Source organism: Phascolarctos cinereus, unplaced genomic scaffold (assembly GCF_003287225.1).
Source record: "Phascolarctos cinereus isolate Bilbo 61053 unplaced genomic scaffold, phaCin_HiC Scaffold_726;HRSCAF=1367, whole genome shotgun sequence".
Taxonomy (NCBI): Eukaryota; Metazoa; Chordata; class Mammalia; order Diprotodontia; family Phascolarctidae; genus Phascolarctos; species Phascolarctos cinereus.
Genome location: NW_027556098.1, coordinates 33,495,772 through 34,601,017, shown reverse-complemented (window position 1 = coordinate 34,601,017; position 1,105,246 = coordinate 33,495,772). Strand labels below are relative to the sequence as shown.

The following is a 1,105,246-nucleotide window of genomic DNA, read 5'->3' as shown; positions in this document are numbered from 1 at the left end:
TTCATGACTCCATTTGGGGTTTTCTTGGCAAAGATACTGGAGTGGTTTGCCATTTCCTTCTCCAGCTCATTTTACAGTTGAAGAACTGAGGCCAATAGGGTGAAGTGACTTTCCCACAGTAACCCAGTAAGTGTCTGAGGCCAGATCTGAACTCAGGAAGTGAGTTTTGCTGACTCCAGTACTGGCATTCTATCCACTGCACCACCTAGCTACCCGTGTGTGTGTAGACATATCTACACATATGCATTTATAAACATACACATTAAGAGAAATAGGATATGTTCTCCTACACAGTATATATTCTGTGATGAATATTTTTATTGACTAAATAATAATATTTATATTTTACACAACACTTTATGTGTTATCTCATTTGGTCCTCACAATAGTTCTGTGAGATAAGTGCTATTATTATCCCCATTTTACAGGTGATTAAATGGAGGCTTATAGATATTAAGTGACTTGCCCAGGGTAATACAGTAAGTGTCTGAGTCAGGGTTTGAACTTGACTCTTTCTGACTCCAAGTCCAGTGCTATATCTATACAAAGTATAGATGACAAAGTCGCTTAGCTGCCTAGAATATTCTGCTTGCTTTTCAAAAAAATCCGATAGGTCACATACATATTATTAGGAAATTCAAATTTAGGCAGTTCTTAATTTTAATCTTAATGCAAAACAAACTACATGAGATAGCAGAATGGTGGAAAATGGACCTTCTAAAAAATTACTCTATTGCTTGCAGTTACTGGATTTATACCACAAGATGGCACTTAGTGTGTGGATAAGGCAAACCAGTAAAGCTTACTAGGTTAGCTGTTCTCAAAGACCAGCAGAAATGGACATGAAATGAATTAGAATGAAACATGAGTAGGTTTTTTAGTACTGTCAGATGCCTTTAAAAGGCAAAAAGGTCTAATTAGCAAAATTCACAGCACTTAAACTGTTCTGAAAATTGTTTACTCTGTCTTTGATCCAGAAGTTTCATCATGGAAAGACTTGGGAATTATAATTTAAGAGCAACAGATTTGGAATGTCACACCTGTGAAAGACTATTTGAAACAAAACTGATCTTGATATTTTTATAGAGAAAATTTAACAAATCTATAAAATAAATAAATAAATATTATCATAATGTATTATATGAAATGCTTAACATCCTCCCTTGGAGTTCCAGTATCAGTTGTTCAGAGTCTGGTCTTTTCAATTTCAAGTGAGAATTGGTTCTAGCCCCCAATAACACATTTTCTGTTCCATAAGTAGTAGAACTATTGTGACCTTTTTGAAGCTGCCCAAGGATAGTCTTTCAAAGGGGAATATCTCAGTTGTTTTTGCCTTTGTGGTAGCAATATTAGAAATTTCAACTTTCTATATTGTATTTCAGCAATTATAGACAACCAAGGCAATATAATTTTTCAGCTAATGGAGTATTCTGATTGGAAGAGGTCTACATGGTGGAAAATTTACTATATCAGAAGTGAAAATATTGAAGATAGAAAGGAAAATTCCATCAGAGAGGTCAATAAAAGAGTATTGGCCATAATCATTACATCTGTTTCAAGCTAAAAGAAGAAAAATAATGACAATGGAAGTCATTGAATTTATTGTAGATTGTGAATCCAAACATTTGGATGTGAAAATGAATTCCTTGTCCAATGCTGGTTATTATGGTTTAGAAACTCTTTGAAAATACTTAGAATATTAATCCAGGTATTAAAAATGTATATTTGTTAAATTCTTTTTTTGTTTTTAAAGCTCTACTGTTTATCTTTTTCCTGCTTCACTGCTCATGATCCCATGTTTTCCTGTACTGTGGCTGCTTTAGATAGTATCCTGTTTTGGAGCTTTGGTAGTATGACATTTTTCACTTTTAAAAAGAATCTCTTGCTCAGTTGGAAACACTATTATACATATATATGTATATGTGTGTATATATACATATATACATGCATATATATATATAATCACCTTATTTACTGTCTCAGTGTGGGAGAATGACAACTATTAAACTAAATAAATATTCTTTAGATTTTAAGGGTTTTAAGTTAGTTCTTGAATAGCTATTACAGAAAATATTTAGAGATTTAAAATAGTCAAATTGAGAGCTATGAAGATTTTCCTGTAGCTATGATGTTCATTGCCTTGGACTTTATTTTGAAAAAAGGGTACCATGGATGTTTAAACCACCTACTTTTATTAATTTTTATTAAATTTTTTGGTGGCTTTTTGTTTAAACATACATGTTAATTTTTTAAATCATTTTAAGATTTTTGAGTTTTCATATTATAGTTTATTTTCTCATTTTAAAATAAAATTACAATGTAATCTGTTTAGGTTTTCTTTCAGGAAACAATGTCTACTTAGTGTACTTTTTGGAAATGGTGTTTTTCCTTCTGGATATTTTTGCCTAATTTCAATGACATTGAATAATTTTTTATAGATCTAGAAATTTTATGCTTTAGTATGGCATTTTCCTGCTATAATTTTTTGTTTCTTTATGAATTTACTTTAAAATCCACTAATTTATAATAAGTGTGAATGTGTAATTAATTATTATAATTTTTCATTTGTATTTTTAAAAAAATTTATTTTTAGTTTTCCACATTCACTTTTATATAAGTTCTAAATCCCTCCCCCCCCCGCAAGATGGCATGCAATCTGATATAGGCTATACATGTACAATCATATTAAACCTATTTCCACATTAGCCATGTTGTGAAAGAAGAATCAGAACAAAATGGAAAAATGATGAGAGAGAGGGAAAAAAAAGAGAAAATAGTATGCTTTAATCTGCATTCAGACTCCATCGTTCTTTCTTTGGTTGTGGATAGCATTTCCCATCATGGGTCTTAAATTGTTACATTGCTGTGAAGAGCTAAGTCTATCAAAGTTGGTCATCGCACAATGTTGCTGTTACTGGGTACAGTGTTCTTCTGGTTCTGCTCACTTCACTCAGCATCAGTTCATGTAAGTCTTTCAAGGTTTTTCTGAAATTTATCAGCTCATCATTTCTTATGGAACAATAGTATTCAATTATACTTATACCATATACCACAACTTGTTTAGCCATTCCCCAACTGATGGGCATCCCCTCAATTTCTAATTCTTTGCTACCACAGAAAAAGCTGCTATAAATATTTTTGTACATGTGGGTCCTTTTCCCTTTTTTATATGATCTCTTTGGGATATAGACATCCATACAGATATAGTAGTGGTATTGCTAGATCAAAGGGTATGCAAAGTTTTATAGCCCTTTGGGCAGAGTTCCAAATTGCTTTCCAGAATGGTTGGATTGGTTCACAGCTCCATCAACAATGCATTAGTGTTCCAATTTTCCCACATCTTCTCCAACATCTATAATTTTCCTGTTTTGTCATTTTAGCTAACATGATAGGTATAATATGGTGTACCTCAGAATTGTTTTAATTTGCACTTCTCTAATCAATTCTTTATTTGTATATTGATAATTAATTTTACTTATAAGTGATTTATAAAAAGAATTAAATGGTTTTTATTTTATATTGAGAAAATATTTTTGTTAAGTGAATAAAATACCTCAAATAGATGCATAGTATTTATTTTTTTTTTTTTTTGGTTAGGCAGTAGAGTTAAGTGACTTGTTCAGGGCCACACAGTAAGTGTCAAGTGTCTGAGGCCAGATTTGAACTCAGGTCCTCCCGACTCCAGGGCCAGTGCTCTATCCACTGCGCTACCTAGCTGCCCTCCACAGTATTTATCTTTATGGTTGTTTTCAGATGTGCATTATTTTATATTATTTATATTAGGATTCCAGGGTTCCAGAATAATAGATAAAGGATGAGAAGGAACTTAGAGATTATCTAGTATTACCTCCTTCCCCCATTTTTTACTCAAGGAAACTAAGATCCAGAAAGATGAAATGATATGCCCAGGATTACAAAGGAAGTAAGTGGCATTCTGGATTTAATCTTACATTCTATGATTCTAAGTTCAGCACGTTCTTCACCATATCATGCTGCCTTCCTACTGTCTAATGCAATAGAAACACAGTTATCTGGAATGTTTAGAGAATTATCTGTTCATATAACAGGTTTATCCTTTAAATATTAAAACTTCTATTTTAGTTAGTTTTGATGGAGAAGTTCCTAAAAAATATTTTAAAACTTTCATTAGGTAGAACATAATTTAACATTTTCTTTGTCTATTAGCTTATGCTAGTTTTAGGTAAATATGTGACACATTCAAAAGTTCTAAGAGAGTTGTTTTTCTACCAGGTTATGCTTCAGTAGATCTGTGATCTCATTATAATAGGCATTCCTTCTACTGGTGCAGAATGCAATCCATCCAGTTCTTTTCATACTGTATAATTTCTGTCCATATACTTTCATAAATCCTCAACAAAGGATCTACCAAACCCAGCTTCTTATAGTTCTTTTAATATCTTGTGCATATTAATGTGGCTCTCAAGACTATTTGTCTGTTAGCAGTCACTTTTAGCATAGGATTGATTGACCCCAACCTCCTTTTCTAGTCAAGCCTAGATTCACAGAGGCCATGCAGAAGAATTCAGTCAAAAAGAAAGCAAAAATCTCTTGAGCATGCCCAACAAGAGTTCTTCCAGATTTTGCTTAGACATATCCTTGATGATGTTCTTTTCTACCACTTCTCACATGCAGATCAGTTTTATTGATGTTTTGTAGCCATACTCATCGTGTATGTGGTTGTTTTTTCCCTTTGCTCTTTAGGTCAGTCTGAAATCTGTATTCTCAGATTCCATGATTCTTATCCATATGACATCAGTGAGAGAATATTAATATTAAGAAGATGGAATTTTGCACTGGAAATATTGGAAAGCACTGCCTGATCTTCCTCATCTATTCAGTTTTGGTCTCAGTTTATCCATCTACAGTCCTGTTAAGGCATATCTACTGTGGACTGACTCCAGTATGTACTCTTCATCTACTTTGCTTGCATTGAGTTCTGGGCTTATATTTTGAGTGATCTTATTGAGGAGGAACATGGTGTTCTTGGCTTTGATACAAATCAGCATAATGTCGTCTGCAAACAAGAAAAAGGAGCATCTGGAGAATGTCTTCCACTGAGACCTTGCTTAGGATATCCTCTGTGATGCTGGCAAATGATTCTGGCAGGCTTCTAATCTCCCTCTTTTATACTTGCAGTACATACTCAGACAGTCATTTAGTTGAGACCCTAGAGAGGCTCAGAAATTGCCTCAACCAGATATTATTTGAGGAAGGAGACAGGGCAGATAGGTGACACAGTGGATAGAGCACCAGTGCTGGAGTCAGAAGAACCTGAGCTCAAATCCAGCCTCAGATACTAGCTAGCGGTGTGACCCTGGACAAGCCACAATCCTAATTACCTCCAAGAAAGAAAATACTTTTTTAAAAATTACCAAAGATTTTATTTTATGACTGTAGCATTATTATATGTAAAAGCATCTATGCTTATTCTTCTTAAACCTGGAAATCTTTGATTTATTGGAACATGCTATGGTGGAATTTGACAAGCGTTCCAAAAAAGACCAGCATTTTATCAGCATTGTAAACATTTTCAGGATAGATTTATGTCGAAGCAAGTTCTCTGAATTTTTTTTAAACTGTTTTGTAGCTTAATGCCCTGTTGATTGTTTTCGTTCCATTGGATATACCAAGCCATTTAATGTCATATCTAACTTTGAAGTGCCAGTTCTCTCTCAGAATATACATGACTCAGTTAAAGTGTACCTGCCCATCAAAATAATTTGTTTCTTCTTTTAGCATCAGACCAGAAATAGGGAACTCTGTTCTATTGACTGGAAACCACCAGGCTTAATTGTCACTTTCTGCTTTAATTGTCTGTCTGGTATCAACAGATTAGGCTATACTCTATAGTTGTGTACCTTCCTTAGCACAGTAAATGTATGCTGATTTTTCCAAGGAATTTGACTATCAGTCCTTTCTAAACTTGGCTATCACAACATAAGTAAGTTGTCACATTGATTCAGCAAACTTATTCTTGCCTTCAAGTTGTGCACAGAGCTCAGATTTCTCCTTTAAAGTTCTCAGAACTTTTTTTTTTTGCCTTTCACTAGAAGTTTGTAGTCCTTATCTTAGGTTGGGTTTTTAAGCTTTTATATATAAACTGTACTGAAGACTATTTAGTAGTGCATTACAGTTTAGGCTGCTTCAAATGGTAAATGGCCCACAACAGCTGTGCTGAATTGAATAAGGTAGCTTTGTGTGGTAAAGTAATGCTCTGAAAGCTCTTGAGACAAGCAGAAATTGGTTTATTCTTTCGCAAAATGCCCTATGCATTGATACAGTTATTGTCAGTCTTTTTCAAGTAATAAAGCACTAACTGGACACTAAATTTCATGGAGGGTGGACTTCAGACTACTGTACTAAACTTCTCATTGTATTATATCATAGTAAAGGAAACCCCTTTACTCTGTGGGGCTTTTTGTCCAAAAATAAATACTCCCATGCTACTGTGTTCTACTGATTGGTTTGCCTTTACATGGCAAAGTTTCATAGTTGTATTCAAATTGTTCTTATATGTATCTTGATAGCTAGATTCCCAATTATTTTTATACCTTTTGAAATTTTTAAAAAATAATTTCTTGGGGCAGTTAGGTGGCACAGTGGATACAGCAACGGCCCTGAAGTCAGGAAGACCTGAGTTCAAATCCGAACTCAGACCAAACACTTGACACTTACTAGCTTAATCCCAATTGCCTAAAAATTAAAAAAAAAATCTCCTTCCAGCTGTCTTTTCTAAGCTTTTGTGGCATTATAAAGAAATGCAGATGATTTGTGTGAATTTATTTCACATCTTTCAACTTTACCAGAGTTATTGTTTCAATTAATTTTTTGGCTGACTCTCTAAAGTTTTCTAAGTACGCCATCATATCATCTGCAAAAAGCAATAATTTTGTTTCTTCTTTACCTTTAAGCTTATTTCCTCAATATTTTCCCTTGTCTTGTTGATATAGCCAGCATTTCTAGTACTATATGAAATGGAAGTGATGACAATGAACATCCTTACTTCATCGTGATTTTATTGGAAAGAATTCTAATTTATCCCCATTTACATATATACTGGCTCTTGGTTTTACAGATATATTATTTGTCATGTTAAGGAAAGTCAGTTTATTCCTACATTTTCTAGTTGTTGTTGTGTTGTTGTTGTTGTTGTTGTTGTTGTTTTTAACAGAAATGGGTGTTGTATTTTGTCAAAAGGTTTTTTCTGCATTTATTAGATGTAATCATATGATTTTTGTTATTATTAATATGATCAGTATACTTTTCCCCCTAATATTGAATCAACCCTGCATTCATGGTATAAATCCAAACTGATCATAGTATATAATCTTTATGATACATTGCTGTAGCCTCTTTGATGCAGTGTTCATTAGGGATATTTGTCTATAGATTTTTTTTTCTGGTTTAGGTGTCAGATATTTATGTCAAAGAAGTAATTTGGTAGGATTCCTTCTTTTGCTATTTTTGCAGATAGTTTGTATATGGAACTAACTGTTCTTTGAATCTTGAATCCATATGGTCCTTGTTGTTTTATTTTCCTTTGGAAATTTATTTATGGTTTGTTTGATTTCTTTTTCTGACATTTTAAAGTTGTTTAAATGCTCTGTTTCTTGTTCTGTTAATTTATATAATTATATTTTTTGTAAATATTCATTTCATTTAAATTATTTTATTGGCAGACACTTGGGCAAAATAGTTTCTCATAATCTCTATTTTGTTAATTTTTGTGAATTCTCCTTTTTCATTTTTTATAGTAGTAATTTGGTTTTCCTCTGTTAGTAGCTGAAATATTTAGCATTACTAAAATATTCCTCCTAGAAAATCTCTTCTCTTAGGAATTAAAGTAACAACACATTTCTGTCACAAGATAATAATAATAGTGGCTATGCTTGTCTAACACATATTATGTCAGCAAAGTAGTCATTATCAAACAACTTACAAACCAAAGACAAGGTCTTCTACAAAGCTGTCACTATCTAGCTATTGACATTTATTATATTGTTTCTCATTGCTCTTTAATGTGTCCTTGAAATGTGTGTGTGTAACTTGTGAAATTACTTTTTCAGTTTATAGAACATCAAATGATACTCTTCCCCTTCATTTTCCTCATATCACCAGCCTAATAATTCTTATTCTCACAGTGATTTTTGGCAGGTAAACAGTATATGAAAAACATTTAGAAGAACTCTTTAGAGAGTCAACTAAAAAATAAATTGAAATAATTAACAACTTCAGCAATTTATAGGATATAAAATAAATCCTCATAAATCATAAGCATTTCTGTACATTATTCTCAAAAATCTAGCAGAAAGAGTTAGAAAGAGAAATTTCATTTAAAATAACTACTGGGGCAGCTAGGTGGTGCAGTGGATAGAGGACCGGCCCTAGAGTCAGGAGGACCTGAGTTCAAATCCAGCCTCAGACATTTAACACTCACTAGCTGTGTGGCTCTGGGCAAGTCACTTAACCCTACTGCCTAGCAAAATACAAAAATAGATAAATTTAAAAAATAAAGTAACTACAGAAAGTATAAAATACTTGTGAGTCTAATTGCCAAAACACACATAGGAACTATATGAATATAACTATAAAACGCTCTTTACCCAAACGAAGACAGATCAAATAATTGCAGCAATACTAATTTCCACTTCTCATAGGAAGGCCAAGCCAATATAATGAAAATGACAGGGGCAGCTAGGTGACGCAGTGGATAGAGCTCCAGCCTTGGAGTCAGGAGGACATGAGTTCAAATTCAGTCACAGACATATAACACTTACTGCCTGTGTGACCCTTGGCAAGTTACTTAACCCAGGTTGCCTCACCAAAAAAAAAAGTGAAAAAAACAATACTACCTAAATTAATTTAATGATTCAGTGCCATATTAAATTACCAAAGGGTTACTTTAAAAAGCTAGAAAAAAATAACAATACATCTAGAAAAACAAAAAGTCAAGAATCTCAAGGGAAATAATGAAAAAAAATGGAAAAAAGAGGTCTAAGCAGTACTAGATCTCAAAATATATTATGGAGCAGTAATCATCAAAATAATTTGATGCTGGTTAAGAAATAGAGAGGTTAATCTGTGGATAGATTAGTATACAGTATACAAAGCCAAATGAGCTTAGCAGCCTAGTGTTTGATAAACCTAAAGATCCCAGCTATATGGGCAAGAACTCACTCTTTTTAAAAAAAAAAAGTGTTAGGAAAACCGGAAAGCAGTTTGGCAGAAACTACCTATAAACCAACATCTCACACTGTATATACCAAAATAATTTCAAAATGGATACATTAGTTAGACATAAAGGGTGACATCATAAACAAATTAAGTGGAAAGAAATTACCTGACAGATTTATGGATAGGGAAAAAAATATGACCAGATAAGAGTTACAGAAGGGATTACAAACAGTAAAATAGACCATTTTGATTACATAAAATTTAAAAATTTTTATATAAACCAAACCAATACATCTAAAATTAGAAAAGATATAGGTAAACAGGAAGGATCTTTGCAGCAAGTTTCTCTGATAAAGATCTCATTTCTGAGATGTTTTTGTTGTTCAGTTATTTCAGTTGTGTCCAACTCTACAGGACCTCATTTAGGGTTTTCTTGGAAGATACTACGATGTTTTACCATGTCCTTTTCCAGCTCATTTTACAGATTAGGAACTGAGGCAAACAGGGTTAAGTGACTTGCCCAGGGTCACACAACTAGCAAATGTCTGAGGCCAGATTTGAACTCAGGAAGATGAGTCTTCTTGACTCCAGACCCAGTGTTCTATCCACAAGCTACTCAGCTGCCCCTTTGATATATACAGAATGATTCAAATTTATGAATCATTTCCCAATTGATAAAAGGTCAAAGGATATGAATGGGCAGTTTTCAGAGGAAGAAATTCAAGAATCAATAGCCATATGAAAAAATGCTCTAAACCATCAGTAATTAGAGAAATGTAAATTTAAACAAATGTGAAGCACCACCTCACACTATCATATTAGCTAAATTGACAAAAAATGGCAAATGACAAAGCAGGAAATACGTACTTTAATACATTTTTGGTGGGATTTTGAACTAGCCCAGCCACTTTGTAAAACAATTTGGAACTCTGCCCCCAAAGCTATTAAACTGTGCATAACCCTTAAATCAGCAATATCAGGGGCAGCTAGGTGGTGCAGTGGATAGAGCTCTGTCCTTGAAGTCAGGAGGACATGAGTTCAAATCCAGCCTCAGACACATGACACTTACTAGCTGTGTGACCCTGGGCAAGTCACTTAACCCCTATAGCCTCACCCAAAAAATAAACAAATAAATAAAAAGATGAGGGGGATGATTTCATTTTTAAAAATTAATTTATTTTTAGTTTTCAACATTCACTTCTATAAGCTTTTGAGTTTTAAATTTTCTCTGCCTTCTTTACCTCCCTCCTCCCCAAGGCAGCATGCAATCTGATTTGGCTCTACATATACATTTTTATTAAACATATTTTCACATTAGTCATGTTGTAAATAAGAATTAGAACCAATGGGGGAGAGACAAAGAGAAAGAAGAAACAAACAAAAAAAAGAGAGAGAGAGGGCAAGTAATATGCTTCGATCTCCATTTAGACTCCATAGTTCTTTTTCTGCATGTGGACAGCATTTTCCATCATGGCCTTTTGGAGTTGTCTTACATCCTTTCATTGTTAAGAAGAGATAAATCTATCAAAGTTAGACATTGCACAATGTGGCTGTTACTGTGTACAATGTTCTCCTCATTCTGCTCACTTCATGCAGGGTCAGTCTACGCAAGTCTTTCCAGGTTTTACTGAAGTCTGCCTACTCATCATTTCTAATAGCACAATTGAATTCCATTACATTCATATACCACAACTTGTTCAGCCATTCCCCAATTGATGGGCATCTCCTTAATTTCCAATTCTTGGCTACCACAGAAAGAGCTGCTATAAATATTTTTGTACAAATGAGTCCTTTTCCCATTTGTATGATCTCTTTGGGATGCAGCCCTAGAATTGTTTATAGCCCTTTGGGTATAGTTCCAAATTGCTCTCCAGAATGGTTGGATCATTTCACAACTCCACCAACAATGCATTAGTGTTCCAATTTTCCCACATCTTCTCCAGCATTTATCATTTTCCTGTTTTGTTATGTTAGCCAGTCTGATAGGTGTGATGTGGTACCTCAGAGCTGTTTTGATTTGCATTTCTCTAAAAGTGATTTATAGCATTTTTTCAAATGAATTTCTTCATCTGAAAACTGCTTGTTCATATCCTTTGACCATTTATCAATTGGGGAATGACTTGCATTTTTATAAATTTTAGTCAGTTCTCTATATATTTTAGAAATGAGGTCTTTATCAGAGACATTGGTTGTAAAAATTCTTTCCCAGTTTTCTGATTCCCTCCTAATCTTGGTTGATTGGCTTTGTGCAAAACCTTTTTAATTTAATATAAGAAAAATTATCCATTTTACATTTCATAATGTTGTCTATCACTTGTTTGGTCTGTTCTCCATAAATCTAAGAGGCAAACTATTCCTTGCTATCCCAGTTTGTTTATAGTATCAGCCTTTATATCTAAATCGTGTACCCATTTTGATTTTATTTTGGTATACAGTGTAAGATGTTGGTCTATGCCTAGTTTCTGCCATACTATTTTCCAGTTTTCCCAGCAGTTTTTGTCAAATAGTGAGTTATTATCCCAGAAGCTGGAGTCTTTGGATATATCAAACAGTAAATTGACTACTCTGTCTTATATACCTAACCCATTCCACTGAGATACCACTCTATTTCTTAGCCAGTATTAAGTAGTTTTGATGGTTGCTGCTTTGTAATACAATTTAAGATCTGATATGGCTAGGCCACCTTCCCTTGCATTTCTTTTCATTAATTCCCTTGACATTGTGGACCTTTTCTCTTCCAGATGAATCTTGTTATTATTTTTTCCTAGCTCTATAAAATAATTTTTGGTAGTTTGATTGGTATTGCAGTGAATAAGTAAATTAATTTAGGTAGAATTGTCATTTTTATTATATTAGCTCTGCCTACTCATGAGCAACTGATGTTTTTCCAATTATTTAGATCTGACTTTATTTGTAGGAAAAGTATTTTGTAACTGTATTCATAAAGTTCCTGGGTTTGTTTTGGCAGGTAGACTCATAAATATTTTATAATGTCTGCAGTAACTTTAAATGGAATTTCTCTTTCTATCTCTTGCTGTTGTGCTTTGTTAGTAATATACAGAAATGCCAATGATTTATGTGGGTTTATTTTATATCCTGCAACTTTGCTAAAGTTGTTTATTACTTCAAGTAGTTTTTTACTTAATTCTCTAGGATTCTCTAAGTATATCATCATATCATCTGCAAAGAGTGATAACTTTGTTTCTTCTTTGCCTATTCTAATTCCTTCAATTTCTTTTTCTTCTCTTATTGCTAAAACTAACATTTCTAGTACCATCTTGAATAACAGTGGTGATAATGGACATCTTGTTTCACCCCTATCTTAGCTTTTACCTTCTCCCCATTACATATAATGCTTGCTGATGGTTTTAGGAGATGCAACTTATCATTTTAAGAGATACTCCATTTATTCCTATGCTCTCCAGTGTTTTTAATAGGAATGGGTGCTGTATTTTGTCAAAAGTTTTTTCTACATCTATTGAGATAATCATATGGTTTCTATTAGTTTTGTTGTTGATATGGTCAATTATACTGATAGTTTTTCTAATATTGAACCAGCCCTGCATTCCTGGTATTCATCCTATCTGGTCAAAAAGATTGCAGCAATTTATCACAAGAAAAATACACTAGTATTAGTAATACACTAATGTCACTATTCTCATGATAAGTTGCTGTAATCTTTTTGCTAATATTTTATTTAAAATTTTTTCATCTATATTCATTAGGGAAATTGCTCTATAATTTTCTTTCTCTGTTTTGGCTCTTCCTGCTTTAGGTATCAGCACCATATTCGTATCATGAAAAGAATTTGGTAGGACTCCTTCTTCGTGTATCTTCCCAAATAGTCTATATAGTAATGGAATTAGTTGTTCTTTAAATGTTTCATAGAATTAACTTGTAAATCCATCTGGTCCTGGAGATTTTTTTCCTAGAGAGTTCATTGATGGCTTGTTCAATTTCTTTTTTCTGAGATGGGGTTATTTAAGTATTTAATTTTCTCTTCTGTTAATCTGGGCAATTTATATTTTTATAAAAATTCATCCATTTTACTAAGATTATCAAATTTATTGGCATTCAGTTGGGCAAAATAGCTCCTAGTTATTGTTTTAATTTTCTCTTCATTGGTGGTGTATTCACCCTTTTCATTTTTGATACTGGTAATTTGATTTTCTTCTTTTTTAAAATCAAATTAACTAAAGGTTTATTTTATTGTGTTTTTTTCATAAGGCGAGTTCTTAGTTTTATTTATTAGTTCAATAGTTTTCTTAATTTCAATTTTATTAATCTCCCCTTTGGTTTTCAGTATTTCTAATTTGGTATTTAATTGGGGATTTTTAATTTGTTTTTTTTTTCTAGATTTTGTAGTTGCATGCACAATTCATTGATCTCTTTCTCTATTTTATTCATATAAACATTTAGAGATATAAAACTTTCCCTAAGAACCAACTTCACTGCATCTCATAAGGTCTGGTATGTTGTCTCATTATTGTCATTCTCTTAGATGAAGTTATTTATTGTTTCTATGATTTGTCATTTGACTCATTCATTTTTTTTTTTGTGAGGCAGTTGGGGTTAAGTGACTTGCCCAGAGTCATGCAGCTAGGAAGTATTATGTGTCTGATGCTGGATTTGAACTCAGGTCCTCCTGACTCCTGGCTCCAGAGCCAGTGCTCTATTCACTATGCCACCTAGCTGCCCGAAGACCCATTCATTCTTTAGGATTAGATTATCTAGTTTCCAATTAAGTTTTAGTCTATCTTTCTATGGCCCTTTATTACATTTTTTTTTTGTAATTTTTAATGCATCATGATCTGAAAAGGATGAATTTAATATTTCTGCCTTTCTGCATTGGATTGTGAGGTTTTTATGCCCTAGTATATGACCACTTTTTGTATAAGTGCCGTGTACCACTGAGAAAAAGGTATATCCCTTTCTATCCCCATTCAGGTTTCTCCAGAGGTCCACCATATATAACTTTTATAAAGTTCTATTCACCTCCTTAACTTCTTTCTTGTTTATTTTGTGGTTAGATTTATCTAGTTCAGAGAAGAGGAGGTTGATGTACTCCATTAGTATAGTTTTGCTATCTGTTTCTTCCTGTAATTCACTTAACTTTTCCTCTAAAAATTTGGATGCTATACCACTTGATGCATATATGTTTAGTAATGATATTACTTCATTGTCTATGGTGCCTTTTAGCAGGATGTTATTTTTTTTTGCTTTTGCTTTGTCTAAGATCAGGATTGCTACTCCTGCTTTTTTTTTTAACTTCAGCTGAAGCATAATATATTCTACTCCAGTCTTTTATCTTTACCCTGTGTGTATCCTTCTGCTTTAAATGTGTTTCTTGTAAACAACACATTGGAGGATTATGGTTTTTAATCCACTCTGCTATCCATTTCTGCTTTATGGGAGAGTTCATACCATTCACATTCACAGTTATGATTACTATCTGTATCTTTCTCTCTGTCCTATTCCCCACCCCTGTTTATGCTTTTCTTTCTCCTTTTTCCCTTTCCCTCCTCACTAGAGTTTTGCTTTTGACCACTGTCTCCTTCAGTCTGTCCTCCTTTCTATCAGCCCCCTCCCTTTTCTCCCTCCCTTACTACTTTTCTCCCTTTTGTTTTTCCCCTCTTTTCTTTCCCCTTTCCCTTACTACTGCCTATATGGCAATTTAGGTTTCTACATGTAACTGAGTATTTTATTCCTTCCTTGACCCAAATCCAATGACAGTAAAGTTCAAACAATGCTCATTTCCCTCTCTTCTTTCCCTCTACTGTAATATGTCTTTGTGCTTCTTCATGTGATGTAATATATCCTTTTCTGCCTCCTCCTTTTCTTTTTTTCCTGTTACAATTCTTTTCACCACTTAGGTTTTTATCATCACATCAAAGTCAACTTATACCCACACCCTCTGTCTATATATATATCCCTTCTAAATGTCATAATAAAAATATAGTTCTCAAGAGTTACAAGTATCATCTTCCCATGTAAGAATGTAAACAGTTTGTCCTTATTGAATAGCATGTTGGGTTTTTTTTCCTTTCCTGTTTACCTTTTTATGCCTCTCTTGAGTCTTGTATTTGAGATAAAATTTTCTATTGAGCTCTGATCTTTTCATTAGGAAAGTCTGGAAGTCCCCTATTTCACTGAATGTCCATCTCCTCCCCTGAAAGATTATTCTCAGTTTGGCTGGGAAGTTGATCCTTGGTTGTAATCCAAGCTCCTTTATGGAATGTCATATTCCAAGCTCTCTGATCTTTTAAGGTAGAAGCTGCAAGGGCCTGTGTAATCCTGATCGTGGTTCCACGATATTTGAACTGTTTCTTTCTGGCTGCTTGCAGGATTTTCTGCTTGATCTGATAATTCTGGAATTTAGCTAAAATATTTCTTGGCATTTTCAGTTTGGGATCTCTTTCAGAAGGTGATCAGTGGATTCTTTTGATGACTATTTTACCCTCTGGTTCTAGGACTTCAGGGCAGTTTTCCTTGATGATTTCTTAAAAGATGCTGTCCAGGATCTTTTTTTTTTGATCATGGCTTTCAGGTAGACCAATAATTCTTAAGTTATCTCTCCTGGATCTATTTTCCAGGTCAGTTGTTTTTCCAATAAAGTATTTTACATTTTCTTCTATTTTTTCATTCTTTTGATTTTTTTTGACTGATTCTTCATGTCTCATAGAGTCATTTACTTCCACTTCTTCCACTTGCCCAATTCTAATTTTTAATGAATTGTTTTCTTCAATTAGCTTTTGTACCTCCCTTTCTATTTGACCAATTCTATTTAAGGAGTTGTTTTCTTCAGTGTGCTTTTTTCCATTTTGTCAATCATATTTTTAAAGGAATTATTCAATTTTTCTTTTACTTCTCTTATTTGATTTTCAAAATTGTTCATGAGCTCTTCCAAGAAGGCTTTTTGGCTTGAGACTAGTTCACATTCCCCTTTGAGGTTTCAGATGTGGGTATGTTGACAATGTTGTCCTCTCTTGAATTTGTGTTTTGATCCTCCCTGTCACCATAACCCTTCTTTATGGTAATGGTTTTTCTTTGTTGTTTTTTGCTCATGGTGTTTGCTTTTTTCCTGGCTTTTAAAGTTGATCTCTGCTTCTGGGGCACAGGGGCCACTGCCCCACAGTTCTTGTGCTGGGGGCTAAAAGCCTGGTTACTGGTTTTATGTGCAGGGCCTCAGGTGCTGGCAGATGGAGGCTGTAGGGGTCTGATAGCTTACCTGGTGCTGAGCTGGAGCTAGTGGTGGTGGCTGGTGTGTGCCTGGTGTTGGTGTTTGCCTGGTCTACCACCCTGGGGCTCAGGATCTCCTGCTGCTTTACTGTGGTGGCACTTGCTCCTGGCTTGTTGGGACATCTCTTGTCCTATAACTTTGGCCACAGCAAGAGGGACCTTTCTCATTAATCCCCCTAGCCTCCCAACCTAAAAGACTGCTGTACCATGTTTTTCTGCTGGCTCCACTATTCCAGTATTTTTCCTGGGGCAATATTCTCTGGGTTTTTTTTTAAGGTCAATAAGGGAGGGTGAGAGTGACTTACTGTTTACTCTGCCATCTTTGCTCCCCGAAGGGGATGATTTCAGAAAAACCTGGGAATACTTGTATGAGCGGATACAGAGTAAAGTGAGTAGAACCAGTAGAATGATGTATACAGTAACAATATTGTAAAGTCAAATACCCTTGAGAAACTTAGAAACTCAGATGGATACAACAATTAACCATAATACCAAGGACTTAGGATGAAACATGCTGCTCATGGACTCAAATGCAGATTGACAGATTTGGGGGAGGGTGGAGGGACATGGCCAACCTAGGGATTTATTTTACTTGATTATACATGTTTGTTAATAGAGGTTTTGTTTTTTTTCTCAACTGGGGGACCTGGAGATACAAAGGAAAAAAGGCAGATTTTCATTGATTTAAAAACAATTTAGTTTAAAAACCCAAATTAGAGCAAAAACAGTTTACTCCCATATATTACCAAATAAATTGAATTGTATGATATGTCTGGGCTGCTATCGTGGGGATGACTTTCAAATTCAGTGGTTCTGAATACCATGATAGGACTCACAGTAGACACTGTACTAGTTACTATGAGATAATAACTATTGATCAGAATCATTTGAAGCACTTTCATTCCAACAGAGGTGGAAACTAAGGAGAAGCTATCTTCCACCTAAGGCTGGCACCATAAGATGAATGTGATTCTATGGGTGTGTGATACCCTTTGGGATACCTCCCAAAGGTAGAGTAGATCTCAGCCTACCCAACCCTTCACATCTTGTAAAATTCTTGAGCTTGTCATTCTGTAATCTTCCCTAAAGTGTCTCCCCAACATGCTGAAGACCTTCCTCTAGGCCTCTTTACATTTTGTAGCTGCTAATGTAAACTGCTTACCTCTTGTTCAGTGGGATGTGCGTGAGTGCACACACAAACACACATTTAATCTGGACTTAGGATCTTATTGGTGCAAGAAATTCCCAGAGTGCAAATTCTACTTGTACAGATCAGCAACATGACTGAATAAAACTATATTCTGACAGCTAGTAAAGATACGTACAAAAATCTATATAATAACTGCATTAATGCATTCAAACAAATTGGCCATGGGAATTAGAAATTGGTTAGTATTACTGGCGGGGAAAGAGTTTCTAGAGGAGGTGGACCTCAAGCTCTAACTTAATAAGTAAGGGTATGGTTTGGCAAATAGAAAATATACTATTCCTTAAGTGTTACGTTCTGAAGTGGTAGATCATTTTTTGGAGAGTCCATTCAGTTAAATTAAGTGCCTAATATGTGCAAGGCACCATGCTGGCTGTTGGGTATAGAAAGGCAACAATGCAACAGTACCTGCTCTCACTGGACTTACATTGTGGGATACACTGTGAACAAAGAGAAATGTAATACAGAGTGAGGAGTGAAGGGGGAATGAGAGAGGGAGAGAAGGAGAGAGGGAGAGGGGGGAGAGAGAGAGAGAGAGTGCTCTAGGAATTTTTGAGGGGAAAAGGTCACTAGTAGGGAGAATCTGGGAAGGCTTACTGGGATGTGGCACCAGCAAGAGTCCAAAAGGGGACTATCCTAAAGCATCTGAAAGGCAGAGATGTCAAACTCATCCCTGGCATGGGGGGAAAGAGGCAGGAGGTGGCATTGTGAGTTTAGGGGATGACTAATAAGCTGTTTGGAACAGCATGGGTTGGTGGGTCAGGTGGGGTGGGGTTGAAGGGATGGTGAAGAGAGGGGAATAATGTCAAATAAGACTGTAAAGCATAGACCTGAGTAGACCATGGGCTGGGTCAATGAAATGCTTAGGGCAAGGGCAAATGGAAATGCTTTCCCTGGGTGTGCCTGGTACACCTTATCCTTGTTCTATGGTGTAAAGGTAAAGTTGGACCCAAATTACAGAGGACACCAAGAAAGCTTGATTGACTGGAGTAAGAGATTTGAGGTAGAATATAGCTAAAAGAGCATTTATGTCAGGAACTTATAAAGCTCAAAACTGATTTTTGGTTTCGTTTTTGTTGAAGAATGTTTAGCAGAGAGAGTATAAAGGATGTAGATCCCTACAATAATAGCTAGCTAACATTTATATAGCTTTTACATGTATTATCTCATTTGATTCTCACAAAAAGTGCTATTACTCCAATTTTATAAATGAAAAGACCGGCTGAAAGGGGTTGTGACTTGCCCAGGGTGATGTAGGATCTAGCTCAGTTCTTTCTGACTGCAAGACCACAACTCTTCAATACAGTGGACAATACCCTTGCACCAAAAAGGAGAGCAGACCTTTCAGGCAAAGGTCTCAGTGTCTAGCTCCTAGAAAAGAAGACAAAGAATGTCACAACACAAGGCAGGTTTCCCATCTCTAATGGCACACCCTTCAAATATGTATGAAAACATGAAGGAGATTATTTTTAAAGTAAACTTGTTATGGATAGAAAATTTGACTAACCCTTCTATAAGACAAACAGCTTTCAGAGTCAATACCTGAAGAAAGGGATGTGGAACTGGAATGTCTTCACATGGGAGGCAGCTTTGCAGTCATTTTACTTACAAAGTGCTTCATAAATGTTAGCTAATGATGTTCACTAAGAGCCTTTCAACAATCCTTGCCTGAGATCAGTTGCCTGTGACTGAGCTGAGCAGTAACTCCTCTATCCATTTGGTCTCAAGCCACAGGGGAAGGTAATTTATCATAGGAGAGGAGGTAACCTCTCTTAAGCTTCAGGCAGCCTCAGAAAAGTATGGGAATTGTCTTTGCCTTATGCTTTTGACACAGCTGACTGATTTCGGTATTAAGAACCATCGGCTGAGAAACAAATCTAAGTTGATGCCAAGACCTGTTCAGAATAGAATCATCTTAGCTCACTTCTCAGTACGTGGCTTTAAGTGTGGGTAGAACAGGCCCTCATCATAATGCAAGTGTGGGAAAACAGCCTACCCACCCCAAAATAACTTCCATACTGGGCATGCAAGAAATTCTACCGTTAGGTTCATTCTTTTGAATTTCATATAATTACAAGTTGGAGATCATTTAGTCCTGGGGCCTTGTCTTCAACACTTCTATTTTTAAAATGCAAGTACCACAATAGGGACAACATATTCAGTTTTTATTAGTAACAGAACACTTTCAAAGGGGTGAGTATGCTAGATTGCTTTCTAAGATAGCCAGAAAGGAACAGGCCACATAACAGGTAGGTTTTAATGGATAGAGAAGGAGTGGGAAGGATAGAGGCATATGTCTGAAACATGGAATATTGCCAAGGTACGACAGTCCTGCAAAGGCCACTGAAACTGGGGGCTTTTTTTTTAAAGTTTTCAACATTTTTTGAAAGATTTTGAGTTGTAAATTTTCTCCCTCCACAAGATGGCAAGCAATCTGATAGAGGTTATACATGTGCAGTCATGTTAAACATATTTCCACATTAATCATGGTGTGAAAGAAGAAACAGAAAAGGAAAAAAATACAAAAAACAAAGAACAAAAAAAGTGAAAACAGTATGCTTCCATCTGCATTCAGACCCCATAGTTCTTTTTCTGCATGTGGACAGTGTTTTCCATCATGACCTTTTGGAGTTGTCTTACATCCTTGCATTGTTAAGAACAGATAAGTCTATCACAGTTAGTCATTGCACAATGTGGCTGTTACTGTGTACAGTGTTGTCCTGGTTCTGCTCACTTCACTCAGCATCAATTCACCTAAGTTTTTCCAAGTTTTTCTGAAATCTGCCTGCTCTTCATTGCTTATAGCACAATAGCATTCCGTTACATTCATATACCACAATCTGTTCAGCCATTCCCCAATTGATGGGCATCTCCTCAATTTCCAGTTTTTTGCCACCACAAAAAAGCTGCTATAAATATTTTTGTATGTGTATGTTCTTTTCTTTTTTTTAATGATCTCTTTGGGATACAGACCTAGTAGTGGCATTGCTAGGTCAAAGGGTACGCACAGTTTAATTGCCCTTTGGTCATAGTTCCAAATTGTTTTCCAGAATGGTAGAATTGAAGCTGGGGACTCTTAAGCAGCCAGGTGCAATCTGGAACACCAAGTAGGAGACAGAAGGGAAGTCAAATGGGAGCCAAAGACAAACTTTGTCTACTTTACAATATCACCGAGGGTCAGCCCTCTCTCTTACCTTTCCTGCAATAGAAAATTCTAGGAAAGGGGTATAAAACTTTATGAATGTTCTGCCATGAAGAAACAATATATGTTGGGGAAATGTTCAAAATATATCAATATAGTTGTAGAAAGTGTTTGAAGCAGAAAAGGATAAGGTGAGGTGCCGCTTTCCTTTTTTGAGGGAGGTTTTAAAATCACTCCACCACCTTTTAGGACTAGGTTATAACTTATAGATTAAACTCTCCCTGTTTGCTCATTTCCAAATGAAATAATATGGAAAGTATTTTCTCTTCTTCACTCCCAGCATTAGTTATAGAGTCAACCTGATGCAGTAGGAAGCACTCAGAAGAATTCCCAGCCCTGTCATTTAGTAGCTATGTGACATTTGATACTTTGCCTCAGTTTTCTAAAATGTAAAATGAGGGTCGTACTTATCCTGCCTACTAAATTATAGTAGTTGTTGGAACAGTTTTCATGCACTGAATTTGGCCAGACCCAACATAGATGAGTGTATTGAGGGCCAACTAAAATACTTTTGCTAGGGGAAAGGGGAGAGAGATGGAGACAGACAGACAGATGTGGATATGGGGAGGATGGTGGTAAAACACTGTATATGAGATCAAAATCTGATCCCATCATTCCCTTCTGCTTCCCACCCACCCAACAACACTATAGAAAGAATTCTGGAGAAGAGAAGCTCTCCAGGAAAAGGAAACAAGAGTTAGGTATGTCACTCAGAGGGAGTGACAAGAAGGCAGAGGAAGGTAATAATTTCCCAGTGAATATGGAAAGAGCTTTTTTCAAGTTATGCCCTGTTCTTTGTGATCTTCCAAGTCAGTGGATGCTATCCAGAATGGATAACTAGAAGACAACAACAATAAAGCAACTATTATAACCAGAGAATAATTCCTGTTGAGAAAAAAAGGAGAAGGAAGACGCTTCAGAGAGCATCACTGTGGAGAGAAGCACATCCAACATGTGGAAGACACCAGTAACTTTAGTGAATTAATAGAGAGAGTAACAGATGGGAATGCCTAATAAAAGCTAAATGCTACCTTTTAAAACCTAATTAACTAAACATTTATTAAGCACCTACTCTATGTAAACCACTTTTTGTTCATTGTCCTGGGTTCTTCCAATTGAGAAGTTGGTATCAGCTTTTTAGTCTGTCCCCTGAAGAAATTTTCTAACATTTCTTGGTAGAGTTTGCAGCCACGGGAAGTAGAAGCACCCCTAAGAAAAAGCAAGGGGGAAGGGAAACCCGAGTTCTTCATGCTACAGGCAACCCCAGAACAAGGGCTACTTCATTCCACAGAGTTGTCAAGAAAATGAAATGAGCTAATGTGAAAACGCTAACACTAGTTAACTATGAAGCATTTTACAAATGTAAGCTACTGCTCTCGCCATTTTAATACAGTTCTTTTACTCAGATGCATCATTGATTAGAGAAATGCTAATTAAAACAACCTTGAGATATCATCTCACACCTATCAGATTGGCTAAAACAATTGAAGTTGAAAGCAACAAATGTTGGAGGGGATGTGGAAAAATTGGGACACTAAATCACTATTGGTGGAACTGTGAACTGATCCACCACTTTGGAGAGCAATCTGGAATTATACCCAAAGAGTTATTAAACTGTCTAGACTTTGATCCTTTAGCCCAGCAATATCAGTTTTAGGTCTGTTTCCCAAGATGATTAGGGAAAAAGAAAAAGAACCTATGTGTTCTAAAATATTTATAGCAGGTCTCTGTGGTGGCAAAGAATTGGAAATTTCGGGGATGCCCTTCAATTGGGGAATGGCTGAACAAGTTGTTATATGACTGTGATGGAACAAGTGCTTTAAGAAATGATGAGCTCAATGATCTTAAAAAAAACCCCCATGGATATACTTACACAAAATAATGAAGAGTGAAATGAGCAGAACCAAGAAAACTTTGTATATGTAATAGCAATATTGTTTTAAGAACAACTTTGAGTGACTAAGTCATTTTGACTATCATAAATACCCAAATTAACTACAAAGGACATATGAAGGAAGACACTATCTGCATCCAGACAAATAACTGATAAATAGAAGTATGTATAGAATGATTTTACATATATGTATGTGTATGCATATGTATATATATGGGTGTGTGTGTGTGTGTGTGTGTGTGTGTGTGTGTATTGTGTCTAATGGTAGCCATCTCTAGAATGGAGGAATAGAGAAAAAAAGAAAGTTACATGATAACTTTGTTATATATTTAAAAGGAATAGCATGTAGTACATACTAATAGAATTGCAGTTTCGTGTACAAGCCTCTTTTTTTTTTTATTCTATGCCTGGAAATGCTTATTTTATTTCTTAGGTTCAAAATAAAATAAAAATTTTTAAAAAGACACCATCACAACCTTTCACAGAGGGATGAAAGAATGACTGGTTTTGCATTACTTATATGCCCAGCATTGCTACTGCATGAGACAGTTTTCTTAACCTTCAAGCAAGTTGCATCTACAGAGCAAGATGAGTTCCAAGAGTTCCACCAAAATGACAAACCTGCACTGGACCGGGTATCTGGAAACACAGCAGTGTTCTCATTGGCAGAGATGATCATGACTTCCATTTACACTCCCACATTTGTTCTTGCTTCTAAATTCGTCAGTGTAAAGACTTTTTAAAAGATTAGCGGTCTCGAATTCACATTTTCAAGGGGATCTATGTGGGTCAGCACACAAACGATGCTTATTTGTGATTTTTTTTCCTTTTAAAGCATATTTTCCCCTTTTAAGCATAATGAAAGATTTTGCTTTTCTCAGCTGAAAAAAACCATTCTGTTTAAATAGAATTCAAACCTATTTATCAAAGTAATTCCCCAAGATGCAATATTGTGCAGTTTGTGACCAAATGTTTTGAGTTTGAGTTTTTCCCCTCTGCCTTTGGACAGTCTGGTGAAGATTATTCCTTTTACAGGTAACAGTCACCACAATCTGAAAGACAAGTTCAGAATAAGAAGCCAAATTCTAGGAAGTGATATTCTTAGTTTAATGAACAAAAAAGAAATATGGGCAGTTTTTGAAGAGAAGAAGAAGGGGGGAAAGAGAGAGAGAGAGAGAGAGAGAGAGAGAGAGAGAGAGAGAGAGAGAGAGAGAGAGAGAGAGAGAGAAAGCGCCAAATTTGTTAAAAACTAAAAGGACCCCAGAAGAGAAAATGAAAGGGAAAAATAATCTGTAACTGATGGCCTGTATAATATGGAAACAGGTAATGACTACAAAGTATAGTGGGTTACCAAAAGATACTAACCTGTACAATATTAAAATGGCTACCAAATTATCATTGTTTAGCATCTATCTGAAGTTTTCCATGGGTGTGGAGTGTTTGTGTGTGAGGAGAATTGGTCAATATTCTGCATTCATTGAGCACCAATTGGGTGAGATTTTGTTAACTGAAATACATGAACCTACTAACCAAGGTTATGATGAGGCTGTAATTAGTGAACCTAGTGCTATAGATCAAAGGTTCTTGACCCTTTTCATGTCACAGATCCGTTTGGCAGTCTGATGAACCCTATGATCCTTTCTCAAAATAAAGGATTTTTTTTTTTAGTTTTCAACATTCACTTTTATAAGATTTTGAATTCTAAATTTTTTTCCTCTTCTCTCCCTTTCCCCCTCTCCAAGATGGCATGTAATCTGATAGAGGTTACATGAGTACAATCATATTAAACATATTTCCACATTAGTCATGTTGCGAAAGAAAAATCTGAACAAAAGGGAAAAACCACAAGAAAAAAAAAAGAAAATAGTATGCTTTGATCTGCATTCAGACTCCATAGTTTTTTTCTCTGGATAAGGATAACATTTTCCATGACAAGTCTTTTGGAATTGTCTTAGATCATTGTGTTGCTAAGAAGAACTAAGTCTATCAAAGTTATTCTTCGTACAATGTTGCTGTTACTGTGTACAATGTTGTCCTGGTTCTGCTCACTTCACTCAGCATCAGTTTGCGTAAATCTTTCCGGGTTTTTCTAAAATCTGCTTGCTCATAATTTCTTATGGAACGAGGGTATTCCATGACATTCATATACCACAACTTGTTTGGCCATTCCCCAAATTGATGGACATCCCCTCAATTTACAATTCTTTGCCACCACAGAAAGAGCTGCTATAAATATTTTTGTACATATGGGTCCTTTTCCCTTTCTCATGATCTCTTTGGGATCCAGACCTAGTAGTGGATCAAAGGGTATGCACAGTTTTATAGCCTATGGCCATAGTTCCAAATTGCTCTCTAGAATGGTTGGATCAGTTCACAATTCCACCAACAATGCATTAGTGTTCTAATTTTCCCACATCTTCTCCAGCATTTGTGATTTTCCTATTTTTTCATGTTAGCCAATCTGATAGGTGTGATATGGTACCTCACTCATTTTAATTTGCATTTCTCTAATCAATAGTGATTTAGAGCATTTTGCATATGACTATAGATAGCTTTAATTTCTTCATCTGAAAACTGCCTGTTCAGATCCTTTGACCATTTATCAACTGCAGAATGACTTGTATTCTTATGAATTTGACTCAGTTTTCTGTATATTTTAAAAATGAGACCTTTATCAGAGACACTGGCTATAAAAATTGTTTCCCAGCTTTCTGCTTCCCTTCTTATGTTGGTTGCATTGGTTTTGTGCAAAATCTTTTTAATTTAATGTAATCAAAATTATCCATTTTGCATCTCATAATGTTTTCTATCTCTTGTTTGGTCAGAATAAAGTTTTAAATGCAGAAAATAAAATACATAAGATTACAAAGAAGTAGTTGTCAAAATTTTTTTTTAAATTATTCACAAACGGACCTGAGTTCAAAAGTGGCCTCAGACACATAACACTCACTAGCTGTGTGACTCTAGGCAAGTCAACCCCAATTGCCTCACCAAAAACAAACAAAACAACTCTACCTTAGGGGCAGCTAGGTGGCACAGTGGATAGAGCACCAGCCCTGGAGTCAAGAGGACCTGAGTTCAAATCTGGCCTCAGACACATAACACTTACCAGCTGTGTGACCCTGGGCAAGTCACTTAATCCCAATTGCCTTGCCAATAACAACAACAACAAAAAAAGATTCACAAATGCCAAGTTAAGAACCTCTCTTCTACGGGTCATGGATAGGTACACATTTTTAAAAATGTGTATACCATTTTCTTCTCAGACCTGAGTCTTTCAATGAAAAACACTTAAAATTTCCCCTGAATTAGAGGCTAAATGCTGAAGTAGGATTCAACAATACAATCCCAACAGAGGGTCAGAAACACTTGGACACTGACCTTGTAATTTGGATGGAGGCATTAAAAAAGTAATTTTCCTTTCATGAACATAACATGTAATGGCTACATCATTGCCTTGTGTACAAAGCTATCCCTATTTCAAAGCATATTAAATTTGATGCAGAAAGAGCTAGAGTGATAGCTTGAGGGTTTTTTACTTTATATAACAAGAAATCAATATTCACTAGTGAGATAGCATTGCTTAAGTACTGATATCTTCCTCTAATCAGGACCCTTTCCTTATTCCTATTTAATAGATGTTCAATTTAATAGATAAAGTGACTCCTTATGTATGTAGCAGGCTCTGACTATACAGACAGTTGTCACTTTATATAAATTCACATTATGCAAATTCAGCTTTACATAAAGAATTCTGAAATTCATGGGAGGATGGAACAGAAACACATGTGAAGAGATTTTGGGCGAAAGTGTGCCTGTAATTTATTCCTGATTTTTGTGGATTTGACAAAGATGAAATGTTTGAAGAAGTGAGTAACAAGATTATAAAATTAGCACAGGAATTGGAGCTAGATTTTTTGTGATGGCAAAGAATTGGAAATTGAGGGGATGCCCATCAATTGGGAAATGGCTGAACAAATATATGAATGTAATGAAATACTATTGTGCTATAAAAAATGATGAGCAGGCAGATTTCAGGAAAACCTGGAAAGACTTACATGAACTAACTGATGCTGAGTGAAGTGAGCAGAACCAGAACACTGTACATAGTAACAGCAACATTATAGGATGATCAGCTATGATAGACTTAGCTCTTCTCAGCAGTACAATGATCTAAGACAATTCCAAAAGACTCATGATGGAAAATGTTATCCATATTAGAGAAAGAACTATAAAGTCTGAATTCAGATTAAAGCATACTATTTTTACTTGTTTTTTTTTTCTCGTGTTTTTTCCCTTTAGTTCTAATTCTTCATTCACAGCATGACTAACATGGAAATATGTTTAACATGATTATACATGTATGACATATCAGATTGCTTGCTGTCTAGGGAAGGAGGAGGAAGAGAGAAAAATTTGAAACTCAAAATCTTACAAAAATGAATGTTGTATCTTTTTATGTAATCGGAAAAAAATATAATACTATTAAGTGCAAAAAAAAAGAATTGGAGCTAGAAGTGGATGAGAATGATGTGAAGGAGTGGATTGGGTCTCATAGAGAAGAACTGTGGAATGAAGATCTGATTGAGCTGCTGGCTGCAAAGAAAGTAGAAGAAAGGGAAGCTCTAGAACTCGAGGTCAAACCAAAAAGGTTCACAATGAAACAACTGGTAGAAGCATTTCATCATTTAACATTTTTCTTGTATTAAAAAGATAGATCCATGGGCAAGTCACTTAACCCCATTGCCCAGCCAAAAAAAAAAAAAGATCCAAAGAGCTTCAAGATTTTTGAAAGTTCAAAGACTGGTTGAGAACATTGCTTGCTATCATCAGCTATGTAAGACAAAAAAGTCACCGTCCAAACATCTCTCCATAGCATCATAAAAAAGTTTTGTAGCCGTGAACCTCCAGTGATAAAAGCTAGATGCAGAGAGTGGGGAAGGGACAACATACAGAACACCTATGTTAACTTTACTGTATAGTACTGTGAGTATTTTATCACTAAATGTACCTTTCATTTCATAATTCTGTTTATTATCATGGTACAGTATTTAATATGTCTACATTTTAGTACATTTTATGACTTGTGTAAAGGTATTATTTTGTGTATACTTTGTTATTATATAGGCTAAGCGAAGTGAGCGAGTAGGGGCAAATTTGCATTATATAAAAATTGCTTTATATAGAGGTCTGTAAAACAGTCCACTTAGGTAAAAGGAGAATTGTCTGCACCATCTCCCTGGCCTGTAAAGCAAGAACTGTCTGCACCGTCTTATTGGCCTTGCTTGCAGATATAATACTTAAGGGATGAGCCTAAATTGCTTAACAGGGAACTTTCTGTGGCTATGCCATTCTATTACCTCAAGCCCATATTTAGTCTTAGCCTCTCAGGTGATAAGAGGAAGAGAGGCTGAAATTAGCAGCCTAATGATTCCCCTCTAGATGTTCTAATTGAATATGCACATATGCACAAATACACAAACAGTTACTTTATTTTTAACACCTTAAAAATAAGTAGACATGTTAAGGCTAAAGATTGAATAGTAGCTATAGTAGGGAAGAAAAATAAAGAAAACCTGCAAAATCAAATTTATTTGCAAAGTTCTCTAGTTCTATTGTAAAGAAGGTTTTTTTTAACCTAAGAGACATTATGTCATGATTAGTATCAATAATCAGTATGTGAAAGTACTGACTGAGACTGAGACCCTGTTGTGATCATTTAAAAACATGTATTCATGTCGAAATCCAAACATATTTGTAAGCATTCAAGCAATATTTATTAGTAGTTACTAATGATGAAAGCCTCCCCAAGAAGTTTTTATTAAATAATGAGATTTAAGAGTAGACTTGTAAACAGTAATATAATTTGATAATTTTCTTCCTTTCCCCAGACATTTGTTTTTAAATTATGATTACATATAATACTGGTTATTTTACCTTGGATATAACCTTAATGTCAAGAACTTGAATATTTATGAACCAATAGCAAATTGAACATGTCAAAATACCACTACACTGAAATTATAAGTTCTGACAGCAACAAAAGAAAACTCTTTACATGTAAAAAGGCTAACCAGAATGGCAACTAGTGTTGCTTGGGATTTTCCCTTTCCTTTCCTCTCCATGGAAACATCTCTTGCCTACCTCAGGCAATCCTTCTACCCTCAACATATCCTCATTTTTATCCTGACTCCAATCTGTGCCTGGGAAAGGTAGGGGTCTACAGAAGGTAGGTGAGGGGGGGTCAGGAAGAAAATAAATTGCCACAGCTATTCCTCCATACCTATGCCTTCTACTTCATTCAAGGCCAATAGTTCCTCTGCTTGAAAACTGGGAAAGAATCTTTTGTCTCTGAGAAGGGCTTCATTTCTAAAATATATCGAGAACTAAGTCAAATTTATAAGAATACAAGTCATTCCCCAATTGAGAAATGGTCAAAGGATATGAACAAGCATTTTTCAGATGAAGAAATTAAAGCTATCTATAATCATATGAAAAAATGCTCTAAATCACTATTGATTAGAGAAATGCAAATCAAAACAACTTAGAGGTACCACATCATACCTATCAGGTTGGCTAACATTACAAAACAGGAATAAATTAATTTTTAAAAAGATTTTAAAAAATAGTTCCTCTGCTCTAACATTGATATCCTTTGCAGCATTTCATCTCTTCCCACCTATCCTCTCACCTTCTAATTCCTAAATATCTATTCCCCAAGTCTCATTCTCTCTCTCTCTCTCTCTCTCTCTCTCTCTCTCTCTCTCTCTCTCTCTCTCTCTCTCTCTCTCTCTCTCTCTCTCTCTTTCCCCTATTTCATACCTACTTATGGCTTCAGTGATCATGTCTGTGTTCAACAAACATCTATTAAAGCACCTAGTATGTCCTACTTACTATATCTGGGGATACAAACACAAAAGCAAGACAGTCCCTGCCCTCTAGGAGCTTACATTCTTATTGCAATGCCTTCCAATACTATATTTCCAGCCTAAATTTCTCCCTCCCGCTGAAGTAGCCCATTTTTTTTTGTTTTTTGGCTAGGCAGTGGGGTTAAGTGACTTGCCCAGGGTCACACAGCTAGTAAGCATTATGTGTCTGAGGCTGGATTTGAACTCAGGTCCTCCTGAATCCAGGGCCGGTGCTCTATCCACTGTGCCACCTAGCTGACCCCATGAAGTAGCCCATTTTTAACTACTGGTTGGACATCTCCACCTGGATGTGCTACAAGCTTTCAACATACCTTAAACTCCCCTGAAAACCCAATCCTTCCTCCAACATTACTATTTCTTTTGGGAGTCAGACTCTAAGTTAAAAGGAATATCAGAAATCATCTCATCCAACCAGTATTTATGTAGATAAAAATCTCCTTTGCAACATCCCTGACAAGTGTTCTTCCAGCCTAGACTTAAAGATCTCTAGTGATGGGGACTTACCATCACCAAAGGCACCCCTTCCACTGTTGGATAGTTCTAATTGAGAGGAATTTTTTTTTTCTTTCATGGACCCAAGATCTGCCTCTTTTCAACTTTTGCCCAATGTTTCTAGTACACAGCATAACTCTTCTCACTTGTGGGACCCCTAGAATAGTTGCTTCATGTTCAAGATACTCTGATTCCCTATCCACTCAATTACAGCTGCTGAGGCCCTTCTTATGTGTTTAGATCTTTTCCTCAAGTCAGTTAGAAGACACAATTAATTGTAAGCAAAGATATTGAATGAAATAGAATATTAGAACTTTCCCCCTCATAAACTTAGGATACACTCTCCCACAAATATCAGAAAGGAAAGATTCCCATAGGAATCATAGATGATTCTATAGATATATTCCATAATTGGGGAATATATCAAGGTGCAACTCAAGCTTATGATGCTGCAGAATATCTTCTGGTAATATCACCATGCTGCTCTCAGTGGGCCTGATTTCTGTTGGATTGATTCATCCCCTGGGCACATTGCTCCACTGGTTTTGTATTATCTACTACTGGCCAAATACTGCCTGATACTAACTTTTGGGCTTCATCTCTTCAGGGTCACCTACCAGCAATCTCAACTCCAGTATGTTGGGGTCTAATAAGGGCAGACTGAAAGCTCTTTATATAGCTGACACACCTAGCGAAAGTAAATGAATAAGTAGCCAGGCAAAATGCCCCAAAGAGAAGATTAAATATTTTTTGACCCTTCTGTCTGTATGGAAATTACAGCTGTCTGTTCCAGACAAATATCCTGCTTCAGGTTAGACATTCCCAAGCTTTTCCTCTGGCTTAGTACGAAAATGGATTTGAGCTTAGAAAAAAGATAAGCAAAGGGGCCAAGGTTTTAGTTCTCCATTTACCTAGCCACTATTCCTGTCTTCATTATACATATTTGTCAACAGCAAAACCCCAATTTATTGCTTTGGTATTGCATTTTGGCCAGTGAAAAAGCTCACTTTCTCCTAATAGTAAGATCGTAGATTCAAGCAAAAAAGGGATATTAGATATAATCTAGAGACCAGTTCCCTAATTTTACATATAAGGAAATTGAGGTTAAGTGATTTTCCAAGGTCTCACCAGATAGTTAAGTAACAGAGGTAAGAATTAAACTCAGGTCCTCTGATTCAAAATCAAGTATTCTTTACACTATCCCATAGATTTGACCTATAGCAAAAAAGCATAAAAACTTGCTTGACTTAAATATTTCTAATGGTGACAATGCAACAGGTTTATTTATCAGTTAAGTTAAAATTGGCCCCTGTTCATAATTCTCCAGCAGTTCTTTTTAGCCAGTGGGCCCTCAAACAATGTTTCCCTAATATGTCCTGTACTTTCAGAATAACAAAAATCTCCTAGAAACTCTTGAGACATGGGGACATTCTCCAGGTTCAAAGTACCATAATTGATGTTATGTTCACAAAAGACATGAGAATGAGTTGGCTGTGTTTCTGCCCTTTAGGGACAAGCAGAAAAAGCCTAATCCTTCTTCTACATGACAGCTCCTTAAATGTTTGAAGTCAGCTATCATGTTCCTCCTAAGACTTCTCTTCTCTAACTTAAATATCTCCACAATTCCTCAGTAGACATAATCACCAGTTCTTTTACCATCCAATGTCCTCCTATGGATATGCTCTAGTTATCAATGCCATTCCTAAAATGTCATGCCCACAATCGAATTCCAAGATGCAGTTGGACCCAAGAAAAGTACATAGGGATTATTACCTCCTTTGTTTTTGACAGTGTTTTTCTTTTTTCTTTTTTTTTTTGGGGGGGGGTGAGGCAATTGGGGTTAAGTGACTTGCCCAGAGTCACACAGCTAGTGAGTGTTATGTATATGAAACCATATTTGAATTCAGGTCCTCCTGACTCCAAGGCTGGTGCTCTATCCACTGTGCCATCTAGCTGCTCCTTGACAGTGTTTTTTTTTACAATTCAGTATAAACAAATTTTGGCTTTTTAAAATTTTGTTTTGTGTTTTTGCCAGGAAATGGGATTAAGTGACTTGCCCAGGGTCATATAGCTAGTAAGTGTCTGAGGTCGAATTTGGACTCAGGTCTTCCTGACTCCAGGCCTGGTACTCTATCCACTGTACCTCATAACTGTCCCAAATTTTGGCTTTTTTTGAACACTATGTTACACCTGACACACACTGATCTAGGCAGTGGTAGAGTGCCAGACACTTACTAGCTGTGTGACCCTGGGCAAATCACTTAACCCCTCTTTGCCTCAGTTTCCTCAACTGTAAAATGGGGGTAATAACAGGACCTACCTTGCAGAGTTGTTGAGAGGATGAAACAAGATAATAATTGTAAAGCAATTAGCACAATGCCTGGCACGTAACAGATACTGTATAAATGTTAGCTGTTGGTAGTATTATTATTTCTCTCAGTCCTTCCCTGACCCAACATGTGTTATAGGAACTGCCCTCTAGCCGTGTCTCTCCCATCCAATACTTGTGCAGTTTAATTTTTGACACTAATTTATCCCTAAAAATTCCACATTACTAGATTTAGCCCAGGGCACATAGGAGGTACAATGGATAGGGCACCAAGCTTGGACTCAGGAAGACTCATCTCCCTGAGATCAAATCCAGCTTCAGACACTTAACTAGCTGTGTGACTCTGGGCAAGTCACTAAATCCTGTTTGCCAGTATCTTTGCCAAGAAAACCCCAAATGGGGTCACAAAGAATTGAATATAACAACAACAACAACAAAAGATTTAGCTCAACATTCTAATCTGCTAAAGTCTGTTATCCAACATATTATCTATCCTTATCAGTTTGAAATCCATGCTTTAATCCATGTTACTGATAAAAGATTTTGAATAGGATAGAGCCAAGGACTCCACTATAAATACTCCAGGTTTATATTGAATAACTACACTTTGGTTTTGAATTCACCTTACTGGATTCACCTATCTTGTCCGTAAAGATAGTGTGAGATATTTTGTCAAGTGCTTTTCTGAAATTCAAGCGTCCTCTTTCTTTACCATCCTCTTAATCTATGAGATTCATCTGATATAACCAATTCTTGATGAAGTTATACTAATTCTTAGTGATCACTTACCACAACCTTTTTCTGAAGGCTCACAAGCCATCTTTCTAATAAAATGTCTTCTAGAATTTTGGCAGAATCAGTCTCATTGATTTGCAGTGTGAAGATCTAACCTATCTCATTTTCAAAAGTTTACAACATATGTCCTACTCCAGTCTAATAACACCTCTCCCACTCCCCATGGTTTTTTAAAATGGATTTTTAATTGAAATCATTTATATTGTATTGCAATAAATTCATATTTATTATTTTTTTACATCACCAAAATTTCCTCCAGTATTCCAACCCCAACCCCTATTAAAGAGCCATTCCCTAAACAAATAATATTTCTCCATAGTTTTTCAATCAGATCCCTGACAGTAATCATAGCATCCCATCATCTAGGCCTACTGATAAAATCAATGAAAGCAACAGAGTGCTTCCTTTTTTTTCTTTTTTAAAATTCTGAACTTAAACACAAATGGGCATTTGCACATACACACACACACACATACATATATATATATATATATATATATATATAGGTAATAAAAGATATAAAAGATATATAAATTATATATATATATATATATATATATATACACATACACAATTCAAAGGGAAAGTAAGCTGTATATCATAAGGATCTGCAGTTTCATGTGTGATCTTATTGTTCTTTTCTAATATATCTGTATATATTAGAAAAGAATATATAAGATATATTTGTATATACACATGTGTATGTGTGTATATGTATGTATGTATTAGAAAAGAACAAGAGGACCACACACGACACTACAGATCTCTATGACATATAGCTTATTTTCCCTTTGAATTATATAATAAATTCAACTTATTATAGTAGCTTTCAAAGTTGATCTGTCTGTACTTCTTTCTGACCTTCCCTCTGTTCTCTCCTCTATATTCTTAAAAAGAAATGCTTTGGGGCAACTAGGTGGTACAGTGGATAGAGCTCTGGCCTTGGAGTCAGGAGGACCTGAGTTCAAATCCGGCTTCTGACACTTGCTAGCTGTGACCCCAGGCAGGTCACTTAACCCTGACTGCCTGACCAAAAAGTTAAAAAAAAAAGAGAGATGCTTCAATGACCCTCTTTACTTTCTCTCCTTTTCTTTTCCCTACCCTATCTGTATCCTTCCTCATTCTTCCACCAGCACTATTGCAAAAAAGAAAAAACAAAGGCCTTGTAACAAATATGCACAATCAAGCAAAACAAACTCTCATTTATTTGCTTATGCCCCATAAGGTAAATTAAACAGAATTAAAATAATAATTGTGGCATATTTGAAAATACAATGGATTTGGAAATTCTAGTTCTACTACTTTGGACGATTCATTTCCTCTCAATTTCTTCATCTGAAAAATGAGGCGTAAAGACTAGGAGTTCCCTAAGGTTCCTTCCAGCTCAAATCGCTATGACCCTCTGTTATAGGTCTACCATTGCTGGCTCTATTCTTGGAGGTTGTGCCCTGTAAATTATTGGTCCTCCCTTCTGCCCTTCTGCTTTCTATGTTATATGTACTATTCTCTATGATGTCTGGCTTGGCATTAGTAGCTATATAATTTTTTTCCTACCTCCGTTTTCTGTAAAGACTTCTTAGAATATTATGCCTCCATGGGCAGCATCCTGTCCCCAAGGAGAAAAAAAATGAATTCTAGGGAAGCTGGCAACAAAAATGGTGGGAGAGTCATAGAACCAGATAAGCCTTTGGGAAGGACTGATGATAGTGGGCAGAAAGCTAAGCTACTTACAAGTAGTTCCAACATCATACTTCAGAACCTTTAGGGCCAGCTAGGTGGCACAGGGGATAGAGCACTGGCCCTGAATTCAGGAGGACCTGAGTTAAAATCCGGCCTCAGGCGCTGTGTGACCCTGGGCAAGTCTCTTAACCCCACTGCCTACCCAAAAACAAAAACAACAACAACAACAACAACAAAAGAACCTTTAACCTCATGAGGGATACAGACAATAAAAGGAGAAAATGAGGATGTAGCCCACAAAGTAGAAAATAAAATCGAGAATAGAATGGAAGGCAAAAGAAATGATGACGAGAATAAATCAAAGAAAAGCTTCTTAGAAAATTGTTCAAAAAATTAATATAAATAAGAGGAAGGAAGGGAAGATTTTGAACTATCACTTGAAAAGTGGAGGAAAGACGTTGTTGTTCATCCTTCATTCTCAAAGAGGACCGATGACATCAGGAGGTGATGTCTTGACTTGCAAGTGAATTGCATTAAAGTGAGGCAGAGTTGTGCAAAATCACCAATCTCATTCTCTCCTCCAATGTCATCAGAGTCCAGTGGTAAGACATAGGTCAGGACACCTGGCAATGTCCCGTGGGGAAGAGAAGTGATAAAAAGGAAGAAAATAGGTAACAAAAGATATAAAAGAAATCTAAACACCAGGTGAACTCATGAGCAAGTTCATGTACTAGCATTGTATATTACCAAGATGGTGCCACTATAATAACCCAATATGGGCAATTAAAGTTCTCCAGACAAACTAATGGAGTCTCTACAGTGGTCCTTGCTATTTTTTTCCCTCTAGAAGCTAGGTTTTACCACAGCCTCTCAGACTGAAGTGATTATCAGCATTTCCTCATGGTGTACTGCTTTCTGGATCACTGTCTTTAAAAAAAAATTTAGGGGCAGCTAGGTGGCACAGTGGATAGAGCACTGGCCCTACAGTCAGGAGGGCTTGTGTTCAAATCTGGCCTCAGACCAAACACTTGACACTTACTAGCTGTGTGACTCTGGGCAAATCACTTAACTTCAATTGCCTCACTAGAGGAAAAAAAGGCATTCCATTAGAAGACTTACACTTTTTCTGAATCCTCTGAATTATACCACTCCAGTGCACCATGTCTCATTCATTGCTGATGCTTCCTTCACTTTGCCCTCCTCTCATCTTCCTCTCCATATGTAATTGCTAGCACCTGTTCCTTTTCAACTCACAATAAACCCTTCAGTCCATGCTCATTAATCCTTCCTACCAGGCTCTGATCTGCTCCTATTTTCTAGCCCCAATAGCCCAATCTAGACTCGATAAAGTTATTCTTTGTTACAATATTTGCAGCATCTTATTTTTTCCCCAAAAAAGCTCAAAGCATTTTAATGTAAATGTTGTCTGTGGTTCCTGATCATTTCCAAATGAGGCAGGAAAGGGTGGTTGTAATTTGCCTCATTCTACAAAAAGTAAAATTCATAGAACTCTTGGTTCTGGAAGAGATGCAACCCATCCACCCACCCCTTCTCCATTCACTAGATTTGTGACTTTGGACAAACCACTTAAGGGAGGGTAAAGGGAATAAGCATGTATAGATTGCCTTCTATGTGTCATGCACTGTGCTATGCACGCTTACAAATATTTTGAAATAAAACAAATATTTTTAAAAATCATTTGATCCTCAACCTCTCAGGGTCCCTGGTTTCTCTTCTGTAAAGAAGTGATCCAGATAATCATGGGTTCAAAGATTTGGAGCTAGTAGGGACCAATCCGCCCATTTACAGATAAGGAAACTGTGACCCCAAACCAAATTCTCATAGCCACTAGAAGATTCAACTCACTTCCCTTGATGCCAGATTCAGGGCTCCTTCTACTATACCATGATATCTCTTTCTCTAAAGTCCCTTCTAGCTCTAAACCCCATAACTTTCATAATCTAGTTTTACGCCTTCATTTGTGAGGAAGTCAAAGATCAGAGAAATGAAGTTACTTACTTGAGGTCACATAGCTAACTAGTGGCAGACATGGGACTCATCCTTAGCCTCCAGTCCTCCCAGTTTTGGTTCTTTCCCCAAGAATAACTTTCCTCAGTGGGGTATAGAAATCTATACTGCCCTTCAGGAAAATAGAAGGGGAAGGGGATAAGAGAAAGGGAAGTGAGATAGAAGGGAGGGCAGATTAGTTGAAGGGGTATACAGAATGCATGCCATAGAAAGGAATCATAAGGATTAGAAAGGAATCATAAGGAATCATAATGAATCATAGGAATCATAATTAGAAAGGAATCATTAGGGTTAGAAAGGAATTAGAAAGGAATAATAGAGTTAGAAAGTAATCATAAAAAATTAGAAAGGAATCATAAGGGTTAGAAAGAAATCATAAGGTTAGGGTTAAGGGTTAGGATTATGATTAGGGTTAGTGTGAGAAAAGAAAGGGTTAGGGTTAAAGAGGGTTAGAAAGGAATTAGGGTTATGATTAGAAATGAACTATTAATTAGTGTTAGGGTAAGGGGTATGGTTGGGGTCAGTGTGTAGTTAGGGTCAGGGTTAGAACATAATTAGTTTTAGGGTTAGGGTTTGGGTTAGGGTTAGGTTTATGTTTAGGGGTAGAGTGCAATTAGGGTTAGGGTTAGAGGGCAATTAGGGTTAGGATTAGGGTTAAGGTTAGGGCTATGGTTATGGTTAGAGGGCAATGAGAGGTAGGGTTAAGGTTAGGGTTAGCATTAGGGTTAGGTTAGGTATAGGATTAGAGCCTGGTGTAGGATTAGGGTTATTGTTAAGGTTTGGGTTAGGGTTAGGTGATGAGGGCCAAAACTGAAGAAGTCTAAATTTGGGCTTATTTATTCAGAATCTTTTGGCTCATCAATGTGCCTTGATATTCTGGCCTTGAACCTGATAGCAAGCAGGTGTGTATAATTAAAGTAACACTTTAGGGCTGGGGTTAGTGAGGTAAATTGTTAGCAAACAGGTGTGTATAATTAAAGTTGAGGGCTGGGATTAGCCAGGAGGGCTTTCACTATTTAAACTGGATCCTCAGAATAAGAAACGGCTCAGTTTTTAGCTGATTTTGCCTGGCCCAGAACTGGTCATTTTACACTTTTCCATTTGATGCAATACTTAGTCGTGTGCGACAAGTGGCGCCGGAACATGGACCCAAAGAAGTAGGAGTGAAGTGGTTCTCTTGGAAACTCTGGAGAAAAATCCCTTGGCAGCTCTGTGCTGTGAAAACAGGCTCATTGGCAGCTCAACGCTGTGGAATCAAGGTAAAGAGAGCAAAGGTCACAACACCCTATCTTTTAGCAGTTTTAGGGCTTAAAGGATACCAGGCTAAAGTGGGGATATAGGGAAAATAAAAGAAAAAAGGCTTGGAAATAGGAGCATAAGAAAAGAAAAGAAAAGGGCTCGAGCATAAGAATAGTATCGCTTTGGAAGGCCAGGAGCACTTAAGGTTTTGGGAGGTGCTGAAGGTATGGGTCAAACACAAAGCAGAAGCAAAAACAGAGAATATTATCTACAACTTTTCAAGGAAATAGTCAAAGAAAGAGGTTTATTCGTTACAGATGGTCAGTTACAGGAATTTTTGGAATGTGTAGAAACATGCTACCCGTGGTTTCTTCAAGAAGGAAAAATAGACTTAGAAATATGGGAAATGGTGGGCAGACAAATGAATGAGTACTACAGAGAAGTAGGTCCAGGTGCTTTATCTATAGCTACATTCTCAATTTGGACTGTGCTAAAAATATGTCTCACTCCTCCAGAGGATGTGCTATTAACAACAAAAGTACTTAAGGCAGATGTGGGGGCAGGAACTGAGGAAGAAGAGATGAATAGAGTATTTGAGAAAAGCTTAGAATTGTAGAAGATGTTATCTATGCAAAATCTATTACACCTTCAGCACCATCACATCTCTCACCTTCACCTAGATCAAGCTCATACAGAAAAGATAGTGAGGAGATAAATAAAGATCAAAAAAGCCATAAAATACATTGTAAAGGGTTATTAGAAAAAGCAATTATAAAAGCAGAGGAAAAGGGAGAGGAGGTACCCATGGAATTAAAATTAGCTGTGCCAAAAATCATGCTATTTCCAGTATATGAGGAGGAAGATGTAAATAACCCAGGTACAAACATTAGAGTTCATAGACAGTTTGAATTTAAATTGTTAAAGGAATTAAAACAGGCTTCAGTTAATTACAGATCCAATACAGCATTAGCCCCATATGACTGGTATTCTATAGTAAAGATATGTCTTCATCCTGGAGATTATTTTATTTGGAAGTCAGAATACTTTTTTTTTAATATAAATTTATTTATTTTTAGTTTTCAACATTCACTTCCACAAGTTTTTTGAGTTCCAAATTTTTGCCCCATCTCACCCCTCCCCCCACCCAGAGATGGCATGCATTCTGAATATCCCTTCCCCTAGTCTATCCTCTCTTCTATCTCTCCCCCTTCTCTTATCCCCTTCCTTCTATTTTCCTGTAGGGCAGATAGACTTCTATACCCCACCTCCTGTATTTCTTATTTCCCAATACCATGTGAAAACATTTTTTTAAACCATATGTTTTTAAAACTTTAGGTTTCAAATTTTGTCTCTTCTCCCTCCCCACCCACCCTCATTGAAAAGGCAAACAACTCAATATAGGTTATGTGCAGTTATACAAAACACTTCCATAGTAGACATGTTGTGAAAAACTAACTCTATTTCCCTTAATCCTATCCTGCCCTCCCATTTATTCTATTCTTTCTTTTGACCCTGTCCCTCCTCAGAAGTATTTGCTTCTGATTACCCCCTTTCCCAATCTGCCCTCCTCTCTATCATCCCCCTGCTCTCTTGTCCCCTTCTCCCCCTATTTTCCTGTAGGGTAAGACAGATTTCCATACCCAATTGAATGTGTATGTTATTCCCTCCTTAAGCCAAATCCTATGAGAATAAGATTCACTCATTCCCTCTCACCTTCCCCTACTTCCCCTCCACTGTAAGAGACTTTTCTTTTCTGGGTGTTTTTTTGTGAGATAATTTACCTCATTCTACCTCTCCCTTTCTTCTTCTCTGAGTATCATCTTCTCTCATCCCTTAATGTTATTCTCCACATATGATCCCTTAATCTTTAACTCACCATGTGCCCTCTATCTATATACATACATATAATTTTTTTTCCTTCAACTTCCCTAATACTGACAAAGGTCTCATGAGTTATAAATATCATCTTTCCATGCAGGAATGTAAACAGTTCAATCTTAATAAGTCTCTTATGATTTCTCTTTCCTGTTAACTCTTCATGTTCCACTTGAGTCCTGGATTTGAAAGTCAAATTTTCTATTCAGCTCTGGTCTTTTCATCAGGAATGCTTGAAAGTCCTCTATTTCACTGAATGACCATTCTTTCCCCTGAAGAATTATACTCAGTTTTGCTGGGTAGGTGATTCTTGGTTGTAATTCTATCTCCTTTGCCCTCCGGAATATTATATTCCATGCCCTGTGGTCCTTTAATGTCGAAGCTGCTAAATCTTGTGTTATCCTGATTGTGTTTCCACAGTACTTGAATTGTTTCCTACTGGCAGCTTGTAATATTTTCTCCTTGACCTGGGAACTCTGGAATTTGGCTATACTATTCCTAGGAGTTTTCCTTTGGGGATCTCTTTCAGGAGGAGATCTGTGGATTCTTTCCATTTCTATTTTATCCTCTGGTTCTAAAATATCAGGGCAGTTTTCCTTGATAATATCTTGAAAGATGTCTAGGCTCATTTTTAGATCATGGCTTTCAGATAGTCCAATAAATTTTAAATTCTCTCAGAGAAATATCTCAGAGAAAAAGGTGGGATTTCAGCTCCATTTCCCAAGAGCATGGCCCCAGAAGGGGGCGGGGGGGGCAGCTGCTTCCCAAGCTTCCAGCCCACAAACTGAGGGGGAATCCAGTGGCTGATGAGAGAGGGATTGCAGGGATCTCTTTGCCAGTGCTGAGGCAGGAATCTCTTGCTTTGAGATATTTTTCCAATGAGATATTTCACATTGTTTTCTAATTTTTCATTCTTTTGTATTTGTTTTACAGTGTCTTGATTTCTCATAAAGTCACTAGCTTCCAATTGCTCTATTCTAATTTTTAAGGAAGTATTTTCTTCAGTAAGCTTTTGGACTTCCTTTTCCATTTGGCCAATTTTTCTTCTTAGGCACTATTGTCCTCATCGGCTTTTTGGACCTCTTTTGCCATTTGGGTTAGGCTATTTTTTAAGGTGTTATTTTCTTCAGTATTTTTTGGGGTCTTTAGCAAGCTGTTGACTTGTTTTTCATGATTTTCTTGCATCACTCTCATTTCTCTTCCCAGTTTTTCCTCTACTTCCCTTACTTGCTTCTCAAAATCCCTTTTGAGCTCTTCCAAGGCCTGAAACTGATCTATATTTTTCTTGGAGGCTTTGGATGTAGGAGCTTTGACTTTGTTGTCTTCTTCTGGTTGTATATTTTGATCTTTTTCACCAAAGTAAGATAATATAGTGTGGCTCTTTTTGTGCTGCTTGCTCATGATCCCGGCCAATTACTTGAGTTTTTAAACTTTGTTAAGGTAAGAGTCTGCTTCCAATGTGGAGAGTGTAGTGTCCCAAGCTTCAGGGGTTTGTATAGCTGTTTTCAGAGATACTTGTAGGGACCTGTAAAAATTTCAGTTCTTCCAAGGTGGTATGATAAGGGACGAGGTGTTTACTTCTTTCCTGGCCTGTGACCACAAGTACTCCTTTCTTTCCTGTAGCTGTAAGGAGTGGTTTCTCTTCACAGACACTATAAGCTCCACCACGCCAGCGCTCGCCCAGAACTGTGACCCAGATCCAAAAATGGCAAAGCAAGAGATTCCTGCCTTAGCACTGGCAAAGAGATCCCTGCAATCCCTCTCTCATCAGCCACTGGATTCCCCCTCAGTCTGTGGGCTGGAAGCTTGGGAAGCAGCTGCCCCCCCGGCCCCCTTCCGGGGCCATGCTCTTGGGGAATGGAGCTGAAATCCTGCCTTCTTCTCTGAGCACGGCAGAAACAGACTTTTCCCACTGACCTTCTAAACTGTCTTTGGCATTCCTGGATTGAAGAGTCTATAAACCTCCACAGCTGCCCATGATTCAGTCCTCTGAGGCCTGCTCCAGGTTTGCTGGGGCCTGCGTGCCCACGCTGTGCTGCGCGCCCAGCCTGGCGCGATATACCTTTCTGATCAATCATCCAGGTTGTCTTAGGCTGGAAATTTGTTTCACTTTGTCTTTTTATAGGGTCTGCTGCTTCAGAATTTGTTTAGAGCCATTTTTTTATGAGTGTTTGGAGGGGTTTGGGGGAGAGCTCAAGCAAGTCACTGCTTTCACTCTGCCATCTTGGCTCCGCCCCTTGGAAGTCACAATATTTTGAACAAAGTCAAGAACAAGTAAAATACAATATCAGAACAGGGGTTAACAGGGAGATACACAGAATTAAGGAACAATTGCAATTTCCCCTTTAAATTCCTCAGAATAACAACAATAATAGTCAATTCCTGTTCAGGGTTTCGAATTTTTTCTCTCTGTCATTAAGTGCGCACTATGTCATTATGTATTGTGTTTGTCCTGTAAGTTTGTTGTGTGTGTTGATGTGTCTCTGTATGAAACTGTACTTTATAGGATTTTAGGGTTAGGGTTAGAGTGCAATTAGGGTAAGGGTTATGGTTAGGGTTACTGTGAAGCTTATTGTCATAGTGTTATGGTTAGGGTTAGGTTTAGGGTTTGAGTGGAATGAGGGTTGAGTATTAGGGTTAGGGTTAAGGTTAGGGTTAGGATTAGAGTTCAATTAGGGTTAGGGTTAAGGTTAGGGTTAGGATCAGGATGAGGGTTTAGGGTTAGTATGCAATTAGGGTTAGTGTTAGGTTTATTTTTAGGGGTGGAGTGCAATTAGAGTTAGGGTTAGGGTCAACGTTATGGTTAGAGTTAGGTATAGGAATAGAGCCCAATTAGGATTAAGGTTATTGTTAGGTTTTGTGTTAGGATTTGGGTTAGGGTTAGCGTTAGATTTAGGGTTAGAGCGCAATTAGGGTGAAGGTTAGGGTTAGTGTTAGGTATAGGATTAGACCCCAATTTGGATTAGGGTTCTTGTTAGTGTTAGGTTTAGAGTTAGGGGTACGGTTAGGATTAGCTTTAGGGTTTGTGTTAGGGGTAGGGTTAGAGTGTAATTAGGGTTAGGGCTAGTATTAGCGTTAGGATTAGGGTTAAGGTTAGTGTTAGGGTTAGAGTGGAAGTAGGGTTTGGGTTAGCATTAGGGTTAGAATTAGGATTAGCGTTAGAGAACAATTAGCGTTAGGGTTAGTGTTAGGTGCAGGATTAGAGCCCAATTAGGGTTAGGGTTATTGTTAGGGTTAGGGTTCTAGCGCAATTAGGGTTAGGGTTTGTTAGGGTTAGAGTGTAATTAGGGTTAGGTTTAGGTATATGATTAGACCCCAACTTGGGTTAGGGTTCTTGTTAGGGTTAGGATTAGGGGTAGGGTTATGATTAGGTTTAGGATTAATGTTGGGAGTAGGGTTAGGGTTAGAGTGGAATTAGGGCTTGGGTTAGTATTAGGGTTAGGGTTAAGGTTAGTGTTAGAATGGAATTACTGTTAAGGTTAGCCTTAAGGTTAGGGTTAGAATCAGAGTGCAATTAGGTTTTGGGTTTAGATTAGGTTTAGGGTTAGGCTTAGGCTTAAGATTAGGTATAGGTTTAGGGTTATGATTAGGGTTCAGGTTAGGGTTAAGCTTATTGTCATAGTGTTGTGGTTAGGGTTAGCTTTAGGGTTAGAGCCAATTAGGGTTAGGGTTAGGTTTATGTTCTGGAATAGAGTGCAATTAGAGTTAGGGTTAGGGTTAGAGCGCAGTTAGAATTAGGTTTATGGTTAGGGTTATAGCGTAATTAGGGTTAGAGTGGAATGAGTGCTAGGTTAGTATTAGGGTTAGGGTTAGAATTAGGGTTGTAGTTAGGGTTAGGGTGGAAGTAGGGTTAGGGTTAGCATTAGGGTTAGGGTTAGAATTAGTATGCAACTAGGGTTAGGGTTAAGATTAGGTTTACGGTTAGGGTTAGGTTTAGGATTAGGTTTAGGGTTAGGGTTAGGTTTAGGCTTAGAGTAGAATTAGGGTTGAGGGTTAGGGTTATGGTCAGGTTTAAGGTTAGGGTTGTGGTTAGGATTAGAGTTCAGTTAAGGTTAGGGTTAGGTTTAGGGTTAAGCTTATTGTCATAGTGTTATGGTTAGTTTGACTAGGGTTGAGGTTTCAGGGTTAGGTTTTGGGTTAGGGTACAAGTGTACTTAGGGTTAGGGTCAGGGTTAAGGTTAGGTTCAATGTTAGGGTTAGGGTGAGGGTGAGAGTTTGTGAGAAATTAATGTTAGGAGTAGTTTTAGGGTTAGAGTTAGGGTTTGGGTTAAGGTTAGGGTTACGTTAAGGGTTAGAGAGTAATTAGGGTTAGGGTCTAGGTCAGGGTAAGGTGTAGGGTTATGGTTAGAGTTACTGTAAAGCTTATTGTCTTAGTGTTATGGTTAGGGTTAGATTTAGGGTTAGAGTGGAATTAGGGTTGAGGGTCAGGGTTGAGTGTTAGGGTTAAGGTTAGGATTAGGGTTCAGGTTAGGGTTAAGCTTATTGTCCTAGTGTTATGGTTAGGGTTAGTTTTAGACTTAGAGTGGAATTAGGGTTGAGTTTTAGGGTTAGGGTTAGGATTAGAGTTCAATTAGGGTTAGGGTTAGGTTTATGTTTATGTTCAGGGAAAGAGTGCAATTAGAGTTAGGGTTAGGGTTAGGGTTAGGGTTAGCATTAGGTATAGGATTAAACCCCAATTTGGATTAGGGTTCTTGTTAGTGTTAGGGGTAGGGGTAGGGTTAGGATTAGTGTTAGGGGTAAGGTTTGGGTTAGGGTTAGGGTTAGTGTTAGGGTTAGAGTGGAAGTAGGGTTAGGGTTAACATTAGGGTTCGAGTTAGAATCAGTGTGCAATTAGGGTTAGGGTTAAGATTAAGTTTACAGTTAGGGTTAGGTTTAGGATTAGGTTTAGGGTTTAGGGTTAGGTTTAGGCTTAGAGTAGAATTAGGGTTGAGGGTTAGGGTTATGGTTAGGTTTAAGGTTAGGGTTGGAGTAGGATTAGAGTTCAATTAAGGTTAGGATTAGGGTTAGGTTTAGGTTTATATTTAGGGGTAGTGTTCAATTAGGGTTAGGGTCAGGGTCTGGGTTAAAGTTATTTTCAGAGTTAGGGTTAGGTGAGGGTGAGGGTTAGTGATAAATTAGTATTAGGAGTAGTTTTATGGTTAGAGTTAGGGTTAGAGTGGAATTAGGGTTAGGGTTAGTATTAGGGTTCAGATTAGTAAGGAATTAGGGCTAGAAAGAAATTAGGGTTAAAAAGGAATTAGGGGTAGAATAGGTTATCTTTAAGGTTAGATCATAATTAGGTTTAGGGTTAGAAAGGGTTAGGGTTAGGGTTAGCGGGTAATTACGGTTAGGGTTATGGTTAGGTATTTGGGTTAGAAAGGAAAGGAAGTAGGGTTAGACAGGAAAGGATTAGGGTTAGGGTTAGAAAGGGTTAGGATTAGGATTAGAAAGGGATTAGGGTTAGGGTTATGGTTAGGTGGTGGAGGGACAAAATGGAGAGGAAATCTGAAACTGAATATCTTGTGAAAATGAATGTTGAAAACTAAAAATCAATAAAACAATCTTCAAAAAAAAAGAGAAAGAAAACTTTCCTCAGTTATTTCAATTGCAAAATGAGGTACTGGACTAATGGCCTCAAGACCACTTCTTCATCTTTGCAAATGTTAGTGACTAAGGGTGGGAAAACTGCATATAGCATTGGACTAAAATGAAGAGTTGTTTTTTAATTCTGATTACTTTTTTATTGTTCTTTTCTATTCTTAGTTAACAAGCAATGGCTCTTTAAGAAAGTTAGTAGAGGGAGAGAAATATTAGGAAATGAAAGTGATACAGAAATTGCAACTTTTAAAAATGAATAATACAACCTTTTTTGATCTCCCAACCCCCCAAAACAGAATAACTTCCCTCTCACCCTCCCCTCCCAAAATTAGTAAAGATTTATTGCAAATATTCAGGCATGAGCTTTGTAACTCCAGGACAAAGACTCCAAATATGATTAATATTAATTCTTGATCTACAAAATGAAATGTCAATATGTCACCTCTATAGCAAGTGATTTTGTTTTTAAATTGCCTGGTTGCAAAGTGTCCTGGGTTATGTAATTATTACATTTTTTTTTACTCTGAAAAGAATATAGAAATCTGAAGATAAAACTAAAGTGCCATGATTTTTCTTCTAGGGATATTGTAAGGATTAATGAAAAAAAAATTTTCTTAACCCTTGGCAAAGGAGGGGATTGTGTGTTCCAAATACAAAGCCCTGTGATTGCTACAGTTTGCTCTCACTACTGATTAGCTGTTTCAAGGAAACAGGCACCCAGTTCCAACCCCCTTCCTGGGTGTGAAACACAATGAGATTTGGTAAAGTGTCTGCTGCTTGGGTGCTATGCTGATAGATGCTATTTAAATAATTGTAAAAGGAAGTTGGAAAAAAATAAAGCTGAGCAGGAGGTTAAGTACACAGGAGCCGAACACCTGTTTAAAAGTGAATATGATTTCTTAGATATAGAACAAAAGGCCCACATGAAAAGATGACGGGAAAACTCATTTGTTGGTCTTAATGCATTCAAACAAAAGATGGTTTCTTCAGGTCCTTTGTCTCACTCCCAACTCTAAACTTAATAAAATAGACAGGCCATTAGATAATTGGTTAAAAAATAAAGGAAAAATAAGCTGCCAATTTTAAAAGGGGAAAAAAAGGAAAAACAACAATTGAAGAGGAAAAGGAAAAATTATAAGAAACATTTCCAGTTACATGCCAGAAAAATAAATTAAACAAAATAAATGAATACTTATAAAAATATAACTTTCATAGATTTTTAAGCAAGGAAAAGAGAACTAATCTCAGAATATGAAATTGAATAATCCATAAATTAACTCCCAAAGGGGAAAAAAAATAAGGAAATATGGATTTAGAAGTGAATTCTAATTAAAGAACAACCTCAGTAGCTTGAGGAATATTAAGTGCTCATGGCTAGGTTGTGCCAATATAATTTTTAAAAAAGTGACAATACAACCAAAATTAATTTATACTTTTAATGTGATGCCAATCAAATTACCAAGAAGATGCTCTACAGAGCTTGATAAAATAATAACAAAATTCATTTTAAAAAAAAGATCTAGGATATTCAGAGAAAAAATAAAAAGAAGTAAAGATGAAGAGAGACTAGCACTTTCAGACCTCAAATTATATTATAAAACAGTTATCAAAACCAGCTGGTATTGGTTAAAGAATATCAATGGAACATACTAGACAAGAGAGAGTCAGAAACAGTAGAATTCAATAATACAATGTTTGATAAAGTGAAAAACATAAGTTAGCTAGGGGGAAACTCCTTATTTGATAAAAACTGATGGGAAAAATGGAAAGTCGTCTGGCAGAAATTGGGCTTAGATGAACCCCTTACACTCCACTCCACATTACATTCTAAATGGATACCTGACCTTAATATAAAAGATCACATGATTAAAAAAATTAGAAGAGAAACAAATCAAGTACCTCTCACAGCTAGGGTAAGAGATATATTCTTAATAAAATAAGAGAGGCATTTACAAGAGATAAAATAGATAACTTTGACTATTTGAAACTGAAAAGCTTCTGCAAAGACAATATAAGTGAATCTAGGATAAGAAGGAAAGTGATCAAATGGGAAAAAATTTCTCTGATAAAGGTTTGGTATCTAATATGTATATATATACACATATATTTGTATGTGTGTATATATTTTATGTGTGTGTGTGTATATATACACATATATATGTAGTCATTCTCAATAGATAAAGGATGAAAAGATATGAGCAAACACTTCTCAAAAGAACTGCACAGTATTCACAACCACATGAAAAAATGCTCCAAATCACTAATAAGAGAAATATACTTCAAAACAATTCTGAGGCTTTACCTCACACCCTAAAAAGTGCCAGAAATGACAAAAAATGGCAACAGTAAATGTTGGAGGGGTTGTAGAAGAAAGGCACACTAATATATTGTTGGCAGAGCTGTGAAATGGTATGGCCATTTTGGAAACCAGTTTGGAAATACACAAATAAAATGATTAAACTGTCCATACCTTTTAAACTAGAATCTACTACTGGACTTCTATGCCAAGAAAGCCATCAATAAGAAGAAAGTCCTCATATGCTCCAAAATATTTATTGCAGCACTTTTATGATAGCTAAAAATCAGAAATAAAATAGATGCCTATCAATTAAGGAATAGCTAAACAAATATATGAATGTAATGGTATAGTACTGAGCTGTAAGAAATGATGGGCATGATGAATACAGAGAAGCATGGAAAGATCGATATGAACTGACATAAAGTGAAGTAAACAGAGCCAAGAAAACAATATAAATAGTAAATACAACAATTTAAATGGAAAGAATGATACACCAAAAAATTAAAAAGTAAATGTAACAAAATTATAAAGATCAAGTGGGGTTCAAATGAAGAGATATGAAAAGACATACCAAACCTATCTCTTCATGAAGGTGGGAGGTCCACAAGTGTCACACAATGCACATGTTTTCAGACTTTCTTATTGTATCAATAAATTGTGCTGGCTTTTTTTTTCTCAAAAATCCAATTATTTGTCATTTGGAATGGCTCTGGGGGAAGAGGAGGAGAATATACATGGGATACTATGGTGATACAAGAAACCAAAAACAAAAATTTTTTTAAAAAATAAATTAAATCATACATCAAAAGAACAAATAATTTCACTTTTTTGTAAACTGCAAAAACTGGAAAAAGCATCCTATCATTTCCCAACTATAAGACAAATATGGTACTGATACATAAACTAAAGAGGGACAAGTCAGAGAAAGAAAACTATACACCAGGAGTTCTTAAACCTTTCATGTCATGGACCACTTTGGTCGTCAGAGGCTCTTTCTCAGGAATTCTTATACCTTTTGTGTCATGGACACAATAATGTTTTTCCTTCGTAGAATAATGTTTTTAAATGTACAAAATTAAACACATAGGATTACAAAGGAAAACAAAGGTGAATGAAAGAAAGTTGTAATTTTTTTCCCATCCAAGTTGACAAATCCCCTGAAAACTATCCACAGATCCCAGGTTAATAATATAGAGTCATATCTAAGGACTATGGATGCAGGAAATAAATAAATAAATTATTAGCAAAGAGGCTAGTGCAATATAGTAAAACTATTATAGATTATACCAGTTTGGATTTATACCAAGAAGACAAGGTTAGTTCAATGCTAAGAAAAAATAAGCATAATAGACCAAATTAATAACAAAAACAATAAAAATCAAATGATTCTATCAATAGATACAGAAAAAGATTTTGACAAAATGCAATATTCTTTTATGTTGAAACGTCAGAAAACATAGAAATCAAATTAGACTTTTCCTTAATATGATAAACAGTATCTAAAACCAAGAGCTAGTATGCTAGAATAATCCATATGGAGAAACATTACAGTCTTTTCTAATAAGATCAGAGGTAAAGCAAAGATGTCCAGTGTTACCACTATTATGTGATAAAATTCTGGAAATACTAACTATAATAATAAAACAAGAAAAAGAAGTCAGGGGAATAAACATGCAAAAAAGAAAAATTATATTGCTTTTTTGCAGATAATATATTTTATTTAGAGAACCCTAGAGATTTAACTAAAAATTAATTGAAACAATAACTTCAGTAATATAGTAGGATATAAAATAAACCCATAAAATCATCAAACATTCTATACATTATTGACAAAACCTAAAAAAATGAGAAAGAAAAATAACTCACATTAAAAAATAACTTTAAAAATGTATAAAACATCTGGAGTCCACTTACCAAGACCTACATAGGAATTATATAAATACAATTATGAAATACTTTTCACAGAAATATAGAATTAAATAATCAGAGAGATATTAATTGCTCATGGTTAAGCTATACCAATATAATAAAAATGACAATATTACCTAAATTAATTTACATATTCAATGTCATACCAATCACACTACCAAAGGATTCCTTTGTAGAACTAGACAAAAATTATAGCAGACTTCATCTGGAGTAACAAAAGGTCAAGAATCTCAAGGGAAATAATTTTTAAAAAACGAGAAGACCTGGTAGTATCAGACAATAAACTACATAACAAAGTGGTAATCATAAAAGCTATTTGGCACTGGTTAAAAAAAATAAATAAAAGTTGATCAGTGGAACAGATTAGTTACACAAAATCTAGAAGCAACTGAACATAGTAGCATAGTGTTCAATAAACCCAAGGATGCTAATTACTGGGATAAAAACTCAATGTTCTTATAAACTCCTGAGAAAATTTGAAATCAAGGAGAAATTAGGTTTAGACAGACATCTCACATCATATACCATAATAAACTCCAAATGGATGTATAAACTAGATATGAGCCACTGTATTGTAAACAAATTAGAGGAGAATGGAAGGGGAGATACCTTTCTCAACTATGGAAACAGGAAGAGTTCTTGGTCAAATAAGGGATAGTTATAATTACCAGAGACAAAATGAATAATTTTGATTACATAAAACTGAACTTTTTTTTTTGCACCAACAAAATCAATGCAGTTAGAATTGAAAAGAAACAGTTACTTGGGGAAAAATCTTTGCATCAAATTCCTCTGATGAAGGTCTGATATTCAAGATATATTGGAATTTATACAAATATAGATAATAAAGGTCCTATATGATGAAATCCCAATCCTGAGAATGTGGGCATTTGATGAACCTACTTCAGGAAATCTATAATGACTTTGAATGGAAGGGTCTGGCTCTCTACTTTGGAATATTCTCAAGTATTCTTAGACTGTTTCCTATTGCTGAAAAGAAACAAGTAGAGCATAAAAGTGCCTCAAAGGAAAAACTCAGTCTTTTCCCTTTTTGCTGACCATAAGGTATAAGGATAACTTTCTGAACTCAGGACGGCCAGTGAAGGGGTGCTCTTCCCCTAACCGGTGGCCCATGAAGGCATGACCTCTCAAGCAGACTTGTTCCTCAACTAGATGGATGGAGCCATCTGTTGGTGTCATTTCTTTTGGAATAAGGCCTTATGAGGATTCAATAGGTTGGAGGAGCTGAGGTCCAATGATGAGAATCCATACCAGAGTCTGCCAGTTACCAAGTTAGGTATATCCACATAGTTCTGAGGAGTGACCTACTTGATTTGGCCCAGCAATAGATCAATCAGTACCTGAGAAGTCATGTCTTACAGCAATAAGTCCAATGGCTATGCCACATTTAGAAGTAAATTTGGTGGGGTAAATAGAGCCATGGCTGCATTTTCTGTAGCTTAGCAGGAGAAGGGCAACTAGAATACAGAATAACAGTAATTGGATGACCACTCCTCTTGCTCTCCTATCTCTAAGATGGATATTGGACTAGAATTATATATATTTTACTACACATCAGATATTTGTAATCTAGGGGTATGATGGTCTTTTTTTGTGAGGCAATTGGGGTTAAGTGACTTACCCATAGTCACATAGCTGGTGAGTGTTATATGTCTAAGTCCAGATTTGAACTCAGGTCCTCCTGACTCCAGGGCCAGTGCTCTATCTACTGCATCACCTAGCTGCCCCAAGTATGATGGTCTTTTAAGAATAAAAGCCACTTTCTCAAGTTACTCCCAAGGAGAGAGTAATAATATTTTACTCTTGGCCAGCTTAGCTCCTTCCTACATAAAAGCTAATCCTGGAAAACTAGCAAACACATTTTAAAAAAATTAATTTATTTATTTTTAGTTTTCAACAATCACTTCCATAACCTTTTGAGTTTTAAATTTTCTCCCCTTCCTTCCCCAAGACAGCATATAATCTGATATAAGCTCCACATACATTCCTATTAAACATATTTTCACATTAGTCATGTTGTAAGCAAGAATTAGAACCAATAGGAGGAACCACAAGAAAGAAGAAATAAAATAAAACAGAAGAAAAAAAGGGCAAGTGGTATGCTTAGATCTGCATTTTAACTCCATAGCTCTTTCTCTGGATGTGGATAGCATTTTCCATCATGAGACTTTTAGAGATATCTTAGATCCTTGCATTGCTAAGAAGAGCAAAGTCTATCAAAGTTAGTCATCGCACAATGCGGCTGTTATTGTGTACAATGTTCTCCTGGTTTTGCTCTCTTCACTCAGCATCAGACCATACAAGTCTTTCCAGGTCTTTCTGAAGTCTGCTTGCTCATCATTTCCTATAGGATAATAGCATTCTATTACATTCATATACCACAACTTGTTCAGCCATTCCCCAATTGATGGGCATCCTCTCAATTTACAATTCTTTGCTACCACAGAAAGAGCTGCTATAAGTATTTTTAGTACATATGGATCCTTTCCCCTTTTTTATTATCTCTTTGGGATACAGCCCCAGAAGTGGGATTTCTGGGTCAAAGGGTATGCACAGTTTTATAACCCTTTGGGCATAGTTTCAAATTGTTCTCCAAAATGGTTGGATCAGCTCACAACTCCACCAACAATGCATTAGTGTTCCAATTTTCCCACATCTTCTCCAACATTTATCATTTTCCTGTTTTGTCATGTTAGCTAATCTGATAGGTATGTGTGGTACCTCAGAGTTGTTTTGATTTGCATTTTTCTAATCAATAGTGATTTAGAGCATTTTTATATGACTATAGATAGCTTTAATTTCTTCATCTGAAAACTGCCTGTTCATATACTTTGACCATTTATCAACTGGAGAATGACATGTATTCTTACAAATTTGACTTAGTTCTCTATATAGTTTAGAAATGAGGCCCTTATCAGAGTCACTGGTAGTAAAAATTCTTTCCCAGTTTTCTGCTTCTCTCCTAATCTTGGTTGCATTGGTTTTGTTTGTGCAAAAACTTTTCAATTTAATGTAATCAAAATTATCCATTTTGCATTTCATAATGTTCTCTATCTCTTATTTGGTCATAAATTCTTCTGTTCTCCATAAATATGACAGATAAACTATTCCTTAGCAAATACATTTATCTAAGCAAATAATTACCGATATTGAGGAAGTCATACAGGTTACAGTCGACTATAGAATATAGAAGAGTTCATAGGTTTTTAGACTTCGAAGCAATATAAAATAGCTTGACCAAGGAGAGAACATTCTCACCAAAGAAGTTTGCTCTTTGCAGGTTCTGTGGGTGCCAGGTATTGGGAGTCAAGGGGCATGTTGGTGGTCTGGCTTTACCCATATTCCTGAAGCTCTGGGGGTTCCTATTATACGTTCAAAGATTCCTTCTATCTCAAACTCCCCTCCTCTCAAAACTCTCTATGTCACAATATACGGTATCACAGGCTCAGAGATCTTTCCATCAATCAGGAGTCACTTCACTCTCTTCATACACAGAGAGTATATGCAACATCATAGAGCTGTTCTTCAAGTAACTGCCCAACCTGTCTGTTATAGAATGGGGTTACATGTATAAAAACAGGAGCCAACCCCAACAGACAAATGCTCAAAGGATATGAATAAGTACTTCATAAAAGAAATATCAACAATCATATAAAAATGCTTCAAATCAGCAATAAAAGAAATGCAAATTAAAATCACTTGGAATTTCTACTTTACACTTATCAGGTTCACAAAAACAACAAAAAGGAAAAAAAAGATAATTTTTGGAAGGGCTATAGGATGCCAGGAACACTAATACACTATTGTTGGAGCTGTGAAGTAGTACAATCATTCTGGAAAGCAATTTGGAACTGGACTATACCCCCGCAAATCACTAACTCATGTATATCCCTTGATCCAGAAGTAGTACTACTAAGTAAACCCAAAAGAGATGAAAAAAAAGCAGGACTTTCCAGACTCATGTCCTAGATACCTATTACACCTTTCATACTGGATGTCCCATCAATATCTTAAAATCAACTTGTCCAAAATTGAACTCATTATCTTTCTGCTCAAGCCCTCCTCTCTTCCTGTTTTTTGTACTATTGTGGAAGGCAGCACCATCCTCCTAGTAATCCAAGCTTGCAACGTAGATGTCATCCACAACTTCTCACTCTCTCTCACCCCAGCTTATACAATCTGTTTTCAAGGTCTGACAATTTTGCCTTCATACTGTCTTTTGCATATATTCCTTTCTCTCCTCAGACATTACCACCACCTTGATATAGGGCTTCATCACCATACATTTGCACTATTGCAAAAGACTGCTGGTTGGTCTCTCTGCCTTTCTCCCTACTCTAGTTCTCTCATCCACCTTTGATATCCATATTTCACCCAACTTTCTACTGTGGCTTCAAGAAGCTGTAGCATGCACAGCAGTCACACACTGGTAAAACCATCTCAGCACATGAGCTAAACCAGGTTGAGGGCAACTCACTCGAATGTCTACTGCAAACCTGTGAAGACTTTTCCTTGCAGAATGGGCAGATGAGAACAATTTGTTATAACGGCCATGAAGGTGGCTAAAGCAAGTACTGTGAAGTGCTTAGAACTTAGTAAGACATGGAAGATGCCAAGGTCATCCACTGCATCCCTGGCCATTGCCAGCTGTCTTGACTTTTGTCTTGCCTCTGGATTTTGATGACTCTGTAAGAGAAAGTGAAGACTTTGTGCAACTCTGCCTCACTTAAATACAATTCACTCACAAGTCAAGACATCACCTATGTCATCGGTCCTCTGAAAATGAAGGATGAACAAGAAGTCTATCCTCCACCCAGCTACCAAAGTGATCATCCTAAAGTGCAGGTCTGATCATGTTACATGCCCCTCAACTCCCCAAATCAGTGAACTCCAGGGGCTCCCTGTTCTAAGGTAAAAATATAAAATACTCTGGCATTCAAAGCCTTTCATACTCTACCTCCTCCCTACCCATACACCTTTCCAGCTCTCTTATATCTTACATTCCATCCCCCCACTCCCAAACTTACACTGCAACTAGTGACACTGACCTCTTGGCTGGTCCTCCTACAAGGCACTCACTTTTCTGTTTTCAGGCATTTTCTGGAATTCTGTTCTTCCTCTTCTTGTCTCCTGGCTTCCTTATCTTCCTTCAAGTCTCAGCTAAAATTCCACTTTCTACAAGTTTTTCTGATCTTCCTTAATTTTAATGCCTTCCTTCTGTCAATTCTCTCAATTTATCCTGTGTATACCTTGCATATAGTTGTTTGCATATCCCACCTCCTCCATTAGACTGTGAGCTCTTAGAGAAAAGAGACTATCTTTTGTTTTTTGTTCTGTCCCCCATATTTTGCATAGTCTCTGGCAACTAGGAGAACTTAACAATACTTGTTAACTTGACTCTCACAGACCTATACACAAAAAAATATTTACACTTTTTCTGTTTTTGCAAAGAACAGAAAACAAAATGGGTGCCCATCAATTGAGGAATTGCTGGACAAATTATGACATATGAATAGAAGGAAAGAGGGAAGGAAGGAAACATTTATTAAGCACCTACTATGTACCAGGCACTATGCTAAGTGTTGTACAAATACTACGTCATTTGATCCTCACAGCCCTGGAGGTAGGTGCTATTATTAGCCTCATTTTATAGTTGAGGAAACTGAGGCAGATTGAGGTCACAAGACTTGCTCAGGTCAATAAGAAGACATTATTGTGCCATAAGAAATGATTAATAGAATGGATCTGAAGACACCTGGGAAGCCTTCTATGAACTGATGTAGAATGAAGTGAGCAGAACCAGGAGATGATGACAATTTTACAGTTACAACTGTGTAAGGGGAAACAGCTTTGAAAGATTTAATAACTCTGATCAATGTGATGGCCAATTATGACTCAAGAAGACTATCTCCCACCTTTTGGTGAAGTGATGAACTAGGCACAGAATGAGACATTCATTGTCAGATGTGACCAATACAACAGAAATTTATTTTGCTTGACTATAGTTACTTATTAAAAGACAGTTTTTATTTGGGAGAGGGGAGAAGGAAATGGGGATATTCATAGTGATACAAAATCAAGAAAAATGTCAATGAAACTTGTAAAAAATGTAAGAGAGCAGAAGAAAGTTTGGAGGAAGGCACAGTCAAGAAGGGCAATGTTATGTTACATGTTAAATGTAAACATATATTTTTAAAACTTATTAGCTATATGGAATAGAGTCATGATTTCATACACAATCATTTTTACAGCCTTCTTTAAAAGCTGGAATGTTTGTGTATGTTAATGACTTTTTAGTTAACAGTTTAATTTCATTTTTAGCTTTAGTTAATGCTTTTTTAAAAGTTCATCTGTGGCAACTCATACTACATCTTCCCCATACCCAGAAATTGAGAACAGTTCTAGTATAGCCACTTGCCCAGAGACCTTGGGCTCATGGTTCCAGCTATTTAAGGTCGAGAAGATAGGTGACTTGGGAGAGTGCGATTGCATTTGAAATATTTTATGCTATTGGTCATTAGATGTTTCTTGGTATCACATTTCCTACTTAGGTAAGTTGCTCTTATAACTGAAAAAAACCAGATGTGGGTGGACTATGAGATGCACCATTGGAAGTATAATCCACTGTTAAATTACCTTCTAGAACATAAAATGGGTACTTCACAGAGATATAAGAATTTATGAGGTCTTAACCCAATATGATCAGACAGAAGCAAAGATCTGATAAATGCCAAAATATTCATAGTAGATGAATGCTATCTTTATGACAGCAAAGAATTGGATATTAAAGGGTACTCATCAAATACATTAATGACTAAAACAGTAGTGCATAAATACGATGAAATATTATCTTGCATGAAGAAATAACAAATATAAGGAACTCAGAAAAACATGGGACTATTAGAATGTACTAATTAATAGTAAAGCAAGAACAATAACAATAAAATTTCTAAAAAGAACTATATACACACTCTCCAATGTAGATGAAAATGACATAAGTCAAACTTTAAATAATTTACAAGCTAATAACTGTCCCAGAGAACAGACGATAAAATATATTTCCCTCCTCCTGGAAGAGAGGTAGCAGACCACCAGGGTAAAATGTTGCATATATTGTAAGATGGTGTCAGGTGTTTTGGTTTAATTGTTTTCATTGTTGCAAGGCAAGATTCTATCTGGAATTGATGAGGGGAGGGTATTTCTAGAAACCACTCTGATGTAAGCACAAATATAATTTATTTTGAGGGGGGAAAGAAATTAAGTTCTTCAAAGGATAATACATCTAAGAAAGATTTTTCAACCTCTCTTTTTAAGTACAGTGAAGAACCTTAAGGGAAAAATTTTAATAGCTACCATATCCTTAAGTTTTAGTTCATAGTGCCTCTATCATTCTGCCAAACCAAAGAAAGGCAAGCCTTAAAAACTGTCATTTCCAGTACCTTGAGTTCAAGTGGCAGAGGGAAACAAGGAATATTCTGACTACCAACCCAGAACCAGTGAGTCAAGGATATGAAAGAAAGTACAACTAGTCCCAGAAAGGATAGAGAGAGCTGTGATATCATTTTCAGGGAGCCAGGTTTCAGTGAGCACCAGAAGAAGGAAAGAGTAAGAGTGAAATAAGTAGCAGTATTTTATAAAATGAAAGGGAGCTTGTTAACTATAAAATAGGAACCCCAGAGGCTAGAGGAAGGGCTGGGCACATCTATATAGAGACATTGGTGCGGTAAAGATTATGGGGATGGGAATGAAGGATGGACAGCAGGTTTTAGGGAGGAAAGGATTTATTTTTCAGCTACCAGGGGTTCAGCACCACTGGAATGAGGAGACCAACAGGGGATGGGAGTATGTCAATCATTGGAGAACAAGTACAGACAGAGTAGAATGGATGGAAAGAACTCCATTGATGAAGACAGATTATTAGTAGGTTCAAGCAGAGCAGGGTGACATTGTGTCTCAAGGCATCCAGAAGGCCAGTCTTGAAGTAGATAGTATTACCTTGCAGCAGGTTCAGATAGAGCAAAAAGGCAGCTGCTTTTGCCAATAGAACCAAGTAAGGTACTAGCCTTCCTCCCATCAGAAGGCTAACCACAGTCAGCCCATTGAAATATGGAGATTCTGAGTCTCTGGGCTAGACCCCATTAAAGAAAATCTAGTTTCCCCTCCTCATTCTACATATCAGGTAACCGAACCCTAATAGTGGTTTGCCTAAAGCAACATTGTGAGTTAATGTCAAAATATAAACTAGAATTCAGATCTCTTGACTAGCTAGTTCAGGCTTCTTTCCAATATACCATAATGCCTCTTAAAATAAGACATCAAAGGGCTGCTCTTTCTTTGGGTAAAAGAACATATGCATATGCAATATAAATATATGTGTAGTACATTTATATATAGATATACATGAATTAAGAAGTCATCAGGCTTGCAAAAACTCTATGCAGACCCCTAAATTTGCATATGGTGGCCCTGCCAAAATTTATCAAAATGACTGCTTCTTCCCTGGCCACCTGTACTTTCTAGCACTTAATGTTTTTAGAGTATCTAAGCATATGCTTTTGACATATAAGATGATCTGTATATTTCAGGCAGACATGTGACCACGTCTGGTGCATTATAGTCTATCCTGGGCATGTTTTAAGAAGGATAGTGAGAGAACCATGAAATATGAAGAAGGAACTGAAGATGTTTGTTACTGAGAAAGGAAGACTTCTTAGGAGCCAGGAAAGGTAGTATGTAACAACCTGTCTTCAACTAAAGTATTTTAAAGGAGGGAATGCAGAAACAGGATTTGTTCTGCTTTGCCTTAGTGAGTAGAAGTAGAGGACCTGGGTAGAAGACACAAAAAAGCAAATTTCAGTTCAGTGGAAGGAAGGACTTCTTAATAATGGGAACTGACCAAAAGGCATGGGTTGCCATAAGCAGTAATGAAATCCTCATCACTGGAGGCTTTTAAGCAGAGGTTAGGTGACTTCTGAACTGGAGATATGAAAAAGGAGATTTCTATTCTCATACAGTTTGCACTATATGACTTATTCTTTCCTTTCTAACCGTAAGATTGTGGGATTCTGGGATCATAGAGCATTAACTCAGTATTTCCGATAGTAGTGGGGGGTTTTTAAACTTAAATTATTTGGAAAATTGTCTCTATTAATTTTACTTGACTAGACAGCCTCTGAATTACCTCACAAACAGGCAATGTGATGGAATGAAAAGATCACTGGACTTGGAGTCAGGAGTTCCCAAGATTTGCATGCTATTTTAGACAGTTGCTTACTGTGTGATCATAGGTAAGTCACTTAACCTCTCTGAGATCCAGTTTCCTGGGGATAATAATACCATTAATATCCATCTCACAAGATCAAGACAAAAAACAAAATAGATAATGCATATGGTAAGATGATGGGTGAGAATGTATATAAATGCATTTTATTAGCTGTAAACCACCATACTATTTATAATCATTTCCATCATCATCAAAGTTTTATTCTCCTAAAAGAAAGAATAAAAAGTAGAGGTAGAATATATTCAATCTAGAAGACCAGATGAGGAACCAGGAGCCATATCTTAGTAATGCTTCTTCTACTAGACCTTGCTATGTGACCTTGCGTAAGTTTCTTAATTTCTCAGTTTCTGCATCTATAAAATAAGGGGATTGAACTTGACGATTTCCAAAATTCTTTCCAACTCCAAAATCATTCTGTTTGTTGTAAGGCACTGGATCTACAGTTGAAAGCCCTGAGTTCAAATCCAGCCTCTGACATTCCGTATTTGTGCAATCTTGGATATATCACTTCACCTCTCTGCTGGGTCTCAGTTTCCTCATCTGTAAAGTGAGGAGTTTGGCCCAGATAATGTGTAAGACCCCTTCTAGATCAGAGTCTGCTCTGTAATTTATTTTTTATTAACCTTGTCTGGTTTCTTATCTAAACTACTCAGCAAAGCAAAAACCAAAGCCAAACAAAAACCCCAACTTTTCATCAAAATCTCACCTCCCCATTCGTAATCTTCTGGTTTCACAGAATTACTGAGGGAGATATACTCTTAACCTTATCCAGAGTATCACCCAAACATGTAATGTTTGTTCCTTCCTCTGCATTTTGACTTTTTTCCCTGCCTAGAATTCTCTAACCCTTATTCTAGTTATATAATATCAATCATTTCTTCAATTCAATTCATTCAATTCATTCTCTTTTGGAGAAAAAAAATTATAGATAGTTTTTTGGTTCAAGGCCTTATATCTCAAATATAGAGAGAACTGAGTCAAATTTATAAGAATACAACTCATTCCCCAATTGATAAATGGCCAAAGGATATGAACAGGCAGTTTTTTGATGAAGAAATCAAAACTATACATAGTCATATGAAAAAATGCTCTAAATCATTATTGATTAGAGAAATGCAAATTAAAACAACTTTGAGATACCATCTCACAACTATCAGAATGGCTAAAATGATAGAAGGGGAAAATGACAAATTCCAGATAGGAAGTGGAAAAACTGGAAACTAATATAGTATTGCAAAACTATGAACTGATCCAGCCACTTTGGAAAGCAATCTGGAATTATGCCCAAAGAGTTATTAGACTGTATATATCCTTTAACCCAGCAGCACCACTATTAGGCCTGTTTCCCAAGGTGATAAGGAAAAAGTGAAAAGAACTTATATATTCTAAAATATTTGTAGCAACTCTCTTTGTGGTGGCAAAGAACTGGAAATTGAGAGGATGCCCATCAACTGGGGAGTGGCTGAATTAGCTGTGGTACATGATTGCAATGAATACTACTGTGCTATAAGAACTAATGAGCAGGCTGATTTTAGAAAAACATGGAAAGACTTGGATGAAATAATGAAGAGTGAAACGAGTGGAATCAAGAGCACATTGTACATAGTAACAAGCAACATTTTCAAAGAGTAACTGTGAATGACTAGGCTATTCAGAGTAATATGAATATTCAAATCAACTACAAAGGACTTATAAAAGAAGATGCCATACACCTCCAGAGAAAGTACTGATATAGAAGTATTTATTGTATGGTTTCACATATATATCTGTGTCAAATGTTGGCTTTCTCTAGTTTGGGGTTGGGAAGGAGTGAAAGAAACAGATCGGAACTCAAAATGTAACAAAAATAAAATGAAATTTTTTTGAAAAAAGGATCACCTCCTCAAAGATCTTTTCTTGACTGACTTCATGGTACTCTGATTAGCCCTTAATTCTATGTTTTCATGGAGGAGGTTTAGCAGACAAGGTCAAACAAAACAGCTTTGAAAGTAATGTGCTGTGTCCCTTCCTCATTTGTTAAATGAAGGTGCTGGTTGCTCCTTTAGTTTTGGGGGCAAGTCCTGTCCTTGATTCATAGCTTATCAGCTGTTGCTCTAGTCTTGTTAGGGCAATTGATGTCTTATTATCTTTTCCTCATTTTGTACTTCTTCCTCATTTGTGCTCTTATCCTAGGTTGTGAATTAAAATATAGTTGTAATAAAGATCTACTATCTCCAGGGGAAACAAAGAAATTAATATGTTGAATTTTTTTAAATTGCAAGCTGTACATAATAGAGATTCCTGGCTTCATATACAATCTTTTTTTTCTTTCTTTCTGAATATAAGAAAACACTTGTATTTGTGGTGTTTATCAAATTAAGAATAACAAAAACATTAAAACTAAACCTTAAAACCATGTGTTTTCTTAGCAATTCAATTGAATAATGATTTATTAATTAAAAATTCAATAATATATAGTATAATACATAATAATACATTATAATAAATAATATGGCTTATTATGAATAATAATACAATGTATTAAATAGCTCTACTATTTGCAAGGCAGAGTTGAAGTACTAGGAATACAAAGAAAAATGACAGTCGTGCTCCTCAAGGACTTTATGGTCTCATTAGAGATATGACACACATATGTCTAGTTTGAAGTCAAATGAGATGAAGACACAATAAAGATACAATGTGTTCTAAGAAAATTTGTTGGAGGGAGAGAAAGCTTTTATAGACATGATTGAAGAAGTCTTCACGGAAATGGTGATACTCAATGAGAGCCTAGAAGGAAAACAAGGTTTAAAAAATAAAAATGGAAACAAGGTTTTTAAGCATGAGAGATAAGGAAGGAGTGGATTGCATTTAGGATGACTTTTGCGATTCATAGAGGGACAACAGGGAACATTCAGTAGATGGTAGCATGTGTGAAGAGAAGTAACTGGAAAATAAAAATGGAAAACAAGGTTAGGAATTGATTTTGGAAGTCCCTAAATATAAGGGTGTGGATCCATTGGTTATCCCAAGCACTTCAAAGAAATTATCGCTAGTAGGTGAAAACTCTTTTTTTTTTTTGGTGAGACAATCAGGATTAAGGGACTTGCACAGGGTCACACAGCTAGTTAGTATCAAGTGTCTGAGGTCACATTTGAACTCAAATTCTCCTGACTCTAGGGTTGGTGTTCTGTGCCACCTAGGTGCCCTGTAAAAACACTTTTTAATTGATTAGAAAATCAAAACCTAGAGGGTGAACAGAGCCTATATACCTCTTTAAATCAATCAAAGCCATTCTATGAGAGACTTGCTCATATCTATGAATTTGATGATTTACTATTGGGAAATGGCTCTTAATCTTATACATTTAAATTAATTCGTTATATATCTTGGACATGACATCTTACTATAAAATTTTTCCCCAGTTGTCTATTTCCCTTCTCATGTTAATCTGATTTCTTTGTGCTAAATAATTTTTCTATAACCAAAATTGTCCATTTTATTTTTTGTGATCCTCTCTAGCACTTTAGTCATGAATTCTTCCCTTATCCACAGATCTGAAAAACAATTTCTTCCTTGCTCCTTTAATTTGCTTATAATATCACCTTTTATGTGTAAGTCACATAACCATTTGAAATTTACCTTGATATACAATGTAAAATGTGGGTCTATATCCAATTTCACTTTCTAGTTTTCTCAGTAGTTTTTGTCAAACAATGAGTCCTTATCCCAGTAACTGGAGTCTGATTTTATCTATTCCACTAACAGAACTAATTTTTAAGCAGTACCAAACTGTTTTAATAATTACTGATTTGTAATACAATTTGAAATCTAATATTGATAGCCCCTCTTCCTTACCACCTTTTTCCCCCTTAGCACAGTACCTGACATCTATGTGTTTAATAAGTGCTTATTTGACCATTATCCTTGAAATTCTGGACATTTTGTTCCTCCAAATTAGTTTCATTAATATTTTTATCAGCTTTACAAAATGATCTTGGTGTAAGACTTAGTGTGTATACCTGATCAGCTTAGCCCACTGTAGCTCAGAATTCCCACACTCGAGCGATCCACCAGCCTCAGATTACTCAGTAACAGGGATTACAGATGTGTGCATCATGCTTAGCTCCACATACTTTTGAATTCTTTTCTCAAGGTCCTTTATTAAGTATAATTCTTATTACATTGTAAAGTAAATTATGTATTTAGTAATTTTTTCTTTTCCTACATATTTTGATTAGGACTTTATGTCCCAACACAAGGTCAATTTTTTAAACATGCCATGTACATGAGGAACATGTAAATGTGATAAACACCAAACTTGTATCATTTCTAATTTTTCTAAAGTTATATTCAGGTTTTTTTCTTTACCTTTTGATTAGATTTGTCTAGGTATTAAAAAAGTACTTTGAGATCTCCCAGTGTTGCATTCCTATTTTTGCCTTCAATTAACTTTTCCATTTTGATGTTATGCTATTTGGTATGTCTATATTAAGTATTGATATTGATAAAGGCACCCATGGTGCCATTAACCATAATATAATTTCCCTATATATTACTTTTTATCATGTCTGTTTTTACTATAGACTTATCTAAAATCATGAATATCCTAAACTCTCTTTTACAGTGACAACGAACAAATCTTGTGTGATCTTTACTGTGTCTCCTTGGTATTGAACTATTTCTTTTCAGCTTTTTGTGGAACTTTTTTTTAAAAAAACTGGAAGCTCTAGATTTTGGCTATGACATTCCTTGGAGTTTTCATTTTGTGCAATAGGATGTTATAATAGATTGTGCTCCATTCTCCATTCTCCATTTTCTTTCTTTCTTTTTTTTATTTGTTTTCCTTCCTTTTTTTAATTAATTAATTTTTAGTTTTTAACATTCACTTCCACAAGATTTTGAGTTCCAAATTTTCTTCCCATCTGGCCCCTCTCTCCACCCCAAGATGGCATGCATTCTGAATACCCCTTCCCCCAATCTGCCCTCCCTTCTATCACCCCCCTTCTATTTTCCTGTAGGGCAGGATAGATTTCTATACCCTATTGTCTGTATCTTATTTCCCAGTTGCATGTAAAAACAAATTTTAACATTTGTTTTTAAAACTTTGGGTTCCAAATTCTCTCCCTTCCTCCCTCCCCACCCACCCTCATTGAGAAAGCAAGCAACTCTATATAAATTATACATGTGTAGTCATGCAAAACATTTCCGTAATAGTCATGTTGTGAAAAACTAACTATATTTCCCTTCATCCTATCCTGCCCCCCTATTTATTCTATTCTCTCCTTTGCCCTATCCTCCACAAATGTGTTTGCTTTTGATTACCTCCTCCCCCAATCTGCTCTCCCTTTTATCATCCCCCCTCTCTTATCCTCTTCCCCCCATTTTCCTGTAGGGTAAAATAGATTTCCATACCCAATTGAGTGTGTATGTTATTCCCCATTCTTTTTTTGTTTTGTTTTTAGGCAATTGGGGTTAAGTGACTTGCCCAGGGTCACACAGCTAGTAAGTGTCAAATGTTTGGTCTGAGGCTGGATTTGAACTTAGGTCCTCCTGATTTCAGGGCCATTGCTCTATCCACTGCACCACCTAGCTGTCCCCCCATTCTCCATTTTCAACAAGAATTTGGGCTCTCACTCCTAGGACCCTGGACCATAATTAGTAGAATTCACCTTATCTTGCTCAGATCCAGTCCCACCACTTTACTTTCCAGTCATTTTCATGCCATATTCTTATGTGAGTGATCTCCACCTGCCCTCACACTCTTGCTTTCTAAGTCTAGCTCTAAAAACAAGACCAATACTACCACCTCGGGCAGCTAGGTGGCGCAGCGGATAGAACACCAGCCCTAAAGTCATGAGGACATGAGTTCAAATCCAGCCTCAGACCAAACACTTGACACTTACTAGCTGTGTGACCCTGGGCAAGTCACTTAACCCCAATTGCCTAAAAAAACCAAAAATAAAACAATATTACCACCTCAAACCTTACTATAAAGTAGTAATCATCAAAACAATTTGGATACTGACTAAGAAATAGAAAAAATGATCAGTGGAATAGATTTAAGCATGCAAGATTCAAAAGCAAATCAGCATGGTAGACTAGTGTTTGATATACCCAAAGATTCTAGTTCTTGGAGCACAAAGTCACTATTTGACAAAAACTTTTGTGAAAACTGAGAAACAGTTTGGCAGAAACTACACATAGACCAACATCTCACAGCACATACCAATATAAACACCCTTATGTTTCAGATATACAAACAATTTAGAGGAGCAAGGAAGAAATTGCCTATCAGATCTATGGATAGGGGAAAAGTTCTTAACCAACAAAAGGTTGAGAGGTTCATGGGTGGCAAAATGGACAATTCTGATAACATAAAATCGAAATGTTTCTGCAAAGCAAAACCAATCCTAAAATTAGAAGAGAAGCAGGTAAACGGGGAAAAAAAATCTTTGCAACAAGTTTATCTGATTAAGGTCTCATTGTTGAGATATATAGGGAACTGGTTCAAATTTATAAGAATGAGCCATTCCCCAAATAATAAATGGTCAAAGGATATGAAGAGGCAGTTTTCGAAGAACTAAATTCAAGCTATCAATAGTCATATGAAAAAAATGCTCTAAATCATTAATAATTAGAAAAACAAAAATTAAAACAACCTGAGGTTCCACCTTACACCTAAAAAAAAAAGGAAAATGATAAATGCTGGAAGAGTTGTGGGAAAACAGGTATATTAACACTCTGTTGGTGGAATTAATAACTTAGTCCAGCTATTCCAGAAAGCAATTTGGAGCTATGCCCAAAAAGCCATTAAACTCCACATACCCTTTGACCCAGCAATACCATTATTAGATCTATAATCCCAAAATGATTGAAAGAGGAAGAGAAAGGTCCTATATATACCAAAATAAATATAGCACCAGATTTTTTTTTTGTGGTGGCAAAAAATTGGAAACTGAGAGGGTGCCCACCAGTTGAGAATGACTGAACAAGTTATATACGTGATTTGATGGAATACTATTGTGCTGTAAGAAACAATAAAACTAAGAAATGAAAAAAAACCTAGTAAGATTTATATGAATTAATGCAGAATGAAGTAAGAAGAACCAGGAGAATAATTTAAATAATAACAACAATATTATAAAGACAAACAACTTGGAAAGACTTAGGATCTTTGATGGGTACAACAACCACACATGATTCCAAATGACTCATGCTACCCATGCTACCCACCTCCCAATAGGAAGGTAATGGCCTCAGGGCAAAGACTGAGACACATTTTTGGACATAGCCAATCATATATATATATATATATATATGTGTGTGTGTGTGTGTGTGTGTGTGTGTGTGTGTGTATGTGTGTGTGTATACACACACACATACATGCATATACATACATGTACATTTGTAAAAGGGATTTTAAAAAAATTTTTTCAATGAGTGGGAAGAGGAACCAAGGGTTTGACATCCCCAAAGTACCAAGCCCCTATAGCACTGAATCATGCACATATAGTTGGCTAGAAGTAGGAAGGTCAGCTTTGTGCACCATATTCAACTCACTATACCCATATATATGGATAGATATAGATATGTAGATACACACAGACACTCATATATGAAGCAGACAGGTAGAGAGCTGCCCTTGGAATCAAGGCCTACATTCAACCTGCCTGTGATACATTATAGCTGGGTGACCTTGGGCAAGTCAATTAACTTCACAGCGCCCAGGCAATTTTCTAAGACTGAGTTACAGACAGACAAGGTGAATTGCGCATCTGACTAATACAGGTTATTTCCACACTGGGAGTTCCCCACACTGATGAAATTATAGGCCTAAACTCCCTCTGCTCCCTAAAATATGTGTTCAGTAGTCCGTTTGCAGAAACTTGCTTAATTGCTGATAATGCGTGTTTTATCAGAAAACCCCTGGGATTTTTCTTCAATCAGAAAAGCCTCTTTCATTTCTATGTGGTTTCAATAAAGTTTTATTATAGTCTTCCTCCTGCCTTTGATCAAAAATGAATCAATTAATTAAATTCACATCACTCTTTATGACTTAATGATGGTGTTTTTTCTTAGAACAAAGCATTTGAAGGGCAGAGACTAGATCTAATTTGAGTGCTTCTGACATATCCAGACATTCAACAGATAACATTTTAAGACAATGGCGATAATTTGGTGAAGAATGAGAACGTAAACACAGTCTTTGAATGTTTCAAGGGTCAAAATTTTGGCTGTCCCAAAGGACAATTTTTCTTGGGGGTTAAGATCATAACAGAAAGGCCAATTCTACTTTCTCTCCTAAGCTAACAAGACTGTGTTAGATTTGCAACATGAAAACATTTGTCTATTTCTTCCTAAATCCTTTTTGACTTTTCATTCTCACTTATCACTACATATACAATCTGGTGTCAAATCTTGTTTCTACCTTTTCAATAGCTCTAAAACGTCCCTTTCTCTGGAGGGCAGGGACTGTCCAGATTTTTTATTTGTATCCCTAAGCGCCTACTTGGGTATTCTATAAATGTTATTCGTTCATTCATTCATAGTTGCCACTGAAAGGTTAAGAAATATGCCTAGGGTCACACATAGTCAGTAGGTCAGAAGTGGGTTGAACACATGTCTAGTGACTCTAAGAGTGGCTTTCTTTTCATTATAATATAAGGCCTCTCATTAAGCAGGTACAAGAACAAAAATACATATAATTTTGAACAATCAAGGAAAAAAGGTTGAAGGTAGAGGAATAGAAAGAAGAAGGTGATTCAGGGCACTGTCATTGTTTGGTCTCAGCTTGAGGGTTTTTGTAAAACAGAAAGTCATACTTTCAAATCCACTATGTCTGATTTTCATGAGTCAGTCAACCATACTCCAGGATATTAATGCTTTGGGGGCACCTTGGTCTTAATTACAATTTGTTCTTTATTAGAGCTCCTTTCTTCCATGCAGCTCAAAGAACTTACTTAAAATTTCAAAATGTACTTCCAAATGAATTTCTTGTGCAAAAGAGCCAATCGTTTTTAAAAAAATAAACTTCCCCTTTCTAGCTACATAAAGATAGGCTTTAAGTGACTTTCTTCTACATCTAATGCAGCACAAATTCTTTAATTTGGCATCTCCTTCCAAAGAGGCCACCTTTCAGTCCTTGTATGGTAGAAAGTGGTTCCTCAGTCAAAGTGAGAGAAAATAATCCCTTAAATAACCTACCCCTTACATCCTAAGCAACCTCATTGCTAGGTGCAGTGGAAGGAGTACCTTGACGTGTAGGTAGAAAGCCTGGTTTTTAGTGCTGGCTTTGCAAGACTTTTCAGTGACTTTAGGCAAACCATTTTATTGTTCTTCAGTGTCTTTTTAAAAACTCAATTAATTTCAACCCGTCTCTATCAAGCACCTACTCTGTGCAAGGCTGATAGACATAAAAAGACCCTGTTAGCTCTAGGATTCTATGAGCCTACTAAGTCATACCTTTCCTTGGTGTGGGTAGATTTCATTTTCATCATCACATCATCATTATGCACAAGGAATCTTTCAGGAGTTCCCTAAACAGCAATCAGAGCAACTGGATGGTGAGGTGCATGGGCCTAGAGTCTGGAAGATTCTTTTTCATGAGTTCAAATCTAGCCTCAGACATTTACTAGCTGTGTGACCCAGAGTAAGTCACTGTTGGCCTCAGTTTTCTCATCTATAAAATGAGCCAGAGAAGGAAATGGCAAACCACTTCAGTTTCTTTGCCAAGAAAACCCCAAATGGGGTCACAGAAAGTCTGAAATAACTCAATAACAACAAATAGCTATCAATCAGATGGGAGGCCTCCTGGTATTGTGAAAAGAACAATGACTGCACTCTAGGACCCTCCGTTCACATTCTGCCTCTAAAGCTTATTACCTCTGTGACCTTGGGTAAGTCCCCAGGCCCTCCCTGGGCCTATTTCCTCATTGTAACTAAGTTGATTGGATTAGAAAATGTCTAAGGGCCCTTCCAACTCTAGGTCTCAAATGCGAAATGAATAAACATTTACTGAGTGCCTACAACCAAACACAGAATCTTCATGATCATATTATGATCTTGTGTTTTATTTTGCTCTTCAAAAAAGCTCAAGCAAAAATGAGAAATCAGGATCTCTTTCTAGTGCCTACACAATCGTAACACTTCAAGGAACTTCCAGAGGTCACCTCATACATTCTGCTGTCACCTACACACCTGAAGCTAAAATTAGTACAGCTGAAAACTTTCACCATCCATACCAGCCTAATAAAAACCTTTAAAAATTAAGCAAATTAAACAATCACTAGTAGCCCTTCTTCCCCTACTTACCGGTGTCATTAATCCTGATGATTCATGTTGGGGGACAGAATCATTAGCCTGTAGAAGTACAGGACCCACACAGATGGATTTTTTTTTTAATGTCTAAAACCAGCCCCATTCCATTTGGGCAGGATTATGTGGGCTTGTACTACTTTGCATGGCAGATCTAAATCATTCTAGGGAGACTTGAGGTGCCAATCTTATATTTAGACATCCCTGGTCGTAGGAGGTTCTATAATGAGTCTTGGTTAGTAACTAGGGCTGGTGTTGGCTTTGCAGTGGGGAGAAGACGACTGATACTTCATCCATACGTGGATCAGCGTGGAGAGTTGTTTTGTCTCCAGATTTGCTCTTGCCTGAGTGAACAAGTTGCCCTCATTTCTGGTGGGCACTCCCCTTCCTCAGAGAAGTAGCTGGAACTTCGCGGCCTTCCTAGTATTAGCTGTATCTTAACAAGTCTCCTTCCTTCTCAGATCCAAAATCGAATCAGCCCCCCTTTCTCTCTCCCCGGGCACACTGCCTCTCCATTTTGATCCCCAAATGGTTAGGTGCAGAGATTGGGTATGGAAGGGAGGAAGGTGGGAGCTCCCGACTCGTTCAGCACGTCGGGAAGGGAAGCAAGAGAATGAGACTCGGGGCTCAGCGCTAGAAGTGGTGGGCTGGGGGGAAGGGCGGCTTCTCCTCTAGTGCCAGGATGAGGGCGGATAGAGGCTTCCTCGTGGCTGTAGGCACGTGGCAATGCTCAGTCCACTAAAGTTCTCTTCCCAGTGACTCTTCCCAGATCTCGGTATTTTGGGGGGGTTTATTTTGGTCACCTACTTAACCTGCGAGCCAGCAGTGCTGCCCTCCGAGAGTCTCAAGAGACGTGGAGAGCGGAAAGAGATGGGGATGGGGCTGCAAAGAGGCATGAGGTGGATCTCATCATTCCCTGTCCACCCCCTCTCCTGGGTCGCCCCTCCCCGGGAGCCGCAGCGCCCCTGCCACGCAGCTTCTCTCCACGCCTCCAGACTCCCCTGGAGCAGCTCCGCGCTCTCTCCCTTGCTCTCACTCATTCCCCACCTGCAGGGGGCCCGCCGAGCTCCAGCTCCTTCCCTGCGGCGGGGACTGAGTGGGAGCTTCGCGCAGCTGCTCCCGCTGTGGCTGGGTCTGCCTCTGCTATTGCAGCTGCCAAGGTGGCGGTGCGCTCTGCGCGCAGCAACCGACCGCGCGCGAAACGCTCTGGCCGAGGCAGCTGCAGCGGCGCTAGCCTCCTGCGCGATTCCGGCCAGGAGTCCCCGGACGTGGGCAGCGGCCAGGTGAGCAAGTAGCCACCCGCGCGGGGCTCACAGCGGCTCCTGCCCGGGACAGTCCCTTGGAGCGCTCTGCCTATGGGAGCTTCCTGGAGCGCCAAAGAGTGGCAGGACCCCGGGAGTCTGAGCCAGGGAGGACAAGGCAAGTAACTGCGTGGGAGAGGAAAAAGGTGGGGTGCAGGGTCTCCCATTTCCTCACTTACCCCCAATAGTCCTCTCACGATTTCCCCATTCCCTTCTAAAGCTCTCCTCCCCTCATTGCGGTCCCCCCTCTGCAGCCCTTAAGATTCTGGCATCGGCCCTTTACTTTGGCCGCTAGCTCGCTGTGGCCAAATAGTTTCCTCGAATGTGTGACCGGGGAGGGGATGGAAAGGTTTGGATTACATTAAAGGGTTTTTTTCGGGGGGAGTCGAGGAATTGCCTTTCAAAGAGTCTTACACCCCATTTCTTCCTCTGCTACCCCCACCCCCATCTTTATGTTTCTTTTGCTGTGGAGAAATTCACTTGGACTCTCAGGTCGAACATGACCCTAGCACCTTCGATGAAAGCAGCCCTAGTTGTTCTGTGGGGCAAGAGAGAGGAAAATGCCCCTGGATTCTATGACTCGTGGGTGTGTGTTTCCCCCTCCCCCCTTCCTGGACTGGACACCTGTTGGATTTCCTCAGGCAGCCAGGTCTTAGTTTTAGTACCCTGTGCTGCTAAAACCCGAATTAGTGGCTAGAAACCTGAGAAACCTCGATTGTTCTTTGATTGGGGCCTTGAGTTCCTTAAGATGTGTTTAACTCGGCCCTGAGGGGTTCCTAATCTCCTGTCTGCCTCAAGTGGGCCGAATAGTATGCCCAGAGAGTTTAAGTGACGGCCAGTGTATGGCATCAATCTTCACACCAAGATTACATTTTGATTTCTGCGGTCAGTAGAGACAGGATCCGTCTCAGTTTTCTTTCTTTGCACCAACCCCCCACCTCTCTGATTTACCTGAAACCGCAAGAAATTCCAACATTGAAGTTTGATTCTTTCCTGCTAAGTCGCTGAGCCCTGGGATCTCACCTTTCTTCTACAGTCCCATAAACCTCCTATGCCACAGTAAATTGCAAATTACATGGGAGTTTTTTGGTTGTTTTGGGTTTTGATGGAAGATATCAGTTTCTTCCTGAAAGACCGTTGAAAAACTCATTCAACACTGTAGAAAGAATTTGTGGGAATTATTGCTAGGCCAACGTTCAGACAAAATGTAACATCAGCCTTGGAAAACCAGTTGCCTTTTGAAAGATGTGGTTATTAGCACCACTACAACATGAGTGATGTAATGTAGTGAGGTGGCTTGAATATCAGCCATGGTAAATGCTGACTTGCCGGGTGTTGTAACTCCCCCTCTTTCCTTCAAATTTGCAGTGGGACAAGAAGTTTGTTTTATATTATACTTCTGGAGGGTAGAAAACAGGACTCAGATTTGCGGGAAGAAAAGTTACAATTAACAGGGAGAAATATAATGTAAATAGAATATATGCCAGCTTGTTGCCTTTCTCTTCTTTGAAGGAGGGAAGAAAGGCCAGAGGAGAGTAAAGCAAAAGTGAAACATATCGTGCTGTATGGTGGGGAAGCAAGGTTTCCATTTGCCTAGCCTAGTAGAATTTAATTTTGCTTGTGAAAAAAATGAAGGCCTAGCTTCATTACCAATAGAGTTAACCTTCTTATATAGTTATATTGCTGGTATGTGTTAAATTATGCATAATTGTGTGTATGTGTGTGTATATAGTGCATATATTTATGTGTATATATATTTGTGTGTATGTATGTATACTAACATATGTGTATATGCATGTATATATTTATATGTGTATATGTATATTTATATGTGTGTATATACAGTTGTGAGGATCTAATGAAATTATAATTGTGAAGTGCTTAGCACAGTGCCTGGCATATCATAATCCCTCTATAAATGTTAGCAACTATTATCAGTATTATTATTATCAGTATTATTATTATTATTATTATTATTATTATTATTATTATATATTCTGGCTGTCTTTTCTTTTTTTCTTTCTTTCTTTTTTTTTTTTTGGTGTGACTTGTAATTTTATGGATGTATGGAAGTCCCTGGGAAGAAATTTTATGGTTTGCAAAGTACTTTAGTATACATTATCTCACTTGCTATTATCCCTATTTTATAGATGAATGAATGACTTGCCCAGGGTCCACCATCTAATAAGTGTTACAGTCAGTTTTTAGTTTGTTTAAACTGCAGGTTTTGGGCTTTAATCGAAGGCCATTAATCCAAATTGGTAGTTACTCTGCAATTTCTTGGCTTTGTGTTGCCTGGGGTTCTGTGCTGTTAGTTGAGTGACCTGTCCCGCAGTCTTTATGTGTGGGAAGTGAGATAAGCAGGACTTCTAGACTTCCAGGCCATCTCTCTATTGACTAGGCTACTATAGCTGTGTCTACAATGGGGAAAAATAATGGGGCAAGTAATGAATAATAATAGCTCACATTTATATCCTCAAAATAACCCTGTGAGAGAGACACTATTATTATCCCCACTTTACAAACTAAGGCTAAGAAAGGTTAAGTTACTTGCACACGATCACAGTATAGCTAGTAAGCATCAGAGGTGTATTGTCCTTTCTTTACATTGCAAGCTAATATTTATTTGGCTCAGGTAACAGGTTTTGGGACTTTGACTATAAGCCAAAGGGAATGGGAATAATAATAATAAGTCTCTATGTTTCAGTTGATTGACAAATACTTTTTGAGTATCTACTGTGTGATATTTCCCATTGGAGGGATGGGGCAAAGCTGACCTGTGATTTCATTTGTAGAGGGAACTCCCAGCAAAGAAAACCCTTCTACAAATGCAGATTAACAATTGCAAAGTGGTTTAGGTTCTTAGAGAATTACTTGTGGCAGCTCAAGTTAGAGAAGTTAAGTGCCTTACCTGTATGTGTCAAAGGTCAGACTTAAACCCAGGTCTTCCTGACTTTGTGGAGGAGGGGCCACTAACTGCTCTAGAATTCTGACTTTCTCAGTCAGAGTGGTACAATTGAGGACATCTACATGGCGTCATAGTGCCGGGCCTGATTCAGATCTAGCCTGACATTTACTGTCAGTGTGACCCTGGGCAAGTCACTTAACCCTTGCCTCAATTTCCTTAAAAAAAAAAAAGAGTACTGTTTCTGGAGTCAGATAAACTGGGTTTGAGATCTAATACCTGTGTGACCTTGGACAATTTATCCTCTCAGGAGTTGAACTTTATCTGTGATTTATGAACACAAAACTTTCCTATTATCAGAACGTAAATTGTTAAATTAACATTTGTCATTTTAAATTGAAGAACAAAAAAAGGATAACTTTATTGCTTGGTTAATTGTTCTTTTTGGCATTGTTAATTAGCAGACATTTTGTCTCTAGCTAGAAATGGATACACTCCAGGTTTATACATCCAACAGAAGCAGTGTGATGTACTGGAAAGAACTCCAAATTTATAGCTAAGAAACCTCCATTCTAGTCCTGTCTCTGAAACTTATTGGCTATGTGAACAAGGATGACCCCTTTAAGTTTACTGAGATATAGTTTTCTCATCTGTAAAATGTGGATAATAATATTTGTTCTGTTTGCCTCAAGGAGTTTTAATGCAGAATTCTTGTTGGTATTGTTAATTGTTTCAGTCATGTCCAACTTTTTTTTTTAAGGCAGTTGGGGTTAAGTGACTTGCTCAGGGTCACACGGCTAGTAAGTGTCAAGTGTTTGGTCTGAGGTACTCTATTCACTGAGCCTTCACTGCTCTGCCTAGCTGCCCCTGCCCAACTTTTCTTGACCCCATTTGAAGTTTTCTTGGTAAAAACACTGAAGTGGCTTGTCATTTCCTTCTCTAGCTCATTTTACAGATGAAGAAACTGAAGCAAACAGGGTTAAGTGACTTGCCTAGGGTCACACAGCTAGTAAGTGTCTGAGGCTGGATTTGAACTCAGGACTTCCTGACTCCAGGCCCAGTATATTGTCCCTGTGGTATTTAGCTACCTCTTTAATGGAGAAACTACTCTGTAAACCTTAAACTAGCAGGTAAATGTGAGTTGTTTTAATTAAGTGCTAATTGTTATTGTAGGAATAGGGTCTGGAGCTATTATTTCATCGTCATAGGGAGTTCTCAGGTGAGGAAACCTCCTCTACCAATCCAGGTCATCTGTCATCTTCAGTGCATTTTATAATATTAGAGAAATGCCTCAAGCATTGTGAGTTTAAGTGACATCACCAGAATCATGAAGTGTCCGAGGTAGGACTTGAGCCCAGGTCTTCCTGACATCAAAGCCAACTCTCTATCCCCTACACCACAATGCTTATTATCATTCTATTTTAAAAGTGGTTATCATTACCCCAGAAGTCCACTTCAGCCCTGGACTTCTCCCATTGTCTGTACCTGCTTCCTCTATTGCCTCTCCTTTGATTGCTTGAGTCCTCACAGAATCTCCTTTTTAAGGAGGATACCCAGGCCAGCCACATCTTTGTTTCTCTCCAGGCTGCTCCTGACAGCCTGGACTTCCATCTCTCCCATCCCCTTTTCAGCTTCCTTTTATGTGTTGTCTTCCCCATTAGAATGTAAGCTCCTTGAGTGCAGGGACTTTCTGCTTTTATTGGTATTTTCCATGCTTAACAAATTGCCTGGTGTGCAGTAAATGCTTAATAAAGAGTTGTTGTCTTTACTGATCTTGAGCTTGTCAATATCTTAAGGACCTCATTTCCTTCTTTGACAGCACTCTACATTCTGATGATGGCCTCATAAAAACTTAAAGTGATCCTGAGAGCCTTCCAAACCCCAAATTATCTAATGGTAATGCCAATATGAATGTGATCACATGGAAACTTTTAAGAGATGAAATAGACCTCTGCACCAAGAATGACTTGGGTAAGGAAGAGAGAAGATATTTATTTTGCTTCTCAAGTCCTCCCTTTCACTCACTCAGGCATCAGATGGCTCTGAAGTCAATCATCAAGCATTTTGATGAGTAATTAAATATTTACTGACTAATACGTGTTTCACATTGTGCTAGAAGCTGTAGGGGGGGCATGCACAGAAGTAGTTATGTAATTATCTGTTATCAAAATACTTGTAACCTAATAGGGGAGACAAGATTGCACTAACCCACAAAACAATACAAAGCAGTACATAATTAATGACTAAATTATGGATATACTATATGTGTTATAAGATCCTGTTCACAGAAGGGAAGATCCATGAAGCCTGGAGTCAAAAGAAAAGGCTTTATGAGGAAGTGAAGCATGAAGGATAGGAAGTTTTGGATAGTCAGTTCATTGAGTTCTACCTGTAATTTTTTTCTGTTAACAAAAAACTTATTTTCACTCCCTTTGCATTTAGCACAGTACCTGGCACATAGTAGACACTTAATAAGTGATTGTTCTTTCTTCCTTTTCCTTCCCTTCCAACCTCCACCCAATTGAAAATTAAAAATAAAACTCTTTTAAAAATTATTTAATATTCTATTTCCCCCAATTACATGTAAAATAATTTTAATATTTATTTTTTAAAATTTTGAGTTACAAATTCTCTCCCTCCTTCCTTCCCCTTCCCTGCCCTTGAGAAGGCAAACAGTTTGATATAGGTTATACGTGTATAGTCATACAAAACATATTTCCATATTAGTCGTGTTGTAAAAGAAAACACAAACCAAAAAAAACCAAATCCAAGAAAAACAGTGAAAGTAAAAAAAATATGTGTTTTGATCTGCATTCAAACTCTATCAGTTCTTTCTCTGAAGATGGATAGTGGATGGCATTTTTCACCATAAGTTCTTCCTAATTGTCGTGGATCATTGTGTTGCTGAGAATAAGTAAGTCACTCACAGTTGCTCGTCATATAGTGTTGCTGTTACTGTATACAGTGTTTTCCTGGATCTGCTCATTCCACTCTGCATCAGTTCGTGTAAGTCTTTCCAGGAAAAACAAAACTCTTGTAACAAATATGCATACTTTTTGCTTGTGATTTACATGCTTGGCCTTCTGACTTTTTATTTTCTTGATTATGAAATGCATATTTTGCATACTCTGCATGAATCAACAATTACTGTCAACTCTATATGTTCCTTTTCCCTCTGAAGAGGTATTTGAGTAATAATGATGATGATAGCATTTACATAGTACTTTAAGGTTTTCGAAGAACTTTACAAATATTGTCTCATAGAATCCTCACAACAACCCTGAGAACTAAGTGCTTTTATTTTCCTCATTTTACAGATGAGGAAACTGAGGAAGAGAGAGAGGTTAAGTGACTTGTCTGGGGTCACACAGCTGTTAAGTGTCTAAGGCTGGATTTTAATTCAGTTCTTCCTGACTTCATGCCTAGCACTCTATTCACTGTGCCACCTAGTATAATACAAATAGTAGAATCTGTTATTTTATTTATAATTTTATCCATCTAAAATGTATACATTTGGGAAGGTAGAGCTTCATAAATGAGATGTCAGCTTGTTATAAAAGATTTGTGATTCTGAGCAGTGCTCACAAAATAATTTTTATTATTTTAACAATAAAAACAATTTCTGGGATCAAGGGGATGGGGCAATTGCCCCTCTTCCTTCTCCACTGAGGGGCCTATATGCTCTGGACGTAGTCATGCAGTCTGGACCAGATCCTGTCCTGTGTGCGCCTGGGCCCCAGTGACAGCAGCTTCCTTTTCTTATGGTCTGTGGTTCTCTGGGGATACACTTTTTAAAGTTTAGGCATAAGCTCCTTCTGTGATTTCCCCAAAATTAGAAGTACAAAGGTACTCAATATACAATATGTATTAGATAGGGGAAGGTACTTATTTCCTATGCTCGCAAAAAAATACTAAAACACAAAGCGCATATTGATAGAATGACCAAAAAACAGGATTATGTAACTTAACTTAGAACAATTACAATTTCCTGGGAGGCTGAATCAAAACACAAATAAAGAGTATGCAGGCCTGCTGGTTAGGCATTTTACATTTCACCCCTCTACTTTTCTTTCAGCTAATGGAGCATTCTCACCCCTGTTGTTGTTAGTTGTCATGGGGACAGGAGAAAGACCAAGGGACCACTCAAGGGCTGACACATGGTACCAAAATGGCAGGTTCTTTCAGTGCTAAGTCATCTGGTGACAGGAAAGAGTTATGGAATTAATCATCTTTGACATGTACAAATATTGAATCACATGTATGGTTGTCCCAAAGTTGGTAAGGAATACCTGTGAAAGGTCTGTGAGACCAACATCATATTCTAAGTGAACCATTTGTCATTATTTACCCCTTTTAGTACCCTGACCTGTGTGAATTCTAATTCATTCCTTCTGTAACTATTTATTAAAAGCCTGTTATGTGCAGAACTGAGTACATTAGGTAATATTAAGTTTAGCTGATATGGGGTCTTTGCCCTCTATCTAATAAGGAGATAAGACACAAACATTAAATGTTTATTGATTTACTGATTGAGTAATTTCACCGCACCCCAGGAAGCTCATCATCTTGTACGCTATGTATATGTGTGTCTATATACAAATATAATTTGTATTTCTGTATTTTTTTGCATATATATACAGACATATGTATATGTCTGTATATTTACCTATACATACACATATACACATAGAGGGTCTTCCCCAGTAGATTGAGGGCAGGGACTGTCTTTTGCTTCTTTGTATCCCCAGTGCTTAACACAGTGCCTGCCACATGGTTGGTGCTCAATAAATATTGATTGATAGTTAACTATAATATAGAATAATATGTGATAAATTTCTTATGCAGGAGTCTAACTTGGGCTTTAAAACCTATTGCTAGCCCTCAGGGCTCCATTCTACCCTGTGGTTGTGGCCCCAAGAATAAGAACAACTATAATATTTCATGACGTAAGCATTTGGTGCAGCATTATTTGCCAGATATTGTGTGCTGCCCACCAAGGAGAAAGATTGGCTGACATCCCAAGCCCAACCCAGCTTTGTAATTAATAAGAGCAAGCATTTATCTGGTACTTTAAGATTTGTAGAGCTCTTTATACACATCTCATTTAATCCTTATGTGTGGGATGCCACTCAAATTAAAAAAAAACAACACAGAGGTATCCAAGGAGAAACAGAAAGTTAATTTATTATTATTTCCAATCTTGAGATTCGGGTGTCCCTCCACCAGTATGCTCTGATGAGGGAGACAGAGACAGAAACAAAAGAACCAGATTAAATAACCCTAATGGGCAAATCCCCCGTCCCACCAACTGTCCACTACTTGGCTATACAACACTCTACCATAGAACAAAGGAAATAATCTACATATCTCTATTTCTTAGTTTGCTGAAATAACGTCGAAGAAGCAGTTAAAAATGTGCAGTCAAGCTGGACGTTATGCTGTGTAGCCAGGTCATTGTGGCTGAAATATAGCAACAGATATAACAAGATACGGGGGGGGGGCTTCAAAGGTTTCAGGCTGAGCAAACTTTACCTACGAATGTGGCACTGGGAGAAAAGGGGACTTACAGAAATCTATACTTAACCCTATCCTGCCTCCTGAACTTATTTCCAAATTTAGGATAGTCTTCTCCCAGACCTTAATTACACCAGAAGTCTTCACTGGGACATCCCATTCATTTACAACAAGCCCAGAAGGTAAATGCTACTGTTGTTTCGTTGCTGTTGTTCAATTGTGTCCGACTCATTGTGAACCCATGGACCACAGCACTCCTATCTTCTACTATCTCTTTAAGTCAGTCCAAGTTAATGTTCGTCGTTTACAATGACTCTCATCTTCTCATTATGTGAAGTACTAAGCTTCAGCTTCAGTATTTGACTTTCCGGTGAACAGTCCAAATTAATTTCTTTAAGTATTGACTGATGGGATCTCTTTGTTGTCCAAGGGACTCTCAGAAGTCTTCTCTGCACTTCAGGTTCCTCATTTGTAAAATGAGCTGGAGAAGGAAATAGCAAAACATTCCAGTATCGTTGCCAAGGAACACCTCAAATGGGATCATGAGAGTCAGGAGCTATTATTATCCCCATTTTACAGATAAGGAATCTGAGTCAGGGAGAGAGGTTAGGTGACTTGCCCAGGGTCATACAGCTAATAAGTATGGAAATCCCATATATTATTAGGTGCTTCCAACAGACACCTCTTTCCTTGTGTATGAGCTTGATCTTCATCCTATGACCTAGCTTCCAGTCAGCATATTACCTTTTCTTTTCTACTGATTAACAATTAGTAGATGCATTTTGGTTGTGGAGATCCTCCTTGCTGAGGGGAAGGTGGAGGGAGTTTCTTTGACAGAAAGAACATTGTCTCTCAAGTCAAAGGATCCCATGCAAATTCCATCTGATGCTTAGAAGTTTTGTAACATTAGTAAGTCATTTAACATTCTAAAGCCTCAGTTTCCTCATCTGTAAAATGAGGGAGTTGGGCCTGAGGGTCTTTTTTGGCTTTAGATTTGTGATTCTAAAATTCTTCTCCTTCCCCATCTCCTCAAAATACTCTTCCTGCATTGTCATCTCATCTCTTCTCCCCAGTGTCTCACTGAATAGCTAGCTGGTCACACCCAATTTTCCGTAATGTGATTTGAAGGTCCAATTCTTTTGCAAAAATGGTTATTATTGTTGTTGTTTTTAAACAGTCAGGGAACAATAAGCTTACTATTTTTACGGTCAAGGTTCTGTAAACAGGCATTTCTTAGAAAATCAGCATATATTGCTGCTTATCTATTGCTAGGAGGACTAGTGGAGTGTTAGGCTTGTAATCAGAAAGACAGGAGTTCAAATCCTGTCTCATACAATTAATAGCTGTGTGATCCTGGACTAGTCACTCTCTCAGTCTCAGTTTCTTCCTCTGTAAAATGAGGGGGTTGTACTTGATGGTCTGTGAGATCCCTTCTAACTTTGAAATCTATTTTTAAATTTAAATATAAAACAGATTTTAAAATCTGATTCATATTGGAGACCGTCCTCCTGCCTATACACACCTGCCTCCTTTTCCCCATCTAGGTTTAAAGTTCTTTTACTAAAAATGAAGCAAAGCAAAATGTGACTTCCTCCTGGACATTACACCTACAAGAAATGTCATTTCTCAGAGAAATTACAGTTTAAATGACAAAAAAGTAAGCCAAATATATGTGTGTGTATACATATCTTTGTATGTATGTGTGTGTGTATACAGTGGATAAAGTGCTGGGCTTGGAGTTATCTTCCTCAGTTCACATACAGCCTCACACACTTTCTAGCTGTGTGACCCTGTGCAAGTCAGTTACCCCTGTTTGCCTCAGTTTCCTCATCTGTAAAATTAGCCAGAAAAGGAAATGGCAAACCACTCCAATATCTTTTTGAAGAAAACCCCAAATGGGGTCAAGAAGAGATGGACAAGACTGAAAATGACCGAACAACAATATACATGTGTGTATCTGTAGTTTTTTATTCCCTGCTGCTCATTTGGTTCAAGGTAAACCCTAACATTCCTGAGAAGATTCAAGGCAGGGAGGTGTTCTCAAATATTTTGCTAATGACTAAGTTATTATTTTAAGAGAAATTTTGAAAGACTCTTTCGAAAGGCGAGTGGCAAGTTATTTGGGCCACCTCCTCAATCTGGTATGATAGAATTCAAATGTACAAAGGGATCAATGCAAGAAATACAGGGAATTTTTTTTTTACAATTATATATGGCCCACAAGCTAGAAATTGTTTCTGCTCATATGTTCTAATAAACGGTATTAAATAAAGATACCTGTAACCAGGAGGCAGGGAGTAACTATGGTTTAGATATTTCCCAGGAACAAGACTGCACACTTTCAAAGTATTTCATTTTGCAAAAGCTACCAGCTGGTAACTTCTTCCTTGTGCCCTTACGACTAATTTCATAATAATAGATTTAGGCCTGGAAGGGATCTTAGAGACCATTTAGGCTAATCCTTTGTTTTGAATGATTTGCCCCAGGTCATATAGGACTCCTTGAAAGAGTTGGGATTCAAATCCAGGGTCTCTGACTCCAAATCCCGCTTTATTGCCTGCTAGATTATGCTGCTTCTCCATTTTTTTTCTTTTAAAAATGTTGAGAGTTTATTGGGTTTCTCAAATTGGGCTTATTATTAAAAACAACCCAATAGAGTAAGGTGATATTAAAAGAAAATGAGGAAGGATGTGTATTTGGTGTTTTCAATTTTGCTAGATAGGATAATAAAAATAATAATAATAGCTAACATTTATATAGTGCTTTACATTTTGCAAAATACTTTATGTGTGTTATTACATCTTTCCTATAAAATTATAGCCTATATTTTTTTCCAGTTGTTTTTCAGTCATGTCAACTCTTTGTAACCTCATTTGGGGTTTTCCTGGCAAAGATACTGGAATGGTTTGCCTTTTCCTTCTCTAGTTCATTTTACAGATGAGGAAACTGAGGCAAATAGGGTTAAGTGACTTGCCCAGGGTCACACAGTTAGTGTCTGAGGCCAGATTTGAATTCAGGAAGATGAATCTTCCTGACTCCAGAGCCAACACGTTATCCACTTCAAGTCTAATTATATACATCCTTTTAAAATGTTATTCCTGAAAGTACATTTTTATGAGGCATTCTTCAGGATGTCCAGAGATGGAATGAAACCTGAGACATGGATGCCCTCATGGGACCCGAGCAGAGGGACTGAACTGTGGAATCCTCTCACACACTCCTCTTCCCTTCACAAAGTGAGCATCCCTATTGAGCTCAGATGTCATTGTTGGTGGGGTCCATCTTGGATTCCCAGGGGACAGAAATAACCCCGGTTTGATGATTTCCTAAATAATCAAGTCACATAATGTTTCAAAGCACTTTCACATCTATTATTTCATCTTATCCCGGCAGCAGCACTGTATGTTAGGGAGGACTAGTTTTATCACTGTTTGATAGATGAGGAAAATTGAGTTGTAGGGAGGTTGTAAATTGCCTGTCACATAGCACAGGAGACTTAAACTCCAGTCTCCTGACTCATAACATGTACTCTTCCTGCTGGGACACATTGCCTTCATAAGAAACAAATAGTTCTTTTTTTGTACCTGCCATTATTTTAAATTTAGTTTTCGCTTATTTTAAATTTAGTGCCTAACTTTCAAATACCGAGTGGAAAAAATACTTTCTTTGTATCTTAATAATTAATAATTTTTCAAGGAGTGGAAGGAAACAAAAGCTCTCTTTTTTTTTTTTGGATTAGTACCTTTTGTTGGCACTTGGCACTATGGAATTTATGATTTCAAACCTAGGTGACATATATAGAACTCTGGGTTTAGAGTCAGGAAGACTTGGGTTCAAATCTTATCCCAGAGACTTGGTAGCTCTATAGTCAGTTGTTCTTAGTCTCTCATCTGTAAAATGAGAATAATAGATTAGATGACCTCTAAGGTCTCTTTCAAATCTAACTCTATATTCCTATATTAATTACTAAGTTGATGTTGATTACTAAGGTTTATGGGTAGCTTAGGTTGCACAGTTAAATGGAATGTCAGGCCTGGAGTCAGGTAGACTTATCTTGCTGAGTTCAAATATGGCCTCAGATACTTACCAGCTGTGTGACCCTGGGCAAGTCACTTAACCCTGTTTGCTTCAGTTTCCCCATCTGCAAAATGAGCTGGAGAAGGAAGTGACAAGCTACTCCAGTATCTCTGCCAAGAAAACCTCAAATGGGGGTCACAAATAGTTGGACACAGCTGAACAACTAAGGGTTATGAAGTATTAGTGTAGGGAGCACTCACACTGGGAGGATCAGATACCCTCACCAAAGTCAAGAACATGGAAGATACTGAGCAAGTTTTTATCATTGGTGATCCCAGTGGACAGTAGGATTGACTTAATAGTTTGGACATTTAGTGAGTATCACTTGTTCATCCCATTGCAAATCTTTCTAATTTCGTATTAGTGTTTCATTCCCCTTTACTGATTGAAATTAGAGCCTCAGTTGAAGGCTACAAAATTGAGTGGAAATAGCACTTATCGGTTCTGGAGTTGGAAAACCTGGGTTCAGATCCTACTTCTATCACTGCCTATGTGACATTGGGTGAGTGAGTCAATTAACTTCTCTGGGCCTTTTTCCTCATCTGTAAAAGGGGGAGGGAAGAGAAGGAAATAGACTTCTAAGGTTGCTTCTTGCTCTAAATCTATGAGACTATAATTTGAGTAACAAGTTTTTCCTACACTTAGGCATCACTTCTTTATTTTCTTCATTACCTTCAAAGAATAAGGAAAGGGTGTTTGTTTCGCTTGCGTTTATATAGTTCCTCCTTTCAAGAAATAGTTGAAATATATGTTTATTGTCTGAGAAAACATCAAGCAAAAGTTATTTTTGTTTCCTAAGAATCCAAGAAGAGCTTTACCAAAAGTAGTATCAGAGATTCCATAGGGATGCTCACTTTGTGAGGGAGAGGAAAGTATGAGAGGATTTCACAGTTCTTTCCCTATAACTTGGGTCCCATGAAGGCACCCATATCTCAAGCTTCCTTCCATTTCTTGACATTCTGGAGATAGCCTCATGAAAATGTATTTTCAGGAATAACAAATAATAAAGCATGTGTTAAGCTTTTATTATTTGCCAGCATCTTGCCAAATATTGGAAACAAAAATGCAAGGAAAAAAGACAACCCCTACTCCAACATATCCTACGTTCTCAAGAGGAAAGACAGTTCATAAAAGGAATCTCGGAAATAGTGGGGAGATGTGTGGGAGGAAGAAGGGGGCAAAGTAGAAAAGTCTATACAATCAGGAACAGATCCAGGAGAGAAGAGGACATGAATGGCCTGGGCACTTCCTGAAATGGTGGTTCCAAGCAGGGACTTAGAGATTAGAAGAAAGGACTGCAGGGGTGGTGGCATCACTAGGCAAGAAGAATCTGGAAAGGTTAGCAGTGGAGCGGAAGAGAAGAAGAAATAATGTTTGCTAATAGATTATTAGGCATTATGAGAAGCTCTAGGGCCAGGGAGTGTCTTCATTGGGCTGGTTGCATACCAGGATTTTGGCTTTGCCAATCCACCTTTCCTAATAACTTTCTTCTAGGGATTCTAGAGCTAGAGACAGAGCCTTGTCTTGGAATGGCCCTATGATCTGATGGACTCCAAATTACCCTTCATATTTCATCTCCGTGGACTCTGTAAAATGAGGGGCTTTAGATAGATGATTTCTTTGATCTTTTCCAGTTCTGTAGAAGTTGGATTAGTTTGGGGTCCCCTTACACTTCCTGTATATTTTTATTTTTATATTTATTATTTGTTTACTTTTTTATTTATTTTTTGACTAGGCAGTGGGATTAAGTGACTTGCCCAGGTTACACAGCTAGTAAGTGTTATGTGTCTAAGGCTGGATTTGAACTCAGGTGCTCCTGAATCCAGAGCCAATACCCTATCCACTGTGCTACCTAGCTGCCCCAACATTTCCTGTATACTTTTAAGGAGGCAACTTGGTACACTAGAAAAAGAACTGGATTTGGAGTTAAAGATTTGAATCTCCTTTCTCCTTCATACTAGATGGGTGACCTGGGGCATGTCACTTAACCAGGATGAGCCTATTGTCCTTATTAAAAAAAAAAAGATTTGTTTTAAGGGGTAGCTAGGTGGTGCAGTAGATAGAGCACTGGCCCTGGAGTCAGGAGGACCTGAATTCAAATCCACTCTCAGGCAGACACTAGCTGTGTGACTGTGGGCAAGTCACTTTAATCCCAATTGCCTTACTCCAAAAAAAAATAGGGATTTTAATGTTTGTACTACTTATCTCACAGGGCTAGTGATCAGAAAAAAAAGAATGAAGATTTATAAAAAAAAGAATATACCTAAAACACTTTCTACTATAGAGTGCTATAGAAATATAAGCTATAATGTATTACGTAATCTAGAGGCAGGTAGGTGATCCAGTGGATGAAACACTGGGTCTGGTGTCAAGAAGACCTGAGTTTAAATCCAACCTCAGACACTTATGAGCTGTGTGACCTTGGACAGGTCACCTCTGTTTGCCTCAGTTTCCTCATTAGGGATAATGAGAGCACCTACTTCCCAAGGTTGTGAGGATCAAATGGGATAATATTTGTAAAGTTCTTAGCATAGGCTTTGGCGCTTATTTCCTTCCTTTATTTCCTCCTTTTTGTCCTTAGGACTTTTTGTCTTGCCTAATCCACCAGAGGGCAGATGGGGGACCAATGGATAGAGTACTGGGTGTGGAGTTGGGAAGACCCAAGTTCAAATCCGACCTCAGACACTAGCTATGTGACCCTGGGCAAGTCGCTTAACCCTATTTTCTTCAGTTTTCTTATTAGTAAAATGAGCTAGAGAAGGAAATGGCAAACCACTCCAGTATCTTTTCCAAGAAAACCCCAAATGGGGTCACAAAGAGGGGGTCAAGACTGAAAATGACTCAACAACAACAACAAACCCCCAGAAACTAGGGGGTCAACTTTGGAGTCGGGGAAGGACTTGGATATGTACTGGCTGTGTGACCATAACAAGTTACTGAGCCTCTCGAGTACTCCCAGGCAGTGATCTAAGACTAGGGTTAAACATTCTGATGTTAAGAACTTTTGGGGGAGTCATGAACCCCTTTGGCAGTCTGGCAAAGCCTACGGATCTCTTCTCAGAATAATGTTTTTAAATGTGTAAAATAAAATACACAGTGTTACAAAGGAAACCAATTGTTACAAAAAAGTTTGTAGACCCTAGGTTAAGAACCCTTTTCTAAAACTGTCACTTGCAGAACAGCTGCTCATCTGCATTAACAGGGGAATTTTCTCATCCTGATATCTCTCTACATTGATGAAATCATGGGTCAGGACAAAAAAATAATTCCCTGGGCAGATTCTGAGGAATGGAAGCAAGGTGCCTCAGTGTCTGCTGGTTGTACTAACCTGTACTAACATGTTCCTAGAGCAGCAATAAAGTATCATTTTCCTTGGAACGACTCATTAACCTATTATCTGACCTATTTTCCAACTAGTCAGGTGGGGATAGGGACTTTGGCTCCAATCCCTATCCAGAGGATGAGGGTTGGGAAATCAAAAGTTGATTGTTGGGGGAAGGGGAGGGGGAAGGTGGTCCCAAGACAGAGGTTAGGCTAAGAATAGGACCAGAATGCTAATCAAGACAATTTGTAGATAGATTTTAATTACCATAGGGTAAGAACTCTGTGTTCTGTAAACTCATCAGTTTCTATACTTTGGGTTCTTTTTGTTTTGTTTTATTTTTATTTAGTGTCACCTACGGTTTCAGGGAAAAGTTCCTGAGGAAAAATTCCAACCTGATAGCAGATGAATTAGCCATGCCAGGCCAAGATAGCTAAGGAAATCAGAATGTTCTTAGAGGCCAGCTGTGGAAATGGTCATCCCAATTCCCTGAGCCAAGCAAGTAAGAGAACCTAGGAGACAAGCCATGAGACAACTATGATTGTTGATTCCTTCCTTTCTGGGCCAGACTCCCCCAATACCTGTAAGGTTGCCATTTGTCAGGTGACTGTCCTGCCTGGTGACAGGACAATCAGAATCACAAGACTTTAGGACTAGAAAGTACCTTCAGAGATCATTTAGCCAACTCTTTTATTTTATAGATGAGGAAATTGAGGCCCAGAGATTTCAAGTGATTTGCCCAGGGTCACACAGCTACTAAAAGCTTGCATTCTGACATTAATATTGGTAGACAGGGATAATGCCCCCATGAAAAGCATGGAAATAAAGTTCTCCTCTCATACTATAGGCATAGCTCACTTCACATTATTAATTGGGTCAGTAAAAGCATGCTATTAGGTGAAACTATGTTGAATAGAACAGATTAGTTCTATCTGAACAATGTTACAAAGGTAAAAATAAAAATACAGTAGCAAGACTTTGCATGACTGAAATCAAAAGAAATCTTGCTCCAGCTTCTTGGTGGAGGTGACTCTGGGCTCTTGAGAGTGTCTTGGTCAGTGAGGATGGTGAGAAAACGTGGTAGAAAATGGCCTTTCAAATCCAGCCTCAGACACTTGACATTTCCGTGCTGTGTGACCCTGGCCAAGCCACTTAACCCCAATTACCTCACCAAAAAGAAAAAAAAATGGCCTTCCAGAGGAGGAAGGTACAAATAATATGGTGACTCAGGATGAAGGAAAGAAGTGGTAGAGTGGATGGAGTGTTGAGCTGGAGTCAGGAAAACCTGACTTCAAATCTTGTCCAGATACTAGCTCTGAGACCCTGGCTGGGCAAATCACTTAACTTCATTTTCCCTCAGTTTCCTCAGTTATGAAATGGGGATGATAACACCTATTTTGCAATGTTAGCATGAGGATCAAATGAGTTAATATTTGTAAAAGCATTTAGCACAGTGCCTGGCACATCATAGGTTTTATAGAATGACAATAATAATAGTTAACATTTATGTGGCACTTAATATGTGACAGGCACTGTGTTAAACATGTTATAATTATTCTCTCATTTATTCTTTACCACAACACTGAGAGGTAGGTGCTGTTATTATCCCCATTTCATAGTTGAAACTGAGGCAAAGATTAAATAACTTGCCTAGGATCACATAGGTAGTAAGTGTCTGAGGCTATACTTGAACTCAGGTCCTCCTGACTCCAGACCCAGTGTGCCACCAGCTGCCCTCAAATAGAAAAATACTTATTTTCCTTCCCCCTCACCAAAAAAAAAAAAGAAAAAAAGGATTATAGACTGCTTGGTAGCTTCATGTATGTTATGCATATGCTTTTTTAAAAAAAATCTCTATTATGTTTATTTTTTAAATTAACAAGCATTTTAAATACTAATCTGTCACTACCACTATATCCTCTCTTCCACTGAGGAAATGAAAGAAAGAAAAACAAAGCCTTCAAAACATAGCTGTACACACTGGCAAAATAATTTATCACGTTAGTCATGTCTGAAAATATATATCTCCTTCTGCATTTTAAGTGCATCTCTGTCAAGAGGTAAGTGAGGTATTTCATCTCCATCCTTTTGGACTCATAGGTTATCATTGGCATTGCTCAGAGTTCTAAAGTCTTTCAAAATGTTTTTCTCTATACTGTTATCATTATATAAATTGTTCTCCTAGTTCTGCTCCTTCTACTCAGCATCAGTTCACATAGGTCTTCCCAGTTTCTTCTGAAATTGTCTATTTCACCATTTCTCATGGCAAAGTAATGTTCCATTATATTCATCTTCTACAATTTGTGTGTTGTTCAGTTATTTTAGCCATGTCTGACTTTTGGTGACCTCATTTGGAGTTTTATTGGCAGAGATACTGAAGTGGCTTGCCATTTCCTTCTCCAGCTCATTTTACAGATGGGGAAACTGAGGCAAAGAGGGCTAAGTGACTTGCCCAGGGTAACAGAGGTAATAAGTGTTTGAGGCCAGATTTGAACTTAGGAAAATGAAGCTTCTTGACTCCAGGTCCAGTGCTCCATCCATCGTGCCACCTACCTGCCCTTTAATTTGTTTAGTCAGTCACCAGTAGAGAACGGAACAAGCATTTATTAAGCTTCTACTATGTGCTGGGCACTGTGCTATGCACTTTATAAATATTATGTAATTTGACCATCACAACACCCTAAAGGTAGGTGCTATTATTATCCCCATTTCGTAGTTGAGGAAACTGAGGCAGATAGAGATTAAGTGATTTGCCTAAGGTCACGCAACTAGAGTTGCTGAAGCTGTATGTGAACATACAGCTTGACTCTAGGCCAATACTCCATCCACTGTACCACCTACTTACCTCAATAGGAGGATACCCCCTGTATTTCTAATTTTTGGCTACCATGAAAAGAGTTGCTATATTATTTATGTATAGATCCTTTCCATCTTTTTTTGAGATATTGGGGGTTTAGGTCTAGCAGTTGTGTAGTTAGACCAAAGACTATGCACAGTTTGGTAACTTTCTTGGGAATAGTTCCAAATTATTTTCCATAGTGTCTGGACCATTTCATACTTCTGCCAGTAGTGCATTAGAGTATCGATGTTCCTATAGCCCCTTCAACATTTATAATTTTCCTCATTTTTCATCCTTGCCAATCTGACAAGTATGAACTTCAAAATTGCTTTAATTCACATTTTTCTGATTCTTGATGTCTTAGACGAGCAATTGTTGGTAACTTGGATTTCTATCTTTGAAAATGACCTATTCTATCCTTTGATCATTTATCTATTGGTGCATGTCTCTTAGTTTTATAAATTTGAATTAATTCCTAATGTATCTTTATAAGAAAAACTTGATAAGAAGTCTTTTCCCCAAATATCTGTTTCTCTTCTAATTTTTACTACATTAGATTTATTCATGCAAAACCTTTTAAATTTTATAATAATCAAAATTTGCGCAGTCTCTCTTTCACTCATAAGCTCTTACTCTATCCATAGTTCCAATGGGTAATTTCTTCCTTGCTCCTCTAATTTGTTTATGAGGTAACTTTTATATGTAGGTCATTTGTCCCTTTGGAGCTCATCATGTTGTATGGTATAAGGTGCTGACCTAAACCTAACTTCCGCCAGATAACTGTCCAGTTTTTCCTGCAGTTTTTTGTCAATTAATTGAGTCCTTACCCCAGTAGCTAAGCTCTTTGGATTTGTTGAATGCTATGATGTGTTTTTTTGTTTGTTTTTGTTCTGTATATTGTGTACCTAATTTGTTGCACTAATCAACCTCTCTTATTTAACTAGTTATTTTAGTGATTACTACTTTATAGTACAGTTTGAGATTTGGTACTGATAGGACCCCTTCCTCGTGGAGTTTTTAATTTTTACCATTAAGACTTAATCTTTTGTTTCTCCATCTGAATTTTGTTATTTTTTGTAGGTTTACAAAAGTATACTTTTAGGAATTTGGTACAATGCTGAATTAGAAAGTTTATTTAATACATTTATTGTCATTTTATTGTATTTTATAGAGCTACCCATAAGGAATTAAAATTTTTCCAATTATTTGACTCTTTATTTCTGCAAATAATGTACTGTAGTTATATCCATATAGTTCCTTAGTGAATCTTGGTAGATATAGTTCCAAATATTTTATAGCTTCTGTAATTATTTTGCATGAATTTCTCTTTTTAGTTCTTCTTGCTGAGTTTTGTTGATTAAATATAAAAATGATGATGAGTTATGTGGATTTATCTTATATTCTACGACCTTATTGATGTTATTATTTGTTTCAATGAATTTTTAGTGGACTGTTCGTGGTTTTCTAAGGACACAATCATATCATCTGCAAAAAGTGATCATTTTGTTTCTTCTTTGCCTGAATTCGTTTCTTCAATTTCATGTTCTTGTCTTAATGCTATAGTCAGCATTTCTAGTACTATGTTAAATAGTAGTGGTAACAAAGGGCACCCTTGCTTTACCATTGATCTTTTTGGAAAGGCTTCTAACTCATCTCTATTTCATATAATGTTTGCTGATGAATTTAGAGAAATGCTATTTACCATATTAGGAAAGGTGTCTTTATTCCTGTTTGCATCAAAAACAAAAACCAAAACCAAGTGTTAGATTTTATCAGACGTCTTCTATCACCTAATGATATAGCCATATATTTTTATATTATTAACATAATTTATTATATTCATTACTTTTCTTTTGCTGAACCTGTCCTTCATTTCTGTCAGAAACCCACCCTATTAATAGTACATAATCTTTCTAATATGTTGTCACCTATTGCTAATATTTTATTAAAAGTTATTGTCTTAATGTTCATTAGGGATATTGGCCTTCAGTTTTGTTTTTCTATTTTGTCTCTCCCTGCTTCAGATATCAAAACCATATTTATATCATAGAAAGAGTTGTAAGGGTGCATGTAAGGGTGCATCTTATCACAGATTGTGTAGCATTGGAATTAATTGTTCTTTGAATATTTGTCAATAATAATAATAATAGCTAGCATTTAAATAGCATTTTAAAGTTTACAAAACACTTTACAAATATTTCATTTTATCCTTTCAACAACCCTGGTAGGCAGGTACTGCTATTCCACTGCCATTTTATAGATGAGGTAATGAAGACAGACAGGTTAAATGACTTGTCCAGGGTCATACAGCTACTAAATATCTGGGGCCATATTTGAATTCAAGTCTTTCTGACTCCATGTCCCACTGTACTTTATCCACTGTAGATAGATAGAATTCATTTATAAATGTTTTTGGTCCTGGAATTTTTTTGTTTGGGAGTTCATTTATGACTTGTTCAATTTGTTTCTTTTTTTTTTTGACAGTCTATTTTTTTGTTGTTGTTTTAATCTAAGTATTTTATATTTTTATAAATTTCCTTCTATTTCCTCTAGGTAATACGTTTTGTTAGCACATAGTTAGGCAAAATGGTTTCTGATAATTTTCTTTATTTCCTCTATTGTTGTGAATTGTCCTTTTTCATTTTTGATGCGAACAAGGTAATTTCTCCCTCTTAAAAACTCACCTTTGCAGGCAGCGAGGTGGCGCAGTGGATAGAGCACTGGCCCTGAAGTCAGGAGGACCTGAGTTCAAATCCGGCCTCAGACCAAACACTTAACACTTACTAGCTGTGTGACCCTGGGCAAGTCACTTAATCCCAATTGCCTAAAAACAACAACAACAAAAATCAGGTTTACTATTTATCTATTTTATTGGTTCTTATGCATATACTTATTAAAAAGAAAATTAGAACTTACACTTTTGGGTCAACATTAAATAACTATGAAAGGAATGAAATGGACTGTGTTTTAATATTCAATGTTATTAGCTACTGGTTAGCTTCTGATGCTGGAAATTTTTTCAGAATCAGCTGTCCATGCAATTAGATCATTGATCATTTATCTAAGAGGTCACTATTAACATCAAATTACAAGAAAGGATAAAAGTGAGAAGACATTATATGCAAATAAAACGGCTCTGGTCTGACCTACTTGCCCTAAACTTTTCATTCTGAAAATAGAAAAGACCTTTGCTTTGATGGATGACCTTTGTAAGAGTTTAACTGATATAAAACACTTAGTACAATGAGAAGGCCAAAAGAACTCAGAAATTACCTGAGCCAAGAAACAATTTATTTCTCTGGCAAGTGAGTCAGGCAAGGGCAGTACTGATTTAGAATATAAACTCATTTACAAAACAATACAGAGAAAGAAGACTAAATATTATGAGAAATGTTATCTCATAAAATGACAAAAAGTGATAGAGAAGAAAACAGACCTGGAGAAAAGTTGGTGTGAGACTCAGGTAAGATCATGAATTAATAATACCAGGATAATTTATAGAGGAAACTGGAAGGGTGATGTTACATGGGGAAGGATAAAGAATTAGCATTTATTAAGTACCTACTGTATTCCAGGCACTGTACTAAGCCCTTCAGACCTGTTGCCTCATTTGATCTTCTCGACAACCCTGGAAGATAGTTGCTATCATTGTCCTCATTTTATAGTAGAGGTAACTGAGGCACACAGAAATTAAGTACTTGCAACTGATCACATAGCTAGTAAATACCTAACGCTGAACGTGAGCTCAAGTCTCCTTAACTGTAGGCCCAGTGATGTATCCACTGCTTCACCTTACCTGCCTCTGGAATTGATCTCTCATTCAAATAACAAGCTGCATGGTAGAGTGCAAATGGTGGTACATATGGATCAAGTGGACCTAGGTTCAAATCTCACTTAGTACTTAGTGATCTTGGGGCAATTTAATTAACTTTTCTGGGCCTCAGTTTCCTCATCTATAAAATGAAAGGATTGATCAGGTGACCTTTAATATTTCTTCTGGCTTTAACTCTATGGTCTTAAACTATGTGTTGGACACTGTCTGATGATAATAAATACAAAAATAATAATGAAACAGTCCCAGCCTTGAGGGATTTTTTTTGAGTGTTGAAAGCTGTGCTTTGTCTAAAATCCATAAACTTTCACTTTTCACTCTTTTTGGAGGAGGGTATCACTAGGGTTCCCATCTTTTTGTAATGTATTTGTCATTCCTCTGGTAAGAAATGTGGGATCAGACTTTCATCATGCACCTCTGTGAAGAATCAGAATCAACATTTATGGATCTTATCTGCTTTCAGCTTTACAGGGAAGCCAGCATTTCATTCACATTCTTTGACGTAACTTTTCTGTCATTCACAGTATTAATGGCACTCACATTTTTTATTTAGCATTTGCTCCAGCTTGAACTTTGTGTTGGACTTTCTTCAGTGATGTAGCTAAGTAGAAATTTTCCTCATCATCTGCCTTCAGGGGTTCCCTCTCTCAAGTTATCTTTGCCTCTTAAGCCTCTGTAGTAAAGATTTTAATTGATGTAGCTGTTCACTCTATTCTTTGTGCTGCTTTGACTCCTTATATCACCATAACCTTTTATGTTTTGCTTGTAATTGTTGATTATGAGTATCAAGAATTTCTGGTGTATTTTTATTTCTGGTTCTACACATTTCTTTTTCATTACCTTTCATTAACTTTAATCAGGCGATATGGTATTTAAGTCTTCTAGTATGCAAACCGGCTAGATATTGATATAATTTTCCAGTTGCTTTCTGCAGATTTTGATAGTTGTGTTGAACTTTCTTTTCTGTAATGATATTTGATGCCTGCCCTTAGAATATTCATAGATAGATTCATCTTTCCTTCTTTGGTCCTTACCACTGCATTGGACACAGCATATACCATTATGGGCAGGTCTTGAAATATTTTTACTCTTAGTATCAAATATTGTGAGACAATGAATTTGTTCATGATGGTTATACTAGATACCAACTTTTTTCAGTTATTCTTTTCTGGTGATTGATATTTTAGCTGGATTCATCAAACTCAAAGAGCTCTTTGAAATTTCATTCTAAGTGCTCATCTCCAATGAATAGTGTTGGCTTTGATATGAGGAAGACCTGGGTTCAAGTGCCACCCTCTGACACATACATAACCTCAAGCAATTAAGTTATTCAGCCTCTTAATACTCTCTTTCAGGCAACTTTCTAGACCAGGGGTGGGCAACCTGTGGCCTCAACACCACATGTGGCCTTCTAGGTCCTTGGATGTGGCCTTTTGACTGAGTCCAAGTTTTACAGAACAAATCTTTTTGTTTGTTCTGTGAAGTTTGGATTCAATCAAAGGGTCGCACTTGAGCACCTAGAGGGCCACATGTGGCCCCAAGGCCACAGGTTTCCCACCCCTGCTCTACTATAAGTTGTAGAGAAGTTTCAGGACTACACTAATAGAGGGAATTGCCTTATGTAAGATTATCTTATAGCAATGAAACCATATGACTAGCCCTTACCTCTATGTTTATTTAACTTGATAGAAAAAATTAGCAGTGCATAAGATGTAGAATACAAGATTTGGAAGAAATGTGTTCAAATTCAGCCTTTTAGGATGATTTCTGAAAAACCTGGGGAGATTTACATGAACTGATGCAAAGTGAAGTGAACAGACCCAGGAAAACATTGCACACAGTAACAGCAATATTGTAACAATGATCAACTGTGAAAGACTGAAGCATATTTTCCCCCTTTTTCATTATTTTTCTTGCTTCTTCTTCCCCCCCCACCCCATGTGGCTAATGCAAGTGTTAAGATTCAATCTAACAGTCACCAAGCATTTATTGGGCACCAGTTATATGTTCCAGGCACTGTATGAAGGACTAGAAATACAAAGACAGAAGAGCTTACCCTCTTCGGGTTAAGATTGGTTGATCAGCACAGCCACAGAGATAGCTTATTTTTACGATCCTCCAATTATCAGAATAAAAATAAGTATTGTTTAGCAAAGTGTCTGGCACATAAGTGTTTAATAAATGTTTTTTTTTTTAAGCTAGGCAATGGGGTTAAGTGACTTGCCCAGAGTCACACAGCTAGTGTCAAAGTGTCTGAGGCTGGATTTGAACTCAGGTCCTCCTGACTCTAGGGCTGTTACTCTATCCACTACACACCTAGCTACCCCTGATTTGTTTACTTATATTTGTATGTGTGGTTTTTCCTTTTGAGGTCAGGGACTGTTTTCATTTTTGTATCCTTAGAGCCTGGCATATAGTAAGCACTCAAGAAAGGCTTGTTCAGTCGAATTAAATCACTAATTAAATGGAGGTCCAAAATATGATGTGTTCTCCTCCAGGGAGATCCGTGGGCACTCAAAAAGAGATCAGCCTAGTACAAACAGGAAAAAAAGCAAGTGGATAAAAAAGACACATTTCCCAAGTTATGATATCTGATGAATAACAAGGTAATTGAATAATTCTGTCAACACCTATATCTTGTATAGGCACTGCAGTTGAGCATTGAACAGGGCCCATAACTGAACGGAGGGAAAAGATACTGAATCTCATTTGAGAAATTGTTCAGGATTTTCAGTGAACCCAAGCAGATGTTACCTGTAACCAAAGCCCATCTTTTTAACATCAATAAACTCTCAGTGACAGGCTGGGTAGCGTAGTGTATATACTATGTTGGGTCTGAAGTCAGGAAGACTAGAATTCATATTCTGCCTTTTGATTCCTACTAGTTGTGGGACCTTTAACATCAAGCAACTCCCTCACATTTATCTGTTAATATTGGCAGCTTGAAGGCAAAGTAGATGTGAGCCAGGAGTCAGGAAGACCGAAGTTTAAATCCAGCCTCAAACACTTACTAGCTGTGTGACCCTGATTAGACAAGTCTCTTAACCTCTGTCTGCCTCATTTTACTCAATTGTAAAATGAAGATTATAGCAGCACCTGGCTCTCCGTGTTGTTGTGAAGATCAAATAATATTTATGTGCCACTGTCTTGCATGTAGTAGCACTGTATAAATGCTTATTCCCTTTCCCCTATGTATTATGCCATATGTGGACTACAATCTGAAATGGTACAGGCAGACCCTATGCTGGAAGTTCTCCACTATGATGAAATCACAGATATTTTTCACATTTGCATAATCTTATAGTGAATTTCAGGGAACACTAATATCAAAATCACAGGTGACCCAAATGGCAATGAAAAGATGTGGTGGGTCTAAGTTGGCTGTGATGTGTTAGTTTGCAAAAAGTAATGGAAACATCAAAGTCATGTATGACATGGAAAAGACTGGATGTGCAGTAAGAGCAAGAGTTAGGTAGCTTGATCTCCACAAAATGTTTTAAGATCCAGAGAAAGGATTTTATCATGTTGGGCATGTCCTTTATGGAGAAGTCCAAAAGAGATCTATTATAGAAATGGAAGGGGTTTCCTCAGAAGGCAGTGACTTCTTCTTCCCCGGAGGTCTTCAAGCAAAGGCAAGATGAGTGACTGCTTGTTAGATTTGTTGTTTTTCAGGTATGGATTGAACTACATGGTCCCGGATATTACTTACAACTATGAAATTTGTGGTTCTGGAAATTATATAAGACTTTGACAAGAATTTGCTTAGGATGAAAAAGCATATATTGGTTACAATTTGTTCTGGGTTAAGGTATCATGGATTCATTAAAGTATTAGTGTAAGGTAGGGTTTGCTTATTATCATGTTATTAACACAGGTCTAAGTCATTATTGCACAGGGTATGTATGCCTAAATAGGCTGGTAGGATATGACCTACCTCTAAGACAGATTACTTGTGTTTTGTCTTTATGAAAAACTTGCTGTTTTCAGTGAAATCCAAATCAATAAATAATTTCTTATGTTTGGTGAAACTAAGTTTAGAGAAGAAGTATTTTGTTAGTTAATATTGTATCATTAATAACTGTGATTTCATTGGCATGGGAAACTCCTAGTGAGAAAACCAATCCTATCACAACAGATCAATATTTTCTTTGCACCTTAGGATCTTAGAGAGTTGCCCAGGGCAGGGCTTCTGAAACTTTTTCCACTTGTGACCCCTTTTCAGCTTCAGCAGCCTTCGTTGGCGTTGCGTAGCCTAAGGGCACTTGCAGTACAAAATGCACATGCTTTGTGTTCAGAACCAGGGCTGCAGTGAAGTTGTGAGATGCAGTATAGGCAAGCGCTGCCAGAAACACGTTGGGTTCGTTAAGCATTTGATTTTCAATTTATTTTTGGTTATTGCACATTCAGAAACCTTTCACTGTTGCCAAATTTTTCACAACCTGCCAGTGTAAGAAGTGCTGGCCTGTTGCACTGAGAGGTGAAGATTACTGCTGAGAGTCACAGAACCAATAGTGTATGTCAGAGATGGGACTAGGTCTTCCTGACTCTTAAGCTGACTTTCTCTCCTTGCTGCCCTTATGGCTACATAAAAATGTCAAGCTATTTGCTCTCCTTAAAATTTGTTGGGCTTTTTTTTTTCTTCTAAGATCCTCCTTTTGATCATGGTGCCCATTGAAGCATCATTCTACTCAATAAAAATTTTTACCATAAGATACATATTCTAGAAAACTGTCCAGGATGTCAGTCAGAAACTTCACAGGCATCATTTCTATGTCAATTCTGACAGAATTAATTTTCTTGCTCTTCCCAGAAGACAAAAAGATTTCCATTTGCTATTTTCTTCGCTTGCCTGCAGTTTACTTTTCTTCCTTTGCCTAAACCAGCCCCACTTCACTGACCTTGGCCGTGAAGCCCCCCTGGTCATTCCTAGAAATAAACTCTGAGCTTTAGTTCATCAAACCCAAGGCCAAATGGAAAAACAAGTAGCCTTTAATAGATGGTGAATGGGACTAAAAAGGGAGAAAACAATTATGGATGCCTTAAAAAAAATGAACCAATGAGACACACTTTTTTTCCCCGATTTGCTTTTTCTCTGTAAGTTTTACATTAACTTCAAGGTCAATGATTGGAATGTTGTTAATTTCTGTTAATTTTTTTTTTCATGAGTCACAATTGATAAGCAATCAACTTTAGGAAAAAAAATTTGTCTTTCTGCCACTGTGAACATACTTTGTGAATAATTATTGGGAATTCAGGTATTTGGCAGATTCCAAAATACCAAACTAAACAATATTTTATGATCAGTAAGGAAAATGTTTTTCAAACAGGATTATGAGAAAGGAATTTTTTTTTTTACCGATATAGAGAACAGGCAATGTGACTAGAGCATCAAAATGCTACTCTGGTAGTTGCAACTGTTCCTGATATCTACAATCACAAGTCTTGATAGTTTTCCATGCTATTTTTCAGGGTTGGATTTCTCAGCTAAAGGTTAATACCTAGAATTGTCAGTATATTAAACAAATTATTGAGCCTCACTACTGTCCCTGGGAATAGTGAGAGTATGAGGCTATCAGAAAAGAGGATCCTCTTAGCATCCCTCTAAACTTTAAGTGTAGAGAATATCTCCTATCCCATCTCTCTTGACAACAGAGCTGCAATGAGATTATGATATATATTTAGATCACACTTGAAACAAATTCTGATAAAGGACACTCTGGATTGAAAAAGAGCTCTAGACTAAGAGGTAATTGCTTTATAAAATCATCCTTTGCTTTACCAAAGAATTTCTAGCAGCCTCCCTACTGTTTTTAGAATTTTACTCAGTTTATGAATGTTATAATTACCTGTTTGGAAGGGGCTCTTCTATTTTGTAAAGTGATGTATACCTGTGAGTGTTCTTATGGGAAACAATGCTTCTTTCCCTCACTGCCCTACCCATACTGGATGAGAATCAAATCCTTTGTCCAGAAGAGACATTAGATATTCTAAAACTGCTTAATTTGAAATAAATTTTTTTATAATCCCTCACATTTTAAATTAATATGCTTAAGAGAAAGGCAGTGATTTGCCTTAGAAATACTATTTCTGTACTCCTGTTTAGCTTAACGCCCCATTAGATGCCCTTATCTTTTTCCCACTTTCACATTGTCTCTGTATTTACTTCATTATATTTCCTTGTCATTTTTTGCTATTCTTAAATTTTAAGTTTTGAAGATTTTAGATCAAGATGTAGAAAGAGAATTCAGAGATAATCTAATCTAACCTCTTCATTTTACAGATGAAGAAACTAAGTTTCTGATATGTAAAATGACCTGCTTTAATGGTCACACAGGTAAGCAACAGGGCTGAGATTTGAGTCCTAGGTCTGCTGACTCTAAATCCATTGTTCTTTTCATCGTATCACTATTAAAGGAAAAAGCAGAGTATATGTTTAACTTGCCTAATATTCTATTCAGTACAAATGCTTAATAAATGCTTGTGATGATTGTTTCAGGACACAAGTAGAGACGATTAGTATATTATGATAAACAATATTTTATCAAATAGCAATTAGGTTTTAACTACTTTGTATTTATTTTCTTTATATTCTGTATTTACATACACACACATGTATTTATACATATACATTTTTATCACCACTATTAAATGTAAGCTCTTTGTAAGGATTGATTCAGTCTTTGTATTTGTATCCCCACTCTAGAATAGTGCCCAGTATATAGTAGATAATTAATAAATGCTTATTGTTTGATAAGAATAGCTGATGAAATCCTCACAAAACCTTTTGAAGATGCAAAAATTTTGGCTGGCATTTTTTCAGATGGAAATCGGGGTATTGAAAAAAGGCCACTTAGCAAATTGTGTTAGTACTTATGTTAAATCCTATTATAGCTCCTACTTCCAATCTAGTAGTGTCTTACATGAATAATAAGTCTAATATCTCAATACCCTGTCCCTGGGTTGAGCAGAGAGAGACTCCTTTAAGATGCAAAGGGAAACTTGTCCTGAACATCCCAGCTTACCATCAGAAAGAAAACAGGGAACAGGAGAGTCTTATCAGAGGACATGACGTCTTCTCAGATTTTATATACCTGCTTTATTCTGGTTCCCTGGAGACTAGCTTCCATCCTGGATCTCTCATTGCAGTTTTAATAGTACCTGTCTTCAAGTTTCAACCCAGCTTGTATCCTGTTTCCATTCTTGTCTTCTGTTTTCCCATTGTGAACCTTGAGAAGACTGAAACCAATTTGGACCCCTTTGCACCATGGGAAAGTCATCAACCATTCCTTTTCATACTCTACTAGAAGGGCTTGACTAGAATATTCAGCTCAATAATGAGATGAAAGCATACCAGTGATGGCTGAATTTGAAGGATGTTTTGCATGATGTGTGTATGTAAAAAAAACCCCTCAAATTTCTATAATTCTTTAAGGTTTATGAAATGTTTTCCTAGTAGCAGCTCTGTAAGGAAAGTAGTACAAGCATTATTATTTCCATTTTACAGATAGGAAACTGAGGGTGAGAGAGGTTAAGTGATGTACCTATGGGTATGCAGCTAGTAAATACCACAACCAAGATTCTTTTCCAGGTCTCTTGATTCCAAGTCCAAGGCTCTTTCTATTACGTTGTGCTACCACTCAGATCTCTAATACTTCATATCTTTGGGTTAGAAACTTATGAATATATTTTTAGAAACTATTCTTGTTTGTTCACCATGTGCTACAGAAATTATCTAAAGTATTAAATATTTCCCCAATATCATCTGTTCTTTTTTTCTTTCATTTATTAAAGAAATATTTCACCTTCCGCAATACTGTTAGAATTAGAGTAGTCTAAAGCCATCAGCAAGTATTATCTGTAGTGGGAATAAGCTAGAAGCCTTCCCACTAAAATCAGGGGTGAAGCAAGAATGCCCGCTAACACCACTATTATTCAATTTTGTACTAGAAATGCTGGCTATAGCAATAAAAAGAAGAAAAATAAATTGAAGGAATTAGGATAGGCAATGAGGAAACAAAATTATCACTCTTTGCAGATGATATGATGGTATACTTGGAGAATCCTAGATAATCTGCTAAAAAACTAGTTGAAACAATTAACAACTTAAGGAAAGTTGCAGGATGTTAAATACCACATAAATCCCACATAAAAACTCACATAAATGATCAGCATTTCTATATATTACCAGCAAAGTCCAGCAGCAAGAAGTAGAAAGAGCCATTCCATTTTAAATAACTGTAGACAATATAAAATACTTGGGAGGCTACCTGCCTAGACAAACCCAATTACACAGTTGCAAAACACTTCTCACACAAATAAAATCAGATCTGAAAAATTGGAAAAATATTAATTGTTCATGGGTAAGCTGAGCCAACATAATAAAATAACAATTGTACCTAAATTAATTTACTTATTCAGTGCTATATTAATCAAAGTGTCCAAAATCATTTTATAGATCTAGAAACAAATAATTTCATAATAATATAATAACAAAATAACAGTAAATCATTATTCATAAATAATAACAAATATTCATTTGGACTAACAATAAAATATATTGACAAATAATAACACAATAATAATAATAATAACAATAACAATTCATCTGGAAGAACAAAAGGTCAAGAATATCAATGGAATTAATGAAAAAATGCAAAGAATGTAGCCTAGCAGTACCAGATCTCAAATTATATTATAAAGCACTAATCATCAGAACAATCTTATACTGGCTAAGAGAGAGAGAGGTGAATCAGTAGAATAGAGTGAGCACACAATACACAGTAGGTAATGATCATGCTAATATACTATTTGATAAACACAAAGATTTTTGGGGGACAAAAACTTACTATTTGACAAAAATTACTGGGAAGACTGGAAAGCAGTTTGGCAGAAACTAGATATAGACCAACATGTCACACCATATACTAAGATTAGGTCAAAATGGGTACATGATTTAGATATAAAGAGTGATAGCCATAAGCAAATTAGTAGAGTATGGAATATGTAGCTGTCAGATCTATCAGTAGAGAAAAAATTTATGACCAAAGAAGAGATGGAGAGCATTATGTGATATAAAATGCATAATTTTTATTTCATTAAATTAAAAAAGTTTTTGCACAAATAAAACCAATGCACCCAAGATTAGAAGGAAAGCAGAAAGCTGGGAGAGAATTTTACAGTAAGTTTCTCTCATAAAAACCTTATTTCTCCAATAAAAAGAGAACTAAACCAAGTTTATAAGAATAAAAGTCATTCCCCATTGATAAGTGGTCAAAGGATATGAATAGGCACTTTCAGATGAAGAAATCAAAGCTATCTGTAGTCATATGAAAAAAATGCTCTGAATCACTATTGATTAGAAAGATACAAATTAAAACAACTCTGAGGCACCACATCACATTTATCAGATTGGCTAATATGACAGAAAAGGGAACTGATAGATGCTGAAAGAGATGTAGGAAATTAGGACACTAATGCACTGTTGGTGGAGTTGTGAACTGATCCAGTCATTCTGGGGAGCAATTTGGAATTATGCTCAAAGGGCTGTAAAACTGAGCTTACCCTTTGACCCAACAATACCACTATTAGATCTGTATCCTTAAGAGATTAAAAAAATAGGAAAGGACCTATATGAACAAAAATATTTATAGCAGCTCTTTTTGTGGTGGCAAAGAATTGGAAATTGAAGGGATGCCCATCAATTGGGGAATGACTGAACAAGTTGTAGTGTGTGATTAGGATGGAATACTGTTGTGCTATAAGAAATGATGTTCTGGAAAGACTTACATGAACTGATGCAAAGTGAAGTGAGCAGAACCAGGAGAACATTGTAAAGAGTAACAGCAATACTGTACAGTGATCTACTGTGAATGACTTAGCTGCTATCAGCAATACAAAGATCCAAGACAATTCCCAAGGACTTATGATGAAAAATGCTGTCTGCCTCCAGACAAAGAACTGATTGAATCTGAATGCACATCAAAGCATACTATTTTTTACTCTTATTTTTTTTCATGGTTTTATTGGGTCTGTGTTTTCTTTCACAACATGACTAATATGAAATATTTTTTGCATGACTGCACATGTATAACCTATATAAAATTGCTTGCTGTCTTATGAAGGAGGGAGAGGGTTGGATGGAGGGAGAGAATTGGAACCCGAAATTTTTAAAAAATGGAAAATTGTTTTTAATGGTACTTGGAAAAAAATAAAATATTAAAAACAAAAGAGAATTAGCACAGTTATCTTTTTTTGATAGAAAAAATTGTAAAATATGATGAGTGGCTAATACAGCACTAATAATCTCTTAGATAGTTGGTCTTTGGTTCCAGCTTAAAATTAATCTTTTTAACTACCAGACAGTGTGCTGCCCTTTAAAATGTCTAGAAATATGTCTGTAGTCCCTGGATTATGTAGGATTAGCAAAGTGTGTTTCCTTCAAGTGACAACCATCTTTACAGTTCCAGTAGATGTCACTGGGTGACATCTTAGAGGTCAAATGGCTAAACTCTTCTCCAGGAATGAATAACTGAAATAAATGGGTTTTTATTCTTTAGTTTTCTTCTTTCTCCTTTTCCAGCTTGTCCCCTCTGCTCCCCCTTTTCACTCGTCTCTTTTCACCTGTGCCCTTTACCCCCTCCACTGCCTTCTAATTACCTGGGTATAAATCTCACCTCTAACCATGTGACCTTGGACAAGTCACTTAAACTCTATGCTTGTCACTTAGTGATCTCATTAGCGTCTATGAATCTAATTATCTCTGTGCTGATATTCCCAAGATTTTTATATCCAGTCTAGTATGTCTCCTGAGTTCTAGTCTGACATCATTGACTGCCTGTTGGGCATTTCAAATTGGCTGTCCCATAAGCATCTTTAAATCCACATGTCCAAAACATTATCTTTCCTACAAAACCCATCCCTCTTCTACACTTCCTTATTATCGTCAAGGATACCACTATCTTTCCGCTCACCTTGATTCATAATGTCAGTGAGTTTTCAAGTCCTCATTCAGTCATTCCATATATCCAGTCATTTGCCAAAACTCATCATTTTTTCCTCCACAATATGTTTTTCATATGTACCCCCTCTCCATGTATGCAACCACCTTTGTAGTTCAAGTTCTCATCAGCTCCCATCCTTCCTATTATAGTAGCAGAACAATTTTTTTCTTTGTATTCCCAGAGTTTAGCACATATGGCTAAAATATTAATATAGCATAAAGATATACTGAGACACATAGATTGCATTTAATAAGTCCTTGTTGATTGATTAAGCAATTCTCTAGGATTCATCTACTTATTCTACTTACTGCTAGGCAATCCTTATTAACCCCCTATTCCACTCTCCACAGTGACTGTTGCAGACCTTTTTCATCCCTCCTCAAATCTCCCATAGTTCCCTTCCCCCAGTCTCAGCTTAGAATCTTATCCCATATTTTATAGAAAAAAATTGAAGCCATTTGCTGTGAGCTCCTTATTCTCTTCTCTTCATCTTCTATCACTCGGATGCCTTCTGCCACTGTCTCCTCTTTCTTCCATGTCTCACATGATGAGTGACCTAACTCCTCTACCTGTTTAAGTGATCTCATTCCATATCATCTTCTCCAACAGATTTCCCCCTCTGATCTCCATGCTATCACTTATTTTCAATCTCTCTGTCTACTAGCTCATTCCTTACTGCCTACAAACATGCCCATGTCTCCCCCATCCTCAAAAAGAAACCTCACTTGATCCTTCCAACTTCTTTCTTTCTTTGTTTGTTTCATTAAACATTTACCAATTATATGTAAAAAATTTACCATTCATTTTTTACAATTTTGAGTTTCAAATTCTCTTCTTCCCTTCTCCTCCTTAAGAAGCAAGTGATTTAATATTGATTATACATGTGAAGTCATGCAAAACACATTTCCATATTGGCCATGTTGCAAAAGAAAATAGACCAAAAAAACAAGAAAAAGTTTTTTAAAAGTGCATTTCAATATGCATTCAGAGTTCATCAGTTCTCTCTCTGGAGGTGGATAGTATTTTCCATTACAGGTTCTTTGGAGTTTAGATCCTTGTCTTGATCCGAGTATCTAAGTCTTTCATGGTTGACCATCCTTACAATAACTTTGTTACTGTGCACAATATTCTCCTGGTTCTGCTCACTTCATTTTGCATGAGTTCATATCTTCCTAGGTTTTTCTGAAACCATCCTGCTCAGCATAATCATATACCACAACTTGTTCAGCCATTCACCAGTTGATCAATCCCTCTAATTATTGTCCAAATTTCCTCGCCCTTTATAGCTAAATTTAAGGTTGTCTACAACAGGTGCAACCACTTTCTCTTCTCTCACTCTCTTCTTAACCCCCTAGTCTGGCCTCTGACCTTATCATTTCACTGAAATGGCTCTCTCCAAAGTTACCAGTGATCTCTTAGCTTCACAATCAATTTTCATTCTCCTTGACATCTCTATAGCCTTTGACACTGTTGATCACTCTCTCCTCCTTGATATTCTCTTCTCTCTAGGTTTTCAGGACACTACTCTTCTGGTTCTACTCTTTCCTGTCTGACCATTTCTGTCTCCTTTGCTAGATCTCCAACCCATAGGTCCCTCATGGTTCTGTCCTGGACCCTCTACTCTTCTGCCTCTATACTACTTCACTTGTTGATTTCATCTGCTCTTATGGATTTAGTTACCATCTCTTTACTGATGATTCTCAAATTGACCTTTAGTATCTCCTCCAATTTCACATCTTCAGCTGCCTTTTGGACACCTCAGGCTGGATGTCCAGCAGATATTTTAAGCTCAATGTGGCCAAAACATAAATCGTTATTTTTCCCCCAAACCCAGTGCTACACCAGGAGATTCCCAGAAATCAGAAATCCTTTTGGGTATTTGCACAACTCATTTTGTTAGTATTTTTGTTGTTCTTGTTTAGCTGTTTCAGTCATGTCTAACTCTTTGTGACCTCATTTGGGATTATCTTGGCAAAGATACTAGAGTAGTTTGCCATTTCCTTCTCTAGCTCATTTTACATATAAGGAACTGACGCAAACAAAGTTAAGTGACTTTCCGACGGTCACACAGCTAGGAAGATGAGTCTTCTTGACTCCAGGCCAGTGGTCTAGCCCCTGTTCCACCTAACTGCCCATTTTTGTTAGAATAAAGAATATTAATTAACTTATTATAGTCTACATGTATAGATAGAGAAATGCAATCTGATGCAAATTTTTTTTAAAATGGAATGTTCAGATACTATACCTCCTAAGATATCACCTTAACTGAACATCATTGTTATTAATTATTATGTAGCTCAATCAGATTCTGATTTTAACTTTGTATCAGCTACAGAATTCCAGTTTTAGAAGGCATCCCTAGAGCAAGGGTGGTCCTTATAGCTTTATAGCCTTAAAACTCTTGGGCCCTGTCATCTACTTAGTTTCTCAGAAGGCTCCCAATTTTCTCCTTTCTGCTTTTAACTCAAGAGAAGGCATGAAAGCAGGGATTCTTCTCTTTTTTATATGTCTTGAAGAGTCTAGTGAAGCCTATGAACCCTTGCTCAGAATGTCTTTTTTAAAAAAATCATAATTGAAAGAATTTCTAAATTTCAGTTAGAATTCAATGAAAATAAAAATGTTATTTTCCCATCCAGTTTCATGGACACCCTTAAATCCATCCATTGACCCCAAGTTAAGAACTTCTACATTAAGGGATTTCTAGGGACTCTGAAGGTATCTTCTCTTTTTTTCTCCTTGATGTCTTTCTATTCTCACCTATGATAACTTGGCATGATAAGAGCAAAATATGGAATACACATAGACAATTCTTTTTTTCCTACTTTCCCTTTCAAACAGGACATGCTGATTTGAATGACAACCTTTCTTTCTAGGAGGGAAATCCTATTCCTTCTCCTCTCTAGTGTTAAAAGAGCAGGCAAGATACACTGTTAATTCCTAGTGTTAACAGAACACCAAAACTCAAGTAGCAAAAATATAGCTGCTTAACGAAATAGATAAAAATATGTTTTAAAATAATATAGCTGCAGTTGCATGAGTGGATTCTCCTATACTTCTATACTAACTATAATTTTTAAGTTTCAGGAAACAATTCCCATTGCTAGTGTTCATCCTTTGATTCACTCTGCCATGGATGCAGAGTGAGCCATTTCTTGGGAGACAGATGAGCCTGGTTCTGGTACAGTAAAAGTCTGAAATCCAAGAATTCCTCATGTGCTTTCCCTTTTGCATCTGTGCTTTGTCTTGCCTTGATATCTCTTTTCTGGAAAAGATCCCAGGATGATCTTTCCTATGTATATTTCCCATGTCAAAAAATATATGTATCACTCTGAGTCCATCATCTCTCTGGGTGAATAGCATATTTTATCACTGGACCTCTGAAATCAGTGTTGCTCTTTGCATTGATTGAAGTACTGAAGTCTTTCAAAGTTGTTTGTCGTTACAATGTTCATTACTGTATAAATTGTTCTGGTTCTGTGCACTTCAATTTTTTTCATTTCCTGAGGGTCTTCCTAGATTAGTCTGCAACTATTCCCTTTCATCATTTTTTAGAACACAATGGTATTCTATTACATTTTGTCATGCCATAATTTGCTCAAGCATTCCCATAATTAATGGGCATCTCTTTACTTTCCAATTCTTTGCCACTGCAAAAAGAGATACTATAAATATTTTTGTATGTATATGTTTTTCTCTATTTCTTTGATATCTTTGGGGTATATTGTGACATATTATGTAATGTAGCCTCTAGACCCCTCCTCCCTCACTTTCCCCAATTTGGGACTCATGAGTTCACTTCCCTTCTGGTTGATGTGACTGGAGCTTTGGAGAACTCCTAAAAGGAATTAGCTGTGATGAATTTGTGCTGCAACGTTGGCAAAAGCTTCTGCCTTGATGATTCTGAGCTATGTTTTCCCTTTTCAAATAAGCTGGTACAGAATAATAATGTGACAGAACACCAGCAATGGGAATTGTACCCTGCTCACTAAGTATGTTCTATGATTGCAGCTGTCACCAGAAGCACCAGGGAACAGATCTGCACCACAACACCTGTTCCTTCCTGCCCTTGTGATTCAGCTGCCCTGCTTTCTTTATCCTACTTAATATTAGCTCTATACTCCTATAGTGCCCCATTACTATACTGAAATTCATTGACACTGTTTGAGTCTAGCATATATTCACGAGTCCTAATTTTTCTCCAAATCTTTCTCCTCAAACCGGTCAGAATCAGTTATGTGATATCATAGAAAAAGGTACATATATTTAAAATAAAGAGAAAGGTTAATGATAAGGCATTAAAATCAAGCAGCAAACTCTCTCACAGCATGTTTCACAAAACAATCTTCTCTCATGCTTCTACACTGGAAGGGTACAAGTCCACTCGTCCCAGCTCCTGGTGCTGTCTTACAAACACAGTGCTTAAATCAAGATTCTCGGCATCAATCATTTGTCATTATTAATTACACATTCTTGGGACCCTCTAAAACTTAGAGATCAAGGGTCCTTAACTTTTTTTGTGTGTCATGGACCCCTTTGGCAGTCTACTGGAGCCTATGAACCCCTTCCCAAAATAATGTTTTTAAATGCATTAAATAGGACTACAAAAGAAATTATATATTTTTTCAAAGGAAATTATATTGAAATACAGTCATCACAATATTTAAAAAATAACTGTATGACCTCAAGTTAGTAATCCTTATACAGCATTATTTTTATACAATTTGTTCATCAAGTTTGATGTTAAAATAGCCCATTCTCATCAAGAACAAACATTTCTCTTATAGTGACACCAAAAGCGTTAGTCATTTTCGTGAGTTATCCTTCAGTAGAGTCCATCATTGGACATGGCTTTGAATTACTTTGAGCAAATCAGAAGTCCTAGGATATTTTTTAATCTGTTGACAGAATATGAACATACAGCATATAATCACAAGGAAATTGGTCAGGAAAAATAAATAAACTCACTCATTAATTCAAGCAAAATGTCTATCCAGGAGGCACTGCATCCTTAGCTATCACATTTACACATTTTATCATTTGTAATCACTTACGGCTTGTTACACAGTGTGAGATAGAAATGAGAGGAATTAGAGGTCTTCGGAGTATTAGTTAAATAAAAACATAATTTTCCTCTTTTATACCTCGTATCACCTTCATAAGGCTGTGAGTTTGAGGATAAGGCAGTGACTCTTGGAAATTAATGACCTAGGCTATTTTTTACTGTTTTGTTTGGCCTCAGGGAATAGAGCTATTAATAATATGTAGGCATTTCAGAGGGGGTTACCTTGGACTTAATTTGAGGAAATAATTCCCAATGTAATTATTTGTCTGAAAGTGGAGTGGACTACTTCAGGAGGTGGTGAGTTCTTCAGCATATAGAAGGCATTTACATATATTGGTCCCTTAGTTGAAATAAATCATGAGTGGTTTTCCAATGGAAGCCAGATTCCCATTTGTTTAGGGATGTTGAAGACTGCATGTATAGGCTGTGCCGTGTAGCCTTCAAATCAAAGATTCTATTATTCTGTTTCTCCCTCTTTCTTTCCCTAAGCTGGATCACTAAACCTTCAGCATTTACTTGCTGAAAGGGGTTGTGGCCATTCATATTAAAGGAAGATTCTGTGACCTTATTTGAGTAGTGCTCTCTCTGTTCCAGGAGTTTGCTTTTATTGTTTGTTTTTTTGAGAGGCAATTGGGGTTAAGTGACTTGCCCAGAGTCACATAGTTAGTGTTATGTGTCTGAGCTCTGATTTGAACTCAGGTCCTCCTGACTCCAGGGCTGGTGCTCTATCTACTCCGCCACCTAGCTACCACTATTTCAGGAGTTTGCTGGCACAGTTTTTTCTTTGGGCTGTTTCTTTGGGCCCAGGCTTGATGTCTCTAACAAGATGAACAAAGTGTTTGTTCTCAAGAAGATCCAAGTTTAGATTAGGCTGACGGAGAGTTGGGAGAATTGAGTATAAGTTAGAGTGGAGGAAGAGTAGGAAAGGAGATACCTTGTGCTGTTTTTACCTTCTTAGAGTTAGCCAGAGAAAATAAGACTGGATTCAGGATCTGCTTTTTTTTCTGGAAACTGTCAAGTGGCTAGGACTCTCTTGGTATGTTTTATAGAAGCCATCCAATCCTGTTTTAATGTAAAACTGATAACACCAACCAAACCAAGGAAGGTATGGTAGCAAAAGCTAGATCCTTGTACAGAGAGCAAATGCATAATTTGTACTTTGTAGAGAGTAGATGTCTAACAACCATGGTTTGGATTTGGGGTCTGGGGATTTGGGGCTATGGATGTTGGTTAGAAGATAAGGTTATCTCATTTCCCATTTATTCAGGAAGTCAGAGAAGGCTTTTTGTAAATAATAAGACATCCTAGGAAGATAGGGCCCATACTTTATTCAAGTTTATATATCTCCAGGTGCCTAATTCAGTGCTTTGAACACAGTAGGGGCTTAATAAATGTTGGATTGAGACAAAGTTATCAATTCAGTACTGATTCTGTATTCCATACTGCATTCTGACTTATTTATTTCTAGCACTCCACATTTAGAGAGAGAATGGTAGGACTTAGGGTCATTGGGTCTGGCCATTTACTATTTGTGTGACCTTGGGCGAGACAGTTTTCCGTCTGAGTTTTAGTTTTCTCATTTGTAAAATGGGAATAATAATACTTGTATTGCCTACTTCTTAGGGTTGTTGTGTGAAAGTGCAAACCCTAAAATGCTGTATGAGGGTGAGCTATTATTATTATTCCTTCCATTCCTTTAATCAGGAGAGTTTGCTTTCTTTGTAGAGCTGTGACTGACATTTCTATTGTGAAATCCTTCCCAATAGACTCCACCCTCTGACCTCTCTGCATAACTTACACAGTATTTTTTCTGCTAGTGTTTTTTTGTGTGTGTGTTCTCATGTATTTAAATATAAATTTTATTTTTAAAAATGAGTTTTTTAGAAATAATTTTATTAGCTTAGTTTAGCTTAAAACACCAACAAAACAAATTAAACATGCATCTCCTATTTTAAAATGACAGGGGGTAATTCAACATACAGTATGTTTATAACAGCTTATTAGTTATTTCCTTTAATATCCCCTTTGCTTGTTGTGTATGTATCTTCCCTTTCACGGAATATTCCACGTGAATATAACTTGAATCCTGTTTTCTTGGAGCTGTAGCATTTCATCTTTCTATGTATTTTTCATCCACGTCTGTCTTGTCTCCTAAATTAGATCACTAGCTCCTTGAAGCCAAGACTTGTTTCATCTGCCTCTTTTGGATCTCCCCATGGCACTTAGTACTGTGGTCTGCATGCACATGTTGCTTTTATAAATGTTATTGACAGACTGGTGCTTCTGCTTTTAGCTGTGACAACCCCACCCACTGTGCTTGCTTATTTTTTCCCTTATGGGTGATGGGAGACATAAATCCATGCTTTCCCTTAAGGTGACTTGGAGCTCAGAAATGGTACGTTTAAAAATACTAAAACAACAGAAGAAACAAAGGTGCTTATTTAGATGTCTCAGAGACATTCTATTTGTAGAGACTTCTTGAGGAGGATTCTGGGGTAGGGGAGTTGAAGACATAAGTACCTACCGAGAGCATTATTCACACTTTTTTCCTAGTTCATAATTAGCAAAGCTAAGAAGTGAGGTATTGGGAGGCTCTGTCATATACTGCAGTGAATAAAGTAAAGATGTTTTTATTTTTGCAGGCTAATTCTTCTTTCTCCAAGAGCTCCTCCTATGTCAGCTGAGACAATAAGTTCTTGTTCATAGTGAAAGACCTAGGTCTGCTGCCACTGAGTGAATAATAACCTTTGTTGATGGATAACCTTTCTGGTTACTTGAGAGCACCATCTCTAAGCAGGCTAGTAACAAGGCTGATAATCTATTGCTATGGATCTAAGAACCCCAATGAAGTTTCCAAGGTCAGACTTTAGCAACTATCAAAAAAAAAAACCAAAAAACACACACCTTAGCAGATGAAGTCAGAACAAACACTAAGTTACCTGGGCTGTGTTTGAGTAATGTAATCTTAGATACACAATGCTAAAGAGATCAGATTCAGCTTATATAACAGGGGAAAGAGAAGGAACAAGCAGTTTATGTTGAATTTTCTTTTGGAAGTTCTTCCATGGTGTATCCACCCACACACAAAAGCACTGTGAAATACACCAGCCCACTCACCCACGTGTATTAACAGACTGGATGGAGATTAGTGGAGCAATAATTTTGGAAAATACTTTGCAACAACTGTAAAGGACTGTTCAAAAGGAACTCATAACTCCAGTGACTCTTGAAATAGCTGGTTGATCATTTCAAAATCCGTAAGAATGCTGATCAGTCCTTTTTCAAAGATACTTAAAGAAAAGGCATAGAAGGAGGGTCATGCACAGAAGAGTGAGTGAGTTATGTCTGTGGGATTCCCAGTCTGTGCCTGGAGATTAGTGTGCCATTAAGCTCATAAAGATTATGTTGCTACTCACAGCTCATTTGTATCATCTGTCAAAATGATATTTTCCCTGAACTGAGATGTACCATTTCTTCCTTCAGTTTACAGGTAATTGTGAATGAATTCTAGGTAACTTTAAAAATGTGTTGGGGTCTTTTATTCAAAACCACAAAAAGGGTTTTGACTCTATCGTGTGACATAGTTTGTCATTATAGAAGATGGATTTCAGAGGAGGTTTCATTAGGACCAGGTTAATTGTATGCCTGGCAAGCTCATGCATAGAGTGTCTCAGAGTAACCCATCAAGAGGGTTACAGTAGCCTTTCAGCACAGCATTTAGCCTTTGTCTTTGTGTGTGATAGGTGACTTGTAGGCATGAGCAAGGCATGCCTCAATAATACCTGTCATTCAGTGGGTGTCAGTATACTAATGAAACCACACTAGACTTAACTATGGAAACGCAGACTAAGCTCATTGACCCAAGGAATTGTGACAATCAAATAAAATTCAGTCTCAATTGCCATCAACACATTGAAGGCTAAGATTCTTTCTCTCTCCTGCATTTTTCTTACTTTTTATCAATGGCTGTTCAATACATATTATGTTCAAGAGTTTAGGAGCTATAATAAAGATGTATATGTATGTTGAATAGGAGTTTTGGCAGGAGTGAGGGGGAGGAGGGAGAGTTAGAGGCTTAATTTTCAGTTCTAGAGACATTGAATTAGTGTTAAGGGTCAATTCTCCACTGAATTGTGTACAGCTGTGACTGTCAAGAGATTGATTCATTATAAGGACTGACATGTTTTCACACTAATTTGAACAAGCTTGTTTGAGATGTATATGTTCGTTCTGTGTGGATACCCTTAGAGACCTTGAACCTGCCGTTAGCTTCTGTCGTCCTGACTGAAAATGGACCTCCATGTGTGTACATGGCTGCCCTTCCCACAGTTCCTGCTTCAGAGCTTTCTCAAGAAATCAGTCAAAATATATGTAGTGTAGGCTTTTTTAAGATGGCAGGGAGCCCAGAATTAGTTCAGGCATGTTTCATCAAGGCTTGCAAACATGGAGTGCTGGTCAGCTTGCCAAGCTGAAATTTGAGAAACTGGGCAGCTTTGAGGGAGACCTGTATAGAGAGTGGTTCTAGTTCTTAGATGCCAGATCAACTTTTGTGAGTTTCATGGAGATTCCACTTTTTTCTTTCATCTCCTTGAGGATGCCTTTGTACAAAATGAGCAGGCCATAGCCCATTCTAGTGTGGCCCCAAATGAGTAGGCTATGGCTCAAGCAAGTGTGATCCTGGCTGGCTTAAGAAAAACAAGGACCCTCAGATCAAAAAGAAGAATAGGTGTTCGACATGTCTGAGCCCCATGGCACAGAGTGGTTAAGCCCCAGGGGCATGGCTAAACTAGTGCTCGGACTTGTACTGCATTCTGTCAGGACAAGTGGTATATAATTGACCGCAGATGAATTTAATACTTTGACCCTACTACCCCTAAGTAATAAATGCTGTGTCTCCACCTCTATTTCGCATTCCTTTATGCTTTATTTTGTATTATTATCTAAAAATGTTTCTGATGGGTATATTTTAGTATATGTTGGGGTTGGAATGGGTTTAATCGTAGGAATGACAGTCCTAGGTTATGGAGGAAAACTCACTACCCAGATATTTAATATGGTGCAAAAACGTTAAGAATTCTTTGTTTATTTAATAAGAACCCTGCCCCAGGTGCTGTTTCATGCAGAGATGAATTAGATGCTATTCCTGTTCTTAAGGAGCTTGCAGTCTAGTTGAAGAGATGAAACATTTCCACAAATAATTCTAAGACAAATTAGAATATGATGGGTATGTAAGAGAAGCAGATATGAAGCACCTTCAGAGAGATAAGGAGGTGGGGATGGAGAGAGAGAGAGAGGGAGAAGAGAGAGGGAAATAAAACAGAAAGAGAGGGAGGAAGAGAAGGTAAAGATAGGGAGAGAAGAAAGAGAAAGGAGGTGAGAGGAAAGAAAGATATTTTGTCTTTGAGGGGAATCAAGGAAAGCTTTATAGAAAGAAGGTGACATTTAAATTGGACAAGTTAAGTGTTTTATAAATGTATGTTATCTTGATTGTTATTATAATTGTAATAGCAGCTAAGAGGGTAGAGTGTATTTCAAGCATAGGATGATGTGAGCAAAGGTACAGAGGTGGTAAAGGGCATGTTATTGTTGTGTTTGACCTTTGTTCTCGAAGAGGATGATGATGTCAGAGAGATGATGACATGACTTGCAGTTGACCTTGATTTGAGTGAGGGAGGCCTGTGCAAGGTCAGCAGCCTTCCTTTCTCCTCCAGAGCCATCTGGGCCCAGTGGCAAGATATAGATCAGGACAACTGGAGATGGCCCTGGATGCAGTGAGAGACCTTGGCCCTTTTAAGCTAAGGTCTCCTCAAGTTCTCACTTTGAGTGAGGCAATGCCCATTTAGTGAATAGGCCTCAAGGGATGGTCCCCTTAATCAAAAAAAATCTAAAAAATTTTTTTTAAAAATCAAACAGGAGGGGAAGACCCTCATGGTGGCTTATCAAAAGAGATACTGTTTCTATTTACATTCATTCTGAGCAAGGAGGGCCCAAAAAATAACCATTAAGTGGTTCTTGGACAGGGACCTATTGTCCAATCTATGAGCTTCAGAGTGAATAGGGCTTAAGGCTTGGTGTTTGAGAGAAAAATCTAGCCAGTAAACCCCAGGTTAAGTAGGCAGCTTTTCAGCCATTAAAATTGCTTTCCTTTGGGCAGAAAACCTTCAGTTAAGGGGATGGGGGAAGGGAGAGGAGAGGAGAGGAGAGAAGATGGTGTAAATCACTGTGTATTTGAAGATTGGTGGAGTCTATTGTTGAACTTAGTCAAGAAGACTTAAGTTCAAATCCTGCATCAGACACTAGCTATGGGCAAGTTACGGAAGCTCTCAGCCTCAGTTTCCTCATCCATAAAATGAAAATAATAATAGCTACCTCACAAGGTTTTTGTGAGGATCAAATGAGATAACACATATAAAATGCTTTGTAAAATTTAAAGCACGATATAAATACTATGTTATAATTATCATTATTATTAGTCTTATTGATCAGAAGCATAGTGTATATGAAGATGAGTAGTGTGAGAAAAGGCTGGAAAGACAGAATGGACTGAAATCGTGCAGCATCTTGAATGCTAAAATTTGCTGACTTTATTTTTTAATTTAATTAGCCAAATTCAATTTTCTCTTTCTCCCACCTCTTACTCTCTTCACCACTCTAGTTGAAAAGAAAAAAGACAAACAAAGCAAAACTCATGTAACAAATATGCTTAGTCAAGCAAAACAAATTCCTACATCGTCCATGTCCAAAAAATATATGTCTTAGTATGGACCTAGAATCCGTCACCACTTTGTCAGGAGGTGAATAGCACATACTTCATTGTTGGTCCTCTGGAATTGTGGTTTGTCATTGCATTGATCAAAGTTCTTAAGTCTTCCAAAGCTGTTTGTCGTGGCAGTATTAGTGTTCTTCTATAAATTGTTTCTCCCAGTTCTGCTCAGTTCACTCTGTATCAGTTCATGCAAATCTTCCTAGATTTCTCTGAAACTGTTAGTCTCATCATGTCTTACAGCCTTTGAATGCATGACATAACTTCATAGGTTTCATTATCTCCACTATTTGGGACCTAACTATATTAAGGCTTACTATGTGTTATATACTGTGTTAACCCAATATAATAGCAAGACAATCTCCACCCTCGGAGAGCTTATATTCTAATTAGGGGATTGGGAGGAAGAATAACATACATAGGTGACTAGGGAAGAGAATTTAGGTCTGGCGAGTCACAAAGAGGTGAGCGTAGCCAGAAAGCCATTAATTGGGCTCTTGTTCACAGCTCAGAAGGTATACAATCAAGTGGGGGAGGGAGGTACTTAGGACATGTCAGAGACTAGAAGGGGCAGGACAGAAGATGGCATGAGGTATGAAGCATGGTCTAGTCTGATAAAATAGGCTAGGTGGATTCTCATTCACTCACCAGAATCGGTTCAGCTCATCTGTAGGGTAGGAGTTTCAAAGTTGAATAGATTTACTCCAAAAGTGAATATGTAGCACTTTATCTCAAAGAACTTTCACATACATTATCTCACTTCATCTGCACATAGTCTTGTAAAGTAAGTAGAGCTGGTAGTACTATATTCACTTAAAGATGAGTAAACTGAGACTCAGAGAAACGGAATTTTTCACACAGTTGAGTGACAAAGCCAGAATTCAGGCCTTCTTTGTATTCTTCTTATATACTTATTATATTATGTTTATATGTACATGTATATTTGCCCCAACAGATAAAAGTCTGTTTGAAGACAGAGACTATATTATTTATATTTATATATCTTGGGCTGGTGCCCGAAACAAAATGTATACAGTAGGGACTTAAATATTGAATGGATGAATAGAATCTGGTTTTCACGATTTCTCGTTGTACTGTGTCTGTTGTACTGTGTGGCTCTTGCCTGTTCCTCTAATTTGTACACTAGGTTATGCCATGTTGGCCCCGCCAGCTATTCCATATCCTGGTCTCACTATATCCTGGTCACTCACAGCAGTTCTGTTGACCGTGTCAAAATCGTTCAAGAGAAGAAAAATTCTAAGTTGTCTCATCATTATCATTGTCTCTCATGTAGTTATTGTTCTTTGATTTGTTATTTGACCTACTCATTATTTGAATTTCATTATTAAATCTCCATTTAGGTCTGTGTCTTTTACTTGTGCTACCTGAATTGATTACCATTTTATCATGTTGGACTTCTAAAGGATGCATTTAGTATTAGAATTTTTTGATATTTGTATGCAATTTTTCTGTGCCCTAATACATAATCATTTTCCCCCTTTTTAGACAATTGAGGTTAAGTGACTTGCCCAGGATCACACAGCTAGTAAGTGTCAAGTGTTTGCTCTGAGGCCAGATTTGAACTCAGATCCTCCTGCTTCAGGGCCGGTGCTTTATCCACTGCACCACCTAGCCACCCACATGATCATTTTTATAAAAGTACCATGCAGTAGCACATTATTTAGTAATTCTATTCAGAAGGTGCCAAAAATATTTTATTTGTAAATTATCAGTTTTTTCGATTCTATATTTTCATTTTTGTTTAATATTTCTGCTAGACTTGTCTAGCTCTGAAAGAGAAACATTAAAATCTCCTACTACCATGTGTTACTGTGTCTACTGTGTTACTGTGTCTTTTTGTCATTCAGTTAAATTTTCCCTAAATACTATGCCATTTTATGCATATATGTTTAATGTTGATATCAGTTCATTGTCTCTATAGTTCCTGTAAGCACAATGTAATTTTTCATTTGTCTTTGAGAAGTAGTATAGACTTTTACACTTAGAAGGAAGCTTAGAGTATAGGGCTCAAATGATTTGTTTAGTCATCATCAGAATTTAGAAAGCAAATAATTTTTCATCTTTGAAAAAAGAAAAACAAGAAATAGGGTATGAAGAAGCCTGTGAGTGTCAGTTCCTAATCTCAAGCTGAAACTTAAATTGTTGTCACTGAGCAGCTATTGGAAGATCTTGAGGATTACTTGAAAAGACTGAAAAAAGGTGGGGAGAGGGAAACTGAGCCTGTATGGCTAAAATAGTATACAGCATAAAGATATACTGGGTTTGAAGTCAAAGGGCCATAGTTCAAATCCCATGTCTGCCACTAATCAACAGTGTTACATGAGGCAAGTCATTTCACCTCTCTCAGCCTTAGTTTCCTCATTTGTAAAATGTAGGAGCTGGATTAGATATCCTCTAAGGTGCTTTTCTGTTATGTATATGATCCAAACAGTTTCTCACGGACTATATCCAAGGTAGACTAAAGCACTGGTGGCCAATACACCCTTCTCCCATCTGATCTAAATTCCAAGTTTACTTACCTTGCACTCAATCACAGATATTCTCTTACTAGAGATCTTAATGTTAAAATGTTAACACTATTATTATGCAGTTATCTGATAGACCTAGATGGAATTGCCAAATTAAGTATCTATTTTGGGCTGCGTCATTTTCTTCCCCAAACTGGTGTTTCCAAGATTAAAACCATTATATTTTCACTTACTTCGTTGAGGTCTCATTTTACTCATCTGTCAATTGAGATTTTGCAATAGATAAGAACATAACAAATCTTGAGCATCAGGTTGCCACAGTGCCAAGGAATTCCACCACAGCATCTAATATTCCTGAAACATTCTTAACCCAAATAACATGGGCAAACTCATATGCATTTGCATGTCATGGTGACATACAAATAGATCTGACCTTAAAGTCGGAAGACCTGGGTTCAAATACTGTCTCTACTTAATATGCTGGGCAATCTTGGTCCCTTAATTTCTCAAAGTCAGAGTTTCTTCATCTGTGAAATGCAGATAATAATACTTATATTACCATAGATCACTGGGCTATAGTCAGGATCAAATTAGAGAATGAATATAAAGTGCTTTTGTAACTAGACAGCCCTACACAAGAACTTTTATGACCAAGATCACCCAGCTATTAAGTAGAGCTAGTATTTGAACCCAGGTCTTCCGACTTTAAGGTCAGATCTATTTGCATGTCACTATGACATGCAAATGCACGTGAGTTTGCCCATGTTATTTGGGATGGAACCAGTTATCACATTTATATTATTATATATAATATATAAAATATTATAATATAATAATATATAATATTATATAAAATGTCTTATATTATTAAATAATTATTACATTGAAAGTATAAATTTGAATACATTTGATCATTTCACAGGATCCATCATTTGCACTAATTGGGACCTAGATGTAGTTTTTTGCATGTTGTCTCCCACATTGGACTGTGAGTTTCTTGAGGGCAGGGGCTGGTTTTTCTTTCTTTGTATCCCCAGTGTTTAGCCCAGTTCCTGGTGCATTTTTGTTGTTACTAGGTGCTTAACAAATGCTTACTGTTGTTATTTAGTCGTTTTTTCATTCATGTTCGACTTTTTACAACCCCCTTTGGAGTTTTTTTGGCAAAAATAATGGAGCGGTTTGCCATTTCCTTCTCCAGCTCATTTTACAGATGAGGAACTGAGGTAAGCTGGATTACATGACTTGCCCAGGATCACGCAGTAAGTGTCTGAGGCTGGGTTTGAACTCAGGAAGGTGAGTGTTCCTGATTTCAGGCCCAGTACTCTATCTGCTGTGGCACCTCGCTGCCCAAAAATGCTTGTTGTCTTGACTTCACTCTATAGACAGTTACCCTGACTTGGATTCAAGAAAAAGTTTATTTTAAAAATTCTCAAAGGGATGATTCACAAGCATCTAGGAAATGGTCGTCATGTGTCATTGCCTTGGATTCATCAAAAGCAAGTCATGCTAGACTAACCTCATAAACTATTTTTTTGGACAAAGGTATTAGACTAATGGTGCAGTGGATAGAGCTCTGGGCCTATGGTAAGGAAATCCTGTGTTGAAATCTGGCCTCAGACAGAGACTAGTTGTATGACCTTGGGCAAGTCATTTAAGACAGTTTGCCTCAGTTTCCTCATTTGTGAAATGATCTGGAGAAGGAAATGGCATACCATTCCAGTATCTGTGTCAAGAACACCCCAAATAGGCTCACAAAGAATTGGATTCAACTGAAAAATGACTGAACAGCAGCTAGATTAGTAGCTCAGGCAGGTGGCAGATATAGCCCATCTGGAGTCAGTAAAACATTTGACTAAGTCTCTGTTGATATCCTTGTGTATAAGGTAAAGAAATAATGGTTGAATAATAATATAATTGATTGGTTTTGGAACTGGTTGAATGTTGATTAATGGACAAATGTCAACCAAAAGGGAGGTCTCTAGTGGAGTATCTTAGCTGTCTAACAATTTTGTCAGTATGAAGTCACAGCTGAAATGTTTATCAGATTTGTGAATGACACAGCTCCAATACTTAAATGCATTTATAACCACCTTGATATTGGTGTTTCCTACAAAGATGCAGATAGTAAGCCATATATGCCTGCCCATTCCGAATGACTTATGTCCATATCTTCCCATACGTTCTTCAGAATGAATCCACCCCAACTTCTGAGGGCCTTCCTTGGTTCTTAACATATAAGGATGCCAATGGAGTAGGTGGGCTGGCCATCTGTTATCCCTCTCACCACAAAATAAGCTATTTTTTAACATTCATGTATTTAATGAGCACATGTTTGGCCTTTGTAATTCCTCATTTGTAATATGCCCATCATGTACCATTCCATTGTCCTGAGGTCTTCCTCAACCTCAGTTGGAGACTTCAGTGTTCTGTGACTCACCACCATGCAATATCACTGGAAGGATATTATTATTAAAAAGGTGAGTCTTTTTATAATTCACTGATAGAAAAAAAATTAACACATGACCAAGCAGATTCCTAGGTCACTTTATGGGAGATATTTTTCCATGTTAACATAATGACTGGGGGGAGTCAATCATTCAGCCAGTTATGAATCCACCTAACTGCACTATTGTCAAGTCTGCACATCACCATTTTGTGCACAAGAAGACCGTAAAAGGCTTTGTCAAATGCTTTACTGAAATCTAAGTAAACTATGTTATTCCCATGTTGAAGAAGTTGATGGTAACTTTTTTTGGAGGGGGTAGGACAATCAAGGTTAAGTGACTTTCCCAGAGTCACACAGCAAGTCAGTGTCTGATGGCAGATTTGAACTCAGATCCTCTTGATTCATCTGTAAAAATGAGCTGGAGAAATGGCAAACCACTCCAGTATTCTTTGCCATGAAAACCCCAATGGGATCACAGAGTTGATCGCGACTGAAAAACAACAACAAATCATCCCTTTTACACTGTGCTTCAGAATTTTACTGGGTATCAAAGTAAATCACTGGCCTGAAGTTTGTGGACTCCATTCTCTTCTCTTCTCTCTCTCTCTCTCTCTCTCTCTCTCTCTCTCTCTCTCTCCATCTCTCTCACTCTGAAAATTAGGACACCATTTTTCCTTCTGTAATCCTCTTCTCCCATTCTCTAACCTTACAAAGATAACTGGCAATGATTCAACAATCCCACCTACTGGTACTGCCAGTAAGTATCCTGGGGTATACTTCACTTGGATCATATGACTTGAACTCATCAAGAGTGACCAGGTACTCTCTTACTTTCCCCTTAATAATTATACTGGTTAAGTTAGGGCCACTTTGTAGCAATTGGAATAAGAGCTCCTTGAGTTCAAAGATTTTAAAAATAAAGCAATTTGATAAATAAAGCAATTTGATCAGCTTTTCCTGTTCATTTAAATTGCTTCATTTGGTCGTAAATGCCTCTCCAAATGAGTGATTATGTGGTATCATAATCAAGTGTCTACACTAGGGAGAGGAAAAGGAAACCCACGCATAGGACTTGCACGTCCAAAGGAAAATTTATTAAAGAATATTTTTTACAGCTAACTGGAGGCAGGAGTGTCATATTGTTTTGCCCTTCAGATATGCATCCGGATTCAGGTGTGGAAATTAGATTGAGGTGGTATGATGGTTTCAAATATAACTTCCCAGATTTGTGTAGGAAAAATGCCATCTCTGACACATGTTAAAGATGCTTTTCTTTTTCAGGGGTTCCAGAATGGTAATGGTGGAGATTAAGGTACAATCTGCTACCTCTAATTCTTCATCTGTGCTTTGGGATCTCTGAGTGCAGTAATTGATTGGGGTGGGGGTGTGAGAGAATATGGGAGTGGAATACTTTCTCATTTATTTAAGTTTAAAAAGGAGGACATGGAGAGTCTTACCTATAATGCCAGGTGCTATGGGGCTGTCTAGGCCCAGATAGAAACTTATGATGTTGTTACTGGGAAAAGAGAGTGAGTGAGACCTTCCTCACTGATTTCAGGGGGAAAGCAAAATTCAAGAAACAAGTAACAATGAAAGATACATGCCAGTTATCTGGTAAGTGCCAGGAAAATGGCCTTGGATTTTTTTCTCTCAAGTGAGGATCAAAGAGCTTGAAGAAATGCTTCTGTTCTCCCACCCCCACCCCCACATCCTCAACCCAGAAATCCTACATATGAAAAACTAACTCAAGTTCCATAAGGAAGAAGGAATAAACTTATACTGTACAAAGATCCCAAAAAGACTTTACTTATTAATAGAGCTACGTATTCTATAGTAGGTTAATATTAATTCGTGTTAATTAAATCAATTAATTTCCTTAGAGAAATGATAACCATTGCAGTTTAAAAATTCTAAGAAACAAAATCATATCCTTGTACATATAATAGTGAGGAGTCATAGAAACTAAAACAATCAGGTATTGTAGAAAGCATGGCAAAAGATAAAGTTTTTTGGCCCTGCCATGATAGGGTATCACCTCTCTTTTAGCTATTTTTTTTTGTTCAGTCCTTACGAATACAAAGCTTTCCTTGGTTAGAATATAGAAGCAAATGAATAGTTGTTCAGTTATCATTGCTTCGTCTACCCTGAACAGCTATATATCCCTTTTTAAAAATCTTCTTTTTCCAAATCTAGCTATACCCCGTTTGTTATCATTAGATCCTCACCAGCCTCTGCTCATTCTAAGATTTAATAGTTCTGATACTATTCTCATAGGACTTCTGTATTTATCCTCAGTTGGAGGAAGAGAAAGGAATAAGTATGTTTATAGCACCAACAATGTACCTGGCACTATGCTAAGTGCTTTTAAAAATATTCATTTTGATACTCACGACAGCTCTGTGAGAGAAGTGCTATTTTTTATCCCCATTTTACAGTTGAGGAAACTGAGGCAGGCAGAGGTTAAGTGACATCCCTAGGATCATACAGCTAGGAAGTGTCTGAGACTGGATTTGGAGCCAAGTCTTCCTGACTTCAAGCCCAGCACTTTATCTACTCCACCAATTAGCTGCCTCAGGTAATTGCCAACTTATAATCTTCTGTACGTGTGCTTTAAAAGTCAAAAGTAGGGGCAGCTAGGTGGTACAGTGGATAGAGCACCAGCCCTGAAGTCAGGAGGACCTGAGTTCAAATGTGACCTCAGACCAAACACTTGACACCTACTAGCTGTGTGACCCTGGGCAAGTCACTTAACCCTAATCACCTAAAAAAAAATCAAAAGTAGTGAGCTTCCTGTGCATCCACATCAATTTCTTTAAGACATCTCCCTATTTTCCTTTCTAAGCATTATTTCTTTTTGTGTTTGCAGAATTTGTTTCATGATATCCCTTCTAGGCTGACTTTTTTTCTATGGAATTATGGTCAATGGGATTCTTCCAAATCCTCTCTCTAAATGCTTTGAAATCCTCTTTCCTCAAATTTAGGGTATCAGACTATTCATAGTTTCCATTCCTTCCTGATCATCAAAATATAGGATATAACAGTCACTTTCCTCAAGGTTCTTATCATTTCCACTCTAGTAAATAGTTCCTAATTTCTTTGTTAATGAGAATCCATTCCTGAATAGAAATGGCCACCACTGGTTGGTTTCCCTACATTTTTAAAGATGAAATTATTATTGAGGGAAAATTTACTTTTGGCAGAGAGAGAGAACACTCCAGCAGATGTCCAGGTAATTAAAGTCCCCCCACTACTACTAGAAATAGGAGCAATGTGAAGTTGCCAAGGCAAATTTAAACTTGATCTAAGGAAAAATTTTCCTAACACTCAGAGCTTTTAAAAAGTGGAATGGACTGCCTTGGTAGATAGTATATTCCTCCCCCCCTTCCCACCGCCCCTTACCTTGTGTTCTTTAGGTCTTTTGTTTCTTTAGCAGAGAAAGACTGATTGACCTTTTATCAGAATGTTGTAGAGGTATAAAGAATTCTCAAATTAAAAACAACAAGCTTTTAACAACCATATAAAAATACTCCAAATTGTTAATAATAAGAAATGGAAATTGAAACAACCTTGAGGTTTTATCTCACATGTGTCAGATTGGCAAAGATGATACACACCAAAAAAAAAGGAAAAATGACAGCTGTTGGAGGGGATGTGAGAGGATAACCACACTAATGTGCTATTGATAGAGCTGTGAATTGGTTCGCCATTCTGGAAAGCAATTTTGAACTACCAAAAAAAGTTACTTAATTGCCATACCCTTTGAAACAGTGATAGAAAAGCCTCTATGCCCAAGAGATCAAAGAAAATAGAAAAAGGATTCATACATACAGAACTATTCATAGCAGTTATTTTTGTTGAAGAACTGAAAGCTAAGGCAATGCCCATCATTTAGGGAATGGTATATTAATGTAATGTAATATATTTGTGTTGTAAGAAATGATGAAAGGAAAAGATTCCGAGGAACCTGGAAGGACTTATGTGGACTGATTTAGAATGAAGGTATCTATCAGTAAATATTATTTAAGCTCTTACTATATGCTAGGCACTGTGCTAAGCACTGGGAGTATAAATAAGGCAAAAGACGGTCCCTGCTTTCAAGTAGCTCACTGTCTAATGGGCGAAGATAACATTCAAACAACTGTATACAAACAAGCTATATGCAGGATAAATTGGAGATGATCCACAGATGGAAAACACTAGCAGGGAAGAAAGCCCTAAGGGAGACTGGCAAAGGCTTCTTATAGGAAAAAGGATTTTAGCTGAAATTTAAAGGAAGACCAGGAAGCCAGAAGGCCGAGATGAGCAGGGAGAGAATTTCAAGAAAGGCAGAGGAAGGGAAGGAGACGACCAGTGAAAATACATAGAGCCTATTTTATTTGGTTTTTTTTCCCGTAAAACCAATTCCTAGTTTTATTTATTGACTAAAAAATTATGGAAGAAAAAAGGGAAAAAAAATTTTACATGATGACTTTATCATATATTTAAAAGTAATAGCAAGTTGTACATAATAGATTTGCAGTCATCTTTTTTATTATAATGTGTTATGGAATTTCTTGTTTTATTAACCATAAATTAATAACATAAACTTTTTAAAATAAAAAAGAAATCTGAAAAAAAAAGAAATGCATAGCTTCTGGAGGAATGTCTTGTGGGATGAATAGTAGAGCTAGTGTCAATGGATTACAGAGTATGTGGAGGGCTGTAAGATGTAAAAAGAGTGGAAATATAGGAAAGCATCTGGTTATAAAGGGCCTCAAAGGGAAGCCAAACAGAGAAAACCAGAATAAATATTTATACCCTGACTACAACTTTTTAAAAAAACAACTCTGAAAGACTTAAACACTCTGATCAATATACTGACCATTCACAACTCCAGAGGATCAAGGATGAAGCATATTACCCACATCTTGTGAGAGGTGATGAATATAAGATGCAAAGTGAGATGCACATTTTTAGACTTGGCCAATATTTGCATTTGCTTTTCTTGACTATGCCCATTTGTTATGAGAGAGGGCTTGTGTTTTATCTTGTTTGTTTGGTGGAGGGCAAAAATTGGGGAAGAGGAGAAGAGCTAGAGATGCTGAAAAAAGAAGATAGAAATAGTGTCATTGAAGTATTTTTTTAAAAAGCACAGAAGACAACAGAAGTTCTGAGGGAGACGCAAATAAGCAGGACAGCTTTGAAATTGATGTGTTGAATTTATTACATACTTTAAAAAAATTAGCTGTTTATAATAGATTTGGGTTTCATATGCAGTCTCTTCTGTTCATTATATATGGAAATTTTGATGTTTATTGTTATTTGTCGAGTTCAAAATAACAAAACAAATGGGAAAATGTTGCAGAAGAGAATCTTTTCAACTATAGGGCACATTAGATGGCTACTTCCAACTCTGAAATTTTGTGTGATTTCTGTACTCTTGAACATAGATGGTACAAGCACACAATTGTAGACACTCATTGTTTTGGAGGGGAGCCTACAGAGATTGTATAAAATATGGTCACTACCCTCAAGGAGTAAACAGTCTTGCTGAGGTGAAACGTATGTGAGACAACATGTTGTGTGTAAAATAAGTAGAAACTGGGTGGCACAGAGGTAGGGAAAGAATATGCACTTATTAAGCACCTATTATTTGCCAGGCACTGCGCTAAATACTTTAGAAATATTATCTCATCTGATACTCACAAAAATCCTGTGGGGTAGGTACTGTTATAATCCTCATTTTATATTTGAGAAAAATGAGACAGACACAGGTTAAGTGACTTGCCCAGGGTCATAGACCTGGTAAGTATCTGAGGCTGGATTTGAACTCAGGTCTACCTGACTTTAGACCTAACACTGTATCTCCTGTGCCACCTAGCTGCCTGGTAGTCACATAGTTACAGACACAGAGTCTATTGAGAATTCAGGGAAAGGAGAGAACAAGGAGTAATGTAGGACAGTGAGTTTACTGTACAGCTAGACCCTATTTACTATGAATAATGAATCCCATGAAGTGGTCATGTTATTTGAATCCAGACTGCTTATTTTCTTTGACCTGAAACAATGAGCATATTTCACATTATTATGGCTTCAAATAGTACATATCCCAATACATATGACCGTGTCTGGGGGTTCATCATTCACACTAATTGTGACCTAGCTACAGTCAGAGTGTAGAGGCAATGGAAAGAGTGCTGGATTTGAACTCAGAGAACATGAGTTCAAATCCAGCTCTGTTGCTGAGCCTCAGTTTCCTCAGTTGTAAAGTGAAGAAACTAACCTACGAGATGTCTAAGGTCCCTTTCAGTTCTCAGTCTGATAGTATGAAAGAGACCTGCATGTCCTATACAGTAAATAAATCTTATCACCAGAAAAGAAAAATCAGGTTTGAGGTTAAATAAAAGGGACACTTTTGGTATCACTGTGGTGGGCATATAGGGTTATTTATATATGTGTATGTATATATACATATACATACACACACACATATATATACATACACACACATATATATATATAGGGTTGTAACCCTGTTTCTGTAATAGCTTAGGGTGTTTTTGTGGAGGGGCAGCCTTGTGCTGCCTGCCAACTCAGAAGACGACCTGAATCCTGAATGGTTTGGATGCTTAGTATTAATCTGTATATCAGTGTAGTGGATTTTAATTTGCTGGAGAGACTTCAAAAAACACACCATAGGAACCTCCAGAGAGGCAGCTAAGGAGAGAATTTTGAATAACAGAATGGAGCTCTTGAGTTTTGGACATGTATGGAAGCAGTCCCCACCATGTTCTCTGATCTCCAAGGCTCTAGTCAGACATCCAAAAAGCTTTCTCTCTCAGTTGCCTTCTTTGAGGTTCAACTCATGGTGTGTGTCTCCAAAGTTTCCCCCTAAAGTTTCTGCAACAAATTAAACTATGCAGGCATGCAGCTTCACACTCAGCATTCTCTCAACCAATCAGACATAATCTCTCCCTCCATACTTGCAGGCATCCCAAGGTTGTCCTTCTGTGAAAGCACCCCAGGCTGGAGTAGAGAACCTGGTTTAAAAACACTTAGGATGTGATAATATTAAACATCCTGTGTAATTTTCAGATCTGTTTGTAACATGGGAAATAAAAGTACATCCTTCTCTGGTTTAAGAGAAGTAGAAGAAGTCCTAAGAATATGAGAGAAGGAATTGGGCACCACATTATGAAGAAGGGTAGAGTTACCATTTGAAAGATACTATCACAAGCGGGTTTCATTTCTCATGAGTGGCTGATAACTGTGTCTGATCAAATGTGTCAGATTCCTACTTCACACTAAACTAAATTACTCCTTCTAGAAGACTGTCCTGAGGCCTTTCTTTAAGCAGCAATGCTTTTTCCATTAATCTTTGACCAGATCAGTCACAGGAGTGTTGGGTTTTTGTGGCCAAAAAAAGCTGTACTGCCACACCCTATTAATTAGCTGGATGCTTTGGTAAAGGCTCTGTGAGTGAATTGGAACAGGACTGTTTCTCCTGGATGAAGGTAGTGGGAAGAGGAACATGGGAGATGATCAAAGGAATTCAGGAACTTCAGCAGATGTCAGGTTTTGTTTTTTGGTTTTTTGGTGCCAGCCGGCTAGGAGGGTTGATTAAATCTGGGCATTGGATTTCATTGTGTCTTGGAGCATGCATATCAATGACAAGAATGTATAGTGGAGAAGAAATTCTGAATTACCTGAGGAATGCTCATTCATATGCCACAGGCTGATGGCTTATTATCTATCCAATTAGTTTATAGGTGTAGATTTTTATGAAAGATTATTTGGTGAAAGTAATTTGAGTCCACATTTCTTGGGGAAATTTCACAGTTCCTCAAGTATCCTTTATCTCAAAATTAGTGACTAATTTTCAGAAATTCAACCGTGATTTCTCTCATTGCTGTCCCACTTCTGCTCATGAGATACAGCAATTACCTTGCACAGATGTTAACTATAATCTAAAGGAAATTGAAATAAAATGAGAAGAACAGAAGACCATAATTTAATGAACATATAAGAATCTCTTGAGAAACATGGGGAAGCTCAGTCATTTATAAAGAATGACAGCAGGACATAGAAGGCAAATTTAAGAATTTGCTGCCACTATCTGGTTCATTAAAAACATTAATTTCATTATATGCAGTAAGACCTACAGTTTTGTTGCAGTGTTTAAGGAAATGCAGGAGTGGCCTTTTATTGATGTCAAAACTATCTGATTTTTCTCCCCATCACCCTTGCCTCATACGTTTCTCAGCGAATGTCCTCAGTAAATTCCCGTAGGAAAATTTTTTTGAAATGTTGATTCAGTAGTTGGCAGCATTTACATTGAAATAGATTAGGCAGGAAGTGATGAGAAACTGAAAGTGGGGATGGAACTTGGTGGTCAACAAATTAATCAATAAGCATTAATTAAGCCCCTATTTGGTACTAGAGAAACAAAGACATCCTTACCCTTAAGGAGCTCATAAACATATATGTATATTATGTATATATGTATATTTTTTTGGTAGTGAGAATTGTTTTAAACAATAGTTACCAGCAGTATACTGGTATGTCTGTGAAAGAAGTTCCAGAAAGAAGAAAGACAGGCATGCTATAGTACATTTTTCATTGAATTGTTGAAGTACTTCTGCAGAAAATATTCTAATTCTGTTCAGTGCTATGACTTTAGCTGCTGAAACTATTTCTATGGTAAAAACATAAGCCTGGAGGCATGAGCCTCACTTGGCTGGTGGAGGCGCTAATGCACACACAACCTACAACACTACAAACTTGCTTTTCTTTTAATTAAATGTGGATTATAGATAGCATAAGAAATTGGCTCATCAGCACACTTAACCACAAGATGATATGGGTATCGAAATAGGTATAAAACAAAATAAACAGGGGCAGCTAGATGGCATAGTAGATAGAGCACTGGCCCTGGAGTCAGGAGGACCTGAGTTCAAATGTGACCTCAGACACATGATACTTACTAGCTGTATGACCCAGGGCAAGTCACTTGACCCTGATAGCCTTGCTAAAAAAAAAAGCATCAATTTGTTCTAAATTCTGTTCTTTTTTATTAGTTTATAAATGTATCATATCATTGTATCATATATCAAATTGTATCATAAATATGTATATATATCATATATGTATCTATATTCATAGTATGAAGTATCACAAATATATATCTGTCTTTAAAATGTATATTAATGAATATAATTATCTTGTATTAGATAGATAGATAGATAAAATAAATACAAAGTAATTTTAGATGAAAGCACTAGTACCTAGGGTCAATCAAGAAAGACTTCATGGAGGAGGTAAGTCTTTTTTAAAATATATTTTTTTTCCAATTACATGTAAAGACAATTTTTAACATTCATTTTTTATAAAATTTTGACTTCCTAATTTTCTCCTTCCCTTGTTTCCCTCTCTTCTCCCTAAGATGGCAGGCAATTTGATACGGGTTATGTATGTGCAATCATGTAAAACCTGTTTCCATATTAGTCATGTTGTGAAAGAAGAAACAGTTTGCAAAAGGAAGAAAACACAAAAAAAATAAAGTGAAAATAGTATGCTTCGATCTGCATTCAGACTTCATCAGTTCTTTCTCTAGATGACATTTTCCATCATGAGTCTTCTGAAATTGTCGTGGATCATTATATTGCTGAGAAGAGCTAAGTCAATCATGGTTGATCATTGCACAATTTTGCTGTAACTGTGTACAGCGTTCTGGTTCTGCTCAGTTCATGTAAATCTTTGCAGGTTTTTCTGAAATCTACCTGCTCCTCATTTCTTATAGCACAGTAGTATTCCATTACATTCATATACCACAACTTGCTCAGCTATTCCCCAATTGATGGGCATCCCCTCAATTTCTAATTCTTTGCCACCACAAAAAGAGCTGCTATAAATATTTTTGTACGTATGGGTCCTTTCCTCTTTTTTATGATCTCTTTGGTATACAGACCGAGTAGTGGTATTGCTGGGACAAAGGGTATGCACAATTTTATAGCCCTTTGGGGATAGTTCCAAATTGTTCTCCAGAATGGTTGGGTCATTTCACAGTGCATTAGGGTCCCAATTTTCCCACATCCTGTCCAACATTTATCATTTTCCTTTCCTTAGCCAATCTGATAGATGTGAGATGGCACTTCAGAGTTGTTTTGATTTGCGTTTTTCTAATCAATAGTGATTTAGAGCATTTTTGTCATGTGACTATAGATAGCTTCGATTTCTTCAACTGCAAACTGCCTGTTCATACCCTTTGACCATTTATCAAATGAGGAATGACTTGTAGTCTTATAAATTCTACTCAGTTTTCTTTTCTTTTCTTTTCTTTTTTTTTTGGCTTTTAGGCAGTTGGGGTTAAGTGACTTGCCCAAGGTCACACAGCTAGTAAGTGTCAAGTGTTGGGTCTGAGGCCAGATTTGAACTCAGATTCTCCTGACTTCAGGACCGGTGCTCTATCCACTGCGCCACCTAGCTGCCCCTCAGTTTTCTACATATTTGAGAAATGAGGCCTTTATCAGAGACGCTTGCTATAAAAATTGTTTCCCTGCTTTCTGCTTCCGTTTTAATCTTGGGTGCCTTGGTTTTGTTTATGCAAAAGAGGAGGTAAGTCTTAAAAATATCCACAGGAATTGACAGCTAGTTAGACAGCAGGACTGAAGGAGAGAAAAGAGTCTCTTTTCTCCCAGTATGTTTTGGCTTAATCCAGCATGCTCTTCCCCTTTTCCCCTCCTAAAGGGACACAAAACCCTACCTCTTCTCATTCCTGCCTCTGCCATAGTATTAGATAGATAGATAGATAGATAGATAGATAGATAGATAGATAGATAGATAAAATAAATACAAAGTAATTTTAGATGAAAGCACTAGTATCTGGGGTCAATCAAGAAAGACTTCATGGAAGAGGTAAGCCTTTTTTAAAATAGAATTTTTTTTCCAAGTACATGTAAAGACAGTTTTTAACATTCATTTTTTATAAAATTTTGACTTTCTAATTTTCTCCTTCCCTTGTTTCCCTCTCCTCTCCCTAAGATGGCAAGCTATTTGGTACAGGTTATATATGTGCAATCATGTAGATAATCCAAAAGTCCCTCTCTACTTAGGCTCTTAGGTCCATTATTCACCCCCCCCTTCTCATTAGTGTGGTCTGCTCCTGTGGGGCAGATGTGTCCTAAGAACTCCTGGGTCTCCCTATGTACCCCATCACCACTCCCTTAAGCTCTCTTGGTCTTTCCTTAGACCCTTCTGGTGAACTTTTGCACACAAATTTCTCTTTCTCCTTCACTTAACAAGGGAGCTCCATAACAGCAGGTTTGTTTGGATTTTCTACTTGCATCTTCAGTGCTTAGCACAGTGCTTAACACTTAGCAACTACTTAATAAATGTCCTTTCATTCATTCATTCCTAAGAGCCCTGGCAAATTGGTATTTCTGTATGCACAGCATTGCAGTTTCCCAAATCAGTTTTGCAAATTAGCAAGGGGCCAAGTTCCAGGCCTAAAAGTCAATCAATCTAGGCCTAAGTGAAATTGAGTTCTGCAGCCAAATTAGAACTTTAATGAAGATGGAATCATCCTCAGTATGAATTTTTTTTTGGGGGACTGTGATATTGGTGAATGTAGGAAGAGTTTGAGAAAATCTGTGGGCTGCTAAACCATACCAAAAATAGCCTCTAGCCTGTTTGTCTCAGGCTGGTTTCATTTACTTTGAATCTCTGGGACCTCTTAATGGGAATTTGAGCTGATGAGCTGAGTTGTTTATCTGTTTTGGATGGGCTAATAAATTCTTTCTACTTACTTGAAATCTGTTAGATTGAAAGATTTCTGAGCCTATCTCCAGGCTACTGAAATAGATCTGTATGCATATATTTAACCAGCTCAAAAAGTATTCTTTATACCTCCTTACTTTAGCTAAAACTTGGCTCTCCATCAAGAAGTTTACATGTCCTGAAGTTCTTAACTTTTTTCTATTCTTTTCATCTCAGAACTTAGTAGTAGAGTTTGATGATTCCTGTGCCATCTGCTGCCACTATCATCCATCAGTCTCTCCTCTTTTAAAATTCATTCTGTCTGACTGACTTTCCATGTTGCTATCACCTGCTGGCTGCCTAGAGACTCATCTGCCTTTCTCATGAGTTTGATACCTGACTTACAGTCTTCTCCTCTCCCCCCACCCCCCAACATGCTCAGACTTCAGGACCCACATTGATAATCCTCTTGAACTACGCTTATCCATACAGTTCCTTATATTCTTCCACTCCTCTGGCCTTTGTTTTTATTCTGTGTTAGTCATTTATCCAGAATCAAAGCTTTTCAAAGCACCACTGAGTGAGGAGAGGAGTGGAGACCATGGCTGCATATCAGCATGTGGAAGAAATCAGACACACACACTAATGCATGGGAGCATCAGCAGCTGCAGCTTTGGGGAGGCAGGTTAAATCAGATGGATGACTTGCAAATACTGTCTGTGTCTTGCCTCCTGATCTAGTGTAGAGCCTTACAGTCCTCCCCACCCACCCCAATCTGACTTGAACCCTTATTCAGGAACCTAGTTTCTGCTTCCATCTCAACTCCTTGGATTTTGGGGCTCCCGAGATTCCCAATCTGTCTTGGCCCTTGGATCAGTATTTGCACTCTGCCTCTTGATGTGTTTTGTTTTTACATTACAAACATTTATGGCTGACACCAACTTCATGAGAGGTCTCTTGTAACAAAGTAAAATAGTTAAATAAAAAACAAAATAATAAATAAATAGATAAACAATACAGTGAACTCATCTGAAAGGGCAAGAAATATAAACTAGAATCCTTTTCAATGAAATTAGAGGTGAAACAAAAGTGTCCATTGTCATCATTCTTTGACATAGCATTAGAAATTCTGGCTATAACAATAAGATGAAAAAAATTGAGAGAAAAGCCATAGATGAAGAAGAAACAAAATTATCGCTTTTTGCAGATGACATGATGATATACTTAAAGAATCCTAAAGAGTCAACTAAAAAGAGATCTGAAATAATACTTCAACAAACTTATAGAATATAAAATAAATCTACAAAAATCATCAGCATTTCTGTTTAATACCAATAAAACCCAGCAGGAAGTGATAGAAAGAGAAATTCCATTTAAAACTACTGCAAAATGTATAAAATTCTTGGGAGTCTAATTTCCAAGCACACTCAAAAACTCTATAAATACAAATACAAATGACTATTTACAGAAATAAAGACAGACCCAAAAATTGAAAAAAATACTAATTTAGCTTCTGGGCAGAGCTAGCCAATGTAATAAAAATGACAATACTTCCTAAATAATTTACTTTTTCTATGCCATACTAATCAAACCACCAAAGGATTACTTTTTAGAACTAGAAAAACCAAATAATAGAATTCATATGAAAGGGGGAAAAAGATCAAGTATCCCAAGAAAAATAACAAGCAAAAATGAGAATGAAGAAAATTTAGCAGTACTAGATATCTCAAGCTATAATACAAAACAGTAATTATTAAAATAATTTGTAGTAGTTAAAGTGTAGAGTGATTGATCAATGAGTGGATCAGATTAGATACACAGCACAAGCAAATGTATCTCATATCCTAGTATTCAAAACAAAAAGATACCATCTACTAGATAAGGACTCACTATTTGATTAAAATTAGATTACAGTATAGAAGAAATTAGGTTCATTTGTCAAGGGTTATTGATTCTACATCTGGCATATATTTCTCATTTGTGCTTTCAGGACAGTCTGATAGGATGTTTATTCAAAGTGTAGATTTTGAGTCAAAGAACAAATCCACATTTACCACTCAATTAATCAAGGCTATCTATTGATAAAGAAAGGGATCTGAAACAGGACATTTGATTGAACTGGCATAGGGAATTCTTGAGGTGACCAGTGCAGGTCATTTTTTGTAACTTAAGTTGCATGGAGTACTGAGAATTGAATCTACAAGTCAAGTCAACAAGTATTTATTAAGCACCAATTATGTGCCAGGCATTTTGCTGATTGCTGAAGATAAAAGGAAATGTAATGTAAATACATGTAATTGAGAAAAATAAAATATTACATTAAAAGGAATATTATGCCATTCTTTTTATTTATTTCTAATTACCTATCCAAATTTTGATCTTCCAACAGCCTTTTAAAAATTTCACTCACTTAGTAAATTCCATGTGTAGCTACATCAGTCTTTTTGGACAGCTTCTTTTTTCTTCTTTATCACAATCATTTGCATCTGTGTCTTCAGAATTTACTTGTTAATAGTCATTCCATACCTCTTGAGATATCTTGCTCCTTGGAATCTTAGGCTATGGGAATCTTTCTTACTCTTTCTCTAAAATTTTGAAGTATGTGTCAGACTGTTATCTGTGACAATCTGTGATGGTCACTTCCCTCCTCTCCCCTGCAAAGGTGCCTATTTTGATACTATGTGGCATCTATTTTGATACTAAGTTCCTCCTTATTGTTCAGAACCAGATCAATAGTTCCCTTTCCCCTCTTTATTTTATTGATTCCTCCCCAGGTTTGTACATATCTAATAGGTGCTCGCTTTAGGTAAGGGTGGGAGGGAGTCTAGACATGTGATTTCATTGATACAGGGAATTTCTACAGAAATCAGGGGAAGTGCTCATCAACTGGGAAATGGCTGAACAAAGTGTGGTACAGGAATATAATGGAGTATGATCATGCTGTAAGAAATGATGAAAGGATAAATTCAGCAAAAGGCTTGTGTGAACTGATGCAAAGTGAAAAGAGCAGAACCAGGAGAACAATTTATACAATAATTATAGTAATTTAAAAGAAAGTAACTTTGAGACATACATTTTTGGTCGTGGCCAGTGTGTGAATTTGGTCTTGCTTGCCTTATACTTATACAAGTGAAGGCTTTTATTTGTTGGGGGGGAGTGAAATTGTTGGGGAGATCAAGGGGGTAGTGATGGAGCTGCAAACAAAAGAAGAAAGAAAAGAGCATTGATGAAACATTTAAAATATAGTAAGGGAGCAGAAGGAAAGTCAGGATGGAACACAAACAGGGTAGTATGATGCTGTTGTATCAAATTTGATGTATACTTTAAAAACAAGCTGCATATAATAGAGATTCATGGTTTTGTATACATTCTTCTTTTTCTATTCTTTGTATATGGAAGGTTAATATTTGTTGGTGGTTGTCAAGGTCCTAATTTTAAAAAGGAATGTTTTCAATAATGTAGTATGTTATGGTCCTGGAACCAAAAGAGGAAAGCTATGAGTGCCACATATTTGAATAGACAGAGGGGTAACTACTTCGTGTTGGGTAAAAGCTCAGTTTTATTCTCCCTATTGTCAGACACTTTCACATTCATATCAGGAGAGGAGAGAAAATAATAAACATTCTCCTCAGAGGAGAAGCTAGCTTATCCCTGTCCAGAAAGTGCAGCCAGTTCATGCTTCCTGGAGCAGAACATGGTGTCATCAATGGAGATCTTGAGCCAACTGAGTTATCAGATAGCAGATGTACTCATTACGGAAAAATGAGAAGCAAATTATTCTAATGAGCAAATGGACTCATGATAACTGCTATAGATACAAGGCACTTCGAGAGGGCTTAGGAGTGGCCAGGTGAGTGCAACGCTTGCCCTTCGTGGAAATAGCCATTTAATGACACTGTCAGAAGAAGTTTGGGGTATTATGATAGAAGTGGATAGCACTTGTGGTAGTTTGAAAGAAGACTACTAAAACTTTGTCTTGATTTCTTGCAAGTTGTAGCAAAAATGTCTTCTTGTTAGAGTCCATCTAAAACAGTAAAAAATAACAACAATAGCTATCTATTATATAGCACTTTAAGGTTTGCAAAGTACTTAAATGTTACTATGTTTTGTCCCAATGGCAGCCCTGTAAGGTAAATGCTATTATTATCCTGATTGTCTAGATGAAAAATCATGACTTACCAAGGGGTCACACAGCTAAGTGTCTGAGGCAGGATTTGAACTCAGGTATTCCTGACTCCAAATCTAGCACTCTACCATCATTGTTGCTGTTGTTTAGTCATCCAGTCGTGTCCTACTCTTTGTGACCCTGTGGACCATATGGTTCATGAGGTTTTCTTGGCCAAGATAATGGAGTGATTTGTAATTTCCTTCTCCAACTCATTTTACAGATGAGGAAACTGAGGCAGATATGGTTAAACAACTTGCCCAGGGTCACACACCTAGTAAGTACTAAGACCAGAGTTGAACTCGGGTCTTCCTGACTCCAGACAGAGTGCTGTATCCACTGAGCCATCTAGCCACCTCTATTATTTTAGATTAAGTTCAACTTTTTGGCCTTGAGAGATTGTAGTCAAAGTAATAAAGATGGTATGTCTCTTCTTATATGGTTGAAGAATGTGGGTTTGTTTTTCTAGTTCAGGGGTTCTTAACCTAGGGTCCATGATCTTATTTTTAAAATATTTTGATAATTGTATTTCAGCATAATTGGCTTCCTTCATAACCTTTGTATTATATTTTATGCATTTAAAAACATTATTTTAAGAAGGGGCTTATAGGTTTCACGAGACTACCAAAGGAACCTGTGAGGGAAAAAGTATTAATTGAAAGAAAATGCAAGAAGACTGGTATAATGTAAAGATTATTGGTATGACATGGCCAATATCTTGATTTGTTCGCTTGGCTATACATATTTGTTACATGGAAACGATTCTACTTGGGAAAAGGGGAGGTGGGTTGTTGAGCAGTAATAGATATGGGGGCAAAGTATCACTAAAGCATTTTAAAACTTGCACAGAGAAAAGAAGTTAGAATTGCAGAAGGGGTCAAAAATTGAGGAATTTATTACAACATAGTTGAGTATGTGTGTGTGTGTGTGTGTGTGTGTGTGTGTGTGTGTGTGTGTGTGTGTGTAGAAAATACTACATATAGTAAAAACTCATAGTTTCTTGTATGATCTTCCCAATGCATGTTGAATTCACAATAAATTACTGACCTGGAAACCCAGACACCTAACTTCTAATCTTCCCATTGTCCATGACTTATGTGGTATTGAGCAAGTCACTTAATTTTTCTGTTCCTCACTTTTCTCATATGTAAAACTGGGAAGTTAAACTACATGATCTCTGATCTCTTACTAAAATTCTATGATTCTGAGGGGAAAAGAAATATTAGTTCAAATGGCTTATTATTCTTTTTTTTTTAACTGGCTTATTATTCTTCATGCCCATTTTACTCTTGCCAGTAGTAATTAAAAAACTAAAAGGTAATTTTAAAATGTGTTGAATAAGAACTTAGTCAGGAGTGCCAAAAGCATGATTTCAGAATGCTTGTGCATGTATGCATGCATAGGCAGTCAAACAGATGGTTATAAATCACTAGGGAAGGAGATGATACTATAATAAGTTTTGAAAATAAATTACTCTTCGTTTAGGGGCAGTTAGGTGGCACAGTGGATAGAGCACCAGCCCTAGAGTCAGGAGGACTTGAGTTCAAATCCAGCCTCAGACACTTGACACTTATTAGCTGTGTGACCCTGGGCAAATCACTTAACCCCATTGCCTAGCCCCCTCCCTCCCCAAAAAAGTTCTTTTTCCTAATGGATATTCTGGGTGCAGAACGTGATTTTTTCTCAGTGATGTCCACACAGCTAATTTGGTGGGAGTTAGACCCTTGAGTGGCCAAGGCCTAGCCCAGAAGGAGGATGGTTGGGTGCCAGTTCAGCAGTGGGAGGAAGAATATTGGGCTGTAACCTGAAGGATAGATAGATACAGTTATGTTGGAGATAATAATTGGCTATAATTGGGAGGGGAGAAGTCTTCCTATCTTTCCACTCTCTGGTGCTCATTCACTCACCCCACCCCACCCCAGCCCCCAAGTCAGGCCACAGTCCTACAGGGGTGCCTGGATCCCACTAGGAAAATCAGTGTTCTAGACAATGAGAACATTGAGGGTAGTTCTAAAGCTGCCTCAGTTCAAATGCCATTCCCTCCATAGAATAAAGCCTCCCAGTATTCCCTAAACCAGAAATAATCAGTCCTTCCTTGGAGCTCTCCTAAAACTTGGCACTGCTGATTTCAAATCTTTTCATAGCATACTTGGAACTCTAATCTGAATAGCAACTTTATCTTCTCTATAGACCACAAACTCCCTGAAGATAGGGCTGTGTCATACTGTTTTGTATCCCCCAAACTCCACATAACAGCGCCTTGCAAACAATAGTTGCTAAATAAATGTGTTGAAAGGAGAAAATTGAGTAAGGGAATTGAGATCGTCTTTTTCAAGAATGTGAAGAAATAGGGGAATAACAATACATTTATCTTTGCATTCAGTCCTGATTATCTTAAAATATGTTTCTCTATCTTCACTGTTTTTTTAACATATCCTTTGACTTTCCATCCATAAACATTTCTAAAATGTGTCAAAAACTAATGCAGTTGCACAAAGCAGGTCATGGAAATAAGAGAAGCATAAAGAGTAATCAATACCTTTTAATGAGACATAAATCTTGCTTTACTTGAGCTGTCATCTTTTTTTTATTATTATTTTGCAGATGTCAGTTGAGGTGCATTGTGGGTTAAGACTTGCCAAAGATTAAAAAAAAAAGTTCATTATCTGAATCAAAATCAGAAGAATCAAGACCATTGGTCCCAGACCAACTCCTTAAACAGCAAGACATCTCTCAGCCTATATAAGGTATATAGGGATGCACACTGGGGGATATTGTTGGAAAAATGATTGATTCCTAATAGTTGGTGGCATGTCTGAAGGAAAAATTAGGACTGATATGTAACTAATATAGAAATAATTATGGGAAATGGAAAAACATTCTGAATGTTTTTTTTTCTGCTTTCAGAAAGCTTACATTTTTTTTTGGTTTTTTTTTATTTAAATTTTTTTTTATTTTTTCCATATGCTTTTGAGTTGAAAATTTTTCTCCCTTTTCCTCCCCCCCACCCTCCCCAAGACACTGCACAATCTGATATAGGCTTTACATTTACATACCCATTAAACATATTTTCACATTAGTGAAGTTGTAAGTAAAAATTAAAACCAATACAAGGAACCATCAGAAAGATGAAACAAAACTCAACAGAAGGTAAAAATAAGTGATAGCGATTCGACTTCCATAGTTCTTTCTTTGAATGTGAACAGCATTATCCATCCCGAGGCCTCTAGAAATGTCTTAGATCCTCATAATGCTGAGAAGGGTTCAGTTTAACAATCTTAGTCATTGCATAACGTGGCTGTTATTGTGTACAAAGTCCTCTTGGTTCTGCTCACTTCACTCAGCATCAGACCATATAAGTCTTTCCAGGTTTTTCTGAAGTCAGCCTGTTCATCATTTCTTATAGCGCAATAGTATTCCATTACATTCATATACCACAACTTGCTCAGCCATTCCCCAATTGATGGGCATCCTTTTAATTTCCAATTCTTTGCCACCAGAAAAAGAGCTGCTGTGTATATTTTTGTACATATGGGTCCTTTTCCCATTTGTTTGATCTCTTTGGGATATAGCCCTAGAAGTGCTGTTGCTGGATCAAAAGGTATGCACATTTTTGTAGCCCTTTGGGCATAGTTCCAAATTGCTCTCCAAAATGGTTGGATCATTTCACCACTCCACCAACAATGTATTAGCATTCCAATTTTCCCACATCCTCTCCAACATTTATCATTTTCCTGTTTTGTCATGTTGGCCAATCTGATAGGTGTGATATGGTACTTCAGAGTTCTTTTGATTTGCATTTCTCTAATCAATAACGATTTAGAGCATTTTTTCATATGACTATAGATGGCTTTAATTTCTTCATCTGAGAACTGTCTGTTCATATCCTTTGACCATTTATCAATTGGGGAATGGCTTGTGTTCTTATAAATTTGTCTGAATTCTCTATATATTTTAGAAATGAGGCCTTTATCAGAAAGACTGGTTGTAAAAATTCTTTCCCAATTTTCTACCTTCCTTCTAATCTTAGTTGCATTGGTTTTGTTTGTGCAAAAACTTTTCAATTTAATGTAATCAAAATTATCCATTTTGCTTTTCATAATGTTCTCTATCTCCTGTTTGGTCATGAATTCTTCTGTTCTCCATAGATCTGATAGGTAAACTATTCCTTGTTCTCCCAGTTTACTTATGGTATCAGCCTTTATATCTAAGTCCTGAACCCATTTTGACTTTATTTTGGTATATGGTGTGAGATTTGGGTCTATGCCTAGTTTTCTGCCATACTCTTTTCCAGTTTTCCCAGCAGAAAAACATTCTGAATGTTTAGAGAATGTTTTGCATCAATTCGTAAAGGCCTTGCCATGTTAAACTGAATTGTTTATGACTGAGTATGATAAAAAAAAAAGTTTTAAATATTGATAATTTCTAGTTTTTAAAAATCAGCTTTTATTTACCTTTTTAAAAATAGTTCTAGCTCTTTTGGGTTGACTCAATAAAATTACTGATTTGATACCTTTTCCTCATAGGAAATCATTTTGTAAGGCTTTAGACCAGAAAAATATAAACACTGAGCAGAGAAGTCTAGGATTTCTGTCACTCAGGTGATTTGTGTTCCACGACAAGAAATAATTGGACAGTAGCCCAAGGAAATCAAAGACAGAAACAAAGGTCTAAAATATTTGTAGCAGAACTCTTTGTAGAGAGTTCTCTACACAAATCACCTGTAAACAAAATTTTTTGAAGAATTAGCTCAGTACTCTGTTCTGGAGATTTAACCAAGACATTCTTAATTGCTTGTAGCTGTGAAGGAGAAAGCATTTCATGAAGTTCTAGCACCACAAATAAGCCCCTCTCTGAGTCAGAGCAAGGCTGAATTCTATAACTTTTTGAGAATATGTTAAAAAAATCAAATGAGAGTAGTTATCTAAGAAAGGTAGGTACAAAATTAGGTAATTAATAAATATAAACAAAGTAGGAATATAAATGAAAGTATACAGAATAGTCATTGATGTTTAGCCGCTAAGATAGGCTATTAGAATATCCTGAAAAAAAAAGTTCCATATTAATGGATAATTAATTATAGTAAGTTGAATAGGTACTTTCCATTTTTCTGCCTAGAGACTACAAGATTTCCAAAGGGAAGAAAAATTCCTCATTCCCTCATGGTAGCAATGTCTTACCTATCCAGAGTGACTCACAGCAGTGTCAAGCTCTTTATAGAGCACTGGAGTCAAGGAGACTTGAATTCAAATCTAAACTCAGACACTTATTGGCGGTGTGGCTCGAGACAAGTCTCTTAACTTCTGCCTTAATTTCTTCATCTATGAAATGGGAATAATAATAGCACCTACCTGCCAGGGTTTTTGTGAGGGTAAAATGAGATTATATTTGTAAATTGCTTTACAAACCATAAAGTGTCACATGCACACTAGGTCTTATTATTAGAAGTACAACCAAATATGATGGACCTAGAGCCCATTTTCCCACCACATTAGTTAGGGAATGGCTGAAAATACTATGGCATGTGAATATAATACAGTGCATTAAGAAATGACAAATATGAGTAGTTAAGAGAAATATGGAAAGATCTTTATGAATTGATGCAAAATAAAATAAGCAGAACCAAAGGAAGTCAGTTCCGTCATGTCAGTTTTGAACAGTTAACTAGCATTTATTAAGTACCTACTATGTGCACTGTGCTAAATGCTGGAAATACAAAGAAAAGCAAATGATAGCGCCTTCTCTCAAGAAGCTTACAGTCTGATGAACAATAGTTAAGATTTATATGGCACTTTAAGGTTTGCAAAATTTTGCTTTATAAATATTTTCTCACTTTATCCTCACAACAACCATGGTAGGTAGGTACTATTATTATCCCCATTTTAAAAGTGAGGAAACTGAGGCAGACAGCAATTAAGTGACTTTCCCAGAGACACACAGCTGATAAATGACCAAGACCAGAACTATATATATGTGTGTGTGTGTGTGTATATATATGTTCATATACATATATACGTTTATATACAAATGTTTTGTGTATGTGTGTGTGTATGTATTGATAGGTATAAATATAGATATGAAGAGAGAGAGAGAGAGAGATTACAGTAATGTAAATTAAAAGATAGCCAAAGGCAGTCCATTGGAAAGAATGTTGAATTTGGAGTCAGAGGTTCTGTGTTTAAAATCCCAGATTACCTATAGCCTGTGTGACTTTGAACAAGTCATTTCACCTTAACTGCAAGTTAAGTTTCCTTAACCAAACAGGAGGAATTGGACTACATGACCTCAAAGATCCTGTCTGTCTCTAAATCTCTAAGTCAGACTTCAAGTAATTGAGAAACTAATGAAGGTCTGGAGAACTGATAAGAAAACACTCTGATCCTCATGGTAGGAGAGGTGGACAACTACTAGGAAAGAATATTGTACATGTTGTAAGATGTGGTCGCCGTATCAGATGTTTCTGATCTGTTGTTCAGTCATGATGGTAGTGTCCAACTCTTTGTGTTTTCTTAGTTTTCTTGGTAAAGATACTGGAGTGGTTCGTCATTTTCTTCTCCAGCTCATGTTCCAGATGAGGAAACTAAGGCAAATAGGGTTAAGTGACTTGCCCAGGGTCACCCAGTTATTGAGTGTCTAAGGCCCCATTTGAACTCAGGAAGATGAGTCTTCCTGACTCCAGGCCTGGAACTCTATCCATTGTGCCATCTAGCTGTTCCATGTTTCTGCTTACTGTTATGTTTTGTTGCATGGGAGGGTTTATTCTGGAAAGAGGGAGATTAAAAAGATTGTGATATAAAGATAGAGGGCATCGGTAAAATGTGCTTTTATTTCTCAAAAGGAAATAGAAGACTCTTCCAGGAGTCACAGCATTGTAAGCAAGTTCAAGCAAAACAAAATCATTTTTTCAGCAGAACTGATCCACACAACCAGTGGAATTTTGAAAAGCCAGTTCTGCCTGGATATTGGCTTTGCTGGGTTTTAAGAATCCTAATACAGGATTCCAGAGCAAAACCAGAAGGGACCTAAAAAAAGACTGTCGAAAAACTCTTCTGCTTTCCCACTCTTTTGTTACCTTTTGCTCCTCAGGGATAATTTCTAATCAGACTGCCTTCTCTCCTACCTTTTGTGCCTGAAAGCCAGTTAGAATGTGACCATATCCACAAAGCACAGAAGGGGAGATTTGACAATAATCTCTTTATCACCTAGGGATGTTTTATTGTATCTCTTCAGCCTGTACCTAATTTATTTTTCTATTCCTGGCCATTATGGGCAAATTAGCAAGGAACAGACCAAGCAGCCTATAGACTCTGAATTATTAGGATGACATTCCCCAGGTAAAAGACAGTTGGCACCTGCTCATGGCACCTTGTGGGTATCATTCTCATCTGAGGTTCTCTGGGTAGGTGAGATTGCAGTTAGGTACCACTTTTTCATCCAGTAAAACAAGGAACCTAGAATGGTTTGTTATAGTCATTCATTCAACAAACATTTGTAGTGTCCTCTATGTACTAGAATAGATGCTTAGGAAAATACGAAGTTTAAACAATATACTATTCTTGCTCTTGTGGAGCTAATTGTTAGTAGAGAGAGAAGATGCAAACATAAATATTTGCAGCAGTTATATCAACATCCCAAGTAATACTTTGTGATTGGGTTGTTAGAACAGAAAGTTCAATTCATCCTGCCTGGCAGTTCTTTTTTTTTTTTAATTTATTTATTTTGAATTATCAACAATCACTTCCATATGGTTTTGAGTTTTAAATTTTTCTCCCCCTTTCTCCCACCTCCCTCTCCAAGATGGTGCACAATCTGATATAGGCTATACATATACATTCCTGTTAAATATATTTGCACATTAGTGATGTTGTAAATGAGAATTAGAACCAATAGGAGGAACCACAAGAAAGAGGAAACAAAACATAACAGAAGAAAAAAAAATAGCAAATAGTATGCTTCGATCAGCATTCAAACTCCATAGTTCTTTCTTTGGATGTGGATAGCATTTTCCTCATGAGGCCTTTGGAGATGTCTTAGATCCTTGTATTGATGAGAAGGTTAAGTCTATCAATATTAGTCATCCAATGTGGCTGTTACTGTGTACGGTGTTCTCCTGGTTCTGCTCACTTCACTCAGCATCAGACCACACAAGTCTTTCCAGGTTTTTCTGAAGTCAGCGTGTTCATCATTTCTTATAGCACAATAGTATTCCATTAGATTCCAATACCACAACTTGTTCAGCCATTCTCCAATTGATACATTCTCTCAATTTCCAATTCTTTGCCACCACAAAAAAAGCTGCTATAAATATTGTTGTACATGTGGGTCCTTTTTCCATTTGTATGATCTCTCTGGGACATAGCCCTAGACGTGCTATCACTGGGTCAAAGGTATGCACATTTTTATAGCACTTTGGGCATAGTTCCAAATTGCTTTCCAAAATGGTCGGATCATTTCACAACTCCACCAACAATGCATTAGTGTTCCAATTTTCACGCATCTTCTCCAACATTTATAATTTTCCTGTTTTGTCATGTTAGCCAATCTGATAGGTGTGATGTGGTACCTCAGAGTCCGTTTTGATTTGCATTTCTCTAATCAATAGTGATTTAGAGCATTTTTTCATATGACTGTAGATGGCTTTAATTTCTTCATCTGAGAACTGCCTGTTTATATCCTTTGATCATTTGTCAATTGGGGAATGATTTGTGTTCTTATAAATTTGACTTAATTCTCTATGTATTTTAGAAATGAGGCCCTTATCAGAGAGACTGTAAAAATTCTTTCCCAATTTTCTACTTCTAATCTTGGTTGCATTGTCTTTGTTTGTGCAAAAACTTTTCAATTTGATGTAATCAAAGTTATCCATTTTGCTTTTTGTAATGTTTTCTGTCTCCTGTTTGGTCATGAATTCTTCTGTTCTCCATAAATCTGATAGGTAAACTATTCCTTGCTCTCCCAGTTTGCTTACAGGCTGATGCCTTTATATCTAAATCATGAACCCATTTTGACTTTATTTTAGTAGATCGTGTGAGATTTTGATCTATGCCTAGTTTCTGCCATACTCTTTTTCCAGTTTTCCCAGCAGTTTTTGTCAAATATTGAGTTCTTATCCCAGAAGCTGGGGTCTTTGGATTTATCAAATAATAGATTACTATGGTCATTGACTACTGTGTCTTGCATACTTAACCTATTCCACTGATCCAGCACTCTATTTCTTAGCCAGTACCAAGCAGTTCTGATGATTGCTGCTTTATAATACAATTTAAGATCTAGAACAGCTAAGCCACCTTCTCTAGCATTTCTTTACATTAGTTCCCTTGATATTCTGGGGCTTTTGTTCTTCTAAATGAATCTTGTTATTATTTTTTCTAGCTCTACAAAATACTTTTTTTGGTAGTTTGGTATTGCACTGAATAAGTAAATTAGCTTAGGTAGAATTGTCATTTTTATTATATTAGCTCGGCCTACCCATGAGCAACTGTTGTTTTTCCAATTATTTAGATCTGACTTTATTTGTGGGGGAAAAGTGTTTTGTAATTGTATTCATATAGTTCCTCAGCCAGATAGTTCTTGAAGCTATCAAATATTCTGGGACAGATTTGTTGAGGCTGTCATTAATACTGAGATGATAAGTAAACAAGCATGTGATGGGATTCTAGAATAAACCAATGAATAAGATTTTGTCAGTATTTATTTAGTACTATTCATAAAAGATGCTGCAGTGAGTATCTGGTCTGCTTGTTAGACATATCCCTTGAAATGGTGATGGGATATCAGACCACCATGGCTTGTTAGGACTAGCCGTTTCAATCATCTAGCTTCCCTTACTTCAACACTGGAAACCCCAAGCAGCTTTCTATTATTAGTTTGTTTTCCCATGTAGACTTTTCTACTGAGAAGAGAAGATAGTGACCAGCTAACTCCATTGTTTAGTCCAGCAGTGTCAAACACATGTGGCCCACCATACTCCCGAGTGCAGTTGGAGCCAGATTAAAATGTAATTGGGAAATATTTATCAAAATAAATAAAATACTGTGAAACATAATGTTAGTATGTAGTTTTCTAAGTCAGGCTCCTTCTTTCTATTTGAGTTCGACACCACTGATCTAATCTTCCCACCAGTTGTGTTTCTTTCCTTGTGAATTAATAAATCGCCATCTTGGTTTTTCAATAATAACCAATAGTGAGCACTTATTTTATACATGGTACCATGCTAGGTACTGAGGAAACAAGCAAAGGGAGGGAAGAAGATGAATCAGCAAAGAAAAAAGACTTTTTGGAGAAGTGGAGAAGCAGGAGAATTTTGGTGTATCTGAAGCCAGAGGAGGAAAGAGTATCTAGGAGGAGTGAGTGTGTTCCAAGAGGATCAAAAGCTATAGGTTAGCAGGTCATTAGTAATTCTTGAGAGAACAGTTTCATCAACATACTGTAGACATAAAGAACTCTCAAGAATTTTAGGAGTAAATGGGAGAAAAGAGAAGGAGTTATATAGACTAGAAAGGTCCAGGGAAGCCTTTTTTTCTTTCTTTGTTTATTTTAGGCATGGGGAACATAAGTGTCTTTGTAGAAAACTGGGAATAGCCAACTGACAGGGGAGAGACTGAAGATGCATGAGAGGAAGTGGATCATTCCTTGAATGAAATCCTAGAAGAAGCACAAGGGAACTGAGCGAAAGATCATCATTAGTGAGGCGTGGGGATACTTTTCTTGCTAGGCAGAAGTATTGGAATTTAAGTGATGATTCTGGAATGTTAAGAACTAGAGAAGGGGAGCTGAGTTCAGATGACTTCAATCTTCTCACTCAAAGAGGAGGATGATTTTTATGTTGTATTTGTAGCTCCGGCACCAGCACATAATATGTGTATAATAAACATTTGTTGGATTGCCTTAGATTGGAAAGGGTTATGTTTTCTGCTTGAGAAGGGATGTGGGTGGGCTGAAAGAGGAGAGAAAGGAAAAGTTTTGAACAGTGGTCCTGAGGAATGAGACCAGGGAATCAGTAAATGTAGGGGAGAATTCTTAAGCAGCAACAGGGGTCCATGTTAGCTTATTTATTGAGTGAAATCTACTTAATTTTATGACTATCAAGTAGGGCTCAACAGCTTCTGGGGAGGAATGGAATAAGCAATGGTAAAGGCCCCTTAAGGGTGAGGATTTATAGGTCACATATGGTAGAAGGTCACAGATTCTACAATAGTAGCTAGTAAGGTATTAAAGTATACATCATGGGCCAAGTATAGAGGCAAGTAAAGCCAGAGTAATAAGAGATGGGATGTAGTTAGGGATGGGTCCAGGGACCAGAGGACAGGATGAGAGTAAAGAATACGTATAATGTGAATGAGAGGGGTAGAAAGAGAAGAGGTTGTGGTCTGAGAGCAGAATTTTAAAATGCCAGATCTTGGAGGTGGTGCAATTTAATGAAATGGCAAGGCTTGAGGTAATAGTGTGCTTTCAGGTGTGTATCTTCAGGAGAATGAAAAAGAAAGATATTGGAGTTGAAGAGTTTAAGGAATGTCGTGATTAGTACCAAATGGCTGGTTAGCACGTGTACTATAATCCTCAGAGATAATGGTAGATGAAGGTGACTTTTGCTGAGGTTAGGAAAGTTGAGGTCTATAGGAAGGCAGCATGGAAAGAAGAGTAGCTTAAGAAGATTGAAAAAACCTCGGAAGAGTTCTGGGATAGTGATAGAGTTGTGAATTGAATTTAATTAATTCAATGTATCAGTCTTCCTTTAGATGGATTATTGGCAAAACTGACCTCCTGAATTGGCAAAGCTCAGAACCAGATCCTGAGTCTCTGATGGTTTTAGTTACTGATGTCCTTCAACCCAAAGAGACCAAGCCTGAGCCATCAGCTATCCTCTCTTTTAACCCCATATTTTAGATGCAACAGAACATATCTGCACACTTATCCTCACTTGCCAGGGTGCCCCCCTTTTCTCAGTAACAAGGGATCTGGCAAATCTAACTAGTAATCAGCATGTCGTTTGGTGAGCAATGACTCCAAATGCAAAAGGAGTGGGAAGTCTATAAGGGATATTTTCATCAAGCTGTCCCAGCCTGATGAGTCACCCACCTCCACAATCAGGATAGAGCTACCACACAGAGAGGGATAGTCTCAAAGAGTCTCCAGCTCCAAGAAACTTCTTTCTCAGATAATGATGGAAATAAGTTGACCAATTCTTCCCCGCCCCCAATATGCTCTCACTTCTAGACTTCCAGAAAAATTTTCTAGAAATTTCAAGAAAAAAATTTAAATTTCTTAGAAATGTCCTAGAAATTCTATTTTAACAACAACCAAAAAAATTCTGGACTTTTCTAGACTTTTTGTCTTCTCCTGTTTCTGAATTTATCTTAATTTAAATTTGTTTTAACTTAATCTCCTTCCTTACAACTCCGCATTGACTACATGTCAGCTATATCTTGATCTAAATTGATAAAATAACATCAAATTTACATCCAGGGTAGGCTATTTTTGGAAAAGATTCCTATAGATCAGTGATTCCCCTCCTAAGTGCCAAGGTCCCACGAAGTTGCTGCATATCCATAGGTGCATGAAGCCCTTTGCCATTTTTATATTTATTTAGATCCAACAAAATATATAGTGTGACTCAGTGTATTGTTGTGTGTTATTATTTTGATGTGGCTTACTAGCCACCTCAATTCTGTGAGATGGCAAGGCCTAAACTAAGGGATAATTATATCTGCAGGTAGCTGAAATAGGATGGAAGAGGAAGATATTGGAATGGAGGAAGTTGAATCATGTGATTGTAGCCTCCACCCATTGCTTTGAAGTCAAGCAGTACCAATCTAATCCCTCTTCCCCATGACAACACTTCACTTCTTTGAATACAACTCATTCTGTCTTTGTCCTATCTTAAGTTCTAGATATACAAAGAAAGTCTTCTCTTCTCCAGGCTAAACACTCCCAGTTTCATGTAGCATCTCTTCTAGTTCCACCATCCCAGACAACCTCCTCTAAATGTACTCAAGCTTGTTATTGCCATTCCTAAAACATGATGCCCAGGCCTGAGCACAACAGTCCTTTAGCACTTACTGCCTGTATTACTATACTACTCTTATGACACTTACTATTTTAGATGGTTTACTAACATTTCAAGACTTAAGCTTTTTTGTGCTGTTGCATCTTTATGACATCCTGATAAAATCTATAGATCCCTTCTCAGAATAATCTTTAAAAATTTTTAAAATTAATTAATTAAATTTTAGCTTTTAGCATTCATTTTCACCAGATTTTGAGTTCCAAATTTTCTCCCCATCTTTCTACTTCCCCCAGCCTAAGACAGCATGTGTTCAGAATAATATTTTAAAATAATGAAAGGAAATGCTAAATTCCATTTAGAGGTTATTGAATATAAATATATAATATTTTTTCCACTCAAGTTCATGGATCCTCTGAAATTTATCCAGGGACCCTTTACCGGTCTATGGACTCCAGGCAAGTAAATGTGTTTTTTCTTTTTTCTTATGAACTGAATAAATATCAACAAATATGAACATTTCATTATACAAAAAAAAAGAAAAGAGGATTGTATATTAAATATTTACTTCTTTGACATAGTTTTTGTTTTTTTAAAGACATATTAAATTTAACCTTGTAGTAAAAAAAAGAAAAGAAAAGAAAAAACTGCCCTTGTTTATTTGTGTCCCTCTGAACTTCTTCCTGCTTTCTTCAGTTTATTAAAAAAAAATGTTATATGGAAGCACTTCTGTCTTTGCTGCTTCTTTTTTTCCCCCTCTCCAAGTAGATTTTAGGCTCCTCAGTGGCAGGGTTCATTTTGTATCCCCCACAGGGGGTCAGCACAATGATTTGTGCTTAGCAGTGCTTAAAAGTTTTTATTCAACCGACTGAAGGATCCTTTAGCACAGTGGAGTGGTAGTGTAATCAGGAGTGTCCTCCTGCCTCAAAGACTAAGCTTGTTGCACTGTTTATAAAAATGCTTCATAACATGTCCAAATAAGTCTGCCCAAAGGAGAATTTTACATACAGTTAAGATACTAAGCCTAGCATAAATCCCATCTGATCTGAATGAATCTTAGCTTCCTTTATATATATGCTCAACACTCAAGTTTGCAAACAAAGGCAACGTTATAAGTGGCCCCCTACTTATTGTACACCTCTTAAATATCTTCACTGTTCTAGACTATATGGAAATATAACCAGTGATAAAGGTAAGATGATAGCCCAAGCGCTCCATTGACTTAAATTCCTCTCTCAGATTACTGTGGTGAGGATTATATCTGATGAACATATCAGGGCACGAAACACAGTGTGTACTGTGAGAATGAAGATTAAATTCTGCTCCAATGTAACATGCTCAGACTGTTTACAAAGCATTAAGGAAGGGAAATGTATTTTTTAAATTATATGGTTTATGTGACATAAATGTCAGTGCTCCAAGGCAATTTTCTAAGATTGTAAACTGCATCAGTGGTCTGCACTGATGGTTCTGCATCAGTGGAGAGAGTTTCCATGCAGGGAATTCCCTGTGCTAGTGAAATTACAAATCTGGACTATAATGCCCTCCAACTCTGCCCCCCTCCTTGTAAAATTACATCAGTGAAGACATCCAAACCAAATAATTTAGACAAAAAATAGAGTAAATTATGCAATTGATATTTACCATATAATTTTTTCATAGTATCACTAGTGATAAGGGTTGGGATATTTATTTAGGTTGCAGCATGAACATATATGCCCTATATAAATATACCGTATATATTTAATATATACATATATGTGTATATCTACACATAGATAGATACACAGTCTATAGATACCCTACCAAAAATTCAAATTTGTGCAGATTTGTCTGCCAACCAGAAAGCACACAGAAGGGAGGTTCCAAGACAGAATTCTAATGCTTCTTACAACAGTTTAATGTCCTTGAAGGCCCTTGTGAAAGCAGTAGTTCCACCAGCCCAAACCAAAAGCCATGGTCTGCTCTACTGTAGAGTTCAGAAATGTGAGCTGACATCTCTTGCACTGTCCTCTATGATGGAGGAGTAAGCAGATAGGGGAGCACAGGTCTCAAGTCTAGGGACAGGGTCAGTAAGGGCAGTTCATCCACAAATACCGAGTACATACCGAGCGCATGACACCATCCTAGGTATATTATATAGAAGAGAAGAAGTATGACTTCCAGATCTATCTATCCAGTCCCACCTTCTCCCATCTGTCTCCCAAGCATTCTGTCTAATGGACATTTCAAACTGGATGTCCCATTGATATCTCAAATTCAGCATGTTCAAACCAGAATTAATTTTCTACCCTCCCCCCTGCCCAAAAAATATGTCCTCCTAACTTCTCAGTTTATCTTAAGGACACCACTATAAAATTTTTCATGTGAGCATTTACAGCACAGAAATTGCAAATCCTACAAATTAGGGCTTGATTGATTGATTTGTTGATTGTCTAGACTCGAACAACTGATGGAGAAAATATTAATAATGCAGATTAAGCTTAAAAATGTGCCTTGTGTGCATTTTTTTCCCAGAGAGATAATTGCTAAATATTTACCAGCACACTTCTGGTTAGAGAGATCAAGGCATGCTACCTCAGTCACAGAAAAAAATAAGAATTTACATACTTGGGATGGAATTCATTTTTAATGTCAAAAAATTTCTTTGTGTTATTTATATTATTAGTGTCTATTAGCTGAGGAAAATATGTGATGAAACCTATGACTAATTTATTAATTCTTTAAAAAAATTTTCAAAATAGCATATAAACACCTAAAATAGTTTATGTATGTATATGTGTGTGTGTGTGTGTGTGTATATACACATACATATATATATGTATGTATGTATACATACATGTGTATATATATCATTCATTCTAGGAGTGTTTAAATCATATAAATATAGTTTGGCTGGAGCATAAAGTACTTAGAGGGAAATAGTGTGAAATAGTGCTGGAAATGTAGGGTAGTAAGAGAATGAAGAGGGCTTTGACTTCCAAGCTAAGTTGTTTACATAGGAGATTGTACTAAATGATCTTTTATGGCTTTTGCTTATATAAATCACATGATCCTGGAAACACTGTGTTGGTGCCATGGAAGACTTATAAGCAGAGGAAAGATGTGACCAGAGATCAGTTTTGTGTACATGTTCTCATGACATACTAAACATGTTTCAAATGCCAATGACTTCAACAACCTTAAAAAATACCTCTTAATCCTACAACCTTGACCATCATCCTACATCTTCGCTTCCCTTCTTGGCTAAATTTATGGAGAAAGCAGACTTAGCTAGTTACCTCCACTCTGTTCTAAACCCTTACAGTTTGACTTCTGATCTCATCATTCAACTAAAACTACTCTCTCCAAAGTTACTAATGAGCTCTTAATTGCCAATTCTAATGACTTTTTTCCATACTCATTCTTCATGACCACTCTGTAGCTCTTGACACTGTTGACCATTTCTCCTCCTGGATAGTCTTGCCTTTCTAGATTTTCATGACATTGTTCTATTCTGGTTCTCTTCCTACTTGTCTGATTTTTCCTTCTCAATCTCCTTTGCTGGCTCTTTGTGTCATGTCCACTAACAATGGGTATCTCACAAGGCCTGGGCCCTCTTTTCTTCTCCCTCTATCCTTCCTCACTTGGTGATCTCATCAGCTCCTGTGGGTTCAGTTGTCTCCGTGCAAATGAATGCCAGCTCTCTATATCCAGCCCTTATCTCTGGTCCTACATCACCAATTACCTTTTGGACATCTCAAACTAGCCTCTCAAATTCAACCATATTCAAAAGAGTACTCATCTTTCCTCCCTTCTTCAGAACTTTCCTGCTATTGTTAAAAGCACTACTACCTTCCCAGTCACCCAGGCTCACCACCTTAGTTTCAATTCAGACTCCTCTTATTCACTCTGTATATCTAATCTATTCCCAAATATAGTTTCTGTATCATCACATCTCTCAGATGTGTCCCTTTCTCTCCATTCATACAGTCACTATCCTAGTTCAGGTGATGAGACTCAGTTCTTGCCTGGACCATTACAACAGCCTACAAATTGGTCTGGGGCAGGTAGGTGGTGCCATAATGCACAGAGTATCGGGCCTGATGTCAGGAAGACTCATCTTCCTGAGTTCAAATTCAGCCTCAGTCACTAACTAGCTGTGTGATCCTGGGCAAGTTACTTAACCCTACTTGCCTCAGTTTTCTCATCTGTAAAATGAGCTAGAGAAGGAAATGGCAAACCACTCCAGTATCTTTGCAAAGAAAATCCCAAATGGGGTAACAAGGAGTCAGATAGAACTGAAACAACTGAAAAAACAACTCATTGGTCTCCTTGCTTTTAATCTCTCCTCTCTGAAATCTATCCTTTCAGATGCTAAAGTGATTTTCCTAAAACCCAGGTTGGACCATGTTAAACTTCTATTCTGTAAATTTTAATAGCTCCCTATTGCTTCTAGGGTCAAATATAAAGCTGTCTGATGGGTTAAAGCTCTTCCTTTTCCTACCTTTCCAGCCTTCTGACATTGTAGTCCATTACACAAATTCTTAATTTGTCTACAACTGATCTTACTTGCCGTTTCTCAAATGTGACACTCCATCTCCTATTTCTGTGGCTTTCCACTGGATGTCCCCGCCCTTACACCTGGGACACTCTACGTCATCCCCTCCAACTCTTCCTGACTCCTTTTGAGACTCAATTTGTACATCTCACCTTCTGCAGGAGGCCTTTTTCTGGTCCCACCAGCTGCTAGTTCCTTTCTCTCTAACATTACCTTCCACTTGTATTCTATATAACTTGTACACATATAGTTATTTATGTGTTGTTTCCTCTATTAGAAAGTGAGCTTGAGGTTGGGACTGTTTGTGCTTTTCTTTGTATCCCCATTGTGTAGTTCGCTGCCTGGCATATAATATGCATTTAATAACAGATGAAGTGACACAAAACATCTCCTGTATAGGTAATGATTCTCAACTGACCCGAAATGAGTTTAGTTAGAACTGAGAATCTATGTGGGCATCTCAGCTTTTGTTGGGAAATCTAACCAGTATCTGCAGTTCTCAGTTATAACGTGTTGATTATCTGTTTTGTTGAGTATATGCATTGAATTTAAAACCCCTGGTTGGTTTCCTCCCACGGCCCAGCATGCTTCTGGGCTGCCTGCCTCTATTGACAGCTGGTGTACGATCAGGGAACAAAAACTAATTTTAATATGAACCTAAGCAAGACCAAAATTAGGATATCTAAATGTGCTGCAAAGGAATAACAAAATACATTGAAAAACCAAATGAAAATGATTTTTAGATTATCCATTATCTTGGTTTATTTGCCTTGAGGGCAGAAATTGTTTCTCATACTTTCTGACCCCTATAATGCCTAATGTAGAACTACATGCATTTTAAATTCTCAATAAATGAGAAGTATTGAATGAATTGCAGGATGAAGATACTGGGCTAGATGAATACTAAAAATGACTCCTTTGGGTTAGTGCATCAGTTCTCAAACTTTTTGGTCTCAGGACTTCTTTACACACTTAAAAATTGTTGAGGACCACCATAAAGGGCCCTCGTTTATGTATCAGTATTTACCATGTTAGAAATTTAAATGTCTTAGTTTTATCATGAAAATAGTTTTGACTTCATGTACACTTTGACAGTGTCTTGAGGATACTCTGAAAGGGTCTCAGAGACCCACCCCTTTCATGGTACCTGGTCCACAGTTTGAGAGCTGCTGGGTCAGTAGAGAGAAGGGAGCAAACATTTATTAAGTGCCTACTATATCCCAAGAACTGTCTTTTACAAATATTATCTCATTTGATCTTCACAACAGCTCTGTGAAGAAGGTGCTATGATTATCCCCATTTTACAGTCAAGGAAACTGAGGCAGACAGAGGTTAAGTATTATGCCCAGGATCACATAGTTAGTCAATGTGTGAGGCTAGATGTGAACTCAGGTCTTCCTGACCCTAGTCCCAATACTCTAGTCACTATACAGCTTAGCTGTTAGTAGATAACTAACATACTAGATGGCAATCAGGATCCATAAACATATCGACAGGACTAGAACATTTAGATGAACTGTGTAAGATGCAATTTAATAGAGATAAATGTTGTCTTACACTAAATGGCATGTGGTTAGATAGCAGTTTGTCTGAGAAGTATCTTAGGAATTTAGTAGAATGCAAACTTAATATGAGTTAACAGAGAAATATTATAATCAAAGAAGTTAATGGACGACTTCCAAAAAGAAAGAGGTGATAAGGCTCTCTCCATGTCTGACTTTGCTAGAGTATTGTTTTTATTTCTGGATGCCACAGATTAGTAAAGACAAGGTTAAGTAGGGGAAAGGGTCAGAAGAGAGTCCAGACCTTGGGTCTGTGCCACGTAAGAATCAGTTGAGGGGAACTATAGGTGTATAGCCTTGGGAAGAGAATGGAGAGAGAGAGAGAGAGAGAGAGAGAGAGAGAGAGAGAGAGAGAGAGAGAGAGAGAGACAGACAGACAGACAGACAGACAGACAGAAAAGAAGAGGGATGAGAGATGGAGAGGGTGAGAGAGAGAGAGAGAGGGCACACTAAGGTTGGACATGATAGATCTCATTAGGTGTTTGAAGGGATGTCATGTGGAAAAAGGGATTAAGTTTTTTCTCTTTGGCTTCTGTGATAGGATCAATATTTACCAGTGTTTCCCTGACAGTTTGGTGGCAAATAGAGCATTTGGCTTCAAGTTAGAAAGACCAAATTGTATATCCAACCTCAGACACTGATTTGTGGGGTAACCCTGGGCAAGTCATTTAATTGCTGTCTGCCTCAGTTTCCTCTGAAACTTCTGTGTGCCACCTAACTTACCATTCTTGTGAAACTGATTTTTCAGCACACAAGTGTAAGGCTTGACATTTATCCCTATTAAATTGAATTTTATGCAACTCACCCAAATGTTCTGTCAATATGTTTATAGATGCTGACTGTCATCTAGCATGTTCGTTTCCACTAAGAACTAAGTGGCATATGGAGTAGAATACTGGACCCAGAGTTAGGAAGACCTGAGCTCAAATCTAGCCTCGGACACTACTAGCTGTGTGATTCTGGGCCAGTTACCTAACCTCTGTCTGCCTCAGTTTCCTTGACTATAAATGAGGAGAATTATAGCACCTACCTCACAGGATTGTTGTGATAACCTCATAAGATAATATGTGTAAAGCACTGAGCACACTGCCTCGCACACAGTAGGTGCTTAATAAATACTTGCTTCCATTCTTCTTTCTTTCCTTCTATCCTTCCTTCCTTCCTTCACCACAACTCATAACCTGGACCCCTCCTCCTTCCACAAACCTTAGGAATTCACTTTCCTTAAAATGAGACAAAGCTATCTCTGGATCCAGATTAATAATAGCAATAACAAAAATAATAGGAAACATTTATATAGTGCTTTAGGGTTTGCAGAGTACAAATGTGACCTCAGACACTTAATAGCTATGTAACCCTGGTCAAGTCACTTAACCTCTGTTTGCCTCAGTTTCCTTAACTGTAAAATGGGGATAATAGTAGCACCTACCTTATAGTGTTGTTGTCAGAATCAAATGAGAAAATATTTGTAAAAAGTGCTTAGCACGGTTCTTGGTACATAATAGGTATTATATAAGTGTTTATTCCCTCTCCTCCTTTTACAAATATTATCTCTTTTTATCCTCACCTGGAAGGTATGTGCTATTGTTATCATCCCCATTTTATAGATGAGGAAACTGAGGCAGACAGAGATTAAGTGACTTTCCTAAGGCACACAGCTAGTAAGTGTATCTGAGGCCAGATTTGAACTCAGGTTTTCCTGACCCCAGGTCCAGTGCTCTGTCCATTGTGTCTCTTAGTTGATTGGCCCTGGTTTCCCTGATATGGCTTCTTGGTGACCTAAAATTGTAAAAAAGAAAAAAAAATAAATAAGTCCCAGCCATGGACATTAAGAGCTTTGAGATTTGGTGGATAACAGCGCTAATAATAACACTAACATTTATATAGCGCTTGCTACGTGCCAGACACTGTGCTAAGCACTTTACAGTTATCTCATTTGAGCCTTACAACAACCCTGGGAGGAAGGTGCTATTGTTATCCTCATTTTACAGATGAGGAAACTGAGGCAGAATTTAAGTGACTTGTCCAGGGTCAAACAACTATTAAGTGTCTGTGGCTATATTTGAATTCTGGTCTTTCTGACCCAGATTCAATACTCTATTCACAGTATCAATTAATTGATTGGTTATGACTTTCCTGATGCAACTTCCTGGTGACCCAAAATTATAGAAAGTCTTAGGTTCGGGCTTCAGGGACTCTGAGATTTGGTGGCTAGGCCACATCCAGAAAAGGGAAATGCCACTGTATCCTGTGGCAAGTGGATTGATTGAAATGAGTGAGAAAACAAAGCTTTGAGCTTCTAAGCAAATTGGTTTATTAAGCAATTTAAGGAATTTAAATAAAATTTAAAACCTTATTATGCCAATTGCATAACAAATCAGGACCAGGTGTCTTCAGGTTGCCACTGGACCCTGAATACAGGGGGAGGTAGATTTTTATGCGTTAAAAGAAAATAATTAACAGGATATAAACTGGGAAACAAGTAATTGGAGGAAAGATTAGGGACTTTGCAAGCTGAGAGGGGAAGAGCAAACAAGTGCAGTTCCCTGAAATAAAAAAAAAGAGGTATCCCACACCCCCAAGTGTCTGTATTCAGTCAAACAAACAAGGCAACGGTAACTAATTGACCAGTCTGAGGCCAGTTTTCAGATAAGACATAGGGGTTGCTTGACATGTACAATTGTGAGAAAAGCCCTTGTGTCAACCTTTGGCTTTGACCGAGTTTCTGGTCAGCATAACCTAGGTCCTCGATAAAGATCTCTAAGCAACAGATGGAGGCGGTCCAGCTTCCTAGCGAAGCAGGGCTAGCTTCAAACAACACAATAAAATTTTCTCCCAGTTTCCATAACTGAATAAGATTTTCTCGCAAGACAGAAATTGGACTAGGCTCATAGCTGAATAGAAAGGCAACTGAGCTAGATCCAGAATTGAGTGACAAGACGGAGTCAGTGTGGTCCACTCAGTGCCTACAATTCCCTCAATCCCTGTTACATATCCTTGCTGTGTAAAGGGAACGTTAACTGTTTTTGTTAACTGTGAAATGACTTGTGAGTGCTTCATTTTGCTCCACCGTGGAAAATGAGCTAAGCAAGCACTGGTGTCAGTACCACCTCCAGCAGCCCCAGAGGAGAGGACTCAGATCACTGGGTAAAACTTCCAAAGGGGTAAATTTAGGCTAGCTATAAGGAAAACCTTCCTGATAATTAGAGGGATCCAAAACTAGAATCTGGAAAGGCTAGGTGGCACTGAGTTCAAATCCAGTCTCAGACATTTACTAGCTGTGTGATCCTGGGCAAGTCACTTAACCTTGTTTGCCTCAGTTTCCTCATCTGTGAAATGAGCCAGTATCTTTGCCAAGAAAACCCCAGTAGGATCACAAAGAGTTGGGCATGACTGAACAGCAACAAAAGTAGAATGGTCTGCCTTTGAGGTAGAAGGCTTTCATTGGAGGTCTTCAGACAGAGCCCGGATAACGACTTATTGGATGTGCCATAGTGAGGATTCTTTATATGAGTATGAGTTAGGCTAGGTGACCCCTAAGATGCCTTCTATTACTCAGATTCTGTAATATGTTCTTTAAGATCTCTTTTGGCTCTAATGCTCTATGGGTTTTTTTTTAAATGAATTTGTATCCTGGTTTTGCTTGATCAGATTTGGATGGAAAATAAAGCAGAAATAATTGAAGCTTGGTTATATCCTGTAATAGGATTTCCAGGTAATTAATACACAGGTTAATGCTTCCTTCTCTTATTAATTAATCATTTTGAATCTTTGTGAATGAGCAGCACTTTACTTTTATGGTAAATAATTTTCATAGTCAATAAGTCATATAAGTCAATAAGTGTTTTTAAAATACTTATTATGGAGTCTGAATGCAGATTGAAGCATACTATTTGCTTTTTTTTCTTCTGTTTTGTTTTGTTTCTTCTTTCTTATGGTTCCTCCTATTGGTTCTAATTCTTCTTTACAACATGACCAATGTGAAAATATATTTAACAGGAATGTATATGTAGAGCCTATATCAGATTGCACACTGTCTTGGGGAGGGGGGAGAGGAGGAAAGGGCAGAACATTTAAAACTCAAAAGTTTATGAAAGTGAATGGTGAAAACTAAAAAATAAATTAATTTTAAAAAATTTTTAAATGGAATAATTTTTAAAAAACCAAATACTTATTATGTGCCACACATGTTCTAAATGCTATGGATACAAATACTAGCTAAAAGAAAACCCCTGTTTTCAAGAATCTTACATTCAAGGAGGAAGACAACACTTGAAAGGGGGAGAGGAAGGCATGGTGGTGACCCCAAATCATAGCTAAAAGAAGCCTGAGAAATTATCTTGTCCAGAGTTCTTATATTACAGAGGTGTAAGAGAGAGCTGAGAAAGATGTAGTCACCTCCCCAAACTTGGAGGATCTTAGGATTTGGAACTGAAAGGAACATTAGAGGTAATCTAGTGCTAATAGCTAAATTATGGGAGATTGAGGCCCTGAGATGTTAAGTGATGTATTTACAAAGTAAATATTGGAATTCAGATAAAGATCCAGGCCTCTGACTTCAAACCCAATTCAGTTCAACAAACATTTATGGGATCATCCCATCTAGAGCTAGAAGTGGCCATCTACTTCAGCCTCCTCAGTTAAGCAAAGTACAAAGCACTGGATCCTGGAGATACAGAGGCGAAAATAAAATAGTCCCTGCCTTCAAGGAGCTTACATGCAAATGGAGAGATACAACATGTAGCCCACTAAGTATATACATGTAGCCCACAGAGTGTATACAAAGTAATTATTGTCTATTCATATTTACTTTAGCACAGTAATTGAAAGAGACAGAGAGGGGTCTCAGGAAAGGACCCTCTTAGAAAGTGGCATCTGAGCTGTGCTTTGAAGGAAGTGGTGTTTCTGTGAGGCTAAAGGTAAGAAGAAGTACATTCTAGATATGTACTTAGTGAGCTGGGATTCAAAGCCCATGCATTCATTATTTATGACACAGAGGGGCAGCTTTGGCTCTTATGTGAGAAGAAATTCAGATGTTGAAAGAGCAAGGAAAATAGAAATTTAACTAATATTGTTTATTGTTTTGTTCACTGTTTGATACCAGGAAAGTAGCTGACTTAAGGACTGAATTCACTGGAAAATGGACTGAGGTATATTGGAAGCAGTTAACTTCATATGTCAAAGCCCAGGAATGTCCTGCTTTGTCTTGAACTTCATGTCTTTCAAAGTCATGGAATAGCTGGTAACTTTCAGGGAACTCTGAATACCTGAGTCTTAGTTTTTTTTTTTACCATGCAGTAATTGGACTTACCAAGACTAGTAATTCTACCTTCCTTTCCCTTCCCTTTCCATTGGTCAAATGAATAAGTTATTATGGGACAGTTAAAGATACTAACCACTTTAACTTTGAAGAACATTTTTCAACAAGCAAAAGAAAGTATTTACTGCCAACCAAGTTTAGAATTCTTTTTTTTTTAGGTGGGCAGTCATCAAATATGGCTAAATTTGGGGTTCAGTGGCTGGTCTTTATGCAGCACCAGAATGGTGGAATTCTTTAATTAGGTTCCACTACCTCTGACAGACTTTCTGAACTGTTCTTCTGGTGACTTCGAGAAGTTATTTTTGTTAAATCTGAATAACAATTGACTGAAATGAAAATGGCAGGGTTGCTTAGTTACTGTGATTCATCACTGTGAATCAGTGTTTTACTTAGTTCCTTTTAGGTCTGAGCAGACTGGGGGCGGAGGAGGCTGGTGTTGGGAGTCAGTGTGAGCAGAGTGTGCCCACTGAAGGGGCAGGGAGGGAGGAATTACTATTTTTATGGAGCATATAGGACTGTGATTGATTTGCTTGATTGTTTTAAATATAATCTCCTGAGTTGAATGTCTGAATGTATTTGACCCTTAAAAAGTAGAGCAATGGTTTTTAGTGAGTCTGCATCTTTTTTTGCTTTTCCCACTGTTTATTTGCTCAGTGCTTTAAAAAAAACATTTTGGCCATAAGTGACAAATTTAGAACATTCACATATTTTTAATTATTTAGACTTATGTCTCTAAAATATTCATATCTATGAGGATATGTATATATATGACATGCATCCCTGAAAAGCTCCAGATCATTCAAGGAGACTCTTATCTCCCATGTACTTTGTACAGGGGATACAGAGCTAACATGGTCCCTGCCTGCATAGCCTTTATAGTCTAACTGGGGAGATCAAAGTGACACACAGAAGAAAAAAAAAAACGTTGAATTTTGATAGTGATTCCAAATGCAGCAAACATTCACAAAAGAATGGTTAGGGCTAGTCTACTTGGAGAAGGCTTCATTGAGAAAGTAGGGTTTGAATGTGGCCTTGAAGGACAGCTATGTAATATAGATGTGGATTATAGATCCAATATAATTGTCTCCACTGTAGCATGGATAGATATGTAATTTGAGATATGTCACTGTCACTGAAGACTATGATTTCCACCATTGTAGAGAGTAGAAAGAGGTCTTGGTTGCACCAAAGTAGCCTATGGAAGGTGGGCATGTAAGAGACAGGACAGTTTTGCTGAACTCTTAACCTCTCCTGTCTACCACACTTTAAATATTTGTAATCCAGGGATATAGTGCTCTCTTTTAGGGTTGTGGAATAAAAGTCATTTCCCCTGATTACTGGAAAGGAGAGAATAATGGTTAATTTACTCTTACCAGCTTAATTCCCTCCCACTAAACTGTCTGAAATATTATACAGATTAGAGTAGACAATAGAATTCACAAAAGTATATGAGCTTTTTAAATCAGTAGCTAGATAAAATCCCATGTCAGTCAAAGAGGGAACCATCTCACCAGGAAAATTTGCTCTTTACAGTCTCTGGAAATCAAAGGACATGTTAGAAGGACAGCTTCAGCACATGACTGGGGCCTAGGGAAGATATCCCATTCAAAAGTTTATGCCTCTTTTTGGTGGAGTTGTGAACTGATCCAACCATTCTGGAGAGCAATTTGGAACTATGCCCAAAGGGCTATAAAACTGTGCATAGTCTTTGACCCAGCAGTAGCACTTCTAGGGCTGTATCCCAAAGAGATCATAAAAAAGGGAAAAGGACCCACGTGTACAAAACATATTTATAGCAGCTCTTTTTGTGGTGGCAAAGAATTGGAAATTGAGGGGATGCCCATTAATTGGAGAATGGCTGAATAAGTTGTGATATATGAATGTAATGGAATACTATTGTGCTATAAGAAATGAGGAGCAGGCAGATTTCAGAAAAACCTGGTCTTACATGAACTGAAGCAGAGTAAAATGAGCAGAACCAGGAGAACATTGTACATAGTAATAGCAACATTATATGATGATCGACTTTGATAGACTGGCTCTTCTCAGCCATTCAGTGATCTAAGATAATTCCAAAAGATTCATGATGGAAAATGCTGTCCACATCCAGAGAAAGAACTATGGAGTCTGAATGCAGATCAAAGCATATGATTTTCACTTTCTTTTCCTTTCTCATGGTTTTTCCTTTTTGTTCTGGTTCTTCTTTCACTACATGACTAATGTGGAAATATGTTTAATATGATTGTACATGTATAACTTAAATCAAATTGTCTTGGGGATGGGGGAGAGGAGGGACAAAAAATTTGGAACTCAAAATTTTATAAAAGTGAATGTTGAGGGAACCTAGGAGGTTCAGTGGATAGAGCACTGACTCTGGAGTTAGGACCAGAGTTCACATTTGGCTTCAAAGATTTGACTCTTGCTAGCTGTGTGACCCTGGGCAAGTCACTTAACCCCGTTGCTTAGCCAAAAAAAAAAGTGAGTGTTGAAAACTATTTTACATGTAAAGGGGAAAAAATGCTATTAAGTGGGAGAAAATAATATGCTAACATTATTGATAAAATGTTTAGCTACCCAGGGTAAAAAAAAAGTCTATGCCTCTATTCTCCTCCCCTCAAAGTCCAGGCCTCTGCAATCCCTCACTTAAAGAGAAGGACTCAGAAATCTCTCAGTCAAATGATGGCCCCTCCCAAGTATGTACACAGCATTAAAGGACTCTCTTTCAGGGAACCACCTCAAGCCACCTTTGGTCAGGGTTATTACAGTACAATTTAAATAGGTACAAAGTGGAAGGCATTACAGACAGTAGAAACAGTGTGAGAAGGAACATGGAATGTTGGCTTACGGAGTAGAAGGTGTTTGTAGTGAAGTAGTAAGAAGTAAGGTTGTTGAGGTAAGGTGGAGCCAGATCATGTTGATCCCTGATAACTAAGAGGAATTTGAAATACTGTAAATGTACACTAGCTACTCATCTGCCTTTACGTCAACAGATAAGAAACCATGCCCAGGAAGACCCAACCCTTTCACTTCCAGAAATCTTTGGTGAATGCCTTTTGTGGTTTACTGTATCTAAGTAGCCCCCACTTTGCTTCACTTTCTTCCCTGATACTGCAGATGTCCCCTAATATCCTTTCCCATACTCCCCAGTTTCCATTTCTGGAATCAAAATCTAATCAATACCACCAGGGTTCCTGGAAAACGTGTCGATCTACAATTTACAATTCTTAGTAAACTTTCAAAATAAAATGCCCTGTCCTTGGCCACCATTCTTCTATGTGTGTGTCCCTCCCCTAAAATGTAAGATCCTAGAAGACAAGGTCCATTTCTGCTTTTATTTTTGTGTCTGTAGTACAGTGTTTTGTGCCCAGTAAATATTTAATAGATGCTTTTTCATTCATTCACTCTGTAATGAGGCTCTGGTGCATGCCAAACCACCTGAGATGTCTTCTTTTCACATGATGGATACTAGGTAACTGAGATGATATGTAAGGAAAGTGCCTTGGAAAGACTGCAGCATGCTTAGACATTCCCTAGCTAGTTCTGGTCATCTTACCGTGTGAAAAGGAGGCTCATTGATTGGCTGGGGAGCGTTCAAAAAGGACTGTCATCTTCAGGCTCCTATTTTTATCTCAGTCTTCTTGGGAAGCTTGAGAATAGGTAAAACGAGTGAAGCCTGTTACCCTGTAAATATGAAAGGTCCAAAGGCTTCAATGATACATCATCACTCCAGATGTCCAGAGTTCTGCAGCCAGCTCAGCCTCCCTGCCTTGAGGGACAAGGATCAGCCTCCAGGAATGGCCTTTGATTCTCTAGCCCAAGGGTAGCTGAGACAAGTGCTCATTCACAGTGATGTCTCTGGTTGGGAACCTCTTGGGAACAGCACTATATAGGAACTGAGCTAAGTTTTGAACATACTCCCCCAGACACTAAAGGGCAGAGTGTCGATAAAGGAGGGGGAAATATTTGCATGTTTGTTCTTGCTGTAACTTTGAAGTAAATATTCCTTTGTAAGAGCTAGTCAATGCAAATGGTTAAATTGAGCTGAGGTTCTAGCCTATGGCCCCCTAACATGGGGGAGGAGGGAACACAGCTAGTAGCAGACCTTTCGAGTACCCAGGAACACTGAGAGAGGGAGGGATGTTTAGCCTGTCTGGCTCTGGGAAAGAAGGTCCATGCTACAATCCGCTCATTGATGACATTATGGGTTCTTGATCAGGAGAAGAAGAGTTGGCATTTATATAGTTCTGTAAAATTTATTTTATGTATGTTATTAGATTTAATCCTTATGGCAGCCTGGTGAGGTAGATGCTGTTATTACCTCCATTTTTACAGATGAAGAAACAGATCAGAGAGGCTAAATGATTTGTCCAGGATCACACCACTAATGAGTATCTAAGGCAGAATTTGAACACAGATTTTTTCTGAATCCAAATCTGGTATGTCATCCTCTGCATTAGTGATCTTTTTTTATCTTTATCACCTCTGTCAGTTAAAAAAAAATTTTAAGCAAATACCCCCAGTATATGTATATTTACTTATAAATTATATACATGTATTGAGATGCTAATAATTATGTATGTTATAAAACCTATACAATAATAAATGAAAAAGCATGAGATAAAGGTTGAATAGTATTTCATTGAGAAACAATAGAGGGTCACTGAAGTTTATGGAGTAAGGAACTGATATGGTCAGACCTGTGCTTTATGAAAAATGTTGTGTGAATGGAGAATAAATTGAAAAGGGGAGACCTGAGGCAAGAAGACCAATTGGGGGGGGGCTGTTGGAATAGTCTAGATGAGAAGTGATGAGGACCAGAATTTGGGTGGAAGCTATATAGAGAGAAGTGGACAATTGTGAGATAAGGATAAATTAGAGATCTGGCAACTAATTAGATATGTGGAATGAGGTAAAATGAGGAGTCAAAGGTGACATTGATTGTATTGTGAGAATCTATGTTACTTATAAAAATAGTGGTACCCTCAGTGTGTGTGAGGTGATCATGGGGGATTGAGAAAGGGGTAGGGACAGAATTTTAGCACCTGTTGTTGTGGGTACCTGGGAGCACTGAGCTCATAAGAAGGTAGGTTGGGAGCTCTCACAGGAGAGGGAGTTTGCAGATCTGGGGAGTAGAGTTGAGGGATAAGAGTGAGTGTGGTTGTGTTAGAGACAAGCCCAAAAATCGACTATCTCAGCAAGAGTGGAATGCAGCCTATCCTCCCACCTTCTGACTGGTTGATCACTTACCCCTTGGAGTCAGTCCATGAATTCACCCTCATCTCCCTGTTAATATATTACAGATGAAGGTGGTATTTGGGGAAGATTAGTCTGACAGTGGTGTGTGGGATAGATTAAAGTATCCAGGGATAATAGCTAGGAGACTTCTGCATTAATTGAGTCATGAATATAGACTACAGTAAGAAAAATTGCTCAGAAGAGGCAAATCTTAGAAATATTGGAAAGGAGATGACACATGGTGTATAGAAGATGACAGAGAAGCAAACTTCCTTTTTCCTTTTTCCTCTTTGTGTTTTATGAACAAAGATGATAAAATCACATAATCTAGAGCTGAAAGGAACTGTGTAGATCATCTAGTTTAACATTCTTATTTTAGAGATAAGGAAACTGATTACTGAAGTGGTGAGGTGAATTATCTTGTGTTGCAAAGGCGAAGAACTAGGATTTGAACCCAGGTTTTCAGACTTCAATTTCAGAGTTCTTTCTATTTCATCATGTTGCTTCATGTTTCCTCATTTGAGATCCCTAGTTTGAGGACGGCTAGGTAGGAGGCAATGAAGTTATATAACAGATTGTGACTTTAACAAATGAAAGTAATTTTAGGGCGTGTTAACTATGTAAAGAAACTCAAATGCTAAATTACATTAATAATGATCTTTAAGGCATTTTTCACTAAAAGCTTTTCCAGCTAATTTCTTTCTTCCACCAATTAATTTTTTTCTATCTAATTGAAATACTTAAAAGTTGGCTCTCTGACCCTCCTCCAGTTAGCTAACACATTGCCTAGAATATATTAAACTCCTCTTCCTGCTTCTTTTTACCTTCCTTCTTATACTGAAAGCATTGCTGCTTACGGTCTCTCCAGGAGAGCCCATCCTCTCTCTCTAACTTGTGTCCTTTTGAATATTACTTAGAATAACACTATTGTTAAATTTTCACGCCACCTCAGTATTTAAAAGATCCATAATTTTTGATTCATGCCTTAGTAAACAGTTTCATGAAGTGCTATTGGCCAAATTCATTGCCTGGAAGCTAACTTTCTAATGGTGACCTTTTCCATACTTAGCTAGGATGGTCCCTGGATAATAGTCAAACAACCCATAGTTAAGCCCATACGGAAATTTTCCCAGCTTGGTAAAGCATTACAGAGCTTTCACTTTCCTGGTATAGGCTTCAAGAACCCAAGATACCTCCATGTCATTATGAGGCATAGGAGATAGGACATTAGTAGAGGTAACCTTTCATATCTCAGAGAAAATCACATTTTCAAGTATTTTAAGTATCAATCTACTTTTCCAGGCTTATGATACATTACTCTCTTTAATGTACTCCATAGTCCAGCCAGTTTAGCCTTCTTATTGTTCCTAGAGACAACATTCCATCTTTCATCTCTGTGCATTTGCACAAACTATCCCTGCATGCTTGGAATGTACTTCCTTCTCACCTCCAACTCTTGGCTTCTTTTAGAATTTAACTCAAGCACCATTTCCAGACCTTTGATGAAACACCCAGGAAAGCAATTTCTTTCTATGCCCAAAGAGCATAATGTTATGCAATACCCTTTGACCTAGTGATACCACTACTAGGTCTTTATCCCAAGGAGATAAAAGGAAGAGGAAAAGGACTCACTTCTACAAAATATTTAAGCAACTCTTTTCATAGTAGCAAAACCTCAGAAGCTAAGTATATGCTCATTAGTTGGAGAATGGCTGGACACATTATGGTATATGAATATAATGGAATATTATTGTGCATGAGAAGTAATGCAAAGGATGATTTCTGATAAACTAGTCTATCAAAGGTCAAACTAATAACCTTCCATTCAACAAATCCAATGGGTTTTTTTTCAATTCTCATCATCATTGACCTCTGTGGTTTTTGACATAGTTAACCACAATTTTCCTTGACTTCATAATAACCACATCCTTCTCTTCCTTTGTCTGCCATTCTAACCATTGATTCTCTAGCTTATTCATTGACTCCTGAGATAGATGGCATGTTTAGCTAAACTTTTATCTCCCCAGCATCTAGTACGTTGCTTGCACACAGTAGGCCCATGTAATGCTTGTCGCATTAATGAATGAACATTAGGTTTTTAATTAATTATTAAACATGATAACCATTTATGATACATGCAAGCCTTAACAATGCATCTGGCATACTGTGACCTGGTATATAAACTCCATTTTTAGTGTCTTCATTTTTTTGAGTTTGCTGCCAAAATAGTCTTTTGTTTTAATGGATAGATTTGGATTTATCATCCAAAACTGAAAGCCTAGAAAGACAAATCTTTTGCCTAATATTCATACCCTCCTCAATCTGGCACCATTCTACCTTTCCAGCTTTATGTCATTACTCTTCTCTCTGTACTCTTGAAGTCTAGCTATGCTGGCTTCCTCTGCCCACCTTCTACCCCACAACATAGCCTATGTTTTCCCTTTTCTCTACCTGTGCTTATGTTGTTTCCTCTTCCTGAACTATCCCTACTCCCCATCTTTGCCTCTTGACTTCAATTCAATAAACATTTCAGTTCAACAAACATTAAGCACCTACTGTGTGCAAAGGCAATGTGCTTAGGCACTGCAGATACAAAAGAAAAAATGAACTAATACTTGCTTTCAAGGAACTTACATTCCGCTAGGGGAGAGAGAAGCTTAATTCTACCTACACTTTAAAACAACTCAACTGCTTCCTTTGCTAAGAAACTTCCCTTTTCAGACTTCAGGTAGTCTTTACTTTTGTACCTCTTTTTGTACCTATCATATATGATTGTGTATTATGGTTACCTGTTTGTGTCATCCCTCTATAAGATCAAAAGCCCTATAAGGCCCTCAGCATGTTTTAGCTCAACTTTTATCTCCTCAGCATGTAGTACATTGCTCTGTACACAGTAGGCACTTATAATGTTTGTCATGTTAATGGATGAATAAATATTAGGTTTTTAATTAATTCATTAAACATGATAACCATTTATGATACATACAACCCCTAAACCATGAGTCTGGCATTCTGTCACTTGATATATAAACTCTATTTTTGCAGTGTCTATTTTTTTTAAGTTTGTTTTTCTAAAAATTTAGAAAAAGTGATTGTGACAGCATATAATACTAAAACATAAGGCCTCCTTACAGTTCATAATTAAAAATAACCTAGAAACAACTAGGAACTGCTACCTCTCTCCTGGATTAGTTTTGGCATGTGTTTTTGCTGTAAAATTTGCTTTAATGTTTATAACCTCCCTGGAAATTTTGGTCTTGGTATAACGCTAGATTAATGGAAAGTGTGGGACTTGAGTTCTGATCCTGGCCTTGCCTCAAACTGTTTGTCTTTGGGCAAGTCACATAAGGGTGAGGTGAGGGGGCTAGACGATGTGCTCTCCCTTCCAGCTCTGACTCCATGATCTTAAACATTGTCACATGAAAGAGTATCTCGTTCAGCTTGTCCCGAGAGGACAAAGTTAGTAACAGTGGTAGAAGTTTCAGATTTGATGTCAAGAAAAACTTCCTGACAAAGAACTATTGAAAAGTAGAATGAAATTCATTAGGAGGTAGTTCTTTGTCACTAGAGGTCTTCAGATAGAAGCTTAAGGAGCACTAGTCTGGGATGTTCCTAGGAGGATTACTGTTCAGGTGTGGGGATAAACTAGGTGAGGAATTGTGGTCTAGTGGAAAAAAGACCTGACTCTTGAGTCATAAGTTGTTGTTCAGACATTTCAGTCGTGTCTTACTCTTCATGACCCAACTTGAGGTTTTCTTGGCAAAGATACCAGAGTGGTTTGCTATTTCTTTTTCCAGCTCATTTTATAGATGAAGAAACTGAGGCAAACAGGATTAAGTGACTAGCCTGTGGGTCCCACAACTAGTAAGTGTCTGAGGCTGGATTGGAACTCAGAAAGATGAGTCTTCCTGACTCTAGGCCCAGCACTCTACCTACTGTGCTACCTAGGTCATATAAATACTACCTCTGATTTTTACTATGTATTACATCAATCAAGTCACCTAACTTCCATGGGCCTCAGTTTCCTCTTTGGCAAAATGAAGGGATTGGATTAGGTTAGAGATTTTTAACCTGGAGTCAATGAACATAAATTTTATCTCTGTCAGATATATATATGTGTGTGTGTGTGTGTGTGTGTGTGTGTGTGTGTGTGTGTGTGTGTGTATACACACACAAAATATACACACCTGCATTTACATATATACATATGTATATATCTATCTATATATACATATATATCTATATCTATATAGATTATATATATACACACATATAAAATATATACACACATACATTTACCTGTATACATATATGTGTATATGTGTGTGTATCTATCTATATAGATAGATAGATTTTATATATATATATATATAATATATATATATATATATATGTATGTATGTATGTATGTATGTATGGACTCCTTAACATTCCCTGATTCCCACATTAAAAACCCCTGGTTTATGCAAAGAAAGGTATTCAGAGTTTCAAGAGATCTGAAATTTCAGCAGCATTGCACCATTTTTTCACCTGATTCAGAGAGCCACCTCTCTCTCAGCTTTGACCTAGACAGTTTCATGGGTTGCTGTGGCCAAAATAATAATGGCTAGTCTTCTGGTAATGAACTTCTCTCTACACTTAGGCATGTTGGTCTTTGTATGACAGGAGCAGGCTGCCATATAAGAAGCCTTTTCTGCTTGGCACAGAAGCCTGGACAGTTCTGCTATCTCTGCCATCTCTTCTACTTCCGTTGCTTCCGTTGACTTCTTCAGAAAAGTGAGGACTCAAACAGGATAATTTCATTAATGATTTGCTAAATTTATTATCCACTTAAAATTGTACAAACTATATATGGCAAATTTTGTAATGAAAAGATAGCAGTTTTGTTACTTCGTTGTTGCAGTAAATATATGCTTAAAATAACAAGTTATATGTAACAGACCACATAACAAAAGGTAGCAAATTTGTTGCAACCTTGTTCAATTTAATATATACTTTTAAAAAAAGCAACTACATAACAAAAGTTGATAATTTCACATACAGTCCTTTTTTTTAGCATTTTATATTGAAATGTTTGTATTTGCTGAGGATTAAGTTCCTAATAATAAAGGGGAAAAAATCTGATTTCTAAGATATAGAGGGAATTGAAAGAAATATATTAGACCAAGACCTATTCTCCAGTAGATTAGTGGTCAAAGGATGTAAGCAGTTTTCAAAACAGTAATTATAAACCATTAACTACAATATAAAAACATGCTCCAAGTACCTAGTAGAAGAAATGCAAATTAAAGCAACTTTGAGGTTTCACCTCACATCCTGCCGTGCTAAAGTGCTACCTCCTATGGGAAGCCTGTTCTGACGCCTCATCCACCACACATATTGTAGGTGTCTTTCCCTAAGTGAATACTACTTTGTGCTTAATTTTCGGTGCTGCCTGACAGGCACTGTTTCTGTTTTGTCTTTATATCTTAAGCACCTAGCTTTATATTGTTGGGCTAAATGCAGACATGCATAGTAACATGCATGGGCTAATGCGCCTGGTCTAATTAACATATCTTCAAGCCTTTTCTTTGTCAGGACCACACCTCTTCTATTCCCATAGATAGTCCCATTAGGCATCTTCTCTGAAGACCTGCTAGTTAACTTGTCTGTATAAATCAAAGGTACCCAATCATCAATTCTAGCTGAGTTAGAACAATTGAATTCCGTGCACTTCTTTCCTGCTATAGGTGTGGCCAATGTGGTCCTATAAGGCCAGCACTTACCAAGAGCCTCTTTTTTTTGAGACTGAGGGAAAATGCCCATTTCTTTCCATTTACTTTTTCATGTCCCATAATTCCCTCTTTCCTTTCCCCCCGGCTTTGGCCAAGTCATACAAATTACTCCCCAAGTTTCAAAGAACATTTTAAAGACACCAGAGAGGAAGAGGCAAAGCTGATAGCTCTTCCCAGCATTTCTGCTACATCTCTGATATAACGCATTTACTCTGTTGTAGATTAAACAGTCACTATAATGAAAAATGCACTAGACTGAATCAGAAAACCTAGGGTTCCAGTGATGGTTCTTCCACTAACATCATGTATGACCTTTGCAAAATAATTTCATATCTCTGAGCTTTAGTTTTTTTACTTGAAGAAAAAAAAGCTAACTGCATGGTTAAGGACAGATTAAGACAACATTGAGGAACCACCTTACTCCCATAAAACTGACAAAGATAATTTAAAATCACAAAATTCCGTGCTAACAGGATTATGGAGAACCAGTTACATCCATTCATTGCTCATGGAACAATAAATTAAGAGTATATTTTTGAAGAATAGACTTAAAATACACAGCAGAAGTGAGAAAAAGTGACTTGCTTGAGCTCTCCCCCAAACCCCTCCAAATACCTATAAAAAATGGCTCTAAACAAATTCTAGAGCAGCAGAACCCACAAAAAGACAGAGTGAAGCAAATTTCCAGCAAGACCATCTGGATGGTTGATTGGAAAGGTATATCTCACCAGGCGGGAAGAGAAGCGTAGTGTGGTGTGGGCGCGCAGGCTGCAGTGAACCTGGAGCAGGCCTCAGAGGACTGAATCTCGGGCAGCTGTGGTGATTTCCAGACTTCTCAACCCACGAATGCCAAAGACAACTTAGAAGGTCAGTGGAAAAAGTCTGTTTCTGCAGTAAGAGAGGAGCTAGGTCTCAGAGCCAGTTCCAGAGCTCAGAGCTCGGCCTGGGGTGGTGGCTGAGTCCTGAGCTTCTGGCCCACAGACTGAGGGGGAATCGAGTGGCTGATCAGAGGGGGATTTCAGGGATCTCTTTGCCAGTGATGAGGCAGGAATCTCTTGCTTTGCCCGTGCTTGGATCTGGGTCACAGTTCTGGGTGGCTGTCTGGGGGTGAGGAGGAGCACTGGCACGGTGAAGCTTGTAGTGGCTATGGAGAAGAAACCCTCCTCATAGTTCCAAGAGAGAAAATACTGCTTGTGGAGTCACTCAGGCAGAGCAGGGCCAGGAAAAGTAAACACCTCTACCCTTACCATACCACCTTGGAAGAACTGAAAATTTACAGGTCCCTACAAGTATCTCTGAAAACAGCTGCACAAACCCCTGAAGCTTGGGACAGTACATTCTCCACATTGGAAGCAGACTCTTACCTTAACAAAGAGTTTAAAACTCAAGTAATTGGCTGGGATCATGAGCAAGCAGTGCAAAAAGAGTCAGACTATATTATCTTACTTTGGTGAAAAAGAAGATCAAAATATACAACCAGAAGAAGACAACAAAGTCAAAGCTCCTACATCCAAAGCCTCCAAGAAAAATATGAATCAGTCCCAGGCCTTGGAAGAGCTCAAAAGGGATTTTGAGAAGCAAGTAAGGGAAGTAGAGGAAAAACTGGGAAGAGAAATGAGAGTGATGCAAGAAAATCATGAAAAACAAGTCAACAGCTTGCTAAAGGAGACCCAAAAAAAAATTCTGAAGAAAATAACACCTTAAAAAATAGCCTAACCCAAATGGCAAAAGAGGTCCAAAAAGCCAATGAGGAGAAAAATGCCCTAAAAAGCAAAATTGGCCAAATGGAAAAGGAAGTCCAAAAGCTTACTGAAGAAAATACTTCCTTAAAAATTAGGATAGAGCAATTGGAAGCTAGTGACTTTATGAGAAATCAAGACACTGTAAAACAAATCCAAAAGAATGAAAAATTAGAAAACAATGTGAAATATCTCATTGGAAAAACAACTGACCTGGAAAATAGATCCAGGAGAGAGAATTTAAAAATTATTGGACTATCTGAAAGCCATGATCAAAAAAAGAGCCTAGACATCATCTTTCAAGAAATTATCAAGGAAAACTGCCCTGATATAGTAGAACCAGAGGGCAAAATAGAAATTGAAAGAATCCACAGATCTCCTCCTGAAAGAGATCCCCAAAGGAAAACTCCTAGGAATAGTATAGCCAAATTCCAGAGTTCCCAGGTCAAGGAGAAAATATTACAAGCTGCCAGAAGGAAACAATTCAAGTACTGTGGAAACACAATCAGGATAACACAAGATTTAGCAGCTTCTACATTAAAGGACCGCAGGGTATGGAATATAATATTCCAGAGGGCAAAGGAGATAGGATTACAACCAAGAATCACCTACCCAGCAAAACTGAGTATAATCCTTCAGGGGAAAGAATGGTCATTCAGTGAAATAGAGGACTTTCAAGCATTCCTGATGAAAAGACCAGAGCTGAATAGAAAATTTGACTTTCAAATACAGGACTCAAGTGGAACATGAAGAGGTAAACAGGAAAGAGAAATCATAAGAGACTTATTAAGATTGAACTGTTTCCATTCCTGCATGGAAAGATGATATTTATAACTCATTGTCAGTATTACGGTAGTTGAAGGAAAAAAATTATATGTATGTATATATAGATAGAGGGCACAGGGTGAGTTGAAGATTAAGGGGTCATATCTGGAGAATAAAATTAAGGGATGAGAGAAGATGATACTTGGAGCAGAAGAAAGGGAGAGGTAGAATGGAGTAAATTATCTCACAAAAAAAAACAGAAAAGTCTCTTACAGTGGAGGGGGAAGCAGGGGAAGGTGAGAGGGAATGAGTGAATCTTATTCTCATAGGATTTGGCTTAAGGAGGGAATAACATACACATTCAATTGGGTATGGAAATCTGTCTTACCCTACAGGAAAATAGGGGGAGAAGGGGACAAGAGAGCAGGGGAATGATAGAGAGGAGGGCAGATTGGGAAAGGAAGTAATCAGAAGGAAATACTTCTGAGGAGGGACAGGGTCTAAAGAATAAATGGAAGGGCAGGATAGGATTAAGGGAAATAGTTAGTTTTTCCCAACATGTCTACTATGGAAGTGTTTTGCATAACTGCACATATATAACCTATATTGAGTTGTTTTCCTTTTCAGTGAGGGTGGATGGGGAGGGAGGAAGAGAGAAAATTTGAAACCTAAAGTTTTAAAAACATATGTTTAAAAAAATGTTTTCACATGCTACTGGGAAATAAGAAATACAGGAAATGGGGTATAGAAGTCTATCCTGCCCTACAGGAAAATAGAAGGGGAAGGAGATAAGAGAAGGGGGAGAGATAGAAGAGAGGACAGACTAGGGGAAGGGATATTCAGAATGCATGCCATCTTGGGATGGAGGGAGGGGTGAGATGGGGGAAAAATTTGGAACTCAAAAACTTATGGAAGTGAATGTTGAAAAGTGAAAATAAATGAATTTGTATTTTTTTTAAAAGAATAGCCTAACCCAAGTGGCAAAGGAGGTCCAAAAAGTAAATAAGGAGAAGAATGCCCTAAAAAACAAAACTGGCCAAATGGAAGAGGAAGTCCAAAAGCTTACTGAAGAAAATACTTCCTTAAAAATTAGAATAGAGCAATTGGAAGCTAGTGACTTTATGAGAAATGAAGACACTGTAAAAGAAATCCAAAAGAATGAAAAAATAGAAAACAATGTGAACTATCTCAATGGAAAAACAGCTGACCTGGAAAATAGATCCAGGAGAGAGAATTTAAAAATTATTGGACTATCTGAAAGCCACGATCAAAAAAAGAGCCTAGACATCATCTTTCAAGAAATTATCAAGGAAAACTGCCCTGATGTTTTAGAAACAGAGGGCAAAATAGAAATTGAAAGAATCCACAGATCTCCTCCTGAAAGAGATCCCCAAAGGAAAACTCCTAGGAATAGTATAGCCACATTCCAGAGTTCCCAGGTCAAGGAGAAAATATTACAAGCTGCCAGAAGAAACAATTCAAGTATGTGGAAACACAATCAGGATAACACAAGATTTAGCAGCTTCTACATTAAAGGACCAGGGCATGGAATATAGAATTCCAGAGGGCAAAGCAGATAGGATTACAACCAAGAATCACCTGCTCAGCAAAACTGAGTATAATCCTTCAGGGGGAAAAATGGTCAGTGAAATAGAGGACTTTCAAGCTTTCTTGATGAAAAGACCAGAGCTGAATAGAAAATTTGACTTTCAAATACAGACTCAAGTGGAACATGAAGAGGTAAACAGGAAAGAGAAATCATAAGAGACTTATTAAAGTTGAACTGTTTATATTCCTGCATGGAAAGATGATATTTATAACTCATGAGACTTTGTCAGTATTAGGGTAGTTGGAGAGGAAAAAATTATATGTATGTAGATAGATAGATAGATAGATAGATAGATAGATAGATAGATAGAGGCACAGGGTGAGTTGAAGATTAAGGGGTCATATCTGGAGAATAAAATTAAGGGATGAGAGAGGATTATACTAGAGAAGAAGAAAGGGAGAGGTAGAATGGGGTAAATTATCTCACAAAAAAAAAAGAAAGAAAAGTCTTACAGTGGAGGGGAAACAGGGGAAGGTGAGAGGGAATGAGTGAATCTTATTCTCATAGGATTTGGCTTAAGGAGGGAATAACATACACATTCAATTGGGTGTGGAAATCTGTCTTACCCTACAGGAAAATAGGGGAGAAGGGGACAAGAGAGCAGGGGGATGATAGAGAGAGGGCAGATTGGGAAAGGGGTAATCAGAAGCAAATACTTCTGAGGAGGACAGGGTCAAAAGAAAGAATAGAATAAATGGGGGGCGGGATAGCATTAAGGGAAATAGAGTTAGTTTTTCACAACATGAGTACTATGGAAGTGTTTTGCATAACTGCACATGTATAACCTATATTGAGTTGCTTGCCTTTTCAATGAGGGAGGGAGGGAGAAAATTTGGAACCCAAAGTTTTAAAAACACATGTTTTTTAAAAAAAGTGTTTTCAAATGCAACTGGGAAATAAGAAATAGAGGAAATGGGGTACAGAAGTCTATTCTGCCCTATAGGAAAATAGAGGGGGAAGGGGATAAGAGAAGGGGGGGAGAGAGATAGAGAGAGGCAGACTAGGGGAAGGGATTCAGAATGCATGCATGCCATCTTGGGGTGGGGAGGGGTGAGATGGGGTGAAAATTTGGGACTCAAAATCTTGTGGAAGTAAATGTTAAAAACTAAAAATAAATAAATTTGTATTAAAAAGAGTGAGAAAAAAATTAATCATAAATATCTGTGCTGATTTACCCACTTGCTAGTCAAGATGTTTTCATTCATTGTATTTGTATCCCCATTGCCTAGAGGAGTGACTGACACAGTCTGCATTACTGTCATTTACTATCAGTTACAGGCAATTACTATGTCAGTAGTTGACATAGAGTCAATGAAGAAATACTTATTGATTGAGTCATAATTTACTTACTTGCTGTATCATAAGCATAAGCCACTCTCCAAACTTTCCTAACCCTTTCTACATGTAAGTTTTCCTTAGTTTTCTTATGAGATAAAACAGAAGCAACCATCCATCACTTGTTTCTAAGATACAGCTTAGGAAGAATGGAGGCTGAAGTTGGATGCCACTTATTTTTTTGAAGCCTAAAATTATCCCACCTTATGTTAGTATGCTAATAATAGCTCATATTTATTCAGTGTGTCCCAAAAGTCTTAGTGCAGTAATTAACACTTAAAACTACACGAAGCTTTTTGGAATACCCTGAACAGTGTTTTAAGATTTACAAAGAAAGTGCTTTCTTTTGCTGGAACAGAATGTAAAGGCATTTCTTTTCTAATTCTTCCCCCATATTCTTTGATCTGCAAGTCACTATAAGGGACCAGGTTAAATGCTGGGGATGAAGGATGAATAGATAGAGGTCAGGATAATTATGTTGGGGATGGAGGGTTAGCTCTTGTCCAAAGTATCTTTATTCCCTTTTAGCCTCCTTTCTTCTTTTAAACTCTTGGAGGGCTGGGAGTGTCTTGTTTTTCTGTTTGTTTCCCCAGTACTTAGCAGAGTTGTTTGCAGTAATAAGTACTCAGTAAATGCTTAAGAAATCAATATTGCTTACTTCTTAACACGGTGCTTGTAGAGGCAGTTGTACCGTATCCCCTCTGTTCATTATTCCATTTTCTAGGTCACTTAGCCAGCTCCTACAGAGAATGACAGAGGCATCAGCAAAGGAAGCAATGAGAGCAGAAGAATGACCCATAGGCTACAAAGTGCTGGGCATGTCATTTATGCCACTGACACTATACATTCAGAACATCTTCTGTCAGTGCATGAGTTTTCATCTGTCAGCTCTAGTTTCCTGTTCTCTGGTTCTCTGTTATCAGACACCAGCCCAATTTCCACTATAACTCCCTCCACTGGTCCTGTGTTTCTTAGCTACAATTCATAGACTCATAGAATTTCAAGCTGGGAGGTACCTTCAAGATTGTCTAATCCAGCATTCTTATTTTATAGATGAAAAAATGAGGCCCAAGAAGATTAAGTGTTTATCTGAGATCATCCATGTAGGTAGTAAGAATAGAGTCAGAATTTGAACTCAATTTCTAACTCGTATTCCAGTATTCTTTCTTATAGTAGGATAACATGCTGATTTCCATTTCCTGCCTTTTAGATCACCCTCATTGAACCTACCCAGGTTAGGACTCCCACATCTGCCTTTTTCCCACTGGACAAATTTCTCAGTATGATGCAGAACTCCAAAAATGTCTTGTACCTACTTGATAGAGCCTGCAGGGTTCTGCTTGTAGCAATCAACAAAATCTTGCCTGCTCCCAATGATTACAGTCCCTGTAATTCCCTTTATGGGACTAGCCCCAGTGAAAAATCAGGAAATCTCCATAGGCAGCCACAGACAGTTAGAAGTTTCTCTGGTTGTATTCCACATATTGAGGTGGTCTCTTCTTTGGATAATCAGAGGCAACATGTTGTAGATGAAAGAGCACTACACTTAGATTCTAAAGTCTTCTTTGAACACTTAACCAGCTGTGTAACTAGGGTCAACTCATTTAGTCTCTCTGAGTCTGTTCCCTTATCTAGAGGATTGAACCAGAACAGTGTTCACAAGTACTATAGGAAAAATTACCCAGTCCCCGTAGTATATACAGTTATCCCTTCCACATTGCAGGGTTTAGGGGCGCAGTGCCCCCACGATCTGGAAAATCCGCATGAAATTTTTTGGCCCTTCATACCAAAGAAGTCTCATTTTTTTCTTTTTCTTTTATGGCGTGTTTACAGTACCTTACTGTAAAATTTGCATTAAGTTTTTGGTCATAGGCTATATGCAGGTCAGCTTTAAGTAAAAATATTCTTTCTGTGTCATCTGCTGGCCTTCACATGTTGTCTGTAGGTTACTCAAAACTCCCCCCAAATTCTCATTTAATTTCTCATGCGAAACCATGATGGGGAAAGTCACTATGTGGAAGGAGTAACTGTACACGAGATCACCTTATGGTTGCTGTTAAGTGCCCTTATGCCAGATTCTGTGCTTTGGTATCAAAGCCATGCCCCACTTTTTTCATTTTCTTGGAACAGTAGATCACACAGAATGAGCAGGCATGAATTGGGTTCTGGTCTGCTTTGTAGATTTCATTACATTCTCTTTTCCTCCAAACTCCTCTTCTAAACGTCCCTGTTACTGTCAAGAGCACCGCCATCTTTCCAGTCATCCAAGTTTTCCACCTGGGTGTCATCTTTCACTCTTTTCTCTCTCTCTCTCTCTCTCTCTCTCTCTCTCTCTCTCTCTCTCTCTCTCTCTCTCTCTCTCACACACACTTATATAATCAGTAGCCAAAACTGTCATTTCTTGTTGTTGTTGTTGTTCAGTTGTTTCAGTTGTGTCTTCCTATTTAGGTTTTTATGAGCAAAGATACTGGAATGGTTTGCCATTTCTTTCTCCAGCTCATTTTACAGGTGAGGAAACTGAAGCAAACAAGGTTAAGTGACTTGCCTAGGGTCACATAGCTAGCAAGTTTCTGAGGCTGGATTTGAATTTCAGTCTTCCTGACCCAGGCCCAGTGCTCAATCCACTTAGCTGCCTCAGTTCTGCTACTTAGTATGTGGCCTCTGAATCCCAGTTTCCTCATCTGTAAAATAAGTTTGATGATACTTGGTTGTGGGGGAAGGGGGAAGGGAATTTGCCCAATGGTACCTATGCAGCTGCTGCTATTGGTGCCCAGTGTTTGTTTTTGTTCAGTCATTCAGTCATGTCGGACTCTTCATGACGCCATGGGCTATATAGCACACCAGACCCTTCTGTCCTCCACTATCTCTCTGTGTCTGTCCAAGTTCACATTCATTGTTTCCACGTCACTATCCAATTAGTCCTCTGCCATTCCCTTCTCCTTTTGCCTTTGATCTTTCTCAACATCAGGGGCTTTCCCAATGAGTCCTTGTTTCCGGTAATGGTTAGATTATAACCACCCTGAGGGGTTTATGCCTGGATCAGAAGGAAGATGGTTGAAAATTTACATAGCTGGAGGGAAGGGGTAGAGTGAGTTCAGGAAGGGTGATAAGGTTAGCTGTGGTTGTGTTGGAGATAAGCTCCATGGCAGGCTATCACTGGTAGCACAACATCTACTTCATAGATTTTGAGGCGAGCTCTATGTAAATTATAAAGCATTATACACATGTAAATGGTTTTGATCATTATAATGGAAGAGAGCCCCCTGCTGGATGACTTATTACATTTCTCCTTCAGCACTCAGATCTTTTAGACCAGACCCAAGTCATTACAGCTCTTTAGACAGAATTGAAGTGTTGACAAAGGGAGGGTTCCTATATAATTCACCCTAATAATACTTTCTTAGTAGGTCTCTTCCAATAAATCCTTCAAAACTCAACTCAGATGTCACCTCCTCCTAGCGTTCCTTGAGGCTCTCTCTTCAATTATTCATATTTGCATACATGCCATGTACCCTAAGGAGAATGCAAACTCCTTAAAGATGGTGGCTGTTTTGTTTTTGTCTTGGAATCCTCCAGAACCCAGCACAGTACCTAACCTATATATATATATATATATATATATATATAATATATATATATATATATATATATATATATATATATATATATGAAATGTATATTTATTGGATTGAATTTAATAATCTCCCCCCTCCTTTTTTTGCTGTCTGAACTGGGGGATCCAGATGCCAGCAATTTTAGATTGAAGGAGGAGCTCCTGAAACCATCACTTCTATTATCCATTGTGGGGCTATTTCCCATGTCTTCCCAGTGGCAAATCTTTCATGACAGTACTAGAGCCACCATCTAGGCCAACTGAGTCCCTCTCTGTAAACAGTTTTCATTGAGTTCTCTGCCCACCTACAGAAATAGTAATAACAAATTTTATAAAGCATTTTAATGTTTATAAAGCAGGAGGGAAAAATGGAAGGGAAAGAAGGCAATTTGGCTGATAAAAAATAATATTTAATATTTAAAATGTTTACCTAGTGCACTTTCCTCATAACAGTCCCATAGGCTCTCAGAACTGAAAGGAAGCTCAGAGTTCATCTTGTACAACTTCAGCATTTTATAGGTAAAGAAATGGAAGGAGGCAGTGTGATCTCTTGGAAAGAACAATGGATTTTTAATCAGAAGCAACTTTTCAACTTCGTAACTGTGTGCCTTTCAACAAGACACCTAACGTTTCTTAGCTTGGGTTTCCTTGTCTGTAAAATTAAAGGATTGGGCTTCATGGCCTCTTTGGTCCCCCTTCCAGGTCTGGATCTATGATCCTAGGAGACCCCAGAAAAGACAGTGACTTGCTTACAGTCACTTAAAAAAATAAGTAGCACAGACAAGTGACCTACAAGGTATGCAGGTATTATTAGCTCCATTTTACAGCTGAAAAAACTGAAGGTCAGAGAGGTATCTTTCTGAAGGCCACACAGCTAATTAGCATTAGAATAAGGATTTGAACCCATATCTCCTAATTCCTACTAATTCAGTCCTCTGTTCATTACACCATGGCTGCCTCTTGAAAAAAAAGAGAGAGAAAACATCATGTTGCTAGGAGGTGGAGACGCTGACTGCACCTGCTTGCAGAACTAATTGCTTCTTTACTTTCTGCAAAGCTGGGAAACTCCTAGAGTATAGTCAGACCTTTTGTGGAAGTCTGAACTGACTGTTGCTAGTGAGTTGGTAATGCATCACATAGCTACAACATCTTTCTAAGTCAGAGTTGGGAGATTTGTTTCACTTTTCTGGTGTGAGTCAGACAATAAAATCCCTTCCTAAAGGTTTCGGATATAAAATCTAAGGGCAACAGTCCTAATCATAAATATTTACACAATAGAGAAATCTGACCTATGTCTTGCCACTGGACTCAGATGACTCTGGAGGACAGGGGGAGGCAGATGACTTTGCGCAGCTCTGCCTCACTTAAATCCAGTTTACTTGCAAGTCAAGACATCACCTTCCTGGTGTCATTGGTCCTTTTCAAGAACAAAGAACCAATAACAACAACAACAAAACATTACTTCTGCCATGAACCTTTTTTTGATTGTCTTTCCTACTCCTGTCAGAAAATAACATTCCATCCTTTACACAAGAACTTTGTAACTCTGTTATACACAATATTCTGGTTTATATCGTTGTTTTCTTCTCTACAGTCCAAGAGAGCAGGGACTATATAGTTTTCATATTTGGATTTTTCCTATCCTTAGTTCTCTGTGCTAAGAAACACTAATCAAGTGTTGAACAAATTGCTTTTTACATGACTAACATTTTGTTCACTTAATATGCAGATATACAAAAAGAGATCATAGGATCATGGATTTAGAACTTGAGGGGATTCAGAGATCACTAGTCAACCTCTTCATTTTACAGATGAGGAAAGAAGCCGAGAAAGGTTAAGTAACCCGCCAAAGGTTACTCAGATTCACTGTACCACACTGCCTTCCCCTCTGTTACACCTCCAGCATGGCCACACTTTTGCTCATAGCTCTTCCAACCCAAGCCTCTCCCTATACTCAATCCTCAATTCTCTCGCTGCTTCTTGATGATGGAGCAAGCACAGAGGTTTTGTGGTTCCCTGTTGGTCACTAGAAAGTGTCCCTCCTCCCCTCTTAGGCACAGAGCTGGCCTTGGACTGAGTTCCTCCTTCTGACTTTCACTCAGCTTCTTCTTTATCTCCCCAGTCGTCAATATAAATCTTTAATTTTCCACCTTGTGAGCTACCCTTTTCCCCAGTAACTTAGCAACCCTCCTTCTCCTAACCAGAGCCTCCTTTGTAATCCTAGGTATGTTAAGTTTGTTCTGTAACTGGTACCGCCTCACCCAAGGTGGGGGAGGCAGGAACTTCCTTAGAGGAAGCAGCTCTAAGGGTGGCTCTAGAGCCTTGCACTGCCAAGTTCATTGCCTGGGGGCAGTGACATCAAAGTAATGCCAAGAAAGCAAAAGGGGTGGAGGATGAAGTAGAATATTGCCCTGTTTTTAAATTTAGATTGGTGCTGTAGGGGACAGGTCTCCCTACCCTGTCTGAACTTCCATGGCTTAGTTTTCTAATGAGATAGAGAGATCAAATGAGATAATATTTGTAAAATATTATCTTAGCACAGTACCTGGCACTTAGTAGGTTTGATTAAATGGTTGTCCTCTTCCTCCCTCCTCACAACTCCCTCCCCTATTGCATAGACAAGTGACCTCCATGATTTTGACTCATGCTGATTCTGGGTATAGTTATACATGTACATTTGTACGACAAACTCTTTTGTTATAGAATGTGACATTTAAAAAGTTAGAGAGACATAATTTCTGGCTAATTTAATAATTTTATTAATAATGCCAGCATTTTACTAAAAGGATGGTCATTTGGCTGTCTCTCAAACCAAAGATAATCCTGGTGGGCAGCTCACTGCAAATGTGCCCATTGGAAGAGGGGTGTTCCCAAGTGGCAATCAATTTTGATTGGTCAACAGTTAATGAAAGAATGAATATTACAATGAGGGGGCTGAACCTATTCAAATGAACTTTGATTATGTCATTTGCTTTTAAGTTACCCTCAGCCTTGGGTAATCTATTCAAAGAATTTATTCCTACCCAAATCTGAGTAGTGCACAATGGCTTCCCTGCCTGGGTGAGGGCTGAGCAAGATTGTTAAAGTTAGGGAGAGAATGGGGAAATAGTTTGGAGCTCAAAATCTCATGGAAGTGAATGTTGAAAACTAAAAACAAATAAATAAATAAATAAATAAGCCAATGTCATTATCAGTAATGCCCTTCAAGACACTGAACTTTTGAGATCAGGACTTTAGAAAAAAAGGAGGAACCTCTGGATCTTCCCAAATCATTGGTTACTAATAAGTATGTCTCTTGGGGCAGGTAGGTGGTGCAGTGGATAGAGCACCGGCCCTGGAGTCAGGAGGACCTGTGTTCAAATCTGGCCTCAGACACGTAATACTTCCTAGCTGTGTGACGCTGGGCAAGTCACTTAACCCCAATTGCCTCACCAAAAAAAAGTATGTCTCTCAAGAGACACCTGTGATGAGACAGCTTCTAGGGATTTGGAATAATATGGCATAATTTAAGTGTCCTGGTCATGATTATTTAGGGTGTTGGGTATTCCAATAGGGGCTTACTGCTAGTAGAATTATAAGCTACTTGAGGTCTGACTCACTTGTGTATTTATAGCCCTGGTGATTAATAAATGTTGGCTTCCTCTAAGACTCAGGTAAATGGCCATCTCTGGCAAAGAGGCCTTTCATGATCACCCAAACTATTAGTGCTTTCATCAGTAAAGCTGCCTTCCATCAACTCTGTATCTGTCTGGTTTGTACCCATTTATGTATATGTTGGCTCCCCCACTAGAATGTAAGCTCTTTGAGGGTAGGAACCGTTGTTGCTTTTTCTTGGTATACTTATGCCTGGAACATAGTAAGCAATTCATAAATGCTTGTTGATTGACTGGTAGTTGAATTTGTATTATCTGTATTATGATATTAACACCTGGAAATTGTTTTATTACTCAGGTGATCAAACTGCACTCATAACCAAGGCTTATGGATTAATTATTACTTATATTACTATGCTTATTGAATTACACAGAATATCAATAGGCAGCTTCCATGTTAGTAAATTTCATAGCCACCTCCATAACTAGGGACTGAATTTTTTAGTGTACTAAACTCTCACTTTTTATTTGATTTGTCATCTTAATGACCACATTCTACTTTGTCAGTCCTCTTTTCCATTCAGCTGAAAACAGTCAGCTGCTTTGGGGTCTAGCTTTTTCTCATAGTACATATATAGCAGTGTGAACTGTGCTCAGTACTCCGATCAGTCTGTTGTCAATAAGAACACTACTCAGCATGTCTCCTTTCAAGCAAGAATACTGACAGCTGCAAGATCAGGAGTACACTGCATTCCTTTTGAATTGTATTACTGTTTATTGAGTTCAGCTTGCGTAAATGGTTAACTGTCATAACAGTCAGAAAGACTTTGGTACCCGGAAGACTTTCTCCAGCCTGTCTTCTTTCAGAGGATAGAGTGACTTGGTGTCTATCAATCGTTTATCCCGGCAATTCTGTGTCGTCTTTCTCAGCAGTCCGTTGGCACCCAGACAGAAATTAGACTGGAACAGAGATATTAAAAAGAAACTCCTACTCCCTTGTAGGCTTGTCATGTTGATCTGTGCTGTGTAATACTGCCACCTGTCTCACATTCTAGAAGATTGGCTTTATCACCCTAGGGGATCAGCCTTCACTAATAACCAAGGCATATGGATGGATTGCTTATTACATTTTATTGAATATCAATAAACTACTTCTTGTTTTCAACCTTTCTACTCAGTACTCTTGCTGTTACATAAAATTAATACTGTTCTTAAAGTTTTAAATTTTTAATTTAAGTATATAATTTCATATGAAAATTTAATTTTTTAAAATAAGCCTTTAGCTCTTCTTCCCAATTTCTCTTCCCCTGCCCAAATGAACAACAAAAAAAGAATACCTTCATAACAAATATGTCTAGAAAAGCAAATTCCTACACTGACGATGTATAAAATGTATGTCTCATTCTGCACCTTGAGTCTATCACTTCTCTAGAAGAAGGTGGAGAGAGTGTTTCATCTTTGGCCCTCTGAATTGTGGTTTATCATTGCATTAATCAATTCTAAAGTCTTTCAGAGTTGTTTTTCTTACAATGTTGCCATTGTATAAATTGTTCTCCTAGTTCTGCTGACTTTATTCTGTGTCATTTCAGAAGTTTTTCAAGTTTTCCCTGAAACTTTCCATTTAGTCATTTTTTGTAGCATAATAATATTCCATTTTATTAATATTCCTTAATTTGGTTAGCTTTTCCCAAATAGGTACGTATCTCCTCATTTTCTAATTTTTTTTTTCTATTAGGAAAAGAACTGCTATAAACATTTTTATATCGATTATTTATCCTGGGCAATTCTGTGTTGTCTTTCTCTGCAGTCCCTTGGCACCCAGACAGAAATTAGACTTTCCTTTCCCTCCCCCTCTCTTTTTCTTTTTTAATGACTTTGGGGTATAGATCTAGTAGTGGTATTGCTGTGTCAAAGGGTATGAATAAATTAGTGACTTTGGGGGCATACAGTTCTTTTTTAAACTTACATACTAACTAGAATGTTGTCATATTGACATCCTTTATATTTGTATCATTGTGGTCTGTTTTAGGTAGCAAACTTTAAAAAAAAAGGCAAAGCTAGCTGGGGGAGGAGGGGTTAGAACAAATTCTGTGGTGCCTGGTTTAGTAAAATATGCAGTTAAGTGCTGAGGATGCTCAAGTTTCTAGGTATCCTTTCTTGTGTCTTCATTTGGTTTGTTGTAATTCAATTCAGTTCAACAAACATTTATTAAATGAGTGCTATGTACAAGGCTTTGTGCTAGGTACTTAGGGATACAATGAAGATGAAACGTTCCTGCTTTCAGTGCTAGCCCGAGAGTCAAGAGGACCTGAGTTCAAATTTGGCCTCAGACACTTAATGGCTGTGTGATCCTGGGGAAGTCACTTAACCCTATTTGCCTCAGTTTCCTCATCTTTAAAATGAGCTAGAAAAGGAAATGGTAAAAAACTGTAGTATCTTTGCCCAGAAAACCAAGTGGGATCATGAAGAATAATAGGACACGACTGAAAATGATTGAATGTATGTTCTCTTTATTTTGGGACCGACAGGCTGTCAGTTCTGATTAAATCCCATTCAGAATACTTCTGCCTTCAATAGTTATGTATTTAGTTTGTGTTATACTGTGCTGTTCAACAACTAAAGAAAAATTTATTAAGAATTTTCTATTTGAGCTCAGCTAGAATTCCATCACTTACAGTAACTTAATTGTAAGCAATGCTTCCTAAGGCCCACTTGGCTTCATTCTCCAGGATGTCTGGCTCTAGATCAGCAACCACACCATTGTGGTTATTGGTGATGTTAAAATCTTTCTTGTGTAGTTTTTCTGTATATTCTTGAATAGAACACTAGGGCAGTTCATTTTGCCCTTTCTGGAGGCAATGATAATGTTGATTCTGTGAGCCTGAGGAAGAAAGGAGATATGCCCATATTGGCAAGGAGATAAATGATGGAAGGGTAGATGAAGAGGCTGAAAAGGCATGGGCCCATGGAGTGCTGACCCAAGAGGCTTAACCCATCTTAGGCATGGCCACTAGTGGTCCAATTTATTCAGATGAAGGTGAAGATGCATGGGTCCAGTATGTGAAGAGCCAAGTGGCTTAGCTCTTCCTAGGCTTACAACATATACCTAAAGTGTAGAAACAAAAGGGAAAAAAAAGATCTTTATAATAAAATTTTGTTTAGTTGCCATATAACTTCTTCTGATTTAATGCTTTAGAGTTAGTTATGTGGATGTTTTGTGTTATAAATGGATTTTTTTCCTAACTGTAAAATACTTCACTGGAAAAAAATTTGTGATCAAACATAATTTCTTGATTATTGTCAAACCAATTTACTTAAATTGAAATTTACTTAATTGAAATTACTTAAATTGAAATTATTTTCCTTTTTTTGTGATAACACTATTCCCAAAATGTTTTTTGAGAATGGGCACAGAGAACTTCAGAAATGTACTCTCTAACATAATAATAAATTAACACTTTAAGGTTTGCAAAACATTTTACATATATTTTCACATTTGAGCCTCATAAAATTTTCTAGGTCACTTAATTATATCTGAGACAAGGTCAGCAGAATTTACCTCCCCAAGCAATCTGACCTACTTAGTGTTTGTACTTTGTACTTGGTGCCTTCCTACTGCTTATAGACCAGCAAAGAGGAGTGGAGCCCTTACCCAGGGGATCTCTAATCTTCCAGAAACACACAACACAGGGCACTCATCAGACTTGACTAGAACTGAGAGAAGCAAACAAATCTATACAGTTGGATAACAAGGAACCAGATCCTTTGTCCCCGTAAGAAAAAAAAAAATCCCATGGCTTTATTTGAACTTCATACCTGCAAAATTATGTAACTTTCATATTGTGGTCATTTTCCCTGGCTATTCTGAGTCACATACAACCAGATCAGTCAGTCCAGTTCACCCACACAAAAGCATCCTTGACAGCTTCTACAAGAAATCTTGTGAACGGCTTCCAAAAAGAGAGACCAGTGAGAAGATGTTCCTACTGTTTTACCTGAGTACGTGCTTCTTTGGCTAGTGTTCGTGTTTGACAAAAACATTTACTCTTTATGATTGCCTGGTGGACTGACCTCCACCCAGCACATGTGGCGTATTTACCTTTTCTCTGGCTTGTCTATACCAGTTCTTTGGGACTTAAGCCTGTGACAGAAGTAGAACAGAGGGGCAGGTAGGTGGCACAGTGGATAGAGCACTGTGCCTGGATTCAGGAGTACCTGAGTTCAAATCCAGCTCCAGACACATAACACTTACTAGCTGTGTGACCCTGGGTGAGTCACTTAAACCCCATTGCCTAGCCAAAAAAAAAAAAAGTAGAACAGGGATGGTATCTTTTCCCAAAAAGAAACTATAGTTGATATGGTACTTTGAGTGTTATCTGAGGAGCAAAGTTTTTTCTCCTCTCTGATCCTCAGTTTCCTGATTTATAAAGTAGGAGTGTTGAACTAAATGCCCTCTAAGATCTAAATCTTAGAACCTCTGATCCCAGTTGTTTTCATATAGTGCCAGCCAATAACTATTTATCAAATATTTATTGTTTGCTCTTTGTTGTGTTAAATTCTTTTGGGAAACAAAATATAGGCTTTGCATCAAGAAGTTTACAATCTAGCTAGGAAGAGAAACAAAGCCAATTTCAAGACAGCATATGTTTAAGTGCTATGTTACATAGTTGATTTGGTAATGACAACCAATATTTATAGAGAGCTTAAAAATTTGCAAAGAGCCTAACAACATACATTGTTTCATGTGTCTTATAAGAATCCTTTGAAATAGTTACTCCAGATCTTATTATATTTATTTTATAGTTAAGGAAACTGAGTTTCTGAGAGATTAAAAGGATTTGGGGGACATTTTTTACATTACCCTCCCCCCAAGAATTAATATTATTAGAAATCTGGAAATCTTTTGGATTATGAGATTAATTTTAGAGTGATTTAGGGACTGAACATATGATTTCATTGATCTAGAGAATTCCTAGATCCTCCTACCAATGAAGGTCAGCATTTCTCTGCAACTTAAAATCTTAGAGAGTTTACCCAGAGTACTGAGAAATTAGGTTATTGTTCATCTTTCATTTTCTTTTTTCTTTTAAGCAGTGGGGTTAAGTGACTTGCTCAGAATCACACAGCTAGTTTCGTGTCAAGTGTCTGAGGCTGGATTTGAAGTCAGGTCCTCCCAACTCCAGGACTAGTGCTCTATCTACTTTGCCACCTAACAGCCCCCATCCTTCGTTTTCTTTTCTTTTCTTTTCTTCTTTTCTTTTCTTTTCTTTTCTTTTCTTTTCTCTTCTTTTCTTTTCTCTTCTTTTCTTTTTTTTGACTAAGTAGTGAGGTTAAGTGACTTGCCCAGGGTCACACAGCTAGTAAGTGGTATGTGTCTGAGGCCGAGTTTGAACTCAGGTCCTCCTGACTCCAGGACCAGTATTCCATCTACTTTGCCACCTAGCTGCCCCCATCCTTCATTTTCAAAAATGACCAATGACATCATAGGGTAATACCTTGACTTGACTGTGAATTAGATTAAAGTGTGACAGAGTTGCTGAGGCATTGTAGTCCAGGCAAAAGTAGGACTCAAACCCAGGTCTTCCCAGCCCCAAGGCCAACTGTCTATTCACTACAATACATTGCACCTTGTGTTAGAATGCTAAATAAAATGTTTAAGATAAGGTGTTCCTCTATTGCTACCCGGTCTTTACTCTTACAAAATAATTTCTAAAGATTATGTTTTAGGAAGATGCTTATATAAACCTCCTATAATGAGTAAATCTGAATTAGAGTGATTTGTCAAAAATTCCTTACCAGATTGCCTAGATAAAAATCAGCTGGCTTTTGAGAATCTAAGTGTAGTTTTGTTTATATGTACAAAATGAAGTATTGTGAAAGGCTTTTTTTTAAGAAACGGAAGGAACTTTATCCTCTGCAAATATTTTTACGACTCTCTTAGAATCAAGTTTAAAAGTTAGGGACATAGTACTAATAGCAATACTGCTGCCTTTTACTGGCTCCACAAATGAATGCCACCTTCCAACTTGATGTTGGAAAGGTACTTTAAAATGTAAAATACATGGGGCAGCTAGGTGGCTTAGTGGATAGAGCACTGGCCCTGGAGTGTGGAGGACCCAAGTTCAAATTTGGCCTCAGACACGTGATACTTACTGGCTGTGTGACTCTCTAGGCAAGTCACAACCTCGATTGCCTCACCAAAAAGAGAGAGAGAGAGAGAGAGAGAGAGAGAGAGAGAGAGAGGGAGAGAGAGAAATGTAAACTGCACAGCATCTTCAGCTGTTTGGTTCAGAATGATTTTGCTTCTTCCAGGGTATCATGCCTCTTTTTGCTATCTGACTGTATCAGGTTCCTCCATCTACATCTTTTGAGAGACTTTGGTGGATGTTTAGAAACAGCGTACGATGTGGCCAAATCAAGAATTAAACTAACATGAAAAAACAAAGAAACTACTCTCAAATGAGGCAAAGTTTCTGTTTTCAGAATTATCTGAGCACAGTAAAAGGGAAACACCAGGGAAAACAGAAGTTGCTAACAGTGACAACCCAAAAAGTAAAACTGATTAGATGAAATGCCATGTGGCTAAGGCTTAGGAAATTTCTCAGTCTTTTTTTTTTTAAATCTTTGCTTTCTTCATTTCCCTGATACCCTGAAGTAAACTAGGTGTAGGAAACTTGACAACTTGGTTGTCAACTGAAATTTTGAGGGGTTTTTCTGTTCTGTGAGGTTTTAAAAAATTTAATAATTCATAACTCCATTTAGAGCAATTTTAAAAAAAAACACTAATATATTTAATAAATTATTAATTCATTAAATATATTAAGTATATTTAATTAAATTATTGTTAATTGTTAAATTATAATCATTGCCTAAATTATGCTTTAAAATGTAATACACTAAGACATCATTTTTATTTTTTAAAAAAGTTAAACATATATGCCCTTTTATCTTCCTAAAATAATAGTGATTTTATGTTTGTAAAAGGCCCTGAAAGAAAAAGTGTTGTATATGTACCACCTCCTCCAGTTCCCACTCAGACTGGAAGGTTGGATCCCCAGAAGGTGGCTGATTACTTCTTACTTCAGATTTCTAGGAGTAACCCTGAGGGAGAGAGATTTCCTAGTTCTATTGCTCCTATCTGATATGCTCCTTATTGTCAATGAGCTAGCCAGAATTAATTAGGTTTTAGAAAGGGGTATTTACTGGAGAAATATAACAAGAACAATTGTTTTAGAAACAATCCCCCCCAAAATAAGTGTGAGATACACTTTTCCAAGTACTTACAGGGTCCAGGGGAAAGTAGACTCAAGCTTTAAAAGATCATGTGGCAAAAGGTAACTGATAGGTCCTGATTAGATGGAAATCAGTTTCTCTCTTTCCTCATCAAGTTCTCCTTAAGGGTAGGTTTCTCCTGAGCTCTCAGGGTTGGTGCCCATGGGAATTCCTGAAACTGCATTTCTTCAGTGTATCTAGTTTGTCCATGATATGTTCCTCAACTCCCGCTCCCCTTGGCCAGTGCTTCTCTAGGGGTACCGTTGCCGCTACTGAGGAAAGTCCAAGTCTTCTGACCTTTCACAGTTTACAAATTCATAAAATCTTCCTCTGGTCAGAGTATTGGGTCTGAGGAGGAAAGAGATTCAAATTTCTCATTTCCCTCCCCTCAACTTCATGTCCTCTGGTTTTAGTCACAAGGAACTACCTCTTAAAAGTTGCCACTAAGCTTGACTGGACACTCCCTGGAATCCCTTGTCTGATACACATTAGTCCCAGAGTTGTCCAAATCTTTCAAAAAATCCCAATATATTTCCTTTGTATCATCATTTGATTTTTATCCATTGTCTCTGTAAGCTTATTTCCTTCCAAATTGACTAAGGATTTGTTCACACCTAGCTTGTACTTTTGATTGATTAATTGGTGGCACTAAGTTTATACCTTTGATTCAAATTAAATCAATCAAAGAGGCATTCCTTCCTGATAAAGTGCTAGGACATAGAGCATCTTGTTAGTTTAATTCATTGGGGTTATAGTTCAAATTTCCCATCATTTCCCATTTTTAAAAGACTACACAAACATCCGTACTACTACCACACCCATTCCATGACTTCAGGTTTTCTGGAAATAAAATATCACCCTAGTCACATTTTAATTGATTTATTAAAGAGGGTATAATACCCTTATAATACAGTGTTAAACACACACAGTAGATAGTCAACAAATACTTGTTAATGCTTGGGTTGATAGGGGGTTATTTGTGCTTCTTTGTATTACACATTCACACATAATGCATACCTCACTTTATGGAAACATAAAGTCATAATTCTAGAGCTGGGAGGAACCTCAGAAGCCAACTAGTTAATGTTCCCATTTTATAGATGAGAAAGCTGAGGGCCAGGGAAGTTAAGTGACTTGCTCAAGATTATACAAGGAATAAGTATCAGAAGTGGGATCTGAACCCAGAACTTTAATCTCCAGAGCTAGTACTTTTTCCACTGTACCACATTGGAAAAATTCTAATTGGAAAAATATACAATTCATGAAATAATCACATTATAAAATTACTTTGACTCTACTGAATTTTTCATTACAGATTTCTTTCCCTCAATTCCCCTAGTGCATTTAAAATCTTCAATTTAATGTGCAGTTTTTTCCCGGAGCCTGCCCATCATGGTAAAGTGAATTATGCTTGTATTGATGTTTTCATCTTCAAACTGACTGGCCAGTCTGTGTTCTTAAGGTGCTTTGCATACCTGTTTGCCTCCTGTAATTCCTGTGGGAAACCTAGGCCTTCCCAGTAACATCAAACTGAGATAAGAATTCAGGTCAGGATCTCCCTCCTTGTTTCCTAGCAACTCAAGGATAGTGGTGTTTTCTCCTCCTATTGAAATGTTCGGTGAAAGATTCTAGGATCTAAGTTAATACCTTTCATTTGAAGAGACTGATCCTAGGATGATGGTGGTGTGGAGTAGGGTTGTTGCAAGATTGAGGTTAGAGCTATTATACAGATCTTTTTGAGGGACTCAGAATTGAAATTGTGAAAGTATTTCATTTGTTTGACTAGGTGTTTCCACTAGTGGACTTTCCTTGTAGGTGTGGGACGAACCATTGAAAACCACTGGAACCCTCTGCTAGGTTGTTGTTTGTTTTGCTAAATCTGCCCATAGATAAGCAAGCTGAAAGATTCTCTTTGACTTGTCCAGAGTTTCTCTGTCTGGGCAAGACAGTGTTTGGAATTATTTGGTGGGTCCTGTTAAAGAATCACTCAAGTTTCCCTGATTTGAAGATAAGGGTGGGTTGAAGGGGAAGTGTCTAAAAATGAGGGGAAAATTGTAAGAAACTGTGTCTTTTTCCTCCTTGCTTTTATAAATATCCTTCCCTTCCTACAGGTTAATCTACTGTAAAAAAAAAACAGCTAATGAGAAATTTGTGCATTTCTTGGGAAAGCTGTAAGGGGGGCAGCTAGGTGGCACAGTGGATAGAGCCACTGGCCCTGAAGTCAGGAGGACCTGAGTTCAAATCTGGCCTCATACCAAACACTTGACACTAAATGTGTGACCCTGGGCAAGTCACTTAACCCCAATTGCCTAAAAAAAAAAAGGGAAAAAAAAGCTGGTGAACAGAGTTGTTATTGTTGTTCAGCCATTTTCAGTCATGTCTGGCTCTTCATAACCCCATTTGGGGTTTTCTTGGCAGAGATACTGGAATGGTTTGCCATTTTCTTTTCTATAAAGATCAGAAAACTGAGGCAAACAAGGTTAAGTGACTTGCCCAGAGTCACACAGCTAAGTAAGTGTCTGTGGCTGGATTTGAACCCATCTTCCTGACTTGACTCTCTATCTACTGTACCACCTAACTGTCCCTAAGCAAAGGTGGTATAAGACAACTTTGTTCTATGATGGAATTTGTGCAGAAGAATCAAAAGGTAACCCTGGGCACACACCCCCACCTCCTTTCAAAGAGCAGGTAATTGGCTACTTGTACCCATCAAGTAATCAGATTTCCTTGTCACCAAAGTGGAGATGTTTGATTGCTCCCTAGTGACTGGTTTGTGATATTTATTTTTTATATATATTTAACATTATTCTTGGTTATTCCTTTCCTGATCTAAACATTTCAGCTACCAGGGCTTCAACCTCATTGAAGGGGGGGGGCATAGCAGGGAAGGGTGTATACACACAACACATGTGAAGGTGTGTGTGTGCAGGCATGTATGCAGAGTAAGGTATATTCCGACTATGTGTATTTTTCTGTATGTAATCATTACAAAGGATCTGAGGAAAATGGATTTACAGGTGGAAAGGATGGTATAGGTTATTCCCTTCATTTTACAGATGAGGAAACAGAGGCCAAGAAAGGCTAAATAACTTGTCCAGTCACACAGGAAGGGTCAGAGTGAAGAGTTGAACCCAGGACCTCTGACTTCAAATCCAACACTCTATCCATTATATTGGGCTTGTACTGTTTTCCTTATTGGTGTGATCATACCTTTTAAAAGACTGGTGATGGCAGGTTCTATTCCTTTCACAGAGCTCAGGATCCAAAGGAGATTATTGTCAATGCCTTGCACACAGTGTGCAACTTAATAAATATTTGTTAAATTGAATTGACTTTCAGAGACCATGAGTAACCAATTGGCATGGACTTGAAAATTTTGAGTATTAACCTTAAAATACCCAAACATACCATTGTTTACTTTATTTCATTAAGAGTTATGTGAAAAATGAGGGGATAGAACTAAACAATTTCATTGTGAATATTTACACCTTAGAAATTTTCAAATGTTACAAGTAGGGCTTAGATTGTTTGGACTTAAGAAAGTGATGAAAAAAAATGTTAATAATGATGATTAAAAATGTGTCATGCAATCCCCTACCCCCAGACCTGGTTGTTAAGCATTTACTAACACACTCCTACTAAACTCCTATTCAATTTTAAAAGTCTGTGATGAATGATAAATGTGAATTCTGAGCTCTTTTTTAGTCAATGCTAATGAAATGCTAAACTAAAGATGGTTAGTTGTTTAGCTACTAAGCATTACAGGAAGGTGTGCTAAATAGTATTTCAGCCTCTGTGAATGGGTAGGTTTTTTGTTTCAAATCTTAGCTTATATTAGGAGCTCCCAGTTTCAGTGCTGCTGCTAAGAGCCTTATACTGCCTTACTATAAGGGTGGTGCAGATGGGTTCCTTGGTTTGTCTGTTTGTTTGTTTTTAACAGGTAGAGTTCAGGTAGAGTAGCATCCTAATCTTTTACTTAAATATATTGGTGAGAAATAAGAGAACGTAAGTGTCTTAGTATCTGAGGTGCAGAGTCCATGGTGAATTATCTACATTTTGATCAAATGAAAAACATTAAATGAAATAATAACAATAACAGCCTTCTCATCCTAGAAGATTCCTCCACCTCTTCCAATGGGTGAATTCCTCCTTGCATATCCATTTCAGCATAGAAATTTGAGCTGCCCAGGCCAGGTTATGATTACTCCTTCACTCCTCTCCTGGCTCTGCTCTTGGCTCTCACGACTTCTCTTTGCCCTATTTAGGTTATTTCTCCTCTCACCTCCATTCTCCAACTCCCCACTTTGCAGCTTCCTTTTATTTGTTGTCTTCTTCCATTAGAATATAAGCTCCTGGAGGGCAGGGACTGTCTTTATTTTTGCTTATAGTTGTATGCCCAGTGCTTAGAATGGTGTGTAACTCGTAGTAAGAGCTTAAAAAGTGCTCTGTCTGTCATTTGGATATACGGGGTGGTAAGGGAGATCTAGCACCTCTGTTTTCAGGGTTGCTCATGTTTTTGGTGTCCACCTGTCACCCAACTCTCACCTGTAGTTCCATGGGTCCTCTTCAAAAAATGAAGAACTTGGGGCAGCTAGGTGGCACACTGGATAGAGCACCAGCCCTGAAGTCAGGAGGACCGGAGTTCAAATCAGACCTCAGACCAAACACTTGACACTAGGTGTGTGACCCTGGGCAAGTCACTTAACCCCAATTGCCTAACCAAAAAAAAAATGAAGAACTAACAACAACAATCTATCATTTATCTATCAGTCTACCTATCAATCCCATCTTATTTACTTTGAGTTCCCCTCTGATCTCATTTGCATCAATAGCCTTAGAAGATTCTGTTGCTATTATTTTAAAGGGACATAGTACATATTTAATTTTAATTCTGCTTTTCTCAGTTTCCACCACTATATATAAATCTTTCCATATTTCTTTCTATTCTTAATATTTACTATTTTATAGTTCAACAAGATTCTATTACATTAATATCCCACAGTTTACACAACCATTCCTTCTTAAAGGGCTTTTTCCAGTTTTTCCAGTTTTGCATTATTACAAATAAGGCAGCAATGAATATTTTCACATGAAAGAGATAAACCTCCTTATCCTTTTAAAGACTTTCTTAGGATATAATTATAGTAGTGGATCACAGAGTGAAAGACTGTGATCAGTTGTATAACTCCTATTTTATCTTGCAGGATTGTTCTAGAGAAAGATCGCACAAATTTAGAGTTCTACCAATAATGTAATAGCATGCTTGTTTCTCAATACCAGAAAGTTAATTTTTTCATTTTAATCTATTTTTTTTTGCTGATTTAATAAATTGCAGGAAGTACCTCAAAGTTGTTATTTACATTTCCCTGATCTTTGCTCCAAATAAATAATTTTTAGATGATGCCATCTTCCTTCAAAATTTCTCTGATCACATGCGTTGATCCTTTCAATTATAGGGTCAATGGGTATTATTACTCTTGTAAAAAATTTTTTAGTTCCTGATAGATTTTTGACATTTTTCAGTGGCTATATAACCTGTTGACCTGAATTGAAATGGCTTTGGCAGGAGGAAATCATTGACAGCACTATGTTTTATAGAAATTCTCCATCTCCATAGTAAAAGTTAGAGGAAATACATTTGACCAAACAAATGAAGCTGTGCTATTTCTGAGTCAGTTTTATTGAAAGCCACATCAGTCATTGGTTTCAGTAACTTGAAATGCTCTTGTGCTTCTGAGGAACCAAAAACCACTTTACAGATTTTTAAAAGAATTTATCTTCATCTAATGAATCAAGTAGAGCTGGGCAAATACAAAGCATTACCTTTTGCTGACAATGTCAGGCCACCCCAAGCACTGAGATTAAGTGACTTGCCAAAGTGTCACATTCACACCAGGCCTAATTCCCAGCCTAGGGATCAGCTCCCTACATCAGTTTTTCTTTCTCCAACTTTTTTTTTTTAACATGAGCTATTTTTTCATGTTTTGCCTACCCAATATCAAGGGAAGAGGACATTTTCATAGAATAGTTCATGTAGAATACATAGAATTTTAGAGGTCATTTGATGCAATCATTTCATTTTATAAGTGAGGAAACTAAAGCCCAGATATATTGGTTGACTTGCCTACAGTCACACAACTAGTACCTAAGACTATGCTTAAGTAACCAAAAAAAAAAAAGCCTGACATAGAGTAGGTATTCAATAAATGTCAGCTGACTAGCAGAGTCCTCATAAAAACCTAGTTCAATTGATTCCAAACCCAGTACTTTTCTCATATCTTATTGCTTCTGTGTTTGGCTTATTTGATCCACACAGATTGAGTATCTAAGTAATTTAGACTCTGGGTGGACTTTTTCACCCAAAGTGATTTACTTTGTCTTACCATGCAGCTTAAATGAACTTACCATTGGTGAACTCCCTTTATTTTGGTGCAGTGTGTAGACAGCCTGAGTTCAAAATATCTTCTAAGACAAACCACTTGTTATTGTTCTTTTTTTATTAATTAATTTATTTTTAGTTTTCAACAATCACTTCCATAAGCTTTTGAGTTTTAAATTTTCTCCCTCTCTCTCCTCACCTCCCCCCCAAGAGGGGGTACAATCTGTTATAGGCTCTACATATACATCCCTATTAAACATATTTTCATATTAGTGACATTGTAAAGAAGAATTAGAACCAATAGGAGGAGCCACAAGAAAGAAGAAACAAAACAAAACAGAAGAAAAAAAGGCAAATAGTATGCTTCAATCTGCATTCAGACTCCATAGTTCTTTCTCTAGATAGCATTTTCCATCATGAGACTTTTGGGGAGGTCCTAGATCCTTGTATTGCTGAGAAGAGCTAAGTCTATCAAAGTTAGTCATTGCACAATGTGGCTGTTACTGTGTACAATGTTCTCCTGGTTCTGCTCACTTCACCCAGCATCAGTTCATACAAGTGTTTCCAGGTTATTCCTAAGTCTGCTTGCTCATCATTTCTTATAGCACAATAGTATTCCATTACATTCCTATACCACAGCTTGTTCAGCCATTCCCCAATTAATGGGCATCCTCTCAATTTCCAATTCTTTGCCACCATAGAAAGAGCTGCTATAAATGTTTTTGTACATGTGGGTCCTTTTCCCATTTGTATGATCTCTTTGGGATGCAGTCCTGGAAGTGATATTGCTAGGTCAAAGGGAATGCACATTTTTGTAGCACTTTAGGCATAATTCCAAATTGCTCTCCAAAATGGTTGGATCATTTCACAACTCCACCAACAATGCATTAGTGTTCAGTTTTCCCACATCTTCTCCAACATTTATAGTTTTCTTGTTTTGTCATGTTAGCCAATCTGATAGGTGTGATGTGATACCTCAGAGTCTTTTTGATTTCCATTTCTCTAATCAATAGTGATTTAGAGCATTTTTTCATATGACTATAGATGGCTTTAATTTCTTCATCTGAAAACTGCCTATCCATATCCTTTGACAGTTTATCAGTTGGGGAATGACTTGTGTTCTTATAAATTTGACTCAGTTCTCTATATATTTTGGAAATGAGGCCCTTATGAGAGAGACTGGCTGTAAAAATTCTTTCCCAGTTTTCTGCTTCCCTCCTAATCTCAGTTGCATTGGCTTTGTTTGTATAAAAACTTTTCAATTTAATGTATTCAAAATTATCCATTTTGCATTTCATAGTGTTCTCTATCTCTTATTTGGTCATAAATTTTTCATTCTTCACTCCCAGTTTGCTTAGTGTATCAGTCTTTATATCTAAATTGTCTACCCCTTTTGACGTTATTTTGGTATATGGTGTAAGATTTTGGTCTATGCCTTCCTAGTTTTTCTAGCAGTTTTTTTCAAATAGTGAGTTCTTACCCCAGAAGCTGGGGTCTTTAGGTTTATCAAACAGTAAATTACTGTAGTTATTGACTACTATGCCTTGCATACCTAACCTATTCTACTGATCCACCACTCTATTTCTTAGCCAGTGCCAAGCAGTTTTGATGATTGCTGCTTTATAATACAATTTAAGATCTAGAACAGCTAGGCTACCTTCTCTAACATTTCTTTTCATTAGTTCCCTTGATATACTGGGCCTTTTGTTCTTCTAAATGAATCTTGTTATTATTTTTTCTAGCTCTATAAAATAATTTTTGGTAGTTTGATTGGTATTGCACTGAATAAGTAAATTAGCTTAGGTAGCATTGTCATTTTTATTATATTAGCTCGGCCTACCCATGAACAACTGATGTTTTACCAGTTATTTAGATCTGATTTTATCTGTGTGAAAAGTGTTTTGTAATTGTGTTCATATAGTTCTTGGGTTTGATTTGGCAGGTAGACTCCTAAATATTTTATAATGTCTACAGTAACTTTAAATGGAATTTCTCTTTCTACTTCTTGCTGTTGGACTTTGTTGGTAATATATAGAAATGCTAATGATTTATGTGGGTTTATTTATAACTTGCAACTTTGGTAAAGTTGTTTATTATTTCAAATAGTTTTTTTACTTGATTCTCTAAGTATATCATATCATCTACAAAGAGTGATAGCTTTGTTTTTTCTTTGACTATTCTAATACCTCCAATTTCTTTTTCTTCTCTTATTGCTAAAGCTAACATTTCTAGTACCATATTGAACAACAGTGGTGATAATGGACATCTTTGTTTCACCCCCGATCTTATTGGAAATGCTTTTAGCTTATCCCCCATTGCTTATCATGCTTGCTGAAGTTTTTAGGTAGATGCTACTTATCATTTTAAGGAAGTCTCCATTTATTCCTTTGCTGTCTAGTGTCTTTTTGTTTTGTTTGTTTTGTTTGTTAGGCAATTGGGGTTAAGTGACTTGCCCAGGGTCACACAGCTAGTAAGTGTCAAGTGTTTGGTCTGAGGCCAGATTTGAACTCAGGTTCTCCTGACTTCAGGGCCAGTGCTCTATCTACTGCATCACCTAGCTGCCTCTCTCTAGTGTTTTTAATAGGAATGGGTGTTGTAGTTTGTCAAAAGCTTTTCCTGCATTAATTGAGATGATCATGTGGTTTCTGTTAGTTTTGTTGTTGATATGATCAATTATGCTGATAGTTTTTCTAATATTGAATCAGCCCTGCATTCCTGGTATAAATCCTACCTGGTCATACTGTAGTATTCTCATGATAAGTTACTGTAATCTATTTACTAATTTTTTTTTTAATTTTTGCATCTATATTCATTAGGGAAATTGGCCTATGATTTTCTTTCTCTGTTTTGGCTCTTCCTGGTTTAGGTATCAGCACCATATTTGTATCATGAAAAGAATTTGGTAAGACTCCTTCTTTGCCTAGTTTCCCAAATAGTCCGTATAATATTAGAATTAGTTGTTCTTTAAATGTTTGATAAAATTCCCTTGCAAATCCATCTGGCCCTGGAGATTTTTACCTAGGGAATTCATTGATGGCTTGTTCAATTTCTTTTTCTGAGATGGGATTATTTAAGTATTTTACTTTCTCTTTTGTTAATCTGGGCAGTTTATATTTTTGTAAATATTCATTCATTTCACTAAGATTGTCAAATTTATTGGCATATAGTTGGGCAAAATAGATTCTAATTATTGTTTTAATTTCTTCTTCATTGGTGGTGAATTCACCCTTTTCATTTTTGGTACTGGTAATTTGTTTTTCTTCTTTCTTTTTTTTAATTAAACTAACCAAAGGTTTGTCTATTTTATTGGGGTAGTGTTTTTTTTTTCATAAAACCATCTCTTAGTTTTATTTATTTGTTCAATAGTTTTCTTCTCTTTTGGTTTTTAGCATTTCTAATTTGGTATTATTTGGGGGTTTTTAATTTGTTCTTTTTCTAGTTTTTTTACTTGCATGCCCAATTCGTTGATCTCCTCTTTCTCTATTTTATTCATGTAAGCATTTAGAGATATAAAACTTCCCCTAAGAACCACTTTCGCTGCATCCCATAAGTTTTGGTACGTTGTCTCATTATTGTCATTCTCTTAGATGAAGTTATTGATTGTTTCTATGATTTGTTGTTTGACCCATTCATTCTTTAGGACTATTTAGTTTCCAATTAATTTTTAATCCATCTTTCCATGGCCCTTTATTACATATAATTTTTATTATATCGTGATCTGAAAAGGATGCATTTAATATTTCTGCCTTTCTGCATTAGATTGTGAGGTTTTTATGCCCTAGTACATGGTCAATTTTTGTGTAAGTGCCATGTACCACTGAGAAAAAGGTATATTCCTTTCTATCCCCATTCAGTTTTCTCCAGAGGTCTCCCATATCTAAGTTTTCTAAAATTCTATTCACCTCCTTAACTTCTTTCTTGTTTATTTTCTGGTTAGATTTATCTACTTCAGAGAGGGGGAGGTTGAGGCCCCCACTAGTATAGTTTTGCTGTCTATTTCTTCCTGTAACTCCCTGAACTTCTCCTCTAAGAATTTGGATGCTATACCACTTGGTGCATATATGTTAAGTAATAATATTACTTCATTGTCTATGGTCCCTTTTAGCAGGATGTAGTTTCCTTCCTTATCTCTTTTAATAAGATATAATTTTGCATTTGCATTGTCTGAGATCAGGATTGCTACCCTTGCTTTTTTTTTTTAACTTCAACTGAAGCATAATATATTCTACTCCAGCCTTTTACCTTTACCCTGTGTGTCTTCCTCTGTTTCAAATGTGTTTCTTGTAAACAACATATTGTAGGATTATATTTTTTAATCTATTCTATCCCCTTCTGCTTTATGGGAGAGTTCATCCCATTCACATTCACAGTTATGATTACTATCTGTGTCTTTCTCTCCATCCTATTCCCCTGCACCCCAGTTTATGATTTTCTTTCTCCTTTTTCCCTTTCCCTCCTCACTAGTGTTTTGCTTTTGACCACTGCCTCCCTAGGTCACTCCCTTCTATTATCTCCCTCCCTTTTCTTTCCCTTTACCCTTACTACTTCTTCCCTCCCTTCTATTCAACCTCTACCTTTTTTTTCCTCTTTCCCCTCCTACTTCCTATAAGGTAAGTTAGATTTCTATACCTAACTGATTATGTTATTCTCTCTACTATAATAGGTTTTTGTGCCTTTTCATGCAATGTAATTTACCCTTGTCTGCCTCCTCTCCTTTTCACCCAGTATAATCCCTTAATTAGATCCACTTAATCCATTTACTTAGATCCACTTAACCCACTTAATTAGATTTTTTTCATTATATCAAAGTCAAATTATACCCACCCCTCTGTCTATGTATACCCCTTTTCAATGGTGCTAATAACAATACAGCTCTCAAGAGTTACAAGTGTCATCTTCCCTTGTGGAGATGTAAACAGTTTGCCCTTGTTAATAACATGATGTTTTTTTCTGTCCTGTTTACTTTTTTATGCCTCTCTTGAGTCTTGTATTTGAGGATCAAACTGTTGAGCTCTGGTCGTTTCTTTTTTGTTTTGTTTTGTTTTGTTTTTGCTAGGCAGTGGGGTTAAGTGACTTGCTCAGGGTCACACAGCTAGTTAAGTGTTATGTGTCTGAGGCCGGATTTGAACTCAGGTCCTCCTGAATCCAGGGCCAGGTGCTCTATCCACTGCGCCACCTAGTTGCCCCAAGCTCTGGTCTTTTCAACAGAAAGGTTTGGAAGTCCCCTATTTTGTTGAATATCCATCTCCTCCCCTGAAAGATTATGCTCAGTTTCACTAGGTAGTTGATCATTGGTTGTAAACCAGGCTCCTTTGCCTTAAGGAATATTGTATTCCACCCCCTAAATCTTTTAATGTAGAAGCTGCAAGGTCTGTGTAATCCTGACTGTGGTTCCATGATATTTAAATTGTTTCTTTCTGGCTGCCTGTAGTATTTTCTCTTTCACCTGGTCATTTTGGAAATTGGCTACAATATTCCTTGGCATTTTCAATTTGGGATATCTTTCAGGAGTTGATGGGTGGCTTCTTTTGATAACTATTTTACCCTCTGGTTCTAGGACCTCCAGGCAGTTTTCCTTGATGGTTTCCTGAAAGATGCTGTCCAGGCTCTTTCATCGTGGTTTTCAGGTAGACCAATGATTTTTAAATTGTCTCTCCTGGATCTGTTTTCCAGGTCAGTTGTTTTACCAATGAGGTATTTTACATTTTCATCTATTTTTTCATTCTTTTGTTTCTCTTTGACTGATTCTTGCTCTCTCATAGAGTCATTAGCTTCCACTCACCAATTTTAATTTTTAATTAATTGTTTTCTTATATTAGATTGTGTACCTCCTTTTCCATTTGACCAATTTTACTTTTTATGGAGTTCTTCTCCTCAGTGAGTTTTTGTGTCTCCTTTTCCATTTGGCCAATTCTGCTTTTTAGTGAGTTGTTTTCTTCAGTGAACTTTTTTTCCAGTTGGCCAATTGTATGTTTTTAAGGACTTGTTTTCTACAGTTAATTTTTCGTCCTTCCTTTTCCAAGCAAGACTCTCTCTTGCATGCCTCTCATCTCTTTTCCCAATTTTTCTTCTACCTCTCTTATTTGACTTAAAATCCTTCTTGAGCTCTTCTAAGAAGGCTTTTTGGGCTTCAGACCAGTTCATATTTCCTTTTCAGGTTTTGGATATTAACACATATTCTTATATTCCTATATTGACAATCTTCTGAATTTTTGCCTTGATCTTCTCTGCCCCATAAGAATCTGTGGTCATTGTATGTTTTTCTTTGTTCGTGATGTTTGCTTATTTCCTGACCTTTAAAAAAATTGAGCTCTCCTGCAGGAGAGCAGGAGGCACTGACCCAAGCTTCTTGTGCTAGGAGCCCAGGGATTGGTCACTGGCTTTGTGTGCTGGGGCCTCGGTGCTGGCACCTGGAGGCTATAGGGTTCTGGTAGCTTACCTGGTGTTGGGAATCAGCAACACTGGAGCTGCAGGGCTAGGGGTGGGGAGTCAGGCCCCTGGAAGATGCCTGGTCACCTGGACCTTTTGCTCCTTTCTTTGGCTCCTGCTCACCCAGGCCTTAAACAGCGATGTTTTGCTGCTGGAGGTGTCTCTCAGCCTGGAGCTTTACCTCTTGGAGTTTTGCTTCCCAGAGTTTTGCTGAGGTGCTGGGAGACTTGGCTGCCTGAGAATGCTAGCTATGGCACATGGTGGTTTTCCAAACCGGTGTCCACCTGCCCATACTGGGGCACTTGGGGGTCCTGGTGTTGGTGCTTGCCTGCTCCAGCACCCTCGGGTACAGGATCTCCCCCTGGCATGCTGAGGTGGAGCTTTCTTCTAGCTTGCTGGGACGCCTCCTGTTCTGTACTGCTCCCCCTCCCCCAGAGCGAGAGGGGTCTTTCTCGTTAATCCCCCAACCTTCCGGACTATAAGACTGCTGCACTTCATCCTTCTGCTGTTTCAGCTGTTCCACGGTTTTGCCTGGAGTGATAGTTTCTGGGCTTTCAGAGGTCAATAAGGAAGGGCAAGAGCGACTTACTTCTTATTCTGCCATCTTGGCTTCCAGAAACCTGTTGTTTAGTTATTTCAATTGTGTCTAACTCTTTGTGATTCCATTTACGGTTTTCTTGGCAAAGATACTGGAGTGCTTTGCCATTTCTTCTCCAGTTTATTTTATAGATGAGGAAACTGAGGCAAACAGGGTTAATGACTTGTCCAGGTCATGTAGCTAGGACGTGTCTGAGCCCTGATTTGAACTTAGGAAAATGAGTCTTCCTGACTCCAGGCCCAGCACTCTGCACTCTGGTGCCACCTAGCTGCCATGGTAAACCATGTCAGCATCTTAAGAATCCCAAATCAGAATATGGGGGCAAGATTGTACTAGTAGAAGAGAAAAGAAATATTGTGCATTCTACCAGATTCTATGCTGTTGGTTCAGATGTAACTCTAAGTGCCTCTATTCAAGGGATAGTCTTCTTTTTTTAAGGTCACAGCATAGTTTCGGTGCTGTCAAAGTTTATAGTTTATAGTTTTTGAAAAAAGTGATCAGGTTAAAAACTGGTCTGCTAGAAAACATGGTGTAGTAGAAAGAGCTCTAGGTCAGAGGTCTCTTTGAATTCTGATATTTTGTGATTCTGTGACTTTGGAACTTTCTTTAAGTCTCTTTTAATTCTAAGAGATGCTATTATATAAAAGAGTATAACTGTATACAAACAATGGATACATGGACCCAAGCTATTAATGAATATCAAAGAATGGTGAAGAATTGCAGAGTATCAGGAAGGCTAATTGTTAGAACAGTGGTTCTATAAAATATTTTTATCACTGTATTTCAATATACTTGGTTTACTCTATAATCCTATGTCATTTTTGTGCATTTAAAAACATTTTTCTAGGTGCAGTTTTGTGGTGTAGTGGATAAAGCACCAGCCCTGGAATCAGGAGGCCCTAAATTCAAATGCAGCCTCAGATACTTAGGGGCCAGGTGATTCTAGGCAAGGCACTTAACCCTGATTGCCTCCAAAATAAAATAAAACAAAGTAAGTGAATTTTCTGAGGAGGTATCCACAGGCTTTACCAGCCTACCAAAGGAGTTCAGCACACACCCCAAAAAATGAACAATTCCATTATCTAGAGTGAGCTGAGGCTTGTGCAAAGATCCAAGAATAACAACAACAACAACAATAATAATAATAATGATAAACCCAGGGCTTTTTAGCCAGGAGCAAGAAAAAGGACAAAAAGGCATTTGAGATAGGTTTATGTTCTAAGTGGGTAGCTAGGTGGCACAGTGGATAGAGTGGCAGGCCTGGAATCAGGAAGACTCATCTTTGTGAATTCAAATCTGGCCTCAGGCGCTGCGTGACCCTGGGCAAGTCACTTAACCCTATTTGCCTCAGTTTCTTTCTATAAAATGATCTGGAGAAGGACATGGCAAACCACCCCAGTATCTCTGCCAAGAAAACCCCATCTGGGGTCATGAACAGTTGGACATAAGTAAAACAACAACAAAAGGAGAATACAAACTCTTTTACACAAGGAATTGTTTTTCATCTTGTCTTTATATCCCCAGTACCTAGAGCAGTACCTAGCACAAAGTATCTGCTTAGTAAAAGCTCAATTTCTATTGGAGTTAAAGCCTGATATGAGCGAGGAGATAATAAGACAGTTGCAGAACCACCTCTTAAATGAGATGCCAGGTAAATATGGGCTCACCAAAGGTGTTCACCACTCTCAGAGAGGAAATTCATTGTAGAGTTCAAGTTGAGGGCTTTGCTGTATTTGGTGAAGTCCTCCAGATTCTTGTGTTTCCAGATGACCCTGTGCTAATGGTATCAAGGCCCTGGACGTTATAGAGCTTCCTAAATGAGATCCATAGGCACTTTAAAGAGTTTTTCCTAAAGATGTTTTGCATGACCACACAGGTATAAAACATATCAAATTGCTTACCTTCTCAGTGAGAAGAGAGTAGAGGAATGGAGAGAATTTGGAACTCAAAATTTTGAGAGAATGACTATTAAAAACTTTTTACATATAATTGGAAAAAAATAAGATATTTGAGGGGGGAAAAAAGAGCTTTTCCTAACTGAACAGTGAAACTGGACTTGTGGAAAAAATCAAGTAAATGAAGAATGCCTGTTGTCTATGAGACTATGATGTGAAGTTGGACAGACAGCCCCAAAGCTGTTCCATCAGTACATATATCTTGTATAGACATTGCTCATAGGCAGTAGTGAAGGAAACAAACAAAGGTAGATCTGGGGATTTTAGTGGACTGAAATAAGGATTCGATTTGAGACAATAGTCAAAACAGCTGACATGGTATCATACTAGGAGGCAATATCAAGGGAGGCATGGGGGCCAATCAACTCCCAGGGACAGCTTTAAGGAAAGTAAACCATGTTGGGAAAGAGAGTGGTGGTAGGGGAACACTGGTAGGTATTGGTGTGTTTATAGGATTTATAGGAGAACATATATAATAAAATCCACACAGGGGGGCAGCTAAATGGTACAGTGGAGAGAGCACCAGTCCTGGAGTCAGAAGGACCTGAGTTCAAATCTGGCTGTGTGACCCTAGGCAAGTCACTTAACCTCAATTGCCTTAAACACACACACACACACACACACACACACACACGATATAAAGGTATAATTTGCACTATTGAATAAAGTACCCACATCAACAAGATCACAGATCTATTAAGCAGTAAGTCACATTTAAATGGCACTTTAAGGTTTTCAAAATGCTATGTGTGTATGTGTGTGTGTGTGGGGTGTGTGTGTGTGTGTGTATGTGTGAAATCTCATTTAATCTTTGCAGTAACCCTGTGAGGTAGGTGCTATGGTTGTGCCCCTTTTACCAACCAAGTGAGACAAAAGTTAAGTGACTTGTCCTGGTCACACAATTTGTAAGTGCCTGTGGCAGAATTGGAACTCAGGTCTTCTTGACTTCAAGTCCAGTTCACTGCTACCTAGCCGCCTCCAATTAGACTGTGAAGTAGGTATTCCAAGTGTTGTTATCCCCGTATCACAGATCCAACGGTAAATATTACATACATACTTTGTGTAAGACACCGTAAATACAAAGACAAAACAAAAAAATGGTGCCTGACTTCAAGGGGCTTACATTCTATTGAGATACCACATATCAACATCTAAGTACTTAAGCTGAGGCTAAACAGCTAAAGACAAATTGTTGTCCTCTTCTTTTCAAAAGGTGATCCTGGAAAATGGTAGAACTGCACGCTTTACCTGAATCACTTCAACTTAATAAGGGCACTTCAGTTGGACTGCTTCTATCCAACGGGAGTAAATTCTCAAGCTGCTAGGAAATATGTGATAGCTTACAATAATAATCATAATAATAGGTAGAATTCGTGTAGCACTTTCGGTTTGCGAAGTGCTTCTTATATGTTATTTCATTTGAGCTTCACAACTCTATAAGGTAGGTGCTGGTATTTTCTTCATTTCATAGATAAGGAAAGTAGCACACAGAGAAATTAAATAATTTCCCTAGGGTCACACAGCTGGTATGTGACTAAGGCAAAATTTGAATTGTCTTCCTGACTCTTAAGTTCTCTTTTGGGGGTGTTTTTGGTCATTTTTCAGTCATGTCCAACTCTTCAAGCCTCCTTTTGGGGGGGTTTTGGCTGAGATAACTGGAATGGTTTGCCATTTCCTTCTCCAGTTCATTTGACTGATGAGGAAACGGAGGTAAACTGGGTTAAGTGAGTAGTCCAGGGTCACACAGCCAGATTTGAACTCAGGTCTTCCTGACTGCAGGCTTGGTGCTCTAGCGACTGCACCACCTAGCTGCCCTAGTTCAATACTCTATCCGTTATATCATCTAGCTGCCTGACATGGAATCACTAAAGGTGTATAATTATAAACAGAGTGACAGCTCATCTAAATATTGCTCTCTTCCTTCCTGGCCTCTTAAAAAATGTAAGCTACCCTATAAGCTCCAGGGCAAATGACCAACATCAACTTTTATCTTTGTGAGATAGAATCAATGATTACTATCTTTAATTTACAGATGAGACCCTTGAGGCACAGACAGGCTAGATTTGCCTAAGACTGTCTGTGGCCTTCACTTCTTTCTTTCTGTATATTTTCTCTTGGTGACCCCCTCTGTTGCTGGCAATTTACTCAGCACTTCTCTAGTATACATGACTTCCGATCTCTATATCCATCCATAATCCCTCCTCTGAATTCTTCAGTATCACCAACTTTGCACTGAACATCTCCACTGGTAACGTCCTGCTTAACTCAGCACGCCTGCAAATGCTACTTAGCATGTTCCTACCATAAACTTACCTCTTCTCACAAATTCCCTATTTCTATTGATTTTACTACCATCCTCCCAACTTTATTTTGAACCTCTGCTAGATGGTGCAGTAGATAGAACACTGGGCTTGGAACCAGGAAGATTCATCTTAATGAGTTCAAATCCAGCCTCACACACTTACTAGCTGTGTGACCCTGGGCAAGTCATTTAACCATGTTTGCTTCAGTTCCTCATCTGTAAAATGAGCTGAAGAAGAAGATGATGACAAACCACTCCAGTTTCTCTGTCATGAAGACTTGGACATGACTGAAAATAACTGAACAACAATAATCTGTTACTTCTTCCCCCATGATGAAAGGATAAAATTTCTCCCATTAAAAGATAACATTGTACTAATCATGGTGGGTCAGCTAGGTGACGCAGTGGATAGAGCACTGGACCTGGAATCTTCCTGAGTTCAAATCTGGCCTCAGACATTTACTAGCTTTGTGGCCCTGGGCAAGTCACTTAACCCCGTTTGCCTCAGTTCTTCATCTTTAAAATAACCTGGGAATGGAAATGGCAAACCACTCCAGTGTCTTGGCCAAGAAAACTCCAGATGGAGTCATGAAGAGTCAGACATGACTGAAATGAGTGTGAACAGCTATAGGTTTAAAATATTAATGGACTCCAACAGCCCTATATCCTATCACTTGTCCACTCCTGTCAATTCTACCTGTACAATATTTGTTATGTCTCCCTACTTTTATCCACTCACTGCTGCTACTCTGGTTCAAACCCTTCCTGACTTATTCTCAGACTATTGTAGCCTATTGTTAGCCTTGAAGCTAATTTCACTGCTTCCTCTCTCTTGCTGCTCCTTCAAATAATTGCCCAAATAACTTTCCTAATGTTCACATCTAACCTATCTCTCTTTCATATTAAAATATCTTGAGGTCAGTAGTTATTAATATTTAATTGGTCATCTCTTTTTTTGTTTTTGATACTAATAATTTGATACTGAGTTTAAAGATTTCCCTAGTCTGTGCTCACCCCTCTCTTTAGTATTCTTCCCTCTTTCAGATGCCATAAGAATTAATTCATCTGTGTCATACCTGTGTTACCTCTAGTGTAGATCTGTCTCTCTCTGTGAATACTTGGTCTGGTCCAATTTTTCATCCTATTTTTGTTTTCCCATCTTTTCCCAGGTTAGTCAGAAACAAAAAAGAAAACTGTTAGCTTTGAGTTAAAAAGACCCCAAGTTCTAATCATGATTGCCTTTTTCCTCAGTTTTCTCAGCTGTAAAATTGAAATGGAAACATTGGAAAGGAATACATGGGATAAGATGTCCCTGAAGCACCCTGTAGCTGAAAAGTCCAATAGAGGAGTGAGCTGCTACTAAGAATTGCCTATTTAATTAGGACCCTGCATTTATCCATAAAAAATGAAAACATTTGGCATGGAGATAGAAAATCGAAACTTGTTTTATAACCCCAAATTTAAAAAAATAATTCTCATTGCTTTACTCCTTGATTGTCATGATTGTTTAAAAAAAAACAACTGATGGTCTAAACCTTCCTTTTAATACTACACATGTTCCCTAGAAACTCAACGACTGTACCCTATTGACAGACATTGGACTTTGGACAGGGCAGGAGTGATATGGCATTCAGGCTGCTGGGCCATAGATGTTTTATTCTTTTAAAATGATAGGCAGAGTTAATACATAGAGGCCCTACTCACCATAGAGGCCTCTTAAATTTGAACTAATCCTGCTGGTATGGAGGATGTGGTATACATAAGTGAATCAGACTAAAAATGGTTATCTCTGCTGAGAGCTGGGATTCTCTATCTACTACATAAAACTTCTGGCAAAGATGGGAGTAATTAGCTTGTTGGAGGAAAGCCCTGTCTCTAGGAGTAAGAGCATGAGATGAAACTACTGCTGTAATGGCTGGAATAAACAGGTGTCTGAATAATAGGAGTAATGGGAAGGTTTCAAGAATCATTAATAGAAAGCCTGATAATGTTTGTAGGATCATATGAAGGCTAGGGATAGGATATGGGGGTAGCTAGGTAGCTCAGTAGATAAGAGTTCTGGGCCTGGAGTCAAGAAGACTCATTTCCTGAGTTCAAATCTGGCCTCAGACACTTATTAGCTGTATAACCCTGGGCAAGTCATTAAACCTTGTTTGCCTCATTTTCCTCATCTGTAAAATGAGAAGGAAATAGCAAAACACTCCACTATCTTTGCCAAGAAAACCCCAAATGGGGTCATGAAGAATTGGATACAATCAAAATGACTGATAACAAATCAAAGCTAGAGAGAGAAATTGCAGTAACAGAATTGGAAAAAAAAATTTATTCTGTATCTTTACCAAACTAATTTTGCCAACCTAATAACCTAACCAAGATTGAAGTTTGTAGGGAAGAGAGGTGGGGATTTGTGTTCCTTCTGGTAAATATGAATGAGGAGGCAGGAGTGCATAGAACAGGCTGGGGAGGGGGGGTGCCCCTTATCTCTTTTGGATCTCCATACACATTAGTTTTTATTTCTTACTGGTATCAGCCCTAGATCAAACCTGGAATGTGACCTCACCCATCACTGCCTTTCACCCTCACCTGAAGCAAGTACAATAAAACAAAGCCTATGTTTGTTGTATTTCATGAATGGTAACTATGCCAATCAGAGGAGCCCAGTGCTTAAAGCAAGGAACCAGCTGCCTGGAGAACTGCTCTCTCTCTGGCCTCTCTTTGGGGCTCTGAGTGAAATAAGGAAGTGCGGAATGTGTTTACCAGGTAGATACTGTTGCCAACACTCTTTCCCCAGGAGATCTCACTGGGCCGGTCAAAAACCCTATGGGCTGGGCTTGGCTGGGTTTGGCAGCGTCCACACTTCCTCGAGAGTGCTTGCAACCTGTGGGCGATGCTGGGCCTGGCTGCTGAGCTTTCTGGAGGAGCAATACGGAAGGAGGGCTGTCAATAAGCATGGCCTGCAGTATACCAGGAGCCTTCCTTGACTGCTCTGGGGAAAGACATAAAGAGGTACCCTCTTCTCACTGCGACTGGTCTCTAGAAGGATGAAAGAGTTGAAGGCTTGGTCAGGAAGATGGCCACTTTTTACCAGTGCATCCGGGCTGACTCCAGGTTAGAGCTTGAGCCGGCACTTGGGAGGTTCTGGGGTGACCTTGTCAAAATGAAAGAGCTTGTGGAGAGCAAAGGGCCGAGGAGGTAGTATAGGAGAGAATGTCTCTCCTATATAGACACAGAGAGGAGAGAGAGAGAGAGAGAGAGAGAGAGAGAGAGAGAGAGAGAGAGAGAGAGAGAGAGAGAGAAGAGGAAGACAAAGAAGAGAAAGAGAGGAAGAGAGAGAAGAAGACAGAGAGAAAGAGAAAGAGAGAGAGAGAGAAGAGGAAGACAGAGGAGAGAAAGAGGGAGAGAGACAGAGAAGAGGAAGACAGAGAGAAAGAGAGAGAGAGATGCCTCAGGACTCTAAGTGAGTAGCTGTAGATTACCTTCTTACATGAGCAGACCCAGTTTTAGGTATGGTTGACCACACTATAGAAGCCTAATCTAAGCCTTGGTGATCTCTAGGTGCGTTCCCTTACATATACCCTCCATGGATTTAATCCTTTGTTATGGTGAAATTCTAGAGAAAAATATGAGATTTTTACCTGTATTATCTTTATAGGACAGATATGCTGCCTAATCACTTAGCAGTTTCCAAAGTGGAGTCTGTTTTCCAGGAGTTTGCATACAAAGACCTTTCCTGCAAATGATTCATAGCTGTAATATGTTCTGTTTGTTTGCAGTACATGAGCTTATTATCTTTAGAATGAAAGGTTATATGTATTGCACACAAGGTCATGTGTTCTAATATAGGGCCATTTCAGCCTGGTGTGAGTTCTTTACCTTAGTTCACTTTGATTGTGTGCACCCAACATAAATTGAAATGCAGATCTCACAGGTTTCCAGTGAATTTGATTAATGTAGATAGCCAAAAAGTGTATTTCAGCCCCCAAAGTGGAAAGTATTTCTCTTGGCAAGATGATTATATAGTCATTATTGTGGTGATAATTAATTATAGTATTAAATATATTAAATATCAAATACATTATATATTAATAATACATATATAATATAAATATATTAAAGCTTTGTTTTGTTGTTCCGTCATTTTCACTCTTTGTGACCCCATTTGGTGTTTTGTTGGCAAAGATACTAGAGTGATTTGCCATGTTCTTCTCCACCACATTTTACTGGTGAGGAAACTGAGGTAAATAGGATTGAGTGAGTTGTCCGTGGTGACACAGCTAATAAGTGTCTGAGGCCAGATTTAAACCCACAAGGATGAATCTTCCTGTCTCCAGGCCTGGCGCTCTATCCTCTGTACCACCTAGCTACCCACTTTGAACATTAACCTAGCCATTTTCTTCTCTAGCTCATTTTGCACATGAGGAAACTGAGGCAAACAAGATTAAGTGACTTTGCCCCCCAGAGTCACACAGCTAGTAAGTGTCTGAGGTCAGATTTGAACTCACAAGGATAATTCTTCCTGACTTCAGGCTCAGCACTCTATCTGTTGTGCTGCCTCACTGCCCTAGTATCTACGGTAATAGATTTTAATTGATGTTACCACATCAGATACTCACAATCTGCAAGTTGGATAGATGAAAAACTTAAAATTCAGAGGCCAAGTGGAAGAAATCAAAATCATCTGGTAATAAGATGAGGTATGTAACATCCCCATCATATTGTCTGGTGTTAGATTTGTACCAGGAATGCTTTTAGTGAACTGATAAGAGATGAACTTATAATCCTAATTCTTTTATTCAGCTACAAAAAGCAGTTATTTTATTCATCTGGGCAAGTCCACAGAACATCTGATAGAAAAGAATAAGAGCAGCATTTGTCCAGTATCTTTTCTATCTGAACTCTGTCAAATAAGTTTAAAAGAATGATTTTTTTCTATGTATTAACAACAACAAGAATTTTTTAAAAATTTTATTAATTAATTTATTAATCTAATAATTTATTTTATTTATTTATATAGCTCTTATTGCTTTACAAAGAATTTTCCTTAAGACATCATGGTAAAGTCAGAAGTATAAGTAATACTGTCCTCATTGTAGAGATGAGAAAACTGTGGCACAGAGAGGTTAAGCAATTTGCCCAAAGTCACACAGCTGGCAAATGACAGCATCAGGACTTGACCCCAGGGCTCCCAGTTGATTGCTCTTCCTACTGCACTATGGCCCACTTCTTAGGATCATAATATCATATGTCGATTTAGAGCTAAAAGTAACAATTAGAGATTATCTAGTCTAGCCTCCTTATTTAACAGAAGAGGAAAGTTTATGTTTGGTAGACCTGGCCTTTAGAGGTTGCTGTTCTTTCTCTATGGGAGTGTAGACACACAAAAATCAAAATGGAAAAAAAATCTACTTCAAGACATGCAAACTATTACTCTTTTCAGAGGATGAACATTTTCTTTTTTTTTCCTCCCGTTTGGAGGCAGTTGGGGTTAAGTGAGCTGCCCAGGGTCATACAGCTAGTAAGTATCCAAGGCTAGATTTGAACTCAGGTCCTCCCGACTCCAGTGCTAATACTCTATACACCGTGGCACCTGGCTACCCCTTAAGGAAGAACATTTTCTAAGAGTATACTATATGTAGAGCTATGTGCCAAATGCTGAGGAAAATATAAATAAGACATAGCTCCTGTCCTTCTAAAGTTTTAAAATATATTCTAGCAATGGAATGATGTATAGTGAAGTAGTAAGCAATGAACTGCATAGTCAGGAGACCTGTGTTCAAATTCTAGCTCTGTTACTTGCTAACTATGTGCCCCCGGGAAAGTCATTTCATCTGCTCCAGGCTTCAGTTTCTTCATCTGTACAATGGGGATGATATTACTTATGCTACTAACCTTACACAGATGCCGGGAGAAATCATTCGGGAGACGGCATCCACTTAGGAGAATCACAGGACTGCATGGGTGTACATGGGTTGGACTATTCTACCTGGTTGAGTAGAATGTCAGTCATCTAAGACAGGGATTTGGGGTGGGGAGAAAGAAGAGTTCATTGTCTAAATTTCAGATATATTTTGAATCTCTGAGTGTGCAGACTAGCAGTGTTACGTATTTTTATTAATAGATTTTGGAGCATGCCAACAACCTACTGAAGAGAACAAAATTTGCATCTGGCGTGATGTGGAAATGTCAAGTTGTGTGGTATTCTAGATAAATTAAGCCTCCAGGATTTGAAGTCATTTTTATGACATGCATACAGAACCTATTTTTAATGATAGTTTATTACTTTATCATTTAAATCAGGAGAAAAAATTGTTAAAAGCCCCACCATACACAAAATCAGTTGCCCTACACGTCAGACAGTCTCCTCATGTACAGAATAATTTAAATAAACATTTGGTCTTATAGGGAGATGGGCACTAAAGTGTTTGTTATACTTGTCACCCCACAAAAGAATTATAATGAAGCCCATTTTTAAAAAAATTATGTAAATTCTACTCCCAAATTAGTTCTCCACTGTTTCAAGCTTTTGTGTTTATTTTTTGATTTAATAATTCTGTATAAATCTATAATAGATTTCTTCACAAATTTTTCCCCACTCCAGTAACTTGCAAATGTCTGAATCAGTGCTTCTCAGATGTCAGTTACACAATAAACAAAAACAAAAACTTAATAAGATAAAATAAACAATCTTTGAGTGAGTAAAAACTGATGTGCAAATTTAAAAAAAATTGTATTCCAGCCTTAATTTAAGGAGGCTGTGAAATTATCAGTCTTTGTGCATATTTGTACTAATTTGCACACCCTTGTTTATGTACATGATCCACAAAACAAATATGTTCTTAACCTGAAAACATATACTTAACACTTCTCACTGGCTTCAAATGTTAATGTGGTTCTTGAGTAAATATTTTTTTTTCTCCCCTTGGGCGTGAAGGGAAAAGGGGACAGACCTATCATTTGACTTATAGGAAGCCCCTATTATGGAAAATCTCTCCACTAACACAGCTTTCTAATTTTCCTGTAATTTATAGTCTTAGAACTCTAAGAAGAGCTTGAGGGACTTACCCAATGCTGCACATGTGGTATGTGGCAGAGTCCACATTTGAACCCTAATCTGTATTCGAAAGCTAGCCCTCTATGCACTCTGCCATGCTGGCTTTCATTTGGACTAAACTGGTCCAAATTGAAAAGCCACTTCTCCAGGAAACTTTTCCTTTCTCTTTCACCTTCTTTCCCCACACTGTTAGTAATGACTTTTTCCTCCTTCAGTTTTGTGTTTTTTTTTTATTTTTAGGCAGTTGGGGTTATGTGACTTACCCAGGGTCACACAGCTAATAAGTGTCACGTGTTTGGTCTGAGGCCGGACTTCAGTCTTCAATTCGGGTCTTCCTGACTTCAGGCGGGTGCTTTATCCACTGTGCCACCTAGCTGCCCCTCTCCTTCAGATTTTCTATCAAACGCTTATCATGTAATCTATATATTATGGTTATTTTTGTGCAGATGGGATACTTCCCTAGATTATAAATTCTAGGAAGGGAGGCACGAGGTCTTATCTAAATTTTCCAATCACTCTATCTCTCATGCACATAAAAAGCCATTTAATCAATGAATTGAATCGATTTCATGCTAATTTTCAGGAAATTATAGGATCGTAGATTTGGGCTTGGAAGAGATCTCAGAGGTAAGCTAGTATAACTGTCTCATTTTAAAGATAGGGAACCCCCCATTGCCTCACCAAAAAAAAAAAAAAAGAAGAAATGTGGGGAACCACAGTGACGTGGGACCTGCGCAAGGCCACAAAGAGAGTAAGTTGCAGAGCTAGAATTCGAATCCAGGCCCTCTGATTAGATACCAGCAATAATACACTGCCCCATGCTACCTTTAAAGTTTATTTTATAGGTGGCTGAAATCATTTGAATAGAATTTTATTTTTGTTTTTGCTACCTCCAACATCCTCTTTCTGCTTCACTAAAAAAGGAGAATATGTATATCCTCTGCAGCACTTCATAGAAATCTAGTCCCCTGTATTATTAGAGAGTGAGAGAGAGAGAGAGAGAGAGAGAGAGAGAGAGAGAGAGAGAGAGAGAGAGATATGTGTCTTCTGGAGAAGTAATAATATCGTGGCAGTCTTAGAGTCTCCAATACAGAGTGTGTTCAGTGTGGCAGAGAAGGCTATTGAAAGCTTTGAATGTTTGCCACTATTCTAGCTACCAGCTACAGGTAACAATACAGAAACATCTACAGGACTCTTTTCTACACAGTGATCTATGCTCTCTTGAGTACAGGCCAGCATGGTCTCTGAAAGAAAAACAGATTTTACCTGTTTGTTCATGTATGGGTCATGTCAGGAACTGTAAGGACAGAGCAGCAACTAGGAAGGTTTTTTTTTTCCTACATGAAACAAAACCGCCCTCTCCATAGAGGAAAGAGAAAGCTTTTCACTAAGTCTTCATGTCACCTGATATTATCAAGATGGGGCATTGGTAGGGATGGCCACGCCTTGCTAAAGGTATGATCAGTATGGCTATGGTCATGGTCTAAGAGCAGAGAGGAAAGGGGACATTTACCTGGAGGTTTGTAAAAATGTAGGCAAAAAAAATTTTTTTTTCTGAAAACAATAATGAAGGATTCCCTGCTGTCAAAAAGTTCATAATTCTACTTACCTAGGGAGATTTGACAAGGTGAAAATATGGTACATATACACAGAGAGACAGTGAAGAGGTAACAGAGAACCTGTAGGAATGAATTAGGAGAATAAGAATAGTAACCTCTGGGAAGAAGTCAGAAGCAGTAGCACATGTGCTGAGCCTAGGAACTATGAAAGGCAGAGAAGAGTAAGCAGTGTTTTCCAGGAAGGGCAGATGACTTGTGGGAATTGAGTCATACAATCTCAGTTTTGTCAAGAACAATATGTAAAGCTTGCAAAGAGACCAGTGTTAGTGAGATGCAAGAAAAACTTCTTGGCAGTTAGAGCTATGCCAAACCGTAAGCCACAAAAAAGAGATATGGTATGCTGAATTTGGAGGAGTGAGTCCAATTTGGCTGGAACACAGAGTGCATGAAAGGGAGTATAATGAAAAGGGTTAATTGTTGTTGACTTTTCTTATGTAGGTACCTTGTCTGACAAACTAGATTATAAACTTTTGAGCTCATGTTTTATACTTCTCTGTTTCTCTAAAAAAAAAAACTTAAGGCAGTGTTAAACATGTAGCAAGTGCCCAATAAAAAAAATAATGAATAAAACCCTTTAAAATAAGTTAATTAGGTATATGTAAAAAGCTCTTCATCCAACTGAAGCTATTAAAAGATGTGGTGGCATATTCCCTAAATCCTGGCAATTACAGAAAAGGTAATCATTGATCACCAGAAGACCATGTGGGTTCATTAAGAATAAATCAGTGCAAACTAACTTCCAAAGTTATACTGGTGTAACAGTAAAATGCGTCAGATATTTGTAATTAAATAAGGCTGTAAATAGAGCCTTTCATAACTTTATGATTAATGGATCAAAGTCAATTTGGAGAAAGATTTATAGTGCCATAATCCAGAACTCTGTCCTCATCCTTATTCTGTTCAAAAATTTTTATCAGTGACTTAAAGCCAGAGAAGGCATAATTATCAGATATGCAGATGGCAGAAGCTAGGGAAAAAATGGCTAGGATAGTTTAAAAAAATTTACAAAAATAGGTAGGATTGAGGTTCAGAAAGAACCCAATCAGCTAGACGGAACAAAACTAACAGAGAAACAATGTTGTATGGTAGAAAGAATATATGATTAATCATTGCCCCAACCACTATTTGAGGAAGGATATTGGAAATGCTTCACTTCACTCCTAAATTCACTCTATGGTCTTTTCTTTTCCTCCTTCTCACCAGCTGCCTTCCCATTATGAGGATACTCTTCTTTCCATACACCGCCCCCATCCTTTCCAGCTTCCTTTTGTTGTCTTCTCCCATTAGAATGTAAGCTTCTTGAGGGCAAGGACTTGTATTTGCTTTCTTGTATTTGTATTCCCAGGGTTTAAGTGCCTTAACCTAATAAACACTTCATAGTCTTTCTTTCTATCTGTCTGTCTGTGTGTCTACCCTTTTTGTCTTTCTGTCTGTGTTTGTCCATGTATCTGGGTTCTAATCCTGGCAAACTATTACTGGATTTGTGCCAGTGCCCAAGTCACCTCACTCATTTTTATCCTCAGTTTCCTAATCTGTGATAAATTATCACTACAATTCCTTCCAGCTTTAAGATGCTATGATTTTATAATTCTCCCAAAATGAAAATTAATGGGAATAAGTAGATAGTTTTTACTTGGGTTTAAAGAATCAAGCTACAAGTTGGAGGAAATTTAGTTTAAAAATTCATTTGAAAAATACATTAATTGGCTCCCCAACTCAGTCTGAGTCAGTGGTGTTTCGTGGCTATCAAAATAAGCTTAATTAGGCGAAATTAGCAGAAGTATGGAGCAACTAGGTGGGACAGTGGATAGAGTGCCAGGCCTGAAGTCAGGAGTACCTGAATTCAAATGTGACCTCAGACACTTCCTAGCTGTGCAACCCTGGGCAAGTCACTTAACCCTGTTTGCCTCAGTTTCCTCATCTGTAAAATGAGCTGGAGAAGGAAATGGAAAATCACTCCAATATCTTTTCCAAGAAAACCCCAATTGGGGTCACAAAAAGTCAGACATGACTAATCTACTAAACAACAAAAGCAGGAGTATAGTAAAGAGAACAAGCAAGGCAATAATAAACATTTATTAAATGTCTGTCAAGTGCCAGACACTGCCAAGCCCTGGAAATATAAATAGAAACAATAAAAACGAAGGGAGTGCCTGCCCTCTATGAGCGTAAAATCTATTAGTGAAAGACTACACACAAAAGGAAGCTGAAAAGCAGGAGGCCTAGATGGAGAGAGCGGTCCAAAAGTGTAGTAGCTGGTGGGAAATAGTCCCACAGGAACTATCAAGCAACTTTTGTATCATTTTGATGCAGTTCTGGGCACCATGTTTAAAGAGGAGCACCCAATCCTCAGAGGATGAGGAGGAGACTGAAAGCTATTTCCTAGGCATAATGTTTGAAGGAAATAGTACTGTTTAAGTAGGAAAAGAGACAATTTAGGAAATACAACAGTCTTTAACTATTTGAAGAGCCAACAGCTGAAAGAGGGAGAGGACTTTTTCCTGGGCTTTATTTCTCTCTGCTTTGATTCTCTCCTCTATAAAATGAGAGATTTGGACAAAAGTTGGGGTTTGAAGGAAGCCAGAGGAGATGAGGAGAGAGAGCATTCCAGGCATGGGGGAGAACAAGAGAAAATGTCTGGGGCCTGGAGATGGAGGGTCTTATTCAAGGTCAACAAGGAGGCTGATGAGAAAGTATGTAGGGAGTGTAAGGTATAAGAAGACTAGAAAGGTAGAAGAGTAGGGTTGGATTATAAAGAGCTTTGAACACCAAACAGAAGATTTTGTATTTGATTCTGAGAGTGATAGGGCACCACTGGGATTTATCAAGTAGACAGGCAACATGTTCACACTTACCTGTTAGGCAAATCACTTTGGAAGCTGAATGGAGGATAGGCTGGAGTAGGCAAAGATTTATGGCAAGCGGACCAACCACCACGCTATTTAAATAATACAGATGTGAGGCGATGAGAGCCTACACCAACATGGTGGCGGTAGAAATATTGCCAAGGTGAAATTGACAGGCCTTGATGACAGATTGGATATGGGAAGGGTGAGAGCTAGTGAGGAATTGAGGATGTTGCCTAGTTTGTAAGTCTAGGTGGCTGGGAGGATTTAGGAGGAAAGATGATTAGTTCTGTTTTGGACATGTTGAATTTAAGAAGTCTTCTTGGACATCCACTTAGAGATGTCTGAAAGGCCGTTGGAGATGTGATAGTGGAGGTCAGCAGAGAGGTTATGGCAGGATAGGTGAATTGGGGAATCATCAGGGGCAGCTAGGTGGCACAGGGGATAGAGCACCTGCCCCAGAGTCAGGAAGACCTTCGTTCAAATCCAGCCTCAGACACTAACTGTGTGACCCTGAACAAGTCACTTAACCCCAATTGCCAAGAACGAAAAGAGAATCATCAGCTTAGAGATGATAATTAAATGCATAAAGATCATGAAGTGAAAAAGTACAGAAGAAGAAGAGTAAAGGACCCAGGACAGAAAAGCCTCGTGGGACACTTACTATTAGAAAGAGCCAGCAAAGGAAATGGTGAAGAAGTGGCATTGTGGGTAGGAGGAGAACCAGGAGAGAAATGGTGTCCCAAAAACCTACTGAGAAGAAAGTATAAAGGAGAAGAGGGTAATGAACAGCTCAAAGGCTGTAGAGTTACCAAAAAGAATGAGGATTGAGAAAAGGCCATTGGATTTTGAAATTAGGAGATCACTGGTAAGGCAGTTTTGGTTCAGTCAATTAGGTCAAGCTTAATTGTAAAGAGTTAAGGAGAAAATAGAGCATCTGTTGTAGACAGCCTTCTTGAGGAGTTTAGCCCCAAAGGGCAGAAGAGATCTAGAACAATAGTGAGCAGGGTCATTGTTTGCCCTTCTTTCTCGAAGACATCAGGAAGGTGATGCCATGACATGCAAGTGAATTGGATTTAAGTGAGAGAGGGCTGTGCAAAGTCACCAGCCTCCCTTTCTCCTCCAGAGCCATCTGGGTCCAGTGTCGAGATATATAGATCAGGATGACTGGAAATGGCTTTGGATGCAGTAGGAGACCTTAGCCTTTTTTAGTTAAGGTCTTTCCCAGGTCTCAGTTTGACTGAGGCAAGCCCATTCAATGATTAAGGATAGGTAAGAAATGAGGCAAGAATGGCTTCTTTTATCTAGTTTTTTTAAAATGGGGGGAAAAACAGTTTGGGAGGGGATGACTGTTAGGGTTTCTGGCCAAAACAGAAACAATTGCTCTTTATACGCACTCTGAGCCAATCAGGGCCCAAACGATGAGCAAGTAGAGCTTGGCCTGGGACCTGTTGTTGGCCAATCAATGAAAGCCAGAGTGATTAGGGTTTAAGGTATGGTCCTTAAGAAAGAAATCTAACCTGTAAACCCCAAGATATCTTGCAAGATTTCAGCGATCAAAATTTATGTTCCTTTGGGCACAACACCTGAAGGTAAGGGTGTGATACCTTATGTGGACAGAGGGCAAGGAGGGAGGGAAAGGAGAGAAGGAAGGAAGGAAGGAAGGAAGGAAGGAAGGAAGGAAGGAAGGAAGGAAGGAAGGAAGGAAGAAGGAAGGAAGGAAGGAAGGAAGGAAGGAAGGAAAGGCTTAGCAAAGATGGAAGAATCAAATGAGGGGTTTTTTGAGAATGGGGAGATATGAACATGAGATAGAAAAGAAATTAGTAGATAGAGATTGAAGGTGAATGAGAGATTGAGAATGATAGAGGGTGCAATCTATTAGAAAAGGTAAGATGGATTGGGACTACTTGTGTAGGTAGAGAGGTTTGCCTTGGCAAGGAGTAGGGCCACCTCTTCATGTGAGACAGGGGTAAAGGAGGAGATAGAACAGCCAAATCCTATTTGGTCCTGCCTTCAATTACCTCAGCTAGTGCCATTAATTTCCTCCTCATCTGGTGCTCTGCACTGCAGATGTCAGGCCTCCTGGATTGTCTGGGGTCAAAGTGCTAATGTCCAGGGACCTCCGGAGCATTGGCTTCCCTGGGATTTCCTGGTCACAGCACTGATGCAACCAAATCCTCTTTCAGACCACTAGGGGTTTCTAACCCTCCCTTCTCCCCTTCCCTATTTGAGAACCCTGGGCTTCCTGCTTCCTGGCACGGAGTCCTACAGGCTTCAAGGTTATCTGAAACATCTCAGATCAGAGTGCTACAGTCTTAATGTTTCCTGAAGCCTCACACTCAGAGCCGGGCATGCTGTTTCACACATATCTGTGGTCAAATTTGTGGCATTTCTCTGTCTGCTAATTTTGGGTCTCCTATTCCCCAGGTACAGAGAACTCCAGGGCTCAGGTGCCCCTGAAGTATCTCTGAGCCACGTACTGGCAGGCTTCCACTTTATTTACACGTCCTGACATTGACTTCTCTGATGGAGGGGTCCTATAAATTTGTTGTTCAGTTGTTTCAGTCATGTCTGACTCTTTGTGACCGCTTTTGGGGTTTTCTTGGCAAAGACGCTGGACTGGTTTGCCATTTCCTACTCCAGCTCATTTTACAGATGAGGAAACTAAGGCAAACAGCGTTAAATGACTTTGCTCAGGGTCACACAGATTTGAATACAGGAAGATAAGTCTTCCTGACTCCAGGTCTGACGCTCTATCCACTGCACCACTTAGCTGCCTATTTTTTGGAAGTCTTGGACATATGAAGGTGCTTAGTGTAATTTCACTTTGGATTTCTTGGTCTGGTGCTGCTTTTTTGATCTTTGCTGAATTACATGTGGTAGAGCCGGGCTCCTCTGTGACTTGTCTCACAGACATCAAAGCTAGGAGCAATGTAATACCCTTTTGACCAGAAGGAAGAAAACTGACATAAAGGCAGCTTTAATTCAGTCTGTGTCTATTTGGACCAGTGATTGAATTATTGCATTTTTTTCTTTTCATAGTTGGCACCTTCATTCTTCTGCCTTGTTGGGCAGTGACTACCATTTTCTCTGATTGAAGCTGTGAAGTACAGCCTTCATTTCTTCTAAAAGGCTATAATCTGCACTTTTGGAAGACACGGTTGGCATTAATGCTCCCTCTGGCAAATTATGTTGGTCAACCAAGTTTTATTGGGCATGAACTGTGTGCAAACTTGTGGTAGGTTTTGCATGGGTTAATAGTTAAACCGTGTCAGCAATAAAATGTGAAGACTCCACCTGCCAATAAACTTTGGGGTTTTTGCAGTATTAGTTCATAATATGTTATTTTCAGAAATCTATGGAATGCAGATAACCAGTGTTGCTTATTGTGATAAGTTCATCAAAGGCTCTGAGATGTTTCCTTGAACTCAAAGATAATGTGATTATAAGCCCAAATGATCAAAGACTGTAGTCTCTTTACCGAGGAAGAGAGACTAGCTCTGAGATCCTCTTCTTTGTCAATTTAAATTCTTCTCTTTTCTCCACCACTCATTCCTAAGACTTAGGCTCAGAAAGAGGTAGACAGTCTACTGATTAAGCAACACAGTAAGTTCATATTCTCTACTATTCTATAGAAGGTAATAAACCTCTTCTATAGTCTACTGATATGGTAGATGATTTTTTTTTCAATGAAGAAAACTTCATGCAGATATTGCTGAATGTTATGATTTGGTTTTGATGGGGGTAGGGACTACCCATGATGAAGCTCCCACTACTGGTGAAGATGGCCAACAGTTCTAAAAATTTTAGACTTAGAAATTTGTCTGTTCCACTGAGAACTTAAGTGACTTGTCCAGGGTCACACAGCCACTATGTATCAGAAATGGGACTTGAACCCATCTTCTTGGCTTGCTGGTCAATCCTCTATCTACTCTGCCATAGTGCCTCCATACTAAGAACTTAACTGTCACCCTGAAATAATGTAATTTCAAGCAGAGCAACACAGGTCAAGCTGGTAGAATGGATAGGACATTGGATTTAGTAGTCAGGAGACCTATATCTTATTTTTTTGTTGGTGTTTCTTTTTTCTTTTTTTGTCTAGGCAATGGAATTAAGTGACTTGCCCAGGGTCACACAGCTAGTAAGTGTTATGTATCTGAGGCTGGATTTGAACACAGGTCCTCCTGAATCCAGGGCTGGTGTTCTATCTACTGTACCACGTACCTGACTTTCTCAGTCATGTCCAACTATTCATGACCCCATTTGGGGCTTTCTTGGCAAAGATCCTAGGGTGGTTTGCCATTTCCTTCTCCAGTAGATTAAGGCAAGCAGAGGTTAAATGACTTGACCAGGATCACACATCAAGTGTCTGAGGCCAGATTTGAGCTCAGGTCTTCCTGACTCTAAGCCCACTGCTCTATCCACAGAGCCACCTAGCTGTCTTCATCTTATTTCTAGCTTTCCTTTTGCCAGTCACTTCATTTTGAGGGGACTCAAGTTTCCTCATCTGTAAAGGAGGGATACAAGGGGTACTCAAATGTCCTTTCCATCCCTATGATTCACAATTAATGAAAAACCCTGTTTCAGTGAAAGAAGTATATTTATATTTGATTACGTTGAGACCTCATAACTAAAACAGAATGTTGCCTCTGGTTTTGACCTTTTCATAAATCATGTTGTTCTCTATTTTTTAAAGCATTTTCTTTAGTTTTCTTGGCTATGTTTGGAAAATTTGATTATAGGTGGTTTTTTTTTTGGCAATACATTATTACACTTTAATAACTCTACTTAGTTTTTCCGATCAACTGATACACATACATAATTTTTAAATTGATGTCAGTCTTTGTGGGCCTTTAGCAGTAAATGGGTGTGAGTCTTAATGAGATTTTTCCAGAAATGCTTTGCAATAAATACCTAATACATTGCTCAAAATTGGAGTTGTTTCTGTAATATAAATCTTAAATAATAAGTTGTTTCTGTGGATCATAGCTTCCAAGAAATTAAATTTATCTTTGCAGTTTTTAACTTGATTAACTTTCCTATTCAAATCTCTTCAGATTGCTTTCATCAATATAGTATATATAATAAGAGGTGAGGAAATGTTCTTTAGTAATCTGCCTGGCCATATGACTCATGGTAATGCAATATTTCTTCCCGTAAGTCTGCCTTCACTAATCATATGTAGGTGTTGCTGCACTGTCTGCCCTCCACTTATCTAAAATACTTGGATCAATGAAGAGTTTCCCAAAAACTATTTCTGTTGTGGATGAGTGACAAATATTGCCCAGACATAGGAGCCAAAGCCTTCTTTATTCCTCTTCACAGACTCCAGGGGTTTGGCTTACTAAATACCTATTGATAAATTGATCAGAATTATAACATTATCAATTTGTAGCCCATCTATCAGCCAACAATCCACATGCATTTATTAAACACTTATTCTGTTCCAGGCATTAGGGCTAAGCAATGGAGATGCAAAAATAAAACCTTAGTTCAATTGTATCTAATTGAATATGCAAATACATTTTTCCTTTTAGCCTCCCATGCCTTCCTTTATAGAGGGCTCAGAAATTTGCATTTTTCGTCAGCTGCTCGGCTTGGTTTCCAGGAAACATCACTTCTCTCCCAGGATAAGCTGATCACCTGAAATCTAAGTGCAGATTGACTCAATTTTGATACTTAGCAACTTCTGGGCTTCCTCACTTGCCTCTCCCCTTTGTTTGGAGGGCTGGAGGGTTGGAGCAAGAAACTCCTTACAAAGCCTTCCTTTAGGTAGGGCTTTTTTGTTGTTCAGTCATTGCAGTCATGTCTCTTCATGACCCCATTTGGGTTTTCTTGGCAAAGATACTGGAGTGGTTTGCCATTTCCTTCTCCGGCTCATTTTACAGATGAGGAAACTGAGGCAAACAGGGTTAAATGACTTGCTCAAGGTCACACAGCTAGTAAGTATCTGAGGCCGCATTTGAACTCCAGGCTTGTAAAAACCACCTAGCTGTCCTTATCACCATCATAGGGCCAGAACAAAACTAATCCATCAGTCTTGGGGACTTCACTTCATTACCATTCCCCAGGAAGCTCATTATTGGTAAAAACTCATCCTGTAAAATCTCATCAGCTAGAATACTGCTCTACCTTATCACTAACCTGGAGCTGCTCTGATTGAAGGGTGGAGCCATTGACTTTAAAACTTCCATTTAAGGCGGGAGCTGGGCTCAGAACTTCATTTCTTACCTGAGTGAACTGCTCTGGGACATCTCTTAATTCTCTGCCATTTCTCTACATATCAGGTAACTTCCCCAACCTTTTTCAGCTTCCTTTTGTGTTGTCTTCCACCATTAGACTGTAAACTTCTTGAGGACAGGGACTGTCTTGTGCCTGGCAAATAGTAGGCACTTAATAAATGTTTATTGACTATCTCAATAAAGGAAGCAAAAATTTCATCTGACAATGACTCCAAATCATTAGAGACAGTCCCTGCCCTCAAACCTTGTCCACTTTATAAAAAGAAGAAGAAGAAGAAGAAAGAAGAAAGAAGGAGGAGGAGGAGGAAGGTGGGATTTGTGAGGATTGATTGAAACTAAGATGCCAGTAGTGGTTGACAGTAGGCAGAGCAGGAATGTACAGATTGTTAAGAATGCCGTATTCCAAAGGCCATTCATATGGGACACTCTCCTCACTGGTAGAGATGAATACCCCAAAACCTGAGAGTGAGGCACTTAGAGTTGACAAGAGCCTTAGGGAGGAGAGATTTGCTTTCAGGACTTTCTTCAGAGACCCTCTTTGGGTTCTGTGGTCTCTTCAGGAATTTTTGGCTTCTACATAGGAGAGAGAAGGTGAAAGGTGCCATCTTCACTTGGGTTGTTGAAGAAAGACTCTAGGAAGAACCATCATTAGAGGAGCTGGCAGTCTCCATCACATCCCTATTCCTAGCTCACTACACTAGAAAATCGGGGAACTTCCTCTTGGATGAGATTTCTTTGTTACCTACTATATGTGTTCATTGTGGAACTGATATTTGGTGTAGAATGAAGCCTTGGATATAAAGTTTGGGGTCCTGCTTCCCCCATTAAAGAAATAACAGAAGGTTTAGCTTAAACCTGAAAACCTTAAACCTGAATTCAAGCTTGGTAATACTTCTATGTGAGGAGAGCAGAGTGGCCAAGCTCCTGGCCCCTAACCTTCTGCTTCCCTTGCTGGCAAGAAATTAAGTGTCTCTTGGAGAAGGGTTTGACATACTAGTGGTGTTTGCAAGCAGGAAGGGAGATCCTTGTCTCAAGTTTCTCCTAATGAAACTCAACTCAATGTATGGGTAGTGTGGAAATTTGGAAAACTCATGAGAAAGAAGAAAAGCAATCTTCCTATTGTGAGGGATAATGGTCCAAGGGATGGAGAGCTCACAAACTGGCCGTATGAGTACAGGGCTCATAAACTTTCTAGTTACGAGGCATTATTGTGAGAGAGATGGAAAGATATAGTGGAAAATGTTCTGCATCTGGAGACAGAGGACATAGGTTCAAATCCAGACTATGCCGCCTGCTACTTAGTATGATCTTGGGCTGGTCACCTAACCTCTTGTGAGCTCTAGTTTCCTTATCTGTAAAATTAAGGGTTTGAATTTTAGGACTTCCAGGATTCCTCTCTGCTCTGAATCTGTAAGTTCATGAATCTATGAGCTGGACCTAGAGTACAGCAACCAAATGGTATACTCATAAGTGCAGATGACACATTTATCAGGGATTCATCCAATCAATTTTTTTTAAAGGAGTACATTTATTTAGGGCATTATTTTTATTCATCAGTCTAAAGAAACTAAAACTTGAGCATAATACTTATGCTTAATATAACAATACATACTTTAAATGACTTATCATGAGAATAAATTAAAAACACAAGGCCACATCCTAATGTAGGAGAGATATATAGGGAGGAGCATATGAGTGTACTGTTAGAAGTCCCAAAAGCTGGTCCTAAGCTAGGGGAATGTGGTTCATAAGCTTTCCTTGTGGCTGTAGTGTATAATGTCAGAAGGATTAGGAAGCTGACCCTGGGTGCTAATTGAGTTTTTCTTCTTGCTGTAGGGCAGAAGAGACTAGAACAGAGGGCTGGTTTCAAAATGTGCATAGACAGCGCAAGCCTCCGGACACAAAAAGCCAATGAAGCTAATAAGAGTAATGGCCCAAACACGGTGTCTAGCAGCTACCTTAGTCAGTTACTTCTGTCTTGAGTGGGAGCAGTGACTCCAAAGAGTGAGCAGGGCTTAAGACAGATGCCTGGTTGTGGGCGGAGCTTAGCATTTTGACAAATAGCATAGGCCTTTTCATTTTTAAAAAATTAAAATATTTATTTTAAACATTCTTTTTTAATTTTGAGTTCCAAATTCCCTCTCTCCCTCTCATCTCTCCCCCATCAGCCCACTGAGGGGGCAAGCAAAATATATTTGTGTGAAATCAGGCAAAACATGTTTCCATTGCCATATTATGAAAGGAAGGAAGAAAGAAAAGTATACTTTAATTTGCACTCAGTTCATCGGTTCTCTCTCTGGAGGTAGATAGCACTTTGCATAATGAATCCTTTGGATCTGTCTTAGATCAGAGGTTCCCAAACTTATTTGGCCTACTGCCCCTTTAAAAAAAAATTACTCAGTGCCACCCTGAAAATCTACGTTCTTTAACACTTTTAACAGTTTTTTTTATTTGCATCATTTCAAAAAATTATTTTTTTAAAATGACACATCTTAAATTTAATAATTTGTTCTAAATTTGTGGGGGGTTTTCCTGCATTGAAATTTTGATGATACAATATTGCTTCATGTAACAGTATAGTATATTGTAAACAAGTCATTACATGCACACATTCCTGCTGATGAATGCTGGACATCCCACCAGTGCATGACATGCTCACCTGCCAATATGTTCTTGTTAAGACCTGCGAACTTGACTGTATAACTTGCATGTTTTTATAACTTTTTTTTATAACTTTCCATTTTTTTGCTTATTTGGAAAATAATGTAATCATTATGACTTTAACTCAACAGATGAAACATATACGAATGATTTTTTAAAATTTTTCTTCTCTTCTCTTTCCTTATGCTTCTACCACCCCCTTATTTTTATTCATTGCTCCCCAATTGCAACCCCGCATTGTTTCAGTGTCCGCAAAGGGGCAGTATTGCTCACTTTGGGAACCTATGCAGTGTTTTGCCTCCACCTATCAGTCTTGCTCTCTCTCTCTCTCTCTTTTCTGTCCCTCAAATCTTTTTTGCTTCTGACCACTGCCTTTCTTAATCCATCTTCCCTTTTATCCTCCCCTGCCCCAATATCTCTTATTCCCTTCCCCTCCTGTTTTCCTATTGGGTAAGATAGATTTCTATACCCAACTGAGACCCAACACACACACACACACACACACACACATACATACATACATACATACATACATACATTTATATATTTTTTTCCTCCCCTCTTTGAACCACTTCTAGTGAGAGGAAGGTTCAAGCATTGCCTGTACCACCAGCCCCATTTTCCCCTCCACTCTTCTTTTTTGCCCACCTCTTTTATGTGAGAAAATTTTCACCATACTACATCTCCCTTTCTTCTTCTCCAAGTGCATCCTTCTTTCTCACCCCATCTTTTTTTTTTTTTTGGAGATCATCCCAGCATAATTGACTCATAGTCATGCCCCCTGTCTATGTAGACTACTTCTAAACACTCCAATAATGATAAAGTCCTTAGGAGTTACATGTGTTATCTTCCCATATGATTTCTCTTTCATATTTACCTTTTATGTATCTCTTGAGTATCATGTTTGAATGTCAAATTTCCTATTCAGCTCTGATCTTTTCTTCAAGAATGCTCAAAGTCCTTTATTTTATTAAATATCCATTTTTCCCCTGAAGGATTATTCTCAAATTTACTGTGTAGATATTGATTTTTGGTGGTAATCTGTAAAGGAGTTGTAATTCCTTTGCCTTCCAAAATATCGTATTCTAAGTCCTCCACTACTTTTCCGTAGAAGTTGCTGAATCTTGTGTGAGCCTGACTGTGGCTCCACAATATTGAATGAATTGTTTCTTTCTGATTTTTTGCAATATTTTCTCCTTGACCTAGGAGCTCTAGAATTTGACTGTAATGTTTTTGGGAGTCTTCATTTTGAGATCTCTTTCAGGAGGTGACCAGTGAGTTTCTGTTTTATCCTCAAGCTAAAATATGGGGGCAGTTTCTCTTTATGATTTCTTGAAATATGATGTCTAGGCTTTTTGTTTTGATCCTGGCTTTCAGGTAGTCCAGTAATTCTTATTTTATTCTTAATTATCTCTCCTCATTCTGTTTTCCAGGTCAGCTTTTCCAATGAGATATTTCACATGTTCTATTTTTTTTGTTGTTGTTTTGATTTTGTTTTATTGTTTCTTGATGTCTCATGTCTCATTAACTTCCACTTGCCCAGTAATATTTTTTAAGGGAATTATTTTCTTTTGTGAGCGCTTGTACCTCTTTTTACATTTGGCCAATTCTGCTTTTTAAGGAGTTGTTTTCAGTGAATTTTTGTGGCTCTTTTAACATTAAGTCAATTCTGTTTTTCTAAGGTATTATTTTCTTCAGTGTTTTTTGTGCTTCCCCCCCAAGTTATTAATTCTCTTTTCATAATTTTCTTGCATCACTCATTTGTTTTCTCAGTTTTTTCCTCTATCACTCTTATCTCTTTCATTAACATTCCAGGAATTCTTGTTGGGCTTGGGTCCAATGAGCATTTTTCTTTTGCTTGTAGGTGTTTTCTTCTTAGTTTACTTCTTTGTCTTCCTTGCCACTGTAGTAGGTTTTTATGGTCAAGTTCTTTTTGTTGTTGTTTGCTCATTTTTCCTGCCTTTTTTTTTTACTTTGAACCTTGTATTTTGTCCATCTCAGAGTAGGAATGCACTGTCCCAAGCATCAGGCTTTTTCCTGCAGTTATTTTCAGAGCTAGCTGTAGGGGTCAGTTTTTCCAAGGTGATGCCATCTTGGGCCTGGAACTGTGACCAGGGCCCCTTTTCTCCTGTGGCCACAAACGCTAGTGCTCCTTTCTGCCTTGGACCTGCCACCAAGGCCTCTGCTACCTTGTGACTGATCATAAATGCTCCTTCCTACCCTGGTACTGTGACCCAGAACTGCTTATGGAGTTGCCAGTTAGTGTCAGCTGCACCAGTGCCAGCAAAGGGTCCCCTGTAATCTTCCTGACCAGGTATCCAAGCCCCTTACTGTCTCTGGGCTGAGATCTGCTGCTGATACCCTAGCTGACCACCAAGGCCCACTGCTGGTCATGCTGCTGAACTCCAGGCTGGCTCCCACCCCAGTGACACAGACTTCTCCTGCAGACCTCTTGAATTGTCATAAGCTGGAAAGATGTGTCACCCCAACCTTTTGTTAGCTCTGCCACTCAGAATTTTATTTAAGGAGTTATTTTAAAGTTGTTTGGAAGAGAATGTTGGGAGAGTTCAGCTGTGTTATTGACTCCACTTTTCCAGCCCTTTTCTACTACTGAATTTCAGTGGAGTAGATATGTAGGAACTGAATGACCTCTTCCTTCCATCCCCACCCATCCACACATATACTTCAAGGAACCATCTTGGCAGGAAGTCCAGGAACTGAATTTTGAGGGTGTGCTAATTGTGATGGAATTGAAAGAAACAAAAGGAAGTGGGATGTATCCATTATTTGGTTTAGAAAAATATAGAAATGAGATCATGTATTTAGTCTTAAGTCCATTGGAGAGTAGCTGTAGGGTGTGAAGTCATCTTCAGAAGACAGATACTATATCAGTCTTTTCCATTATAGATCCTTGTTCTTGCCTTATCTTGCAACTAATTGCTACTCACCAGTGTCAGTGAACTTTGCAGGGTCTCACTATGCTATATTATATGCACAAAATAAAATCAGAAATTTCCAAACATGTAGGAACAAATGTCATCTTGGCCCTTAAAATAACCCATACCATAAAAAAAACCCTAGAATCAATTTTCCATTTTTCATGAGTGAATTGGCATAGATCTATATGTAGGAAGGAATCAGCACTAAAAGGGAGAGATTTAGTGTGAATTATTTTAAATAGTAGTTTTTGGTGAGGCAGTCAGAGTTAAGTGACCTGTCCAAGGTCACACAGCTAGTGAGTGTCAATCATTTGGTCTGAGGCCAGATTTGAACTCAGGTCCTCCTGACTCCAAGGCCAGAGCTCTATCCACTGCACCACATAGCTGACCTGTGGTGTAAATTATTGTGAAAGAACCTGTAAGTAAGAGGGTTTTTTTTTTGGGGGGGGAGGCATTTTTAAAAGAAAAAGAAAAACAAAAACCGAAGTGGTGGAAGGATGATATTAAGACTGGGATAAATAGCAAGTTTCTCTGTCTCTGAAAATGCCTTACCATACAGCCATCCCCCAGGATTCTCAAGACCAAAGAAAGCTTTAGACTGCTACAGGTACTTAGCCACCACACTTTTATATTCCAGAATGTTTGAGAGGTTCAGACCCTAAAAAGCTACTGGAATAAAAAGAGTTGCTTATCTTTTTTTTTTTTTGCAATGGGGTTAAGTGACTTGCCCAGGGTCACACAGCTAAGTGTTAAGTGTCTAAGGCTGGATTTGAACTCAGGTCTTCCTGACTAACACCAGAGCTCTATCCACTGCGCCACCTAGCTGCCCCAATGATAACGATAGTAACAATAAACGAACATTTATAGAACATTTTAAGATTTGCAAAAATGTATTATCTGTGAGGTAAGTGCTGTTGGAACTTGATGTCCTTGAACATGGCACTCAATCTCCCATTTAATTAAATTAATTAAAGTATTCTTTTTGAATACTTGGTTTCCTTCAAAACTCAGCTCCAGTACTGTCTTCTGTATGAAGTCCTTCCTGAAGGCCCCCAGTTACTAGGGGTCCAGTCTTCCCAAACTACCTTTTATTTATTTTGTATATACATTTGTAAATGTAATTGAAAAGCTATAATTATACTTAATTTGGGGGAGAGGTCAATACCACCCCATCCAATTTTAGCCTTTATATCTTAACTAGAATTAACTATATTAGTCCTCATTTTACAGAAAAGGAAACTGAGACTGAGAGAAGTTAAGGCCCTTTGCTCAGGTTCACATAGCTACCAAGCGTCTAAGGGGAGATTTGAATCCAGGTCTTGACTCCCAAGTCTACCACTCTGCCTGCTATTGCTTGTGAAGCTCTGGAGAGTCATGTTTACATGTACCCTTACGTGCCAGATGAAGGATCTGTTTAGGCGCAAAGAATAGGACTGGAATTTCCATAGTACCGTGGAGTTGAGGCTGTCCCCCAAAATGGGACATATAAAGAAGGGAGATAGGTACCTCATGGCACTGTGAAAGAAATTATGGTAGGAGGGTGCTAAAAGAAGTTGGAATACTTTCTGAGGTGTTTGTAATGTATCAACCTTTTTGACTGATCATTAATTTCAAATGGTGGGATTGGGAAGGGGCTAGATAAGGAACAGGAAAGCTGATATAACTAAGCAAGCAAGATTTTTATAACATAACCCTTATGAAGTCTTTCCATTTTTGGAATGAGTAGAAACATTAAAATGAATGGAAGAAAGCAGTTAAGATGTTCTTCACTTAATAGTCGTCAAGATATTATGGACATCCTGCATGTCCTTTTCCCTGCAAATTCCTACCAATCCTTTAAAATTCAGTCTTAAGATGGCCATATGGAAATGACTGGTGAAAATGCATCAGTAAAACTTTGTTTTTTGAGAGGAATAAAGAGAAAAGAAGGAAAGGAGGGAGGGGAGAAAGGCAGGAAGAAAGGGGAGAGAGGGAAGGAAAGAGGAAATGAAGGAAGAGAGGGAAGAAAGAAGGAAAGAAAGAGGGGAAAAGGTGATTGCTAAGGCTGAATGAAAGTTTCTGTTTTCTTGGAGGAAATGAGAACTAGTGGTCAAGATGTACTATTTGAAATTGTTATTTGAAGAATATTGAAGAATATCTAGAAGACCTGCATATCACTAGTTCTGTCACTAGTTCTATATTTTATTCCTGTCTGTCTTGTCCTTATGAGATGGGGTTATTTCCTGCATACTTACTCTACAGAATTGATTAAATTAACTTACAAGCTTCTTTAAAGCAAGGATTGTGTCTATCTCTTATCTAGCCATCTTCCTATAACACTTAAGTGTTTTCTACAAGTGGCCACTGATTGAATATTATTGATCCAGTCGTTAATTTGTATCGAATCTTTTGAATCCATCCTTTATAGAGGAAGTACTTCATTCAAAGCAGTATTCATTAAGTAACTGTTTGTGTGTGTGTGTGTGTGTGTGTGTGTGTGTGATTTTAAAGTTTGCTGTTAAAGGATATAAGCTGCTGCCAGATTGGCACAGTACCTACTTTAGGGTGTGTTTGCATCATAAATGTCAACCAGTAACCGTGTAAATGACTTCCATGAAGGTACAAAGGATTCTTTCATTTAAAAAAAGAAAAAAGGAACCAGATCTGACTTGTATAGTTGGTGGTATGGCTGACTGTTTTTCACCTCGGCTACTGCTATTGTTTGCGGTCAGTGATCAGACGAATTTTTAAATGATTGCCAAGCTTACAGGCGTAGGCACATTTTCTTCTATAGAACTTTGCCCTGTGATCTTATCTACACCAAAGTAGGTGTGTGCAGACAACTAGGGTTACCAGCAAAAAGCAGCAATCTGATTGACTTGTATCTTTAACTGAAGATGTTGCCTTAACTAAAACTCATTTCTCTTTGGTTTCTAGGGAACTGGAAATGAGCTCTACAAGAATAATGGATATTAAGATGCGGGAAGCTGCAGAAGCGCTTGGTGAAGATAGCTCAGGTAAGGTTTTTGCTCCTCCTGCATTATAAAGGAAACTTGTTGGCAGACAGATAAGCCCTGGGTCACAGGGTCATTTCTGTATGTGAAGAGGAAGGCGTCAGCAGCTCAGTCATACCTCAGACCTGCTTCAAGTAAATGGGTACACCTCACACAGGCGATTTAATGGGGAGAAGGAAGAGGATTCCAGGTAATTTCTGTTGCTCTTGAGAGCATCTCTTTACACCATTGTAAAAACAGGTAACATTTTTGAGGTTTTTTGTTTTTTTTTTCACGTTCTTTTGAATAAACATTTCTCAGTCTTTAAGTGGTCTGAAAAGGAAGAGGAGGAAAAATAGAATCATTTAGCATCCCAGATTGCGTGTTAGTGAGAATTTGATCCTTGTCTAAGACAGTCAAATTCCTCAGAAGAAATCATTCTTACTTGGCAAGAGCTTCTCACTTCTCCCTTTATTGTTCCTTCTTTTCCTTTCCTTTTCAGGAACCTTTTCATTATACTTTTAGGAACTCAAAGTCAACAAATTTTTATCTCATTCACAAGATTTTCAGTCAATATGATTGCTTTATACTATAGATATCTGTGTCTTGATTTTCTGTAATTAAGTTATAAACCTGACATTAGAAAGGAATTTCTTTCCCTATAACATAACTTCTGACCCAATTAGCCTTTTCTCCACTGAAATTAGCCTTACATTTGGTAACAAAGCTGTTTTCATCTTTAGCATTTAATATGCTGGGCACAGAAAGTGAGTTTCCCAAATGCATCATGATAAGCTTTTCAATTCAGGAAGAAAAATCACTAATTACGTTAAGCCTGAGCTTAAAGTTCAGATACTCATTACAGTAGGGATTGCATTTCATAGATTATAGGCATTTTCCTCCTTGGTACATCGTAAACATGACTGCTGCTTCCTCTGGCGAACATGACTAGATCATGATCGATAAGTGACATAATAATGATTTGGGAATATTACTACAGGATATGTTACTAAAATTTACTTTCAGTGTTTTCCTGGATGGGAGTGTTTCCGTGGTGAAGAAAGACTTATAAAGCAAAAGATATAAGGGGAAAGTGGTAAGAGAAGCAGCAGAAAGATTTACTCATTGCTTTATTGTTTGAAAGATTATACTTATCCATAATTAGAAATGCCCATGACCACATAGGATACTTCCTTACATTGAAGAAGACTGCTACAATCATTTAGGAGACATTTTTTTGTCAATATTCTGGCCAGAATTCTTTTGAACTGACCCAGTCAACTTACAGTATAGGGTAGTATGGATTTATAGATTTTAATATAGAAAGAAGCCTTGGCGGTAGCAGGTCATTCAGTACAGCCCCTTCATTTTATTCCTTAAATTGTATTTTTTTTCAATTAACGAATCTGTTGTTTTTTCTCTCTCCCATATATTGGATTAGGGCGGAGACAAAACCCTTGAAATATGCATATTCAAGCAAAATAAATTCCCACATTGGCCACATCTAAAAAATATGTCTTGTTCTGCATCCCCAGCTATATCACCCTCTGTCAGGGGGTGAATAGCAAGCTTCATCATTAGTCCTTTAGAATCATTGTTGGTCACTACATTGATCAGAACTCTTAAGTCTTTCAGAGTTATTTATTTTTACCCTGTTGTTGTAGCTAAATTGTTCTACTGCTTCTGCTGACCTCCACTCTACATCAGTTCATATATTTTCTCCAAGGCTTTTCTGAACCCATCCCTTTTATTATTTCTTCCATGATAATAGTATTCTCTTATGTTTATATACCATAATTTGTTCAGAAATTCCCCAATTGATAGGTGTCCCCTTAGTTTCCAGTTCTTTACTACAAAAAAAAAAGAAATATATTTGTACATGAGTCCTTTTCCTCTTTCTGTGATCTCTTTGGAGTATCTATAGACCTGGGAGTTCAGCCTCCTTATTTTTTCTGGTATCCACTATATCATGATACACATATATACATATACGTATATCGTTGTTAACCCAAAAGCCTTTGTAAGGTTTCAATCTTAAGAGTTTTATAACACCATGTGTGTATGTGTGTACATGTGTGTATATATGTATATATGCATGTATGTGTTACATACTTGCAGTGTATATGTATATACATGTGTGCATATTATACAGTAGGGTGCTATAACAATCTTCTGCAAATTTGTGTGCACATATACATGCATATGTATATATTGTTGTTGTTCAGCATTCGGTCATGTCTGACTCTTCATGATCCCATGAACCACAGCACATCATTATTTCTGCTGAGGTCTGTCCAAGCTCATATTCATTCTATCCATCTCATCCACTGCAGTCCTCTTTTTCTTTTGCCTTTAATCTTTCCCAACATCAGGGTCTTTTCCAAAGAGTCTAATCTTCTCATGATGTGGCCAAAGTATTTAAACTTCAACATTTGACTTTCTGATGAATAGCCTGAATTAATTTCGGTATTGACTGATTTGACCTTCTTGCTGTCCAAGGGACTCTCAAAAGTCTTCTCCAGAACCACAGTTCTAAAGCACTGATTCTGCCATGTTCAGCTTTCCTTATGGTCTAACTCTCAAAGACATACATTACTACTGTTAGAAAAACCGTAGCAGTGACAGTGTGGACCTTTGTCAGCAAGGTGACATCTTAACTTTTTAGTAAGCTGTTCAGATTTGCCATAGCTTTCCTTCCAAGGAGCAAGCATCTTTCAATTCATGGTTGCATATACATATGTGTATATGCCTATATGTACATATCACATATTATGTAAAAGTCTTTGATATATGTCAGTAATACACATGCACATATTATTTGTGTATAGTATATTTTTAATATATATGCCTATATACACATGTATATGGCTATGTAGAATAACTATAAGGCTGTTAAAAATACAAGATGGGCATCTAGGTGACACAGTGAATAGAGTACTGACTCTGGAGTCAGAAGGACCTGAGTTCAAATGTGGCCTCAGTCACTAACAAGCTGTGTGACCTTGGGCAAGTCACCTAACCCTGTTTGCTTCAGTTTCTTCATCTGTAAAATGATCTAGAGAAGGAAATGGCAAACCACTCCAGTATCTTTGCCAAGAAAACCCCAAATGGGGTGATGGAGAGTCAGACACAACTGAAACAACTCAAAAACAACAATAAATACAAGATGAATAGGGAGAAAAGCCAAGTCACTTACTTAACTTGTCTGGACCAACAATTTATTGGTAAAGTGAGGGGTTTTGGACTGGGTGACCTCTAACTGCCTTCCAGCTCTAGAGCTATGGTCCATGTTGTAGTCTGTGGGAGCTCTCTGAGACAGGTATTACCTCATTTTTGTGTTTTGTATCGCCATTGCCTGTGCAGTGCCTGGCTCACAGGGCATAGAGATAGAGGCTTAGACCCCTGATTTCATTGGTATAAGGAACTTTCGTGTGAGGAAGCTGCCTCTATCACTGCAAAATGGCACCTTCTCTACCACATAATAGTCTTAAGGTATTGCCTCACTCTGAGACTGAGAGCTTTGAGAGTTTAAATTACTTGCCTGGTGCCTTCCCACAGCCACTGTGTGTCAGAGACCCAGGTGCTTCTGGCTTTGAAGCCAACTCTACCCATTTTGCCATGTTTGCTAAGTTGGTACTCTGGGTCATTGGCATGTCTTATTTTCCATCCCACCGGCCAGGTATTGTGATAAATGCTAGGAATACAAAAAGAGACAAAAGATAGCCCCAGCCCTCAGGGAGATTACAGTCTAATGGGAGAGAACAAACATATGAATAGACAAGCTATAGACAAATAGACAATAAGTAACAGAGGGAAGACATCAGAATTAAGAGGGGTTAGGAAAGATTTCATATAGAAAGTGACATTTTAGTTGGGACTTCAAGGAAGTAGGTAGGACAGATACCTAGATGGCGCAATGGATAGAGTCAGGAAGATATATATCATCCTGAATTTAAATCTGGCCCCAGACACTTACTAGCTGCATGACCGTGGTCAAGTCACTTAACCTTGTTGGGCTCAGTTCCTTATTTATAAAATGAACTGGAGAAGGAAATGGCCAAGAAAACGCCAAATGGGGTTATGAAGAATACCCCAGGGGGAAAAAAAACACAAAAAACGACTGAACAATCACAAAGGAACTGAAGGAAGCCAGGAGGTGGAGATAAGGAGAGAGGGCATTCCAGGCATGAAGAAATGCTCAGAGCCAAGAGCACTGCCTTGTTCTTAGAATAGCAAGGAGGCCAGTATCACTGGATTGAAGATAACATGGCAGGGAATGAGGTGTAAAAAGGACTGGAAAGGGGTTCCTGGGTTATAAAGGGCTTTGAAGGCCAAAGAGTATTTTGTATTTGACATTTTGTATAAACATCAAAAGGAATGGCTAACCACCAGTCCTTAAATGTTGAAACAGCTGAGCTGCCTTGATCTCTGAGAGCATCTCTGACCAGCACAGATAACAAAATAAGCTGGTTGGCAGTGGCATCTTTGAATTTGAAAAATATATTCAATCCATAAATTGCAGATAGACTTACAAATGGACTAGATAAGGCCCTACTCAAAGGTGGATCCACTTAGGGCCACTCAAAGCCATATAAAGGAGAATCTGTTAAAATGGATTACCTGAAATAGAAAGGAAACCGAGGACCTAGTTACCCAGCCATCTGTGATTTAAACTGCAAAACTAGCTTTTGCATGTCAAACCAGGTCACCATACTCCTCAGAGGCCAGAAAGTAGGAGATGGTTTACAGAGAAGGCTTTTATAACAAAAAAGAATTGGAAAAATGACAGAAACTTGTTTTGAACATAATTCAATTGGACAAGGCAGGTCACCTGACTAGTTAATTTCTCCCAGACTTTTTAATTCTATGGCAGAAGTCCTTTCCTCCAGGTGGTACCTTATGTAACCAGAAAGTGTGCTAGAAAAGAACTTATGGTCCATGGTTGGCAGTCCTCCACCTCCAATTTCCTTAGAATAGTCCATTATTCAATTTTGATTCTAGCTCAAGACAAAAAGGGGCTTAATTTAACCTCTGGCTAACTTTTCCCCAGCTGCCAGAAAGGGGAACTTCACTTCTAGTCAACCCCCCTTTCTACTAGAAAGGGAAATTTAGTCTTTTTAAAAACTTTATGAATTTAGGATTTTTTTTTTCTAAATTATCTGCTACTCAATGATAATGTCTTCTAATCTATTCAAAAATCTATAGGTAACCTAGACTTAAAGAGACTGTCTATGTTATTCTGCCTTAGCTTAGGGCTAGCTCTTCCTAAAGAAGGGATCCTAATCCTATAATCAAACTTAAACTAAAAATAGCCAATATCTTTTTAAATCCTAGACTCTCAAAGTTGGAAAGAACCTCAGAACTCATCCAATCCAATCCCTACTTGAAACATTAAACCTTTTTTCAGTGTCCTAGACAGTGTTATGCAACAGTCACTGGGATACCTCTTTATGATGCAAAAATTCCCTACCTCCCAAGGTCATGATTTTCATTTTTGGATACCTTTCATTATTAGGACATGCTGCCTTGTTGAAAGATTTGAGTCAAAATCTATTTGTGCTCCAAGAGATGAGAACGGCATAGTAGTAGTAGAAATACTAAAGTTACCACTTAATGATCAGAAAATTATGATCAGGAAAGTAGGTAAAGCAACCAAATGGATATTTGTGAGACAAGATGGTTTGGTTTTGAGAACCTTATTTGATAACTTTGAATATCAGTGAATGGCAGGAGAAGTGGTTTTCCTATGGATGGCAGAGATTTGCTTAAGGTAAAAATAACCCCAGGAGTTTTGAATGGCCTTAAATGGGCAGGGTAATATTTCCCATATAATTGCAAGTAGCCTTCATTTTAGGTAAGGAAGGGTTCTCTTAATTAACCAAGGGAATGTTTATTTTTTTTTTAAGTATTTTTTCCAATTACATGTGAAGACAGTTTTTAACACTCATTTCTTTATGCAATTTTGAGTTCCAAATTTTCTCCCTCTCTCCTTTCCCTCTTTCCTAAGATAGTAAGCAATTTGATATAGGTTTTGTATGTGCGATCATGTAAAACATTTCCATATTAGTCATGTTGTGAAAGAAGAAACAGAACAAAAGGAAAAATATGATAAATAAATATTAAAGCAACTATATAAAACTATAAAAAAAAAAGTGAAAATAGTATGCCTTGATCTGCATTCAGACTCTATCACTTCTTTCTCTAGACATGGATAGCATTTTCCATCATGAGTCTTTTGGAATTGTCTTAGATCATTGCATTGCTGAGAAAAACCAAGTCTATCATAGTTGACCATCTCACAATGTTGTTGTTACTGTGTACAGTGTTCTGGTTCTGCTCACTTCACTTTGCATCAGTTCATGTAAGTCTTTCCCAGTTTTTCTGAAATCTGCCTGCTCTTCATTTCTTATAGCACAATCGTAAGGAATTAATTTTAATTTAATTTTAATTAAATAAGGAATTTAAAAGTTACAGAATGAATAAGGTAGGGGAAAAATCATCTTATTACTGGAGTCTTTGAACTTAAAGAATTTTCATCCTTTAGTAAATAATGCATATAACACCAATTAAAAGCATGCTAATGGTGAATTTCAGAAATTTGGAAAGACTTTCAATCCATTCAAGCCACTGTGCCACCTCCCTGCCTCCAGAATAATGTTTTTAAATGCATAAAGTAAAATTTATTAGATTACAAAAGAAATCCATCATATCAAAATATACTTATCAAAACACTTTTTAAAGAAATAAGTTCATGAGCTCCAGGTTAAGAACTTCTCTATAGGGAATTCCTTTTTAATTTTGCTTTTAAATATCTTTTATGACGCTGTCAACTCCTTTAGCGAGTATATGACTCCCTAATTTCATTTAAATCTCTGTGGTTATTGTCAACAAGGAAACCCTTGATACATGTGTACGTTGCCCATTCTTTTAAAGGTTTTAGATGAAAAAGCAAGCATATGGGTTGGTAGTTGCTAGAGTCTTCTCAGTGGTCATTTTTTGGTGTAATTATGCCATATAATCCTTTTTTTAAAAACTTCCAAATTTTGTTTTCATATAAGCATCAACAAACAAACATTTCCATGTGCAAAGAACAGAGGAGATATCATCCATAGTTTTGTGTATTCTATTAGAATCTTCTCTTTGGGTTATGTTGTAGATTGGCCCCCAAGTACCTTTAATTGTATCACCTTCAGTGTAATTTTCTTTGTATCTATGTACAGTATGTTCTTCCTGACTTCATTTTCTTCAGTGCCATTTCCACTTAATATTCTGACATCAGGTATTATAAGTATTAGAATCCAAATGTGATGCTTCCACTGTTATTGATGATAAAAACAGACCATTATGGGAATGATGGCAGATCTGTTTCATTTCACATATGTTTGTTTGCTTCCTTCCAGGTCCAGCTCTTAGTGTTTTTATAATGGCATGACTTAATTGGGCCTAACACTGATTACAGACTTGTTATTTCTACCACTGCTTTTCCATGTTTTAAAAAACAACACTGCCCTTATTAATGTATATTCATCTTCCCTGTTTTACAAATAAGCCTGTATTCTGAGTTGGTATTATCCTTGGCAGTCTTGTCTTTTTGCTTGGCAGAGAGATTGTGTTTGTTGGCTGAAACTGTTTCTGGACTCCTGGGCTCTTCTTTGTAGTGATTGTCAAAACTCTTTAAGGAATAGCAGTTATTAGAGCCAATGTCTTAACTTTTAAGTTTTTTCTTTCCTTTTTTTCTTTGACTTTCAAGTCCTTTTTCCGTTTATCAGAATCAACAGCTGATTTATAGAGGTTAGATTGGAGGTAGGTTTGATAATTTGCACTGTATTTTCTCAACTTTATCTTTCTGTGAGTAATTTGGGAACAGATTGGTGTTTTGTTTGTTTATCATTAGTTTGCCTCTCTTTGTATCCCCAGTGCTTAGCACCAGTGTCTTGAACATGGTAGATGCCTAAGAAATACTTGTCATGGCTAATTTTAAATTTGGTAGCTAGGTGGCACAGTGGATAGAGTGGCAGCCCTGAAGCCAGGAAGACTTATCTCCCTGAGTTAAAATGTGGCCTCAAATACTTACTACCGGTATGACCCTAGGCAAGTCACTTAAGCCTATTTGCCTCAGTTTCTTCATCTGGAAAATGAACTAGAGAAGGAAATGACAAACCACTTCTAGTATCTTTGTCTAAAAAAAAAAACTAAATGGGGTCACAAGAGTCAGACATGACTAAAAAACAACTCAACAACAACAAATTAGTTTTAACTTCCAGACAGTTAATGATCTGCCTTTGTGTAGACCTGCAGATTCAGAAGTGAATCCCATATCGGTAACCCATAATTTCTTGCCTGTTAAGATGGAGTTCATTTCATTTTGAGGGCTGATGTTTTACCACTTGTTACGTAGCTTACAACTTTCTACTTGAACAAAGTCGGAATCTCACATAATATGAAATGAGATTTCTGAATAATCTATAAACCTTTAGCCTCTTTCATTTCATAATCCTGAACCATATTCTCCAATATATTTTTCACCCTGTAAATCATCTTCCCATTGAAGTCACCAAGTATGTGTTGACTTGGTTTGAAAAATTTTTTTCAAGTTTTTCATATAATTTCTCTTCCTCCTCTGCAACATATGGCACATATAGAGTAGATAGTCTGAAATTATAGTGATTTATTTGTTTACGCTCAAAGATCATTTCTAGGTCATATGATAAAGTGTCACATGAAATCACGTTTCTTAGAAGTAACCCTTCTAAGGGATGAAAATCCACCCTACCAGTTCCTTTATTTCTTTCTCTGAAAAAAAAAATTGCAAACCATTCTGCACCTTGTCATGTCTTCTGTTTTCATTTATAGTGAGAATGTTTATCGGAAATGGTTCATTTGATCCAGTGGTATCTCTTTTTAGTCATTAGATAAAGATCCCACATTTAGAGTACCAGAATTTAAATTAGTGGTAGACCAAAGGAGCAGGAAAACAAAAAAGGTGGCCCCAAAATTCTATTCATGTTCTGCTTGGTCTTTGTTTTTCAGTTGTCCCTTATGTGTGTTGAAGCGTATAGATGCAAAGGGGTACTAACTTTTTCCAGGCACACACATTTGTCTGTATGTTTATCTCATTTAGGAAAGAAGAAGTCCAAGTTCAAAACTTTAAAAAAATTCTTTGGGGGGAAGAAGAAGAGAAAAGAGACCTCAGCATCTGCAAGTAGCAGCAGCTGGAAGCCAAGCCAATCAGAGAGTGATTTCATTGCTCCAGCATCTCTACCCGTTGGCTATGACTCAGAGGATGAACTTGAGTAAGTTATAGGGACTGGACTTGGCTTCTTATTGGCCAGTCAGTTCATAAACTTTTAATAAGCACTTACTGTGTGTCACGACTGTACTAAGGCTGGGCATGGATTATTATACATCAGGCAGCTAAGTAGTACAATTGGCAGCTAGGTGGTGCAGTGGATACAGCACCGGGCCTAGAATCAAGAAGACTCATCTTCCTGAATTCAAACCTGATCTTAGACACTTACTAGCTCTATGATCCTGGGCAAGTCACTTAACTCTGTTTTTTTTTTCATCTGTAAAATGAACTGGAAATGGAAATGGCAAACTATTCCAGTATCTTTCCCAAGAAAACCTACACGGTCAGGCGTGTCTAAAATGACTGAACAACAACAAAAGTTCAGAAATAGTACAATAGATGGAGCTGTAGTCAAGAAGACCTGAGTTCAAATCTGGCTTCAGATATTTGGGCAAGTCATTTAACTTCTATCTGCCTCAATTTTCTCATCTATAAAATGAGAATAATAGCGCCTACCTTCTAGGATTATAATGAGGTAATACTTATAACGTGCTTTGCCAACCTTAAAGTACTATATAAGTGCTATTATAGTTGTAATTATTATTATTGGGACCCTATGATCTGGAAGGCATTTCTAGACATGTAAGTTTTTCTCTTACTTTGTCTCCCTGAACTTTCCTGTTTTGGGAATCAAGAGGCCTAGGAGGGAATATTTTATTTACTACTTGTGTGACTTTGAAGTTATTCACTTCTCTCTCTGGGCTTCAGAATCTCCAACTATAAATTAGAGTTAGGTTAGTTGCTTTTTAAAAAAAAATTTAGATTAGCTGCTTTCTTTTTTCTTACTGTTTTAGACTAATTGTTTTTTTGTCGTTGTTGTTTAAGTGCTTTCTAAGGTCTCTTCCAGTTCTAAAATTTTTATGATCTGAAGATTCTCCTGAATAATTCTTTTCTTCCATCGAATAGTGTTTTCTGTCTTTCCGTATTCTTCTATGGTGATAACTTTTACCTAAAAGTCTTCTTAGAGCTTGTCAGACTTTGAACTCTTAGAAAGAGAGAAGCCATTTGGGGAAAGCCATTTATTTAAAAGAAAATTCTTGAATAAATGAAAAGCATTTATTAAGTAGCAATGTGTATAGCACTGAGAATAGGATAGGGATAAAGACAGGTCCAATGATTTCATTAATAATAGGGAACTCCCACATCAGGAAACTTTCTCTCAGTGCTGGTGAACTACCTATATAGTCTTAAAGTCAACCAGAGCACTCAGAGGTTAAGAAACTTGTCCAGAGTCACACAGACAGTATGTATCAGAGCCAGGATTCAAATTGTCTCTCCCCAGATCCAGGGCCAGCTCTTTATCCACTATACCATGCTGATTCTCTTGCTGTAAAAAAAAAAAAATTCCCCAAAATAACTGTGACCTACAGGAAATAATAACAACTTTTAAAATGGCTAAAAAAAATAATCATCTTAAATTTAGCCAAGAGTTTTCAAGAAAGATAGCAGTTCCCTGGGATTAGAAAGTAAACGTCATTGTGCCCCATTCATAATAATTTTGCTGATGATGGATACTCTGGTACTCTTAATAAATGGCCCATTGAACTGTTCACCAAAGTCTGTTTCACTTACCTAAGAATGACCACTTGGTGGCAGCAAACAACTAAAATATCTTTGGGAGATTTGAATTATTTTTTCATTCTCTTTCCTTTCTTCTCATTCTTTTTATGTGTGTGATATCAAGTAGCACAATCATCAGTATTTTGAGATCTAGAATCCACAGTTGGCATTCAAACCTTCTTAGTAGCCTTCTGTCAGCATTTTGGAAATAGAATGCTATTAATTGTGCACTTGCTTATTGGATATTGCTGTCTCACTTCAAAGAGACTGGCTGAGGCTGTGCCTACTGGATACTGGGGCAACTGGTATATAAGTAAAAAAACTGAAGTCGTTGCCCAGACAATACAATAATCTGCATCCAGTTTGATCAAAAGTATTGTACTTAGGGACAGCTAGGTGGCGCAGTGGATAGAGCACCGGCCCTGAAGTCAGGAGGACCTGAGTTCAAATTCAGCCTCAGACCAAACGCTTGACGCTTACTAGCTGTGTGACCCTGGGCAAGTCACTTAACCCCAATTGCCTTTAAAAAAAAAAGTATTGTACTTAACTTCTACCATTTCTTGCTGTGTTTTTTTTAGGTAGTCAAAGATTATAAACTTTCTCATTTCATTACTTAGCTGGCAGACCCGAGCAATAAGACTAGATGTAGTTCCATTATTATATGCATCATCATATATAAATGTTACATATTTATGTAGAATTATAAATTCTGAACTGGAAAAGAAGCCATCTAGGGCAGTTCCCTGGAGATTAGGAAATGAGGCCCAAGAAGGTCGATCGCACAGGTAGTAATAATGAGAGGTGGGATGTGAATTTTGGTGCTCAGACTCCAAAGCCTGGTTCTTTCCACAATACCAGTACAAAGGCAGTACTATGTAGCAGATAGACAACAGACCTCCAAGTCAAAGAACTGAGTTCAAGTTTCACCTTAGGCTACATGAATAGAAGCATAGTATCTAACACAAGGAAGGTATCAATCCCACGGTGCTCTGCTCTAGATGAGTCATATCTGGAGTATCATGTTCAATTAAAGGTAAAATGCCTGAGGTATAAAATCAGGTGCAGAAGAAGGTAACTGGGGGCAGCTAGGTGGCACAGTGGATAGAGCACCGGCCCTGAAGTCAGGAGGACCTGAGTTCAAATGTGACCTCAAACCAAGCACTTGACCCTTACTAGCTGTGTGACCTTGGGCAAGTCACTTAACCCTAGTTGCCTAAAAATAAAAAAATTTTAACAAAAAAAGGAAAAAAAAGAGAAGGTAACTAAAATGCTGAGGATATGCTAAACAAGGGAATCCATGAATTTGTTTTTTGGGGAAAAAATCTTGATAACTGTGTTTCAGTGTAATTGGTTTCCTTTTCTGTCCTATTTTATCTATTCTATCCTACGCTTCTAAAGGATCTTTAACACACAAAAAAGTTAAGAGCTCCAATTCTAAACCATGCCATGTGAGGACATACAAGTTTACCAGGAAGAAGAGAAGACTTCAGAAGGGATCTCTACATTCATTGTTTTCTTCTTTTTGATTTGTTTGAGATTGGGTCTTCCTATCTCACTGTGGCTGAAAATACAGTAGCCATTCATGGACCAGACTGCTGATAGACATGGAAGCTTTGACCTGCTCTGCTTCTCACTTAAACCTGTTCACCCATCCTTAGGCAGTGTGGTGGCCCCCTGCTCCCAGGGCCTCTCCTTAGTGGTGCTACCCTCAGGGCAGAAAACCAATCATCTTGGTGCACTGTACCTCAAAATTCCTGGGCTCAAGTAATCCACCAGCCTCAGCCTCCCTGCCATAGTAGGGATGGCCACATTAGGCCACAATCGTATTCAAGTATTTGAAGCTTGATGTGGGAGAGAGATTTAATTAAGGTTTGTACAGTATGGGCCTCACAAGCAAAACTAGGACAAATGCAGGGAGGCAGATTTTAGCTCAAATGGGGAAATATTGCTTCACGGTTAGAGCTGTGCAAAAGTAAAATAGACTACCTCAGTAGGTCATGTGGCCTCTAAGTCCCTTATTGGAAAAACCCATAAGGATATTGTCCCACTTCAAAGAAACTGACTGGGGCAACTGATGTAAAAGCAAAAAAAATTGAAGTTGTTGCACTAACAGTGCAGTAATCTGCATCCTAGAGACCTTCACACTAAAGCTGAACTTTTTATATACCATTATGCATGTGTAAAATACACACACATACACAAACTCACATATATAGACAATCCATTGAAGATGTTGTAGAGGGAATTCAGACTTAAGGTAAAGGTTGGATTGCGTATAACCTCCAAGCTTCCTTCTAATTTGGAGATTCTGTGATTCTGTGCCTAGGGGTTGTTTACCATTTGAATGCTATTTGAAGTTTGGAAGAATATGAATTCATAGAACTGCACGGACTTCCTCTGGGTGGTATTCATTTTGCAAGCAGTGTGTCGCAAAATAGCCTTCAAGGCTGTTGGCAGGTTACTAAGGTCAAATTTTCACATGCACAAATGCAAAAAAAATTGGCAACATTTTCAGTTCGTTGTACTGAGACAAGCTTTCCTTCCTTCATTGTCAGGTGTCTAAAATAGACCCTTTTCCACCTATTGTTTGACTGGCCACCATTGCTAGGAAAATGTGACTATTAATTTCTGCATCCTTTATAGAGAATACATCCTCCATTTATTCCTCATGAATCCTGTTCCAGACTAACGCCTTGATTTATCTAGTTGGTGGGGGAGGGGAGTAGTGGGGTGTCAGAATTTAGATTAGAGGCCAGGGTAGCAAGAAAAGAATGATCTTTGAAAATTGGTAATATGCCCACATTACATTTCAGAATGCGCCCATGTTCCTGTATTGCATAGACTAATAAAAAGGGACCGTGGATTTACAAATTTGAAATTTCCGTTCAAATACGCCATTTGCTAAACCCAGATGCCAGGACATGAGTGGATATTTTGTCTGATCTTGTGACCAGACTATCAGGCAGCCAGTTCACCCAGCCTGCTGTGCAAACACAGCCTCCAGAATAGCTTCTTTACTTGGGAGCCAGAGTGTCTGCTTGCTTACATACAAGAAATGACTTCACTCTCTCCAGATTTTCCATATAACTTAAGAGTGGAGAGGGGTCAGAACTGAGATTGGTTTTGAGCTGTTCTTATTCATTCTGCTTTCTTGGGGTCGTCATTCCTGTCCTACTTTTTTTTTTAAATAAAATAAAGTTTGCATTTTCCCCATCACATATCTCATCTCTACTATGAGAATTCTTGTCTCTGAAGTACCTGACATGTAGAAAGTGTTTCTTAAAGACTGCTTGACTGACTGCTGTGCTCCTAGAGGTCCTGAGGGTTGGTCTTAGACAATACAAAGATGGTGTCATTGGGAACAGTCCCAATATTGGTCTTTTTATGTCATCAAGCCACAGTTACATTTTCTGTGGTTCTTATCACTGAGGCATGGAGTGATTAAGAAGGAATGAAAGCGTGTATAGTGTGAACTTATCTCTTCTGCCCTAGGGATCACAAGGGTACCCTGGGAAGCCGAGCCCTTTCACACGACAGCATTTTCATTCCTGAGACAGGTCAAGACCCCCCCAGGCCAGCTCGAGTGTTTTCTCAGGAAAATGTGTCAGAGAGGATCAGAGCTTTACAGGTAATATTCCAAGCAGTGACATATGAGATGTGGAATTTAGGTATTTCGTAATGTGTTACTATGATTATTTGGATGCTACACTCTCAGTCAGATCATGATTTCGTCTCTGGGACCACTCTACACCTTTTATCAACACAGATCACAGCCTTTCCACTTTTCAGTATGTGGTTTCAAGAGTTGCTGTGGCCCCCTAAAATTTTTCATTTCGTGAGTGGCTGATCCTCTAGGAATTCAGTTCAATCCAAATCCAGTTGACTTTTTGTTAAGTCACTGCACTGTGTAAGGTGCAAGGGCTACTTTGCAAAATGAAAAGACAAAAATGAAAAATGGTCCCTTCAAGGAGTTTAAATTCTACTGCACTCTCCAAATTTAGGCCATCTGGTCTCCAATGGTATCCATTGCCCAACTCATACCTGAAGCCTTTCCACCTTGGGTTGGATCCACAAGTACTTGGGATACCACTGTTGTAGTCTTTGAGGACCCATGCCAAACTGATGCAACAGAGCAGGACTTCATTAGAAGTTTCTCTACTATGAACACTTTTCCATTCATTGTTAGTAAAATAATTTATTCTCAAAAAATTCTATCCTTGTCCACTCTAAATTACAGCTACAGAGTTAATCATTTCTGAAACACTGTGATGAAGGGGGACATAGACTTTGCAGAGTAGGTTTCTTAGTTCAGTCTTTAGCACCTAGCATGGTGCATTAGCACAGAGAAGACATTTAAGTAACATTATTGATTGTGTAGATGATTTTTTAAAAATCAGTCATTATCAGTTATATCAGCCCCCCAAAAAAATTCCTGTTAATAAATGGTAGGTGTCAACTTAAGAGAATATTTCTTTTTTTTCCATTACAGATGAAAATCCAATATAATGTGAAACTGGGACCCCCTCCTCCATGTGGGATTCCCACTAAACGGGGAGATGATGCCGGCATGAGTTCTGAAGATGATGGGTTACCCAGGAGTCCTCCAGAAATGTCTTTATTACATGATATAAATGCCAGCACTTCAACAAAGGCAAGTATCATCATCAATATCCTGTGCTTTTGACCCATTTCTGTCACAGAGGGCTGCTAGATGTTTCTTGGGGTACCTGCTCTCTTTCCTTTTCAGATTATTCCCAAAGGGCATATATGTCTATGGTAAGAGGAGTGCTAGCAGATTTTATTGGTTAGATCAATCCTTAGATGGATTGGGAGTATGGGGGCCATTGGCCATACTTGGTTTTTATCTTTTGAGCTGAAAGTGGTCCTTCTTTAGAGATGATTCAGATACTATGATATGGAATGCTGTTAACATGTAGGGGATGGGTATCACAACATTCCTTGAAACACATTTAAGAAAAACACCTTGACACCGCCACCTCCTCTGCCAGTATATGCAACAATCCATCTTACTGGTCCTTCAACTCTACAGTGAAGAGAGGGAAGTACTTTTCCTCATCTCTACCCAGGGCTAACCTTGGTCATTATAATTACATGGCATTCAGCTATGTTCTATTGTCCTATTGTTCTTTTCATTGGCAACTGTTGTAACTATTGTAAATTTTTTTCTTGGTTCTTCATTTCACATCAGTTTTTGTCTCTATTAATTTTTTCTTGTGTGACCATGGGCAAATCACTTAAAACTACCTGGATTTCCTCAACTGTAAAAGAAGGAGGAGTTAATCTAGATGACCTCTGAAGTCCTTCCGGCTCTAAAGCTATGATTATATCTATCTGGTATAACTTGTTTAGACCAGATGGCTAGTTTCAATGAAATGAAACAAATTCTGCCTCTTTTTTCTAGTTTGTGTTTATGAGGTTTGTGAATAATTTGTGTTTCTGGGTAAGCACTGAATGTACATGGCTATATGTTTCTGTTTAGGACAGGAGAGTTTTAAGGTTCTGGACAGAAATATGATAGGGTCAGGATGCCAGAGGGTCAAAAACTGGTGTAGGTAAAAATGGATAGGGCCATTTAACATTTAAATAGATTTTTTTTAATGTTTATGGGCTCATTATGTACCCACACGTACACCAGTACCTATATGTTTGAGTTAGCTAAGGAGTCATAGTGGATAGAGCAGCAGGTCTGGAGTCAGAAAGATCCCGAGTTCAAATCCGGCCTCAGACACGTACTGGCTGTGTGACCTTGGGCAAATCACTTAACCCCTATTTGCCTCAGTTCCTCATCTGTAAAATGGAGAAACACTGGAGAAGGAAATGGCAAACCACTCCTGTATCTTTGCCAAAAAATTCCATGGACAAGTCCATTGGGTCACAGAGTTGTACAGGACTGAATAACAATATTATGTTTCTAGAGTCAGCTAGGAGGCACAATAGATAGAAAAATAGACCTGGAGGCAGGAAGACTTCAGACAGTTGTGTGAACTTATGTGCTTCAGTTTCCTCAACTGAAAAATAGGGATAATAATAGCACCTACCTCTCAGAGTTGTTAAATGAATTAAATGTGATAATATTTGTAAAGTGTTTAGTATAATTCCTGGTACATAGTAGGTACTTAATAAATGTTGCTTCCTTCCTTCCATGATAGACATCCATATTTTGGTATGTGGATGGAGAAATTTACCTTTAGTGTTGTCCATTGGAGCCAGAGAAAATAAACTCAATAAATAAGTTCCTAAGCCCAAATAATGCAGTTCGTTCACTTAACAGCCCAACTTTCCAAGATAATTTTTTAATTTATTCCTAAAGCTTTTTGTACGGGTAGGATTATTACTCAAAACTATACGTAAGTCAGAAGAGCCTTGTGGTTAAAGATATAAACATGAATAATAGGGTAAAGCTTTTTTTTTAAAAGATATTGGAATATGTAATCTGACAAGTCTTTCTTTTACTATGATACTTTGAGCAGATGTTATTTGCATCTATACAACATTAGGACACACACAGATAAATGTAGTTTTAGGGAGTCTGCTAGCAGATTCAACTGAGTCCTATAGTTTTCTTACAGAAAAGCAGCCTGGTATAATGGGGTAAGGGCCAGTCTTGAAGTCAGACTTCCTATACCTGCTAACCCAGACAAACCTCAAAGCTATCAATGGAAGAAAGTTGCAGATCTGCTTTGGTAAAAGGAATGAAGGGAAATTTCTCCTGTCACTTTCTCACACAGATAGTGATATGACCACGAGTTGGGGGGGGGGAATCCAACTTCCACATTGTCATGGATTACATATGCAACAGAAATTTAGATTTGGAACACCCCTGTACACTGAAGCAAGGAGAGGAAAGAACAGTCTCCTGGTAATGACTAACAGTGGCATTCCCACTGTATCATTTGGATTTTGTGGTGAATAAGCAAGAGGAGGCAGAAGACTATATGGCACTGAAACTAGGTCTAGGATATGTCAATTTATAGTTTATTGTTTCAACTCTCTTTTTAGGCCTATCATCCCATTTCCCTTTTAGGGGAGAAGGGAAAGAGAAAGAAAACAAACAACAGAGTGTTGAGAAAATTCTGGCCTGGGAGACCTGGGTTCAAGTCCCAGCACTGGCACTCACTAGGTTTTATGACTTTTGGAAAATCACTTAACCTCTATGGTCCTCAATTATCTCATCTGTGAAATGTGGGAACTGATTTAGATAACTTTTGAACTCTCCTTTCCAGCTTTCCCATCCTGTGATTTCCATAGCGTTGGTCTAATTTTTCCTGGTTCCCAGATCATAGCAAACCTTCCCTTTTAAATGCCATGATTCTTTATGATACAGAAGGAATACTGTTAGTATTGTAATCTAAATAATATCAAAATAATAACAGCATGTTACCTGAGTAGCATAATATTTAGATTAGACCTTCATTCTTTTTCTGTACCTTTTATTTTTTTATGTTCAAGTTTGGCTTCTTAATACCGAATGCTGCAAGTATTTTATGTTACTTTTGTATTGCACCTAGATGTGTTATCTGTCTTGTAATCCACCTCATTGTACATCTTTGACTGAATCTCTCCCTCATTCCATTCCACAGTTCTCTGACCCTCACAAGCATCTTAGCTCTTTGAGTTTAGCTGGAACAGGCAGTGAAGAAGAAGAACAGGTAATTTCTAACTCTATTCATTAAAAAGAATACAAAAATCTAGACCCACAAAAGCTTAAGATATAAATAACACGATGAACAAAATCAGGATTTTATAAAACAGCAACAAGATATGTGGCAGAATTAACCTTTCCATAGACTGCATTGATTTAAAATTCATACCTTTTTCACTTTACCCACAGTCCTTTCATGTCAGTTTTTTTGTTTTTGTAAATATATTTCTTTTCGACATTATGGAAACTTCCCAGAAACACCGGAGCAAATCCCCCACAAACAAATTATATTTCAGCAAAACCACCTAATAGAGTGATTCACCTTTCACTTCTGTAGTTGCCCATAGATAACAGAAAGGAAGGATGTGTGGTTGAACTTTAACAATATGGTACAGACATTGTCTGTATTTAAATGTCACATTTTTTAAAAAAAAACACCCCCAGAATAACTTGACTTAATTCGGTTGAGCTAATAACAGCAATTCACATGGCAAAGCACAATGCCTAACTTTATGGCATTAAGTAAATATATAAAATAAATAATGATGATTATAAAATAACAAATGATAGTGTAGTTCAGGGTAATGAAGGGGAGGAGACAGCATCATCTTTGTTCCTTTAGTTATGAGAACCAAATTCTGGTCACTGAAAGGGTTCTCTACATATAAAACTAAGCTTGAACAAAATCAGTTTAGCTATTCAAAAGTGATTAAAACAGAGATCAATTGATGTAATTGTGCTTTAAATCCCAGAGGGATAGGATTGTATTCTTAGTTTGTGCCATATGACACTTAGTATGGCCTCATGTACACATAGATATTTAACATGAAACAATGGTTTCATGTTATCAACGGAGTGTTGTGATTTTTTAAAAAATTCATTATCTGAGGATAATACCATGATATCATTTCCTACTTGAATAGATTATTTTGTTTTTTTTTTCTTTTTTTTAATTTATTTTTTTCCCAATTACATGTAAAGACAATATACATTTTTTTTTTAAATTTTGAGTTCCAAATTTTCTCCCTCCCTAAGACAATAAGCAATACAGCTTATGTATGTGCAATCGTGAGTAGATTATTTTGTAAACAAATTTGATTTTAAAATGTAATTACTACGTGCAAAGACCAAGGTTTATGAGGCTTATCATTTATGGATTTTTTTTTCAGTGAGGCAATTGGGGACTTGCCCAGGGTCACACAGCTAGTAAGTGTTAAGTGTTTGGGCTGAGGCTGGATTTGAACTCAGGTCTTCCTGACTCCAAGGCTAGAGCTCTATCCACTGTGCCACCTAGCTGCTTCACTTATGGAATTTTCAAAGGAGGTTATTTGGTACAGAGGCAGCTAAGTGGCACAGTGAATAGCATGCTAGGCCTGGAGTCAGGAAGACCTGAGTTCAAATGTAGCCTCAGACACTCACTAGCTGTGTGACCTTGGGCAAGTTACTTAACTCTGTCTCAGTTTCCTCACCTGTAAAATGAACTGAAGAAAGAAATGGCAAACTACTTCAATATATTTGCCAAGAAAACCCTAAATGGGACCATAGAGAGTCAGACATAACTGAAAAATGACTAAACAGCTACAGTTTGGTACAATGGGAAGAATACTGGCTGTGGAGTCAGGATCTGGGTTCAAATCCAACTTCTGATAGCTTGCTACTTGTGTGACCCTGGGCAAATTGCTGAACATCCCTAGGCCTTAGTCTCCTCATCTGTAAAATGAGAGGGTTGTCCCAGATGGTTTCTGAGGCCCCATCCAATTTTAGAGCTTAGGACATGAAATCAACTGATAATTTGATTCAATCCAACAAGCATTTATTAAATAACAAATATATGCAAAGCTCAATGCTAGGCACTGGAGTCAGCATGAGAAATTTTTTTTTTGTAAATAGTATTTTATTTCTTCCAGTTACATGGAAAGATAGTTTTCAACATTCATTTCAACATTTTGAATCCAAATTTTTCTCCCTCCTTTCCCTATCCCTTCCCCAAAACAGCAGGCAATCCAATATAAGTTATACGTGTGCAATCATACCAAATACATTTCCACATTAGTCATGTTGTGAAAGAAGGAACAGAACAAAAGGGAAAAACCATGAGAAAACAAAAAACAAAGAAATTAAATGAGAATTTTGCAGAGTTTTGCAGAAGCCACAGATCACACTTGAAGGCCAGCAGAGAACACAGAAAACGTTTAGAAATTCAGAAATGCATAAAATATATGTATATTATTGTATAATATCAACATATCTTATCTTTTAATAACATAAATATATACTTTCTTCTCTAGCATGAAAGGAGGGCCAAAAAATTTTACGTGGATTTTCCAGATTGTGGGAAATGGGAGCGAGGCAGCCACCACACCACTAACCCCTGCAATGTGGAAAGGTTAAGTGTAATGGGCTGCTATACAGGTGGCTGCATTGTTTTAGCCACACTGAGAAAAAAAGACCCCTTAGACTCAAAGAACACTGAAAAATGGGCCCTAGGCTTTAACAGCTAGAGATGTCAGACAGTGTTAACACACCTATGGTCACTAGCAACCACAGCCTGCTGTGCTTACCAGGACAGTCACAGTAAGCAGCAACCCTTACAGCTAAAAAGTGAAGCCTTTCAGGGGACAGCTAGATGATGCAGTGGATAGAACACTGGCCCTGGAGTTAAGAGGACCTGAGTTCAAATCTAGCCTTAGAAACATGATAAGTGACCCTGGGCCTTGCAAAAAAAAAAAAGTGAAGGTTTTCTTTTTTCCAAGAAGCAAAAACTAAAATAATCACTGTTTAGAGGTCATCTCTAGATCTGGAGGAAATGAGGAAGGTCCCTAAACTATAGCTGCTTACTGTTTCTTTATTCTTTTTTTTTCCCAGGGTCAAAGCAAACAATTGTGTGTGTTTGTTTGTTTTAATTTAAATTTATTTTTAGTTTTCAACATTCACTTTTATAAGATTTTGAGTTTAAATTTGTCCAGCTTCCCAAGACAGCATGCAATCTAATATAGGCCTGCATCTTCATTCTAGTGGCTATTTGAGTTATGTTTAGTGCCCTGTAATCTGGCTCTTTAGGCCCTCCTCACCCCCTTCCAAATCCAGATGACCCCACTTGAATTTACAAAGGTGGGATTTCAGAATTCTATGCAGGGGGGAGGGTTGGACTCCATTGAGACCCCTCAGAGTCACAATGACTAAGCCGAGGCCAGGAGCTGGAGTTTTGGAGATATCAGTTAAAAAGCTGCCTCTCTTAGTCCACCTATAGCTCATTTCTCAGAAAAAAAAATTATTGAATACAGGATTAAAATGGGGCATTGCCCCCTGGGGTTACGCAGTCCTGCCTAAAACTGTACATAGATGGGTATCTTGATTGCCCGAGGCCTCAAAAACTGTCATAATCGCTTAATTAGAAAACAAAGCCAAGACTGAAATTTAGAGGTCTAATGCAAGGTGAAAAGAGAACTTGGTTTCATTCCAATTTCTTTATAGGCTTTCCCAGAGGAGTAGAGGTTGGAAGGGTTATAAGCAGAGAAAAGGGGTGGGGGGCTGGGGGGAAGCAGGAATTATTCATGCTTCCTGAGACTTCTTGGTATTGTGTGGCTGTATTTTTTTTTAGAGGGAAAAAAAAGATTGAAATGTCTCTGAGCACACACAAGCTCACCAGCCCTTCTGAGGATCCATCATGTTTGGGTTGTTTGTATCACACAATTCTTAGTTTCTAATCAATCAGAAAGAGATGCTACTCCCTTTAGTGAACAGCAGTCCTTTTTCCTATTTTTTTCTTCTAAGTATACACATGCTAATCTCATTGTGAGATGCCAGCATTCTGTCTATAATACAGTAAAATGCTTATTGACTGACTGATACTCAACACAGGAATTTTTTTTAAACCATTTTTATTGTTTCAAGTCAGAAAGCAGCCTTGTTTCAGAAAGGCTGGGTTTGCCTCTGTGTTACCCACATCAGTTTTCTGAATCCAGATCATAGGTACTCATGAGACTAGCTAGCAGTTATCGTGATTTTTTGCCTTTAACGCAGTTTTGTTTTCAGGGCTTTATTTTTTTATTTTATTCCCCCATAAGCTGATAGATAAGGAAACAAAAATAGAACCTAGGTGCCTTTGATTCCTCTTTTCTGGGATTTTTAATCATTTTCCCTTTCTAGCTGATGCAACTAAAATTTGTCTTCATTAGACAAGAGCAGCGTCATGTAGACTAATATGAAAAATGAATGACTTGCTGAAGTAATTGGCCTGCAGGGGACAGCAGGCCCCAAGCCAGTCTCTCTGGTCTCACATTCAAGAGAATATTGTCCCCCAGCTTTGCTAGATTCACTGTGCAGAAATGAATTATTGCCTTACTTATTGGTTCAACCACAAAATTGAACTTCATTGGTTTTCATCATTGCACAGACTAAAATTTGGTGCTGGGATTTTTTGAGGGGGTTTTGGATCCTGGGCTGTCAGTAAACAGATGTTTTCATCTGTACCACAATCTTCCACTAAACAGACTGTGGTCTGGATTTTGGTAATAATTACTGCCTTTCTCTTTTCCCACATTACTTTATATTGATGAATATCTCTGCTAGAGGAGTCATTTAGATGTCATTCAATTAAGGCGCTCTGCCAAATAAGATATTTCATAATATTGAAAAAGAAAAAACTTCCAGTGGAAGTTCAAAATTGAAATAACATCCCTTCCTTGAACAAAGTGTCCTCTGTTGGATAGATACACCCAAGTGAGGGAATGTTTTTGATTCAGTATTTGTTTAGAAAACACATCAACCAGCCTGGTACCATCAAAACCATCAACACATATAAAGCTAAGAAATTAATTGAATAGTTATCATTTGAATTTACTGTGCTTAGCCAGAGTCACACCTAAACAAACTTATGAAATTAGCAACCAGAATTTGTCTTTGGTGACTTCCAACTTTGTCCCTGGTAAAGAATTAAAGAATAATTAAGACCTTAGTAAGGACGTAAGTAAGCACAGAAGGATTTTGGCCTGAGAGAATGAAGCCATTGACATGAAATCATGTGATGAAATAGATGTTCTTTGACCAGTACACTACATGGAGGAGCCACTTGGACTGTCAACCACTGGTCCAGCTTTATTGCTCCACATACAAGGAGAAACTTTATCATGTTTAAGTAGTACAAGTGGGCAAGCCACCTGATCCAAAGATTTTGGAACAAAGAGTTGGCACAATTCCTAGCCGTAAAGCTTTTCTAGTTCACTGGGATCCATTATAGAAGTGGTCTCTTTCATTTAGCACTTCAGATTTTCTTAGAAATGTATGACATATTTTCATGTGTTTATCCAGCATGTTGGCTTCTATTTAACATAGTCACAAGATTTGGAGCCAAGAGATGTGGGTTCCATTCTTGGCCAAATTGTTTGCCTTTGGACAAGTTGCTTTATTTCACTGAACCCCAGAATTTTAGACAGCTAGGTGACATAGTGGATTGAATGCCATATTTGGCATCAGGAGGACCAGAGTTCAAATCTGGCCTCAGACCAAACACCTGACACTTACTAGCTGTGTGGCCTTGGGCAAGTCACTTAACCCCAGTTGCCTAAAAAAAAAAAAGACTCAAAAAAGAGAATTTAGGTAAAGCAGTTGGTAAACACTAAAGTATGATATGAATTTCATCCCTTATTTGTTATTATTTTCTATTAAGATATCACAGAATTCTCCCCATCAGATGCCAAATTTAGAATATTTAGAAATAACAAAAAATCATGAATTTTTTTATTTTAGATGTGATAAACAAATAGAATAAATAAATATTTAGAAATTTAAAAATTCCTCATAAGAAAGAACAAGGGACAGTACGAAAACTAAGCTCATTAAGAGAAGAGAAGTAAATGTTTGGAATCTTATTCTTCTGCTTTTTTTAAGCTAATGCCCTGAATGTCCTTGCTTCCGAAAGGTCCCTGTAAGTTCCTCTTCCAGACCCCTTTCTCCAGATCAGCTTTTCTCCAGACATGCCAGCGATACCATGACATCTCCACGGACATCAGACAGTAGTCTTTCGCCTCTAGCAGATTTTGATTATCCTCCTGAGTTCTCTTCCTGCCTTGATAACTCTGCGGCAAAGCACAAACTGCTAGTTAAACCTCGAAACCAGCGGTCCAGCAAAATGAGAAGACTGTGTTCGGTAAGTCAGGTCTCACCAAATGGAAGTAGGGCTTGGTACTCATATGGAAAATGTCTTCAGGGGTGGTTCCTTGATTACTGGAGCAGGGTCAGATATCCCTACTCATTTTCAGCATGCCTACCCCTGGAACTGACCACATTGCCTGGGTGACTCCATTGGCCTTAGGAAGAGGGGCTTAAGTGCTGATATTAGAGGGCTTGTCTCCTTTTGAAGAAAGAACCTAATCCTTTTCTGGCTGTGGAGATGATGGTGCCAGGAAAAATGGATGTTGGCAGAAGATAGTGAGGGTGTTTTATGATGCTTTGACCAAGCTGACTTTTGATTAGTGAATTTCTAGCCAACTTAGTTCTCCTGGGTGGAAATTGTTTGTTTTTCCCTAACTTAAAGGAAAACAGATTCCTTTCCTTTCGTCAATTTCATGTCACTGTAGTTGGATACAGATTAAACTCCTGCAGGTCCAGCAATGTCGACTTTCAGGAGAGTCAGGAGGCTGAAGCATTTCAATGTTCTAGGCATTCTTTTTAGGGGACAAAATAGTTTGGGTTTTTTCCCCCCTTAAGAAGTATGATAAGCTACCTATCAGGCAGTTTGTTTTTTCAGGGAATAATGTCAACAAAAGTCTTTTTCTAACAAAAAGAACTGTCTTCCAGTCAATGTAACCCTGTGCAGCTGTGGAGACAAGAAAAAAATCTATTCCAACTTCTTATTCATTGCCACAGACATGTTCACTGAGCAAACAGGAGACCTTTTAAGGACTTTACAAAGCACCCAGTTGACACAGTTGCTCCTGTTCCCTTACTCTTGAATAGTTTAAATCTTAGAAAAGCAAGATTGGATTGAACAGGGCAGCATGTGTACCTCTTTTGAAATGGGTAGGGGTAAAGGAGGAAGATAGAAAGTGTCAGCTGTTTCCTCATTATTCTTTATCTGGGGAGTTTTTTGGTCACTTTCAAGTGTACCTCCAACGATGAAAAGGATTTGGCTTAGTAACTAGGGACAGAATGGCTCTTCCAGATGTGAAGATGTCAAGGGTTGGAAAGGATAGTGGCAGATGACAGTGCTTTGGGATAGAGTGGGGGGAAGGCAAAGGAATAAGGCTTTATGTACTCCTGTGTGCCAGACACTGTGCTAAGTACAATCATTATCTCATTTGATCCTCACAACGATTCTGAGAGGTAAGTGCTGTTATTATCCCCATTTTAGAACTGGGCAAACAGAAGTTAAGTGACTAGTCCAGGGTCTCAGCTAGTGTCTGAGACTGGATTGGAATTCAAATCTTCCTGACTCCACACCCAGTGCTCTATTACCCATTGTACCATCAACTGCCCCTTAAGGGAGTAGGGTCAGGGACCCTGGAATTTCCCAGAACTGAGTTCCTTCTTGTAGTATATGGTGGAGGACTAATATTCCCTTATATTAATTCCCTAATATTCTCTTTTGCTGCTTTGAAGGCCAATATTCAGCATTAGATGCCATCTTTGGAAATATTTATCAGAGTCCCTCCATTGTTCAAACACTGGGCAGTCTTTGCTGTACTGTCTTGAATCAAACGTTTGCTAGGTCATTTTTGTGATAGGCAAAAACTGTTACTGGAATGTTTATTTGTTTCCTGGAATGTATTCTGTCACTTTTGACTACAGATGTCTTGAGTCTTGAGTCTTGAGATTTCTAGATGTAACTGGAAGCACTGTATACATATTCTTATGCGTTGGATAGCTGCTTATCCAGTAAAGCCAGACTCGTGTCAAAATGCATTTATTATTTGATATTTCTGTCCAGGTAATTAAGAATATAGGACTGTTTTGAAAATTCCACATTTCTCACTTCTTCTGCCAGCTTCTCATCTTGGGATATTGCTGATCATAAATTCAGAGCCAGAAGGAGCCTTAGGGGTCATTTTATCCAATACCCTCATTTTACAGATGAGAAAACCAAGGCCCAAAGAGAAATGACTTGTCACAGAGTCACAGAAAATAGCAAGTAGTAAGCAGCAGGGCTGGGATTTGAACCCAGCGCTCTTTTCACAATGCTATAATTTAGATCTGGATCTGAGATGTTCTAGGAGACTAAAAGGTATGTATGGAAACTGTCTCAGGTATCTCCTAGCTATCAATGCCAGCCAACATGTAGTAAGTACCAGCTGTGTGCAAGGTACTATACAGAATAGAAAAATATATAAGATATTGTTCCTACCCTCAAGGAGTTTATAGTCTAGCTGAAGAGACAGGACAAATGATAGCTAATATAGAGCCCTCTAATATTATTTCAGCCTTCCGCTAAAGTATTTACTCAAGTGATGCCTCATGGTGTGAAGGTGATCCTGAGTTCTCAAAGGCTATGCCAGCAGAGTGCAAGCTATATCAGGTCCTGCCAATTTAGAAAAGATTTCAAATACAAACCAAGTGATGGACTGTATCTGTCTGCAAACAAGCCTAGCTCAATCCAGAGAGGTTCATCACCATGTTTGCAGTGGAGCAATTTGGGGGTTTGGGCCATAGCAAGTCTCAGATTGTTTCCTAAATTGTAGAATGATTGTGATCTGTATTGGCAGAGGGAGCACCCACATCGACAAAATTACATACACTTGTAGTATAATTTTAGCAGGGTGACATTGTCTGACCCAAAGAAGACCCTTATAAATTAGTTATTGCTTACATACTATATTCTATTTCATGAATTAATTCTTTCTCAGATCATGCTGTATCTGTTGATTAATGAGGTGAAAAATCTGGGAAAAAAATGAAATGGATATTCTAAATGCATGAGGGGAGGAAAAAACTCAGGCCAGAACATAAGAAATAGTCTGAATGTCTTGGAAAAAAGACTCTGCTAGCCAGACATGGTTGATGCACTCCTTTAATCCCAGATATCAGTGAGGCTGAAGCTAGCCCTTTTCTTGAGTTCAAGAGTTGTGAGCTGCAGTGGACTGTGCCAATTAGGCATCTACACTAAGTTCAGCATCAATATGGCGATTGACTCTTTCCCTGGGGAAAGGCAGTATGCTAGGTTGCTTAATAGGAGCCATTTAACCCAGGTTAGAAACAGAGCAGGTCAAAAAAGCTTGTTAGTGGGATCAGCTTTATAAATAGCACTTTCAGCCTGGGCAAGATAGGGAGACCCACTCTTTTAAAAAGACTTTAAAAAAATAGAGAATAGGGAACAGCCAGGTGGCACAGTGGATAGAGCATTGGTCCTGAAGTCAGGAGGACATGAGTTTAAATCTGGCCTCAGACCAGACAGTTGACACGTATAATTGTGTGGCCCTGGGCAAGTCTCTTAACCCTAATTGCCTAAATAAAAAAAAAAGGAGGAAGAAAATTGAAAAGGACATTATTGATACTACTACAAAAGAAAAGCGTCATCTTTTATGTATAGGAAATTATTAAAATGAAATCTCCTCAAGCAAAAATGTTTAAGTTTTTGATCATATTTGGTTTGAATTCTTTTAGCTCTGTGATCTTAGACAAGTTGTTTTTTTTTTTAACCTTCTTGGGCCTCAGTTTTCCTATCAGTAGAAATAGAGAGTCAGGCTAGATGATCACTAAAGTCCACTATTTTTATTATATTATCTGATTCTATGATATAAAAATATAACTAACAATATGTGGCAGGATATGGTGTGTCTAGTGAGTGGCATAAACAATATCTCTTTTTTTAAACAGTATTTTATTTTTTTCTAATTACATTTAAAAATAATTTTTAACATTCATTTTTCAAAAAATTTTGAGTTCCAAATTTTCTCCCTCCCTTCCTCTCCTTCCCCTCCCTAAGACAGTAAGCAATTTGATATAGGTTATATATGTGCAATCATGTAAAGCGTATTAAGGCGTATTTCCATATTAGTATGTTGTTAAAAAAGAAACATACCAAAAGAAGAAAAAACTGTGGAAAAAAAGAACAACTGAAAATAGTATTATTTGATCTGCATTCAGACTCCATCGGTTCTTTCTCTGGATATAGATAGCATTTTCCATCAGGAGTCCTTTGGAATTGTCTTGAATCAAACACTAAGATTTCTTAAAGACTTTATTGAATAATCCTTCCTCAAACTTTGAGTAGCATTTTGGAGCTATGCGATATAAATGTAAGTAAGCATTTATGTTATATATATTTATGATCTTATAGTATTTATTAAAATTATTTTATATTATATAATTTTACATATGTGAATGTAATATAATACTTCCAGAATGTAAAGTCCATGAGAATACGGACCATGTCTTAACTATCTTCATATCTCCCCCAATACCTAGCCCAGTGCTTTGCACATATTAGGTGCCTAATCAATGATTGTTGAACAAATGAACAAGTGAATTCAGAAGAGAAAGGGATCATGATCATCAATGGGGAATCTTTCACCAAATAGCTAGAACTTTAGCTGAGATTTGTAGGATTTGGATGGGCATTCTGGGCACAAATGTGTAAGGCAGCAAAGAACATAGCCTGACTTAAATAGAGAGATCACTACTGATAGGGAGAACAGTTAAGAGCCTTCAGGAGGACCTGAGTTCAAATCCGACCTCAGACACTTGACACTTACTAGCTGTGTGACCCTGGGCAAGTCACTTAACTCCAGTCGCCTTGCCAAAAAGCAAAATAACAAAAACAAAAAAACAGTCCTGTGATTCACCTTAAAAAAAAAATCCACAGATGTCTCTAGGGTGCAGTTGTACAGTTTCACTGCAAATTAGTTTGTTTGAGACTCTGAATAGGTTAATTACATAGGAGACTGAAAAAAAAAGATGCTTTAATTTGTTTGTTTAGCATTTTCATTTATAATTATATTTGCTTATGGGTATCATTTTCTAAAATATCACAAATAGCAAGAGGAGGAAATCCAAAATTTAAAAAAATTCGCTTCATAGATGTTTAAAGTAGTGCTGAAAACTAACACCTCCTGTATTTCTTGCAGCGCGCGCAGTCAGAGTCTCTAAGTGATCTGACTTGTACCCCAGAGGAAGAGGAGGAGGATGGGAAACAAATGATCAGAGACAATAAAGATGAGAATTCCAGTCACAGCCAGGAGGAAATGATGGACAAGGAGACTGTAGCAAATAGCCCCGAGATTTTGAGACCGGAGATGCCTGAGGAGCCTTCCCAGAGCCAGGAGAACCAAGATGAAAAGCCTGGGGTACTCCAGTTTCCTGATGTATTTGCCAGTGCAGGGGAGTTGTCATCCCTAGTAAATAACCCTGAGACTACAGTGGAAGTCAGTGGCTCAGAGTCAGACCATTTACTTTTTTTAAATCCACCTTCTCTTCCCAAAAACTCCTCACCTCCTGCTCTAGATGAAGAAGAGAGCAAAGAAGAATCTCTCTCAGCACTGTCTTTTCCTACAAGGAGCACGTGTGAGGAATTGGTTTGTTCACTTAATGAAGTTCAAAATCAATCTCCTGAAAGCCCTCTAGATATGCCCTCTCCAAAGGCTATTTCCAATACTACTACAATTTCATCCGGTTTAGATTGTTCAGAAGAAAATATACAGGAATCAAAAGACAGCCTGGAAATGGCTGATGATGGGGAATCAATGAAAGAATCCACAATCACTGACCTGGGCACCCAGTTACCGAAGAGTTGTTTGAAAAACAAAAACTCTTCAGTCACCTCAAGTGCCAATGTTTCTCCCATTCCTCCAGGTTCTATGTCACTACAGGTAGGACCTGCCCCCTGGCACCTGGAGAAAAAGACCACCCCTGAAGAGGTCTCCAAGTCTGAGCAGCCAGGCTCTCCTCCCACAACTCCCAGGGGGGCACTATCAGAAGGTAAATTGGAAAGGGCAGCCAGCAATGTGAGGAGCTCAAGGAAGTTCTCTGTGTCTTCCTCCTGGGAGAGACCAAAGGCTAGCAGCCTCTATCTGAAAGAATATTCAGGCAGCGAAACTCCATCAAACACAAAATTGTCCTGGCTGAAGATGAACCTGGCCTCAAGAAATGAGGTGACCAGGGATAATCTTCAGGTGAACGCTGAACACCAGGAAGGAAAATTGGGCATTCTAAAACAGGCACTCCCAGTGGAGAGTGACTCTCAGAACTCTGTAGGCAGAGAGGGTGACCACACTGGGCTGAGCTGTACATCTCCAGCTTCTGGTGCCGTACAGCCAAAGACAGATCCCTGTCCACAGTTACCTAGTCAGCCTGTCACTGAAGACAAAAACCCCTTTCAAGTCAAACTCCGGTCCACCTCACTGTCTTTCAATATAGAGATGGGTCTTTCCCAGAATCAAAAGGCATGAAGCGATACAGTGCAGAGATAAGGATGGAGAAAGGAGGGTTAACTTTGCTTTCAAAAGATGAAAAAACTCAAATCAAAAGACTCTCAGATATAAGTGCGACTAGTCCTTTAAATGATAAGGTGAAGGGTAAAGCCAAGTCCTCTGAGCAGCTTAATCACAAGCCTCCATTACCCAAGAAACCTGTCTTGCAAACTATAAGTACTCCCCACTCGCACACACTCCCTCCTGGAAACCTTGAAAAACTGGACAAAGTAATCAAGTCTCCAGAATCCAGAAATGAAACTAAGGCCTTGGAGAAAAAGTTGTCTCTTCACAAAGTAGCTGGTAAGAATGCTGATCATGTGTGAGTCTGCTTTAGGATGGAGGTGATTCTGAAGTCTTCCACTTTGAGCGCTTTGAAATTTCTTCTTTGAGTTAGAGCATACATGTGTGTAAACAAGAACATTTCAGGAATATTTGAAGAGTAAATAAAAAATTCTTTTCAACTTCACAGAGAAATGTTTGTTGGCTTAAGGGAGCTGGGAGACAGGGGGGAAAGAAAGAGGTCAAGGAAGTAAAAGTAGAAAAAAAAGTGCATATTATATTTGTCTCAAGTATAGAAGATTCAAATATATAGAAAGAAGACAGCAATGAAAATGTTAAAAAAAAAAAACCTTAAAAAGAACAAATCCCTTGACAAGAGACAGAGCACTAGGGCAGTGAATGTTCTGTGTATCAGTTCATAACTTCTAGTTTAGCACCTTTTAAGATGTCAGCAAGGTCTAAGTTCCCTAGATAAATGATTTCCTGTAAAATTATTTATATTCAATGATCCAAATTTGTCTTCTTGTTGTATATCTGTTCACATCATACCTCTCTCCTCAAAAACCTTCAATAGCTCCCCATCACCTTTTCTAATAAAGTATAGTCTGATCCCCATCCAAAGTCTTTCACAGCTTCTCTGAGACCTACCTTTCAGTCGTACCCAACCCTATTTGCCCTTCATATCATCCACTCATTAGTTATTACTTATTAGCTATTATTCTCATCCTGACTTGTCTAGTTTCCATACCTTGGTTCATTCTGGGGAAAATCAAATTTAGGGATCTGCAATTGAGATTTTTCCCTTGGATGCTTCCTCCCACCAAAGACATGCTGTTTACCCCTCACATCCTCTTCATCATCCTCTACTGAACTGATGCATTTTACTTCACTGGGCTCAGGGTCACTAATCCTAGAGGTCCCATAGTTGTGGCACTTCTTCCTAGGGCTCACCTTCCCCACCAAAACCAGAGGCATCGGAGGATTCTCTGGGAAGTGGTTTACACCTCTCTGCCTCTGTCTCTCTTTGCACACATGCATGCATGTCCACACACACACACACACACACACACACACACACACCCCGCTCAGAAAAAAAATTTGTAGTTATGGTTCTGATTTTGCAATCCATGCCTGGAAGGGACTCCTTCCTGCTCCCCTTCCCCCATACCTGTGCTTATTAAAAACTTTTCTCTGCCTTCAGGGTCCAACTGAGGTGTTATATCCTTCATGAAGCCTTTTATGATCTCTTCCAAATAAAAAGATTTTCTCTCTTCAGATTACTCACGGCACTGTACCTACCCTTCTTGGCTTTTTCACATTGTTTCTTTTATCAGTTATTTGTGCATTTGCCTTAATCCTCTTACTAGAATGTGAGTGATGTCAGAAGACTGTTTTGTTTCACCTTTATTTCCCCAGTGCTTAGCCTGCTGCCTTGAACATAGTAGGCGTTTAATAAATGTTATTCTTTTTCTGCCTTGCTTTATGGTTATTTACATTCTTTTCTTACCTTCTTTACCCCTCCTCAATTATAAGCTCCTTGAGATCAGAAGAATGTGTTTTCTTCATCCTTGTGCCTGGCACATGTTGCTTCAAAGGAGGTGCTGAATAAATATTTCTCAAATCGGATTGTATGTGTTTGACAAGGCTGATTAAGTTTTATTTGCAGTGATTCAGATGAACTGAGAATTCTGTTGAATGTGTGCATTTGATTCTGCCATTGCTAGCTTCTTATTAAGAGTAAAGATGCCAGAGAGTAAAATTATAGTCTTTTCAGTTCATCATTGCCAAAGTAGTGTGTGAATGGTGTTTGTGTGTTTTTAATATGTAAGAGATGAGATGATGTCTGTGTAAGAAAGAGACAGAAACAATCAATCAATAAAAATTTATTAAATACCTACTATGTGGTATTACTAATGAACCACCCCCCCCAGCATACACACACACACACACACACACACACACACACACACACGCGCGCATGCGCACGCACACACACACACTGCCCTCCATCCTTAACCCCAGAATCCTCATAGGCTTCTAGCTTTATGATAACCACACTAAGAGCTTGGACTCCTCCCATCAAAGGAAAAGAAACAATGCTAAAGAAACAATGGCCCAGCATCCCAGATGAGTCCCTAATATGTAACTGTCAGACCAACACTCTTCAAAGGTCTGGGTTTCAAAAACCAGGTTCACTTGGGGGAGGGGCCTTTGCCCCAAATCTTTTCTCTTTAGTTTTGCCCTCAAAAAGAATTTCCCCCTCTGAACTTCAAAATATAGCTCATGCCCAGGTCTCCATGGATGTGAGTATGTATAGGACAGCCTTCTTGTATCCCACAGACAATACAGGGAGGGGGAAGGAAATAAGCATTTTATAGACTTATTCTGTGGCAACAGGCACTGTGCTAAAAAAAAGCTTTATAAATATTATCTCAGTAGATCTTCACAATAAATCTGGAAGGTAGGTGCTATTGTAGATACCCATTTTACAGTGAAGGAAACTGAGACAGACAGCAGTTAAGTGACTTGCCCAGGGTCACACAGATAGTAAGTGTCCAATACCAGATTTGAACTGAGATCTTCATGATTCTAGGCCCAGCATTCTATCCATTGTATCACCTAACTGCCTCAATACGGCAAACATAAACATAAGCACATTAACGACATACATATATACATACATGTATATAAAACTTCTTCCTCTTTACTGATTCTTACCTACCTCCCAAGGACCCATGTAGTTCTCCAGACTCATGGCACCATTTTGTGGTGTAGACTCCCCTTGGAACGAAACAAACAAGATTTCTAGAAAAGCAAATGTCCAATATCTCTGAATCCGCAAGATGTAATCTGCATCCCATAACCGCGATCTGTGTATTTTATGGACCAGATTGCATCTTAGAGATAACTACAGACTGCAGAACAATATACAGAGATGTGCTTCACTACCTAGCAAACCTGCATGCTTTCCCACTGGGGATTAGGGAGGCTTGATTTTTTTTTCTTTTTTTTGTTTTTGCTGCTGTAAATAGCTTTTTTGTTTTGCGTTATTTTTTTGTTTGTCTTATTTTTTACTTTTTTTCCTATTTTGGGCAGGGCAGGGTTGGGATAGCAACAAGGCAGATGAGAGCCTAGAGGAACTTGGATGTTGGGAATAAGCATAAGGTTAGGCCCACAAAACTATGGACGTTCCGGATGCTCACATAAAATTTATAATTTGAGTAGTGTCTCAGAATTGTGTACCATGGGCACTGCACTGTGGAAGGCATTCAGGAAAGCAGGTAACCATTGGCTGAACTCCTTGGAGAAAGACTTATATCTCCACTTCCTCTCCTCTCACTCTCTTCTAATCTCTGTAGTCTAGCTTACCTCCAACTGAAACTGTCTCTAGAAAGTTACCAGTGATCTTCACTGACTCTCAGTCCTTATCCATCTTAACCTCTCTGCAGCCTTTGACACTGTTGATCAAACTCTTCTCTCTTTCCATGATAATACTCTATCTTGAGTCTCCTCATACTTATGTTGATTGTGCCTTCTTAATCTCCTTTCTTGGTTTTTCATCTTATATCAAGCCCACCAACCTTCTGCCCAATCCCTCTATACTGTTCAGTTGGTGAATTTAATTATCATTTGTATGCCTATGATTCTCAGATTTATTTAGCTGGTCCTAATCTCTCTCCTGAGGGGCAGTTGGTGGTACAGTGGATAAAGCACTGGGCTTAGAATCAGGAAGCCAAATCTTCATGAGTTCAAATCTGGCCTAAGACACTAGCTGTGTGACCCTGGGAAAGTCACTTAACCCTGTTTATCTCAGTTTCCTCATCTGTAAAGTGAGGTGGAGAAGGCAATGGAAAATCACTCTAGGATTTTGCCAAGAAAACCCCAAATGGGGTCATTGATAGTCAGATATGACTGAACAACAGTCTCTCTCCTGTTCTCCAGTCTTGTATCTCCAACTACCTTTTGGACATGTCCAAAACTCAACTCATCATCTTTCCCCCCTAACCCTCTCTTCTTCCTATCTTCCCTAATGTTATTGATGGCAACACTATCCTCCTAGTTACTCAGGCTTATAACTTGGGTGTCATCCTTGACCCCTCAAAATCTCTTACCCACCCTTACCCAGTGTATTGCCAAGGACTGCCAGTTCTACATATCTCTCATATATGCCCTCTTCTAGTTTCTGACACTGGTCCCACTCTAGTGCAGATTTTCATCACTTCGTGCCTGGCCTATTTCCAAAGTCTTCTAGTTGGTCTCTGCTCCAAGCCTTTATCCATTCTCCAGTCATCTTCCACTCAGCTTAAAGTGTAGGTCTGATCATTATCCTTCCCCCGTTTGACAGACTCCAGCAATGCTCTGTTCCATCCAGGATCAAATATAAAATCCTCTGTTTGGCTTTTAAAGCCTCTTGTAACTTAGCCCCTTCCTACATTCCAAGTCTTCTCACACTTGTACTCCTCTTCACATATTGTGTGGTCCGGTGACACCGGTCTCCTTGTCATTCCTTACACAAGATATTCGATCTCCCAACTCTGAATTTCCACTGGCTGTTGCTTTTGCCTGAAACACTCTCCCTATACCTAGGGAAAAAGAATCGGAGTTGATCAGAGGGCACCTGAACAATGTGATGGTTTATAGGGAAGTGAGTTTTTATTAGGGATTTTATATCTCTCTAGAGGGTGCTCATTGACAGCCTTGCTGAAGGGATTGGAGGATACCTACAAAGTATTTGTTAGCCCATTGTGTTAGAACTGATCTTTGGCATGGGGCCCATAAATGAGAGCCTAGAGACCTGTGGCAAACTTTTCTGAGAAAATGAGAGAGACAGGAAGAAAGCTAAGCATAGGCCAAAACCTAGAGGGCTAAGACTGGACCTGGGTCCTAGCAGGAAAAATGGCTGTGTATTCATATAGTTTACCCAGTGGAATCCACTAATGCCACACTTGAGGTGGAGACATATCATAATTGTATTTGCCTTTATCTATATGGCAGTAAGAGGCAATAAAGGGTCTCTCAATTACATACCACAGTTGACATAACTCATTTTATTTGCAAAAAAATATATTTTTTCTGACCCAGAGCCAAACTGATCTATTTAAAAGAATAGTAACTTACAAGGATAGTACCTTAAATAGTGGGACAACTAAGTGGTACAGTGAATAGAGCACCGGGCATGGAATCAGGAAGATTTATCTTCCTGAGTTCAAATCCAGTCTCAAACACTTACTAGCTGTGTGACCCTGGACAAGTCACTTAACTCTTTTTGCTTTAGTTTCCTCATCTGTAAAGTAAGTTGGAGATGGGAATGGCAAATCACTCCAGTATCTTTGCCAAGAAAATCCCATAGACAGTATGGTCCATGGGGTCAAAAAGAGTCAGACACGGCTGAATTGACGGAACCTTACACAGTACGTGAAGGCAGGCAGTGTAATCTTGTGAGCCTGAGGTCTGACTTAGGGGGTCCCCTGGGCAATTCTAGAAATACCCATGATGACAAGTCACTAGGTGGGAACTTGTAGTGATAGAGTTCTTGGTTTGTAGTAAACTCCTGGTAAATATTTTTCTATTGATTTATAGGGAAAGATTTCTGGAAGTAGAAATGCTCCATCTATGTGAAGTCAATGGGGCTAGAGATAACAATTTAGCATAATAGAAAGAGCTATGGTGGCCTGAGATAGGTGTCCCAGGTCTGCCACTAATATGGGCAAGACATTTCATCTCTCTGAGCCTCATCTGTAAAATGGGGATAATAATAGTACCTATCTCCCAGGGTTTTTGAGACGATGAAATGACTTGATAATTTAAAGCATTTAGCACAATGCCTGGCTCATAGTAAATGTTATGTAAATGTTAGCTATTGTTTTATTATCATCATCATCTCTAAAAGGGGTTGGACTAAATGATTTTCATGTTCCTTTCCATCCACTGACATTTTATTTTGACTCTGGTTTAGAGTAAGGCTCCCTTCCCTGTTACCCTTTTTCCTTTGCTCTAATCCTACCTTCACCCCCTACCCCACCCCCAAGCACAAAGTGTTGAAGATCATTGAATTACCTTATTTCTCCCTGGCCTTATTCACTGCCATTGGAATCTGTTCCTTCATAGGGCACTGACCGTACTTGGACAAAGTAAATTCCTCATAATTCTGATTAAGTGATCATTCATTTGCATCTGTCATTGCTTGGCACAATGTCGAGGCAACAGCTTAGACTAATAGAAAGAACACTTGATTTGAATTAAAAAGGAAGGAAACAAGCATTTATTAAGCACTTACTGTATGCCAGGCACTGTGCGAAGCACTTCACATAGTATTTCATTTGATCTTCACATCAACCCTGGGAGGTAGGTGCTATTATTATCCCCATTTTACTGTTGAGGAAACTGAGGCAGACAGATAGTAAATGTCTTCTTGTCCAGTGTCAGTTCTTGACTCCAGGCCAAGCTTTCTGTCAGCTTTGCCACCTACCTACCTCTAGGGTTCAAATCTTTGCTTTGCCACTTAGTACCTAGCTGACCTTGTACAAGTTACCTCCCTCAGTCCTCTGGACCTCTTTCTTCATACATAAAATGAAAGGCTTGGACAAGATTTTCTAGGCTCTCTCTATTCTAAATCCTCTGCAGAAGGTTTCCATTACAGATTTTCTGAATGCCCAGACCAAATATGCTGTACTGGTTGTTTCTATTTCTATCCAAAAAGTCTATCTTTCTTAATTCCATAGGATGGTTTTAGGAATGAATGAGTTAACATTTTTAAAATATTGCGAGCTTCTGGGATGATGCTGCCTAGAGAACAATCTTCTTTTCATAAGCAAAAACACCTGAGATTGTCTAAAGACAATAGCACACTGCAGGCTAGGCTCAGAACCACTGTCCCTTCAGTGCCAGGATGCCTTTTTGTGTGTGTGGCTAGACTGAAATTAATAAGCTCTGCTTTTAGGGATGCATAAGCAGTAGCTAATGAAATTCTCTGAAGCTTTTCATAGCAGTTATAGTGAGTCATTCTAAAAGCAGGATGGAGTGGGGGAGGGGTAATCACTCAGTATGAATATAATCTTAGCATTGACATTCATCCCTGCACGAACTAAAATTGAAAGCGACCTCTTAGACATCTGGAATGTACACAAATGAGGATATCCTTGCTTTAATTGCGACACTGAGAAAGAGGCTGCAGAACCTTAAGATGTTTGACATTTATTTCTTTATCCATGACCTTCTCTTTAGAAGTCTCCAATCATTATGTTAACTTGGATGGTTGATTTGTGGACCAAATATCCACAGCTTGTGTGATAGACCAAGAGCTATATTTTAAATATTGCTGGGAGAACAGTGGATAATGAACAGCTTAGCTAAGAAACATAGAAAAAGGGCACCTTTTCTATCAATTCATTGGTAGCACTGAGACCAGAGGAAAGTTGAGGATTAAGAAGAATCTCATGATAAAGATGTAGGCTAACTCAAGAGCTTTGGACATGCAAGGTGATTTTCATTTTGACAGGCAAAGCACAAAATCTGCATGTAGGATATCTTCCCTCTTTCTCTATTTGCTGTTGTTCTTACTGCTCAGGCATACCAACTTAGGAGCTAGGACAGATGGTCACTCCCTCTGTGGTATCTACTATTTCTAGCCCTCTTGCAGCCTACTGCCCACAAACCTGAGCCAATGGATTTGGACCACTTGAACTCTGGGTAACTCAGTTCAACATAGGTGACCCAGCAGGCATCCCTCCTCCCCCACTAAAGTGATAGTAATTCATACATAGCACCTTCCACAGAAACAGGATTAGTCATTGTAGCTGGGGACAATTCAGATGGTAAGAGTTTAATAACTGCATTGTTGATTTTTTTTCCAGAAAGTTCTAATTATTGCTCTTTATTATCCAGTATAGTGTTGGTCCCTTGGGGTGCTACGCAAGATACAGGGGGTCTCAATCCCCTTAACCCTCTTGTGGGGGGAGGAGTGGGATCTGCATTCTGGGGGGTGGGGTGTCAGGGAGAGGGGCCTGCAATTTTTTGGGGACGATGCAATTGGGGTTAAGTGACTTGCCCAGAGTCACACAGCTAGTAAGTGTAAAGGTGCCTGCCTTTTAAAGTTAGATGGCTGCCTAAGCTCAGCCGAGTGCCTCAGATAGGGAAGATGGTAATGTCTCAAGCTATTTCGTCTGTTCCCACTCTTTTTGTTGTCTTTTCAGTCGTCCTACTCTTTGTGACCTCATTTGGGGTTTTTACAGCAAAGATACTGGAGGAATCCTTCTCCAAGTCATTTTACAGATGAAAAATACCAAGATTAAGTGACTTGTCCAAGGTCACAGAGCTAGTAAATGTCTGAGGCTGGACTTAAACTCATGAAGATGTGCCTTTCTGATTCTAAGACCAGTGCTCTATCCACTGATGCCCTATTCCCATTCTACATTTCCCCCCTCAAAATAAATAAACCTCTTTTCTTTTTTTTTCCTTTTTCTTTCTCTTCTTGAAGCTTTCCTTAAACAGGGGGGAAAACTTTTAGTTGAGAGGGAAATGCATGGGCAAGAAATGTTTGAGAGGTGAGGAGTGCAATGGAATATATGGGATGCTTATGATAAAGACTATGCTAGAAGAATTTCTAGGAGAAAATTTTAATATAAGAGAGTGTTAGCATACAGAATTTGGTCTAGTGTTCTGGGAAGACTAGAGGGAAATTGGACGGTGGCAGAAGAAATTTAAGGGATCTAATCAGAGCCTTAACTAGGAATTCTACCACTTAGAACAAAGAGAGAGGAAGCCTGAGATAAGACCATGAGGCCAGAGAAGGATTCATTTGGGGGTGCTGTAAGGCCTCAGGACCTTCTTTTCTGGGGCACACCAGCCTTCAAGTTCATTTCACCCTATGGGGCTTTTCTGTGAGCTCTTATTTGTAGTTGGCTTTCCTGGGAAAGGAGATAGCTTGTCCCCTCAGGAATTTTGGCCTGTGTCCCCACTCCCACCCGTTGTTCTGTATGCAACATTAGGGGTCCCAGGTGACAGACATGGTGAGTGGACATGTAGGCCTGCAAGCCACTGGCTTGAGGACCAGGAGGGGTCCAGCCTTTAGGGATGGAGGCCAAGCCTGAAGAAGAGACTGGAGTGACTGGGGTAGTTGCCAAGAATGAATGTGTCATTCTGGTAGCTGGGAACTGTCTGTTCTGTAAATCCTGACCACCATCACCCCCCTTTTCCTTTTTTCAGACTCTTCTGACCTCTCTCTGGTTGCTATGGCAACCCCTCTCTTGCCGAGGTAGCTTGGCAGATAGGTATTCTTAGGCAGATAGATGTTACTGAAGCTTTTAAAGCAATTCTACACATCTCTTCCACTTGCCTTGAGCGCTGGAAGGTGGGTAACTTGAAGAAATGGATTTAGCTGCAGAAGCCAGTGCCTTTGCCTAAGGCATGCTGAGAGCTAAAGCAGAGAGTGCTTTATGATGATAATGGTTCTCCCACCGTAGTCTGGTGCCCTCAACTGTACGGTTCACTTGCAGAAGCCTAGCTGATAAGGTTTAACAGACTATAAACTTTAAGGAAGTTAATTACCTGCAATATAAAAGTGAATTACCATTGTAAATTACTGTCCAGAAAATAAACATCAGTTTACTGAGATTTTGGCTCCAAAAAAACTGTACCTGGTGAGATATGTGTGTAAAAAGGAAGTATTCTTCGAATTATGCAGCTCGAAGAGAAATAGAGAAAAGTAACTTTTAAAGTATTTAAGAATAGACCCTAGGGCCTAGCAGGGGTAGTGTTTGGGAAACAAAACGACTATGCCCTTTGAGGTCTGGCTGGTTTTTTGCATTTGATGCCAGTAACTAAATTATCTCTGATTACCAGCTAGCTAGTAATAGTATAACTGGCTCCTATAAATTCCAGTAATTGGGACAAGACCCCACTTGCCTAATTCTAATTCTAGAACTGGCAACAAGCTGGAGATTTTTTCAGGGAATAGGTAGTCAGGAATAGGGTAGGCAGCAGTCAGGACTGGGAAAGTCTGGCCAGATGGGAGTCTGGGGGAAATTAATGGGAAACAGAGGGCAGAGCTGGCTAACAAAAAGGTCAAGGTGTCAGTGCTGATTTAAAGACCAGGGTGACCAGTTCAGTTGTCTAGATTTGAAGACAGTGGCTATCTCTTGAAATTTCATGTTCTGGGAGAGCCTTCAACAGGAAATACCTTCCCAAGCTGATTTGCTTGAGGATTGTTAACTAGTAGTCCCATAGTCTACACCAAATAGCACCCTTCACTCTCTCAACCTCCTCCCTTCAAGAAGGATAAAGGAGCAAGAAAAGGGGAAAGTAGGGATAAAAAGGGAAAAGAAGGAAAAATGCTAGGAATTTTTTTTTAAAGATTTCAGTGGTAGGCATGACAAAATCCAGATGGCAACAGGGTAACATGGTACTGTGGGAAAAGCATTGGCTCCCACCTCTGACACTACCCATGTGAGCTTGGGCAACTCACTTAACTTTCAGGGGTCTAAGTATAGTGATATATAAAATAAAGAGATTGAACAGAATGGTCTTTGAGGTACCTCTGAGTCCTAGATACATGGTCCCATGACCTCTGATTCTGAAAATGGATTAAATTGCCAAGAGGAACTGGAGGAAGTGGAACAACCGGAATAGTAGAGACGTGGTAGGGAAAGAGCAAAACAGGAAGGAATGTGCCCCACACTGTGCTGAGTATTTTACAAATATTATCTCACTTGATCCTCACAACAACAATAGGAGGTATTGTTAACTTCATTTGACAGATGTGCGCTTGCCCAGAATCACACCGCTAAATCCTCCCATTTGAAAATATTCCACTGTTTCTTCTTTCTTCCATAGGACTTGCCCAAGGTCCCTGGGCTCATTATTAAGCAGCAGAACCAAGATTAGGTCTTTAAAACACCTGGACTAATTCTTTTTCATAGGTCTAGGGGAGTCTAGCCTGAAGCCCAGACAATACTTGATGACTGTAATGGTTGTTCTTGGTGTCCTTATGTTGTTTCAGCCATGTCTGGCTCTGCATGACCTCATTTGGCATGGGTTCTTGGCAAAGATACTAGAGCAGTTTGCCATGTCCTTCTCCAGCTCATTTTACAGATGAGGAAACTGAGGCAAACAGGGTGAAGGGACTTGCCCAGGGTCACACAGCTAGTCAGTGTCTAAGATTGGATTTGAACTCAGGAAGAGGAGTCTTCCTGACTCCAGGCCCAGCATGCTATCTACTGTGCCACCTAGCTTCACATGAGCACACACACACATTTTTCAATATATGTAAAATATTATATGATATATACATACTATATATATATATATATATGCATTTATATGTGTATGTATATATGCATGCACATACATATTATATCAACCTTTCTCACAGCATTTTCTTAACATTTCTACATTAAATTACTTTCACTGGTGGAAACTATTACTGGGAGAGGTTGAGCTGACCAGCTTTGATAAACTTAAAGCATTCTCCTTTACTTTAGATATTCACCAAAATAAACCATACATTTTTAGGCTTTAATCAACAACAACAACAACAAAAATTAATTTCATTTCTTCTCCTCTAAAAATTAAAAAAAACCAACTTTGGCTTTTCATAAATTATGCCATAATGAGTCATATTTTGTAATGATTTTTCTAAATGGAAAACTGATTAAAATATCTTTTTCTTCTGGTTCATTTTAAGTCTTCTATTGAATAAGAAAAGCACCAGATAAATATACACACAAACACATGATAACAAAATCTGAAGGAATTTAATCTACCAAGATACACGTGGAAGTTCAGTCTTTTCTGACTCCTCCTGACCCCATTTGGCATTTTCTGGGCAAAGATACTGGAGTGATTTGCCATTCTTTCTCCAGAATATTTTACAAATAAGGAAGCTGAAGCAAACGGGATGAAGTAACTTTCCCAGGGTCACACAGCTAGTAAGTATCTGAGGCTGGATTTGAACTTAGGTCTTCCTGACTCCAGGCCCGACATTCTATTCACTATATCACCAACTGCCCTTCAGTTTCTGAGTGTAACCCACCTGTTTGTGCGGATGGCTTTTTATTTGGTTTGACCACAAAGCATTTTTTCCTGTGAAGTGTGTGAAGTCACTTGCCTAGGGTCACACAGTAGTAAGTTTCTGAGATCAGATTTGAACTCAAGAAAACTAGTCTTCATGCCTCCAGGCCTGGTGCTCTATTTGCTGCTGCTCCACCCAGCCGCTCCACATGGGATTTAAATAAGTATAATTACAAACATTCTTTAAAGAAATAGACATAAATTAGAAAAATGTTAATTGCTCATGTGTAATAAAAGAAAATATAATGCTAATTATAATAGTGCTAAATTAACTTACTTATTTAATGAGATACCAAACTACCAAAACATTATAGAGCAGGCAAAAATTATTAAAATTTACCTGGAGAAACTAACAGTTAAGAATTTCAAGGGAAATAATAAAAGAGTGAGAAAGAAGGGAATCTAGAAGTATTAAATCTCAAACTATCCTACAAGCGAGGAATCAATCCTACCTCCACCACTTGTGGGACCTTGGACGTATCACCTAATCTCCTCAGTGTCCCCATCTAGAAAACAAAGGAAGGCATTAGATGGCCTCTTAGGTCCCTTCCAATATTATAATCTGTGATCTTAGGATTCCGAGTTGGGATAAAAAAAGAAGTATGAGGAAAACAGGCATAAATTATTTCTGGTTTATGATTAGAAAAGGAAATCATCTTATGTGTATCCCTTATTAAAAAAAGAAAGAAAGATTAATTATGGCCTACAGCACAGCTTGGTAACAGAACTTATTAAAATCACTGTCCATACTGGCTTGAGGAACTCTTTAGGATGGGAAATAGAAACAGCAGGGGAAACAGAAAGTTATAGAGCTTCAGAGGTATGAGTGAGAAGATAAATTGGATTGAGACATGGGAGGGAGAACAGTAATTAGAAAAGGCAAGTAGGTCAAGGGATACTAGAGATTATTCCATTGCTGAGGGGGAAGTGAAATGGATGAGAAAGGCAGGTTGATAATGAAAGAAATGGACTCCCTTCAGTTGGTTTTCATTCCCCGACTGACAACAACCTTATTCAAAAATATAATGTGGAAAATATAACCTGTCGTTTCTAAATGGAACAGAAAGGATCTTCTTGGCGTCAAAGTTCTAACTTGATACTCTGAATGATCCATGATTTCATCTTTGTGGATACTTTTCATGGGTCCACACCTCAAACCCTTTTTATTTCTTTTGAAATAAATTGTTCAGTTGTTTTCAGTTGTGTATTACTCTTCATGACTTTATTTGGGGTTTTCTTGGCAAAGATATTGGAGTGGTTTACCATTTACTTCTCTAACTCATTTTACAGAGGAGGAAACTAAGTCAAACAGGATTAGATGACTTGTCCACGGTCACACAGCTAACAAGTGTCTGAGGCTGGATTTGAACTCAGAAAGATGAGTTTTCCTGACTCTAGGCCTGGCAGTCTATCCACTGTGCCACCTACCTGAAATAAATAATGGCCTAAAATCATTTCTGTGCTTTGCTGCCTGGTCTTAGGATGACAGACACACACAGAGACTGCCATCAGGTCTATTCTGAAAGCCTTTCCAACGTAGTAGGACAGAGCAAAATTCATATTCTTTTAGTGTAGCCTTCAAGAGCTTAAAATCAACTGAATTCCACAATGAGACATCAGCCTAGGACTTATTAGGGGGAAGAACACTAAATTAGGCCTGAATTTCAAAAGAATATTAGTAGGACTTAAAAAATAAAAAGGCAAATCCAAGTGTCTGGGTCTTCAGCAATATTTTAAAACCTGTGTGGCTTAGGTATGGTATACTAATATAATGTTAGCATAGTGGACTTTTGTGATAGACTGAATTTTCCACTGGCAAAATACAGCACCAAACCACTCTGGCTTTACTGCTACCCAAGTATTCCTAATAAAGAGGCAGTTAGGTGGCACAGTGGTTAGAGTGCTGGGTCTCAAAACAGGGAGATTTCCTGAGTTCAGATCTGGCCTCAGAAACTTACTATCTGTGTAACCCTGGGCAAGTCCTTTCACCCAGTTTGCCTCAGTTTCCTCATCTGTAAAATGAGCTGGAGAAGGAAATGGCAAGCCGCTCCAGTATCTTTTCCAGGAACACCCAAATGGGGTCACAAAGAGTCAGCCATGACTGAAAATGACTAAATAACAACTTAGGAACTGAAGGGCCCAAAGACCTGGGACATCGCTTTTTCATCCTTTTAAGAGATGCATCACAAAAGAGAAATCACAAGTACTTTTTTTTATAGCAATTTACAGCATTAAGAGAACAGTCCTTGAATTAATCCAAAGATGGTTAAAAAAAAACTTATGCAAGAAATTTAAAGATATTTTCCTAAATAGAGCCTAGATTTTTTTATTATACTGCAGTCTGTAATAACTTTGCCAACTATGTTTTATGTAATTCCATTTATAAAAACTGAAACAAAAAAAGCCTATCATTTATCCATTTTTAACCATCAACTTGTCATGTGACCAAGTTTACTCTACAAGGAATAAGGGTCTATGTTTTCATTGATATCGTTAACTTCTGGATGAGAAAACTCCCTCTACCAATGGAAGTACTCTGAAAAATGAATTTTGAGATACTATTCATTGAAGTTAGATAAAAAGTTATCTTTCCCCAAAAATGTTGAAACACTAAGAATGTGCTCTGAATTGGTGACCGTGGCAATAGTCATCACATTATCAACAGGTTTCTCTCTCTCTTCTGTGCCAACTTATAGAAAAGAGGTCTTCTTAAAAGTCCTATTTTCTTAGGTAGGGCAAAGGAAATGATAGTGGTTTACAGGGGAAAGTAGATTACTATTCAATCAGAATCATAGCACTGTCTTGCTTTCCAAGTATTGGTTGTTTTCCACTGAAAGATCTTTGTCTTGAAAAGTAATGAAGCCTAGTTTTCTCAAGTTATTCATTGTGAAAGAGGAAGCCACAGCTTGAGAATGAATTCTAAGGGGTGAAAAGAAGATTGAAATCTGAAATAACTGTCATCAACCAAGAGGGCCAAACTGCAAAGTTAGCTGGTTCAGACCTCAGGAAGACAACTGAATGTCTTTAAAAATATTTCACTCTGAGGACTGGCCACACTGATTTTTTCAGTTCTTGTGAGATACTAGCTTGGTCCGAATGGAAATGGTGCCATTGAAAATCTGAGTGTATGGGGGTAGCTAGGTGGCAGTGGATAGAGCTCCAACCCTGGATTCAGGAGGACCTGAGTTCAAATTCTACCTCAGACACGTAACAGTTACTAGCTGTGTGACCCTGGGCAAGTTACTTAACCCCATTGCCTAGCCAAAAGAAAAAAAGAAAATCTGAGTGTATAGGCCTTGATGTTGGATTTTGTGTACTGCAGTCAAAATTTTACTTGTGTTTATTTTTTTTAATTATATGCAAAATGGATTAGTCACAACAGATAGTTGGAAGCTGCTTCTTGAAAAAAAATGTGTAGCTGAAGCTCTCCAGTTTTTATATACTTGTGTGGTACAAAATATTGGTGCTTGTTAGCAGTTTTGGCATATCTTCCAAGATAGCCATCAGTTTGGACAGGCAGAAAAAGGAAAAGACTTTTTATAAATGTATTGAGGAGAGATGAGATTTTGACCTGCCTTGTACCTAGTTCCATGGATCTGTGAGGCAGCATATAGAAGGGAGCTTCATCTAACCCAAAATATACATTTCATCCTGGGGCACTGTAAATAGAGTTGTAGTGGAACACTTGCTGATTGCTACTGGTTTCAGTCGGGTCTGATTCTTTGTGACCCCATTTGGGGTTTTCTTGGCAAAGATACAGGAGTGGTTTGCCATTTCCTTTTCCAGCTCATTTTCCAGATGAGGAAACTGAGGAAACAGGGTTAAGTGACTTGCCCAGGGTCACACAGCTAGGAAATGTCTGAGGCAAGATTTGAACTCCAGAAGTTTTCCTCATTCCAGGCTTGGCACCACTGTACCACCAGTATATATAAAATCATCCTCATATTAATGAAGTCACAACACATAAGGATATGTAGCATATCTATACAGAATGCATCTTGTACAATAGAGGTGACAAACTTACAGTCTGAAGGCTAGTGTAGCACAAACCAAATTAAAGTGTAATTAGGAAATGTTTAACAAAATAAATAAAAGTATAATAAAATATAGATCATGTTAATTTATGGTTTTCTAAGTCAGCTATGGCTGCAGGGATCCATTTCTATTCGAGTTTGACAACACTGTTGCAATATACTTATACATGTATACATATGAATATATGTATATGTATATACACATATGTAAGTATATTTCTGTGTATGTGTGTGTGTGTACATACCAGCAAGGTGGTATGGTGGAAAGCACTGGACTTGGAGTCAGAAAGACCTGATTTCAAGTACTACCAGAGAGACTTTGCTAGCTATAGATCCTGGGCAAGTCACTTAACCTCTTTCTGCCTCAGTTTCCTCATCTATAAAACTGGGATAATGATAGCACCTATATCACAGGTGCAACTTTAAAAACATTATAAGTATGCTTGCTTTCTCTCTCCGTATGTAAACATATATATGGAGAAAGAAGTCTATATTATATGTGTATTATAGAATGTTATATATTACATTTGGAGAGTGAAATATATGCATATATGGACATTTCTATCTATATATTTCTATATACACACATATACATATGTGCATATACACATACGTACATATATCTATATGGACTGAAAGAGTACATGCCCACAATTAGATCTTTAAGACTGCAAATCATTGCACATAGGTCTTCTCATTGGCTCCTGACAACCCTCTGAGATAGATGTTAATACATATATATGTGTATGTGTATCTTCATTTGACACAGACACACACACACACACACACACACACACACACAGAGAACGAGAGAAAGTAACACACATACACATATCCAGATACTTCTTTTCATTTCAGCAAGACTATTTTGGCTATCTGGATCTTCACTTTGTCCTTCCAGTGAAGGCATTTGTTCAAATGTAGCAAATACAGGGTCGGTCTCCTGTTCAGGAATAAACTGTCTTGCCTTGTACAGCTACATCTGACATCTTGTTTAAAATCTGTTTAAAAATCTGTTTAAAAATTATTTTTGAGAAATACATCATCAGATATATCCACAGGAAACTGAAGGTAGTTTTAGGGACAGTATCTAGGCAACAATAGGTAAAGAATAAAATATTTTCCACCTGTAAAAAAAAATGGTGTTGTATGAATTAACGTAAGCATAATGGATCACATGAAAGCTTTTCAGATACTTGAAAACAGTTATGTTCCCCTGAAACCTGTTCTTTAAGCTTAAAATTGCCACTTTCTTCAATTAATCTTTATGTGTTTCAAGGCCTCTGACTCTTCTAAAGACCCTTTTCTAGACAAGTTCATCAATGTTGTCCCAAAAATGTGGCACTGAGAACTACAGGAAATATCCCAGATGTGACCCACCTAGGACAGATGATAGCAGGACAGTATCACTTTTCCCCTTTTATATACTATGCCTCCACTCATGGAACCAAACATTGGATTGTGTCTGTTGTCTGCTGTATCACACTTGTTGACGTATATTAAGATAACAATGTAATTAAAATCCCCAGATTTTCTTCACTTCATTTGGTGTATCTTCCTTATCCTGTACTTCTACAGCTGATTATTTTTAACCCAAATATAGGATTTTCTTTTTTTTTTTAAGGCAGTTGGGGTTAAGTGACATGCCCAGGGTCATGTAGCTAGTAAGTGTCAAGTGTTTGGTCTGAGGCCGGATTCGAATTCAGGTCCTCCTGACTCCAAGGCCAGCACTCTATCCGCTGTGCCACCTAGCTGCCCCTAAATATCGGATTTTCAAGGAGGCAGCTAAGTAGCTCAGTGGTTAGACTGCTAGGCTTGGAGTCAGGAAGACCTGAGTTCAAAACTAGCCTCAGACACTTAAGTAGCTGTGTGACTCTGGGCAAGTCACTTAACCTCAGTTTCCTCATCTGTAAAATGAGCTGGAGAAGGAAATGGTAAATCACTCCAGTATCTTTGCCAAGAAAATTCCATGGACACTATGGCCCATGGGGTCACAAAGAGGCAGAGATGACTGAATAACAACAAACAGGACTTTCAGTTTATTTCTACTTAATTATATTAGATTTGCTCTATTGTTCTGGCTTACTGATCTTTTCAGATGCCAGTTCTTCCATCTCATATATTAACTGCCTGTCTGTCCCAGCTTCACGTCATCTGCAAATGCAGTAAGCAGGCTATCTAATCCTTCATCCAGTCGTCAATAAAAATGTTAAACATAACAAGGCCAAGGAGAGAGCAGACATCATATTCTGCCAGCAACTTCCCCTTGATTGACCCTGAGCCATTAATTGATACTCTTTGGGTCTGGTTGGTCAATCAGTTCAGAATCCACTTAATTGTACATGCAACGAACAGTTCTCTCTAAAAGACTATCATAGAGGATTTTCTCAAATTCCTTGCTGAAATTCAGATATACTTTGTCTTTGAAATTCCCCTGATCTACCAGTCTAACAGACATACAAAAAAAAATTAGTTTGCCACTATTATAATTTGTCCTTGATGAGCCCATGCTAGTTCCTAGTGATTAGTACTTCCTTTATTTTAAAAAGGACTTAAAAATCATCCCCTATAATAATGCCTTTTAAAATTTTGCTAAGAATTAAGATCAAGCTTACCTTCCCATGGTTGGTAGAATTCACCTTCTCTCCCCTTTATCAGGGTAAAGTTTGCCTTTTCCCCCAGCATTGATCTTATCCTTTCTATTATCTTTCTTAGTCCAATATAGCTAAGACTAGCCCTTCTTGTTCTGCTTATCACTGATTGCAAGCCTCAGCTCATTTTGCCTAGCTTATTCTGGGCTATGGAGTTCTTGACATTCTCATAGAACCATGCCAAGTTTTTTTTTTATCTGTCTTCAGTAATCTGCTCTTGCTTCCATCTTCTATATATTTCTTTCCTTAATCTGAGGGGAAGGAACAAGCATTTATTACATGCCTACTATGTGCTAAGCATTATGCAAATATAATCTCATTTGATCTGTACCATAACCCAGGGAAGTAGATACTATTATTATTATCCCCATCTTATAGATGAGGAAACTGAGGCAGGCTGTGGTTATGTGATTTGCCCAGGGCCACACACAGATGGCAGATGTCTGAGGCTGAATTTGTACTCAGATCTTCTTTATTCTAGGCCTGGTACTCTATTCAATAGGCCCTATCTCAATTTTGTCCTGCGATTGGACTTTGATGGCTCTGGAAGAGAGAATGAGGTGGACAACTTTGTATAGTTCTGCCTCACTTAAATCCAATTCACAGGCAAATCAAGACATCATCTGTAATGTCCTTAGAACTCTTTGAAAACAAAAGACAAACAAAGCTACCTCTGGTAGAATTGAACAAATTCCCTGTATCTGTTCTGATTTCTTTAGACCGGTCCCCTTGTTTCCTTCAGAAGACTCCTTCATGTTTTTAGGTTTCTAGAGCATATCCCACCCTGCACCAACTTCTTTGTACAAATCCCACAGCTGAGTAGGAAACCTGGGTCTTATAACTCCCGAATCCAGTACTTTTCCTGTTCTACTTTAATGTCCCTAGAGGAGGACATGGTCCAAGGAAAAACTACCTGAGCTAAACCTAGAAAAAATTGCAACATGAATGGTCGATTCCTGGTACTCTCAGACTCCTGTTTCTGCTCCCTTTTCCTCTCTGTAACCCACCACACTCCTAATGCTTTTCTCTCCTTTCCCCTGCTCTCAGGAGAGTTTCTTATAAACTTATTCATGCTGATGAGAGGCAGTGTTGCCTTCATGTCAAGAAGATCTGAGTTCAAATCTCATTTCTGATAAATACTATGCCACCTGCACAAGTAAGTCACTGAAATTTTTCATGCCTTAGGTGTTGAACTCCTAGACACCCCAAATTGGAGGGCAGCTACCAATTTACATCTTTCCCTCATCATTAGTTCCCTGTCCTAAAGATGCCACAGATGGAAGAAACCTTAAAGATAATTTACCATAACCCCTTTGTTTTACAGATGAGGAAACTGAGGTCCAAAAAGCTTAAGTGAATGACAGGATTATAGATCTGGAACTGGAAAGTCCCTCAAAGGTCATATAGTCCAATCCCTTAATTTTACAAATGAGGCCCAAACCAAGGCCCAAAGAGATTAAATTTCTTGCCTAAGGTCTCATAGGTAGTAAGTGTCACAAATAGGATTTGAACCTTGTTCATTATCTGTAAAATCAACTGGAGAAGGAAATGACAAACCACTGCAGTGTCTTTGCCAAGAAAACCCCAGATGGGGTCATGAAGAGTTGGACATGATTGAAACAACTGAACAATCATAACAGGAGTTCTTAACCTAGGGTCCATGAATCTGTTTTGGCAGTGTATATAGAGTGCTAAGCCTGAAATCAAGAAGACTCATTTTCCTTGAGTTTAAATCTGGCCTCAGAAACTTACCAGCTATGTGACCCTCGGCAAATCCCTTAATCTTGTTTACCTCAGTTTCCTCATCTGTAAAATGAGCTGGAGAAGGAAATGGCAAACCTCTCCAGTCTCTCTGCCAAGAAAACCCTAAATGGGGTCATGAAGAGTCAGACATGACTGAAACAACTGAACAAGTATGTGTCAGGAGCTATGCTAGTACATATATTAGGTAAAAAAAAATCTATCCCGAGATCTTCTTTCACTAGGGCACCTAGTATCTCTATATGTTGTTGTTGTTGTTGTTGATGACTCATTTTTTCAGTTGTGTTCAACTCTTTGTGACCCCATTTTGGCAAAGATAATGGCATGGTTTTCTTGTTTTCTTCCTTCCTAAGACCAATGCCTCTTCTCCTTTAGTTTCTGTATTGCCTTCAGAGGAATAATCAAAATATGGATGTTATAAAGAAGGAACAATACAAGCTACCAAGGACTACCTCATCCTGGCCTTCATCACCTCTCTCCTAGATTATTGAGAAGGTTTACTTGGTCTCCCTGCCTCAAATCTCTCCCCACTCTGGTTCATACTGAAATAATTTTTCTTAAGTCCTGATTTTGACAGGGTAGGTGAATAGTAGGTAGAACACTGGGCCTGGAATCAGGAAGATTGAGTTCAAATCTGGCCTCAGACACTTACTAACTGTGTGACCCTGGGCAGGTCATTTAACCCTGTTCGCCTCAGTTTCCTCATCTGTGAGATGAGCTGGAGAAGGAACTGGCAAACCACTCCACTATCTCTTCCAAGGAAAGGTCAAATGGGATCATGAAGAGTCAGACGCAACTAAAAAATGACTGAACAACATGTTAAAGCAGATATATGGTCCACAAAGCCCTGGTTTCAAATCACAGGCTATTTTTTCAAGCTATTATTTCCTTGCTGCTTGGTTAGGAAACTAAATATGTCAACGTTGTCATTAAGAAACACTTTTTTAAAAAAGATATACTATGCTTATTAATTTTAAAAGCAAAAGGAACTTAGTGTGTACCTTAGATGTAGTAGGTTCTTAAAATACTTGTTTAATAAATGGTCTGTTAAATGTTAAAAAGCAACTGTGAGCAAAAAATGTCAAGTGCTTGGTAAAGATTTACTATCTTGGGAAAAACAGCATGGTGTAATCAGCGGGGGTGGGGAACCTGCAGCCTTGAGGCCACATGTGGCCTTCTAGGTCCTTGGGTGTAGCCTTTTGACTGAGTCCAAGTTTTACAGAACAAATTCTTTTATTAAGGGGATTTGTTCTGTGAAGTTTGGATTCTGTCAAAGGGGCACACTTGAGGACCTAGAGGGCCACATGTGGCCTTGAGGCCACAGGTTCCCCACCCCTGATGCAGTGGATCAAAAGACACTTTGAAGTCAAGAAGACCTGGGTTCAAAACCTGCCTCTGAGATTTACTGTGTGATCATGGACAAGTCACTCAAACTCTCATTAACCCTAAACAATCTTCTAAGACTGTAAGTTACTGAGAAGTTGCCAGTCTGTGTCAATAAAGGGAGTTTTTGTGGATAGAATTCTGAGCCAGAGTCAGGGGACCTAAGTTCAAACCCAGTCCCAGGAATTTACTAACCATGTGACCCTGAGAAAGTCACGTAACCATTGTGTTTCCTCAACTATAAAATGAGGATAATAATAGTACTTACTTCCCAGGGTTGTTGTGAGGCTCAGATGACATACTATTTGTAAAGGGAATGCTTGTTTCCTCTTTCCCTCCCTTCTGCCTTTTTCTTCCTTTCTTTTTTCCTTCCTCTATCCCTCCTGTCCTTCCTTCCTGACAAAATTACAGATCTAAGCCAAAAAAAAAAACAAACCCCAAAAAAGCCAGACAGTATATTTAAAATTTTGTGCTGATCCTAGAGGTAGTCACATCTCTCTCTCTCTCTCTTTCCATTCCAAATAGACTAACTTGATATCTTCATTGAATTTGATGTCTTTGATATCTTTGCATCTTAGAATAAAACAAAAAGCTACCTAAAATAAATTCACATGGGTCTCACCCCAAAGTCTCTCAAATCTTCCCAAAGCAATAATGATAGAGAGGGTGTTTATAGAGCAATGCAGCTCACGACAAAAGGTCAAATCAAAAAGGGTAGAGGACTTCTATCAAATAACCTTATGAATCCACCCACAGAGAAAAACATGCCATCCCCAGCATCAACCACTGGAGCCTCAGAGGGCCACTCACTGCCACCCTGGATTACTCTAGCCAGGCAGAAGCGTAGGGGCTCACGAGAACAGCAGCTGCGCAAGGAGGAAAAGCCTGAAACACCAGCCACAAAGTCGGACACAGAAAAGCCGAGTGGAGACCTGGATAGAAAAGAGGTACTTAGAAAAAGAACTTTTATCCTTTTCTTTTTGTTACTGTAGAAAAACAATGTGTATACCAGAGGTATTTTACCACAGTAAAAGCATGTAGGTTTGGTCACTTTTGATGCCTGAAGTGACGGGTGCTCAGTGATTCTGCAGGCATTGAAAGCATAGTATGGTAACTGAGTTACCAAATTATAGCACCCATTTTGATTAAAAAACAAAACAAAACAAAACAACCCACTGACTGTGGGAGATGGGCTCCGAAATCACAATGTGGCAACCAAGTTACTAAATTATAGTAGCCATTTTGATTTAAAAAAAAAAACCCAGAGCTCTGTGGGAAAGTTATGTGCTGATGCATGATTTGTAACTATGTTATATTTGGGGGGAAACCCACAAACCCGCCCCCTTTCTCTCAATGAGTCAGAGATCTGAGAGTGATTCACTTAGGCAAAAAGGAGTCAAATCTCTCACTGTCTCCCTGTTGCCTAGGCAACGACGCTTGGCATCTGGAGAAATGAAACAAGGTTAAAAATAACTTCTCAGTTTGACGCCTGGTGACAATGTCAACAGCTCCATTCTGGCTTCTTGCACTGTGATAAATGAGACCTGAATGCTCCTGGAGGCACAGGCTTCATGCTGGGGCCTCCGCTGAGAAGAGCTTCTGATTGGCTGCTGATTATTCCTTACACGTGGCTCCTGGGTTAGGAATTAGAGGTTCATTTTTGCATTCCGGAATGGAAGCTGTTCTTTCCAACCCAAGCAGCTGGGTTGGTTAGGGCTGATTTTCCCCTAATAGTCTCAAATTCGTTTCTGGGCTGACACATTGAGATAAGAAGCATTTGAAATTGTGTGTTAATGATAAGGTTGACAGATTCAGCAGGACCTGGTTCTATATTTCCACTTAAAATCTCAGATTGAGAAGTTGCCTGCAACCCAGGGGCACAATTATGAGGGTGTTTCAAAAATAAACGTGTAGATTATATAGACAAACATCTGTGATTTTTTTTCAGCCAAAGACAAAGATTTATTAAAGATCTGCCATATTGGCCAGACTCTTAAGGAATCTGAACATATGTGAGCTGTTTGCTAGATTCTTAAAGAATCTGAGCACCTTAATGGAGACAAGATGGACCTTAAATACAGAAAGACTGTGGGAGGGATCAAGGAGTGGCCAAGTAGTTTGGAGTGAACAGAACGCCAGGGACCTGACCACAAGGCCTAAGGAGAACGGAGTCTAGGATTAAGGGTGGGAAGTGGCCTGAGGCCATAGGGAGGTAAGACAATGGAGGGCTAGGCTAGGTTAAGGGTAACATATCTGTGATTTCTTAGCCTACTTTTGCAATAGCTGAGATTGTAGCTAGTTGTCCATTCAGTAGAGTGTGGTAGAAAAACATACAGGATTTGAGATCAGAATCTCCTGTATTCTGTCCTTATCACCTGTGTTACCTGTCACTTACCTTCTTGGGGCTTCAGTTTCCCATCTTTAAAATGAGGGAGATGGATTACATGACCTCTAAAATCTTTTCCTGCTATAAATCTGTGATACTAAGTTATCATGTATTTCTTCTAAAAATTCTAATTTTAAAATGAAGTATTTGCCACTGGAGTGAGCATGATGTGGCAAAAAAGTTAATGAATAATGATAGAATGTCACGAAAAAGGTGTAAGTCATTAACCTAAGCATTAAGTTCTGAAGGTCAGTGGAGTGGAAGAACAGTCAGAACAACAAGACTTTGTCACCCCTTACTGGCTGTGTGACCTTGGGAAAGTCACTTTCCCCTCTAAAATGAAGGGGATTGGATTAGATAAGTGATCTCTACGGTCTGAAGAGCTGACTTTTAAGTACCAGCTATCCAGGGAAAGCTATAGAAGGCTTATTTTATCCTGAGGAGGGGAACAGCATGTTTTCTACAATGATCCTGTCAGATTTGCTTGGATGCGGGGCAGGGGGAAGAGTGGAAAAGAGAAAAAGAGACAGACAGGAAAATTATTTAACCTCTCTATGCCTGAGGCAGAGCCCTGAAATTTATCTCTGAAGAAATAGATGGGTTGCCATTCATGTAAGGTAGAAAGGGTTCTGGCAAATAGGAGTCCTCCATGAAGAGGAAATCATAGGGTCCTTGTATATGGGTCCATATATGCATATATGTTGAGTTGCCCCATCTCTGGATCACAAGTGACATTATTAGTATTTGTCCCTTTTGTAATCTCTCCACAGGAGCGAATTAAGCAACAAGCCGACTTTGTCCGTAGCAAATCTTTTCTGGTGCAGCCAGCTAAAACTGCTGAAGAACAGAAGCCAAGAGCAAAGCTGCACCTCAAAGAAGGACTTCATCGAGGCATTTCACTTTCTCATCAGAACCTGGGTATGAAAAATTTCCCTAATATTATGAGAAAGGATGTGGGGGCTATTCTTGCAATTTTATTTCAAGCACTTCTGTCATCTAAGCACACTGATGTGCATTCAGGCATTCACACATGCTTCCCCCCTGCCCCCAAACAAAATAGTTTATGTGATCTGTCTGATGCTCTTCACAAGTATTGCTCGATACAAATAAAATTTATCTGAAGGAATTCGTGTCCCTGCAAGGACCTCCTTGGACATTGTCAAAGCAAAAGAAGTGGTTTGCAATGGTTTGGAAAGCTCCCCATTCAAGTATTTTTTTTCTTTTCCAGCAGCTCAATCTCAGGTGATGACTGAGAAAGAACTGAACCAGCTAAAGAGGGCCAGTTATTCCAGCGCAGATCAGCCATCCTGGATGGAACTTGCCAAAAAGAAGTCTCAAGCCTGGAGTGACATGCCCCAGATTATAAAATAGGGTGATTCATAGCTGATTTTTTTTTTAAAAATCACTGCTTTGACAAGTTAATAACCCACTTAATGAAACTGCTAGTTAGTCATGGCACAGGATCTGTGAAACTTGAGAGTGATTTTATCATCAAGTTAGGAGTGGGGGAAATGTGCAGTGAAAGGGGGGTCAATGAAACGACTCTAATCTTGGGCCAGAGTTTACCAAAAACTTTGAAGTGATAAATGCTTGGAATAGGACACCTGGGAAGTCATCCAGATACCATTTCTTATGGGCCAGTAGAAACAAATGTGGATTTTTTTTTTCTTAAATTTCTTTGGTAATATAGATGCTGATGCTTGAGGGGAGGGCAGCCTGTCTCAAGTAAAATGTGGGCTAGGAAATTAGACTCTTTGCAAGGCTGGAATAGAAATAGTTTCATGAATATCATGAATGTATCCTTCCATCTGAGGACAAGCCATTGCCTTTGGATAGCCCCTGATCCACGGGTCACATCTTCTCAACTCATGTTTATGACCAAGACTGACATTGACTTTGGAATCAAGAGTGTTCTTTTCAAAAGCAGAGGATGTGAACTAATTTATTTTCATAAAGATAAATCCACATGGAAATAAAGGGAAGGGGGGAGGGAAGAGAGAGAGGGGGAAAGAAAAAGAGAGAGAGAAGAGAGAGAGCAACCCAGAAAATATCACCAATTCAGAAAACACATCCAAAAAGAATTTTTAAAGATGTTTTTCACCTGAAATCAGTGTCCTTAGCCACTGCAGGACTAAAAAGCAGTCCATTTAATAAAGGAACAAAAACATAGCCTCTATTAAATGGTAAATGTTCTGGTTTTCAGTAGTGGCTGGGATAACTATAAGTACAGATCAATTTAATCTACAAACAAGATACTCTTTTTTTGGAGGGGAAGGGCAGAGACAATCAGGAAAATCACCTAATCAGTTTGGGTTGACATATTGAAAAGATGTACTTTTTCTACGAGAGAGAGAGAGAGAGAGAGAGAGAGAGAGAGAGAGAGAGAGAGAGAGAGAAGAGAGAGAGAGAGAGAGAGAGAATTATGTTAGCTTCTAATTCATCATTATAAATAAACATTTCCACCAAAACCCTGGTCATAAATACAATACCCAGGATAAGCTATGGCTATTTCTACTTCATTTGGTTAATAGAATACATCCTGAGCCAAGGAAAGAGAGGACAAATAGCATTAGTCTCAGAATTGTGTCTGTGTATTATGATCTATATGTATATATGTCTGTTCATCAAGGAACATTTCCAAAGCCTTTCCTTTGAACAGGACGATCTCCATGGGAATAAGTATATATAGCCAGCCAGGGACACCCTGCCATTGGGATCAGAACAATGTCTTCATGTATTACAGTTTGAATTTATTTGTGCCCTAAGGCTGACTACCTTTATTGTATTTGAATCCTCATGAATAATTCTTTTTTTTTTCTCCCAGCCCCGGAGATTACAAAGTAAAATTAAGCAGGTCTGCCTTAAATAAGCTCAAAATAAGAAATACCTGATACTATAATGAGGTGTGACTCTTTGGGGAATGCTTCATAAATGATTATGAAAAGCCCCAAAATACACACTTTTTTTTTAACCTGAGAAAACCATTTGTCCATTGTCCATAAACACTTGCATCCATGATTCCTCCTATTAGCAGAACATCAATTGACAATTGGCAATTGGCAATGTAAAAAATAGAACATGCCCTATTCTGAGGTTGCTAATAATCTCTGGGTATCAGTACAGGACTTCATCCACCCTGTTGTCTAAATCCTTTCCTGAGCCTGAATTGGGAGTCTAGGGAAGGTGTATTAACCATTCAGGCTACTGGAAGACTTGAATGCTGGTACCTAAAGCCTTTTCCTTTTAGTTAATGTACCAGACTAAGTTTGGGTAAGAATCACTATAGCTTGATGGTACCTGCCCTTGTAGCTTAGTATATCAATGAGATGACAGTGTTATATAATGGAAAGAGGCCAGAATATGGAGTCAGAGCTCCTGAGTTCAAATCTTGACTCTGTTTCTTTTACTATCTGTAAGATTTTAGAAAAGTCATTTAATTTGGGCCTCTCTGAGTCTGTTTCATTAACTATAAATGAGTTAAACTAGAGGTTCACTAAAGTCCCTTCCAGCTTCAAAACCCCTTCTGCCAGCTTGCGAGAAGCCTAGGATCTTGCTTAGCATTTGGAGAGGGTAGTGGAGGATCTAAAGTAGCAGTAGCCACCTGAGTGTCCCATTTAGGACTGCTACGAAAGTTATGCTCCTCCAACTGCAAGATGACAGTTAGTACATTAAATAACAGAACCAAGTCTTAACAGAGTCTTAACAGGCTTGAACAGTTAGTAAACCAAAGATCACCCATAAGGTAAAATTTAACAGGAACAAAGATAAAGTCCAGTACTAGGGTTGAAGAAATCAGTTGAGTAAGCTCAGTGTGAGGGGGATATGGCTAGGAAGCAGAAGTTTATGTGAAAGGAAGAAAAAAAAAAGACGGGAATTTAGTGAACTGAATACTGAACATGAAGCCACAGAGTGCCCAAAATACCTATTTTATAGCATGACTGCCTCGGTGTACTACCGTGGTCCCCAGCCATTGGCCAGGATGATTCTACTGACCATGAGGGTATTGGAGTAACTCAGAGAAACCAAGTGCTTAATAATGTTTCCTTAGGCCAGTTTTGCCTACAGCTGGGCTTCTTAGAAACATTCAGTAGTGTGTAGACAACTGGCTTCAAGATTTCTGAGCAGCTAAAGTACTGCATGCGGTTTTAATGATCCTCGCCATTCTCACCTTTGAAATGTGCACCCCTGTGTACAGTACCCATTGATTCAAAGACCTCAGGTCACAGAATTGGGCTCCAGTTGCTAAGGCCACATCACGTCTGAATCACTGCTAGATGGGTTCACCTTCTCATGCATGCCTTAGCCAAGTGTGAATGCTGTATGTGGTTTTTCTTTAGCTTAGTTTGTATCTTATCATTGTTGTTTTCTATTAGGAGATGACGCTATATGCAGTATTATTTTGAGGCAGTACAGATCTCTTTCAAAATACCAATGCAGTCTCTGTGACATCAAGTAAATGTCTAGTATCTCCTTTAATTTACATCTGCAGTTCCTGCCAACGTGGCTGTGGCTCCCCATGTTAACTGCACCCAGCAGTCACAGCATCTCACCTTGAGCCTTTTTCAAAGGATTCTATCAATGAAAATGGAAATTGGAATAACTCTTAGCTATTCTTCCTCTCTCTCCCCACCCCCTTTTACTAGCGCTTGAATATTGGAAAAGCAGCTAGCATTGTACTTCTCCTTAGCCATGTATTTGCTGGATGGTGACCCTCAGTGCTTTCCTCGTCTGTCTCATATTGAGCAAGCCGTGGTGACCTACTTCATGAGGGGAACTGAGCAATCAGGATGATTGTAAAGTACTTTGTAAGCGCTTTATGCTTTTAAAAAGAGGCGGCCTTATTGATGGGGATGTATGGGGAGCTCTCAGCTGAGGCCAGATTTTAAAGGGTCATGTTCAAAAGATGGAAGGGAGGGCACATATCCAAGGATGAATATGAAAGTGCCATAGGCTTGCCTGCAAGAATAGTGTCCAGAAAACTAAAGCCCATTTGTGAGCTAAGGCTATCAAAAAATGCTGAGGGTTAACAAAAAGGACATTCAAAAAACATATAAGTTGGAGATGGGAAAGAAGAAATGAGAAAGAAATAGGCCAGTAGTCTGAGCTAAAGAGGAAGATTAAAACAGATGAAGAAAAAAAAACCAGAATTAAAGTCTGCTTCTTTCTGTGTAAAAAAGTTGTTATTGTTTCTGCCTCCTTGTGACCCCATTTGGAGTTTTCTCGGCAAAGATGTTGGAGTGCTTTGCCATTCCCTTCTTCAGCTCATTTTACAGATGAGGAAACTGAGGCAAACAGAGTTAAGTGACTTGCCCAGAGTCACACAGCTAGTAAGTGTCTGAGGCCAGATTTAAACTCAGAAAGATGGGCCTGACTCCAGGCTCAGCACTCTGTCAATTATGCCACCTACTACCCTCTGTAAAGAAGAATGATTCTCAAACTAAAGAATGGAGAAGAAAAAAAAAGTTAAGAGGAAATTGAAAATCCAGATAAATGAAGAGATAGTAAGAGAAATTTGAATTGCATGAGTTTAAGCCATCAATCCCAAACCAATTACATTCCTAGGTACCAACCAAGTTTGAATGTGTGATGGCTATACTATGTAGACTAAAGCAGATAACAAAGGTTTAGAGACAGGCAAATGTCCTGGTTTTCAAAAGGGCAAAGGATGGAGTATATTTAACTGCGGGTAAATTCGTTCAATGTCTGTTCATGGCAATAGCTAGGAAGGTTTGCAAAACGGCCTGCAAATATTTCATCCTTGCAACTATTCCACAAGTTAGATGCTATTATTATCCCATTTTACAATCAAGGAAACTGAGGCTAAGACAGGTTAAGTGACTTGCCCAGGTCTAGTCACTGTTTTGCGGTTGGATTTGAACTCAAGTTTTCCTGCCCCTAGATCTAGCACTGTATTCATCGTGCCACCTAGAAAGGGAAGCAGTAAACACCAAGAGCCAGTGAGTTTTTATTTCTTTTTTTTTTTTGGTAGGCAATGGGGTTAAGTGACTTGCCCAGGGTCACACAGCTAGTAAGTGTTATGTGTCTGAGGCCGGATTTGAACTCAGGTCCTCCTGAATCCAGGGCCACTGTTCCATCCACTGCACCACCTAGCTGCCCCTGAGCCAGTGAGTTTTTCAATAACAATTTATGTCTAACGTCATTTCCTTTATCAATGAGTCAACGAGCATTTCATTAAGTAGCAGCTGTGTTCAAGGAACTGTGCTAGTGATACAAAGACAAAAATGAAAGCCTCTCTGTCCTCAAGGAGTTTACATCCTTTTTGTTTGTTTGTTTGTTAGACAGTTGGGGTTAAGTGACTTGCTGAGGGTCACACAGCTAGTAAATGTCAAGTGTTTGGTTTGAGACCAAATTTGAACTCAGGCCCTCCTGACTTTAGGGCAGGTGCTCTGTCCACTGTACCACCTAGCTGCCCCAGGAGTTTACATTCTTGATAGAGTTAACAGAGGTAGAACAGGGAATGGGCAGCTTGGTGATTCAATAGATAGAAGATGGCCCTGGAGTCAAGAGGACCTGGGTTCAAAACCAGTCACAGACACTGGCTTTTAAGTGACACAAGTCACTTAAACCCATTTGCCTCAGTTCCCTCATGTGTAAAAATGAGTTGGAGAAGGAAATGGCAAATCATTCCAGTATCTTTACCAAAAAAACCCTAACTGGGGTCATGAAGAGTCAGACAGGACTGAAACAACCGAACAACCACAAAAGAACAGGCAATATCATAGATGTGATATGGACTTAAGCAAATCATTCTAAAAGGAGTTTGGAAAATAGAGTTAAGTGCTTTCTGAACTAGTTGAACAGAAGGATCCAAAGAGTGTTATAATTAGCACATTGCTCAGCAGTAGGGTCATTAGTGGACACCTTGTAGAGACTAGTGGAGTGGAATCTGGTGAGTTCAACAATTTTTTTTTCCCGTGGTATAGTCTAGATAAAGTCCTTTTTGTAATAGCACATGTTTCAGCTTTGCTGATTAAAGCTAGACGGGCTAGCTAATGTGTTCAATGACATGATTATCATCCAAAAAGATCTTGAAAGAGCACTGGACTTGAAAGAAATACTAAGCTGAAGTTAATAAAATGAAATTGAATAAAGATAGATTTAATTTTCTTTACCTGGATTTAAGAAGAAAAAAAATTATATAAAAGTTTAGAAGAGCTGGTGTGGCATAACTGATAGCCAATCAGAACCAAAGTCAGAAAAATGTGGGTTCAAGTCCTGCTTTTAACACATATTGGCAGCATGACCCTGGGGAAGCTACTTAATCTCTTAGTATCCCAGGCGGATGTCTGCCTTAGACATTTATTTGGTTCTTGAGACAAAAAGTTAGTAATCTGCATGAGTAGAGGGAATTTTCTCACTTGGGAGTTCCCTGTTACAACAAAATCAAAGGTCAATTATTTTTTCTTTAATGGAGCTTCAAAGCAGTTCTTGTGAAAAACATCTGTGTATCACAAGTTCAATATGAGTCATCAACAGTATGATGAAATGTCCCAAAAAGTGTCCTGTCCAGAATGAGGCAGATGGTAACCTCGCTAGAGTCTGCCCTTTTGAGATGACATCTGCCCTAGTCAGTTCTAGGTGTCACATTTTTGGAGGGAAATTCACAAAGGGAAGTCCCTCATCCAACTGAGGGGAGCCACAATGATGATGAGATTTAAAATCATAAACTGCATGAATCAACTGGAAGAACTGGAGATGTTTATACCTGAGAAAAGAAGATATGGCACAGGAAATCGGGGGAATGAAGAGAGCTCTTCAAATATATAAAAGGGCTTTCGTGTTAAAGAGCTCCGGTGTATTGTTAGACTAACTCTCCTTGAGCAGAACTAGGAGCGATATGGGTCAAAGGTGCCGAAAGGGAAATGTTGGCTTAATGTAAGGAAACAGGTGCTAACAATTAGAGTTCTTCAGAAGTGGAATGAGCAGCTTGAATTTTGGCGTTTCTGAGCTTTGGCCTTTGCAATTTTGGGGGTTGTTTAAAGAAAAAATTCCCAAATGGCTGATTCCCTGTGCATTTCTACTTTTCCTCTTAGGTTTCAAATAGCGTGTCTACCTCCCAGGTGGTTACAGGCTATTTTGTTCTGGTGATATTGCATGATTCAAGTCCATAGGGGTCAGCAGACTTCTAGCCATAAAGACTTCTACCAGCATTGACTGAGTCTTGTTTTACTGGATGCTTTGAGAATTCTTCAGGACTGGGTACATGTTGCGCCCGAGTCTTCCAACAGAGCTTTAAAAGGGGGGGGGGAGCAGTCTTTCCAGTTGAATCACAACTCCCTTACACGCCCATCCTTTGTCCTCTTTGCTGTAGTCTAACTTGATATTTTTTTCCTCCCAGACTTTTATTGTACAGAAGGACTGAGATGTATTATTAAAAGAGAGATAGCTAGGGAGGAATAACTAGAATTATTGCAGTAGCCTGCTTGCTGGTGGGTCTGCCTGCTACAAGTTTCTCCCTGATCCAATCCATCATCCATTCAGCCACTAAAGTGATTTTTCTAAAATGCAGGTCTAATTATGTCACCTCCCTTACTCAATAATCTCCATTGGCTCCCTGTTGCCTCCAGGAGCAAATAATAAAAAGCTTTGTTTGGCATTCAAAGTCCTTCCTACTTTTCCAGTCTTCTTACACCTTACTCCTGAATATATACTCTTTGATCCAGTGACACTGATCTCTTGGCTATTCCACCAATGATACTCCACCTCTCCACTCTGGGCATTTTCCCTGGCTGTCCCGCATCCCTGGAACACTCTCCCTTCCTCTGATCTGACTACTAACCACCCTGACTTCCCATATAAAATCCTCACCTCTTATAGGAAGCCTTCCTTAACCCCTCTTAATTCTAATGCTTTTTTTAATTAATTCTAATGAATTTTAATTAATTCTAATGCTCTTTTAATTATTTCCTATTTATCCTGTCTATAGCTTTCTTTATATGTATTTGGTTGCATGTTGTCTCTCCCATTAAACTGTGAGCTCCTTGAGGGCAGGGACTGTCTTTGCCTCTTTTTGTGTCCTCTGCGCTTAGCACAGTCCCTGGCACATAGTAGGCGCTTAATAAATGTTTATTGATTGATTGATGGATATTCACCTAGATCATAAGTCAAATGGCATATTATATGCAGACCTGTTTAAAGTTACAACAACTTTCTGGTACCTGGAATATTATTATATTTCTATTATTAAGGAAGATGATACATTTAGAGTTGGAAGGGACCTTAAAAATCATCTAGTTCACCTCTTCTACCTTATAGTAGAGGAAACTGAGCCATTATTGCTTAATGTTTACAGCACCTGCAATGGTTCAAATCCATGATTTTGCTGGTGTAGGGGAAGCTTCCTCTGTCAATGAAAAGTTGTCTCGTACACTGAGAAGTTAAGTGACTTGCCTAGGGTCACACAGCCAGTATCTGTTCAAGGCAGCATTTGAAATTAGGTCTTCGTAAATTTGAGACCAACTCTCTATCCTATACCCAAATGCCTTTCAACCAGAAAGGACTAAAAAAAAAATTCAGATCTCAGAGCTGATGAGATGATTCTGACCTCCCCTCCATGTAGGTGGGTTCACAGTATGCTTTTAAAAAATCTTTTGGCTTAAGAACTTCAGGAATGGCTTTGACAGTTAAAAGGTCCCTCCCCAAGGTATATTAATGCCTCGTGACTATACCCTCAAGCATTCTTTCTTAACCATTGCTCTATATCTTAACTACTAGGGTCATTTTCTCATAGTAAATTTAAACTCCAGTCAATAAACATTATTTATATTCCATACTTTTCCTCTGTTCCCAGTTGGAGTGTTTTGGTCTTTAAATTCTACCATTTCTTATATTCACTATTTTAGTATTTGATTGTAGAACTGTTATTTACAATTTCTGTTTTCTCAGGCCCATCTCAGTTTGTTCATTTTAAAATATTTTTCATATTTGTTGTGCAAGATATGAAATAAAAACTGATTATTATTGTATCTTGTCATGGAAAATTGGGCTTTAGGTTGAAAAAAAATTACTTTGGAGACACTATGACCCAAAAGACAAACCAGGAGATCTTTTTTCTCTAAATTGCATATGGAAATAGGAGTAAAAATCATTTTAGCAACAAAAAAAAAAGTGAGCTGAGATTTGTAAGAATGAAAGGCCTTTTGTATGTAGATATGTCCTTAGGCCAGAGTCCAAGGTTAAAGGCATTTGGCATACATATTGAGGTGTGCAAAAGTCTGGACTTGTTTTTGCTTCTTTTTCTGTACATATTGAAATAATGATCAGTAGTTGACACAATCAGATTCCTAAGCTTCAGGGTAAGTGTATTTTTTGCCCATTGCTGTAGATCCACCAACTGATTTTGATATAGTGTAGCCCTAAGTCAAAACAATTGCTTCCACTCAAGCCTAGGACAAAGAACCTAGCCTATTAACATGTGAGCACTAGCTGATTTGCACACATAAACTCTCCTAGAGCCCATAAAATGGAGAAGTAGAAAGAGGGCAAAGAAAAACCAAAATGCTACCTAATCTCACTCCTTACTTCTAGATAGAACTGTGTTGATGCAATGGAAAGAATGCTGGGTTTGGAGTCAAATGGGCTTGTGTGCAAGTCTCTGAGACAAGGCATTTAACCACTCTGGGCCTCATTTTGTTCGCCTGTAAAATGGAAGGGTTGGATTAGGTGGCCTTTAAGTACCCTCCTAGCTTTAGATCTGTTCTCCATAGCAGGTGTATGTGTGTGTGTGTGTGTGTGTGTGTGTGTGTGTGTGTGTGCACGCGCCCTTGTGAAAGCAGTACAGTGTATATTATTTTGTTTCCTTTTGTTTTTAAAGAGAACTTACCTTTAAAAAAAAAAGCAGTCAAATATCTCCAAGGGTCTCATGCTGGAAAATGCTATCCACATCCAGAGAAAGAACTATGGAGTTTGAATGCGGATTGAAGCATACTATTTGCTTTTTTTTTCTTCTGTTTTGTTTTGTTTTGTTTCTTCTTTCTTGTGGTTTCTCCTATTGATTCTAATTCTTCTTTACAACATGACTGATGTGCAAGTTAAAAAAAATTAGCTTGAATTGAAAATACAAATAACTTTTTTAAATGAAAAAAAAAGCAGTCAAAGGAAGTAGAGTCAACAATGAACTATGACTTTTTAAAACTGGGTCTTTTCTCAACTATACCTTCCCTTCCCCTTACAAGCATTTTTGGTTTGGTTTTTTGGGGTTTTTTTTTAAGCTCTACCTATGTTTCATTGGTGTAAAGAACTCTTGGTGAGGAAATTACCTCTTTCAATGCAAATCAACATTCTTTTTGCAACCTACAACTTTAGAGAGTTTCCTCACTTGGTTCCTAAACTTAATTATTCATACCCTAGATTCAAAGGAATATTGTTAACTTATTCAGCATCAATGCATTTTTTTTCTTCCTTATGAATTTTTATAATAGATCACTTTTTATGCTAAGGAAACAAAAAAGGGAACATAAAAATATAATGTTTCTCTATACAAGGAAGAAGTGTAATCACTCTACAGAGTGCCTTTGTCTTCAAAGACACTATTAGGTCACATTACCTTGTATCTAATTTTAAGCTATATAGTTTAGACCAAGCTGATAGAACAGTCTCCAGTTTCCAGACAACAGATTTTGATTGCTTGATTAGGCATTTTCTGAGCCAGATTTTCCTAAGTTCCTCTCTTGGGAGCAAGGTAAAGTTTGAAAAAAATCCTTTTAAGTCTTACTAGCTGTCCATTTAGTACTATGAAGGAATTAGTGGTGTACCTGCTGAACTGGGAAAATCTGGCTGAATGTCACAGGGGGCTAAGCTAAATAAAATATGCTCATACAGTTATTAATTTAGTACTCAAAGGGACCATGGAATCCATTTAGCCCAACTTCTTCAATTTATGGATGAGGAAATTGAGGCCCAGAGAGAAAGGGATGAAGGAGATAAGCATTTTTAAGTGCCTTCTGTGTGCCAGGCACTGTGCTAAGCACTTGATAAATATTATCTCCTTTGATAGATACCTCACCAAGCAAGTGGTATTATTGTATGCTCTTTTACAGATGAGGAAACTGACACAAACAGAGTTTAAATGACTTGCCCAGGCTCACACAGCTAGTGTGTATCTGAGATCAAATTTGAACTCTGGTCTTCGTGACTTGGGGCTCAGGGCTTTCTACACTGTACCCCTGGGGAGGTTTAGTGATTTGTCCAAGGTCACATAGGTAGTAAGTGATTTTCCCCAATTACATGTAAAAATAATTTTTAACATTTGTTTTTTAAAGCTTTGAGTTCCAAGAACTGAAGCCTTTTTAAATCCAAATCATTAGAAGACCCTAAAGCAGAAATCACATGCATGATGCAGAAGATGATTTTACACCTTCCTGTGATCACCAATGCTTAGAAAAAGATGGAACCAAAAAGTTTCTTTCCACTAACAATTTTTTTAGTCATGAAAAAACAGCATAATTTTGTATTTTTTGTATGCTAAAAACTTCTTGCTTGGCACCTGCAGCTTTTCTTGGTGTTCCAGATGTGGTCACAGCCATGTTTTTGGTCTCATTCATGTGAAAACCTGGATTCCCAGCATTCCATAGGTCCCACTTTAAGCTGTGGAGCAGTTTTGTTGACTTTTTTTTTTTTGAATTTACATTGCAAGCACTAGTGTGGTGGTAGAGAAACTACATGAGTGAATTTATAAAATCTCAGAAGAAAAAAAAGAATAAATTGGAGCTGTCTCCCTCCACCATCTGCCTTTGTTTGTTCGTTGTTCTCCAAAACGCCATCCCTGTTTCTGTTGGCTTAGAGGAGGATGCAAAACACCCACACTGATGGGGCAGCTAGGTGGCACAGTGGATAGAGCACCGGACCTGAGTTCAAATCCGACCTCAGACCAAACATTTGACATTTATTAGTTATGTGACCCTGGGCAAGTCATTTAAACCCTTTTTTGCCTCAGTTTCCTCCTCTGTAAAATGAGCTGGAGAAGGAAGTGGCAAACCACTCTAGTATCTTTGCCAAGAAAACCCCAAATGGGGTCACGAAGAGTCATATGTGACTGAACAGCATTTGTTCTATGAAAGTGGAATCAACTCTAGTTGTCTCTCAATGTCTTTGAAACACACACACACACACACACACACACACACACACACATCCCTTTTTTCCCCTTAGGGTAGGTATTTTGTGCCCGTAGATCCTTAGACCAGCTGTGTGATATCTTACAATATATTTCAAGCTATTAGAATGTAAACTCCTTGAAAGCAAGGAGTTCCTTTCTTCATTCTTCCTTCCCTCCTTCCTTTTTCTTTTATTTCTTCCTTCCCTCCATTCTTCCTTCTCTCCTTCCTCCCTCTCTCCCTCTTTCCTTATTTCTTTCCTTCCATTCATTCTTTCTTTCCTTTTCTTTCTCTTTCTTGTCTTTGTATGCCCAGTGCTTAACTCAGCTCCTGGCATATAGTACACCCTGAAATAAGGCATTCCAAAGTTTCCCATGGTTAAATTAGTTTGGCAAAGTCTACTCTCTGCAAACGTACACAAGCTATGATCCCTCTGTTCCAAGACTTACATTAGAAATCACATTCCCTATGAATATCCTATTGCAGTATAATGGAAAGCTTCCTTCGATTAATTGAATTCCTTCATAAATCCAGAGGTAAATTAAAGATATGAATCATCTAAGGCCTTTGATTTGTATTTCACATTTCCTGTAGGAAAAGCCTGACTGCAGATTTATTATGCCATTTCTCAAGCAACATAATTGATTAAATGGCCCCTTTCAGTCTCCACTGGTTGCAACGGTTATTGTTGTAAAGATGGATTTTTCATCCCAGTGTTTATTTGTGGCCTCTGTACATACAGCATAAAGATGTCACTGAGAATGTTACTTAAATTATAGGAGAGGAGAAAATAAATAGGTAATGGGGCATTTCATTCTTTTTCTACAAAGCTTAGCTTCTGTGTGTTGGCTAAATTTCCTCTCCTTTGCCTCCAATTTAATGACAAAGTTAAAGTTCTGAAACTGAGCTCACTCTCTAGTGCTAACTTATGTAAGTGGCAGATTGTGAGATATGTTTTTAGGATGCTAAGAGTGTGAGTGGTTGAGATGCAGCATTCACTATTTTGCATATGTATTTGTAAGACTGTAAAATAGCTCCTTCATCTCTACGTTGGATTCTTGGAAAAGAACAAGCCCACAACTTAGTAATTTTTACTGTTGTGCAGAAGAACATAATAAATAATTCATGCACCTTGTTCACAAGTTTTATTCAGAAATGACACTGTGGAGAGGGTTGTGCTGGGTGCTCCTTTCCCACCATTTCAGAATCAGGTTTGTGAAATGCAATAACAAATGACAATATGTTGTAATAATAACAAATGTTCTCAGCGTGGGTGCTAGGTTTGGAGGGGAAGGTGTGCAAACTGGACAGACTCTGGGGGTCTGATGCAATGACTTTCATTTTATAAAGCAGTTGCACAAACAAACTTGTCTTCATGCTTTGACCTAGAAATAATTTCCATTTGGTCAAGGACAGCCTTAGAGTGAAGAAAGGTGATAAAAGCTCCCATTTGCCTGTTGGAAGGAAACACTGCAGTACATTTATGGGATGCTTTTTGCAATGCTGGTATCTGGGGATAGGACTAAGACTTACATTTTAGGTCATGAATATTATGTCTGGATAAAGCTGTATTGAATTTTGTTTCCAGGGGTCTGATTTAACCTACAGATCCATGTAACAATGAGCCAGGTTTCTAATGAGATTTGCCTGTATTTTAATAGAGCCTTCATTAAAAACAGGCCAAAAAACACACAGGGAGGCTGGAGGGAGCCAGCTGTTTACATGGAAGTGACGAGAAAATAATTGCATTCTCCCTTACAGGCCTAAACAGGAGGAGGCAATGTGGCAGTTAAGCTGGTCTACTTCCCAGCTGCACACTAGCCCACCCTGGGCTCTTCCAAACCCTGCAATCTCCCAACCTCAGAGGACAGCAGAAAGGATAATGCCCATAACCAGAAATCTTCCCAATCAGGCTTGGCTGTCACTGTGTGACTGTTGGAGTGAGGTCCTGAGATCAATTTGTCATAGCCTCATGAGCTGCTTGTCTCAAGGACTGAATTTAGGAGAGGGGCAAAGTGTTTATCTTACCTCTTTGTTGGAGATGGTATTTGGCTCTCATCCTCCTGGAATAATGGAGAAAATTTAAGCAGAAGTAAAAGAGGAAAATTAGTTATTTTCATCAAACAGCACTTCTCTGAGGATGTCTGTTTCCAATAACACTTATTCTACTGATCCTCAAACAAAAAGTTTCTATTGTCCTCCCAATCTAATTCAAGCTTCAGCAGTAAATTAGGAATAAAAGGAGGCTCTTTCTTGTCCCTGGAGAGCCAGGCTTTTTACTGTTATAAACATCAGGTTCATTTATTGTGGTTTTTTTTTCATGTACTATGTACAATGCAAAGTGATCCTATCGCTGTTCTTGCCTTGTTGTGTCTTTAGGAGACCATAATTGGGGCAGTTAGGTGGCCCAGTGGATGGAGCACTGGCCCTGAAATCAGGAGGACCAGAGTTCAAATCCGGCCTCAGACCAAACACTTGACACTTACTAGCTGTGTGACCCTGGGCAAGTCACTTAACCCCAATTGCCTAAAAAAAGAAAAGAAAAAGAAAAAAAAATTGACAGTGCTGACAGTAGACAGATAGATGTATTAAAGGTACACAGAGAAGTCATCAAATCTTTAACAAATATGCATTTAAAAAAATACCAAACTGCACAAGAGGAAAATGTATTTAGCATGGTGGGAATGGAAGAGGAAACTGGGAGCTACGTTTTTACACAAGGTGGAGTTGGAAGGTGATAGGATTTCACGGGCTGCTTGAATGATGGTAGGAAAGCAGTTTGGACAGCTGCAGGGAGCCCTTGAAAGCCTTACTGTGCCTCTCTGAGCACCCATATTCATACTATCCAGGAGTAATAAGGGAGAAATTTAGCTAGGTAGGACAAAGAATCCAATATACCCTATTTGTAGCCTCTGCACATAAAACCATTTATTGGAGATGCCAAGAGTACAAGTATGTGATCTAGGTGGGTGTTGGGCTGTATAACCTCTGAGATGTTTCCCAAATCTGAAATTCCATGATATAGTGTCAATGAGACTACAGACTTCAGAAAACAGGAATTTGAAAACAGGCATCTTGCTTTGAGGTAGCAGAGTCAAAGAGGAGGAGAAAAATGAGGGGGTGACCATTAAATTGACCATGGCAATCAAGTAGCCCTTTTCCTTTTCTAGAGGTCAAACTGGCTATGAGATTTACTTGCCACAGAAGCCAGTCTTTGTTTAAATGAGCAGAATTGTGGTCTCACATCTCAGATAAGGAAAACCTCATGCCAGGGGAATCTTCATTGTTCTGGGACCCCAAAACACTTACAAATCAAATGAAACTAATGTTCAAGACAGATCAGCTTTTTTTGATATGAAATCCTCAGTTGACAACGGAAACATTTAAACCTTGTCACTATTTAAATCCTGCAGCCAATCAGACAGGAATGTGCAAATGAATTGGCCCAGATGTCATTAACCCAAGCTTTAAAATCGTGCATTCTGGTTGGTTTGTTTTTCAGCAAAATCTCATTTTCTTATTTTATATCAAGTCCTCTTCATTAAAATCAGAGTTGATGCCCATATGTTCTTATAGGGCATGCCCATAGATTGTAAACTCTAAAAGATCATACCTCCTACTAAACTGGAAAGCTTTTGGGTCTGGGACTGATGGGTGTGGCTGCTGAGAGAAGAAGGGAAAGAGGGAGCATGCTTTAAACACTTGCTATGTGTCAAGCAGAATGCTGTGAGGATAGAAGTTGAAAAGGCAATACAGTCTCTGCCCTAGTAGAACTTACACTCTAATTGGGGGAGACAATAAATAAAAGAAAATTCTGCTGCAGGGTAGATGGAAAGAGACAGATGTCCATAAGGTGTTAACAGGGAATGGGATGGATAGCTTAGCTGAGTCACAACCTTCAGAATGCTGACCACCAAATGATTGTTTTTTAAATCACCAATCATGAAGATCACTTACTACCGAATCAATAAATCAACAGGAATTTTCTATGTGCCTAGAATTGTTCTAGGTATTAGAAATACAAGGACAAAATTAAATAGGTGAGCTTACATATGGAGGGACTGAAATCTCTGTCGGGGAGAGAGTACTCACAAGTATAAAATCATAGCTCTTTTGAAGAAATGATATCCTTTTGAAGTATACCAAGGTATAAGACCTGACTGTTGAGTGACTTAAGAAATGCAGCAGCTGTCTGTGATTACCAGTCATTAAAAATGAGGAAAGCTTTTAGTGGTTTAAAAATAAAACAAAACAAAACAAAAAGATCTTTACAATTTTACCATCTTCCTCCCTTATCATAAGGGATTTTCTGGCTTCTGGAGAATAATTTTTTTTAAAGAGAAAATGAAAAGAGTCTTAGAATAGAATTTTAGTGTGTTACAGTAGGAAGAAGCCTTAGAGATCTTCTAATTCAAACCCTCACTTTATAGACAAAATAATTTGGGTTGTCAACCTGAAATAAAGAGGACTATGAAAGGAGCGATAACAAAGGTCTTTAATCAAGGAAAAGATACCACATAGCACCAAAGTATTTAGAAGGCCCAGGAGGGGCAGAAGAGGCAGGGTTTAAATACACTTCAACAGGGAGGGAATCTCGTGGAAGGCACAGCTTGGTGAATCTGTTACATAAGTTGTTTTGCATAATAACAGAAAGTCCATAGAGAAGCTGGAAAGGCTTTGGGAGTTGTGACTCTGGTCAGAACATCATGCTCCAGGGGTAGCAACAGTGAGTTCCAGAGATAGCTATCACCAGACTGGCTCCAACTAGTTTAAATCTGTTCCAACTATGGGGTCAGTGGGGTCTGGGTCAGGTAGTCTCTTCTGTTGACTGCATGCCACATTCTCCCCTTTTGGTCGAGTCACTGACCAAGGGAAGCATTGAGGTGTTCTATGCGATGCTGACCCTTGGTCCTGAAGGCAGAGGAAAACCTAAAATTAACACCCGTTAAGGTGTTACACTTTGTGAGAAAATGCAATTCGCCTAAAAATGCCATAATAGTGACATAGTTAAGACAACATTTACAAAGGTGGATAGATTTTTTAAGTTGCAAAAAAATACAAAAGCTAAAAACAGAACACAAGTTACCAAAGTTTATAAACCTGACAATGAAATAAAATAATGTTAATGAAAGGGAAAAAAAGGTTAAAATAGTATAAGCATGCTTTAAAACAAAAACATCAGATAGTAATAAAACAAATTCTAGTTGGATATCCTATTATGAAACAAAACAGTCTTCCTACACACACTTTTCTACCATTCTAAGAATCCAGGATACTTAATTTGTAATATTCTTCTGCGTCTATTACTTCAAAAATGTGTTTTTAATAAAAGATATTATATTTTACCAAAGCGCTTGATCAAACACATATCAATGAAAAGTGTCAAATAAATACAGTCATCATAATATTTGAATGCTAACAGCATGAAAACTCAAAATGTTTGTAAAGTTTACAAAAAAAGAGAACAGTGGTAAACTTTGTTTTTAACTACTACACCATTATTAGTGTATATAATACTTCAACAGCATGTAATAATTAAGTTGAAAGGATATTATTCACTAATTTTGTTATAAAGTCACTTGGTTCAGTTCAATAAACTTCAAAGTATGCTTTAAAATGTTTCCAATCGTAAGCCGACTCAGTATTCCCACTTGATTGAAAACAGCTCAAACAACAAAGTTCCAGATCATTATTAGAAAGTTGTTTACACTCAAGATGATGAACACCAGTGGGAAAAGTTAGAGAAAAAAAAAAGACAGTTTATGTAAAATACCTTAAAAGATATCGACACTCACATAAACTTCTAGAGTATTTATTCACTGCAATAAACTACAGGTGAAATTCTTTTACCATGATCCCTTGTTTGTTGATTTCCTCAGGTGATCTCTTTGCATGTATTTGATAAAACTCTTTTGTTCACTCTCAGTCCTTTATCTTAATAGTATGGGTGATTGGTTAAGGTACTCCCTGTATGTAGTTTGACTCTGGCTAACAACTGTATGCTTTCAGCAAATACAGCCTTCCTGGGAGTGTTTGACTTAATCTAGATCATCAGCTCTGCTACATGTGGGTCATAGAATTCTCCTAACTCTGATGTCTCCACCATCATTCCTGGCCAGAACTTATAGCAAAGATAGATGAGTATTAATATTGGTATTGAATACCTCATCATTTTTATCCTCATTGGTGTGTAGAGATGTACCAATTTTAAAAGCAACTCCCAAATATCACTGCTGCATAAATCAAATGATGCAAACACACACATATGTGATGTTCAAAGATACTCCATTCTCATGCTACTAAATGCCAAAGATCCAAACAGAATAGAGTGCATCAGGTTGTAGGCTGCTCTTGGCTTCAGTACAAGTGTACATTTTCCCTTATTATCCATGGGCTGCACATTAGTAAAATCAATGAGTTCCAAAAAGCAACAACAGCCACTATCACTATAATGGAAAGAACAAACATGGATGCATAAAAGAGTAAAGTATGTGACAGTTTTTCAAGTGTATTAAAGGTTAGGAGACTAAAAGATTCTTCCCATAGATAACAAATTTGCATCAAAATCCCCTGTTGCTCCAAACCCAAATTTTACCTTCAGAAATTTAAATATGTGTCCATCTGCCTTTACGAAATTGCTTAATAAAGCTATTGAGAAAAAACTGTCAAACATGGTACAGGGCTAAGTTTCCCAGGTCTATTAAGGAAGACTCCAGTTTTCAGATTTTCTGAAATTTTCTTGTTATTAACACTGAGAGGCTAAAACTTATAAGCAATGGCACAAAGATAGGTAATTAAAGAACTGAAGGACGTGAACCAAGAATAAACTTGCTACCTATATAACATAATAGCTAGGTAACCTTTGTTGTAGGAGACACGTTCAGACAATATGAATATAAAAACTAATGCTTGCATCAGCATCATAAATCGATTAAATTGCCATGTCAGACTAAAGAGAAGTAGATAAGAACGCTGCACAAAAGAATCAGCTTTTCACAAAGAGACTGTGTGGTCTGAGTAAATATGTAATTGCCTCTATATGACTTGTAAAGAATGGCATCATCCAGTTCTCTCTCAATGGTTAATAACATACCAAAAAGCTGCTAACAGCCCTGACAACCATGTTCCACTAAGGCAGAAGTTCCCAAACTTTCAAAAAAAATATTAGCATCCCCTGGAGATTTACTTTCTTTAATTTTTTAACCTTTTTTTTGGGGGGGAATTTACATCATTTTAAAAAATAAAATCTTTTTTCTTAAATGATGCATCTTAAATTTAATAATTCATGGTAAATTTGTGGGGTCTTTTCTGTATTGAAATTTTGGTAATGACATATTGTGTCATGTAACCGTATGGTATCATATTGTAGACAAGTCATTAAATGCATTCATTCCTGCTGATACTGGAGTTCCCAACAATGTACTACTCGCTCACCTGCCTACATTTACTTGTTAAGACCTGTTGGCAGACTTGACCACTGATGGATTATAACTTGCATTTTGTGTGTTTATTTGGAAAATAATGTAATCAGTACGACTTTAACTCTGTTACATGACAGATGAAACAGGTACAAATGGTTTTTCAAAATTTTCTTCTCTTCTTTCCTTGTGCTTCCACTGTCCCCTTATTTTTATTCAATGCTCCTCAATTGTATCTGAGGCTGCTACCACCCCTCTGGTTTGTTTCAGTGCCCCCTAGGTGGCAATATCGCCCACTAGGGAACCTCTGCACTAAGGGGCCAGCTGGTTACATAAAGCGCTGTGACATACATTGCTTGGGGTCCAAATAAAGTATAAATATAAAAATAAAAAGGCTCTAAATATAGCTGTATAGGTGGAATTTTATATAAAATGCTGAGAAAAACCTGGTAAATATTCATTCATTCAAGGATGTTAATTATTATTATTGACTCAGTTTTATTATCATGTGTCAATCCATGGAAACCTTTCATGATAATTGGAGCCTTTGTAATAAGAGTAATATGATCCACACTTTGTTCTGAATGCTATTTCTCACTCCAATTCTCTAATGTTAGAAAACCATAAATCATTTTCATGTCGAGTAGCGAAGCAGATGGAAGTAAGAAGTCCAGTGCAAAGGCCAGTGGTTCCACTAACCATATATGATAGAATTTTCCATAATCCTCTCCTCCTATAAACAGTTAACAATTGTCTTTCCAACTCCTCCTCTTCCCCTGTGATAAATTATCTCTTAAACTTCTTGACTTTTCTTTCTCTCCTTTACCTAATAGTTGTCATGATGCAAGACTTTGCATCATGCATTTTTCTTCAAACCAATCCCTTTCGTTGGTGGGAAGCAACAGCCCTGGGCAGCAGTGGGAGATGGCAACAGGTCTTCTTAGACTTGGAAGGTCCTCACCGGGGGCTCAGCATTGCCAAGGGGTGAGAAGGGAAGGGGCAGGTGAAGGGAAATGTGTGCATACACACACACACACACACACACACACACACACACACACACACACGTGCATACAGAGCTGCACAAACCTGGTGGGACACCCAAAGAAACATCACTGGGAAAGAGGCAGCCACTCACACTTCCATGCTCATCATCCCATGCCCTCCTCACGCCTCTCACACCCCATACCTCACTATGCCTCCTGTCTCCTCTGGTTAAATGCTGCTAATTATCCAAATACTTGCAAGCACACAGCCAATAGTTTGAAGATATGCACCCAGCAACCATCCCCTTAGAGGGACCAGTCAGAATGGACCCAAAAGTGTCCATGGGTCTTGTAACAAGCTCTCGATGAGCCAGGAACCCATCTGAAAGAGAGGTAGTTCAGGTATTCGAGAGATCACTTATCCAGGCTGAACTGCTGAGTCCAGGCTGACACTGGGTATCTAAGTCCTAAAATGGTGGCTGGCCAGGCAGGAGTCTTCAGATACCACTTCTGACACCAGAAATGCCAATCCAAAGTAAAGAGGACTTCCAAAGGAGCAACAAGAAGTCTTCAATCAAAGAAAAGGAATTGCAGTTCTAGATACCATGCAGCACCAAAGTGCTGGAGGGCTCAGGAGGGGCAGAAAGAGCCGGGTTTAAATATACTTCATTCAGCAGGGAGGGAATCTCATGGGAGGCACAACTACTTGGTGAATTCCTGTTACATAAGCTGTTTTGCATAACAACCAAAAGTTCATAGAGAAGGCTGGAGAGGTTGGGGAGTAGTGGTATCTGGTCAGAACAGCAGGCTCCAGGCATAGCAGCAGGGGATTTCCAGAGACATCACCAGACTGGCTCCAACTGGTTTGAACCTGCTCCAACCACAGGGTCAGGTTTAGGTAGCCCCATCTGCATTCAGCAGGGTCCAGAAAGAAAGTTAGATGACTTGACCAAGATCACACAGCTAGTCACCAGCAGAGCCAAACAACTAGATCCCAAGACTTCTGACTCCTAGGCTAGTGTTCTTTCTGCTCCATTCTCAGCAGTGTCCAGTCCACAGTATGTGCTTAATAAATGTTTATTGACTGATTGATTAATACTCAATACAGCAGTATTACCTCTCCCTCCTTCCGGTGCCCTTATATTGCCTTTGGTTGCACTAGCATAGATTCTTTTATTAACAAATGCAATGCATGTCAGAGTACACTGGAAATGTTTGTTTTTTTCTTTCTCCAGTTTCCCTTTGACACAAGGATAGTCTTGGTTTGTCCTTGTTTATTACTATAATTATTTATTCATCACAGATTAAATTATTTAGTTATAATTTAATTCATTAATATTTCTCAATGGTTTATTCTTATATTAGATTTTGAAGTTACACAAGGGAGATGATTATGTGGGACTTTATTTAGCATTTTGCAGCTTTAGATTAATGTTATGCCCAGGGAGATGTTCAGTAGCAGCTGAGAAACTCATAACTAAGTTTTACCACTTCACATTTCAGTGTTGCTCTTTGTTCTAGAGCATCTAGGCACCATGAAAGCCATAACCCTCATGGTTTTGGCATTATTACCAATGATGAATAATTGACAATAATCATTAAATGAACAAATTGAGTTAGAGGTCCTTTACTTCCCATGCCGCCCAGGCCCATTCCTCAGCTACAGAGAAAAAAATCTCTGCTGCTACATTTCTCTTTGCTGAGACTGAGTGTAAACTTAATGCAAGACAGAGAGAATCATTGATTGGAGCCAGTGGTTCAAATTGTGGTTCTTGGATGCAAGTGCTTCTGACTTCTCATACTCCTGGGTATTCTCAAAAAGTGCTCAGAGACAGGATATATGAAACAGTGAGAACTTCACTGTTCTATTTTCCCAGAAAATTCTTAGGAAGGTACACATAGTCCTCTGTGCTATCAAAACAAAAAGTCTAGATTTTATTGGGCTGGACTTTGAGACCCACAACGTTCATGTTGGATGGAATGCTTGTGTTCCAGGTATGCCCCTCCTGCCTGGCACCTGCCCTTCCATATCCTATCCCTTTTCTGAAATGAGTTCTACTGAAATCTTTCATGGTAGAAACTTCCAGCCTCACAGTTACTCAACCCACCCTCACTGGCAGCTCCCTGCCTGTGATACCAGAGATGGGAAGCCAATCAGATGTGCCTATGAGAATCTACCCTTCTATAGAAAGCTGATAGCTCCCACCCTTGTTGCTGAATGGTAGAGGGAGAGGGGCAGATGGAATATGGGCTTCCTTGAATCTAATTAGGAGAAATGAAAAGAATCCTGAGAGTGGACTCATTTAGGATCATTATAAACTCATTTCCTCTTCCTCATCATCATACCTGAAGCCTGGTTGTTGTCTTTTCCTCTCTGGTGACTAATAACTTGATTTGCAATGGAAAGAAGAACACTGGTTTTTATATGAAAGGAATTGGGTTTAGATCTTTGTTCTCCTACTTAAATTGTGCAACTTTCATCTTGAGCACTAAGTCATTTAGCTTCCCTGGCTCTTAATTTCCTCCTTTATAAAATTAACAGGATGGGAGTTGGGTTAAGCAATTTCAAAGATCCCTTTCCAGCTCTAAGCATATGATTCTGTGTTTGTGATGAAAAGACTCTAGGAAACTTTAAAATGCTATAAAAATGGAAGATTCTATAATTAACAACATGAATTATTATTTTCATTAACTTACCATAGAATCTAGAGCTAGAAGAGACCAGAAAATTCTTACCATTAATACCCTATTAATACTCTTCCTTCATTTATTGTAATAATAATATAGATGAGAAAATTGAGAAATTTGGAAAGATTTAAGTGACTTATCACACTGCTAGTAAAGAAGATCTGAACCCAGGTGCTCAACCTCCAAATCCAGGGTCCTTCCCCATAAAGGATCTCCATACATCATGAAAAGGCCTTAAGTGTCACTCCGCCACTGACGGAGATGGATGAGAAAAACAGCCCCTCTGCTCTAGGTAAATGGCCTGATCAATGAGATAATGAGATTTAAATAGGCTGGTCAGTGAAATACTAAAACTAACAGGGGCACCTCTGCTCTGGGCAAATGGGCTAAACAGTGGAATAATGATGTGCCTTGATAAGTACAAACCTCTGAGCTACTGTCCCCTTATCTATGTGTCCCTGGTTACCTCATCTTTCTATCCCTGATTACCTCATCTCCCTGCCTAGGGCAGGTTTTCCTCTACAAAATCCCTAGCTTATCCTGGCTGGGGTGCTACCTCCTTTAAGGAGGACCCTTCTTGGTGTATTACCTGGAATAAATGCCTTTACTTGATTTGGAGACAGCCTAAGCAAATTCTTTTGAGACAACATAGACACACCTTGCACCTTAACAGTTTGGTGACCTTGCACCTCGTCAGAGATCACCACCCTTCTATGCCTTCATGGCTGTCAGAAGACAGGCTTAATGTGTTTCTGTGGCCAAGGAAATCAATCACCAGAATCAGGCCAGTCCTCCGGTGATTGGTCACTCTGAGCTTAATCAGCATGATCATCCATTGGCCAAAAAAGGGTAATATTTCTATCACAGCTACTGTACTCAAAAGTCTTTTCAATGAGGTGGGGAACTGGCCTGACCTGGTGCTCCACTGAGAAGCATTTATGTAATACCTACCGTGTGCTAAGCACTTTACAAATACTATCTTATTTGATCCTTACAACAATCTGAGGTAAGTACTGCTATTATCCCCATTTTCCATTTTTTTTCAAGTTTAGGAAACTGAGGCAAATTAGAGGTTAAGTGACTTGCCCAAGGTAACACGGCTGGTAAGTGTCTAAGGTAGGATTTGAACTCAGGTCTTCCTCCCTCCAGGCCCAGTGCTGTTATCCACTACACCACCCAGGTGCCATTGGCAGAGCCTTGGAGAATCCCTACACCACAGTGAGGCTTCAGAAGAGGAATTTGGGCCAGGATCATTGTTACCATTATGTATACATGCTTGCCTGGAGCATAGACAGGGGACCCCAGGAGATGGTTGGTGGAGAATCCCTTCCCTTACTGAAATTTACTGATCCCTGTAACAACAGTCAAATCCAGTGGAGCTAACTAAGAATGAATTTTAAATTTTCAAATACAATAAAACTTTATTTAAAAATGTAAGAATCGGTGCACCCCAGCACTTGCTGCTGCATGGTACTCTAAGTTGCAACTCCCTTGCCTCCCTTAAAGATCAACAATTTTGCTTTAAAAAAAAAAAGTAAAAATCACGGCCCTACAAAAAGAGATGACTAACTGGGTTTGGTTGGCAGGCTGTAGTTTGCCCGTATCTGTGTAAAACAGTCAGAGGAAGGGGAACTGCACCTGCGAACGCAAGTTGGAAAAATGGATGTAAGGTCCAGCATTGAGGAAACCCTTCCCACCGATAGAAGTCAGCCTAGAGCACTTGAGAGGTTAGGTGACTCACTAGGCTTTTAGACCCAGTTGAGAGGAGGAACTCAGGTCTTTCTTCCTCCAAGGCAATTCTGAATATTCCATGCCTCTGCAGGCTGCAAGAGTCCCAAGTGGACTTAACTAGACTAAAAGGTAGTTTATTTTTAAAAATAAATAGAAACACAATACAACATCAGTAATGCTAATTTGTGGTTTTCTAAGTCAATACATGGCCAGCAGGGTTTCTATTTTTGATCAACATCAGTGATTTACATTTCCTCTCAAGGAAGTTGGCAACACCCATACTGGTAGAAAAAATTAAAACATCCAAAAGAAAGCCAAAATATCATTTTGTATGTACCTCTTTATCTTATTTTTAATACTTTGAAGGATTCATGATCTCAGTTTGCAGTGTGTAGGAACTCCCTCTAATAACGCAGATCACAACCTATCCACGATTGCCCACCCATTACAATGCTTATTCATACATCAATCCTAAAGGAGGGTCAGGGCACCTAATGTGCTGGAGGCCTTAAGGGCTCTAATTTTCTTGACATTGCATGGCTGGCCTTTGATTAAACCTTGTTTTTGCTATGTTCTTATTTGTTTTCTGTTTGCAAATTTCTCTGAAGACATCTATCATGCTATATAAGCTCTGCAATTCATATTTATATAACATGAAAAACATTTTTTAAAAATGTACCTTCCTAAAACTGCTCATAAAGAAAAATGATCATTTTTGAGTGATATAGGCAATATCATAGAATCCAGACAACATCGAAGGAACAGAAGAGGCCTCAGAGGGATTCCTTGCATCTGAGAGGAGTCCAGAATGTTTTACTAGCAGGAATAAATTCCTTCTAATGTAGCTTATGGAAGCCATTCCTTTTGTTCTAGGTTACACAGTGGATAAAGCTCTGGAGCTGGAATCAAGGAGACTTGAGTTCAAATCCTGCCTCACATGCTTATTAAACCAGACAAGTCACATAACCTCTGTATGGCTCAGCTTCCTCATCTGTAAAATGGGGATAATAATAGGATCTACTCAGAGGATTGTTGTGAGAATCAAATGAGACAACATGTAAAAGTGTACTACAAACCTTAAAACTCCACATAAATGCTAGCAATTATCATTGTAAGTCTTATTATTGTTCTAGAACCCTGAAGAGAGCAGCATGCCATCAGTCTCACTCTGGAGACCCTCTTTCTAGAGCAAATGGGAGTCAGGAGAGTAGCATAGAGGAAGTGCTACCTACAGCAGAAGCCAGTACATGTCAAAGACAAGACTTAAACCCTGGTCTTCTTGGTTCTGAAGTCAGGTCTCTAACCACTACACCTCTCCTTCATATAGAAGAGATTATCAAGTTGTTTATTATTATTATTATCAAGATTATTAGTTCTGAAAGCCCTGAAAAAAGACAAAGCATTCAGGTGCAAAATGACCAAACTCAAAAGTCAGCAGGATAATAAAGAAGATCTAGATCAAGGCAGTGAGTGTTGATGCTGGGGCGAAATATAATGTAAGATGTAGAGATGGTAAGGTAATCAATCATTAGCCCACTGTATTCAAGATCTGTTTTACAAGTAAATAAAGTAATTAGCTACAGGGTATGATTTTTTAAAAATACATAATAATTAAGTTAACATTTTCTTACGTTTAATTTTTAATTTTATTTTTCTCAATTGCATGTAAACAAAAATTTTTAGCATTCATTTTTTTTAAATCTTGAGTTCCATGTTCTTTCCCTTCCTGCCTCCCCCTCCTTCCTTGAGAAGGCAAGCAATTTGATATAGATTATACATGTACAATCATGCGAAACATTTCCATGTCAGCCACGTTCAAAAGAAAATGCAAACAAAAAAATAAGAATAATGAAGAAAATTTTTTAAAAATCCTTTGATCTGCATTCAGACTCCATCAGTTCTTTCTCTGAAGGTGGATAGCATTTTCATCACAAGTCCTTTGAAATTGTTTTGGATCATTGTATTGCTAAGAACAGCTAAGTCATTCATAGTTATTCTTTGAACAATATTGCTGTTCCTGTGTACATCGTTCTTCTGATTCTGCAGTTCATGTAAGACTTCCCAGGTTTTCTGAAAGCGTCCTGCTCATCATTTCTTATAGCACAATCATATTCCATCACAATCATATGTCACAACTTGTTCAGCCATTCCCCAATTGATGGGCACCCACTCAATTTCCAATTCTTTGCCACCACAAAAAGAAATGCTACAAATGCTTTTGTACACATAGGTCCTTTTCCTTTGTCTTTCATTACCTTGGGAAACAGACCCAATAGTAGTATTGCTGGGTCAAAGGGTACGCACAGTTTTATAGCCTACAGGACATAATTTCAAGAAAATTGGAACCTCCCCTTCAAATCTCTTCATCATCTGTCTGGTGTCTGGTAGTCTAGTCATTAATGGTAAACTCCCTTATTAAAATGTAAAGTCCTTTGGGAGATACAGCACTTTAAGCTGTCACACCTGTCACACCTACATGTGAATACATTTCATTTCCTGAAAACAGGAACCTGGGGTTCAGGTTTTGAGCCTCTGACATATAGTAACTATGATCATGGACAAGGATCCACCTGCAGGCAACTTATAAATACTATAAGTTGCAGAGAAGGTGCTGACCTGCATTGATAGAGAGATAGTTTTCTTGCCCAAAAGGTGCCTATATTAATGAAATTGCAAGTCCCGTCACTATCCCTATCTGAAACTCAGCTGGGAAGTCAGCATAAAAGCCTCCAATCCAGCCAAGCTAGCTGTCTCAAAGCCTGTGCCCTAAATTGAAGCACTTTACTCTTATAAAAGTCTCTCAGGAATTTTGTATTCTTCTTGCATATTTAGCTCAAATCAGCTTGATTATTTAGTTTTTCAACACGAGAATAGATTAGACATAGCAAATAAGAAGGAAGGAAAGGGGCTCACACAGACAGACCTAGAAAAAGCAGTGAAAAGCAAAAGAAAATGAAAATCTGACCGCACAAGAGGAGAAAAAATAAAAATCAGACACAACTTTAAAAGCACAGCAGTCTGGGCCCATTTTGAAAGCAATCAGTTTTTTCTTATGCTATTGTCTTCCTGCTTTCCAATTTTTACTCCATTTGTAGGATGTTCCTGATTACAGAAGTCAATCTTTTGGTCTAAATATAGTCTAGTACTAGTAACCCACAATTACACAGCACTTTGACATTTATGAAGTATTTTTCCCCGTGATAACTCTATAAATATATGTGAATATAACATGGTATCTCCATGTTATGAAGGAGAAAATTGAAGCTCAGAAAAGGAATCAGAGAATCTCAGTTAAAAAACCCTTCCCTTAGAGGCCCTGTAGTCCAACCTGTACCTGAAGAAGGATCCCCTCTTAGAACATTTGACAAAGATATTCGCCATAAAGACTTCCAAAGTCTTCAATGAAGCATCTGTCAGATACTCTCACTACCTCTGAGACATCCCACTTCTCTTCTGGACAGTTCTCATTGGTTAAGAAGTTCTTCCTTACATCTAAATAAAAATCTCACTCAACAATTTCCCCTTACCCTTCTTTTGTCCACTAATGCCAAACAGAACACTTTACAACAATGATTCAGATATCTGAAGATAGCTATCATGTCTTCATGAATGAGTTTTTCCACTTAAGTAAATGTTCTAGAAACTTAATGTTCTAATTAAATATTCTAGAAATTAAATGTCCTAGAAACTTTAAATGAGAGAGCCTTTTTTTACATAAAAAAAATTTATGGGAATAAAATACTTTTAAAATCATATGCTTTCTTGCCTTATTAAACAGACCATAGAGAATATAGTTTAACTTTTTTGGTTCACTCGGTCTAATAATATTACCTCAATATGTCAGTGGATCTATGATCCCATGTCAATGTGGCTGCTCCCTGCGACAGTGCCGGTTTCACGCCATTAATGACTCCTTTTCCTGTGCAGTTCTCTTTCATGTCTTCCCATACCCAGGAGATCTATCAAATATGCTGTGGATTTAACATTCGTCATATTATTCCTCACTTTTACTACATAACAGTCTCATATCTTTGATGATATCTTTAATGCTACTTCTTTGTAATCTTTGTGGGCAAAATGTTATAACCTAATCATCCCCACCATGTATTCTCCATTGCCCTTTGGATGACCTTCAACATTTATTCTTCAAAGGCTGTGGTATTCCATGATCTATTCTAGAGCATATAACATGTCTGGAAACATTTGGTATTTAAACGATGAACTTTTGTTTTAGGTAGAAACTTTGGGTCACTGAAAAAGTCCTAGGTAACCTACATAACTAGATAACTAGGGAAATCTATTATATTAATAAGAAAATAATTTCTTTCTTTCTTTTTTTTTTTTTGCACTTAAGGGAGGAAGGAGATAAAGGAGGGAAGGGGATGGGGGAGGGGACATTTATATGTATTTACTTGATTGCAGGGTCATCTTTTATTAAATCTTTGACCTGGTCTTATGACTAATCCATGTATCTACATTTTTTTTTTGCCTTTAGTGGCTACCCCTTTTTGACTAGAAAAGTAGAAGTCCCAGGATTCCAACAATCCATGTCTTCTTCTCTCAATCTCTTATCCACCCCTACCCAATCCTATTCTAAAGGGCAAGGAAATGATAGCGTTGAAAATGTCCTCACTAAGAACTACAAGATTTTAGTGATCCCTTGGGAAGGAATATAGGGAAGATAGCGTTCCTGAATTTTATTAGATCCTATGCCGATAGGGAAGGGCTACGTTACCAAGACAATCCTGGCATGGTCTATGACTTCAGTCACATATACGGTAAGAAATTGGTTGGTGCTGACACCCCACCAGGGAGGGCAGAATTGCATCACCAAGGAAATCTTAGCAGGCACTGTGACCTCAGCCAGTCCCATATATGGGAAAGAAATGTGTTTAAGTCACCCTCAGGCAGAGTATGAATAGGGGTCCATTGCAAGAGAGAAGAATAAGAAGCAGGAAAAAAGCAGACAAGTATCTCCCTGTAATTCAGGATGAGGTGGGATGGTGGGCCATATCTCCTTGTTTTCTAGGTGGGTATGTAATGCAGAACATTATTTTGCCATTTAGGTAGTAGGGCCCTTTAAGCCATGGAAAGCAAAAGTTGGTGCTTAATCTGGCCCCAGACCTCTTTCCTCCTAAATCTAAACAATAGTGAAATGTTCTCTTGCATAGCTGAGCACAGCCCGTACCTCCAACGCAAATGGATAAAAAAGCTTGCAATATAATTGCTTTAGATAATTATGTTTACACCAGAGACCAGGACACCTGGTCTGGTTTGCGTGATCCTTGACCTGTAATGATGGGGTGCTTGGGTGCTTGTGCTTATACTTGTGCCCCAATTTCTCCCTAGTTTCAGAAACACTGTCTCTGACAACCACTCCCCAGCCCAAGGACACTGTGCCCAGCAGTTATTCATGCATGGGCCTCAGCATGACTCTTATGTCTCTCCCTGGTACAGCTACACAGAGCTGGGATGCTCAGGCCCCAGACCTCAGATCATGTCTCTGGAAGCCTCCCAATTCCTTAGTAAGTTCTTGTGTTGTGAGAAAGCTTTCCCTTGTTGCAGAGCATTCTTTCATCAAGACAGAGGGAGAGGGGTGTCCTTGGCCAGCCCAAGGACTCTTCCTTCTGCCAGACTCCAAAGATCCATCCCCCTCCCTGTCCCCATCCATAGCCCCCAAAGACACATCAGTGTTCCTGGCATTTCTTTCTCATGCTCTTTTCCATATAAACCCTAGCTCGACCCCTCACAGGGTCTGCTTGATTTGGATGTGCATACCCCTTGCAGCCACGCGCTAATAAATCCACATTTTAAATTATGTCTGGGTCTCGCTCGCTGATTTCTCGGTACAACAGGTGGGATCTCAAATACACACAGCACTGCAATCTTTGCTCTGGAGAAAAATTGTAAATGAAATTACTAAATAAAGATATTTCTTCAAACCAGATGAATCTCAATTAATATATTGATAATCTAGAATTCTCCCTTTCCCCCACACTAGGCTCTCCGTTTAAAATATTTTTGACAGGAATAATCAGCCTTGATATGATATTAATGGAAAATCTATATTATATAGAGAAGTCTCTCTGGGAATTTATCAGCTCTCTCTCTCTGTTTGACCTTACCAAGAGCAATGGCTATGTGTCCAGCTTGAATTTTCAAATGTAGAAATGGGGCAAGTGAGCAAGAAGAACAGAGACTAATAAGAGAGAGAGAGAGAGTGAGAGAGAGAGAGAGAGAGAGAGAGAGAGAGAGAGAGAGAGAGAGAATCAGAAAGGGGTTTCTTTGAAGGGGAAGCCCAGAGTCAAAAGGAATAGTATGTGGGCAAGTTGGAGATCAAGGCAAGAGGTACCTACCAAATATCTAAGGTGGCACTTGGTGGTGAGTCAATATAAGAGAGGGAAGAGAGGGAGTGGGGGCAATTATTCACCAACACACCTGTATATGCAGTCCATATGTTGGTTCTGGGTCCACTGTTCATCATTGTTTATTGTTCACATTGCTCCAGATCTTATAATGAGATACGCAATGAATCTTACCCTCTATTGTACAAGCTACAATTTCCTAGCTTTAGAATTCATTCACATGCTGAATATCACAATCTTGTACCCTTGAAAAATAACAAATAGCAAAGAATTAGAAATTGAGAGGATGTCCATCTACACAAGTTGTGGTATATGATTGTGATAGAATACTGTTGTGCTGTAAGAAATAATGAGCAGTTTGATTTAGAAAAACATGGGGAAAAGATTTGTTTGATGAAGAGTGAAATAAGCAGAACCAAGAGAGTGCTGTATACAGTAACAGCAATATTGTTTGAAGAATAACTGTGAATGACCAAGTTATTAACTGAGTATTTTAAATATTCAAGTCAACTACAAAGAACCTATGAAGAAAGATGCTACTGTACCTCCAGAGAAGAATTGATAAATAGAAGTATGCATAGTATGGCTTTATACACGTATACACACACACACACACACACACACACACACACAACACACATCAGTTTCAAAAGTGGCTTTCTCTACTGCAGGGTAGGGAGAGAGACAGTTCAGAACTTAAAATGTAACCCAAAAAAATTAAATTAAACTAAATTTTAAAAAATTTTGAGCTTCCCTCAAATTCTGGGTTCCATGATTCCCTCCCACTTTCTTGACTGTTTCCAAAGTTATTTGATTCCCCGACCCCATTATTTTTCAAGTAAGCAAAGAATGAAAATATTGCCTTCACCCTTAATGGAATCATCACGAGCTAGAAGAAGACCTTTAAGAACACATCTAGTTCTCTAGGTCCTTAGAGGAGACTAGGAAGAAGCTCCTTTTCTTGTTCATCAATACTTGCAAGCTTCTCTCAACTCTCTTTCTTTCTTTCTTCCTTTCTTTCTTTCTTTCTTTCTTTCTTTCTTTCTTTCTTTCTTTTTTTTAGGCAATTGGGGTTAAGTGACTTGCCCAGGGTCACACAGCTAGTAAGTGTCAGGTGTTTGGTCTGAGGCCGCATTTGAACCCAGGTTCTCCTGACTTCAGGGCCGGTGCTCTATCCACTGCACCACCTAGCTGCCCCCTCTCTTGCTTTCTTTAAAGGGAAAAAAAAAACCTTTTTAGAGAGAGGTTAGTTGGCCCCAGCAATGTAATTTCGGAAATATTTGATTTTTAAAGTCAAGTCTTTTTTAAAAAATCTGAAAGATAGCATGGGGGAAGGAGGAGAAGAAATTTCATATTTGGAGGCTCCTTTTGGGGCAGCTAAAGTGAAGCAGTAGATAGAGCATCTCTCCTGCAGTCAAGAAGACCTGATGTCAAATCCAGCCTCAGACACTTATGACCCTGGGCAAGTCACTTTGTTTGCTTCAGTTCCTCATCTGTAAAATGAGCTAGAGAAGGAAATGAGGCAAAGCACTCTAGTATTTCTACCAGGAAAACCCCAAATGAGGTCATGAACAGTTGGACTCAGTTGAAACAAATCAACAAAAATTCTTTCAAGGTCTTCCCCTTTGGCATCATTATTCTTTTCTTGAGCTGAAGCTATCTTTTTTGTTCCTCTATTCCTTCTTTCCTTTTTTTTTTGGTCACATCTCTGCTACTTTTTGGCTTTTTACAACTCAAGTCCTTTGCCTCCCAAGAAGTATCCTCACTGATGTCTGATCATCATTATTGCCACCTGATTTTGGACCCTGCCACCATCCCATCTCCTCCTTTGTTAGGACTTAGTTCATCCCTTTTCTTTACAGCTTCCAGTAAGGACCTGGACTACTCCCAAAGAACTAGCTCCCCATACACATGCACTGGGCACAGTTGGAGCAAAGATGTGATATATTCAAAATAATGGCATAAGAGTTTTCCAAAATCTTCAAGCTATGTATGTACATATTAAAAACTTAACACAGGATTGCATGGAAATAGAATGTGTTTGAACATATGGGAAAAAATTTGAATTAAAATAGGGATAAGGATATTTACCCTATTTCTTACAAAGGCCATTGTGAGGAAAGTGCTTTGTAATGAACCTTGAAGAAAAATGTGAGTTGTTGTAGCATCATCATGCATGAATAGGGATGTATTTTTATTGAAATCTTGTTGATTGTGAGTGTATTTAAGTTCATTAATTCTTACCAAATATCTATTTGTATGGACCCTCCAGTCCCTTTTGATATTCTAACAGATACATCTAATTCTATCTATGTCACATACAAGAAGAGCAGCCCCCTCTGGCAATATTATCTGTCTCACCAAACAGCTAGCTATTTGAAGGGAGCATGATTGAACTTAATAAGGATAAAATACATTCCCATCAATGCGGCTCCAATTGTGATGTATTCCTAACATGCAAACACAATGAGTTTTTCCTATTTCAGCAAAACATTTAACAATTGAGTACTCTGATAAGATCTCATTCTTTTTTTAAAGGGCTCCATTGTATTTGAAAATAAATTCCCTGCAAGGACATTTACTTGCTAGAGTAAACAATTAAAATCAAATTAAAAATCAAACATTAATGTATAACCTAAATAGTTTTTATTGATGAGTTATCTGAGAGGCAGGGAGACAGTGATGCAAGTTGGTGTGTATGGTGGAGGGGATTCTGTATTAACAAAATACATGTATGTTTCTCTAGTCTTGCCAATGCTAAAACCACCTATATAAAAGGTCAGACATTATTATGACTTAGATTAATAGGAACTGGGCTCAAATCCTGGCTTTGCAACACTTCAACTTGTGTGTTTAATAAATACATACCTCTCTGTGCCTCAGTTTACTCATCTATCAAATAAGGTAACCAGATGTTCTTTATAAAAGGGCTCTTTCACCTCTTAAAATTGTGGTCCTAGGCTCTATATCTCTATATTAACCATATCCTGGGAACGCATAAACTCTAGCAATGGCTAACAGATAAATTTCGGAACATTGGAGTATTTAAATGTTCATGAAATATCATTGAAACAGAAAGCTGAAAAGGAATTTCAGAGACTATTTAGTCAAACCCCTCCTTCATTAACATGAGGAAACTGAGACCCAGGAAAGGAAAGAAAAGGAGAGGAACTTTGGGAGGTGTCACACATGTAGTAATTGTCAACTGAGCCTGTGACTTTAAAAGTTCAGTACTCTTAATACTACTGTTAGATCTATTTCCCAAAGACAACCCCACAAAATGGAAAAGGACCCATTTGTACAAAAACATTTATAGCAGCTCTTTTTGTGGTGGCTAAGAACTGGAAAACAAAGGGATGCCCATCAATTGGGGAATAGCTGAACAAGCTGTGGTATATAATTGTAATGGAATATTATTGGGCTGTAAGAAATGACGAGCAGGATGATTTCAGAAAAAACTTGGAAAGACTTACATGAACTGATGCATAGTGAAGTGAACAGAACCAGAACAACATTGTACACACTAACAGCAGTATTTTTTACTGAAGAACTGTGAATGACTTAGCTTTTCTCTGTAATACAATGATCCAAGACAATCCCAAAGAACTAATGGTGAAGCATACTATCTGCCTCCAGAAAAAGAACTGATATTCATTGAATATAGACTGAAGCATGCTATTTTTCACTTTCTTTTATTTTTTTCTTTTATTCAAGTCTTCTTATACAAAATGACTAATATGGAAATGTCTTACATAATTGCACTTGTATAACCTATATCTGATTGCTTACTGTGTCTCAGGAGAGGAGGGAGAGGGGAGAGAAGGAGGGAAAGAATTTGGAAATCAAAACTTTAAATAAAAATGTTAAAAAAAAATTTTAAATAGTTTGATGCTCTTTCCCACAGCTAAGCACCAGATAAAGATCAGAGGGGTACATCCCCAAACTCTGCCTAGTGCAGCTGCTTTAGTAATATTGAAAACACAGAAGGAGTCAAGAAGATTTGGGTTCTGGTAACAGATCCCACCACTACTATGTGACCTGTGAGACAGGGACGGTCTTTTGCCTTTCTGTGTATCCCTAGTGCTTCAGGCACAGTGCTTGATACACATATGCCCTTAATAAATGCTTACTGACTGACTTGACAGCTGTCATTAAAAAGTCTCTGGGTATTTTATATTATCTGTAAAATGGGGTGGTTACTTACACATAAAAAATCCTACTTTACCAGGATTGTTGTTAAGGAGAGAGTCGTTTTGTAACCTATAAATTGCCATATAAATGTAAGCTAATTGTCTACACACTCATAAAAGTATCATTCTCCGTGAAAGGCGCCTGGGGCTCGATAATGGTGGCTACAAAGATGAAAATCAAACAACGGTCTCTGACTTCAAAGATGAAAATCAACGACAATACAGTCCCTAACTTCAAGGAGGCACCGGCATCACCTCCTCCACTTCCTCTCACTCTCATCGAAACCTTTTGTCTCTCTTCTGATCCCATTACTCAACTGAAAACAGCTCTCTCCAAAAGTTAATAATAATCTTTTATTTGCCAAATTTAACAGCTTCTTCTCTTGACCTTTCTGTTACGATCAGTGTTTCTGTTGGTCCCCTTTTCTTCCTTAATACTCTCTTTTCCCTGGATTTTCATATCTGCTTTAGATCTCCTCTTCCTTGTCTGACTCTTCCTTTGTCAATCTCTTGCCTCATGAGGCCCACATCCTACCCACTAGCTGTGGGTATCCCCTACAGCTCTTTCCTGGGCCCTGTTCTCTTTTCTCACACAGTCAGACTGGTGCACACCCAGATTTGCTGTTGTTAAGTTGTTGTTCAGTCAAGCCCTCCTCTCTGTGACCCCATTTGGGGTTTTCTTGTCAGAGATACAGAGTGGTTTGCCACTTCCTTCTCCAGCTCATTTTACAGATGAGGAACTGAGGCAAACAGTGACTTGCCTAGGGTCACCCAGCTAAGTAAATATCTGAGGCCAGATTTGAACTCACAAGAAATGAATCTTCCTCACTCCAGCTCAAGCGCTCTATTACTGCACCAGCTCTCTGAATAGGTCTGTTTGTTTCCTGCCTGGGCATTTGCTCTTTTGTTTTTAAATGAAAGGAGATCAAGTCTCCCAGCATCCTAAGAACTGGATTTTGCAAGATGCTCAGTATTGATATCCCCAGGAGCCCTAGAAGGAAGTTTTGGAGTGATTTTCAGGACCCAGCCCGGGGATGGGAGGCAGAAAAGGAGCAAGCATTTATTAAGTGTGCCTGCACTGTGCTAAGTGCTTTTTACAGATATTTCATTTGACAGCTGAAACAAGAAATCTACATTAGTGGTAATGCAGCATGTAGACATAAAGTTGGTATGACCCATGCTATTTATGTAGGAACTGAGCTAATTTTGAGCCCACTTTCTCCAGAGACCAAAGTGGTATAGAAGGGTGTGTCCCCAAGATATTGGGGGGAAAATGTTTACAATTTTGTTATTGCTATAGTTTTGAAGTAAATATCCCTTTCTAAAAGCTAAATTATTAATTGTTATTAAATGTTAAGTAGAACTGATGTTAAGTGTTGTCATGATTGAAATTAAGTAAACTGAAGTACAACGTTCCAAATACATTCAATTTTTGGTAAGGCTGGCAATTACCAATAAATGGGGACTCTAGCCTCTTCAGTCAATCAAAAGACCCATGAGGTAGAGCTTACTAGCCTTCATATGGTTTGGGGAAGTATAAGAAAACAAAAAGGAAGCATCACAGATGGAAAAACAATACGATTGGTTATAAAGTATGAGTAACATAGATGATGGAAAATAATATGATTAGATGGAATTCAGTAACACAGGGCCAGCAGCAACCCCTCCTTTCATCCTGTTGCTAAGGAAAGTTAATTGGTGATGTCCATCTAAAGGGTTAGTCAGAGCCACAACGATAACAGACATTCTTGAAGGACAGTCCGAATCGCAGAGATAACAGACTTCCTGGCACCCACGTCTTACAATGCTTGTTAATGAGACAATAGGTCTCTCTTAATTGTACACTGACAGTAAGATGTGTAGAAACAATATATCTTTTTGAATTAAGGTTTATGGATTTATGAATTAAGATTTATGGAACAACTTAGCTCAGAGAGGGAAGTTGAACTTCTGAACTTAAGTCAGAGATAAAGAAACATGGCTTAGGCAATTTTACAACATATTGGAGGTGAGATAAAGAATAGAATGAATTAAAAAATGGAGTCAGGATCAATTTAATTTTCTCAATGTTAAGATGTCAACCGGTTAAACGGAACTGAGGTGCAAGTTATTGTCATTTAACAGTGGCGAGTGGGAGCTATTGGGTTTTAGTGGGCTCAAGATGATGGCAGTAGAAAAAAGAAACACTCCAAACCCCTAAGGGTTACCTTAGAACTTTGAAGGAAAGATGTAGTTGGCCTGGCTCTGGGAATAGGGTCAGAGTAATACTCTCTCCTACAGTTGGCTCTAAGATACTTTCTCTATACTATCTTACTTGGTGATCTCACCAGGTCCCATTAATTATTATTATCTCTGTGCAGATGAGTCCCATATCTATTCATCCAGGATCTTTCTCCTGAGTCCAATCGGTATTCAAACTTCCTTCTTATTGGATATTTCAAACTGGATGTGGACAAATGTAGCAATTCATATTCAACTTGTCCAAAAAACCCCATTGTTATCTTTTCCCCCAAAACCTCTGCTTTTTTGAGCTTCTTTATTACTCTGTGTCATCTTTGATTCCTCTCTCCCTCGTAGCACATAATCAATCAGTTTTTGCCAAATCTTGTAATTTATTTCCTTGTAACATTTTTTGCATACATTCCCTCCTCTCCATACACATAGCCACCATCCTAGTTCTGGCCTCTCCATCACTTCTCACCTAGGCTATTGTTAGCACAATTTAATTGTTCTTCTTTCCTGCAAGCCTCCTTCACTGGACTACCAAAGTGGAGGGGGCCTTCCTATTCAATAAACTCCATTGGCTTCCTATTACCCTAGAGAATAAAATATAAACTCTTTTGTCATTTAAAGTTCTTCACAGCATAGCTCGTTCTTACCTTTCCAATCTTCTTACATTCTACTCTCTTCCTTATACTATAAGATCCAGCTTTACTGGCCTATTTGCTAGGTTCCTCTCACGAAACATGTATTTCTCACTTCTGTGCCTTTGCAATGGCAATGTTCCCCATGCTTGGAATCTTCTTCCTTCCAAACTCTGACTCTTAGAATCCATGACCTCCTCTAAGATTCACATCAAGTACCACCTCCTTCAGGAGGCCTTGCCTGGTGTCTCCAGCTGCTAGTGTTTTTCCATCTAAGGTTACGTTTGAAGCATCTGTACTCTGTATTTATCTTACGTGTTTTGATTTTTATATGTTACAGAAGGGTAATCAGTGTTAAACACAGTTGAATTCAGTTAAGTAACTAGTTATTTTTGGTTTAAATTTTAGTTCACATTTTTATGAGTGCCAATTACTCTCCATATAACCCTATGGGAGTAGGCAGTGCAAGTATAATTATTAACATTTAAAGACGAAGAAGCAGGCACAGCGATGTTACATGACTTAACTAATCTTAGTTGGAGCTGGGGCTCAGACTATATATATTACACACACACATATACATACACACACATATATATATATATATGTATAAAATTTTATTTTTCCCCCCAATTACATGTTAAGACAATTTTTTTAACATTTTTAAATGTTAAATTTAAAATGTTCAATTTTAAAACATAAAAATGTTAAAACTCAAGTTCTGAGTTCTAAATTCTATCCCTCCCTGGGATGGTAAGCAATCAGATATAAGTTATACATGTGCAATCATGTAAAATATTTCCATATTAGTCATTTTGTACAAGAAGACTTAAGAATAAAAGAAAGAAAGTGAAAATAGCATTCTTCAGTCTATATTCAGACCATATCAGTTCTTTCTCTGGAGGCAGATAGTATGCTTCATTATTAGTCCTTTGAGATTGTCTTAGATCATTGCATTGCTGAGAATGGCTAAGTCATTCACAGTTCTTCATCGAACAATATTGTTGTTGGTTGTGTACAGCATTCTCCTGGTTCAGCTGACTTCACTTTGCATCAGTTCATGAAAGTCTTTCCAGGTTTTTTCTGAAATTATCCTGCTTGTCATTTCTTATAGCGCAATCATATTCCATCACAACCACATATCACAGCTTGTTTCGTCATTCCCTACTTGATGGGCATCCCTTTGATTTCCAATTCTTAACCACCACAAAAAGAGCTGCTATAAATATTTTTGTACAAATAGGTCCTTCTCCCTTTTTTATGTCTTTGGGACATAAACCCGGCAGTGGTATCGCTAGAGGGTCCACACAGTTTTATAGCCCTTTGAGCATAATTCCAAATTGCTCTCCAGAACGGTTGAATCAGTTCACAGCTCCACTAACAGTTCATTAGTATCCAAATTTTCCCACATCCCTTCCAACATTTATCATTTTCCTTTTTTGTCATGTTAAGCAGTCTGACAGATGTGAGGTGGTACCTCAGAGACTCACGATCTTCTGACTCTTCTTTCCAAATAGCCTGCTTGACATTTTTTTTTACCCACCCACATTTCAACTTTGTCTGGCAGTGTATGCAGCCATAGGTTGTCAGAAAAGAGAACCAAACTCCTTTCCTGTTGCTGCTCTTACAGAAAATTTCACCCTCCTCCAAATTGAAAGTTCTGAATTCTCAAGAAAACAGCTTGAGAAACAGGGGTGAAGCTACATTGCTTTTATATAACATTTTTGGGCAGCTAGATGATGCGGCGGATAGAGTGCCAAGCCTGAAGTCAGGAGGATTTGAGTTCAATTTCAGCCTCAGACACTTACTAGCTGTGTGACCCCGGGCAAGTCACTTAGCCTCTATTTGCCTCAGTTTCTTCATCTGTAAAATAAACCGGAGAAGGAAATGGCAAACCAATCCAGTATCTCTGCCAACGAAATAAAAAAAAGGGGGGGGGAGGCCGTGAAGAGTCTGAAATGACTAACAACAACTTTTCTCCAGAATCACAGCAGAAAGTCAAGCTTGTTGGGGCAGCTAGATGGCACAGTGGATAGAGCACTGGCCCTAGATTCAGGAGGACCTGAGTTCAAATCTGGCCTCAGACACATAACACTTACTAGCTGTGTGACCCTGGGCAAGTCACTTAACCCCATTGCCTAGCCAAATAAATAAATAAAATTTAAAAAAAAAGAAAGAAAGTCAAGCTTGTTTGCCTTCTTACTCTGGCAGAGCAAAAGATGTAGCATCATAGTTGACTAGAGCTAGACAATTTTTTGCCACAATTACAACGATCTACTGACCTAGAAGGAATATGAAGAGAATATAATTCCTGTGAAATGCTCCAAAGCCCTAAGAGGAAAAGTGGGTTTTTTAAATAAGTATTTCAGAGATATCCAGCCATATTTATTGGATCTGTAGTCTTAAGTGTCTAGCTGCCTCTGGCCCAAGCGTTTGGGGAAGGTTGATTTATTTTGGAAAGACGAATCTCTATTTGTTGCACTCGACCCTTCTTCCATCGCTGGAAGCAAAACAAAATCATCTCCCTTGTGGATTATTGCTGTAGAAGGCTCATCAGCTTCACAGCATCAGCTAAGTCCATAATGATGCAGAGTAAGACCACCCATCCTTGTCTTCAGAATGATTGAAAGCTGACAAGTGCTCTGGAACTGAATCTGCCCTGGATGTTCCACATTTAATAATGCAAAGTCTCTTAATAAGCCTCAAAATTTCAATACATCATACCTTTGGCTTATATATCTTAGGGATATACTTAGATACTCAGTGTTTTGTTAGTTGGGGCCTCCTTCGTCTCTTACATTTCACATTAGAGATTATGGAGTCTTTCAATCTTATATTTGACATTTTCAGGGAACACATTTTATATTTGGTGGGTCATTCCATATTATATAGATTTTTTTTTGCAGCATACCATGGTACCCTTACAATTTGTAATTTCCCTCCTATGAATTATTTTAGGGTATATTCCATGCCTCATATGTTATGCTTGGGGCTTCATCTTTGTATTCCATAGGTATGCTTTGAAAGTACACTCTTATTTAATACACTATGTTTAGGGACACACCGTGGTACATATGGGATATGTATACTATGAGATTCTAGTTAGCTATTTCAAATAGCATAATCTTGCAATATATCCTGGAGTACAACCCACTACTTTTCTTCAGTGAGCTTTTGGACCTCTTTTACCATTTGGCCTAGTCTGTTTTTTAAGGTATTATTTTTTCAGTATTTTTTTGTGTCTCTTCTACCAAACTGTTGACTTATTTTTCATTATTTTCTTGCATCATTCTCATTTCTCTTCACGTTTTTTCCTCCACCTCTTTCACTTTATTTTCAAAATCCTTTCTGAGCTCTTCCATGGCCTGAGACCAATTCCTATTTTCCTTGGAGGCTTTAGATATAGGACTTTGACTTTGTTGTCTTCTTCTGTGTGTGTTTTGAGCTTCCTTGTCCCATAGTAACTTTCTATAGTCAGTTTTTTTCTGTCATTTGCTCATTTTCCCAGCCTGTTACTTGACTTTTAACTCTTTGTTAAAGTAGGGCTCTTCTTAGAGTGCCAAGCCTGAAGTCAGGAGGATTTGAGTTCAATTTCAGCCTCAGACACTTACTAGCTGTGTGACCCTGGGCAAGTCACTTAGCCTCTATTTGCCTCAGTTTCTTCATCTGTAAAATAAACCGGAGAAGGAAATGGCAAACCAATCCAGTATCTCTGCCAAAGAATAGTGGATGGTGGAGTTCGAGTGAATAGTATGTTTTGAAATATCTGATGTGGAAAAATTGGGACACATACATTGTTGGTGGAACTGTGAACTGATGCAACTACTTTGGAGAGCAATCTGGAATTATGCCCAAAGAGTTATAAAACTCTGCATACCCTTTGACCCAGCAATACTACTATTAGATCTGTTCCCCAAGTTGATCAGGGAAAAAAGGAAAAGAACCTGCATATTCTAAAATACTTACAGTAGCTCTCTGTGGTATCAAAGAACTGGGAATTGAGGGGAAGCCCATCAAGTGGGGAATGGCTAAATAAGTTGTGGTATATGATTGTGATGGATCACTACTGTGCTGTAAGAAATGATGAGCAGGATTGAAGTTCCAGGGGCAGAGCCAAGATGGTGGAGTAAAGGTTGGGACTCTCCTGAGCTCCCCTACAAACCCTTCCAAATACCTTTAAAAAATGACTCTAAACAAATTCTAGAGCAGCAGAAGTCACAAAAATATAGAGTGAAACCAATTTCCAGCCTAAGACAATTTGGAAGGTCAGCAGGAAAGGTCTGTTGCACCAGGGTGAGAGAGGAGCCCAGTCCAGTACAGGCTGCACCAGCATAGACCTGCCTGCCAAACCAAGTGTTGTTCTCAGGGCAACTCAATCACTGGCAGTAGAGGCAGTTTTCAGACCTCTCAGCCCACAGATGCCAAAGACAACTTAGAAGGTCAGCAGGAAGGGTCCGTCACACCTAGGTGAGAGTGGAATATAGTCCAGCACACCCCATGCCAGCACAGCCCTGGCCCTAGGAAACCAGGAACAGGCCTTGGGAGCGACTGAATCAGTAGTGGCAGTGGCTGCATCCAGAGCTATTAGCCCACAGTTGGTAAGGAGGTTGAACAACTGATTAGAAGGAAATTATAGGGGTCTTTTTGCTAGCACTGAGGCAAGACTCTGTTGCTTTACACATATCTGGGTCACAGTCCTGGGTGGCAGTCCCAGGGCAAGAAGGAGCACTAGCAGAGCAGAGCTTGAGGCCACAGTGGAGCAGGGAGAACCCTCCTTACAGTTCCAGGGCAGAAAAGAGTGCTTGTGGTCACTCACAGACCAGAGCACAGGCCAGGAGAGGAGTAAACACCTCTCCTTAGATCATACCAGCTTAGAAGAATTGAAAACTTACAGGTCTCTAGAAGTATCTCTGAAAACAGCTGCAAAAAAACCCCTGAAGCTTGAAACAGTGCACCCTCCGCCCTGGAAGAAGAGCCCTACTTTAACAAAGAGTTAAAAGTCAAGTAACAGGCTGGGAAAATGAGCAAATGACAGAAAAAAACTCTGACTATAGAAAGTTACTATGGGACAAGGAAGCTCAAAACACACACAGAAGAAGACAACAAAGTCAAAGTCCTATATCTAAAGCCTCCAAGGAAAATAGGAATTGGTCTCAGGCCATGGAAGAGCTCAGAAAGGATTTTGAAAATAAAGTGAAAGAGGTGGAGGAAAAAATGTGAAGAGAAATGAGAATGATGCAAGAAAATAATGAAAAATAAGTCAACAGTTTGGTAGAAGAGACACAAAAAAATACTGAAGACAATAATACCTTAAAAAACAGACTAGGCCAAATGGTAAAAGAGGTCCAAAAGCTCACTGAAGAAAATAATTCATTAAAAATTAGAATGGAGCAAGTGGAAGCTAATGACTTTATGGAAAATCAAGAAATCATAAAACAAAAACAAAAGAATGAAAAAATAGAAGACAGTGTGAAATATCTCATTGGAAAATCAACTGACCTGGAAAATAGATCCAGGAGAGATAACTTAAAAATTATTGTACTACCTGAAAGCCATGATGGAAAAAAAAAAGAGCCTAGACATCATCTTTCAAGAAATTATCCAGGAAAATTGCCCTGATATTCTAGAACCAGAGGGTAAAATAGAAATGGAAAAAAATCCACTGATCACTTCCTGAATGGGATCCCAAAATGAAAACTGCTTGGAATATTATAACCAAATTCCAGAGTTCCCAGGTCAAGGAGAAAATATTGCAAGCAGCCAGAAAGAAATAATTCAAGGATTGTGGAACCACAATCAGGATAACACAAGATTTAGCAGCTTCTACACTGAAGGAGTAGAGGTCTTGAAATATGATATTCCAGAGGGCAAAGGAGCTTGGATCACAACCAAGAATCACCTATCCAGAAAAACTGAGTATATTCCTTCAGGGGAAAAAATTGACATTCAATGATATAGAGAATTTTCAAGCATTCTTGTTGAAAAGATTACAACTTAATAGAAAATTTGACTTTCATATACAAGACTCAAGAGAAGCATAAAAAGATAAACAGGAAAGGGAAATTGTAAGGGACTTATTAAAATTAAACTGTTTACATTCCTACATAGGAAGATGTTATTTGTAACTTATAAGACCTTTCTCATTATTAGGGTAGTTAGAAGAAATACATATAGACAGAGGGCACAGGTGTAAGTTGAACATGAAGAGATGATATATGAAAAACAAAAATAAGGACTGAGAATGTACTGGGAGAAAGAGAAAGGGAGGGGTAGAATGGGGTAAATTATCTCACATAAAAGAGGCAAGAAAAAACTTTTACAGTGGCAGGGAAGAAGGAGGAGGTGAGGGGGAGTGAGTGAACCTTACTCTCATCAGAATTGGCTCAAAGGGGAAATACACACTCAGTCAGGTATAGAAATCAATCTTACTCTGCAGAAAGTAAGAGGGGAAGGGAATAAGAAAAGGGGGAGGTGATAAAAGGGAGGGCAGATTGAGGGAGGGGGCAGTTGGAAGCAAAACATTTTTGAGGAGGGACAAGGTAAAAGGAGAGAGAGAATAGAATAAACAAGGGCGGGGAATAAGATGGAGGGAAATACTGTTAACAACAGTAATTACGAAAAAAATTTTGAAGAAATTTCTCTGATAAAGGCCTCATTTCTTAAACATATAGAGAATTTAGCCAAATTTATAAAAACAGGAGTCATTCCCCAATTGATAAATGATCAAAAGATATGATCAGTTTTCAGATGAGGTAATCAAAGCTATCTATAGCCATACGAAAAAATACTCTAACTCACTGTTGATTGGAGAAATGTAAATTAAAACAATTCTGAGGTACTACCTCATACCTATTAGATTGGCTAATGGGACACCAAGGGTAAATGACAGGTGTTGGTGGGGATGTGGGAAAAATGAGACATTAATGGACCTTTGATGGAACTGTGAACTGATTCAACTGTGTAGTAGAGCAATTTGGAACTATGCCCAAAAGGCTATAAAATTGTGCATACCCTTGGGCCTAGTGGGTACCACTGCTAGGTCTGTATCCCAAAAGAGATAAAAAAATAAAGAGGAAAGGGACATACATATGTACAAAAATATTTGTAGCAGCTCTTTCCTGGGGTCAAAGAGTTAGAAATTAAGGGGATGCTCATCAATTGGGGAATGACTGAACAAAACGTGGTATGTGATTGTGATGGAATGCTATTGTGCTATAAGATGTGATGAGCAGCATGCTCTCAGAAAATCCTGGAAAGACTTAACATGAGCTGTTATACAGTGAAATGTACTGTGTACAAAGTAATAGCAATATTGTAAGATGATCAGCTGTGAATGACTTAGCTGTTCTCAGCAATACAACGATCCAAAACAACTCTGAAGGACTTATGATGAAAGATGCTATCCATCCCCAGACAAAGAGATGATGAGTCTGAATATAGATTGAAACATACCTTTTTTTTAAATTTATTTTTCCTGAGGTTTTTTTTGTCTATGTTTTCTTTCACAACATAACTATTGTAGAAATGTTTTGCATGATTACACATGTGTAACCTATATCTAATCGCTTGTCTTCTCAGTGAATGGGGAGTGGGGAGGAAGGAACTGACAGAAATTGGAACTCAAAGTTTTAAAAAATGAATGTTGCAAATTGTTTTTACATGTAACTGGGGAAAAATAAAATATTTTTAAAAATAAAATAAAATGCAAAAAAATGATGAGCAGGTTGATTTTAGGAAAATATGGAAAGACTTGCATGAAATAAAGATGAGCGAAACACACAAATCACAAAATGTAGGGGTTCATAGATGTGTTCTCAGCCATAAAATATGGACTTTATAAGCCTTGAGATCATAAAATGAGTGCTACAGGTCATATCCAGTCTTCTTTTGACTCTGGAAATACTCTGCAGTTGCAAACAACATTTGTTCATCTTTTTGAAGATGAGTGATTCTCTTTGCCACTCAGCACTATTGTAAAAGAGGAGAATGTAGTCTGCATATTTAAAGGGAAAAGACATTTATAAAAGCTTCAACATAACCAGACTTTCTTTCAATCTATCTGTCAAAATTGACATTTTCTTTTTTTTTTCCACAGATAACTTTCAAAATTTTTATTTGTGAGGGAGTTTATCAGGTGACTTCCTATTCAGTTTGATGAGTTAATAAACCTGATCTGTGTCTTTTTCTCTCAGTCTTTTTCTCCACCTCCCTCTCTCCCCCTAGATTCATCTCTCTCCAGCACCACCACCTTTTTTTTTTTTATTTTCACATTAGTGATGTTGTAAGTAAGAATTAGAACCAACAGGAGGAACCATCAGAAAGAGGAAACAAAACACAACATAAGGAAATAAATAGCAAATGGTATGCTAGAATCTGCATTCAAACTCCATAGTTCTTTCTTTGGATGTGGATAGCATTTTCCATCTTGAGGCCTTTGGAGATGTCTTAGATCCTTGTATTCCTGAGAAGAGCTAAGTCTGTCAATATTAGTAATCACCCAATGTGGCTGTTACTGTATACAATGTTCTCCTGGTTCTTCTCACTTCTCTCAGGAACAGATCATACAAGTCTTTCCAGGTTTCTTTGCCTGTTCATCATTTCTTATAACACAATAGTATTCCACTACATTCACATACCACAGCTTGTTCAGCCATTCCCCAATGGATGGGCATCCTCTCAATTTCCAATTCTTTGCCACCACAAAAAGAGCTGCTATAGATATTTTTGTACATGTGGGTCCTTTTCCCATTTGTTTGATCTCTTTGGGATACAGCCCTAGAAGTGCTATTGCTGGGTCAAAGGGTATGCACATTTTTATAGCCCTCTGGGCATAGTTCCAAATTGCTCTCCATAATGGTTGAATCATTTCACAACTCTACCAACAATGCATTAGTGTTCCAGTTTCCCCACATGTTCTCCAACATTTATCATTTTCCTCTTTTGTCACAACATTTTCTTTTCCCAACGTAGATAATACAATTGGCAAACCTGAATTTAAGAAACTCAACTTTTTATGAAAATATTTTGACAAAAATGGAAAAAAATCCCATCCTGGCATTACAGAGCTAGATTATAGTTTGGACATTGCCACTAAACAACCGTGTATCTTTGGGCATATTAGTTAGCCTCTGTAAAGAAATACTTTAAAATGGGAAGGATGAATGCTCTCTACTTTCTCCTTTGGGGCATTTTTTTAACAGCTTTGATTTTTTAAAAAATTTTCATTTTTGGAGGTAATCAGGGTTAAATGACTTACCCAGGGTCACAGCTGTCAAACTGGCTGAGGCCAGATCTGAACTCAGGTCCTCCTGACTCCAGGGTCTGGCCAGTGCTCTATCCACTGCACCACCTAGCTGCTTTAGCTTTACTTTTCTCATCTCTTAAATGAGGTGGTTAAGCTAGATGCTCTCTAAGGATTATCCCAGGCTTGAATTCCACAATCTTATTTATAATCTCACTTTCTTGGTCTATAAAATGTACTTCTTATTTGGTCACCTTGACTCATCTCTCCCACTTCAATCCATTCTTAACACAGATACCAAAGTGATTTTCTTAAAGCACAAGTCTGACATCATCATCATATCATCATCATCATCATCATCATAGCTAGTCTTTACATAGTGTTTTAAGGTTTACAAAGCAGTTTAAAAATATTATCTCATTTTATTTTCACAACAACCCTGGGAAGTGGCTGCTATTATGTGTCCTCTTTGCTTAAGCATCTTGGAATTTCCAGTTTCCTTTGGACACAGAAAAATTGCTATCTTCTGCATCAATCCTTTCTTGACTTTTTTCCTCCAAATTATTAGTTTGCTTGATTTTTTCTTATAAGGGAGGACTCACTAGAGGGGGGCCTGCTAGACATTGCTATGATGTTAAAAACTGAAGACATGAATAAAACTTTTGTTTTTAATTAATTTAAATTAGCCAGGGAAGGGGGATCCTGCCTTAAGGGGACAGAATAGGATCAATACTTATTTGCTCATCAGCCATCCCTTGTTGTGTTGTTCCATCATGTCTGCCTCTTTGTGAACTCGTGAATGATAGCACATCAATACTGTCCAGGTGATTTTCTTGGTAAAGTTACTAGAATGTTTTGCCATTTACTTTTCCACAATTAAGGTAAACAGAGGTTAAATTTGCTCATGGTCACACAGCTAGTAAGTATCTGAGGTCAAATGTGAACACAGGTCTTCCTGACTCCAGTTCTAGTGCTCTATATACTGACCCACCTAGTTGCCTCAGTTAAATGGGGGTTATCACAAAATGATGATTTTTGAGCATCCCAAGCAGGGATCTAGGCAGTGGTTTCACACACACACACACACACACACACACACACACACACACACACACACACAAGATTGGATGTTCTCCCACACACATATATTCATCTTCATGATCACTCAATCCTATATGAATTAATAGAATACAATTGTGATGTAATAAAAAATGAAAGTGATGAGTTCAGATGCCTAGAAAGACTGGTATGAATTGATGCAGAGTGAAGTCAACAGAACGAAGAGAATAATTTATACAGTAACAAGCAAAGGAAACAACTTTGAGAGTGGTTCTATCATGTCTTGATGATCTTAAAAGAAGACTGGAAAGGGAAGAGGAGAAATATTGGGATGGGGAAAGAAGGGAGAAACAGGTTGAGGAAAAATCTCAAAATCAGGATTCTAAAATAGATGTCTCTATAAACAAGGAAGAAGTAGAGTGAATTAGTGTGACACTAACTTCTTTCTCATCTGAACTGGTCAAAGGAAGAAGCAATACACATACACATTAGCATATAGAAATACATTTCACTAAACAAATAAATAGGAAGATAAAGAGAGAAGGAAAAGAGGGAAGGTAGATTAAAGGAGTGATTTGTCCAAAGAAAACACACTCAAACTAAGGACATATGAAAATATTTATAGCATCTCTTTTTGCATTGGCAAAAAAAATTGAAAATTGAAGGAGAGCCCATCAGTTGGGGAATGGCTAAACAAGTTGTGGTATATAAATATGATGGAATACTATTGTGCTATAAGAAATGGTCAAAGGGATCGTTTTAGAGAAACCTGAGAAGATTTGTATGAACTAATGCAGAGTGAAATGAGCAGAAGTAGGAAAACAATGTGTACAATGACAACAATATTGTAAAGAAAAACAACTTTGAAAGATTTAGGAACTCTGATCAGTGTAACATCCAACCATGATTCCAACAGATTTGTAATAAAACATTCTATGGTGAAGGAATCAGAGTGCAGAATGAGACAAATATTTTTGAACGTGGCCAATGTGGAGTTTGATTTTTTTTTACCTCACTGTACTTGTTTGTAACAGAGAGTTTGTTTTTCTTTTTTTTCTCAATTGGGGGTGGAAGGAGGAAGGAGGGAGAAGTGGATTTTTGTTGACTAAAAAATATTTAATTGAAAAAAGAGTCCCTGCCCTCAAGGAACTTATTTTCTAATGATGGAGATAACATGTATATATAGTCATATATACATGATATATGTAAAATGAATAAAAGGTTGTTTTAGTAACAAGAGCACTTATTTCTCCTTTGTTTTCAAAGACTTGCACTTGCATGTGAATTGGATTTACGTGAGGCAGAGATGCACAAAGTTAGCCTTACACTTTCTTCCTGAGTCATTGACGTCCAATGGTGGGACAAAAGTCAAGATGGCTGGCAATAGCCAGGAATGCAGTGGATGTTCTTGGCATCTTCAATGTCTGACCGATCGCTGAGCATTCCACTGTGCCTGCTTCAGCTGCCTTCATGGCCGTTCGAACAAATTGTTCTCATCTGCCCATTCTGCCAGGGAAAGTCTTCACCTGCTTGGAAAAGGCATCCCCCTAACTCACTGACAGGCCTGTCAGTTACCCTCAATCTGCTTTAACCCATCTGTGAGATGGTTTACCAGGTGTGGCCACTGTACATGCTACAGCTTCTTGGAGCCACAGGTGAGAATTGGGTGAAGGTGGATGAGCAGCCCTGAAAAAGGCTCAGCGAGCTCTCACAGCAAAGGTGCTACTCCTCCCTGAACACCCCAATACACCCTAGAAACAAGAGCACCAGCAGCTAAAAGGTTCAGGAAAGGCTTCAAAAAAAGGTGACCCTTGAGCCGAGTAGTGAAGAAAACTAGGGATTCTAAGAGATGGAGGATAGTAGTTAGGACTTTTTAGGGTCTGGGACAGTGTAAAGGTGGAAGATTATGTATGTATAACATTGAGAGATGTAGGAAAGCTGGAAAGGTAGAATAGGAGGCAGCTTCTGAAGAAATGGTCTCTAAGATCAATGCATTCCCTTCAGACCAGTGTATTACAGAACTTAGCACAGTGCCTGGCACAAAGGAAGCATTTAATAGATGCTAATTGACTTACAGTTCATACAATGTGGATTTCTGCCCTCAGTATCTCAGGAGGGAGTTCTGACCAGACTTAGAGGAAGCATTTTGGTCATGTGCAGAGTGCACAAGGAGAGCCCTTTGTTCTTTGTCCTTTTTTTTTAGGCTATTGGGGTTAAGTGTCCAGTCTTTGCTCTGAAGTCGCATTTGAATTCAGGTCCTCCTGACTTCAGGGCTGGTGCTCTATCCACTGCACCACCTAGCAGCCCTGAGAGCCCTTTGTTCCTGCTTGGGCTTAAATTGAAATTGTCATACACAAAGTGTTCTTATTGCCACAGGAAAATGCAATCTACATTCCAAACAACCCTAACTTAAAAGCAAACTTTTGAAACACAAGTCATTTGTAAATTGTGGTCTTCCTGTATTGAGACATCTCCATTTTTCTGTACAATATTATCTTCTTCTTATCCCTTGAAACCTTATAATAGTAATGTTATTAGTAGTAATTTAGTACCAATCCTTTGATTTCAAGAAATACCATATATTTGACATGAACTAGATGATATTTTAGGAAAATGTAAAGGCTTGTTAATTTTTAACCTTGTTTGATATTGAAAGTAGGTGTTTAGTTTGCACATATGCTCTCTTATGGTTTCACGTGCATCTAAATGTTTATTTTATGGCTAGTCTTGGTACTAGAGAGCCGATAATGAAATAATCCTCCCTGTTCTCAGTGACAAGGTGATTGTTTTGGGGGTAGGAGGAGAGGAACTATGTGTTTAGCAGTGTGGAGTGTGGTATGCAATATAAGATGTTATAATTGTGTGAGGTTTTTTGTGCTTAAATGGTTTTTTCTTAGTCATAAGGAAGGGATCATTTGCTGTGGGAATGGATTTGGTGTAAAAGCAAAACAATAATGCTTTTCAAAAATGCTTATTTTTAAAAAGCATGTTTATGAAAGTTTAAGAAAGCACCCGTCTGAGGAAGTACCCACACCAGCCATCCTACCTCAAACTAGCCTCAGTCCATGATTCTCCAGAGTACTTCTCAACTTGGCTTCTGCCCAGGTAGCTCCTCCCACCTCCACCTTTCTTTTATTCTCTCAGTAAAGAGTAAAATCCTTGAAGGCAGGGGTTATTTTTTTTCTTATATTTTTGTCTCCAGTGCTTAGCACAGAGCCTGGCACATAGAAAGGGCAAAATAAATACTCTGTCAGTCGGTCTGTCTATCTACCTACCTAGGTATCATTTACCTGTCTAAGAATTAGAAGGTGTTCTAAGAGGATGACTTTAGGAGTAAGAATCTTGACATCTAGATGGGAAAAGGGGTTGTCTCACTGAGGCTCCATGCACCACCTGAGCAACTAAAGATTGGACGAGGAGCTTTAGGATGAGTCCTACCTCCATTGCCCAGAGAATGCCTACCAAAATAGGGAGCTCAGCGGAGCAAATGGAACCTTGCTTCTCTATCTTGGTAGCAGAATAAACTTGTTAACCCTGAACAGCCTCAAGATGCAAGGTCCCAACCATCATCTTAGACTCAAAAGCAGTTCTGCCAAGTCCAGCCAGGATATCAGGGCTTTCAGGTCATTCCTGAGGACAGTTGGCAGTGTGATCTAGTAATAAGAGCTAGTTGGAGACCGAGGACTTGGGTTTACATCCTGATCCTGTTCATTGCAACCTATTGCATCAGAAAAAACATTATATAACAAAATAACTTACCTTGAACAAGTCACAAGGTCTCTGGGCCCCAGTTTCCTTATCTGTAAAAGGAAGGAATAGGAGTCGATGACCTCTAAACTCCTTTCTAGCTCTAAATGCCATGATTCTGTAAACAAATACTTGAGCAAACACGTGTGGGGCACTAAGCTAAGTACTGGGAACAAGAAGAGATAGAAGATGGTCTCACCCTCAAAGAGGCATGGTTGGAGACACAGGGAATGTAAAAATGGAATGTGATAATATTCCTAAATGTAATTTTCACATTTAGTGCAATACTAATCAAAATACCCAGGGATGTCTTTACTGAATTGGATAAAATCCATAATGAAATAATAAGCAGGCAAAAATATTTAAAGGCATGTTGAAAAAAAAAGTTTATGAAGGTAGCCTTGTATTCCCAGCACTTAGTATAAGAAAAACTGTAGTACTGGGGAAAAAATAGAGAAATATATCAATGGAACTGAATGAAACAGCAGATTTAGAAACAAATGCAAACAAAAGTTAGCTTTTTTAAAAAACCATAGAAAGTAAAAGTTGATGGAAAGATTCATTATTTAGCAACTGTATTACTAGATTGCAATCTGGTGGGAAATCGGTTTAGACCCACTTCTCATATCACATACATATCAGTGAATTCCAGATGGAAGATGGACTTAAAACATTAAAAATGAACTACAAAAATAGAAGGAAGAAAATGGAATAAATTAAATTTCCCTCAATTATGCAATTGAGATTACTTTGTTGGACAAATTAAGCAAATTGAAGGAACTATTAGAGGCAAGATAGATATACTTCATTATATTAAAATAAAAATTTTCTGTACATACCCAAATCATTATATAACATACACATTCAAATCAAAAGGAAAAGACAAATAATAGCTTGGATAAAATATTTATAGTAAATAAACAGATTAACAATTTGACATCTTAAGTAAACAAGGAACTATTAAAAATTTACAAAAGCAACTCCTAGTCCCTAATGAACAAATGGTTAAGGGATATGAAAAGATAGTTTATAAAAGAAAAACAAATGGTGAATAATCACTTGAAAAATGTCTAATAGTGCTAAAGTACAAGTAGTCTCACACTTATCAAATTGACAAAATTAATTAAAAACAATGAAACTCACTCTTTGTGGATTTTGGAAGAAACATTCATTCACTGCTGTTGGAATTGCAAATTAGAAGAATGGAAAAACTAGCTTTTGGAAAGCAAGCTGGCAATACACAGTAAAAGTTATTAAAACAATTATAATTTTACCCTATAACTCCATTGCAGGGAATATATATATATATATATATATATATATATATGTATGTATACACACACACATACGTATATACATATACATATATATATGAATAATCCAATATATTATATATGTGTGTATATATATATATATATATTTTTTTCTATACAAACCATTGTCTGGCTATGGCTCTCTAATCCTATACTTGTAAATCTGAGATTTTAATAAACCCAATGGCAGAACATTACATTTATCTCTATTAAATTTCATCTTATTAGATTCAACCCATAGGTCTAGAATTTTGAGATCTTTTTGGATACTAATTCTATCATCCATTATCTACAAATCTGATAATATGTCTTCATCCAAGTCATTGATAAAAATGTTAAATATCACATGACCATGAACAAATCCCTGGAGAACTACACTAGAAATATTTATCCATCTTAATATCAGTCCATTAATGACTACATTACTGGAAACTGGATTCAGCCATTAAATCAATATTGAACTAAGAGTTGGATGTTACAAGACTTTATATTGATCGCTATTGAATTTCATCTCGTTGAATTCCACCTAATATTTTAGCCTGTCTAGAGCCTTTTGGATTCTGATTTTGTCATCCACTGTGTTATTTGGTCTTCCCAATGCTGTGTCATCTTGATGACAAACTTTAAAAACATATCATACGACTTCATCCAAGTCATCGATAAAAGTATTAAACAGCACAGGGCTAAGCACAGATCACTTGTATACTCCACTGAAACTTACTGTCCTGTTGATAGTGAACCATTAATACATACTTTAAAACTAAACAACACAAAAAAGTAACAACAACAGTAACAAAGTACTCTTTGAATCTGGCCATCCAAGCAGTTCTGAATGTGTCTAATTATATTGTAATCTCTCCATCTTCTCCATCAGAATAATAGGAAATACTTTATCAAAAGTTGTGCTAAAATCTAGGGAAACTATGTCCACAATAATTTTGATTACATTAAATAGAAAGGTCTTGCACAAACAAAACTTATGTTGTCAAGATTAGAAGGAAAGCAGGAAACTGGGGGGGAAATTTTACAGGAAGTTATCTCTGGTAAAGGCTTCATTTCTCAAATATTTAGAGAACTGAGTCAAATTTATAAGAATAAGAGGTATTTCCCAATTGCTAAATAGTTAAAGGATATGAACAGGCAGTTTTCAGAAGACAAGATTAAAGCTATCCATTGTCATATAAAAAATACTCTAAATCACTATAGGTTAGAAAAATGCAAATTAAAACAACTCTGAGGTACCACCTCACCCCTACCAAATTGGCTAATATGAGAAAATAGAAAAATGACAAATGTTGGAGAGCGTGTGGAAAAATTGGGACACTAATGGTATTGGTGGAGTTGTGAACTCATCTAACCATCCTAGAGAGCAATTTGGAACTGTGCTCAAAGGGTGTAAAACTAATGCATAATACCCTTTGACCCAGCAATACCATGAATAGGTCTGTTTCCCAAAGAAATCAAAGGAAAAGGAAAAGGACCTATATGCACAGAAATATTTATAGTATCTTTTTTTTCTGGTGGCAAAGAATTGGAAATCAAAGGCATGCCTATCAATTTGGGAATGGCTGGATAACTTACGGTATATGATTGTGATGGAATAATATTGTGCTGTACTGTGCTATACAGCAATATTGTACAAGGATCAACGTTGAATGACTTGGCTATTCTCAGAAATACAAGGATCCAAGACAATTCCAAAGGACTTATAATGAAAAATGCTATCCACCTCCGGAGAAAGAACTGATGGAGTCTGAGTGCTGATTAAAGCACAATTTTTTTCATTTTCTTTATTTTTCTTGCTTTCTTTTTTTCAATATTGCTAATTTCAATATTTCAATATGGCTAATGTTTTGCATGATTGCACATGTATAATGAGTATCATATTTTTTTGCCTTCTTAATTGGTGGGGGAGGGTTGGGAGGGAAAGAGATTTGGGGGCTCAAAATTTTTTTTAAATGTTAAAAATAAATAATAAAATTTTAAAACCCTGTACCACATCATTTCCTTCATCTACCAGTTTAGTAATTCTGTCAAGAAAGGAAATGAGGTTAGTCTGGTCTGACTTGTTTTTCATAAAGCCATGCTGACTCTTGGTAAACACTGCTTCTTTTTCTTGTTATTGTTTGGTCTGACTCTTCCGGACCCCATTTGGGGTTTTCCTCACAAAGATACTAGAGTTGTTTGCCATTTTCTTCTCAAGCTCATTTTGCTGATGAGGAGCTGAAGCAGGCAGAAGTTAAGTGACTTGACGAGGGTCACAAGCTAGTAAGTGGCTGAGGCCAGATTTGAGCTCAGGAAGATGAGTCTTCTTAACTCCAGGGCAAAACCTGTATTCATTGCACCTTAGCCACCCTTAGAAAGGGCATGAATGAAAGGTACACTAAGCAACAGTTATAGATTGATGATAGATAGATAGAATTGATAACATTTGATAATTTTAAAATGCTTACTCTGATGCCAGGTGTGGTGCTAAGCACAAGGATACAAATACAGCAAACAAGACATTCCTTACCCTGAAAGAGTTTATATTAAAATGGAAGAAAACAACACTTAAAGGGGAAGTAGGGAAAGTAGGCTGGGGAGCCCAAAGAAAGGAGTCAGCAGTCCTTTGGGGTGGTGGATCGGGGAAGCTCAGAGCAAATATTTCTCCTGAGTTGTAAGGCAGCCAGTGAGAAGGCAAAGAAATCTGGAGAATAAAGTCAGGCAGGAATGAAGTAGGCTGGTTGGAGCCTCTACTGAAATGGAGATTGGGAAGGAAAGTTGGCTAGTGAGTGAGGCACCAATTGAAGTTAAATAGTGTAAATTAGACCAAGTAAACTGCTTTCTTTCTCCTGAGGGTAGATTTGGTAGGTTGGTAAAGACAGACCAGGGAGCTTGTTAGAATGCTTTTAACCAGAGTTCAGCAAAAGATGAAGTCTAGGGCAAAGCTTAAAATAAGGAACTTGGAAAGCCACATCCTTCTCTGTTAGCATTTGAATGATAGGAAACACCCAAGCTGGGTTCCAGAACCTAGCCCCCAAGCATAGTTAGCTAAACTGTCTTTATCAGAAGCCTAGACTCAAATACTAGCTACTACACGCAGTTCTGAGACAGCAGCCACTGTAATTCTGGGATGGGGTGCTGCATAGGAGTGGACAGGATGTATGGGTATTTAAAACAAAACTGAGTCTCATTTCATGAATTTCACGCTAGTGCTTGCAGAAGTTGGCTTCTGTAGTTCTTCGAGGGTACTTAATAAAAGGCAGTGCCCTTGTGTTCAACAAATAGGGACTTTGTATTGGATTTTGGGAATCTAGGCCACAGCAGTATTGGGATTTGCCTTCTGGTTTCTCTTGCAGATTAGTTGTGTCACTCTGCATGTATTTTCTACAAAGTTAAAACCCTAGAGGGCTAGTCTATTCTGTCTTTCATTTTTGGGAGGTGTGTGGGGGGATGTCTCTGGGGAGAACCCTCTCTCCCCAAGTCATCTTATCTATCTGCAAACAGAGAGACTAGAGTTAATTGCTGTCATCCGAGGGAGGTAAGTTAGAAATTGACCACAAGATTGGTCTAGAAACAACTCTCTGACTTGTCTGCAATGAGGCATTTCTTCCCTCACCGGCAGGAAATGTGACACCAACATCCTGCTGGAACTTTGGACTTTCCCCACTGAGCCTGGACCTAGAACCTTGGGAGAAAAAGGAGGTAGGAAGTGACAGTCTGTGACCTCACCCTTAGCCTCCAAGCTGTTGCCTGCATTTTTTTTTTAGTATGACCACTTATCTTCAGATGCCTCTAAAATGAATGAAACATTGTAAATACCTGATAAGTACTTTGCCAACAGAATTGTGATTATTTTCTTAGAAGATGAATTTATGAAACAAAAGACTTAAATTCATTGGATTTAGGATTTGTTAGTTTAAGAGCTACCCAGTACAATCTAAGAGCTGTTCTATTGTTTCACTATCATCAGAAAACTCTGAGCTGCTGCTCAAGGTTTTTTACAGCCCCATGAAAAAATTGTGGGATAGGCTAAGTTGGTGGTGGACTCTCATAACTTCCCCTTTCTGCCCCCTTTTTGGTATTAAGTGATGCCTCTTTCTACCATGTTCATTGTCTTTATGTTCTTATGTGTCTCTGTATTGCTTCCAGAATCAGACACAAAATTCTCTGGTGTTCAAAGCCCCTTCATAGCCTACCCCCTTCCTACTTTTCCAGTCTTCTTTACACTACAATATTATGAAAGGGACACTGGCCTCTTTGCTTTTCTAAGAACAAGATACTCCATTTCTAGGTTCCAGGCATTTTTTCTTGTCAGCTCTGCCTGGGGAATGCTCTCCCTTCTCAACTCTACCCTCTGGCTTCAAGTCCCAACTAAAACTTCTTCCTCTATAAGAAGCCTTACCCAAACCCACATAATTCTTGTGCCTTCTCTTTCCCCCATCCCCTGTTTATCCTGTATATCCTGTTTGTATATATTTGTTTGCTTGTTGTCTTCCCCATTAGATTGTGAGGTCTTGGGGGCTGGGACTATTCTACTGGACTAATTCATTCACTTTAAATAAAGGATGTGGCTCAAAGTGTTATCTCTCCTAGAGATATTCACATTTCGGCAGCAGAGAGTTAAAGCCTTTCACCAAAGTAGCAAAGTACAAATGGTGAACATTCAAGATTTTGTGCGGAGTTTGATGAATGGGGTGAGGGGTTGAAATTGGAGGTCACATAGCAGCACACCACATAGGTGGCTGTCTAATCTGTCTAAACCTGGATTGTAAATAATAACTTGTTATCTGAGTCAGGGAATAAGGGAGCTGAAAAAGAAAGACATTTCACTAAACTGGATGGACTGAAATTATAGTTTAAAAAATCTGGCAGTTTTACAAATACAGATTACAAGAAATAGAATTGCCAAACAATGTTCCCTTTACTTGGAGTTCATTATTTAGTGCTGTCCTAAGGCTTTAAAGATGTGGGCCAAATCAGTCATTTTACAAAATGCTCTCTTTGTGCTTTATTCTATGTGTAGGGCCATTTAGGTCCGAGTGTTTGCATAGGAGGTTTTTTGTAGGAAGTTGTTTTTGCAAGAGACCCACACAGATAATTTTCATGTGACCACATTACAGAATCACTGTTAAGACAGGCTGAGGGGCTACTGAAAGATGTAAATTGCTTCCCATATGTTTGGAGATCTAGCAATCATTTCTAGGAGTTAGATGTAACCCAGGGCTCAGGATTCTCCAGATACTTGGCTTGATTTACTGCTAGATGAAGGTAGATTAAATTCCTAAAAGAATGGTGACTAATCCTCTTCTCCGATCCCATACAGAATTTTTATTCAGGGTACTTTTCTACCTTCCTGCCAGAAGGATTCAGACAGAACTATACTTTATCTCTTCATGTGTTCCATCGCCTTTCTTGGTCCTCCTTAATGCTCATGTCTTCCCTCTACTGATTAACTCCAATTTATCCTGTATCTTGTTTGTACATAATTGTTTTTCATGGAGTCTCCCCATTAGACTGTGAGCTCCTTAAAAGCAGGGCTGACTTGCTTTTTCTTTGTATCAGCAGCACTTAGTATAGTGTATAGCACATAGTAGGTGCTTAATGACTCACTCTGTTGGTCATTTATTTGGCAACTATTTATGTATCAACAAGACATAGTGTAAAGCCCCATTCTTCTGTGAATGGACCAGGGACACAAAAGAAAGACATTTCAGTGGCTTTAATTTGCTAACATAAACTCTCAAATTTGGGATGCTTTGCAGTATTATTTTAAGTGAAAGGTTAAATTAGTTAAGAAACTCCCTAAATACTGCTTTTAATGCCAGCTTCTTAACAGTCAATCTCCTGTACCAGTCAGTCTTCATCACTTCCTTGTTTTCCCATCAGTGCCTTATATTCTGGGCATTGTTACCGTGCCCCCTGCACCGAGACTAATCTCAGCTTCCCAACTGTGCTGTGATAAATTGAGTATTGAATTTGCTATCAAGAAGACCTGGATTCAAAATCCTTGCTTTGAAAACGAGCTAACTAGTGGGCAAGTCCCTTGACCTTTTTCCTTATCTATAAAAGTGGTATCTGTCTTCACAGAATTGCTACTTTAAAGCTCTGTAGCAATGATACTTCTCTTTAATGTTTGCATTGTTGAAGGGATTTCCAGCTTGCCCCCATTAGAATGTAAGGACCTTGAGGGCACAGTGCCTGCCACATCATAAAGTCTTTATAAATGTTCGTTGTTTGATCGAAAACCCATTTTCTGCTTTTCTTGGTAACCGTAATGAACGCTTGTTGAATGCCCATGTTGGCTGTTCTCTTGGAAGCTAGATTTACTCTGGCAGTGAAGTAGAAGAGGAATGAGTGCTAGCTCTAGGAGCAGCTCATTGTGAGGAAAGAAATTAGGGAAGCATGAGGTCGGATGCAAAGAGACTACAACTGTAAGAAAGGATAATATCCTTGGGGAAGAAGTTCCCCAGACCTTTTCTGTGATCTGTAAAAGCCAGGAGAATGACTTTTCTCATTGCTTTAGGAAAAATGAGGGTATTATATATCCTTTGCTGCCTAAAGCCTCTATTGAAAAGGAAATATTATTCATGCTGTCGAAAAAAAATTATGGATATGAAAGTGAAACACTTTTTTTGGTGGGGGAGCAAAGCAATGCAGTGTATATGACAGCACTGCGTGATCTGAATTCAAAAATTCAATTCAATAAACATTTTTTGAGCGCTACTATGTTCCAGGCACTATGCTAAGTGCTGGGTATACAAAAAGAGTAAAAAAGGGGCAGCTAGGTGGCACAGTGGATAGAGCTCTAGCCTTGGAGTCAGGAGGACCTGAATTCAAATGTGACCTCAGACACATAACACTCATTAGCTGTGTGATTCTGGGCAAGTCACTTAACCCCAATTGCCTCACTAAAAACCGTCCCCCAAAAACAAACAAAACCCAAAAAGTAAAAAAACAGACCCTGCCCTCGAGGAGTTTACAGTCTAATTGGGGAGAGGGGAGACAACAGGCAAACAAATATATACAAAACAAGTTATATACAGGATAAATAGGAAATTATTGAGACAGGGAAGATACTGGAATTAAGAGGAGTTGGAGAAGCCTTCCCATAGGAGGTAGGATTTTAGTTGGGACTGAAAGGAAGTCAGGGAGGTCAGGAGTTGTAGATAAGGAGGGAGAGCATTCCAGATGTGGAGGACACCCAGAGGGAATGCTTGGGGCCTAGAGATGGAGTGTCTTATTCATGGAGTAGATATGAGTCCAGTGTCACTGGATCAAAGAGTATATGTATTGGAGAGTAGAGGGAAGAAAACAAACCAAAAAAACCCTAACCCTCTTTTCAGAATTATTAGATATACCTAATAAAATCCTTGGTCAGCACTCTTTCAATTTGCTAAAGCCACTGATTGCCCTCTGACCCCATTAGCTGGCAGTAATTCTCACACACTGGAATCCACATCCTTCAGGATATATGGGAGCCTCACTCTCCAAAACGTTCTTTCAAGGTATAGTCTTTATTCTTATTGGCTGGCAACTTAAAATTGGCTACTTTAGAACTGATTTGATTAGGAAATTAGAAATGAAGGGTAAAAAATATCTCTCATGGTAGATACTCAGTAAGTAACCTATTGAATACAAGGAGCAAAGTGGTCACTTTCATAGGAGCTACATAGAGCTACATGGACTTTAGATGGTCATTTGGTCCAAACCCCTTATTTTGAAGACGAGGAAACAGTGGTCCAAAGAGTGGAAATGACAGCAGATATCAGACGAATCAATCCAAATGTTTATTGAGTTTTTGCTAGGCACTGTGTTGAGAATCAAGGATACAAAAGTGTTTGGTTCTGGTTGTGTTATTACTTATTATCTATGACAAGTTGCTTCCCGGCTTTAAGGCTATTTCCCCAATTGGAAAATAAATAAATTGGACTGCCATGAAGATAGAGAGTGGTGGGCTGGGAGTTCCTTCCAGTTCTAAATCTATAATGCTGTGAACTGAGAAATAGAAAAGCCCATGATCATTAGCAACAGATAATTGTGTATCCACAATGTGATTAACAGTTTAGGACACTATATTTAGAGGTAGCAAATGGTGAAGAACTCTTGATTATGTATTAGTGAGATTTGAAAATTTGGCCCCTCAGCCTCTTCAGTCTTTTACAAATATTTGAAAATCAGATTTCAAGAGAAAGTATCAATAGCTCTTGATTATTATTCCTAATGGAGGATTATTGTTGGGAGAAATAGTCTAGATAATATAAAGTGAATAATTTCACAGCCATTTCTACATATTTAGTTTTTTAATTATGTTTGAATACAAGTCTGTCTGTTGTTATAAGAGTTCATAATCCTTCATATAAACTAAAAGAACTGCACTATGAAGAGCTCATCTAGCAAGAATTGAGGAATTGGCCAATTTCTTTCCTTGCCATGTTAATCAGTTTTGCTTTGTGTTGAATAGAGGAAGCAATCCTTCTAGGCAGCTAGGTGGTAGACCAAGTACTGGATGTGGACTAAGGAAAAGCTGAGTTTTATTAGTTGTGTGATTCTGGGCAAGTCACTTAACCTCTCTCTGACTGACTCAGTTTCCTCATCAGCAAAATGAGGATAATAATAGCTTCTACATTCCAGGGTTTTTGTGTGGATAAAATAAATTAATATTTGTAAAGTTTTTTGAAAATTTTAATTCACTAAATAAGTGCTATTATTTTTATTATTATTAAGCTTTAACCTAGAGTACCTAGGAATCAGGAAACCTGGATGCTAGTCCTGTCTCATTACTAGCTTTCTATTGCTTCATCTTTATGGACATTTGTCTTTCATCTATAAAATTGAAAGGATGGACTATCTAGATCAAGGGTGGGGAACCTGTAGCCTTAAGGTTACATGTGGTCTTCTAGGTCCTTAAGTATGGCCTTTTGACTGAATCTAAATTTTACAGAACAAATCCTTTTATTTTTATTAATGCATTTTTGTTCATCTTTTATATTTTCATTTTATTTATAAAATGAACATATTTAAAATTCCAAACAATAATATAATTTTCAAATAAATAATCCTCCTAGATTGACCAGCACAATTAGAACATTAGTAAGCCATAAGGACTAAATTGACAGCTGCTATGTACATTGTCTAGTTCTAACTTCCTCTGCCTGACTGGCATCACTACCACATGAAGTTGGTTCATGACAGTTTAGGGGGGTTGAGTACACCAGTCTGGTATCAGCTTTGATTTTCTGTTTGAAGTAGAATTTGTGAATATTTGCACAGTTCAACAGTATTTATACATTCTGTTTAACAGCCCATCACATCAAAGAAGACCAAGAGAACACTGAAGGAAGAAAATAGATTTTTTTAAATAAGGATTGGGAATTGCAATATTATCTTGTTTCTACTAAAGATAAGGTGATTTGCTTACTTTGTGATACTGCAATATCAACATTAAAGAAATTCAATTAAAAAAAGAAATTCAATGCTCATCAGCATTGTAACACTTTTAAGGACCACAAATATCTTAAATTAGGAGAGGCTTGAAAGATTGTATTGCAGAAACTAAAAGATGAAAAGCAAAAGCGAAGACAATTCTTTCAAGCAGCAATAAGACCTGGAAATAATGCTACTGAAGCAACTTATAAAGTAGTTTATATACTCAGAAAAAAGGGAAGCCATTCAGTGATGTAGAAATTGTGAAAGAATGCATCATTGAGGTAGGATGCTGAGATCCCGATAATATTTAAAGTGCAAACAACTGCCTCTTTCAAGGAGAACCATAACTGATCAGCAGCATGAATTAGCCATCAGTCTAACAGAACAACTTCATGCAATGCTTCAAAAAGAAAAAATATATTATTCAGTCACTTTGGATGGATCAACTGATACTACTGACTCGGCACAGGTTTTATACTTCATTTGGGTCATAACAGAAAATTTTCTTTGCTACGAGGAGTTATTCACTTTGGGCACTCTTGCGAACAGAACATGGGGAATAGATTATCTTTAATAACTTTCAAGATAAATGTCGTGAAGTTGGATTGAATTTGGTAAATTTAGTGAGGGTATGTACGAATGGTGTACCTCCCATGACAGGAAAACATGAAGGGTTTATTGCACAGATTTTAAAAAAGTGTTAACAGATCCAGATGCTCTCATTTCTTTTTGTTGTATCTTACATCAGCAAAATCTCTGTGCTAAAGCTATTTTAAGTGATACTTTGCAACCAGTCATAAAGTATTGTTACCTATATTTATGCAAATACAACACAGCATTGCAGTTTCATAACATGCTAAAGTTGAACGATGAGATATTCAGTATGGATTTGTTCTATCATTCTAAAGTGTGTTGGCTATTGCAGGGACAGGTGTTCGCTAAAATTTTATCTCTGTGAGAACAGATAGTTAAATTCTATGTAGAACGGAATCAGAAATGTGAATTATTGAAAGAAGATTTCTATAGGGATGCTGCATTTCTGTGTGATATGTCAAATCAAAATTACTTGAATATTTCTTTGCAAGGTAAAACTAAGTCTATATATGATATGTGGCAAAAAAATCCAAGCATTTTGAAAAAAGCTATCTTTTTTCAAAACACTTCTTCAAAAGGATTTTTTGGATGAACGTTTTTCCCAGTTAGCAAAGATCATCGATGAGCAGAAAGATATATACGAATCATTTGAAGAATACACAACCATTATAGACCTATTAATTGGCAAAAACAAAGAAAAGTTCACTGACTTTGAGAATCATGACATCACACTCAAATTAGCATTTCAGCTTCACCTAGTTGATATCACTAAGGCACCTAAAGAACTACAGGGGGAATTGATTGAACTCTCAGTAGAAGACATTTTAAAGACATTGTTTGATGCTAAGAAAGATTCAATTGAAATATGGAAAAATGCAGTGGAATACTCACACCTTCTGCAATGTACCTGGAAAATGCTTTCTTGCTTTTCAACCACTTGTTTCTGTGAATCTACATTCTCCTACCAAACACAAATCAAGACACCCTTAAAGTCACAAATGACTGCTAGCCATTTAGAGGATCAACTGAAACTGTGGACCTCCATGCTGCAACCAAATATTCAAATGCTTTCCAACAAAAAAGCAGACACAACAAAGCCATTAACAGGTTAGTTAACTTTAAAATTAACAAATACTTTTCATTTCATTTTTCATGTGCAAAATAATGTACATTAAGCATACCTAACTGAAGTTTCCTGAATGTGACCTTATCTGATTATAGCTAAATATTAATTCGACCTTCCAATATGAAAAGGTTCCTCACCTCTGATCTAGATCCTTTCCAGCTCTAGAATGTTGTAATTTTATGATTTAATATCAATGGTAAAATAAAAAAAGACCCTGAATAATGTACATAAAGGACACTATTCTGGTACATTTAAGTAAGTTCTTTGAGGGTAGGGGACCATAACATCAATCCATACCCTCCATAGAGTCATAAAAAAGTTCTGAGCACATAGTAAGTGCTCAATGAACGTTTATTGATTAACAATCTATATTAATGATCTCTACTGTGAGTACTACTGCCATTACAATATAAAGATGACATAATAACCAAAGAGTGCTTTTAGGGTCTCCTCTAAACAGCAAAAAGTGAATGTTTGCAAGTAGGGCATGCATCTCCCACTTGAAGCCAAAGATTTGACAGGTTTATAGTTCTAAATTCCATCATGTTGCCATGATAAGATTTTTGTTTGTAAAATGTTTTTATGTTTAAGCACCTGCTTGGGATATATGAGTTCAACTGCTATAAAATAAAGCAGCAACAGAGGATTTAGAGGGGAGAGAGGAGATTAGGATAGCTTCTGATGCATAGTTGTCCATATGAAAAAATAACCATATGTTTGGCAGTCTTGGTACTGTGTGCTGTACCTGAGCTCATTGCTTAACTTTTTGCCCCAAGGTTACTTAAAACCTATTGATAGATTAGTATGGCTAAAGCAACTAGCATTTGCTTTGTGGATGGGTGCTTTACCCACAGGATTGTTGATCCAGCATCTTTCACAAAGGTAAAATTCTCAGAGACGGAAAATGAAGCAGAAAAAAATTCAAAGCTCTGCAATTATCCTGAGCTTCCTTCTATTCCTCTGTGCCTATGAAGTACACATTAAATATAATAAAGCAAGTGAGCTGGTCTTAATGGTCTGCTAAATCACTGAAGAGGAATGAGGCCTACCTCAGAGACTTCTAAACAACTCCGGATGGAGGATTCTGCAGCTGCACAAGCATTTCTAGCTTCTCTAAAAATGAATTGTGGGTAGTTCATCACTGGCAATGAATTTGGGTTGTCTTTTTGTTTGGGGGCTTTCTGAAAGACCAATGTTGTGTCACTTTGACAAGAGAAGTGAACTACAGAAACCAACCTTAATGTTCAGAAGAGGCCTCTCTAAGGTTAGGCCAGCGCAGGGGTGGGGAACCTGTGGCCTCAGGGCCACATATGGTCCTCTAGGTCCTCCAGTGCCACTCTTTGACTGAATCCAAACTTCACTGAACAAATCGCCAGCACAATCACATTAATACAGCCGCATAACCCTGATCTGGTCTGAGTGGTTTCCATAGGGTAAATCTACCTTAAAGATTTAAATAATTACAGCAAGTGTGAATGGATGGGGAAGGTGAATAGTGAGTGGTCTATTGGATTGAGGTAAGGAGGGAGCCCAGAGAGATGAAAATGAAATATAGAACCAATTCTAAACAACAATTTAGGCTTTTGCTGGCTTTTATAGAGTATGTCTCACATCTGTGGTTTATAATGAAATGCAATTTGTGAGATTTTTGTTGCTTATTCTGCTGAAATTGTTCCCCCAACAAACTCTGTGGATGAACATTAGGAAAATGAGATACATTTGGCAATGGAATAAAACTGTTTAATGTAGGTGTTATCTGAAAACTTAAAAACTACTAAGTAGTAAAATCTATTACTGACTTTTTTGGGGTAACTTTTGGCCTACTTGGCCATCTATTAGTGCCAACTATGTAGACCTAAAGCCATATTTTATATGAGCGAAGTTTAGAATGGTAGAATCCAAATTCTGACTTAAAATAAGGAACCTCCCCCTTTTAATGAATTCCTGAGTTCAGGATGCTGAACTTAAACCCCGATAGAGCTAATAGCAATGCTACCAGAAGCAGAACACTTGTTAACAATAAAAAAGAAGATTGTTACTGCTTAACAACTTCATGTAATATAGTGAAGTAAATAGATGAACCCAAATAAAGATACATAAACAGAGAAAGAGACTAAGAATAGAAAGACCCCTTTCTTTTAAATTCATCATCTTCTCTCTTTGTTCAACATAGTTCTTCCTGATTTGCTAGATTTCATAAGGTCTTGACATAGCTTTTGCAAAGCAGTTCTATGACATGATGTGTCTTCACAGTATTGATATTAACATATAACACCTTTACCAGACACAAGAGTTTGACCTAGTGTAGTCATGGGCAAAATTACACAGAAAATAAGTCTGGGACTCAGTTTGAACTTTAAAAACAAACAAACAAATGAAAATCTCTGGCAGGGAGGGAGACTAAATCTCATAACTAGAAAACTTAGTACTAATTCTATACCTGTAAGCATGTTGGTCATAGTATAACAAAAAGAAGTTTTATTAATAAGGAAAGAAAAATAAAAGGACATCCTGTCTTTTCTCAAGTGAATAGTAGTACCCCAAAATCCTATACTGAGTCTTTCCTCGTGTCATTCCATTGTGAGTTTCCTTCTCTTTCTGGAGTCTTTTCTACCACAAATCTCTATTCTTGTCTTTCTGATTATTTTCCCAGTGTGTTCTTTGCTACTGCTCCGACAAATCATAATCTGTGTAATTCTTTCTCTTTTTAATGATCTCAACTGTAAATCTCTGGTTCATTTATTCATTCATTCCACAAGCATTTACTAAATATCTATTTTGTTCCAGAGACTATACTAGGTACTGGACTGTGTGCTAGTTGCTGGACGGTGTTCCTCTCACATGTACCTTAGGGTGCCTTTTTAAAAAGTTTTTTTAAATTAAATTTTATTTTTTCAATTGTCAAACATTTATTTTTTATTCTTCTCACTTTTCTACCCTCCAGTGAAAAGTCAAACCCTTGCAACAAATATTCGTAGTATAGTAAAACTAATCCCCATATTGTTCAAAATGTTCAAAAATGTGTTTCTTTTTGAATATTAGTCCATATCCTCTCCATCAGGAGGTGAGTAGCCTTTATCATGGACCCTCTGGATTCATGGTTGATTCCTGTGTTGATAGGAGTTCTTAAGTCTTTCAAAACTGTTCATTTTTACAATGTTGTTGTTATAGTATAAATTGCTGTTCTGATTTTGTTCTGCACCAATTCATGTGAGTCTTCTCAGGTTCCTTTGAGGCCATCTTTCATCACTTCTAATGGAACAATTGAATTCCATTATATTAATATATCATGTTTTGTTGAACACTCTCTGTTTCCAATTCTTTGCCAGTACAAAAAGATCTGTTATAAATATTTTAGTACACATAGGGAATTTTCCTTTAGTGTCACTGGATCCAGGCATATCCCTTGGGTGTCTTCTTGCAGCAGAATAGCATTTTCTCCCTGATATCTTATTGCAGTCATTACAGAATCTACTGTTAAGTATAGGTATTCTTGCCACTGGCCAGGATAGGGAGAGCTGGAGAGATTTCTAGATTTAGATGTATATGACCCCAAAACAGGGCATCAGACTGGAGATTTTTTTTTTTTGCTATGACTCTGCCTGAAACAGAATCATCTTAGTGTCACTTTGGGGTAACACACTAGAATGTAATAAAATATTGAAATATTACAAGATATGAATGAGAGTTCAACAAAATCCTAGAAGTACTCTCTGAAACGCATGATTTTCTGAAATATAACAGTTCCCAAAACAGTGTCATATACAGGTAGGTGTTCAATAAATGTTTGAAATAGAATCTGGATCTTTTGCAGAAATCCTACATAGAATAAATTAGATAAGGCAAGGGAGGGGGTTCAGAAACAGCCAAATACAGCTGAAAAAAAAATGCTACAAAAAGACACCATAAGGAAGTTCTGTTTCTGTTTGTTCTTTGCCTTATGTTCTAAATTCTGTGATCAACAGTGCCCCTAGGATTTCCTGCCCTTTCCTTCTGCAGTATTTTTTTTTTTGCTCTTCTAACTTATTTTTTGTTCTTTCCTCATCACTAACTATCTCAAGGGATCGTGGTGAAGCTCAAATGAGACGTTTGGAAAGTTCTTTGTAAGCCTTAAAGTGCTATATAAATGTCAGATATTATTAGGTAAGTTATTGCTTTCTGAATTATAGAAAACAAATGTGTTCTCATTAACAGAAATGGGGGTGGGCGTAGAAAAAATAGAAACAGATCAGTCAGATACTCGAATGACAACAACTCTTAAACCTTTCATCAGCTACCTGGAGCCAAACATTACATTTAACAATGGGACTGATTGAGCGATGGTTGTTTTTGTCTTTGCATACCCCTCACATAGCTTGGTGTAACTTAGTTAAGTACAAGGTTTGTTGAAATGAAAGAACACACAGAAAAGGCCCCTGGGTTGTATCAGTCTTCAAGGTAGTTTATTAAAACGGCAAGAAGATGCTTCGGATAGTGGGGGGAAGAGGAAAACGGATAAAGGGTCAGAGAATGTAGAACAGGTTCATATGAGAACATGCGTTAGTCACTGGAGCTCAGCTCGGGGCTATTTATAATCCCCAGCCGAGAGGTGAGCACGGGTGTGGGATGGGAAGACTAAGATTCCATACCTTCCCTACCTCACACTCTCCTGTTTTGCAACTAAGTCACTTTAGACAAATCACTTCATCCCTCTGGGCCTCAATTTCCACTTTTGTAATGAGAGCCGTATGGGAGATCATTAAATGAATTCAGCAGCCCTCTGCAACGCTGACATTGTGGGAGGCTATTTAGATGCGTTCACTGTGGCAGCAGGGATCGGGGTGGGGGCATCAAAATCAGATGTGCCTAGGGATGCTGAGGATGGAGCATGGCAGATGCCCAAAGTGAGCTCCTCTTTCCCTAAGACAAGCCGGTAGCGGTGCTGAGTACTACACAATCAACCAGTCCTCGCCGCTTCTGCTCTCTCAGTGACAGGTTAAAAAAACCCCAAAAAGAAAGGAAAAAAAGTGGAGGGGGGAAAATCTCACGAGAGCGATCTCGCCCGCGAGACGGCTCACCTGAGTGACACACAGAAGGGCCAGTGACGGGGGCAGTTTGGAGGGTCTCGGGCTCGGGACTGGTCCGAGGCATACAGTCCGACGTGCCAATGGGGAGCCGGCCCCGGGGAGGGGGCGGGATGGAGTGGGGGAGAGCGGTCTCCGGGGGGGTGGGTGTTTCCGCGGAGGGGGCGGAGCCTCGAGGAAGGGCGGGGCGGGGAGGGATGGGATGTGCGCCGGAGGGAGGGAGGGGAGGAGAGGGGAGGGGAGAAGCTGTGGGCCGCGGCTGCAGCAGCGGCAGCCTGAGCTGGAGCAGCCGCCGCAGCTGGAGGAGCGGAGCGCCCGGGGCTGGTAAGCTAGACGCGGGAGCCTGGGAGGGCGCGAGGCGCTGCCTTGCTGGGGTCGCGCGCGCGCGGAGACAGCGACGGAACTCGAGGCGGGGGGAGGCGGCGGCGGAGGCGGCAGATTCACCTGCCGGGTGCCGGCGCCCGGCCGCCTCCCCGGCTCCCTCCGAGCCCGCAGCTTGGGACCGCGGGGGGCGAGCGACCGCACTTTGGCAGCGGGCGCGGAGGGTCGGGCACGTCGTCGGGTCTCGCTGCCGACCCCTCTCGCCGGCCGGGGGCGGGGGTCGGCCGCCGCCGCTGCGCCTTGGCCCCGGCGGCTGACTCGGGTTCGCCCTGCCCGGCGTCGGCCCGGGGCTGCCGCGCTTTGCGCAGAGCAAGCGAGCGAGCGGGCGGCGGGGCTGCTGCGGCCCCCAGGGCTCCCTCGGGCTCATGGGGCTCCTCGGGCTCTCTGGTCCCTTCGCGGACGGGCCGCTCGGTCACCTCTGCCTTGGGGGAGGGGAGCGGGGGCGGGAGCCCTGGGTCCTTTCCCTCGTTTTCAATGACGGACCCTTGACAGGGCGGCTCCGGTCCTCTCGGAGGAGGGGGGCCCGGGGGGGGCCGAGGTGAACTTTTGCTAGGGAATCTCGTGCCGAGCTTGGAGTTGGGCGCCCGCAGGCTTTCCCGGGTTGTTCTCCACACCGGACGGTGCTTTGCGGGCAGTCAGTCATCTCCGTCTCTGTCCTCCCTCTCCCCTCCCCTCTCTCCTTCTTTCGCTGTCCTGTCTTTTCCCTCTTCTCTGTTCTTTCCCTTCTTTATTTCTCTGTTCTCCTTTCACTGTCACTCTCTGTCCTCTCTCCCTTCTCCTTTTCTTCTCCCCTCTTCCTCCTCCCTTTTTTCCTTTTTTCCTCTCTGTCTTCTCCTTTTCTCTTATCTCTGGCCTCAATCTTCTCTTTTCCTTCCCTTCTTCCTTTTCCCCCTTTCCTTTTTCCTCTCCTTTCTTCCTCTTCTTTCTCCCTTCCTTTTCCTCTCCTCTGTTTCCCTGTCCCCTCTCCTGTTTTTCTGCCTCTCCTCTTTCGCTCCTTTCCTCTTTCCCTCTCTTCTCTTTTTCTGTCCTCATCCCCCTTTCGTCTCCCTTTTTTCCCTGTTTTCCCTGACCCTCTCCTGTTCTTCTCCTTCCCCCCTTCTCCCTCCTCTCTTCTCTGACCTCCTTTCTCTTCCTCTGTCATCTTCTTTTCTTCCTCTTCTCTATCTCCCCTTTTCCCTTCCTCTTTCTTTTTCCCTCTCCCTTTCCTTCTTCCTCTCCTCCCCCTTTCCCTCTCTTGTCTTCTCCCTCTCCTCTCTTCTATCTCCCTCTCCTCTATTTTCCCTCTTATCTTCTGTATCCTTGCTCTCTCCTTCTTTCACTTTTCCCCTCTCTTCTTTCTTCCTCTTTTGTCTTCTCCCTCTTTTTTCAATCCTTTTCTCTACCCCTATCTCTTCCCCCCCCATCCCCGCCTCTTTTCATTCTCTCTCTTTCCCTCCTCTCTTTTTTTGTCTAGTTCCTCTTCCTTTACTCTGTCCTCTCATTTTTTGCGGTTTGAGACAAGTATATTTGTCTTTGGGTGAAGACCAAAGACCTTGCTAGATGACATTGCTTTTCCTTTCCCTCTGACATCTTCTCATTGAAAAAAGAAGAAAAACAAAACCTTGTGTAACAAATTTGTATAGTCAAGCAAAACTAATTATTGTATTGGCCATGTCCAAAAAATAAATCTATGACTTGTTGTGAATCTTGAGTGGTCCTGCTGCATCAGCCACCCTTTGGAATCCGGGTTGCTCACTGCATCGATAAATTCTTATTTCAAAGTTATTTGCTTTTACATTGTTGTTATTGTATAACTTGTTCTCCCAGTTCTGCTCACTTCACTCTGCATCAGTTCATGCAAGTCCTCCCAGGTTTCTCTGAAACTATTCATTTCTTACAGCCCTGTAATATTCGGTTACATTCATGTATCATTATTTGTCCATCACTTCCCCAATTGATTTGTACCCCCTTATTTACCCATCCCTTGCCACTACAAAAATAGCTGATACATACACATGCATCCTTTTCTCCGTTCTTTGATTTATTTGCGTTGCAGGACTAGTAGTATTGCTGGGTCAGAGTATGCAGAGTTCAGTAACTTAGGCGAAGTTCCAAATTGCTTTCCACAGTGGCTGAACAGATTGCTTTCTTCTCTTCCAAATTATTTGAAGTCATATGAGATGATGAATTGAAAAAGACAACTCCTAGGTTCTAATCTTAATTCCCTCCATAGAAGAGTCAGCATATGCTTGAGAGGAGAGGGGAGGGGTTCCTAGCATTAATTTAAAATTTTTTTAAATTAATTTTTTTTCACTTAAGTATTTTTTCCTCTCCCTCCTCAAAATGAGACAACAATATATAGTCAAGCAGAGCAAATACCCATCTCGGTTGGTCATGTCAGCTATTAAAAAAAACAGCTTGAACATTTGACGATATAATTATCTAATGAATTATAACTATTAGCTCTTATTTTTTAAAGTGAATCAGGTAGCATTAAGAGATTCTATAGTAGTATAGGATGATTGATTAAGAAATAGCTATCTAATTTCTTGGGTGCTTTCATCTTAGGAGGGCAGGGATTCCCACTGAACAAGACTCAAATTTCCATTTTGTTTCAGCGAGACTATGGACCTGATAATTAAGAAAGTGTTTGAAAAAAAGTTTGCACCTGCTCTCCAGTGGCATGGTGGGATAGGGATGGGGAGATGAAATAGGGAATAGAGATTCATAGCCTGGTTTAGTTCTCTTGGTATATGAAAGCAGAAGCTGCATGTTTGACAGAGGGCTTTATGAGGCTCTGGTTAAATCTGCCTCAGGAGAGATGAAGTGTATGGTTTTTCTTCTAATTGTTTTTTGAGTCTCTGAAGAACTGATAGAACCTTGGTGAGTATCCTGTCACTCCGGACAGCTGGTACCCTGGGTCCCATCTCATGTGGAGGAGTCTTTGCAGGATTCCAAGTAACCTGAAGCCTAGGGGAGTCGGCAGTGTTCCTAGTAGGACCTATACTGTTCCCACTTTTTGGAGGAAGCACCTTGAACTTGGGTCTAGAATGCTCCTTCCCCACCATCTTGCATCAGCTCAATTACAACCTTTTATTGGGTTTTTTTTGTTAGATTTATTAAACCCTTGTTGGGAAATTCCTCACCAAAGACCTTGAAAATTTGGAAGGAAAATTGTATTTTAGAATTTTTACTTATATGACCACATATCACACATCACTATCATTTACATTCAACGAGTCCAAATTAATGTTTAATCACTTATTCTAAGTATATTCTATAGACAATGACAATGTTAGTAACAATAGTAGTTTGTTTGTTTTTTGGCTAGGCAATGGGGTTAAGTGACTTGCCCAGGGTCACACAGCTAGTTAAGTGTTATGTGTCTGAGGTCAGATTTGAACTCAGGTCCTCCTGAATTCAGGGCCAGTGCGCTGTCCACCGCGCCATCTAGCTGCCCCCCAATTACTACCTTTTAGACTAGGGGGAGAGAAACCTTTTCAGAGCCTTTCCTCCCTCCTCCCAAACCCCTTAGTGCTTGCTTACATTTGTATTTACTTGTCTGTGTACTTGTTTTATTCATTCAAAAGACTGTAAGCTCTTTGAGGGTAGGGACTCTGCTTTTTATTTTGTTTGCTTGTTGGGTTTTTTTTTTGCCTTGGTTTGTACCTATAACAGTGTCTTGTACATAGTTAGCATCTAGTACATGTGATTCAGTCATTTCAGTCGTGTCTGACTCTTCACAACCCCATTTGGGGTTTTCTTGGTAGATACTGAAGTGGAGGAAACTGAGGGAAATAGGGTGAAGTGACTTGCCCAGGGTCACACAACTAGTAAGTGTCTGAGGGCAGATTTGAACTCAGGAAGATGAGTCTGCCTGGCTCTCTGTCCACTGCGCCATCTGGCTGTCCCATCTAATGCATATTTAATTAGTGTTAGCTTGTTGTTACTAAAAGTAGTAACTTACCATTCACGTATGATGTTAATAAATGGTTAAGATTTTACACAGTTATACTTCTTTAAACTTTTATATTATCCATTTACTTTTTTTAAAAAACTTATCGATGTGGACTCCAGTTCCTCTGGCAATCAAATGCTATTAGCAGGATCTTGTCAGTTATTAACAGGCAAAGGTACAGTGTCCAATTAAATAGCACCAAAATCTGCAAGGTGATAAAGTGGATAGAATGCAGGACTTTAAGGCTGGAAGAGTTGAATTCAAATCCTGACTGAGACCCCTTACTACTTGTGTGACCCTGGGCAAATCACTTAACCTCAGTCTGCCTTAGTTTCCTCATTTGTCAAATGGGCATAATAATCGGACTTACCTCACAGGGTTGTTGTGAAAATAAAATTAGTTAACATGTAGAGTGCTTTACCAACCTTAAAGTACTATATAAATGATAACTATTATTATTATTACTACTACTATTGTTACTAACATTGTCATTGTCTATAGAATATACTTAGAATAAGTGATTAAACATTAATTTGGACTCGTTGAATGTAAATGATAGTGATGTGTGATATGTGGTCATATAAGTAAAAATTCTAAAATGCAATTTTCCTTCCAAATTTTCAAGGTCTTTGGTGAGGAATTTCCCAACAAGGGTTTAATAAATCTAGAGATTGCTTTAATTGTTATGTCCAATAATTAATGTTTTAAGAGATTTGCCTGTAATCTACTCAAAGCTTGTTTTTTTAACGTATCTTTTTTACTTTTTAGTATTATGTAACCATAAGACATAGTTGAAAGACTTTCCACCTTGATGGATTAGTGTTTCCAATTATTATTGAATTTCTACATGAATAAGATAAAGGATTCTTGTCTCTTTATTTCCCATAGCTAATCCTTCAGACAAGAAGGGGAATAGAAGATGCAAGATATCAGTGGAGAGGGTTTTGTGTTTTTATACTAGGCTTCCCAGTGTTGGAACTGGAATGACATTTCATAGTTCTGTCTGTCTTTTTTAGTCATCCCTATTAAATAATATTTACTGAATACTTATATGGAAAATGTATTAAACATTTTGGGAAGTTTAAAGTGATACTGTATTTGAAGCTAGTTTATGTGTGCAGTGTTAACTAAAGAAATTAAAATAATCCCAATTACACAAAATGTGTTACAGAACATTTTCTGTTATATATGCAAGAATACAACCATATAGACAGTATAAAAATTTATTTTTAGTCTATTATTCTTTCAAGGTAGAAATGTTTTTGAAATCAATAGCTGGGTATTCCTAATAGTGAATCTTTGTAAAGTAAAAGTAAAAGAAATTCTGACAACTTTCAGTTTTGTGGAGTAACTCAGCTAAGGCTTTACTCCCAGGAATCCTTAGTCAGTTTTTGAGATGTATTAACTGTTTATTGCCACTGGACTGATATTTGACATATTGCTGAGATACATTCTGTAGCAACTATGTGATATGTAATTTACTCCAAGAGGGAATATATATTGGATAGCATGGATTGATAATGGTTAACTGTGAGTAGCATTTATAAAATATATAGTAGTGCTAATTTCAATACCAACCTTCTTTTTCTTCCCATCAGAAATAAATGCTATTAAAAAATTGTAGCTTTAGTCACCATCAGCAAAACATACAATTGTGCCTCATATTAATTAAAATTTGTATATTAATTATTTTTAGAGATGACTTTTTTTTGCAATTAAATTTTCTGTTCCAAATGTTCTTCCCCCTTTCCTTCCCCCATCCATCAAGAAGGTAAGCAATATGGTACCCATTACACATGTGAAGTCATACAAAGCATTTTTCCATGTTAGCCACGTTGAAAAAGAAAATATCCTTCCATCTGTACTCAGAGTTCACCAGTTTTCTCTGTCTCTGCAGGTGAACACCATTTTTCATCATGAGCCTTTTGAAATTTTTAAAATTTTAATTCATTTTTTGGGTTACATTTTAAGTTCTAAATTGTTTCTTTCCTTCTCTTCTTACCCCATACTACAAAAGACCACTATCTGACACAGATTTAAAACCATACTGTGTGTACTTCTGTTTGCCAGTTCTGTCTTTGGAGGTGGATAGCGTCTTCCTTCATAGGTCTTTCATAGTTCTTTTGAGTATTTATAGTACTCAGAATAGTTTGGTTGTTCACAATTATTCTTTGAACAGCATTGCTGTTACTGTATATGATGTTCTCTTGGCTTTGCTCACTTCACTTTTCATTATTTCATGCAAATAATGGATATGAAGTGGTGTCTCAAAGTTATTCTAATTTGCATTTCTCTAATCAATCATGATTTAAAGTATTTTTCATATAACTTTATATTGTTTTGATTTCTTCATTAAAAACTACTTGTCCAGATCCTTGGATCATTTATCAATTGGGGAATGACTCATTTTCTTATAAATTTGACAAAATTTTCTATATATTTGAGATGAGACCTTTATCTGAGAAACTGTCTATAAATGTTTTCCCCAATTTTCTGCTTTCCTTCTAATCTTGGCTACATTGGTTTTATTTGTACAAAACCTTTTTAGTTTAATGTAATCAAAATTATTCATTTTATATCTCGTAGTGCTCTCCAACTCTTGTTTATAAATTCTTCTGTCTATAAGTCTGATAGGTAATGTGTTCTATGTTCTTCTGGTTTTCTAGTATCTACCTTTATATCTAGGTTATGTATCATTTTGACTTTATCTTGGTAAATGGTGGAAGATACTGATCTATACCCAATTTCTGCCAGACTACTTCCCGGTTTTCCCAACAATTTTTACCAAGTAATGTGTTCTTATCCCCAAAATTTAAATCTTTATATTTGTCAGATACAAGGTTACTATAATCATTTACTATTGTGTATTATATGTCACCTTTGTTCCACTGATCTACCTTTCTATTTCTTAGCCAGTAACAGATAGTTTTGATAATTATTGCCGTATAATATACTTTAAAATCTGGCACTGCTAAATCTACTCTGCATTTTTTTTCCATTAATTTCTTTGATGTTCTTAAAATAGGATGTCTGGGCTTTTTTTTTTTTTGGATAATAGCTTTCAAGTAGTTCAATAATTCTTAAATCATTTCTCCTTGATATTTTTTCCAGTGAGATAGTTCACATTTTCTGATATATTTTCCTTCTTTTGACTTTATGGAATGGTTTCTGGATGCCTCGTGGAGTCAGTAGCTTCCATTTGACTAATTCTCATTTTTAAGAAGTTTTTTTTTTTGTAGTGAAGTTTTGTACTTCTTTCACTAAGCTGTTCTCTTTTCGTTATTTTCTTGCATTGTTCTCTTTTCTTTTCCTAAGTTTTCCTTTATTACTTATTAGAATTTTAAAAATAATTTTATTGCTCTTTAAAAAATCTCTTTAGATTTTCTAGGAATTCTTTTTCCCCTGCTTCCATTTATTTATTTAGCTATCCTGCCATCAATTTTTAACATATTTTTTCCCCAATTATCTATTAAAATAATTCTTTAAGATTTTTTTTTTTAAGTTTTGAGTTTCAAATTCTTTTTCTCTCTTTCCTCCCCCGTTCCTGAGAAGGTAAGCAATCAAATATAAGTTATACATGTGAAACATTTCCATATTAGTCATTTTGTACAAGAATACTCGAATAAAAGAAAAAGAATGAAAGAAAGAAAGTGAAAAATAGCATGCTTCAGCCTGTATTCAGACCATATCAGTTCTTTCTCTCGAGGCAGATAGTATGCTTCATCATCAGTCCTTTGAGATTGTCTTGGGTCATTGTATTGTTGAAAATAGCGAAGTCATTCACAGTTGTTCATCAAAAAATGTTGCTGTTGCTGTGTACCACGTTCTTCTGGTCCTGTTCACTTCACCGTGCATCCGTTCATGTGAAGTCTTTCTAGATTTTCTGAAATCATCTTGCTTGTCATTTCTTATAGCACGATAATATTATATCACAATCAAAAATCACAGCTTGCCTAGCCATTCCTCACTTGATGGACATCCCTTTGATTTCTAATTCTTAGCCACCAAAAAAGCTGCTGTAAATATTTTTGTACAAATAGGTCCTATTCCCTTTTTGAAAAAAAAAACATCTTTGGGGGGAAGCTAGGTGGTGCCGTGGATCCACTGTCCCTGGAGTCAGGAGGACCTGAGTTAAAATCCGGTCTCAGATCAGACACCACTTGATGCTTACTAGCTGTGTGACCCTGGGCAAGTCACTTAACCCCAATTGCCTCACAAAAAGCAAAACAAAACAAAACTGAAATCTTTGGGATATGGAACTAGCAGTGGTATTGTTGGATCAAAGGGTATGCACAGTTTTATAGCTCTTAGCTATATAGCTTATAGCTCCATATTACTCTCCAGAATGGTTGGATCAATTCCTAGCTCTACCAATAGTGCATTAGTATCCCAGTTTTCCCATATCCCCTCCAACATTCATCATTTTCTTATTTGGTCATATTAGCCAATCTGACAGGTGTGAGGTGGTACCTCAGAGTTGTTAATTTGCATTTCTTTGATCAGTAGTGATTTAGAGCATTTTTTCGTATGATTGTAGATAGCTTTGATTTCTTTGTCTGAAAACTGCCTGTTCATATCCTTTGACTGTTTAGCAATTGGGGAATGACTTGTATATTTACAAATTTGATTCAGTTCTCTATATATTTGAGAAATGAGGCCTTTATCAAAGATTTTTTGGAAGAAATTTCCCCCCAGTTTTCTGCTTTCCTTTTAATTTTGGTTGCATTGGTTTTGTTTGTGCAAACATTTTTAAATTTTATATAACCAAAATTATCTATTTTACGTTCTGTAACGCTGTCTATATTTTCTTTGGTCCTAAATTCTTCCCTTATCCATAGATCTGACTGATAAACTATTCCATGCTCTTCTAATTTTCTTACTGTATCACCCTTTATGTGTAAATCATGTACCCATTTTGACCTTATCTTGGCATACGGTGTGAGATGTTGCTCTGTCTGTAGTTTCTGCTTTATTATTTTCCAGTTTTTGCAGCAGTTTTTGTCAAATAATGAGTTTTTGTTCCAAAAGCTTGGATCTTTGGGTTTATCATATACTAGATTGTTATGGTCATTTATTGCTGTGTCTTGTGTGCCTAATATGTTCCACTGATCCACCACTCTGTTTGTTAGCCAGTACCAGATTGTTTTGAGGATTGCTGCTTTATAATACAATTTGATATCTGGTACAGTGAGACCACCTTCCTTCACATCTTTTCATTGATTCCCTTGATATCCTTGACCTTTTGTTCTTCCGATTGAATTTTGTTATTATTTAATTTTAATTTTTAATTTGTTCTTTTTCTAGTCTTTTTTTAGTTGCACATCCAGTTCATTGATCTGTTCTTTCTCTGTTTTATTGATGTAAGCACTTAGAGATGTACATTTTCCCCTAAGTACCACTTTGGCTGCATCCCATAAATTTTGGCATGTTTTCTCATTATTTTCCTTTTTTTAAAATAAAATTATTGATTGTTTCTATGATTTGTTCTTTGACCCACTTATTTAGTTTCCAATTAATTTTTGATCTTAAGTTTCCATTGCCTATTATTGAATGTAATTTTTATTGCATTATGATCTGAAAAGGATGCATTTACTATTTCTTCTTTTCTGCATTTGATTGTGAATTTCATTTATTTATTTGTAACATTAATTTCTTTAAATTTTAAGTTCCAAATTATCTCCCTCTTACCCCCCCCACACATTGAGAAAGCAAGTAATGTGATATCGATTATACATGTGAAATCATGCAAAAATATTTCCATATTAGCCATGTTGCAAAGGAAAATGCAGAAAAACAGAAAAATAAAGTTAAAAAAGTATAATTCAGTCTGCATTCAGAAAGAATTTAGAACTCTATCAAGTTCTTTCTCTGGAGGTGAATACCATTTTACATCATGAGTCCTTTGGAGTTGTCTTGATTATTGTCTTGATCAGAGTGGCTGTCTTTCATAGTTGATCATTCTTACAATATTGCTTTTACTGTGTATATTGTTCTCCTGGTTCTGCACACTTCATTTTGCATCAGTTCATATAAGTCTTTCTGTCCTGCTCTTCATTTCTTATCACACAGTAGTATTCCATCACAACATATATCACAGCTTGTTCAGCCATTCTGCAATTGATGGGCATCCCTCGATTTCCAGTTCTTTGCCACCACTAAAAGAGCAGCTATAAACATTTTTGTACTAATAGGTCTTTTTTCCCTTTTTTGATCTCTTTGGAGTAGAGACCTAGTAGTGGTATTAGTGGGTCAAGGGGTATGCACAGTTTGATAGCCTTTTGGTCATAGTTCCAAATTATTTTCCAGAATGGTTGGACCAGTTCACAACTTGACCAGCAGTGCATTAGTATGCCTGTTTTTCCATGTCGCCTCTATAATTTATCATTTTCCTTTTCTGTCATGTTAGCCAATTTAATAGGTGTGAGATCTCACCTGAGTTGTTTTAATTTGCATTTCTTTAACCAGTAGCAATTTACTATTGATAGCTTTGATTTCTTCTTTTGAAACTTCCTATTCATATCCTTTGACTATTAATTAGGGAATGGTTATTATTTTTATGAATTTGGCTTGGTTCTCTATATATTTGGGAAATGAGACCCTCTTCAGAGAAACTTGTAAAATTTTTTCCTGTTTCCTGTTTTCCTTCTAATTTTGGCTCTTCTAGTAATTCTTGTTGGGCTTGTGTCCAATTGGAAATTTTCTTTGAGGTTTGCTTATAGATGTTTTCAAATCATTGTCTTCTGAATTTTTCTCTTGAGTTTCCCTATTTTCCATAGAAAGTTTTTATAGTCAAGTGTTTTTTATTGTTTGCTCATTTTTCTGGCTTATTTCTTGACTTTGGACTTTATTAGAGTTGAGCTCTGCTCACCTGTGGAGGGGGTGGCTAGCCTGGAGTTACTTTGGCTTGATCTAGGAGCTGGTAGTTTTTCCAGTGCTTCCAAGGTGCTATGATTCAGACAGATAGTTCTGATCATTATCATCCTGGTCTGCGCTATTGTCCTTAATCAGGTACGGCCTGTGATCCGTTGTATCTGTAGACTGAAACTGCCTCTTTCCACTCTAAATCTGAGACCTGGAACCAGGGAGTGGGTGAAGGAGCAGCCAAATGATACCTGGTCCTGTGCCCAGTGCTAGCACAAGGGTCCTCTGTGCTATCTTTCTGACCAGAAGCATAAGTTCCCTTATTGCTTTTGGTACTGCCACTCCTGCTTCTTTTGCTGTTGCAGCAGTGCCTGCAGTGGGTGTTGCCTCTGCCTTGCTGCCTTCAGGACCCGCAGCTGGTCCCCACCCAGTGGTGGCAGACAGACCTCTCTTTTGGTCCTTCTAAACTGTCCTGGGCTGGAAAAATGAGATACTGTGACTTTTTTTTTTTGTTATTTCACTCAGAATTTGATTTGAAGTGGATTTTTTAAAAAGTTATTTAAAAGGTTGGGCCGGGAGAGCCCAGCGTCAGTTTCCTCACCATCTTGACTCTGCCCCCCCCGTATTATGTTTTAAAAATTGCCTAATTTTAACACTAGCCACTTCTTGATAACATCTCCTATATTACTGTCATTTATCATGTAAAGAAATTCACAGATTGATAGGGTTCACACACATTTAAACTATAATAATTTTAGCTATTTTTGTATAATGATTTAAAGTTTGCAAATAATAAGTTATCTCATTTTATCCTTACAACAACCCTATGAGGGAAGTATTTTTATTATTTCCATTTTACGGATGAGGAAACTGAGGCACAGGGACAGTTAAGTGACTTACCCAAGGTCACAGAGCTGGTAGGTGAGGCATAATTTAAACTTATATCTTCTTGATTTCCCAAATCCAGCACTTTTTTTTCTCATTATTCTACCTAACTTTAACAAAATGTTCTTTTTTATGTCTCCTGTTATTCTTTGAACGTATCCTATTTTTAAATTTATTATTATATTTTTTATTGTTTTTATGTAAAGTCACTTTGTATATCCTGACCTTGAGTTCTTCACTTTTATCACCTACTCTCTGCAAGACATTAGTCAACAAATTATTAAACACCTCCTATATGCTAGGTACTGTATGCTGTGGCTACAGATAGAAAGTCAGAAAGTTAATCTTGGGTAGATGCAGCATATCTGCATACGGTAATACAAACTGCATGCAAAATTAAAATTAAAAGAAAGGAAGAGCACTAAGAACTGAAGGGGATCAGGAAAAGTCTTCTGTAGGAAGTATGTGGTACCTGGGTTGTTCCCAGAATTTTGTCCCTCTTTTATCCTTCTTTGGCACACGGACCAGTTTGTAGGCTGTTAGATACAAGGCAGTCAGTGTTGTGGGGGAGAAAAAGCACTGGCTTCGGAGTCAGTACTGTGTTTATTTGAATATTTATTATCAAATGCTGCATTTCGTGTTAAATATGAGATTGACATACTGTCTACATTGGCTACTTAATAATGATGAATGATGGTCTCATTAAATACTAATAACTATAACATAATGATTTGAATATTAGGGTAAGCCTGAAGAAAACATTAGCAATTTTGAATACTATTGCTGTTAGACTGATAATTGCAGACTTGTTTTAAGGTTGGTTTGGTTCTAGTTTAACAGCAAATTCTAGTGTCTTTTCTAAATACTATAATCTTTGTTTTGTTATGTAGAGAGTTGTATTATTGTTATTTGTAAGAGATTCTAACTTATGTATAAGTGCTCTTGAAGAGTTGAGAGGGACAGTATGGTGTAGAGCAGTGATGTCAAACTCAAATAGAAACTATAGTTGTCACTAAATAGTATATAAGGATCCCTGCCTCTACATATTGATTCAGAAAACCATATATGAACATTATTTAGGTTTTATTGTATTTTTAGTTATTTTATTAATATTCCCAGTTATATCTTAATCTGGTTCTGCCTAATTTTGGGAGCAGGCTGTTTTTTTGACACCTCTTATGTAAAGGAAAGTGTTCTAGACTTGTCAGGAAATATCTTTGTTGGGCAGCTAGGTGGAGCACTGGATAGAGCTCTGCCTTGGACTCAGGAAGATGTGAGTTCAAATCCAGCCTCAGACATATAATAATAAAAAAGCTGTGTGACTGTGGGCAAGTCACTTAATCCCAATTGCCATACAAAAAAAAAATTATCTTGGGGCAGCTAGGTGGTGCAGTGGATAGAGCACTGGCCCTGAATTCAGGAGGACATGAGTTCAAATTCGGCCTCAGACACATAACACTTACTAGCTGTGTGACCCTGGGCAAGTCACTTGACCCTATTACCTAGTCCCCCCCCCCCACCAAAAAAAAGAAAGAAATACTTTTGTTCATTTCTCACCCCCTAGCACCTGGGCAATTTATATGAGTCTTCTGAGCTTCATTTTTCTCACTTGTACTATTTATATTTTTTTGTTTAATTTTCAGTTTTTTCCAATTACATGTAAAAATAATTTTTTACTTTCCCTTTTAAAAAAAAGTTTTGTTTTTTTCCCAACTGCATGTAAAAACAATTTTTAATATTCATTTTTTAAAATTTTGAGTTTCAGATTCTCTCCCTTCCTCTCTCGCCTTGCTCCTCCTCCCTGAGATGGTAAGCAGTTTGTTACAGGTTTTGCATGTGCAATCATGTAAAACATATTTGTCATGCTGTGAAAGAAACTATAGACAACCTTTTGCCCCCCCCACTCCCCCAAGAAGAAAAAAATTAAGAGAAAAATAATATGCTTGAATCTGCATTCAGACTCCATTAATTCTTTCTCTGGAGGTGGATAGCATTTTTCATCATGGATCCTTCAGAATTGTCTTGGATCAGTGTATTGCTGAGAATAGCGAAGTCATTCACAGTTGATCATCATATAACATTGCTGTTACTGTGTACAGTGTTCTCTTGGTTCTGCTCAATGTACTTTGCCTCAGTTCATGTAAGTCCAAGTTTTTTTGGAATCATCCCGTTCGTCATTTATTAGAGCTGAATAATATTCCATCATAATCATTTACCACTACTTGTTCAGCCATTCCCCAATTGATGGGAATCCTCTCAATTTCTAATTCTTTGCTACAACAAAAAGAGCTGCTATAAATATTTTTGTATGTGTAAGTTCTTTTTTCTTTTTCTTTTCTTTTTTAATCCCTTTGGGATACAGATCTAGTAGTGGTATTGCTGGGTCAAAGAATATGCCAAGTCTTACAGCCCTTTGGGCATAGTTCCAAATTGCTCTCCAGAATGGTTAGAGCAGTTCACAACTCTACCAACAGTGCCTTAGTGTCCCAGTTTTCCCACATTCCCTTCAAAATTTGTCATTTTCTTTTTCTGTTATTTTAGTCAATCTGATAGATGTGAGGTAGTACCTATGAGTTGTTTTAATTTGCATTTCTCTGATCAGTGGTGACTTAGAGCATTTTTTATATGACTATATAGATAGCTTTGATTTCTTTGTCTGAAAACTGCCTGTTCATATCGTTTGACCATTTATCAATTGGAGAATGACTTGTATTATTAATTTGACTCAGCTCTTTATATATTTGAGAAACAAGGCCTTTTATCATGAGAGATATACTATAAAAATTTGCCCTTGGTTTTCTGCTTTCCTTCTAATCTTGGCAACGTTGGTTTTATTTGTACAAACTGTTTTTAACTTGATGTAATCAAAATGATCTGTTTTATGTCCCATAATCCTCTCTATCTCTTGTTTGGTCATAAATTCTTCTCTTATCCTTAAATCTGAAGGTAAACTATTCCATGCTGTCCTAATTTGCTTATGGTATTACTCTTTATGTCTAAATCATCACCCATTTTGACCTAATCTTGTTATGTGGTGTGAGATGTTCTACACCTAGTTTCTGTGAAACCGCATTCCAGTTTTCCCAGAAGTTTTTTATCACATAGTGAGTTCTTGTTCCAAAAGCTTGGATCTTTGCATTTATGAAACACTAGATTACTGTGGTTGTTTACCACTCCATTTCTTAGCCAGTTACCAGATTGTTTTGGTGATTACTTCTTTGTGATACAGTTTGAGATCTAGTATGGCTAGGCCACCTTCTTTCACATGTTTTTCATTGATGCCTTGATATTCTTGAACTTTTTTTCTTCCAATTGAATTTTGTTATTATTTTTCTGTCTCTATAAAATACTTTTTTTTTGTAGTTTCATTGGTATGGCATTGAGTAAGTAAAATAATTTAGGTAGAATTGTCATTTTTGTTATATTGACTCAGCCTATTCATGAACAATTAATATTTTCCCCATTCTGTTTCAGATTTGACTTTATTTGTGTGGAAAGTGTTTTGTATTTGTGTTCATATAGTTCCTGAGTTTGTCTTGGCAGGTAGACTTCCTAGTATTTTATATTGTCTGCAGTTATTTTAAATGGAATTTCTTTTTCTGTCTCTTGCTGTTGGGTTTTGTTAGTAATATATAAAAATGCTCATGATTTATATGGATTTATTTTATATCATACAACTTTCCTAAAGTTGTTAATTATTTTAACTAGGTTTTTTTTAGTAGCTTCTCTAGGATTCTCCATATATACCATCATATCATCTGCAAAGAATGATAGTTTTGTTTCCTCATTGCCTATTCTAATTCCTTTTTCTTCTCTTATTTCTATAGCTAACATTTCTAGTACAATATTGAATAATAGTGGTGATAATGGGCATCTTTGCTTTACCTCTGATTTAATTGGGAAGTTATCCCTATTACAGATAATGCTTACTGATGGTTTTAGACATTCTAATTCTAATGGTATTATAGAAGCAGAAATATTGTGTCGTAAAAGGAATTTGGTAGGACTCCTTCTTTGCTTATTGTTCCATAAAGTTTTTATTTATATATATATATATATATATATATATATATATATATATATATATATATATATATATATATATAATTAGAATTAATGGTTCTTTAAATGTTTGGTAGAAGTCACTTATGAATCCATTTGGTCCTAGGGATTTTTTCTTAGGGAGCTCATTGATAGTTTGTTCAATTTCTTTTTCTAAGATAGAGTTGTTTAAATATTCTGTTTCCTCTCCTGTTAATCTGGACAATTTACATCTTAGTAAATATTATTCCATTTCACTTAGATTGATAAACTTATTGGCATATGATTGGGCAACATATATCCTAAAATTGCTTTAATTTCGTCTTTATTGGTGGTGAATTCACTCTTTTCATTTTGGCATTGGTAATGGTTTTGTTCTTTATTTTTTTGAAATCAAATTAGCCAGTGGTTTATCCATCTTACTGGGTTTTTTTTTTTGGTCATAAAATCAGCTCCTAGTTTTATTTATTAGTTGGATAGTTTTCTTATCTTCAGTTTTATTCATCTCTTCTTTGATTTTCAGTATTTTCAATTTGGTGTTTAGAATTTTTAATTTGTCTTTTTCTAATTTTTAAAAATTTCATGCCCAATTAATTGATCTGTTACTTCTCCTCTGTTTTATTAATATAAGTGTTTAGAGATATAAATTTTCTCCTAATCACTACATTGGTTGCTTCTTCAAAGTTTTGGTATGTTGTCTCATTGTTATCATTCTTGTTAATGAAATTATTGATTATTTCTATGATTTGTTCTTTGACCCACTTATTCTTTAATTTCTAATTAATTCTTAATCTTTGTTTCCACAGCCCTTTTTTGAATATGTTTTTTATTTATTGCATTGTGGTTTGAAAAGGAGTCATTTGATATTTTGCTTTTCTGCATTTGGTTGTGACATTTTGATGCGCTAAGATATGGTCAGTCTTATGTAGCCAATTTTAGCACTTTTCTAAAGTACAGGCTTAATAGTGCTTAGTAATCACTGTTTCACTGAGTGTCTTTTCTTTCTGAATAGGAAGAGGAAGCCTGTAAACCAACATTCAGCTATATGAAGACCGTGAAGAAGCACTTGGGTGATAATTTTGAATGGTGTTCCAGCTGGACTTGTTTCATAGAGCACTTGCAATGAACCTCTCTCATTTCTTGTTATTGGCCTGGATCCCCTAGTACTGGAATACGTTGACTTCAAAACAATAAGAAATAATACAGGTCGTCATTGTCATCAAAAACATATGAACAGTTGTGATGGTGAAATGAGATGAGGCTCCGAAATGGAACTGTGACAACTGTATTGGTTTTTATCACTTCGTTCCTCAGTTTGTCTTGGTATATTTCATGGCAAAATGGAAAAGGTAAGGGAAATGTCTCTGTGAGAACATACATAAAAGTTAACATTTTGTCTAGAGATATGAGAGATAAATCAAGGCTGTGATATCCATTAAGTCGTAATATTTTTATAGTGTAGCAAGGAAGCTTAGTCGCTTGATTGTACATACACAGTTCAGCCCTTCTGAGAAAGCCTATCTAAATAGAGTATTAGAAAGAGACCTTCTTGAGTTGAAATCTGTACTTCAATGCTTATAGGCAAGAGCTATGCATATTTTTTGTTAATTTATACTATAATATTAAGTCAGTAGGCTAAGTTCAAGAATATCAGTTTTTTGTATCATTGAAGTATATATATGTTGAATATTGCTTATAACATTTAAAACAAAGTCATTCTCATCAAGAAATTTACTTACTAATTACTTTGATTTTAACTGCACTTGTTGATAGATTGTTCTTTAAATAAAATTATTAAATGAATGACTAGAGTTTGAGTTTAATGTTTGTTTCTTTTTTTTGGCTAGGCAATGGGGTTAAGTGACTTGCCCAGGGTCACGCAGCTAGTTATCCACTGCACCACCTAGCTGCCCCTGAGTTTAATGTTTTTAAATTTCATTCTTTTAGTTAAGTGTTGGGATTGCGTTCTAAGTGTCATGTACTCATTTTTAGAGTATTTTTTTTACCTAGTCCTCTTAAAAAAAATTGTAGTAACTGCCTTCTTACTCAAATGTTTTTATTTTTCTTTCTTTTTAATGTTATCTTAAGGTAAGAATTGTTAAATTTTTTTTGGTGGTTGTTGTTGTTGTTAAATTTTTTCATTGGGCCCCTTTGGCATTCTGATGGACTTTATGGACCACTTCTCAAAATAATATTTTTAAATGTATAAAATAAAACATTTTGAAATATAAAAGAAATTATAAAAATATTTTTTAAAAAGTTCATGGAACCTAAATAAATTTTGTCTAGAAGAAACTATGTTCATATGCAAGAGTATTAGAAGCATTAAAATAATAGTTTAATTTGAGTAATGTGACCCACAAACTTATTACAGATTATTCACCTTTGCCTTTACATATTTATTAAAAAATTATATTAGTTGAAATGCTTTTCCTTTACCATCAAGACCTTTTTATGTTTGTGGGTTTTTTTCTCTTGGGAAAGTAGCATAAAGTTTTTTTTTTCATTCTTTTTCTTTAGCTTTTTGGTTTCAAGTACTAGGATAATATTTTGTTGAAGACTTTTCTTCTGAAATAAAAAATGCTTTCTCAGCACTGCCAAAATAACATCATTGAAGGGTTATGTTTGGAGAAATTTTTATATTAATTCCATTTCATCAAATTATTGTATGTGTAGCTGTGTAAATACTTGGCCTTTCTCTCTTTTCAAAAATAATATGTTTCATTGATATCTTTGTTGTCTTGTCTGAATGCATATCTTCCCTTCCCCCACCCCTGTAAAGAGGAAAAGAAGTTACATAATATCAGACGGTATCTTTTCTCTTATCATCTGTGAGGTAGAAATACTTGACAGCATACTTTGAAAATCCCCTTGTATGAAATATTAGAGTGAGCATATGGTTTCTTATTCAAGGAAAATTATATCTATTTTGATAATAGTAACTAAGAAACTTGATTGTTTCTTAGGCTATATAGAATATTGTTAGGTTTGGAGTCGTTGTGGAATTTTAAAAGCTGATTCTCTTATTAACAAATTCAGTGCATTATATTCTTCATTTCCTTCCCTTATTGAAAAGATTAAAAATTCTAGTATTTTAAAACATAGCTGATAGTTTTTCTTCTTCAAAATCCTATGAGTTAGAGAAATAGTTATTCTAACTCGAAAACTTATTTGAAAGTTATCGATTCAAGTATATGTATAAAACACTGTTTAGAGATCTCTCTTGCTTTTTTACTTTTAACTCAGTGATAAGGATTAAAGTATTTTATCAGCATATCCACACTTTATTGATTGAATTAAATCAATCTGATTGGCTCCAGATTTTAAGGAATTATCATATGAAGAAACCCCCTCCAACTTGTAGTCTCAGAGAGTTTCTGAGAACACTGAGGGGTTCAGCGAGTTACTCAGAGTCACAGCCAGTGTGTCAACCTGCTTCTCCTTATATGGCACTTTTTTTTTTTTTGCTGTGGTATTCAGTAATGTGCTGGCATGGGTAATTGAAAGTTAGTACACAGGTGGTCCTAAAACCCCACTTTAGTCTTCTGTCTACTTCAAATATATGGATAATTTTTCTTTTTACAAATCAAATCAGATGTTTAATGCTTTTGGCAAGAGGTTTTTGCAGATTTTCCAGAGCAGAAATTAAAATACAGTTTTAAAGCAAAGCTAAAAATACAGAACAAGACAAACTATAGACTTGATTTATGGAGTTAAAAATGTGTAATGTTGCAAAGCAGATTCTCTAAAATTCATTAAAACCAAAGATCCACCATATCAGTCTACTATATTTTGAAAGAATTTTGGTCATGTTTTCAGAACAAAGCAGAAAGGAGACCTGAATCACAAACATATTGGTCACAGCAGCATCCCTTTTCTGAAATTAATTTTCCATATACTTAAATCAAAAGTTTTGTAACTTAAAGTTGCTTTCTGATACAAAGAGAAAATAAAATGTAGAAGATCTCTTAATTGAGGACTTACTCAAAGGGTAGGTTTACAAGGCTAGAAGAATCCTCAGAGCCCCTTTACATCTTAGCAGCAGCCAAGTCTGGAAATGGATATTAGGTTTGTATGTGCTTGGGAGAAAGTAGAGATTATAATCACATAAGGTACTTTGAATATGGTCAGTTTTTAGGCCATGTCTTTGGAAAATTTTGTATTTAGTAAAATAAAAGTCACTCAGTCAATAAACATTTAAACACTTCTTGCAGGCATTTGCTGAGTGCTGGGGATACAAAAAGAGGCAAAAGACAGTCCCTGCCTTCAAAGAATTCACTAACTGGGGAGGCAACAAGCAAACAAATACAGATAAATAAGCTATGTGCAGGGTAAATAGGCAATAATTAAGAGAGAGAAGGGACAAGAATTAAGGGGGGTTGGGAAAGACTTCCTATAGAAGATGATGTTTTAGTTGAGGCTTAAAGGAAGCCAGAGAAGCTCGTTGGTGGAGATGAGGGGAGAGAGCATTCCAGGCATGGGGGGCTGCCAGGATTATGCTCAGAGCTGAGAGATGGAGTGTCTTGTTCATAGAACAGCAAAAGAGGACCATGTCACTTGATTGAAGAGTACTTGGTGGGTCTTACTTTGTTTTATTTTATTTTTAGCAGCTTATTATTATAATTAGGCTTTAATCCCAAGTTGTGGGTAATGTTGCCCTAGGGCTCATGTTCTCCTTACTGTTACTTTCTGAATTCTGTCCAGGGGCTCAATCCGAGGGACTGCTCTCCTTCCTTAAGCCACAGTTAGGGCTCCCAGCCACCGTGTCCTGAAAATGTTCTTGTTCCCTGCAGTACTGCACTCACTGGGCATGTACTTGCTCCTTCTTGCGCACAGCCACAGCCTGGAATCACTTCTGGGCAACTACTAGCCATGGCTTCTGGGAACAGCTGGGGTGGGTGGTGTCCTTCAGTGTTTCACCATTCAGCTGTCTGCTGTTCTTGGTGAGGTGAAAATTCATGAGCCTGTGAGGTGAACGTCTACGAGATGAAAGTTCTTGAGGCCTAGTTCACTTCCCAGTGGAGCTGCTTTCAAGGCCTAATGTTTGTTAATTCAGTGGAGTTGACCTGGAGGTTACTACACTCAGGTCAAACCTCAGCCCCTGGAGGCCTTGTTTTTTTCTGAGGTCTTCTCAAGTTGTCTTAGGAGGATAACTGCTTTGCTCCTTTATTTTTGCTGCCCTGTGTTCGTTTTGTGACAATTTTCTCTCTGTTGGTGGAGGAAATCTGGAGAATCTGAAACTTTCTGACCTACTCCACCACTTTCCCAGAATGCTTCCAAGATTAGAGTGTTCCTTAATAGGCTGATCCTTCACCTTTAAGATGGTCATGTATCCAAAGAGCCAGTATAGCTTCAAAAAGGGCCAAGGAACAGTTGACATGGTGTTTGTTGCCTGTCAACTCCTGGAGAAATGTGAGGAGCAGAATAGAGGTCTGCACACATGCAGTGTTTGTTGACATGACCAAGGCTTTTAGTGGCTCTCAATCATGAGGGCTTGTGGAAGATCACAGCAAAATTGGGCTGCCTGAAAAAGTTCATCGCTATTGTATACCAGTTTGATGGTGACATGCTTTCTTGGGTTTTGGGTAATGGGTGATGTTCTCATGCTTTTCTAGTCAACAGTGGAGTGAAATAGGGCTGTGTGCTTGCTCCCATACTTTTTAGCATGATGTCTTCAGCAGTATTGTCAGATTTCTTCAATGAAGATGAAATTATAGCATCAAGGTCAGCTACCACACTGATGGTAAATTATTTAACTTGAAAAGACTACAAGCCAGGACTAAAATGGAGGGAGAGTTGGTACGTGAATTTTTTGTTCACGGGTGATTGTGCACTTGGTGCAGCCTCTGAGGCTGAGATGCAACAGATCGATTTTCTGCAATTTGTGCTAACTTTGGCTTGATGTTAACATCAAGAAAACAAGAGGTTCTCCACCAGCCAGCACTGCACTAACCATACGTGGAACCATCAATTACAGCAAATGGAAAATTTTTTAATGCTGTGGATAAGTTCACTTACTTGGCAGTGTACTTTCCAGTGATGTACAACTAGATGATGAGATTGATGCACACATTGCCAGAGCTATTTCAGTGTTTGGGAGGCTCTGAAGGAAAGTGTGGGAAAGAAGAGGTATTATTACACTGCCTACCAAACTGAAGTCTACAGAGCTGTTGTGCTGACTCCATTGTATGCCTGTGAACCTGGACAGTCTACCAGTGCCATGCCAGGAAATGGAATTACTTCCATTTGAATTCTCTTAGGAAGATTCTGAAGATCACCTGGCAAGATAAGGTAGCAGACACTGAGGTCCTTTCTTGAGCCAAGCATTCAAACTCTTATGCAGACAGTGCATCTCTGATGGGCTGGCCATGTTGTCACAAATGCCAAATGTATGTTTCCTAAAAGACTATTTTATGGAGAACTCATACAAGGCAAGTACTCACAGGGTGATCAAAAGAAGGAATATAAGGACTCTCTCAAGGTCTTTCTGAAGAACTTTGAAATTGATTGTGAGACATGGAAGACACTGGCATAGGATCACCCAGCATGGCAGGCCCACATCAAAGAAGGCGCTGTCCTCTGTGATCAAAGTAGAATTGCAGTAGCTCAAAAGAAACACAAGATGCATAAATTTAGAGATCCCTCCGATCCAAATGTTTACGCGAACTGTTTATGCCTGATAGATGATAGAGCCTTCCAAGCTTGTATTGGTCTGATCATCCATAGTTGGACACAGTGGACCTTGACCCCAACAGAGTGATGCCATTTTGTTCCTCTTTGAGCGTGAGGAACAACAACCAACTCCCCAAAATTGTGAAAGAGAGCCACGCTTCTCCTTTGGGTTCTTAGCTTTGCTGTGGAAGTTGAGATACTCTGTATTGGTAAATTTGCTAATAAATCGATCATGCTTTGAACTTTGTGTCTCAGGCTATCTTAAATTTTAACTGTTACATTTCTAATTAGATTCCATTGATGACCCTTGATAATAATACAGATTTAAGGGAACACACATATATCATCTTCCCATATTAGAGTGTAAATGGTCCATCTTTGTTTAGGCCCTTATGAATTGTTTGCTCATGTTTACCTTTTTATGTTTCTCTTGACCTGTGTTTATATTTCATAGTTTCTCTGCACCTCTGGGCTTTTTTTTTTTACATTTTTATTTAATATTTTATTTTCCCCAGTTAACACATATAAACAGTTTTTAACATTAATTTTTTAAAACTTTGAGTCCCAAATTCTCTTCCTTCCTCTTACCTCATACCCCTTATTGAGAAGGCAAGCAGTTTGATATAGGTTATACATGTGTAGTCATGGAAAACATATCTGAAATAGTCATGTTGTGAAAGAAAATATAGACCAAAAAAACTCAAAAATAAAGTAAAAAAAAAAGCATGCTTCAATCTGTACTCAGACACCATCACTTCATCACTTCTTTGTCTTGGGATGGATAGCATTTTCCATCATAAGTCCTTCAGAATTATCTGGGATCATTATATTGCTGAGAATAGCTAAATCATTCACAGCTGATCATCTTACAATATTGCTGTTACTTTGTATGCAGTACACTTCACTTTGCATCAGCTCATATAAGTCCTTCCAGGTTTCTCTGAGAGCATCCTGCTCTCATCACCTCTTATAGCACAATTTAGTTCCATCATAATCACATATCACAGTTTGTTCAGCCATTTCCCGATTGATGGGCATCCCCTCAATTTCTAATTCTTTGCCCCCAGAAAACAGCTGCTACAAATATTTTTATGCGTACAGGTCCTTTACCTTTTTGTTTTTTATCTCTTTTGGGATATAGACCTAGTAGTGGTATTCCTAGGTCAAAGCTCTTTGGGCATAGTTCCAAATTGCTCTACAGAATGATTGAATCAGTTCACAATTCCACCAGTAGTGCATTAATGTCTCATTTTTCCCACATCCTTCCAACATTTGTCATTTACCTTTTCTGTCCTATTAGCCAATCTAATAGGTATGAGGTAGTACCTCAGGATTGTTTTAATTTGCATTTCTCCAATAAGTAGTGAGTTAGAGCATTTTTTCATATGGCTATAGATAGCTTTCATTACTTCTTCTGAAAACTGTTCATATCTTTTGATCGTTTATCAATTGGGGAATGGCTTCCAATTTTAAAAATTTGACTCAGTTTCTGTATGTTTGAGAAATGAGGCCTTTATCAGAGAAACTTCAAAACTTTTTCGCAGTTACTATTGCTGACTGTATTTCCCTCCATCCTATCCCCCCATTTATTCTATTTTTCTCCTTTCACCCTGTCCCTCCTCGAAAGTGTTTTGCTTCTGACTGTCTCCTCCCTCAATCAGTCCTTACTTCTCTTATCTTCTTTCCCTCCTACTTTCCTGTAGGGTGATAGATTTTTATACCCAATTGATTATTAGGGGTTATTCCCTCTTTGAGCCAGTTCTGATGAGAGTAAGGTTCACTTACTCCCTCTAATGTCCCCCCTCTTCCTTGCCACTATAAAAGCTTTTTCTTGCCTTTTTTATGTGAGACAGTTTACCCCATTCCACCTCTCCCTTTCTCTTTCTCCTAGTACATTCCTCTCTCACCCCTTAATTTTGTTTTTTAAGATATACCTTCATTTTCAACTCACACTTGTGCCCTCTGTCTGTATATACCCTAATAATGAGAAAGGTCTTATGAGTTAGATTCCCATGTAGGAATGTAAACAGTTTAACCGTATCAAGTCCCTTATGAGTTCCCTTTTCTTTTTACCTTTTTATGCTTCTCTTGAGTCTTGTATTTGAAAATCAGATTTTCTGTTCAGTTCTGGTCTTTTCATCAAGAATGCGTGAAAGTCATCTATCTCATTGAATATCCATTTTTTCCCCCCCTGAAGGATTATACTCATGTTTGCTGGGTAGATGATTCTTGGTTATAATCCTAGATTCTTTGCCCTCTGGAATATCATATTCTAAGCCCTCCAGTCCTTTAATGTAGAAGCTGCTAAATCTTGTGTTAACCTGACTGTGGTTCCATGCTATTTGAATCATTTCTTTCTGGCTGCTTGCAAAATTTTCTCCTTGACCTAGGAACTCTGAAATTTGGCTATAATATTCCTGGGAGTTTTTCTTTTGGGATCTCTTTCAGGAGGTGATCTGTGGATTCTTTGCATTTCTATTTTACCTTCTGGTTCTAGAATATCAGGGCAGTTTCCTTGATAATTTCTTGAAAGCTGATATCTGGGCACTTTTTTTGATCAGGGCTTTCAGGTAGTTCAGTAATTTTAAAATTATCTCTCCTGGATCTGTTTTCCCGGTGAGTTGTTTTTCCAGTGAGATACTTCATATTGTCTTCTATTTTTCATTCTCTTGGTTTTGTTTAATTGTTCTTTGATTTCTCATGAAGTCATTATTTTCCATTTGTTCCATTCTAATTTTTAAGGAATTATTTTCCTCAGTGAGCTTTTGGACTTTCTTTTCCATTTGGCCAGTTCTACTTTTTAAGGTATTCTTCTCATTGACTTTTTGGACCTCTTTTACCTTTTGGCCTAGTTTGTTTTTTAAGGTGTTATTTTCTTCAGTATTTTTTGAGGTCTTCTTTTCTAAGCTGTTGACTCATTTTTCGTGACTTTCTTGCATTGTTCTCATTTCTCTTTGCAGTTTTTCCTCTACCTCTCTTACTTACTTTTCAAAATCCTTTTTGAGCTCTTCCATGACCTGAGACCAATTCATATTTTTCTTGGAGGCTTTGGATGTAGGACTTTGACTTTGTTGTCTTCTTCTATGTTTTGAGCTTCCTTGTCACCATAGTTAACTTTCTATAGTCAGAGTTTTTTTTTTTTCCTGTTTACTCATTTTCCTAGCCTATTACTTGACTGACTTTTAATTCTTTAGTAAAATAGGGCACTGCTTCCAGGGTGGAGGGTGCATTGTCCCAAGCTTCAGAGGTTTTGTACAGCTGTTTTCAGGGCACTTTGGGGACCTCTAAGTTTTCAGTTCTTTCAAGGAGAGATGTTTACTCTTCTGGCCTGTGCTCTGGTCTGTGAGCAACCCTAAGCACTCTTTTCTGCCCTGGAGCCGTGAGGAAGATGTGCCTTTCACTGTGGACTACTGTGCTAGTGCTCTTCCTTGCCCTGGGACTGACACCCAGGACTGTGACCCAGATCTGAGTATGGGCAAAGCAACAGAGTCCAACCTAAGTGCTAGCAAAAAGACCCCTGCAATCTCCTTCTGACCAGTTGTTCGACGCCCTTACCATCTGCGGGCTGAGAGCTCCGGAAGCAGCCGCTGCCGCTGCCAATTCAGTCATTCCTAATACCTACTTCTGAATTGCTTTGGTCAGGGCTGTGCTGGCGCTGCTGAGACTGCGCTGGGTCTAGTAGCACTGGATTGTGCTACATTCTCACCTGGGTGTGACAGACCTTTCCTATTGACCTTCTAAGTTGTCTTGGGCTAGAAATTTGTTTTATTCCATCTTTTTGTGGGTTCTGCTTCTCTAGAATTTGTTTAGAGTCATTTTTTAAAGGTACTTGGAGGGGTTTTGTGGAGAGCTCAGTAAAGCCCCTGCCTTCACTCCGCCATCTTGGCTCTACCTCCACAGCTCTGGGCATTTTATCAGAAATGCTTGAAAGTCTTCTATTTTAAAAAAAAATCTGTATTTTCCTCCTGCAGGATTATACTTAGCTTTTTTGGCTAAGTTATCTTGATTGTAAGTTTAAATCCTTTAACTTTCAGACTATCATGTTTTGGGCTTTTTACTTCTGTATAGTGGTAGCTGTTAAATTTTCTGTGGTGCTGATTGTAGCTTCTTGGCGCTTGAATTCTTTCTGGGTGTTTGCAGTACTTGTTCTTTGACCTGAAAACTCTGGGTATTGGCTATAATGTTCCTGGGAGTTTTCATTTTGGGGTTGCTTTCAAGAAATGACTGGTAGATTCTTTAATTTCTGTTTTACCCTCTGATTCTAAGAGATCTGGGCTTTTTAAAAAAATAACTTCTGGAAGTATGTTGTCTTAGCTCTAGTTTTTGGTCATGGTTTTCAGATAGTACAATAGTTCTTCATGATCTCTTCTTGATTTATTTTCTACATCACTCTTATGATATGAGATACCTTATATTTCACTGTATTTTTTTTTCAGTCTTTTGATTCAGCTTTACTGTTTCTTGCTATCTCGTTAACTCTTGTTTGTTTGTTCTATTTTAATTTCTAGAGAGTTTGTTGCTTGGGTGAAATTTTATACTTCTTGTGACAGGCTGCTCATTCTATTTCCAATTCTTTCCTAGCTCTCACTTTCCCCCCCATTTTATCCTCTAGCATTTTTATTTCATTTATGCAAAAACAAAATTGAACTCTTTGAAGAAACATTCTTGTTTCATCTTATCCAGGAATTTTAGTTGAATGTCTGTTCAAGCTGTGTTTTTCTTTGAGAGTTTGCATGTATCTGTATTGGAGTAATTCTCCTGGTTTTTTTTTTTTTATCTTGAACGTCCTTCTCATAACTTTTTGTGGTAGGATTCTTTTTTGTTGGCTCATTCTTCCAGCCTATTTCTTGATTTTCGTCTTGACGTTAGAACACTCTCCAAAGGAATGTCTTGGCTATTCCTACTGCTGCTTTGTTGGGTTATTGAGTGTTATATTATTCTAAAATCTTAGGGACAGCTCACTCTGGGAACCTGCAAACATTCTGATCCTGGGCAAAGTTTAACCACTGCCCTCCTAGTCTGAACTTTGCAAGTTCATTACCTGAGTCTGAGTCTGAACAGTATATCTGTGTGCTTGCCCTGGTCGGAATTCCATTATACTGCTGCTAGACACAGCCATGTTTAGCCCCTGTCAATCATCTTGAATAGTTTTGTTGTTTTAGAAGTAGTCAGAGTAAGAGTGAATAAACATTTATATTTCAGGCATTGTGCTTAGCCTGGGAGTGCAGAGAAGAACATAAGACAGTTCCTGCCCTCAAAGAGCTTACAGTCTAATGGAGGAAGACAATAGATAACAAGAAGCTGAAAAGAAGTGGTGGCAAGGGAGGGTGACCTGACGTGGGAGTAGGACAAAATCCTGCACCTAGGATGGAAATGATCTGAGGAGGTGTGAATTACAACGTTGAATTTCTGGACATCATGAAGTCCAGGAGAGTAGCTGGGTGGGAAATGATGTGTGACAGAATTGTAGGCTCCCTTTTGGTCTAGGATTCCTGCCTACTTATTCTGTAGCAGTCTTGAGATTTGGCTGAGCCCTCAACCGAGACCATCCTCTGCCTTGACTTTGAATCTACAGAGCTGCTTCTTACTTTTGAACTTATTTCTTGTAGGTATACAACCCAGACTGTTTGACCACTCTGTTTCTTATGCTGCTACATCTAGGTATAAATTCTTTCCTCAATCTGCCCTGCTTCTGTGACCTAGAACTGAGTAGAAATCAACACAGCTGTCAGTTGGTACCTGTTTCTGTACTCCATTCAAGGTCAGTCTCGTTTATGCTGCGTCTGTGACCACTTCTTTTTTTGGTGCACAGTTGCACAGTTTCTCCTTGCATATTGGAATGCTCTGCACAGCCGTTTCTGGCTACACCCCAATATCTTCAGATCTGTTTATCTCCCTGTGTCGTTCTGGGTTGGAAAAATGATTCATCGTGATTTTTTTCTTGAATTTCCTTTTGAGAACTTGGTCTGATGTGTTTTACAGATCTGTGTGAAGAGGTTGTAGTAGGGAGCTTGGCTGGATTGCTTCCTGCTACTCCACCATCTTGGCTCTGTTCCTCTTCATCAGTTACTGTCCCAGCTGTTGTAGTAGCCTCATAACTGATCTCTGTTCAAGTCTCTCCCCTGTCCACATAACTGTCAAAATGATTTTCCTAAAGCACAGGTCTAAACATGTTCGTCTTTCTCACAGGAAGTTTCAGTGCTTCCCTATTACTTCTAGGATAAAGTATAATATCCTTTGTTTGATATTTAAAGCCATTGTACCTTGGCTTCAACTAATGGTGTACTGGTAAATGTTTAACAGCTGGCTCCTGGGGAAGTGGAGGGGAGAAAATGTACTCAAGACAAATTTTTAACTTTAATCTGCATTATTAAATTTTCTTTACCATTTTATTAAGTCTAGAAAGACAACACAATAATACAAGCATGGATTTATAACTCATGCAGATTTCTGAGGTATAAATGCTCTCATTGAAAACTTAACAATTGGCTCTCACAAGGCGTTATAAGCTGGCTCCAGTACAACCCTGGATCCAGCTTACTTTTCTAGCCTTATGTCCAAAGAAGATGCCCTTTTTTCTATTTCTCACACAGAACGCTCCATCTTTGGTCCTGTACTATTAGAGAAGCCCTCCCATATGTCTGGAATGCACATTCTCTTCACCTCTTCCTATTAGAATTATGGGTTTTCTTCAAAGCTTAGCTCAAGGTTCATCTTCTACATAAAGCTTTTTGTGTGTCCTCCACCTCCTTCCTCCAGCTGGTAGTCTTTTCCTCTACGAATTATCTTATATTTATTTTGTATGTACTTGTTTCCCCATTAGAATGTAAAGTATTTGAAGGCAAGGAGTAATTTTTTTTTGTCTTTTCCCAACGCCCAGCATAGTGAATGATACATAGTGTGTAAGTACATATAAATTCTTATTGATTGATTGTTTATTATCCCTAATTGTCAGGGATTTCTTATATATTTAATTGGTTACATTTGGCTATTCTCTTCCCAATTTCATTTAAAATATCATTGTCATTTATATGGTCTGATGCTGAGTGAAATGAGCAGAACCAAGAGGACTTTGTACACAGTAACACGTTATGCGATGACTAATATTGTTAAACTGAACCCTTCTCAGCATTACGAGGATCTAAGACATCTCCAGAGGCCTCAGGATGGAAAATGCTGTCCACATCCAAAGAAAGAACTATGGAAGACAAATCGCTATCACTTATTTTTACCTTCTGTTGAGTTTTGTTTCATCTTTCTGATGGTTCCTCCTATTGGTTTTAATTTTTACTTACAATTTCACTAATGTGAAAATATGTTTAATAGGAATGTAAACGTAAAGCCTGTATCAGATTGTGCGCCGTCTTGGGGAGGGTGGGGGGGAGGAAGGGGGAGAAAAACTTTCAACCCAAAAGCATTTGGAAGTGATTGTTGATAAATCAAAATAAATTAATAAAAAAAAAAGCCATTGTCATTTTTCCAAGTAGGATATTGGGAATACAGGTGATCAGTTGAGTTCAGTATGTAGTTTGTCTTCTGGTGTCATCATTCAACTGAAATTGCTTTCTTCAAAATTACTAATTGTCTCTTGATTGCCAGATCTAATGGTCTTTTCTCAGTCTTTATCCTTCTTGACCTCTCTGCAGTTGCTGACACTGTTGATTGCTCTTTTCTCTTTGACAGTCTCTTCTCTGTAGATTTTTAAGTTACTGTTCTCTCCTTCTATCTGGCTTACCAACACCCTCTTGGTTTCCTTTTCTGGATCCTCATCCAGGTTTTAAAGTTTTCCCCGAAGGCTGAGCCCCCTTGTGTTTTCTCTCTCTCTATTTCATTATTGCCCAGGGATTCAGTTATCATCTCTATAACAAATGATTCTAAACTCTTTATGCAGCTCTGACCTTTCTCCTGTCCTGTAATCTCCCATCTCTGACTTCTTCTTGTATAACTCAAACTGGATGTCCTATAGACATCTTAAATTCAACACATCCAAAGGTGAACTTATTATCTTCTACCCCTCCCGACCCCAGCCTTCACCTCTAATTAACTATCATGTTACCATAGAGGATACCACTGTCTTCCCAGTTACCTGAGCTCACAACTTAGGTATTGTCCTTGACTCCTGACTCTATTTTACCTGCCCCCTTACCCATATCCAATCTTTTGCCAAGTGGTGTTGATTTTACCTTTTATAACATCTCTTGTATATTACCCCTTCTTTCCTCTGACCTTGGTAGAGGCCTTTATTACCCCATGGCTATACTGTTGCAATAGCTTTCTAGTTGGTCTCCTATTACTAAGTCTCTGCCCACTTCATTCTGTCTAGTTGATTTTTCTGAGACAAAAGTCAGACTGTCATCCATCTATATTTAGTCATCAGTGGCTGCCTATTACTTCCATTATCAAATATAAATTCCTCTGTTTGGAATTTAAAGTCTTTCATACCATGGCCCCTTTTAACTTTCCAGTCTTATACTTTATTCTCTTCCATATGTTCTTATGATCCAATGATACTGACCTCTGCTTTTCTTTGTGCACAACATGCCTTCTTTCCACTCTGGGAATTTTAAATGGCTCTCCTCCAGGCCTGGAATTCTTTTTCTCTTCATTTCTGCCTTTTGGCTTCCTTCAAGTTCCGGCTAAAATCTCATCTTCTACAAGAAACATTTTTGCTTCTCCTTAATGCTGATGCCTTCCCTCTATGATTATTTCCAATTTTGTTTTCTGCAACTTGTTTGTACATAGTTGTTTTGTTTTAATGTTGTATTTTCCATTAGACTGTGAACTCCTTGAGAGCAGGAACTGTTTTTTTGCCTTTACTTATATCCTTAGTACAGTAAGGATTTAATTAATGCTTATTAATTTGACTTGTCTAGGTGTGAGACAGTAAGGGTCTGAAGTAAAGTTGTGGTAACCATAGTGGAAAAGGATAGATTTGAAATAAATTAAGTGTAATGAATGAAGAATAAAGGAATTGGAATATACACAGTTTGAAAAATAAAGGTAAAAAAATCAAGATGATAAAATATATCATTGAAACCAAGGCAGAAGAGGGTAAAACATCAATGGTAGGAGAGCATGGGTAATAAGGAATTAATTTGGGAGAGAAATAAGATAATGCCTAGTGGAGTTTGTTAAGAGTCAGTTTTGCACCAAAAAATGAGAAAACATCTGTGTATTTCAAGGCAGAGTAGAAGGAACCAGTAGAGAGAGTGATACAATATGTAAAAATAAAATAAGTACCTCTGGCTCTTAGTTTTCTCACAGATAAAATGAGTTGGAAAAGATTTCTCTGAATTCTGTGATTTGGAGTGTTTTGGGAGGAGGTTATCAGTCCAAGAGGTTTATTCTGGAAGTAGCAGATGTGCTTAATAAAATAAGAGAAGTACTCTGTTGAGAGGCAGTTATGGAGACAGATTATTGGCAGAGGGAAAAAGTGTAAGGAGCGCTGAGTTTTGGGACTTAGAGAAACTTGTAAATTACACAAATTGTAAAGCAGATAAGATCTGATTCCAGTATCCTTGAATACGTTGATATCACAAATGGTTCCATTGGAAATTGGATAGACTAGTATAGCAGGAGTTCAGTGCTACTATATGTGTGGGAGGAGTAGAGCCTAATGTGGAATGGTAACTTTTAAAATGGAATTTCTCTGTCTCCTCCTGCTGGACATTGTTGGTAATAGAAATGATAATGATTTATAAGGGTTTATTTATATCCTGTAATTTTGCTAAAGTTGTTAATTATTTCAACTAGTTTTTTAGTTGTTTCTGTGTGATTCTCTAAGTATACTATCCTGTCATCTGCAAAGAATGATAATTTTGTTTCCTTATTGCATAGTCTAAGTCCTTCGATTTCTTTTTCTTTCCTAATTGCTGTAGCTAGCATTTCTAGTACAAAATTGAATAATAGTGGTGATAATGGAGATCCTTGCTTCACCCCTTACCTTATTTGGAAGGCTTATAGCTTATCCCTGTTACTGACAATACTGTCTAATGGTTTTCGATAGACTCTTCTTATCATTTGAGGAAAGCTCCATTTATTCCTATGCTTTCTAGTGTCTTTAATAGGAATGGATATTGTATTTTGTTTTATTTATTTATCTCTGTATATAATATCTGTTATTATCTATATTATTATCTCTGTTAACAATATCTCTGGTATTATTTATCTCTGTTTTATTGATGTAAGCTTTTTCTGCATCCATTGAAACAATCACATAACTTTTGTTATTGATATGGTCTATTATGGTGCTAGTTTTCTTAGTATGGAACCAGCCTGGAATTCCTGATATAAATCCCACCTGGTCATAATATATGATGTTTGTGATATGTTATGGTATTTTATTTAAAAATTTTATATCAATATTCATTAAGGAAATTGGCCCAATAGTTTTCTCTGTTTTTGCTTTTCCTGGTTTGGGTATCAAAACCATATTTGTGTTGTAAAAGGAGTTTGCTAGGTTCATTCTTTGCTGTTTTTCCAAAAAGTTTGTATAGAATTGGAATTAATTGTTCTTTAAACTTGCAAATCCATCTTTAATAGGGAGCTTGTTGATGGTTTTTTCAGTTTCTTTTTTCTAAAATAGTGTTGAGTATTCTGTTATCCCTGCTGTTAATTTGGGCAATTTGTGTTTTTATAAATATTCATCCATTTCACTTAGACTGTCAGATTTATTAGCATATAATTGGGCAACATAGCTCCTAATAATTGCTTTAATTTCCTCTTCATTGGTGATGAATTTACCCTTTTCATTTTTGATGCTGGTAATTTGGTTTTTTCTTTTTGTAATTAAATTAACCAGTAGTTTATCTATTTTATTGCCTCCCTCCATAAAAGCAGCTCCTAGTTTTATTTATTAGTTCAATGATTTTCTTACTTTCTGTTTTATTAATCTATCCTTTGGTTTTCAAGATTTTTAATTTGATGTTTAAGAGGGAATTTTTAATTGGCTTTTTTTCCTAGCTTTTTTTTTTTAGTTTCATGCCCAGTTCATTAATGTGCTCTTTCTCTGTTTTATTGATGTAAGTATTTAGAGATATGCATTTCCCCCTACGTACTACTTTGGGTGCATCCCAAAGATGTTGGTATGTTGTCTTATCATCATTTTCTTTAACAAAATTATTGATTGTTTCTATGATTTGTTCTTTGACGCACTTATTCTTTAGGATTAGATTATTTAATTTCCAGTTAATTCTTAATCTATGTTTTCACAGCCCTTTATTGGATGTATTTTTGTTGTATTATGGTATGAAAAGCATGTATTTAATATTTCTGCTTTTCTACATTTGGTTGTGAGGTTTTAATGCCCTAATACAGGGGTGGGGAACCTGTAGCCTCGAGGCCACATGTGGCCTTCTAGATCCTTAAGTGCTAGGATTTGTTCCATAAAATTTGGATTCAGTCAGAAGGCTGTACTTAAAAGAACATTTTGACCCTTATTAAAGTTATTTAAATCACTAATATTACCAAACATAAGTCATTTTAATTTTTAAAAAATCAATTTAATAGTATTAGTATAGTATCTAGTGTGAATACTTTATATATACTATGTAATCAATTTAATAGTATTCATAGTTAATTGAAGCAAAAATAGGAATTGTGCCTGAACTGATAAGGGACCTTTCTGAAACTCTTATGAAATCATTCTTGTAGCTTTGATATTAACATCTGGGAAATGAGGGTGGAGTGGAATAAACAGTAATGAATAGATGCGTCAGTTATAGAATTTAAGGGCAGTTTGAGGTGTGGGACACCTGAGTCTCACATACGTTTTTGGAAAGGGTGTTGCACTTTGTTTATCTCTTTTCACTGCAGCTGAGAGCTGTGATGTTATAGCCTAGAAGAAATTTGGAAGGGGGTTGGATGATTTCGGACCTGTTTCTCTCTCCTGGCAAGTGAGAAAATTACTTTAGGGCAGCAGCAGAAGAGGTTGAATTTTGTTCCAGTTTAGCAGGAAGATCTCATCTGTGAAGTCAGAGGATTAGACTTGATAATCACTAAAGTCTCTTCACAGTGCCTCCCACTTAGCAGAAGCTTAATACATGTTGAATTGATTTGAATTCTGGTTTTGAAAGGCTATGATTTTAACATTCTACTACAATTAAAAGAGTTTATTTTAAAAAGAGTTTGCTCTTTTTAAAAACTAACTAGGTGGCACAGTGGATAGAGAGCTGAATCTGGAGTCGGGAAGACCTGAGTTCGAATGTAGCCTCAGTCACTTGCTAGCTATGTGACCCATGTCAAGTCACTTAAGTTCTATATGTCTCAGTTTCCTCAACTGTAAACTGGAGATAATAGCACTTTACCTTGCAAGGGTGTTGTAAGAGTCAAATAAGATAATATTTATAAAGCACTTAGCCTAGTGTCTCACGTAGTAGGCACCTAATAAATGCTTGTTCCTTCAAAAAACAGTCATTTTTATTTTGGGCGTAGGTAGGACTTTTTCATTTCAACTTGGTCAGTCTAGGCCCTGGGCTATCTCCAGTTGTCCTGATCTACATATATCTGGCCACTGGACCCAGATGGCTCCAGAGGAGAAAGTGAGGCTGGTGACTTTGCACAGCTTTCCCTCACTTTAAATCCAGTTAGCTTGCAAGTCATGACAGCACCTTCCTGATGTCATAGTCCTCTTTGAGAACGAAGGACAAACCACAACAACCACAGTAGTCTAGGCCGAAATTCTACCATTACCATCAATTGACAAGCATTTTTTAGTGTCCTATTATGTGCTAGGCACTAAGGATGCGAAGTGTTAACTCACTGCCAGTTACTAATATTAGTCCATGGTAAAGTATTACTAATTTCCTAAGGTTCAAGATTTTCCTTAAGTGCTTGCAGAAGATACTTTACTGGTCCCCAGAATAGATTGAGTTGGTAAATACTTCTCTAAGAAACAACACAAATGTCATAAATACCTGAAGAAAGAGGAGGAAAGGTCCAAATAGCAGATGATCAATGCATCCATGACTCTCTGCAAATTATAGTTTGGAAAAGATATTGCCTTAAGGTCAGGGTTTTTATTCATAACACATTTTTTTAAATTGGAGACAATTTTATATACACCAAGGCGCTTAGTTCTAGGACAAAGGATTAATTACTTTCTATAGAAAAGATGAGTTGGAAGTCTAGAGCACATAATATAGAGGTAGTTTTCAGTAATAGGACCAGTAATGGAGAGAAGCAAGAAAAAGGAAGCCAAGAAGTAGTTGGAAGTTGGATTTTTCCAGATGACCTAGGCCAAGAATGTCTTCAGCTGCTACTTTATTTTAGGGTGTTGGCCAGAATCTGTTAAAGAACAAATCAAATACAAGCTCAATATGAATAATTTTTCCCTGTGGAGAGCTCCTGGTTTAAGAGCCTGCTATATAGCACTAGGAGAGAGGTTAGGTATAAGTTTTAGTAGAAATGGAAAGTAAAGTGAATGTTCTAGTCAGTGACTTGTGGAGATTTCACTGTTAATGTTTATACCAGTTTGACAGCTGTGGATGTACAAAGTACAGGTTCCTATCAGATATGAGAAAGAGGTTGGAGGAACACCTTAATATTCTCCAACTTATCAGGGAGAATGAAGTACCTCTTGGGAAAAATGGGGAGAAAAATACTTTGAGAAGAGTCAGAGATGGCAAAGAAAAATCCAGACCTTTGTCAGGAAGCACTAGGGTAGAAACATGTCACATTGGAGAAGAAAGAGAGCAGGAAAAGAACTATTAAGTCATTAGAACTACATCATAGATTCAAAGTTTTTTCCATAGACTACCAGCGCAGCTGGGACCCCCTGAAGAAGTAGCTTCCTATATTCTGTTGAAGAATGGATGAAGATACATAGGTACCCCAGGGGAGAGGATGTCTAGTACTGGACAAAGGAAAAAGATGAGTCATGGTGATTGGCCTTTTGAGAAGGGATGAGGGAGAGAGATGGTAATAGATGTTGAAAACTGCCTGTTACTTTTGAGATCCAAAACACTACTCATTTGTGGTGGTTTACTTCTAATTGTGGTTCCATTAGAAAGAACTAAGGAGGCATTAAGTTCTGGTCAGGAAACCAAAGTCCATAGAAGCACAAGAAATATTTACTACTGCCATCAGTTGAAGGTAGGCCTTTGGAAAAAGGGAAAGGAAGGTAAATGAAGTTAATTAGTGCGTAAGATGATGTTGGACAAGAGAATGTAGACTTTTTTTAAAGTTTTCAACATTCACTTTTATAAGATTTTAAGTTCCAGATTTTTCCTATACAATCTGATGTAGGCTGTCTATACATGTACAGTCATATTAAACGTGTTTCCACATTAGTCATGTTGTGAAAGAATATTCAGAACAAAAAGGAAAAACCACGAGAAAGAAAAAAACAAAAAAAGTGAAAATATTATGCTTCAGTCTGCATTGAGACTCCATGGTTCTTTCTCTGGGTATAGATAGCATTTTCTACCATGAGTCATTTGGAATTGTCGTAGGATCATTGTATTGCTGAGAAGAGCCAAGTCTGTCGAAGTCAGTCATCACACAATGTGGCTCTTACTGTGTACAGTGTTCTCCTGGTTCTGTTCACTTTACTTTGCATCAGTTTGTGTATGTCTTCTCAGATTTTTCTGAAATCCACCTGCTCATCATTTCTCATAGCACAGTAGTACTCCATTACATTCATATACTACAACTTGTTCAGCCATTCCAATTGATGGGCATCCTTACAATTTCCAATTCTTTGTCACCGTTAAGAGAGCTACTATGAATATTTTTGTACATGTGGGTCCTTTTCCCTTTTTTTTATGATTTCTTTGGGATACAGATCTAGTAGTGGTATTACTGGGTCAAAGGGGTATGCACAGTTTTATAGTTCTTTGGTCATAGTTCCAAATTGTTTTCCAGAATGGTTGGATGAGTTCACAACTCTACCAACAATGCATTAGTGTTCCAGTTTCCCCACGTCTTCTCCAGCATTTATCATTTTCCTTTTTTGTCATATTAGCCAATCTGATAGGTGTGATGTGGTACTTCAGAGTTGTTTTAATTTGCATTTCTCTAATCAGTAGTGATTTAGAGCATTCTTTCGTGTGACTATAGATAGCTTTAATTTCATCTGAAAATTGTATGTTCATATCCTGTGACAATTTATCAATTGGGGAATGACTTGTATCATAAATTTGATTCAGTAAGAGAACTTAGACTTTTAAACAGGGTTTTAAGAAAAAGGAGTTTCAAGCTCTTTTAACTCTTTACTGAAGATTAAGTGTATCCAACAATGCTTAGGAAGAATACTTTTGCTTGAAAGTTTGCTGATTTAAGAGGGCCTTCAGCTAGAAATTGGAGATGAAAAACCTTTTGCATTTAGCCGTTTGGCCACATTCTGAAAGGAATGATAGGTATCATATGGTTAGAGTGGCAATAAAGATACCTGCTCATTCACCAGAAATAGGAAAAAGAGCAGTAATAATATCCATTTCTTCAAATGTTGATATGCAGACATACAGAGTATGGGCAAGAAAGTAAGGAAATAAATAAAATCATGTAGGTATCACTGAGGCATGAGATGCTACACATGATTGTATTACTACAGTGGAAATAAATGCCTTATTTAAGAGAAACAGATTATAGACAAGGGGGAGCAGAATTGCATGTGAAGAGATATACTTCATTCAGTCAGCAAGCATTAAGCACCCACTATGGTCTGAGAACAGGTGGTATAAAGACAGAATCAAAACAGTTCTTCCTTGAAGAATATTGAATATAAACTCCTCAAGGAGTTTATATTAAGTGTGGGCAGGGATTCTTAATATTGTGTGTGTAAGTGTGTGTGTTGGACTCTTTTGACAATCTTCTGAAGCCTAAGGACCTGTTCTTCCCAGAATATATGTATTTTAAAAATTCAGTTGAAGGAAATGGTAACTTTCTGTGTTCAGGGTTGACAGTGACTTAGACTGTGTACCCCCAATGCCTACATAATGAAATAAATTTTTTTTTCTCTTCTAAGTTCATGACCCCCCTGAAATCTATTCATGGAATCTCTCCCATGGATGCCAGCTTAAGGATACCTGTAGTAAGGGATCACTTGTTCAGAGGCAAATAAATACAGGCTATATACAAATAAATAGTTATTGGGAGGGAGGCACAACTAGGTGAATTAGAAAAGGCTTCTCAAATGAGGTGGTGGATGACCTGAGCCTTAGGGTATCAGGGCTTCAGAGAGAAGGAAAAGTGTTTCAGGCATGATGAGAGCCTGTGCGAAGTTGTAAAGGCAGAAAGTAGAATGCTGTGTACAGTGATGTGCTATGTACAGTGGTCTGCAAGTAGACTGCCGTGGCTGGGGTATAGAGTGTGTGTGAGGGGAGGGACCAGGTAATCAGCCTGCAAAGATAGACCAGAGTTGTGAGAACCAAACTGACTTGTGCACACTGACTCTGTTTTGTTGTTTTCCTTTACCTGATTCGGGGAAATTCCACTCTGTTGCTCTCTCCCTCCCAACTCAGAAATTACCAAATCTTTCCTCCAATAAGAAATCAGATTACCTAATCCTGCTTCCTATTTTATATCCAGCTTGTTTTCTTTTAATGTATAAAAATCTGTATTCAGGGTTTTTGTGCCTGCTGAGGGTCCCTGGATCTGATTTGTTGTGCACTTGCATCCTTCACAAATAAATTGCATAGCTTGGACTTTGTTTCCTCAGTTATTATAAACACACTCATGAGAATTGGTGACTCAGTTGGGATTTCAGAGGGGACCCGGCCCCCAAGGACAGCCTCTTAGAAAAAACTCTGTAGAACAACCTCTGGTTGATTTTTCACTGAGCGACTTCTTCACAGAAGACTGCCCTGCAGGTCTGACTCCCCCTTGATCTCAGATTCTTCCAAGTTAAGGTAAGCCCCCATACTTCTGGGGGAGCTCCCAGGCTGTTGGTAAAGCTCCCCTAAGGGAGAGATGGGATCTGGTAGTAGCATACCAAAGGGAACTCCCCTGGAAAATTTCTTCTGTCTTGGAACCTGGGGAAGCCCCTGCGTTAGCTGGGGATGACCAAAAACTTTGGTCTAAAACTGCATGAGATTTAGATTGTAATCTATTTTGGCCCCAGTATGGCTCTTTTCATTATTGCAAATTAAGCAAATTGAGGCTAGTGAATCCTTATTCATGTCAGGTGTAGTATTGGTTTTGCTGGGCCGCTGTATCTGATGGACTGTGCCTGTCACCCCCTACAGGGTTTTCTTCTTAATAATATGCTGTCCTGCCAGTTCCCCTCCACCTTCTTTCATCTAGCACCACTCCCACTTCTGCTTCTCTACCATATGCTGCTAGGCACACCCTATGCAGGCATTCCCCTTTCCTTTCTCCCCCACTCCCCTGTCTTACTCCCCTCCTGCTGTAACAGGAGATTTGATCTGACTTGCTGCAGGTGTCTTTCCTCTCCAGGAAAGACTTGTACCTGATCCAACTAGCCTGGATATTCTGGTATCTATAAAAAGTCACCAAACTTTCAGTCCCTTTGACTCCACATGGAGGAGAGATAATCTTAAACTTGGTGAGGCCCTTGGGGTGGTTATAACCCAATTTCAGGCCGTATTTAGAGGTTATAATCCACCCTGGGGAACCTTACTAGACCCCAGAGGAAAGAACTGCTATTTTTGAGACTTCAAATAGACGAAACCTAGCATCAGGAGTATCTTCTGGCTCTGCAGCTCTTCCTAATTAGCTGGTATAAGACCCTTATTAGAACCTTCATGTTCTAGCTGACTATACCAGGCTTATAGCAGTCTAGGAAATCTTTGATAAAGGGATATGGGAGCACTCATGGAGTAAGTTCCAAGAAATTGTCCATGAAGAAAATGAAACACCAATCCACTTTTATGACAGGCTGTTTAAGAGTGTTAAGCAGTATAGATTAGACCTGCTCAACCTATAAGATGCACAAATCATTAACTCATTTTGTTAGTCAATCATAGCCAGAGATCTGAAAATATCTTTATAAGAGTTGCCCTGGATGGCATGAAAAGGGTACTGGTGAACTTAAAAGCATTGCTTAAAATGTTTATGAAGGGAGAGATAAAGAAGAGAAGTTTAAGCCAAAACCTCAAACAGTCTTGGCTGTATCAAGGAACTGGTACAGGCTGTACAAGTACTTTCATTGTTAGAAAACAGGCCATCATGCCGGAGGATATATAAATAAGAAGTGGGACTTAAGGAATAGAAACATAGGGTGCCCTGAGATATGCCAAAGTGGGTCTTTGGCGGGGGTGGGGGAAAGGCAGGCATTCTGCAGAGGATTTTTTCATTTTTCCTCATCCTGATGTCCTTGACTCAGCTATCCCAGTCTCTACCCTTCCCCATACTGGTGAATCCCATGTCTCTCTTAAAGTTGGTAACATGAGTTAAGAATGCTTGTTAGACACTGGAGCTTCTAATTTGTTTTTGATGAGTAAACTACGTTCTGATTGTACTTTTCCGTTGGCTCTCTCCATGTTGTTGGGATCTTGGGGAAGCCTCAAAAGTGTGCCCATGTTGTTTCCCTTAATGGTAACTGTTGGTGCTCCGTCACCAGAGCATTCCTTTCTCCTTGTGTACCATTCTCCTGTCAGCTTGTTAGGCCATGATCTCCTTTCTGAACATAGGGCCATGATTTCCTGCTCCTTTGAAGGATCTCTCCTTGCCACTCCCTGAGGACTCCCTTTTTTTGTTCCCTGTATTGTTTCATAATGCCCAAGAGGCACCTGACAACAGCCCTGGAATTCCACCTATTGATTCTCTGTATTCTATATGAAATCTATTCTTGATTTCTTCATCCTCAGCTGTAGTATGGTTAAAATCCACTCTCTGTCACCAAGACTAAGGGAGGCCTCTCCACCCTCCATTCCTCAGTATCCTTTGTACAGGGAAGCCATTGAAGGTATTGTACCCATGATTGACTCTGAGGGATTGAGGTATTGTTCCAGGTAAACACTTCTATCATTCTTGTTAAAAAAAAAAAACCCCAAGCCAGGCCCGGAGGGCCTTGCGCAAGATTTACATGCTGCTAATGCTTAGTTATACCCAGATACCCAGTAGTTCCCAGTTCTGTGACGATCATCCTCAATTCCCTGTGAGATTCCTTTTTTTAAAAAAAAATTATGTCAGCTGTTTTTTAGCATCCTCATTCACTCGAATCCCAGATATGTGCTTGGTATTAAGGAAACAGGTCCTGAGAGTCTGGGTAAATGGGGATTTGCCTTTACCTGGAAGAACACACAGTAGACATGGACTCATCTGCTTCAAAGGTATTTAGAATGCCCCAGTTTGTTCTTTCAAATCTTACAGTAGGACTTGGCTTCCATTTCTCTCTAGGGCTCCTCTCTGGTTCAGTGCATTGATGTTCTCCTTCTAGTGGCACCCAGTGTTGAAGTCTGTCAGAATGACAGCTGCCACTTCTTTTCCAGCTTCATCTGAGCGGTCAAAAGTTTTCTGAATCGTAGGTGCAGTGGTGCCTCCATAAGTTGGAGGGTCTTGGTTTCATTCTCTCTGCTAGCACTTGATCTGTTTCCCCAAAGAGTGTACAGGTTTTTCAACAATTATTAGTTCCTATAACCAAAACACAGTTATATGCTGTTTTGGGAGCAGCTGGATATTGCTGCCAACGGATTCTATCATTTGGTGAGATCATTAAACCTCTGGTTTTCCTAACCAGAGATAATGTTTCAGAACCTTTGCACCTTGAACCAATATACCTTACTGCCCTTGTGGCCCTCAAGAAAGCCCTGTTATCAGCTCCAGCACTGAGACTTCAAGCTTACAGTAAGCCATTTTCAATTTTTACACAAACATAAGGGGATAGCTTCAGGGGTCCTCATTCAAACCCTTGGACCCTCTCTTTGCTTAGTAGTATATTACTCCACTCAGATTCAGTGGCTGCAGCGACACTGCTTGTTAGTGGTAGAAGCTACCGCTCTTTTAGTTGAAAAGGTTTTTGGGTCTCACTTGTAGTGCAGTGCTCCCATGTGACGTTGCACTCAAGCTTTCTCTGATCAAAGACATGTTAGATACAAAATGACTTTACTGGGCAGAGAACTCAACCTGGCCACCACTCCCCAATATACATGCCTCAGAGGACTCTATCCATGACTGTTCATCTTTGGTAGATATGGCCGATAGACTCTGACCTTTCTGATACCCTCTTGCAGAACCCTGTCCATATCTTATATACTGATAGTTTCTTCTTTATGAGACATAGCTTCTGGTACACAGGTGTAGCCTCTAACCTCAAGTTGCTGAAATAATTGCATTTACCCAAGCTTGCTATCTGCCTGTGGACAAAGTGAAACCATCTACCCCAATTCCCATTATGCCTTAAAAATTTGTCATGCCGCTGGGTTGCTATGATTCAGAGGAGTTTCTTGACTTCTTCTGGGATTGTCATTGCAAATGCACAAAATTCTATCTGTCATACAGCTTCCTAGTGCTCTGGCTATTGTCCATTGTCCTGCTCACACCAATGATAGTAACTCTGTTTTAAGAAGGGACAGCCTTGCTGGTGCTCTACAAAACTTGCTGCCCTTGAGGGCCGTGTGCATGTGTTTCGTCCTTCTGCTTCTGTTGATATTGACCTTTCTCTGTCTTACATTGACTATGAAATTGCCAAGTTGAAACAGCATTTTTATGCCAAGCAGGTATCTGGGGTCTGGGTGACTGCAGAAGGCAAACCACTCCTTACTTGGAGTTTCTCTCAGAGTATGTCTGTCTGTCCATTAGAAGGGCCATTTCAAATTTAATGGGACCCTTGATGCCATCAAATTTAGGACTGTATTGCTTGTAGTCAAACCCTTCTGCGTTTTCATTTCTGTATCACCAAGAAGCAAGATCATAATGATACTGTAGATTCAGGAAATTTGAAAATGTGTAGATTGATTTTTGCTTTTCCTGATATTGCCAAAGAAGACACTTTTATTTGTGCTAAAACCTACCTCTTTAATGAGATTAGAGACAAGAAACCACAATGTATTTCTTTGGCCAACCCTATTTACAAACCTCTAGCTGGACCAAGTATGATACAACCTTCAGGACAGCTTTATACTATAAGAATAGTTGAACCTTTGAGGCAATTAAATATTCCCCTTCAGAAGTTCCTTGGGGAGTAGTTCTTTGGTTGTGCCAGTATTCCTCTCTTCCACTGAATTGGTTTGGTACATGTGGGATCATCTATTCAACCTTGCCAATATCAGTCTTTAATCATACCATAGGACTAGTGGGAAAGAAAACTACCAGAAACTTGGGCGCTTGGTGGTTTAAACATCATAAAACAGAAGAGACTCTAACTAGTGGAGGTGAAAATACAATCCAACACCCTGTGAAAGAATATGGGCTGACGATGAAGATCCTCTGGTCCCTATTTCCCTTTGTAGGGGTTGTAGCACTAGAATAGGCTCCTGGAAACCACTCATTTGAAATTGAGGCCATGAGTCCATCTCCTCCTTCCAAATCAAAGTAGATTATTTAGAACAAATGGACTTACATACAAAATTTTACATACAAAATCGTATGGTCTTAGACCTTCTTAGGGCTTCACAGGGGAGGGCCCTGTGCTATGATGAATAAGACTGGTTGTTTCTACATTAACTGATCAGGAGAAATTGTGATAAATCTTCACAAAATTCAACAGGCTATAGCAGAAAAACAGTTACCTAAACCAAGTGACCATTGATGGGATTCTTCCTCTCGCTGCATTTAGTTACAGGGAAATAATATATTAGCAACCAGAGGTAAACGGGCTGTCTTTGCTTTATGCATCATTATTTTTCTTAGACTTTGTATTAGCTGTTGTACTAAGTTATGTGAAACAATGCTTCTTAGTGAACTTTTCTTGGTATGTAATCCTGAGAAGGAACATATAAAAAACTTTATAAATTTGATTTATAGATAGTAGTCTGTGGGAGTGAGAGGCAAGGATTGATCAAAGGAGGAAATTGTGAGAATCAAACTGACCTCTTTTTGTGAACAGTGATTCCATTTTGTGAACAATCTCAGTTTTGTGGTTTTCATATAAGTCACCTGAATTCCACTTGCTCGCTTTCCCCCTCCCTACTTGGAAAGGACCAAATCTCTCCTCTAGTAAGGAATCTGATTACCTAATCTTGCATCCTATTTTGTATCCTGTTTATTGTTTTCTTTTACTATATAAAAATCTGTGCAGAATCTATATTCAGGGTCCTTTAATGTCAAAACAGAAGAGTTTGTATTTTGTCCTAAAGGCATTGGGAAGTTCCTGAAGTTTCTTGGCAGAGGAGTGACATTATCAGACATGCTCTTTAGGAATATTACCTCTGTCCAGCTAAATATTTCTAATATTTATTATTCTGAATATTATTCCAAATATTTAGCTGGAAAGAGGTAATATTTCTAAAGTGTCATTCTTAAAATATTAGTAATATTTAATTGCATAGACGGTGTGTTTGGAGAGAGGGAAAGACTGGATTCAAGAAGATCAATTAGGAGGCTATTCCAATAGACAAGTGGAAGGTAATGGGGGCTTAAATAAGAAGAGTGGTTGTGAATGGAAGTGAATATGTTGTGGTGGTTGAAATTACTAGGACTTAGCATTGTATACTAGAGTGAGTGAGAGTAAAAATTTGAGACTGACTTTGAGGTTTCTAGCCTGGGTGACTAGAAGACTGGTGTTCTTGAGAACCAGTGGGCCATAATGGATAAAGAGCTGACTTTAGAGTAAGAAGACCTAGGTTCAAGTCTGCCTCTAACACTTACTGGCTCTCTGACCCTGGGCAGATTGTTTAACCTCTCATTCCCCCAGGCAACTCCCTAAGACTAAGTTGCAGCTCAAATGCTGTTCCGCTTGTTAGAGGAAGTTCTTCTTCAGCAGGTCTTTTCACTGATGAAAACACAAGTCCAGTAAGAGAGAAAAGTGCTTGGAAATGTGGAAATTAGGAAGAAGGCAGGGCTTAGGGGGAAAGATAATGAGTTCTGTTTGAATGTGTTGAGTTTAAGAAACCTTTGGGACTGACGCTCAAGGGAGAAATGAGGACTGAATATGTCAATTTGAGTCATCTGCACAAAGATTATAGTTGAAATAAGTGGGAGCTAATGGGATCCCCAGGAAAAAAAGAGAAAAGGAGGAGCTTAGAACAGAGCCTTTGTGTACAACCATGAATGAATGTGGGATTCGGATGATGATCCTGTAAAAGAGAACCAGATCAATCAGTCCAAGGTAGCAAGGAAACCAGGAGAAAAGTAGTGACACAGAAACCCAAGGAAGAGAGAGTATCTAGAAGGAGATGGTGCATTAAATGATGCAGAGAAGTAAAAACAAAACAAAACAAAACAAAAACAAACAAAACCACATGAAAACCAAGAGAAGAAGAGAACAATGAGAACTAAGAAAAAGCCATTGGATTTAGTAATGAAAACGTCATCGACCTTGGAGAAAGAAGTTTCAGTCAAGTGGTTTGGATGAAAACCTGACTGCAAGGGATTAAGAAGTGAGTGGGATTAGGAAGTGGAGACACCTGAGTTCGGAGACCTTTTCCTAGGAAGTTGGCTATGTGAAGGGAGAAAGGAGAAGAAGGAGTCATACAGCCAGCAAGTGTCTGAGACAGGATTTAAATTTGGGTCTTCCTGACTCCAGGCCCCATGCTCTATCCACAGATCTTTTTTTTTCCTTTTAATTCTTAAGTGTTTTATTGTGGGCATTTAAAAACATGATTCTGACAAGGGGGTCTGTGATTCATGATCCAGAGGGGTTTGTGATGCACATGAAGTTTTAGAACCTGTTTTAAAAGTATTATGAGATTGGTCTGAGAAATCTCCTACCAAGTATGTGAGCTATTCTTAAATCCAAGAGCCAACTACAATCCTTCAGTCCAAATAATGCACAAGCTATAAAGATTACAACACGATAAGCTAATTTCAGAATTTCTCTTTCACATTCCCTGGGGACTTAAGGAAACATTACTTTTGATTAACTGGCATGGGCAGCTCTGGACTCAGAGGTGTAGAAATTGAACATAGTTGTCACCAGTTCAGGAAGGTCATAGTAGTGTTTCCATCCCCAATCCTTCTGAGCATCGCTGCCATCAAAATTCATTGGCCAACTACCAGCTATGGCCTGGTGAACCACCTCTAAAGGGTGGTAACAATTTTAAGGATGGCCTCAGTTTAAAATACAGGTTTCTCTATGGAAAGCCATAATTTAGACAAAGGGGAAGCATTAGTAGAGCGCATTTTGATGAGAAAGCAGGAAGAAGCTGAGGTAATATTGTGTGGGTATTCTATGTTTGCCAGCCAGAAAGAGGTAAAGAGTACTGAGTTCTAGAAACAAACCACTACTCTGGTGCTGAGTTAGTATACTATATTGGTGAAAAGGACTATTAATTTTCCACACATCTAATTGAGAAATAGAACAACTGAGAAATTTTAACTTTAACTAAAGTTAAGTAAATTAGGTAAAGTTTTTTATTTAATTTTGCTTATAAGAGAGTAGAGGAAGCAATGAGGGAGACTTATTCCAGGACCTGATTTCTACCCAAAAGAATTGATTGATAAATTGGAAATGATGGAAACCTTTGCAGGAAGAGATTACTTCATTCTAGAATATATGACAGTAAGGACAATGAAGGTAAAACTGGACACAGTTGTATTTTGGAAGAGTGGATTTCAAAAATTTCAAGGAAGGGAAAAGTAGGACTTTTGGTCTAAGATACTATAGCAGAAGCTAGGGTCAAGAGGATTATGTTATGCTGACAAACATCTCTAGTGCAGAGACACTGAATATGGAAATTAATTTGTTTGGCAACATTAATTTTTATTTTACAAAAAGTTAAATTTTTATTACTAGCCCTTGTTTTTACATTGCCTTTATTTCTAAACATGTACTTCTCCTCTCCCTTCCCCAGAGAGCCATCCATTGTAACAAAGACTAAAAAAGAAAGAGAAAGAAATAGATCAGCAAAAACAACTGATATGGCAGTCAATTGTGTCAGTACATACAGTGTTCTGCTGCCACAAGCCATCAGGTCTGTAGAGTCAGGAAATTACCGAAGATGACAAAAGATAGCAATAGTCTGTGTTGGAGGAGTTGTGGGAAGATAGACACCCCTAATGCATTGTTGAGTGAGCTGTAAATCAGTTTAACCGTTTTGGTTGGCAGTTTGAAATTGTGAAAATAAAGTGACTAAAATGTCCATGCTCTCCAGCTCAGAGATTATACTACTAGATTTATATCCCAAGGTGATTATTAATAAGAACAAAGTCATCATATGCACAGAAATATTAATAGCAGTGCTTTTGTGGTAGCAAATACTTGTAAACAAAGTAGATGCCTGTCTATTGGGGAATGACTGAAGAAATTGTGGCACATGCATGTATTGGAATATTGCTGCCCTTCAAGATGATGAAAATGTTAAATTCAGAGAATTATGAAAAGATCTACATGAATTAAATCAGTGCGAAGTAAGCAGAGCCAAGGAAGCCATCAGCTAGGTGGTGAGATGAATGTAGTGCTGGACCTGGAGTCTGGAAGACTCATATTTCTGAGTTCAAATCCACCCTCAAATGTTTACTTACTGTGTGACCCCAGGCTGGTCACTTGCCCCTGTTGCCTCAGTTTCCTCATCTGTAAAATGAGCTGGAGAAGGAAATGGCAAACCAGCACTCTTTGCTAAGTAAACCCCAGATGGAGTCATGAAGAGTTGGACATGACTGAACGACAGAAATGATGTTTGTGCACCGCATGTGGTTGTTGTTCAGTTTCAGTCAAGTCCAACTCTTTGTGGCTCCATTTAGGGTTTTCTCATGTTAGAGATGAGGAAACTGAGACGATCGGGTTAGTGACTTAACCTCTTACGCCTTGAAAATAAGTCACATGGCTCAAAATTTGTTTCCTCAGTTATTATAAATCTATTTGTGACAGTCAGACTGTGTGAATAGCTTTAATATCAAAAAGAAGAGTATATTTGTATGGTTCTGTCTTTCAACTGGGCACCAATGAACTTGTGAAATTTCTTGACTAATGAAACCATGATTATTTGGCTTCTATAATTTCCCTGTTTTGGCTATAGTGTTTGATTTTTTTTTTTGGCTTTTAAAAGGAAATAATTAGAAATGTTTTTCTTTCTAGAAAAATTGATTGCATATCAGCCAGAATTTCATGCCTTGAAACAACGTCTCCGTATAGCTGAACATAGAATCTTGCAACGTTCTTCCGAATTAAATGCAATCTTAGAACAATTCAGACGTGTAATAGCAGAAACAAATGGAACCAAGACTGCATCAAGTAATTTTTCAGGTACAATAAATATTTTTTGATTTTTTTTGGTAGGTTCTTGAAAAAATTTGGAAACAGCCAGCAGGATGTTAAGATTGTGTTTTGAAACAAAAGTGAATTGAAAATTTTTAAAATATTACTTATCAATCTGCGTGCTATAAACATTTACGTGGTGTGTAATGTTACATGAGGTCAGCTTTTGTTATTCTTCCCTGGGAAGCTAATAATTAGAGGGAAAAAAAGCATCACGGAGTTTCATCCTATTGTGGTGAAGTTTAAAATCTCCTAACAATTAGCCAGAATTGTTTAAGAGCATATAAAGGCAAATTATAGCAGTAGAGTTTACATTGCAAACAGGAAAATTAAATTGATTTTATTTCCCTTTTTGAAGTGCAGTATAGAGTTATTAAATTGCTTGAAGATTTACTTTATATTTTCTCATAATGCGTGTGTAATTTTTATATTTGCATGATAGCATTGCAACCTGTATTCAGAACCCAGATGGCTCCTTCAAAGTAAGAAAATCATATATTTAGGGCTTCAGACTAAATAAAACCATTAGCCCTAATTTAAGTTAAATGGAATAAACAGACGTGGACCTAAGCGGGAAATAGTCCAGATCGTACTGGATTTTAAAGACCAACTTCTTAATATCTTACAAAATACCTGTTGTAGATTCATAGTTTTGTTCTCCTTAGTTTTAGTCAAAGGCAATTTTACATTTGCATTTTAACATTTGTTTTGAATGGCTCTAAGTGATTCTGTACCCTTGGGAGACATTAGTTTGTGGATTGACAGGGTTCTTCTTTTGAGCTACAGCCTACATAATGTCTTTAAAAACAAACAAACAAAAAACAAAACAAAAGCAAAAGCAGTCTTTCTTGGGGGGCAGAGCCAGGGGGGCAGAGAAAAGGCAGGGACTTGCCTGAGCTCTCCCAAATTCCCTCCAAATACCTTTAAAATATTGCCTCAAAACACATTCTGGAGCAGCAGAACCCATAAGAAGATGGGGTGAAACAGTTTTCCGACTAAGACAACTTAGGAGGTTGGCAGGAAAGATCTGTTGCACTGGGGTGAGAGTGGAGGGCATCCAGTGCAGGCCATGCCAGCACAGAACCTACCACAGCAAATCTGCCCTAGACCTTCGAGTGACTAAATCAGCAGTGGCCTTGGCTAATTCTGAAGCTTTCAGCCCATAGATGGAAAGGGAGTCAGACAGCTGGTCAGAAGGAGATTACAGGGGTCCCTTTGCTGGCACAAGGGCAGTACTCTTGCAGGACTGTTGCATTTTCATACTCAGATCCAGGTTGCAGTCCTGGGTGGCAGTCTCAGGGTAAAGAGGAGCATTAGCATACCAGACCTTGCTGCTGCAGGGCAGCAGGGACTCTGGTCACAGTTCCAGGGTAGAAAAGAGTGCTTGTGGTCACCCACAAACCAGAGCCCAGGCCAGGAGAGTAGTGAACACACTTCTCCTTAGATCATACAACTGTGGAAGAACTGAATACTTACAGACCCCCAGAACTAGCTAAAAACCAGCTGCACAAAAACCCTGAAGTTTGGGGAAGTGCGTCCTTCATCCCAGAAGCAGAGCTTCACTTTAGCATAAAGTTAAAAGTCAAGAACTAAGCTGGAAAAATGAGAAAACAACAGAAAAATTCTTACTATAGAAAGTCACTGTTGTAAAGATCAAAATATACACTCAGAAGACACAAAATTAAAACTCTACTATATGCAGAGCCTTAAAGAAAAATATGAATTGGTGTCAGGCCATGAAAGAGCTCAAAAAGGATTTTAAAAGATCAAATAAGAGAGGTATAGGAAAAACTGGGAAGAGAAATGAGAGTGATGTAAGAAAATCATGAAAAAAAGAGTCAACAGCATGGTAAAGGAGGCACCAAAAAAATTAAGAAAATAACACCTTGGGGCAGCTAGGTGGTGCAGTGGATAAAGCTCTGGCCTTGGAGTAAGGAGAGCCTGAGTTCAAATCCGGCCTCAAGTGTCACTTACTAGCTGTGTGACCTTGGGCAAGTCACTTAACTCTGATTGCCTCACCAAAAAAAAAAAAAAGAAAAGAAAAGAAAGAAAAAGAAAATAACACCTTAAAAAACAGACTGGGTAAAAAAAAAAAGAGGTACAGAAATCCAATGAGAAGAAGAATGCCTTAAAAAGCAGAATGTGCCATATGGAAAAAGAGGCACAAAATCATTGAAGAAAAGAACTCCTTAAAAATTTGAATTGAGGGGCAGCTAGGTGGTGCAGTGGATAGAGCACTGGCCTTGGATTCAGGAGGTCCTGAGTTCAAATTTGGCCTTGAACACATAACACTTACTAGCTGTGTGACCCTGGCCAAGTCACTTAACCCCATTGCCTAGCCAAAAAAAAACCCCACAAATTTGAATTGAGCAAGTGGAAGCTAGTGACTTTTTGAGACATCAAGAAACAATAATACAAAATCAAAATAATAAAAAAAAATAGAAGACAAAGTGAAATATTTCATGGGAAAAACAGCTGAGCTCGAAAATAGATCCAGGAGAGATATTTTAAAATTATTGAATTACCTGAAAGCCATGATCAAAAAAGAGCCTAGACATCATCTTTCAAGAAAACTGCCCTGATATTCTGGAGTCAGAGAGTAAAATAGAAGTTGAAAAAAATCCACCGATTACTTCATGAAAGAGATCCCAAAATGAAAACTCCCAGGAATATTATAGCCAAATTCCAGAGCTTCCAGGACAGGGAGGAAATACTGCAAGCAGCCAGAAAGAAACAATTCAAATATCATGGAGCCACAGTCAGAATAACACAAAATTTAGCAGTTTGTACATTAAAAGATCAGAGAGCTTGGAATTAAAGGCAAAGGAGCTAGGATAACAACCAAGAATCATCTACCTAGCAAAACTGAGTATAATCCTTTAGGGGAAAAATGGAAATTCAGTGAAATAGAGGGTTTTCAAGGATTCCTGATGAAAAGACCAGAGCTGAAGAGAAAGTTTTACTTTCAAATAAAAAACTCAAGAAGCATAAAAATATAAATGGGGAAGAGAACTCATAAGGATTTCAGTAAAGTCAAACTGTTTGCATTCCTACATAGGAAAATGATATTTATAACTCCTCAAAACTTTCTCATTACTAGAGCAATTGGAAGGAGTATATATAGAGGCCACAGGTGTGAATTGAATATGATGGGATGATTATCTAAAAAAATAAAATTAAAGGGTGAGAAAGAATAGATTGGGAGAAGGGGAAAGGGAAGGGTAGAATGGGGTAAAATATCTGACATGAAAGAGGCACGAAAGAGGTTAGTGGAAGGGAGGATGGTGGATCAGGGGATGAGTGAACCTTACTCTCATCAGAATTGACTCAAAGAGGGAATAACATACATATGCAGTTGGATATAGAAATCTATCTTCCCCAACAGGAAAGTAGGAGGAGAAAAGTATAAAAGAAGGGGTGAAGATGGGATGTGATAAAAGGGAGGACAGATTTGGGTAGGTAAAAAACAGAAGCAAAACAATTTTGAGGCTAGACAGGGTGAAAGGAGAGATTGAAAGATGAAAGAGAGAGGATTAAACAAGGGGGAAAATAGTATGGAGGGAAATACAGAGTTAGTAATCATAACTGTGAAAAATTTTTAATAGTAAGTTTCTTTGAAAAAGACCTCATTTCTCAAATATATAGGAGAACTGAGTCAAATTTATAAAAATAAGAGCCATTCCTCAGTTGATAAATGGTCAAAGGATGTGAACAGGCAGTTTTCAGACAAAGTAATCAAAGCTATCTATAATCATATGAAGAAATGCTCTAAATCACTATTGATGAAAAATACTGCAAATTAAACAACTCTGAGCTACTACTCCATACCTGTCAAATTGGCTAATATGACAGGAAAGGAGTATGACAAATGCTGGAGGAGGTGTGGTAAAATTGAGACAGTAATGGACTGTAGGTGAAGTTGTGTACTGATTCAGCCATTTTGTAGAACAATTTGGAACCATGCATACACTTTAACCAAGTAATACCATTACTAGGTTTGTATCCCAAAGAAATATTTTTTAAAAAAAGGAAAAAGACCTGTATGTACAAAATATTTATAGCAGCGCTTTTAAAGGTAGCAAAGAATTGGAAATTGAGGGGATGCCCATCAATTGGGGAATAGCTGAACAAGTTGTAGTATATGCTTGTGATGGAATACTGTTGTATAAGATGATGAGCAGAATGCTTTCAGAAAACCCTGAAAAGACTTACATGAATTGATGCAAAGTGAAATGAGCAGAACCAGGAGAACATTGTACAATGATCAACTATAAGGGATTTTGCTATTCTCAGCAATGCAGTGATCCAAGATAATTCTGAGGGGCTTATGATGAAAAATGCTTTCTATCTCTAGAGAAAGAACTGATGGTGTCTGAATGCAGATTGAAGCAGATATTTTCTTTGCCTTCTTTTTCTTTCTTGGTGTTCTTTCCTTTTGTTTGTGTTTCCTTTTGCAACACGGAAATACATTTTGCATGACTGCACAGGAAGAGAATGTGGAACTCAAAAAAAAAAACCCAACCAAAATGTTTAAAAAATATTTATTTATTTTTAGTTTTCAACATTCACTTTTATAAGATCTTGAGTTTTAAATTTTCTCCCTCTCCTTCCCCTTCCCAAGATGACGATATGCAGTCTGATATAGGCCATACATATGCAATCATATTAAACATATTTCCGTATTGGTCATGGTGTAAGGAAGAATAAAACCAAAGGGGAAAAACCACAAGAAAGGGGGGGAAAAAAAGGAAAAATAGTATGCTTTGATCTGCATTCAGACTCCATAGTTCTTTCTCTGGATGTGGATAGCATTTTCCATCATGAGTCTTTTGGAATTATCTTCAGTCATTGCATTGCTGAGAAGAGCTAAATCTGTCGAAGTTGGTCATTGTACAATGTTGCTGTTACTGTGTACAGTGTTTTCCTGGTTCTTCTCACTTCACTCAGCATCAGTTCATGCTGACTGGCACTTTTTTGTAAGCTCCTTTGGTTTCCTTTTTAATAGCAAGTGATTAGTTAAACTTTTTTTTTTCTGGAAAGTTAGTGTCAAATTTGAGAAAATTAAACTTTTCATTTTTACTTCTGAATTTTTACCAGTATATTAAAAGTTTTCTTGTTGTGCTTTAGTGATATCCTGAAAATCACAATCCAAATTTGCCTGGTTTTGTTTATTGCTTAAAATCTTATGGATTGAACCTTTCAATTTAAAGAAAGTATTCTTTTCCACAGCTGTATTAAGACTTCTGGAATGAAATGCAGCAAGATGAGAAGTTATTTAAAAATTATATGGCATAGCATTTTAATTAGCTCGGGTTGCTTAGCATTTTTATGGACTGCATAATATAGATGATGAGTCATCCATTATAATTTATTCAGAGGTATTGCTAGCCATTGTAACAAACAATATAAAAAATGATTGTTATGTTTTAATAGAGAAAATTCATTATTGATGTGAGTGTTATCTCTGAATCAGCAGTTGCCGTCCATTCAGAATGCCAACTTATTGTAAAATATCAGAATTAATATAAAACTAGAAGAAGAATGAGAAAAAGAGAATGCAGTTGAAACAGTTCAATCTTAATCCATTTTAACAAGTTATTAAAGATGAAAAATGGATGATAAATGGTAAAAATGATAGGAGTTAACAATAATCTAATATAGAAGTTTAACTAATCACCTGCTATTAAAAAGGAAACCAAAGGAGCCTAAAAAAGAGTGCCAGTCAGCAAAAACTCTTGACTGCCTGGTCAGGCAAAGGAAGTAGTGATAAAAGGCAACATTAGTTTACAATATAAACTGGTTTTTAAAATCTTACAAAGAGGAACAATGGAATATTATGAATAGTATTGCCTCAAAGCAGTAAGAAGCAGTTGAGTTAAAACCAGTTTGTAAAAACTCTCAGCAAAAGACCAAATTAAGCAAAGCAATTGTAAGGGCACTTACAGATGAAAATGAAAGATGAAAAATGGAAGTAAAATAGAAAAGATCTGGAAAGATTTTTTTTTAACATTTTCCACCAGCACGGACAATAGAATCACCACACTAATGGACTCTAATGTGATACTATCAGATGTGCTTATAAAGAAGGTAGAACTATCCCTAAATAGAACAAAGCAGAGCCCTCTTTGCAGAAATACAGACCTAAATAATTGGAGAAAAATTAATTGCTTGTAGGTAGATTGAACCAATATAATAAAATGATACTTACTACCTACATTAATTTTACTCGTTCAGTACTGTGTCACACTCCCAAAACAATGTTTTATAGACCTAGAAAAATAATAAAATTCTTATAGAGCAGAGGTGTCAAACTCCTTCTGGCATGAGTAGAACTAGATTAAAATGTAATTAGGAGATGTTTAATAAAATAAAAATGCAGTACAATATAGATAATGTTACTTTGTGGTTTTCCAAGTCAGTATGCAACCACACATATCCCTTTCTATTTGAGTTTTATAACACTGATATAGAGAAACAAAAAGTCAAGAATCTCAAATGTAATAATGGAAAAAAGTGAGAAAGGAGGCAGTCTGTCAGTTCTCAAACTTTTACTACAGAGCAGTGATTTTAAAAATGAGTAAATCATTAAATTGATTTCATAATGATTTAAAAGAGACCAGTTAATCAGTGGAACAGATTAGGTACTCTATGTACAGAAGCAAGCATACTCAGTGTTTGACTAATCCAAAGACCCTGATTACTAAAGGTAAAGGCTTCTTATTTGACACAAACTCCTGATAGTACTGTATAACTGTCTGGAAGAAATTAGATTTAGAGCATACACCAAGATGAATTTTAAATGTATGCATCACTGAGATATAAAAGAGCATATTATAAATGAGTTAGAGGAGCAAGGAGGAAATTACCTCTAAGATCAGTGGATAGGAGAAGAGTTCATGAACAACCAAGTGATAGAGAAGATCATGAAATACAATAATTTTAAATATTTAAAATTAAAAAGTTTTTGTACAAACAAATATGATGTAAAAGGAAAAAAAATACCAGGTTCATAAGGGAGAATCTTTGTAATATGTTTCTCTGATAAAGGTATCTTAGTAAATATGTATGTGTATATGTGCGTGTTTATACGTGTATGTATATACTGAATCAGATTTACAAGACTAAGAACTACTCCTCAATAGATAAATGGTCAAAGGATATGCATAGGTTTCAAAAGAAGGAATCCAAACTATTATCGATCATATAAAAATGCTCTAAATTACTATAGTTAGAGAAAAGCGGTTTTTAAGGATCTACCTCACTCCTGTTAGACTGGCAAAGATGACAGAATCATAAAATAGTAGATATTCAAGGAGAAGGAGATGTAGGAAAACAAATATCTGAGTGCTTTGTTGACGGATCTGTGAATTAGTCCCTCCTTTGTGGAAAGCAATTTGAAATGATGCCCCAGGGTCCATACATACTCTTGGCATGTATGACTAGCTAAACCACTAATAGATCTGTAGCTCAGAGAAGTCAAAGAAAGAGGAAAAGGTTCTGTATGCATAAAGATATTTATATCGTCTCTTTTCATGGTAGCCAACAAGAGGGTGTCCTCCTATTGGCAACTGGCTAAACAAATTGAATATCCTCCAGATGCTTCTGTTTGCAGATGATCTCATGCAGGTTTCACAAACTCCTTAACATTGCAGAACATCCTGGAAGACATCTATAAGAACTGAGAAGTTTGGCCTGACCATAGGGAAAGATCAAATGAAAAAAGAATGTTAACAGTTCAAATTTTGACATGCAGTTGTATATAAAGCTTGTCCATAGTATGTATATAGTTTAATGGATGAATTAGGCCCAGAATTAAACAGGAGGAGGAAGAGAATGGACTGGATTGCTTTCAGAAAATTGTATAGCTACTTGATTGATCCTAAATTTCTCCAGAAACAAAGACCCATCTTTTTAATACCCATATTAACCACTGTCTTTGTATGGTTGCAAGAGTTGGAATCCTATAGTCTACAAAGAATTAAAAATGAATATTGCTTAGAAAGCAATACAGAAGCTCATGGTGGGTATGAGTAGGCTTCACCAATGAAGAATTTAAAAGAATGAGCCTGAAATATATCAAGGATGTGTATGATAGAAAAAGGTAATAGGCTGGTCACTAGGCAAAGGCCAGGGGTAACATTTGTACAAACCAGTTGTTCTGCTGGTAGCTTTGTGAAGAAATTGAGGAAGAACTCTAGCATGTTGGAGGATTCTCTGTTGTGAACTTATGGAAGACTGATAAAAGTCATAAGAAGACACGGATAAGTTGCTGTTTGCAGTTAGAAGGAACATTAAAATCAGTGGGCTCTAAATTGATAGGATCACAGATCCATTTGAGTATTTAAATAGTCAGTGGTAAGTATTCAGAATTCCATATTCTTTCTCTCTGTTGGCCTATATTACTTCATTTAGATTGGTTTAAAAAAAAAGACTTGTATTTTAAGCTGGGGCTTCAATTGGTGTGAATTTGGGAATGGAAAGTTTGTAAATCTGATTCTGACATTTCTAATCATGGGTTTTACTTAAGTTTTTACTGTCGCTCATTTACAAAACTATTAACTTTAAAAAGTGATTATGTAGATTGATGATGATCTCTGTTTTTCAGATAATACCCTAAAACTATTAAAAGACTTAATGAACAGAAAATCTCTTCAAGTGCCAAATATTTATTACCATTTGCCTCATTTATTGGACAATGAAGGAAGCCTTCAACCTGCTGTGCAGATTGGTTTTGGAAGAGCAAGAGGTAAACTTTATTTTTGTAAAATTGCTAAAAAAATTTTTTTTGTATAGATCTTAATTTGGCCCTTCAGATATGCTATGATTTTATCTGGCTACTCAGAGTTAAAGCTTTCATTTTGTTTATGATGGTCTCTCTTGAAATCAGTTGCTAAATTCCAAAATCTAAATAAGATAAAAAAACTTCTATGAAGATAAAAGGAATTCAGGCCCTTCTTCCCTTCTTAACTGTAGGATTTGGATGATAGGGAAATATTAAAAAGAGATATTTTTTAAAAAGCTAATTCTTAAGTTTTGGAGATTAAGATTTCATAACTGTACTTGTAAGCTCATTCCATTGTTTACTAGTTCTTAGGGTCATTTCATAAGGGTTGCTCTTATGTTTGTCTTTACTTTTTCTTATTAAAATAGAAGCATTTCTTCTGTTTACTTTTCTGTAGAGTTATAAAAGCAGTCAGTTTTTATCTCTAAAAACTTCACATACCCAAAAATAGTTTTTAGGAGCTTTCATTGTTTTACTTAAGCAACTGTATGTCCTTTGACATCTGTCTCCCTTTCACCCAATTTATTTTCCGTTCCTTTAATTATTTTAATTAGTTTTCTCTACATCTTCATCATTCTTTTCAAAATGTAAAAATCAACTTGGGATATGTTATTCTAATAGAAATCTAATTATGACTAAAAGGGTTAATTCTTAGCTCTTACATCCAAGTTCACTTTTTTGAAAATATGGTTACTGTTGCTTTCATTTAGCTTGTGACATGTCTCTTACTGGTTTCTTTCTTACATTTACATCTTCAATCTTCTTACCTGTTTCTTATTCAGAGGTGTATACTACTGTTTTCTATGCCACAAAAATTTATGAAGCACCTGTTGTGTCAAAGGCAGTGAAGATACAAAAATCAAAATAAGAAACAAACCCTGTCTTTAGTTGCTTTATATTTACTTCTGTTGAATTTTATCCTGTTTTTTTGTCAGGCCATCTCTAATCTACTAAGGTCATTTAAGTTCTCTTCCCACTTTAAAACCTGTTTTCAACCCTGACTTAGTGGTGTCTGCAAGTTTATTGGGGGATATTCTAATTTTTTTCACCTGGAATGTAGAATTTATAAATTTTTGTGTACTAAATGTGAAGTTAAAAATATCTCAGTGAAATCCTGTAATATTTTTTTTATACTTTTGATATATCTCTCTCTTTCCCTCTCTCCAGATGAGTTTTTTTTTTATAGGGAACTTCTAGAAAAGATACTTCCTTTACCTGCCAAGACATCAGCTAGTCTGTAAAGACCATCAGCTAGCCTGTAATTTCTAGTATTAGTTGCTTGAGACCTTGAGAGGTTAAATGACTTGATAAGAGTCAAACAGCTAGTAGATATCAGAGGACAAGCTTGTTTGGTGAACTGGGCTTGTCTAGGCCAGTCTCCTGGTAGTTTAGGTCTGAAACTGGGAAGAAATTAGAGAAGTCATGATCCATAATAGTTAACCAAAGGAGATTTACTTAGTGAGAGCATAAAAAGGATATTCAGAATGGGGAGAGAGATGTTCCTGTAGGGTAAAGTATTGGTTCGTTTGAGCCTGACTTCCTAATGAGGTTCATGCTTTTAGTCTGTGATCATAGGCTGGGAGATGCTTTTGTCCTTGAATGGTGGCCTAAACCCTTCTTTCCTGAAGCCTTCAGATGTTGAGTTTCAGTGTCTTTTAATAAAAAGTTTGGGCTTCCAGGAGCCAAGATGGCAGAGCAAAAAGGTAGTCACTCTTACCCTCCCCTGTCAACCTCTGAAAACCCAGAAAATGTCGCCCCAGAAAAAAACAACCCTGGAACAGCTGAACTAGAAGAAAGATGGGGAACAGCAGTGCAGCAGCCCAGCAAACGGGTCTCCCAGTGCCTCAGCAAAAATAAGGGAAGCAGCACTACAAAGGGCCCCAAGCGGATAAGCACCCTGCAGCATTCATCTGAAAGGAGCTGAAGAAAGCAACCTAGAGTCTTCCTAAAGTCCCAGCCTTCCAACCCAATACCAGGTAAGCTGTCAGAAACCTACAGCCTCCAACTGTCAACCAGGAGGAGATCCTGAAACCCAGGTGGTAGAGCAGGCAAACACCAACACCTGGACCTCCCAGTGCCTCAGTGAGGGTGGGGAACCGTGGAAACCAGCTCAGAAAACCACTAGATGCCTCGGCACTCTAGCACAAAGGAATCTCCCAGTGTATTAGCAGAAAGCAGAAATGCTGCTTCGCATTGCAAGGGGCCCCAGGCAGATAAACACCCTGCAGCACCCATCTAAAAGGAGCTGAAGAAAGGTAAAGGAAAGGAAAAGCAGGCAACCCAGAATTGCCTGAAAGTTCCAGCCTTGCTGGTTCCAGCCCAACATGAGGTAAGCTGCCAGAACCCTACAGCCTTCAATTGCCAACATAAGAGACCCCAGCACACAAAGTCAGGGACCAAGGCCTAGGCTCCCAACACAAGAAGCTTGGGTCAGTGCCCTCTGTTCCCCAGCAGGAGAGCTCAATCTCTTTACAGGCTGGGGGATAAAGAAACCATGAGTGAAAAGAAACGTACCATAGATTCATATTATGAGAAGAATGAAGATCAAGACAGAAATTCTAAAGAGGACAACATTGTCAACAAACCCACATCTGCAACATCAAAAGGGAATATGGACTGCTCTGAAGCCCAAAAAGCCTTCTTAGAAGAGCTCAAGAAGGATTTTAAAAGTCTAATGAGAGAGGTAGAAGAGTCTTTAAAAAATACAATTGGCCAGTTGGAAAAAAAGTACACTGAAGAAAACAAGTCTCAAAAAAACACAATTGGCAAACTGGAAAAAAAAAAGTACACTGAAAAAATTTGTCTGTCTTGCATGTGGATGGGGAAGGAGTGGGGCTTAGGATATTGGTCCCACCACAACTTGAACAGATCTTGAACCTAGATCTTGATTTTGAAGCAAGTTCTCTTCTGCTTAACAGGTAAAAATGTTAAATACTGAAAGCTTTAGGACTGACTTCTGTATTTCTCTCTCCATTTTGCTTCTGAATTGTTTATTATTACAAATAGCTCTAGTAAATTGGTAGTTGTATCATTGAACCTCATTTAAACAAATTATAGCCTCTGTAAAGTCCATTATATTTACTTATTTATCCATGTATGAGACCTGTGTATATTTCAGAAGGAAAGTACAATAAAGTTTTGTTGAACCAATTTTTATATAAGAACTCTAAAGTACTATGCATTTTTTTTTAGAGAGCAAAAATTATGGGTAGGAAGAGCTGACAGTTCAGGGTCTGTTCTATTTTCAAAAGCTACCTGTTTGATTCCTTTAGGAAACAAAAGGCTTTAGAACTTCCTACCATGAGGCCTATCTACACAAGAGGCAGACTGCCCATCTTTCACATTTCTATTCCAGCCAAACCCTCAATTTGCATCAGACAAAAACAGTCAAGGATTCCATCGAAGGCATGAAAGATAAGTCAGAATCTTGTGGACAAAAGGACGAAGCTTGCCATCTGTAGTAAAAACCAGTGCCAGTTCCTCCCATTGTGACTAGAGATAAAGATAAATTAGCCTGCAAGAATCTCTGTCTGGAGATAGCAAGAGGAGAGCTCTCCTGAAAAATCCCCAGGGCAAGGCCTTTGGAAATCAGTAACAGGTAGTTACAATGGGCAGTGGTGTGAAGCTGGTTTGATATACAGCTTTTAGATTGGGCAGTCTAGTCCCATGGACTCCCAGGTCCCCAAAATTCTTTTTCTGAAATGCCAGCAAAGGTCTTGAAGATCAAGTTCTCTGATTCTAGAAAACCCTAGGAGAAAGAAATAGGGACAAGAAACTAGAGGATGCAGACAGAGCAACATCATGCAGAATCTGTCACTTCACCCAAAAGTAAAGTAGGAGGCAGAGCCTGAGCATGGCACAAAGCCCTAATTTGGTACCAACAGTAGGAGAGATGAGTAAATGAACACTGAACAGTATGAAAAATTCTGCAAAAATAGAAGTAACTAACTCATTAACAACTATAAACAAAGATTCAAAAGGGAAAATGGGTTTTCCACAAAGACTACATGAATATCTAGAAGAAAAAGAGGAAGAGATTGTTAAAAATAAAATAAGAACTTTGGAGGAAGTAACTGGAAAGGACAATTAGTGGAAGAAGAGAATATGGTAAGAAATGGACTTGGGGAAAAAAAGGACTTTCTTACCCAAGACATGAACTTGAAGAAAACTAGAACAGCTCAAACAAAAATCAGTGACTCCATGATGCAGCAAGAAATATTAGAACATCAACAGACTTTTTTTTAAAAAAGGAGATAATGTAAAATACTGAGTATCAGAAACAACTGACCTGAAGACAGGTTAAAGAGAGATAACTTAAGAATCACTGAACTCTGCAACTAAGATTAGAAGGAAGGTAGAAAATTGGGAAAGAATTTTTACAACCAGTCTCTCTGATAAAGGCCTCATTTCTAAAATATGTAGAGAATTAAGACAAATTTATAAGAACACAAGCCATTCCCCAGTTGATAAATGGTCAAAGGATATGAACAGACAGTTCTAAGATGAAGAAATTAAAGCCATCTATAGTCATATGAAAAAATGCTCTAAATCTTTATTAATTAGAGAAATGCAAATCAAAACAACTCTGAGGTACCACATCACACCTATAAGATTGGCCAACATGACAAAACAGGAAAATGATAAATGTTGGAGAAGATGTGGGAAAATTGGAACACTAATACATTGTTGGTGGAGTGGTGAAATGATCCAACCATTTTGGAGAGCAATTTGGAACTATGCCCAAAGGGCTACAAAAATGTGCATATCCTTTGATCCAGCAATAGCACTTCTAGGGCTATATCCCAAAGAGATCAAACAAATGGGAAAAGGACCCACATGTACAAAAATATTCATAGCAGCTCTTTTTGTGGTGGCAAAGAATTGGAAATTGAGAGGATGCCCATCAGTTGGGGAATGGCTGAGCAAGTTGTGGTATATGAATGTAATGGAATAGTATTGTGCTATAAGAAATGATGAAGAGGCTGACTTGAGAAAAACCTGGAAAGACTTATATGGTCTGAACCCTTCTCAGCATTACAAGGATCTAAGACATTTCTAGAGGCCTCGGGATGGATAATGCTGTTCACATTCAAAGAAACAACTATGGAAGTCGAATCGCTATCACTTATTTTTACCTTCTGTTGAGTTTTGTTTCATCTTTCTGATGGGTCCTCCTATGGGTTTTAATTTTTACTTACAACTTCACTAATGTGAAAATATGTTTAATAGGAATGTAAATGTAGAGCCTATGTCAGATTGTGCGCCGTCTTGGGGAGGGTGGGGGGAGGAAGGAGGAGAAAAACTTTCAACTCAAAGGCATATGGAAGTGATTGTGGATAAATCAAAATAAATTAATAAAATTTAAAAAACAACAACAACAACAAAAAGAATCACTGAACTCTGATCACCGCAATTTTTTTTTAAAAGAGAAGCCTGGATGCTGTATTTCAATAAATCATAAATTAAGATTGTTCAAATCTATTAGAACCAGAGGGCAGTGTTAAAGATTGAAAGAATCCTCCTTTTAATGGAACTACAAAAGAAAAAGTCCCAATATTGTTATAGTAAAAATCCAGAACTTCCGCATCAAAGAAGAAATAATTATTAGCACACGGAAGGAAGCAGTTTAAGTACCAAGAAACCAGTTAGGATCACAAAACCTGGGAGCTTCCATGTTAAATGAAAAGAGATTTTAGAATATAATATCCCAAAATGTTTGTAACCAAGAGTAACATATCCTGCAGAGCTGAATGAATATTTAATGGAACAGAGGGGACCTTTAAGCATTTCCTTTGAAAGAACCATAGCTGAGTAGAACTTTGAGATGCAAAACCAAGAGTCCAGAGAATCAAAGAAAGATAAAGCTTTTAGAGCAATTGGCAGCAACTATATGATAATGTAGTGCTAATGAATAATTCTATTTTAATAGAAACAAGTGTTCCTTTGTTTCCCATAGTATTTCTTAAGCTAGCAGGGGTTTTGAGGTAGTTAAAAAAGAAAAAAACAGAAGCCTTGAGAGTGGATTAGTTCTTTTCTGAGGTTTTGAAAAAGGAGGGATACACTAGTGTAGAAAGTTTGGAATAAGGTGACATGACTTGTTGTTTCTCATAAATGGGGTATGTGAGAAGAAGAGTATGGAGAAAAAAGGTTAAGGGGGAGTGGGTGTCAGGTGACCCTCACTCTTATCTGAAACAAAGTAGTTTGAGTACAAAGAGTTTGGTGTAGAAATAATCAGACTCAAGTAAGCAGTGATGGAGAGGTATTTAAAAGGGAGGATAATACTGGGGAGATAATAGTTACAAGCAAAATAAATTTACTGAACCTGAAGGAGGAGTTAAAAGGAAAGGAAAAAAAAACCAAAGAACTAGAATCTAAAGAGATGTCTTAGATTTCCTCTTAGTTAAGGAATAGCTGAACAAATTGTATTATATGTATATAGCACTGCAAGAAAGGACGAAAGAGACATTTTAAGAAAATCTTGGGTAATATGGGTAATATGAATTGATACCGAGTAAAGAGATAAGAATCAAGAGAGTAACTTATACAAAGACAGCAACATTGTAAAGAAAGACAACTTTAAAAGGTTTACGACCTGTGATCAGTGACTGTAGTGACTAGATATAATTTCAGAAGCTTTGCCTACCTATCTCCTGATAGAGAAGTGATAGACATAAGGTACAGAAAAATACTGTTTTTGGACATTGTCATTTGGTTGACTTCGTTTTGCTTGACTATGCTTATCACTTACAGGGTTTTCTTTCAAATTGGGACACTAATACACTGTTGGTGGAGTTGTGAACTAGTCCAGCCATTCTGGAGAACAACTTGGAACTATGCCCAAAAGTCTATAAAATTTTGCATATGCTTTGACCAAGCAGTACCACTATTAAGGTCCATATCCCAAAGAGATCAAAGAAATTGAAGAAGGATTTTTTGTGATAGCAGAGATTGGAAATCAAGAGAATATTCATCATTTGGAGAATGGCTGAACAAGTTGTGATAGGTGATTGTGATGGAATACTGTTGTGTTATAAGAAATGACAAGGGGGATGGTTTCAGAAGAACCTAGGAGATCTTACATATGCAAAGTGAAGTGAGCAGAACCACAAGAACATCGTGTACAGTAACAATGTTGTAGCAGTGATCAATGTGAAAGGCTTAGCTACTCTAATCAAAGCAATGATCCAAGACAATTTCAAAGATTTGTAATGAAAAATGTTATCCACCTCCAGAGAGGAGAACCAATGAACTGTGAGGGCAAGCTGAAACATACTTTTTTCACTTTCTTTATTTTTCTTTTTTTTATGTTTTCTTTTGCAACATTGCTAATATAGAAATTTTTTCCTGGACTTCACGTGTATAATTGACATATTGCTTGCCTTCTCAGTGAGTAGAGGGGGGATAATAGTAAGAGAGAGTATTTGGACCTCAACATTTAAAAAAAAATTAATGTTAAAAAATTTTAATGTAATTGAAAATATTTAATAAGTAATTAGAAAAATAAATAAAAATATATTTTAAAAGTAAAGATTATTTTTATCTTTCTCTTGGTTTTTATTTGATAGGAGGTTGATGGGGTAATAGTAATGGTGCCAAGAAAAAAAAAAGGGTCACTGTAATTTTTTTTTTAAATGCACAAAAAGAGAACAGAAGTAAATTCAGAAGAAATCAAAATATAAGCATAACAGTTTTGAAAATAATATATAATTTATTATGTATTTTAAAGTAGTATAAAATGGAGATTCATGTTATATAGTCTTCTTTTTATATTCTTTATATGTGCAAATTCTCTATTCTGGTATTTGTAAAAATAATTTTGCTAAAAAGAGCTTCAAAAGTTACATTGAAAGCATGTATTGGCTCTGTGACTCTGGGCAAGAATCTCCCTGCACCCCAGCCAACTTTCTGAAACTGTGAATTGCCAAGCAAATTCCTGGTAGAAGTTATATGTTCACTAGGGATTCCCTTTACCAGTGAATTTGCAGATCTATACTCTTCTACCCTTAACCCCTGCCCCCCCCAAAAAAAAATTACCATGGAAGTAAAAAATTTGAATTTCTTACTTTCTTAGAGAACCTGTAGTTATAGAGCTTAGTTTTGATTCTTGTGCTCCCTCAAGGTGGGAAAATAACACCATTTTATAGGGAGTAACGAACAACATGTACGTAGAAAATTAAATACAAAGTATGGATAAAATGACTTACACTGGGAGAGGGCGCATAATTTGTTAACAATAGAACAGCATTTCCAGAGGACTCAGTGGAAGGACAAAATAGAATGAAAAGGGAAATAAGAAGGATGGTCCTGACAGTGATGGTGGATCTTTGGCTAATGCAGTCATATAAGAATATAGAATACATTATAGAATATAGGAATTCTGAGTAGAACCAGAACAGTCACATTCTTCAAAGTATCAATGATAATGTTGATTTGATTGTCTGTTTTTGTCTGAGCCTACCTGATAATCAGGGAAATGGCTGGGAATGTTCTGTGGCCTGATTAATTAAGGAGGAATGAAACAAATATTTGAGGTGCTTATCCTCTGTTCTTTAGCCAAATCAGCTTTAAACCAGGGCTCACTCAGTTTTTAGATGACTTCCTCCAGAGTGAAAGTGCTCAGGGAGGGAGCCGGGGAGGGTGAGGTTGGTCCTGTAGAGATAATTGGTGTGGAGTAAAAAGGGCGGCAGTGTAGATGACCAATCCTGCCTAATAGTCAAGTCAGAGGTTGGTGAAGCCCTGCGTCCTGAGTGACTGTAGAGGAGTCTGCTTTTTTCAAATTTTTGTCTGCCTAGGGAATAGCACAGTGGGATTAATTAGAGGACAGTGAAAGAGATTTTGAACTGGCTGAATGGGTGGATTCTTCTGGTCATCTGCACACATATCTCACTTCTTCCCCCTTTTTGTGCAGGATCTGATAAATCAAGTCAGCCTTACCATTGCTGCTACAGCAAAAGGTGTGACAGTTATTACTCTATGGCTACTTAAGATTGCCAAGATTTTTAATGGTAGACTGCCTAAGCTATATTTCTCCTGTCCTCTCACCAGTCCCTCCCCGTACCAGACCTGTTGCTCCTGGGTGTAATCTTTTCTCTCCAAGCATTTCTCTGAACCTATGATGTCTCTGAACATATTGTCTCTAAATGGAACCTAATATTATATTATTTTTCTTGGCTTATGTACCACATCACATTGTATTTACAGTCTAATAAAATGCTAAGCTCTTTTTTTTCTTCTTTTTTTGGTGAGGCAGTTGGAGTTAAGTGACTTGCCCAGGGTCACATAGCTAGCAAGTGTCAAGTGACCGAGGCTGGATTGGAACTCGGGTCCTCCTCACTTCAGGGCTGGTGCTCTATCGGCTGTACCACCTAGCTGCCCAAAACCAAGCTCTTTTTAAGATGAACTACTGTCAAACTGGTTCTCCGATCTTTTATTTAAGTAGTTTGTATGAGATTTGAAATTTAATAAGGTTAAATGCAATCTTGATTCATCCCAGCATTCTAGTCTGTTGGCTCATTCTGTACTGCCTTCCCTGTCCTGATGAAAGCCTCACTTGATCCTTTTTTTTCTACCACCATCCTATATCTCTTCTATCCTTTGTAGCCAAACTCCTAGAAAGGCTGTCTACAATAGGTGTCTTCACTTTCCTCTAACTCTCTTCTTAACCTCTTACAGTCTAGCTTTCTGACCTTACCATTCCACTGGAACTGTTATCCTAGAGTTATCAGGGATCTCATAATTGCCAAATCCAGTGGTCTTTTTTCAGTCCTAATCCTTGTTCTCTGTGTCTGTAGTCTTTGACATTGTTGATTATTATCTCCATATGGGTTAGTGTCTTTTGTTTATGGTCCCTGAAGTAAGGACTATTTTTATTGTGTTATAGTCTATGAAGGACTATTTCTGCTTTTTTTTTAAACAGTTGTTTGTAATATCTCTGTGCCCTAGTGCGTGGTTAGTTTTTGTAAAAGTTCCGTGTGGTGTTAAGAAATATGTATATTCTTTTGCTGTCCCATTTAGAAAATGCTGTGTCTTTTAAGTCTAGTTTTTCTAGCTGTTTATTCAGTTCCATGTTTTCCTATTTGTTTATCTTTTTGTTAGACTAATCCAAAACACAGAGATATTGAAGTCTCCTGTCACTATATCTTCTTGTATCTTACTTAATATTTCCTTTATGAATTTGGATGCTAAGGCATTCAGAGCATATAATTTTATTACTAATATTGGTTTATTGTCTATGATTCCTTTCACCGTGCTGTTTTCTTGTTTATGCTTTTTTAATTTTTTGAATGTTTGTTTTGCTTTGTGAGATAGCATGATTGTTGCAGCTCTTGCTTTGTTGGATTTACTTGAAGGATAGTATATCTTTTCTATCCCTTCAGTTTTATTTTAGCATGTCTTTTAAAAATGTGTTTCTTTTAAGTAGCAGGTTATAGAGTTTTGTTTTCTTATCTCATCTATCACTTTTTCATTTTATTGGATGAATACATTCACATTTAAAGTTATGAGAGTTAAATTTCAATTTTCTTCCATTTGTCCCTAATATTGGGTTTTTTTTCCAAGTGATGAGTCTTTTCCTCTTCTACTATAAACATAGTAATGTGTTCGTTCAGCTGTTTTAGCTTATTCTCTTTTAAGGTGGCCCTTTTCCCATTGTCTCTCTTCTGCTCACCTTTGATCTTCCCTCCCATTTGTTATTATTCCCTTGATTTTGTGATGTATGTAGCTTTATGTTATGTTTACACAGTCATCTGCATAAACAGAGGCTGAGCTTTGGAGACATGTTAGACATGTATAGTTAGGAGTCATGTACATAAAATTGGTAGCTGATTTCATGGAACCTGATGAGATCACTGAGAGGGAACAGAGAGTAGAGTACAGCACAGAAGTTGCAACCTGCCCATGCCTCCTGCCTGGGTGAGATCACAGTGTGGAGGAGAGGTGAAAAGCCAATAGATTATGGTTGGTTAAGGGAATTTTTCAATTCTTCAGCTGTGGAAGGTAGTATATTTGTGGGCGATAACAACGTTGAGAGTATGACCATTTTTGTGTGTGGATCAGGCTGGGGAGAGAACTAGGTCATGGGAAGTAAGGAGGTTGAGGAACTGAGTGGTTAAGGTGTTGAAAAAGAATAAATCTATATATTAAAGCCCCCTAGTATAAAAGCATAGGAGTTAGAGAGGGAAAAAAATTGTGAGTCATGTACTGAATTCATTGATGAAGATAGTGACCTAGAGGCCTGTAGACAGTCATTAGCAGGGTTTTGATTGGGTGGTAGATAGCAGGAGAGGTTACTGAGTGATTAAAGTAGGAGGAGAATTTTAGGTGGCAGTGTGGAGCAAAGAGTATTCCCATTCTCCCACCTCAATTAATGAGCTGAGGGGAATTAGTAAGGAAGCCAGTGCTAGAAAAGGTAGCTAGGGAAGCTGTGTCATCAGTGGGGAGCCAGGTTTTAGTAATAGCTAGTGGATATAAGGAAATAAAAAATAGAAGGGGAACCCATTCCAAATAATTACAAAATATGTAAAATATCTGAAAATTTGCCTACCGGTATATGAAATACTTGTATGGATTCAGTTGCAGAGTACTCCTTAAATAAAGTACAGCTTAAATAACTGGAGGAATATTTAGCATTTTTGACTAGACAATGCCAACATAATAAAACTAGATTTAGTTTACACTTCTATTACTGTATCAATCGAATTACCACAAAGATTCTATTCAGAACTTGATCACATAATAAAAAAATTCATTTTGAAAGACAAAAGATCTAGGAAGGAAAATAATGAAAAGAAGTAAGGATGAAGGGGGAATAGCACTTTCATACCTCAAACTATGTTATAAAGCAGCAGTCAACCAAACCGTCTGGTGTTAGTTAAGGAATAGAGATACAGATAAGGGGGAAGAGGCTGCAGGGTATAATAGATGGATAGTTTTCAGATAAAAACTTCATAGTCATTTGAAAGTGATTTGGCTGTCTACACTAGAAAACAAAATAGGTGACAAATACGGATTGCCTAGATTTTTGTATTCTTTTGGATGGCTGTTACCTTGAGTTAGGCCACTAGTAAATATATCTTGAATGAGTAATACAGATGGACAGTAAGCTAGGGCTGTATTTAAAGAGGAGAAAGAGATCTGTCTAGATTGCTTTTGGAAAATCGGACTGAATGGAATTTTAAAATGAAGTAGTTTATTCTCATGGGAATACTAAAATGCAAAGATGCCTAAATTTCCAGTAATTTGTGGTTTTATTTTTGTCCTGTAGATTTACAATTCGCTTATTGAAGATCTTTTTAAAATAGCTCATAAAATATATTGCCCATTTCTCTTTGAGTGATTCTAATTTTATCAAACCTCTCATTAGTTTCTTTGACCTGACCTGACAAGATTTCTATTTTTTTGCCGTCAGTTTTAGTACTTGCCAAATTACTTCTAATTCATTTAATCAAAAACGGTTTGCTAGAGTAAAAAAGCATTGTTGAACAGTAGATTTTTATCTGTTGAGGAGTAATCATTGACAGTGTTTGTTGTAGGCTTGGAGTTTGGCTATATCTAATTTGTTTTTTTTTTAAATACTAAAAGGAAGGTCTAATGAATACGATAATAATTTTACTAATGCTAAATAGGAATTTTAATAATAAGTAGTCACTAGTGGACTTCTAAGAGGCTAATTTGGATAAATTAACAAAATAAGACGCGTATTTGTTGCAGATCATCTCTAAATTCCTAATACTGCGTATAATGAACAAAATAAAGGTAAAAAATGGCAATTTTTAGGCCATATGCATTACTGTATGACACAAAACTGCTGAAATAAATTTGAAGAAGGAAATTACCCATGTCTTTTATGAGAACAGTAAAACATCTAAAATCTTATGTTTCATGTGGTTCATTTTAAACCAGACAAGTAAGAAATGAGAGATTAGGTGAATATCTATTAATAATAATTTTATTGTGAGGATTTTAATAGCATTCTATGTTTTAAACTATTTAACTCCAATGTCTCTTTATTTTATTTTATTTTTTTCATTTTGGTGAGGCAGTTGGGGTTCAGTGACTTGCCCAGGGTCACAGGGCTAGTAAAAGCATTTTATTGTTTGCAAAGTATTTGTATCCATGTTATTTTGTTTGGTCTGTTTATACATTTTGTAATAACAGTAGAGCTATTCCTGCTGGGGCCTGCTGGGCCCTTTATTAGCTTATGATTTTAGATTAAGTTACTTAGTCTCACAGAATCTTAGTTTCCTCCTTGGCAAAATGGGAATATTATTTGTAATATCAAACTCAGAGTGCTTTTGTGAGAATGAATTGTATTGGGACAGGTCTGCCTCTGACAGGTACTGTCAGTTCAGGTTTGATGTTGGGACAAAATAAAGGATTCGTAGTTCATTCAGCAGTTAACAGAAAGAGGTTTGCTAATCTCTGGCATCAAAAGGATTTTCAACAATTTAAGTCCAACACTTAGGTCAGGTAGACATGACTCTCCCCCTTGTCTCCATTTAGAAACACATCTTGCCAGCAGGGCAGGGTGTGGAGACTCAAGAGGGCTTGGGATATCTGCCAAATCAGAAAGGCCCTGACTCCATGTGGGTGGGCCTTTTTATACCTTTAGGGGAACAGGAAGACTGTACAGTTAGAGATTTCCTGGAAGCTGTCAAAGGAGGCATAGCTTGAGCCTTAGCCATCTGGCCAATCAGATGTCAGAGACGTCCTTGTTTCCTTTTAGGGAAAATCTAGCTTAGTCTTTGTTGTAGGGGGAGGGAACAACCCTGGCAGATATTGGTCTTCTCACTCCTTGTATAAAACTTTAAAGTACTGTATAAATGTGAGCTATTATTATACTGCTGGAAGTCTCCAGTATAATTTATTGATATGTCCTAGTGCTACATCTTTAGCCCTCTTCTGTTCAGTGTTCCTGTAAATAATTTGGTTGAAGACATAGATAGTATGCTTATTGGTTTGGTGGGGTGCTATGAAATCTGGAGAGTTAGCTAATACATCGAATCACAAAGCTGAGATCAAGAGAGTTTTCTCCCTCATTTGTATCTCAAAAACTCCTTTAAAAATCCCCAAGCCTTCATCTTTGGTACTAGTTTTTGCCAAGAGTAACTTTTCCTTGTGCTCATGATCCTATCCTCTCCCATCAGAAGCATATTCCTTCTGTATTTTGTTGCTCTGCTTTGTCTATATTATACCTGAACTTCCCTTTGTGTTAATGATCAGGGCCACTCAGGTATTTTATGGGAGTGTTAGATTTGTCTGAAGAGTGTCCTATTTCTGACTTCAGGGTCAAGAAGTGAATCAGATGAAGAAGGTGACAAATTTCAAGAAGCAGTAATATTTTCTTAATAGAAGATTTCAAAGAAAGATTGGGACAAAAAGGAGAGGGTAGAGGCTGGGGGGGGAGGAAGAAATGTTTTGTGGGTATATAAGTTTATTAGGCTGAGAAAGACTAGACCTGAAAAAGGCTATTATATATTTTTATACATCTGATGGCAGAGATAGTTACTGATGGTGGCATTAAGAAAGGCTTCCTAAAGGAAGTAGCATTTCGATTGGTCATTAAAGGATTAATAGGAATTTAGTTTAGCAAGTTAAGAGTGGGAAAAAGTAGGAAAGAGGATGCTTTAGCCATAGGAAGGCACATGAACAGAAAGGCAAGAAAGAGCAATGTTTGTCATTAAAGGAACACTTTGTCCATTTCTGCTGGAGAACTGGAGTATGAAAAGAGCAATATGAGAAAATATTGGGGTTAGGGTGGTGTCAGATTGTAGTTGTCCTTGAATGCCACACTAAGGAGTTTGAACTTTACTCAGTAGGCATTGGAAACCCACTGAAGTTTTTTGAAAAGACTTCGGCACTAATATAAAATATGACTTTGAAAGATTAGAAATTCACTATGTGGAAAGATAAAAAACTATTCCAGAAAGTTGATAATAAGTACTAGAGTGGTGATAGTGAGATTAGGATGTAGAGAACAGATGGCTAGAGATATTGTGGAGCTAGAATCAGCAACTACTTCATTATTGATTGTATATGAGATGAAGTAGAGGAAAATAGATAACATCTAAGTTTTGATCATAGGAGACTGGGTGAATGTGTATCCTAATAGAAATCCTGAAGTGGGGTAAAGGTTATGGGGTAGATAATATTTATCTTGGATATGTTGAAAGTGAAATGCCAATGGGAAATGCATATTGAAATGTTTTGTAGAGGCAGTTGAGTAGTTAGGGCTGAAAATACAAATTGGGGAGTCATCTGATAAGAAATTTGAGTGATTGAATTTGCCGAATTAGGATTCCGATTGAGTTTGGAGGATTGTTTGTGATCCTGTACCTGCCACAGAACGGGTTCTCACAGCCACAACTTCTTGTTTGGAGGGTTTTGATTTTCTTTGTCAATAAAGAAACGGAACATTTTTTAAAATCTCAGAGATGTGCACAGCTATTTCCCTGAGAGAGCAAGAAGGTGCTTCAGTTGGGACAGGAATTTCTGTTCTGTGCTGTCTATGAAAACATGAAGATTGGAGATGATTTGCCAAAAGCCTGAAGAGTTTAGAAATTCCTTCCATTGGTAGTTCTCCGTTGTTCTGAGATTCTCACTGATGCGGAACAGTGCAGTAGAAATCTGAGGACCTGGGTTCAGGTTCTGACTCTACCATTTACTGCCTAGGTTACTGTAGCCAGGGGTAGGGAACTTGTGGCCTCAAGGCCACATGTGGCCTTCTAGGTCCTTGGGTGTAGCCTTTTGACTTAGTCCAAGTTTTACAGAACAAATCCTTTTATTAAGGGGATTTGTTCTGTGAAGTTTGGATTCAGTCAAAGGACTAAGTACTTGAGGACCTAGAGGGCCACATGTAGCCTCAAGGCTAAAGGTTCCCCACCCATGCCTTAGGCAAATCACGTGATCGGACTAGGTCTTAGTTCCCTTCATCTAAATAGTCTTCATTTTTTTGTTTTGACTACAGTGACTTCAAATGTCTCTTACAGTTTTAAGTCTATGAATCACTGTTCATTCCCTTACTTTTTCTTATCTTCAATCTCTTCTTATCCTCTAGCTCCTTTCTTTTTACATATAAGTTGGTCTCTCCCATCTTTTAAAAACATTCATTTGATTCCAACTCAAGTTATCTTTGTAAATCTCATTCACACACTCTTATTCTCTCATTCACAACTAAACTAGCAAGAATTACCAATTGCCTCCATCTCCTTGCCTCCTGTTCACTTCTTCATACTTTGCAAACTTGTCTGCACCCCAATATTCAACTGAAACTTCCTTCTCTAAGGTTACCAGTGATCTTATAACTGCTAAATCCAGTGGCCTCTTAGTAGTTTTTGTGACACTGTCCTCTCCCAATTCTCCTTCTACTTATCTAACTGCTTCTTCCCAGTGTCCTTTGTTAAATCATCCATGGTCCACTCCTTATATGTGGTTATACATAGAAGCATTGACTTGGGCCTCTTTGCTTTTAAATTCTCTTTCTTGATTATATCAGTTCTCATGGGCTTAGTAATCATTTCTACGCAGAATAATTCTAAAATTACCTATCTAGTCTTTTTGTCCTGGATGTTACATCACCAACTGACTATTGAACATTTCTAACTGAATGTCCCATAGCTTTCTCGAATTCAGTGTATTGAAAGCAGAACTCTATCTGTTTTCTCCTACATTGCCTTATTTCTGTCTTTGATTCTTCACTTTCACTCAGCCATCTCCCATGCCTAGTCTTAATGGATTCTACGGACTTGATGTGTTTTGCATAACCATTCATTTATAACCATTCATATCTCATTTTGATTCTTGCAATAGATTCCTAATTAGTTACCCCCTGTCTTGATATCCATTCTTTATATATCTTCAGATTTGATATTCCTAAACTGTAGGTCTGACCTCATTGTTCTCCTCAAGAAACTTCATTAGCCTTCTGTTTCCTCTTAAAATAATATATAGATTTGTCTTTCGTTGTTTAAACTTTCAGAGACTGGCTTCAGTTTATCTTTCTGGATTTTCTGCATTATATTTCATCTAACCCATTCTATATGCTGTTCCCCATATGTGATATTCCATCTCCTGACACCATGTTATTACGGTAGGTGTCACCTATGACTATAATGCATTTTCTGCTTTGTGGAGTTTCTGGTTCCCTTCCAGGCTCAGCTGAAGTACTACCTCCTAACCAGGGTTCTTCCTTATTCTCTCACTTCTTAGTGTTTTTTCCATCACATCCCCAAATTACTTTGAATTTAGTTTGTGTGTATTTTGTTTTTCCTTTGGCATATTTTGCTTTTCTTTGCAATGTAAGTTTCTTAAGTGAAGGGATTGTTTATCTTTTTTTTTATATCCCTTACATCAGTGGTTATAGAATCAAATTATATCTCAACAGTATGGACCTGAATCAGACAAGAGGAAACTTGATTAATATAAATATACTGTTTTACACTTGAGTTTAAAAAACGTACAAAGAAATGGGGAACGCATGAGTAGACAATAGTTTGTTTAATAGCCCTGGGAGTTTTAGTGGGCTGCAAGCTTGATGTGAATCAGTGGTGTAAGGTGGAAATCAGGAAAGCTAATAGAATTTGTGGCTGCAGTAAAAGAGTATAATGTTAGAGTAAGGGAGGTGATAGGATCACTGTACCCTGGAATACTGTGTTTGGTTGGTTCTGGATATCATCATAGAGTTGACATTTCCAAACTAGAGCACCTCCAGAGGAGGATAAAAAGGATGGTGAAGGGGCTTTAAACCATAAACTGCTACTAGGTTTGATAAATTATGCCATGTGAAAATGAATTGAAAAATGTTCGGAGGCTTTATACTCTGGAGAAGAGAAAATGGATTAGAGGAACATTAATTACTGACATCCAATATTTTGAAGGGCTGTTAGTGTCCCCTTGGCCCTAGACAGTGGGTAGGATTTATAGGAAGATTGATTTTTGATCATCGTTAAAAACAAACAAACAAACAAAAACTTCCTTACTCTTTAGATCTGTCCAAAAAGGACTTGTCTGGCATTTAAGGTAGTGAGTCTTGCCTCCCTCTAGTAACTAGTTAGTTACTCAAAAAGTTTAGGCAGATAAATGGTCTCGTTAAAGATACTCTTGAGAGAATTTATGCCTTTATGTGTGGGATAGATTAGATAAGCGCTAAAATTTCTTTCACTTCTAAGTATTCCTGCTCTTAAAACTTTGTTCTTATGTTGGGATGGGATAGGTTGGGTGTAGAAGGAGTAGAAAAAATTGTACTCTGTATGGCAAGCTCTCTTTTTTTTCTTTATATGTGTTTTTTCACTAATCTTAAATTAGTGTTAAAGAGCAAGAACTAAGTTATATTAAATTTGTCTCTGAAATTTTTTAACTGCAGCAGTTTTCAACCTTTAGTCAACTTCAGAGATTAAGTAATTTATTAATTAGCTAAGATTTTATGTTTTCTTTTAAATAGATGTTTCTAAAATGTTTTTCAAGGTAACTATATTCTGGAAATTATTCTGAGTTAGCTGTGACATTAAGCACAGCCTAAAATTGCTCTTTCTGTAACAGCTATTTGTTTTTTCAAAAATTGGATAGCTAAATTGACTAAGTTTTTATAGCTTCAGTAGTAAGCTATCATATGTAATTGAGGAAAGTGTTTTTACAAATACTGTGAAATTCCATTTATCAAGTGTTGTTACATATTTTCTTGTGTATGAATGATAGAAGCAAAAAGTCATTCAAAATAATTATTTAAAATGTGAGGTTTTTTTTCTTTTGCAGTTGTATTCAATTTAGTATACATTTAATAAGTTCATATTATGTGCTTTTTGCTTCTAGATGGTGGGAATACGAAAGTAAAAAATGATGTATTCCTTGCATTACACTAACAGTGTTAACCAATATTTATTTAGTTATTTAAATGATGTAAATCCATTTCTTAACAACCTGGTAGCTTATGGTCTTGCATCCTTAGACTTTGTTACACTATATAATGCTTATGTGTTACTGTAATTTGAGTATTATTTCTAATACATTGAATAAGATTTTATTACTTGTTTAGCAATATAATTATTTTTGGTTTTATATGCAAGTAATATTTAAAATAATTATGTTAAGTGGGATGTGATGCAATCTTTAACTATTTATAGGTTCTCTGATACTTATTGTTAACTTTGATCCATTATTTATTTAATTTATCTTTTACATGATACAGCTACACAAAATTGATGAAATGGACCTATTAAAAACATTATTTTTCTAATTTGCCCTTGTGAGTTATACACTAATTACTAAATTATTGTTTTTTGTTTATTATTTTTATTTTTCAGTTTCAATAGTAATGGGAATTCCCACAGTGAAGAGAAAAGTAAAGTCTTACCTTGTAGAAACTCTTCATTCTCTTATTGATAAGTTATCTCCTGAAGAGATGTTGGACTGTATTATAGTAGTTTACATAGGAGAGGTAATTATTTAATTTTTTAATTGTTTTTATATTTTTATGTTGTTTCTGACTTTTTATATTACATTTTAACTTGTGGTGTAGACTTGTGGCGTTAAAGCCAGGATTGGATATACTTTTATAAGCAGTGCTTTAAGTAATATGCATTAGGGGTAAGTAATATTTTACTCATGGCAGTGTTAAGCAAAGCATTGTAGTTACATTTTCCTCAGCCTTTCCTCGGCCCCAGTTTAAGTGGGGCGTATCACTTAAGCACTATAAATAGTGCTGCTTTCGAGTTTTTTAGGAAAGGAGGAAAGAAACAAGCATTTATTATGCATTTACTATGTGCTAAGCACCGTGCTGAGCACTTTCCAAATATGATCTCATAACAGCCCTTGAGAGGGAGGTGCTATTACAATCCTCATTTTACAGGTAAGCAAACTGGGGCAGACTGAAGCTAAAACTTTGCCCAGAGACAAACAGCTAGTTGATATCTGAGACTAGATTTGAACTCAGGTCTCCCTGACTCCAGGCTCAGCTCTCTTTCTCCATTGCATCACCAACTGCCTTTAGGAGGGTAATATTGTAGAGTTTGAAGTTCACTGAGCTACAATTTCTTTATCTCATCATGAGATCATAATCTTTAGAGCTGGAGGTGATCATGGAGGTCACCAAGAAGAGCGTTTCACTTTACAGATTTGGAAACTCAAGCCCGGAGTGGTTAAATGACCTGCCCAGTATCACACAGGTAGTAAATGAGGGGCTTGAGCTCAGTGATCTTTAAAGTTCTTCTCAGTACTAAATTATTCTATACTGCCATTTGCAGGATCTACTTCTTGGCCCTCCAATCGTATTGAAATATTTGTAGCCTAATGTAAGAGGTGTAGCTTGGAATTTGATTGTGCTTTCTTCATTCTCCCTCCCCTCCTGACAGAGTCAGTTCATTGTTATCAAGAAAGGCAGAGAAATAAATATCTTATTTTTGGAAGTAACTATCTTAGTTATCTTCTTTTCTTTGCCTCTTTTCACTGTTCTGAGAAATGGGGTTCATACAATATAGACCTTTAGAATTTTCCCCTACAACTTGAGAAAGCCTTCTTGAGCAAATTTTTACTCGATTGATATATATTTAACATTCCTACATAGAATTTCAATATTTAAAATCATATGAAGATATATTTTGAACTAAGATATGTATATCTAAAAAACCAATCTACAAAACTGGTGTAGCAATTTAGTATTCTGAATCACCAAAATAGATTCTTCCTTGTGATGCCTCAAATGCGTTAATCTTAACTTAGTTCCTTCCTTCATATTCAAATGATTATATAATTGTAAATAAGCAATAAGCATTGATTCCTATTAGCTGTTTTTGATGGTGGTAAAAATTTATTAAGGTTCTGTATGAACTATACTTTCCAAAGCACTTAATGAATTCAAGAAGGGACATTCAGACCTCTGTGTTATATACCCAATAGTGGTATCCAATTAAATGATATGAACAGTTTGATAACTTTTGGAGTACAGGTTACAAACAATCTTCCAGAATGGTCGGTCCAATCAGTAGCTTCACCAGCAGTGCATATTGTGTCCATCTTTTCATAACTCCTTCTCAATTGTCATTTTTCTCTTTTCCTCATTCTTGCCAATCTGATGTTTAGTAGAACCTTAGAGCTGTTTTAATTTGTATTTCTTTATTTACTGATGATTTGGAGCATTTTTATAATAGTCGTTGATAACTTGTAGTTTCTTCTTTTGAGAATGGACTTTCTTATCTTTTGACCACTTATCTTTTGGAGACCAGCCTCTATTTTTATACGTTTGTATCAGTTGCCTGAATATTACTCTATATTATTAAGTTTTAGAGTTACACATTTTTTAAAAAACTCTGAAGTTTCACCTCAAGGCCAACAAATTGGCAAAAATGATAAGACAGAAATGGTGACATTAAGCTGTGTGGAAAGATAGACAATTTATATACTGTTTATGGAGCTGTGGTTTGATCCATTCATTCTGGAAAATAGTTTGAAGTTATGTGATGTCACTAAAGTCTTTGTAGCTTTTGATCCAATCTCTCCACTCACTGCTGGGTTATATCCCAAAGTCAAAGACAGAATATTTATTCCAAAATATCTGTAACAGCAGTTCTGCAGTGGCAAAACTAACAAACTCGGAAACAAAGCTGGTACCCATAAATTGTGGAATGCCTAAACAAATTGTAGTAGTGGCATAAGAAATTGTGGTTATGAGGACTTCAGAGAAATGAGAGGACTTGTATGATCATACGATGTAGCATGAAATAAGCAGAAGTAAGAGTACAGTATATGTGGTCATTAAAATGATATTAGCAAAAACAATACTTGAAGGAAGCTAAACTCAAATGGCCCTAGGGAACATGTGATGAAAAACACTTCATTTTCCTCTATAAAAACGTAGGAAACACTAGGAGTGGAAGTTGATTTTGCTGAAGTGCTTTTTTTGTTGTTGTTGTTGTTGCAAGCAAGAATTCATTGAAGGGGTGACATCAACATAATTTTTGTCCGTGTTTTACCATAAGTTTGCTTCAGAAGTCCAGTGTGCTAGGACTTTTCGTGCTTTCCCCTGACATTACAAAGAATGAAGCAAATGGGCCATTTGCCAGTTATCCATCCATTGCCACATGGATCAGTCCATTTTTTTTTTTGATCACACATTTTCATGACGACATCCTTTACTCTAGGTCTTGGTTATGTATTGCAGCCTGCTGTCAGTCACCAAAAACCTCTCTGTAACCATCTGAGTAATAGTCTTTTTAAATTCTTTGGAGTCTTCTACTCATACAACAACACTCATAGAATATTGGTGTTAAAAAGATAGACTTTTGTTTCTGAAAGAAGTTTGGAATCCAGCCCACTTTTCTTTTGCAGTCTGATTCTGTGCTCAACTCATTATCTATTTATAATGTCTGTCTAAGATACATGTTCTGAAAGTAGAAGGAACAGCAAATTGGCCATTTCATCTGGAACATAGAGTAGGGTAAGGGGAGTAGTGTGTAATTAAGTTTTGGTTAGATTTTGAAGGGCTTTAAATGTCAAATAAAATGCATTTCTATTTTATGCTACAAGCATTAGTGGAGCAACTGGAGCATCTTGAATAAGAGAGTGATGTAGTCAGACTTACGCTTTACAAATATCAGTTTGGCAGTTGTGTGCGGGGTGGATTGGAAAGGGGAAAGATGGGAAAATAGGATACCAGTTATGAAGCTATTGTAGTGGTCCAAGTAGGAGATTATTAGGGCCTGAACTAAGGTAGTGGTCATGTGAGTGGAGAGATGGGGATAGTTGGAAGATACTTTGTGGAGGTAGAATTGACAAGACTTGGCACCTGATTGGATGTGACTGAAGTTACACACCTGGATGATGAGAAGAATAGTGCTGCCCTTAATAAAAATGAGTTGAGAGTAAGGACTAGTTAATAGAAAGGAAGAAAATGAAACAGTGAAGTGAATTTTTTCCTTCAAACCCTGCTAGTAAAATAGAGTTAACTTTGCTTTGACTTTGAACTTAGCCAGAATACCTGGTATCTTACTTGTAGAAATTGTTACTGCAACACAGGAATTATTGAAAGTAGCCACAGCCAGGCTTCTATCCAAAAAATTATTTAACTTCTCAATAGATAGTATTATTTTGCCTTTTTTTTTTCAAGCTGACCTAATGGTATAAGATGATAAATCAAAAGGCATTGATTTATAAGGCAGATATAGATTGTAGGGGTTGGTGGGACTCCAGCTTTATTATTCAGATACCTTTTTGGTGACTGCCATTTTAGTTGTTGTTGTTGTTCAGTCATTCGGTTGTATCTGTTTCCTCATGACCCAGTGGACCATACTGTTCATGGGGTTTTCTTGGCAAGATACTGGAGTGGTTTATCATTTCCTTCTCCATTGAATTAAGACAAACAGGTTGAGTGATTTGCTCAGGGTCATGCAGCTAGTGTCAGACAGCAGATTTGAATTCAGGTCTTCTTGACTCCAGGCCCGGAGTGGTGCCCAGTTGCCCTAATTCCATTTTATTTCTCATTGGTCTTTTTTTTCTTTGTTTCTTTTTTACTAGGATTTAGATGTCATTATGGTCATAAAGAAAGCAGGAAAGCTCTTTTTGATCATCTGATCTTGTATTAACCATGCTAATGCTTCCTGTTCTTGTTGGAGATTGAATAGAAATTCATATGTAGAAAAAGTTGATTAAATGTGCACATTATTAGCATGTTTCCACTGCTGTCATCAGTCAAGATGCTAAATCAAAATTATACATGATTTATTTTACATTCTATTTTTTTCTGATGCTAGAAAGTTCTTTTGCAATATTTGTTTTTTCTTGCACAGAAACTGACCTCAAACTTTCTGGTTTTATTTCTTAAAAACACTCAACTTCCTGTGATTTACTGTAGAAGGCAGTCATTTGGGAGGTATTATGCCATTTATTTTTTATGATGAGCATACTGTTTTTGGCAATTGAAATTTTTCTTTTTATAAAGCAAGTTGAGGAACAACCAGCACATTTAAAAAATAAATCGTCTAAACTGTTATCCAGTTGGAATAATTCTGAAAAAATGTGCTGTGATCACTCATGTAATGTATATTCCTGATACTTCCAACACAAGTCATTATACTTCTTTTCTTTACTGGTCAGTGTATAGCATAGATAACACCTTTGCCACAAAATATAATCAAATGTAAACAAAATCTATATATTCAGAAGTGATAGGATCTTACTTTGCATTTCAGTGAACTATTCCCAAACAATTAGTTGACTTTGGGGCAGTTTCCTTTCTAGCATGAAGTAATTTCTCTATAAATCTCTCTTTTTTTGATGTATAGGGCTGTATAATTTAATAACAAGGGCAGGAGTTAAGTTTAATTAGTATTACTATGGTCTGCTACTTGCAAAATTAGTTTTTTTTTTTTTTGGCTAGGCAGTGGGGTTAAGTGACTTGCACAGGGTCACACAGCTAGTAAGTGTTATGTGTCTGAGGTCAGATTTGAACTCAGGTCCTCCTGAATCCAGGGCCGGTGCTCTATCCACTGCGCCACCTCACTGCCCCTGCAAAATAAGTTCTTAAGTGAATAAGTCCTATGTTATGCTGAAATTATTACCCTTTAAGAAACATCAAATGCATTTAAATCTTTTTAAAATCAAATTTAAGCTTTTTATTCAGGCAGTAAGTAAATTGAGCAACAAGCATTTATTAAATATCTGCTGCGTTCTAGGCACTGTGCTAGGCACTGGGCATATAGAAAAAAAAAAAGAAAATAGTCCCTGCTCTGAAGGCCTTTGTGATATTGAGAGGAGCTGATTCACAAAATGTGTATGTAAATACAAAATACATATGCAGTAAACACAAGGAGCTTTAGGAGTGGGGGAAATTAAGAACAGCCTCATTGCTTGAATTGAGCTTTGAAGAAGGCTTCTAAGAAGTAGAGGTGAGAAAAGAGGGCACTGCCTGCTTGGGCGGGGAGTGGGGTAGCTTATTTAAAGGCTTATTTAGAGTAGGGAGAGGTAATGCTATATGTGGCAGATTGCAGGTAGCCTAGTTTGGCTGGAAGCAGGGGATGAAGAACTCTTATAAGTCAAACAGAGAAATATGTGTTTGAACCTAGAAGCAATAAGGAGCCACTGGAGTTTGAATGTGGGAATCACTTAGACCTCTGCTTTAGAGCCATCACTTTTGCACTGTGTAAAGTCAATAAGCTAACAAAAACATTGAGCTTCCATTTATCCAGAATATTTTAGGAAAGGGAGTGTTTTGATCACATGAATATTCTAAAAATTACTTCCATTTATATAAAGCTTTAAGGTTTACAGAGTATTTCCTCACAGTAGACCTGTGAGGTAGGTTATGACAAGTGTTATCCACATTTATACAGATGAGGAAACCTAGATAAACATAAATGTCTTACCTAGTGTCATACAATTGGCAAGTATCAGAGTCAGGATTTTAAATTAGGTCTTAAAAATCCCGAAGATATTTCCTTTTATGGTGTGTATGGGTGTGTATACATATGTCATACATAACATGTATATGTATGAGTTGCCCAAATCCAAGAATGTGGATCACAGAAAATATCCTTAACATTGAAATTCTGTTAAGCCTAATTTATTTTGATAATTCCAAAATCATTTTAATATCTTATATTGACTGGAGGGTCAACATTTACACATATCATTATCCAACATTATAAACATTGATTATCATTGTACAATATTATTGGTGTGAAATGTATAAGCTGTTGGGTTATATTGGACCTAAGAGATACCCTAAAAGTTGTTTTTGGGGGGAGTCAATTGGGGTTAAGTGACTTGCCCAGGGTCACACAGCTAGTAAGGCTAGCTGAGGCCAGATTTGAACTCAAGTCATCCTGACTCCAGGGCTGGTGCTCTATCCATTTCCCCACCTGGCTCCCCCAAAAGTTGCTTTTTTCAAGAGATCATTGACATTTATTTACTGATTATTTGTCTGTTAGCACTTTCTTGCTTGTTGAGGTCATCTTTTACCATGGCTTGAACTATGATCATTATGCACTTGACTCCTAAATCTCTCTCCAAATATCCCTACATTCTCTTTGTTCCAGACCCCCATTACCAGCAGGATACTTCCTGCCGTTGCTTCTTCTTTCATGTCTTAAATATAACCTGGGCTGTTAGGCTAATTATTCATTTTGACTTCTCTATTTGTTGCTGGCATGACTCTTTCTCCAAACCACAGAGTCATCTTTCATTCTTTCCTCCCTCCTCCTATATCTAATTAATCATCAAATTATGTTGATTGTACCTTCACAATGGTTCTGGCATGTTTCACCCTTGTTTCTATCCGTCTAGCAATCATTTGTAAAGTATATGCAGATCACGATGCTAGGCACTAGGGGAAAATATAGTTTGACAACCAGTCCCTTCCTTTATAGTGCTTGCATTTAACAAGGGAGTTCAACACAAAAATAGTAACTATAATACACAATATTCTTTGATAAGTGAATTAGAGAGGTAGAAAACAAAATCCAGTCCAGTCCAAAGGCACTTGCTATGTGCAAGGCATATATGTGTGACCTGAAGGGAAGATTATTGCTGAAAGGTCAGATTAAAAATTGGCTTCATGAAGGAGATAGCATTTGAGTTGGACTATCAGTGCTTGGTATGTAGTATGCACTTAATAAATAATTTATTGATTGATTTGCTCACAAGAATTATTAATTTCAGAAAGTCAGTATAATGGTATAATATTTTTGGTGACTGCCTCCTAGAACACAACAAAATATTGGTGTATGTGGTACATTAAACAGGATACCAGCTGCTTTTAAGTTGTTTTACTTCACTGTCTGCTGGAAACATTTCGTATATTGAATGATGGTCATTTGTCTTCCTCTGCCTTTCCTTGAATATTAATTATCCTACTTAAGTATCAGGGTGCAGAATAATATGGAATTTGGTTTTTGTTTTGTGTGTGTTAGGAAATGGTAGCACAAAAACAGATGAATCAGAGTTTTGAGATTAAATTGAAAGTTTTAGGGATTCCCCTCCCCTTTTTTTGTCTTGTCTTTCATTGAAACATATCATATTTGGTGGTCATATATATTGATTGTTATATTCTTGAATTTCCAGATCCTTTAATCAGCATTCATTCAGTATTAATTATTCAAAGTCCTTTACTTGTTAGTTATTAGATAAAAAGGCACCTATTACATCCATTTAAAGGAAAAATAGTTAATTTTATTTCCAGAGGCCTTATTTTGGATTTGACTTTTAGCCAGGTTACTAATACATGTGGTTAAAAGAAGATGGTAAAATGAAATACTGAATTCATGCCTCATTCTAAGAGGTTTAGGGAATGATGTGAGGATTCTCTGCATGGGTTAAGGGAAGTGTCCAGAAGTGGTGTCTCCTACAGTAAAACCATAGTTGCTAAACGTAGTTGTTTCTCATACCCATTTGTGTATCCATAGTCTACAGAATGGCCTGAGAAAAATCTCTGGTCCCTACCCCTGTTACTTCTAAACAGTAGTTTAAAGGGCGAGGGCACTACTTAATTCTCTTGTCAACCTTCTTTGGACCCAGAACTCTGGGCTTCCCTCTTCAGGCTTTGTTCTTTAAAGGATAAATTAATTTTGTTGATCAGCAAGCCGTTAAGTGCCTATCATATGCCAGACGCTTTGTTTCACACTTAAGATACAGACAAAAAATCCCTTTCTTCAAGGAGCTTATGTTCTAACAGAAGAGGTAACATTATTCTGTATATACTTACACAGTATATCCTAAAAGTCTTAGTGCGGCTTTCAGCTATTAAACTTAATGTACATATTTAATAATAAGCTGTTAAAGACTAGAACTGAACAAAATTTTTATAGAATACCCTTTATATGTGCAGAATAAACATTAAATAAAAGGTTGTTGGAATCAGGGAGAATTCAAGGGTTCTTGTGAGGCAGAGGTGAGGAGGACATGCCTTGCACACTTGGGGATGGATGGTGCAAAGGCAAGGACACAGAAGATGAAGTGTCATGTATGAGAAGAGAAAGGTCAATTTGGGTGGACCATCAAGTGAACAAGGGGACTAATATGTAATCAAAGTGGAGAGCTAAGTTCGGGCCACATTGTGAAGGGCTTTAAGAGAGAGGAATTTATTAGGGAGCCTTTGGAGTTCATTCAGTAGCAGAGTAACATGGTCAGGTCTGTCTGTGCTTAGGGAAAACCACTTTGCAGCTCTGTTCGACTTGGTCGGGAGTGGGGAGAGCCTTGAGGTGAGGAGACGAATTATGAGATCATTGGAATACTCCAGGTGAGAAGTGACAAAGACATTAGTTAAGGTGGTGACTGTGAGAGTAGAAAGAAGGTGGCAGATGAGAGAGATACTATAGGGGTAGACAGTGTCATGTACAGAAATGGCAAGATTTGGTAATGGATTGGCTATAGGAGGTGATGGGCAGTTAGGAGTTGAGGATAATGGTAAGATTATTCATCTTGGACACTGGAAAGATAGCGCCCTTGACAGAAACAGGGAAATTCAGAAGAGGGGCCATGGTGGTAGGAGGGGAGGCAGAGAGTTAATGAGTTCTATTTCAAATATGTTACATTTGAGAGGTCTATGGGACATTGAGCTGGAGGTATTAAATTGTCACAGGGTGATGTGGGAGTGAATGAAACTCAGAAGATAAACTGGGGTTAGATAAATAGATCCGTGAGTCATCTGAGAGGCGTAGAGAGGGGCATGAGGGGAAGGGGAAAAGGGAAGATAAGTCTTCCTAATTCTAAGGCCAGCCAGCTCTCTGTCCACTATGCTGTGTTTTCTCTCATCTCATTATATATAGTGATAAATGTCAAAGAACATGAACATGACTAAAAAAAAATTTTTTTTTATTTTTCAGACGGATCTAGATTATGTACACAGTGTTGTAGCCATTCTGGAGAAAGAGTAAGTTATTTCTAATTAAAGAATTAGATATTTTAATTGCCACCTCGTTGTCTTTTGACCTTTTTTACTCATAGAAAATATAAAATAGCACATCTTTTATGTAGTATCTTTCTTGATGAAGTTCAAAACATGATATTAAACTTCTTATAATTTATCTGAAATTACTGGGAAGTAGGACAATCTAAGACACAAAAGAGGGTCTGCAAGCAGGAGATCTTAAGGTTCCTTATGTATTGAACTTCCACAACAATTTTTAATCCTAAAAGCCATGATATCTAGAGATTCTACCTATCCCCCTAGCCCCATGTCTTCTGCCTTCAAATTTTGTCCACTTGACTTTGTAAAGATACATTGATATTCAGTAAAACATTTTCAATTCAGTAAACATTTATTAAGAACCTACTGTACGCCAGGCACTATGATAAGCACTGGGCATACAAATAAGAAAAAGACAGTCCTTGCCCTCAGAGAACTTACAGACTAATGGAGGAAGACAACACATGGAAGGAGGCAGGTGAGACTGGGAGAGGGAGTGGGTGGAACAGGGGGTGTGAAGTTCCATGGAGTCCAAACCAAGCAGAGCTGCTGATGGAAAGTGGATAAGTTAGCTGGAAAAAGAGATGGCTCAGCAGTTAGAATGCAGAGCCTCGATTCTGGAGTACCTTAGTTCAGATCCAGCCTCAGACAATAGCTGTGTGACCCTGGGCAAATCGTTTGACCTCTGTTTGCCTTACTCTACTGGAGAAGGAAGTGGCAAACCACTCCAGTATTTTTGGCAACTAAGCGGTACAGTGGATAGAATACCAAGCCTGGAGTCAGAAAGACTCATCTTCCTGAGTTTAAATTTGGCCTGAGACACTCACTAGCTGTGTGACCCTGGGCAAGTCGCCTAACCCTGTTTGTCTCCGTTTTTTCATCTGTAAAATGAGCTGGAGAAGGAAATGGCAAAACATTCCAGTATCTTTGCCAAGAAAACCCCAAATGGGGTCATGAAGAGTCAGACTGAATAGACTGAACAACAATAACAACAAATCAGGTCCTAGCCTTTTATAAAGGAGGGCTTTTAGGTTATTTTCATTTTCTACCCTCCAGCCCTGTAATCAGAGTGGAGAGGAGGGAAGCTAAAGAAGTAAAATATCCAGAACTGAGCCATCAACATGATGATGAGATTTCAGGTGATCGGCTTTTTTTTCCCTTTCCTTTCTTTCCTTCTTTCCTTCTTTCCTCTTTCCTTCTTTCCTTCTTTCCTTCTTTCTTCTTCCTTCTTCCTTCCTTCCTTCCTTCCTTCCTTCCTTCCTTCCTTCCTTCCTTCCTTCCTTCCTTCCTTCCTTCCTTCCTTCCTTCCTTCCTTCCTTCCTTCCTTCCTTCCTTCCTTCCTTCCTTCCTTCTTTTCTTTCTCAGTGGGGTTAAGTGACTTACTTGTCCAGAGTCACATAGCTAGTAAGTGTTATGTGTCTGAGGTCGGATTTGAACTCAGGTCTTCCTGAATCCAGGGCCGGTGCTCTATCCACTGCACCACCTAGCTGCCCCATGATCAGCTTTTCTCGGGGTGGGGCATGATGTTCCTCAAGTCTAGACCAAGCAAAAGTTCTGTTACTCTTTGTTCTTTGACCTAAGCAATTTTCATGACATTATCATTAAAACTTAAGGTTTTTATAATTGGACATTTAAGATGTAGTTCACTTTACTTTTTTTCTTCCATCAGAGGAATAATACTGTTTTGCTTATTGTCATTCTGATGAATGAGATAGATGAACAAATTCATTTAACATATTTATTATAATGATTAATGATTTGTTTTCTGTCAGATTTAGTAAGAATGGCAAGAAGAAAAATAAATCACACTTAAGTAACTCAGTTGACCTTTATTATGATAGATTTTCTACGGAAATCAATTCTGGTTTGATGGAAATAATATCCCCTCCTGCAACTTATTATCCTGACTTCACAAACTTAAAGAAGACATTTGGAGACTCAAAAGAAAGAGTAAAGTAAGATTTTTAAAAATAACTTGACTTCTGTTGTTCATAAAATGCTTGAATATAAATTCTCTTATAGTAATGTTGGGAGGGGCAGAGATATTCATATATATTAAATAAAAGTAATAATAATGACCAACATTTATAAAGTGTTTCAAAGCACTTTGAGCCTCTCATTTGAGGCTCACAACAACCCTGTGAGGTAGGTCCTAGAGGTATGATTATTACCATTTTACAGATAAGAAAGCTGAGGCTCACTGAAGTTAAATGATTTGCTCAAGATCAAATAGCTAGTAAATGAGAGTGGTTGTTACCTCTGAACGCCAGGACACAGTAATATTTAGGGTATTCTGAAGACTTGTCTTTGTTTAATATCTAACTTTTAGTTTATGTTTTAAAAATATGTAGCATCCCAAATAATTCCAAAAGCTGAAAATAATAAAAACAATACACCTATTAAGCACCTGCTGAATACAGAATGCAGCTAAGTGCTTATGGGAAATAAAAGATTTAGATAACCTGTAGAGTTCTTGACTTTGTGGAATTTACATACAGTCTAGTAAACTGTAAAATTTAAATTAGTAATTTGTTTTATCTAAGATACTTGGCCAATTTAGATGTAAATTTCACTGAATAGAATTAAGCCACATTTCTAATGTTTGAATTATTTGCTTGATTAATGTGTCCTATTGCATTTAGCATTTATTTGGTGCCTAGTATATGCAACATATTGAACTAAGCACTGGAGTTTGCTTCGTTGTCGTATCATTTATTGCAGAACTTTAACTGTGGATTAGAGCCCATTTTGCAAATAAGTACACCCATGAACAGGAGAGTCCTTCTGAGATTCAAACTGGGTCCTGTTGTTTTCCTACATCTGTCCCCCTAACCAAATTCCTCTCAGTGATTTTATTGTGTTTACATAGGAGTAGAATTGGTAGAAATGTTACTTGACTTAGGGAAACTTTTTAATATATTTCCAAATTTTCTTGAAAATTTGCTGTATTAGTGGGTATTTTTGTCTTTTCACTGTAGGGAAATATGAGGAGTCTTTGAATAGGGGAAAGACTTTTTCATTAAGGAGAGTTTTATGGAGAGGGGTGAGAAAAAATTAAACTTTGGTAAATTCAAACCCAGGTATTTGACTTGCTAAACCAATTTGTAATATAGAATTTTGTTTTAGATGCTTAGGAGAATATTTGGCATCTGGAAAATAGATGTGAAAAAAATTTTTTTAAAAAAAGAAAATAGGTGTGATTCAAAAGTTAAGCAAACTTTTCCAACAGTTATCTGCAGTGCTGTGCAGCACAGGGTGCTGCTTTGAAAACTTATATTTGCTAGGTAGTGTAAATCTTGGTTTAAGAAAGAGTACTACTATGGAAAATTTGACCAAAGGCTTATTTTTTGAGATTAAATTTTATTTTAAAAACATTACCAAGCATTTTTTTCTCCCCATCTCTCCTTTACCCACTGGAGAGAAAAAAAGAACAACGAAACCCTTGTAACAAATGTGTATAGTTAGGGAAAACACATTCCTACATAGGCTATGTCCAAAAGTGTGTATTTCATGCTTCATATCAGTCCATCACCTTTCTGTCACGAAGTGGGTAGTTTTCTTCATCATTGTTCCTTTAGAATCATGATTGATTACTCTTTCAATCAGAGTTCTTGAATCTTTCAAAATGGTTAGATTCTACAATGTTGATTTCATGGTATAAATTCTTCTGGTCCTGCTCACTTCACTCTGTATCACGCCATACAGGTCTTCCCAGGTTTCGTTGAAACCATCTTTCTCACAGAGCAATAATATTCCTTTACATTCATATACCATAATTTGTTCAGTTAATTCCCTATTTGATGGGAGCCCCCTTATTTTTCCAGTTCATTGCTGCCATAAAAGAACTGCTATAAGTGTTTTTATATATGTGGAACTTTTTCTTCTTTCTTTGATCTCTCTGGAAAATAGACTTAGTAGTGGTATATTACTGGGTCAAAGGGTATATACCCAGAGTAACCATTTGGGCATAGTAACAAATTCCTTTTCAGAATGGCTAGATGAATTTACAGCTTTATCCTCAGTATTCTTGTTTTCTCACAGACTCTTCAACATTTGTCATTTTCTCAACTTTGCTGATCTAATGGGTGTAAAGTGGAACTTCAGAGTTGCTTTAATTTACATTTCTCTAATCATTAGTGACTTGGAACATTTTTTCATGTGGCTATAAATAGCTTGGATTTTTTTCCTTTGTGAACTGACTATTCATATCCTTTGGCCACTTATTAGTTGAGGAAAGGCTTTTTACTCTTAGAAACTTGATTCTGTTACTTACATATCTTTGAAGTGAGACCTTTTTCAGGAAAACTTGCTGTAAAAGTGTTTTCCTAGTTAATGGTTTTCCTTCTAATTTACCTTCTTTGGTTTTGTTTGTACAAAACCCTTTTAAATTTTGTTATTAAATCTGTCCATTTTATCTTTTGTTACCCTCTCTTTCCCTTGTTTGGTCATGAACCCTTCCTCTCCCGTAGATCTGAAAGGAAATTTCTTCCTCGTTCTTTGAATTTTTTAGGATGGGACCTTCTGTCTCTAGGTCACGTATCCATTTAGAGCTTATCTTGGAATATAGTGTAAGGTATTGATCTAACCCTGATTTCTGACAGATTGCTGTCTACTTTTCGCAGCAGTTTGTTAGATAGTGAGTCCTTACCACAGTAGCCAGATACTAGGCTTCTCTGTGTGTTTGCTTCTATACGTTGTGTACCTAATCTGTTTCACTGATATTTACTGGTTTTAAACCAGTACCTAATTATTTTGATGATTACTGTTTTGAGGTGTAATTTTAGATCTTGGGCTGCTAGCCACACTTCCTTCCCACTTTTTTCATTATTTCCCTTGAGGTTCTTAACTTTTTGTTCTTCTAGTTGAATTTTTATTGTTTTTTTTTCAATTTCTATAAAGTAATCACCTAAGGATTATGTTAACAAATGTTTGTCTTTCTTAATCATACCCAATCTAGACTTGAGTATTTTTGGGGCATGATTTTGAATCCTCTTTTATCACCCCCCAAAGCTTCTACCAGTCTTATAGATATGTAGACCACTTTGAAACCTCATACTTGTACATAATAAATACTCTGTTCAAGAAAAGAGTCTGAAGATACTGGATTTGAGCATTGATTAGCATTTCAGAAAATGGAATTGACTATCTTAACAGATAGGAAATTACTGATTACTAGTGTGCTGGTCATATCGGAATCAGCTGTATAGGCAAATCATTAGCTTATAGAGCAAGCATCAGAGTAAGTACACTAAATTTGAAGAAAAGATAAAGATAGAAGACATGGAGTGTAATGAAAGCAGCCCTATTCAGACCTCTTTAAACTGTTGTAGACTTAGAAAAATGGAAATTGCTCCAAAATTAACTATGTTGATTATCATTGTCTGTTAAAGTTTAACTTATGGGAGAAGTCATTCCTGAAAGTGAGAAAACTAATAGAGCCCAGAAGTCCCATCAGCCTATAAATGCATAATCTCTTTGCCCGATAGACATGCTACAGCTAGGGACAACCCTGGTGTAGAGTACAGGTTTTTTTACAAGTCATTCCAGAAAAGGATGAGGGAGCTTGAGCAAGCAGTATTGATTCATAAAATAATGAAAAGCAGTTGAGAAATTGTGCCTGGAGAGAAGTGCAACAAATATGTAAAGTAGAACTGATCTGTGGGCATTTCTTCTATAATCTCTTTTCACCTCCAACAGTAGTGAAATTCTATCAGAATTCTTGTCACCTTAGTACCTGATGTACCATGTGAAAAATTGGAGGTAACTCAATTGAAAAGGCATTCAAGGATGAATTTTCAAGATATCTTGGAAGGGGGAAATTTCATTAAAATCCAGAAAACCACAGACGTCGCTTTTAATACTGCAGCACCTTCCCTTCTGCTCTCCTTCTATCCCTGCAACCAAGAAGACATCAGTAACTACTAACTGATATGCCAGATTTCTCATCTGTACAAAATCTTTGAGAATAATCAGTGTGTATATCAAGAATATCCTTGATGAAAACATGAGAAGGTAATGGGATTTTGTAAATGATTTTCTTCAATAAACCACATCCTTCTAGTTACATAGCTGTCTGAGAATTAGAAAAAATATTAATATTCATCTATATTTAGAATCAAATGCTTTAAAAATCAGAATGGTGTAGAGCAAAATGTGGTATTATGAAATAGTAATCATATTTGGTACTGGTTACAAAATAGAAAAGTATATTAGTGGAACAGACTAGATGAGATAAGGAAGACCTAGAAGCTGATGAACTGCTTATAGTAGCCCAGTATCTGATAACTCCAAGAATGCAAAGTTTTGGAGAAAGGGCTTGTTCTTTGTAGAAGAATTACTGGGAAAACTGGTAGAACATAGGTTTAGATTTGTGTCTTAAATACTAAAGCTCCAAAAGGATTTGTCCTAACTATAGAAGGGTATGCCATTAAAAAAAATAGGAAAGTAGCTTTTACAACTGTAGCGAGGGCAAGAGTTCATAACCAAAAGATATAGAAAAGATTATAAAAGAAAAAAAAGGCAATTTCAGTCATATATAATTTTAAAAACTTTGGCAAGAACAAAATTAGTGCAGGTGGAATAAGAAGAGAAGCTGTTAATTGGGAGAAAATCTTGCATCATTTATCTCTGGTATCACTAATGAAAGTCAGGGACCAGTGATTCATAGCAAATGGACATAATCTATATAACTCAGAGACATTTCCCAATGGATAAGTGATCAAGGTTAATAAAGAAAATTTTAAAAAGAAATGCAACAAGAAATAATGCTTCACATCCCTAATAATAAGAGAAATGCAAACTGTATGTATCGTATTGATGCAGATAATAGCAGTTGACCTTTTTACAGCTCTTTAAGATCTGCAAAGCACTTTAAATACAGTATCTCCTTTTATGTTGATAAAACATAATAGTCAGTGTTAGAGAAGCAGTAGGAAGTCAGGCATACACATGCACAGTTGGTAGAGCTATGAGGTGACTTATCTCCTAGAAATCATTTTGGAATTACATGAAAAGAACTATTCATACCCTTTGACCAGTTGATCCTATCATGGCAGGAAGATACCTTTTATACCAAAATAATTAAAGCTACCATTTAAATAGCACTTTTAGGTTTGCAAAGCACTTTACATATATTGTCTTGTTTTATTTGATTCTCTTATCACCTATGTGAGATAGGTGCTGTTATTAATATTCATAAAATATTCCTAACAACACATTTTGTAGCACCCAAAAAAGTGTTGACAGTGGGCTTTTATCAGTTGAGGAATGACTGAACAAATTGTGGCATGTGACTGTAATGGAATATTACTATGCCATAATGAAAGGATGAGTATGAGGAGTTCAGAGAAACATGGGAAGACTTGTATGAATTGATATATAAGCAAAGAAAACAACTGGGAAAAGAGTTTACTCAGTGACTACAAAAAAGAAAATAAAAATGACATTGAAAGATTAACAGAAATCAGGCTGATACTTGGCTCCAAAGGAACAATGATAAAATAAACATACTTGCCACTTCCCAATAGAAAGGTGATGGATTACAAGTATGGCATGTTACATATGTAATCAGACTTGTTTCCTTTGTCTTTTTTCCTTTATTTGGCTTTGCTTGTACAGAAAAAAAAAGACCCTTGAAACAAAGTGTACGCTAAACTTAAATTATACTGACAAATATGTCTTCAGTGATATTCAGTAACCCCAAGTATCAGTGTCAAATGAGGTCTCAAGTAAGGAGATACTATTTAATAATCATTTATACAAATTATATGTAACTGTACATATTTAATTCATCTTAGGTGCTTAAAGTCTTAGTTGATGTTCTCTGTAGATCCCAAACAAAAGAATTCCCTGTTAATAGTATGAATGTCCATAAATTCCTATTTATAGGTAATATTGTAGTAATTGGGTCAAGTAGGTAAAAAAAACCCAAACAAACCTCAAAACTAATAATACTTCCTCAGAGGAAATTCATAACTATTCAAAATAAATTGACTTAGCCATCCGTTATGGAAAATCAAGTGAATTTAAAAGGATTATTTTCCAGACTCTGAAAAGCAGATATGTTGAGTTAGCCTATTAGGATATGTATATTTTCATCAGGTGCTGAGGATGACTTGGGCTTAGGATTCAGTGGGAGGAAGAGATCAGTTCTGACTGCATTTGGGAAATTGGAAAGTATTGTCACTCTTCCCAGAGTACATGCCACAGAATCCCTTCCTTCAGCACCACTATCCTTCCACCTATTGCTGCAAGTCTTGGAACACTGCAGACATGGAAAATTCATAAGTGTATATGATTTAAAGGGCAGTGAAAGACATATTATAGCTGTAACAAGGTTTCAGTGTGTTATTGATGAGAAATTGTTCTCCAAAGTGGTGTAAAAAATATTAGGAGAAAAGTAAGTGGGCCAGTCATGTACCAAATATGAGGGATGAAAGAAAAACAGTTGGGGTGCTACATTGGTGCCCTCCAGGTTACCAATTACAAGAATGGGAGAGAGGCCTTTACCTCATTGTGTAGGACCTATACGGATAATTTGTGGAAATAACTAGACAAGAATTGCAGAAAGGTTTGAAAGAGGATGTGTGACTTTTATCAGTGGAAAGAATATTATAGATTTTCTATAAAGAATTTACAGAAAGCCATGGATAAGAATTGCATAGAATGAAAAATCACAGAGGTGTGATTGGCAGTGGTAGAAGGAATATTTACCCCAGTGAAATCAGATTTGTCTAAATGTACAATTTCCAGGTCCATAGGATTCTCAGTATAGGATAGGATATGTTTAGGATAACAGTTTTGTCTTTCTGGAAGATAGTTGAAACAGTGCAAAGTGATGTAATAATGTTAATGTCTCTCATTGACAAACATTTCCACAAGAAAAAAGTTCTAACATACATACAGAGGCTTGTTTTATACTTGACTCTGATTCAGTGAATGCTGTTGGGGTTATTTTATGTGTTTTTTGTTTTGTTTTATTTAAATCCCACACAATTTCAACTTTTCCCCAACCTCATTAGATTTTTTTTTTGTGGTTATTCAGGTAATCTCTTTCCAAGTCAAAATTTACCATGATGTTCTTAGTCTTTCTCAGGTCTGTGTACTTTATTTTGGCAGGCTGCTTGTTGTAGGATAAAGTTTTCTAACTTGTTTGATGCCTATTCTCTGACTAACCCCTCCTAAGTACATAAAAGAAGAAGAAGAAAATTATTGAATCATTTAAGCAAAATAGGTGCACTTTCCCAAGGTGTATTAGAATCTGTACAGCTCTCACCCACCCACATTTTCCCTTCACTGACTAACCAGTTATGAAAAAGAGGAATACTAAATTTATTCTTTGAAATTTTTCAAAAAGTTTATAAAAACAAGTCAGAAATACCACCAAATCCATCTTAACCCACTCACAATTTGAGACTGATTGGGAATTTAACTTGAACCTGATCAAGTAGGCTGTTTTCCACTGATGGAGTGGAGCATAAATATTTAGTTAAATTCCATGTTTAATTTCTAATTCATGTTTTTGATGACTTTTTTATTTCAGGTGGAGGACAAAGCAAAACTTGGATTATTGTTTTCTTATGATGTATGCTCAGGAAAAAGGCATTTATTACATTCAGGTAGTGTGTTTTTAAAAGAATTATTTATAGGATAGTTTTGTAAAATGAATCTTTTTTTGAAAAAAGTTTCATAAGCATAATCTTGATAAAGCAAGAAGGTTAAAAAGCCTTCTCAAGTGTATAACTTCATTACCATCTTATAAATTCTAAATTTTCCTAAAGAGGTAGGTTTAAACATTTAAAAAATTTGAATCCTCTTTTTATATGTTAAAATGTCATAGATTTTAAAATATTATTGAAATAAAATGCCTTCAAAATTATTGGTTTGTAATTTATGGTAACATAGAGAAGTCTGGGCTAAAGTTTATTTTTGCTTTAAATTAATATAAATAAAAATTAATGTTTTTAAGAGCTTATGATTGCATCAATATATTTAAAACACTTAAGAGTGCCAATTTTTATTAGATACCCTCATACATTCTAGAACAAAGATGTGAAACTCTTGGTCTTCCCTCAACACTTCTGAGTGCAGCCAAAACCAGATTGAAATGTAATTGAGAAATGTTTAACAAAATAAATAAGAGTACAGTACAACAAAGATAATGTTAATTGGGATTTTCAAAGTCAGTATGTGGCCAGCAGGAATCAGCTTGTGTTTGAGTTTGACACCAGTGCTCTAGAATTACCTCATAGTAGATTGAAAACTAAGCTGAAATTTAGATGACTTGGGTTCTAGTTCCAGTTCTGTGACTAATTTGATCTGTTAGCTACATCAAATGACTTAATGTTACTTGGCTTTAATTTTCTCAGTTATAAAATGAAAGGCATTGGACTAAGTTCATCTCTCAGATCTCTTAAAGCTGTCAAAGTAAAGCTTTATGAACAGCTGTCATAGTCATTACGCATTGGTTTTATTTATTTGTTAAAGCATACCCCTGAGGTTCTCAAGGATACTTTTTTAAGCCAAGTTTGAGGTACTACATATTTTTTATAGTAATAAAATTGCATTTCTTTAAAATGTTTATTATTTCAATTGGCCTCCTCTCTGGTAGTGTAAATTAGTGAGATTTCACTACATAGGATTAGGAATTAAGTTCAGCTTAGACTTATGCATCCACTAAATTATTGTGTTATATAAAAGAACTGGACAGGGGCATGTAGTGCTCAATTGTCTTGACCCATGTAAGTTAAGTGCTATTGGAGGTTCACAAGGAATTGTATCTCTGTCAGTAGGCATGTAACACTTCCAGGATGAATCCCTTGACAGTTGTGACACACTGGTGGCAGCCTTTATACAGCTATGCTGCCCTCACTGTGATGGATAGAACCTCTGTTTCCTTTCATGAGTAACCTTGTTATCACTGCATAGATATTCTTGGAATGCATAGCTTGTAAACTGATGGTTCTTAGCTCAAGTTTATTCTTTGTCATCTTCCACAGAGAGAATTAGGCCAATGGAGCCTTCTTCTTTGTGTTCCCAGGATTTTGCAATCATTCTCTTCACATTCTATATGATAACTGATCATGAACATGTGTGTACATGCACATACACATGCATGCGTACACAGATACCTATATATGTACACATGCATGCATGCACATATACATGTATACACACACACATACATACATACACGCACATATATATATTAAAAGACCATTGGTTTTGGAGTCAGAAGACCTGACTTCAAATTCAGTATCGGTCACTATCTGTGTGATTTTAGGCAAGTTACTATTTTTTGGTAATCATTTTGGTAAGGTAAGGTTTTTGTTAATATTTTTTGATTTTATGTGACAGTCCTTTCCTCTTGAAACAGCCTCACTGAACCCTTCCTCATAAAAAAGAAAAACAATTAAGCAAAACCAAACAACATGAATAATGATAGATGACAGCATATACCAGATTCGATATCCAGAGTCTCCCAACTCTGTAGTGAGAGAAGAATGGTGTATTTTATTATTTGCTCTCTTCCTTCAATTAAATAAGATACAATTACCTTTTAGTGTTATTTTCATTTACATTATTGTAGTCACTGTATATATTTTTCTCTTAGTTCTGCTTTATTGTACTCTGCATCTGTTGACACAGGTCTTAGGATGTGTCTCTGAATTTATTTATTCATAATTTCTTGTGGGGCAGTTAAGTGGCGCAGTGGATAGAGCACCGGCCCTGAAGTCAGGAGGACCTGAGTTCAGATCCAGCCTCAGACCAAACACTTGACACTTACTAGCTTTGTGATCCTGGGCAAGTCATTTAACCCCAATTGCCTTAAAAAAAAAAACAAGACCATAATTTCTTATAACATAGTAATACTTCATTACATTCACATACTACAGTTTCTTTTTTTTTCCTTTTTTTTTTTAAGGCAGTTGGGGTTAAGTGACTTGCCCAGGGTCACACAGCTGGTGTCAGGTGTTTGGTCTGAGACCAGATTTGAACTCAGGTACTCCTGACTTCAGGGCCAGTGCTCTATCCACTGCGCCACCTAGCTGCCCCGCATACCACAGTTTCTTTAGTTATTTCTCAAGACATAGGCACATCACTTTTCTTCAAGTATTTTACTATGACAAAACTTTCTGACATTAATATTTTGGTATATATGGAATCTCTCTATCTTTTCCTTCCTTGCATACATTCACAGTAGTGGAATGGCTACAAGTCAGCAAATATAAACAATTAGTAATTTTTCTCACATAATTCCAAATTATTTTCCAGAACAGTTGAACCAATTCGTAGTTCTTCCAGTAGTATATGAATGTGCCAGCCCCTTCCACAGCCCTTTCAACGTTGACTTTTTCTATTTTTTATTATCTTTGCCAGTTTGGAGAGTAGGACATAAATCCTTAGAGTTGCCTCCATTTGAATATTTCTTATTGATTTGATGCAATTTTTCATATGATTGTTTATAATTCTTTTGAAAACTTTGTATCTTACCTTTTATCTCTTAGGAAATGGCTCTTGCTGTTAGATGCTTACATGAGTTCCTTATATATCTTGGACATTTGACTTTTTCATGGAAAGGGTTTTTTTTCTTAGTAATTTTTCTTCCTAGAAAAGTTACATTGATTTTATTTGTGGAAAATTTTATGTGATTGAAATTCTATTTTATGATCATTTTAATCCCTTGTTTGGTTAAAAATTCTCAGCCTTAAGATCACCTCCTTCCATTCTCTAGTTTTTGTCATTGTCTTTGTTTTATAATATGGCCTTTTAGTTTTGTGTTGTGTATTCAGTTGGGAATTTATTGTTGGTATATCAGTCAATCAGCAAGTATTTATTAAGTGCCTTCTATGTAATTTAAACCAGTGCCTAGTTTAAGATGCTGATATAAAACTATTTCTGCCACATTGCTTTCAGTTGTTGTAGTATTTCTCATCAGATGGGGAGTGTTAGGTTCACTAAGCACTGAACTGCCATGTTGGATTGCTTCTGTATCTTAGTTCCTAGTCTGTTCCACATTAGGTAAGTGCCCTAAGTCCCTCTCTCATTTCCCACAGACATCACATGAAGTGAAGTCTTTCCCAGTTCTCATGTCCTGTGATAGGATATGTGCTCATATTCTACTTTTATCATCTCACTGACCACATATTTTAATGATCATGAACTTTTTCTAATGACTCATAGATTGAGAAGTGTCGTGATATGTTGGCTAGTATCTGACTGGATTTGTAGTCCAGAAGATCTATGCTAAGGTCCTGCTTCTGAGGGTTACCAGCTGGGTGACTTTGGGCAAGTTCAGCTTCTAAAGCTTCAAGGAACTAGGACTTCTCAACTAAATTATAAGGGAGTGTGGTCCGCCCTAGCTACAAATCATGAGTCCTTAACATAGCTATGTAATAGGCATTCATGCCAGCTTGTCTATAAATATTATAAATTTTGTTACTTATCATGTGTCAGTGACACTAGGAGTCTTTGATTCTATTCAGCCTGCACCTATGTGGAGCAGTGGGGCCTTAAAGTCAGGTTGGGCTCTCCTGTCATTCCTTCCTTTATGTTCTGCTAATTTTAGTTTATCTTCCTTTCTTTTCTCAGTGGAAGTTTCTGCTGCTGCTTTCCCTTTCATTCCCTAGTGATTGGCTAGTCAGGAAACCTGGGTTTCTTGGACAGTACTTTTTTTTTTTTTTGCTTTTTGGTGAGGCATTTAGGGTTAAGTGACTTGTCCAGGGTCACACAGCTAGGAGCCATCAAGTGTGTGAGGTCAGATTTGAACTTGGGTCCTCCTGACTCCAAGGCCGGAGCTCTATCCACTGCACCACTCAGCTGCCCCCGAAAGCACTTTTTCTTACTGTTGCGACACATAAGGTCCATAATATAGGCTAACCCCTCCAGCCCTCCACCCAAAATTTTTTTAAAAAAAGATGCTGTTCAGAACTCTGGATCATTGTTTGGTTTTGGAAACCACAGTTTAGAAAGAACAGTAAGGGGGCAGCTAGGTGGCGCAGTGGATAGAGCACTGGCCCTGCAGTCAAGAGGACCTGAGTTCAAATCTGGCTTCAGACCAAACACTTGACATGTTCTAGCTGTGTGACCCTGGGCAAGTCACTTAACCCCAGTTGCGAAAGAAAGAAAGGCGGGAGGGAGGGAGGGAAGGAAGGAAGAAAGAAGAACAGTAAAAAGCTTGAGTATATACAGAGAAGGGTGACCCAGGGTAGTAAAGGTATTTTAAACCATACTATATGGAAGTTGTTTGAAGGAACTAAATATGCTTTGCCGGGAAAAGAGGAAAGTTAATCATGACTTGAACATTACCTTGAAACATTTGAAGAATTTTGTTGTGTGGGAAGACTGGCTTTAGAATTCTGTATTCCAAAGTACAGGATTAACTAAGGGATGAAAGTCATAGAAAGGCAAGTAATAGTTTAATGTGAGGAAGAACATCTTAATGGTTAGAGGTTTAAAAAAATGGAATGGATGAGTGGAGCCCAAAGGGCAGAGAGAAGCCAGGAAATTGCCTGAGGTCTCCCTGGTTTCCCTCAGAAACAACATTAAATCAAGCCTCTAAATGGATTCTGGAGTGATAAAACCTATAAAAAGATGGAGTAAGACAATTTTCCAGCTTAAGATAACTTAGAAGGACTTCAGGAAAGGTCTGTCTCATTTGGATGAAAGAGGAGTGCAGCCCAGAGCAGACAGTGTCTGGGCAAGCCAGCAGGAGGTTCTTAGCCACACCATAGATCAGCAGCTGAGGCCCCTTGGTTCTGGCTCAGCAGGCCAGCTGTGAGGCCTCTAGCCCTAGTAATCAGGCAGCAACAGGTATGACTTGGCCTGGCCACCCCAGCAGAATGAGCAAGCCACCAGCACCTGAGGCCACAGCACACAAAGTCAGTCTAGGCCCCTGGCCCCAGGAGGAGAGCTCAACTTTAAAAGCCACAAAATAGGCCCCCTGAAAATGAGCAAGAAGCAAAAACGAACATTGACCATAGAAAGTTACTGTGGTCAAAGGGAAGATCAAAACACAAACTCAGAAGAGGACAGTATTGTCAGAAAGCCTACATGTGAAACCTCAAAGGGGAATATGAATTGGTCACAAGCCCAAAAAGCCTTCTTAGAAGAGCTCAAAAATATTTTAAAAGTCAAATAAGAAGTAGAAGAAAAATTGGGAAAAGAAATGAGGGAGAGAGTCAACAGCTTGGAAAAGAAAGGACAAAAATTGAATGAAGAAAACAATTCCTTAAAAAGTAGAATTGAGGGGCAGCTAGGTGATGCAGTAGATAGAGCTTCGGCCTTGGAGTTAGGAGGACCTGAGTTCAAATTCGGCCTCAGACATATGACACTTACTAGCTGTGTGACCCTGGGCAAGTCACTTAACCCTGATTGCCACATCAAAAAAAGTATAATTGGCCAAATGGAAAAGGAGATACAAAAGCTAACTGAAGAAAATGTTTTCTTAAAAATTAGAAATGGCCAAGTGGAAGCTAATGGCTCTATGAGACATCGAGAATCAGGCAAACAAAATCAAAAGAATGAAAAATATAGAACAAAATGTAAAATATGTCATTGGAAAAACAGCTGACCTGGAAAATAGATCCAGGAGAGATAATTTAAGAGTTATTGGACTACCTGAAAACCATGATCAAAAGAAGAGCCTGGACAGCATCTTTTAAGAAATTATCAAGAAAGTCTGCCCTGATATCCTAGAACCAGAGAGTAAAATAATCATTAAAAGAATCCACCAGTCACCTTCTAAAAGAGATCCCAAAATAAAAACTCCAAGGAATATTGTAACCAAGTTCCAGAATTACCAGATCACAGAGAAAGTACTGCAAGCAGCCAGAAAGAAACAATTTAAATATTGTGGAGCCACAGTCAGGATTACACAGGACTTAGCTTTCACATTAAAGGATAGAAGGGCTTGGAATATGATATTCCAGAAGAAAAAGGAGCTTGGATTACAACCAAGAATCAACTGCCCAGCAAAATTGAGCATAATCTTTCAGGGGAAAAGATGGACATTCAGTGAAATAGAGAACTTCCAGTCATTCCTAATGAAAAGCCCAGAGGTGAGCAGAAAATTTGATCTTCAAATACAAGACTCAAAAGAAGCATAAAAAGGTAAACTGGCAAGAAAGAAAAAAATTTGTTATTTAATAAGGTTAAATTGTTTACATCCTTACATAGGAAGATGATACTTTTGTGACTCTTGAGAACTGTATCTTTATTAGGGCAGTTAGACAGAAGGTGTGGGTATAAGTTGACTTTGATGTGATGATATAAAAATATTAAGGGGTGAAAAAAAAGGATTGTACTGGAGAAGAGAAAAGGGCGAGGCAAAATAGGGTAAATTACATTACATGAAAAGGTGCAAAATACCTATTACAGTATAGGGAAAGAAGGTAGAGGAGGTGAGCATTGTTTGAACCTTACTTTCATCAGATTTGGCTCAGAAAGGAAATAACATACACATTCAGTTGGGAATAGAAATCTGTCTTACCCTATAGGGAAGTAGGAGAAGAAAGGGGAAAGAAAAGAGGGGGGCTGATAGAAGGGAGGGGGGCTGATAAAAGGGAGGGTAGATTGAGGGAGGTGGTGGTCAGAAGTAAAACACTGGTGAGGAGGAAAAGGGTGAAAGGTGAGAGAGAGAAAAGTATAAATGGAAAAATACAATAGAGAGAAAGACAGTAATCATAACTGTGAATGTGAATGGGATGAATTCTCCCACAAAACAGAAGTGGATAGTAGAGTGGGTTAAAAACCATAATTCTACAATACATTGTTTACCAGAAACATATTTGAAGCACAGAGATACACACAGAGTAAAGGTAAAAGGCTGGAGCAAAATATATTGTGCTTCAGCTGAAGTAAAAAAAGCAGGCCTATAAATCCTGATCTCAGATAAAGCAAAAGTGAAAATAGATCTAATTAAAAGAGAAAAGGAAGGAAACTACATCTTCTAAAAGTTCCCATAGACAAGGAAGTAATATCAATACTAAACATATATGCACCAAGTGGTATAGCATCCAGATTCTTAGAGGAGAAGTTAAGTAAGTTACAGGAAGACATAGACAGCAAAACTATACTAGTGGGGAACCTCAACCTCACCCTCTCAAAACAAGATGAATCTAACCATAAAGTAAACAAAAAAGAAATTAAGGTGGTGAATAAAATTTTAGAAAAGTTAGATATGAGAGACCCCCAGAGAAAACTGAATGGGAATAGAAAGGAATATACCCTTTACTCAGTATATAGCACCTACACAAAAATTGATCATGTATTAGTAGGGCACAAAAAACCTCACAATCCAATGAAGAAAGGCAGAAATATTAAACGCATTCTTTTTAGATCATGCAGTAGAAATTATATGTGACAGAGGAAAGATGCCTAAAATAACCTAATCTTAAAGAATAAATAGATCAAACACAAATCATAGAAACAATCAATAGTTTCATCAAATAGAATGACAATAATAAGATAACATACCAACAGTTATGGAATGCAGCCAAAGTGTTTCTTAGGGGAAATTTTATATGTCTAAATGCTTACATGAATAAAATAGAGAAAGAGGAGATCCATGAATTGGGTATACAACAAAAAAAGCTAGAAAAGAAAAAGAACAAATTTAAAATCCCCAATTAAATACCAAATCAGAAATTCTGAAAATCAAAGGAGAGATTAAGAAAATTGAAATTAAGAAAACTGTTGAACTAACAAATAAAACTAAGAGCTGACTTTATGAAAAAACCAATAAAATAGATAAATCTTTGGTAAATTTTATTAAAAAAAAGAAAGAAGAAAACGAAATGACGAATATCAAAAATTAAAAGGATGAATTCACCACCAGTGAAGAGGAAATTAAAACAATAATTATGAGCTATTTTGCCCAGCTGTATGCCAATAAATGTGATGATCAAAGTGAAATGGATGAATGTTTACAAAATTATAAATTGCCCAGATAACAGAAGAGAAAGTAAAATATCTAAATAACCCCATCTCAGAAAAAGAAATTGAACAAGCCATCAATGAACTCCCTAAGAAAAAATCTCCAGGGCCAGATGGATTTACAAGTTAATTCTACCAAACATTTAAAGAACAGTTAATTCCAGTGCTATATAAACTATTTGGAAAAATATGTGAAGAAGTCCTACCACATTCTTTCTGTGATACAAATATGGGGCTGATACCTAAACCAGGAAGAGTCAAAACAGAGAAAGAAAATTATAGACCAGTTTCACGAATGCATATTTTTTTTTGGCAGTCCTTACATGGAAGGCTAAGGAGTCTCCATTTCATTTTTTTAACTTAGTATTTTATTTTTCCCCAGTTACATGTAAAAACAGTTTTTAACATTCTTTTATTAAAACTTTGAGTTACAAATTCTCTCCCATCCTACCTCCCCTCATTGAGAAGGTAAACAGTTCAATATAGGTATACATGTGTAGTCATGCAAAGCATAGCCATAATTCACTAATGAATATTGATACAAAATTTTAAATAAAATATTATCAGAGAGATTGCAGCAATTTATAATGAGGATAATACACTATAACCAAGTGGGATTTATACCAGGAATGCAGAGCTGGTTCAATATTAGGAAAACAATCAGCATAGTTGATCATATCAATAATAAAACTAACAGAAATCATATGATTGTCTCAGTAGATGCACAAAAAGCTTTTGACAAAATACCATACCCGTTCCTACTAAAAACATTAGAGAGCATAGGAGTAAATGGATTTTTCCTTACAATGATAAGTAGCATCTATCTAAAACCATCAGCAAGCATTATATGTAATGGGGATAAGCTAGAAGCTTTCTCAGTAAGATCAGGGATGAAAGAAGGATGTCCATTATCACCACTGTTATTCAATATTGTACTAGAAATGTTATCTTTAGCAATAAGAGAAGAAAAGAAATTGAAGGACTTAGAATAGGCAGTGAGGAAACAAAGCTATCACTCTTTGCAGATGATGTGATGGTATACTTAGAGAATCCTAGAGAATCAACTAAAAAACTACTTGAAGTAGTCAACAACTTTAGCAAAGTTGCAGGATTTAAAATAAACCCACATAAACCATCAGCATTTCTATATATTACTGGCAAAGCTCTGCAGCAAGAGATAGAGAAATTCCCTTAAAAATAACTGTAGGCAGTATAAAATATTTGGGAGTCTACTTGCCGAGACAAACTAGGAACTATATGAACACAATTACAAATGCTTTTTGCACAAATAAAGTCTGGTCTAAATAATTGGGAAAATATCAGTTGCTTATGGGTAGTCCAAGATAATATAATAAAAATGACAATTCTACCTAAATTAATTACTTACTCAATGCCATGCCTAACTACCAAAAAGTTATTTTATAGAGCTAGGAAAAAATAATAACAGAATTCATCTAGAAGAACAAAAGGTCAAGAATATCAAGAGAATTAATGGGAAAAAATGCAAAGGAAAGTGTCCTATCTGTACCAGATTGAAAATTATATTGTAAAGCATCAGTCATCAAAACTACTTGTTTTGGCTAAGAAATAGAGTTGTGGATCAGTGGAATAGGTTAGGTTCACAAGACACAGTAGTCCATGACTATAGTAATCTATGGTTTGATAAACCCAAAGACTCCAGATTCTGGGATCAGAACTCAGTATTTGACAAAAAACTGCTAGGAAAACTGTAAAATAGTATGGCAGAAACTAGGCAGAGACTAACATCTTACACTGCATATCAAGATAAGGTCAAAATGGGTACATAATTTAGACATAAAGGGTGATACCATAAGCAAATTAGGAAAGCAGGGAATAGCTTACCTGTCAGATCTATGGAGAAGGGAAGAATTTGTGACTAAACAAGAGATAATGAACATTCTGAAATGCAAAATGGATAATTTTGATTAAATTAGAAAGTTTTTGCATAAACAAAGATGATGAAACCAATTTTAGAAGGAAATCAGAAAGCTGGGAAATAGTCTTTACAGTCAGTGTCTATGATAAAGTTCTCGTTTCTAAAATATATGGAGAACTAGGTCAAATTTATAAGAGTACAAGTCATTCCCCAATTGCTAAATGGTCAAAGGATATGAACAAGCAGTTTTCAGATGAAGAAATTAAAGCTATCTATAGTCATATTAAAAAAATGCTCTAAAGCACTATTGATTAGAAAAATGCAAATTAAAACAACTCTTGAGGTATCATCTCACACCTATCAGATTGGCTAATATGACAAATCAGGAAAATGATAAATGTTGGAGAAGATGTGGGAAAATTGGAACACTAGTACATTCTTGGTGGAGTTGTGAACTGATCCAACCATTCTGGAGAGCAATTTGAAACTATACCCAAAGGGCTATAAAACTGTGCATACCCTTTGATCCAGCAATACCACTATTAGGTTTGTATCCCAAAGAGAGCATAAAAAAGGGAAAAGGACCCTCATGTAGAAAAATATTTATCTTTTTTGTGCTGGTCAAGGATTGAAAATTGAGAAGATGCCCATCAGTTGGGGAATGGCTGAACAAGTTGTGGTATAGGAATGTAATGGAATACTATTATGCTCTAAGAAATGATGAGCAGGCAGATTGCAGAAAACACCTAGACTTACATGAATTGATGCTGAGTGAAGTGATCAGAACCAGGAGAACATTGTACACAGTAACAGCAATATTGTGTAAAGAATAACTTTGATAGAATAAGCTCTTCTCAGCAATACAGTAATTTAAAACAATTCCGAAAGACTCATGATGGAAAATGCTGTCCACATCCAGAGAAAGAACTATGGAGTCTGAATGCAGATCAAAAGCATATTATTTTCTCTCCTTTTTTTTCTTTCTCGTGGTTTTTCCCTTTTGTTCTGAGTCTTCTTTCACAACATGACCAATGTGGAAATATGTTTAATATGATTGTATATGTATAGCCAATATCAGATTACATGTCGACTTGGGGAGGAGAGAAGGAAGGAAGAGAGGGAGAAAAAATTTGGAACTCAAAATCTTACGGAAGTGAATGTCGAAAGCTGTCTTTACATGTAATTGGAAAAAATAAAATATTAAGTGGGGGAAAAAATGGAGTGGGCTGCCTTAAGGTAGCATTAAGGTTAAGGTAACATTCCTTGCTACCTGCTACTCAAGACCTTTTCTGATCCCTCCACCTATTACTGCTATCTCCTCAAATTATATTTCATTTACTTATCTATGTACATGTTATACATAGCCCTTTAGTGTAAGGTAATATCTTTGAGAAAAGAATTATTTCATTTTTATCTTTGCATCTAACAGTACCTTGAACATGAGGGAAACTTAATAAGTATATTTTGCTTTGTTTTAAAATTGTATTAATGCTTTTTTTAAAAAAATAACAATCATTTCCTGTTGTTTGCATCTGCAAAGGGCTATAATGGATATTAGCCTTGTTGGTTGTTTCTCTCAGTCAGGTTACTCAAGGGAGCTGGTTTTCATTCACTTATTGTACCTGCCCTATGCATTAGCCTAATTACTCTGTATTTTGACATTATTCTAGGAGTAGGTATATGTCCATCAGTCATCACTCCTACATCCCTCCTTTCTTTTCTTTAATAGCTTCAACCAGTCAGTCAGCAAATGTATATTAATCAGTTACTATGTGCTGGGCCCTGAGCTAATCCCTGAGGCTACAAAGAAAGGCCCTGTCCTCAAGGAGCTCACTTGCAGTTGAGGGAGAAAACATGCAAATACCTATGTACGTATCGGATGCAGTTTAAATAGAAGACAGTCTTGGGGGAAGGTTAAGTTTGGGGTGGGAGGGGGTGGGGCTCCAAGAAAGAGATCCTGTACTGTGGCAGAACCAGCATTTTTGTAAGCAGCTTAACTGGACTAGATAAAAGATAATAAAAATAGAAGCGTCACTTACATGTACAATAACATCAACATAAAAATATTTAATTTTGAAGACACAAATTACCATGATTCCAGTGAAGTTTGATTATCCACTTATTGATAAGTGATAGATTCATAGTATAAGACTTTTTTTTTAACATAGTGAGGGATTTTTTTTCTTTGCTTAGCTATCCATATTTGTTACAACAAATTTAGTTTTCCTTTTGATGGTATAGTTGGTGGGAGAGAGAGAAAATAGATTTTTATTCATTAAAAAAATTAACTTAAAAAAAACCCCCTGAGCTCCAAAGCCAGACTTGGTGGTGCACGCCTGTAATCTGAGCCTCTGGGGAGTCTGGGGCTGTTGGACCTCTTGACTCTTGAGTTTGGGAGGTCTGAGCTGAAGGGGGGCTATGCTGATTATTGGGTGTCTGCACTAAATCTGGCATCAATACTCGCGGCCCCCAGGTTGCCTAAGGTGAATCAGCCCTGGTTGGCATTGGAGCAGGTCAAAACTGCTGTGCAGATCATGAGTGGGATTGGGCCTGTGAATATTACTAGCACTTCAGTGTGGATGAGATAGATTCATTTCTTTAAATTAAAAAATAAAACAAAACACACACAAAAAAACTGTTGAGATCAAGCTCTACTTCCTCTAGGAACCCTTTTCCAGCCCCTGCCCCTGCCAGCTCCCTTTCCTCAAAGGCTACTTTCCATCCACCCAGTATTTTGCTTTTATGTATTAATTTATGTCATGTGTCTGTGTTGTCTCACTTCATTAGGCTTGGTTTTTTTAATATATATCTAGTGCTTAGCATAGTGCTTACTTAGCACATATGCTCGTTGGTTTGTTTTTTTTTTTTAAGTATTATGGAAAATAAATTGATCCATTCTCATATCCATCCCCTACTGAAGACAAAAGCTATTTCTAGGCTGGAGTTCACCTCTCTCCCTTTCCCCGCCCTTTCATTGATCTCGCCTCTTCTCTCTTCCCCGCCCCCTTATCTCTTCCTCTTTCTCTCCTCTCAGCCTAGGAATGAGGATTAACCCAGAAAGTTCAGTGTCCTATTTTTAGGGTTCCGCTCTCCCCATGAAAGCTAAGAGAACTCATGTACTTAACTGACTATCCTGTAGTTAGAACTCAGGGTGAGAAGCCTGTGATGATTCTGATGGTAGCAGCTGTGCAAACTGAACAACAGAATGCAGGCTTTCAGGTCTCTCCTCAGGATCTGGAACTTGAGAAGACTTTGGGTCTTTCCTAGCAACCAAGCAGTGGAAATGGGGTGCAGATACAGTGCTCCAGAGGCTAATGCTTATGTGGCATTGCCTGTCCTGAATCTAATGGCAGGAGCCCCAGAGGGCCAGTCATGGCCGTGGATGTTTGGCCTTTGGTCCCTTCAAGTCCCTTTCTAGCCTTCACAGATCTTACCCCCTTTGTCTACTACCATTCACATAAGCTTGGGGGGCTAATGGGTTTAGGAAGCCATATCAGATGGAAGGAGTAGAATGCTCTTAACTGCATAAGAGCTAAAATGGTTAAGCAAAATCAACCAATTTAACTGTGGTACCTTAATAGCATTTCACATCTGTAGTTCCCTTACCTCTCTACCAGGGAGGAAAGTGTGTCTCTTTATCTCTTTTCTGTGCCCAAGATTAGTCATTACAACTAGTGAGAGTTTGGCTGCCTTTTAGGGCTGTCTTTGTTCTCTTGGTGAATATTGAATAAAATTAAATTAGTGAGTTCCCCACCTCTTAGAAGTATTCAAGTAGAAGTTGATCTTGTTAATGGTGTTGTGTAGAGAAGATTCCTGCTCTAGTTAGGGGTTAGACTGGGGTGATCTCTGAGGTTCTTAGTGTAAAATTCTATTATCCATAAAACCTTAATGAGTTACAGATTGTAGAATTTGTTCAAAGTCACTATAATTACGTATAATGGAAGTATAATACATATGTAATCATAAAATACTTAAGATTTAAACATAGCTCTTCTCTGAAGAGCTCGAAGGATTTATTTGATATTCTCAATAAGACATTTTATTTTAGCATCATGCAAATATTATATCTGAATCTTATTCTTTATCCTGCTGACAGTGTACAACAGTATTTGGGTTATAACAATTATAGATGTTTGGAAGCTTTTTAAACTTGACTAGAGAATTTTCTCTTAAAGGTTAAGAAGGTTCATTTACTTATATTTCAATTTCTGTAGTGCTTTCTCTCCAAGAGATTGAAGGCTTATGTGAGTTAATGGAATTTCATAATACTTGCAAGAAAGGGAGAGTAAAAAGATAAAAAATGAAGAAAACTGAGATTAAAAGAGGATAGAAGCGAGGCACTGCCATTAAATGAAGTTAAAACACCAAAAAATTATATTGTCAATTCTAGCCTGGTGAGAAGAGATAAGACAATTACTTTCCCCCTTCCTTTGTCTGGGCCAAAGGTGACAGAAAACAAAAAACATTGGTAGGGCTGGTTAACATTAGCCCTTGCTGCCACCTGGTGGAAGGACATACTATGTTCTTCTGTGTTTTGATTAAAATTTGCATGATTAATAAAATAAATTTGTGATTTGTTAGGATTTCTGAACCCACCTAAATGAAATTAAGGAATTGAAGTGTTTCATCTGCTATGAAATCTTTGAACATTTTAGATTTCTGAATGAAGGAATTGTTTTTGAAAGGCTGGTTTAAAAGCTTCCTTATACGAAAACATTGGGAAAAGTTGCCCCTTCCCTCAAAAGCTGTCCCACTAAAGTAATAATTCATTATTATTCCATTATTTTTATGTGATGGAGACATGGATGGAGTCATGATAAGTTTTGTTCCCTTTTTTTCTTATTTTCTTTTATATTATTCTTATTTCATATTGGCCTTAGATTTTTAAACCAAACATTTCTTTGATAGTTGCTAAATTGAATTCCAGGCCACACTTTCTTATTGTTAATATAATTATTCCATTTTCCTTAGCTTGAAGATGATATTGTTGTTAAGCAGAATTACTTCAGTACAATAAAGAATTTTGCACTTCAGGTCTCTTCTGAAGACTGGATGATTTTGGAGTTTTCCCAGCTTGGATTCATTGGTGAGAAAAATAAAAGTTTATTAATTTTTCAAACAGTGTTAGTTTTCTCAGAATATTTAATTATAATTTTACCTTAAAGCTCATCTTTTATTGAACATGGGAAAATAAATTTATTTTTCATGTGAAAGGAAAATTGCATAGTTTGTAGAGTGTTAAAGACAGAGAAGTAATGGCATAATTAAGTTAAAGAATCCTTTTACAATTGTGTTTCTATAGCAGAGTCTCAAATAAGAAAAACAATGTTAATTAAGAGTGCCACAAGATTATAAGATCATATGTTCAGACTAGGAAGGGATCTTAGAGGACATAAAGTCCAGCCCTTTCATTTTGCAGATGAGAAAATTGAATCTCAGAGCATAAGGAACTTCCCAGGTTTATACATTAAGTTTCTGAGTCAGGGTTTCAAGCCCAGGTCTTCCGGATTCCCAGTAAATTGCTCTGTCCCTTATGGACATTTGTGGTACTTGTAGTACACATTAAAAAATGGTTTTGGAACATTATTTCTTAAGGTAAATGAATGGAAATCCCTGATTTATGATATTCTTGCCCTAAGGCAATTAAAAAGACATGTTTAAAAACTGAAGTGTTGAGACACACATTTAAATATAAAATTTAGAAGACTATAATTTCCAGTTCTTAAAGCATTTTAAAGTAAGGGTCTCTTACTTCGCCGTGGTATTCATTTAGTACTCAAATGCTTACAGATCATAAAAGAAATCTGAAATAGTGTAAAGTTCCTAAAACATATCCCCTTTTATGGAGATAGAAACATGTGCCAGATCCAGCATGTGTTTTATAGTTATACAGTTCTAATTTTGATTTTTTACTTAAACCATTTATGTTCCTTCATTGTGATAATAGAGTTCAATTAAATAATCGTTTATTAAACCCAAAAAAACTTTGTGGTAGGTGCTAGGAAGACAGTGTGGTTTAGTAGATAGAAATCTGTATTTGGAGGCAAGAAAATTCGACATCAGATCTCACTTCAGTCACTGTCTTTGAGACACTGGGCTAGTAGTTAACCTCTCTGAGCCTTAGTTTCTTATCTGTAAATTGGGCATAATAGCATCTGCTTCACGAGAGTTTTGTGAGAATCAAAAAAGGCAGTGTATGTGAAAGGCTTAATAGTAGTACATACCTCACAGAATTATTTTAAGGACCAAATGAGATAATATAAGGAAAGGATTTTGCAACCTTGGTTCTGTGTAACAATCGGTGTGTAGTAGTACATACCTCACAGAATTATTTTAAGGACCAAATGAGATAATATAAGGAAAGGATTTTGCAACCTTGATTCTGTGTAACAATCGGTGTGTCTCTGTGTGATCAGAAGAATGTTGTCTGCTTTGCTGTGTCTTTCTCACTGCAGCAGGCTTTGCTATGTGGATATGGGCCTGAAATGAAGCTTAGTACTTGAGATGTTTGCTTGGTTTTAGCGGAGGTCATTATTTAGTTCATGCAATTTCCTCTCATAAAACAATGGAAAAATAATACAAATATAGAAATTGTAGATTATAACTTTGTACTAGAAAACACAGACTTAGCACTAGTTGTTTAAACCTAAATCAGAACAACTTCTTGTAATAATTGGAATTAGGGCTGTCTTCAAGTTTCAGGATCTCTTTAAAATAAGAAGACTTAAGCATTTCTTTTGCTTATAGAAATCCCCAATTTTGGTGGCAAATAACCTTTCCAAATGAGTTAGTAAGGTATAATCCAGAGACTAGAAAAGGTCAATGCTCATAAACCTAAATTAGTTCTTTGAAGGAGATTTTTTAAAAAAGGACTTCTTATACAGTCCTTTTACTTTTTATGCGATCCTTTTTTTAAAGGACTTCTTGGCTGGAGATAGGTGGGAGAAGTAGTCATCCAAATTGGCATTCAGATTGGGGTGATGGTGTTACAGCTCCTCCGAGATAATTTTACCTTTTGTATAGGAAAAGTTTCATCTGTAGTATGTAGTATAGATGCTCCCTCTTTTGGGGAGTTCTGTGGTGGTGATTGGTGAGGAGCCAGGTGTTCTCTTCTTTCCACTTCGAGCTTTGAGTTCAGCAGTTGGTTGAGGGGCATGAGAATATGACATTATAGTTTCCTCATTTACTTAACGTTGGCTGAGTTGGGGAGGGATATATGCAGAGGTATAACCCATTATCACAGAGGCTATGGGACTACTATGGCTCATATGGACACTTATTGAAAAAGTTATAATTGATAACCTTCTCAACTGCTTTCAGGGGAGAAAACAAAAGAAGGTAATAAACATGACTACATAGGTAGTAATGTCAGAAGGATAGCTTTGGGTACTCTCAAGAAAGGACTGGAGGCTTCTAATGGAGAAATTTGTCAGTTTTCTCTTGTGATTCTACTTATGAAAGCTAATTCAGATTCTGTAGGGGAGGGGAAATCAACTTCCTGAATACGAAATCCTTAACAAAGAGAAAGGCCTTTCATTATTACAATAGAGACAGACATTAGACCTATGATTGCATGGGTAAAGAGAACTCTAAATAGGGAAACATCTTCCACCAGTGCTGGTCAGTACCTTCTCTGCCGTAGCTATGTATAAATGTGTAGATGAGTGTATATATATTTTTAGCAAGTAATATCAACTCATTTACATTCCCCAGTGAAGGCGGCTAGCCCTGGAGTTACAAAATGCCAAAAGACAAACATCTTTATGTGTAGAATAAGAATGGTAATAGAAGCCACAAATCAGACCCTGTGAAATGAATTCTGGCAGTTGAGTTTAAGGCCAAAGTTCTTAATTTAGGGTCTGTGAACTTGTTTTAAAAATTATTTTGATAACTATTTCAATATAATTGACCTCCTTGGTCAAATGAGGTAATATTTGTAAAGCACTCAGCACAGTGCAAGACATGGAGGTGCTTAATAAATGTTTGTTTCGGGGCAGCTAGGTGGTACAGTGGATAGAGCTCCGGCCTTGGAGTCAGGAGTACCTGAGTTCAAATGCAGCCTCAGACACATAACACTTTCTAGCTGTGTGACCCTGGGCAAGTGACTTAACCCTGCTTGCCTCACCAAAAAGAAATTTTTTTTTTTAAATGCTTGTTTCCTTCCCTTTGTGATCCTATGTATTTTATTTTGTGAACTTAAAAACATTTTTTCTGCAAAGAAGGCCTTAGGCTTTACTAGACAGCCAAAGGGACATGACACAAAGGTTTAAGGGATTTTTTTAAGGGGTTCTACAACAAAGCTCTATATTTCATTAACTTATTGTTTACTTGGAATATCTTTTTAGGTAAAATGTTTCAAGCGTCAGACATCACTTTGATTGTAGAGTTCATATTTATGTTTTACAAGGAGAAACCTATTGATTGGCTTTTAGACCATATACTTTGGGTGAAAGTCTGCAATCCTGAAAAAGATGCAGTAAGTTAATTTCTCATAAAATAACGACTTGTTCTGTAATGTATTTTATTTAAGGATTTTTTACTGGTTTAGAAATGTGATATATGAAAACTTAGGCTTGCTTATTAATAAAGACTGCATGGAGTCCCTGTTTGAACCCATAGGATAGATTGGAATTGAAGTAGATAAAACTGCATTTGCATATAGGGGCTTTTGAAAGGTTTTTTTTTTAAATTTTGTCATTTAGTAAAGATCCAGGAAATTTGCTTTACTTGTCAAAAACCCTTTTCTGTACACTTCCCTCTAGGGGTCATAAGGTGTCAGTGTGGCCTCTTATTTCTTTCTTTTTCCCTTTCCCTTTCCAACATCATTAGGTCCTTTAAAGACAGGATGTACATGGTACAGCAGTTTCCAATTTTTGTTTGGTCTTTATACCCCTTGTTTTTCAGTCAACCATTTCATACTCCCTATTCAATATGGAAGGAAGTAATTTCTATAGTTTACCATGTTTGTGCATATAAGAAATAAAAAATCACTTAATTTCAATAGGATAATATAGTTATTTGCCAAATATTCCCTGTACTACTTTGACAAGTTTCTTATACTTTCTAGGGGTACACATACTACAGATAGGGAATCTCTAAGAGAATGCAGTTTTAATTTTTTAAAAAATGTAGACCGATACACTGTTAGGGTTTGAAGGAACCTTAATCCAATTCCCTTCATTTTACAGATTAGAAAACTGACACCCAGAGAGATTAAGTGATAGTACCCAAGGTCACAACAGCTGTTAGAGAAGAAAGGACCAAAACTTGTGTTTTCTGATTCCCAGTCAGTACTCTTTACATTGCACCATTCTATTTCACATGCCAACAATTATAGAGTCACTACTTGTTAAGTCCTAACCCTAAATTATATATTTGTTTGCTTCACAAGCAGTTTTTTCCATTATCCCAGTGAGAAAAACGTTTGCTATTTCTGCTTATTGAAATCTCAGAGACAGGAGCACCCTGTGCTATTTAGTTAGAGATAGAAATACTACTGGTGATACATAAAGAAACTGAGATAAATTGGTCTAAGTAATTGTTCTATGTCTATCTGGTATCTTTAAAGAAAAAATGGTCCAATCGAGTCTAACCTCTTGCCTCTCCTTTTTTGCATAGTTCAGGTGTCTCTTCCTCTTGTTCAGAAATCAGGAGATGCATTGGACATGAAATCCCATGAAAACATGATTTATGTAAAATGTACCCTCAAAGCCCATATTTCTTTTTAATTATAAAGTTTTGCAAAGAATACTTATTGAATAATTTATTTGAATAAGTTACTAAATAACTTATTTGTAATTTCAATAATTTAAAAATAATAGTGTAATACAAAAATCATCTGGGTTTAAGGGGTAGTGGTGGAGGTGGTAGTGTGTAGAATGAGGATGACAGAGGAAAAGAAGTGTACAAAATAATTGGTTATTACCTTAGCTGAGGGATACTTTCTCTCTAGGAGGTCTGGAATCTGAGGTCTTATTCTATGTTATTTTTCCATTTGTGTTCCAAGTCCTATTTCTCCAGTCACCATCAGTCAAGGAGTATGAGGTTAATTATGCTGTATCTCCATAGTGCAGGAGTTCTTAAACTAGGTTCTGTGAATTAAAAAAAGTGTATGTGTTTTGAAAACGATTTCAGTATGAGTTTCATTTGTAATCCTGTGTATTTTGTTCTCTACATTTAAAAAACTTATTAAAAATAATATTTATTCATATAAATATGTTTATAATAAAATATTTATGGAAAAAATATTAAAAATTCTGAGGAGAGCATAGGTTTTGTTAGCCTGTCAGAGTGTCCATCATATAAAAAAATTTAAGAACTCCTACCGTAATAGGATAAAACTATGCCTGCTTAACACCATGAGAGTTTCTTGGTCAGTATTTTAGCATTTGTGGCTATGGTTCAGCTTAGAGCACTGTTAAAACACTGGTCTTATCTAACTACATTGGAAGTTTGGGTCAGTAATACCTTCTACTTACCTAAGGGAATGACAGTGACCATGAGCTTTTTAGTCTTCTTTATTCTATTGAAGTTCATTTCTTGGCTGTAGTGTGTCAGTGATTGGTATAATAACTCAAAGCTGCTTTTTTTGGTTTTCACATTCTTTGTTATTGTTTTGAAAATGATATTTGTAATTGTTTTTGAAGTGAAACTTTACATAATACTTATAATTACAATAATATTAAAAACAAAATCTCATGTCTTTTGAAATATGATAAAAATTAAAAGTAGCTTTCAACATGCTCTTTTTGTTAACATTTCTTTTAGAAAATTGGATATATTTACCAAGTAAGTAGCAAATCTAGGAATGCTTTGATATTCAGAAAAATGTTTAACATGAAATTATGAAAGTTACTGTATTTTATTTTAGATATTCTGAAAGGCTTTCCATTATTCAGATGACTAAGAGTTCACACTATCACTATCAAGTATACTAACATAAATTTTTTTTCTTTTGAGAAACATTGTGATAGGCAAAAATCAAATCTACGAATTCGATTCAGGCCTTCCCTTTTCCAGCATGTTGGTTTGCATTCATCACTAGAAGGAAAAATTCAGAAACTCACAGTGAGTGATTTAATTTCACTATATCTGTGTGTGTGATTTCTTTATATTTATGTATGCATGTGAGTTCATTCTTTTCCTCTTAGTAGACATAATTGCATACTGTATTTTTCTTTTAAAAATTTATTATTAGGATAAAGATTTTCTGAAGCCATTACTTCACACAATGCATGTAAACCCACCTGCAGAAGTGTCTACTTCTCTGAAGGTCTACCAAGGACACACATTGGAAAAAACTTACATGGGAGAGGATTTCTTCTGGGCTGTTACCCCAATTGCTGGGGACTACATATTATTTAAATTTGATAAGCCAGTTGATGTGGAAAGGTTAGTAATTATTGGTATCTGATATTACACTCCAAACTTCTTGTTTTGTTATGGAATATATTCCAAATATATGTGAGATAAGAGACCCTAGGAATGTGAACCCATACATTAAATAAAACATACATATAAAGTGCTCAAATGAATGGGTTTATTACTTCAGTTATAAGGTCAGCTAAACAGGCTCTAGGGCTGACTTAGTACAGTGGCCTACAATTTTTCAAACTGTTGGAAGAGATGAATTCAATTCCATTTTACTTCATTTAGTACTAATATTAATTGACTTATATAAAACCAACCTTGAAAGTGCTCTGACCAGGTGTCAGATGTGAAATATTCATGTTGAGTAAGACTTCGTAGTGTTACTGCCATCAGCTTCTTTACTTCCCTTGTTAATACATGTCTGTATTTTTTTTTTCTTTTTTGCTAGGCAGTGGAGTTAAGTGACTTGCTCAGGGTCACATAGCTAGTAAGTGTCTGAGGCCGGATTTGAACGTAGGTTCTCCTGACTCCATGGCTGGAGCTCATCTACTATGCCACCTAGCTGCTCCATGTCTGTATTTTTTAAGTTACTCCAAAACCCTGAAACTCCCCAAGCTTTACTCTTATGAAAGTTATTTAACATAAAATCTGCAGGTTTGCTTTTATATTAATTAGTAAACATTTTCCTTTTCAGTGACAGGAATTATTAAAATGTTGCCCTAAGGTCTTAGCTATGTATCGTGAAATAATTAAAATATGTAATTTGCAGTTTATCAATCACTTGTATATGATATTATTACTCACATGACAGCTTAGTTCTTTCCTAAAATCTTTATTAGTTATCCTTTTGTAATCCCTAGTATATCCCAAAATACTATCATATGCAACATTATTTACTTTTTTTTAATAGCTACTTGTTCCAGAGTGGCAATCCAGAGCATCCAGGAGATATACTGATAAATACAACTGTGGAAGTTTTGCCTTTTAAGGTATGATGACTTTTTTTTCATTCAGACTTCCTTAAGAACCAAAAATAATAGAAGAGAGTTGATTCATAGGAGACTATTAGAAAATAAAACAAGTTGTTTCTTTTGATTGAAAATCTCAGTGATGATCATTGTTGTTGACCTTGTAAAATAGAGTAGGTCTTTTTCCTCATTTGTGAAAGATAAAGGGCCTAAGTTTTGCTCAAAAGAAAGGAGTCTGGAACTTCCCATAAAATTAGAATGGGTATTCCTTTTTGTTTTAATTTCCCTATTGCTGCTAGACTAGTTGCATGTAGTTTTAATGATTGTTACACATGATAAAGTGACCTGTGTCCTCACCCCTTCTCCCTCCTCCTTCCGCAGTCATCATAGAGGGTTCCATTTGGGAGGCACTGTCAGCAGAAGCCTCCTTCACCTCAGGTACTTGGGTAGGGAAAGGGCAACACATGTCTTGGCTCTCCCTCCTGCAGTTAACTAAGGGGGCTCCCACTTGAGACATTCATAGTAGAAGCATCTTTAGAACCCTGGACTTCTTGTCTTTTTTTCCACCTTTTTGTGCCAGATGATCTTTTTCTTAAACCCCTGGCACACTGGGCCATTCTCCTGGTTCTCTCATTTGCCCTTTCCAGACCCTCACTCTTTGCCAGTCATTTATCACCCTCTCCTTTGAAGTTTGTACCATCAAACTATATCAGTCACTTTTGTTATGATTGTGATTTGTGTCTTCATCATTCACATCTGTGGCCCTTCCAACACTTTGGCCTCCACCTCTGCTCCTAGATTCCCATCTTAAATTTACTACCAATCAAAATTGTTCTACTTCCAGTACTTTGAACTTTGAAGTTTGCCTCTCAGATCACAATTTCCTGCCCTTCCATTTGTCCTTTTTTCTCATTCCTTTTAAACCAGTTCTTTGACCTCACCATAATCTGTGGTTCTTCACTCTCTTCTTGTTTTTCCAGTCCATAACACCTGTTTTGATCTCTCCACAGTCTGAAACCAGTACTTGTTCAGTTCAATAAGATTTTGTCCTCTAACCCTGAATCTCTCTTAACCCCTTATCCTTACATTGTTCGTGCTCTAATTCTCACTTTTGGGTCATTCCCAACATCTACCTTATCGACTTCAGCAGAACACTGCTGGAAAAGTCACAAAATGTAATTTGGGGCCATTATAAATTCATGTTATCTGACCTCAGCTGGGCTCGTGCTCATGCCTGGCGTTCCTTTTGTTCCATCTCTGACAACTGCTCTGCTTATCCTACTCCCTAGGGCCTCAAATGCCTCCTGCTCTACTCATTTAGGATCAACACCAGCCATTCCAAGTTCTCCTTTAACTCTGCTTTTCCACCCCTTCACTCTATTTTTTCCTCCTTTGTTCTATGCTCAGATGATGAGATAGCCCTTCTTCTTGCCAAGGCTAATTGCTATAACTTTGTCCTCAATACTATCCCTAGATCAGTCTCTTGGTATCAGCTAACACGTTAAGTTTCATCTCTCCTAAAAATAAACAAAAACTTCTCATCCAGGTTATTTACTCAAGCTATCACAGAGCCTGCACTACTACTTCTTACAGTTTTCTCAATTCTCAACCTCTTGCAGTATGGCCTGAAACTGCTTTCTCAGAAGTTACTAGTGACCTCTTCATTGCTTTGGTAGCGTTTTTCTCAGCCCTAGTCCTTCCTGATCTTTACAAAAATATATGTCCTAGGCCAGTGTTCCTTGCGCCTCTCCCTGTGGGCAGGCACTGTCTTCACAGATGTATTTGTATCTCTTGCATGTAGCATAGTGTTAAGTATAGAAAGCCATGACCCTTTTCTACCTATTAATTCATTATAAAAGCATTATCATCACTTTAAAATTTCTATGTTCCAAATTAATTATGCATATTCGGAAGGGTTTTTTTTTGTTGTTTTTAGGTTTGGGCTAGTTTTTTTTAAAAGCGTCATAAAGATCAAATCCATTTAATGCAGCCTTTTTTTTTTTTAACATGGGGGAGCTTTATGTATTTTTAGTATATGGCAATGAGTACTCTGGTTTTCTTTTGCATAAGTAATTATTTTCATAATAAATATTTGTTTTAGGGTGAAGAGTTGGAAATAAGCAAAGAAACCAAAGATAATCAATTAGAAGATGGTTATGTCAGAATAGGTAACATATACCTTTAATTAGTAAAAGCTCATTTTCTTATGTAAACTTTTGAGTGCAAATACTGTCAACTTTTGTGTTTTTATTCCCAACAGGCACATAGCAGGTATCTAAAAAATGTTTATTGATTATGTGGATTTATTCTTGAACTATAACTTCCTTTGGGGCAGTACTTTCATTATTAACTTAAAACAGAATAATCAGGATTCAGGCACTTAAAAAACCTATAGGGCTGTGCTTATTTGTGAATGCTACATTGGTTATAATTTTTATTTTGTTTGGGATTTTGCTTGCTGGTAAAAATTTCAGATGTAAAGTTAAAACTCTGGTAGATTAGCATTGGGTACTTAGGCAATTTAGTTTAAAGGTTAGAGGCAAATTTATGTAAGTCTTAATTTTGTTGGCATGATAATAAACCCATCCATTCAGGTAAATTTTCAGTCCTATTTGGTGTTTCAGTTCATCATAGTCTACTCACTGGTGATACTTTTTATTTTGAAGGAAAATTTGAAGGTGGTGTGGCAGAAGGGATGGTGGATCCCCATCTAAACCCCATTTCAGCCTTCCGTCTTTCAGTCATACAGAATTCTGCAGTTTGGGCTGTTCTTAATGAGGTGAGATACTTCTTCAAGTTAATGAAATCAGTGGGAGTGTTGCATTTTTTAAAAAAGATTTCAGACTCCTTTTACCTTAAGACTTTGGTATTGTACTTATTTAAAGAATTTAGAATTTGTTGCTTTTACAAATTAACTTAAAATTTTCTATTTCAGATTCATATTAAAAAGGTTCCAAACTGACCAAGTTCTCTTAGGAAGTCAAGATCATTTCAGACAAACAGTCTCAAAGGGACTTTTCAGCTCTGAAATTGATTCCCTGTAAGATTGTTCTTTAAGGAAAAAAAAATGTTAGAACAAATTCAAGACAATGAAGCATGTTTCTGTTCTCTTTTGTATTTCACTTGAACACTACCTCTTGTGAAATCTACTATAGATAAAATTGTATTAAGCCCTTTTGTCAGATCAATTCAGAAAATTAATTCTCCCATCCATAATATTCACATGAAGCCCAAGTCCTTTATTTGAACATCATTTGTACATTTTACAGTCACATTGTGTTAGTATTGTCTTGTGTTATTTTGGTATTTTCCTAATACATAAGAGGTGTACATATTGTTACATTCCTTCAATATAAGAAGAATGTTAAATACTTTTATGAAGGGGGTACTTTTGGATTTCATTTATTTTACTATTGCAAACCCCCTTTTATAGATTATCAGGGATATATATGTATAAATATAAATATACAGAAAACCATTAAGTTAATTTATTGAAATTATTTGAGGAGTAAATATTTTGGTGCATAAACTTTGAATTACTTTTTAAAAACAGAGTACACCTTGCTTTTTTAAGTTTTATGTATTTTTCTTTGAAAATGAAAACATTTCAAATGGTAACGTCTTTTCAAATGTACTGCCAGTATAAATAATTCCAGATGGATTTCCTAAATGAAGTACTTTTGTATCCTAAAGGATCTGAAATAGTGTATTTTCAAAGGTATCATCATTCCTTAAATCCCCTTGCTTTGAAGATCAGTTTCTTTGTGGGCTGTAACACTGTACTGTGTACGGGGTATGGCCATATACAAAACAGTTTGACAAATTTTAGCATACAAATGTGATTCATTAGAAATAACAGGCTTGATGTTTCCCTGTTATGCATTGAAACAAATTGTATTTTCTTTTTGATCTTTGTAATCAACTCAATATTCCTTTCGTTAAATTATTACCTGGATATATACATTCATGTTTTGTAAGTTGGGACAAATTTTTTGGTAATGCTTGTATCAGCTTTTTTTCTAGGAAATGTATTTACAAATTTAAAGACAAATGATGTGACAGATTTTTAGTGAAAGGTACTGTTGCAGCCATATTGCATTTCTCCACTGATGTAATTTGCATTTTAAAGTTATAAACCTAGTGTCCAAGAAATACAGTTGCATAATTGATTTACATGTAATTCCAAGTACTAGTGTAGGTTTTTGTTTTTTAATCAACTTCAGAAATTATCTTTGTAAAGCTTTTCCTTTTATTAAAGAAGCTAAAAGTCTAAGGATGATGCAAGATGCAAATATTTTGATTCATTTCATGTTGGTTTTCTTGCCAAAAAATAATTTTTCTGATTTTATTTTTTTTAAAGATGCTAATGTCCAAGTTCAATTTAAACTTCGCCTTTGAGTTTAGTTATTTCTGAGTCAGTTTGGCCAAAATTCCTAAAGCAGATGATCTGAAAAGGAAGAAAAAATTTTTAGCCGTTTCTGGGCATATGAGGAATCTTCTTAATTGGCTGTTACAGCAGTTAATAGAATCATTCCAAGTGCCAAGAGCCCCTCAAATGCAGCCTCCATCAGCTGAATTATTAAATAAACTACTCTGGGACAAGACTGGGGAACTTAATTGAGAGTATTGAGAAACTTATATAGTTGCTATTGCACCTTGCCATTTTAAAATTCATTTCAGTCAGCCTGGTGGTCTTACCCCATCCCCCTTTCCGGGGATCCTTATTGGTTAAATCACAGCTCAGATCTCCCTTCCTTCTCCCTGAAGTCTTTAGCAATTCCTTTTCTGAATTCCTATTAGTTATATGATGCCACATACTTTTATATTTATGTCAGAAGTTTTAAGCTCCTGCCATCATTGTAGTTGTTTTCTCAACCACATTTTCAGCTCTTGGAGAGCTTCTCTTTATCTCTTACACACCTTTTCTCTTTCATGAATCATTTTCTCTTCCTCTTTCTCCCTTTTCTGCCTCTGTTCTTCTTCTACCACCTTCTCTCGGTACAAGGTAGCATGTAGTCACTTAACCCCTTGAGCTTTAGGCAGTGAAAGTGCAGATCTGCAGGGGTAGAGGGAGTTTTCTCATCTTGGGGCTCTCTATACCAATGAAATTATTGGTTCCAGTCCCAGATCCTTATCCCTAATTTCTTCCTGCATACCCCACAAGGCCTAGCACAGCACTAGGTACAAAGGTGCTCAATAAATACTTGTCGGTTGGTTTGTTCACTGTTTCTTCTATTTCTAGTACAGGTCAAACACCCTCACAAATTAAGGGCTCCAGCATGGCACAAAGATCCTTGTAAAAGAATTACAACTTAGTTCTTCAGAATGAGGTTAGGTTTTAAAGTATAAAAGGCAGAACTGTGTTGTAATAAGAGATATCTTGAAGGGAAGATAACATGGATTTTTAAGAATAGGTGCATGTAAGTTTATCATATCTCACACCTACTTTTGTTAATGTTGAGTAATGGTATATTTAGTTTTATGTTCAGAACAAGTCCTACTTTTGTGAAGTATGCTTTCACATTAGTCAGAAAACATTTAGATACTTGAAGTGTGCTAACATGAACATTTTAGTTGCATTGATAACTCAAGGTCAAAGCTCATGACCACATACGTGTAGATATAAATTGTATCTGAGGATTATCCAATGGCGAAAGCTATTAGAACATTATATTAAATGTATTTCAGAATAAAAAAAGCTCCCCATAAAGTGTTTGGTTTTGGAAGGAATTGGATTTTTCTGTAAAGTAACAAAACTTTGAAGGTTGCGTTACAGGATTTAAAAATCTACAGCTTTCAAGATGAAAGCTGTTTTGATACCAACATCTACCATAAGATTACTAAGAAAGATTGGTCACTCAGAAACAACAGTTTTAAGAAAAACTATTATAAAAGTGAAACAAAAAAGGGAAGCTGTCATGTTGGATATTCAGAGACATGTGGATATGTTAGCAATCATATCCCTAAAGCTTTATGCTGTACATTCTCTCCCACAAACATCATATAGGCTTAATTGGGAGATCAGTAACCAGAGGTTGCAGGTGAATTATTAGCACATCCTAATTAAGTGCTGGAGCCACAGTATAGTTACAGGATCCCAGAATTTTTGTTAATTAAGAGTGACAGGTAAAAAAATACACTATATCTTTCTTTCTGGAAAGGATACTATGTGATTAAGTTCTTAGAGGGTATAGGAATCATTAATTAATTAAGACTACTAATTAAGACCCCTTTTGGAATTTAAAATCAGACACTCATATTTGGAGTAAGTAAAAATTTCTTTTTCACTAAGTAGTGTTCGTACTATGTCGCAGAACGTGGAGGAAGAACTAATATTTGGTTATTTTATATTTGTCTTCATAATCCAGTATAAAAAGGTTGTACTAATTTCTTTATTTTTGTATGTTGGAAACCGTTCAAAATGACCATAATTAATTACTTCATATGTCTAATGATACTGATTGTTAAATTGGGTTTTTTTGTGCTTGTTTAATATTGCCATACCCTCTAGATTCATATAGTAAGATATATATAAATAAAGGAAAGAAAGAAAATAACTACTAATAATGTGGCAAGAAATGCCATTCAAAAAGTCCAATCAATTTTCCTAAAAGCTTAAGTTTTCATTTGTTACTTTTTAAAAAATGGTCTTGAAATGACTGAATTTATTTGATAAATGCTACAATTAACCAGTGCTTTTTTGCTGTATTCATGCATGTGCCCATTAATGCTATGAGAGAAGAATACACTCATGTTGAGAAGTAGGATTTTATTTGTCACATATATCAGTGATATTTTGGTCCATTTCAAAGGAAGGATGTCTTATATTAGATCACACTATGAGAAAGTTGTCTAGCTTCTTAATGTTTAGAGAATACATAGTTTTAAGAAAGGTAAATAAAAACATTTCAATGTAAAGTATTCCCAAAGTATTATGAACATTTTCTTGATAATGATTGTAAGCTCTGTAAAAGCAGAAAGTGTTACATATTTTTTAATCTTTTGATTCCAGGCCCTAGCATAGTGCCTCTTTCGTAAGTTATTTAAACGGGGACTAGCTGCTTTTAAAAAGTTTGTGTAAACAATATGGATGCTTTCTGCAAAGAAATGTTTTTTGATGTACTTGAGTATTACCACTTTCTAGTTATGCCCTTGTTAAAATTAGTAGCCAGTGCCAGAATTAATACTTTAGTTGAGTTGATATTACATTTTATTTTCCCTTAAAACTCAGTATTTGCCAAGATTTGGTGAAAATACTTTTTGAGGAAATACTTTTTCTGAGCTTTAAAAATGGCTGATAGTGACAGTACTGTAAGATGCACTGCCAGCAAATAACTTTGTTTGGGCACGTGAGTTTTTCCTTAGAAGGATATAAAATGCTATTTGTTTAGACACAGTTGTTTGTTTGGGGTTTTTTTTTTGTAATTAAAAAAATTTAAATGTGGATCTCTTACTTCAGTTCTTCATTTGGATAAGTTTTTCCTTTTTTAAGAGAAGATAACATTTGGAGAGATCTTCCCAATAGAATCTTTACCTGACAGATTCTGCAAGAGGCTTTTCTTCAAAACCTTGATCTATGTTTCCCTTAAATGTCCTCATTACTCAATTGTGCAGTATCTGCAGTAATCCTTTTGAGTACCTGTTGAATTTTTATAGGTAGTTGGATCTTTGTTTGAAATCTTGCTGCTATAAATTGAAAACCTGGTAATAGGTTATGTCGATTGTGCCTTTCATCACTGTTCTTTCTGTGCCACAGCTGTCCGTGTATTTGAAATAAAGAATTTTTAAAAAATTCAAGCAGAATTCAAGGTTCATTCTAATAAAACATTGTAATATGAAACATAGATTACATAGCATTTTTTGGTCACAAATCACATACATTAATCTCATTTGACTGCCACAACAAACAGAAGAGATGCAAAAAGTATTCTATCCCAGAGTGGTTAAGTGGCAGAGATGGAACTTAAGGTATCGAGACAAGAGGCCTAGGCCAGAAGACTTTGGTTCTAGTCTTTATTCTTCTATTACCTTGACCCTGGGTGGGCATATCACAATCACTCTGGGCTCACTTCCTCATCTGTGGAATAGATCCCTCTCTACTTGTAGAACACTTTCAGTCACTCACATCACAAAATACTGCTGCATTATTTTAATGTAATACCCCATTTTCAGTTATAAAAACAGATGTGGCTGTCAATCAATACATGCTACCATGCCATCTTAGACTTTGGTGATGAGCAAATTTTTCAAAAAATCCTTGTTATATTTATTGTGAGTATAATAACTGGTTAATATTTGTGTTCATTCCTTCAAGAAAACTGAATTCACAAGAGAACGAATGTATATTCTTAAACTAAAGTTAATGTACATATGCATCTTGGGTGGTGGGACTAACAATCAGAAAATAAGTTAAAAAACATTTACAGTAATTTACATTCCTTTTGTTTCAGATTACATGTTATTTTGTGTTTTTGTTAATATATTTTAATAGCTGTACATGTAGATGGAAACACAAATAAAATTTATACTAAAAAACATATTGACAGAGTTCCCAAAATTTAAACAGCTAAATTACATATTCCTTTTCATAGGAATAGTTCATAAGGCCTGGCTGGGAGTCCCAAGCTGGAAACAAACACATTTTTTCCTATAGAAATGGTCATGTTTTAGTTTGGTCAGATGTTTCAGTCACAGAACAGGTCCACAAAAACCTAGATAAGTACACAAACATCTACCTACCAATTTACTTACTATTGTTTTTATGGGGAAATATATTTCCCATTGAATTTCCACAATGGAACTAAGATTAAAAAAAAAGATTCATACTGCAGAATGGTCCTTTATTTTATCAAAAGCATTCACTGCTTTAATACCTTAATACCTCACAAGTATTTACCAAAATTATTTTTTCTAATTATCTTTTCTGGATTCCATCCACATCATAAAAGGGAGACATACATATAATATGCCCTTACAAATCTGGATGTTTGGGGGGGTGTGTGTGATAAAGATTCAGAACACTGCATTTATAATCAATTACATAATTTCTAAAACAGTCATAATCATTCATCTCATTTAGTGTCAAAGAATAAAACACAAAACCTCCCATAAGCAGAAATTCTTAATTTTCTAGCAGTGCTTCCTCAGCATTAAGTTCTTTGATTTTACTAAGCCCTGTAGTTCAACTTTCTCAGGTAACACCAATCCTAGGTTTATCCACTTTCCTGTCAAAGCATTTCAGAGATATGCCCTATGTGTTTGCTTTCACCACTGCCAAAGCCCCATCTCCCAACTGGGCTTCTCCGGGTACACAGATTCATACATTCTACCCTAATTTGTTAATGAAACAAGCATACAATTCTCCAGATGGTTTTAAAGGATTTTCCTGCCAGTAGACAGATACAGGAAAACAGAGATTTTAAAATGGCAAGGAAAGTGATGTAATTCTAAATCTTTCCCATCTACTCAAATGTAAACAGCAGTAGGTCTCCTTAGTTCTTTGTACCCCATTTGCTGACCCATCTTTTTGTCTTTAGGACTCAAAATTACAAGCATGGATGTGCTTTACTGAACAGATTTTATTTCCTAAGGAAATTAAAGTCCTACTCAGGTAGGAGTAGCTGACACAGTTGATGTTTAAAAAAAAAGTGTCTGCCCCAACTGTGTAGGGATTAGAAGCCAGGTTAGGTTCAGTTTGTTAACATTAGATGAATAGGTTCCTCAGTGTCCATTCAAACGTGCCATTCAGTTGTCTTTAGACTTTCAGGTACTTAAATGAAGTGGCAGGTTTGCTATACAACTTATCCAGGCCTCCCCTTGCAGTGTCTGGTCCTCCATGCATGAAGGTAGACTTCCTGTGGGCTTTAGACTATTCCACATTGACCCTGAAGGTCCCTTCTGCTTCTGACTTTTGACTAAAGCATATTCACACCTAGCAAGTCAAGACAATTTTTGATGTACATGAAATCTTACTTTTTCACTTATGGCTTGCACTTAAAGGTTTCCAAAGTGCTTTAAACATCTTTCAATGTCATTATACTCTATAAAGAAGGTTTGATTATCCCCATTTTGCAGCTGAGTAAACTGAGGTTAAGTGTCTTGCCCAAGGTCACAAAACTACTAAGGGTCTGAGGAAGGATGTGAAGGCAGGTTTTCCTGACTCTGAGCCTAGCACTCTTACCATTCTCTACCTCACTGCTCATATATGGTAAATGAATTTATGTTCTCTATAATCTCTAGTCCTGTTGCTCCTGAAGCCTGTTTCCATTTCAATAGGTTACACATATTTTTTGTCTATTCTCATTTCAGAAATCATATTCCATCTGAACTTCCAGGTCATTCAATCCTGAACCAGATGACTTGATGATGGCCATTACTGGTGGAAGTTAACAGTTTTGCCCATAAGCAGAATCAGATATAACACATATAACATGTCAAATAAAGACCTGGAGGGTTTTAGTAGGCTACAAATAGAGATATGGAGCCCAAAACAGATAATGTAATCATAAAATTCATTAATTAAATGCAGTGTATAAAATGAGGTAGATGTAGCTAGGATTCTGGATTTGGTTAGGGTTATACTAGATGACAGGTCCTTTTGACCTGATGTGAAAATGGCCATCATGTCCCCCATTGAATTTTCTCTGTTCCAGGTTAAACACCATAGGTTCCTTCAGTTCTCCCACAGCAGTCTCCACTCCTTCCAACATGCACTATAGCATATAAAAGTCCTTTCTAAAATGTTGTATCCATATCTAGTTACCATCCTCAGTAAGTGGTCTGACAGCAAGAATCACAGATTCAGAACTAGAAGACACCAAGACCACAAATCCAATCCCTATTTTAATTATTAATCCCATCCATACTTCTCTCTCTCTTCCCCAAATTCCAGACAGTACATATCTATTAAATAAAAGGAGCTAAAAATGCATTAGTTGTTTTGGCTGCCAAAGAACAATTAACTCCTATTGAGTAGTTCACCAAAATCCCCAGTCTTTTTCTCAGGAGTCACTGTCTAGCCACATCTTTATCCTAGAATTGATTTTTAAAAACTCAACTGTTCGATTTGTTAATATTCAAGTCAACCCAAATAGTAACTAGCCATTTACAAGGCACAATGCTAAGTACTAGGGATATAAATAAAAACCAATTCATCCTTTCCTTCCAAGAGGTTAATCCTAACAATAGGAAATGAGGGTGTCAAAAGAGAAGTCAGCCGCAAAGCTCTAAGCAATTGGAGGTGAGAGAGAAGTAAAATGTGGGGGTACTAGGCATAGCCTCGGGAGGGGGTGCCTGAACTGCTCCTTGAGATGAGGAAGGAGGAACAACCTATACTAATATACATTGGTAGGAAATTATATGCTAAATTGGAGAACAGTGAGTAATCCCCTTTGGCTGGTTCATATAAGTACATGAACGGCAAGTAGTGTGGAACAGCTAGACGGAAGCAAGACTCTGATAGGCTCTGAACTCCAGGCTAAGGAGTTTGCATTTTATTCTAGAGATGATAGAGCACCACTAAAAGTTTTTGAGCAGGGAAATGACATGATCAGTTCTGTGCCTTAGATATTTGTGCAGGTCGAGATAAATTAGAGAGAATGGTGGCAGGAAGACCTTGTAACAATAGTCCAAGCAAGAGGTAGGAGGGAATGTGAATTTGGGTAACAGCTGCTTTGTAGGAAAACAAAAAAAGGCAATGTTTTTGGAACCCAATTCTGTCTTCCGACACATTGGCTGTGCCTCCTAGTTTTGTGTTGTTTGTGTATTTGATATGTATGCCACCAAATGTTCTTTCCTTCCTTAAATTTTCCAAGATTACTTTGTTAAAATCCATTCTTTGCTCTTAGCTCCAACTGCTTTGTATATTTCTGAACTCCTTTAGAATGGGGACGATGAAAGCATGGAAAACCTCGTTTTTAAATCCCACCTCAGACCCTGACTAACTCTATAGCCAAGGGCAAGCCACTTGATCTTGCTGAGCCTGTTTTCCTCATCTGTCAATTGAAGTCTGTTAGACTCCATGGTCTTGAAAGGTCCCTTCCAACTCTTAAATCTATGATCTTTTTTGTATTCCTAGTCTCTATCCTACCTTGCAAATAGTAGACACTTGATGTTTATTGAAAACACTGATAAAAATACTAAACACACAAATCCCTATGACTATACTAGAGACCTCCAGCCAGGATGACAATGAATTCATTACAGTTTGACTACTGTTTGGGTCAGTTTTTCCAATTAAGCTCTAAATTGTGTCCTGCTAGTGCACAATTATCAGCTATTGCCCATATCTCTCCATCTTGTCCACAAGTATACTGTCCATGTGGGACTTTGTTAAGGAAAAAAATGGCTAAAATTCAGATATTACAACACCATTTCTTACTCTGACCTATCGGTCTAGTAATACCGGCAAAAGAGTCTAGCAGCATATGCAGTTAATGAAATAATGCTGCCTCATAATGATTACCCCCTTCTGTAATGTGCTTACTAACCATTCTTTGACAGTAAGTTATCTGAGAATTTTACCAGGAATCAAATTCATGTTCATCACCAAATACTTTGAAGAATCTACTTTTGTTCCCCTTTTGAAAATCAAGACATTTACCTGTCCTCATTTCCCATGTACGTTTCCTATTCTTCACGATTCCTCAAAGAAGTTCAACCCTCTTATTTTACAGAAGAGAAAGCTGAGGCACAGAGGTTAAATAACTTGCCCAAGGTCACATGGTAAGTGGCAGAGCTTGGAAAAGGCTTCTTGACTTTAAAAAAGCTGATTACCTTGCTGAAATGAATTAACCACCTTACTAGACAGAAAAAAGAATAATGAATTATTGCTATGACAATCAATACTTTTAAAATTTAAACATTCTAAAGTATTCAAGGTAGGTATTTTACCCTGGTATACAAAAAAATGATCTGAAATATCACCCAAACTGCCAGAGCTAGGAGGACCATTTCAAAGCTGTTGGTTAAGTGTTACTGGGCTTAGCTGCATTCGTTAGAAAGCACCAACTCCTAATGAAATAATATTTGGCTTCTACTGATAATGACACCTATGTGCCTATTTTAATGCCTCGTAGCTGGTAACCGGGTCCTGGAAGGCCAGACCAGCAGAGTACAAGTTCTGGCAAGTCTTAACCTGCCTTTCTTAAGCTAAAAAGACTTGAAGTAAACAAGTAAAATAATGTTTCTCATGGGCTGGTCTAGATCGCTACATTTATAAGGCTCAAAACCAAGGGTTAAGCCACTAGGTTATTAAAAGATTTTGATCCCAGTGCCTATTAAGGCAGAGTTGTGCACTCTGTGATAGAGATCACCAATAAAATTAAGGATCCTTGAAATTCTGAAGTATGGAGATTACTGTTAAGCAAGGGTAAAAATCAAAATGCTTCCAAAAAAAAAAACCACTTAAAATTACTGCTTAGTCAAAACTGAAAAGGCTTACGCTTTGGTTTAAAAATATTTATTACACAAATGTACATTTCATGGTTTTAAAGAATGTACTGTGAAATCAACATGAAGTTGTAAATATTTCCAAAAATTCACAAAAATTTTACATTTTTAAAGATATCTACAATTAAAATTTATTTACACTTTTTACAAGAAAACTCAGCCACCTTAACAATACTGTTGACAGCTAGTAGTTACATTTTTTATTTCACTCTATACTTGTAGAAAGAGCACAGTGTGTGAGTGAAGTTCCATCCCAGTGCTAACGACAATCCGTAGAGCAGAATGAGAGGTGCAAAGGGATACAAAAGAATCACCGTGTTTTTCAAAAACGGCAGTGCTGGAAAGCAAGGAAACAAATCCAGATGAATAAAAAACTAAACAAAATATTAATTCCTAATTACAAATCTTGAAATTTGGGTTGTGCAAAAATAATCAGTATTTTGCTAACAACCATATGAAAAAAAGGTTCCAAATCATGAATAAGAAAAATGCAAATTAAAAACACTCTCCTGAGTTTCTGCCTTATACTCTTTTGGCCCAGAAATACCACTACTAATAATATACCACAAAGAAATCTAAGAAAGGAAAAGCCTCATATGTACAAAAATATTTATGGCAGTATTTAAGTAGTAGTAAAGAATTAGAAACAAAGTAGGTACCCTATAATCAGGGAATGGCCGCATATATTATGGCATATTGAAAGACTCAAGAACTCTGTTGAATGCAGTGACCAGTCACGATTCCATAAGATTAAAAAAGCGTACTTCTTCAAGCAAGGTGACTGACTATAGATGTACCTGACACATACATTTTCAGGCACGACCAATGTGTACTCACAAGTTTTGCTGAACTATACTTGAAATTTCAAGGGAAGGCTTTTATTCCAAGGGAGAAAGTTAGTGGGAGATGTATGTTGGGAGTTGAGATACTGATTCAAAAATAGAAAATATCATTACTTTAAAATACCCAGAAAATATTATAGAAGGGGGCAAATAAATACAAGGGGGAGGGGAAGAGAAGAGGGTGTATCAGCACTACCTACTAAATTTCATACTTTTATATAAAAAGTTTCCTGGCTTGACAATGACGTCTCCACCACCAGCTCCACCTCTGACAGAGAGAATCCCAAGTCTCCATCTCATTCCCCAGCTCCCCTGTGGTGGTGAGTGAGTCCCCCACCAGGGTCATTGCCATGCAGCATATATAAGGACTCCTGGGCTGGTCATCAGATCTGCCTTTGAATCCTTAGGACTTGTAGACGTTTCTGCCTATCCTGCAGCCCGTTTCCTCCTCCTATGAGTTAGCGCTTCCCATTATACAAGAGCTCCTTGAGTTCAGGGACTATCTTTTTCTATTTGTTTCCTTAGCATTTAGCACAGTGTTTATCTTGATCCATAAAGCAAGGACTGCCCTAATGTATACCTTGAAACTCAAATTTGTCTGTGGCTATAGTTCTGACAGCAATTAAAGAGTACTGAGATTAGTTAAGAGGAAGTTAGAGCAAAGAAAAAAAAAGATTTTTTCAGAACAGTTAGTGAATATAAAACATGCCAAGCCGGTTAAGAATTTACAAAAACATACTGCTTTATAAGTAAATATCCTCCAAGTACCAAAAAATGGAGATGTTTCAAAATGCAACTGTGGTTATAAGGCAGAGACACTTGCACTAAACTTGAGGTAAAAATTAGAACACTAACAAATACAAATTCTAACAATACCTATAAAGCCTAGGTACAGAATGGCCATTTTTAAAGACAAAGAATATATTAAGGGCCCAAATCTAGCATTATTTGCAGTGGGGAAACATCAGCAGCTTTACCCATAAATCCAGGATTGAAGTAAGGATGCTCCTTTCTACCACTGTTAGTTGACAAAGTTCTAAAAATGCTACTCATGGGGCAGCTAGGTGGCGCAGTGAATAGAGCACTGGCCTTGGATTCAGGAGGACCTGACTTCAAATCCAGCCTCAGACATATAACACTTTCTAGCTGTATGACCCTGGGCAAGTCACTTAACTCCATTGCCTAGCCAAAAAAAAAAAAATGCCACTGATACCATTAAAGGCATAAAGAACCAAAATTATTCCTATTTTCTGACATATTGATTCACCCAGAAATCCCCAAAAAATCAGCCAAGAAACTAATTCAGACCATAGCTTAGCTCAAGTAGTTAGATATGCAGTAGCTTCCAAACAAATTCCAGCTATTTTTCTCTTGGTGTTTTTAATATATAAAGTTTACAGTTTTTGAAGAAAAGCAACATTCCCCCCCCCCAAAAAAAAAAACACCAACCTCTGCCTCTCAAGGCTTTGGCAAACAAAAATTCCAAACACACACCCAGGATATTGGTACAATGGCTAGTAATTTCATCTCCCAAAACAGCCCTCCGCATAAAAATACCAATTGGTTTTAGGGTTTCTCTCTCTCTCTCTTTTTTTTGGCTAGGCACTAGGGTTAAGTGACTTGCCCAGGGTCACACAGCCAGTAAGTATTATGTGTCTGAGGGCAGATTTGAACTCAGGTCCTCCTGAATCCAGGGCCAGTGCTCTACCCACTGCGCCACCTAGCTGCCCCCTTCTCTCTCTTTTTTTGTTTCCCAAGATAAACTTATAGTAAGGGACTTAGTGTCCTTAGGGAATCATTATTTATTATATGCTAAATAGACATGTGTTGAATTAAGAAATACAGAATTTAATAGGAGTGAATTAAAAGCAGCTGAATATATGTGTGGCTTCAGCTAAATAACTACATCTGGCTGAAGAGTTGGGTGAGAAAAAGGCCATAAAGCTATTGCAAGTAATCTGTAAAGCTATGAATGTTGGAAGACAATAAATAAATTATATAATTTATTTCCTTGTTTTCTAACATTAGATGTCTTTAATAAATTTCAATTCTTGGTTATACTTACCACTGTATCCTAGGAATGTTACATAGATATAATAACCAACTGCAATCAACCATAATGTATTTCCGACAAAGTAGCCAATAAATGTATCTGTCATGATAACATCTGTAAGAAAAGAAAAAAAACTTTACTATTATGTACAATGAAGATAACAATACCATTTTGAAACTGATTTGCTACTTACAGTTAATGAAAAAAAGCTGGATAAAATGCAAAATGACTAGTAGTGGATAGAAAGCATTCAAATGAACGTCAAAGGCATATCCCCATTCTACATCATAGTCCCTGCTCTGTCGCTTCACTAAGTACTTGTTAGAGATAAACCTAATGGAAAATAAATTCAAAAGAATAATATTAGGCAATATGAAATGATTTCATAAAGTTAACAAGTGATATAAATATTCATATACCAGAGTAACCATAGCATACTAACTATAGCAACTATACAGTAATATAGTAATATTACTATAGTAACATTCATTATTCAAACATTTATTAAACATATGTGTGTAATACAAACTAAATTTGGGATACAAATTCAATTTATACATTTATATCAACTCTACAATAATGACAGTTGTTAACGTATTAACATATTCAAAGAAATCACTCCTCCAAAACACTTTTCAGTTTTATTTTGAAAATGTGAGAGTTCATTCCCTGTGTCTGTTTCAATGAAAAATTCAAAAGAATGAAAGGAAGAAGCTGGAAGACATACAGAAAGACAATGGCTTTGCTATTACTGACTCAGTACTCTGAAAATGAAGGTAATGTAATAATTAAGAGCAGATAGCACTTTAAGGCACTTTAATGACTGACTCATTTACAGAGGCAGTTTGTTCCAATTTTCCCCCAGGAACGCTTTTTTTCTTCATTCATAACCTAAATACACATAGCATATTATTATATAACAAGATTGTTAACTCAACAATCACTTATTAAATACCCTTTATATTAAATAAGGCTCTGTCAGGTACTGAGGATACAAAGACAAAAAAGTATCTATCTTCCACATGTAAAGAAGATAATTTGAAGATGGAGATAGCACTAGCAACTGGAGGAAGCAATATGATCATTCTGTGTCTTCATAAAATATTATAGTAGCTAGTTATGTGATAATGAGAAAGACTGAAAAACTACCAATTAGTACGGTCCTAAAATAACCTAGATGAAAAGTGATAAGGACCTGAAGATAGATTTTGTCCAGCAGATATAAAGGTGGTAACAGAAAGAAAAGCTGTGAAAATAAACATCACAGGGATCAGCAATTCATTAACTATAGAGAGTTAAAGTCAGTAACCAAACACAAAAAGCAGATCATATATTTTCCCACAGCTTGTAGAGGATAAAATTCTTAACTGAAGAATAAAGACAACTGCAAAAGATAAAATAGATAATTTTGAATGGATTAATTTGAAAACCTTTTTTTTTAGACAAATAAAATAATATGCTTAGGATAAGAAGGGAAATGGTAGAATGGGAAGGGGGAAATCATATATTTCTAATAAAGAAGGGTTTGGTATCCAAGATGCAAAGACAATCAATAAAAATATAAAAGACCAAAAATCACTTAGAAGACAAGTGGTCCAAGGATATGAAAACAGTTCTCAAAAGAACTGAAAACTATTAGCTACCATATGAAAGAATGCTACAAATCACGAATAGTAAAAGAAATGCAAATCAAAAAAACCCTGAGGGCAAAAATGAAAAAAGTATAGGAGTAAGTCATATTGGAGGGATTGTTGGTGGAGTTGTGAACTGATACAATCATACTCAAAAGCAATCAATAATTATGCAAATGTCCATTCCTTTGACTCAAGAGTTGCCACTGCTAGGCTTATACCACAAGAATGTGCGAATGACAGAAAGACAGGCACTATGTACACCAAAATTAAATTATAGTAATACCTTTTCTGGTAGTAAAGAACTGGACATGAAGTAAATGCCCATTGGGAAATGTCTCAATTGTGGTACATGAATGCAACAAGGTATTACTATACTGTAATGAACATGATGAATACAAAGAATAGAAAGACATATGAAAAAATGCAAAGTTAAGTAAGTAGGACAAGAAAAACATTTCCACTGCTGTAGAAAGGACAACAAAATAAATGAAACTCAATGCTGTGAAATTACAATATAGAAACTTGGCCCCAAGAAAGTATATAAGACGACATCTCCCCAGATGAAGCAACAGTGAAAATAAACTTAATTAAAAGGAAAAAAGAGGGAAACTGTATTTTCCTGAAGGTAACATTGACAATGAATTAATTTCAATACTTAACATATACTTTCCAATTGGCATAGATTCTAACTACATAAAGGAAAAGCTAAATGAACTACAAGGAGAAATAGTAAAACTACAACAGTAAGGGACCTCCATTTACCACTATCACCTCTAGATAAATCTAATTAATAAAAAAGCAAGAAACACATTAAGGACCTGAATAAAATTTTAGAAGAATCAGACATGATACACATCTGACAATTACTGAATGAAAATGGAAAGGAGTATATATTTCTCAGGTGTATGTGGCACTCTTACAAAAATAATGTGTTCAAGAAAGAAATCTCAAAAACAAATGCAGATAGTATTTTCACTTTTTTTTTTATTTTTGTTCTGTTTCTTCTTTCACAACATGACTAATGTGGAAATATGTTTAACATGATTGCACATGTATAACCTATATCAGACTGCTTGCCCTCTTGGTGACAAGGTACGGAGAAAAATTTAGAACTCAAAACTCCTATAAAAAATGAATGTTGAATGACTAATGTAAAAATGTTTAATATGAATGTACAGGTAGAGCCTGTATCAGATTACATGCCATCTTGGGGAGGGGAGAGAGGAAGAAAATTTGGAACTCAAAATCTTACGGCAGTGTATGTTGAAAACTAAAAATAAATTAAAAAACTTTTAGAGTCTCCCCCATATATACATATATGTATGTATGTATATATATGCACATACACATAGACATTTGAGTCATATAAGTATACTATTAATGATATACATTATAAAACTTATATGAAAATAAAAATTTGAAAAGGTTAAAAAATGTTGAAAACTTAAAAAAAAATAAGGTGGGGAACAAATGCAGATAGAAGACATTCGCAATAAGGGGAAATCTGCTTTTAGTAACAGATAGGATTTTGGGTCAGCCCTAAAGGAAATGTTCTTGTTGGCTTGCACAATCTCCATACTGGCTGCCTAGACCCCCAAGGAACATAACAACAACCTCATGCCCTCCTTGTCCCAGTGATCCTAAACTCCCTAAGTCACTGTACAAATTCCATTCCCCACTGCCGACTTCCTCATTCCCATCCTCCTCAACCCAACACTCTTTCAGCCCCCCAAAATCTCACTCTAACTTATCCCTTCTCCACTGTGCTTCTCTAAAATGTCCGTTCCACAGATAACAAACTTGCTTTCACCTTAAGCTTTTTCCTTTCTCACATCATCCTTTTGCGCTCACTGAGACTTGGGTCCTGACAGCTAACAGAGAATATCACAAAAACTCAAGAAAAGAATATTCAAAGGAGGTGAAGGACCACAGTGTCAAAAGCTGCAAAAAGGAAGAGAAAGAGTACTTAGAAAAAGTCAAAATTGGGGCAGCTAGGTGGCGCAGTGGATAGAGCACCGGCCCTGGATTCAGGAGGACCTGAGTTCAAATCTGCCCTCAGATACATAACACTTACTAGCTGTGTCACCTTGGGTAAGTCACTTAACCCCACTGCCTAGCCAAAAAAAAGAAAAGAAAAAGTCAAAATTGAGATCTTTCATAATATTGGAGAAAGCAGTTTCAGGAGTCAAACTCAAGAATGGGAAGTAGAGGCAGCAAGAGATGATCCTTTTTAGGAAGATGGCCAAAGAAAGGCAGAATTTAAGTTCCTTGAGGCAAGGAACTGTTTATTGTTTTTCTTTGTATCTCTAGCCCATAAGACAATGCTTGGTTCATTAAAGCCTTTATCAAATTAACATGGAATTGAAGGGAAAGATGTAGGATAGTTTGAGGGCATAGCAGGGATGTGGTTTATTTTTATTAATGTTCCTTTTTTAAAAACATCTGTCACTTCTTGATACACTCCCCAGTTCTACTGAATTCTCCCACTTAACAGAGAAAATCAATTAAGCAAAACTATTAAAAAGGGGCAGCTAGATGGCGCAGTGGATAGAGCTCTGGCCTTGGAGTGAAGAGGATCTGAGTTCCAATCTGGCCTCACACACATAACACTTACTAACTGTGTGACCTTGGGCAAGTCACTTAACCCCACTGCCTAAGAAAAAAAAGAAAAAGAAAATATCAATAAAAAATTATTTTAAAAAATCCTGATAAAACCATTTCAAACCACATACCAAATGAAATTTCACAGTTTTCGTACCTCACACCTCTTTTCTGATGGAAAAGGAATGTTTTATTCTGTTCTCTGGGACCAAGGTTGTTTACTGGAATTAACCTGAGATTACCAGCCTCTTAGTGCTGTTTTCATGTCCAATATCGTTTTGTACATTGATTCCCCTAAACTCTTTTTTCACTCCAGGCAGCTAGGTGGTGCACTAGACAGAGCACTGGGTCTGATGTCAGGAAGAACCAAGTTCAACCGTTCTTAGCTGTGTGATCCTGGGCAACTCACTTAACTTCTGTTTGATTCAGTTTCCTCAACTGTAAAAATAGCACCCATCTTACAGGTTATTTTGAAGATAAAATAGTATTTTCAAGGTGCTTAGCATAGTACCTGGTACATAGCAGATGCTTAATAATGTTTATTCCCTCCCTGCTAAATAATTCTCCATGTTTTCCCTCGTTTCTCTATGTCCTCATATTTACCACTTCACAAGTCAAAATAATATTCAATTACATTTATACATTTCCCAAACAATGCTTTGTTTCCACATAGAGTGTTGCTATGAACATTTTATTATGTATGAAATCTTTGTCTTTGACTTCCTTGGGACATGAATTAAATAAATGAAAAACCATTTATTGAGGGATCATTAAGTGCCTGAATAATTCCTAATTGTTTTCCAATTCACATTCTACCAGCAGCATAACTAGATGTCTCCCCATAGGATCCTTCAATATTTACTCTTTCCATCATTTATCGTTTTTGCCAATTTGATTTTTTTTTACCAGTCAAGCTTTTCCTATTCTAACTACTGATTCCATTAATATAAAAGTTTTTAAAGTTTTCTGTGACTGATATTGCTTATTCTATCTTTTATGATTACCTCTTAAGAAATTACAAGGTACTGCCTTTCATTCTCCTTTATTTAAACATTACACCCTTTTTATATTTAGATCATATATTCTTTTGGAGTTTATTATGGATATCATGTAAGATGCTAGTCCAAATCTAATTTGTGCCAATTTGCTTTCTCCCCACCCTCCATCAGTTCTTGTCAACAGAGGTGGGAGGTTTCTTCTGGTGACTTATATTCACAAGTTTAATCAAATACTGAGCTAATGTGTTCAACTGTTTTTATGTCTTACTTATCTAATGTTTTACTGATAGACTTTTCTATTTTTTATTTCAGTACCAAGTAGTTTTGATGATTACTACATACCAGACATCAAACCATATTGTTAATTAGTTATCCATCATTTCTACTTTTGTTCATTAGATTCTTAACCTTTTGTTCCTCCAGATAAATTTTGTTATTTTGTCTATTAAGCAAGCCTTTACAGGCTGATATGGTACTAAATCTTAAATTTGTTAAATTGATATGCTCTAACCTAAGCAACAAACGTCTGTCCAATTGTTTAAGTCTTTCTTATTTCTGTATTTTGTGGCTATTTTAATTTAACTTGCAAATACATACAACACTTACACTGAAATATTTTATTCCCTTGAGTTATTTTTGAACACACATTTCTCTTACTCTCCTACAGTTTTACTAGTAACATATAAAAAGACTAATAACTTTTGTATACTAATTTTATATACTACTTTACTAGAGACATTTCCAATAATCTCCCCGCTTCTCCCCCCTGGTGGACTCTGGATTTCACTAAAGCAAGGTTCTTAGCCTTGTGTCATACATGTCTTTGGCAGTCTGTTGAACTCCATCTCAGAATGGTTTTTAAAGGCATGAAATAAAATACATAGGATACAAAGGAAACCAATTACAATGAAATGTAGTTATCAAAATATTTTAAAAATAAGTTCAAAGACCTAGGTTAAGAACATCTGCACTAGGTGAAATAAAATTTACCAGGAAATAATATAAATCACTACTTATGCAAATAAGGAAAACAAAATGCAGAGCCATCTCTTTCTGCCGACTCTATACGTACATATTTATCTTTATTGATATAGCTATGTGTCTCATCTATATGCAACTGTATGTATAAGTGTACGTATGTCTATATTTGTACATAGGTATGTCTCTGTGTGTATGTATAGCTTGGTTTCAGGAGGACTGTTGGAAGATGACTGCAAGGTAGGACATAGATGAATTCAGAACTACAAACATCCCAATAAAACTTTAAAATGCACCATTAACTGGTGAAATCAGGAGAATTACATGTAGACTATTCTACTCAGCCCAAGGATACACAGGACAGCCTGAATCCTTCAGGAACCCAGAAGCAGATAATCCTGGGTAGATCAAAAGCAGTAGGAAAAGTAGCTTGATGACAACTGGAATTCAGCATAAAGAGGGCAGGTGGAAACGAAAGCCCAATGGCAAGAGAAGGACCCTAGCAATGATAAAATGAGGTGATCCACAGTGGGAGTTGACCAGAGAAGGGCCTGAAGCAGTTCCTGAGCCCGAAAGTGGGGGGGGGTCCTCAGAAAGAGCCTAAGGCAGAAGACAGTCTGCAGCTCTGTGACAAAGAGGAGTACCATGCCTCTGAATGCCTGGCACCCTGATACCCAGAACATAGGAACAACCCAGTTTCAGAGCAACCCCAGAATCCCTTTGAAGGCCTAGTTTTATCATACTTTGGGCAAAGCTTGCCCACTTATTTTAGAAGTTCAAAAGTAAAGCCTGACCAAATGAGAGACTAACCCAACCCTCAACACACTGAAGTGCTAACATGAGCAAACTAAGGAAAGTACCAAATATTAAGAGGAGATACCTTTGACTGACTGATGGCCAGGTATGAACTCTAAGTAAGAGAGTGATCTCACAACAAATTCAATTAAAGCTTCGGAGAAAAATATCCTGACTACAATAAATATAATGACTACAAAAGAATCTGGAAGAAATGATCAAGAGATACAAAATGTTAAGAACTAAGGAGAAAAGGAAGAGACGGTGAAAAACCTTCCCCAAGAAATGAACAGCTAGAAAATGAGAATGAGTCAAAAAGAAATCAACTTAGTGATAAAAACAATAAAATTCAATTTTAAAAAAGTAAATTTAAGTAAATGAATTTAAATACATCAAATTAAAAATATTTTTTAAAAGAAATAAAATATTAAAAACTGACCAGAAAAACAGGTCAAGTTGATATAGTCTAAGAATTATTAAACTAATGGAAAATCAGGACCCAAAAAAAAGCCTAAATACCATATTTCAAGATAATAGAAATAAAAACTGTCCAGAACTCTTAGTCAGAGGGCGAAGTGAAAAAAAAAAATAATCCATAGGTCACTTCCAAAAAACTCTATGAATGAAATAAAATGAAAACTCAATGTAGCCAAAATCCCTTCTATGTCAAAGAAAAAATACTATGCAGCATCCCCCCAATTCAAATAACAAGCAGCCATAGTAAGGACCACACATAAAGAGGAAAGCTTAGAATCCTATATTCTAAAAGGCAAAATATAAAGGATTACAATCAAGAATAACTTATCCAACAAAACTAAGAATAATCCTCCAGGAGGAAAAAAAAAATGAGCCTTTAATGAAACAGAGAATTTTAAAGCATTTTTGATGAAAAGGCCAAAACTGAGTAGATATTTTAAAATAGAAACACAGCACCTAAGAGAAACATATAAAGGCACACATATTTGTTTAATTGGAAGAGCATATGTGGAGATTGATTATTTATATGATAATAAGAGTATCAGGATCATATATTTATCTTATAGGAGGAGCTAGTAAAGTGGAACTTAAGATTATTTAAAATGCCCAGGTAAAGGGAGCAAGATGAGAAAGAAAATACAGACAAATGAATGAGGTATGATTAGTTCTGCTATTTTTTGGTAATACAAATTTGTTCCAATATGACTGATACATTAGGAACATTTTGAGCATAATGTGAATTTTGAGTTTTCTTCTGCACCATTTCTTTTTCAAGAAACAGCAAGAGAAAGAAAACTTTACCATTCACAATAACTCACAACCCTTCTGGCACCCATTTCTACAAGCAAACTTTGGGTATCTATCAAAGTAAAGTGCTATATTTATTCAATATCTTCTGGTATAGCTATGAGCAGAGAAAGGCTAGCTGTTCTTTCCACTATAACACTTGGATTCTAGGCACTCCAAGTCCATCAGCTCTCTCTATAGAGATATAGAGTAAGTTTTCTTAAAACCTTATAGTCATCAAGTAATAATTTCTAAAAGGATATTTTAAATGGTATAGTACAGAAGAATATTTGTCCTGTATTAAAAGGTAAGATGATAAAATTGCTTCTGAGTTACATTTATGGTACTCTCAGATGTTTCATACCATTTTCTTTTGGATTCATTGTTAATTATGCTCAAATTTTGAACTGGGAATTATATTTTAAAACTTTAGGATCACTGATATACTTTTTTTAAATAGAAGTTCTTATGTTTATGGTTTTGTTTGGATCTGCACATCTTGTTTTTACACAAAAGCCATTATGAAGAACCGGAATTCTATCTACCAAAAATGGAAAAAAAGAATATACAGGTAAATAAGATTTTTTGAGTCAAGCTGCCTTTGGGTTCTTTTTCATAAGACACCTGAGATATCTATGTCTTTGAACCTTCTAAACACAATCAATAATATTTTGTTATATATGGATTGGCACAATGGCTTAAAAGTTATTTCTTGCTGAATGTCTTCTATTCCATTTTCTGATTCCTCAAAGTCTATGGAGTAATCACTTATTGTATCCAGTTATTTCCTTTAAAAGTTGCTCCAATGAAACCTCTCCCAAAGCAGCATTTGAAGTGAACTTTGAAGGAAAATGGACTTCCAAAAGGCAGACATAAAAAGGAAGTATATTTCAGACATGCAGGACAACTTGAGTGAGAACACAGAGATGGGAGATGGAATGTCGTGTGTGAGGAACAGAAAAAAGGCCAGTTTGGTTGGACTACAGTCAAGTGTATAAGGAAGAATAGCAATAATGACTTTTATTAATGTCTTAGACTTTATCATTCATGTTACACATTCAAAGGCCTTTTCCAAATGAGTATATTTTATAAATCTTACACACATTATTTCTGTATATTTATAGACAGAATCATAGATTCAGAGCCAGTCATCTAGTTTAAATTTACTTTATAGTTTAATAACCACGATAATGATGATTATTGCTAACATTTATAGAGCACTTACTATTACAAAGCACTATGTTAAGTACTTTACAATTATCTCATTTGATCCTGACAACAACTTTGGAAGGCAAGTGTTATTATTAACTCCATTTTACAGATGAGGAATCTGAGGCAAACAAAGGCTAAGTAACTTGCCCCAAAATCACACAGGTTTTAATTGATAAAGTCAGGATTTGAACACAGATTCTGTTACTCAAAGTTCAGCAATCCAGGTTCAGGGCTCTTTCCAGTGCTCTGCCCTATCCATATCAACTTTTTTATTAATAAATGAACAAAATTGATCACCATGGAAAACGTATCATGAGGAAATAAAATGTGAGATTACTAACAGCAATATCTTTTTCTGGAAGGCATCTAACATGGACCATATGGCTTATATAGGTATGGCAAATCAGGAAAGGCAGAGCAGCATAAACATGATTTCCCTGACAAAGAGAAAATTTTAAAAAACAAAACAAAAAGTTGGATAAAAAGACCACAAAGTAGTAGATAGGGATGATACAGCATGGCCCTGAGGACTATGCAACCATTACTGTAATTCACAAATTTTTAACCTACTAGTGTCTGTGAAATTGTTGTTTTTTTAAAAAAAATTAATAACTACACCAATATACCTAGGTTTCTTTGTAACAATACAGATTTTATTTTACACATTTAAAAACATTAGTCTGAGAAAGGATCCATAGGCTTCAGACATAAATTTATGTCTATGCCTAGTGTCTGCCATACTCTTTCCCAGTTTTCCCAGCAGTTTTTTTCAAAGAGTAGGTTCTTATCCCAGAAGCTGGGGTCTTTGGGTTTACCAAATAATAGATTACTATAGTCACTGACTACTGTGTCTTGCATATTTAACCTGTTCCACTGATCCACCTCCCTATTTCTTAGCCAGTACCAAGCAGTTTTGATGACTGCTGCTTTATAATACCATTTAAGATCTGGAATTGCTAGGCCACCTTCCCCTGCATTTCCTTTCATTAGTTCCTTTGATATTCGGGAGCTTTTGTTTTTTCCAAATGAATCTTGTTATTATTTTTTCTAACTCCATAAAATAATTTCTTGGTAGTTTGATTGGTATGGCACTGAATAAGTAAATTAGCTTAGGTAGGATTGTCATTTTTATTATATTAGCTTGGCCTACCCATGAGCAACTGATGTTTTTCCAGTTATTTAGATCTGAGTTTATTTGTGTGAAAAGTGTTTTGTAACTGTGTTCATAGAGTTCCTGGGTTTGTTTCGGGAGGTAGACTCCTAAATATTTTATAAAGACATAAATTTAAAAACAAGTTTTAATGATGAAGTTTGGGCCCAAAGAGGACAAATGTGAATGTACCTCCCTCCCTCTGTCAGAGGCAGGAGACCTTGGTATAGAGTTCTGCATGTTACTTCAGATTGGTTAATCTGTTACTTAATTATGCCAGGTAGATCTTTCTTCCTCTTTTAAATTCCTTCTTTATAAGAGATGGAATTCTGGGGGCAGGGAGAAGGGAGGGATATGTTGGGAAATTTAAGTAATATAAAAATAAGAGATATTAATAATTTTGGTTCAATGAGAACATCAGATATTGAGAATCCTTTCAGTAAAATATCACTGTGCATTCTTTAAGGCAATAAAAGTTAAAAAGTCCTTTCCTTTTCAAACATGTTTCGTTAATGATAAAGGCTAAGGAAAAAATTAAGATTGTAGCTGCTATACATCCACAGTAGATCATCTGCCAAATGCCACTGAAAAGACTGCTACGAGTAAAGGAGGGCTAACCAGGAAATTTGTGTAAAATTAGTTGTTTTGTTTGAATTAATGATCATTGTTTTGATTCAATTCTTGGCTGTTCTTTTGACAACACAGGCCTTACTCTGGATTATTTACTGATGCTGAGAACAGCTGAGATAAGTTTATATGAAATCTTGACTATCCTAATCAACCCTTTTCAATTAGTCTTGTGACCTCTTGTCTCAATTTTATCAGCTTTTATATCTTAGAAACAAATAACTTAAGGGTCTACAGCAGTGCCTAAAAAAACCAAAAGGTGTGGTACTTACCACATCAGAGTTGATATTAAAAGGCCAACACCCACACAGTCTATAAATACAACCCAAAGGAGAAGCTTCATGGTTTCAAAAAATCCCATATCCAGGACAAATCCAAATCCTATAGTGGACACTGAAAGGAAGATTAAAAATACATGAATTAAACTCTTTGATCCCTGATCTACAGTCAGTCAGAGCATCCGCAGTTAGAGATGCTCTAAGGCAACAAATCAGTATTTCAAGTAAATTCAACATTAATTCACCTTACAGAAAAGCCTTCAATGTCAATTATGTCATTGTCAACTTTATGCTAGAATTACAATTAAATAGCTGGACAAGGTTCCCTTTTATTTAAATTTACATTAGTGATTTCAAAATTTTAATTCCTGCTTCACTTAGCTGTATTGAATTCCTAATCTTAATATTTTTCATAGTAAAATACTACTTAAGGTTTACTGTGCTTAGGACTTCACAGCAAAGGTCAGATTCAATTGTTCCCTGTCCAATAAACTTTAATGTGAATGTTTTTACTCAGATGAAACCATTATCTGATCTTATTTAATTTGAGAGAATGTAGCTTTTCCTGTGGCAAGATCTTTTGACAACTCCAGAAAAGCTTATTTTTTAAAGTATTCCCAAATCCCAGTTCACAATTCACCTTCAGATCTTCCCTATTAAAGGGCACAATCTTCCTGATCAATCTTCTGAGCTGAAACATTTGACTTGTTATCAAGACACTTACCACAGAGCCAGATACTCAGCAACACCAAGAATGCAGGATCATCTCGTGCCCACTGATCCTTTGTTTGTTTTCGGTAATGGAAGTTTCTGTAAACTCTTTGTGGGGAAGTGAAAAGATAGAGCATCTGCCAGGCGGCAAACTCAAAGTCCATCTGCCTGAATCGGAAGAGCCTCCGAAGATACTTGTAGCGTTTTGCTCCAGCAGTGTGCCTTGCTGCATCCCTGGAATTCAAGGCACCATTCCCCTGTAATCGGGAATTCACTGACGTGGTTGGTAACATCTTTCTGGAGTAAAAAAATAAAAATAATCTGTCTTATAGAAAGCAGTGTGATACTAAGTGATAACCAAACTTTTTTGTTAGAAGTATGCCTTCTTCCAGTAATTATACCTAAGAATGAAAGAGGTAAAAGACCCTTTAAATTGCTACCTAAACATTCTAGGTAGGGTCAGCGATGGACATTCATAGAAGAGTCTTGACATTCTGTTTGGCCCTTGTGCTGGAGCCCCCATTAATTAATACCAATGACTAGTGAGTCTGGGTTACAGTAGCCCTTAAAAATATTCATAGCACTATATCTATACTGTCATTAGTACTCTGAGAATCACTGCATCAGGCCCTTTATTTGGGGAGAAAACATTCACACATATGAGTACTACATATATGCCAATTTAGTCCACTAACACCAAATGTTTTCTCAGACCAGCTACAACAAATTTATGTGCCTTCTGCCTTTGTTAGTGCTACTTCTTCCTCCTTTTAGAATCATAGTTAAGTTGTCAAGTTATTTTTCTTAAGCAAATTTCACAAGGTCTCTTACTTTTTAAAAAGCCATTTCCTTCTGTTTCTAGCTGTTGACAATTACTTCACAATAATAAAGCTGGAGGAAAAAAGAGAAGAAAACTTGTAAGCAGTAGCCAAGTAAGGAACTCAATATACCTGAGGTAAGGACAGCAACACAACCAATTAAGAATGTAAAATCACTTCCAGTACATTGGCAATATGTAAAAACATGCAGGTTTAATGAACAAACTCCACCACCTAAGATTGAACTTCTAAATAAACCCTCTACATTTGTTAAATCAAGGTCAGATGAGCAATGAAGTTTCACATAAGGAAAGCAAATGGCCTTGCCACAGACAACCACACTGTCATTACTGTAGGAGGTACAAAATCTCAATCCTAACTCCAACCAACTAGACCAAAAGGAAGAATGATAACACTGCAGTTTATTCAAAATCTTTCATTCTCACTACATTATAATGTCCTTTCAATGAGTTTTAGTTTCATAAAAAGAAAAAATGATTACATAGTTATCCAGGAAACCAGTATTGGAGTCAACAGTAATCCCCACTGTGCTCCTTAGAATACTGTATCATGACTGCCCAAATAACTACAACCATGTTTGATCAACATCAGTCTCCAGACAGGTTAAGTATATTAGGATGTGTTTGCTAACAAATAAACTTGAAAGTGTTTTTTTTTAAATCTTTGTATCCCCAGTACCTGGGGCTGTGCCTCCTACATAGTGCTTAATATATATTTGTTGAATAATTCAATGAATCTGAGTACATATATTAAAATCCAATAAACATGTATTAAACACTTGTTACGTGAAGAGTACTTTAGGCACTTACGGAGGTGACAGTTGAATACAGGAAAATAACTATCACAAAATAATACATAATGCCTTAGACGGATAAGCAAAGTGTGCCAGGGATTCTCACTCTTAATTTATATACACCTATATTACATTTAGCGCCAGAAGAGACGAGAATACAGGTTCACTCACCACTTTCCAATAGTTATCAGATGTGTGACTATAAGCAAGTCAACTCAAAATTTCTCCTAATCTATAAAATAAGAAGCATAATTCCTTTAGTACTTACTTCACAGGATGGATGTGAAGTTCAAATGAGAGAAGTAAAGCCCTTTGTAAGATGCATTTTATAAATAACAGAATTGGTAAATATTTATGGAGATCACCCCTACCCTAGACTCTGTAGGTCCCAATTAAGTCACTTAGGAAGGTGACTGTCTTATCTGATTCTTACATCTAAAGCCATAACTAGGAACTCAAGGCAAACTCAGTTGAGGTAGCCGGGTAGACAGTTGTGGCCAAGGCAGAACCATCTGGGTTCAAAGTAGAAATGCACCTCTGTCTGGCTGGTGACAGAGGTAATGAGAGTTGAAGATAAAAGAACTGAAAAACCAGGGTTATGGGAATGTGTAAAGATGGGAGGGGAATGGTTGGATGGAGAAAAAGACAGACTCTTGAACTTAGCTTATTCAAGAAGAAAGAAGACTGATGTGGACAGACTTGCTCAAGCTTTAAAGGAAGAAATTTAACTGCTGAGTGCCAGTGGGTGAGTGTCTGAAAGCTGCAGTGATTATGTCAACTCTTTGTGGTCCTGTATAAACAGCATCTAACCTTGGAGAGGGTGGCAAGAGCTGTAGTGTCTTCAAAAGAAGGCTAGGTGTTGGTGAAGACTACGAGATGAAAGGTATTTGAAAGGAAAAGAATAGAGGATCGTTGGCTCATTAATTTGTAATTGGAATGGACCTTGAAGGCCTCGTCTTATAGACGGGAAACTGAAGTCCAGAGAGATAGAGTGACAGAAACAGGATTCCAAGTCAGGTCCACTAATAAATGCAGCGACAACATGACACAACCGGGGAAGGTTCTCAGTTGCAAAGGAGGGAAGGGACGAAGGCAGAGGAGGAGCCAGCTAACAAGGCATCCCCTTCGTGGCCCTAGCGTCCCCCCGATTCCGCACCAATCCATCTCACCCCGCACTCTGCCCGGCTCCTTGGCTAGGTGGCAAGCGGGAGACGAGGGTAAGGGCTGGTCAGCCCCCGAGAGGAGCAGTAATCGCACACAACCTGCCCCCTCCCGCCCAGGTAGGTGCACCTGAGGCCCGAGCGGGCGGCGGCCGGGCGTGGGCGTGGCCGGGCCCGAGCCCCGGGCGGACCCCAGGCCCCGACCCCCCTCCCTCGTCTGCAGGCCGCCTGACGCGCCTGAGGACCCCAGTCACTGCCCGATTAGCAATGACACCTTCCGAGCCTCCCTCGGGGTCGCCGGACCCTCCCCCTCCCTCCCGCCGGCCCCGAGGAATCTCGGGGAGGGGGCGCTGCAGGCGCGGGGGCTCCTTGTGACGTCGCGAGACGCGAAGCCAAAGGAAGCCGGGAGAAAAGGAGCTCCAACTTCGCGGCGCGTGCGCGGGGCGCGCCCGACGGAGGAGGGGCAGGGGCGGGGGATGGGGAAGCCCTCGGTACTCACCTGGAGCCCGGCTGGGGCCTCGGCCCGGATCCGTTACCCCCCCCGCCACCTCTGTTCAGTAGCCGAGCCAGGCGCCCGCCCCGGCTCCGGTTCCCCTTCCTTCCTGCTACGTAGTTGGTCTTCGTCACTCCGAGAGCCAGGCAAATCACGTGCTTCTCCCACTTCCGTTGAGCTTCCTGCCGGAGGGCTTTCGGAGTCTTGGGTTCCGGTGGCTGCGACTCCGCCGCCGGAAGGAGCTTATCCCTACTTCCTGCCTCTTCCTCCCCAACGCCCTCCTCCGCCCCCTCCGCCATCACGGGTGCTGGTGTCCAGAAGGTTGCTCCTGCCGGAAGTGGAGGCAGTCCACGGCGGGTGGGGGCGGTGTCGAAAACTCCGCACGCGGTGTTTGTTGAAGGCTCCGGGCTTGGCTCTGGGGGTGGCTCTTGGTCCTCTGAGTTGGAGGCTGCCTCGGCGGCGGCGGCAAGGGGGAGGTGATGCCCCGTTACTATGAGGACAAGCCGAAGGATTACGGCGCATGCGCCGGGTTGAAGGAGGATCTGGGGGCGTGCCTACTGCAGTCGGACTGTGTGCTCAAGGTAGCCCCAACCAACCGACGACCGTGGGGGAGGGGGTGTCGGGCCCCTCCAAGACTAGCTGCGCAGCACCATACCCCAACCCTCCTAGGGAAAGGCCCAGGCTCTCTGCCAGTTAGCGAAGCTTCTCCCTGGGCTCCTTGGGCTGGCCATGCCGCAGCCCCATCTTTGTGTCTCGGTGTTTGGGTGAGCTGGCCTGGCATGATCGACCAGCAATTAAAGTCTTAGAATATAGTCATAGAATAAGAGGTTTAGAGCTGCAAAGCACCTTAAAGATGATCCACCCCAAAGGCCTCCTTACAGAGCCAGAAACAGCTTGGAGAGACACAGTGACTTGTCCAAGTGCAGGCAGAAGCATGATTTGAACCCAGGTCTTGTGACTACAAATCAAAGACTTTTTACACGTTGCCGCAGGTCTTGGCAGCAGATGCTCATTCCCAGATCTTAGTACCCTCCCTTAATGATACCACTATTCAGCAAACATTAAGTATTGGCATCGTATTCGGAACCAGGTAAAAGATGGATAATTCTCAGTGTAGTGGGGAATATTTTAAGATTCATTTAGTGTAGATGCATCTGCTGACACAGCTCAGTTTTTCTATACCTTCTTTAGTAAATGGTTTCAGTTGTGAACATGAAGTTTGATCACATAATAGCTAAATTTCTGGCGATAAGCGTTTCAACACTTAGCTAGGGTGGTCATTGTTTTCCCCTATGGACCGGGTTCTTTCTTGAACTAATATCACCTTCTACAGCTTGTACTCTGCTGGCACATACTTTGCAAATCCAGGGCCACTTAATGAAGCATTGGAGGTGGACTTTAGCTGAAGACTCAGCTCTAATATAAAGATGTAGATAAATATATGCATACGTATACATACATGTGTGTATGTATATATACACACATGCACTTTGTGTGTGTATGTATAAAATGCATAAGAGTTGTTAGCATAATGCCATGTGAGATCTATGGGGGTGAAAGATCATGTTCCCTTGGGAGAATCAGGGAAGGTTTACAGGCTGAAAATGTTAAGTGGAATAGAGATCATGACCTCGATGTATAGGTTGCAAACCACAGTATCCTGTCTAGAGAACAGTCAGAATTTACTGAAGGGGAAATCTTGCTCTCTGCAGTGATCATGCAGAGCAGGTGGAACTTTGGTTAACTTCTTCCCAGTATATTAAAGTACCATTTCTATTGAAATAAAAGACAGAAACCTCACATAAAATATTCAGTAGCACATCTTAAGTACTGCTTGGTTTCAAAGCATCTGATACTAACTAGTTGAACCTGAAAAGTGATACTGGACATGATTAAAAGACCAAATAGTATATGTCTCCATTTTTTATCAGAACTCACATTTTGGATAGAGACAAGTTAGAGCAGGAAGGAACGTAAGCAATTATCTAGTCCATTTGACTGATGAGGAAATACTAGAGACTCACAGAAGTGAATCGATTTATTCAAGGTCACACAGCTATTATGTAGGACACCCAGGACCTGAACTTAGGTCTAGTTGTACCCATGTCTAGTCATTTTTCTGCTATACTGTACGAGCTTCCATTCAACAGACTAAAAAAGTGCAGTGCATTGTACTAGATTGGAGGAGGTACATTTAGACTGATGCCCTCTAGCTTACTAACAGATAATAAGAAATACATACAAAATAACTGTAACGTAATCCATTATAATTACATAAAGTTCAACTAGTATTCCATGAGTTTAGATGAAGGAGATGACACTGGGGGGGTTCCAACTTTTTTGCTCCCTCCCTTCCCTCGACCTTCCCCAAGACAGCAAGCAATGTAATATAGGTTACGTATGGATAGTCATGTTAAACATATTTCCACATTAGTTATGTTGTGAAAGAAGAATCAGAACAAAAGGGGAAAACCATGAGAAAGAAAAAACAAATGAAAATAGTATACTTTGATCTGCATTCAGACTTCATAGTTCTTTCTCTTGGTGTGAATAGCATATTCCATCATGAGTCTTTTGGAGTTGTCTGCGATCATTGCATTGCTGAGAAGAGCTAAGTCTATCATAGTTGATCATTGCATAATGTTATTGTTACTGTATACAGTGATCCCCCGGTTCTGCTCACTTCACTCAGCGTCGGTTCATATAAGTCCATGTTTTTTCTGAAATCCGCCTGCTCATCATTTCTTATGGCACAATAGAACTCCATTATGTTTTGTGTTTAGTATTTTTGCGTGCCTTTTAGATTTCATAGCAAAATTTGAAAGGAATTCTTATCAGAGTTAAAATGAGCATGAAAAACATACATTACAGTAATTAAGCATCATCAAGTAGAGGCTGATTTTGCAAACTTAATTTGTACTCGAGACTTCAACAAACAAAACTGTTCCAGAAAGCAGTATGCAGTACTGTCTTCTATGTTTAAGATGTCTTAAATAACTATACCTTTGTCCTACAAATTGAGAATTTGTATATTAAACATAACTTTATCCCATGAATTCATATATACTATTCCTTGTACACATCATTTGTTCACCAGTTTTATTTAAGCACCTGCTTTATAAAGAGTACTGTGTTAGGCACTAGGAGATGTATAAAGTTAGATAAGTTTAGGTAAGCTTGATGCACGTATATACTACTTTGTGATATTTTTAAAAAATTTTTTTACATGTATCTTATGTTTCACCATCTAATAATGACAAGAATTATAAAGGGCTTGTGTTTATAAAGCCAACTTTACTCACATTTGTGATATAGGTAATGCAAGTGTATTGCAGCCAGGTCCCTATTCGTGACAATAATGAATGGTCACATATATTTGAATTAACACTATTTGAAGCTATAATTATGAAAAATATGGTAATTCATTTTAGCCCAATGGAAATAGGCTATAAAATGTATTATTCCTGGTTGGTTTTTTTGGGGGGGAGGGGCTAGGCAGTGGGGTTAAGTGACTTGCCCAAGGTCACATAGCTAGTAAGTGTCTGAGGCCAGATTTGAACCCAGGTCCTCCTAACTCCAGGGCTGGTGCTCTATCTACTGTTCCACCTAGCTGCCCAGTATTATTCCTGATTTGCAGGTGATGAAATAGACTCAGGGAGGCAAATTGATTTACCTAGTCACACAGCTACTTAGTGTCAGAATTGGTATTTGAACACCCTATGTCCATTGTTCTTTTCTGTACCTGAATAGATATTCTCTTCATGATATCATTAAGTAATTCTGTGAAAACACAATACTAGGGGAAATGATATTACACAGGGCAGTTCTATAATATGAGTCATTGAGACTTCCAGCCAAAGTGGCTGCCTAAGTAAAAGCAGACACTTGAACTCCCACATACTGCCTCCAGGAAAAACCTAAAAATAGCTCAGACTGAATAATTCAATGAAAACAATAGGTGACTTCTGTCATGTCAAAACTGCACAAAAAGTTAGAATCCTACAAATAGGGCCTACTATATAAAACAGTGCTCATGCCCAGGCATGCAAGCCAGAAGTGTCACTGAAAATTACAATTGGACCAGAGATACTTGTAACATTCAGGTATCTATATTCAGAGGCAGTTAAGAGTAGAGTTCCTCCAGAAGGCCCCAGGGTGGCCAGAAATTTCATTGTGTAGACAGTTGTAGTTGTTCAGACTGTGACACCCCAAGCTCCAACATCCCTATTACTGTTATAAGACACCAAAGAGTACTTTGAAAGTTAAGTGCTCTGGATCTTAAATATCCAGGCATAATATCCAAAAATACTGCAAGTTGTAGACCCTAATCCTGGCAGAAAGCCCCAATTCAAGAAGTAAGGCTGGAGAGATGAGGAAACCAAAGAAGACACCACTATGAAGAATTGTTGTATTGGAAAAACATATCTAAAAATCTGTATCAAAAGGAGAGAATAATTCCACAAAAAAAAATACAAGTAGACCCCAAAAGGGAAAGTGGATTGTCTACAATGACTACATGATACCTAGAAGAAATGAAGCAAGAGATAAAAACAACAAATCTTCTGGAGGGGTGAGAATGGTAATAAAATCTGGAGAAAGCGTGGCCAGGAAAGGAATGAAACAGTTTATTCTTCTATTTCTTTCCTCCAGAGCTTTTGTACTTTCCCCCACCCACCCACCCTCTGCTTTTCAGCTCCATTTTATTTGTTTTCTTTTTCTACTAGAATGTCCTTAAGGACAGGAAATAAGGGCATTCTCTATCCCTACCACCTTGCACAGTCCCTGGCACATATTAAGCCTTTACTAAATGCTTGTTGGCTGCTTTTTGCCAAATCTGTTAGAACCAGATTGCAGAGTGAAACTAGAAGGAATCCATCAGTTATTTACTGAAAGAAACCCCAGAGATAACCTAACCAAAATCCAGATCTTCTTAGTCAAAAGGTAAGCAACCAGAAAGAAAGAATTCAAGACCAAGCAAACAAAGGATGACACAAGACTTGGCAGAATTCTTCTAAAAACAGGAGATCTTGGAATACAGTATTCTAAAAGGCAGAAGAAATGAGTCAACATCCAAGAATAACTCAGAAAAACTGAGTATAATTCTACAGGAGAAAAATAATGGATCTGCAGTTGACTAGCAAACTAGCAAGTATTTCTGTTGAGAAGACTGCAGCTGAGTTAGAATTCTGAATTACAAACAAGTCTCAGGAAATTTGAAAAGGTAAATTCATTTGAGGACTTGGAAGAAACAGAACCTGAATGTCTTCAAAATGTATTGAGGGAATTAAATAAGAAAAACTGGAATATTTGGAGAGGGTAGATTTGTTCTGAGGATTGTAAGAAAGGAAAAGGGAGAATAAAGAATATACTAATGTAGGAAGAAGGAAGAGAGGTGTAAAACTTCTGATAATTGGGTCCATGAAAAGAAAGGTATACAGGCATCAAAGAGAGAGTGAGAGGAGCAGGCATTAGATGATAATTTATGTCTGAGATAAATAGGGAATAGTTGAGTATGCTCTTGTGCCTACGTATGTGTGAAGCAAAGACAAGTTTGATGTGGAAGTACATGGAACTCCACAGGGAAGGAAACAGGTTTGTGGGGATAGGGAGAAGGGAGGTAAAAAGGATAGTGCCAGGGAGGGAATGGGACAAAGCAACACAAATTCATAATCCAGCAAAGGGTTGGAGTAGTTGAAAAGAACTGGAAACTAGGGTATGCCCATTAGTTGGAGAGTGGCTAAACAAAGTGTTATATGAATATAATGGAATATTATTGCCTCTTAAATGAGATAATTTCAGAGAATTCTTGATGTATTTTATTTGAAGCGAAGAAGAACCAAGACAGGAATTTAGGATTTGACAGTCTTGTAAAAGACTTAAGGCCTCTGACCAAAACAATAACCACCATGTTTTCAGAGGAGTTATGATGAAGCATGTTAACTGCCCCTGACATATTTGCTGGACTTAAGATGGAAAAGGAGACAGCTATTTTGATTGTAGCCACCATGCAGATTTGTTTCTGCTTGGCTATGCTTGTTACAGGGAGAAGGGGGATAGGGAAAGTTGTAATGGTGATGTCAAAGAAAAGAAATAAGAGGAATCATTGAAACATTTGAAAAAGTACACAGAGGAATACAGAAAGAAATTCAGAAGGAAGCATAGACAAGGAGGACAGTTTCGAAAATAGGTTATGTGGGTTTTTTAAAAGCAAGTGGTATGATAAATTCAGTTTCATATGTGATAATCTTTTTGTCTTATCTTTTCTGTAGAAATACTCATTTTTTGATGTTAAATTAATTTTTTTTGGTAAAAAGAACTGTTGACCAAACAATATTAAAATGAAGTTTGGAATTTGGATATAATGTTAGTGATATGGCAGAATGGCATTAGTCAGGACAAACGGGGAGAATATGCTTCCTTCTTTACTGCTTTGTCTCTCCCATCCTTCCTCCAATTGCACACCACCCCTGTGTAGAGGCCTATCTAACGAAATAATTATTAATTGAATTAATAATTGTTTTAGTCAGGATAGGTTGTTAAGTACACTAGCACAAAACTTTTAATAACAGAAAAGATAGTTCACTGCTCTAAATGCTTTAATTCAACTTGTAAAGTTTTAGACCTGACTTGTGTATAATGTCAGTTATTTCCCATAGAAATTGCAGTGTTTCCTGTAGCTTTTGGTATGGTCAATCTACTTCAATTATTTAAACTAAATAGATAATAATAAGATAAAAATAATTCAGATACTCATTAAAGATAATTATATCCTTATTTCATCATGTAATTTGGGGGGAAAAGACAATATAACCTACTCGTACTAGTGTTGTTTAGTTACTCTTTTGTGTGTGGTGTTGCTCAGTCGTCACTAACTCCTTGTGACCCCATTTGGGGTTTTCCTGGCAAAGGTAATGAAGTGTCTTGCTGTTTCCCTTTCCAGCTCATTTTACAGATGAGGAAACTGAGGCAAACAGGGTTTAAGTAATTTGCTTAGGGTCACACAGCTAGAGGCTGGATTTGAACCCAGGTCTTTCTTACCTAAGCCTGGCACTCTGTCCTCTTAATCACCTAGCTGCCCTTATTGGTAAACTTAGGTGTAGGGTTTATGTCTAATTTTAATGTCAAATTTAATTTTGACATTTTAAAAATAAAAATTTTATTATAAACTTAATATAGCTTTTCCAGGGTGATTTGATGGACAGAATGCTGGCTCTAGAATCTGATTTCAAATCCTGCCTCTCACACTTAATATGTGTGTCATCTTGGGCAAGTCATTAACTTTCTTGGGCCTCCATTTCCTAATCTATAAAATGAAGGGGATGGCCTCTGAAGTCCCTTCCATCTCTAGATCTATTGTCCTATAACAAAAATAAATAATCAGAAAAACAGACAAGATGAAGAATAAGATTTTCTCACTATTATCATTTTGGAAGATAGAATTTACAAATAAAAAAGACATTTTTGTTTTGTGTTCCTTTTCAGATTTGTATGAAATTCTACCTTTGGTTTAGTTTCTTTCTTTGTTTTTTAAATATATAATTGTTGTCGATGTTTATACAGGTCTGGTTCTGCTGTTCTAATTTTGCATCACATAAATCAATCAAGAAGTTATTAAATGCCTAATATGTGTTAGGCACTCTGCTAGGCACTGGGGATACAAATACAATACGTGAAACAATCCTTACTTGAAAGGAGCTGACTTTTAGTGGAGGAGACAACAAGGCCATAGATACTTTGAAAAAATAAAAAGTGAATCCGTATTTCCTTGTATATTTCATATTTCTATTTTTGGCATTATAATATTCTGTTATATTAATATGCCATAATTCATCTTCTCTCCAGTTTTTGATGTATTGGTTGACTGTAATTTTTGTTGTTTCATGTAGATGACTTTTAAGTATTTTTATAAATGGGCCATTTTTCAGTTTTTGCGGTATTTTAAGATTAAAGGCCTAATAATGAAATTTTAGGATTGAAGGGTTTGTGGCCCATAGTATGTTGTATGTTGTTTTCCGGAATGTATGCCAGTCCTGTCAAGTAATATATTGGAGTGTTTATTTCCCCACAGACCTATAAACATTTAATTTGATCATTTTTTGCTATTGAATAGCTGCTTTCAAACATGTTTTATAATAGATTGAGAGGCCAATTGCAAAGATGTTCCCTAAGTTATGAATATTTATCTTATGAACATCTGAACACATCGATGAAGATTGTTCCATAACCCTTAATTCAAACTGTCTTCAGTTTTGTGATGTATCATTTAGTGGCAGTTAATACCAAGTGTTTAAACCCAGTCCTCTTTTCTTGACTGTCTTAGTTACTTCAAGAAGAGTACACTGTAATTCTCTAGTCTCCCCTCCCTCTTTATTCTGTTTTTTATTTTTCATAGATTAGTTCTTCCTACTCCAGGTTCATGTCTTTTCTGCTTATATATACACACACATACTTTTAATTCCTTTATTTCTAACTTTTACCTAATTTCACTAAGAAAAATGGCTCTCATTCTATCTCCTTTCCAGATTTCCCTAAGATATTTTTAACTGTCCCCAAAACCCAGTGCCTTTAATTCACTTCTCTGAGCCTCTCTCTCTTATCAGAAGGAGAAGAGGTTGAATTAGATGATTTACAAGGTCCTACCTTAGGTCTAAGACTTTTTGATCTTAAAAACATTTCAGGTCCTTTTTAGAATCTTTACAAGTCTTCATTGACCTCTCCTAATTTGCTGTTAAGTACCAACATTTAATATAAAGCATGATTTTTTTTTCTTTTTTGCTTTTTGGTGAGGCAGTAGGGGTTAAGTGACTTAGTCAGGGCCACATAGCTATTAAGTGTCAAGTGTCTGAGGCCAGAGTTGAACTCAGGTCCTTCTGACTCCAGGGCCAGTGCTCTATCCACTGCACCACCTAGCTGCCCCAAAGCATGAGTCTTCTAAAGAGGCTTGAGAGTATAATGAAAAGGGCACTGGTCTTGAGGTAAGAAGACATAGGTTTGTGTTCAGCCAGTGATGCTTGCTTACTAACTTTACCCTGAAGAAATCTTTCCTTTTTGTGCCCCACATATCATTATCAGAGAAATGAGGGAGAACAGGGAAATACTTAAATCACAGGATTACTTTGAGGAAAGCATTTTGTAAACCTTTTAAAGCATTATGTAAATGTGAGCTATCTTATGTGATTTTTTTTGGTATTGTAACTATTATTTTCTACTGATACAGTAAATGTGCAATATTTATAATAGTACATTATAGATTAAATTGGTTTTGTGGTCCTTCTTGTGAACCTGACCACCATTTAGAACAGGCCTGCACAACTTGCAACCCATGGGCCGCTTATGGCATGCCAAAGGATTTTGGGCAACCTTTGAAAAACATAGAGGAAAATATCTTTGTATGTAGAGGAAATCCTTTGGTGTGCTGTAGGCAGCCTAAGCGGCCCACTGGCCACGAGTTGTGCACGCCTGATTTAGAACATTGTTTCTGTGAGAAAAATGTGTTGAGTCCAAATTAAAATGTTTGTTGAATTAAAATTTGTAAATTAGAGACCATTTATATTGATTCAGCAATAGAAAGAATGACAAATTTATAGTCTGAGAACCTGGGTCCGTGTTCCCATTTTGCCATTTGCTGCTTGTGAGACTTGGGGCAGATCCCTTAACTTTTCTAGGCCGTAGCTTCCTTGTCTGGAAAATGAAGTAGTTGCTCTAGATGACCTATAACCTAGCTTTGTATTTTTTAAGAGTGTTATAGTTAGAAGATTATAATCTCATCACTAAAAGACTGGCCACTAATGGTTTTGTTGATGATAGTAGCTTATTGGGGGCAGCTAGGTGGCGCAGTGGTTACAGCACCGCCTCTGAAATCGGGAGGACCTGAGTTCAAATTTGGGCTCAGACCAAACACTTGACACTTATTAGCTGTGTGACCCTGGGGAAGTCACATAACCCCAATTGCCAAAAAACAAAATGAAAGACAGTAGCAGCTTATAAATCATTTACTAAGGTGCACAGGGACTATGGCAGGGGTGTACTAAGGCAAGTTATAGAAAACTTGTGAGAGCCCATTGTTAAATTTTCAGTATCAACATTTACACCTCAGACATTGACAATTGCTACAATTCAGCGCTTGTTTGTCCAAATTAGAAAGGATTAATAATGCAGATTATACAGAAGAGTCTGTCTGAATACTTCCCTCCCGCCCCAAGCTGGTTTTCAAGCATTTATTAGTATATAGTTTTTCTGTACTCTCTGAGAAGATTAAAATTGATCTTGTATCATTTTCTTATTGATTCTATTTACAATTAATTGATTTTGTCCTGTAACTGCTTTTGTCCTATAATTGCTTAAGTCATGGTTCTTTTGTCTCTAAATTTCAGAATTCAGCTGGCCTGTAATGGCCTGTAATTTTAGAAATCCCACTCTCTTACTAATCACTGATCTATTCTTGCTTTAAGGAATTTAGCTGTTCTTGGGGAATGTGTGTGAACACGAATGAGTTGGGTCTAGTATCTTTACACCATGAAGTCATTCTTCAGGGATGTCTGGTTTGCTGTCCAAAAGAGACCAGTCTGTTATCTTTCAACCTTGCACTTGGACTTAAACAATGAGTATTTCTTAGGCAATGGGAAAAGAGAGGGTTGTTGCCACCCTCCATTACCAAACTTCACTGAGCCTTGGCTCTGTAACCAGTCATGTTGTCCTCAATCCCTGATGTCATCTGCCTTATTGTGTTCTTTGTTCTGTATTCCTCAAAATCCATAAAAGGGGAACTGTCCTTTTCCTCGGGGTCTTTGGCATAAATGGAGGTAAATCATCGACCCATTTATTGACAAGCAGCATGATAAATGTTATTTTGCTTGAAGAATTGTCTCAGTTTACCCTTCGTGTTAAATTTAACCCATAATGCCGTGTTGATTAAACTGTAGAGAATTTGGAAGTATTGATGAAATAGTAGATGTTGTATTTGTGTTTTTTTGTGAGGGAATTTCCCAGATAGTCACTTTCAATGTCTTATATGTTACAGGAAGGAAAAACTCCTCGACAGTGTTTGAAGGAAGGAAACTGCAAAGCTTTGAAATATTCATTCTTTGAATGCAAAAGGTCAATGGTAAGTGGTTATCCAGTAAGCTAGAAATTAGAAATGGTGAGATATTCATTTGATGAATTGCGATTCAGTTGTTTTATAAGCTATACTAAGGAAAAATATGTCGAGGTAATTTTTTCAATTTTCTTACTTAGTGGTGAAAAATTCCTTGCAATGAGTGAAAAGTCAAGTGACATTTGAGTGAATCTCACAAACTATTGCAGTTGCTGAAAATCTCTGGTATTATTTTGCTTCTACCGTTCTTTAATAGTAGTGTTAATTATCCAGCCTATTTGTTCTTAGGAGTTTTAATAAGTGTCATATTAGGTCTTGGTGAGAGTAGGTGGGCAAAAGTTGCTTTAAGTCACTGAATTCGAGCTAGTAAGTACCTGCTCTGAGCCTGGTCTTGTGCAGATATGTGAAGGAGAGAAAGGTTCTGGCTTAGAATGATTAGAAGCAGTGGAAGTGACTTGGGAAGAATGGAAAGAATGTCATTTACCAGTGTCGAAGAAGTTAGAGGTTTGGCCATCTATGAAACATTATATAAGTGGCAAAAGAAAATTCAAAAGGGGAAACAGATGAGCAAAGTAATATTGTCATTGTGTTAAATTTAATAATATATACTTTAGAAAACAAGCTTTGTAGTAGAGATTCACAGTTTCTTACACAATCATCTTTTTCTTTGTGTGTGAGAATGTTTGTTGATTTTTCAGTTCATAATAAAAAAGAATATTAAAAATGAAGTTAGAAGTCTGCTCTAAGATCTTTTCAAGCTTTACAATTCTGTAATTCTCTAAAATAAAAGATGATACAGTGAGAGCAAGTGAGGAAAATTTTTGGCAGGATGATAAGATTTCTGGAAGACTTCTGGTGCTCTAAGACATTCATTCCTGGGGAAAAGGATGTATAGCCCACTTAATGTTAATAATTATTCCAGCTCATATTTTTAAAATACTTTTAAGGTTTGCAAAGTGATTTCCTCATAAAAACCCTGTGAGGTGGATAGTAAAGAATTATTATTCCCATTTTAAAGATGAGAGATTAAGAGGTTAAGTTTTAAACACAAAGAGATTAAGATTAAGCTGAAGGTCACCCAGGTAATTGGGTTCTTAAACCTGGATCATCTCACTTAAAACTATTGATGGAGAGAATCGCACCACAATGTCCACTCTATCCATTAAAATCTACTTTTAATCCCAAACTAGTTTATATTAACATGATTGATATACTGGGGAACATTTTGAGAATAAGGTGAATTTAGAGTTTGTTTCTGAGTGATTTCTTCCTTGAGAAACAGCAAGAAAACTAAAAATTGCACCACTCACAATAATTCACAAGCTACAATCCTTCTGATGCCCGTTTCCACAAGCAAACTTGACGTCTTTGTCCAGGTAAAGTGCGTTTTTGGTGCAGTTTGGAGCTGTAAGCAGAGCAGTGCTGCTGTCCTCACCCCACCCTTTTATGCCGACCTCTAGCTTCCTAGGCCCAGACCCGGAGTTGCGGCCTGCCCAACTTGCTTGTGCAATCGGAAGCATAGACCAAACAGTTGCAGCTCGAGGCCAAGGACATGGCAACTATTTATTGTAGTACTTATGTATGTCTTAACCATTTGACATACGTAAAACTATGCTTTATTTATGTTTTACTGATGAAGTTTTTGAACATTGTGCTCCAGCCCCGTTTTCCCCATAAGATAAGTGGGGTTTTTTTGTGCAGTTTTGCATATCAAGGTGTTTTTTTGTGTCATGCTATAGAAGAACTCACAGTATATTTTAATATTTACCTAAGCAAAATTCAATTAGCTTAACTGTGAGTCTCTATTTCATATAGCTTGTTTTCTAAAGTATATATTAAGTTTAACTCAGTGGCATGAACATTACCCTACTTATTTGTTCCCTTTTTAATTTTTTTTTTTGCTCTTTTTGCAATGTTTCATTGATTTTATCTTTTCCAGAAAACAACATAAATAATTTTGTAGTTTTCTGTGTTCTTACTTCCCTGCATTGGTGCTAATAACGTAGAGTTGGCTACCACCCACAGGATCATAGGTTGAGAACTGGAAGGGACCTCATAAGCTATCTAGTTAAGTTTCTTCCTTCTCCTGCCTCTGTTTGACAGATGAGGACAGTAAAACCCAGGTGATTAGGTGATGTACCCACCATCATATAAGAAGGAGTATCTGAGGCAGAGTCAAACCCAGGTCCTTTGAACAGAACCAGTATTGTACCATGCTAGTTTTAAAGAAAATGATTGCTGGTTTAATTTTAAAGACACTTTTTTTTTTGTTTGTGTGCGTTTGTTTTTGCCTAGGCAGTGGGGTTAAGTGACTTGCCCTGGGTCACACAGCTAATAAGTGTATGTGTCTGAGGTCGTATTTGAACTCAGGTCCTCCTGACTTCAGGGCTGGTGCTCTATCCACTGCGCCACCTAGCTGCCCCTAGATAAACTTTTAATTGTAACTTCTGTACCCATTACTTTGTTTTTTCAGGTGGGTGGTGGGAAGGATATCTCTAGTATTTGCTTTGCCTTGTCCTGAAGTTTAGTTTGTTTTACTCTTAATATGACAGCCCTTAATAGAAGTTGTATTCAGTAATGTATCTTTTACAAGATGTTTGATTTAACTCTTTTTGTTTTTAGTTGGATACCAGATCAAGATTCAGAGGAAGAAAAGGATATTGACGCTTTTCTCTTAGAACCAAGATTGAAACAACATGGGTTCATCATTTAGAAAGCATGGCTATATTTTCACTTCATACATTCAGTTGAACAATTTTGTCATTGTTTTTTAAGGGAAAAAAGAAATGAATCCTGCTTTTTGAACACTGACGGAAATTGATCTGTGTTCAGCTTAATTAAACAGATGTAAAATATGCGTATAATAAATTTTCAGAATTCTAAACAAATTAATTTTTAGAAAATTTATTCAAATGACAAAGACCATATTTCTAATAATACTAGCTAGATCAGTGATATAATGGATGCTGCAAACATAACTTGGAACTGAGTGGGAAAATGTACAGAAAGTTTACTTAAATCGTTCTCTTTTTTTGTCCTCAAACTTCTAAGGTTTAAATATAGAGAGTTGTGTTCAGCTTCTTGGAGAGATAATTATATATTCCTAGTTGATCACTTTGAGAATTTAAAAAAAAACTTTACCCTCAGTTATGTTTTAACTTGAAATAACAAAGTCATCTTTTTAGTTAATTTTGTTAATTTTTTTGAAGAAAGTGGACTGCTATTCTATTTTTTAAAAAGTTATTAGGAAAGTAACAATTTCTGTTCTAATCATCAGCTTGAACAACAGTAACAAAAAGTTATTTTTTTAAAAAAAAGACCTGGCTAGACTTGAGAATAGATGATAAAAGTTGTATACCCAAGGTAAGATGGATTTTTAAAAGTAATTAAAATGAAAAAATTATCTTCAGCATTAGAGAATAAGTGTAGAAACTAAAGTATTACTTTAAAAACTTGAGATCATAGCAGTTAGTCACTAGTCTCTGCTTTGATATATTACAAAAGGACTGTTTTTTTCTAGTGTAAAAGTGAAAGTTTAAAAAACTTTTTCTTTGATAGACCCTATGTAATCTGTGTGAAAGTTGTCTGTGTCATCTCCCCGTATTATTCTCTTGTCCTTCCACAGATGCTCCCTAGAGGAGCATCAAATGCACGGAGGGCCTTCCTCCTGTTCTTTTTAACGTCTGGAAGATGCCATTATAGAACTCTGGCTATCTGGGTGTTGTCTTTCATTCTTACTACCTGCCTAGTCAGTCTTTTATTCTCATCTTTTCCTAAGTGATATTTTTTATGGTCCTTCTGACATGCAAATTAAGGTCTACTTATTTAGATTGTCATCATCATTGATGATATGTCATATGATTAGAGGAATATTGTGTTAAAGAGATGGATTTTTGCAGCACTGAGCAGCTTGGGATCCCTTTGGATTCCCAAATACTATCTAACCCAGTTTTCTCCTGCTCTCAGATCTAGGCCAAACTCACTGCCTCATTGTAGTTCCCCTTCAAGATATTGAGTATGTTTAAAGAAGTTAAATTGATACAGCATTCCTAAAAAATGATGAGAATCATGTGTCCTGTACTTAAGGACAGATTTCTCCTTTGAAGGAGGCAGATGTCATCAGTCACAAAATAGCATTTGTTAAAGCAGCCACAATTTGCCAAGAGGCTATTTTATAGAGTTAGGAAAAACTATGTTTCTTTCTTCATTCAGCAGACATATAGAAATAATCCAATTCAAATATATCCTTTGTGTATGGCAGTGCTAGACCTCTTTTATCTAGCTTTTTTAGGGAATAAGGTGTTCCATATAAGTGAATTTTCTGAATAAGTATAAATATCCTTTTAAATTACCCAATTTTAATACTTCCTGGTTTCTTAGAGCATACTGGACATCAATTCAATTCCAAAAGCATTTATTAAGTAACTCTTTTGTGAAAGATACTTTATTAAGAATTGGGGATACAGAGATGAAATACAATACAGTTCCTGCACACAAAGAAATGATAATCTGTGTATATTAGCAATAATAAAGTAATATGTATTTTTATATGCTTATTATAAGTGTATTTAAAATATTTCTCTGCAGGAAATAATGATATTAACATTTTCTTAATGACAGTGTCATTCTCAATTATTTCATTCAGAAGAAAATAGTGATGACTTAAAGAGCTCTTGAGTAACATAGTAACACTTTGCCCCTGTACCAAATGACCTCAGTATGTTATTTTTAATACATCCTGCTTTTTGCAACTTTTCTGCCTTCCCTACCAAACTGTCAGTATATCTACCTCCAAAACCCCCATATTCCTTACTCCTTTTATTTCTTGTATCTAAACTACTGCTGTTTGATGACATAAAATGGAAAAAAAATTTGCAAAACAAAATTAGTGCAATTAAAATTAAAAGAGAAACTCAACTGAGAGAAAAACTTGCAAATTTCTTGGAGAAAGTTTGCTATCCAAGATGGGTATGTGTATATACACATATATATATGGAATTCATAGAAACATGAGAGCAAGAATCATTCTTCAATAGATAGAGGATATCAGCAGGCACTTTTCAGAGGGAAAAAAGGCAAGCTACCAACAACCATAAAAAAAAATGCTTCAAAATACTAGGAGAAATACAAGTTAAAACCACTTTGGTCCCCCAGAATGTTTGTTGGATTGGCAAAGATAACAAAGTTCCACCTGGAGGAACCGTGAGAAGCACACTAATGCACTTTTGGTGAATCAATAGTTCAACCATTCTGGAAAGCATTTTGGATCTACATCCCAAAAGTCACTGAACATGCCTACCCTTTGGCCCTTTGAAACCATATGAGGCTTATACACTAAAGAGACAGCAGGGTATAATGGAAAGATTACTGGACTTAGAGGCAGAAAGACATGAGTTCTAATATTGCCTCACAAACTTAGTAGCTATGTGAATGAGTTATTTAAACTTTGGACATCAGTTCCCTCATTTGTAAAGTGAGGAGATTAGACTTGAAAGCTTCTAAGGACTCTTTCAAATCTAAATCTGATCTAAGATCCTATGAGGAAAAGAGAGAAAATACACATATAAAATATTTGTAGCCACTCTTTTTATTATAGCAAAGAACAATAAATTCTCCATTAGTTGGGGATAGCAAAAGAAATTATGGCAAATGAATATAGTATAATATTATTGCACCCTAACAAAGAAGGGTGGGATTTATTTTGGGTGATTGTCCCTATTTATTACAAGATAGTGCTTTTATTTTACTCTTCATTTGAAGGCAGAGTTAGGGAGTGAGTGGTAAGAATGGCAATAGTAATACTTTAAGGAAGAAAAGAAAGAAAAAATTATTAATGAATCATTGAAAACAAGAGCAGAGGGGGATAGACAAGACAGTTTTGAAGCTACCATTTTAAATTTGAATTAAAAAAACTCCAAAGTTTACTTAGTGGGGAAAAACTGCAGCATATAATTCAAATTTAGTTTAGTCTCTCCCCCACCCCTTTTTTTGTTTTGTTTTTGGAGGTAATTGGGGTTAAGTGACTTGCCTAGGGTCACACAGCTAGCAGGTGTCTGAGGCTGGATTTGAACTCGGGTCCTCTTGACTCCAGGGCGAGTACTCTTATCTTCTGTGCCATCTAGCTGAACCCTTTTTTTTCCTGTAGTTCATGTTTGTTAGTATTCTTTAAGTACATTTTAATCAAAATATTTTATGAAAAATTGTTTACAATAAAAATTGTAAGTACTCCATATGAATGTAGTACAACATTACTGTGCTCTAAGAAATGGCCAGTGTGACAGATTGAGAAAAATCTGGTAAGACCCAGAAAGTAGTGAACAGAAACAGGAAAACAATTTATACAAAGGCTACAACTGCAATGCTTGAGAACTGTAATATGCAATAACCTCTTAGAATTCTCTAAGACTGGTGGTGAAGTATGATTACTACCTTTTGACATGGAGGTGCAGAATGAGACATAGATATGTGTACGGACAGCCAATGTGTGGGTTTGTTTTGTTTGATTATATTTATTACAAAGGAAATTTTTTATTTTTTTCTAGGAGAGAGTTATAAGAAACAGGTAACTGCTGATGGCTATAACAAAAAAGTACATATAATATATCTTAAAATACACAAGAAGAAATTTCAGAAGGGGACATAGACAAACAGAGCAGTGTTAGAACTACTGAGCTAAATTTAATTCATACTTCTTAGAAGGGCTGTCTGTAACAGAGATGTATGTGTTATACATAATCCTCTTTCTGTTTTTAATGTAAGGAAATGTTCATATTTGTCACTGTTTATAATTATAAGTTCATAATAAAAACAAAATTTAAAAACTAGTAGTTGAGAAATAGAATCTGAAAGATTTTTTTACTTTACTATATAATATTTTTGACCCTCAATTTTTTTTTGTGGGGGGGGAAAGCTACGTCATGGGGTTAAGTGACTTGCCCAGGGTCACACAGCTAGTAAGTGTCATGTGTCTGAGGCCGGATTTGAACTTAGGTCCTCCCAAATCCAGGGCCCGTATTCTATCCACTGCGCCACTTAGCTGGCCCCAATCCTCAATTTTGGAAGCCTCTCCTATGTATGTCAGGATTCTTAGCAGTGTTCCAAGTAGTTGAAGCTCCACTTAAGTAGAATTACATTTATGTAAATACAAATGTCAAAAACAAACTTATGAACAAGTGCCATGCTCTCAAATGACATTGGGAAGATCACATTCTTGAACTCGGCGTCTTCTGTGGCATAATCTCCTTTAGGGTAGAGCTAAAAGCTCATCTAGGCACATGATATTAAAAACGATTGTCCATTTAGGCCTGACAGTCTGGTAAATGAGTTCTGATTTTACCTTTGTCTGTGACTGGTTCTATATCCTTGTGCTAGTCATGTAAGCTGTCACCCTATTTTTTTTTAAAAAAAGGCTGTGCAGTTCAGTCATTTTTTCTGTCATGCCTTATCCTTCATGAGCTTATTTGGAGTCTTCTTAGCAAAGATACTGAAATGGTTTGCCATTTCCTCCTCCAGCTCATTTCACAGATGAGGAAACTAAGGCAAGAAAGGTTAAGTAACTTGCCCAGCGTCACACAGTAGGTATCTGCTACTGGATTTGAACCAGACCTGCAGACCTTGGCAGTAGGTAGGGGTGAAAATTGAAACAGGCTGAACTTCTTCAGGAGCAGATAAGGGTTTTTTTCTGCCTTTTTTTTTTAACTTCAACTGAAGCATAATATATCCTGCTCCAGCCTTTTACCTTTACCCTGTGTATGTCCCTCTTTCAAATGTGTTTCCTGTAAACAACGTATTGTAGAACTGTGGTTTTTAATACATTCTGCTATCTGCTTCCATTTTATGGGAGAGTTCATCCCATTCACATTCAGTTATGATTACTATCTGTCTTTCTCTCCATCCTTTTTCCCCCCGTTTATGTTTTTGTTTCTCCTTTTTCCTTTTCTCTCCTCACTAATGTTTTGCTTTTGACCACGGCCTCCCTCAGTCCTGTCTCCTTTCTATTAGCCCTCTCCCTTTTCTTCCCCTTTACTCTTACTACTTCTTCCCTCTTTCTATCCTCCCTCCCTTTTATTTCCCCTTTTCCCTCTTACTGCCTATAAGGCAAGTTAGATTTCTATATCTGATTATCTTATTCCCTTCTTACGGATAGGTTTTTAGCAGTTCACTTTCCAACTAAAAGTAACTGGAGACAGACTGACAATGGTTGGTTGCCACGGGTCACGTGACAAATGGAAAGTGAGCAGTGCCAATCTACCTGCCAAGTTACATGACAGGCGCAGTAGTAACTAGTAGAAGGTTGGTGAAGCAGGGCATGGACAAAGCCCTCTTACAGCTTTGTTTTCTTCTATATTCTCTACATTTTTAGCTGGCCACCTGAAATCCTTTGGCAGGGCACCAGTGACCCAAGGACCATATGTTCTGCAGGCCTGATTTGAACTCTTTTTGACTTCAGGCTCAGCACTCTATGCACTGTGGCACCACCTAGCTGCCCAGACAAGTGGTTAATACCTGGCATTTCCTATCACAGGAATATTGTGAAGATAAAATAACCAATTTCACAAAGGGAAGATTTTCACTCCCAGCCTTCTTAAAGGTGCATTTTCATTCGCTTTTAATTACATGGCAGTCATGAATGTGGTATTTTGTTCTTTTTTTAATAGTAGTGAGTCACTGCTTTAGGAGATAGATAGCTGGATTTAAAACCAAGAAGGCCTTGGTTCAAATCCCATCTTGTGCACTGTCTTTGTTGCTCTAAATGGCCAGTCACATAACATCTCAGTGCTCTTAGAAACTCTTAAACATGGTAAGCTGCGGAGAACTGGCCTACTTACGTTGGTAAAGGGACTTTGCTCACCTGAGGGGAAATTCTAAACTATCCAGTCCCTTTTTCAACAATGAGATTTTGTTATAAGGCTTTTCTTAACTAGTTGTGTTGATATGTGGAGTTACATCTGAAAGAGTAATATCCTTAACTCTAATGTTTGAGACATTCTCTGATAGATATGGTATCTCTAATAAAGTCCCAAAGATAGAGACACCTCTCAGTTGTCCTTGGTAGTTTATCTTCTTATTTGGAAACCTTATCAGTTTTTATTATTAGGTTGGTTTCTACTTGCCAGCAATTCGATTCGACAACCTTTTATTAACTTCTTACTATATACTTGTTAAGTATGCATAGGTAACATTGTTGGCCACATCCTGGATACACTTTTCCCCAAGTTTTCTTGGCCTTCCCTCACTTCTCTTCCTACCTGTCTGACTTTTTTTTTTGTGGACTAGGTAAAAGGGGCGGTTCTTTGCCTCATGTCTTACCTAGCCTTAATCACTGAATGGGTGTTGCCTCTTTCAAACTGAGCCCTCTCTCACTTAAATCCAATTCACTTGTGATGATGGCATCGCCTTCCCAATGTCATGGTCTCTGAGAACAAAGAACTAACAAGAGCCTATCTGTTTCTTAGTTTATGTCCATTCTAGGATCATTAACTGTGGGTTAACCTATGTCTGTATCCTGAGCCCTCTTCCCTTTTCTTTCTATACTCTTACTTGGTGATCTCATCTCTGCCCATATGCTCAATTACTGTCCCTTTGCCAATGAATGACTCATATCTATATCTACTTATATGTCTATATACAGCCCTGTTTTCTCTCCTGAGCTTCAGTCTTGCATAATTAACTGCCTGTTGTATATTTTGAACTGGTGTCTTTTTTTTTATGGGCTATCATCTTTTTTTTTTTGATCTGTAACTTTTTAAAAAATTTATTCATTTTTAGTTTTCAACATTCACTTCCATAAGCTTTTGAGTTTTTTGTTTTCTTTTTTCTTTTTTTAAAAATTAATTTATTTTAATTTATCAACAATCACTTCCATATGCTTTTGAGTTTAAAATTTTTCCCCCTTCCTCTCCACCTCCCTCCCCAAGACAGGGCACAATCTGATATGGGCTCTGCGTATACATTTCTGTTAAACATATTTTCACATTATTCATGTTGTAAAGAAGAATTAGAACCAATAGGAGGAACCACAAGAAAGAAGAAACAAAATAAAACATAAGAAAAAAAGAGAAAATAGTATTCTTTAATCTTCATTCAAACTCCATAGTTCTTTCTCTGGATGTTGATGGCATTTTCCATCATGAGGCTTTTGGAGATGTTTTAGATCCTTGCACTGCTGAGAAGATGGCTGTTACTGTGTACTGTGTTCTCCTGGTTCTGCTCACTTCACTCAGCATCAGTCTATACAAGTCTTTCCAGGTTTTTCTGCAATCTGCTCATCCTTTCTTATAGCACAATAGTATTCCATTACATTCATATACCACAACTTGTTCAGCCATTCCGCAATGGATGGGCATCCTCTCAATTTCCAATTCTTTGCCACCACAAAAAGAGCTGCTATAAATATTTTTTGTGCATGTGGATCATTTTCCCATTTTTATGATCTCTTTGGGATACAGTCCTAGAAGTGCTATTGCTGGGTTTCAAAGGGTATGCAGAATTTTATAGCCCTTTGCGCATAATTCCAAATTGCTCTCCAAAATGGTTGGATCACTTCACAACTCCATCAACAATGCATTGGTGTTCCAATTTTCCCACATCTTCTCCAACATTTATCATTTTCCTATTTTGTCATGTTAGTCAATCTAGTTGTTTTGATGTGCATTTCTGTAATCAATAGTGATTTAGAGCATTTTTTCCATATGACTATAGATAGCTTTATTTTCTTCATCTAAAAACTACCTTTCATATCCTTTGGCCATTTATCAGTTGGGGAATGCTTATCAATTTGACTTAGTTCTCTATATATTTTAGAAGAACTGGTGTCTTTTAAACCTACTTACAAAATAAAACCAATCTTTATCCTCAAAGTCACACTTCTGAATTTCTCTATTGTTGAGGATTCTGTCAGTCACCCATATTCTATACCTAGGTGTGCCATTCAACTTTTTGCTCATATTCAACACATCTGATCAGTTTCTTAATCTTGTTTCCTTGCATATGATATCTCTCCTATAGGTCCCCTTACATATTCACCACCCTAGTTCAGGCCCTCACTGCCTCTGCACTGGGCTTATTATTATTATTGCAATAGCCTTTTAATTGGTTTCCCTGCCTAAAATGCCTCTCCTCTCTAATCCATTCTCTATTTAGCTGCCAAAATAATTTTCTTAAAGGGTAGGTCTGACCCTGTCACCACCCCTATTCAAAAAATGTGAGCAGTTCCCTATTACTTCTAAGAGCAAATAAAAGCTGCTGTTTAGCATTTAAAGCTTTTTATGCCCTGGTCTGTTTCTGTCTCTCTATGTTTCTTCCACATTACTCCCCTGGATGCATTCATATTTGCTGTTTCTCACATGAGATGCTCCATGACCTGAATCCTTACTGTTCCACTGGCTGGCCTTCCTGCCTGGAATGTTCTTACTCCTTACCTCTGCCTCTTAGAATCACTGGCTTCCTTCAAGATTCAGTTTGGATGCCACCTTCTGTAGGAGACCTGTCAGACTTTACCCTAGCAGCTAGTTCTTTCCCGTAATGTTACCTCGTATCTACTTTGTATCTTAAGTAAGCCTGTTGATTTACTTGTCTTGCTCTTTAGAATGTAAGTTCCTTGAGGGACTATTTTTGTTTTTTCCATATATCTTGAATGGACTTTTGAGTATGTATGGCTAGAAAGGTGATTGTTAAATGAAGAAAGGCAAAAATTGGGTCTCTGCCCTCAGAGTTCACTGTTTTAATGGAGGAGACAAAATGTAAATAACTGTGTAAATACAAGATATGTACACAGAGTAAATGGGAGGTATTCCCAGAAGGAAGATACTAGCGGTAGGGAAGGGAATGCAGCATGCTACACTGTGTGTTCTTTGACTCTATCTCATTTGAGTCTCTCAACAGCCCTGTGAGGGAGGTGCTATGATTATCCTCATTTTACAGTTGGGGTAACTGAGGCAAATAGAGGTTAAGTGACTTGCCCAGGGTCACAGCTAGTAAATGAAGCTGAATTTGAACTTAGGTCTTCTTGGTTTCAGAGCCAGAGCTCTCTCCACTAATTGCCTTTCTGGTGGGGAAGGGGGGAGAGAAAAGCCTCTTGCAGAAGGTGGAATATATGCTTTTATACTCAGTCTTAAAGGAAGCCAGGAGGTACTTGGATCTCTTGATCAAAGAGTATGAACATTTTAGTCACTTTTTTAAAGAGCACAATTTCGAATTCTTTCCTGAATGGTAAACCCAGTTCACTACAGTGAGAGCTGTCTTGTTTTTTCTGTTTGTATCCCTAGCATTTAGTGCAATGTGGGGCACATAACAAACACTTGAATGCTTTTTTAGTCATTATGTCATGTAAAAATAAGACACTAATGGAATTATGTACATATATGTGTATTTTAATCCTATTCTTATCTAAAGTACACATGGAATGAATTCAACCTTTCCCCAACTGCACTGGTTGAAATTCTTTCCTGGACTAATAGAATAGTATGTTTGCGTGCCTGACTTCCTATGGCAGTTCCAACTTTAACTGTTGCCATCTTTTGTCGTATTTGCCAGTTTGCTGGTTGCAAGGTGAAACCTCAGAGTTATTTAGGTTTGCATTTATCATAATAATTTGGGGAAATCTTTCATGTTGTTAGTAGTTAGTAGTTTGCAGTTCTTTTGGAAACTGTTTATTTGTAACTTTTGACCAGGTAAGAATCAAATCCACATCTTCCTGGTTCTGAGGCTATAACTACAATGTGTTGAATCTATGTTATGACTTTTGTTAATTTTTTAGAATCTTACCATCTCACTTCCCAATAGTCTGCTCCCCAAGTCTTCCTTGTAACAAAGTACAGTTATGCAAAATAAACTGACACATTGACCATGTCAGATATAGCTATGCCTCATTCTATACATGCAGTCAGTCTGAGACCTTTCTACAAATCAGAATGAAGTCATGTTTAATCATCAGTCTTCTAGATTCAGCACTCATCATTGAATTTATCTGAATTCTGATCTTACTGCTGTCTTTTCCATTATTGTAATTATTATGTGTATTAGTCTTCGTGTTCTATTTATTTCTGTATCAGTTCAAACAAATCTTTCCAAGGTCCTTTGAATTCTTCACATTGGTAATTTGAAAGGTTCCATAAATGCTTTAATTTACTTGGTATAACTGAGAAAAAAATTATTAAGCAATTAACCTTTGTGGAGAGAAGTGTAAATGTAGTTTTCTCGATCATTTCTTGCTGCCAGTATTAACTTGTAATTTTGTCCTTATCAAGTTCTGAAACATACCTAATTTCTTTTTTTAAATTTAAAAATATTTTTTGTTTAGTATTTTATTTTTCCTTAATTACATGTAAAAACAATTTTTTAACATTTTGTTTTTAAAACTATGAGTTCCAAATTCTCAAAAAAGTATGCTTCCATCTGTATTCAGACACCGTCAGTTCTTTCTCTGGGGAAGGATAGCCATTTTCATTGTAGGTCCTTCAGAGTTCTCTTGGGTCATTGTAGTGCTGACAATAGCCGTCCAGCTGATCATCTTACAATATTGCTATTACTTTGTGCACAGTACGTGTCATTTTGCATCAGCTTCTATAAGTCTTTCCAGGTTTTTCTGAGAGCATTCTGCTTATCATTTCTTATGGCACAATAATATTCCATCACAATCACATGCCACAATTTGTTCAGCCATTCCCCAATTGATGGGCATCCCCTCAATTTCTAATTCTTTGCCACCAGGGAATAGCTGCTATAAATATTTTTGTACATACAGGTCCTTTTCCTTTCTGTTTTTTGTTTCTTTTTGCATACAGACCTAGTAGTAGTATTGCTAACTGTAAGGGTATGCATGGCTTTATAGCCCTTTGGCCATAGTTCCAAATTGCTCTACAGAATGACTGAGTCAAGTCCTACCTAATTTCTTAATGCTAAAGGGGAACAATGCAAAGATATCATAAATTCAATTATAGACATGACGTCTATTTTTTCAAACTAAATTATAAATGCTTAATTGCTTATGTACTCCATGGACCTGAACTCCTTTGGCTCAGGAACGTCCTAGTTTATGGAATAAAAAATGGTCCAGTTTAGGATTTTTAAAATAAAACATAAATATAAAACATTAAAAAAATTTGGAAGTTAGCTTACAAAAGTTTAAAAACATAAGAGTTGTTAAGTTTGACTTTTGGGATTTATATTCCAGCCAATGCCTTTATGCTTCCCAACAACTTGAGATTTAAAGTCCCAGGAGAAAATTTCTCCTGTTTACTGTATATCTTTATTTCAGTTTGTAGTGAAGCATGGAATTTAGCAGTCATCAAAAACTAGGAAAAAATTTAGAAGACCTTTTGAATAGCTTTAACTCCATGTGTTTGAGCTTTTGTTAACCTCATTTGCATTTTGGAGCAAAACATGATCAGACAGTGAGAAAAGTATCACCTGCTAACTGCTAAAAATGGACAATGCTGTTTTCCAGAAACCCAGTCCAGCATATATGCTAATGGATTCTTAATCTAATTTTTCACTAAATGAGTTACTTTAAAAAAAACCTCATTTTATTTCTAAAGATATATATGACTTCCCTAAAAGTAATATAAAATTTCATTTTTTGGGACTATTTATACAAAATTATATAGAATTTCTAAATCACTTGATTTAGAGCTGCTAAATGAAATTTAAGTGTATTGACACTTAAGGATATGAGAAATATTCAGTGATATTGCAAGTTCTTCCTCTAATCTATCCTTTCCCAAGAAAAGAGAAAATTAGTGGCAGCTAGGTGGCAAAGTGGATAGAGTACCGGCCTGGAGTTAGGAGGACCTGAGTTCAAATATGACCTCAGACTCTTATTAGCTGTGTGATCCTGGGCAAGTCACTTAACCCCAATTGTCAAAGAAAAAGGTTTTTTTTGTTTACACTTTGAGTATTTTGCCCTTCCTAATTTCTCATCTTAATCTCCATTGCTGAAATATTTCCAAAATAAATGAAAGTACACATTAATTACCTCTTTAGAATGTGAACTCTTTGTGGGCAGGGACTCTTTTTTGCCTTTTGTTGTGGTTTTATATCCCTAAACATTAAACACTATTGGGCAGAGAGTGAGCACTTAATGCTTGTTGACTGCATTTATTAAGGGTTCAACTATTTAGTTTTAATTAAATATCCAAATAATCTAGTTTATCTAGTATTCACAGTTTGAAGTGGGGGAAAATATTTAGCTTCTTTCTACAGGAGTTCTTAATCTGGGGTTCGTGAGCTTGTTTTTAAAATGTCTTAATAACTATGTCCATATAAATGATTTCCTTTGTAACTATATTTTATTTTATACATTTAAAAACATTCTGAGAAGTGGTCTTTAGGTGTCACTTGACTGCTAAAGAAATCCATGACACATAAAGTTAAGAATCCTTGCTCTATCCTATTCCCAATCTAAACCCTACCCTTGTCCCAGCACCACTTTTTGGGAAGACATTAACTCATATTGGGATTATAGTGGTTCAGAAGTGGGGGAACCGAATTAAAGCTACCCAAAAGGAAAAAACCAAATGATCTCTTGTCCCACGTTCTGCAAACAAAAGCATTCCTAATCTGAAACGTGATTAAGTCTGACAGAGTTACTCTAGGGGTGTAAATTTTGAAGTCTTCATTATCTGTCCTAGAACAAATGTAATAGTATCCCAATAGAATTAACTCAGGTTTTAGAATTAGCCCCTTTTGCCTCCAGCATAGGGAGGAAGGTTCATTGAGAAAGTTATTCTGACTTAGTTGATTTGACATCGTAATCAGTTTATAACAATATTCCAGTTACACAGGCCGCTGTTGGGTTAAAAAAAAAAGTGAATCCCCTCCAGAGGCTGGAAGCAGAGGAACACTAGTGGCCGGTTTAGGTGGTTTTCTTTTAAAGAGCGTCTCAGAACCTCTACTTTTACAGATAGGTAGACTGAGGCCAGGGGATCTCGCTGAATACAGGTAGAGGTGAAAGTAGTAGTTATGGCATCTGGTAAGTCATAGCTTCCTTCTTAGGCTTCAGGGGTCAAGCTGCTAGGGGTGGTGGGCAGCCACGCGGAGCCCCCTTTCTCAAAGTAGCAGGTGGATAGAGAAGGAGGGTGGTAGACAGTGCGCTTCAGCTCCCGCTGTGAGCATGCGTCAAGGGACGGGGCGGGCTGACCGGGGGCGGGTCCAGGCCGTACCCCCTTTAGCCTGGCGCGCCTGGGGATTGGCCAAGACGGGGAGGAGGCGGGCAGAGAAGGACTTGCAGCCTCGCTTTGCTCCTGCAGCAGCCAGCCGCGCGGGGGAAGCGGCGCGGGTTCGCTCTGGGGAGCGCATTTGCTGCCAGGCTGCTGAGGAGGGAGGAGGACGAGGAGGAGGAGGAGGAGGAGGAGGAGGAGGGGCCGGAGCCTATGACTTCACAACCAGGCAGCCCTAGAGCAGGCGGCGCCGAGACTGCAGGTTCTTCAGTCTGCAAGGAGCTGCCACAGCGGCGGAGACGGCGGTGTTTCCTCCCGGAGCCTGCCACACGGGGAGCTCGCTGGAGAGCCCGGCGGCGCGGGCTGCTAGAGGCTGGGTCCCGGGACCCCGCGGCGTGGTTCAGGTGCGGGGCTGCGGCGCCAGGACGGGATGGAGGAAGGGGAAGGGTCGTGAGAGGGGGAGGGTCGGCGGCAGCCGGGGGTGCGGGGAAGAGGAGAACAGCTGGGGAAGGAGGAGGAGGAGGAGGACGCAGCTGCTCTGTCTCCACCAAGAGACGGGGTGGAGCCGGGAAAGGATGGAGGGGGTGGGAATGTGGGCGACCCACGCGAGCCCCGCTGAGGCGGACCCCCGGGGATTAGGGTGGAGATGGAAGCAGCCGGGGGAAGCAGCCCAGCTGTTGTCATGGAAATGATGCAGCTTCCTCTCCAGGTTGCAAGAGCTTAAATGGAAATAAATAGATCAGTCCTGGGTCTCACCTCTCCCTCCTTCCTCCTTCCCCCCAGATGCAGATTTCTGTCGGTGACTTTTGGTCGGAGGGGCGGAGGGAGAAGCCAGGGGCGTGTTTGGGGAAGGAGGAGGAAGAGGAGCCGAAGGAGGCTGGCCAGTTTCCCCTTTTGAGGAGATGGATTTTGACTGTCAAAGAGAGCACTCAGGATGCAGGATGTGGAGCCTGCAGCCCTGACCTATTTTGTTTATATGGATTCCAGGGCCTGGGTTGCTGCACCTGATTTATGTATATCACTGAGGACGAGGTTTAGTAAACACCAGCATAAAAAGTCTTCTCTGTGAGAGGAGAGTGTGTGTAACGGAATAAAAATAAACGTGGGTTTCTGTTAAATTTGGATGTAATCTTCCTGTGCTCGGATTCTCCTCCTCATTTTCCCAGAAAAAACCTTTATGTATGCAGTGAAGACATGGAGAAAGTTGTGTTCTCTGTCCCTTAAAAATAAACATTGAATGTGTAGCTATGGAACAAGGCTTCTTGGCTTCTTAACCTTTTGTGTATCACGGAGGCACAAAGTCTTTGGCAGTCTTCTGAAGCCTAGTGACACCTAAAATAACGTTTTTAGATGCATAAAATACAATACATAAGATTGCAAAGGAAGTCAATTACATTAAAATGTTAAAAATTCTCAGTTAAGAACCCCTGCTATAGAAGCTGCTCAAAATGTACGAGGATATTTGTTCCTTTCTGGGTGAAAAAGGGCTTTGGAAAAAAAGAATTATTAATGAGTTCATGCTCGGTTCCCCTTTTTCTTATTGTGTATTGATTTGTTTTTTTTTTAAACTGAGCTTCTGAATGGTGGAAAAAAAATCACTAAAACATTTCTTAGGAAAAGAAGTAGAGAAAGCTCTCTTTTTTTTTTGGCTTGGGTTCAAATGTGTATGGAGGGTTGGTGTTAGACTGCTTTTATATTAGGAATGGTGATTTACCTTGAATGTCACTTGTTAATTATAGCATTTGAACAATATTATTTTGGGGGATGAAGGTCCAGGAACCAGGGCAATTAGGGAATGAGAGTGAGCTAATACATAACGTGGCATTCACTGATTCAAGCAAACTGTTCAGTGACCATCTATAAAAATGGTTAAAGCTTTTTGATATATGAGCCAGGTTAAAAAATAAAATTTTTCCTGGAAACAAGACCAATTTTTCTTTGATTTAAACTAGGCTTTCCCTTTAACCACAATTTAGTTTTAGGCATAGGGTCTTTTGTTTTTTGAAGGGTTTTTTCCTCCCCTGAGCTAGTTGTTACTCAAGATGTTCGTTGACTGCTTTGAGGAAGGGTTAATTGGACATAGGGGAGAGAACTCTGGTGAGAGTGGAGGATATTCTTGGTCAATTACAGGGTTCATCTATAACATGAATCCACAATTGGGGAAATGATCGTGAATATAAGAAAGTAGCAGTGGCATATTAACATGTATTTCTATACATGTCCTACCATAAAAAGGGTCATTGCTTATGGAGTACTTACTAGTTGGAAGGCCAGAACGAAGAAGTTTAAGTTTTGCCTCTGATTATCCTGTCTTAACCTCTCAGCTGGTAAAGTTGTCTTTCTAAGGCTATAAATTGCTGACTATGAGTTTCATGATTGTAGGGAATTTTCATACTGGGAGTTCCTCTTAGCTACCAGGGAGAAAACTATAAACATCTCCTCCAGAAATTCTCATAGACTTTGTAAGCAACATGTGAAAGCTCCAGAAATAATTTGGGCCAAAAATGGGATTGTCACTTTATAGGTTCTACCTTGGTTTGTGGGGTAGACTAATGTAAACATAAAAGTAAAGAAAATCCATTTGTGTTTACCTCAAATATAAAGTAAAAATTACTCAGGTATTAATGTTTTGGCACTTGGCTTAATACTAATTTATAAAATTATTTATCTTTTTATTTGTAGGTTCTATCTTCCCAACTAGATAAAACTCCCTTGGAGTTTCATCATCTTTATCATCTAACTTTTTGGACCTCTGTAATCTAGTGTAATACACACAATAGGTGCTAAATAAATTTTTGTTGCTGATTATTGCCTCTTTTGGAGCTAGTATCTGTGTGTTTTAATTCACTTTATCACAGAACTTTAATATGGTAGGGTAGGTCTTGCCAGGAGTCTTTTCAGCTATACACACAGAGATGGGAATTGTCATTTGTATTTTCATTTATTAAGAACAATAATGTGTACTGTATTATTGGGAGCAGTAGAACACTATATTGTATTTATTCCTTTACCCTGCCCCCCCTTCACCTTATCCCATTACTGTTGTGGCTTTATAGTGTTACTGTGTATGTGGAGAGAGAACAAACTCCCTGATACCATTCTCTTAGCTGACTTTTACATTCTCATGGGAGTTTTATTGTGGCTTATCCCATTTGGAGCACTGACTTGGAGTCAGCAAGAACTGAGTTTGAATCCTGCTCTACACACTTAATAGCTGTATATCCAGAGCTAGTAATTTTATTTCTGTTTCAGTTTTCTTGTCTGTAAAATGGAGATAATAATAGTACCAGTTTCAGAGTTGTGAGGATCATGTGAGGTTAACATAAAGCACTTTGCAAACCTTGAAGCACTTTATAAATGCTAGCTAATTTATTTATTCTGTGCAGTTATTTGATTCCTACAGATTAGGAATACATCTCCAGGTGTTTATGACTTAGTAAGAGAGTCACAGAATCTCAGAGTTAGAAGGGGCCTGGGAAGTTATCCAGTTCTGTCCCTTCCCAGGTGCATGGGTCTCTTATGATATTCCCACTGTGTAGTCATTCAATCTTTGCTTAAAAAGTGATGGAGGACCTGCTGTTTTTTTGAGGCAGCTCATTCTGTTTTTGTAGAGCAAAACAAAATCTGCTTCTCAGTAATTAGTCTCCGTTGATCCTGGTTTTGCCTTCTAGGGTCAGACAGAATAATGCCAATATGTCTTTTTCAGTCCCTCCAATATTTCACAGAATAATAGCATTTGAATTAGAAGGAACCTCACCGGTCATCATCTAGTGTACCCCATACCTGAAAAATATCCCCCTCTGCAACATATTCAAAAAGTGGTCATCCTGGGGCAGTTAGGTGACACAGTGGATAGAGCTCCAGCCTTGGAGTCAGGAGGACCTGAGTTCAAATGCAGCCTCAGACACTTGATACTTGCTAGCTGTGTGACCCTGGGCAATCCCTGATTGCCTCACCAACAAGCAAAAAAAAAAAAAGTTAATCCAGGCTTCAAATTTTATGAAGTTTGAAGGATTCAGACCAAAAACTGCCTCTTGAAGCAGTCCATTTGGCTTTTGGTTAACTCTACTAGCTAAGTGGTGCAGTGGAAAGACTTGAGTCTTTCCAGCCTCAGATGTTAGCTGTATGACACTTGGTGGGTTACTTAACTTCTGTTTGCCTCAGTTTCCTCATCTGTAAAATGAGCTGGAGAAGGAAATGGCAAATCACTCTAGTATCTTTGCCAAGAAGACCCCAAGTGTGCTCATGAAGAGTTGGATGTGACTGGACCAACTGAACAACAACTATTGTTGGGAGCTTTCCCCAAACCTCAGATCTGAATTTACTTCTCTGTAACAATATTCCTTTTTTCCCTACTCCCTCCCAGGAATAATCTCTCTAGGGAAAGACATTGTATTTTTCTGGAAATAGCACTGCCACTCAATACTTGTGTGATCTTGGGCAAGTTATTAGGATATTTCAGACCTTTGTTTCCTTAGCTTTAAAATAAGGGGGTTGACAGGCCATGTGTAAAATGAGGGAATTGGACCAGATGACCTCCAAGTTGCCTTCCAACTCCATAAGTCTCTGATCCTGGTTCTGCTCTGTGAGGCTTAAATAGACTAATCCCTCTTCCATGTGGGTCACCTTCAGATACTTGACCCTCATGTATCTCCTTTCCTCCAAGCTAAATATCCCCAGTTCCTTCAACCAATTCTATTTCCTGACATTGAGGCCTTTACCCATCCTGGTTGCTCTACTCTGGACCTGTTTTAATTTTCTAAAATGTGACATCCAGACCTGAACTTAGTATTCTAGATGGGATCTGTCTATCATTTCTTTATTTCTGGATGCTATGCCTCTCTTCATTATGCATTTTATTATAAAATAAATACTTTATTGTGAAATAAATATGAATTGGCTACAGCGTAGAAGTATTGAGGAATATCAAAGAACCTTTCAATAAAAGATGTCTTCAAGGGTTTGTGTAATAAGAAAAGAAGATGGGAAGAACAAGGTATGACAGGGACAGCTAGAGTGTTCTCTTGATACCCTTGCAATGTTAGGAGAAATTAAGTGTTCCAGTATGTCCAGAGGGCATGGACAAGGGACACAAAGGATGGGCAGGCATGAATGGGTTATGATCCGTATCATTGAAAGAATTTGGATTGTGAAATCATAGATTAATTTGAATACTAAGTTTTTTTCTTACTACAACCTTGGGAGACAAGTAGTGCAAATATTGTCTCCATTTTACAGATGAGTAAAGTGAAAGACTTACCCAAAGTCACATAGCTAGTAAGTGGCAGATCCAAGACTCACATCAAGGTCTTTGTGATAATGCTCCACCAATTCTTTTATTCTCTGGCCTAAGCATTTCTTGTTCCTGTGATCAGTCCTCATATGGCATGATTTCTAAGTCTCCTTGCCATCCTAGTTAACCTTGTGGATGCCCTCCAGCTTCTTGATGTCCTTTTAAAAATGCACTACCTAGAACTGGACATTGTACTACGTTCTGACTGGGACAAAGTATAGGGGCACCATCACCTACCTCATTTTGGATGGTATTTCTATGAGTAAATTAACATTTATTAACATCTTAAATTGACATTAGTATCACCCTTCCTTGCCACTTTTTCATAAAACAAATAATTTTCTTTCATTTTCTGGACTTTACAATGAGAGTTATTCTTAATTTCTGTCTTATAACTCTGCTAGCACTATAGTCATGGTACTCCCAATTCCGCTACCACTCTAGTAAAGGCTTTCCTTACCACCTACTCATACTATTGCAGTAGTTTTATTAGCAGCCTTCTAGACAACTCTGTCCTCTCCCTACACAAAATCATCTTTCCAACTGCTTCTGAGATGATTTTATTATGCTTAGCTCTGGTTATGTCATTCATCAGCCCAGTGTACCACTCTTTTGAGACCTCTGTTCTGTTCCTCTCAGTTTTGTGTCCTCTGTCATGTTATTGCATAAAAGTGCTCTCTTGCTTCTCCAAGGCTGTGTATGCCATTGGAGCACAAGATCTGGCAAATAATAATACTCGGAAAGGACTCATGTATGATCTAGTGATAAGTTCTCTGTTGTCCTAGAATCAGCCTAGTTAATTCCAGAGAGACATATCACCAAGTTAGGTTCACGTTGATGAATTTTTTCAGCTATTGCAACACTCAATTGCCTCATACTCACTTGTAGACAGATTGTAATTTGTGTCAATTGGGAGTACACATACTAATAGGAAAAACATAATTGAAGTGGATTGTAATGGGGAGAATATGAGGAGGAGAGGAAGGCAGGTTGTTGTTATTGTGACGATATTCAGTGAGAGTCTGAAATAGTATGTGGGCAGCAGGAATGATGGAGACCGTATACAAACGGAATGATTAATAGGCAGTATTAAGTCTTTTCTATTTTTTGTGTCTTTAAGTATTTTTTAAGTCTTTGTGTCATTGGACCTTTGTCTAAATCTTAATTTAGTTAGTGGTGGATTCCTTTTGCCTAGTCTGTCCAACCCCTCAGCCACTGTAAATTGATCGTAATTCACCTTTTCCTAGGATCTAGTCTGGCTAGTCTCAGAGTCCCCTAAACACGTGCTACTCCTTCTTCCACTATCTGGACTACCTTTTATCTTCCTAACTAAATCCAGTATAAATCAGGTCTCCAGCTACTCCTCCTACCTTACAAAGCACTTAAGAACTGTATCATTCATTTTATCACTTAATCCCATCCTGCTTTGTATTTATGTTGTCAAGTCATTCCATTTTCAGTCAGTTTTTTTTTTCAGGTGTATCTGACTCTTTGTGACCCCATTTGAAGTTCTCTTGGCAAAGATACTGAAGTGGTTTCCCATTTCCTTATGTTCATTTTACAGAGGAGGAGATGAAGCAGACAGAGTTAAGTGACTTGCCCAGGGTCACATAGCTAGTCTGAGGCCAGATTTGAACTCAGGAAGATGAGTTTTTCTGACTTCAGACCTGATACTGTATCCACTGTGCCAAAAATTTAGAAGTCTTGCAGGGCAAGGATCCATCTTGGACATTTTTTTATATTTCTCTCAACATCTAACACAGTACCTGGTTAGTGTTTGACAAATCCTCATTAGAGGAATTTGGCCACTACCAAAATAGCAGAAGCTAGTATTTTCACCTTTGTTGCAATAGTGACAGTTTTTCTTTATTGGATTCATCCAACATCCTTTCTTGGAATCTTCTGTCTAGGTAGATATTTAAAGGTTCCATTCAAGAGAGGCAGTGCCTTAAATTATGTGTCCCCCTCCCCCCAACTTGTCATTACAGAATCTGCCACACTGCCTTCTTGTAAGCTGAAACACTGAAGATGAAGATTATCGAAATGCCTTATTACATTAATTCAGTGTGTCAGCGTGAATTAGTCTTTTCATATTAACCCTAGAAAAGAGCTAGGCTCCTGGGGATTGAGACAGAGACACAAATATAGGGTAGGGCAAGATAAGAGGGAAAGATTGGTAGCATGGAGTTTGTTTCAGGGAGGGCAGGCCCTTTGGGATTTGTATAGCTAGGTCATGAGACTGGGTTCTGGTTGTATGGCCTGAGGTGAGGATGGTTTGGTTTCTCTTATCAAAACAAAACATGGAATAGAGAGGCACCAAAAAAACCTCCAAGTCCCAACAACCTCGAAGTGCATCATAGTTTAATATAATATAGAACAGGACCTTCACAGGTTGATTATCTTTGGCTGATTGTATGTAGTGTTCTGTATATGTATTCTTTCAAGGTGTACAGTCACAGGTCTCTGGAAATCCTATGTGACTACTACATTGAAACAACGAAAAAATGTCTGGAAAGCATAAAGGCTTTCAGGGGCATTAAAAACACTAGTAGGAATGATGATCGTTGATCTCTAATCAGCTAGATGAGCTCATATATATATATATATATATGTGTGTGTGTGTGTGTGTATATGTATGTCATTCATATATACATATATATGACAGAAGTAAACATACTCATAGCTCAAGTTGGATTCACCTTTCATACATTTTTTTTTAGGCAATTGGAGTTAAGTGATTTGCCCAGGGTCACACAGCTAGTAAGTGTCAAGTGTTTGGTCTGAGGCTGGTTTTGAACTCAGGTCCTCCTGACTCCAAGGCTGGAGCTCTATCCACTGTGCCACCTAACCGCCTCAAGTCTTCTGTTTCTTTATCTGTAATGAGGGTACAATTACACTTCAGCTATCTGCCTTACCTTAAAGTAGTATATTGCAAGTCATTGTCAATAGATTTAGAAATAGAAGTCTTTCAAGTCCAAGCCCCTTGTGTAACTGGAGTGGCCCAAATAAGTGACTTGCCTAAGGTCACAAAGTAAGTGTCTGAGACAAAATTTGAACCTAGGTGCCCTTGATTCAACATTCATCGCCCTATCCACCAACCCACATTGCCTCATGTCATTCATAATGCACAGGCAGTATTGAGATGACTGTATTTAATGCTTGTCCTCTTTGAGTTTTTTTTTCTTGGTAGCTTCTTGATCTTTGAATATTTTTCAGAAAATACCTTCTACTTTTGGTAAATCCTTAGAGCTAGAGTACTTAGAATGATGTGCTTAGAAGTGAGAAGTAAGAGTAAAGGAGTGGGTGATAGACTTACTCAGTGACAGAGCCTTTGAGTTTCTGGCATTTAAGTAGGAGAGGTTTTGAAAGTAGAGAGAGCAGGAAGCCCATGGAAAGGTCAAAAGAGAAGGATGTGGGCCAGGGGAGGAAGAGGGAAGTAGGTGGGGCTTCTGATTTGTTTAACTTTTGAATCAGTATTTTACTTGACCCAGACAAGACTCTTATGTGGATTTTTTTTAAGGTGTAGAAGAGCTTGCTGAGATACAGGCTGAAATTTTTTTTTTATTTACACATTCTCTTCGTTTCACTGGATAGACAGCTACTTAAGAAACTGCCTATGTATGTGATCTAAATAAAGTAAAATAGCAAAGAAACTGAGTAGTTGTGGTGGAACACTTTGGAGGCTATTAAGTGAGGCAGCTATCCCTCCCCCTCAATTCTATGAGATTGTTCTTGTGATTTAGAATAATATTACCTCACATATCTGTATAACCTTTACGGTTTTCAAAGTACTTTCAAATTTAAATAACATTTTGAAGCAGTTATTTTACTGACACTTGAGAGATTGTCATTAACCAAGGGCCATAGATAAGTAACAGCACTTTAGTTAAGACTAGAACCCAAATCTTATGACTTCCAATTATTCTGTTTCTCATAGTACATGGCTTTTATCCTCACTTCATTCCTTCCGATGCACAAGTGAAGAAGGCAGCTGTCTTTTTCAATGATGAGGCTTGCAAAGGAAAAGCCAGAAATCTTTTTGAAAGTAACTCATCTCCAATTTTACATTTATCTGGTATGGATATGACTATAATCAGGACAGCTTATGAGGGACAAGCCAAGATGCTGCTAGAATTAATGGAGAGCACATTTATTTGACACCTACTTTGTGTAAGATATTGTGATTGAAATTTAAAGATAAAAATGAAAGTTTACGTGTCATGGAGCTTACTACTAGGGAAATTTAACAGTTACACAATGATAATACAAAGAAAATGGCGGTGATAGAGATCACTAATGACTAGGGAAATCAGAGAAGGCTTCACCGAAGAGGTAGCATCTGAGCTGAGCCTTATAGGAATACTAAGCTCTTAAGAGGTGAAGGATAAGGAAGTGATTTCCAAGCATGTTGGACAGCCTGTATGAATACAGGGAGTCAAGGAATGGAGTTTCAGCTTTTAGGGTTGGTAAGAATACAGTTTGTGAATGGGCGTAAAATAAAATAAGGTGATGAGGGGATGTGGGAACTAGACTAGAAGTGCCCAAAATGCCAGGATAAGGAGTTTGTATTTTGTTGTTTTTTGGTGAGGCAGTTGGGGTTAAGTGACTTGCCCAGTGTCACACAGCTAGTGAGGGTTATGTGTCTGAGGCCACATTTGAACTCAGGTCTTTCTGACTCCAGAGCCTGTGCTCTATCCACTGCGCCACCTAGCTGCCCCAGGAATTTGTATTTTATGCTTCAGATAGGTAGATAGGTGGTGGCAGTGAAGGTTTTGGGGCAGTTGATGACATTTTTTTGGCAGCTGAGTGGAGGATGAATTTGAGCACAAAAGGACTGGAACCAGTTAGGGAAACCATTTAGGAAGTTATAACAGGCAAAAGGGGATGAGAACCTTTTTTTTAGAATGGTGGCTCTGTAGAGAGAAGGGGCTGGAGGTGTGAGATACATTGTGGAGGTAAAATCAGCGACTCCAACTGATTAGATACTGAGGGTGAGGGGGTAGACAGTGTCAAGGATGACTCAGAGGATATAGTTTCAGGTGACGTGAAGGATGGTTGTACTCTCAAGAAAAATAGGGAATTTAGGAAGAGGAATCAGTTTCTGGCAAAAGATAGCATTCTATTTTGGAAATGTTGAGTTTGAGATGCCTGCCAGATATGTAGGAGGAGAGATCCTGTAGATTTTTTTTCTTTCAGATTGAGTCTCTATATCATCAGGCTTGAAAGTACAGTGGCCAAATGCCAATATTGACTGTCATGGTAACTTTTATCTGCTCTTTTTTTTGGATCTGAGGCAGTTTGCCCCTTCCTAGGCAGCCTGGTGGTCCCTCTAGTCCCCGGGGCTCTCCATATTGATACTGGATTTAGTGCAGACACTAGAAGGGTATTAGCTCTACAATGTCTCAAAAATCTTGAGGTCAAGCAATCCACCTACCAGCACTAGGGATTATAGGTGAAAGCCACCACACCTGGTATTAGGCAGTTGTGGTGTGAAACTAGATGTCTGGGGAAAAATCTGGGGTGGATATGTGGATCTGGGAGTCATTGTGTAGAAATTCTGGATAATTGACCCCATGAAAACAAATGGGATCACCAAGGCTGAGAGTATATTGATGGAAAGGCGCAGGAAGAGGTAAGGAGATAGATGTTGATGATGTAGGAAAGAAGGCTGAAAAGTGGTAGTCAGGAATATGTCACATGGTATAGTGGATGGAATACCAGACTTGGAGTCATAAAGACCTGGATTCAAATCCTGCCTCTAGTGTCACTGCATGGTTCTGGATAAGTCACTTAACCCTTTTGACCCTCAGTTTTCTCATCTGTAAAAGGGGGGCCAGATAATATCACCTACTTTATAGGGAGTGTTATCAGATTTAATTGAGTTCATGTATTTAAAGGGTTTTACTAAAGGACAATGTTAATATGAATTATTATAGAGCTTACTGAGTGCTACGTCATGTTTTGCCTTACCTCTGGCTAGATAGGTATTTTCTTCTGCTTTTTACTACTAGTTTTTTTTTTCCCCTGAACATTTGGATAAGTTACATTTAACTTCTTTGCCCTCTGTTATCCTCATTCATCTGAATAAAGTTGGTTCCTTTTTGCTATTTCTTCCTCTTCTTCCTCTTCACCTACCTGAATGTGTAGATCTGTGCTTGTGTCTCTAATTCTGTTGTATATCATTCTTTTTACTTATTTTCACCAGAAGTAGGTCATTTTAATAGTATTTAAAATATTTCCTTCTGGTTTCTTGGTATCTAGAGAAAAAAAAGTATGATTTAAAGTAAAAATTGGCAGTGACCAATCAGATGTTGTAGGTCATTCCTAAGATGGGCTAAAACAGTTTAAGCATAATAAAAACACGCCGTTTTAGACCCATGGCTTAATCAATCTCATCTCTGATAGGAGTATTGAGGGATTATTGTAAGAGGATGTGAAGAAGACCTGGAAGCTTCACCAAAAGAGGTTTTGTCCTTTATTGCTCCCTTTTTTCTATTATCACTCAAGGATTTATGGCAGCATTTTTTCTTCTTCAGGTCCCTCTGTTCAGGATCATTTTATAAAACATTTACTACCAAAGGTTCCTGTTTCGAAATTATATATTTTAAGAATCAGATTCTTCCTTCAGTTTGCATTCTCCTCTGCTCATCCCTGATCTTTCTGCTTAGTTGCTTTTCCCCACTTACTACCCAATCTGCTAAAGAGAAGAACCTTAGAAAATTCAAATATTTTGTTGGTCCTGGTTTGGATTGGAAAACATTGGGAAGTGTAGACCTGGGAATAAAGCTCTTGCTTCATAATTCTCTTCCATTTGTTCCCCTTTGTAAAGAATCAGCAGCAGCCTTTTAATCGACACCAGCTTTTTAGGATAAAAGAAAGCAGTGTGAGAAATCTAATGACATAGAGGAAGCTGCATAGATACTGTGCAGTTACGAAACCAACTCCTTGGCTTTGTCTGGATACCAGAGAAAATCTGCCTTCTCTTTTTAGTTCCATCTTGTTTCTGTCACATGAGCTAGGTCTGTGCCTTCTCCCCCAAACACTAATGAAAGAAGGGCCCTTTCTGGCTAGTCCCAGAGATACTGTTCTCTAGGGTTCAAGCCAGTCTTACTCTCCTTTAAGTCCTGAGAGCCTTTAGCAGTTTTTTGTTTCTTGTCTGTCTCCAATATCACAGTAAAGCTGAAAAGAGACCTTGGAAGAGAGACCTATCTAGCCCAGCTTCTCATTTAAAGAGAAATGAACCTCAAATTATAGAATCCCCATTTGAATCCCATGTCAGTATTTTGTTCTGCTGTAGGCAAGTTACTTTGAGATTTATTTGCAATAGAGGAGTCATTTTTTCCAGGCTTTAACATACTTGTATTACCTGTACCCTACAAGGCTGTTTGTTATGTCTGTAGTAATGCCCTTTGAAACCCTTAACAACTTTTATAAATACTTGGAGTTGTGGATATTATCAACAGACTCCTTCTTTTTCTGGTCTAGCCTTTAATTCATTTTGTTGTTTCTTGGTAGTTAGGTCATACTTGTTTCCCTAATCTTTTTATAAACCTCTCCCAAAGTCTTGAGCTCAACCTGTTTTTTAAAAAATAGCCAACATTTTACTTAGTGCTTTAAAATTTGCAGAGCACTTTACATACATTACTTCATTTGATTCTCACCATGACCTTGTGAGCTTTGTTCAAGTGTTATTATCACAACTCTACTGAGGTTGAGAGGTTAAGTGACTTTCCCACCATTAGTAAGTGTCAGAGTTAAGATTTAGGCTCACGTCTTTTGACTCCAAAGTCCAGCACTCTATCCATTATGATGCCTATTCTTTTTCCTTGCTAGTTAATTTCCAGTCTTTTACAAATTGGTGTCCACAGAACCTCTCCATTGATACATATTAGGTGTAAGATTATATAATGGTATGAGATATGACTGCATCTCTCATTACATTGGAATACTATTACCTTAAAAAAACAAAGCACCACAACTTAAGTTGTGGCCAAATTAAATTAAGTGGCCAAATGAATGAATGTTTCCCCCTTTTAAAAGTGATCATCCTCTGAGGTGATATACTACTAAGTAATAGAACTAATTTTCCAGTGTGGTTTATAAACTAGATTAAAAGAGTGTTTGCAGAGAGTAGCACCACATATGCTTTGAGTGTTGTAGTATCTTAGAGAACCTTAAGACTATTTCATTCACATTTTTGTTTTTAGCTTGGTTTTAAACTAAAAAAAAAGCTTTTTTTTTTTTAAAGACTAGGTCTCCTTATCGTGCTCAGGCTGGAAGTGCAGCAACCATTAACATGCTCAATCCCACTATTGATGGGTTTGGGGAGCATTGATCTGCTCTTATTTTCCAATCTTGGCTGGTTTGACCCTTCTTGGGCAGCCTGGTGGCCTCTTATTCCTGAGGGCTCACCATATTGGTACTGGACCAAGTGCTTAGTCTACCACATCTCAGAACTCCTGAGCTCAGGTCATCTGAGCCTCAGTATCCCTTGTAGCTGGGATCACACTGTGTGGGATGCCACTCAAATTAAAAAACACACAGAGGTATCCAAGGAGAAACAGAAAGTTAATTTATTATTATTATATCAAACCTCGAGATTTGGGTGTCCCTCTACCAGAATACTCTGATGAAAGGAGACACAGACAGAAGCAAAGGACCTGATTATATACCCTAATGGGCAAATTCCCCCCTCCCACCAACTGGCCAATATTTGGCTCACATTCTCAATGTCCATAGAAACTGAAGACAAAACAATGAACACAATATACATATCTATATTTCTTAGTTTGCTGAAGTAATACCAAAGAAGCAATTAAAGATGTGCAGTCAAGCTAGACACTGTACTGTGTAGCCAGGTCACCGTGACCGAAATATAGCAGCAGGTGCATCAACAAATACAGGGGGGGCTTCTTCAGGAGTTTCAGGCTTGGCAAACTTTAACTACTTAACAATGGCATAAGTGGGGGGTACTTGGGGTTGAATTCCCATAAATCAGGTGATTTCTAGTAAATCGAAACTTAGGCCTGTCAGGCTGCTATGCCTGCCTTGAGTCTAATACAATTTCTATTTATTCTTCTAAGAAGTTTTCACGGGACCCTCATCCCACTCAGCCTTATCCCAAACCTTTACACTGAGGAGTCTTCACTGGGACATTCCATTCAATACACACATCATTCATAGTTAGTTTTAAAGATTAGAGGTTTTTTGTTTTTCATTTTTACCAGTACTTGAAACAGGTCATATTGAATGACAGAGTTAGGACTCTTTGCATTTAGCTTTCTACAAGTAGGCCTTATCAGAAGCAGCAACTAAGCTTAAAAAAACCATCATCACTTAACTCCCTCTCCCGATGGTCCCCCCCCAATCTCTGTGGCTTTTAACTGCTGCTTTTGTATGAGCTGTCCAGACTTGTCCCTCTCAAGGGAAGTTAGTATTAGTTATACCAGAGGTTCCCAAACAGTATTTAGGGATTTACTAGTAGTTCTGGAAGCCCTTAGAATTTTTGTTTTATTTTTAGAGCTGGAAGGGTCCTGAGAGAACATCTAGTCCAACCTTTTTACTTCACAGATGAAGTAATCCAGGGCTCTGTTTCCTAAGTAGGGAAAGCTCAGTGACATGGTGCCTCTTCCCCTGACAAAAGAACCTGGACTTTTCTGTAAGTACCACTGTTATCTCCCCCTCTCTCTCCTCTTTCCTGCCTTGAGGGAGATGAGAAAACCAAACAAAAAGTCCTTATTAAGAGACTGGTTAGCCTCAGTATAATCTGTTTCCACAGGAAGCCTATCTGATCACCTCTTCTCTCCTCCTTCCCCCCCTTCTCATCCCAAATTTCTTTGAATACGTTTTGATTTTTTAAGGTAAATGCCCTCGGCACCCATAGAATATAAACTTCTTGACAATTTTTTTTGTCTTTGTAATCTCTTTTATCTAGCACAATGCATGGCATTTAGTAGGTGCTTAATAAATGCTTGCAATTGAATTTGCCAATGCTGCCATCCCTAACTGCAGATCAAAACTAGAATGGCTTTGGGAATAAGCTTAACCATCCCACCTCACCCCCAGCCCCAGTGGAAGTCGGGGTGAGGCATGCCTGAATTGGAGCATGCTCTTCTAGGAACATATGTGGGGTTGAACTGAATTCCCCTAACCAATGCCTCCATGTAACAGCAGCAGTGGGAAGGCTTTGAGCCAGGAAGGCCTACTCTGTAGTCCTTAAAAGGTTCTGTGGGGTGGAGGTGGCAGACTTTGCAGCAGGCAGGCAGAATAAACATTTTCTTTCCTGAACCAGATGAAAATATGATTTGCAAACCTGTAACAAAGTGAATAAAATACAGTAGAACATAGATAATCTTAATATATGGTTTTCTGAATCAATATGAGGCCTACAGGGATCCTTATGTACTCTTTATTGCAGGCCTTTACAACCTGAGGCTCGAAAAAAGAAGGAAACATCCTTTGTATGTAGAGGAAATCCTTTGGCATGCTGCACCTGTAAACAGGTTGTGCAGGTCTGCTTTAGGGACTCCTATTTCTGTTTGAATTTAATTCCATTTCTGTGGGGGATAAAAAGAGTACCTTATTTGCTACCACAGTTTGGGGCTGGGTGAAAGTGTTGAGTACTGTCACTCCTCTGTAGAGTTATAGGTCAATTTTCATTGACAGTAAATGATGTCACTATCGTAATTTTTCTATAAAAATATGATTTTTAAATCTTTGCAGAAAAACATTTATTTCAGGCAGAATTAGCTATCATAAACTAAATTAATGGATAGTGCAATAATTTGTCCAGTCTTTGTAGTTTGTCTTGATGAAATTTGACTAAAGTTATTTACTCCTCAAAGGTTAGATATTTGAATGATTAAAAATAGAAGCTTTTTGGTTGTGAGTTTCCACCACCCTAACCCACAAGCCTTACAGGCTGTATTTAACAAATTCTGCCAAAACAAATGTAAACCATGGTAGCTAAGAAGGATTTGATTTATTCTTTATATGCCTGATTTTCAATAGCATAAGTCAACACTGGTCAAAATGAGGTCTCTTTTTACATTGTAATCTATATCTATTTGATAGTGTACTTATACATATACGTATACATGAAGATTACATGCAAAGTCAAGTTATTCGAATTTGGGGCAACATGTGTTGCCCAACACTTTTGTATATTTAGGAGAAATAGAAATCATTTGATTTTTCAGGAATTAAAATATAAATAAATGGCTTCATAAAATAACGGTTTTGTAAAGTGAATTTTGCTTGGAATTAATCCTAATTCATCATGGTTACACAAACTCCCATTAACTCATCCCAGAGTTTGAAGTTAATTGGATTGTGTTTAAAATGACATCAGACTCAGGGAAGAGAAAAATATTTAAAAATGTAAAAGGAAACTTCATCTATTATACTGGATATTTTAGAGCTCCTAAACTGACCTGTGAATAGATGCAGCCTTATCAGATAGTGTAGGTAAGACCCCAGAAAATTTAGCAAATTGAAGATGATTTTTGTGGTCTGCTATTAAAATCTAAAATGTAGCAGGATAGAAAATGGGTATGTGTATGTGGGGATATTTTACTGTGATGGATCATTTTTCTTTTAAAGAATGTTTTTATTTTATTTGTTCTCAATTACATGTAAAAACAATTTTTAACATTCACATTTTTATAATTTTTGAGTTCCAAATTCCCTTTTCCCCACTCGAGAAGCAAGCACTTTGATATAGGTTATACATATCTAGTTCTGCAAAACATTTCCGTATTAGCCATGTTGCAAAAGAGAACACAGAGCCCCAAAACCAGGAAAATGAAAGGAAGTGAAGAAGTATGCTTTGATCTGCATTCAGACTCCATCAGTTCTTTCTTTAGAGGTGGATAGCATTTTTCCTCATAAGTCCTTAGGAACTGTCTTGGATCATTGTATTTCTGAGAACAGCTAAGTCACAGTTGATCATCATACAATATTGCTGTTACTGTATACAGTGGTCTTCTGGTTCTGCTCACTTTACTTTGCATTAGTTCATTTAAGTCTTCCCAGGTTTTTCTGAAACCATCCTGCTTATCATTTCTTATAACACTAGTATTCCATCACAACCATATACTTATAACTTGTTCAGTCATTCCCCAGTTGATGGGCAACCCTTCAATTTCCAGTTCTTTGCCTCCACAAAAACAGCTGCTATAAACATTTTTATACATACAAGACCTTTTCCCTTTTCTTTGATCTCTTTGGCATACACACCTAGTAGTGGTATTGCTGGGTCAAAGAGCACTTACAGTTTTATAGCCCTTTGGGCATAGTTCCAAATTGCCCTCCAGAATGGTTAGTTCATTTCACAACTCTGCCAACAGTGCATTAGTGTCCTAGTTTACCCACATCCCCTCCAACATTAGTAGTTTTCCTTTTCTGTCACATTAACCAATTTGATAGGTGTGAGGTGGTACCTCAGAGTTGTTTTATTTTGCATTTCTCTAGTCATTAGTGATTTAGAGCATTTTTTCATATGACTATAGATAGCTTTGATTTCTTCTGCTGCCTGTTTATGCCCTTTGACCATTTGTGTTGGATCATCTTGACCGAAAATTTAGGAGTTTGAATTTTTCTGACCTCTGTCGCTAACTTAATAATGTACAAGTCCAGGAATTGATAGGGTGGGGATCTGGACCTTGAAGGGAAAAACCCTGGACTTTGTCCCACTTGGCTAAATCTCTGGTATTCACCTGAAGCTATAATCCCATCAACTGGCTTTTTGTTATCACCAAACCCAATTCTCCCAATTCTCTATTACCCTTAACCTAGCCTAGCCCTCCATTGTTTTACCTCCCTGTGGCCCCTAGACCATTTCCCACCCTTAATCCTACCTAGACTCCTTTCTTCCTTTGCCACCCAAGCATTCTGTTCACCCCAGTTTATCAGCCATTCCCATCCAAATCCTCCATAGACCCCTCCTCCAGTCACCTCAAACTACTTGGCTACTCCTAGATCTCTCCCACAGTCTTTATGTGTGTATATATATATATATATATATATATATATATATAGTCTATCTTGTCGCTATTAAGGTGCTTAGATTTTTATAATCTAGCCAAATGCTCAGATTCTTGTAATCTAGCTAATAGCTCAGGAATGTTCAGACTCCTTAAGAGTCTGGACAATATGGTGGATGTTCTAATAAACATTTTCTCTGGCTGAAAGAAGGCTTAGGTCGAATTCTTTTGGGTAGGACCTACGTGTTGTGATTTTGGGGTCCCAGCACCCTAAACTCTTGAAGCTCAACAGAATGAAAAGATCAGTGAACTGAGTGTTAGAAGCCTTGGGTTCTAGTCCTGTCACTGTAACTGACTTGATTTGTGACTTTGTGCAAAGCTTCTCTGGGCCACTGTTTGTTTATCTGCACAATGGAAATGAGGGGCAAATCCCAGACTAGAGCTGGTGGTAGAGTTTCCCTCAGTGATACTAAACCAATAAATGTGCCCCAGAAGGACAGTGATTTTAGAGATGACTGAGAATTTACACGGACTCACCTAAGTGCCCTCTTTCAGAACCTTGCTGCAGTCACTGAATTACAGTTTAGTTACTTTTGCTTGGGGCTGAAAATGCAAAAATTTGCTTTTGCTGAAATGCAAATATTCCTGGATGGGGTAGCATAGTTAACTTTATCTGTATCTCAAGATAGCTTTTTGGGGGAGGGAGGGAGTAGGATGTGAGAATCCCAAGATACAAACCTTAAAGAGTAAGATTGAAAGGGTCCCGATCCAGTGGATAAGGAGTGCTGAAGACTCCTTTTGCTCTTACTTTAAATGTAAAGTTTTGCTAAAGATAGTATCCTTCCGAAGGACTTATTTGTTGTGAAGAGTGGCTTTTCCTTTCACTATGACTCTTGATATTGCCGTATCACTTCCTTTTGGGGAGAGATAAAGACTAAGTGTAGAAACTTCATATGAACAAGGCCCAGATAGAGATACGAAGCATGCCATTATCAGTGACGGAGCTGTCCATTTGCTGAGAAGTTTTTATTGGTTGTTCTAAGGTACGCTGGCTAGCTTGATGGCTGAGTAAGACTTTGAGAAGCAAACACAACAGGCTCAAAACAGAACTCATCTCACCAAGCCATTCCCGCTTTTTGACTTCCTGTTTCTATTGAGGGTACCATTCTTCTTCTAGTCACCCAGGTTTGCAGAGTCATCCTCAGTGGATCACTCATGCTTACCCCTTATATACATTCTCTCTCTTCCTTCCTTTTTTTTTTAAATTTTTTTTCTTTCCTTATACAGCTAGTGTCTGAGGTTGAATTTGAGCTCAGGTCCTCCTGATTTGATTCCAGGGCTGATGCTGTAATGACTACACCATCTAGCTGTCCTGTCCAGTTTACTTTCCACATAACTTTCCAGTCCAGTAAAACAGCCTGACCTGAGGTCTGGGTTCCTCCTCCTCCTCCTCCGTCTTTGCATTGATTGCCATATTTGTTACTATACTTCTCTCCTCACATTTGTTTCTTTTGTAACTCTGGTAAAATGATCTTGACGGCAGGGATTGTTTTCATTTCTGCACAAAGGTGCCTCTAAGATATGTACTGGCTTTGTGAATCTCGGCTCATTACCTCTCAAGTGTCTTCCAGGTAACTCTTGAGACTTTGCAGAGAAGCTGCTGATCTGATCTAAAGTTTTTATCATGAGGTCTGTATGCTGAATTGAAATCCCTTATCTAATTTAACAGAACAGTGCTTTCCACAAAGTAGGTGCTTAATAATTGATTAATGAAGTAACTTGTTACCTAGAGACAGCAAAGTCTTAACCCAGAGGAAGGATTCATTAAGGTTGGCATTGCAGACCTGTGCTAAGATGTAATGGAGTTTTCTGTGGGTGGAGAGCAGACTGTAGGTTAAAGTTGGCTGGTGCCCCTAAAATCATATCAAATAGTCAGCTGGTATGTTCTGCTTATGAGTAGGGCTAACCATGGGCAGTTGATACTACTTGCTCTCCCATGTGGTACATGATGTTATAACCAGTACTTAGGAAACTTCCACTCCCCAGCATAGCTACCGTTAGCTTTCTGGTTACCTCTGGGAGCTATAGGAGTCCTAAGACGTAAGTGTGTAGGTGGGGAGAGGTAGAAATCGAAAACTGCTAGTCTGGCTTTGCTTCTTTATATACTTCTTGAGGTCATCACGACAGTTTTTGATACCTGTATTATTTAGTTCTGCTTTGCTATGAGTATGCAAAGGTACCAATAATACTTTAAGAAAAAAACCAAACCTAATAAAACAAACCTAGAAATCCAGTTATCCTATCTTGTCCTTTACTGTAGTTAGTGAATAAAATTAGCAGTTTCTCTTGCCACCTCAGTACATACCGCCTTGCTACCCCCCTTAGTGAGTAGGATGTTAAATGTGTCTAAGTTTGTTTGTGTTACTGTGTTAGCTCATTGGAGGAAAAAAAGAAACCCTTGGGAGGACTGATGTAAGTGCTTAGATGCAAATACAGATGATGCCTAGATGTGCAAAAAATTAGGAATTTCTTTTGCCCCCAACAGAAAATTAAGTATTTTGATAAGAGACCATTTAAAGTTCAAAGAAAAAGCAGCTAGTAGATAAGAATGCTGGGCCTGGTGTCAGAAAGACCTGAGTTCAAATTCATCTTTAGATAGTTGCTATGTGATCTTGGAAAATCATTTAAGCCCTGTCTGCCTTAATTTCCTCACTGTAAAACAAGATAATAATAATACCTACCCCACAGAGTTGTTATGAGGGTCAAATGAGACATTATTTGCAAAGTGGTTAGCACAGTGCCTGGCACTTAGTAAATACTGGGTTTTTTTTTAACTTCCTGTTCTACCTCTTCACCCCTAAAGAACAATTTGAAGCAGGACAGTTTCATCTCTCAGAGAGAATGGCAAAGTGATAACTATTCACAAACTTTTCTACAAATATTGAAACCATAAGTTCAAGACTCATAGAAAAGTGTTTTCTCAGTCAATATGTTGGTGTGAATATTACATACAGTGTTTTTGCTGTTTTTGCTGTGTAAATCTGCGTACATTACTCTTGACATGATAGATATGTCATTACTCTCTCATCTAATGAACACATTCCAACTGCCCCATTAACTTTACATGGCTTTTGTTTTAAGTGGGGAAGGGGGAGGAAACAATGAATCCTCTGATAATACAGGCTGAAAAATAAGTCATTTCAACAGCATGAATGCAAAAGAAGGACGAATGAGAAACTGCAGGCCCTGTACTCTATCCCTTGCGCCACTGAACTGCCCTGATTCTAGTTAATTTGTAATGTAGAGAGCATAAAGAAGGTCCCCATCTAACTCTGCCATCCCCTGCCAGACTTGTTCTTCATCCAGCTGAATTCCTTTTTTATTATTCCCTGTCATGTCCATAGATAGGTAAGTGATTATTTTTATTTATTTATTTTTTTGGTTTTTTAATATAAATTTATTTATTTTTAGTTTTCAACATTTACTTCCACAAGATTTTGAATTCCACATATTCACCCCATCTTGCCCCTCCCCCACCCCAAAATGGCATGCATTCTGAATACCCCTTCCCCTAGTCTGCCCTCCCTTCTATCCCCCCCCTCTCTTATCCCCTTCCCCTTCTATTTTCCTGTAGGGCAGGATAGATTTCTGTACCTCATTTCCTGTATTTCTTATTTCCCAGTTGCATGTGGAAACATTTTTTTTTAAACATGTGTTTTTAAAACTTTGGGTTCCAAATTTTCTCCCTTCCTCCCACCCCACCCACCCTCATTGAAAAGGCAAGCAAGTCTATACAGGCCATACATGTGCAGTTATGCAAAACACTTCCATAGTAGATGTGTTGTGAAAAACTGACTCTACTTCCCTTAATCCTATCCTGCCCCCCCATCTACCCTATTCTTTCTTTTGACCCTGTCTCTCCTCAGAAGTACTTCCTTCTGATTACCCCTTTCCCAGTATGCCCTTCTCTCTATCATCCCCCTGCTCTCTTGTCCCCTTCCCCCCTATTTTCCTGTAGGGTAAGACAGATTTCCATACCCAATTGAGTGTGTATGTTATTCCCTCCTTAAGCCAAATCCTATGAGAATAAGATTCCCTCATTTCCTCTCACCTTCCCCTGTTTCCCCTCCACTGTAAGAACCTTTTCTTGTCTGTTTTGTGTGAGATAATGTACCCCATTCTACCTCTCCCTTTCTCCTTCTCCTAGTATAATCCTCTCTCACCCCTTAATTTTATTCTCCAGATATCACCCCTTCATCTTCAACTCACCCTGTGCTATCTATCTATCTATCTATCTATCTATCTATCTATCTATCTATCTATCTATCTGTCTGTCTGTCTGTCTACCTGTCTACCTATACATACATATAATTTTCCCCTCCTGCTACCCTAATATTGACAAAGGTCTCATAAGTTATAAATATCATCTTTCCATGCAGGAATGTAAACAGTTCAGCCTTAATAAGTCTCTTATGATTTCTCTTTCCTGTTTACCTCTTCATGTTCCACTTGAGTCTTGTATTTGAAAGCCAAATTTTCTATTCAGCTCTGGTCTTTTCATCAAGAATGCTTGAAAGTCCTCTATTTCACTGAATGGCCATTTTTTCCCCTGAAGGATTATACTCAGTTTTGCTGGGTATAGGTAAATGATTATGTTGAAGCACCAAGACAAGTCGTAAGACTTAAGGGCTGGCTGCTGGTGGTGAAATGGTGGGATTTCCCCAGAGTGACATTTCTGTACACTGAAAATTTTCAAGTGGTAACATCTGTGGGAACTTATAGCCTTGTAAAATGATAGGTATCCATTTGAAATCAAGAACAACCATAGCATACTCTGTGTCAAAGAAAGGCAACCTGTATGATGTTAGGCCACATTTAAAAAAAAAGGAACGAGAGGTTTCTGCTTAGGGAAAACTCAGAAGTAAAAATCATCTTCATCTCTTACTTGGCCAAGAGAAATTTTTAATTGTTTAAATTGTTGTTTAGTTGTTTCAGTCAAGTTTGACTCTTTGTGACCCCATTTGTGGTTTTCTTGGCAAATATGCTGTAGTGGTTTGCCATTTCTTACTCCAGCTCATTTTATAGATGAGGAAACCGAGACAAACAGGGTTAAGTGACTTGACCAGGGTCACACAGCTTATAAGTGTCTGAGGTCAAATTTGAATTGGGGTTTGAATTCGATTGGGGTCCTTTCTACCCCAGGGCCACCACTCTATTCACTGTGCCACCTATCTGCCCTTACATTAAATTTTAATGCTAGTTATGTTGACTGTAGTTGAATCTTCCCTGAAATAATCTATTTTATCTATATTTGATAGTTGCCTTCCCTTTTAGAATGAGGGATAGTATAATCCCATTGTGCTAGTCAGATTACATCTGAAGCAGCATTTTTGTTTCTAGGAAGTCCTTAAAAATTTTTCTGCAGCAGATGACATCTTCACAGTCACATAATTTACTAAAAGGTATAGACAATGTAAGTTCCCAGTATGTTCAGTTCTTTAAGTTAATAAAATGCACTTATCTTAGTAAAATAAAATGTAGTTTTAAAGTCTCTTCCATCTATATGTTTTGTTGTTGTTGTTGTTTTGGCTAAGCAATGGGGTTAAATGACTTGCCGAGGGTCACACAGCTAGTAAGTGTTATGTGTCTGAGGCCGGATTTGAACTCAGGTCCTCCTGAATCCAATGCCAGTGCTCTATCCACTGCACCACCTAGCTGCCCCCTCTTCCATCTATATGTTAGGATCACATTGGGTTCCTTGCTGGATGCTTGAAAAAGGATGCTTTGTGCAGAATCCAAATGAAAGAGTAACTGCCTATGTGTGGTAAGGCCCTTCAGATGCCCCTGTTTCAGGATGACATTGCAGTAGGTAAGTCAGTAAATATTTGTTAAGCACCTGCTGTGTGCCAGGCACTGTGGATTTAAAGAAAAGTAAAAGACAATCCCTGTTCTTGAGTAGACCATAACCTAATTGGGGAGAAAATATGCAAATAACTATGTACAAACCAATGCAGGTCTTCCTTAGTGAGATTCAGGACAACGCAAGGGATTGGCCCAACACCTTACATAGGAAGAACGGAATAGATGAAGAATACCTATTGCCCAGGCTGTTTCATCAGTTGGATAGGGAGTCTGTGGCCCAGCACTGATCATGTTTGGTTGGTGCCTCAGGTTCAGGGTTGGAATGACATCTAACAGCAAAAGGAGGTATAATTAGCTGTACCAGGGGAGGTTGTTCAGATCAAGGAAAGGTTATTTTCCAGTCCTCTGGGCTTACAACTCAGCTGTCATCACCACACTCCCATATCCAATCTGTTGTCAAAGCCTGTTGATTTCACCTTTGCAACATCACCTGCTTCCTTCTCTCCTTGGATACTGTCACGTTCCTGGTGCAGGGCTTCATCAGGTACTAGCTGAACTGTTGCTGGGTCTCAAGTCTCTCTTTACTGTAATCAATCCTTCACTCAGCTGCTGGAGTGATTTTCCTAAAAGGAAGATCCAACCACATCACCTTTGTACTTAAACTCCGTGGCTGCCTTATCACCTCTGTTGTACAAAGCCTTACAGAAAGTCCATTGCGGTTCAAAGCCTAGTTTCTAATCGTCTTACAGCTTACTCCCTCGAATGTACTATTCCATCCAGTGCCACTGTCCTCCTGGCTGTTCCAGGAATAAGATACTCCATTTCTCAGTTCTGGGAATTTTTTCAGGCTGGAATGCCTGGAGTGCTTTTCCTCCTCATATCCATCTACTGACTTCCTTTAAATCCCAACTAAAATCCCAACTTATATAATGCCAACTCCTCTTAATTCTAGTTCCTTCCCTCTCTTAATTTTTCCCTATTTATCCTGTAGCTTGTTTCTACATACTGGCTTGCTTGTTCTTTTTCCTGTTAGATTGTGAGCTCCATGAGGGCAAGAAATGTCTTTTCCATTTTTGTTTTCATTTTTTTATTCCTAGTACTTGGCAAGGTGCTTGACACTTGATAGGAGTTTAACAAATGTCTATTGAGTTAGTCAGGCACTGTAGATAAAAAATGAGCTGGGCATTTAAGTGAATAATAAGAAGAAAGCTTGAATTTCATTTTAAGAAACTAAGATGTTCAGTGATCTCAACTTCCTCTTTAAACCCCATTATTTTCCCAGTGAGCCTGTATTGTTATAAATCAAGACACAACCACAGTAGAGCTTCATTTTTAAGAGGGACATTAACAGATTGAATTTTTTTTAGAGAGCTAGGACAGTGAGGGGAATTGAAACCATATCATATGACAAATGCAACTGTTACCATTTAATTCTGTATAGAGATAAAAGAAAAATAGATGAATATGTTGGACTTCCTTATAGTGACAAGGGTGACAGACTGAATGATAGACTTTGGTCCTGTTCTTAACAGTATAGTTAGATTTTGTGACAGCTGAATAAGATACTTAAACTCCCCCTCTCACCTCTTAATCTGTGAGAGATAATGATTTCTACTCGTTGCAAGAGGATATTTTCATAAGATTTTTTATTTTAAACTGGAAGAAATATTAGAAGTTTATCTAGTTAAACTCTCATTTTACGGAAGAAGCTGAAGCTAAGAAGAGGATAAGTGGCTTCTTCCAAGTCAGTGAAGTAGTCATTGGAAGAGCAGAGATTAGAACCTGGATCCTAAGTCCAAAATCAGCCCTTTTTCTGCTAGACCAACTCAACTAATATTTATTCAGAGCCAGCTGTGTTCAGGTCATTATTCTAGATGCTGAGAGTACAAAGGAGCTTACAGTTATTGCACTTAAAGAAATATATACAAGGCAATGTGAGGAGGAAAGAACCCCAATGACCATGGGGACTTGGCTTGGAGCATGTGGTGTTTGAATTGAACCTTGCTGAAGGAAGGTAAAGGTTCTGAAAGGAAGAGGGGAGGAAGGAGTTCAGAGATGGAGAGGAGGTGAGAGAATGGAGGATTGTATAGCCAGACCACTGAGAGCTCAATAGGAGGAAGAATTTCTTGATAGTTGGAATTGTCTGAAAATGCATCTTGAGATACTGGGATTTCCTATTACAAGTGTGGAAACAGAGTCTGAATATATTTGGAAGTGAAAATGTAGAGGTTCTTGGCCCCAGTTTCCATTATTAGGGCCAACCTGTTCTTGGGGGTGCTCCTGAGTTTTGCCTAAGTTGCCCTAAGATACGTGAAGTGGAGATTTTTTAAGAGGAAGAAGGAAGGAGGACTAGGAGGAGAGCAGAGGCAGAAAAATAACAGCTGGTATACACACACACATATATGTATACATATAGTGCTTTATAACATTAGAAAATATATTATCATTTGATCTTAACAAACCTGTGAAGTGCTTGTCATAGTATTATTATCCACATTTAATATGGGGACACTGAAGCTCTGAGAGATTAAGGTTCTTGCCCATGGCCACACAGCCACAGGAGTGTCAGGGAAGGGAGCTGACCTTGGGTTTCCCACCCCCAAGTCTAGAATTTTTTCCATTATATCATAAAAGGGAAGGATGAGAGGGATGCAAGTTGTGAGAAGCAATAATGCATTACCAGCAGTTGCCTTAATGCCCATACTTTTAGGTTCCTATCTGTGTTAGTGAAGCTTCCTAAAAGAAAAATCTTATTGAGCAATATCTTTGTGACTTTGGTTAAAGTCCTATCACTTCTCTGGATTTGCATTACCAGAGCTGTAAAATGAGGTAATTGAACTAAATGATCTCTATGGCCCTTCTAAAATTCTCTGATTCTGAGTTACCACAGCAGTAGTGGTGCAGAAATATTATTATCTATAGCATATGACCAAAATTTAGTTTTGACGGAACATAGGATGTAATGATTCTGATGGTGGTAGCTTTTTCAAATAGACCAAAAAGAGAAGTGATATTTCCCTTCTCTGAGATTGCAATGTTATTGGTAGGGGGAGGGTGGGGAGGATGAGGTGGAGTCTTAAGTACAGAGAAGAAAGTTGCCTACAGATTGAGAAGGGAGGGAAGAAGGATGTCTCAATTACTTCAGGATTACAGTGTGACTTTACAGAGTCACTCACAGGAAGCTGAGTCTGCACAGTTGGCAGAAAAGAGACTGAAAACCAGTTGAGGAACTAGAACTATTAACAAATGTTGCATTTCAACATTGCTGGCTTGAACTGTCAAAGAAGGAAAACTGGAGTAGACTGGGGAATGGGAGTGGAAATCACTCTAGACCAAGGGAGGCAAAAGTCAGAAAGAAAATAGGATTCTGGGTTTTAGTGCTTGAGGGGACCTTAAGAAAGCATTTAATCCAATCTCCTAATTTTACAGATGAGGAACCCTTCTGATAAAGGAGCTGTATTATTGACTCTCACATGAAAAGAAATTTAATAGCAATTATTTGCATATATAGTATCAACAGGCAATCACCCCTTAACAGTCCTTAACAATAGTATTGTTAGTTGTCTTGGGGCAGTACATCTCCTTTGTCTCAACTTCTGCTTGCAGTAACATTGTATTTTAATTATTGTAGCACCTCCTATTCTTAACTTCTCCTGTTAGTTACTGGTAGAATCAGAGACAAGTAGAGAAATTACCTGGATTATTGATTTAAGGTAAGGTTATCATTGTAGGAGGTTGTTATTAAACTTGGTTTAATAGGTCATGAGAATCAGTATGAAATATAGGTAGAAGGAAAGAGGGATATAGGAGAAGCTAATCACCAGAAGGCTAGTTACCAGTTGTTGTTTTACTCATGAAGAATTGTCTATTAAGGTGAAAGACATAGAGGAAGTTATGAGCTGCATTGAAGGAAGTAGTTATCTACACTGATGAAACTACAGATCCTGAAGAAACCTGAGAATATGTATCTGGAAATTTTAAATTAGGTTTACATATACAGTATGACAAAGGCAAAATGGAGTTTACGCAGGCAAGAGTCCCTTTGTTACCTACATAAGAAATCAAACTCACAACCTTAAGTAGGATTGGCTTGAAGTGCTGTCCATCTTTATGCATAGAATTATTTCTCTAAAACTGCTGCTGAGGCTGTTTTATCACACTTTTGGTAGATTGCCTTGAATTAAAGTAAAGCATGGAATCCTATTATACAGCTTGGACCAAAAATATTCATTAATTAAATGATTAGATGAGCCCGTCTTCCTTTTTCTGCTACTAAACTATATTGTACTCCAAGGTTTATAGATACTAAAGGTTAAAAGGTTTGCCAGTAAACCAAATCAATACAAATAATTTGTGTGTTAAGTTATTTGGCTATCTAACTTAGCTATATATTTACTCTTTTAGAGGAACATAGAGCACTGATAACAATTTTTTGAATAATTGGGTTTCAGTCTAAGTTCTCATATTATCTGTATGACCCTGGGGAAAATCACTTAACCTTTCTGGGACATAGTTTCTTCATTGTGAAACTGGAATAATCCTGTTTGTAATTATATGCATTCAAGACTGTTATGAAAAAAAACCTTTTTTTTACTCTAAAGCCTTTATAAAGCCCTGTATAAATGTGAGCCATTGCTTTTAGTATTGCTTGTAAAGATTTCATAGAATTCCTAGGTTGATTTTTAATTTTTTTTTCATATGAAGACCCACTCTTTTCCTATAGTGCCTCCCCTATTCCTCATTGAGAAAGCAAGAAAGACAAAACCATGGTATAGTCAAGCAAAACATATCACAGCATTGGCAATGAAAGAATTATGTCTCAGTTTGCACTTTTGAGTGCATCCTTCTCTATCAGGAGGTGGATACTATGTTTCTTATGAGGCATTTGGAATTATGATTGGTCATTGTGTTGAATCAGAGTTCCTAAGTCTTTCAAAATTGTTTTTTGCTGTTTTATGAATTGTTCTCCTACTTCTACCCACTTCATTTTCTCTCAGTTCATATAAATCTTCTCAGGCTTGTTTCTCTGAAATTACTCCATTCATAATTTCTCACAGCACCATAATGCTCCATCACATTCATATACCAAAACTTGTTCAGGCATTTCTCAATTGATAGGCATTGTCAGTTTCCAGTTCTTTGCCACCACAAAAAGAACTGCTATAAGTATTTTTTTTCTGTATAGAGCATTATTCTTTGATCTCTTTGAGGTATAGACCTAGTAGTGAGTGGTATTACTGGGTCCAAGGGTATGTATAGTTTAATATTTTGGGACATAGTTTCAAATTGTTTTCCAGAATGGCTGGACCAGTTTTCAGCTCCACCAACAGTACATTAATATACCTATTTTCACACAGCTCTCCAGCGTTTATCATTTTCCTTTTTTTGGTCAACTTTGACAATCTGATGGATGTGAGATGGAACCTAAGAGTTGTTTTAATATTCCTCCATTAGTGGTTTTAAAAAATCACTATTGATAGCTTGGATTTCTTCCTCAAAAAACTGCCTTTTCATATATCCTTTAACTCATTTGTTAAGTAATGGCCTCTTTTCCTTATAAACTTGAATCAGTTCCCTTTAATATCTAGTATCTTAGAAATGAAACTTGCAAAGATTTTTTTTCCCACTTGTGTCTCTTCTAATTTTAGTTGCATTGATTTTGTTTGTGCAAAATGTTTTAATTTTATGTAATCAAGATTACCCATCTTAGCTTCATGACACTATCTATTGTTTGGTCACCAACTCTTTCCCTAAGATCTGACAGGTAATTTCTTCCTTGTTCCTCTAATATGTTTATGATGTCACCTTTTTGCCTGAATCATGTCCCCATTTGGAGCTTATCTTGTTATTCAGTGTGAGATATTGGTTTTTACATAGTTTCTGCCCATCTATTTTCCTATTTTCCCAACGATTTTTGCTGAATAGTGAGTTCTTTTTTCTTTTTTTTAAATTAATTTATTTTTAGTTTTCAACATTCACTTCCATAAGCTTTTGAGTTTTAAATTTTCTCTCCATCCCTCCCCACGTTCCTCCCCAAGACAGCCTGCAATCTGATATAGGCTCTACATATACATTCCTATTAAACATTGAATAGTGATTCATGCCACAGTAGGAGCAAACTAGATGGTGCAATGGATAGAATATTGTTCCTAGAGTTTGGAAAACCAGAGTTCAAATTTGGCCTCAGACATTTACTAGCTTTGTGACTCTGGGCAAATCACTTAACCTCCGTTTGCTTCAATTTCTTCAGCTGTAGAAGTAGTGAAAATAGCAGTACTTACCTGCCTGGATTGTCGTGAGGATCAAATAAGATAATATTTGTAAGGGGATGTCATCAATTGATAATTGACCGAATCCATTATGGCATATGAATGTGGTAGGTAAGGTCTTAGTGTACAATAAGAACAGTTTGGGAGAAACCTAAGAATTCCCTGGGGATTCCCAGATTGTATGAATGTATGCACAGTGAAGTGAGCAGATCCAGATCAATATATATATAATAACATTTAAAAAAAAAGTCACTCTGAAAGAATTAAGAATTCTGATCAATAAAATTACCAGCACAATCCAGAGGATAGATTAAGAAGCTTGCTAGTAGACTCTGGTAAGAGAGACAGTGGGCTTAAGATGCCAAATGAGATACAGCTTTTTGTACATGACCAGTGTGGGAATCTATTTAATTTTATCATACGTCTTTGTAAGGAAGACTTTTCTTTTGGAAGAAATCCTTCCCTCCCTTCCATTAAAAGAGAAGAGAATAGAATAGAAAGAAGGTCAGAAGGATTCACAGAAAAGCAGGACAACTTAGAAAGTTACTTGTACCTAAAAAGAAAAGCAATCTCTGTAGGACAGATTTGTAGTTTCTTTTGTTTTGCAATGTATATGAAAAAATTCTTTGAATTCAGTGTTTAAGTTCAGAATAAAAATTAAATGAAGCTTGGACTGGATCATCTCTTACTTTATGTCATCTGCTGAAAGAACAAAGCATATGATGTACATGTTCATTGTACTTAAGCATTCTGAGGGAAACAGAAACGAATGAAGCCTTGTCACTTGTGCTAAAGGAGCTTATGATCTAGTCCAGGGGAGCAATTTTGTACAGAAATGTTCACAGTGTACAAAATATAATGAGTACACAGAGATGTAAGCATAGTGCTTTGGGAAAACTTGGAGATTTTGCTTAGTTGAGCATATCTGGAAATGGTTCATGGAAGAACTGGCACCTGACCTGCACTCTTAAGGTTAGATAGGATTTCTGTAGACAGAGAATAGGTAGCCTTTTATATCATGGGTGGAAAGAGCATTGGACTTGGAATCACAAGATGTGACTTCTAATATTTGCCATCTATCTATAACCTTGGGAAAATAATTCTCCTTCTCTGGCATTTAGTTTCTTCATCTATAAAATGGGAACAAATAATTTCACTTCCTGCTTCATAAGACTTGTGAGAAAAAAGCTTTGTAAAATACTTTGTAAAGTACTATGGAAAAATTCTCTCCTATTTGAATGAACAAACATTAAATGGCTACTTTGTACAAGGCATTGTTCTAGGTCCTGGACATATAAAGACTTTTACAACATGTAGGCTCTCAAAGGACTCATAATCACACTTGTAATGTGACGAAAGACACATACTCATATAACTATGATATGTGATAAGAGAGGAGGGTCAAGGGCAGAACCTTGGTCAGGGGTGGAGGTGGGGAGAAGATGAGTGAGGAAGAGAAGTGAGAGGAGGTTTGGAACTCACCAAAGGAGTCAGAGGAAGACCAAGCACAGAACTAAGAGAATCACAAGAGTGATGTCATAGAAGGAGAGGCTATCCAGAAGGTTAAGTGGAAGTGTTTTAATAAGCAGGGCTAAGGAGCTTGTATCGTCTCCTAGAATCCTGGATGAATTGGAAAGGAAAGAAACTATTGGGAGGTTATTGCAATAGGCCAAGTGACGCATGATCAGGGCCTAAAACATGGACCTGTGAGAAGAGGATGGATGTGGGAGATGCTGTGCAAGTTTAACCAATAAAACTTGACATTTAATTGGCTTGTGTAACTCGGGGCAAGTCACTTAACTTCTCAGTGCTGTAGGTAACTCTCAAAGATTAGTAATTTGCAAAGAAAGTTACATACGTTAATATGAGTTCCCTCCATTGGGAGTTGCCTTTATCAGTGAAATCACAAGGATTATCTCCTTTTTTTTTTTAATATTTTCCCCCAATTACATGTCAAGACAATTTTTAACATTCATTTAAAAAAATTTTTGAGTTCCAAATTTTCTCTGTCTCCTCACCTCCCCCCTCCCAGAGATGGTAAGCAATTTGATATAGATTATATAAGTTCAATCATGTGAAACATATTACCATATTAGTCATGTTGTGAAAGAAGCACAGACCTAAAGGAAAAAACACACACACAATATGGAAAGTATAAAATAGAATGCTTCCATCTGTGTTCAGATTCCATCAGTTCTTTCTCTGGAGGTGTATAGCATTTTCATCATGAGTGCAGGTGTTACCTCTTTACACCCTGCCCCCCCCATACACACAGAGCACTCAAGCAAGAAAATATGGTCTAAATCTATACTTTTAACTATCACTATTGACTTCATTTGAATTTGTGACTTTGATAATTAAAGTTTTCAGAAAGATCACAGTGTATATTTTTAAACCTACCACTAAAGAGGAAAAGACACAGGCAATTAAGCATGATATTCTTCAAGAACAAAACTGTGCTTTTGAAGGCGAATTAATTCCACCCAGAGAGGAAGATGAAAATGGGCTCAATGCTCAAGGGACAAATTTATTAGGTGATTTGAAATAATGCTACAGAAGTAGACTAAAGTCATTTCAAAATCACACAGTACCAATATAATTCTTAAAGTTTGAGAAGTATTTCTTTATAGTCACAGCCACTATCCAACTATCTTATTTATAATAATTCTTAACTCTGATGATAAGGCTCCTTTTTTGGGGATACTTTTCCATATGAAGAGCATTTTTTCATGCCCTCTAGTTGTTAGTTCACTCTTTCTTTTGTTAGTTCAAGTCTCAAAGCTGAGCTCCAGTCTGAGGCAGGTAATGGTCAGTTTTGAAAAGAATGATGACTCTTTTTGTATAGCTGAGAGGTCTAGAGAGATGGAAATTGTCTCCAGAAAAACATCCCTCACTTCCTTTGAACATGTTTCAAACGTGTTTTGTGCTGTTGCTTCAGATCTTTTGTAATTGTCTTGACCTACTTTCTTAGAAGCTGGGTTGATTTAGAACTAACTTTGCATTTCACCTAATTTGTGACTATGTGTGTATGTGAAAATTATTTTTGGTGTGAGTAATAGAATTAAAATGTAAACAATACTTGTGTGTAATTTATATTTTGTATATAACACACCCTGTGACTTAGGGTAGCATCTAAGAGCAAATACTACTATTGCTCCTTTTGAGGTAGGCAGGTGGTAAAGTCAGAAAGACCTGAACTCAAACCCAGTCTGAGGTATTTTCTAGCTGTATGACCTTGAGCAAGTCGTTTAACCTTGGTCTACCTCAGTTTGTAAAGAGGAGATAACAATAATTACACCTGCCTTCTGGGGTTGTTGTGAAGATTGATGAGATAATATTTGTAAAGTACTTTGCAAACCTTAAAGTGCCATATGCTTAAAATATTTCTGTGTATGTGATATGACTATAAAATGATTGATTCCTACAGGCTGAATAGAAAAAAAAACTAATAGTCATACCACATACATGGGGGTGGAGAAGGAAAGTCACTGTTTTGTATTCATTTGATATATAATATCTTGATTTTCTATTAAAATAGCAGTCTGTTTGAGCCATGATAAATTGTGGGATAAAAATGACAGCTGAGAATTTAAAAATATGTCTGTACTATTTAGATATTATAGATAGTCTTATTGTTATGTGTGTTTGTGAATTTGTGGCCCATTTTGAGTTCTGTATTATGCCATATGGGTTTAAAATGGGAATTTCTATTTTTTTTTCAAGTGGACATTTCTTTTGAAATTCTAAGTGTTGTTATTTGGTGATCATTTAGGGCTTCTAAATAGCCAAGTACAAATTATGCTATTGTTTGCTAGGAGAATGTTATACTGGTTGTAAAAGACACATCCAAATATTGTTAAAGGATATAAGAAGGTACCTATATAGTTAACCTTTGATATGAGGTGGAAAAAAGGGGGCGTTCTGGATTGTTGCTTTCATTGGTTTGAGAAACTCCGTTCACCAAGGCAGGTGACATCTTCTCTCTCATTTATTTATTCATTTATCTGTTCATCTGTCCATTTATTTATGCATTCACTAATGTATTTGTTATTTTTTAGACATTCATTTAAAAAATTTTTGAGTTCCAAATTCTTTCTCTCTCACCTGTCCCTCCCCCACTCTTTGAGAAGGCAAGAGATATTTTAGTTACACATATGAAGTCAGCAAAATATATTTCCATATTAAGCCATGTTGCCAAAAAAAAAAAGGCAAGAAAAAGAAAGTGAAAAAAGTATCCTTCAGTCATCACTTTTTCATCATGGGATCTTTGAAATTGTCTTTGATCATTGTATTCATCAGAGCAGCTAAGTCTTTCACAGTAGATCATCATTACAATATTGCTGTAACTAAAATATTCTCTTGGTTCTGCTCACTTCACTTTGTGGTTGTTTAGTTGTTTTTTAGACTCTTCATAATCCTATTTGTGATTTTCTTGGCAAAGATAATGAAGTGGATTGCTTTTCCTTTTCCAGCTCATTTTATAGATGAGGAAGCTGAGGCAAACAGGGTTAAGTGACTTGCCCATGGTCACACAGCTAATAAGTGTCTGAGGTCAGATTTGAACTCGGAATGATGAATCTTCCTGACTTAAGGCCTGACTCAGTTCATATAAGTCTTACCAGACTTTTCTGAAATTACCTGCTCATCATTTATTTTTATTTTTTAAAAATAATTAATTATTTTTAGTTTTCAACATTCATTTCCATAAGATTTTGAGTTTTAAATTTTTCCCCCACTCCCCAAGATGGCACACAATCTGATATAGGCTCTACTTATACATGCATATTAAGCATATTTTCACATTAGTCATGTTGTAAAAAAAAAATTATAATTAATGGAAGGAACCACAAGAATGAAGAAACAAAACAAAGCAACAAAGGAAAAGGAGAGCAGTTTACTTCCATTTGCATTCAGACTGCATAGTTTTTTCTCTGGATGTGGGTTCGTTGATTCTCATAGGACAATAGTATTCCATCACAGTTACATACCACAAGTTGTTCAGCCATTCTCCATTTGATGAGCATCCCCTCAATTTCCAATTCTTTGCCACCACAAAAAGAGCTATAAATATTTTTGTACAAACAGGTTCTATTCCCTTTTCTTTGATCTCTTTGGGATACAGGCCTAGTAGTGGTATTGCTGTGTCAACGGTAATGCAGTTTTATAGCCCTTTGGGCATAGTTCCAAATTGTTCTTCAGAAGAGGTGACAACTTTTCTATAATTTAATAATCCTGTAGAGTTGCCTGGTGGGCAATAGAAGTTAAGCAATTTATTTACCTATGGTCACCCGGCAGTATGTATCAGAGACTGAACTTGTTAGTCAGGCAATAAATATTTGTTAAATGCCTACTATGTGTCCACCACTGTAATAAGCACTGGACTTGAATCCAGGTCCTTTCTAAATCTGAAGTCATCCCTTGATTGGCAGCGAGATGTAGTAGAATATTCCACTACAGAAGAAATCTCTTCCTACAGAAAAACAAACAAAAACCCACTAGTGTAATACTTTCATCTCTGTAGAAATCTCTTCTCAAATACAGTTGTTCTGTAATCTTTGGTAAATCACTTAAACTCTCTGTCTCAGCTTTCCCCTCTGTAAAATGATGGCCTACCTGGTCCCTTCCAGCTCTAAATCTGTGATCTTTATCCAATATTTCAGGCTCCCTCATTGAATGCTTAATTAAAAGAGAAGTATGACCAGAAGGAACATAGGTCCGCAATTTCAGTCCTATGCAAAGCACAGGATGTACTAGGGACATTCTGCCAAGTTATGATCCATAGTGAAGAAAAGAAGGAAAGCTTCTAGGACAAGTTAAAGGAGACTTTCTGTGGAACCCATGCATGTGTCTGAGTGACTCAGTTTCCTATGAGAGATGGAAACCTTTGTCTTTGCTGACTTGTCTATCTAGCCCATCCATCCTTTTTTCCCCTCCCCCTGTCTTTTTTGTTCCTTTAAATTGCAGTATTATAACCTAAAATACAAATATGAAAGAGAATCAAGAAGAATATATGTTACATATTCTGATTTTACTCAGTCTTCTAACAGTTTTCACATAGTTCTGAGGATCATTTCCTCCTGTTTCCCTACCCATTACAAGGCCACTTTTCCCTATTTGATCATGATCGTTTATCTATTGTTACCTGAAAGAATGCTTCTTCCAGTTACCCAGATTTTTTTATAATATACCCTCTGATTTGAGGTAGTATCTAAAAGCAAATTCTTCCGTTGTCCTCTTTAGGCGTCCAGGTGGCCACAGTAGACAGTGCTCTGGACTTGGAATCAGGAAGACCTGAGTTTAAATTCAGTCTCAGACACTAGCAGTGTGATGCTGGGCAAGTCACTTAGACTCACCTAAGTTGTAAGGATCTAATGAGGATAATCTTTGTAAAGCATTTTACAAATCTTAAAATGCTACATAAATGCTGGTTATTAGCATTATTATGATTATTGGTAAAGCTAAGCTACTGTTGAGGTTGCAGTGATGTGCTTTTGGTGAGAAGGTCATGATGTGAACCAGTCAGTTTCATTGCACTCAACCCACAGATTATACCACTCAATGTGGACAGCTGCTATTTGGCTCATACCTATTTGCTGCTCGTCATTAAAGGAAATATGGCAGACGTGTACTGATGATTCAGCACAGGTCCCTTCCCATCAATAGGAAATCAACTGGAAAGAAGTTTCTGCATTGTTGACCATGGTCTACTATTATCTTCAGAAAGCAGGGACCGTATCAGCTACTAAACATGTATGAAGTACTTTATTTGTATAAGAAATAGTCTTCCTCAATTCAAAAAGGTTCATGGTGGAATATGTTGTCCACCCTAGAGAAGGAACTATGGAGTCTGAATGCAGATTGAAGCATACTGTTTTCACTTTTTTTGTTTTGGTTTTTCATGTTTTTTTCCCTTTTGTTTCTTCTTTCACAACGTGACTGATGTTTAACGCGATTGCACATATATAACCTGTATCACATTGCTTGCTGTATTGGGGAGGGGGAAGGCGTGAGGGGAGAAAAATTTGGAACTCAAAATGTTATAAAAAATGAATGTCAAAAACTATCTTTATGTGTAGTTGGGAAAAATAAAGTACTGTTTACAAAAAAAATTACTCTTCCTGAGGAGGATAAAAATGAAGTAAAACATAATGTCCCTGTCCTTACAGAGTTTCCTTAAGTTACAGAATTAGATACTATCTCACATTTAAGGTAGCTACACCTGAATCATCAGCAAGTGTGAAGTGATGCAGTTAAAATGAATCCCACCAACTATATCTTCCCTCACTGTTTTCTTTAGAAGTCAGCACCTAAGTGTTGTACAACATAAAGAACAGCAGGTTTAAAATTAAAGGAGTGAGGTTTGTTACCGGGCTGACCTTGAGCAAATTGCTTCATGTTTTCCTTTATAAAATTAACTAGATAAATTCCTTAATATTTCTTCCACATTAAAATCTTGTGATAGAATGTATCACTACTGATTTAAGTTTTTTATGTCTATAATGAGGACAGGGACTATGTTGGATAGTTTCTATGCATGCATGTGTATGTGTGTATATTTATACATGCACACACACACACACACACACACACTTAAATATCCTCATAGTAAGCATTCATTAAATACATGTTGGTTGGTTGAATGACACTAGGGTAAAAGACATGAATTTCTACTGTTGAGCAAGTACAAACATGGGTATATAATAGCTCTAGATACTGTTGTACCCTTCTCACAGAATGGGTATGATTGAGTCCAGTGGAACAGGACTGTTTATTTGTAGTAGAAATAATTCCATTATGACATCTCAGAGGGGACAGGGCAATCTGGCCCACATTATAGGGATCTAAAGACCATAGCACTCAGAACTGGTATGATCCCCAGGGGGCGGGCCTGAAACTGTCCAGCACTGTTAAATGCACACCCACCAGGAGAGGTGGAAGTTAGCAGCAGCAGCTTAGATAATCAAGGGTAGGACCAAACATGGCCTAACCATTCCATTTAAAGAGGTTGGGGGCAAAGCCTGGCCTTGCCACAAAGTTCCAACATAGAAATTTGGGCTGAAGATATGAATAACAGAATAGTACACCTATCAAAAGTAACCTGGAAAATATATCGTAGTTAATTTAAACATGATGTGATTTCCTGAAAATCCAAAATATAAGCCAGTTTGCCATATTTAAAGAAATTGTAAGTGAAAACTGCCCAGAGTTATTAGAACCAGAAGACAAAGTGAAAATAGAAAGAATCCACTGGTCATCATCTCCTGAAAGAAACTCCAAAATGAAATCTTCCAGGAGTGACATAGCCAAAATACTGAGCTTCCAAGCCAAAGAAAAAGTATTTCAAACAGCCAGAAAAAAAATAGGTCAAGTACCAAGGAACTCCAGTGAAGATCACACAAGATTTGACATCTATTACTTTCAGGAGAAAAAATCTTGGAATATGATATCCCTAAAGGCTTATAATGAAAAGTGATCCACACTGTTTTTTTATTTTTTATTTTTAGGCAAATGGGGTTAAGTGACTTGCCCATGGTCACACAGCTAGTAAGTGTCAAGTTTTTGGTCTGAGTCCAGATTTGAACTCAGGTCTTCCTGACTTCAGGGCTGGTGCTCTCTCCACTGTGCCACCTAGCTGCCCCATCAACACTGTTAAGACTGTATATAATTCTATAGGGGGAAATGTATCTTTTCTACAATAAAGGAGTTAAAAAAATTTCTGATGAAAAGTCCAAAATTGAATACTACTTTGCAAACAACAGTCAGGAGAAATCTCAAAAGTTAAAGTCATTTAAGAAATTAGAAAGGGCTGTGGAAGGACAGGTACACCAGTCATGAAGCTGTGGAGCTATAAAGTGGTTTACTCATTCTGGAAAGTAATTTGGAATTGTACCCAGAAAGTCACTTAAATATATATGTCCTTTGTCCTGGTTATACAAATACTAGGCCTATATCCTGAAGGGGTGTGTGTGTGTGTGTGTGTGTGTGTGTGTGTGTGTGTGTGTGTGTGTGTGAGTGAAAGAGAGACAGAGACAGAGAGAGAAAGACAGGGACAGAGATAGACATTTTTTAGAACTGGAAACAAAATGACAGTCCATTATTTAGGAATTGTTAAATTATGGTATATGAATGTTACACTCTATCGTTGCACTGTAAGAAATAAAAAAATGGATGGGTTTGGAGAAATCTGAAGATTTATAAAACCTGAGACAGAGTAAAATGAACAGAATGAAGCAAATAATTTATAAATTAACTGCAACATTATTATGGAAAACAACTCTGAAAGCCTTAAAAACACTGATCAAATTCATTGATTAGTCATTGCTACAGAAGATTGATGATAACATATATTTTCCATTTCTTGGCAAGAGAAGCAATGCATTGTAGGTGCAGAATGACACATACATTTTCAGAGATGACCAATGTTTGAGTTTGTTTTTCTGTATTATTCTTGTTATAAGGAAAGGGGGTGGGGTGGGTAAGGAATATGAAGAGGTAATCATAGCATTGCAAAATAAAAAAAAAACAAGAAAGAAAAAATCATTGAGGGAATATTTTAAAAGTACACAGAAGGGAACAAAAAAATTCAGAAGGGGACACAAGCAGGGCATTGTTGCTATTATTGTATTGCTTTTTAAAACTTTAAAAGTTTTGTTTTCTTTTTGAATTCATAAATATTTTCTCTCCCACCTACCTTTCATTAAAAAGGAAAAAAAAAGAAAAAAATCCTTTTAACAGCTATGCATAGGCAAAACAAATCCCCACATTGGCCATGTTCAAAAATATATATCTTATTCTGCATCCTTAATCTATTACTTCTTTATCAGGAGGTGAGTACCATACTTGCTGTCCATTTCATTGATTAGAATTCTTTAGTCTTTTAAAGTTGTTTGTCTTCACAGCGTTGTTGTATAAACTGTCTGCTTCTCCTTACTGCACTCTGCATCAGTTCATACAAATCTTCCCATTTCTCTGAACCAATCTTTTCATTTCTCCCAGCAAAATAGCGTTCCATTACATTCATATATCCCAGTTTGTTCAGCCATTCCCCAATTGATGTGCATTTCCTAATTTCCATTTCTTTGCCACTTCAAAAAGATGCTATAAATAGTTTTACATATGTGAAGCCTTTTCTTCTTTTGTTGATCTTTTTAGGGTTTAGTATTAAATTTAATGACAGTGCAGGATAGAAAGGCTTGGTGTGTTATGGTCCATGGGGACATGGAGAGTCAGACATGATGGAACGACTGAACAACAAAATTAAATTTAATATATACTTTAAAACAAGGTTGTATATAAGTGATTCATGGTTTCACATACAATCCTACTTTTGTTCTTTGTCTATACAGTTTATGTTTGTTAATATTTGTCAAGTTCAAAATAGAAAAAAAAAGTTGTACAGCTGAAAACTACCTGGAACTGAGATGTCGTGCAATAGTGGATATACCCAACAGGAAGCAGCTGAGATAAAACACTTGTTGGGGATAAATGGATAGGAAGTGCCTAGAGGTGGGCAAACCCAGCAGAGATCATCCCTACAATGACATCAGAAGAAGACTTGGACAATTTTGCAACATCAGGGACAGGAGTTGTCCCTTCCCTAAATATGCCCCATGTGTGAATACTCCCAATCCATGGTTTCTCTGCAATTGGTCTGTTTCTGGTGATAGTGTAGGTATATTTATAAAACTGCAGGTTTATGGGAACATGCCATTATTTCTATTGTTACATTGCTATTTAATTGGAATCTGTCATGGAAGAATGAAAGTGTAGTCATAAAAAGTTAGAGGTGGAAGAGCCTTCAAAAATGATCTATTCCATTCCCCTCATTTTTGGGAAACTGAGGCCCAGGGAGGTAGAGTGAGTTATTCAAGATCTCTTGTGGTTGCTGAGCTGGATCTGGTACCTGTGTGGATTGCTTTTGCTCTTTTCACTATGGCACACTGTCACCTTGCCAGGCTATATTCATTTGAGTCAGTCAGTAAGTATTTATTAAGCACTCACTGTGTTCTAGGTGCTGGGATGTGAAAAAGAAATACAGGCCCTGCCCTTGAGGAGCTTACAATCTAATGCTGGAAGACAGCATACAAATGGAAACTGAAAGGGGCACTAAGTGGTTGGGAAGAAGGTATGTCTGAGTATAGTCCAAGGAGTGCAAGATGCTGTGTAGTAAAAAGAAGGCTGGTCTAGGAGCTCTCTTTAAAAGAAAAGCTTTGGGAAGAGTTCTTTGCTCCTCCAATCAGAAGGGCAGAGAGTGTTAATGAAGCCAGAGTAAATTTTGTAGTTGAAATGCTATTGTGTATATTTCTTTCTTTTTTTGTTTTTTTGGAGTTCAGCAGAACTCCAAGAACACATATGTAGGGAAGGCAGGGAGTCAGGGGTGTGAGAACACCTATCATGATAGAAAATTTTGGTTTGATTTTTCCTAAAATGCTTTGCTTCTCCCTGGATTTGCCTTTCATCTATCAAGATTAATCCATATCTGTTACGTATTGAAAATAGTATTAGAGGGAAGGATATTGCCTAATAGCAAATCTAGGCAAGAAAAGCCATTATCCTGCAGTCAGCAGATTAATAAGTATTTACTGAATGTTTATTAAGTATCTGGCCCTCTCCAGTTGAAAGCAGGAAGAGATAGAATAAATGCTGAACAGGTTCAGATCACAATTCCAGAGAACCAAAGATGAAGCATGCTATCTACCTCCTGACAGAAGTGACACACTCAGAATGCAGCATGAGGCATAACATTTTTGGATGTGGCCAATGAGGGAATTTGCTGTGCTTGATTATGCATATTTGTTTTGAAGGCTTTCTTCCATCTCTCCCCCCCTTTCTTTCAGAGTTACAAGTAGAGAAAAGAAACAGTTGTTAATTGAAAAGAAAAGAAAACAGGTTTTTTGTATTTTTAATGTGAGGGCTCTGGATTTTGACTGTAATATTCCTGGGATTTTTCCTTTTGGCATTTCTTTCAGGAGGTGATTGATTCTGATCTGGGCCATTTTCATTTAAGATTTCTTGAAATACAGTGTTCAGTTGTTTTTTTTTGAATTACGGTTTTCAAGGAGTTCTTAAATTATCTCCACTTGACCTATTTTCTGGTATCAGTTTTTTTTTTATCACACTAACTTAAATTTATAGACAGTGAATAAACATTTATTAAGTGCCTAGTATGTACCAGACACTGTGCTAAGGCACTGGGGATACAAAGAAAGGTAAAAGATAGTTCTTACCCTCAAGGAACATAGGTCCAATCGGGTAGATGACATGCAAACAACTATGTACAAATATGCTATATAAAAGATGGATATATTTTTCCTTTTTCTTTTTCAGTCTTTTGATTTTGTTTTAGCATATTTCTTGCTGCCTTGTAGAGTCACTGATTTCTCTTTGGTCTTTTCTGATTTTCAGAGTCTTTTTCTTGGGCAAAGTTTATCACTTTTCTTCTAAGTTATTTATTCTCCTTCAAGATACTTTCCTCCAGAACCTGGAAAAGTGTCATTAAATGTGTTGACAACAGTGCAACTGTCTGTGCTATGAGAACTGTTTTGTTTTGTTTTGGTTTTTGCTGTGGTTGGTTCAGTTTGTGGCCAGTTCTAACCTCTATAAATTCATATCCTGCATTTGCTTCTTCCTTCCTTTTTCCAGTGGTAACATTTTACAGTTCACCCTGACTGCCCAACCTGCCTTCTTCCCCTTCCCCTAGTTTCCTCCCAAATGCTACTATAATTTTGAAAGTCTTTATTTAACTAGAAGGTTACATTTAAATGTCAGTTTGTTTTCCATGGTAACTATATGTTAATCATAAAAGAAATGCTCAATCTTTATAAAAAAATCATTTCTCTTTAGAATCCAGAAGACTTAGAAATAAATTTTGCCATGTTATAAATAACTTACTTTTTTATAGCAGTCTCTCATTTTTCCCTTTTGGGAGGCAGGTCTACCTGTTCCTGGTATGTTTTTCAAACAGATCTTTGTCAAATGGTACAGACAGAAAAAAATCCTTTAATAACCTGTGCTAAACAGAGACATCATTAAAAATAACCACTATAAAATAGTAAGAGCGTACACGCTATGGTAGGTGCCATGGACATACACAGAGACAAAAATGAAGCACTTAAATAAGAGCTAAATGCCATAAGACTGGATGTTGTTGGAATTTTAGATTAAACTTTAACTATTTCATAATGTTTAAGCTTATGAGCTGATTTGGGATCATAGGATCTTAGAGCCAGAAAGGGACCCTAGAGGTCTCGTAGTCCAATCCTTCCTTTTTTTTTTTGCTGCTATTTAAATAAACACATTGATGCCTTCTATTTTTATATTGCATTCATTATCCCATTCACCTTCTCCCCCATTGAATGCAGTTAGGTGGGGTAGCAGATTAGAGTGCTGGACTTCAGTCACTTGCTAGCTGTGTGACCCTGGGCAAGTTATTTAACCCCATTTGCCTCAGTTTCCTTTTCTGTAAAATAAGCTGGAAAAAGAAATGGCAAACTGAGTTCAGTATCTTTGCCAAGAAAACCCCAAAAGGGATTGCAAAGAGTTGGACATGACTGAGCAACAGCAACTATTCCTTTGTAACAGAGAAAAAGTAAAGCAAAAGTTTGTCTGACATGTGTTCAGCATTCCTAGTCTCTTCTTCTCTGGTCCTTCCTCCACCCCCTCCCCAAACACCCACTTTTTTACTGAGAGATTCTCAAGTAGAACTGGCTATGTTCTCAAGACAAAGGTTACACTTGCCTCATTTTCTATAGAGGTGAAATGATTTCCCCGCAGTTGGGCATTAAGAGAGCCAGAATTCAAGTCATGGCCTTTTGTCTCTAAATGCAGGCTTCTTCCTGTCATACTTTGTTTTACATTCCAAGATAAATGGGCATCATTTTTGAATTTATGTAAACTTAACTGTCAATAAAATAATATTGTAGAAAACATTAGGGGTGTGGTGGTGGTGGTTAGTACTTAATAGCACGAGACAAAGTAGACTCTCAGGAGGTAACTTTAGTTGAGAGCTCTTTCAAGATGGGAGCCTCTAGTTTTGCCTCTCTAAGAGAAATGTACATTGGAACCTACTCTGCCTTTTGAAAATTAGCTGATAATCACAGATATACAAGAATATTGAGATGTGTGGACCTTGCAGTCCTGTTCCATTTGATTGGCCAAATTTACTCTTAACATGTCAGAAAAGGTTGTCCTTAAGAAATCAGTTAAGGATTGGCTAAACAAATTACATGAATTCAGTGAAATATGGTTGTATTTAAGCACTTGTGGCTTAAATAAGGAGGTTGGACTGATTTTCATCTGAATTTCTGTCTCTGGCTTATTTGTTATGGGAGAAGCTGCTGGGGAGGATAAAACACAGCAGACAATCCCAAAAGATAGAGGATTCATCAGGTCTCTCTCCACTATCCACATCCATCGAAGAGTATTCGAATGGGCTTCATGTTTGTTCTATCACCATAAATCAGATGAAGTGTTTCATTTTGATTTGCAGTAACAATCACAATCAGCCTCTGCCACTGTATGCTTTTTTTTAAAAATTCCAAGGTAGCAGGTGCAAATGGTAAGTAATGAACCATTTGCACTTTTCCTTCCTATAAATTTTACAACAGTGGTTCCAAAGGACTTAATGTCCATTATGTCCCATCAGAACTAAGGCTATGTCTCCTACACACAAAATTCCCAAATACTTTATAGTGAGCCTTTGGAAAATTCATTCCAGAAAATGTCTTGTAGAAATCTTTAGGCAGGAAAGAGCAAATGCTTACAGACAGCACATAAGCACTTCTTGTGTTTTACTGTATTCGTAGGTCATGCCACATTATTTCGTTATGACAGTCCCTGGGTTTGTCTGGCACTTTTGTTCACAAGCATAGGTTTTGTTAGTATTTGATCCAGAACGGTTGCCTCTAAATATGATTAGAAGGAAGAAGGCTCAGATTTATTCCTAAATCTTTTTTTTTTTAACCAAGGTATCAGCTGATTTTTCTTCTCTTCTCAAAAGTAGTGTGGTAACGTTTAGGAAACAGATTGACATTAAAGGAAAGAGCAATGGCTTTGGAGCCAGAAACACCTAAGCTGGAATCCTGGCCATACCACTTCCTAACTAATTGATTGGTGTTGTTATATAACTTCCCTTAGTCTCCTAAGTTCCTTATCTGTAAAATGGAGATAATATACTTGTAATGTATACCTTGAAGCGTTGCTGTATGAATCAAAGGAATTAGTAATATTTTCAAATTAACCACAAAGTACTGCCATATCATTGTTTGTTTAGTAATATTTTTGTTGTTGTTCAGTTGTTTCAGTCATGTCTGACTCTTTGTTGAACACCCATTTGTGGTTTTCTTCATGAAGATACTGGAGTTGTTTGTCATTTCCTTCTCTAGCTTGTTTGACAGGTAAGTTTGAGGCAAACAGAGTTAAGTGACTTTCCCAGGGATGTACAGCTACTAAATGTCTGAGGTTAGATTGGAACTCAGGAAGATGTCTTCTTTGTTTAATTTTTTTTTTTTAGGCAGTTGGGGTTAAGTGACTTGCCCAGGGTCACACAGCTAGTAAGTGTCAAGTGTTTGGTCTGAGGCCGGATTTGAACCCAGGTTCTCCTGATTTTAGGGCTGGTGCTCTATCCACTGTGCCACCTAGCTGCTCCAGGAAGATGTCTTCTTGTTTCCAGGTCTGGCACTCTAGCTACTGCACTACCTAGCTGCTCCAGTAATATTTGAAATTTGTAGTCAGTAGCATTTCTTATGCTTTTTAGCTAGAAGAAAGCTTAGTAGACATCTCCATTAGCTTATTGATGAATGTTGTTAACCCTTTTTTAATTAAAAAAACTTTTATTTTAAACTTAAATACACAAAATGAGAAAAGAAAAAAAAATTGCCATGTACACAGCAGACCCATAGTACAGGATTCAATATAAAACAGTAAATTTCTATTTCAAGAAAACCTATATAATAAATACTACATATTGTTTTCAAAGCTTCCCAGTTTTTCTTTGCTTCCTTGCTGTTTTTTTTAATTCTCTGCTGTGCACTTTTTTCCTCCACCTTCCATCAACCCCCACCCCCACCCCACCCCCAGAAGGCTACAATTAAGCATGGAGGTATAGATATAGATATCTATAAACATACACATATATACACATATACAGACCTGCACATATATGTAAATCTATACTATGCCTATTTCCACCTGTCATCTGTTTTTCTGAAAGTGAATAACATCTTCCTTCATAGGTTCAAGTTTTTCTTTGTTTTTTTAAATCAACCAGCTCTTCATTTCCTACACCAACAGGAATATTCCAAGCTAATCACATCCTATCTGAGAAAGTTGTGAAAGTTTTCCACCAATTTTCTGCATTCTATCCTTGGCTACATAGGATTATTTATACAAGAAAATTTTAATTTAAAATAATTGAAATTGTCCTTTTTATACTTCAACAGTGCTCTCCCTTATAATATAGTTTAAGGTCTGATACTACTGAATCTATTTCCTTTATATCTTTTTTCCTGGTTTCTTTAAAGTGCCTGACCTTTTGCTTTTCCAAATGAACTTTGTAATTTTTTGTAACTTAGTAAAATAATTTTTAGTAATTTAATTGGGATGATATTGAATAAATAGATTAGTTAGGTAAAACTATCATTTTAAAAATTATATTGGCTTTACCTACCCATGGACAATAAATATTACTTCATTTATTTAGATCTGAGTTTATTTGTATAAAGCGTTTTGTTTATGTTCTTATAGTTCCTGTGTCTGTTTTGGCAGGTGTAGGCTTAAATATTTTATTCTGTCTAGGTATTTTAAATGGCCTAAGGCTATATTGAATAATATTGAATAATAGTGTTTCTGTATTTTTCACTTTTGATTAAATCTGTTGTTATTTTAACTTTGTCTGAGATCATGATTACTATCCCTGCTTTTTTGGGGAGTGGGGGGGGGTGGTGAGGCAATCAGGATTAAGTGACTTGCCAAGGGTCACACAGCTGGTGTCAGGTGTCTGAGGCTGAATTTGAACCCAGGGCCGGTGCTCTATCCATTGTGCCACCTAGCTGCTCCCCCCATTTTTTTAAATAATAAATTCTGCTCCTGCCCTTTATTTTAACTCTGTATCTCTCGCATTTTTATAATGTTTCCTGAAAGCAATATATTATTGAATTCAAAATTTTAATCTACCAATCATTTCTGTTTTATGGGTAAATTCATCCCATTCACATTCTAAGGTACAGTTACTTGTGTATTTTCCTCCTTCCTATTTTTCCTCACTATCCTTCTCATGCTATTTATCCTATTTTTCCTCATTCCTCTATTTTATTTCTACCCACTACCTTGCTCTCTTCATTCCTTAATCTATCCATCCCTCTAAAAGTCCATTCCTTATCCTCTCTCCCAACCCTATCCCCTTGCCCTTTTATTTTTTTCCTGAATTTAGAAGACTTTTATATGTGTGTGTGTATACATAGACGTGTGTGTGTGTGTATATATCTGTATACATACATACACACATATACACATAGTTTCCTCTTTAACCCATTCCTGATGAGAGTAAGGTTCCAGCACTACCTGCTCTCCCTGCTACTAGCTTCTTTTGTATCAATTTTTCCTTTTATGCCTCATTTGTATGAGATAATTACTCCTTTTTTATCTCTCCCTACAGTTTTATTTTTTTAGAATGACCCCATTCTACTCAGCTTAGCCCAGTCCTTTCTTTCAAACTACCCAAATAATGATGACAATAGTAAGAGTACTGCTAATATTTTCACATATACAAAGCAAACTATTTAACCTCATTGAGTCCCTTATAACTGATCTTTACCGTTTGCCATATATTTCTCCTGGGTGTTATATGTTGTATTTTCCCCTAAGTTCTGGGTTTTTTGTCACAAAAATCTGAAAGTCTTTCAGTTTGTTAAATGTCCTCCCCCCCCAATTTAGGATTATACTTAACTTTGCTGGATAAGTTACCCTTGGTCGTAACTACAGCTTTTTTACTCTACAGAATATAGTATTCCCAGACCTACAGTCTTAATGTAGTAGCTGCAAGGTTTTGTGTGATCCTTATTGTAGCTCCATGATATTTAATTTTTTTCTTGTTGCTTCCAATATTTTCTCCTCAACCTAGAAGCTTTGAAACTTGGCTATATTCCCATAAGTTTTCCTCTTGGGATCTCTTTCAGGTGGCTATCAGTGGATTTTTTTCTATTTCTACTTTGCCTTCTTGTTCTAGAACTTCAGGGTAATTTTCCTTGATAATTTCTTGTAATATTAGATTGGTTTTTTTTATTATATTTTTCTGGTAGTCCAAATATTCTTATTTTTTTTCCTCTTTGATCTGTTCTCCAGATTAGTTGTTTTTTCTGATGAGATGTTTCACTTTTTCTTCTATTTTTTCATTCTTTTGATTTTATTCTATGATTTCTTGGTGTCTTAGAATGTCATTAGCTTCTCCTTGCCCAATTCCAGTTTTCAAGGAATTATTTTCTTCTTTAAGATTTTTTTATTCTTTTTAAAATTTTTTGATTCTCTATTTCCAGTTGGTTGACTTTCTTTTCGTAATTGTCTTGATTTTCTTGGATTGCTTTTATTTTTTTTCTAATTTTTCCTCAGTCTCTCTGATTTTTAGAGTCCTTTTTGAGTCCTTCCAAGAACTCTTTGTGCAGGGAACCATTTGAGGTTTCTCATTGAACCAGGAGTGGCTTTTTTAACTCCATTATCTTCCCCTGGGTATGAATCCAGATCATCTCTAACCCCATAGTAATTATGTTTGGTTGTGTTCTTTCTCCTTTGCTTACTCATTTTTATTTTTGTTTGATTTTTAGCAACTATTAATGCAGTGAAATTGTAGTCCTGAGGTATGGGGGAATGATGCCCCAAGTCTCAGGTCCTCTTACTGTTATTTTCTGAGGTCTGTGGTCTTTCTGAGGTCTGTCTCAGAGGGCTCTCCTTTTGACTTCTAAGCCATGGCTAGGGCCCTCAGCCACACTGTCTCACAAATGATCTTGCTCCCTGAAGTCCCTCGAGTGGCTGCAGACTGTAGCTGTCCTCTCTGGAACTGAAACCAGGCCCTACCCTACACTACTGCACTCCAGGTGTGTGGTAGCTCCTTTTTTTTTTTTTGGCAAGGCAATTGGGGTTAAGTGACTTGCCCAGAGTCACACAGCTAGTAAGTGTCAAGTGTTTGGTCTGAGGCCAGATTTAAACTCAGGTCCTCCTGACTTCAGGGCCCGTACTCTATCCACTGTGCGATATAGCTGCCCCTCATAGCTCCTTTTCCCTGCAGCCACAGCCCAGGGCACATCTGGTCAGTACAGCTGTGCCTGGCATCCCTCAACAGTGGAAGGTCCTTCCGTCTTCTCCTACTCAGCCATTAGAGCCCCAAACTATCTGCAAAAAGAGCTTTAAAGGCTGCTGCTGCCTCTCCACCCAGCTACCTCCCAGGACTTGTTTCTTGTTTCTGCAGAGTTGACCTGGGGGTGTTTGCACTTCACTCTGACTGAACCTCTGCCTGTAGAGGTCGGGTCTTTCCTGAGGTCTTCTTAAATTGTCTTAGGAAGACAACTGCTTTATATCCCATGTTTATTTCTGCTGCTCTGAGGCAATGTTCTGTCTGTTTTTGTGGAGGAAATTAGGAGAGCCAAAAGTTTTCTGACCTACTCTGCCATCTTCCCAGAATACTTGTTAACCCTTAATAAATTTGAGTCACTTCTTGAGAAATAGAAATAACAAAGTTTCATTGTAGTGACCTGACAATTATCGATTTGCCTAGCCACTTACTAACTTTGTGTGTCTTTGGTAAGATCACCTAACTCCTCTGATTATTAGTTTCTTCATCTGCAAAGGAAGAGAATTATACTGATCTCTTCCAGTTATAATATTCAGTGGGACTGCTTCTCTAGCTTCAGAAAGGTGGTAATAGTTGGGAAAGCACCTGATCACTTTCCCCGGATGGGGATGGACTGTACTATGCTAGATAAAAGCTTTTGACCCCATTGATAGTTTCATAAACAAGTCTGATGCATATGTGTCAGTGTTGATATGTCAGAGCCTTTAGAAAAATTGCAGATATGGTCATGGTAGGTTTCATCACAATGTGCATATGGCTTAAAGGTGTGTGGAATGATTAAATAATTAGGTTTTATATTGGTAACCCCACATGTGTCCCATTGCTGTGTCATTTTTGCCCTAGTCAAGAGACTACAATTGTATTTATGATATTTATGGAGCAGCACTGTGAGTTTCTTCAGTCTTTAGAACAAGTGTCAAAAAGAGTTTAAATGTAAAGACCAAGCCTCAACCACACTCAACCACAATTTCTTGTCTTTATCACAGAAACATTGTTGTATTTTCTTAACGTGCAGTATCTACTAACATTACCAAGAAATTCTTTTGGCAGAATGTCTCACTAGTTTGTAGCTGCACAAAATATCTAGAGTTCCGTCTATGCTGTATTTAGATTGTTCCTCTGGAAATACGTTAAGGAAAAACCAGTCTCTAGATATTTAGGGACACTGAAGAAAATGCTACAGGGGCTTTTACTGGGACAATGAAGAAAGTGTTACAGGGGCTTTTACTGGTATTAGTAGACTTTTCACAGTGCTAAGGCAAACATTCTCAAGTATGTCTGGTGTTTGGAAGGAGTTTCATTCTTTTTATCTCCTACCACTTAGGTACATAATATGCCCTTAATGCTGATTAATTGATTAACTGTTGTTTGTTCTCTCAAACATATTTTGGATTCTGTGACTTTGAAATAACCCTTTATACTGCACAGTGTGGTGTTGCAGCACTTCTTAAACGGTGAGATGTGCTCAAGGGGTCTTGAGTGGCAAAAGTTTAAGAAGCCCTGGTGTAAGACACCAAAGTGGCAGTTTTTATCTAATACATAAAATGTAATGTCATAACACAGAGACCCTTGATCATGTGTTAGGTCTCCTAAAATAAGTGATGCTTGATTAAAATGTAACTATAATTACCTGCTACTTATTTTTCAATTGCAGTACTCTTTGGTGAATGGAGTAGGAACAAAGGAGGATTAAGATAAAAAATTGAGTGTTGATAAGAGTTCTTCTTCCAAGGATAGGAATGGCAAATCTTGGCTGTTGCTAGAGGTACTAGTTCACCAGGCAGTGAGAGAGGCTGACTGATGGAGAAGTGTTCTGGGGCAGTTTTGTGCTCTTCATTAAGGAGTATTTAGAAATGGCCTTATTGGAAACCACATGCTTTATCCTAAATCACTGGAAGCTATTTATATAAAAACATCAAGTTTATATAGCTTGCTAGGTACAGGCTACCACTGTTTTGACAGCAGCTGGAGCTTGTATAGAGAACTTTTTTTCTTAAAGTAAGAGAGTTGGAGAAGAGAGGTGAATTGGAAAGGAAAAGTAGGAAATGTGTAAGTCTCTTCATTAAATCACTACATCCAGTAGAACCTATTCTTGCACTAGTAATTAAGTCTTATTGGACTTATCTAAGGGGACTTATTTGCTGAATGGCCAGAAGTATGTCTTTGGAATATAATTACACTTCTGAGGTGGTTCTATAGCATTTGATTGGGAGGCTCCAGTGTATCTCACCAACTGAGTATTAAGTAAGCTAAAGTACCTTACAGGTCTAGGATTCTATTATTCCTTGAAACTAATTCTGTTTTTGAGTATGCTTCTAGTGTTTAAAAGCTGAAAGATCCTTAGAGACCTGAAAAAGGGACTCAGAGGGTCATCTGGTCCAATTGTCTTATTTTTACAAATGAAGAAACCATGTCCAAAGTCACACAGGTATTTTTGCTGAAAGTGGAAGGGCTGAGCCAGGATTTATACCCGTGGTTTTTTGACTGCCCCTACAGGGCCTTTTCTCCTTTTCCACTCCAGAGTAGTGTGGGATGGAAGAAATTGATAGAAAATAGTAACATATCAGGTTTATGTGATGCTGCCTGGCTTGATTTCCAAACAGTTAAAACCTTTAAGCAAAATAAAAGAAAACCTTCTTTAGTTGTGCTTTCCTTTGTTTTAAAGATTACATGCCATTAGGGTTTCTTACCCTTCTTTTCCCATTTTCTACAAGCCTACTACACCAAAATGACATTACTTAATTTCATGCCTGGAAGATTTGATGGCTCACAACCACGCATTTCACAAATGTAACAAGGTTCCTTGCCAAGGCCTAGGCTTACAGTAGAGGGAGGAATACATTAAAGTCTTTAACTCAGAAGAGATAGAGACAGTATGTTGTGAAGTCTGGAAAGAAGGGGATGAGGGGAGGGGTTCAGAATATGTGGACCTTTGTCTAGAGAATAGGAGAAAGGGTTCATGTGAGGGATCACAGGGCCCAGAACATAATAGCCCAGATGCTTTTGTGAATGTAGAGGGAAGGAGAGAAGAATTTGACTGTAAAAGGGAAAAGAGCTCCCAAGCTCATGATTTGAAAGGGACTGCAGAGACCTTTTCTAACCCATGCCATTGACAGATGTCTTCTACAACAGGTGTCAAACTTATATAGAAACAAGGCCGTTAAAACATACATGAAGATCCTAGCAGGCCATATATTGACTCAGAAAACCACATATCAATATTATCTATGTTCTATTGTATTTTCATTTATTTTGTTAAAGGTTTTCCATTTACATTTTAATCTGGTTCTGACAGACCTCATGAGTGTTGTAGGCTTGTGATGGACAGTAAGTTACTTTGCTCTACAAAATACTCAACAAGTAACCCTCCAGCATTTGCTTTGAAGGCTTCTAGCAAGAATGAATCCACTGCTTCCCAAGGCAGCCTATTCCTTGGTCAGATCCGTAGGAAGGGTTTTTTGGGTTTTTTTTAAGCAGTCGGTTTCAATCTGACTGTCTGTGACTTCTGCCCTTCATTTCTGATTGTGCCTTCTGGAGCCAAAAAAGTTAAGTCTAATCCCTTTTCAGATAATTGAAAACAACTATCACATCATTTCTCTCCATCTTATTTTTAGGTTTTTATTGGTATCTTTTGGATTTATATCTCTAGCATTTCCCTTGTATTCTTCCCCTTTCCTCAGAGCCATCTTTATAATAGAGGTTTTTTTTAAGAAGAAAAGAAAATTCAGCAAAACCAGGCAACATATCAAAAAAAAAAAAACAACCGTGGTATTATATGCAGTGTTTACATCCTTGGAATCCCACCTCTGTAAAATCCTTTTTTTTAAAAAAAATTTTAAAAGAATTTACCTGACAATATTTTTATATCATCTGTATTTCCCCCTACCCTCTCCAAAGGAACCATCCTTTATAATAAAGACTTTTTTTTTAAAGGGAGAAGAAAAGATTTACAAAAATCAGCAAAACTAACAGACATTAAAAAAGTTTAATGTTATATACAGTATTCCCTATTGGTGGCTCTCACCCCAGCAAGAGAAGGTGCCTTTTGTATCTCTTCTTTGGAGCCAAGAGTGGCTATTACAGTTACACAGTTGTCTTGTGGCTGTTCTTTCCATTTGCATTATTGTAGACTCCATGTATAATGTTTTCTTGGCTCTACTTCCCTTTGCATAAGTTCATATGAATCTTTCCATCCTTCTCTGCTGTCATCATGATTGTCATTTCATATAGTACAATAATCTTCTGTTACTGTAATACATTTTATTTATTTCTCTATTTTGGGGCATCTACTTAGTTTCCATTTCTTTGCTACCACAAAAAATACTACTCTTGGTGTATTTGAAGCCTTCTTTTGTCATTGACTGTCCAAATCTTCCTTTTTCCAGGTTGATCTTGCTCACTTTTTTTAATATAGCATGATCACCAAGTCCTTCAACCATCTTGATTCCCTTCTGGACATTTTCCTAAAATGTAGTGGCTAAAAGCAAACATAGTGGTATTCTAAATATGATCTGACTATGGAAGAGTATAATGGGACTCTTGACCTCACTCTGCCTAGATATAAGCCATTCTTAATGCAGTCTGAGACCACATTAACATTTTGGGCTTCCATAATACATTATTGACTGATATTTAGCTTGTAATCTACTAAAACTCTGAATCTTATTCAGATATACTGCTGTTTAGCCAAGCCTTCACCATCTTGTAGTTGTGAAGTTAATTTTTTGAACTCAAGTATAGAACTTTGTGTTGTCTATATTAAATTTCATTGTATTAAAATTGATTCAGGTGTTTTAACCTATCATGATCCTTTTGTGTCCTGATTCCATTACTTAAGAAGGAGCCCCAAAAGAGAGATTGAGTGTTTAAGGCAAACAAACTCTATATTCTTTGTGATTTTGGTTTGAGATAATCTAATAAAAAATACCTCTTTATTCTTTGTCTAAGATTCATGGGATGGGGTGGTGAGATTTGGTTAGGCTTATTTATTTGTCCCTACCCCCCACCCTTATGCATTGCCTAAATGGGTTTCCTAGGATAAATGTTCTCTGCTTGTTCTGGGAAGTTGTAAGAAATCTGTTAATTCTCTTTTTTCCCCTCCCCAGCATAGAACCCCTAGGCAGAGACTGTGCTCTAGCAAAATACCACAGTGTTAAGTCTTAACCTGTCTCCTCTGCTGGAATGCTTTCTTCACTTATTTCTTCCCACTGCTAAGTACCCTCAGATTAGCAGTGATTAACTATCTATTTACAATTGTTGGGCTTTTTAAAATTTTTATTTTTGGAAAAATAGGTAAACACATTGTAAAGAAACAGACTTCTTTCATTCCTAGAGGATAAATTTTAGGCTCCTATAATGGAGTCCAGGAATTAAAAAAGAAGTACGGAATTACCATTTTGGGGGTCTGCAGTCCAGACGTTTTTCAGAGACATAGCATCCTTCATGGCCACATAGCTTTGCTCCCAGTTTCATGGTGGCTACCTCCACATGCACTCCTGTTCCTCTGAGTGGCTGCTTTTTTCTAAGCTCCCACTTTTCCAGTTCCACATTGCTTCTCAAAGCCTTCCCTCTCCATCTGTTTTCTGTGCCTCTCATGGAGATCTGAGTTCTTCCTCATTTCAATTGAGGATTGATAAGCTGGCTTTAAGACCACTTGGTTGTGACAAATCTTGACCAAGTCAGTAGCCACTTGCCCTTCCAGTTCAGTCAGAAGATTTTTTACCTAAAGGTATGATAAGATGAAGAGGCATCCCCTTCAGCTAGGATATTGATACCTTTGTCCCTTACTTTCTTTAATGACATTAACTAGCTGATATTGAGAGAGAACCCAGTCCCTTCCTTACTTTTGTTTCATAATTGAAAAAAGGGAAAAAATGGTCAAAATAGAACCTGGGTTTGAGTGATTGTCCTTTTAAAAAAGCAAAAAAAAAGCCTTTTAATAACAAAATAAGAGGATACTTAGCTGGAAGCTGTTTTCCGTATGTATGAAAAGGAAAAGAATTTAAAAGGCAGATAACTCAGAAGTCACCTGGCTTAATCCTCTCATTTTACAGATGGGGAAACTGAGGTCCAAGAGTATTGTGACTTGACTGTGGTCACAGAGCAAGTTAATTGAAGCAGTCTTCTAATTCTGCAATTGTTCTGTAATTTTTGCGGTACACTCTGTCATCTTTCTCAGTCGTTGAAGAGAGATATTGGAATAGAATTAGGAAACTGAGAAACTTCCATGCCTCCTGCTACATCTGCTGTGAGTCAGTGTTGTGAGTCACGTTGTCAGCATGCATTTTAGCTGGGATTCAACTCGGCTCTGCTGGCGATGGGACTGATAAATTATTTTTGATTACTTGCTACTACTGAGAATAGGGCCTGGATTCTCTTTCTAGAAGGGCTGAAATTTAAGACTTATGCTGAAGTCAGAATATGAACCCAAATGGTGTATATATTCTGTCTCTCCGCCACTCACCCAAGTAAAACATTTCAAAGGGGTAAGTATTTTTCTTAAAGACAGTGGTAGGGGAGGGGAATAGACCTTGCTTGGATAATTCTGTGTTTTCATCCTTTGATGCTTCTAGTTAAAAGTATTCCCCCAAACCTAGTTACTCCTGAGGATTTGTTTGAAAATAGCGCAGGGACGATCACATGCTGAATTTGTGGTGATGTGGCATCCAGCAATGTAAAATGATGCTTTTTTTGCCTTTTCCGAAATGCTAAATGTTTTATATCATTCAGGCAGCCATGTTAGAGAAAGAGATCCTCCCTTTCCGAGGAGCAGCTACATTGATCATTAAGGCAGAACAATATCCAGAGCTCCTTCTGGAATGTGGATTTTGCTTGGTGAATCTTTTGAGGTTCCTGATATGGCAGGAAATTCTTTAATTACTGCTAAGAACTTCTAATAATTTTGATAACTTCATAGCTGAAGTCTGTTGCTAGGAAGGCAGCTGCCCAAATGTGCTGCCATAGTATTGTCCTTAATATAGCCAGAGCACATCTGAGGGTACCTGGAGAGGTACTTTTGAATTTATTCTCTACAGACATGTGAAGTCCACCAATTAATACACTTATTGTTTACTTGTTGATTTAAAGGTCTAAAAAAAAAATAAGATAGCTAAGGAAATTGACCTTTTTAAAAAGTAAGACTAAGTCTGACATTTAATAAATGTTAAACTGGAAAAATAGTGGCAACAACATCATTTTATATTAAATACTTGGGACGTTTATGGCCCTAAATAGGCAACAAGAAGTATAAATTTCATAATCTTTGTCTAATTGTAAGAAATGTAATTATCGTTCTTGGCCTAACTGATCATTTTATTTCTTAAGTATTCTGAATTGGCACATTACAGGTGGAACAAAAAGCTGGCTTCTTAGTTCTACCTCATGGCCTTAGGGCATTAATGATTTGGATGTAGATTTGTAGTCTTTGATTTATACTTCACTTTGACATGAGTTTTTTTTCCCCCTTACATTGTAACCAAACTTTACTGTTTTTGAGAATAATGATGAAATAATTGAGCCAGCCATTTATTTTATTGCGTTGGCTTCATAAGGTTAAGGAGTTCCCTTGATGTGACAGCATCTATTATCAATGCAGATTGGCAACTCACCTGTAATTTATCATCTTAGAGAGGGCGGAGAGATCCCTGCGGACAGTGAGGTCACTCCATAGTGCATATGATACTGGGCCTGCGGTCAAGAAGACTCGTCTTCCTGAGTTCAAATCTGGCCTCAGACGTTTATTAGCTATGTGACCTTGGGCAAGTCACTTCACCTTGTTTGCCTCAGTTTCCTCATCTGTAAAACAAGCTGGAGAAAGAAATGCAAACCACTCCAGTATCTTTGCCAAGAAAACTCGAAATGGAATTGTGAAGAATTGGACATGACTGAAAATCTCCTATACTTGTGTCCTTGGCTGTTCCCCATGCCTACATTTATCTGCTTCCTCACTGCAGCCTTTTAGTTTCCCTAGCTTTCTTCAAGGGCGGCTAGGTGGCTCAGTGGATAGAGCACCAGCCCTGGAGTCAAGAGGACCTGAGATCAAATATGGCCTCAGACACTAGCTGTGTGACCTTGGGCAAGTCACTTCACCTTCTTTGCCTCAGTTTCCTCATCTGTAAAAAGAGCTGGAGAAAGAAATGCAAACCACTCCAGTATCTTTGTCAAGAATACCCCCAAATGGGGTCACAGAAAATCTAATAGGGCAGAACAATAACTTTCTTTTAAGACTTAGCTCAAATCCCCCATTCTGTAAGAGTCCTTACCTGACCAGCTCACTTACTCTACCCCCCCAACTCTAGCTGCTAATGTTTTCCTCCCTCAGATCACATGTCCTATATATATATCTGGTTTTTTGTTTTGTTTTGACTTATTATCTGCCTATTAAACTATAAGCATCTTGAGGGCAGGGAGTGTTGTTGCCTTTCTTTGTATCCCCAAGCACTTAGTACTGTGCCTGGAACACAGTAAGTGGTTAATAATTGCTTGTTTACTGATTGCTTGATTTTATGAACTTACAAGTGTATTGAGAAGAAAGGGGTTCTGATAAGGAAGCCATCCTGAGTTTGGTCCAACTTCCTAAAATTTACTATCCCCCTTTACTTGAGCAAGACACAAAATTGTTCTCTTCTGGTGGCATTATGGGGTCAGAGTCATAACTAGGAGTTCTGACACCAGTGGCAAGCTGATAACCCTCCACACTTTCCACCCTATCCCCCAACTCTTAGGAGGAAGGAGAGTGTACTGGAGGCCAGAAGGCATGCCCAGTGTCCTAGGTATAGCTCAGCCAGTGGTTTCTTGTCTACATGCATTCTGCAGTTATTTTAGTTTTAAAACAGGAACAATATTGTGATTTCTCAATATACTGAAATAGTGTTATGGTGTTTTTTTAAAGGTAAGGATTATGACAGGCAGCTAGGTGGTACAGTGGATAGTATGCCAGGCCTGGAGTCAGGAAGACCTACATTCAAATCTAGCTTCAGACACTTACTAGCTGTGTTACCCTGGGCAAGTCACTTAACCCTGTTTGCCTCAGTTTCCTCATCTCAATATATTCTTATTATCCATCCTATCATCCAGCACTAGTCTTGCTCTTCCTAGCCCACCATACTCCATGTCCTCATTCTGCCTTTTCATCGGCTGTCCCTCATGCCTGGGATCTTACCCTTCCCCACCTCTCCTTGCTGCCCTTGTGGCTTCCTCTAAGACTTGGCTCAAATACCACCTTCTTCAGCAGGCCTTTCCAGGCCTCCTTAACCTTCCTTCCCAATGTGCTCCATTTTAATGTTTTTTTTTAAGTAGCCACAACTTATATGTGAAAAAACACTAAATTAAGCAAATTCAAACTGACTGTATCACCGTTTTAAAAAAAATTTATCCTGTGATATTTAGTGTTAGTATACATACTATGAGACAAGGACAGGGGAAATTGAATTGTCACTTAATGTCGATTTAAATTAAATTGAATTGAAGTTGAAATTGAAATAATTTTATTAATCAGTTTGCTTACAAAACACTTGACTTCAATGCAAAGTTTTTGTTGTCTTTACATATCATTGTAGAAGTATCTTCCACATTATGATAGTTACATTGTCTAAATGGACACATTTAAACAAATAGACATTACCCTGCTTCTATACTAATGTATCTATCTAGTGTGTATGTAACTTTTTGCATTGTTTCCCCTGTTACCATATGGTAACCTCACATGGTAATGGGGGATATCTTTCTTTGTATCCCCAGCACTTAGCACAGTGTTTGGTACAGTAAATGGTTATTAAGTGACTGCTTCTGTGATCCTTTCCAACTCTAATCTGTAATCTTCTGGTGGTCTTCTACTTTGTTTCCAAGTTTTTGATACTGCAAAAAAACCACTTTGTAATTTTCCAAGTGCTGTCTAGCCCACTGACTTCTTCCTGCTCAATTCTGGGCCCAATTCTTCCCCACCCCCCAACCCCCTCTACAGAGCCTGTATTTATTATTGTTATCACTTGTTGTTACTAGTTAAGAAATGGAGAGAAGGAACATAAGGTTGTGGATGGAAGCTTTCTTTTTTTCTTTCTTTTTTTTGGCTAGGCAGTGGGGTTAAGTGACTTGCCCGGGGTCACTCAGCTAGTAATGTTTTGTCTCTGAGGCTGAATTTGAACTCAGGTCCTCCTGAATCCAGGGCCAGCGCTCTATCCATTGTACCACCTAGCTGCCCAAGGTTTAGGTCTCTCAGGGGCCCATAATTTTCAATGTACAGGAGTCATGCTATTAGAACACACAAAGAGGAGTTAGACCTTCATCCCTTTCTCTCAGCACTGCTGTCTTGCTGACAATATTAACGGGCCCAGAAAAGAATGCTAGATGAGCAAGATGATTGGTCTTGATGACTCAAGTAGGCGAGAATATCTTGGGCATCCGAGAAGATAAAGCTCTGTGAATGCCTGAGCAACACTGAATTCTACTAAATCCTTGGAGTCTGCTCTCTTATTAACCTATGGAATAGGCTTTGAGCCAGGTCTTAAAGGGTGGCTGGGACAGTGAGGATGGCGTTAAGGAGGATGAGGTTAGGAGGGAGAAAGTTTTGTGAAACCTTGTGATGAAGAAGGTAGAGGAAGGAAAGTAGGAGGTATGTTCGGGGAATGAACAAATAAATTAGTTTAGCTGGATCTTAGGGTTTGTGAAGGGAGGACATAGGAAATAAGATTGAAAAGGTAGATAGAGCCATATTGCAGAGGGCCTTAAATGGCAGATTAAGTACTTTGGACTTCATCAGGTAGGCATTTGGGAGCCATCAAAAGTTTTTGAGTATGGGTAAGACAGGATTTTTGGAAAATTATCCTGACAGTAGCATGTAGGATGTATTGGAGTGGAGAAAGACTAAGGGAAGGGGAATCAGTTAGACTATTTCAGGAGCCTATGCATGTGGTGATGAGGATCTGAATTTCCATGGTGACAGTGGCAGATGGAAAGAAGGGAATGGGTATGAGTGATTCTGAAAGAAAAATTGATAGGAAAGCACCCTGTCTAATCAAGAGCCCCTGTGTTCAAGCCCCTGTTCTACCATTTACTATCTTTGTGGCACTAGGCAGATCACTAAACCTTTCTGAGCTTCACTTACCTCCTTTATAAAAAAAATAGTTAAGAACCTCTTGACCTGATGACCTCTAAGGTTATCTGAGTTCTAAATCTCTGATCCTATGTATGGGTTACCACAAAAGACTCCATAGAGGAAGAAAAAATAGTACCAAGCTTTGAAAATAGTCGTCACAAACTGAGACAGTCTTTATGTGGTTAGAACGAGAAGGGCTCTTAGCTCATGTGATGTCTTGACAGCTGTGACTGCACAAGACAATTTCCATGTGTTTGTCTTTGAAGTTAACCATTTTTAGCTGGGGAGACAAGGATTAAGGGTGTTGTACTGAGAGTCAGATGGAAATTTCTACCATAGGCTTTTCTAATTAGCTTGAGTGTATCTAAGTTTCCTAAAGGAAACAACTAAATGATTAGATAACCAGTTGAATAAGGCAAATTGTGTTCTGGGAAGGTGTCAGATTTTTCTTACTGGAGGATTGGGATACTTTGAAAGAACCATATTAACTTGCCTTATTGGTCTCTTGCCAGCATGTCTTCCTTCTTCTCTTGGTCATTTTTAAGTTGGGGCTTACTACCAAACCTTTTTTGAAATTTCCAAGAAACTTTGATTAGAGATTCAGATTGTTTTAGAGCATCCTGGAAAGAGTTCTAGATCATTTATACCATTCATTTTATTGAAAGAATTTGGGATTGAGTGAAAGTGGATGAGAATAGTGTGCTTTAATCTAGCCATTACATTTTGTCTCAGGTTTCATCCCTCAATATTAGAAGAATTCATGGGTTTTTGTTTTTCCCAAGAAGCTTGTTTATGATTTGTGGGCTTTTAATGTTATATCACTAGTTTTTATATCAGAATTATAAATAAGCTTTTGGCTTTTGTCTAGAAGAAACAAAATACTTACTGCAAGTTCTTAAAAATAAAGTAGAAGGGCCAAGGAGGGGTCCAGGGTCAGGCTCTGATGCTTTTGGCAGTGACAGGGCCAGAGAGGGCCAGGGTCCAAGACTAGGCAGAGTCTCCACATTCTTGCTCCTTTCCCCCCAGGTCTTGAGTGCAAGGAAGGACCCAGGATGCAGGCTCTACATCTCTCAGCAGTCCCAGGGCCAGAGAGGGAAAGCAATGAGTCTGTAATTCTTCACACTGGGAAAAACTTTAAAATCCATTTATCCTGTTGTAAATGCAAACCAGTGAATTGAAACAAATTGCCTTAAAAGGAAAGGGAGAGAAAAAGCTTTGTGTACTTGTGGGTGATTCTTGGAAGGTTCCTAGAAAATGGGCCTGTTCAATCCACAGATTCTGTGATTAGGTGGCAGGTTTTGTAAGCTTTTGAGTATTGAACACTTAAAAAGATAAAAAAAAACCCTGTTTTGTAGAGCTCACTGCTTTGGAAACCTCACTTACCCAGGTACCACTAAGAACCAAGAAATAAGAAAAAAAAAGTCTTTCAAAAAGTCCAAGTAAATGTCATTACATTCATGCATTAAAACTTATATGCTTTAGTCATAGGAAAAACTCTTCCATAGATTCTCGCTGAGGGCCTCTTTCTTCTCATTTTTAACACAATGCTAATCATGACTATTTAATGTCCAAGCTTCCAGAGAAGCTGTAGGCTGCTAGCCATAGGCATACTGATTGTGATAAGAAATGTCTGTCATTGAAAGATAAAGCAGAAAAGCTGTTTAAAAAAAAAAAGAATTCAAAAAGCAGAGCTGTCTGGGACTATTTAGTGTTGGGGCTAATTGTTGTGAGGTATCTAGTCTTGGGTCTAGTTTAGGCCTACTGAAAGTTGTCATCTTCTCCATTTCTTGGAGTAGACCCAGGGAAGCTTTGTCTTCTTCTTCAAGGTTCTAAGATTTTACTGCTTTAAAAAGTTTTTTGATGGCTAAACTCCCACTTTAGGGTCTAAGCTTTCTGAACCTTCTTGGCCTCATGGTTGCCTTAGCTCCTTGGATTCAGAAAGCTTAAACATCTAAATTCTACTCTCCATCCCCAAATCCTGTTACTGTCTCCTGACCCTCAGTCCTCATACCTGTTTCCTTCAAAATCTTCTCTCTACTCCCTACAAACTGTAAGAGAGAGTTTTCTCTTATTCATTTTCAAGTGAAAAGGATATATACAAATTCCATTTTTTTGTTGTTTTTTTTTTTAATATGAGGCAGCTGGGGTTAAGTGACTTGCCCAGAGTCACACAGCTAGTGTTATGTGTCTGAGGCCGGATTTGAACTCAGGTCCTCCTGACTCCAGGGCCGGCACTCTATTCACTGTGCCACCTAGCTGCCCCTATATACAAATTCTGAAAGCACATACAAGGGTAAGGCAGTTTAGAAATAGATAAGAAATCTACCCCAGACAGAGATAAAGGGGTTCCTAAGGTTTCTAACCTAATCCTTAACTAAAGTTTCACAGGCCTAGGATCACCCATGATCACATGATATCCATTTCCTTAATGGATATGAAAATAGAGTATGTAGTCCCAGAATACCTCTAATTTGGGTAATGCCTCCCAAAACATCGCTGGATTAATCTCACTAGTTCATTCTTCTAGTCACAGGCTCACAACCTCAACTAATCATGGTAGACCTCCTGATTGAATGCTAACTTGGTTGGTATTCTGCCCACATTAAGACATAATCAGTTAGGCTAAGTTTTTCTACCCTTCACTAAGAAACTAACAAGAATATGATATGGTTGGGGTGCTGGTAACCCCAAAATGTCAGGGTACAGAGGTATCTGCCTGGAAAGAATTCAAGCACTCAAACTGTCTTCCAGTTAAAGTAGCAAGGTTTATTAACTGCCAATAGTGCGGGCTAGATTCCTAATAATCTGCAATTTGATGGGGGTGAGGTTGATACTTATATACAGAAAGAGACAGTGAGAATATCTTGATGAGATTAAGGAGTATTAAGTAGCCTAGGGTGGGTCAGGTGAGACAGTGAAAGGAGTTAAGTCATCTGGGGTGGGCTGAAAGCCACTGTGAAAGGACTGTTGGGCATCTAGGTAGGCTGAGATGGGCCAGATGCCTTGGGTGAGCCGCCAATAACCTGGGCTGCTGAAATGTCTGGGAAAATTCAGGGACTGGGTTGTTTTCAAAGACAGGGTCTTTTCCTTTTAGGGGTTTAGGTCCCATCACCCAGGGTAAATTGAATAATGTTCACATCACCTGAAATAAAAATGACTCCAGTAGACTTGTAGTTTGCTCACTCTCCCAGTTAACAGGCCTCCCTTTCTTTACAAGGCCCTTGGGACATCACTTTATTATAGTAAGGTGCAGTAATTACTGTTCCTCAAAACAAATTTGAGTAATCAAGAAAATATTTAATTATATTTTGGTTTAAGAAAGTAGGAAAGTGTGTAATGCCAAAATATGCGTGTGGGGGGTGGGATTGGGAGTAGGGGGTGGATGGTGAGGTTATTTAAAAGAACAGGCCTTCAGCTATCCAGAAAACTTAGCAGTTAAGAGACACTTGCCCTAGGCTTATGGACAGCTGAGTTCTTACTACAATGACATTCTATTTCAGTGTAATGATTCTTAGGTAAGTCACTGCGGGGTTCACTGCAAAGCAACTATTTCCTTTACCATTTTATGTGGGAAGAAAGAAAGGAAGGGTTGTTACCATATTACTTATTCTGGCAGTATTTCAGTGTTATTATCAAAACCTGATTCACCCTGTTTGTAAAGGGTAGATTCAGAATCCCAATTCCTGGGAAATAGATCAAGTGATCTTAGGATCTGTTTTTTAAAAAACAAAACAAAGGTCTTCCTATAGTATTGATACTCTCATTCTTTAATTCAGAAGCAATCACTGGGTTGAAAATGTCACCTCCTAAGTGCCACTGCAAGTTTATTTTTAGTCTCTTTGAGGGAAGATTTCACTGAAAATCCACCCTGGATCTGCAGGTCTATAATAACCGACTCATTTCTCATTGACAGGAAACATCAGTACTCCCTGAGGGCTGTTGTCATTCAACCCTGGTGATGCCTCCCGTGTGACCTGAAGGATCGAGGCTGTGAGTACAGTTGGGCTTCCTCTTGCATTATCTGGTGCACCATCATCACTCCTTTATCAAGATCTGATAAACCAAGTTTGTTACAGCCCCTGCATGTTCCCTGAGTTTTCAGTTTTACAGTGACACCTGAAAGGCCTTCCTCCTCAGAAGATTTGTCCCTGCAGGCAACAAGCTCTCCATGCTATAGTTTTTCCTTTCACTGTGGAGGCATGAGGAGCAGGTTCATTCAGTTTGACATCTCTTTTGGGGAGCTGCGTCAAGTTGGTGGCAGTCTAAAAAAGAGCTGGACTTGAAAACAGGAATATCCTGATTCAAACCCAGTCTCAGACACTAATTAAGTTGTTCTTGGACTCTGAGCTAGTCCCTTAATCTCTTTGGGCCTCAATTTTCTCATTTGTAAAGTGAAGGGATTAGAGTAGATGGCCTCTAAGGTCTTCTTCAAATTTGAGCCTATGTTTTATCCTAACAGTTGTATGATGGTGAGGAGGAAATTACTTAAGATGTCATTGACTACCTTGGTAAGCAAGTAGTGAATTATAAAAAAGTTAGTAGTGGTATTTAAAGATTTTATTTGGGACTTATTCCTAATTTTGTTTATTTGATTATTGATTTTAATTTTTTTAACATGAAAAAAATTATTGGTATATATGAGTGTGTGTATGTGGATGTATTTACACACAAAAATGTATGTATAAGAAAATTCAGCTTTGTTTCTTTTCATTGGATTAGATTATAAATAAAGTCACTTTATCTAAAGAATTGCAAAGAGTTACAAACTATTAACAACTGTATTGAAAAGAAAGAAGAATTCAAACTATTAGCAGCTATTTGAAAAATACCCAGATCATTAAAAGTAAAAGAAACACAAATCAGATTTCACCTCATCCTGAGCAAATTGGCAGAGATGACGCAAGAAGGGAATAGTCAATTTTGAAAAGATTGTTGTTTGCTGGCTAATGCACTTTTGGTGAAGCTGTGAATTGGTCCAGGCATTCTGGAAAGATATTTAGAATTATGCTAAAAAAAAAAAGGAACTAAAATGACTAAAACATCCATACTCTTAAACTTAGAGATTCTACTGCTAGGTGTATACCCTAAGGATGTCAATGACATATGTATCAAAATATTTATAGTAGCAGTTTTTGTGATGGCAAAGAACCAGAAATAAAATAAGTGTCTATCAACTGGAGAATAGCTAAACAAATTGTGGTGCATGAATTTAATGAAATGTTATTGTGCCCTAAGAAAAGATAAATATGAAGAATACAGAGACATAGGGAAACTTTTATGAACTAATGGAAAGTAAAGTAATTAGAATGAGGAGAACAATGTATACAATGACTACAACAGCATAAATGGAAAGAACAGTAATGAAACAATTGAAACTGAATGATCTGAAATTATAGAAACAAGCTTGTCCCCAAAGAAGTATCGAATCCCAATTTATTACAGAATCTGATCTTAGAAAGAGACAAATGAAATTAGGGTACATGTGTCCATGGTTTAATTTCTCTCAGTCTGGCTTGACATGCATTGCATGGGAGTTCAGTCCAAAACTGGGCCCCCCTAAGGGGGCCAATTCAGAACTGACTCAATTTGGGATTTGGGGATACAGGATTATATGCCCTTTGAAGAGTAGGTGGTCTCAAGGAATGCCAATCTACTCTGATTGGTCAAAACACTGGGAGGTGGGTTATATTAAAATGAGTGTTGAGTAAGTGACTTAGGTCACTTAATCTAGGTCAATAGGGGCTGTATCATTCACCATCTGGACTGAGGAAATACCACCCCCAGTTTTGGGGCTATCTATCTAGGCAGAAGAAATCTGTCTCCACCCAAGCCTGAGTAGGATAAAAATCAATTCAGGCCTGGGTTGGAGTTTGACTAGGATAAGAAGATTCAATGCAATCTCATTATCAGTAATGTCCTTCTGAAGAACTTTGGAACAGAAGAGGAGCTGGGAGCTTTGAGTCTCTAAGACATAGATTACTAAGAGAAATCATTTTTCACAGAATAGATATGAGTAGGTACTTCTTGATTCTACTTGGCGCTATTCTGAGATGCTAATAATATGGTCAGACTTTTCAGCATGTTCACTCATTTTGCTCAACTGCTTTTTTTCCTTTTTATTATTTGTTATAAAGGATGATTCTCTGAGATAGAGGAGAGGGTGATTCTTTCCTCATCTGTAAAATGAGGTTGATAAATACTTGTATCATCTACTACCGCAAAGGGATGTTGTGAGAAAAGTGTTTTGTAAACCCATGGTTTTATATTAAAGGAGAGCTCCAGGGATAGGAATGCACTTGGAAATGTAGGTATATATTATAAATATACATATATGTCCATCCATAAATATACATCCATATAAAAATAAAATATATCAATAAAATCTATTTTCAAAAATAAATGTATCATAATGAATTAGGACTGAATGCTCGTAGCTAGCATTTACATAGTGCTTTAAAGGAGTTGTGTCAAACAAATTGCCCATGGGCCACATGCAGCCTACAACACTCCCCAATATGGCTGAATGCTTTTAATTTCGCAAACATTTTTTATACTTCTATTACGTAGGTCTGTGATAGGAACTAAGGCAGATATAAACATTTCCTTGCCCTCATAAAACTTAGAATCAAATCTGAGCCCAAGTACACAAATAATGGGATGTCTATTGTTAATTAATATCTAAGTATAGAAGAGAGGGGTATGTTATATCTTTACCAATTTGAGAAATAGAGAAATCTGGGGTAGACATTCAGTAGTCTGAAGGGAAGTGATTATATTCCAGGCGTAGGGAAAAGTGTATAAGCAAAGAAACAGAGATGGGAACGTGCAGGTCTGTTTAGAGAACAGTTAAGTCCAGTCTTGCTGGGACATAAGAATTCATGGAAGGGAGTAATTTGAGAGAAGGTTGGAAAAGTAGGATGATACCAGGTTTTGGAGGCTTTGAATGTCAGGACAAGGAGTTTGAATGGTACTGTGTAGGTGGTAGGGAGTCACTGAATGTTTTTTAGCACAGTATGTATATGACCAGGTCTATGCATAAGAAGGAAAGGTCTGTGGATAAGAAAAAACTTTCTTCATGGAGGTCTTTCTAAGCAGGCTTCCCATCTCTGGAAGGGGTAATATTGTCCATCCTGGGAGATGACTTAAAGAATTTTGAAGGCTGCCGTAGTGGCTGAGCTGCTGTTATTTCCCTCCTCATTAGCTCCCGTTCATTGAACCAGCTCTGTGGCATGTGCAAGGTAGTGCAACACTGTGGAAGATTTCTTCTTTAGGCATGAAAGCATTTTAGCACTGCCCTCACTTTTCTGTAGTAGAGGGGAGTAAGTATCAGTGGCCAGTCAGTGGGAGATATTTGTGCCCTTCTCCTACCCTTCCTCCACAACCACTTACTGATCTTATAAGCTGATGTCACCAATTAATTCTTGATTCTGAGGCTTGGTTTCAGGAGGATTTCCCCCATCCACCCTACCTCAACCCTTGCTTTCTGGATTTGGGTCAACCCCTCTCTAGAACCAGTTTCATTTCAGTTCTCTTGTCCTTCACAAAGAGGGACAGCTAAGTTTCTTAGAGGAGAGTGCTGAATTTGGAATCAGCAAAGACCCAAGTTCGAATCTTCCCTCAGAGGTATACTGGCTGTGTGACCTTGTCACTAAACCTTTCTCAGCTTCAGTTTCCTCATCTATAAAATGAGGATGATAATCATTGCACCCACCTGCCAAAATTGAACAAGGATCAGATGAGATGCCACATGTAAAATGCTTCATAAATCTTTTTTTTTCTTTTGCCTAGGCAATGGGGTTAAGTGATTTGCCCAGGGTCACACAGCTAGTAAGTATTATGTGTCTGAGGTCAGATTTGAACTAAGGTCCTCCTGAATCCAGGGCTGGTGCTCTATCCACTGTGCCATCTAGCTGCCCCAATGCTTTGTAAATCTTGAAGCAGTGGTGTCCAACTCAAGTAGAAACAGAGGCAATTAAACCATACATGAGGATCCCTTGTGGAATATTGACTTAGAAAACTACATATCAACATCATCTGTGTTTTATTATATTTTCATTTATTTTGTTAAATATATACCAATTGCATTTTAATCAGATTTAGGCCATATTGGGGAGTGTTGTGGGCTGCATGTGGCCCGTGGGCAATGTGTTTGACACAACTCCTTTAAAGCACTATGTAAATGCTAGCTACGAGAAATACTGATAGTAATAACAACGGTTATTATTATAGATAACATGTAGTGCTTTTTGTTTGCAAAATTCTTTATATATATTATCTCACATGTTCTTCGTGTTGTTATTATTGTTGTTGTTATCAGCGGCTTCCTTTTGCCTACTACTCCTTTGGCTGGCATTCAAGAACCCCTTTAGTGATCTGAGTAGTCTGGGTCTTCTAAATCACTGGAGATAATTGTCTCCATTGTGGAAAGTTAAAAAAAATACAATATGTCTTTTTGTTGACATTAATTGGTGGCTTTGTTTGCTTTCTCAGGAGAGAGGCCAAGAGACTCAAGTGGCATTTATGGAAGGACTATTCTTCATGAATTGAAAAGCAGAGGGATGCAGTAGAAAAAATGCTAGACTTAGAGTCAGGAGATATGGGTTCAAGAATAACCTGTTTCCTTTTCTGTAAAGTCAGGGCATTAGATCAGATGATTTTCAAGGTCCTTTCTAGCACCACGTGCATGTATTTCTATAATCTGTGGGGAAACGAACACATTCTTGATGCTGCTTTTAGTCCTATATCCTATTAATTTGTGATCTTACTCTTTTATACATACTGAATTTACTTCTTACCTTGAAAAATTACTTGTAAGGCAGGGTGATAGCTTTTAATTTCTAATAATATAAATACACAAACTATATTTTATTGAATTTGTTGTGCCTACACAAAAGTTCATTGAACTGAATTAAATAAAAAGTTGTTGCTGGAGGGAAAGAGTCCTTTCTGTTTACGTTTTATTTGTTAATACCAATGTTAATACCAGTTTGTTGTTAATACCAATATTGTGTCTGATTCTTCGTGACCCCATTTTGGGCGTTCTTGGCAAAGATGCTGGAATGTTTTGCCATTTCCTTCTCTAGGTCATTTTACAGATGAGGAAACTGAGACAAACAGGGATAAATGAGTTGCCCAGGGTCACACAGGTATTAAGTGTCTGAGGCCAGATTTGAACTTAGGTCTTCTTGACTCCAGGGCACCTAGCTGTCCATTAATGCTGATAGTAGCTCTCATTTGCCGTAGTGCTTTTAGGTTTACAAAGAACTTTGTTCACAACAGCTCTTTGAGGTGAGTGATCCAAGTATGATCTACTTTGTGCAGAGGAAGAATCACTCTCAGAGAGATTAATTAATCAGAGAGATTCCTGTGATTAATTAGCATTATGTTTGCTCATTAACATTTAGAGTTGGGAGGGGTCGTGGAGATGGTCTGCTCTGGTGGTGTCAAACTCAAATAGAAACTGATCCATTCAGGTTGCATATTAACTTAGAAAGCAACAAATTAACATTATATTTTATTGTATTTTTATTTATTTTGTTAAACTCTTCCCAGTTACATATTGATCTGGTTCCTCCTGAGTGTTGGGGGCCACATTTGGCCAGTTTGACATTTCTGTTGTAGTCTGCACTTTTACTTTATAGATGAGAAACTGAACCATGAAGAGGACAGTTACTTACCTAAGGTCATACTTAGTGAAAAAACACCCTCTTCTATTTTATTACTTGTTGGAAATTAAGAAGTCCCATAGCTAGTCCTTGATTTCTTAGTGGAGACATTGATACTTGCTGGGAGCCATCCTTCCTTGCTTCCTTCCTTCCTTTCTTACAATCATGGTTAAGTGACTTTCCCAGGATCGCACAGCTAGTAATGTCCAAGGCCAGATTTGAAATCAGGTCCTCCTTACTCCAGGGGTGGTGCTCTATCCACTTCACTGACAACTGCCCCCGGGGGCTGTATTTCATAAGTCTGAGTGTTCTTTCTACTTATTCTGCGTAATTTTGTCTGTTTCTTTCCATAAATCCTCTAGAGAGGACACACCCCAAATGACCAAGAGCTTCCTGTCATTTTTTCATTGTTTGAAGGGTATGCTAGTGTATCACTCAAGTTATTGTCTCATTCTAACTCCGTGAATGGCCCACCTCCATTTCTGATCATGCCATGTGTGTCCTCACTGTCTGTTATGCCACTTCTTATGAGTAAGTCATCATTGGTAACATGCTGTAGCTACTTAGACACATCAGGTGTCTTATAATTGCTTTTTGCAGTGACTTGTGACTCAGATTCTTCAAAGATTGTGCTGGTCCTTGATTGCCAGCCATATCACATCACCTTGATATTAAAGAGCTGGAGTTCTGTGACAACAAACAATTAAGGATCACTGAAAGTGTTTTTCAGTTTACCATTCCAGTTCATGACAGAATTCTAGCTTATTGTCTCTGCAGTACCTGCCCAAGATGTGCGTATTTTTTAGTGTTACAAACACTAAAAAATTATATAGGATTGCAGATGAATCAATCTTATTCTAGATACATTTTCTCTCAATATTTTATTGTAAAAGCTTGTTTTCTCCCTTCCTTTCATCCTTTCTCTCTTAGTCCTCCCTCTTTATCCCTAAATTTTTATCTCTCTTCTCTCTCCCTCCTTTTTCTTTGTCATCTCACGTGTTCTTCATGTTGTTATAGTTGTTGTCTCTCTCTCCCTCTCCCTCTTCTATGCCACTTCTCCCCCCACCCCCCATTCCAAGTAAGCAGAGGTCCGTGGGTGTCTAGGTATAGAGTGTGGCTGAGTTTGGTTGGAATGTTAGCGTATATGGAAGGGGGGAATGTTAGGCAAATAAAAGCCAGATTGTATTAACAAATACCCAGTAAATGGTTGGTGTTGGAGGAAGTTATAGGTGCTGTGTGATACACATGCATTGCTGAACCTCTTGTCTATTTAACCACACACCAGTGTTACTGCTATATTTGATTCCACTGAGTAGTTGGGAATGCAAAATCCTAGACAAAACCAGTTTTTTAAAGGAGAGGACAGCAAAATTCTGGCCACATATATGTTAGTGCCATCCCATTAAAGTTGAAAGCTACACTCCTCCTTTCCTTCAAAAATTGATAAAATTTCTTTTCAAGAAATATACTTTTGTGTGTGTGTGGTGAGAGGCAGTCGGGGTTAAGTGACTTGTCCAGGGTCACCCGTCTGCTGAGTGTCTGAGGCTGGTGCTCTATCCACTTTGCCACCCAGCTGCCGCCAAGGAATATACTTTTGAGTTGATTTGTTTGGGTGCTTGAGAAGGAAGAAGGGAAAGGAATAAGCATTTATATAGCACTCTCTTGGTGCCAGGCACTGTGCTAAGCATTTTTGCAAATATCCTCTCCTTTGATCCTCCCAACCACCCTGATGGGTAGATGCTATTATTACTCTAATTTTACAGATAATGTGACTTGCCCAGGGTCACACAACTAGTACATGTCTGAGGCTGGATCTGAATTCATCTTCCTGTCTGCAGGCCCAACACTCTATCCAACTACCTCTACTTTAATACTTCCTTGGGAAGTGTTACAAACACTAAAAAATTATATAGGATTGCAGATGAATCAATCTTATTCTAGATACATTTTCTCTCAATATTTTATTGTAAAAGCTTGTTTCAGAGACTGTTTTTCCTCTAACTCCTTCAGATCTATTTGTGGAATACCCCATCAGCAGCTAACAACTAAGGTGGTGGTTTCTTCACCTGCCATTAGGTATAGAGAGCTGTGAAAGGATGTGTAGAGGCAAGTGAAAGTGAGCTGGATATCTATTTCATAGACTTGTTTCCTTCGCAAACATCCAGTGGATTATAAATGGCAGCCTGGTGAGGTGATAGGGTAGTAGGTTAAGAGTCAGGTCCCTGGGTTCTGTCCTAGCTCTTTCACTACTTTAATCTGTGATCCTGGGTGAGTCAGGCACAGTGTACACTGGCACTTAATAAATATTTGGATTAATTGCATGAAATCACCTCCCTGGGCCTCAGTTTTCTTCTTCTTAAAATGAGAAGGTTAGACTCTAAAATTCTCACGTCACACAAATTGTAGGTTAGGAATAGTTTGTTACCTATCCCCCCCAGAGGTGGTGGGTGGATCTTTTTTCATTTCATAATTAGCCACTGCCTCTTTCTACCTCACTCTACCATATTAGCAGAGTTTGAGCCCTTTATCCCACCCCCTTTTAGTTGTCGTGGTGTAGAGTCTTTTTCCTGGCTCACACATTTTATATGTGATATCTCAGAATTTTTTCAGCATGTTGAGCCAGACAATCTGATGAATGTAGACAACTTTGGAATTAACTCCATAAAAGGCCAAACTACGGAAACACTAGTGCATAGGCTTTCTCATGATTTTTTTTCCTGGCATATACAGGACAGGACAGCTAAAAACAACCTTGGAATCGGTGTCAGAACCTCCTATATTTGGGTCTCTCTGTAGCCTTTCATGGACAAAGAGGAAAGCTGTCCTTTTGGAGATGGAGTTTTCCCAGCAAAAGTCAAGTTAAGTTAAGACCTGAAAGGACTATGCCTAGGGCCAAGAGTCACATCACACATCTCAATCTGAGTGTTTAGTAAGCCTGGGGCCACCAGAGATCTGAAAGTATTGTACCTCCCTCTCTTAATTGCAGAGATAGGGAACTGGGGGGGTGGAGTGATAGAATATTTCATATACTTTCAAAAGTGGTCCTGTGGGTTTGTTTAGCTGGACTATTTTTTTCTTTAAAAAAGCAAAACTGGGGCAGGTAGATGGCATAGTGAGTGGAGCACCAGCTCTGGAGTCAGGAGAACTTGAGTTCAAATCCAGCCTCAGACACTTGACACTTACTAGCTGTGTGACCCTAGGCAAGTCACTTAACCCCATTGCCTTGCTCCCCACCCCCCCAAAGAAAGCATAACTTTGTTACATGGGAAGATTTACTGGACAGAAAGGGTGTTATTCATAAATGAAAGTGATATACAAATGAAAAGACATCAATTATTTTTTTAAAATGCATCTAGGGAAAAGATTGCTATCATAAAATTTGAGTTACCTCAGAGCAAAAGTCTTTCATCTTGGATCTATGAACTTGTTTCTTTAACACTTTTAACTAGCAGTATATTTTATTTCACCATGTTATTTTCTTTGTAATTCTGTGTATCTTATTTTACGCATTTTTAAACATTATCCCGGGAAGGTCCAGTAATTACAAGGTCCTAGAATGCTGTCATTGCATCTTTGCAGAATTAACAAAACTGCTTAAGAAGGCCAGATGTGAGGTCTGTGATAGGTTTGTATCTCATGACCACATGTGAAAATTTTATCTTTCTGCTTTGTGAACCTTTATTCTGAACCTTATCATGATATTTGTCAGACACTTTGGTTTTCTTGATTCTAGTGCAGTAGTGAAAAAGTACAAAGGATTGCTGGGTTCTAGTCCCACTTCTTGGATAAAATTACATTGTGACCCGGGGCAAATGACCTCACTTTTCTGGGCCTCATAGTGGTAGAAAATAGTCCTTGACAGCAAGGGCTGGGTCATGTCTTAATTTTGTACTTGTATCCTCATTGCCTAGCATAATTCCTGGCATGTAGTGGACTTAACACATTTCCAAGATCCCTCCCAAATCCTAATCATCTGTGATTCTTTACTTCCGTTTATTTATATGTGATGATTTTAACTTTTCAATGTATGTCACGGCAACCAGTTGGGAGAAATAGAGCAGATGGTTTTCCTGTTTTGTAAATGAAGGAACTGAAGTGGGGGAAGAGATGATTTGTGAGTTCACATAATTAATAACAGAGCCCCATTAAGAACCCAGGCCTTCTTCTCTTCTTTTTTCCCCCTTTTTTGGGAGGCAGTCAGGGTTAAGTGACTTGCCCAAGGTCACATACTGGTAAGTGTCTGAGGTCTGATTTGAACTCAGGTCCTCCTGACTTCAAGGCTGGCACTTTATCCACTGCACCAGTTTCTGGTGCTTCCCAGTTTTCTTTTCTTTCTGTTGCAACAATCTGCCTCTGTTGATCAACTGTGCAAGGAAATATAGTATTTTCATCTCTGTGTTACTGATGGAAGTTTTTTGGCTATAATGCCCATAGACTTCCAGGTTATTTTTCTTTCATAGTTGTCACATTTGGTTTCTTAAATGGTTTTGTTAATTCTGTGTGTAAGGCAACTTGACAATATGCTAGGGTCTTGTATTAAGAGTATTTCCCCTAACACTATCAACCCTTTTCTTTTATATATGCATTGTACACTCTGATCTTTGTATTGGATTGTTGTCAGGATTCATTGCCAACTCTCCTAGGACTTGACACAGTGGATAGAGTACGAGACCTGGAGTCAGGATGACCTGAGTTCAAATGTAGCCTCAGACACCATCTATGTGACTCTGGACAATTCACTTACCTTCTGTCTGCGTCAGTTTCCTCACCTGTAAAATGAGAATTATGATAGCACTACCTCCCAGGGCTATTAGGATCAGATGAGATAATATATGTAAAGCTCTTAGTACAGTGTCTGGCACTTAATAAATACTTATTCCTTTCTCTCCTTTCTCCTTCCCTGGCTAAGGCCTATACAAGTGAATGAATTTTAGGAAAAATGTCTTGTAAAATGCAGCTGAGTCAATCTTAAGAAGATAAGAGGTTGCTGATTCCTTTCACACCAGTGTGTCACACCAGGGCTAGCCTAACAGAACTGCCCTCAGTAATTCCTTTGTGCACCTAGTAACACATTTTAATGGGTATCTATTGCTTCTCTGGGCCTTACACCTTACTTGCTGTCCCTCCCATGGGTATCTATTGCTCCTCTGGGTCTTACACCTTACTTGCTGTCCCTCCCATCATCTCCCTAATAAAAAAGGGTTGTGCTATCCAAGCATAAAAAACCTTTTTACACTTCAGTTGCAGTGTCTTTTGGGTTAAAAAACAAACATACTTGGACAGGGCAATTCTAGACAGGAGAGAAAGGAGTTGGAGAGCTCCATTGTGGTTCTTAAGTTACTGTAGAAGTGAATAACTTCCCAGAACAGTGATTCCATTATAGGGAATATTCCAAAAATGACTTTTCTACACAGGCTTTCTTAAAGCTCTTTGTCCCCAAACTGTCCACAACATGAAACATTTAAATATCAATAAAGAGGGAGCAGGGAAAGTTTTAATTCATCTTTGCTGCTGTTTCAGAAATTGTGACTTTTAAATGGTCTATGTAGTTTTGCAAGGCCCTGTTGTCTGTGTGTGAGCTTTGGTTTTGAGATCTGTGGCAGTTTTGTGAAGTGCCAAGAAACACTTCTGCCATTCTCTTTTACCAATTACATACACAGACTTCCCGACTGGTTCCCATTCTCTCTGGAGACAACAGCATAATCATCTTAGACAGCTTTGCTGGCTCATTGCCACAGTGGAAGAAAGGTGGGGCTTATAGCCTGAGAATGCGAATGGTTTCTGGAAACTTTCCTAAACAATCCTTGTGCTATGATGCCTGGGGTGAAGTCATCAAGGAGACCCTTTAGTTGAGGGTGATGATCCTAAGGAGATGCTTCATTTTTTTCTGCTTTCTTGCTGGAGGAACAGATAACCTTTTCCCCTTAATCATGAAATTAATTGTATGTGTTTGTTGCGTGTGTGCGTGCACACATACATATTTAAGGGGGGAGGGGAGTAGTGGTGGTTGTTGTCGGAGCCAATGCTAGGGGGAAATAAAGAAGTCCCATTGTGATTTAGACCTAGAATCTGTAGAATCTGTAGTCCTACCTTAAACAGAGTTAGTGGTCTTTGCCCTAAGACCAGAGCTTTCCAACCCAATTTAAGTGGTGCAGCAGATAGAGTGCTGATTTTAGATCAGAAGACCTGAGTTCTAATCTTGCCTCAGACACTTCATTAGCTGTGTAACCCTGGTTATTATGGTCTGGTCATTACCCTGCCAGCCTCGGTTTCCTCATCTGTAAAATGGGAATAATAACATAATTCACATGGTTGTTGTATGAAATGGGACGATAAATGTAAAGTGCTTTGCCAACCTTATAACTATACAAATGCTGGCTGTTTTTAGTGTTGTTCCATCATTTGTTGATTCTCTGACCTCCTCAACTAGAATTTTTTTTTTAAATTTTATTAATTTATTTTGATTTATCAACAATCACTTCCATATGCTTTTGAGTTGAAAATTTTTCTCCCCCTTCCTTTCCCCCACCCTCCCCAAGATGGTACACAATCTGATATAGGCTTTACATTTACATACCCATTAAACATATTTTCCCATTAGTGAAGTTGTAAGTGAAAATTAAAACCAATAGGAGGAATCATCAGAAAGATGAAACAAAACTCAACAGAAGGTAAAAATAAGTGATAGCGATTCGACTTCCATAGTTCTTTCTTTGGATGTGGACAGCATTTTCCAACCCTAGGCCTCTGGAGATGTCTTAGATCCTTGTAATGCTGAGAAGGGTTCAGTTTAACAATATTAGTCATCACATAATGTGGCTGTTATTGTGTACAAAGTCCTCTTGGTTCTGCTCACTTCACTCAGCATCAGACCATATAAGTCTTTCCAGGTTTTTTCTGAAGTCAGCTTGTTCATCATTAGAACTTTCTTGCCTACTTAAATTTATAGTAATTGTCTTTTCTTTCCTGCCTTAGTTGCACTTTGCTAGCCTCAATCTCTTGAGCCTGCCTGACGTAGTTGACCTGCGTCAAACTTCTAGCCCTGACTTCCTCTGGTAAATAACCTTTCCATATCTGCTAGGATCCTTTTGCTTAGCTAAATTGCTATTCTCTGATCCCTCTTGGCCAACACTTTCCTACTGCTATTCATACCTCCCGTATTATGTGATTATTGGAAGGCTACAGGCTTTGCCTCCTTTCCTACTCTCTCTCTTGGTCTTCCCTCCCATCCCCACATATCTGCCAGTGTGCCAACCTCTCCCATATGGTGTGACCTTCCCAGACTTTGTGTCACTCCTTTGGGTTGGGCAACAAAAACTACCTTGTTTTTAGAAAGCCATTATTAAAATGCACTTATAGTATCAGTGGGAGGAAGGGCCCTGGTATTTTCAGACCTTGTCTCATGGGCATTTCGTCATGTATTCATTAATTGGATTAACTGCTTATCATATTAGAAAACTGATCCTAAGCAGAAAAGATTTCATTAAATGAATATTTATTTATCAAGTGCCTCCTGTGCAAGTGAGTTAGTCCAATTCTTACTCTCTGAGAAGAAAAAACATGAGTTTCTTTCTGTAAACATAGGCTGTTAAGGGTGTGCCACTGTTTTATATTTGGGTTGGCAAAGGGACCAGGACGCTTTTCAAATGCACCGACATTGGTTTAGGAGAACCCATGTACCTTTGAATATGCTGATCTTTTGTGGATTAGATATGCACACCAGGGTTGGCTTTTTTTTTAAAAATATTTTATTAATCGCCTACTATGTGCTAAGCACTTTACAGATATTTCATTTGATCCTCACAACAATCCAGGAGATAGGTGCTATGATTATCCCCATTTTACAGTTGAGGAAGCTAAGGCCAACAGGTTTAGTGACTTGTCCAGGATCACACAGCTAGTAAATATCTTAGGCGGAATTTGAACTCAGATCTTTCTAACTCCAGGTACAGCACTCTATTCCCGGTACCACCTAGCTGTCAAGGGCTGCACTTATTGCAGTCATTCTAGATCAGTCACTCCAGTTTAGACCTGCCCTCCTTCCCCATCCTCTGCATCAGTGCCTTTTTGATGCCTCTCACATATACTGTGTGACCATATTTATAAGTTGTTTAACCTCTCAGTTGCCCTAGGAAGTACTCTAGCAGTATAAATTAGGTGCAAAGACTGGCATCTGTGTGAGTTTATTCATCATGATGAAATCACAGGTCCTGATTTTAAGGGGCGGGGGAAGTTAAATGTCTCATACAAAAGTGACATAAAAATGCCACCCAAAATTGTGTGAACAGAAAAAGGTCAAATTCTGCCCACTCTTCATTTATGCTCAGGGCCAGGCTTGCCTTAGAACTGGCCATTGACTGGGAAGTGTCAGAGAGACCAGGGAAGACTGTCATCAATGTTGGAGTTGTTTAACAGCATACTGTTCTCTTTTGTGCAGTATTCCATCCTTAGAGGATGCCACTGACCTTCAAGGCTAGCTCCCTGGTAGGTTGGCTTCGGTCCTACTGTGATAAAATTGGTTCTTCCTGGCCCTTGTTGGATATGAGTAGATCATTGGACTGATTTTTAGGAGATCTGGTGTTTTAATCCTGACTTTTTCACTCACCTAGTTGTAAGCTCCTCCATTAGATGGTAAACACTTTGAGGGCAGGCATTGTCTTTTGCCTTTTTTTAAAATCTCAGTGTTTAGTCCAGTGCCTGACACATAGTAGGTACTTAATAAATGCTTATCGATTGATTATATATTACTTTGTCTATATTCATTTACATGTTGTCTCCCCCATTAGATTGTAAGCTCTTTTGAGGGCAGGGACTGTCTTTTGCCTGTTTTTTGTGTGGCCGGCACTTAGCACAGTGCCTGGCACATAGGAAGTGCTTCATAAATGTTTACTGATTAATTGACTGTAGCCAAGTCACTTCATCTTTCTGTGGTTCATTTTCTTCATCTCTGAAATGGGGTTAGACTAAGTGAGTTCTGATTTCCCAATATGAATTTATACAATCTTTCCAGAGGCCCTGCCCATGAAGTTTATATTAACTCTATACTAGACTAAATTCTGTGAAGGAAGGAACTCGAAGTTTTCCAAACTTTGCATCTCTCATTAAATAAAGAGGGGGTAAAGAACTCCACATGTACAAAAAAAAAATTATAGCAGTAGCAAAAATCTGGAAACTAAGGGAATGTGTCCATCTATTAGGAAATTGTTCAACAAATTATGGCGTGTGAATATAGTGGAATAATATTGTGTTATAAGAAATGATCAGGGGCAGCTAGGTGGCACAATGGATAGAGCACCGGCCCTGGTGTCAGGAGGCCCTGAGTTCAAATGTGGTCTCAGACCAGACACTTGACGCTTGCTAGCTATGTGACCCTGAGCAAGTCACTTACCCCCAATTGCCTCATGGCCAAAAGAAAAGAAAAAGAAAGAAAGAAATGATCAGATCCTTTAAGAGAATAGTGGGAAGACCTATATGAACAGATGCAGAGAGAAGTGAGCAGAACTAGGATAAAATTCACAAGATAGCAATACTGTTATAAAGAAAAACAACTCTGAAAGACTTGAGAACAAGATACTGAATGTAACATACGTTTTTGAACATGACCAATATGGGAAGGTTCTTTGATTGACTGTGCATATATATTATAAGGATTTTATTTTTATGTTTTCTTGTATAGTTGAGATTGGGGAAAATGGGAGGGAGAGAAAATAAATGCTTGTTAATTGAAAAAGATCAATAGCCACTAAACAAACCCATTTATGTCTCTTTCAGTTCATAGCACACAATAAGTACTTAATAAATATTTATTGAATTGAATGGTATAAAGTAGTATTTGAAAGTTGCAATCAAAGATACTGGCCAAATATTCCATCCTTCTAGGCATGCCAACTTCTGCCTGTGCTTCGGTGACTCAGAGATTACCACAGTTGTTTCCCATTACCTTGGCTTACTAGGGAATGATCTCTCTTCCCAAATTTTCATAGAGCACTTTAAAAAAAAAATTCATCTGGCTAGAGTACCAGCCCTGGAGTCAGGAGGACCTGAGTTCAAATGTGGTCTCAAACCAGACACTTGACATTAGCTGAATTACCCTGGGCAAGTTACTTAACCCCAGTTGCTGAAAACAAAAAACAAACAAAAAAATTCATCTTTCTTACTCTCAAAGTATACTTTAAGCTTCTTTAGGGCAGAGAATTTTTTTTCCTTATAATTGTGCCGTAGCTTGCAACATGGTAGGTACTTAATAAATGATAGATGTATGTACGGTTGGTTTTGCTGTCCTCAGTTTTCCTATCCTCTCCTTGTGGATATGAGAGAGAAGTACTGGGGTTTCTCTCTCTTACATCAACTGACCAATCCACCCACCAGTCCCTCCTGGCATAGCAACTGCTGATGGTTGTGCCCAGTCTGAATGTTTTGAGAACACTAGTTGTGGAAATAGGTTGCAAAGGAGTGTATTTGTAACTCACTCTTTTTCATTGTTTTTTCATCTCTTTGCTTTCTTTCCTTTTACTTGTTATCATTCTACACAGAGGCCTGAAGAGCAGGTCTCTGCTGACAGGGTTGAGGGGGTGTTGTCTTTGGGAGGCCTCTGTGATGCTGTTTCCCATAAACTGTCTTATCACCCAAGGCTTCTAATGACCTAAGTGATTTTCCTCAAGCTCAGATTTGACTGTGTCACCCTCGCTACTTAAAAAACAGAAATACTTTCTTCAGAGCTTCTGTTTGGCATTTAAAGCCCTTAGGCTTTCATACTTTTCCAGCCTTCTTACATGCCTTAAAACGGATTGTCCTGCATCCAGGAATACTCTTCTCTCCTTACCTCTGTCTCTTAGAATCAGTACCGACCACAAAATGCAGCCTTCTCTGGGAGGCTTTTCTCAGTCCTACCAATTGCTATCAAGTGAGTGAGTGAGTGAGTGTGTGTGTGTGTGTGTGGTGTGTGACTGTATGTGTATGTATGTATACATAGGCACACAGATATAATCACACATATAAGTATACATGTCGTCTCCACCATTAGACTGTAAACTCCCTTGGGGCAGTGACTGTTTATACTTTTTAAAAAAAAATATTCGGCATTTATCACAGTGCCTTACCCACATAGCAAGCACTTATTAAATGTTTGCCGAATGACAGGTAGTTGCTATAGCAGCTTTCTAGAGAGAGTAACATAGATGGGCACAGGACACAGTCATTAGTAGCAGAGATGAAGGAGAGCCCTGGAGATGTTCCTTAGGGTCCTAGACACTTGAAAAATATTTTCTGGTTGTGACAGAAAAGCCCTGGGCAAGACTGACTCACAACCTGGGACCTTGGCTCTGACCTTGCTTTCTGCATACCTGAGATTGAGGGTGGAGGCAAAACAAAGCATGTGATATTTTTTGACCGATTTTCTTAGTTTATTCTTCCTCTCAAACCACTCCCCTCCTCTATCAAAGAGAAAAAATACCTGCATGGTTGAAACGAACTGAAGAAAAGAGGACCTATTATGGACTTGGGAGGTGAATTTGGGAGTATCTTACTGAATTTTTGCTTTTCTCAAAAAGGTATATGTGATGGTTCAGGGCCTAGAGAGCCTCGGAAGTTTATGCAATATAATAAAAATAACTTTGGACAAAGGAGGAAGGAAGCAAGCAAGCATTTATTAAGTGCCTACTTTATGCACAGGTACCTTGCTTGTTGCTTTACAATTACTGTATCATTTGAACCTCACAGCAGTCCTGGGAGGTAGGTGCTATTATGATCCTCATTGTACAGTTGAGAAAACTGACACATACAGAGGTCATGAGAGTTGCTCAGAGTCACACAGCTTGTAAGTCTCTGAGGTCAGATTTGAGCTCGAGTCTTTTTGACTCTCTAGGCCCAGGGCTCTTGTGCCACCTACCTAACTCCCCATATAATATGTAGCTATGATCTTGAACAAATCATTTCCCCAGTCTTTGGCGGGTGAGAGCATTGGACTTGATCAGCAGTTTCCTGAGAACTGCTGTCAGAGGGTCTACAAAATTAAAAATATTTGAATAATAATACAAAGCCCTTCTGTGATTTGCCCCAAAATTTATACCAGGATGGGAGAATTTAATAAGCTTTAACACTCCTTGGTCTCTACTGGATAATTTTCTTAATATAAGCAATTCTTGTTACTTTCAATGTTGTATATTATTATTGAATTTATTATCTTTTTCCTTCAAAAAAGCCATTGATAAAATATATACAAAGTTTTTCTGGTTAATTAGCAAAGATAGGTGGTGAGTGCTAGACTTAGAGCACTCAACATAGTATCAGCTGCAGAAAAAAGACAGGGGTGTGGTGGAGAAGGACAAGAAATTAGGGATCAGTTTCAGATCCCAGGGAGCCAAATGGCTCAGACCCTTGGTGCTTTGAGGCAAGGGTAAAAAGATCACTGAGATAATAGAGTTCTCTAAAGGAAATGATTCCAAGGAATGCCAATGATCTTATCCCCCAAGTCCACTGCAATCCTTAATAAAACTCAGGATAAGGAATGTTAAAAGTCCTTTATGGCATTTGTCTTGTATTCTTTACAAATAATTTGCTATTTCTCTTTTCATCCTTCAAATGAGGAAATTTAAACATATCCCAATACTTAGGAGCTACATGAAGTTAAAAGTGAAAAGATATAATTTATTTTATATCAGCGCTGTGAGAGAGGTAGAGGGTAATGAGTATTTCTTCCCTGGTCTATTACCCTGTATTATCATTGGATTTTAGGTCCTCTTGGCTCCCAGTTGACTATTCTATTGCTATGATAACTTTTTAAAAAAATTTTATTAATTTATTTTGATTTATCAACAATCACTTCCATATTCTTTTGAGTTGAAAATTTTTCTCCCCCTTCCTTTCCCCCACCCTCCCCAAGACGGTGCACAATCTGATATAGGCTTTACATTTACATACCCATTAAACATATTTTCCCATTAGTGAAGTTGTAAGTGAAAATTAAAACCAGTAGGAGGAACCACCAGAAAGATGAAACAAAACTCAACAGAAGGTAAAAATAAGTGATAGCGATTCGACTTCCATAGTTCTTTCTTTGGATGTGGACAGCATTTTCCATCCCTAGGCCTCTGGAGATGTCTTAGATCCTTGTAATGCTGAGAAGGGTTCAGTTTAACAATATTAGTCATCACATAATGTGGCTGTTATTGTGTACAAAGTCCTCTTGGTTCTGCTCACTTCACTCAGCATCAGACCATATAAGTCTTTCCAGGTTTTTCTGAAGTCAGCCTCTTCATCATTTCTTATAGCACAATAGTATTCCATTACATTCATATGCCACAACTTGCTCAGCCATTCCCCAATTGAATGGGCATCCTCTCAATTTCCAATTCTTTGCCACCACAAAAAGAGCTGCTATGAGTATTTTTGTACATGTGGGTCCTTTTCCCATTTGTTTGATCTCTTTCGGATATAGCCCTAGAAGTGCTATTGCTGGATCAAAGGGTATGCACATTTTTGTAGCCCTTTGGGCATAGTTCCAAATTGTTCTCCAACATGGTTGGATCATTTCACTATTCCACCAACAGTGCATTAAGTGTTCCAATTTTCCCACATCTTCTTCAACATTTATCATTTTCCTGTTTTGTCATGTTGGCTATTCTGATAGGTGTGATGTGGTACCTTAGGGTGTTTTGATTTGCATTTCTCTAATGAATAGTGATTTAGAGCATTTTTTCATATGACTGTAGATGGCTTTAATTTCTTCATCTGAGAACTGTCTGTTCATATCCTTTGACCATTTATCAATTGGGACAATTCTTAACACTCAGTTTTTAAAAAATTATCTCCCCCCTTTCCTCTACCACCCCCTCCCTAAGACAGTAAGCAATTTGATATAGGTTATGTACATGCAATCATGTAAAACGTATTTCCATGTTCATGTTGTGAAAGAAGAAACAGATCAAAAGAAAAGAACTAGGAAAAAAATAAAGTGAAAATAGCATGCTTCGATTTTCATTCAGACTCACAATGTTGCTGATACTGTGTACAATGTTCTGGTTCTGCTCATTTCACTCTGCATCAGTTCCTGTAAACTTTTACAGATTTTTCTGAAATCTGCCTGCTTGTCATTTCTTATAGCACAATAATATTCCATTACATTCATATATCACAACTTGTTCAGCTATTCCCCAATTGATGAGCATTCCCTCAATTTCCTATTTTTTGCCACCACAAAAAGAGCTGCTATAAATATTTTTGTGCATGTAGGTCCTTTTCCCTTTTTGTGATCTCTTTGGGATCAGACCTAGTAGTGGTGTTGCTGGATCAAAAGGTACGCACAGTTTGGTTGTTCCAAATTGCTCTCCAGAATGGTTGGATCAGTTCACAACTCCACCGATAGTGCATTAGTGTCCCAATTTTCCCACATCCTCTCCAACATTTATCATTATCCTTTTCTGTCATATTAGCCAATCTGATAGGTATAAGGTGGGTACCTCAAGTTGTTTTAATTTATGTTTCTTTAACCAATAGTATTTTAGAGCGTTTCTTCATATGACTATAGGTAGCCTTGATTTCTTCATCTGAAAACTGCCTGTACATATGCTTTGACCATTTATCAATTAGGGAATGGCTTATAGTCTTATAAATTTGACTCAGTTCTCTATATATTTGAGAAATAAGGCCTTTATCAGAGATATTTGCTATAAAAATTTTTTTCCCAGTGTTCTGCTTTCCTTCTAATCTTAGTTGCATTGACTTTGTGCCAAAGCTTTTTAATTTGATATAATCAAAATTATCCATTTTACATTTCATAATGCTCTCTGTGTCTTGTTTGGAAAACAGTGTACAGTATACTTTGAAACCAGGCAACTCACTGTTCTGAAGAAGACCAGATACAACTGCCCCCCTTCCACTAATCTAACCACTTGGTCATTAGCTTGTATTCAAGTCAAATTTTACTCATAAATCTACTGTTAGGTTTAAGAATTGATTGGGGGGGAGGGGGCAACTAGGTGATGCAGTGGATAGCACACTGGTCCTGAAGTCAGGAGGACCTGAGTTCAAATCCGGCCTCAGAACATAGCATTCACTAGCTGTGTGACCTTGAGTAAGTCACTTAACCCCAATTGCCTCACCCCCCCCAAAAAAAAGAATTGATTGGAAACATTTCTGTATAGGCCATTGGCACTCTGCCATATTTTATGAGTGATATAAATTTTGTTTGGTGTTTTCCATAGTGTATACTTATTGTTTTGATAGTAGCCATAATATTTAGCTTATAGAATGGTGGCCGAATTTACTTTCTCAATGACATTGTTGGTAAATTTTTTTTTAAAAAGTCATTATTGGTTTTATGGGAGCTTTTCTAATAACGTATATATCCATTTCCTAAAATGCTCCTGTTGTGGTATGTTTGTATGTTTTCACATAGTTCTATTGTAATAAAATGATGATAGTTTTTGATTAAAAACAAGAACAGCATTGCTAACACAGATAGAAATTAGAGAATGTTACATCAGAAAGCTGTCGGGGAAAATACCATTTGGTTTAGCTTGTCATTTTATAGATGAGGAAACCAAGGCCCAAAAAGGTTGCCTAAAGCTATCCAGCTGGTTTGTGCCAGAACTTGATTTAGAATCTGAGCCTTTCTTTCTTGAATTTTTTTTATGAACTAGAAAATCACCAACAAACATGAACATTTCTGTATGCAAGGAAAGCCAGAAGATGATTGTACATGAAATTGTGAATCTGTTTTTAGTAGCTTATGTAAATAAATATCACACACACATGTACATTTAATATATTAGTACCACCATTCCCCAGTGCTCCTCTCACTACCTTAGACAGAATGACATCTAGCATATTGCAGGGGAAATAAGTTCCATCTCACATCAGATTTTTGTTAGCTATGTCAGCTAACTTCTCTAAGACTCAGTTTATTCATCTCTAAAATCAGGATATTTGTAGCATTTACTTCAGAGGATTGCTGTGAAGATAAAATGGGAACATATATAAAGCCTTTTGCAAACCTGAAAAGTGCTAAATGTTACTTTTTGTTGAACTGTTATCACTGAAAAATTATAGTGTCATTATATGACATTACCAGTATGAGATACTGAGTGTGGAACAGAAAAACCTTGTGAGATGACAATAGAAAAATATACTAGGCAAAAAGTGTGAAAGGCTCTATGTGTAAGGACATTCCACAGGTTTTTCTGTAAATAATTCTTGAGTCATAATTTGCTGATATGAGATATTATGCTAGATTATATGCTTATGTGTTATTATTTTTATCATTTATAGTTCCTACATGTCATACAAGTTTAACCGAAAAAATCTCCACAATTTAGCTTTGAAATTTTGATTTTCTGTACTTTGCAGATTTGATTTTAAGGTTCAGATTGAGCTGGTCATAAAAGTTTTGTAAAAAGTATAGGTTTTACAAAATGGAAAAAGAAACCAGTGAATATACTAAAAGGAGAATGCATGTTTCTTTTAAGTTTTTCCCTTTTAGGGACAGCTAGGTGGTGCAGTGGATAGAGCGCCAGCCCTGGAGTCAGGAAGACTTGAGTTCAAATCTGGCCTTAGATACTTGTCACTTAGTAGCTGTGTGACCCTGGGCAAGTTACTTAACCCCTATAGCTTCACAAAAAACAAACGAAGAAGATTTTCTCTTTCAGGGCAGTAGCAGTATAAGAATAAATACAGTGACCACAATAAAGCAGCTGAATTCAGATTAGGTGATGAAACACATTCTGTCTTCTCCCAGAGAGATTAGAGACTAGAGGTGTGAAATGGTCCATCTTCTCTAAGACTTGATTCTCTTTTATTCTGCTTAACCCTTTGTGCAGGGAAGGGGGAGGGTATGGGAAGGAGGAGCTCATATTAATAAATGACTGTAAAACATAAAAGGCATTGATCAAACATCTAAGCAAGGAGGAGGGGCTCTCTCCACACTCTGTAGACATCCCTATAAAAATCCTTTAGGCTCTGTAGAATGCAGAAGCAATTAACCTCATAGGAAGATACCATGCATGTTAGAGATTGAGTGAAAAAAGGATAACCTTTAAAAAAACTGGGGAAGATTTAACCCTCACACATTTTTCTAACTATCTTCTAGGAAGTTTAGAGAAGATGGATAGGGTATTGTAAATGATGATGTGATATTGGGCAAAGTATTCGTCCTCCTAGACTTTAATTTCTTCATCTGCAAAATGGTAATAATAATGTGTGCCCTATCTTGCAAGGATGATAGGATTATAGATTTAAAGTTAGAAGGTGCCTTAAAGTCCATCAAGTCCAACCGAGGAGGAAACTGAGGCATTGAGGAGTTAAGTGACTTGTCTAAGGTCAGTCATGTAGTAGGTTTTGTGAGGTGAGATTTGAACCTCCTTAGATCCTTTGACTCCAAATCAGAATCAAAATAGCTGAAGTCTGTGAAAGTGCTTTAAAAATAAAAAGTATTTTTAAAATTTATGGTGTTTTTGGTTGCTGGTTTTGTTTCACGTAGTGAATATTTTACTTATACTAATGATCCCTTAGTGCTGGAAGGTTTTGTATTTAGAGTAATCAGATGCTTGATTACATTAATGAAGATGATGGAGTGAGGTGGTTCAAGTTCAGAATAATGAAGAACCGTCTAGGTCTAGGATCTCCCAGAATTTCTTTTACTTGAGATCACCCTGGAAAAGCAATTAGCCATGTAACTAAAAGTCATCGAGGAAATCATTTGTGCATCTCCTCCCCCTTTTTCAGTTCCTCCCCTAGTCTATTAACAATATATAGACAGACCTCAGAGATACTGTGGGTTCGATTCCAGACCACGGCAAGAAAGCGAGTCACACGAAATTTTTGGTTTCCCAGTGCTCACTATACTGTAGTCTATGAAGTATGCCATTGGTATTATGTCTTAAAAATGTATAGGCCTTAATTTAAAATACTTTATTTTTAAAAAATGCTAACATCTGAGCCTTCAGCAAATCATAGTCTTTTTGTTGGTGGAGAGTCTTGCCTTGATGTTCATAGCTGCTGACTGATCAGTATTACTGAAGCCTGGGGGTTGCTATGGCAATTTCTTAAAGTAAGTCAGCAATGAAGTCTTCTTTCCATGAAAGATTGCTCTGTAGCATGTGATACCATTTGATAGCATTTTACCCACTGTAGAACTTCTTCCAAAATAGTTAGTCTTCTCAAACTCTGCCCATGCTTTATGAACCAAGTTTATATAATCAATATTGTTGGATCTCAAGGAATAGAAGAGGCCCGAGGAACGGGAGAGAAATGGGTGAACAGCCAGTTCTGAGCAGTCAAAACATACACAACATTTATTAAGTTTGCCTTCTCATATGGATGCAGTTTTTGGTGCCTCAAAACAATTACAATAGTAACATCAAAGATCAGTCATCACAGATCACCATAACAGATATGATAATAATGAAAAAGTTTGAAACATTATGATAATTACCAAAATGTGACAGAGACATGATGTGAACACATGCTGTTGAAGAAATGGTGCCAATAGACTTGCTTAATGCAGAGTTGCTACAAATCTTCAATTTGTTTTAAAAAAGAAACCATACACACAATAAAGCAAAGCGTAATAAAATGAGGTACGCCTGTACGAAAAACTTTATCCATTACATGGATCAGTGACAAGATTGATTCTCTCTTAGAGGTGGTTCAGAATACTATAAATAGACCAGTGGGAGGAAGGACAGTTTAGAAAATGGGCAGATAATTGTAGCATTTTCATAATGGGAATGGGATACATGTGATTTTCAGACGCATGTACAGTCTTAGCATGGCTTATATGTAGTATGGAATGTTTTGTACTTGAAGGGTGTTCCAGGATGATTTAAAAATTCCTCTTCCAGAGTCAGCTAGGTGGCACAGTGGATAGAGCACTGGCCCTGAAATCAGGAGGACCTGAGTTCAAATTCAGCCTCAGTTACTAGCTGTGTGACCCTGGGCAAGTCACTTAACCCCAATTGCCTTAAAAAAAAATTCCTCTTCCAGAAGTTTAACGACTTTCTTTGCTCCTTGTGTCACCAAAACAAAGCTTTGTATGTTTTCTTCCTGCTAGGACACTCCTTTGCAGAAACAAGTTTAGAAAGTACATAGCGTATCTTAGGCCTTTAAGATAACTTCCCAATTTTTTTTCCCGATTCTCTTTACAACATCCCTGTGAAGAAACAAAGAGAATCAATCGATTGATTGATTAATTGATAGTGAACCCCTTGTACTGTTTGGAATATTGAATCATGAATAGGCAATGTGACATCAGCAAAGCTGAAGATTTCCATGCCTCTAACACAAATTATATAGTGCCTGTTTTTTCCAGTTGATGCTGCTGTTATATTTTTTCAGTTTCTTTTCTGTGTATCTACCATTCAGAACATACTGTTAAAACAGCAGAAACAACCACCTAATCAAAGCATTATGAAATCCTGCCCAATTGAGGAAAGCACTGTTTAGAGCTGAGGCAGAATATTAAAATATTCATTCATCAAGCATTTATCGAAGTAATTTCCTAGTATGTACAATATACTAGGTGCGTGATAGAGAATTCTCAATCTAGTGTTCTATTGTACTCACTCCTTATGTCAAATACTGTGTCTGGCCTGATTCGGGAGCTTAGCCTGAGCCTATCCCTTCCAGGACAGTCTTTGGCTATTGTCCTTAAATGAAGACCAGAGTGCCCTCATTTAAATGAGTTTTTATTTTTCAAGTGCAGGCTTTTACTAGAGTGGGCAGAGCAGATGGTACATAGCTCAGAATAATGTGAAATGAGTCTTTGTTTACATCTGTTCACCTAGTAGGCTTACTGATCCATGGAAAGGTAAGTAGTGTGGGAGGAAAAAATTGCTACCTTGTTGTTCTGTCTCATAATCTGTATATGCTTAAGGACCAAGTGGGCATCGAAGCAGGTGTTTTTCTGAATTGGTACCACCTCCCTGTTTGCTGACAAAGCAACCCTTGTCTTTCCCTTTCATCTCAGTCATTTATCAAGAAGCTGTGTTAAGTGTGATGGAAAAAGAGTCAGAGGACATGATTTCAAGTTCACTGCTTCACCATTGTTGGGATGCATTCCTGGGACTTATAGGGCTCCTGTGGAAGCGTAAATGGACAAGTTAGTCCTGAAGGCAATAGGCCCTTTTATTTGGTGAATTTAAGGGAAATAATGTGAATAAACTTAAGGCTGAAGGGATACCAAGGGAAAGGATATTAGGGTATCCCACTGATACCACAACTATTCCCCTCCCCACACCCCTCCATATAGTGGGCTTGGGGACTGTCATTTCCATATTAGGGCAGCCTACTAAACAACCATCATTGGGGTGGAGCTGATCTTGATAAATGGAGGTGAAGGGCAGGGAGGGAATGCAACCAGAGATGTCATCAGGAGTTTTGGGTGTGATGGTTTCAGATTATAGAAGGAGGGAGTCCACAATGGTCTTGTGAGAGACTCTTCCTTCAATTTGCTAATTGCTTCAACAGGCTTTGACTAGCCCTCCTCAGTACATCTTTAATATCCCACCCATCGGATGAGTTCGTGGATTTTTATTGGGAGTGAGAAAGTCTAACTCAGGCAGGTCTTCATGGCTTATTGCCACTGAAATCATAGACAGAGTGATCCTGATCAAGAAAGAAACTGGAAATTTCTCATTTGAAAGGTTGCAAGCATAGAGATTCTAGATTGAGTCTTTTAAGGTGAGACAGGAGGGAAAGACAGCTAGGCAGAAGGAGAGGGTATGGCTAGGACTGAGGCAGCTGTTAGGTATAGGAAGACTAGGCCTGTGAAACTAGAGGCTTTCTGGACAACAGCCATTTACTAATGTCTTATATCTAATGAGACATAGGTCTCTTCCTCCTTTTGCCAAGGAGTCAAGATATGGTTTTTCACAGTTCTCTTCCTTGGGCCATATTTATTCTATGTAAGTTTTCAATATATGCAGATTGTGAATTACAATATACTACTATATCATGCAGTTGTTATGAGGATCAACTAAGATAATGTATTTAGAAAGCTTAGTAAATCAAACATTTCTACAAAATTGCCTGGCATTAAAGGAACATCTGCATCCACATGGCCTGGGTTATTGTATCAACTTTTTCTCCCTAAGGGGCCCATAGCCTCTGAAGCTAGGCACGTGGTCTGGACCTGGTTCAATTCTGGAGAGCCTGTCCTCTGATGAGAAAGAGGCCATTGTTAAATCCCTATAATGGGAACGTAGCTTAGGTTTAGGCTCTTGTTTGGGATTTCCTCTTGAAAGATACTCTTTCAGGAGTCAGGTATGGGATAGGTATTTCCTACATAGGAAATGAATTATAGAAAACACATATACACACTCACAAACATGTATTGATAGTGAGGCTTAAATCAAGATTCAGTAATAGCAGAACTATAATTATGCTTTCAGGATGGTGAGACTTTAAATCTTATCAGAACAGAACAGTTTGTGGGATTGTTGATTAGTCATTTTGCATTGCATCTTGGCTTCATATTGTTCAGACAACTCTCAGTACATGTCTGCTAGTAAAACAACCAGCCTTGGGATAATCTTCTTGTTGGTAGCAAACCCTCTATACAGAAGTTACCCGTGTTTCACTCATTGGGCCTGAGATCTCCAGAACTCTGAAACTCAGGTGGTTACCTCCAAGCCTGGGCTCATCTTTCTTGAGGGTAATATTCAAGTTGCTTGCCTAGGGTAAGAAGCAGACAGGGGCCCAATTACAAGCTTGCCTGGTTGAGTTCGTACTCCATGTGGGAGTGATGGGATGGGTGAAAGAATACAGTGCATCCTCTCAGCTACCTCACAGGGAGCCTAGAGATGGAGAGTCAGAGCTAGACAGTAAGCCTAAAGATTTGAAACGACACAACATTTACCTCCACTACTGTCACTACATGGCAGGAAGCTATTTGAAAAGCTCCCACATGGCTGACCAGAACCAGGAATGGAAGCACACTCTATGGGCTGACACCTATAAGCCAACTCAACTTCTGCTCCAATGTAAGGTGTGCCTTCTGTGTCGGCATTCAGTAAAATTGAACTGGGCACATTGTCACAAACTTCAAATCCTTGGGACTGTTAAGTTCCTATTTTGATTTCAGGCATGTGGAACGGGAAGATATTTTTAAAAGAGTACCTGCTATCATGGAACTTATAGATTAGTTATATTTCCGTAAAGGATGAAGTTAGGGACCATTTTGGAAAGCTGTGTCCCTAAATGATTTAAGTTTTTACCCATCCAACTTGTGGACATGAGGTAGTCACCAAGCTTTTATTAAATGCTTATTATGTGTCAGGCTCTTTGCTAATCAGTGAGGATGCAAAGAAGAAAGAATAGTCTCTGCCCTTTAGAGTCTCACATTTCAGTATGGAAGACAGAGTGCAAATAACTATGTACATACAAGATCTATGTAGTATAATTGGAAGATAATCTCAAAGGGTAGGCACTCATAGTGGAAGGGGGCTGAGAAAGGCCTCCTGCAGAAGAAGGTGGGAGTTGGTCTGTCTTGAAGAAAGCCAGGAGGCATAGGTGAGGAGGTAGAGCATTACAGGCATAGGGGGACAGCCAGTGAAAAGGCATAAAGTAAGGAGATAGAAAGTCCTTTGTGAGGAGCAGCAAATAGGGGAATGTGGCTGGATCTTAGAGTTGATTGGGTGGGGGGGATGGGATGAAGGGAAGTGAATAAAGTACAAAAAGAAAGGCAAGGTAGGAAAGGGGTGGGTTGTGAAAGGCTTTAAACCCCCCTCCCCCCCAAAAAAAGCATTTTAGATTTTATCCCCTAGTTAATAGGGAGCCATTCATATATCTATATCTATATCTGTGTGTGTGTGTGTGTGTGTGTGTATGCGCACACACACACAGATATAGATATATGAACGCTCTTTCATTATCTAGATGTAAAATTGTGATGGCCGTAGGGTGTAGGGTGTTCCAGGAGGACTAGCACCTCAGGTGTGAGAGTTTGCTGAGCCCTTTTCAGGGCTGCTCGTCTACCTTTGGTGTCTACCTGGCATTCAACTCTCACCTGTGGCTCCAAAAAGCTGTAGCATATGCAGCAGCCACACCCCAGTAAATCATCTTGGCAGACAGGCTAAACCAGGTTGAGGGTACTTGATGTGCCTCAGACCTATTGGTGAATTAGGGGGTGTCTACCCCAAGCATGTGAAGACTTCCCCCGGCAGAATGGGCAGATGAGAACAGTTTGTTCCAACAGCCATGAAGGCAGCTGAGGCAGGCGCTGTGGAGAGCTTAGAGCTTGGTCAGGACCTCAGTGATGACAGAATCGTCCACTGCATCCCCAGGCCATTGCTGGTAGTCTTGAGTTTTGCCTTGCCTCTGGACTAGAATGAGGCTGACAACTTTGTGTAAGTCTCTCATTTAAATCCAATTCACACATAAATCAAGACCATGCCTTGATGTCCTTGGTCCTCTTCAAAAACGAAGAACAACAAAAAGTGAAGGCCTGTATCAAAGTGGCAGATGTGTGAGTGGAGAGAAAGGGATGGATATGGGACATGTTTTGAAGGTGAAAATGACAATATTTGGTAACAGATTAGATATGTGAGAGGAGAGAGGATGACACCGAGCTTGCATAGCTGGTGGCATCCTCATCAGTGATAGGAAATTTGAGAGGAAGGGAGAGTTTGTTGTGAAATATAATGAATTCTGTCTTGGATGTAATGATACCTGTAGTACAGTCTGTGATGTCTGAAAGGCAGTTGATGAGGAAGGACAAGAGGTCAGGAGAAAGATTATGGCTGACTCAGTAGATCTGGGAATTATCTGTTTAGAGAGAGTAATTGAATTCGGTAGGAACGGGAGCAGCTAGGAGGCACAGTGGGTAGAGCACCGGCCCTGGATTCAGGAGGACCTGAGTTCAAATCTGGCCTCAGACACCTAACACTAAATAGCTGTGTGACCCTGGGCAAGTCACTTAACCCCATTGCCTAACCAAAAAAAAAAAAAGAATTCATGGGAACAGATGAGATCTCTGAATGAGCAGTTCTTAACCTTTTTTGTGATATGAACCCCTTGTCAGAAAAAATGTTTTTAAATGCATAAAGTTAAGTACAAAGAGTTACAAAGGAAACCACTGAAATACACTTAATTTTTTTTTTTAAGTTCACAGACACCAGGCCAAAAACCACTGAAATAGAGAGAGAATACAAAAGGGCCCAGGACAGAACCTTGGGATATGCTGAAGGTTAACGAGTGTGATTTTAATGAAGATTCAGTAAAGGAAACAGAATTAATTAATGGCCAGAGAAGTAGGAAAGAACAGTGTCACAAAAACATAGAGAGGAAAGAATATCTTGGAGAAGCGGTTGATGGACAGTTTCAGAGGCATCAGAGAGGAGGTAGAAGAATGAGGATTGTGTGTCAGAAAAAAAAAAGAGAATTTTTTGAAACACCTGAGGTGATTAATGCTAGATTGGTATTGTTTAAACACTAGATTGCTACTATTTTAAAACAAAAACAAAATCAGAAACACACACAATAAAACCCAAAACAATTATACCAATCCTTTAATGTTCTTTCTAGCCCCTTCTGGTTTTATGGGACTACCTAACTCAAAGTCCATCATAGTTGTGTGTTCCTTTTGTGGAGAAGGAGGAAGACTGTCACCATATCGGGTTTTATCCCATTCTCAGTGGTACAGAATTCCTCCCTTTGACTTCAGAGTGGTCCTTTTCTCCTAAATTCTCTCCTGTGTTTCCAGGGGCACACCTGGGCTTTCTGGTATTTGCTAGCAATTCAGCCCAGCAGAGTCATATCCTTTTGTGGGTGCTCCACACACCCCTTCCACATTAGATTATAATCTCCTTGTGATCAGAGATTGTCTTTTTGTTATTGTACCCTAGGTGCTTAGCAGAGTGCCCAGTGCAGAGTAGGCAATTAGTTAAATGTTGATTGGATTGGATTGGATTACTGACATTTTGAGCAACCTGAACAAAAGGTAGCAGCAGTCCCATGGAACACTCAGCTGAGTTTTCCCTTCACATTAGAAAATGCCATATCTTCCAAACCTACTGAGGAAAAGGCTTTTTGCTCCCATTCCTGAATCCTTCCTTCCATCCAGATTTATGCCTGGGCCAAGAAAAGGGAAGAATAGCTTCCAGATGTGCACCACAGCCAGGAGGTGGCTCCTCATAGAGCTTTTGTATCTGTGAGAAGGCTTAGATGGAGGGGAATATCTTCTTTGAGAATCTCAGGCCATGTTCTCTCATGCCTTTTTGGGGACTTGGGGCCAGGAATTTGACAGAAGGAATTTTGCTGTAGCAGAGTACAATAGTATATATGGTCTGTCTATTGGGTGAGGGGTGTGTGTGCTCTTTTCTTTCCACTTCTTTCCTCTCTCACCACTGTCTCTGAAAGGGAGAATTCTGGTACTTTAAGTGATGATTCTCTCTTTAATTAGTATGAAAATGGTCCTTGTCCCTGCCCATTCAGCTGTGAGTCATCCTGGAAACTAGCATATTTTTATTTACGATGGAAACCTTTGAAAAATAGATTGTTTTCCATAACACTTTTTTTGTACCTGTTCAGAAGCTTTATTTATATTTTTTCATGTAAAAATAAAGTAGGAAGGTCTTGTTGGCCATCCTACTGGGTGAATGATTAGATAATTATGTAACAGCATTGAGTGGCTCAGTTGACAAAGAAAGAAATAAATGAGACTTTTGTGGGAGTGAATTAGGATTTGTTATAGCAAAAAGCAGCATTTATACTGCATTTAAGAATTGTCTGGCCACTACTACAATTCACTATTATGATGTCTCAAAACAGCTTTTTTTCTTTTGTGAGGAATCTTCTGATATAAATGTGGCAATAATCACAATAAGTAAAAATCTCAAATTGGCACATGGGCTTCTGTAGTTCATCAGAACAGATGGTAATTGTGCAACAAATGAGTCTGTGCCTCCTGCTTCCAAGCAGGGTCTCATCTTTTTCTCTAATGTTAGCCATTCACCAAAATACAGGTTCATGGAGAAATGTCTTCAGAAATATCTTCATCCACTGGGGATGTGTGATAACAAAATGATTGTATCTATTAACAGTTTCCCTTAGATGCCTTTTTTTTTTTCCGGCTCCAACCCACATTTAAAATTTTTAATGCCTTAGAAATTTTATTTTAAAAACACTATGATTTTGTTCCCAGTACATGGGTCTTTCAAAAGTCAGAATATACTAAAAGTCTTTTTTGTCATCTGTTTTGCTTAGCTGAAACAATTTTAATTTCTTAATTGCTGAATCTTATAACCAGGTTTTATCTTTATAATAGAGCAGCTCTTACCTTCTTTCAAAATGTGGTTTGTTTTTTTTAAACCTCTCTGACTTATTTGCATATATCTCGGATTCCCTAGAGCTGAGTTCTTGGTTGTAAGTAGACAGTGTTGGGATGGAGTGCTTTCTCCCCTACTCTTAAGCTGGGGGGTCCTGTTTGATTCCCAGAATATCTGATAATTCTATATCAGAATTAGGGTAAGACTGTGGGATTTTCTTGGTTTTTGTTCATCAAATATAACCCCCTCATTTTATAGATGAGATTGAGACCTAGAGAAGTGGAATTACTTTTTCAGGGCCACCCAAGGTAGTAAGTAGCAAAGCAAATATATTATCTTCCTTTTACAGATAAAGAAACTGAACCTCAAGGGAGGGGAGTGATTTGTCTGACTTCAGTGCTCTTTTCACTATACCGTAAATTCAACTGATACAGCTTACTGACAGTCATTCTTCTGTAACTTATAGTTTTAACACTTAGAGGTTAAGGTATGTTCATGATGACATAACCAATCATCAGTTATTAGAGACTTAACTGATCCTCAAAGGCACAGATGTGTCTATCACTCCATTCCTTGATAACCCCTAGTGACTCCATGTTTGTTGTCATTCAGTTGTTTCAGTCATGTCTCACTCTTCATGACCCCATTTGGGGTTTTCTTGGCAAAGACGCTGTAGTGCTTTGCCGTTTCTTTCTCCCGCTCATTTTACAGATGAGGAAACTGAACCAAACAGGCTTAAGTGACTTGCCCAGAGTCACCCAGTTAGCATCTGAGGCTAGATTTGAACTTAGGAAGATGAGTTTTCCTGACTCTACGCCTGGACTCTATCTAGTACCACACCTAGCTACCCAGTGGCTTCCCATTACCTCTGATGAAATATATACACCTCCATTTGGCATTTGAAGCCTTAGTAACCTGGCTCTAAGCTGCCTTTTTGGCTTTATTATGTGTTGCTTTCTTCCATTCATGTTATAGCCCAAGCAAGTTGGCCTTTTTGCTATTCTTTACATGATATCGAATCTTCTGTTTCTGTGACTTTGTAGAGACTGTCCTTCATTTCTAGGTTCTGTTTTGTTATTACCTTCACCACTTAGAATTCCTGGTTTCATTCATAGCATAGCCAGATAACTCCACCTATCTAAGACCTTTCTTGGTCTTCCACCTTCCACTTTCCCCACTGCCTCTTAGTATTTTGTGCATTCATGTTGTCTGATCCCAAACTATATAAGCTTCTTGAGTGCAGGGACTCTTTCATTTTTGTGTTTGTAGCTCCAGTGCTTGACACATAGTAGGTGTTTAATAAATATTTGTTAACATATGCACTTGGAATCAGAAGCTGAAAGGTGTTAAAAATCATATACCCTTCATTTTACAAATGAGTATTTTACAAGTCACTGTTCCCTCACTAATAGCACACTTAACCAGGACAGTTGCACAATTGTCTTTTTTTTTCCCTTCTTTTTTTGGAGGGTGGAGAGGGCAGGGACATAACTGTCTTTTTTTTGTTTTGTTTTGTTTTTGGTGAGGCAGTTGGGGTTAAGTGACTTGCCCAGGGTCGCATAGCTAGTATGTGTTATGTGTCTGAGGCTGGATTTGAACTCAGGTCCTCCTGACTTCAGGGCTAGTACTCTATCCCTGCACCGCCTAGATGCCCCCATAATTGTATTTTGAAAAAAGTTTTCATAAGCCATTAAACTTGATTTTACAGCGTGCTATATTTGTCTTAGATGTACAGCCCTAAAAGGTGACATTTTATCTTCCTCTGTGTTATATTTTAGATTTTCTTTTTGCATCATGAGGATCAGTGGGAGAAGAAGATTGATGTCATTGTCCCTGATACTTTTGTATTTTCTAGGCCTTGTGCACCATATTTCCCGGTCACAAACAGGAGACTAAAAAGAATTGAAAATGCTAAATTCCCATAACCCTCTCTAAAGATAGTCCCATATTTCCATAGGCTGTGAAAGGACAAGATTGTGTTCTACTTGGGTTAGATGGTAAGCTTCTTGAGGGCGAGGACTGCTTCATTTTATGTATCATCTAGTACAATGTCTGGCACATAGTAGGGGCTTAACAAGTAGTTGATTGATAGGAAGGTAACCATGGATCTCATACATAAGCTACCCACACTGCTTCTCAAACTTGTCAGGTTTGGCACAATCCAGTTTTTAATGAAAGCAGCTGACAAGAGAACTATGTTTAATATGAATCACCAAGGGCAACAGAGACCCCTGGGAGGGAATTATAAATTGTGGATTGTGTCGATGTTCTGTGTTCAATTTTTAAAAAAATTTTCTCGCAGTCTATAAAAGTATTTTATCTTAGAATGGAATTTTTATGTTCTGTTATGAAAACCTTTATAGGTGCTATCTGGCCATCTTCACAGTAAACACTATGTTTTTCATGACAATGATCTCATAAACTTGGATGTAGTTTTACTTATTCTGCTGTGAAAAGGAAATCATGCTTTTTTTCCTATTAAAAAAAACTGTTTAAAAAAATGAATGAGAGTTGTAAGGTCAAGTATTTGACAAAATCCATGAAATGTAGTTGCTCTCAAAGTAAAGAGGAAGACAGAACTGTGGACTAGGATAGAAAGAAAAAGATGGGAACAGGTAGAGCTAACTTTACACAAAGTGGTAAGTAGGCTGCCTCAGTGGTATGATTAAATGCCTTGCCTTAGTGACTGAAATTCCCACCATTACCATTACTCATTCAGAACCTTCTGAAGAAATGTACATTTTTGGGGTACATTTATAATACCTGAATTACAGGTATTATATTACGTAAGAGAGGCATTGTACAATCAACATTAACTCATTTCACCCTTTGTTACTTTCCCCTAAGCAAGGCCTTGAAGGATTGAATGGGAATGATGTGTGGGGATTAAGGAAGCTTTTATGCTTAAGGAGTGCTTAGAATGTCAGGGGAAGGTAGGGTAGAAAAGTCTACACTGGTAATTCTTAAACTTTATAGTAGTGGGACTCTTTTTTTTTTATTTTAAGGCAGTTGGGGTGAAGTGACTTCCCAGGGTCACATAGGTAGTAAGTGTCAAGTGTTTGGTCTGAGGCTGGATTTGAACTCAGGTCCTCCTCACTTCAGGGCTGATGCTTTATCCACTGTGCGACCTAGCTGTCCCAAGTAGTGGGACTCTTGTCATCTTACCTTGAGCAGGGCCTTGAAGGAATGAATGGGAATGATGTATGTGGATTAAGGAGGTTTTGATGCCTAAGGAATGCTTAGAATGTCAGGGGAAGGTAGGATAGAAAAGTCTACAGTGGTAATTTTTAAACTTTAAAGTGGCGGGGCCCTTGGAGTAAAATTTTAATGATTTTTATTACCTACTATTGGGTTGGAGGGGGGGTATAAGATAATATAGGGCTGACTTTAGAAAAAATCTCATTACTACTCTTAACAGTATTACAGACATATTAGAACTCAAAAGGAGAACACTGAACTTAGACTCTAGGAGGCACCGGCGTTCGAATTCCTGACTTTACCTTTCTGAATGAATGAATGAATGAACAAATGAATCAGAGGAAGTAAAAGCATTCATTAAGTGCTTATTAAAAGCACAAATACAAAAAGTGTGACAGCCTCTGCCATCAAGGGGTTTAAATTCTTATGGGCTAGACAGCACAAATGCGGAAATTTTTATGAATGGAGTCATGGAGCAGATTTGAGTGCCCTTTCTAGTAGAAGTGGCAATATTGCTTTGATGTATAGTTCCAGGGCTGGAAAGCTGAGGGTGAGGAGAAGAGGAAGAGAATACTCTCACCTGAGCAGGGAAAAGAAGATGACCAGGGTGTAAAGTGATGCATGGTTGGGCCAACTAGATATAGTGGCCTATATAAGGCACTCACCAGTTAGAGCCTCATTGGCTCTAGGGCAGGAATTCTAGCCCTAAAAATCTAGGATGACTGTAAACAACTCACAATCTCTTCCCTTCCCCCAGCCCTAGTTTCCATCACATTTTTGCTTTAAAAATTTGATACTATTTTTTGTTTTTGAATTTGCTATGGGGTTTTTTTTTTTGCTTTACGCAGATGACTTATTTCTTTTGGGATCCTTTGTCTTTAAATCACCTTCATTTCTCAGTGTATCCCTCTTTCTACCAAAAGACCTTTCCCTTGTAAACAAGGTATAATAAGAGAGAGAATAAAAAAGTAGTTTGGCAAAGCCAACTAAGACATCAACTGTGCCTGACAACTTAAGCAATATTCCACACCTGTTATCATCCACATCTGCAAAGAAAGGAGGTCATGCTAAACAACTTAACTTTAAAAAAAATTGTTTTTATTGATTTTGTGAGACTCATCACCAGTGATCCTAAATTGGAGATTGTTATCATTATGTTTGGGTTTCTTCTGTTTCTGAAGTTTGAGATTTGAATTAAGTTTGTGGATGTTTTTGTCAGAAGGTATTTTTTTCTTCCCTGGATGCTATACTGATGATATTTCCATTGGAGAGTTTCAGAGCAATACTCTGTGATAAGAGGCAAAGTAGAATAGTCTGGGGTCAGTTTTCCTCTGTGCTTTAGGCCTTTCCTAATCTCCTACCCTGCTGCTCACCTTCATCAATCCTTAGTTACACCAGGTCTTTATTTAAGATTCTTGCTCTGAGGACTATCAGTTTACCTGTCAGATCTATGGAGAAGGGAAGAACTTATGACCAAACAAGAGATGATTGCATTAAATTTAAAAGTTTTTGCACAAAGCCAGTGCAACCAAGATTAGAAAGGAAACAGAAAACTGGGAAAGAATTTTTACAACCAGTATCTCTGATAAAGGCCTCATTTCTAAAATAGATAGAGAACTGAGTCAAATTTATAAGAACACAAGTCATTCCCCAATTGACAAATGGTCAAAGGATATGAATAGGCAGTTTTCAGAGGAAGAAGTTAAAAGCTATCTATAGTCATATGAAAAAATGCTCTAAATTACTATTGATTAGAGAAATGCAAATCAAAACAACTCTGAGGTACCACATCACACCTATCAGATTGGCAAACATGACAAAACAGCAAAATAATAAATGCTGGAGAAGATGTGGGAAAATTGGAACACTAATGCATTATTGGTTGAGTTGTGAAGTGATCCAGCTATTCTGGAGAGCAATTTGCAACTGTGCACAAAAGGCTATAAAATTATGCCTACACTTTGATCCAGCAATACCACTTTTAGTTCTGTTTCCCAAAGAGATCACAGAAATGGGAAAAGGACCCACATGTACAAAAATATTTATAGCAGCTCTTTTTGTGGTGGCAAAGAATTGGAAATTGTGGGGATACCCATCAATTGGGAAATGGCTGAACAAGTTGTGGTACATGAATGTAATGGAATACTATTGTGCTATAAGAAATGATGAGCAGGCAGACTTCAGAAAAGCCTGGAAAGATTTGTATGGACTGATGCTGAGTGAAGTGAGCAGAACCAGTAGAACATTGTACACAGTAACAGCCACTTTGTATGATGACTTTGATAGACTTAGTCCTTCTCAGCAATGCAAGGATCTAAGACAACTTCAAAAGACTCAAGATGGAAAATGCTATCAACATCCAGAGAAAGAACTATGGAGTCTGAATGCAGATGGAAGCATACTGTTTGCTGTCCTTTTCTTTTGTTATTTTGTTTTATTTCTTCTTTCTCGTGGTTCCTCCTATTAGTTCTAATTCTTCTGTACATCATGACTAATGTGAAAATATGCTTGATATGAATGTATAAGTAGAGTCTATATCAGATTACATGCTGTCTTGAGGAGGGGGGAAGGGAGGGAGGGGAAGAAAATTTAAAACTTAAAATCTTATGGAAGTGAATGTTGAAAACTAAAAATAAATTTAAAAAAATATCCTTGCTGTGTAAGAAAACACCAAGATATGATACTCCCCCAAGGACCCAAACCTGAGAAATCAGATTCCACAAAAGCAACACAGATGGGTAGGTGAGAAAATATTCCCAAGACTACATGTAGATTCTCTGGTACATTCTGTTCTGCAAGTATTAATCCTATGAAGTTTCTTAACAATATTTTGTCTTGGGAGAGTAGATAATGCATCCAAGTCATGTTGTCATCACATGTCACCGGAGCTGAGTCTTAAGGAAAAATAAAAATTCTGAAATGTAGAGGTAAAGGTGCACATTTCAAGAGTGCATGAGCGCTCAGGCAGGTGCAGGGTGGTGGGAAATGGAACGTTGATTTCAGGACACATGTAGTAGTCTGGTGAGCAGGAGCATAGAGTATGTTATGGGGAGTAATATAACATAAAACTGGAAAGGAGGTTGGAGCCAGATTATGGCAATGTCCGGCCAAGAAGTTGGTATTTATCCAGTAAGCAATGAAGGGCCATTCAGGGCTTTCCAATAGATTAGAGACATAGTCCAACCTGGGTATTAGGAAGATTAATTTGGCAACTGTGTGAAGACTGAGTTGGAGAGACTGGAGGGAAGAACACCAATTAATTATTAAAGTAGTCCAGGTTAGTGGTAATAAGGGCTTAGACATGGGTGATAAGGGGTATGTGTGTGAGTGTGTGTGTGTAAAGAATGGGTTATACAGCTAGCAGACTTGGAGTCAAGAAGCTCTGAGTTTGAATCCTACCTAGGATACTCTCTGTGTGACCTTGGTCAAGTCACTTAACTTCTTCCTGGATTCAGTTTCATCTGTAAAATGAGGATAACAATAGTACCTACTTTACAGAGTTGTTTTGAGGATCCGATGAGATAATCTATGTATAATGCTTTGCAACCTTAATAAAGCACTACATAAATTTGAACTAGCTATTATAGGTGTTATTCAGTCAGTGCTGTGCAAATAGAATCTGCAGTTGAGGAAAGGAGAGTGAAAGGCTTTGTTCACTGTGCTTCCTTTTTAGCTCAGTGCTCATCAGCTCTGCTGTGCATCATTACTTGAGGGTTGTGGATCTCCCTCAAGTGGCCTTGATCTTTCTTCTCTCCCTGTATTCCCATCCCCCCCAATTTTTTTTTCAGAGACTGAATTAGGCAATTGGCCCCCTGCACAGAGCTGGTAACTTTGTTACAGAGTGATTTCCTCACAACAGCCCTGTTTCCTTATTCGAGTCTAACAGATGAAGAAACAGAATCATGTAGTGACTTGCTCAGGGTCATACATTACGTACGTATAGAGTCTGGGAATAGAACTCTGTTTTTCCCTGACTCCTAACTTCTGCCCTGTTTCATAGTACTATGCTACCTCTGCATTATGGAGTATGTTTCCCTATATAGTCTTGCTTCTGGTATAGTAGATGTTGATTGAACAGGTTTCAATTGCATAGAATCAATGCTTCTATTATAAATCCCTCAAAAGATAATGTTGTGCTCTAAAACATCTCAACAAATTTCTTTTATTCTCAGCTGCCCATCAAAGGGAAAAAAAGGGTATGATGGCATTCCTTGTTTGTTTTGTACTGCCAGGTGGCTATTTATATCCTCTCTTGTGTTACTTGTATATCTTTTCTACTAGAAAATTGTTTCATTTTCTCCAAGCTAACATAAGGTTGCTATTTATTCATTCATAGAACTTAAGATTGCATGCTTAATAGTAATGCTATAATTAGTGAGTACTTTCATTCTGAGCCCAAAACTGAATAGGAAGAAGAAAGTAACTTAGATTGCATTTATTGTTTTAAATTATTAATTAATTGATTAATTTTTCATTTTCAGCATTCACTTTTATAAGATTTTTAGCTCTAAATTTCCCCCCTCCCCAAGATCCCATGCAATCTGTAGAATTTGGATTTCATTTAGAATAGAGTGGACTGCTATCTGTTATCCCAAGCTCCTCCCTGAAGCAAAGTCCCATCACTCCCTTTTGTTAACATTAATGTTCTTGCAATATTTCATGGTTGGGAATCATAGAAAATCACAATCTCTGAGGAGTGAAAGTTGCATTTACCCAAAGGGAAATGAAGTGTGACTAGGCTGTAACATATTGCAAATAACAGTAAATGATAATCAGAGAGATACATGCCCGTGGGCGCGCGCACGCACACACACACACACACACACTCAGATATATACACACAAGAGAGACTATGTGGTTATTGGTATTTACATTATGTTGGAAGATTTAGAACAGGGGTTCTTAACCTGAGGTTTGTGAACTTGTTTTCCTAATATTTTAACAATTGTATTTCTATATAAAGGGAAAGTTTTCTTTGTAACACTGTGTATTGTATTCATTTATTTAAATACATTATTCAGGTAAGGGTCCACCCGGCATCAGCCAAAGGAAAGGAGAGATTTAGGATACATCAGGTTTCACCTCCAAAACATCTTTCACATGTATCTCCTCTTTCTTCACACCAAAAGCATCTTTGCCTCAGTACTCATCACCTCTTGTCTGAACTATTATCAGTAGTCACCAAATTTGGCCTCCTAGTATCCAGTCCCTTTCCTTTCCAATTCATCTTCCACACACTGCCAAAATGATATTCCTCAAGTGGAGTTCTGACCATGTCACTTCCTGGTTCAAGAAACTTCAGTGCCTCTTCATTTCCTCCAAGATAAAATATAAACTCATTATGTCTCTAACCCCCCTTTCTAGTCTGATTTCATATTATCTGACACATTATGTTCCAACCAAGCTGTCCTGCTTGCTGTTCCCAATACACTATATTCTTTGGCCCATTTTTGTGCCTTTGAGAACACGGGGTCGGGGGGGCTGTTCCTTTTGTGCTCCAGTGTTCCTCTTTTTCACCTCCATCTCTAGTTCTCAACACAGCTCAGTTCACTTTTAAGAGACTTTTCCCCTGGTTTTTTTTAGTTGTTAATGCCATCTGGTATGTGTTTCTTCTATGTTCCTTACGTACTTAGTTGTGAACATGTTATATCCCCCCCCAACTTGAAGGTTATTAACCTTCTTTGTGTCTTAGACCCTTTTGGCAGTCTGCTTGTGGCCCCCTTCTCAGAATAATGTTTTTAAATTTGTAAAGTAAAATGTGTAGGATTGCAAAGGAAACCAATTATATTGAAATACAGTTATCAAAATATTTTTAAAAACGAAGCTCATGAACTTCTTGCCATAATAGAATGTGAGTTCCCTGAGGGCAGAGACTGTCTCACTTTTGTGATTGTGTCCCAAGGGTCTATCACTGGTGCTTCATAAATGCTTATTGATCAATTAATTGGCTGTGTGCTACTACTACTCTAGGTTTTTGAACAACATGGGTAGGGAAATTGTTGTTTTGGGGGGGGAGGCAGTCTTGGTTAAATAACTTGTCCAGGGTCACACAGCTAGTAAGGGCCTGAGGTCACATTTGAACTGAGGTCTCCTGATTCCAGGGCTGGTTTTCTACCCGCTGTACCACCTAGCTGCCTCAGGAAATTGATTCTTAAACCACTAAAACATCAAATTTGTGTAAGGCTTCATATTTAGCTATATCCTAAGTTACAAATAAGAAGAAAAAGTTACTCACTTTTTCTGTCTCTTTTCCAGGATGTCACTGTATTCTGTAGTTGTACCATTTAGTTTTAGCCTTTGGGAAAGACATTATTTTTGGCTTCTTCTTGTCCTAGAGACAGCTGCTGTCCCTTCCCCTTCTCCACTCTATTCTAAGTCACCTTCCCTTTTCATCTGTACAGATAAAATCCCCTGTTCTCTACCAACCACACATCAGTTGCAAACCTCAGGAATTCCTTTTGTGGCTTCAATCCCACAACACAGACTTCATAATATATCTAAGTGACCTAACCTGTTCTTTCCCTCCCCTTCACCAATTCTTTCACCCCTTATATATTTTAGTCTTTACAGAAACTTAAGCTTTTCTGGTCTGTATTTTGGCTGCCTAGAAATATATCTTCCATTTATGACATTATTGCTTTTAAAACAACTTCTTCCTATGACTTTGTTTCAACTTAAAAAATTGTTTTTTGTAGAGCCAATTAAGGGTGTAAGGGAGGACCGTGCTTTTACTTAAACTGTGTGTGTGGTTTTTCTAAGCTATACAATTGAAGAGAGGAAGGAGGGGAGAGGGAGAGGGAGAGGGAGAGGGAGAGGGAGAGAGAATGTTCCTGTTTCCACAGGCTCTCTTCCCCTCGCCCCTGAGCTCCTCTTCTTGTGTGATATTTCCCCTTCCTCTCCTCTCCTTTAACTAGTCCTGTTCCTTAGTTTTTAAATTTCTTTTTTTGCACCCCTTTCCAAAAAGGATTTTTTTCACTCTCTTCACTATTCATCTTCACCTTGTTTACTCTAGACCCTCATTCTCTGTTTCTGACACCTGTAATTATTTGCTCTCTCTCCTTTTTCTGTATTCTTCCTGCAGTCAAAGCTTTCAAGGCATCCATTCTAGGCTGTCCCCCTTTCTGCCACTGCCTTGTAAGGCTTTCCTTAAGGATTCCCCTTTTCCATTGTGCCTTACTTCCAGAACAATGCAAATTATTGCAGGTGTCAGAAAGGACACTGCTCTATGGTAGGGCCCCTCCCTCACCAAGTCCTTGATTATGCAGCCCTCCTCTGTCTTTTCTACATTTGTCTGGAAATCACAACCTGCGACCATACTCTCCCACTCCTCCAGGTGCCAGTTGCTCCCAGGAATTCCAACTCTCCCCCTCCCAGTACAAGTAAACTTTTCAAGCACCAAATCTCCCAGGCCTCAGTATAAGGTCTTCATCTCTCTCCAGTGACCATCTTTCTTTACTCTTAGGAGCATCCATTCATCGTTGGAATCCTCTCTTACCTCCAAAAAAGGCCTCCTTCCTTTTGCCTCTTTTTTTTTTTAAAGGCAATTGGGGTTAAGTGACTTGCCCAGGGTCACACAGGTAGTGTTTGGTCTGAGGCCAGATCTGAACTCAGGTCCTCCTAACTTCAGGGCGGGTGCTATATCCAGTGTGCCACCTAGCTGAACCTCCTTTTGCCTCTTTACACTCTTTTGTTCCTTCTCTCCTACTTTTCTCTCTGTGAGTTCACCTTATCCTCATTGCTAGCCCTTGATTTGAGCCCTGAGCGTCTCTCACTCTTTTCTATCCTCCTTCTGCCCTCCCCTCCTTTATGTATTTTCTCATGTTGTAATGTACTCTCACAAAAGAAACATTTGCTTGTAGGCAGGGCGCTTGACAGGTTCTGTCCATAGAGCCCCGTGTCTGCCTCAGCACAGTTACCTCTACCAGATTTCCGCCTTTATCCTTTTTTCCTTTTGTACATTTAGAAAGAAGGGTCTTACTGGTCTCTCTGTTGTCACTTTGTTACTGTCCTTGCCTGCTGCATTTATTTACTTCTGCTTTTCTGTTATTTGGGGTATTCGAGAGGCATGCATAATCTCATCAGTTCTGTTTTTCTTTCTAAAAATTTTTCAAACTTTTCTTTAATTTTGAGCATCCATCTTTTGTCCTATATCAGGGGTGGGGAACCATTAAGGGGAATAAAGGGAAATTGTTCTGTGAAGTTTGGATTCAGTCAAAGGGTCACACCCGAGGACCTAGAGAGTCACATGTGGCTTCCAGGCTGCAGGTCCCCCACCCCTGTATGGTTAAGCTCAGATTTGCAGGTTGGGTCATCCTGAACTGCATCCTGAGCAACACTGCTCCTCAGAACACATTATTCCATTCCCTCCTCCTTTTTCTGGTGGATAATGAATAGTCTTGCTATTGAATGTCATTTCTTTTGGACTTGAAAGTCTTTTTCCTGCTGGCTTGTAGTACTTGTTGTCTAAATTAAATTGTTAAATTTAACTACAGTATATCTTGGAATTTGTGGGGAATTTTTTGGAGGCAAACTGTGAATTCTTTCAATTGGAGTTTCATTTTCTATGTTTAAAAGTTCTGGGTGGTTCTATTTTTTTTAAATTTCCTTCTTTATGGTGTCATAGTTTTTTGTCCTGTTGTTTTTTTCTAAGAGAACTCTAATCCTTGGGTTGTCTTTGCACAGCCTGTCTTTGAGTTCATTGTGTTTCAGTTTCATAGTGAGCATATTTTCCTTTCATGTTACTGTTCTTTGCGGCTTCTCTTCTAGATTGACCTTCACTCTTATGTATATGCATTCCCAATCTATTGTTTTCTCTTTTGTTTCTCTGGTGAGGCTTGTCATTGTAGATTTCACTTTTTCCTATTCTGATATTTTTGCTGGATATGAATTCTGCTCATAATTCTCTTTTCTCTTTTAAACCACTTAGAAGTAGCATATTGTGGTTTCATCTTCTCAAATTCCCACAGGTTCCTCTATCTCATCAACTGTTGGACTACTTTTCTTTATTTTGAAATATTTATTTATAGATGAACTTGTTTACTAGATCTGGAGGCTGTATTTCCTCCTGTTTTTACTGTTTTTCCTGTTAATTTATCTGTTTATGTTCAAAGTCTTTGAGTTTTCTTCTTCATGAAATCTTTGGTACTTCTGGTCTTCTACCCCCCCCAACCCCCTTATTTCCCTTATCACTCACTTTTTTTTCCCCCAGCGATTTTTTTCCCATTCACTTATTCATTTATTTTATTGATTTATTTTGATTTATCAGCAATCACTTCCATATGCTTTTGAATTTAAAATTTTTCTCCCCCCTCCTTCCTACCACCCTCCCCAAGACAGGACACAATCTGATATAGGCTATACCTTTACATTCCTGTTAAACGTATTTTCACATTAGTGAAGTTGTAGGTACAAATTCTCACTAGTGTTTTGCTTTTGACCACCGCCTCCCTCAGTCCCTCCCTCTCTTTCCCTTTTCTTCCTCTTTAGCCTTACTGCTTCTTCCTTCCCTTCTATTCCCCCCCTCCCTTTTCTTTCCCCTTTTACCTCCTACTGCCTATAGGGCAAGTTAGATTTCTATACCTAACTGATCAGGTTATTCCCTTCTTGAGCCAAATCTGATGAGAGTAAGGTTCAAACAATGCTCACTCCCCTTTCCTTCTTTCCCTCTGCTATAATAGGATTTTCTGTCTTTTCCTGTAATGTAATTTACTCTTGTCTGCCTCTTCCTTTCTCAGTACATTTTCTAAGATCAGACTGATCCACTTACTTGGACCTATTTAACCCACTTGATTAGATTTTTTTTTTATCATTACATCAAAGTCAACTAATATCCACCCCCTTTATGTATACTCTTTTAACATGGTGTGATAACAATATAGTTCTCAAGAGTTGCAAGTGTCATCTTCCCTTGTAGGGATGTAAACAGTCCACCCTTATTAACAACATATTGTATCTTTCTGTCCCATTTACCTTTTCATGTCTTTCTTGAATCTTGTACTTGAAGATCAAATTTTTTGTTGAGCTCTGATCTTTTTATCAGGAAGGCTTGGAAGTCCCCTATTTATTTGAATATCCATTTCCTTCCTTGAAAAATCGTGCTCATTTTTGCAGGGTAGTTAATCCTTGGCTGTAATCCAAGCTCTTTTTCCCTACAGAATATCATGTTCCACGCCCTGCAGTCTTTTAATGTAGAAGGTGCAAGGTCCTGTGTAATCCTGTCAATGGTTCCATGATATTTAAATTGTTTCTTTCTGGCTGCTTGCAGCACCTTCTCTTTCATCTGGTAATTTTGGAATTTTGCTATTATATTCCTTGGCATTGTCAATTTGGGATCTCTTTCAGGTGGTGAGGTGTATTCTTTCTATGGTTATTTTACCTTCTGGTTCTAGGACTTCAGGGCAGTTTTCCTTTATGATTTCCTGAAAGATACTGTCCAGGCTCTGTTTTTCATCATGGTTTTCAGGTAGTCCAATGATTTTTAAATTGTCTGTCCTGGATCGATTTTCCAGGTCAATTGTTTTACCCATGAGGTATTTTATGTTTTCATCTATTTTTTTCATTTTTTTGTTTCTGTTTGATTCTTGCTCTCTTATAGTCATTAGTTTCCATTTGTCCAATTCTAGTTTTTAACAGATTGTTTTCTTCTGTTATTTTTTGTACTTCCTTCTCCAATTGGTCAATTGTATTTTTAAGGGATTTGTTTTCTTCAGTGTACTTTTTTTCCAGTTTGCCAATTGTGCTTTTTAGGGACTTGTTTTCTTCAGTGTACTTTTTTTCCAATTGGCCAATTGTATTTTTTAAGGACTCTTCTACCTCTCTCATTAGACTTTTAAAATCCTTCTTGAGCTCTTCTAAGAAGGCTTTTTGGGCTTCAGACCAGTCCATATTCCCTTTTGATGTTGCAGATGTAGGTTTGTTGACAATGTTGTCCTCTTCAGAACTTCTGTCTTGATCTTCACTCTTCTCATAATATGAATCTATGGTACGTTTCTTTTTACTCATGGTGTTTCTTTATTCTCTGGCCTTTAAAGAGATTGAGCTCTCCTGCTGGGAAACAGAAGGCACTGACCCAAGCTTCTTGTGTTGGGAGCCTAAGTCTTGGTCACTGGCTTTGTGTACTGGGGCCTCTTATGTTGGCAGTTGGAGGCCGTGGAGTTCTAGCAGCTTACCTGGTGTTGGGCTGGAATCAGCAAGTCTGGAACTTTCAGGCAGTTCTGGGTTGCCTGCTTTTCCTTTCCTTTAGCTTTCTTCAGCTCCTTTTAGATGGGTGCTGCAGGGTGTTTATCTGCCTGGGGCCCCTTACAGTGCTGTTTCTGGTAATGCACTGGGAGATTCCTTTGTGGTAGAGTGCCAAGGCACCTGGTAGTTTTCTGAGCTGGTTTCTACCAGTTCCCCCCCTCCCCCTCACTGAGGCACTGGGAGGTCCAGGTGTTGGTGTTTGCCTGCTCTACCACCTGGTCTTCAGGATCTCTTCTGGGTTGACAGTTGGAGGTTCTCATAGCTTACCTGGTATTGGGTTGGAATCAGCAAGGCTGGGACTTTAGGAAGACTCTAGGTTGCTTTCTTCAGCTCCTTTCAGATGAATGCTGCAGGGTGCTTATCCTCCTGGGGTCCTTTGTAGTGCTGCTTCACTTATTTTGCTGAGGCACTGGAAGACCCATTTGCTGGGCTGCTGCACTGCTGTTCCTTGTCTTTCTTATAGTTCAGCTGTTCAGGTTTGGTTTTTTTTTTTCTGGGGTGATATTTTCTGGGTTTTCAAAGGTTGATAGGGGAGGGTGAGAACAACTACCTTTTTACTCCACCATCTTGGCTCCCGGAAGCGAAAGTCCTATCATTCACTTCTTGATTCCCCTTCCCTCTGATTGTGGTTTCCTTGGGGGCTAGATCTCAAAGCATCTCAGTCTCCTTCCAGACTGGTGAATTCACAATTTACCAGCCTAGATCTCTGCCTCAGCTGACTTTTGAATGGTCAGAACTGGCCCTAGCTGGATGATGTACTCTTTCCATCAAGCCTGGTAGAGTGGTTAATTTGCTCCCTGCTCCCCACACAGTATTCTTTTCTGATGACCTGTTACATTCCCTCTGTTTCTCAGTTCTCTAATCTGGCACCAGCAGTTCAGAGCCTGTTTTCCCTGGTACTAGAAATTCAGAGCTTTGCAGCATTGGTGCTTCTGGGTTGTAGCTCCTGACAGGCTTTTACTCCTGATGGGCTGTGGCCAAGTTGGCTGTCTAGCCCTGAGCAAACTTCAGCAGCCTGGAGCTGGTGTCTCTGGAAAGACAAAGGGGAATCAGAGTGCAGGGGTATTGTCTTGATGTAAGCCTGTGTTACATCCTTGGGTCTTCTAGTGCAGCCTTCCTACTGGTAGTATGGGAGGTGGGAAAGGCATACTGAGTGAGCTCCAATTCCTCTTTTCTTTTCTTTTCTTTTCTTTTCTTTTCTTTTCTTTTCTTTTCTTTTCTTTTCTTTTCTCTTCTTTTCTCTTCTTTTCTTTTCTCTTCTTTTCTCTTCTTTTTGCCTTCTTTTCTTTTCGCCTTCTTTTGCCTTCTGGTTGTTCTAGACCAGGACTTCTTAAATTTTTTCCACCCACGACCTCTTTTCAGTTTGACAGTGATTGTTGGTGTTGTGCAAAGTGCACATGTTTTTATGTTCAGAATCAAGGCTAAAGTGAAGTTGTGCAATGCAGTATGGCTAAGTGCTGCCAGAAATACTTCAGATTCATTACTTGTTTGATTTTTAATTAATTTCTGGTTGTTGTGCATTCAGAAACCTTGTCGTGACCCACAGTTTAAGAAGCGCTATCCCAGGCCATGGAGACAGCTGAAGTTTCTTTATCTTTGGTGTATAATTTTTATTTTGGAGAGTTTTGAAAGATCATGACGATCCGTGAAAATATCTAGTCCACCATTTTGTTGCTTATGTGGCCCAGTGGTACCCATTACATTTTAATCTGTTTTAGAGTTTAGTAGGCCTCTATATTTGACAACTCACGTGTTTAGCCCTTAGACGTGTAATCAGAAATTAAGGATTCCAGCTACGGATGTTATATATGGGTATATATTATATTATGGATATTTCATCAGTTCCAGCTATGGTATTATTAAGTGGAATTTTTAGTCAAGTTCCTTTACCTCTGTGTGCTTCCATTTTCTCATCTGTGCAGCAAAATGTATAATATTTGAACTACTTACTTATCAGTATTGCTGTTAGAAAAGTGCTGTATGTAAGTAACCATGAATGATTTCGCACTTTGTACAGCACCTGAGATAGCTTCCTATATAGTTAGATGCTTAATGTTTTTTGTAAAAAAATAATGATGAAAACCTTAAATAAATAGAGAATTTTCCCCATATATCACTTTCATGCTGTATCACATAATTTTTGGCTAAGTTTTTTTTTTATGTTGGTGGACTTTTTTAAAAAATGTAGCAGGTCCACAAATAAGGCAATCTTCATTTATTTTAGACACACTGCAGTATTAAGATGTTGGCCTAAGGATGTTGGCCAGACTAATTTATAAGGTAGAGGTGAAAATATCCATGATGGTGTGTCACAAGCCACAATTCCCTCCACTGCCATGATGCGTTGATTCCCCTGCTGGCTTTTCTCCATAGAAGTCAGAGAAGGGCAAGTCAGCAAAGTAAATCATTTTTTGGTGGCTATTTCTTCCCCTCATTCGGGATCACCAATAGATCATAAATCTGTTCTTTGTTTTGAAAAGGGCTTTCTGGAAATGGTCAGGCAATAACATGTTCTGTAATAATTCCAAGGATCTGTGGACAGCAGAGCGAGTTCAGAAACCTTTTGGGTCAAGAGAACCAGAGTTCAAATCCAGACTCAGACAGTAGGTGTGTGACCCTGGGCAAGTCATTTAACCCCGTTTGCCCACAAAAGCAACAAAAGAAAGGGAAAAAAACCAGTACTGTTTGAGGTGAATGACAGTAATCAGTATTGGCAAGTCCTTTCTGTCTCCCAAGAACTTTGTAGTAGAGTCTCCTTTTAGATAAATGTTCATTGAATGATAAGAAAGGTCAGATGCATATATTTAGTTTCACTCTCTTCTGAGATTATATATAATGTATATGTATATATTCATTTACATACATACATACATACACAGAGGCATGAACACACATATAAATAATTATGAGAAGGTATATATGACTTTGCTTCCTGGAGAGGAAAGCTCACCTATTTGGAGGAGTGGATGGTTGAATTTCCTTTTAAATAGGGGAGGGAAAGTGTAAGATGCTGAGAAGATTCAATATCATGCTCATTGAAAATTAGTTGAAGAAACTGGGCATGTTTAGTCTAGGAAAGCGAAAATCTGTAGGATCATGGATTTTGAAAGGGACCAGAGAAGTCATCTAGTTCCCATTTCATAGATGAAAAAACTGAGAAAAGACTTAGGTGGAATTTCAGAACATAAAATGTAAGCTCACTGTAAAAAGATGGTTTTATTCTTTGTTTTTGCATCACCAGTGCCTAACACAGTGCTAGGTACAGAGTAGGTACTTAATAAATACTTGTTGATTGATAAATAAATAGCTGTCTCCAAGTATTTGAAGGGCTATGATGCGGAGGAAGAATTACACTTGCTTTTTGTAGTAAGTAATAGCTTTACATTTTTATTCTGGGTCCATTTAAGAGAACACTATGGGGCAGCTAGGTAGTTCAGTGGACAGAGCACTGGGTCTGGAGTCAGAAAGACCTGAGTTCAAATTCCATCTTAGGTACTAGCTGTGTGACCCTGGACAAGTCTCTTAACTCTGTTTGCTTCAGTTTCCTCATTGGTAAAATGAGCTGGAGAAGGAAATGGCAAACCACTCTACTGTCTCTGCCAAGAAAACCCCAAATGGGGTCATGGGGAGTCAGACAGGACTGAAGTGACTGAACGACAAGAGAACACTTCCTAACAGTTACACCTTTTCTGAGGTAGAATGGGGTTGCCTCAGGAGCTGGTGAATTACAAGGCTCAACTATTTGTAGAGGAGCTTCCTAGTTTGAGTACAAGTTGGATTAGCTGAGGTCTCTTCAATCTCTGAGATTTATAATTCTACGAAACTCCTGATGAATTTCTCTTGCTGTTTGTCACCAATGCTTAAGAAACAAATTTTTAAAACTTATATCTGAGTGACTTTAGGCAAATCACCTCAGTTCTTTGGGCCTCAATTTCCACGTTTGTTTCTTTTTAAGTTGGCTTCCATCTCAAAATCTGTGATAGTTTGATCTCATGGTTGGGGAGAGAGTTAGTTGTTATTCATTTCTCATTGCCTTGAGCAATTCCTTTCAGCGTATATTAACAGCCTACTATGTGTGCAGGTCACTTTTCCCCTCTTGGGCTTAGTTCCCTTACCTGTATAATGAGTAGGAGTGGACTTGGGTGATATCCAGGGACCCTTCCAACTCCAGAGCTCTGTGATCCTATCTTGAGGACCAGTAGAGTCTCCCTAGTGACAGATCAGTTCCAAGCACTGATAATTGCATGAGCCTCTATTGGTTGCATTTCCTTTTTTTGTTTTTGTATTTTGTATTTTGTATTTTGCTAGGCAGTGGGGTTAAGTGCCCAGGGTCACGCAGCTAGTGAGTGTTAAGTGTCTGAGGCTGGATTTGAACTCAGGTCCTCCTGACTCCAGGGCCAGTGCCCTATCCACTGTGCCACCTAGCTCCCCCTATTGGTTGCATTTCTCTAGGCTCTTCTTGCTGCTCTGAGTACCACCAGATAACTAGATTTGTGTTTGTGGAAGAGGGTACACAGAGGATGCCTCTGAGGTCAGTGAGCTATGATTTGCCTTTTTTTTTTTAAATGGAAAATAGAAGTAAAGTCTCTTGGGGTTCTGTGGCCTTCCCATCAGGAAATCATGTCAGACTGTACTGTTGTTTCCTATCAGCTGGCAGCACACAGAGCTATCAGGTCTCTGAGGGTAGATAAGAAAGGGGGCAATTGGTCTCCCAGCCACATGCTGTCCCCTTTCTTTTAAAATTTTTTTTCCTCTCTCTAATGAGAACTGGTCTTCAAATGAGTAATCACCAAGACATAGAGGTGAAAAAGGACCTTGGGAATAGTACAGTTCTTGGTGAATTAACTTACATTAATGAGACTTGTAAGTTAAGTGCAATCTAATTTGACAGTGAAAATTATCTTTGTGTACTGGGGGTTAGATAATGAAGTGGTCTGGAATATACTTTTCAATTAAATGTCCCCAATAACTTTAGTCTCATTAAAATTAGTCTTTCATATAGCACCTCTTAAAAGGATTGCTATCGTAGTCATCATTTTGCCCTGGAAAGTCTCTTGAAGACAGCAAAATGTCTCCTTTTTTTTAAATGTGTAGAGGAGTGTAGTATAGGAGTATGCCAGATTTATACTGGACATAGCTAAAAATACCTCTCTAATTCAGTTAAAAATATGTATTAGTCATCTGTGTAGTGCCACAAGGTACCTCCCAAAACTCAAAGAATGTGTACCCTTGAGTCATATATCTTGTCATTTAGAGTGCCATGATCAAAATCATGGAGGATGAAAAGGATGGACTGAGTATTCTAGTTGGAAAAGACCATGCAGTATATAAAAGGCAGTGTAATGTTATTCTAGAAAAGGAGGTGGGAAGCAAATTATGGAGTGGCTGAAAGGCTAGGCAAAAGAATTACTTCTGGAAGTTCACGAACAAGAAATAATATCTGAGTTCTACAGTGAAAAAGGTCACTATAGGACAGATTAGAGGAGGCAGGAAGACCAATTAGAAGATGGTAGTTCAGGGGCAGCTAGGTGGGGCAGTGGATAGAGCTCTGGCCTTGGGGTCAGGAAGACCTGAGTTCAAATCCAGCCTCAGACCCTTAACACTCACTAGCTGCGTGACCCTGGGCAAGTCACTTAACCCCACTGCCTAGCAAAATACAAAAACAAAAAAAGGAAATGCAACCAATAGAGGCTCATGCAATTATCAGTGCTTGGAACTGATCTGTCACTAGGGAGACTCTACTGGTCCTCAAGATAGGATCACAGAGCTCTGGAGTTGGAAGGGTCCCTGGATATTACCCAAGTCCACTCCTATTCATTATACAGGTAAGGGAACTAAGCCCAAGAGGGGAAAAGTGACCTGCACACATAGTAGGCTGTTAATATACGCTGAAAGGAATTGCTCAAAAAAAAAAGAAGATGGTAGTTCAGGTAACATGATAATGATAACTCCTTTATATAGCACTTGAAGGTTTTCTTTAGCCCTTTTCTCATAATAGTAGGTGAGAGTAGGTGAGTAGTTATCCGTGCTTTCTACATAAGGACCTGAACTAGGAATGGAATTGAGGGAACATTGGGCTTTAAATATAGGATTTAGTAATTAATTGGCTGGAAATGAGGGAGACAAGGGCATTCAATTTTGAACCTGGATAACTGTAAGAATGAAGACCCTATGGACAGAAATAGGGAAATTGAGTTCCAGCTAGTCAGGGTAGGAATATGAGCCATGTTAGGGCCAAAGATAGAGTCTGGTCTTTTGGGTAATGTGAACCCTGTTATTCCAGATTTGTGGACTTACTGGCCATTTCTTTACTCTGTTGAGAATGACCGAGAAGGTTCGGAGGCTATCTTGTGAATAACTGTAGACGTAGAGAAGCCTAGAGAAAGGTATAAGAGAAAAGAAAAGGGTATTTCCTATAGCTACATATGATGCCAAGAGAATTTCGTGTTGAATGTGTGAAGGTGTATGCTGCAGCTTGTTTTTAAATAGTAGCAGAGTAGGCTACCTTTCTGTGAGGTCATTCTCGCAGACTGTCTGCTAAGATTTTGAAGGGGGAAGGAGGAGGAGGAGGAAGACCTTCTGTTGCCCAGTTTACCTGCCTTGCCTGTCTGCCTCTCCGAGTAAGTGAGATACACTCTAGTAGTAGAGCCCTGAGAACAGCCTAGGAACTGAACTCATTTTCTGGGGCAAAGTCAGGACAGACTTACTTGGGCTGTCCCAATGTGGCATCAGGGCCAGACTGAACCCTGGATTTAGAGGGAACAGTGGGTTCGCAGGTGGGCCTTTGTTGTTGTTGATGCTAAAAGCTTGGATTAAAATATAGACCGGTTGTGGAGGAGAGCTCAGAGTAGCATTTTGCTTTGCCATAATACCAGCCTTGAAAATTATAATGTGAGCTTTCTCTGTAGTGTCTGTAAACTTTTTGTATTCACATTTAGCCAAATACCTGTTGTATCTCTTTATTTTTAGATGTGATGAAATCGAGTCAGCTTCTATAAAAATGCAACCTGTCTTTTCTCTCCTGAAGAAAAACAACTTTCTGTAAGTATAATTAGTTTACAGATTGCCACAAAGTGATAACAAAAATGCTCTTGCTGGTACTATCATTGATTTGTGTAAGTTAAGAGAAACTCTCAAGATATAGGAGTGGACTTAGCCAAAATTTTTGTTTAATTCGATTCTGCAGATATTTATGAAGCCCTGCTGTGTGCGGTACACTGTGCCTAGGTACTAAGAGTGAGTGATAAAACATTTAGGTAAGATGTGACCCTTGCTGTGATGAAGCTTCTAGGCTAGTGTGGGGATAAGTCATATATCTACATAACCTTGATACAGAATTATACATAATAAAGGCATTAAAGAGGTATAAATAAAATGCTATGTAAGGTCTTAGGGGAGACAGATAATGATCTAATCTGAGGGACTGTGGAAAGCTTCATTGTAGAACTGAGTGTCATCTGATTTGTGCTTTATAGGGTATGGAGGAATTCAGTAGACAAAAGGGAAGGAAGGAGTATTCTAGAAATAACTAATAGTCTGAGTGAAGACACAAAAGTTAGAAAACGCAGGACATGTTCAGGGAACAGTAAATAGTACAGACAGGTAGCATAATGGAATTAGGAAGACCTGAATTGAAACTTAGTCTCAGACACTTACTTGCTGTGTGACCCCTGGACAAGTCACTTAAGTGCAGTTTTCCTCAGTTTTCTTATCTGCAAAATGCAAATAATAATAGCAACTACTTCCCAGTGCTATTGTGAAGATAAAAAAAGATAATATTTGTAAAGAACTTTGTCATCCTTAAAGTGCTATACAATTGCTAGTTACTATTGTTATTTAGTCCAATTTAATTAGAGCATAGAATAAATGCTAAAGTGAAATATGAGCTAAGGTGAGAAAGCTAGGGTAGCACCAACTTGTAGATAATCTTGAATTCCAGTCAAAGAGGTCTGAATTTTAATCAGGAAGCCATAGGGAGCCACTGAAAATTTTTGAGCGGAGGAGAGTGACATGACTAGATTTATACATATAGAAGATTAGTCTGGTGACAGTATTATTGATTATTGGATTGTTATTGAATATTGGATTAAAGGAGAATAGAGGAAGAATGAAAACAGGAATGTAATAGCCCAGGGGAGTGGTAATCAACGCTTGTATTAGGATGGTAGTAGTCCAATTGACAAAATACTAGGTAGCTGAGTAGGTAGGAGAGGGGAGAGTCAGAGATAACACAAGTGTTAGGTACATGCGATAGTGATAAACTAAGTTTTGGACGTTGTTGAGTTTGCAGTGCCAACGAGACATCCAGGTAAAGATGTCTTAGAGGCAGTTGTTCATGTTTATCTCCTTGTTAATTGGAGAGACAGGGGCATGAGGAATAAATTTGGGAAGTCTCTGAATAGCTATAACTATCTTTTTAAAATTAATTTTTAACTAAAAAGATTAAATCGTTAAGCAAAACCTGTTGCCACAATGGCCACGTCCAAAGATGTAGTCTTATTCTCCATCTTGGGTATGTCCCCTCTTTGTTAGGAGGCACGTCATCATTGGTCTCCTGTAATCATGTTTGGTCATTGCATTAATCAGAATTCTTAAGTCTTTCCAAGTGTTATAGTATAAATTATTCTCCTGATTCTTCTCAGTTCACTCTGATGCAGTTCATGTGAGTCTTTCTAGGCCATTTGAAACTATGCCTCCAATACCCTAATTTGTTCAGCCAATTTCCCAATTGATGGCCACTTCTTTAGTTCCCACATCCTTGCCACTAGAAAAAAAAAGCTGCCATAAATATATTTGTGCATATTTGGTGGACATGACCATCCTAAGGATCTCAGAAGAAGATGAGGAGACAGAAGGAGAAGTTAAGAGAGGTAGTAGTAGTAGAAACAGGAGAGTCTATTCCAGGACTAAAGAGGTCATTTGATTTTGTCACTGTCAACTTCTGACATATTGTTTCAATAGAGTAGAGAGGATGGAAACTTTAGCTGGGGGCTGAAGAAAGATTGAATGATAAGGAAGTGGAGATATTGAGTGTAGACAGCTTTGTTGAAGAAATTTGTCAATGAAGGGATAGAAGAATGTGGAAAAGTAGCTGACTAGAGTAGAGTGTCAAGGAATGGCATCAGGGAGATTTGAGCATGCTGGTAGGCATATGAGACAAAGCCTTTGAAGAGGGAGTCATAGATGCGTGGGAAAGTAGATAAGTTTTGGAATAATGTTAAGGCAAATGGGTGGAGTGCTATGGGATTAATTGATCTGAGCAAAGAGGCCTGGTAGCTTTTCTAAGATTAGAGGGAAGGAGGAAAAAAATGGGGAATGATGCAGACTTTTGAAAAGTAGAGGCGGGGAGTTAAGGTTTTCCTGCCAGAAAACCTCAGTGTTCTCATTGAAATAGAGGTGTGGTGTCATCTACTTGAGATATGGAGCCTGTGGTTGGGAATTGGAGGAAAGCAGAAAAGTTTGAATTGGTAACAATGGGGAATAAGTTGGGAGTCAGTAAGATGAGAGTAGAAATAGTGCTGCATAGCATTTATGTGCTCATTTGAAGTTATTTGCCATATATTTACAGTACGTAACGTCAGTTCAGTTCTGTGACTCTCACCAGTAATAAATAACAACCCTGTAATAGGTGCAAAGGAATCAGATTATGGAAGTTGCTCAGGGATAAGAATTAACAAGGTCCAACTTGTAGAAAATCACAGTTGAGGGATATAGAAATAGCCTACCACAGTTATGGAGGAACCAGAATGGGGGAGATAGAATATGAGAATATGGATGAGATAAGGAATCAGAAATTATAATGAAGGTAACAGAAGGTGTTAGCATGAACTTGAGAATGTGGAAGGATCAAAGTTGTGGTCTGAGAGTTGAAGTTCAAAGTTAAGGTCATAGAATTGGATATACTTCCAAGAGCTGCTGAAGTCTAAGATTTGGCCATTCCTGAATGTGGCTGAAGTGGCAAAAGCCAATTTCCAGTTAAATCAAGATGTTACCAGAAATGCTGATGGAAAAGTTTAAGGGGAGAAGATGGTGTGGAGTTTTGTCAGTGTTACAGCAGAGTTTCTCAAGGCCACAGTGGAATGAGCTACAACAAATGTTGTTGTGGTTTGTCCTTCATTCTCAAACAGGACCATGACGTCAGGGAGGTGATGCCATGATATGCAGGTGAACTGGATTTAAGTGAGGGAGGGCTGTGCAAAGTCACCAGCCTCACTTTCTCCTCTTGAGCCATCTGGATCCAGTGGGAGATATAGATCAGGAGGACTAGAGATGGCCCTGGATGCAGTGGGAGACCTTGGCCTTTTTAAGCTGAGGTCTTTAACAAGTCTTAGTTTGACTGAGGCAGTGAACAAATGTGAACAAGATTGGCAGGGACCTGGGGAGGAGAGCATTAGAGCACATCTGCTTAGGGACAGGGATTTAGGAGGATGTGGTAGGAGCCTGCTTCTGACTGCTGAAGGAAAGAAGGTTTTAAACAAATTTTATTGTTCAGCTCTAAAGCTATTATTTTTAACTACGAGGAGTCAGGCTTTCTTGTTATGAAGGAGAGGTTAAGAAGATATGAACCAAATGTGTGTGAGTTACTGGCGATACCAGGTTTTCCTGATTTGGTCTGCTGTGGCATTTAGCCCAGAAACCTCCTCACTCATTGTCTGTGTTAGGCTGGAATTAGTCATTAGCACAGACTACTACCTACTTACTTTATAAAAAGAAAGCTGGACACTCAGAAGAATAGTTGGTGTTTTTGAAGAACTTTGCAAAATAAAGTGGAAGATGGGGAAAAATTGGTGATAGAGATAGAGATATATCTATCTATAGATTTATATAAATATACCTATATCTGTAGAGATGTGTGTGTGTATATGCGAATATGTGTATGTCCTTGGTCTGTGATTTACTCAGTGGGGGGAATTCCATGCACCAATGCAGAACTCACCTTATCTATAATTTAGGGAGTTGCCCGAGGCACCTAGAGATTAAATGATTTGTTCAGGATCACTAGAGTCTGGGGCAAAATTTTAACCCAGCTCTTCCTCTAGAGGCAGTACTTTGTCTACTCTGCAACACTGTGCATATGTTTACGCAGACACATGCATGTATGGTCTTTAGGACAATCTACTAATTTGAAGAAGCAGCAAAGATTTGTAATTGGGAGACCTGGGTTTGAATCCCAGCTCTAATATTTACTAATTGTAACCCTGGGTAAGCTACTTATCCTTCCAGCTCTCAGTTTTCTTCATTTGTAAAATGAAAGGATTTTGATTATATGGTCTCTAAAGTCCCATCCAGTCTGAAATCCTATGGGCCTTAGGAAAGTCACTTGCTTGGTAAGTTGTACAGTTATCCCTTCCGCGTTGTGGGGGATTGGGGTGCAGCACCTCCATGATCTAGAAGATCCATGTACAACTTTTTGGCCCTCCCTTTGTACCAGAGAAGAAGCCTGAATTATTGTTATTAAAAGATAAAATATGTTGATGTTATACAATACTATACATATATTTAATGCATTTCTGAGTTTCGAAAAATTTTCTGTGTCGTCTGCTGGCCTTTGTGTGCTGTCTGTAGCTTTTGTAAAACTCTCCCGAAATTCCCACTTAATTTCTTATGCCGACCCACAATATAGTGAAACCACAATGGGGAAAGCTGCAGTGTGGACGAGATAAATGTAGATGACAAAATAAATTGAGTTGTGTTGGCTTTAATGTGCCTTTTGGTTCTGAAGATATACATTATGGGGTGGCTAGGTGGCACAGTGAATAGAGCTCTGGCCTTGGAGTCAGGAGGACCTGAGTTCAAATCCAGCCTCAGATGCTTAACATTTATGAGGTGTGTGACTCTGTGTAAGTCATTTAACCCCAATTGCCTCACCAAAAAGCAAAAAAACAAAAAAACATATATTGAATTGTTTTGAGCTTTTAAAGATTTTCATATTTTGTACAAGCTTTGGCATATTATTTAAAGGAAAAACTAATTCTAAAAGACAAATTTTTATTCCATGTGTGAAGTAGTAATTACTACATGTCTTTTTTTCTAGAAAAGAATATCATTCATCTAGGAAATAACCTGTGTTTTTAGGGAAAGGGAGGAGAATGTCTACAGCTATATGTGGCAATCTCTCAATACCCTTCTCATCTTTGTGAGGATGGTACTTTATTATTGATTGATTTGAAATGTAATGAAAGGACACAAATACATAGAATAGTATAGTTACACTATTAAATTTAGCATACATCTACTTAGAAAACAAATTGTACATAAGAGAAGTTGACAGTTCCATATGAAAGCTTCAATCTTTATATATTGATATATATATATATTTATTTATATCTATATATTTATTGATGATCATTATGTTCACAACAAAAAAGGAAATTTCTTTTTTAAAAATGTAATGGAAGTCAATAAATCAAGCAACAAGTCTTTAATAAGCACCTTATTTATGTGCCAGCTGCTGTACTAGGCACTGAGATTACAAGTACAAAGAATGAAATAATCCCTACTCACAATGAGCTTACATTTTTATTTTTACTTTTTGGTAAGGCAGTCAGGATTAAGTGACCTGCCCAGGACCACACAGCTAGCAAGTGTCAAGGGTCTGAGGCCAGATTTGAAGTCAGGTCCTCCTGACTCCAAGGCCAGAGCTCTATCCACTGTGTCACCTAGCTGCCCCTGAGCTTACGTTTTAATGAAGACAAATACATATAAAAATTACAGACAGCATAAATACATATACAAAGTAGTTAAAAAACAGGTAATTTGGGAAATTAGACACTAGCATTTGGGGGAATCAGGAAAGGTTTCATGTAGAAGATGATGCCTGGGCTGACTTTTAAAGGAAGAAGGGGACTCTCTGAGGTGGTGTGAACAGAGGCATATACAAAGGCATGGACCTTGGAGAAGGAGTGTTCAAGGAACAGAGATGGCTAGTTTGGTTATATTGCAGAATGTGGAAGGTAATGTCCAGTGAGGCTAGAAAGACAGCTTGGGACCAGGTTGTATAGGACTTTAAAAGCTAAACAGAAGAATTTATATTTGGTCCTAGAGGCGATTGGAAGCGTCTGGAGCTTGGTTAAATTGGGGAATCATGGTCAAAATTGCCTTTATAGAAAATTGTTTTGGCAGCTCTGTGTAGGATGGTATCTTTCTGTTAACTCTGACTTCAGTCTTCGAATTTATATTATTTGTTCTTTCTTATTCAGGGCTGCTGCCATGCCGGGTGAATAGGGCTCAGTGACAGGACATTCCTGGAAGTAGTCGTGGTCAGACCCAGCAGGAAGAAGCACACCATTGCCCATGACACCATGACAGCAAGAGATCACAGCCCACGTCATGGCTCCAAGTCCCGTTCAGTGCAGCGGGCCTCCACTATTGATGTTACCTCTGACATGCTGGGACTGTCTCTGGCAGGTGAGTGCCACATCTCCCCCTGGGCTAACCGTGAAGGAGACACAAACACCAAGTTAAATTGGAAGGGAAAGAAAATGGTGACTGGCTCTTGGAATATGCCCCTTTGGATGGTCCCTAGTACTAAACTAGTCGTGTGTGGTGCTACCAGTCTAATGGTATGTTAAATTATCCATTGCAGAGAGAAAGAAAACACACACACACACACACACACACACACACACACACACACACAGAGTTTAAATTGTATTCAATGATCCACACCCATAGTCACTTTTCATATAATTCTAAATTGTTTTCCAGCGTAGTTCAGCCATTTTACAGTTATACCAAGAGTGTGTTAATATGCCCATCTTTCTCCAACCTGTTATTTTTAAAAAATCTTTTAAATTTAATTTATTGATGCATTTCGTTTCAACAAAAACAAAACCCCACCATATTCACAATTGTGTACTCTCTGAAAAGAGGTAAAATAGCTTAAAAGAATGATTAAAGCCATTAATACCCTACGTTAAATAGTTTTCTACTTGGTTGAAAGAAAAGATGGGTATATATCTTATAAGGTGAAGCAGTATTTTCCAACACTTTTAATTTTATTGTCATTTAAAGTTGTCTTCATTTATATAGTTTTAGTCAATATGTATATTATTCTTTTGGTTCTGCTTTATTCACTCTTTCTTACTTCATACAGGTGTTACCATATTTCCTTGAATTATTTATATTAATTGTTTTTTCTGGCACAATGCTATTCTACTAAATTAACTTATCACCATTTGTTTAGCTTTTCTCAATTGATTGAGCACCTGGTTTGTTTCTACCTTTCAGGAATTACAAAAGTAATTGATACTTTCTTACAATTAGGTGTTTTGGAGCATATGTTCAGGAGTGAGATTGCTGGACTAGAGAGTATAGGAACAGTTTAGGAACTTCCCTTGGCATAATTCCAAATTGTTTTCTAAAACTGGGACCCTAACTCATAGCTCTACCAGCAGTGAATCAGTGTGCCTGTTTTCTTGCAGATTAATTATGTTCTGCCATTTCTTTTCCTGTCTAGGAAACATCCAGGATCCAGATGAGCCCATATTAGAATTCAGCTTGGGTTGGTATCATTTTTAAAATATTATTTTTAGAATGTACGGTTAGCACAAATTTAGTATCACCACCACCTCAAAATTCTCTGAGGATTTGTTGCTGTGGCTACAATTTTTCTGTAGAAAATAAAGCTGAGGAAGGTGTGAATTTCTTGTTACAGTACTGATAGAAATTAAGAATATGCCTGGGGCTTTTTATGCCTTGGAGCCAAGTGCTTTCCCCCTTATCATCTGACTCTCACCCAACTAGACGATAGAGGGGATAGGCGAAGAAGACAGGTGGATGATCCTGTAGCAGGAACAACGCTCCACACCTCCTCCCCATTCAGTCCATGCTCTTGCCCAAAATACAACCTTCTGTTGTGATCTAGCTGAGCAATAATGACAGCTGAGGACTTTGGATGTTGCTGCTTCTGGTAATCTAAAAATTTCCCTCTCCTAGACTGATGCTCTTCAGTGCTCTTTTCTATTTTCTCCCTGGATGGTGGTCACAGAGGTCACTGACTATATCCAGAACACAGGGTGTAGTGGAAATACCCTGCACAATCAAGACCTAGGTTCTGGACTGTTCTGGCTGAGGGATGTGACCTTTAACCACATGAACTTCCTCATCTATAGTAGGGGTGGATGATAACCTGGCTCACTGAGTTATTGTGAGGATTAAATAAGATAATAAAGTGCTTTGAGAAGTATAAATAACTATATAAAGCTATGTCAAAGAATGCAGTTTCATCAGGGTGGAAACTCATGACTTAGAAAGTTGCTAAGGCTCAGAGAAATTAAACGACATTCCCATAATCACACAGGGGGTGTTAAAGGCAGAATTTCAAATGGAGACTCCCTGACTTCAAATCTAGCATCATATCTAATGTGGCATGGCTCCTGTCTTATTAAGGCTCAGAAGATTAAGGGACTTTTTCAAGGTTGCGCAGGTAGTAAGTTCCTCAGCTAGAATGTGTAAATATAAGAAGTATTCAGAATAGTAATAATATGATTAACTACTATAATAACAATATTATTAACTCCTGCAGTTGCTACCTCTTAAACATAACCCTAATGGGAAACTAAAAATTTTGCCTCTTGCTTTCTAGAGGAGGTATGTAGCTCATTATAAAACTAGTATGTACTTTTCCCATTGGAAGTACTCACTCTTCTCATATGTGAGTCACAGAAATTCACAGAGCTGTGAGGTAACTAAGTTATGAGTGGATAGAGGGCTGGCCCTGGAGTCGGGAAGACCTGTGTTCAAATTTGGCTCAGATACTTATTAACTGTGTGACTGGGCAAGTCATTTAAGTGATCTCTGCCTCCGTTTCCTAATCTATAAAATGGAGGTAATAATAGTACCGATTATTATAATACCTAACGTTTATATAGCACTAACTGTGTGCCAGGCACTGTTAGGCGCTTTGCAGTTATCATGTCATTTGGTCCTCACAACAACCCTGGAAACTGAGACAGGCCTAGGTTAAATGACTTTCCCAGGGTCATGCAGCTAGTAAGTGACCAAGGCTGTATTTGAACTCAGGTCTTTCTGACTTCAGGCTCAGTGCTCTATCTCCTGCTCCACCTAGTTGCCCTATGGCAATAATAATATTTATAAAGTGTTTAACACAGTGCCTGGCACAAAGTAGGTGCTTAATGCTTTTTTAAAAAGTAATAATGGAGCCTTAGAGAGCTAGTCCAGTCCCATCATTTTACAGATAAGGAAACTGAGATCCAGAGAGGTCTTCCACATTATACTTCCTAGTCCACATGACAGTGTGTCTTAGCTTTTTAGCTGCTTTCTTACTGACTTCTTGTAAAGTCTTAAGTAGATAGGTGTGGTTTTGTTGACTTTATCTCTTCTGATTTATTTAGATAGATTCTGTGGCTATTGTCTTTATTAAAGCTTCTAGTGATGTTACATTTTGTCCTTTTCTAGTTCAGGGTTTTAGGGTCTTGGGTTTATCATCATCTATATCTTCTAACTTAGATGCATCAAATCTGTCCTGAGACACCAACTAGCTGTGTGACCCTGGGCAAATCATTTAACCCTATTTGCCACAGTTTTCTCATTTGTAAAAGGAGCTGGAGAAGGGAATAGCTAACCACTCCAGTATCTTTGTCAAGAAAATCCTAGATGGGGTCATGAAGAGTTGAGCATGATTGAAAATGACTGAACAACAGCGATAACAACAACTTTATGGTGGCTGCTCCAGTGCTTCTAATGTTGCACTCTGAATCCATGCCCCAGCCTAGTCTATCCGAGATTGTCGTCTACATTCTTGATTTGCCCATGTTTAACTTCATTGATTACTCTGTCTTGCCTCCAGTCCATAGGCAGGTATACACAGTATATTTGTTTCAGGACCTTCTGGAATTGACTGGCTTGTCAATACACTAACACAGTCTTCCAGAAGTACCACCCCATTGAGACTGTATAGTAGCTGATATCTACCAAGATACCATTGACTGAGGTACTGAGATACTGGCTCCCTGTCTGTAACCTTTTCACTTTTTTCCACACATGAGCCATGAGCCCACAGAATTAGGGAGATAGTTGAGCATAGAGCTTAGCCCTTTCTCAGAAAACTTCTCTGTACAGGTTTTATGAAATAGCATTTAAAAGAAAGGAAGCTTTCCTTTCTATTGGGCCAGCATGTCCAATTTTATGGTTCTAGATTGCTGAGGTGGGTAGGGATAAGAGGCATATAATACATGATGTGTTCAAAAGCATCTTTGGTCTTTGTGTTCTTATCTGAGCAAAATTTTTGTAACTGAGATTTTGATATTTTCTTTCCATTGGGTATAGAAATGGAGAGGTCAGAATAGAGATAAAACCTTTCTGCCAACAAGGTATGGCTTTATTTTTAAGTAATGGGGCTGCAACCAATTTATTTTTATTAAACAAATATAGGCATACCTTGGAGACATTGAAGGTTTGGTTTCAGACAGCTACAATAAAGTGAATCACTTGGTTTCCCATCTAAAATTATATTTACACTATAATGTAGTATTGTATCTAAAAACCCCCAACAATGTGCATACCTTGATTAAAAAGTAGTTTATTGCTAAAAAATGCTAACCATCATCTGAGCCTTCAGCAAATCATAATCTTTTTGCTGGCGGAGAGTCTTGCCCCCAGCGTTGATGGCCATCGACTGATCGGAGGGGGAGGGGGAGTTGCTGAAGTTTGGGGTGGCTGTGGCAATTTCTTAAAGTAAGGCAACAGTGAAGTTTGCCACATCAGTTGACTCTTACTTTCACTAGAATGCTTAGAGGCCGTTGTAGGGCTATTAATTAGCCGAATCTCAATATTATTGTCTCCCAGGGAATAAGGAGGCCAGAGAGTGACGGTGAATAGGCTGGTTGTGGAGCAGTCAGAACACTCACAGCATTTATCGATTAAATTCATTGTCTTATATGGGCATGGTTCCTGGCACCCCAAAACAATTATAATAGTAACATCAAAGATCACAGATCACCATAACAGATATCATGATGATGAAAAAGTTTGAATTATTGTGAGAATTACCAAAATGTGACACACAGGTGTTATGTGAACATATGCTTTTGGGAACATGGCACCAATAGATTTGTTCCAACTCAGGGTTGTCATAAGCCTTTAATTTGTAAAAAACTCTATCTGTGAAGTTCATTAAAGCCAAGTGTAATAAAATGAGGTATACCTGTAGTTAGGAAATGGCTACCTCTGTGCACTGTGCTAGGATTTATAGGACATACAAAGATGTCCCTTCAAAGTTCAACTCTTTAATCCTAGTGTCTTTCCTTAGATTATTATTAATCTTATGTGTGTATCTCATCTTATATTGCTGTTTGCATGTTGTCTTCAAAGGAAGGAAGGAAGAGAGGAAGGAAAGGAGGGAGGAGGGAAGGAAGACTTCACTATAGTTGTGGGAGTGACAGTCTGCCATTTATTGCAACAACAGGCAAAAAAAAAATTAGAAAATATCTAGCTCCTGGATGAAAAAAGCCTCAACAGGCAATGTTTTACTCTAGCTAAGACAAGGTAGATAGAATAACTACCTCTAGCATACAGCCTTCTCTTGATTCTCCAATTGTTAGTGCTCTCCCTTCCAAATCACTATATTTATTTTGTGTCATATAGATAATTTCCTGTGAGCATGTTTTATCCCCCTAGTATATGCCTTGATAACAAAAATTGTGATTGTATGACCAACAATATGGCTGAATAGTTGCTTTCTACAAATTTCTCCAATTCCAGAACTTCAAAAGAAAGGACTTAATGGGCTAGATACAGAGGACTTTAAGCTGAATTCACAAGATAAGATTATAAAGTCCTTGTACCAGAAAAGAACTTAATTCAGAACATATGAGAACATTGCCAAGAATTTCTGAATCCTGGCCTCCAAGGATTGATTGAGTGCCTGACACATGTGCCTGACACACAGTGGGTGCCTGGATACTTGTTGGTTGACTGCTGTTTAGCTGGGGAGGCAGGACAGACACAAGTCATAAATAATAGTACAACAATAGAAGAGATGTCAGAAAGAACAGAGAAATTAGTGAATCATACTGCTCCCAGGAGAAGAAAGGTCATGCTTGAGCCAGACTGTGAAGGATAGATAAGATTGAGATAGTTAGAGCAGATGAAGGAGGGCATTCCAAGAGAAGGAAATGGCATCTACGAAGGCCCTCTGGAAGGAGGGATGGATATGCATAGAAAGATAGGTGTAACAGTTTGGCTAGATTGAAAGACTCGTATAGGGGAGAAGTGGAAGATGCAATTTAGTCCAACAACTTTTATTAAACACCTGCTATGGAGATGAATTTGGGGAAATAGGTCAATAAGGATTCAGGTTGGAGAGTATTAAATACCATACTGAGGATCATAGGATTATAGATTTAGAGCTTAGAAGATTGCTCAGAGGGTACCTAGTCCAACCCTCTCCTTAACCCAAGTTAAGGAATTGAGGCCAGGATAGGTTAAATGACTTTTCCAAGGTCTCACAGCTAATAAGTGGCAGTTTAAGGATTTGAACCCAGGTCTTCTGACACCAAATCCTGCAAATTTTCTACTATTTGACCTTTATCCTGTAGGTAATAGTAGCTGTCTTCTAATTAGAATTACAGTTGCTTATTATTTGCAATTTGTTTGGAGGTTTTCTGTTTAAGAAAAAATTAAGGTATGGTTTTTATGTGTTGGTGCTTAATTCTCTATCCCCACCCTCAATCATGTTTGAAGGAGTTAGAAAGCTATTATGTGGCTTAAGTTGATGAAACGTTAAAATATTATTTTAATACTCATTGATTTTCGTATAACATACAGGATATTGAAGCCAGGTTGATATTCTAAGAGTACAACACTCTTTGATGATGATTTCAATTTCAGACATCTTGTCAATCTAAGCACTTCAGCATTTAACTTATTTTCTTAAGTTTGGTAGAAAAGTTATCCTACCTACCTTGTCTTAGCTAGAGTAAAACATTGCCTATTGAGGCTTTTTTTCATCCAGGAGCTAGATCTTTTCTAATTTCTAATTGTTGCAATAAATGGCAGACTTTCACTCCCACAACTACAGTAAAGTCTTCCTTCCTTCCTCCCTCCCTTCCCTCCTTCCTCTCTTCTTTCCTTCCTTCCTTCCTTTGAAGACAACATGCAAACAGCAATATAAGATATGATACACACATAAGATTGATAATAATCCAAGGAAAGACACTAGGATTAAAGAATATTGATAAAGGCTTCTTGCAGAAAGTTGAATTTTAGTTGTGACTTATAGGAAGCTAGGGAATCTAGGAAGTGTAGAGATAAGGAGGGAGAAAATTCTAGGTTTAGGGAATACCCAGAGAAAATTCATAAAGCAAGGAGGCCAATGTCTGAACTGTGGAATATGTGGAGGGGAGTAAAATGTAAGAAGATTAGAATGATAAGAACAGCACGTGGTACTTTACCCTTAAGTCCCAACTTTTTGTTGTTCAGTCATTTCAATTATGTCCGAGTCTTCATGACCCCATTTGAGGTTTTCTTGGCAAAATATTGAAGTAGTTTGCCATTTCTCCAGCCCATTTTACAGATGAAGTAACTGAGGGAAGCAGAGTTAAGTGACTTGCCCAGGGTCACACAGCTGGTAACTCTCTGAGGCCAGATTTGAACCCAGGAAGATGAATCTTCCTGACCGCATGCACCCCACTCTACCCACTGCACCACCTAGCCACCCAGTCCCAACTTTCACTGTGATATCTGAAATGTCATATCAGCAAATTCTAGAGACCAGTTCATAATTGGATACATCCTTGTCCTTAGGTTTTCTCAAGTGCCAGTTTGTAGACAAGTAGATGCATACGTATTACAACTATATGACAATAGGGAAGTCATTTAATTCTTCTGAGCCTAAGTATCTTTTTGGTGTAAAGAACATAGGAGTTAGAAAATCTGAACTTACTAACTGTGTGACCCTGGGCAAGTCACTTAACCCTGATTGCCTCACCGAAAAAAAAAATCTGCATTTGATTTCTGACTCTTGCTTACTACTCTTATGTTGGGCCAGTAACTTAATTTCTCTGGTCTTCAGTTTCCTCATTTATAAAATGATAGCTTTGGACTAGACTGTATTTCCCAACCATAATTCCTATAATATGTAAAACATGAATGACAATTCTGGTACTACCTAGCTCTCAGGGATGTTGTAAAGAACTCACTTTGTAAACTGTTAAATCACTATAGAAATGAGACAAATTGAAGTCTGCTTCAGAGGCACTGTAACCATTCTTTAGACTCTATATGTTTGTGTGAGATTAGTGTTGTTGGAACACTGTATTAATGAGGTCAGGGACCCATCTCCAGATGGTCCAGTTGTTTGGTTCTATTCTTATGCCTTTAACCTCATGCAGCTGTTCTCCTCGAGTGAAATGAGGAGATCAAATATAGATGAGATGGATTAAGTCTGTCACTGCTGCCGGTGTGACTAAAAGGTTATTTCCTCTTGATTATGTATGAAGGGTAACAGTAACATAGATGAAATATGTAGCTGAATTATCTTTCTTTGTCTCATTCATATGCTGGGGTTTCTTATGAAACATTTCCTGTTTGGTTTTTTTTGTTTGTTTGTTTGTTTTGTTTTTGAGAACAGAGAACTAACCAGAGCAGGATTCTGAAAGCTTAATTTAATTATTTTTTAAATTTTCATTGTCAAAGCTTGCAGTGAGCTGCATACTCCATCGCTAGATCGAAAACCAAATAGTTTTGTAGCAGTGAGTGTAACAACACCTCCTCAGGCATTCTGGACAAAGCATGCACAGACAGAGATTATAGAGGTGAGTGTAACTCCATGTCCTCTTACAGGAGGAAAATCCATAAATTCCCCAATTGCAGTATTTCTGCTGCTGTATGAGGTATATATCCAGATCTGGATATATATGTCTATATATATATCGATATATATCGATATATATATAGAGAGATATATAGAGAGATATATATATATCCTTATATCCATATCCATATATATATATACATATATATATCTCCATAGCTATGAATGTTTCTTTGAACAGTGATTATTTTTACTTGTACTTTGGCCATTTCTGATTATAATCATTTATTTGCATGGCGCTTGTTTTTGAAACGTGTTTTAGTAGTACTGATTGGCTCATTGCTTTAAACAGTGCTGCTATAAGTTCATTTAGCTTTTTTGAGTTGTAAGAATAAATCAACCTTGTCCATTCTGATTGAGGATCATGTCTGAAGAGTTGTTTTGCTTCTCTGCTCATCATTCAAAGCTCATTAGTCTAGTTATAGTGGGATAACCAACACCTTTTGCAGCACCGTCTCATAGTAGGATATTTATTTTTTAAATTCCACAGTTTCCTATTAGGTGACAACATTATTAATATTAATTATTATCATGTAAGTCAAAGTGAATTAGATTTATTTACTTTGAGGAACTGGGTGATGCAAATTTTATGATACCCTTAGTGACAGATGGACACATGGCAGGTGTGCTGTGCAGCAGAGGTTAGGAATTGCTGGGTCTTGAAACTTTAGAGTTCTTTTTTTCTGCTCTGTCTAATAAGAACATTTTGAGTGCCCAAAGCAGTGTAGGTAGCTTGTTGGCGTTAGTGGTGTCTCCTAGCAGCTGTTTCCAAAATAACATGCATTTCTTTTCTCTGTCCTCCACAAACTTAGACCTTAGCCAGATACTCATTGTCTTTCGGAAGCATATTTCCAAAGCAAACCTGGATTGTTGACTATTTATGAAATTTTATCATTAAATGTTTCCCAAGTTAAAATTAAATTAAATTAATTTAATTTCTGGAAAAGAAAAAGATTGTAAACATTTTTTTCTTCTTTTCCAAATTGCAGAAAAGAGAGTGGTATAAATTCTAATAAGATTCCAAAAATAGGTGCAGAAAAGTTAGGACCCAGAGTTAGCTAAATTCGCCATCCTTTTCTAGGAATAGTAAACATCCTTAATAGTTCATTTCCTTCCTTGTCTGGACTGTTTATATTGTAAAAGACCTTAAATCTATGAGTTGGTTTTAGTTGCATGAAAAAGACCAGATATTTAACTTTGTAAGACTGAAAATATGGACATTCAACCTCTTTATAATCTTACCAAAAGTAACCTTCTTGTTGGGTTGAAAAGTTTTATAATTGTAAGAAAACTCTTCATGACCTTGATTATAGTGTTAGAAATATCTTGTACAATAGTAACAGTTAGTGGAATTTGAATGTGTAAGGGTCACTGGAGGTATCTCTGAGCATACAAATGTTAGTTTGCTATAATTACAGCTACTAAGAGCATTTCTTTTCCTCAATCTAAGAATTTCATTCTGTATTTTTAAAAATGTATCTATTATTGTTTTATGGAATAACATTCTCTTTTTTGTTCCAGGGAACTAACAATCCTATATTTCTAAGCAGTATCGCCTTCTTTCAAGACTCCCTTATCAATCAGATGACGCAAATCAAGCTATCTGTTTATGATGTCAAAGATAGATCTCAGGGAACAGTTAAGTAGTCTTTTTTAGATTTTGTAGAATCACTTTCCTTTTCAGTCACATGATGAATTAAGTGAGATAATAGTATTTGGCTTGAGCCCCAGGTAATTCAATATGTAGCCTTAGAAACAAAGCAGAACATTTCAAAGGCATCATTGCAATTTCTTTCCTCATCTCCCCACTGTGCTCCTCGATAAGAGAACTCATGGTATGTTTTACATGAGTTCTCTTGGACTGACGTAAAAAACAAAGGATATCAATGAAACTATTTATTACAATCATTTCTTGATTGTAAGCCTCCTCTATCCCTGGCAGCCTTACACCCTCCCTCATAACAAAGAAGAACAAGCAAAAAGAAGTGATATAGTTGGTGACTTTGTCTGAAAATGTATGTAACGTTATGGTCTCCATAGTTATCTGTTTCTCTGTCAAAAGTAGTGCATTGTATTTCACTGTCTGCTCTGATTATGACAATTAGATCTTAGATTCAGAACTAGTGGGAACCTTAGACATCATGTATTCCAACCTCCTTACTTTACAGATGAAGAAATTAAGACTCGTAAGGTTGTAAATTAAGTAATTTAAATAGAAAGTGACAGAGCTGAGATTTGAACCAGAGCCTCAGAGTCGAAATTCTTTCCACTGTACCATGTTATTTGTTTTACTTGGAGCTCAACCTCCCCTTCATGTTCTTTTCATTTATATTGTTGTGGTCATCGTATATATTCTTCTGGATATTTTCTTCTGTAACAGTTGATATAAATCTCCATTTCTCTGAGGTATTCAGAGTTGTCATTTCTTATTGCATAGTAATATTCCATTACATTCATGCAACAGTGTTTGTTCAGCCATCTCCCAATCATTGGGCACCCACTTGTACCCAGTTTTTTGATACCACAGAAAGTACTTTGATGTACAGTAGATCTTTGTTTTTGACATCCTTAGGGTGTGTGCCCAGTAATGAGATTCTTACCAGACTTATTTTTTAGGCCAAATTCTTCTGTATGTCTTGTAATTGGAATATAAGAAAAACTTGTACACTAACTCTGTCGCTTTTTTTCCTCTACTCAGATGTATTTACTGGGCTCTGGGACATTCGTAGTCAAAGATCTGCTTCAGGAGAAATACCATAGGTTGCATTTAACACTAAGGTTGGTATTTACCTTTGTTCTCTTTGAAAGAGAAATATAATTCTCTTTCATTTTCCTCTAGTGGTCTCAAAAGTGCTTCTGCTTAGACTTAGTTTCTGGTTAGGGTATGACATTTAAATCATCTATGGAAACAAGATATCATAGATACATTAAAGGCAATTGTCTACCTCATAGAGGCCTAATTCATAAGCATTCTGTTAGTGGAGCAAAGTGGGAATAAACTCACTTTCTTGGGGCCACTGGGGTAATTACCATGTCCTACCCTTAGAAAAGGCATTATTTGAGAATGAGCCTTGTAACTTAAAAGCGTTAGTGCACTTCTCAGAAGTTTCCCATTTCCTAACTCTTCACAAGAAGAACCAGACCCTTGATTACTGTTTTATAAGGTCAAATTCTAGTGGATTCATGCTGGAACTGGGCAGCAGAGAGGAATGTAGTGTTTTCATCCTTGATACCTGGTATGGCATGCTAAGTCCTGCTTTTGTTCCAACAGCTTATTGTATCTGCAGTAGAAAAGGTGGGGCGTTATCATGGCACCAAACTTCCTTCTGCATTTTAAATCTTTCCTTTGGGAAGTGTGTCATTTCAACAGATTACACTGTGAGTCAGTGGTCCTCCCAGCCTCTAAGCTTACACTGTGAGGTGGTTTCTAAATAATTTCTGTCTTTAGGACTTCTTTGAGTAGTTGGGTGAAGAATGGGCTGGGCACAGGAAGTCAAGTCATCCCTTCAAAATTCTTCCTGAGTTCATTCTAGTTAACTGTCCAGGGGAATTCCTAAAGGGTACTAGTTTAGACAAGACTCTGTCTCACTTGTTTCCTAGAGCTAATTAGAATTGGGGATTGGGGAAGGAAGGAACATTGAAGAGATAGGAAAGGGGGAGTGAGAAGAGGACTCTTAGTCCTGAAGCCTAATACCAGAGTAGAAAGACCCCTCATAGCACCTGTAGACTAAAGCAGTTATTCAGATCCTATCAGTCCCAAGTTTTGATCATCCCCTAATATTCCTGAAAATACTCCAGGGTCCATAGGTGTAAATCTGTGACTTTTAGCCAGTTATCACTTTGAGCTTCTCATGTATAGCATACTTGCCTGGCATGACATACATAACAAAACAGGAAGCAAATTCACATTTTATCACGTTGTTTGTCACAGGTCTGCTGAAAATGATCGTGTAGGTAACATTACTGTAATAGGATGGCAAATGGAAGAGAAGTCAGACCAGAGGCCCCCTGTAACGAGGTCACCTGATACAGTTAATGGGAGGGTGAGTGTGTACCTTTTTTGAGCTACCAAAAGTAGGAATTGGAAGGAAAGCATAGCACAAATAGCGTTTGTTATCCAAGTCTTCATCGGAGTAATTTTCATTGATTGTTAGCTTTATGTCATTGGGAACCTCTTCATTTTCAACCCCTAAATGACCGATATTTTCCCTGGAGACCTAGGATGGTTCTCAAATTACAGTGATTGAACCTACAAATTAGTATTTATGTCATGCTGTTTGGGGGCTTCTATTTCATTGACTTTGACCTTGCTTCTTAGACACTGAAGCTTTCAGTTGAGGGTGTACTAAAGAATGAGCCACCACCAGTGATGCATGTGTGCACAGAGAGTTTCTATATGAATTGAGATAAATAGTTACAGGTGCCTACATCTCTTGGAATTAAATACATGAATATTTTTTGAGGGCCGACTCTCTGCCAGGCACTGTGCTAAATATTGCAAGTCTGCAAAAATTAAATAGAGGCCTTTAGGTGGTTGGTAGAATATCATAAGAAGTTTTTGCTTGGAAAGCAGTTGATAAAATAAGCCTGCAGAGAGGTTGGCGCGAGATCTATCTGAGCCAGTCCTTTTTGAAATCGTTTATAGAGAAACTTGCAAGGAGACAACAAACAGAGAATAGAACAGATTCATTAGTGTTTCTATAATCCATTCTCATTGACTCTGGCAATGGGACCACCATATTTGAATCCTTTCATCTCATCTCTGATGTACTATATGAAGTCACAGTGGCACTTAGAAAGTCAAAACTCAGAAGTTTCAGGGTCTGAGCAAACATGAACTGAAGAAATATTTACTGGAGATGACACCATTTTAAAGGCACTTGGGAATCAATTTTTCACGATGCCTCAAAGACAAAAAGACTCCAATGGAAGGGATAGTATCACAAACAATGCTTTTACCAAAGTAAGGCATCCAAGAAGGCATCAACAACTATGGACCCACTTGTTTTCTCATCTCTACAAAATGTTTATGAGCATGGTATATGCATGCATAAAGGAAATCCTAGATCAAAATATGAGAAGGTAGCAAACGGGCTTTTGCTGACAGTTTTCTATGGTTCCCATATGATCAGAGACCTCAGAGATCATAGAATCATAGATTTAGACTTGGAAAAGATTTAGAAGTCATCTAGTCCAAACTCTCATTTTACCGGTGAAGAAACTGAGGTCTTCAAAGGTATAGTAATGTGCCCAGAGTCACATAGCTAGTAAGTAGCAGAACAGGGATTGAATGGAAAGAGAAATTAAATTCATCTCTTAATCCCAAGATTGCTTCAGCCCTTGAGTATTATAAAGAGTCTTATTGAGAAATTTTTTCTTTCTTTCTTACTTTCTTTCTTTCCTTCTTTCCTTCTTCCTTCCTTCCTTCCTTCCTTCCTTCCTTCCTTCCTTCCTTCCTTCCTTCCTTCCTTCCTTCCTTCCTTCCTTCCTTCTTCTTTCTTTCTTTTTTTTGTAAGGCAATCAGGGTTAAGTGACTTGCCCGGGGGTCACTCAGCTAGTAAGTGTCAAGTGTCTGAGGCCGCATTTGAACTCAGGTCCTCCTGATTCCGAGGCCAGAGCTTTATCCACTGCGCCACCTAGCTGCCCCGAGAAATTGTTAACATATAGTCCCTGCTCTGAATTGATTCTCTAATTATGTGTTTCTCATGTTTGTGTTCCAAATACTATATATGACATGACAGGTCATGACTTAAAATGGAAAGTGCTGATAAGGAACATTTAACAATATTATGGCTACTTAATCTCAACCAGTGTCAATGGACAGTTCATATCCTAATATTGGATTGTAAGGTGAAAGTCCATTTTTATTGAGGGAAAGTATTGAGTTTTATCTGACATTAGATTCTTTTACCTGTGTAGAGATATTATATTCCCATGTTTCATCCATCATCTTGTCTCCAGCCCCCTCATATTACAGATGAGGAAATTAAGCCCTTGAGAGATTACAGTCTAGAAAAGTTGCATGTAAAATGATTTTTACAAAGCAAATCATACTTTAAATGTCCTAAGTGGTGAATTTGTTTACCTTGTGACTCAGTAAATTAATTGTACAGATTAAACATTGGTTTCAAGAGAGATGCTCCGTGTTTATGCAGGGTTTCTAGGCCATGATTTCATGTGTCAGGTGGCGATGAGTTGCTGCTGGATTTCACAGCCTCTTTGGTATTTCCCACATGTATCCTTTAGACTGTTCTACCAGTGGATGAAAGCTTGACAGAATCATTAGGAATCCGATCCAAATATGCTTCCTTGCGGAAAGATTCATTACTGAAATCAGGTAAGTAGTTCTCTGTATCGATCTCAGTGCCTTGCTTGTAAGCCTGAGCATGTGAACATAGAGCTAGAGAGAAAATAACTGTTCACTTCTGGTTATTACAGTAGTCTGAGTTGATTTCACTTGTCTCCTTTCTAAACATAACTGCTCTTGCCAGATGTTCATTGCATAAGTCATACATTGAGCAGGAGACGTGTTGCAGGATTATTTGTTTCTCTTTGATTTTGTGCCTTCTTCTCTCCCTTTTATCCCCACAACTACATCAGTTAGTTTAGACAAGTAGTCACAATGCTTTTCAGTGCAAAGATTGGATACGGCATGTAGAAAAATGTGTTTGGAATCAGTCCTTTTGTCATTTTTTTCCTTAGAAATGTTGTCATACACTTAGAGAGAGAGAGAGAGAGAGAGAGAGAGAGTGTGTGTGTGTGTGTGTGTGTAGTTAGAGGAACCAATGCTGAATATGGCTGAGATAGAAGGAAGGAAAATTAGAGTGACTGCCTTTCTTCCTCTTAACTCAAGTGCCATGTTCCTTTGCATTTCAGTGTTTGGTGGTGCCATCTGTAGAATGTACCGTTTCCCTACAACTGAAGGGAATCACCTAAGGATCTTGGAGCAGATGGCTGAAAGTGTCCTCTCCTTACATGTTCCTAGACAGTTTGTAAAACTCCTTCTAGAAGAAGACGCGGCAAGGTAAGAAAAGTTTGCTTGCATTTCTCTTGTAAGAAATGGATTAGTAGCATTTCGTAATGACTTAAAGGAATTTGAGAGGTCATTTCTCTTCCCCATGTTTAAAGCTATAAATAAGCTATAGCTTATTTAAAGCTGTATTAGACAAGTGAATGAAAAACTGTGCCATCTTTTAAAATGACCTTCAAAGGAGATTTTATTACCTTGCCAGAAATGCTTTCCAATGTCTAGTAGCCATTCATTTCTAAAAGTTCTTCCTTGTAATTTGCCTGAATTTCTCATTTGCCATTTAAATATTTCTCCCCATTTGATCCTTGTTTGAGATAGAGAACAGTTGATTGTCAGCCATTCTATGATGGCTCCTTAACCTTTGACTTTGGATAAAATGTTTTTGTGTGTGTTGACAATAGAAAAACCATGATTTTCATTTATCATCTATTCTCGTTTTCTGTTGTTGTCATGTGAGAGCTGGAAGGAACCTTAGAGTCATCTAGTCCAGAGGTTCTTCACCTTTTTTATGTCATGGACACATTTTTCAGTCTAGTGAAGACTCTGAACCCATTCCTAGAATTATGTTTTTAAATGCACAAAATCCAAAACATAGAATTAAAAAAGAAAAATTATACAAGATGTCTCAGAAGGCCTAATACAGTCCTAAGCTACTAAAAAAAACCCCCAAACTTGAAATAGTACTAAGATTTTTGGGACACCCTGTATTGAAATATTTATTAAGAAAATTAAAAATTTTAATTTTAAAATTAAAAAAAATTTTTTTTAAGTTCATGGACTCTTAGATAAGAACCCCTGAATTAGGGTTTATAGTGCATGAAAGACAGAAGGTTAGAAAGGTTAGGGTGGCATCAAGTTGGTGAAGAGCCTTGGGTACTGGACACAGGATTTTGGACTTTAGCCATTGGGCTGTAGGAAACCTGAGAGTTTTTGAAAAGAATAATTATGATTAAACCTTTGGATAAAATAGAAATAATAGTTCATGTACTACTTACTTTACTTCAGTGTTGTGTTAATCAAATAAGATAAGGGATACAAAAGTGTTTTGAAATCCTAAAGGTTTTTACAAATGTGGTGAGGTAATGGCCACAGTGGTTTGTTTCTATGGTCAAGTCTGTATATTTGCAAGTGGGTATAAAGTTTTCCCATTAAGAAGAGGGAAAACTATAGGAACTCTAAGGTTCTAGTTTTTACTATGCAGTATTCACCTCCTCAGTAATTACCACATAAAAAGCAAATGGCAAATCTTGCCATCTCCATATCAGCTTTCTTAGAGTAATGTTGATTTGTAAAATTATTACAGAATGTACCTTTATTTTCTTTTCCTTGGACAAGCTAGGCCCTCTTGGGGTTGCTAGAGAGGCTTCTCATTGTCTCTTAAGTTGTTATAGTACTCTACAAGGCAAGAAATAAATCTTAGCATGGGCTCTCTTTCTATTGATTAGTATATAGTTTGGATCTGAGTGGTAAGATGTGAATTCTCAAAAGTGGTAAGTGGAAAGCTGAGGTGACACCATCTCCTAGATAGAGTCCGTATTGTTCTTTCTGAAAAAACTCCTTTTTACAATACCACTTACCTATTTTTGAAGGGAGTTTGAATTATAGCTTTGATGAAAGTTATAGGAATGATCATATAGAAGGGGAAGCCCATTTAGGAAGTAAGGTCTGTTTTCTAAATGGTAAAACTCAGAAATTTTAGAGGTAATGTGTTACAGTAGAAAATGTTCTGGCATTGGACTCAAAAAATCTTCATTCAAATTCTATCTCTACCACTTTCTGTTTGTTAGACTTTTAACAAATCAGTTAATCTCTGGGTCTCAGTTTCTTCATTTGTAAAATGAACAGGTTCAACCAGATGGCTTCCAATGTGCTTTCTAGCTCTAAATTTATGGTCCTGTGATTTTTATTTTTAAATTCATGAACAGAACTATTATTTGGGTGGCTAACATATTTCTGTGTCATGGAATAAACAAACCCAGGAAGCTGGAAATGCAATTTTATTTATTTAATTTAAAGTATTACTTTTCATTGAGTTTGCGCTGCCAGCTGGAACTCTTGAGACTTTAGAATACCTTAGTTCAGTGTTTCAAAAACTAATTTTGTAAAGGTGGCAGTTTAGAGGCAGCAACTCAGCTGAACTGTCCCAACAGCTTTAAAAAACACCTTAAATCAAATTGTGGAGTGGCAGAGCCAACAAAAGGTCAGAGTGAGACTTTTTTTAAATTAATTTATTTTGATTTATCAACAATCACTTCCATAAGCTTTTGAGTTTTAAATTTTTCTCCCTCACCAAGATGATGTGCAATCTGATGTAGGCTATACATATACATTCCTATTGACATATTTTCGCATTAATGATGTTGAAGGAAGAATTAGAACCGATAGGAGGAACCACCAGAAAGAGGAAACAAAACACAATAGAAGAAAAAAAAATAGCAAATAGTACACTTCATTCTGCATTCAAACTCCATAATTCTCAGAGTGGGACATTTTTCCAGTATTAATGTAACTTAGGAGGTCAACAGCAGAGGTCTGTGATACTGGAATTGGGGCCAGTTGGGAGTGCACTTGGTGGCAACAACACCAGCGGTGAGTATTGGAGGCAGCCACTACAGCTACAGTAACTTCAGGAGCTCCCAGCCCAGAGATGGCAAGGGGATTGGACAACTGGTCAACAGAAAATTACAGTGGACCATTTTCTGGCACCGAGTGGACCTGCTGATTGGCAACTCTGTTGCCCATATATAATATGAGTTAGAGTTCCCAGGCAGAGAGGAGCACTTGCGTTGGGCTTCGGGAGAGCAAGGGACCCTCGTCACAGTTCCAAGGCAGAGAGGAATGTTAGCACTTGTGGCTTCCGGGGACCAAGGACCCTTTGCTGCAATGGACCTGGGGCCCTTCCTGGGTAGGGACTAGAACACCAACCAGGAGAGCCATGTTCACACCTCTTCCTGGATCACAGTACTTTGGAAGCACTGAAAACTTGCAGACCTCCCAGAACTAGCTCTGAAAACAGCAACACAAAAAAGCCTAAAGCTTGGGACAGTGCCACCCCACTCCCAGGGCAAGCAAAGCCCAACTTTAACATAAAGTTCAAAGTCAAGAAGTAGAAATTCAAGAACTTCAAAAAGGAATAAATAACAAAAAAGGAACTTGACCATAAAAAGCTACTACGGTGGGAGGGATGACAAGACATAAACTCAAAAGACAATGTGAAAACAGGTACAACCAAAACCTCAAAGAAAAATGGTATTTGGACCCAAGCCAAGAAGTATTCCTCTAAGAGTCAAAGAAAGAGACAAGAGTGATAGAGGAAAAATTTGGGGGAAAAAAGAGTGATACAAGAAAATAATCAAAAGAGAATTAACAGCTTGGTAAAAGAGGCACTAAAAATACTGAAGAAAATATCGCCTTAAAAATAGAATTGACAGCTCCTCTTCTAACTCTAAATCTATGATAATCACAGAGGGAAAGTTTATGTATGTATGTATGGAAATATTTGTAGCGATACTTTTTGTGGTAGCAAAGTACTGGAAACAGAGAATGGACCCGTCAGGCAGGAAATGACTGAATAAATTGCGAGTGTTAGAATGTAATTGGATATTATTCTACCATAAAGAAGATGAAGAATTCAGTGAAACTTGGGAAAATTTACATGTTTTGGTTAGATTTGCCTAGATCTGAGAAAAGTACCTTGAGATCTCCAACAATTATCATTTTGTTGTCTTTTTCTTTCTGTAAATCAATTTTTCCTTTAAATGTTTAGATACTATGCTGTTCAGTGTGTTTGTATTAAGTACCTATATTAATACATTATTTCTGGTGCCATTAAACATGATGTCATTTCCCTACATATCTCTTTTAAGCAAGTCTGGTTTTACTTTTGTTTGGTCTGCAATCATGATTCTTAGCCCTACCTTTTTGAGTTCACCTGAAGTATGATAGATTTTGCTCCATTCCCCTTTTTTGATTATGTGTGAATGTTTCTATTTCAATTGTGTTTCTTGTAAACCTCATATGTTCTTCTGTTCTATATTCTAACCCATTTTGCTATCCTCCATGGCCACAGTTAAAGTTATTTATTTCCCTCCATCTTATCTTTTTATATCTTTCCTCATCTTTGCCTCCCATTTCTCTCTTTATAATCAAGAAGAGATTTTTGAGAGAGGAACGTACACAACACTAATGACCTGTGTTTTAGACAGTCTCCTTCTATTCCACTTTTCCTCTTCTATTTCATTCACCCAGTCCCCAATTATAGGTTCTTTAGAAACCTTTTCATTTTATTACTTCCATGTTCCATATATTTGTTACCCCCATTTATCAATCCCACAGACCTTTCACATTCTCTCCAAAGAGGGAATTGGCTTTGCTTATTACTCATCCCTCCCTGAATCTACTCACATACTCTTAATCCCCATTTCATTTTCCATGTCTTCTTCTGATTCCCTGTTTGAATTTAATCTAATTCTGTGTGTGTGTAGGTGTTCACCCTCCTTTATCCAGTTTCATATGAACATGAGGTTCATACTGCAGCCCTCTCTCCAACTCCTTCCTCCATGTTTGTATAGTTTTTTTTTCTTGAACCTTGATTAAAAGACATGTATGAATTGATGCATGGGGAAGTAAACAGAACTAGGAGACCAATTTACACAATGACCACAGAGATGTAAAAGAAAATGATATTGAAAGACTTTGGAACCCTGATCAATGCAGTGATTCCAGAGAACTGACTTTGAAGCATATTTGCCTCTCAGAATGCAGTTTATGTTGTTAGATATGGGCAATGTATTGATTTGTTTGGCCTAAAGTATGTTTCTTTGTCACAAAGTAGAGTTCTTTTGGGAGGGTAAGGAGGAGGAGTCATTATAAAGTAACATGGCTTTTTTTTTTAAAAGAATAACTAACACTTCCATTTAAGAAACAGTTACTCACTACTTTAAACGTGAGCTCCTTGTCCAGGAACCGGGTGTGCATACAACTAAAGGAAATGTGAATCATTATCAATCTTGATATTTCTTACTATAAATGAAACCAGATGACAAAAGGAAATTGTAGCTAAATGAAGAGGTGGTATACAAAGACAAAATTGGAAAAAAAATCTTTGCTCTCAAGGAATTTACATTCTAATGGAGAGATAATATGTATGTGGATACAGATATACTTAATATATACAAAATGAAAACTAGGATAGGAGGTAGTTAGGATTGGAAGGTACTTTTTCTTGGGGAGAATCATGAAAGTTGTGGTGCTTGAAAGATGATGCTTGAACTGGTTTAAGGAAACCAGGGATTCCAAGAGGAATGAAATCTAGACATGGGATGAGCTAGAATGTCATTTGAGCAACACAGGAGGAAGACTAGTGTGGGGGTGGAGGGGAGTAATGTGTAGAAAAATGGGAAAGGGCCAGGTTATAAAGATACTTAAACAAATTTTTGTTTAGTTCTAGTGATAATAGATACTAGAGCTCACTGAGTAAGAGGCTTGACTTAGTCAAACCTATGCTTTAGCAAAAGCAATTCTACGAGATAAAAGACATGAAGTAAGACTACCAAGACCATGATGGTCATCCAGATAAGAGGTAATTAGGGTCTGAACTAGGTTGATAGCTAAGTGAATGGGACAACACGGTGGAGATAGAAATGACGAGATTTGCCAACTGATTAGATGTGTGGGATGAGGGAGAGTAAGAATCCAGCATGACACTGAAGTTGGAAGGATTGTAGTCTCTTCAGCAGTGGTTTGGAGGGAAAGATGATGAATTCTGAATTTTGAATTTGAATTTCATCAGGTACAAGATACCTTCTAGTCCATCTAGGAATATTCAGTAGGCAGTGGGCGATGTAGAACTGGGACTTAAGAGACAAAGTAGAGCTGGATCTATAGATCTAAGAGTCATCAGTGTAGTGTTGGTGAATTGAATCTGTGGGATCTAATGAAGTCACCAGGTGAGAGTGTAGAGGGAGAAAAGAGAAGAGAACACAGTACACAGACTTGGGACTACACCCACGGTTAATAGTAATGACATAGATGATAAATGCGCAAAGAAGTTTTAGAAGTAGTTGTACAGGGAGGAAGACAACCAGGAGAGAGTGACATCATGAAAAGTGAAAGAGGAGAAAATATCCAGGAGGAAAATAGAGTCAACGATGTCAGACGCTGCAGAGAGCTCAAATATGTAAGAGCTGAGAGGTAAGAAGCAGGGTTGAAGGATTCTTAGAAGAGACAATGAAGCTAGAAAGTGGAGGTCCCAAGGAGAGCCAACTTTTTGAGGGAATTTGGCGAATACAATGGGGACTGAGACAGAAGTTCATAGCTAGCAGACATGGTTGGGTCGAGTGATAAGGATGGGGAGTCTAGGACACATTTGTAGGGAGGAGGGAATAAGCCAGTCAGTAGGGAGAGGTTGGAGATTAGAGAGAGGACGATAGTGGGGACAGTCTCCTGGAGAAAATGGGAGGATTACATCTTAGTCCTCACCACATATTCTTTAGCCAAGTGACCCTGTCATCCTGGCTGTTGGACAAACAAGACCCTCCATCTCTCAGGTCTAGGCATTTTCTCTGGCTGTCCATCATGCCTGGAATGCTCTCTTTTCCTCAACTCTGCCAGCTGACTTCCCTGGCTTCCTTTAAGTCCATTTTGAGACTGTCCTCTAGCATAAGATAGTCCCTATTGGGAAGATGTCAGGTTCTTCCTCAGTTAACTGTTTCCCTTCTAATATCAGCTGCATTGATTTTGTATGTGTAAGACCTTTTTGATTTTATGTTAGCGGAATTGTCCACTTTATATTTTGTGATCTTCTGTATGTCTTGTCTGGTAATTAATTTTTCCCCTGGAAGTAGAGTTAGTTTTTCACAACATATCTACTATGGAAGTGTTTTGTATAAACTACACACGGATAACCTTTATTGAGTTGCTTGCCTTTTCAATGAGAGTGGGTGGGAAGGGAGAAAATTTGGAACCCAAAGTTTTAAAAACACATGTTTAAAAAAAAATGTTTTCACATGCAACTGGGAAATAAGAAATACAGGAAATGGGTTACAGAAGCCTATCCTGCCCTACAGGAAAATAGAAGGGGAAGGGGAATAAGAGAAGGCGGGGGGGCAGAGATAGAAGAGAGGGCAGACTAGGGGAAGGGGTATTCAGAATGCATGCCGTCTTGGGGTAGGGGTAGGGGTGAGATGGAGTGAAAATTTGGAACTCAAAATCTTGTGGAAGTAAGTGTTGAAAACTAAAAATAAGTAAATGTATATCAAAAAAAAATTTTAAAAAGTAAAAAAAAAAATTTTAATCTTTCCCCTGGTCATAGTTGCAAAAGATATCTTCTTCCCTGATCTTCTAATTTATTTAATACGACCTTTTATGCATCCATTTTGAGCTTATTGTGGTATATAATGTGAGATCTTGATCGAAACCTAATTTCTGACCAGATGGCCTTTTATCTCATTACTTCAAGAAGGGTTGTGAAAAATGCTATCCACCTCCAGAGGAAGAACTGATGAAATCTGAATGCAGATTTTAGCATTCTTTTTTTACTTTCTTTATTACTCTTTTTTTTGTCTGTGTTTTCTTTTGCAACATGGCTAATATGGAAATGTTTTGCATGACTGTACATGTATAATCTATATCAAATTGCTTGCCTTCTTGAGGAAGGGAGAGGGGAGGGAAGGAGAGAATATGGAACCTAAAATTTTAAAAATAACCGAATGTTAAAATTTTTTGTTTATATGTAATTGAGGGAAAAAAAGAAAAATTAAATGTTAAAAAATAACAGGACTGGAGAGGAACTAGAAATGACAAGACACCAATAACATCATTTGAAAACTTAATTGATCATCCTGTAACAGTTGGGAAATGACTAGTAAGCAGTGTGGAAGCATGTTCATATCATCTTTGCAGTCAGAATGCCAATTTGTCAGAGCAGTGATCAAAATCAATAACAAATTGGAAGAACAGAATTGAGGAGTTATGGCATACAGTTGAGGTGTGTTTAAGCAAGATGTTGAAGGTAAAAAATGGGAAATGGACATCAATAAACATCAACACAGACTGTCAACCTTCCCAAAGGCAGTGTAAAAGAGGCAACTGGCTTAACCAAAATGAATAGACCAGAAATCACCTCAGGCTACAAATAGTTAACAAAGGGTAAGAAATCCAGCTAATGGCCACCTTGAGTTAGCATATACAGTCGTAAAGTTTTGAAGAAGAGGATGGTAGATTATGAGTGATAGTGCCCATAAAATAGCAATAAAGGGAAAAACAGCTTCACTAAAAGTTTGTCAGGACACCCAACCAAACAAAGGCATACCGGAGGCAGTTAAAGATGAAACTAGAGGACAAAAGACAAATGAGAAATGGAAAAGATCTGCTAAGATTTCTGTGACAAAGTTTTCTCTTTCCTTGAGCTATCACTTTTGGATTTTTATCACAGTGTCTATTGTGAAGAAGAAAAATGACACTAAAGACAACCAAGATGCAACTATATTAAGACAAGTATCCCAAAAGGAAGTCTGTGTTGGAGAAGATGGTTTTGAGGCCATTGAGGGTTTCATACTCAAGATCCCTGAAAGAAGGAAAGATATCATTGCCCAAACAGGATAGTCAAGAAAATGTTGATAACTACCAACTCTGCCAACTTTCCCATTTCTACCAAAAACCAGAAATTATGAGAACAATCGACACGCACATCAAAGACATCCTTGAAGAAAATATGTGAAAGAGACAAGAAGGCTTTCATAAAAATTATCCTACAGCAACCAAAATGTTATAGTCACATAAAGTGACTTAGAGGTGCAGAGAATATAAGATCTCATTATGCTCTTTTTTGGTTGATGTTTTTTTTGTTTTAAAGCTTTTGATTCAGGAGAACAAATTTCCTCTTTTAAAGGCTCTTCTCCAACAAGATGTCTCTCATGTATATATCAAAATCATACAAGATTCTTTGAGAGCTATGATAAAAAATTCCTTTGTTCAGCCCTCTGATGATTAACATTGATCACAAGTCAGAAAAACATGTTTACCAAAAATATTTTCCATTATCACAGAGGACAGCCAAAGCAGAATCCAAATGAAAAATTGTGAAATTCTCTAGTTGCTTGTAGTTACAAATGATAGCACGCTGATTTTTTCAAACTCTAGAACCTGAGAGAATCTCCTCAATGAAATCGATAATAGCTGAGATGCCTAATGTTTAGATGCCTAAATATTCCCATAGGTAAAACCAAGTAAATGAAGAATAAGTGTTAACCACAGTAGAATATGTAGTGAAAAAGACCCCATGCATAGAGCAGGGCCGTGTGTACATATCTTGGATATACAAGAATTGAATAGGAAGAAAGTGGTCTGAATTTTCTTTGAGAAATTGACAAATACTTCTAATGATGCTGAGCTTCTGTCTAATACAAAGGTTTATCTTAATATCAGTATTCTTCTCATGGTGCTCCATAGCTGTGAGTCAGGAAGCACCATAATCTCTGAAGATTTAAAGTTGCAGGTCATCCAAATGACAATAGAGAGGTGTATTGTGGGTGCAAGTAGGCAGCAACATAATGTTAGTAAAGAAATGCTCAGAATAAATAGTATAAAGAATTTCATCAAATAGATGTATGATGGACAAAGGAGGCAGGCTGATCATGTGGTCAGAGTGAAAGATGACAAATAACGTTAGTAAAGAAATGCTCAGAATAAATAATATAAAGAATGTCATCAAATAGATGTATGATGGACAAAGGAGGCAGGCTGATCATGTGGTCAGAGTGAAAGATGACAAATAGCCTATGCACTCCACTGGTACCCATGCAGTGTTCCATCATCAATACAATGGCCCCCAGCACATTGGTTGGACCTGACCTCTTGGGGAGGATTTATGAAAAGACCTGGGTGGACAAGAGTCTTAAAGGATTAATTCATACTCAAGATACCATTGAAGGGAGGGGACGCCCACTTAAATGCAATCATGGATTTTATAAAAGTATGTATGATTTCATATTTTAGATAGGAAAATTATCATTAGCATTGCAAGTTTGTCACAGTGAATATGAAGAGTAAAGAGGGGTTTGGGTTAACTTACATGAAGTGACACAGAGGGATGTAAGTAGAAATAATATACATGATGACTCCCACAAAATAAACGGGAAGCACCACGACAACAAGAAGTAGAAATCAGTGGTGTGAATATATAGTGATAAAGCTTGGCCCCGAAGAAGAAATATAAGAATGCACTTCTTCTTTTCTGTGAAGAGGTGGAGGATGTTTAAAACATTGCCTGTACTGTCGCACTTGATTAATGCAGTTTGCTGAGTTTATGCTTTTTCTCTATCTTTTTTTTATATATATTTAAGGGATGGCTTTCAGGGTGGATAGGGATGGAAGGGATATGTTAAAAAATTAAAGTAAGCTATGAATAAAATTTTTTTGAAAGAATTAACAGTATACCAGTGGTTTACCACAGAGCCTCCATTTGCATTGCACAGAATACTAGTATTCCATGAACACAGTGTAGGTTGAAGATACCAGTCAGACCTGGAGTTGAATAAGTTGTCTGTTTTTGTCTCTGTCTTTGCAGGGTTTGTGAATTGGAAGAATTGGGAGAACTATCACCTTGCTGGGAAAGTCTCCGTCGACAAATAGCTACTCAGTACCAAACCATCATACTAACTTACCAGGAAAACTTGACTAACTTACATCAGTACAAAGGTCAGTGGAATTAACTCTTATTCTTCCAGGTGCCTTTACCTTTTTTCTCTTTAGAAATATATCATCTGCATCTCAATAAACACTTAGTTCTAATGTTCTTATTGATTGATGAAGTATTTTAAATGGGTTTTTATAGAGTCTGTTGTAAATATGAATTCCTCTGAGTATGAGCCTTTCAAATTTCATTTTTACAAGGTGTGCCCTTAGTGGTTGCCATCACAGTTCTCTAGTGTCAAGCACCAGAAGGAAGGACTGAAAAGCAATATAAGAGATAGGCCATGTTGCTTCATCTTTGCCCAGAATAAATGAAATTGCAAGAAAGGACCCACGTTACTTGTTATGAGAACATTAATCTTCTGAATTCTTTTGTTTTGAATGGTAGTTGAAATGAAAATGAGGATTGTGTAAGCACTCTATCTTTTAAAAATTTAAATATGAAGCTAAAAAAATACATTGCTCTTTCTCTTTGAAAGAGAACATTGGATAATTTTAGCATAAGCATAAAAGATGGTGGTACTTCAGTCCCTCTCAGTCTGACTTTGATTCCAAGTGGGATGGGTTTTAGATTTTAAAATATTATTTTCTGTTACCTCAGTATTTGTGACCAAATATTCTCTTGTCTTGAAATACTTTCCTTCATTCCCATTATGCACAAAGGTCCTAAGTGTCTAACACTTAAAATTTACATGTGAAAAATATACCCATGACTCCAATCTCAGCTTCACAGCCCCAGAGCTGGAAAGGACCCCAGTGACCTTCACACACTTGAGTGAGGAGAAACCAAAAATCATAATTAGGAACCATTTTTTTCCTTTTGAAGAAAGTGGAAAAAAAAAGTGAAAATGTGAAATGTTAAGAATAAATCATGCAACTGGGAAATACATTTTGTGCGAGTAGATTACAGAAGCATTCAGCTGAAAGCACTGATAGAAGAACATATTTGCTTGACAGTTCCTTCTCTCTTCTCTCCTGACGAAATTAAAAGCCATTTAACTTCTGACAACTTATAGTCTTTTTTTTTATAGAGAGCAACTTTTTTTATTTTTATTTTTCAGCATTCACTTTTATAAGATTTTATGTCTCACATTTTTCTCCCTTCCCTCCCCCTTCCCCAAGATTGCATGCACATGTACAGTCATATTAAATGTATTTCTACATTAATCATGAACAACTTCTTTCAAAGAGAAGGAAACTGAGGCCGGAGAGATTAAACTACTTGAATAAGTAATTCAGGGATTGAGAGGCAGTCAGGGGCACAGTAGAGAGAATGCTAGAGCTGGAATCAGGAAGACTTGACTTCAATTCTAACCTCAGACACTTACTATCTTTTTTTAAAAAATAATAATAAATTTATTTATTTATTTTTAGTTTTCAACATTCACTGCCATAAGATTTTGAGTTCCATATTTTCTCTCCATCTCTCCCCTCCCCCCATCCCAAGATGGCGTGTAAACTGATATAAGCTCAACATATACAGTCATATTAAACCTATTTTCACATTAGTCATGTTGACAACTTGTAGTCTGAAAGAGTTCCTGGGACCCTGAAAGGTTAAGTGAATCATCCAGGGTCACACAGCTAGTATATGTCTGTCTGCTTGTTTGTTTGTTTTTAATTTTTTTTACACAGCTAGTATATGTCAAAGACCATACTTGGACCTAGGTTTTTCCTAACACCAAGTCAGTTTCTGTATTCACTATGCCATCCTGCCTCTAAAACAGGGATTCTTTGAATAACATGGAATGTGTGAACTTGTTTTATTAAATATTTTGGTAATCGCATTTCATTATAATTGGTTTCCTTTGTTATCCCTATGTTTTGTATTTTATGCATTTAAAATCCTTATTCTACCTCGCCTCAGACACTTGACACTTACTAGCTATGTGACCCTGGGCAAATCACCTAACTCCAATTGCCTCACCAAAAAGAAAAAAATAAAATACTGATTCTAAGAAAGAGTTTGTAGACCTCACTAGACATCCTTTACACAAAAAAGATTAAGAACCCCTGCTTTAAATAAGATTATATTCTTTCAGTTATATTGGAGGTTTTCCCCAAAATCTTTTGATTAGAACTTTTCTTAAGAAAACACTGAAGTGATTTTCATCTGTGAAATGGACCCAGGTACATTCTCTTTTGTCCTGTGATGAAGTCATTCAGCATAGATTTTGGAGTATTTCTAGGCTCTTTGATTTTGTTATTGCTTGCACTCCCCTCACTTTTGAGATTGCAACCTCTTAATTATTTGGAAGACAGTCTTCAAAAGTTAGTACCTTAAAAAAATATCCATCATCTTATGCCCAATCTAGTGGTGACCCTGTTTGAATAGCTAGGCTGGTTCTCAGGCTCTGTCTTTGAAGGCTTTCTAGCTTAGTAGAGTCTATTAAAATTTGTACTCTCCAGTAGTATAGCCTTTGAGAACCTTAGGTGCCCACCATGCTGTGATATGGCATTGCAGTAGGACTTGAATGAAGGATGAATAACCAAAATAAGATCTAAGACATTTATTACAAAATTCCTTCCAGTCTGTTTATATTGATGTGTGTGTGTGTGTTTGTTTATTTTGTTGTCGCTGTTGTTTAAAAGACTGACGTATGAAAGTCTACCACATATTTTCTTTATGATGCTTCATGAGCAGGTTTTCTTCCCCTTGTTCAAGATGGATAGGTGTTGTTCTAGTTGAGCTGATAGCTTTAATTTTTGATGGTAAAGTGTCTCTGTAGTTGGAATTAAATAATTTCTGGCATAGCCATGTGGTAATAGAGTATGACATATCCACCCACTTGATTTGCATAACCCTGTGACTATCTGTGTGCATGCCACAGTGTTTAGCCAGAGCTTCCAAATGGTGTATTGCTGTTTCCATAGAGCTCTGATGACTTTGCTCACCCTTACTAACAGCATGTTCCACCTAAACATCCTGGAACTAGTCTCCTGGCCAGCAAGTTGCCCTTTCTTCCAGTGTTTACACCCACCTACCATCTGCAAGTTAAAATGTTCTTGTAGGCAACTCAGAAATCTCCAAGCCACCACCCCAGCATACCTGGCTATATTCAGAAACATGCTAATACCTTTTTTGTTCTTTTTTTGTGCCATTTGCACATAGAGAATATTCTTTGTATGATATTTATCTTTTCTTGTTTTATTGCTTTTAGGCCCCTCATTTAAGGCAAGCAGTTTGAAAGCTGATAAAAAGTTGGAATTTGTACCTACAAATTTGCATATACAGAGAATGCGAGTCCAAGATGATGGAGCATCAGGTATTTCTTTCTCTTACCCTTCTTATTATGCCCGTATTGACTTCTTCCATCCCTACATAACTAATATCTGATATAATCAGGCCCTAGCCTTTTTCACATAGTCACCTGCTGGGGAGCTGGCAATAAGAAGTGTGAGAAGGAAACAAGTGTATTTCGTAGATTTTTATATTTTTTCAAGGGCCTCCATTTCTTCCTGTTGAGACTTTCAGCTGTACCATCCCCTGGCCAATTCTTTCTCTTACGATCCTGTAAGAGCTAATCCTAAGTCTCCAGTAATGGTCCTTGAAGAAGAAGTAGGAAAGGATTGCCTGATACATTTCCATAATCCTGTGTACCATTCTCTTGGGTGAGAACACATCTCATCTTGTTTTTTTTTTCTTTTTTTTTAATATAAATTTATTTTTAGTTTTCAACATTTACTTCCACAAGATTTTGAATCCCAAATTTTCACCCCATCTTGCCCCCACCCATCTCAAGATGGCATGCATTCTGAATACCCCTTCCCCTAGTCTGCCCTCCCTTCTATCTCTCCCCTGCCTTCTCTTATCCCCTTCCCCTTCTATTTTCCTGTAGGGCAGGATAGATTTCTGTACCTCATTTCCTGTATTCCTTATTTCCCAGTTGTATATGGAAACTTTTTTTTTTAAACATGTGTTTTTAAAGCTTTGGGTTCCAAATTTTCTCCCTTCCTCCCACCCCACCCATGCTCATTGAAAAGGCAAGCAAGTCAATACAGGCCATACATGTGCAGTTATGCAAAACACTTCCATAGTAGACATGTTGTGAAAAACTAACTCTATTCCCTTAATCCTATCCTGCCCCCCCATTTATTCTATTCTTTCTTTTGACCCTGTCCCTCCTCAGAAGTACTTCCTTCTGATTACCCCTTTCCCAATCTGCCTTCTCTCTATCATCCCCCTGCTCTCTTGTCCCCTTCCTCCCCTATTTTCCTGTAGGGTAAGACAGATTTCCATACCCAATTGAGTGTGTATGTTATTCCCTCCTTAAGCCAAATCCTATGAGAATAAGATTCCCTCATTTCCTCTCACCTTCCCTGTTTCCCCTCCACTGTAAGAACCTTTTCTTGTCTGTTTTGTGAGAGATGATGTACCCCATTCTACCTCTCCCTTTCTCCTTCTCCTAGTATAATCCTCTCTCACCCCTTAATTTTATTCTCCAGATATCACCCCTTCATCTTCAACTCACCCTGTGCCTCTATCTATCTATCTATCTATCTATCTATCTATCTATCTATCTATCTATCTATCTATCTATCTATACATACATATAATTTTTCCCCTCCCACTACCCTAATACTGACAAAGGTCTCATGAGTTATAAATATCATCTTTCCATGCAGGAATGTAAACAGTTCAGCCTTAATAAGTCTCTTATGATTTCTCTTTCCTGTTTACCTCTTCATGTTCCACTTGAGTCTTGTATTTGAAAGTCAAATTTTCTATTCAGCTCTGGTCTTTTCATCAAGAATGCTTGAAAGTCCTCTATTTCACTGAATGACCATTTTTTCCCCTGAAGGATTATACTCAGTTTTGCTGGGTAGGTGATTCTTGGTTGTAATCCTATCTCCTTTGCCCTCCAGAATATTATATTCCATGCCCTGCAGTCCCTTAATGTAGAAGCTGCTAAATCTTGTGTTATCCTGATTGTGTTTCCACCATACTTGAATTGTTTCTTTCTGGCTGCTTGCAATATTTTCTCCTTGACCTGGGAACTCTGGAATTTGGCTACAATATTCCTAGGAGTTTTCCTTTGGGGATCTCTTTCAGGAGGAGATCGTGGATTCTTTCAATTTCTATTTTGCCCTCTGGTTCTAAAATATCAGGGCAGTTTTCCTTGATAATTTCTTGAAAGATGATGTCTAGGCTCTTTTTTTGATCATGGCTTTCAGATAGTCCAATAATTTTTAAATTCTCTCTCCTGGATCTATTTTCCAGGTCAGTTGTTTTTCCAATGATATATTTCACATTGTTTTCTAATTTTTCATTCTTTTGGATTTGTTCTACTGTGTTATGATTTATCATAAAGTCACTATCTTCTAATTGCTCTATTCTAATTTTTAAGGAAGTATTTTCTTCAGTAATCTTTTGGACTTCCTTTTCCATTTGGCCAATTTTTCTTTTTAGGGGATTCTTCTCCTCATTGGCTTTTTGGACCTCTTTTGCCATTTGGGTTAGGCTATTTTTTAAGGTTTTTTTCTTCAGTATTTTTTTGGGTCTCCTTTAGCAAGCTGTTGACTTGTTTTTCATGATTTTCTTGCATCACTTTCATTTCTTCCCAGTTTTTCCTCTACTTTTCTTACTTGCTTCTCAAAATCCCTTTTGAGCTCTTCCAAGGCCTGGAACGGATTTATATTTTTCTTGAAGGCTTTGGATGTGGGAGCTTTGACTTTGTTGTCTTCTTCTGGTTGTATGTTTAATATGGTTTGACTGTTTTTGCAAGGTTTGCTCATGATCCCAGCCAACTACTTGAGTTTTAAACTCTTTGTTAAGGTAAAAGTCTGCTTCCAATGTGGAGAATGTACTGTCCCAAGCTTTGGGGGTTTCTACAGCTGTTTTCAGAGATACTTCTAGGGACCTGTAGATTTTCAGTTCTTCAGTTCTTCTAAGGTGGCATGATAAGGGTCGAGGTGTTTGCTCTTTTCCTGGCCTGAGCCATGGTCTTTGAGTGACTGGCCACAAGCAGTCTTTTCTCTCTTGGAACTGTGAGGTGGGTTTCCTCTCCACTGCCACTACAAGCTCCACCCCGCCAGTGCTCCTCCTCACCCCAGGACCGCCACCCAGAACTGTGACCCAGATCCAAGCACAGGCAAAGCAAGAGATTCCTGCCTCAGCACTGGCAAAGAGATCCCTGCAATCCCCCTCTGATCAGCCGCTGGATTTCCCTTCAGTCTGTGGGCCAGAAGCTCAGGACACAGCCACCACCCTGGCACCGTGCTCTGGAACTGGCTGTGACCTAGCTCTTCTCTCACTGAAAAAATAGACTTGTCCCACTGACCTTCTAAGTTGTCTTTGGCGTTAGTGGATTGAGGAGTCTGGAAACCGCCACAGCTGCCTGTGCTTCATTCCTGTGAAGCCTACTGCAGGTTCGCTGCAGCCTGCACGCCCATGCCAAACTATGCTCCTCTCCCTGCACGGCGCGATATGCCTTTCTGATCAACCATCCAGGCTGTCTTGGGCTGGAAATTTGTTTTACTCTGTCTTTTTGTGGGTTCTGGTGCTTTAGAATTTGTTTAGAGCCATTATTTTACGGGTATTTGGAAGGGTTTGGGGGAGAGCTCAAGCAAGTCACTGCATTCACGCCACCATCTTGGCTCCGCTCTCCTCCCACATCTCTTAATTTGTAAGATTTACAGACAACTAAGTTAGCTTTTTGGTGTAGATTGTTAGCAATGCTCCTCCCTTTTTCCTTCCTTTCTTCCTTCCTTCCTCCCTTTCTCCTTCCCTCCCTCCCTCCTTTCTTCTTTTCTTTGAAAAGGACCTCTGGTTTCATTGGTACATGGAACTCTCAATGAGTAAACCACTTCTATCAATTCATATTGCTACATGTTCTACAACTTACAGTTAAGAGAGTTCTCTGGAACACTGTGAGGTTAAGTGACTTACCTACTGTCACATAACCAGATGATGCCAGAGGTGAGATTTGAACAGGTCTAACTTTAAACTTGCTTTCAACTCACCATACCACCATGGCTGCCCATCAGCAGTGTCCTTAAGGCTTATTATTGACCCTAGACGCTGGAGCTAGAGACTACCATGGAAAGCTTGATTTGGGGCTGTCTGGGTAAGCCTGGAGTAATTGATGAAGCCTTTCTTTTCCTTCAGATCAGAACTATGACATCATAACCATAGGAGCAGCCGCAGCACATTGCCAAGGCTTTAAGTCAGGAGGTCTTCGAAAACGACTGCACAAATTTGAAGAGACCAAGAAACAGTAAGTAGCTCTGGAGTTTCCTGATCTTTATCTTTGTTTGATGCCTTTCAAGCTTAGGGGGGAAAATCTGACCAATTTGAGCAGCTTCTGGCTCAATGGAAAGAGCTGCCTTGTAGAATTGGTATTATTCTTTGTATTTGTGTCAAGGAGTTGGCTGGATGATTGAAGGTATTACATTCTTCTCATTTTCTTTAATTTAAAAATTTAGGATAAATTACTTTTTTAAATTAATCTGACTTTGAAAATCATTTAGCAAATACAATTCTTTTTTCTTCCTAATGAACCTGAAGAACATGGAATATGTTATGTAAAATTACCCTTGAATAATAGCTATCATTTCTATAGAGCTTTTAAAGGTTTTTCAAAACACTTTACATATTATATATCATTTAAATGAATAGCTTTTTGCAGTTCTGATTTAGTTACTTGAACCTCACTAAAATTTAATGAGTAGATTGGATTATATGCTCTCAGGACAAAAATCATTAGTTTCTAGGATCAACAAGATAGTGGGTAGGGGAATGTCAAACCCAATTGATGACTACTCAAATAAGCGCTGATGATCTGCTCACAAAGTAGACTTACTTAAGTCTTCTTTGTAAAATAATCCAGAAAGAATGACTTTGTGATCTGGTCTTTTAGCATCCTAGTAACTGGAGTGATATAGAGCTCAAAAGCAAGAAGGATAGTGAAGCCAGAAGACTAATTATAAAATTGTGTACACAGTGAACTCAGGTCTGGGACCTGCCTGAGTCTTTACATCTTTGAGCTCAAAGTTGATACTTCTTCTCCCTTTTGGTTGTTAAAGGAAGAGACCTCATAGGACAGTTACCCATTATTATTACCTGCAGTGCATGAAGCCTAATAACTTTGCACATGGATCTGGCCTGAAATCTTTATTTCACAGTTTTGGGGAGCAGTCATATATTGAGGAACCTTGGAGTAGTAAGTCAGAGGAAAATGACCAAAATTACCATTAAAAGAAAGGTGAGCCAATGAGAAGTCCAAAGAAACTGAAATTGTTGTACTTTGAAGAAGAGAAATCTGAGAAATGACTTTCATAACATAGTCATCAAATACATACTAAGTGCTTACTATAGTCCGGACATGGTGCCCGTGGTGCTGATTGTTGGGGATACAAAGAAAGCTGCCCTCAAGCAGCTTACATTATAATGGGGGAGACAACATGCAGAGAACTTTGGATGCACATGGAAGGTGGTCACAATAGGGAAGGCAATGGTAGTTAAGTGGAGACAGGGAAAGGCCTCCTTCAGAAGGCGGGATTTGAGCTGGAGTCTTGAAAGAAGCTAAGAAAGCTATGAGGTAGAGGTGAGGGGGGAGAGCATTCTAAGCACAGGATATAGCAAGGGCAAAGGCAAAGAATCAGGAGAGGAAACATCATATTTAAGAAGCTGCAAGGAGGCCACTGTTCTGGATTTCATGGCGGAGGGCAGTAAAATATAAGAAGACTGGAAAGGTGGGAAGGGGCAAGATTGGTAAGGGCTTTAAATTACCAAACACAGGGTTTTTATATTTGGTCCTAGAGGTGATAGGGAGCCACTGGAGTTTCTTGAGGTAGGGGAGGGGGGGTAAAAGGGTGTGACTCAGATCTGTACTTTAGGAAAATCACTTTCATCAAATAAATGAAAAGCTGTGTGAAAGTTGCTCACTAGTGGTTGTCTGTTTCCATTAACAAAAAAATGGGAGGAAATGTGTAGGCAATTTTAGATATAGCCCTCCTTGGGTTCAAAGGCTCTACTAGGACATCACAGTAGATTGCTTTCAGCTCTTGAGTCAATGCTATCAAGAATGCTTCCTAAATATAGGCAGGCTGAAGAACTGACAGCTTTGTAGTTCAGCAGTTCCAAGTATACTTGGGTAAACATGATTTGTTGTGCTTCCCAGCAAGACTAAGACAAAATGAAGCCTTGATCCCAGCCTTGACCACAGCCAGTCAGGGAAAAATGTGCTTCTGTGGCCTCCTTGCATATCGTTCTGTGATAAGTGTTTGAATGCATTTTTTGGTCGTTATGATAGGGTTTATAGAACTCTTTCACCCTGACAGATGCCTTGAAGACAAAACTTTTGCTTAGACTATATGAGCAGACAAATTGTTCTGTAGCATTACTGCTCTGCCTCCATGAGGGAAGGGACAAGGGGAGGCAGGAGAGGGGGAAGACCTAGGACTAATAGTGTTAACAAGTAAATGAAAAACACTTTCCTGTTACCTAGTGTCAAAGAAATACTGAACAGTATTATTAATGAATTTCCCCCAAGTGCTTATTCTGTGCTCAATTAGATGAGAAGTATGTATATTTTTTTCATCCTTCCCTGACCCCCACTACTAATATAAAAATCAATCATAGGCCTTTAGTTTCACTTTGAAAACTTCTATTGAAACAAATATATCTTTCTTGGGGATGACTCGCCTGTGGGCTTTGAGCATGAAGCAACTAATTAATATTCCCTCACTCAGTTAACATACATTTAGTCTACAAATTTCATCATCTCTACACCCAGGGGATTTTTTTGTTTGTTGTTGTTGTTGTTTTTTTAAAGAAGTATTTTCAAGAAATCACTTGGCTTATTTTTGCATTTGTTTTTTTTTTCTCTAAAAACCTGCTAACTTTAATTTTGATTCTTTTCTTTAGCAGTTATGAGGAATGTTGGTGAGTTTTCTGTTTGTGGAGAGAGTTTTTGTTGGGGGCCTTGTTCTTAAATAGAAAAAATATTGTACTGTATTTCTAAACGTACAGCGCTTTTTAAATGTTGTGTATTGTGGCACCATTGTCTGTGTTGGTTTCAAGCGAACGTAGTTATAAGTGTTGTAGAAATTCTTTATTTTCCTCTTCCAACTGCAATTTTCTTAGATAATGAATAGCTAATTCCCAATTTTTTATTCTCTTTCAAAACTTTTCAGCTTGAGCATGAAGCATGACAGTTGATTCTGAGACAGTAAACTGTTGTTTCCCTTTATTTAATATGAAGAAAAATTTAAAAAGCAGTATACTTACGTGTTCCTGCTTTGTCTTTTCTTGGGGCACTTTTGTCCTAGTTTAGAATTATTTTCAAAGAATTTGCTTTTACAGTCATGCCATCACACTGCCCCTCTCCCTATCTAACCACTGATGCAAAAAGTGGTATATCTTTCTCCTAGCCTGGAGTGGTAAATAATTAGCGACATCTAGAGCAGACTTCTTAATCATTTTTCTGTTATGAGCCCCTTTAGCAGTCTGATGAAACTTATGGACCCCTTCTCAGAATAATGTTTGTTGCCTGGATTCATAATTGAAAGAAATGCTAAAGTTAGATGGTTCAGTTAGATGGCAGTGAAAGTAAAGATAATTTTTTTCCCCCTATTTCAGACAACTTCCCCACCTCTCATCCTGAAATCATTCCATAGATCCCATTTTAAGAACTCCTGGTCTAGAGGGTTCTCCTCTTCTCTGGATGTATAATTAGATTTTAACATAACACATATACAACATTAAGATGTTTGTTGAGCATAGATTTCCTTTTTAATATAGTCATAATCATTTAAAAAAGGTAATTAGAATGCATATAAATATCTTGCATCACTTTAATTTGCACAAAGAACCTACCAAACAGAAGCTTTTTCCCTTTTCTCACCTCTCCCAAATCCTTTCTATGGTGAATGCTGCAAATTAAATATTGAAAAGAGGTAGGTGAAAATATTGGGAATGACTTATGTTCTTCTCACCTAGTGTGGAAAGGACAGTAAAGGCTTTTAAAAATCCATTTTGAATTTGTGGATTTAGTAGCAAATTAATTCTAAATGGACAGCTAGCTATTCATTTGAAAAAAGTGATTGCAGATTGGAAAGTGGATGTTTGTAAATCTCATGCTGTGAAATGAAATTCTTGTACTAAAACAGAGATTTGAGCTCTGTCTGCTGCATGGGCTTCTGGCAAATCCCTTGTTTTTGCATGTTCGCCCAGTTGTGGGGATGTGAGAGATAGCTACCTGTCTCTGTGGGTAGAATCTAATTTACAAGGTAATAAAGGCTATTTGGACCACATGCACCTATGTGGAAATGTGGGACAGGTGAGATGAACGCCACTTTTTGCTCTTACATATCTGTCTCATCCTTCCATTGGTCCACACCCGGGAAGAATCAAAGTTCATCCTTGGTGATAATTTCATTGCTCCTCTTTCAGGAAGAATGTGTACCTTTTTAGACATGATCTCTGATTTTCCATTTGTATGCAGTATGAATTCCAACACCAGCTTTTCTTCTCTAATTCTCCTTGCTCTCACAGATTTTTTAAAAATAGAAAGTCTTTTTGTTGTTTTGGAGTCTTGGCTGAAAAGACTTGTGTCTTTCATTTAGTCTTCTCCAGCTGGCAGCCAGACCTGAAGGCACTAACCCCTAAGAAGAGGATTAGTTTTTTTCAAAGGCAGTATCCAAACCAGTCCACTCATTCTTACTGAAATTAATGGTCTGGCTGTATCCACAATGTGCTTTATACTGTATTGGTCTGGATAATTGTCTTTGTTTGCCTGGTAGTGCCTGGGTGGAATGAGAAAGAGGGTCAGAGATTTGACCAACCACTGAAGGATTTAATATCTCTTATCTCTCCTGATCTGACATCTCCTTTTCCCCAACAGCGAATAGATCAAAGTAGAAAAATTCTAGATAGAAGAGACCTAGTACCTTGAGAGCAAAGGAAAAAAATAGGTACAATTTATTCAAAGATTGGAAAGATTAGAGATGAAACAGAGTAAAGGAAGATAAAAGTGCTAACCAAACAAGTAAAAGGAACCAAAAAAAGGGATTTGTTAGCAAGGTCTGCCACTAAAGTTATCTGTAGAGAACTTCCTTTTTAGTTCTACTTTATTACTATTTTTACTGGGCATAAACAGCCACTAATTGTCCATTTGAATAAAGTTAATGAAAATTTTTGACAGAGAAATCAACTTAGGTGAAAGACAGGGAGCCTTGGAGTGATTATTCTTGGTTATCTAGGGGGACATAATTGGGTTCAGCAAGGGGAAAAAAAACTCTCCTGAATTGCTGGACTATTCTAAGTATCACTTTAAAACCTTTCCTTCTTTTTTTCAGTACCTCACCCAGCTGCCAGTCAATAATATACGCACCACAGGATATCATCAGAGCGAAGGAGATTATTGCCCAGATCAACACCTTAAAAACCCAAGTCAGTTACTATGCTGAAAGGCTGTCAAGGGCAGCCAAGGATAGATCAGCTAATGGCCTTGAAAGGACACTCGCCATCTTAGCAGATAAGGTATGGGGATGACAATACTCATATTTTATTTTTAATTTAATAGTACTTTATTTCTTCCAATTACATGTAAAGACAATTTTCAACATTCATTTTTTTTTAAAGCCTTTAAATTCCAAATTTTTCTCCCTCCTTGGTCCCCAATATGGCAAGCAATCTGATATGTTATACATGTGCAATCATGTACAGCATATTTCCATGTTAGTCATGTTATGAAAGAAGAAACAACAAAAGGGAAAAAAATGGAGAAAAAAAACCCCCAAATTCAAAATAATATGCTTTAATCTGTATTCCGACTCCATCAGTTTTTTCTGTGGATGTGGATAGCATTTTCCATCATGAGTCTTTTGGAATTGTCTTGGATCCTTGTATTGCTGAGAAGAGCTAAGTCTATCATAGTTAGTCATCGCACAATATTCTGATTTTGCTCTCTTCACTCAGCATCAGCAAAACTTATATTTTAAAAGGGGAGTGTGGTATTGACTATGTATAGTTAAGTCACACATGGTATGAGTCTACATCAGTATCTTTTCTGTACTGAGGGAATGATGAAATGTTAGCTCTGAAAGTGACTTTAGTAACTGTCTTCTCATTTTCTGAAAGAGAAGACCCAGGGAGATTAAGTGATTTCCCTAGGCAGTAATGAAGCATTATTTCAGGATTATTGAATTATGACATTATCATTAATTCCTCATAATTAATGATAAGAGCTGATTGTTAATAGAAATAGAAATTTGGGACCAAATGGAACATAATAAGCAAGGGTGGCATGGTGGAGAGAGCACTGGATTTTGGGTTAGACACTTAATGGGCATGGTGCCTTAGTCTGTGAAGTCTGGATTAGCTCAGAGGGCTGCACTTGAGGACCTAGAAGGCCACAGGTTCCCCATCCCTGTTCTTGACCATTGTGTTGGGAAGATCTTCCTCCCTCTTAAGTTCATCATGTTGCTATGTTCTTTTAAAATGTGATTATGTGAGTTACTAAATCTTTTAAGAAGCTCTAGTAGTAGTTGTGTTAGTAGTACTGATGATGAAGATAGCTGATACGAATAGTTTTTTTTGTTATTCAGTTGTTTAAGTCGTGTCTGACTCTCTATGACCCCGTTTAAGGTTTTCTTTGCAAATACTGGAGTGGTTTGCCATTTCCTTTTCTCCTCCTTATATAGATAAGGAAACTGAGGCAAATAGAGTCAAATGACTTGCCCAAGATCACATAACTAGTAAGTGTTAGAGGCGGGATTTGAACTCGAGTCTTTCTGACTCCAGGCCTTGCTCTCTATCCACTGTGCCCCCTAGCTGCCCTTAAGTTTTACTAAGTGCTGTATCAATTCGTATTATCAATCAGTCACTCAGCTTGCACTTATCGAGTGCTTATTATGTGCTACACACTGTTCACTGGAGATGCAAAGACAAAAGTGAAAAAGAGTGAAAGAGTCCTTGCCCTCAGTGCGCTTACGTTCTAATGGAGGCAGAGGGAGACATCACGTGCACATAGAAGGAGAGATAAAAGGTAACCTTGGGAGGAAAACATGTGTAGCAAGATGGATCTGGAAAGATATTCTTGAGCTGAGTCTCGAAGAAAAGCAGGATTCCAAGAATCAGAGCTTCATGGGAACATTGTGAGATAGATACTCTTGGTATCATTATCTTTGTTTTAAATATGAGTTAACAAAAGCTTAAAGAGATTGAGTGTGGGGCAGCTAGGTGTCACAGTGTATAGAGCTCCAGCCTTAGAGTCAGGAGGACCTGAGTTCAAATCTGGCCTCAGACACTTGACACTTGCTAGCTGTGTGACCCTGGGCAAGTCACAACCCCATTGCCTAGCCAAAAAAAAAAGAAAAAGAATGCTTTACCTTAGGAAAAGAATTCTTTCTCATTAGGAAAGAAAAAAAAACTGGCAGGAGACCAGCTCAGATTAAGGAGGGCAAAAAGGCTTAGCAATAACCAGTGTTTATATTCTTTTCTCAGACAAGACAACTGATTACTGTCTGTGACTGTAAATTGTTGGCTAATTCAATACATGGACTTAATGCTGCTAGACCTGATTACATTGCCTCCAAAGCATCTCCCACCTCAACCGAGGAGGAGCAGGTGATGCTGAGGAATGATCAAGACACTCTTGTGGCAAAGTACACGGGAAGAAACAGTCGCTCTCTCCATGCGGATTGGCACGAGGCAGAATGGGTAAGTGCTCAATATCGACCAGGGCCAGTAGGTAGAAAAATAAAAATGTGTTCTTACGTTCCTGTTCTGGCAGACTCCATTTCCAAGTAGGTTATGGTTCCACTTCCCCTCAGAAATGCTTTTCAAACCACCATGTTTCGGATTGGACGCTGCCCTTACCCTTAGGCCCTACTAACTGTCAGGTATATGCTCTTGGCCAGATTATGAAGCAGAAGCATGGAGGAAGTAAAGCAGTCTTTGAAGGCTTCATGAGTCCTCTTTGTGGGCTCCTTTATTCTCCCTCAAGGCACTGATATACCTATGCTGTCCCCTGACCTGTCGTAGTCTACCCATGCCTGAGAAAGTCATCTGGTTTTTGAGAATTATTCTCAGATTTCTACCCCTTTTGCAAACAAAAGCATTTATTGAAGCTTTAAAAAAAGAGAATTTTATCATTTCTCATTGACTGCTTTTCTCCCTAACTAACGGACCAACAAAAACACAGTTAAGCAAAACAAAGCAATAAATTGACTCCATCCGCAAAGTATGCCAAAGTTCATTCTAGGTAGGTATCCCTCTTAAACTCTCAATTCAACTCCCTATTCTTCCTGTACCCTGTTTTCAGTTAATTTATGGGAAGAAAAAAAGAAATGGATCTTGCCTACTAATTAACACTGAGTAATATCTGTTGATTTTTAATCACTTAAGATTGCCCTTCCTAAGTATTATTATCCTTTATATTTTAAATTATCGTGCCTGTGTAGCATAATTCTTTAACATAAAGTATTGAATCCCTGGTTTAGTAGGAGACACTTTGCAACCATTGTCTCACTGTATTGGGTGTAGTTTTGAACAGAGAGTGGGTTGCTTCCTTTTGCCTCTGAAATCACACAACTTGGGTGAGTACTAGATTTCTAAAACTAAAATTTTTGTTTTCTAAGGGAGCAATGCAGCCTTATGGCCTATTTTTGTTATCTGTTGAGGAAATAATTTAGAAGCGTTATGTTGGGGTCATAGATGTCATAGTTTTGGAGGTTGAAGAAATCAGTCCAGGGCTTTCATTTTACAGGTAGGGAATCTGTGGCCCAATTGGGTTTGATTCGCCCAAGATTGCAGAGGTCCTCTCACTAAAAGTCTAGCACATTTTTCCATAGTACCACTCTCTGGAATGGGCATAAAAATGAAAAGCAATGAATTGTTGGGTTCTTAACTCTTCTTAACTGTTCATTTGGGATCTATAAAAACCAACACTTCCTCATAAATAACTAGGCACCCTCATTGTAATGGTAGTAGATATTAACAACTAAGGTCAAGGGATTGGAAGAATAAAATTGGTATGAAAGAAGATAACCCACTGTGTTCATCCTGGACCAGTAGCCCTTGATTTCCTTCTAACGTTCAAGGTTCTATGACGCTTTGCAGGTTTCTAAGATCTCCAGGAGTATTTCTCATATTGAGCTTGGGAAATGCTAAAATAGAGTTTTATTTTTGTTGCAGGGGAAAAAAAACATATAAAATTTTAACAAGTAAGTGAGTCCATAATTGCATTAGGACTCAGTGTGGTCTGTGGACACAAACTTTGTTTTTGGGTAAATTCTTGGGACTTAGAGATAACATTGAAGAGTGATCATTTTGGAAAGAGTAAGGAAGGCATTTTTTTCCTTTTAAGGAAAAAGTTTGGTTGAATGTTGACAAAAGCCTGGAGTGCATCATCCAGAGAGTCGACAAACTTCTCCAGAAAGAGCGATTGCACAGTGAGAGCTGTGAAGATGTTTTCCAGTGTGATGTCAGTGGGCCTAGTAAGAAAGGTAATCAGGATAATCGAGCCTATTGGATAAGACCGGAATCCTCCCATGCATCCTCATCATGCTCCTTCTCCATGCCATCCACTGCATTCCATTCTCATTGGAGCACAAGTGCGTATGGGTCCATGCTTCTCGCCTTTTGTTGCTTTTATTTTTCATTGCTGCATCATTGTTCTTTTTCATTTGTCTTTCCAAACCTTTAGAAGCATACCTTTCACTCAGAGTGCAAGGATAGTTGTCACACATAAGCAAGATATTTCAGCTAAGCTTTTTTTGTGCTAGGAGGTATACCCTGAGGGCCAACATTTCATGTTAACTTTTCAAAAATCAGAATCCTATGTATCAGGCTGCATCCTTGGCAATTTCTAAATCCCAGGAAAGACCTATGGCACTTGCTTATGTTAGAAGGCCTGCTGTGCTTTCCGGATTTTTTCTAGACCTTTTAAAACCAAAGTTGATACACAAAGGTGGCCACAGGGAGTACAGTGTTAAACTTGCCATTTGGTGAAGAATGGAGGAACCAAAGAATGAAAGAGTCAAATAAGGAAGAAACTAGGTTTAGAGAAGCCAAAAGGCTTGTTGCATTTTTTAAAGGCCTAATTATAAGCCTGATGATTTTGATTAGTTCTCTTTTCTCAGCTAAGGATGCTAAAATGTGACATACCTAGAAGTTGATCTTGACAGGATGCCAAATTCATATAAAACTCAAAGACTTTGGTGGAATCATTACCATACTCTAAAGATGAACTCCCATTGGATTTCTTCTATTTTAATACCGTACTGCATGCCTTCTAAATAGGGGAGGAAACTCAGGATAGCAACCTGTATTTGCTCTGTTCCTGAAATGGATTCAAAAAGGTCACATGTGCATGGAATAGCATCTAGATTATTTGTTCTCTTTAACCCTTCTGTGCTAAGTTTAGACAGCATGAACTTGTATAGTCCGGTTAGAGTGTTCCAAATAAAGGACTCATGCAGTGAAGTCTTTGGTTTTTAATCAAAAGAGTTTAGCACATTATAATTAAATCCTACTTCTGAATCAGGGACTATTATAAGTGAATAAATTTATTACTGGTAAATAATCAAATCCTCTTTAATTTATAAGGTTCTCTTCACCTGAACATATCCTACTCAATATGAGATTTAAACGCAGTATTTTGTTTGAACCTGACTTTTGACAGTATTCATATCCTCCACCCGTTTCATCCATGAGGAAATGTTTGCACTTGCTAAACATGTAGTTGGTACACATATTTGTTTTGCATTTATAAGTATTTTTTGGTTCGTGTTCATTTGACTTTAATCTTAGGATTTTGTCATTTTTAAAAATAATGCTTCTCAAAAATGTCAAATAAGTAACTTGGCTTTTTAAGTACATAAACTATATGTTTAATCAACTACACTGCATATACATCCAGAATTTTGATGTTATCTTCAGACACAGTTAGGTGTTGTAAATATGCTGACATGTAAATACATTTTTTAGTAGATGCCTAAACAAGTGTTTATTTCTGATCTGTAGAGGTAGATTTTTATTAAGTATGCATACCATGAAAATCAGTTTTCCTAGTGCATGTTTCAAACAGTTTTTATTTGCTGATCCAAACACAGGAAGATGTATGAAACCATATGCCATTAAAATAAATGCCATGCAAATCCTTAGTTTTAGAATTTGTTATTTATCAGAAAAAATCCTCCAACCTCTAAGTGATCTGGAGGATTAGAACTGAAGAAGTGCTTATAAGTCTTCTTTTGGCCCATGATGTACATTCAAAAAGTAGATCTGGACCATTTCTTAAAATAAATTTTTAGTGCTATATTTTGTTTTATATTCCCTACATTTCCCACTGTATCCCTACCCCAACCTTCCTTGAAAACAGTCCTTTATAATTAATTTTAAAAGAGGAAAAATAAACTTAAGGAAAACTAATCAATGTATGAAAAAAGTCTTGCATTGTCCGCTGTGTTCTGTGGCCGTAGCTTCCCACCTCTGCAAAGAAAGGAGGTGCATTCTTAGAAGTCTTCTTTGGGACTAAGCATAGTCATTATAATTTCTCAGCATTCAATTTCAGTTGTTTTTTAATATAACTTTTTGTGCCATATTCAAATACTTGTGGTAGTTATTTTGGCTTAATAAGTAGTTGGTTCTACACAAAATCTTTATTAAATAACCACTCTTTCTTCCTTTATTTTTCTTTTTGTAAGTGGGGTTTAGGACCTTTAAGCCTCCATTTTCTACTTTCATCCTTGGTCTTCCGCCTCACCTTTTAATGAGAAACCTGGCATGGCTCTCTGCTGTGCGCTAACTAGGGCTTGTTCAGCAGAAACAAGTTGTAGAGCTGCCAGAAGACACGGAACCTAGCTGTGTAAGGAAGCCTGGGAAATAAAGGCTAGGCTTGTAATGCAGGCTAAGCAAAAATATGCCCACACAGATATGTGGATATGCAGAATTTGGGAAAGTGACCTTTTCTATAGTACTTCAAAACTTGAGGTTACTTAAACCATTTTCTTTCTTTTTTACCCCCCTCTTCACCCTAAGTACTCGAACAACAACATAATTGCTATTTATTCACCAATGTTGAAGTTACTTATACTACTTTTCTACTCTTTGGGCTTATGCCTTTGATGAGCCATTTTAAATTTGAATTAGTATTATTGCCATTCTCCAATGGATTGAGAGCTTAAACTTATGTTTAGACCTTGATGTCACTTTTATACCTGTTTCTCCACCTCTCTCCATCTCTGAGGAGCCAGGAGCAATTTGAAAGTCTTCAGATCATAAGACCATTACTTTTTCTTTTTCCCCATTTCTAAACATTATCTATGGCATTATTCGTCAGGGATTAAAAATCTCTAATCTACATGCCTCCTTTTATAGTCCTTAGTGAATGATCTTTTCCTATCTAACGTGAAGTGTGTACCAGGGAGAAACAGTGTCACCAAGTTTAGGGCAAATGACATAATCCTTTTCTCTTCCCTTAGTTTTTCCCTAATTGATTGATTTAGTCATCCAAGAAAAAATGGCTTTCAGCCTGCTCAGCATACTTAGAAAATTCCTCAACAGCTTTCTCAGAAACTGGTTTCTGAATACAGTTGACTTCTCTGTAAGATGCTAGTATATTTTCTATGAATAAATAAATAGAAATGAATGTTATGGGCCAGAAAACTGTCTTTCTCCTGCCACTTGTTTTTTAACTGAAAGCTATGGAACCAAAGTGGCAAAATTCAAAATGGAGACTTCTTCTTAATATCACTTTTAAAGTTTCATATCTTTGATGTATCAGATTCAACTGAATAGTACCCCTAGAGGATTCAATAAAGAAGGGAAATTGAAATGATCACTTCTGGCTGGGCATAATCCCTGTTGCTAGGGAGGCTGAGGATGGTAGATTAGTTTGGGGGTTTTGAGCTGCAGTGGGGCTATAGCTAATCATGTATCTACACTAAGTTAAGCACCAATGGGGGAGATGCCAGGAGCCAGATGCTACCAGGCTGCCTAAAGAGGAACTAACTGGCCCAGTTTGTTAATGAAGCAGGTTAAAGTTTCTGTCCCTATTTAGCCTGGGTGATATAGAGTGACCCAGTCTCCCCCTCATCCACCCCACCTCCAAAAAATATCCGCTTCTAGTGCAAGGCACAATATATGTAGGTAAAATGTTACTAAATTCCTCCCCCACCCAGGCCCAAAGTACAGAAATTTTTGCCAATAGGTATTCAGTGTAAATCTAGAAAATGAGGTGTTAGTTTTTGGCATAATGGTTTCATTACTGAACCTTAGTGAGTTTGAATCCCAAAAATACTTCTTCCAGAATAAGAGGGAAGGGGCATTATTCCAGGTAACTGATTTTGAATTTCATTCTTTGTTAATTAGATCCGTAGATCTCTACGGGTCTTTCATTGTATATTTGCTTGCAAATGTAACTTTTCTACATAGTGTGATTCAGCTATAAGCTTTCCAAAGGTTTATGTCACATTATAGTGTTAATTCTGTCCTAATGAACATTTTGTGTTAAAGTACTGGTTAAGAATATGAATAGTCTATGCATGGTAATTAGAATATTTCTGTACCAAAAAAAAGATCCTTATTCATATTAGCAGTCTGATGACATTAATGTTACACTTTGTTATGTGGTCAATCAATCAGTAAGCATTTATTAAGTGCCTACGATGTGCCAGGTGCTGTGCTAAGCTCTGGTCAGATCTAGCAAATTGATGGCCAATCTTTTGCTGTTTGTTCAGTTGCTTTACTGAAAGCTGTTTATGCCCTTGCCCTAAGCATTTGAGTTGCTTATGTTTAGACTGTGTTGCTGCTACTTAATCATGCATGTTGCACCTCCATTTCTGTGCAGATAGCAGCCCCCCTCCTGAAGAGTCCAGCCCAGGTATGTGTGTTTTCCATTCATGGCTTCTGCAGATTTGTACTTGGTGTTGATAGTTAACAGTTAGGGTAGCATTTATAGCTAAATTAGCAAAAATTACTTAAAGTACCTAAGTAGAGAAGCAATAAGCCATAGTGGATAGGGAGCTGAATTTAAAGTCAGAGAAAACTATTCAGATACCACCTCAGACACCTGCTATATATTTTGTTATCAGTACTTCAAAGAATTTGTGATGGAGTCCATATTTGTATTCCTTCCACCAACACATATCACAGACCTTCAGTGCCATAGTACATAGCTTTCATGAATTGTTAATAGACAAAAAATTCATCATTAAGGTGGCTACGTTACTAGTAATAAATCTTTCAGCCTTGGCTATAGTCAAAGTCTTTTCAGCTTGGGTTCTGTTGGTTCCATTGTGAAGCATCAAGGCTCTTAAGTGAAGTCTTCAGTGAAAGATTTTGTGCCAGTAAGGAGCAAAAAACAGTTCATTCCCCCTAAATATGATTACAGGACAGGACAGTTTCCATTTTGCTTTGAGGTTCACTGATAGAGACATCTTAGACAGTACTAACTATCTAGTCGAATGATTTTTTTTGGGTGAGGAACATGGGGAATGGCTAGACGTGTAATTTTGTTGGTATTGGATAACTTCCTTTGGGGAAGCTCACCCCCTAACAGTGAAGATCAGCAGCTGTTTTTTAGTTTTACTGTGGTAGCAAACTGCCAAGTTTTAGAGGCTACTGTGAGGAAGTCTAGATTGGCAGCTAGTGGAGGAGAGAGAGTTGGAAAGAAGGGTTTTAAAATGAATTAGGCCAGTGGTCTAATCTAGAGTGTCTCTAAACCTACCCCTAAAATAGACTTTAGGCTTTGAAATGTTCACATTTGTAATTTCTCCTCATCCTTATTTTAGATACACTTTTCTAGAGATTTTAAAATTATATTTAAATTCATATAAAATCCTGCCTCTGAAACATATTGTTTGTGTGAGTGACCCTGTGTACAGGGTACAGTTATTGGACCTCTTAATGCCCTAGGCAGTTTTCTCAGAGTGTAAGTTTCAGGGAAGGTGCTCACATACAGATAGGGAGATTTTAATATTCTCTGCCAATAAAATTAGTAATCCAGTTGCTATCCCTATCTTTTTTATTCACATAAATTACATTTATGTCAAGTTATTTATTTTTGCTGGAATAAAATCAATGCACAAAAGTTAAGTAGTGAAATCGCTGGGTAATAAGTCTTTATATCTTGGCATGAATTATTTGATTTTTCATTTTTGTGGGGGTTAAATTTATTATATTTAAATTTACAGTTGTATAGGAAATATTTATTATATAAAGGATCTTTTACTTTCTGCCACTCAATCAGCCACTTTGGATATAAAATTCGCTTTAAAAATTCTTCTTCTAGACGTCTCTAATAGGGTTGTCATCTTTGCTTTATCTTTGAAATTTTCACTTTTTAAAGATATTACAGAACATTGATGATGAAAATAAACTAACAGCTACATGAAACTATGGAATCTTAGCTTTGGAAGGGCCTGTACGGCTTTGCTATTTAAACCTCTCATTCTACATCTGAAACTTTTTTTGTACAGTGCTCCTGATGGCCCATAGCTCACTACTTTATATGACAACTTCTTTCAGTATTGAACACGTCAATTTATTAGGAAGTTCTCCATTGACATGAGTCAAAATCTGCTTCTACTCATTTGTCTTAGTTCAACTCTGTTGAGCTATTTATACAAATAAGCCCATGTATTCTATTTATCTTCTTGACAGCTTTTGATAAAATTGAAGATAGTTACCACATCTCTTTTACGTAGTAGGAATGTTCTGGCCTCCCTTTTCTGCCTCTCTTAAATGTGGTGCCCAATATTGAACACAGTTCATCATGCTTATAACTTTACTAATGCAAAACAAATTTCTTTCAAGATGGAATTTCACTTTCATTTTTGTCATCCTGCATGGACAAAACCACATAGAATTCACAAATTGGATTGTGAGATCCCAAGGTCCCTTCCATGTCTCAGATTCTATGATAATCTCTTTTCAAATTATGAAAATAAACTTAATTATACATATAAGCTTATCAAATGGGGAGAAGGGAGAAAGCAACTTAAAACTGATAACCACACAGAAAACAGGGAGAAAAAAGAATCCTAATTTCTACTTACTGCTAAAGTAATTAGCTCCTAAAAGAAAATTGCCATTTATAGCTATATGGCACTGATGTCAATAGACAAAGTCTCTAGGAGAAAAACAAAAATCTATTCTGAAAAAAATTGTAGGGTTATACAATCATATGAATTTGAAATTGGGAGGGACCATTGAGAGCACCCAGCTCTCCCCATCCCAATATGCTTTTTACAGACAAGGAAAAATCTCAGATTGGTAAGTGACACCAAATGCAGTTAGTAATGAAGTAAGTACTAGAACTCCAGTTTTCTGAGTCCTAGTTCGATGCTTTGTTGTCATCATAATTAAATTAGTACAGATTTTCCATTCAAGACTCCAAATTTAAACTTGACCTTTTCCTTTATAGGTATGTGCTTATGGACACATGTACTTTTTAAAGCCTGCTTATAGAATTAGAGTATTTTCAAAATTTGAACTTTCCCTTCCATACGAAAATTTATATCAACCAAGACTTGAGATTTTTTTTTGTTTGTTTTTTGGTTTTGTATGACCTCCTCCAGTATTCCAGTGAAAATGTCATCTCATTGATGTGTGTATTGCCTACATCAGTGCAGATCACAACTCATCTATGCCTGCCCATCCTGTTTGACTCTTGTCCATGTCCAGAGTTGTCTGTCCCCTGGACCTCTAAAAAAAAGAGAATTTTGATAAATCTCTTTTAGTTTAGTGCTATGAATTGTGTTTAATAGCTCAGCAGAAGCAGAATGTGGTCATTTCCTTCACTTCCCTTTCTTAGACTGTCTTATTACATGAGGCAAAAGATTACTTGCTCTTTCGGTGAACATACTTCTTACATTTACTTTCTCTAATCAGAGAGAAATTAGTCCATCAGGTTTTTGTTGCCTCATACCTTCCAACTTAGTAGAAGTCTTTTATTCAAGGCACTAGTTTCTCTGATCTACGATGATTAGGCTCTTCTTGTACAACATTTTGTTTGGTATGGTCTATTATCCCAGTATGTATAATAAAACTTGCATTTCTGGACTGGGGCTGCTTTTAAATATACGTATCTGATAAAAACAACTACTTTTGAAATACCTTGAAAATAGAAAGGGGAAAAAACAAAAAACCAAAACATCCTTCTAGTCCTGTTTCTTTTCCCCTGTGGTATTATTTTTGAAGAGTTGTTTTGGCACAATGTCTTTATCTTCCTAAGAGAATACCGGGACAAAAATACATGTTTGAATATTGAGGAGGCACTAGAAATTAGGAAACAGAAGAGGAAAAAAAATATGAGAACTGAGAAAAGGGTGTGTGAAAAAGACTTCTTTTAAGATAAGAAAAGTGAGACTGGAAGGAACATTTAGAAAATGTTTTTTGTTAATAAGAGGAAGGGCAGAAAGGCAGAGGGCAAAAATTATCCTGTTTTTCAGAGAAGGTCATCTGCATCAACTTGAACAGTTGATTTATAAAAGAGCTCCTGGGGGACCCCTGATCCTGCATTGAGAAATGAATACGAGTGCAGTGACTGATAGGTTAGCTGTTATACATTGAGTAGTGACTGATAGGATAGCAGACAATGAATGGCTATTTTTTTTTAATTCTAAAAACATGTTTAAGATTGATTTATCTTGGTACCTGGAGTTCCATAGGGTTGTGAATATATCACCTATATTAGAATGCAGTGTATCAGGTCAGCTAGGTGGCACACTGTATAGAGTACAGCCTTAGAGTCAGGAGGACCTGAGTTCAAATTCAGCCTCAAACACTTACTAGCTGTGTGACCTTGGGCAAGTCACTTAACCCCAATTGCCTTCACCCCCCCCCCAAAAAAAAGAAAGAATGAAGTATATCTCCCTGAGTATTCTAGGAGAGCCACTATACTAGGAAACCTGGGTGGTTCTAGTTTGATTTCTATAGTTTATTATCTGCTTGCCTAAGGTTGGGTTGGAAAGAGAAGAAGATGGATGGAGGTTGGAGGAGAAGAGAATTAAGGGACAGAGCTAGTTAATGGATAAACTGAATTAATTTTGCTCTCTTTCAGAGCCTGATTCTTAACATGCTGTCTCTTCTTTTCTTTCACACAACTCCCACTACTCAACATGCTTAGGTGAATGGAGCGAGGCCCTTTACCCCTTGCTGACGACACTCACAGATTGCGTAGCCATGATGAGTGACAAGGCCAAGAAAGCGATGGTCTTCCTGTTAATGCAGGACAGCGCTCCAACAATAGCTATGTACCTGAAGCTCCAGTATCGCAGGGATGTTGTCTTCTGCCAAACTGTAAGCCAAAGGATGTTGTAACAGAATAACTGTTAGATGAGCCGCTCAGTAGCCTAATGGCCTCTGGAGATCAATCTCGTAAAAGCAACTGACTACCCACAAATCTTCCCTCCTCCTCTTCCATCTTGGAGGGCAACCCCACCATTTAATAATAGCCGAATTACCCTAATTTGTATCAAATCTGTTTCATGACAAAATGGAGATTTCCAAGCTTGTTGGGACTTGAGACAAAAAGCCAGGGATGTGACCCCTTTTGCCCTCAGATTTAATGTGGGCTTCTTATTGCATTAGCCCTAGCCAATAGAATATGCACATTGCAGGTTCTGATATCAAAGCAGGTTTTCAGCCAAGGATTTAGCAGCAGTTGTATAAGTCAAATGAGCTTTTTCCTAAGCGTTTGAAAAGAATGACCATCAAATGTAGTGGAACATACTTATAATCCCTTCTATTGAAGAGGCTCAGGCTGATGGATGATTGAGCTCAGAAGAACTGAGCTACTAGAGTAGAGCTAAAGCCAATTGAGTATCCACACTAAATGCAGCTTCAATGTGGTGGGTTCCAAGAGTGGGAAGTCTCCAGGCTGCCAGAGGAGGAACTAATTGGCCTAGGTTGGAAACAGAGAAGGTTAAAGCTTCAGTAGTGGTTTCAGGTCCATGAGTGGAAATTGCACTTTCAGCATGGGTGAGATAGGGGAGGCCCAGTCTTACAAGGAAAAAAAAAAAACAACAAACCGAAAAACACAGAATGACCCAGACAGAGGGATGTGGAGATTTACTGTCTTTGAAATCCATTTTCCCCCTCGATTGGGCTACGTTAGCGTGGTGGCTTGTATAGATTCCTTGTTTTAATCATTTTCCTTATCTTTCTGTCTAAACAGCCGAAGGAATAGTTTAAATTAATTTGAAGTATTAATTAGGTGCCATTGTGGAAAGATCACTGGGTCTTTAGGTGAGGAGTTCTTTGTTTCTCATCAGTCACTGGGGCTCACTGCCTGACCCCTTGAGAAGTCTCATACTGAATAGAATGGAACAAAGTGAACACATTTCTAGCCCAGCACTCATTCCCTGTCCTAGGTTGTTTCATGGGAATCAATAGGGCTTATAGTTCTGCTCTCAGAAAGTTGTTTAAACTTAACAGGATCCTCAGAATGACTTCAGAATTCATCCAGGTTTCCTAAAGACCTTCAGATAAGGAATATTCCTTGACTGAGTCAGAACTGTCAAGGCTTGAATTTAACTGGCCTCTTGGGTTGAAAAACCAGGGTTTAAGGAGAATAGCAGGCCATCCCACTCATTGTGTTCATCATCCCATGCCCCTTCTGCACCCCTGTGCTCTTTGACCAACATCCCCCAAATTAAGAGATTTACCACCTACCAGTCTTCCTAGGAGGTCCAGAGGCTTAATAATTTCACGTCTGTAAACTGTTTTGAATAATAAAGACAAAGGAACTTAAGACCTGAAGGCAGAGGGATGTGTCCTCTTGTACTGTTGCTTTAGTGAGGAAATGTTTCTCTTTACCTATTTCATTTTATGTTCCTTCCTCCTCCTTTCCCCCCCCTCCATCTCTGTGACAGCTGACTGCACTCATTTGTGGGTTCATTCTCAAGCTGAGGAACTGCCTACATGATGATGGTTTCCTGCGGCAACTCTACACTATTGGCTTACTGGCCCAATTTGAAAGCCTCCTCAGCACCTACGGTGAGAACAGCTCCTTCTAGACTGAAAGGATGGAGTGTTTTGGGCTGCTAGGTAGTGCAATGGATTGAGCATTAAACCTAGGATTAGGAAGACCTGAATTTAGATCCTGCCTTAGACACTTATGAGCTGTGTAACCAGCTGCTGTCTGCCTCAGTTTCTTCATCTATAAAAAGGGGATAACAATGTCTCCTACCTCCCAGGGTTATTTTGAGGATATTACTTTTAAAGCACTTTGCAAACCTTAAATACCAGCAATCACTATTATCATCATTATCATCATCATCATCATTAATTGCAAGAGATTGCACTCGATAAAATGTACTCCATAAATGCACTCCATAAAATCAGTGAAATTATCTTCTGGAATTCCAGATATCATTGTCCCTAAAGTAGTCTCATTAGATAACTAAGGGCAATTGAATGTTTGATTTCTGGCACATTTCTTTTTCAAAGAAGAAAAGGCAGCGCTTTGGTAGGAGTTGGTTACTAAGGAAAATGGACCAAGGTCCAACTGTACATATAGCATTATCTGAGGACAGGCATATTGTTTTTTCTGTGCTCCTGAAATTAAGGTGCTATAGCTCCCACCTTCTTCGTTAGTTCTTTTATAGACTATAGATAAGTTTTGAAATTATAGCCCATGTTTCTACTGACCACTTTTGAAAGCTAGGGTAGGATTTACCATTGGCATTTATCCATGGAAAAAGAAAGTAGCGCAGATAGATTTTTAATAAATGCTTACAAATGCACTTTCTCTGTTGTTAACAAAGATCAAGAATGTTACTGATTTGCTTTCTTCCCTGAGCTAACCTAAATTATAGTGTGTTTGTTGTGGAGCTAGAAACCACAGAAATAAGAGAAAAGGTAAATGATTTTCTCTCTTGAGGGGAAATCCGGATCCTAAGTACCTGGTGTTTAAAATCCATTGTTCTCTTTCTTTGGTACAGGTGAGGAATTGGCCATGTTGGAAGACATGAGTCTGGGAATTATGGACTTGAGGAATGTAACCTTTAAAGTAACACAGGCCATGTCAAATTCATCAACAGACATGCTCCCTGTAATTACAGGAAATCGGTAAAACATGTGTACATTTTAATTTCTAAGAGCTGAAAGGCATATCTGTTTTCTTATATTTAAGTGTAAATTTCTCCATTGCCCACTTACCCCTTTTCTTTAAGGTCATTCTCCTCTCCTGGAAGGCATCTTAATATCCCCCATTTTGTTTTTGTTTTTGTTTTTGAAGTGATGGATTTAATGTGAGGATTCCATTGCCAGGCACTCTATTTGACGTGCTTCCTCGGGAGATTCAGAGCGGCATGCTTCTGAGAGTTCAACCTGTCCTTTTCAACGTGGGAATTAATGAACAGCAAACCTTGGCAGAGAGGTACATACCCAATTAAGCAAGTCCTGCTTCTTCATTGACAGCAGTGGGTTTTTGGTTGGATTAAGTATGAAAGAGGCACATTCCACTGCAAGGAAAATGTGGTTTTTAATGCTTATTAAACACCTATGTATGTACAGTTTTGTGCTAGGTGTTGAGAGGGATACAAAGATAAATAAGGCAGTTTCTGCCATCAAGAGTAAGGAAGACAAGATGTATATAGAAACAACTAATATATAGCATCATAAGTTCATGATAAATGAGAGGTGTGATGTGGCCTTGAGCAGATGTTAAGTAACAATATTTGACATTTGTCTGAGCTCTTAGTACTTTTTGTACCTTGTCAGACACATGGAAGAAACCCCGCTATATCTTTGTGGAGCTTATGAAGCAATGACCAAACAACATGTGTGAATTCATGCCGTGTTCAAGTACAGAAGCCACAGAACGAAATCAGAATATCTATCTTTGTCACCTCCTTCTCATCTGCCTGAAAATGGCAGGATGATTATGGTCCCATTAAAAAAGAAGGCAGGGGTGGTTCTCTTTCCATTCTCTTTCTCATACCCTCCCTCTCAAATCACTGCTCATATATGTTACTTTTCTAAAATCTAAACAACCTTTTTGGAAACAAGGGGAAAAAATTAAAATTCTCCTTGAGTTGCTTTGGTAGTGTTTATTATAATGTCTTAGCCTTATTTCCGTTCAGTCAGAAACTATTGATTTGGGCCAGCTATGTTTACAGTAATACTGTGCTAAGCTCTTTAGGGTTTCTAAGATGAATAACATGGTCCCTGCCCTCAAAGAACTTAGTAACGATGTCCTTCAAAGTAGTTGGTAGACATTATAAAAGAATATGTTGTTAAATTCAAAGGAAGATAATAGCTTTTGGATTTAAAGTACTTGTGCTCAGGCATCAGTTCAAATCCAGCCTCAGTTACTTACCAGCTGGGTGACCATGGGCAAGTCACTTAACCCTGCTTGCCTCAGTTTCCTCATCTGTAAAATGGGCTGGAGAAGGAAATGGCAAAACCACTCTAGTATGTTTGCCAAGAAAACACCAAATGTCATAAAGAGTCAGAACTGAAATGACTTAACAACTCCCATTTACTTCCCTGAGAGCTCTCTTAGGTAGTGACAAGTATGATGATTATTTTACAGAAAATGGAGGAAGTAAAACAATTTAATCAGCATGCCTACTAATAAGGGAATGTCCTGCCACGATTAACAGTAGGATCCTTTAATCTCCAAGCTCAGACAGACCATATGTTGGGTATTTATAAATAACAGATATTATGCAGAATCAAAAATTATACACATGATAGAAATATGTCAGGTGGCACTAATGGAGGGAGTGTGGAAAGTGGATGGGGAGTTGGCCTTGAAATTAGGAAGACCTGGGTTCAAGTCTTGCCTTAGACACATACCTTCTAAGCAGGACACATAACCTCTTATTGTCAAAGACAACTCTTTAAAGGCTGTAAGTTGCAGAGAAGCTATCAGTCTTCATTGGTCAGTGAAGTTACTTCCCAGGACCACCATATCCCTATGAAATCACAGGGCTAAAAAAAAAATCATTGATATGGGAAAAAAAGGATGTCCTTGTGTTCTGAGGAAGAAGGCTATAAAATATTAGGATTCATATGAAACTGTATTGCATTAATGGGGAAAAATCAAATGTAAAGAAAAAAGCTGTACTGCCAGACTAAATTATATTTCCTTTCTAACCTCCAAAGGTTTGGAGACACATCTTTGCAAGAAATTATTAATGTGGAAAGTTTGGTGAGATTAAATTCTTACTTTGAGCAGTTCAAGGAAGTTTTACCTGATGATTGTGAGTATATTCTTAGTTATTCTAGATATTACCTGGTGCCCCTTTCCCCCAGGCACTTTAAATGTATAAGCTCTTTGTTTGAAATTATGGCAAAATGGAAAAATACTCTTAATAAAAAATACTTTTTTGTATGTTAGTTAAATGCTTTTGTGAAGCAACTAGATGATTTTTGTGAATTTCAGCCCCAGAAAGTATAAGTTGTTTTTTCCATTGAGGTCATGACACGATTTAATTCAATAGATATTAAGTACCTATTATCACTTAGATTTATTCCTTTTTGCTTATTCTCACAGCTATCACACCACTACCAGATACATTTTTCTAAAATAGCCTTTTCATGTTTAATAAATTGAAATTTTAATCTAGTTTAATAATCTAAAAGGGCTTCTTATTGCCTGCCCTAATGCATCCTCACTCTTCTGCTCTAGTTTATGAAGCCTTTCATAATCTGGACCTACCCTACCTAAGTATCCTTATTTCCCATTACTAAAATGTTCTTTTCCTTTTATTCCTTCTATTGAAATACTACCCAGCTCAAGTATTACTGTTACTCTCAGGAAATCTTCCCTGACCATCTCAGCCACCATTGGTCTATTTATTACCTTTGCCATTTATCTGTTCCACTAAATTTAGCACTTTTTTAGGTCTGCTGTCTTGTTTTTTTCTGAGTGGAATAGATGCTTTTTGTGAGCTGGAACCATGTATTGTCCTTTCATATCCTACATAGAGCTTAGCAAAGTACTTGGCACATTGTAGATGCTTAAAGATTACTCATTGTTTGAGGAATTCTTTAGGAATGGGGCATATGCCCATCTCTCTAAACTGCTGTGGGTTCAGAAGTAGAGATGGATTCAATCATGAGTTTGAAACTATTGCTACACAGATATTTTCCATGGTCAGTGGAAATGTCCTTGCTCTTGCATAAGATTCCAAGGGTTTGGTAAATGTTTTTTTTTCTATATAAATTTATTTAGTTTTAGTTTTCAACATTTACTTCCACAAGATTTTGAATTCCAAATTTTCACCCCATCTTGCCCCTCCCCCACCCCAAGATGGCATGCATTCTGAATACCCCTTCCCCCAGTCTGCCCTCTCTTCTGTCTCTCTCTCCCCCCCCCCCCTTATCCCCTTCCCCTTCCACTTTCCTGCAGGGCATCTTAGATTTCTGTACCTCATTTCCTGTATTTCTTATTTCCCAGCTACATGTGGAAACATTTTTTTTAAACATGTGTTTCTAAAACTCTGGGTTCCAAACTTTCTCCCTTCCTCCCACCCCACCCACCCTCATTGAAAAGTCAAGCAACTCAGTACAGAGGTTTGGTAAATGTTAAACAAATGACAAACACCATGCTTTTATTTGATAGTTCTCATTGTTGCAAGCAAGAGGGTTAAGTAGCAATATCTGGCTTCATCTTTCAAATTCTATTTCTCATCTAAAGTTCTTAATGGAAGCTGAAGAGGAGCCAATAAACAGAGTTTGTATTCCTTTTGGATTTAATGGATCTCTGAGGTCTCACCAGTTAGGCAAAGTACTCCATGAGAGTCAGTGATCTATAAGGTTGGGGCCCATAGACTAAGTTATTTATGAGCCTGATCAATTAATCACTTTTTGAGCATTTCCTATATGCTAACACTGTATTAAGGGTTGTGGAGAATACTAAAGAAGAATAAGACATAGTCCTTGTCTTCATGAAGCTCACAGTCTTTATGAAACAATTAGATATGGTCACAAGATGGTACAATAAGGTATATAACTGCATTAGGGTAGTTGGTATAAGAGAAGGAATAGTTGAAGTTAATTTGGTTTTTTCTTCCAGATCTTTCATTGACATGAGTCTATTTGTGCTTGACTATTTGGGGAGAAAGTTAGTCGTAGCACAGCCTTTCCTTGAAGTTCAGCAAGGTTTTCCTAATCTCCTAAGATGGAATGATCTGATCGATCTATAAAACCTCAGTGATGCCAGGAGGGATGAGCTCTTTGAAGTGTTAGAGCACTGAGAGACTGCAGACTAATTGTGGAAATGGAAGACATCAAATCAGAATAGGAAATAGGTCTTTCATTCTACACTTAAATCATCCAGAAAATCTAAAGTATTTCCTTTAGGTGTACTGTTAGCTAGAAGAAGATGATGTGACTGCCTGATGAGCATGAAAATTGAAATAGCAGTAGAAAAACACTAGAAGATCACATAGCATCCCTGAGTTCATCCCTGGTTTGCAACTGGAGCCTCCATCCTTAAGCTTATCTTTTACCCCCACTTTCTGATTAAAATTTGTGTTTGCAGCAGTTAAATACAGCTCCTTCCTATCTCTTTCTGAGTATTATTACTATATTGTTCTTATAAGCCCAGGCTGTATCCCTAAAATGAAATCTCTTCAAAATGAAAACAGTGTTAACCACAGCATTAAAAAAAAGAACTTAACTGTGAGAAGTTTTGTTCTTATATATTTTCCAGTTAAATAAAGATATTTTGTTCTCTTTTCCTCACTGCATTCTTTACCTTCATCATTATTTCCTTTCTCAAAGAGCGCCATGATATGGGGCACTGAGACTTCTGTGGAGGCCAGATCTTCAGGGAAAGTACAGTTTGTGTTCAGACAGTATATTTGAGGAGAGAGGGACATAAGAATGAGTGGATGGAGCCATTAACTGTGCAGGGTTTGATCTTTCTTTTTCAGGTCTACCTCGATCTCGTAGTCAAACGTGCCTGCCTGAGCTGTTGCGGTTTCTTGGACAGAACGTACATGCCAGGAAGAATAAAAATGTTGACATTCTCTGGCAAGCAGCCGAGGTATTGATTGGTTGGGTTAGAGGAGTCATTGCTTTATCTTCCTGCCTCTTTAAGGCACAGTGCCTAACAGTGTTTCCCAAAGTGCTAGAAAAATATTCTGAATTACTCCCTCATTTGATAAAACTAGGGCTGTCAGAGGCCTGTCAAGCGTGAGCCTTAAAGAGCAGAGATAAAGCTAATCCACTGAATGATGGAAACAGAATCTATAGTGATCTCCAAACTCTGGAAAAATGGGCCAAATCTAATGAGATACAATTTAACAAGAGTAAATGTAAAGTCTTAACACTTATATTTAAAAAAAAAAACAACTGTAAAGGATGGATCAACATGACTGAGACACAGATAAAAGTTAAGGGTGGAAAAGAAAAAAAAAACAAAGACGAGAGAGGAGAGGTGGTTAGTGGGACTACAAGCGCATAAGTCACAGCTGTAAGGCATGACCTTCTGAGAAGCCAACACCCTCTTAAACTTAATGCTGTCCAGGAGAAGAGAGATTATAGTCCTGCTGTGCTATGCACTGCTCAGAGCTCAACGGGAGTATGATCTGTTCTGGGTGCGACATTTTAAATTAGACATTGAGAACTTGACCAGGGCGAGGGGATTAGAAACCATGGTGTACACAAACTGACTTAAGGAATTTGGAGCATTTGTCCTGGGAAAGAGAAGACTTGAAGGTGGGGAGGAGGAGGGGAGAAATCTGAATTCACATAAGGGATTTGCTTTTAGCAAGTTCCATGTAGTGGAAAGAGCTCGACCTGGGGGTCAGAAGACCTGGTTTCAGGTTCTGGCTCTGATACTAGCTGTATGTTCATGGAACGAGTCATTTTACCCTTTTGAACCTCCATTTCCTCATCTTTTAACATGAGCATAATTTTATTTCCATAACCTACCTCACAGGATTTATAGGAAGAAAACCTTCAGAAAATGTTAAAAAAGGACTATGTAAATATGAGCCGGTTTCATTGTTTGGAGTCAGCCAAATGGTTCAGTAGCTAGAGTGCTGGACTTGGATGCAAGAAGACTTAAGTTTCAGTCCTGCCTCTGATACTTACTACCTATGTGACCCTAGGCAAATCAGTTAACCACTCTCTGCCTCAGTATCTTCATCTGTAAAATGGGGTTAATAACAAGTACTTTACAAGGTTGTTCTGAGCACAAAGTAAGATATCTTATGTAGCTAGCTATCACTATTATTAGGGCAGTGGATACAGTGTCAGGCCTAGTCAGGAAGACTCATCTTCCTAAGTTCGAATCTGGCCTCAGACACATTAGCTGTGTGACCCTGGGCAAATCACTTCACCCCTGTTTGCCTCAGTTTCCTCATCTGTAAAATGAACTGGAGGAGGAAATGGCAAACCACTCCAATGTCTTTGTCAAAAAAACTCCAAATTGTGTCACAAAAAGTTGGACACAAAACCACTGAATACCAACAACAATCATTGTTCCAAGAGGGTAGAACTGGAGCTGTGGGTAAAAAGTGCCAGAGGGGCAGATTTAGTCTTGATATAAAGGAAAAAATTCCTTACAGTTGAACTATCCAGAACTGATATGGGCTGCTTTGAAAAATAATGGATCCCCCATCAGTGAAGGTGTTTAGGTGGAGGCTGGAAATCACTTGTTTAAGGAAGCTGGAGAGAGGGTTTTTCTTTAGTTACCGGCTAGCCTCGATGGCTCCTTGAGGTCCCTTCCAGTTTTGAGATTCTCTGAAAAGGAATGACAGATCCAAGGTGACAGTTGTCACTTGACAGAGAGCGCTCTCGGTATCTGTGGAAACAAATTGCCCAAGTGAGATTTTTAACAGGTTCAATGAGAAATCTTCCTAGTTCTCATAAACAGTCACCCGAAATATCCTAATTATACACCTCAATTCTGATTTCCTTTTAGAATCGCTCTCATTCTAAATATTTTCTCCCCCCGCCCCTTATTATGGATAGTCATTCCATTACTTAGAGATGGGAAAGTTCTTGCATAGTTAGAATCACCAGTAGCATGACAGCGCTGTCAATGCAGAGAACTTGTGCATTCCTGCAGAAGCAGAAACATTGACCACTGAGGGGATTTATTCGGCCGCTCATTGTGAGCCAAACAGAAGCCAGCAGAGGGCAGCAGATACCTCAGTTGGATGCCAAACTGTGCCTGCTCCTCGTTGCTGATAGTGGGACATTAGGCAGGTGTGAATGAGGGGAAACTGAAGACCCTAAGGTCAGCAGAGCATCATTGACCTTAGAGGTCAGCCTCATTTTCCTAAGAAAAAAATGATCTCTCCTAGAGGTTGAGTTGTCCAAAGTCACACAGGTGAGCAGATGTTTTTTTTTAAACTTGGGTTTTCTGGCTCCAAATCCATACAGTTATCTCTTTGTGGGTTAAGAGTGAAAACGGGGATTTATGCCTGAGGGTAAGGGGCAAGGGAGAGAGGGAAAGCCAAGGCATTGGATTCAAGAGGGAGAAACATGAAGATAGTCAGGTCCTGCAGAACAAGTTGAGACAAGAAGTATTAGGGCTGAACGAAGAGAAAAGTCAGATTGAAATAAAAAAAAAAAGATGACGCCTATATCCAAAACTCTGAAACTAAATGAAAGAATGTGGTCAGAGAAAGCTTCTTACATGAATTGTCCATTGGGATCTGTGGACTACTTTCTTTCTGGGGAGGGTACCTTAAAAAGATTATCTTTAAAAGTATCTGAAAAAGACTGGTACTTGGGAACTGGATTGTTGACATTGTAGAGTCCTGCGAAGGACTTCATCCTCGTTCCCCCCTACCTCTCCACCCCATGTAGTCCCTCTGGGGAGAAAGTCTTAACCCGAGGTCTAGGAACTCATTCTTTTAGGATATATTTTGATAACAATTTCAATATCATTAGTTTTCTTTGTAATCCTATGTGTTTTATGTTATTTATTAAAAAGTATTCTGAGAAGGAAGCTATAGGTATCACCTGATAACCAAAAGGGTCCATGACACACACAAAAAGATGAGGATTCTTTCCTGGGGGACTTAGAAACCAACAACCACCAGTTCTTTAGTGATCACTAATGAATTTTATACAGTGTCCCAGAAAGATGAGACTCTCCTCCTTTTTAAATACCTTTAGAGAAAGGAATTCCATAGTCCATTTCAGTGACTCATTCTAATGTTTGACCAACTTTTACCTTTGATAAAGTCATTACCTCTCATCTCAATCCCTTATATGGCAGTGTTTGTATACCTTCCTGTTCATTTTTCAGAGTTGTAATTGATGTACAATGTCCTTTATATCAAATGAGATTACTTTTATAAAGCACTTATTAGCACAGTGCCTGGCACGTAGTAGGCTCTTTATAAATACTTATTCTCTTTCTCTTTTCTTTGAAAACTATTATGAAAACTATATGCTTTGAAAACTATTTTTGGTAGATGTAATTTTAAAAATCTCATTTTAGACCTAATTTAGTTAGAGCTAATGTTTTGATTTAATTGTCTTTGTGTCCTCCTGAAACTTCTCCAAGCTTCTCCGACGTTAATTCCATTTACTGATATATGTCTATTCCCAACTTCATATTTATTCAATTTGTTTTCCCTTAGTAACTACACTAAATTATGCTTTTATCATCTGAACTTCATTTTCCTAAGAAATGGGTCTGTCCATCCAACTCAGTATATTTCCTCAAATAGAGATAGCAAAGGTTGTTTTTTGAGAAGGTGTACTTGACCTGGAAAGTTAGAAATGTGTATTTGGAGTCCTTAGTAGGGTCTGAATCAGTGATTTCATTGTTGTAAGGAGCTCTCAGGTGAGGAAACTCCCTCTTCTAATGCAGGCTAGCACTTTTTCCACAACTTCTCAGAGAGTTGCCTTAGACTAGAACACTGAGAAGTTAAGGGACTTACTCAGGATTACACAGTTAGCATATGTCAGAGGCTCAAGACTTGGACCCAGGTCTCTCTGGCTTCAAGACCAGTTCTCTGTCCCCCACACCATGTTGTCTCTGCATTTGTCCTTAGTAATAACTTGTAATATTACTATATGAAGTGGATAGTACAAATGTAATTATCTCTTTCATGGGTGGAGAAACTGAGAGCCTTAGAAATGAAGGGATTATTGCTTAATGAGACACAGCTGGTTTTTGCCAACACCAAGATTAGAACCCAGAGCTGTTGACTTCTACTCCAAGCCAAAACTAAGCAGTACCTGCCCCTTAAGACTTTACATTCTAACAAATAGGTTGTGTCAGTTTTGTTTGCTTTTAAGTAATGAGTAAGCATCTCATTTATTATAGATTCTGTTAGCTTGTTTGCGTATAGAAGTAAAGCCCATTGTGGGTAGGCCTGGAGTGGCAGCTTCTCAGTCCTCTGTGTCACATTGGTCATTTGTATTGATAGTTTATATATTTTGGCCAAAAGTTCCCCAGTTTAACCCTTGACTTTCTTCTTGACTCTGTGATTTTTCTGCAGCTAATTAGTACCTTAATGTAGAGCATCCTGTGTCCTAGCCACTTTAATAATACTTCTAGTAGTTAGCTCATTATCTTAATTTCAGTATCCTCACAGACTCTCAGAAGTGATCTAGTCCTAAACAGGAATCCCTTCTCTAATAGACCCACCAAGTGATCACTTAGCCTTTGAAGACTCTAGAGAAGGGAAACCCTATCCCAAGGTAGTACTTTCTACTTTGGGGTAGCTCTAGGAAATTCATATTATTACAAGCTTAAATTGGTCTCTCCACAGCTTATAGCCCTACTACCAGTTCTGTCCTCTGGGGCTATGCAGGAAAAGTCTCATCCCTCTTGCACTTGACAGTGCTGTAAATGCTTAAACAGTCATCACCCTTTCAGGTCCCCACCCCAGTCTTCTTTTCCCCAGGCTAAACATCCCTGATTCCTTCAGCTTAACTTGATGTGACCTGATTGCCAGCCCCCTTAGCATCCTGGTTGCCTTCTCCTGGGCATTTTCCAGCTTATTAAGTTTTTTATTGAAATTCGTCATTCCAAACTAAACACGATATTCCAGCTGTAGCCTCACTTGGGAAGAAAACAATAAAAACGTCTACCCCACTTATTCTAGGCACAGTCCTTCTATAAATTCAGATGAAGAGCACGTTAGCTTTTTTTGGCTTGCACTTAACTTTACTAACTAATGTGGCACTTGCCGTCCAGTAGGGCATCCCAGGTATTTTTCATAGAAATTATTGTTTAGCCATGCCTCCTTCATCCTGTACTACAATTTTGAACCAAAGGTACTTCATTTGGAGTAATTCATTTGATTCAAACCTCAGTTCTGCCTCCTTATTTGGTTGTGAGACCTTGAGTTAGCTAATTAGCTGTAATTTCTCTTGACCTCATTTTCTTCATCTATAAAATAGGGATTAGATTACATTTGGTTATATTATCATCTTAGGTTAGATTGTAAGCTTCTTGAGGGCAAGGATTGTCTTCTGTTACTTTTTGTTTCCCTAGCACTTAGAAAAGTAGCCAGCATACTGTAGATACTTAATAAATGGTTTATTGATTGGTTGATCAATTGACAATAATACCTACACCTTACAGTGGTATATTGAAGAAATATTTTATAAACCAGGGAGTATGCGACTTAAATGTCAGTAGTAGTTATCATGATTCTAATGTCCCTTAGTGAAAGAAAGCCCTACTCTGTTGCCTTATTATGGAATTAATTCTAGGTTCTAAAAAACTAGGTCAATGGAATGCACTTCTGGCAGGTTATAATAAGATAGACAAGGTTTTGCATAGGGCTAGTCACAGACTGTGTATTTGTCCTATGAGGACCAGCCTAGCTAAGTATAAAGAAAGTTATTACCAGAAGAACAGAAGCCTTGTGGTGATTATTTTCAGCCATAGCAATTCAGAGACAGACAAATACCAGGGAGGCATTTTGTCCTGTATCAGAGGATGGAGTACTTATTCTGGCAAAATAGTCCATCCTTAAAGTTTTTAATTATTACTTATTTGTATATCATGGTGAGTGAAAAAAAAAGTTAACTTGTAAAGTAGAATAGGGAGGGGAAAAGGGGTGATACAGAGAAAAGAGTCCTGGATTTGGAGTCAGGAGATCTGCGTTCATAACCCTGGCCTCAATTCCTCATTGGTGAAATGAGGGAGCCATCTCTTCTATTGATTAAGCTATGATATTATTAATCTTGAAACTTTTTTTATTTTTTCTCTAGTTTGTTTTTAACTAGGTTGATTTTATAGCCTTTGGAAGCAGAATATTTTTCATGTTGTAACAAGTGTTTTCCATGCATTTTTTTAAAGACTCATCTTCTCTTTGCTAGGTGTGCCGAAGACTCAATGGAGTCCGATTTACCAGTTGCAAGAGTGCCAAAGACAGAACAGCTATGTCAGTGACCCTGGAGCAATGTCTGATCCTGCAGCATGAACATGGAATGGCTCCCCAGGTCTTCACCCAGGCTCTGGATTGCATGAGGAGGTTAGTCTCAGAATTGCTCTCTGATCCTTTACTCCTAATTCAGGATCCGTGTAAACTGCAGATAAGTGGTTGTCTTTTTATAAGCCTATTGTTGCTTTTTAGAAAAGGCATAGTATTTTGGGTTGGTGGGTTTTTTTGCTTTTTTTAAAATAAGAACTTTTTTTGGTATAGGTTTTCTTAATAGCCTCAGAAAATCCCAGTTCTGTTAACTTCAACTGGTCATCAGACAGTACTTTTCCCAAATAAAATATACTTATCCTTAGAGAAGAGGCATTAATCAAGCAGTAAATATTTATTAAGTACCTCCTGTGTTCCAGGCACTACACTAAACACTGTTCTCCCCACCTCCCCAGCCTGAGAGTTGGCCAAAACAGATTAAAATTAAATTGGGAAATATTTAATAGAATAAATAGAAATACAATAAAATATAGATAGTGTTAATATGTAGTTTCTAAGCTAATGAGAGACCCACAGGAGTCCTTATATACAATGTATATACATATATATGTATATAAAATGAATCCTTATATAAATGGCTCCCATTTCAATTTGAGGTTGACATCACTGCTCTAGAGCATATGGTACGGTGAAAGAGCCCTGGATTTGCAATTGGCTCTGCCAGTTACTTATCTTGAATGAATCACTTAACTTTTCCTGGCCTCATTTTCCTCATCTGTAAAATGAGGGAGTTGGACTATTCTAACAGAATTTCCAGCTCTAGATAATGTGATTCTATGAAATCAGACACTTGACATTACCAAGTTTGAACAAAGATATCCTGTTATCTATCCCCAAAGTAATAAAGTCCTTACGAATGTCTTAGCTTGCAGTTATACATCAAGTTTTTGCTCTAGTCAATAAGATGAAAACAGAAGGGTGGTTAGATGAGGACATTGAATGCTGCTTACCAGTGTAACGTTCCTGACCAGCTGCCCCTTGGAAAGGGGCGTGGTGTGTGGGATGTCTTGGGCTGCCCTGCTCTGACACAGCGGCGGCCATTGGATTGGCAGGTTTTATCAAAGGGTGCCTTGTCTCTTCTGGGCAGGGTCTTACAGTCTTATGAAGGCTCCACATCTGCAGGTTGCATTGGTCTGCTACGCTTCCCCCCTTAGCAGTTCGACACAGTTTGCTTTAATGAGCAAAGTGTCAGATTGAATGTTTCCTAACAGCAATCCAACCCCATCCCAACCTGTCAGTGTGCTGTTGTCACATCAACTTAACAGTGTTCTGTATTCTGAAGTGGCAGATGTGTTTGCTGAATGAAATACTGTATTTTAATCCGATCTGTTTACTGTTGTTCAATGCCTTGTTTCAAGCACTGCTGGAAAGCTCCTTATTTCACATACCAAAAGAAAGGATAAGAAATGCAGTTTTTAGTCTTTCTATTCAATGTAGTTCAACAATGCTGTTGAGTCCTGTTTCCAACATTCACTCCTATTGAATGTACTGTATTGTTTGTCTTCTCACCAAATTCTCTAAAGTATCCAATTCTCTTATCCTTTCTGTATGTTTCTGCTATTTGACCCTTTCACAATATTCAGATGCATAAAAAAGATGTATGAGCTGCTGCCGCTTTAATATTAGTCCCTTTTCTTTATGATTTTACTCTTGAGATGAATCAGAATGGAATTCATGTTAGTCTTCCCTTTTTCCTTTCCCCTCATCCCCCCCAATCCTATGCCCCCCCTTCTTCTCTCCCTCCCTCCCTCCCTCTCTTTCTTTCTCTCTCTCTTTCCCTTCCCTCTCCTTTCACTCACTATTCTCTTCCTCTCCTCCCCTCCTCTTTGTAGTTCCAACAGAATTTGAAGCCCTGGTATTAATCAGGGGTAAGGGACCTGGAGGGAAAGGTTTAGACTGCCAGGGTGGGGAACCTGTAGTCTCAAGGCCACATATGCTGCCCCTCAAGGTCCTCAAGTGCAGCCTTTTAACTGAATCCAAACTTCACAAAACAAATCCCCTTAATAAAAGGATTCAGAGAAAGTATGAATGTCATGAAAGCACAAGCTTATTTCCACAGTCCTGCTACCCCAAATCCAAGATACCTGAAATTACAGTGCTATGGGTAATGAAAGACTGGCCTATGCACTATTCTAATGGCACATACCTCTAAAGAAGCAAACCCTCTTCCCTCTGGCCCTTTATTTAGAAAACAACTCACTATAACAGAGCATCTTATCTTGGGAATGAGCCTTTAGAAAGTTACCTCTGTCTTCATAAATTGTTTGCATGGTCCTATCAGAAGTTTGCCCCATTTTCCAAATGTTCCAAGTTCAGCCATAAGACCAAGGTAGAAACACAGGTTCACAATAAGTGGCATTTGAATCAGCACAAAGCCTCCCACACCTTTCCCCAGCGCTAGGCGTTTTGACAAGGGCTGACCACTGCACTATCTTCATTTTAGATGCTATAGAATCAAGACTGTGGGTGTTTTAAATCTCCAGCAAGAATATAAGTTCTGTGAATGTCTATTTTTTGGTCAGCTCCTGGACCAGATAGCTTACTTAGAATTTCATCCTCATTTAGTTAACTAGGATGATGACCAAGGGCTTGAGTTGCTTTTCAGTGCATAGAGTGCAAGTATTCTCATTAATCTATTGATTATTATTAATATTATCTATTAATCTAATTAAGGAGCTGAGGCTTGATCAGCCAGAAGGAGTTCCATAGAGGATAGATGCTATGGTGGCCAAGACTTTTAGTTGCCTCCAGCTATTTAGAATCCAATAAATTCAACAAACGATCCCTAAGTGGGAGAATGTGTCTTTGGTATGAAAGGATATGAATGAGCTACACACTCTGCATCTTTTAAAGAAAAATTGGATTGTTGCACTTTATTTATCCCAGCTAGTAATTTATTATGTATTTCAGACAATGAGGAAACTACAAAAGAAAAGAGGGAAAATTTGTGTGATTCTGTGTTAACCCTTTGTTTGGATAATCATTGACTTTGGACATTAAACCAGGCTTTGAGTGAATTACGTTATTGATGGAACAATCAGTAAGTCAGATTTATTGGAATCCTCAAGGAATTCCATTAAAATATCTGTTCAGATAGGCTACCAACAAGCAGTTATGCTTAGTGGTGCAATGTGGAAAATGCCTCATTTGGAAGAAAATGTAAACATAGTTCCAAAATACTACTTTGTGTCCCTCAGGCAAATCAGAGAGAGCCACTCTAGCGTGTTTTTCTTTTTGCCACATGCCCACACCTACATACATACACACACACATTCATGCACACACATGCACGCGCAAACACACACACACACACACACACACACACTGTGCCTCACTATGAATTTCTTAAGACTTAAAGACTTCCTGAATTTAATAGTAAAGCTTCACTTTATCCTCAACAACATGTTGAATTGGAGAGTTTTCTCTTAAAAAAAGGAAGCCTATGTTCACATCTTGGCATCCAGCCCTATTATGGTTATGGCGTCTTTTACTAGTACTTAACATTTCAGGGCTACAGGATTAAGTCACTGAAGGTGATAGGTGATTTCAATTGCTGTATTCAAATCTATGTGGTAAAAATCCTTGTTGTAAACAAGTCAATATAAAGAAGATTCCTGTTCAAATAGGAATTTAACTGGACAACCTCTGGGGTCCCTTCCTGGCTCTGAAATTCTTTGAATGTTCCACTCTACACAGCTGTTTAGTGGATTGTATCTACTTCTTAAACTCACACAGATCTCTCAGCTAAGGCAGTTGTGATGAGATGGGGAGATGCTATGGTGATATAGCTTCCTGCTTTCAGAAGTGGCTAAAGCAGAGCTTCTTAAACTTTTTCCACTTGCAGCCCCTTCAATACTTCTTAAACTGTGGGTCTCAACCCTATATGGAATCAAGAGAAGAGAGTCAAGAAGTAAAAACTTTCCAGCCATAGCCTACAGCAACTGGCAGGCTCATTTTAGCTTATTTCACAAATTTGATAGAATTTTGAGGTCATGTGTTGTGTATATATGTATGTATATTATGTTCCAGAGCTGGAGGGCTGTAGTACCCTGGAAACCTCCAGGCTATACCAGGAAGATATAATATAAATTATATAATATAAATATAATATATTAATTATACATAAACATAAAATATAGTCACATATAAACATATAATTAATATATAAATATAATATATTCAATAATATCATAATATAAATATATAATATAAAATAGTATAAATAAAAAGGACATTATACACACACACACACACACACACACACACACACACACACACACACACACCCCCAGGCTATGTAATGGAGAGAAAGCTGCCTTTCTCTTCCCAAGCACTAGGTTGTACCATTTAATAAGGAAGAGGAATATCCAAGAAAAAAACTAACCTGTTATAAGTTTAGGGCTGGCCTTGAAAAAAAAGAACAATTGACCTACTGTAGCCACGGGGTCCTCTGAGTACCAGGACTGCGTACCATCATCACTGAAGATGGAAATACCCAGTAGCTGTCTGTGTGACATTCTGGGGCCATGACCACCACCTACGAGTAGACTTCAGAAGTAAATTCAAACAGGGCTCCAATTAACCAGGAGTATAAAAGTTATATAGTGACGATGGGAACTTCACTGAGGCTCAGTCTGCCTTTTTTTTCCCCACCTAGAAAAACGCTAGCAGTAAAGGGGTATTACCTTTCCCCTCTCTGGTATGGCCCTACTGTAGGGAGTTGGAACATCCTGAAAGCCCATGTAGTTGACCTAGGTTTGTGTCCAGACCAACAGGTTACAAACTCAGATGCCATTAAATAGGCCTCTTGTTCAGATTGACTCTGGCTCTGGCTCTAGCAAGATTATCCAAATCCCTTCTCAGGCCTCTGAGCTAAGGGCTCAGGAAGACTCATTTTGCTCAAGATGCTTCAGATGTGGTTTGAAGTGCCCAAGAATGTCTCTGCCCCAAACTTAGGGGAATCTCGGGTCAACAGTACTCTAACTTGGATCATCAAGTTGCCTGGGCCTCTTTAGTATGCATTGGGCTTTAAGAATGATTTCTGTATTTGAGATAACCGTGCCGGAAGCTACAGAGTAAGGTGATTTGCAAATGGGTCTCCAGGCATGCCTACCCTCAAACTGTAGCTGTTTAGTGTTCAGAAGAGGCAGTGATTCAAACTGAAGAAGTTCACAGAATCTCTGAGTCTAAGGGAACCTCAGACATAATGCAGTGTAACCCAGAGGTTCATAACCTTTTGTGTATGTCTCAGACTCCTGTGGCAGTCCCATGAAACCTGTTGACCCCTTCTTGGAATGAGGTTTGGGTTACAAAGGAAATCAATTATGTCAAAATAATTGTCAAAATTTTTTTTTTTAAATAACAAGTTCACAGACCCCTGGTTAAGAACTCGTTGGTCAAACCATACCTGAAGTGCTTGGATCATTTTCACATAATTGAAGTGTGGGAAGAGACAGCAGAGATGATGAAGTACAACCTCTACGGATTTATTCCTGGAGAATATCTAGAAGAACTTGGGGAGTGGGAGTATACTTAACTGCCACTTCACACACCCACTACCCCAACACCCCACCCCACATGGTAAAATCCATGTATTTGGTTTGATGCTTGTAGCCTGTGAGGTAAAGTAACCTTGCAGTTAAAACGTCATCCTTTCCAGAGTTAGCCAAGGCAGCTTTAGCTAACCAAATGCACCTCCCCATGCTGAAGCATATGTGAGAGGGTCAAATGCTACAATGGTTATTCATGTTCAGGTTGCTGTTCAGAGCTCCATTTTGTGCAGCATGTGGCATGGCAGGACAGCATGGAATTTTGCTTGGCCAATTAAGAGACAGTGAACATGGAAAACCATTCTTATTCAACCTACATGTGTTTATTTTCAGTAGACTACAGTACTTTTTCTTATTTTTCTCTTTATTCTCTTTCTCTTTCCTATTTTTCTTGTAATTGTGCTGGTTTTGTTTTGGCCTTTTTTTTTTTTAAACCATTTCCTTCCCATACACCATCTTCCCTTTCTGTTATGGTTTCTTTAACCTTTTTCCATCTCACTTTTTGGTTCTCCTATATTTTATACATTCATTGCATGGTTTTTTCCCTCCCCCTTCCCTTCTGTCTCCCTCCTCCTTTTTGTTTTCTCTTTCCCTTTTCTTTTTTTTTCCTTTTCCCAAACTCTTTCCTTTTCACAGCATTGGAACACGGGAGGTAGTCACCCAGAAGAACTTGAGTGGCTTGGTGCCCATCCGAGATTTCAGACTAGATCCCAGCCTCCTCTACTCCATTCCTTTATTAGCCCTGAGCCCCAATTTACTGATTGTGTGGCTGTTTCTGAGCATTGCATACCTGGTGGCCAAATTCCGTTGCAAATGAAGACCAGTTTAAAAAATAGTCATTAAGTTATAAAGGGAAAAAAAGTTCTAGAATATGTATCACCACTTTATTACCTAGCTGGACAGAAGGAATGTGTCAAAGTGTTGTCTGCCAAGAAATATATTATGCCTTACAGTTTGACATTTCTATTGTACTGAACTATAAATACCCATCAAATTATTTTATCCTGAGGATCTGTATTGAAAACGTAAAATTGATTATTCTGCTTTCAGTGCTTGTAACATTCTTACAGTGCCCTGTTGCCTCGTAATGTAGCCGGCCTGAAGATCAGTTACGCTTACCAAATATTTCTCTTACCTTCAGATTTAAACGTATCTGTCATCTATATGCTTCATGTTCCCTGTTTCATGTATTCCAGAGAAAGAATTCTTGTCTGAAAAGAATTTGTATCTTTTGTATACTCCTTAAGTGTATGCTGGGCTTTCCTTTCCTTTTGAAGAGGATTGATAAGAAAAAGACAAATAGATGGGGTTTATAACTTGTTTGTTTAGAGATGCCTATCTAATAGGACGCATATTCTCTGCTTTCATTTCAAAGCATAGTCCCCAAGTTACAGTAGCAAACAGTTTGCAGAGCCATAACATTTTTCCTTATTTATGTCTAAATTTTTCTGACTTAGCTTATCATGAAGCTGTGATTATGATAGCATACTGTGCCACACCAAATATGTGAAAATCTAGTGTTACTGCATATGACTTTACTTTTTATTCTTTTTAACTGTTCTTAAGAATTCATCAAAGAGATTACAGGAATTTGAGCAGATAGTCAGAAAAGGCTTTTTAGGATATCTCTTTATCCCTAAAATAGCATCCTTTCATTAAGTATTGCATCTTTGATTGCATATTAAACTCAGAAGCCTTGTTTTCTCTTAGCAACCAAATATAATATTCAGAAATCCAGGAAAGTTTGTCTTTGGTTGGTTTCTGAGGCCTCTGAATCCATGACTGACAAATGCCAGTCACAGAAGTATACTCTGGTTTCATTTTGTTTTTAAATTATCATCCCAAGTTTTAACATATACAGTATCCTTAAAGTTAAATTGCTTATTACTTTACTATTCACTTGTTGCAGAAGATTTATTACAGCTTTGTAATGAAAGGTACAGATAAACAAAACACCAACAGTAAGAAGGGAAAACTGGGGGAAAAACTAAAGTCCTCAACTGAGAAAATATTCTGTTTTTTGTTATAATGATTTTTTTAAACCCATGTCTTAGTGGTTTTTCTTCCCAGTACCAGTGAATTTGCATAATTTCCTTACTAAAACTATGCAAGGGTGTTACTCTCAGGCTCTGCATGGCTGCCTGGGGTAATCCATCAAGAAACACTTATTAAACATGTAAGAAATGACATTTCATCAAATTGGCTCCTCATTGGTTTTGAACATTTGGAATGATTTGAGAAATTTAAAAAAAAAATTTAAGATTCTCAAAATTTGCTCAGGGGCTTCCCCAATTGGATATTGTGTCATGGTCTTCAAATTTTTTTATGGTTCATATGAACAGATAGTACTGAGGGGCAAGCCAGCAAACTCAAGGGCAGAAATTCTGGAAGAAATACCCCTGCCACACACCCTAGGGCTTCTACCTTCCTTTTTAATCCCTTCTGACCCCTTCTGTTCCCCAACCCCCAAATACTGCTGGAGCTGTGTGTCTACAATCTTCTAATTAGAAATTATTTGGCTTTTCCTAAATTCACACATGCAATGCTTTGTAATCTTCCTTCAAGAATTTGGGATCTAAATATGGTCCACTCATGAGACTTGTTATATTGGAGCATGCTGTGTGTATACTTTTTTTTTTTAACAAGATGATCAGTTGCTTTCTTTTTTAATTGTAAATGGAGTATATTGTGAGGAATGAACAAATCATGCCTCTTCCATCGAATCTTAAATTCGAAGGAATGTAATTCAGCCTGTTTCCCAGCTTTCAGGCAGAACCTGAGCCATTAGCTCACCTATTCTAGAAAGCTCTTGTTGAACAAGCCCCAGAAGAGCTGATTTCATATCACTATCCAGTAATCGTTAATACAGATTCTTTCTTGTGGCTAACCTAAGTCCCATATGCTACAGCTGGTCATGATTTTCCTCACTAACTGCACTTTTAGTCCCTCAATATATATCAAGTACTTGCTATGTGCAATAATTAAAGAATGCCATATGTATGAATGTATATGAATAAAAAAAAAGTTCTGTATTCAAAGATGGCCCTATTGACAGTGTTATGTACTGCTTTGGACCTTTATCATCAGTAGGCCTTAATGTTTGATTCATGAATACTGATGATAGTTCAGTAGCACAATTCCTCCATACTCAACCCCACTTCACGTCACTTCCCCCTCCCCATTCCCATTAATCTGTCCTGTAGCCCACTGGTACACCAGGTGAGGCCAGTGAGGGTGGGGGTGGAGGGAGTTTTGTCATGTGACTTTCCTAGAACCTGTGTACTTTGTCTTCCTCATTTTTTGGCCATACTCTCATGGATCATCCATGTCTCTGTGTGTGTGTTGGATGAGTTTTCATTGGGACTGGGTCACAAGAGCATGAAGCTTTTCATTTGAAACTCAGGACACCTAACACATATCTGAGGATACCATTTAAAATGTAACCCTATGATTGTAGATCTGGAAGGGATGTCATGAGATTATATGGAATGCTTCTTTGTGTACAAGTGTATAGCAATCAAAAAAAGAGTTGTATCCCTTTTCTTTGATTTATCCAATAAAGTAGCTGTAGCATCCCTTGATGATAGAAAATTCTTCCTAATCTATACTCAAATGAGATAATGGATGTTAAGCACTTTGCAAACTTTAAGTCACTATATAAATGTCTTATTACTTATGGTCCTTATTGTAGTGATGGAAAAGGAGACACTTAGAAACTGGAGAGACAGAGAGAGAGAGAGAGAGAGAGAGAGAGAGAGAGAGAGAGAGAGAGAGAGAGAGAGAGAGAGAGAGAGAGAGAGAGAGAGAGAAGGGAAGGAGAAAGGATTATGGAAGAAAGCAGAAAGTAAATCTTTTCACTTCAGTTTTTTACAGTCTTTATATAATGTCAGGGATGAGATTAAAGGCAATATTTGACATTTGTGTTTATCTAGTTCTCTGTGTCTCGGAACCTAGCAAGTTCAGAAGGGAAATATTTTTTCTTCAGTAATGATATAAATTAGTTTTCTAGTTATTCTTATTACAAGTTAAGTAGGAACTTTAAGGCCCTTGCCCTAGTCCAGATGAAGACATTTACTCTGAGTCAGAGTAACCCACTTTCTCTTTTTTCTAAACAACCCGCCTTTCCCCCAAAAAAGATTTAAATCTTCCATTGGCACATGATGCATTGTTCTGAGCTATCTGAAGTAATAGATACATCTGGATGAATCCTGAAGTGACAGGTTCATTTAACTTTCATTTTCACTTTCCAATCTTTAGTGTTTAGAACCAATTATCTTACTTAAAGTGAGTTGATATCTTTATATCCTGATTTCTCCTTTTTAAATGGATAGACTCGAAAAGAGACAAAGAAAAAAAAATCTCTCAGTCTGTTTTATTGATATAAAGAAGTTCCTTTGACTTGAGGGTAGTTAAAATTGTCCTTGACTCCAGGCCTTTGGGGCGGCATTGTGTTGCCCCCTAAAAATTCAACACCCTGGGTTAGCCTCGCAAGGTACACTCTTTAAAAAAAATTCAATTAATGACCATTTATTAAATGTATATGCATGGCAAAATGAACAAAAATCAGATACATTTTTCTGAAGGACAGAATTTCAACTACTGCGATCAAAGGGGACAATAATTAGCAGACTCATGAATTATTCTTCAGTTCCAAAGGTTAAATACTATAATAATTTATTTGATCCAGCATTATATGATAAGTTGACTGTATGTTAGGACATATGAAATCCAAACACATTTCATGGAATCACAGAATTACAAGACAGGAACTATAATAATAGCTAACATTTATATAGTGCTTTAAGGATTACATATATTATCTCACTTGATCTCTACTACAGTCATTTGAGGTGGGTGCTGTTCTTATCCCCATTTTACAGGATAGGAAGGGACCTTAGAATTCATCTAGTCCAATCCCAAACTGAAGCATGAACTGTATCTATAATACCTCCAGTAAGTCCTCATATGGTCTTCATTTTAAAACTTTCAGGGAATTCGCTATTCACTATCATAGCCCTTTCTTTTTTGAAAGCATTTAGTTATTGTTCATTTAAATTTAAAGTTAATTTAATTGAAATTCTTTCTAGCCAGGAGTCAAAATTTGCCTCTCTCTAATTTCTTTCTTCCTTTTGGTCCTACTTCTGTCCTCTGTGACTAAGAATGAGTTAACTTCTTCCACGTGGCAATACATTAAATATCAGAAGACAATAATTGTGTCTTCCTCCCTCCCCTCCACAAGTCCAGGCTAGATACTCCCAGTTCCTTTGACTCAACCACATATGAGCATGGTTTCAAATCCCTGCATCATTTATTTGCCCTGTTTTTAGACACTCTTTGGGGCACCTAGGTGGCACAGTGGATGAAGTGCCAGGCCTGGAGTCAAGAAAACTCATCTTCATGAGTTCAAATCTGACCTCAGACACTTACTAGCTGTGTGGGCCCCGGGCAAATCACGTAACCCAGTTTGCCTCAGTTTCCTCATCTATAAAATGAGTTGGAGAAGGAAATGGCAAACCACTCCAGTATCTTTGCCAAGAAAACCCCAAATGAAGTCACAAAGAGTTGAATGCAACTGAAAAACGATTTAACAAAACAACAAAAAATAGATATCCTTCAGTTTATTAATGTCCCTTTTAAAATATGTTAATCAAAACTGGACACACTATGCTAAATGTAATGAAAGGTTTAGAATGTTTATGGTTTAGTGGCAAGTTCACTTGATCTGGGAGTCATAAGACCTGTATTTACTGGCTGCCTCTGTGTGACTTTGGACAAGTCACCTTAGTTTCTTTTTTTGTAAAGTATGGGTTGTTGAGTTAGATGGCTTCTGAGATCCCTTCCACTCTAGCTCTATTATCCTATGAAGTGGTACTTTAAAATCTCCCTTAGTCTTTTCTGTTCTTTTAGTAATACTAAAAACACAATATTACTACAATCTGAAACTACAGTTGTACTGTATTAAATTGTAATAAAATTATACTTTAGATTTTAATTTATAGAAGAAAATAACTGGTTAGCTAAACAAAAGAGAATTCCTAAGTTAGAAGAGATAGTTGGTGTTAACGGAAATAGAGCATGTAATATTTAATAAAAGCTTTATAACACTGTGTGCCATTAGGCAAGTCACTTAATCTGAACTTCAGTTTCCTATTTATAAAATGTGGGGCTTAGACTATATTATTTCTCTAAATCTGTGATCTTACTAGTTATTCTTCCCTGCTAGCTAATTTGAAATTTAGCGGTGACAGGTGTGTTTTGAGATAGATACATGTTTGGAATGTGCTTCTGCATATGTTCATGCTTAGATATTTTGCCTATTAAAAGAAAATTCCCAAAGATCAAAGAAGTCTGTTAGCAATATATAATAAGTAGTGTTATATTAAATAAAGGTATATTTTTGTCTAGTTATGATTAAGACAGAGCAAAAAATAAGCAACAGTTTCTAGAGAATCTGTGACCGTATTATTCAGACATTCAGCTTTGATGAGTTATTTTATGTTGAGAGTCTTGGGCCCTTTTCAGTTCAACAAATACCTGATAAATGCAAGGCACTGATAAGAAATAAGCATATCTTAGCTATTTAAAATGGTTAGTGGTAAGCAGATAGAGAATATTAAAAAGATTTCCTGGCTTTTGAATAAAATAACTATGTCGTGCCAGAAATGTTTTGCATTTGGCTATTTAATACTTAATATAGTAGGAATAATATTTATATTCTGAGATTTTCCAGTTTACATTTTGAACTATTACCATAATCATTCTTTTAAAAAAAAAAGACAAGAAAAGAAAGGAGGAAAAGGCATAGTAACATTATAGAAAGATATTTACTTTGTTTAAAATCTTTGAAGATTCCTATTTTCTTGGTAACTATAAATTTTACATATCATCAAAGGCAATTTTGTAATGAATTTGATAACTAGCTTATTTAATATCTAACTTAGGGTAGTGTGAAAACAAAGCTATGCTGTACAAGAGGACAGTATGGTGGGAAATTATAACATTTGTATTTTCAACAGCTTTTACCTCTTCTTTCTATATGTGTCTACATAGGGAAATTTCCCCAAGAATTCTTCAAATTCTCCCACTTTTCATAGTGAAGAATTGGTGGCCTAATACCTAGGACTCATTCTCAGCATTTGCTAAGCCATTATGTATTACCATGGCCATCTGTCCCAGAACCAATGCTGAAGAGAAGTCCAAGGACCAGGTCTCTGTGAAGAACATGGCGTGGCGTGGCTCAGTCTCCATGTTTTGCCTCCACTGGCTTGCTTGGTGAAAGAGCCTGCCGTGGGCTGCATCTTGGGGAATGTCCACCTGTGATGGCCATGTAGACACAACTGTATAGTGCATGGAAACACTGGGATCACTTTGCACTCCAAGCAGCTGTTTCCACAGCCAAAATAGCCGATATTGATAAAGTCGGTTGCTTTTTTTTCTCTTCAATTGTATCATTTTTGCTGCATGTCAGATTTGTTGAGGGAAAAGTGTCATTTTCCATTATACATAACCAACTAAGATAGTTATTCCTAAAGTAGAGGGAACAATATGATTCTTTTGAAACTTTTATTCTAAGATAAACCATTTTAAAATTTAGCTTAGCAGAACAGCTTCCAAGCTATGTCTTGGGAGACTATATTATAGCATAGCCTCAAAAGATCTTAGCCCATGAATCCTGAAATACATGAAACCATCTTAAAAAAAATTTTTTTTGAACTTTCTTCCACTTAGATACACTGCTGCTTTTTGGAGATGCAAAACCTGCACAGCTAAGCATGCATCCATTAGTGTGCTTTGTAATTCTATTGTTCAGATGTTTAATATTTAGAGTTGCAGATGAGTCAAGCACCCATTTAAACTAATAAGTTCTTCTAATGCTATGAAAATAACAATTCATTTCATCTTAGTTTAAGTCTCTGGTTTTGTTTTTTTTTTCCTTTTTTACTGCTGTCATTTTTTGTGCTTGTTTTTTTTTTTCCCCAGTGAGGGTTGTCGGCGAGAAAATACAATGAAGAATGTTGGATGTCGCAAGTATGCATTTAATTCCCTGCAGCTGAAGGCTTTCCCAAGGCATTACAGGCCTCCAGAAGGAACTTATGGAAAAGTTGAAACATAAACATAATGTGTCCTCTAATTAGCTGTTATACAATACATGTGGGTACACTCTAGTTGAATTCATGAAGACCAGAAATTTTTTTTTAACATTTCACCCTAGATTCTATTGAGCATGTTGTCTTATTGCAGTTGGAATCCGTAGGAAAGAATGTTTTGGCGCAATAGTTTACGTAGTGATGACTGCCCCTTTAAATAGCCTTTGGTCCTGTGTGAGCTACACAAATACCATGAAATCATTCCCTGTGTTCAACAACTAGGTATATCCAGGATGCTAAAGGACTTTTTATAAATGGCCACTTAGGTAGCTGTTTCACATAGCAACCTTTTCTATTGAGTTGATTTAAGGTTGAGTTTTTCATAGTACTGCACTTAAAAAGATTGGAAACTTAGGGGCAGCTAGGTGGCGCAGTGGATAGAGCACCGGCCCTGAAGTCAGGAGGACCTGAGTTCAAATGTGGCCTCAGACCAAACATTTGACACTTACTAGCTGTGTGACCCTGGGCAAGTCACTTAACCCCAATTGCCTAAAAAAAAAAAATTGGAAACTCAGCAAAGTAATTGGAACTGAGGCAACCCTATACACATTGACGGAATCAGGCAAAATCAATTTGTAAATTCAGGAAAATAAATTAGCGCTAACACCAATCCATGGAGCAAAAGGAAGTGGCCAGGATGATTTGGCCTTTGTGTGACACATGAAGTCAATGTGTCATTCTGAGAGCTTTGCTAGGTCTCAAAAACACTGAAGATTTAGGTATTTCTGATGTGATTGCACTTTGTTGGAAGGTGACTGCCAACCAACCATACCGCATCACTGAAATTCCATCATTTATTTCAGTAGCTGTGTGTCTTGGTGAGTCATTCTTGTCATTAGCCTTGCGGGTTAAAAACTACCACCAACAACAAAATGTGTCAAATGGTTCTTCTCTCTTCTCCTCTCGTCCTTGTACTCATTGCTTTTAAGCATCTTGTTAACAAATTAGGGTTCCACCTTCTAAAGCGTACATAAAGCTCCCCTTGGACTCAACTGAAGTTCTGTGCATCCACTACCAAAAAGAGGCATTTTTACATGACTGCCAGATCAGCATTCTGAAGTGCATACTTACAATTTCATGAAGCAAATGTTATCAATATTTGAATGAAGGAAATGCTAAATATCTCTAGAGCTAGCCTTCAGGGGTTTGCTTATTCTTTCACCTGTTTACTTAATTTATTGCTTTTTTTTTAAAGCATAAACTACGACCATATTTCGTTGTCTTTGAAATGCCTTGTTATACAGTTCGTGGGAATTCCTAATATATTTTCCCCTTTTGCCCGTTCTGTTATGTGAGGTAACCAGAAATTGTTGAGCCCGTTGGGTCCATGTCCTTCTGATTTTCAAACTGATTTGTGTTCCCTCAAAGACTTGGGAATTGTGATTTATCCTGTAATCATAATAAAATATTTTAGAACTTCTTAAAATCACAAGACGTTACTTTTCCTACTCCATATTTCAAAGCATGTTGAAAATTGGAAGCTGAAGACCTGGTTATTTATTTTCCATAAGGAAATAATGAATATGATATGCATTTCACAGAGTTCTGTGTTTTGTTTGTTTGGGAATGCTTGTGTGAGTGTGTTTCATCAGTTCTGTTAGTCATGGTTGTCTTAGAGATGTTCTTCTCTGGGTAAATTATTCTTAAAATTACATTGAAACTTTTGGTCCATTCTTACATTACCTAAATTTGGTGTGTATAAATTATTCCATATTACTTAAAAGGATATTAAAATGTACATGTACATTTTACTTGAGCCTTTTAATGTAGCTAAAGAATAAAAATCATGAAAAGGTCATTGATTTGAAATTACCCCTGTCTAAAATCTTAGGAAATATATTTACTTCTGCCTTTCTTTTCTCCAGAAATTTCCCTTTAAAATATATGACTGTTTTTTATTTGTACTATATGCTTATTTACATGAATAAAGGCAATAGAATTATTCAAATATATGTATATATGTCACTTATATACATATACAGAATTGATCGCTTGGCAGAGTTGTTTGGCTTCTGCTAGTAATGGGTAGTTTCAAGGTAGCTACCAGTATTGAAGAGAGGGCCTTTGAGTACTAGCTGTACTTTAGAGATACTTCTTAGGACTGTTGGTTTCAGCAGTGGTAAAGACATTTGTGTGTCTTTTCTGTGATACCATTCCCATGGCAAGGCTTGTAGTTGTAGTAAAATCTTTGTTGCCAGCTACTCTATTCCCATTTACTTGTTTAGCTATATTCAAATACAAATGAGATTTCAGTAAGGCTGATTTACCTTTTGACCCTCGAGCACTCCATGACTTTTTTTTTGTTTTTTTTTCTTAGTATGTCATCCATATTTTGTAGTTTCAGCCTTTTTTCTCTTTTCATTCTTATATTCTCTTGCCAGGTTTTTGTTATATACTTCAATCATGTTTTTGCAATTAAAAAATCTTGTATGTATTATTTCAAAACTTTTATGTGTCTGAAGATGTTTAACATTTGAGTCTCTTATAGTGCTGCTTCACATAAATAAATTACAACGTGTGATTTTGTACCTAGCTCCCTTTTTGGAATAGTTTTCTTGAATTCTTCAGGCATGCTTGGAGTTCACCAGTTGAAATGGTGGGACCTCAGCCTCGAAAGCTTGGTCATTTGAAATATTCAGGTTTCATTGTTCTGTGTGAAGGACACACTTGCTCAGCTGGGTTTTTTTGCACATATCGTAGCATCACGTGCACATTTACAGGTTTGGATAATGATCATATTGAACAGTAAAAATCAAGTTTCTCATTAAAAAAATGTTTAACTCTGTAGAGGAAATTTCCCATGAAATTCTTTTGAGTTGCACCAGGAAGGCTGTTTTATGAGTGTCTTGTAAATTGGGAGTCCTGTCTACTACCTTTTCAAGTACACTTTTTTTTAATGTCATGAAACATACTGAGGAATAAAATTGTTGCCGGGTATGTTATGTGTGTGTTCTGTGAAAGCACCCACAGCACAGTTGCCTTTTGTTTCATTTATAAATGTAGAAATATTGTATAATATAACAGTTTGTCCCTACACAATTGTATTTGCCAAGCTTTGTGAATTGAAATATTTTTATTTATTTCTTTTGGGCAGTATTAATATATTATAAATCTATGGTTACTGTTTTCTATATTCTTAGATCATTCAAGCCATGTATGCTGTAAATGTGCTAGTCTTTAGAATGAAAAAATATTAATAAAGAACTGACAGTACTAAACTGTGACTTTTTTCTTTAAATTCATTAGCACTGGCCTGGGAGTCAGGAGACCAGGGTGTTCTAATCCTGGCCCTGCTACTAATGTGTATAACCTTGGGTAACTCATTCAACCTCTGTTGGCTTCAGCTGTAAAAACTGAATTATGTTCAACTAGTTTTTATTAAGCACTCGTTTGTATGCAGAGCACTATGCTGAACCCCAGGGGAGATATAAAGATTAAATAAGACATAATTCCTCTGCTCAAGGAGTTCAGTCTAGCAACAGAATTGAACAAGATGATCTCTAAGGCCCCTTCCAGCCCGAGCTTCTACAACTAAGATTTGAATTCATTAAAAGGAATGATTTGAGGAGTCAGCATTTGATGAGCCCATGTATGGTTGAATCCCAACATCTTTGGGATTGTTCTTTTTTTCCCCATACGTTGATGCTTCTGCCTTTGCCAATAAGTAGGAATTACAAAAACTTTCCCTCTTGTGTTCCCTCTATGTCCCATAAATGAGCAATTTCAGTTTTTTGAGGATAGGTCAGCTGAACATTCTTCCAAAATACTTGGATCCACTTAGTGTTTGGTGAAAAGGACATTTTGCTCAGTGGTATGCTAACAACTTAAGAGACCTGTTTCTTGCTAAGAAGAAAAGCACCATTAAATCATCAGTGTCATGATTCCATTTGTCTTTAAAGCAGTAGGGTATTCAGAGAAATGGGACAAGAGGAGTAGTTCACCTCTTACTCCATCTTTTTCTCCTCTTGAAATTGTTGTTATTCTTATCCTATAAGCATGTAAGACTAATGAATCTTTAGAGCACTTTTTCATATGATTATAAATTGTTTTAATTTCTTCATCAGAAAACTGCCTATTCATAGCCTTTGACCATGTATCAATTGGGGAGTGGCTCCTGTTGTTATAGATTTGACAATGTTCTTTATATATTTGAGATATGAGACCTTTATCTGAGAAACTATAAAAATTTTTATTAGGTTAGAGAAATCCAAATTAAGACATTCTTGAGATATCATTTTACACCTATCAGATTGACTAAAATGATTGAAGAGGAAAGCAACATATGTTGGAGGGGATGTGGAAAAATTGGACGTTAATTCACCACTGATGTAACTGTGAACTGATCCAACCGTTTTGAAGAGCAATCTTGAATTACGCCCAAAGAGTTATTAAATTGCCTATACCCTTTGATTCAGTAATACCACTACTAGGTCTGTTTCCAAAGATGATTAGGGAAAAAGGAAAAGAACTGTTACGTTCTAAAATATTTATATCTCTTTGTGGTGGCAAAGAACTGAGAATTGCAGGAATGCCCATCAATTGGGGAATGGCTGAACAAGTTGTGGCATATGATTGTAATGGAATACTATTGTGCTATAAGAAATCATGAGCTCAATGATCTTAAATGAACATGGATAGACTTGCATGAAATAATAGAGTGAAATGAGCAGAACCAAGAGAATGTTGTATACAGTAACAGTAATATTGTTTTTAAGCACAACTTGGAGCAAATAAGTCATTTTTACTATTATAAATAACCAAATGAACTACAAAGGACCTATGAAGGAAGACATCTGCATCCAGAGAAAGAACTGATAAATAGAAGTATGTATAGAATTATTTTACATACACACACATGCACACATTTGTGTCTAATGGTAGCCATCTCTAGGGTGATGGAGGGAAGGGAAGAAAAAAAGGGGGGGGAAGTTACACGATAACTTTATTATATATTTAAAAGGAATAGCAAGTTGTACATAACAGATTTGAAGTTTTATGTGTAGTCATCTTTTTTTATATTCTATGTTATGGAAATGCTTGTTTTATTTCTTAAGTTCAGAATAAAATAAAGTTTTAAAAATATTATGGTGTAGTTAAAGTATTATTATTAATCCAAAGCAAAAAGAAAATATCCATTCCATGTATCAGTGTATGTTCATAAAGATATGCTGAGGGAAATATAGTTAGTCTTTCACAACATGACTATTAGGGAAGTGTTTTGCATGACTATACATGTGTAACCTGTATTGAGTTGCTTGCTTTCTCAGTGAGAGTGGGTGGGGAGGGAGGAAGGGAGAAAACTTGGAACTCAAAATCTTGTAGAAGTGAATGTTGAAGACTAACAATAAATTTTTTTTTAAAAAAGGGCATGCTGCTAACACCACCACCAACAAAAAAGACTAATGAGTCTTTCCAGCAGGTACCTTCTCTCCCACACTTTCCCTCCTTTCTTAGACTCCCTGCCTTTCCCTTCCTTCTTTTTTTTTTCTTTTACTCTGAGAGGCAGTTTATTATAAGTGGAAAGGAAACTAAACATGGAGTCCAGAGACCTGATTTTGAATCCTAACTTATGTACATTACCAGTTGTGTGACTATGGACAAGTAACCTCAGAACCTTAGTTTTGTCATCTCTGAGGTTTGAAATACTGGGGGGCAGCTAGGTGGTGCGGTGGATAGAGCACTGGCCCCAGATTCAGGAGGACCTGAGTTCAAATCCGGCCTAAGACATATAACACTCACTAGCTGTGTGACCCTGGGCAAATCACTTAACCCCATTGCCTAGCCAAAAAAAAAAAAGATTTGAAATACTGGTTGGATTTCTTAAGAAGATTATTGTGAGTGAAGTGCTTTGTACATCTGAAAGTGCCATTTGAGCATCACCTGTTATGTAAATCCAGTTCTGAGCTATGTAGACATAAACTTAGGCCTCATGGTCCTCGTATTTGCCAAATTAAAGGTTTTCTTTTCTGTGTTGAAAAGGGAGAGATGTGACAGTATTTAATCTTTTCATTGATTAGAAGAAAAAATACCCACTCATTCAAATGGATTTATGCATGGTTGTTCAGTCGTTTTTCAGTCATGTCCAGCTCTTCATGATTCCATATGGGTTTTCTTGACAAAGGTACTGGAGTGGGTTGCCATTTTCTTCTCCAGCTCATTTTATAGATGAGTAAACTGAGGCAAATAAGGTTAAGTTACTTGTCCAGGGTAACAGCTAGTAAGCATCTGAGGCCAGATTTAAGCTCAGGAAGAGGAATCTTTCTCACTCCAGGCCTGTACTCTATCCACTGTGCCACCCAACTGCCCCACTTACAGGATGTGAAAATGAGCAGGGAAATGGGAATTACAGTAAAAACCATAGCTATGGATCCCAGATGTACAATGCTAATTATGATGCTGATGTTGGCCGTGTAGGCAGTTAAAGGTACCACAAAGATGTTTTGGCAAAATAGGGATTGATAGGGGCAGGATATTCTCATTATTTGGGGCTTCTCCCTTAACAAGGAGGAGACATTGAATTTAACATCGATATGAAAGTACCATACACTACTTCTCTTTCTAACTAAAAATAGATATGTCATGCTTCTAGTTAGTGGAAACTCTTTAGACTCCAGATGTCTCAATTGTAAGGTTTCTATGTTTGATACTGGATTCTAAAGACAAAAGGAACCTTTCCACACTACGCTTCCTTATCCCTATTTATAGGAAGAGAAGAGAGAAAACATCACCTTCCTCCAGCAAGTGATGGTGATGTATGCAGCTCCTTTTGGGCTAGAAGAAATAAGAAAAAGTCCTATGTAAAAATGACGGGCTCAGGCCTCACTTCAAAAGACTTCAACAATTATGCTATCATCAAAAGCTAGGTTAGCCTGGAGTCCCTGAGAGGACTGTAGGCTCACCAGGTTAGTAACTCCCCATGCCTGAAACACATGCAAACCCATCTGGGGAAAGTCATGTCTGGGAAAAACCATTGAGATCCATGATGAAAAATGTACAAAGAGAACTAATGGACCCTGTGTGCAGATTGAAGCATAATGTTTTTCTTTATTTTTCTTGGTTTCTTTTTTTTCTGCAACATGGCTAGTATGGAAATTTTTAACATGATTTCATAGATAGAATGGTTATCATTTCTTGTTTTCTCAATGGGTGGGAGAAGGGGTGGGAGGGAAAGAATTTGAAACTGAAAAATAAAAATTAAAAAAATTTTAAAAGAAAAACCATTGGAGAAGGATTGCAAAGAACCCTAAAGATGCCTGTCATCCTCATTGCAAAAAAGGAAGATAAAAGAAAAGCTATAGGAAAGCCACAGAGGTTAAAAAATGGATGTTTTCACCTCAAGAACAGGCATAATGGAATAAACTGGTTCTTGTATGTATGGTGGTGAGAAATATTAAAGCAGGAGAATAATCTTGTTTTATAATGTACTCTCTACCTAAAAGGTATAGAATGCTGTTATCTCAAATGCATTTAATTATACTTCAACGTGTACTATAATGATTGGCATGTTCTACCCCCCCCCCCAAATACTCATGCAAACATGATTGTAAACTCCCTGGAGACAAGAACACCTTTATATCCTCATGCCTTGGACACAATTATTTAAATAGAATTTTTTTAAAATAAGTTTTTAGTGATAATATGGTTTCTTAAATCCCAAGTATCCCTCCTACTACCCCTCCCAAAGAGACATCCCATATGACAAGTAGGATTTTTTTAGAAAGGGAAAAAAAAACCCATCACTGCTGATCAATACACAGAAGAAGAATCCAAAAACTTGTACTATGTGTAATACCTGTGGACCTCCCACCTCCATGAAGGGGTGGGTTGAGGCTTCTCCTATCTCTTCATTTGAGTCCCGCTTGATCTTTTTTAATATTGTTATATTTACTTCTGACTTTTTGATGTGTCATTCTTTCCATTTATATTGTTGTAGTTATGTATATTGTTTTCTTGGTTCTTGCTTGGCTCTGGATCAGTTCATGCAGATCTTTCTATGCTTCTCTGTGTCCATCACACACATCATTTCTTACAGCACAGTAATATTCCATTACATTCATGTAACCACACTTTGTCTAGCCATTCCCCAATTGATGGGCATCTACTTTATTTCCACTTCTTAGCTGTAGCAAAAAGTGCTGCTAAATATTTTGGAGTATAAGGGCACTTTATTCTTATCAAAGGCTTCCTTGCAGTATAAGCCTAGTAAGGAAGTCTAGTTCAAAGTATAGACATTGTAGTCACTATTTGCATAATTTCAAAATGCTAAACTGAATTTTATTACTTCATTCAATGTCTCATGTTTTAAGAGGCATGGGTAGTAGGCTTTTATTATTATCATTTTAAGAGGCATGGGTAGTAGGCTTTTATTATTATCATTGTGAATATAAGCAACCTTATTAGGAAATTAATGAACAGTAAGAATTTTGCAAAGGTACACTTTTACATCTTTTTTATCAATATATGTACTTCATACTATTTAATGCATTTTTTCCACTATTTCATATACCCATTTTCAGTATACATACTTAGTAATAAAAGTGTTACAGCAAGAAAAGTATAGTGTGTGCCATGTCCTTTTTATTAAACATTTATACTGTTTCTAATTTCTCAGTGTTATGAAGAGGACTAACATTCATCTGTTTCTATATTACTCCATTCTTCCTGTTCCTTTCTTTTCACTCCTCCTTTAAGGTATTTCCCAGAAAGGAAAGAGGCAGTTCAGGGAATCAACTAGAGAATCTGGTCTTGGAGTCAGGAAGACCCAGAGTGAAATCTAGCCTCAGACATATTGGTTGTGTGACCCTGAATAAGTCATTTAATGTCCCATTGCTCCAGATAAGAGGTGTCCTGTAATTAGCATGAACAAGGCTAAAATTTAATTGGGAAACAGCAAAATAAAAATACAAATAAAACCGATTATGTTACATTTTTAAATAAAGTCAGAATGTAGCAGGGACTCTTTATATATGGATTAGTGGCCCCTTTTATTTGAGTTAGAATCTAGGCAACTTTCTAAAACAATAAGTTTAGAAGGGTTTTCCTCACTGGAATTCAACACCAATGAAATTGAAATTCTAGACCAAAAGATAATATTCACCTCCAAATGGGGAAAATAAACTGGATCAGCAGCTTCATAGCTCTCATCCCATGTTACTGGATTGCTCTCCAGAAAGCTAAAGGCCAATTAACATTGCCACCAGTAGAATATATTTGTTTTCCTGCTTTGGGGTTTCATAATTGTTTTTGCCAGTTTAACAAAAACTTTCCAAATTTTCTTATATTAATTTGTTTGTAATTAATTGCTAGGTAGGACTGCTTTTTTTGCTATGTTGACATTTTACTATCTCTTGTTTCTTCATGTAAGTAAACTCTGTTAGTGCCAACCTGGTTTATATTCTCACTGCTGGTAACTACAGAGAAAAAATTAAGCAGCGGTCATCTAATAAGAGATGTCAGAGAAAACTTTTTTTAATGTTTGAAATCACCGTACTGCTTCTTTTTTCCATCATGGATCAGGGAGAGGAAATAGAAAGATTTTTAATTTTACAAACTATTGCATATGGATGTTTGCTGAGTTTCTCCTCCCATTTTTAGCTGCAAAGGACAACAAGAAAGACTCAGAGGGAAAAGCAGAACAGATTGCAGGATCTGTGAAAGTTGTCAAGCATAAAATATGCCAGAAAGTATTCACAGCTCTCCTTGTTACCAAGGTAGAAATAACAGGACTTATCAACTGATTGGATATGGGGAATGGGGGTGGTAAGAGAGGGAGGAGTCTAAGTTAACACCCTAGGTTGTAAGCCTGGGTGATTAGAAGAATGGCGGTAACCTTGACAGTAACTGGAAAGTTAGGAAGATGGGAGTTCTTAGAGGGGAAAGATAATGAGTCCAGTTTTGGACATGTTGAATTTAGGATTTCTTTGAGACATCTAGTTCGAGATGTCCAGTGAGCAATTGGAGATGCGAGAGGTTAGTTGAAATAGATTTGAGCATTTTCTGCATAGAGGTGATAGTTGTAGCTATGGCAGCCAATGAGCTCACCAAGTAAAATAGTGTAGAGGAAGAAGAGAAGAGGAGCCCAGGGGAGAGTATTGGGAGACACCCAGGGTTAGTTGACATGAAGATCCAGTAAAAGAGACCAGGAAGTTCCTGAAGTAGTCAGAGAGACACCACATATAGGAGGCTTTTAAATAATTATCCTGAAAGTTATATACCTCTTTCACACACTTAACTGAAATATTGATGTAATATTGACTCCTGGTTAGTGGAAATTCTGTTGAATGTTAAATTAGGTTCTGATCTTGATTTGGGGAAAAAAAGGAATTTGACTTAATGTTCTTATAACATGTATGAACACCACTATAATGCTGTAAACACCAAGTGCCCATCATGTGGACTATGAACCAGAAGCAGTACACCTGATCCTGTCACTTTTTAGCCAGGAAAAAAAAAAGGTAGTTAGCATTCATGAGGCCACTAGGGTCTATCCACATGAAATTTCTGCCTCTGTGGCCAAACTCCTCTGGCAGTGTTTAGGTTCATCTGACTCTGAAAATAGATTTTCTTTCATGAAATTGCAGAAATCAAAGCCATGGCACCATAAGAAGTCATTATTGAGAAGTATATGGACCAATACCCCATAGCTATCTAGAAGGGTTCATTAGTTTGATGTTAAATACCAATATTCTTCCTGACTTGATCAAAATTGATCATTGTTGAACACTAGGCATACATATTTATACTCTTGATCAAACTGTTTTTGGACTTTCTTGTCCATATTTTTAAAATTAATATTTTTGAATTACTAATAGATCCTATATATCATCACTGTCATCTTTTAAAATGTTACCTATTTTGTGGTGGCAAAGAATTGGAAATTGAGGGATTGCCCATCAGTTGGGGAATGGCTGAACAAGTTATGGCATATGAATATAATTGAATACTATTGTTCCATAAGAAATGATGAGCAGGCAGATTTCAGAAAAACCTGAAAGACTTACATGAACTGATGCTGAGTGAAGTGAGCAGAACCAGGAGAACATTGTATGAAGTAATAGCAACATTGTGGGATGACCAACTTTGATAGGCTTAGCTCTTCTCAGCAATGCAATGATCTAAGACAACTCGAAAAGAGTCATGATGGAAAATGCTATCCACACCTAGAGAAAGAACTATGGAGTTTGAATGCAGATGGAAGCATACTATTTTCACTTTTTTTGTTTGTTTTTTCTTTCTCGTGGTTTTTCACTTTTGTTCTGAGTGTTCTTTCACAACATAATGTGGAAATATGTTTAATATGATTCTACATGTATAGCCTATATCAGATTGCATGTCATTTTCAGGAGGGGGGAGTGGAGGGAGGGGGAATATTTAGAACTCAAAATCTTTTAAAAGTGAGTGTTAAGAACTAAAAATAAGTTCATCTTAAAAAATGTTACCTAAAAGCCCCAATTTCACTATGTGGCTCCTTACTGAAAAAAATGGACATCTTTGCAGTTTAAGTGAAAGTGAACAGATTTATACAATTCATCAAACTTGTAACAATAGTGAATAAAATGGATAATAGGGTAGAAGCTCTGTTGTCAAATTAATTCATTATAAAAATATAGGTGCCACACTGTTTCTGTGATTTTACAGTAATAATAACAAAGATACACATTAAAACAGATTTTGATATTCTGAAGTATGAGAAACATTACTTATTGTATTACTATGGATTCAAAATAGAACATAAACTGAAAGAAGCATTACTGAAATTTTTAAAAAGCCCTACTTGCCCAAAATCTTTCCCCGAAATGAATGCAATATTTTAGAGGTATACACCCAGAATTACAACAAATAGATCTTGTGATGTTCATCATTACCTTTCATTAAAGATAGAACCTTCTTTCAAACTGTCTGTCAGAAGTGCCTTGAATTTTTCTGCATTGCATTCCATCATGACTGAAACTTTGTTTTTCTTCTGAAGCTTATCATTAATATCCAGAACCATCATTCTTCAGGTGTGGAAGCCAGCCAGTTCCACAGTCACAGCACAGTCTATTGCTTTAGTGATAAAGTCCTCGTCAATGGCAGCTGCTATGGCAAAGCAGTCAGAAGGCATATAGCCTGGTGTCCAGAACAGTGCAGTAGGTTTCTGTACATGTTTCTTCAAACAGGTCACAGTATAAGCATTGATTTCTTTCAAAAATCTAGCTTTTTTACTGTTTTGTGAAGTCCATTGCTCATAAAATTCCTAAAGAACAAGAAGAGAGGATGCTATAAATACATATGTATATTATTCATCTATTTAAATATATATGTGTGTTTACATGATTTATCTAGCTTTTTCTTACACAATTTATCTTCTTGTTTAACAAATGCAATATTTTGGAGTAGCTAGATGGTGCAGTGAATAGAGCTGTGGCCCTGGAGTGAGAAGGACCTGAGTTCAAATCCAGCCTCAGACATTTCACACTTACTACCTGTGTGACCTTGGGCACGTCACTTAACCCCAATTGCCTCACAAAAAAAAAAAGGAAATGCAATATTTATTCCAAACATTTGTAGATACTTGTTTGAGAACTGTAAAGTAGTATTCATAAACTTGACTTTAAAAAAACCTTCTGATTAACTTTTTATATTCCCTTTTTCTGCTTAGACCTAGTGCTATGATGGCTAAATTCAATCTGCAATCAAAAAATCTATGATCCCCAAATCCCTCAGACTAGGGCTTCTGTATGATTCTACTGGCAAAGAAAAAATGTCATTTAGGAATAACAACAATCTTATCATTTTTTGTTGTTGTTATAATCATTTCAGTTTCGTCTGACTCTTCATGAGCACTTGGGGTTTTCTTGTCAAAAATACTAGAGTGGTTTGTCATTCCTTCTCCAGCTCATTTTACAGATGAGGAAACAGCAGCAAATGGAGCTAAGTGACTTGCCTGGGATCATACAGCTTCTAAGTGTCTGGGGCCACATTTGAACTCAGGTCTTCCTGACTCCAAGACCAGTGCTCTAGCCACTGTTGCACCTAGCTGCCCCAAGTCTTAGATATAAAGCTTTCGTTTGTATCACAGGTCTTAAAAAATATTCTATTTAGAGATAAGAGGATTAAAATGATAGTAGCAAAGTACAAGTGTACATGTGACAACTGTAGTGTTCTCCTGTTAGATAATAGAGGGGGAAATGGCCTGAAACAAACTCAAGCAAGGAAAAAAAGTTAAATAAGTTTAGACATTTAAAAAACCTAACAGGGGGCAGTTAAGTGGTGCAGTGGATACAGCACTGGCCCTGAAGTCAGGAGGACCTGAGTTCAAATTCAGCCTCAGACCAAACACTTGATACTACCTGTGTGACCCTGGGCAAGTCACTTAACCCCAACTGCCTTTAAAAAAAAAACCTAACAGGACAAATAAAGACAAAAAGGAAAGGATCCTGGGAAGAGAAAGAAAAGTATAAATAAAAAGGGAAATAGGAGTTTTTCAGGTCTTTTTTCCTTAGCTAACCCACCACTTAACCATATCTCTCCTTTTACCTCCAGTGAATTACCATGGGGATCAATCTGTTAATAAGTTTTTTTTTTTAAAGTACCATCTTATTTGGCGTAAGGAGGGAATACCATACACGCTCAATTGGGTGTGGAAATCTATCTTACCCTATAGGAAAATAGCCGGGAAGGGGATAAGAGAGTGAAGAGACGGTGGGTGATAAAGGAGAGGGCAGATTGTGGTAGGGGGTAATCAAAAGCAAATGCTTCTGAGGAGGGACAAGGTCAAAAGAGAGAACAGAATAAATGAGGGGCAGGATAGGATGAAGGGAAACAGTTAGTTTTCCACCACATGACCACTATGGAAGTGTCTTACATGACTATATTTGTATAAGCTGTATCGAGTTGCTTACCTTCTCAATGAGAGTGGGTGGGGAGGGATGAAGGGAGGAAATTTGGAACCCAAAGTTTTAAAAATAAATGTTAAAAATTGTTTTCACATGCAACTGGGAAATAAGATACACAGGCAATGGGGTATAGAAATCTATCCTGCCCTACGGGAAAATAGAAGGGGAAGGGGATAAGAGAAGGCGGGAATAGAAGGGAAGGCAGATTAGGGGAAGGGATATTCAGAATGCATGCCATCTTGGCGTGAGGAGAGGGACAAGATGGGGAGAAAATTTGGAACTCCAAAATCTTGTGGAAGTGAATGTTGAAAACTAAAAATAAATTAACCCCAAAAAAGTAGCATCTTACCCAAGGCAATGTATACATGCATACAAATTCCCAAGTAGCAATGTAAGTAGGGCAAATGTACTCATTTAAGACAATGTAAGCTGCTTCTGGATCTGCTGCAAAATTGAATTCTGAACATACATCCATATTCCCTCTAGCTAAAAAAAAAAATTAAACTATACAGTATAAATTATTTTTCTAATTTCCTTTTAATTTCAAAATGACAAAATTGTCCTCTCAACATTTAAATCTACATAATTGTCCTCTCAACATTTAAAATGCAATCAGTTAATTCAATGTATTTCACAATCTATAGAATAAAAGATCAATATATCTTTAAAAATACAATTAGGTAAATATGCTAAGTTCATTTCCCTTTCATTGCCCAACCCCCACCCCCACCCCTCTGCTTTTCTGGGATGTAAAAACTAACATGTTAACACCTTGCACTATTTTAGAAACCTTAAGCTATTTTAAAGAAATAGAAATCTTATGTCCATTGCTTTGGCGGACAGCAATATGATGAAGGCTCTAAAAATATTCATTGGTATTTTAAAATCTTAATTCACAGCCCACTTTCTAGGAATTTCTCATTTAATCCCACCCATTCTTCACCTGCCAACAGGCTACCTGATTCAATCCCTTCGTTCCCAATAATCTGTATGGTTTGTTTATTTGAAAATATTTTGAGTTAATGCATTCGTGTGTTTTGTCTTCCTTGTTCAACACTGTATTTCAGTAGCCATTTCTATTCCTTAATAATAAAAATAGCTAGCATTAACATAAGGTCTCCAGGTGTCTCAATGGATAGAATGCCGGGGCTGGAGTCAGGAAAACCTAAGTTCAAATGTGACCTCAGATACTTACTAGCTGTGTGACCCTGGGCAAGTCACTTAACCTTGTTTGCTCATCTGTAAAATGAGCTGGAAAAGGAAATGGCAAACCATTTACTCTAGCATCTTTTCCAAGAAAAACCCCAATGAGATCATAAAGAATCAGACATGTCTGAACAACAAAAATCATTTATAAAGCACTTAGCACAGTGCCTGGCAGTGGTAACTGCTAAAATTATAGTTCATTTACTGATAAAGTACTTTAAATTTTGCAAAGCATTTTACAAATGTTATTTTAATTCTTTTTTTTTTTGGCTGGGCAATGGGGTTAAGTGACTTGCCCAGGGTCACACAGCTACTGAGTGTTTTGTGTCTCAGGCCAGATTTGAACTCAGGTCTTCCTGAATCCAGGGCCGGTGCTCTATTCACTGTACCATCTAACTGCCCCTATTTTAATTCTTACAACTACTTTGGGAGGTAGGTGCTGTCATTATTCCCATTTTGTAGATGAATGTACTGAGCCTGAGAGAAGTTAAGTGACTTACTCAGGATCACACACTAATAAACGTCAGAGGCTAGATCTGAATTCAGATCGTGATTCTGAATCCCTTTCCTGATACTTACCTGCCTCTGTAATAAATGCACTTGATTACCTATTACTTTACTATATATTCTTTGTATATTCCATTAATAATTATTGACAACTGAAAGACAATAATACTTGAATGTACTTACAATTCATATTTCCTCCCATCATGAACAGATTTTTAATTTTCTTTGGAAAGCTTGGGTCCATTTTCACAGCCAGAGCTAGATTGGTCAAAGGGGCAGTGGCTACCAAAGTTACCTACAAAAAAACTGATGGTGATTAAAAAAAGAAAAAGCAAGAAAATGTACAAACAAGCCAGAGTGCCCAAGTATGTTTTGAGGTTTGATTGTTTTTGGCTAAAATTTCTACTTAAGAGACTTTTAAGATCTCTTCAAGGATTCAAGTAGTGATTACCTCTTAGAATGAGGTAGGGGGAAAAAATGTCAGACACATGATCCAAGATAGTGAGGGATAGAGGAAGAGCATGTACTGTGACATGATTGCCTGGCCAGGTAGTTGACTAATCATTCTGATCATTGCAGGCACTGCATGTTCTTCTTGGAGTTTGTCCAGTCCTGGAGCATCTGGGTCAGGAATATCTCCCAAGCCATCTTTTCCAAAATAACTATCACTTTTCAGATTATTAAGGAATGGGGAAGAAGCACCTTGATAAACTGGAATCTGAGATTAATGGAAAATAATAACAATAATGATAACAATAACAGCCTAGTGGTCACATTTCCCAAACTGTTAATCACAAATAAGTCACCAAGTAGTATCCTGGTTCCCTTATAACTTATAACTCAAATTTCATGCATAGTACTTTGTATCTCATGTGTTTATCAAATTCTAATTTGTGTTCTTGTCTTGGAATCCCCCCTTGGTAGATGAGAATTCCTTCAAGGCAGCAGCTGCTGTGTCTAATTCATTTTTGTATCCCATAACACCTGCTACAGTATCTTGCATGAAGCAAGCATTTCTTCTTTGGAATTGAGAAGAATTGCTTAAATTGGGTATTAGTTAATCAGAGTAGATAAGTCTCAAAACTGATTGGTTTGCATGTCACTTGGTTCAACACTGCTCCTGTTTTCACTCCCAAATCCGCTAATTGATAAGCACAAAAAAAGGACAAATGGGAAATAGAATAAGCTATAAATCTCAATTCAACAAATAGATAATTAGCACCCAGATAATCTAAAGTTGATTTTTTTTGGGGGGGTAAGGCAGTTGGGGTTAAGTAACTTACTCAGAGTCACACAGCTAGTAAGTGATATGTGTCTGAGGCCAAATTTGAATTCAGGTCCTCCTGACTCCAGGGCCAGTGCTCTATCCACTGCACCACCTAGCTGCTCCTTGGTTTTGGTTTTTCACAGAGACTAACACGAACCTGAATTCTGAAGCATTTTTTTAGATATCATCTAAATAAACAGAACTTTGATAAAGCATCATTTGGGACGAAAACAGTCAATGCCAGAGTTAGCATGTCTGTGGGAAGGCAGACACCCTTCTATAGTAGGTAAGGGAATTGGTCCAATCCTTCTGGAAAACAAATTGGAATTATGTGAGACAACCCACTAAATTTAATTTCCTTTGCCAATGGTCACACCATTACTGGGTATAATCGGGGAATATACGTCCACAAAGAGATCAGAGGCAGAAAGAAAAGTACCATCCACGTCAAAAGAGACATAATAGCTGTATATGGTTACCAAAACAACAACAACCTGGAAATAAAGTAGGTGCCCATTTGATTGGAGGAGTGGCTGAACAAATTGCGGCATGTGAATGAAATGGAATATTACGTCCTAGCAAACAATTTCAGAAATGACAAGAATTCAGAGAAACATAAGATTTTTATGACCTGATGCAGAGTGAAATAGAACAATATATCCCATGACTACAATAACAAGAAAGAAAAAAATGCACATAGGAAGGCAAAATCTGAGTAACTGTACTCAGAAAATGTTCCTGGAGAACAGATAATGAAACATGCCTCTCTCCTCTCAGCAGAGCTATGGGAAAATTATAGGTATGGCATGTTGCACACGCTGTCAGATGTGGCCACTGGATTGATTGGTTCGGCTTGGATGTTTTACCTTGTTACAGGGGAAGATTTCATGCTGGAGGTGTTGGTGGAATGGAGGGATTAAGAGGTTATATCCCAAAACAATTCTGATGTTAAAAAAAAAGAAGCATCAATTAAACATATTTATAACAAAGTCATTTTAGTTCAGTTTCTTCTAATGAACGATTTGCTAATAATGACATTTAGCTTTCTTTTCAAAATTATTTTTATTTTTATTTTCAGTTTCTAATTCCCTCCATCCATTGAGAAGGCAAGAAGTGTGATACTGATTATACATATCAAGTCATACAAAACACATTTCCTCATTAGCCATGTTAAAAAAAAAGCAAGAAAAATAAAGAAAAAATACACTTCAATATGCAGTCTGAGTCCAATTCTCTCTGGAGGTGAATAGGATTTTATATTGTAAGTCATTTCAAATTGTGGTGGATTATTGTATTGATCACAGTTCCTGAGTCTTTCATAGTTTGCTTATCTTTATAAAATTGCTATAACTGTAGATTGTTGTCCTGGCTCTACTCACTTCACTTTGCATCAGTTCCTACATTTTTCTGAAACCATTCCTTTCATCATTTCTTACCACACAATAGTATTCCATCACATTTATATGCCATAGCTTATTCAACCATTCCCCGATTTATGGGCATCTGTTCAGTTTCTAATTTTTGTTATCACAAAGAGCTGCTATAAATATTTATATATATGGGTCCTTTTCCTTTTTATTTGATCTCCTTGGATTGTAGACCTAGTAGTAGTATTTTGAGTCAAAGGGTATGCACAATTTTATAACATTTGGGCATAGTTCCAACTTGTTCTCTAGAATGGACTAATTTACAGCCCACCAACAGTACATTGGCATAACTATTTTCCCATATCCCCTTCAGCATTTGTCATTTTCCTTTTCTGTCATTTTAGCCAATCTGATAAGTTTGAGGTGGTACCTCAGAGTTGTTTTAATTGCATTTCTCTAATTACTGATGATTTAGAGCATTTTTTCATGTGAATATTTATAGCTTTGATTTTTTTCCTGAAAACTGCCTGTTTGTGTCCTTTGACCGATATTTAGCTTTCTAAAAGATTTTTCCTCTCCTGAGAGTAGGTTTAATAAGGGTGCCATCTGACTGGCTTGGCCCTCATACTGCCAGAAATCAGGATGTCTGTGTCCACATCTGGGAGTATGGTAGCTCCCATCATTGTGGCCACCACCAAACTAAAGGTCCTTTTTTTATTCTCATCCATGAGAGCTAATACATCATAATGGCTTAGGCAACAGTTACTGTTGTGCTCTCATTTCTAGCTTAAGAGACAGAAAAGAGGTTAAGAATGGGTGCATCTCTGCAGAAAATGGAGATCCCAAAACATGCCAACTTCAGAAAACAAAAAGTGGTGAAGAGGCCCAGTGAATTGTGTAAAATTTCACTGTCTTAGGATTCTGCTTATTATATATTTTTAAATTCTGCTTTTTTAAAGCCAAGTTTTATAAAAACACAGAATTTTGTTCTCCTCTGCCATTGGTGACCTTGAAGACTGCCATTTCAGAAGAGTAGTAGAAATGGAAACACCCCTCCCGACTATGGAAAAACAATTGAGTTGGGACTAGTTCTAGCAGACTGGGAATTTTGCAGAAGAGTTTATCTATGCAAAGAGAGATTCCATAAAAGGTTTCTCAGAGCTTTGCCTAAACCCAGAATCATCTCATTTGTCCTCATGGGTTGTATAACAAACAGGTGTTAAACCATTGGGTGGCACCTATGGAGTCCCGTACAATGAATGAGCTGATTCCTAGACAAAACTCAATTTCAAATAAAAAGTGCTGCTTTGGCCTAGGTCAATGATCAAATTCATGATTTGGGGAGCTCCCCATCCATCTGAACTGCTTTGCTGTGAGGTTTATTGGGGTCTTGCCCTGCTGTGAGAAACTTAGCCTTCCTCTCACTTATCTTTTCTAATCAGTTTTAATAAAATTCTTTTTCCTACGAAATCATGGCTGTCATCACCATAGTGTTCCCCATGATCTGTGAACCGAGACCCTCTTCTCTCTTCTGTCCACGATGGTACGTGGACATCTTCTCCAAAAAAGCAAGCAGTCAAGTGGAGAGATGGGCCAGGAGCTGGATCAGCTAGAAGGGGCAAGGAAAGAGTCTTTAAAAAAACAAACAAAAAAGAACTGGGGAAATCTCAGCATGTTGAGGAAAAAGCTAAAATCGAAAGGGAAAGATTGAAAGAAAAAAAATGATTGCTGGAGCAAGGTCCTGGAAAGGAGAGAAAGGAATAGGTTCAAGGGGGCAAATAGAGGAGTTTGTGAGGGAAAGTTGGGTGATGATGCTCATAAACTATAAGGAATGGAGGAAGTGAGTTGAGAGGGCTTAAGTCAAATAGCCTCAAATCTTTTTAGTGAAGTAGGGTTAGGCCAAAGGTGGTAGGGCGAGGAGGGGGGTTGGGAGAGACTGGAACGAATCCATCTCACACAGTTTGTTAAATATGAAACTACCACTAAAGATTGTGGTACCAAGTAAATGGAGACTCAGTGGGTGCCCATCAATCAGGGAATGACTGAGCAAATCATGGCATGCGAATGTGATGGAATAATGTTATGCTGTAAGAAATGAAGCGAGCGGTTCTAGAGAAACCAGGAAAGGCTTGTATAAAGAAGCGAGCAGGAGAACAACGTCAAAAGATTTAAGAACTCTAATCGACACAACGACCAATCATGATGCAGAGGATTCATGATGAATCATGCTCCCCAACTCCCCTGACAAAGAGGTGTGATGGACTTCAAGTGCAAATTGAGACCGGTTTTCTTTGGACATGGCCAGTTGGGAAATTTGTTTGGAATGACTTTGTGTATTTGTTGTAAGAGTTTTGTTTTTCTTTTTCAGTGTGCATGGGGGAGATGAAAGGGAGCAAAGGTAGATTTTCAGTAAGTGAAAAAAAATTTTTTTTTAATTATTAGGGATAAAGTTTGATCATTTGTAATACTTGCAAGACAAATACATTACCTGTAAACTGTTACACTTCTGTAACATCCGAAGGACATTTTTGCACACGTTTTCCACTGAAGTATTCCCAAAACAGCAAGTGATCCCCAGAACTTCAACGTTGGGTGCTCTCAGAGCCATCATTAAGGCAACAGCGTCATCCACTCCAGCGTCCACATCAATCACCAGTAATTTCTTTTCCATTGCTGACATTTCTGCCAAACCAAAACAGAGGTATAGAATAAATGTCAATGCAATGAAATCGTCACATGTTTATGAAGAAAATGTCAGTGTTTGATGTTTTAATGACATATCTTATTTAAGTTTTAATGGAGAATATACGTTTGTATTTTTCAATTCAGTTTCACTCCTTGACTCAAGAGTCAGGAAACCTGAGTTCGAATCTCATTTCAGACACTGGGTGATCCAGCCAGGCTAAATCATTTCTCCTCTCAGGGTTTCACTTTCCTCACGTGTAAAATGAGGATAATAATACTTGCACTACTCACCTGACAGAGCTGTTGCTAGGAAAGAGCTTTTCAAACCTTAAAAATATAATGTAAAGGAGCAGCTAGGTGGCACAGTGGATAGAGCTCTGGCCTTGGAGTCAGGAGGACCTGAGTTCAAATGCTGCCTCAGACACTTGACACTTACTAGCTATGTGACCTTGGGCAAGTCACTTAGCCCCAATTGCCTCACCAAAAAGCAATAATAATAATGTAAATGTGAGACATAATAATTATTGCTATCTCATTCTACTTCTCTTTTTTTTTTCATGGAGTTCAGAGGGTAATGATCTACAGACAAGTAGCTATCTTGTTATTATTCTTTTATATTTCATATTGTGAAGGATGTTGTTCATATGGATAAGATGATAGCCTTTTGTAATTAAAAATTATTAAGTTCACCTGTTTAGACTCACTGCAAGCATCTTTGGGACAATTTAGAAATCAGCATTATTATATTATTATTATTGGTATAAGGTGTACATGCAGTAATGCAAACTGAAACTCATCCTTGCATGCTTATCCTGTGCCACTCTTGTCCATATCCTCCCAAAAGTTTGATACAGGAGGCACTGACGTGCTGGAGGCTGTCCTCGTTTTTTTTCCTGACATCTTAAGGATGCTAGTGGAGTACTCAGACTATCCACCCATTCTCCCCTACTTTCACCACAAGACTGACTTACTTTCTCTTTTTTTTCATACTATTTTTCATACATCCTTTTCTCTCATTCTTCAAAGTCACCTGCTGCAGCCCGCTTAGACCCATCATTCAGGGAAAGTGGTGTTTTAGGTCTCAATGCCATACAGCAACCCAGATGTAAAGTTTGTATTGAAATGATGGGCCTTTGCCATCATCCATTAGGAGAAGCGTGGAGGCCAGTGAAAGTGCTTCTCAGTTTGCCGAAAACAATCCAGCTTATTCTCTTCCTCCTTTTTAACTCTGGGCCCACCTCATTGTCAGTCTTTATTGTCTGTCCCAGTTATTCATACCATTAGACACGTCCTACGAGGGGTCCTCTTGAAATCTGAACACTAGATATCCATCATTCATTTGGTCATTCCTCTGTGCCTGGGCAAGCCAAAGTCCTGTAAGTGATCACAGATCTCTTCTGGAGGCTGTGCCGAGTCTTGGGATTTGATGCAATGCCATGTCAGCAGTAAGCAGGAGCACCCGGCTGGCCTCAGCCTGACTTGAATGGGCTCTGGGCTGATTCTCTTCCATCATACAGGTGAATACTTTTTTTTTTTTGAGCATACAACTTCCTAGTGGATGCCTCAACTGATGTTTATTATCAAAGGGTCATTGAACAGGGTTATTCCTATTATTCCATCTCCAAAGGAATCTTGAATGATTTTGATAAATGAATGGGAGACATTTTGTTGTAAAAGAGCCCATAAGGCTTTCCATAATCAACAAGAATTAAGCATAATAAGATATTATATCCTAGGGGGAAGCTAGGTGGCAAAGTGGATAGAGCACTCACCCTGGAGTCAGGAGGATCTGAGTTCAAATCCAGCCTCAGACATAGACTACTCATTAGCTGTGTGACTCTGGGTAAGTCACTTCACTCCAATTGCCTCACACAAAAAATAAAAGATTATATTCTCTACATCTTTTAGTCAATTATGAGATGGTAAAGGTGTGGTTCATTGTTGAATATCTCTTGGAAAAGCCTGTAAATTTCATACCCTCATCAAGGATGCCATCAGTTTGTGTATAGATGATACCCATGTAAATTGTCATTGTTATTATTATTGAAAAAGTATTCTTCTCATCTTGTTCTATTGAATTCAGATATAAACAGTCCTGGGATAATTATTCTCCTTTTTATACTTAATGCTCTGGGAAATAATATGAACTTAATTTTAAAAATGATATAGTTTTAATGTTCTGCAGACAAATTGCACAGATGGATAAAATAACTGCCTTTTGTAGTTGAATAAATAGATTAGGATACAAGCCCCACCTCTGTGGGTTCACTGAAAGCATCCGCAATTCCAGTGGCAGCAGGGAGAACAATTTTTAAAAAAATTTCTTCTGGGGGGCAGCTAGGTGGTGCAGTGGATAGAGCACCGGCCCTGGATTCAGGAGGACCTGAGTTCAAATCCAGCCTCAGACACATAACACTTACTAGCTGTGTGACCCTGGGCAAGTCACTTAACCCCATTGCCTAGCTCCCCCCTCCAAAATCTCTTCTGCTAGGTCTCTGTATTTTGAAAGGTTTTGCTCCATTCATCTTAGAGATTTTTAGTATTTGTGTGGTTTGGTCACAGCTATTAAAAATATTATTCTTAAGTTTTTATGGACCATTATTATGTCTGGGCAATTGTGTACAACAATTCAGTCTGTTCAAGTTCCAGTATGATTTATTGGTTGGGTACTCAAGGATGTTTTAAGGTCTGTACTTTAGTATGAATATTCATTTGTCTGTTCTTGAAAAATCATGAGCTTCTGAGATCTATTTCTAGCCACCAGCTCTTGTCTTGCTGTGTTTTTTGGTAGGTGCTAAATGTTTGCAGCCTGCTATGACATGCTACTGTTTCCTCCATTTCCTTACATCATTTGCGTGGATCACCAAGACCCGTGCCCATCATATTGAGCCCACCTTAGGCCTCACCTATCTATGAAACTTCAGTAATGTGTATTAAGCACGTACGATATTCCAGGCACTGTGCTAAGTGCTGGGAATACAAATAAGATAAATAAAGACAGTCCCTGCTCTCAAAGAGCTTATAAGCTAAAAGGGGAAGACAGCACACAAGAGGAGTAAGTAGAAAATGAGGAGGAGAGGAGGTCAGGGGCATCTTGTTCCATTGAGTTGAGACCAGCTAGAGATATAGATACGAAGTGGAGTAATCTGCAAAATCTAGGTTCTGCCCTGTTATGAATTTATCTAACATTTATTGCCTATACTGGAGTGGGGAACCTGTGGCCTTGAGGCCATGTATGGTCCTCCAGGTCCTCAAGTGCGGCCCTTTGACTAAATCCAAACTTCACAGAACAAATCCCCTTAATAAAAGGATTTGTTCTGTAAAACTTGGACTCGGTCAAAAGGCCGCACTGCAGGACCTAGAAGGCCACATGTGGCCTCAAGGACACAGGTTCCCCACCCCTGACCTATACTATCAATTGCACACTCAAGTCACCAAATGCTGTGACACATCTTGTATTTTATTTTTTTCAAGTCTTGTTTCTTCAGTCTAGTCTTTCCAAGTAGATTATGAACTCTGTGGCAGAAAGTCATTTGTACTTAGGAGGCAAGGTAATAGAAAATGCTGGATTTAGAGTCAAAAGCCCTGGAGTCAGATCCAAGCTCTGATACTTACTGTACTCCTCAAAGAAGTCACCTAATCTCTCTGAGCATCAGTTATTCAATTGCAAAACAAAGGGCTTGGACTAAGACTTACTGACCGTGCTCCTAGTTTTAAATCTGTAGGCCTGGAATTATTTACATTCCCTTCCTCCCCTAAATCCAATGATATAACAAGTACTCAGTAAATATCTATTAGATGACCCTTGTTAATAATATACTCTCTTGGGGGCAGCTAGGTGGCACAGTGGATACAGCATTGGCCCTGAAGAACCTGAGTTCAAATCTGGCCTCAGACCAAACACTTGACACTTACTAGCTGTGTGACCCCGGGCAAGTCACTTAACCCCAATTGCCTAAAAAAAAAAAAATTTAAAAAATATTCACTTCAATACATGAAAGATCTGTGCTTTCATCCCTCCACCAATACATTTCCTAACCCCTCCTCATATTAGTAGGTAGTTTAATGACTTCATAAGGTAGGATTTTCAGATTTTATGGACTCTGAATTCAATCCTCTTTCCTTTACTTCAGGCCACTGTTCAGTTTCTGTGGCCAAAGAAAATCATCATATGTTGACCAGTCCTCAGGCAAAGAGATTCTTTTAGGCTGATTAGCTAGGCTGGAATTTAAATGACTGACTGTCTTTGGTCTATACTGTAAGTCAGCTGGGTAGGACCGGAAAAAGCTCACCCTCTGCTGTTTTTCAGTCATTTCAGTTGTGTCCAAGTCTTTGTGACCCCATTTTGGGGTTTTCTGGGCAAAGATTCTAGATTAGCTTGTAATTTCCTTGTCAACCTCCTTTCTCAATTTATCTGCTTTGTTTCCAGTTCTTTCCACTACAAAAAAATGCTAACACAAATATTTTAGTGTAGATGGTACCTTTCTTTCTCTTTTTGAATTAACCCCAGCATTTACAGATAAGGTGGTTAGGTGGCTCAGTAGGTAGAGCCTGGAGTCAGGAAGAGCTGAGTTCAAATTTGACCATAGAACCTTACTAGCTGTGTGACCCTGGCCAAGTCACAACCTCAGTTTCCTCATCTGTAAAATGGGCATAATAGCACCCACTTTACAGGGCTGTCACACGGATTAAATGAGATAATAATTGTGAATCACTTAGTACTTTGCACAGAATAATACCTAAATAAATGTTAGCTGTTATAATAATGATAATCATTATTACTTTATCTGATTCTCACAACAACCTTGTGAAGAAGGTAACAACTTCAGTAGCTAATGAAATTATTAATTATTCCTATAATAGTTAATCATATCATTACTGCTTTGAATATTCCTTATATTTATACATCCTACTTCAGGTGCGTACTACCTGTTCGACCTTAGGCAAGTCATTTCTGAGCCTTAGCAAGAGGAGGAAACTAGTTCAGAGGAGTTAAATATCTCCTCTGCGGTCACCCAACTCGTAAGTGGCTGAGCCCCAATCCCCCAGCAGGTCCCCTGGTTCCATATAGAACACTCTTTTCTATTGCATTGCCAGCACAGGTCTCAGAACCGAAGTCATGAATCCCCCCCCCCCCAGCCCCCTCCAATGCCTAAGGAAATCCCACCCCTTTTAGTTTCACAGATCCACTTAAACCCCCGCAGGATATATAGGTCTATGCGCGTGTGTGCGCGCCTGCTGCACTTGCCCTGTCCGGGAGGGAGTGCCGCGTCTTCCTTCCCGTACACCAAAGCACCTCTGCCCACACCGGTCCTCCTCCTGTCCAACCCTACCCCTATCCTCCACCAGCCCTTGAGAACCAGGCTGCCCCCGGCGCCCCAACCCCGCCCCAGAGCCTTCCTCCCTCTCCCTCTTCTCCCTCCCAGTGCTCGCCCTAGTCCCCCCAGGCGCACTTTAAGGGCCACCCGCGGTTCTTGGAGAAACTACCGTTCGAAACTCCCGGTTCGCTCTCAGCACACGCCCGGGCTGGCGATCTAGTGGGCTTGGCGCTCCGAGTTGGGTGGCTCACAGTCCCGAGGCGCCTGACGTCATTCCACATTCAACTCCCACCCCAGACGGCCTCTTGGGCACTGTCACCATCTGCCTCAACTCCACCCTCATCTCGAAGAGTTAGGACACATTGTCCAAGATGACATCTCAACACCCCCCCCCCGCAGCCCCCCAAAGTCAATTTTGTTTCTTCAGCAGTGGCCCTAACTGAGAAAAGGGATTTCCCTGACACCCAAGCACGGAGACAGTTTCCCTAACGAAAATTCGCTTGAAATGATTCTCCTGCACAGCCCACACACATCACTCCTGCAGATAACTAAGACACAAGTTTCAAATTGGGCAAGAGAACAGGCAAATGAGGATTGAAAAACCGAAACAAAGTGTCCTAATTTAAATAAATAGGCTGCTCGCTGGGTGCAGTGTTGGACTTGGAGCCAAGAAGACCTGGCCAAGTTCAAATCCTTTTTTTTCCACTTACTAGATAGCATGACCCTGGTTGGGACTCAGTCTCTCTCAGCCTTGCTTTCCTCATCTGCAAAATGGGCATAACACTAGCACGAATCTCCTAGGGTTGAGACCAAATGAGAAAACCTATAGCACTTCCCAAAGTCTTAGTGCCGTTTTAAGCTTATAAAACTTATAAAGCTTTATGAATTAATAAAGTTATGAATTAATGAAATTTTAAAATTGTTTATTAAATTTATAAAGAACCTGGAAAAGTTTATGAGTTTTATAAATCTTTTGTAAACTTAAACATTATGAGTTTAAAACTACATGAAGCCTTTTGGGCCACACCGAATAATCTTCTTGATCAAAAGCAGCATGATGATGTAATTTGGAGGTGGGAAAGGATTCAAGTGTCGCCTCTGACACACACATTTAACCTCTCAGTGCTCCTGGCAGTCTCTAAGGCTATAGATTGACAAGAAGGAGAAGATTTGCATACACAGGAGTTTCCTTATTTGAGAGTTCCCTATGGCAATAAAATCACAGATCTAGTCTCTACTAGATTAATTAATAGTAATTAATTAATATCCTTGATATTGATGCTTTACATTTAATTTGTACTCCCCTGTTTCCTACATAAACATATGCAAGAACTTAGAAGCAAAAGAAAAAATGCCTTCAAGAAGAAAAGCAAAGAATCACACTCTTTGATTGCTACCTCTAATGTCAACAATAAAAGTTTCGTATTCATAGAATCTTCAAACTAGAGAGATTGTAGAGTCAGAGAGGTTCATGACTTGCTTTTTTTTAAAGAATATTTTTATTTAATTTTTTCACTTATATATGAAAACAATTTTTAACATTCTTTTTTTAATAATTTTTGAGGTCCAAATTCTGTCCTTCTTCATGGAGAAGGCAAGTATTGATATAGAGTATACAGTTCAGTTACGAAAACCATCCATGTTGCAAAAGAAAATACAGAGCAAAAAAAAAGTTTAAAAAATTGCTTTGATCTGCATTCAGATTCCATCAGTTATTTCTCTGGATGTGGATAGCATTTTTTTCATCTGTAAGTCCTTGCATCGTCCATTTTTATCATTAAGTCCTTGGAATTTTCTTGGATCATTGTATTGCTGAGAATAGCTAAGTCATTCACAGTTGATCATCTTACAGTGTTGCTGTTACTGTGTACCAAGGTCTCTTGGTTCTGCTCACTTCACTTTGCATCAGTTCAAGGAGGTCCATATTTAATATGAATATGCAAATCACAAAACTTTATGATGGATGTTAGTGACAAGTATCCTATGAAATCCAAAAGACATTCAGCAGCTGCATTCATTTACTGTTACTACTATTTCACATCATCATCTTCCATTTGTAGAAACTGCTATTTTCTTGGTCAAGGACATTAAGTCTTGCTAAGTTCTCTGCTTTCATTGGTGTGTATATTCGTTTGACTAATGCAGAGAGGAAGTTTCTGTGCCTCAGTAGATCTTCCACAGTTAAAAAAAATCATCCCCTGATGGCCAGCATTTTGATGAGGAGCTAGGCTAGTGCTTTGATAGACAGACACACAGCCCTTCTTTCACTGAGTCCAACCTTTCCAGCTTGGTAAAATTTGCCCTAGCCTAGCCTTCAGTAACTAAAGGTCATCTCCACGCTACAATGAGATGCTGGAGGCAGACTTATATGGCCTTGGATGTCGCCCAAACCTATCATCCTCTGCCTCCTTGCCTCAGCTTTCCTGGCTTTCTTCAATACTCAAGCATCTACTATGATATGATCTACATCTACTATGTACAAGGTGCTATGTTAGGTTCTGGGAATACAAAGACCAAATGAAATAGTCCCCATCCTCAAGAAACTTACATTTTATGTCTGTGTGAGAAAGGACTCTTCTTATCTGGGTTCCAAAGCTACGATGTTCTGGGTTTTAGGCCTTGACATCTCCTTTGCCTCTTATCTGTCTTTGTACTCTAGCTCTTAGACACTACCCCCCCCACACACACCCATACTTACATTCTCCTAGCCTTATTTTTGTCTCTGCTGTCTGTTCTCCTGATCCAACCTTTCTAGAGAGAATGAGCCAGCTGGGTAATTAATTATAGACATAAGGGACCTATATAAGCCTGAGACTTCCATATTGCACAATTAAGAGCTGTAGAAACTGATTCAAGACAGCAGAGAAGAAGAAAGAATCTTCAGAAAATGAGCAAGAATCTATTCATCCCAATTCCTTTCCTCCTACCTATAGGAAAGATGACTTGGAAGAAAGGCTATGCCCTACCCCTCCTTTCCTCTCCCCTCCCTACCCCAATCTCTATCTCATTCTATTTTAATGTTTCTATTTTCTTAGTGTTGTCTTCCTAACTAGATTATAAACTGTGTGGCTACTAGTCATCACACTTAGGAAGTGCAGTTAATAATAATAATAATATTTTTCCAAGAGGTGCTGAAGAGTCCCTCTGGAGCAGGTACCTCATGGAACTCTTCAGGGCCAAATTCCTGCAGCTTTCTCCCTCACCTCCTCCACTTCACATGGCCATTGTTTGGGTGCACAGGGAGTTACCAACGCTAATCCTTTTAGTAAAATAGTGGTAAGAGAGCTTCTCTGTACCCCACTGCCTCAGTGGGCAGAGTTGGGGAGTTCACAGTGACTGTGCCCTCTGTGGGTAGCAACTCCTCCACCTTCATGATCCTGAAGTATTTGACAATGAAGAGGGAAGATATGATGTGAATTGGAGTGATAGCGAAAAGGAAGGAGCCAGGCTAGGTCACAGAAGTGAATGAACAAATGAGTGAATGAAATGAAATGAATGAATGAAAAAAGCATTTATTATTCAATTACTATGTGACAGGCACTGTGCTAAGTATAAGGATACAAAGAAAGGCAAAAATACAGTGCCTGCCCTGAAAGAGTTCACATTCTAATGGGAGAGACAACCTGAATAACTGTATGTGTAACCTGGTGTTCAGTTCTGGGTATTTGCATAAAACTTTCCCCATTGGTGAAAAAAATGATTACTCGACTTTCCATATCTTCAGTGAAAGGTAAAGTCAGAGGGAGAACTTGGCAAAGAAGAGTTCTTAGCTGCCTCTTGGCTTCAAGAGAGGTCCCAGGCTGTCCCTGGAAGGAGAGAAAGACTATGGAAAAAAAGCCAGTAGGTAAAAGAGTTAGTGCCTCCAACACATCACAATTTCCAGCTTGTTCAAACTAAAGAATTTAGATTTCTTCTTGAGCTAGGCCAGGGACCCTGTTCTTTCTTCTTCTTCTTCTTCTTCTTCTTCTTCTTCTTCTTCTTCTTCTTCTTCTTCTTTTCTTCTTCTTCTTTTTTGCTAGGCAATGGGGTTAAGTGACTTGCCCAAGGTCACACAGCTGGTAAGTGTTATGTGTCTGAGGTCGGATTTGAACTCAGGTCCTCCTGAATCAAGGGCCAGTGCTCTATCCACTGTGCCACCTAGCTGCCCCCCAGGGACCCTCTTTCTCTCAGGTTGAGCCGAGACATTTCATTCCCAGTGGGAGATTCATTTACTCTATGAATTGTCTGGTATATTCTAATCTGTATAACTTCTCTGATTTCTGTTTGCTATCAGCTTGGATAAATGGGTTTATTCACTATTGAGTAATTTTCATGAAATTATTATTTGTTTTTAACATTCACGTTTAAAAAATCAAATTCCAAATTCTCTCCCTCTAGTCCCTCTTCTACCCAGAGAAGGCAAGCAATATGATATCAATTATACATGTGAGATCATGCAAACATATTTCCATATTAGCCATGTTGCAAAAAGAAAAAGCAAGAAAAATAAAGTGAAAAATTATACTTCAGTTTGCACTTAGAGTTCATCAATTCTCTCTCTGGAGGTGGATAACATTTTTTATCCTAAGTCCTTCAGAATTGTTTTGGATCATTGTATTGATTAGAGTAGCAAAGTTTTTCCACAGTAGATCATTGTTAAAATATTGCTGTTACTGTGTATAATGACCTCCTGGTTCTACTTGCTTTATTTTGCATCACTTCATATAGATCTTCCCAAGTTTTTATGAAAGCATCTTGCTCATCATTTCATATAACACACTAGTATTCCATTACATTCATATACCACAACTTGTTCAGTCATTCCCCAATTGATGGGCAGCCCCTCAGTTTCCAGTTCTTTGCCACCACAGTGAGCTGCTATAAACATTTTTGTATATATAGGTCTTTTTCCTTTGATCTCTTTGGGATACAGATCTAATAGTGGTATTGCTAGTTATGTTTAGTTTTATAGCCCTTTGGGCATAGTTCCAAAGTGTTCTCCAGAATGGTCGGACCACCAATAGTGTATTAGTATCCCTATTTTTCCACATGCCTTTCAGTATTGTCATTTTCCTTTTCTGTCACATTAGCCAATATGATAGGAGTGACAAGGTACTTCAAGCTAGCAGTGGTTGTGATGACCTTTGTCTAAGGAGCTTTGGTGTGAAGGAAGCCAAGCCTTCAGATACAGCTTGAGGCACTCTTGCCTTGTTAAGGGATAGTGACCAGGAGAGTAGCTTGAATCTAAAAATTATTGCTCCCATAGTAATGATATTTAGGGAGAGGGCAGATAGAAATAATTCAAATTTGGTAACTCCTCTCTGAAGATGGTAGTACTAGTAGACCAGCCTCAATCTTCTGCTCTCCTCCTATCAGGAATCAAGTCTCCCTTGGTGAGGGGTAGGCTAGATTCCAGAGATATCTATTTATGCTTCCATGTGAACTATATTTTGATAAACCCACATGGATATATAAATAATTCATGTGGGCAACCCATATACACACCCTACATATATAAGATATATACAGTGTAAACCAGAGGTTCTTAACCTTGGTATAATGGACCCTGAGGACTCCATGGAGTAATTTGGGAGATTTGTGATTTTTAAAGGAAAAAAATATATCTTTATTTTCATTAACCTTTAACTGAAATTTGGTGTTTTCTTCAGTTATTTGAAAGCCTCCTGAGAAGGGGTACACAGGCTTTACCAGACGACCAAAGGGGTCCATGACACAGAAACGGTTAAGAACCTTTGGTGTAAATGGAAGTTAATTTCAGAAGGAAGGCTTTAGCAATGTGTATGGAAGGTTGAAGGAGGAGGGTTCAGAAAAGACTTCTTGCAGAAGGTAATATTTGAGCTGAGTCTCAAAGGAAAGTAAAGAAGTCAGGAGGGAGAGGTGAGGAAGTTCATGAAAAGGCATAGAATTGGGAGAGAAATTGTCATGTAGTAGAAACAGTAGGCCAGTATGGTTTGATTACATAATTCTTAGAAGGGAGTTGTAAGAAGACTGGAAACGTAGGAATGGGCCAGGTTGTAAAAGGTTTTCCATGTCAAAAAGAATATTTTATATTTAGTCTTAGAGGTAGTGGGGAGCTGCTGGAATTTATAGGGGCAGGGGCCACTGATGTGGTCAAACTGGTGCTGTAGGAAAATCATGTTGGTAACTGAGTGGAGGATGGACTGGAACGGGAGGAGATCTGAGGCAGGGAGACCAACCAGAAGGCGTGAAGTGATGAGGGCCTGCACTAGGGTGGTGGCTGTGTGAGTGGAGAGAAGGGGACATGTACTAGAGCTAGTGGGAAGGTAGAAATGACAAGATTTATAACTGATTAGATATATGTAATGAATGTGAGGGAGGAGCTAAGGATGATACCAAGGTTTTTGAGTTTGGGTAACTGGGAAGATAGTGGTATCCCTCATAATAATAGGAAATTACCAAAAAGAGGAAGGTTTTGGGGAGGAGATAATGAATTCTGTTTCAGGCATATTGAATTTGAAATGGGACATCCAATTTGAGATGTCATCCCTGCTCTCTAAGAGCAAGGGGAATATAATACAACAAAATATAATATGATATAACATAACATAATATGATATAATACAGCACAGTATAGTATAATATGACAATATAAGTTCCAAGATTATCTATAATGGAATATAGCAGCCAAGGAAGAATTCTAGCATGAGGAATCATAGGAAGAACATGAACCCAGGTCTTCCTGACTCCAAAGTGGGCTCTCCACCCACTCACTATACCATCCTACCTTTCTTTGTAAATTTCTTGATTACAAATAAAATCTTACTTTCATTCTCCCCCAAACAATAATTACAAAGATGAAAAGTTGCACCAGACAAAACGAATAAACCTCAACAACAACCACCAACCTTATGTTTGCCCCCTTCACAGCTGACCTTGGCTCCTTCCCCTCAAAGTTTCTAAGTTCTTTTCCTTTTATGTTCAGCCCACTCAATAGGTTAGGGACAAAGACCAGAAGAGGCAGAGCTTCTTTGGTGTGGTCAGGGCCCTGGAAGGGGAGGTATGCTTCCTAAAATACATGGTGTGGAAGCTCTTTCAACCCAGAGTAGCCAGATGTCTGCCTGAGAGGTTCATGACCTGCAACAGAAAGGCAGAATTACATCATTCATCCTCCCTTGCTCAAGGTTCATCAAGGTGGGATGATGGGAGACCATGGGACTGTCCTCCCTCTTGGGCCCCATTTTCTGAAGGAAGGATCTATTTTCCTCTTGGCCTCTGGGAGGAGGGGACCATTCCTAAACAACACTTCAAAACAGAAAATGCGGTTTCTGTTATTTCCCACCCTCCGTTTCTCAGTCCCTTTCCCAACTATGGGAATCTGAATGGTAAACTCCTACTCACTAATCATCCCAGGCTCTCAGAGTAACCAATAGCCAAATGATACAGAGTATAAAAGAAGAAATGAAAACTATCAACAAGTGTATAAAAATACTCTATATCACTAATAATAAGAGATGCAAATTAAAACAACTCTGATGCTTTATCGTGCACCTGTAAAATTGGCACATATGAAAAAAGATGGAAATTGGCAATATTGGAGGGAAAGTAGGCAAAATCACACAAATCCTTTGTTAGCAGAATTATGAATTGGGCCAATAATTCTAGAAAACAATTTGGAATTTATGCAAGAAAAGTCACTAAACTAGCCATACCCTTTAACCCTATCTTACCATTACTGGACATATACCCTACGGTCAGATATGCCAAAATATCCATAGCAGAATTTTTACAGAAGAAAAACACTAGAAACAAAGTAATTACCTTTTAATTATTAAATTCTGAATAAATTAGTATTGCACCATAAAAATGAGAAATATAAGAAATTCAGAGAAGCATGAGGAGACTTATGAACTGATGCAGAGAAGTAAGCAGACTCAGGAAAATAAGCTATACCATGACTACAGTAGTTAATGATAACACACTTAATGGCAAGTAAACTCAATAATAATCAGTTTGTCACAGAGAACAGATGATGAAACCCAATTCTTTCCTCATGGCAAAGCAGTAGGAAATGATGGGTTCAGGCATCAATAGCCACAGTCATTTTATTGAACATTTTTTTAGAATCTAGTTTTTATTTTTACTTTTTTGGGGGAGGGTTAATGTGGGGGGACAACTGGGAAATGATTGCGATAGAAAAACAAAAGATCATAATATAACATTTAAACATAAATATAGAAGTAAGAAAGTAGATCAATAAATACTTAGGGGGTTTGGACTAGAAGGTTGTTGAGGTCACTTTCACATCTTAAATTAGATGATCCTAAGTACCAAATGAATGGTTTGGTTAATTCAGAAGAGGTAGGAAGTGTGGGTTGAGATTACTGTTTGTTAAAGGTGTCAAGAAATGAAGGAGGGACTTACACTGGGTCTTAATAAATTGGAACATTTCCAATGGTCTTTCTTATAATGACCAGATCAAAGACATTGGTTGATCCAAATACCATGGATTTAGAATATAACTTAGCCCTGAAACAGTGGGTGTAGACTGATAAACACGCTAATTAATATTTTTTCCACAAGAAAGAAATATAGACTGAAATAGATAAAGCAAAGGAGATCCCCTTCTGTCCATTATGTAAAAGGGGAGTGCCATTTTTATAATCTGACCATTAGCACCCTGGAAACTGTCTTTTTTGCCTCCTTTGGTGATAATTTAGTAGTTGGCGAGCCACAGAAACAAAGGAAAGCCAAAACCACTAGTGATTTAGATGTTTGAACTGAGCTCTCTAGGGGATTACTGGAGTCAATGACCTGGTTAAATGGAGAAACAGTATGTTCTCCTATTTTTCCCCATAACCAACCCCAGTCCCATCATGTGGTCAGGAAAGCACACTAATCTGAAGCTAGCGTGTAGTCAAGTGTCACTGTAAAACTATTATTCAGAAGAAGCTACCATGCAATGCCAGATTCTTATCCTACTTCTGTACTCTTTAGTAGAGCCATAACTAGGGTGGCATGGTCAGAGCTTTTACCTAGGGTACAAAAATTTAGAGTACTAATAACACACTACCAGCAGGTAGAAACAACTATGAGCAGCAACTCATTAACACAAGTAATTAGTTTAAACAGGAGACTGTATCAGATGCCTTCCCCAACCCTTAGAGACTGTACTTCAGGCTGGCCCTTTTCTATTCCACCCCATTCTGGCAACAGCCTCCCCAACATAGGCCTCTCAGTATTTTTAAAATGTTCTCTTCTTGATGCTGCCCATAAACTGAATTTGTCTTAAAAACTGATTTGAAGGCATATTTCCTACTGCTTGCCTTAGGTATCCAAATTGCCATCAGTTCCTCTACTTACAAGGAAAAATGAATGGCTGTAATGAACTTTGGGGTTAAAATGAGTGTTGGGTCAATTTTTCTGTGTGAGTTTGATCCTCTGGTTGGAGGGATAGAGGGATTAATAGCTATAGGAGAGGCTAGTTTCCCTTTAACCTTCAAAGCTACCCTACTACACAAAGGAAAACAACTTAGAAGAAAAAATAAAGATGAATCTGAATATAGTTAAGGGATCTCAAATAAGATGATGGAATTCAGTCATTTAAAAATCTCCACCAAAAATGAATCCCAGAGATTTCCTGCTAAGATGGTCACTTGAATGGCCACCCAGTTCCTATATGTCTACTCCAGCAAATCCCAGAAGTATGCACCAGATCCAACAAGGACCAAGAAATTCAATGAAAAACTAAGAAAATTACTTCTTCCACCCAAGAACTGCACAGAAAGTGAGAAGTTCATCCCTTCCCCTAGTAAAGTCAGCATCAGAACAGGGTAGCCTTCCAACAGGACTGGAGATGGTCAGTTAGATTTGTAGCCTAGCACACTGAACCTCAAAGACCTAAGGAGCCTAACTTTAAGAGGTGGAAGTTAGCCTGAGAACCCAGGGGACCCAGAGACCAAGTGAGACCAACTATCCTGCTCTGGACAAAGAGCAAAGCCCAGCCCTGGAATAAAGCCCTAATTAATAAAAGAGAAAGAAGAAAGAAAGAAAGAAAGAAAGAAAGAAAGAAAGAAAGAAAGAAAGGGAGGGAGGGAAGGAGGAGGGAAGAAACCCTTGAGGAAAGGAAGACTAGAATAGACTAAACATAAATCAATTAGTCCATGTGACAGCAAAAAATATTAGAACAAAATCAAAAGATTGGAAAAAATAGAAGAAAATGTAAGAGATACATTAAAAAAATATGTGGAAAACAGGTAAAAGAGAAAGAATTTTAAAATTATTGAACTCCCAGAAAATGATTTTTAAAAAAGGCCTGGATACTGTATTTCAAGAAATCATGAATGAATGGTGTCCAAATCTATTAGAACTAGATGTCAAGGTGAAGATAAAATCCACTGATCACCTCATGAAAGGAACTTCAAATTGAAAAGCTCCAGAAATGTTATGCCCAAAATTTAATGTTTTCGCTTCAAAGAAAAAGTATGGCAAACATCCAGAAAGGAGAAGTTCAAGCACTGCAGAACTACAGTCTATCTAACATAAGAACTAGCAGTTTTACTAAAAAAAATTTCAGGATATCTTGTAATACAATATTCCAAAAGGAGGGGAAAAAAGAAAGGTTCACAACCAAGAATAACTTATCCTGCAAAGTTGAGTATATTCCAACAGGGAGAAAACTGGATCTTTAATGAAATAGAGCACTTTCAAGTTGTTATCCATTCTTTGTTTTTCAAAGAGGGCCAATGACATCTCAGGGGTGATGTCTTGACTTGTGCATGAGTTGGATTTTATTGAGGCAGAATTTCACAAAGTCATTAGTCTCATTCTCTCTTCCAGTGTCATCAAAGTCCAGTAGCAAGACAAAAGATAGGACAACTGGAGATTGCTTGGGATGGAGTGGATGACTTTGGCATCTTTGATGTCTGACCAAGCTCTAAGCTATAAATTATTCTCATCAGCCCATTCCTCCAGATGTCATCTTCACACATTTAAGGGGTAGACCTCCCCCTAATTCACTGATGGATTTGAGGCCTTTCAGTTACCCTTAACCTGGCTTAACCTGGCTGCCAAGACAGTTTTTACCAAGGCATGGCCACTGTGCATGCTACAGCGTCTGGGAGCCACGAGTGAGAGTTGGGTGAAGGGGGACACCGAAGGTAGATGAGCAGCCCTGAAAAGGGCTCAGCAGCCCTTACACCAGAGTTGTTAATCCTCCCTGAACAACCCATACACCCCGGACTTTCAAGTATATTTGATGAAAAGGCCAGAGCTGAGTAGGACCTTTGACATTCAAATAAGAGTCCATAGAATTCTGGAAAGGTAAGTTTGTGTCAGCAATTAGAAGAAGCTGTATGAGAAGGTAGTGCTAATATGTTATTAGGAGAAGAAGAAACAAGTGTCCCTTTAGAACCTTAATGTTTTCAAAAGATATTGAGGAAGTTAAAAAAGAAAATTAGAGGTCCTGTGGATGGGCTGGTTCTATTCTGAGTTCTGAAGAGGGGAATGAGAAGTGTGTAAAAAGGAAGGCAGCTAGGTGCTACAGTGGATAGAGCACCAGGCCTGAGTCAAGACGACCTGAGTTAAAATCCAGCCTCAGACAAGTACCAGCTGTGTGAACCTGGGTAAGTCATTTAACCCACTTTTGTCTCAGTATGCTCATCTGAAAAATGTGCTGGAGAAGGAAATAGCAAACCACTCCAGTATCTTTGCTAAGAAAGCCCTAAATAGGGTCACAAAGAGTTGGCTATGACTGAAGGATAATAAAAAAGGAGGAAGAAGGTGAAATTTGCTATTTATCATGTAACACAATGGAGCTTTTACAAAGGAATATTTACTTCAGAAAGTATTATCACAAATATACAAACTTACTCCTCCCCTCCACACACATGTGGGAGGCATAATGCCCCTCCACCTTATACCTTATCCCTCAGTACCTGGGGAGGGGAAGGTGGTTTTTTTTTCCTTTCAGTAAATTGGGAGGGGGTTGGAGATAGCAATGTTGATGGAAAAAAGGCCATTATAACACTTTTTAAAATGTACAGAAAAGAAGTAAGTTCAGAGGGAAGCACATACATGTAGCACAGTTTTGAAAGTAACCTGTGTGTATCAAAGAGCAAAAGAACTGGGCTTCTGGCCAAAAATATCATACCCAGAAAAGCTAAGCATAAGCCTGAATGGAAAAAAATGAATATTTAATGAATTGTCAGACTTTCAGGGCTTTGTTAAAAAAAAAACAACCTAAACTCAGTAGAAGATTTGACATACAAGAGCCAAGAAGACAGTTTACTTTTCATGTATGTAAAATGTAAAATGTATGTCTAAGATTGTTATTAGTAATTGGGTAGTTTGTAAGAAAGATTGGGGTAGACCTGAGTATGATATGACTTTAAAAAGTAAAACCATTTAGGAACAGCTAAAAAGAGTAATTGTCTTACACAAATTAGATGTGAAAGGAAGAACCAGTACACAGGAATTAGAGAGGGGAGGAGAGCTGTTAGTTCTGGAAACCTACTTTCATTGGGAGTGGGTTCAAGAGGGAATAACACACATATATCTAGAAGAGTATCAAAGTCTTTCTTTCAGAAAGAAATAAAGTGCTAAGGAGGATAGGGAAGGGGGAGAGGTTAAGGGAGGGATCTCTAGAGGGGAGGGTAAGGGAATAGGTTAAAGGGCAGAGTATAGAAAGGTGTTTAGATTAATGGGAACCAGAGAAGGGAGAGATCTTTGGAGGAGCAGTAGGTTAAGTAATATGAGGGCAAGGTAGTGTGTAGAAGTCGAGGAGACAGGAGGGATAGGAAATAAGAGATACACACAAACATAAAAAGAAAGATCAGAAGTAGAATTTGTTAGGGAAAGTATATGTCTATATATGTATGTAGGTAGGTATATATGTATGTATGTGTATATGTATATTTATCTGTCTATCTATCTATCTATCTATCTATCTATCTATCTATCTATCTATCTATCTATATACACATAGATATATCTGAGCTTAATTGAAGCCTTTTGGGGAGAGGAGGGATAAAGGGAGAAAAAAAAAGTAAAAAGTGCACAGCAGAGAACAAAAGAAAACTAACAAGGAAGCAAAGAAAAGATGGACAGCTCTCAACACAACGCATAGTATCTATTACATAGGTTTTCTTGAAATGGAAACTTACTGCTATATATTTTGAATCCTCTCAGTTCTGCTGTGCACATGACATGCTTTTTTTCTTTTCTTATTTTGTATTTGTTTCAATATTTAGATGTACAATGTTTCTTTTTCTTTTCTCATGTGTATTTAAGTTTCAGTAATAAAAAATTGAAAAAGAAAGTAATGTATAGAATTAATTATAAATTTTTCTAAAAGCAGTATGAAATGGAGATACATATTGTCATATAAAATTCTTTTTTTGTGTTTTATGTGTAAAAATACTTTTTTTAGTGTTTAACTTCAGAATAAAAAAACTTTTTTTTAGTAATTTATTTATTTTTAGTTTTCAAAGTTCACTTCCATAAGATTTTGAGTTTTAAATTTTCTTCCCCTTCCCTCTCCACCCCTTTCCCCAAGATGGCATGTAATCTGATAGAGGCTCTACTTATACATTCATATTAAGCATATTTCCACATTAGTCATGACATGTAGAAGAATTAGAACTAATGGGAGGACATGAGAAAGAAGAGATAAAACAACAAAAGAAAAGGAGAGCAAATAGTAAGCTTCCAATTGCATTTGGACTCCATGGTTCTTTTTCTGGATATGAATACCATTTTCCATCATGAGTCTTTTGGAGTTGTCTTAGATCCTTGCATTGCTGAGAAGAGCTAAGTCTATCAAAGTCAATCATCATACAATGTGGCTGTTATTGTGTACAATGTTCTGTTGGTTCTGCTCACTTCACTCAGCATCAGTCCATACAGGTCTTTCCAGGTTTTTCTGAAGTCTGCCTGCTCATTATTTCTTATAGCCCAATAGTATTCCATTATATTCATATACCACAACTTGTTTAAAAAACTTTTTAAGAAAAGAAAAGAAAGTCTAGGAAACATTTGTATGATCTAGAGGGTATGTCAGCATATGCTGAGGAAGCAATGAGGGGAGTGAGTGCTAGGACTGGGTGCCAGATTACAGTGGAGGTGACAGTAGGGCAAAAGTAGCAGGATTGTGTGCAAGTTTCTCAACTGAAGGAGATCAGTAAACTAAGTCAAGAGATTCACTGCCCCGAGTTAAAGTTTTAAAATAAATGATATTTAAGAAGAGAGTAAGAAGAAAATCTGGGCCTAGAGTCAGGAAGACTCATCTTCATGAATTCAAATCTGGCCTCAGACACTTACAAACTGTGTGACTCTGGGCAAGTCAGTTAACCTTGTTTGCCTCATTTTCCTCACCTGTAAAATGAGCTAGAGAAGGAAATGGTAAACCACTCCAGTATCTTTGCCAAGAAAACCCTAAATGGGGTCGCGAAGAGTTGGACATGACTGAAAACAACTGAACAACAACAAAAGATTTTGATCATTCAATCTAAGGGATGTAACATATGATAAAGGCTTCCTAAGCTACAAGCACAATTGTCCCTATGGAAATGTGGGGGATAGATAGCTTCATCCTGGTATGACTGTACCTGGTGGACTTCACCTCTGAGGTACCATACCCTCACTCTTCATCAGACTCTCTCCTGTGCTTGTGCTCTTTTGTCCCTAAGTCAACTTAATTTATCTCAGAATAAGATCTGGCTGATTCTAGCTGAACAGAAGAGCACAGGCTATGGTGTGTTCTACTACGCCAGCAACTTCTGATTTTGGTTCCAGCAACAGGAATAGCCTACCTTAATACAAAGTGACTCATCACTTGTTGATTGGTGATCTCATGATGAATTCTTTGGTCATCAGATGAACAATTTTCATTCTTAAATTTTAGAGTCAAATACCTTTCCTCAGTTCTGTCCACTGCTGAAAAAGTAAGAGTGGCCTTGATCCTGAGATGTCATAATGGTGGCTTTCATCTTAGACTCACAGTTCTGAGCACTGAAAGAGTGGAAGTGATTGGTCTAGGATCATGTAGCTAGTATGTGTCAGAGGAAGGACTTGAACCTTAGTTTCCTTTTTTTTTCTTTTTTACTTTGAGATTGGTTCCCTGTCTACCAGATAACATTGCCTCATTAATTACATTTTAATTGATAGAAAATGACTAGTTATGAAGTGGAAGTAATTTCCAAGTCAGATGTCTACATATAATTAGACCATCAAAATATCTGAACAAAGATCAGAACTAATATTAAATTAGAAGAAAGACAATGGAGGCAAATTCAACCGAATCTGTTTAGACAAGCTGCTGAAGTTTAAAAATGGATTAGAGAATAGATATTAAAACAGACTACCACCATTTCCTAAGGAAATTTAACCAATATAAGTCATTCACCATATCAAGGAGTCCAAAAGAATCTAGAAGCCAAAAACTACTTGATATCATTACCAAAGAGATATGACTTCTAAGGGCAACACCCAATAGCCACATTTAGGTAAGTTTGTATAAAAAGCAAGATGTTTCTTGTACACGTGCTAAAATCAGACAGGATTCCTTGAAAAATGTAATAACATAAACAACTTTTTCAATAATAAAATTAACAACAAAAAATGCACAAGACAAAGAAACATATACTCAGCAGAGGTGTTTGCTACTACCCTGGAGAATGCCCAGTGCAGTATCAGGTTGGGATGAATGATAAGTTCCTCAAGATCTTCCTGTTTGTGGGTGACATGTTTCTCATTGCATCAAGCCCCAAAATATCACAATCTTCTATAGGGAGTCTACAATCATTCAGAAGAATTTAGCCTAAGTATGCATGAAGGGAAAACAAAGAGGATGAAAAATGCTTATTATTCATACAGTTAAGTGGGCAACCCATTGAGCTAGTCTCTGTGTGTGTGTATGTTAAGATAGACAATGAATGGAACCCAGAATTAAACAGAAGGAGAGTGGATTAAATTGCCTCTGCACAGTTGTGCAGCAATTTCAAAAATCCCAACTATCTCCTTGAAATGGACTAATTTTTTCTGTTTAATCTACTTTTTCAAAAACTTGTAATTAGTTTTTTTCAATTATCAAGCCTTTGTTTTTATTTCCTCTTGTGTTCTCTCCACTTACCACAGAAAAGGAAAGAAGAAAAACAAAACTCTTGTAACAAATATGCATAGTTAAGCAAAACAAATTCTGTAATGGTAGTGTCCGAAAACGTATCTGATTTTGCAAAGTTGGTCAATCACCTCTCTCTAGGAGGTGGTAGTATTCTTTGTCATCAACCCTCTGGAATCATGGTTGATCATTCCATTCTTCAGAGCTCTTGAACCTTTCAAAAAATGTTCATTTTTTCACAACTTTATTGACATAGTAATAAATTGTTCTTGTTCTGCTCACAACTTTCCCCAGGTTTCTTTAAAATCTCTTTCTTCACTTCTTGTAGCACAATAATATTTCATATACCGTATTTTGCTCAGCCATTCCCCAGCTGATGGGCACCTCCTTAGTTTACAATTCTTTGTCACTACAAAAATTCTAGAAATATTTTTGTAAATAGAGGAACTTTTCCTCTTTCTTTCATCTCTTTGGAGTACAGGCCTAGTGGTGGTGTCATCTGATGCAGTATGCCTGTATGTCATGGAATATCACAGTCTCTGAAGCTTTGAAGTCACCCCAAGAACACTGGAGAAATGCACAGTAAAGGGGAGTAAGCTGTAATATTTTGCAAAGTGCTCTATCACTCAAGAGGGAGGTGGGTTGGTCATGTATCATGAGTAAATGATAATGAACGGGCAGCTTACGTGCTCCACTTGCATCCATGCAATGTCAAGCGATCACAGCATTTTGGATGGACCTCCCCATGAATAATTTATGGAAAGACATGGATAAAAGTTATATGGGATGAGGAGTTGCAGATGAATCCGCTCTACTGGAGGGAATAGCCACACAAACAAATGACTCGATACATGAAACTATCAAGGAGTATCATAGAATGTGCCCCTACACGTTGTGCCCTTGGTGGCTACCCAACTTACCCATCCCTAGTGCTGGCACAAAACTTTTTTTTCTTTGCTAGTGATTTGATTCTTCTGGTTGTTATTTGGATTTCCTTTTTTTTTTTTTAATCATTCTCCTTCTCCCCTCCCCACTGAAAACAGCATTATCATATCAAGGCTCTGCAGGGTTTTTACACAGTAGATTGAGTACCAGATTTGGAGTCAGGAAGACTGGAATTCAAATCCTTTTGATGTTTACTAGCTGTTTGACCCTGGGTAAGTCACTTAACTCCTCTCAGCCTCAGTTTTCTGCTGTGTAAAATGGGGATGATAATAGCACCAACTCCACAGAATTGTCATGAAGCTCAAATGAGATCTTATATATAAAACACTTCACAAATCTTAAAGCATTACATAAATGTTAGGTAGGTAGGTAGGTAGTAGTAGTAGTAGTAGTAGTATAGTAGTAGTAGTAGTAGTAGTAGTAGTATAGTAGTAATATCATTATTTTTCCTCTATGTCTATCTTTGAGTTTCTAAAACCAGGAACTTGGCTTACCCCCAACATCCCTTCATCCTCATATAGACATATGGGAGTGGGGGACAGGGTGGCCACATGTCACTGTCCTCCATGAGGTTAAGACTGTGTCTTCCTTGATCTTTGTTAATTCTTCAAGATGTACCACTGTACCCTGCTTTATGATACAAAGCACATAGAACACTGTGTGATCTTTAGCAATGTTTGTTGAGTTGCATGAATATCTATTCAGCCCTGTCTTTCCTTTTCTTCCCTCATGCAGTTGTACTCAGTGACTTGTGGTCTACAACAGAATGGGGCAGGAGCTTATAAGGGAACCTAAAAAAAAACATATTAAGAAGTCAGAGAACTATATTATTGTTAATTTTTAGGTTCATTGCCTCAGTAAGACCCATTCTTCTCTTCTCCCCAAAGCTAAGTGAGCTAAAGTTCTTTTCTTTCTCTAGAATCTGAGTATCAGCTCCTTTTCTCCCTTCTGTCGTCCTCTCCCATTCAGTTCACTGTACTTAGCCCAGGGTCAGATAAGTTTTAAATTTTGTTATAAAATTTTTAAACATGCCATCACTTTGAACAGTACTCATTTTCCCCCTAGACTTCCTTTACTAATTAGGCAAGTCCAATATACTGTTAAGGTAATTTTAGGAAGACAATATGTCTTTTATAATATTTTTGTGTTTATAGATTAGTAAAGCAAAGAGAAACACAGTGCCTTTGTATATGTCCATTTTTCAAGTAATCAGACAACTTTTGTTGAGTCCACACTAGGTAGAAAGTACTACATCTCAGAGAAAAAGAAGACACAGACCATTGTCATGAATAATAATGAAACCATATCAGTCAGAACTTAAGCTTTTATTAAACAGAAGACTTTTTCCATGGGAACAAATTGAATTCTAATTTAAACTAGTAAAATCAAGACAAAAAGTAGCATATGATGGTCTGCCTCTGTCAATTATTTACAATGCCATCTGTATGAGGGAAGGGGAATTAAATCATTGAATTCTCTCAGTCACAATGGATTCAGACATAGCCATTGCTTTTGAAAACTGCAAAGATCTCAGACTGGAGTCCATGCAATGCAATAATATGAGAATAGTTTGAATTCACACATTTAATATTTAAACGTTATCCTTCATGAAACACCAACATGCTGAAACCCTATCAGAACTCAGTTTCAGTGAACATTTTGAAATTTTCCTTTTAAGATTTTAAAATTAGAATTTGGTTCTAATATTTGGATGTATATCTGAATCTAAATTATTTCAAAAGATCTGATATTATAATTATTATATGTGAGATTATAATGGAAACTTTATTTCAAATCAAATGAGATAGCACATAGAAAGTGCTTTGCAAACCTTAAAATGCTATATCAGTGCTAGCTATTGCTTTTATTATTATTATTATTACTATTACTATTTCAAAGCAGCCATCAGAAGACCTTTGAATTTTTCCACATCCAGCTCTTTCGCGATTGAAACTTTGTTTTTCTTCTGAAGCCTGTCATCTATATCCAAAATCATCATTCCTCGGGTGTGGGAGCCAGTCAGTTCCACAGATACGGCACAGAACATGGATTCTGTGACCAAGTCCTCATCAATTGCAGCTGCCATTGCAAAGCAATCACAAGACACAAATCCTGGTTTTCGGTAGAGGGCTCTTAACTTGGGAATGGGACGCTTTTGATACCCTATGGTCACTGTATAGATTTCTTTCAAAAATCTTGCCTTTTCACTGTCCTGTGAGGTACACTTTTCATAAAATTCCTACAGACACAGAAAAAGACAAATGCTCTTTATTATCTTTGTTCTTCATACTTTTTTATGATCTGCCATGATAAAAGGCTTATTGTCATGCTTACGTACCAACATACTCATTCCTCCTTTCCTATCTTCTAGATGTGGGTGTTATGGCAGTCAGCCTTGGGAAGCCCTGAATTCAAGGGCTACCTAAATATACCTCTTGTATGACCCGGGAAAAGTCACTTAAAATCTCAGTGTTCTAGACAACCATAACTGCAGAGAAGGTGAGAAGGAGTTTCATCACCCAGGAATTTCCTACCCCAAGAAAATCATAGGTCCATTCCCTTTATCCTACATTGTGCTTTAACTGATGCAACATTAAAGCAGGACATTAAAGCAACAGAGCAGAAAAGGATGAATATGAAAAGTACATGGAGTTCTCCATAAATTCGGAGTTTTCTGATTTGGAAAGCCAGGGCTTCAGGCACATCTGGATCAGTGGAGTCTGAAGGGCTATAGCACTTTGATGATCAAAAGCTCCTAGGCTCTGGTCACATGGTTCTCTCCCTCAGTCTATTTATTCTAAAGATGCTAATAAATAGCCCTGTACAATGGAGCCAATTAATTGCTTGAGAGGTGCTGGCACGAGAATGCCAGCCTTGGAGTAAATGCCTGGGTTTGGCTCCATCTCTGAGACATCCTGGCTATATGACCACGGGCAAGTCTCTGAAACGGAGCCCCGGGCCACTCACTGAGACTAAAAGTAGCAGAGCAGGAGCTGATCCACTGTGGGGGAGGGGTGTTCCTTCCTGGGCTCTTGCTAAAGTAAAACTTGAACTACTTCACTGTAGGGTATCTTTAAATACCGCCCCCTTCAAATGTGTATTTATACTTGAGGGAAGTTTGAGATGAAATTTAGGCATTGAATATAGGTACTTCATTAAATTTAGAATAATAAATAAAACTTTGATTTGTATTATTTGTTGATTTCAGAAAGACAGCTTTCTGAAGAAGTTTGACCATGAAGGGAAGGAAAGATGAAGAACAGCTAGCAAGGATGGTACCTAAAGCATTCTTATTGCAAAGGTGAGGGATTGCAATAGATAAAAGTAAAGAATGTAAATACTGGTACTTCTCTTTGGATTTGCCATTCTTTTCATTGGGCAACTAGGTGCCAAAGTAGATAGAGTGTCAGGCCTGGAGTCAGGAAGACCTGAGTTCTAATCTGGCCTTGGACACTTAACAACTGTGTGATCCTGGGCAAGTCACTTAACCTTATTTGCCCCATTTTCCTCATCTGTAAAATGAGCTGGAGAAGGACGCGGTAATCCATTCCAGTATCTTTGCCAAGAAACTCCCCCCTCCAAAAAAGAGAGGCTACAAAGAGTTGGATACGACTAAACAACAACAAAACAACAATTCTTTTCATTCTATGTTACTTAACATCTCCATTTCAGTTTTCATACGTACTCTGTCTAATATGCTACTATTGCTAAAATAATGCAAACATGACTGCATATGTCCACCTGAAGACATGGTAATAGTTAGTGGTTGCTGACTGTGCATGCGTGTGTGTGTGTGTGTGTGTGTGTGTGTGTGTGTGTGTGTGTGTGTGTAAATCAAATTCCAAGAATCTTCATTAGCCCAAAAGCCATGATGGTGGGATGTGCAGGTAAATGTCTAACTACTGGCTGAGGGGAGGGAAAGAAGTAGGGGAACTATGTACTTCAGGACATATTTTTAAGTTTAATCTGAATTATTAACATCTTCTCCATCCCATTCTTAAGTCTAGACAATCAACAGAACAATAAATGAAGCCATGATGATTTCCAATGTGTAAATGCTCACACTGATAATTAACAATTGGCCCTCCCCACTCACTGTGAGCTGGCTCTGGCAAGCCCCTGACTGAATGTCTCTGGGTGTTAAAAAAAAGAGTTAGAGACTGAGTCCTTTCTTCTACCATGAAGGATATGTCATTGCATATTTTAGAAATGCAAGAGGACAATGAATATCTAACAACTTACCCAAGGTAGCGAATTCGAACTTGCAAATTCCCAAGTCGCAATAGCAGTTGGACAAGTATATTCATTTAAGACAATGTAAGCTGCCTCTGGGTCTGCTGCAAAATTGAATTCTGCACAGATATCAATGTTTCCTCTGGCTAGTGAAATACATAGGAAGAAACACAACAAGTCATTCACTGGACCTTATATTTTCTCATTGCCCAAATAAATACATAAGTAAAAACTGAAACAAACTCTAGAAAGAAATAACTCAACTAATTAGTTGTTCCTTGAAAGTTCATGAATAAGTTGGTGCTTTAGGACTTACGTGTTTTCCCACAGAAACAATGTTATAGACAGTAATCAGTATCCCACGCCACCTACCTAACCCATAAGTCCTTAAAATATATAGTCACATGGCTAATGTGGGAATTTGTTTTGCATGATTACATATATTTGTAACTGGTTTTGTTTTTCTTTCTTTCTCAATGGAATGGAGAGGGAGAGAGGAATGGAGACTATTGGAAACTAAATATAAAATAAGATCTTAACTGAAAATTGTATTCATAACACAGTAGTAAACCACCATAATAAAGGGTTTAATAAATGCAAAGATACAAGCTTTGGGGGCAAGAACTCAATATTTGGCAAAAATTGCTAGGAAAACTGGAAAACAAATTGGCAGAAACCAGGTATAGACTAACATCTCACGTAGTATACCAAGATAAGGTCAAAAATGGGTACATGATTTAGAAATAAAGGGTGATACAATAAGCAAATTAGGGGAGCATGGAATATTTTACCTGTCAAATCTATGGATAAAAGAAGAATTTATGACCCACAAGATATAGAGAGCATTACAGGATATAAAATGGATAATTTTGATTATATTAAATTAAATCATTTTTGCACAAACAAAACTAATGCAGCCAAGATTAGAAGGAAAGTAGGAAACTGAGGGAAAATGTTTACAGCAAATTTCTATGATAAAGGCCTTACTTCTCAAATATATACATAAATGAATCAGATTTATAAGAATATGAGTTATTCTCCAGTTGATAAATGGTCAAAGGATATGAACAAGCAGTTTTCAGAAGAAGAAATCAAAGCTATCTATGGTCATGTGAAAAAATGCTCTAAATCACTATCAAAGAAATGCTCTGAGGTACCACCTCACACCTATCAGATTGGCTAATATGGCAGAAAAGTAAAATGACAAATGTTGGAAGGGATACAGGAAAATTGGGAACTAATGCATTATTGTTAGAATTTTGAACTGATCCAAACATTCTGGAAAACACTTTGGAACTATGCTCAACAGGCTATAAAACTATGCATATCCTTTGACTCAGCAGCACCACTGCTAGCTCTGTACCCCAAAGAGATCAAAGAAAAAGGAAAATATTTAGAGCAAATTTATAGCAAAAATATTTTGAGCAGCTCTTTTTGTGGTGGCAAAGAATTGGAAATCAAGGGGATGTCCATAATTGGGGAATGGTTGAACAAGTTGTGGTATATGAATGTAATAGAATATTATTTGTGCTATAAAAATGACAAGCAGAATGCTTTCAGAAAAACCTGGGAAGACTTACATGAACTGATACAAAGTGAAGTAAGAAGAAGCAGGAGAACACTGTACACAGTATCAGCAATATTGTACAATGATCAACTTTGAATGACTTAGCTATTCTCAGCAATATCATGATCCAAGACAATTCTGAAGGATTGATAATGAAAAATGCTTATTGCATCTCCAGAGAAAAAACTGATGGATGCAGATCAAAGCATTTTTTCCTTTTAACTTTTATTTTCTTGTTTTTTGTGTTTTCTTTTACAACATGGCTAATATGGAAATATGTTTTGCATGACTGTATATGTATAATCCATATCAAAGTGCTTGTCTTCTAAAGGAATAAGGAGAGAGGGAGGGAGAGAATTTGGAACTCAAAATTAAAAAAAAAAACAAATATTAAAAATTTTATATGAAACTGGAAAAAATAAAATATAAAAATTTAAAAACTAATGTTAAAATGTTTTTATATGAAATTGGAAAAAATAAGATATTAAAAAAAGAGAAAATTGTATTCATAGCGATGGGTTTGACTTATAGTAGTAAATTACTTTGTAGCAAGAGGAAAGGAAACCAAGAGATAAAGCACTTTAAATTGTCTGGCAAATGCTTATATGTAGAGATAAGTTAATTTCCCTCTAAAAGTCAAGAATGACAAACTAATTCTGAAATAGAAATTAGAATGCTGATCTTCTTGAGGGCAGGGTCTTTTTGTGTTTATTTGTTTATTTGTTTGCCTTTTTTGTATCCCCAGCTTAGCTTTACACCTGGAACATAGCTTGATGATGACGATGATACTGGTGGTGGTGGTGATGAGGAAGATGATGATGATGATTATGATATTAGAGGAAATACACTATCCTTCCAAAAGGTATTTTTATCATTGTTTTATTGTCATTAATTGTAATTAATATTGAATTATCAATTAATTGTTGATAAGCATTATCATTACTTTTAATTGTAATGACTATGTAGATATATGTATATGTCTTTCAAAACTACTTAGGGGAAAGGATAAGGGATGGATCTTTAGAGGAGTGGGTTAGGGAATAGGTCAAAGTGGTGTATAGAAGGGTGTTTAGATTTATGGGAATGGGAGGATAAGGGAGGGACAGATGGAGGGGGGAGTAGTTTAAGTAATAGGAGGGTAAAGTAGCAAGTAGAAGTAAAGTAGAGGAGTCAGGAGGGATAGGAAATAAGAGATATGCACAAACATAAAAATAAAGATTAGGAGTAGAATCTGTTAGGGAAAGCATATGTTTATATATGTATGTATTTATATGTATATGTCTATATCTGAATATAACCACACTTAATTGTAGCCTGGGGAGGGACGGGGGAAGGGAGAGGAAAGGGGAAAAAATAACAAAGTAAAAAGTGTGCGGCAGAGAACAAAAGAAAACCTACAAGGAAGCAAAGAAAAGATGACAGCCCTCAACACAATGCATAGTATTTAACATATAGGCTTTCTTGAAAAGAAGATTTATTGCCATATATTTTGAATTCTATCTTACGTTCTAGTGTGCACATGACATTTTTTTTATGTTTAACTTTTAATATATAAGTTTGTAATGTTTCTTTTTCTTTTCTTATTATGTATTTAAGTTTTAATTTAAAATTTAAAAAAACTACTTACAGTACATATTGCCTCCCATTATAGACATATTTTTAATTTTCTTAGGAAACGTTGGGTCCATTTTCACTGCCAGTGCTATATTAGTCAAAGGCCCAGTGGCAACCAGAGTTACCTGCAAAATACAAAGTCACACTTCTCTATATTTTATTATAATTAGTCAGACACTTATAAAATCTTAGAGTTAGCAGGGATTGCAGAATTTATATTGTACATCCCCCTACCCAAATCGCCAATCCCAACTACATTACTACTCTCAAATTGGATATCTAGGCTCTACTGGAAGACTTCAGAGAAGGGGAATTCACTAACCCCTTTGAGGCCACCTGCCAACAATGGTGTGTGATAGTTCCAATCATTGTGAAATTTCTCCTAAGATAAAGTAGAAATATGTTTCCACATAAGTTTCACCCATTTACTATCGTTGTATCTTCTTTAAAACTTGAAGACAGCCATCTTGCCTGCCCCTCTCCCCTTTTCTCCAGGCTAAATAAACGTTCCCAGGTCTTCAACTGAACCTCATGAGCCTTCATTTTCTTAAGGCACTTCACTACGCTCTTCACTCCTCTCTAGATATGTCCCACTCCTCCAGTGGCTCTTCTGAATTGTGCTACAAAATTCTCCAGAGAGAGCTTTCTTCAGGACTGAGTACAGTGGGCCTTTCACCTCTAGACTTCTATTTAACGTTGTCCAAAGTCATTTTTGCTCTTGGGTGCCACATTATGCTGCTGACTCATTTAGCTTGCAGCACACTATCTCTTCCACCTCCACCCCAGTTTTGTTTTGAAAACACAAACTGCTTTTTGGCCACGTCTCCCCTAACTTATATTTGCGTAGGTTTTTTTTTCAAACTCAAACAGAATTTTACCCTTGAAATCTAAAGGGCTACCTTTTTTTCCCCTTCTGCCCATCAGCCTGGCCTGTTGAGATGTCTTTAGATCCCAGTTCTATCATCCACTATATTAGTAGCCAGCTTCCCAGCAGCTACACATTCAATAAACATACAACCTATGCCTTTGGTCTATGTCATTGATGAAAATAATTGTTGAACAGAGCCAGGTCAAAGACAAAGTGTTGGTATATTCCACTAGAGACTTCTTTCCTCTAGTTCCATTGTTCTGTCCATCAACACTCACTGGGGTAAGGTAATGAGCTTGCATCCCAACACTTTTATTCAGTTACAAAAAGCAATTATTTCATCCACCTGAATATCAAGCATGATGAGTGGCCCAGGACAGAGCTTCTAGTAATAGCAGAAGTCTAAGGGGGCTGGGAATGGTTAAAGGTACATGGGCTCCAGGAGTCTGAGAAATGAGAAGTTATTATAGATCTAAAGTGTTGTTACTTCTTCTCAAAGAGGTATATGTCAAATATACAAGAATATCAAATATGAAAGAATAACGTAGGATAGAAACTTGTTTCAAGGCAATTTCTATCTGAACATTGTCAAATATAAGATGAGAACAATAACAATAGTAATAGTAATAATTCCTTACATAACAATAGTAATAGTAATAATTCCTTACATTTGTATAGCATTTCCATAGATTACAAAGTATTTTCTCATACCAAAACAAAACAAAACACTCATTGGGTCTAGTCAGGCAATCGGTTTAAAACTACCTATGTGTACTTATTATCCAGCCTCCATCAATCACTCTCTGGTCCATAAAGATTTAACTTTGGGGCAGCTAAGTGGTGCAGTGGATAGGACACCCACCTTAGAGTTAGGAGGACCTGGGTTCAAATCTGACCTCAGACACTTGGCATGTAATAGTTGCATGCAAGTCAGTAACCCTGTTTGTCTCAGTTTCTTCATCTACAAAATGAGCTGAAGAAGGAAATGTCAAACTACTCTAGCATCTTTGCCAAGAAAAGCCCAGATGGGGTCATGAAGAGTCAGACATGACTAAAACTACTGAATAACAAACATTATATTGTGTCTATAAGAGTCTAGTGCCCTAGGATAAAAGAAGAAAACAGGTAAACTATCCCTTCCTGCCTTCATTCACCTATGAATAAGTCTAGGTGGTAGAACAATGGAAGACCAGCCATGGCACCACACGCCTTGACAATGTCACCTTGTTAGGTCTCTCACTGATGATCCGTATCATTGCAGCTACAGCGTGTTCCTGTTGCACTTGGTCGAACCCAGGAGCGTCAGCATCAGGTACGTCCCCTAAGCCATCTGTTCCATAAAAATAATCTTTTTTCATTGTGTTAAGTAAAGGGGAAGAAGCACCCTGGTAAACTGGGATCTGAAATGAAATGTTCAGAGAGGAGCAATTTGTCTAAATCACTTTATTAAGTGGGAAACTAAACTGGAGGGGAGAGATGAAAGGTAGAGAAGGTGGATTTTTACTGATGGAAAACTTAAAAAAAAAGAAGACACTCTTTAAGAAAAGTGCCCAGGCCTGTCATCTCTTTATTTCCCACTGGGCTTTACTGCTTTGGATGTCACCATACCCCACACTCAGCACCTTCTCTTGGCTTCCCCCTATTCCCCTTTCTTCTTCCTTTTGCGTACTGTCTTCCCTCATTAGATTGTAAGCTCCTAGAGGGCAAGGGCTGTCTTTCTATTTACATCCCCAGCTTTTGGGCTTATCATAGGGGATTAATAAATGTTTGACTCACTGGTAACTGGTTCGTAAGGATTACGGGTAAAATAAGGGCAGGAGCTATATCCTTTTAGTCTTTGTACCCTTAGCGTGAGGGCAGCAAGGTGGCGAAGTGGATAGAGTGCCAGGCCTAGAGTCAGGAGGACCTGAGTTCAAATCCATCCTCAGATACTAGCTGTGCGACCCTGGGCAAGTCAATTAACCATGTCTGCCTCAGTTTCCCCATCTGTAAAATGAGCTGGAGAAGGAAATGGCAAACCACTCCAGTATCTTTGTCAACCTCAAATGGGGTCACAAAGAGTTGGGCATGACTCATCAAACAACAAATCCCTAGTGTGTTGCCTTGAACATAATAGGCACTTAATATATGTCTATTGAACTGAATTGTTAATATTCAATATAGAGAGTCACAAGACAGAAAAGTTACCTGTAAATGGTTACACTTTTTTAATACCCGAAGGACATTTTTACACACATTTTCCACCGTAGTATTTCCGAAACAGCAAGTGATGCCCAGGATTTCAACATTTGGTGCTGCCAGAGCCATCATTAAGGCAGCAGCATCATCAACTCCAGCGTCAACATCAACCAACAGGAATTTCTTTTCCATTGCTAGAATTTCTACTGAAAATAAGACCCAGAGATTAAAAGAGCAACTGTAAATGCAATTAAAAGCTGTGTACCTTACAAAGGAAAACCTTTCCAATTGTGTAGATAAAACTTTCATAAAGTACCATATGTCCTAATGAAGTTTTAAGGAAAAGCCTAGACTGCTTTTTCAGGAAAACATTACAGAGACCTTTAAAGAGCCCTCAAGCTGAAGCTGAGGCACAGAAATCTTCAGAAGCCATTCCGTTTTGTTGTTAACAAAGCCAGTGTTTGGAAAAGCCAGAAGTGCTGAACAGGACAGGAAGGCATCACCCTGGAACTGGAAGCCTTTTTTGTTTTATACTGAACACCCTTAATTCCTAGGCTTCATTTGGGCTAAAAGTCATGAGTGTGTATGTGGAGAGGGAGATGATGATACCTGTGTTTGTATGTATGTGTATATACATATACATACATACATATGTGTATATGGTGTGTGAGTGTGTGTGTGTTAGGGGAGGGAGAAAGGGTGCCACTATATGTATGTTGATGTGTTTAGAGAAGGAGAAACGGTGTGTGTGTGGGGTATATGTATTTGGAGGAGGAGATTGGGCGAAAGGTGCATGGTATTTGGAGACAGAGAGATGAGGACAACGTGCATGTGTTAGGTGAGGGAGAGAGGATATCACTGTGTGTGTTTGGAGAGGGAGGTGGGACTGCCACTGGGTGTGTTAATGGAGGGAGTCGGGGGTGCCACTGCGTGGATGCGCCGCCCAGGTAGACGGAAAGCAAGCATGCCAGGGCCACTCAGCCTCCACCCCTTCTGGCCCGCCCCGCGGCTCGTGCGCCCTGCGCCCGCGGGCGCTGCACAGTCACACCAGCTCGCCCCTACCCCCCTCGCGAGGTCAGCGCCCGAACCTGTCTCCAAGCCGCGCGTGCAGCCGTCCCCGAGAGCCCCCGGCTTCCCCAAAGCAGGGCGCGCGCTGCGCGAGGTCCACGAGCCCGGCCTCGGTCACCCCCGCGGGGCGACGGTCCCACGTGGCTGCTCCTAAAACACGCCTTCCTGTTCTCTGCATGCAAAATGGAGATCCTGGAGAGAACGATGTGCCCACCTGCCCAGCGCAAATCTGGTGCTCGGCCAGGGGTAAAAAGGCCGTTAGTAACCAACCTCATTTATTCATATTAATTAATAATTAACTCGTTACCAGGACCCAGCAATCCTGGAACTCTGCACCCCATTCTCCAGTTACGTAATCTGAGCGTCTCCCTGGAGCCCTGGATTGAGGAAAACTGTCTCAGATGTAGAAAAATTACAGGTGGCATATTAACTGTACAGTTTGCAAGACTGATCTGCACCCTTCTTAACTGGACAGGCAACAGAGTCAAGATTTTTCCAGTTCTTCTTCAAACCATTTTTTTTGTCTCTGTCTTCAAAAGGGAGGGTTTTTTAAAAAAATTATAATCGAGCATACTTTAGATATGCATTTACAGGCAAATCGCAGCATCTTAAATCACGTAATGTCCTCTAAAAAGCACTTCCCGGGTCCTCGTTCTAGGTCAGGGATTCTTAACTTGGGATCTGTGAGTCTAAAAGAAATTTTGATAACTGCAGTACAATATAATTGGTTTCCTATTTTATTTAGTGTATTTAAAAAACATTTTTCTGAGGATTCCATAGGCGTCACCAGATTGCCAGAACGGGTCCATTACCCAAACAAGTTTAAGGACCGCTGTTCTTAGATGGAGGATCTCTTCATTGTGAGGTCCCTGCCCTAACCCTCGATGCCAAGAGCAATTCTATTGGTCTTCTAGGAATTGCCTTAAAAATCAGTAAAATTAAAAAGAAAATAAATGCAAGAAAAAAAAATACCTCACGGGAGGTGCCGAAAGGAGGAGGAAAGCCCACTGCCCAGGTGCTTAGAATTGGTGTCCCACCTGTAAGACAACAGAGGTTAATACAGGTCAGAGGCACTCTGGCCATGCACATATTAAAGATATAACAGGGTCACCTGAGGCTCCAGGTAATATCTCAGTAGATGAGAGTTGTTCAAGATCAAGTTCCTGGAGAGGAGGTAACTAGTACAATCTTCTAGAAGACCCAGTGAATACAATCTGAGCAACAGCAGTGAAATGATGACACCAACTGGGAGTGGGATGGGAACCAGTGGGAAAAAGTCCCGCAAGGTGAAAGTAGAAAGGGAGATAGGACATTCCCAAAGTGCACTCCCACTCAAGAGGCTCCATTTGTATGCAGCACCTTGGATACAAACTACACACTCCCTTTACATACAGTTTGTTCAGCTGTTCATCATTTAAAGGCCATCACAATCCGTTTCTAGTTAATCAATCAATATGTTCATGTGTATTGTTTACCCTTGTGCCGGTCACTCTTCTAGGCACCGGAGATACAAAGACAGAAGGGAGAAAAAACAACACAACAAGCAAATTACATTCTTTCAAGGGAGGCAATGTATACATAAATCAAATATGGACAAAGTACAGACAAGATGAATACAAGGTAAATTTATTGGAGTGGGTATTAGAAGCTGGGGGGGGACTCAGGAAAAGTTTTATGTAGAAAGTGGTGCTAAGGTAGTTTTAAAGCAAATAAGGATTTCTAGGAGGCAAAGGTGAGGAGGAAATGCATGTGGGCACATAGAGATCCAAAGGTTGGGAGATGAAAAATGGAGAATGGAGCTTTTCTTTTCCAATTTATTGCATATTTCTCTTCTTCGGATAGTTTATATTCCAGCCAAAATGGCAGACCTGCTGTTCCTCAGACTTGTAACCCTTATTATTTTGCTGTTATCTTTATTCGGTTATGTACTAGAGTTACATAGGTAGTGTGGAAAATCTGTTAGCAATGAACCATTTCAGCTTATTTGCACATACACTAATGCCTATAAATGGTTTGCTTTTTTAATGAACATTTTGATATAATTATTTCTACTTTGTTTTGCTCTTAGAATTGTTTGCTTGGGTACTAGGGATATGCATGAATTATCAGGTCCTTCATGTACTACATCCAGAGACAACCAGTAGCAGAAGCAGCCTGTGATGTCTCTTGGATGTATTGTTGATGTGCATTTGCTAGAAATGTGCTATGGAAAGATCACTTAGGATTATGGGGCTGGGGAAGTCTCAGTGGTATATCTGTTTTCAGGTACTGCCTTCCCTGATGCTCTTATTTTGTTTATGATATAACCTTTTCTATCTAAGTCATATATTCATTTGGAGTATATTGTGGTATATGGTGTGAAAGGTTAGTCAAAATCTAATTTCTCCCAGACTGCTTTGTATGTCTCTGGGTGGGGGGTGGAGAGAGGGGGAGGAAAGAAAGAGAAAAATATTTATATGATAACTTTATTATATATTTAAAAAGAATAGCAAGTGGTACATAATAGGTTTGCAGTTGCATGTCTAATCATCATTTTAATTATGCTATGTTATGGAAATGCTAGTTTTATTCCATAAATTAAAAATAAATTATATGTTTCCCAGTAGGTTTTTATTTTTATTTTTTTGGATCAAAAAATTCTTACCCCCAGCAATTGTCCTTGAGTTTATTGAACTTTGTATTCAATTGCTACTGGATATTATGTATCTAATATGTTTCATTGATCAACTTTTCTATTTTTTCATCACTACCAAATCATTTTGAAGATTACTGCTTTGTAGTATAGTTTGAATTTGGCTACTTCTAGATCCCATTTCTTTACATTTTTTTCCCATTATTTCCCTTAAGATTCTTGACCTTTTCTTCTTCTAAATAAGCTTTGTTGTTATTTTGTCTAATAGGTAATTCTTTGGTAGTTTGATTGGCATGGCATCAATTCTGTAAATTAATTTAGATAGTAAGTGAATGGAAGGCTAGACTTGGAGTCAGATAGACCTGAGTTCAAATCCTCCCTAACTCATGATGAAAAATGCTATCTACCTCCACAGAAAGAACTGATGAAGTCTGAATGCAGATTGAAACATATCATTTTTCACTTTTTTTTTGTAGATTTTTTTTTGTCTGTGCTTTCTTTCACAATCTGACTAATATGGAAATATGTTTTGCATGATTACACATGTATAACCTGTATCAAATTGCTTACCATCTCAGGGAGGGGGAAGGAAAAAGACTATTTGTCCTCTGGGTTTTTTTTTTTGGCTAGGCAATGGGGTTAAGTGACTTGCCCAGGGTCACACAGCTAGGAAGTGTTATGTCTCTGAGGCCGGATTTGAACTCAGGTCCTTCTGAATTCAGGGCCAGTGCTCTATCCGCTGCACCACCTAGCTGCCCCGGAAAAAGACTATTTGGAACTCAAAATTAAAAAAAAAAAAGAATGTTAAAAATTGTTTTTACATGTAATTGGGAAAAAATACTATTTAAAAAAATTCTCTCTAAGACACTTATCAGCTGTATGGCCATGGGCAAGTTACTTAACCTCTCCAGGCTTCAGTTTCCTCATCTGTAAAATAAAGATATTAATATCAACTTTTTCATAGGGTTGTTATGAGGTTCAAATGCAATAACACATGTAAAGTACTTTGCAAATCTTAAAACACCATCTAAATGTTGGCTATTATTATTAGCATGGCCCAACCACGAACAATTAATCTCTCTCTAATTATTTAAATCTTTTCTTAGTTCTGTAAAGAATGTTTTATACTTGTAGTCACATAGTTCCTCTGAGTGTCTTATTAGGTAGACTCCTTGATATTTGTGCTTATTTTGAGTGGAATTTCTTCCACTTCTTTCAGGTTTTGTTGATAATATTTAGAAAGGCTGATGATCTTTGGTGTTTTTAAAATATCCTGCTACTTTAATGAATTATCTAATTTTTAAAAATTAATTTTAAGTTGAATTTCTAGGGTTTTCTAAGTAGACCACCAAAATATCTTCAAAAGTTTCTTTTTTGCCTATACTTATTCTCATAATTTCCTTTTTCTTATATTATTGCCATAATAGTTGTAACTATATCAAATAATAACAGTGAGAATTGTCAGTCAAGAATAAACCCCAAAAACCTAAAAAAAAATGGTTTTTAGAAAGAATTTTAATAAGTCAGTTTGGTAGAGGAGAGAGCCAGAAAAAAGTGTGGCTCCCTTCTGAGTTTCTGTGAGGTTTCAAACAGGGGCATAAAGACAAGCAGCTGGGCAGTCAGTGTGTAGAAAAGGTAGAGCTCTATATCGGCAGGTAAATATAAACATTCAATAAATTCAGGTGAAGGTAAAAGCTTTTGGGCAAACCAGACCCAAGACCTGAATGGACCCAAAACAAGCAGTCTGGTGTGCAGGGAGGGCCCCTGGGATCAGGGTGACCCATACATCTCACAATATCTAGGTTAAATAATATCTAACCACATAAAGCTAGGTCCAAACAACAATAATAATAAGTAATAAATAATACAGTATTTTTCACCCACATTGGGCACCCATAATCTTATTGGAAAGGCCTCTAGAATTTCTCCCTCATGGATGTTAGCTCTTGGTTTTAGATAGATATTGTTGATCATATTAAGGAAAGATCTATTTTTTTCTTGTTCTTCTGAATGTTTTTAATATATAAACCTTTTCCAGGATTCATATAACTGTATGATTTTATTGATTTGTTATTAATCTGTTCTGTTGTGTTTATAATTTTCATAGTATGAAAACAACTCTACAACCCTTGCATAAAGCTAACCTGACTATCATGTATAATGTTTTCAATATGTGGCTTTTTGCTATTTGCTAATATTTTACTCAATATTTTTACATCAGTATTTTTTTAAAATGCTCTTTAGATTTTTCCTCTTATTTTTTCTTACTGACTTAGATATCAGGAATCATAGAAAGAGTTTGGTAGAATATTATCTTTTCTTATTTTTCAAATAATTTATGTAAAATTGGAGTTAATTGTTCTTTAAATATTGGATAGCATTCACTTATAAATCTATCTGGTTCTGGGGTTTTCTCCCTTCTGAGTTCATTTATGCCATAAGTTTCATGGCTTATTCAATTTCTTTTTTCTGAGTTTGAGTTATTTAAATTCCCATTAATTGTTTTGTTAATCTGGGCATTCCATATTTTGTAAATTTCATTTCATTTTATGTATATATAATTGGGCAAATAGTTTTCATCTTTATAATTTCCTTAATTTCCTCTTCATCTGTTGTGAAGTTTCCTTTTTCTTATTTTATTTTGGAAATTTACTTTTCTTTTTTCCCCTTTTTATCAACTTAGCTAATGGTTTATCTATTTTATAATTTTTTTCAAGAAACCACTTCCTAGTTTTACTTAGCTATGTAACATATTTTCTTTTGTTTTTGCTTTTGTTTATTTTTTTCTTTGATTTTCTTTGGTGTGTTTAGTTGTGGTTTCTTGAGTTGTTTTTCTAATTTTTTAGTTGTGTACCTAATTAATTGATTGATTATATCTTTTTATTGATGAAAGGTTGTAGATTTCATAAATTTCTCCCTTCAGATTGCTTTGGTTGAAAACCAAATGTTTTGGTCCTGTTTTTTCATTGTTGTCATTTTCTTTTATGAAATTAGCCATTGTTTCTGTTATTTTCTTTTGAATCATCAGTTCTTTAGGATTAGTCTCCATTTAAGTTTATTATTATTATCATCATCATCATTATTTTGGTTTTTTGGCTAGGCAATGGGGGTAAGTGACTTGCCCAGGGTCACACAGCTAGTAAGTGTTATGTGTCTGAGGCTGGATTTGAACTCAGATCCTTTTGAATTCAGGGCCGGTGCTCTATCCACTGCGCCACCTAGCTGCCCCTCCATTTAAGTTTAAGTCTTTTCTTATTTTAGCTGATGATAGATTTCACAAAAATAATGATATCCCTGTGAAGAAAATAAGACACAGATAAAATGGAAGATAAAAATTTACCTTGAAGTCTAAATTGGCAGCAGCTTGAATTTATATTATCAAGCAACCTTATTGTACCAAAGAAGAGAACCTTTTTGACATGATTATCCCTTAATCAAATCAATAAAATATACATGCAAATATAAAATATACAAATATACAATATACAAACCTAAAAAAATTGATTTTTTTCCATTTTACATCTTATTTTCTTCACAGGGATATCATAACTTTAATGAAATCTGTCATCAGCTAAAATTATTGAAGAAAAGATTTAAACTTCAATGGAGATTAATCCTAATCCAGTTCTGGAACTCAGGATCCCGGGCCAGTACTCTCTCCATTGCACCACTCAGCTGCCCTAGAGAAGATAAAATACTGAGATATATTAGTATGTTATACATGTACATTTTACCTTTTAATTTCCCTTGTTAGCCATTAGCTAGCAGCTGTCACTGAAAATAATCCTGTTGAAATATTTGAATGTCCCATCTCTCAGGTTACATTTAGATTTTACAGTTCAAAGCATAGCATTTGTGAAGGATGCCAGGCAAATGTGATATGCACACAAATCAGAGATGGCTCTTGACTATGGAAAGCCCCAGATCTATTGGCACTGTCCAGTGGCTAAAAAAAAGCACATGGCATTTCTTCTTCTCATGTTAAGCCCCCACGTCAGTCGTTTTCTTGGCGTTGATGATGAAGTCCAGCTTCTGAATAGGAAAATGCTGTCAACTTTGGGCATGTATTTCAGAGTCTGTACGCCTCCATCAGGACTCTAACTTGAACAGTAATTATGAAGAGGAGAGGTTTAATGAGATCATTTAATGAATCTTTAATCATGAGGTTTAATGCTTCCCTATAACTGCTAACTTGGAAGAAAACATGAGATATCCAATTAATTTCTATCCTGTCCTTGAGTTTATCTGAGTAATACTGTCACCTTTTTAAAAGTATCACTGCTCAATCATCTGGAACATCAGCATAATTCCCACACACCTCTTGCCTGAATGCTTCATATACTCCTGGAATAGGGAAAGGGATTGTGATTACTCTGGTATAGCAAACTCCCAGACAAAGAAGCTCATCCCACTGATGCAGGTCAACACCTCCTCTGTAAATTAATAGAGATTTTGGAGAGTTGTCTAGACTGAGGACAGAGGTGTTAAGTAATTTGCCCAGAGTTGTAGAGCCACTAGGTGTCAGATTCAAGAAGCTTTAACTAAGTGCCTACTGTCTTCCAGGTACCCTGCTAACTGCTGGAGGCAACACTTAAACTCAGGCCTTCTCAGCTTCAAGACCAGCTCTGTACCCTCCATACCTCTCTAGACTCCTAGAATATGAGAGCGTAGAGGGATCTTGGAAGTCACCCAGTCCATTCCCTTAGTTTTAGAGATAAGAATTTCCCAGAGCCCTGAGAAACCATTTGAAAGGTATAAATGAGATTATAGCTCATTATCTAAGGATAAGGAAGAGCATAGGCTTATCACTGACATTGCTAAGAGGTGTTGAGAGCAGTTCTGCTCCTTAAGCAAACCTGTATCAGAGGCAGCTAGGAATTTTAGATTTTTATTTTTGCAGAAGAGAGTGAAAAAACAAAACAAAACAAAACAAATTCCTTTAACACTGCAGTTCAAGCACAAAGAGACACCACCCCTAAGTCTTTTTGACTCACAAAAAACAGAGCACAGAAAAATCCCTTCAAAGATACCAATGCTGTGAATAAAAAATGCATCAGAAAAGCTGTCAGGACAGTGGCCCTTTGGACTGGCTGTTGTGAAAACACATCATTTCTGCAAATAAGCACTTTCTAGATAGTGCACTTAGGTAAACATTACCAGAATTTGTTATGTATAATGCTACCAATTCTACCTTAAAACTGTAACCACTAGTTTGTGGCTCACAAGGAGGTATTGAATTATCTCCAAACCTTGTATTTCCTCTAAAGACTTAGAGGGGGAGGGAATGTAAAGGATGTTTGTAGTGACATTGTCTCAGAGGCTATCATTTTGTCTCTCTTTTTGTTTGTTTTTGATGAACCAGACAGTTGAAAAGTTTAAATATTTTCCCCATACTGAATCCAGGGAAGGATGACTAGGAAGGTTAGCACGCTTCATGCCATGTCATACAAGCATCCTTCAAAAGGAACGGAGAAATTTAATGTAGAACTGGTCTTGTTTCATTTAGAGTGAGAATATCGAGATTGATGTGACTCATTTCCTCTATTAGCATGTTCTCTTGTTGCTCTCTGGATAGGGGAGACAACCTTACTATGGGGCCAGAGGGCCTGAGTTCAAATCCCAAATCCAGTGCTTACATCTGGTGTGACCATGGGTGTCTCACTTAACCTAACTGGACTCAGTTTCCTCATCTATAAAATAAGAGAGTTGGACTAAATGACCTTTGAGGTCCCTTCCAGTTACAAATCTATTGTGTAATTCTAAATTCTGAAAGAATCTCATATTTACATTAGTAAGTACCCAAGGGCTAAAAGTAGCAAGTATGTATATCACTGGAACGAAAGGAGGTAATGTTTTGGTTTTTCATTGTGTTTTCTCTTTAAAATAAGTTTTTGTTAGACGTATTAGCAAATCTGTGGTTGTATTTCAGTTATGCTGTTTTGTTTTGGCAAGGGATCAGGGAATGGAAAAGTAGTTGAAGAACTGACTTTATAAATAAATAAGCAAACAAATGAAAAGAAGTGTTAGCCTTTGTTTCCCCCATTATTATATTCCTATCCCAAGAGCTAAGGCCCTCAGGTGGGTGAGTTTCTGAATGTGTAGGAGGAGGAGATTCTGTCTGGATTGAATCAATCTCTGCCCATGTCACCCTGACTATTACCTTTCTCTCAAATAGTTTGAGCTTCAACATTGTAAACATATTAAAATCTTAGTTCTACTAACAACGAAATCCCAGTGTATTGCCCTCCAGGAAACCTTACCTTAAAACTCTGTCTGATAATAATTTTCACCCTCAGGCTTCATATAGCACTTTGCTTTATAACTCTCTAATGTACCTATCATGTAATAATAGTATGATTTATAATGATTTCTTTTGGAGGCAGATAGATGATAGGGAATAGAGTGTTGGATCTGGAGTCAGGAAAACCTGAGCTCAAATCCAGCCTCAGACCCTTACTAGCTATGTAATTCTAGGTAAGTCATTTAAATCTTTGTTTGCCTCAGTTTCCTCATCTGTAAAATGGGAATAATAATAGTATCTACTCCCAAGGGTTGTTGTGAGGAGTAAATAAGATAATATTTGTAAAGTCCTTACCACAGTGCCTAGCATACATGACTATTTCTCCCCAGATTATGTCTCATTGTATTCTGGGGATGTGATATTTCTTCTTCTGCTGCAGATTTTAAAAATGGAGGTCATAGACACCATATTGATATGAATTCTTTCTCCAGCCTGGCATGGCAATAGATAAGGTTATACCTTTCCAGGCTCTGCTTATATTGGTCTGGGGCAATATGTGAGGACTAAAAGTCATTAGATTTTGGAAGGGCATGACATTGAAGAGGTGTGATTTTAGTGATAACTATCTCTTCCATGAAAGGAATATTTGATATTTTAAAGATTTTCTTTAAGAAGAAGGGTAAGTTTTTTGTTTACTTCTATCCTTCTATATTGAAGCTTTTAAAGATGTTTCTGAAATTCAGGAGTCAACTTCTCACACTTGATAAAAAATAAACTCTTGTAGTAGCTTTAGAATTTTGAACTCCAGATTTCTTGAGAAAAGAAAAAATGTGAGGGAGCCACGATGCAAAGGTGGCAGCATCCACGCTCTTCCAACATTCCCCTCCAAATAAACTTTAAAATAACATCCAAATCGGATTCTGGAGCAGCAGAGCCAACAAAAGGTCAGAGTGAGACATTTTTCCAGCCCAAGACACTTTACACGGTTGGAAGGAGAGGTCTGTGACACTGAGGTGGGGGCTGGCCCGAAGCCCATGTGGTGGCAACACCAGCTGGGGGCCTTGGAGGCAGTGATGGCAACAGCAGCTGCTTTGGGAACTCTCAGCCCAGAGGCAGGAAGGGGATCAGGCAGCCTGTCAGAAAGAGATTACAGGGAACCCCTGTGCTCTACTAGATGTAGAGCCAGATGCTGTTTACTAACTCACTTGCCTGTACCCACTCCTGGGTTGAAGTTTCAGGAGCACTTTTGGGCACAGGGAGCGGGAGCCCTGAGAAGCAGTATCACTTGTAGCTGCATGAGATCAGGGGCCCTTCCTGGGTAAGGACCAGAGCACAAATCAGGAGAGTAATGACCACACCTCTCCCCAGATCACACCACCTTGGAAGCACTGAAAACTTCACAGACCCCAGGACTAGCTCTGAAAATAGCAGCACAAAAGAGCCTGAAGTTTGGGACAGTGCTTCCTTACCCCCAGCTAAGCAGACCCCAACTTTAATATGAAGTTCAAAGTCAACAAAGCAATAAGCTGGAAAAATGAACAAACAAGAAGAACCTGATCATAAAAAGTTATTATGGTGACAGGGAAGGTCAAGACACAAACTCAGAAGATAATGATGTCAAAACAGCACAAGCAAAGCATCAAAGGAAAAATATGAATTGGCCACAAGCCCAACAAGAATTCCTGGAAGAGCTAAAAAATGATTTTTAAAATCAAATAAGAATAGTAGTAGAAAAGATTGGAGAGGAAATGAGAATGATGAAAGAAAATTATAAGAAGAAAATTAACAACTTGGTAAAAAAGGCACAAAAAATACTGAGAAAATAACACTATAAAAAACAGAATTGACCAAATGGTAAAAGAAGCACAAAATTTCTCTGATGAAATTAATTACTCAAAAATCAGAACTGGCCAAATGTAAAAATGTGTACAAAAGCTCACTGAAGAAAATAATTCCTTAAAAATTAGAATTGGACAAATGGAAGCCAATGACTCTGTGAGATATCAAGAAACAAAGTCTAGAGAATGAAAAAATAGAAGAAAATGTGGAAATATTGGAAAAACGACTGACCTGGAAAATAGATCAGGGAGAGATAATTTAAGAATTTTTGGACTACCTGAAAGCCATGGCCAAAGAAAGAGTCTAGACATTTTAAAAATAAAGTATAAAGGAAAACTGCTCTAATATTCTAAAACTAGAGGGTAACATAGAAAGTGAAAGTATCCACTGATCCCCTCCTGAAAGAGATCCCAAAATGAAAACTCCCAGGAATACTATAGCTAAATTCCAGAGCTCCCAGGTCAAAGAGAAAATACTTTAAGCAGCCTGAAAGAAACAATTCAAGTACCACAGAGCCACAGTCGGGATCACACAAGATTTAGCAGCTACCATGTTAAAGGAGTAGAGGGCTTGGGACATGATATTCTAGAAGACAAAAGAGCTAGGATTACAACCAAGAATAACTTACACAGCAAAATTAAGTATAATTCTTCAGGGGAAAATGGATATTAAATGAAATAGAGGACTTTCAAGCATTCCTGATGACAAGATCAGAACTGAATAGAAAACCTGACTTTCAAATACAAGACTAAGAGAAGAATAGGAAAGGTAAGCATGAAAGAAAAATCATAAGAGAATCAATAAGGTTAAACTTTTATAGTCTTAAATAGGAAGATGATACATGCAACTCCTAAGAACTTTGTCTTTATTAGGGCAATTAGAAGGACTCTGCAGAGACAGAGGGCATGGGAGTGAGTTGATTATGTCGGAATGAGGGATGCACTGGGAGAAGAGGGAAGGAAGAGGAAGAATGGGGAAAATTATCTCACATAAAAGAAGTATGCAAGGAAGAGCTTTCATAGAGGAGGGGGAAATAGTGATAGGGCTGGCAGGCAATGCTTAAACCTCACTCTTGCATGAATTGATTCAAAGACAGAAGAATATAAATATAAATATACACACACACACACACAGACACACACATACATATACACAAACACACACACACATTCAACTGGGTGTAGAAATTTATCCTACCCACCAGGGAAGTAGGAGAAAAGGGGATAAGAAAGGAAAGGGGTGATAAAAAGGAAGGCAAATTAAGAGAGGCAGTGATCAGAAGCAAAATACACTTTTGAGGAAGGACAGGACAAAAAAGAGAAAAAAGGATAAACAGAAGGAAATAGGATGGAGGGAAATGAACAATTAGTAATCATAAATGTGAATGTGAATGAGATTAATTCACACATAAAACAGAAGTGTTTAAAAGAATGGATAAGGAACCAAAATCTAATAAATATGTTGTTTATAAGAAATACAGTTGAAATAGAGAGACACACATAAAATTAAAATAAAGGTCTGGAGCAGAAGCTATTGTGCTTCAGATGAAATAAAAAAGGCAGGGGTAGTAATAATGATCCCAGATAAAGCAAAAGCAAAAATAGATCTAATTAAAAGAGATAAGTGGGGAGACTACATTTTGCTAAAAAGTACCCTAGACGATGAAGTAATATCAGTACTAAACATATATATATATACCAAATGTCAGAGTATCCAGATTCTTAAAAGAAAAGTTAAATGAGTTATAGGAGGAAACAAACAATAAAACTATACTAGTGAGGGATCTCAACTTTCCCCCCTCAGACCTAGTTAACTCTAACCACAAAATAAATAAAAAAAGAAGTTAAGGATGAGTAGAATTTTAGAGAAGTTCGATATGATAGACCTCTGGAGAGAACTGAATGGGAATAGAAGGGAGTATACCCTTTTCTCAGCTGTAGATGACACCTTCATAAAAACTGACTATGTATTAGGACATTAAGAACCTCACAGAGAAATGCAGAAAAGCAAAAATATTAAATGCGCCCTTTTCTGACCATAATGCAACAAAAATTATATTTAATAAAGGGTCTGGGAAGTATAGATTAAGAATTAATTGGAAACTAAACAACCTAATCCTAAAGGATGTGTGGGTCAAAGAACAAATCATAGAAACAATCAGTAATTTCCCTAAAGAGAAAGACAATGAGATAATGTAACCAAAATTCATGGAATATAGCCAAAGTAGTATTTAGGGGAAAATATATATCTCTGAACACATACATGAATAAAAGAAAGAGCAGATAAATAAATTAGGCATGCAACTAAAAAACTAGAAAAAGAACAAATTAAAAATCCCCAAATAAACACTAAAATGGAAATTTTGAAAATCAAAGGAGAGATGAATGAAATTGAAAGTAAAACAACAACAACACGAAATAGCAACCATTGAACTAATAAATAAAACTGGAAGTTGGTTTTATGAAAACAAAAATAGTAAAATGGATAAACCATTGGTTAATTTGATTTTTTAGAAAGAAAGCTATATTACCAGTATCAAAAATAAAAAGAGTGAATATATCACCAATGAAGATGAAATTACAGCAATTATTAGGAATGATTTTGCCCGATTATGTGCCAGTAAAACTAACAATCCAAGTGAACTGGATGAATATTTATAAAAATACAAATTGCCCAGATTGACAGAAGAGAAAACAGAATACTTCAATAAATTTGTCTTAGAAAAAGAAATTGAACAAGCCATCAATGAGCTTCCTAAGAAAAAATCCCCAAGATTGGATGGATTTATAAGTGAACTCTATCAAACACTTAAGGAATAATTAATCTCACTATTTTATATAAACTATTTTAAAAAACAGGTAAAGGAGTCCTATCAAATTCATTTTATGACACAAATATGGTTTTGCTATCTAAACCAGGGAGAGCAAAACAGGGAAAGAAAACTATTTCCCTAATGAATATTGATACAAGAGTTATAAATAAAATACTAGCAAGGAGTTTACCACACTATATCACAAAGATCATATGACCAGGTGGGATTTATACCAGGATGCAGAGCTGGTTTACCATTAGGAAAACTATGAGCATAATTGACCAGGTCAATAACAATGACAACAAAAATCGTATGATTATATCCATAGATGCAAAAAAAGTTTTAGAGAAAATACAATACCCATTCCTATTAAAAACACTAGATATCATAGGAATAAATGGAGTCTTTCTTAAAATGATAAGTAGCATCTATCTAAAACCAAGAGCAAGTACTATCTATAATGGGGATATATTAGAAGCCTTCCTAATAAGACCAGATTGAAGCAAGGATGCCCATTATCACCATCATTATTCAATATTGTATTAGAAATGCTGGCTATAGCAATAAAACAAGAAAAAGAAATTTAAGGAATAAGCAATGAAGAAACAAGGCTATCACTCTCTGTAGATAATATGATGGTATACTTAGAGAGCCCTAGAGAATCTACTACAAAGTTAGGTGAAATAGCAAAGTCATGGGATATAAACTAAACCCTCTTAATCATCAGCATTTCTATATATTATACACAAAACCCAGCAGGAAGAGATAGAAAGAAAATTCTATTTAAAATCACTGCAGATGATACAAAACATTTGGGAGTCTATCTGCCAAGACAAACCTAGGGACTACATGAACACAATAACAAAACACTTTTCACACAAATAATGACAGATCTAAACAATTGAAGAAGTACTAATTACTCATGGGTAGGCAGAGCTAATATAATAAAAATGACAATTCTACTTAAATTAATTTACTTATTCAGTGCCATAACAAACTACCAAAGAATTATTTTATAGAGCTGGAAAAAAATGATAACAAAATTCATCTGGAAGAAGAAAAGGTCAAGAATATCAAGGGAATTAATGAAAAAAGATATGAAGGAAGGCAGCCTAGCAGTAGATTTCAAGCAATATTACAAAGCAGTGTAGGAGGGAAGTAGAGAATTTGGAACTCAAAATTTTTTTAAAAAAATGTTAAAAGTAATTAAAAAAAAAAGAGGACTTGGTCTATGTGTTAAATCTAGGGAAAGGGACTTATTCAAATTCAGACGCAGTCTGAATTTTTGAAGTCAACAGCCTTTTGCATAGGGAGATAGGAGAGGAAGTAGATCTGTCAATTTCTCTCCCTTATTTATCCTTTTCTATTGAAGGAAACGTAACAAGAGAAGCTTTAAACTTTATTATAATGAGCAAAATGTAACATTTAATTGTTTTACAGCATACCTCCCAAATACTCAATGGAACATCTGTTTTTTGGTTAAAGAATTCATCAACCCAGTTACCTTTTAAAATGAATGATTTAAATTTTTTAAAAAATTTTTAGGCAATTGAGGTTAAGTGTCTTGTCCAGGGTCACACAGCTAGTAAGTGTCAAGTGTTTGGTCTGAGGCCAGATTTGTAATCAGGTCCTCCTGACCTCAGGGCCATTGCTCTATCCACTGTGCCAACCTAGCTGCCCCCATGAGTGATTTTTCTTAAAAAATCCAGGTACTTGAATGATTTCAGGAACATAAAGGATTGTGCCTATATAGGCGTAGGAAGTCTAATGCCAAATAAGTCTAGTTAGCAGCAGTAATAACAAAGGTACTCTTGATACAACACATCAAATCCTGACACCTCTTTGCTTATAGGCTCATTTTCTTGATAATAACTTTCTGGGTTCAATAGTAATCTAGCAGATACGGTTATATTCAGAAATTACCAAAAATGTTTAATTCTCTATCTAATTGGCTAACCACCATCTACTACTATCCACCTCAGTATGAACTGGAGAAAAATCTCCTCTTGTTTTGGGCTAATTTCTCCTTTTGCTATCTTGAACTACATGCATTTATAGGCTTGGATGGGAGTCATTGTCAATGGTGTTAGTCTTTAGTAGTGAAATGAAAAAGCATAAAAATACAGCACTCTCACTCAGGAAGTAAAGCAGTAAGACAGGTAAATGGAAGAAGGACTTTCTCTAGGGAATTGTTCTAGGAAAGAAAAAGAGGAAAAAGGACTGCATTCTCACTGTTCTACCAACCATGTGTGTGTCTGCTATTCTCTGTTCCTGTGCCCATTTCCAGTCTACCTGCACATGTCTGCTTTTGGCCATCTTTCTGGTCTGGCCAGCATCTCATTTATTCTCCCAGTTTAATCATATGATCTTTTCTGGCAGGACAGTGATGAACTCATCCCAAGTACCCTTCTGGGCTTGAACTGAGAACCATGAAACTGGATATGACCATATTTCCTCCTTATCATCTACAGATGGTTTTCTCTTGGAAGGAAGTTCCTTCCATGTCAAATGTCCTAAAAACCTAGGAACCCTGGGGAATCTGTGCATTTATATGGTCACATCTCTGCCAGGTCATCAAGTCTCCATAGCAAAGTCCATGGGAGGAGGGACAGTCTAAACTTCGTCTACAGGTAGGGATGTGCTGGCAATGTTTAACAACTGGCTTTCTGAAAATAAGTGTACACATGACATACTTATACGTTTAATAAGCATTGATAATATTTTCTCCATTACTTTTGTAAGTCTAAATAATCAACAAAACTGTTCATCAATCTCTGATTTGTACCATTTACTGATTTCTGAGGTATAAATGCTCACACTGAAAGTTTAATGATAAGCTCTCGAGCCTGTCGGAGCTGGCTCCAGCACCCCTGGCTACAGGACAATAAGTTCAGAGCTGGGAAGGGAAGGGTCATTTAGTGGAATCCTCTCATAAGTGACTTGCCTGTGTCATAGAAAAAGTAAGTGGCAAAGCCCAGGATAAAAATCCAAGTCAAAGTCTTTATATCTAACCATCTTGTTCCTTGTCCCTTAGTTTTAACTGTCTTTTTCTTGATTTCAGTAAGATTATTCTTGGCAAGTCAGTTCATGTGATTTCTCTTCTGTCTGTTGTCAACATTATCTGATGGCATCCTACCACCCTTTTCCTAACTTTCTTTTTCCTTTTTTGACTCGATCTTATCTACACATTTAACCATTTCATTTACCTTGGATTGGCAAACATCAGTTATATATGCAGCATTGAAATAACAATACAGTCCCTTTAAACATGCACTCTCTATTTTGAGAAAGCAGATTTCAGAGTTCAGAGAAGGATGAGAACAGGAGCACGGCTTAAAATTCTGCAAGAGAAGTTGACTTCAGAGGGGCAGGATGTTCTAAAATGTAAAATCCCAACTGCACAAAAACAAATGATTTCTTTTTAGAAATTGTCATTGTAAACTTAATCATTAATAAGCACAACTATTCAAATACACAAATTAGAAGGAAAAATAATTGTATATGAAACTAAACTTCTGTTATTTGCAATCTGTATTAAAAATATGTATATGAGGGGCAGCTAGGTGGCTCAGTGGATAGAGCACCAGCCCTGGAGTCAGGAGGACCTGAGTTCAAATGCGGCCTCAGACACTTGACACTTACTAGCTGTGTGACCCTGGGCAAATTGCTTAACCCCATTGCCTACAAAAAAGAAAAAGAAAAAAAATGCATATTAACTTTAACAAGGTAGTAACAAAACCAACTTGTTTCCATGTCTCCTTCAGAATCTTTTTCTTTCTACATATTTTTTTTGTATTTTGTTTCTGTTATTGTTTAAACAATAATAATAACACTTGTAGTCAGTGTGTATGTATGTTGTTGGTTTGCTTCTGCTTTCTTCATTATGTATCATTTCATATAAATCTTCCTCTATTTCATTGTATTCTTCATACTCATTATTTTATGGTACAATAATATTCTATTCCATTAAAATAATATAAAATCATAGATCTAGAACCCAAAAGCCATCTGGTCCAAATTTCTCATTTATGGATAAGGAAACTGAGGCCAGGAAGGTTAAATGACTTGCCCACAGTCACACAGGTAGCAAGGTTCAGGAAGGATCCATCTCTTCACTTCTAGGAAAGAGGTTGCTTCATTCTCCACCTTCTAGAGGTACATTTTGTCATTGCATTGATCAAAGCTGTTAAGTTTGTCTAATGATTATTTCTCAATTCTTGGCTACATAAGTAGCTTCTTGGCTTTTGTAATTATGGGCTAGGAATATCTATATGTGGTGAGGTCTTTTCCTCCCCGTAAACAATGTCTTCAGGGTTTAATCCTAATAGCAGGAATACTGGGCCAAATGATATAAAAAGTTTTGTATTGATAATTTGTATGATTCCATGTTGCTTTCTATAAGGGTTGTACCAATTCTTAGCCATAGCCTCACTAGCAATGGCTTTTATAATTGTAGTAGATCCCTTTTACTATCATTGCCTATACTTCTCCTAATTTATTCTTTTTATCTTATTGGTATTGCTAGCATTCTTAACTATTTTTTAGAGGAGAAAAAATGAATATCTTTGTTCTATCCTTGATTTTATTGAAAAAGTGTATAGTGTTACTTCATCACAAAAATTATTAATTCTTGGTTTTAGATACTTTTGATTATGTTGAGGAATGGTCCTTTTATTCTTGTGCTTTGTGTGTGTGTGTGTGTGTGTGTGTGTGTGTGTGTGTGTGTTTACCAAATGCATGCTATATTTTGTTTAAGGGTTTTGCTATGTCCATTGATATAAATATATTTTTATTTCTTGTTACTATGAATTATGCTTATAGTTTCCCTAGTGTTGGAATATTTCTGTTTTACTGATGTAAATTTAATAGGGCCAGTGAATAATTTTTAGCTATATTGCTATAGTATCTTTGCTTACATTTTATTTAATATTTCCTATCAATGTGAATTAGTGATATTTGATCTCTAAATGTCTTTCTCTCCTTTATCTTTACCTAATTTAGGAATTTGACCATATTTATCTCTTAGAAGGAACTTGGTAAGATGCTTTCTTTCTCTAAATTGAAAATAGTTTACAAAGCACAGGAGTTAATTGGTCATTAAATGTTTGATAGAATTCCCTTATAAATCCATCTGGTCCCAGGTTTTTGTTTTGTTTTGTTTTATTTGTTTTTAAATTTGGGAGCTTATTTATATCTTACTCAGTTTTTATTTCTGAGTTCAGGTTGTTAACAATCTCTATTTCCTGTTCTTTTAATATGTATGTTTTATATTTTTATAAATATGCTCTGTTGCTTATGAGTTTTTAGTTTTGTGTTATATAATTTGGTGTACTAGATTGTGATGGTTTTGTTCCTTCCTGTTCATTGTTAATTTCCTCTTTTTTATTTTAGTAATTTGGTTTTCCTCTTTTTTAAATTATCAAATTAGTCGATGGCTTGTCATTTTTATGGGTTTGCAGATAAAACAACTCAGTTTTATTTATTACCTCAATAACTTTTCAAATTTGTTTATGTCTGATTTTTGGGATTTCCAATTTGTGTTTAAAGATTGTTAATTAGTTGATTTTATAAGTTTCTTATAGTTGCATGTTCATTTAATTTTTTTCTTCCTTTCCTTTATTGATAGAAATATTGAGAGATACATTTTTTCCTAAAGACTTCTCTAGTTCATCCAAAACTTTGTTGTTTTCAAATCCTTGCCATTTTCTTAAGTATAATTATTCAGTGTTGCTATGATTTGTTTTTTGACCTATTTGTCATTTAAGATTAAATTCTTTAATATCAATTTAAGTCTGATTCCTTTGTTCATATTTCCCTTGATTATAATTTTTATTATATTATAGTACATAAAAATGGGATTAATATTTCTGCCTTTCTGCATTTGAGAGTTCTTTATGTCCTAGCATATGATCGATTTTTGTAAAGTGATGTGCAGTGCTGAAAAATAGGTAGACTTAATAGGTCTAATAGATTTAATAGATTAACAGGTAGTAACAATCGAAGGTCCATTATCCATCCCCCAAATCAGATGTAAACAAATGTGAAAACAGAGTATTGATATAATAAATAAACATGAGTTATTTTATCTGAAAACCATTAAGTTTTTCTAATGTTCTGTTTAGTTATTTAACTTCTTTTCTGTTTATCTTTATGTCAAATCTCACAAATAACCTAAGTGATAGCCCAGTTATGTGCTTTTGCAACTAGTTAAATGCCTGGGACCAATGTGTAGTCATTAATGGGTTGATGCCTACTTGAAAGGAGGATTCTACTAAAGTGTCTCTAGGATCTGTGCTTCAGCCTATGCTGTTTAACATTTTATTGATGGCTCACATAAAGGCATAGATAGCAAGTTTATCAAATCTGCAGATGACAGAAAATGCATAGGAATCGTGAACTTCCCCAGCAACAATCAGAATATAAAAAGACTGATGAGTTAGAACAGTTTATATTTAAAACTAATAAGGTGGAAATTAATATGGATAAATGTAAAGTCTTAAATGTGGCTTAGAAAAATCACTTTCATTACAGCAAGATTGGAGAGGCATGGCATGATAATTCATCTGAAAAAAAGATGCAAGCTCCATGGCAATTAAGAGTATAATATGGAAGCCAACAAAGTTAATGGATCTTGTCACAGAATGTCACCGAATGTCAGAGTTGGAAGGTACCTCTAGTTTATGTAGTCCAATCATACCTGAGCAGGAATTCTCCCTATAATAATATTCCCCCAAAGTGGACATGTGGCCTCTGTGTGAAGACATAGTGATAGAGAACTATGTACTGAGCCAAATGTTCTACTTTTGGACAGGTCTAACTGGGGGAGAGTGCTGGGCTTAGAATTAGAAAGACTCCTCTTTGTGAGATCCAGCCTCAGACACTAGCTGTGTGACCCTAGGCAAATCACTTAATCCTGTTTGCCTCAATTTCCTCATCTGTAAAATGAGCTGGAGAAGGAAATGGCAAACCACTCCACTGTCTTTGTCAAGAAAACCCCAGATGGGGTCATGAAGAGTTGGATGTGACTGAAAAATGACTCAACAACAAAAATTGTTCAGAAGTTTTTACTTCTGAACTTAATATATTGAGCCATATTTGCCTCCCAGCCATTATACCTGATTTTGCCTTTTTGGAGCAATTCAGCTGGGTCTAAATTTGAGGAATACATTTAGTTCCTCTTTCATAGGAAATATTACATTGCCCCTAAGTCTTTATTCACTAGAAGGTTAAGCATCCCTACTTCTTTCAATGGATCCTTGTAAAACATGCCCTTCACACTGGACATGCCCAATTTGTCAATATCATTCCAAAGATGCGGTGTCCAAAACTAAACTGATAGTCCAATATGATCTGATCATCCAGGTTGACAACCTAGGAGTCACTCTAGACTGTCATTACCTCTCATTTATCCAGCCAGTCGATTCTAAGTACCACTGATTCTACTTCAGTGTTATTTCTCACATCTGTTCCCTTCTCTTCACTCACAGCTACAACCACTCTAGTTAAAGCCCTCTTATCAAGACTACTGCCAATAGTCTCCTTATCTCTCTGAATCCAGATTATCCCCTCTCCAATCCATTGTCAGCACAACTACTACATTTACATCCTGTAAAGAACAGATGGTGGGGGGAGTGTTATTTCCTATTTGTTGCATTTAATTGGAGGGGGTCACTTTAAGTGGTAGCATTTAGGGGTTTTCCCCCAATAACACACATTCCCCTTTTTTCCTGCTGTGGCTCACTTTTCCCTCAAAGGCTTATCTCTGCTAGGTCTTACATCTCTGTTCATCTCTCTCTGTGCTTATATTAATTCCTGTTTATGGAGTCTTGTGCTTAGCTTAGGAGTATGGTTTCAAGGTGTCTTCATCACATTTGTGACTTCTGAATGGAATCACTATCTGCTCTTACTGTAGTGCAGAGATACAAACTTTCCCTAAATCTTTATCCACGCCAGCGTTAACTGCACAGATAAAGATTAACAACCTTCAGATTTTTCTTTTCTGTGAAGAGTTATTATAAAGATTCATATCAAGATTTTTCTTTTACATATGTGTTTATACACATGATGATAATAATGAAAGAACAGTGAACAACTGGAAGAAAGATTCACTGAAGAGGAAGCCAGTGGCTTCTGCTGCAGGCTTCAGAGACAAAATTAGCTTCTCTTCCCTTTAACTTCTTTCCCTCATGGGAAGGAAGGAGAGTTCCTTTCAAGGGGGCATTTGAAGCTTCTCTCTCCCATGGCACAGAGGCAGGGGAAGAAGGGAATGCCTGGATGAATTCTTCTGCTGTCCCACCAAGCATCACCATTAGCTCTAAGGTGTTTTGGCTTCTTACGGATCTGATCCCTCTTTCCAATACAAGCTGCTCATTAAAGTATAAGAAGAAGGAATTCAGGAAGCAGGCATGAAGAGACTACATATGCACTCAACCCTGCCCAGCCACATAACTCCAAGATGGAGAAGAAAGTCCCTTCTGACTTTTCTCTCCCAGCAGTTCTCCAAAAACACAGTCTTAGAAATCCAAATTCAAACATGTTGCCAATTGATAAACTCTAGGATAGTAGTAGCTGCTTGAGTCTCTGTTTGCCACAATAGGGCTCACAATGCAGGTGCTACATTCCCAAAGCATGGGTGGGACTGTGTCTTTCCCCTGGTCAAGAATATACAGTAACAGCAATATTGTTTTAAGAACAACTTCGAGGGGCAGCTAGGTGGCGCTGTGGATAGAACACCAGCCCTGAAGTCAGGAGGACCTGAGTTCAAATCCGGCCTCAGACCAAACACTTGACACTTACTAGCTGTGTGACCCTGGGCAAATCACTTAACCCCAACTGCCTAAAAGCAAAAAAACAAACAAACAAACAAACAAAAAAAACAAGTATGAGCGATTAAATTGCAAATGATATAAGAAATTATAAATTATTACAAATACCCAAATTAACTACAAAGGACATATGAAGGAAGATGCTATGTACCCCCAGAGAAAGAACTGATAAATAGAAGTATGTATAGAATGGTTTTAAATATATGTACGTATTTGTGACTAATGGCAGAGAGTAGTGAAGGGAAAAAAAGGAAAAATGAAATTTATATGATAGTTTTTTTATACATTTAAAAGGAATAGCAAGTTGTACATAATAGAAGTGCAGTTTCATATGCAATCATCTTTTTAATTATACTATGTTATGGAAATGCTTGTTTTATTCTATAAATTAAATTTAAAAATATATAGGGGATCCTTACTACCTCTAGCATAAAATACAAAGTCTTCTGTTTGACACTTAAAGCTTTTTATAATCTGATTCCTCCCTATTTTTTCCATGCTTATTGCCTATTATTCTACCCTGTGCTTTATATAAAGTCCTCCTATGGACTTTATAGTCCAGTCAAATGGTCCTATTTGCTCTTCTCCATAGGAGCCAAACCATATGTGCTCTGCATGCTTGGAATGCTCTCCTTCCTCACCTCTGTTTGCCTCTGATCCCACACGAGGCCTTCCCTCAAGTCGTGTCCAACTCTTCATGACCCCATTTAGTGTTTTCTTGGCAGAGATACTGGAGTGGTTTGTCATGTCCTTCTCCAGCTCATTCACAGATGAGCAAACAGAGTTAAGTGACTTGCCTAGGGCTGCATTGCTAGTAAGTGTCTGAGGTGGGATTTGAACTCAGGAAGACCAGCCTTCCTGACTCCAGTCCCTGTATTCTATCTACTGCACCACCTAGCTGCCCTAAGGGTTCTATGTGTTTCTGAGACTCCTTGATAGATCATAATGTCCTGGAGAGCAGAGACTGTTTAATCTTTGTCTTTGGAGTTTCAGGGCCTAACACACTGACTAGCTCCCTTCTCATTTCTTCCTCCCACCCCCCCACCCAAGGCAATCGGGGTTAAGCAACTTGCCCGGGTTGCAGGGCTAGTAAGTGTCCAGTGTTTGAGGCTGAATTTGAACTCAGGTCCTCCTGACTCCAAGGCTGGTGCTCTATCTACTGTACCACCTAGTTCACTCCTCCCCTCTGCCCCTTGCATTCTTGATTTTTGAAATAAGTGCTTATTTGTTTGATCAGGGCAAAGCACAGTGGGATTGCCGCAAGATCACAGAACCCGAAAGATGGAAGAGACGTCGAAGGTTATCTAGCCTATACCTCAACAAAAATCCTCTTAACTTCCCCCAGTAAGTTGTCAACTATCCTTTTTTTGGGGGACCTCTAGGGAGAGGGAACCCACTCTCAAAGAAGCCTATTCCAATTTTGAAAAGTTTGAGTTATTTCAAAAAGTTCTAATTATTAGAGAGCTTTTTCTTTTTTTTAAAGCAGAAAAAAAAATCAGCAATTGTATTTACAAATGTATATTCCATGGGAGTTGCTGCAAAGACATCTTCTCCCCATCCCCCATTAAATACTTCTATTAGTAAACAACACAGCATATGCTCTAACACATTACATTCCAAAATTATTGTACCTCTGAATAGGTAAATGTTAAAGATTTTAATCTAAAATTAAATTCAAGGATGAATTGTCTTTAAGAATAGAAAGGCCAGTTTTAGAGTTCATTGTAACTCCAGTCAATCATTAGAGATCCTTGGGATCTCTAGTGGGTATAGTGGTAGGTGGAGCAATGGATAGTGAGCTTGCCTGAAGTCAAGTGAGACTTAACCTCAGTTTCCTCATCCATAAAAATTAGTTGCCTCAGTTTCCTCATCTGTAAAATGGGAGTAAATAGTACCCACATCCCAGGGCTGTTATGAGGATCAAATGAAAAAATAATTGTAAAGTGCTTATCATAGTGCCTGGCACATAGTAAGTGCTATATAGATATTATCTATTAATATGATTAAAATGGAGAGGACACTTTCAAATGGTTCTATTGACTAAAATGGCCTAATTGCAAGTTTGATTAATTTCCAAACAGCTTATAATGGCCAGAAATTCTGAATGAGCCAGTAATGGATGTGTACTTCAAACCTTTTCTAACTATTATTGCTGTATGTTTAATGCTTATATAAAAGCAACTCTTCCCCACACTATTTCTGTAAATATTATAAACATGAAATGCTTAAAATAAGGCAGCCCCTTAGCTTGAGAACAATTTCCATTTGACTTAGGGGGAAAAGAAAAAAAATAGAAAAGAAACCTTCCTTTTCCTTGTCTTGCAGAAAATAAAAACAACTTAAACCAATTGCTAAGACAATATCTGATAGAAATGGGAGCTTTGCTGCAATGCTTCCAACTCATCATCTGGCAAGATGATTGGAATGGTTTAGTTATTTACATTATTTAGAAATTGATTGACTTGATCAGTTCTCATCCAGTATTTCAAAGAGTATTAAAATTTGCTCAAGTGTTACCTGGATGATGGCCAGTGGACCTAGGGATGCCTAAGACTCTCCATCTTTCTTCATATTCATCATTATCTGCTGAATCTTCATTTTTCTCCATCATTGCCCATTCATTTATTGTTTTTCTGTTCTGATGCATGGTTGATCTGGGAAGATAGATTTGAGATCCTCATTCAGGTTGTAGAGGCCTTGAATGCGAGACATATCATAGGAAATCTAGAATGGTGACCTTAAAGATTTTGCCCTTGCAGTACAGGAGGTAGAAGATATGATGCTCTCCTGTGTACCCTGCAGTAGTTGATAATGTGATGCACATGGTACATACACTTGACCAGGGCTGATGATGGAAAACTCTCCTACCACCCCAGACCCCTGTTTCCATCTCCCCTTTGGCATTGGTTATTCTCCAGTATCTGCCATCTTACTGATAAGTTTGCTCAGGGAGGATATGTTTTGACATTTCTATCCTAATTTTGGTAAATGTAGAAATGGCAAGTTCAGGTGCTCTGACCTGAGCTCTTGTGGAAATGATGTGGATATCACAGAAATGATGTCAGGTATTGCCAACACTGTGATATCTCCAGTTGCTGCTACACATTCCTTATTATTGATGCACCTGAAAAATCTGTTCTCTGATGACAGGATAGCTCCCAGTTACAATGATGCTCACATAAGAGAGGTAAAAACTATTCTGTGTAAGAAGCACTTGGCACAACATGTCAGCTGCCAGAGGATGCCAAGGCATCTTGTCTGGACAGTGGTAAATTTCATGTTGATTATGGCCCTCTATACTTTTCAATGCCATAAATTAACTCAAACCAGTGTGTAAGCAAAAAGTTAAAGGAAGACACTGCTTTAGTTCTTGCCTCTGTTGGAAAATTCAGCAACTATGTTGATATATAGCAAATTCTCCAAATCATTGTTATTTGATAATCTCATACTTCCTACTGACCCAGGAAGTACTAGCTTCTTTCTCTCCATTGTGGATCCAAAAGGATTGATAATTACTGGGAAACTTACACCCTATCAGTGCTTCCTTCACATCCTCCTCATCTTCCTCCATATTGTTTTTCAGAGATCCAATCATCTGCAGATATCTCTATCCCAAGTATTTCTTCAGGTCATATCAGGCTTTTTAAAGAGTACAGAATGTTGAATATAACTTCCTGGATCAGAATAAGTCTCTATGAAGAGAAATTTCCAACTTTTATTTTTCTGTGTTTTCTTTCCTCTGGTAAAGGCCAGTGCCTTTTTTTGTCGTTGTAAATATGTCTTCTTCATAGAAGATTCCAGGGAAGATTGTTTTATTTATATCACACCTAGCTAATGCTGAGTATTATTATAATCTTATCTTATTCTGTCTTTATATCAGTCCTTCCATTATTTTCTTTAGTGAATGACAAGGTTTGAAATGGTTCCAATTTTGTTTCTGTGAAGACTATTGATGTTTATCTTTTCCTCATTTTTTTATCTTATCTTTAAATTTTTAAGTCTATAATACTTATTCATAGTATTGGAGCTTTAGAAAAACCTACTTATTTCTTTGATTATTGCTTTTGTGACTACTTTGGTTACATTGTCTGATATATTTCAACCCTTCTCCCCTAGAGTTCTTTAGTACTCTTTTAAGGAATTTGTAGATCTCTCATCTCTGCCATTGGCTCAATGATTGTGTACTGATTGTGTTCCCTCAAATTTAGGGGGACCCAGTACCCTAGTTTTGTTTAACTACTTAACAGTCACACTAGTTTTTACAAAGGAATATTTACTTCATACTTGCTAAAGTATGGAACAAACATAGGAACATTCCTTCCCCTAATACTTGGGGGACATAATCCACCTTACATCCCATTAGTCTCTGGGGAAGAGAGAAAGATTCGGTTTATAGCTTAATTTAGTTCCTATATTGCCTCAACCATACCAAGTTCTAAGACTGTGGGGTTCTGATTGAGGAAAAGTCATAAAATACATTAATGAGTGAAAAGCCATACAAACTTAAACTCTGTGAAAGGTGGAAGCCTGAACATGGTGAACTGTTAAAAATCATAACTTAGATACTGAATACACTGAGTCATAACTTAAGATACTATGACCTATGAAAGCTGTAAGAACAGTATCATGACCCACATGTGACCAGTACATGATCAATACACAAACTTATGTCTGGGCATAACATTGGCTTAACTCCCAAGCCTCAATCCTAAGCAGAAGACCAAAAATATCCACCCATCAGTAGTGATACACTCTCTAGCTCCTCTTCCCTTTGTTTTCTATAATTACCATGGGGATTTTTGGGGTTTTGGGTGGGGATTCACTGAACTGTCTGGCTGCTGCCCTAGACTGAAGATTGCCCCTGTTTTGTAAGTATTCATAATGATTGATTCAACTATTACCTATAATCAATCTGGAGATATTCGGCCTCTCTTTTGGTATGAAAAGAACACCCCATGGTTATGGGAGAGATACAGGGTTCCCCAGCCAGGGTAATTCCAGACCTTACGAAGACCAAAGATCTCTGGGCTTATTTTGGGGATCCTGGCTTTTCATAGCTCTCCTGCTGGGCTTACAGAAACATCCAACTTGGAATCCCGGCTTCAAGGTCAAGCTTTGAGGTCTGGGGACTCCATTACCCATGCCTAGAAATGAAAAGGACAAATGAAACAAATCTGCAAGTCCTGATTCCATATCTTGGGGCCATAGAGCCTGAAGGGGGAAGAGAAGGTGTCCCTTCCCCCCACCAGCTTAGTGCATGGTGCCCATAAGAACTTCAGCTCTGGGGGGCAGCTAGGTGGCGCAGTGGATAGAGCACCAGCCCTGAAGTCAGGAGGACCTGAGTTCAAATTTGACCTCAGACCAAAGACTTGACATTTATTAGCTGTGTGATCCTGCGCAAGTCATTTAACCCCAACTGCCTAACCAAAAAACAAAACAAAACACACCGCAAAACAAAAGAACTTCAGCCCTGGATACCACTAGGAAAGTGAGAGAGAGAAGACTCTTTCAGTCTGGTAACTTAAAAGCCACAGACCATTCCATCTATGCTGCCAGTGGAAACAGGCTGCTTCCATTCATGTGGTAAGGGAATGCAGAATGTTTTCTCCCAGAACAGTTCCCTGCCACCTCCCTGATGGTGCGTCTATCTTAGGAATTTGGGCGTGCCTTATAGCGAGGTTACACCATTCTACGAGTTGAGTTTCTGAGGATTTTGTGTTTGTTTCCTGCTTTGTTTGGCTTCTTGGCACTGTTTTTGAGGGGGATGTTTCTGGAGTTGTCTTTTCTTATGATTTTCTCATCTTGAGGTAAATACCATAGAAATATGTGATAGGAAAGACTCAGGAAAAGGATAGAAGTGTCACAAAGATTATTTCTTATGTGCTGCTGAGCCCAAGATCACCAAGCTATTGGTTGTCTCTCAGTAAGATGTTGTGCCTCTCTACCCTTGGGATGTCTGGAAGCGGCATTAGCTCCTTGTAAAAGGAAGGTACCTGAACTGATCAAAGGGTTAGAGGAATTGCTATATAAAGACTAAATATGACAATTAGGACTTTTCAGCTTGCAAAGGTAAAGATTTACAATGAAACTCTATAATAAAATGATTAAGACAAATAGCTATAAGGAGTCCCAAATTCTGAATATAAATACAGCTGACTTGGAAGGCAGTTCCACTTGGGGTGCAGCTGAGCCATGTCACAGCGGCATGTCTCCTGGAGACTATCCACATTTGCCCTTTCCCTTCAACGTAGGTAGAAGGAAAAGCAGGCTCCTAGCACTGGTAGCTGCAGGTATGGCATCGTGGATAGTGTGCTGGGTCTGGACTCAAGTTCCAATTCAGCTTCAGACATTTCCTAGCTGAGTGACTCAGGCAAATCATTTAACCTCACAGGTTGTTGTGAAGATCAAAGAGATATTTGTTAAAAAAAAAAAAGCACTTAGCACAGTGACTGGCACATAGTAGCCACTGTATAAATGGGTATGCCCTTCCCTTCCCTTTCCCCCTTCCCCAAAGACAGGAATAATGTGGATTTTCCCACAGCATACCCAAATATTAGAGAATATAGTTATTCCTTCCACATCACAGAGAATAGAGATCTGGAAGATCCACATAAAATTTTTTGGTCTTCCCTTTGTACCAGAGAAAAAGTCTGAATTTCTTCTTTTTCTTTTATGGAGTGTTTACAGTACCTTATTGTAAAATTTGGGTTACGCATTTGGTCATAGGCTTTGTGTTATCTGCTGGCCTTTGCTTGTCATTTGTGGCTTCTGTAAAACTCCCCCCAAAATTCCCATTTAATTTCTTATGCTGACCTGCCATATATTAAAACCGGGATGGGGAAAGTTGTGATGTGGAAGGGATAACTGTACTCCTTGAGGCATTATACAAGCTAGTTGGGAAAGAATAAAAAAGATCAAACTACTAGATAGCTTCAAACACTGTTTAAATAGCTCCAGGAAAGGCTTTTTGAGTAGCTGTGTTTTGAGTTCGATATTCTTGGTAAGGTTTGGTACGGAGATGGGGCAGCTACATATGTCCACACTTCTCTTGGTCTGAGATAGAATCCTAGGGCAGATGCAAGGTCCAAATGTCTGATGAAAATTCTGAAATTCTGACAGAAAGAAATAATAGTACAACAGTAAAAGGGAATGAGTTTGGGAAGAGAGGCAGAAAAAAACTTGGTAAATTATAACACAGGAAAGAGGGCTGTGTGAGGAAAGACACTTTGAGATACTTTAAATTATAAAGTCCAAAGTGCTAGGGGAGGGGATGCTGGGTTTGGGCACTTTGCCCAAATCCTGCCTTTATAATCCTTACTTTGCAACTTTTCTAAGGCAGGGCTAAACAACCCAGGGCAAATTACATTGTGTTCTCCACACCCATTTTATATAGGTAAAATCAGATCAAAATGAACATCAAAGGCAGTATTGTAAGGGAAGATAAGCCATAAAAAGACAACATGGAACCTAAGGGACTGAGGAGGAGAACAGGGGTGTGTGTGTGTGTGTGTGTGTGTGTGTGTGTGTGTGTGTGTGTGTGTGTGTGTGTGTGTGTACATATATATATATATATATATATATATATATATATATAGGTGTGCGCACGTGCGCGCTCGCTTCTCCTCTTCTTCTTCCTCCTCCTGCCCCCACCCACATACACATTGTGATTTTGTGAGAAAAAAACAAATTAATCTAATATGATTTTAACTGAGCTCTTTCCTTGATAATTCCTCAAGGACTGTCACCATTATCTGTAGCGATCCTGAACTTTTCCACAATGTCCTTCAGCTTCCAGGAGATTGAACCAGTGGAGATTTGGGATGCTCTGGGTTTAGAGTTGGGAGGGAGCGGTTGGAGGAATGATTGTCAAATGTATTAGTTCAATTAAAAATTGGATCATGTGAAAACTCTTCTTTCCAAGGTTACCAATGATCTTAAAAAAAAAACAACCCACAAAACCAAGCATTTATTTTCTCTTCCTCCAACATTGTCTCCCTCCACCCTCCAACTGAACAAAAAGAAAGGAAAACCGTTGTTAACAAATATGCAAAGTCAAAGCAGATTCCCTCATTGGCCATGTCCAAAAATTTATGTCCTATTCTGCATTTTGAGGCCATCCCCTCTTTGTCAGGAAGTGGGTAGCATGGTTCATCTTCAATGCTCTTGGTATGGTGGTTATTCATTGCATTGATCAGTGTTCTCAGGTCTTTCAAAGTTGTTTTCTTATAATGTTATATTATGTAAATTGTTTTCAGGTTCTGGTCACTTACTTTCACATCACTTCAAGCCGGTTTTCCCCATTTTCTCCGAAACCTTCCACTTAGTTCTTTCTTATGGTGTAGTAATATTTCATTGCAGTCATATAGCATAATTGGTTTATCCATTCCCCAAATGTGGGTACCCCTTAATTTCCAGATATTTGCCCCTATGAAAAGAGTTGCTATGTTTTTGTACCTGTGGGTCCTTTTCCTCTTTTTAAAAATGATCTTTAATTAAAAAAAAATTTGTTGATACATTTTGGTTCTTCCATCATTTTCTTTTTGAAATGTTTCCTTCTTTCCTCCCCAGCAAAGTATCCCTTATAACAATGAAGTTTTAAAAAAATCAGTTAAGTAAAACTGATCAGTATATCAACTGTGTTAGGCAGTGTCTGGATATTCTCACCTCTGCAAAGAATTCACTTTCTCAACTTTTCATGGGTCTAAACCTGGTTATTTTCACTACACAGTGTTTGGGTTCACTTTTTTATCTTTCTGTTCATATGACTGTAGCTGGTCAATCATCTCATTCTTAACTGTTATGTTCAGTGGCTTTTTCTCAGTCTTCATTCTCTCTGCAACTTTTTTTTAACAGTATCAGCCCATTTCTCTTCTCTGAATACTCTCTCCACTCTTAGCTTTAGTAACATTGTTTTCTTGGTTCTCTTCCTGTCCAGTTACCCACTTCCGGGATCATCAACCTTTTCCTGCCCAGGAAATATGGGTATTCCCAAGGATGTCTTCTCATTTTCTCTATTCTGTTCCCCTCGGTGATCTTGTCAGCTCCCCTGGCTACAATTAGGCAATGTGGCATTCTAGAGTACTAGACTCATGGGGTAGGAAGACCGGAGTTCAAATCCCTTCTTACAAGCAGTATGGACCAATAATTTACATTCTCTTAGCCTTATTTTCCTGATCCATAAAATTGGAAGAATAATAATGGTATATACCTCACAGGGTTATTTGAGTCTTAAATGAGATAATCTGTGTAAACTGTTCCGGAAACTTTAAAAAACTATACAAATGTCAGTTACTATAATGTCTATACATATAACTCTCAGATTTGCACATCCAAGTCCGCTGTCTCTCTTGAACCCCAGTTCTTCATTACTGTTGTTTGCTGGACTTTTTTTCCACCTGGATGTCCCAGAAGCATCGTGAATTCATCCCTTCTAGAACAGACCTCATTATATTTCCCTTCCCCCTTCCAGACTTCCCTGCTTTTATTGACAGTTTCCACCTTTGAGTCATTCGTCTCCTGGTACTTGGGACAGTAGGTCTTCAGTAAATGTTGATTGGTTGTTAGGAAACTGTTAAAAAACCCAACACCCTTCAGTAAAGGATTGTCTAATGATAGTTCACATTTACATATTGCTTTAAGGAATTGAAAACATTTTGCATTTATCATTTCATTTGATCTTCACCACAACCTTGTGAGGTACAATATCCTTTCATTTAATAGATTCTGAGGCTCGTGGAAGTTGTGACTTGTCCATGACCACACAGCTAGAAAGTGTCCAAAGTGTGAATTGAACCCTGGTCTCTCTTGACTTCAAGTCAGTTAAGCTTTTAAATATTTTATTCAGTATTTTTGTCTGAGTATGTTGGAATATAGTTTTCTTTCTATGTTTTCTAGCATGGTGGTACAATGGCTAAAGCACTGGGCCTGGAGTCAGGAAGACTTCAAATCCAGCCCTCAGTTACTAGCTGTGCGACACTGGGCAGGTCATTTAAACTCTGTGGGTCTTGGTTTTTTCAGATATAAAATGGGACAGCTAGGTGGCACAGTGGATATAGCCCTGGGCCTGGAGTCAGAAAGACCTGAGTTCAAATCTGGCCTCAAGACACTTATTAGTTATGTGACTCTGGGCAAGTCATTTCACTCTGCCTCAGTTTTCTCATCTGTAAAATGAGCTGGAGAAGGAAATGGCAAGCCACTCAAGTATCTTTGCCAAGAAAAACTCCAAATGGGGTCACAAAGAGTAAGACGGGATGGAAAAAACTACACGACTGAACAACAACAACAAAATGGGGATAATAATAGTAGAGACCTTGCAGGTTAGCTGTGAGGACATAATAAATATCATCATATTTCTCATTCCTTTTCCTTCTTCCTCTGCTTTCTCTCTCTCAGGTTTGGGAATTAAAACCATATTGTCTCACACAGGGGGTTTGATAATGTGCTTTCCATTTCTATTTTTTTTTGGAAAATAATTTATTTACTTTTGGAATTAATTGTTCTTTGAATGTTTGATAGGATTAATTTATAAGTTCCTCCAGATCTGAGGTGGTGGTGGTTGTTGTTGTTTGAGGTTGATAATTTTCCTAAGTAATTTAACAGTCTTTCTGGGGGTTTGGAATAACTCCTGGGAAAACAATGGAAAACAAATTTTTGCAGAAAAACAGGGAATTTTCATGCTGATGTGCAGCATGCAGTGTTTTGGGTACATTATTTTATTGAAGGAAAAGTATTGCTTTCATTGCATTTTCTCGCGGATCAGATGGTGGGGGAGGAACTTGCTTTGGGAGGCATTGCTTCAGGACACATACATCCAGGAAGGTTCAGATCGCACCCTAGCGCTCACCAGGAGAGAGAGCATTGAAGGTCACAATGAACCAGTTTCCAACTGAAGCCATTTTCCACGTGGCCACCAGGGAGCAGTGTTACCTCAGAATTGCAGAGTTGGGCCCGGGATTTGTGCAACAGACCGGTATTGCGCTAATGGAAGAAGAGAAAGAGCCAGAATTGCGTCCTGCGGTTTGCTGACCTTTCCTTCCTGGAAATGAGCGTGTGGGGCAGGGGGAGTCTTGTGCTTGGCCACAGAAGGTTTTTCTTTCACACAGCCCACCCTCCTGCCTCCCACCTCTCACCTCCTGATGTTTGCTAGGTGGTCTCCCACCTGATCTGCTACACGGGACAGCTGCCCTTGTGCAATCCACAACCACTTCGGCTGCTGATTGGGCAGCTGCAGGCACCCTCTGGGGTGTCAGCGTCTGGGAGTGGGGGGAGTTGACTTGGGGGAAATCGACAGGCAAAATCTTCCAGCGTTATTTCAGGACTTTAGCAGCTCCATTGTCGGTGGGGTTGCTGTTTAAGCGATCCTTCGACCTATTCTTTGTCCTAGAGGTCCGGGTCTGTGTTTCGCCTTCACAGAGTTGGAATTGGCTGTTTGAGGAGTGAGGGGGAGGATAAGCATTTTATATAGTGCCTATTATATGCATGGCGCTTTACAAATGTTATCTTATTTGATCTTCACAACAACCCTTCGAGGTAGGGGTGTTATGATCCCTAGCTTACCAGTTGAGGAAACTGAGGCAAAGGGAACTTAAGTGACTTGCTCTGGTTCACTAAAGATGGCAGGTGTCTGAGGCTGGAGTTGAACTCGGATCTTCCTGGCTCCAGGTTTAGCGCTCCATCTATCGTACCACCTGGTTGTCTTAACAGGGGAAGCTTGTTGCACTAGGAGTCAGTAGACCTGGCCACCTACTAGCTGGGTGACATTGGGCAAGTTACAACCTGAATGAATCGTAAAATGTGGACGACATTAACTCTGCTTGCCGTGCACAAAGCACTCTGTAAATGTTTTAAAGTGTTCATGGAAATGGAAGCTAGCATTATTCCCCTTCCAACAGAGAGCAGACGTGTGGGTGCGACGATGTTATTACACAACCACTACCTACAGCCCTTCGGGATGGGGGTGAGGGTGGGGGTGGGTGGGACGAGGGGAGTGAACCTGCGTCAGGTGACACTGTTGACCACCATCTCCTCCCGAATACTCTCTCCTCCCGCTCCCGGTTTTTTGTGACACTACCCTCTCTGGACTCTCTGGTTTCCTGCCAGTCTGACTGTCTTCTTTGATGGCTAGTGATCCATAGCAAATCCCGTGACTGGCTATTCCCCAGGATCGTGTCCTCTCCCTACAACATTCTCTTGGCAACTTCATCACCCTCTAGGAGTTAAATGATCAAATCTACAAAGATAATTCACAGATTGTACATCCAGCTGACCTCAGCATGGGTCAGCCCCCCCCCCCCCCCCCCCGCTTGTCTCTTGTGCATTTCAAACAGAATGTTATGGAGACAATTCAGACTCATCATATCCAAAACTGAACTCCTCGTTCCCCCCCTCACTTTCTGGTGCAGGCACAGATCGTTAACCACTGAATTACACTGGACCCCTCACTCTTCTTCACCCCACACTTCCTAGTCAGTTGTCAGATTCTCAGCATCTCTGGCATCTGATCCTATTTCTCTGTGCCCACAGAGCTACTGCCTTAGTTAAGATCCTCATTTCCTCTTGCCCAGATTGTTGTAAAAGTCTCCTAACTGGTCTCTCTGCCTCAAATCTGTCTCCACTCCAGCCAATCCTCCACGTTGCTGCCAAAGTAATTTTAAGTGGAGAACAGACCGTGCATCACTTTCTAACTTGGGCAATTCCAGTGGCTCCTCTTTTGTTTAGCTTTTAAAGTCCTATAGAGCTTGGCCTTGACCTATCTAAGCAGTCTGTATATATTTCTATAGCTATGTCTATAGCTATATCTAGATGTATAGATCTATCTGTATATGAATATGTATGTGCATGTGTATATGTATCTGTATATTTATCTGTCCTATCTACCTACTGTTATATATCTGGAACTGACCGGTGATTTTGCTGGTCTAGGGAGCTCCTGGTTAGGAAGAGCCTTCTACTGGAGCAAATAAAAACCTGCCCTGCAACTTAATGCACCTGAGGTGGAGGCAGAATTTTACTAATAACACCTGGCCACCTGGCCAAGCTGTTCAGAGTGCGCGGTGGGAGTGGGGTTGGGAGCTTGCACTAAATCGAAGTGGTCTAGGGATAAGGGTGGGTGCGGTTGTGTTGGGGATCAGCTCCACGATTGGCTATGGAATCAAGGGTGGGATATAATCCATCTTCTCATCTACTGAGTAAGTTGATCTCACACTCCGGAGAGTCCAGGTTTCCACTTTGGAGACTATTTTTCTACCCTAGAAATGAAGGCGAAATTTGGGGAAGATCAGTGGGGTAGTGGTAGGTAGGCTGGATTACAGCATCCTTGGATAATACTTGGGGAGCTTTTGAATTGAAGCTTGAAGATGTATTATAACAGGGGTGAGAGAGAGGTTTTGAAAGATTTGATGACAAATGATCTATGGAGGATGACAGGTAAGTTCTTTTCTGCTGGTCTCTCTGCATTATATTAATGAAGAGGATAGGATGATAGGATCATTAAATCTAGAGCTGAAAGGGTTACAATCCCTGGCTTCCTTCAGAACCCCAGGTCATGCCCCACCTTCTCCATGAGATCTTTCTTGGTGTTCCCAGATGTTAATGATTTGTTTGTTCTTTCCACTTAATTTGTTACAGTTACTGTGTATATTGTTTTCATGGCTCTGTTTTCTTAGCTCTGCACTGGATTGTGTAAATCTTTCCATGCTTCTCTGTATTCACCACATTTGTTGTTTCTTGCTGTGATAGTCAATGTACCACAATTTCTTAAACCACTTCAGAATCAGTGGCATCCACCCAACCCCCTTTCCCCCCAATTCTTTTGTGTAACAAAAATTGCTGAAAAAATATTTTGGTGTCTATGGGGGGGGTGTCTTCCTTCTTATTAGAAACATTGTAGTAGGATAATCTTTGGGCTAAAGGGTATGGACATTTTAGTAACTTTATTTGCACAATTCCAAACTGTTTTCCAAAATGGTTGTATTGTTTCATAACCCCACAAAAAATGCACTGGGCGTGTTTATCTCACCACAACCTCTCCAACATTCATTATTCCCATCATTTGTCACTTGCAGGGTATGGAGTGAAACCTCAAATTTGTTTTGATTTACATTTCTCTTATTAGTGATTTGGAGCATTTTTTTCATATGGTTAATAGTTTGCAATTCTTTTTAGAACCACATATTTATATTTTTGACCATTTTTCTATTGGGGAATAGCTTTTGATCTTACATATGTTGTCTATATATCTTGGATACCAAACCTTTATCAGAGAAACTTGATATAGATTTTTCCCATTTGATTTCTTATCTTTTAATCCTTAAATGCATTTTTTTCTTTGCGCAGAAGCTTTTCAGTTTCATGTAACCCAAGTTATTTTAACTTTTGTAATTGCCTCTCTCCTTTGATTGGTTAAGAAGACATCTCCTACCCATAGCTGTAAAAAGCTTATGATCTATTTCTTTTCTAATTTTTATAGTATGATCTTTATTATTAAGGTGATATATATCTCCATTTAAAATATAATCTGGAATATGGAGTAAAGTGTTGGTCTCAGCTTAATTTCTGCTAGAATGATTTACAGCTTTCTCAGCAGGTTTTATCTAATGGAAGTTCTTGCCTAAGTAATTTAAGTTTTCAGACTTACCAGACACTGACTTTTATAGATCCATTGTTTCTGATTCTCTCTTGTCTGATCTGTTTATTGATTAGTTTCTCTATTTTTTTTTTAACCAGTGCCAGATGATTTTGATGACTGCTGCTTTATAATATAGTTTGAGGTCTGGAATTCCCATTCTCCTGTATCCCTATCTTTTCTTTTTTCATTATTTTCCTTCATGTTCTAGGTCTTTTATCTGCTCAGATAAATTTTATTGGCTTTAGTAAAATAACCCACTGATAATTTGGTGTAGCATTAGGTGTGTAAACTTTGGTAGTATTATTGGATTTTATTATATTGTCATGACCCAGCCATGAGCATTGAATATTCCTCCGGGTGTTTAAATTACTCTTTAATCTTCAAGGAAAATTTTGTAAGTGAATCTATATAAGTATTTTGTGTGCTTTGGTAGACTGACCTTATAATATTTTATGCATTTTGTTATTTTGAATGTGTTCCCTTGCTATTATTGCCTCTTGGATTCTGTCATTATTACATAAAAATGCTGTTGGTTTTTTAAAATGAAGGGTTTTTTTTGAGGGTTTATTTTGTAGCCTGCAACTTTTCTTAAGCGATAACTTGTCTCAGTATCTTTGCTGATTCCTTAGGATTTTCCAAGTAAACAATCAGATTTACATACCTTTTGCCTTTAATTTTTTTCTTTTCTCTTATTATTAGCATTTCCAGAACTAGATCAGATAGTAGTGGGAAGAGTGAGCATCCTCCTTTTATTCTTATATGTATTAGGAGAACTTCTACTAAATCTCCACAGCATATAATGCTTGCTTAGGTTTTAGATACATTAAAAATTTCCGTTGTACCTATATTTTGTTGGTTTTTTTAATAGCATAAATGGGTATTGTACTTTATCAAAGACTTTTTTCTACATCTCTTGAGATAATTATGTGGTTTTATTTTTGAAAATATAATTATGTCGGTCAGTATCCTGATGTTGAATCATCTCTTGTATCCCATGTATAAGGCCAAGTTGGTCACCGTGAATTATTCCTTATATGAATCACTGTAGTCTGACAGGATTTTATTTATATTTTTTAATTGATATTCATTAATGCTGTTGGTCTTTTGTTCTCCTTCTGTGCCTCATCATTCCCTCATTTAGGTATTAGTATTATATATGTCTCCTAAGATGACGCTAGTAGAACTCTTTCTCAGTTTTTGAAAACAATTTGTATAGTTTTGATACTAATTATTCTGTAAAAATTTGATAAAATCCTGTGGATAATCAAGACTAGGAGTTTTCCACCTCCATTTGGTAGTTCCTTTATAGGTGGTTATTTTTCATTGTTAAATCTCCATTTGAGTCTGTGACGTTTGTGCTCTCTGAAGTGATTATGTTTTAGTCTGTAAGTGATGCATTTACTATTTCTGTTCCTTTTTGTATTTGTTTGTAATATCTCTGTGCCTTCATACCTGTTCAATTTTTTTGGGGGGCGGCTAGGCAATGGAGTTAAGTGACTTGCCCAGGGTCACACAGCTAGTAAGTGTTACATGTCTGAGGCTGGATTTGAACTCAGGTCCTCCTGACTTAAGGGCTAGAGCTCTATCCACTGGGCCACCTAGCTGCCCTGACCTGGTCAATTTTTGTAAGAGTTCCATGTGGTCCTGAGAAATGCATATATTCTTTTGCAGCTTCATTTAGAAGACACTGAAGTTTTTTAGCTTTAGTTTCTCCAGCAGTTTGTTCACTTGTTATTTAACTTTTAAATTTCTGTTAGAGTGGTCCAAAACTGAGAGACCATTAAAATCTTCTGACACTGTTTTGTTAACTTTGTCTATTGTAATTGAGTTAACTTTTTCTTAGTGAAATGGGATGCTAAGTAAGGCATTTGAAAAATATTTTCTATGCTTCCTCTTAGCGTAATGTAGTTTATCAATTTCTATGTTATCAATTTTTGTTTTTGTGTTGTCTGATAGCTTGGCAACTCTTGCTTTTTTATTTTCACTTGATGCATGGTCAATTTTGTTCCAGTCTCTCATTTTTCTTTTGTATATGCTTTATCTGTTAGGTATCTTTCTTGTAAGCAACAGATTGTGGGGTGTTGTTTTTTTAAATTTTTTCCCATTCCATCACTCTATTTGATTTTATTAGATTGCTTAATCAATTCACACATAGATTACTGTTTCTATTATTTAGTCTTTGATCAGTTCATTTGTTGTGCTTTCATTCTTAAGTCTCCATTTGAGTCTGTATCTTTTGTTTGTACTCCCTGAACTGATTGCCGTTTTTATTGCATTATGATCTATAACGCATGTATATTTCTGCTTATTTCACATTTATTTGCAATAGCTCTATGTCCTAATGTGTGGTCAATTTTTGTAAAACTTCCACATGGTGCTGAGGTGTGTGTGTGTGTGTGTGTGTGTGTGTGTGTGTGTGTGTGTATTAGTTTAATTTGGAGATATCTATATATCTATATCTATATATCTATCTATATCTATATCTATATATCTATCTCAGTCTAATTTGGAAGCTGACATAAGTATTTTAATTCTAGTTTTCCCAGGAATTGTTTCAATGCTATATTTCCCCTTTGTTTATCTTTCTATTAGATTTGTCCAAAATTGAGAGACATTAAAGTGTCCTGCTATTATTGTATTACCGTTTTTGTCTTCCTGTACTTCAGTTAATTTTTCCTTTATGAATTTGCATGCTAAGGCATTTGGAACATATAAGTTTAATATTGATACTGATTTTTTGTCTATGGGTCCTTTTAACGTAGAGTAATTTTTCCTTTTTTATCTCTTTATGTTGTAAATTTCTGTTTTTGCTTTGTCAGAAAGCATAACATTTCCTGCTTTTTTGCTTCACCTGATGTTCCAGACCCTCTTTTTATTTTATGTCTTTGAATTTTGGGTATGTTTCTTATTAGCAACAGATTGTGGGGTTTTATTTTCTTATTCTTATTTTTGTGCTGTTTAATCCATCCATATTTAAAATTAGAAGCGTTAAGTTTATATTTTCTTCCAGTTGTCCCTAATATTTTAAAAATTAGGATTTTTTCCCCTATTTTTGTAAAGTTTTGTATCTTCAGTTTTTTACTTAATCTATTTTGAGGTAATCCTTCCCACAGGATCTATTCCCCTTAACCTTCAAGCTCCCCCTTCCCATTTGTCATCTCTTTCCTTTTCTTGGTTTGGAGTTTTGCTTAAGTCCTTTTTCTTTCTTCCTTTTTATCTAATTCTTCACACTTTTTTTTCTCTGTTAAGTAAATTCCCCCTTCCTCTTTTCCCCTTCAATTTCATTTGTTAGTTTTTTTTTCATTTTCTGCATTAATTTTTAAATTTTTCTTAAATCAGCAAAACTCTGCCTTCTCTTCCTCCCAGCCCCCATTCCAGCTTGAGAATAAAAGAACAAAACCTGTTAAAAAACCTTATACTGTTTTAATTGGTGATCTCATCAGTTCCCATCATCTTCACACTGATGTGTCTTAAATCTACATCTAGCCCAGACCTCTCTCCTTAGTGCGGTCTCAAATCTCCAAATGGCCATTGGACATCTTGGCCTAGATATCTCATGGACATCTTCAACTCAACATGCCCCAAACTGAACTTGTTCTCCTGGCTGCCAAGCATTCCCCTCTTCCTAACTTCCCTATTACTGCTGAGGGTACCACCATCCTCACACTTGCACATGTTCAAAAGCTAGGCATCATACTTAACTGTTCACTTTCTCATCCGATCTCTTGTTGAGTCCTGTCAATTCTACCTTTGCAGCATCTCTCACGCTGATGTTGTCACCAGCGTGGTACAGGCCCTCATCATCTGAAGCCTGAAGTATTTTGATTTTTTATTGTTTCCCTGCCCCGAGTCTCTCCCCACTCCAGTCTGTCCTCCACTCAGCTGTCAAATTGATCTTTCTAGTTTAGGTCTGATCATGTCACCCTTTCTACTTAATAAACACCAGTGGATGCCTTATTCCTCTGGGATCAAATATAAAATGCTGCTTGGCCTTCAAAGCCCTTTATAATTTGGCCTCATTCTACCTTTTTAGTCTTCTCACATCTCACTCGGTCCCATGTACTACCAGGGGTGGAGAACCTGAGGCCTCGAGACCACATGTGGTCCTCTAGGTCCTCAAGTGTGGGCCCTTTGAATCCAGTCTTCACAGAACGGATCCCCTTAATAAAAGCATTTGTTCTGTAAACTTGGACTCAGTCAAAAGGCTGCACCCAAGGACTTAGAAGGCCACCCATGTACTTAAGGCTGCAGCTTCCCCACCTCTGTAACTATGTGGTCCAATGATGGCATTCTTGGCATCTAGACTATGTTGTTCCTCATAAAAGACAATCCATCTTGCAGCTTGGGACATTTTTTTTTCCTTTTTCTTTTTAGGCAATTAGGGTTAAGTGACTTGCCCAGAGTCACACAGCTAGTAAGTGTGTATTTGGTCTGAGGCTGGATTTGAACTCAGGTCCTCCTGACTTCAGGGCCAGTGCTCTATCCACTGTGCCACCTAGCTGCCTCTTTCAGGACATTTTTAATGGCTGTCCCCCATGGCCTGTACATCTTTCCCTTTTCATCTTTGCTCGCTGGCTTCTTTCAAGTCTCAGCTAAAATCCCAGCTTTTTGCAATCGCCTTTTCAATAAACTCCAGGGGCTTCCTGTTACCTCTTTTATTGCTGTTCGGTCGTTCCTGACTCTTCCTGACCCCACTGAGTACCGCGTGCCAGGGCCTCCTCTCCTCTACTTTCTCTGTCCAAGTTCATGGTGTTTCCACGACGCTATCTGTCCATCTTATTCTCTGCCTTCCCCTTCTCCTTTTGCCTTCAATCTTTTCCATCAGGGTCTTTTCCAACGAGTGCTGTCTTCTCATTATGCGGCCAAAATATGTAAGCTTCAGCTTCAGTATTTGACTTTCCAGTGAATAGCCTGACTTAATTTCTGTAAGTATTGACTGAGTTGATCTCCTTGCTGTCCATGGGACTCTCAAAAGTCTTCTCCAGCACCACAATTCTAAAGCACTGATTCTGCCATGCTCAGCTTTCCTTAAAGTCCAACTCTCACAGTTTCTATTAGAAAAACCACAGCTTTGGGTTTTTGACCTTTGTTGGCAAGATGATGTCTCTGCTTTTTACTATGCTGTCCATACTGGCCATAGGTGCAAGCATCTTTTAATTCTAAGATCAAATATAAAATCTTCTGTCTTATATAGTCCTTTTCCAAGCTGGCCCCTTCCTCTCTTGTTACACTTCACTCTCTGTCATACACTCAACATCCACTTACACTAGACTATGTGCTGTCCCTTACAAAGGACATTCTATTTTTCCACATAAAAACAATTCCTTTGTCCTCACTGTCCCTTGTGCCTGGAATGCTTTCTTTTCAGCTGTGTATCCTGACTTCCTGGGCTCCCTTCAATATTCAGCTCAGATCCTTCTCTTTCGGCAGGTGTTCCCCTAAGAGCACCTTCTACTTTCACTAAACACACTTTGCATAGACAGTTATTTGTATGTCCACTTCCTCCCCTCACCCCCTGCTCCTTGAAGGCAGGGTCAAAGCTACATCTTTCTTTGTCTCTCCTTCACTTACTGTGAACACTTACTGGCACACAGTAAAATTTTAATAAATGCTTGTTGATTGACTTTAAAATAATAGTAAAAGGGAGACATCCTGGAAGGAATCATGTGAGGGGCTGCAGTGCCAAAGATACTGCCTTAACCACAAGTAGTGAGATAGTTCATTTATACTGTGTAAAATGTAGGGGCTATTCTATTGTCACTTGACATAACTCACCTGACAACTTGTGACCTGTATGCAGATGGCTGGTTTCTTCATAACTTATGGTTATGTCATGGGCAGCTCAGCTCCAGAGTGGGCCAGAAAGGCATTACAGAAAGGTGGAGGATGCATACCAATCATGAGAGAGAAAGGAAAAAAAAATCTTGCTGAAAGGTTAAATGAGATGGGCTGTACCCCAGGATTCTTGAAAACTTGGCTGAAGTGAGTGCTAAGCTTTTAAGCAAGGATTTTAGAAAAGCTGTAAGAGTTCTGAAATCAGAAGAGGGCCATTGTGCTATCTCATCTCAAAGTGGGAAAAGTCATGGCTCCTAGGAGAGCAGCAGTGTCTCTGAGAGCCCACCCAAGCTCTCATTATATCCCAGCCCTTGACAAAATCACAAATATTTTCTAGGAGGCCAAAATGATCTCAAAACAACCCTAAAAAAAAAGGGAGAGGTGGAGCTTTAAACACAAAAATAAAATAAAATATAAAACAGTATAAGCAGTCATTTAAAAACAGTGAAGTGATAAAGGGCAGTTTGTAAAAATCTTTTGAGATAAAGCTATTGTGATGGACAAGAACATATCAGAAATAAATTCAGTGAAGGGATGATGGCATGTTCTACATTGTCATCAGGATCCTTAACAGATCTGGACCATCTGTATTCAAACAACTAAGATCACAAGCCTTATGTGGTTTTTTTTAACTTAAATTTTTTTGGAAGTTCTATGCAAATACAATTCTGTACATACAGCAGAACTCAAAAGAGGGCTGCATAGCAAACCATGAACTTGTTTTGTTCTCTTCTGTGCATCATTTGAAATGCTTCAATGGCCCTCTTTTGGGGGGAATATTTTATGGCTGATTCTCCTTTTCTACCCCAGCCTTCCCCCTGGTTAAAAAACCAAGAGAAAAACAAACAAACCCTTGTAACATAAGTATAGTGTAGCAAAAGTAATCCACAAATCCTCCTTCTGCACTTGAAGTCAGTTTTTGCTCTGGAGACATGGTTGTTGATTGCTTTGATTAGAGTATTTAAACCTTTCAAAATTGTTTGTCTTTATAGTATTATTGTTTTCATATTGTTCTCCTGGTTTTTCTCATGTCACTCTGCATCAGTCCATGCTACCCAGGATTTTCTGAAATTATGTCTTTTACCTTTTTTATGGTGCAGTAATATTATTACATTTATATTAAAGTTTGTTCAGCCTTTCCTATTCAATTGTTAGGCACCTCCTTATAGTTTTTTTCTTTTTACTGAATTTTGTCGTGCTTGCTATTATTCTGTCCCCAGTATTATCCTCCCTGTACCCCTTCCCCATGTTTCCCTGTTCTTTGAAGTATTCCTACACCAAACTATTTTTCTGTGTGTTCTTTCCTCCTTACTCCATTTCAGATAAAGGAGCTTCATTTTCCCCTCTAACTCCTTACTTCAATTTGCAATACTTTTATTCTTTCCCACTCCAAATATGAGAAATAAGTTCTACCCTTCTTCCTTCCTCCTTTCTCCACTAGTGTATTCTTTTACTCTTCCTTTTCTTTCCACTCCTAAAATCTTCAGAATAGAAACAATCCACTCCCAGGTCACTTACTTAAAAAAAAAATTAACTCCCTTAATACATTTTGAAGATACTGATGTTCTGAAGGGACACTTGATTTTTCTTTTAAAATGTTAGCCTTTAATCACCATCTAGCTCCTTTCAGTTTCCCCAATTAATTCATCTTGCTAGATTCCTCTTGAGTTTTAGAGTTCCTACTCAGCTAAGGTCTCATTATTAGAAATGCTAGAAAATTTTCTTTTTTTCAATAAAGATCCCTTTCTGTCCTTTCCCGATAGGTTCATACTCAGTTTTGTAGGGTTATTTTTATGTTAGCTTATATCTTTTGCTTTTGGGAATAAAGTAGTCTAAGACTTCCTTTTATATAGAGTAGAAACCGCCAGGTCTCATGTGGTCCTGGCTATTATTCCTTGATACATGAACTCTTTCTGGCTTCTTAAAATACTTTTTATTTGATGGGAGCGTCTCTGGACATTGGTTATGATGTTCTTTGAACTTTTCTTTTTTGGTGTGTCCCCCCCCCCCCCCCCCCCCCGGGAAGCAACTGGTGGATTCTATTTTTCCTTTGTCCTTTGGTTCTAAAAGATCTGGTCAGAGATCAGGCCTCTTTCATCATCATGATTTTCAGGGATCTAATGATTCTTAGATTAACTTGCCTTGGGCTGTTTTGCAGGTCAATTGTTTTGATAACAAATACCTTATATTTTCTTCTGTTTTCCCTCTCCCCCACTCCCTTCCCTGCCCAATATTTTTATTTTAGTCTAATCTTTCTTCCTTTCTCATGGAGTCATTGATTTCTGGCTGGTCTGTTCTAATTTTCAAGGAGTCTGTTATTTGGGTAAGGTTTACTACCTTTTTTCCTTAGCTATTTATTCTCCTCTTTCCTCCAGAGCCTTTATGTTTAATTCCTTGCTTCATTTCTTTTAAGTATTCGTGTGGGCTTTGTGGAAAATCCCTTTTTTCTTTGTAAATCTCTGCTTGTGGTTGTTATGGAATCATGCCTTCCTTTTAGGTTGGATTTATTATAATTCTTTAAAGTCATCTGGATCTTCTACTTGCCTAGTTCTCTAGCCTCAGTTTCTGAATTAGGGCTCTGTGCCAGTTCTGTTGCCTGCTATGCTTTTGGGTGGGGTAATAGGCTTTGGTATTGACCTGGGTTCTTTTTTGTTTGGGGAGATAATCGGGGTTAAGTGACTTGCCCAGGGTCACACAGCTAGTAAGTGTCAAGTGTCTGAGGTCGGATTTGAACTCAGCTCCTCCTGACTCCAAGGCCAGAGCTTTCTCCACTGCATCACCTGGCTGCCCCTTGACCTGGGTTCTACTGTTGACTGTGCTACCTCCCAGGGTTAGCATCTGCTGGATTGAGGTTCTGGATCTTCAGAGCCTTCTATGGCATCTCAGTGCTAGGAACCTCTGAGATTCCTGGGGTGTCCCGATCTGAATGTTGTTCCATTGTTGCTGCCATTCTCCAGAGCTCCCAAACTCACCCCTGCAGGGGATGAGGCTTTCTGAGCTCTTCATGGGTCTGGTTGTGTTGGCAGGCTTGTTAGCTAGTGCCAGTGCTGGCTTTGTCAATGATTCCTTTTCTTTAATGCTCAAGGACTTCTGGGGGGTTTGATATACAGTTCTGGTTTGAAAGAAGCCAATTATGATGATTTTTTATTGATCCTATGATCATGATCATTAGTTGGTCTGTTGAGAATTTTAGGTTTTTGCTGGAATAAATGCTTGAATTGGGTTGTTTGTCTCTGTTCAGTCAGCCATCTTGGCCAGGAGCTGCTTATAGTCCTTTTGCTTGTTAACCTATCCCAGGGTCTAAGCTGATACTGGTATTCCCCCTACGCTGCTATCCATTTAGTGTTTCCTCCAGTCAAGACCTCCCTATCCCTAGGAACCCCTTCATGGTAGGAGATAATACCAAATTTTTGCCCACCTAGCAATTTCTACTTATGGACCATCATCTTCCGTAAGAGTTGGAAGAACATTCTCATCATATTCATTCAAGGACTTAAAATCACTACTGAAAACAACAGAAGTCACCATGATTATAAAAAGTTCATTTTATCTCATCCATACTGTCTATCCTAGTTGAAAGAAAAATTGCCAATTAAGGGGTACCTGAACGATTTCTCTAGGTTGCACAGATCTTTCTGAGAGAACAGAAATTTCACTTGCACAGTCCTGCACAAAAAAAGTGGAATTTGAGGGCTGGAGAAGGTGAACTGAGATTTTACAGAAAAGTAGTACAAATTGGTCAGGCAAATTTTCCTGAAAGGTGGTTCCAAGATACCAATGGAGTGGAGTCCTCTGTCTTCTTTGGGTTAATGGTGATTTATTAAAGACAGTCATAGAAGTAGAAAAGTATATGGTTGTGTTTGGCAGGAAAGTAAAGAGTTGTGTGGGTGAGTGGGAGATGAAGTCAAACTATAGAAGGCTTTGAATGCTACCCTGAAACTTTCTTCAGTGTCTTTTGGGAGATAAGACACCGAGATTGAATTATCTCTAGAACCTAGTACAAAGCCTTGCATTCTGCAGAGGAAGGATGATACAGAGGATTAAGTGAACCTGGGTGTCAAGTGCTAACTTCACGCTTATTAGCTGTGTGAACCTGGGCAAGTCACTTAACCAATCTCAGCCTCAATTTCCTCATCTATAAAGTGGGAATAGTAGGATCCACTTCGGTGTTGTTGTAAGGATCAAAGAATGGATGTAAATTGCCTTGAAAATCTTAAAAGCGTTATATAAATGCTAGGACTGTCCATCTTGGGGGATTGTCAGTGGCAAACTCTTTTCTATCAATCTGTGTTCCTCACTCCCTTCAACATTTGGCTGAAAATCCACCTCCATTTGACTGATTTCTCCTCTACTTTGTCATGACGTCGACAATGTTTGGACTTTGCATTTTCTGATGTTTTATGTGTGGTTGTACACAGTTGATTGAAATGTATTATTTCTGGGCAGCTAGGTGGCTCAGTGGATAGAGCACCGGCCCTGGATTTAGGAGGACCTGAGTTCGAATCCAGCCTCAGACACGTAACACTTACTAGCTGTGTGACTCTGGGTAAGTCACTTAACCCCATCGCCTAGCCAAAAAAAAAAAAAGAAATAAAAGTATTATTTCAATCAACTATGCATTTCAAGGGTCCTCAAAAAGTTGATTGTAATCAGTAGGCTGTTCTTGAAGCTGGACTTGGTCAACAAACCTAGTGGCAGCTCTTCTTTCCTACTGGCTCACAGGCTCTTCTAGAAAAGATGGCCAGAGTGAAACAAATCTGGAAAAGGATAAGCCATCTGATATGAACTCTTCAAGGGCTGGAATCTTAGCTTTTGTTTTATATCCCCAGAGCACCTAGTATAGTATTTTGCAGACAGTAGTGGCTTAACACAGACTATTGTATGTCCAGTACTTGAAGGTGCATAGATTTAAAGCTGGGAGATCTCCTAGTCCAATCCTTCCTTTTGTGGATGAGAAAACTGAGGACTAAGGGAAGTCAAGTCATGGGTGTAAAGGTCAAAGTTTTAAGTGGCAATGCTGGGGTTTCAAATTCAGTCTTTTGACTTCAAATCTAGTGCTCTTTTCATTTCACGTTGCCCCTCGTGGTGATTTACAAATCAGAGAGATGTAGAGAACTTAGAGAGCCACAAAGGTGGTTAGAAATTGTAGGAAGAAAAATGAAAGGGGACTGGCCTTTTCCAATAGAGGAGAAAAGTAGCAAGCCATTGGTAAGTGTCAATTAACTATGAAAATATCTTATGTAAGAGAAAGGTAACACGTGTTCTTCATTTTCCTCACAGGATAAGGCAATGGGTTTAAACAGTAATCTTCAAACGTTTCCTGTTCTCAGTGGAGCCTTACAAATGCTGCTACTATCACATAGTTACATGAATTTCTGCAGTTTTAATTTCCCTTTCAGGGCTGAATTAGATCTTAAAGTTTGGGAAGTGGATTAATGGAAGTATCCCGGAAGTTGAGTTGTCTCCTTTCCAAAGATTTATCAAGTGCTTACTAGGTGCAAAGCGCTGTTAGGTGTTGAGGTTGCAAGGAGCTCATAGGCTTCTTGGGGAGATGGAGGAAGCTCATACACATACCGATAAATAATATGAATGCTGTATGAATGGCACAGACAGCAAATGCTATAGGAATTCCAGAGGATAAACCATGATGGATTGAGATGGTCTAGAAAAGCTTCAAGAAGAGATATGATTTGAATGATGGGTGGAACTTGGATAAGTGGAGAGAAGTAAAGAGGCCATGCCAGATAAGGGAAATATCATAAACAAAGTCAGAGATGGGAAAAAGTTGCTGGGAGCAAATGAGAGTCATTTATTCTTAGGGACAGAATATTGTCAAAGATTTTGACAATTTGAGCTTTGGTGACAGGGAGGGGTGGTGCCATTGATAAATAGGGAACAGTTGTGGCAGGGAGTAGGTTTGGGGTAAGAGACAATGAATTCCATTTTAGGTGTGTTGCATCTGAAGTGATGAAGGAGTATCCAAGGAAAAATACCTTGAAGGAAATGGGACTTGGAGGACTCTAGATTGTCATCATTGACTCTTCACTCTCTCGTCTCCCTCGCCTTCTCCTCCCAGTTCAAGGAGTTGCCAAGTCCTGTTGTTTGTACCTTTTACAATATCTCTTGAATTTAGCCCTTTCTCTACTCCAACACTGCCACCAGCCTGGTGCAGACCTTAATCGCTTCATGCCTGGACTATCAGAATATCCTGCCAGTTGGCCTTCCTGACTCAAGTCTCTCTCCATTCCAGTGCATTCCCCCCTCAGTTATCAAAGACATCTTCCTAAATTACAATTCTGACCATGTCACTCCCCAATCAATAAACTTCAGTGGCTCCCTACTGCCTCTAAGACCAAATATAAAATCCATTTGGTTTCTAGATCCTTCTATGACCTGGCTCCTCCTTAGCTGTCTAGTCTTCTTTCCTCTCACCACCTCCTACCCATGAGAGCCAATGATACTGACCTCTTTCTGTCCCTCCTAGTTTCCACCTCCTGCTCTAGCTTCCTTTAAGTCTCAGCCAAAAATCAGACCTTTCTGCCCTTAGTCCTTCCTGATCTCCGTAATGCTAGTGTCTTCCTTCTGCTGATTATCTCCAGTTTACCTGGTACACATCTTGTTTGTTCTTTGTTATTTACAGGACGTTTCCCCCAGGCTTCTTAAGAGCAGGGACTTTTTTTTTTAAACCTTTCTTTATATCCTCAGTATAATGTCTGAGAAATAGGAGGCACTTAATAAATGCTTATTGACTGACTAGATGATCACTAACTCCATGACTTCAAGGTGGATTCAAATGGTATGATTTTATTTAATTTTCTATCTAGATCCTTTGGTGACTACCTTTGAAATACATGGTAATTCAGTCAGATTATAAAGGAGTCCATGATGAAAGCTGTTCCAAAAATTTCCCTTTCACCTGACCCTTACATGTGACTTTCCCAAAGTAAGGACAGTGGCATGATGATTTCTAACGAACTGAGAATTCAAATGCTTCCTATGTTCAAAAATGATACGAGGTTTTGAAAAAAGCATCATTTATTTCAAAGTACAATGCAAAGTTGTATTTTAAGAAACACACATTTCAATCTTGTATCTCAAGACTTGCCTATGTGCATTTCAGTTCAACTTTAAAATGAATTCAGGTTTACAAATGTTCCATACCTCAAGTACAAACAGCACAGAAAATGTCCATGGTCTCAACAGAATGTTTTTACATTCATCTACTTTTGCTCTTGACATTGTCTTACATTTCTGTAATCTGCTTTTAAATGAAGACAGCCTTACTTTAAAAAAATACTCTGTATTTTCAGCACAAAGTGTGTATATATTTCTTTAAATTAGATTTTGGCGCATAATACTGGGAAAAATTATTTAAGAACCAAACCTGTTAATTTAATAAAACTGTCACATGCCAGAACTTCTGAATAACTCAAATTATTTCTTTAGATGTAATGTCAAATTTTTGTTTATACAGCAAAAAAAAGGACTGATGACCAAAAATTTGATAATAATGAAGTTGTTCAGATTTACAGGTCTTATTGGCGGTGGTGGCTAAGCCCAGACTTTTTCATAAGCACAACAGCAAATCTCACACTATCATAATTGCAAGAAATATTTGAAAGGAACAAGTGATAAAAAGCCTGACTCACTCATAACTGTTTTGCAAGGGTATGGGCTGGGAAGGGATGGCAGAATGGCCGAGAGGAGGGAAGGGTGGAAGCAGAGAGAGTAATGGCCTGAAGATGTCTTAGAAATGGGCATAGCATGATCTGGATGAGTGCCTTTTTATTTTTCTTAAACCCAATTTTAATTCTCGTGAGGAAAGTGTGAATTTGACCAAGGATCTGAGCTTCTTCTCCCAATTGTTGGACTCCATATACGCCATGGATTATAGGTCTGTCCCATATCATCAGCTGGGTTGGGGAGAGTAGTGGCAGGAGGAGTGGGGGAGTTTTCATTACCCATCAGATCAATACTTGACAGTGTATTAGCTGGAGTGGTGAAAGGAAGGGAACTGTTGAGATTGCTTGACCAAATGGAACTGCTAAATGGGGTGGAAGTGGACCACAGGCTGCTGGAGCTGCCGAGGATTGACTGTACAAAAAAAAAAGTTCACACAGATGGTCATTAAAACTGTAATTTCTATGTGGCTAATGCTAATTACAATATAATAAGGATGCCATAGGTTTCTTTCTGCTTATTTGAATTTAAAACACGTATCAGAGGCATCAGATCTGTGTTCTAGTGAGATAGCTCTGATAGTCTAAAGACAGTTCATGGTACCTTCGAAATTCTAATTCTAATTTAAAACCAAATATTAGAAACTAGGCCACTTAAATGTTTACTTTTTTCTTTAATGCCTTAATATAGGTTTTTCTACTAATAAAAATTAGTTTTGTTGAGGAACTATTTTCTTCAGGATCATGTAATGAAGGATTAAAAAAATGCACATGCGAAATGCCAAAATGTTTCTGCATTCGAGGATTTTGTTAAAAGAAAAAAATAACCAGAATAAATTGAATTCTAGTTTACTAGAGAAGACTACATTACTTAGAAAACTGCAGCCTGGTCTCAATTTGGCCTATTATACAATATAACAATAATTTGATAAGTAGCCATAGAAAAAGATAGCCTTTCCCCTTTCAATTAATCAGAGAAATTTTGAAAGAAGTTGATAATTGCTTCAATTTATCAAAAGCAGAATATTGTATACTCAAACTGAAACGACTCAACAACATCAAAAACTGTGAGAGAATTCTGGGGGTTTAATTAGCTGTTCCACCTAGAACCTTTTTGACTCTCCCCAACGTTCTATCTAATGGTATAACATACAAAGATCCAGCCATATCTCTGTGTAGGGTTTTTATTTTTGGTGTTGGAGGTGGAGTAACAAATATATTTTAGTAGTGTGCCAGCAGCAAGATGTATATATTACAGAAAGTTGGGGAGCAGGAGTGCTTACCTCCAGCTTCAGCTGAAAACACTGCTATTTGATGGGTAGAAAACTGTTTGAAATTATGGTCAAATCTCAACAATGGCAACATTAGGGGGTGATGACAAAGACCAACAATTCTAAAGAACTCAGGTACTTACCGAAGTTGTATGTGTTGGGGAACCTGAACTAGTGGGCCAAGATGGGGCAGAGTCAGTGGTTGAAGTGTCCCAAAGGTAGGAGGGGACATGGCTAAATTCATTCCAGTTTCTTTGGGTATCCTGACTGAAGGAAGACCGAGACAATCCAAGCTTGCTGAAAACCTCTGAAATGAAACAAAATTGGCAAATCTTTTCTTCATTATGTGTTACTTAGACCCCGATGGAGAACTTAATAGATAATAATATTCATTTGATAAATATCTGTGGAGCACCTACTGTATGCAAGACACATAACTTAATCTTATCACATAATTTTAAGAATTTCTATTGTACTGCGTGTGGACAGTTTTAAAAGAGTATGTGTCAACAAGCTGTATTGAAATGTAATTTCCAAACATTATTAGGTAATGCTAATACTGTCACTTTTTCAATGTCCATGAATAACAAGGAAGAGAAATTAGGAAGGGATTAGGTATCCCAGCAACTGTGACTGCAGAAGTCATTATTTCAGAGAAATACTGCTTTATCATTTTCTACTATGGTGCTACAGCATATGGATAAAAACCATTTTCTAAAACTAAACTTTGAGGTGAATGGGAGAGGTGTGTAGGAGAAATCTTTCCATGTGACAGTTCCTGCCATTGTCCTTTTAATTCTTCCATAAGAGATATAATATTGTGATTAATGATAAGGCACTGATAAGGAACTGAGAAGTTCCTGACTCTAAGGTTTAGTATAAGGATTAAAGAAACTCCAGAAGTAAAAATAAAAGAAGCTAACTAGCCCTAAACAAGGGGTTCTTCTAAACCAAGGTATAGATTTCAGGGGGTCTATGAGCTTAGATGGGGAAAAAAAACACATTCTGAGAAAAGGGTCCATGACACACACAAAACCAACCCTTCATTTTAATTTATTTCTATCCAGAGGAACAATGCTAATTTTCTTCTCTCAAGACAGAATCCTATTTCTTATACTGCTACGAGTCCTGGGGCTACACTCATAATGGTATTATTTCAGGTCTCTATTAAAATGACAAAAGTGTTTTTCCTTTGCAATTGAAGCCTTTCTTCATGCAGGTTCTGAGGCATCTATCTTCACTCCTTCCTTCTTGGCTTACAATGAAAGGAATGAGCTACTTTCTACATCTCATGGCTGATTAGTTACTGGTTTAGTGTCAAACACTCACCGCCAGTTAGATTAAAAGAATTCCCAAAGGCTGAGAATGAATTGAGAGGTGTAAAGTCAGGGCTGCTTGGGTTGCTGATGGGACTCCACAAACCAGAGCTAAATAATACAGAAGAAAATGCAATATACAAAAATGCATAAATGTTAGTGAAAACAAATTCATTATAAAAAAAATATGATAAAGTGGCTTGGGCAATCAAATATTAAGCCAAAAAACCCAGACAACTGAAAAGTGGTATATCACAAAGGTTTATTTGTGGATTTGTAGAGTGAACGTTCAGGGCTGTTTATGTATAGTATAGCTGATATTTCTAGGAAGGAGACTTGGCAGAAAAGTGAATACTTTTCTACACTTAACATTTAAAGAAATTTCTTAATTTCTGATCACATACTGTAAAATATTTTGGGGAAAATTTACCAACCAATGAATATCTAATACTGAGTACCTAATAAGTGCATAGTATTATATTATACAAAACTTTTCATTTTTGTTTAAAAAAAAAGGACAATCCACCAAAGTGATATCCCATCATTTATAATGATAAGACATAAAAACATTTACTTCCTTTCAATATATTTTCTTCTCTAGTCTTTCATCATTGGATCTCATCCCTGTAATAGAGCCTAACAAAGAGAAACAATACGCATGCACTTAAAATGACAGCCAAATATCACTTCAATTCTGTTATCAATCACATATGAAATTTCAGTCATGGCAGCCTCTTCTTGCATTAAACATGAGCTGAGTTCTTCTCATTCCAGTGTCAGGAAACGCCCTGAGGAAACAGCTAAGTAGCTTCCTCATCTCTGCTTCTAAAGGACTGACTGATGTTGGGAAACTGGATAAAATACTTAGCAATATAACTGCTAAGTAGGGTTGAGGAATGCAATGGGCTATTTTATTTTAGAAAAAAGCAAACATAATAACTTCTGATAAACATTCTTACTTGTACTTCAGGAACAGATGTACTGAGGCATATCTAAGTATGAAATATAAACTTGATTTGAAGTAAACTTTTTAATAGGAATGGTCAATGAATGATACCTGTCTGAGCCATCACTGTCAACAGGTGTGTGTGAAATGCTGATACTGCCAGAAATATCTGTTTTATTTGAAGACACTTTTGTTAGTCCACTCCCACCTGCAACAATAAAAAACAATTAAATCAAGTTAAAGTCTAATAAGACTAAAGATAATTAAGCAATATATTGTAATTATTATTGTTTCAAAAATGTGATTACCTGGGCTCTTGTCATAACCTGCTGCAACAGCTGCAAATGTAGGATTGCCATTCCTGCCTGGAAGTGAAGCTGTCTTTGACAATTTGTGTTTGTTACCATTAGGCTGCTTCATTTCTGATTCACTTAAATGAAAGAAAAATAGGAAAAACTAATTATTTTTAGCATTAGAATTAAATAATAAAGGCCAAGAAGTCCACATTTATTTCAGAAATGATATGAATACTTTAAGATTATAATAGCTCTAGAGCTTCAGACCCTTGAAATAATCAAATTCTCTTATTTTAAAATGATGAAACTTTAGTGACTTGCTCACCATTATACAAATCAGAAGTAGCAGAGTCGGCCCTAGAATTCAAGTCCTCTTCTGTTACTTAATTACTATATGGGTGACCTCAGTTTGGCCACATGATCTTTGAGGTCCTTTTTACCTCTAAAGCCTTTAATTCCTTGAGTCCTTTACAGCCTCGGTGTTAAACTCAGAACTGGGAACCACAGGATTCCTGGGGGAACTGCACAGTGTCTTGGTTTTTAAAATGTAATTATTATCTATGTTTCATTGTATTTTATTTATTTTGTTAAATATTTCCCAATTACTTTTTCATCTGGGTTGGGCTGCCCTAGGGAGGGTTGCAGGCCTTGTGTTTGATACTTCTAATTTTCAGAACTCTACCTGATACTGTGCCCAGTTGTTAATTATCATCATACTTCTCCAATAAGCAACGGCTTTAGGCTGACTGAAGTCATCTGTATAAGTCCTTCTGTGGTATTCTAGTCCTTTGCAATCTAACACCATAAAATACTTTGGGGATTCTAACAAACTAGAATTAATGGATTTAGGTAAGAAATAAGGGACTTCTGGGAGGAGGTAAAAAGTCATGAGGGAACTGACTTGGTTAAGCGATTATGAGAGATTCTAAGAATGTGAAAAAGGAGAAAATGTACAAGAGTCCTGTCTTTATCTTGTGACTATTAAAGACTATGGAAAAAGAAATGATTTGGGGACATTTTTTCAACAGATTCCTTATAAACAAATGATTGTTTCACAAATAAAATTACCCAATAGATGATTTAAAATCAAGAACTAAACTGATGTAACAATAATGCATCATTACAGAATGCCTCAAACTGGGAAAAACTTAATTATGTTTGATCAACCTCTTGGTATTTGTTTGTCTGATGGGTTTTTTTTGAGAGGCATTTGGGATTAAGTGACTTGCCCTGGGTCACTCAGCTAATAAGTGTCAAGTATCTGAGGCTGAGTGCTCTATCCACTGTGCAAACTTCACTGCCCCTCCAGCCTCTAGCTACTGAAAATTCCATACTTTGTTGAAAATGTCAAATATTAATTAACAGAAACTAGGCTAAACATTCTGCTTCCTTAAAAGTAAAATCACTGGAGGGCAGCTAGGTGGCATAGTGGATAGAGCACTGGCCCTGGAGTCAAGAGGACCTGAGTTCAAATTCAGCCTCAGACGCATAACACTTACTAGCTGTGTGATCCTGGGCAAGTCACTTAATCCCACTGCCTAGCCCAAAAAAAAAAAAGTAAAATCATTTAAACAGACCTACAAATGGGTATGCCTAAAAAGTCTTTTTAACAGGAAGTAGAGATTTCCACTTACTTGCTGGTACTGCTGTTGACAATGCTGCTGTAAGACCCTCGGGGCACATAGGAGAAAGATGCAGGGGGTGGAGATGGAGAGGCATGTGTTGGTGAGGTCTGTCGTTGCTTCAAGAAAATGTCTGCGTTGAGGGTTTGCAGAGACAATTTATAAAGACTATCAGTAGCTGAGAAATCAAAAAGAGGTCTCATTAATTTAATACTTTCATTCTTATTATGCCAGTCTTACCTTCAGGTAAAACTTTGGGAGCACCATTTATAGAGGCTTGAAGCTCAACTTATGGAAAGGACTGAAAGCTAATACATACCTCTGCAATAAGGTTGCAGAGATTATAAATTCCATATTTAACTTTAATCTGAATTTAAGGATGATCAACAGTAGTAAATTTCGTTGGATTCTAATGGCTTTCCTGCCATTTTGCTTCCTTCACCTCTTTCTACATCTGACAGAAGGAGGTGAGGAATCCTTTAGCTCCTAGGCAACAGAAGCAACAGCATGGGGACTAGGAAGGCTCGCCATGATCCGAAACGGGCTGCAGGGGGCAAGAAGCCACTCTTGTTTGGTTGTGCCTTTGACATTTTCCCTTACAGGTAATTTTACAAGTAGGCACTGTTAAAAACAAACCCCTAATTATTCTAAGGATGTTCTTATAAGGTCCTGTTATCAAAGCTGTTCATAGCCATGTACCATCTCAGATGGAGGTCTCAGTTGTACAAGGAGAAAATGGTCCTAATGCTTTTGGCCCTTAAATAGCTAGAAATTGATTGAATTATTTTATACCAGACAGAAATAATTTTATCTAAATATAGTTTTTCAGAGTCCATCAAATGCAGGGGATACTATATCTCTTCTTAGGCTTTAAATGTGTTTAAATGTGCATTACAATACTTTCCAATGAAAATTCTATCACATTTCCTTTCTACAGGAAATTTCTACTCAAATTTCTATTTGTTTCTACCTGCTGTAACTCTGATTTACTTATTATTCCCTGGACATGATGTCACATTTCCTAACCCTGCAATTCTATCTATATTGTATTTTATATAAATATCTTCAACAGAGTTCATCAATCTTTGTTGTTTGACAGCTTGAATAAGAAATTCCTTCTGGGACTAACAGAAGGTCCAATAACCACGCAGAGGAGAAGAAAGAAAGAAAAGGGAAAAATAAAGGGAGGAAAAGAGTAGGTGCAGAGAAAAAGAATGAGAGGGAGCAATAAGAAGGTCGGGAACAGTATAGTGTTACTAACTACGGCCTCAAAAGCCCTTTATTAACATTAAGGCTAGAGCCATAGCTTTACTTATTAACTTAAATAAACACTAGCTTCACACCCCACCTCCCTAGTTTGATTAAAATAGCAACATGAATGGAAAAAATGCATCCCCCCTCCCCACCCACATAGAGACAATTATTGGCAAAGCTTAGAGTATGACACCAATATTAAGAAATCTAGCCTTTGAACCACTCATGCATGGTCTTGTAGGTTACAAGAGAGGGATGCTTTGCCATCCAAGAAACAGTTCTCCTCTGCTGTCTAATGCATTACCAATATATAGCGTGTACATAGTTGTTGGCATGTTGTCACCCTCATTAGATCATGACACCCTCCAGGGAAGGGGCTGTCTTGTTTTTCTTGCTATACACTGTGGTTAGGACATGGCCTAGTATAATGTTTATTAACTGACCTTAGTTCAATTTCCTCATTTTTCAGATGCAAAATCTGAGAGCTAAAAAGGGTCAATGTTTTACCCAAGGTTATGCTCATAGTAACAGTACTGGAAGAATGGCTATGATGGAACCATCATACTAAACATGTAGCCCATCTTAATGCTTATCAGCTTCCTGAACAAAGATCTTATATTTAGATGACCAAGAGTTAAATTTTAATGTCTGTAGACTACCATCTACTACCCTTTTTTGGAGACACTCTGCCACTTGTAACCGAAGAAAGGGTCTACACAGTACTTAAAGCCATTTTGAATTGTATTTTGTCCCAAGGGTCTCCATGGCTGAAAAGCTGCTTCCATAGTGATCAACCTACTAGTTTTGGTTGGCCTCTCTGAACTTAGCTGGGCTGGTCCTTGGACAGCCTTTCTTGATCACCAGACCTTATGCACATTTCCATTTCACGGGCACAACCTTGGAGAACCCTGTGTCACTCTCATGCCTGAATGAGGCATTGCAGAACGACTGTGAAGTTTCCACCCTTTAATATATTTTATTGGTCCTTTGACTCTACACCTCCCTTTCCTTCTCCATGATCTCCTCTCTAATAAAAAGCACACAAAATATAGGATCAAGATAGAATGGCCAAAACAGAACAAAAATGCCCATTGCAAGGTCCTATGCTTCTATCCTGTGTCTAGGATAATATCCTCATCAATATCTTTGATTTTATTATCCTTCATTTTAGATCCTGATCTCATGTCCTCTACAAGTTTATGATTTAATTTCTGTACAGCACAGCCCTATACTGCTTAAGTAGGTAGTGCTTATTTTAAATCATAATAGGCTTGTGCTGACAACTAAAGTAAAAGAAATTAGTAGAGAAAGTAATAAAATCCAAAATCCAGTTAAAATATTGATACAAAGAATTACATTTTAAATACACTATTTAAAGGATGTCAATATTAAATCCTTTTGTAAAGCAAAGGAGACTTGAAAGGTGAATTACCACCCCCTAACTTGCTTTGTAAATGCAGAATTTTGCATGACAGGTTTTCTTACAGCAATGCACACTAGTTTTTATAAAAACTGTACAGATATAATATTAACTTTTCTTCATCATTAAATAGACTACTTTGGTCTCTAACTCGGTGTACTTACAGCTGCCGGTTTTATTAATTGGCACAGAATCCCACTCTGGTGGGGGAGAGTCTTTTTCCCCTTCTGAGCTGCTGGTGTTGCCTAGTTCTTGACCACCAGGGAGAAATTTTGCTAGGGCAGGTGGCCTGTTGTCCACTAACTTATTATTTGTACCTGCACAAAATCAAATAGTAACATGGCCATTAATGCAAGAGAATCCTTCTCTCCTTGTCCTATTTCAAAATATACCTCTGATATATTAAATACCTAGGAATCAAGAAACCATCCACTTCAAGCAATATGGCTTCTAGGCAGTATTTTTATTTTTACCATCAAAACACAAAAGGGATATTCGTAAGATCAAAATGAACAATACCTCTTGTTTTCTGTGGATTTCGTGATTTAGATCCACTTGTCAATGTATGCTGCTGAAGAGTACTCTTGGTTGGGAGGTTTTTGCGTTGTTTATTTTCCATTGGTGGAGTATATGGGAGCTCCAATGAACTGAAATGCAATCATGGGTGGAAGATTCAGATTTATCCCTTCTTTGTTTTTAATGCCTGGACAGGAGTGTCATTTGACATTTAAAAGATTTAAAGAAAAATTTAAGGGATGCTTTTGATAATGTATAAATATGTAAGGGTTATATTGAACCCTTAAGAATCACTGAAAATGTATATTTTAAAACTGTCTCCATTAACTCTGCAGCTATTTACAGGCAGACCTCAATTTGCAAATGAGTTGTGTTTGTTTGTAAGTCAATCATCTGGAATTCAAAAGCAACAGTCTTAATAGAAATAATGTTATAAATGATGGTTAAGATTCCCAGAACAGCATAAAAAAACCTTGTTAATGTAATTCAACTAGTCTGACTTGTGGAACGTGGTACAAGAAGTAAAAGGAGAAATTACTTCCTTCATTTTCCTGGGATCAGTGTTGGAACTAGGAAAAATTTCTGAAAGAAAAATTTGTCTTTGGTGCCCTCCTTTTTTTTTAATGCTCCTCTTCAGAGGTGCCCTCATGTATCTCTGCAGCATCTACCCAAGTGTGTACTAACTCCAAAGTGTTCCATGCTTCAAAACTGCCTACCCTACAATCAAAACTTCTGTTCCCTCAGGACAGATAATCTCATCTGGATATTATTAATAATAAGCATTTTTACAGAGCTTTAAGGTTTGCAAAGTACTTTACTATTATGTCACTTGATCTTTACAATACTGGGAGGTAGACACTATTATTATCCCCATTTTATAGATGGGGAACGGAGGCTGAGCAAGGTTAAGTGATTTGCCCAAAGTCACACAACTGGCAAGTGTCCGAGGCTGGATTTGAACTCCAGTCTTCCATACTTCAGGCTGGTGCCCACTCTGTGTCACCTAGCTGCCTGTTAGGTTGGGACAAAAGCCTCAGGACTGAATCATTTCAGATTAATGTGTGAATGATGGATTGTCCTCTAAGTTCCCCAAGGTATTTATCTTTTTATAAAGTAGGTGCTTTGAATTAGAAGAATTTCAGGAGAATAAAGTGAAATAAAATAGTTTATGATACCTGAGAGTCCATTGCTGAGATTATATCCCCTGAAGTGATTCCTAGCGTTCTTAGTCTCTTCTTTACTTACTTCTGGGCCCACAGACTCTCCAACAGCCCTGTTTCAACTCTTGCCTCCCAGCCACCACCATCTTTAATATACTGCTCCAATGAGAGCTGCCCTAAAGTCTCTGGCAGACTGTTGGGGTGTGTGCAGTGGTAAGGAAGTCAAACATTTATGCAGTGTGTTTTTAAGTTTGGGATGGATTGTGTCTGTACCATATTACATTTCCGGTGTTCTAGTGGTAGTCTGGATTTAATTTTAAAGGTTGACAGTCACGTTATGTGTTGATTCTGTACTTTTCAAAAGTACTGAAAGAGCTCTATTATGAAATCTTTTGGCATCTTAAAATTACTCATCAATAAGGCTAAGCGACCCTATTATGCAAAGGGGCTCGTGTTGGATAGAGAAAATAAAACTGTGCAGGTACCATGTTTAATTTTATAAAAGTAATGTCACTTAGTATTTTCCTGTTCTATTTTTCTCTCTGAAATATTAGCCTATCATGCCCTCTACTTTAAAGAGATCCTAAGATTTATGGATCGAGGTGTGCACAGCAGAATGATAAAATGAATACAGTGAAGCTTTGTTATGTATTCTTTGGAGTCCATGCAATAGGACTGTGATTATTATTTTAAATGAAAGAAAGTATTACTAACCTCCCTGAATAAGGTCTAATGCTGTAAAATTTTATGCCAAGTTCCAAGCCATAATGGATGTATTACCTGTAGTGTGACTTCAGTATTAAGTCCAATTATTATTGTTGTTGTTTTTTTTAATCGGACCTGTCATTTCATCCATCTAATGCGCTTCCAGCAAGGAACATCCCCTTCCAGAACATCTGTAACTTACAGTCTTAAAAAGTTTCTCGGAAATACTGAGAACTTAGTGACTAACAGATGCAATTTTAATGAAAGAAAAAGAAAGATCTTCTTTTTGGAACTGGAGGGGACCTTAGAGAGCATACAGGTCAACTGCCTCATGTTTATGGATGGAGAAACCAAGGTGACAGAGCTTCTCTGACCTGATCACGGTCACACAGGTAGTAAATGGTGAAGCTGAGATTTGAACTCAGGATCTCTGACTCCATATCAAGAGCTCTTTCCCCAGTACGTTACCACGTGTCCTCTTAGCATGTAACGTCCACATCACTTATGTCTCCCTACAGCAGTTCTCTAAATGAGAAGCTGCAACCAGGAGGTCAAAAGCCAAGGCTCTCATACACACTGCCACCTCCTGCTGTGATCAGACTTCCCTGAGTGTGCAGAGGGCTCTAGAATGCCCTGAAGCCTGGAGTGGGCTTCTTCTACCTGTGTTGATTTTCTTGTGCGTGTTACCTGAGGGGTTTTACGTCTGCTGGGGTCTCTTTTTTCACATTTGCTGAGAGCTTTTTGCTTTTCTGTTTCACTTGAGACATTTCACATCCCTGTTTATCAGGCGCGGCTTGTTTTCCTTTTTGTCGTTCTGGATCCTGTGAAATCATTTAGATATAATCTGTTTAGTTTGACTAGACATAAGATCATCAAATAAACCTGCACCCTTATTATGAGCACAATGACCACTGTCATTATCTTTTTACAATGTTTTTACATCTTAACTTGGCCAACCTTCTCAAAGAGAAAATGTTTCTTTTTCAGTTGGAGCTGGGTGAGTGACAAAGCATGCCAAATGTCACTTATGCAGAAATGCTGGGGGAAAAGGACAAGTTGGTAACTTTTATTCGCAAAGCCTTGCTTTCATTAGGAGTAGCACAGGCTATTAAAATATAAACTAATATAACCCTTTTAATGTGCCCAAATCTTCACCTCCAGGAACACTTTCAGTAAGGGAGTAATTTAATCCATAAGTCCATTCCAATCTAGAACCTTCATTGAGATGACCAACAATGGAATGTTTTTTCTAATGCTGAAATGCCCCCTGCCAAGCTGACTGAGCATAATCAATTAATTTCCCACAGCCGTTCCTATGGGAGGAACAACATCTTCAAGCCCCCTTCCCCTCCTTCTCAACATGCAACATTTTCTTTAAGTGACATAAAGACATTCTGTGAGATTTTGTTGGCTCAAGAGACCAAGAACGTCTACTCTGAGTACAAAGTAGCCATGGGGATGTGGGGAGGGGGAACCTCTACCACATGGGTAACGAATGCAAGAGTTCAGCTAAATCAATGCGAGGTATCTTCATTGTTTATTCTTATGGAATACACTTCTGCTATGGCTAAGTGCTGAATGACCTGAGTGTCTCATTTGTCTGCAGTATTAAACCTAGACCACTAGGAGACTGGCCTAAGTCAGGCCCATCCCAGAACAATTTCAACTTCACAATTCGTGGTCATTAATGACATAGCTGGATTTGGACATACCACTGTTAATTTCTACAACCCTAAAGGTGCTAAGTCACAGCAATAACCTGGGAAATATATTTTCCTTCACATTTTCCCTTTTTCTGATAAATATCTTGATTACATTTATTTAATGAGCACCTTACAGGGAATGTGGGGATACATATGGCTGCCATCACAAAGCATGATACTTAGTTGGACACATTTCATACCCTTCCACCCCAATACTACTATGAAGCAATATGTAAATGATAGAAGGTTCTACAGTAATAGCAATTCATATTTGTATAATGTACTTATACAATTTATAGAGTGATTTCTCCATAGCCCCCCTATAGAAGATGGTAATGAAGGACCTACCCCGATATGAGAAAAGTGACACTTGAAGAAGGTAAGTTACATGCCAATGGTGAAATAGGTATCATAATTGGGACAGTTCACATTATATATGAGTGGCTAAGAAAATGCAGAAAAAGGGTGATGCAAGCAGCGTGGTACTATTTAGGGAGAAAATGTGGAGGAAGAGAATTTTGAGTTGAATATTTATAGAAAGCTATCGATAAGTCCTTCTGTGGAATAGACAGATTGAGAAAATGACTTGAGTAAAAGTACAAAGGTGAGAATTGGTCAGTTTCTGAAGTTAATGTTAGGAGATAATGACAGAGATGATGTTCAAAAGGAAGAGAAAAGAGTTGAGGGACTGAGGGTATTTCAAATGATTTGTCAGTTAAATTGGGGTTGAAATACATTTAACATTTATCAAATATGGAACTCATAAATTTGTTTGTAACTGGTTTAAATTATCATCACATTTTATGTAGCATTAAGCATATACATAAAGCTTCACAACAAATGTGAGGAAATGTTAAAGTTGAAAGTCAGTTTCCTTCTTGATGTGAAAAATGAAAGATATAATATATATAATACAACTATAATATATTATAGTAATTATAGTATATAATGTATATATATACTATTTAAAAAATTAATGAATGTCAATAATATTGGGAATCTTCTAAAATAATTTGGATTACAAATTCTTGATGACAACATTAAATAATCTGTCAATATTAAATTCAATTGGAACAGTATTATTCTGAACACAAAAATTAAAATAATATGCTAATTTCCCTGAATCACTGTACACCATCTTACAAATTATGCTCTGATTTATGGCAACTATAAGTGTATTATCCTGTCATGAAATAAAAAGCTACTTCACTGGACAGTTCCAATATTTTCTATTGGTCAAACAAAGAACACTACATAATCAAATACAAAAGTAGTTCTTCTGTTTCTCCCTTTGACACCTGAATTTTGAAATAAATTGCTTAAGCTACAGATTTCAGGTAAAACATGACTTTCAAGGAGCTTCCTCCCACTTTTAAATATTTTATTTTGCTACTGTTCCTTCAGATACAACTCTGAGGGTAATAGATGTCTCTTATTTTCCTCTGGGGAAATGGAGAGAACATTATATAAAATGATTTGCTTGATACCAAGCAGCCAGAATTGCCTAATACTTAGAAATCCTTGGAGTCTAATTTTTATCTAGAACATGACTGTCTATAGGATAGGATATCTTCCCCACTACAGAAAGGCTCTCTTGTGCTTTAATAGTTTTATACCTCTTTTAGAAGTGGTTCTGTATCAGGGTTTGAGGTTTCTGTGGTGGTAGAAGAACTGTCATCATCGGCCAAAGAATCTTTCAGCTCATCTTCTTGTGGTCTCCCCTTTCCTCTTCTCTCCTTCTCCTCTCGTTTCTTGAGTGGTTTGACTTTGCGCTGAGGAGGCTTGCCTTTCCCTATGGAGAACAAAATAAAACTCCTAATTTTAAGTCTTTAACAACAACCATCCCCTAAAAGAAAAAAAAAAGATTTTGAAGAGAACTATTAAGAATCAGTGAGCAAGCATTTATTAAGCACTCTGTGCCAGGAACTGTATTATAGGCCCTGGGAATACAGAGAAAGGCAAAAATGGCCTCTGCCCTCAAGGAGCTTACATTCTGGGGTACAGACAACATATGAACAGATACATACACAGCGTAGGGAAGGCTCTAGAAGCTGGGAAGACTGGGGAAAGCGTCCTGCTAAAGGTGGTCATTCATCTCATTCTTGAAGGAAGGCAGGGATTCTTAGAGATGGGGTGTGAAGGGAGAGCATTTGACTTATGGAGGACATCCTAGCTCAGTTCTCTACCTGGAGGCCTCTAAACCAACTATGGCTTTTCTGGAGTTTTATTTTCTGTTCCTATTGTTCTGGATTTGTGATTTCATTAGTAGAAAGAACTTCCAAGGAAGAAACTCCCTCTATGAATGCAGTACTTCACTGTCCTGAAATATTTAATCCTCAAAAATTGCCTGGGGGCACTGAGAAGTGCCCAGGGTCAGGTCAGTTCTTTACATACTATGGCATGCTGTCTCTCCAGATATAGTTTACTGATTAAGGAGGTGATTTTTTTGTTTTTTTAGCATAGCCTTTCAATGAAGTTCAGCTCAGTTTAGTTCATATTTATCAACCTTGCTGTACGTAAGCCACTATATGGTAGGAACTAGAAATACAAAGAAAAAAAATGCAGAATAGGCCCCACAAGGCAAGAGATGAGGAGGGAGAGCTTTCCAGGTATGGAGAAGAGCCAGTGAGAATGCCTGGAATGAGGAGATGGAGGGTCCTGTCTGAAGAACAGCGAGGAGGCCAAAGTCACTGGATTGTGGAGCACCTAGCAGGGTTTAAGGTGTAAGAAGAGTTGAAAAGTGGTGGTGGGGGAGATGGTTTCGAAGGGCTTTGAATATGCCAAAGGACTTTTATCTCTGATCCTACAGGGAGGAGGGAGCCACTCTAGCTTACTGAGTAGAGGATGACACGACTAGACTTTTGTTTTTGTAAGATTACTTTGACAACTGAGTGGAGGATAGACTGGAGTAGGGAAAGGCTTGTGGAAGGGTGACTCATTGGCAGCCTATTGTAATAGATCAGGCATGAGGTGATAAGGGCCTTCACCAGGGTGGGGACAGTGGGGGCATATGTGAGAGATGTTATGGAGGTAAAATGGGGGGGAGCGGAGAGTAAGGAGTCCAGGATGGCATCTAGGTTGTAAAACTGGGTGACCTGGGAGGACTGCTGTGCTCTTGACAGAAGGAGGTATAGAACAGGAGAAGGCTTGACAGGAAAGATAATGAGTTAAATTTTCAATATGTTGAGTTTCAGGGGCATCTATTTGAAGATGTCCAATATACAGAGTAAGACTCAAGGTCAGCAGAGAGGTTAGGTATTGGTAATCCATGGGAGAGGACAAGTTCACCAAATGAACCAGTACAGTGGGATAAAAGGGCCCAGGAGAGAGGCCTAGGGGGATAGCCATGGTTAATGGAGATGACTTGGGTGAAGACACTACAAAAAAGGCTGAAGAAAGGGCAGTTAGGTGATGAAGTGGATAGAGCTCTGGCCTTGGAGTCAAGAGGACCTGAGTTCAAATCTAGTCTCAGACACATGACACTTACTAGCTGTGTGACCCTGGGCAAGTCACTTAACCCCGATTGCTTCACCAAAAAGAAAAAAAAAAGGCTGAAGAAGCAGTCAGGTAGGGGGAGAACCAGGAGAGAGTAGTGTCATTAGAACCTGGAGAGAAGAACAGGGCGACTGATACTGTTAAAAGCTGCTGAGAGGTCAAGAAGGAATAATGATTGAGAAAAGGTGATTAGTAATTTTGGAGACAGAACTTTGGGTTAAATGATGAAATCAGAAGCCAGACTGCTGAGCCTTAAGAGAGTGAGAGAAAAGGAAGCAAAGGCCCTTATTATAGACAGCCCTTCTCAAGGAGCGTAGCCACAAAACGGAGGAGAGAGATAAGGTGGTAGCTGGAAGGCATCAATGTATAAAATGAGATGTTTTTGCAGAAACGGGCATGTTTATAGGCAGAAGGAAAGCAGCCAGTAGGGCAGAAAGAGATTGAAGATAAGTAAGAGAACGGAGGTAATAGAGGGGGAAATCTATGGCATAAGACAGATAGAATGGGATCTCTTGTCCATGTAGAGGAGTTTGTCTTAGCAGAAGATTAGTATGAAAGTTGTATGGAGGGTGGCTTGGTGAGGAAATGGAAGTGGTACTGATTAGGAGGCTATTCCAATAATTCATATGAGAGATGATAAGGGCCTAAATTAGGGTGGTGGCCATAAAAGCGGAAAGGGACATGTGTTAAAGATGGCTACTAACCCTACTGGAAATGATAAAAACATCTAAAGAGAGGTATAGACAGAGAAGAGAGCCTTGTTTACAAGTTTTCTACCTCTTTAGATTGTAAGCTCCTTGAGGGCAGGGGCTGCTTTTTGCCTCTTTTTGTATCCCCAGTGCTTAGCACCCTGTTCTGTGTCTGTGAAATCTGGATTCAGTCAAAGGGCCATACTTCAGCCCTAGAGGGCCACACATGTGGCCTTGAGGCCGCAGTTTCCCCACCCCTGACCTAGGATATGAAGGCGCAGAACACTGAGGAACACTAATAGTGAGGGAGCAAGAAATGAATGATGATACAGTGAGGGAGTAATCAGACAGGTAGGGGGAGAACTAGGAGAAAGGAATGTCACAAAAGTCAGAAAAGGAAGAGTATCCTGGAGAAAAGACTTAGAGAATAAAAAGTTCCATTGTGTTTAATGTTTGCCAACTATTAAAATAAGTATTTGATTCAGGATAGCAAAATCCCACCTTAAAGGCTCTTCTGCCACAACATATCTCCCATGCATACATTAAAAAGCTATACACAAATGATTTTCTCTGAAAACTCTCTGATCATTAATACCAAGCAAGGTACAGAACAGGGAGACATTCTTGCCAAAAGTATTAGCCACTGTCACAGAGGACGTCCTGCACAGAGTCCAAAGAGAAGAGAAAATCCCAAAAGATGGTAAGGTCCTATAGATACATCCATTAGTGAATGACATTATGCTGACTGCCTCAAACTCAGGACACTACAAAGCGTACTAAGTATAATTCATAATCCTTCAAAAGCTGTCAGTCTATCTGTACAGGGCAAACCAAGTAGATAAAGACTGCCTATTGTCTAGACTGCGGTTTGGCAGACCAAGGCCTGTGGTCCAAATCCAGCCCAGGGGCCATGGTTGGCTGAGCTCTTTATTTAGACAATAAACTCCTGTGGCCAATATCACCTCCAGGATCAAATACAAAATCCTCTGTTTGGTGTTCAAAGCCCTTCATAACCTAGGTTTTTCCCACCTTTCCTGTCTTCTTACTCTCTGCAGTGTACTCTTCAGTGCTGTGACACTGGCCTCTTGATGATCCATAAACAAGACACTCCATCTCTTGGCTCTGGGCATTTTTTCTGGCTGTCCCCACCTCTGGAACGCTCTTTCCTCCTCATCTTTGCCTACTGACTTCCCTGTCTTCCTTCAAGTCCCAAATAAAATCCTGTCTTCTACAGGAAGCCTTTTCCAACCCTTCTTGTCTGTATATATTTGTTTGCAAGCTTTCCCTCCTTTAGATTGTAAGCTCCTTGAGGGCAGGGACTGCCTTTTGCCTCTTTTTGTATCCCCAGTGCTTAGTATGATACCTGACACATAGCAGGAACCTGATAAATGTTTTTTGACTAATAGATGAGATCTATTAGTACACAGACTATATACTGGGCAGTCATTGTGGATAGACAATGAACTGGGCCCCAAATTGAAAAGGAATGACGGAATACTAGACTACACTTGGGAAATTATAAAATGTTTTTTAATGCCAAAGGCTTATTGTGCCATATAAATGTTCTTTGAGAGATATGATATGATATGGCTACAAGTCATGGAATAAAACAGTCTCTGAAGAATTAAAGTTGCAGAGCAATGCAGAAGCTGGTTACAACACAGAACTGAAGAAGGATTGTATTTGAAGTAGTAAAAAGTACATCATGAGAAAGATGGAGGGCAGGAAAAGAGGGCTGGTGGGTCACATAGCAAGTGAGAGCCTCAGGATAGACTCTTGGCTCTACTGGTAAAAAGCCCCTTGCATGATGGATGAGCGGTCCATCTATAGAAGCTTGACTGGAGGATGTGGACAGCGAGCACCTAGGCCAGGGCTGGGGAACCTGCGGCCTCGAGGTCACATGTGGCCCTCTAGGTCTGAAGTGCGGCCCTTTGACTGAATCCAAAATTCACAGAACAAATCTCCTTAATAAACTAATAATAAAATAAATAATAAACAAAAAATGAATCACTTTAATAAAAGGGGATGTAGTCTACACTACTGAATTCTATCCATGACTACACTGACCACACATACACATAAGTATATTGTTCCTATTACTTCACGGTATCACGGTTTAATACAATATTAATCCTAGTAATGCTATGCCAGGATAAAACCCTTCCAAATGCTGGCTACCTCTCTATTTTGTCTCAAAAGAGCTAGACTGGTGGAGAGGAACAAGGACAGACCATTAGACAATAGATGCTGGGGAGGTACCCTACTCTGTACTTCAGGGAGAAAGGCAGAGGGAGTCAAGAGGCAGTCTGAGGAAAGGAGAAGTCAGACAGGGATATGCCTGAGCACTGTTATGACAATGAGAAAAACAGTTAATGTCTCCATGCTTCTTCTTCTGTAAGACGGAAGTATTATTATTTCATAAATACTGCAAAGAAAATGGTCCAGTTTTTAATGTATGAATGTACAACTTATTGGAACAGCTGCTTATTACAAAACCACAATCACCTCTTCTCTTCCTTGGGTTTAAGAATTATTAATACAATGTGTAGAAATATGTTCCATGATTAAATTTCTAGACTCTTTTGACAATTTTTTCATTTAGATTTTATAATTTAGAGAGAATAGTTTTATTATCAATGGCTCTGGATGGGAAACAAGGACCTAACCTATTTTTCCTTTAGATTAGTCTCAAACTCAAAATTCACATTTTCTTTAAGTTCACAGTATTCATCTACTTTTACTACCTAAAACGTTTTATCTTCACAAATACCTTTTGTGAATGTCCACACAAAGACATTTTGAAAGTTAGGACTGGGATTCCAAAGGACCCCAGGGCATGGATAGATGTCAAGAGGTCTGCAAAAATGACATCTTTATTTTAACTAATCTCTAAATAAAACTTAGCATTTCCTTTAATTACGAATTTTTTAAAACAAGTTATTCTGAGAAGGGGTCCATGGCACAAAAAAGTTAAGAAACCCTGACATATGGGGATTGTAAGAGAGAGCTATGGCCAGGTTGTGAGTTTTAGATCTTTAGATGATTTTTTTTAAAGAAAATAATACATGTCACTGTCAAATTTTCTCTAGGACAGAAGGCAATGATAAATGTTTGCCATACAGAAACATAAAAAGACTAGAACTCATTTGTAGCACAATCTAAAAATAGAAGAAAGTAACATTCCTGTTCTTTCATTTTAAACTAATAATAAAATTATCTGCTAAAATAAACTCAGAAGATTATGATTAATGAAAAAAACAATTTTATGTCATGAAGTTATTAAATTCAAAAGTTTACTTAAAATAATTAAATTACAAAATTGAATGCATTGAATTTCCACGAGGAATTGACATGTTTCTATCTATTCTCCTTAGAAGGATCACAGAGCCACAGATCCAGAGCTAGAAGAGACCTCAGAGCAGAGGCCATACAATTCTAACACTCATTCAATAGATGAAGGAACCAGGCTCAGCAAGGAAGGTTAAAAGAGTTATCCAAAGTAAGAAAAGTCACGTTGGAGATGAGAATTGAGCCCAGGCTGCCTGATTGCAGAGACAATGCTCTTGCCACTATACCATGCTTTTGCCTCAGAGATCAATCTAAAATCAAAATGCAATTAATGGCCATTTATAGCTTTTCATACACCTCGCTCTTGAAAACCAGAAGTTGCCCAGAACTTTGATTCAAGAGTAAGGGACAGTGGAAAGACCCTGTCCTCTCAAGGGAAGATGTGGAATGTATCACTTCACTATTCAGTACTGATAACACTAAACACAGGGAAATAGTGGGAAGAATCTGGGATTCTTAGCCTCTACCACTGCCACCCATCAATATATTACTCAGCACATACTCCAGCACCCTGGAGATCAGGGAAGTTAAGTAACTTGCCCAGGATCATGTAGCTAGTGAGGGTTAGGGGTGGTGTGTGGGGGATGTATGGTGGTGGGGGTGGGATTTGAATTTTTCATGACACCCACCTCCTTTAATAGTGAACACACACCCACTAAATAAGAAATGCATAACCTTCCCTGCTGCCAAGATACAAACTTTACATGATGCTAAAGTACAAAACAGTATATGAATGATAAATTTCTCCCTTAGGAAGCAATCTTAAACAACTGAAATTATTGGGGAAAATGGCTTTTGTGACTGTATTTTGAAAAGACTATCTTATTTTAAAAACATACACTTATGGAGGGATAGCAAATGAAAAATTTACCGGTTATCATAACCCACAGGGATGACAGTTTCTTAAATTTTTAGCACCAAAGAAAAAGAGTCGAATTACCTTTGTTTTTTGACATTGGAGATGGAGGTTGCTCTGTAAACACGTCTAGTGAAGGGGATTCAGTGTGGTCAAAATCTTTGTCCATGGCTTCTATAAGACTGGTGATATCTGAATCTTCTGAGCTGTGTCTTAAATTGTTGGCACATTCTGGGTGGGAAGGGTGAGCAAGTGGTGGCGGGGGCACGGAGCTTTCAGGATGATGCTCCAGTTGCTGAGGCACTGTCGGTGGAGGTGGGGAGTGCTGCTCCAGCAGGACCTGACTGTGGTGCTGGTTCTGCTTTGCTCCTTTGGACCTTCTGCCTGCTGTATGACTCTGTGTTACTGCATTTGAATCCAATACTAGGGTACCTGTTCTGTTGGCAGATTGTGTAGAAGTCCTGCTAGTAATGTTTGAATTGTTTTTAGATTTGTAATTTTCAACATCAGCTGAGTTTCTATTGCTGTGCAGATGCACTGATGGATTGCAGTGTTTATGATTTCCTGCACTGGATCTGGATGAGGAACCTCCTGTTCCATATATTCCCCTACTGGAACTGTGATTGGTGTCAGATCCAAGACTGTTCAAGCTGAAAAAGGACCAATTATGATCAGAATATATGGATTAAAAATGTTCTCAAAGAGTTCTTCCCTGATGAATGAGGTACAGCATTATTTACCAGGAGAAAGAGCACACTGGATGGAGTTTAACAGTTGGTGAATCAACATCTTACGTCCACATGAAATTCATACACAGCATACTTTTTCCTCCTCTAAAAATTTTATTATTTATTTTTAACATTTTATTTTTTTCTTTAAATTCTGAGTTCCAAATTCTCTCCCTGCCTTCAGCCTCCCTCCCTACTATTGAGAAATCAAGCAATATAATATCAATTATATATAAGAAGACATGCAAAACATATTTTCATATTAGCATTGGTATACTTTTATCATACATTGCTGAATAAAAATGATGCTCTTCCATAGTCAATTCATTACCAACATAAAACACTCTAGGAGAACACTAATGGGGATAAAGGTAATCTCCAAAACAACAAAAGTGTTCTATCTACCTAAAGATTTGTGAGCTGTCAGGTACTGGCTCCCAAAACATTTGCCAACATTACAAAAATGTTGTCTTTGGAATGGATGTTTTTAACTCAATGCCACAGTAAAAAGCAATTTAATAACCAGAATTAGGTTTGTTTTTTCCTTGCACAACAACAATAATTAACATTGCTATAACGGTACCTACTACGTTCCAGGAAATGTGCTACAAATTTACAAAATTACCAATGTTATCTCATTTGATCTGGTTTTATAAGCATTTATGTAGGTAGGACTGATTACTGCTATGAACTTACTTTCCTTCAGACGAAATACCAACAATTCTCCTGAGATCAAACGGTCTTCCCATATCAAAGGGAGGGTTTGAAGCCTCAAATGACAGACGCCTTCGAAATGGCTCCCAAATTCCTTGAGCTTCTAAATAGGCTGTTCCAATTACCAAGAGAAAGAGTACACTGCAGGGGACCAAAAAGTTGGAGAATCAATACTGTCAATATCAGAATGAAGAAATTTAACAATAAACAATAAACAAAAGCATAATAACATGGTGGTGAATCAGTTTTACAGCACACAAAAAAAATGCTGCCTCTCAGTCTTTGCCAAGCAATATGAAAATACGCAAAAAAAAAAAATGATGGACTAAAGATCAGAAGCATATATCTATTTTACAGTGTTGGATTAAATGTAACTCTGATAAATGTTCATCTTAAGGGTGACCTTTCCAACCAGATTTATTTATTTTTGCCAAGAAGAAACTTTTGATCTAGTTAATCCTTCCTCTGCTTGTCTTTTATACAAAATTAAATAATCAATTTAGCAACCCAACTTATCTCTCTATCCATAAAAGATTCTGGAAAAGAAAAATAAAATAGGACAGTTAGAGGGGATTTCTTTGGTTTTAACTATTTTCTTTCAAAATTATTACGCACAAATCATCTTAGCGATTTCAACTAATGGAGCTGAATTGACAATGTCTTTTTCAGAGACAAAATTAGGCTTAATTATCAAAGATGTATGACAACTAGTGGTGGGAAAAATTCCTTTTGGTTACTGAATATGTCCCATGATGATTAAATTCCAATCTATTGCAAAAAAAAAAAAGCACACGGCATAATACCTCATTATTCCTGAGATGATTATGTACAGTGCCAATTCCCAGTTGGGTCTGGGCAAGGCTTCTGCACATGTTGCTAACATATGATATGGAAGGGATGCATTCAATATAAAAGTAAATTCGGAGCCACAAGCCGTTATGAACTTCAGTTCACGAATGACCCTGGAGGCAGTGAAATCAGGTGTAAACCTAAAAGAGAAGAATGGCAGTAAGGATTAATGTATTTTAAATGATATCACACAACAGTTAAAATCCCATGATGGTCTTTCAATAGGAACATACTATATAAGTTTGGGGAGATGTAATCAAAGTCAGAGCATTATCAGGGTCCACCGCAGTATTGAATCCAGACAATCTAGGTCTTTTTTTTTCCCCACCAGACAAACCTTGCCTGTTCTTTATTCATGTCTCTTGCATTGGTCTCTTCAATTTCTTTCTTAACTATTGTTGCTGTGGTCTAGAATCTTAGTGTCTCAAGCTGGACCTACTGTGGTCACTTCCCAACTAGTCTTATCTTGGGGCCTCTAATCCATTCTATATTTACACTCGTGCCAAATCAATCTCCCTGAAACATTTTTATGTAGATACAATTCTCTTATTCAAAAAATCCACTGGTTCTCTACTATCTAAAGAATAAAGTCCTAGTTCCTTAACTAGCCTTCGAAGGCCCTATGTAAACTGGTTAAACATTTTCGCTCCAGACCTTACATCCCTAAAATAAGCTCTCCAATCTACATAAACAGATCTACTCATCGAACATGTTATACCCAGTTCTATTGTTCTGTTCATGTTATTTCCCTTTGCCAGAATGTACTCTTGTTTAGCTTTACCTATCCAGGGGTGGGGAACCTGTGGCCTCGAGGCCACATGTGACCCTCTAGGTCCTCAGTTGTGGCCTTCTGACTGAATCCAAACTTTGCAGTTTGGATTTTAATAAAAGGATTTATCTGTAAAGTAAATGTAAATGTAAAAAACTTTACAGTTTGGATTTTAATAAAAGGATTTGATATGTAAAGTTTGGATTCAGTCAAAAGGCCACAACTGAGGACCTAGAGGGTCACATGTGGCCTCGAGGCCACAGGTTCTCCACCCCTGATTATACCCTTCTTTCAAGCTGATGTGCAGACGATGTTTGGACCTCCTCCAAAAACCCTTTTCTGACTATCCCAGTCTACAATGATATATTCTTTTTTTGAATTCTTGTAGTATAGTCAGTCCTCAACTTTCACAGGGGTAACATTCCTAGAAAATGGCATGGAAGTAAAAAAATGTGAATGCTGAGATGTTGAAACTCTGGGAAGTAGGGGGTTAGGTTTTCAGAACCACCAGAAACTGTAATCTTTCATTACAGCTTGCTGAAAATACACTTTTATGCATACAATTCTTTATAACAAAACATTAATTCTGATAATATGTACTTTTCCTAACACAGTGACCATGAAATAACCCATAAAATCCAGTATACAAAATAAAACTGGTAACATGTGAAACATTTTTTCTTGCTAGTAATTCCCTAGAATTCTCTGACCTTTTGTGTTAATATCTTGATAAAAAATCAAAAACAAAAACAATGATTTCAGACAATACCATCCTGCTGTAATCCTCTCTACCTTGGCCACCCTTTGAAAACCAAGGGGGAGGCTGCTGGGACTTTAGTCGCTGCTGTCAGAAGATGGGAGACTGGCAAGGTCTTGACATCACCTTTGACACTCTGAATGCACAGGGAGCTCTTTACTCTACAATGGCAGGATGAACAAGACGAGTGAAGTGCCTAGTAGGCTATCAACTGCTCCACAAACTTGCGTGCATTATGCCTCTCATTTTTTTCTCTACCTCACATAGCTGTGAATGCTTGTGATTACCAATGTGAATGTAAAAATGAGGTCACTAATAAAATCATGTGAATGCTTGAAGTCACAAAAGTTAAATGCACAAATGTTGAGGATCAACTATATTTATTATCTTTTACTACAATGTGACATTTATTATAAGCTACCTTTCATTATTTATCTTTTTATTTAACACCCTGGCTTGCCAACTAGACTGTATACTCCTCGAGGGCTGGAACCATGTCTGATACAATTCTTTGTATCACCAGCTCCTAGTATAGTGTTTTGCTTGCACATGGTATACACTCAATAAATGACTGTTGATGCTACAACAGTTATTAAACTCAGGCACTAAGTCATACTTAACACATGTCTTTCTACATAGCTAGTTGTAAGTTAACCTTCTCTGTTAAGAAATAAGGCAACCCTTAAAAATTTAATCAGAAGAGAGATTCAATCAGCTGGAAGAAATATCACACATTACTATTGTGCTTAATGGGGAAATCAGTGATCTCGTATGTGATGCAAATTCTATGCACAAGCAGTGAAAACCCATTGTTATAATACAATGATGACCTGTAAAAACATTTATGGGACATTTCAAGACTTCAGCAGAAGAACTAATGAGAAAATGCTTCTTTTAAATTTAATCAGAAATTACTTACAATATAACAATGTCTTTAGAGGCATTGACACCTAGTGCAAACTCTTGACAATTCACAACCTTAAATCCGTATCCTTCACACGCATAGCCACTGATTTCAATGGACTTTACATTAACTTGAAGTTGTCCAGTATTCTCAACTTTGAATGTTCTCTTCAATGTGAAATTTGGTTCTTTTAATTTCATCTCTAAACAAAACAAGAGAAAAATAATCAGGACTTAGAATTCTTATCTCTTCATGATTTGGATTTTTAACAACATTTAGCAAATGATTTTACCACCTATTTTAAGGTTTAAAGTATAATACTATAAAATGAAATGACTAAATGATTATTTTCACACTGAGGTATTTCTTATAGAAATTTTAAATAATAGCAAAACCATCATATTTCTCTTAGAAATAATTCAGTCACAAAAGTAAAAATTTGAAATAGAAGAAATTTTTGTCATAGCATAACTCAACTGATATTTAAGCTTTATTTCAATGGCTACTTCTAGACCAAATCCAAATAATTTTTTTAGTTGTGGAAACAAATCAGAGATTTACTTTTACATCTCAAGCTGATATTTATATAAACATATACAAACATACCAAAGTGCATGACTAGGTACTAGAAAGGTTTCAACCCATGTGTGCATTTGGAATTTTATGGAATACTCACTATCTGAACAATCTTTCAGTAATGCTTCTGTGATTTTGAACCGTAAGGAACTTCCTGGACCTGGAGGCTTGCCTGCAATCCTCATGTTTTCAGTCGTTCCTTGTCCTTGTACCATTAGAGCATCCACCACAGTTAAATTATTTCTATATAAGAACAAAAGTTACATACTTTTCAAATTACAAAAATCTACATATTGTTTTGACCCATAATTTCACAAATCAGTGTTCTGAAGTAATGAAAAAAGAAACATGCCAAATTTATAATTAAAGAATCTACTGCCTTTTTAATAAAAACAGCAAGGGTTTTGTATTGTTCAAACTGCATCACATGGTATTGTTAAGTGTGTACCTTAGAAAAATATTTTAATCACACTGTAGATCTATCTTGGGAGGTCTTTTGCATATTTTTTGACTTATTGACAAACTCATTTTTGAAACAAATTATTTAAGACTTCTATATATGTACTGCAGAATTCACTCAACCATAACTCATAGAGACATACCTGATTATGATTAATGAAGCAACAGTTTTGTTGAGAACTGGTGTAAATTTTACTCTGACAGATTTCTTTTCTCCAGGTTTTAAAATTATATTTAAAACTGAATGTCGAGACAGTCCTTCAGAAAATCCAGTTGTACTTTGCAAAGGATGAACCTTTAATCAATCAATAAGAAAACAGTTTTAACATAAAGTCAACAAATCTAAAAAATTACTTTTATAATACAGCTTAATATATTTACTTGCTAGTAAACAAAAACTTATTTTGTCACTATATACTTGCAGATGCTATCTAGCCCACAAGGGAAGGTGGAACTCCTACATAGTTAGACCCAAATGGATTCTGTCCACAATATTCAATAGCAGTCAGGCAGTACAGTGGCTGAAGTGCCAGACTTGGAGTCAGCAAGACTTGAACTCAACTGCTGCCTCAGACCCTAACTAGCTGCGTGGCTCTAAGCAAGTCACGTAAGCCTCTGTGTCACTTTCTTCAATTCTCAATTGAAGATCATGATGGCACCTACTTTGTAGGGTGGTTGTGAGCAGGTACTACATGTAAATTGCTTTGTAAACATTAAAACACTAGACAAATACTAGCTTTATTATTCTTTCATAAATATTCTATTTCAGGGGCAGCTAGGTGGCGCAGTGGACAGAGCACTGGCCCTGGAGTCAGGAGGACCTGAGTTCAAATCTGACCTCAGACACATAACACTTACCAGCTGTGTGACTCTGGGCAAGTCATTTAACCCCAACTGCCTCACCAAAAGAAGAAAAAAAAAAGAAGGAACATAAATACTCTATTTCAGCAGATCTGACATCTTTTTCTCCAAACAGAGCCAAAAAAAGCCTCCTTCATCTAATATTACAGAACCCTAGAGCTGGAAGGAACCCTGGTCATCAAAGTGCTAAGCAAATGTTTACATGTTAGCTATTATTAATATGATCACTATCAATATAATATTACACATTGATAATAAAGTAATTATATCCTATTAATATAATAAGTCACAACAAAAGAGCACACAGATACTTTAAGAGGATATTGTTTTCTAGTTTAATTGGTAAACACTAACAACTTCAATGGAATCCTACTCCAAGGGATTATAGCTGTAAGGGACCTTAGGTGTCATTGAGTCCCAACTCTTCATTTTTATATATCATGAAACTGAGGAACAAAAGGTTAAAGACCTGTCCAAGGACAGTCAGACAGTAAACAGTACAACTGAACTTTGAACACATATCTTTTGACTCTAAATATAAGGCCCTTTTCACGGTATTGTGTAGTCTCAAGTCCATTCAAAGTGCTTTATCTCAAGTATATTAAGTACTTAACAATGTTGAATTGAATAAATGTTAAGTGAATGGGAAAGACAGTAATTGCTCTGACTTTCTGAGCTCAGAGAAACTAGAGATTGCTATGGGTTAGAGTACTCAGAAAAGGTTTACTGGAAGAGGTAAGAGATGGCTAGTTGTAAGACGGGGAAGATACGGTTCAGAAAAGAAGGGGAACATATCAGGTGAAGAGATCACTGTGAGCAAAGGCCCTGATGTAGAACTAAATGTGTTATATTGTGGAGATAGTAATCCAGCAGTGCAGAACACACAAATATTTACTGGATGCTTATTATACGCAAAAAGTTCAGGTTCGGAATTAGTGGTAAAGTTTTAAAGTTAGGGAGATAACATACATATGTGTGTATGTGTATAGATGTACAGAGAGTTACACACATTTATATATGCATAAAAATATGTGTTGTATGATATGAATGTATCATGTATGATAGAAATATTAGAAATTTTCAGTTGAACCCTTAAATAATCAAATAGGTACAGATCATGAACTTTTATATATAGATGGGGAATTTCTGGAAGGAGACAAGCAACTTTCTTAATGTAATTTTGGATGATATTTTTACTAGACTAATTTAACTTTTGATTTTTAATTAATTTAAATATGAAATGTATAAATTGATCCACCTAACCAGCAATTCCCATGATACTTGTTTTCCCTAAGTCTCCAAACATTTCATTTTTCTTCAAGATAATGACATAAAATAGTATTACCATTCCACCCTCATGTAATTACTATCTAGTCTTTCCTGTCCATTAGTATACATTTATCCTTGTTTTTTAATTTGTTTAGTTCATTTTAAGACCAATAATTTGTAATCTAGTCAAATCTAAGAGCTAATAACATTTTTCTCTTATAAGTTGCGTAGCAACCCAAGATATTGTGATTTTCTTAGAATTTTATTATGAATGTTAAAGACTTACACAATTTCTGAAGACTTGGAATTCTAATGTTCTCAAATCCAGATTTGCCATTTTACTCAAGTTAAACCTAAAATACAAATATACATTATTTTGTAAATAGCATTGTAAGACAAACAACTTCAACTGAAGAATTACTTATCAAGTTGACATTTTCAAATGTCTATCTGATTTCTAGGACAGATGTTGCAGATTAATAAAAATATAAAACTGCCAAATTTGAGACTTGCTCTTATTTTTATTCACAGGTTGTTCAAGGAGCTATTTCTATCACATTTTGTTGGCCTCTGCTTCAAAGCTCCAGTAGAACGTCTTTAGAGCTGAAGTGGACATGGGATGGAATAGGAAACAGAAACTCAAGGTTATAAAGCTAGCAAGGAACAGAGATGAGAACTGAACCTAGGTCATGACTACAAATTAAGTGTTCTTTACATTGTACTGCATTTAAGTTAATTTTATCCTTCTAAACAAGACTTGCTTCCTTTACTTTCAATACAATACTAAAATTTCCCAAAGAATTCCAATGCTACCATATAGGGACGGAGTCATGGACATAAACCTGTAATTTCTCTTGGCAGAGGGAACTCTTGAGTAAGAAAACTTCCTCTAATAATGTATGGAGGTCAGCACCTCTGCCATTTATAGCGCAGGGAGTTGTTCCAAGGCCCGTGAAGTTAAGGGACTGGTCCCAAGTATAGCCAGTACGTGGCAGAGATGGGACGTGGAACTCTGGCTTTGAGGATGGAAGTCTATCCACCATGTCACGCTGCCTCTCACTAAGAAAAAAAAAGAGCTGAACTCCTTAAACAATGTTTACCTTTCCAGTAGTTTATCCACAAAGGCTGAGGGATTAGAATACAAAGCCATGGGAGCAAACTGAACATGAACAGGAACATCTGCTGGGTTTTCTAGAACAATTTTTTCTTCCTAAAACAAAACAATATAAGGTCAAATGTGGGATTTCTACTAATTACAGGAAGGAGTCCACATTTGGTAACAAAGTTCGAAAAGCAGTGTCACTCTGAATACTTACGGAAGAACTATTTATATTTGTAAGTGGGAAACTCAAAAATCGAGATGAACTAAGTATAGATGGCCAGGACAGCTCTGCAGTAATTTTTGATACTACATTTTTCTGAAGGTCTGTATCCACTTCAAACATGGTGGTCAATCTAAAAAAAAAAAGTTTGAAACATACAATAAGGACAAAGTACAAGAAATTATACCTTACTAAATCTGTACACTTGGGAAATTTAACTCTCACCTGAAAACATAGGACTATTTTACTTTCTAATATTTTCTACTGCTTTAACGTCATTATAAACTTTATCTCTTTTAGCATTTTAACAGTATTAACAGTTTTGCTGTATCTTATATCACTTCCTTCTGCTGTTATTGTTTCAAAGTTGAATCTGTCCAAAAGTCATAAATCTTGAAAACAGTATTAAAGACACTACAACATTCTTAAAATTAAAATTTTTTTCAATGCATTCTCAGTGAATGCAAAGCATAAAATTATAGTAGTAACTATTCTAGGTACGATATTAAAAAAAAAAGGCAGGTGTAAGAAAGAGATGTGCCATAAATTGCATATATCCCAATGGGGAACTATGTATCTTTAACTGAATATATTTCAATTATTAAGGGCTGTTACAATTCCTACAAAACCTTGCCTCTCTAGATTAGGGGCCAAGATATGAAGATAGAGGATACAGAAGCATTTTTGGTAGCAAAAGGAAACAACCAGCTTTACTACCTGGAATCTAAGCTTTCTTCTTAGTATTAAAAACATTACAAGCAATAAATATGTGATCCTATTAGCCAAATAATGGTGGTGGTGGTAACTGTTCAAGATTAATGTGATCTTTTCTGTAGCATTCAGATAGGCCCCAACTTATGAGTAGATTCAATTTCTAAAGTTCATTTACAAATCAGTTGTACGAAACTCAAGAGCACTTACCCCATAATAGCAATGTTATAAATGGTGTTTAGATTCCAAGGCTAATTTACAAAAGCCAATTTAATCCATAATGTAGTATTATAGAGGTTATAGTACCAGTACTCTAAACTTACCCTTCTTTAAATCATTACATGTATATTTTATTTGCCAACATAAAGGGAGAGTGTTACACATTTGGTACAATTGATACCGCATTAAGGAGATTAGGAGAAGATTGTTGGGGCTCTAAAAGCAACTGGGATGGGCTTGGAATTAGAGCAGCTCTTTAGAGTGTAACAAAGTTTCATTTTCAAGAAGGTGTCAGTTTTTTCCCTCTGTCAAAAGCAGATCTGAACTACACTGGAATGCCATTGTGAAAACAGAAAACCTGAGGAATGAGAGTTGCCAGGAAAGGCGGCTCAGAAGCCCTTTTTTTCAGAATAAACACTCACACATTCCATTCAAACTGTGGAACTGAAATGGAACATTAAAAAAATCAAAGTATGGTCAGTTTGTTCTTCGTAGGGGAGAATGAGAGATAAAAAACCTTTGTGAAGATACTGTTTCTAGTAGGTGAAGCTGTTTAAGTCAAGTCAAATCATAGTAGTTATTTTATAGAAGGACATTATTCAAATACCCTCCTTTAGTTTTAATGAGGTAGCCAGGGGACTGGAAGAAATGAGAGGGAATGTTCTCAGTGAATGTTAGTCAAAATGACAACTTGATTTACTTCCTTAACTGTTTTTAAAAGACTAGATTTAATTCCTCAGTTTATAAAATAATTCATCAAGGCAAATGAGGTAACAAAGAAATAATCATTTGGACTCCAATAACTATTAAGAATTAGGATAGGGGCAGCTAGGTGGTGTAGTGGGTAGAGCACCGGCCCTGAAGTCAGGAGGACCTGAGTTCAAATCTGACCTCAGGCTAAGCACTTGACACTTACTAGCTGTGTGACCCTGGGCAAGTCACTTAACCCCAACTGCCTAAAAATTAAAAAAAAAAAAAGAAAAAAAAGAATTAGGATAATTAGAATAAAAGGACTCACTTGTGACCTGCATTATCTTTTATTCCTGTCCATGTTCTGAATAAGTTTTCATGCAAATCCCAATCAGAATCCCACATGTCTTCCTGCATTGCTAGGCCATGTTGTACTTTAGGTTCAGCTAAAACAAAGTCAATTTATTTTAAATTACAAACACACATATACACACACAAAAAGAAAGCATTGTCTTTTATGTAATTTCTGTAAACATGGTGGGGGTGGGTAAGTTGGATAAAGAAATAATCGGTTTTTTGCTAGAATCAATGGTTACTTACATTTGGACAGAAAAGGCAATCCAACATAGCAATGATCCCCACACTGTAAACTGGGATCAAAATAAATGTTTGCTATCTGTAAATAAAAAAGAGAACCAATTATTAAAAACTAGGTTGAACCCTAAAGAAATGCAAACCAACTACAGAATACAAAAAGAAAAATATTAAGTTAAAATTATTCTAATGATTCAATAAATAAAAAATGTGCAAACCTTAGATTTTTTCCCTGGCTCTAATTCTTCTTTATTGCTCTTTAGTCGCTTGTAGTAAAATCGCACATCTTCTGACAACGAACGTATATGCTGTATTTTGACCTTTTGTGAGAAGGAACTCATAACATTTAAACTTTGATGAACTATTTTACCCTGAAGTGAGAAGAAATAACTCATTAGCATACTATTGTACTTAAAATAAATACATACTTTAAAGAAGACTGGCATTTATTTGTCCAAGGAATCAAAAGCCAAAGAATATTTAGAAAGCAACAAAATCTATAAATCAAGTTTGTGAATGGAAAAATAACTTTTCAAAGTGATAGTAAGCTAGGAGAAAACTAATGACCAAATCACTATAGTCTTATCTGGCTAAATTAAGTAAAATATTTAATTATTAAAATTATTAAAATATTCTTCTCATGCTACTACTTTAATGGATGAAAGTGAAGATAAGAATATAACCAAAGAATTTAAACAGTTAAAAAATAGTTGCAAGCCACATTTGGTTCAGTACTGTGACAGTACTGAAATAGCTATACTGCACATTAGAGCACTAAGTCTAGATATATTCTATTCAAAGGAAAAGTAAATTTCTTTTCAGAGCAAAATACAATTAGCGTACGGAGAAATTGACTAGAGACTGTTAAGACAAAGTTTTCTGATATTCTGTCAAATTGGCACATTTGTTATAATACTGGGGAAGGGGAAATATCAATTATATTATTCCCTTATGAGCTAGCATTTTCTTCCCAGAACAGATTTCTGTCTTCTAAGTTGAAGTGAAGCTAATGACAGTAATCCCATTTCAGTCTTTATTCAACACTGAATTTTATCTATTTTTTTCAGGTGAATTCTCAGAAGTTTGAAAAACATTATCAGACCCTATGTCTAATTTTTGGTTCACCAGTAGACTGAGGAGAATGAATAGGAGGAAAAACAAGTGAATTAAGCTCAACAATAAGGAAGTGTGGAGAAAATTACCTATTACAAGCCAATGAAAACAAATAAGGATTACATTAAAAAAAATTTATATACAGTAAAACTTCATTCATCCAATAATGGGTGGCTTCAAGTATTGTCTACTTCCAAGTTACTACTAGTATTCTCTAACAAGATGGTTTTAAAGACTTTAGAAATTAATGATTTAAAGTACATTTAGAATTAAAAATAAATCTGGTCCAATAAGCCGAGATAATCATTCAGATGATTAATTTGAACAAACATTAAAACAAAGCATCTAGTTTCTACAAAGAGGTTTCTCTACTTCCTCCCTCATTAGCGTACTTTTCCCTCTTAGTATTTCCTTGTTGTGGCTAAAGAAAGAAGGGGAGGAAGAAAACCTTCACTTTGGGGAAAGATGAATTAAACAAGCATTAGGAAGAACCTAGTGTTCTAATCAGAGTTAATCTAATCTAGCATTAATTAGGAAATGGAGTAGAGAGGAGGTTAGGGGTTAACAAGACATAGCTAAGACCAAATATTTAATTCTGTATAATGTTGAATTTGATCAAAATTTTTATTTTGAATCTGCTGAATTCTGAATCAATGTTTAAAAAAACCTCTTTTTAAGCATAATGCATTTCCCCCTAATTTGCATTTCTTCTACCACAAAATTAGTTCAACTTTTAAAAAGCACAGTGGTAAATTGCTGGGGAAGGCTAACATATATATTTTAAATGAATTATCTTACTGGAAAGGAAGGTGGAAGAAAAATGTGCTTTGGGGAGCAAGTCAAGGAACCCACTGCAATCACAGCCTTCACAGGAATTGTTAAGATCTGTGGAGGAAAAAAGGTTAAAACACAGAAAAAATGTATTTAGTTTTAGTTTGATCTCAATGCTTACAACAAGATGATTAAAAATGAGTTCAGAAAAGCTCTGGTAAGTATATGTCAGTAGTCCAGGGTGATAGATATAAGCTTTACTCTGATCACCCACATGTGTCACTAAAACATCTTCAGCTTGTTAAAAGTTGGTAACTAATGATAGGTCATATTTACATAGTTTTAAGTTTTACAGGGGGCTTTCCTATAAAATATGCCTAAAATACAACCAAATTTCAAAGTACTTTCAAGTGAATAATTCATATAATCTATACTTGAATAGTAAACAATACATACTAGGAAAGGAATGGAAATAAAATTTGCATGCAGCAAAGCTCACTGAAAGAAAACCTAGGATCACCTTTTCTCTATGTGTACTTGTAGAACAGCATATTCTGACATTCATTTTCTTTGGCAAAATTTTAGTGTATTAAAAAAATCACAGTGCATAACTACCCAAAGAAAGTAGGACTATTTTGAAGCCCTTAATTTATCAGAAATATATCAAAATGCTCCATCAAAAACATCAAACCCTATACACACAAACCCTTCAAGGATGTGATGATTCTTTATGATGATTAGACAGACTGATTTATTTAAAAGTCAAATACTATTTTGGGACAACAAATCAAGGCCAAATTATATGAACCTGCTTTCATCCTTTTTTTGCAGAAGTATAGCAGATGAGAAATCATGTTTCAGTTACCACATCAGATCTAGCTAAAGTATTTCAGTCTAATGAAATTCAAGAAAGATGCTATATATTATTCCTTTTCAAACACAGAAATAATATACCATGGAATTTTTCTAAAATTTCTTTCATAATTAAGAGGTTTGGGTTTTTGAATAAATACATGCTAGTTTATCCTAACTTTTTAATAAGGCATAATTTCTTAGGGAATTGCAAAATATAGTTAAAATGGAGAAGAGGAAAGAATTTCATAAAAATCTAATTCAGAAAAATCCCTCTGACACTTAACATTACCTCATAATCTGTTGTTATCTGTATGGCTCCATCATGAATTCCTTCAAGTTCTTTTGCAATCAATTTGACTCTGAATACAGCAAAATAGCCAGAAGTTAATATTACCTGTATATGGAAGAAATAAGATAATCAGCCCTCCTCAGCAGATTCCTCCACTAAAGTGAGTAAGAATGCTACAATGACACTTGAATTTGAACTCTAAAATATCAGGGTGGAACACTGATCTAATACCTGAAAATAATGACCTTTGTGGGATGCTTACTTGTACTTATGTGCATAGCCTAGAAAGAGAACAGGACCTTAAGGGGGTATAAACTTCCAGACAGAGGTTATAGAGTATTACAGGTAAATGGCTGCACATCCATTATATTTAAAGTCCTCTCAACCCTCTGCCCCAAAAGAGTAAAGCTAGTTTTATATGAAAATTCTATCAGTAAAATTTCAAAATTCTAAGTCAAATGACTTTGGCTTAAATCCACTAAAATCTCAATAATTCCTTTATCTAATAAGAGACCTTTGGCAACAACTTCCAAAAGCATCGCTCTCGGAGTCTTGCTAGTGTGTATGTGCACGCGCACCCGTGTGTGTGTGTATATGTGTGATTTCAAACACCCACAATATAAGATAATGGATAGGAGGCAATTTAAACTGTACTTTCCTTGTTTTACTGTTAAGTCCATTTTAGTTTAAAAAAGATGAGGTGACACTACAGTTCACATTGGTAACTTCCACTCTTCCTTAACCTTTTCAGCATCTAAGTGCTGGTGTCAGGATGAGACAAGGTGTGTATGTATATACATGTGTACACACACACACATACACACACACACACACACACACACACACACACACATCTCTCTCTCTCTCTCCAGGCATATGATTAATTAGTTCTATTTTTCAAAGTGGTATTGTTATATTTGTATAATGAGAAGACAGAAAGGATTGGTGATGACAAATGTGGAGAAGGAGGGACTATAGCAGTCATATAGTTCATAATAAAATACCTAATTCTCAGTACATCAGCTAACATTGGCACTGTGCTCTAACTAGCTTGGCTAATCAGATACCAATACTACTGAATCAATGAAACCCTTTTCACCACCTTTCAGGGGATGATGGATTTATTTGCCCAATTAGCTGTCTTTTGAAAACAACAGAGATTTAAATGACAGTTCAAATTTCTCCTTTGCTATCCTACTTTTCATGTTACAAAGAATGTATAACCTTGCTTCCTATATAACTTGTTTCAAGGCAGCACCGCCAAATAAGTATTAGCCAAAGTGTTCAACGTGTATATAAAAGTCTTATTTGGGAAATTTAAAGCCTCATATTAAAGAAGAGGTAGTAAAACTGTACTTACTGATGACTGATCTGGTACAGGGGAATTTTCCAATTCTGGAAGGATTGAGATAACAGTAGTTCTGTTGCCTTTCTCCGTAGTTAAAAGTTCTATTGTTAGACCATCTCCTATAACATGCCAACTTTTAATAGCCAACTTGAAAGAAAATAAAAATAAAAAGCAGCGATTTCACTACCAAACACCGAAAATCTAAACTTTTTCTTTAAGGGGAAAAAAAAGATTCCTTACCTCAATTGGATTGCTGTTTATGATTGCAAATAACATATTACTTGCTTCTGTAGCACTAAGTATGCCAAAATCTATGAAGCGTTCCTCCATTTTGGGGGACAACACAAAGTACTAGAAGGATTGAAAAAGATGTTAAGGCTTAATAAGCATTTGTTGAAGTTCCAAAACACAAATATTCACAGAACATAACAATGATGTTTATCAGAAATGTAGTCAAGAGAAATAAATAGCATCATAAAGCTATGTAAAATACTTTCTTCCCCCTATGTGGATGTTATAATTCAGAAGAATTTCATAGGGTGAAAAATTATACAAGTCAGAAGGGGAAACTTACAAACCTAGCTGGTTAGCCATCTTCTTATATGCCATGTGCAAATAGCAGCATCAGTGTGTGAAAATACAGGAAACATAATGCACATTTGAGATAGTTTTTAAACTTTTTTGAAACTTTATGTAACAATTTTAAAAAATCAAGCACTGAATATGTAAAGGCACATATAAATAAAAATGGATAAGATGTGACAAAATGTTACAAAATCTTACTGATTTTCACACTGAAAATCTCTCACTTTCTACCTAGATGTTCTTTGCCACCTCAAATTAAGTATGTCCAGATAAATCATTCCCCTAAAACCTGCCCTTCCTCCTAACTTTGCTAATTCTATTAACAGTACCACTATTTCCCTAGTCATATAGACTCAAGAACTCTTCCCTCTTAGTTCTCACTTTCACTAGACTGTAGGATCATAGATTTAGAGCTAGGAGACAGCTTAAGGGTGATCTAGTTCAATTCCTTCATCATTTTACAAATGTGGAAACTGAGATGCAGAGAGGTTAGGCCTTGACTTGGTCGCACAGGCAGTAAGCAGCAGGGTCATAGTTCAAATTTAGGACTGCTAATTTCAAATCTGGTGCTCTTCCCACTGCACCATGCTGCATTCCCAGCTGTCTGACAATGAAAAAGTGAAAAAATCATTTATTAAACACTGTGTGCAAAGCACTGGGGAAATAATTGGTGACGCTGAGACAGTTGCCGCTTACATTTATACATGTAGGAGGTTTCAGCTGCAAATCAGACAGAAAGGTCCAATGGTTCTTAAGGTAAGGTGGCAAAGCCAATGGTAAGCCCTCTTCTTTAAGGTCTTACCTCTGGTAAAACCCTGTTTTTTGATGTTGAACCATTTGCCTTTTGTACCAACAGTTCTTCCCCCTGGGGTCTTTAGTAACTGTGGCTGCTGAGGAGACAGAGGCCACAACATCAGCAGAAGCAAGTACTGGGGTCAATCTCCACAACAGGTGCTTCCTTGGATGATGCCCTGGAGGGAGGGGGGAGCAGGGAAGGGGCTGGCCTGAAAGAAGAGTGGGTTGTCTGCATGTCCTTACTATTTCCAGGGCTCCTGGGCTATCTCTATTGGGACTTGAGGGGAAGTGCTAGTAGAAATGGTGGCTGTGGTTTATTGTGACTGGCACAAATGGTCTCTTTTGTGTCTCCCTTGAGGTGTCTTGCTGCTTCAGGTATGCTGGCTTGTCTGCCTCAGAAGTGGCAAAGAACGTGTTATCTGCAGGCTGCTCTGGGCCCTACCCAGCCCACAGGGACAGGCTTGTGACCAAGACTCTAGTGTGTGACCCACAGCACCAACAACACACCCGCCTCTCCCCTTAGAGACCGTGAGCATCATAATCTGTCTGCTATTACTCCTATGCAAACTCTTGCCACATGTCACCATCCCCCCATCCCTACATCGCTTGATCACTAGTTACTCAGAAGTGAACTATTTCCAACGTCCATTTCCTGTTCTTCCATTTCTAACTTACCATACCCATATCCTACTCCAACTCTGTCTACACCTTCCACTGGGCCCTGTTGCAATTCCTGCTGCAGAATGAATAATCTTCTGTTCATTTCTGATCTCTTTCTCTTATACGTCTTCCATTTATTTGTTCTTACTGAAATCTGGCAAGCCCTATATGACAATGCATTTATTCTCTCCAGCCCTGGTTGTACCTTCCTTTATACTCCTGACGCATTCATACTGGGAGGCATCTTGGAAGCCTCCATCTTCCTAATGCCACTTCCAGACTCCCTTTTTACCACCATTAGTTAACAACTTCTCTTCTGAAGTTTACTCTATTAACACTTTTCACCCTATACACATCGAAGTACCTCTGCCCACTAGGCCCCATAGATATTTCTCCCTTTTCTCAAGCAGTTTAGCACCAGACAGTTTCCCTCAACTTTCCAATTCTTGACCTTACACCATTCAACTTCAAAATTCATGTTGATGCTTCTTAAACATCTGAATCTCCCAATCTCCCTAAATCCCAAGACCTTTGGTATCACACTTAACTTCAGCTACACACAGGAACTGTCATGCCCTCGATCAAACCATTACCTTCCTGGATCAAAAATTCTTGATAACCTTCTGACCATAACCTCCTATCATTCAACTTTTCCTCACCTCTCGTTAATCCTATTTTTGCCTTCATTACAAGCCTGATTCCCTCAGCCCCTCTATACTTTCTCAGGGCATTACCCTTACTCTGACTTTACTTCTTTCCTTCCCTATTTAAACCCAATAGTTAACAAATTAAACTCCACACACTTCTCTCCCCATGAATTCCTTGCCCTCTTGTTCTGTGATGCTCACCCGTTGCCCAACCCCAGTCCTGGATTACTCCCACACACTTCCCACATGCTACTTAAGAGTTGGTGCTAGTTACATAATTGTGCTAACTAGGTACACCACATATTTATGTGACCTAATTCTACTCTGCCCTCACTGAAGAAAGGCAATGTTTTTATTCCTCCTGAAATGATTTTCTATCTCTGCTCTGATGCTATTCCAAACCTCTACTGCTCTCCAGCCTCTTATAATTCCCTTTCCCCTCCGCCTCTCAGCTCCTCAGCTTCATGTCTTGTTTTACTAAGAAAAGTGAGGCCCTTCATACTAAGCTTATCTTCTCATCTCCACACCTCTTAACATCATCTTCCCACTGTCTTCTGTCTCCAGTAAGAGGGGGCCCTTCTTTTTGCCCAAGCCAAAACCTGTACCTTTGCACTGGACTCTATTCCCTCCCATCTTCTCAAACTCCTTTAATGAATTAGATAAACACGCAAGCTGTGTGTGTATTATGAATGATCACTGTATTGGTTTTAGTTCTTACAGTTTTCAAAGTTGTTTCCCCAGTGTCGTTATGTATACATTGTTCTCCTGGTTCTGCTCATTGTATTCTTCATCAGTTTATAAAAATCTTCACAACTTTTCACTTTTATAATATTGATGTTATGAGTATAAAATGTTTTCTTGGTTCTGATTACTTCTCTCCACATCAGTTCAATTAAATCCTTCCCTATGCCTCTGAATTTTGTCTCTTCATTTCTCACAGCACAACTGTATTCCATCACATTCATGTTCACCACAACTTCTTCAGCCATTCCTCAACTGCTGGGCACCTCCTTAATTCCTTTCCAGGCTGCAACCCTGAGTCACCTCCACCTGACTTTGTCTTCCAAGCCAGAGGAATCACTCCACCCCTTCTCACATCACAAGAGCACAGGGCACCACCTCTCCCTTTGATTGGCTGGTTTTCCTGGAGCCTAAGGAGGAGGCTCAGACCAAACACTTCATTCCTCTCCAGGCTATGCCCCAGTCTTTCTTTACCACCCCCAAGCATCTCCCTCCCATTAGAACGTTAAGTATCTAAGGGCAGACACTTTCTTCTGGTATGTGTACTCCCAGTGCCTTAGAATGCAGGGCACTTAGTAACAGCAGCTTAAAAAAGTTTGTGGAACTGACTTCATAGGTATAAGGAAATCCCACAGAGATAGCCAACTCCCTCTCCAAATGCAGATCTGAATCTGCTCAGCTTTTGTTGTTCAGCTGTCTCCGACTCTTCGAGATCCCTGTTTGGAGTTTTCTTGGCAAAGATGTTGGAATGGCTTGCCATTTCCTTCTTCAGCTCATTTTACAGGTGAGGAAAGTGAGGCAAACAGGGTTAAGGGACTTGGCTAAGATCACATAGCTGGTAAGTGTCTGAGGCCAGATTTGAGCTCAGGAAGATGAGTCTTCCTGACTCCAAGTCTGGCACTCTACACCTTGCTGCCCACCTGCTCAGGAACTTCTAGTAATTACAGTTGCCTCAGGCAATGTGAGTTTAAGGGATACACTTAAGGTTAGGTAGTAGTAGTGCCAAGGGCAAAATCTGAACCCAGGACTTTCAGACTCAAAGACCAGCTCTATACTCTATACCTTTCACTGCCTTTTCCTGAGAGTCACTTCTATACAGCTCATATCTTGTACTTAAATACTTCAAGGACCTATGATTTGATTCATGTGGGCCTTCTTTCCTCCTTTAACATAAATCAGAAGCCTTCTATGCCTAAATGGCCAATATTTGTGAATTGTGAACGAAAATTTCATCACCAACCATCCCCACCAACCAATGAATCCTCTTTAAACACTTAAGAGCTGTGACCTTGGGACAGGCTACTTGACAGCCATATGATTCAGTTTCCTCATCTGTAAAATGGGGATAATAATATTAGCTACTTGGCAGGGTTGTTGTGAGAATCAAGAGAGTTAACATATATAAAATATTCTGTAAACCTTAAAGTGTATACAGATGATAGCTCCTCATAACAATTTTCAGTTTTTTGCCATCACACACAAAAAGCTGCTGTATTTTTGAACACATAACATTCTTTTCTCTTTCTTTGATTCTTTTTGGGTATAAGTCAAGTATGGGTCAAAGGGCACAAACTGTAAAGTAACCTTTTGTATATAATTCTAAATTGCCTATTTTTCCATAGTCAATCGATCAATTAATTAGCACTCCTTTCAACATTTATCATTTTCATTTTTGTCATATTTGCCACTCTGAAGGCTATGAGATAGAATTTCAGAATTGTTTTAATATGCACTTGTCTAAATAGTAGTGATTTGGAGCATTTTTTCACATTGCTATCGATAGCCTGGGCTTGTTTCCTTGAGAACTGTCTGTTCATATCCTTACACCATTTATCACTTGGGAAATGGTTCTTACAAATTTCAATCAGTCCTTTACATGTCTTGGAAACAAAACCTTTTCAGAGAAACTTGCTGCAAAGATTTTTTTCCTAGTTAATTGCTTCCCTTTTAATCTTTATTAAATTTATGCAAAAAAATCTTAATTTTTTATAATCAAAATCAGTCATTTTATCTTCTGTGATTTTATCTTTTATTCCTTCTTTAGTTGCGAACTTTTTTCTTATTCATACATCTAATAGGTACTTTCCCCCACATTTCTCTGTTTATGCTGTGACCCCTTGTATATAGGACATGTATCAATTTAGAATTTTTCTTTGCATGTGGAGAGAGGTGTTGGTCTAAATCTAATTTATTCTATACTGATGTCCGATTTTTCCAGCAATTTCTGCCAAATAGTGAGTCCATATCCCAATAGCTGAGATTTTCGTGTTTACTGAATATTAGGGTATTAGATACATTTCCTTTTTGTATGTATCTAATCTGTTTCACAAATTAATCTACTTTTAATTAGTGCCAAATTGTTTTAAATTATTACTGCTTTGCAATATAGTTTGAGTCATGGCACTACTAGGCTCCTTTCATTTGCACTTCTTTTCATTATTTCTTTTGAAATTCTTTACCTTTTAAAAATCTTTATGAATTTCAATATTATTTTTCTAGTTCTACAAAGAAATCTTTCGGTAGTCTGATTAGTATGGCATTAAGTAAGTAAATTAATTTAGGTATTATTGTCACTTTTATTATACTGATTCTTCCTACTTATGAGCAATTAATATTTTTTCAATTATTTAGATTAGTCTTTAATTCTATAGACAGTTGTGTTTAGTTATATTTATATGGTTCTTCTGTGTATCTTACAGGTAGATTCTCAAGTATTTTATTATTTTGTAATTTCTCTTTCTGCTTCTTTCTATTAGTTTTTTAAAAAAATTATATACAAATGCTGATGATTTATATATATTTATTTTATATCCTGCAAGTTTGCTTATTGTTTCTCCAGAAGACTGTCACTTCAAACATCCCCTGCCACCTTTCTTCAATCTTTTCCTCTCTATTGATTCCTTCTCTTTTGCCTTCAAACATGTTCAAGTCTCTCTTATCTTTAAAAACAAAACAAAATAAAAAGACCCCAACAAAAGCAAAAACTTCACTAGGCTCTACCAGCCTGTCAAGTGATCATCCTACACCCCTTCTCTTTCCTTCAAAATTCTTGAAAAGAACTCAACCATTTGTACATACACAAGTATGTTGTAATACTTGTTAGAATGTAACACACACACCATCCATCCATCCATCATCTATCTATCTATCTATCTATCTATCTATCTATCTATCTATCTATCTATCTATCTATCTATCTATCTATCTGTTAGAATGTAAGCTCTGGAGAGTAGAATGTTCCATCCTTTATATCTGTACCCCTAATGCCTAGTGTTCTGCCTTGTCTTCTCCAGAAACTTGTCCCTCTTACGATTCCCTCTCTCACTAATCTTTTCCCAGTCTCTGCCAGCTTTGCTGATGCCTACTAACCCAACTATTTCTCTCCTCGCCTCAAAACCCCTCACTTCATCCATCCCTGCTAGCTGTTATCCTACATCCCTCCTCTTTACCGTGGATAAACTTATTGAGGCCAGCTACAATTCCACTATCTTTTCTTTCATTTTCTTCAAAATTTTCTGCAATCTCGCCTGTAGTCTTATTATTCAACTGAAACTGGTCTATCCACAATTTCCAATCATCTCTTAATTGCTAAATCTAATTGGCCTTTTCTCAATTCTTATCCTTCTTGACTTCTCTGAAGTCTTTCACACTACTGATCAGCCTCTTTTCTTCTCTCCAGGTTTTTGTGGCACTGTTTTCTTAGTTCTTCTCCTTCCTGTCTGATTGTTCCTTCTCAATCTTCTTTGCTGGCTCTTAATCCAGGTTGAATCTATTTGTGGGTGTCCTCTAACGCTCTGCCCTGAGCCCTCTTCTCTTCTTCCTCTACACTCCTTCACTTGGTGATCTCATCTCCCATGGAGTTAAACATCTTTATGCAGGTTACTCTCAAGTCCACTTGTCCCTAACCTCTCTCCTAATCTGCTGTCTCACATTTCTACCTGCCTATTAGACATCTCAAACTGCATAACTGTAAACATCTTAAATTCAACATGTACAACAAACATATCACTATCTTTATCCTAAAACCTTCCCCTCCTCCTAACGTTCTTATTACTGTTGAGGGTACCACTATCAAGACACTTGGATTCTAATTTGCTGTGGTCTTGGGAGAATTACTATCATTTAATCTCTAGGCTCAGTTCCCTCAAACATCAAATGAGAGGGTGACTACATGATCTTTAAGATTCCTGCCAGTTGTAAAATTCTAGGATTTCCCCCATCACTGTATCACTGAAGAGCAGAACGAGTCAGAAAAGCAGAAGACAGGAATTTACTACTTGGGTGGCTGTAGAAGCACAAGGTCCTAACTGTGTAGAATGACTACACTTGGGAAGAAAAAAGCCCAGCCAAGAAAACAGTGAAAGGATGAAATGTCAATAAATCTAAATTGTCTGACAGATCTTAAATTCATTAAGAAAAAAAGAGTATGGAGTTTAAGAAAAATAAGATACTTACATCTAAAAAGCCTGTGTATACCCGTACAGGTAAATTAAATTTTGAAGCATTGGTAATAAGTAAAATATTGTTATCTATATGTATAGATGATGTTGAAGGCATAAAAAATAGGGTAAAAATATATCTTGATTCATTTGGAGGTATTAAGACTGGTTTGCTGAAATTTTGTACCTGTAAGGCAGAGAGAGAAATACAATTTTAATATATCAGCATCACTTATTGCTCTTTCTGCTATCCTGTATCTTTTCTTTACTCTTTTCTATGTCATCCTTTTCTAATATTGTTTTCTCTTCTTCCTTTTGTGTTTTTTACCCCCCACCCCAATTAAGAATGACTAACCCTCAGACTTACTTTAAACATTGTTTTGGCTTCTTCCGGCAACATCACATCATGAATGAGGATTGCAAAACTGAAAGTGTTAGTAAGATAAATTGGTCTTTCTACAGGGTCAGCAGGACTGTCCCGGATGTGAAATAATGTGGCAGCATGATCAAATCCCAAGTAACTATTTCCAAAGAAATAACAATAATGAAAAGTCAAATTTCCTTTTACTCGTTAGTTTTAAACCCAAGTTAAAGCATTTTTATGTTTCTGATTTTTCAGAATTATATTCTTAAGAGTAATATATAATTTTTGTAACATCATCTCTCTAACACACACATATTTATATTTATCAACTACTTCAAGGAATTTTTTGCACAAAAGAATTATTACATTTTAGTTAGCTATAAGTTTTCCATTAAACTATTATTCTGGTGCCAATTAACAAAAGGGAAAATAATCTAGTCCTTTTCAAACACTAAGGATTTAAAAAGGGATATAAGCCTTTAGCTTTAACTTCGCATCTTTTGGCTTAGCTTCAGTTGATCAAACTTTTTAAAATTAAATTGTTTTTTAATGAATAAAAATAAATTTTCTCTTTTGCGTCACAGGAGGAAAAATATTTCAAATACATATGCATAGCCAAACAAATTAAATTCCTGTACTACTTCCAATAAATAAATGATTTGTTCTGAGTCTAATCACCTCCTGTATCAAAATGAGTAGCATGCTTCATCATCAGTCCTCTGGAATCATAATTGGTAACCAAAGATTTATATAAAACAATGACTGTCCAAATGTCAAAAGGAAGGGCAGAAAAGAAATTCAAATGGTCTAAATACTATGGAATTTTGTATTTTTTGTTCTTGTTATGTCACTGAATCATTAAGATATATTTTAAAACCAGATCTCAAGAGATGCTTATTATTTTATATGTACACATATAAAATCATTCATATTTTTCCTTTATGAAAACAAATGATTGTTGTTGATGAAAAGAAATAGGCAGGCCTCGGAATAAGTTTAGGTAGTTGGGTGCAAATCGAGTGCAATCATACTATTTTCATAAGGGAATGAGAGGGGAAACAGCTATTTGACTGCAAAATGAAGAGGAATTTAATGCAAGACTTACCCATCTAAAACATCTGCCTGATACGGAATTTCAAGTTTAGAATAACTCTTCTCTTTTGCTTTCACAGTTATTTTTCCAGAAAACTGCGATGTTCTTTTTGCTTTTGATGCTGAAATGAAGCATAAAAATGTCTATAATAATGCCACTGCTTACAAAGGAAAACCATACCAAGAAATTTATGCAAAAAAGCATAAGATATTTTAAAACTTACACCTTGAATGTTGAAAATCTACAGAAAAAAAGCTCAGTATACAAAACATATGTTTTCCTTATTGTCAGTTTAATATAATCTAGAACTATGACTTCTCTTTTTTCACATAAGAGGAAGAAAATCTTGTTTTGCTTCAATTCAAAATAACCCAGGTAGGTAATCAACAAACTGACATAATGGCTAAGTTTACTCTATATTTTGCAATTGCCTGATGGAGGTCTTTTATCAAGATGTCTTTTATCCACGTATGGCAGGGATTATCTATAAATATAAATGGAGGTTGCATGGTCAAAGTGTCTAGCAGCATAATAAGAGTTATGAGTCCTTGGTTCGTATTTTATCTAATATTAACTAAAAGTTTGAGTGTAGGGCAGGCAAATCTTTCTCTATTGGTCATGGATGGTGTTTATAACAACTTCAGATCTGGTAACAGCTCTAAATTTCACTAAATAACTGTTAAGGCAATTTATTGTGCAATTAAAAGAAAACCATTTGCTACATACTTAATATTCTTTAGAACAAACCATTAGACACTTATTTGCAACTAAACTACAAAATGCTGTTTTATCTTCACCTTTTGTAATACATTTCAGAAAACTTTCTATTATAAAATATAATTACCATACCTGCAAATGTGTTCTATAAGGTGCTCTGCCACAAATGAAATTTTGTCACCAAAGAAAATATATTAATTTAGGATACTCCTTTTTATGGAGTTTAGAATTTGATGAAAAAAAAATTGCCTTGCATAAACATCCTTTACTGTTTGTTTTTTAATTACTACATGCCAATAGATTTTTCATTATTTGATCCATTAATTTGTCTTGGTTTGATAGAGGGCAACACCATCCTCCTAGTCCCTAAGGCTTTTACAACCTAGGAGTGATCCTGGCCTCCTCATTATCTCTCAACCTCTCCACCAATACAATCTGTTGCCAAGATGTGTCAATTTTACCTCTGCAACATCTCTCCTATAGTCCTTTCTCTTCTCTGATGTTGCCACTACTCTGGCACAGTCATTATCTTGGACCTAAATTACTGTAATACCCTGCTGGTGGATCTGCCTGACTCAAGTCTTCCTCCTCTCTAAATCATCCTCTATTCTACCACTAAAGTCATTTTCCTAAAGTATAAGTCTAAACATATGACTATCATACTTAATAAATTGCAGGGACTCCCTCTTGCCTCCAGGATCAAGTAAAAAATGCTCTGTTTGGCATTCAAAGCCCTTCATAATCTAGTGCCCTGCTACCTTTCCAGTCTTCTTACACCTTACTTCCCTACATGTACTCTTGCAGGTGACACTGGCTTCCTGCCTGTTCCACAAACAAGACACTCCATCTCTCGGCTATGGGCATTTTCTCTAGCTGTCCTCCACACCTATAATAGTCCCCCTCTCCACTCCAACTACTGACCTCCCTGGCTTCCTTAAAGTCCCAACTAAAATCCTACCTTCTACACAGGAAGCTTTCCTGAACCCATTTTAATTTCAGTGTCTTCTCTTTGTTAATTATTCCCTATTTAGCCTGTCTATAGGTTATCTATAGCTTGCTTTGTAAATATTTGTTTGCATGTTGTCTCTTCCATTATATTATAAGCTCCTTGAGGCCAGGGACTGTCTTTTGACTCTTTTTGTATTCTTAGCGGTTAATATAGCACCCGGTACATAGTAGGCACTTAATAAATGCTTACTTATTAATTATTAGACTAATTATCACTGATCACAGAATATAAAGAAAACTATAATTCATAAATGAATACAGTATTACTATCCAGACTGGATGAATTTCCAGAAAATTGTTTATATGATGGAAATTTGTTATAACAAAACATTATTCCATTGATTTTTCTAAATTTCAAGGATGGATTCTGGCAAGAAAAAAGCAATTTGGTCCCAAAGTAATAAAAATATTATTTAAAAATTCTATCAATTACTGAAAGCACTTTCTATGCACATTTAGTACTTTTTCATAATTCCTCCAAGAAATTCCAATTCAGTGTTGATTAATGCTTAAGAACAAGTTATGGATTAAATTGGAAATGAATTAGCATTTGATTTTATCAACACAGATTCCATAAGTACAACAGAAGCCAGTGAAACACTCATTATTACAAGAATGCACAAGGGTTACTGATCACTAAAAAGCACCATAATAATCCTAATTACCAAAGGAAAGTCTGAAAATATTTCACAGATAAGACTCACCTATATCATCACCAACTACCTCTCTGCCTCTGACAAATTAAAGAACTTCCCTACTGATATTGATGTTAACAATGTGAAGTCACAACTTAATTCTTTTATTTTAGCAACAGCTTGGGGTTTCACATCTAGAACCTGGGTTGTTCTGGCATATTCCCCACCCAACTCCCAGCTGTGATTAAATGCCCAAGATATGCAGTTTCTCTTTTTCCTTTGAAGTATAATACAGTATATTTCACTACTTTGTACAAAGACCCAATTCCCTATAGTCTACATGGAAAAATAGCTAGTTTGTGAGGAACACAGTAGTAGAGACACAAAGACCACCTTAACCACTTCCTTATACTTTTTAATAGAAAAAACAGGAACACTTCAGATAGTTTCCTATATTTTTTAATAGGAAAAACAAAACAAAACCTAAAGCCCAACCCTTTGGAAAACTTCACAAGGATTTACTTGCCTTAGAGACAGAGAGTGAGAAGTTAAGAGAGCACACTGTAGAGATCAGAAATCCTAGTTGGTCATGCTAGGCCATAAAAAGAGGAACTAAGGCAAGCCAATCCCTGGGGACTGAAGAAAGGGAATAATGCAGCCCAATTAGAGACAAGGAGATGTCCCTGGGAGTTACATGGGTAAGAGGCCCTTCCCCATTCCTTACCCTGCTAAAAACCCTGGTTCAGGCACCACTATCTACTAGGGGTGTACTTGCTCCCCCCTGCTGCACAGGAGAGAAGAGTGGAAGGTGGGAGATTTCCCATCTCCATTTACGGTATGGAGGATATTTCTTCCTGGCAACCCAAGCTAGAATTATGGATTCATGTTCATACTGAAACATTGTCCCAGGACGGGGGTGGGGTGGTGGTGGTGGTGGTGGTGGTAGTAGTGGTGGTAGATGTCAGAGTTCCATCAGTAAAGATTACTTCAGGTATATTTTTTGGTTAAATGAGCTTTGGTGGGCTGGTTTGGATACCCAACTACTATAATATCATTTCTACGGTGAAAGCCAGAGCTCCTTACAAGCAATTGACTCATACAATAGCTTCTGGAAAAACAAGGCCACCTATCTGGTAATCTCCGGAATTTCTGCCTTGAGGCCCCACCTCTAGCTAGGTCACTGCCACTCCTAGACCATGTTTTCAGGGAAGCTCAAGCCATGCAGTTTCACTTTCCTCTCTACTGGAGCCATTTCTTCCAATGCCTGGATAACCACCTTCTTATCCTCCCTTTTCCCTCCAGATCTGGAACCACTGAACCTTGATCAAATTAATTCCATCAGTATGCAATGGCTTCCTATCCTCCCCAGGATCAAATATGACATGCTCTATTTAGCATTCAAGGCTCTTCAAACCCTGACACCCCCAACCTTTCCAGTCTTCTTACATACCCTCCCCATACTCTTTGATCTGACTGGCCTCCTTACTATTCCCCACCACGACCCTCCATCTCTGGCTGTTCCCCTTGCCTGGAATACTCTCCCTCCTCATCTTGCACTCCTGGCTTTCTTCAAATCCTAGCTAAAATATCAAGATCAAAGAAGACTAGAAAGGTAGAAGAAGGATAAGGTTATGAAGGGTTTGAATGTTACCCCTCTACTCAATAGACTCCAGTGGCTCCCTCCTGCCTCCAGGATCAAGAAGAGAATGCTCTGTTTGAAGCTATTTAATTTACATGTAAATAGTGACTAAACAAGGTTAGTTGTCTGTACTGAAATTTAATGTTAAATTTCAAGTAAAAACAGTTACATTAAAAAAGAAAAAGAACATTGTCTGGTAATTGTTGATGTCATTTTGATTACTTCTTGGTTCCATGATCTTTGAGTCATGTGCTATCTTTATCTTCCTGAGATAACTTGAAAACAAATGCATTTCAAAAATCACATAGATTTCTTACATGTCTATTTATTCGGTCTGATCAGTTACATTTTCCAGTTGCATTTCTTAAGTTCCAGTATCCCTTCCTTGTATCATATGTCGGGTAATGAGGAGTTCACAATCCTAATGTGATAGTTTCAAGGATTTGAATGATGAGAAAAGACCATGGGGTGTGTGGGTGGAAACACTAAAAAACTGTGGAAAAAAGCTGAATACTTACCATCGAAACTAATACTTGCAACTTTGGTGTATTTACTTTCTGAAGCTTTCAATGTGATTGGCTTAAAGTTCACAGTTATAGCTTCATTTTGTGGTGTGGGTCGAATACTCTGCAAACAGAAACCAAAATTAATTAGCATTCTTTTGGATTAACGGGTTAGGTTGTTTTTGTAAGCTTTGCTCTAAAGACTGGTAAACTGGAGCAGGAAAAAAAATTGTAAAGAACAGCTCAAATGGTATAGTTTAAAAAAAATCACTTCAAATTAATTATCATTTAAACATCTTTCTAAAATGAAATTAAATTTTTTTTTGAAAAGGCATGACAGATGGTAGAGCAGAAATCATTAATGAACTTTAAAGGGCAAATGATGATCTGAATAACAGACTACATAAACATCACACAGGTATTTTCCAAACCAATGCTTAATCCATTCTTAACAAAAAAATAATTAATAGGAATAATGTGATTGGGCTCTTTCTTTTAAATGAAACAAACAATTGAAAAGGGGCAGCTAGGTGGCACAGTGGATAAAGCTCCAGTCTTGGAGTCAGGAGGACCTGAGTTCAAATCTGGCCTCAGACACTTGATATTTACTAGCTGTGTGACCCTGGGCAAGTCACTTACCCACTGCCTACGCAAAAAAAAAAAAGCATAGGCATCACCATGTTTGATGCCACTTCATCACTCAAAATTTTATACAGTGGACAAGAAGTCAAAGAAGTGGGTTTGAATTACAACTCTGCAAACTCTAGCCAATAATTCCACTTCTCTGAACACTGGTTTGGTCTAGGTGATAGGTAAGTCTCCTTCCAGTTATAATCTATTCATAGACTGAAAATCTATGCATTACTTTAAAAATTCTTCCATAGCTTTGAGAGGAGTGGCCAAGAAGACAGAGTAGTAAGAAACAGCAGCCAGCTTGCCCACAAACTCCTCCAGACAGACATAGAAAATGCACCAGACCAAATCCTGATCACTCCTCACAGTCAGTCATGTTTCCAGCCCAAGTCAGTATAGAAGACAGTAAGGTCTGTAAACAACAGGGAAGGAGTCTGACTAGGAGTATGACAAGTATAGAACCCTCCACTATAGAGAGAGGCTGCATACTAGGGCAAGAGGAGGTCCCAGACCCATACCTGGGCATCTTGATGGAAATATTTGCCAACTGGCAGCTGTGTTGCCTACTATCCAGCTGTGGGTCAGAGATCCAGTGCAAAATGAGTACAAAATCTATGCTCACAGGTAGTGTTGTGGGGTGAGGGGCAGTAGCAGGCCCTAGGCAGTGTACTGGGAGAGAAACAAGCTCAGAAGCAAGTAGCAGTGGGGTGGCTTGGACCCAGGATCTCAGTTTCAGTTTCTAACAGTCCAAAATTTGTAAAGGAATAACCAGGGCAGCAAACCCAGATCAAATGGAAACCTACAGTTCTGCCACTCTGAACCAACACAGCTTTCCAACTGATGAATGATAGTGGTTAAGTCCAGCCACGGTCTACTACTAACTAGATGCAAACCCATATCAAGAACTTGCAGAGTTCAGACTCAAGAGGGACAGTGATCAGACTTTGCTCTGAAAACTTACTGGTCCCCATCCTGAACTGTCCCTGAGATCCTTGAATAATACTGTGCACAATAACCCAAGAAAGCAGCAACAGTATCTGCCTAGGAAAGAAGCCGGTAGAATGAACAAAAAATAATGAATCCCACCACAGAAAGTTATTACGGTGACAGAGATGCCAAAGACAGAAACCCAGAAGAAAAGAATGACTAAAACAACTACAAGCAAAGGCTCAAAGAAAAACACAGCATGAGCACAAATACAACTAGAATTCCTGAAAGAACTTTTAATGAGTTTACAAAAGAGATAACAACTGTTTTATAAATGAAATAAGAATAAATGAAAAATAAGTGAGAGCTATGGAAGAAAGAATTGAAAAGGGAATTAACAGCATGGCATAAGAGGCACAAAACCCTGCCTAAGCAACAAAGTCCCCCAAAATTAGAATAGACTAAATAGAAGCCAATGACTCTAGGAGACAAGATAAAACAAACTGAAAATACTGAAAAAACATAAGAAAATATAAGGTAAAACAAATGACCTGGAAAAAAGATTGAGGAGAAAAATTTTAAGAATCATTAGACTACTTGAATGCTACAACCAAAGGAAAAAAAAGTGCAGATATATTTCAAGACAATCATAGAAGAAAACTGCCAAGACCTCTTAGAACTAGAGGGCAAAATAGAAATAGAAAGAATCCACTGATCATCTCCTGAAAAGAAAAACAAAAACAACAAAAAAGGAAAAGGAAAACTCCCAGCAATAAAAAAGCCAAAATCTAGCACTTCCATATCAAAAACATATCATAAGAAGGCCAGAAAAAAGAATTCAAGTAATGAAGAGCTGCAGTCAGGATCAAACATGACTTAGTATGTACCAAACAAAAAAACTTGGAATATGATATTCCAGAAGGTAAAGGCTCATAGCCAAAAATAATACCCAGAAAAACTGAGTATAGACCTACAGGGGGAAAAAAATGGACCTTTAATGAAAAATCACATTTCCTCATGAAAAGATCAGAGCTAAGTAGAAAAGTATACTCTGTAAGTAAAAACAAAGTAGTCAAGAGAAACACAAAGAGATAAACATGAGCAAACAATCCTATGGGACTAAACAAAATTAAAGTATTTTTATTCTTATATGGGAGATGACACATGTCTCATCTCAGAACTCTATCATCCTCAGCGGTCAGAAAGAGAGTGCAATTAGAATTCATAGGTTCCCAAACTGGACGATACCATCCCCTAGGGAGTGATGAACAATTGAGGGGAGCGGTAGTAGACTCGGGTGCAATTGAGGGGCACTGAATAAAAATAAGGGGGCAGTGGAAGTATAAGGAAAAAAGAGAAGAAATTTTGAAAAACTGTTCATGCATGTTTCACCTGTTGTATAACAGAGTTGAAGTCACAGTGATAACATTTCTTTCCAAATAAACACACAAAATGCAAGTTATAACCAATCAGTGATCAAGTCTGCCGACAGGTCTTAACAAGCAAGTTTTGGCAGGTGAGGGTGTCACGCATCGTTGGTAAGTCTAGAGTGCGATGGCAGGAATATGTGCTTATAATGACTTCTTTTCTTTTCTTTTTTTGGCTAGGCAATGGGGTTAAGTGACTTGCCCAGGGTCACACAGCTAGTAAGTGTTATGCGTCTGAGGCCGGATTTGAACTCAGGTCCTCCTGAATCCAGGTCTGGTGCTCTACCCACTGCGCCACCTAGATGCCCTGTAATGACTTCTTTACCATATGACACGATACCAGATGCGATATTGTGTCCATCAGAATTTCAACCCAGGAAAAAACTAACAAATTTACAATAAATTATTAAATTTAAGATGTTTCATTTAAAAATATATTTTAAAGAATGATGCAAATTAAGAAAAACAAACCACTAACGGGTTAAAAAAAGTAGATTTTCAGGGGGGCGCTGAGTAATTTTGTTTTTTAAAAGGGGGCAGTAGGCCAAACAAGTTTGGGGACCTCTGAATTAGATAGACAGTTTGTGAGAGGAAAGGAAAGAAGGGAAGAGTGACATAAATCCTAAATTTTAGATGAGCAACTTTTAAAGGATTCTGATAAAGAACAGGTCCTGGCTCAGACAATTAATGTAACTGAGTTAAGTCACTTAACCTACCTCAGCCTCAGTTTCCTCATCTGTAAAATGGGGATAGTAGTAATAATAATAATAATGATGATGATGATAATGTTAGCACCTACCTCACAGGGTTGTTGTGAGGTTCAAATGACAACATATACAAAGAATTTTCCAAACCTTAAAGTGCTATAGAAAAATAAAGATAATAATTATTAGGAATAATTATTATGTATTAGGAAAATCAGCCTTGGACAGATGGGAAGCTCTCAAGAAATTCTGAATAGACAAAGAGGAACAACAACTTCAGTAAGTAGGAAAAAGGTGGATATACAGGGACCTCACTAACCCACTTGGATGTCAGGTCCAGAAGATGAAGGGAACAGAGTATGACTGCAAAGTGCAGTCCAGTCCTCTAAAAGTCCTTCCTGGAGTGATCAAGTTCATAATGAGCAGAAGGTGACAAAAACAACAACAAAAAATAACAACGCCCCCCCTCCATGGAAACACCACACCCAACAAAAAACAACCACAAAATAAAACACCCCAAAACTTAACACACATATAAAACCCAAACTAAAGATTAAAAAAAGGAAAGCTGTAGCTATAGTGGGGAAAAGAGAAAGATCGAAGAAGGGATATTAAATATTAATTAGGACAAGTGATTAAATAGGATCTATGGTGGGCATGGATGGGATGAAAATATGGGTTGGGATATATGTATACATATGATAAAAGAGAAGGACTTCAGAATTCTTATTTTACTTTTGTTTTTCTTAGCAGGGATAATGACTTTTGGACTGGAGAGGCTGTAACAAATATGGCTAACAGAGATTTGATAGCCAGGATACATAAAGTCATGAGTAAGACCTAGTTGCTCTTACTAAGTTCAAATCAGTTGGCTCAGATGAACTACATCTTCCCATAATAGAAGGCTGCGATTGTTGATCTATTGTCAGATATAAGATAAATCCATATAAGTCATCAGCATTCTTATACAGAGTGTTCCAAAAGTCTTAGTGCAGTTTTAAGTTATAATTATCCTGGTTTGAGGCAACTAGGTGGCACAGTGGATAGAGCACCAGCCCTGGAGTCAAGAGGACCTGAGTTCAAATCTGGCCTCAGACATATAACATTCACTAGCTGCATGATGCTGGGCAAGGCATTTAACTCCCACTGCCTCACCAATTACAAAAAAAATTATACTGGTTTGATTTTCTGATGAGCAATTCAATCTTTCTTCAATTTAATTCTGTCATCTTTTCTGCAAAGAATGTTTTATAGTTAGATTTATATAATCCCTGAGTAAATCTTGGTAGATACATTCCCAAATATTTCATAGCTTCTGTATTTATTTCGAATTTTGAAACTTTTGCGATACCCAACAAAACCCAGCAATATAAGCAAGAAAGAAATTATTTACAAAACGACTGTACAAGGTATAAAATATCTGGGAGTGTCTACCAAGATTCTCTCAGGGACTATATTAATCCAACTATAAAAGACTCTTTAAAGAAATAAAAATACACTTAAATGATTGGGAAAACATTATTCGCTCATGGGTAGACAGAGTTAGTATAATAATAATAAAAACACTCCCTAAATTAATTTACTTATTCAGTGTTATGTGCAACTCCCAAAAGAATATTTTGTAGAACCAGAAAAAATAACAAAACTCACAAAAAGAAGAAAGGTCAAGAATCTCAAGTATAATAATGAAAAAAAAAGTGGGGAAAAAGAGAATTTATCAGTTCTAGATCTCAAGCTATGCTAGAAAACAGTAATTACTAAAATGACTTGGTATTGGTTAAGAAGTCAAGAAGTTGATTAGTGGAATAGATAAGGTGCATAGTAGCACAGTGTTTGAAAAATTCAGCTACCACCTATCCCCCTGACCAGTTATTGGGGGAAGGACTTACTATATGACAAAAACTACTGGTAAAACTGGTCAGTGGTCTGCCAGAAATTGGGTTTAGACCAACACCTCATATCATATAGCAAGATAACTCCAAAAAGATAATTATGTATATGTGTGTGTGTATGTGTGTGTGTGTGTGTGTATTTATACACACACATATGCACACGGTTATAAAAGGTCATATCATAAACAATTGCAAAGAGCAAGGAAGAAATTACCACTTAGACCTATAGATGTTTTCAGGAAAAGTTCATGATTAAACAAATGATAGTATCACAGAGGATAAATGGACAATTTTGATTACATAAAATTCAAAAGTTTTACACAAATAAATCTAATAGCCAAAATTAGAAAACTGGGAAAAAATTCTTTGTAATAAATTTCTCTGATAAAGGTATCATTTCCAAGCTATACAAGGAACTGATTCAAATAAATAAAATAAACAAATATAATATAAAATAAATAATATAATAATATATTAATATGATATGATATAAATAATACACATAAATATTAATAAATAAACATCGATATGCTAATAAATTATATCGTGTATATTATATTAAAATATATTAATAAATATATGAATATAAATATGTATAAAATAATATAACAAATAATATAACATAAAATAAATAAAACTAACAGTCATTTCCCAAAAAATGGTCCCCAAAAGAAAAATGGTCAAATGATAGGAATAGGAAGTTTTCAAAGTGACTGGCAATCATATAAGGTGCTTCAATAACAGCTAATGTTTATATTGGGCTTACTATGTACATGTCAGGCACTGTGCTGAGCACTTATACAAATATTATCTCATTTAACCCTCACAACAATGCTGGGAGGTAGAAGCTATTATTATGTCCATTTTGCAACTGAGGAAATTGAGGCAAACATTAGTTAAGTAGTTTGCCCAAGGTCACACAGCTACTTAGTGTCTTCAGGCCATATCTGAGCTCAGGTCTATCTAATTTCAGGCCCTTGGGTCAATCCATTGTGCATATTAGCTGCCTTTAAATCATTAATAATCAGAGAAATGTAAATGAAAGCAACTTTTAGGTTCTATTCACACCTATTTGACTGGCAAAGATCACAAACGAGTTTAAAGCCAAATGTTAGATGGGACTGTGGGAAAACAGGTCCACTAGGACGCTACTGGAAAAGTTGTGAATTAGTCCAGCCAATCTGGAAAGCAATATGGAATCAGACCCAGAAAGTTACCAAAGTGGGCAAATCCTTTCACTTAGCTATGCCACTGCTAGGTTTATACCTCAAGGGAAATGAAGAAAAAAGAAAAGGATCTGGACAAAAACATTAATAGAAGATCTTTTCGTGGTATCCAAAAATTAGAAATTAAAGGCATGTCCTCTAATTGGGGGAAGGCTAAAAAAAATGTGCTACTTGAATGTAATGGAATATTACTGTGCAACAAGAAATGATGAAATAAAGAAATTGAGCTTTATGAATTGATGTAAGCTAGCAGAACTATAAGAACAATGACAACATTATAGAGAAAAACAACTCTGAAAGACTTTAGAACTACAATTGACACAATTATAAGCCAGAAGTCCACAAGAATGAAGATGAAGCAAGCCACTCATCTACTGACAGAGAAGTGATGAATTTGAAATATAGAAAAAGACATACTTTTTCAGACATGGCTAATATGTAGGAGGTTTGTTTGCTATAATCTGTACTTACGTATTAAAGAACTGTTTTGCATGGTTTAAAAAAAAAGTTTACTCAATAGAAGGAATAGTGGAAGGAGAATTTAGTTAAAAACATACTTGGTAGTTGAAAAAAGTAAAAATAATAGACTTTTAAAAAGACTACAGAGCATGGTAGAAATATTTTAAGATTAGAGAAAGACATATGGCCTGATTTTCAAAAAAGGGAAGAAAACTGGAGTCAGGCCAATGAGCTTTTATTGGATTCCTCGCAAAATTCTACAGTTTATATGTGGAGAGTGAACACTTTAAAAAAGAAGGGTTGACAAAGAGCTAGCATGACTTTATTAAGAATAAGCTATGCCAGACAAACGTTATTTCCTTTCTTGATAGGGTTACTATATTACTAAATTAGGTGAATGCAATGGATATAGTTTGTCTAGATTTTATCAAAACAATTAATAATACCTCTGATGCTATTCCAGTGGCAAACAGAAAGAGTCATATATAAGACAAGAATATAGTTAAGATCCTGAAGAGGCTGAATGGTTGCATACAAAAAGTAATCATGAAATGGCTTGCTGTCAGTCTGAAAGGCAGAGTCCACTGGTGTTTCATGGGGACTTTATCCTTGTATTATTTGGTATTTTTTGTCAATGACTTGAATAGACACAAAGATAGCATGCTTATCATATTTGCAGATGACACATAATAGGGAAGGATAGCTAACACACTGCATAAGAAGACAGTAAAGATGCAAAAAGATCTTCACAGGCAGATCATAGGGCTCAATTTAATAAGATAAAATTCAACAGAGAAAAATATGTAGAGTGATTTTTAGATTTAAAAAGTCAGTTTTGCAAATACAATATTAGGTAGGTGTGCACAGATAAGTCTGAAAAAGTTCTGGGTATTATAGTGGGCTAAAATCAATACTAGCCACCAGTGTGATATGGCAGCTAAGACATCTACTGTGACCTTATGTTCCATTAAGAGACACGCAGCTCCAACCAATAAGGAGATAATAATAGTTTAAGAACTCTAGCCTAAGACCACACATGGAGTATTGTGTTCAGTTATGGGAATACTCAAAAAGGGCATTGATAAGCTGGAAAGCATACAGGATGGTGAAGGGCTTCAAGATCATTACATATAAGGATTGCTTAAAGAATGGGTTATGTTTGGTCTTGAGAGAAGAAGACTTAGGAAGCCATGAGAGTCATCTCCCAAGTATTTTAAGGGTTGTTGGAAGGGGTATTAAAACTCGTTTTGTTTGTCTGGAGAGGGCAGATGAAGGAACAATGAGATGAAGTTGCAAGGAGAAAAACTTAGACTTGATTTAAAGAAAAAATTTCTAATAATTAAGTTTATTCAAAACCAGGATGGGCGGTCTCAAGTGGTAATGTTCTTCACTAGAGATCTGAAAGTCTGTATGACGATTTGTCAAGTTAGGTATAATTGGGGTTAGGGTGATCTATAGAGTACATATGGTACTTACTTCTCAGTGCTGTTATGAGAGTCAAATGAGATAAGGGATGTAGGGAGTTTTATAAACTTTAGAGGGCTATGTAAGGTTTTTTATTATTATTATTATTATTATTATTATTATTATTATTATTTTACTACAACAACAACGACTACTACTGGTTCTTTTCCAGGTATGGATTTAATTACATGGCCTCTGAAGTTCTTTACAACTATGAAATTCTATAAAATGCCTGTTGCTAAGTTATCAACTTGCTGATAGGAAAAGGTTGAAAATCAACCAAACATTAAGTCCCTACTATGTGCAAAGTACTGCACTAGGTGATAGGAATACATACATACACAAAAACATACATATACACATATACATATAATATAGTAATTGTCCTCTAAGAGCTTATACTCAATGGATTCATTCTATTACTTTTTTTTTTATTAAAGTTATTGTATACTACTAAAAAGAAAACTAAAACTTACTGTTATTGGTACATCTTTTGTTCCTGAATTTAGTAAATGAAGGTTTAAAACTTTTGGCATATCTATAAAAACAATGGGAAAAAAACACTGTATTTTTAACAAGTATATGATAAAGTCATGGTTGAGATATGTTGTAATTATAATAAGGACCTTATTAAGAAACACCAAATGGATTCTGTTCTAATAAAGCATATTTATATTTAAAAGATGAGTCCTAAATAGTCAGCTCTTCCAAAATCATCTTTTATACACAAGGGCATCATATTCTACAAATGTTCTTGTCAGTAAGATTAGAGATTACTGTCAACTCTTTAGTACAGTACAATGCTGAAGGTTAATAATTATAGATAAAGAATAGCAATAGATCTAACCAAAAAATCAACTCTTCATTCCTGAACAACTAAATTATAATACGTAATGTAAGAGGGGCAATACTGGCCAATACGTACAACAAAGGAATACTTTGTAGATTTGAACATTCTTTAAATCTAGAACTTAAAAAAATTTTTTTCTTTTAAATTATTCTTTAGATATGGCTATCAAAACAGACACTGAATTAAAAAAAGACAATTTTCTTCCTTAGTTAAGAAATACATATAGCTTTGCTCAGACTGCTTCGTGGCCTTACTTTTTTTTCCACTTAGCAAAGTTAATAATAATTGTGTACCTAAGACAGAAGTGGTATGGCAGTTAAAATATCTTGTCACTAAAAAATCCAGGACCCCAGCCCCTTCTGACCCTCTCCCCTCGAAAAACACCAACTATCAATTGTTTTGAGTCCCTCAGAAGTTAGGAAAGTAAGATTCTGCTGCATGGTTCATTAAAATGTAGCACCATTAAAAATTCACTGCTGTAGCCACTCTGCATTATACAGGGCTATACTGAATAGTACCCGTGAAAAATTATGCTTTACCTTGTGTCCGCAGTGTACCAAAATCTAACATTTCAGTTGAGGAATAAATTCCAGGAGCTTGGGGAAAAGAAAGAGAATGATTGTATTTATTTTGTAAAAGCAATATATATTTAAAACCCAGAAATTACTACAGTTTTCTACAAACCTGTGGTAACTTCAACTTCAACAGGAAGAATGATAAATTCTGTGCTGTCTGAAGCATTGGTTTTTATTCTAATGAAGGCTGTGTGATTGTCTGCTTCTCTAGATGAAAAACTGGCTCTCATCACTCCCTTTGTTTCATATGGTGGGATTTCCTAATATGACAAGCACATGCTAATGTAAACATAAAACAGCAAAGTCCTAAAAGGCACTGGTAATTGATAATATTTAATATTATAAAGTCATCAAGGCAAAGAAACTAAATGGCCCTAAAGTATATAATTAGTGGCAAAATAATCATAAAAATCACAAGGTAATAATATCTATAAAATCAATTGTTCCTTAGTATGTTAGCATTTAGGTATTTAAATTCAGATTTGGAGCTTTTAGTACAATAGAGGCTTGAAACATTATATAACATTATACGAGCAGCATCCTGGGTTTGGGGGATGAAAAACAGAATTGAGAGAGAAAGAGCACAAGGAAAGAGGGAAGGGAATGGGGGGACAGAGTAGAGAGGAGTAGAGAGAAGGGGGAGGGAGGGAAAGAAGGAGGAAAGAAGAAGACAGAGTCAAGAGACAATGCCAGAAACAGTAGCACAGAAAGAGACAGAGACTTCCCACCAGTCCACGGCTCTCTCTTCATATGATAAAATTAACCCTGCATTTAGCCTACTTTTTTCAAGGAATATTACTTTCAACAACAATTTTTAGAAGGTAAGATGTAATAAAGTCCTTCAGCACTTTATTGAGGCAAGCTGAGGCTGCCAGCATTTCTCCAGCATATACCATTCTGTTACAGTTCAGAGGTCTGTACCTGTACCTGACCAGTATATTACAGTATCCCTTGCCCAGTGTATTTACATTTAAACTAGGGTTTCTGGCCCTTCATTCAAGCTGATTAGAACCCTCAGCAGCTTCTACAAACAAAGTTCTGTCCCTAGAGGTTCTGAATCAGGGGTCTGAAGACCTCTGAGATGCCTTTCAACTCTCATCCAAAGTAAAAATCAGCCATACATTTTTAGTTAGGTATCATTAGTCCTTAAATGACTTTCTAGATCTCTCTCACATTTAATAAGAGGAGAAAACAAACACACAAAACAAAACTAGTTTAATCAGATAACACCTGGGAGTAAAGTTCACTGTTACTTACCCATAATTTTCTAGTACCCCCTTGCTGACCTGTTGGAAGCTCTAGGTGGAGATCACCACCACTTGAATACATTTCTACAACCTATGAGAAAAGGAAATGAAATCCTCAATTACATTCACCTTCAGTAGAAGAGATTTGTAAGAAAAGAAAAATAAGTCTGATACACTAATTATATTGAGATCAGACAAAAATTCAGTAAAAGATAGATAGTTATTAAGTTAAAACTATCACAACTATGTAAAAAGCACTGTATTCTTGATACTCAAAGTATCATAATTTAAAATAAGCCTAGGAACATGTATCCCAATGTTATCAGAATTAGAATGAACAAAATTTATTTGCAGACAACTTTGGTATTCATGGGATGTTAAGCATATAAAAATCAATAAGAAATGAAATGCTTTAGTGGGTCAAAAGTATTTTTTCCTGGTTATAACTTTATTTTTTTTGTCATGTTTCATTTTATTTTCAGTTCCAAGTTCTTTTCTTTCCCTCTCCCCCTCTCCTACCCATTCAGAAAGCAAGAAAAAAAAGAATCCATTACAAATATGTAGAGTCAAGCAAAGCAAATTTCCTCATCGGCCATGTTCCAGAAAAAGACAGAAAAATGAAATTGTGCTTCAATTAGTATTCTGAGTCCATCAGTTCTTTATATGTACATGGACAGAATGGTTTTGTCAGGGGCTGTTGGAACTGTGATTGGTCATCGTGTTGTTCAGTTACTAAGTCTTTCAAACCTGATTATTTTATAAGATAGGTATTATTGAATAAATTGTTCTTCTGGTTCTGCTCACTTCACTCTGTGTCATTTCATACAAATCTTCCCAGTTTTTTTCTGAAACCACACCCTTCATCATTTTTTACAGCACATAGTATTCCATCACATTCATACACCACAACTTGTTCAGCCATAACCCAACTGATAGGCACTTCTTCAGTATCCAATTCTTGGTTAACACACACACAGACAGACCTCTGCTTTGAATATTTTTATACATAGGAGTCCTTTTACTCTTTCTTCGATCTCTTTGGGTTATTGGATGAAAAGATATGTATAGTTTAGCAGCTTTTTGGGCAGAGTTCTAAATTAGTTTCCAGAATGGTTAGATTTGTTTACAGTTCACCAACAGTGCATTGGACTACCTTTTTACCCATGTCCCTTTCAGGATTCATCATTTCCTTTTTTTTTTTTATCTTAGTCTGATAGGTATGAGGTAGTACCTCAGAGTTGTATTAATTTGCGTTTCTCTAATTATTAATGACTTAGGTACTGTTTTTCATATGGCTGTTTACAGCTTGGATTTCTTCCTTTGAAAAATACCAATTCATATCTTTGACCAGTTATTAAATCTGACTCAGTTCCCAATGTATCTTAGGAACAAGACCTCTGATAAGAGAAAAATGCTACAAAGGTGCCCCCCCTTCTGCTTTTCTTCTAATTTTAGCTGAACTGTTTTTGTTTGTGCAAATCTTTTTAATTTTTGGTAATCAAAATTATCCATTTAGCTCCTATGAACCTCTCTCATGTGGCTTTAACTTTTCATCTACCCATTGATCTGCATGTAATTTCTTCCATACTCCACTAATCTGCGTACTATATCACGCTTTAAGACTAAATTATTTACCTATTTTGAACTTGTCTTGACATATGGTATGAAAGTTGGTTTATGCTTCGTTTCTGTCAGAATATTTTCTGGTTTTCCTAACAGTTTTAGTCAAATAATGAGTTCTGCCTCAATTGCTGGGCTCTTTGAGTTTATCAAAGATGAGGTTACTGTTCTCATTTGCTTCTGTATATAGTTTATCTAATTTGTTTTATTGATCCACCACTCTATCTTACCCCATACTAAATTGTTTTGACAACTGTAGTTTTGTAATGTAGTATGCAATGTGGTACTGCTTGTCCTTCTTCCCTTCTTCATTAATTTCCTTGATATTCTTGACCATTTATTGCTACAGATAAATTTTATTATGATTTTTTCCTAGCTCAATAAAAGAATTTTGTTGGTTTGATTGGTATGTCACTGAATAAGTACATTAATTTAGGTGGTATTGACATTTTTCTTATATTGGCTAGGCCTGCCTATGAGCAAATAATATTTTTCAAATTATTTAGATTTGTCTTTTTATGTGTGAATTGTTTTATAATTGTGTTCATTCACTTCTTGAGTGTATCTTGGCAAGCAGACTCTCAAATACTTTTTACTGTCTATGTTGATTTTAAATGGAATTTCTCTATCTCTTCATGCTAGGTTTTGTTGGTAACATACACAAATAATGAAATTTGTGTGAATTTATTTAATATCCTGAAACTTTCTGCAACAACCTCAGCAACAAAGTCGATTGTTTTGACTAGTTTTTCAGCTGACTCTTTACAGTTCTCTAGGTAAATCATATCATGTGCTAAGACTGATGGGTTTCTTTCCTCATTATCTTTGCTTATTCTGTCAATTTCTTCTTCTCGTCTTATTGTTACAGCTAGCATATCAAATACAACATTGAATGCTGATGGTAATAACGACCATCCATGCTTCACCCCTGATCTTACTGGAAAGGCTTTTAGTGTACCTTCATTACAGAAAATGCTTGCTTTTGGTTTTAGACAGATACAACTTATCATTTTAAGGAAAGCTCTTATTATTCCTGTGCTTTCTAGAGTTGTGTTTTTTTTTCTTCTTAAGGAGTGGGTGTTATCTTTTATTAGCTTTTTTCTGCATCTATTAAAATAATCATCGGATTTTTTCCTTGCTTTTGCTGTGTTAATATGGTCAATTATACTTAGTTTTTTAAAAAAAATATCAAACCAACCCTGCATTTCTGATAAAAATCCAGCCTTGTCATAGCGTATGATTTTTGTAATGCATTGTTGCAATCTCCTTCCTAGAATTTTCGCTTTTGTACTGATATTCATTAGGGAAATTGGTCTGTAGTCCTCTTTTTCTGTTTTGACTCTCCTTGGTTTAGGTATAAAGACCATATTTGTGTCATAGAAGGAATTTAGAAGGACTTCTCCTTTAGCTATTTTAAACAAGTTTGTATAGTATTGGAATTAATTATTCTTTAAACGTTCGGTAGAATTCCCTCATAAATCCATCTGATCCTGGGGCTTCTTTTTTTTTTTTTTTATAGAGTTCATTGATGGCTTGCTCAATTTCATTTTCTATGATAGGACTATTTAAATACTCTATTTCACGTTCTGTTAATCTGGGTAATTTATATTTTTGAGAAGATTCATCCATCTCATTTAGATCATCAGTTTTACTGGTATATAGCTGGGCAAAATAGCTCCTAATAGTTACTTTTATTTCATCTTCATTGGGTGTGAATTTACCTTCTCATTTTTTGGATGCTAGTAATTTGGTTTTCTTTTGGTTTCCATTTGTTGCCCCTTCAGTGTTATCTACAAATGTTCTCAAGATGATTTAGCTTGACTTGGTCTCATGCCAAGCTTTCTGAAGGCTTGTTTTCCTCTCAGTTCTCCTTTTCTGTGTTTTGTGAAGCAGTATCATTTGCAATCATGTTGTCTTACTGGGTAGAATTTTGCAAATGAGATTTATGTTAAACTGTGCTACCATGTTTCTTTGGTTAGCAAGGAAATTAAATGTTTGCTGACTGAAGTGATTTCTGGGCCTATTTGCTCTTATCATTATGGTGACCATTTAAAACATGTTTAACTTACTCTAAGAAATGGTCAGGATCTTTACTTCAATTCATTTTCCATCTTCTCAGTCAATAGTAGTTTGCAGCTGTTGCTGTAATTACAAGCAATGTCTTTTTCTCATCTTTTCCCCTCTAATTGGTGAAGTGATAAAGTAGTGATGAGGAACTTCAATTGTCCAGACATCTGTTATAGTGCCTTCTCTTTTCCAAAAGGGAAACATTTGACAACTTTTTGACTTGCCTTAGTGATAATTTCATCCTTCTAAACAGTAGAGGAACCAACATTCCTCTCACTAATAGGGAGGAGAACTTGTTGCTTTGATGGGAGTGAGAGGAACCTCATGGAGAATGGACTACTCTCTCCTTAAGAATGTGATGGGTATCCCAGATTATTAGGAAAGCAGATTTCACATGGTTCAGAGGAAAGCCAGGATCCCATAGAGTAAAATATTACAAGGGAAGTGAGCTCAGAAAGAATGAAAGATGTACAAGGATGAAATTCTAAAGCAAATGAAACTATGAGATTTGTCTGAAAATACCAATGTGAATGTATTGGGAACTCATCAACCAATTTAAGATTTAAAAACTGTATGTAAAGAAGATGGAAGTAGCTTATAGCAGATTATAGAAGATGACTATAAGAGCATGATCCAATAAAAAGTGTTAAGAATGCTAAAACTGAGAATGAACTGATGCTGGTGAGAAGAGATAAGGAAGATCAAAGATGGGATAGCATCCTTGCTTTGGTTGGATGGGACGATTACATCTGACTATAACAGAGAAAAAGGACAGCTGCTCAATTCTAATGGTTTCTATTTTCTCTGCAAGAAATGACCTTTTCACTAGAAATGACAAAATAAAAATGATAACCAGGGAGTTGATACTTGAGAAAGATGAGAAAGTGAGAAAACATCCAGCTCCCACAACACCTGGATGAGATCAACTACACCCTTGGGTCCTAAAAGAACTGAGGATATGATGGTTAACTTACTATTAGCAATACGTGAAAAATCGTGAGAAATGGGAGAAACACCAGAATACTGGAGAAAATGTTCCTGCTTTCAAATATATAGCCTATAAACTATAGTCAGTGAGCTTGACTCTGATTCCTAGAGAAATTCTAGAATTGCTCATTAAAGAATTGATAAACATCTAGAAAAGGATGCACTGTTCAAAAAGCCAACACAGCTTCATCAAGGGGGAGATTAAGATTAACCTAACCTCCTTTTCTGACAAGACCACTAAGATCCTAAATGGGCAGAATGTTAACACCGTAGTTTTTCTAGACTTTAAAAGCACAGTTTTGGATAAAGTATCTCATAATTTTCTTGTGGAGAAGTTGGAGAGATATGGATCAGATGATAATGTAATCAGAAGAATCCATAACTCATTGGATGTTTGGACTAAAAGAAAGTTGTTAATGGTTCAATGCCAACGTGGCAAGAAGTCTCCAGTGGAGTACCTCAGGGATCTGTGCTCAGTCCAGTGCAGCTTAACATTTTTATCAACAACTTGAATAAAAGCATAGACAGTATGTGCATCAAATTTGCAAATGACCCAAAACTGAGGACACAAAACATACTAGAGATGACAGGCTCCAAAAAGATCTTGATAGGCTATAGCATTAGACAGAATCTAGTTAAGAAGAAATTCAAGAGGGATAAAAATAAGGTCTAGAACTTAGATACAAAAATCACATTTGAAAATAGAATATGGAAGAGGAACATGGACAGGCAGCAGCTTTCTGAAAAAGATCTGCAGGTTTAAGTGGACTGTAAGACAAATGTAAGTTTAGTAGTGTGATGTGGCAGCCAAAACAAGATAATGTAATCCTAGGCTAAGAGAGCCATAACTTCCAGGAATAGTAAGGGACAGTAAGTCCCACTCTACTCTGCCTTTGTAGGACTTCAAATAGAGTACTGTGTCTCATTCTGGGCATCACAGATGATAAGCTGTAGAGCGTCCAGTGGAGTAAAGGGCCTCTACAATCCATGATATATGAGGATCAGTCAACAGAACTGTGCATGTTTAGCTTGGAGAAAAGAGGCAGTGGGGACATGATAGCTCTCTTCATGTGTATGTAGGTCTTCAAACAGAAGCCAGAAGAATACCTGCTAGGTATGTTACAGAGTGGTTCCTTTTTGTATATGGATTGGACTAGATGGTTACTAAGTTCCCTTCCAGTTCTGAAATTCTGTGATTCTGTTAATTTTTAGCTTACTTCTAACTAGTTGGTGAATTGCCTATGCACAGGCATAATTATGAAATGATTCTGACACTAGTAACCAATCTTTTAAGATACAGTGAATTTCAATTTTTCTGTTATTATGTGGTGTTCATCATATCCAATACCTTTTGATTTTTCTTGAAAAAAGTACTCATGATATATAAGTATGAGGCTTCTAAGTAATACACAAATATTAAAACTGTTATTTCTTAATGCCAACCCATGAAAAAAAGTCACCACACAATGCACTATGCTCCCTGAACTTACCCTCGCTTATGTCACTGAATGTCAGGCTACAAACTGACATGAGATAGAGACTTTTGGGAATTGGGGGGAAGAGAAAGGAGGAAATAAGAATTTACTGAGTATCTACTGCAACTGTGCCAAGCACTTTTACCTTATTTAATCCTCACAACAGCTTGAGGTGGGTGCTATTATTATCTCCATTTTACAGTTGAGGAAACTGAGGCACAGGTTAAGTGATTTGCATAGGATCACACAGCTGGTAAGTATCTGAGGCCACATTTGAACTCAGGTCTTCCTTATTCCAGGACTAGTGCTCTATCCACTGTGCCAAATAGTGAAACTATATATAGAATTTACCATTTTCTTCTTTGCCACAGAAGCTGGCATATAGGTGTCGATTATTTTCATGGTATCCTTTTTGATTATTCTTATAACAAGTGCTATAAATGAAATGACTAAGAGTCCCAAGAAATAAAATTTATTGCTTCCTTTGGGGGCCCAATGAAACCAACTTCACTAACTAGTTTGTTCACTTTTCCCAGGAGAATTTGTGACCAGTCCTTCCCCTTAACTGAAATTTCTTGTGTATTCTGATATCATTAATAGTGATAATAATAAATATTCATTTTAGTTTGGTTCCTCTAGTAATGTATCAATTTGTTGGTTGTTGGACAAAAATCTCACAAGCAGAACAACAATATGCAAATTAATGACTTTACAGACAGTATAAGAGTCAAGTGTCCCCAGGCTCTTGTTGGTTAATCCACTGAAGTAAAATTGATCAAGTCTAAATAGAATGATTTATGTCTTATTGTGCACAATAGAAAGCCCCAGAGTTGGATAAGTCAGGGAGACACACAGTCAATTCTGATCAGCAGTGTGCAGAATAGACTAGAGTTGAGAGACTTGAGTTATAGAGACCATTTAGCAGGCTGTTGCAATAATCTAGGGTCAAGGTGGTGAGGGACTGAAGTAAGCTCATAGCTATTTGAGTAGAAAAAGGGGGTCTGATGCCAGAGATGTTGTGGAGAAAGCAGCAGCAAGATCAGATAAGTGACTGGATGTGTGGGGTGAAGAGTAAGGAACTGAGGGTGGTACACAGGTAGGAGACTGATAAGATGCCTTCACAGAAACATAGAAGGGAACCAACTGAACACAGAGAGGGAATGGCCTTGGCAATGAGAAGGGCTACCTCTCTGTAAGACTTGGGGAGGAGAAAAGGGATAATAAAGTCAAGGAGGTCTGTGATGGAGACAATGGAAAAAGTGGGAGCTTTAGGTGAATGGCCTCAATTTTCTCAGTAAAGAAAGAGAGAAAGCCCTTAAGAGGTGTAGAAAATTTGAAGAGGAAAGAGAAATTTTAGAATAGCTTCAGTGGGGAGAGATATGGAATCAATTAGGGAGGAATAAAATGACTGCTGTATTGCAGAGAGGCCCCAGTTAAAAGTGGACCTAGAACAAAGCCCTAATTTTCTAACTAAAGCTAGAGAGATGAGTAATAAAGGGAAATATCAACCAGCATTAAAAAAAAATTGTAGCTCTAGAACAGGCCTGCACAACATACTGCCCACAGGCCACAAGTGGCCCACCAAAGCTGCCCTCGGGCGGTATGTTGTACAGGCCTATTTTACATCCTACATTTTTCAAGGGCTGCCCAAAATACTTTCTTAACCCAAGAGCTGAATGTTGTGCAGGCCTGCTTTAGAAATATCCCCAAATAGGTAGTATATAACTCTGAAACAACTGCAGGCAGTGACTCAATGGATTAAAAAATGGATTTTTTTTCTGCTAAGGTTACATCAACAACTAGAAGAAATGAAGCAAGAAATATATAAGCTCTGGAGGAAAGGACTGGAAGGAGAATAAACAGCTTAGAAGTGAAGGTAGTAAACCTGACTAATAAAACAGACTCTGAAAATAAAACAGAAGATCAGACAGAAACCAGTGACTACATGAGAACAAGAAATATTAGAACAAAATGAAAAGACTAAAAAAAATAAGGTATGTGATATCAAAATCAAATACCTAGAAAACAGGTCAGGGTTAGGTAATTTAAGAACCATTGGACTCCACAAAAACCATGATTTAAAAAAAATAAAGGCTTGGACATTATATTTCAAGAAATCATAAATGAAAACTGCCAAGACCCACTAGAACTAAAGGGTAAAATGCAGATAGAATGATAGTATCCATTAATCACTTCCTAAAGGAAAGCCCCAAAGGAAAAGTCCCAGAAAGGTTATATCCCAAACCCAGAATTACATATCAAATAAATAATGCTGGAAACATACAGAAAGAAGCAGTTCAAACATCAATGAACCACAGTTAGGATTACATAAGATATGACCCTTCTACTAAAATTGAGAGATCTTGAAACACAATATTTCAAAATGCAAAAGATAAAAATGCACAACTAAGAATAGCTAATTCTGAAAAGTTAAGTATAATCCTGCAGGGAAAAGAGTTAGGCTTTTGATTCAATAGAGTATATTCAAGCATTTCTGATGAAAAGATTGGAACAGAGAAGGACCTCAGAAATGCAAACACAAGATTCAAAACCTAAAAAGGTAAATTTATTTGGTCAATTTAAAGGAGTTATATGATGATAGGAAAAAAAAGACCCCAAACAACAAATGTCCCTTCATAACTCTAATTCCTTCAAAGGGTATGAAAAAGTTAAGAAAACAGAGGTCCTATTATGTTCTTAGGGTTTTAGGAGATGAAAGAAAAGGGAAGGTAAAAGGAATATAACAGTATAGAAAAAAGAGGAATAAGGTAGTGAAACTTGCTCTTTCTCATAATGGGGTACATACAACAACATTTTAATCCAAATAACTTTGAAAGACTTTTAAGAACTCTGATCAATTCAATGACCAACCATGTCTCCAGAAGACAGGTGATGAAACATGTTACCTATATCCTGACAGAGGGTTGATGATCTCAAGGAACAGAAAGAGGCAAACATTTTTGGACAGGAACATTATATGGATTCTATTTGCTTGACTATACTTATTTATTATAAGGGATTCCCCCCGCCCCTTCCCCTTCTCTAGGTTTTAATTGGGAGAGGAGTTTGGTGAAGAGGGGAGTTAGCAATAATAATGCCAAGAAAAATGGATAGAAGGGAACAAAAAGAAAATTAGAAGGAAGCACAGACAAGGAGGATAATTTTGTTTTGTTTCTGTTTTTTGCTAGGCAATGGGGTTAAGTGACTTGCCCAGGGTCACACAGCTAGTAAGTGTTATGTGTTTGAGGCCAGATTTGAACTTAGGTCCTCCTGAATCCAGGGCCGGTGCTCTATCCACTGTACTACCTAGTTGCCCCGAGAATACTTTTGAAAATGACATATGGAATTGTTGTATACTTTTTTTTAAAGCAAGAATATGAAATAGAGATTCATAATTTCTATGTAATCCTCTTTTGGTGTTATACTGCATACAGTCAGATCTGCTATCAATTGTTTTGAAAAGACAAATTTGTTCCAATCTGATTGATATATTAGGGAACAGTCTGAGAAAATTCAAATTTTATGTTTGATTATATGGAATTTTGTTTGAGATAAAATGAGAGAGGACAGAAAACAGCATTACTTCCTAACAAATACTTACAAGTTATAACCCCTCTGATGTCCACTTCCACAAGCAAACTTCAGGTCTTATCCCAGTTAAAGCGCCATATTTATTGTGTATCTTCTGGAACAGTAGGAGCTGTAAGCAGTTGTGGGCTGATCTGACCTTCCCATAGGCTCCCACCTTCCACCAAGGCCCTAGAGGTCCAAAGTGTCAGTTGACCTACCAAGCCCCAAGTCACTAGACTTTGACAACCCAGATTCTGTAGGAACTGGGGTGCAGGCAAACAGCAGCCTGAGGCCAAGGACACTATCATTATTAATTGTAGTGTTTATGTATTTTTCATTCATTTAACATATATAAGACTATGTTACCAATTTTATTAGGTCCCTATCTTTTTTTTTGGGGGGGTCATTAATGAAGTTCCTAAGTGCTGTGTCCCTAGCCCCACTTTGCCCATAAGCCTTGTGGTTTATATTGTGTTATTTGACCTAGCATAATGATTTTTAGGAATGAATATATTAAATTATAGCAGAAGTGACTATATAAGGAAATGCTCTTTTTTGGTGTTTAAGTTTTTTGGGAAAAATTTAAATTAAAAAAAGAATATGAAGGGAGATAAAAGCAAAATATAAACATGAATATTTTGAGCAAGTTTATAGAGGAGTCTATATTGGAACTGGAAAAACAATATATTACTGATTTTTAATTCTGCTATTTATGTTTATCTAAATTACTTCAGAATAAAAATGATATTTTTTTTTGCTTTATATTTTCTTAAATTTACAGGAATGTAAACCTGACCACACAGCAAAGCATAACGTTGATGTATCAAGTTGAAAATATCTTACAGCTGAATATTTGAAATTTTGATTTTATGAGGGCACCAGTCATCCTTCTTCATATCCTTTACTACGTGCTTTTGGAAAGTTCACTTTAAATTCTCTAGATTAAACTTAACTCTTGCATAAAGTAATAGTATAACTTGTACACTAAGTAAACAGTACCAAGGCAAATACAAAGGACAAACATATTAGAATTTTAAGAAAATAACCTTGCCTTAGATGACATTTTGATAACTAAAAAGTTTTTGGGGAAAAAAAAGGGCAGCTGGGTATAAGCAAGTAAGGTGATGCTGTTTATATATGCATACACATACATATAAGAGATGTATATACATGTATAAGTAAATGTATATAAATGAACACACATGTATTTGTATACACACACATATACATACATACAGGAGTACTGAGGTTAATTCCTTTTCATTATGAAGCTGGAATCAAGATATGTGGTCAGAAAAACATACTGTTTTTGTTGTTGATTTTTCCTAATAGTGGCATAGTGGTAGGAAGAAGGAAAGAACATGAGTTCAGATGTATGTAATACTACTCCTCTACTGCAGCGTACAGCAGCTTATGCTGCATACTTTGGCAAAAGGGAACAACAAATCTTTCCCTTTGACTGCAGGCCTTTCCAAAAATAGCCAGGGGAAAAATAACAGTTGTATGTAGGTGGAGTTTCTTTGAGGATCTGTTACAGAAGCTAGCTAGAACAAGAAGGATATTCTATTACTTAAGGAGACAAAATGACATCAATTTATCATTAGGAATAACAGGAGAAAAAAAAGGTTTATTGTATCTTCCTTGCTTCACTTATGTACTGTGAAAGATGTTGGCTACAACAGTACTTTTCTTTTGTTTGACAAGTGATGTTTATTTAAATAAAGGAATTAAACTTCTTGAGTGCCTACTATGGGCTAGTCACTGTCCCATCCTCTTTCAGAATATTCCCTGTCAATGTTGGGCAAGTTAAGAAAAACTTCCACGACTGATAACATGGAAAGCAATTCCTATTTATTTTAGGTTACTCTTCATTGTTCATGAACTGTATGTCTTATGTACAGAATATTCAAGTATCTTGTATTTGCCTTATTTCTCTTCTGACCATTTTGCTGCTTAGTACTACCTCTAGAACAAGGTTCTGTGTGGAGAAACAATATTTTAGCTCCTATACTTTTTCGCAGCCTGCCAAAAACGGGTGGGCCAGGTAACATTTATTATATAAGCAACCACGTGTAGGCTGCTGTGAGTCGTGGCTCCACCAGATTAAACTGAAGGCTTCCCAAGCCATCCAGAATTAAATCTCTAGACTTTAATAAAGCAGCTTTGTATCCATAGTGGGTCCTTGGAACTTATTCTGAGGGTTACTGGTATGCTATATATCACAATATAGTAACCAGTATACCAGAGGAGACAGAAAAAAGTCCTCTGCTTTAGCTGAAGAATTTCTGAAGTATAAGTAGGAAGTACCAATAACTCTCATGTTCAAAGAGTACACAAAATGGAAGGCTAAAAGTATGGATGATAACGAGCCACAATAGTGTAAAAGTTGAGAGCTGTAGAGTTGGTATGTTTCATATGCCTGGAACTGGGGAAAGGAGTTACATTTAGGTAAGGGAAATAGCTGCAGACAGCGGTCAACTCCTGGACACAGTTCTACTACAGCAATAACTGAAGGGAAATGTGGTACACATTTTCCCATTAGCTAATCTTTTACTTCTAAGTAACAACAGTGAAAGATCATAGAAATAAGAAATTGGAATTATAACTTATTTACCAACAACATATCCACAGAATCACAGTATCTTAGTCCTGGAAGAGTCTTATGGTTCAACTTTTCATGTGGTCATTTGACTCAATTGCCAGAAATTATTTGTGTACATATATACTGGGACAGAAACAACTTAAGGCATTAGCCTAGAAAGGAACAAATCTCGTATGGTGGAAAACAGACCACTGTTAAACTATTTAAGGTATTTTATGCTGCAGACCCAAACAATTTTAGAGTTGCTTCAGAAGTAAATTTAGGCCAAAGAAAGAGCTATAAAAGTATTCTCTCTCCTTTTAATACACTTATAATGAAACATCTGGGAAGAGGAGAAGATGCTAAATCCAAATAAGCTTAAAAATAATAGTTTCAATACAAATAAATGCAGTCTTTAAAATACTCTACCCCTACCCTCCAACCTAGAAGTAACTGAGTTATGGGGTAATTTCTTTAATCCTTCAGTAACTGAGTTTTCAAGTGATTTCTTTTATGTGATCTTCAGCAAGATCACATGAGTTATCAAGATGCACTCACCTGTAAAGGTTCACTGTGAGGATTGTGTATATTGATTATAGGTGAAAAACTGCTATTTACAGGAACTCTGGCCCCGATAAATGGGCGTAATCTATATGGGTTTGGAACACCAACACCAAATACCTGTTTCAAAATAGAAAAATAAAAGATGCATTTAAGCTACATCTCCATTACTTTAATCTATCTAGAACTGAGACTGAGAGGCAAGCAGCACTGTGAAACAGACAGAGAGCTAGTCTCAGAGTCAGGAAGATCTGGGTTCATGCCCCTTCTCCAATACATACTAGCTGTGTGACCCTAGCAAGTCACTCTTTAATCACATATATATGACATAGCGAACACATTTCCTGTATGATTATTTTTATTACATAGTTATTAAGAATTAAAATGACACTAGCATGTATGCACACAGTTGTTTACATATTGTCCCACCTTTGGATTTCTAGCGCTTAAAATAGTATATGGCACACAGTATGGCTCAACAAATGCTCATTGACTATTGACAGACACCAGGAGTTAATGTTATTGAAGTTATATCACATGTATATCACAAAAATGAACCAAAAGGTATTTATCTCCAAATCCTTGCCACCCTCTCTTTGGCTAATTCCTAAGGTATATCCTAGAGTAAAGCAATTTATAACTAAATAGCTAACCCAGTTCCAAGTTATCCCTGCACAAGAAAGGCAAACAAGCTCTTTCTTTAATTTGTTCTCTTAGCAAATATTTTAATGTCTACTACGTACATAGCACTATGCTAAATGGTGATGGATATATGAAGAACAGAATTAATGGAAGAAATAACAATAAATCGATATACCAAAAAGTCTTGCCTACGCTCACACCACACTAGCCTACCATTGTGATCGTTTCACAAGCATACTTTGTTTTATCATGCTTCACAGATACTGCATTTTTTGCAGATTGAAGGTTTGTGGCAACACTGTTGAGTAAGTGTATCAGTGCCATTTTTTAAATAGCATGGGCACACATCATATCTCTGTGTCACATGTTTCAAACTTTACCATTATTATAATATCTGTTATGGTGATCTGTGATCAGTGATCTTTTACTATTTTTTTACTATTTACTATTACTATTATAATTGTTCTGGAGTGCCATGAACTGCACCCATACAAGATTTGGATTTATAAACTAAAGTCTTTATTTGCTTTAAAACAGATAAATCATAAGTATCTTTCAAAAGGCCTTCCTAATAAATTATCAATATGATTTAAAAATTGTTATTCCCCTTTTTAATTTTTACATTACATTGGCTTCCAAGTATATTACTCACTCTCGCTCTACCCAGAGAACTACCCCTTGTAGCAAAAAATAAAAGAGAAAAAAGCTTTGCAAAACTAATTGCCATATCAATTGTCTGAAAGTTAAGTGTAATGTTCCAAATCTATAGTTTTGCAGCTATGTAGAGGGAAAGAAGTCTCCTTATGTTTTCTTTCTTTCAAGTTTGGTTACTTTAATCATAGTGTTCAGTTTCACTTTAACTGTTCTTTCAATTTGTAACGTTATGAACTACCTATGTCTGTATCTCTAGATACATATATAAAATTCTTCTGCTTTTGCTTATTTCTCGTTCTTTCGTAAATTGTATCCATCATTTCCTACCTTGTGGTAATAATTCTTTTATTATAATACACAACTATTTAGAAATTAACTAATCAATGGACATCAACTTTGATTTTAGGTCTTTTAGCTCTGAAAAAGTATGACTTTTGTATAGAAGTTAATTTCTTAACTTCTCTCTTAAAAATTTTGTTAATGTAAATTTTCAGAAATATAATTTTCCCTCTGAAGACTGTATCAGCTACATTACAAAAATTTTGGTAAGGCATGTCATAACTATAATTATCATTCACATATTTATTGTTTCTATAATTTGTTTTTGACCCATTCACTGCTCAGTATGTCCCTTTGTTAATTAAAAATTTTATTACACTTTGGTCTGACTGTTTAGTATATCTACTTTCTCATTTATTTATAGTTTCTCCTTGTACATTGTCTACTTTTAAAAGGTAGCATGTCATACCAAGAAATAGATATATTCTTTAATATTCCCTTTTAAAAACACTATAAGTCAGATTCAAATTCTACAATTGTTTCTTTAGTTTAATATATTTCTTTTTGTTTATCTTTGTTAGATTTGTCCCACTCTGCAGGGACCTATAATTATGTTACAAATTGTGGTTTTTGAAATTCGGTCAGCTTTTTCTTTTCTTTTTCTTTCTTTCTTTTTTTTTTTTTTTGGTGAGGCAACTGGTAGTGACTTGCCTAGGGTCACATAGCTAGTAAGTATCACATGTCTGAGGCCAGATATGAACTTAGGCCTTCCTGACTCCAGGGCCAGTGCACTATCCACTGTTCCACCTAGCTGCCCCAGCTTTTTCTTTATGACTTTATAGTTGCTATCCCATTTTGTGTATTTATGCTTAGTATTTGACAGTGACTCATTATCTATGGTTCTCTTTAGCTTAATCTAATTTTCATTATTTCACCATTTAATTTCTCTTGATATTATGGATTTTCATTTCGACTTTGTCTACAATTCCTGTTTGTTTGTTTTTATTCACCAGAACAACAGTAAATGTTGGTATCTCATTTTCATTCTATATTTTAGAAATAAAAAAACATTTTTATTCAATTTTATTTTATGTCCATATTCCCTTTCCCTCCCCACCCATTGAGAAGTCAAGAAAAATAGAACCTATTATAAATATGTATAGACATGTAAAACAAATTTCTCCATTAACCAGGTTCCAAGAAAAAAACCCCAAGAAAAATCAAAAATAAAAAATGGTTCCATTTGCACCCAAAGTCCATTAATTCTCTTTCTGGAGGTGAGCCCTCCATGAGACACACATAAGAAGTGAATGAACCCTTTTTTTATCATGAGCCTTTTGAAACTGTCGTAGGTCACTGTGTTGATCAGATTCTTTCAGAGTTGATTATCTTTAAAATGTTAACCTTACACTATATACTGTTCTCCTTTTTCTGCTCACTTCACATGAATCTTCCCATCTGAAACCACTCCATTCATCATTTCTTACACCACAGTGGTATTCCATCATGTTATATATTTTGAGTCCCCAATTGATGAGTACCTTTTCCCAATATTCCCTCCAAAACGTTATTTTCTTTTCTTGTCTTCTTAGCCAATCTTACGGCTACTAGGGGGTACCTTAGAGTTGCTTCAATCTGCATTTCTCTAATCATTGGTGATTTAGAGCAATTTTCCCCCCACATGGCTACTGATACCTAATGTTTCTTCCTTTGAAAAATGCCAAATCATACCCTTTGACCATTTATCAATTGAATGGTGGCACTTCTTATAAATTTCACCCAATTCCCTATATATTAGAGAAGTGACAGCTCTATCACAGAAACTTGCTGCAAAAATTTCCTCCCCATCCCAACTTTCCTGTTTTTCTTCTAATTTTGGCTACATTGGTTTTGTTTGCACAAAAGCCTTTATTTTTATATAATCAAAATTATCCATTTTATTTCCTGTGAACCTCTCTATAGCTGATTTGATCATGAACTTTTTGCCCACATGACCTTTTATCTCTAAATCAAATATCCATTTTTGGCTTATCTTTGTATATAATGTGAGAAGTGGTTCTATACCTAGTTTCTCCCAGAATACTTTCCAGTTTTAACAGTTTTTGTCAAATAGTGAATCTTTGCCCCAGTAGCTGGGCTCTTTGGGTTTGTCCAACATTAAGTTAATGTGTTCATCTACTTCTGCATATTGTGTATCTAATTTGTTCCTCTTTCTTTCTTACCCAGTACCAAATTGTTCTGATGATTATAGCTTTGTAGTACAGTTTGAGATCTGTTATTACTTGACCCACTTACTTCCCTTTTTTCCCTTGATTCCCTTAATATTCTTGACTTTTTGTTCCCCTAGATGGAATTCTGTCATGATTTTTCAATAAATATCTATATAAAGTAACTATGTATTAGTTTGATTGGTATGTCATTGAACAAGTAAATTAACGTAGGTGATGGTGTCATTTTTATTACATTTGCTGGGTCTACCTATGAGCTATTAATATTTCTCCAGTTATTTAGATCTGTCTTTATTTGTGTGAAGTGTTTTGTAATCGTGTTCATTCACTTCTTCTGTGTGTCTCTGCAAGTATACAATCGAATATTTTCTACTGTCTATCGTGATTTTAAATTGAATTTCTCTATCTCTTCCTGTTAGGTTTTTTGTTGATAACATAAAGAAATGGTGAAGATTTGCTTGGGCTTATTTTATAGCCCAAAACTTTGCTAAAGTTGTTAGTTGTTTCAATTAGTTTTTCAGTTGACCTTCCACAAGACACCCACTACTACTCCCAGAATTATTTCAGAGGTCCACTGAGATCTCTTTCTGTCCCTTTGATTCCTTTTTCATTTGTCGGCACTAGAATGTTTCCAGTAATGCTGTTGCTTCTACCACAGTGGGGTACTCTTGGCTAGTCGCACCTCAGTGTCCTTAGACGTCTTTGTTTACCTTCTTAAGCTGCCCTGGGCTAGAAAAATGACTCACTGTGACTTTTCCTTGGATTTCTTCACCAGAATTCAGTCTGGGTCTTTTTCTTATTGCTGTGGAAGTGTACTAGGAGAGTTAGGTAAGAATTCTGACTTTAACTCTGCCATCTTGACCCCACCCCTCCTCATTTTCATTTTATTAAGTGCTTTTATTTTAAAATTTTCCCTAGGACCATAGATTTTATTTTTTCTTTCATTTATTGGGGCAAATCTTTATTATGTATTGCTTGTTTTTCCTTTTGAGCATTTAAAAAAAATCACCATGTTATATTCAAAGCTATCTTTTTTATGAGTGATTCCTTTTGGTCTTCTTTATGTTCTTTTCCATGTATGTCAGAAACATGTTACAATGACCCTTCTTTCTTTCTTTTATATTCCATTCTTTTTTTTTTTTAAGGTCAACATTATCCCTAAGTATCCCCCTCTCTTACCACTCCACTTCCCTTGCAATTGAGAAAAAATTAAAAGAAAACCTTTGTGACAAATGTGCAAAGTCAAGCAAAACAAATTTCCACAATGGCCTTGACCAAAAAGAAGTCATCACATTTAAATGTGTTTCCTGTATAGACCAGATTTTTGGGTATTTTTACTCAGTCTGCCCCTTATTTTAGTTTATTTGACATTTCAGTGCATTCACATTTGAAGATACTGTCATTAGGCTTGTGTTTGCATCCATTTGTTTATTTTCAATTTATTTTAAATGTTATTTATAAAAAATAAGACTTATATACATTTCAGGAAATATTTATCAAACACAGAGAGGTTTCTCACCACCTTCAAATTTTAAATAATTCATCTGAATAAGTATGAGTTATGAGTTGGGAAGATTTTCTGGAAAACAAATATGAAAATTGTTTATCAGATTGTTCTTACCTGGTATGTAAATACCCCATGATTAGATGTATTAATAAATAAAGTGTTTTCTACATTTCCCACTACTCTGGCAAGAAAAACTACATCAAATGATGTATTTCCTCCTGGAAGAATTTTCTGGAAAAACAAAACAAAACACAACAATAATAAAATGAAGCCAAATCATGGGGGAAATTACTAAAACATATTTACTTACTGATCAAAAGACTATATAAACATAGTTATAGTCAAAGTTTTCTAAAATATGATACTTCTCCTTTGTCTTCTCTTTTTCTAGCATCCTTATTACCCAAATCCAGAGCTCCTCTCTCCTTGTTTCCATAAATGAGGTGAGTCTAAAGGATCAATCAATAGTCTTTTCCCCTCCTTTTAGCATGTAAGCACTGGACCACTATCCATCATTTCTGAAGTAGTAAAACCTGCTTTTTAAAAATCCCTCCTCTTGTGCCCATCTCCACATGGTTTAGAAACGCCCAATGCTGGAGTTCTTTAGTACATAACTTGTATCTTTCTGATTCCCTGTAAGATGTTCTTTTTGTTTAAGGGGCTCTGTGAAGTGTGGCAACCACATTTCTCAAGAAGTGAAACTTGGACGTTTGGGGTGGGTACTGGAGTGGGTGGGTGGGGCAGCCAATATCTTTGATTAAAGTGTACTTTACTCTATGATTCCAATACTGTCAAACAATTTTCTTTGATGATTCCTTGAAAATAGCCTTCAGGGTTTTTTTTGGTCATTTTATCATTCTTAACTGGTAGAAGAATGATTCTGAGATTCTCTCTATGTGCCTTATTTGTCAGGTAGATTATTTGTTTAAACTCTATAGACTTTATATGCCAGGTGGTACCATGTATGACAGAGGGCTGTGAGTGGAGTCAAGAAGATCTGAGTTTAAACTCAGTTTCAAATACATACCAGCTACATGACTGGGGGAAGTCTTTTAATCTTCTTGCCTCAGTTTCCTAATCTGTTGTGAGGATCAAATAGGATAATAATTGTAAAGTACTTAGCACAGTGCCTAACACATATTAAGTGCCAAAAAATGGATTTCCCTCTAATTTTGCTATCTTCTGACAGTTCAATTAATTGCTGTCTTCACTGAAAATTTCAGTTCTGTTTCCTATATTGTTATTATTGAAAATACTAAAGTAGTCTCCTTGATATAAAACTACAATCAAATGCTATGAATTCACCATAACTCCTAAGTTAAGCAGTGACAAGTCATTCTGTAAATAAGTAAAAGTAATTAACACACACAAATACACACTGCACATTTGAAACACAGGTGTCATACTGATATTACCCCTAAACAGATGCTCTCCAAGATTCAACTTTATTTATTATATTTACTTATTATAAATCAAAACATTTTAATTTCAGTATTCTTTATGGAATCCCAAATTTCTTCAAGGAATCCTTTTGAGTTTCTTTCACTGTTTTTAGTTAGTAGTCGTTTTTAGATGCATATACTACTTCAATTACTGATCACACTAATACCATAGAATCACAATATGTGGCCATATTCTTTCCATTTATATTTTTAAAAATAATCTTGATGGTAGCAATCACATAAACAATAGTTCAGATGTTAACTGAAAGATTCTCACAAATGCTAATGATTAGCCTTGTTGCTGAAATTGCTGGAAGATACAACACAAATTTCTTCTGAATTTTATTATAAAATTGATTTGGGATTACTTCTACATCAAATCAATCATTTCCTGGCCACTACAATATAACAGATTTCACATTTTGACGGTATTATTTGGGATTCAACATGTCCAGTGCCTCTTAACTTTCTTCTGATACATAGGTGTGTCTATTTTTACAAGCCTCTGATTCTCCTCAACTGTTAGTCCTGGAACTATGTTTTACAACACACACACACACACACACACACACACACACACACACACACACACACACAGAGCTATCCTCCTCAATATCTACCTTTGCACTGGAACCATTGAGTATTAAAGCATATGTTAATTTACTTTGACACAACTTAATTCTACATATTTTTTTTATACATTTCTCTATGTGTTGCAACAGACATTAGTGCATTAACTGTGATTATTTTCATAGTAGTCATGCAAATGCTTATCATGAGCACTGTAAAGTAAGACGGCCAAATTCTACATGAATAGATGTTTTTGTTGCTTTTGTTCCTTATAAAGAACACTAAATCTGAAGCTGGAGGATATAGGTTTGAATGGCGGCTCTGCTACTTATTACCTATGTGACTTGGGTCAGTCAACCTCTGAGTCTTAATTTTCTCATCTATAAAATGGGCATTGGATAAAATGACCTGAGAGGTTTCTTCCAATTCTAAATCTATGATTTAAGAGATCAATAAGTATTTTTTGGGTAGATAAAACAAATATAATTCTAGGATTAGGTTTAAAATGTTCTTTAACATTTTAACAGACTCTCATTTAAGCAAAACTAAATTACTCAGCAATAAAACTATGTCACTTAAATTTCAGCTTGAGTAAATATTTACAACAGAAAAACTCACCATATAATTCTAGGATTAGGTTTAAAATGTTCTTTAACATTTTAACAGACTCTCATTTAAGCAAAACTAAATTACTCAGCAATAAAACTATGTCACTTAAATTTCAGCTTGAGTAAATATTTACAACAGAAAAACTCACCCTATTTTGAAAAAATGATGCATGAAAATGTGATGTTGTAGCGGATATTGATACTAAAGTAATAGTTTCTTCAGAACTAGGATTATGAAGGTAAACTTTTTCCATTTTTGGCATCCCAACTGGTCTGTTGAAAAAAATAAGAAAGAGGGCAAATGTATCACAACTTTTTCCCAAATGCTATTTTTTAAAAAATATATTATTGAACTCTTCTATTTTAACTTGACCTTCAATTCCCATATATGCTGCCCTCCCCCTGCAATGCCATCCCTTGTTTTATAACAAAACAAAACAGAGAGGAAAAAATGTAGTTTAGTAAAAAACCCAACAACATTATCTGACAAATTATGCAACATTGCACACCCATAACTTTACTTCTTCAAAGAGATGGAGGTATATTTTCTCATTTCTTCTTCAGGGTCTAGATTATTGTAGTTAATTATACAACATTGGGTTTAGCTTTTTTGTGTGTGTTTTTTTTTCCTCTCTCTTTTTATTCTTTCCATTTACATTGTTGTATTCTTTGTGTATACTATTTTGTTGTTTCTGCTTATTTTACTTTGTATTGGATCATATAAGTCTTCCCATACATACCTAAATGGTTTCTATTCTTCATTTCTTATGATGCAGTAATATTTAACTGTATTCATGTAACATAATTTCTTTCGTTCCAATCAAGATACGTCTACTTTATTTCTAGCTCTTAGCTACCACAAAATGTACTGCTATGAATTTTATGTATACGAGACCATTTTTTTCCCTTTGACCTCTTTAGGATTTAGGACTGACAGTGGGATCTCTAGGTCAAAGAGTATAGACAGTTTAATTATCTTTTTGGCATATTTCCAAATTGTTTTACAGAATCGTTAATTCAATTCATAGTTTGATTAACCATGTTTTAGTGTGCCTATCTTTCTATACCCCATCTTCCACACTGACAATTCCCATCTCTTTTTTATCTTTGCCATTTTGCTGGGTGTGAGATTAAAACTCCAATGTTTTGCTTTGCACTTCTGTTATTTTAGTAATTTGTTATTATTAGTTTGCATTTCTTTTTTCATGTTTTGATTTTAGTATTTATTTTTAACATTCTTTTCTTTTTAAATTTTGAGTTCTAAATTCTCTCCCTCCCTCCCACTCTTCTCCCACCCACTGTAAAAGCAAGCAAAATTATATCAATTATACATGTGAAATCATGCAAAACATATTTCCATATTAGCCATATTAGAAAAAAAGCAAGAAAAATGAAGAAAGTGAGAAAAATATACTTGTTTGCTCTCACAGATCATCAGTTTTCTCTTTGGAGGTAGATAACATTTTTTCATCAAGAGTCCTTTGGATTGCCTTGGATCATTGTATTGAGAGAATTGTGAAAAGTGTGTGACCCAAACTGACTTCATTTTGTAAAACTGACTATTTTGAGAGCTAAGTTTCATTTTCCTGTACATTCCACCTACTTACTAATCGTGGGAATTGAGTTGAATGACATTCTGTTTCACATCAGGGAAAGTCCACCTGCTTGCTCTACCCATTTCCAACTCCCAAAATTTGCTTATCCTTCGCCCAATTTGAAAAGTCCCTAATCTTTCCTCCAATTAGAAATCTTTCCAAATCCTGTATTCTGGCTTATATCCTGTTGTTTTCTTTTAAGGCATAAAAATATGTCTCCCCCCGTAGTGCCAAGAGGAGGAGGCCTGGTCCCAATTTGTTCTGCAATTGGCATGCACTGCTTAATAAACTGATAAAGGTTGGAAGTCTGAACTTTTGTTTCCTATGTTGTTTCAGATTTCACCCGTCACAGTATTGATCAGAGTAGTCAAGTCTTTCCCAGTAATCACCATTACATTGCTTTTACTGTGCACAATGATGTATGTCCCAGTTCTTCTCACTTCACTTTTTATTAGTTCGTAGGTCTTCTCATGTTTTGTTTTCTGAAATCACCCCCTCATCATTCTTTAAGCACAATAATACTCCATTCACAATCATATGCTACAACTCGTTCAGCCATTCCCCAGTTAATGAGCATTCCCTTAATTTCTAATTCTTTGCCACTACGAAAAAAGCTCCTAAAAGGTACAGGATATAGCATATAAGTAATTTTTCTTTTTATTTGATTTCTGTGGGGTATAGACCTAGTGGTGGGATTTCTGGGTCAAAGGGCATGCATAGTTTATAGCCCTTTGTGCACAGTTCATATTTATTCTCCAGAATGACTGGACCACTTGACAACACCACCAATAATTTAGTAGTGTACCTCATTTTCATTATCCCCTCTAAAACGTCATTTCTGTTATGTGTGAGGTGGTACCTGAAAGTTGTTTTAATTTGCCTTTCTCTAATCAATAGTGATTTAGAGTATTTTATATGACTATAAATAGCTTTAATTTCTTCTGAAAATTGCCTGTTCATATTCTTTGACCATTTATCAAATGAGGAATGGCTCTCATTTTTATAAATTTTATTCAGTTCCCTATATATGAGAAATGAAGTCTTTATCAGAGAAATCTGCCTTAAAATTTTTTGATGTTGCTTAATTATTTATGGTGCCTTTTAGCAAAATGTATTTTCCCCAATTATCTCTAATAGAGCTGTTTTTGCTTTTGTTTTTTCTGGGATTATGATTGCTACCCCTGCCTTTTTTACTTCAGTTGAAGCATATTAGATATTCTGCTTCAGCCCTTTCTTTTAACTCTGTGTGTGTCCTGTTTCAAGTTACAAGTAGCATCTTCTCATATAGGAATATAAACAGTTTATTGAATATCTTATGATTATTCTTTCATGTTTATCTTTCTCATACTTCTTTTGAGTCTTATGTTTAAATGTCAACTTTTCTTTTCAGCTCTGGTCTTTTCATCAGGAATGCTTGAAAGTCCTCTATTTCATTAAATAATCATTTTTTCCCCTGAAGAATGATTATATTTATTTTTGCTGGGTAGGTTATTCTTGGTTGTAATCTTAGCTCCTATAGCCTTTCAGAAGGTCATATTCCAACCCCTCCACTCTTTTAATGTGAAATCTGCTAAATCTTGTGTTATCCTGACTGTGGCTCCCTGACATTTCTTTCTGGCTGCTTGAAGTATTTTCTCCTTGACCTGGGAGCTCTGCAATTTGGCACACTATTTCTGGGAGTTTTCATTTTGGGAACTCCTTCAGGAAGTGATTTGTTCAATTTCTCTTTTACCTTCTGGATCTAAGATATAAGAGCAATTTTCTTTTATAATTTCTTGAAATAGGATGTGTAGCCATCCATGTTTTTGATCATGATTTTCAGATAGTCTAATAATTCTTAAATTATCTCTCCTGGAAAGGCAGAAACATCAAATGCATCCTTTTCAGATCATGATGCAATAAAAATTACTTGTAATAAGGGGCCATAAGACTAATTAATTAGAAACTAAATAATCTAATACTAAAGAATGAGTGGGTCAAACAACATAAAAACAATTAACTTCATACAAGAGAATGACAATAATGAAACAATATACCAAAACTTATGGGATGCAGTGAAAGCAGTTCTTAGGGGAAGTTTAATATCACTAAATGCTTACATGAATAAAATAGAGAAAGAGGAGATCAATGAATTGGTCATGCAACTAAAAAAGGTACAAAAACAAATTTAAACTCCCCAATTATATACCAAGTCAGAAATACTGAAACCAAAGGAGATTAATAAAGCTGAAATTAAAAAAAAAGTATTGAACTAATAAATAAAACTAAGAGCTGATTTTATGAAAACAAAAAAGAATAAAATAAATAAACCTTTGGTTAATTTGATTTAAAAAAAAAGAAGTAAACCAAATTACCAGTATCAAAAATGAAAAGGTGAAATTGACCACCAATGAAGAGGAAATTAAAACAATAATTAGGAGCTATTTTGCCCAACTGTATACCAATAAATTTGACAATCTTAGTGAAATGGATGAATATTTACAAAAATATAAATTGCCCAGATTAACAGAGGAGGAAATAAAATACATTAATAACCACATTTAATTCAGAAATTACTCCTGGATCTATTTTCCAGCTCAATTGTTTTTCCAATGAGATAGTTCACATTTTCTATTTTTTCTTTCTTCTGACTTTATTTTATTAATTCTTAATGTCTCATTGAATCATTAGTTTCCACTTGCCCAATTCTAATTTTTAAGGAATAATTTTTGCCAGTGAGTTTTGGTTTTTTTTCTACTTGGCCAATTTTTAAGTTCTTTTCTCCAGTGAATTTTTGTGCTTCTGATTTTCTTGCACCACTCTCATTCCCCTTACCCCCATTTTTTCCTTTACCACTCTTACATCTTTCTTTAATTCTTCCAGGAATTCTTGTTGGACTTGGATTCAATTGGCATTGTTCTTTGAAGCTGTGCTCATAGCTGTTTTCACATTATTGTCTTCTGAGCTTATGTCTTGGTCTTCACTGACACCACTGTATCTTTTTATGGTCAAATACTTTTTGTTGTTTGCCCATTTTTCTAGCCTATTTCTTGACTTTGAACTTTATGTTAAAGTTGGACTTTGCTTATCTGGTGGTGAGGAGGCTGTCCCAAGCTTTAGGCTTTTTATTGCTGCTGTTTTCAGAGCTGGTTTGGGGGGTCTGCAAGTTTTCAGTGCTTCCGAAGTGTCTGAGGTCATTGCTCTCCTGATCTGGAGATCTGCTTTTATCTACAAAGGGCCCCTGCTCCCTTGCAGCTTCGAGTCCCAGTGCTCCTCTTAGCCCTGGAACTGTGAGTAGGGCTCCTGTTCTTCTTTAGCCACAAGTGCTAGCGTTCCTGTTTGCCCTGGAACTGTGACTCAGAACTGTTCTGACAAAAGCGTTGTCAATCAGAGCCAGCAGTACCCACTGCCAGCAAAGGGTTCCTTGTAATATCTTTCTAACCAATTGTCCAACCTTACTGTCTGGGCTAAGAGGTCCTGAATCTGCTTCTGCTGTCACAGCCACTTTGCATTTTTTCTTGAGAACTTTTTGTTCATAATTATTTGGTTTTATTTGTTATCATATGATTATCAATTTGCTCCTTCTTGAGAACTGTTTGTGCTTATAATTTGACCACTTACCTACAGGGAAATGGCTTTTACTCCTATATATTTATGCTAGTTTCTTAGATAGCAGATATTTATCAGCAACATTTGATACAAAATTTTTTTTCAGTCACCAGCTTCTTTTCTCATCCTATTTGCATTGTGCTTTTTCATTTTATCTACTGTAATTGCCTTTATTCTTTGTCTGCTTAAAGAACTTCTCCATAGCCATGACTGAAAAAGGTACCTGATCTAGTTTTTTTTCTAACTTTTTTTATGGTGTATCCTTCAATAATCAAGTTATGTATCCATTTTGAGTTTACTGTAGTATACAGTATAAGCCAGAAAAGTTGGAACCTAAAATCAGCCAGAATCCTTTCTAGTTTCCGAAATAGTCCTAATCAAATAGAAGGCTTCTTTTCCAAATTACTTATATTCCCAAAATGATTTTAAAGTGGGAGACTGATTTTAACTTTGTGATTCTACCTTACCTAGCCTAATCTGCTTTTGTTTTTTAATCAGCACCAGTTTTGAGGGCCACTATTTTATAGTATAATCCATTTCTATTTCTTAAGAGGTTATCTTCAAATATGTTTATATTTAGATATCTATATATTTAATTGGTTAATGTTACTATAAACTTATTCTCAAACTCATCATTAACATTTAAGAAAAAAAAAACTCAATAAGCAGGAGCCCCTAAGGTACCTTCCAGGGTTAAATTTATGATGAACAGAAGACTTGGGTCTTAACCTAGAGTCCATTGATAGATTTCAGAGGGTTATTGAACTTGGACTGGAAAAAAAAATCACTTTTTATTTCCACTAACCTCTAACTAAAATTAAATATCTCCTTTAATTACGAATTTTAAACAAAGTATTATTGTGTCCATGACACAAAAAGGATAAGAACCACTGTAGTATTAGAAATGTCAGATTCTTTTTTCCTCTGTACCACTAGTTTATCTACTTATTTTCAATTGTTTTAGAAAGGAAATATGTCATAGTTTGGAATAGCTAGTTCAAAGCCTGCCTCTTGATACTTAAACTCACTTCCTTCTGCCTCAGTTTCTTCAGTACAAAATGGAGATAATCTTTCTAGTACTTAACATAACGAGCAGCTGGGTGATGCAGTGGATAGAGTGCTGGGCCTGGATTCAGGAAGACCTGAGTTCAGATGTGGCCTCAGATACTTACTATGTGATCCTGGGCAAGTCACTTAACCCTGTTTGCCTCAGTTTCCTCATCTGTAAAACGAGCTGGAGAAGGAAATGGTAAACTACTCCAGTATCTCTGCCAAGTAAACCCCAAATGGGGTCATGAAGTGTTGGACACAACTGAAAAATGACTGAACAACAACTGAACTTACATAACAGGGTAATTGTGAGGTTAAGTGACATAATGAACATAAATTGCTTTGTAAAACTTAACACACTAGACAGATACATAAATGCCAGCTATTAACAGATATTCCCAACTCCAATTCCCAATTTTAATTACATGTTACCTCAGTAGTAATCTGTTCCATTTGTGTAGGAGACCTGACACAGTTCATAGGAAAGCTTGATTGAGAGCTTAAAAAACAATGATACTCATTTATCAAAGTAAAAATTCAATCTCATATTTAGGATTAAAAAAACTAAGATAATCTCAGTCCATTAAAAACAGAATAATATGGGGGCAACTAGGTGGGGCAGTGGATAGAGCACCAGCCCTGGAGTCAGGAGGACCTGAGTTCAAATCTGGCCTCAGACACATAATACTTCCTAGCTGTGTGACTCTGGATAAGTCACTTAACCCCAATTGCCTCACTAAAAAGATAAACCAAACAAAAAACCAAAATAACAATGATATATAGCTCAACTATTTTATAATAGATGGGACTTTTATATAACAATGGGCCTTTTTAAAAAAAAAAATCTTGAATCAAGAGTTTGTCCTTATTTAGCCAAGTTTCATCTGTCAATTTTCAGGTAGGCAACATTAAAACACATACGTAGTACAAAATGAAAAATCCACTGCTGTCCCAATATTATGCTGTCCCTACAGGCTATCAAAGATGAACTAGAAATTTGATCCTTTTTTGTAAGATGAGCTCATCTTATACCATATGACACTAGAGCCCCTTAAAACCTAGTACTATCTTACCTAACCAACTTTGTTTCTCACTGTTCTCTAAAACAAACCTTCCATTCCAATCAGGCCCCTGCCAAGAATGTCCTCCCCCATCTTGTCCACAATTATCTACAACCATTATTCAAAACTTATCTTTAGTTCTAGCTTACCCTGTCTTTTTTTTTTTACTAGTACATGCAAATCTTACAGTATTGACTGTTCAAACTATACAATTTTGCATGCAATTATAATACTGTCTCTTATTTACTCTTTTGAATGGTTTTGATTCTTATCTACAAGGTCAGAAATATTACTGGGTTTGAATCAATATGCCATCATCAAAAAGGAACATCAGGAAAAGTTCATCTACAAAGAAGTCTTCTTTGACTTGGAGCCTATGGTAGGTCTCCTTCATGACACAGCAAACAATGTTTTACTATTTTGTCTCAAATGTAATTAATATTCAAAGAGCTGAATAAAGTTCTCTTATATATTTCAAGGAAACATGAATAATTCTGGCACACGGATGAGAGGTACTTTCTGCGAAAGCATCTGAGGTTAGCATTTTAAAGTAATTACTCATAAAAACAAAACTCATCTGGAGGAATGAAAGGTCAAGACTATCAAGGGAATCAAGAGGGAAAAAAGTGATGCAAGGTAGTGTAGCCGTACTAGATCTCAAACTGCACTATGAAACAGTAATCATCAAAACAATCTGATGCTGGACAAGAAATAACAGTGGTTGATCAATGGAACAGATTATGTATATAACCTACAAAAAAGTAAATGATCACAGTAACTTAGCATTTGGTAAACTCAAGATCCCCATTACTAGGACAAGAACTCACTATCTGACAAAAATTGGTGGGAAAACTGGAAAGCAGTCCAGCAGAAACTAGGCATAGACCAGCATCTCACATGGCATACCAAGATAAAGTCAAAATGGGTACGTGGTTTAGACATAAAGAGTATCATCATAAGCAAATCTGAGGAGCATGGAAAAATTTACCTCTCAGATCTGTGGATAAGGGAAGAATTCATGACCAAACAGAAAATAGAGAGAATCACAGGAGGTAAAATGTATAATTTTGATTACATGAAATTAAAAAGGTTTTGCACAAACAGAATAAATGCAGTCAAAACTAGAAGGGGAAGCAGGGAACTGAGAAAACAATTTTATAGCAAGTTTCTTGGGTAAAGGCCTCATTTCTCAAAAAATAGGGAACTGAGCCAAATCTATTAAAAATAAAAGCCATTCCCTAATTGATAAATGGTCAAAGGATATGAACAGGCTGTTTTCAGAAGAAGAAATCAAAGCTATCAAGTCATATGAAAAAATACTTTAAATCACTAATTAGAAAAATGAAAATCAAAGCAACTCTGAGGTACCACCTCACACGATTGGTTAATATGATTGAAAAGGAAAATGACAAATGCTGGAGAGGATATGGGAAAATTGGTTCACTAATTCACTGCTGATGGAGTTGTGAAATGGTCCAACCATTCTGGAGAACAATTTGGAACTATGCCTAAAAGGGTATGAAACTGCACATACATACCCTTTGACCTAATAATACCACTACTAGGTCTGTACCTAACAAAGCGATCAAAGAAAAAGGAAAAGGACTTAGCAGCTCTTTTTGTGGTAGCAAAGAATTGGAAACTGAGGGGATGCCCCTACTTTGGGAAATGGCTGAACAAGTTCTGGTGTATGATTGTGATGGAATATCACTGAACTGTAAGAAATGATAAAGGGTGTGGTTTCAGAAAAAACCTAGGAAGATGCAAAGTGGGCACCACTTAACAACAATACTGTGACAATGATCAACTGTGCAAGAATGAACTACTCTGATCAATACAATGATCTAAGGGAATTCTAAAGGACTTATCATGAGAAATGTTATCTACCTTTAGAGAGAGAATTGATGAATTCCAAGTGCAGATTGAAGCATATTTCTTTATTTTTCTTGCTTTTTCTTTCAAAACATGGATAATGTGGAGATGTTTTGCATGATTTCACATGTATACTAGTTATCACTTTTTTGCCTTTTCAATTGGTAGGAGAAAGGATGGAAAGGAAGGAGTTTGGAAATGAAAATAAAAATTTAAAATAAATAAGAAAGTAATTATGATTACTGTTTCATGAGGATTAGGTAGTCCCCCCCCCCCAAAGACTATAAAGTCCTTTGAGTGCAGGGTTTCTATCTTATACTTTTCTATATTACTTTTCTCTTCCCAATAAACAAGTTAATACTCAAAATGAGCTTTGGTGAAAAATCCAATCTTTTAAATAGTTTTGAGTATTTTATTTTTACCATTTTCCTCACTCTTATGTTGTAATACTCTCTGGAAATGCCTATAAAATAAAATATTCTGGAGGACTGATTAAAGATTTTACATATATGCAGCCTCTATGTTTAAAACACAACTCTTGATGTATCTAAAAAATGTCATATATTTTGATGAAATTAAACATTTAGTCATTTAGCTATTTCTTAAGTGGTAGATGGGTAACATGTTTAAAAAAATTATAATGAATTTTTTCTATTTTCATTTACATCTTATCTTTGGTGTTACATAAAAATGAGTCTCCAAAAGAAAAGAAATGATTGCCAGAAAAGGGGGTTTATGATTGAGGTTCTCCCCCTTTTTCTCTTTCCACTGTTGCTAATGGATGCCTGGGATGATGTTAAGACAGAAATAGGAAAAGCTGCAAGGAGTACGTTGAAGGGAAAAGCTGAAAGAGTTCAATTTTAGAGGTATTAAGGTCAAAAAATCAGGAGACTATACAGCTACAAACTACTGTAAGTTTATAGTTCATATGCCTTAAGACCTCTTTGTTTAAAAAAGGCTTATTGCATTATAAACATAGAATAGCAAAAAAAAAAAGCCTTTAGTTCAGAACTTAAATCTCCATACTGTTCATGTTAAACAAAAAATTCCTGAAATGCAGAGATATGTTTTAAAATAAATAGCCTTCAATATTTAATTGTTGTACAAAAAATTTTTTTGAGGATGTGGACTGGAAATTTCAAGCACATATTTGATATAGTTACTATAGTAATTCTACAATTTGAGATGTTTATATTATGTTAATTGGTTTCTAAGTATACTAAGTATACTCTAAATATGGTTCACCAATGTACTCTGAAAACTTAGTAACATTTGTCCTCTGTTATTCATGCTACTTTGTTGCAGGATGGGCTAATCCTGTAAGTAAAGAAAAAGTACCTTTTTTCCTTCAAAAAAAAAAAACACAACAAACCCATCCAGAGGAGAGAAGAAATTAATTTCGTTCTGTACTTTTGAAAAGCATTTAAATGTTTAGAGTCAATGAAGTTACTACAAGAAGTTCAGCACTGATATTAAGAAAATAAGAAATGGGATCCAAATTTCATGTTTCTTAATGTTCTCACTTTTTTTTTTTGCTTTTTGGTAGGCAGTTGGGGTTAAGTGACTTGCCCAGGATCACACAGCTACTAAGTGTCTTGTGTTATGTGTCTGAGGCCGGATTTGAACTCAGGTCGCCCTGACTCCAAGGCCAGAGCTCTAGCCACTGCGCCACCTAGCTGCCCCTGATCACATTCTTATTACATAAACGGATGACTTTAAAAATGATGTGTGTGGTAAACAAGAGAACACAAATAAGCTAGCTACATAATGGGTACCTGTTTCTTTGGACACACATTTAGTTGTATTCTGAATATGCACAAGTCATTCGCATTATTTGCTAATCCTTACAGTTGCACTGTAGAGAAATTTGGATTTTTTTCTTCCAAAATGATTGTTACTTTGGGAAGCACAACTCACTGTTGTCACATTCTTGTTGCTTTTATTCATGACAAGAATTGTCCATGTGAGAAATGCAAGTCTTTTATGTAGCTGAAGTTGACCTTTTCCTTGCCAAAGCAAATGATTCCACATTCCATCCCATTTTCTACAGTAGATTTCTTCAGTCTTCTCCTCACTGATTTTAATCTCTTCCTGTCTATCCTGTCTCTTTACTGTGTACAAACTTCCATCCTCAAAAACCACTCAGTTGAGTGAGTCCATCCATCCCCTTTAGTGTCTCCTATAACCCTCCTTTTTGTGGCTAAATTCCTTGAGAGGGCCATCTACCATCGAATTCTTTTTCTATTGCTCTATTCTTAACTCTCACAGTCTGGCTTCTAACTTTATCATTCAACTGAAACTGATCTCTCCAAAGTTACTAATGATTTCTTAAATGCCAAATCTAACAGCCTTTCTTAATGCTCATCTTTTTTGATCTTTCTACAGCCTTTGATACTAGTGATCACCTTCTTCTTGATATTCTCTTTCCTCTAGGCTTCTGTGGCATGGCTCTCTCTCTGAGTTCTCCTCCTACCTTGACTGCTCCTTCTCATCTACTTTGCTGGTCATCCAAAGTGGGTCTATCCTCAGGTCTTTTCTTCTTCCTGTACTACTTCTCTTGTTGATCTCATCAGCTCCCACAGATTTGATTATTATCTCTATGCAGAATATTTTCAAATGTACTTATCCAATACTAACTTTTCAACTGACCTCCAGTTTCACATGTTCAATTGCCTATCAGACATCTTGAAATGGATGTCCTACTTGACACATCGAAAACTGAGCTCATTATTTCTCAAACTGTCCTGTCTTCTGAACTTTCCTATTGCTCTTAAGGATATACCGCCATCTTCCCTATTATCCAGGCTTGAATCCTAGGCATCATCTTTGACTCCTCACTCTATCACCCCCATGTCCAATAAGCTGCCAAGTTTTGTCTGCTCTATTTTATGACATCTTTAGTATATGCCTCCTTCTCTCCTTTAAAAATATCATCACTCTAGTACAAGTCCTAATCAGCTCATTCCTGGGCTATTTTAATAGCCTGCTCTCTGGTCCCTTTGTCTCGAGTCTCTCCCCACTCAAGTCCATCTTCCACTCAGTTGTCAAATTAAACTTCCTAGGGTACAGATCTAATCATATCACCCCTCTCTCCCATTCAATAAATTCTAGTAGTTCCCTACTACCTCCAGGATCAAATATAAAACCCTCTGTTTAGCTTTTTTACACCTTACTCCTTTTCACTTTGTGACCCAGTGAGATAGGGTTTTTGGTGTTCCTCAAACATGGCACTGTATCTCCTGACTCAGCATTTTTAGTGGTTCTCTCTCATGTCTGGAACTCTCTCCTTCATCTCTGCCATGTGGCTTTGTTCAAGTCTCAGCTAAAGTCGCACGTTCTAAAATAATCCTTTCCCAGTTCTCCTTAATATTAATGCCTTCCCTCTGAGATAATATTCAACTTAATCCCAATTTATCGTATTTGTACATAGGTGTGTGTATATTGTCTCCCCCATTGGAATGTGAGCTCCTTGAGAAGAGGGATTGGGTTTTATTTTTTTGTCTTTATTTGTATCTCCAGTGCCTGGCACATAACAGACATTTAATAAATGCCTGCTGACTAACTCTGACAGTCTAGTATTAACATTGGCCATTGAACTGTACAAAGGTTTTATAACCACTCAGTACTAATTTTATTTACACTGTTCTAAGCATTGTATGTATATATGTGTTATATATACATATTTTTTTTGGTTCTGCTTCCTTAACTCCATACCACTTCATACAAACTTTTTCACATTTATTGTAGTTCATAATCACTTCATAATACACGGCATGGCAATATTTGAATACTTTGCTACAACAAATTATCCAGCTATAACCTAATTGTTGGGCATATTTTATTTCCAGATTTTTTATGATCATAATCAATAGTACTATAAACTTTTATATCCATGGGGATATTTAGTAACTTTATTTATATAATTTCAAATTATTTTCCAGAATGAATTTCTAGCATCTCTGCAGAGTGCCACCAGAAGTGAATTTGGCTATCTTAAGATAGCCCTTTCAACACTGAGTAGTCCTCTCTTCTAGAATATTAGCTAGCTTAATGGATGTCTTAGATCTTATTTCTCAGGTTATCAGTAATTTTGAATACCTTATTTTTAATGTAGTTAATAGTTTATATTCCACTTTTTGAAAACTTTTTGCTTACATCCCTTGACTATCATTAATTGGGAAACAACTTTTATGTATTTATTTTTAGTTTTCAACATTCACTTCCATAAGATTTTGAGTTCCAAATTTTCTCCCCATTTCTCCCCTCCTACACCCCAAGACAGAGTGCAATTTGGTATAAGCTCTACATATACATTCATATTGAACCTATTTTCACATTAGTCATGTTGTAAAGAAGACTTAGAACCAGTGGGAGAAACCACAAGAAAGAAGACACAAACCAAAAAAAAAAGAAAAAAAGAGAGAGAGAGCAAATAATATGCTGCAATCTGCATTCAGAATTCATAGTTCTTTTTCTGAATGTGGACAACATTTTCCATCGTAAGTCTTTTGGAGTTGTCTTAGATCCTTGCATTGCTAAGAAGAGATAAGTCTATCAAAGTTATCAAGTTATTGCACAATGTAGCTGTTACTATGTATAATCTTCTCCTGGTTCTGCTCACTTCACTCAGCATCAATTCATATAAATCCTTCCAGATTTCCTGTAGAGTTTTAGATTTTATATTTTGACCAGGTGACTTATGAAAACTTTTTTTCCCCATTAATATGAATTTTTCTTTTGATTCTAGCTGTATTGACCTTATTGGTTAAAAAAAAAAGCTTTTTAACTGGATGTAATCTACTTCCTCTCCTGCCTCATGACCTCTATTATCTCATGTCTGGTTACAAATTCTTGCCCTATTCATATTGAATTATGAATAAACACCTATGTTTCAGGGACTGTGCTATGCACAGTAGATACAAATACAAAAAATGAAACAATCCCTACTTGTTAAAAGCTTACATTTTAATTGGGTAGAAAACAAAATAAACATGAAGAGAAGAAACACAAATAAGTAAAAAGTAGTTGGATACAATGAAGTTTGAGGGAGGACACTAGCAATTGGAGAGTCTGGGAAAAGCTTCATATAGAAGGCACTGCATGAATCGTACTCCTTGTCCTTGCATTAAACTTTTATTTTAATGGTTTCAATTTCTGTGCTAGATTTTTGGTTAAATTGTGCCCATTTAAAAACTACCAATATTAAAAACTAATAACTTAAAACTACCGTAACACAAATAGTCTGCAAAAATATTCCTTTCCTTTTGAAGCTTTTATGATTAACTGCAATTATTAACAAGTCTTTTACCATTAAACTTAGATGGCCAATTGGGACAAACAGTTCTGAGACTGATCTTACTGATTAAGTAAGATTACTGATTAAGAATGTGGTAGTAGGCATTGTACTGTAGATTCATTGAGCTTTCTGGGAAGATTTCTGTGACCTTGCTAGCTTCAGAAGTCTTCTTGTCAATTGCCACAAAAAGCAAGAAGAGGGTAATCAGAGAAGCCCTCCACAAACATGGGCTTCCCTGAATTGTGTCTATGATGGCAGCATCACCAGCTTTCAGGAATTTAGTGCTATTTTCCTACTTCTAACCAGAATGGCAATCTTCTCCTTCAATTACTATACTTACTAAACAATATGATTAGTATGACAGGTTCGTAGCCAGCACTGATCTGGCCCGGATGGTTCAGAATAATGAAACATGTAGGGAAGCCGCTGCTTCTATTGGTGGATCATTCTTACTATCACCAGCCACATTACAATACTGGACATATTTGATAGACAAAGCCCTGACAATGAAACCCATATTATCTCCAGGCAAAGCCTAACTCAAAACTTCAGGGTACATTTCAAGAAAATTTGCTTCAATTATAACACTGACTGCAGCAAAGTTCACCACCATGCCTAAGTTTAGAACCCCACTTTCCATAGGTCCAACAGTTACAATTCCAGTATTTGTGGACATGTTGGAGTAATGGACATGTTGGGTAAATGCAGGGGCTTGTCAGTTGGACAAGTTGAAGGCAGGAAGCAATCCAAAGCTTCAAGAAGAATAGTTCCATTATCATCGCCATCCTTACAGGTAACTTTCCAACCCTTGCACCATATGTTGCCAAAATTCCAAAGTGAAACTGGCACAAAATCTACTGTGCCTGGTTTATAGTTGATTTCCTTAATAAGGACTGACTTCCTTGATAATTTCCTCAGAAATTATCTATAGGATGGCTTAGTGGAATCCATTGTCTTGACAACAGAAATTGGTTGTTTCACACCTAGTATACAGGCTAGAAGGGCATGCTCAAGGGAGGTCTGTCCTTTTTTTAAGATGGCAGCTTTGGATTTACTAACATTATAAGCAACAGTCAGGACAGCACCATCAGCCTGAAATGTGTCTGTAACAATGTTCTTGATAAAGTTTGTGTGTCCCGGAATATCAATGATGGTCACATAATACATGCTGGGCTCAAATTTCCAGGGAGTGATATCAATCATGAGAACCATGCTCCCATTTAGCCATCAATCTATCCAAGACCCAGAAATTTTTGAAGGAGCCCTTCCCCTTTTGGCAGCCTCCTTCTCAAACTTTTCTATGATTCACTTTTTGATCCCACTACATTTGTAGTAGATGAGGTGGCCAGTTGTGGTAGATTTGCCAGAGTCTATGCGTCCAGTGATGACGATGTTAATGTGAATCTTTTCCCTGCCTATTTATGTGCATCCAACCTGTTGCAAAGGACTTGAACTATATCTTAGAGGAAGATAGGAATCCCATGAGGTGGAGGTGAAGAGAGAATGCATATCAAGTATGGGGGACTGCCAATTCAAAGGCATGGACACAGGAGTGTGAGGAAAATTGAGAAAGTCAGTTTGACTGGAACACAGAGGGCAAGGGGGAAAACGTCAAGTGAAGTTAGAAAGATAGGTCGGGGACAGGTTATAAAGGGCTTTGGGAATTAAATAAAGGCATTTCTTGAAGAGGGGAGTGACATGGTCAGATTTGGTCTTAAGGAAGATCACTCTGACAGTAATGTTGAAGACAGACTGAAGTAGTGAAATGCTTAGTATAGGGAGACCAATTAGAAGCTATTTTAATAAGATAGGTTAGAAGTGAAGAGGAGCTGAACAAAGGTGGTAGTTGTGTGAGTAGACAGAAGGAGCTGGATGTGAGATCTGTGTAGCTAGAAATAGCAAGATTTGGTATGTGATTGGCTAAATGGGGTAGAAGAGTAGAGTTAAGGATAAAGATAAGGATACTGACCTGGGAGCTAGGAAGAATAGTGGTGCCTTCCACAGAAATACAGAAATCTAGAAGAATGGTAGACTTTGGGGAAAAATAATCAGTTCTGATTTCAACATGCTGAGTATGAGATATCTCCATAGCATACAACTTGAAATATCTAATAGGGAGGTGTTGATGCAGAACTGAAACTTGGGGGAAGGAATGAAGCTGGATATACAGATCTGGGAGTGATTTAAACTTCTGAGAGGTGCTGAAGCCACCAAGAGGGATTGCGTAGAGTGAAAAGAGTAGGGGGTCTAGCACAGAAGCTTGGGGAACATTCACTGTTAGGACACATGATACAGACAAGTCAAAGGACACTGAAGATTGACCAGACAGGTAAGAGAACTGGGAGAGATTAGTGTTACGAAACCCAGGAAGAAAAGACTATCTAAGAGGAGAGGTGATCAACAGTGTCAAAGCGAAGCAACTAGTTTGAGAAGGGTGAGGACTGAAAAAAGACCATCAGATTTAGTGATTAAAGGAGAAATTTTAGTTAAGCATTGTGCAAAGGACTAAGAAGTGAGTTGGAGGAGAAGAAATGGGGACAGTGAATATAGTTATTTCTAGAAGTTTGGCTGAGAAAGTGAGGAGAGATAAAAGACAATAGCTGAGGATGGTAGGACACTTTTTTTTTTTGGCAAGGCAAACTCCAGGGCCAGGGCTCTATCCACTGTGCCACCTAGCTGCCCCTGGTAGGACATATTTTAAGGCAGTAGGAATCAGTACATCAGAGTGGCTGAAGATTAGAGAGAGTGGAAAGATGAATGAGCAATCTCTAGCAATCTGTTGGAGAAGCCAGGAGAAGACGGGACTAAGGATGTATGTAGACAGTTGATCTCAGCTGATTTTTTGCAAGTCTGTTTTTTTTTTCCTTAGCAGTTTTTAATGTTGCTTTTGCGTTGCTAAGTTTATCATAAAGTAGAATGTGGTACACCTCTACCACTAGGTCTTGGTTTTCTAGTTTCCAGTTCTTCATCATGTTTCTACTTTTTAACCAATACCAGGTAATTTTAATAAATACTGTGCACACGTGTGTGTGTGTGTGTGTGTGTGTGTGTGTGAATGGATGTGCCACATCTCCCCGCTCCCTATTTTAAATTTTATTCCTTGATGTTTTTGACCTTTTATTCCTTCAAATGAATTCTGTTATTGTCCTAAGCTCCTTGACAGCAAGTACTGTTTCATTATTGTCTCTGTATCCTTGGTGCCATAACAGTGCCTAGAATATAGGGAAGCACTATATAAATGCTTTCATGATTGTCTAATTCTATAAAATATCCCTTTGGGAATTTGATTAATATAACACTAAACTTGGAGTATAACTTGTATCTTTTATTCTTTTAACTATACTGACATATCCCTTCCATGAACAAAGGTTCTCTCCAATTATTTAGGTCATTTATTTCTATAAGCATTATTTTGTATTTATACTTAATATCTGTCTATTTTAGAAGGTAAACTCCCAGATATTTCAGAAAAATGAATTTCATTTCTTTCTTCTTGTTTTGTTATAATTGTTTAAAATACAAATAAGTACTATATTTTGTTCAAGACTTTTTCTGCATATATTGACATAATCAAATGATTTTGTTACTAATGAGTATAATTGTACTTTGTTATTGATGAAAAAATCCTCAAATTCCTAGTACAAATTCAACCATGACAGAAAGGGACCTCTGCAATTTTCTAGTTCAATATTCTTATTTTACAGGGAAGAAACTAAGGCCAAGAGGTTAAAAGGCTTGCCCAAGGTTAATGAGGTACTAAGTAGGTCTAAGGACTTGCTCTTTCTATTGCATCTGTCACCTCTCAAAAGAGGTGGGCCTGATTGGGGATATGAATGTGGGTCCTCTTGCATCTTATGTGAGAATCATATTCAACTCAATTCTACACAAAGAATAGTGGTGTCCAAGGCCTTGCTTTAAATTTGGGCATTTCTACTTATTACCTATGTAAAATTGAGTAAAATACTTGAAATCTCTGGGCCTCCTTTTATTTACTCAATTATAAAACCAGAGGGTTGAATGAAATGTTCTCTAATGTCCATTCCAGGTTCAAATTCTATGATCCTACTATAATTCAATGCCAAGATGATGCAGGCCAAAATTTGGGTCCCATTTTCTTCCAATACTCTTTCCACAATTAATCCTGGTCCTTTTCTAGACTGCTTGTATCATCCTAAACACATCATACCGCAAAGCCATTATAACAGGAAGTTCCAATGTGACTGATTTATTAGGAAACATTTTGAATATAACAAGAATTTGACATTACTTATGTGTAATTTTATCCACAAGAAACAATAAGAATGAAGAAAACTGCCCCATTTCACAATAACTTCACAGAACAAATCCCTTCAGCAAAAGGATTTATTCTATAAAACTTAAGACTCAGTCAAAAGGCCGCACCCAAGGACCTAGAAAGCCACATGTGTCCTCAAGGCCGTAGGTTCCCTACCCCTACACTAGGTTAATCATTCTGAGTTCCTTCCCTAGTTGTTCTTCTCTGGACGTTCTTCAGCTTACCAATTTTCTTCCTAATATGTAGTACCCTGAACTAAATGAAATATGCCCTATACATGGATGCAGTCTGACTATAATATTTGGACTATCATTTCCCTTCATTCTGGAAGCTATCCTCTTAATGAAACCTAAGCTCTCATTAGCTTTTTGAATACTATATCATAATGTCAATTCTTATTAGCTTGTAGGCCAATAAAATTATCTAGATCTTCTTTAGATGAATAGTGACCTATGAATGCCTCCTTCATTTTGTACCTGGGATGTTAATTTTTTTAACCTAAACATGAACCTTTAATTTTATATCAATTAACTGAATCCTCTTGCTGTGGGTTTCCCTGGATACAACTGACACAGACAGCAAAAATGGATGAGTTTTCTGCAGAAACTTTCATTACAACATTCTTCTTTATGGACTTCTTCATGGGACTCCAGAGTTCAAAAGAACAAAGTCTAAGAAATGCTTTCTAATCATCAACAACAAAAGACCAAAGGAAACACTGATTAGTTAGATGCTTGACTAGAATAAAAAGATGGTACAAAATGCATAAAACACTATTTCTTAAGAAAACAAAACACAAAAGTCTTTAAAACTTACTGTTCGTGGAAGTCCAGCATTGGTGGCTCAAACCGTATAGGTCTGCAGTTCCCCCGGTAGAGAGATACACTGTAAGCAGTAGAAGAAAAAAATATTATAATAAAACCAGATCTCAAAGCACACATTTCCCTAATCTAATGATTCTTAACCCAGGCAAAAGGGGCAAGAACTTGTTTGTTTAAATAATTTGACAATTGTATTTCAATATAATCTGTTTTGTCACATATTAAATAAATAAATATATAGATATAGATATAAAATTTTATGCATTAAAAGACCCCATTATTCTGAGGAGTCTTTTGGCTTCATCAAACTGCCAAAGAAGTCTATGACACAAAAAAGTCTAAGAACTTTGCCCTAATCCAAGCTCAATAAGTGGTAGCTTTCCTTTCTTTCAAATTAGATTTTATAAAAAGATTCTTAACAAGTACCAAATAAAATGATTATTTCCATATACATAAAACAGAAAAAGACTGCATATGAAAGTGCAAATCTCTATACAAAGAACTTGCATTTCTCTTTGAATATATGATAAATTCAACACATAATTTTCAAACTTGTCTTGCTTGTCTATGATTCTAGCTTTTGTTTTTTTTTTCTGTAGTTTTTTCCCCACAAAAATTTTCTTTAAAAAAAGCAGAGATTTTTGTTACTCAGACATGATTTTAAAGGATGACAGTTAATGCTAACCTGTGTTTTGTTAATGTGATAGAAAGTTTCTCTGATTTGTTTGGATATAGATAGAAAATAGCAAGTATGACTTCACATTAATTGAGTAAAGGTATTTTCAGTTATGGATAAGTATACAGATTTTAAAATGACATTGTGATATATTACAAGAAAATGACATACTACTAGATTTTTTTTTTGAGCTAGAAAAGAAGATCAGACCTGTCATTTCACTGGTAAAAGAAATTCTCAGTAAGGAAAACCCCTCTAACAATGCCTGTCAGTCACCGTTCTGAAGTTACTTGGGACAATGAAAGGATAGGTGACTTGTCCAGAGTCATAAAGCCGATGTGTTATAGGCAGCATTTTGTGGGAGGCCATGGCCAAATTCAACAAAGAAGAGAGGACAGAGGCTTAATGACAGAAATAAAATTGCCATGGATGAACTCCATAAGCGAACTAGGCCTAGAAAGCCACTTGACACAAGGACAGACCAAAGGTTTCCTTATTCAGTAATAAGGAAAAGCTCTGAATTGGCTCCATTGGTACGTGAATGCACACAGCTCAAGAGGCTTAAGCTCCTCCATCCTGGTGGGATCTTTACCTGGTAGTAGAGATCACTGGACTGAGAAAAAGAGTTGGGTGGATGGGTAGACTGGGAAGCCACTCTTACCAGCATTGCCATCATTGCTATATGTTTACTAACTGATTTTTTTTGGGGGGGGTGGGCGGGCAAGCAATGGGGTTAAGTGACTTGCCCAGGGTCACACAGCTAGTAAGTGTCAAGCCGGATTTGAATTCACATCCTCCTAACTTGAGGGCAGGGACTCTATGCACTGTGCCACTTAGCTGCCCCTACTAACTGAATTTTTGCTAAATAAACACCCATGAATTTAGGGTAGCTTTTACACCATTATCATAGACTTGGACTCAGTTCTTCCTGACTCCAAAGCCAGGTCTCCACTATGTCATTTTGTCTCTTGCTATTGGGTTTTTGGATAGTAATTTCCATCATTACAAAAGCTATTAATGTGAAATTTTTGGCCTCAGTATAAAAAGCTAAAAGTGATTTCTAAGCATCCCATATTTGTCACTGTAACTTCTCATTTTAAAAAATTCTGAGCACTGCATATATCATACAAATGTTATAGATACTGTATGGGAGGTACGCATATACCTAATAATCTGTTCATATAAAGGGCAACTAGGTGGCACAGTATATGAAGCACTGTACCTGGAATAAGGAAAACCTGAGTTCAAGGTCTCAGACACTTAAAACTGAGATCCTTAAGTCACTTAATCTCTATCTCATTTAAACCTGTAAAATGGAGAAAATAAAAGCACCTCCAGGGTTGTTGTAATGAAAAAATGAGATAATATTTGCAAAGTACTTTGCAAACCTTAAAAAACTATATAACTTATAGATTATATAGCACCAGCTGTATTCTTTGGATATGATTCTACCATCATCATGCTCCTCCTTTTCCCCATCCCTTCCTTGCAGGAGAAGCTCATTACCACAAAAGTCATCATCACAGAGATTGTATCAACTTTAGTATTCACACCTCATTAGTAACTCTGTTGCCTCTGCCTCCCAGTGGGAGGGCCAGCTGGTACAGCAAAACAGTATCATCATACCTTGGAGGCTACCTTCATGAGGGAGATAGGGGGTGGGTGCTTATAGCTTTCTTTTGCCTATTGTCTTCCCTCCTTAGATTCTGTTGGGGCAGGCATTGTCTTTTTCTTATTTTCATTCCAGGCTCAGCACATAGCCTGGTACATAATAGGACGTTAGTAAATATTCATTACATTCATATTACATTGTATTGTACTGTGTTACTGTATATGGGTAGAAGACATATTTTTAACCAAACAAGAGATAGAGGTAATTACAAAAGATAAAACAGATAACTTTGATTAGATGAAACCGAAAAGCTGCATAAACAAAATTAATGCACCCAGGATAAGAAGATAATGGGGAAAAAATCTTTGTATCAAATTTCTCTGATAAGGGTTTGGTATCTAAGACATGTAAACAATTAATAAATATACATAGATAAATGGTCAAAGAATATAAACAAACAAAAGAAGAATCACAAAATATTCACAATCACATGAAAGAATGCTTCATATCACCAATAAGAGAAATGCAAATCAGAACAACCTGGAGGTTTCACCTCACTCCCTACCAATTGATGAAGATAACAATAGCCAAATACATCTTTTACTCATATACAATACAATATTTATTAAGTTCTTGTTATGTGCCAGGAAGTATATGGCAAAACAAATTTTTAAAAAATCCCTGCCCTCAAGGAGCATGAAATCTAATGGGAAGACAACACACAAAAGGAAGCTCAAAATGAGAGAGAAAGTACTTGGAAGAGTTGTGAGATGGTAAAAACGCTAATACACTGTTGGTGGAGTTGTGAAATAGCACTTTGGAAAGCAATATAGAATTATGCAAAAAAGTGATTAAAATATCTATGATCTTTAAGTCAGAGACTCCCATTACTGGGTTTGTACCCTAAAGAAGCCATCAATAAAAAGATATTCTCCATATACACCAAAATATACCAGTACTTTTTGTGATGGCAAAGAATTTGAAACAAAGTAGATGACCATCAGTTGAGGAACGGCTAAACAAATAGTTGTACATGAATGTAACAGAATTATTATTTTGCTGTATGAAATTATTTATATGATAAATACAGTAAAGCACGGAAAACTCTATATGAACCCATGCAGAATGAAGTAAAGAGAACCAAGCAAACAATACACACAAAAGATTACAACTATGTAAACAGAAAGATCAACCACATACACCAAAAAATCAAAAGTGAATGAAACAAAATTATAAAGCATGACTTCAATAAAGTGATAAAAAAGTACATCTCCAAACTACCCCTTCATAGTGATGGGAGATCTAGATCTACAAGGGTTGAACACTGCACATGTTTTCAGACTTTTTCTATGTATTGATCAATTATGCTGATTTTTTTTCTTTTTCTTTGTCTTAAAAATATTGTTATATGGGATGGCTCTCTGGGAGAGAGATGGAACACCAAATGGATCGAGAGGAATGTTGAGGAAAACAATGATATATAAACAGAAGACATCAATTAAAACATTTTTTAAAAGTACTATATAAATACTAACAATTATTATGTGAAGGGAAAGGATTAAAGACATTTGGTAAACCACCTAAAATTTCTAAACAGTAAATTAAAAATAACTCAAATGAAAAAGAAAGAGTTCAAAATATCAGCATAAATTAATACTACTTTCCAAAGGAAAAAGGCCAACTATATCAAGAATGTGAATCTCAGTGACATGTCTCCGTGACACATTTAAGAAGATAGCACAAACAGATAATTTTTTTACCTTTACACTCAAGACTGAACACAATGCGGGTATCTGTTTTTATCTGTACTAACAGATCTCCTTACTAGTCTACGTCTCTGTATTCAACCGTTCAGAGAAAAGCTGAAGAGTAAAGAAAAATAACACTAAGTATAAAACTCAGAATCATCCTAACAAAAAAACCAAGCCCTTGCCACATAGTTGTCAGGTGCAGCAAGGTATACATAATAGTTAGCATGTGACATGTGTAAAGCTCTTTGCATACCTTAAGACTGTGGTGAGTGAAAGATGAAATCACTGAGGAAACAAAGGTTCGAGTTTCCAAGCATTTAGATTTACTAAGCAATGCATGCTAATTGCCTAACAAATTGGGCCTGGACCCCAAATATAGCAGGCAACATATTTTTATACATTAAAAACAATCAAATAATGCCAATTAATTACGTGGAAACAATTAACGAGGATATAATGTTAGATAATCTGATCCCTAATTGGAGGAACGATTAGGGGCTTTCCCAGCCGGGAAAGGAAGAGTGAAAGGGTACGATTTCCTGAAATCAGAAAAAGAGGTGTCCCACTCCCTCCAAAGTATTGGCGAACAATTAAAGGAACATGTAAACAACTGACTGACTGGTATAGGGCCAGCTTTCAGATAAGACTGGTATGGGCTGCTTGAAATCTATAATTGTGAGAAAATGTGCATCAATCTTTGGGTCTGACTGAATATTTCTGTTGAGACTATTAAAATAGGTTCACAAAATCTCAGAGTTAGAAGAGACTTCAGAATATTCCAACCCATACCTGAACAAGAATCCTCAAACATGTTCATCTAGCATTTGCAGACCTTTAATGAGAGGGAATCTAATATGTGCCCTGTCTTGAATACCTCCTTTATTGCTGAACATTGTGCTCTTGCTTCAATATCCAGGTCAAGCTCTAACTCTTTAATGAATTCTTCACTAACTACCCCAACTTATCTCTCTCCTGAAGCCCTTAATGTCTATAATACTCAGTTGGCTGTTAGCATGTTTACCTGCTTTCAAAATTAACAGTGTTAGACAAATAGCATAGATACAGAGCTAAACTAGGAATCAGTAAAAGTTGTGTTCAAGTCCTATCTTGACATATACTATCTGTGTGATTCTGGGTAAATCACTTAAACTCTCTAAGATTATAAATTGCAGAGAACGTGTCAATCTGCATTGGTAAAAGAAATTTCTTCATTGAAAGTTCCCTAATCCAGCATTTCTCAAAGTGAGGCAGGGGACCCTTTTATAGCACATTTGCATAGGGCTTTATTTGCAAACCCTTTCAGGTGGCCCATGAAATAAAAATTATCTTCATAAAAACATGAAGACATTTTAATTTATAATATGGTAAGTATCAATAGGTTAACCCACATTAACAAAAGCCTTTTTTGGGAAGATATCCTCAATAATCTAAGAGTATAAAGAGCTCCAGAGACCAAAATATATGAGAACTGCTGCCTTAGAAGAACAATGAAACAATGGGCCAGACAAAAAAAAAACACAAAACAAAACAAAAAAAACACTCACCAATTTAAATTTAAATATGTAAAAAATTCAAAGAAAAAATACAAAGGATAAAATTTAAAAAAAAAGCCGGACAATTATTAGCAAAGACATTCCATCCCTGCTGATTAGTTTATTGTGATTTTAAAAAGTAAATCACAGTTTCTATATTAACCTTGATATTCGAGGCCTGCTTGATAATTACAATGTGATTATTTGGAGTAAAGTAACTTGACAAAGATGCTAATTAAGAGAAAAATTATCCATGATTTTTATATCATGTTCTAGGTCATCCTTTACATTACTGCCAGAATATCTTCCTTATTCACAGATGTACTTATGTCATCTCTCTGCTGAAAAACCTTCAGTGTCTTTGCAGTACTGATTGCTTACCAAGTTTCAACTCCTAAGTCTGGAATTCACTGTTCTTTACAAGGCATGCTCATAAAATTTTTAAGCTTTTTCTCATGCTATTCAATCAATGAATCAAATCAAGCAGCCTTCTATGTGCTAGATGTTGGGGATAATTTTGACTTCTTGCTTCTGAGGGAGAAGAAGCAACAGAAAACAGAATCTGAGCTGAATATGGAGAACAAAACTGTGTAATTGACTTGTAGTGGCTTGAACTACTGAAGTATGTCAGAGGCTGAATCTGGCAAAACTGGAAAATACTGAGAAAACTTGAAGGAGGCCAATTTCCAGACCCAGACACTGGTCTAGGTTCTACTTATAGGTTGAAAAAGGATGAATAAATAAACAGACTTAAAAGCATGCTTAAGTGCTTTACTACAGATGATACCACCACTTGCAAGTGAATTGGATTTAAGTGAGAGATGGCTGTGCAAAGTCACCAGCCTTGCTTTCTCCTCTGGAGCCATCTGGGTCCAGTGGCGAGATATAGATCAGGATGACTGGAGATGGCTTGGAAGCAGTTGGAGACATGGGGCTTTTTAAGCTAAGGTCTTTCCCAGGTCTCACTTTGACTGAGGAAATGCTCTTTCAGTGATTAAAGCTAGGTCAGAAATGAGCCAAAGAATTGCCTCTTTTACCTAATTAAAAAAAAAAATCAAAGGGGGAGTGGGGTGGAGACCCTCAGGGTTTCTGGACAAAATAGAAACAATTACTCCAAATCAAGTGTGAGAAGACCTAGTAGACCTCAGGGTGAAGAAGAAAAGCAAATGTTGATGGATTTTCTTTATTGCCAGTGTCTATTAAGAAGAATACTCAAGGATTAAGGAGGATTAAGAAGAATAAAAGAAGATCAAAGAGTACAAGATAGAGAAGTAGATTGGAATGGAACAAAAGGCAAGTAGTTGGCAAGGGAAAAAAAGGCAAGGTAAGAAAAGACTGTAAAAGGAACAAGGTTAAGAAAACAGAGTAGAACGGTGGGTAGGAAAATTTGGTGCAAAAGAAAGGAGTTCAGTTGGTTGAAAAGGGAAGGTAGCTGTGACTATGGCATAAATATGACAAAGGAAATGGGACTGAAAATTATTAAACGGTGACAACTGCTGTACAAGTTTTAACTAAATATTTGGCTGATTGTGGCTCAGATCATTAGTTTCTTATTGCAAAAGTCAGACTTGAATTGAAGAAAGTAGGGGAAAACATCAGACTATATAGGTATGAATATGATATGGAAGTGAGGAATAGATTTAAGGGATTAGATCTGGTAGATAGAGTACTTGAACAAGAGACAGAGGTTTGCAATATTGTACAGGAGGCAACATAAAACTTTTCAAAGATAAAGAAAAGCAAGAAAGCAAAATGGCTGTCTGATGAGGCATTACAAAATAGCTAAGTAAAGAATAAAAGAGAGAAGTAAAGGAGAAACAGAAAGATATACCCAGTTGAATGCAGAATTCCAGAGAACAGCAAGGGAAGACAAGGTTTTCTTAAATGAGCAATGCAAAGAAATAGGAGAAAACAATAAAATGGGAAAGATGAGAAATCTCTTCCAGAAAATTAGAGCTATCAAAGGAAAGTTTGTTGCAAAAAATGGGCATGGTAAAAGAGAAAAATGGTAAGGACTTAAAAGAAGCAAAAGAGATTAAGAAGAGGTGACAAAAATACACAAAAGAACTATACAAGAAAGATCTTAACATCACAGATAACCAATAACCAAGATAGTAGGGTTACTGATCTAGAGCTAGACATTCTGGAGAATAAAGTCAAGTGGGCAGTAGGAAGCATTGCTAACAATAAGGTTAAAGGAGGTGATGGAATTCCACTTGAGTTGTTTAAAATCCTAAAAGATGATGCTGTACAAGTGTTGCACTCAACATGCCAACAAATTTTGAAAATTCAACAGTGGCCACTAGATTGGAAAAGATCAGTTTACATCCTAGACTTAAAGAAGAAATGTTCAAATCACCAAACAATTGCACTTCTTTCCCAGACCAGCAAAGTTATGCTTAAAATTCTGTAAGTTAGGCTTTAGCAATATATGAACTGAGAATTACCAGAAAAGCAGGCTGGTTTCCAAAGAAACAGAGGAACTAGAGACCAAATTGCCAACATTCATTGGATTATGGAGAAAGCAAGGGAGTTCCAGAAAAAAAAAAATCTACTTCTGCTTCATTGACAACACTAAATCCTTTGACTGTGTAGATCACAACAAAAAGTGACAAGTACTCAAGAAAGATAGGAGTCTCACCAGATCATCTTACTTGTTTCTCCTGAGGAACCTGTATGCAAGTCAAGAAGTAACATTTAGAACAAAACATGGAACAACTGGTTGGTTTAAGACAGGAAAAAGAGTATGACAAAGCTGTATATTGTCACCTTTTTAACTTATATGCAGAGAATATATCATGCTAAATGCCAAGCTGGATGAATCAAAAACTGGAATTAAAGTTGTCAGGAGAAATATTAAATGATCTCAGATACGCAGACAATACCATTCTGATGGCAGAAAAGTAAAGAAGAATTAAGAAGCCTCTTGATGAGGGTAAAAGAGGAGAGTATAAAAGCTGGCTTGAAGCTTCTAAAAAGCAGAGACATCACCTAGCCAACAAAGGTCTGTATAGTCAAAGCTATGGTTTTTCTAGTAGTAACGTAAGGCTGTGAGAGTTGGACTATAAAAGTCATTGACATCAACATTTTCTTCTACTCTTTTTCCTTCCTCCCCCGGGGGGTGGGGTGGGGAGTGGGGGAAACACACACACAAAGGAAAATGATGCATGTGCCGTTCAATATTATCATTCCAAATCCTCACAGACTGTTGCCTGTTCTTAAAATATTTGAAACTGCACTGAAAGCTACATGTCTGTAACTTTTCTTTTGTAAATGAACTCACATGTAAATTCACCAAATAAGTATTGCATTAAAAAAAAGAGAAGAAAAGAAAGCTGAGTGGAATCCCATGCTTTAGAATTGTGCTGCCGGAGAAGACTTTTCAGAGTCCCTTGGATCAAATCAGTCAATATTGAAAGACTATTCACTGGAAGGTCAAACACTGAAGCTGAAGCTTAAATACTATGGCCACATAAGAGAAACAAGACTGACTGGAAAAGACCCTGATGTTGGGAAAGATTCAAGGCAAAAGGAAAGGAAAAGGGGATGGCAGAGAATGAGATGGATAGATAGTGTCATGGAAACAATGAACATGAACTTGGACTTTGATAGTGAAGGACAGAAGGGCCATGGGGTCATGAAGATTTAGAAGGGACTGAACGACTCAACAATAACAACAACTCACTTATGACTGAGGTTTTAATATGTAGCTCAAAGATGAAAATCTCAACCATTAATTCTGCAGGGACTATTGTCAAGTCTGTGATGTTTTCATTTCTGCCACAGCCAGAGTAAATGTTATCCATGTCCCAAGTATAAGTTGACATAACAGGAAAAGATTAAGGCATTTGAAGAATACTTCTGTACATTCCAAGTTGTAAGGAATAATCAAGTGTTCTCAAAGAAAACAGAATCCAGAGTTCAATGGGGGGAAAAGGGATCTGATTTGGAGGAGAAACAACTTGTCAATATGATGCTAAATGGAACAGTCTAATACTAAGAATGGGAAGGAAAAGGATAGCTATACAGCTGGAGCTTAAAAGCAAATCTGAAGTTTTTTTCCTGAAAAGAGAGGTGGGTGCTCTATGGAAGAAGCTGCTTTTCTTCCAAAGAATGATATAGTAGATAGAAGCAGTAAAGCTCAAGGAAGAAAAGGAGAGTAGGAGCAACTGCTACGGCATCTGGAACACAGTAGATGTTTAATAAATGCTTACTGACTGAGTAGTAAAGACCTAGTCGTTGGTAATCCCAGTAGTAAAGAATCTAGTAATAAAAATCATGGAAATGTCCATATACTAATGTCCAAAATTTAGGCAATAAGCACTACAATTAAGAGGGATCAGGGGGGCAGCTAGGTGGCACAGTGGATAGAGGTCCAGTCTTGGAGTCAAGAGGACCTGAGTTCAAATCTCGCCTCAGACACTTGACTCTTACTAGCTATGTGACCCTGGGCAAGTCACTTAACCCCGATTGCCTCACCAAAAAAAGGAAAAAAAGGGATCAGGAAACGTTTCCTGGAGAACGCTGGATTTTAGCTGGGACTTGAAGAAAGCCAAGAAAGCAAGGAGATGAGGAGAGAGAGCACTCCACACATGAAGGATAGCCAAATGGAGAGTTATTTGAGTGAAGGGAAAAGCAGGAACACGTGATTTTGTCATGAGTTTGATAACTGGGTCACAATTCTAATACAGAAGCAGGCTAGTATAGGGATGGGGAACTTCAATCCTCCTTCTCTCTCTTTCTCTGTGTCTACTTTTCTCCAAACCCCTAAAGAAAGAGCATTTAACAACTTCTTTAACTTTCTTAGGATAAAGATAATTTCATTCATCAAACTAATACGGGCAGATTCTATTCTGGATCTGATCCTCATTAACAGGGAAGAATTGGTTGTTGGGGTGGAAATCATAGGAACCTTAGGAAAAAAAGAACTACCCCTTCCACCCTGCCAAGTTTGTGACAGAGAAGAGGAAATTTATGCATAATCTGACATACATGCTAGACTTGGGAAAAGTACACTTTAAAGAATTCAAAGGAAAAATAGGAAGGCTCCCAAGGAGTAAAATGCTAAAGATGAAGGTAGCACAGGAAGGATGGGAGATTCTCAAGAATGAAACTGAAGACACAAAGGAAACAATTCCAATGAGGAAAAAAAATGGGATTTGTCTGAATAGATAGCTGTACAGGGAACTCAACAACCAACTTATATAAAGAAAGGCAAAGAAAATGGACTGACCAGGTAATCAGTAATGAATATAAAAATATGGCACAGTCATACTCAGGATGAGCTGAGGCCAGCAACTCAATAAAATAAAATGGTGGCGGGGGGGAGTGGTGAGAAGAAAGATTAGTAGGGGGTTCTGCTTTAAGCTATACTGGAAGCAAAAGAAGGATCAAATAAAGGACAGGACTTTTGCTTGAGGTGGATATACTAATGATAATGGAAAAAAGAGAGAAGGCAAAGCTGTTCAGTCCTTAATTATGTTTTTGTTTTCTCTGCACTCTTTAATACCACATCACAGGAAACAACAGAGTTACCACAAGATTGGAAAAGGGCAAATGTTGGCTTGACTATTTAAAAAAGTAAGAAAACAAAGTCTGCAAAGAAGAATAGGTCAGTGAGCTTGACTTTGGAGTCTGGAGAAATTTTAGATAAACACTAAAGAGTTCATTGGTGAAAATATAGATAGGGAAATAGTAATCACAAAAAGCCAGAATGGCTTCATCAAAAACAAGTCATGCCTTCATCTCCTTTTCTGAAAGAATTACTAAGCTACTAGAAGAGGAGAATGCTGCAATTTAGAAATTAAAGATGTGAATAAATCAAAGAAACCCATCTTTTTTTTTTTTAAAGGCAAATGAGGCTAAGTGACATGCCCAGGGTCACACAGCTAGCAAGTGTCTGAGGTCATATTTGAACTCAGGTCCTTCTGACTCCAGGGCTGGTGCTCTATCCATCACACCACCTAGCTGCCCCAAAGAAACCCACTTTGATACTATTCAGCATGGAAAATTACTGTAAATCTAACTCCATAAGAGCTGCAAGCAGAGACTTAAAGAAAAAAAAATTTTCCCACAAGGATTATATGAATACCTAGAAAAAAAATGAAGAGATGAAAAAAATAAAATGAAACCTCTTGAAGAAAGAATTTGAAAAAGAATAAGTAACTCAGAAGAGAAAGTGGTAAACCTTATCCAAGAAACGGAACCCCTGAAAACTCAGAAAAGACAGAACAAATAAGAGACTTAATGAGACAGGAAGATAAACTGAAACAAAATCAAAAGACTAAAAAAAGTAGACAAAATGTAAGATATCTGATATCAAAATCAATCTATTTGGAAAATAAGATTAAAAAGAGATAATCTAAAATCATGAAAATCATGATTTTAAAATAAAAAGTCTGGATACTTAGGCAAATTAATTTAAGCAACTGGAAGGAGCTGTATGATGAGGTAGTACTAACATGCTCACCTTTGAAGACATCAAGGCTGATTCTGAAGGCACACTCTCCGCATTAGCACATTAGCACTACCTCACTATACAATGGGAGCCTGGAAGTGACCAGAACAATTTATATGAGGATAAAAACACTGTAAACAAAAACAATTTTTAAAGACTTAAGTCCTCAGTGATGAAAGCACTGAACAACCACATCCACAGAAGAGTTATGAAGATGCATGTTCTCTACCATCTCACAGGAATGGTTACGAGGGGTAGAAACATATACTTTTGGACACAGGTATCACATGGTTTCATTTTGCTTATTTATTACCAGGGTCTCCCCACCTGCTTCTTACTCTTGATCAGTTATAAAAAGAGGACTAATGTAACATTTAAAAAAAATGCATGGAACAGAAAGAATGAAGTTCAGGAAGAAGTACATATAAGCAGGACAGTTTTGAAAATGATGGGTAGTATTTATTATATACTTCATTTTTAAAGCACATTGTAAAAGGGAGATTCATGCTTTCCTAAAGAATCTGTTGTTTTGTGTTCTGCTGTGTGTATGGAAATGTCCTTTTTTTAATGTTTAAGTTCAGAATGAAAAAGAAAGTTTTAAAAATGCAGAGTAATAAGTGAAATTTGCAAGAGAAAGATTTAGATCTGACTTTAGGAAAAAGCTCCTAGCTATTAGAGCCATACAAAAGTGAAAATGAGGTGGACAGCTAAGTGGCACAGAGGATAGAGCACCGACCCTGGATTCAGGAGGACCTGAGTTCAAATCCGACCTCAGACACAACACTTGCTAGCTGTGTGACCCTGGGCAAGTCACTTAACCCCATTGCCTAGCTAAAAAAACAAAACCAAAAAAAAAAAAAGAAAATGGATAACCTCTGAGAGATCACAGGTCCCCTTCTTTGGAGATTTTCAAGCAGAAGCTGGTTGACAGCTTACCAGGTATTTCGGAAGCTAAGGTAAGACTCCAGGAAGAGGTGAGAAGGGTTAAATTAGGCTGGTACTTATATAAGAGGAAAAAAGAAAGGGATGTCCCCAGAGATGTGGTGGAGATGCTGACAATACTTAGCAATTGACTGGATTTGAAACTTCCTTTTCTTGGTTCTCTTTCCCAAGCAATTTATGTAAGTGTTCCTTTTTTTTGCCTTCCACTGTGGATCATCATTCTTCTCCCACCAAGCAAAGTAAAAGTGTTGCCCAAGGCTGTGCAGTAAGTCCTCTTCTCCAGTATCTCTACTTTTTCTCTTCATGGTCTCTTCAGCTCCCACGAGTTCAATTATCTCTACGCAGATGACTCCCATATTCAACAATGGTGTGTGTGTATGTGTCTATCTGTTTTAAGTACTTACCTCTCTCCTAAAGTTTAGCATCATCAACTGCCTGCTTGATATTGCCAGCCAAATGTTTGGTACCTGAAGTAAACTCAATATTTCTAAAAATGAATTTATCATCTTCCTCAGTAAATTTGCTGCTCCTCCAAATTTCCCTATCTTTATTCTCCAAATTAGCCACAAGTGTAAATCTTAAAGTCACCTATAACTCTTTCCTCTCATTTACTTCCTGAATGAAAACAGTTTAATTAATTAATAGAAGCTGTATTAATTTAGCCCACATACCTCACACTTATTTCCACTCCACTTAAAAGGTCTAGTTCTGGCACTTATCAAGTCTTTAAAAAACTTATTATAATTGCCTCCTACTTATTATCCATGACAATAGATTTTTTTTCTTTTCAAATATATCATTCACACAGTTACAAAATTTACAAAAAATTTTCCACCAGATCCATAATTTCCTTAATAGGGAACACTGGATAAGGAGGCCATTTTACCTAATGCAGATGAGCAAGTGCTCTGCTCTATAACTTAATCAGACAGTGTCTGGAGCACTGAGAGACTGTAACTTGTTAACAGTCACACAGTTAGTATGTACCAGAGGCAGGACATGAAACTAGGTCTTCCTGTCTATCCACTGTACCATGCTACCTATCAAGATACTGCCAAATAGGGAGAGCTAGGTGGCAAAGTGGATAGAGCACCAGGCTTGGAGTTAGTAGGACCGAGTTCAAATCAGGCCTCAGACACTTACCAGATCTGTGACCTTGAGCAAGTCATTTAATCCCAATTATCCCCCACCCCCAAAAAAAAAGATATCACCAAATAATATTACTAAATAGAGGTCTAATGATGTCATTGATTTGCTCAAAATGGCTCACTGTGGCCCTTAGGATAAAATGAATGACTGGATGAAAAAGCATTTATTAAGCATTTACCGTGTATAAACATAAGCACCTGGCGTTTAAGGCCCTCAACAATTCAAGTACAAATTATCTCTTCAGCCTTATTTCATGTTGTTATTGTTTAAATGATTTTTCTGGTTCTGCTCATGTTGCTCTGCAGGAATTCATGCAAATCTTCCCAGGATTCTCTGAAATTTCTCCCCTGTACCCCCTTCCCCCACCTCCATGCCCTGGTCATCAATTCTTATAACATGATAGTATTCCATTACATTTACACATCATTATTTTTTTCATCCATTCTCTATTAATGGACATTCCTGTAGTTTTGAGTTCTTTGCTACTACAAAAAGCTGCTATCAGTATTTTTTTGTATTTATGGGTCCTTCTCCCCTTTCTTTGATTTCTTTGGAGTATAAACCTGGTAGTGTTATCAGTTAGTCAAAAGGCATGCAGAATTTAATAGCTATTAATGCATAGTTCCAAATTGTTTTCCAGAATGACTAGACCAATACACAGCTCTACCAAGAATGCCTGTTCTATCACATTAAGATGTCTGTTTTATCACAGCCACTCTAGTATTTGTGGGAGTGAGGTGGAACCTTGTAGTTGCCTTAATTTTTCTAAATTTAATTTCTCTAATCTAAAAGACTTGAAGTATGTTTTCATCTGGCTATTGAGAGCTTGAATTTATTCCTCTGAAAAACTGCCCATTCACATCCTTTGACCATTTATCAATTGGGGAGTGACTTTTATTCTTATAAAGTGAATCAGTTCCTTATGTGTCTTGGAAATGAGATCTTTATGCTGCAAAGATTTTTTCCCTAACTACCAAGTTACCCTTCAAACGTTAATAGCATTGGTTTTGTTTGTGCAAAACCTTTTTTATTTTATATAAGCAAAACTATCTTTTTAATCTCCTCTTTATTCTTTGGTCCTAAACTTTTCACTTGCTCTCTCCCAAGCATGGACTGCTGTCCCTTCTCATCTCTGCTTACTGGCTTTCTTCAAGTCCAAGCTAAAACTCTACCTTTTACAGTTAGCTTTCCTAACCCTCTTAATTCTAGTGCTTTCCCTCTGGTGATTATTTCCAATTTATCCTACAAATAAACTGCCCGTACATAGCTGCTGACATGCTGTCTCCCCCATAAGACTGTGACCTCCTTGAGAACGGGGACTGTTTAATACACTTCTTTGCATCTTCAGCACTTAGCACAGTGCCTAGAACATAACAGGTACTTAATAAATGCTGAATGAAAGGTATTTTCTTTCTTAAAACTTTAATTTATGATGTCATCCTTTACATCTAAGTAATGTATCTATCTGTAATGTAATGGATATAATATAATAAGTAACACACCCATCATCCTGGCATATGGTGTGATACTGGTCTATACCTACTTTCTGCCCAACTACTTTCCAGTTTTCTCAGAAGTTTTTGTTGAACAGTGAATTCTCTTTTTTAAAATTTTATTAATTTATTTTGATTTATCAATAATCACTTCCATATGCTTTTGAGTTTACAATTTTTCTCCCCCCCTCCTCCCCAAGACGGTGCACAATCTGATACAGGTTTTACATTTACATTCCCATTAAACATATTTTCACATTAGTGAAGTTGTAAGTAAAAATTAAAACCAATAGGAGGAACCATCAGAAAGATGAAACAAAACACAACAGAAGGTAAAAATAAGTGATAACGATTCGACTTCCATAGTTCTCTCTTTGGATGTGGATAGCATTTTCCATCCTGAGGCCTCTGGAGATGTCTTAGATCCTCGTAATGCTGAGAAGGGTTCAGTTTAACAATATTAGTCATCGCATAATGTGGCTGTTATTGTGTACAAAGTCCTCTTGGTTCTGCTCACTTCACTCAGCATCAGACCATATAAGTCTTTCCAGGCTTTTCTGAAGTCAGCCTGTTCATCATTTCTTATAGCACAGTAGTATTCCATTACATTCATATACCACAACTTGCTCAGCCATTCCCCAATTGATGGGCATCCTCTCAATTTCCAATTCTTTGCCACCACAAAAAAAGAGCTGCTATGAATATTTTTGTACATGTGAGTCCTTTTCCCATTTGTTTGATCTCTTTGGGATATAGCCCTAGAAGTGCTACTGCTGGATCAAAGTGTATGCACAGTTTTATAGTTCTTTGGATATAGTTCCAAATTGTTCTCCAAAATGATTGGATCATTTCACAACTCCACCAACAATGTATTAGTGTTCCAACTTTCCCACATCTTCTCCAGCATTTATCATTTTCCTGTTTTGTCATGTTGGCCAATCTAATAGGTGTGATGTGGTACCTCAGAGTTGTTTTGATTTGCATTTCTCTAATCAATAATGATTTAGAGCATTTTTTCATATGACTATAGATGGCTTTAATTTCTTCATCTGAGAACTGTCTGTTTATATCCTTTGACCATTTATCAATTGGGGAATGGCTTGTGTTCTTATAAATTTGTCTTAATTCTCTATATATTTTAGAAATGAGGCCTTTATCAGAGAGACTGGTTGTAAAAATTCTTTCCCAATATTCTACCTTCCTTCTAATCTCAGTTGCATTGGCTTTGTTTGTGCAAAAACTTTTCAATTTAATGTAATCAAAATTATCCATTTTGCTTTTCATAATGTTCTCTATCTCCTGTTTGGTCATGAATTCTTCTGTTCTCCATAGATCTGATAGGTAAACTATTCCTTGTTCTCCCAGTTTACTTATGGTATCAGCCTTCATATCTAAGTCATGAACCCATTTTGACTTTATTTTGGTATATTGTGTAAGATTTGGGTCTATGCCTAGTTTCTGCCATACTCTTTTCCAGTTTTCCCATCAGTTTTTTTTTTCAAAGAGTGGGTTCTTATCCCAGAAGCTGGGGTCTTTGGGTTTATCAAATAATAGATTACTATAGTCATTGACTACTGTGTCTTGCATATTTAACCTATTCCACTGATCCACCTCCCTATTTCTTAGCCAGTACCAAGCAGTTTTGATGATTGCTGCATTATAATACAATTTAAAATCTGGAATTGCACCTTCCACTGCATTTCTTTTCATTATGAACAGTGAATTCTTAACCCAATAGCTGGGGTCTTCAGTTTTATCAAACATGAGGCTACCATACTCATTTAATTCTGTTTAGTGTGTATCAGATCTGTAACACTGATTGACCTCTCCATTTCTTAACAATTACCAAATCATTCTGATGATTACTGATGGACTTTATATTTTAACCAAATTGAATTTCTTCCTCCCCCCCCCCCGAAACTCAATGTGCTGTATCTTTCCTGTGTGCAAGTTGTCCTCTCTCATTAAAATGCTCTCTTTTCTCATCTTCCCCTTTCAGAAGTCTTATCTTCCTTGGTGATTCAGCTTAGGTACCATCTCCTCTGTGAAATCTTCCCAGAGGGTCACAGTTGCTAATGCTTTCTCGCTCCTCAAATATTCCTAGAACCCTCTTTCCAATCTTGCCACTGCCCACGTTATTCTCCACCTTGTATCATATTTGAACGTCTTCATGTAGTTTTCCTGAAGAGCAGGTTTTACTTCATTTTTTTCTTGGTATTCTCAGTACCTAGCAAAGTGCTTTGCACAAAGCAGGTGCTTAGCAAAGGTTGTTTGAATTGAATTCATATTGCAATTACCACTAGTGTGGGTAACAACCTGTACAAAGTCATGTAGACTTGAGATGGCATACAGAGCTCAGGGAAGAGCAAGTGGTTTAGTTCAACTGGAAAACAGAGTAGATGAAACAGGGATTAATGTGCAACATCCTGGAAAGTTAAGGAGATGCCAGATTGAGATCACATTATACATCTTCCATCTTTCCTCCATTTAATGCTCTACTCTGACCAAGTTGTATTACCCATTGTCCCCCTTACAAACCCTATGCTTTTGTGACTCCATGGCTTTGCTCATGTTGCTCATTCACTATTTCTGTATTCTTAAAATTATCAGAAAGATTAAAAATGATTTAGGAAATAAACCTGTAACTAAATAATAAAGGGTATGTACAGGTAAAGAATAATATTCCCTAGGATTACCAAGACTTAGAAAAATAGTAATTTCATGCAAACTATGATGCAATATTTTTACAAAATAAGTCAATGAGGTTGGATCTTTTCACAATATAGTCTGAGTTGATAGCTTTCTTCAATTGTTATGCCAAAATGGTATGGAACAATTAAAATTTCAGCTTGAAGATGACCTTAAAAACACAAATCTAACAAAAGTAGATATTTATTAATGGTCATAGATAATTAATGGAAAGCCATGTTCTTTTTAAACTTCAAGAAAACTGACTGACTCCATTAGTTTTTTAACACTTAGACTGCATTAAATTTTCTCTCACTAACTACCATGTATTTTTTTCCACGTAGGAAGAGAGGTAGATTTAGGAGGAAGGATGATGAGTTCAATTTTGTCCATGTTGAGTTTGGAATGACTATGCAGTATTCAGGTGGGGAGGTCCAAAAGGCAGTTGGTGAAGATGTACTAGAACTAAGTAAATATGAGAGCTAGATATGTAAGTCTGGAAGTCACCTGTACACAAATGAAAATTGAATCTATTGAAATTTATGAGCTCACTAAGACACAAGGTAGAGAGAAGAAGGCCCAGGACAGTGTCCTGGGGTAAATCCACACATATGAAGACATACATGGGTGATCATACAACACTGGAAACTGAAAATAATCTGTCAGATAGCCAGAAAGTCTTTGGAAAGAACAATGTTTTGAAAACCCAGAGAGAGGCATCCAAGATGAAGTGGCTGACAGTGTAAAATGTTAAAGAAAGGTAAAAACGGATGAGAATTATGAAAAGGCCATCGGATTTGGCAATTAAAAAATCATTGACAGATCTTCTAATTATATGACCAACAAGATGAGAACTAGATGTTTTCTCTGATTCCCATGACCACTCAAATGTCTCCAAAATAGAAATTATGTGCCAAAGATAAAGAAATTCTAGCTGTCTCCATGGTCTAGGATGACAGTGTCAAACTCAAGTAGAAACAGGGACCACTAAATTGAATATAAGTATACTTGCAGGTCACATGTTAACTTAATTTTTAAAATGAAATATTACCTATGTTTTATTGTATTTTTACTTATTTTGTTAAATATTTCCCAATTAGATTTTCATCTGGTTTGGCCTCACTTAGGAGTTTTGTAGGCTGAGTATTTGACACCTCTGGTCTACAGCAGCTGGAATCAAAAAGGTTAAAAAAAATAAAACAACCAAAAACCATGAAATAAAATCTACCCTGAACTGATTTGGCTCCTTGCTTCTGCCAATGCAAGGTTACACTAGTGGACAAGCACAAGGGCTCTATACATAGACTTGTAACAAAACCAAACTCCACATCCTGCTTTCCCCTCCCTCTTTCCAGTGTCATGGAGACCCAGGATTCTAGGCTAGAGAAGTCTCTTCATGTCATGACAAACAGTGCCCCAGCAGCAGTGTTCTATGCTGGAAAAGATCTCTGCAGCAGAATAGAGGGAGAAGGGCAGGACATGTGTTTGGTCCCAAAACAGAGTTCAATCCCAATATCCCCCACCCAATGTCTCTCCTCACAGAATCTCAGAGTTGCAAGCTACAGAAATCAGCTCCATAGCACCAGTGTGAAAGCTCTCTAAACTTCCAGTGCCACGCCAGAGAACTGAGGAACAGAGTGGACATGTGTGTGAGAAGCTGTGCAACACTTCACTAAGCTGAGAGAAAGAGCCAAGAATCCAGCCGAGGTAAGCTCTGTCTCCATGCAAAAGTCATTCAAGAAGAGACCTAGACTGGTGAATTGTGAATTACACAGCATAACAAGAAGTTGAGACCTTTGAGATCTAGCCACCACCCCATTCCGGAGAGAATCAGAAAGTGAGGAATAGGGGAAAATAAGGCAGAACCCCCCCCCACCCCCAACAACCTGAAATTACTAAAGATGTCAGGAAGAAGAAACTCATAGACCATGAAGATAAGCAGATAAATCAAAAGTGAAAACATTATCTATTAAACAAGTTCAGATATCTATGAATAAAATACTGCAAAACAAAAAAATATGATCCAACACATGAGGAGAACATGAGGAGGACTCTGTGGAATGTGAGGAGAACATGGAATCATAACACACTGTTCTTGAGTGGTTCAAAACAGAAATGAGAATTGAGAGAAGAATTTGTGACCTGCACAGCAAAAATAATGGGCAGAATAGAAAAATTGGAATCTGCAAAATTAAGTCTCACTAAAACTCTATAATTTGTTGTTTATAAGAAACTGATTTTCAAAACTAATATGTTTGCAAAATTAAACTGAAGGGATGGAAACTATCATATTTCTAATGAATCTAAAAAAGCAGGAGGTGCAATCATGCCATCTAACAAAGCAAAAATAAACTTTCAAAAACAAAAAAGGATAAACAAGGAAACTATATTATGCTGAAAAGAACTATAAGTAACAAACCAATATCAGTAACAAATTCATACACTCCAAATTCACAAAGAAAATATTAAGTGAGCTTCAAGAAGAAAGAGACAGTAACATAGTAGTGAAAAGAGATATCAATATCCGCCTCTCAGCTTTTGACTAAGTCTAAGAGGAAGATAAAGGGAAAATATAGAATAGACAAAATTCCTAGAGAAACTAGACTTAAAGGACTTATGGCATCTTTAAATGGGACCCCAAAGAATATATATATGATTCTCATCACCACATCTAACTTTTACAAAAACCGATCATGTATTAGGACACAGAGATATTGCAAACAAATGTAAAAAGACAATAATAGCAAATACATCCTTTACAGACAATAACACAATAAAATCAGTCACTGGTTTGGGGTCCAGAAACAAAAAATATAGACTCAAATGGAATGAAAATCCTAAATAATAAGCAAAGTCAAAGAATGTCATAGAAACAATTAAAAACTACGTGAAAGAAAATGACAATGATGAAAAAACATACCAAAATTTCTGGGATGCAGCTAAAGAAGTCCTCAGGGGAAAAATCATATCCCTACAAATATATATTAACAAAATAGAAAAAGAGAAGATTAATGAACCGAATACGCATTTAAGAAAATCAGAAATCCAGCAAATAAACAATAGCATGAGATGATAAAATTAAAGGAGAAACAGAGAAATTGGAAACAAACCATAGAAATGATAAGTAAAACTAAAAACTAGTTCCTTGAAAAGACTAATAAAATTGATAAACACTTCGCTAATCTGATTAAAAAGAGGGCAGAAAACCAAATCATAAAATAGCAAATGAACAAGGTGAATCAAACACCAAAAATAAAGAAAAATAATTAGAATACATCATATGAAGTCATATTCTAACACAACTAAGAATACAACAGAAATAGAGTTATATGTTCAAAAGTATGAAATACTCAAACTATTAGAAAATCAGATAAGATTCTACATAACCTAATCTAAAAAAGAAAAAGAAATAGATCTAGCTGTAAAAGAACTAACAAAGCAAAAAAACCTCTTGGTTGTGATGGATTCACAGAAGAATTCTATCAAACTTTTAGAGAACAGTTGGTACTTATACTTCACAAATTACTCTCAAAAATTAAGAAAGCTCCCTATAAGAATACTTTTAGGAGATGAACATAGTCCAAATAACTAAACCATGGAAAGATTAAAAAAAACAAACCCAACCACACAGAAAGAAAACTGTAGGCCAATTTCATTAAAGAACAATGACTCAAAAAATTTAAACAAAAACCTATCAGATTACAGAAATTTATCCATAATGTCATTCATTATGACTGAGATTGAAAACAAATATATCAGGAAAGCAATCAAAATAAAAACCAAAAGGTCCAAAACCACATTATCACCTCAACTGATAAAGAAAAAGCCTTTGACAAAGTAGATAACTCTTTCATAACAGAACCATACAAAGTATAGACATAGAGGGATCTTTTTTTAGCATCACAAAAAGCATTCAACTAAAACTAAAAGCAATCATGATCTGTAATGGGACTACACTAGAACCTATATCAATAAATATGAGAGTGAAGCAAGTATGCCCATTCTCTCCACTATTATTTGATATAATTCTGGAAATTCTAACAACAGATAAGAAAAATAACTTAAAGGCATAATGACTGGTAAAAAGGAGATAAAACTAACCCTATTTGCTGATGATAACAGTGATATACTTAGAAAATTCTAGGAAATCAGCACAAATACTAATTGAGGCAATAGCTTTAGCAAAGTTACAAGTTACAAAATCAATCCTCAAAAATCAACAGCAGTAGGTGGCAGCTGGGTGGCACATTGGTAGAGCTCCAGCCTTGGAGTCAGGAGGAACTGAGTTCAAATCTGGCCCCAGACACTTGAGACTTTCTAGCTGTGTGACCCTTGGCAAGTCACTTCCCCTACTGCTTCATCAAAAAGCAAAACAAAACAATAGTATTTCTATATAATAACAAAACACAAGAAGCAACAATAGAAAGGGAAATACCACTCCAAATGTCTAAAAATTCATCAAGATCTGGGGACTGACCTATCAAAGAACACAAAAGACTTATACAGAGTCAATTACAAAGTGATCCTTAAAGAAAGAACAACCTAAAGATCTGGAGGAATATTCAGTGCTCATGGCTAGACTGTACCAATATAATAAAAATGATAATACTACCAAAATTAATTTACACTTGAATGCTTTACCAATCAAATCACCAAGGGATTACTTTATAGAACTTAAGAAAATAATTACAAAATTCAGTTGGAAAAAACAAAACTGTAGGCTATCAAGAGTAATGATAAAAATAAGGATCAAGAGGAAATAACCACTTTCTGACCAGTAACTATAGTATAAAGCAGTAGTCACCAAAACCATCTACTATTCACTAAAAACAGAAAGATCAATGGGATAGCTAGAGAAAGGAGAACAGAAAGGATGGAACTCAATAACCCAGTGTTTGATCAAGTTGAAAACATGAATTACCTCTAAAAACTGTTAGAAAAAATGGAAAGTAGTGTTGCAGAAATGAGGCTTAGACTAACACCTTACACCATACCCCATGATACATTCCAAATGGATTTACAACTTTAAGAACTAAAGATCATACTATTAAAAAAATTGGCAAAGAAGCAAACCACATGCTTCTTACATCTCTGAGTAGGAAATGTACTCTTAGCCAAATGAGAGAGGAAATTACAAAAAGTAAAACAGAAAACTTTGATTACATGAAACTGAAAAGGGTCTGCACACACAAAGTAAATGCACCTAGGACAAGAAGGGATGTGGTAGAATAGGAAAAAAAAACCTTTGTAACACATTTTTCTATTAAATGTGTGTGGGTGTGTATATCTATATATATCTATCTATATCTATATCTATATCTATATAGATAGATATAGATATAGATAGATATATATAGATATACACACCCATATATATAAAATCATAATACATGCATTTATATACATATATCACATATGAATATACATGAACATGTTCCATACGCATATGCACATATTATATATGCATGGGTATGTATCTATTACACACTACTTATACATATATGCATACTATATATATACATATACAATATGAATAATAATAATAGCAGCAAATATTTATATAGCACTTACCATGTGCTAAGCACTTTACAACCCTGGGAGGTAGGTGATATTATTATCCCCATTTTACACATAAAGAAACTGAGGCAACAGAAGTTAAATGACTTGCCCAGGGTCATACAGTAAGTGTCTGAGGCTGGATTTGAACTCAGATCATACTGATTCCACACCCAGTGTTCTATCCACTGTGCCACTAAAAACCATTTCCTAAAAGATATGAATAAATAGTTCTCAAAACAAAAACTGCAAAGTATTCACAATCACATGAAAGAATGTTGTAAATCAGTGATATCAAATTCAAATAGAAAGGGATCACTGGAGCTGTGTGTATTGACTTAGAAAACCACAAATTAACATTACTTGTTTTACTATGTTTTTATTTATTTTCATAAACATTTCTCGATTATCTTTTAATCTGGCTCCCACCTCACCTGGAAGTTCTATAGGTCTCATGTTTGACAGCTATGCTCAAAATCATGAATAATAAGAAAAATCTAAATCAAAACAACACAGTTTTCACCTAACAACCTACAAAATTGGCAAAAATGACAAAAAAGAGTAAGTCAATTTTTTAGAGTTTGTAGACCAATACATTATTGGTGGAGCTGTGAAACGGTATAACTATTTTAGAAAGCAATATGGAATAATGCAAATAGAATGACTAAAATGTTGATATTTTGTGAACCAGAGACTCCATTATCTATCAATATTATTAAGCACTTATATGTGCCAAGCACTGTGCTAAGTGAAGGACATGCAAAAAGAGGCAAAACACAGTCCCTGCCCTAAAGAAGCTTATACTCTAATGGGGGGGGGGGAATGACAAGATGTGAACAAATATAGACAAAGCAAGATATTTCCAGGATAAATAGGGAATAACAGAGGGAAGACTCTGGGATTAAGAGGGTCTGGTGAATACGTCCTGTAGAAGATGGGATTTTAGTTAAAAGACTTAAAGAAAGCTAGGGAGGTGAGTGGTCAGACTGGAGGAGGGAGAGAGTTCTAGGCATGGGAGATAAGTCAGAGAATATGCCCAGAGCTTAGAAACGCAGTATGTTGTTCATGGAACAGCAAGGAGGCCGGTGTCAATGGACTAAAAAGTATGTGTTGGGGACTAAGGTGTAAGTAGGCTGGAAAGGTAGAAGTGGCTAGCTTATAAAGAGCTTTGAATGCCAAACAGAGCATTTTGTATTTGATTCCAGAGACAATGGAAGACACTGGAGTCAGGGATGGGGTGGGGAAGGGGGTGGTGCAGCGAGGCTGGGTAGAGGATGTTTTATATTTGGACCTGCATGTTAAGAAAAATCACTTCAGTGGTTGAGTTGATGGACTGGAGTGGGGACAGACTTAAAACAGGCAAACTCACCAGCAGGCTACCTTAATAATCCAGATGTAAAGTGATGGAAGGCCTGCAATAGAGTGATGACAGTGTCAGAGGAGAGAAGGGGATGTACAGGAGATATGTTGCAAAGATGAAATCAACAGACCATGGCAGCAGCCATGGGGGGTGAAAGTGAGGAATTCAGGATTGTGAGGCTTAAGAACTGGGAGGATAGCCCTCTGCAGTAATAGGGAAGGTATGAAAAGGGGAGGGCTGCTGGGAGGCATGGCGTATAGAATGCTGGCTCCGGAGTTAGGAAGACTTATCTTCCTGAGTTCAAATTTGGCCTCAGACACTTACTAGCTGTATGATCTTGGGAAAGTCACTTACCCTGTTTGTCTCAGTTTCCTCAACTATAAAATGGCAAAGTACTCCAGCATCTTAGCCAAGAAAACTCCAAATGGGGTCACAAAGAGTTGGATATGAAACAACTAAATACAGAATATCTAGTTAGAGATGTCTGAAAAACAGCTGAAGATATGATATTTGAGGTCAGCAGAGAGTTTGGGGCAGGACAGGTAGATTGGAGAATCACTAAAATAGAGATGGTAATTAATGAAAACAGTGTCACTCATGGATCATTTTGGCAATCTGACGAAACCTACAGATCTCTGCTCTAATACTATCAGAATGGCTTCAAATGCATAAAATAAAACACAAGTCCACCTGCTCATCATTTCTTATGGAACAATAGTATTCCATTACATTCATATACCACAACTTGTTCAGCCATTCCCTAACTGATAGGCATCCTCTCAATTTCCAATTCTTAGCCACCACAAAAAGAGCTACCACAAACATTTTTGTACATGAGGGTCCTATTTCCATTTTTATTATCTCTTTGGGATACAGACCTAGAAGTGGTATTGGTGGATCAAAGCATATGCACAGTTTTGTAGTTCTTTGGATATAGTTCCAAATTGCTTTCCAGAATGGCTGATCAGTTCACAACCCCACCAACAATGCACTAGTTTTCCAGTTTCCCCACATCTCCAACATTTGTCATTTTCCTGCTCACCAATCTGATAGGTGTGATGTAATGCCTCAGAGTTGTTTTGACTTGCATTCCTCTAGTCTATAATAGTGATTTAGAGCATTTTTTCATATGATAGACAGCTTTAATTTCTTCCTCTGAAAACTGCCTGTTCATATCCTTTGACCATTTATCAATTGGGGAATAACATGAATCTTATAAATTTGACTCAGTTCTCTACATATTTTAGAAATGAAGTCTTAACCAGAGACAATGGCTGTAAAAATTATTTTCTAGCTTTCTGCTTCCTTTCTAATCTTGGATTCATTGGCTTAATTTCCGCAAAAACTTTTTAATTTAATGTAATTAAAATTATCCATTTTGTATTCCACAATGTTCTCTCTCCCTCGTTTGGTCATAAATTCTTCCATTCTCTATAGATCTGACAAGTTAAAGTATTCCTTGCTCTCCTAATTTGCTTATCGTCTCATCCTTTATGTCTAAATAACGTATCCATTTTGACCTTATCTTGGTATATAGTATAAGAGGTTTATCTATGTCTAGTTCCTGCCATACTATTTTCCAGTTTTCCCAGCAGTTTTTGTTAAATAATGAATTCTTATCTCAGAAGCTGGAGTCTTTGGCTTTATCAAACAGTAGATTACTACAGTCATTGCCTACTGTGTCCTGTGTACTTAATGTATTCCACTGATCCACCACTCTTTCTTAGCCAGTACCAAGTACTTTTGATGACTGATGCTTTATAATACAGTTTTGGATCTGGTGAGGCTAGGCTACCTTCCTTTCCATTTCTTTTCATTATTTCCCTTGGTATTCCAGACCTTTTGTCCTTCCAGATGAATTTTATTATATTTTTCTAGCTCTATAAAATTATTTTTGGTAGTCTGATTGGTATGGTACTGAATAAAAAAATTAGTTTAGGTAGAATTGTCATTTTTACTAAATAAGCTTGGCCTACCCATGAACAACTGATATTTTTCCAATTATTTAGATCTGACTTTATTTGTGTGAAAAGTGTTTACAATTGTATTCATATAGTTTCTGGGTTTGTCTTGGGAAGTATTTATGTTATCTGTTTCTTTAAATGGAATTTCTCTTTGTATCTCTTGTTGCTGGGCTTTGTTAGTAATATATAGAAATACTGATGATTTGTGTGGGTTTATTTTATATCCTGCAACTTTGCTAAAGTTGTTTATTATTTAAAGTGGTTTTTTACTTGATTATCTAGGATTTTCTGAGTATATCATCATATCATCTGCAGAGTGATAGCTTTGTTTCTTCACTGCCTATTCTAATTCCTTCAATTTCTTTTTCTTCTCTTACTGCTAAAGCTAACATTTCTAGTACAATATTGAATAACAGTGGTGATAATGGGCATCCTTGTTTTACCCTGATCTTATTGGAAATGCTTCTAGCTTATCCCCATTACACATAATGCTTGCTGATGGTTTTAGATAGATGCTACTTATCATTTTAAAGAAAACTCCATTTATTCCTATGCTTTCTAGTGTTTTTAATAGGAATGGGTGCTGTATTGTTAAAAGCTTTTTCTGCATCTACTGAGATAATCGTATGATTTCTGTTAATTTTGTTATCAATATGGTCAATTATGCTGACAGTTTTCCTAATATTGAACCAGCTCTGCATTCTTGCCATAAATCTCACCTGGTCTTAGTGTTTTATCCTTGTGATAAGTTACTGTAATCTCTTTGCTAATATTTTATTTAAATTTTTTTACAGCTATATTCATTAGGGAAATTACTCTATAATTTTCTTTTTCTGCTTTGGCTCTTCCCAGTTTAGGTATCAGCACCATATCTGTATCACAGAAAGAATTTGGGAGGACTCCTTCACCTATTTTTTTCCAAACAGTTTATATAGTATTGGAATTAATTGTTCTTTAAATGTTTGGGATAATTAACTTGTGAATCCATCTGGCCCTGGAGATTTTTTCTTAGGGAGTTCATGGATGGCTAGTTCAATTTCTTTTTCTGAAGTGGTTTAAGTATTTTATTTCCTCTTCTGTTAATCTGAGCAATTTATATTTTCGTAAGTATTCATTCATTTCACTAAAATTGTAAAATTTATTGGCATACAGTTGGGCTAAATAGCTCCTAATTATTATTTTAATTTCCTCTTCACTGGTGGTAAATTCATCCTTTTCATTTTTGATACTGCTAATTTGGTTTTTTTTTAAATCAAATTAACCAAAAGTTTATCTATTTTAGTTTTTTTCCATAAAATCAGCTTAGTTTTATTTATTAGCTGAATAGTTTTCTAAATTTCAATTTTATTAATCTCTCCTTTGATTTTCAGAATTTCTAACTTGGTATTTAATTGGGGATTTTTAATTTGTTCTTTTTCTTGATATTTTTTTTTGTTGTTACAGGCCCAATTCATTGTTCCCCTTTGTAAGCATTTAGAGATATAAAATTTCCCTTAAGAACTGCTTTGGCTGCATCCCATAAGTTTTGGTATGTTGCCTCACTATTGTCATTCTCTTGGATGACATTGTTTCTGTGATTTGTTGTTTGACCCACTCATTCTTTAGGATTACATTATTTAGTTTCCAATTAATCTTTATCTTTCCATGGCCCTTTATTCCATGTAATTTTTATTGCATTGTGATCTGAAAAGGATCTATTTAATATTTCTGCCTTTCTATATTGGATTGTGAGGTTTTTTATGTCCTAATACATGGTCAGTTTTTGTGTAGGTGCCATGTGCCATTGAGAAAAAGGAATATTGCTTTCTATTCCTATTCAATTTTCTCCAGAAGTCTACCCTAACTTTTCTAAAATTCTATTCACCTCCTTAACTTTTCTTGTTTATTTTGTGGTTAGATTTATCTAGTTCTGAGAGGGGGAGGTTGAGGTCCCCCACTAGTTTTGCTGTCTATTTCTTCCTGTAAGTCACTTAACTTTTCCTCTAAGAATTTGGATGCTGTACCAATTACATATATGTTTAGAATTACTTCATTGTCTATGGTACCTTTTAGCAGGATGAAGTTTCCATCCTTATCTCTTCTAATTAGATCTATTTTTCCTTTTGCTTTGTCTGAGATCAGGATTGCTACCTTTGCTTTTTTTTACTTCAGCTGAAGCATAATACATTTTGCTCCAGCCTTTTACCTTTTCTGTTTTTATCTCTCTGCTTCAAATGTGTTTCTTGTAAACAACATATTTCAGGATTATGGTTTTTAATCCTTTCTGTTTTATGGGAGAGTTCATCCCATTCAGTTATGATTACTGTATCATCTTTCTCTCCATCCTACTTTCCCCCCTGTTTATGCTTTTCTCTCTCCTTTTTCCCTCTCCTTTCTCACAAGTGTTTTGCTTCTGACCACCACCTCCCTCAATCTGCCCTCCCTTCTATCAGCCCTCCTCCCTTTTCTTTCCCCTTTCCCTTGCTACTTCTTCCCTCACTTTTATCTACCTCCTCCTTTTTTCCCCCTTTTCCCTTCAACTTCCTATAGGGCAAAATAAATTTCTATACCCCTGAGTGTGTGTGTTATTCCCTCTTTGAGCCAAATCTGATAAGAGTAAGTTTCAAACAATGCTCACCTCTCTCCCTTCTTTCCCTCTACCTCTTCATGTGAAGTAATTTACCCTTTTCTGTCTCCTCCTTTCCTCTTCTCCCAGTACAATCTTTTTTTTTCAACCCCTAATTTTTCTTTATCAAGTCCAACTTACATCTACACTCTCTGTTTATGTATATCCCTTCTAATTGCCCTAATAAAAATACAGTTCTCAAGAGTTACAAGTATCATCTTCCCATGTAGAGATGTAAACAGTTTACTCTTATTGAAAAACATGGTGTTTTTTTTCTTTCCCGTTTACCTTTAATGCCTCTCGATTCTTATATCTGAAAATCAAATTTTCTGTTAAGCTCAGGTCTTTTCATCAGGAAGGTTTGGAAATCCCCTATTTCACTGAATGTTCACCTCCTCTACTGAAAGATTGTGCTCAATTTTGCTGGGTAATTGATCCTTGATTGTAATCCAAGCTCCTTTGCCTTCTGGAATCATATTCCAAGTCCTCTGATCCTTTAATATAGAAGCTGCTAGGTCCTGCATGATCCTGACTGTGGTTCTACGATATTTAAATTGTTTCTTTCTGGCTGCTTGCAGTATTTTCTCCTTGACCTGATAATTCTGGAATCTGACTACAATATTCCTTGGAATTTTCATTTTGGATCTCTTTTAAAAGGTGATCAGTGAATTCTTTCAATGACTATTTTACCCTCTGGTTCTAGGATAGATATCAGGGCAGTTTTCCTTGATAATTTCTTGAAAGATGCTGTCCTGGCTCCTTTATTTGATCATGGCTTTCATGTAGACAGATAATTCTTAAATTATCTCTCCTGGATCTATTTTCCAGGTTAGATATTTTTCCAATGAGGCATTTTACATTTTATTCTTTTGATTTTGTTTGACTGATTGTTGATGTCTCAATAGAGTCATTAACTTCCACTTGCCCAATTCTAATTTTTAACTAATTGTTTTCTTCAGTTAGTTTTTGTACCTCCTTTTCACTTGGTCAATTCTACTTTTTAAGGAGTTCTTACCTTCAGTGGATTTTTGTACCTCCTTTTTCATTTGTCTAATTCTAGTTTTTAAGGAGTTCAATTTTTGTACCTGCCTTTCCATTCAGCCAATTCTGCTTTTTAAGGAGTTCTCTTCAGTCAATTTTTGTCCTTTCTCTTTCAAGCTGTTGACTTTCTCTTGCACACTTCTCATTTCTTTTTCCCAATTTTTCTTCTACTTCTCTTACTTGACTTTTAAAATCCTTCTTGAGCTTTTCCAAGAAGGCTTTCTGGGCTTGGGCCCAATTCATATTTCCCTTTGAGGTTTCAGATGTAGGTATATTGACAATGTTGTCCTCTTCTGAGTTTGTGTTTTAATATTCCCTGTCATCATAATAGTTCTGTATGGATAATGTTCTTTCTGCTTCTTGCTCATGATGTTTGCCTATTTCCTGGCTTTTAAAGTTAAGCTCTCCTCCTGGAACACAGGGGATACTGTCCCAAGATACTTATGCTCGGGGCCAGGGGCCTGGTCACTGGCTTTGTGTGCTGAGACCTCAGATGCTGGCAGCTGGTGGTGGTGGTGTCTGGTGTGGGCTGAGGCCAGGTGTGGTTTTTCTGTGTTTCCCCAGGGCTGCGCTGAAGCACAGGGAGGTTCAGCTGCTGGAAGATGCCTGCCCATTCTAGGCTGCACTATAGCATGTGGAGATCTGGTCACTGGAGGATGCCTATCCACCTAGAAAAACTTGCACTGAAAAACTTGGAGGTCTGCTGCTGAAGGACACTTGCCTGCCCGGGGCTGCTCCAGCGCAAGTGGTGGTTCTCCAAGCTGGAGTCTGCAGGCTCCCCTGGCTATGTTATGGTATGTGGGAGTTCCTGATGTTGGCGTTTGCCTGCTCCACTACCCTGGGGCTCAGAATCTCTCCTTGGTGTGTTGAGGTGAGGCTTGCTGCTGGCTTCCTGTCTTGGAATGTACTTACCTTTTACCTTAGTGAAAAGGACCTTTCTTGCTTACCCTCCAAATTTCTTGAGCTAAAAGACTGCTCCACTCTATCTTTCTGCTGGCTGTAATGTTCCTGGACTTTTCCCTGGGACTCTATTTTCTGTTTTTTTTTTAAGAGGTCAAAAAGGAAGAGTCATAGTGACTTACTGCTCACTCCTCCATCTTGTCTCCCTGTGGCTCCACAAGTTGACTAGTTCCCTCATTATTTACAGGGCAGGACATGAAGAAAAGGAAGGTCACTAGCACTCTCACCCATCAGATATTGCTCTTTGGTAAATACTCAAAGCCCAAAGCACTTTAAATCCTCAGCACTCATCTCAGAATTAGTCAACTATTTCATCTGGCACCCTGTCATCAGGAATGCTTGAAAAATTGGTATTTCCATACTTGTCATCAGCGCAATGATATCTGGTGTTCATAATCATGCCTCTGAGGTACTTTTTTTTTTTTGGCTAGGCAATGGGGTTACTTGCCCAGGGTCACACAGCTAGTAAGTGTCAAGTGTCTGAGGCCAGATTTGAACTCAGGTCCTCCTGACTCCAGGCTGGTGCTCTATCTACTGCACCACCTAACTGCCCCTGAGGTACTCTGTGAATCAAAGATTAATTCATATATTCAACAGCTTTTGCGTTAAGTATATTTGATTGCAACCTAATTCTTTGAACCTATCATACAATATTCCTTTAAATAATCTTCTCTTGGGCTTTTAAAGTCCTTCATGTCTGGATCCTTTCCTACCTCTCCAGTCTTCTTATATCTTCCTCCTTTCCACATAACCTATGATCCAGGAACACTGGCTTCCTTATTGTTCCTTCCACAAGAACCTCATCTCCTGACTCAATATATTTTCACAAGCTTTCTTCCATGCCTGGAATTCTCTCTCTCCTGATCTCCACTGCCTGGCTTCCTTCACGTCTCAGCGAAAATCCCACCTTCTGCAAGAAGCTGTTCCCATTTCCCTTTAACATTAATGCTTCTCCTCTGAGACTATCCCAATTTATTCTGCATATATTCTGTTTAAACATAGTTGTCTGCATGTTCACTGTGAGTTCTCTTAGCTTTCTTTATATCCTCATAACTCAGCACAGCACCTTGCACCTACCAAAAACTTATTAAATGCTTGTGGATAAGACTTGACTTGGCTTTATAGATTCAATAGCAGATTGAAGTGTATTGGACAATTTCTACCTGTTAATATCAAGTAAATAAATATGGCATAAAACAAGAAGAAATATGCTTGCCCAGGGTGTTTACCATTGTTGTGGAGGTGTCTTGTGCAGCATTTAAAAGGAAGACTGTAAAATCTTCCAAATGTTTCTATTTATACATCATGAAATGTTGGTAGGGTCAAGCTTTGTAACACTATGGAATTCCTTTAATGAGATCCATGACCATTCAAAAGTGATCAGCCTAGCTAACTATGGAGGAAAAAAGAAAAATCAAATGGATGAAGGCTGTCCAATGTCCAGATTGTGATATATCACTGGAAGAGCAGCTCCTAACTCCATATATCTTGGACTGGTAGTGCATAAAGACATTGAGTTGATCTCAGAATTTAACAGGAAGAAGAAAATGGGCTTGAATGCATTTGCAAAATTGTGCAGTGACTTAACCATCTGTGACATGAAAAGTTGCCTCTTTAATACCAATATTCTTGTATGTATGCTTACCAGAGGTATTCAGTACTGTGATGGATGAAATCCTAACTATTCCAAGTGAAAAGATGGCCTAATTTGTACATGGCTTTGTGCTAATTGCAGCAAGCCCCAGAACATTACAGAGCCTCCTGGATGAGATCTATAATTGCTCAAAGGAGTTTGGTCTGTCTATCCACACAGGAAAGGCCAAGTGGATGGAGAATGTCTGTTGTCCAGATTTTAACATGCTTTTGAGTAGCCACTCTGTAGAGCTTCTCCACAGAGTGTATGTGGGCTAGACCATACAGAGGGACAATAAGTTGGTCCCAGAGCTGAATACAAGAATGAAAGTGGAGCAGACTGCCTTTGGAAAATTGCAAAGCTCCTTTCCTGACCACAAGTTTCCCATGAAAGCAAAAGCCCTTATTTTCAATACTAATATTTTATTGTTGTTATATGTCAGTGTCACGTGGACCACTACCACCTTTGAAGAACTAAAATAAGCATAACAAACGGCAATGGAGAGGGACACGTGAGTGTCAACAGGTTGCAAAATGTACCATATAAGAAACTCTGAAGAACAAGTTAAAGCTTTATTCTTTTTAGAAGGACCATATGCTTTGTGAATTGTCCTGAATGAAAATGTGTCTTACGTAATTTGACATCCTTATAACCATGAGCTAGCCAATGCTACCCACCAAAATTAGAAATGAGTTGTAGGAGAATCAAGATAGGATGAACTACTTTTCTGAGTATATGCCTATTTTCTAAAGCCAAATGATTTTCCAGGTTATTCATGGCTTTCTCTGTTCCACCTTAAGCGATACAGATAGACAATAAAATGTTTCTCTTAGTACATGAAGATAATAGTGACATTCCATCAATAAGATATGTACTTCCAGTGGTGGTTCTAGTAATGTTTATGGGTTTGTGATCTTCACGCACACAAAATGGTACCATTCACAAGAAGGTTGACTGGGTAAAAGGAATGTAATCTGCACTCTAGATTTCCATCAAACTGGACTAGTGAGTGTCTCTAAAACAGCATTCCATCACCCTCTCCGAGCTTTTGCTCAGGCTGACCCCCATTCCTGGAATGTACTCCTTCATCATTTCTATATTTTAGAATGCTTGGTCTTTCTTGATCTCTTAGGTTATTAGGACTTATCAGTGTTTGTATTTACTTATAAGTTTACAGGTTTCCCACCCCACCCCTCTTTTATATACAGCAACTAACAGGGTGACTTACAATATGAAATACTTAATAAATGTTTCCTGAACAGAATAGCCATAGACAATTGAGTGATTAGACTTATTCTATCTGGCCCCTGCATAAAGAACCTGGACCAACAGGTCCTACAGAGACCTAGGATTTTCATTTAATAAAAGGAGGAACTTCTTAATTTTAGTTGCCTTGAGAGATAATGAGTTCTTTGATGCTAGAGATGCTGTACAAAGGACTCATGCTACAGGGTGGACCAGACTATCTCTGAAGCTCTTTCTAACTCTGGGATCCTATAATCCTAAAATGACATCTTTAAAAAGTTGAAAAGAGCATTATGGGAAGATGAAATGAATTGACTGGTGAGTAAAACACTACAAAGATATGAATAGAAACAAGAACAAAAGAAACTGAATTCTATGTAACTATGATTAAACTTGGTCCCAGAGAAGAGGTAAGAAAATGTACTTCCTTACCTTCTAAGGAAAGGTGGGGGTCTATCAGTAAAAAACAGTAGTGTCAAATTCAAAAGAAATGGCCACGAATCCATATATAAGGACACATGCAGACTACATACTGACTTAGTTTTAAAATGTAATGTTATCTATGTTTTATTTTTGTTTATTTTGCTAAATAATTCATTTTAATCTGGTTCAGGTGGCACCGAGGAGTCCTATGGGCTGCATATTTGACACCTCCAGTGTAGAACACTGTATATACTATTAGACTCTGTTGATATCCTGTTGATGTGTTGATTAGTTTTGCTGAACTACTTTTCTTTTCTTTTTTCATTCCTGTTACAACAGAGAGCTCAATAGGTTGGGGATGAGGAAAAGAAAATATAAAAACAAAAGACTGTTGCTAAAAATTATTTTTTTAAAAGTTAAGAAGAAATAAACTAAATATCTACTAAGACCATACTTTTGCTTGCATTAACCATTAGCTAATATTTCAGGGTTCATGCCAAAGGATGGCAAGATTTCATAACTTAGAATATTTGTTTCAGAATTAGAAAACTAATTTAAATGAATTAAGAAATTAAAACTGGGTAAGGGAGACTTAAAGTGCATTATTTAGAGAATAAACTTGACTGAGGCTAATCTTCCTTGAGATCAAGGACTATCTTTGTATTGCCAAGAGCTTAGCAAGCGCTTTGTACATAGTAAAGTACTTAATACATGCTTTATTCATTCATTCAGTCAGATTAGTCTTCTATTATAGAACCTTTAAATGCACAGGGAACATATTACTATAAAAGAACATACAAATGTTACTAGTTCATCTTAACTGTATGACAGATTGGAAAATGGGAACCAATAAGCGATATTTAATCAACTTTGATTGAGAAAATTAAATGGTGAAAGAGGTGTAGGAAGAAAGACATATTGACCCATTCCTGGTGGAGCTGTGAATTGGTACAACTGTCATGGAAAACTTTGGAAACATTTTTTAAAAATTAATAAAGTAGGGGCAGGTAGGTGGCACAGTGGATAGAGCACTGGGTCTGAGGTCAGGAGGACCTAAGTTCAAATCTGGCCTCAGACCAGACACTTGACATTTACTGGCTACGTGACATTGGGCAAGTCCTTTAACCTGAATTGCCTCTCCAAAAAAAAAAAAAAGAAAGAAAGAAAAAAAAGAATAAACTATTCATACCCTCCAATTCAGAGATTCTACTACTAGATTTATACCTTAACAAAAGTCCCAAACATACAAGAAAAAAAAAGGATAGGAACACTATTTGTTATGGGAAAAAAAAAACCCAAAGCAAACCTGGAATACAATGTGTTCAACAATTTGAAGAATAGCAAAATAAACTGTGATATTCAGATGTAATAGAAAATTAGAAGATCTCTGAGTCATAAGAAATGACAAATGTGAAGACAGAACAGGCTCTGAAAGCTAAATGGCTTTCCCCAAAGGTCAATAAAAGAGCCATGATTGAGGTACAGTTCTTATTTACAAATCCCTGCTCTTTGTTCTAATGTTAGTCAGTAACAAGTACTAGAGAATTATAACAATGCACCTCATAAAAAAAAAGTGCCATCTGACTGTAATCACTAAAAACATTTCACAGAAGAATCTGTATCTATACACAGCTATGTTTACAGTGAATCAAAAGATTTGAGTGTGTATAGAATAGAAGGCTTTATAATACATTAGATTTCTCATTTAAACTTTTTTTTCACTCACTGTGCGGATGCAGTGTCAAATAATATTATTCAAGAAAGAAAGGAAGGAAGAAAGGAAGAAAGAAAGAAAGAAAACAGTGGATTTCCAAAAGGATCTGAAAATGTGCTAATAAAAGCTTAATGAAATTCTAATATTTAGTTCTTACCTTTTCTGCTGATATGAACTGAGTCCAATTGTCTCAGTCTGTAAAAGGAATAATATAAGTAAGATAGTGAATTGAAAATAACATTTTAATATAACATAATAAACATACAGATTATTTAAGATGTACTAATTTATTTTAATCTTGCTTTTATATATAACTTTACATGACCGTTTAACATAATGCTTTATATTATACCTAATTATCAAAGTCATAAATTTAGCTCCCACAGGGGTAAACTACTAAATAAGAATGAAAGACAAACTTCAGCTCATATCATTAGCATACAAATAGGAAACTAATAATAACAAACATTACAGATACATGAGTGAGTACTATTACACATGAAGACTTTTACAATATGGCTACCATTACTCAGAACATTTTTTGGGGAAGGAGAACTTCTCTTTGACTGCCTTCAGAATTAGCTTACAAAGTCAAATGAGATAAACAATTTCATTACAATCATCCCATTTCTGACCCAAAACATCAGAGTTCAGTTTCACCACCCTTTCCTCACTGACCACATTTCTGGTTTTAAGGACAGCTGGCTATTTCCAAAAATCAATCTGTCCTCAAACACTTTCCACCACTGAAGATATTAAAATAAATTAAACACAAGGTCTAAAGGTTATTTCAAAAGAATTTCTGATGTGTTTGCAGCTACTCTGGTATCAAAATTTTATTGATACCCACAACCTAATGGTGATAACCCTTAAAGAAAATGCTCGTTTTAATTTACAGAAGCATTTATCTATGCCATATTATTTCATAATCACATTTTATAAGCTATATAAGGAGTGACTTCATAGTCTTGTGTATTAATTACTTAAAGAGTTACTGTAAAGTAACTCCTTGTACGTATCTAACTTTGTCCTTATATTCCTCAGTGACCATCAGTGTCTCATACTGTGGAAACTAGTGTTTGCTGAATGAATAATTAGATAAATAGTCTTTCATATTGATTATTTTGAAGGGACAATGCAAGTCTCTTTTTTTTAAATTGATTTTTTTCTCAATTACATGTAAAAACAATTTTTAACATTTGTTTTATAAAACGTTGAATTCCAAATTCCCTCCCTCTTTCTCTTTCCTCACACCTCCTTGAGAAGGCAAACCATTTGCTATATATTATATATGTAGAGTTACGCTAAACATATTTCCATACTAGCCATACTGCAAAAGAAAACAGACCAAAAACAAAGCAAAACTCCAACACTAGAAAAATAAAGTAAAAAGTTTCAATATCATTCTTTTAAAAATCTGACAAATTCCTTTTCAGTCTTATGTCATAATCTCTGATACCCAAACAGGTTTTACTCAAAACTACATGTAGTCTAAACCCCTCATTTTCCTCATCTGTCCCTTCCAACTCTAGAACTACAATTCCGACATTGAAACTGTTAAGAGTTCATCTAGTCCAATCCATTTGTGTGCAAAATGAAAACTTGGGTAAATTATGACTTGTCCTATTTTGTTTTAAATCTAAGACTAGTTATGAAAAAAAATTTTAAGATTATCAATAAAATTTGTAGAGTTTTTATTATGTGCATATTCTATGAAGGTCATCCGGCCTGAAAATATGCAGTCCTAATATACCAGGACTTTAAAAATATATATTATCAATAACTATGATCCTAATATTTGGAGGGGGGAGAGAGAGAGAGAGAGATTGATTTTGTGTGTGTGTGTGTGTGTGTGCGCGCGTGCGCGTGTGTGTGGTGCAGCCTGGCACAAAGGCTACATACTTGCAAGACTGTCCCTGTGAACAGGTGTTCTCCTCTATTTGTGCAATAATGATTGGCAAAGCTGTCTCTGTGAGACAACAATTTTCATCTGAACTTTGTTCTACTACACCTATAGAGCAATTATCTAATAGCAAGATTGGTCACATTTCATAAATAGATAAATTGAGGTTTGGACTACTAAAAATCATTTAATCAAAGGAATATAACATATCAAAGGTAGACGACTGGAAATGAAGGTGGGGCATTCATTTAGCCAGAATGAGAGATAACAGGTGAACAGTCTTTTCTCTTTTATAATTCAACAAATCAATGAATGAGCACTTATAAAGTGCTTTTATGGGGCTAGGCACTATGCCCAGAACTGGAAACACTAAGAAAGCAAACACAGTCCCTCTCCTCAAGGAGTTTATAATCTAATGAAGGTAACAACATGCAAACAATTATGTTACACACAAAATAAATAAAGAGTAAATTTGAGATAAGCTCAGAGGGAAGGCACTATGGCAATAAGGATGTCTGGGAAAGATTTCTTGCAGAAGATGGGATTTTAGCTGAGACTTGAAAGAAGCCAGAGAAAGCAGCAAGCAGAGTTGAGGAGGGACAACATTCCAGAGAATTTCATATTGGATCCTGGAGACAAAAGAAAATGACTGGAGTTGATGGAATGTGGATGGAGGTTGTGTGTGTGACACGGTTAGATTTGCATTTTAGGAAGATCAATTTGGCAGCTGAGTGAAGGACAGACTTAGAGGGGGGAGAGATTTGAGGCAGGGAGACCAAATAGCAGGCTAGTGTAATTGTCTATGCATGTACTAATAAGGGGCCTACACTAGGGTGGTGGCAATATCAAGAAGAGGAGGTATATATGAAAGATGTTGCAAAATCACAAGCAATAGGACTTGGCAACAGATTACATATGGGAAGAAGGTGGTTGTAAGAAAAAATGAGGAGTCAGTAATGACATCTAGGTTACAAACCTGCATGACTGAGAGTACATTGCTGCCCCTGACAGTAACAGGAAAGTTAGGAAAGGATGGAGAACTTAGTGGGAAGAATTATAAGATAAGTTTTGGACATGTTAAATTTAAGATGAATATAAGTACTTCCAATTCGAGATGTCCAACAGGCATGCAAGTTTGTAGGTCAGAAGATAGGGTAGGGCTGGATAAATACACCTGAGGATCATTTATACAGAAATGATTAATACACAGGAGCTGATATGATCACTAAGCAAGAGTATAGAGGAAGAAGAGGGCCCAGGGCAATGCCTTAGGGGACATTCATAGTTGGTAGGCATGGCTTGAATACAACTCCAGCAAAGGAGACTTTGCCATCCCTTAGCCATTTGTTTCATCATTCAACAAATAAATGAAAGGGCACTTATTAAGTGCCTACCATGGTGCTAGGCATAGTGCTAAGCATTGGGGACACAAAGCAAAGACAATGCCTGCCCTCAAGAAGCTTACAATCTGCCTTAAACATCAGCCAAAAGAAAAATAAGAATTTGTTTTGCTTGGCTATGCTTATTTGAAATAAGAGTTTTGTTTCCCTTTTGAGGGAGGAGGTAGGAGAGAGAAATATAAACACTGGATAATTGAAAAAAAATTTTTTTAATTAAAAAGAGATATCAATTTAAAAAAAAGGACATTCCACAAAAGCTAAGCGGAAGAGTTTACGAGATATTCTAGGCCCTTTAACAATCCTAACCTCTCCTGCCTTATCTCATATTACTCCCCCCTTATGCATAACATATTCCAGCCAAGCTGCGTTACTTACTCTCTGTCCCAGAAAATGCCCTGGGCCCACCCAGGTCCATTTCTTTGCTCCTCTTGCTCCCAACATCTGCCTGGAAATTCTTGAGCTCCCAATTCACTTGCTGAATTCCTATCCATCCTTTAAAACTCACTATCTTCTAGAGGCTTTAAGTCATAAACTTGTATTTTTGTTAGTTACCTAATATTGGCATTTTAAAAGTGGCTTCGGTGTGTATTCATTTATGCATCATAGCAACTATTCTTACTTGTGTGTAAATGTTAGTTGATTTGCAAAGTCAGAACAGGAAATAGGATATTTATTCTAAATTAAAAGCACAGGAATAACTTCAACAAATAGTATTATTGTTAAAAAGGAAATAACTACAAAGAGACTTAATAAGGTTGGCTGTAACTAGGCAAGGACGTTTACTGGAAATATTTTTTTTAATGTTACTGAAACAAAATTAATTTCCTCTTTAATAAAAAAATCAGTATCATATTTAAGGAAAAATCTTGATATTGAAATGAGTGATTCTTAAAAGCAGCACAGCATAATGAAAAGAGCTCTGGAAAATAATCAGGCAACCTAAGTTCTACTTCTGCCATAAACTTCTTTTCCTCACTGAAAAATCAAAGTAGAATGGTTTGACTGGATAATTGCAAAGGTTCTTCTAGTTGAAAAATTGTATGCTTCTATGGCATGGCAAAACACAAGTTCAAAATTAGGTTAATTTGCTCAAAGTATCCTAATAATTTCTGAAGACACCATTAGCATATGAATTAAATTAAAACCACAAGCCCCCTACACCCTGCTGCTAAAATAGGTATGAGCTAGATACATTGGTATTCTTCATTCTATCTAGTTTTATAAGCTGGACACAGGTTGTCCAAACTGATACAACAGCCTTATTTTTCATGTATTATGGCAAGACTGGCCTTCAGTAACCCCTAATATTATTGTTTCTGTTTCTTCCTATTAAACCACGCTTTCGTTATTTCTTTCCACTTAGATACTTTTAGAGAAATATCTACTAAAAATAAACATATGTACAACACTATCTTAAGCACTTTGGTGGAAAGGTTTTATATATAATAAAAATATATTAACATATAAAAACAATATTGCTGGCCAAAGCAACATAGGAGATACTATGATATATTAGAGCTGGCAGAAACTTTTTCCACTTTAAAATATCTACTTTTACACTTGAAACTCAAAGTAATTAAATTTAAGTTGTCACTATATCTTTCTTGCAGTTGGCATGAATCATTTCAACATGCTACTCATTTCATCACCCTACTCACATTGATAAGCAAAGGTACTACTTAACAAATATTTTCACTAGGGGCAGCTAGGTGGCGCAGTGGATAGAGCACCAGCCCTGGATTCAGGAGGACCTGAGTTCAAATCCGGCCTCAGACACATAACACTTACTAGCTGTGTGACCCTGGACAAGTCACTTAACCCCACTGCCTAACCAAAAGAACCCTAAAAACCCCAAATATTTTCACTGTACTATTACTGTTATTGTTAATATCAATGCTCCACATTGTTCATTTTATTTGCAGGCATGTATTTTATTTTAAATTCATAAAAGAAAATTGAGTTTAATGTGCATTAAAAATAATAGCTATATTAATTGGAAATTTTCACATAACATAATCCTAAATAATACCTTCCTAAGCAATAACATTATGCAAAGTGGAATACTAGGATAGGGACCATATGAAAAAACACAAAGTAATTTCTGATCCATATAACAGATGATAAATTAATATATTACAAACAGTAATATTTAAATAGCATACTTAAAAGTGATATACTGGGCATTTTGAAAAAATGTATAAAAAGTACAATGTAGTTCTCATTTTTCAGAAGCAGCAGTATAATAGATGATGCATTGGGACTTGCTATATATAATTTTGAAGGAAGTGATTTAATTTCCCTGGACCTCTATTTATCTTTGAAATGCAACAGATGCAAGGTATAGAGAGCTGTTCAAATCAGCCAAGCTGCAAAGGGTCAAATAAATTTTTTATATGTTCACTGAAGATCCTGAGTACTTGTTCTTTATTAGTATAAAGGATAAAGGTATTGGAGTACTTTTTGTGGGGAGGTACTACTACATACTTCAGAACATTTAAAAGCATTTGGATTCTGAGTAGGATTGGTAGAAGAGTGTTCCCATTTTATAAAAATTATCTCATTTTACCCTCACACCACCCTGGGAGGCATGTGCTATTATTATCCCAATTCTATAGATCAGGAAACTGAAGCAAATAGAGATTAAATGACTTGCCCAAGGTCATATAGCTGACAGTAATTGAGGCCAAGTTCTCCAGTTTTCCTAGAACTCAAGGCCAGCATTCTATCCACTGCCATAACTCTTCTATAATACGCTCTAGCCTTCTCACAGGTGCCTGCCAACTGCCCTTTAGACAATCTTCAACTTTTTTTCTTTAGGGACATACGTGTTCCATTAATACATCTATAATTATCAATGGAAGAACTCTGGTATTAAGAAGATGGGTCTCAGCTTCAGGGAGAAGCTTAGAATGATGAAAAGAACTTGATAATTTTCCAAAACCAATACAGGCTGCTCATCAATTTCTGTTGAATTCTGGGCCCAACTCATTAATATGCAGCTCTAGAATCATAGTTTTAAAGCTAAAAGAGACCTTAAGGTCAACCAAGTCCAATTTCCTCATTTTGCACATGTGAAAACAGAGGCCTAGAAATGTTTAGTGATTTGTCTAAGGTCACACAGGTAGTAAAGTGGCAGAGTCAGAATCTGAATGCAAGTCTTTTGACTCCATAACCAGCACTCTTTCCATTGTGCCACACTGTCTATCCAACAGCATATCATAGTCTGGACATAAGTCATCCTTCAAACGTCTGACTTTTCCCATATGGATAACAGTAATTCACATATAGGGGCAGCTAGGTAGGGTAGTAGATAGAGTGCTAGGCCTGGAGTCAGGAAGACCTGAGTTACAAGCCCTCCAATCCTTTAATGTAGAAGCTGCTAAATCCTGTGTGATCCTGACTGTGGATCCATGATTTTAAAATTTTTTCTTTCTGGCTGTTTGTAGTATTTTCTCCTTGACCTGGGAACTCCGCAATTTGGCTATAATTTTCCAGGGAGTTTTCATTTTGGGATCTCTTTCAGGAGATATCAGGAGGTTCTTTCAAATTCTATTTTACCCTCTGGTTCTAGAATATCAGGGCAGTATTCCTTGATAATTTCTTGAAATATGATGTTCAAGTTTTGGGGGTTTTTTGATCATGGCTTTCAAGTGGACCAATAATTCTTAAATTATCTTCCTGGATCTATTTTCCAGGTCAGCTGTTTTTCCAATGAGATATTTCACATTTTCTATTTTTTTTCCCATTCTTTTGATTTGTTTTATTGTTTCTTGATGTCTCACAGAGATATTAATTTCCATTTGCCCAGTTCTAATTTTTAAGGAATTATTTTCTTCAGTGAGCTTTTGTACTTCCTTTTCTATTTGGCCAATATTACTTGTCAAGAAGTTGTTTTCTTGTGAAGCAGCTAGTTGGCACACTGGCTAGAGCACCAGCCCTGGAGTCAGGAGGACCTGAGTTCAAATCTGGCCTCAGACACTTGACACTTACTAGCTGTCTGACTGTGGGCAAGTCATTTAACCCCACTGCCTAGCAAAAAAAACCCAAAACAACAAAACAAAAAGTTGCTTTCTTCAGTGAATTTGTCTACTTCATTTTCCACTTTTTGTGCTTCCTTTACCAAGCTGTTGATTTTTTCATTTCATGATTCTCTTGCATCACTCAAATTTCTTTTCCCAATTTTTCTTCTACCTCTCTTATTTGATTTTTAAATTCCTTTTTTAGCTCTTCCAGCGTTTGGGGTGGGGGTGGGGGGCTTGAGACTAATTCTCATTTTTCTTTGAGGCTTTGCATGTAGACAGTTTGACACTGTTGTCCTCTTCTGAGTTTGTATTTTGATCTTCCCCATCACCATAGTAGTTTTCTATGGTCAGGTCCTTTTTTTGGTTTTTTGGCTTTTTTGCTCATCTTCCAGCCTATTTCATGATTTTTATGTTAAAGGTGTGTTCCTCTTCTGTGTTGGATGGGGCACTGTCCCAAGTTTTTTGAGTGGGACCAAGGAGCCTTGCCACTGTGCGGCACTGAAGACTGGACAGGTATGAGGCCTTGCCACTCAGCTGTAGAGGGGGCTGTAGGGCCTCGCAGCTGGGCCTTGCTGGGAGCTGTACGGCCTCACTGCCAGGCTGTTCTGGGGCTCAGGGCCTGATTACTGGCTTGCCTGGATGCTGCCTACCTGCATTGGACTGTGCTCTCTTTTTACCTTAGTTAGACAGACCTTTCCTACTGACTTTCTTAGTTGTTTTGGACTGGAAAACTATTTCATTACATTCTTTTGTTGATTCTGCCACTCCAGAATTCATTTTAAGGCATTATTTTATAGTTGTTTAGAGGAGAATTTGGAAGAGTTCAGGCAACTTCCTTCCTTACTCTGCCATCTTGGCTATGGGTACAGCCAAGGGTATACTCTATGGGTATACTCTAAGGTATTTACTTTCAAAAACAAGTGACAGAGAAAAATAGTTTATAGTAGCAAGAATTTAAGAATCACTGAAATTCCCGAAAACCATGACCAAATAAAAAATATGAATATCATATTTTAAAAAATCATAAATCAGTGGAGAATTATCAGAACCATGGCAAAGTAAAAATATCAAGAACAAACCAGTCACTTCTTGAAACATTATAATTGATAAACTTTTCACACCTAGGGATTTTAAAATCTAAGTCTATTAAACCCAAAAATAGCAAATTTTAAAATAGAAGAAATAAGCGAAACTTAAGTAAAACAACAAAAAAACCACACTGAAATTGATAAAACTAGCAGGTGCTCTTAAGAAATGTTAATAAAATACATAAGCCATTAGCTAATTTGGGTTTTAAAAAGGATAAAATCAATTGCCAATGTAAAAAATGAAAAAGGTTAATTCATAATAAATGAAGAGCCAAACATTTGAAATTATGTTGACCAATTATATGCAAATGCAATTGATAATTTAAATGAAATAAATGCATATTTAAAAAAACAAACCATAGCTTGGAAGAATAAGAAATAGCAAACCTATATAACCTAATCCCTTAAAAAGACTGAACAAGTCTTTAGTGATTCCCACCAAAAAAGTTCAAGATCAGATGGACCTGTGCCTCAACACCCCTGGAACAGGGCAGGCGGTACCAGTGGGGACTAAGGCAAACTGCTTCCACTAGCTCAGGGTGCAGCAAGGTACAGGATGGATTGATGAGCTGGCTTCAGTGTTTACAAGTAAATTCTATCAAATTTTGAAAAACGAGTAATTTTAATACTAAATAATGGTTGCAAAAATAGGGAAAGAAGGAGTCCTACCAAACTCTTTCTATGATACAACTATGGTCTTCACCCCTAAATCAAAGAGAGATAAAGCAGAGAAAGAAAAAGAACAATATGCCTAAGGACTACCAAGATAAAATTGATATAACTGAATAAATATTAACAAAGAGGGTAAAATAACACATACCAAGAGCTAGTACTTTCTGTAATGAAGAAGTGCTAGAGGTCTTTTCAATAAGATCATGGAAAAAGCAAAGATATCCTATTATTGTAACCACTATTATTTGAATAGTTCTAAAAATGCTAACTATAGCAATAAGATAAGAATGAGAAATCTAGGGAATAAACAAAGAAGAATTCATGACTAAACAGGAGACAGAGAATATTACGAAAAGCAAAATGGACAACTTTGATTATATTAAGTTGAAAAGTTTTTGCATAAACAAAGCCAATGTAACTAAGATTAGAAGGAAGGTAGAAAATTGGGAAAGAATTTTTACAACCAGTTTCTCTGACAAAGGCCTCATTTCTAAAATATATAGAGAACTGAGTCAAATTTATAAGAATATACAAGTCATCCCCCAATTGGTAAAATGGTCAAAGGATAAGAATAAGCAGTTTACAGATGAAGAAATTAAAGCTATATATAGTCATATGAAAAAATGCTCTAAATCATTATTGATTAGAGAAATGCAAATCAAAACAACTCTGAGGTACCACATCACACCTATAAGATTGGCCAACATGACAAAACAGGAAAATGATAAATGTTAGAGAAGATGTGAGAAAATTGGGACACTAATGCATTGTTGGTGGAGTTGTGAAATGATCCAACCATTTTGGAGAGCAATTTAGAACTATGCCCAAAGGCTATAAAACTGTGCATACCCTTTGATCCAGCAATATCACTTCTAGGTCTGTTTCCCAAAGAGATTATAAAAATGGGAAAAGGACTCACATGTACAAAAATATTCACAGCAGCTCTTTTTGTGGTGGCAAAGAACTGGAAATTGAGAGGATGCCCATCAATTGGGGAATGGCTGAACAAGTTGTGGTATATGAATGTAATGGAATACTATTGTACTATAAGAAATGATGAACAGGCTGACTTCAGAAAAGCCTGGAAAGACTTTGAAAGAGAAAAGAGGAAGTTTAACACCAAAGTTCTCTAAGCAATGTGGTCTGAGCAGAACACTAGTATTCAGAAACAGTGTTGTAAGGATGAGATTTTCTCAGAAGTTGCTAACATTCCTTGTAATCTTTCTCTTGCAGTATGTAAAGACAGTGAAGCTTAACGGAGGAGATAGAACAACTAAAAGATATCTCTTTCTTTGAAAGAGAAAAGTGGAAATTTAACTCCAAAGTTCTCTAACCAATGGGACTTGGATTCCTGACAACCCCCAGAGCAGAGGAGGAAAGGGATAGTCTGGTTGACTTCCACATCTGGGAGCCAAGATGGCAGAGTAAAAAAGTAGTCGCTCTCACTCTCCCCTATCAACCTCTGAAAACCCAGAAAATATCACCCCCAGAAAAAAACCCTGGAACACCTGAACTAGAAGAATGATGGGGAGCAGCAGCGCAGCAAACGAGTCTCCCAGTGCCTCAGCAAAAATAAGGGAAGCAGCACTACGAAATGCCCCAGGCAGATAAGTACCCTGCAGCATTCATCTGCAAAGAGCTGAAGAAAGCAACCTAAAGTCTTCCTAAAGTCCCAGCCTTGCTGATTCCAGCCCAACATCAGGTAAGCTGTCAGAACCTCCAACTGTCAACCAGGAACAGATCCCAGTGGTTGAGCAGGCAAATACCAACATGTGGACCTCTAAGTGCCTCAGTGAGAGTGGGGGGAGAACCAATGGAAACCAGCTCAGAAAACCACCAGGTGCCTAGGCACTCTACCACAAAGGAATCTCTCAGTGCATTAGGAAAAACGAGGGAGGCAGCACTGCAAGGGGCCCCAGGCCAGCACCCATCTAAAAGGAGCTGAAGAAGGCTAAAGGAAAGGAAAACTAGGCAACCTAGAATTGCCTGAAAGTTCCAGCCTTGCTGATTCCAGCCCAACACCAGGTAAGCTGCCAGAACCCTACACTCTCCAATTGCCAACATAAGAGGCCACAGCACACAAAGCCAGTGACCAAGATCTAGGCTCCCAACACAAGAAGCTTGGGTAAGTGCCCTCTGTTCCCCAGCAGGAGAGCTCAATCTCTTTAAAGGCCAGGGAATAAAGAAACACCATGAGTAAAAAGAAACATACCATAGATTCATATTATGAGAAGAATGAAGATCAAGACAGAAATTCTGAAGAGGACAACATTGTCAACAAATCCACACCTGCAACATCAAAAGGGAATATGAACTTGTCTGAAGCCCAAAAAGCCTTCTTAGAAGACCTCAAGAAGGATTTTAAAAGTCTAATGAGAGAGGTAGAAGAGTCCTTAAAAAATACAATTGGCCAATTGGAAAAAAAGTACACTGAAGAAAACAAGTCCTAAAAAACACAATTGGCAAACTGGAAAAAAAGTACACTGAAGAAAACAAATCCCTAAAAAATACAATTGGCCAATCGAAGAAGGAAGTACAAAAACTAACAGAAGAAAACAATCTGTTAAAAACTAGAATTGGACAAATGGAAACTAATGACTATGAGAGAGCAAGAATCAGTCAAACAGAAACAAAAAAATGAAAAAATAGATGAAAACATAAAATACCTCATCGGTAAAACAACCAACCTGGAAAATCGATCCAGGAGAGACAATTTAAAAATCATTGGACTACCTGAAAATCATGATGAAAAACAGAGCCTGGACAGTATCTTTTAGGAAATCATAAAGGAAAACTGCCCTGAAGTCCTAGAACCAGAAGGTAAAACAACCATAGAAAGAATACACCGATCACCACCTGAAAGAGATCCCAAATTGACAATGCCAAGGAATATAATAGCAAAATTCCAAAATTACCAGATGAAAGAGAAGGTGCTGCAAGCAGACAGAAAGAAACAATTTAAATATCATGGAACCACAGTCAGGATTACACAGGACCTTGCACCCTCTACATTAAAAGACCGCAGGGCATGGAACATATTCTGTAAGGCAAAGGAGCTTGGATTGCAGCCAAGGATCAACTACCCTGCAAAAATGAGCATGATTCTTCAAGGGAGGAGATGGATATTCAACAAAATATGGGACTTCCAAACTTTCCTCATAAAAAGACCAGAGCTCAACAAAAAATCTGATTTTCAAGTAAAAGATTCAAGAAAGACATAAAGAGGTAAATGGGATAGAAAGATACAAAATGTTGTTAATAAGGGTGGACTGTTTACATCCCTACAAGGGAAGATGACACTTGCAACTCTTGAGAACTGTATTGTTATTACACTGTGTTAAAGGAGTATACATAAAGGGGTTGATGTTAGTTGACTTTGATGTAATGATAAAAAAAAAATCTAATCAAGTGGGTTAAATAGATCCAAGTAAGTGGATTGGTCTGATCTTAGAAAATGTGCTGAGAAAGGAGGAGGCAGACAAGGGTAAATTATATTACAGGAAAAGACAGAAAATCCAATTACAAAGGAGGGAAAGAAGGTAAGCATTGTTTGAACCTTGCTCTCATTAGATTTGGCTCAAGAAGGGCATAATATAATCAGTTGGGTATGGAAATCTAACTTGCCCTATGGGCAGTAGGAGGGAAAAGGGGAAAGAAAAGGGAGGGGGGATGGAAGGGAGGGAAGAAGCTGTGGGGGTAAAGGGGGAGGGGGAGTAAGAGAAGGGTGGAGAGGCTGAAGGAGGTGGTGGTCGAAAGGAAAGTACTGGTGGGGGGAGGGAGAGAGGAGAAAGAAAAGCACAAACAGGGGGAAAAAAGGATGGAGAAAAAGATACAGATGGTAATTATAACTGTGAAAGTTCAATTGCTATCTTTTTTTTTTCTCTTCTGTTGAGTTTTGTTTCCTCTTTCTGATGGTTCCTTCTATTGGTTTTAATTTTTACTTACAGCTTCACTAATGGGAAAATAAGTTTAATAGGAATGTAAATGTACAGCCTATATCACATTGTGCACTGTCTTGGGGAGGGTGGGGGGGAGGAAGGGGAGAAAAATTTTAAACTCAAAAGCATATGGAAGAGATTGTTGATAAATCAAAATAAACTAATAAAATATGGGAAAAAAAATACCCAAGCCGATGAAATCATATTATCACTTATTGTTGCTATGTAACATCAAAATAGGAGAAAAAGCTACTAGACAATCTCTATGGTTTCTTCCAGTTCTATCCTTATTATGTTTTTTCTACAGTATTTAGTGCTCATGAATCACACCTTTAACAAAATGTTTTTTAAAGAAAATAGCTTCAAACTTAAAATGATTCTCATAGCTTAAGTAACTTGATGCCTAATGCTACTGCTATAGTTGAGCAATCTAAAAGGAAATATATGCTATCATTTATAATTCAAAATGTTTTATTTGAACAAATTGTTTATCAAAATGGAACAGAACCTTTGTCGATTTGATAACAATTTTCCTAGCTAAGGCTACCTCGCCACTGGCCATAACATAAATATCAATATCATGGAAGCCAGGTACTATTATCCCCTGCAATTCAAAAGAGATTAAACAAAGGTTTCCCTGATCTTCTTAAATGAAAATCCAATATATGACAAGTTGAAGGCTTTCCCCCTACTCTTTTTGTACACTCTTCCTCCTGCTGATTTCATCCATTTTTCAACTGGATTCAATTATTACCTCTAACAAAATTACTTCTAAATGTATAGTTCCTTTAGCCACAATCTCCCCCTTGAGCTCTAATCCCACCTCTCTCACTGCCTCCTGGACATCTTTATAATATGTTCAAAAGTAACACTAAGACGTCTTTCCCCTTCTATAAAACATACCATCTTTCCTCTCAGCTTCATTATTTCTTTTAAAAATAACCATCCTATAAGCTAGATGCATTTCCAATAAGATCAAGAATGAAACAAGGATGTCCATTATCATTGCTGTTATTCAATATGGTACCTGAAATGTTAGCTATATCAATAAGAGAAGAAAAAGAAATTGAATGAATTAGAACAGGCAAAGAAGAAATAAAGTTATCACTGTTTGCAGATGATATGATGATATACTTGGAGAATCAAGTGAAAAACTACTTGAAATAATTAACTGTAGCAAAGTTGCAGGATATAAAATAAACCCATATAAATCATCAACATTTCTATATATTACTAAATTCCATTTAAAGTTACTGTAAATATTATGAAATATTTGAGAGTCTGCCCAAACCCAGGAACCATATGAACTCAATTACAAAACACTTTTCACACAAATAAAGTCAGATCTAAATAACTGGAAAAATATCAGTTGCTCACGGGTAGGCCGAGCTAATATAATAAAAATGACACTTCTACCTAAATTAATTTATTTATTCAGTGCCACACCAATCAAACAACCTAAAAATTATTTTATAGAGTTAGAAGAACCATCAAAATACATCTGGAACAACAAAAGGTCCAGAATAACAAAGGATTTAATGAAAAGAAATGCAAGGGAAGGTGGCCTAGCCATACCAGATCTTAAATTCTATTATAAAGCAGCCATCATCAAAATTCCTTGGTACTGGCTAAGAAATAGAGGGGTGGATCAGTGGAATAGGTTAGGTATGCAAGACACAGTAGTCAATGACTATGGTAATCTACTATTTGATAAACCCAAAGACTCCAGCTTCTGGGATAAGAACTCACTATTTGACAAAAACTGCTGGGAAAACTAGAAAAGTATGACAGAAACTTGGCATAGACCAATATCTTACACCATATACCAAATTAAGTCAAAATGTGTACACAATTTAGATGTAAAGGCTGACACTATAAGCAAAGTAGGAGAGCAAGGAATAGTTTACCTGTCAGATTTATGGAGAAGGGAAGAATTCATGACCAAACAGGAGATAGAGAACATTATGAAAAGCAAAATGGATAATTTTGATTACATTAAATTGAAAAGTTTTTGCACAAGAGATCCCCAAAGGAAAACTAGGAATATTATAGCCAAATTCCAGAGTTTCCAGGTCAAGGAGAAAATATTGCAAACAGCCAGAAAGAAACAATTCAAGTATGGTGGAAACACAATCAGGATAACACAAGATTTAGTAGCTTCTACATTAAGGGATTGGAAGGCATGGAATATAATATTGTGGAGGGCTAAGGAGATAGGATTACAACCAAGAATCACCTACCCAGCAAAACTGAGTATAATCCTTCAGGGGAAAAAATGGTCATTCAGTGAATTGGAGGACTTTCAGGCATTCTTGATGAAAAGACCAGAGCTGAATAGAAAATGTGACTTTCAAATACAAGACTCAAGTGGAACATGAAGAGGTAAACAGGAAAGAGAAATCATAAGAGACTTATTAAGGCTGAACTGTTCACATTCCTGCATGGAAAAATGTTATTTATAACTCATGAGACCTTTTCAGTATTAGGGTAGTGGGAGGGGAAAAATCATATGTATGTATGTATGTATGGAGAGACAGATAGATAGATAGATAGACAGACAGACAGACAGACAGACAGATAGATAGATAGAGAGATAGATACACAGATAACATAGAGGGCACAGGGCGAGGTGAAGAAGAAGGGGTGATATCTGGGGAATAAAATTAAGGGGCGAGGGAGGATTATATTAGGAGAAGGAGAAAGGGAGAAGTAGAATGGGGTATATTATCTAGCACAAAACAGACAAGAAAAGGTTCTTACAGTGGAGGGGAAATAGGGGAAGGTGAGAGGAAATGAGGCAATCTTATTCTCAATTGGGTATGGAAATTTGTCTTACCCTACAGGAAAATAGGGGAGGAAGGCGACAAGAGAGCACGGGGATGATAGAGAGAAGGGTAGATTGGAAAGGGGGTAATCAGAAGGAAGTATTCTGAGGAGGGACAGGGTCAAAAGAAAGAGTAGAATAAATGGGGGAGCAGGATAGGATTAAGGGAAATAGAGTTAGTTTTTCACAACATGAATACTATGGAAGTGTTTTGCATAACTGCATATGTATGGCCAGTATTGAGTTGCTTGCCTTTTCAATGAGGGTGGGTGGGGTGGGAGAAAGAAAGAAAGTTTGAAACCCAGTTTTAACAACACATGTTTAAAAAAAATGTTTCCACATGCAACTGGGAAATAAGAAATATAGGAAATGAGGTACAGAAATCTGTCCTGCCCTACAGGAAAACAGAAGAGGAAGGGGATAAGAGAAGGTGAGGAGAGATAGAAGGGAGGGCAGACTAGGAGAAGGGGTATTCAGAATGCATGCCATCTTGGGGTAGGGGTAGGGGCAAAATGGGATGAAAATTTGGAATTCAAAATCTTGTGGAAGTAAATGTTGAAAACTAAAATTAAATAAATTTATATAAAAAAAAAGTTTTTATACAAAGCCAATGCAACCAATATTAGGAGGAAAGCAGAAAACTGGGAAAGAATTTTTACAACCAGTTTCTCTGACAAAGGCCTCATTTCTAAAATATATAGAGAACTGAGTCAAATTTATAAGAATATACAAGTCATCCCCCAATTGGTAAAATGGTCAAAGGATAAGAATAAGCAGTTTACAGATGAAGAAATTAAAGCTATATATAGTCATATGAAAAAATGCTCTTAATCACTATTGATTAGAGAAATGCAAATCAAAACAACTCTGAGGTACCACATCACACCTATAAGATTGGCCAACATGAGAAAACAGGAAAATGACAAACATTGGAGCAGATGTGGCAAAATTGGAACACTGATGCATTGCTGGTGGAGTTGTGAACTGATCCCACCGTTCTGGAGAGCAATTTGGAACAATGCCCAAAGGGATATAAAACTGTGTATACCCTTTGATCCAGCAATACCACTTCTAGGTCTGTATCCCAAAGAAATCATACGGACGGGAAAAGGACTCACATGTACAAAAATATTTATGGCAGCTCTATTTGTGGTGGCCAAGAATTGAAAATTGAGAGTATGACCATCAATTGGGGAATGGCTGAACAAACTGGTATATAAATGTAATGGAATACAATTATGCTATAAAAAAATGATGAGGAAGGGTGCAGCCAAGATGGTAGAGTAAAAGCAGTAACTTGCTTGAGCTCTCTCCCAAACCCCTCCAAATTCTTGTAAAAATGGCTCTAAACAAATTCTAGAGCAGCAGAACCCACAAAAAGAGCGAAACAAATTTCCAGCCCAAGACAACCTGGATGGTTGATTGGAAAGGTCTGTTGCACTAGGCTGGGAGAGGAATGCAGTTCAGCATGGGACCACAGACAAAAACCAGGCCTCAGCAAATCTGGAGAAGGCCTCAGGGGACTGAATCATGGGTAGCTGTGGCAGTCTCCAGACTTCTCAACCCATAAATGCCAACTTAGAAGGTCAGTAGGAAAGGTCTGTTGGATTGCAGTGAGGGACGAGCATGGTCCAGCCCTAGTCCTGGGATGGCAGCTGCTTCCTGAGCTCTCGGCCCACAGATGGTGGGGGGATCAAGCAGCTCATCAAAAGGGCATTGCAAGGATTTCTTTGCTGGTGCTGAGCAAGATTCTCTTGCTTTGCCCGTGCTAGGATCTGACTCACAGTTCTGGGTGGTGTTCCTGGGGCAAGGAGGAGTGGTGGCAGTGCAGAGAGAATCCTCCTCATAGTTCCAAGGCAGAAATGAGTGCTTGTGGTCACTTATAGACCAGAGCACAGGCCAGGAAAGGAGTCAACACCTCACCTTTGATCACATCACCTTGGAAGAACTGAAAATTTACAGGTCCCTAGAAGTATCTCTGAAAACAGCTGCACAAACTCTCTGAAGCTGGGGACAGTACTTTCTCCACACTGGAAGCAGACCCCTACCTTAACAAAGAGTTTGAAAATCACATAATTGGCTGGGAACATGAGCAAACAGCACAAAAGATTCAGACCATAGAATCTTACTTTGATGACAAAGAAGATCAAAACACACAACCAAAAGAAGACAACAAAGTCAAAACTCCTACACCCAAAGCCTTCAAGAAAAATATGAAATCAGTCCCAGGCCATGGGAGAGCTCAAAAAAGGATTTTGAGAAGTAAGAGAAGTAGAGGAAAAACTGGGAAGAGAAATGAGAGTGATGCAAGAAAATCATGAAAAACAACTCAACAGCTTGCTAAAGGAGACCCAAAAAAATAACACCTTAAAAAATAAACTAAGCCAAATGGTAAAAGAAGTCCAAAAAGCCAATGAGGAGAAGAATGCCTTAAAAAGCAGAATTGGCCAAATGGAAAAGAAAGTTCAAAAGCTCACTGAAGAAAAAATTCCTTAAAAATTAGAATGGAGCAAATGGAAGCTACTGACTTTATGAGAAATCAAGAAAATGTAAAAGAAAACAATGTGAAATATCTTATTGGAAAAATAACTGACCTGGAAAATAGATCCAGGAGAGATAATTTAAAAATTGTTGGACTACCTAAAAGCCATGATCAAAAAAAGAGCCTAGACATCATCTTTCAAGAAATTATCAAGGACAATTGCCCTGATATTCTAGAACCAAAAGATAAAATAGAAATGGAAAGAATCCACAGATCCCCACATGAAAGAGATCCCCAAAGGAATACTCCTAGGAATATTATAGCCAAATTCCAGAGTTTCCAGGTCAAGGAGAAAATATTACAAACATCGAGAAAGAAACAATTCAAGTATGGTGGAAACAATCAGGATAACACAAGATTTAGCAGCTTCTACATTAAGAGACTGGAGGGCTTGGAATATGATATTCCAGAGGTCAAAGGAGATAGGATTACAACCAAGAATTATCTACCCAGAAAAACAGAGTATAATCCTTCAGGGGAAAAAATGGCCATTCAGTGAAATAGAGGACTTTCAAGCATTCTTGATGAAAAAGACCAGAGCTGAATAGAAAATTTGACTTTCAAACACAAGACTCAAGAGAAGCATGAAAAGGTAAATAGGAAAAAGAAATCACAAGGTACTTATTAAAGTTGAACTGTTTACATTCCTACATGGAAAGACGATATTTGTAACTCATGAGATGTTTGTCAGTATTAGGGTAGTTGGAGGGAAAAAACATATATGGATAGATAGATTGATTGATAGAGGGCACAAGGTGAGTTGAAGATGACAGGGTGATAGCTAAAAAATAAAATTAAGGGGTGGCAGAAGATTATACTGAAAGAAGGAGAAAGGGAGAGGTAGAATGGGGTAAATTATCTCACATAAAACAGACAAGAAAAAGTTTTTACAGTGGAGGGGAAGTGAGGAAGGTGAGAGGGAATGAGTGAATTTTATTCTCATAGGATTTGGCTTAAGGAGGGAATAATGTACACACTCAATTGGGTATGGAAATCTATCTTATCCTACAGGAAAATGGGGGGGATGGGGATAAGAGGTGGGGGGGTAGGAATGATAGAAGGGAGGGAAGATTGCGGCAGGGGGTAATCAGAAGCAAACACTTCTGAGGAGGAACAGGGTCAAAAGAATAAACAGAGGGTGGGATAGGATGAAGGGAAATATAGTTAGTTTTTCACAACATGACTACTATGGAAGTGTTCTTCATGACTACACATGTATAACCTGTATTGAGCTACTTGCCTTCTCAATGAGGGTGGGTGGGGAGGGAGGAAGGGAGAGAATTTGGAATCCAAAGTTATAAAAACAAATATTTTTTTAAAAATTTACACGCAACTGGGAAATAAGATATATAGGCAATGGGGTATAGAAATCTATTCTGCCCTACAGGAAAATAGAAGGGGAAGGGGATAAGAGAAGGGAGGGGGATGGAGTGATAGAAGGGAGGGCAGATTAGGGGAAAGGGTATTCGGAATGTACCCATCTTGGGGAAGGGGGAAGGGAGAGATGGGGAGAAAATTTGGAACTCAAAATCTTGTGGAAGTCAATGTTGAAATCTAAAAATAAATATTTAAATAAATAAAAATTAATTAACAAAAAAAGAAATGATGAACAGGCAGACTTCAGAAAAACCTGGAAAGATTTACATGAACTGATGCTGAGCGAAGAGAGCAGAACCAGGAGAATACTGTACACAGTAACAGCCACATTATGTGATTACTATGTGACAGACTTACCTCTTCTTAGCAATGCAAGGATCTAAGAGAACTCCAAAAGACTCATGATGGAAAATGCTGTCCACATCCAGAAGGGGAACTATGGAGTCTAAATGTACATCAAAGCATATTATTTGTACTCTTGTGCGCTTGCACTCACTCTCTCTCTCTGTCTCTCTCTCTTTCTCTCCCCCCACCTCCCTCCTTTTCTCATGGTTTCTCCTATTGGTTCTAACTCTTCTTTACAACATGACTAATGTGAAAACAGGTTTAATATGAATGTGTCTGTTGATCCTATATCAATATACACATCATCCTGGGGGGTGTGGAGAGGGGAAATATGGAGAGAAAATTTGGAACTCAAAATCTTATAGAAATGAATGCTGAAAACTTAAAAAAATAAAATGAAATAAGCATCCTAATCACACAATCTTGAAATCCAAGTATACTTTGACTTTTCTCTTACTACCACCACATACTTACCACATCTACTGAAGAATCCTGAGGAGTCTATTTCTCACATTCATTCCCCCTTAGCTACTCACACACTCACTACTCTAATTCAGGTCCTCACCTATCACCCAAGGGTGATAGGCCCTTGGGTGCAGCCTTTTGACTGAGTCCAAGTTTTACAGAACAAATCCTTTTATTAAGGGAATTTGTTCTGTGGAGTTTGGATTCAGTCAAAGGGCAACCTAGAGGGCCAGGTGTGGCCTTGAGGACACAGGTTCCCCACCCCTGAAAGACTATTATAGAACTTCTAAGCTGATCTCTGTACTTTCAACATTCCTCTTCTTCAACCCATCCTTCACACAGATGCCAAAAACAATCTTCCTAATAATGCATAAGTCTGATTATATCATTCCCTAATAAAAAACAAAAAACCTTCAGTAGCTCCCTACTGCTTAGAGCAGGGTTCTGGCTGCCCTAGCAAAAAATGACTCTTACATTTTTAAATACAATATCATTTTTATTAAAAAAAGACCCAAACCCTAAAAAAACCAAAATAACTCAAATGCATCTGGATCTAGATGGGAATTTCGAACCTATCCAGCCCAATGATCTTATTTACAGAGGAAACTCAGGCCCACCTTGCCTAAGGTCACAAAGGTAAGAAGGATCAGAAATGGGATTGTCAGGTCCTCTGACTCCAGAGTTAGTGATCTTTCTACTGTACCATGCCCATGAAACTGAAAATGTCAGGGAAGGCTTGATGAAGTAAATTTGGTTTGGTTTGGTTTTGATAATGCAGCTCTTAACTCCATTACAAAACAGCTATCACATCCCCTAAGCCAGTTCTTCTATAAGCTACACATAGCCAATCCATAGAGATCACAGAAACGGAAGGAACCTATAAGGCCCTATCTTCCAACTCCCCTCATTTCACAGGTAAGGAAATTAAGGACAAGGAAGAGAGCTACCTTGTCTAAGGTCCCAAGGACAGTAAGTGTGAGAGGTAATATGTAAGCCTAGGTCTTTTGACTCCAGAACCAGTCCTTTTCCTATTCTACCACATAATTAGATAGAAGCTGTGTTCCTCTTACTTCTCCATCATGCCCCCAGAAACCTACTCTTTGGGAACTTCATCCTTCTGCAAGACAGAATCAGATGCCTTGGCATTTCCCTCCTCATCCGTATCTCTGCCCCTCTCAAGGCAGGGTGCTGAAGTGAGCTCTAAAACCTCCATTTAAATAGGGGCCAAGCCAGCCATCTCTCCATGTCTCACTCGGCTGCACTCCTTCAATTTCTCTGTCACCCCCTATGCCAGATCCATCCCTCCCCTCCCTCCCCCCAGCTCTTCAGTTTCCTTTTGTGTATGATCTTCCTCCATTAGACTGTAAGCTCCTTGAGCTTTTCATATTTGTATTCCCGAAGTTTAGCAATTTAGGCACACAGCAGGCACTTAATAAATGTTTACTGACCAACTGACTTGCCCAGGGTCATACAACTAGTAAAGTGACCAAGGAAGGATTTGAACTCAAGTGTCTCTGATTCTAACAGCTAAGTTGACCTTTCACTCTGCAAAGCATAGGTTCTTGACATACTTTATCATTATATGATTTTGATACCTATTGTTTATAGGTTCTGGGATTAGATGCTCCTCCTAATAGACTGCCTCCAGTAAAAAAAAATTTCACCAGCACACAAGATTTTATCTATCTTAACCTGAACATGATTCCTATAGTAGAACACACCATTCCTAACAAAATATCAGACAATATAAAGGTCCTGCTAAATTTAAAAGGAACACTGTTACCAGATAGGCAACATACCTTTTGATTTGTTGAGATACAGCCCAAAGAAAGCTCAGTTCAGGTAATCTGGACATCCTAGAACATGCATATAAGATGTTAAGGACTGTGAACTGAAAAAGTATGGGAATTTGCTACCCTCTATGGCCATGTTCTCCAAAATGGAAGCTAGGGTGGGAGAGGATTCCCTTATCCTAGGATTGTTGACAGACTGACATCTAGGGCCGTGTAATTCACTAAGAGAAGGTAGAAAGATGAGTTACATCCCATTCCTGTTGTGATAGCCAATCCTGGGTCTTGTCTTCAACATAACTACACCTGCTTCCATCTCTTAACAGTCCCTCACTGACGCCCCCCACTTTCTCTTCTGTGCCTGCTCCAAACCTTCTGCCTTCACAGCCACACTATGGCCCCTCAGGGTTCCAAGGCATACACAGCAAAAATTGTGCAGTAGCCATTGGGAAAATTGTACCCTTGACCCTTAACCTACCAGATATGATGGCTGCCACGAACACTTTCCAGCAGACCCTGAGCTGGTGAAGTGACCTGTGAATAAGAGTGCTGCCTCATCCTCACTGTTTATACAGTGCTTACTATGTGTCAGGCACCATGCTAAGCACTTTACAAATATTACCTCATTTGATTCTCACAACTCTGGGAGGTAGATGCTATCATTATACCAATTTTACAGATGAGAAAACTGAAGCACATAGAGGTTACATGACTTGCCCAGAGTTATACAGCTATAAGTGTTGGAGGTGGGATTTGAACTCTAGTCTTCCTGACTCAAGTCCAAGTGCTGTATTCACTGTGCCACCTAGCTGCCAACCCTGTTTCCCCCAAACCCTTTTCATTTGGGTTGAACAGAGTGAGTCCCAAAAGACTGCCCAGGCAGATACATTATCATCCACATTAATTCTCATTATATTGTCTTTCCCTAAAAAAACCACTGTTCTTTCAACCTGCCTTATTAATGTGGAGGACAGCACCATCTTTTCAGTCACCCAGGTTCTCATAACTTTGGTGTCATCTTTGATGTCTCACTTTCCCCCACCTCACATATCGAATTAATTCCCAAATATTTTCAACTTTTCCTAAACATGTTACATCTATCCCCTTTTCTCTATTCACAAAGCCACCACACAACTTCAGACCTTCATTACCTCTTCCCCAGACCATTACAACAGCCTCCTAATTGATCCTCCTGCCTCAAGTCTCTCCAGATGATATTAAAAAATGTAGTGATAACAATTTACTTGAAGACAGCCTTTAAAGGTACATTTAATTATATGAAGTCAAGTGGTCAAGGTTTTGTCTTTCTTCTTTTTTTTTTTTTGGTAAAAAGAATACGCATATCAGGGGGTCTAATTTTTATTACCCTTCTCAGTCCACTCCGTGGATGTGAACATGTGGTCTACTATGTAAAATCATCTATCAAAGTCAGCTTGTTTCATCAAACATTTTCTTCAAAGATGCCCTTCACACACACAAAAGCTATTTTCATAGGGATTTTGATGGCTAGTCAAAAAAAATCTATTAAGAACTTACTACATGCCTAGCACTATGTTAAGCGCTGAGGATACAAAGAAAGGCAAAAGAGTAACTGCCCTCAACAAAACTGACAGGGCATATGGGTTGGTACTTTAAAATGTCTCTTCAGTAACCTTTTTTGGGTAGAATATTAGCAACCATGATCCTTTACACTCTTTTACAATCTTTGGGATCCCATCTTTGGGATATCTTGAAGATAAATCTTTGAGAACCTGTAAATTGCTTTTGCCTTTAGCATTATCTATTCTACAGATATTTTTGTAAGTTCAGCCATATTTCCTAGGTTCATTTAAGTGTCACTGTCCTTTCTTCACCCAGCACAGCAGATACCAGAGTGGAAAAGTCCCAGGGTAGTAGTGGTCCCCACTATCTTTGCTAATGAGATTAGAACACCACAAAAAATGAAGGCTGACCTACCTCATTTTATTTATGTTTGTTGCCTTCTATGTTCCTCTATAAATGTTACCTGGTGATCAGGCTTAGCTATAGCTAATGCCATAACTATCTTCAGGTTTGTTTTCTTCAACTATCTTTAACTGTTTTGTATGGGGACACTGTTTGTAACCTTCAGTAATCTTCTTCCTTATAGTTATACAAACAAAACAAAACAAAGACATATTTGTATGTCTTCTACTGTGAGTTTGTTATCTTCAGTAATTTCTGGGTTCTTTCAGCTCCTTTACTATGACAAACATGAATGCATGGGTTAACATTCTTTAAGATATGGTGATAGAATCAATGTCTTCACTTTTACATTTTTTAGGTCTAGAATAACAAATTCTTTTGGAGATGATATCCAATCATATGTAGTATCTTCTTGTCATTATCCTTCTTTCTAATTCATCATTGATTTTACCACTGTTCTCACCAGCATAGCTCACAGCAAGTAAGAGTTGGTTACGAAATGATTTCCACGTTAGAAATCAGTTATTTCTTACTTAAGTTCTATAACTGCAATCCAACTCCACTCGCTCTTGATTACCTATATACTCAAATAAAAATTCCTGTTTTGCATACAAAACTCTTCACAACCTGGCACCTACCTATCTTTCCAGCCTTCTTCTCCATTCATTCTACACTGCAGACAAACTGTCCTTAGTAACAACACTCCATCTCTGAATTCTATATCATTATGCAGGATGTCGCTCATGTTTGAAATGCATTCCCTCCTCATCTATACCTCATGAAAGCTTTGATTTTTTTCAAGACTCAAGCTTGTCATGGAATCTCTCTCAATCTTCATCTTGTGCAATAGATATGGATCTATTACATTGAAATTATCTTCATAGTTACTAATTTGCTTGGCAAAATTGCAAAGCAAGGTAACCAATTCACCCATGAAATTGTATCATTTGACTCTGGGGGCACAATAAAACCAACTCTGCCAATTTACTCATTCTCTTCTACAAGAAAAACCTGTGAGTTGCCCATCCTTTTGGGTGCAATTTCTATAAGTCATCTAGTTTCATTAACAGTAAAAATATAGATATGATTAACCCTAATCTTCTAACAGAGTATCAAAATGTTGTCTACTAGATAAAGATCATACATTAAAAATACCAAGAGTTAACACAATATTTGAAAGAATCTAAGAACAATTTATGCTTAACATCTTCCTCCTTTTCCACCATCATCACTTCTCAACTGAAGGAGGCCCAAAAGGACTTAGGACCTTTTTGTATTTTTATGACTTTTACTGGTTGCCATGGCTAAAAAATTCAACATTTAGTTTCCAATCATGTAGCAATAAAACTTTTCATATTCCACTAAAATGATCCATAGAGTGGCCCCAGTGTAGTCCGAATCATTGCTAGTTCAACTAATACTGACACTTACCAGGCTTAGTTTTTGAAAAGCTAAGGCTACCAACTTCCATTCCATGACAAATTACTGAAATAGAATCTTTGTGTAGACACAAAATTACACTGAGGTAAAAATTAACCACCCATAACCACAAAGCCACCCAAACATAAAAACTAACAGTACAATTCTAGCTAAGAATTTTTTGCATAGGTCATATGGGAAGCTACTTGTGCACAAAGTAATTCAACTATGAATTATAGCTTTTTAACATACCATTTTGTCTTCATGAGAATTAATATAGCTAGTTCCTTAAGTAAGTTATTTGCTAAATTTCTTTTTCATCTCTCCCAACCCTCTTTCATATAAATCTGAAGCTTAATCTCAAAAGTCTGAAAAACTTCAAGTATAACAGAGAAACCACTTTGATTTTTTCGAAGGAAGAATGTGGAAGGAAATAAATATCCACAGATTAACATCTAAATTAGCAAATTAAAAATATTTTAATGTAGAATTTGTTACCTGTAAAAGTCCTCCATCATCAAAACGTAGCACTTCTATTATGCTATCCGATTGAATGAATGCTGTGAAAATAAAAACAAGGAAATGTTATTCATAAGAATGCAAATTAAATGTCAATTTATAATTACAATCTAGAAATTTGAAGTCATATTCTAAACATAGATTTTATTTGATGGTTCAACATTAATTCATTTTGTAACCATTTAATACAATAATATAACCAGCATAATAATAACACAACCTCAATGATAAGTAGTTTTAATTTTAACTTTCTATCAACCAGGCTTCACAAGTAATGACTAATTTTGTATGAATTTCTCAACTCTGGCAATGACAACCTATGAAACAAAGAAAGTTACAAAATGATTCTTTGTCCTATGCAGCCAACTTCCAATTCTGCACTGATGAAGATAGAAAAGGGGTGCTAATAATCCCCCTTTTTTGGCTGTCTACAAATATTAAACAGCTGCTAGTGCACTAAATGTGAGATCCTTGTACAGGAGCCAACAATTGAGCATTCTACTGGAGGGATTAAAGTATAATTAATCTGGATATTATCACTGAAAATAAAACCAGAAAGCACTTTTGGTAGTAAAGAACTGGAAAGAAAGGAGATGTCCACAGATTAGAGAACAGCTGGTCAGATTAAGAGTGATGAATGTATTAGAATATTACTCTGCCATAAGAAACAGTGACTATGATGAATACTGAGAATCATGGAAAGATTTATATAAACTGATGCAGAGCAAAGTAAACAGAGCCAAGAAAACACTACACGCAACAATTACAATAATGCAAACAGAACTACCATAAAAGAACTGAAAGTAAATGCTAAAAAAACTATAAAGAAGAATGGCTCCAAAGAAAAGATACCTGACGACACTTCCCCTTACTCCTTTGCCAAGGTGGAAGGTCTGTGAATATGAATATTACATATTTTTTCAATGTATTGAAAGGTTTTGCCGATTGTTTTTCTCTTCCTCTTCTTTAAGAAAAAAATCTTTGTTAAAAGAAATGGTCTTTGGGAAGGTGGGGAGGAAGAGTTACAGAAGGAAATTTAAGCAGTATAAAAAAAGTGTCAATTTTTTTTTTTTTGGCTAGGCAATAGGGTTAAGTGACTTGCTCAGAGTCACACAGCTAGTAAGTGTTATGTCAATTTTGTTTTTCAAATAAAGAAAATGAAGCCAGAAGCCACAATGAAGTGACAACTAAATGGGGGGAAAAGGTCACAAGTTTGTCCTTGGACCAAAAAAAGAAAGGGTTTGGCAAAGAGTTGGTTTTGTCATGAGTCCAAAGGTAACAACATGTGATGGGCCATTTGGTCACCTCATGTTGCTGTGCTAGTATAAGCATCAGCAAAAAGACCACCATGAAAATAACTATAGTTCATTGTGCCAGTTATCTGTTGCAGATGATGAGGAAAAGAAATTCTATAAGAAGGTCGAGAGCCTTCAGATCAAGTCAGCATATGCCTTAATTTTGGTGACTTCAAAACAAAGATAGGTTAAAAAGGAGAAAAAAATTTGGGAAAGGATTCAAGAGTTAAAAAACAAGAGTATAAATTATACAGAAGTCTTATACCTACATATCTTCAAGTACAAAGGCTAGTAGCATTACACATTCTGAGTATCAAATAAGATCATAAAAAATAGACTGATTTTAACAAGAAATTATTGTTTCTTGGGGTTGTCAGACCACCAACTTATTAAAGCAAAGATAAAAATAAATATCAAACTAGAAGAATAAAAGCGAGAAGAAAATACACGCAATTTAAACTAACTTAAACAAGCAATTGATGAAAAATGGGAAAAGAATAAAAGAACAAATACAAACATTAGCTAAAATTCCTTAGGAAATTAGAATCTATGTAAATTAGTTGACATAATAAAGAGACTGAGAAAGTTTAGGAACTATTTCAACCAACAGAGAGACATGGGAGCCAAACATAATAGCACTTTTGTATATAAACTAATTAATAAACTCTTATGGAAGAGCTCAGTGGATAACTATACTTTGCCTCAGAAAATAGCAAGAAACGGCAGACACAAAGAACAAATTTATGGAAAGGTTGGCAGGAAGCTGAACCAATCTCCCAACTGATACCATCTCCCAAGGGCATTTAAAGATTAAACTGTTAAGATAATATATGAAAAATGTAACAGATGTCTGAAGATTTTTATAAAAAACCCATTCCACTATCAAAGACTGTGAGGTCACTATATTTTGACATATTACAGGTCCTAATATACTACATAAGGAAGTAGAAACAACTAAAGCAAACAAAAGATAAAAAAACAACTACTAAATCAAGTACTGTACATAATGAGACAAAAGAATTTTGAGGACAAAGAGGAATTTCAAAAAGGTAGGACACCAAAAGGTTGGGAAAAATCCTGTGCCTCACATTGAGTGGATTCTTGTAGCAAACTTGTAGGAACACATGGAAAAGAATAGCACAGGATGGGGAGATATAGATGATTTGCCATCTGTATCACTGGAAGGAACATACAGATTCATTTGAGTATTGTTACAAAAAAAAAAGAAAAAGAAAAAGAAAAAAGGTTATAGAGAGAATATAAAGTACCAATCCATATGTCTATTTTCTCACATACACAAAAATCTTTATGGCTATAATAAATGTAGGGAGGGCATTCTTAATACAGGTTTGAGAAAGGAAGAATCAAGCTTTCACATGCAATATTCTACAGCACACGGCATCTTTTTACTCACACAAATGACTAAAAGGTGTACAAAACAAAAAAAACCCACTGTCTTTATTTTTTCTGTACTATAAAATATTTAATACAGTATTCAAAGGTTCTGCATTCTGCAACATCTCAAGTGCATGTTAAAGTCATAAAAATTTTTTTGAAAGATATAAATGTCTTTACAACTTGACCAATGTGAAATATGTTGAATAGGAATGTATGTGTAGAGCCTATATCAGACTGCATGCCATCTTGAGGAGGGAGGTGGGGAGGGAAGGGAAGAAAACTGAAAACTCAAAAGCTTACTGAAGTGATTGTTGAAAACTAAAAATAAATTCATTAAAAATAAAAAAAATAAAAAAGAAAGATATAAATAGAAATTTATTTTGTCCAACTGCCCTCTATTGGTATCATGTGAGGTATAAAAAAAAGGGGAGACATACATGCAACATTGGTGTTTGTCACCATTGTGGTAGATGTGAGAGGCAGCATAATATAGAAGGGCACTGACCTAGGTCAGAATCATAATGCCAACCCTTCATACCTGCTTCTTGGGGAAGTCACTTAACCTCTCAGGGCCTTAATTTCCTCATCTAAACAAAGAATGGGCAGCTAGGTGGCACAGTGGATAGAATGCCAGCTTAGAGTAAGGAAGACTCATCTACCTGAGTTCAAAGCTGGCTTTAGATACTTACTAGTTGTGTGACCCTGGACAAGTCACTTAATCCTGTCTGCCTCAGTTCCTCATCTGTAAAATGATTTGGAGAAAGACATGGCAAACCACTCCAGTATCTCTGCCAAGAAAGCCCCAAATTGTTTTGCAAAGAGTCAGACACAACTGAAATGACTGAACAACAACAAATGGAGGGCTTGTACTAGATGACTTCTAAGGTCCTTTCCAATTCTTTACCTGGGGCAGCTAGGTGACACAGTGAATGGAGCACCACCCGGGAGTCAGGAGGACCTGAGTTAAATCCGGCCTCAGACACATAACACTCATAGCTCTATGACTCTGGGCAAGTCATCCCCAACTGCCTCATAAAAAAACCCCAACTCTACACCTACTATCTATAAGCCCATTTATGATTTATGATCTATGAACCTATGTCTCACATGGAGTTAAAATGGAAGAGAAATTCCCTGTAAATGATGAGGTCAGCCAGTGACGCTACATGAAGATAATTGTTCTAAATGAAATGCACCAATCCTCCCAACTGAGATTTATAATCATTCAAGAGAGTTTGGCCTAACTATCTACACCAGAGGAAAAAAAAGATAGTTGAAAAATGCTTACTGCCCAGACACTGATATGAAGCTGGATAAGCAACCCATAGGTCTGAACCTCAACACCTTTAGCTTAAACAATGAGCAATAGTGAGGTGGGCCCAATATTGAATAAGAGGAGGAAAGAAGGCTAGATCGCTTATAGGAAATTTTGCACTCCTTAATGACACCAAGTTTTCCATGAAATGAAGGCCCCCCCTTTTTTTTATAACAACACTATTCTTCTCATAATGTCAGAGGGCTGAAAATCATGGAATATTCCAGTATCCTCTCAAAAATAAAGATGGGTTACCCAGAAAGGAAATGGAGAAGTGTATGATGAATGTGTGTAGTCTGTGACACATCACCAAACAAGAATTGTACAGGAAATTTAACATAAAAGATGTCAGAGAAACCTTGGAACATATATATTTTTAAATGGGCTAGTTATGTAATGAGAGGTAGGGATAACCAATGGGCAGACTTCAAATGTTTCACTCATATCATGAAGTATCAAGAGAACTTGAAAAACCCCCATAACACTGCACAGATGCCAGAAGGTACCCTGGCAGATATACCAGAGGACATGGGCAAGAATCTTATAGGAAAGAAGTACACTGAAGTGTTAAAATATGAATTATTAGCAGGACTGTCTATATTGTTGTGATCAATGTATCCTTGTCCTTTGGCTCAAGAGGAGATCTTTAATAATAGCATGGGAACATTTCTAAATCTTTCAATAGCTGAGTAGATACCTTTTTTAAAAAACATTTTTTAAAAGTTGGTCAGGCTTTCTCCTTTACACACCCTTTAGAAAGGCACAAAACATTCAAATTTACTTGTAAATGACAAATTTAAAATGGGAAGACTAGTGTCTTTTTATATCTGTAAAACACATATGTATGCACATATGTGTATCTGTGTGTACATGCACACATATATCCTCATGTTTTGTTGTCTCTCCCACTCATCTTCTCACTGATGCTCTGAACAATCCTATGAGAAATTCAGAGAAGGTAGACTATGACAAAGATTCGGATTCTGTGGTTCTGAGAGGCTAACCCGCAAGGTCATATTAGTAATAAAGAGCAGACATGACTAGAATCCAGTTTTCTGAATTCACATCTTTCTTTTTCTTTTAAGCAATATATTTTGATGTAATTGTTTGCAAATAAACACTTCCGTCTTCTTATAGTGTTCCCTCTTTTAAACAGTCAAGCAAACTCACCTAACAAAATTGGAGCTGATAGTACATATTACACTCTTACAGTACAACATTTCTTAAGAAAAAATTCAGCTTAGCTGTGTGAGCTGGAGTGAGACAGACCCCAAACTAGAAACAACACTGTGAGGAATCTTGTTTTATAGTACTTATCCCTGTTGATTCCACTGTAATTATATTTACTTCTTCTGGTTTTTTCTTTCTACATTAGTTCATATAAGTCATTCCTCATGGCATAAAAATGTTTAATTATATTCATATGACAGTTTATTCAGCAATTCCTTAATTGTTGGACACATAATTTGAATCCATATTTTTGTTAGCACAAATGGTGTTACTACAAATATTTTGCCATATATGAGACTCACTGGAAAAGACCCTAATGTTGGGAAATACTGAAGTAAGAAGGGGACAGCAGAGGATGAGATGGAAAAATAGTGTCATGGAAACAACAAACATGAACTTGGACAGACTTTGAGAGACAGTGGAGAACAGAAGGCCCTCATGTGCTATGGTCCATGGGGTCACAAAAAGTTGGATATGACTAGTTAACAACAGTATATGAGACACTTATTTCTACCTTTTTAGTTATATAAACCAAACAGTAAGGTCACTGGATCAAAGAGTATGCATAGTTTAGTCACTTTTCTGGCATAGTCCAGATGGTATATTTATGTGCTGGTCAGTCTTCCCACAATCCCTTTAATATTGAATTTCTATTTCTTTTACTACTTTTGCAAATTAAGTGAGTGGAAGGTAATACCTCAGTCTTGTTTCACGTTGCTTTTCTCTTATTATCCATAATTCAGAATATTTTTTCATATGGTTGATGATAGTTTGCATCTTTTTGAAAATCATCAATTCATATCTTTTGACTATCAGAAAGCAATTCAGGTTTTATATATGTGTGGATTCCCTAGAAATTTTGGATATCACATTTTTATTAGAGACATTTGATTCAAAATTTGGGAAAAGAAACCAATTACTTTTCTTATTCTAAGCTTTATTGTTTTTGTTCATACAAAAACTCAAATTTTAAGTAAACAAAACTGTCTCTGTCCTATAGTCACCTGTTTGACTATAAATTTTCCTTTCTCAAGAGAATTGTGAAAATTGTGAATGTCCCATCTCCTTTAGTACTTTGTGGGGCAGCTAGGTGGCTCAGTGGATAGAACACCGGCCCTGGATTTAGGAGGACCTGAGTTCAAATCCGGCCTCAGACACATAACACTTACTAGCTGTGTGACCCTGGGCAAGTCACTTAACCCCATTGCCTAACCAAAAAACAAAAAAAAGAAAATAGTACTTTGTTCATTTTGCTACATAACCTTTTCCTTTAGATTCTCCATCTGGCATTCAACTACTGAAATATGTTCATTTCAGACTATCTTCTGGTAGATGCTTTCGAATGATTATAAGAGTTCTTGTCCAACCGAGTACCTTCACCCCTGTGGTTTCTGTGCAAAGATTTATCACATGCTCAGTTGTTGTCTTGCCTACTTCTAGATCTTGCTTATCAATCCACTGGTCTACAGATTTCTATTTTTTTTTAAACCAGAATCAAATAGGTTTGGAAATTACTGATTAATAGTTTGGGATCTGTAGCATTAGCTCTTATTCAATCTTTTTTTTTTTTGAGAGGACAGAAGTATTATTTACCTCAAAATACTTGTCTTTTTGTTTTTCTGCAGAAATATTATTTTGTGTTTTCTTGGTAGTTTGGCACAGCAATGAAGCTGCAGATAAATTTTGGTAGTACTTCTAAATCTGCATAGTCTAGTCAGGAAAATCGAATATCCTTCCAATTATTTATTCCTTATTTTTATAAAGACTTCTTATAGTATATACATATGTATATGACTAACACCCAGGTATTTTGTGCATTGTTACTTCAAAATTAAAATCACTTTGTTTTTTCCTCCTTGTTTCTATTAGTGTGCAAATGTGCAAAAATGCTGATGAATTTTGTAAATTTATTCTGCATTCTGCTACTTTGATTTGGTTTTTTCCCCTCAGTTAATTTCTTCATTGATTAAGCAAACTCTCATCTATTCATTGTAAATTCATCTTGTTTATTTTAACAGTTTGTTCTTCCATTCTCTGAATTTTGATCAAATTAGCATAGGGAAATTTAGACAATATAAAGTAAAACAATACATACAATAACAACGTGTCACTGTGTTAAACAAAAGAACAACAAAAAAAGTGAAGGTAGCAAAATTATAAAGAACAACCATGGCTCAAAGGAGATATGGGAACACATTCCTACCCCTTTGTAGGGGTGGAAGGTCTATAAGTATTATTTATTACATATGTTTTTGGATTTTTTTCAATGTACATCAGTACACAGTTAATTGTATAATCAGTTTGTTCTGACTGCTAAATGTACAATTGCTAATGTACATGAGTTATGTTCGTTTTTTCCCCTTTTTATTTTTGTCTTTAAAAAAATATTATTTGGGGGCAGGTAGGTGGCACAGTCGATAGAGCACTGGCCCTGAAGTCTGGATGACCTGAGTTCAAATCCGGCCTCAGACCAAACACTTGACCCTTCCTAGCTGTGTGACCTTGGGCAAGTCACTTAACTCCAATTGCCTAAAAGCAAAATAAATAAGCAAATGAATAAACAAACAAATAAATGAATAAATAAATAAATAAATAAATAAATAAGTAAATGAGAGTTAAAAAAAAAAGTATTATTTGTTATATGGGACCACACTCTGAGAAAAGGAAGAAAATGGGAAAACTACGGCCATAGGCAATTAAAAACATAAAAAACCCAACAAAATGGAAACTCCTGGATATTTGCTTTTGCTATATTTCTTATACAGTGAGAGTGTTAATTTCTGGTTTCTTTTTAAGCATTCTGTCTTCTCTGCCATTTTATTGGCAATTTCAGTTAATCCATAAAGTTACAATTAAGTTTAATTCTTTCTTCACCATTCCATTTTTTTCTTCTTTTAAATTAGAATTAATCTTTGTGATTTTCCTTACCGTAATCTAATCCCAGTTTCTTCCCACAGAATCCTCACTGTTACCACCACAAACCCGGATTATCTTTTTTTTTTTAACCCTTCCCTTTCCCAGGCCAGATAAAAATGTAGTTCAGAATCCTCTCTATTCCCTGTCTCCTGCCCCCAATTTCTGTTTTTTAATATGAATTGCATTTACGTGTGGCATTGCTTTCAACAAAATGTTAGTTTATTAATTCATCTCCATGTTCATTTCTTCCTCCTTCCAGACATTACAATTAGACACCTCTGATGTCCTGCACTCTTCACATCAACCCTTTACAATATTACCCAATTGGACTTAAATACTATCTGAAGATCTACCACAGTTGTCAGTTATGTAAGAACTTAAATTCTTTCTGCCCAGGGAGGAAGTGTGATACAGCAGAAAGAGTGCAGAATTTAGATTCAGAAGATGTGGTTTTGAATCTTACGTCAGCCACTTAATAGCTATGTGACTTTGGGCAAATAACATCTCTCTGGGCCTCAGGATTGGACTACAGGACTTTAAAAGTCCCTCTTGCAGTTCTTGTCCCTTCATGTTCTCTGTATTCTCCCTTGATGAATTTCATGTAAGATAACACTTCTAGTAGACTCTGTGAACCTCTCCTTTACTCTCCCATACAAGTATATAATTCTAGACTTTCCTCCAATACCATTTCTCCTTTTCTTATCTCTGACATTCATCTGTGAACTCCTTTTCCCAGAAATACTGGCAATGTAACATGGTGAAATGGGCCCTAGATTTGGAGTCAGAAACCCAAGGTCTGCCTCTCCTCATCACCTGATCATCCAATCACTCTATTCCTCTGTACTCCACATAATTTGTCTGATAAATGAGATTTGGACCAGAGAATCTTCAAGGTCTCTTCATTCTTCACCCCTCTTTTTGGCCTCTTGCTTGAATGATTCTGTCAGGGTTAAGTTCCCTACTTCCCCTCACCTCATTCCTACTTCCCTGTTCCACATTCCTCCTTCTTTATTGAGGAATTTAGAAAATATCTTCATTTTATTGGTCCTAAAGATCAATGGTGTCAAACTCAAATAGAAACAGGGCTACTAATCCATACATAAGGACCTCTGCAGGGGGCACACTGACAGTTTTTAACACTAATTTTTTTCTATTTTATTGTAATTTTATTTATTTTACTGAATACTTCCCAATTACATTTTTATCTGGTTTGGGCTGAAATCAGTAATGTTACAGAGTTGCATCTGAAACCTCTGTATAGATAAAAGGGCAGCCTCCCATCCGAATTATACTGGCTTTGCCTCAGGTTGAGCCCCAGAGTATCCGGGCCTTCAACTACATACAGCTACCCCACTGCAGACCTATAGTCTGTACACTGAGATTGTAGGACTCTTTTCATCAGGACTCCACAGCTCTGAAACCACAGATCTATTAACTTTTTCTCCCACCTCACTCCATCACACCACTAATTTTATTTATTTCTTAATTCATGACCTTTGCCCTCGAATGTTCCCTCTTTGTTTTCTTCAAGACTCTAGAACAAAGAAAGACTTCTAAAAGGGAAAACCGTTTTTCTTTGGCTCATTTCAAGTAAGATTGTTTTTGGATTTTACTCATAACTCCCCTTTCTTCCTTCTTTTTATATGAATAACTTTCATATGTTACATCCCATTTTAAGAACACCCCAAGTAATTTTTCTTCTTCTTCAAGGGTCTATTATTTTATCCCCTTTTAAGCTCTGCCCTAGAATGTTTTTTATTTTCTCAATACCACTCAAAAAAGGTAGAAGTTTTAAAATAGTCTTGTCTCATCTTTGAAGCACTGATTTATTTACTTTTCATGTTACCTGGTCTTAAGTTTCTTTTATTTCTTGAATTTCAGCTGGACATTATGCCTCCCTTTTGCTGAAAATCCATTTTGATTTAGAAGTGTGATTTGGGAGTACAAACCCATTTTTTTTGCTATTGGGACTATTCAAAAACACTTCATTTAATTTCTCACAGAAATAATTTATACTATCCTTTACATGTGAAGATCTTCTCCTTCTAGCTGGTTGCAAGATTTGTTGTGTAAAAGTTCCATAACTTGACTGTTAGATTTCTGGGTAAGTTCATCTTGAAGTTTTTTCTCTTTTTCAATGATCAATAATTATAACAATTTATACTTTGTATAATTTGCATTCTTTTTATAATTTTAAATGATTTTAAATAATCTTAAACTTTAGTATGATCACTTTAAGTATGGCATTTTCCTAAGATTACCTCAACTCATTTCTAGCTTCAAAATCAACTGACTTGGCTTGGAGAGAGGTATTTCAATTTTCTTCTATTTTTATTTTGTTCTGATGTTCATTCTTCCAAATCTGATCTTTTCCAGAAAATCTGAGAAAAATTTCTATTATTTGTCTTAACATTATTTTTGCTAATTAACATAATTTGATTTTTACTCTTACTTCTTCCTTTAATTATTTTAATGATTTTCTAAATCATGATAGAGGATCTTGTAGTTTATCCGTTATTGTTTTTGGGCGTCTTGTGGTTACAGTATTTTCCCTCCTTTCTGATGTCTAAACATCATGTCTTTTTATTCTATATTATGTAGTCATTGTAGTAAGGTCTCCTTTTGGTTATTAATTTTCCCTGAGTTTTCTCTACTGATAAGGTTTTCCTTGACTACCTACTTTGGTGAATTTTGTTTTCTCATTTGGTTGCTATCCTCCCACAGGTCTAAGTATGAGTTCCTCTCATTGATTTTCTTTCTTTTTACATTTGTGTGTGTGTGGGGGGGGGGGGCAATTGCCCAGAGTCACACAGCTACTGAATGTTATATGTCTGAGGCCACATTTGAACTCAGGTCCTCCTGACTCCAGGGCTGGTGCTCTATCCTTTGTGCCATCTACCTGCACCCCTTCTCACTGATTTTCAAAGTTATGACTATCATACTTTTTTTACACTTTGCCCCTGACTCTCTCTTTACAAAGAGGAGGTAAAGGGGAATAAAAGAAAACAGAAACAATATTAGTAATCTATAACTGAAGTGGTGTGATGTTTCCCTTCTGCTTACCTAGCCTAGAGACCCTGATCAATGGCTTTTACTCTCTCTTTCAGCCCCCTACTTCACAATCCACCCTTCAAAACTCAAGTTGGTTTTGCCTGGGACCATTTCCTCAACTTTACCTTTCTGTCCCTAACTATATCCCTGCTCAATTTAATGTATTTCTACATCAAACGGCATGTGCACGTTTGCTCAATGTTTCCTTTGCCAGGACCAAATAAGAGTTATGTTAATGAAATGGTCAATATATCACCCTACCCCAAATGCATATTTTTTTCTTGGTTCTATGCCTTTTTCTCCTCTCTTGTGGAATGGCATATAAACCAAGATTTCCTTTTCTTGAGAATAGCTACAGCATTATCTTGTTTTCTTAACTGTGGTTCCATAGGATTTGATTCTTTTTTTCCGGCTACGTGAAGTATTTTTTTCTTTGAAGTAGAAATTCCAGATTTTAGCTATGACATTCTTGGGTGTTTTGAAATTACAGTCTCTTTCAGGAGGTGCCTGGTGAATTCTTTTTATTTTTCACTTTGCCTTATCATTTCTTGAAATACAATAATACAGTTTTTCTTGTTTGGTTATGTTTTTCATGATATCTGATGATGTTGAAGTTTTCCTCCCAACCTCTTTTCCAATTAGTTGTTTTTTTAATAGTAGATAGTTTACATATAATAATATATTTTGTTGCTTTACTGGATCATTGAGTTCTTCATTTTCTTTATTCTGCTGACTACCTGGAATTGACTACTTGGGTAAAATTTTTTATATTTATTCTATGCTACTTATTCTCTTTCCAATTTTATTTTTACTAAAGAACTCTAATGGCTGTACAATGGATAGAATACTGAACCCAGACAGAAATAATGAAGTTTCTTCTGGCTGTAGGCACTTGCTAGCTATGTGACCCTGGAAAAAAGTCCCTTACCTGTCTCCCTTAGTTTCCTCATCTGTAAAATGGGGATAATCACACCTACCTCCAAGGGTTGCTGTGAGGATAAAATAGTGCTATATAAATGCTAGTGCTTATTAATAATTTGATTTTTTTCCTTCTCTTGCTTCATTTTTTTCATGCAGTCTTGAGAGTTCACTGTAAGCAAGATATTCTTTTGTTCTGATGCTTTTTCTTGTACTTATAGTAGAGATGTCATCTTCTGCATTTACCTCTTAGGCTCCTTTTATAACTCATAGTTTTTCTTCATTTTTCTCAGAATTTATTTGTTTACTCTTTTTCTAATCCCAGTTCCTGGGTTGGGACTGTGTGCAAGGACATACTCTTTACTCCTTCCTCACTTAGATAGAGTGGGTAGCCCCTTCCAGTCTTATCCGTCCACAGTGAGCATTAGTACTACACTACAGCAGTTCAGGATGGGGTAATCAGGATCAGGCCCCACCCTCTGCTGCAAATTTTGCCAGAGTCTCCTATCAAATGGCCAAAGTAACCAAATGCAGATCTATCTCTGTCTTTTTTTTTTCTTTTGTTTGTTTGTTTTTGCTCACCAGTGGGGCTAAGTGACTTGCCCAGGGTCACACAGCTAGTAAGTGTTATGTGTCTGAGGCTGCATTTGAACTCAGGTCCTCCTGAATCCAGGGCTGGTGCTCTATCCACTGCGCCACCTAGCTGCCCCTCTGCCTTCCTTTCCTTGCACAATCACCCACTGTGAGCTCCTCAAACCCTACTCCAGCATGGGCTGCTTAGGCACTACACCAACCCCCTCCCTAAGCAGACAACTACTGTGAGCAGGTCCTTTGCCTTGCCATAGCTTTAAGAAGAACACTGACTTTAGGCCTTTTGGAGGCCCCAAAGCGTATATCATCCACCTGGCCCTGGAACCCTGCATAGTGACCTAGGAGAGTCTGGTTCCATCCCCTGCGACAGTCGAGATCTCACAGGCTTCAAGCCCCATATTCCAGTGACTGGGCTGCATTAAGGCCTCTCTCATGCATCACTGATCACAGTACCCAAAAGTTTCTTGGCTATTTTCTTGTGCAGTCCTAGACTGAATAAAGAAGCTTACTGGTATTTCCCCTAGGTTTATTCAATCATCGTTTCCTTTGGTGCCATTTGAAATCTTTGCTAGGGTATTTGCCACAAAGCTGGACTGATCTTTTATGTCATCATCTTAAATGGATTTATTCCTCTTTGTTGCTTATTCTACTCGTTGAATTCCTTTTATCAAGTGATAGAAGGTAGGCAGCCTTTGATAGACCTCTCACTCAATCAGTCACTAAGTTAGATGTCTTTAAGGTCCTTTTAAAATTCTGAGATTTAAAAAAAAGGCATCTTGCTTTCACCTGAAAATACTGTTTCCAGCAAATGACCACAAGAAATGTAAAATGATAAAAAATAAAATTCACATAGATTCTTCCATAAAAGCTATTGGGGCCTAAAGCTACTACTGTAATCTATGGTATTTCTAACATTGTAAATTCTATCCAAATCTCCCTTTCCACAAGACTGACTAGAACAGCTGCATTCTTTCTTTTTTCCTCCTCTTGCCATCTCAACAGCTACTTAATACCTTCTCCCTTAGACTATTCCCTAGACACAGAAAATACAGGTGCTTTGCCTGGAGGCAAAACAATCAATAAACATTTATTAAGCATACTTACCATATGCTACGCATTGTCCTAGGCAAGGAGATACAAAAAGACTAAAATTCCTCAAGGAGCTTACAATCTGATGGGGAGACAACGTGCAAAGAAATACATACAAAGCAAGCTAATATAGAGTATTAACAGGAAATAATTAACAGAAAGAAGGCACGAGAATTAAGAGGGGGTTGGTAAAGGCTTCCTGTGAAATATGAAATTTTAGTTGGGACTTAAGCCAGGGAAGTCAATAGGCAGAACTGAAGAGGAAAAAAGTTCCAGGCATGGCAGGCAGCCAGAGAAAATGGCTGGAGATGAGAGATGGAGGAAACATCTAGGAGGCGAGGTCATTGGATCAAAGAGTAGGGTATAAAGAAGACTGGAAAGGTAAGGAGTTAGGTTAGGAAAGGCTTGGCATGGCAAACACAGCATTTTGTATTCAATCCTGGAGATAATTAAGAGCCACTAGAGTTTACTGAGTAGAGGAGTGACATGGTTGGACCTGAGCTTTAGGAAAATCACTTTGGTGGACAAATGGAGGATGGATTGGAGTGAGGAAAAACTTGAAGCAGGCGGAACCACCAGCACACTATTGCAATAGTCAGGGCCTGAGGTGATGAGGGCCTAGACTAGTATAGTGGCATTGTCAGAGGTAAGAAGGGAACATATTCAAGACATATTGCAAAGGTAAAATCGATAGGCCTTGGCAATAGATTGGATGTGGGGGTGAAAGATAGTGAGGAGTTGAGGATAAGTCTTATGTTGCGAGCGTGAGAGCCTGGGAAGATGGTGTTGCCTTCTCCCATACTAGGGAAGGTAGGGTAGGGGGAAGGTTTAGGGGGAAAGATAATGATTTTGTTTGGACGTGTTTAGTTTAAGTTGTCTACTACACATCCACTTTGAGAAAACAATTCTTCCCTACGCTGATTTGAGAATAGAAGCAACGTAAGTTCAGAGCTTAGGTTGTGAAGCACATATTTGGACATAGAAGATCTAAGAGTGTATAGCTATTTCAAGTTCATTTTGCTCAAAATTCAGCATACATACCTTACTGAGTCAAATCAAGAAGCATTTATTAAGTGCTTATTATCTGTCAGGAATTGTGCTAAGGACTAAGGATATAGAGAAAAAAGACACAATCTCTGCTCCCAAGGAACTCACACTCTAATGGGGAAGACCACATACAAAAAATTATGTACATTTGAGATAATATAAAGAGTAGCTATATGGAAGGTACTATGAAAAGGGAAAGCACTACTGGCTGGAGGTACCAGGAAAGGCCTCTTGAATTAGGCAGGATTTGGACTGAGTCTTCAAGTAAGTCAGGGAAACTAAGGGGTGAAGGTGAGGGGGTAGAGCATTACAGGCATGTGGGGCAGCAAGTACAGAGGGACAGAAACAGAAGCTGAAGTGGTATGTTCAAGAAACCGCAGGTAAGTAGGTCAGTGTTGCTGGAATACAGAATGCACGGAGAAGAGTAAAGTGTAAGAAGACTGGAATTAGAAAGGGGCCAGAGCTTGAGAAGCTTTAAATATCAAAGGTGTTAACATTTGACTTTGAAGGTAATAGGTAGCTACTGGAGATTAGTGAAAGGGGGTAAGGAAGGGTTGACATGGCCAGACCTACACTTTAGAAAAATAACCTTGGCAGCTGAGTGGAAGATGAATCAGAATGGGGATAGGCTTGTGGAAGCAACACCAAATAGAGGCTATTGGCAACGGCACAAATAAGAGAGGATAAGGACTTGAACTAGGGTTGTGACTGTGTGATCGGAAAAAAAGAGAAGTTATGAAGGTAGAAATTATGAGATCATGCAGACGAGTGAAATGAGGAGGAGTGAAGGATAAGACCAAGACTGTGGGTCTGGGTGGCTAAGAGGATAGTAATGCCCTCTACAATTATCAAGAAGTTGAGAAGAGGGGCGTGTTTTGAGAAAAAGATTATAAGTTGTCTTGTACATGTTAAATTCAAGATGCCTATGGGATATCCAATATGACATGTTCTAAAAGCAAGCTGGTAATTTGGGCCTGGAGCTCAGGAGATAACAGTTGAACCCGTGAGAACAGATGAAATCATCAAGTGATCATCTCCATCTTCTGGCTTCCCTGGTTTCCTTAAAGTCCCAACTAAAATTCCACATTCTACAGGAAGCCTTTCCCAACCCCTCTTAATTCTGGTGCTTCCCTGTTAATTATTCCTATTTATCCTGTATATACCTTGTTTGTACATATTTGCTTGCTTGCCTGCTGTCTTTCCCATTATATCGTGAGTTCCTGACCAGGACAGGGACTGTCTTTTGCCTCTTTTTGTATCCCAGTGTTTAGCACGGTGCTTGAAATATAGCAGAACCTTAACAAATGTTCACTGACTGAGTGACCAAGTGAGTTATTACTACAGAGAAAAAGGGAAGAGAGTCTAGAATAGGTCTGTGGGGAATACCCATAGCTGCTGGGCATGGCATGGATGAAAATCCAACAAAGGAAACTGAGAAGTTGGGCAGATGGGAGAGTCAGGAGAGCTCTGTCAAAAATCCTAGTAAGGAGGTAACCAACATTGTCAAATATTGCAGAGAGATCATGAAAGATCTGGATTGAGAAAAAGCCTAATGGTCTAATCTAATGATTTCACCATTAAGAGATCATTGGTGACTTTGGAGAGAGCAGTTTCAATGTTTTGATTACAGAGAGTTTAGAATGATAGGAAAGAAGTAGAGGCTACTAATGTGGATGACTTTCTGAAAGAGGGTAAGCCAAGGAGAGGCAAGATAAAGGGTGATAATAAGTGGGGATGGTAGGACCAAGGGAGATTTTTTTTTTGTTTTGTTTTGGGGTGAGGGGATTGTTGGCTTGTTTTAGGATGACGGATCTATAGGAATGTTTTCAGCAGCAAGAAAGAAGCCAGTATGTAGGGAGACACTGAAGAGAGGAGGCCCGACTGTGGAACTAATATGCTAGAGAAATGGGATAAAGGGGTGCACACAGAAAGATCAGCTATATAAGAGACCAAACTGAAGAAGGAGATGGTGGGGAAGAGGCCTGAATAATGTAAGTTGAGGAGGGGAGAGGAGAATTTGGGGGTGGGGGTGGGGCAAAGTCCTTAAGTGAGAAGCTGGAAGAAGCAGAAGACATGGAAGGCTTAAGAAGAGATGAGGATGAGAATAGCTACTGTGGGGAGGGAGTTAGGGAATCAATCAGAGAGGAACAGAATGTTCACCTTGCTGCAAGGAAGGCCCAGGTGAGCCTGGATAACATAAATTTGTAGTGTATTCTCCTAAGTAGTGTAGTTTCATGAAGAGGATAAGCATTCTAGAAGATTACCAGGACAGCTTGCTGTAGTAGAAAGACCACTGGATTTGGAGTTGGAAATGTAAGGTTCAAATTCTATCTGTCACTTCCTAGCTGTGTGACCTTGGGCAAGTCACTCAATTTCTTTAGGCCTCAATTCTTTCTCATCTATAAAATGAAGTAAATGAATTCTGGAGTCTCCTTCCCGTTCTAGATCTCATGAACCTGTGCCACACAGATACTTTTATAGGGATGGTTAACAAGGTTAAATTACTCTGAATGATAACTTCTCCAGCTACCTTTTTCCAAGACTGTCATATCCAGTTCCAGATCTCATTTGAATATCTTCTTTTCAATACTTCTTGCTATTCTACCTTTCTGCTACATCTTTACTGATCCTATTTCCTGAGGTCCTAACCTCACTAACCAAAGACCAGTTAATATGCATATGCAGAGTGGAAATACTCAACCAGAACTCTTTTCAACTAATTTAAACATCGTGTCCCAAAAGTCTTAGTGCAGTTACCAATGTTTAAAACTGCTTTAAGATTTTTGCATTGCTCTGTATAGATCTGAAAGCTAGGTACCAAAGAACTAAGCTGGCAATTAAACTGATAAAGCCTTATTTCAACCACCTGGATGGAAATCATCAAACAAATCAGTTCTGGCATGAGAAGGTTTCAACTATGTTTGAAAAATATAATTTAGAATTTACAGAGTATGAAAAGGTACTATCCTCCAGTTAGAGCAGAAGGTTCAAAATATTGGGCATATGTGTGGGTATGCTTTTCTTAACAGCTACATAATACGGAGAAAGGTGCCTTTGTGCAGGAAGCCATAGTTGTGAAAGTCTATTCTAGTATCAAACAGTTCCTACTTGACCAAAGAGAATGGTATTGAAAATGCTGTTTCCATGCAGAAATGTAGTTCAAATGTATATCACTTGCTAGCTTGTGTAGTACATTTGTCACATAAACAGCTATACATGAGGCATCATCCTTCAGTTTCAATCACGTGTATCTTAGGCCACAGTGGGTCCAATCAGTACAAAATAACATGAAAAACTATATTGTCCTCATTTTTAATGAAAAAGCAGTTAATGTATTCCATTAAAATTTTAGTGCATTAAAGTTGCACAGATCAATTTTATAATTTTTAACAGACATTTCCTTTTATTTTTTTCCCCCTCTCCATAGAAAATTTGGGCTCTTTTTCAAAAGTACTCCATAATAATTTTCATATCCTGAAAAATTTGAAGCCATTGTTTCTAGGAGCAATGTGATACAGAATTGTTCCTCTCTATGTAGGTCACTTCTACTGTCACTTCTCCTTACTTCCCTTTCAATCATATTTGTCTTACCTCTGCAGTAGTGCTGAGATTCAGGCATGAGACCCTGGATCAAAAAACTGTCTCCTTTTTATTTTTTAAATATATGGGTCCTGAGTAGCAGCCAGTCTGCCTCCTTTACACAAATATTAGGTGAAGTTATAAATTATATCTTTCACCAGCATACAGGACAGTGTTGGAATTTCTTTTTTGGAGATGATGAAATATTTCTTGAATTCATCTGAAATGAAGATCCTTCCTCTTTTGTAGAGGTTATAAGAAGTCTTTAATCTGTTAGAAGCTAACATAACTTTTCCAGGCAAGAGGGATATGCTTATAAATGGATAGAATGATATAAATTCCTTTTTCAAGAAGGAAGTATATGCTGGGGTATGCAATTTTTAGAAATATAACAACCTGAAAGTTGTTAGCAAAAAATCAAATCAGTGTCATCAAAGCCTTATGAAAACCATTTTTCTTTCATTCTGCCAGATGCAATGAGTACTGGGTCATCCAACCTACTTTTGATACACAGTTGCTCTAGAATTAACATCAATAATCACTAGAACATTGTTATTATCCTTCTCCAAAAGAAAAACTAGACATTATGGAGGAAAAGCAAAAATGAGGGACTATGAAAAAAGTATTCTTCAAAGTAACTAGACTATTCATTCCATTTGACCTAGAAATCTCATTGTTGGAACTATATCCAACATAGGTTACTGACAGAAAAAAGACCCATATGTACAAAAATATTCACAGCAGCATTATTTGTGATAACAAGAAATGTTCCCAACAACTGAGAAATGGATGGACAAATTGTGAATGTAACAGAAGTTACTGAGCCATTTTTTAAAATGACAAAAATGAAGAACTTAGAGAAGCATGGGAAGATTTGTATGCCATGTGAATATACAAGACTAAAACACAATAAAACTGAGATCAAATACAAGAGGAAATATTGGTATGATATTACTATGGTTACAAAATTTATCCTTTATCTTTTTTGTGCATGGGGTTTCCTCATCTGGACCTGTGATTTTCCCTGGAGTGGTAAATCCATTGAGGGGAAATTTCCTCCACTAATGTGCATTGGCAACACATTTCTAACTTAACAGTCTTAGAGGGCTTGTGAGTGACTTGACTACCTCTGGTTCACAGCTAGTAAGTTTCAGAGACATGATCTGAACCTAGATCTTCCTGATTCAAAAGCTAGCCCTCTATCCCCATCCCACACTGCCCTATTAACAATTATTAAACTACAAAAGAAAAAATGGTGTATACAATCAGTCACAATCACATAATGAAGTGACTTGACTTAACTGCCTTTGGGGAATGTATTTTGTTGCTGAATCTGGGTATTTGTTGGGACATGTCTATTCTGTCAAAACAAAACATTATCAATAAAAATTAGATTATTTGCAGAATAATATTTTATTTTGCTTTGAAAGAAAAAAGTATTCCTAGAATACCTGAAGAGATCCTGAAATTTATTGGTGTGGGAAGTAAACTTCATCTGAACCAAATCACAAGCTCCCTTCATGCGTTAGCAGACTCTCCTCATAATTCACTGTGACCAGAAAAACCCACCCACCACCTGCTGGTCAATGTTCTGGTGATGAGCCTTTCCCATTTGGGCTAAGCTAATCCTTGGACAATAGCCAGGTTGTTGCTAGGCCCATATATGAAGCCTTTCCTGATCAGTAGGACCTGCCAGAGCTTATATTTGACTGACATAACCTTCAAGAACCCAGGGGTCACTTCCATTAGATGAAGCTTCTGAACCAAACTTTAAGGAAGGGAGAGAGGTATTATTAAATCACCATTACAATAAGGAATGAATGTGAACCTTGAAACACATGAGCAATAGTATTGCAAATGTGAAGACTTGAACGCTTGCTCCCAAACAATTCCTAACTTCATATTCCTACCAATACTCTCCTTTCTTTTATCCTCTCCCACCTTTCAATGTCAATTTCAAAGGTATCATCTTGCATACATGGCATACCTTGACCTATCTCCAAAGATGCTGTCATAATTCTCTCTTCTTTCTTTTAAAGAATGAACATAAATGTTTTGAATCTTGACAGCTCTTCCCAAGTACAACTCTTTGCTCTGCAGTGCAAAATTGCCCAGTATAAAACTAGATAAGAACATCTAATCAAAAGTCATATGCAAGAACTGAAAAATTACAGCTTTTTAAAAAAATGTCATTGCTTCTTATTTAGATATAACACTAGTGTAGTATTTTAATGGGTTTTAGAAAACAGCTGAGAATGTCCATTATTTTAGCAAAATTCTCTGACAAAGCAATCAAAAGTAAATAAGTAGCCTGTCTTTGTTCTAAGACATAACTCCAAGTTGTGTGTATGTGCTTATTTGACAAAATTAAATAAATTATTATAAGCCTTTTAAAAGTTCATAAGATTTATATTTGGGGGGGGGGACCCATACTACCATTAGATAAAATTGATAATTTTTACCAAGAATGCAAGAACATTTTTCTAAAATTTTTTCTTTAATTTGTTTTGGCATACTACCTAACTTTACTACTATCAAAATTGTCCAGTCACAGCAATAAGCAGTATTCTGTGGTTTATTAGAAAAACCACTACAGGGGGCAGCTAGGTGGTGCAGTGGATAGGGCACTGGCCCTGGATTCAGGAGGACCTGAGTTCAAATCCGGCCTCAGACACATTACACTTACTAGCTATGTGACTCTGGGCAAGTCACTTAACCCCACTGCCTAGCCAACAAACAAACAAACAAACAAACCCCACTACATTGGGAATCAGAAGACCTATGTCTGAGTCTCACTTCCAATATTTGCTACCTCTGTGATGATTTTAAACAAACCACAATTTTATGGGACCCACTACAACAGAATCACATCTCATATCTATTTTCACAAAAATAAATTTACCTGTTTAAAAAAAAAGTGTTCAGTAATCATGAACAGTGTTAAAATAACCTAATTTTAGAGCAACGTTGACATGTATTTAATAGAATAACATTTTAAAGTGAGTAAACTGTAATAAAAATAGGACAATAAATAGTTGACTAACTATTTGACTAACTATTGACTAACTAATAGTTTCTGGATGGCCAGATATTTTATATATTAAGCTGTTTCTGTTAAGTAAATTATAGTTATTCTGAAACTGCTCTGAATATCCTCACCCTATACAGACTTCTTATCTCTGTGAATAAACAAGGATAATTTAAAAGGGCTTACATGCTACTGAAGGAAACAACATATACACCTATACATATAAGATAAATATAAAGTAAATAGAGGTGGGAGGACACTAGCATTTGGGGAAATCCAGAAAGCTATCTTATGGAGGTGATACTTGAGCTGTGTTTCAAGAGGCAGAGAGGAGAGGAGGCATGGAGGTTGAGGGGGTATGTCATGTATGGGAAATAAAAAGTAAGCCAATTTAGCTAGAACTTAGGGTGCACAAGGAGAATCAACTTAGAAAGATACTTTGGAGTCTGACTGTGATAGGTTTTGTGACGCAAGCTGAGAAGTTTGTATTTTGTGCTAGAGGTCAAAAGGAGAAGAGGGACAGTAATTCCTGCACCTAAGGAATATCAGTTTGACAGCCACATGGAGGACAGAATGGTGAGGACAGAAACTGAATAGAGACCAATTACAAGGCTATTGCAACAGTCCAGGCAAGAGGTATTGAGGGATCAGATTAGAGTGGAATGAACGGAAGAAAAGGAAGGATCACAGAGATGCTGTGAAGGCATTTGGGATTCGAGCAGATTTGGGAAGAGAGGAAGGAGTAAAAAATATCTACTGTGTAAACCTAGATGACTAGAAGAATGGTGATGCCCTTAACAAAAACAAGGACACTAAGAGGAAAGAGGGGCTTAGGGGAAAAGGTAATGAGTTGTGTTTTGGACATGATAAACTTAAGACGTTTATGGAATGTCATGAGTCAGGCCACTAGATGAACTGAAGAGGCTTGAGTTAACTCCCAACACCAACCTCAGCTTCTGTGAGCCAAGACACCTTAGAGAAGACCTGCAGTAGTTAACTTTTTGCCCTAGGATGAACTGAAACAGGACCCAGCTGTAGGCCCTTTGGGCAAAGAGGACATAAAACCAGTTCAAAGACTTTGGTAGAAAAGCTTATGAGATCCCAGAGAATCTTGCCAATTTCAAATTTCTTGTTGGTGGCCTTTACCTGCTTTTATTTTATTTTTTACTCCCTATGTATTGGCTTTTACCTGAAGTCAATGGATGTTTTTATTATTATTCTGAACCCTCAGTTTCTGAATGATCCATTGCACCAGGCATGGAACCACAACTGAGACAACTAACAATGAGGATGAGATCTGGTGAGATGATTTCTCTTTGAAATGGAGAGGGTTAATGGAATAGTGGTGATCTGGCCCTCAGCAGCATAGGCAGTAACATTCCAACCACAGATAGCCAGCAAAAGCAAGAAAATGGAGAAAGCAGTGGTTTTCTGGTCTGCAGGGTAGGAGTTTGGATAACAGCGACAGTGCTGGCAGCAGTAGGATAATAGGAAAATAGTGGTATCCTGGCACCCACAGCCCTGGCAACAGACAGTGATGTTGGCAGAGACACTCAGCCTGAAAGCAGCAGCTCAAATAGCATCAGGAATGAGACAGTAGAAAGGGCAGGGGCACAACAGTTTGAAGGCCTTAGCCAGCTGTACAGACAGTAGTGTGGGCACAAGCCAGCTATGTGTAGGCCTGAAGTACCCTCAGGATGTGTGGGCCCTAGTCAGTTATGGGAGGGTCCTAACCAGTCGGGTGGCCCAGGAGCAGCATGAGTCCAAGCCAGATGGGTAGGCAGTTAGCAGCAAAATTCTTAGCAAGCTGGGCAAGCCAGCTCCTGGGGTAGGCTCGGACTACCTATCTGTTGCTTTTTTGAGGAGGCCTCCTCAGATTTGCTGCAAGGATGAGGGTGAAGAGGGTGGGGATAGGGAAGGGAGAAGAAGCTGTTGTGCTGAGTTAACATCAGAACCAGAACATGGGAAATCTAGGTGAATATGTCCAGGAGGCAGTTAGGGATTTAGGAATGGAGCTCATGAGAGACGGAGAGATGAACCTGCAGATTTGGGAGTCAACTGCACAAAGATGGTTGTTAAACCCATGAGAATGATGAAATAATCAAGAGAGAGAAGAAAAGAGTTCCCAGGACAGAAACTCAGGGTACACTTGCATTTGGGGAATTAGGAACAAGGTTAATTAATTTGCAGAAAAGTTAGTCAGATAGGTGCAAAAAAAGAAAAAAGTGACAAAAGTGTCACAAAAACCAAAAGAAAAGAGATTATCCAAAAGTCTGGGGTAGTCAACAGTGCCAAAAACAGCAAAGAGGTCAAGAAGGATGAGGAATGAGTTAAGGTCATTTGACTGGATCCCCAATAATCTCTTTACTGACAAATGAAAAGAAACAAAACATGTGGTAAAATGATTTTTAAATGAATAGTTACTTTTAGTGGCCATTTTCATTTAAAAAAAAACATTAAAAAGAAGGTAGTTCACATTTCTCTTCTTTTAAGGAACATTCTTCAGGCACAGCACCACACTAATTAAATGATAGAGCACTCCAACCAGGGTAACCCACTATCCATCTCAAAGGCAAGGGGTGGGGGTGGTTGTTTTGTCAAGTTATTGCTATTGCACCAATTATTTTTATAACATCAATGTTGGCCTTGAAGTTTAGATTTGAGTATCTGGTGTCATCTGCCTACACTGAATGTGAGACATAATGTCTTTGTAAGAAATAATAGGGGCAGCAAGGTGGTGCAGTGGATAAAGCTCCAGCCTTGGAGTCAGGAGGACCTGAGTTCAAATCTGGCCTCAGACTAAATACTTGACATTTACTAGCTGTGTGACCCGGGCAAGTCACTTAACCCTAATTGCCTAAAAAACAAAACAAAACAAAAAAGAAAGAAATAATAACCAGCTTCCCATGAGCTACCCCAGGCTGCCATCACCCATCCCATCAAGACTGAACTTGGCCTTGAGAGTACATCAGAGTTAATGTCAATGAGTCATGGCACCTAATTTTTAAACCTCTCTCTGATTAAGCAGTTTTCTTCTACCACACTCTACTCAAACTGAAATTTCTTGTGAAAAGAAAAGCCTTCTTCCTCCTTCATCCAATATTCATGGCAGGTGGAAGTATAGTTTTATTTGGTTTTTAGATTATTGGTCAATCTAATGTTGGTCAATAGCTCAGCATCAGGAGATGTAGGAAAACAGCCTTCTTATAACACCACACTCCATTCCCTCTGTCTTTGTACTGGCTGTACCCCATGTCTGGAATGCATTCTTACTCCCCTAACTTCTGCCTCTTAGAATCTTTAGTTTCTTTCAAGATTCAGTTTATGCACATAAAGCTTTTCCTAGACCACCCAAGTTTGACTTGTTATATACCTTCTCCCACCAAAACCCACCAAACATCTATTTTGGATCATTTACTAGGCTGCACTCCTCTAGCCTCCTCCTCATCATACCCTAAGAATCTCATCATTCTGCAAGATCACATCAATTCTGAAACACACCTCCTCAGCACCCCCTGACTTGGGACATTTCCCTCCCTCTGACTGGAGAAGATGGACAATGGAGACCTTCTCTCAGCTTTTCTATTTAAGGAGGGAACCCAGGGCAGCCATCTCATCATTTCCACCCCACTCTATTCCTCTGGACTGCCAGTAATGACAACATCACCCTTTGCTTCTTTTTTGATTATTGTCTTCCTCCATTAGACTGTGAGTTCCTTGAGGGCAGGAAATAATCATTTGCCTTTCTTTGTATCCCCAGAGCACTCAGTACAGTGCTTGCCACATAGCAGGCCCTTAACAAATTTTTGCTGACCGACTGACTAAAGCTATACATGTACATGTTGTCTTATCCAATAGGATGTAAACTCCATGAGGGGAAAAAATAATTCACTTTTGTCTTTGCATCCCCAGCACCTAGCATGCTAGTTGGCACAAAATAGGTGCTTAGTAAAGGCTTACTGATTAACTAATTTCAACCAACCAAATTTCAACGAAGCAATTTTTTGGTTCTTTCTCCACTATGTGATTTCACTGTTTTCTAATACATCCCACACTTTCCTGTACCTTGTTGATCAGTTCCATGATCCTAGAATGACCTCTACATCCCAAAAGAACCTCTTTTTGTGGAAATTCTGCCTCTAAATTAACACTTCATATCCTCCATGAATTCTACATTGATCCTCCCAATCAGGAATGAGTTTTCTTCTTCTTCAAAACTCACTACACACTTTACTGCTCATATATATGAGTGTATTTTGTACTGTGGTGATGTTTGTAAAATGTTTTCTGTTCCACACAAGGACATAAGATTCCACAGGTGCTCAAGTCTCCCCCAAATGGAGAAATACTTTCAAATATCCCAATGTGATTAGAAGTCTACCTAAGAAATTTTTGTACAGACATTTGGAACTTGTTATTTGTGAAATTTCATTTTTGTTTTTTACTCCAACTGCCTAGCACAGAATACGCATTTAACAAATAAATGGTCTTATATTGGATAGCCATAAGTGATTAATTTAATATTTAGACCTGTATCTTCAAATTAGTAAATGAGAAGATGGCTAGCAGAGGTAACTTCTTTTTATATTCTTCTAAAACAGGTGAAACAAAACAAGATCAATCTCCCTAATGATTTTCTAGTTAGAACCTCAAAGAAAAAAAAACTAGGATTTATCTCTATCTAAAGTTCACCTTTGTGATCTTTCAGAATTCAGTAAAAAAATCTTTCATTAAGTCAATTATCAGTACCAGAACAGGGATGTCAACAAACATCTCTCCCCTTTTCATTTTGCATGAACTTACACAAGTATTTAGATTCACAGACCACTAGTCCATATTCCTCATTTAACACATCAAGAAACTAAAACCCTAATGAGATTAGCACCAACCAGTCCAGGGCTCTTTTCTCACCACCATATTAATATCATGCTTCTCTACTGTCACTGTCTAGTCCTCCTCTTCCTCATGTAGACCACACACTTACTTTTGTCTCCCTTTGCTCATTCCTAGTCTTGGTTTTTTCATTGAGACTGGAACCCTAAAATTTCAAAATATAACCAGAATCACTGGTCCTAGATACATTTTTGTCACCAGGTTAAAACTACACAGAAGATGGTGGGAGAAGGAAAGTTAATTGTTATACACAGTTAATTATTGCTCTACTTGTAACTTAACCTCCCATTTTAATCACTACATTTGCCACAATAGTTAAAAATGATTTATTTTTCTGTGCCCAAGGTCAAGACTCCCATTTACTGAGTCTTAAGAACAAGATCACTTCGTCTTTCATAACTTTAAAACAGGGAAAAACTATACAATATTTTTAAAAAGTATATGAATCAGTAAGCAAATACTTTTAGCACCTGTGTGTTTGAACTGTTTTAGGTACTGCAGAAGTATGAAAATCCTATGAAATTAAAGTAAAAATCCAATTAAAACACAATTAAATTTATTTACTAAACATCTTCTTTTTAGAAAGCACTCTGGCAGGCTCTGAGGATATAAGCACTAAATGAAAAAGGTTGTGCCCTCCAGGAGCTTACATTTCATTGCTAAGAGTATACATAGATAAGCAAATCCAAGATAATTTGAGGAAGGAGAAAACTTTAATAACTGAGATTAGGGGAAGCCTTAACAGAAAAAGCGGTTCCTTGTATGATACACCTTGAAAGGAAAACAAGGCTTCTCAAATTCAGGTGGAGGTGGGACATTCCAGGCATGGAAGAGCTTGTATGAATGGGAGATACTACATGATGAGTTCAGAGAATAGCTAGTGGGTCAATTTGGCTAGAATGAAGACAGGGTGAAGACAAAAAAAAGTAAATTAAGACTACAAAAGTAGGTTGGAGCCAGACTCTGGAGGTTTTAAGACATCTGACTGAAGAGACTAAATTTTATTCTAGAGGCAAGAGGTTGAAAGTTTCTGAGCAAGGCAGTGATGTGGTCATATTTGTTCCTTAGACATCCATGAAGCCAGCGAAGGTTTCCTGGAGGTTGGACTGGGGATAGAAAAGACTGGAAGCAGGGAGACCAATTAAAAGGAGATTACAATAATCAAGCAACATGCATTTATTAAGTGTCCACAATGTGCCAGGCTCTGTGCCAGGTACTAAAGATACGAAGATAAAAGCGAAAAAAGTTTTTTTGCTTTCAAGAAGCTTTATAGTTTACCCATGAGAGATACCATTTAAGTGTATATAACAAAATCACAAAATGATTTGTGGGGAAAGGCCCGAGCAGTCAGGAGACTCAGAAAAAGGCCTCAGATAGACCTTGAGCTTAGTCTGAAGAAACCTGGGGATAATTTTCCTAATTATCTTGTGTACAGATTGCTTTGTATATATTTGTGAGACAGAGAAGATATTGCAGAGATGGAAAGGAAGTGGGGTGGTGGTAGTGTAAAGGCATAATAAAGGCAGGAAAGGGGATACTGAATGTGAGTTTAGTAGGATTATAGAGTATAAAAAAGGGAATAATGTATAATAAGAAGGCTAGGTTAGAGGCAAGTTGTAAAAGCCTTTAAAATGCCAAACAGGAGTTTGTATTTGATCATGAAGGTTAATAGAGCAATGGTTCTTAACTGGGGCCCATGAAGTCATTTTTAAAATACTTTGATAACTGCATTTCAATTAAATTGGTTTCCTTTGTAATTTCTATGTATTTTATTTTATTCATTTAAAAACATCATTCTGAAAAGGGAGTCTATAGGCTTCAGACTGTTAAAGGGATCCATGAAACAAAAGTTAAAGAGTCTCTGAACTAGACTTTACTGAGTAAGGGAGGGATGTTAGGGCAATTATTTTGGCAGCAGCATAGAAGATGAATGAGAATAAGGAGAGATCTTCAGCAGGGAAATACATTAGGAGCTACTGCTCCTAATGTATTTAGACTTAGATGAGAGGTTAAAGACAGTCTGAACCAGAGTGGTTAGCTTGAGTAAAGAGATGGGAAATAATATGAGAGATGTCAGAGTTCAAAGATTTGGCAACTCATTGTAATTGGGAAAAAATGGGAGTCAAAGACATTTCTCAGATTATAAACTTGGGTGACCTCCTACTTCAGTAGAAGTGGAACTAGGGAAGTCTAAGAGAGGGCAGGTTTGGGGAGGGGACATAGGAGAATAAAATAATCACCTTTATTTCGGACATCTAGAGTTTAAGGTGTTTATGAGATATGCAGGAATGAATTTCTATCCTGCAGTAGGCAACATGAAACTGGTATTCAGAAGAGAAATTAGAGATGGAAATACAGAATTTGAAGTCATCTGTGTAAAGATGATAATTAAACTCATGACTGTAAAGGAATCACCAAGATCTAAAGACAGAATAAAAACAGAAGGAATGGAGAAGCCAGCCTGGAACAGAGCCTTAGGCTTCACATTGGACAAGTAGATAGAAGATAAGCCATCAAAGGAGGCTAAGGAGAAAGGAAAGGAGAAAAAAAGCAATGTCAGAAAAAGCCAAGGAAGGCAATCTATCCAAAAAGAGGCATGGATGGACATACTCAGAAGTTGTCTAGGTCAAATAGAATAAGAACTGATAAAATAACATTAGCTGGCAGTTAAGAGGTTGCTGGCAACCTTGGAAAGAGCACTTTATTAGAATAGTAAGGTTGCATGCCAAATTGCAAGAGGTAAAGAAATAAGTAGGAAGTGAGGAACTGGAGAGAGTGCAGATAATTCTTTCTAGGATTTTGGAGATAATGGTAAGATAGAAGCCCAAAGCTGTTTAGACTGCTGGGTATAAATGTGTGTGTACAAATAATTTTTATGACAATCATTTACACAAAGAAAGGACATCATCCATTATCAGAAATGACTAATAGGCAGATTTTTGCAAGTGCTATTCTATAGTTGATTCTATCTTTACCATCTCTTTTTTAAAGCATTTGATTCAGGAAAAGAAAATGCTGCCTTAAAGGTACTCATCTAAAAATAAGTCTTCCATGTCAAAATTATTCAAGATTCTTTGAAAGATATAACAGAGATAGCCTCATTTGACTACCCTCTGATCATAAATATCAGGTAAGATATAAATAAGGGGCATGCACGCCAGAGGGTCTGTCACGATCATGGAGGAGATCCAACAAAGTTCAAATTGAAAAGAGTCTCAATGGATGCATCATGAAGTCCTACAGATGCTTCCATTTACTGAAGATATTGTACCGGCTACAAAAAGGCTAAAATATTTCAATGTTTACCAGAAGAGATCCCTAATCACTTAAGATTTTGGACTGACCATTCACACAAGAGAAACAAAGCAGATGAAAAGTGTCGACTATTAAGCTCAATGGCACTCTAAATACAATATGAATTCAGAGAATGGCAAAATTAGAGTCTGTATTAGTGAACTAGATTACAGGTGACTAAGTTTACAATTTAAATATTACATGATTTCTTTAACAAAGAACTATTTAAATGGATTATTCAGAAAAACAGTATAAAGTGGAAAAACTTGTAAGGATATGTAAATGATAAATAATAATCTAGAAATCATAGAGGACAATGTAATACAAATAAAATACTTGTAAGTTTTTAAGTCTTTTAAGTGCCTACCATAATAAGGTGCTTTATACAGGAAGCTGATCCCCCAATCTATTAATTCCAGTGTTTTTTCTCTGTTAACTATTTCCTAATTATCCTGTGAACAGATTGCTTTGTATGTATTTATTTGCATGTTGTCTCTCTCCCCCCATTAGATTATAAGCTCCTGGAGGGACTGTCTTTTGCCTCTTTTTGTATCCCCAGTGCTTAGCACAGTATCTGGCACAGAGTAGGCACTTAGTAAATTGTTTATTGAATTTAATTTAATTGAAGTGACTACTGGATTTGGAGTCTAAGGCTATGGTTTCAAATCCTGACTCTGCCTCTCATTATCTGGGAATGGTGGACAAATCATTTAACTTATCTGAAATTCAACTTCTTCACCTATGAAAAGAGGGGGTTGGGCTAAAAGACCTCTTAGGTCCCTTTCAGGTCTAAATTTAATATCTTGTTATATAATACCAAACCCTCAACACATAAGAATTCAAAATTGAGACTTGTTTTTTCATTTGGCCTTTATGTTCATACTAATTTAAGTTTTTTAAAAAAAAATCATAGATAAGAGGTAGCAGAGAGAAAAAAAGCACACATTTTTCCCCCACAAATTAATTTAAAACTGTAAACTTTAAAAACAGTCTCAGCGAAGAATGCTTCACATGCTGTCAGATGTGACTGACATGTTGATTGGTTTTTATGAACTGCCTTTTTTTTATCCCATCTCTTTTTTAATTTTTGTTATAAGAGATAGCTCTCTGGGTAAGGGAAAGAGAAGAAATCTATTCAGAAATTAAGGTAGTGTGAACTACCTTTTTCACTTCTTTTTGTCTTCATTACAAAAAGCTCCCTGGGTAGGGGAAAGGAAAGAAATATATTCAACAATTAAGCTGCTATAAAAAACAACAAAAAAACCTACAATAAATAAGATTTTTTAAAAGGTAAAAACAATATACCTGAATGCTATAAAAGAATCACTTATTAAATGTATTTGTAGACATCAGAATTATCAAATTTAAAGAACAAAGTCAAATTCATGTAGTTCTTCAACTTAAATTATAACCAACAACCACCGCCCTATTCACAGCTTTTTGTCTGCAACCAATCCATATGCCCGCACACTGTGACCTGATAAGCAGTCAGGTGGTGGTGAAATTTTTTAAGCATATGCTTTTAAACTGAACTTGAGTTAAAAGCTTTTGGCTATTTTAAGGCAAACTTAGCAGTAACCCACTATTCCTCAGGACTTCTTCAGGAATATTCTTGAGGAAACACTGTGCTTCCACTATGACTAAAATTTCTATAGTCACTATTCATTTCTTCTTATGAGGAAGAGAATATAAAGGAATAAAAAGAACTTTAGCTCTTAGAACAAACTTCTATTTTCACTCACTGACTACAGAACTGAGCTCAGTCTATGGTAAATGTTAAATCCTTTTCTTAATATTATCAGCACATTCAAGAAATGTCTCCAAAAAAGATACCATATCAAACCACTGGAGAAGAAGGGGATCAGAAGTATAATTGAACTATTCTAGAAGACTAGAGAAATGAGATAGGAGTGGGGGAACACACACCTAGAATTTGATGTAGAAATACATTCACCTCCACAAGAACCAAAAGAGGAGGAAAGAGAATAAGAAAGAGGATAAATTCAGTAAGAGACAGGTTATAAAAAAACAAACAAAAGAAACTCCAACCTCAAAGGGTGGAATGTGAAGAAGGGGTCTGAAGGAAAGAAGTCAGGGTAAGAATCCATAACTGGGCAGAAGAGAAGAGGGCCAAGGAAGCTGAAGCCAACCACAACAACAAGAGAGCAAACAAATTCTAATATTAAAAGAACAAATTCCAATATTAAAATTTGAACTATTTGCAAAAAATAGAATAAGTATCCTACTGCATTCCTTCTATGATACAAATATGATCTTGAAACCTAAAGTAGTGAACAACATGAGAGAAAGAAAATAATAAAGCAATAGGCCTAATATCAACACACAAAAATTCAGTAAAATATCAGCAAGGAGACTTCAGCAATATATTAAAATCATTTTAGACTATTACTAGGTTGGATTTATACCAGAAATGCAATGTTGCCTCAATATTAGGGAAACTACAAAAATAAGAGACTGTATTAATTACAAGAACCACATGATTATATCAATAGATGCATTTTGCTTTTGACAAAATGTAACACATTTCTATTAAGAACACTAAAAAAAAAGAATAGGAATAACTAAACTTTTCCTTAATGAGGAAATATTATAAACCAAGAGCCAGCCTATGCAATGGTGATAAGCTAGAAGCTTTTCTAATAAGATTAGAGGTAATAAAATGATGTCCTCTATTACCAAGTTATTTGATAAGGTGCTAGAAATGCTAGTGATAGCAATAAAACAAGAAAAAGAAATTGAGGGAATAAGCACAGACAGAGAAGAAAACAAAATCATCAATTTTCCAGATCATATGATGGTTTACTTAGAAAACTCTAGAGAGTCAACTAAAATTGAAACAATAACTTTAGGAATTTAAAGATAAAAAAAATTCTCATAAATTGTACATAATCAACAAAATGCAGCAGAAAGAAGAGGAAATTCCATGTAAAATAACTAAAGAATGTTAAAATATTTGAGAAGCTTCCCAGCAAGATTCACAGGAACTATGTGAGTACAAGTATAAAACACTTTCTATAAAACGATACGTAAGGAGCAGCTAGGTGGCACAGTGGATAGAGCACAGGCCCTGAAGTCAGGAAGACATGAGTTCAAATCGGGCCTTAGACACATAACACTTGATAACTGTGTGACTCTGGGCAAGTCACTTAACCCCAATTGCCTAATCAATCAATCAATCAATCAAGAGCCCTAAGCAATTGGAAAACTATTAATCACTTATGGGTAGGCCAAAAGAACATAATAAAATTACAGTACTATCTAACACACTTCTTCAGTGCTATACCAGACTATCAAAAGAATACTTTATAGAATTAGGAAAAGAAAAACAAAAAAACAAACGATCATATTGAGAAATAAAGGGTCAAGGATATCAAGGGAAATAATGGGGGGAAAGGTAGAAAGGGAGTGTAGCAGTATCAGATGTCAAACTACGCTACTTCCAACAGTTACTATCAAAACAACTTAGTATGGGTTCAAAAAATAATGACTGATCAGTGGAGCGCAGGTACACATCATATACAAGCAAACAAAGACAGTAGCCTAGTGTTTGATTAACCTAAAGACCCCTCTGATTAGAAGGCTGCAGGGCAATAAAGAACTCTCCCCAAAGCCTCCATTTAAAGAGGGCTCCAAATTCATATAAGAATAGGAACCATTTCCCAATAGAAAAGGATATGAATAGGCAGTTCTGAAAGCAAGAAAGTCAAGTTATTGACATCAATCTGAAAATATCCTGCAAAATCACTACTAGTGAAAAGTTAAAATGAAAGCATCTCTGAGATTCTGTCTCATACTCCTCAAATTGGCAAAGATAATAAAAAAGGAAAATGACAAATGTTGGAAGGGCAGGGGGGATAAAAGGCACACACACAGGTTTCCCACCCCTGTAAAGGTCTTTTAGCTTTAGGAATTTTGTGCTAAATAATCCTGTTCTTCCTAAATTATTTTACATAGTATTTGAAGTGATCAAAAACACCTGGACTATTATCCGGACATATTTTTAAGTACTATGAAATTGCTTCAAATCCAGATTATTTAGGTTCTTAGTCAGGAAACCTCAATTTAAAACATTCTTCTAAAAGGTGCATTCTTATATTTTATTTTACCCCAGTATATATTCTGGAAAGTGATGATTTTTAAATCTGTAAATAACCAGGGAGGTAATGTGGCAAATCAATCTACAAGTATTTATTAAATGCCTACTATGTCCCAGGGCCACTGCTCAGTGGTGGGGATCCAAGTAAAAGCAGACAGAGAACTGACATTGGTATCACAAATCCCTTATCAACTCTGTAAAACTATACATTACATAGCAGGTGCTGCTGATTTGTATTTGGTAAAGGGAGCTTCCCACACCAATGAAATCACAGATTTTATACTCCCCTCCTCTTCCCCTCCCCCTCCCAAAAACCAACCAAACAAAAACCCTTAAAACTCAGAAAATAACAATCATTTATACTTCCTAAGTCCTCTCCAATGGCAGACCTAAGACTTGTGATATTGGACTTCCCTGGTCTCATGTTCTTCCCACACACTGTCCTCTTTCCACTTTACCTCTGTAGGTGACATCTTCCAGCACTGAACACAGTGCCTAGCATATAATAATAGCTTAAAAAACACTAGTCAATGGAGACAAAGTGAATTCTTATGTGGTCCTAGGTTAGGTTTCACACTTGAAGAGATCTTACTGGCCATCAAGTACAAATCCCTCATTTTACAGATGAGGAAACTTAGGCATAGTTATTTGCCCAAACCCAGGAAAGCAAATGTCTGAGACGGGATCTGAACCCAAGTTTTCTTGATTCCAAGTCCAGTGCCCTATCCATGGCAACATGCTGCCTTTCTTCTAGGCCTAATAATACGTTAAGGTACTGGCAGATGAACAAGCTATTTCAACAAATACTTCATATATATTTTAATGATGTTTTTCTTATGCTATTTTAAAATAACTACCATGATCAAAAAGATATGTTTAATTTTTTTATAGTCTACATATTTTCTTCAATATTTAATTTTTTTTACAAACAAGTACATGTGTTTCAAAATTTGTAATTTTAGTTATAAATGTGAAAAGTGGTTATTTTAGAATGAAAAATTCATCTGTTTTTATCTAAGTAAGCAAGAAAAGTTTTAAAATCTAGGCTAATGTGATTTTTTTCCCTTTCTCTTAATGTTTATTTAAACTAAAAATGAAAAAAATTTAGTTTGATTCCCTAAAACTTCTCATTTCAGAATGAATTAACCAAAAGACAAATACTGTTTTTTATATTTGCAGAAGAAACTCCTGCTTCTGCAATCTGGACTACCTCTTCAATAATTTGTTTTTAACACTTGTATTTAAATAGTTTGATGAACCTTTTTTATGAACTTAGAATTTTCTAACAATCTGCCAACTATAATTTAACTGATAATCTAATTTTTAACTTTTCAGGACCCTGGACAACTCATTGCCAAGAGTGATATAGCAATTATATATCAGAGACAGAACTTGAATACTGGTGCTCTTCACTCTAAAGTCAACACTCTATCTACATTCCATGATCTCAATATTTTATCAGTAAATATATTTCTTTAATTCATCATACCATAAATTAGAATTGTTATTAAATGAATAGCCAAATGATAATCAATCAATAAATTTTTTTAAGCACCTTCTTTGTGCCAGGCACTGTGCTAACTGTTGGAGATACACAAAGAGACAAAAGACAATGCCTGTTCTCAAAGAGCTTACAATCCAATGGGGGAGACAACATGCAAACAAATATCTACAAAGCAAGCTATATACAAGATAAACAGGAAATATTAAAAAGCTGCTTTAAAAAAGTCATCTGCAGCTGGGTTGGGAAGAATAGATCTGATTAAGGAATAGATCTATTTAAAAGGCAATATGGCACAGTCAAGAAAGAACTAGCCTTAAAGTCTGGAAGACCTGGGTTCATGTTCTACTTCTTATATGAACTTGTCCTGCATGAGGGAAAGGAAGGAAAAGTGAGGAGACTGGGATGGAATCATTCTAAGCAATGTAAAATGGAGATAACTAGTACTGATTTGTCTTCCTGTCCCTTTTCCCATTTTAGACAGAAAAAAAAAAAGAAATATAACAAGATTTGAAGAAGAGAAACTTAATCATTATCATGAACATGAATAGGATGAATTTGTCCATAAACTGAAAAATGGCAAGTTGGATTAAGCAAAACCCCAAAATGTGAATAATAGCATGTTTAAAGATTCATACAGAATTTGAATGAGGTACAAAACTTGTCTCAATGAATCCAATAAAGCAGAAATGACAACTTTACTGACAGACAACAGTAAAAAACTATCTGATTAAGAGGTGATGTGGCATAGTTAAGAAAGAATCAGCCTTGAAGTCAGAAAGACCTAGGTTCATGTCCCACTTCTGAAATATATTTATCCTACATGAGTCATTTTTCCTCCTAGTGTGCCAGGCAATGCTCTAAGACTATAAGTTTCAGAGCAGATGCCTACGGCTACACTGGTAGGAGTTTCCTCAATGGGAGTTCCATTAAAAAAAAAAAGATAGATACACAATTCAGCATGCACACGTACACGTACACACACACACACACACACACAGAGGAAATACTGCAGTTGAAGGCACATAAAAAATTAAACATTATTAATATTAAATATGTACTAAATTGCAATGACAATAAATCTCAATACTTAAAGGAAAAGCTACCTGAACTACAAGAAGACAGACAGTAAGATGGTAATTGTTGGGAACTTCAACGTGCCTCTTTCAGACTTAAGACAAAATCTAACAGAAATATAAACAAGAAAAAAAATAAGGATATGAATAAAATGTTAGAAAAAACTAGATATGATAGACCTCTATGAATTAAGGAATGCTGTAATTAATATGTCTACTTCCCATCATCACAAGACATCTTGACAAAAATGTTAACTATCAGGGCATCAAAAACAGAAATTCAGAAAGACAAATATAAAGTACATTGTTTATAAATCTTAACACAAAAATTGAAACAAAAAAAAGGGAAATTTGAACAAAGGACACAAACTTAAAAGGAAGATTTTTTATGCCAAATAAAAAACTGGTCCAAAGGGGCAGCTAGGTGGCACAGCGAATGAAGCTCTGGCCTTGGAGTCAGGAGAACCAGAGTTCAAATCCAGCCACAGACAATTAACACTTACTAGCTGTGTGACTTTGGGCAAGTCACTTAACCCTGATTGCCTCACCAAAAAGCAAAAACAAACAAACAAACAAAAACAAAACAAACAAAAACTGGTCCAAGGGGGGGAAATCTTTGAAACAATACCTATATTAAAGAAAACGAAGAGACAACAAATAAAAAGTTGTGGGAATAAATTATCTTAAGAGAAATTTTATCCCTGAACATGTATTACTTTTTAAAATCAATTGTTTAATTTTTGATATGTTTTGCTTTTATATATTTGTTTCTAAATGTATCCCTTCCCACTTCCCTACCCACAAGAATCATTCCTTGTAGCAAAAAAATACATAAGAAGAAAAGGCAATGCAGCAAAACTAAACATCTCAACTGAATCTGACAATATATGCAATGTTCCATACCCATAAGCTTCCTCCTCTTATAAAAACAGGGATAAAGGCTAATATAACCTCATCTCTGCTTTAGTAACAAGCTCATTCATTAAAATCACAATGTTCAGTCAGGGGTTTTTTGTTCTTTCCACTTACATTATTGAATTCATTATGTATATTGTTTTCCTGGTTTTGATCACTTCCATATAAATCAATTTGTCTTCTGTTGCTTCTCTCTATTTTTCATAATCATCATTTCTCCTGCTACAGTAATATGTGCACCACAATTTGTTCAGTCTTTCATTTAGTGTTTCCAGTTCTTTGCTACCAAAAAAAAAATGCGGTTATGAATATTTGGGTCTACATAGGACCCTCTGGCCCTTGGCCAGGGGACATGCCTAGCAGTGGGATCTCTGTGTCAAAAGCTATGGACATTTTAGTCATTTTCTTTACTTGCTCTAAGAGAGGGAGTGAATTCTAGAAATACAACATAGAAATAGACTAGAATGGAGAGTAATCTGGTGTTCCAAAAGCTCTACCTTCATGAGAACTATAGATTCAATAAAGAAGGAATAACTAAAAGTTATAAACTGGGAAGTAAAATTCAAAATAGGGCTAAAAGGAAGAGAGTAGTAAGGAAGAAGATAAAAGTAAAAACTTCTTGGGAAAGGAAGTTACCTAACTTAAGAAACTGGGAGTGGAAGGAGGCAGGATTTGAGAAGGAAAAAATTTAAAAGGAGCCAGCCAATCAATAAACACTTATTAACGGGAGAGAAATAAATAATTTAAGTGATTCAAGAAAATTGGGACAAGGCAGGTACATGGGAAGGTAACAAGGTAATGTAAGCAAAATTTATTGCAGGGACAAAGATAACTCATTTAAAAGAAGTAAAAAGAAGAAAACACAAACCTACCAAAAAACTCCCTTAAATGTAAATTTAAACAATTCAAAAACCTGAGCAACAAACTAGTTTTTAAAAAAAGACAAAATTAAGGGCAGCTAGGTGGCGCACTGGATAGAGCACCGGCCCTGAAGTCAGGAGGACCTGAGTTCAAATCCAGCCTCAGACCAAACACTTGACCCACATTAGCTGTGTGACCTCTGGCAATTCACTTAACCCCGACTGCCTCACTTAAAAAAAAAAGGCAAAATTCATCAATCTACTATTTATACAAAACTGTTATACAAATAAAAAAATAAACACACAAAAATGAAAATGGAGAATAAGAATCACAATGCATCAGATGATTCCAAAAACAGGAAGACCTACAACCATACTAACAAAGAAAAAACAAATTTACATCAAGAAAAATAAATAGGCACGTGACATTATTTAAAAATGCACCAATGAAACAATATCAATACTAAATGTGTATGCACCAAATAGTAAAGCACCTAAATCCACAAAGGAAATAAGACATAGACAACAATACAAACATGAGAGGCTACAATGTTTATTCTCAGAGTGGAACACAAAAAGAAATAATAAAAATGGAAAATATAAAGCTGAACAAATTGTTAGACAAGTTAAACATAAAAGATAAGGCATGTTCCGAAGGGGAACACTAAAGAAGATACATATTCTCTCAGTATCACAAAAATAGATCACAGGCTAATGTACAAAGAAATTATTTTAATGTAAAAAACCAGAAATAAAAAATTTATACATATAATGGGAAACACAAGCAAATAACATGGAAATTTCATGACATCTTGCATGAGTGAATGAAGAAACAAATCATAGGGACAGCTAGGTGGCACAGTGGCCAGAGCACTGGCCCTGGAACCAATAGGACCTGCATTCAAATCCAGCCCCAGACACATAACACTTATTAGCTGTGTGATTCTAGGCAAGTCACTTAACCCCAACTGCCTCATAAAAAAAAAGAAACAAATCATAGAAACATTTAATAACAATATCAAAAAAAAATAGTAACGATGAAACAAGCCAAAATTTTTGGGAAGCAGCTAAGCATTCTTCAAAGAAAAAAATATTACTTACAAAGTGTCCATTAACAACACTGAAAAAGAGAGTTAACGAACTGAGTATATAATGTTCAGAATTATTGAATCCAGAAGTTAAAGTAACACAAAAGAAGTAAAATCTGACAGAGAAAATTGATAAAATGGAAAACAAAGACTACAGAAATGATGAAGAAAACTAAAAGCTGAAAAGACTAACAAAAATCAATAAACCTTTTAGTTCACCAGACCTCCCCACCCCCCAAAGAGGACAATGAAAAAAAAGGTGAAAATACAATACAGAAGAAATGGAAGTCTCTTTCATGACCATCAGAGAGAATTTTCAGCCAAACAAGGAATAGAAGTGATCACAAAGGACAAAAAAGAAAATTTTGATTACATGAAATTGACAACCTTTTGTACAAACAAAACCGGAGCAGCTAGCATAACAAGGGCAACTGCCAAATGGCGAAAAACAAAACAAAAGAAGACAAAAAAAAATCTTATGTCAACTATCTCTCGTTAAGTATTTCACATCCATGTAAGTACCTAGGAGAAAAAAGTATTCCCCAATGAATTAGTAAGTGGTCAATGGATGAAAATAGTTTTCAAATTAAGAATATGAAAACTATCAAAAATATACCAGACTTCTCCAAACTAACAATAAGACAAATGTAAATCAGGAAAACAGGTCCATTAATCTAGACTCTGCTGGTGAAGCTATGAAGTCACTGTAAGAGTGATTAAAATAAAATGAACAGGCCCTCTAATTCAAAGACACCACTGCTAGGCACATGCACTAAAGAGGTCAAGATAGAAAAGACAGGTGCCAACATACACCAATTATTCACAGTGGCACTACAAATTCATGAAATAGAATATTATTGTGTTGTAAATAACAACAAAGAATTCAGAGGAACATGGGAAGATTTATATGAATTGATGCAGAATGAAGTAAAGAGAACCAGGACAATTAACATACAAAAGGAAAACAGAACAAAAAACCAAAACTGAACACTTTTGTTGTTGTTCAGTTGTGTCTGACTCTTGATGACCCCATTTGAGGTTTTCTTGGCAAAGGATAGCTTTCTAGAAAGGATAAAGGAGAAAAGCTTTGGGAAATGCAAGTAACAAAAAACTAAAGATAACAATGTTTTCTTTTAAAAAATTTCAATGGTACTGCGAGAGGATTCACATGGGTACTCCTTCCAAAAGACAGAATGCAAATTCCATGCCCTCCTGTAAATCTTTTCCTGTGGGTCCAATTCACTGCAAGTCAAGATGAGACCTCACGATGTCACTAGTCTTTGAAAATGAAGGGCAAAAGACAACAACAACCTAATGCTACGGGGCCTCCTTCTAGATCTTTAGAAGGCCTAGACACCAATTGAAAGTAATTATATTTCCTATACTGTTTTACAAAATATTGCTGTTGGTGATCATCTGTGCTTGTATGTTATTAAAGAACAACAGGTTCTTCTATACACTTGATTTCTTCTTTGCTTATCTGATACAGTAGCTACTTAAGGATCCTTTCATCATTTATTACTACCTCAAACTCACAGCCTAAAGGCTTTGCTTTAAAAATGCTACCCTACTTCTTACTACTACACAATCAGTCTATTGGCCACTTTTGTTTTTCTTTTGGATCAATCCCCAAACCAAACAAACATAGTTGGAAATATGGTATACAGATGGCCCAATTAATGCTGCTAATTAAACTAGTTTCACAATGTTACAGGGTACAATAGTACCCTAAGAACAATGTAGAGACACACACACAGTGATGTGGCTACTTATAATTAGACTCACCCATAACTAGGGTTTATATGGCGGCTGAGCAGAATCTAATTTGCATGTTAGGACAACAGCCAAACAATGATACCAGGCTTTCACTGGCATATTGATTATGAAATTAACATTACTGTATTTCACACACATGTGTACAAACACTGCTCTGACAAATGCCCAACCCTGCTCACATTGTGGTTTTTTTTTTTATCACCAATTCTCTACTATCCCAAGACACTTTATCAATTGCTTAGTACCTTTCTCTCTGCTCCATCAACAATTTACCTCTACCGGACTGCTTCTTCATCTCCAATGGCTACCAACTTGGTAGCTCAGAAGCCTCACTTTTTCACCTCTAGGTTTCAGTCCCTGCTAACAACTCAACTGCTAACTTGTTATTTATAAAGGACCAAAAGGAGAAATGATTTTTGTCTAGAAGCATAGGATCTGAGATCATTTCCAGATTCCACCCTGTCTTATATTGTCAAGCATTCTTGGTTGATTGTTTCAAAGGTAGTACATTGAAGCCAAATAATACTGAGGGTCTGAATGGAATTTTTCCCCAGTAGAAGTCATTCCGAAAACTTTACTTAAGGGACAATTGCAATACACTAACAGTACAATAAAAAGAAAACTCAATGAGTTGATAATAAAGACCCTACAAGTTAAAACTGCAAAATTTATCATGACAATAATGATCTATTTACTATAATGAATACAGTCTGAAGGAATTATAATTTGTTTTCAATTCAGATATAAAAATAGCTTTCGTGCAAAAATTTTCTTCATAGTACCCTATTTGATTCTGTATTACCTCTCTTCCTGACAAAGTGTCTTTAAAAGTAAAAGGCTCAGGACATGAGACTGTACTGTGTGCAAGGCTCTAATCTGGCCTAAAGAGAAATACCTAGAGGCCTTCCTATTAGTAAATAAGTGAAAAATTGTTAAGTCATTTCACAAGGAGAAAAACCAGAAAAACTAGACTTAAATCTAAATCACTCTTCTTTTAGATATTTAAAAAAGGTATCCAAAACATTCCTTTATACCAATAACAAGCCACTACTTGACAATACAATGAAGTTTAATAGAAGAGATATCGTTAGGTCATAGTCAAAATGAAAATATGCTAAACTTAACATACTGAGTACCAATGGTACTAAGAGAAAAAGATTTTAGGCCAATCTGCTTCAGCCTAATAATATTTTAACATTTCCATTCTTGAATTTTTATTTTAAAAATAAGCAATCTTTTGCCCTCTTCATCTCTTTTCTCTTTGTACAATACTTTTTCTTCCTATAGTAGCTGGACATACATTCAGCATTAGCCTGTTCTGGCTTGCATTAGGAGTTCTATTCATACAATTTTTGGCACTGAAAACTAGCTATAAACAGAAAGTGCCAGTTTAACTCTAACTCATAAAGTAGGGAGGGGCAAGGTTACTTATGATCTAATTGTGGGGTGTGTTAGTTTCCACTGTAAACTTCAAGTTGAAACATGTCACGTCTTTGGACATTAGAAAAACTGCAAAGGCTTTTACTCCAACATGACATATATTTACCTTTTTTAAATGTGTTTCTACAAATGTTTATAAATTGTACGCATAGCTTCAGTGAGGAGCAAGTAAGGAGGAAAACTTAGAAAAGTTGTTGATAATGATGACAGCAGCTAGCATTTATACATCCCTTATTTAAGGTTTGCAAAGCACTGTGCATATTATTAGGTTATATTATTATCTCACTTTACAGATGAGGAAAAGGAGGGTGAGAAGTGACTTACCCAGGTGCCACTGATGATGTAAACTATCTTCTCTACTATTCATCATAAAAGCAAATCAAGTCACCAATGACACAAGTTCACTTCCACAACTCTTCACATTCGACAGCTTCCCAGTCTCATTAGGATAATGTATTCATATATTCAACAAATTTTTTTTTAGCGCCTACCATGTATAAGATACTGTACTGGGCAGTGTGAAGAATACAAAGATATTTAAAAAGATACTTTAAGCTCCAGGGAGGCAAGTGTTATCTTTTAAAAAGAGAGAAAGCCCATACAAATAACCAAACAAGTTGCTAATAAGGTATCATATGAGTGATATGAACAAAATGCTAAAAAATACTTTAGAAAATGGGAGAGAGATCATTATTGGCTGGGGTTATTATAAAAAAAAAAGCCTTTATGAAGGAGGTAGCTTCTGAGCCATAGTTGAGTGAATCGGTTTTAGCTGGAGAAGGCAAAATGAAGAGAAGACATGGCATGTAGAAAAAAGACATTAAGGCAAGAATAAACAGGAGTACTTGGGAAACAGAATGGTTTGGTTAGGTAGTAGTGAAAAGTTTATATACAGAAATAATGGGAGAAAAGGCTGGATAGGCAATTTCAACTGAAATTAGATCAGTTAGAGAAGATGAGTTTGATTTCAGACAGATTGAGTTTAAAACACTACTAGAAATCTAGATGAAACTATCTTGGGACAGTTTGAAAATATGGGACAAGAGCTTGAGAAAATGGAGCCATCACAAATGGAGAAAATGGAGCCATCCACAGATAGTAATAGTTGAGACTCTTATGTGTAGATGACCTGGAGATAGTAATGAGAGAAAATGGCCACGGGAAGATGCTTAAAAACACCATAGGCAGAAGACAAGGAGCTATTAAAGTCTGTAGGACAAGAAGAAAATCTCCTGTCAGAGAAATAAAGGGGAAAGTGTTCAAGGAGAAAGAAGGTATTGATCAATGGTATCAAATGTTACAAGGATCAAGGAAGATGAATATTACAGCCAGATTTAGGGCTGGAAGAGACCTCAGAGTCCATCTTACCTAATCCCTCCTATCTATCTCAGTACTGAAAAAATTTGAGGCCCCCCAAAATGAAGTATTTTGCCAAGATAAGAGGGAAATGAAGTAGTAGGGGTGGGGGTCTGAACTCAAATCCTCTGACTCCAAATCCAGCACTCTTACCATGGTACCACACAGCCTTCTCAAAACTGAGAAGCTACTGGGTGAAGAAATAATCACTCTGATGACATTTCTGAGTACCTGTGTGTGTTTTGAAAGATGTGAAGAAGAGAAGTAGAAGATTTATGAAGTCAGATGAAGAAGTATAATAAATGAGCATAGACTAATTTTTCAAGAAGGGAAAAAGAAAAGGTAAGACCACAGTTCGATGAGACAGCAGTGCTTTATTTCATATTTACCTTAGGAAGGATCTGTGTAGTTTTAGAGGCAGAAGAAAAGGAGCCACTAGAAAGGGAAAACTTAAAGGTGTAAGAGGGCAAAGATGAGTGATTGAACAGAATTTGAAGGAGATATAAAGAGATAAGATCAGGAGGACAGTGTTAGTTTTGGAAAGAGTACAATCACATTCACTGAGAAAAGGAGAAAAACAACAGCAGATATAAAATAGAGCTACAAAATACAGAGGAATTATGAGAGAAAACATTTCGATGTAGAAAGGAGAAAAAGAGAGCTTTTGTTAAATGGCTTCCATTTTCTCACTAAAATACGAGGTAACAAGGAAGTGACTATGAGATGGGGAGGGGAGGCTTGAGGAAGGTGGAAACAAATTTGTGTAAACATGGAGGAATCTATCAGTGAATGAGAATGAATGTTATGAAATAGCTGTAAGATCCCAACAGATTAGAGAGGCAAGTGAGGCCTTACAGCTGAAGAACTGGGAGAAGAGGGAGGGACTGAGGAGTCATGGTGAAGGCAAACATCAATTCAGAAAATAGGAGTATGTATTGAAGGTAAAAAAGTAAAGAGGTTGTTATCAAAGATTTTCAATTCAACAGACACTGATTAAATAAATGTCTCCCTTTCTTCCCCTCCCACCAATAGACTGGTTTATCTACCTTGGTAGAAGGAATTCCTCAGTGGGAAATCACATTAAAATCAGATCAAACCTAGATCAACAAAATCAATTAAAATCCAGTCACAGCCCTCAGAGAAATAACATTCTAAAGGCAAAATGTAAAATAGGTGGGCTGCAAGACTTAGACAGACTTTACAGAAATGTGGCATGTGTTCATTCAAGTTAAATTGTGTCCAAATATGCCACGTTCAAAGTCACAGAGTACACTCTGTAGGTAGTTGTAAAACAACAACAACCACCAAAAAACACCAGTTTCATTTTGATCATATAGATTTCTTTAAATTTCACATATTAAGGAGAAAAAATGTAAGCTGCTCAGCTTTTTAATAGCATTTTCTACTTCTGGTCTTAAACTAAACAGCTTTTTTGAAATGTCAAACTACCAAGTGATAAGTTTACCTTTCCTTTTAATATTTGATGTAATATAAGCAGAATCTATTATGGGTCATAAAATATTAAATGAAAAAATGTTTTATGCAGTGCTGAAGTAGTGAAGAGCTGAAACTGTGGTTCAAACTCAACTAACGGCTTTGTTTTTAGGTGTGAAATATATTTACAGGAGAAAGTAATTTCTCCTCTTCAATGAAGAAGTTTCCCTGGATCTGATAAATGCTCTTATCCACAGATCTGAGAACAGACCCATGTAAACTGTAAATAGATGTGGAACAGAAGGACACTGCCACTTTACTTTTCATTTCTTTTTTAAAAAATTATCATTCAAGGTTTTGTGTGTACATGTTTTTTAAATGTTAAATTTTTTTTCAAATTACATGTGATAACAATTTTTAACATTTGTTTTTAAAAATTCTGAGTTTTGAAGAATTCTCTCCCTCCCTGTCTTCCCTCCCCCATCATTGAGAAGAAAACAAGCTGATATAAATTATATATGTGCAAGTCATACAAAACATATTTCCATATTAGCCATGTGACAAAAGAAAACAGAACAAAAACAGAAAAGAAAAAGTAAGTTTTTAAAAAGTATGATTCAACATGCAATCAGATTCTTTCAGTTCTTTGTCCGGAGATGGATAGCATTTTTCATCATAAGTCCTTTGGAATTGTCTTGGATTATTATATTGCTGAGAATAGCTAAGTCATCCATAGTTGATCATCACACAATATTGCTATTACTGTGTACAATGTTCTCCTGGATCTTCTCAGTTCACTTTGCATCAGTTCATCAAAGTCATTTCAGGTTTTTCTGAAAGCACCCTGGCTCTTCATTTCTTATAGCACAACAGCATTCCAACAAAATCATATACCACAACTTGTTCAGTCATTACCTTACTGATAGGCATCTCCTCAATTTCTAGTTCTTTGCTGCCACAAAAAGATCTGCTATAAATATTTTAGTACAAATAAGTTCTCTTGCCTTTTCTTTGAGCTCTTTGGGCTATAGACCTAGTAGTGGTGTTGCTAGCTCAAAGGGTAAACACAGTTTTATAGCCCTTTGGGCATAGTCCCCAGCAATTTTTGTCAAACAGTGAGTTCTCTTCCCAAAAGTTTTGATCCTTGCACTTACCAAATACTAGATTGTGATGCATAATCTTTTTTATGATGTAAATGATGTAAGTATTTTATTGTGTACCTAATCTATTCCATTGATCCTCCATCCTTCTAGCCAGTACCAGGTTGTTTTGATGATTACCACTTTAAAATATAGTTTGAGATATGGACACCTTTCTTCACATTTTTTTTCACTGATTCCCTTGATATTCTTGACCTTTCATTCTTCCAGATGAACTGTTACTATTTTTTTCTAGATCTACAAAATAATTTTTGGTAGATTGATATAGCACTGAATAAGTAAATTAATTTTAAGTACAATTGTCATCTTTATTCTTTTGGTTCGGCTTACCCATAAGCAACTAATATTTCTCCAATTGTTTATAAGTGTGTTCATATAGTTCAGGGGGTTGTCTTGGCAGGTTATTGTCTATGGTTATTTTAAGTGGAATTTCTCTTTCTTTCTCTTGCTGCTGTACTTTGTTGGTAATAAAAATGCTGATGATTTATGTGGGTTTATTTTATATATCTTTCAGCTTTGCTGAAGTTGTTCATTATTTCAATGAGTTTTTTAGTTGATTTTCTGTGAGCTTTTGTACCTCCTTTTCCATTTGGCCAATTCTACTTTTTAAGGAGTTCAGTGATTTTTTGGTGCCTCTTTTACCAAGATATTTTCATGATTTTCTTGTAACACTCTCATTTCTTCTGCCAATGTTTCCTCTACTCCTCTTATTTGACTTTTAAAATCCTTTTTGGGCTCTTCCAGGGATTCTTTTTGGGCCTAAGACCAATTCACATTTTTCTTTGAGGTTTGTCTGTAGCTGCTTTGATTTCACTGTTATCTTCTGAGTTTATGTCTTGATCTTCCCTGTCATCGTAGTGACTTTCTATGGTCAGATTGTTTTGGTTTTGGGCCATTTTCCCCACTTATTTCTTGACTTATAACTTTGCTGAAGTTGGGCTCTGCTCCCAAGGTGGAGGGGACACTGTCCTAAGCTTCAGGTTTTTTGTGCTGCTGTTTAAGTTTTCAGTTTTTCCAAGAGGGTGTATGATCTAAGGACAGATCTGCTCTCCTGACCTGTGCTCTGGTCTTTGAGCAACCACAAACACTTTCTTCCACCCTGGAATTGTGACCGGGGTTGCTGCTAACTCTGTAGTGTGCCAGTGATCCTCCTTACCCAGAACCTCATATGGGCAATGCAATAGAGTCCTGTACCCAGTGCCAGTACAGGGTCCCCTGTCATGTCCTTTTGACCAGCTGTCCAACCTCCTTACTGTCTGTGGGCTGAGAGCTCCAGAAGCTACAATAACTTGATACACACACACACACACACACACACACACACACACACGGCTTGCTGCTGGCTTCTCGGGGACAGCCTGTGCTGCACTGCACTCCTGTGTGGGCTATTACCCCTGTGAGACAAATCTTTCCTGCCAACCTTCTAAGTTGTCTTAGGTTGAAAAACTATTTTACTTCATCCTTTTGCTGGTTCTGCCACTCCAGAATTCATTTTGAAGCATTATTTTAAAGTTATTTGGAGGGAAATTTGGGAGAGCTCAGGGGAGTCCTTGTCTTTACCATCTTGGCTCTACCTCCCCCTATTTTTCCAAAGAAGTCCACTTTTCATTTTTAAGAGAAATAGCTGGCCACGCTTGGTTTTCTGCCATTAGGATAGCGCTATCACCACACTAAAGACTGCCAGCTCTGAAAGAATAATAAAGCAGGAGTCTCTTCCCCATCTTCCAAATCTGGAAAGCTTCAATTCCCTAGTACAAAAGGGAAGATAGGGCAGATTATCATCTAAACTAATCCAGATGGCTTCCCATAGTCATCTCTTTCAATTAATCAAACACTAATGAATGAAAGTCCTAGATTTAGAAATATACTACTTCCACAGCTAGGTAAAGGGTTTCCCTCCCCTCAAATCCCCACTAAGCTTGAAAGAATTTCAACACACCAATTTTTTAAATACACACTTTCATCTGATTGTCTAAACTTTAGTAAACAATAAATGCAATAGGGTTTATTTCTAAAAATTACCCACTCACATGGCAGCATAAGCATCATTATGGGTTTATGGACAGCAAAAAAAATCCAGTATATGCAAAACAGGGTTTTTTTTCAGTAACACAAAGAATTTTAGTGTTTCAAAGTCTAATCTTGGAGTATCCTGGTTTAAATACCTATCTAAATACTAAATAGTCTGGTACTTAAAAAGCTAAATAAATACAACCTATCTGAGCAATAACAGGCCAAACAAATACAAAGCACTAACAAAGCTGATCCGTTAAGTGAACCAACAAGATTAATTAAATGGTGAAGTTCAGGAATGGAATGATGAATAGTAGCATTTAGGAGACAAATATGTTAAACTTTAAGGGAAAAAAACAGCCAAACTATTCCTGGCATATAGTAAATATTTAATAGTTTCTTAATTGTATATTACATATAAATGTCAAGTTAAAAAAATTAAACATAGGAAGAACGTAATAAAATGTTTTAAACATGTATCACGAACATTACGCAGGTAAGTGTATTTTAAGAATACAAGAGCTCTATAGATGAACATATTTCCATATATCTGAGTTACTGAGTTACACTGAGACGAGAATTAATTTGTGGACCCCACAAATAAAAACTAATTCAATCCAGCATCTATTTATAGATAATAAATTCTGGTAATTAAAGAAGCACTAGAGTCAGCATCTTAGAAGGTTCTATTGCTAGGCACCAATTCTGTGAATTCAGGAGAAAAAAGCACAAGTAGAAAATTTTGAGGTATAAATAAGAGGTGGTTACTGACAAAAGCTTATAGAATATTTTTGGTTAATTTAGCCAATGTAGGGGCGGCTAGGTGGTGAAGTGGATACAGCACTAGCCCTGGAGTCAGGAGGACCTGAGTTTAAATCCAGCCTCAGACACTTGACACTAGCTGTGTGCCCTTGGGCAAGCCACTTAACTTCAGTTGCCTCGCCAAAAAAAAAAAAATTAGCCAATGTAAGTAGGCAACCCAGACAGACTCAGTTCAAAAAGTCAGTTTATGCCTTTCTTAGCTTGCCTATGGAGAAATGACCTAAATATGGTTCTAAAGTACATATACAGTTATACATGACATTAATCTTCCTATTATTGTTCAAAAAAGAAAGGAAACTATTACCAAGGACTCAAGCCAAACTCCCAAGCTAAAATAAAACGAAGTAATCATGTGGATTATCTGAGTGAAAACAAGCTTAACTCAGTATGGGTACTTCTATAAAAAAGTTAGTTCATTAGTGTTAAGATTTTTTTTTAATTGGTTAAGATTAAATTTGGACAGTTTTTTTCTTTGAATTTTTAAAACTTCAATTAAAAGTGAAACCAATCAACCAATGGCAATTGGAAAAGCAGAACCTGTACTTTTTCCACTGACAGAATAAAACTAGCTATTGACAATTAAAAAACCTCACTATCAGAGGCCATCCAGTGAATTCCATGCCAGATAAGGAAAGAGTCCTCTCTACAACTTCCAAGAGGTTAACCAGACTCCATTCTTAAGACTTACAGTAATAAAGACCTTAGTAAATACCAAAGGTAGCCCATCCTACTTTTGGATAGCTCTAATTTTTAGTAAATTTTTCTTCTGTTGTTGTTGTTGTTAAACTAGCAAACTTAAATTATCTGTCTCTTCAACTTCTACTCATCTTAGGCTCAGAGGATTTAGATCTGGAAGGAACCTTAGAAATCACAGGGGCAAGTAATTCCCAATTATTGTAGGATAGAGGAAGGAGTTATTTCAAGGAATGAGTTACTTGCACAATAACTCAAGCTGCTGAGTTATATCAAGGAGTGATAGAATCTCACATTTAGAGCCCTAAGACACCTCAGTCATCCACTTCAGTGCTTCTTAAACTGTGGGTCGAGACCCACATGGGTCATGACCCACTGTTTAAGAAGGACTGAAGGGGTTGTGAGTGGAAAAAGTTTAAGGAGCCCTGATTCTAATTCAACCACTTCACTTTACTAATGAGGAAAATGAAGCCCCCAAAATGATTTGCACAAAGTCACAAAGCTAAGTACATGGCATAGCAGGGACCAAGTTCCTGTGATGCCCAAATCCAGTGCTCTTTCCAATATATCACGTTGCCTGACAGAATTTTTAAGTATGAAGGATATCTTTAGAAATTTGTGCAAACTCATTTAATACACAGGGAAACTGAGAACCAGAGAAGGTTAATAACCTGCCAAATACCTTTGACAGAAATAAGGAAACTTCCCAGTAAGAAATACAGACAAAGCTACATACACCAAACTAAAGGAAACAGTGAGAGTTTCTCTTAATAAATGTTTATTGAGTGAATGAATGAATGAGATACATTGATAAATAAAATCTTAAGCACCTACTATGTGCCAGGCACGGTGCTAAGCACTGGGGATACAAAAGGAGGCAAAAGACAGTGTCTGCCCTCAAGGAGCTTACAAGGTAATGGGGGAGACAACATGCAAGCAAATATATACAAAAGCACGCTATATACATGATATATAGGATAATTAACAGAGTGAAGGCAATGGAATGAAGAAGGGCTGGGGAAGGCAGTAACTGGTATGGATTTATTTAGATTCTCTTTTACTTAGTTATTTAGGATTCAGATAATTTCGATTATCTCTTTAGGAAAAACTTAAAGCAGTGGTTCTCGAAGTGTGATCCAGGGACTCCTGGAGTCCCTGAGAGCCTTTCAGGGTCAGGGCAGGTTTTGATCAAAACTTGGCATTTGGGTGACATAATATACAGAGCCCTCAATCTGGAGTCAGGAAGATCTGAGTTCAAAGCTTGTCTCATACATGTACTAATTCTGTGACTTTGGACAAGTCATTTAATCTCTGTCTGCCTCAGTTTCCTAACTGGCCTGCATTTGGTGATGAGATGTAATAGGGCTATTGAAGGGCATCAGATATGTTTATATGGCTGATTTTATTTTCTGTTGTAGATTCCTAGGCTAAAGTAGTGCTGTTCCAGTGACTTCCCCACAGTCTGGGATAGGTAATAACATCAAACGCCTTGGAATGTTTGACCAGCAAAGGAGTTAACAGAATGTGAAAATTTTTTAAAAGTTATGTCCTGAATATCATCTGACTTATGAAAAAACTAAGGGATATTAAACATTCAATAATTATATACTTATTGCTGCGAAAAGAATGAGTTAAAATAATTTGGAGGAATCCAGGGGCAACTCACCTTAAATCACTTATTAGCACTTACTCCTAAAAGGTAAAAACCTGTTCAAATTTTTCTTGACCATGGATGAAATCTTGCCCTCCTAACGGTCATAATTTTAGAACAGACCATTAAAATAACCTAGTCCAGACCCTTATTTATAGGAATAGGAAAGTGAAGCCCTTGAAAAGCTAAGTGGCTTGTACCAAAATCGTTGTTAATTAATGATAGAACCAGAATTGGAATTCAAGTCCTTTGATGCCTATCGAAATGGTCTCTAAGCCTTAATTTTACCCTAAACTGTCTATATGTTCAGGTCTGAGAGTATCAACCCAACTAATCTGGCTAGGTATGCTTATGAATTAGTCAGATTATTGTAAACATACACACATACACATATATAACTTTTGTAAATAACGTGACTGATAAAGTCTTGCATTGGTCTCACTAACTTCATCCTCTAATTTATTAGTTCAGCCAAAATTTTGCATAAACTTAATTCATATTCATGCTAAAACCTCAAATAGTACATATTCCCTGAAAGTCATTCATATTTAGCTTTGGCACACATTATGACTTTTTTGGGGAGGGTAGAAGGGAGTCAAATGTAATACCTAATACCCTGGGTAAAAGTATACTGAAAACAGGAGAAAGAAAAACTCAAAACATTCAAGGTAGAAGAAGAAAACCAAAGAGGGGTTTAATATTTGCCACAGATAATTAAGGAAGGAGTAACCGGAAAAATTCAAACTCTCACCGAAACAAAGTTTATAAAAGTAAACGTTACTAGTAATTTCCCCCCTCTCGAAACTTTATTATCCTGGCTTAGTCCACAAGAAGAGACAGCATAGTATCATGGAAAAGAATGTGACTAAATCAGGAAATTAGAGTTTTTTTGTCTCTGTAATCTTGAGCAAATCACTTAATCTCAGTGTCCTCATTTTAAAATAAGGTTGGATTAAATGATGTTTACCTGCTTTCTCTCACTCTCTCTATGTAAATTAGACCAGTTCTTTTCTCTTTTCACAAAGTAGTGACTGATAACAAACTTCATAGAACCTTTAGGCGATGAAGATGTACCATGAAAAAGATGAGTAATGAAGATTTACACAGAATAATAACTACAAGAACATTATTACAGAAATGTATGACTAGAAAAAGAGAGATGGGGGCTGTAGTGAGAGCAGGGGATAAATTGATGGATAGCACTCAAGCTCCATAGATTTCCACATGATAGCAAAAGATCTACAGGAAATCCCAGTGGAAGATTTATAGGAGGACATGGACAAGAATAACAGAAGATGAGAAAGCATAATTAAATAGCAATCTGCACAACTGAAGGAAATACCCACATCAATGACATTACAGGTTCATCAAAATTTTTGTTTATCCTAAGAAACACTTTCAAAATCTCCAAAATAAAACTCATATCCACGGTTGACCTACTTTTACAAGAAAGACAAGTTTCAATGCTGACTGCTTACTTATCTAGGTTTCCATAGGATGACAGACCCACTATTGCTCTTTCCAAAATTCCTTTAAAATTATAAAAAGGCTATACAATAGGTCATTAAATAAATGCCAAATTATCCAGTGTGGTTGGGCAGTCCTATTAAAAGTATGTATTTTGAGAAGCAATTAAGTCTACAATCAAATCCTACCTTAGGAAAGAGGTCTTTTCCAGGTCCCCTTGCTATTAATCCCTTCCTTCTAAGAATACTTCATTTGCCCTGTATACATCACATATACACATATACACCTATATAGCCATTTGTGTACTGCTCCCCCATCCAAAGCTGAGTGCACTGAGAGTAGGGACTGTGTTTTTGCCTTTCCTTGTAGCCCTGGTGCTCAACACACTGCCTGGCAGAGAAAGTAAGACATAATATCTAATAGCTGTTGACTGATTTACACACTTTATTTTGATGGTTATACTATCATATTTAAATGTGGTTTGTTAAATCTCAGCCTCATAAAAAATGCCAAAATACTGTCCAAAAACAGCAAAGAAAGGCTCAAAATTAGTGATAACAATGTCACCCTGAGCACCTGGAAAATTCCTTTTATTTTTAAAACTGGACATACATTTGACAAAATATAAAAGCAACCAATTCTGATTTCTTTTAAGAAATCTTAAATACCTGACCATAAATCACATTTTACGGCATAACCCAAATAAAGTTAAAATAAAACCTGAAACAAATTCCTACAGCATAAGAGCCACAATGTACAGTGACATAATAACCAAAATGTTAACTCAAGAAAGGGACAATTGGTATCTGGAGAAACCTTACAGCTCATATATAAATATATATACCCTCCAGCAAAAACTAGGGATGAAAATTTTGAAAATCAAGTACATAATAAGCATTCATATAAAGTACAAAATAATAATCAATACTGCCTCATTTCTGAAAATTGTGAACATAAAGACAGTTTATATGAATGGAGGCAATCAAAACTTAAGACAAAAGCTGACATAATATTCTGCAGAAGTAGGAACCTGTTTGAATAAATGATATAGCAACGTATGTGGTACAATGGAAAAGGTACAGTGGTACCAACAACCAAGTGAATTCACAGTGCTACCCTAAAGTCAATGCTGTTAGTCTTCTTCATGTTAACGTGATAGTAACACAAATTTGCTCATAAGAAGGCAGACGAACTGTGACCACTTACCACCCAGAAGTCATCAAGAACCTTGCTTTAACTAGCATTATTGACTTGCTGACATTTTCACCTTTCAAAAAGATGGGAGAAGTAAATGAGGGATACTGATTCTGACTGGCCAGTAAAGAAAAATATGTTGATAATGTGGAAAAGAACTTTGGTAGGCAATGACCATTCTAACTCATGATAAATAAGGTGAAGAAGACAGAGAAAAATCTGGTATACCTCCTACCTAGGAGATTAAACAACCTTATACTTATATAACCTTAGGAGGTTAAAAGCATGAAGAGAGAGCTCACTGATAAGCTTTTACTATGTTCCAAGCACTGTGTGTTTAAGATCTGGGATACAAATACAGAAAGAAAGTTCCTGTTTTCAATGAGCCCACACTAACTGGTAAAGATGACAAACATAAACAAGATCAGCTACAAGGGATATATAAAGGCCCCAAAGTCCTAAGGGAGATGGATAGCAAGGGCCCAAGGATCCTTAGGGATGAGCTTTTCAGAAGGCAATGTCTGGAGGTCTTAAAGGTATCATAGCAGGACAAACTGAAGGCCCAGAAGACCTTAGGATGCCGTGGCAGGGCAGATAATAGGGATGGAGGTCATCCATCTTATCAGAAAAATTGTTGTTGATTACCCCGCTGCTCATGAATGGGCCTAAGTGGAATGGGGTTCTGGGTTCTCTCCCTCAGGGAGTACTGGAGGGGAACTCAATGATCAACTAGAAGAGGAAAAGAAGGGGGTATTGGCAGGAAGAGCAGGGGAAAAAAGGAACCGTTAGCACTTGTTCCACCAAGTTCTATGGTGTTCTCAGGGGCTGCGGACAGCTTTGACAAGAGGAAGCCCTCCCTACCAAAAACAGAGTAAGGACTGGAAATTCAAATTCAAATTCAAGAGAGACAGGGTCACATAAGAGTATCAGAAAGAATAAAGCCCTATGGACAGCTTGTGATAAATGCTTAAGAGTTTCTGCTGGGACCCGAATAAATCAAGTAAAGTCTAGTACTCCTGCATGAAATAGATGGAAGAATGGTAATAGACAAAGAAAAGGCAAAAACTACTTCACTCTTATTTTGCTTCTGTTTTCCCAATCATGGCATCTGGGAAGGATAGAACAAAAATGAATAGTGAATGGAAAATAAAGATAAATATAGAGATGTTAAGAGAGATACCTTGAAAGAGTAAGCTATCTGGACCAAACAAACTACATTTCAGGTTACTGAAAAAAATGTGCATATATGACTTCTGAATTACTACAGGTGATTTCTGAGGAATCACAGTGAATAATACAAAGGATGGCATAAACAAAGGTAATTTTTCAAACAGAAAGTAGAATTTTCTAATGCTAAAACTATGACAGTGAAAAAAGTGAATTCAGACACCATGTAATTGGAAAACAGGAGCACTAACACTCTCAAAGCTGTTATTTTATATAAAATGTATGTTTTGCGAAATGGTTAGTGATATGCTAACATACCACAGGATGCAGCAAATGGTGGTAATAAATAATACCACCTTCTATTTTATAGCACTTTACTTATAGCTTTTAAAGACCTTCACAGTCTGGACCTTTCCTATCTTTACATTTTACTCCCCTTAATCTACTCGATGATCCAGGGCCTTCTTGTTGTTCCTCATATACAACAGTCCACCTCACGATAAATGCTTGTTGACTGACTTTACAATTTACAAATTGCTTTTGTTATCTAATTAAACCTCAAAATAATTATGGAGACAGGCAGAGTGGATATTGTGTCCATTTTACAAAGGAAGAAACTGAACTCAGAAGTTGTGATTTGCCCAAGGTCCCACAGTTATGAGCAAATGGAAGAGTACTGTCTCTATCATTCTATGCTGCTTCTCAAGGTTAAAATGGAAATGAATTGGGGCAATTAGGTGATGCAGTGGATAGACACCTGCCCTGAAGTCAGGAGGACCTGAGTTCAAATCTGGCCTCAGACCAAACACTTGAGCCTTACTAGCTGTGTGACCCTGGGCAAGTCACTTAACTCCAACTGTGCAAAAAAAAAAAAAAAAGGAAATTAAGACACTCAAAATTTACAGTATATAACATATTTTTGCAAATTTTAAAAGATATAAAACAATCATGGGATCAGATTTAGAGCTGGAAAAAAAAACCTTAAGGGTAGATCTCAAGTGCCCCATTTTATCATGAAGAAACTGAAACAGAGAAGTGAAGTGGCCTGATCAAACACACAGTAAGTGGCTGGCAAAGATTCAAGTCCAGATCTTCTAGTACAAATTCAGCATTTTTCTACTGCACTTTAATCCCTCTTTGGCCAGGAAGAAATTGTAGGATCTACATGATTGGCATCTATAGTAGAACATCAAGTACTGTTGACATCTTATTGAGTAATACTGATAAAGAGTTGATGTGAGGAGCAGGACAGCTGTAATTAGTGATAAAAGAAAAAAAAGGGAATAGAGAGCACATGAGGTTAGTAATGATAGTGGGAGAAAAACATTATGTAATTTTAGAACAAATTGAAATGTTTATTACTTAAATTTCAATTTGTAGCAATGAAGCAGGTATCTTATCACATGCCTTAAAAAGTCACAGCAGACATTACCTTAAGATTTTAAGAAGCCGGATGAGCTTTAAAATAAATACATCATACTGCTACCAACATTTAATGTAGGATATTTTCGTCAGAAAGTTTAATTTGGAGTATAACTAAAAGGTACCATTTATACATATACCAACATAAAATTATTACCTCACATGCTGTCTCACGGGTGCATAAGAATGCATCAATAAAAAATAAGAAAAGCAGATAAGCACTTTGCATAGCTTAAATTTACACTATACCTTGGAAGAGTCAGAGTATCCAGTTGTGGTAGGACCATTGTCTACTAGGGTCCATGTCACATAAAGTGGGCCAGATTTTCCAAAGGCCCCATGTCATATAAATAGTTTTTCCTTACAAATTTGGAAACTGTCCTCAAGACTTAATTCAATCAGGGCTAAGGCTTGAACTATAACTTCCTGATACCTAAAGTATAAAATCCAAAGCAGAAGTCAGGAGTTCCTTCCTCAGATTTGATACTAGAGTACTACTACAACAAATGCAGAAACAAGAAAGCTGTGCCCCATTAATTCTATGCTGTATGTATGCCGAATATCCTTCCCATTCTATGATTAAGTAAACTTCCTCTTGTGAATTATAAGATCGACTATGAGTGTCTCATTTCTTTCCAATTCCCAATGTGAACCACCAGACTGACATGAATCAGGTACAGGCTGCAGCATCAGCAAAGTGGCAAGCCTATTACAGACTTTTGCTTGCTGTAATCTAGAAATGATAAATGTCCCTCTACATTGCTGTTAGCACAGTACCCAGTGGCCAATGGAATCTCCTTTTAAGGAAGAGCTTGGAAGACCAAAGGGTTGGAGTGGAGTTCCTGGGAAGTACCTTACTTTCTGGCAACAGGAAGAAAGTGAAATTGCCTACTCAGCTCCTTGGAAGAAAGGAGAAAAGTAACTCAACAGGATCCAGAAGGGGTAAAGATTTGGTATCTCTCCCCCCCTCTTCCTACAATAGAGGCACCAGGGGGATGGAGGTCTTGGCTGGCGTGTCAGAGAACACAAAGTAGGTCATGATGCACAGCAATTCTTTGTATTAACCCAAACACCAGGAGAGGCTTTATATAAGAGGGTAATGGCCTCTCAGCTACTTTACTACAGGTGACGTTGACTCATGATGACGACTGGCATCTGTTCAGAAATGTTATCACCCGTACTGTGGTTCTGATGTTCCTGACTTTGCTCCTGCCCATCATCACTGATTTATACTGGAAGACCCACCGTGATCAGCAGAGATTTGGCATTATCTCCGACATGGACCAGATCACTAATCTGGGAATCAATCCTTCTGTGGAGTGAGGGGAAGCTTGGGATTTCTGGCCTTTGTTACTCTCCACATTCATGTCTTCAGAGGGGGCCTTTACATTGCTTGTTGTCTTTTTTTCTTTTCTTTCCATTTTAGTTTTCTTTTCCTTCTCCAGTACACCTTATACAACACTTTTTGCATCCCCGAAGTCAGGAGTATCAGATAACAGTAGTAAGGCCATTTAAATGGTAGAAGAGTCTCTAGATAACCTTTAGGCCCTTGTCACTGAAGGGTTGGGTGTGACAGGAGCGATAAACAGGGTCTCTGTCATTGGGCTGGGTGTTTCCTTAAGGTCCAATCCCACAAAAGCTAGGCTGGTTTTTCCATACTACAGCTAAGTAAATTTCTCTTAACTACAAAAGATGGCCTATGATTGTCTCTTTTTATTCCAGTCTCAAATTTGAACCATGAAACCATGCCTGGCCTACAACACTGTGCCTGTAAAAAAAAAAAAGTTCTCTCATATCTACAACCTACACACACACACACACACACACACACACACACTTACATGGAAATTGTTGATGTTTAAGACAGTTACATTTATAGTTATATCCAAGGTAGTTTCATTTTAGTTCTCATGTCAAGTGAAATATGTACATACACACTCTCCCCGCCTCCCTGCCACAAAATGGACCTATGATTTCACTGCTGAAGAAAATCCTGGGTGAGGAAAATCCCTCTACCAATGCAAGTCAGCACCTTCTCTGCAACATATAGTCTTAAACACTTAAAGGCAAAATAACTTGTGGAAGGTCACACCACGACCTATATGTCAGAGGCAGCATTTGAACCTAGGTCTTCCTGGTTTTCAGGGTGGCTCTATCCGGCCTTATACCGAAATAGATGTGTGTAAAATGAAAAGTTTCATGTCTTCCTTTTAAAAAATTACAGAACTAAAAATCACACACGTACACCCCCCCCAAAAAAAACTATTAAGTTAATCTCCAAAAGAGCAGGTATCTTTAATCCCATAGATTAAACATTAATCCCTCCCAATTAACAAACAAACAAGAAACCCTCTAAAGAGTAAAGGGAGGGGCAGCTGGGTGGCACAGTGGATAGAGCTCCAGCCTTGGAGTCAGGAGGACCTGAGTTCAAATGTGACACTTGACACTTACTAGCTATGTTGGACAGGAGAGGAGTGAGAATGGAAGTGGGAAGACAAATCAAAAGGAAATGAGGACCAAAATCCAGGTGAAGGCCATGAGAACAGAGAGAGGGAAGACTGATAAATATAAGAGATGTTGTAGAGGTAAAACTGACAAGACTTGAAAAACAAATGTACATGGGAATTGAAGAAAAATCAAAAATTGAAGATAACTACAAATTGTAAACCTGTATGACAGAAGGATATTCTTGCTCTCAAAAGAAAGTTGAAATAGAAGGAACTTAATAGGGGAAGAAAGTGAGTTCTGTTTTACACACTAAAGTTTAGTTTGACATACCTACAAGAAGATATACAGGTGGGATATCTAGAGAACCAATTGAAGGAAATTAAGGCTGGATATATGGATCTGGTAGTCATCTGCATAACCATAACTGATCCTATAGAAGTTGATGACATCACTGAGAGAGGGTGTAGAGAAAAAAAGACAAAGTTGCCCAACTCAGAGCCTTGAGGGACGTGTAGGAGATGACAGTCCAGTAAAGGAGAATAAAGAGAGATCACCACAATTACTCAAGGGATCAGTTTAACAATCTACACAGGAAAAAAAAAAGAGAGAAAGTCTATTGTCTAGTGGGGGTAGGGTGGTGGTGGTGAGGGGGTGTCAAACTCAAATGGATCCTGGCAGCCCACACATTGACCACAAACTAACATTATCTATGTTGATTGTATTTTTATTTATTTTGTTAAACATGTCCCAATTAGATCTTAATCTAGTCAGTTGCGCCCTTGGGGAATTTTGCTGATAAGAGAGTTTGACACCTCTGGTCTAGCCTAAGAAAAGTTCATAGAGCTTGGACATCATTAACACTTAGATAACTTGTACAGAAACTGCAGATGGACAATAACTGAAGCCCAGATTTAAATAGCAGGGCAGAGTAAGCTGCGTTTCTTTTGGGAAATTGAGGCATACTTTTGACCCCAAGTTTCTCCCTGAAAGATACAACCACTTTTTTAAAAGCAACATTCCTCCTGTTGTGTTATGTGACTAGCAATCATGAAATAATACAATCTCAGAGGAATAAAATGTGTGGGTCACCCAAATAATGATGGAAAAATGCACTGTAGATATAATGGACAGAAGCACATTAGCTACAATGAAATGAACACACAAAAAAACATAATAGATATCAAAGCACTGTACAACCCACATACTATCAGAAGAGTCAGAGGAATACCCTGAAGGTCAGTGAGCAGACACCAGTGGGGGACTAAGGAAAGAAAATGGACAAGAACTGAAGATGAAAAGATGTGAGTGGGTTGCAATCTGCATTATTGGGTAGGGAAGTAATTATACTGATGCAGTTATGTTGTCAAAGTATTGAAGTATTTACATATCCAGATAATGAACAATTAAATGAAATCCTGATTTACTACCCAATTTCTCTTGCAGATTTTTCAAAGAATTCTTTCACACAAGTAGTCAGAACAAAATTCCTTTAAGTAGTACGCTCTCCTAGCTTTTAAAAATAATCCAGTTTTGGAAACAACTTAGGCAAATTAAGATTCAGTTAGAGATAGGAAGGAAATGATACTCATTGTCCCATGGTAAGCACTTAAACTTTGAGTGTACAGATAGGTCATTATTTTATGGATTGGCAATTGTCCATATGGGTCCTCCCTATCTCATAAATTACAAGCTTCCTTAATAGACAGTCTTTGTGAACATAGTTCTATGACAGAAAAAATTAGTCATGCTGTAGTCAACTTGGTAACGAAATCTTCCCAAATTTAGCTAGCTATCTAAGTTAATCCTTAAACAGACACACATTCCTCTTTAGGGCTTGAACTCTATGCTCTTCCTGCTTGATATGACCTACCAGTGTTTCTGCTTCATTCTCATGGCTTTTAAATGCCAAGGATCACAATATACACAGGAACTATATGAATACAACTACAAAAACATTCTTTAAGGATAGAAAGACAAACAATTAGAGAAATATTAATTGCTCATAGATGGACAAGCCAATATAATGAAAATGACATGATTTTTATGAAGAAATCTTTTTAAATATTGAGTAATAGTAAATTTACTTAATTTTTAGATGTGTCTTATGTAGAAGCTAGCTCCTACAGTGTAAAGACAACGTCTATTTTTAATTCAGTATGGAAGAGTATCAAATAGGAGGACACAACACTTCCAAGTGAGATGTGAACCATGTTAAAATATAATTGAGAAATATTTAACAAATAAAAATATAATAGAATATAATGTTAATAGTTTTCTTTTTTTAATTTAATTTTTTTGTTACATTTTAAGTTCCAACTGTCTCCCTCCCTCCCCATTAGTCACTAGAGAAGGCCACCATTTGACATAGATTTATAAATATATGTAAAATGATACTATACATACTTCTTTCTCTGAGGTGGAGAGTATCTTCCTTCATAGATCATTTGTAGTTGATCTGAGTATTTATAACAGTCAAAATGACTTATTCACTCAAAGTCATTCTTAGAACAATACTGCTACTACTTTATGCAATGTTCTCTTGGTTCTGCTCATTTCACTCTATTATTTCACGCAAGTCTTTCCATGTTTTTCTAAAATCAGCCTGCTCATCACTTCTTACAGCACAGTAGTATTCCATCATAATCACATACTACAACTTGTTTAGCCATTCCCCAGCTGATGGGTATCTCCACAATTTAAATTTCTTTGCCACCACAAAGAGAGCCACAATAAATATTTTAGAACATATAAGTTCTTTTCCTTTTTTTCTGATCACCTTGGGAAACAGACTTAACAGTGGTATTGCTGAGTTAAAGTATATACATAGTTTTATAACTCTTTGGGCATAATTCTATACTGTTTTCCAAAATGGTTGGATCCGTTCACAGTTCTACCAACAATGTATTAGTGTCTCAATTTTTCCATATCCCCTCCAACAGTTGTCATTTTCCCCTTCTATCACTTTAAAAGTTATTTCAATTTGCATTTCTCTAATCAATAATGATTTAGAGCATTTTTGTTTTGTTTTGTTTTTGTTTTTTTAGGCATCGGGGGTTAAGTGACTTGCCCAGAGTCACACAGCCAGTAAGTGTCAAGTGTTTGTTCTGAGGCTGGATTTGAACTCAGGTCCTCCTGACTTCAGGGCCGGTGCTCTATCCACTGTGACACCTAGCTGCCCCCTAAAGCATTTCTTAATTTAACTATATATAGCTTTGACTTCTTCATCAAAAAATAGTCTTACAAATTCTTTGACCGTTTATCAATTGGGGAATGACTCATGTTGTTATAAATTTGGCAAAGTTTTCTACATATTGGAGATACGAGATCTTTATCTGAGAAACTGTCTATAAAATCCCCCCCCAATTTTTTTCTCCCTTCTTTCTAATCTTGGTTACAATGGTTTTATTTGTACAAATTCTTTTCAATCTAATGTCATCAAAATTATCCATTTTCTATCTCATAATGCTCTCAATCTCATTTATTCATAAATTCTCCTATCCATAAGTCTGAGAAATAACAAATTCCATATTCTTCCAATTTTTTTTAATGATATCTCCCTTTATATTTAGGACATGTATCCATTTTGACTTTATCTTGGTAAATGGTGTAAGATACTGATCTATATCCAATTCCTGCCAGACTATCTTACAGTTTTCCCAACAATTTTTACCCAATAGTATATTCTTGTCCCCAAAGCTTAAATCTTAATATCTGTCAAACACAAGGCTACTATAATAATTTACTACTATGTACTGTATGTCTACTCTGTTCCACTAATCTACTTTTCTATTTCTTAGCCAGTACCAGATAGTTGTAATAATTGTCTTATAATATAGTTTGAGATCTGGTACTCTAAACCTCCTTCGTTTACATTTCCCCCCTATTGATTCCTTTGATATTCTCGACCTTTTGTTCTTCCCAGTGAACTTTGTTAGTATTTTTTCTAGCTCAATAAAATAATTTTTTGGCAATTTAATTGGGGTGGAATTGAATAAATAGAATAGTTTAAGCAGAATTGTCATTTTTATTATATTGGCTCTGTCCACTCATGAATAATAAACATTTCTCCAATTATTTAAATCTGCCTTTATTTGTAATAAAGACTGCTTTATAATTATGCTCATGTTGTTCCTGGATTTGTCTTGGTAAGTATACTCCCACATATTTTATACTGTCTACTGTTAGTTTTAATGGGGTATTTCTTATCTCTTCTTGCAGGGTTTTGTTGGTGATATACATAAATGCTGATGATTTATGTAGGTTTAATTTTCTATCCTCTACTAAAATTATTAATTGCTTCAACTAACTTTTTAGTTGAATCTCTAGGATGTTCCAAGTATATCATCATATCATCAGCAAAAAGATAATTTTATTACCTCATTGTCCATTCTTATTCCTTTCATTTCTTTTCTTCTCTTATTTCTATTGCTAATATTTAACATGCAATATTGAATAATATTGGTGATAATGGGCATCCTTGTTTCAATCTTCATCTTACTGTGAAGGCCTCTGGCTTATCCCCACTACAAATAACGTTTGCTTATGGTTTTCAGGTAGTACTACATAGTTTTCTAGAGCAATATGCAGCCTGTAGGGATCCTTATGTATGGTTTGGTTGCTCCCTGTTTCTATTTGAGTTTGATAACCACTGCTATGCTGCCACTACCATAGCACCACCTAATGATGATAAAGCATTTATTTAACACCTGGAGGATGGGGGGGGTGGAGAGAGCGGGGAGGCAGCACCAAGCAGCAGCAAGAGACCTAACTGGAAATACCCTTTATTAATGCAGATCAGCAACTCACACAGTGCCCGGGGCACTGAAGTAAAATAAGTTGGTCATGCAATTAGTATTGTGTCGAAACCAGATCTTCCTGACTCCTTGGGTGTCTGTCTTCACTACCCCAAGCTGTCTATTATTAAACATCTAAGAGGAAAATGACTGTATGTGCACACGCACCCGTGTGTGTGTGTGTGTGTGTGTATGTGGTGGGGGAGAAGAGAAGAGCAGTACGTGAAGCAGAATAATCTTTCCACCCATGGAGTTGTCAGCTGAAACATTTCTCTCTCTGCCCATTTTTTGTTACTGTTCCTCTGCTGAATTTCAACAAATTATAAAGAGCATTGTACACATTACAATCTGGATAGTTACATCTTTATACTAGTAAATATATTGTTTTGGTCTTGGGTTTCCCACTTTTTTATTATGAATTTGGCTGTGTCACCCTGGGTAAGTCACTCTCTCAATATTCTGGGTCCATGGTATCAAACTCAAACAGAATCCACACATAAGAGCAGGCTGCATAATAACTTACAAAACCACTTATTAACATTATCTGTGTTCTATTGCATCTTCAATTATTTTGTTAAATATTTCCCAATTCCATTTTAATTTGGTTCTGGTTGAGAATGTGTTGTCTTGACACTTTTGTTCTAGACAACTGAAACTATAAGATGCAGAAAAGGTGACTAGAAGGAGTCTCCTCACCTATGCCATGAAATCACAGGTCCAGACCCAGTTCCTCTTATGAACTTCAACAAACATGGACATTTCAGTATATAAATAACAAAAAAGGATTTTAAATGAAACTGTAAACTTCTTTATCATGCTCCTTTGTTCATCTAGCTCTTTTAGATCCCAAAAAGTGATGTCTTTTTCTTTTAAATTTTTTTAAATTTTCATTTCCAAATTCTCTCCTTCCCTCTACCCCCTTCCACATCCATTGAGAATGCAAGAAATGATACCCATTATGAAGTCATGCAAACTATTTCCACATTAGCCACAATGGGGAGGGCGCCAGGAAAAATAAAAAGAGAAAAAAATATGCTTCAATCTTCACTCAGAGTTCATCCGTTCTGTCTTTCTGTCTTTGGAAGAGGATGGCATTTTTCACAATGAGTCTTTTGGAGTTGTCTTGGATCATTACATTGACCAGAGTAGCTAAGACTTTCACAGTCGATTATCATTACAATACTGCTGTTCAAGTCAGTGATTATTCTAAAAAGACCCTTTCAAGGAAAAGTCTACTGCAGACTGGTTCAAGGTGGGGCCAAGATTCAGATGGTGACAGTTATGTCTACAGTATAAAGTCTCTAGAATGTACAAGGTTGAAAGAAAGTATATTTTAAAATACAATGTTATAAGTTTGCACCTAAGATAATAAGGAACTTCATCTATGTTGCAACGAAAGAATTGGCTAGAGGCCAAAAATGTTCTGTTACTTTTGTCACTCCTCAATTTCCTCGGCACAGGACTCTACTCCACCCCCACCCTTCTCCAGGACCAGCAGCTGCTCAAATGTGAGGCATGTGTTCAGGCTTGTCACTATGTTGCTGTTGCAGCTGAACAGTTATACATGTCTATCACAGACTTGCCAGAGAACAGTTCATCTTTGATTGAAACATGTTCCAAAAAAAAAAAAGGCTATCCAGAAAGCTTAAGTTCCCATGAACAAAAAAATAATCAAATTTCATCTCAGTAACTTATTAATAACCCACATCACCTGGTACTCTCCTTTTCTCAAGCTCCTCATCTTCCATATTCTCCAATGTGATTGCAAAATCTATGAATTCTTAAATATGGACTTTAATCTATCTCAACAAATCAAAAAAGTGTCTAGAAACCATGACACTTTTAGTCCTTTCTTAAAGGAAACAGTTGTCAAGTTAAAGCAAACTTTGATATTACAGAATTTATGGACAAAACCCATGCATACCTTTTACCCTCCAGTGTGAAATGACAGAGAAAAAGCCTCTGACAAAGTACAACACTCCTGGAGCAGCTAGGTGGCGCAGTGGATAGAGGACTGGCCTTGGAGTCTGGAGGACCTCAGTTCAAATTTGAACTCAGACACTTGACACTTACTAGCTATGTGACCCTGGGCAAGTCACTTAACCCCACTGCCTAGTCAAACACACACACACACACACACACACACGCACACACACACCCACACACCACTTCTTTATGCTAAAAACCATACAAGATATAGGCACAGAGAGAATATATATATGTGTGTATATATATATATATATATATACACATATATATGTGTGTGTGTGTGTATATATATATATAAATAAAGCATCTATCTAAAACCAAAAGCAAGCATCACATGCAATGGGGTTACGCTAGAACCTTTTCCAATAAACATGGGATTGTGAAGCAATGATGTCTATTACCCCCATAATTTAGATATCTACATACACTGGATCCTCTAAGAGTTTAAAGTTAGATGTGACCACTGACATGCCCTAATACAATTTCTACTCCTAACCCCCAGGTGAGGAATGGAACAACTAAGAATATTGAACCTGGAGAAAATAAAACTAAGGTAGGACATAATAGCTATCTTTAAGTATTTGAATGGCTGAGTTGCAGAAAGACTGAATTCATTTTACAAGACTTCAGGTGGAAGAAACTAGCAGCAAATGGTAAAAGCCACAGATTCTGACTTTTTAAAATAATCATTTCCCATCATTCAGGTTGTTCATAACTGACAAAATATAATGAAACTAAGCAATATTTTCTCCAGTTGAATGATAACTCAACAACTATCTACCAGAGGATGTCAAAGCTCAACTACCACTTAACTATATATCTGATTTTTTTTAACTACTTCGCCTGACGTGACAGTATCATAGCTCTAGAATGAACCTTAGAAATAATTGCCAACTCTTGTTAATTTCACTCCCACAACATTTCTCACATCTTCTCTCTACTCATAAAGCCACCACCTGAGTTCAGGCCTCCATCACTTTTTGCCAGGACTAATTCAATAACTTCCTAATTAGTCTCCCTGTCTCAGGTCTCTTCCCCTTACAATCTATCCTCTACACAGATGCCTAAGTGATTTTCCCAATGCTAGTGTGACAATGTCACTCCCCTGCTTAAATTCTCCATTGCTTCTGTATCAAATACAAACTCCTCTGCTATTTGGAGCCATTCACAATCAACTTATCTTTCTATCCTTATTATACAGACTAACCACACTGTCTTGCCGTTCCTCTTACATGACACTCCATCTTTCATCTCTATGTAAAACACTGCCCTTAAAGTCAGCCTGGAATGCATTTCCTCCTCACTTCTGCTTCTCAGAATCCCTAGTTTCTTTCAAAAATCAGTTCATATGCCACCTTCTACCTAAAACCTTTCCTGAAATCCCCAACTATTACTAGTTTCCAAAAAACTACCATATATTTATTTTATAAATACTTATGTACCTGTTATCTCCTCCACTAGAATGTAAGCCGCTTCAAGATTCTTTGAATCTTCAAGAATGTTTCATTTTTGTCTTTGTATTTGCATTGCCAAACAATCAGTCAACAAACATTAATTAAACACAATGATGCTAGGCATATCAGAGACTTAATAAATGCTAGTTAATTGCTAAGCTAAATCCCCTGACACTGAAGCCCCCAAAAGGCAGAGGGCAGAGTGACTTGCTCAAGGTTAAACACACAGTGTTTTTGAAACTTTCATGCACTTATCACATAATGTTCTATGATTATTTGCTTCAATTGTGATTGTATAAGCTCTAAGAGGGACAAATTCTTATCCAAGCTCTGAGTCCTGCCCCAAACTCAATACAACCTTCTGCATATAGTAGATTGTTGGGGGGTTTTTTTTGGCTAGGCAATGGGGTTAAGTGACTTGCCCAGGGTCACAGCTAGTAAGTGTTATCTGTCTGAGGCTGGATTTGAATTCAGGTCCTCCTGACTTCAGGGCCAGAGCTCTATCCACTGCACCACCTAGCTGCCCCCCTATAGTAGATTCTTAAACATTTGTTGTATCTCTGTTACAAAGGACAAAATCAAGAGTCCAACAGACATGGGTTCTCTGCTTTGAAGTCAAGTGCTTATTCTAGTACATGAAAGAATATCACAATGCAACACCACAGGGAAAAAAAGTGGTACTTTCTGGTAGTGATAACCATTATTTTTTCAATTATTTGCTATCAGGAAACAATACTTTAGACACAGCTATATTATATTACAATGTCTTAAAAATTTAAAAGGGAGAAGGGGGGAGAAGCAGTCCAACTATATCTTAAGCTTTATTTGAAAAACATCTATTTTGGTAACTTTTCTTTATAATATTATTTTATAATTAGGACGCAAACTTCACAAAATCAAGCTGGAATGGACCTCAGTGACCATTTAGTTCAACCTACACACAAAAAGAATTCCCACGGACACGTGGGAACAAGTGATTGTCTAGTCTCTTCTTGAAGACCAAGAGGCGATCCTAATTAGAAAGAACTTTCAAATAACAGCAGTTCTCTAGAAAGTCCACTGTTCCTAAGGCCAAAGATAAAGAAAAATAAAAATCCTAGCAGGAAACTCCAAGAAATTTCCATACAAAATACTAACTAATTTGTATTTGCACAATATCTTTTGTGATGCTTTTAATCTTACATTTTTAGCTAACTTTTGAAACCTTATTTCTGGGACTTTTTAAAAGGTTTCATTTTTTGAAATCTAACAATAGCTATTATCCATGTCTCTGAAATCTACAACTATATTAAGAACCAACGAATAAAACATCTATGATAAATCACTGTGAACGATCTATAAATCCTCCCAGCCTCCAGCCCTCCAACATACCAAGTATGTGGCACGCTACATAATAAGCAGTATGCGGGAATAGATATGATGCTTGCTAGTGTTGGAAGTCAGGAAGATGTGGATTCAATTTCTCTTTGTGGTTCTGGACAAGTTATTTAACCTGTGTCCAAAGCAACTCTCTAAAACTGTAAGTTACAGAGCAGGTATATCAGCAATGGTAAAGGAAGTTTCTTCATAGGATGTTCCTCATAACAATCAAATTACAGGTCCAATTTTAAAAATATGGAGTTTGAATTCTCAAAGCATTTTTCTTCCAAAAATAAAAAAATATATAAGTATATACATGAATTCATACCTATATACCTATATTTATATTTACCAATATTAGATAAACTATCACAACAGCTTAAAACATAAACTTGATGTTTTGTTCCACAATCATGCCTGAAAATGTCAGAGCACCAGAGAATGATTTAAAAAAAAAAAGATGATGGAGGAGATAGAGCCAAGATGGTGGAGTAAAGGCAGGGATTTAGCCAGGCTCTCCCAAATTACCTTCTGAACAACTTTAAAATAATGCCTCAAAAGGAATTCTGGAGTGACAGAACCAACAAAAGGACATGGTGAAACAATTTTCCAGCCCAAGACAACTTAGAAGGTTGGTAAGAAAGGTCTGTTTCACTAAGGTGAGAGTGGAGCACAGTCCAGCACAGGCTGACCCTGGCAAGCCAGCAGCAGGCCTTAGGAGGGGTATCACTGAATCAGCAGCAGCTGCTTCTGCAGTTCTCTGCCCATACACAGATGGTAAGAGGGTCAAACAACTGGTCAGAAAGAGATTACAGGGGAGCCAGTGCTGGCACTGGGTGCAGGACTCTGATGCATTGCCCATACAAGGTTCTGGGTCACAGTCCCAGGGCAAGGAGAAACACTAGCACACTAGTGCTGTTGGGCCCAAGGGAATAGGGACCCTGATCACAATTCCAGAGTGAAAAAGAATGCTTGTGGTTACTCACAGACTTCCATATGCCAAGGGCAGCCAAGTGGAGCAGTGGATAGAGCACCAGCCTTAGAGTCAGAAGGACCTGAGTTCAAATCTGGTCTGAGACCAGACACTTGACACTTACTAGCTGTGTGACCCTGGGCAAGTCACTTAACCCCAATTGCCTTGCAAAAAAAAAAAAAAGAGAGAGACTTCCATATGCCAGCAGAGCAGTGACCTATCTTTAGATCATACCATCTTGAAAAAACTGAAAACTTACAAACCCCCAGAACTAGCCCTGAGAACAGCAGCATAAAAAAAACTCTTAAACTTGAGACTCCTACCCTGGGAGCAGAGCCCAACTTTAACATAAAGTTATAAGTCAAAAAAAATGGAAAACTGGAAAAATGACCACACAACAACAAAATAACCTGACCATACTAAGTAATGATAGTAATAGAGAAGACCAAGAGACTAACTCAGAAGATGATATGTAAATCAAAGCAGCTACACGCAGAGTCTCAAAGAAAAATGTGAATTGGTCTCAGGCCCCAAAAACCCCCTGGAAGAAGACAAAAAGGATTTTAAAGGTCAAATAAGAGCAGAAGAGGAAAAATGGGGAAAAGAAATGAGAATGATGCAAGACAATTATGAAAAGAGCTTGGTAAAAGAAACACACACACACAAAAATCCACTAATAAGAACTCCTTAAAAATGTAATTAGCCAAATGGAAAAAGATATACCCCAAAAAAAATCGTTAAAGAGAAGAACTTCTTAAAAAGCAGAATTGGAGGTATATAAGCTCACTGAAGAAAATAATTCCTTAAAAATCAGAATGGACAAGAGGAAGCTAAGACTCCATTAAGACATCAAGAAACAATAAAACAAAATCAAAATAATGAAAAAATAGAAGAATAGGAGAAAATGTGAAATATCTCAATCAAAGAAAGAGCCTAGACATCATATTTCAAGAACTTATCAAGGAAAACTGCCTGATATCATAGAACCAGAGGGTAAAATAGAAATTAAAAGAAATCACCAATCTCCTCCTGAAAGAGATCCCAAAATGAAAACTCTCAGAAGTATTCTAGACAAATTCCAGAGCTCCCAGGTCAAGGAGAAAATATTGCAAGCAGACAGAAACAATTCAAATATCATACAGGCACAGTTAGGATCACACAAGATTTAGCAGCTTCTACTTAATGTGTCAGAGGGCTTGGAATACGATATTTCAGAGGACAAAAGAGTTCCCACCAAGAATCACTTACCCAGCAAAACTGAATATTATTCTTTTAAGGAGGGAAAAAAAATGGATATTTAATGTAAGAGGCCTTTCAAGCATTCTTAGTGAAAGACCAGAGCTAAACAGAAAATCTGACTTTCAAATACAAGATTCACAAGAGGCATAAAAAGGTAAACATGAAAGAGAAATCATAAAAGATTTAATAAGGTTAAACCATTTACATTCCTACATGGGAAGATGAAACTTATAACTCCCAAAAACTTTATCATTATCAGGGCATGGGTGTGAGTTGACTAAGATCGGATGATATTAAAAAAAATAAAATTAAAGGGTGAGAAAGAGGGATGACTACAATGGGATGATATCTAAAAAAAATAAAATTCAGGGATGAGAAAGAGGGATGGACTGGGAGAACAGGGAAGGGATGAATATAATGGGGTAAATTAACTCACATAAAAAGCATGAAAGAGCTTTTACAGTGGAAAGGAAGATAGAAGGTAGTGGTAGTAGACAACACTTGAACATTACTCTTATTGGAATTGTCAAAAATAAAAAATAACATCTGTACTCAAGTGGGTATAGAAATTTATCTTACCCTACAGAGAAGTACAAAGGGAAGGGAGTAAGAGAAGGAAAGGAAGATTGTGGGAGGTGGTGGTCAGATGCAAAACACTTTTGAAGATGGACATGGTGAAAGGAGAGAGAGAGAGAGGATAAATGGGGGAAAATAGGATAAAGGGAAATACAGTTGGGAATCAAAACTAAGAAAAAAATTTACACAAGTTTCTCTGATAAAGATCTCCTTTCTCAAATATATAGAGAACTGCATCAAATTTATAAGACTATAAGTCATTCCCCAATTGATAAATGGTCAAAGGATATGAACAGGGAGTTTTCAGACAAAGAAATCAAAGCTATCTATAGTCATATGAAAAGATGCTCTAAATCACTATTAGAAAAATACAAATTAAAACAACTCTGAGGTACCACTTCACACCTATCAGCTTGGCTAACATAACAGAAAAGGAAAATAACAACTGCTGAAGAGTATGTGGGAAAATTGGGACACTAAAGCATTATTGGCGGAGTTGTGAACTTTTCCAACCACTATGTAGAGCAATTTGGAGCTTTGCCTAAAGAGGTACAAAACTTTGGGCATGTATTCCCTTTGACCCAGCAATACTACTAGAAGGTCTATATCCCCAAAATTATATATGTACACACACACACACACACACACACACACACACACACACACACACACATATTTTAAAAAAAGGAAAAGGATCGACTTGCACAAAAATATTTACAGTGGCTCTTTGTGTGGTGGCAAAGAACTGGAAATTGAGGGGATGCCCATCAATGCAGGATTAACAAGCTGTGGCATATGACTGTGATGGAATACTATTGTGCTATAATAAATGATGAGCAAGATTATTTTGGAAAAACCCGAAAAGCCTTACATGAACTAATACAAAGTAAAATGAGTAGAACCAGGAGAACACTGTACACAGTAACAGTAATATTGTATGATGATTGATTGTGACTGACTTCACTACTCTCAGCAATACACTGATCTAAGACAATTCCAAAGGACTTATGATGAAAAATGCTACCCATTTTCAGAAAAAGAACTGATGAAGTCTCAATGTAGATTGAAGCACAGTTAGCTTTTTTTTTTACTTTCTTTAGTTTTCTTAGTTTTTTTGTGGGGAGGGTCTGTTTTCTTTCGCAACATGATTAATATGGAAATGTTTTATAGGACTGACCATGTATAACCTATATCAAACTGCTTGCCTTCTTTTAATGGGACAGGGGAAGGGAAGAGAGAAGATAATTTGGAAGTCAAAACTTTTTTTAAAAGGTTAAAAAAAATTTTTTTTCATGAAATTGGAAAAAAATAAAATATTTTAGAAGTTCTTCCCAGGGGAAAAAAAAAAAGGATGATATACCAAAAGTAAAACTCAATAAAGTGGGGCAGCTAGGTAGTGCAGTGAATAGAGCTCTGGTCTTGGAGTCAAGAGGACCCGAGTTCAAATCCAGCCTCAGATACTTAACACTTATTAGCTGTGTGACCCTGGGCAAGTCACTTAACCCCAATAGCCTCACCAAAAACAAAACAAACAAACAAACAAAACCAAATCAGTAAAGCGAATGGAGAGCAGTTATAGCTGTTTTCTTCCAGATCTATACATGGCTTTAATGTATCATATAAAACATAAAAAGACCTAATACTAAAGATATAAATAGGATAAGTCTATTTTAATGAGAGCTCTATAAAGAAAAAAAACACACAAGAATAAAATAAGCAACAAGAACTTCTAGAACCCTCAAATTATCTAAAGGACCTAACCCAAGAAAGATAAAAACTTTTATGTTAGTAGTAGATACAACTACAATTAATTTGATTATCTATCTGTAGCATATTTGTAATCGCTAATGGGCATCTTACCACTATTTTCAGATTTTAAATTTCACTTTTCCCACTAAACAGATGAACACAAGATCATAGTATCCTCTAATTAGAAGATACCTTAAAGATCATCTAGTCCAATTTCCTGATTTTCTAGATGAGAAAAGTTAAAGGAAAAGAGACTTTTCCTTTTTGTCCAAGGTCAGTCACACAATAAAGTGTCAAAACCAGGATTTGATCTTGCTCCATCAAATCTAAAAGCCAGTATTCTTTCTACTCTGTACAAAGCTAGAGGTTTTTTTGGTTTGTTTTCTTTTGTTTTGATGAGTCAATTGGGGTTAAGTGATTTGCCCAGAGTCATGTAGCTAGTGAGTGTCTGAGGCCACATTTGAACTCAGGTCTTCCTGACTCCAGGGCCGGTGCTCTATTCACTGCACCACCTAGCTGCCCCTAAAACTAGAAGTTTTAAGAACCCTACCCTAGACCATGAATTTTACAGACCTCATCAGCTTCCTGAGTAGAATAATCTCCTTCTGTATTCTACATTGCTATATTCTAAAAGCCACCAATCTCTAACCCTGGTTGGAACTACTGAATCTCTGATCTTCTTGTTCACTGAACTTGCTTGGCTAGCGTCCTGAAAGAGCTACTACATCCAGTTGCTGATGACCTTTTCCTACTTCTGACACTGCCCTTGTCCCTGGGTGCCCTGGCACAGCACCCATATTCTCTTTCCCTTTAAGTAAAGTCACTACTTTACTTCCCTGATGATACATATTCCAGGGCATAAGAGTACATCTTAGGAGCATTAACTATTCGTGTGTGTGTGTGTGTGTGTGTGTGTGTGTATGTGTGTTGTGTAATACAGAAAGAATAGGATTGGAGACAATGAAGAGTATATCTAAAAGAATTCTGCCCAGTTCTAGCTAGATGCTATTCACATGGTTTGGAAGAGATGATGTGTAAGATCCCTTTCAATTCTAAGTTCCTGATCTATCCTAGCTAAAATTCTTCCAGTCCAGCTCAAACCATGATTTGTTCAACCTCAAACCTATGCTCTGATGTACAGCTCCTACTCTAATCTAAGAACAGTGTCTTCTTTTGCCCACGAAAATACCTTTCCCCAGAATCCCTATATGAGCTTCTTCCAAACAGATGCTCTGAACTGAATTCATTCTATCATCCTATAATCCCCAAATCACTTTCATTGAGAGAGTCTCCAGATCATTGGTAGGCTTTTTTAAGAGCAGGAAGAAAAGAATTCATTAAAAGGTACCAAAATACTGTTCTCATCATCCAGAAAAAAAAAGTATACGACCCAATTACCCCCCCACAACAAGTTCATGAAACATATATTCCCTTTTGTCACAGACTACTTTAACATTGGTCTAAACAAAACAATCAGGTAGCTTAGGTCAGAAAATTTTAAGAAAAAAAAAGACAATGTATTCTGTTATCAAACATAATTAAGACTATTTACCAACTAGGATTTTCCATGCCTCTATTTGTTTTTAGTAGTTCACGTGATATAGAAATGAACTATTTGCTAATTCTAAACTATTTTAATGGCTAGCAAACGCGTATAAAGTGAGGAGAAAGCTTTTGGGAGAGAACATTTTACTTAAACCAATAATCTTCACGTTAAACCAGTCTTTCAAATAATCCAAAAAATGGACAAGTCTATTTTCTTCCTAGTATGTATGATAAAAGAAACTAAACATGCTTTAATATGTACATTCCATATCAGCCCCTCATTGAAGGTTATTTGGCAGCTATAGTATGTCAAAATTGTTTTTGCCACTTGGACTAAGGATCTTAAAATACAAGGGGTGGGTGATAATAAGAAGTGATGGCATAGGCTAAAACACCACTTCAAATGGAAAGCAAATGTATTTCTCCCCAAGTTTTCCTTGGATGCTTTTCAGGCCCATTCCAGATTAAGGTTGCAAGAAGATCTGAATCATGAGCTTTAGATGAGTTTCACAGAATCTGAGGTGCACTTCTACTACCATCTAGCCCAACCTGTCCCTATCTGAACGAAAATCTATGATATATAACACAAATGGTCATCCAGCTCTTGCATGAAAATTCCTATTGAGAGAGACCCCAATACCTTCTAAGGCAAATCATTTAACTTTTGAAGAGCTCTATTAGGAAGTCTTTCCTTACACCAAATCTTCATTTGCCTCTCTCCAATTTCCCATTGTACTGGTCATAGTTCTATCCTCTGCAGTCAAACAAATAGTTTTAATTCATCCTCCACATATTCCCCCTGCAAACCCTTGAAAGCTGCTAACATATTCACCCCTACCTACAGTCTTCTCTTTCCCAGGCTAAACATTTCAGCAGTTCCTTCAACTAGTCCTTATATGGTACAATCATGGAAAGCATGCCTTTTCTAAGGCAGCCCAACATGAGCTTTTTTAGCTAACACATCACTGCCGACTTATACTAAGCTAAAAGCTTCAGATGTTTTTTAGACAATACCTATCTAGCCATGCTTTTCCCCATATCATGCTCATAAAGTTGATTTATTGAACCCAAGTGATTAACTTTACACTTATCTATATTACATTAGAGAGATCAATATTAGTGAGATATTTTTAGATCTTATCAACCAACAGGTTAGTTATCCTTCTGCTTAGTATCATCTACAACAAAGAACAAGGACAGATGCCTGGGCACTTTACTAGAAAGTTCCTGACACTGAATCATTAATTGGCTAGACTCTTTGGGTCCAGCCATAACCAGTTCTGAATCCACCTAATTATGTCTCATCTAGCCAATACTGTCCACTAAAATAACATGAGACCTGGTGAAATGACTTTGCTAAAAATCTAGGTAAAAACACAACACTGCTCCTTTCTCTGCCTCTGTTTCTCTCTGACTTTCTTAGTGTCTGTTTCTCTCCCCTCCTCTCTCTCCCTCCCTCTCTCCTCTCTCTCTCTCTCTCTCTCTCTCTCTCTCTCTCTCTCTCTCTCTCTATATATATATATATATATATATATATATATATATGTGTGTGTGTGTGTGTGTGTGTGTATACACACACACACACATACATACACAGCATTACCCTTATCTACTAATGTAGTGACCATATAAAAAAAGTTAATGACCAGATCTTGAAGAAGTCATGCTGGTTCTTTACTATCACAACTTCCTTTTCTAGAGGTTCACTAAACATTGCTTTAATTATATGCTCTAGAATTTTTCCAGGAATAAAAATCAAGCCCATTGGCTTAAACTTCATGGGCTTCATTTTCTTCCCTTTTTTGAAAACTGAGACAATATTTGCTTTACACAGTCTTGACATTCTCTCTCTGATCTTTAACTAAAACTGAATAGTCTAGATCTAGTCCCTTTACAGATATCATGAAGTGAAAGGAAAAACAAAGAGCAAGATAATTTTAAAAACAATTCTTGCAACAAACCATACTTTTCTTAAGTATGTACTGAATTTATATGCTAGGTGTTATATTGTACATAAGATATTTAAAACATTCTACCTGTATTAGAAGAGTCTGCAATCTAGTTAAGGAGAGATGACACAAATTACATGAGGAAGTAAAGTAAATTGTTACTAAAGCAGTCTAGGAATTAAGTGCCAAATAAATTTGTTAAGTGCTTCAGGAGAAGGAGATCACTGTGGGCTAACATTGCTGAAAATGATGTTACCAGATATTGAGGCTGAAGAATTGTTAGTATTTACACAGATGGAAGGGAAAAAACATATCATATAGGAAAACATGTAATAAAGGCATGGAATTTAAAATGAACATGGCACGTTCAGGAGGTAAGGAAATTTCACTGTCACAAGGATTTATCATAGTGAATGATGAGAGATAAAGTTGGGTCAGCTGGGTAGGGTCAGATCATGGAAATCCTGTAAAGTCACACTGAGCAATTTAGACCCACAGGTAATGGCAAGTTAATGAAGGCTGGAAGTAACGTGAGGAATATTGTGTTTCGAGATCAGTCTAGCACTGGAACATCAGGTAGATGGAGTGGGGAAAGAATGGAGACAAGAAAATGAAACTGTACAGTAGTCCGAATAATAAGGGGTGGATGCAATAAACACTTAAAGAGAATAGATGAGACTTGAAAACAGATACAAAACAATTAAGGAAAGAGAAGGATCTAAGTAGACTAAGGCTTCTATTCTGAATTGACAGAGATAACTGTGGTTCCACTGGCAAGAGATATGGATGAGAATTTTGTTTGACAACAAAGATGGCAAAGTTCACTATGGGACATTCATTCTGAGTACCTACCATATGTTGAAGGCATTACCTTACTTGTTGTAGGGTATATTAAAGTAGGCAGCTAGGTGGCACAATGGCTCATCTTCCTGAGTTCAAATCTGGCCTCAGACACTTACTAGCTATGTGACCCTGGGCAAGTCACTTAACTCTGTTTGCCTCAGTTCCCTCATCTGTAAAATGAGCTGGAGAAGGAAATGGCAAACCACTCCAGTATCTTTGCCAAGAAAGTCCCAAATGGGGTCATGAAGAGTGGGATATGACTGAAAAAGACTAAACAACAACAATATTAAGAGAAATAAAAAATAGTCCTTGCTAGAAAAGAACTTAAGTCGTTTGCCTAGAAGCAATGTTGAGTTTGAATTGATAGCGGGAAACCCAAGTGGAAATGTACTGTAGGCAAATGAACATTTAATGCCAAAGTTCAGCTGAGAAGTTGGGACAAGAAATAAAATTTAGGATAGAGGTTAATAACCGAAATTAAGGGGCTGCTAGGTGGCGCAGTGGATAGAGCACCGGCTGATTCAGGAGGACCTGAGTTTAAATCCAGCCTCAGACACATAACACTTACTAGCTGTGAGACCCTGGGCAAGTCACTTAAGCCCATTGCCTAGCCAAAAATAATAATAATAATAATAATAATAAAACATAATAATAATTATAATAATTGAAGTTATAAGACAGGACCTGTTCATCAAGGGAAAAAAATACAGAGACATCTTGAGGAAGGTTGGGAAGAACAATCAACAAAAAAGATAGAGGTTTGAGCAGAGAAATACAAAGAAAGAGCAGAGTCATAGAAGCCAACTTTTAGAAAACAGATATAGTATATGTAACATCATCTTCATTTCTGAATGAGGCCCAATTAGAAAAGGTCAGTGGATTTGAAAAGATCAATCTAAAACATAAGTATGTCAGATAATTGAAGACAAATATAAGTGGGTACTAATTTCCATACTGCCAAATACCTTGCTAGGAATATGTGTTTCTACAACAATTCACTGTGCTATTCTAAACAAAATATTACAGTAAAGTTACCTACCCACTCATTTCATTTGGAAGATTTATGGAATCTATTTTTCTTGGCATTTTAACTCCACATATATAACAACTATGAACAAGAGAGAAGGTGCTATCTTTTCAAAAACATGTAATTCCGTCAACTTTGAGGAAGCAGGGGGGAAAGCACTTTCCAGTGATAAAAAGTATATTTAACTGCCAAAACAGATTTCAGAGGAAGCCCCAAATTTATTTTAGACAGGTAAAACCCTAGAGGCACACTTAAGTAGCCAGCTAAAAAAGATTAATCGGGATATGCACTTAAGCCTCCAAAGATAAATAAAAGCACTTATAAAATGCTTAGACTTTCTCACACACACACACACACACACACACACACACGTATACATACATGAATAGATAAATATTTAAAATCTCATTCATTGCTCAAAACAATTCTTCCCTGTCAGGCAGCCCTAAACAGTCTTTACCTAATTTCTTAGCAAGCTGCTACAAAGGCAAGCCACATTAGAATCTAATTCACACCTGAGGGGGAAAAAACCCTGGCAAACAATGTAACTGGCCTAATAAAGACCATGCTCCTATGATAGCCTGCCATCAATTGCCAATTAATGTCAAATATGCTATGAGAATCTGAAAGGCCAGTGGCATAATGGAGAGTCCTGAATTTAGAATCACGGACTTGGGATCGAATCTCGTTGTGTGACCTTGAGCAAGATACATAACCTCCAAACCTTATTTTCCACATCTGTAAAATGAGGAGGTTTAACTAAATGATCTCAGCTCTAAGATTCTATGAATAATTCTATAAAAATATCATACAATAAATAGTAGAAAACCAGCCTGGCGCAATGTACGGACAGAATCAGGAAAACATGGGTCTAGACTTTGACACTGACACACGTTAGTTGTGTGACCACGAGCTCTTGTTTAACCTCTCAGCATCTTATGCAAGTCTCTAAGACTATATTTTTGGCAATCTACATTAGAGGAAGGTACCCAGAGTTTCCTATACTGATGAAATCACAGCACCCAACAGAAAAAATAAAAAGGAAAAAAAGCATCCATAAAGCCAGCACAACTGGAAAGGATATTTCTGAAAAACTTTTGTCCCTCACTCCAAATTTTTACGTATCATCAGTTCATTATAATTACATAAACTATGTGATTTAGAGTCATAAATAAGATGTCAAAAATTTCTTGGAATTCATTTTTAGGAGAAAAATATGATTTTTACAAGACCTAATAAGAGGGCAGTATCATGTATCTGTTGTTAATAATTATTTGTTGAAAAAAATAATTATTTGTTGCATCATTTTAAGAAACATATATAAAGTGTCTTCACTTCTGGAAAACAAATGAAGAATGAGACTGTAACTGCAGAAATACAGACAAGGAACTTATACCTCTAGTAAGCTCAGCTAGCCAAAACATCTTCAAAGTCCTGTTCTTGCAAATTAATGATGTACCTGCCTCTCTAATCAATGATCAGATAGGGAGCAACCAGTAAAAGATGTGTGACCTGACAGTGAACCAAGTAGATTGAGTGTGTTCTAGTTCAAGCATGAAATACGCTAAATAAACTATATCAGATAACAACTATGCTTGTGGGCAATTGTCATAGTGAGTTTTTAAATTATTAAAACATACTTCTATGAAATATTAACAAGCAGATATTGACAAGGCTTGTTCTGAAGTCTCCTATAGAGAGAGATTTCTGATCTTAAAAAAAAAAATCTGCTCTAATTGGGAGGAAAAATCCCAATATTACAAAATACACCATAAGCCTGTAACTGAAAATACATGTAAACTTTAACTTTCAAAAGAGAAAGTTTAAAATATTTGGCTACTTTTGAAAGAGATATGACAAAATTTGGGGTTCAAGACAAAACGTTGCAGTACTTAGGTAGCCTATTTATAGACTTACTGAGAGAGCTCAGATATGTACCTACCCAGACCCATTACTATTGTTCCTTGGTCTTTTCAGGTAAGAAAATCAATTTCTTTTGCTCAAATAAAATAGGAACCAAAGCAGGAAAATGGTTAAGCCACTAACTTTTGGAGGTTCCTTAATGGAAAACTTAAGCTACTGGATTTAACCAAGATCCTCTTCATTTCCACTAACTAGGCTCTCTAGCTTTCTTCATAATTGAGATCAAATTCTACCTTCTGAAGAAAGGTCTTTCCTGGTCTACCCCACTCCCCACTAAAACCTTCCCTCTAAAATTACCATCTACTCTGTTCATAGTTTGCGTGTACATAGCTATTTGCCTGCTCCCTGAGGCAGAGACAGCGTTTTGCTTTTCTTTGTATCCCCAGAACTTAGCACAGTGCCTCACACATCTATAAGAGTAAGCTCTTAATAAATGCTTGTTGACAGAACAACAGCCATATGATACATTAAGAACTGATTCAACCACAACTCAGTACAGTTGTGTAGTACATATATACACAAAAGGAAAATAAATCTCACAAACCAACCTAATAGACAACATTAGCAAATAAATTGTAACTGTATGGGCACTTCTTTTACCAAGTGCTTTGCTCATTTAACTGTCCCCATTTAGGGATTTAGTGCATCAAATGATGTTCAAGAAATGAAAAGCAGTGGGAACAGTGTATGGGCAAACGTTATCAGGCATACCCATTTCCTTCTCTAAGGAAGACAGCCCATGGAGGTCCTGGGTTCAAATTCTGACTTCGATTTTACTACCTGTGTGAACTTGGGCAAGTGACTTAACCTTCCTAAGCCTCAGTTTTCTCATGTGTAAAATGAGGGTGTTTTGCTACATAGGTTCTGCAGCCCCTTACAGCTCAAGATCTATGATACTATGATTCTACTCTAACAATAATTCAACAAGCATTGAGGGTCCACTATGTGTTTATTAGTGTGCTGGGAGCCATATAGAAGTCCTTCTACCAAAAGCTTTACAATCCAAAGGAAGCAATCATTCAAGTTGGAAGTTTCACTAGCACAGTTAAACAAAGATTAGCACCCCTGATAAACATAATATTATGAATACCAATTAATCTTAGTATAAGAAGTTACATTTTAGAAAGTAAATAATCCTGCTGCCAAGGTAATCTTACTGCAGCACTCCAACATGAAAAGTAGAAAGAAAAAGTAAATTAAAGTACCTACTTTTGCACTTCACTCTAATTTGGCTTGTACCACATTTGTGTCTCCAACAATAAAAAAGCAAGTTGAATCAAAGTAAAGGGTTAATTTTGCACTAGTTAGTTAACTGTGGCCTAAAACAAAAAGTTATCTTGTGAGACTCACAATTTAATCTTAAAATAGTATTATTAGTATAAAAAAGAAAGGCAGTATTGGCCTCTTTTAAACTGGAATTTTACTTTTAGCTCTGTTTCCTCACCAAGCCATTAAGCGAACACACAAGTTTTAATGGGCACAAACACCTATGTGGTATATACTATTTTAAAGAACCTAAATTTGACACTGGCTATGTGACTTACTATCTCATGTGATCCTAAGTAAATCAGTCAAAAGTCTCCCTCTCTGGGTCTCACTTTCCTCATCTGCAAAAAGATTCACTTTTTCACAGACTTTAGAGACAGAAGGGAACTCAAAGGCCATGCAGTAGACCCTTCATTTACAGATGAGGAAGCTAAGGCCAAGAGAGTTAAATTAAGTAACTGCTCCAAGGTCCTGGAAAAGCCAGGAATTGAACCTAAATTCTGATTCTAAATTCATCACTTTTTCCCACAGTACCATAGAAGGCATTTGAATAGATGATTTCAAGTCCCTTCCAGTTCTAAGTCCTAGATCCCAAAATCCTGTCACATCAACAAAAACTATGCCTCTTTAGCTATTTACAGACTTCCGAGGCATAAAAAAGTTTAAAACATTAAAGAATAATTCAGTTTTTCCTATGCATTCCTTAACCAAAAAAAAAATGAACAAAAAATAGGCTTTAAGAAACAAATACTGAACTCTTAACTGTAAATTATATAAACAGGGAAATGAGAAACTTGATATTTGTATTTACACAGACCGTTTTTCAAAAGTGAATATAGCACTACAATACAAGGAGGGGGTGAGTTGAAGTATTTCCAAAGGGAATACAGTACTACGGATAGGAGGTGGTGATTTAAAGTAGCCCGAATTCTAAGTAAATTTTTTTCCGTGGTTTAAACTGAGGGGGGGCTAGAGTGGGAATAACACTTAAAGAATCAGAATCTAAACAACTGAGTTTGAAATAAATACAGCAAAATGACCTGGCGTCAGGCGAAGAAATTGGAGATTGGTGGCAATTTTCCCTTCAAGGAAGGGGCCAATATCAAAGTAAAATTCAGCCCCCTCCCCAACATCTAAAACTCCTATTTTAAAGCTTCCCCGAGACTCTCATTCCTTCCATTTCCCGTGTGTCATTTTCGTGACTGCCAGGCAGCATTCGCTCTACCCCTTAAAACGCAAAAGAAAACAAAAATAAAGTGCCCCCAAACCTCGCCTGTTAACAGCTATCAACTCCTAAAAACGCGCCCCGCCTACATGCTGTGCCAAGTGGCGAGAACACACAGAGGAACTCAGGAAGTTTTGAAATGGCAGTGACAAGACACAAGAAGGAAGAAAAATCATAGAGAACAAGACAAGTCCGGGCTGTACTGGCTCGGGGACTGGCTGGGGACCGAAGACAGCCCCCGGAGCCGGGCTCCGGGGTGGCAGGAGCAAGCCCTCTCCCACCCCCAGGCTGTGCCGTCCCTGCCCCCTGCCCAGAGGCTGGAGAGCCCGGAGTGCCCGGAGTCGGGGTAGTTTCCAGCCAGGGACACCCAGAGAGGCACACCCCCTCCCCCCGGACCCGGGGATCCCGGGCGCACGAGGGGTGCAGAGGGAGTGACAGCGATAGGGAGCACCGTGCTGGGGCAACGGGGGCTGCTCGGGTGACAGCCGCCAGGTCCTTCCCCCTCTCGGGGCCCCTCTGCACGGCCCAAAGGGGGTAGGAGGCGCGGGGTGGCGGGACGCTCCCGGGGTCGGGGGAGGCGGGGGCGCCGCTGTCACCCACCTTCCTTCTCGGCCCGCGCCGCCGCCACGATGAGGCTCATCACCAGGTGCAGCGCTCCCAGAAGGCAGGCGGCCGGGCTCGGCGGGCGCCCACTCGGGGCCCCGCACGACTCCCGGACCGCCCGCGAAGAAGCCAAGGGAGAGGGCTCGGCGGCGGCGGCGGCGGCGGCGGCGGCGGTTCCCGCTCCTCCTCCCTCCCGGTTCCCCATCCTCCCCGGCCGGGGGCCGCCGCCGCCGCGGGCTCCGGGCAGCCTCGCTTAGCGCCGGGCGCGTCTCGGAGCCGAGGCGCAGGAGGAGGCGGGACGAGGAGGCGCCGTCGCCGCCGCGGCTGCGGCTCCGGCTCCGGCCGCCGGCACTGGAAGGAGCCGGGAGAGCAGAGGGGGGGGAGGTTCGAGCGGATCCGTGTCCGGGCTCGGGGCTCCAGGCGTGTGGGGTGTCCGTGTGTGAAAGAGCGAGTGTGTCACTCACGGACGCGGCATCGCCCACAAGTACTTGAGGTAGCAAAGGCGCCGGGTCACGCACGTCGGGCCGCCATACTGGAAACGGGCACGAGAGGGCGGGGGCGGAGGAGGAGGAGCGCGGAGGGGCGGGAGGCGAGGTGGGGGCGCGGGCCCTCGGGGCGGGGGCAGCCCGGCCTCCCCCGGTCCCTCCCCTTCCCTCCGCCGCGGCACCGCGGGTCGGGCCGAGCGCCGCCCATCAGGCAGCCCTCCCCAGGCCGTGGAGAACTGGATAAAAAGAGAACTCCCGCCGCTTCTCCCCTATCCCCCACAGGTCGTGGCCATCTCAGTCACAGCCGGGGCGGAGGGAGGGACGGGCTGAGAAGCCGGGCCCGGAGCTATGATGGCCGCCCGAGCTTCACGCGAATGCGGAGGTCACGTGGAGGTGTGGTGATTGCTCCGGCTTCTCTATCCCGCCGTCTCTATGGTAGGAGAGGCTTGGCCTGGGCGCCCGGGGCCTCCAGCTAGCGTGGTAGGGGCTAGGGGAGAAGGGCGGTGCGGGTGGAGACGGGAAACTGAGCCTTGTGGGAGCCGCGGGAGGGAGGGGGAGTGTCTGCCGCGTGGTACATCCAGAAGAAGCCCTGGGGCTTTTCATGCAAACGTCACCGCGTTAGCATTCCGGAGCTAAACGTCAAGAGGACCTGAGCAAGCATCCCGGCAGCGTCGCGTGGAATGGGAAAATCCCAGCCTGATGAGTCCGGCCCTGCCTGGTGTGCCTCTTAGCAACCGGGATGCCGCCTCTGTTTGATGCGCTTCGCCCCTGGAGCTTAGGGCACATTGATGGACAGGACTGTGCGTGCACAGTAACCAATGTTGGAGCCATTTCACAGATGCCTAGAAAGAGAGATCAGCCTAGTCCTCGTGCCAAAGGAAAGAAAGAAAAAAGGCAGAAGGAAGATATGACAACACTTTCCCTAAGCTGTACAACATTAAAGCCCACGGTTACCTTTCAATAGAGTCATCAATTTTTTTTTAATCCAAATAGGCATGGTGGATGATGGACCTTCCTTGAACCAAACCCTTAACTCCTAACACAAGTTATCTATGTGTTTCACCTCCCAGAGCCACCCCCACCCCCAGGCAACAGTCTAGGGCTATTAATTAGAAACTGAGTTTTCAAGCTGCATGATGGGTCTATCGTTCACACACTGGATGAACCTAGCAATAATGGGACAATAGAATCCACAACTCCCCTCCTCCCCCCATACACACACACAAATTAAACACCAGAAATTAAGAACTCCCAGGAAGAAGTTCTTAAAAACTATGTCTGCAATAGAGCAGAATTTAGAGTCAGTAGACTTGGCTCCTAATACTGATGTTTGCTACCTGTGTGACCTTGAAAAAGACTATTAACCTCTTGGAGTCTTAGTTCCTTCATCTGCTGAAGAATGTTGGATTAGGATATCTCTGAAGTCGCTTCCAGTTCTAAATCCTATGGACCACTGTGAAGATTCCTTTGATAGGAATACGTCTTCAGGCCAACGTTTTGAAAAATTAATCTCAAGATTAATTTTAAAACAGCATGCTTACTATTGCATGTAAGGAAACATGAACATAACTTATGTAGCCTGTATCCCAAAAGTACTGTGTTTGAACGTGACCAGGGCAGAGTTTTTAGAAAAATTACCAAGGAAAGCCATCATAACTTACATATATTTTCACTTTGCTTCTCACCCTCCAATTATATCAGTTTTCACTTCACAGATCCTTCTTTTGAAAAAAGGAAATGATTCCTTTGTGCCTTATTTTCTTTCTGCCAATTTTCCCTTCATTTCTCCACTCCCCAATATATGCAACAGGACATAACGAAACCTCATGTATTTATTATTTTTTTAATTGACACATTTCAAAGTAATTTGTTTACTGATAGACCTCTTCAACACTGAGATATCAACTTATTTATCTTTTTCATTGTATGTTCCCTTGTTATCTTTTTTAGGAAGTCAGCCCATGATGGATAGAAATTGGTTCTCTTTATCTTGTATGTGTAACTCAGGTATCCAAAAATGAAGGTATTTAATACTAATACTCTTTTATCATAATAATGATTTTGCTCATAAGATGGACTCATCATTAAGTATTCATTTGAACTTACTGACTAGTTCATAGAATCATGGACATTTTAAAAAAACATTTTTTTTAATATCCCAGGAATCATAGGCTTATAGAATTTATAGATTAAAAGGGATCTTAGAGATTATTTAGTCTAATTCCTCTTGTGTTATGGTTGAGGAAACTTAACCCCAGAGACATTAGTATTAGTAAGGAAATTTTAATTAAGGTAGGCATATGGAAAATTTAACAACCTAATTTGCATTCCTAAAATTAAATCTAGCCAGTACCCTTATATTACAAATAATAGTACCTACCCTCACTTGGGCATTTTTTCTTATATACCTCTTGTATTTATATGGTAGAATCAACTACTATTTTTTGTTCAACAGCATGGAGAAGTAAATAGAGCTCTAGATTTGAACTCAGGAATACCAGAGTTCAAATTCTGTCTCTTTATTAGCTATGTGATCATAAATAAGTCATTTAATCTCTCTGGGTCTCAGAAACCATCCTAAGACTTACCTACCAAGTTATAAACCAGTTGCCATAGTTGAGAGTAAGAGTTTCTACACCTGGTTGGGGAACTTGCGGCCTTGAGGCCACATGTGGCCCTCGAGGTCCTCAAGTACTGTCCTTCCACTGAATTGAAACTTCAAAGAAGTTCTGTGAACAAGTGTACAAGCAGTTGGGGAAGAGAAGAAGGTGGTCAACCAGCCTCAGAGCCAATAATATCTGGTTTCAAGTCCTGTCTCTGACATATACTGGTTATATGACTGAAGGCAAGTTATTTAAGTTGTCTGTGTTCTAGGTAATTCTGAAGGACTCTAAGTTGTATAAAAGCTGAAGACCTGCATTTGTAGAGGGAGTTTTCTCATTTGGGAATTCCCAATATCAATTAAATCAGAAGGATAGTCTCTATCCTTATCTCTAACCCTATTCCTGTCCATAATACATAAAAAATTGATATAAATTTATAATAAGAGCCATTCCCCAGAACATGTGTTCAGAGGATAGGAACATTCAGTTCCCAAATGAAAGCAATCAGCAATCACTTGAAAAAAAAATAACTACAAATGATAAAATAAATTAAAAACAACTCTGAGGTTCCACTTCACACCCATCAGATTGTCAAAGGTGACAAAAAAGAGGAAAATAGCAATTATTGGAAGAATTATGGGAAGGCAGTCAGTCACATTATTGCTCTATTGATGGAGCTGAGAATCAGTTTAACCATTCTAAAACAGTTTGGAACTGCACTCCAAAAGTCACTAAAATGTACCTTTTGATCCATAGATACAGCTTTTAGGCATATACCCCAAGGAGGTTAGGAACTGAGGGAAAGGACCTAGATGTTGAATAACATTTGTAATAGAACATATTTGTTGTGACAAAGAACTAGAAACAAAATAGGCACCCATTAATTAAGGAATGAATGAACAAATTTTGGTAAATTAATGCAGTGGAATTGTATTGCCCCATAAGAAGTAAAGACTATGACAGATAGAAATATGAAAAACTTGAATGAACTTATACAGAGTAAAGTAACCAGAAGCAGAACAAAATTTACATAGTGACCACAATAACATGAGGTCTGAAACACCACAGAACTTTGACTAAGTGACCAATCGTGACTTCATTTGACTGGTGATGAAGCAAATCTTTCCTAGAGCAATGATTCTCAAAGTGTGGCCCAAGGCCTTGATTCCCTTTAGGGTGTCCGAAAGGTCAAAACTGTTTTTATTATGATGCTAAGATTAAAATTAAGGTTTTAATTTCTAATATGCTAAATATTGATAGCTATAACCCACACAGCAAAAGCTTTTTGGAAGTCCACAATAATTTTTAAGAGCAGAAGGGGGTCTTGAGACGAAAAAGTTTGAGATAAGCTGGACTAAAGCTACAGAACCAGACATGTCTCCTCATATATAGCCAATATCTCGATTTGTTTTGCTTGACTATGGATTTTTATTATAAGGGAGAGCTTTTATTCCTGGGGAGGGAGATTGGTGCACAGTGATAGATATGGGGAGAAGGGAGGAAAGTGCATTTTAAAAATTGGAGAGAGGGAAGAGAAGAAAGGAACAAAGGGAAGAGGCCAAAAATACAGCAATTTATTATGACCTGAATAAGCTTAAATATATACACACATATGGATGTATTTTTAAAAAAACAAAACACTATGTGATAGTAGTTCATGGTTTCTTGTGTGGTTCTTTTTCTTCCCTGTTCTTCATGTCTTAAGATGTTTTTATTGTAATTATATTAATAATAAATACATTAAAATAAACTATAGTACTCATTCTCATGATATTTTATTTCTTTGTTTAATGCTTAACACTTATGTAGCATTTTATTTGCAATGTACTTCATGATTTTTAATAGTTTTTTGATACTGATACTAAAAGCATTTCCACAATTGTCAAAGTTTATTAGACATATATTTAAGATAAATATAATCAATCATTCATTATATATTTATTTAGCACCTATGATATACCAGGCATTTTGCTAGTCCCTGGAAATTCAAGTAGTTATGTCCCTGTCTCCCCCATTCCTCAGCCCCAAGAAGACAGGCACAGCTTATATATCTTTGGAATAGCCAGCTTAGTCCTAACTGCTATTAAGTAATCTTTTTTTTAAATTTGGGACATAAGGCTTCTTGTTGGTGCCTGACAGCAAAATAAAAACAGTTGGTTGAAGATGCCAAATTAGATTTGATGTCAGAAAAAATCTTCCTAACAATTGAAGTAGTCCAAAAGCAGAATAAGCTGCCTCAAGAGATGAGTACCCTCTTTATGAGGTCTTCAGGCAAAGGTTGGTGACTGCTTGTTGGGTTAATTATTCAGGTACAGGGAAGATTAGGTGGTTTTCCATGTCTTTTTAAAGTCTGAGATTCTGGGACCCTGTAAAAATGAAAACAACAGGAATGAAAATGAACTTTATCTTTTCCTTTTCAAGTTCATGTAGTTTTAAATCGTTCCCCCCCCCTTTAGTAGATTGTTGGTTTTTTTTAATATTTAACCACATTTTCACTCAATGAAATATGAAAGTTATCCAAGGTAATTAGGGAGGGGTGGAGGAACTCATATCTGAAATCTCAGCATTTTTATATTTAATAAATAATAATAATAGTAATAGTAATAATAATAATAATAAAATCCACTCCCACAACCCTCCTCTGATGCCCCATTGTGGCGGAGAGGCAGTTCTGGTTTTTGAAGATTATGCCAGTAAAGCACAAGCTGTGGCAAATCATTCAAAGCTGGAAAGGCTTCAGCTATGGGTGCAGTGATACATTTATTGTATATCTGTGGCCTAAGGAACAGCTTAGCTAAGATGAGAGAGATATTCATTAATGAGTTGACTGCAGCACAACCAATTTTTCTTTCTTCTTCCTTCCTTTCTTCCTCTCTTCCTTTCTTCCTTTTTCTTTATTTCTCTTTCTTCCTTCCTTTTTCTTTCTTTCTTTCCTTCCTTCCTTCCTTCCTTCCTTCCTTCCTTCCTTCTTTCTTTCTTTCTTTCTTTCTTTTTTTTTCCTTCCTTCCTTCCTTCCTTCCTTCCTTCCTTCCTTCCTTCCTTCCTTCCTTCCTTCCTTCCTTCCTTCCTTCCTTTCTTTCTTTTTTCTTTCTTTCTTTCTTTCTTTCTTTCTTTCTTTCCCTTCCTTCCTTCCTTCTTTCTCTTTTCCTTCTTTCTTTTTATTTCTTCTCTTCCTTTCTTGTTTCTTTCCTTTTTTTAAGCCACAGCTGTTCTAGCAGGGCATAAAGGAATTGTGATTGGCATTGGTAGAAATAATAGCCACAACAATTAAATCACAGATGCTCAAAACATTTAAGACTATTAAGAAAATAAAACTAGCATATAACTCCTGAGAACAGTAGTGGGAGAATACAATGATTCCACAGCAAAAGACTTCCCCTGCCACAGATATTATTCCATAAATATGTGTCTTTCACCATCCCTTAAATCCTGGGGCAGAACTCCTAATGCTAAAGAATTCCATATATTTCAGCTCTCTATTTTACTACCTTCATTACATTAGGGCTTAGGCAAACTCCTTAACTATTTGGCTTCTCATTTTTTTTCATCTGTATATAACCAGG

General features: G+C 37.4%; 8 protein-coding genes, 1 long non-coding RNA gene and 4 pseudogenes across 31 annotated transcripts; 4 read left to right on the top strand and 9 right to left on the bottom strand.

Moving 5' to 3' along the window:
• Positions 1–212,791: 212,791 nt before the first annotated feature.
• CRACDL (CRACD like) lies at positions 212,792–310,582 on the top strand. The gene is given in 13 exon segments (XM_078146373.1): positions 212,792–213,088; positions 236,255–236,334; positions 245,432–245,603; positions 250,712–250,847; positions 251,709–251,870; positions 254,821–254,889; positions 260,803–261,030; positions 265,943–267,221; positions 267,224–267,586; positions 290,217–290,407; positions 292,617–292,764; positions 293,075–293,218; positions 306,723–310,582. Coding segments are annotated over 12 exon segments (3,009 nt in total). The 5' UTR covers positions 212,792–213,050; the 3' UTR covers position 293,218; positions 306,723–310,582.
• Positions 309,439–312,084, bottom strand: LOC110212798 (protein C-mannosyl-transferase DPY19L3 pseudogene; annotated as a pseudogene).
• LOC144454170 (protein C-mannosyl-transferase DPY19L3 pseudogene) lies at positions 309,439–313,574 on the bottom strand (annotated as a pseudogene).
• On the bottom strand, positions 309,439–314,024 carry LOC144454435 (uncharacterized). The gene is made up of 2 exons (XR_013482792.1): positions 313,569–314,024; positions 309,439–309,872 (listed from the first exon to the last, which is right to left on the bottom strand). It is a non-coding gene; the product is annotated as an uncharacterized LOC144454435 (long non-coding RNA).
• A 35,453-nt stretch (positions 314,025–349,477) lies between these two features.
• Positions 349,478–489,421, top strand: MGAT4A (alpha-1,3-mannosyl-glycoprotein 4-beta-N-acetylglucosaminyltransferase A). 5 transcript variants are annotated; one of them, XM_078146370.1, is made up of 19 exons: positions 349,478–350,086; positions 350,171–350,250; positions 353,975–354,053; positions 355,850–357,675; positions 379,875–380,211; positions 411,609–411,776; positions 420,394–420,534; positions 439,866–439,999; positions 449,373–449,419; positions 451,297–451,410; positions 458,997–459,072; positions 474,258–474,372; positions 477,632–477,762; positions 480,246–480,353; positions 480,484–480,677; positions 481,567–481,645; positions 483,726–483,792; positions 484,291–484,403; positions 484,560–489,421. In XM_078146370.1, exons 5-19 carry the CDS (start codon positions 380,118–380,120, stop codon positions 484,584–484,586), a joined length of 1,608 nt encoding a protein of 535 aa, XP_078002496.1. In that variant the 5' UTR covers positions 349,478–350,086; positions 350,171–350,250; positions 353,975–354,053; positions 355,850–357,675; positions 379,875–380,117; the 3' UTR covers positions 484,587–489,421. The 5 variants fall into 5 exon arrangements, with proteins under 5 accessions (XP_078002496.1, XP_078002495.1, XP_078002498.1 ...); XM_078146369.1 differs by lacking the exon at positions 353,975–354,053; XM_078146372.1 differs by lacking the exons at positions 353,975–354,053; positions 355,850–357,675.
• A 13-nt stretch (positions 489,422–489,434) lies between these two features.
• Positions 489,435–513,799, bottom strand: UNC50 (unc-50 inner nuclear membrane RNA binding protein). 3 transcript variants are annotated; one of them, XM_020992814.1, is made up of 7 exons: positions 513,507–513,596; positions 511,047–511,106; positions 510,229–510,512; positions 509,499–509,619; positions 498,162–498,301; positions 497,981–498,082; positions 489,435–495,410 (listed from the first exon to the last, which is right to left on the bottom strand). In XM_020992814.1, exons 3-7 carry the CDS (start codon positions 510,506–510,508, stop codon positions 495,274–495,276), a joined length of 780 nt encoding a protein of 259 aa, XP_020848473.1. In that variant the 5' UTR covers positions 510,509–510,512; positions 511,047–511,106; positions 513,507–513,596; the 3' UTR covers positions 489,435–495,273. The 3 variants fall into 3 exon arrangements, with proteins under 3 accessions (XP_020848473.1, XP_020848474.1, XP_020848472.1); XM_020992815.2 differs by lacking the exon at positions 513,507–513,596 and adding an exon at positions 512,019–512,067; XM_020992813.2 differs by lacking the exon at positions 511,047–511,106 and having other exon boundaries at positions 513,507–513,799.
• A 180-nt stretch (positions 513,800–513,979) lies between these two features.
• COA5 (cytochrome c oxidase assembly factor 5) lies at positions 513,980–527,483 on the top strand. The gene is made up of 3 exons (XM_020992817.2): positions 513,980–514,081; positions 524,521–524,604; positions 527,218–527,483. Exons 1-3 carry the CDS (start codon positions 513,980–513,982, stop codon positions 527,257–527,259), a joined length of 228 nt encoding a protein of 75 aa, XP_020848476.1. The 3' UTR covers positions 527,260–527,483.
• Positions 527,484–540,940: 13,457 nt separating this feature from the next.
• INPP4A (inositol polyphosphate-4-phosphatase type I A) lies at positions 540,941–747,750 on the top strand. Of its 12 annotated transcripts, none has more exons than XM_020992804.2 (27): positions 540,941–541,156; positions 605,504–605,580; positions 658,919–658,990; positions 665,149–665,356; positions 666,408–666,452; positions 673,607–673,725; positions 675,306–675,422; positions 676,483–676,562; positions 677,716–677,827; positions 680,031–680,121; positions 680,661–680,808; positions 691,382–691,512; positions 694,668–694,772; positions 698,615–698,723; positions 701,375–701,392; positions 703,807–703,990; positions 705,956–706,171; positions 707,820–707,958; positions 712,305–712,337; positions 716,586–716,758; positions 718,333–718,456; positions 719,404–719,530; positions 719,700–719,840; positions 721,574–721,671; positions 724,351–724,463; positions 730,724–730,878; positions 737,022–739,966. In XM_020992804.2, exons 4-27 carry the CDS (start codon positions 665,251–665,253, stop codon positions 737,200–737,202), a joined length of 2,865 nt encoding a protein of 954 aa, XP_020848463.1. In that variant the 5' UTR covers positions 540,941–541,156; positions 605,504–605,580; positions 658,919–658,990; positions 665,149–665,250; the 3' UTR covers positions 737,203–739,966. The 12 variants fall into 12 exon arrangements, with proteins under 12 accessions (XP_020848463.1, XP_020848458.1, XP_020848459.1 ...); XM_020992799.2 differs by having other exon boundaries at positions 707,820–708,066; XM_020992807.2 differs by lacking the exon at positions 737,022–739,966 and adding an exon at positions 744,366–747,750 and having other exon boundaries at positions 540,942–541,156.
• Positions 747,751–755,936: 8,186 nt separating this feature from the next.
• Positions 755,937–765,433, bottom strand: LOC110212840 (uncharacterized). The gene is made up of 5 exons (XM_020992947.2): positions 765,245–765,433; positions 760,664–760,840; positions 760,306–760,417; positions 758,759–758,895; positions 755,937–756,767 (listed from the first exon to the last, which is right to left on the bottom strand). Exons 1-5 carry the CDS (start codon positions 765,425–765,427, stop codon positions 756,531–756,533), a joined length of 846 nt encoding a protein of 281 aa, XP_020848606.2. The 5' UTR covers positions 765,428–765,433; the 3' UTR covers positions 755,937–756,530.
• A 23,652-nt stretch (positions 765,434–789,085) lies between these two features.
• Positions 789,086–799,580, bottom strand: LOC110212727 (nucleoside hydrolase-like). 2 transcript variants are annotated; one of them, XM_020992732.2, is made up of 6 exons: positions 799,328–799,580; positions 798,249–798,445; positions 797,285–797,461; positions 795,207–795,318; positions 792,022–792,158; positions 789,086–790,018 (listed from the first exon to the last, which is right to left on the bottom strand). In XM_020992732.2, the coding sequence occupies exons 2-6, from the start codon at positions 798,429–798,431 to the stop codon at positions 789,668–789,670; spliced, it is 960 nt and encodes a 319-aa protein (XP_020848391.1). In that variant the 5' UTR covers positions 798,432–798,445; positions 799,328–799,580; the 3' UTR covers positions 789,086–789,667. The 2 variants fall into 2 exon arrangements, with proteins under 2 accessions (XP_020848391.1, XP_020848390.1); XM_020992731.2 differs by having other exon boundaries at positions 798,249–798,442.
• Positions 799,581–824,337: 24,757 nt separating this feature from the next.
• Positions 824,338–825,445, bottom strand: LOC110212796 (F-box only protein 3 pseudogene; annotated as a pseudogene).
• Positions 825,446–849,134: 23,689 nt separating this feature from the next.
• Positions 849,135–1,098,852, bottom strand: TMEM131 (transmembrane protein 131). Of its 5 annotated transcripts, none has more exons than XM_078146323.1 (42): positions 1,098,593–1,098,851; positions 1,014,818–1,014,879; positions 988,748–988,785; positions 973,010–973,060; positions 951,785–951,853; positions 932,362–932,485; positions 929,707–929,823; positions 924,280–924,402; positions 911,432–911,512; positions 910,284–910,434; positions 910,139–910,195; positions 909,226–909,287; positions 900,033–900,141; positions 895,528–895,636; positions 894,426–894,579; positions 894,075–894,245; positions 886,432–886,542; positions 886,204–886,338; positions 884,844–884,948; positions 883,727–883,813; positions 882,034–882,186; positions 881,822–881,897; positions 881,550–881,667; positions 879,596–879,734; positions 879,380–879,489; positions 878,566–878,632; positions 876,293–876,444; positions 875,791–875,933; positions 875,130–875,316; positions 872,639–872,824; positions 871,818–871,976; positions 870,478–871,043; positions 863,622–863,797; positions 860,990–861,123; positions 858,441–858,568; positions 858,086–858,238; positions 855,260–855,380; positions 853,638–853,759; positions 853,441–853,537; positions 852,397–852,494; positions 851,211–851,374; positions 849,135–850,211 (listed from the first exon to the last, which is right to left on the bottom strand). In XM_078146323.1, the coding sequence occupies exons 1-42, from the start codon at positions 1,098,798–1,098,800 to the stop codon at positions 849,924–849,926; spliced, it is 5,661 nt and encodes a 1,886-aa protein (XP_078002449.1). In that variant the 5' UTR covers positions 1,098,801–1,098,851; the 3' UTR covers positions 849,135–849,923. The 5 variants fall into 5 exon arrangements, with proteins under 5 accessions (XP_078002449.1, XP_020848456.1, XP_078002451.1 ...); XM_020992797.2 differs by having other exon boundaries at positions 855,260–855,425; positions 1,098,593–1,098,850; XM_078146325.1 differs by lacking the exon at positions 858,086–858,238 and having other exon boundaries at positions 1,098,593–1,098,852.
• On the bottom strand, positions 946,848–951,611 carry LOC110212781 (elongation factor 1-alpha 1 pseudogene; annotated as a pseudogene).
• Positions 1,098,853–1,105,246: the final 6,394 nt, after the last annotated feature.

Bases quoted from the DNA above. Each gene is read 5' to 3' on its own strand.
- MGAT4A (XM_078146372.1), top strand. From the start codon at position 380,118: ATGAGGCTCCGAAATGGAACTGTGACAACTGTATTGGTTTTTATCACT. The intron at 480,678-481,566 runs GTTAGTAATTAT...TTTTTTTAATAG, and splicing joins AAGCCAGTTGATGTGGAAAG to CTACTTGTTCCAGAGTGGCA. The intron at 483,793-484,290 runs GTAACATATACC...TTTATTTTGAAG, and splicing joins AGATGGTTATGTCAGAATAG to GAAAATTTGAAGGTGGTGTG.
- UNC50 (XM_020992813.2), bottom strand. From the start codon at position 513,799: ATGGCGGAGGGGGCGGAGGAGGGCGTTGGGGAGGAAGAGGCAGGAAGT. The intron at 510,513-513,506 runs GTGAGTACCGAG...TTTTTACTCCAG, and splicing joins AGGCCCCAGCCGGGCTCCAG to AAAGATGTTACCAACCACGT. The intron at 509,620-510,228 runs GTAAGTGTCTTG...TCTTCCTTTCAG, and splicing joins GCTGAGTATCTGGCTCTGTG to TGTCCACTATAGGATTTGGA.
- COA5 (XM_020992817.2), top strand. From the start codon at position 513,980: ATGCCCCGTTACTATGAGGACAAGCCGAAGGATTACGGCGCATGCGCC. The intron at 514,082-524,520 runs GTAGCCCCAACC...TATATGTTACAG, and splicing joins AGTCGGACTGTGTGCTCAAG to GAAGGAAAAACTCCTCGACA. The intron at 524,605-527,217 runs GTAAGTGGTTAT...TTTTGTTTTTAG, and splicing joins TTGAATGCAAAAGGTCAATG to TTGGATACCAGATCAAGATT.
- INPP4A (XM_020992800.2), top strand. From the start codon at position 665,251: ATGACAGCAAGAGATCACAGCCCACGTCATGGCTCCAAGTCCCGTTCA. The intron at 718,457-719,403 runs GTGAGAACAGCT...TCTTTGGTACAG, and splicing joins AAGCCTCCTCAGCACCTACG to GTGAGGAATTGGCCATGTTG. The intron at 721,672-724,350 runs GTGAGTATATTC...TTTCTTTTTCAG, and splicing joins GGAAGTTTTACCTGATGATT to GTCTACCTCGATCTCGTAGT.
- LOC110212840 (XM_020992947.2), bottom strand. From the start codon at position 765,427: ATGGAAAAGAAATTACTGGTGATTGATGTGGACGCTGGAGTGGATGAC. The intron at 760,418-760,663 runs GCAATCATGTCA...GTTTTTTTGTAG, and splicing joins TTAGTCAACTACCTGGCCAG to GTAACTTTGGTAGCCACTGC. The intron at 756,768-758,758 runs GTAAGATGCTAC...CTTGTTCTTTAG, and splicing joins GCATGTATACATTGCCTTGG to GAATTTTATGAGCAATGGAC.
- LOC110212727 (XM_020992732.2), bottom strand. From the start codon at position 798,431: ATGGAAAAGAAATTCCTGTTGGTTGATGTTGACGCTGGAGTTGATGAT. The intron at 797,462-798,248 runs GTAACTTTTCTG...ATTTCATTTCAG, and splicing joins AAAAGTGTAACCATTTACAG to ATCCCAGTTTACCAGGGTGC. The intron at 795,319-797,284 runs GTGACATTGTCA...TGTATTTTGCAG, and splicing joins TCAGTGAGAGACCTAACAAG to GTAACTCTGGTTGCCACTGG.
- TMEM131 (XM_020992797.2), bottom strand. From the start codon at position 1,098,800: ATGGGGAACCGGGAGGGAGGAGGAGCGGGAACCGCCGCCGCCGCCGCC. The intron at 881,668-881,821 runs GTAAGTAACCAT...ACTTTGTTTTAG, and splicing joins ATTGCCTTTTCTGTCCAAAT to CTGAACCTAAAGTACAACAT. The intron at 875,317-875,790 runs GTGAGTATTCCA...TGTTTTGTTTAG, and splicing joins ACTGAAAGATTGTTCAGATA to AGATGAAATTAAAAGAACCA.